At 43.7% G+C, this 1153433-nt stretch overlaps 1 protein-coding gene and 1 non-coding gene across 2 annotated transcripts; both read right to left on the bottom strand.

Annotated features, from left to right (window-relative positions):
- Window positions 1-258492: 258492 nt before the first annotated feature.
- LOC126281905 (forkhead box protein O) lies at window positions 258493-902924 on the bottom strand. Its single transcript, XM_049981232.1, has 4 exons — window positions 901924-902924; window positions 374296-374478; window positions 369645-370497; window positions 258493-261281 (listed from the first exon to the last, which is right to left on the bottom strand). Exons 1-3 carry the CDS (start codon window positions 902383-902385, stop codon window positions 369649-369651), a joined length of 1494 nt encoding a protein of 497 aa, XP_049837189.1. The 5' UTR covers window positions 902386-902924; the 3' UTR covers window positions 258493-261281; window positions 369645-369648.
- On the bottom strand, window positions 668595-668667 carry Trnaa-cgc (transfer RNA alanine (anticodon CGC)). Its single transcript has one exon. It is a non-coding gene; the product is annotated as a tRNA-Ala (tRNA).
- Window positions 902925-1153433: the final 250509 nt, after the last annotated feature.

The raw sequence follows: 1153433 nt of genomic DNA on the forward strand, positions 1-1153433 counted from the left end.
TTCAGGCTTGTCATACTCGTTCTACATACCAACATAGCTGGATTGGCGACTGGCCAATGTGTACAGTGCATATCGAGTTAATGTTTTTGGTTTCGTATTGTCAATAAAGGCAGTTTCCTTTTCCACGCTATAGTATATGAATACTCATTTCCAATACTGTAATCACCAGTTTAAAATTTAGTGATATAGCATAACAAACTGATGAGGATTGGAATATATTTTTCGATTTGTTGGAAATTATCAGCTATCTATGTAATGGATGCACGTAATAACTGGTCCCATAAAATTTGTCGGAGACGTCCCTCAATTTATACAATTACCTTAAAGACAATTAGTAGATACTCAGCGGCGTTTTAAGAAAGGAAAATTATAAATATTTGCCGTGATATTTTGATTTTGACCGCAGCAATGATGATGGTTCAAATGGCTCTGAGCACTATGCGACTTAACATCTATGGTCATCAGTCCCGTAGAACTTAGAACTACTTAAACCTAACTAACCTAAGGACAGCACACAACACCCAGCCATCAAGGGGCAGAGAAAATCCCTGACCCCGCCGAGAATCGAACCCGAGAACCCGGGCGCGGGAAGCGAGAACGCTACCGCACGACCACGAGCTACGGACCAGCAATGGTGAGTGAACATCACTTATAAATGTGTTCTCGCTCTCTCAGCTCGAGTAGCAGTAACTATACAATCCACATCAACTTTGTAGCTATCGAACACGCGCGCAAAATACTCCGATAACTACACGCACATCGATGTTCAGTGTCTGTTACATTGTCTCGGTAGCTGATGGTAAGAGGGCCGACTGACCCCTGCAAAAACTGAGAGCATTACTCAACGGCCGGCGGCTGTGAGCGAGCGGTTCTAGGCGCTACAGTCTGGAACCGCACGACCGCTACGGTCGCAGGTTCGAAGCCTGCCTCGGGCATTGATGTGTGTGATGTCCTTAGGTTAGTTATGTTAAAGTAGTTCTAAGTTCTAGGGGACTGATGACCTCATCAGTTGAGTCCCATAGTGCTCAGAGCCATTTGAACCATTTTTTAGTATTCAACGACAATTTGAGAGGTGTCACGTGACGACCGCCCAGACCAAATGAAGAGAACAATGACGAACAAAATGAAGAAAAAAAAGAGCTTGTGTTGTAGGATACCATGCGGAGCATTTCAGGTCCGATCCTCCCTTCAGTAGGTGGGACATTTTTCCCACTGATACTACTTTCTCTACTGTACTCATCATACAGATAATTATAACTGCTCTGTGTTTTGAAACAGTACTGTACTTCCCGTTTTTCGAGCGTTCTTGGCCACTGATGTGGGCAGAATTTTCCGTGCTTACGCGATTGATTTACACTGTTTCCTTAGGTTTATGGAAAGATAAAACCTTTCGTTGATTACGACATAGAACGAATCCATTTTCGGAATTCACACTGACATGACATATCCCTTTGGCCGGCCTAGTGCAGCAAATCGACTTGGCGCGTACTCAACATGTCGTTGGAAGTCCCCTGCAGAAATACTGAGCCATGCTGCCTCTACAGCGAAATTGTTGCTAGTGCAGGATGTTGTGCACTAACTAACCTCTCAATTATGTCCCATAAATATTCGATGGGATTCATGTCGGGTGAACCAGGTGGCCAAATCATTCGCTAGAATTGTCCAGAATGTTTTTTAAACCAGTCACAAACAGTTGTTGCTGGGTGACATGGCGCGTTGTCATCCATAAAAATTACGTGAGTGTTTCGGAACATGAAGCCAATGAATGACTACTAATGGTCTCCGAATAGCTGAACATAACCGAGGAGCCAGTGCATTCCATGTAAACACAGCCCACACCATTATGGAGCCACTACCAGCTTGTCCAGTGCCTTGTTAACAACTTGGGTCCATGGCTCCGTCGGGCATGCGCCACACTGAAGTCGAGACGCATCTGAACAGGCCACGGTTTTCCAGTCGTCTGCAGTTCAAACGATATGGCCACGAGCCCAGGGGAGGCGCTGCAGACGATGTGCTGTTAGAAAGGGCAGTCGCGTCCGTCATCTGCTGCCATAACCCATTAACGCCACATTCCGTGGTACCGTCTCAACGGATACGTTCATCGTTCGCCCCACATCGATTTCTGCCTTTATTTCACGCAGTGGAAATCGAAATGATCGTATGGCATTGTTGGCCGGGAGGCCCATTGGGGGGGAGTTCGGCCGCCGTATTGTAAGTCCTTTCTAAGTGACGCCACATCGGCGACTTGCGAGTCAATGATGATGAAAATGATGATGAAGGACACACAACATCCATACCCATCCGGGAATCGAACCCGGGCCCCCTGCGTGGTAGGCGGTAACGCAACCGCTACTCTACGGAGGCGGACATTTCACGCAGTAGTGCTTGTCTATTAGCAATGATAAAAACGCCGCTGCCATCGGTCTTTAAGTGAATGCCGTCGGCCACTGTGTTGTCAGTGGTGAGAGGTAATGCCTGAAATTTGATTTTCTGGGCACACTCGTGGCACTGTAGATCCCGGAATATTGAGTTTCCTAACGGTTACCGAAGCGGAATGTCCCAAGCGTCTAGCTGCAATTACAATCCCGCGTTCAAGGTCTGTTGAACCCCGTCGTGCGCCATAATCACGTCGGAAACCTTTTCGCATGAAACACCTGAGTACAGACGACAGCTCCGACAATGCACTGCCGTTTCATGTCCTGTGTAATCGATACTACCACCTTCTGTATACGTGCATGTAGCTATCCCATGAGTTTTGTGACGTCATTGTGTTGGTAAAATATTTAAGGTATAGTTTCGCTTGGAGAAAAATACCGTGGAGCAGTTAGAACTAAGATTGAGAACACAGGACCGTTGAGTACCTTCTGAAGCAAAGCAAAAGATACCAGCTTCTGGCTCTAGTGCTACTTTTGACATTCAGATTTCGCGCCACCGGAAGCTTTCAGATGGCTTATAAATATCTTGCGATGCTGTCTGCGAGATATCGGCCTGCATTGCCTCACTGAAGAAAGAATTCATGAAAGTGCCCACTGAATAATATGGCGTTAGAGAAACCCAGTGTAATTTTTATCACGTATTGGCAGCGCATTTAGCAGGAGATTTAGGCGCAGCTCACTGTACCCATATCATCATGAAGTCTCCCGGTTGCGAAAGTGCAGCGATATTTACGAAACGTCACGGATAGTTTGCGTTAAACGTACAAGCAATGCCAGACTCTAAGCTTATTTAGAGTGCATTATAATGTGTGCGAGGTACCTCATATAAATTCGGGATGAACATCCGTCTACGAAGAAATTCCAGTGCTTAACAGGAAATGAAGCTAACAGCAGTCCAATACAATGAGTGCAGAATTCATTAACAATGTATTTACATTATAAGAGTTACACTTTTCTCTTGTCGGCTGTAGTAACCTTGTCATATATATATATATATATATATATATATATATATATATATATATATGTGTGTGTGTGTGTGTGTGTGTGTGTGTGTGTGTGTGTGCGCGCGCGCGCGCGTGCGCCCTTATACAGGCCCAGTACGATTCCCAGCAACATTTTTTTTTCCGTGAGACGACAAATTTGGAGAACGGCCGTTTTCTGTTTACTGTCCTCTATTTTTTTTTTTACCACGACACCGTGGATAGTAAAAACTGTGTGTGTCTACTATATCCGAGTAACGTCTCCCTTCGAAGCACGATAATCGTGTCGACAGCCGATTGTAGCGGCGGGCGCTAACGTAGATCAACACAGAACGTCCTTCGGTGGATCCAAGTTTAGCATTATATAATAAGAGGCGAACCCCGAACAGAGTTCAGTTTCCGAACTAACGTCAAAATAGATCTGCATTCAGCGATGTTTATGCAGTCAACCCCTGGAGGTCCTGCACACCGTTTTTACCTCTATTTGGGGTAACTAGGTAGCCAAAGCATTTGCAGGTTCATAACTAGTTCTTACCGATTGTACACAAAAGTTTCACTGTTGTACTTTGCGACACGACGGACTGTGTGAAACTAGGCTCTGCTTGTATTAGTCTAGGGACAGACTTTATTTACTAAAACGCGTCTCTTTAATTTAAAATAGAACCCTAGAATGTTTACTGATAGCTGGTCAGAATTCCACTAACTGCTAGGCTGAAACTTAGATGTATCTTTTTAAATCGATAACACAACTAGGAGTGGTTTAAGCTTTCACAAATCAAATTTATTGTCCACTCAACACATGTTATAGTATTCTGGTAATCAAGACAAGCTATTGTGCAGCGATAAATATTAAAACACGAGCCCCCAATTGTGGATAGCAAGGTACCATAAATTTTATAAATTAATGAACTACTTAGAAAACACCAGACTGTGTTCATAGCTGTTAATTGCGATAAAATATCCTCACTCAAACCGACACACGAATGTATTAACGTGCAGATCGATTAGATATGGAATTTAAATAACGATTCCGCTAAATGCTGTGGCACACTGTAAAATTATCATAGTTCAAACTGATCCCGAATAATTCCACGTCCTGCGACTGTGCCAGAAACTAAGTCGAAAACGGCAAAATTCGTCACAGTCTTCAAGAAACGCGAAATATTTTCAAACACCAATTTCGCAGGTAGACCACCGCTCGAAACAATCATCTTCGACCCCAAACTTACAAGGTTGCGATGGACAGACTGACAGACTCACTACATCGAAAAGTCTTCTTTAAGTGTTAGTCTCCCACCTGCGTAAAGTGCAACAATGACGTCTGACAGGCCCCTTATGTGTATAACTTTTTACATATACATTTGATTGAAATTCCGATTGCGCCATAAGATGCGCGCTAAATTTCTACTTCAAAAACATATATGATAATAATTTCTAAGTACTATAGTTGGTCTCTAAATCAGAGTTCTATTATTCGAAGTTTAATCTTTCAATTACGAAAATCATTTTTGGTCTTGGCGTATTTGCTATTTAGTTTACAGTACGAATAATACACGTCTTTCATCAGAATCTGCATGTCTTTGATAGAATTCAAACTATGCGCAAAATTATGTAAATTTAACACTAAACACTACATTGGTTAATAAAAATAACAGTCTTACGATCTAAAATGTTTATATAGTTACTACTATACTGTAATGCTGTCAACGTATCTGTCTTCGTACATCCGTGATTCACGGTTCATATTACAGAATTCTAAAGGTTGTAGAGGGGACTTAGTAGATAAAGTTTTACATAGGAACCCATGTCCGGAAATGTTATGCAGGGTGATTCCGTAATGGTGTTACAATCTTAACTTTCAAGGATGATGCAGACGGATAAATTAATCTATATGAGGTAAGGGTCTGAGTACCGGAACGAACGAGTCAACTTATAAGCGAAAATCATTCTCATACCTCTGACAGTGGAATATATGTACTTTCGTTGCTTACGCTATGTGGTATGCAACTTTCCGAGGTGTTCAAATAAACCACGGCAAGAAAAACTGTCTAGTAATACATACCTCAGGAGCTATGATCACTTCCCCATCTTCGCTAGTTTGAAACACATCTCCTCTATTGGGCAAATGCTCGTAGCTCTTAACGTATTCGTTTTAGAACCCATGTTTACTGAGACATGTTTTTACTGTCGTCATCCATACTACCACCCCTGAGAGTTGCATACCCTACATTCTAAGCAACAAAATTACCAGTAAACGTATTCCATTGTCAGACGTATCAGAACGATTTTCCCTCATAAATCTCGACTCGTTTATTTCTGAAATGGGACCCATGCCTCAAACTGATACATTTTTCCGTCTACATCATGCTTGAAAGATTGTAACATCATCAAGGGATCACCCTGTATATACATACATTTACAGGCTCCGGCACCTATAACTTTGACACAGTTGGATAACGTTTGCGGACATGAGTTCTTATGTAATATTTGATCTACTAAGTCCCCTCTACAACCTCTAGAAATGTGTGACGTGAATTGTGAAACACCATATAAGGTATTCTGAATTTAATTTTCAATTAAACTGATTCTCTCACCTCAATAACGAGGTATTTGGATCATATGATTATGTCAGTCGGTGGATCTCATCAAAAGCAACAGTGTGATTGCTGAACCTCTTCGGTACCGTGATTACACTAAGAGTTTATAAATGATCAAGTGCATATGCGTATGTTATAGGTAGATCTATTTATCCGTGTCGCTTTGTTTGTACACTCACATGCTACCTTTATATCATTAGCTGCGTAATTAAACCGCCATCCATGTGTCACCTCGTGTGTCACTGAACACAGTATGGTTTGCGCTGCACGTGCGCAAACGCGAACAAACACTTGTGTACTCTCTGTAACCGTCAACGGCTTGCTGACGTCACTGCCGGGTCCTCTGCGCTTTGTTCTGGCGGCTGTAACGTAACGGCTCCCAGCAGGGCACAAGTCGCCCTCAGCCCTTATCCCTCAGCCGGTGGACGCAGGCAGCGTGCGGACATTCGCCACGATTTTTCCTGCTCCGAAGGGTTGGGTCCCTTGTCTCCCCCTCCTCCTCCTCATCGCTTACTGAGCCTTTCCGCTGGTTTACTTAACATAGAACGAGAATCTCTTTGGATTTTCCGCCACATGTCTAGAGAGAGTTTGGTTGTGAAAACTATTAAATGCATCTCGCATTGAAGTCCGCGCCAAATTTCTAGCCTCAGTAAAACTTCGCAATCTTTAAGATTTTGCGTTCGTCTAAATTATTTATTTATTTATTTATTCATGCATTTATTTTACCTGGCAAGATTAGGGCCTTCAGGCCCTCTCTTACACCTGACCAGGCGTACTCAGATTGAACGAGTTACAGTTTCTACAGAACAGTATTGATGTTAAAGAAAAAATAGAGATTATAACAGTAGTACAATGATAATTATAACAATAAAAAATAATTATAATAATCAAGAATAATAATATATATATATATATATATATATATATATATATATATATATATATATATATATATGAAAGTAAACATACTTTTCTTTTGTGAATGTCAGTCCCATTGTTAGTTGGGAATTTTCTCGTTATGTTCTTGCAGCTTGTGAGTTATTCTCATCCAGCAGAGACATAAGACGATAGAATGGGGTGAAACAGATATATAAGAGGTAGATAGATAGATAGATGCCTTTTTCGGTGTGTTTTGTGTACCATGGGGGATCAGTTCCGTCTCTTATTAATTTATTTGGTATGAATCTCTCGAGTGCTGTTGATACTATTTCTTTGATCTTAAGCCACATATGGTCTTCACTTATTTAGTTAGGAAGGATTGGAGACTGTCTCTTAGAAAGACGTCAACCGAATTTTTAGTTGCTTTTGTAAATAGATATATTTTGCGTTTAGTTTTGGTGAATTTCTTTGTTACGGAATTGAACCTCGCTACGACTGTGTGTTCACCAATCCCTGTATCCGTCGTGACGCTCAAGATTATTTGTGGCTAAGAGGTCAAGTGTGTTTTCGTAACCATTTAAAATTTGAATGGCCTCGTGTGCTAATTCTTCAAAATAATTTTAACAAAAGCATTTAAAACAATTACGGAAGTTGTTTTCTATCTACAATAGGGTCTGAAAATGTATTTTTTTGTCAACATACGGAAGGTAGATGGAAGTCACTGCCAACTATAATTGTATTAGTAGGGTACCTATTTGTGATGAGATTCAAGTTTTCTTTGAACTGTTCAGCAGCTGTTTCTTCTGAGACGGTGGATCGGTAAAAGGAGCCAGTTATTAATTTATTCCGGTTGTCGAATATACCATCTGCCCATACTAAGTCACAGGAACTACCTGCTTCAATGTCGCTTGTGAGCTGCAATACACATTACATTATTTTTCCTCAAGTTGTGCATCTAGTTTCTGTTGTAGTGCAGATCATTACAATTACGTCTTTTCCCTCCAAAACCTGGAATGCTTTCTCTGTGACTTTGTAAATACCAGAGCTAAACATTGTATAACAACAACGTAAGTTACAAGCATAGCATTCTGTATTACTTCATTTCCTTATTTCTAACATTTTAAAATTATACGTCGACTTTAGATGACATGTCAATCATAGATGTTCTTATCTCTACTTAGTGAACTTATTTTCAGTCATGTTTTGAACATTGTCCCGCTACACTTTATTAACTAATGTTTCGCCGCAAGGGATATCGCATTTTATAGAGTAAATTAGTAAGGAGTATGTCGTTCTTCTTTTCAAACATTCACATACCCATTTCTTCTTTCCTTGTTGTCTTTTGGGCATGCAGTAGTAGTAATTAAAGTAGGCACAAATGTAGTGATCAAACAGAAATGATTAGCGTACATTCGCATTCTCTTTACATCGTTCCATTCTTGTTGCTCCCATGGCGATGGACTGTTTGTATCGTAATCAGCAAGCGTGAAAGAAAGCTACCGTACAGACAGAGGAATCTATATTTATACTTGGCAGAACTAATTACATACTGACATAATCGTCGGTATTGCTTTCGTTTTCCAAAAGTTATAAATAATTCGATTTCGGAAAAGAAGCTGTGTATTTGGCCAAGATTTCGAAGAAGAAGGTCCCTTACGTACTGGTTGTATCGAGTAAGATGTGGAGACGGCGGTTTGAAAGCGGACAGAAGTGGTACGAGGAAGGGCGTCCCTTACCTGAGGAATCGCTACCTGGCGAAGGGGCAAATGTGGCAAATGTCCGGCGTGGCAAATGCTCGGCATTCGACGCAGGCGGCGTGCGTAGCCCCTTTCCCTCGCATGCCGTGTACGCGCGTAATTCAGGCTTCGCACCCGACCATATTGTATTCCAGTAGGCCTACAGAGAAGTGAGTTGTCCTGTTACAAATTTCAGGCTTCGGATAGGCTCCTGGTAGAACTGCAGAAATCGAGTGACAAACCTCAGATTTTCAGATCTAAACTGAAAAGCTGTTTCCGTATTTGGGTTTTCATACAGCATTCCGTCTATTAATGTACGTAGCGACTACGTCCGTGATCGCATACGTTTTGATGTTGATGGTTCCACCTAACCTGAAAAAAAAAGAGATATGATGAACGACGTTTTTATGCTATTTCATCAACTGCTTTAAGAAAACTCTCGGCTGTTTAAAATACGTATGGGCGCTCTATTAATTACAATCAAGTATGTTAAAATAGTTATTTGAATGCAGCGTATTTTGGCAGGATAATAACGGTGCTGTACCTCGTTCTTCTTAATAATTAACACTAATTTCTTTAAAATAGCTGAAAATTTAGTTTCCTACAGAAGGCATAAAAATTCCGCATCCTTGTTTCCTATTTATCTCTTTGTTTATTTACGTTTGCAAACTCGTAGTGTAATGTTTTGCACAAAACGAGGTGAGACAGTGATTAGTACGTTAGATTCGCATTCACTAGGTCCGTGGTTTGAATCCTTGCATGGCCATCCAGATTTACATTTCCCGCTGTTTCCCTAAACCGCTTAAGGCAAATATCAGGATGACGTGCTGTGATAAGGGCACGGTCTATTGCCTGCACAATTATTATAGAACCTCTATTTTAACAAATCATAGTTGTGAAATACTCACGAAAATTATTTTTGGAAGAATGGAAAAACTAGTAGAAGCCGACCTCGGGGAAATGTATGAACTCTACTACTTATAAGATATCTTGAAAAAGCTGAACGTAAGTTTATAGCATCTGTAGAGTTAAAGGAAGCTTTTCACAATAGTGTGTGGATACACCTTTTGGAATTCTCAAGGGCTAAAATACAGGGAGCGAATGCTTGTTTACGACTGTTATAAGAGTCGAAGGATATGGAACGAAAGTGGTGGTTGGGAAGTGAGTGGGATAGACAAAGTTATCACCTGTTCCCAATGTTATTAAATCTGCACATTCAGCAAGCAGTAAAGGAAACCGAGGAGAAAATTGGAAACGGAATTAAAGTTCAGGGAGAAGAAACAAAAACTTACAGGTTTGCCGATGACATTGTTATCCTGTCAGAGACGGAAAAGGACTTGGAAGAGCAGGTGGACGCAATGGTCAGTATCTTGAAAGGAGGATCTAAGATGAACATCAACAAAAGTAAAATAATTGTAACGGAATGTAGTCAAATTAGATCCGGCTACGCTGAGGTTATTGTGTTAGGTTCAAATGGCTCTGAGCACTATGGGACTTAACATCTACGGTTATCAGTCACCTAGAACATAGAACTACTTAAACCTAACTAACCTAAGGACATCACACAACACCCAGTCATCACGAGGCTATTGTATTAGGAAATCAGACACTAATACTAGTGGTGTGTTTTGCTACTTTGGCAGCAAAAGGACTGATAATGGCCGAATTAGAGACGATACACGAGTAAAAAGCAGACTGGCAACGGGAAGAAAACTCCAGTAAAAAAGAGGAATTTCTAAACAGCGAATTTGAATTTAAGAATTAGCAACTTCTTTCTGAAAGTATTCGTATGGAGTGTGGCCATATACGGAAGTGAAATGTGGACGATAAATAGTTCAGACAAACAGATAGTAGGAGCTTTTGAAATGTGGTGTTACAGAAGAATGCTGAAGGCTAGATGGGTAAATAGAATAACCAATGAGAAGGCACTGAATCCAACTAGGCAAAAAGGAATTTATGACACAATTTGAAGAAAAGAAGGGATACGTTGATGGGACACATCGTGAAGAATCAAGAACAGTAAGTTTGGTAATGGAGGGATATGTGGGGGAGGGGAGGCAAAATTGTACAAGAAGATCAAGAGATGAATACAGAAAGCAGGTTCAAATAGACGCAGGTTCCAGTAGTTATGCAGAGATAAAGAGGCTTGATCAGATTAGGCTAACTGTGTGAAACCAGTCTTCGTACCGAAGACAATAACAAAAACAACAACTATAATAACTTTGTCGATCTGAGTGTCTCCTCCGTTTCTAACGATAGCGCCGATGTTAAAACCTATACTTTCTTCCATTTCTTTTCTATATTCTGTTCATCGTTGAACACCTACTTGTAATTCATAGCTATCTTTTTCTGTTTTTGTGAGAATTTGTGTATTGTAAAATTAGTCTTATACCTTACGCAGTCACAGTTCTCTGAATATTTCTGTTGCCCGATGTAAATATTATGAGCAACAATATGAACTGATAAGTCGATGTAAACATCCTGACCTAACCACATGACCAACGGGCGCCTGAGGCAATAGTACGCCTCCTGTATTTTATGTTTACATTTGAAAGTGAGTTAATTCTGCGAAAACCGATCATTAAACTTAAATAAAGATTAGTGATCTTAACCGTTTTGTACATAAAGCGTTATCTATCCGTTCTGCCTCATTTAGTCACTGGTCGTCCAAAGCTGTGTCAAACACCGACTGTAATACTAATTTCTCTATGTTCTTCAAATCGAAACTCATTTCTTGTTCAATCAATCTAGATAATAGTCCATCAACAACGTAAGGGTCACCAGTGTATGCGTTCTAACTACCCGCTCTCTTCCTCTGCGTTCGAAAGTGGAATTCCTTCCACACTTCTAATGCTGATATCTTTACTTTTATAGGAGTGCATAGTTTCAAGGCGATATGTACTAATAAAAGTTTCTCGGGCTTCTAGCCGCGTCATGTGCTTTAAAATCGATCGAAATAAAAATTTTTGACAACACGCTCAATAGAGACGGCGGCCTACTGCTAAGCACAGCGTGGGATCCAGCCATCGGAAGGTTTAAGCGGTCGCGGCGGCCGCACAACGCAAACATTACCATATATGGTGCCGTAGCGGGTACCAGTGACGTCACGGAAGGCAGCTCGGCTATACAGGGTGGTCCATTGATCGTGACCGAGCCAAATGTCGCACGAAATAACCGTTAGTCGAAAAACTACAAAGAACGGAACTTGTCTAGCTTAAAGGGGGAAACCAGATGGCGCTATGGTTCGCCCACTAGATAGCGCTCCCATAGGTCAAACGGATATCAACTGCGTTTTTTTAAAATAGAAACCTCCATTTTTTACTACATATTCGTGTAGTACCTAAAGAAATATGAATATTTTAGTTGGACCGCTGTTTGCGCTTAGTAATAAATGGCGCTGTAATAGTCACAAACATATGGCTCACAATTTTAGACGAACAATTGGTAACAGGTAGGTTTTTTTTAATTAAAATACAGAACGTAGGTACGTTTGAACATTTTATTTTGGTTGTTTCAAAGTGATACATGTACCTTTATGAACCTATCATTTCTGAGAACGCATGCTGTTACTGCGTGATTGCCTGTAAATACCACATTAATGCAACAAATGCTCAAAATGATGTCCGTCAACCTCAATGCATTTGGCAATACTTGTAACGACATTCCTCTCAACAGCGAGTAGTTCGCCTTCCGTAATGTTCGCACATGCATTGACAATGCTCTGACGCAGGATGTCAGGCGTTGTCGGTGGATCACGATAGCAAATATCCTTCAACTCATGAAATATGCTATTCAATACCGCTTCAACCTCACACGAGCTATGTGCCGGACATCCATCATGTTGGAAGTACATTGCTATTCTGTCACGCAGTGACACATCTTCTAGTAACATCGGTAGAACATTACGTAGGAAATCAGCATACATTGCACCATTTAGATTTAGATGGGGGCCAATTATCCTTCCTCCCATAATGCCGCACCATACATTAACCCGCCAAGGTCGCTGATGTTCAACTTGTCGTAGCCATCGTGGATTTTCCGTTGCCCAATAGTGCATATTATGCCGGTTTACGTTACTGCTGTTGGTGAATGACGCTTCGTCGCTAAATAGAACGCGAGCAAAAAAATCTGTCATCGTCCCGCAATTTCTCTTGTGCCCAGTGGCAGAACTGTGCACGACGTTCAAAGTCGTCGCCATGGAATTTCTGGTGCATAGAAATATGGTACGGGTGCAATCGATGTTGATGAAGCATTCTCAATACCGACGTTTTTGAGATTGCTGATTCTCGCGCAATTTGTCTGCTACTGATGTGTGAATTAGCCGTGAAAGCAGTTAAAACACCTGCTTGGGCATCATCATTTGTTGCAGGTCGTGGTTGACGTTTCATATGTCGCTGAACACTTCCTTTTTCCTTAAATAACGTAACTATCAGGCCAACGGTTCGGATACTTGGATGATGTCGTCCAGGATACCGAGCAGCATACATAGCACACGCCCGTTGGGCATTTTGATCACAATAGCCATACATCAACACGAATCGACCTTTTCCGCACTTGGTAAACGGTCCGTTTTAACACGGGTAATGTATCACGAAGCAAATACCGTCCGCACTGTCAGAATGTGAGGTGATACCACGTAATTATACGTTTGTGACTATTACAGTGCTATCTATCACAAAGCGAAAAAAAGTGGTCCAATTAAAACATTCATATTTCTTTACGCACTACACGAATATGCAATAAAAATGGGGGGTTCGTATTTAAAAAAAAAACAGTTGATATTCTTTTCACCTACGGCAGCGCCATCTAGCGGGCGAACCATAGCGCCATCTAGTTTCCCCCTTCAAGCTAGACGAGTTTCGTTCTTTGTAGTTTTTTCGTTTGACGCTTATTTCGTGAAATATTTGGCCCGGTCACGATCAATGGACCACCCTGTATAAGGACTGCAGCAGCAACCAGAAGACAGTCTGCACTTGACAATTGTCGAGGAGTTCTCGGCCGAAAACTCGTGGATTTTAAACCACTTGACGCGTCTAGAAGGCAGAGCAAGTTTTATTATCTTTCTTTTATTTGCAAGAGTTCGTCTCGGCTTGTATCTTCAATCGATATCTTTACTTTAAACTCCCCAAAAATCATTTTGGCTTTTGTTTATGCTAAATACATACTTCTAACCTGCATCTCGCTTGAGACCGTTCACATTTTTCCTCGTGTCACTTCACTTTAGATTCACTGTGCTTCTGATGAATTTAGTCCCCAGTCATATACAGTGACTGTACCCTTCTCTTTCCCTGAAGGTTTTCCTGCTTCCTTCTTTCAGAGAAAAATTTAAATGTTTCTTCTCTTACTCAAAGCTGCTTAGCAGTTTCCTTCCTTGTAGTTATATTTGTCCATCCACCTTCTGAGATCACCTTTCTACAAATGTTCTTTTCTCCTGAACTGAACAAGCTACGATAGTACCGGATGGTTATAAATTGAACTGATGGTCTTCCGAGCACTGCAGTGCGTGCTGTATATATTACAGGAGGTTTCCTGAAATATGGTAGCTGCGTTCATTAATCGATGCAATCGCGGAATATGCCAAAGAAAACAGTAGTTCCACTTTCTGACACCGTGTTGTGGTCTTCAGTCCTGAGACTGGTTTGATGCAGTTCTCCATGCTACTCTATCCCGTGCAAGCTTCTTCATCTCCCAGTACCTACTGCAACCTACATCCTTCTGAATCTGCTTAGTGTATTCATCTCTTGGTCTCCCTCTACGATTTTTACCCTCCACGCTGCCCTCCAATGCTACATTTGTGATCCCTTGATGCCCCAGAAAATGTCCTACAAACGGATCCCTTCATCTGGTCAAGTTGTGCCACAAACGTCTCTTCTCCCCAATCCTATTCAACACTTCCTCATTAGTTTTGTGATCTACCCATCTAACCTTCAGCATTCTTCTGTAACACCACATTTCGAAAGCTTCTAGTCTCTTCTTGTCTAAACTATTTATCGTCCATGTTTCACATCCATACATGGCTACACTCCATACAAATACTTTCAGAAATGTCTTCCTGATACTTAGATCTATACTCGATGTTAACAAATTTCTCTTCTTCAGAAACGCCTTCCTTGCCATTGCCAGTCTACATTTTATATCCTCTCTACTTCAACCATCATCAGTTATTTTGCTCCCCAAATAGCAAAACTCCTTTACCACTTTAAGTGCCTCATTTCCTAATCTAATTCCCTCAGCATCACCCGATTTAATTCGACTACATTCCATTATCCTCGTTTTGCTTTTGTTGATGTTCATCTTATATCCTCCTTTCAAGACACTATCCATTCCATTCAACTGCTCTTCCAAGTCCTTTGCTGTCTCTGACAGAATTACGATGTCTTCGGTGGACCTCAAAGTTTTTATTTCTTCTCCATGGATTTTAATACCTACCCCGAATTTTTCTTTTGTTTCCTTTACTGCTTGCTCAATATACAGACTGAATAACATCGGGGAGAGGCTACAACCCTGTCTTACTCCCTTCCCAACAACTGCTTCCCTTTCATGTCGCTCGACTCTTATAACTGCCATCTGGTTTTTGTACAAATTGTAAATAGCCTTTCGCTCCCTGTATTTTACCCCTGCCACCTTTAGAATTTGAAAGAGAGTATTCCAGTCAACATTGTCAAAAGCTTTCTCTAAGTCTACGAATGCTAGAAATGTAGGTTTGCCTTTCCTTAATCTTTCTTCTAAGATAAGTCGTAAGGTCAGTATTGCCTCACGTGTTCCAGTGTTTCTACGGAATCCAAACTGAACTTCCCCGAGGTCGGCTTCTACTAGTTTTTCCATTCGTCTGTAAAGAATTCGTGTTAGTATTTTGCAGCTGTGGCTTATTAAACTGATTGTTCGGTAATTTTCACATCTGTCAACACCTGCTTTCTTTGGGATTGTAATTATTATATTCTTCTTGAAGTGTGCGGGTATTTCGCCTGTTTCATACATCTTATTCACCAGATGGTAGAGTTTTGTCAGGACTGGCTCTCCCAAGGCCGTCAGTAGTTCCAATGGAATGTTGTCTACTCCGGGGGCCTTGTTTCGACTCAGGTCTTTCAGTGCTCTGTCAAACTCTTCACGCAGTATCGTAGCTCCCATTTCATCTTCACCTACATCCTCTTCCATTTCCATAATATTGTCCTCCAGTACATCGCCCTTGTATAGCCCCTCTATATACTCCTTCCACCTTTCTGCCTTTCCTTCTTTGCTTAGAACTGGGTTTCCATCTGAACTCTTGATGTTCATACAAGTGGTTCTCTTATCTCCAAAGGTCTCTCTAATTTTGCTGTAGGCGGTATCTATTTTACCCCTAGTGAGATAAGCTTCTACATCCTTACATTTGTCCTCTAGCCATCCCTGCTTAGCCATTTTGCACTTCCTGTCGATCTCATTTTTGAGACGACTGTGTTCCTTTTTGCCTGCTTCATTCACTGCATTTTTATATTTTCTCCTTTCATCAATTAAATTCAATATTTCTTCTGTTACCCAAGGATTTCTTAGCTCTCGTCTTTTTACCTACTTGATCCTCTGCTGCCTTCACTACTTCATCCCTCAAAGCAACCCATTCTTCTTTCACTGTATATCTTTCCCTCATTCCTGTCAATTGTTCCCTTCTGTTCTCCCTGAAACTCTGTACAAGCTCTGGTTCTTTTAGTTTATCCAGGCCCCATCTCCTTAAATTCCCACCTTTTTGCACCAGACGAACATATTGTGCTGTAAACAGTCAGAATGTGAAATGTTTATTATTTTGACGTCAGTATGCTGTTTTTCGCGTGGAGACGCGTGTTGATTGCTTTTGTGAAATGACTGTTAGTGTAAACGATTATGAGATTTGAAGTTTTCCGTACGAAACGTAATGGCTATTGAGATGAAAGATCTTACGCTGCTGATAAAGTTGTTCTAACAGAACCGCAGCAATATCAGCGCTGCACTGAGGGAATATCGCCAACAGAAACAGCTGTGAAGAGGTCCACGTCAATAAATGGGCAAAAGAATATGATCGATAAATTTGAAGAAACAGGTGAATTAGGTGGTGCAGCGGGCTGTTGATGATGTAGCTGCAGTTATAGCCGACCGTGCAGCACACGCCTCAGATTCTGTAGCCAGTGCTCGAGATGTGTTACAGGAATCTTCTTTCCCATGGTCAACGGTTGAAAGGATTTTACGGTCTTCTGTACACCGGTATCGCTACAAGATACAGGATGTGCACCAAATAAAACTGCAAGATAGGCTTAGACGCCGTGACTTTGCCCTTCGATTTTTTGGAAATCATGGAAACGGATGACATGTGGTCGGGAAACGTTCATTGGACAGACAAGGCACATTTTACTCTGCACGGAGCCGTAAATGCAATGGTATTCTACCGAGCCGTTTGTTGTGTAGGAACATCCACTAACGCAGCTAATGTGACTTTGTGGTGTGGTTTCACAAGCTCCTCCACGCTCCGACATTGTTCGAGATGACATCTCGCAGGCCAGTTAGATGTACGGTGACACCTGCACATTATGAAGGCCTCCTAGTGCAACAAATGATTCCAGCCTTGCAAGAACGCAGCTGCGTCCACACCACTCTTTTCATGGTAGATGGGGCGACACAACATGTCCCTCGCCAGGTGAAACCTTCAGTAGTGACCGCATCACCTCTAGCCAATTTCGATATGTGTGGTCTTCCATATCCCCCGACATAAATCCATGTGGCTTCTGTTTCCGGGGATATCTGAAAGATCGTCTTAACCAGGGATGTATCGGGACTCTTACTGTCCTGAAGGATAGCATTTGACGATGTATCTGTTGCTGTTAAAGTAAGATGACTGGTAAATCCTAGAATTAATTGGTGAAATCTAAGACTTACCATCACGGTATGGCAAAAGTCCGAAATTTTTTATTATTTGCATAAATTTCGAACTTTCACCAAGAGACGTTGGTAAAGTTAGGATGTACCCATACCAACTGGTAAAACAGTATTCGTTAAAAAATAGTCGTGGCAATTTATTGAAACATTTTGTATTTATTGTAAATTTATGTATTTTAAACATTCTAGCGTTCCAATGTGGCTATAATGGGCAATATTCCATATTAGTGAAAAATGTTGTAAAAAATGATACCTTGTGATGGTTAATTTTTGTTACAACAGGGTTGACTATTGTGGCGTTTCGAATTACATAATATGGAAGACGATTTACTCAAGCATTTTTTCGTTGAACACTTTTTTAAACAATTACACTTTTTGAACCCTTGTCCTCCAACAAAATACTGTTTGGCAACCACTTCCCATAGACTAATTTCTTCTCTTGCTACTTCTTCGACGTTGATAAAAATTTTCCTCGCACGATGTAACTTAGTTCCCACTGTACAATGGAAATGAGCGTTTGGCGTGATTGGCCGGGAGGCTCCTTACGGGGAAGGTCCGGCCGTCTTGGTGCAGGTCTTATTACATTCGACGCCAAATTGGGCGACCTGCGCACCGGATGGGGATGAAATGATGGTGAAGACAACACAACACCCAGTCCCTGACCGGAGAAAATCCCCGACCAGCCGGGAATCCAACCCGGGCCCGCAGGACGGCAATCCGTCACGCTGAACACTCAGCTATCGGGGTGAACCCCACTGTACAGTGACTTCGGTTTACCAGCTTTGGTACCAAGTTGATATAATTCGTCATCATGAATATTTATCACTACTGCTATTATAGATTTTGCATCAATTTTTGCCCTGTCTGCATGCTGTACTTTATTAATCACATTCTACCCAACTGAAGGTTTTGGAATTTTGTTACACGAGGTTGCTTTCATTTTCTTTGCCTGTAATTGAAGATCTACGCTGGCAACTTCTCGGATTCGCTTCACTGTTGGAAGTTGTCAGCGTCTCGTGACAAGCATCAGCTGGTGCCGGTGTGTCGTTGTTAACTGTCGTCAAATCCTGTGTCTGTGGTGCTTTCTCACCAGCTGCAGCCGCAGTTTCTACCTCCGTTCTTTCTGTTCCAGTGCTTGAATCACTGGCATCAGTTCCTTGGTCATCATTTTCAATTTCCGGTGACTCAGTAGAAGTGGTGTTTAACATTGTTTCTAAGTCTTCTTCGGTGTTTATACATTTATTAAATCTCGTGGAAAAACTGAAGTCGCAATGCCCATTTTGATTGGAACCCCAAACATGGTTTCGTATGGTGAACATCTGATCCCTTTATGATAAGCCCTATTTTACATTGCTTGTACAAATCTCAGCCCTTCAGACCACTTTGAAGTTCCATTTGTTTCCATCCAAGTTGATAGCATAATTTCGATATCTTGGTTTGCTCTTTCAACTGATCGCTGAGACTGGCTGTTGCTCGGCTTCTCGCGGACTATTTTTGTATCACTCCACAATCGACATAAACTTTGAATGACTTCGTTACAAAATTCTCTACCATTGTCAGAATGAAGGATACTTGGGGCACTAAAGATGGTAAAAGATGATATGCTACATCATCAGCCCTTTTCGAAGTTAAGTTTTGTGCAGAAATTTGATCTGGTGCTGTTTACACATGCTTCCTACGACTCTACTGTGGCGTCTCTGAGGTAATTTCCAATACCGTTCAAAACCCCAATTCGTATCCAATACCCACAGATGGATTATACCTGAGAGCCGATTATGTTTGTAACACATGTCCCTCTTACATTATTCCCCGAATTGATTTATATTACACAACTTTAGAGAAATCTTTTAAAAAAAAACATCATGAGCTACATACCTTACCTTATAGCCGTCCTGTTCATCACATCAACATAGTTATCCGGGGAACAGAGCACCCTAGTTCTCTTTTTGCTTTCAAATGGCTCTGAGCACTATGGGACTTAACATCTGAGGTCATCACTCCCCTAGAACCCAGAACGACTTTAACCTAACTAGCCTAAGGACAGCACACACATCCATGCCCGAGGCAGGATTCGAACCTGCGACCGTAGCGGTCGTTCGGTTCCAGACTGTAGCGCCTAGAACCGCACGACCACACCGGCCGGCTTTTGCTTTCAATTGTGGAATATACACCGTCGCATTCCATTTGCGTGTGTCCTCTAGGTAAATTTTTTTGAATGATCGGTGTACCGCTTTCTTTGCTGTAATGTCGCAACACATTTGATAAAAGTACACGAGCCGTGCGTGGCTCATATTCCCGCCATCATGTATTTTACACCCTGTTTTTAACGTACTTCCACCTCACTGCGTTAATTTAAATTACTGGTGTCACTGAGTTGCTGCTTTGCCTGACCGTGAGCGGCGCTAAAAGCGCGTATCTATATATCCCCTCTCGACTGTTATTACTTCCCGGTCGTTGTCTGTCGAAAGCGAGTTCGGGTTGCGAGTTCAGGCTGCCAGTCAGTTGGAACGCGTCTGGAGCGCAGTCCGGACGTGCCAGTAGGGGAGTTGCAATGCGGCACTGGTGCAGTCGGGTTGGAGCAGCAGTGAGGTCTGCGTCGACATGGCTCGCTCGACCATTGCCGCCACGCATCACTTGAGCCGGGCCACAGTCATGGTGGATCGTCTGTCGGTCGTCCTACCGGACGACGCGTTTTGGCTCGCTGATCATTCATGAGTCGGCTCCGTGTGTGCGCATCGACTCCCGATTTGTCTTCGTGCTTGCTTAGTTACTGTAGGGTATCGTTCAGGTCTTCGTGCAAGTGTTTGTCAGGTTGTGTGTGTAGTTTGCGTTATTTCCACTGACGCCTATTTTAGATGTTGTCGACATTCTGAGGGCAGGCGGTCGGCTGCTGCGGACCAGGGAAGTTATCTCTGAGCGGCGCAGTCGGCTGGGTCCGCTGGCAGTCCCTGCGCAGTATAGAAGCGTGCGTGGAGCTGTCCAATCGCTGCGAGCTTCGTGGTTCACCGACCCAGGACGTCAAAGTTGAGTAGTGGTTTCAACTACCCGAGCCACGTCCATTCATGTTGTGGTGGTTCGTTTCGGTGGTTGGCTGTTGTCGAGTTTCTGCCGCTGAAATTTAGCCGTCATGCGCTGCAATTAACGTTTTCCGTTGACTACAGTTCGAGTGCACCGGTGGAATTTTCTGCCTTGTGGCCGTTAGTATTCTGGTTACCTGTCCTGGGCACTGACGTAAATTCAGACAGTGTTCTTTTGGGTGAAGTTAACTGTATTACCGTGTTCCAAATTAAAGTGTACCAGCAGAATTTTCTGCCTAGTTCTAACAATCTGCGTGGTGTGTGCTTGTTCTAAGTTGTGTCTCCCTACCACTTTCGCGCAACGACGCTCTGAGCGTATTTTTTAGGGAATTGACTAGTTTGAACCTGGGACCTGTTGCTGATAAGCAGACGCTGACCACACATGACATGTAGAGTTCAGAAGAGTTCAGTGAGACTAGCGATGATATAACCAAATACTTAACGATTTCAGCGTCAGCTCCACTGCACTCCCTGTAAAACAATCTTAATACTAGCTAAACTTAGTGGAAGGGGTTCAAGGCTTTCCTATCTTTAGTTAGCTGGTAAAATAACGTCGAGAAAGTAGTTAGGTTTACCATTGGAATTTTTATTCTACTCACAAAACATTGTTTATAAATTTCACTATTGATAAAAGGAAATATTTTAATACAGGATGATAAAAACCAACTGCGTTCAACATAAATGTGAACGAATATTCCCTGAATGGGTTTCCAAGTTCTACAATGGATCAAAGGATGACCTATGCCATATCGCATCTATAATCTAGGTTTAAATTAAGTTTCATAAAAGAAAACTATCAAAAATGGTCTACAGTGTCCCTCAATTATCTTTAATTACTTATTTAACTTGCCGTAAATTACAGTGGCTGATGTGGCATCTGAATAATTATATAACAGAAAAATCATCGCGTTTCAGATTTTAACTTCAAGTAGCAAATGTGAATACCACGAAGTTTAATTGACGATCGTCACTAGTATTACGTAAAAAGGGGAAGTAACAGATGACACTTCTGCAGTTCTGAGTGAAGCCTTATGGCGGCCCCGCGTGCGTTCATTAGCTTGTCGGTGTTTAGGCAGCGTCAGGGGGCGACGGGCAGCGCAGCTCCACGCACCTCGCCGTCTCGGAAGCAACTCTACTCTCACTTCTCCTTACTACAATTTACCGAAGTTGGTTTAAAAAAAAAAGGTATCTGGGTGCGTTTTCAGCTGACCAATCATGGTCTCAATGTTAACCTTAAGCTCCGCCTACAAAAATTCTGTCTATCCAATGAGAAACGTTATACTTTTCGTGGTGGGGCCATGTTTTTAACGTTTGCAACGTAACAGAGATGCTAATAGTCTTACGCTAAAACTTTCAGCTGGTGTGGAGGGCTCTATCTTTTAACATGGGCTGGGGGTGGTCTTGGCGGTCGCCTGCCGACGTGGGCGTCCTTCCTTTATCGTAGGGCCTCCTAGCCTACACGATTCTGCTCTCGGCTTCTGTTCTCGTTTCTCCCCTCGGAACTGCGTCTGTTTCACGCTGGGAAGGTATAACATGCATTTAGGCGTTCTTGTGTTAGTCTGAGGTGTTCCATTTGCTCACTCGTTGATCGTATTACTTTGTTTAATTTAATGTCAGGATTTATTCGGAGCTATGTGACATACTGCCGGATTTGCTATCATGTCAGGCTTTTCATGGAAGGTGTTGGATTTGCCTGACACCTTACATAGTGGCCGTTAGTGTTCCGGTAACCTGCCCTGGCCACTAACGTAATTTCAGGCAGCGTCCTTTCCTCACCTGTTGTCACTGTCCAACATGGTGTGTCATTTTGACAGCTAATACATACTCCATTGTGGATTAATACGTTGGTAAACTTTTCTGTTTGAGTTCTCTTGTACTTATTGATGGAAAGTAAGACGTTGTGTCGGTCTGTCCGTGGCTATCCCCTGGTTGGGTTCCCACGGATCAAGTGTAGTTGGGCTCACCACCTGCCTCGCCTAAGTGAACGAGGGCAGACCGACTTCCGTGGAGGCTTCTGAGTGCCGTTGTCTTGATTGTTTTTCCCACCGGTGTAAATTATCTGTTTTTAGCTACTTAAAATTTAAGGTTCATGGTAATTTTTTTCTTAAAAATATTGCAAAATTAATTGTTGACTATAAGTCTTGCAGCATTACTTTTAAAATTATCTTTTAAACGTAAACATCGCGGCCTTCTGCCTGTAAAAGATTATGGTAATATATTTGAAAATTTCGAAACTAAATTGTGGCCTTCAGCCATTGGTATTGCACCTTGCATATGTTTGTCCTATCTTTGGCTTGAGGTTTTCCACTTAGCTGTGATGTTTTTTATTTATTTTATTTGATTTTTAAGATATCTTGTTTCTAAAGATTGTGGCCTTCTGCCTTTAAAAGTCTATGGTAATACATCCTAAAATTTTGAAACATTATTGTGGCCTTCAGTCATTTGTATTGCACGTTGCATATGTTTGTTCTATCTACTTTGCTTTGAGGCTTTCCCCCAGCTGTGATAGATGTAGTTCTTTTAATTATTTTATTCTATTTAAATTGGATTTTATCTTGTTGATTTGTTAAGATTTCGTGTTTGGAGGCCTTCAGCCGTGAAAGAATTGCATTTGGTAAAGGTTGGGCTATGTGCCACCTTGGTTGTAAATATGTTATTAAATTACAATAAATTACAATTAGGTGAAACTGACCTCAACCTTATCTGGTCCTTTCCATAACCCTAATTACCTGTTCTGCCCAGCGGGTTTAGCGGGCGTTTCAGTACATTTTGGTTCCGAATACAACACCCATCGCTATAAAATATCTTAAATTTTCTTTGGTCACAGTCTTTTATTTCTGTGTCTAAAAAGCCTCTTGCAAACACATTAACGTCTAGCCCTCCTCATCCTTCACGCTTAATATAATGTATCACTGATCCACGCTGTAAATTATAAACGGTGAAACTGCGAGTCGCCAGCTTCTGCTTAAAATAAAGGCAACTGGTCTGGGCTGTTGACACTAACTGCACTGCTCGCACACTCGTAAATCCTCAGTACTCTGCTGCTCCAGCTGCCTTTTCATCATTTCATCTCCTCTGTCTTGCCTTCTCTTTCTTTCTTAATGAGCACTGTACTGACACTCTTACATATTACGCAATTTGTACGAAAACAGAGATCACATTCGTCTTTCTCTGGGTGGAGTAAAACAATGTTACGTCCTCGCATTTCCTTTACAAATGAATCGTCTCCAACAGTTGCTCCAATATAATTGCTAATGCAGTCACATTTTAACACTCTGTACAGTCCACTAGATGATGAAAAATGTGGATCGAAATGAAGCTTGGAAGTAGATACTCGGTAATAATGGGATGGAAACTTGGAAATTTTATCCAAATATTTACGAACATTTTCTTCCGGTGCATTAGTTTCTTCTTACGTTCACTTCCTGTTTTGAAAAAAAATCATCTTCTTTGCTTTATTTAACGCAACTGCTGAATGACCATTCAACACTTGTTAAATTTGAGAGAAATGTTTCTTTCGACATGGGAACACGTCATCTTGTACTTTAAAATTTTACTGAAGGCTACGGTTTTTTTCTTGATTCTAATCAAGTATTTTTTATTTAACTTTTTTGCTGTGAACTAGGGTAGCAACATAGTCTCTCTGTTGTTCCCAATTCATACTTGACCAGAATGTATGAAATATGTGACTACGGTTATCCTTAGGTATTGAAGAACATAGTCTCTTGACGTTGAATTTGCAACAGAATTTCGATGAGCATCGTGGACTCATTGTCTTACGTTCTCTTGTTTTTTCAATCTTTTCTCCTTTTTGCTTATTCACACTACCTTTATATTCTTCGCCTTTCACTCTATGAATTTTGCTTCAATTTCTTTTCCTTACAGGATTATTTGCTTTACCTTTATTTATAGGCCCATGCTCCTCTGCGTTATTCAGGTTGATTACTTGTTCATCTTTTCCTTAGATTCTGATTACCGCTTTATTTTCAACTGGTCATAATTTTTACCCGAATCTGTAAGAATCATTGTCTTCCGGATTACTTGCATTTAAGTTAGCAGGTATTGAATGTTTGTTTGCCCTTGTGAATGATACTGGCAGTACACTGAGACTTCGGAGTAGAAAAATACCCTAGGTATTGCATTCTGAATTACGCAATTTTAAGTTACTACATGCTGAAGGTTACCTCTCTCGCGAAGGTTATGCTGGTTGTACATTTGGAATTTCGTAGAAGGCAATGTCAGATACACTATTGGTTCAAAAGTATCCAGACACCCCCAAAAACATACGTTTCTCACATTAGATGCATTGTGCCACCACCTACTCGCAGCTACTCCATATCAGCGACCTCAGTAGTCAATAGACAATGTGAGAGTGCAGAACAGGGCGCATCGCGGAACTCACGAACTAACGTTGTCAGGTGATTGGGTGTCACTTGTGTCATACGTCTGTACGTGAGATTTCCACACTCCTAAACAGCCGTTGGTCCATTGTTTCCCATGTGATAGTGAAGTGGAAACGTGAAAGGACACGTACAAGATAAAAGCGTACAGGCCGACCTCATCTGTTGACTGACAGAGACCGCCGACAGTTGAAGCAAGTCGGAACGTGTAATAGGCAGACATCTATCCAGACCACGACACAGGAATTCCAAACTGCATCAGGATCCACTGCAAGTACTATGACAGTTAGGCGGGAGGTGAGAAAACTTGGATTTCACGGTCGAGCGGCTGCTCATAAGCCACACATCACGCTGGTAAATGCGAAACGACGCCCGCTTGGTGTAAGGAGCGTAAATATTGGACGATTGAACAGTGGAAAAACGTCGTGTGGAGTGACGAATCACGGTACACAATGTGGCGATCCGATGGCAGGGTGTGGGTTGGCGAATGCCCAATGAACGTCATCTGTCAGCGTGTAGTGCCAACAGTCAAATTCGGATTCGATGTTGTTACGGTGTGATCGCGTGTTGATGGAGGGGCCTTGTTGTTTTGCGTGGCACTATCACAGCACAGCTACATTGATGTTTTAAGCAACTCCTTGCTTCTCACAGTTGAAGAGCTATTCGGGGATGGCGATTGCATCTTTCAGCACCTGTTCATAATGCACGACCTGTGGCGGAATGATTACACGACAATAACATCCCTGTAATGGAGTGGCCTGCACGGAGTCCTGACCATAATCCTACAGAACACCTCTGGGATGTTTTGGAACCTCCGACTTCATGTCAGGCCTCACCGACCTACATCGATACCTCTCCTCAGTGCTGCACTGCGTGAAGAATGGGCTCCCATTCCCCAAGAAACCTTCAAGCATCTGATTGAACGTATGCCTGCGAGAGTGGAAGCTGTCATCAAGGCTAAGGGTAGGCCAGCACCAATTTGAATTCCAGCATTACCGATGGAGGGCGCCGTTTCCAGCTAGTTGTCCGGATACTTTTGACCACATGGTGTAACTGTTTGGTCATCTTCAATATTCCACTTCCCCTTAACTCGTAATCATTTACTTGCATGTGAGTTTCGTGCAATATCAAGAGAAACCTGCAGCAAATTAGTTGAATGGATGTAAAATTTATCGTGATACGAAAAACAGAGGTTTATTTATTACTTACTTATGTCAGAAGTACAACATCCATGAATCAGGGTATACAAAAGAGAAATGGTTAAGATTCAGGAATTTCACAGAAACGATCACTTGAAGCAAAAAAACTTAATATGGGCACACGCCCTGTTCCAAATTGTTTCTAAGCTAGAACACGTTATATGTACACTGTTATTTATTTTCTGTATTATTCAATAAATCTACATACGTACAAGAGTTAGTAAACAGTAAAACATGCGTTTCATAAAGTTGTTGTTGTTGTTGTTGTTGTTGTGGTCTTCAGTCCAGAGACTGGTTTGATGCAGCGTTCCATAGTACCCTATCCAGTTCAAGCTTCTTCATCTCCAAGTACCTACTGCAACCTACATCGCTCTGAATCTGCTTTGAGTTTTCATCTCTTGGTCTCCGTCTACGATTTTTAACCTCCACGCTGTCCTCTAATACTAAACTGGTGATCCCTTGATGCCTCAGAACATGTTCGACCAACCGATCCCTTCTTCTAGTCAAGATGCTCCTCAAGTTTCTCTTTTCCCCAATTCTGTTCACCATTTCATCATTGGTTATGTGATCTGCCCACCTAATCTTCAGCATTCTTCTGTAGCACCACATTTCGAAAGCCTCTATTCTCTTCTTGTCTAAACTATTTATCGTCCATGCTTCACTTCCATACATGGCTACACTCTGTACAAATACTTTCAGAAAACACTTCCTGACTCTTCAATGTATACTCGATGTTAACAAATTTCTCTTCTTCACAAACGCTTCCGTTTCCACAGCCAGTCATCATTTTACATCCTCTCTACTTTGACCAACATCAGTTACTGTGCTTCCGAAAGAGCAAAACTCATCCACTACTTTAAGTCTCTCGTTTCCTAATCTAATTCCCTCAGCGTCATCAGATTTATTTCGACTACATTCCATTATCCTCGTTTGCTTTTGTTGATGTTCATCTTATACCTACCTTTCAAGACACTGTCCACTCCGTTCAGCTGCTCTTCTATGTCCTTTTCTGTCTCTGACAGAATTACAATGTCAATGGCAAACTTCACGGTTTTTATTTCTTCTCCCTGAATTTTAATTCCTACTCATTTTTTTTTCTTTGGTTCCCTTTACTGCTTGTTCAATATACAGATTGAATAACATCGAGGATAAGCTACAACCCTGTCTCACTCTCTTCTCAACCACTGCTTCCCTCTTACAACTGATGTCTGGTTTGTGTTCAGATTGTAAATAACGTATCGCGCCCTGTATTTTACTCCCGCCAGCTTCAGAATTTGAAAGAGAGTATTCCAGTCAACATTGTCAAAAGTTCACAAAGTGTCGACTGAAAAATACGTGTTTTTAGCACATTCACCTCTGAGGAATATCGTACTCTCGATCCGTCCCACTACTTCACTCGCAACACACCATGGACAAGTTCACGTTCACCGAGCTACTTAAACGGCAGAATGAAATCCCGAACAAAGACGTTGGAAGCAACGAGACAGGCTGAGGTATAATAAAACGTCAAAGAAGCTGTGAGGCTAAGACACGTAAGTGCGTGCCACTAGCCCAAAAAGAAATATACTTTAAAATGTGTCATGTCTCAGAAACCAATCGGAATAGGGCATATGTCCATATGAAGCTTTTAGCTTCAAAGTAGCATTTCTGCCATATCCCTCAATATTGACAATTGTCCTTGGAATGCTTTACTGCCGTAGGCCAAAAGCTATCCACGTCTAGTGCATTTTAATTCTGCTAAGTTCCTTAATATGAAAAGAATCCAGTCGTCATGGGGTAGTATCTGTTGACATTAGTCGAGAAACAGTTTATAATGTTTATACTGCTTCGGCTTCTCGACATCATTTATGATCTGGAACCAAGTGAGTCAATTCCTCGCAAGTCTGCCATCTGCCACGATGAAAACAAGCCTTCCAAGCTCACACACGTCAAGTTTCGAGCACCAGAGCGCAGACCAGAGCAGTGATGACTGTCCCTCTATTACGGCCCATCAGAGACGCAGCTTTCGACTGGCTTTCATCCGCTCTCAGCTCACCAGTGGCTGCTGTCGCCCCGGAAGAAAAAATGTGGTTGATCTTACCACGTAGATCGATCATAATATTCCCATTTAGGTGTCTGCTATGGCTTCATAGCTTAACGTTTGTGGATCTTATACTGCGTGAAACCCAGTGAAATTATCACCTAAGTGTACAAAACAAAGAGAGAGAAATTTATTGAAGATGTGTCTTGGTCGGGTGTGGACTCTGTAACGTTATCCATGTGAAAGTGAGCGATAGTTTTCTAAATGCTTGCGAATCGTGTAACTGAAGCGGGACTTGGGTACTAGCCAGGTATCGCCCTGTATGGGCATGTTAAACCTCACAAAAACCACACCCAGTCATTGCCGCCATACTGACAGTCATCATAATGCGAATGATTGGACTAATAACTTTACATTGCTCCGAAACCACACTCCCCTGCGAGTATCCTCCAAGCGCACGTCAAAATTTTTGTATCGACAAGGAAACATCAACAACTTGACGTCACGTTTTGCGGAGACAAACACACTCTTGCATGATATTAGCCCTAGCAATCGATCCCGCGTGAAACTTTGGACCATACACTGAGATGACAAGAGGCATGGGCCACCTCCTAATATCGTGTCGGACTCCATTTGCCTGGAGTAGCGGCATTGACTCAACAAGTCTTCGGACGTCCCCTGCAGAAATACTGAACCATGCTACCTCTATAGCCGTCCATAATTGCGAAAGTGCTTGCGGTGCAGGATTTTGGTCACGTAGTGACCTCTCGATAAATGTCGAAGAATGTCGGAGAGTGGAGGAGCTTGTGAAACCACACCACAAAGTCACATAAGCTGCGTTGGTGTCCGTTCCCGGTAGCTGAGTGGCTGCCGGCACGGTAGCTCAGCGTGTTCGGTCAAAGGGATAGCTGCCCTCTGTAATAAAAAAACTGAGTTAATGGATCAACAACGAACTGAAACGGGTGCCTTTCGACGTCCGCTCAGAGCAGATACAACGAACAAAATGAGATTTTTTTTAAAAAAAAACTGTGGTCAGCGCGACAGACTATCAATCCTAAGAGCCCGGGTTCGATTCCCGGCTGGGTTTAAGATTTTCTCCGCTCAGAGACCGGGTGTTGTGTTGTCCTAATCACCATCGTTTCATCCCCATCGACACGCAAGGAGCCGAAGTGGCGTGAAATCGAAAGACTTGCACCAGGCGAACGGTCTAACCGACGGGAGGCCCTAGTCACACGACATTTATTTGTATCTTAATAGACGACCAAGCATTTCCTATCGGATTTGCCCCCGGAGACATTGCAGGCCAGTCAATCGTGGGCACTCCACTGTCTGCACAGAGACGGCTGCGATGTTTCGGAACATTATTCTCTTGAAGCACCCAGTTTGTCACGTTCGAACCAAATAGATTCTTAATGGACTTCAGAAGGCATTTAGCGTTAGTTTATTTTCTACAAGCCACGAACTTATGAACTGCACTATTTGAAACCGAGCCAATGTTGCTCACAAAGTCCTTCACTACCAAGCTAGTAAAAAAAAGGAAGTGTCGTGTGACTAGGGCCACCCGTTGGTTACACCGTTCGCCGGGTGCAAATCTTTCGATTTGACGCCACTTCTGCGACTTTTGCGTCGATGGGGATGAAATGATGAAGACAACACAACACCCTGTCCCTGAACGGAGAAAATCTCCGACCCAGCCGGGAATCGAAACCAGGCCCTTAGGATTGACTTTCTATCGCGCTGACCACTGAGCTACCGGGAACAGACACCTCACGATTATGTACCACAAATGTTGGATGGGGTTCATATCGGGCGACCTGGGTAGCCGAATCATTCGCTCGATTTGCGTAGAATTGTCTTCAAACCAGTCGTGAACAACTTTGGTCCGGTGACATGGCTCGTTGTCACCCATAAAAGTTCCATCGTCGTTAAGGGAACGTTAAGTCCTTGAAAGGCTGCAAATTGTATCCAGAGAGTCGAATATAGCCTTTTCCAGCCAACAGTAGGTTCAGTTTGATCAGCGAACCCAGCCCATTCAACGTAAAAACAGTCCAAACCATTATGGAGCCATCACCAGCATGCTCAGTGCCTAGTTGATAGGCCGGCCGTGGTGGCCGAGAGGTTCAGTCCGGAACCGCGTTTCTGCGACGATCGCAGGTTCGAATCCTGCCTCGGGCATGGATGTGTATGATGTTCTTAGGTTTAAGTAGTTCTAAGTTCTAGGGGACTGATGACCTCAGATATTAACTCCCATAGTGCTCAGAGCCATTTTGAACCTAGTTAACTTCGGTCCGTGGCTTCGTCGGGCCTGCGCCTCATTCTGTCATACTGTCAACTCTTACGAACGGAAATCGAGACTCATCTGATCAGGTGTAACCGATCAATGTCATTCAATACGATCACGACGAAACCCCTAGATCGACTTTAGCACTCGCGGTGTCACTCGCCTTCATACATGGCAGTGGACGTTTCGAAATTCGTGACGCTAGCTCAATGGTAGTCAATTGATTTAAATGTTTCTACCGGCTGACTCTTAATTCAATTACTGCCACGGGGTGAGCAGAAAGAACACATCCTGGTGGTACCAGCATTATGCGTATTTAGATGTTCGATTAATCTGAATGGTTTGCAATGTTCCAGCGATTCTATTCGAACTCTATGCTGATGTACCGACAAGGACCATTGGTCGTGTGGTTCTAGGCGCTGCAGTCCGGAGCCGCGCTGCTGTTGCGGTCGCAGGTTCGAATCCTGCCTCGGGCATGGGTGTGTGTGATGTCCTTAGGTTATTTAGGTTTAAGTAGTTTTAAGTTCTAGGGAACTGCTGACCTCAGATGTTAAGTTCCATAGTTCTCAGAGCCATTTGAACCATTTGAACAAGGACCATTTCCGCAGATAAACATGCAAGTACGTAATGGATGTTCAGTTTCTCAATATAGTTCGTCGCACTCACGCATTATACATTCGCTGCATTTACATTTTTGGTGTCCCACAATATTGGTTGGCTAAATATCATGACGATACGTTGCATACAACTTCCACAGATATTGTTTATCATGTAGTCAAGACTACGTAATGAAGCCAAAATCGTGGATAAAATTGAAATGTATTTTGCTTATTAACACTTCTCTTTTCACTAATTAAATATGAAATATGACTCGGGATTGGAGGTGATGATCCTATCCTTTTTTAGTATTTTAGGTCCCCGTTAATTAATATATGGTAGTTAATAAGCGAACTATTTTTTATGTTGGAGCGTTGCTTGTATCAATTACCCCTGCAACCGTCCAAGGATATGATTCTATTAATGTTCCGCGCACACGCGTTTCACCATTTTATAAAATGCAGAATTACGTAAACTATAGCTTTTCGTTGCGCACAACTTTCGCGGGTTCCACAGCCATAATAGTTTTCCAAGAGTATTTTTCCCAGCTAACACGAAGTTCGAATTATGTTGTCGGATTCAATAATGCGTTACATGTTCTTTTATATGTATTAAAAAACAAACGGGCTCCTATATCTTTCTGTCCCGCTTGGTCTTTGCTAGTTTGCTTTTTATTGCTTTTCATTATATTGCTTCTTAGTAATACTGTGCAGTTATTAAAGTTTCGTATTACTTTCCGCTTTTTAATTCTTCCCGATTTTAATTAATATGTTGCTAATTGACATGCCTGCCAGCGAAGTACCGTTGTACAGGCCACGGTTTTCCAGTAGACTAGGGTCCGACCGCTATGGTGACGAGTCCAGGAGAGGCGCTGCAGGCGATGTCGTGGTGCTGGCGTCGGTCGTTACCCATTAACGCCAAATTTTGCCCCTTCCTAACGAATATGTTCGGCGTAAGTCACATACTGCTTTCTGCGTTTATTTCACGCTGTGTTGCTTGTCTGTAAACTCTACGGAAACGGCGCTGCTCTCGGTCGTTAAGTGAAGGCCGTCGGGCACTGCCTGAAATCTGGTATTCTTGGCACACTCTTTGACATTATGGATCTCGGAATACTGAATACTACGATCGGTTCCTAAATGGAATGTCGCATGCGTCTAGCTCCAAGTACAATCCCGCCTTCAAAGTCTGTTGACTCCCGTCGTGTGGCCATAATCGCTTCGGAAACATGAAACACCTGAGTACAAATGGCACCTTCGCCAATGCTTTGCCCCTTTATACCTTGTGTGCGCGATACTAGTGCCATCTCTACATAGAGTGGAGAAATACTGTCACGAAATTTTAATCCTGGTTAGCTGATGCCAGTAGGAACCAAAATTTATAATGGTGTGTACGTTTTTAAACTACGGAAACTTTGCGCCACGCGCTCCGATTGCCCGTAGAATTGCCCTGTTGCCGTTCGTCGGTTGGCGGGCAGCGCTATGGTTGTCGGTTAACACATACAAACCTCCTTCGGCCCGTTACTCCCCAACGTGATACGCACACGTTTCGAATAAGACTCGCTTTTTGTCTCCGCCTCACGCCAGAGGCATTTAACACGTAAGCTTCGCTTCGGAACACACACACGTCACCTGCGATTTAGTCATACAGTGAGCATGGCGGCACAGTATTCGTTTGAAGAACAACGAGCTATGGTTTTTGTTTATGGACTAGCCGGCGGTAATGCACAAGAAGCTAGACGGTTGTATGAGGAACGGTACCCAGCAAGACGCCACCCACACTAGCATACGTTTACAGCAATTCACCGGCGACTTGGCGAAACGGGATCGTTAGCGAGATACCATGGTGATGCTGGAAAACCTCCAAGACGACGGGATGCTGCATTTGAAGAGACCGCCCTCGAGCGCTTCGAGGAAACACCCACGACGAGCGGTTGGGCATGACATGGAGTTCACTCATTGGTTAAGCTGGAAGGTTTTGAGGGATGACGGCCAGCATCCATTTAGTTTCCACCCTGTCCAAGACTTAAATCCTGTGGCGGACTATGAACACGGGGTAGGGTTTGGCCGGTGGTTTCTGCGACGTGTTGCACGAGATCCCGACGTCCCCGCCATTGTTGTCCATTATTGGGAAAAGGGGAATCCTCACGTCACGTAAGACCACGGACACCAGGAATAACATTTGGCCTGGCATTGTGGGTGACCATCTGATTGGGCCGGTCCGACTGCCTCCTCGACTTACTGGGGCAAATTACCTTCACTTTTTGCCAGAAACTGTACCCGGCCTGCTGGAAAATGTTCCCCTGGACATACGGCTATGCATGCGGCTGCAGCATGATAGGACGCCCGCACCTTACAGTCGTGTTGTGAACGGATATTTAAATGAACTCTTCGACGGCCGGGTAATTGGCAGACGTGCTCGTAGGACGTGGCCCCCGCGATCACCAGACCTTACGCCACCGGCCTTTTTCCTGTGGGGATTCTTCAAATTTCTAGTTCACCCACCCAGACGCGAACCACGTAGAGGAATGAATGCATCACATTCAACATCCCGCCGATCACATCAGGGCAATGCCATGAATGTTTGACAGAGTTTGAAACGTCCCCTTAGAAGAATTATACATGACTTACTGTGCTTAAACTGACACAATATTTTCTAGCGCAATGCAATTTGACTTTGAATAATCCCTACAAGGGAATGTCCCTGACTAACATTAACCTATACCTTTCACAAATCACTTACCTCACAAAAATCTTCGTTACTCGAACTACTGCAATATATCGAGCGCCACTACTGCCAGCTAAATAAGAGATTCAAACTATGGAAGGCACTAACTACTGATAGGCATAGTTAGCAAATGAAAGGTTTTGATAGAGAACAAACAGTGTATTTACCTTAATAGTCATAATATATGTAGCAGTTAATGATATCCAATATTACAAATTTACTGTCTCTGTCCATATCATCCTCTCTCAAAACTCCGCCATCTCACTCCCCACATCCACCACTGCTGGCGGCTCACCTCCAACTGCGCAACGCTACGTGCTGTTAGCATCCAGCTTCCCAACACTACAATGGCGAGTATTACAATAATGGCAACCAGCCACAGACTGCACACAGCACAGCCAGTGATTTTCATACAGAGCGCTACGTGGCGTTACCAATATAAGAAACCTAAACAGCCTACTTACAAGTTAGGCAAAACACCGTTCGATTTTACCAAGCTTTTGTCGGGTCAGAGGGTCGCCAGTTGGAGCACCTGCTTTATGCAAGCAAAAAAAGCCCTTTTCAGGGCCGACACAGTTTGTAAAAGGCTTTCTGCACGGAAACTAACAGCTGTTGACGGGTTTGTTCCTGGTACGTCTTATCATGAAACTGCAATGGACGTTTCGGGACCCCTGCGGATTCGACCCAGGCCCCCAGAGTGGAAGGCTGGAGCGCTACCTCCGATGGTGCGGGTCGCCTTGGATACATCGCGATTCCGGCAGGCAAAGCATTCGTGGTCATGCATTGCCCAGAGCATGCGGCAACAGGGCGATCCCGCGGCCAATCGGAGCACGTAGCACCCAGTTTCCGTTGTTTAAAAATTGTGCGTTATCGAGCGACACAACATTAGAAACTCTTGTTCCTACTGGCATCAGCTATCTAAGGTTAAAATTTCGTGACAGAATTTTTCTCTGCCCTATATATGTACACATCGCTGTATTATGACTTTTGTCACCTCAGTGTAATTGCGATGGTACGAGTTTATCACTTTCTCGACGTACAGCCTCTCGACATGCTCATCCACCAGTTGTCATTCATTCCACCCTACTGCAGACCCTTAATACCTGACCGTGCAGTACTGTACATAATAGTGAGTAAGAGGATTGGGGAAATGCTGCTGTTACACTGGTAACACGCTTTGCTCATTGTGTCAAACCGGGCCTTTTCTGAACTGCATCTGGTGGCAGAGATTCTTCTTGCCTTGAGCATTTATATGTTTCGATTCGCAGATGCAGCGTAAATGAGTGAAACGAATGAGTGTGTTATTAAACAAATAGCGTAGCACTACTTCGTTATTACTATCGCTGTCATGCGTTCTATTTTAATGTTTTATTTTTTATTTTTAAACCTGTCGCTTTTAAAGTGAAGTTCATTTTCAGACGATGCTCTGTTCTTCAAGGTCATTGACGTGATTAAACTCCTTCTCTTTAATCTTTTACCTCTGTACCGCATCGGGGTAAGTTCGGCATGACTATTTAACAGATTTGGCATGGGTAGTTCAAGGGATTTTGTCGCTATTCAGTTAACCTCCGAGATACACTCCTGGAAATTGAAATAAGAACACCGTGAATTCATTGTCCCAGGAAGGGGAAACTTTATTGACACATTCCTGGGGTCAGATACATCACATGATCACACTGACAGAACCACAGGCACATAGACACAGGCAACAGAGCATGCACAATGTCGGCACTAGTACAGTGTATATCCACCTTTCGCAACAATGCAGGCTGCTATTCTCCCATGGAGACGATCGCAGAGATGCTGGATGTAGTCCTGTGGAACGGCTTGCCATGCCATTTCCACCTGGCGCCTCAGTTGGACCAGCGTTCGTGCTGGACGTGCAGACCGCGTGAGACGACGCTTCATCCAGTCCCAACATGCTCAATGGGGGACAGATCCGGAGATCTTGCTGCCCAGGGTAGCTGACTTACACCTTCTAGAGCACGTTGGGTGGCACGTGATACATGCGGACGTGCATTGTCCTGTTGGAACAGCAAGTTCCCTTGCCGGTCTAGGAATGGTAGAACGATGGGTTCGATGACGGTTTGGATGTACCGTGCACTATTCAGTGTCCCCTCGACGATCACCAGAGGTGTACGGCCAGTGTAGGAGATCGCTGCCCACACCATGATGCTGGGTGTTGGCCCTGTGTGCCTCGGTCGTATGCAGTCCTGATTGTGGCGCTCACCTGCACGGCGCCAAACACGCATACGACTATCATTGGCACCAAGGCAGAAGCGACTCTCATCGCTGAAGACGACACGTCTCCATTCGTCCCTCCATTCACGCCTGTCGCTGTCGCGACACCACTGGAGGCGGGCTGCACGATGTTGGGGCGTGAGCGGAAGACGGCCTAACGGTGTGCGGGACCTAGCCCAGCTTCATGGAGACGGTTGCGAATGGTCCTCGCCGATACCCCAGGAGCAACAGTGTCCCTAATTTGCTGGGAAGTGGCGGTGCGGTCCCCTACGGCACTGCGTAGGATCCTACGGTCTTGGCGTGCATCCGTGCGACGCTGCGGTCCGGTCCCAGGTCGACGGGCACGTGCACCTTCCGCCGACCACTGGCGACAACATCGATGTACTGTGGAGACCTCACGCCCCACGTGTTGAGGAATTCGGCGGTACGTCCACCCGGCCTCCCGCATGCCTACTATACGCCCTCGCTCAAAGTCCGTCAACTGCACATACGGTTCACGTCCACGCTGTCGCGGCATGCTACCAGTGTTAAAGACTGCGATGGAGCTCCATATGCCACGGCAAACTGGCTGACACTGACGGCGGGGGTGTACAAAAGCTGCGCAGCTAGCGCCATTCGACAGCCAACACCGCGGTTCCTGGTGTGTCCGCTGTGCCGTGCGTGTGATCATTGCTTGTACAGCCCTCTCGCAGTGTCCAGAGCAAGTATGGTGGATCTGACACACCGGTGTCAATGTGTTCTTTTTTCCATTTCCAGGAGTGTAGAATACATGTAGCCCAGCTGCCTTCGTGAAGTGTTATCCATGTGAAAGTGAGCGAGAGCTCTGTAAGAAGTTTTAGAATCGTGTAACTGTGGCGGGACTTGGGTAACAGCCCGGTATTTGCCTAATAACACGTGGCAAACCGCCTAAAAACCACATCCAGGCTGGCCGGCACGGCGCCGTTAATCCGCCTAATACACTCCTGGAAACGGAAAAAATAACATATTGACACCGGTGTGTCAGACCCACCATACTTGCTCCGGACACTGGGAGGGGGCTGTACAAGCAATGATCACACGCACGGCACAGCGGACACACCAGGAACCGCGGTGTTGGCCGTCGAATGGCGCTAGCTGCGCAGCATTTGTGCACCGCCGCCGTCAGTGTCAGCCAGTTTGCCGTGGCATACGGAGCTCCATCGCAGTCTTTAACACTGGTAGCATGCCGCGACAGCGTGGACGTGAACCGTATGTGCAGTCGACGGACTTTGAGCGAGGGCGTATAGTGGGCATGCGGGAGGTCGGGTGGACGTACCGCCGAATTGCTCAACACGTGAGGCGTGAGGTCTGCACAGTACATCGATGTTGTAGCCAGTGGTCGGCGGAAGGTGCACGTGCCCGTCGACCTGGGACCGGACCGCAGCGACGCACGGATGCACGCCAAGACCGTAGGATCCTACGCAGTGCCGTAGGGGACCGCACCGCCACTTCCCAGCAAATTAGGGACACTGTTGCTCCTGGGTTATCGGCGAGGACCATTCGCAACCGTCTCCATGAAGCTGGGCTACGGTCCCGCACACCGTTAGGCCGTCTTCCGCTCACGCCCCAACATCGTGCAGCCCGCCTCCAGTGATGTCGCGACAACGACAGGCGTGAATGGAGGGACGAATGGAGACGTGTCGTCTTCAGCGATGAGAGTCGCTTCTGCCTTGGTGCCAATGATGGTCGTATGCGTGTTTGGCGCCGTGCAGGTGAGCGCCACAATCAGGACTGCATACGACCGAGGCACACAGGGCCAACACCCGGCATCATGGTGTGGGCAGCGATCTCCTACACTGGCCGTACACCTCTGGTGATCGTCGAGGGGACACTGAATAGTGCACGGTACATCCAAACCGTCATCGAACCCATCGTTCTACCATTCCTAGACCGGCAAGGGAACTTGCTGTTCCAACAGGACAATGCACGTCCGCATGTATCCCGTGCCACCCAACGTGCTCTAGAAGGTGTAAGTCAGCTACCCTGGGCAGCAAGATCTCCGGATCTGTCCCCCATTGAGCATGTTTGGGACTGGATGAAGCGTCGTCTCACGCCGTCTGCGCGTCCAGCACGAACGCTGGTCCAACTGAGGCGCCAGGTGGAAATGGCATGGCAAGCCGTTCCACAGGACTACATCCAGCATCTCTACGATCGTCTCCATGGGAGAATGGCAGCCTGCATTGCTGCGAAAGGTGGATATACACTGTACTAGTGCCGACATTGTGCATGCTCTGTTGCCTGTGTCTATGTGCCTGTGGTTCTGTCAGTGTGATCATGTGATGTATCTGACCCCAGGAATGTGTCAATAAAGTTTCCCCTTCCTGGGACAATGAATTCACGGTGTTCTTATTTCAATTTCCAGGAGTGTATATTGAATGCAGGGTCGGCGCACCTCCACAAGCTCTAACACACACGCCTAGCTGAGCGGCTGAATAGCATGATTAAATCGTAAATAGAAAATGATGAACGGCATTTCGTAATAATTCTTCAGTTCCCAGAATGAGATTTTCACTCTGCAGTGACCGAGACTCGAACTCGGGACCGTTGCCTTTCGCGGGCAAGTGCTCTACCGTGGTAGAGCATTTTCCCAGTAGAGCACCTGCCCGCGAAAGGCAAAGCTTCCGATATCGTGTCTCGGTCCGGCACACAATTTTAAGCTGCCAGGAAGTTTCAATTCTTCAGTTGTTTAGCTTTAGTCGTTTCGATTTTGAGCTTTGTAGACAGCTGCAGAATATCTGTACGAGATTATTATTACAATAACATTGAATATGTATGTGCGCAAGGTTGACATATTACGTAGATTATTTAGTACATTTCGCGTAGGATAGCGTGCCCTTTTGAGCAAAGTTCCAAACCACGATGGCCAGGTGTGCCCACCTCCTCCCTGCTTTTCCTTTGCCTTCTACATATCGCGCATATGAGATCTCTGGTTGCCACTCCAATGTACAACATTTCACGCTCGGTCTTTAAGCAACTGTTGCGTTCTATCAGAACTAGGCTTCGTTAGTATTGCTACACTACAGAAATGACGTATTAAATGGCAGGCTTACTGATAGTATTGGTAGGGAAAGCAAAAACATAAATAATTGTACGTAATGGTCCATCGTGTATTTTATAAATAATAAAAGTTATTCCAGGGCGTAACTTCTGCTCCTTTATGTAACAAAAGCAATTAATTTTGATGGAAGTACAGTTTATGTGCAGAAACATAAAAAACTACATAATTATCATCTTATGTACTCAACAGAACTTCCTCATGGCCAGAGGCAAGAGTTTCTTGTTATTATTGATAAGTGCGGAAGTTGTTTATGAACTACGAAAACATATTTTATAGAAGTTCTACGACGTTTTGAAGCGATGTTTGATTAAGTTTTGTTTTACGCTCTTTTTTTTATTATTTTACCTTGCTGTCGAGGAAATTGCGTTTCATTGTGCTATATGGTAAAATAGTATTGTTTTCTTTTTTTTTACAACGTCCCTCTGTCTCACGTTATAAATCAGTAATTTTCGAATTAAACCTAAATTAGACATAGACTTCTAGTTTTGCTATAAATACTGTTTATTCTTAAGTAATGGGCAGGAGTACAACTATGCAGAACAGTAATGTTCCGTAGGGTACCAGCTCTTTATATATCCTTACTCACTTTTTGGACGGTTCATCGCTTTCGGTTTCTAAGGGAAACTGATCGCATATGTACAAAAAGCTATTGTTACAACGTAACTCCCGGTAGTTATGCAACACACCCAACTTATAGGTAACGGGGGTACGACCTTAATTGACCAAAGCTACTAGGAAAACTGCCGTAGTCTACGCTTGCTTATGGCAGTCTACGGAAACCTACTGTATTTTTACAACGCTGGGCAGCTGCAATGGGGCGGAACGAGTGAGAAACAACTGGTGCACGTGAAAGTTTTAAAGCTGTACTTTCAGAAAGTCGTTACTGCGTACGTTGAGAATTATGCCCTAAATTTTCGATGAGGATAGATTTCTGGAGCTGATAACTTGCAAATGCACAATTTTGTCCCTAAAATATGAGGTTATGCCAGTGGTGTTTCCTTTGTGGGATTAAAACGAAATGTAATTGTGTAAGACATTGTGGTCTCCTGACCTTGCCGGCCGGTGTGGCCATGCGGTTCTAGGCACTTCAGTCTGGAATCGCGTGACCGCTATGGTCGCAGGTTCGAATCCTGCCTCAGGCATGGATGTGTGTGATGTTCTTAGGTTAGTTAGGTTTAAGTAGTTCTAATTTATAGGGGACTGATGATCACAGATGTTAAGTCCCATAGTGCTCAGAGCCATTTTCTCCTGACCTTCATTGCTTACATATTCCGCCTTCACTGAAATCATATTCCTCACATCAAGACGCTTCATTCGAACCCGAACTCGGAACGATAGTCAATGTTGTATGAGTTCATGTAAACTATATGCAGATAACAAGTGCGCACTGGGGTTGAAATACTCGAAGTGGCGTACACACATACATTCCAGACACGACAGTCACAGGAGCGTTTATCGAGAGAGAGGCAATCCACATACCGGGAGGCCGGTCCCTTCAGAGGACGAGTCAACCTCTGCCGCCAGTGGAGCAGACAGTGTGTGCCCGAGTGAGAGGGGAAACGACCCTGTGTTCGGCTTAAAAGCAAATTCCGCTACACTGTGTGGGAGCGTCCAACCTACGCATTCTTTACACATAGCAAGCAGTTTCAGAGATTTTCACAGGAAGACAGCAAACGCCAAACGCCGATACGACAGATTTCTGGATTGGTCGCCTTAAACGAAACGTCATTCTCCCGTTTTAGAAGAGCAATACTGATTTGTAGACGATATTTCTGATGCCTTGAGCTGAAGGAGTAATGGAAGAGACCGAAAGGTATACCCCTTCACGTCTGGAGCGGAGAGGCGTCGTTCCAATGTCACTCTTGGAGCGATGAGCGATGAACAAGTCTCTCCTCAGTACTTCACTGAGAGAGAACATCTGTCGAGAGCGAATCGAAGTGCGACTCTATATTGAGTCCTTGCGATTAAGCGTTGTTCACTGTGTTGGCCGACACACTTATTGTGTGGTGTGAACGGACAGAGATATAGTTAAACGCCTGCGAGCGAATTTTTGAGTGGCATCGCGGTGTGTCACGCCAATAGTTAGACTCGGGGCGAATAGGAAACCTTGACTTCATCAAGGCGTAGGGAGAGTTTGATTGGCGAAAGTCAATCCAGATAGAACGAGAATTATCTTATTTGTCAGCAGTGAGCGGCGCAGATAGCAGTCATCGCAGCTTACGGTATTGTGCGCTACAGCTATTACGAGCCCCATATTTCCTCCACAACAGTACACTTCACTGCATTTCACACGCAGCAGCTTCGACTGTACCTAGCAACATTCTAAAGGATAATTATTCAAGATCAGTAAGCGGGCCTCTCATTCTGCCAAGTCAAAAACAATCTTAAATTTTGTATAGAAGTTTCATTAGCGAATCCTATCCTTGAGACGTAACTTCACATTCCAGAAAGAACCAGGATATAACTTGTTCAATTCATAACTAAAAGTGCCATTGTGATTTGTCAGAATTTTTGCAAAATAAATATTAATTTTCGTTAGTTTCATGTTTTTTTTACACTAACTAGCTACTCCAGTACCAGTTACGTAAGAAATTATGTGAATTTTTGTATCATTTCCCTACAGTGGACGACTCCAGAAGATATTTATTGCTCAAAGTTTTTCAGGCATTTCTCTTTAGAACGTTAGGACGTCTGTCTGAGTAGTGTGGGGATGGAAATTGTATCTTGCAGGAGCCACAGGGTAAATGGTACATCTCAGATTAATCCGTTGCGCAGAATAGCACACCAACCCCACGCTCACAATTGATCTAAATAGGTTTTACAATATTTAGTGAAATCACTGATTTCAGAATAACTTGATCATATTGAAAGATATTTCTAAATGCATATGAGGAATGATCGTTATATCTGAAATACACATTGCTGTCGAATTACCCCTAACGCTATTCCCAAGGGATCATAAGCACATCAAGAAACACCCAAGTGTCCAAAATTGTTTGCTTTTGAAGAAACTTTCGGAACATGTTTCCTTGTTACGTCCTGTAAGTGGAAAACGTATTTACTGCAGCAGCTTTCTTTAACGACGGTAAAATGAGTGCACAACTAGCTGTGACGTCATCGCTACTCTCTTAGCGCACACGACGGGCACAGTGATTGGCTGTGTGTCTAAAATCTGGTGGCGGTTGGGAGAGAACCTCGCTTGCTCCCACGCTAGCTTGTCAGCTATTACAAGGGCAATCATATCACAAGAAATTATGCCAAAACACAATCCGCAGAACCCGAAAATACCTAGGTATCACCTTAGGTAGAACACTCTACTATGGAAGACGCTGTGTAAACATTATGCGAAAAGTTTCATCGACGAAGAATATCATCCCCAAGCTAACAGCAACTACATGGGGTTATTGTAGTATTTTTTGGATGATGCTCGGAACTAGTGCTTCATCGCTAAGTTATTGTGTTGCATTTGCGAACCCTATACGAGATGTCGACGGGATCCTCCGACAGTCCACGAACACTGCCCTTCCCGCGAAAAACTTTGTCGGACTTGTTCCAATTTGGTATATTGGTTCCCGGTAGGAGGAGCGAAAGTTTTCTCAGTAGCCCGGCAGCCTGCGAGAACGAGCGGATCAGCAGAGAAAGGATTACGCCTTACACGGCGCGCAGACGCAGCCCGCTAAGCACACACAACCGCTACTTGCTGCTCGCTACGTCACAAGCAAAGGTCCGAGCCCTCGGCCGGGATATCTGGCAGGGCTCCCGTCTTCACACATCCCCCCCCCCCCCTCCTTCCCCTCCTCCGTTCCTTTTTTCCCGCGGCTGCCTTTCCTCGCTGGCTCTTCGGCGTGCCGCTCCATCGGGGTGGCCAGATTTATCGGTGGGGTCGCGGCGGGTTTGTTCTTACGCTAATCCCGTCCAAGTTTTTTCCTTCCCTCGCGTCGGCCCGGCTCGCCGCTCTCCTTGTGATTGCTAACTCAATCCCTGGAGCTCACGGCGGTAATCCGCGCCGACAGCGCACGGCTAATTCCATCAAGTGCGCCGCACCAGTTTGCTTGCGTCAAATCCGAAACTTAATTTTGAATGTTGTCTCTGTTCACGTCTCCTTGCGCCCGCGAGGCCTCGTCTTTTCTCTACCTCAATTTTTTTTTTCCTCTCTCGCCTTCCTTTTACTTTTTTTGCTATTCTATTACCTTTTTTTAAAAAAAATTCCCGCGAGAAACTTCATACATATGGATGTATCGCGATTTGTAAGGAATTAGGCGAATAGATTGGTGGGATTGCGACAGGGGCGACGAAGGAGGGAAGACGCTACATACGGCCAGACTGCTGCTGTCTGCGGTATTAATGCAGCCTTGCCTCCCACCCTCCTTCCGCCACACCACTCCCTCTCTCACTTCCTTCGACGCAGAACGAAGTGCTCTCTTTTCCGCTCCTTTACGCTAACCGTCTCGGGGCAGCCCGAAACTTTAATATTTCATAAAGGTTCGCGAAGCACGCTAAGGAGTGTGAGGGGTAGCGGAAGGAAGGCCAAGGGGAGGGGGTGTGGAGGGGGGGAGGAGATGCAGGAACCGCCTACTCCAGCCCGGAAGAGTGTCCTCCGCAAGCGGCAGAGGAACCGGAAAATGTGACAAGAAAAATAATACATTATATATAATATTTCCTTCTACAGTGGAGCGGTCCCTTTTCACTCCAGCGCCCGTTGTCTTTAATTAAAAAAATCAGATTGCGAGACGCAGTTCGCGGTGGCGACGGCAAGTGGGGGAGGAAACCAATAATCCGCGATTGTCCCGGATTCCCGGGCACGGAGGAGAGAGAGAGAGAGAGAGAGAGGAAGACAGACTGCAGGCGACCTGAAGGCACGTCACGCCGGTTGCGTCGCCGAAGTAGTGCAGGCGAAGAGTGCGTGGTTAGGAGGTCGGAACTGTATGAAGTTCGGCGAAGACGTCTCAGCCATTGGGATGAAATTTCTGATCATCCTCCACGATACGCAACCTGTTTCGGTCAGCCTCCTAATCTCTTTAGATTCTGCTCGGTTACAATGATTTTTACGCACCTTGTTAGTTGCTGTGCCCTTCCAGTCCGAAGAAAATGAAAAAAATACATTATTTTAAAATTTTTCACAAAATTTACATTTATTGTCATAGTGGGCTACGAATACAAGGAGAACCTGGCAAAAAGTAAACAATACATTTTTTTAAGGAACCACTGCGACGTCATTTCATGTGATATATTTGGAACCAATTTCGCATTTTTCCTTGACGTACTCCCACAACTCTCAAATTTCATGATCCCGTAATGCCCAAAACGATTTATAGTCCTAAGCAGCAAGGAAAACTTATATCAAAAGTACGCACTGCGCTAGTTGGTTTCATTTAGAAACCACTTATAAAAGCAGAAGTATAAACTCGAATTCACGTTAAAATAACTTAAGATATATGTCCTTTCACTGACAATGATCTCCTCAACATGACCACTACAAAAAAATCTCAGCCTCGTACAGTCACATGTAACGTAATCTCCGGACGAATTGTTGCTACGAGCGCTGTACCTCAGTAAAGCACTAGATGTTTCTCTCTTGCCATAACATCAGTGGTTTCATGCAATACCCACTGGTACTTCAAAACAAAATCAATGATATGGTGACTTGGGGCAGGAACCACTGGGGCTCAAAAGGTTAAGAGGCGATTTTACTTTACCACTATGTAAACACTGAGCATGTCATCTACCAACACTTTGTTGGACAGCTAAAATCAAGAAATCGCTTGTTGTTAAACATTACATTTAGTGACGCGCTTCGGGTGTAACCCATTACCAGAAAATCTGCCAAATCAAACACAATTGCCATGAAAGTACAAGCTCAACATAAACATGACAACAAGAGTAAAAAATATTAAAAAACATTCAGAATTAAGTTAACATATGACATACAATGCCCTAAAACACAGTACTGCGTCACATAATTACATTTTCGGCATCGGTTCTTAGCTGACGGTGGTGTGCCATTTCAGAAACTATCTACTAACGCCTTCTTCAACGTGGCACAATCATATGGTAGTAGCAGACTAGCACATGCAAAGAAGGCATTCCTGGCTAGTTGATCTCACTCTGAGGGCCAGCCGCGGTGGCCGATCGGTTCTAGGCGCTTCACTCCGGAACCGCGCGACTACTACGGTTCAAATGGCTCCGAGCACTATGAGACTTAACTTCTATGGTCATCAGTCGCCTAGAACTTAGAACTACTTAAACCTAACTAACATAAGGACATCACACACATCCATGCTCAAGACAGGATTCGAACCTGCGACCGTAGCGGTCGTACGGTTCCAGACTGTAGCGCCTAAAACCGCTCGGCCATCCTGGCCGGCGGTCGCAGGTTCGAATCCCCCCCCCCCCCCCCCCTGCGGGTACGGGGTAACAATAGGCCCGAGGTATTCCTGCGTGGCGTAAGAGGCGACTAAAAGCGGTTTCAACCGTTTCGGCCTTCCATGTGATGGTCCCCCTTGGGGTCTGACCTCCATTTTTCAAAATTCTACAGAAGTACGAGCCTTTTGGGGAAGGACGCCTTACGTGGTGTCTCACTGGTCCTCAGTGCACTAAAACCTTGGCACTCAGCATTGTAACGGCGTTGTAACCGCACCCACTATTCCTCAAATTGGGCCTAAACGCCTGATGGGTTGCACAAGTTACGCCCATAGTGCGTCCCCATCTGCACCTACGATCGTGATGGACTTTCCATGGCACCCGAAATCCAGCACGGTATCCAGCCCGCTGTGGTGGGGTCGACATGTACCCTCTAGGTTGTAGCCCCCTGACAGCACAGGGATCGTACTGCCGATACCTGAGCTGCACCCTCCCCACGTCGGCCCAGGAGCAGATGCCCGTCTCCTTGGGGCATCAGGACTCCCGGCAATGGTCATCCTGCCAGGTGGCCTTTGCTGAGGCTGGGTGGCGCCCGGGGGGAGAGCCCCTGGTCGGAGTGGGTGCTATCGGGGCGGACGTTTCGCAGATGAAACTTCAACATTTATCAGGTCGATCTGTTGCCGAGTCTTTTAAAAAGAAAGGTACTGTCTCTGGTTCTGGTTCTCCTGCCCTTTCCCCCTTGGCCACTCCCTGGGAGGAAGGACAGGCCCGCCAGCTTGGGGCGAAGTACTTCCCCCGCTATTTAGTCTGTTCTCGGACCGATGGGGGGACGTTCGCCACCTCCAAGCCCATGTTCTTTGTCCAGCACATCAAGGACATCTTCAGGGAAATCGAAGCTCTTAGTAAAATGCGTTCGGGGTCCGTTCTTATAAAGACCACCTCCGCCACACAGTCGGCGGCACTCCAGGCGTGCGACCGACTAGGGGACATCCCACTGTCCATTGTCCCGCATCTGGCACTGAATTGGGCGCAGGGGGTTATTTTTCATCGGGACCTCCTGCTGCAATCTGATGAGCTCAGGGCCAACCTGGAGCGCCGAGGCGTGCATTTCGTCCGGCGAGTCCAGAGCGGCCCCAAAGACCGTCGCATCGACACCAAGGCCTTTATCCTCGCCTTCGAGGGGGACGTTCTCCCGGAGCAGGTAAAGGTGATGTGCTACCGGTGCGACGTGCGACCTTACGTCCCGCCTCCTATGCGCTGTTTCGGTGTTTGCGCTTCGGGCACATGTCGTCACGGTGTGAGGCTGAGCCTCTTTGTGGCGATTGTGGACGTCCTCTTCGTGAAGAACATACATGCACCCCACCACCTCGGTGTGTCAATTGTCCTGGCCTCCACTCGCCTAGATCTTTAGACTGCCCCACGTATCAGAAGGAGAAGAAGGTTCAAGAATTAAAAACTTTGGACCGTCTCTCTTCTTCTGAGGCCAGGAAGAAGTATGACCGCCTCCATCCCGTGACGTTGACAACTTCGTTTGCCTCAGTCGTGTCCACTCCTTCCACAGTATCCTCACCCCTATCCTGTCCCCCCTCCACCTCCTCACCCCATCCGGGGTCTATGCGTCCGCCTCCCAAATCCCTCCTTTCCAAATCCTCCTTCCTCGCGGCCCCTGCCCCCTCTGCCACCCTTCCTCCTCCTCCCCCTCCGCCGCCTGAGAAGCGATCCTCTTCTCAGGCGTCCTTTGCGGAAACGTTCCAGACCCCGGCTTCCGAGGTCCGGCGTTCCGAAACGGACCCCGCGCGTGAGGACCTTCTTCGGGTCCAGCCCACCATCCCCGTGCCTCATCGGACTTCCAAGAAGGCCTCCAAGAAGAAGTCTTTATCCTCCTCTCCACCCCGGCGCGTTTCGTCTGACGCTCCATCCGTGAGTCGCTGCTCCCGGCCGTCCTCAGTTTCGCCGGGACGCTCTGCTGCCAGGCGCTCAGCTGGCCTGTCGTCGGCGAATGATGCTGCCCCTCCTGCGCAACCCAGGAATGCGGCCGCAGCTGGCGACGACTCGATGTAACAGGATCCGCCTCCCGCCGGTTGTAGCGTTGTTCCCTCGAAACCTGGCCCGCGGCCGTCGAGGTGACCAACTCTTCACCCGTTTTGTCCCCCTTTTTTCTGACTAGCGATGGCTTTGTTACATTGGAACATAAGAGGTATTCGATCTAATCGGCAGGAATTACAACTGTTCCTCCGCCTGCACTGTCCGCTCGTCCTTGGTCTCCAGGAAACCAAGTTGCCCCCAACTGACCGTATTGCTTTTACCCACTATACCTCTGAGCGGTCTCACCTCACCCCTGTGGACGGTATTCCAGCTCATGGTGGGGTCATGTTGCTCGTTCGGGACGATATCTATTACCATCCCATCCCATTGATCACCCCACTCCAAGCAATAGCGGTCCGTATTACTCTTTCTGCCTTTACTTTTTCTGTTTGTACTGTCTACACTCCGTCGTCATCTGCAGTTAGTCGGGCTGACATGATGCACCTGATTGTTCAGCTTCCTCCGCCGTTTTTGTTCGGCCACTTCAGTGCCCATCATCCCCTTTGGGGCTCTCCTGCATCTTGTCAGAGAGGCTCCCTCTTGGCGGATGTCTTCAACCATCTCAATCTTGTCTGCCTCAATACTGGCGCCCCGACTTTCCTCTCAGACTCTACTCATACCTACTCCCATTTGGACCTCTCGTTCTGTTCTACCACTCTTGCCCGTCGGTTCGAGTGGTATGTCCTTTCTGACACCGAGTGACCATTTCCCCTGAGTCGTTGGTCTCCCGCACCACACCCTATCCCCACGTCCTTCGAGCTGGAACATACCGAAAGCTGACTGGGGACTTAACTCCTCGCTGGCGACCTTTCCAGACCACGATTTTCTCAGTTGTGACAGTCAGGCCGAATACCCCACGGCTGTTATCATCAATGCTGCCGAACGTTCCGTTCCTCGTACTACCTCTTCTTCGCGTTGCGTTTCCGTCCCCTGGTGGAATGAGTCTTGTAGAGACGCTATCCGTGCTCGACGACGTGCTTTACGCACCTTTCGCCGCCATCCTACGTTGGCGAATTGTATTGGATAGAAACGACTCCGAGCGCAATGCCGTAGAGTCAACAAAGAAAGCAAAAAAGCTTGTTGGGCCTCTTTCACCAGCTCGTTTAACAGTTTTACTCCCTCTTCTGTCGTCTGGGGTGGCCTGCGCCGGCTGTTGGGCATTGAGGCCCACTCCTCGGTGCCTGACCTGACTTCAGGTAATAAGGTACTTGTTGATCCTGTGGATATCTCCAACGCCTTCTGCCGCTTTTTCGCGGAGGTTTCAAGCTCCGCCCATTACCACCCTGCCTTCCTTCCCAGGAAAGAGGCAGAAGAGGCTCGGCGACCTTCCTTCCACTCGCTGAATCTGGAAAATTATATTGCCCCCTTTACTATGCGGGAACTCGAACGTGCACTTGCACTGTCCCGGTCCTCTGCTCTGGGGCCAGATGCCATTCACGTTCAGATGCTGACACACCTTTCTCCGGCAGGCAAAAGCTTTCTTCTTCGTACCTACAATCGCGTCTGGACCGAAGGTCAAGTCCCCATGCGTTGGCGTGACGCCGTCGTTGTTCCTATACCCAAACCCGGGAAGGATAGACACCTTCCTTCTAGTTACCGCCCCATTTCTCTTACAAGCTGTGTCTGTAAGGTGATAGAGCGCATGGTTAACGCTCGGTTAGTTTGGATTCTTGAATCTCGACGGCTACTTACCAATGTTGAATGCGGCTTTCGTCGCCGCCGCTCCGCTGTTAACCACCTTGTGACCTTGTCGACATTCATAATGACCAACTTTTTGCGAAAGCGCCAAACGGTAGCCGTGTTCTTCCATTTGGAGAAGGCTTATGATACCTGTTGGAGAGGAGGTATCCTCCGCACTATGCACAGGTGGGGTCTACGCGGTCGCCTGCCCCTTTTTATTGATTCCTTTTTAACAGATCGAAAGTTTAGGGTATGTGTGGGTTCCGTATTGTCCGACGTCTTCCTCCAGGAGAACGGAGTGCCTCAGGGCTCCGTCTTGAGCGTAGCCCTTTTTGCCATAGCGATCAATCCAATTATGGATTGCATTCCATCTAATGTCTCAGGCTCTCTTTTTGTCGATGACGTCGCGATCTACTGCAGTGCCCAGAGAACATGCCTCCTGGAGCGCTGCCTTCAGCGTTGTCTTGTCAGCCTATATTCATGGAGTGTGGCTAATGGCTTCCGGTTCTCTGAAGCGAAGACGGTTTGCATCAACTTTTGGCGATATAAAGCGTTCCTTCCGCCATCCTTACATCTCGGTCCCGTTGTTCTCCCATTCGTGAAAACAACTAAGTTCCTAGGGCTCACACTGGACAGGAAACTTTGTTGGTCTCCGCACGTCTCTTATTTGGCTGCCCGTTGTACACGTTCCCTTAATGTCCTCAGAGTTCTTAGTGGTTCATCTTGGGGAGCGGATCGCACTGCCCTGCTTCGCTTGTATCGGTCCACAGTCCGACCAAAGCTGGATTATGGGAGCCTCGTCTACTCGTCTGCTCGGCCATCCGTCTTACGCCGTCTCAACTCCATCCACCATCGGGGGTTACGTCTTGCGACCGGCGCATTCTACACTAGTCCCGTCGAGAGTCTTTATGCTGAAGCTGGCGAATTACCATTGACCTACCGGCGCGGCGTACTGCTTTGTCGGTATGCCTGCCGGCTGTTGTCAATGCCCGACCACCCCTCTTATCAGTCCTTCTTCGCCGATTCTCTCGACCGTCAGTATGGGTTGTACGTGTCTGCCCTGCTGGCCCCTGGAGTCCGCTTTCGTCGCCTGCTTCGACAATTGGATTTTGCCCTCCCTACCACCTTCAGAGAGGGTGAGAGCCCGACACCAACTTGGCTCCAGGCTCCGGTTCATATTCATCTCGACCTCAGCTCGCTCCCGAAGGAGGATACTCCGGCTGCAGTGTATTGCTCACGGTTTGTCGAACTTCGTGCGCGACTTGCCAGTCACACCTTTATTTACACTGATGGCTCCAAAACTGACGATGGTGTCGGCTGTGCCTTTGTCGTCGGGGCCGTCACCTTTAAATACCGGCTCCTCGACCAGTGTTCCAGCTGTACGGCTGAGCTTTTTGCTCTCCATCAGGCCATTCAGTATGCCCGCCGCCACCGCCATTCATCGTATGTACTCTGCTCTGATTCACTCAGTGCTCTTCAGAGCCTTGGAGCTCCACATCCGATCCATCCCTTGGTGCAACGGATCCAGCAGTCCCTCAATTCTTTTGCTGATGATGGCTCTCCTGTCAGCTTTCTGTGCGTTCCCGGCTATGTAGGAGTGCCTGGGAGTGAGGCTGCTGATGCTGCAGCCAAGGCTGCAGTCCTCCTGCCTCGGCCAGCCTCCCATTGTGTCCTGCCATCTGACATTAGTGGGGTTGTTTGTAAAAGTCTTGTGTCATTGAGGTGGGATACTTGGTCATCACTTCAAGGAAACAAGCTTCGGGCCGTAAAACCGTTCCCAACTTCTTGGACAACCTCCTCCCGACCATCTCGGCGAGAAGAGGTCCTTCTGACCAGGTTGCGGATTGGGCACTGCCGGTTTAGCCACCGCTACCTGCTCTCCGGTGACCCAGCCCCGCATTGCCCTTGTGGTCATGCATTGACTGTGCGCCATGTTTTATTGTTGTGTCCCCGTTTTAGTCAATCTCGTGTTGTCCTGTCTCTGCCATCTACTTTACAGGATATTTTAGCTGATGACGCTCGAGCAGCTGCTCGTGTTCTTCGTTTTATTACTTTGACTAGCTTGTCCAAAGACATCTAACTCTTTCACTTATTTTATCTGCATCTTTGTAAGAACTTTCTGGTGTCCCCCCCCCCCTTGAGTTTTACTAGATTCTATGAGCTCTTACAATTGTGACTGGGCGCTAATGACCTCAGTATTTGAACGCCCTTAATCCCCAAACAAAAAAAGGTTCGAATCCTGCCTCGGGCATGGATGTATGTGATGTCTTTACGTTAGTTAGGTTTACGTAGTTCTACGTGTAGGGGACTGATGACCTCAGATGTTAAGTCTTATAGTACTCAGAGCCATCACTTTGAGGAAGAAATTTCTAAGACTATATTTTTGGAGCACAGCATTGTATGATTGTGAAACATGAACTGTAGGAAAACAGGATCATAAGGAAGTCGAAGCCTTAGAGGTATGGTGTATGTTGAAAATTGATTCGGCTGATAAGCAACAAGGAGATTTTCCAGAGAACTGCCAAAGGAAGAGACACAGAAAACAATAACAAGAAGAAGGTAAATAATTATAGGAAATTTTTTAAGATATCAGCGAATATCCTCGCTCATATCAGAGTGAACTACGGGGGGGGGGGGGGGGGGGGGAATTGTAGTGGGAGAAAGAGAGCGGCATAAATGCAGCAATCAGTTGAGGACTCAGGTTGCAAGTGTTACTCTGAGATGTAGGGGTTGGCACAGGATAGGAGTTCGTGGTGGGTCACATCAAGCCACTGAGAAGGCTGCTGAGGTGATTCGGCCCTGATGTACTATGTATGGGACAACTGTGAAGCATTCTTCTTAGCACGCACGATCGCATGGTCAACTTATCGTCCCACCACATCCGACGAGGGGCGATTGGAGACACCTGCTAGACTATCGTGCTGGCCACGGACGCTACTGCGCCTTTTGCAGAGCACGTTGAATTTCATGGGCAGCGTTTGGACGAGTTTATGTTGTTGGAAGAGCACGTCGCCTTCCTGTGCGCAGGAACAATAAACGATCTGTTCGAACAGCACTGGTGCTCGTATGGTGCGCTGGTCAGTGTGACCTCAACAAATATCAAAGACCATAAGGCCTTGTGTGGGGAAGTGCTGCGTTTTGGACGAATGCACTCTACGAGACAACGCTGACCCCGTCAACGCTGGACGCGCAGACGACCATAACTTGCATCCACGCAAGCAGAATCGGCTTTCATTTTTCAGGTGAACCTCTGACGCCACCTCTCGAGCCCTGCACGTCGGCGCTGCGGCGTGAATGGAGGAGCTTGTAGGCGTGCGTGCCCGTGGTCCCACTACGGGTAACCGGTTCGCAACACTTCGTGTTGACAGCTGAGGCATTCAGTCTGTTCTTATCTCTGCTGTACGGCCTGCCACTGCTGTCCTTGCTATACGAGGGCCTCGGTGGACTTCCTTCACTATCTGCACGTCGAGAACCTCGGCTGCAAGTGTGAGGATGTAGACGTGACCACTGTTACCAGCATCACTGCACAACTGACTTGTGTAATATTCCGTCATAATAAGTACGCAAGAAAGTTAAACGTCACACAAAGTACGTAAATTTTAAGAATAATTCACCATCCTTCCACTGCTAAATTATCAAATGGTTGTGAGCACTATGAGACTAAACATCTGAGGTCATCAGTCCCCTAAAACTTAGAACTACTTAAACCTAACTAACCTAAAGACATCACACACATCCATGCCCGAGGCAATATGCGAACCTGCGACCTCAGCGGTCCCTGGGTTCCAGACTGAAGCGCCTAGAACCGTCACACTGGACGGCAAGTACGAGTATTCACGACATTCTCCGGCATTAAAATTTTTACACGAATATGACTTGGCCGGCAACTCTTTAGTGGCGATTCCGATTACAATTAAACGCAACACGACTACGTATTATACGTTAGTTTATCTACTAATACTCTATATCATTCATACAGAGAGTTGTGTTGTGTTAAAGCACATTCTTTTACTGCAAATAACGTAGTAGGTGAATATGGATTGGGGCTAAGAAATGAAAGAGGAAGCCGCCTGGTAGAATTTTGCACAGAGCACAACTTAATCATAGCTAATACTTCGTTTAAGAATCATAAAAGAAGGTTGTATACATGGAAGAACCCTGGAGATACTAAAAGGTATCAGATAGATCATATAATGGTAAGACAGAGATTTAGGAACCAGGTTTTAAATTGTAAGACATTCCCAGGGGCAGATGTGGACTCTGATCACAATCTATTGGTTATGACCTGTAGATTAAAACTGAAGAAACTGCAAAAAGGTGGAAATTTAAGGAGATGGCACCTGGATAAACTGAAAGAACCAGAAGTTCTACAGAGTTTCAGGGAGAGCATAAGGGAAAAATTGACAGGAATGGGGGAGAGAAATACAGTAGAAGCAGAATGGGTAGCTTTGAGGGATGAAGTAGTGAAGGCAGCAGAGGATAAGGTATGTAAAAAGACGAGGACTAGTAGAAATCCTTGGGTAACAGAAGAAATATTGAATTTAATTGATGAAAGGAGAAAATATAGAAATGCAGTACATGAAGCAGGCAAAAAGGAATACAAACGTCTCAAAAATGAGATCGACAGGAAGTGCAAAATGGCTAAGCAGGGATGGCTAGAGGACAAATGTAAGGATGTTGAGGCTTATCTCACTAGGGGTAAGATAGATACTGCCTATAGGAAAATTAAAGAGACCTTTGGAAATAAGAGAACCAATTGTATGAACATCAAGAGCTCAGATGGAAACCCAGTTCTAAGCAAAGAAGGGAAAGCAGGAATGTGGAAGGAGTATATAGAGGGTCTATACAAGGGTGATGTACTTGAGGACAATATTATGGAAATGGAAGAGGATGTGGATGAAGACGAAATGGGAGATATGATAATGCGTGAAGAGTTTGACAGAGCACTGAAAGACCTGAGTCGGAACAAGGCCCCCGGAGTAAACAACATTCCATTGGAACTACTGACGGCCTTGGGAGAGCCAGTCCTGACAAAACTCTACCATCTGGTGAATAAGATGTATGAAACAGGCGAAATACCCGCAAACTTCAAGAAGAATACAATAATTACAATCCCAAAGAAAGCAGGTGTTGACAGATGTGAAAATTACCGAACAATCAGTTTAATAAGCGACAGCTGCAAAATACTAACACGAATTCTTTACAGACGAATGGAAAAACTAGTAGAAGCCGACCTCGGGGAAGATCAGTTTGGATTCCGTAGAAACACTGGAACACGTGAGGCAATACTGACCTTACGCCTTATCTTAGAAGAAAGATTAAGGAAAGGCAAACCTACATTTCTAGCATTCGTAGACTTAGAGAAATCTTTTGACAATGTTGACTGGAATACTCTCTTTCAAATTCTAAAGGTGGCAGGGGTAAAATACAGGGAGCGAAAGGCTATTTACAATTTGTACAAAAACCAGATGGCAGTTATAAGAGTCGAGGGACACGAAAGGGAAGCAGTTGTTGGGAAGGGAGTAAGACAGGGTTGTAGCCTCTCCCCGATGTTATTCAGTCTGTATATTGAGCAAGCAGTAAAGGAAACAAAAGAAAAATTCGGGGTAGGTATTAAAATCCATGGAGAAGAAATAAAAACTTTGAGGTCCACCGAAGACATCGTAGTTCTGTCAGAGACAGCAAAGGACTTGGAAGAGCAGTTGAATGGAATGGATATTGTCTTGAAAGGAGGATATAAGATGAACATCAACAAAAGCAGAACGAGGATAATGGAATGTAGTCGAATTAAGTCGGGTGCTGCTGAGGGAATTAGATTAGGAAATGAGACACTTAAAGCAGTAAAGGAGTTTGCTATTTGGGGAGCAAAATAACTTATGATGGTCGAAGTAGAGAGGATATAAAATGTAGACTGGCAATGGCAAGGAAAGCGTTTCTGAAGAAGAGAAATTTGTTAACATCGAGTACAGATTTAAGTCTCAGGAAGTCATTTCTGAAAGTATTTGTATGGAGTGTAGCCATGTATGGAAGTGAAACATGGACGATAAATAGTTTGGACAAGAAGAGAATAGAAGCTTTCGAAATGTGGTGCTACAGAAGAATGCTGAAGATTAGATGGGTAGATCACATAACTAATGAGGAGGTATTGAATAGAATTGGGGAGGAGTTTGTGGCACAACTTGTCAAGAAGAAGGGATCGTTTGGTAGAAAATGTTATGAGGCATCAAGGGATCACCAATTTAGTATTGGAGGGCAGTGTGGAGGGTAAAAATCGTAGAGGGAGACCAAGAGATGAATACACTAAGCAGATTCAGAAGTATGTAGGTTGCAGTAGGTACTGGGAGATGAAGAAGCTTGCACAGGATAGGGTAGCATGGAGAGCTGCATCAAACCAGTCTCAGGACTGAAGACCACAACAACAACAACGTTATCGTTATTACTTGTGAAATAAATGACCTGCAGTAGTGGTTCAAATGGTTCAAATGGCTCTGAGCACTATGGGACTAAACATCTATGGTCAACAGTCCCCTAGAACTTAGAATTTCTTAAACCTAACTAACCTAAGGACAGCACACAACACACAGCCATCACGAGGCAGAGAAAATCCCTGACCCCGCCGGGAATCGAACCCGAGAACCCGGGCGTGGGAAGCGAGAATGCTACCGCACGACCACGGGATGCGGGCCCTGCAGTAGTGATTCAACACAACTGTTACTGGTGTAAAACCATAACCAGACAGAAAAATCTAGACGATCGCGTAGCGATGATATTGTATCGCATCCCTGCTTCTGAGATCGAGTTGTACTGATTTTTGTCTCGTTTCCTGCTCGTTGACTACGATCATGCTTGATAAATACGTAACGACTGAAACAATTTCTTTGTCTTTTCTGTGACGTATTAACATCAGATAAGCTGTACACGACAGCACTTTTACAGATAAGTGTGACAAATGACACACATCATCAGAAAAGTGGCATAGTATCTTCGAGTAGTAAATTAATAATGAACTGATTAGTCAAAAGCTAAAAAGGGCCTGTCCGAAATGGCGCACAAAGTCAATATTCATAATCTCGCATTTCCCACGAGAACGTATGTGAAAGGAAACTTCTTGATTACAATAATTTTACAACTACATATTAATTTTGACAAATGTATACCTTTTTACGAATCTGAGATTTAAAGTTACAACAATATATTGCTTATTCAAATCTTATTCAGTTCCACGAAAGGACATTCTACAGGTAGAACGCGAAGGATTTTACCATCAATAATTTATGAACCAAATACTTTTGACCAAAAGAAAATTATTTGAAAGGTGCAAAAAATGAGGTTCCAGTTGAGTTATGTAAAGACTAATACAAATAAATTTCAGTTACGGGGAAATTTTAGGCAGTACATACTTTGTAAGTATCGTAATATTATCATACATCTGTAAATAAAACGTTTTTAACAAAGCTAACGGCAATAATAAGTCAAAAAACTAATACTGGAATACAGTTAATAAAGTTTTGTGTGAAAGATCCTTAATAAAACTTCGACAATTTCTGTAAAATTGAGACCTGGTACCAAGGTAGACAGGATTGGATTGCGATTGTGGACGGGGCCGTAATCAATTACTGTTGGTTACTTTATTCTTCAATCACGTACACTTTATTTGGAAACAACAAAAAATAAAAGGTGACAACAAATTAAGAGGTGTTCGACGGCTCAACGCTTTAATGACGACAAATTCAAAACCATTTTTCGGCTGCAGGCCCCGATAGCGATAATTTAAAAAACTGTTTCACGGCTGAAGGCCTAAATAGCAATCTTTTAGTAACCAGTTAACTTCTTCAACTTGCAATTACAGTTATTAAAATATTTCAAATCAACAATTATCAAAATGTCACTGCTAGAATATAATTCTACAATTAAAATTTTTAAGACAAGTAACACTCACGGATGAAGGCCTTATCGACAACAAGTTCAAACTACTTCTCGGCTGAAGATTCCAATAGCAATAATCCTTTAAGAAGCAGTTAAACATATTCAAACTTGAAATTACAGTTATTAAATAAAAAAAATAAAAATCAGTCATCAAATCTGACCAAACCAAAGCCGGCTGAAGTGGCCGTGCGCTTCTAGGCGCTAAAGTCTGGAACCGCGCGACCGCTACGGTCGCAGGTTCGAATCTTGCTTCGGGCATGGATGTGTGTGATGTCCTTAGGTTAGTTAGGTTTAAGTAGTTCTAAGTTCTAGGGGACTAATGACCTCAGAAGTTGAGTCCCATAGTGCTCAGAGCCATTTGACCAAATCAAGGGGGATGGAGGAAGGGGGCGCAGACGTTGCTCCAAGGATCGATCTGGCAAAGCCCCTCAAAACTTCGCAAGCGATGAGACAGGCAGCCAAGAGTTGCATTCACTTCAAGAGATAGTAACTAAGACTAGTGGCAGTTAAAACGCATGACCAATAATAATTTGCCGAATCTACCTGACGTCCAATGACCAATTTAACGATGGAATAACACACTCAATCTCGAACCGGCGCTCAGCACTATGTCTTAAGACTCCAGTGTTTAGAACATCCGTAAGCAAGGCTCTGAGCACTATGGGACTTAACTTCTGAGGTCATCAGTCCCTTATACTTAGAACTATTTAAACCTAACTAACCTAAGGACATCACACACATCCATGCCCGAAGCAAGATTCGAACCTACGACCGTAGCGGTCGCGCGGTTCCAGACTGTAGCGTCTAGAACCGCTCGGCCACTCCGGCCGGCCCAATGAACACAAGACGACAACCGTAACTACACCAACTAAACGATGCCAACTAACAACGGCACCAACGCGAGCCACAGCAAGGCTAAAAATATTCATTTTACACACTACCTGTTTAACAGACAGTATAAAGAAAATATAAAGTGCTACTTGGATCATTAGTTACCCCTTTTTCAATTAATTCCGTTATTTTAAAACAATATATGAGATGACATATCTTTATTACTTTATGTTCACAAAAAAACCGTTAGTTGTTAAAATTTAGAAATTTGTCGAGGGAAGCAATGGCGATGCCATTTTTCTCACAGGAAGTCGGATGAATATTCATTGAGATAATTAATATTTTCAGATGTTTGGATGTAAATCCAAAACGCCACGCCATCGCATTTGTGATGCGTCCTTTCGATGGCAAACCTTTAATTCGAGCAGTGCATACTACAGGACACATCAATTTAACTTAATCATTTTCATACTTACTCACTGCTGCACGACGAATGATATATTACAGGACTATTCCGTGCAAACTGCGGACTGTTAATTCATATTGCAAACATATATTAACGTTCTTTCTTATTGTGGACGGTTGCCACGCTCGAACGGGAAACGATAAATTTAACACTGTGACTAATAGCGTAGAATTACATCACGTAGATCTATTAACTGAATGAACTGCATCTTAGTTTCGTCGCTGTATGTAAATGTGCTGAATTAGATAATTCTACCAACATCGCGCGTTCCAGATTCATTCCCAACGGACTAGAATTTCAAGAATCACTAGACTGTACGAAGAAGGATCAGGAATCAACGACGCGGACGTCGACAACCCGCCCGACAGCACCAGCTAAATGGGGAAAGACTTTGAAAAACATGGATGAAAAGCTCGAGCCCAGCGAACAACTTCTTTAATTAATGCTGTAAAGACTTCTGCAAGAGCGGTGCTAGTTCCTCAATGGCACTAATTTTACGTAACTACAAATTATCACACTGAACTGCTTTCTTTGCTTTCCAGTAACATTCAGAATTATGATTAAAAGTTATTTCGTCCATTAAACCTTTTTTTCTGCTATACACATTATACACTAAAGTGACAAAAATCATGTACATATACAGATGGCGACAGAGTCGCGTACACAAGGTATAAAAGGGCAGTGCATTGGCGGAGCTGTCTTTTGTAGTCGGGTGCTTCACGTGGAAGGCTTCCGACGTGATTATGGGAGCACGACGCGAATTAACAGACTTTTAACGTGTACTGGTAGTTGCAGCTAGACACATGGGACGTTCTGTTTCAGAAATCGTTAGCGTATTCAATATTCCGAGATTCACGGTGTCAATAATGAACACCGAATTTCAGGCATTTCCTCCCACCACAAACAACGCAGTGGCCGACGGCCTTCACTCGGCGACAGAGAGTACCAGTGTTTATGTAGAGTTGTCAGTGCTAACACACGAGCAACACTGTGTGAAATCGCTTCATAAATCTATGAGTGACGTACGACGAACATATCAGTTAGGTTAGTGCGGAACAACACGGCGTTAATGGTCTGTGGCAGCAGACGAACGACGCGAGTGCCTTTGGTAACAGCACGACGTCGCCTGCAGCGCCTCTCCTTGGCTCGTGACCATATCAGTTGGACCCTAGGCGCCTGGAAAACCTTAACGTGGTCAGATGAGTCCCGCTGGTACCCTGATGGTAGGGGTCCAGTATTGGGTAGGCCGTGCGAAGCCACGGACCCAGGTTTTCAACAGGCACTGTGCAAGCTGTTGGTGGCTCCACAGTGGTGCGGCTACTTGGAGCCCATCGGCAGCCATTCATGGACCTGACGTTTTGAAACAAAGCCGTCATGTCACACGACCTCAACTGTTCGCAGTTGGTTTGAAGAACATTCTGGCAATTGATGCGAATGATTTGTCCAGTCACATCACCCCACAAGAGTCCCATCAACGAGACATGAATCCCATCGAACGTTTATGGGACGTAATGGAGAGGTCAGTCCGTACACAAAATCCTATTCCGGCAACACTTTCGCAATTATAGACGGCTGTAGAGGCAACGTGGCTCATTTCTTCAAAGAACTTGCAACGACTTTTTGAGTCCGTGCTACTTCGAGTTGCTGCACTACGCCGGACAAAAGCAGATGGTTTAAATGGTTCACATGGCTCTGAGCACTATGGGACTTAACATCTAAAGTCATCAGTCCCCTAGTCCTAGAATTACTTAAACCTAACTAACCTAAGGACGTCACACACATCCATGCCCGAGGCAGGATTCGAACCAGCAGCAGCGCGGCTCCGGACTGAAGTGCCTAGAACTGCTCTGCCACAGCAGCTGGCCAAAAGGAAATCCGACACTCTATTAGATGGTAGCCCATGACTTTTGTCACCTCAGTGTAGTTCGTCAAACCCGTTAAGTTCTGCCTCTGCCTTTACTATAAATAATCTTATTGTTATTAGTGAGATGAAAGTTAGTCTCTATTTTTCATTCACGTTTTCATCGCTTATGGACATTTATTTCTGTTTTTTGGCAGTGTTATTATTTTATTTGCATGTTCCTATGTTTTTGCGCCAGTTCTCCAGTGGATCATTGTTTTGTGTTGAATAAAGTCGTGCGTTGTGCAATGTACGTCACTACAATAGCAGACAGTAGCCCACCACGACGTGTCCAGGGTATATTTGGAGACGAGGAAACTTTTGGGTTTGGCTTATATGTGGTAATTTGCTTGTGTGGGCGTGATATTCAGTTAATAGCGGGAAACGTCGAGGATTGTTGGTTTCAGTCACCTTCAGGCTTGCGTACAATATACGTCAGCGGAGATGTATGACGGTTCCTCCACTTTTATTAGATGAGCACGGTCATTTCTAGTTAGACTAATATTCGATTGCGGTCTTGTTTCGTCACAGCGTCCGGTAGCCTACCATGGAGTTGTGGAAACCATTCCAAGCAGAATCGATGCTGCATCGTGTTCCGAAAGCGAAGTAACATGCACGCTGTTAATAAGATGGGCATGATGTTTTGCCTCGACAGCGTTGATCATGCCTCTTCTTGGGCCTTTACCATGTCTCTACTTCTTTTTACAGATCGTAAACATAATGGTCAATGTCTTCATCTATTTTATTTATTTATTTATGTTTCTGTTTTATTTATTTATTTTTTGAATTCCATCTTTGTGATTGATGGTCTGTGGGATTTCCGGCACTCACTTAGGTAAGAAAATGAAACACTTGAGACCGTCATTTTCCTATTTTTTTAAATTATAACCAGTTTCGGTAACTCAGAACACCATCTTCAGCACTGTATGCTTAAACAGTAATAACAACATAAGCAGTTCACCAACCTTGCAAATACAAAGACAGATTAAAAACACATTATAAATGAAGGACAATACTACATAAGTGAATTTACAGTAATTGTTTGACAAAAACCAAAAGATAATCCATTGTCACATACCTAAAATAGAATCATATTTAGTATAGCAAACGAATTTGCACGCTATACGTTGTACAAATGTACTATTTATTGATAAAATCATTAATTAAATACTCCATGATTAAAAACTGGTCAGTTAGATGACACACTAAATTGCAAAATCCTGAAGTACCATGCAACAAAAATAACTATAGAAAATGATAGATGTATGAAACAAACTACAACCACATCAGAAATAACTAAAGCAAAGAAATGTGCATCTATATCTTGTGACACGTCCTTAGACATTCACTTTATGCATATGACATAAATATGACCCCTCAACATTTTATAACTTCGACGTGACATGTAGGTATATTTATTCTGTCATTGCGATAGCTTTACCTACACTGACATTTAGATGTTACTGATGCTGTCCTTTTGCAAGGACTACTTGCCCATAGCTTCATATTTCTTTTATTTACTTTCTTCTGATTTTGTTGTGATTTGTTTCATACATCTATCATTTTCTATCATTATTTTTGTACACTGGCAGCTTACTTTAGGATTTTGCTGTTCAGTGTATCATCCTACTGACCAATTTTTAATCATGGGGTATTTAATTAATGATTGTTATCAATAAATAGTATGTGTGTACAAAGTATAGAGTGTAAATGCGTTAGATATGCTGTATGTAATTCTATTTTAGGTATGTCACAATGGATGTATCTGTTGGTTTTTATCAGACGATTACTGTAACTTCACTTATTTAGTATTTAGTAACGGTTTTCACCTCTACATTTTACAGCTTCGACGAGACATGTAGGTATATTTACTGTGTCATTTCTATAGCTTTCCCTACACTGACATTTATATCCTGCTCATGCTGTCCTTTTCCGAGGACTACTTGCTCATAGCTGCATATTTCTTTGATTTACTTTTTTTTTTGTAGTTTGTTTCCTACATTATCATTTTCTACCGGTATTTTTGTACACTGCCAATTTACAAAGGATTTTCCTGTTTAGTGTATCATATAACTCACCAGTTTTTAATCACGGGATATTTAATTAATGATTTTTATCAATAAATAGTACATTTGTACAATGCATTGAGTGTAAATGCGTTAGCTACGCTATATGTATTTCTATTTTAGGTATGTTACAATGGATGTATCTGCTGGTTTTTATCAGACAATTACTGTAACTCCACTTATTTAGTATTCTTTTTGGTTCTTATTGTGTTTTAAATTTGCCACTGTATTTGCATGTTTGGAAAGTTGTTGATGCTATCGGAACTTTTTAAGCATATAGGTTTGATGATGGTGTACTGAGTAACCGAAACTAGTTGCAATATAACAGAATAACGTCAGAGCAGTGTCTGCTGGTGTTTCATTTTATTTTTTATTGTCCCAGTGCCTCGACAGATACGTGTAATCACTGAGAGCACCTGAGCCAGAGATGAAGTGCTACACTCTGCCATTAATCCACCTGTCATTGCCTTTCGTTTTCCAGCCTCCCCCGGATTCAAGCGACGGCCTCCCAGCGCCACGCCTCCAGCTCTGCATTCCCACTGCCACACCTCCGGCTGCACCCCCCCCCCCCCCCCCCCCGCCCCACACAGTAGCAGAGCCGACCGCCCGCTGTCCCCGGGAGGAGTTTTGGAACCGACGCCAGCGCCGCCGCTCCTCGTGCCATTTTAATTAAATTTGTCATGCATAATTTTCTTTCCGGTTTCTTGCCGCTCGCGGGGCGCTCTTCTTTCCTCTCCCCGTCCCTCCCCCTTTTTCCTCTTTTTGTTCTTCCAGACTGCGAGTCGAGCAAAGTCGCTCGTTGGCAGCGCCAGGCTGGGGAATTCTCAGGTGGGCGACAGGGGGCGGCAAGTGGAGAACGCTGCACTGAACTGCCGCCGTCTTCACTGCACTGCCCTACCACACGGCAGACGGAGTCGCCGTATCTAGCTAGACCTCAGGCTGTCTCATTCCAACGTGCTGTATTACGAACACACTGAAGACTATACTGAGAATTTTGAGGGTACCTGCGGGTGTTTGAGCTACTAGAATGCAGTTTATACGTTGCCACACATGTCACCCATTTGTATATCCAGGGTAATTCAGTGGCTCGTACCAAAGGGGTTTCATGCAACCCTAATGTGGTTAAATTTTATACTGGGATGCATTTGCGCTAGAGGCCATTGTTTTTAAATTATTCTAGAATAATGTACAAATCTAACCTCCAAAAGATTAACGCGACATTGTGCTCTGCAGCAAAGACTTATCTCATTAAAAATTAAACGAGATTATATTTGCTGCAAAAAGGTCCTGTTCATTTCTTCTGTAGGACTAATAGTCTGCACATAGCAGGACATAAGATGAACATCAACAAAACTAAAACGTGGGTAATGGAATGTAATCGAATTAAATCGGGTGATGCTGCGGGAATTAGATTAGGAAATGAGAAGCTTAAAGTAGTAAATGAGTTTTGCTATTTGGGGAGAGCAAAATAACTGATGATGGCCGAAGTAGAGAGGATATAAAATGTAGACTGGTAATGGCAAGGAAAGCGTTACTGAAGAAGAGAAATTTGTTAAAATCGAGTATAGGTTTGTCAGGAAGTCTTTTCTGAAAGTATTTGTACGGAGTGTAGCCATGTATGGAAGTGAAACGTGGACGATAAAGAGTTTAGACAAGAAGAGAATCGAAGTTTCGAAAAGTGGTGCTACAGAGGAATGCTGAAGACTAGTTAGTTACATCACATAACTAATGAGGAGGTACTGAATAGAGCTGAAGAGAAGAGAAATTTGTGGCACAACTTGACTAGAAGAAGGGATCGGTTGGTAGGGCATATTCTGAGGCATCAAGGAATCACTAATTTAGTACTGGAGAGCAGCGTGGAGGGTAAAAATCATAGAGACCAAGAGATGAATACACTAAACAGATTCAGAAGGATGTACGTTGCAGTAGGTACTGGGAGATGAAGAAACTTGCACAGGATATGGTAGCATGGAGAGCTGCATCAAACCAGTCTCTGGTCAGAACACCACAGCAACAACAGCAGGCGAGGAAATATGTAGATCTTGCATGTGGTTTCTGAAGGTGTTGCAGGTTGTATAAAACCCACAGGCTGGCAAGATGAATCACCTAAACCTTGTACCGCAAATACTGTATTATGGCAATAGAAAGTGCGGTTTTCACGGAGTCGATTGGTGGTCAGGGATAGTTTCGTTAGCCAGTCAACGGATTGTAGTAATGTTTAGAAGGCATATCTTTTGTGCAAACATACCCTTCTTTAAATGGAACAAAGTCTACTGACATTAACAAACGAAAAGTAGGGTAATTTAGAATGTCAGCGGTGCTTGTCCCATGATTCTAGAGCGATTCGCCGGCCGGTGTGGCTGAGCGGTTCTAGGCGCTACAGTCTGGAACCGAGCGACCGCTACGGTCACACGTTCGAATCCTGCCTCGGGCATGGGTGTGTGTGATGTCCTCAGGTTAGTTAGCTTTAAGTGGTTCTAAGTTCTAGGGGACTGATGACCTCAGAAGTTAAGTCCCATAGTGCTCAGAGCCATTTAGAGCGATTCTACATCTACATCCATACTCCGCAAGCCATCTGACGGTGTGTGGCGGAGGGTACCCAGAGTACCTCTATCGGTTCTCCTTTCTATTCCAGTCTCGTATTGTTCGTGGAAAGAAGGATTGTCGGTATGCTTCTGTTTGGGCTCTAATCTCTCTGATTTTATCCTCATGGTCTCTTCGCGAGATATACGTAGGAGGGAGCAATATACTGCTTGACTCTTCGGTGAAGGTATGTTCTCGAAACTTTAACAAAAGCCCGTACCGAGCTACTGAGCGTCTCTCCTGCAGAGTCTTCCACTGGAGTTTATCTATCATCTCCGTAACGCTTTCGCGATTACTAAATATTCCTGTAACGAAGCGCACTGCTCTCCGTTGTATCTTCTCTATCTGTAGAAGAGATAGAGATACCCTATCTGGTACGGATCCCACACTGTTGAGCAGTATTCAAGCAGTGGGCGAACAAGCGTACTGTAACCTACTTCCTTTGTTGTCGGATTGCATTTCCTTAGAATTCTTCCAATGAATCTCAGTCTGGCGTCTGCTTTACCGACGATCAACTTTATATGATCATTCCATTTTAAATCACTCCTAATGCGTACTCCCAGATAATTTATGGAATTAACTGCTTCCAGTTGCTGACCTGCTATTTTGTAGCTAAATGATAAGGGATCTACATTTATATGTATTCGCAGCACATTACACTTGTCTACATTGAGATTCGATTGCCATTCCCTGCACCATGCGTCAATTTGCTGCAGATCCTCCTGCATTTCATTTCAGTACAATTTTTCATTGTTGCAACCTCTCGATACACCACTGCATCATCTGCAAAAAGCCTCAGTGAACTTCCGATGTCATCCACCAGGTCATTTATGTATATTGTGAATAGCAACGGTCCCCTGCAGCACACCTGACATCACTCTTACTTCGGAAGACTTCTCTCCATTGAGAAAGACGTGCTGCGTTCTGTTATCTAGGAACTCTTCAATCCAATCACACAATTGGTCTGATAGTCCGTATGCTCTTACTTTGTTCATTAAACGACTGTGGGGAACTGTGTCAAACGCCTTGCGGAAGTCAAGAAACACGGCATCTACCTGTGAACCCGTGTCTAAGGCCCTCTGAGTCTCGTCGACGAATAGCGCGAGCTGGGTTTCACACGACCGTCTTTTTCGAAACCCGTGCTGATTCCTACAGAGTAGATTTCTAGTCTCCAGAAAAGTCATTATACTCGAACATAATACGTGTTCCAAAATTCCACAACTGATCGACATTAGAGATACAGGTCTATAGTTCTGCACATCTGTTCGACGTCCCTTCTTGAAAACGGGAATGACCTGTGCCCTTTTCCAATCCTTTGGAACGCTTCGCTCTTCTAGAGACCTACGGTACACCGCTGCAAGAAGGGGGGCAAATTCCTTCGCGTACTCTGTGTGGAATCGAACTGGTATCCCATCAGGTCCAGCGGCCTTTCCTCTTTTGAGCGATTTTAATTGTTTCTCTATCCCTCTGTCGTCTATTTCGATATCTACCATTTTATCATCTGTGCGACAATCTAGAGAAGGAACTACAGTGCAGTCTTCCTCTGTGAAACAGCTTTCGAAGAAGAGATTTAGTATTTCGGCCTTCAGACTGTCATCCTCTGTTTCAGTACCATTTTGGTCACAGAGTGTCTGGACATTTTGTTTTGATCCACCTTCCGCTTTGACATAAGACCAAAATTTCTTAGGATTTTCTGCCAAGTCAGTACATTACTTTCGAATTCATTGAACGCCTCTCGCATAGCCCTCCTCACACTAAATTTCGCTTCACGTAATTTTTGTTTGTCTGCAAGGCTTTGGCTATGTTTATGTTTGCTGTGAAGTTCCCTTTGCTTCCGCAGCAGTTTTCTAACTCGGTTGTTGTACCACGGTGGCCCTTTTCCATCTCTTACGATCTTGCTTGGCACATACTCATCTAACGCAAATTGTACGATGGTTTTGAATTTTGTCCACTGATCCTCAACACTATCTGTACTTGAGACAAAAATTTTTGTTGAGCCATCAAGTACTCTGAAATTTCCCTTTTGTCACTTTTGCTAAACAGAAAAATCTTCCTACCTTTTTTAATATTTCTATTTACGGCTGAAATCATCGATGCAGTAACCGCTTTATAATCGCTGATTCCCTGTCCTGCATTAACTGATTCAAATAGTTCGGGTCTGTTTGTCACCAGAAGGTCTAATATGTTATCGCCATCTGTTTAACTGCTCAAAGTAGTTTTCACATAAAGCACTTTAAAAAATTTCACTGAATTCTTTGTCCCTGCCACCCGTTATGAACGTTTGAGTCTCCCAGTCTATATCCGGCAAATTAAAATCTCCACCCAGAACTATAACATGGTGGGGAAATCTACTCGAAATAATTTCCAAATTATTCTTCAGGTGCTCAGCCACAACAGCTGCTGAGCCCGGGGGCCTATAGAGACATCCAATTACCATGTCTGAGACTGCTTTAGCCGTGACCTTCACCCAAATCATTTCACAATTCGGATCTCCGTGAACTTCCTTCGATACTATTGCACTTCTTATCGCTATAAACACGCCTCCCCCTTCACTGTCCAGCCTGTCTCTGCGGTATACATTCCAATCTGAGTTTAGGATTTCATTACTGTTTACGTCTGGTTTCAGCCAACTTTCTGTCCCTAGTACTATATGGGCGTTGTGACGTTTTATTAATGAGAGCAGTTCTGGAACCTTTCTATAGACGCTCCTGCAGTTTACTATTAACACATTAATATTGTTATTCCCTGTTGCATTTTGCCTACTCCTACCCTGCCGCGTCTCAGGAGGCGTCTTGTCGGGGCTAGGGAGAGAATTCTCTAACCTAAAAAACCCCCATGTACACTCCACACGTACTCCGCTACTCTTGTAGCCGCTTCCGGCTGTAGTTCAAGCCTGACCTATTCAGGGGGATCCTACATTTCTCCACCCGATAGCGGAGGTCGAGAAATTTGCACCCCAGCTCTCCCCAGAATCATCTGAGCCTCTGGTTTAAGGCTTCCACTCGGCTCCAAACCAGAGGACCGCGATCGGTTCTGGGAACGATACTACAAATAGTTAGCTCTGATTCCACCCCGCGAGCGAGGCTTTCCGCCTTCACCAATTCCGCCAACCGCCTGTACGAACTGAGGATGACCTCTGAACCCAGACGGCAGAAGTCATTGGTGCCGACATGAGCAACAATTTGCAATCGGGTGCACCCAGTGCCTTCTATCGCCGCCGGTAGGGCCTCCTCCACATCTCGAATGAGACTCCCCGGCAAGCAGACAGAGTGAACACTGGCCTTCTTCCCTGACCGTTCCGCTATTTCCCTAAAGGGCTCCATCACCCGCCTAACGTTGGAGCTCCTAATACCTAATAAACCCCTCCCCCCGTGTGCCTGCTCCGACCTTGCTGAAGGAGCGGCCACATGTCCACTCACAGGCAGAGCGGGCGATGCCACCCGGCCAGCCTCCACATTTACCCTCCGCCTCGTGCGCCGCGAACGCCGCTGAACCCGCCACTCCCCTTGGGGAGAGGGTGGCCCAACCGCGCCCGGTACCCGCGAAGATGTGAAGCATGTAACACCTGGGGTGTGCCTTACAACGCAACAGACACCCCACTGCCGCTACACTCCGAGGCAGCAGCCTGAAGACGGCTGACCGCGGCCATCAACACGCTCAGCTGTTCGCGAAGAGTGGACAGCTCCTCCTGCGTCCGTACACAGCAGTCACACATCCTATCCATCCTACGGAATCAATTTACTGAAGAGACTTAATCAACTTTTAACTAGACTGCTAATTCACTAAAGGCGGCTGATTATTGACTAAACTGTGATTGCTAACCACTTCTTGTAGAAAACAATGAAAATAGCACTACCTGTCTCTGGACTGTATTCAAAACAAACAATAGCACTATGTCTGACTAAAGGGACTCTCTCTGACTGTATTCAAAACAAACACGAAATCTATGGAACAGTATTACTAGCACTCGACAATTAAAGCTTCCTAAAAGCAAAAACACACGGAAGAAGAAGTAACAAGTAAGAAAAATACAATTAATACATAAATTAACGTAGTTCGCTGCACAGCAGACGTGAAGCAGACGGCGGTTAGGGCGACACTGACACTACGAGATATAGTACTTTGAATATACTCTTTCGAATTCTGAAGCCGACAGGAGTAAAATACAGGGAGTGAAAAGCTATTTATACTCTGTACAGAAAGCACTTACAAGAGTCGAGGCGCACGAAAGGGAAGCAATGGTTGAGAAGGGAGTGAGACAGGGTTGTAGCCTATCCCCAACCTTGCTCAATCTGAACACTGAACAAGCAGTAAAGGAAACAAAAGAAATGTTGGGAATAGGAATTAAAATCCAGTGAGAAGAAATAAAAACCTTGAAGTTTGCCAACGACATTGTAATTCTGTTAGTGACAGCAAAGGTCTTGGCAAAACAGATGAAACGAATGGACAGCGTCTTGAAAAGAGGATATAAGATGAACATCAACAAAAGCAAAACGAGGATAATGGAATGAAGTCGAATTAAATCATGTGACGCTGAGGAAACCTGATTAGGAAATGAAACACTGTAAGTAGTAGATGACTTTCGCTATTTGGGCAGCAAAGTAACTGATGATGGGCGAAGTAGAGAGGATATAAAATGTAGACTGCCGATGGCAAGGAAAGCTTTTCTGAAGAAGAGAAATTTGTTAACATCGAGTATAGATTTAAGTTTCAGAGAGTCTTTTCTAAAAGTATTTGTATGGAGTGTAGCCATGTATGGATGTGAAACACGGACGATAAATAGTTTGGAGCAGAAGAGAATAGAACTTTTCGAAATGTGGTGTTACAGAGGAATGCTAATGATTAGATTGCTATATCACGTGACTAATGAGGAGGTATTAAAGAGAATTCGGGAGAAGAGAAATTTGTGGCACAATTTGACTAGAAGAAGATATCGGTTGCTAGGACACGTTCTAAGGGGTCAATTTACTGCTGGAGGGAATCTTGGGGGGTAAAAATCGTACAGGGAGACCAAGAAGTAGATACACCAAGCGGATTCAGAAGGATGTAGGTTGCAGTAGTTACTCAGAGATGAAGAAGCTTGCACAGGATAGAGGAGCATGGGGAGCTGCATCAAACCAGTCTTCATACTGAAGACCACAACAACAAAAGTATTTTGAAAGTCACAACAACAATAGTATTTTGAAAGACCACAACAACAACAGTATTCTGAAAAGTTCGCACGCCGACACTTGTGCAGTACACGTAGTAGCACACACTAAAGAACAACGGAAGTGCGTACACTAGTTATGTGGATTCTGACCCACAGCAAGATAACTGATATCACAGGTTGTGTTCAATACAAGCTTCCAGTTTGGTATGGAACGAATGCTGCACACGTGTTAGCGTTTCAGCGGAGATGTCCGAGCAGACTGCAGTAATATGTGCTTCCATATCATCCCGTGTAGGTGGTGCGTTGATTTCTCGAAGTGATTTTTCGTAAGATACTTCTTGCAACTTGCAACTGTCGGCCACAGAAGCGTTTTGTTGGCATAAACCTTGTAGCCAATATATAAAACCGAAAAATGCAGTTATTTTTTTACCATTCGAGTAATATGATGATTTAATATTCATAGACAGCTACTTAAGTAGTTTTAGTAACGTCTGTCTTTGAACTAGCAATACGTTTCTCGTGAATCTGTACAAGTAGAAAGATGTGTCCTTAGAGATGTCGCTATTTCTTTTTTCTTTTTTTTTTACTTTTCCTGCGTTTTTAGCTAGAGGCATACAGATACGAAAACATGCGGACGGAAATACTACTGGTAAACAATTACAACGAAAAGTCGTTGCTGACATTTTAGTAGTTCACCAAGCAGAGCTTCGTTCTGTGGAACTAGGATACAGGAGAACGAAGCGGTGTCACCTTTCGAGAGAAAAACCCTTTGAAGGAACTTCTTTTGTGTGTAATAGCAAAATGCAAGAGAGCAGTAAACATCCCTGTTTGTAACAGAAAGTCATAATTTGGCAGGATTATAGAAGAAAAACAGGGGTGCGACTGTAATAGGTCTTTAATACTCTCCTTTCTCTTTCCGAAGAGCACTTTCACAAAAGCTAGGAATGGACGTCTAATGACCTTGTGCTCCAGCTAGGAATAGCCTTTTTCATTTTGTCATTCTGTGTGTGTGTGTGTGTGTGTGTGTGTGTGTGTGTGTGTGTAAGTGAGTGAGTGAGTGTGAGTGTATGAGTGTGTGTGTGTGTGTGTATGTGTGTGTGACACGTGTATGCTTGACTGAGAGTGCAGCAAATGTGTTCCTAGAACTCATAGTTACGCCTGCAGACATTTATTAGGGATCCTCGCGTGTTAAAACCGACACAACGAACATCAAAGACGAGTTTAATACCTGACCTCTCTCTGGCGATCAAAAATGTTTGCTAGTTCACAAGAAACACCATCAGTTAAGTTGAAAAATGTATATACTCGGTATCAGCGAGATGTCTACTGTCTGTGCGACTTTGTTTGCGCGCAACCGGACAGTATTGAAAACTACCGTAACCGGTTGCATGAATCATGACCCTACAATCGTGTCACGTAAATTATTATGTATGTAATAAAACGGAACACCTAGAGCCACCCTGATAATGTTATTTATTATACGTCCACCAGTTTCGGCGATTCAGTATACCATCTTCAGGCTTCAATGTCGCTGAGGGGATTAACTCCGATCGTACATATTATTCCACAGTGGCCACCATCTGTAAATTGGTTTCCGGAGACTGCAGCAACGATGTTGTGTCTCTAGCCATCAACTACCAGCAGTTACTTCATTATCTTTCTCATCTGTGTCTTCGCTTTATTATTCCTGTGGCCCGACCAAAAGTAATTACACCGTTATAGACCACTGATTTCTATGCAATGCTAAAGGTACCAACCTATTCCAGTTCACTAATTCGTTCATGGTTCATGGTCCATTCTTCAAAATCAATCGTACTAACTTAGGTGGAATGATGGCTGTAGCAATCTGAGCTTTTACAAGGGTTTTGTGTAACGCTTTACATATCCGATCGTATACGAGAGTTAGCTCCAGTCAGGAACCAGTATAGTAAATTCTCACAGTTCTACGATCGACGTCATCATAGCGATCATCATCGTCATCATGATCATCATCGTTTATTGCACAAAAACAGTCCATTTAGGCCCATGGCAGAGGACAACAAAATATAATCTCGCTACATAAACATAAAACATAGCGAAATGGGTAAGAGATCCAGTCCACGAATAATAAATAAATACAGTTCCTGTAAACTCACAGAAACAGATTTTTTTATTTATTTTGAGTCATCAGTTTCCTGAGTCGTTTGATGTGGCGCACCACGAATTCCTCTCCTGTGGCAACCTCTTCATCTCAGAGTAGCACTTCCAACCTACGTCCTCAATTATTTGCTGGATGTATTCCAACCTCTGTCTTCTTCTACAGTTTTTGCCCTCCACAGCTTCCTCTAGTACCATGAAACTCATTCACTCATGTCTTAACAGATGCCCTATCATCCTCTTCCTTCTCCTTATCAGTGTTTTCCACATATTCCTTTAATATCAAATTCTGCGCAAAACCTCCTCGTTCCTTACCTTATAAGTTCACATAATTTTCAACATTCGCCTGTAGCACCACATCCCAAATGCTTCGATGGCTTCTGTTCCGGTTTTCCCACACTCCATGTTTCACTACCATGCAGTGCTGTGCTACAGACGCACATTCTCAGAAATTTCTTTCTTACATTAAGGCCTGTGTTTGATACTAGTAGAATTCTCTTGGTCAGGAAAACATATTTTGCCAGCGCCAGTCTGCTTTTCATGTCCTCCTTGCTCAGTCCGTCATTGGTTACTTTGCTGCCTAGGTAGTAGAATTCATTAACTTCATCTACTTCGTGACCATCACTCCTGGTTTCTTACTGTTCTCACTTCTGCTGCTTCTCATTACTTTCGTCTTTCTTCGATTTACTCTCAATTCATATTCTGTACTCAGTAGATTGTTGGTTCCATTCAGTAGACAACGCAATTCTTCTTCACTTTCCCTCAGGTTAGCAGTCACCAGCGAATCGCATTATGGATATCCCTTCACATTGAATTTTAATTCCACTCCTGCACCTTTCTTTTATTTCCATCATTGCTTCTTCGATGTACAGATTGAATAGAAGGGGCGAAAGACTACATCCTTGTCTTTTTGTTGTTGTTTTTTAGTCCAGAGACTGGTTTGATGCAGCTCTCCATGTTACCCTATTCTGTGCAAGCTTCTTCATCTCGAAGTACTGGAACCTACATGCTTCTGATTCTGCTTAGTCTGTTCATTTCTTGGTCTCCCTCTACGATTTTTACCCTCCACGCTGCCCTCCAATACTAAATTAGCCATCCCTTGACGCCTCAGAACATGTCCTACCAACCGATCCCTTCTTCTAGTCAATTTATGCCATAAATTCCTGTTCTCCCCAATTCTATTCAGCACGTCCTCATTACTTACGTGATCTACCCATCTAATCTTCCGTTTACACAATTCATGTCTTCTACCCTTCTAAATCCGAGTACATTGTTCTTGGTCGTTCACTCTTATTATTCTCTCTTGGACATTGTACATATTGTGTTTTACCCTTCTCTCCCTATAGTTTATTCTATTTTTCTCAGAATTTTGAACATCTTGCACCATTTTACGTTGTCGAACGCTTTTTCCATGTCGACAAATCCTATGAACGTGTCTTGATTTTTCTTTTAAGTCTTACTTCGATTGTCAACTGCAACACCAGAATTGCCTCTCTGGTGGATTTACCTTTTCTAAGGCCAAACTGATCGACATCTCGTACGTCCTCAATTTTCTTTTTATTCTTATGTATTTAATTCTTCTCATCAACTTGGATGCATGAGCTGTTAAGCAGATTGTGCGATAAGTCTCGCACTTGTCAGCTCTTGCAGTCTTCGGAACTGAGTGCATGATATCTTTTCCGAACGTCAAATGGTATGTCGCCATTGATCACATATGTTTGCCTGTTTACTTCTGTCGCGGGCATCCTCAATGTTGGCTGTTGCATCTGCTTCTACCAGGGTGACCACAGTTCTGTCTCTCCACCCCTTTAGCGCACAACCTCTTGGCCATCTACTAGTTGGCTGAAGTGCCAATACTTTGTTACAGAGAGTACCCTCCGCTCGGAGGACATGTCCTAACCGAATGCCGTCTTCTTCTTGCAATCACTCTTTCAATATCAGCCGTCTAAAACCACCAATTGAGATCTTCATTGTGCTTTCTTTCCCATTTTCCTTAAAATATTCCTGTCCAATGCACGGATACGGTCTTCCATTTCCGTGTCATGTCTCACAACCACACAGTGTAACTGGTCACGCAAAAAAATGTTCAAATGTTTGTGAAATCTTATGGGTCCTAACTGCTAAGGTCATCAGTCCCTAAGCTTACACATTATTTAACCTAAATTATCCTAAGGACAAACACACACACCCCTGCCCGAGGGAGGATTCGAACCTCCGCCGGGACCAGCCGCACAGTCCATGACTACAGCGCACTAGACCGCTCGGCTAATCCTGTGGTCACGCTAGTGACATGCTCAGCTGTATATAGCTTCCTTGGGATACAATACGTGACATGTAGGAGTAGTTTAAACCGTAGTACTCCCGGTTGGCATTTATTATTCTTTGCCGAATTTCCTTCTTTATTTCACTTTTATTCGAAAATACTAACCTCAGATACTTGAATGTTTCGACTCTTTCAAAATTGTTACCATCTTGTATGCGTATTGTCATATCGCTGGCTTAGTTGTGGAGTATCTTTAAGGGCAGCCCCGTCTGAAGAGAGTCAAGCGCGGGACACGGAACTGTTATGTGGTGTAGTGTGTAGCTCTGCATGTGAGAGGCATTGTTAACATGGAAGTTGGAGTGTTGTTACAAGTGTTATTAGAGTAGAGTGATAAAATATGCAAGTGATTCAGAGGAAAGTGCGTCAAGAAGTAATTTAAAAATGAGGAGTGTTGCTGACAACGTATTTGTGTATCCCCTCGTTGCGTGCCATACCGTACAGTTTCAACCATCCGCGCCGTGTTCGGTCTCTCAGAATGAACTGATGTGAATCAGCAAAAATTAGTTACCATAAAAGAGTGCAAACAAGTCCCAGTGTCTTGTAGCGAGCGTGAGAACGTGCGTTCGGTCATCGCGTTTCGGCATTATCATCAATCAGCCGCTCGTACAAGTGAGAACTGAATAATTAACTCCATAATCAGTGCTACATCATTACTAGTGTCAAGGAGAACTGGTACCAAAAGAAATGTGTGGAAGCGTGACAAGCGTAAGAACCTTCGTGCGATCATTCGGCTTCCGCATCATCAACCATCACCCACGTCGTGTCGGTTATGCGTACGCTGGTCTGAGTGATATTGTGGACTGGTAATCATCAAGCTTGTTAATTGGGATAAACACTTTTGAATTAGAATGTAAACAGTGCAACCTGCGATTTTATTTAATCGTCTCAAAATATAGTTGTTCATACCAGACGTCGAACAGTGTCGTGTTTTAACATTGAGTGGCTCCCCTAAACCGCCTGTATATTTCGATAGACAATTTCAGGCAAGCCAACAGCAGTGTGGAACAGGACAATACGACCGCCGCGGGATTACCAGCCCTGTCCAGGGCGCACGGTCAATAAACAGTCCGAAACGACAACCAGTTTAAGGGACCCCCACCCCCATTTGTACCTCCGGGCGCGTTACAATATATACTGATGGCGTCCACATCATTTTGTCGACGAGAGACCACCACACATACTTTGTGTTCTGACATGTGACCAGTAACCACATCATCTGTAGATGCAAGAATCGTCTCACTTCCAGCCGTCTTCAGCACCCTTTTACGGCCAACCGCACGTCTTACGTTTTTCAGTCCAATGTTGATCATAAATGATGACAGAATATCGACCTGTCTCACACTACACTAAAATACATTTTTAAAGCATACTTGGCAACTTGATACGTCGCAGCAAGCTACAATCAGCCTAATGAGCTTCATTGATATGCTGAACTAATGCATTTCCTTCCATAGACATGGTCAGTCAAGGTTCTCGTATGCCTGCCAGACGTCAATGAGTATAAGGTGTAGGTCTTTATCACAATCATTAACTTTGTCCATCGTTTGCCTCTCGAAGATATGGTCGGTGGTTGAGCGCCCTAGGGTAATTCCACACTGGAATGTGCCTACAACCCCTCCGAGAAACGGTTTTAATCGTCTTAGGGTGCAGTAAGCTTTATATCCTATGTCCAGCAGCGACATTCACACTTCCGTGACGTCACACGTTTTACAAATCAGGCATACAACTGCTGTCCGTCCCCGGCAGCTGAGTGGTCAGCGAGAATGAATTTCAATCCTAAGGGGTCGGGTTCGATTCCCGGCTCGGTCGGAGTTTTTGTATGCTCAGCTACTGGGTGTTGTGTTGTCCTAATCATCACCATTTCATCCCCATCGACGCACAAGTCGCCCAAGTGGCATCAAATCGAAAGATTTGCTCCCGGCGAACAACCTACGTAACGGGAGGACCTAGTCACACGACTTTAAAAAAAAAATGGTTCAAATTGCTCTGAGCACTATGGGACGTAACATCTAAGGTCATCAGTCCCCTAGAACGTAGAACTAGTTAAACCTAACTATCCTAAGGACATCACAAACATCCATGCCCGAGGCAGGATTCGAACCTGCGACCGTAGCGGTCGTGCGGTTCCAGACTGAAGCGCCTTCAACCGCTCGGCCACACTGGCCGGCCGACTTTTCATTTCATACAATTGCTTTCTTCCATTCTATGGGCATCTCCTCAGCTGACAATATTTCCTACCGTAAGTTGCCTGAGACCTCCGTCACCGCCACTTCCCCTCCTTCTCCGCCCGTCCCTTCCCTCATACTGAAATAACCCCATAACGATGCGAAGCTGTTCATCATAGAGAATAATGAAAATAGAGTTTGGGTTAAGGCTGTATCGCAATCAAACACTGCAGTAAAGACCATTCAGCAGATCACTTTTTACTTCGTTTCCTCACAGTTGGACGCCTGTTATTTGGAGTACTCGCAAATATCAGGACACATCGAGCATACACTTCTACATCTACATGACTACTCTGCAATTCGTGCCTGGAAGAGGTTTCATAGGACCACCTTCAAGGTCTTTCTCTACCGTTCCACTTTCGAACGATGCGCGGGAAAGCGAGCGCTTAAATCATTCTGTGCTAGCTCTGATCTCTATTGTTTTAACATAATGATCATTTCTCCCTATGTAAGTGGGCGCCAACAGAATATCTTCGCAGTCAGAAGAGAAAGTTCGTGATTGTAGTTTCACGAGCAGATTCTGCATCAATGAGAAACTGCTTTAACGATTCCCGCCCCAATTCTGCATCTTGTCCTAACATTCTGCGTGGTCTCTGTTTGTTCTAAGTCGTGTCTCCCTACCACTTTAGCGCAACAACGCTCTGGACGTGTTTTTTAGGGAATTGACTAGTTTGGACCTGGGACCTGTTGCTGGTAAGGAGACGCCAGACCACACATGACATGTAGAGTTCAGAAGAGTTCAGTGAGACTAGCGATGATATAACCAAATACTTAATGATTTCAGCGTCACCTCCACTGCACTCCCTGTAAAAGAATCTTAATACTAACTAAATTTAGTGGAAGGGGTTCAAGGCTTTCCCATTTTTAGTTAGCTGGTAAATAACGTCGAAAAATCAGTTAAGTTTAACATTGGAAATTTTATTCTACTCACAAAGCATTGTTTATGAATTGCACTATTGATAAAAGGAAATGTTTTAATACAGGATGATAAAAACCAACTGCGTTCAACAAAAATGTGAACGAATATTCCCTGAAAGAGTTTCCAAGTTCTACAATGGATCAAAGGATGACCTATGCCATATCACATCTACAATCTAGGTTTAAATTAAGTTTCACAAAAGACAAAACCATCAAAATGGTCTACAGTGACCCTCAATTATCTTTAATTACTTATCTAACTTGTTGTAAATTACAGTGGCTGATGTGGCTTCTCAACAATTATATAACAGAAAAATCATCGCGTTTCAGATTTTAACTTACGTAGCAAATGTGAATACCATGAGCTTCAATTGACGATCGACACTAGTATTACGTAAAAAGGGTATGTAACAGATGAGACTTCTGCAGTTCTGAGTGAAGCCTTATGCGGCATCGCGTGCGTTCATCACCTTGTCGGTGTTCGTCAGGAGGCGGCGGGCATCGCAGTTACATGCATCTCGGCGTTTCGGACAAAACTCTTTTTTAACTTCTCCTTAAATTCACCGAAGTTGGTTTAAAAAAAACTGTCTGGCCGTGTTTTCATCTGATCAATCAGAGTCTCAATGTTAACCTTAGGCTCCGCCTACAAAAATTATGTCCATCCAATGAGAAACGTTATACTTTTCGTGGTGGGGCAATGTTTCTAAAGTTTGCAACGTAAAAGAGACGCGAATAAGTCTCACGCTAAAACTTGCGGCTGGTGTGGTCCTTTTAGTGTTATGGTGAGATCTATACTGTTCTCCTGGAGGGCTCTAGCTTTTAACATGGGCTAGGGGGTGGTTCTGGTGGTTACTTGTCGTGGTGGGGCAATGTTTTTAACGTTTGCAACGTAACAGAGATGCGAAAAAGTCTCACGCTATAACTTGCAGCTGGTGTGGCACTTTTAGTGTTATTGTAAGATCTATACTTTTCTTCTGGAGGGTTCTAGCTTTTAACATGAGCTGGAGGGTGGTCCTGGTGGTTAGCCGGCGACGTGGGTGTCCGTCCCTTATCGTAGGGCCTTCAAGCTTAACACGGTTCTGCTCTCAGATTCTGTTCTCGTTTCTCCCCTCGGAACTGCGTCTGTCTCATGGTGGGAAGGTATGACATCCATTCAGGCATTCTTGTGTTAGTCTGTGATATTCCATTTGCTCACTCGTTACTTGTATTCCTCTGGTTAATTTAATGTCATGATTTATTCGGAGCTATGTGACTACTGGATTTGCTTATCACGCCACGGTTTTCATGGAAGATGTTGGATTTACCTGACACCTTACATTGTCAGTAGCACTCTCTCCCATGTTTCCCGATAATACAAATCGAGTTGCTCTTCTTTGAACTTTTCCGATATCCTGCGTCAACCCCATCTGATGCGGATCCCGCACTATACGTCAATACTCGAGACTCGAGTAGAGATCGCACAAGCGTGATGTAAGGAGTCTGTTTAGTACACCTGTTACAGTTTCTAAGTGTCCTGCCAGTCAATCATAGTGTGTGGAATTCTTTCTCCCCCCCCCCCCCTCCCAAACACTATTTACGTGATCGTTTCAGTTTAAGTTACTCGTAATTCTCTGACAAGCCTGAGCCTTAGTACAACTATGCCGTGGTGCGTATTCGAACGTGGAGAGTTGCTCTTTCCACTGCTACGTGTCAATTTTCTCTGTGTCTTGTAGTTCCATGCCTTCTGATTTCCCTGACCGCGCCGGGAATCGAACCCGGGAACCCGGGCGCGGGAAGCGAGAACGCTACCGCACGACCACGAGATGCGGGCGAAGTACTTATGAACAGCGCTGTACATTGTATGATAAAAAGTACATTTCACCATGCAGTTTACAAGAGGACTGGCTTGGCTGCAAATGCAAATTCTTGTAATACGAGCTTAGACGCAGATGCAGAAGCCGACGTAGCATACAGGATAATTCAAGAGGAATGTCACATAATTTGTTATGTGATTCTAAATGTGTAAATAAACGGAAAAAGTCCCATGAACTGGAGCGGGTTGAAGACTACACACATTCATCAATGGACATAAAGACAAGTGTGAATATTGCTCACCTCTACACGACGGAAGGCCCTAGACACACGACATTTCATTTCATACAAAAATGGTGCGTAGGCGCTGCAGTGTACACGATAATGGTGTGACAGATAACTGATTCATCCTACAAGAGGTGTGGCGGTTCTCCGACAGTTGGTAGCACCGAAGCAACAGCTGCAATTGTATCCAGTGTGCAGCCGTGTGTTGGATCAGTGAACAGTCGTGAGACCGTGTTCATGTCGTGGTTGAGTGTTGTTTAATTAACCAAGTCCACTGCATCCGTGAATACCAACATGCCGCATATGTTGACCCACGCAAAATTGTTCCTGATCTATATTAACGACATAGGAGACAATCTGAGTAGCCGTCTTAGATTGTTTGCAGATGATGCTGTCATTTACCGTCTTGTAAAGTCATCAGATGACCAAAACGAATTGCAAAATGATTTAGATATCTGTATAGTGCGGAAAGTGGCAATTGACCCTGAATACGGAAAAGTGAAGTTATTCACATGAGTACTAAAAGAAATCAGCTAAATTTCGATTACGCGATAAGTCACACAAATCTGAAGGCTGTAAATTCAACTAAATACTTAGGGATTAGAATTACAAATAACCTAAATTGGAACGATCACACAGATAATATTGTGGGTAGAGCAAACCAAAGAGTGCGATTCATTGGCAGAACACTTAGAAGGTGCAACAGGTCTAGTAAACAGACTGCTTACACCACGCTTGTCCGCCTTATTCTGTAGTATTGCTGTGCGTTGTGGGATCCGCATCAGTTGGGACTGACGGATGACATCGAAAAAGTACAAAGAAGGGCAGCTCGATTTTTATTATCGCGAAATAGTTGAGATAATGTCACAGACATGATACGTGAATTAGAGTGGCAATCATTAAAACAAAGGCTTTTTTCGTTGCGTCTCGATCTTCTCATGAAATTTCAATCACCAATTTTCTCTTTCGATTGCAAAAAACAGGCTGTCGGCACCCACCTACATGTGGAAAAATTGTCATCACGATAAAATAAGAGAAATCAGGGCTCGCACGGGAAAATTTAAGTGCTCCTTTTTCCCGCGCTCCGTTCGATGGTGGAACAGTAGAGAGACAGCTTGAAGGTGTTTCATTGAACCCTCTGCCAGGCACTTTATAGTGAATAGCAGAGCAATCATGTAGATGTAGAATACGTAGACTTGTTGTTCATGTATGGGTCCCGTAATGGCGGTGCCTGTACGGCTGTGACAGAATACCAAAGATGTTACCGTGATCGACGAACCCCCTTTGCCAGGGTATTTCCCAGGGATTTTCAAACATTACGTGAATCCCTGACACTGCCCAGTGTACACGCAACATCAGAAAGTGAGGCCATCCAGTCAAATTGGGAAAGACACAACATTACTGCAATGGTACAACGGTGTCCTATCACCAGTACATAACGCATTAGCGATCTGCTCATTTTACCATAAGCACGAGCGTGGCGCATACATTCCGAGGGCTTGTACCAATTCCATCTGCAGCCCGCCCAACAACTGCGTTTAGGCGGCTCAGTAAGCAGACAACAGTTTTGTGAATGGTTGGCTGTAAAAAGAAATACCGCACAATGCACTTTATTTACAGATAAGGCTACATTTACATGCAATGGTATCATGAACGCCTGTAATTCTTATACATGAGCGATGGAGAACCATCATGACACTAGAGCAATAAGATTCCAAGTTAGGTTCTCAGTAAACACCTGGAGTGGTATGACACATTACCTGGTGATAAGGGCTCGTATTCTTACCAAATCACATGATACCCGCAGCTTATGCACATTTCCTGATAAAACACATACCTGCACTTTGGGTAGACGTGACATTAAAGCAACGACAGCAAATGTAACTGCAGCATAAGGGATCACCGATTCACTGTACCAGAAAAGTACACCAGTATCTGAATAACACACTTCCTGAATGGGGGATTGGCCGTGGCAGACGCATTAACTGGCCTGGCAGATCACCTGACCTAGCCCTATTAGACTTCTGTTTATGGGGTACGCTACAAATGTGAATACACTCGAAGAATCGCATCACATCGAATCCCGCCGAGATAATGTTCGATGTGCAACACAACCCACCCTCCAACGTGTTCAGAAGTACATCGAGATGGATGCCGGAGTTTTTGAACTTCTCTTCTAGCCATCTGCCACACCGTTATTCTGTCCATCACAGCGCCTACATATTTCAGTAAGTAGTATTCACACATGTCTTCATAATCATTCATGGATGAGTGTAGTCTTCAACCCAGTTCCGTAACGATCGAAAATCGGACACATGTTCATAGGATTTTTTCGGTTTATTTTCATGTGCAGAATCAACTCACAAATTATGGGACATTGCTTCTGAATCACCCCTTATATGATTGTGTGCGCTTTGGCACCAATCCTTTGTTCCTGTCATATGAATTCACCGATGTCTGTGTGATTCGAAAAATAACATGTGATATAAGTCGGACTGTCTCCCAGTCTGGGCTGTATATGAGATCCACTCCATACCCTTAGGCTGAAACTACTATATGTATTTTATAACAGCTTCTTCTTCTTCTTCTTTTTCTTCTTCTGTTCTTCGTGTTGTTGTTGTTGTTGTCTTCAGTCCTGAGACTGGTTTGATGCACTCTGCATGCTACTCTATCCTGTGCAAGCTGCTTCATCTCCCAGTACCTACTGCAACCTACATCCTTCTGAATCTGCTTAGTGTTTTCATCTCTTGGTCTCCCTATACGATTTTTACCCGCCACGCTGCCCTCCAATGCTACATTTGTGATCCCTTGATGCCTCAAAACATGTCCTACCAACCGATCCCTTCTTCTAGTCAAGTTGTGCCGCAAACTTCTCTTCTCTCCAATCCTATTCAATACCTTCTCATTAGTTACGTGATCTACCCATCTAATCTTCAGCATTCTTCTGTAGCACCACATTTCGAAAGCTTCTATTCTCTTCTTGTCCAAACTAGTTATCGTCCATGTTTCACTTCCATACATGGCTACACTCCAAACAAATAATTTCAGAAACGACTTCCTGATACATAAATCTATATTCGATGTTAACAAATTTCTCTTCTTCAGAAACGTTTTCCTTGCCATTGCCAGTCTACATTTTATATCCTCTCTACTTCGACCATCATCAGTTATTTTACTTCCTAAATAGCAAAACTCCTTTACTACTTTATGTGTCTCATTTCCTAATCTAATTCCCTCGGCATCACCCGATTTAATTTGACTACATTCCATTATCCTCGTTTTGCTTTTGTTGATGTTCATCTTATATCCTCCTTTCAAGACACTGTCCATTCCGTTCAACGGCTCTTCCAGGTCCTTTGCTGTGTCTGACAGAATTACAGTGTCATCGGCGAACCTCAAATCTTTTACTTCTTCTCCATGAATTTTAATACCTACTCCGAATTTTTCTTTTGTTTCCTTTACTCCTTGCTCAATATACAGATTGAATAACATCAGGGAGAGGCTACAACCCTGTCTCACTCCTTTCCCAACCACTGCTTCCCTTTCATGCCCCTCGACTCTAATAACTGCCATCTGGTTTCTGTACAAATTGTAAAGAGCCTTTCGCTCCCTGTATTTTACCCCTGCCACCTTCAGAATTTGATAGCAAATGCTAGAAACGTAGGTTTGCCTTTTCTTAATCTTTCTTCTAAGATAAGTCGTAAGGTCAGTATTGCCTCACGTGTTCCAACATTTCCACGGAATCCAAACTGATCCTCCCCGAGGTCCGCATCTACCAGTTTTTCCATTCGCCTGTAAAGAATTCGCGTTAGTATTTTGCAGCTGTGACTTATTAAACTGATAGTTCGGTAATTTTCACATCTGTCAGTACCTGCTTTCTTTGGGATTGGAATTATTATATTCTTCTTGAAGTCTGAGGGTATTTTGTTCTTCGTGGTGTAGGTACGTTACGTTCTAACTTCACATTCAAAGTATTTTCAATCTCTCACTGGGTCTTTCCGGACCTCTTCTTCCTTGTTACTTATAAAACTTTATCTGTTTCGGCACTCATTCTTCATTCAATCTGTGAGTATGTTCTTTCTATTTTCTTCTTTAATTGTTCACTATTTCCCTTATAATATAAGCATTAAGTTCTGTTCTTATGTACTTCTTACGTGTTCTGATAATGTTAAGTATTCTCTAACCTTCCTTAAAAATCTCATTTCTGCGATTGTTGTTGTTTTATTTATTCACATATCTGTTTTACAACGATGTTGAACATGTCTTGGTATTACAATTTAACAACACTAAAAGTAAAATAATTCTCATACATAGACATTTGCAGACTAACAGCTCTAGAATGACGAGGATGGGACAGGTAGTTCAAAACTTTGAATTTTAGTTTCTGTACCTCCATCTTTATTGTAATATTATACGAAATAAATGAATAAGAGTCGTAAATGATCCCCCATGGTAAACAAAACAGGTCAGAATTCTTTTTTTACATGCAACGAAAAAACATCTAAAAGAACGAAAGATTCTCAAGATTGGCCAGTTTTACAGAAGCTCTATATTTAGTGCAGAGTTCAGTGCGAGATGCTTTTAATAGTTTCCACAACGATACTCGGTCTCTAAATCAGGCAGGAAATCCAAAGAAGTTCTTGTCATATGTAAAATACACCTGCGGCAAGTCATAATTAATACCTACATTGTGCAATAGCGATGATAATGTTACCGATGACAGAGTCACAAAAACGGAGTTACTAAATACCATTTTCGGAAATTCCGTTATCAGAAAAGACGAAATAAATGTTTCAGAATTTGAATCAAGAGCAACTGGCAACATGAGTAACTTTGAAGCAGTTATGCTCAGTTTAGCGAAGCAGCTTCAATCACTTAATAAAAGCAAGTCTTCCGGTCCAGTATGCATGCCAATTATATCCCTTTCAGATTATACTGTTATAACAACTGCATACGTAGCACTCATATAAAACCGCTCACTCGACGAAAAATAAAAAAGTACACTTTGCCACGCACGCCACAGTGCACTGATGTAAATGTAAATTCTTGGAATATAGGCATATCTGAGGACTGAAAAGCTGCGCAGATCACGCCAGTATTAAAGAAAGGAAATAGCAGTAATCCGGTAAACTAATACCCATATTACTAACGTCGATTTGCAGCAGGATTTTGGAACACGTATTATGTTCGAACATTATGAATTATCTCCAAGTAATCGATCTATTGAGACGTAGCGCGGATTCAGAAATGTTTTTCATGAGATAATGAGCGTTCTCGACAGGGAATCTCAAAATGATTCCATATCTCTAGATTTCCAGTAGGCTTTTGACGCCGTTCCTCACTTGTAATCAAATTGCGTGCCTATAGAGTATCGTCTCAATTGTGGGACTAGATTCGTGATTTCGTGTCAAAAAGGTTACAGTTCGTAGTAATTGACGGTAGTCTTCGAGTACAATAAAAGTGATACCTGCCTTTCCTCGAGGAAGTGTTTAGGCCTTCTGCTGTTCCTAATCTATATAAATGACTGAGAAAATCTGAGCAGCCATCTAAGATTGTTTGCAGATAATTCTGTCGTTTATCTTTTAGTAAAGTCTTCAGAAGATCAAAACCAGTTGTAAAATAATTAACGCGAGATGTCTGTATGGTGCAGATAGTCTCAACCGATCCTAAATAATGAAAAGTGTGGTTATTCATATGATCCTCAAATTTCGGTTTGCACGATAAATCACACAAGTCTAGAGACTATCAGTTCGATTAAATACCTCGGAATTACAATTACGAACACTATGAACTGGAACGATTACTTAGATAATCTTGTGGGGAAATCAAATGAAACACTTAGAAGAAGCAACACGACTACCAAACTAGACTGCCTACGTTACACTAGTTCGTCCTCTGATAGAGTACTGCTGTGCGGTATGGGATCTTTACCAGATAGATTTGACGGAGGACATCGAAAAAGTTCAAAGAAGGCCAGCCCGTCTTGTGCTACCGCAAAATAGGGGGGAGAGCGCCACGGATATGATACCTGAATGGGGGGGGGGGGGGGACATTAATCGTTAAAACAAAGGCGTATTTTGTTGTGACAGTGCGACAGGATCTTCTCATGAAATTTCAATCAGCGACTTACTCCTCAGAGTGGAAAAACATTTTACTGGCGCCCACCTACATAAGGAGGAATGATCATCATAACAAAATAAGAAAAATCAGACTTGGCACGGAAAGATTGGAGTGTTCGTTTTCCCAGCGGGCTGTTCGACAGTGGAACGGTGGAGAAATAGTGCGAAAGTGGTTCGATGCACCCTCCGTCTGCCAGGAATTTCAGTGTGAATTCCAGAGTCGTCACGCAGATGCAGATGTGGAGATAGGTGGTCCTGGATATCGGGAATGAGATATTTACTTTGTGGTTTTCCTGTTAATAACTATCTTTTCCCTGAAATTCCATTACTCTAGTTTTAGGTATAATTATTTCTACGTTATATTCTTTGAAAATTTGTTAAAGTCAATACACATATCTATGAAGTTCATCTTCTTTCTTTGTATGACCGCAACATCAATCGCCAACGGTGAAGCATTAATTGTTGTATTATGAGTTTCCTTTTTTCCAGGAGTTATCTCTATTTTCCATTCTTTGACGACATGATCAATGTGCATGTTCAATAATGTGGATGAAATGCCACACTCTTGTCTTAGTGCATCAGTGGTCGATAATTTAATAACTTAATATTCTTAGTCCTTCCAAAACTGATTTAAATAGCATGTGTGTGGTATATTCTCTTTATTAATTGAATTAAATGGCGGGGTATTCTCTGAGACTCATAGTTTACCATAGTTCCGATTTGCTTCCTTTATCGAAGGCGTTTTGAAATCGAGAAATTCAGTATGTCTTGAAGCTGAATTCTCGGGGCTTTTTGTGTAATTTGTTTTAAGTGAAGATTTTGCCCATGCATGAACAAACACTTCTAACTACTAACTGTTCTTCATCTAATATTACACCCGTTATTGTTAAATAGAGATATAACTTCAACTGTGTGCTATGCAGATGGTACGTCACAGTTCGTCGGACATTTGTTTATTAAGTGTAAGAATCTTGGTTTGAAGAACATTTCTCCTTACATTAATAATTCAATGTTCATTCCGTGTCGACCACCAGGTTTTCTATTCTTCGACTCTTTTAATGCTTCTCTTAAGTCTGGTAGTTATTGGGTTTGCTATATTTAATTTTTCTGTCAATGTTTTCTTCCACATTTTTAATTATTTCTTCCGTTTTTTATGCACAGCGATTTTATTAGCCCATTATCTACATACGAGGAGTGCAGTTTCGCCAATTTGGCAATTTCAAGTAACCCTCCAACACACGACATACAGTTTTTTTGTATGAAATTATAGAAATATATGGCTTGCATGTGTTTTGGTAAATACCTACGTTTTGAACTGTATAGGAAACCTACCGAGACAGAAATTACTTTCAACAGTAGTCCAGTGCCACAAATTTACATAAACTTGCAATCTTTACACCGATAATCAATCAAATCACGAACTTACCACTTGACACGCAGCACAGAAATAAATAGAAACGTGACGATACATAGCACAACAGAATACTTTCAACCCTGTAATAGCACTCTTTCTTGACGATAAATGTATACAACCGAAAATACATAACATAAATACCAAAAATATCGCTGATAACAGATGAAAACATCGCAAAAAGTATTTTAAGCACCAACACCGTATACTGACAAAATTTAAGGAAAACTCGTTAAAATATTTAAACATACAAGCCGGCCAGTGTGGCCGAGTGGTTCTAGGCGCTTCAGTCTGGAACCGCGCGACAGCTATGGTCGCAGGTTCGAATCCTGCCTCGGGCATGGATGTGCGTGATGGTCATAGGTTAGTTTGGTTTAAGGATTTCTAAGTCCTAGGGGACTGATGACCTCAGAAGTTAAGTCTCATAGTGCTCATGGCCATTTGAACCATTTTTTTTAAACACACGAAAGTGACAATGGCGTTCGGTACTAGTAACACTTCAGAAAACAAAATACATTCAGGAAGAACAAAAATCCCAGTTTTGTCGAAAACAAGAATTCATAAAATCTCATTCGACGATTGTAACCAATTTTACACTGGACAAACAGGTAGGAAGTTGACAATTAGATTTAAAAAGACATGAGAAATTATGAATGCAATCAATCCACATTTTACATACATTTACGCTGCTGCCATAAACCCAAAGTCCCACAAATAGAAAATGGGATGAAAATTCTACATCGTGTACCCGAAAGAACGATAATTAATATTTTGGTAGAACTCCAAATTTATATCCATACAGACACTTCTAAGGCATAACTAGAGCACAAGCAATATTTAGGAAAATGCACTAACTTCCTAAATGAAATAGGAAAAATTTCAGTGCCTCATGACGACGAGAACTCTCAACACAAATTATATCTTTGCACAATACATGAAAACAGGATTTATGTAGATTATTTATTTATTTAATTGGTTATATTCAGGGTTGATATGCTTCCAATTTTAAGATTTATCTTTTGACTTTTATTTTTTGTGTAATAGCTCTACTAGTATTGTTTTTACGCCTAAAGCTATTTAGGCATGGAAACATAGAATTATACGATCTTTGTACATAGTTATTGTCACTCTATTTCTCCGAATATGAATTTTATGTATCATTGAAGTGGACTGTGCTATCAAACCAATGTAAGCAAAGTCCAAAAGCACACACCATTCACTGAGTTCTGACGAACTTCAACACTTTGGAAAACGAGAAACAGTGACAACAGATACTCCAAGTGACAATATTGTGACAAATAGAACGTAAATGTGTACCGAATCAGACATAAGATATAAAACTTACACTTTTGCTAATTTTATGCAAAACATTTTTCATGCGTGTATATTGTGCGATTACTTGAAAATAGCAAATTTCCAGAGTGAGGCTTGTCGTATAGAAATAAAGAGCTAATGAAATTTGTGTGCTGCAGAAAACGGAAAAATACTGAATATGCCATTCAAAGACCTAATGCATACCGTGGGCTCATCTCAAAAGAATTTTTTCTACGTTGCTGATGTCACCACCCCATAAACCTCGTATTAGTATTTCCACGTTTCACGATCAATTATATTTAATTTCTTTGTGCGTTTTTCTGATGTATTAAGGTGTTTAATACTTTGTAAGGTAATACCTAACTTGCAGAAATAGCGTTTAAAAGCAGTTTTGGAAGTAAAAGTCTATACTGTAGCATTTAAAGTTTGTTATTTAATCGTATCAAATTTTACTCCACCATGTGTGATTCAGTGAATTTCTTAGATCAACAAAAATGAAAATAATTTTCGTTTGGAACATCACTTCAAAATTCCTCTTGCGTTTCATGGACATCTAATTGCATTTTATGAAATCCTTAATAAAAGCTTACAAAGAAAGTACAAATACAAGTATTTCAATGGCGGTAACTTTACTTTACTGTTCTACTACAGCCCTGCACCTACAAGTACATCACATCAGATCAGGGTATGTGTACACCAATCACACTAGTGTAATTAGAATATTGCTAAATTTTTAGAGTTGTTTCTAATTGGTGGTAGTATGATTACCACAACAAAAAATACTTTTATAAAATTCGTTTACTTTATAATGTTGTTGTTTATTTGACTGTCGAATTTAGAACTAAAACACCTAAAACACTCTCAGTGGCCGCATTACCTTACTAGGACGGTAGTAGTGAGCTACCAATAACCAACAACCCCACACCCTCCTCCTCCACCACTGGTTCTATACAGAATCGAACTCAGTTTTAAGAAAAGGCAATCTTTATGACGTCGTGTCTCCTGAAATATGTGTCGAACTGTTAAATAATTTTGCAAGTACATTCAGCGGCTTATATATGGTTCTTCTTCTTTTGCTGGTGCCTTTGTCCCGTGCTTTCACAGGGTCGGCACGGTTAGGATCGGATTTGGAATGGTTAATTTTAAATGGTGGCTGGATGCACTTCCTGCTGAAACCCAATACCACCTGGGACGGAATTAGAGCACCCCAGCTGTATCGCGTCTAGTGTAATCCATCGAATAGTGCGAACGAGTTCAGATGTCTACGACTCGTGTAACGCGGGCGGAACGTGGGGATCAGCCCGGTATTCACCTAGGGGGATGTGGAAAATCGCCTAAAACCCATATCCTGGCTGGCCGTCACACCTGCCAACGTCTGTAGTCCGCTGGGCGGATTCGTTCCGGGGCCGGCGTGCCTACTGAGTCCAGGAAGCAGTGCTGTAGTCCTTGTGACTAGCCTCGCGCGTCTGCGGCTTATGTATGGTTACTATCTGTAAAATGTGTTGCGAAGAGAGTTGGTAGTAAAGAAGTAATAAAATGTCAAGCCTGATGCTGAAGTTTCGCTCCATAGCAAGCGAACATGTAGCAAGCGAAAAAAATTGTTTTCATTCATTATTTCATAGGGCGTGCCAGCGAGAAAAATTTTCGAAAAGGTTTGAAATTATGTGTAAAGTATATTGGAATTCGCTAAGTGCTCTCATTCTCAAACAGTGGACGAATATTCTGTTTAAGTTCAAAAATGGTTCAAATGGCTCTGAGCACTATGGGACTTAACATCTGAGGTCCTCAGTCCCCTAGAACTTAGAACTACTTAAACCTAACTAACCTAAGGACATCACATGCATCCATGCCCGAGGCAGAATTCGAACCTGCGACCGTAGCGGTCGCGCGGCTCCAGACTGAAGCGCCTAGAACCGCTCGTCCACTATGGCTGGCTGTTTAACTTTTAACGTAAAGTTATCGCTCTTAATAAGTAGATCATGACAGAACTTTCAACTTCTTAATTCGATCAGTAATTATCTGAAATGCTGAAAATAAAAACAAATTAAATTTTTGAGTTATATCTATATGGATAGAAGAATAAGCTGAGATAGCATAAGCGTCGCGTAAGGAGCTTCCCGAAATTTCACCCCGAAGTGGGGAAAAAATAGAGATAAAAGTTTTTTTTGAAAAATGTCCCTATTAAGGCAATTTTGAAGCTAGACCTACGAACATTGGTATTTGATTTCTTGATAAGAAATTAAGAAACGCATGTTACAGTATTTTTGGAAAATTAACACTTACGAGGGTGAAATAGTGACTGAAAGTTTTTTTTAATGAATCATCATTACAAAATAGTGAAGTATTTTTAAAGCTACAGCTATGATAATTGGCATTTGACTTGTCATTTGGAAATTCAGCCCCTATGGGAGGGGGAGGTGAAAAAAGGGATGGGAACATTTTCTTGAAATATTTCATCATGCAAGCATTTTTGTAGCTAAATTTATGAAAATTTGTGTTTCAGTTCTCTGGTGGAAATAAAAAGATACGCATTTGACTGTTTTTCGGAAATTCAAACCCAAAGGGGGTGAAATGTTTCATTGAGAAAGCATTGAATACTAAATCTTTGAATATTGGTATTTGAATTCTCAATTGGAAATGAAAATTTCCGTGTTCCACTGGTTTTTTTTGGGGGGGGGGGGGGGGGGATTGAACTCCTATGGGTGTTGGAAAAGGGCCAGTCTGAGTCACTGACTCATCAGCGCCCAGCCCAAATGGCCAAGGATGGAAACTTGAAATTTGCAGAGGGTGTGGATCTTATAATTTAGGCATAGTTTACGATGGAATTGTTCGAAATTCCACTCCTAAGGGAGTGAAACAGACGATGAAACTCTTTTTGAAAAAGAACTACTAAAGCATTTTAAAACAAAATCTGAGAAAATTGTTATTTCACTTCTCAGTTACATATAAAAAAAAAATCTGTTAGGGGATGAAATTTTGAAGGGAAATTTCAGCACGGAAACGCAAAAGGGATGGTTAACAAACATCTTGAACTGTAGCTACCAGATACGCTTTTTGGTGAGACTAACATTTGGAAGAGCCCATGCTCCTATGGCCTTCATTAGTGTAAAAGATTTAGAAAGTATTGCTCTTTGTGATAATTTTAACATTCGATTAAAAAAAAGGCTGTGCAGGCCATACAGTTTACATGAGTGAAGGAGCGAGTGACAAGCTAGTCACTATAAGCTAATGTCCTGACACGCTGACTCGCTCACTAAGGATGAAATTTAAATTTACAGATGGTGTTGACCTTATACTGTAGGCATAGTTCTAGAAGGGATTTTTCAAAACTCTATCCCTAAGGGGGTGAGATAGAGGATCAAAGGGTTTTTGAAGGTATGTTGCTATGAAGGCAGATTTGAAGGTAAACCTACGAAAATTCGAATTTCATCTCTCGGTCAGAAATAAAGAAATACATATTTTAGCATTTTTGGAAAATTAATCCTCACAGGGATGAAATAGTGGCTGAAATATTTTTTGAAAGTAAACCATTATTCAAGACCTACTACAGTATTTTTAAATCAACATCTTTGAAAAATGGTTTTTCGCTTCTTGGTTACACATAAAAGAACACGTGTTTCAGTGTTCTTGGAAATTCAACCCATATACGGGTGAAATAGGCTCTGAAATGTTTTACGAACAAATTTCATTATGAAAGCATTTTTAATGATAAATATATGAAAATTTGAATTTGGTCTCTCAGTCAGAAATAAAAAAATAAGTGTTTCACCCTGTCGGGGTGAAATAGGGGTGAAAATTGTTATGGAAACATTTCATTATGTAAGTATTTTTAAAGCTAAACCTATGGAAATTTGTATTTGGCTTCTCTGGGTGAAATGTTTTATGAAGATATTTAACTGTGCAAGTGCTTTTGAAACTAAATATTTGAAAAATGACATTTACCTTCTCAGTTAGAAATGAAGAACTCCGTGTTTCACTATTTGGAAATAGCGCTGGGGGTGAAATGTGGCCAAACTGATTCACTGACTCGTCGTCGACCAGCTCACACCACTAAGGATACGAACTTGAAATTTGGGGCAGGTGTTGATTTTATATTGTAGGAACCGTTAAAGATGATATAGTTTGAAATTACACTACTAAGGGGGTGAAATAGAGTACGAAAGGCTTTTTGAAAATATGCCGCTATTAAGACAATTTTGAGGCTAGAACTACAAAAATTGTTATTTGGTTTCTCAGTCAGAAATAAAAAAGGATGCGTTCCACCTTTTTTTGAAATTCATTCTATAAGGGGGTAAAAAGGGGGTGAAGGTTTTTTGAAAATAGATCATTATTAAAAAATTACTAAAGTGTTTTTAAAGCTACATCCATGAGAACTAGTATTTGATTTCTCGTTTGGAAATTTAAAAAATACCTGTTTCGGTGTTTTGAAAATTCAATCCCTTAATGAAGTGAAATAGAAGAGGAAAAATTTTATGAAATTATTTCATTACAAAAACATTTTGAAATGGAAATGCATGGATTTTTATGTTTGGTTTCCCTGTTGGAAATAAAAACATATATGAAACTTCCTGGCAGATTAAAACTGTGTGCCCGACCGAGACTCAAACTCGGGACCTTTGCCTTTCGCGGGCAAGTGCTCTACCATCTCAGCTACCGAAGCACGACTCACGCCCGGTACACACAGCTTTACTTCTGCCAGTATCTCGTCTCCTACCTTCCAAACTCTACAGAAGCTCTTCTGCGAACCTTGCAGAACTAGCACTCCTGAAAGAAAGGATACTGCGGAGACATGGGTTAGCCACAGCATGGTAGAGCACTTGCCCGCGAAAGGCAAAGGTCCCGAGTTCGAGTCTCGGTCGGGCACACAGTTTTAATCTGCCAGGAAGTTTCATATCAGCGCACACTCCGCTGCAGAGTGAAAATCTCATTCTAAAAACATACATGTTTCACAGTTTTTATAAATTCAACATTTAAGGGCGTGAAATAGGAGATGACAATTTCTAAGAAAATATTTCGTTAGAATAAAAAGTTTCTAAACTTAAATCTGTGGTAATTGATATTTCAATTTTCGGTTAGATATAAAGAAATATGTGTTAGGGTATGAAAGCTTGTGTGGAAACATCACAAGAACGCAAAAGGCATGATTAAGAAAAACCCTGAACTCCAGCTCCCAGAATCGCTTTTTTTGTCACAAGTACGTACGGAAAAGACCATACGTATACGACCTTACTTAGCGCGAAAAGTGTACAAGGTGTTACAGTTTATGAGCAATATAAAAATTCTATTAAAGAAAAAAATTTGTGCACACAATACACACTATGCGAGCGAACAAACGGGCGCTAAGGTATTGTTATATAAAGTACTGAAATGCTAATGTTTTGTTGGCCTGGGTAGCTCTTAGATAGGCAACCTGTAACTGTTAACGGGTGATAGAACTGACTGTCTTCGCTCTTTAGTGATAAAAGATTTATCAGACGCTGTGGACCTTAAGGCAGCATGCAGTACGTTTCCCGAAATTTCTCGCTAACGAAAAGGTTATCTGAAAACGGTTTTGCACAGATTCAGGAACTCATGAATCCGCGTCCGACGACAAAACGGGAAAAAAATTATGAAACCTGCTTTGGATAAACTGAGGTGCGCAGTATACCTGCTTTCAGCGAAATCGAAGTCACTTAAAACTGCCTAAACTCCGTCGAACGATATACAAAAAGCCTTGACGATTTTGCCAACTGAAGCGCCAACGTGTTTGAACGTGCGCCACTGGTAACGTGAGGCCAAGGAGCACTGGGTTCGAGATGTCAATGCTGACTTAATTCATACCAGCTGTCCACTCATAAATTCAGCCGATTAAGACCGCACAACAACAAAAATTAGGACTACGCCTCTTGTTATTCTAAGCTGTCCATACTCTGTACTGAAACACGTATATTGATATTAATCTCATGAAGAGAGACGCCTGCTTCGTGCTGCAGTCTATATCCCTGGTACATTCTTCCTATTATGTGGAGCTACAAATAACCTTATAGGTTGGGCAACCACAGCTAAAAACTTGTACAAAATGGGAAAGAAAATCGAACAATTTAGAATCAGAGGTGGTAAAAGTCTATATTAAACTGAGTAAACAGCTGTTGCGGATTTAGACTTTCACTCAGTTTAATACAGACTATTTTACCATCTCCGATTCTAAATTGTTTGATTGTCCTTCACATTATGTATTATATTAACGCGTCTTTAACGGATTTAATCTGGACTTAGCTAGTTTTGTTTTTATATCGATACTTGTCAATTAGAAAACTGTTCACGTCATAATTTTTGGACTTCCATGACGAACTGATTTGAAAGTTGCTCGTACACTACGACAGACGTCTTAGTCGGAATGACGACTACGTAAAGAAGTAGTTGGATCGTGTAGATAAATGTTACAAATGAAACATTTTTGACTTTCACTGTGGTTTCCATTTCACGACGTACAAAAGCCCTCTTACAGCAGGTACCGAGGAAAATAGTATAGCATTGGCGTAACACAGGACTCTTTCTCGGTCCGTTTCTGATCTCCAGTGGCCGGATGGCCTTTCTATCGCAACCCCTACCCGTTCCGGGGCACGAATTTTATTATTTATCTGTTGGGTCTATTTTTACCCGTATAAAAATGTAATGACTTTCCTCGTAATGTTTCTGTAAAGTGTGTCTGATGCAGGACAGGGTACCAGTTCAGCTGTCACGTAGTCGTTTGTGGCAAACCGCCTAAAAACAACATCCAGGTTGTCCAGCATACCGGTCCTCGATGTTAATCCGCTGGATTCCTCTCATTCCGTAAGCGGCGTGGCTATCCAGGCCGGCCACATAATAAACTAGTACTTACAGTACTCGCTTTTTTTCGTGGCCAAAATCTGTATTTCCTCCCCTCTGGTCACAGGATAGAGGTCGCACTGCTGCATCACTTATAATAAATAATGACGTATTTTTACTTCTCGATCTTCCTCTTTTGTTGTAAGCCAACTTCTGTGGAACTCCACTACTGGCCCGGCACTAGCCCCAAATTTTTCTTACGTAAACTGTAAGTGATCTCTGTCGTAAGTGTGTGTTCGCTTGATTTGTCTTTTCTTGTTTCTTTACGTAAGTGTTATCACCGTAACGAAATAAATGATGCAATAATTGTCAGGAAGTAGGTAAAGATTTTTTTTGATTCGGATGGTTGGATTTTAGGTTTAGAGGTTATATTTTACAGATGCAAAAGTTATCGCGAGAACGTTTTGGAATATATAGGTATCGCATGTAAAATAAAACTGTGCCACTCCAGATTAAATCCATTGATGACGCCTTAAAGTAAAAGGCAAAAGGCATCTCGAACATAAATAAACACAGATTACAGCAACAAAAACGCCTTTCAATTTATTAATATTATTCCTATTATTCCCAGTTGCACAACATATTTACATTTTCAAGTAATACAAAAGTATACAACAAATTTCATTTTCTTTCTCCGCTTCAGATTAATGTTTGAATTCCTTGGATCCATGTGGCTGGTGGGCTGCCTCTTTCCTCCCATCCTGGTAATTCCCACTCCACGATCCGTCTCTCCTCTGACACCCTTTTCGTATATCCACGCCAAAAGAGTAGTTTTTATTCTACAAAATCAATAATTGAACTTACGCCCGACATCGAGTTTCTTCCTACTGACTTCATTTCTGAGCCTTTCCTGCCTGGATGTCCCTGCAGATCCTCCTCGAAAGTCCATTTCAGATGACATCAACCTTTTATTAACTGCCGTTTAGCTGTTCATATGTCTGATCCATAAGTGATAATGCTTCCAATAATTTTTTGATGACTTTTTCTTTTGCTTCCTTTCAGATTTGTTCATCCCAGAAAATGCCAAATAATGCTGCAACAGGGAACTTTTCGGAATCTGATCTTTTATTCATTTCCTTACCTTGTCTATCATCTTATGTGATTTTCACTCCTAGATATTTGTACTCTTCAGTATGAGTTATCGTTCCCATCCCTTCTTCCAGTCAAATCTGGGTTTGTTCCTACATATTTTGTTTTATTCGTGTCGACCTGAACGCCATATTTTTTACACTCCTCTATCAATTTGCAGGGGTCATATTCAACACCTTCTTCATACGTGCCAATTATTTTCCAGTTTATAAAAACAATGTACACTCTAAGACAAAAAAGTCCCACCACGAAGAAATTATTCGAATGAGATGGAAATTGATAAACGTGATGTATATGTACAGACAGACAGATGATTACAATTTCAGAAAATTTTGTTGATATACTCAAGGAAAAAGAGTTTTACAGACTGAGCAAATTGCACCACCTTCGGCCCTTAAGCAAGCAGTAATTCCACTTGGCACTGATTGACAGAGTTGTTGGGTGTCATCCTGTGCAACATCGTGCCAAATTCTGTCCAACTGGCGCGTTGCACCGTCAAAGTCCCAAGCCGATTGGAGGGCCCTACCCATAACTCTAAACATTCATGGTGGTGTCTGTTTGTTCTATATCGTGTCTCCCTACCACTTTCGCGCAACGACGCACTGAACGTGTTTTTTAGGGAATTGACTAGTTTGAACCTGGGACCTATTGGGTAAGGAGACGCCAGACCACACATGACATGTACAATTCAGAAGAGTTCAGTGAGACTAGCGGTGATATAACCAAATACTTAATGATTTTAGCGTCGGCTCCACTGCACTCCCTATAAAAAAAACTTAATACTAACTAAATTTAGTGGAAGGGGTTCAAGGCTTTCCTATTTTTAGTTAGCTGGTAAAATAACACCAGAAAAGCAGTTAAGTTTACCATTGGAAATTTTATGCTACTCACAAAACATTGTTTATAAATTGCACTATTGATAAAAGAAAATATTTTAATACAGGATGGTAACAACCAACTGCGTTCAACAAAGATGTAAACAAATATTCACTGAATGGGTTTCCAAGTTCTACAATGGATCAAAGGATGACCTATGCCATATCACATCTATAATCTAGGTTTAAATTAAGTTTCATAAAAGAGAAAACTATCAAAATGGTCTACAGTGACCCTCAATTATCTTTAATTACTTATCTAACTTGTCGTAAATTACAGTGGCTGATGTGGCTTCTCAATAACTATATAACAGAAAAATCATCGCGTTTCAGATCTTTACTTCAAGTGGCAAATGTGAACACCATCAGTTTTAATTAACGATCGACACTAGTATTACGCAAAAAGGGGTGTAACAGATGAGACTTCTGCAGTTCTGAGTGAAGCCTTATGCGCTCAAAAATGCGGCATCGCGTGCGTTCATTACCACTTTTCGTGGGGGATAAATGTTTTTAAAGTTTGCAACGTAACAGAGACGCGAAAAAATCTCACGCTAAAACTTGCAGCTGGTGTGGTCCTTTTAGCATTATCCTAAGATCTATACTGTTTTTCTGGAGGGCTCTAGCTTTTAACATTGGCTAGGGGGTGGTCCTTGACGTAACAGAGACGCGAAAAAGTCTCACGCTAAAACTTGCGGGTGGTGTCGTCCTAATGGTTAGCTGGCCACGTGGGTCTCCAGTCCGTCCCTTATCGTAGGGCCTTCTAGCTTAACACGGTTCTGCTCTCGGCTTCTGTTCTCGTTTCTCCCCTCAGAAGTGCGTCTGTCTCACGGTGGGAAGGAATGACATGCATTTAGGCATTCTTGTGTTAGTCTGTGGTATTCCATTTGCTCACTCGTTACTCGTATTACTTTGGTTAATTTAATGACACGATTTATTCGGAGCTATGTGACATACTACTGGATTTGCTTATCATGTCAGGGTTTTCATGGAAGGTGTTGGATTTGCCTGACACCTTACATAACGGTCCAAATATTCTCAATTTGGGAGACATGCGTCGACCTTGCTGACCAAGTCATGGTTTGGCGCGCACGAAGACAAGCTGCAGAAACTCTTGCTGTGTACGAGCGGGTGTTATGTTGCTGAAATGTAAATCCAGGATAGCTTGCCATAAAAAGCAACAAAGCGGGTCGTAGATATCGTCAACGATTCGTTGTGCTGTAAGGATGACAACCAAGGGCCTCTTGCTATGAAATGCAATGGCACCACAAGGCATCATGCCTGGTTCTCTGGCCGTATGATGGATCCCATTGGGACACAAAAGCTGACGTGGTATCATTGTTCTTTAAATAAGACTGTTTTACACGCAGTTCTTTGTCAAAATCTTCGGTTTTTATGTATGTTCCAGTAAATCACAACACTGCTCAGTGAAAAATACGATGACGCTTTATTTTAAAAGTCTCAGTCAACGTATTCGTCGTGGACAAGCAGTTAGAATGTCTAAGCATTCTTTGAAACACAGTTCTGTAGAAGTTCACAGCAGTGAACATTTATTTACACTCATGATGGAGGTCCATATACTGAATTTCACAGTAACGGTCACTGACCAGAAGATCATCATTATTGTCCATAAAGAATTACAGCGAGATAAAAAGTATAAACTGCTCAAAATTCAGTTATTCGTAACCATTTACATATTCACAGGAAAGAAAGCATAACTTCCTTTCTCATTCAAATGATACTCGTTGCTCGGCCAAGTACAGAAAATCTCGCGATTCTGCGTCCTAATTACGAATTTAAAATTGCAACGAAATTAGCCAAAAGGCTACCACGTATGCATCAGAAGGATGCATAATCTAATGGTTTAAGTAAGGTAACACCTTTGTTTCTCTAGAGACTGTCTACTATAGGATTTTATATACATACATTGCAAATAACACATTAACACAAAAATCGAAAATATTTCATAAATAATTGGAAAAATTGAATTAACTATTTATCAAGTGATTCAAAGTTTGAGTTTACTCATTGACTTCGAAAAAAAGTCCCAAAGTTTTTTTCAACTTTATTTATGACATGACTAGTTATTCATATCCATCGAATCAATAAATAACGTTTTAAACAGTTCTCTTCGAAAAATTATCCTTGATTATTGAATGAAGTTATCTACTTAACTAATTCAGAAGGAAAAACTTATAAGCTAAATACTGAAAGAAAAAAATCACATTTGTTATACATACATCATGAAATCTATATGCAGGACACACACATAGTAAGGTTGTTCACATATAGATACTTGCACTCCTTAAATAAAGATCATTACTTCAAGTGGGTAAGTAGAAATTTGTCTACTAACGTTTGATCATACGTAATACCTTTTTTTAGATCTATCTGGTTGTATAGTCCCTTGAATTTGTCACTGAACCGTATTTTCAATAAATAGCTTCCTTAATGAGGAATTTCTGCTATTACGAAAAGTCCAACGTATAGTATCTGCCATTTTTTAATTCCGTTTCTTAAGGAGCGATGATTTACTATGATTCTTAATTAGAACTTTCTCACCAATTTGGAATTTGATAACATTGTGCACACACGAATCGTGATATTTCTTACGTTATATGGCATGTTTTTGTAAGTTTTTAAAAGCTTCACTAATTTTATCTTCATGAGGTACCCTTGGATGGTGAATTACTGGTAAAGGTTTTATCCAGTTCTCGTCCGGAGGTTCAGTAAGCATTAATTCATGTGACGTAAAATGTGTCGATGAGTGTGGTATGTGATTATATATTTGCTCAAAAGTTTTTACGTAATTTATCCATTTCGCCTGTTGATGTGGGATGTAGGTTCTTATACACTCCTGGAAATTGAAATAAGAACACCGTGAATTCATTGTCCCAGGAAGGGGAAACTTTATTGACACATTCCTGGGGTCAGATACATCACATGATCACACTGACAGAACCACAGGCACATAGACACAGGCAACAGAGCATGCACAATGTCGGCACTAGCACAGTGTATATCCACCTTTCGCAGCAATGCAGGCTGCTATTCTCCCATGGAGACGATCGTAGAGATGCTGGATGTAGTCCTGTGGAACGGCTTGCCATGCCATTTCCACCTGGCGCCTCAGTTGGACCAGCGTTCGTGCTGGACGTGCAGACCGCGTGAGACGACGCTTCATCCAGTCCCAAACATGCTCAATGGGGGACAGATCCGGAGATCTTGCTGGCCAGGGTAGTTGACTTACACCTTCTAGAGCACGTTGGGTGGCACGGGATACATGCGGACGTGCATTGTCCTGTTGGAACAGCAAGTTCCCTTGCCGGTCTAGGAATGGTAGAACGATGGGTTCGATGACGGTTTGGATGTACCGTGCACTATTCAGTGTCCCCTCGACGATCACCAGAGGTGTACGGCCAGTGTAGGAGATCGCTCCCCACACCATGATGCCGGGTGTTGGCCCTGTGTGCCTCGGTCGTCTGCAGTCCTGATTGTGGCGCTCACCTGCACGGCGCCAAACACGCATACGACCATCATTGGCACCAAGGCAGAAGCGACTCTCATCGCTGAAGGCGACACGTCTCCATTCGTCCCTCCATTTACGCCTGTCGCGACACCACTGGAGGCGGGCTGCACGATGTTGGGGCGTGAGCGGAAGACGGCCTAACGGTATGTGGGGGACCGTAGCCCAGCTTCATGGAGACGGTTGCGAATGGTCCTCGCCGATACCCCAGGAGCAACAGTGTCCCTAATTTGCTGGTAAGTGGCGGTGCGGTCCCCTACGGCACTGCGTAGGATCCTACGGTCTTGGCGTGCATCCGTGCGTCGCCGCGGTCCGGTCCCAGGTCGACGGGCATGTGCACCTTCCGCCGACCACTGGCGACAACATCGATGTACTGTGGAGACCTCACGCCCCACGTGTTGAGCAATTCGGCAGTACGTCCACCCGGCCTCCCGCATGCCCACTATACGCCCTCGCTCAAAGTCCGTCAACTGCACATACGGTTCACGTCCACGCTGTCGCGGCATGCTACCAGTGTCTAAGACTGCGATGGAGCTCCGTATGCCACGGCAAACTGGCTGACACTGACGGCGGCGGTGCACAAATGCTGCGCAGCTAGCGCCATTCGACGGCCAACACCGCGGTTCCTGGTGTGTCCACTGTGCCGTGCGTGTGATCATTGCTTGTACAGCCCTCTCGCAGTGTCCGGAGCAAGTATGGTGGGTCTGACACACCGGTGTCAATGTGTTCTTTTTTCCATTTCCAGGAGTGTACATCTATTAAATTCTCGGAAAATTCATTACACCGGGTTGGATTGTGGGTGATAAAAGGATATAAGGATATAAGGGTACGGTTAATTCCGTTTTCCTGTAAGAAATTTTTCCAGTAAAACGACGTAAAATACGTGGCATTATCAGAAACTGTGGTGTTGGGTTTGCCAGCATTGGGACTGTAAAATCATTTGCTGTTTTTGTGCTGATCGTCTTCGAGGTTAAAGATTGAACAGGACACAGTTTCAAATATTTCGAAAAAAATATCATATAAAACACTAAGAAATTTAACATTTCCCCTGCCAGTAGGAAGAGGGCCTGTAACGTCCACTGAGACAGTTTGTAATGGTTTAGTTGGTAGTATGGGTTGCAATAACATCTGATTGCTAGTGTTGACTGGTTTGCACTTTCGACATGTTGTACATCTTTTCATAATGTCCAAGGCAACACGATGTAAATTTGGGTAATAATAATAAATTTGCGGCTTGCTGGCACACTTTTCGCCCCTTAATGTCCCCAGATGCTGTGAGTATACCAAAATAGATGTACTAAATGACTGTCAGGTATACAGATACACCGGTTACTAGAATTTTCATCATTACGGTGATAAAGTAAGTCTTTTGTATAGAGAAGTGGTTATTAAAATCATTATTTTGATTGTGTTGAAAAGTTCGCAGTAACTCTCCCCACTGGCGGTCGGAATCCTGTAATGTTTTTATATTTTTACACAGATGGAGAAACCTGTTGCGATAATATTTCACGTATATTTTTAAGACTCTAAATTCCTCAGGTTTTTCAGTCCAGTTGGAAAATTCAGTGACGCCTTCTACATCTACATCTACATGACTACTCTGCAATTCACATTCAAGTGCTTGGCAGAGGGTTCATCAAACCACAATCATACTATCTCTCTACTATTCCACTCCCTAACAGCGCGCGGGAAAAACGAACACCTAAACCTTTCTGTTCGAGCTCTGATTTCTCTTATTTTATTTTGATGATGATTCCTACCTATGTAGGTTGGGCTCAACAAAATATTTTCGCATTCAGAAGAGAAAGTTGGTGACTGAAATTTCGTAAAAACATCTCGCCGCGACGAAAAACGTCTTTGCTGTAATGACTTCCATCCCAATTCGCGTATCATATCTGCCACACTCTCTCCCCTATTACGTGATAATACAAAACGAGCTGCCCTTTTTTGCACACTATCGATGTCCTCCGTCAATCCCACCTGATAAGGATCCCACACTGAGCAGCAATATTCTAACAGAGGACGAACGAGTGTAGTGTAAGCTGTCTCTTTAGTGGACTTGTTGCATCTTCTAAGTGTCCTGCCAATGAAACGCAACCTTTGGCTCCCCTTCCCCACAATATTATCCATGTGGTCTTTCCAACTGAAGTTGTTTGTAATTTTTTAACACCCAGGTACTTAGTTGAATTGACAGCCTTGAGAATTGTACTATTTATCGAGTAATCTAATTCCAACGGATTTCTTTTGGAACTCATGTGGATCACCTCACACTTTTCGTTATTTAGCGTCAACTGCCACCTGCCACACCATACAGCAATCTTTTCTAAATCGCTTTGCAACTGATACTGGTCTTCGGATGACCTTACTAGATGGTAAATTACAGCATCATCTGCGAACAACCTAAGAGAACTGCTCAGATTGTCACCCAGGTCATATATATATATATATCAGGAACAGCAGAGGTCCCAGGACGCTTTCCTGGGGAACACCTGATATCACTTTTGTTTTCTCAATGATTTGCCGTCTATTACTACGAACTGCGACCTTCCTGACAGGAAATCACGAATCCAGTCGGACAACTGAGACGATACCTCATAGGCCCGCAGCTTGATTAGAAGTCGCTTGTGAGGAACGGTGTCAAAAGCTTTCCGGAAATCTAGAAATACGGAATCAACTTGAGATCCCCTGTCGATAGCGGCCATTACTTCGTGGAAATAAAGAGCTAGCTGCGTTGCACAAGAGCGATGTTTTCTGAAGCCATGCTGATTACGTATCAATAGATCGTTCCCTTCGAGGTGATTCATAATGTTTGAATACAGTATATGCTGCAAAACCCTACTGCAAACCGACGTCAATGATATAGGTATGTAGTTAGATGGATTACTCCTACTACCCTTCTTAAACACTGGTGCGGCCTGCGCAATTTTCCAATCTGTAGGTACAGATCTATCGGTGAGCGAGCGGTTGTATATGAGTGCTAAGTAGGGAGCTATAGTATCAGCGTAATCTGAAAGGAACCTAATCGGTATACAATCTGGACCTGAAAACTTGCCCGTATCAAGCGATTTGAGTTGCTTCCCCCTAAGGTATCTACTTCTAAGATACTCATGCTAGCAGATGTTCGTGTTTCAAATTCTGAAATATTCCATTCGTGTCCCTGGTGAAGGAATTTCGGAAAACTGCGTTCAATAACTCCACTTTAGCGGCACAGTCGTCGGTAACAGTACCATCGGCACTGCGCAGCGAAGGTATTGACTGCGTCTTGCCGCTTGTGTACTTTACATATGACCAGAATTTCTTCGGATTTTCTACCAAATTTCGAGACAATGTTTCGTTGTGGAACCTATTAAAGGCATCTCGCATCGAAGTCCGTGCCAAATTTCGCGCGTCTGTAAATTTTAGCCAATCTTCGGCTTCTCTCGTTCTTCTGAACTTCGCATGCTTTTTCCGTTGCCTCTGCAACAGCGTTCGGACCTGTTTTGTGTACCACGGGGGATCCGTTCCATCTCTTACCAATTTATGAGGTATGAATCTCTCAATTGCAGTTGCTACTATATCTTTGAATTTGAGCCACATCTCGTCTACATTTGCATAGTCAGTTCGGAAGGAATGGAGATTGTCTTTTAGGAAGGCTTCTAGTGACACTTTATCCGCTTTTTTAAATAAAATTATTTTGCGTTTGTTTATGGTGGATTTGGAAGAAATGGTATTGAGCCTAGCTACAACGACCTTGTGATCACTAATCCATGTATCAGTCATGATGCTCTCTATCAGCTCTGGATTGTTTGTGGCTAAGAGGTCAAGTGTGTTTTCGCAACCATTTACAATTCGCGTGGGTTCGTGGACTAACTGCTCGAAACAATTTTCGGAGAAAGCATCTAGGACAATCTCGGAAGATGTTTCCTGCCTACCACCGGTTTTGAACAAGTATTTTTGCCAACATATAGAGGGAAGGTTGAAGTCCCCACCAACTATAACCGTATGAGTGGGGTATTTATTTGCTACGAGACTCAAACTTTCTCTGAAGTTTGAGAGTCTTGACAAAGCATCTGCAATCACGTTGACGTTGCCTTTAACAAGCATTATTTCCAGACGGTACTCTTGTAAAACTAGCGCCCACCGGGAGGGTCGTGCGTTTAACAATCTACATCATAGCAGAAATGTAAGGGCCTGATGGTCGCTATATATACGTATACGTAATAGTGAAACACACAAAAGCAAGGGTCTCAAATCCAGTTACCGAGTATGCCATTTAGCATGTTGACAAAGTTCTGCTCGCAAATGCAATTATTTTTATATCTGTCTTTTCTTCGGTTTTATCGGTTTGGAACAGACACGCCCCCCACCCGAAAAAGAAGCGTCAGTTGCAATGCAAAAATCCTGAAGCATGTCCGAATGATACAACAACTCTGCTTTTACAATGTTGATTTTATCTTGTCCAATGGAGTTTGACATTGATCATTTCAGACCCAAGCATTATTCTTCCGTAGAAGTGATAAAAGATTTTCATCGTTCAATAACTGATAGGTTATGAAACGTCAGAAAAACGAAACCGCTCCGAGAAAAGACTTTAGCTGTTTTATGGTTGTTGGTACAGCGAGCTGTTCAATAGCATCTAATTTCCCTGGCTCAGGTATGATTCATTCGGGCGAGGTAATGTGCCCGAGAAAATGTATCGCCGACCTCCCAAATTTGGATTTGGCTAGGTTGACAGTTATTCCTGCCTCGTTGAATTTTCGGAAAATTGTCTGCAGTATCTCAACATGTTCATCCCTCGTAGCAGTGGCTTTTATTAAATCGTCTACATATGCTGTGACTTTGTCAAATAGAGCAGTGCCCAGAAACCTGCCTAACGCTGCAATGAAAACTCCCACCCTGACGTTCAAGCCAAAGGGCAGAACGCAGAATTGATAACTGCGTCTGGCAAAAATGAATGCTGTGTATTTTCTTGACTTTTCACTCAATAGGATTTACCAGTACGATCATCGGAGGTCAAGGCATGAGAAGAAATAAGCGACTTGAAAATGTTGCAAAAGTTCTTCTAAATTTTCCGTTCTGGTTTGAACTGGTATGATAATTTTGTTTTTGTTCCGGGCCTCGAGCACTAACCTTATTTTCCCCCCGGTTTGGATACGCTAAAAGGGGACTAGAATATGGGGAGTCCGATGGTTCGATTATTTCCCAGTCTAACATCTTACGCATTTCCGTCTTTACAGCTTCCTTTTTACTCCACGGCACAGCATATGATGTCCTACAATAAGTTTCGTGTGGGGCAAACTCCATATAATACACAAAATTCTTTATGATGCCAGGTTTATTAGCAAACATTGGCATATAATTTTCAATGAGATTTGCGAGTCCTACCTCTGTGTTTGCTTCAGAAAGGTCGACTCTGATACTTTTCTGCAATTGCTGCTGAATTGTTAAGTATTGCTGCGTTATTATCTTCCGAGTGCAGAAATTCTGACGTCTGGAAATCCTTAGAAATGTGGAGTACTCTTGGGCCTACAAATTTAACAATAACATTACAACAGTATCTGTTATGTGCATTTGTAGTTCTAACTAATCGTAGTGCAACTCTTTTGCATTTGTTTGTAACCACGCATTTTCCCACAGGGAGGTCAATCTTTGCATTTCAGATGGTTCAGATGGCTCTAAGCACTACGGGACTTAACATCTGATGTCATCAGTCCCCTAGACATAAATCTGACTAAACTAAGGACATCACACACACCCATGCCCGAGGCAGGATTCGAACCTGCGACCGTAGCAGCAGCGCGGTTCCGAACTGTAGCGCCTAGAACCGCTCGGCCACAGCAGCCGGCGCTTCCACACTAACACCATTAATAGCGACCATAATTGCCGCTTGCTCCATGTATTCATCGTCATGTTTGCATACATTAGCCTCTTCTAATAATTCGTCCCTGATGTCGGAACCGCCGTAACGTAGTGCTTTCAGGTTGATTGTGGGGTTGCCTCCACCTATACACTCCTGGAAATGGAAAAAAGAACACATTGACACCGGTGTGTCAGACCCACCATACTTGCTCCGGACACTGCGAGAGGGCTGTACAAGCAATGATCACACGCACGGCACAGCGGACACACCAGGAACCGCGGTGTTGGCCGTCGAATGGCGCTAGCTGCGCAGCATTTGTGCACCACCGCCGTCAATGTCAGCCAGTTTTCCGTGGCATACGGAGCTCCATCGCAGTCTTTAACACTGGTAGCATGCCGCGACAGCGTGGACGTGAACCGTATGTGCAGTTGACGGACTTTGAGCGGGGGCGTATAGTGGGCATGCGGGAGGCCGGGTGGACGTACCGCCGAATTGCTCAACACGTGGGGCGTGAGGTCTCCACAGTACATCGATGTTGTCGCCAGTGGTCGGCGGAAGGTGCACGTGCCCGTCGACCTGGGACCGGACCGCAGCGACGCACGGATGCACGCCAAGACCGTAGGATCCTACGCAGTGCCGTAGGGGACCGCACCGCCACTTCCCAGCAAATTAGGGACACTGTTGCTCCTGGGGTATCGGCGAGGACCATTCGCAGCCGTCTCCATGAAGCTGGGCTACGGTCCCGCACACCGTTAGGCCGTCTTCCGCTCACGCCCCAACATCGTGCAGCCCGCCTCCAGTGGTGTCGCGACAGGCGTGAATGGGGGGACGAATGGAGACGTGTCGTCTTCAGCGATGAGAGTCGCTTCTGCCTTGGTGCCAATGCGTGTTTGGCTCCGTGCAGGTGAGCGCCACAATCAGGACTGCATACGACCGAGGCACACAGGGCCAACACCCGGCATCATGGTGTGGGGAGCGATCTCCTACACTGGCCGTAAGTCAACTACCCTGGCCAGCAAGATCTCCGGATCTGTCCTCCATTGAGCATGTTTGGGACTGGATGAAGCGTCGTCTCACGCGGTCTGCACGTCCAGCACGAACGCTGGTCCAACTGAGGCGCCAGATGGAAATGGCATGGCAAGCCGTTCCACAGGACTACATCCAGCATCTCTACGATCGTCTCCATGGGAGAATAGCAGCCTGCATTGCTGCGAAAGGCGGATATACACTGTACTGGTGCCGACATTGTGCACGCTCTGTTGCCTGTGTCTATGTGCCTGTGGTTCTGTCAGTGTGATCATGTGATGTATCTGACCCCAGGAATGTGTCAGTAAAGTTTCCCCTTCCTGGGACAATGAATTCACGGTGTTCTTATTTCAATTTCCAGGAGTGTATATCCGACCGTGCTCGGGAGGCCGTTCGGAACGGTCGGCTACTTTGACTGTTGCTGTTGGCCCGATTGTTCTATGATTTCGCATACTCGCGCCGCAGTAGAACGACTACTGTCAATATGATTTTGACTGCTTGTGTTTCGAAGGACGGACACAACTTGTATTATATTCGGCGTCTGGTTACCGAACCATAAAATTGGTAGCTGGTTTGACCATTGATTGCCGTTATTACTATTCGGATGTTGGTTCTTGTTCTGTTCATTTGTGTTTGATTCGTGGGATTGTTGCTCCATTGATTTCCATTCCGCCTTTTCCACGGTGCCTTTTTATCGTGGTTAGCGTCATGGCAATTATTTCCATCTCCGAACTTGCGCTTATGATTCGTACCGTTTCCCGAGTTACTGTCGCCATAATTCCATTTACTGGCTATGTAACCCGTATACGCGTCATTCGAAGCATGGTTTGGATTATTATTGTAAACAGGCACATTCGTTTTGTCGTATTGACCTTTTTTGTGGTGATTACGTTTACTCTGTCCATTACCACTCGGGTTATCTACACTGTGGCAATAGTTGCAGTTATTCGCGAATTCTTTGTAGGACTTTGCGTCTTCTTGGATAAGGTCTAAGGAGTCCATCACCGAAATGAAGTGCTACAAACCTTCATCTGGTACATCCCTAAGGTTTATCGGTAATTTTGTCTTTAATATGCGTAGTATTTCTTTGTGTGAGATAGGCACAGATCAGTATCTCGTTTTCGCAATGTATCGTTCAAAATACTTGCGCAAGCTCCCTTCTTTGTACAAACGTTCTTGGATTCCTGTGGACCAGTATTTTGCAATGAAAGCTTTCTCGAATTCAGCGAGCGTATTACATAGTAAGGCGGTTTCGCTGGCCCATAGTGGTGCGTTACCGTGACATCACGAACTGAATTTATTGATATTCAGACCAGTATCTGGGTAACACATTCCTGAATGCCCATATAAATACAATTGGATGGCCGGCCGGGATGGACGAGCGGTTCTAGGCGCTACAGTCTGGAACCGCGCGACCGGTACGGTCGCAGGTTCGAACCCTGCCTCGGGCATGGATGTGTGTGATTTCCTTCGGTTAGTTAGGTTTAAGTAGTTCTAAGTTCTGGGGACTGAAGACCTCAGAAATTAAGTCCCACAGTGCTCAGAGCCATTTGAACCATTTGAACAATTGGATGAATGGACTTCTTGTCCTCGGCAAATGTTTGAAAATGGCGATGCTTGAGTATACGTTACTCAATTTTCGCTGAAATCATTATACGTTCGTCTGCGTAGTTACATTTTACTGGTGACAAGTCGAGCGTTTAGAAAATTCTTTTATTCCCGAATGTCGTCTTTGGTGCATTGTCGTCGATCAGCGGTTCTGCTGTCCGTCGAAACGACTTGCTCCAAATTTCGGACTCGAGCGTTTATTTCCGGCCTCCACATAGGCATTTCTTCGTTTGGTTCTTATTGTTCGCCTCGTGTATTGTGCGTGGCGCCTGAATTCGCTTGTACGACAGAACATATTTCTTCCCGCACACGCTGCGCAGCGTTGTTGGCGCCAACATTAATTTTTGCATCAAGTTCCGTCTCTTTAGTGGTTATCCAATCGGTTATTGCAATATTTATTTGCCTTTTGTGAGATTCTAGCTGTTCATCCAAAGTCTCTTGGTTATTCATTTTGAGATTCGTAAGTAACGGAAGATGTTAAGTCTTCCACATCCGACTTTATTGAGGGTTGCGAAGTTTTTATATTTTCAACATCACTGTCCAGTTTATTGACTTGGCTCCAAATTGGTGCGTACGCATGCATCATATTCATTAGCTCGGACCTGATGTTGGCTAATTCGGTTCAAATGGCTCTGAGGACTATGGGACTTAACATCTGAGTTCATCAGTCCCCTATAACTCAGAACTACTTAAACATAACTAACCTAAGGACATCACACACATCCATGTTCGAGGCAGGATTTTAACCTGCGACCATAGCGGTGTCGCGGTTCCAGACTGAAGCGCCTAGAACCGCTCGGCCACACCGGCCGGCGGCTTATTCCGTTTTTATTTCATTTTTTAATGCTTTGTCTCTTTGTTCCTGTTTCTTTACCCACTGATCGCGTTCGCGATCGCGTAAAACTTCCCTCTCTTTTTCCCGCTGATCGCGTTCGCGATCACGTAATTCCAACTTTTTCAGGAAAGCAGTAAGCGGGTCAAGCCCAATACTGTCTTCCGTCGTCCTATTAGATTGATCCGTACCCGCTGCAGTTTCATTAATTGCAGTGGTCGGACGACCATGTTCGTTATTTTGTGCGATTGCCGAATTCCCGGTGGACATATTCAAGTCCGGGGTTTGATTTTCTAACTCATTTTCAGTGAAATCTATGAGTGATTTTTCGCTTCATTTTCGAAATCTTATGGTGAAGTAACACACATACATAAATAACAATAAATAATTTTCCTGACTGCGGTGCTCTTTGCCGGCAGCAGTGGCCGTGCGGTTCTAGGCGCTTCAGTATGGGACTGCATGAGCGCTACGATCGCAGGTTCGAATCCTGCCTCGGGCATGAATGTGTGTGATGTCCTTAGGTTAGTTAGGTTTAAGTAGTTCTAAGTTCTAGGGGACTGATGACCTCAGGAGTTAAACCCCATAGCGTTCAGAGCCATTTGAACCATTTACAGGTACGATGCAATCCTTTTGATGTATTTTGTAAATAAAGCCCTTCGGGCCTGTTAATTATTTTACATGTAACATGTAAGAACTGCCTCTTTTATTGTTAGTCAGTACTAACACTTTTTATATAAAAATGTCTTTTCCTGTAAATTTGTAACTATGTAATACGCCATTTTAATTGTTTTAATTCTGATGAAACCACTCTTAGAAGTGTTGAAACCTGGTCAGTAAGACTAAAAATTATTGTGACCGAGGGCTCATTTGTTACAATTTTAATCTAGAAACGGTTTTGCTTAAAACTTTTCGAATTTTATGTCGATTTTTGCAAAATTGGATTTTTCGTAATACACACATCCGAAATCACTGAGTTAAATTACAACTAACTACGATTTTACTTTCTGTAGACAATAAAGAAAAAAATGCTATAGAAGAAGAGTAAAAAAGTTAATTTGAATGAGTTTTTACCTTAGAGATGTACAATTTGTCGTAAACTGGGTTGGTTGACCTTTTTCACATCGTGGTACAGTACATCGGATGGATGTATGAAATAAAAAAACAAATTTTGTATTAGAAATTGGAAATTTTTTTTTGTCGTACACATATTCTTTCGTTGCGGCAGCTCGTTTTGAGCGCCAAATATACTATACTGATCTTTGAGAGAGTTCGGCAAAACATTGTTCGACGTTATCAAGCTAGTGTGACGTCGGAGGGCCTCCAGTTCGAGCACCTGCTTTAAGTAAACAATGTCCTAGCTACAAAAAAGGCCCTTTTCAGGGCCGACACAATTTGTGAAAGAACTAACAGCTGTTGACGGATTTGTTCATGCTACGTCTTATCATGAAGCTAGAATGGATGTGTCGGGACCCCGGCGGGTTCGGCCCCAGTGCCCCAGAGTGCAAGGCAGTTGCGTACACTGAACGTTTTTGACTATGGTATATCTTACAAAAATGGGTGAACATTATTATGGAATTGTGGAAATTTATGCTTAGGCTAGAGTAAATTACGATGCATGTAACCGAAGCTTATAGTATATTCATATACTGGCAATAGTTCAGTAACTGAATGACTGTTAAGCAAAATTTCTTCAAATTCCAATTCAATTTTCTGTCCTACTATCATTTAAATATACGCTTGAGACTAGTTATCTTTAATACTTAAACACACAACTATTAGTACGTGGAATAATTAGAGGTATCGCTTCTTACCCTTAATTAAAAGTAAAAGAATTAGATATTTCACATACACGCCACTTTTTCTTTACTTTATAATAAAAATTATTTTTATCAGAAAATGCACACAATACTAATAAACGCAAAATATTATCACTTCACTTCTTAATTTATTTTACTCTTTTTACCTTTTTTTTGCTTGAAGTGAAGCGTGCTGTAAATTTGGGACTGGTATTACGAAATGAAAGCACAAATATTAAATTAAACAATTATTATTTAACGAAGTAAATAATTTGTACAGATATCTAACATTTTGTGAATAATTCGCATAGTTTTGAACACAACAAAGAACTGTGCCGTATTTCGGTGAAATACTTGGAAATTACAATAATCTTTGTTCAGCTTTGGAGCGAAAGAATAAAGCATTCATAATAAGGTCACATTAGTACTCGCAATTGGCGATGATAATAGAATGATTAAATAAATTCCCATGAGGGATACAAGTTTAGTTCATTTGAACAGAATGGAAAAAAATAGGACTCTGATAGTGTAAGATGCTGTTCGGAAAGGCGCGCGATTAAAGAAGAGAAAGAAAAGAAGAGCGCGCATTCTTATATAGAACAAAATACAGATGATAATGATACGCCACTCTCATTATTCGGGGAGTACATATTCGCTGACTTGCAGCCCAGTTCATTGACTCATTGGTTAAACTATATCTTGAAACCTTAATATTCCGATAGAAAAAGAAAACAATATGTTATTACGTCGCGGGCAGGGCACAATATTATATGCGCTACCCCGAGAGTGCGGACCACCTTGAATACATCGCGATCTTCGGTAGTCAGAGCATCGCGGCCATGCGTTGTCCAGAGCATCCGGCAACAAGGCAATCCCGTGACCAATCGGAGCGCGTGGTGACAAGTTTCCGTAGTTTAAGAATGGTGCGTTGTCGATCTACGCAACATTAGTAATTTTGGTTCCTAGAGGCATCAGCTACCCAGGGTTAAAATTTCGTGACACAATTTTTCTCCACCCTGCATATACTTTTGCCACAGATAATGGGCAAACCCACAAACTTGTGTTACACATGCATTTTCACTTTAAATTTTTGTAGTGCAGGATGCAAGATTGTAGCCTACATAACATGGCGCGCCTACGCCACCCTGCCAGAGAGATAATTTTGATTCAAAAAATGTTTCAAATGGCTCTGAGCCCTATGGGACTTAACATCTGAGGTCATCAGTCCCCTTGAACTTAGAACTACTTAAACATAACGACATCACACAGATAAATGTCCAAGGCAGGATTCGAACATGCGACCGTAGCGAATTTTGATTCAACCTACGTTCGAGTTCATTTCAGTTTAGAAATATCCGGTCATTAATGTGTGTCGTAGGAAGAAGGTAAACGTTACTATCTACTACCTAGTTCGTGTGTCACGTATGCAGAAAATAGCTCATTGCGGTGATCACCGAGTTAGGCCGTTCTAATGCGCGCTGCGTACTTAATCACAGGAGCTCATGTGAAGGTAAACGTCATCTGAGCCATATAATTATCCTCCCGTGAGGACGGCAGTAATTGCATGTTGCTATCAATTCTTAATGTGGCTAATTTCTGTTTCCTACAATTGATATACTTCACCTGTTTGGTTCATTGCTTTCGTGCCAGAACAGCCAATAAACGGACAGTAATTAGAGCCTCGGTAAATGTGACACGACCAACGATCAGCGAATACAGACCAAAGGCTTCCTTATAATTCCTAATGCTTTTATTGACCTTAATTTAGACAACGGAAATGATAACTAGTTGCTGCTTTTGCGGCTCCTTTCACGATGACATTGTACGTGAAAGTTTCATGATCTTCATCATTAGTTTAACATCTGCCTGCATTTTAAAGGGCATTAACAGATCCATAACTTCCACCTGTATACACATCCTGTACTTGATTGCTGTTGAGGGTTGCTAACTCACGGGTTCACAAGCTGATTAAGGTGCTTTTTCTAACTTTATAAATCACAAAAAAGCTTCGAATAAAGGTTGTTTTCATTCTCCTGTACGGAAACAATAACACGAGAGAGATGCACTGAAGTAGCTCGCAGACACCGTGAATCAGTATCATCACCTTCGCCCTAGGCAGAAACATTACTGCACTATCTTGGAAACACAAGAACATCCGCCAGTTACAATAGTCCATACTGCCTCAAATTGTTCCCACAACTGCTAGTAATGCTCAAGTTGTCCCACCTCACCTCAGACTGATGGTTGTGTTCTAGTGGCTTGTGACGTCATTCTTAAGGCGTCAGATAAGCCGTACATCAAAATTACATGTCTTATGATTAAATCTACATCTGCTTCTACGTACATACTCCCTTGTTAATTAGTAATCTTCGTCCACCTAGACGTTCATAAACAGTATTTGAGAGACACAATAAACCAGAGCTGCAAATCACATTTATGTGCCTGGCAGAGGGTTCATTGAACCACCTTCCACTAATTCTCTATTATTCCTCTCTCGAACACCGCGCGAAAAAAAACGAACACCTTTATCTTCCCGTGCGAGCTCTGATTTAGCTTATTTTATTACGATCATTGTTTTTCCCTGTGTAAAGTCACATCAGTAAAATATTTTCGCATTCATAGGAGAAATTTGATACTGAAATGTCGTGACAAAATCCAATAAAAAACGACTTTGTTTTCATGGTTTCCATCCCAAATCCTGTATCATGTTCGTAACAAATGTCATCTATTTCCCAGTGAAACGAAAAGTGCTGCTCTTCTTTTAACTTTCTCGATGTACTCCATTAACTCTATCCGGTGTGGAAGTCACACAGCGCTGCAGTACTCCAAAAGACAACAGACAATCGTAGTGTATGTTGCCTTTTTAGTAGTAGATCTGTTGCATCTTCTAAGAGTTGCGGGTATAAAACTCAGTCTTTTATTCACCTTCCCCACAACATTTTCTAAGTATTCTTTCCATTTAAGTTGTTCGTAATTGTAATTTATAGGCATTTACTTGAATTTACGGCCTTTAGATTTACCGTATAACCGAAGTTTGAGGGATTCCTTTAGCACTGATGTGGATGAAACAAACTTTCATTATTTAGGGTGAATTACCAATTTTTGCACCATAAAGATATGTAAATCGTTTTGCAATAGGTTTTAATCTTCTGATGACTTTATTAGACGATAAACGACAGTGTCATATGCAAACAACCTTAGACGGCTGCTCAAATTGTCTCCTAAATCGTTAGATAAGGAACAGCAGATGGCCTATAACACTACTTTAGGGAAAGCCGAAAATCATTTCTGTTTTACTCGGTGACTTTCCGTCAGTTACTACCAACAGTGATCTTTCTGACAGGAAATCACGAATCCAGCCGCATAACTGAGACGATATTCCATAAGCGAGAGATTTGATTAAAAGCAGCTTCTGAGGTACAGGGTCAATCGCCTGAAAATATAGAAATACGAAGTCAGTTTTAAATCCCTTGTCAACAGCACTCGACACTTCGTGTGAGTAAAAAGCTAGTTCTGTTTCACAAGAACGGTGTTTCCTAAATCAGTGTGGACTATGTCAACATACCTTTCTCTTTGAGGTAATTCATAGTGTTAGAACACAATATATGTTCCAAAATCCTGGTGCATATCGACTGAGCCCTTAATTTAATGGATTACTCCCATTGCCTTACTTGAATATTGATTTGACCTCTGCAACTTTCCAGTCTTTCGATAGTAAGTCTAATGTAATTTAAAACTACGTTGATGGCTAATTACACAAATTTCTGTGTGCACTAAAATGACTCTGGGAGTTCCTCATAAAATGCCCGTAATGATCGCACGTAAATCGTGTTTATAATGTACTGACTGAACCGCGTTGTAGATAGTGGCAGAGCTAAAAGCTTACAAAAACAAAACCACTAGAAAAGTGTCAGAATAAAAAACAAACTAAATGGTATCGTGATATCTATGAAACGATTGCGCCTGACCAGAGGATTCCGAAACAGAAATTTGATTTTCTCTGTGCAAAGTTTTACGTAATTTTATCGTTGTTCACGATTAATTAATAATGATTAAAACATCGGATTTTGAGTAAAACGAAATATCAGAATCGATGTGTTTTGCCATCACCTCTGACTGAAGAACGTCAGTTGTTTTGAAAACTTTTTCTAAGAAATATGTCAAAATTGAGATGAGCAGAGTCCCCAAATGAGGACGTTCTAACTTCTAGTCCATATCATTAAAGCCGGGGATATCTTCTAAAAGACAAACTAGATACGGAGACATGAAGCCCACAAAGGAAGCTGATAAAGTAAAAATGAGTAAAGGGATAAACATGAAGAAGAACTAATAATTTCAGGCGTCTTTGTGTAGTGGCCTAAAGTGTATTTTATGTTATATCAGGACCAACTTTCAAGATGTAGGATTTACGATATGACTAACAAAGCAGTTTTCATCTGAAGTAATCGATGAGGAAGAGACTGATGCAACTGCAAAGCGAGTCGAGTGGATAGATTTCAGCAGCTAGAGGAATTACTTCTCTAATGTGTTTGGTGTCAACAACCCACCTGTTCCAAATATCTCCAATATTACATTTTTCTCATGCGCTCAGCTAATATTTTGGTACATGGTTTTCTTCTTTTCCTGCTACATTCTGAACGATTTGTTTCGGCCCTCATTTTCGTTTGCCACATATAGTACATGCCCAAATTTTAACCAAAGTCTTATACGCTCTCCCTTCCTCACTCCATTACACCAAGAAATGCCTTGCATTTGGGATCATCTCATCCAGTCTCGTCCAATATTTCATTCTCATACAACGGAGAGAGAAAGCAGCCACAGATAGCTAAACTTTGGGTTTTTCGCAGTGCCACCCAAAGTCACGTGGACTGTGCCACACATTCTTGTAGAAGTCGCTACCTTGTTATCGGCAATATCGCTTTGAAATTACCAACACACTCTGGTTCCTTCAACTTATCTAAGGACTCACGTTCTTAAATTCCTTTTTTGCAATTTCTTCAGGTTGAAAAAAAACGTTCAAATGGCTCTAAGCGCTATGGGACTTAACATCTGAGGTCATCAATCCCCGAGACTTAGAACTACTTAAACCTAACTAATCTAAGGACATCACACACATTCATGCCCGAGGCAGGTTTCGAACCTGCGACCGCAGCAGCAGCGCAGTTCAGGACTAAAGTGCCTAGAACCGCTCGGCCATAGAAGCCGGCTCTTCAGTTTGAATCTATCAGTTCGTAACTAACGAATAATGATCAGAGTCTTCATTAGCCCCTGTAAATGTATTACACTTTAATATCTGGTTTCGAAATAACTGACTTACAATTTTTTTCGGTCTTCTGAGTGGTTTGATGCGGCCCGGCACGAAATCCGCTCCTGTGCCAACCTCTTCATCTCAAAGTAGCACTTGCAAACTACTCACTCAGTTACTTGCTGGATGAATTCCAATCTTCGTCTTCCTATTTTCATCCTCTACGGCTCCCTCTAGTACCATGGGCATTATTCCATGATCTCTTAACAGATGCTTTACCATCCTGTCCCTTCTACTTGTCAGTGTTTTCCACATATTCCTTTCCTCGCCGATTCTCCGGAGAACGTCCTCCTTCCTTACCTTACCACCCCATGTAATTTTCAACATTCTTCTGTAGCATCACATATCAAATGCTTCGATTCCCTTCTCTTCTGGTTCTCCCTCAGTCCATGTTGCACTGGCGTAAAGTGATGTGCTCCAGACGTATATTCTTAGAAATTTCTTCCTCAAGAAACAGGCCTGTGGTTAGTACAAGAAGACTTCTCTTGGCCAGGAATGCCCTTTTTGCTATTACTAGTTTTCTTTCTATGTCCTCCTCGATCCCTCCGTCACTTGTTATTTCCCTGACCATATAGGAGAATTCCTTAAGTTCCTCTGCTTCTTGATCACCACTCCTGATATTAAGTAGAGCCGGCCGTTGTCGCCGAGAGGTTCTAGGCGCGTCAGTCCGGAACCGCACTGCTGCTAAGGTGGCAGGTTCGAATCCTGCCTCGGGCATGGATATGTGTGAGTCCTTAGGTTAGTTAGGTTTAAGTAGTTCTAAGTCTAGGGGACTGATGACCTCAGATGTTAAGTCCCATAGGGCTCACAGCTATTTCAATCATTTGAATTTGATGTTGAGTTTCCCGCTGTTCTCATTTCTGCTACTTCTCATTACTTTCGTCTTTCTTCGATTTACACTCAAACTATATTCTGCACTTACTAGACTGTTCATTCCATTCAGCAGATCATGTAATTCTTCATTTTCACTCGGGCTTGTAATGGCATCAGTGACTCGATCGTTGATATGCTTTCACCTTGAATTTTAACTCCACTCCTGAACTTGTCTTTTATTTCCATCGTTACTTCTTCGATGTACAGATTGAATTGTAGGGATGGAAGACTACATCACTGTCTTACATCTTTTTTAATCCGAGCACTTCGGTCTTGGTCGTCTACTCTTATAGTTCCCTCTTGGTTCTTGTACATATTGTCTATTACCCGTTTTTCCCCCATGTTTCTCAGAAATTCGAGAATCTTGCATTATTTTACATTGTCTAACGCTTTTTCCAAGCCTACAGATCCTATGGAGGTGTCTTCATTTTTATTTATTCTTGCTTCCATCAACCGCAACGCCAGAATTGTCTTTATGGTGTTGTTACCTTTCCTATAGCCAAACTGATCGTTGTCTAACACATCCTGTTTTCTTTTTCATTCTTTTGTATACTAATCTTGTAAACAACTTGCGATAATTCTCTCACTTCTCGGCTCTTCCTGCCTTCACGACTGTGTGGATTATGTTCGTCCGAAAGTTAGATGGTACATCGCTAGTCTCATACATGCTAACACCAACGTGAACAGACGGTGCCTTTTTTTTTTTTTTTGCCACTCCCCCAATGGTTTTGGAAATTCTAATTGAATGTTATCCATACCTTCTGCCTTATTCAATCTTAACTCCTCAAAAGATCTATGATATTATGATTCTAATACTGGAGTCCGCAGTTCGTGGTCTATTGGTTAGCGTTGCTGCCTCTGGATCAAGGGGTCACGGGTTTGATTCCAGGCCAGGTTGGGGATTTTCTCTGCCCGGGGACTGGATGTTTGTGTTGTCCTCACCATTTCTCATCATTCAGGAACATGGCTAGACTGGACAATGAAAAGTTTAGGACTTTTTAAGAGCGCTGATAACCACGCACTTGGGCGCCACACAAACAAAAATCATTATCGTCATCATCTAATACTGGATCCCGTATCCCTTCTACTATATCGACTCCTGTTTCTTCTTCTATCACGACATTAGACAAATATACCCCTGAAACAGGTTCAAAAATGGCTCGGAGTACTATGGAACTTAACTGCTGTGGTCATCAGTCCCCTAGAACTTAGAACTACTTAAACCTAACTAACCTAAGGACATCACACACATCCATTCCGGAGGCAGGATTCGAACCTGCGACCGTAGTGGTCGCGCGGTTCCAGACTGTAGCGCCTAGAACCGCTGGGCCACTGCGGCCGTCCCTCAAACAGGCCTTTAGTGTACTCTTTCCACCTATCAGCTCTGCATTTAACAATGGGATTCCCATTGCACTCATAATGTTACCACCCATAAACTTAATTTCACCGAAGATTGTTTTGATTTTTCTGTATGCTAACTCAGTCCTTCCGACAACCATTTCTTTTTCGATTTCTTCACATTTTTCATGCAGCCATTTCACCTTAGCTTCCTGACTCTTCTTGGTTATTTCATTCCTAAGTTACTTGTATATCTGTATTCCTGAGTTTCCCTGAACATTTCTGTGTTTCCTTCATTCGTCGATCAACCGAAGTACTTCTTCTGATACCGAGCGAGGTGGCGCCGTGGTTAGCACACTGGACTCGCATTCAGGAGGACGACGGTTCAATCCCGTCTCCAGCCATTCTGATTTAGGTTTTCCGTGATTTCCCTAAATCGTTTCAGGTAAATGTCGGCATGGTTCCTTTCAAAAGGGCACGGCCGATTTCCTTCCCCATCCTTCCATAATCCGAGCTTGCGCTCCGTCTCTAATGACCTCGTTGTCGACGGGACGTTAAAAAACACTAACCTAACCTAAGTTCTTCTGATATCCGTGGTTTCCTCGCACTTACAGCTTCCGTAATTGCACTTTTTAGAGATGTCGATTTCTCTTCGTACTGCCTACTCAGCTACTCCTTATTGCCCTATCTACAGCTTTAGAGAACTTCAAGCGTATCTCGACATTCCTTATTACTTCCGTATCCCACTTCGTTGCACGTTGAGTCTTCCTAACTAGACTCCTAAATTTCAGCCTACTCTTCAACACTACTACATTGTGATCTGAGTCTATATCTGCTTCTAGACACGCATTACAATCCAGTATCTCATTTCGGAATCTCTGTCTGACCATGGCGTAATGTAATTGAAATCTTTCTACATCTACTGACCTTTTCCAAACATACGTCTTCCTCTTACGATTTTTGAATAGAGTATTTGCTGTTACTAGCTGCAGTTTGTTACAGAACACAATTACTCTTTCCCCTCTCCCATTCCTTGCCCCAAGCACATATTCTCCCGTAACCTCTTCTTCTACATCTTCCGCTACAATTGCATTCCAACCCTCATGACAGATTTTCATTCCCTTTACGTACTGAATTACCCATTCAGATCCTCATATACTTCCTCTATGTCTTCATATTCTGCCTGTGACGTCGGCATGTATTCGTATACCTGCACAATTGTTGTTGGTATTGATTTGTTGCACGTTCTGATGAGAACAAGTATATGACTGAAAACAAGTGTATCACTGATCTGTTCATAGAAACTCACTCTCTGCCCCACATTTCTGTTCATAACGAATCCTACTCCCATTATACCATTTGCTGCTGCTATTGACAGTGTCTTATACTTAGAGCTACATGAGATTAGCAAATAAACTTCGAAAATTTAGCATTTTGAAATTTGAATTTAGCTTCTTATATATGAATTTAGCATTTATTTTTTTTGGTTCCTTTAAGCAGTTAAACGACAAAATTCTTACCTTAAAGTTTGATTTTTCTTTTTCACTATTCCCAGTTTTCTTATAATAACAAAAAGAAGAAGAAAATAGGAAACATTATTTATGGAACACATCATCATAATTTTATTTGTCATTCAAATTACCACTCACTATACACCAATATAAAAATGTTTATCTATTGAATGCAATCATTGAAGTTGTTTCAATAGTGTCTGGCTTCATTGACCTCCTCCTGTCACTTACAATTAAGTACCTCTCCGCACCCCCACTATTGATAGGTGCCCATATTGCAGATAAAACCGCATTTCCAAATGCATCATATTTAAGCTTTTCAATTAGTAGAAGCTGCAATATATCAGGCTTCTCATCATGCCTCAAACAGTCAATAAGGTGTCTATGGAATGATGAATATGCCTGAATAAAACGGTCAGTTGGAATGCATTCAAATTGCGGAATTGTTTTTGCTATATTAACAACAGCAGAATTGTCCAAATTTAACTTCGCACCACAAACTGCAGGGTTGAAGAGCTTGCCAATATTTTCGTAAAAAATATTACTTGGGCCTGGTGCTGTGTATTTACATAGCTTTAGTAAACTTTTCATAACAGCAGATTTAAGATAGCTATTTGCAGATGCTTTCTGTGCCTCGTTTTGGAGTGTGTTTATATAATTAATAGTGCCTGTTGAAAACCAACCTTCAGAATTTCTTTTCAGTATTGATTTAACACTCTCACTTTCCTCCCATAACAAATGTGCAAATGGGTAAGTCGTTCGCTCTAGCGTTGTTCTGAAACTAACAATGCTAGCACGTATGTCACTCACAAATTTGCATTTGCAGGACGACTATATCTGAGGCAGCTTCAGTTTTTAAGTGATCCAGAATGAGCTCAATGGCAGCATTTTTGTTTTGCAGTGATCTGAAAACTTCGATGATAGCTGTTAAGTATGTGTCCAAGTACTTCAGTGCATGGAACCAAGAATTCCACCTCGTGATTATCGGGTCGGGAAAAAGGTTTTTGGCAGGTGAGGATATTTTTCCTGGAGAAACTGAAGGTAGGCGCTTTTCATTTTGCGAGCGTGCAAGAACGCCATTTTCACTTTCCTCACAATAAAATTTAACTCCTTTAGTTCTTTCACAAAGACGTCACCGACTAAGTTCATTTTGTGGGCCCAGCATTTGAAATGTATTAAATGGTATCCAATCAGTACTTGAAGTGCCTCATAACAACATCCCATATATGCAGCAGAGTCTGATACTAAGCCCACAACATTTTCAGATTTAATGCTGTAGTCTTTTAGGGTATCCACTATGGCCTGGGCACAAGTACTTCTGTTAGCAACATCTAAAAAGTTGCATGAAGCCATATACAGTTTCTTTTCGGAAGTCAAGGTCATTGTCCGAAATAAAACCGCAAATACGCACCTTCCATTTTTGTCACTCGTTTCGTCAGCGATAATCACAATAGGTACATCCTTCACAGAATTTCTGATTTCTTCTTTCATTTCGTCACTGCACTTACTGGCATATTCTCGTCGAAGTCTATCTGAACTTGGTATGCAACCAGCACCGGGTACATGTGTGTTCAAAAAGGACGTAACTTCAACGTTATCTAATTTTGTCAATGGTATGTTGGCCTTTAAACACATTTTAACTATATCGTGGCGCGTACATTCATTGTCAGTTTTCACTTTTTTGGCTATGTCTAACATCTCGCCAATAGCAGCCTGCCTTTTTGATGAAGTTCCTGCAACCACTGCAGACGCTTTTTTTGCCCTGTGATTAGCACAATTAATGTCTTTTTTTCTAAATTGTCCTTCCTCTCCCAGGTGAGCTTCTCATTACAAAATCGACACATAAAAGTGTTTTTATCGTGAACATAAAAACCTTCTTCTTTGGGATAGCCATTGCATCGCTCCTGTAAACTGACTTTTTGCCTACCCATTTTAACACACTGTTATCACTTCGCAACACTCGGAAAACGTTACATACACGTGTTTACACCATACGGCCGGATCCACACACTGCGGCCAACAAACATTGGTGCCGAAGCGTTGGAGTAGAATTCAACTCGCGCATGCGCAGAAGCAACGGTCAGCTCTTACTGGGGGCGACTGAAGTAGGACATCTCAAACAAACCTAATGTAAACATAACCGATTTTGAAGCATATCAGATTGTGAGGTTACGTCGTGTTTTTAAAAATTTTCGGTTAATGTGGACGGAGAGACGTTTTGTGCAGTTCAGGAGAAGTAGGAAATTAGACTGGGCGTGAAATTGTCTACTTATACTTTTTAACTGAAGAGTCACAGCTATTGCGGCAACTAGAACAGCTGATATCCAGACGTCATTTGTGTAAATCGGTCGAGCAAAATGGCTAAAACAAGGAAACGAAATTCGTTTTTTGTCTTACGGAAAATATCTTGATTTTAATAGTTTTCGCTAAAATATGCTAATTTTAATGAATTTCGCTGAAATCTGCAAATTTTAATAAATTTCGCTGAAATCTGAAATTTTTAATAAATTTCGCTGAAATGCGTTGATTTCGCATTTTATCGGACATTTATAGCATACACGAATTTCACGTAGCTCTACCTATACTCATGTGACAAGAAAGCCTTGTCTTCTTTCCATTTCACTTCATTGGCCCCCAGCATATATGGATTGAGCCTTAGCATTTTCCTTTTCAGATTTTCTAGCTTCCCTACAACGTTCAAATTTCTGACGTTCCATGCTCCGACTCGCAGCACGCCATCCTTTCGACGGTTATTGAGTCTTTTCCTCGTGGTCTCATCCCCCTTGGCAATCCCCTCACGGACAAGCGAATGGTAGACTAGTCAGGAAACTTCTGCCTACGGAGAGATCATCATGACACTTCTTCAATCGCAGGCCGCATATCCTGTGGATACATATCACGTATCTTTAATGCAGTAGTTTCCATTGTCTTCTGCATCCTCTTGACTTTGATCATTACTAATTCTTCCGCTTTTAGAGGCAGTTTCCCCACCCCAACGGCAAGAGAGTGCACTGAACCTCTATCCGCTCTTCTGCCCTCTTTGACAAGACCGTTGACAGATAAAGGGTGACGTCTTATGCCCAAGTCTTCGGCCGCCATCGCTAATTATTTTTATTCAACATTTAGGAGGCGGTGTGGTTCGAACCAGGGACAAAGAACGTTTTGTTTACTAATCAAAGACGCAACCTTTTATTTTTTTGGTAATCTCATTTCGTTCCCTTTTGTTCGTTGTATCTGCTCGGTGCGGACGTCGCAAGACACCCGTTTCAGTTCCTCGTTGATCCATTAACTCAGTTTCTTTATTACAGAGGGCAGCTAACGACTTGACCGAACACGCTGAGTTACCGTGCCGGCAACCCCGTGACCATGGGCCGTGCTATTAGCAACACCCATACGAAACCTGTCTGAAGGCATTGGTTTCAAGCGTAGCCTTGTACAGATTTGGAACGTGGTTGACAAACAGAGCAGACAAGTAGGACATAAAAGAATTTGAAATTAGATGTTACAGAAAAGTGATAAAGACAAGATGGATAGTTGGGTTGGGTGTTGTTTGGGGAAGGAGACCAGACAGCGAGGTCATCGGTCTCATCGGATTAGGGAAGGACGGGAAGGAAGTCGGCCGTGACCTTTGAAAGGAACCATCCCGGCATTTGCCTGGAGCGATTTAGGGAAATCACGGAAAACCTAAATCAGAATGGCCGGACGCGATTGAACCGTCGTCCTCCAGAATGCGAGTCCAGTGTCTAACCACTGCGCCACCTCGCTCGGACACAAGATGGACAGGTCGAATAAATAACGAAGAGGCGAAGAGGAGAAAAAAATTTGTGTCATGACGTGTCTAAGAAAGAGACTGGTTGTTAGGACTCATCCTGGGACATCAAGTATTCGTCAACGGGATAATAGAGGTGAGTGTGAATGGTAAAATTGTACTAGAAGATCAAAGCTGAACTACAGTTAAGCTGAAATACACTGAAGAGCCAAAGAAACTGGTACAAACCCCTAATGTCGTGTAGGGCGTGAACGAGCAAGCAGAAGTGCCGCAACACGACGTTGCATGGACTCGACTAATGTCTGAAGTAGTACTGGAGAGAACGGGCACCACGAACCCTGCAGGGCTGTCCATAAATCCGTAAGAGTACGAGGGGGTGGAAATCTCTTCTGAACGGCACGTTGCAAGGCATCCCAGGTATGTTCATGTGTGGGGAGATTTGTGTCCAGTGGAAGTGCTTAAACTCAGAATAGTATTTCTGGAGCCACTCTGTAGCAATCCTGGACGTGTGGGGTGTCGCGTTGTCCTGCTGGAACTGTTCAAGGCCGTCGGAATGCACAATGGACACGAATGGATGCTGGTGATCAGACAGGATACTTACGTAGCTGTCACCTATCAGAGTCGTGTCTAGACGTATCTGGGGTGCCATATCATTCCAAGCGCACACGGCCCATCATTACACAGTCTCCTCCAGTTTGAACAGTCCCCTGCTGACATGCAGGATCCGTAGATTCATGAAGTTGTCTGAACACCCGTACCCATACATGTCCATCCGCTCGACACAATTTGAAACGAGACTCGTTCGATCAGATAACATGTTTCCAGTCATCAACAGTCCAATATCGGTGTCGACAGTCCTAGGTAAGGCGTAAAGCTTTGTGTAAGTCTGCAGGCTTTCGTGGCCGTTTCCACTAAAGTTAAAATCATATGGGTTGTTAGATCACGTCATATTTCCTTCTAAAATAATCGACGCTTCGACCCCTCTGCTGGGATCTTCTCCAGGATGTTAAGGTGTCCACTATTGCTAGAACATGAGTGTTATAGCTATAGTGGACACCGGAACATCCCGAAGACTACAGCTAGAACATGAATGATCTAACATTAGTGGACACCGTAACATCCTGGGAAGATCCCAGTACAGGCGTCGAAACGTCGATTGTTTTAGAACGAAATACGACGCGGCCTAACAACCTAGAAGATTTTAAATTATGTAAAGCTTTGTGTGGTGCAGTCATTAAGGGTACGCGAGTGGGCCTTCGGCTGCGAAAGCCCATATCGTTGATGTTTCGTTGAATGGTACGGACGCGGAAACTTGTTGAAGACCCAGCATTGAAATCTGCAGCAATTTGCGCAAGGTTTGCACTTCTGTCACGTTGAATGATTCTCTTCAGTCATCGTTAGTCCCGTTCTTGCAGGATATTTTTCCGGTCGCAGCGATGTCGGAGATTTGCTGTTTTACCGGATTCCTGATATTCACGGTACACGAGTGAAATGGTCGTACGGGAAAATCCCCACTTCATCGCTACCGCGGAAATGCTGTGTCCCGTCGCTCGTGCACCAATTATGACACCACGTTCATACTCACTTACATCTTGATAGCCTGCCATTGTAGCAGCAGTAACCGATCTGACAACTGTCTCAGACACCTGTTGTCTTATGCAGGCCTTGCCGACCGGAGCGCCGTGACCTCCATGTTTACATATCTCTTTATTTGAATACGCATGCCTACACCAGTTTCTTTGGCGCTTCGTTATAGTTATACGGAGGATTATTTCATGTTTGAGTGGGCCTGAAATTCAAAAATTTTAATTCATAACTGACAGTAAAAATACAGCATAGTCGAAAGATGTGTTCTAGCATGCATTGAAACACCTAATTACATTTAAACTGCAGTTCACTGATCAGTTTATTTATTTATTAGTATGGCTAGGGCCCCCGTCGGGCAGACCGTTCGCCAGGTGCCGCTCTCTCAATTTGACGTCACTTCTGCGACCTGCAGTCGATGAGGAGGATAGGATGATGATGATGAGGACAGCACAACACCCAGTCCCTGGGCGGAGAAAATTCCCCTCCCATCCAGGAATCGAACCCGGGCCCAGAGGATTGGCAATTCGTCACGCTGACCATTCAGCTACTGGGGAGGATAACCTGAGAAATAAGTAATTGGTGTGAAGTGAAGGCTACACGCAGCTAGGAAACTTAGTAAATTTAGTCTTCTTTCCCATCAAATATTTTATCGTTACTGTGAATGGCCTATGCAATCAAAGGACAATGAAAGCCTAAAAATTTGTAGGAAAGTGGACAGTTTAAATACGAAACTGATATCTAAGGTCATACAAATGTTAAGTTTTTTATGCAGTTAGTACACTTACCTTTAAGAAATTACCTTTTAGCACTTCATAGGTAGCATTGCATGTTTCAGACATTGTGACTTAGTGCTTGTGGTGAAATTATAGTAGTATAGCTGAGGTTTTCATCCTGTCGTGAGAAATCGCGATATTCCTGGTAGTCTTCATGTGCTGTTATAGACTCCCTAATGACTATATTCTGCTTCTTTATCAAAAGCGTAACGAGTGACAAGATTTAAATATGTTTCTTCATTCATCGTGAGATAATTATGCCAATCACGAGGATATATGTTCAGTTCACTAAAGTACATTTGTATCGGAATACGATTTCCTCTACGGGAAATACTGCAACTGCCTTTGGAAATTTAACTTCCCTTATCCAGAGGCCCTGCGAGGCGGGTGCAGGCAGCACTTTTTAGGAACTCCATGGCAGTGACTGTACTTGCTAGGTTTTGTGGCTAGACTCGTAAAAATATTTTTTTCACCATTTTATTACTGGAAGGATCGGGAGGGAAATTACAAAGCTTATGTATACTCCCTGGTCCTTTCGCATACATTCGAGCATATTGACACACTAAATTAGCGTACAAACAGAAACTGTTCTCACACAGTACATCAGTCAGTAATGTCAATGATCTTAGTTTTACATTACGTATTTGAAATTTTTTTCCTACAGGTGGCATTGTCAATATAGCATAGTCACTGAAATGCTTTAGCGTTTCGTTTGCGCTGTGAAATTTTTCGTGATGTTATTCTTACTGATCATTTATTAGTGAAGGTACTGTGATTCGCAAAATATTTAACGTTGTGGATGCAGACGATAAACAGCTGGATTCAAAAAGTATTTCCTGTAAAATATGTAGTTGATTATACGATTCAATGTAAGTATATTAAATTACAGTATTCCTCAAGATCACGTTTTTTAGTCGCTCGCATGTCCTTACAACAAAGACACGGCTGTCACGTTTGTTAAATCATGTAACTGTGATAGTATTACTTCTTGGATGTGGCTTTTTTCCACAACCGTGTAACAATTTTTAAATAAGTAATGTAAAAAAATAGATATTTGTGTCGGATCAAAAGACCCGAGAGAATTTTCTTTGGTTATTGTGAAACTTTCACGAGCAATGTATTTTCTTTTGTTGTCTACATGTTTGGAATATTGTAGACAGAGTTACTGTTGGTATTATTGTTTCACATTAATATTTAATTATTATGCGTCCAACCCGACACGAATGTTGGCAGTTTTGTACTATAACATTTCTTCTTCACTTAGTCGTTAGGAAGGTGACAACGGGTTTCATTTTCTTGGTGCAGAATGCCTGAAGGATCTTCAGAAATTACTTTGTGACAATGGTAACGACCCTATGAGATGTTTTTCTCAGCTTGAATGTAATAAGATGAAAGAAAGTGAATACAATACTTATTCAGATATTCCTGTCCCTTCTGGTAACGACACGCTCACTGTAAATAATGGGTCCTTTTTTTTTTCACAGCCAAAAGGTAAAAACAAACGATCCAAGCAGCCATTTAGCGAAAGGAACCCTGCTAAAAAACACAATACAATTTCTTCACATTTACCTAGAGCTAGGGCGACCAAGTGCTCAGATGCGAGAAGCAAGACCCAACCCCAAAACCGGTCTAGCACAAAACCAGAGCTGGTTTTCACCACAGATACCAGAACGGTAAGTTATATTGAGTAGCGTAACAACAAAAGACTGAAAATGGAAGAAAATACAATATGGTTAATTATTTAATACAACTGTGGCTTCAAATTTACTTACATACTAAGTATGAGGGTAAGGGATGAAGACTTGTGCCCATTGTTTGCTATTCGAGAATTTCTGACCCTTATGGAATTTCTGCCCTAAAAAATATGTGACGACTGATGAGTAACTCAGTTCATTTCGGGGGCATTGGTTGTTTAAGCAGTCTTTGCTTAAAAGTCCAAAAAAATTTGGCATAAATAGTGGATGGGATGTTAGAATACAGAAACTTGCTTTTGCACACATTTGAGGTGGAAGGCGGTACGTCCTTTGACTGATCGTTCAGGCTATCTAACAGTCTTTCAGGTGTTCTTAAACATATTTTTTTTTCACATAGAAGACTCAGTGAGGTAAATAACCATTGGTAACTGGCATAACGGTGTCCCACTTGTCGGAACATGAATCGACTTCACCCTGATTTTAATGGGAATTTTGGGCTAAAATGAATGTGGAATTTCTGCTGAGCTCCTGCCTAATAAACACAGAGGGTCTAAGTTCAGTTTCCCTTGGATTCAAGGGACAAATGTATTATGTGTTTAACGTTGAGAGAATGTCTCACTGTTTACTTCACGAATAAGAATTGCAAAAGTAATGCCATAGTACATGAAGATGCAGGTGCTTGTAGAAAGAAATGTCACTTCTTACAACTGAACTAAGGGAAGATTGGCCATTGGCGCACACATATGGAATGAGTGTAGTGTTAGGTGCAAAAAAAGCACGTAGCCCATTACCGTGTTCTAATTTTTAAACATCTGCACATCACTCTCCTATGTCACAAAAATGAACGCCAGTAAAATGACAAAAAGAAGATTATTTCTAGCAGCTCAAAACATAACGCTGTCAGGAAATTGATAATAGCTATATATCCCTTATTATTAGAGAGAATGAACTCATATCTAATGAACAGAGGAACAGAAAAACCATCTCACAAGCCGTAGAAGGAGCAGTGACAACGCGACTAGAACTGAGCCAGCACTGCAGAAAATTAAAAAGATTTCACATCTGCCCTAACACAAACTTTAACAAACGTTCATTATAGTGTTTTACTTGCAAGGAAAGTGTGTGAAACATGTTTTCCAACGCTGTATAAACTAAATGATTAGCGAAATGAAGTAATTTAATGAAACTGCGTACTAAGTTAGGGATCCTTTATTTTGCACATAATAATTTCATTATTATTACGTGGTGATAAGTAAATGCTGTTTTTACTTATGGAATTAACAGGTTTTTATAATTATTTCGTTTTTATCAATTAACAGTTGTTCTTACTGATTAACGCAAATAAATTTTTACTTAAAATTTACATCCATGTAAAAAAATATACTTTATAATACTAAAGAACACTAAACGACATTGTCCAGGTAGATAGAGCACAGCCAAGAAGAAAATACAGGGATAAAATTTTGAAAAACAGCAGTCGCTGGCAAACTGACGGCTGAAATTCGTTAAATCTTCTACCTCAGCATCAAGCATTTACAAAACACGATACCAAAATGACATGGAGGAAGATTTAAAATTATCTCGACTTGAGAATGAATTTGTGAATGACGAAAAAGCTGACAGAAGCAACAAAAGTGACGAACCATTGAGAGACAGCATGCATGACGAAATAGGAGAGCTCAAAGAAAATGTAGGATATCTTGTAGATGATTATAATCTGAAATGAAATAGATTAGAAAACAACATTCCACATGGAGAGAGAGTAAATGAAGAATAAACAAATAAAGTGGTAGTAAGTTTTGTATTCCGACACCTCTCAGTGGCCTTTCCCCAGTTGACTTACACTGCAACAGTTCATGGAATAGCAGTATCCACATATACAGATGGCGGTAGCACTGCGTACAGAAGGTATAAAAGGACAGTGCATTGGTGTAGTCGACATTGGTCTTCAAAATGGTTCAAATGGCTCTGAGCACTATGGGACTTAAAATCCGAGGTTATCAGTCCCCTAGAACTTAGAACTACTTAAACTTAACTAACGTAAGGACATCACATACATCCATGCCCGAGGCAGGATTCGAACGTGCGACCATAGCAGTCGCGTGGTTTCGGACTGAAGCGCCTAGAATGTCTCGGCCACATCGGCCGGCCATTTGTCTTCAGGTGCCCATGTGAGAAGCCTTCCGACGTGATTATAGCCACACGACGGCAATTAACAGACTGTGAATGAAAAATGGTAGTTTGGGGTAGACGCATTTCAAAAATCGTTAGCGAATTCAGTATTCCGTGATCCACAGTGTTATGAGTGTACCAAGAATACCACACTTCAGGTATTACCTCTGACCATGGGCAATTGCGCCGGGCGATGGCCTTCACTTAACGATCCATAGCAGCGACGTTTGTGTTGTCAGCCCAAACACATAAGCAACACTGATCGAAATAACCACAGAAATCAATGTGGGGCGTACGACGAACATACCCGTTAGGACAGTGGGGCAAGATTTTGCGTTAATGATCTGTGGGAGCAAAAAATTGACGCGAGTGCCTCTTCTAACAGCACGACATCACCTGCAACGACTTGACCTGGGCTCGTGACCATCTCAGTTGGATCCCAGTCGACAGGAAAACAGTAGTCTGGTTATATGAGTACTGATATCAGTTGGTAACAGCCTCTAGCAGGGTTCTAATATGGAGCCGCAGACCCCACAAAGCCATGGACCCAAGTTTTCAACAAGGCACTGTGCAAGCTAATGGTCGCTTAATAAATGTGGGCTGTCCTCTGGTCCAAGTGTACCCACCATAGACTGGAGATGGTTATGTTCGGCTACTTGGAAACGACATGCAGCCATTTGACGACAGAATTTTTGTGGATAACAATCCATTAACTCACCGGATCCCAATTGTTCGTGACAGGTTTGATGAACAGTCTGGACAATTGTAGCGAATGACTTGGTCACCCAGACTGCCCAGATGAATCCCATCGAACATTTATGGGACTTAATTGAGAGGTGAGTTTATGCACAAAATTCTTCACTGGTAACACTTTCCCAATCATGGATGGCTACAGAGCAGCATGATTCAATATTGCTGAAGGAGACTTCCAACAACTTTTTGAATCAATGCCACGTCGAGTTGCTGCACTACGCTGGGCAAAAGGAGGTCCACCAAAACGTTAGGAGGCATTCCATGACTTCTGTCACCTCAGTGTAATTCAAGTATGAAGCGAGGCATTTTAAAAAAATGAAGGACTGTTTTTTTCCGTTACAGTTAAGGCGATAAGAATGAGACGAAAGGTGCCAACTAGCAGTTTTGGGTAACTGGTTCTACATCAGTCACCCAAATGGTGAGAAAATTTTGAAAACTTAGATGATACACTTATCTAAAAATCAAACAACAAATCACAATAGCTTACAGGTTATCACGTTTGGTGGACACTTAGCCTGAAAGTTTATAACCATGAAACATCAGAAAAAGTTCAATTTTGTTTTGAAAACGTAAAAACTTATGATTGCCACTAGAACAACTGATCATGTCACCAAGACGGCATGTGAAACAGATAACTTGAAATGGAGAGATATTTTAAAAAGTTTTTCGCTGAACAAAATCTTCCATGCAGCGGTCACGGAGAGTATAAGCTAGAGGAAACCATAGGAAGTTTTCTGCAACTGAATAGACTTATCCAAACACAATGTTGTGCTAAGAGAACACCTGATCAAACTAGTACAACCCACCGAGTCACATAACATCAAATCGCATGGGCCTTTCTGAAATTACGTTGAACATACCGCACGCCCGTCCTAATCATGCACAAGATAGCGATAAGTGGCGATAGAAAGAAAAGGAGCGTTCGTCCAGCAACCTAGCAGGAACTGAGAAAAGAGCGAACCACACTAAATTCCGTGATAAATGCTAACAAACGCCTTTCTGGCTCTATGTCTACACTACATGCTATCATATAGTTGGTGAAGGCCCGCTATCTTGAATTCTTTATTATTAGTATTTTTTTGTGATATGTTACAATACAGCATCACCGATCTATTGCGGTCTGACTGTGTTGGTGGGGCAGTAAATTTATCCACAGGGCAGTGACTGCGTCAATGCAATTCACTTTGGAGGTGTGGCGGTGGGACTTGTAGTCCCGTACCACCCTCTGACGGTGACAGTACTACACGAGTCAGGCAGAACAATATAGCCTAACGTGGGCAGGTATGGTTGGAAAGTATTGGACGTAGAATGGGGGCTAGTCCTGCCAAAGGATGCGTCCGTGGTGGGTGTGCCAGGCCTATCGTTAGCCATGGTCGGAATCCGATTCCTGTAGGATGGTTAGGGGAACCGGATGCCGATGCCAGGGGCGTGGAAGTGTGGTCCCAACGCGGCGTGACCCACGGACAGTGTCCCGCAAGGCATCCCCTTTCTCACAGAGCCGACGATATCCGCTTCCTCGTGGAGAGTGGCAGTTCTCGTGAGTGGCGGGGCGTGCAGGCTCCACCTGAGCACCTTGTTCTGCAGGCGCTGCAATGTCCGCATCCTGGTGACACTAATCGTGGCCCATGCAGCAGATCCATACGTGAGGGCAGGCAGGATAACTGTTCGGTAAATGCGGAGCTTGGTATGCAGGTTAAGTTCCCTACTTCGAAAGAGCGGGTACACAGCCCTGGTTAGCTTTTGCCCCTTGTTGGTGACATACTCCGCATGACAGTGTAAGAGTAACTTGTGGTCCATCTGGACCCCGACATAGGTGGTTGTCGGGGACCAGGGCACCTGCACACCTGCAATCGAGATATTGCGGCGGAGGATTGGGCGCCGTTTCGTGAAGTAGACTGCCGTAGTTTTGGCCGCATCGAGAAGCATCTAGTTTGTCCGTCTTTACTAACAGTCTCGTCAATTTTTATTTGCAATATGTAAACTATTTGGCTGCGAGAAAGTTACCCACAGATATGGAAAATACTACAATTACCTTTGAATATGTTACGTCATTTCTTTGAATCCAGAGGCGCAGCAACGAGTGATGGCTCCACCGGATACTAACTCTGAGGGGGTGACAGAACTCGCAAAGTTCTGTGGCACAAGCCGTAAATTTTCGTTTTTCGTCTTTCCATTATGGGAGCATGCATGCAGCTAGATCATTTATGCATTCTGAATAAGCTAAAATTCGGATTTCACTGTTAGCACAGCATAGTCACTAAAATATTTGTAGGATACAGTTGTTTCGAGAATGTTTTCGTATTATCATTCATTTGTGCTAAGTGGAGAGCAGACATTATTAAATAAAGAAAACCGATTCTTCAGCAGCAAAGGTGCTGTGATCGTAAATAAACACTGAGATTGTGGACGAAGGGGATATGCTGGTTAGGGTTTCCTGGATTAAAAAAAGCATTTTTCTGCAACATGTGTAGCTGTTTATACCGCATGTAACAAAGTAAGCGTACTACAATTTTCTTTAAGACGATGGACTCTAGTCGCTCGTATTTAGTTACAACAAAGACAGGGCTGTTACATATGTTAAATCATGTAACAGCAACATAACGTTCTTCGGTGCAACTTTTTTCCACAATCGTTTTACAGTTTTTAATTGTATGATGCAAAAATGAGGTTGACATGACTGGTGTTTTCTTTTTTTGAAACTTTCTACAACAATGTTTTTTTCTTTTATTGGTACTCGTTTGGAACAGTGTAGTTATAGATATTGTTGGTATTATTGTTTCAAGTTAAACTGCCACTATTATACGTCTGCCCCCCACGCGAGTATTGACGATCTTCTATTATAACATTTTTCATTCAGTTAGTCGCTAGTAAGCTACAAGAGATTTCATTATCTAGGTGCAAAATGCCTTAAAGATGTCGATTAATTACTTTTCGACGACGATGATGAATCCGTGAGATGTTCCTCTGAGCTTGAATACTATACGATTGATGAAAGTGAAGACGACACCTACTGTGACGTCTGACACTGAAACGGTCGCTGCAAATAACTGTTCCTTTTGTTATGTAAAGGGTAAATACAAATGCGACAAGTGGCCATTTAGCCATACGATCCCTGCTGCCAGAAAACCACACTATTATTATCACGCATTTATGTGGAGAAAAGTTGACCAAGTGTTCAGATGTGACTTGTAGGGTCCATCGGTATAACTGGTCCACCATATTACCGGAGCAGTTTTTGGCTTAGGTACCAGTACCGTACATTATGTAGTAGAGTGTAATAAAGAAACATTGAAAATTACAAGGAAATATAGTGTGAGTTGTTTATTTTATGGAATTCTGTCCTCAAAGTGTAGTGCCTCTTGGTATTTACGTATTAAGTACAGGATTACCAGATCACGAAATCTTTTTATTATTTATTCGTTGTCAATTTATGACTCTTAATGGGAAAAATACATCAAACCATAAACCTCTACAGAATATCTGACGACTGATTAGTACCAAATTCCATTTCGGGGCGTTGCTCGTTTAAATAGAATTTGCCCAAAAATCCAAAGAAATTACGAAAAACAGGTTGGCAATATTGTGGAATACAGAGACTAATTTTTGTTCACATTTGATGTGTGTGCAAGAAAGTAGTCTGATTGTTCGCTCACGCAGTGTAATCGTCACTCTGAGGTGTTTTTAAACATATTTTTATTCACATTAAAGACTTGTAAGAAACATAACCATTGCCAGTAACAGTGCCCTTCCCCCCCCCCCCCCCCGTCCACCCTCCCCCCACCTTACCAGAACTTCTATCGTCTTTAAGATGACTTTACTGGCACATCAAGCAAAACATAAAGGTGAAATTCCTGATAAGCTGCTGCACAATGAACTTAGAGATGTGGAGGAAGTCTGGCTGTTTGATTCATGTATAAGCAAAGCAAAGTAATGACATGAAGACGCAGGTGTATCTTTCTACAACTAGACTAAGCGAGGATTCGACATGTTGGAATATCTATGGAAGAAGTATAGCGTTGGGCGCAAAAAGAGGCATGTGGAACTTTACTGTGTTCTAATTTTTAAAGTCTGCACATCAGTTTCCTGTGTCATTCACAAAAGAGAACACCGCTAAAGAGACACAAAGTAAAATATATTTCAAAGAGTTTAAAACTAACGTATCAAGGAAAACGTTGTCAGGAAATAGGTAATAGTTGTATAACGCCTGTTATTATTGATACTATGTTGTTTCTGATGGATAGATGAATAATACAACCAGCACCACAGCAGCAGAAACTCGAAGAGATAAGGTCTGGGCCAAAACATTGCAGGAAATGAAGTGCCGTCACACTTGTCGTAGCACAAATGTTAAGAAGCGTTCATCATTGTGTACTACTTGCACAGGAAATGTGTGCAATATGCTTTTCAACGTTGTATGCACAAAATGTTCAGGGAACTGAAATATTTTAATGCAATAAATCGTTTGCTTTGCAATTTTTAAAAGTTATATGCGAACTAAGTTAGATTTCTTTTATTTTGTGCAAAATAACTTCAGTGTTATCAAGTACTGATGGCTAAATCCTGTTTGTACTTAGGATTTAACAGTCTTACGATTATTTTGATTTCGTTAATGGACAGTTGTTCTCAGTTATTAAAATAAAAAAAAATTTTAGATAATTTTTTTGAAGAAATACAATTAAAAATACATACACAGACATGAAACGACATCGTTCAAGTAAAGTACAGCAAAAAAGGATATAGGGTGACGAGATTTGGGAAGAATGGTCGCTGGCACTAAATGCAGCCATTCGTCAAACCTTCTACCACAGCATAAAGTACTCAAAAAGCACCAGACCATTAAGACGTGGTTGAAGGCGTAACGTCATGTCAACCTGAGAGTGAATTTGTCAATGGCAAAAAAATTGGCAGAAGTAACAAAGGTGAAGAATTAGATTGAGAAAGCATGCATGGAGATACTGCAGAGTTCATAGAAAATATAGTAATTAACTGTAATGTAGAAGAAAAAACAAGGTGCAAAGGGAGCAAATGAAGAATGAACCACTGGAAGTAGTAGTAATAATTTGTTTTGCGGCATCAGTCAGTGAATTTTACCTGTTCCAAAAACTCCTAGATTTGACTTAATTACAATATGAATCATTTCAAAACAAAAAAGGACGATTTGTTCCTGTTGACAGACAAGTTGATAATTATAAAACGAATGTTTCTAGTCGGCAATTGGCGTTTGATTGGTTCTGTATCACTCAGCCAGATCGTAACAAAATTCTGAAAACTTTTAGATGGCCTATTATACAAACTAAAGGATGAACAAGATATATAAATTTGTTAGTGGTTTTCAACATTGATATAAGTTAGTCCGAAAGTTTACAACTGTGAAACTTCAGAACAACATCAAGCTTGTTTTGAAAATTGGATACCTTAAGAGCAAGCCTCTCTGCCACTAGAACAATCCATCATGCTACCTAGGCAGCATCTGAAACCGAAAAATTGAAATGGAAAGATATTTTGGAATTGATGTAAGACGTTTGTGTGTTTTTGTTGGACAGAACATTCCATTCAGCGGCCATGGACGGTATAAGCGAGAGGAAAAGAAAGTAAGTTTTCTGCTTTCCAAACAAGATGTACTAAAAAAACACTTGGTCAAGGTAGTACAGCCCACTCACACACACACATCAATCATATATGCCTTTCTGAAATTACGTTGAACATCGCGCATACCCGCCCTTACCTAGCGAGGATGGCATCAACGGGCGACGGAGAGGCTAAAGACAAACGGCGGGATCTGCCGAAAGAGCGAACCCACCATGTCTGCTGATAAACGCAAACTAACTCCCTTTCCACTCCATATCACCACGCAGCGTGACTATAGTGTTAAGACATGCGCTTTATGTCGAGCTCTATTTAACAAAGTCATTAGTTTTTATTTGCAATATTCGAACAATGTGGCTGCGAGAAAGTTACACGTTACACGCACACGCTTTCTTTCTCTCTCTCTCCCTCCCTCACACACACACACACACACACACACACACACACACACACACACACACACACACAGACATGGAAAATATTGCAACTGGTGAAGATGTTAGTTTCTTAGTTTCCTTGCTTGTACTCAGAGAGGCGCAGCTAACGAGGGGGTGGGGGTGGCACATAGTGGACTAATTTCGTGTGTGTCAAAACTTGCTCCGGTCTGTGACATGGATCCTCAATTTTTTTCTATTTTTTTATTTTTTATTATTTTTTTTAAGTATGATCCATTATGGGAGTGCACGGTCAACTATAGGGGTTACGCGCTCTGCCTCAGCGTGTTGCACGCATTTTATCGCTAAAATAGTGTGTAAACAAAAACTTTTCTCACACAGTACTTGAGTTATATCTGAATGTACTGTAGGCATTGTTAACATAGCATAGTCCCCATAATATTTTTACTGTTTGGTTTATCTGGAATCGTTATCGTCATTTATTAGCGAAGGTAACTGTGATAGCAAAAATATTGACATTCTGGATGAAGGGGATAATCGCTTTACAGTGTCCAGGATTCAAAAATATATTCTCTTGCAAAATGTGTAACTGATTATACACCAATGTAGGTGTACGAAATTATAGTTTTCTTTCAAATCGTATTCTCTAGTCGCTCGTATTTGTTTACAACAAAGATGGTTCAAATGGCTCTGTATTTGTTTACAACAAAGATGGTTCAAATGGCTCCTTGCACTATGGGACTTAACATCTATGGCCAACAGTCCCCTAGAACTTAGAACTACTTAAACCTAACTAACCTAAGGACGTCACACAACACCCAGCTATCAGGAGGCAGAGAAAATCCCTGACCCCGCCGGGAATCGAACCCGGGAACCCAGGCGTGGGAAGCGAGAAAGCTACCGCATGACCACGAGATGCGGGCGTTTACAACAAAGACATGGCTGCTATCTTTGTTAAATCATGTAACAATGTAATAACGTTTTTGGATGTTGCTATTTTTATAGGACCGTCCGCCTGCTTAACTGAGTGGCCCCCAATGAAAGTGGGCCTGGGTTCGATTCCCTGCCGAGCTGGAGATTTTCTCCACTCGAGGACTGGGTGTTGTGTTGTCCTCGTCATCATTTCATTTTCATCGCCGGCGCGAAGATCGCCCAAGGTGGCGTCGAATGAAATAAGACTTGCACTTGGTTGCCGAACTTCCCCAAATGCGGCCTTCCGGGCAACGATGCCATATGCCCATTTCCATTTTTTTTTATAGGACCGTTTCAGAATTTGTGATCATGTACTGCAAGTAGAAAAATACTTACGTTTGAGCAAAACGACCTGAGAGATTAATTTTTTTATCTTAATCTATACTGAAATTTTCTACAGCGACATATTTTCTTTTGCTGTCTGCATGCTCGGAATAGTGTTATCAGAGTCGTTGTTGGTATTACTGTTTCGAGTTAAACTGTCATTATTACGTATCTGAACCGATTCTAGCATTGCATTCTTCTGTTAAAATGTTTTATTCTTCACTTAGTCGTAGGGAAAGTGACAAGAGGTTTCATTTTTCTTGATGTAAAATGCCTGAAGGTTCTTGCGGAATTCCTTTGCGATGACGATGACGAATGTGTGAGGTGTTTCTCTGAGACTGAATATACTCAGACTGAAGAAAGTGCATTCGATACATATTCAGATATAGCTACAAATTCTGACGTTCAAATAGTCTCTGTGAATGGCTCCATTTATTCAGATCTAAACGGTAAAGTCAAATGAAGCAAGCAACCATTTAAAATTTTAGAAAGCCTTCTGTAATTGGAGCACAGTGATCTGTATAAAATGCTAAAAATCAAATAAAAACAGTCTCGATTGCACTATTAGGTTTTTTATTTCATAGAACCCAATTTGGCCCTTTCCTCAGACCATCTCCAGGCTTTTTCCCTATGGATATGGGACGAGATCCATAGAAGTGAGGTTGTCAGGGCTGAAAGGAATGCACTGAAACAATTTCCTAACAAATAAAAAATATGAAAACACGATCGAGACTGTTTTTATTTGATTTTTAGCGCAAACATTTAATCAAAGCAGAACTGCTAAAACACGCAATGTAATTATTATGTATTTACCCAGAGCTACGGTGACCAAATGAGAAGATCCAAACCGTAAAACAGTGTACCACTTGCTAGAACCATCATCGACTTTAAGCTCACGTTAATGACAACTTTACGCAAAAATATACATGGAATTCCTGTTGACCTCCTGCCCAATAAACGCACAGGCGTTGAGATCAGTTTCGTTTGGTTTTATGAAACAATTGTTTTGTGTTTTACATTGAGAAGAAGTCTCACTGTTTACTTCACGAATAAGCAATGCAAAATGTTGCCAAGATACATGACATAAAGATGCACGTACCTGTGAACAGAAACTTGATTTTCTACAACTGCACTAAAGGAGGACTGGAGGTGGGCAGACATATATGGACAAAGTATAGTGGTGGGAGCTGAAGAATCACATGGCTCCTTACTGTTTTGTAATTTTTAAACGTCTTCACACCAATCTCCTATGTCATTTACAGAAATGAACACCACCATAAAGACACAAAGCAGACTATACTTCAAGGAGGTTAAAACTCATATATCATGGATAATGCTGTCAGGAAATTGGTAATAGCCAAGTATCCCTTATTGTTACAGAGAGTGAACTGTACCTAACGAACAGAGGAATAGAAGAACCACCTCCGTAGCAGTAGAAGGAGCAACAACAACACTACGAAACTGAGCCATCACTGAAGAAAGTTAAAAGATTTCACATCTTCCCTAGCACAAACGTTAACAAACATTCATTATAATGTGTGCAAAATGCTATCCAACATTGTATGCAGTAAATGTTTAGCGGGATGAAGTAATTTAATGCAAGAAACGTTTGTGTCGTAATTCTGGAACGATGTTTGCTTACTAAGTCATAGTTCCTTTACTTTGCACATAAAATGGTGCTTGTACTTATGGAATTAACAATGATCTCGTTTTTATCAATTAGCAGTCGTTCTTGCTTATTAGGACAAACAAATTTTCAGGTAAAATTTACTTCCATTTAACGAAATATCGTTAAAAAGACTAACGCACACTAAACGACGTCATCTTCATAGGGCACAGTAAAGAGGAATGCAGATGGATAAACTTTTGAAGACCAGTTGCTGGCAAACTCAGGGCTCAAATTCTTTAAATCTTCTACCTCAGCATCAAGTATTCACAAAACACCAAACCAAAATGACGTGGAAGATTTGAAATTATTTCGAACTGAGAGTGAATTTGGTATACAAAAGTAAGAACCATTTTGAGAGAGCATGCATGAAGAAACAGAAGAGCTCAAAGAAATTGAAGAAAATCTGGTAGATAATAGTAATGTGAAAGAAAATAGCGGGGAAGACACCATGCCAAAAGCAGAGGGAGTAAATGAAGAAGAAACTACTAAAAGTGGTAGTAAGTTTAGTTTTAAAACGTCTCTGAGTGGCCTATTTCCCTGTTCCAGAACATCTCAGAGCTGACTTATAGTGTGGCAAGTCATAGAGTAGCAATATGTACATGTACAGATGGCAGAAGTTTTGCGTACACAAGGTATAAAACGACACTGCAATGGTGGAGTGGACATTTGTACTCAGGTGTCGATGTGACAAGGTTTCCGAGGTGATTATAGCCACACGACGGCAATTAACAGACTGTGAATGAGAAATGGTAGCTGGAGCTAGAAGCATTTCGGAAATCGTTAGAGGGATCAATATTCCGTGATCCACTATGTCAAGAGTGTACCGATAATACCACATTTGAGGCATTACCGCACCTCTCACGACGGACACCGTAGTGGCCGATGGCCTTCGTTTAAGCGTTGATGTTTATTTTGAATTGCCAGTGCTAACAAAGAAGCAACACTAAGTAAAATAATCACAGAAATCAGTGTGGGACGTACGACGAACATATCTGTTAGGACAGTGAGGCGAAATTTGGCTTTAGTGGGCTACGGCAGCAGGCAACCAATGCGAGTGCCTTGGCTAACAGCACGGCATCACCTGCAGCGCCTCTCCTGGACTCGTGACCACATCGGTTGGACACAGACGCCTGGAAAACCGTGATCTGGTCAGATGAGTCCAGATATCAATTGGTAGGAGCTGATGGTAGTGTTCAAGTGTGGCGCAGACCCCACAAAGCCATGGGCTGTGCAAGATGGTGGTGGCTCCATAATATGGACTGTTCTCTGGTCGAGGTGAACCGACCATAGACTGGAAATGGTTATGTTCGGCTACTTCGAAACCATAAGCAGCCATTCAACGACGGAATTTTTATGGGCAACAATGCGCTATGTCACCGGATCCCAATTGTTCGTGACTGGTCTGATGAACAATCCGGACAATTGTAGCGAATGACTTGGTCACCCAGACCTCCCAGCATGATTCCGTCGAACATTTAGGGGTCATAATCGAGAGCTCAGTTCATGCACAAAATTTTGCACTGGTAACACATTCGCAATTATGGATGGCTATAGAGGCAGAAGGCTCAACATTTCGGGCAAGAATCTTTCAAAGACTAAGTGAGTTTATGGCACGTTGAGTTGGTGCACTAAACTCGGCACAAAGAGTTCCAACAAAATATTAGGAGGTATCCCATGACCTTTGTCACCTCATTGTAATTCAAGTAAGAAGTGAAGCATTTTTTTAAATGACGGACCACTTGTTTCTATAAACAAATTAGGCTATAAGGGTAAGACGAATAGTGCTAATTAGCAGTTATTGTCTGGTTCTATATCAGTCATTCAAATGGTGAGAAAATTCTGAGAATTTAGACGACATACTTACTAAAAACCATACACAGACTAAAGTTTGAACAAGGCTACTAAATTTGTTACTGGTTTCAGGCTAGGTGATCAGTTGGTCTGAAAGTTTAGAACCATGAAACATTAGAAAAACATCAGGTTTGTTTGAAACGGAAAACATTGAGAACAAGTCTGATTGCCACTAGAATAATTGATCATGCTACCCAGACCGCATCCGAACCAAGTAATCTGAAATGAAAAGCTATTTCAAAAAGATTGCTAGACTTTTGTATGCTTTTGACGAACAAGATCTTCCATGCAGCGGCCACGGAGAGTACAAGCTAGACGAAACCAAAGGAAGTTTTCTGAAGCTGATTAGACTATTATGTCAGCATGATGCTGTAGTAGGAGAGCACTCAATGAAAGTAGTACATCCCAATGAGTGACATACATCAAATGATACGGGCCTTTCTCAAATTATGTTGAACATAGCGGGCATCCACCCTGACCGAGCAAAAGATAGCGCTAAGTGGCGACAGAGAGCCAAAAGAGCGTTTGTCCAGCAACCTAGCGGGAACTGTCAAAGGAATGAACACCGATATGTTGCGAGACAAACGCTAACAAACGCCCTTCTGGCTCTATGTCACCACTACATGCTATCAAGTACTTGGTGAAGGCCTGCTATCTTGAGGTCTGTATTACAGTCTCATCAGTTTTTATTTGCAATATGTTAACTATCTGACTGCGAGAAAGTTACACACAGACATGGAAAATACCGCAACTAACAATTAATATGTTACTTCATTTGTTTGCATCCAGAGGCTCAGCTATGGGTGGTGAGAGCTGCACTGGATACCAACTCTGTCTGGGTGACAATACGTGCTAGGTTTTGTGGCACGACATGTAATTTTTTTTTTGTTTTTCGTCTTCTCATTAGGGGAGCTTGCGGATAACTACAGCCTTTATACACTATGAATAAGCTAACATTTTGTATATGTATATGTGGCGTTGTTAGCATAGCACAGTCACTAAAATATTTTTACGATTTAGTTGTGCTGAGAATATTTTCGTGTTGTTATTCTTTTGCATTAAGTGGAGATCAGAGATTGTACAACAAAGAAATCCGATCTTCCATTAGCGAAGTTACTGTGAGAGTAAAAAACACTGAGGCTTGGACGTATGGGATATCCGGTATATAGTGTCCTGGATTCAAAAAATGGATTTTTTTGCAAAATGTGTAGCTGGTTACACTGTGTATTTTAGTTTTCTTTACGACCATGATCTCTAGTCGCTCGAATTTAGTTACAACAAAGACACGGAATTACATTCGTTAAAACATGTAAAACCGATTAAACGTTCTTCGATGCAGCTTTTTTCCCAACAACAGTTTTACAGTTATTAATTATTGACTGCAAAGATCAGAATGACCTGGCTGATGATTTTTTTCTTGATTCTGAAACAATGTATTTTCTTTGATTGCACGTTTGTAATACTGTTGTCACAGCTATTGTTGGAATTATTGCCTCAACTTAAACTGCTATTATTATGCGTCTTCCTTCACTTTGTTGCCAGTAAGGCGACAATGGATTTCATTTTCTAGGTGCAAAATGCCTGAAAGAAACTGATGAATTACTTTGGGATGATGATAAATATGTGAGATGTTTCTCTGAGCTTGAATGTTAGAAGATTCAAGAAAGTGTAGACGACATTTAGTTAGCTATTACTGCGGTTTCTTGCATTGAAACGTTCACTGTAAGTAACTGCTCCTTTTCTTCTGATATGAAGAGTAAAAGCAGATGAAACAAGCAGCCATTTAGCCAAAGGAGACCTGGTAAACAAAGGCACAGTATTATTATTAATAGCCATTCATCTGGGGAAAGGGTGACCAAGTGTTCAGATGTAAGATGCAGGACTCAACGGTAAAAATTGCCCAGTATGTAATCGGAGCAGGTTTTCGCCGTAGGTACCAATGCGGTTCATTATGTTGTATAGTGTAACAATAAAATATTGAAAATTATAAGAAAATACAGTATGGGTTAGTTATATTATGTAGGTCTGTCCTCGAGTGGTAATATAGTATACCTCTCCATTTCGGTGCGTTGCTCGTTTAAGTAGTATTTGTCTAAGAATCCAAAGAAATTACGAATAAAAGTTAGATGATAAAGTGGAATACGGAAATTTATTTTTGCACACATCTGAGATGTTCGCAGGAATGCAGTCTGATGGTTCGTTCAGGCAGTCTAGTCATCACTTTCAGGTGTTTTTAGACATCTTTTTATTCACGTTAAGGATTCGGCGAGAAACATAACCACTCACGCCTGGCATAACAGTGTCCCTCCCACCCCCCCTCCCCGCTCCTTGCCAGAACTTCGATAGACATTTTAGCAAAAAACGCTAATAAGAAACGTGAAATTACTGATAAGCTGCCGCACAATAAACTCAGAGATGGGGGAAAGTCTCACTGTGTAGTTCATTTATAAGCAATGTAAAGTAATTACAACATGCATGATGACGCAGGTATAACTTTCTACATCTATACTCAGCGAGGATTGGATTTGTTGGGACATCTATGAAAGAAGTACAGCGATAGCTGCATGAGAGCCATGAGGCACTTTGCTGTGTTCCAGTATTTAAATGTCTGCACATCAGCCTCCTCTGTCATTCACAAAAATGAACACCACTAAAAAGAGACAAGAAGACTCTATTTCAAGTAGCTCAAAAGTAGCGTATCATGGAAAACGTCAGGAAGTTGGTAAAACTCTTATAACCCTTATTATTAGAAATAAGATGTCGCTTCTGGCGGATAGGTGAATAGAAGAACCAACTCAAAAGCAGAAGAAGGAACAACAGAAACACGAGGAGATATGGTCTGGACCAACATTGCAGAAAATGAGCCGTCACACCTGTCCTATCCCAGATGCTAAGAAGCACTCATCATAGTGTGCTATTTGCAAAGGAAGTGTATGAAAAATGTTTTCCAACGTTTTATGTACAAAATGTTTATAGAACTGAAGCATTTTAATGCACTAAAACGTTTGTCTTGCCATTTTGAGAAGTTCTTTGCGAACTAAGTTAGATTTCTTTTATTTTGTGCACAATAATTTCAGTGTCATTAAGCACTGATCGATAAATCCTGATTTTGCTTTTGGGATTAACAGTTTTTAAATATTTTTATTTCATCAGTAAACAGTTGCTCTTAATTATCAAATTAAATAAATTTTTATATAATTTTTTGAAAGGAATACAATTTAAAACACATTCAAAAGCATGAAACGACGCTGTCCAGGTAGAGTACAGCAAAGAAGAATACAGAGTGATGGGATTTCGGAAGACTAGTCGCTGGCACTCCATTCGATAAACCTTCTACCACAGCATCAAGTGCTCAAAAAGCACTTGACCAAAATAATGTGGAAGGAGACGTAACGTTATCTCAACCTGAGAGTGAATTTGTAAATGGCAAAAAGACTGGCAGAAGTAACAAAAGTGAAGGACCAGTTGGAGAGGGCATGCACAAAGAAACTGAAGAGTACAAAGAAAACGTAGTAACTAATTGTAAAGTAAAAGGAAATACGCCATGCAGAGGGAGCAAAAGAAAAATGGACCACTGAAAGTAGTAGTATTACTTTGTGTCTTTTCCCTGTTCCAAAAAAGCCAAGGGTTGACTTAAAATGTGAAGCATTTCAAAACAAAGAAGGAGCATTTGTTTCTGTAGACAGACAAGGCATAACAACAAAACGAATGGTTCTAATCAGCAGTTGACGCTTATTGCTTCTATATGACTCAGCCAAATATAGCAAAATTCTGAGAACTTTTGGGTGGCTTACTATACAGACTAAAGCTTGAACAAGACATCTAAATTTGTTACTCGTTTTGAAGCTTGGAGGAAAGTTAGTCCGAAGGTTTACAACTGTAAAACATCAGAATAGCATTAAGTGTGTTTTGAAAATTGGTAAAGTTATGTACAACACTCTTTACCACTTTATCAGTCATGTTACATTAAAATTGCAATGGAGAGATATCTAAGGACGTTGCTAATCGTTTGAGCGTTTTTGGCTGAACTTTTTATTTGCAACATTCAAACAATTTGGCTGCGAGAAAGTTACACGCGCAAGCTCTCTCTCTCTCTCTCTCTCTCTCTCTCTCTCTCTCTCTCCCTCTCCCGAGAGGCGCTACTAGTGAGTGCGAAGGGGAGGGGGGAGGGGGAGTGCACGGCCAACAATACAACTTACGCGCTTAGCTTCAGCATGCTCCACGCATACGCGCATTTTACCACTAAAATAGCGTATAAATAAAAACTGTTCTCACACACTACTTGAAACAGATCTATATACATTGAGGCACTGTTAACGTGGCGTAGCCCCCTGCTTCAGGTTGGATCCCTGAAAGTGTTATCTAATACGAGTGCGCTACCGTGTCGTATTGTTACAGTTTATGCACCGTTTAACAGCGTTGGTATACCTGCTATTTCAGGGTTGGTATCTTAGTAGTTAATACCCCAGGATAGCTGGGAAGTTTCTGGTGTGCGTAGTCCTCTCGTGCCGGGCCCCTGGCCATGTCAGGCGGACCCGAGTCCACTAAGGAGAAGCTCGCGGAGCAGCCTTCGCGACTCTCCGAATCTTGCACCGGGGAGATCCGCGTCGGAAACGCCGCTCGTCACGGCCTCCCGTCGCGCACAATGCTCCGCCCACCTCGCAAAGGGCGAAGGATCGCTTGAATAGCGCCAACCGCCACAAATCGCCGGTGGACACCACCGGCACTGAAACCGATCATCATGAAGACTGTCCACCGTTGGGTCCGTTCATCCGCGTCATCGTCGTCCGTCGTCCGACGACTCACCTGAGCGCCTAGTAATTGATCTTTCTCGTAGTGAGGCGGCGAACACATCGGCTCTGTGTGACCACCAGCCAGCTGTACCTGCACCTCTTTCTACGCCGTCCCGCCACCGTGGCGAGTCTTCTGGACCCCCTGTCCCAGTCGGAAAGTCCTCTGGCCGTCGCCCCAGGCGCCCCTCCGCCCACGCGGGCTATGGTGACAGCAGATCGTGTTCCGATACCCCCCTGCCGGGGGACGCCGCACCAGAGGGTCCTGTGGATGAGGAAATGGCTCATGCTCCCGACTGTCCTTCTCAAGAGATCCCGTCAAGCCCTCTGAAGAAAGAGAAGATACCCCCCCCCCCCCCTTGTGGTATATAATGTCACTAATTATACGAAACTGAACACTGAGCTCCAGCGGCTCATTGTCGGCCAATTGAGAGCTGTTTACCAAAAAGATCATGTGAAATACCTGCTTGACAGTAGGGACGACTATCTTACCATTCTCGATTTCGTAAAATCAAAGGCGATGCTTTACTTTACCAACCAGACGTCGGGTAATCGCCGAACCAAAATCGTCATCAAGGAGTTGCCACCAGAGGTTACGGCAGAGGAGGTCAAGGAGGAACTGCTTCGACTCGGTTTCGAAGATCCTTTGGTCGACCAGTATAGCAAGAGGAATCCTGAGACCAGGGCATTGATCCCCTGCCCTACCCAAGTCATCTCCCTTTCCCAGAGGGAGGACATAGAGCGGATTTACCAAATCTGGTATCTTCTGTACACGAAAGTCCGGATTGAATCGTACGAGGGCCGCAACGGGCCAGCCATCTGTCGCAAATGCCAACGTTTACGACATACTGGGAATTACTGCTCCCTGCCTCCTTTGCGGTGTGTTAAGTGTGCTGGCCCACATTTAGTGGAGAACTGCACACTCCCTGCTTTGCAGAAATCTACCTGTGCCAGATGTTTGGGAACGACGCAGGATCCCCACCACATGGCATCCAGGAGGGGGTGCCCTGTTTACTAGAAGGCACTGAAGTCATCTTGTCCGCCCAAAAAGAAACCAAGAACAAATCGACCTCCCCCACCGCTACGGGACATGAAAAACTATCCTGTTTTGCGAGGTCAGCCTGGTGCGCTGTCCTCAGCAGCCACTCTGGTACCAGCTGCTCAGCCACCAGATGGTTCGGTGGCTCCTGTGCCCCTTCCTTCCCAGACTTCCACGACATCCTTTGCTGCTGCAGCCCAGTCTCCTCCTTATTGTCCATCTTCCGTGATGGCTCCCACTGCTCACCAACTACAGGAGCCAGCTGCAGCCCACTCCAGTCCATCTGTGGCTCTACCTCAGCTCTCTGCCCCTACCCCCACTCTGCTTACTACCACACCTGCACCTGCGCGCCATAGGGGCAAGCAGACCACCCAGGACCCTCCCCCACTGGTGGAGACTGATGCGTCCTTTCGGGCGGACATGCGCTAATACCTCCAGGTCATCTCCTTTTTCACGAAACCCCACATCCGGGCTGTTATTCGTGACACTGCACAAAAAATCCGTCAGTCGGAGGACGGGCTCTCCGAGGTCATCACCCTAAAGGAAGGGCTTAGTCAAATATTGTTGTAATGGCGAATGGACCTCCACACCACCACCAGCCCCCTCGGGAACTTGTCACTTGCATTTTTAATGCCAATGGCATAAAACGTATGAAGACGGAATTGAACACCTTCCTCCATGACTATCGTGTGGATGTTTTACTGGTCACAGAAACACACCTCAAACCGGTAGACGATTTCCGCCTTCGCAAAATGGTGTGTTACCGCTCTGAGCGCCTCGACCGCCGTGGTGGAGGTACAGCTGTATTCCTCAACAAAGCTCTTGTCCCTACCCAAGAGACTCTGCAGCCAATGGAACACATAGAGGCTACAGCGGTTACCATCTCCACACCCCTTGGTGCCATTACCTTTGCAGCAGCGCATTTGAGACCAAACAAGCCACTGCTGGAAGCAGACATCCGCACATTGTCATCCTTCGACAGGCTCATCATTGGGGCAGATCTCAATGCCAAGCACCCAGCTTGGCATTCTCGCGTGTTTAACCCCAAAGGCCGGCTCCTACTTGACCTGGAGGATACTTTAGCACTATCAGTCTATGGCCCCCACGAACCTACCCATATCCCAGTCCGTACTAACTGCCAGCTAGACGTTCTGGATGTGGCCACCTTCAAAAACATCACCGCTCAGTTTTCGCTGGAAGTTCTCTACGAACTGGCATCTGACCATGAGCCAGTACTCTTGCACCTCACCAATGCTGCCCTTTCATTTGATGTTCGTTCCACTGCGACCCTCACCAATTGTGACAAGTTTGCCAGGGTACTTAATAACACCACTCGGCACGACCTCGATTTGACAACACCGGCCAATATAGTCCGTGCTGTGGATTACCTTACCACCAAAATACAGAAAGCAGTGAAACTCTCCACCTCCACTGCACCGCGAAATTTAACACCCCTGGACGACTTGCCCCCTCTGTTACGAGAGCTGAAGGTGCAAAAGAACTGCTACCGCCGGAGGTGGAAGCAGTTTCGTGACCCTCAGGACAAACGCCAAATGAGACGCCTCCAACGCGAATTCAGCCACTGGCTCGCCGAATGGAGGTCTGAACAGTAGGAGGACAGGTTGTCCACTTTCCTACTCCACCAAAAATCTGACTGGGCTGTCATTTGCACCCTGCGGTGTTCTAAGCCAGCGACTGCCCATCCTATTCGCACAGCAGTGGGCTTGTCATATGATGCCCTGCAAATTGTGGAAACGCTGGCAGATGCGTTCGAGGCCCAAAACCGTCCTCTGGTCCAGGACCTTTCTCCAAACGAACTACAGGAAGAACATGAAGCCCTCACAGCTTTTGCTGCTTTCCGCAACCGCCCACCCCAGTCTGCTCCCCTTCTTACGTCCATGGCAGAAATTCAGCGCATCCTTCGACGGAAACGTGGCCGGTCGGCCCCTGTATTGGATGGAATTTTAAATGAACATCTTTGCCACCTTCCCCGCACACCAATCATCTTGTTCACCAAGATTTTAATCTGTTGTCTCACATCTGGCCTTTTCCCCCCACAGTGGAAACAAGCCAAGCTGATTGCGATCCCCAAGAGGTTCAAGGACCCCACAGTCCCCACCAACAACAGGTCCATCAGCCTCCTAAACATTATGGCGAATGTCCTTGAATCTGTGATCCTTCACCGACTTTCCCAACCTCTAGCAGCAGTTGGGACGATTCATCCTGAACAGTTTGGATTTACTTCGCACCTCTCTGCTGAACTACAGGTCCTACGGATCACTGAACACATCAGCAATGGCTTCAACACTGCCAAGTCGAGAGCTGCCGTTTTTCTGGACTTGCAAAACGCCTACGACAAGATCTGGCAAGACAGCCTCGTACACAAGATGCTGACACAGACTCCTATACAGGATATTTATGTCAAGATCGTGGATGACTTCCTCTGTGGTAGGACTCTCCTAGTGGCTCAACGGGGAATGCGATCTGGCATTCGCCAATTGTCGGCAGGCACTCCGCAAGGATCGGTGCTATCTCCCATCCTTTTTAATATCTATGTCAATGATATGCCGGTCATCCCCGAGTGCCACCTTGCACAATACGCTGACGACACAGCACTATACACCACTGGCCGCATTACTGACGCCGTCGTCGCACGCCTCCAGCGACAGGTAGACGCCACTATCACCTGGTGCCGGACAAACAAAATAGCTCTCAATGCCGCCAAAACTACGGCACTCTACTTCACGAAACGGCACCCAGTCCTCTGCCGCAATATCTCGATTGCAGGTGTGCAGGTGAACTGGTCCCCCCGACAACCACCTACCTCGGGGTCCAGATGGACCACAAGTTGCTCTTCCACCGTCATGCGGAGTATGTCACCAACAAGGGGCAAAAACTGACAAGGGCTTTGTACCCACTCTTCCGCAGTAGGGAACTTAATCTGCATACCAAGCTCCGCATTTACCGAACAATTACCCTGCCTGCCATCACGTATGGATCTGCTGCACGGGCCATGATTAGTGTCACCAGGATGCGGACATTGCAGCGCCTGCAGAACAAGGTGCTCAGGTGGAGCCTGCACGTCCCGCCACTCACGAGAACTGCCACTCTCCACGAGGAAGCGGATGTCGTCCCCCCTCAAGACGACCATACGCAACAACACGCGGCGGCTCTGTGAGAAAGGGGATGCCTTGCGGGACACTGTCCGTGGGTCACGCCACGTTGGGACCACACTTCCAGGCCGCTGGCATCGACATCCGGTTCCCCTAACCATCCTACAGGAATCGGATTCCGACCATGGCTAACGATAGGCCTGGCACACCCACCACGGACGCATCCTTTGGCAGGACTAGCCCCCATTCTACGTCCAATACTTTTCAATCATACCTGCCCACGTTAAGCTATATTGTTCTGCCTGACTCGTGTAGTACTGTCACCGTCAGAGGGTGGTACAGGACTACAAGTCCCACCACCACACCTCCAAAGTGAATTGCAGAGACGCAGTCACTGCCCTGTGGATAAATTTACTGCCCCACCACCCAGTTAGACCGCAATAGACCGGTGATGCTGTATTGTAACATATCACAAAAAAGGCATAGCCCCAACGATATTTTTACTATTTAGTTTAGCTGTGATAATTTTCATCCTTTATTAACGAAGGTTACTTTGATCGCAAAAATATTGACATTTCGGATGGTGGGGATAACCGCTTTAGAGTCTCCACGATTCAAAACTGTATTTTTCTGCAAAATGAGTACTCGATTACATGCACCGATGTAAGTGTATTAAATTATAGTTCGCTTTAAAATCATGTTCTCTAGTCGCTCGTATTTTTTTTTTTTTTTTTACAACAAAGACGTGGCTGTTATGTTTGTTGAGTCATGTAACTGTGAAATAATGTTACTGAGTGCGGCTATTTTTCCAGACCCGGTTTACAATTTTTAATCATGTAACGCAAGCAGATAAGTACTTGCATCAGAACAAAATGACCTGAGAGATGATTTCTTTTTTTTTATACTGAATCTTTCTACAGCAATGTATTTTCTTTTGTTGTCCGCGGGTTCGGAATAGTGTAATCAGAGTCGTTGTTGGTATAACTGTTCCAAGTTAAACTGTCATTGTGTACCTGAAACGATTCTTCAATTACAACAATTTTTACTTCACTTAGTCGTAAGGCTAGAGGTTTTATTTTCCTTGATGCAAAATGCCTGAAGTTGCTTGCGGAATTACTTTGCTACGATGCTGACGAATATGTAAGACTGAAGGAAGTCAATGTAATACGTATTCATATATTACTGCAAATCCTGGCCTTGAGACAGTCACTGTGAATAACGGCTCCATTTATTCTGATCTGAACGTTAAAATCAAATGAAGTACGCAACCATTTAAAATTGTAGATAACACTCTGTAATTGGACCACAGCGATCGGTACAAATTGCTAAAAACCAAATTAAAACAGTCTCGCTCGCGTTTCCAGATTTTTGTTTGTTAGCAACCGGTTTCGGCCCTTTCCTCAGACTATCTTGAGGATTGTTGCCGCCGTTACGGCTGCTGGAGGCACCAGACAGAACGAGATCCGTGGAAGTGAGGTTTTCATGGCTGAAAGGAAAGGGTAGTAACCGTTTGCCAACAAATAAGAAAATATGAAGACACAATAAAGACAGTGTTTATTTGATTTTTAACGCAACTACACTCCTGGAAATTGAAATAAGAACACCGTGAATTCATTGTCCCAGGAAGGGGAAACTTTATTGACACTTTCCTGGGGTCAGATACATCACATGATCACACTGACAGAACCACAGGCACATAGACACAGGCAACAGAGCCTGCACAATGTCGGCACTAGTACAGTGTATATCCACCTTTCGCACCAATGCAGGCTGCTATTCTCCCATGGAGACGATCGTAGAGATGCTGGATGTAGTCCTGTGGAACGGCTTGCCATGCCATTTCCACCTGGCGCCTCAGTTGGACCAGCGTTCGTGCTGGACGTGCAGACCGCGTGAGACGACGCTTCATCCAGTCCCAAACATGCTCAATGGGGGACAGATCCGGAGATCTTGCTGGCCTGGGTAGTTGACTTACACCTTCTAGAGCACGTTGGGTGGCACGGGATACATGCGGACGTGCATTGTCCTGTTGGAACAGCAAGTTCCCTTGCCGGTCTAGGAATGGTAGAACGATGGGTTCGATGACGGTTTGGATGTACCGTGCACTATTCAGTGTCCCCTCGACGATCACCAGAGGTGTACGGTCAGTGTACGAGATTGCTCCCCACACCTTGATGCCGGGTGTTGGCCATATGTGCCTCGGTCGTATGCAGTCCTGATTGTGGCGCTCACCTGCACGGCGCCAAACACGCATACTACCATCACTGGCACCAAGGCAGAAGCGACTCTCATCGCTGAAGACGACACGTCTCCATTCGTCCCTCCATTCACGCCTGACGCGACACCACTGGAGGCGGGCTGCACGATGTTGGGGCGTGAGCGGAAGACGGCCTAACGGTGTGCGGGACCGTAGCCCAGCTTCATGGAGACGGTTGCGAATGGTCCTCGTCGATACCCCAGGAGCAACAGTGTCCCTAATTTGCTGGGAAGTGGCGGTGCGGTCCCCTACGGCACTGCGTAGGATCCTACGGTCTTAGCGTGCATCCGTGCGTCGCTGCGGTCCGGTCCCAGGTCGACGGGCACGTGCACCTTCCGCCGACCACTGGCGACAACATCGATGTACTGTGGAGACTTCACGCCCCACGTGTTGAGCATTTCGGCGGTACGTCCACCCGGCCTCCCGCATGCCCACTATACGCCCTCGCTCAAAGTCCGTCAACTGCACATACGGTTCACGTCCACGCTGTCGCGGCATGCTACCAGTGTTAAAGACTGCGATGGAGCTCCGTATGCCACGGCAAACTGGCTGACACTGACGGCGGCGGTGCACAAGTGCTGCGCAGCTAGCGCCATGCGACGGCCAACACCGCGGTTCCTGGTGTGTCCGCTGTGCCGTGCGTGTGATCGTTGCTTGTACAGCCCTCTCGCAGCGTCCGGAGCAAGTATGGTGGGTCTGACACACCGGTGTCAATGTGTTCTTTTTTCCATTTCCAGGAGTGTATATAGCACAGGAACACTGCTAAAACACACAGTGTAATTATTGCGGTTCACCTGAAGTTAGGGTGACCTAGAGAGCCTGGATACAGAGAGAGTGGCCATAGGTGAAGTTGCCCCTGACTGGTTGATTAGCTTTGGCGCCATTATTCTGACAAACGTCTCTCGCGCTTCCTATGTTCGCCGTGCTTTTGAGTTGAATTGAAGCTCAGAGGAGTTTTGGAAACGATTAAAAGGTATTTGAATTATTGAGAGACTTGTTATGCGTTGTGCATGCATGTTTGATTTAGTTGTATAACGTTATTAGTACGTAATTAGCGTTTGCGATCTTAAATACGAGTTGAAATAATGAAGCGTTTTGTGATGAAGTCGGTAGGCCTACATGTTTGAAGTAACACGTTAGTAATTGTACAGTATTGTTTTTGACATCTGTAATTCGTTCTGTAGACGTTCGTGAACGATCACAGTTTGTGCTGCATTTGGTTGTAAACACCTGCTTACGACTTTCATTCATCTGACGTAATACAGGTACCTTAAATCTTTAGCGTTATGCACTTCCGATACAAAACAAATGCTGTACACTATATTTTTTACTTACGTTACTTTCATTGCAATATGTCTAGTAAACGAATTTTAAAGGAGATAAATGCAAGTAACGAATAATTTTACAGCCACTGTATCAAATTTTCCTGCGTTGTACGTAGTAGGCTACTATCAGCACATTGTAGCTGTAAAGAAAGGCATTTAACGAATGATTTCGCCATATTGTCTTGTGCTTTTGATTCGGTGAGTGTGTACTCCACTACTCCACTACTGGCCATTCAAAAGTCCCGCCCGCAGTTTGGCAGAAAAATGGCCGTCGTATCGTCCGGTTGACCACTCTCTCCCTATACAGGCTCACTAGGGTGACCAAGTGAGAAGCCGGATCCAGAATGTAAAACAGTGTCCGACTTGCTACATCCCTCATCGACTTGAATCTCACGTTAATGGCAATTTTATGTAAAAATACAAATTGAAATTCTTGTTGGGCTCCTGCGCAATAAGTACACAGCTTCGTTTAACTTGACTTTCAAAATTTAGTATTTCAGAATGAGTATCTGAAAGCTCACTGCTTTCTGATTCGTTTCTTTGCCATTATCTTTCTCAAGACTCGGGAGATGTATTGCCCTAGGGGGCCGGCGACCGTTTAGTTATCCCTTTTCTAGCTAATCAGTGTTTTCTTGGTGTAATCAGTGACTTTTGCATTAAATATTACGTGGTACCCCTTTTCCCCCTGTACGGTTCGTGAGCTGCTGCTGTATATTGCACCCATTTCAAAATTATTATCAGTATCTAGCTCCAGGTTAGAATAGATTCTTCCTTCAGAAGTCTGTTGTACACTTTCCTCCCACTAACCGATGTTATTCTCCTTCGGAAACGATAGCCTTACTCACTGTTAAATTTTCATTAGGCATATGCGAAAATGGTTCAAATGGCTCTAAGCACAATGGGACTTAACATCTGAGGCCATCAGTGCCCTAGAACTTAGAACTACTTAAACCTAACTAATCTAAGGACATCACACACATCCATTCCCGAGTCTGGATTAGAACCAGCGTCCGTAGCAGCGGCGCAGTTCCGGACTGAAGAACCTAGAACCGCTCGGTCACAGCGGCAGAGGCATATGCGATCATGGTCAGTTATATCGCAATGCAGGAGACCGATTAGCAAGGGGGGGGGGGGGGGGTTGCACGTGGAGACGCTAGTGACAAGACAATATCAATTTGGTATTGTTCTTAGCACGAATTTTGCATTGTGCAATTTCGTAGCGAATTAAACCCTTTCGCTATGAATAAAGTCGCTCACTCACTATAGTAGGAAGTGGTGGAAATAAGCCACAAAATTTCTAAATTTGCATTAATCAGTAAAACAGGCAACGTGATGGACATAAATGAAATTTGATTGTACTTAACGGGGAACAATTGATAGAACAAAGGGGAGCGCTGGGAGCGGAATCCATTGTTGAGAAACCGGCGACAGACGCTACCGCTGAAACACAAGAACAGCGGGAAGTGGAATTTCTGGCACTGGCAGATGCTACGGAATACGGAAAAAAATAAAAACAGAATCTATTGACAGATACGAGGAAACCATTAAGAAACAACCAGTGTCAAAACCAGTAATAGCCGGGAATATAAACTATCTGCTGAGCATGTTGATCAGTACAGTTAATGCACGGTCCGAATCAATAAATGCTCAATCGGAATCAATAAATGCTCAGTTCGAATCAATTACTGCTAAAATTAATGCTCAGTGTGAATCAATTACTACTGAAATTAATGCTCAGTGTGAATCAGTTATTGCTAAAAATTAATGCTTAGTCCGAATTGATTAAGATAGTGAACAATAATACTGGAGACGTTAACACGAAAGTAGATGAAATCAAGAAGGAAATAATTGTAATTAATACCGAAATCGGTAATCTTAAGCAGGACATGACAGAGGTACAGTCAAAAATAGGAAGCATAAAGAGTCATTTTGAGACTGAAGTATAGAGGATTGAACAGAAACTGAAACAGAACTTTTGATCCCTTATTCACTATAAAATTTCATTAGGTTAAAAAAAAAGGTTCAAAATGGCTCTGAGCACTATGGGACTTAACATCTGAGGTCATCAGTCCCCTAGAACTTAGAACTACTTAAACTTAACTAACCTAAGGACATCACACACATCCATGCCCGAGGCAGGATTCGAACCTGCGACCGTAGCGGTCGCGCGGTTCCAAACTGACGCGCCTAGAACCGCTCGGCCGGCATTACATTAGGCATATACGATCAAGGTCAGTTATACCGCAATCCAGTAGGCCGATTAGGAAGGGGGTAGGGGGGGGGTGTTGCAATATGTCCCAGAACAAACACGAAAATTACTCCCAGGACTTGCTAACCGAAAACAGATTAATTTGCAGGACGACCCTGTACGCTGTCGGAGTCGATCAAGGACGGACGAATTGCTGTTCCACTCAAGGCGAATGACTCGGTTCAGATTGCAAACTGAATGCCGACGCTCACCAAAATCAGTAGTATTGCGAAGCAGCAATTCCGATGTGATGCGCTCCCCGCCATCTGTCGGACGACGTGGCACTACTTTCCGCCTTTGGCAGTTGTAATGGTACTTGAATTACGTAACCATTACGGCGCCTCACCTTAACCACTCGATACCAGCAATATTCTATTGTTTTTCTGTAAAATAGTTAACATATTTCTGTGACAACATTCAGATTTGATTTCATTAATGCAGAGGTACTTCGATACATCGATATGTATATATTGCAATGATATTATTCTTATGTGTATTCTTTCTTTTGTCACTATGATCTTAGACGTACTTGTAACTCTGATTTTTGGGCGCGTAAGCGGTTATTAGAGAGTTAAGCTTTGGTCGTTATGTTAAAAAGACGCAAATTGTAGTCTGTTTATGAAATGTGAACTTCAACAGTGAGGCAGATATTTTCAAGTATGTTTTATATTGTGAAGTGATGTTTTGGAACGAGTTATGTGTTATTGCAACAAAAGTAACAAAAAAGAAGTGTAACTTAAAATCGGAGTGCTGATTATTTTTTTTACATCAGCATTGTCCAAACTTGCAAAAGTTTCATCTTCAGGTATGGTTTATGAAACACATCTATAAAACTGCTGAATATCGCAAGAATAACACCTAGGCCTCTTTGCATCCGAGCTTGGAATCATCACTACCTAGGTTTTCGACCATTGAGCCATGAGTTCACAACGAGATCAGCGTGGGAAACATGAAAAGATGAGTGCCTAGTTTATCCATTATTTCAAGAAATGACTTTATTAACTGTTCTCCGATGACACCTGCCACATAATATAACTTTGTTGTTGCCCGAAAATGCCATATTTAGCACCGTGAGCAACACTACAATCATAATTAATTTTTGACCTTTGTTGTGGCAGGGTTGTTGGACAGTGCACAACTAGAATGCACCCGGCTGTTGGCTGCCCGACTTACCAAGCCCTCTGTGGTCCAGTCCAACAGTTACCACAGGATGCCCGGCGCGCGCTGTCAACTGAACTGCTATCCACGCCTGGCATCTCTGAACACAGAACAAGTTTTCTTTGCGTAACGGCGCGCTGACGTCAGAAATCGGTCCGCTCGCACGTATGCATCGCAGAAGTCCGAAGCGAAAATCATAAAACCGTATCAATGTGTAATTGTGAAAATTAACTCACGCTTTCATTTGCCTTGCATGCATATGTGACATCACATTAATTGATTTTAGTCTTAAAATTTTCCTTTTTTTCTCGTGTATTATCCCCACCTAGATGCCAGATTCTACATGTAAACATCGGAATTTTATTTTCCGAACATTTTATAATTTTTCAACCCCTTAGATGTGGGAAATAATTTGCGACTCTGTTGTGTTTTAGCATCATAGCTCTGACTACGAGCCGGCCGGTGTGACCGAGCGGTTCTAGGCGCTTCAGTCTGGAACCGCGTGACCGCTACGTTCGCAGGTTCGAATCCTTCCTCGGGCATGGATGTGTGTGATGTCCTTAGGTTAGTTAGGTTTAAGTAGGTCTAAGTTCTAGGGGACTGATGACCTCAGATGTTAAGTCCCATAGTGCTCAGAGCCATCTTACCATCTCTGACTACAAACTGCTGTTATTGTATATAGTCTTCAATAGGACTGCACCATTTCTGATAATACCAATAACTGGCCATAAGTACCATCGTTTACATTTTTTTAATGAATAGCATGATGCATTATCTTTGCTCTCCTAAAATGGTGCTTGAGACCAATCCAAATGCAGAAATATTTAATTCGAGCTTGTGTTTTGTCTTACATCAAGAGTAGGCCTCATTAGTTACATTCATCCTGTCCATTTGCCTGCTTATAGTAGTTACTTTGTTGTTGTGATCTTCAGTCCAGAGACTGGTTTGATGCAGCTCTCCATGCTAATCTATCCTGCGCAAGCTTCTTCATCTCCGAGTAACTACTGCAATCTACATCCTTCTAAATGTGCTTACTGTATTCAAGCCTTGGTCTCTCTCTACGATTTTTACCCTCCGTGCTTCCCTCCAGTACTAAATTGACGATCCCTTGATACCTCAGAACGTGTCCTACCAACCGATCAGTTCTTCTAGTCAAGTTGTGCCACAAATTCCTCTTCTCCCCAGTTCTATTCAGTACCTCCTCATTAGTTACATGATCTATCTATCTAATCTTCAGCATTCTTCTGTAGCACCACATTTCGAAAGCTTCTATTCTTTTCTTATCTAAACTATTTACCGTCCATGTTTCACTTTCATACACGGCTACACTCCACACAAATACTTTCAAAAAAAACTTCCTGACAATTATATCTACACTCAATGTTAACAAATTTCTCTTCTTCAGAAACGCTTGCCAGTCTACATTTTATATCCTATCTACTTCGACTACCTAATAGCAAAACTCATCTACTACCTTAAGTGTCTCACTTCCTGATCTAATACCCTCAATATTATCTGATTTAATTCGACTACAATCCATTATACTTGTTTTGTTTTTGTTGATTTTCATCTTATATCGTCCTTTCAAGACACTGTCCATTCAGTTCAGCTGCTCTTCCAGGTCCTTTGCTGCCTCTGACGGAGTTACAAATTCGTCGGCAAACCTCAATGTCTTTATTTCTTCTCCAGGGATTTTAATTCTTACTCCATTTTTTTTCTGTTTCCTTTACTGCTTACTCAATATACACAGATTGAATAACATCGCGGGCAGGCTGTCACACTCCCTCCTCTACCACTGCTTCCCTTTCATGCCCCTCGACTCTTATAACTGCCAACTGGTTCAAAATGGCTCTAAGCACTATGGGACTTGACATCTGAGGTCATCAGTCCCCTAGACTTAGAACTACTTAAAGCTAACCAACCTAAGGACATCACACACATCCATCCCAATTAACTCACACTTTCTTTCATGTTGCAAACGTACTTTTGCAATATTGTGGCAACGCATTCATTGATTTGTGTCTTACAGTGTTTTTTCATTTATTAACCTCAACTAGGTCCTGGATACTCTGTATGAACAGCGCACTTTTTGCGTTGCCTACATATTTTCCAGGCATTCTAGAATGTTTCAACACCATAGCCGTGGAAAATAATTAATTTACGACTCTGTTGCGTCTTTTAGCCGTGCGGCAATTTATTGGTTTTAGAAAGAAGTTGTGGTACAGAGATCGAACATTGCTCTATTTGACAGTGCGCCCATCTGCTGGTGGGATAAGCACTCGTTCCTCAAAGGCAGCCATCTGCTGGTGATAGGAGCAAGTGGGATGTGAAACAGTAGTTGCTTTTATTCCGTATTTTCAGGGTTTGTGGGATAGTATTTAAGATAAAACTCATTTTCAACAAATATGAATTTCTAATCTGTTACTTATATCTTACAAGAAAATGTTGGTTTTTAATTGTTTGTACAGAAATACGCTATCAACTTATTCCAATATTCCATGGTGAATTATTTATAGCTTCAAAAAAAATTTACCAAAGTTAAGTACTTACACTGTCAGAGGGTGACACGGAACTTAAGGTCCCTTCAACTTGCTATGCTCGGCTGTTATTCGGCCGTTGCTCTCTCCTCTGACTCTGACTCTGACTCGTCCACCGAGACAGTTGGACCGGATCTGAACCGATGACCCTGTGCATTAGTAAACTGCCACAAAAAAATGTTAAATACCTGTAATCTGTCCTGCTCAAGCTATTCTTCCAAGTGCAAGGCTCAACCTCTGCCTTCCAAACCTAAGCTGACATTTCCCATCAAACCCATTCACAACTACCTCCAACTGTAATACCGCAACCCCTTGGGACCCTATTTCCTATTCCAATAACATCTCAACTCTCCTGAAGAGGGTATATATATATATAATATTAATAAATTACAGTAATTTAAACTATTGTTTACATTGGGCCTCACCAATATATAGAATGAAAGAAACACATTGGATTAAAAACTAATGTATCATCATAATTTACACACAATACAAACCTCAGGCACATAGTAGGAGCAATTTTGGTATTGTAATTATGGAGTAATTAACGATTAAAGTTCCGATATTTTCAAGTCATCGAGAGACAGCAGTTTTTATGTTTTTAAGCCAGAAATTGTTTGATCCCTAATATAAATATGACACCATGATTTTTCATTCAGAATTAAGCATATTCGTGTTTTCATTGGCACTAGTAAATAGAATTGTAATTACGACCATATAGAAAAGTAAAATTTTAGTTGTAAAAAATTTAATCAATTGAATCTAAACCCTTCATTTAATAAAACTAATCGCTCTGTTCACCTGAAATTGATGGGATGATTTTCCTTTAAGTCAGTGAAATCATATATGTAGATAAACGAAATATATTGTTGCAATGATAAACATGTAATTTACAGTCTTAATAGAAACAAATTCATTTCTCTCTTAGTATAAAATTATTCAGTTTTATTGCACGTAAATTTGTATGTAATTTGACAAGATGTGTAAAAACTTTAATTGCATAAATCCAAAATTCAATATATAACAATGACAGTAATTGGTTAAAGCCATATAAATGGAGGCGATTTGTACACCACCATATGTCAGTCTTGCTTCAGTCTTAGACCGAATATTGTATCAACAGCATGTAGTCAGCGTTTGTAAGTTTTACGTTCGCCGCCGAACATCTAGTGTGAGAAATAAAATCTATTGTAAACCTGAAGCACTGAAACGTATTTAAACTATTACATAAATTGCATGTGACGGTGCAGTAACATCAAAATAAACCTACGGCAGCATCAAGAAACAGCACCCTGGATTACACAAGATACGTATATAATGCGTGGAGAATATGTGTGGTAAGACGTGGTATACTGTACATGGTGTTAAACAACGAAACACGTCCCAAACTTCACCATAAAAACATTTTCGCCACGTTTTATTACACATACAAACAACTTCCTCTGCCACCCTCCTACAGATGAAGACATCATTTGTCTTATGCGATCGGAGGCATTCCCGGCGTATGTGCTGTTTGAGGAGTTTTCGAGTGTCCAGACGCATACGATCGTCGAATGCCCACGACATTTCGGCGAATAACCTTTCCGCAATCGTCAGGAGGTGCTGATGCAATGGTCTGTCAGCTCTTTGCCGCTATTACACTACTGGCCATTAAAATTGCACCAAGAAGAAATGCAGATGATAAACAGGTATTCATTGGACAAATATATTATACTAGAACTAACATGTGATTACATTTTCACGCCATTTCGGTGCATAGATCCTGAGAAATCAGTACCAGCTTGGATGGCGTGTACAGGTACAGCTGCCCATGCAGGTTCAACACAATACCACAGATCATCAAGAGTAGTGACTGGCGTATTGTGACGAGCCAGTTGCTCTCTCACCATTGACCAGACGTTTTCAATTGATGGGAGATCTGGAGAATGTGCTGGCCAGGGCAGCAGTCGAACATTTTTTGTATCCGGAAAGGCCCGTACAGGACTTGAAACATGCGGTCGTGCGTTATACTGTTGAAATGTAGGGTTTCGCAGGGATCGAATGAAGGGTAGAGCCACGGGTCCTAACACATCTCAAATGTAACGTCCACTATTCAAAGTGCCGTCAGTGCGAACAAGAGTTGACCGAGACGTGTAACCAATGGCACCCCATACCATCACGCCGGGTGATACGCCAGTATGGCGATGACGAATACACGCTTCCAATATGCGTTCACCGCGATGTCGCCAAACACGGATGCCACCATCACGATGCTGTAAACATAACCTGGATTCATCCGAAAAATGACGTTTTGTCATTCGTGCACCCAGGTTCGTCGTTGAGTACACCATCGCAGGAGCTCCTGTCTGTAAAGCAGCGTCAAGGGTAACCGCAGCCATGATCTCCGAGCTGATAGTCCATGCTGCTGTTGTGCAGATGATTGTTGTCTTGCAAACGTCTCTTGGCTCAAGATCGAGACGTGGCTGCACGATGCCTTACAGCCATGCGGATACAATGCCTGTCATGTCGACTGCTAGTGATACGAGGCCGTTGGGATCGAGCACGGCGTTCCGTATTACCCTCCCGAACCCACCGATGCCATATTCTACTAACAGTCATTGGATCTCGACCAACGTGAGCAGCAATATCGCGATATGATAAACCGCAATCGCGATAGGCTACAATCCGACCTTTATCAAAGTCGGAAACGTGATGGTACGCATTTCTCCTCCTTACACGAGGTTGAAAAAATGGTTCAAATGGCTCTGAGCACTATGGGACTTAACATGTATGGTCATCAGTCCCCTAGAACTTAGAACTACTTAAACCTAATTAACCTAAGGACAACACACAACACCCAGTTATCACGAGGCAGTGAAAATCCCTGACCCCGCCGGGAATCGAACCCGGGCGTGGGAAACAAGAACGCTACCTCACGACCACGAGCTGCGGACTTTCACGAAGCATCACAACAACGTTTCACCAGGCAACACCGGTCAACTGCTGTTTGCGTATTAGAAATTGGTTAGAAACTTTCCTCATCTCAGCACGTTATAGGTGTCGCCACCGGCGCCATCCTTGTGTGAATGCTCTGAAAAGCTAATCATTTGGTTATCACAGCATCTTCTTCGTGTCGGTTAAATTTCGCGTCTGTAGCACGTCAACTTCGTGATGGATCAATTTTAATGGTCAGTAGTGTATTTATCCTTCGCGGGTCCAGGTGCAATTCCGTGCGTAGAGGCCGTGCGGCGTCTCCAGTGGTGGGGGAAGCGGTGGCTGTGGTTGGTGGTGGAGGGGGCAGAGGGGCGCACTATCTCTTTGGCGGCCGTGGAGGAATGATCTCGTGTCCGCTTGCACCGTTGCTCCTTGATAGAGCTTAGTACTGGCTTCCATGCCTTACCGAGCTGGTAACCAGTGTCCTTGGTGACGAGGTTGCCTCACATGGATTTCTACGGACTCTTTGAAGATGCAGTCCCAGTCGTTATCAGTGGAGGCCACAACTTCTGTCTCGTCATAATTCTCTGCGTGTCGAGCATTTATGCAAAGTTCTGCTAGAGCAGATTTGTTGGTTGCCCTAGGTGGGTGTAGAGTTGGCGTTCTTTGCATCGATCTTTCACCGTAGGATTTGTCTGGCCGATATGGGATTTGCGCGAAATTTTGTATACGCCTGCTTTCTTGTGGCCAACATCGTCTTTCACCGTTCCTAGTAAGGCGCGCATCTTAATCGGTGGTCGAAAGACTGTGTCGATCTTGTGTTGCCTCAATAGTCTTCCTATTCTGGAGTACACGTTGCGTGCAAAAGGTAGAAACGCCTGGCCCTTATCTCGCTTCTTCCGTTTGTTCTTCATCGTGGTCCCTACTACGCTTCCGCTGTCGCAAGGCGCTTTGAATTCGGTGGTTGCTGTATCCATTCTTGAGTTCTGTTGATAGTTCTGTTGGTCCGCGATCTCATGTGCTCTGTGTACCAAGGTGTTAAGCGCTCCATTTAACTGAGCCAGATGGTGGTAGCTGGAAGCTCTTAGGTACAGGTCGGAGTGTGTTGCCTTGCGGTACACTCTGTGACCTAGCCACCCATCTGACCTGTGCCGCACCAGGACATCAAGAAAGGGTAGTTGTCCACATTCCTCGATAGCCGTAGTGAGCTGTATGTTATTATGGATGGAATTTAGATGTTGTAGAAATATTTGTAGTTGATCCTTTCGATGTGACCAGATGTGTCTTGCACATGTCAGAAGAAACGTACAGGCTTTAGTTTGGCGGTTTCCAGGGCTACTTCGAAACTCTCCTTGAAAATATTGGCTACCAACGGAGAGAGAGGGTTCCCCATAGCCACTCCCTCAGTCTGCTCGTGGTATTGGCCGTTTAAGACATATACCTGAAACGTTGTGTCAGTTTTGCCCCGAGTTTACCACTGTTTAAGTTGATAGAATCTTTCAGAGGGCTCGTGTAAATAGTGAGACGACATCAAAGCTGACCTTGACGTCGGATTCTTGTAAAGTTAGCTCCTTTAGGCGGCCAATGACGTCTGCCGAATTCCGGACGTGGTGTGCACATTTGCCCACGAAGGCTCGTAGCAGTCCCGCCAGATGCCGTGCCAGAGTATACACCTGTGCCTCTATGCTGCTAACTATCGGTCGCATCCCATCTTTGTGCTACCGCCGATCATTGGCTCCTCCAGCACGCCATTTTTCAGCAAATTGGAGGTGCTTTGTTGTATCTTATTACTCGGCAGGACGGTTATTCACCGAAATATCGTGGGCATTCGACGATCGTATCCGACTGGACACTCGAGAACCCTTCAAGTGTCATCTGTCTTATGACTAGTTCTTCGAAACATCCACACTTCCCAGAGGCCACAAACTCTACACCAATCCCCTTGCTCCCACTCTGTATTCCATTCAACACACAAGCCACCTATTCTGCAACCAGGTCCACATTCTTTTCACCTGTCTCTACACCCTAGTTTGAACTCACCCCAGCCATCCATCCCCGCCACCCTTTCTCTCCCTAAATTCTACAATATCGGCTCCTTTCCAGCTGACAGACTACTCTCCATGGACACTCTCTCCCAGTACCATACTGATGCTATCGTCCTGAGCGAAATCTTCCTCTAGCCTCATTATATTATCTGCACTTCGTCGTTCATCCTCCGCTAAACAGATAACTCGTTTCCCATGGCCTGAGGCAAGCTCCGCCACTAACAAAACACAGCTCCTGGTCATGACTGCATAACCTACATACACCAGAAAGAATGCCCCCCCTCTTTTCTGGAGATCCTAGTAACCCTATACAAAATACTCGTAATGCTACACTTCGGTTCCTATCATGAGCTGTGTAAAACATCTCGAATCTTCTTCCTCCGCAAACTTAATAAACCTGCCACTGATACCTCCTCCTACCGTCCCGTCAGCCACACCTCCGTGTTTACCAAGGTTTTTGAGCCCATCCTATCATGGCATATCCACAGACGCTTACAACAACACTTACACATTCCTGTCCATCAAAGCGGCTGTAGTCCCAATTTTTCCTCTGATGACCTTATTCATCTCCTATCTCACAAAATCAACAAATCCGCCATTTTTGTCTTCCTGGATCTTGAAAAAACTTATGACAATCTATGGCATTCCAGTTCCTCTTTAAGCTCCACGTCTATACACTTCCCATAAATTGCCCCTTCTCTTGTTCATTTCTTCCAGCATGCCAATGACACCGCCTTCCTCGTCATCTACCCTACCCTCCAGAAATCCCAACGATCCCTCTATTTCCATTTCAAACAGTTCACCTTCTAGACCAACCAGTGGTTCCTCAAATTAGACCTGACCACAATGCAGGCAACAATTATAAGCCAAACTGCCTGCTTCCGTCCCACGTCTTTTACTTTATCATTTACCACCGACCTATCCATTTAACTGATACATTAAAATATCTTGTACTAACACTTGGCTAAAATGGATACCTCATCTACTAAGCATTCAACAGAAAGAGCACAGTAGACCAAAATTACTAAAACTAATAATCGACCGAATATGGAGATTGCAACCTCCCACATTCATTCACACCTACAAAGCCCTGATCTGACCAATTCTCTGCTATTGCATTGTGGCATGGACTTGCACTCCTCCCTACTTGTATCACCCCCTACAGATCCTCGATTGCCACGCACTCTGCATAGCGTTTTGGATCTGGTTACCCCCTCACCTGCATCCTCTACCTACTTATAAAACTCTCCAGCCAACTCTTTCATCTTAATCACCTCCAAACATTCTAGATTACCTGTAAACTCAAGACTACCCTAGTTTCCCCTCTGCTGATACTCTGCAGCACATTACCACCAAATTTCCCCAATGCTACATCTCCACACCCACCACAGCCAACAAAACGTTAATTGTCTTCCTCTACCCAACCATGAACTCTGCCCTATCCTACCACCCACTCCTTGTCAGGTCTCCCTTCCCCTCCAATCCTCTCGACCCATTTCCCAAATCTTGGTTCAGAACCGTATCCCTCTCCACTCTTCCCCATCCCTACTCCAAACATCCACCCACTCAGAAACCCTCCTACACACTAGCTGTAAATGCTACATTTCCATGATATCCTCCTCCCAGGCACTCTACATCCACTGATCTGTTCACTTATCTATGTTTCTATTTTAGTCCGTCAACATATTGGCCTTTCTGTTTTACCTTATGTAACGGTCTATCTGTTTTTACATATTTGGGTGTGACACTCATTTTCTGTCCATCTGTATCTTTATTTTAATTAATCACCTAGTCAGCCTTTTATATTTTAACTTATGCAACTGATGGTCTGTCTTTTATTGCACAAAATGTTTATTTTTGTCAAGTGCCATGACCAATTTTTATATCATGTTTTTAAACTTTTGCTTTCACGTTGCCGAAGAGCGGAAAATTGCATCCGCTGACAGCTCACCTTCTGCCCATAAGGAGCGGGAGAGGTGAAATAATAATGAAGAAAACAATTAGTATTGTTACTGCTGAACCAGTCCTTAAACGAATTTTTGGGAGTCATTACTGCAAACGTAACTGAAAATTATTCAGCAGTTCAGATATTTTACCGTATTTCGCTGCTGAGTGTGGGAGCTGAAGGCAGAGATGTGGGGCATAGAGGGACCTCCCACTCTACCCCCTCCCCTCCCCCCTCTCCTCCATTGCCTTGGCACGTGGCTGGATGTCATGGTTCTTGGAATGACCTTGGAGGTAACGAAGTGCTGATACTGATGTGACATGATATGTAGTCCCCCTTCCTCCCCTCCTCTCCACTCTCCTTCACTCCCTATCCCTCCCCCTCTTCTTGTCCTTTCCTGCCCCCCCCTCAACCCTCCCCTCCTCTCCTTGGCCTTGACAGATTGGTAGACATTATGAACCTGATGCCAGTGGAACATAACATTTACAGCTGCACTATGATAGAATTCCTGAGTGACCTTAGTGATATCATATTGCTGATCCTGAAATCACCAAAACTGATCCATCTCCAATGTTTGTTCCTCCCAGAATAATAAATATCTCTCTTAGAGACATGCGCCAAAATGAAATATGTATTTAGTGTATAAGTGTAAAATACGCACATTTATTTACTTTACGCAGAATATTAACCGCATAGCACAAACACCTCAGTAAACTCGCCTTACTAACAATAATACTAATCTAATGCTTCTATTTTTATGATAATTTATATAAATATTTGGGTCGCTGACCCTCACAGATCAGTTAAGTTATACATTTTCTGTGTACCTTCCCTCTTTCTGTTCCTTGTAGTCTGAGATGGACACACAAACCCACACATACATTATCGGAATATATCTCGCTCCTGTGTTCATTCCCTGCCATATCGTCCACGCTGCTGGGTCCAGCAATACCATCCTGTCTCCAGACGGCATGGCGAAGGATCGGAGCCGGCCTGTGTGGCCGAGCGGTTCTAGGCGCGTCAGTCTGGAACCGCGAGACCGCTACGTTCGCAGGTTCGAATCCTGCCTCGGGCATGGATGTGTGTGATGTCAGGTTTAAGTAGCTCCAAGTTGTAGAGGACTGATGACCTCAGCTGTCAAGTCCCATAGTGCTCAGAGCCATTTGAACCATTTTTTTTTTTTTTGAAGGATTGGAGCGCATTGATTTTCTTTCACTGACTCTGACCATTTATCCCATCTACGCTTCTGATCAACTCCCTTCACTCTCCCATTACTGGACCAGACGTCGTAGACCTAGTAGACCTACCATACTTCCTCGCCTTTCCCTAGAGCCGTCAACAGGCCTTACTCGTTCCTGCTGTGGTGTCCAATGTCTATAGTGTGCCCTGGACAGCTGAGCTAGCAGTCACGATTGAGGATACATGGCGAGAACAGCCGGATCTTGGTGGTCAGACATATTATCAACTGGGTTTACATCCGGGAAGTTTGCTGCCAGGGGAACGAGGTAAACTCATCCTGATGCTCTTCGAACCAGACACATACTCTTCAAGCTGTGTTCACCCCTTTGGTAGATGCCATCGTGCCGAGGAAAAAAACTGCATGAAGGGGCGGGCATGGTCCCCAAGGATAGTGCATACTTGTGTTGATCCATTGCGCATTCCTGAATGATGAGATCACCTCGGGAGTGGTGTGCATGCCACGAAAACATTCCCCCGACCATAGCGCTCCCTCCTCCAGTCTGGACCCGTCCGACCATTGCTGCAGGGTCATACGTGATGCATCTCAAAAGGGCACCCACCGCCTCTCAGTGGACGTATAGTTGAGTTCGTCGCCGATGAACAATAGTTAGCATGGCTGCGAGACCAGACACCTGCCACCGAGGCCTATACGCAGCAATGTTCAGTGAACGGTCGCTGAGGGGACACTGTCGGTAGACCCTTGGTTTATCTGAATGGTCATTTGCTCAACAGTTTCACATCTGTGCCCCCGTAAACAACTCAGCAGCCATCGGTTAGTCCTTGTCATCTATAAGGTAATGCAGTGCCTGTCTTTTCAAGAAGCACGATGCAATGTTCCTTTGGACATGCTTACATGTCTGAAGGAACAGGCGCTATGGTGATCATAGCCGTTCTGAGAAACGTTAAATGTATTCTCAGTTCCGATTATGGACAACCTTCAGCTTTATAATGGAATGACGACAATGAAAATTTGTGCCACCCATTACCATTTGGCTATCCCAGCATGACTCAGGTCCACACGTCATCAACCATGTGTCTACAACCTATACTCGGTACGTCAAAAATGGTTCAAATGGTTCTGAGCACTATGGGACTTAACACCTGAGGTCATCAGTCTCCTAGAACTTAGAACTACTTAAACCTAACTAACCTAAGGACATCACACACATCCATGCCCGAGGCAGGATTCGAACCTGCGACCGTAGCAGTCGCGCGGTTCCAGACTGAGCGCCTAGAACACATGGCCACCGCGGCCGGTTCGTTACATCCATTATGTATATTCCCGTACGGCGTCGGCGGATAAAAAGTCGTCATTCCATTCTACAGTAAAATGTCTCCTCTGTGCGGGAATATACTAAGGGATCTTCAAGTTGTGGCCACGTGGTTGACCACATATGGAAGACTGGGGGCGGCTGTAAGTCGTGCACGGATAGCCTAATTGTAAGGCAACCGCTCGCGATAAGAAGGAAATCTTGGTTCGAGTACCAGTCCGGCACAAATTTTCATTGTCGTCATTCCATTATACGGTTGATGGTCGTCTATATTCGCAACTTCGAATACATCGTCATCTATGTCCCGTCAGGCACCACAGTTGCCTCAGAACCAGTTTTGGATACCACCAGTTTGCCATGCGAGGAAAACTTCAAGGACCGCTGCAAGCAGACGGTCCAATAACTTACCTGTTTCGGAAATACTTTCATACTTGTCCTGAAAGCCAAAGATAGTGGCATACTGAACATCAGATAAATCACTCCTTTTCCACATTACAACAACGTTTGCACTATTTTCCGCATACCCCTGACGTGATGATGTTTGGTTCGTGTAGCGCTCAACAGAGCGGTTAGCAGCGCCCGTACAAATTCCCAACCTCTGCTAAGTCCAAACTCGCCACTTTCGTGAATGATGATGAAATGAGGACAACACAAAGTCCCAATCATCTCGAGGCAAGTGGAAACCCCTGAACCCGCCGGGAATCGAACCCGGGAACCCGGGCTCGGGAAGCGAGAACGCGACCGTTAGCCCACGAGCTGCGGACACCCCTGACGTGATTACACAGGAAATTTCCTTTACAAACTTCTAGGACTCGTAGAGGGGAGTGAGTACATAATATTTTGAATAGGAATCCATGTCCGGAAACGTACCGTTCAGGTTGAGATTTACACTCTGCAGCGGAGTGTGCGCTGATTTGAAACTTCCTGGCAGATTAAAACTGTGTACCGGACCAAGACTCGAACCCGGGACCTTTGCCTTTCGCGGTCAAGTGCTCTACCATCTGAGCCACCCAAGCATGACTCTCGCCCCGTCTTCACAGCTTTACTTCTGCCAGTTTGGAAAGTAGGAGACGAGGCACTGGCAGAAGTAAAGCTGTGAGGACTGGGCGAGAGTCGTGCTTAGGCAGCTCAGTTGGTAGAGGACTTTCCCGCGAAAGGCAAAGGTCCTGAGTTCGAGTCTCGGTCCGGCACACAGTTTGAATCTGCAAGGACGTTTCGTACCGTTCAGGTGTTTCAGCCCTCCACTTCTGCTTCAGAAACTGAATTAGGCATGACGCAGTATGGCTATTAGGTAACAATTCGAAAGGAAACGTAACAAAACATCAATTTGTCACTCAAGCACATTTTTCTGTGTTAACATATGATCATTACGTGTTTACGTTATTCCGAAGAAAAAGAACCCAGCATACTGTACATACAGAGCAGTAGTGATGTATTACAACAACGGCTCGGTGTGATGACCACCAACGTTGTTAGGGACACTGTACTGAAAAGTCCCCTTAGAAAAATTATAAATGACTGTGCTTAAACTGACACACAATATTTTTAGCGCAGCGCAATTTGCCTTTTAATAATCCCTACAAAAGAATGGCGCTGACTAAAAATAACCTATACCTTTCATGAATCATTTAGCTCACAAAAATCTTCTGCAACTATGTTCTGAATTGCTACTGAAACTATTGCAATACAGCGAGCGCCAATACTGCCAGCTAAATAAAAGATTCTAACTACTGAAGGCACTGACTACTGATAGGCATAGTTATCAAATGAAAGATTTTGATAAAGAACAAACAATGTATTTACCTTAACAGTGTTCAAAAGTCATAATATATATCAGTTCATGACATCCAGTCTTACAAATTTACTGTCTCTGATGGACACACGACCAGATCATTCGCTCTCAAAACTCCGCCATCTCTCTCCCCACATCCACCACTGCTGGCGGCTCACCTCCAACTGCGCAACGCTACGCCCAACACTACAATAGCGAATATTACAACAATGCTAACGAACCACAGCCTTCACACAGCACAGTCAGTGATTTTCATATAGTGCGCTACGTGGCTTTACCAACATAAAAACCTAAACAGCCTACTTGCAGTACCTACGAAGCATGTTCTGGCACATACTCTGCATCCCACCTGGCGTCTCTTCAACTTCTAGTGCAGCGGCCAGAACCAGAACTGGTGCTAGCAGATCTTCATCTCGTTCTACAGGAGCCTGCTAAATTAAACTTTGCATAAATTAAGTGACATCAGGTGACCGTCTGATGGAGTACGCATCATCCTTTCTGCCCTTTTGCATATCAGGACAAGGAACAGACTTTTCTCTTTTCCTCAGCAGACGGTGACGCGCTACACTTCTAAAGTGAAACAATCGTAGAACTGAAATGGTGTGTTTCCGGACATGGATAGCAATTCAGAATAGTATGTACTCCCTCCCTTCTACAAGTTTGTACTGGGAAAATTTCCGAACACCCTGTATGCCCTCCGCTGCTCGTGCTGCCAGTTGCTGTCTCTGAGTGGTTTTTGCACGATGACGTCAAACGTAGGCAGTGGTCATATTAATGTCACTGGATCGTGTATAAATAAATTGCACGAACACCTGGCACATTTAATTACATAATTGTTCTTCAGTGCCATTGCTAGCATCGTAGATTCCACTCCGTTATGAACTTTATTGCTAAAGACTTAGCTGCGAGCATTTGTTGAGGATATTATGAATTTTTTGGATTCAACCAACTAGATATAGCACTGGATACAAAACCAATACAGATCTGGACCAGCCCCTTTAACCGTATAAAGTTCTGCTGAAACAAAGATTAGTAATCAGCATTCACTCCAAAACAGGATGCAAATGAGGTAGGTAATGATTAGCTAATACTGTACTTTTGTGTATAAATAACAAAATCATTATCCGAGTCTGCGATCGTTATCACTATTCAAACTAATTGTCGTGTTGATAACTATTGATATTCTTCTGTGTTGGTCCATCATGGACAGGGGACATCGGCTGCTTAAGTAATTGTCAATGTCAATAAAATTCATCAAACAGCCGTGTAACTCAAGATATTATTTTACTTTATTGTGAGAGCTACCGGTTACAGCATTTCATTATACCATCTTCAAACCCATACGCATCTATCCAAGTAAATGAACATGTCGTATAGAGCCATTAATCCCTGGATATCGTCAGTTCAATCGTTGCACTATTGCTTCATTCGAAAACGTGATAGATTGATGGCTGTATACGACATGTTCGTTTACTTGGATAGCTGCGTATTGACCTGAAGATGGCATAATGAAATGCTGAAACTGGCAGCCGGCACAATAAAATAAAATATCTTAAGTTACAAGGCTGTTTGGTAAATTTTATTGACATTGACGATTTATATTACTAGTGTCTTTAAATAAAATTATTAATAGCAGTCAACGTGGACAATTATCCTGAATACTACACCTTGTCCTGATGTTAGTTGTGCTCACCGTCGTCAGAAGACTTGAAATTCGTCTTTCAGTATTGTTCTCGGAAGTTTTATATTCAGTTAACATGGAGTAGTGGGATTAAAACTGCACAGTTTTTCTTTGCGACAAGTCAGTGTTAGGCGCCACAGCAAAGCCTAAGGGGATGGGGCAGTTGCACCTCGTACATAAAACGAGGGTGAAGAGGGTTGTAGCTCATCTGTGACCAGGGGTGGAGGTTTTTTTTTGTGTGGGTGACAGCTTTACGACCCCCGGCAGTAGCGGGAAGAACTCGGAAGCAGCAGCTGATTACGGCGATGCGCGTTCTCGTCGGTAACTAAAAGTGGTTGCTGAATCTGGCACAATACCGTAAGCAAACCGAAGTCGCATTGCTGTGCTATTCTTTTTCTCAGAAGAACACGGTCTGGCATGAGCGTCACTAGGACAGTCAGTCATTGGCGGGAAATCTGAAGTTTAGGTTGCGCTGTGTAGGTCAGACGATGTTATCAGTATCAGTCATATTTGGTAGGCGCTAATTTTGTGTGGTTTTTACCAAGTTACCTTCCATTAGGGATGTGGCATGCACTCAACGACTGTGATATGACCTTCGAAATGACCAACCATTATCAATGCAGTATTCCAGAGTTTTAATACATGTCGTAATATATCAGTCACCTGTTTTCGGGCTCCTGCACAGTTCATTCATTGCGTTGTTTTATTTTGCGTCTTCCTCTAGTTCTTTCGTTTTCTATAATTTAGTATTTCCGTGATTTCGTGGCTGTTGTTGTAGATTTTAGTTTGTTCCTGCCCAAACCCCGAATCTACAGTGGTTGTCCGGTTAGCTTAAAAGTACGTATGTTATTTAGATTTGTTCGATTCTGTATTTTGTATTTACATTTCCACGTCATGGGAGAGGGTGATCTCATTCGTCGCGATTTTGAAATCATGTATGTGTCGCTTTCCGGGGCTGGTTATGACTTCATTATGTGGTGTTAACACCTCGCTTGCTTCTGCCAACAAATAGGACCCAGTGGAAAGTGACTTTATACCAAGAGGCACTGGAAGCATCTGACGGGATCCTGCTAGCAGGTATCAATCAAGCAGTCTAAAAATTGATTAATCGAATATAACGGTGGAGGTGTAGGTGAACGGGAAGGGCAGTACCACAATCGTAACAACGCAAACAGCCCAGGTTTGACTCCTTACTTATATTCTGCATTCCAGATTCGCAGGGCAACAGAAAACGAATATGAAGCACTGAAAACCGGAAGAAAGAATGCACTTGAGTTCAGTATCAAGTTCATGTAGTAAATTATTAAGATTTGTCATCCCGCATTGAAAGCATAGCTTGCCATGGAGTCGAGAGGACAGCAGTTCTCACGCTGGCGCAGCTGACAGATATTGGGTCGAACAAGCCGTGTTCTTGAGTGATGCTGCGTGCACTACGCCACACATTGTGACGTCCCTTCCCTCCTTCTTCACTCGGCGGGAGGAGACGCGACTCGTAACGATGTTCATCCCCGTCGCTATGACGTGGAACAGCACCTGTAACTCTGGTAAGAACACAGCTCATCGCGTGGTTTAGAAATATTCTGTTATCTGTTTGTTTGTGCGAACTGGTAAACCGCAATCGTTTATTTTTATTTTTATGCCCCGTTAGTTCCGTGATGAAATAAAATCTTGATTCTTGATTTCATCATTACGGTCGTTTATCGCATCATACATAGCGAGGATAAACTTTGTTGTCTACTATTCCGTTGCTATGCCGCTGCTACGTCCAGTTATTAACAACGGTCAGACGTAACTTATATTGGAGTAAATGTTTTTATTTTTTTAATACGCCGTAATACTGGTTTAAACTAATCACTTTTCAGTGTCCATTATTCATGTATTCACTTAATCACTTAAAATTTTTAAAGAGTTAGACGACACGTAAGATTTATCTTTTGATTCAGATTTTGTTGTTCTTTCTATAATTAATTGTTTGTCCCTACAATAAAAATGGTTCAAATGGATGTGAGCACTATGGGACTTAACTTCTGAGGTCATCAGTTCCCCTAGAACTTTTTTAAATCTTTATTTCCATAACAATACTAATTATACATGCTAACCCACCTCTTAACATGATTAGTGGGTCATAAAGTGATACATAAATTCGATTTCAATGCATCTTTACTATTACAGTTAAGTTAGTGAGCAACAGTTTAAACTACAGTTTAAACTACTACAGTGTGTGTTAGTTTTCTACAACAATGGGCAGTTCGATTTAACCTACTTGTTAATTAACTAACCTAGAATGACTACTACATGCAGCGTCACAGGTGTGCCAGTGAGGTACAAACCTACTTAGAATAGCCAGGTTCCACGAGCTAACACCGAGGAGCATGCCCCTGGCACTGGGCTGGCAAAAGTTAGTATTCGCTGCAGTTTCCTAAATTAGTGTCCTAAATCTAAGTCCTACAAAAAACTAACTTAGCCTTCGTCATATCCGGCGCTTTTGTCATAATCGGTGGTGCTGACCCCTCCCCCACCCTCACCCCCTAGTCCCATACGTGGCGGTTTCCAACTATGATGGAAGTCGGCCATTCCACGCACAGGCGGTATGGGAATGGGATCTGGTCTCAGTCGGTTGATCTATGAGTTGGTACCTATTCTTGGTCCCTCGGGTATTCTGCTAACACTTTCCGTGATACCTCATCTCTCAATGCATTCAAAGTGTGAAAAGTGTCTTCTTGTCTGAGTAGTTGGTCTGTGTCGTTGTTCGGAAGTCTGTCTCGGAGTGTTGTCGCGACATCATTGAAGAGAGGGCACTCGAAAACCACATGGTCGGGAGTTCCCTCTGCCGCACCACAGTGACACTCCGGGGTTGCCCTTTTCCCAAACCGACATAAATATGTCGGACAGGGTCCATGACCAGTGAGAAAGTGAATGAGTCCTCGTGCAGGTTCGAAATATTTCATACCACCACGCTCTTTTACATCTGGTAAGAAGTGGAAGGTTCTTCTCCCAGTTTCTTCTTCCTCCCAGGCCCTCTGCCACAGTTCCTCCCCTCTGTTTCGTACTGGCCTCTTATCCTGCACCCTCACACCCATGATCTTTATTATTTTCTACCTGTTTCCCTTTTTGGCCCAGTACCACGCCGCTTGCTCACGTATCTTGATATCTAGCGGGCAGAGCCCCATTACGACTAACAGAGCGCCCCCCGGAGATCTCCTGTAGGCCCCCACAGATCTCAAAATTATGATTCTCTGGACCCTTCTCACTGTCATGGCGGGCACGACCCACGTGAGCCAGACTCCCGAGCCGTAACCCACTACTGAGGTTAGAATACTATTGTGGTAAAGTTTTATGAGATGAGGAGGGAGATGAAATCTTTTATGTCCAATGGAGATGAGGTTGTTTAGTAGTTGGCGAGCTCTCTAAGTTACGGTGTCTATGCGTTTCCCGAAGTTCCATCTCTCGTCAATTATGACTCCCAAGTATTGCGTCTCCCGTCGCCGAAGAACTGGTGAGCCATCGATTCCAACAGTAGGATTCCTGATTAGCTGACTTTTCAGAAGCAGGTATGTAGACTTATTCGGAGATATTGTCATTTTTGTATTTTGGCCATTTCTCTATGGCCCTTTCGATCTTTGGTTCGATGTCTTCTCGGCTGCGACCGCCGACCAGCAGGAGGAGGTCATCTGCGAAGGCTATCACTGAACATTTCCATATCTGGGATGCATTGCAGTCACATTGAATTTCCTTTTCGATGCGGCTACAATTCTCTTCCATGGTAAATGTTATCTTTGACTGAATTACTTTCTTGGATTTAACCTTCATTCATATGATTTTGAATTTATTCTATAGATGAAACTTCCTGGCAGATTAAAACTGTGTGCCCGACCGAGACTCGAACTCGGGACCTTTGCCTTTCGCGGGCAAAGCTGTGAGTACCGGTCGTGAGTCGTGCTTCGGTAGCTCAGTTGGTAGAGCACTTGCCCGCGAAAGGCAAAGGTCCCGAGTTCGAGTCTCGGTCGGGCACACAGTTATAATCTGCCAGGAAGTTTCATATCAGCGCACACTCCGCTGCAGAGTGAAAATCTCCTTCTGGTATTCTATAGATGTTTAATAAAGAATCTAGGATAATCCTTTCCTTTTATCCCCCCCTTTCTGTAAGCTATTTGATTATATAGGTGTTAATCAAAATAATACCAGTGTAGATTCAACCGTCAATAGTTGACGTCACTATCAAGGTGACTCACTTCCCTACTTTAAGTTTCCGCAAAGCTTTTTAATTGGGGTTTCTTGTCCTTGTGGCGTTACAACATACTCTCTGTGAATCTGAAGAATTTACAAACTACGGCTTGCTCATACTGTATTCAACATATAAACGTCAGTACAGGTATTCGGATTTAGGTTATTACATGTTCGATACGTTTGTCATCATCGGCGATGATGTGGCGCCGACGAATAGTGAAATTCTGCATGACCCGCTGAAGTGCCGAAACATAGATGCTGTCGATGACCTGCTGAATGGCTAATTTCAACTCAACAATGGTTTTGGAGTTATTGCTGTACACCTTGTTTTTAATGTAACTGCACAAAAAGGAGTCGCATGTGTTCAGATATGGCGACCAATTGAGGCCCATGCCAGTGGCCTCTGGGTACCCCAGCGGCAGAATGCGGTCCCCAAAGTGCTCCTCCAGGACATCAAACACTCTCCTGCTTCGATGGGATCGCATTCCGTCTTGCATGAGCCACATCTTGTCGAAAGCATGGTCACTTTGGATAACGGAGATGAAATCATCTTCCGAAACCTTCATGTAGCGTTCGGTAATCACCGTGCCATAAAGGAATATCGCACCGATTATTCCGTGACTGGACACTGCACGCCATACAGTCACCCGTTCAGGGTGAAGAGACTTCTCGATCGCCAAATGCGGATTCTCAGTCCCCCCAAATGCACCAATTTTGCTTATTGACGAACCCACCCAAACGAAAGTGGGCTTCGTCGCTAAACCAAACCAAGCATGAAGTATGTTAGCGGCAAGAAACAATCAGTGCCTTCTCTGCACGATAACAATGGAGATACTATCGAAGACTTAGCTGCCAAAGCACATTTACTAAACACAGCCTTCCGAAAAGCCTTCACAAAAGACGACGAAGTAAATATTCCAGAATTCGAATCGAGAACAGCTGCCAACATGAGTAACGTAGAAGTAAATATCCTCGGAGTAGTGAAGCAACTCAAATCACTTAATAAAAGCAAGTCTTCTGGTCCAGACGGTATACCAATTAGGTTCCTTTCGGAGTATGCTGATGCATTAGCTCCATACTTAGCAATCATACATAACCGTTCGCTCTAATAAAGGTCCGTACCTAAAGTCTGGAAAGTTGCACAGGTCATACCAATATTCTAGAGAGGTAGTAGGAGTCATCCTCGAAATTACAGGCCCATATCGTTAACTTCGATATGCAGCAGGATTTTATAACATATATCGTGTTCGAACATTATGAATTACCTCGAAGAAAACGGTCTATTGGCACACAGTGAACATGTGTTTAGAAAACATTGTTCCTGTGAAATACAACCAGCTCTTTATTCACATGAAGTGCTGAGTGCTACTGACAAGGAATTTCAGATCGATTCCGCATTCCTGGATTTCCGGAAGGCTTTTGACACTGTACCACCTAAGCGGCTCGTAGTGAAATTGCGTGCTTATTGAATATCGTCTCAGTTATGTGACTGGATCTGTGATTTCCTGTCGGAGAGGTCACAGTTCGCATTAACTTACGGAAAGTCATCGAGTAGTGATTTCAGGCGTTCCCCAAGGTAGTGTTATCGGCCCTTTGCTGTTCCTTGTCTATATAAAAGATTTGGGATACAATCTGAGCATCCTTCTTCAGTTGTTTGCAGATGACGCTCTCTTTTATCGACTAATAAAGTCATCAGAAGACCAAAACAAACTGCAAAAAGATTTAGAAAAAATATCTGAATGGTGCGAAACGTGGCAGATGACCCTAAATAACGAGAAGTGTGAGGTCATCCACATAAGTGCTAAATGAAACACGTTAAACTTCGGTTATACGATAAATCAGGTTAACCTAAAAGCCGTAAATTCAACTACATACCTAGGTATTACAATTACGAACAACTTAAATTAGAAAGAACTCATAGAAAATGTTGTGGGAAAGGTTACCGAAAGGCTGCGTTTTATTGACAGGACACTTAGAAAATGTAACAGACCTACTAAGGAGACTGCGTACACTACGCTTGTTCGTCCTCTTACAGAATACTGCTGATCGGTGTGGGATCCTTACCAGATAGGACTGAACCGAGTACATCGAAGAAGTTCAAAGAAAGGCAACACGTTTTGTATTAGCGCGAAATATGGGAGAGAGTGTCACGGAAGCGATACAGGATTTGGGCTGGAAATCATTAAAAGAAAGGCGTTTGTCGTTGCGACGGAATCTTCTCACGAAATTCCAATCACCATCTGTCTCCTCCGAATGCGAAAATATTTTGTTGGCACCGACCTACATAGGGCGGAACGATCACCAAGATAAAATAAGGGAAATCAGAGCTCGTACGGAAAGATATAGGTGTTCATTTCTAACATTCATGGTGGTGTCTGTTTGTTCTATATCGTGCCTCCCTACCACTTTCGCGCAACGACGCTCTGAGCGTGTTTTTTAGGGAATTGACTAGTTTGAACCTGGGACCTGTTGCTGGTAAGGAGACGCCAGATCACACATGACATGTAGAATTCAGAAGCGTTCTGTGAGACTAGCGATGATATAATCAAATACTTAATGATTTCAGCGTCAGCTCCACTGCACTCCCTGTAAAAGAATCTTAATACTAACTAAATTTAGTGGAAGGGGTTCAAGGCATTCCTATTTTTAGTTAGCTGGTAAAATAACGTCGAAAAAGCAGTTAAGTTTACCATTGGAAATTTTATTCTACGCAAAAAGTATTCTTTATAAATTGCACTGTTGATAAAAGGAAATATTTTAATACAGGATGATAAAAGCCAACGGTATTCAACAAAAATGTGAACGAATATTCCCTGAATGGGTTTCCAAGTTCTACAATGAATCGAAGGATGACCTATGGCGTATCACATATATAATCTAGATTTAAGTTAAGTTTCATAAAAGAGAAAACTATCAAAATGGTCTACAGTTACCCTCAATTATCTTTAATTACTTATTTAACTTGTCGTAAATTACAGTGGCTGATGTGGCTTCTCAATAATTATATAACAGAAAAATAATCGCGTTTCAGATTTTAACTTATAGTAGCAAATTTGAATACCACGAAGTTTAATTGACGATCGACACTAGTATTACGTAAAAAGGGGAAGTAACAGATGAGACTTCTGCAACTCTGAGTGAAGCCTTATGGCGGCACCGCGTGCGTTCATTACCTTGTCAGTGTTACGGCAGCGTCAGGGGGCGGCAGGCGGCGTAGCTCCACACACCTTGCCATCTCGGAAGCAACTCTCTCCTAGCTTCTCCTTACTACAATTTACCGAAGTTGGTTTATAAAAAGGTATCTGGCTGCGTTTTCAGCTGACCAATCATGGTCTCAATGTTAACCTTAAGCTTCGCCTTCAAAAATTCTGTCTATCCAATGAGAAACGTTATACTTTTCGTGGTGGGTCAATGTTTTTAACGTCTGCAACGTAACAGAGACGCTAAAACTTTCAGCTGGTGTGGTCCTTTTAGTGTTATCGCAAGATCTATAGTATTCTTCTGGAGGGCTCTATCTTTTAACATGGGCTGGGTGGGGTGGTCCTGGCGGTCGGCTGAAGACGTGGGTGTCCGTCCCTTATAGTAAGGCCTCCTAGCCTACACGACTCTGCTCTCGGCTTCTGTTCTCGTTTATTCCCTTGGAACTGCGTCTGTTTCACGGTGGGAATGTATGACATGCATTTAGGCGTTCTTGTGGTAGTATGTGGTATTCCATTTGCTCACTCGTTGATCGTATTACTTTGGTTAATTTAATGTCATGATTTATTTGGAGCTGTGTGACATACTGACGGATTTTCTGTCATGTAAGGGTTTTCATGGGAGGTGTTGAATTTGCCTGACACCTTACACATTCTTTCCGCGCGCTACACGAGATTGGAATAATAGATAATTGCGAAGGTGGTTCCAGGAACCCTCTTCCAGGCACTTAAATGTGACCGAGCGAGGTGGCGCAGTGGTTAGCACACTGGACTTGCATTCGGGAAGACGACGGTTCAATTCCGCGTCCGGCCATCCTGATTTAGGTGTTCCGTAATTTCCCTAAATCGCTCTAGGCAAATACCGGGACGGTTCCTTTGAAAGGGCACTGCCGACTTCCTTCCCTAATCCGATGAGACCGATGTCCTCGCTATTTGGTCTCTTTTCCCCAAACAACCCAATCCAACCTAAATGTGATTTGCAGAGTATGCATGTAGATGTAGATGTACAAGTATGCAAATATAATTCGCATCGTGCCACGTGACCAACAGTGCAGTTTGAACGTCGTAATGCAAACCGCGTAGAAGTTACGATGATTGTGTTCCATATACACTCCTGGAAATGGAAAAAAGAACACATTGACACCGGTGTGTCAGACCCACCATACTTGCTCCGGACACTGCGAGAGGGCTGTACAAGCAATGATCACACGCACGGCACAGCGGACACACCAGGAACCGCGGTGTTGGCCGTCGAATGGCGCTAGCTGCGCAGCATTTGTGCACCGCCGCCGTCAGTGTCAGCCAGTTTGCCGTGGCATACGGAGCTCCATCGCAGTCTTTAACACTGGTAGCATCCCGCGACAGCGTGGACGTGAACCGTATGCGTAGTTGACGGACTTTGAGCGAGGGCGTATAGTGGGCATGCGGGAGGCCGGGTGGACGTACCGCCGAATTGCTCAACACGTGGGGCGTGAGGTCTCCACAGTACATCGATGTTGTCGCCAGTGGTCGGCGGAAGGTGCACGTGCCGGTCGACCTGGGACCGGACCGCAGCGACGCACGGATGCACGCCAAGACCGTAGGATCCTACGCAGTGCCGTAGGGGACCGCACCGCCACTTCCCAGCAAATTAGGGACACTGTTGCTCCTGGGGTATCGGCGAGGACCATTCGCAGCCGTCTCCATGAAGCTGGGCTACGGTCCCGCACACCGTTAGGCCGTCTTCCGCTCACGCCCCAACATCGTGCAGCCCGCCTCCAGTGGTGTCGCGACAAGCGTGAATGGAGGGACGAATGGAGACGTGTCGTCTTCAGCGATGAGAGTCGCTCCTGCCTTGGTGCCAATGATGGTGGTATGCGTGTTTGGCGCCGTGCAGGTGAGCGCCACAATCTGGACTGCATACGACCGAGGCACACAGGGCCAACACCCGGCATCATGGTGTGGGGAGCGATCTCCTACACTTGCCGTACACCTATGGTGACCGTCGAGGGGACACTGAATAGTGGACGGTACATCCAAACCGTCATCGAACCCATCGTTCTACCATTCCTAGACCGGCAAGGGAACTTGCTGTTCCAACAGGACAAAGCACGTCCACATGTATCCCGTGCCACCCAACGTGCTCTAGAAGGTGTAAGTCAACTACCCTGGCCAGCAAGATCTCCGGATGTGTCCCCCATTGAGCATGTTTGGGACTGGATGAAGCGTCGTCTGACGCGGTCTGCACGTCCAGCACGAACGCTGGTCCAACTGAGGCGCCAGGTGGAAATGGCATGGCAAGCCGTTCCATAGGACTACATCCAGCATCTCTACGATCGTCTCCATGGGAGAATAGCAGCCTGCATTGCTGCGAAAGGTGGATATACACTGTACTAGTGCCACCATTGTGCATGCTCTGTTGCCTGTGTCTACGTGCCTGTGGTTCTGTCAGTGTGGTCATGTGATGTATCTGACCCCAGGAATGTGTCAATAGAGTTCCCCTTCCTGGGACAATGAATTCACGGTGTTCTTATTTCAATTTCCAGGAGTGTATTTCAGCAGTTGCCGCTGTGTACATGCGAGCCTGCTGGCGGCGCGGGAGCACCACAGCTGCAGAGGACAGGTGCGAGTTTTGGGAGACTCGCTGCCTCGGACTCAGGGTGGCACGGTGTAGGCGCTCGCACGAGAGCGTGGCGCCAAGGGACGCAGGAGACCATAGTGGAGGAGGGCCTCCTCATGAGTTGCCGGAGCTCCGAACACGGGCCCGGGCGGCCGGCCGGGATGACGTATGGCGGCGCGCATTAGCATAGGCGGCGCTCGATGAGCCGTGAACATCGATTGTGGCGATAACGCAGCCGCCGCAGCCGCCACTAGCTGGCGGGCGGGCCTCTGGACCGAGCGGCACTCCGCCGGCGACTGCTGGCCCCGCAGCGATGTCGCAGGAGTCCAGAGATTCCTGTTTGCTACGTATCCATTTTGCATATTCGAAAAGAACTGTCTGAGGTGACGATGCGTCGTCCTACACCATTTATATCTGGGAATAGTACTCGAGAGAAACTTCTACAGAAACCAAGCTACCGCAGCAGTCAGTTGCCGGAATGTTAAATCACTCCATTCACTGCACGTGGTGCAATTTGCACGAAAGTGTTGTGTGACTACGCGGCCATTTGGATGCACTTTAATAACGTTATTCATGTCTTAACAACACTTTTATTTTTCCAACAACCTTACGCGTTTCGACTTTCCGTCACTTTCAAAGGCTAACAAAATACAACAATAAAGGCAAGTCGAACGCGTAAAGTTGTCGGGAAAAAAGTGCGGTCAAGACATAAGTACAGTTATTAAATGTTTGTTAACGCACATAACGTCAAACGAGTTGCGCAAGTAAGATGAAAGAATAAGAAATCTTGTGAAAATACAGTAAAGTGACAGGATTAATTAGAAAAAGAAACAGTTACAACACAGTTGCGTGCAAACCATGTCTTTTTCCAAAAACAAGAAAGAACTTGTAAGTAAAACTACGTAGAAGGTTATTCGTATTTACGGGATAAAATGACGGCGGAGAAACCACAAGACACACAGAGAGATGATACACATTAGTGGGTACAGTTTCTCTTCGGCTCATCCGTAACTTTTTAATTCATCTGTCTTCCGACTCATTTGATTTTGCCCATCAGCTTTTCTACCCTCAGCTAATATTGCCATCTCTACGTAACTAGGAAATGCTGCATCTTCTCCGGTCTATCGTACATATCCTAGTCTTTGCCTGCACCTGGTATTTCCCTTCGCCAACTCTGCTATTTCGGGTTACCATAGCACGTGCCTGGCTAACTTGTCCCTCAGTCAGGCAAGGAATTTCCAGTCTTCTACTACACCCACTTCATTTAGTACCTGTTCATTCCCTACTTTATCTGACCATCTATTTTTTAACATTTTTAAGTAACACCCCATTTAAAATATTTGCAGCATACACCTTCCGGGTTTCTGATGGTCCACATTTCACTGCCACTGCAGATGTACACGTTCAGAAACCTCTTTAGCACCTCCAGATGAGTATCTGATGCCATTATAGTTCTCTACTTTACGGGTGCCTGTCTAGTCCCGCCATCGTTCTTGCTGCTACTGTCCAGAGTAAGTATACTATTTTTGTAGGAGAATTCCTTCCCATTTTCCAGTATCGAGTCCTTCTCGGTGTTGCTACTAAGCAACACATTAATCTCTTTTTCTAGGGAAAATGCAAGTAACAAACTCCAAAATGCCATGATCGGTTTAGTAGAGCATTTATTCACAATATTGCCTTCAGCAAAATAATGTTGCCATCTTCGGATCTTGTGCAATACACTTGAAAGGACGTCGTCCACATGTATAATCTTACTAGTCAACAGCCATTTTGCATCTGGGATGTGATATAGCAACTAGCATGTATTTTGGTGTGTAGCATCCGAATATACCTTTCAAAATGTTCTAGCACTTAACATTTTTGAGCTTTAACGGTATTTTATTTTTCGTATTCAGAATTTGGCTTTTTGTTGCTCTTCTCCTTTGATGTTTAAATGTTTGTTTTTGATTTGCAGAGGAGAACCTACAAGGTCTACAAATCGTCAGTAAATGGTTGGTGTGGTAATCCAGCGGCGTGAAAGTGAACCTCAGTGAGAGTTTCCTGTGAAAGATAGTGCAAACGTTTTGTGTTTAAAACTTAAGCTAAGAAAAATCGCAACTAGTAAATCTGTGCGTTAACGTGCATCTGCAATGCCGTTGCGAGGTGGATGTCCTCACCCTTGGCGGTGCAGTGTTCCTGTGTACAAGACATTGAGGGCTATTGAAATTGAATTGGCCGGACAATTTAATTAGCAACGGCTTATGGGTGGTCCGAATGTTTTTCGTTGACTACGAATGCAGTTCACCTGTGATGTTGAGGCTGTGTTTGGAAGCAGTAGTTGGCTGACCTTTGCTGTTGTATGGGGGAACCTTGCAGGTTATGATGGCCTTGAAGCTTTCCCTGATGCAAACCATCTTGGCTTGGATTATAACTGAGAGTACAGGTCTATTCGCTAAGGCTCCCCATGGTACTTTGGCGCCAGAGAAGCGTTTACTTTGTCTACAAGAAGAAAGAAGAAGCTGAATGCAGACAAGTATCTCTTCATATGGGCCAAAGTAGGGAACAGTTATTGTAAGATAAAGATTACTGGTTACTGTATGTTCTATTATAGACAATAAAAATTCCTCATCTTCTTTCTTTATGTTTTTTAAAAAAATTACTTATATACGCTTTTAGCGTGTGCTTGAGCGCTACGCAGGCCATTCTTTGTAGGTTCTTGAGACAGCCTCACTGTTCTTGAGCACGGCTTCACAGTTCTCAAATCGAATGCGCTAATTCTTTGCTTCTAGTAAAGGGAATAAAAAGAATCACAATGAGCAAGTTCGGAGCCATAAGGCGGGTGCGTCACAGAGAGAACATTGAATTGAATCAGAACTGCATGACTTGATTTATCGATTTACGACTTGACGCCACGCATTGTCATGTTGAAGCCTCCAGCCAGTGAGGGAAAGTTCTGATCGTTTCCTGGCACTGTGCTTCCTCAGTTTAGCTAATAGTGGCGCATAGTACGCTTTGTGACAGTAGTGTGAGGGGGAACTTGTAACAGCACAATCGACTGTGAGAGCAATCGGTACAGTGCAACTCTATTTAAGAAGTGTTTGCTCTTTACTAGTTAAGTTCTTTGGATCATTGGAGGGAGGTGGTACTTTATGATGTATAAATTGTTTAACGTAAGAGTGTCCTTAAATAATGGAATTTTATTAAATATGTTTGTTTATGAATGAAAACTGCAATGTAAGAACTGGTTCATACTTAGGGATAATGTATTGTATAATATAAAAGACATAGTGATTCCACTCCGCTACGGAGGTTGTTTGGCGCGCAAAGAAAAGGTGGAAGTGACGGTCAGGATGAGCGAGAAGCGGGAGAGCACAGCAGTGGCCAGCAGTTGTGGAGTCAACACCGCAAAGCCGAGTGAGGCGTTCGGTATCTTCATTTGTGATGGAGCGACCTCGGATGTGGTTACTGCTATAAAACGATGCTCTCGCATTGGGAATGGCTCTAAAATTAATATTTACGCCGCCAAGAAGATTTGAACAATGAAATTTTCCTCTTCGATCAACCAAGCAGAGCCTTTTCCTCAAAGTGTTTAAGTCCGAGTATCCCGTTTGTGAATGACTGATATTAATCTATTTTAATTTACGTTGACTTTATGGAAAGCTCCAATTTGCTTTGAATAACTTCTAATTTACAAGTGTCATTGTTCAGTATGTAGGAACATTAAGACTGTCAGTGAAAAATACTCGCTCCACGAGCAATATAAGGGGCCCATAATATTTAGCAGATGAAAAGTTTTTAATTATTATGAAATATTTCAATAGGAAAGCGCAAAATGGTTAGTAATAATGACTTTAAATGTGATTGGTTAAAATCACTTGCTCCACAAGTGATGAAAGGGATAGAAAAATTAGAAATGTTTTGAATATTTGCTTTAATTTGAACTTACTTACTAATCCTGATAAAAATATTTCTAGTGTTATTGTTTTCAAGCTTTGAGGGTTAAATGATCTTAAATGGGGTTGTAGTTCAGCATTTATTATAATGCGATGATGTTCTGTAAAGTGTGCTTATTTGTGGATAAAGGAGTGGTCAGTTTGTAGGATTCCACTATAATATTTCATAACAGAATAAGTCAAACTGAGAGTAGGTTTCTGTGAATGAACCTGAAACATTGGCAAAGTGAAATGCATATCAAATGTGAGTTTTGTGAATTTTATTGCATTTGTGATATGTATAAGTGTGTTAACCTAAATTGAACTCTGGTCAGATGCTAGTTAGTCTCGTTTTAGTCTTTGAGAACATTTTTTTGTGCTGAATTCTTTAAAGACTGAAGTAGTGATTGGAGTTAGCAGGGATAAAGTCTCTATTTTGTTTCTGTGAATGCTAGTCTTTGCAACTGAGTGCTACTGCTACCCACTGTGTAGTTTCGTCTAGTTATTGTAGGTGTTCGTTGCACTTTTCTGAGAAAGAATCTATGAAAGTCACTTTTGCAAGAGTATATGCAAGTCCATTCAAAAAAATGTTTTCACATTATTATTTCTAATTAGGCTGGCGAACGTTTTATTATTTCATTTATATCAAATCTTTTACTGTAATTTCTTACCAAATTTCAGTCTTTCTGTTGTCTACCAACTGCCACCCTTACGAATTTCATGTTCGATTCCCTCTTTCTGTTAGGTAACGCGCAGTGAAATTCAAAATCCTCTCAGAGGGTAACACTATACTGTCCATGTCTAAACCATTTATGGTAATTATTAATCCGCAGTAATGGTAATGCATTCCGGGACAGTCAAAATATGTGACCATCATCACTTCACTTTCTCCGCAGATGGAACAACTTTCAAGTTTTTAGTGTTGGATAGCCCGGCGGTTCCACATGGTGCTCATTCGTTTTCCTTCAGGGATTATAATTGTGCAGCCATGACTCATAATCTGTGATAACAGTTTGCAGAAACGCGTCTCCTCCATCAGTCAAGAGACGCAGCACCTCACGGCTTGTCTAAATTCGCACATCCGTTTGATGGAGAGTCGACAGAAGTGTCACCCAACGGGCACAAACACGGATCATCTTGAGATGATCTGGCGTAATCATGGAGAAACTGCCATATGAAATACCCAATGCTTCACTGAGCTTGGGTAATGTTATTCGCCTATCCTCATGGAAAATCACTGCAATTGTGTTACAGAAGAAGCCTAAACACCATCCATGTCCACCTAGCTTAACACAGACAAGTCGGCCTTCTTTGAAGTCCTTCAACCCTCTAAACACTTTTGCATGAGGTAGTGCATCTTCGCCGTACGCTTGCTGCGGCTTTTTATACGACTAAGTAGATGTACGGTTTAAACGAACACGGAATTTTATCGCGCCATACTGCTTCTCTCACGTCACCTCCATTGTTCGGCATGCAAAGTGCAAATAGCGTCAGTAAAAGAAAGCATTATGACCTGCCAACCGATACGAGACGTCTGCTGCCTGTGGATATTATACACAGAAACCTGCCCTTTTCGATTGTTCTTGGCACAGATAGGAAACTCTGACGGGAGATACAGTAAAAAAGTAGTCTCAGTCTTTTTAGATCAGCCTTCGTATTATTTTCAAGGCAAAACTTGCTCCTAAAAATGTTTCCACTGTGTTCACATTTCTGACGTCATTTTTACTGACACCCGTTCTGTGTCGGAGTCACACTTAAATCTTCACGCACTAGGAAAGATCCCAGAACTCTGTAAGTTGTACTAACCTGGCGTCTTCACCGTGAGTAGCTTGTCCAAGCTCAGTGATAGGCAAGCTCTCGGTTCTTGGCCAGGTAATGTTGTCTGAAATCTATTGCTACGGTACGTGACTTGGATACATTCAAGCTTTATCAGACAGCACTGGTGTGCAAAATTTAAGGACGAAAGTAACTTTGGCGCATGATGTGTCACTGCCAAGTAACATAGCTCGGAGAAATTTGGCCCATATACAGAACTACCTTTTATTCAAAGATAATGATTTCACTGAAGTGTCCGTGATTTATGACGGTCGACTGGACATTACCGTACAAAAAAATAAAAACATAAAAAATAAAAAAACATGGTGAGTGTACTTCAACCAAAGATTTGTAGGTCAGTACGTCCATGCAACATCATGCCTCCCCCACACCATAATACCTGGACCATGAGAGGGCCAGTTTCGACAGTGTCCTGAGTGTGTTATTTATTACCACCTCTAGTCACATGAGGGTATATGCAAAACACTTCAAAGACTTAATCTGCTCTCATCCGAAAACAACATGGTAACTCACTCCCCGTTAGTCTACTCCTAATGCTCTTGGGTCCATTCACCATTCAATGTTTTTGTGACTACGAACTCCTTCCCCGTGTACTTTTTCCCGTTCAGGACTGCATTCGCCCTTGAGTTCATTTTTATGGATGAGAATGCGCGAATGAATCGAACAGAGCATGTGCACGAGCTCTCGGAACGAGAAGATATTCGGTGTATGGACTAGGCTATCCGTTCCCCCGACATAAATCTCATCGAGCACATGTAGGTCGCTTTGGGCAGGTGTATTGCAGCACCAATGACCATCCAGTACCTGTCAACTCCACTGGTAGATGAATGGAACGCCCTACCACAAGAACTCTCTGCCAACCTTGGGGACAGCGCGGTAGCACGTTGCAAAACGTGCACTGCCGTCCGTCGTGATTACACACCCTCCTAAGAGCAATGTCCCGCCTTTTATGACATCCACGGGACCTTCATAAATATCCGTGACTTCAGTTGAGTCATTGTCTTTGAATAAAAGTGTTCTCTTTTTCTAGGCGCTACAGTCCCTTACCGCGCGACCGCTACGGTCGCAGTTTCGAATCCTGCCCCGGGCATGGATGAGTGTGATGTCCTTAGGTTAGTTAGGTTTAATTAGTTCTAAGTTCTAGGGGACTGACGACCTTAGAAGTTAAGTCCCATAGTGCTCAAAGCCATTTGAACCATTCGTTCTCCTCTTTGCGTATTTCTTTCAGCTACCTTTTGTGTCGGTGTAGGAGTTGTTTCTATGTATGGTCCAAGTTTCACCGAAGGCAATAACACATTATACGAAATTTGCATCCAACCTTCAATTTTGTCCACCTGTGTATTAATTGATGTAGTCGAAATTTCGGAGCAACTACAAGGGTCACTCCAAAAGAAATGCGCACTATTTTTGTAAAATTACAGTTTTCATTCCGCATGTGTGAAAGTTTTACAGTGTGTAGATACATCCTTCCCGTTTGTTTTCAAAGTTAGTTCAACCTGTTACCGTGAGTGGCGCCGTCACAGCATGTCTTCAAGGTGGCTACTACAATTGACGTACGCCAGAAGCAGCGTGCTGTCACAGAATTCATGTGCTGTGAAAACGAGACAGTGGGAAACATCCACAAGAGGTTGAAAAAGGTTTATGGAGATGCTGCTGTCGATCGCAGTACGGTTAGTCGGTAGGCAAGCAGGTTACGTGATGAAAGCTGGCACGGCAATATTGAGGACTGTCCTCGCAGCGGCAGGCCTCGTACTGCACACACTCCAGATAATGTGCAGAGAGTTAATAAATTGGTGACTGCTGACAGACGGATCACAGTGAACGAATTGTCACACTACGTTGGGATACGAGAAGGAAGTGTTTGCAGAATACTGAAAGTGTTGGCGTTAAAAAAGGTTTGTGCCAGGTGGGTTCCCAGGATGTTGACAGTGGCTCACAAAGAAAAAAGAAAAACAGTATGCAGTGAACTTTTGGAACAGTACGAGAATGGTGGAGATGAGTTTCTTGGAAGAGCCGCGCGGGATTAGCCGAGCGGTCTCAGGCTCTGCAGTCATGGACTGTGCGGCTGGTCTCGGCGGAGGTTCGAGTCCTCCCTCGGGCATGGGTGTGTGTGTGTTTGTCCTTAGGATAATTTAGGTTAAGTAGTGTGTAAGCTTAGGGATTGATGACCTTAGCAGTTAAGTCCCATAAGATTTCACACACATTTGAACTTTGAACATTTTCTTGGAAGAATTGTGACAGGTGATGAAACATGGCTCCATCATTTTTCACCAGAAACGAAGAGGAAATCAATATAGTGGCATTATACAAATTCACCCAATGAAAAAAAAAATTCAAAACCACAGCTTCTGCTAGAAAAGTTATGGCTACGATGTTTTTCGATTCCGAAGGACTCTTGCTTGTGGACATCGCGCCACGTGGAACCACCATAAATTCTGATACATATGTGACGACACTGAAGAAACTTGAAGCTCGACTGAGTCGTGTTCGACCACATGGGCAAAATCAGGATGTTTTGCTGTTGCACGACAATGCACGGCCACATGTCAGTCAAAAAAGCATGGAAGCGATCACAAAACTCGGATGGACAACACTGAAACACCCGCGTTACAGTCCTGACCTGGCTCCATGTGACTATCATCTCTTTGGGAAACTGAAAGACTCTCGTCGTGGAACAAGGTTTGAAGGTGATGACTCCGCTGTGCACGCTGCCAAATAGTGGCTCCAACAGGCTGGTCCAGAATGTTACCGTGCGGGTATACAGGCGCTAGTTCCAAGATGGCGTAAGGCAGTTGACAGGGATGGAAATTATGTGGAGAAATGAAAATATTGTTCCTACAGGATGTATCTACGCACTGCACAACTTTCAAACGTGTAGAATAAAAGATGGATTTTAAAAAAATAGTGTGTACGTCTTTTGGAGTGACCATTGTACCAGCGAGGATCATTTGCTAGGCCACCCCACGAAGTTATTCGGGCTGTTCATAGCTTCTTTTATTTCACAAAAGCAATAAATTATTTTAATAAGTACATGTTATTTAGTTCGATGAAAATTGACTATTCACGCTTTTGCAAATTCGTGTTTTAGGTCTAGTTTAATTCGTGCTTTTGCAAATTCTTGCTTCAGGTCTAGTTTAATTCACCTGAATTCAGTATTCCAATACACGATATTATTCCCCACCTTTTTGGCTACAAAACGCTGTTTTTCAGCAGACTTGCGCTACCTTACTATGAGGGCCTGTATGCCCGTATGGTACCACTCCACTGGTCGACGTCTGAGCCAACGTCTTCCTGCGTCGATAGCCTTCCCATGGTCCGCGCACTGCTTTCCGCAGAGTGATTCCTTCATTGGGCCAAACAGATGGAAGTCGGAAGGCGCGAGATCCGGGCAGTCAGGAAGAACAGAGCACTGAAGTTTTGAGAGCTCCTGTTGCGTCCACAGACTCGTGTGAGACCTTGCATTGACGTTGATAAGGAGACGTTCATTTGCATTTTTGTGATGACGAGCACGCTGAGTGGTTTCTTCAATTTTCTGTTACAGCACAATCTACGCCAGAGTTGATCGTTGCACCACGAGGAAGGACACGAAACAGAATAACACCATGAGAGTCCGATAATAGCGTCACCATGACTTTACCAGCTAAGAGTGCGTCTTTGAACCTTTGCTTCGGAGCTACGCCACGTCATGAATTGCCTTTATTTTCCGGTTCGCAGTCATAAACCCATGTGTCATCGCCTGTACGGTGTTAGACAAAAACATTGTCACAATCAGCCTAGTAACGCACAAGCGAACTCTGCACAGGTGGTCCCCCGTTGCTCTTTATCATCTTCTGTTAGACGACGAGGAACCCAGTGGCCAAACACCTTTGAGTGCGCCAACTGGCGGACGAGTTTGTCAGCAGTACCGACAGAGACGTCCGGCTGAGCAGCGAGGTGTCTGATTGTGATCCTCCTTCACCTCGACTGAGAGTGTCCGCACGTTTCAGCATTGCAGGAGCGGCTCCGTGTGTGGCCAGCCGGCACGCGGGACACCTTTTTGCTATGATGAAAATCACCTCGCCCAAGGATTCGCCTGCTTTTGTTCATTGCCATGTCTCCGTAGACACTTGCAAGAGCTTATGAATACCTGTGATGCTCTGGTTTTTCATCAAAATAAACTGCAATCACAGCTCTGTTCTTGGAAAGTACCTCCGTTACAGACTCCATTTTCAGGGTTACGTATAGCGCCGTCACTTATCGGAACTTCATGAAACTGTAGCGGCTGAAGCGGGAATATTCCACGATGTCCCAAAACAAATCCGATTTTTTCAGCCGCAATTGGCAGAGGAAAAAAATACGTTGTGCCACTTATTCCACGCCCCTCAGAAAATTTTACCGAATTTATGTGCTTTCTTCCACAAATCCTGACCCAGTAGCCATTGAGGACGTAACATTCTCCGCTGGTTTGACGGCAGCTATAGTCAGGAATTCACCGAATTGTGGTACCGTCCGCAAACCTACACATGGCAGTTTTCTTGTTCGCCAACACCGATCAGTAATTTTGTGTGACGTCAGCTGCCTCATATGAACAATTATAGAGCAATAAATTAATCAGACTGCAAGAGCCAGAAATTTACAGCATTTATTTCTCTTTTAAATTTTATTTCATTTCCACTACTGCGTGGTGATAAGCAGCATCCTTCTTAAGCCGGGTGAATTTTTATATAGTCTGCGTGTTTATTACTCTCATTCGGTTTTTGCGAGTGTTGTAGAGACTTTTCTCCTTGTCCGTGTTTTTTCTGCGATCTTCGGCTTATGCATTTCTCTAGATTTACAAATGGTAGTGTAACATAGCAGTGGAACTGGGATTCCATGACGTGGACAAATAGGGTAGGGAGAATAATGAATATTGCTAGTCTCCTAAAAGACAACAGCCAACTATCAAATACCCTTCTCTTATATATCACCCTAAAAACTATTAATCTGAAACTAATAATTGATACATTAATACAAACTGACTACAAAAATACGTGTGGTTTCGAACTTGCAGGCACCAGAACTTGGGAATACTATTAAAACTTTGCCCACGTAGCCGTTGGAGATCTGTTCACATTGTTATTTTGTCTGACGGTTAGCCACCGCATTATTACTTAAAACTTTTAATATTAACATACAGTTACCCTACATATTTCCCGCTATAAATGACTGTTGACATCTTTTTTCTTAAGCGATTGCACATGTAAGCAGAGTCCACCAAACTAGTGTATTACTTGTGCCCGCCTATAGCAATTTTTGTACGTTTAGGTTTGTTCAGGGAAAAGATAGATTCATACTTCTCATTTTGAATTGTCCTTTGTTTCACCAATGTAACTATTTTATATACTCATTTCATGCAATTGTATATTGCCATCGTGAATAATTGTACCTGAATACTTTAATTTTTTTCTATGTGTATGGTAGATGATATAGATTGAAGTAATCTGCTAAATCTACACACAGCAATTTCCAGTTTTCCAGTGACCATGATAAATATATGCAACCCCCCATCCACCTTACTTCAGTTCCTTAGTTGTTCTAAATCGTATTGTTTGTAAATTTCTGTAGATTGACTGTGTCTGTTGAACCAGCGCACCCGCACGCCCCCCCCCCCCCCCATTTTTTCACCCTTCCCACCTTCCTCCCCTTACCTTCAATGCTAGGCCAGTAAGCAGCTATGTCTAGTTTTTTTTGTGTATGTTATATCCACCCTCCTACTCCCCCAACTCTTTCAGGATTAATGTCGTGTATGTGGTGTCTTACGGATGCACCAGCCATCTTGCATCTTGCGGTTTTGTTGTTGGCATGCACACGCCACAATGTGACAGACTTATCTTGCAACAGAGTAAATACCAAAATCTACGTGTCAAGCAGGTTGGACTAAGAACTTTCGAAGGATACTGTGAAAATGTAAAAAACGTTTCGTGTACAAAAAACAGTACAGTTAGATTAAGATTAAGATTGCCCACAAAATGTTGTAATTTTAAACGTAAACAGAGAGTAACTGACGCTCTCATTTTACAGTACCTACGTTAAGAGACCTAGTGGGTGTAACTACGTTCCCTCCTTATCTTTGCCTCACTTTCATTGGTTTGCACCGTATACTTCGTCTAAGGTAGATCCACGATGTATGTACCATCTGCTGCAGACAAAAACGCGTGTAGAAATGTGCATTTTACTGTATATCGCGCGTTTTAAGAATTAACTAGCCTCTATGAGTGCTAGATATACAAATTGTACTTCGAGAACTGCGTTTGCCGAAACTGAACTTTTCAATAAAAGATAGCAGTAAGCAAACATATTTGACAATTGTTGAGGTTATCGTAATCCGTATTTCGCATCATTTAAGGAAATTTAAGGGAGACCGTTCTTCTTAGAACCAACATTTACCACTTCACTCTTACCTTAAATGCCGTTTTGGGAACATAGATTTTGCCCACTAAACTATACCGCCATTATTTACAACTGGGCCAGTAACCAGTACAAACTCACCTTGAGTATTCCTTCTGAATACAAATAATACTGCCTACATAATCGGTCGCCAGTACAGAAGGAAATTCTGAAAATAGTTCTTTTAATTGAACCTGACATTGTTAATTGTGTTATGTTTGGCTACATACTAGAACTTAGGTAGACAGAGAAAGTTATGTTGAACAAAGAAACAAAGCCAAACAGATAATTGCAGCATCCAAGAAGAAATCTTGGAAAGACTTTGGAAACAGGTTGGAGACTATGGGTCAAGCTGCTGGAAAACCATTCTGGAGTGTAATTAGCAGTCTTCGAAAGGGAGGTAAGAAGGAAATGACAAGTATTTTGGAGAGATCAGGAAAACTGCTGGTGAATCCTCTGGATGCCTTGGGCAGATGGAGGGAATATTTTGAAGAGTTGCTCAATGTAGGTGAAAATACGATCAGTAATGTTTTAGATTTCGAGTTACAATGGGATAGGAATGATGATGGAAATAGGATCGCATTTGAGGAAGTGGAGAAAATGGTCAATAGATTGCAGTGCAATAAAGCAGCTGGGATGGATGAAATTAAGTCGGAACTCATCAAATACAGTGGAATGTCAGGTCTTAAATGGCTGCACAGGATAATTGGGAGTCGGGACAAGTTCCATCAGACTGGACAAAAGCAGTAATCACACCAATCTTTAAACATGGAAACAGAAAAGATTGTAACAACTACAGAGATATCTCTTTAATCAGCGTTGTGGGTAAGATCTTCTCAGGTATTGTTGAAAGGAAAGTGCGAGTATTAGTTGAGGACCAATTGGGTGAAAATCAGTGTGGGTTTAGGCCTTTTAGAGGTTGTCAGGACCAGATCTTTAGCTTACGGCAAATAATGGAGAAGTGTTATGAGTGGAACAGGGAATTGTATCTATGCTGTATAGATCTAAAAAAGGCATATGACCGGGTTCCTAGGAGGAAGTTATTGTCTGTTCTACGAGACTATGGAATAGGAGGCAAACTTTTGCAAGCAATTAAAGTTCTTTACATGGATAGTCAGGCAGCAGTTAGAGTTGACAGTAAATTAAGTTCATGGTTCAGAGTAGTTTCAGGGGTAAGACAAGGCTGCAACCTGTCGCCACTGTTGTTCATATTATTTATGGATCATATGTTGAAAACAATAGACTGGCTGGGTGAGATTAAGATATGTGAACACAAAATAAGCAGTCTTGCATATGCGGATGACTTAGTTATGATGGCAGATTCGATTGAAAGTTTGCAAAGTAATATTTCAGAGCTAGATCAGAAATGTAAGGACTATGGTATGAAGATTAGCATCTCCAAAACGAAAGTAATGTCAGTGGGAAAGAAATATAAACGGATTGAGTGCCAAATAGGAGGAACAAAGTTAGAACAGGTGGACGGTTATAACTACTTAGGAGTCATATTCTCAGAGGATGGCAACATAGTGAAAGAACTGGAAGCGAGGTGTAGCAAAGCTAATGCAGTGAGCGCTCAGCTACGATCTACTCTCTTCTGCAAGAAGGAAGTCAGTACCAAGACTAAGTTATCTGTGCACCGTTCAATCTTTCGACCAACTTTGTTGTATGGGAGCGAAAGCTGGGTGGATTCAGGTTACCTTATCAACAAGGTTGAGGTTACGGATATGAAAGTAGGTAGGATGATTGCAGGTACTAGTAGATGGGAACAATAGCAGGAGGGTGTCCACAATGAGGAACTCAAAAAAAAAAAAATGGGAATGATCTCTATAGATGTAGCAGTCAGGGCGAACAGTCTTAGATGGTGGGGTCATGTTACACGCATGGGAGAAGCAAGGTTACCCAAGAGACTCATGGGTTCAGCAGTAGAGGGTATGAGGAGTCGGGGTAGACCAAGGCGAAGGTACCTGGATTCGGTTAAGAATGATTTTGAAGTAACATCAGAAGAGGCACCAATGTTAGCACTGAATAGGGGATCGTGGAGGAATTTTATAAGGGGGCTATGCTCCAGACTGAACGCTGAAAGGCATAATCAGTCTTAAATTATGATGATGATATTATGTTAGTAAGAATGCCACTTCAATTTTTAGTACCAGAATGAAACTCACAAGATTTTAATGTCTATCTTTTTAGCAACCAAACATAGAAGTCTTCAGACAGAATGAAGTTGACTATTATTATTTGGAATTTACTTTTGTCTTGAGAAACTATATGAAATTAATCAAGTACCATTGTAATGTAACCCATCAAATTTGTTTATTACTACTTTCTAATGAAACAACACAAAATTTTACGTTAGTAGAGATCTCTTTGTCTGTTAATAAATAGAACCTTTAACTGTCAATAAATAAAACCGTTAAGCAAAAGTGGTCATGAAATGGTCGTAAAATATTGTAACACTATTTGCCGTAATTTGTTACTGTACTGTTTCCCAGAAAAACAGTCACCACACTCTGTATTTAAATTTTTTGCCTCTCCTATAACAAAACTAGTTACAAAATGTAGATCCAGTAGCTTTCCTTTTAGCATCAGTGATATCTAATATTATATGGATAGGCAAAGCTCGCCATGTTGCCTACCTCTTGGACCAGTTATTGATGTAACGAGGTGCAATTGGTGCAGCACCGAGTGCTGTCTGGAAATGTCTTGCATCCACAGACATAATTTGTATGAGACAACCTGCTACTGCAGAAAGTGCTGGTCGTCGCCTACCTCCATAAATTACCTCATTTTTAAACACAATGACAGAAATCTTGTAAAGCGGACTATTACTCTTCTCAAACATTACCTGTTGGCTATTCTGTCCACTGTCCTCGCCCAGAGAAAAGGCGTTCCGAAGAGTGGTAAGGACCAGGTCAGAGGCCTATCCTATAGCGATGTACACGGTGTTTCACAATGTTTCGACGTGCGTAAAACAAGGAAGAGCAGACAGACCAGTAACCATGTCACACTGGTCGAAGCAACATCGTGCATCCGTGGGGAAGTGCAGTTTTCTCTATGGCGAATCTGTCATGCGCTTACACATGCGTTTCTAAGCATTTTAAGATTTAGCCGCGATGCCCAATTGCTGCTCGTGTAACAATATTCAGTTGGGTAAGAAACAACGGTGCAACTCCCGGTGCATCGAGTGTAGCAGTTTACTGCCATCCAACCAGCCCTCCTCGTTCTTTACGAAAACTTGGTTCCACCAACAGGATGCGACATGCCACACATCCAACAAGACTTTGCAAATTCTCCGTGAAACATTTGATAACCGCATAATTTCCAAATACCCTTGTGTTGAATGGCGCCTCGCTCGCTAGACTTTTACCTATGGCGTTATTTTAAGGCAAGAGTGTAGTCCAGCCGGTCGAGAAGCTTGCAACAGTTAAAGATCGAATTCACAATGAAATTTTTAGAACTCTTCCAGTAGTTAGGAGAGATGTGTTCAAAACCTGGGTGAAAGACCTCACGAATTGTGTATCAGCGACGTAGTTGGGTTGCGTTGTTTTGGGAAGGACACCAGGAAGTGAGCTCATCGGTCTCATCGGATTAGGGAAGGATGGAGAAGGAAGTCGCCATGCCCTTTGAAAGGAACCATCCCGGGCGACGTAGAACTTCATAAGTAAAGTTAAATAAATATTTTACCTTTTATAAAATGTTGAGCTATGTTTAACACACAAATTTAAAATCATCAAAACATTGTGAAATACTTTGTATCTGCTGCGATCAGCTCAATGCGTGCTTCTCCATAGTTTCAATAACATTGTTTACAATAAGTCAATAAATCGTGCTTTTTTCTGGAAGAAAATAGACATTCACATTGGGCATATATATATATATATATATATATATATATATATATATATATATATATATATATATATATATATATATATAGGGTGAGACACCTAACATTACCGCTGGATATATTTCGTAAACCACATCAAATACTGACGAATCGATTCCACAACCCGAACGTGAAGAGAGGGGCTAGTGTAATTGGTTAATACAAACCATAAAAAAATGCACGGAAGTATGTTTTTTTAACACAAACCTACGTTTTTTTAAATGGAACCTCGTTAGTTTTGGTAGCACATCTAAACATATAAACAAATACATAATCAGTGCCGTTTGTTGCATTGTAAAATGTTAATTACATCCGGAGATATTGTAACCTAAAGTTGACGCTTGAGTACCACTCCTCCGCTGTTCGATCGTGTGTATCGGAGAGCACCGAATTACGTAGGGATCCAACGGGAACGGTGATGGACCTTAGGTACAGAAGAGACTGGAACAGCACATTACGTCCACATGCTAACACCTTTTTATTTTTATTTTTCACTGACGCACATGTACATTGCCGCCGGCCGCGGTGGTCTCGCGGTTCTAGGCGCGCAGTCCGGAACCGTGCGACTGCTACGGTCGCAGGTTCGAATCCTTCCTCGGACATGGATGTGTGTGATGTCCTTAGGTTAGTTAGGTTTAAGTAGTTCTCAGTTCTAGGGGACTGATGACCACAGCATTTGTCCAGAGGTGTAAGATCAGGAGAACGGGCTGGCCAATTTATGCGTCCTCCACGTCCTATGAAACGCCCGCCGAACATCCTGTCAAGGGTCAGACTAGTGTTAATTGTGAAATGTGCAGGTGCACCATCATACTAATACCACATACGTCGGCGCGTTTCCAGTAGGACGTTTTCGAGCAACGTTGGCAGATCATTCTGTAGAAACGCGATGTATGTTGCAGCTGTTTGGGCCCTTGCAATGAAGTGAGGACCAATGAGGTGGTCGCCAATGACTCCGCACCATACATTTACAGTCCACGGTCGCTGTCGCTCTACCTGTCTGAGCCAGCGAGGATAGTCCACGGACCAGTAATGCATGTTAAGTAGATTCACTGCCCCGTGGTTTATGAAACGCGCTTCGTGGGTAAACAGGTAGAACTGCAACGCACTCTCTGTTAATGGCCATTGACAGAATTGCACTCGATGATTAAAGTCGTCACCATGTAATTACTGATGTAGCGACACATGAAAAGGGTGAAAGCGGTGACGATGCAGTATGCGCATGACACTACTTTGACTGAGTCCACCGGCTCTCGCAATGTCCCGTGTACTCACGTGTGGGTTCATGGCAACAGCAGCTAACACACCAACCGCACCCGCTTCTCCTGTGACGGGCCTGTTACGGACCCGTTTGCGTGCTACGACCATACCTGTTGCATACAGTTGGCGGTAGATGTTTTGCAATGTGCGGCACGTTGGATGCTCTCTGTCCGGGTACCGTTCTGCATACACCCTGCAGGCTTCAGCTGCATTTCGTCGACACTCGCCATAGATGAGTATCATCTCCGCCTTTTCAGAGTTCGAATACACCGTGGTCACAGTTCCTACAACACTACACTATCACAGACGTCTGGTAACACGGTGTACTACAGTTGGTCTGCGTGCGGAGACGAATGCAGAATAACAATAGCAGCAAGCGCTACACGCGGACACTGCGACAGCTAGACCAAACCACGACAGTGCACTACAACCACACTCGTAAACACGGTCGTCATCGTAAACATATCCCTGCAGATGCTGCTCGCCGGCCGTGGCCCGTGTTTGTTACAACACGCTACTGAACGTCGGAGGTTTGAAGCGTCAACTTTAGGTTACAATGTCTCCCGATGTAATTAACGTTTTACAATGCAACAAACGGCAGTGATTACGTATTTGTTTATATGTTCAGATATGCTAACAAAACTAACGTGGTTCCATTTAAAACAAACATAGTTTTATGATAAAAAACATACTTCCGTGCATTTTTGTATGATTTGTATTAAACAATTACACTAGCCCCTCTCCTCACGTTCGGTCTGTGGAATCGCTTCGTCAGTATTTGATGTGGTTTACGAAATATATAAAGCGGTAACGTTAGGTGACTCACCCTGTACATATATATATGCCATGAACATGAGTCCAGGAGTGCATCGTTGCCACCGAAAATGCCGCTGACCACGTATCGTGTGTCCCTTGTGTGTTGCAGGCTGTGTGATTGACGCAGCGTACTTAAGCAGAGGAATGGTCCGGTATTGATGTCGAAACAAGCAGAGATGGTGTTTGTGTACGGCCAAGTTGATGGAGGTTGAGAGGCAGCACGGCTATACCAAAACAAGTACCCTGACAGACACCAACCACATCACAGAACATTACAAGCCCTTTTTGGGCGTTTGTGTCGTCACATAATTGTACTTTGGCTTGCGCGATGCTGACTGGCCACTAGCCTGGAGCTTTTACTAGCGTTCTTCCCAATATCCTGAAGAACACAGTCCTCCAGACCTGGTGTACGCGCAGGCCGCCGCCTCCGTGCACGTTCGTTTGCTTCACCTAAATGGACACATGATCACACAAAAAGGGCTTGAAATATTGTGGGACGTGATTAACGTCTGTGAGGGAACTTGTCTTGGTATAGCCGTGCTGCCTCTCGACCGTTTCCATCTGCTTGGCCGCACAAAAAGAACATCTCGGCTTTTTCACGACATGAATACCAGACGATTCAATCTTACAGCCCGCAACACACAAGGAACATATGCCACATGCTCAGAGGAACTTTCATTCATCAGCACCGTCTACCGTGGCAACGATGCATTTCTGGACACATATTCATTGGACCTCTTTTCCTCTATTTCCATTCAGGAATCCATCCCTGCAGTTTGTCGGTTTTAGTAACGTTCACCCAACTACTGATTACGAAATACTTATGCGGTAACCTTACGACATCTCTTTCACAATGCCAAAAGCATCGACGTTATCATTAAAAAGTTATCAATCTTACTAACAATGCAGTAAATAAAAGTAAATGTAATGCTGTTCATTTATATATGTCCCACATTTTTTAAGATATCCTCTAAGGATAGGATCAAGGAAATGTAGACTCATATGAAATGTAGCTGTCTTATGTCTGAATTGTAACATTTGTAATACAAACATTTAAAAACACTGCATATTAATATGTAATTATTCATCATTATTTCACCAATTTTAATTAATTTTACGTGAAATTCGTTTGAAAATTGCTTTTGTTAAGAATGCTTAAGCAAAGATCAAGTAGTGTATTTGTTTTCATCATAACAGCATCACATTTTGTGTATAGCTTACTTATCAAAAAATTATTTATCTTTCACATTATTAATTCACATGCATAAGTATTTTTCTCGTTAACTACAATGTCATTATAAAAAAAACTAGAATTTTTTCTCACTTGAAGTAGATGTCTTTCACAGAAACAACATTTTACACTTATTCTTAATTACTACTTCATAAAAAATTGAACAAAACGTATATCCTACTTCAAAACACCTGTTCTCAAAAAAATGGTTCAAATGACTCTGAGCACTATGGGACTAAACTTCTATGGTCATCAGTCCCCTAGAACGTAGAACTACTTAAACCTAACTAACCTAAGGACAGCACACAACACCCAGTCATCACCAGGCAGAGAAAATCCCTGACCCCGCCGGGAATCGAACCCGGGAACCTGGGCGTGGGAAGCGAGAACGCTACCGCACGACCACGAACTGCGGACATCTGTTCTCACTTTTCATCATTTTGTACAAACATCCATAAAAAACTGTACTTCGTCTGTCCTTAATTTTTTCATACAGCTTCCATTATCTGAAAGCGTTAGTCTCAGGCATTTTTATCACGTTTAACATTAGCAACAACTGCTTCCTGAGACATACATATCCAATATTAGTACACGATACATGAATTTCTCAGAATCACATTAAACATGTATATTGATTTATTTATAAAGTATTAACCATGGTAGTAGTTGATGTGAAATTTCTGCATTTCTTGCTAGTTACCAATATTATCTATTCTAGTTTCATATGTTTTTAAATCACATATGTTTCTTACATCTAAGCTCTTGTTTTAGGACATTTTAAGTAAGACACATTTATGTGTAGCAGTTATACAAGTCTGAAAGATCCATTGTACGCAAATTTCAGTTTACTATTCTCACGGTTAATTTCGCTAGATTTCTCATGTTTCTTAACCAACACTACGTCACTGACTTAAAAATTTCTCTCTTCAAGCTTTTATATTGTCTAAGAATTGCATATTTTCCTTGCTGTTTCATTCCGTCTTTGTTTTCAACTAAAATAAGCTCCTTATGTGGTAGAAAAACTATTCAACTAGACTCTTAGTCTTTCTGTCCATTAAAATTTGCTCTGTAGCTCTGTACTCTCTTAACTCAGAGAATTCATTATGTCTTCAAAAACTGTTACGTAGTTTCATCATGATCTATGGTTGTTATGATACTATTATCAGATAATCTGTCTGTTTCACTTATTTATCTTCCAAAAAAATTCTTTTCTACAAGATACACTATGTGATCAAAAATATCCGGAAAGTTCGTGACGCCCTCCACCGGTAATGGTGAAATTCAATATGGTGTTGTCCCACCCTTAGCTTTGATGACAGCTTCCAGTCTCGCAAGCATACGTTCAATCAGGTGTTGGAAGGTTTCTTGGGGAATGGCAGCCCATTCTTCATGAAGTGTTGCACTGAGGAGAGGCGTCGATGTCGGTCGGTGAGGCCTGGCACGAAGTTGGCGTTCCAAAACAAGGTGTTCTGCGTGATTCAGCTCAGGACTCTGTGCAGGCCAGTCCACTACAGGAATGTTATTGTTCTGTAACCACTCCGACACAGGGCGTGCATTATGAACAGGTGCTCGATAGTGTTGAGAGATGCAATCGCTATCCCCGAATTGCTCTTCAACAGTGGCAAGCAAGAGAGTGCTTAAAACATCAATGTACGCCTATGCTGCGATAGTGCCACGCAAAACAGCAAAAGGTGCCTCCATGAAAAACACGACCACACTATAACACTAGCAGGACAACAGCCGTGAAATGTTTCTCATCGTTTCATTAGGCATTTTAGTAAATATCAAAAATTAAGAGCTCCACAGTGTAATCATATGTTTTCAAGTTTGGGCGTGTCGTATTAGCGATGATTTCTACAAAGAAATGTCAATAGCGAGGATAATGGCCCCCCTTTTTTTTCTCAACCTGTGCCTCTGAAAGGCACACACTAATGGCTTTTTTGCCAGGCGACTGTCGCGCAGCTGGGTGGCCACGACGCATTACGTGAAGGTGGTCACTTAACTTTCTTACCGAAATATTTACGACACCAGTTTTCACTACAGTGACAGTCTCATGAAAATTTCACAGGTCGAGAATTTGTGTTGCAAATCTGTAGAAACAAAATCCTGTAAATATAACAGTGTCCAAAAGATTTTCGCCAGCATATTGATACATTCACGCATTTACACACATTTCATAACTCTTAAAGTACGATTCTCGGTTTCCAACATCCTTTTTCACAAACCAGAGTCCCTAACCACTACTCATTATTCCTTGCTTTATTACACATATACATATTCGTAAACACTTCTTCAACATTTCATCATAATAAATAAGTAGCATAATCAAATTCCTCATATAGCATCAGCTTATTGATCATAAACATACCGCAACAGCGCAATACACATCGTCATCATAACATCATAAAACCTTAGCCAAATCTCAAAATCGTCGTAGCTTCCTCCAATAATTTCAAAACCTAAGAAAATTCGCTGCTTATGTCAAAAGTGTCATCTACCTCAAACGTACTTTAAAAATCATGATCCTATACCAAAAACATCATTCAAAGCTCTCGTAGTATCACAATGGTTCCAAAAAAATATGAACAGTTCACAAAGTACAGACGAAATACAGTTTCATAGGTGTGAAGTTATTCAACTCTGGAATTACGTAAACATCTGTCACTGATGTAGTAAAATAAATGTTTGTCTCTTCCAGTTAAATAATCAGATAGCTGTGTAATTTATGTGTTAGAGAAATATGGTACCAATGTGTAAAGTTGTATAAGCCAATTCTATATTAGCTAGGGCTCTTTGTGCTTGCCAAACACATGGTACACAAAGTAAGCGTGTACCCCCTTGAGGATTAATGTAATTATACCCTCAGGTGTTACAGATTACAGCAACGGAATGAAATGTATCATGGAAAATCTTTGTATCATTGAATTTCAAATATCCTTAAAAATAAATGTTTTAAGTACAAAATTAATCAAACAAATACGAGTACTGTAGCACCACACTGTGGGTCTTGTTGTCAGACAATCTTTGTGGAAGTGTCGTAGTTATCGTCCTTCGAAAGCTAAGTTCTGCAGAAGTCAATGTACTTACGTCATGATAAACAAAAGTGAAATGCTTTGCGTATAGATATCGTAGTTACTACGCTTATTGACGTGATGAAGTAAGTACTGTACTGTAACGTATTGTTGTGGCACGGAAAAGGCTGTCTCATTGTAGCTATACCACAAAAGTTACCACTAAAACAGAAACACCGCAAAAGCAACATTGTAAATTGTCACTCATTAGTAGCTTCGTGATAAAATCGTGTAGCTGTCACATAAACTAACCACTGTGTCATCTGGTATCTCACAGAAAGTATTTTAAATCCAGGATGTATTTTCAAGTAAACCAAAATGTTGCATTAAAATCTCATTAGCAGTACTGGTAAATGTTCTAAGTATGTGAGCTTTATAGTCGTTACGTAATCGTGCAACTAACAAGCAAGAATGTACACACAATAACACTGTGTCGTCTGTTCACTATAACAATGCATTCGTAATTTCTGTTTACATAAGTCCTCTTGTTTCTTGACTGGATATTTAACTTCAATCATTGTTGCATGTTAACAGATTCTAAGTGGGACAAAGCATACTAGTAATGTAAAGTGAAAAATTTTATAGCAAAGACTAAGTTAAAAGGCAGATTATCTCTCAATAAACGGTTTTACATGTGAAATGTGGTGCAATCCTTTACTCCTCATAGTACTCAGAGCTTCAACTTGAAAGCAATTATCATGCGGTATACGTCGGTAAAGAATACTGGAACTTTTCTCAAGGTTAGCGTCTACGTTATTTTTCTCTGAGCCAGCCGGCGCACGCAGTTACCTGCGGTGCGAGTCATTGTCTGTCTCTTTGTTGGCGCGCGTCGTTGTTAGGATTAGCGGACCTAACTTCTACAAATTCACCTTGCCGAGAGGGTTCTGCCCTGTTTAAATCCCGCCAGTTCTGATGCAATTCAGGTCTGTCGTTACGATTATATCGTCTGTCGACATGTCGGTAGATTCCATAGTTTCTTTCTTGTCGGTCACGTGGTGGAGAATTTCTCCCTGAATTATCACTACACGGTGTACCGTTGCGTCTGAAGTTATTCTGTCTCCCGTGATAATAATAGTTCTGGTTGCCGTATTGTCTGTTCCTATGATTTTCTCTGTTATATTCATTACTACGGAAATGCTATCTTTCTCTGTAACTCTTACCACTGTGTCGACGTTTGTCATACGGGTGGTGTCTGTTTTGGTCACGATTTGTGTTGTGAGATTAGCTTTGTCGTGTCCAGTTATTTCTTTCATCGCGGAATTGTGACGGATGTGACTTGTAATTGTTGTGTTCCTGTTTTCGCGTTCCGCGATTCTCTTCTTGTGGTCTTCAGTCCTGCGACTGGTTTGATGCAGCTCTCCATATATTAATATCCTGTGCAAGCTCCTTCATCTCCCAGTACCTACTGCAACCTACATCCTTCTGAATCTGCTTAGTGTATTCATCTCTTGGTCTCCCTCTACACTTTTTACCCTCCACGCTGCCCTCCAATGCTAAATTTGTGATCCCTTGATGCCTCAGGACATGTCCTACCAGCCGATCCCTTCTTCTAGTCAAGTTGTGCCACAAACTTCTCTTCTCCCCAGTCCTATTCAATACCTCCTCATAAGTTATGTGATCTACCCACCCAATCTTCAACATTCTTCTGTAGCACCACATTTCGAAAGCTTCTATTCTCTTCTTGTCCAAACTATTTATTGTCCATGTTTCACTTCCGTACATGGCTACACTCCATACAAATACTCTCAGAAACGACTTCCTGACACTTAAATCTATACTCGATGTTAACAAATTTCTCTTCTTCAGAAACGCTTTCCTTGCCATTGCCAGTCTACATTTTATATCCTCTCTACTTCGACCATCATCAGTTATTTTGCTCCCCAAATAGCAAAACTCCTTTACTACTTTAAGTGTCTCATTTCCTAATCTAATTCCCTCAGCATCACCTGACTTAATTCGACTACATTCCATTATCGTTGTTTTGCTTTTGTTGATGTTCATCTTATATCCTCCTTTCAAGACACTGTCCATTCCATTTAACTGCTCTTCCAAGTCCTTTGCTGTCTCTGACAAAATTACAATGTCATCGGCGAACCTCAAAGTTTTTATTTCTTCTCCCTTGATTTTAATATCTATTCCGAATTTTTCTTTTGTTTCCTTTACTGCTTGCTCAATATACAGATTGAATAACATCGAGGAGAGGCTACAACCCTGTCTCACTCCCTTCCCAACAACTGCTTCCCTTTCATGCCCCTCGACTTTTATAACTGCCATCTGGTTTCTGTACAAATTGTAAATAACCTTTCGCTTCCTGTATTTTACCCCTGCCACCTTTAGAATTTGAAAGAGAGTATTCCAGTCAACACTGTCAAAAGCTTTCTCTAAGTCTGTCAGTGTCAATTTCTAATTCTTGTAAGAGTCCCTGAAAAGCTTCAATGTCGTCTTTGCAACGTCCTGCCAAAATAATATGTCGTAAATGTTCAGGTAATTTGAATAGGCAAATGCGGATGAGTTCTGAGGGGCTGTATGGGTTTGACAGGTACTGATTCTTGTGCAACATGTCTTCAAAATATTTCACAAGACTGGAAAATTCAGATTGTTCGAAATGTTTCATCATTATGATGCTATGTTTTACTCGGTCTTGTGTAGCTTGAGACCAATATGCTGAGAGGACGGCAGGATAAAATTCTCCTTTACTGTGACAATCGTGAATGACCGATCGCATTCTTACAGCTGGTTCATTCTCTAAATAGCCACACATAAATTCTAATGTGTGCTCTAATGACCAGCTGGGAGGAAAACAATGAGAGAATTGATGGAGCCACGCTTGTGTATGAATGTCGTTGCTAGAATTCTTAAATGTTTTGAATTTACGTGTAGTAATGAACAGCTTATAGTCAAAATCATCGTGTCGGCGAGTAGCATATCGGTCATTGTTACGTCGTGTCGGTGGTTCCATCTCAAAATTCGGTGCACCTTGCCAATTTCTTTCATAATTTCCGAAGTGTCCTGTGTTATTATTTTGTGGTTGTTCCTTATTTCTATGTCCCTCTTCCCGTACTGGAGCGCGAGTGTCCTCTGAAATATAATTCTTGTATTACTTGAGCCAACTGATCTTGTACTTCCCGGATTTCTCTTTTGAACAGTGTATTGATTTGATTTTGTTTGAATTTTCTAATTTGTTCATATTCTTCAGTGTCAGTGAAGGCTACAGGTCTTGTGTCATTCAGATCATCATGTACCTTTGTAGATAAGTTAGTGAACTGATCTGAAAGTTCGACTACTTTATCCGACAGTGAAATTATTTCCTCTGTGTGTTTTTCCGAACCAAGTTTTAGAGTGTCTATTTGTGTTGAAATCGTATCTACTGTGTCCTTTAAGTTTTCCTGAATTTTTGCAAGTAGCGTAACACAATGCACCTAATACGAAAAACGTACGTTATTGGGGGTGTCCAGATACTTCTGATCACATAGTGTAGCTGATGAATTTAAAAATGTCGTCTTTATCCTGTGGCTTTTTTTCCTGCCTTTTACCTCTTTAATTTCTTCTCATCTTTGCTGAATTAGCGCATCTTCATTGGCCGTTGATTTGGTAATTTCTCTGTTCTCAAACTGAGGTCCTTTGTGATATTCTTTAATTCGTTGTTCTGAATTTTTGTGCATAACCGTTTCATTGGCAATGGATACGAGATTGTCGCATATCTCATCTGCTTGAACTCCATAAACAACGTGAGCAGCATGGCTTTCAGTCAGAATCATTTCAGGATTATCGTTATTATTTTCAAAAGTTGCATCTTTATATGGACCAAACTTATTTTTATTGCTTTAAAATGGAATAATTTCGTCGTTAGCAGATGTACTTCTGTGGTGTGGGCTTTTTATTCCTCATATTTTATTTCACTTGGATTTCATAGAAGGATCATCAGATGAATACCTCCATCATTTCTTACCTTCTTTCTCCCATCCATCGAAGTTCCTTAATACAAATGTCAGCATTTCCAGACCTGTCCGCCTGACGTACCCAACCTCCACTAGACTCTACATTATGCTCCTGCCTTGACAGCTTCAACCTGTTCTCGCAATTCTCCTTAATTTCTCTTCTTATAAAGCCATTCCCTTCAGGTCACAACAGATTTCCTTTCCCTGTCTTATCTTTCTGTGTGACTGAAATTATACTCACTACAATATTTTTCCGTTCTTGCTCACCCTTGTATCCAGTTGTCAAATGTTCAAATGTGTGTGAATTCCTAAGGAACGAAATGCTGTTGTCATCGGTGCCTAGACTTACACACTACTTAAACCAACTTATGCTAAGAACAACACACACACCCATGCCTGAGGGAGGACTCGAACTTCCGGTGGGACAGCCAGTGACATGGCGCCTCTAAACACGCGGCCACTCTACGCGGCATCCAGTTATCTTTTGCCAATCATATCTATAAGAAGAGCTATTCATTCTTGGCACTCTTGCTTCACTTCATATTCATGTGACTCTTTTACTTTGATCGGACAATTTATTCTTTTGCATGCTCGACAATTGCATGACCTGTGCTGCACTCAGTTTTCTGAATCATTTCCCCACAGCTGCCATAATTACCATATCCATCACCTGAGTAATTACCTCTATAATGTTCTTCCGTGACATTTATCTGACTTTCGTTTCTCTCACATCTTTTTCATATTCACATTTCGAAATAATCTTTGATCATGTTTTCCTCTACAGCTACCCTCCTCCTGAACTTTTCCTAAAACATCTTCAAAGGTTTTGTGGTTACTGCTAACGTACCCCTTACAACTGCTAGGCAACTTTTTCCTCAATTCCCATACAATTTCAGGTTCTGATATTCTTCCCTTTAATAACTATATTTTATAAAAGTATTATTTTCCGTGAAAAACTGACAACTGTGTGACGGCAGTCTTGTGCCACAAACTAAATTGTTTCCGTTGTCAACAAAATTCTTGTATGCATTTCTCTTTAAATTCAGAAAACGTCATCTTCCGTGTATCTACATTTATCTCCACTGTTTTGGAGCTGTGGTCAAGGCATCAATTACAGCATTGATTTTTCCCAGTCACTCATTTCTGTTGGTAAATCTACCTCTGTATCCTTCATGAATTCCATGGGGAGAAAAATCTCTGGCTTCTGCTGAGCGTCAAAGTTTTCTTCTTTATTTAAAAATTCGCCCTTGTGTACCACACTTGTGCGAACACTTCGACTAATTTTGTACAGGTCATCACAAAGGTCCTGCTTTAGTATGAGACTCAAAAGTCGTATTGTCATACAAATCTATGCATTAAATTGTAATATTTCTGCTCCAGTTCAGTGTTAATCATTCAAATGTTTCTGATGGAACTGATGAGAGCAGCAATATTGTGAGGAAAGAAAACGAAATAAAAAAGTTTCATTTTAAAATCGGCATAGCTGGTTTTCGTGGTTAATCATTAATAGGGAGATGCTACACCATGTACCGGCAATAAAGATTTGAAACACCAGTCCTGGAATGCATAAAAATGCGTATAACAAATTGTAATCGGACTTCGTAGATAATTAAAAGGTACTGAAGGCAGGTTCTATGACTCATCATGCAAATTGGCGTATAGGCTGTTACAATGGTGAGCGATCGGTTGTATCACCTTATGAAGACTTTGACGTCGTCTCGTCTCTAATTAATGCTGAAACAGATAAATGTACGTCAGGATAAGACAGATGCAGTAATTCACTTTAAATAAGAACAGAAGAGTTTAAGTGATATATTAACATAAAATATGCTGACTTAAAAATACTGCACGCCCTATCAAAGCATGTGTATAAATCGGAGGCTATGACAGTAGAAAGGGAGAGAGACAAGGTGCCTCACTAAATAAACTAGAATCATTTGTTTGAACAGTCATTAGTTCACATCTGAAGAGTCACAGTTTGCGTTTACATATTTTTTTTTTTTTTTTACTACGTTGTGTCGTTTCGTCTGGAGCAGTCGGTTATCCAGTTAATTTAGAAAAGCGTTATCACAATTTATATTACTTTGCGGCACTAAAAGCAGTGTATCCCAGTACTGAGATTTCAACACTGCTTAGTTCATCAATCGGAATTCTCATTTTGGAAACTGATTCTTGTGCTTTCGTTTCTAACACAGGTGCATTATTATCTTTGATTCTTTGTACTTCAGATTCAAAACTATTTATACTATTGCTGACCACATTTTGAACGTGAGTTACTTCTTTCTTAACACAATTCAAAGTTGCACTGAGTTCTGTTTATTTTTTTGTCCTGCTTCACTCATTTCTCTATTCGAATTACTTAAGTTACCTTACAAGGCAGTAATATTATTTTGTATCTTCCGAGAAAGATCTGGTTTCTGTTCTTTTATTTTACTTTCCATGCCGCTTGAAAGATCACTTTTTACTTCTCGTTTGTTAGTTTCCATTCGGCCAACGAGATGGCTCTGTGAGATCATTATGCTTTTGGTAAAACTGTTACTTATAGTTCGCAACATTAGCATCATTTCTTCATCGAATGATTTCTAATCGAGATTTTTTTCTGTGACTTGTTTCTCCATTTTCTATTTGGATTCTTCCAGTTCAGTTTTAATGTCATGACCGCAGTTGTTTTGCTCAAATCCTCGCGTGTAACAAATACTAGCACTGTAAATCTTTGTGCCCAGTGCTGACTGCAGTCCGTACCACTGGACTCGCCCAGTTTGATACAGTCCTGTCTCACCAGTTGTCACATGTAATGATGCTTCATTCTGCCTTCTCTAAACATCGTGAAATCCTATCGCCAGCTTTACAAGTGACTGGGTGTCATCTTGCTATCACCCTAAGATAGTGCTGTAGCGTTAAGCTACCGGGCGAGGTGGCGCAGTGGTTAGACACTGGACTCGCATTCGGGAGGACGACGGTTCAGTCCCGCGTCCGGCCATCCGGATTTAGGTTTTCCGTGACTTCCCTAAATCGCTCCAGACAAATTCCGGGATGGTTCCTTTCAAAGGGCACGGCCGACTTCCTTCCCCGTCCTTCCCTAACCCGATGAGACCGATGACCTCGCTGTCTGGTCTCCTTCCCCAAACAACCCCCCCCCCTCCCCTCCAACCCGTTAAGCTATATCCTTGTAAGGACTAATAAGGCTCATTCTTCAAGAACTGATTTTACTGAAACTGAATTTTTTGTAATAAACGTTAACTGTGTGTAAATCTGTATCACTATTGTTAAGGCTATCATAACTAGTATTTTAGAGCATAGTGGAATTTTAGGGAGGTCGTTCCTTTAGAAACAGTATTTACCACTTCACTTCAGTCTTGACTATCGTTTTGATAACTACGCCAGCATTTACAACTGGGCCGGGAAGAGTACAAACTCACATTGATAATTTTACTTTGGGGAATAAATAATACAGCCCACAGAAACCGGTGAAAACAGTTCTTCTAATTGTATGTGAAACTGGTAATGAGATTATCTTTGTGAGAAAACAACTTTAATTTTTAGCACTAGAATTACGCTCACTAGACATTTAGTATATTTTTTAGCAATCAAATTTACAAACTTTTCAAATAAAAATGAAGTTTCTTATCATTATTTGGTTGGATTTACTTTTGTCTTGAGTAACTAACTTTGTCAAATTAATCAAGTACTACAACCGCAATGCCAGCCATCAATTTTGTACTTCACCACTTTCACATGAAATTTTATTACCTTAAATTTTACATTAGCAGAGAGGTTTTTTTCTAATAAACAGTATCTTGATATGATTTAAGTAAAAACGATCACAAAATATGTTCAAGAGATTGTAAAACGATATTCTGCAATTCGTTTATATTGTTTCCCAAAAAACAATCATCTCTCTCTCTCTCTCTCTCTCTCTCTCTCTCTCTCTCTCTCTCTCTATAATGTCTGGCTGACCCATAAAAATACTAGCTACAAAATATGAAGTCAGTAGATTGCCTTTTCGCCACACTGCTTTTGAGAGTATTTTCCAAAAGTGCTTTCACACTATTTTCGAATCTAGTACTATGTAGCTAGTCAGAGCATGCCATGTTGTGTATCTCTTAGAGCCATTCACGATGAAACTGAGGTGCAGTTCTCACAGCATCGAATTTTGTCTGGAAGTATCTTTCATCGACAGCTACAAATTATATGAGACAACTTGTTGCTGCAAAAGGTACTAGCCGTCGCCTTCCTCCGTAAATTGCCTCATTTTTAATTTCAAAGATCTAAATCTTGTAGAGCTCACTATTAAATCATCTCCACTCATACATTATCTCTTACCTAAGGTCCGCCGGCTCCACTAGCTGTCCAGAGAAAAGACGTCGCAAAGAATGGAAAATACGAGGTCATAGGTGTACCCTACAGCGATTGTATCTGCTGTGGTCAGCCTACTGAGTACTTCTTCCTAAGAAAAGATGTTCGAAATACGTAAACGACAAGGGGAAAAGTGAATAGTTATTTGATGTTTGAATAACACCTTATCCTTTACAATAAATTATTCTTTCTTCTTGGAAGGGAACAGACCTTCAGTTTGCTTTATGTACCATGAATAATATATATGTAAAACAATGTTTCTAATTACAAAATACTTGCACAGCAGCTTTATGACGTCTGTTTCGAAATATCAAAAAAATTCCATGTTATCGTTAATAAGTTATCAATTTTACTAACAATACGTTAAAGACGAGAACGCAAGATGTCTGACAGGTAACATAGCAAGTTTTAAGTGTAACCTAAAATAGTTTCTTCTGAATAAATCGTTCCACTTCATGGAAGAATATTTAAGAACTGGCAACCTGTAAAAGAAGAAAACAGAAATGAATGTTGACAGTTTTTAAAAGTAGTTGCACGAGTAGGACTCAAGTATAATATCTTCCTTAATGTTTAGACTAATCACGTATACATTTCCTGTAACCTGACTCTTTAACATCATTTCGACAGTAGAATCATTCAAGTGATCTATGGAACATGTAACTAACTAAGTAATTAATTAACTAACTAACGCTGTTATCTTACAGCTCGACGTGTTCGCTCACGACGGTGCCCCGCTGTCTTGAATTCTATATGCAGGATGTTTTGGGCAACATTGTCCGCTTTTAATTGCATTACTACCGCCATTTGTGTTACAATCTTTTTTGAATAGCATATCACAATTTTTAATTTTCATTCTAACTGATCACTATCAACTTTCACAATGTTTCTTGCGTATCTCGTTATTTCTATTTGTTGTAATGTGAAACATGTTTTATGTGTTACCACCTGATTGTCTGTGGCGAAACTATAGCGAGTGCATGTGCCATTTCCTTACTGCTTTGAGTGTTCCACCGAACAATCACTGTCGTAAGCTACCCACTGCCTTGTGTACCATCCTGATATTCACCTGTTTATGTATACTTTATATATACTTAAAATTTTTTTTGACAGTGAAGAAAAATTTAGCAAGCTTTTTGTTTTTACCAACCGAGTTTTCTAAGTTTTGGATTTTTATTCCAATTTAATGCAAAGCATTCGAGATGAGTCTGTGACCGACTATGCTACAATTAATGTCGCAAACACAGGCCGAGGGTTTTCAGGGTGACGATTAGGCATACCTAGGATGATAATTTAAACAATTCTGCATTTTTTAAATAAAAAATATAGATATAGATTGTGACTTCAGCAAATTTAGCAACGCAAGTCTATTTTAAACAAGACTATCAATTTAACAGTGGGTGTATCGACACCGTGAGTGGGTCGTGCATATGTGACATGGACACACACGAGAAGAGCTAAAATACACTCCTGGAAATTGAAATAAGAACACCGTGAATTCATTGTCCCAGGAAGAGGAAACTTTATTGACACATTCCTGGGGTCAGATACATCACATGATCACACTGACAGAACCACAGGCACATAGACACAGGCAACAGAGCATGCACAATTTCGGCACTAGTACAGTGTATATCCACCTTTCGCAGCAATGCAGGCTGCTATTCTCCCATGGAGACGATCGTAGAGATGCTGGATGTAGACCTGTGTAATGGCTTGCCATGCCATGTCCACCTGGCGCCTCAGTTGGACCAGCGTTCGTGCTGGACGTGCAGACCGCGTGAGACGACGCTTCATCCAGTCCCAAACATGCTCAATGGGGGACAGATCCGGAGATCTTGCCGGCCAGTGTAGTTGACTTACACCTTCTAGAGCACGTTGGGTGGCACGGGATACATGCGGGCGTGCATTGTCCTGTTGGAACAGCAAGTTTCCTTCCCGGTCTAGGAATGGTAGAACGAAGGGTTCGATGACGGTTTGGATGTACCGTGCACTATTCAGTGTCCCCTCGACGATCACCAGAGGTGTACGGCCAGTGGAGGAGATCGCTCCCCACACCATGATGCCGGGTGTTGGGCCTGTGTGCCTCGGTCGTATGCAGTCCTGATTGTGGCGCTCACCTGCACGGCGCCAAACACGCATACGACCATCATTGCCACCAAGGCAGAAGCGACTCTCATCGCTGAAACGACACGTCTCCACTCGTCCCTCCATTCACGCCTGTCGCGACACCACTGGAGGGGGGCTGCACGATGTTGGGGCGTGAGCGGAAGACGGCCTAACGGTGTGCGGGACCGTAGCCCAGCTCCATGGAGACGGTTGCGAATGGTACTCGCCGATACCCCAGGAGCAACAGTGTCCCTAATTTGCTGGGAAGTGGCGGTGCGGTCCCCTACGGCACTGCGTAGGATCCTACGGTCTTGGCGTGCATCCGTGCGTCGCTGCGGTCCGGTCCCAGGTCGACGGGCACGTGTACCTTCCGCCGACCACTGGCGACAACATCGATGTACTGTGGAGACCTCACGCCCCACGTGTTGAGCAATTCGGCGGTACGTCCACCCGGCCTCCCGCATGCCCACTATACGCCCTCGCTCAAAATCCGTCAACTGCACATACGGTTCACGTCCACGCTGTCGCGGCATGCTACCAGTGTTAAAGACTGCGGTGGAGCTTCGTATGCCACGGCAAACTGGCTGACACTGACGGCGGCGGTGCACAAATGCTGCGCAGCTAGCGCCATTCGACGGCCAACACCGCGTTCCCTGGTGTGTCCGCTGTGCCGTGCGTGTGATCACTACTTGTACAGCCCTCTCGCAGTGTCCGGAGCAATTATGGTGGGTCTGACACACGGGTGTCAATGTGTTCTTTTTTCCATTTCCAGGAGTGTATATACAGGGTGAGTCACCTAACGTTACCGCTGGATATATTTCGTAAACCACATCAAATACTGACGGATCGATTCCACAGACCGAACGTGAGGAGAGGGGCTAGTGTAATTGGTTAATACAAACCATAAAAAAAGCACGGAAGTATGTTTTTTAACACAAACCTACGTTTTTTTAAAATGGAACCCCGTTAGTTTTGTTAGCACATCTGAACATATAAACAAATACGTAATCAGTGCCGTTTGTTGCATTGTAAAATGTTAATTACATCCGGAGATATTGTAAGCTAAAGTTGACGCTTGAGTACCACTCCTCCGCTGTTCGATCGTGTGATCGGAGAGCACCGAATTACGTAGGGATCCAAAGGGAACGATGATGGATCTTAGGTACAGTGGTGGTGGTTAGTGTTTAACGTCCCGTCGACAACGAGGTCATTAGAGACGGAGCGCAAGCTCGGGTTAAGGAAGGATTGGGAAGGAAATCGGCCGTGCCCTTTCAAAGGAACCATCCCGGCATTTGCCTGAAACGATTTAGGGAAATCACGGAAAACCTAAATCAGTATAGCCGGAGACAGGATTGAACCGTCGGCCTCCCGAATGCGAGTCCAGTGTGTTAACCACTGCGCCACCTCTCTCGGTTTTAGGTACAGAAGAGACTGGAACAGCACATTACGTCCACATGCTAACACCTTTTCATTGGTCTTTTTCACTGACGCATATGTACACTATCATGAGTGGTAAGGTACACGTACACACGTGGTTTCCGTTTTCAATTACGGAGTGGAATAGAGTGTGTCCCGACATGTCAGGCCAATAGAGATTCAATGTGGTGGCCATCATTTGCTGCACACAATTGCAGTCTCTGGCTTAATGAATGTCGTACTCGACGCAGTACATCTGCTGTAATGTCGCCACAGGCTGCCACAATACCTTGTTTCTTATCCTTTGGGGTTGTAGGCACATCACGGTACGCGTTCTCCTTTAACGTACCCCATTGAAAGAAGTCCAGAGGTGTAAGATCAGAAGAACGGGCTGGCCAATTTATGCATCTTCCACGTCCTATGAAACGCCCGTCGAACATCCTGTCAAGGGTCAGCCTAGTGTTAATTGCGGAATGTGCAGGTACACCATCATGCTGATACCACATACGTCGACGCGTTTCCAGTGGGACGTTTTCGAACAACGTTGGCAGATCATTCTGTAGAAACGCGATGTATGTTGCAGCTGTTTGGGCCCCTGCAATGAAGTGAGAACCAATGAGGTGGTCGCCAATGACTCCGCACCATACATTTACAGTCCACGGTCGCTGTCGCTCTACCTGTCTGAGCCAGCGAGGATTGTCCACGGACCAGTAATGCATGTTAAGTAGATTCACTGCCCGTGGTTTGTGAAACGCGCTTCTTGGGTAAACAGGTAGAACTGCAACGCACTCTCTGTTAATGGCCATTGACAGAATTGCACTCGATGATTAAAGTCACCACCACGTAATTGCTGATGTAGCGACACATGAAACGGGTGAAAGCGGTGACGATGCAGTATGCGCATGCCACTACTTTGACTCAGTCCACCGGCTCTCGCAATGTCCCGTGTACTCATGTGTCGGTTCATGGCAACAGCAGCTAACACACCAACTGCATCCGCTTCTCCTGTGACGGGCCTGTTACGGACCCGTTTGCGTGCTACGACCATACCTGTTGCGTACAGTTGGCGGTAGATGTTTTGCAATGTGCGGCACGTTGGATGCTCTCTGTCCGGGTACCGTTTTGCATACACTCTGCAGGCTTCAGCTGCATTTCGTCGACACTCGCCATAGATGAGTATCATCTTGCAGAATAACAAGAGCAGCAAGCGCTACATGCGGACACTGCGACAGCTAGACCAAACCACAACAGTGCACTACAACCACACTCGTAAACACGGTCGTCATCGTAAACATGTCCCTGCAGATGCTGCTTGCCGACCGTGGCCCGTGTTTGTTACGACATGCAACTGAACGTCGGAGGTTTCAAGCGTCAACGTTAGGTTAGAATATCTCCGGATGTAATTAACATTTCACAATGCAACAAACGGCACTGATTACGTATTTGTTTATATGTTCAGATATGCTAACAAAACTAACGTGGTTCCATTTAAAAAAACGTAGATTTGTGTTAAAAAACATACTTCCGTTCATTTTTGTGTGGTTTGTATTAAACAATTACACTAGCCCCTCTCCTCACGTTCGGTCTGTGGAATCGGTTCGTCAGTATTTGATGTGGTTTACGAAATATATCCAGCTGTAACGTTAGGTGACTCACCCTATATATATATATATATATATATATATATATATATATATATATAGTGTGTGTGTGTGTGTGTGTGTGGGTGTGGGTGTGTGTGTGTGTGTGTGAGTAAGTGTGCGTGTTTTTTAAGGCCCATTAGCTAACTTGACATAAAAGTCCTGAGTCCTCGAGCATAAAACGTGTGCCTAACCCAAATTTGGCCACCCGCAAGTAGTACTCCCGCACTGATGGCCCTGTACAAACTTGATTATGTACATAGTTCACCCATTCTGGAATTGAGAATCTCGATGAGCTTTGTATGTTATCAACATTGATACTGGTAAGATATTGCTCACTTAGAGTCTAAGACTTTCGAGTGTGATTTAATTTCAAGTTTGAAATCGGATAACAAATTATAAAGGAAATATTATTTGGTGTGATACAATTAAAAATTAACAATTTCCTCTTTTTTTTTTACCTTTACCTGTACTGTGAAAACTTGCTTCTTGAAAAATTACACGATTCGACATCACTAGGAGGTACCCTGTAGGCTTTATGGATTAAGTTTCAGAGTGCTTCCAACGAAAGTGAAACACCACGAAAGAACCATAGATCACAGTATGTCACATGACTTTTGAACTTGATACGTCTGCCCATCCGTGAGAAAAAGCAGTCTTAACAGACAGGGGATCAGACATACAGTCAGATTGCAAAAGATACCCACTACTACTTCGTTTTAAACTATGCGCAACGGATTTATTTGTAGGACCTTTCAATAAATGCCCTAACTTTGAAAGCTTTGTCAATTCTGCTTGGCCCAATGATTGGCGTTCATACATTTTGTAAAATTATTAAATAAAATTTCTTTTTTTACTGATAATAAAACAAAATAATGAAACGTTTGTTTATTCTTATAGAAAGAATGTTCCGACTCAAATACGAATTTTTTTTAGAACAAATTGGTTTATTCATTAAGCATTTTTGATTATTATAAGAAGAAAAAACTCACTTCTTTAAACAAATATTAAGGCAGCTGACCTTTACACAGAATGAAATTTGCATCAGATTCCACGATGTAATTTACGCGGATCTGAGTTTCCTATTAACAATGTAAAATTTAACGCGTTTGACTTTGTACCTCTATTTATCGTTAACGCATCTGACTTTTTCCTGAAACTATGGTCTCCTACGGACTGCTATCTCTTATTACCTCAAGTGCCCACTTTTGGATCGGAAGAAAAGGATATTCCACAACTGTATCCATTAATCAACATGCACCCACAATTACTGCACCAACTTATGCAGAGGAGAAACGTAAAGATCGAGCCGTTAGCAGTTCTGATATTCACCATACAGTAACTATCTCTACTCAAAACCATTCTACTGAAAGCCAAAACTATTACATATAACTTCCGCTCCTACTAAATCATTCACTTTAATAGCCACTATTGTAGTGCTGCCTACTCGCAACACAAATTCACACACTGAAATATGAAAATCCTTCCAAAATTACACATACAAAATACACACACTCAAGATGAACTACTTACTTTGTTGCAGCCAAAATTTATGGCTACGTTATCCATTTAATAATCTCTTTCCCCGCTTTGCAATTTTAGTTATTCAGAAAATCTCCCCACGTGACTCCGCATTCCAATAAACATGAATAATGAACCATTATCTTCACTTGGCTTGCTAAATTTCGACACCCGCTTTCACGTGTTCTTAACAAAGGATCCACGTTACTAAATCTTTCAAGACTAGCACTCGTACATCCACTAGTTATAAAATTCTTGATCAGCCCCAGGTGGTCTGTTAGGTGTAAAACTAAATAAATTGCCGCACGCACTTAAATATTTCATTTTTCCTAATGAACTTACTTGCTCAAACATATTAGATTAAATCATTCACCGCGAAATTGTTATAAAACCCCGAACAGCGAATTACTATCACAAAGGAAGCAACAATTTTACATCACCTAGCACTGTTCACCTAATGTAAAACCATTAATCATAAATGTAGCACATTTCTCACACTTAAATCGAGCATGGCTCGACCCATCTCAGAAAAGCGTCCTCTCTCGTCCAAGTCTTCAGCAGCAGTCCGCGACTCGGGCTCACGCTACCGGTCTGCCCGCGTGACCGCCCATGGTGTGGGCGACTGCCAACCAATCATCAGCTCAGAATTTCCCCAGTTTAAATTTGCCGGTCAAACCTCCCTTCTACACAATGAGAAAGATCCCGCGCTTTTCCTCCCAAAGACTGAAACGTAAGTTTTGCAGACTATCCAATCTTCCTACACCTCGCTACAGACAAAAACTGAAGCTTCAGAGCTTCTATATTCGCTGCCTACCGACTAGTTGTTCCCTATCGTACACCCACAATCGCTAGACATCGTTCGATCCTTTTTCTCTCCCTAAACATTCTTCCTGCAATTGTTTTCATACATTCATTTCTATCTCCCTCCTGCTGTGGACTCAATAGGATAAGGAAATATAGGAAATAGTGGGCACTCTTAACTTATCCAATCAAGAAAAACATTTCGATTCCTCTGGTCATTCTTTTATAACTTGGTGTTAGTTTGCAGACACCGGCACTAAGTCTGTGCTAAGTAAATGAAATGGTATTATTACGATCAAAAAATGATATTATTACGATCAAACTCGTGTTTACAGAAGAACATGACGATTAATTGCATTAAATATTGTTACATTATAAGAAATATAAGTGAAAGTTGCCATTGCCAAAGAGAATGACCACCTCTCAAAATAACAAATTAAAAAAATTATATGATATAATTACATATTAATAATTTCGGATATTTCCATTTTCTTGCATTGTGAGTCCTTTCTACTTGCCGAATTTCATGATCCTAGACCAACGGAAAGTACCCTGTAGGTTTTGATGAGTCAGTTTGCAAACATCAAAATATGTGCCGTGAATGGCTGTATCTCTTGACTGTGTTGAACTAGAAGCTAACGTTTAGTACACCGCTAAGGGACTGTAGACCTTAGTAAGTGACATAAATTTCAACTTGATACGTCCACCCGTTCCTGAGATAAAGGCGACTTGTAGGGTGGATGGAAAGACAATCTGATACCACACGACAAAATTTTTTTTAGGATGATATAATTACAGATTAACAATTTCCGGTTTTTTTCCTTTGGTTACACTGTAAACCCTTGCTTCTTCCCAAATTTCATTATTCTATGTCAATGGACACCCTATAGGTTTTGATGAGTGAGTCCGCGAGGGTCAAAATGTGTGACGTAAATGGTTGTATCTTTTTATTGCATTGACGTAGAACCTTCAGTGTTGTTACGCCGCCAGGAGACCATAGAATTTGGTATTTGACGTACATTTCAACTCGATACGTCAACCAGCTATTGAGAAAAAGGCCTTTCAACAGTCGGACGGACAGACAGAGACGGACGCATCCTACAAGGGCTCAGTTTGTAGCGATTCAGGTATGGAACCCTAAAAAGAGTTCGCGTTTCGCCCTAGACCTTTCAGTACGCTATGAAATTCTTCTCACCCTTTCCGTTACAGTGTTTGTAAGCTCGAGTTTATTGTGTACTTGTTTTGGGAGGCTTACTCGTAAGGTGCTACTTTTCAAATCGAGAAAGTAAAGTCACGTAAATATTCTGTAATTTGGAGCTTCATGTTTGCAGAACTGGTACACATCGACATTCTTGTGCTTTGAAACTTCGTAATGTATCTTTACTTACTTAAAGTGAAATAACTGGGATGGTGGAACTTCTTAATTTAATAATGAAACTGTTCAGTGAAACTGAAGTACTCTCTCTTAGCTTGTCTTTATCATTTCATTTCTGACCTACAGATTTTTCCTGACAAATACAGTTCAGACTTATTCTATTCATTAATGTTCCACAATATCCTAGTGCAACGCAATCTGACTGCAAATAATTAACACAAAAGAATGGCCCTGAATTAGAAGAAACCATAACAATAACCGATACATTTCATAAGTCACTAACCTCACAGAAAATCTTCATTACACGAACTACAGCAACACAGCAAGCACCAATAGAGCCACCTAAATAAAAAGATTCTAACTACAGTAGGCTCTAACTACTAATAGGCTTGTGGTTAGCAAAGGAAAGACGTTGTTGCGAAGCAAACAACGTATTTAGCAAGTTTTACTTTAGTAATGTGACATCCAGTTCAAAAAATATATAATCATTCGTGACATCCAGTTCCAAAAGTTATATAGTTGTCAACAATATAACATTGAATCTCCATGACGGACACACGTCCAGACCGTCCTCCCGGGCTAACACATCACACCTCCAAACTCCATCACTGCTAGCTATTCACCTCCAACCTCCATCACTGGTGGCTATTCACTTCCAACTGACGTCCGCCCCGATGGCAGGGTGGTCAGCGGGCCCGTGTTCGATTCCCGTCTGGGTCGGAGATATTCTCCGCTCAGGGACTGGGTGTCGTGTTGTCCTCATCATCATTTCATCCCCATCCGGTCTTCAGGTCGCACAATGTGGCATCGAATGTAACAAGACCGGCACCAAGGCGGCCGGACCTGCCCCGCAAAGGGCCTCCCGGCCAATGACGCCAGACTCTCATCCCCATTTTACCTCCAATTGCCAGTCCGACCAGCCACAGTATCTTACAGAGGGCGCACAGCGCTGTCAGAGTTATTAATGCAGTCTATGGCGGTGCCAACACTTACAGTGTAACAGTACCGTAGCACGCAGCTAGAGAAAACAGAACGATATGGCAGAGCACATTGGGTGTGCATTTGAAGCGGGACAACAATCCAGGCTCACTTGTCTACGTATACGGCAGATGTGCGCTCTTATGACACAGAGACTCCTAGCAGACCATCTCTCTGTGAACTACCGAGAAACGCAAGACAGGTATTAGTCCTGAATTTCGATCATCGCTACATCACCAGTCGAGGCGATAGCGGAAAATGTAAAAATCAGTCAAGGATCGGTTTTCAGCGCCTGGCGCAGAGTATTTATCGTGACAAAAGTCGTCGCCTGCGCGGTTCCGCGGCAGTTCACACGCGTACAAAAAGCCCACCCAAACGAGGCAGTAGACGAAATGTTTCAGCTGTGCCATGCCAACGCTAACATCTTTTTTATCCGGATAAGTCCCATGGACGAGTGCTGGGTATCTCACTATGACCAGAGGACCAGAGACGGAAGTGAGTAGTATGAACATCCGTCACCATCGTCGAAGAAGTGAAGATCTCATGCGAAGTGATGTTGTGCTCTTTGGGGACTGTTATGGTGTGATATTAACAGATTACGCTCAGAATGGACAACTCGTCACAAGAGCATATTTTCCTGATGAAGCCATTCAACGCTGCTGGTAGGGTAACTTGTTGCTCCATGACAGCGCTGCACAATGCTGCTTCTTTGGGCTACCAAATTCCAAACATTTCCCCTCTTCCGCCGCACCTCCACCCAGTTAATTACCCGACATGGCACTGAGAGTTTCTTCTTCCTTCCTTGCATAAGGAATTTATTCCGGGTAGAATGTTTCCTAAGCAGCCAAGATGCGGAATTCTACAATCAACGTCTCCGTCAAGTTGTCCCCGTTGTTGGAAGAAACGTATTGGATTGAAGGATGAACATGTATGAGGATTGTTCAATAAGTAATGCTCACTTTTTTTCTTGATCAGTTTGAATTCAAAAATGCTTAATTTGTTGTAGGACAGCGTAGAAAATTCCCGCTTCAGCCCCTATACGTTCAAGAAGTTTCGCTAAGTGGTCACGCTATACATAGCCTTCAAGATGGCGTCTGTAACGGGGGTGCATTCCAAGCAGAGAGAAGTCATTGCAGATTCTCACGGGCACCTGAAGAATGTCTATGGAGACCTGCCAGAGAACAGAAGCGCAACCTGTCACTGGGCGAGGAGTCTGTGATCACCGCGCGTGCCTGTCCCACCTCCAGACTGCCCGCCAGCCGCACACAGCTATGACCCCCACGATGTTGGAACGTGCGGATACTCTCACTCGAAGTGACAGAGGATCACAATCAAACACTTCGCTGCACAACTGGACGTCTCTGTTGGTAGCGCTCACACACTCGTCCACCAGTTGGGTACTCTAAGGTTACTCGTTGCCTAACAGAAAACCATAAAGAGCAATCGAGGACCATCTGTGCGACATTGCCTGCACATTACAGTGTTGGTCCTGACACGTTTTTGTCGAACATCGTCACAGGCGATGAAACGTGGGTTCATAACTTCGAACCTGAAACAAAACGGCAATCTGTGGCATGTCGTAACTTTACCTTTCCTTGACAAAACTCAAAGCCGCACCCTTAAGTGGTAAAGTAAATGCGACAGTCTTCGTGGACACTGAAGGAGTATCTTTGATGTTCCCCTTCATGGAGCAACGATCATCTATTAAGTATTTTGTGCTACCATCATGAAACTGAAGAAACGACTTCAGCATGTTCGTCGCCACAAAAATGCAAACGCACTTCTTGTTCGTGACATCGCGAGGCTTCGCACAAGTTTGTACAGCCGAGAGGAGCTCACAGAACTTGATAGGACTGTTCGTCTTCATCCACCCTACAGTTCAGATCTCGCACCTTCCGACTTCTATCTCTTTGGCCTAATGAAGGATGCAATCCGCGGGTAACTGTACGTGGTTGACAGGGAGGTAATTGAACGCAACAAGACATGCCTTCCCAGTGAGGTGGCGTTGGGCCGTCGCATTGAACAGAGATTACGTTGAATAATAGGCTTTTGTAGCCTAAATAGTGGAGGATACATGAAGGTGTATTCCCACTTTGCAACCAAATCAAAGGCAGTTTGTCTTTTCTATACGCGTTTCACTTCTTTTGTTTATGAAGTATATTCAGTGGTCTGTGATAAAGGTTTATTTTAAAGTTTATAATAAATTTTCGATGTAGTTGCCACAAATATGTCACTATGTTATGTGTTTCCATGTTTTTCTCTTATTTTTCACGTCAGAAACAGCTTTTGTAGCTTATTTAGTGAGGTTAAATTATCGTTTGGTGTTGCTTACGATTTCCAGTGTTGCTTGTCCGTACGTGTGGTCCCGGAAATGTGTTCATTCGGTCCCCATATTCCAGCTGGCCTGTTTCCAGCGTTTTTGCACCCACATCCATTAAGACTTCCGCTTTTCCTTCTGTGATCAACGTGTGTGTTTCAGTGTGTAGTGTTACCAAGTGTTGCTGTATGTTTAATTTTGGCCTTTTGTTTGTGTTGTCGGTGTGGTTTGATACATGTCATTTGCTGAGTATGTGTATGGGAAAGGAGGGGGTGGGGGGTAGAGTGTTATTGTGCGTGAATGTGTCACACCTTGTGAGAGCGGGTTTTTTTTTTTTTTTTTGTATATGTGTCGATCTTTATGTGAGGCGAGAGAGGTAGAGAGAGAGAGAGAGAGAGAGAGAGAGAGAGAGAGAGAGAGAGAGAGGGAGGGAGGGAGGGAGAGAGAGAGAGAGAGAGAGAGTGAAGGGAGGGAGAAAGATTCATTAATTGTCAAGAACTACTGATAGCTTAGGTGTACGTGTTGTGCCTATGTTTACATGACTTTTTTGTTTCGATTGATCATTCCTAAATATTGTTCATCGCTTCTGAAACACCCTGTATATCCTACCAGGCGTGGTAACAACACCAAACACGAACAACGTTATTACACTTCGCGGCCGTTGTACTTCAATGAGAATTCCGGTTTTAATTCAAATTACACACCCGCCGATGGTGTGTACGTGGACGAGATCACATGAACATGCGGCCATGTCCCACGAGTGCTCCGCTTTTGTACCAGGCAGTATGAAACTTCATGAGTAACCCTCTTACTTGATACGTCATGTGTCACACGACAGAAATACCTGGAAAAATGACGTTATTGAAGGAGGGAAGACTGCGCCCACATGCAAACGCGCGCTTACGCGCTCTCTCTCTCTCTCTCTCTCTCTCTCTCTCTCTCTCTCTCTCTCACCCACACACACACACACACACACACACACACACACACACACACACACACACACACACACACACATAACCCTACCAAAACGTTGCTCTAACATTAATTAACACATTCTCTTAGTAACTACAGCGGCATTTATTACTTTCCTTTGATGTACTCATCCGGCACGTCTGCGGCATCCGTGTTATACAATGAAAGTGATTGTTTCCCTAATAGTGTTGAAAAATTTATAAAGCGTTAACTATAGTCCGTTGTAGAAAACAAAATAAAAACTCAATGGGTATTCACAAAGAATTATTTAATTAACTTTTTGCCTGTAAAACTTTCAGTGTCATTACACAGCAGACACTAGATAGGTCTCAAAAGATTACAGGAATTCTCTGGCAGTTTAATCTCTCGTCATTGAGACGTCTACGTCATAAACAGTGCAAAGTCGTTACTGTGATGTGTTCAGGTACAGGCTGGTGCATGTAGTGTCACGGTTTGTTTTATGACTTACACAATTACTTTGGACTACATGAAAATTCATATAACTAAACCATACACAAAGTCCACTAATGAGTAAAACATTCCGTAAATTTCTTGTCTTTAATGAATATTAGTTTTATTGCACTATGAAGCTTGTATGAATGAATATTTATATGAATATCGTTAAATGTAATTAACAGTTTGTAATGTTTTGTAAAAGATGCTGTTTAATATGAAGTGTCAACACGTTTTTTTGTTAAATAATTCCCCTGGTCCTAGTCTAGGACAGTATGGAAAAACTGTCGGTATTAATATAAGATAGTAACGCCGAAAATTCAGATAAAATATCTTCTGCACTATCCAACTTTTTTTGCCGTTTAATATCTGTTGATAACTTGTACAGTACTGATAACTGTGAATCTGTAACCTTTATTAGAGAAACTATACTTACTACATAATAAATGTGAAAATATATTATTTCGGAATGCATGTAATTGATTATAATTACAATGTAAATATTGCAGCATTGTCGTCGACTACATTCTTAACACTGTTAACTAATATTGTACAGGCGTTACCCAATGGCATTTCTTTCATAAACTTCAATAATTTACTTCAACAATAACGAGCAATAGTTAAAACTTGTAGGGCACCTGTTGTGTCACTGTCCTCACAAGTTTTTACTAAAGAAGGTCCATTTCCGTGCAGTCATCGAATGTCGTAGAAATGTGAAAACGGATTAACTATTTACTGCCAGTTTCTTTTTGTTTGCTAGTGACCAGTTTCAGTCTAAATTTTGCTGTCTCGTTACCTGTTCATTGTTGTATTGCATAAGAGAGGCTTAACTAGTTTGCTGTTTTGAGTATTAACTCCACTCACTTAATGTAACGTAAAATTTCGCTCTCAAAACTGATAACTAAACAACCAGCACAAACTAAGAGCGCGCAGTTTCATTCTGTATTTAGCTTAGTGAATGACTTCCGTTGGCTTGGTATGTATGTTATTGATCTTATGTTGTAAGTACGTCAGTTGATCATTTGCTTAAAGTAAATTCAATTTAATCTATCAATAATTAAAATTAAATTCCTTGACTTTCTCAGTGCTTTCTGATTCATTTATTTTCTCGTAAACTGTTGGATTGTAGAAAAGCGTGACATTTTTGCTTAATTTTCTTAGCCATTACCTTCCTTAAAATTCTGAAAAATCATTTCTCTAGTGGGCTGGCGACCGTTTAGTTTTCCTTTTTGCTAATCAGTATCTTTTGTATAATCAATATTTTTTGTATTAAAAATATTACGTGGTACCCTTTTCAACCTGTGTGGTTTGTGAGCGATTGCACTATATTCCACCCATTTCAGAATTATTACCAGTATATCTACATCTACGTGATTACTCTGCTATTCACAATAAAGTGCCTGGCAGAGGGTTCAATGAACCACCTTCAAGCTGTCTCTCTACCGTTCCAATCTCGAACGGCACGCGAGAAAAACGTGGACTTAAATTTTTCTGTGCACAATGATCATTTCTCCCTATGTAGGTGGGTGCCAACAGAATGTTTTCGCAATCGGAGGAGAAAATTGGTGATTGAAATTTCATGAGATCACGTCGCAACGAAAAACGCCTTTGTTTTAATGATTGCCACTCCAATTCACGTACCATGCCTGTGACATTGTATTCCCTATTTCGCGATAATACAAAACGAGCTGCCCTTCTTTGTACTTTTTCGATGTCATCCGTCAGTCCCATCTGATACGCAACCTACACCGCACACCAATACTCCAGAATAAGGAAGACAAGCGTGATGTAAGCAGTCTCTTTAGTAGATCTCTTGCACCTTCTAAGTGTTCTCCCAATGATTCGCAGTCTTTGGTTTGCTCTACCCACAATATTATTTATGTGATCGTTCCAATTTAGGTTATTTGTAATTGTAATCCCTAAGTATTTAGCTGAATTTACAGCGATTTGTGTGACTTATCGCGTAATCGAAATTTAGCTGATTTCTTTTAGTACTCATGTGAATAACTTCACACTTTTCTTTATTCAGGGTCAATTTCCACTTTTCGCACCATACAGATATCTTATCTAAATCATTTTGCAAGTCGTTTTGATCATCTGATGACTTTACAAGACGGTAAATGACAGCATCATCTGCAAACAATCTAAGACGGCTGCTCAGATTGTCTCCTACGTCATTAACATAGACCAGGAACAACAGAGGACCTATAACACTTCCTTGGGGAAAGCCGGATATTACTTTTGTTTTACTCGATGACTTTCCGTCTATTACTACGAACTGTGACCTTTCTGACAGGAAGTCAAGAATCCAGTCGCGCAACTGAGGCGTTACTCCGTAGGCACGCAGTTTGGTTAGAAGACACTTGTGAGGAACGGTGTCAAAGCCTTCTGGAGATCTAAAAATATGGAATCAATTTGACATCCCCTGTGGATAGCACTTATTACTTCATGAATATAAGGAGCAAGTTGTGTTTCAAAAGAACGATATTTTCTGAAACCGTGCTATATTTAAATAAATCGTTTTCTTCGAGGTGCTTCATAATGCTCGAATACAGTATATGTTCCAAAACCCTAGTGCAAATCGACGTTAGTGATATAGGCCTGTAATTCAGCGGATTACACCTACTTCCCTTTTTGGGTATTGGTGTGACGAGCAATTTTCCAGTTGTTAGATGTGGATTTTTCTGTGAGCGAGTGGTTGTATATAATTGCTAAATATGGAGCTATTTTGTCATCATACTCTGAGAGGAGCCTGACTGCTATACAATCTGGACCGGAGGCCTTGCCTTTATTAAGTGATTTAAGCTGCTTCGTTACACCGAGGATATCTAGTATGTTTCTCATCTTGGCAGTTGCTCTTGATTGGAATTCAGGAATATTTACTTCGTCTTCTTTGGTGAAGGAGTTTCGGAGAAACGTGTTTAATAACTCTGCTTTAGTGGCACTGTCATCAGTGACTACACTGTTGTTATCGCGCAGTGAAGGTATTGATTGCGTCTTGCCACTAGTGTGATTTATGTAGGAGTAGAATCTCCTTGAGTTTTCTGCCAGATTTCGAGACAGAATTTCGTTGTGGAAATTATTAAAAGCATCTCGCATTGAAGTACGCACCATATTTCGAACTTCTGTAAAACTATGCAAACCTTGGGGATTTTGCGTTTTTTTAAATTTGGCATTGTTTTTTCGTTGCTTCTGCAACAACGATCTGATCCGTTTTGTGTAGCAAGGTGGATCATTACTATCACTTATTAATTTATGTGGTATATATCTCTGAACTGCTGTTGATACAATCTCTTTGAAATCATTCACATCTTTTCTACGCTTATGTGATCAGATCGGTAGGAGTGGAGACTGTCTCTTAAAAAAGCGTTAAGAGCGTTTTTATCAGCCTTTTTAAATAGATATACCTTGCGTTTCTTTTTGATGGCTGTAGGTGTTAGGGTGTTCAGCCAAACAGCAACTGCCTTGTGGTCGCTAATCCCTCTATTCGTCACAATACTCACTACTTGTCCAGGATTATTTGTTGCAAAAAGTCAAGTATGATTTTGCAACCATTTAAACTTCGAGTGGGCCCATGAGCTAATTGCTCAAAATAATTTTCTGAGAAAGGATGCAGTACAACTTCGGATGACGTTTTATGTCTGCCGCCGGCTTTAAACGTATAATTTTTCCAGCACATCGATGTTAGATTGAAGTCACCACAGACTATAATTGTATGTGCGGGGTACTTATCTGAAATGAGACTCAAGTAGTTGCGTTAAGTTTAGAATAGATTCTTCCTTGAGGAGGGTATGTTGTATACTTTTCTCCTATTAGCGGTTGTTATTTTCCTTAGGTACCGATGACCTTACTCACTGTAAAATTTCATTAGGCATACGTGATCACAGTCATTTACATCGCAGTCCAGTAGGTCTATTAGGAAGGGGGAGGTTGCAACTCGGCAGAGTGTGGTTCACCCAATATCGGTGACTAACAAGTGCAGGACGGAGAGCAGTGGGCTTGGAACAAGGGTCGTCACCCTAAAATCGAACCGGCACGCTGCCTCGCCTTATCGTCGACCGTGAGCACTTTTGAAATAAAGGGCAAATGGGCATCTCCAAACCGCAGATTCTGCCCCTTAGCGACACAGCCAACCACAGCTAGTAATGTATGAAGGTATGGCCTGTGATATTCATAGTGACTGTCTGCAGATAACATAGATTATTTTATCCTTTTTCCTACACTCTCATTTTTCCTCTTTTCTGCTTCATTTTCTTGATACCGCACACTGAAAGCATTATTTCAGGATAACTTTGTAAAGTAATTTTTTTTTGCACAAGTACAGGGTGACAATTATGAAACTATATTAATTAAAATCGTCATAACTTCTGAACGGTTTGCGTTAGGACGTTCAAACTGCACCGTTTGCCGCGGGGCGTGATGGGAATTGGTATACTCATGCATGGTTTGGTTTGGTTTGGTTTGGTTGAGCGACGAAGCCGACTTTCATTTGGATGGGTTCGTCAGTAAGCAAAATTGGCGCATTTGGGGGACTGGGAATCCGCATTTCGCGATCGACAAGTCTCTTCACCCTCAACCGGTGACTGTGGTGTGCAATGTCCAGTCACCGAATAATCGGTGCGATCTTCTTTAACGGCACGGTGACTACCGAACGAGGACGATTTCATCTCCATTATCCAAAGTGGCACTGATTTAGACAATGTGTGGCTCATACACGGTGGAACTCAACCCCGTCGAAGCAAGAGAGTGTTTCACCTCCTGGAGGAGCATTCTGGGGACTGCATTCTGGCTCTGGGGTACCCAGAGGCTACTGGCACAGGACTCCATTGGCCGCCATATTCTCCGGATCTGAACACATGCGTCTCCTTTTTGTGGGGCTACATCAAAGACAAGGTGTACAGCAATAACCCCAAAACCATTGCTGAGCTGTAAACAGCTATTCATAAGGTCACCGACAGCACTGAGGCTCCGATACGACAGCGGGTCATACAAATTTAGCTGTTCGTCTGGGCCACATCATCGCTAATAATGGCAGCAATATCGAACATGTCATAATCTAAATTCGAATATCTATAGTGGCGTTCACATGCTGAATAAAGTGTGTGCTCGTCACAGTTTCTAACTAATTTACGTTTTTTTCTCATATAATTCAATAATTGTCACCCTGTGCTATTCTGTATACTTCACGCAGCGATCATGAAAGTAATTGTTACTTTCATTTTGTTCTGATCATGTATGTATTTTGTTGTTAAGATTTTTAAATTCTTTTCTCATGAACAGAGCCATGTGATGTAGTAGTTTTGTATGGTAGTGTAAATCGACGTAACCCGCATTTCTGAAAATGTGACGTGAAGCGAGATGTGTTGATCTGTGTAGAAACTTTTTGATAGGTCGATAGAGAAAGCGCCAACAAAGAGTCTGGAGCGAGAAGAACAGAGGAAGGTGGTTGTCCTGCTTCGCGAGTGCTAGTGTGTTTACGATGTCCGTGACAAATGTAATGTAACTGAATAGTGATACGTTTTGTGATTTTGGTATGTAACGCGTAGAAGTAATTAATCACGTGTCGCATTGCTTACTGTTGCATTGTTAGTGGGTCAGTACGATCTTCTTCCACATACTGGCTATCCATCTTGAGCCACTTTCCACCTACCGATATTACACGGAAGTGCGCGCTACTGCGAGAATACCAGGAGAATGCTAATAATACCGACCAGTAATGGACGACGTATTCCTGTGGAGTGAAAAAGACTAAGATCAAGACGTCCCACTCTCGTCACAGCCAGGACTCCCACGGAAAATGAATTCAGTACCATCGATGAATGGAAAATCTGCTGGCAACAGTACTGTCCCCCACAATGCCTGGAACTGCCTTACATCCAGAAGGAACCCCATGGATTCGATCAGCCTAGTGCAACTTTTACTACCCTGTACCGCATCCGAAAGGGCCATGGATGATGTGCAGACACTCTCTAAAAGTGGTAAAAGTCTTCATTACTATCGTGTAACGGAACGACAGACGGTAACTCTTGTTATACACTCCTGGAAATTGAAATAAGAACACCGTGAATTCATTGTCCAGGAAGGGGAAACTTTATTGACACATTCCTGGGGTCAGATACATCACATGATCACACTGACAGAACCACAGGCACATAGACACAGGCAACAGAGCATGCACAATTTCGGCACTAGTACAGTGTATATCCACCTTTCGCAGCAATGCAGGCTGCTATTCTCCCATGGAGACGATCGTAGAGATGCTGGATGTAGTCCTGTGGAACGGCTGGCCATGCCATTTCCACCTGGCGCCTCAGTTGGACCAGCGTTCGTGCTGGACGTACAGACCACGTGAGACGACGCTTCATCCAGTCCCAAACATGCTCAATGGGGGACACATCCGGAGATCTTGCTGGCCAGGGTAGTTGACTTACACCTTCTAGAGCACGTTGGGTGGCACGGGATACATGTGGACGTGCATTGTCCTGTTGGAACAGCAAGTTCCCTTGCCGGTCTAGGAATGGTAGAACGATGGGTTCGATGACGGTTTGGATGTACCGTGCACTATTCAGTGTCCCCTCGACGGTCACCAGAGGTGTACGGCCAGTGGAGGAGATCGCTTCCCACACCATGATGCCGGGTGTTGGCCCTGTGTGCCTCGGTCGTATGCAGTCCTGATTGTGGCGCTCACCTGCACGGCGCCAAACACGCATACGGCCATCATTGGCACCAAGGCAGAAGCGACTCTCATCGCTGAACACGACACGTCTCCATTCGTCCCTCCATTCACGCCTGTAGCGACACCACTGGAGGCGGGCTGCATGATGTTGGGGCGTGAGCGGAAGACGGCCTAACGGTGTGCGGGACCGTAGCCCAGCTTCATGGAGACGGTTGCGAATGGTCCTCACCGATACCCCAGGAGCAACAGTGTCCCTAATTTGCTGGGAAGTGGCGGTGCGGTCCCCTACGGCACTGCGTAGGATCCTACGGTCTTGGCGTGCATCCGTGCGTCGCTGCGGTCCGGTCCCAGGTCGACGGGCACGTGCACCTTCCGCCGACCACTGGCGACAACATCGATGTACTGTGGAGACCTCACGCCCCACGTGTTGAGCAATTCGGCGGTACGTCCACCCGGCCTCCCGCATGCCCACTATACGCCCTCGCTCAAAGTCCGTCAACTGCACATACGGTTCACGTCCACGCTGTCGCGGCATGCTACCAGTGTTAAAGACTGCGATGGAGCTCCGTATGCCACGGCAAACTGGCTGACACTGACGGCGGCGGTGCACAAATGCTGCGCAGCTAGCGCCATTCGACGGTCAACACCGCGGTTCCTGGTGTGTCCGCTGTGCCGTGCGTGTGATTATTGCTTGTACAGCCCTCTCGCAGTGTCCGGAGCAAGTATGGTGGGTCTGACACACCGGTGTCAATTTGTTCTTTTTTCCATTTCCAGGAGTGTATTAACATGTCCCGCACGTGTCTACAAGGGTCCTTTCGAAGGTTTCCTGACAGCGACGAGTGATGCGACAAAATACCTAAAAGACCTTGATGTCCTTTGTCGTCTGTGTTATTTTATGCTGGCTTTGTATATATATTTCTAGTGGCGAGTTGTGCACTTGTGAGATTTCCGTGGCTTCTGCAGTGAAGACGTAGTATGGGTTTAGAACTGAATATCTCGCGAGCTATGTTGTTGTTCATAACTAATTACGTGAAGTAGGAATCTATTGTATCACTGTTATTCAACTTATATTTTATTTGAAACTTGCTGACAGATTAAAACTGTGTGCCGGACCGAGACTCGAACTTGGGACCTTTGCCTTTCGCGGGCAAGTGCTCTACCAATTTTAATTAATTGCTGAAGCATCGACACCAATAAGTGTTTTGCAGTAATAAACGCCATTCTTAAAGGTACTTCTGCTATCGTACTCATCATTTAAAGTCGTTAAAAGTAGTTCCTGGAGATTTTATTTAATTGCAATCTTTAATTTATAGATTTCTAATTCACATTCCAAATCCGCAATTGCCAAGTGATAGGAACCTTCGACCATTCGATTCATGTGTATATTCATATTGTATACTGTAGACTCAGCAGTACTTGGCTTGTAATGCGACAACTGCGTATCCCAGCCCCTAGACGAAACCAGCCAAAACTTTTAATGTTGCAACTCTGAGGGTACGTAGTTGAGAGCCACCATCAATTTTTTTTTTTTTTTTTTTTTTTTTTTTTTTTTTTTTTTTTTTAAGTCAAGAAGCTTGGAGGGTGAGGTCATCAGATGACCGTTGGACGGAGATCCACGATTGCAGCCATCGGGGAGACCGTCCACGGCTGTCACACTTGACATGCTGCAGTGAGCTGATGTTGACATTGGGGAGGACAAGCGTATTCGTGGAACACATTTTGAGGACGACGAGAACATGATTCACAAAGTGCAGCACTAGCTCCGCTGCCAGGACAAGAACTGGTACCGACAGGACATACACATCCTTGTTTCACGCTGGAGAAAGGCCATAGAACGGGATAAGGATTTTGTGGAAAATAGGGTGTGTAGATAAAACACCATTCTATCGTGTGTAATTCTCAATATGTTCAACAAAGAATTGTTGAAGAAAGAAAATGCGGTGCGTTACTTTCTGGGCAACTCTCTTATTACTGGCATCACGCCACAAGATGTTCAGACGGAGGGGAATTTAATTCTGTAAAACCATAAGCAGACCATCCGAGACCTCTGTAATACCTCTAAGCTACATTATTGTATGCGTTAACGATTCCCGTCAGAGGAACTGAACATGAATAGGACTGCGGCCAAGTTTACGCAACTAGTGCCTCAAGGAGATTTAAAATTTCCTTCAAAAGTTGTCACTGGTGACTACATTGTGTTTACGGCAATGACAGTGAAACTAAGCAGTACTTCTCGCGGTGGAAGAATTCCCTTTTCACTTCGACCAAAGAAAACTCGAGAAGAGTAAAATCAGTTACTGTTTACTCTTTAGTTGCTGAGTGTATTGTTCAGCAGGATTCGTTTCCGATCAGACAGTCAATAGAGACTACGATTAACTGGATGCCTCACCACGACAGCGCACGACGGCCTATGGGCTGCACCGTTATTCAGGATATTTAAACTCAAAACAATATTACAATGCTTGAGGTTTTCATGGCGTATTGAATGTTCGATGAGATTTCGGGACTGCAGCCGGATCATGTTGATTTCTTGCCACGATATTTCGGCTGGCAATCGTCCAGCCATCTTCAGGTGAGAGTCCGTCACTGGAGACTGCAAGTCCCCGGAGTCAACTTTATAGCAAAAATTGGCGCGAAAACGCATTCCCATTGGCCTCCGTCACAGGAGCGTCCTCACACGGTGGTCTTACCAGCGGATAAGGGAAACGTTACAGTGCTGTTGCCACGCGAGGTTTCTAATCAGAAGATTTATAACTTGCTGAGCGAACCAATCTATCGGAAGATTGACACAGCGAAAGTGGAAAGGATAACATCAACCCTGCTGAATTCTTCTTCTGTTCCACAAGAAGTGGCCAAAACACTAAGACCTCATAGTTCTGTGCCATGCAGGTTATATGGTCTTCCGAAGATCCATAAAAAAGAAGCTCCGTTACGGCCTATCGTCAGTAATATTGACGCCCCCACGTATCATTTGGCGATACATCTCGCCTCTCTATTGCGACCTTTTGTGGGGAAGTGCAACTCGGCTGACTTTATCAATAGACTGAAGTCACTTCAACTCAGTGAAACTGACTTACTAGTCAGCTTTGATGTCATCTCACTTTTCACTAAGGTACCTCTTATGGATTCTTTGGCGCTCATCAGCAATAAGTTCACGACCGATATAACATCACTTTTCCATCACGTCCTTTCCTCAACCTAGTTTTTATTTAACAACGAATATTTTGAGCGGACTGACGGTGTTGCCGTAGGCAGACCTCTCTCGCCTTTGGTAGCAAACGTTTATACGGAAGACTCTGGGGAAAGGGCACTAGACTGGGCAGAACTTAAACCGAAAGTTTTCTGGCGATATGTAGATGATACTTTTGTAGTGTGATCCCATGGTGAAGAAGAACTGTCACGGTTCTTGCAACATCTGAATGCAATCCACAAGAACACCCAGTTTACGATGGAAATAGAGAAGGATGATTGCTTGCCGTTTTTGGACGTCTTGGTTACTAAGAGAGTGGATGGGTCATTAGGGCATTCTGTGTTCCGTAAGCCAACACATACGGACCTTTACCTGCGAGCGTCGAGTTGTCATCATCCTGCACAAACCACCGGCGTCCTTAGAACGTTGGTGCACCGAGCTCATGTTGTTTCTGATGGAGACAGCCTTACAAAGGAGCTGGAACATTTAGTGTCGGTGTTCAGAGGTAATAGTTACTCTCCACATCAGATTAGAACTGCGCTAAGAAGGAAGAAACGTGAACACCCACAAAATCAAGAAGATAAGGAGCTATTCAAGTCCAGGGCGTTCCTTCCATACGTCGGGAACCTTTCATCAAAAACAGGCAGGATCCTAAGGAAATGTAAAGTTAAAATACTCTTCCGGCCACCGGCGAAGATTAGTCCCTTCTCGGTTCAGTAAACGACCTGTGTCTGCGGAAGACCGGGAGCTATAAAATTCCTTGCCAGTGTGGCAAAGCTTACATCGGTCAGACGAAACGCACAGTACATCAAAGGTGCGTTGAACACGAACGCGACACTCGCCTTTCGCAGCCCAGTAAGTCGGCCGTACCTGAGCATTGTATTACCACAGGACACGCTATGGATTTTTCTGCCACGAAAATCTTGGCCCCAGCGAAAACTTTCTGGGATTCAGCAATTAAAGAATCTGTAGAGATAAGCCTAGCGCAAAATCTTATAAATCGTGATGGCGGTTTTCAACTGGACAAGGTTTGGGACCCCGTGATCTCTCCAATTTCCTGTGAGAGAAGACAATTTATTCATAATGGCACGTCTGGCGACATCTGACGTCTGTTTTTCGCCACGCGGGCGCGCATTCCAACGGAGAGCGGACATATAGTTTTCACCTTTGCGCATGCGCCGGCGCTCCACAGATAGAACTGTAGCTTCAGAGGGCGCGGATTTCTATAGAGGACGTTCCTGTGACGGAGGCCAATGCGCAAGCGTTTTCGCTCCAATTTTTTGCTATAACGTTGACTACGGGAACTTGCAGTCTCCAGTGACGGACTCTCACGTGAAGATGGCTGGACGATTGCCAGCCGAAATATCGTGGCAGGAACTCAACATGATCCGGCTGCAATCCCGAAATCTCATCGAACAAGATTACAATAGTTAAGCAGTCGCCTCACTGACTAGACGTGGCTCCTTACAACTTCATCGTCTTCCCCGAGAAGAAAAATCAAGCTGAAAAGGCGAAGATTTGATAGGGAGGAGGACATTCGAGTGAGATCGCTGAGGGTACCATGCAGGTTAATAAAGACTTCTGGGCTGCGCCGGCCGGGGTGGCCGAGCGGTTCTAGGCGCTACAGTCTGCAGCCGCCCGACCGCTACGGTCACAGGTTCGAATCCTGCCTCGGGCATGCATGTGTATGATGTCCTTAGGTTTAAGCAGTTCTACGGGACTGATGACCTCAGAAGTTAAGTCCCATAGTGCTCAGAGCCATCTGAACCATTTGATTTCTGGGCTCCATTTCACAAGTGGCACAAACATTGGGCTCTGTGTATTTACTCCCAACAGGACCTCTGTGATGGAGATAGGGCCCAATAAGATCTGACCAACAAGTAATACACTTAAAGGCTGCCTGAATAACCGCTTTCGCACAGCGGACGGCTACGAGACGTGCAGGAAGAGAGTCACTGAGGTTCTGAAAGGTACCGACAGGGAAGTGCCGTGGCACCCTGCGACAGACTTTTCGGTTGATGTAATATTTATCTTAACGTGAACAAGCCGTCTGAAGCTGAACCTGACCGTTCTAAACTGATAAAGGCGATATTTAAATAAGTAAACAACGTTTTAAAAAGTGCCTGGTTGATCCATTCCGCGAATAGCCCGAGCGAGGTGGTCCTATAAACTCTAAATTTGGTTCAAATCAGGGGAGTTTGCAGGCCAAGGGACTACTCTAAACTCTTCCTGGTGCTCTTCGAACAACGCACGTACATTGCGAGCCGCCTGACGCGTTGCATTGTCCTGCTGGTAGATGCCTGTGTGGCGAGGGAAAACAAACTGCGTTTAGGGGTGGACGTGGTCGCCAAGAACAGATAGACTTGACTCGATCCAGTGTGCCTTCCAGAACGAGGAGATCACCCAGGGAATGCAACGAACAGATTCCCCACGCCATAACGCACTCATGTCTGTCTGCTTTCAGACGTTTTACGTTGCGCACTTCAACAGCCATCCGTCCGATGGAGCAGAAAACGTGATTCGTCTGAGAAGGCCACCTGTCGCCACTCAGTCGACATTCACTTGCGATACTGGTATGCAAATTCAGGCCTTCGTCACTGATGAGCAGTAGTTAACACAGGGCCATGAGCCAAGCGCCTGCTGCAGCAACGTCCGCTGAACGGTGGTTGAGGAGACACTGTCGGTAGCCCACTGGTTCATGTGGTGGTCAGTTGCTCAACAGCAGCCGTCGGTCGCCCCTGTCATCTATGGTCCGTGGTGCTCCACGGCTGCCGCGGAGCTGGCTTTGGGCACTGTCATTTTACCGTGCATGGTTTATTTTAACCACAGCAGAACGCGAATAGTTTACAGACTCGTCCGTTTGGAAATGCTTCCAGCCTTGGTCAGAAAGCCAATATCACGCCAGTTTGGACGTCAGAGAAATCGCTGCGTTTCCGCATTACGACAGCGACTGCACTGTTTTCCACGTCCCCCTTCTCCCCCCCCCCCCCCCCCCCCCAACCACTGACAGTGCTCCCACCTGCCGTCTGTGAGTCATTATTACACGTTGTCGTCGAACTTGGGCAGTGCTCACATTAATATCACTGGACCGTTCAATTTTAATTAATGTATTTCCGGAACAGTATACCGGGTGGTCCATTGATCGTGACCGGGCCAAATATCTCACGAAATAAGCGTCAAACTAAAAATCTACAAAGAACGAAACTTGTCTAGCTTGAAGGGGGAAACCAGATGGTGCTATGGTTGGCCCGATAGATGGCCCTGCCATAGGTCAAACGGATATCAACTGCGTTTTTTTAAATAGGAACCCCCATTTTTTATTACATATTCGTGTAGTACGTAAAGAAATATGAATGTTTTAGTTAGACCACTTTTTCTGAGAATGCATGCTGTTATGAAGTGAATACCTGTAAATACCACATTAATGCAATAAATGCTCAAAATTATGTCCGTCAACCTCAATGCATTTGGCAATAAGTGTAACGGCATTCCTCTCAGTAGTTCGCCTTCCGTAATGTTCGCACATGCATTGACAATGCGCTGACGCATGTTGTCAGGCGTTGTCGGTGGATCGCGATAGCAAATATCCTTCAACTTTCTCTACAGAAAAAAATCCGGGGACGTCAGATTCGGTGAACGTGTGGGCCATGGTATGGTACTTCAACGACCAATCCACCTGTCATGAAATATGCTATTCAATACCGCTTCAACCGCACGCGAGCTATGTGCCAGACATCCATCATGTTGGAAGTACATCGCCGTTCTGTCATGCAGTGAAACATCTTGTAGTAACATCGATAGAACATTACGTAGGAAATCAGCATACATTGCACCATTTAGATTGCCATCGATAAAATGGGAGCCAATTATCCCTCCTTCCATAATGCCGCACCATACATTAACCCGCCAAGGTCGCTGGTGTTCCACTTGTCGCAGCCATCGTGGATTTTCCGTTGCCCACTGGTGCATATTATGCCGGTTTACGTTACCGCTGTTGGAGAATGACGCTTCGTCGCTAAATTGAACGCGTGCAAAAAATCTGTCATCTTCCCGTAATTTCTCTTGTGCCCAGTGGCAGAACTGTACACGACGTTCAAAGTCGTCGCCATGCAATTCCTGCTGCATAGAAAAATGGTACGGGTGGAATCGATGTTGATGTAGCATTCTCAACACCGACGTTTCACATGTGGGTGAACACTTCCTGTTTCCTTACATAACGTAACTATTCGACGAACGGTCCGGACACTTGGATGACATCGTCCAGGATACCGAGGGTAGCATACATAGCACACGCCCGTTGGGCATTTTGATCACAATAGCCATACATCAACACGATATCGACCTTTCGCGCAATTGGTAAACGGTCCATTTTAACACGGGTAACGTATCACGAAGCAAATGCCGTCCGCACTGGGGGAATGTTACGTGATACCACGTACTTTACGTTTGTGACTGTTACAGCGCCATCTATCACAAAGCGAAAAAAGTGGTCCTTCTAAAACATTCATATTTCTTTACGTACTACACGAATATGTAACAAACAAAGTGGGGTTCCTACTTTAAAAAAAACGCACTTGATATCCGTTTGACCTGTGGTAGCGTCATTTAGCGGGCCAACCATAGCGCCATCTGGTTTCCCCTTTCAAGCTAGACGAGTTTCATTCTTTGTAGTTTTTTCGTTTGATGCTCATTTCGTGAGATATTTGGCCCGGTCACTATCAATGGAACACCCTGTATAGATCGACTATTAGATAGAAGATAAAAGCAACCAGCCACTTTTTACAGTGCTATTTATTTAAATAGCGCCGTTACCGGTTTCGAGCTGACTGGTTCGTCTGCAGACGGCTAGTTCACATTAAGATAAATTTCACCTCAGCTTTCGCTATTTGTTTTCCCACCTGATGAAATTTCCTTAGGGTGGTGGTGCCCTTCAACCAGAACAAGATGTGAGAAAATGTCTTCTTAACTGAAATTGTGCCTAAAAACGTTTTTAAGTTATGTAAACAAATTATTAAAGGGAAAATGTTCCGGTCACTTAGGACGAAAAATCCACCCCATTATGTTCCACTGCAGACTGCTTGTGATCTTGCATCTTCTGTACCATCTTGTATCTCTGTATCAGTTTATGTCTTATTTAATAGTAAGACACGTACGTATCAACAGTTTTATGTACGCTGTACAACGTATTTGTCATTATTGGTGTGTTTATTACCTCACAGACAAAATTTCATTCTGATGGAAACCTTCGTAAGTGTTATAATAAACGTATTACGTTCGTAAAACTGCTAAGTGAGGGAGCTGTCGTCATAAAATATCACTAATGGGCGATCGGACAGCAGATACTGTAACACAAACTGTCAGCAGGGAGGTGATTTTTGTTGCTGGACTTGGCTCGCTGGAGTGGCACGTGCCAAACACACAACTCATGAATCGCGAATGACATACGTCATTCTGCACGGACTAGATATGTCGGAATGGCGAAAGTAACAGTTTCATGTTGCTCAAATGTTTTATTTCGCAAATGCGATCGTAAATTGACGACTGACAAGGACAATAATTGCTCTCACCAGGCATGTAACCAGCAGAGGCGGATAGGAAAGCATTACAGTTGCCAAACCGCTTACGCTCGCGTCACGAGTAATGTAATGGACGTAGTTTGATGTTTAGTGCCCTTCTACGTCACCACCACCACCACCAATCAGCAGCAGGCAACGTTTGAAGACATCATTCAACACTCACAACTAAGTGACTTTCAAACTTCGAATTGCAACAACGCTCTTCTCAGCAAAACTTACAGTTTCATTTAATTTTATAAAATTTATTTCTGTATTTTGTGATATACGAGCTTTTAAAGAAACTGAAGCGAACGTTCGCTTACTCATAGTCGATTCCAGGTTTCAGACATCACAATATCTAGAAATGTCCTTACCATTCGTTTCAAAATATATTATTTTAAAAATGTTTTTCTCATAGTGTAGACAGTGCTATGTTTTACTGCTTGAACGTTCGCCCTAATGTCAATGAACGAACGTCACACATTTTTGTGTTATTAAGAGGAGGAGATTAGTACACTAATGGCCATTAAGATTGCTACACCAAGAAGAAATGGAGATGATAAACGCGTATTCATTGGACAAATATTATACTAGAACTGACATGTGATTACATATTCACGGAATTTGGGAGCATAGATCCTGAGATATCAGTACGCATAACAACCACCTCTGGCCGTAATAACTTCCTTGATATGCTTGGGCATTGAATCAAACAGAGATTGGATGGCGTGTACAGGTACAGTTGCCCATGCAGCTTCAACACGATACCACAGTTCATCAAGAGTAGTGACTGGCGTACTATGACGAGCCAGTTGCTCGGCCTCCATTGACCAGACGTTTTCAATTGGTGAGAGATCTGGAGAATGTGCTGGCCAGGGCAGCAGTCGAACATATTCTGTGTCCAGAAAGACCCGTACACGACCTGCAATAGGCGATCGTGCATTATCGAACTGAAATGTTGGGTTTCGCAGGGATCGAATGAAGGGTAGGGCCACGGGTCGTAACACATCTTAAATGTAACGTCCACTGTTTAAAGTGCCGTCAATGCCAACAAGAGGTGACCGAGAAATGTAAACAATAGCACCCCATACCATCACGCCAGGTGATACGCCAGTATGGCGATGATGAATACACGCTTCCAATGTGCGTTCACCGCGATGTCTCCAAAGATAGATGCGACCATCATAATGCTGTAAACAGAACCTGGATTCCTCCGAAGAAATTACGTTTTGCAATTCGTGCACCCAGGTTCATCGCTGAGTACACCATCGCAGGCGCTCCTGCCTGTGATGCAGCGTCAAGTGTAACCGCAGCCATGATCCCTGAGTTGATGGTCCATGGTGCTGCAAACGTAGTCGAACTGTTCGTACAGATGGTTGTTGTCTTGCAAACGTCCCTATTTGTTGACTCAGGAATGGAGACGTGGCTGCACGATCCGTAACATCCATGCGCATAAGATGCCTGTCATCTCGACTGCTAGTGATACGAGACCATTGGGATCCAACATGGCGGTCGGTATTACCCTCCTGAACCCACCGATTCCATATTCTCCTAACAGTCATTGGATCTCGACCAAAGCGAGCAGCAATGTCGCGATACGATAAACCGCAATCGCGATAGGCTACAATCCGACCTTTATCAAAGTCGGGAACGTGATGCTACGCATTTCTCCTCCTTACACGAGGCATCACAACAGCGCTTCACCAGGCAACGCCGGTCAACTGTCGTTTGTGTATGAGAAATCGGTTGGAAACTTATCACATGTCAGCACGTTGTAGATGTCGCCACTGGCGCCAACCTTGTGTGAATGCTCTGAAGAGCTAATCATTTGCATATCACAGCATCTTCTTCCTGTCGGTTAAATTTCGCGTCTGTAGCACGTCATCTTCGTGGCGTAGCAATTTTAATGGCCAGAAGTGTAAAACACAAGACGGAGCACAAGAGCGGATTAGAGAAGGATGAGGAAGGAAAGCGGCCGTGCCCTTTCAAAGTAAACATCCCGAGATCTGCCTGAAGTGATTTAGGATAATCACAGAAAACCTAAATCAGGATGGCGGACGCGAATTTGAACCGTCGTCCTCCCGAATGCGACTCCAGTGTGCTAACCACTGGGCCACCTTGCTCACAATTACGAGCGCACAGGATTTCTAACTAGAGCAGCTTCTACACTTGTTTGTCAGTATGAGTTCTCTTACATCTGTGTGTTTTAGCAACGTTGTTGGTGAAATTTTTGTCTCTCTAAATAAAACGTGCAAGCTGTAATGCCCACCGCCAATAGTTTCGCGATCAGTCAGAACACAGCAGGTTATTTCTCACTGGAGGAAACTTCAGACAGCGTGGCTAGCAGTCTGAATGCGACAGCTCGGCGGTAAGGGGAACTTGTGTTTACTTTCTGAAACTTGCAGCTTCCTAAAGTCGTGGATGAACTTACTCGCTCTTCGGACGTTGTTACTACTCAGACAGTCTAAGCCGTGAAAGTGCTTATGAGGTTTTCGTTTAGTTTGTCTTTAATTTGTGCGCTCGCTTCTTAATATTGAACGAGACTCTCTACAGTAATTGTGAGGCAGACACAGGCTTTCCCACGTCTCAAATGAGTCACGCTAATTTATTACGACCCTGCGGTGAAAATTTTAGCTCGACTTTTTAAACATAGTCGAAATGTACTGACTTTGTTACAACTCGTCTTTGTAAACGTAGTCGAAACGTAGTAGATTTTTTGCTTACAGTAAATGGCTATTAACGGTACGAAAACTAGAATATCTTCATTACACCCTGGACAGATGGCAGTTGTTTCCAAACTTGCCTCCTATTCCTTTCATCTCTGCAAACGGATCCGCTAATTGGAAAATATGAATAGAGCTGGCACACGGTAGCTCTCATTGCCAAAGTTGCAGGGTGTTGTTTTTTGGGAATAACAGTGTTGTCAATCTCACTGATGAGTAATGTGTTATCTGACAAACAAAGTTAAACACACGGACCGGGAGAAGGAAACGTAATGAAATCGATCAAAATTAGAAACAACTTGTCAGTATGAACCAACTTACCAGTATGACGTTGCACCCAATGAATGGCTACCTCAACATATCTTTGACAAAAAAATACATGTTTCGATTTACGCCCTTCTTCCATCCACGTCCTCATTTTCTTATTCTAATAAATACGTAAAACCCTATTCACGCTCTTATTATGCTGTTAGCTAAACAATTGTACCTTGCTATTGAGATTTGGTGCTGTCTTTTCATGTTAGAAGTTGTGAAGGTCCTGCTAGTTTGTAAAGTCGGATTATCTATGAAAATAGATCCGCATACGTCCTAAATTAAGAAAAATGTCGCGTTAAATACAATATTTTGCGCCATGAAGTGAATTAGTTATGCGATATGACTGTAAAGAGATTGTAGATTATCTAAACAGTGAGTAGCGTACTTAATTTCTTGCACAGCGATTTACAATGGACTTAGCAAAAGGAAATTGAATTTAAGCAAGAGTGAGCAATGGCAACAAACATCTCATCGAGCAGAAAGATGTGTACTGCAACACGCTTATAGCCGCATGCAGTGCAGTGGGCGTGCCAACCCAGTCTGTTATAAAAGCACACTGATGCAGGACATCAAATAAGCACGTTTTTTTTTCACTGCGTCTCTGCTTGTTGCGTTGCTGCCTTTCCTGCTAAAAATCATTGAGAAATGAGAAAAGTAGGATACGTAGTGATTATTACTCTTCTTGGTATTAATTGCAGTAGAAAAGACCTAAAGATTACATCAATTCTTAACGGCAATTATTACATATCGCAACACGTTATCGTATTCTGACTGCTGGGTGCAAGTCGGTATAATTCCTGTGAACAGCAAAATAAGTGCCAAGGAAAATGGATTTCAAAGAATATTTGAATGTAAATTCATATACCTGCCACCCAGAAAAAAATTAATCACATTTTCACTTGTAATATTATTGCTTAGAAAATACGTGGCACACAGAGTTCCAATACGTAATAAAATAAAACAAACTGTCATCCTCACAGGACGGAATGTACTCACGAAGTTTCACTGATTGGGAGTGTGACAAAATTGGCTGTGATAGGATTGGGATGAACTGATTGCAAAGAGAAAGTGTACCGAGCCGCTAATCATACTCTAACTCTACTAACAAAGACACGAATACCAAATCTCCATACAGCTTGCAACCCATTAAAGTTGGAGCACCTGCGCGATGCGACTCAAGAAAAAAGTTATGCATGAATGCCGCATTAACGATGAGTGATTAGCAAAATCGTACTGCAAGTGTCCTCAGCTAGCACACTGGCAAGCTGGATAGCACCGCCTCACCGGACAGCGAAGCACCAACCATCTACATCTACACTGAAGAGCCAAGGAAACTGGTACACCTGCCTAATATCGTGTAGGACCCCAGCGAGCATGCAGAAATGCCGCAACGCGACGTTGCATGGACTCGACTAATGTCTGCTCAAGAAGTGCTGGAGGGAACTGAGACCATGAATGCTGCAGGGTTGTCCATAAATCCGTAGGAGTAAGACGAGGGCGGAGATCTCTTCTGAGCAGCAAGCCATCCCATATATCCTCAATAATGTCCATGTCTGGGGGTGAATTCTTCTGGAATTGCCCAAGCCCGTCGGGATGCACAATGAACATGAATGGATGCAGGTGATCAGACAGGATGCTTGCGTATGTGTGACCTGTCAAGAGCCGAATCTAGTCGTATCAGGCATCCCATATCACACGATCTGAATCCCTTAAGACCTTATTCGGAACATACTTGTGTAGGGCATTTTGCACGATCCCTTTGAATTTTTTCTATTTGTTCTCCACAAGTTCGTCCTCATCGCCAAATATTTAATGCTGAGTGCTCAGATACTCTGAAATTTGTATCCTGTCACTCTTGCTACATAAAAATATCTTCCTGCCTCTCTTAATATTCGTTGTAAGACCGATTGTCATAGATACTACGATCACTGACATCTTCCTCTACGTTAACTGAATCGATAAGTTCAGGTCTTTTTGTTGCCAGGAGGTCTAAGATGTTATCCTCACAAGTTGGTTCTCTAACTACATGCTCAAAGTAACTGTCGCACAAGACATCCAGAACAATGTCAGACGAATCTCCCGTCTCTGCCACCACTTTGATAGCATGACACTCCCAATCTATACCTAGCAAGTTGAGTCAGCTCCTATTACAACGGCATGATCAGTAAAATTACTAACGATGTTCTGCAAGTTCTGTCTGAAGGGCTCTACCACTGGAGCTCCTGACCCAGGTAGTCTATAAAAGCACCTCATCATCATTTTTCACCGATCTTTGATACTTCACCCATATTAATTAACAATAGGAATACGTGATAACTAGCGGCATAAGACTCCAAAACACGATGGACCACCGGCACAGCGCAACACAGTAGTGCCTTCTTCAACCTCGTGTTCCAGCAGTCTCAGCGAAAGGGGACGTGAGTCCATTGGTCAGCACAGTCAAAAATAGGATAATACTTCTTGAAGGAATGGCCACAGACTGGCCCAAATATAGATTCTTCGGAACTGATATTCAATGCACAATTTATCTTAGTAGTAAGCCTACGGCAACTAGTCCGCTAAATAATTAAACCAAATCAAATATTGAAACCTGCAATTTAAATCCTAACTTGAAAAGTAATTTCCATGGACTTCAAATTTTTGAAACAAACTTTTCACCTCACTTCAATATTATCTAGTTTATCAAAATACCGCCATGTCTCACTTTTGGCAGGCGGCGTTCTGCCTCCTGATTAAGTAATTCATGGATTTAAACTGTTGTAAACTACACTAGAAAGACAAGTCGAATGGTGAAAAGAAGGGTGTTCCAAGCGAACGAACTGAGATCGAAGCGCTGCCGAGGTGGGCGAAGCGTCGCAAAAGTTTACGGACACCCACTCTCTCGCTCGGACGCAGACAGCTCGAGCATTGTCAGCCTGTGCGGCCAGAATTTTGGATGAATAATAAACATGTAATAAACCTTTATTAGGCTCATTAGAGACGATGAAGAGCTGATATCAGTCAAGTTATAAACTGATGAATATCAAGTGACAACGTATCGGTGTCACGACTAAAGTAGTCGATACGAACAAGTTTCGATAGTTTTTCTGTGCCCCTAGTTACAACTGGCTTTTGCTGCCAAAGGGGTAGCCTTAAGGACATGTGTATAACACACTACGTTGTCCTTCGAATACCCTCAGTTTGTTCCCCAAGACACCTTCTTCAGCAATCGAAGTATGTCAGAAAAATTTAGTTACACTTTGCAAGTCGTTGTTGTTGTTGTTGTTGTTGTTGTTTTCAGTTCGAAGACCGGTTTGGTGCTACTCTATCCTGTGCAAGCCTCTTCACCTCAGGATAACTGCTACAGCTTATCATCCTTCTGAATCTACTTATCGTACTTACCTCTTGGTCTCCCTCTACGATTTTTCTCACGTTTATAACATTCCAATACAAACTGGCGATCTCTTGATGTCTCGGGATGTGTCCTATCAACAGATTCCTTCTTGTAGTCGAATTGTGTCATAGATTTCTTATCTCTCCAATTCTATTCAGTACTTCATTAGTTACGTGATCTACTCCTCTAGCCTTCATCATTCTTCTGTAGCACCACGTTTCGAAAGCTTCTATTGTCTTCCTGTGTAAAGTGTTTATCGCCCATGTTTCATTAAGCCTAATGTTAACAAAATTCTCTTTACCAGAAACGATTTTCTTGCTGTTGCCGGTCTACATTTTGTATCCTGTCTATTTCGGACATTATCTTTTTTTTTTTTTTTTTGCCCAAATAGCAAAACTCATTTACTACATTTAGTATCTCTTTCCCTAATCCAATTCCCTTAGCATCACCTGATTGAATCTTACTGCATTCCTTTACCCTTGTTTCGCTTTTGTTGATGTTCATCTTATATCCTCCTCCCAAGATACTGTCCATTTCGTTCAACTGCTCTCTCAAGTCCATTGCTGTCTCTGACAGAATTACAATGGCATTGGCAAACCTCAGAGTTTTTATTTCTTCTCCCTGAACTTCAAGTCCTACTGCAAATTTTTCTTTGGTTTCCTTCACTGATTGCTTGATGTGCAGCTTGAATAACATCAGGGGCAGGTCGTAACACTGTCTCACTTCCTTCTCAACCATTGATTCCCTTTATTGCATTTCACCGCTAAGAACTGTTGTATGGTTTCTGCACAAGTTGTAAACAGCCTTTCGGTTTCTGTATTTTACACCTGACTCCATCATCATCATCATTTAAGACTGATTATGCCTTTCAGCGTTCAGTCTGCAGCATAGCCCCCTTATAAAATTCCTCCATGATCCCCTATTCAGTGCTAACATTGGTGCCTCTACTGATGTTAAACCTATTACTTAAAAATCATTCTTAACCGAATCCAGTTACCTTCTCCTTGGTCTGCCCCGACTACTCCTACCCTCTACTGCTGAACCCATGAGTCTCTTGGGTAACCTTGCTTCTCCCATGCGTGTAACATGACCCCACCATCTGAGCCTGTTCATCCTGACTGCTACATCTATAGAGTTCATTCCCAGTTTTTCTTTGATTTCCTCATTGTGGACACCTTCCTGCCATTGTTCCCATCTACTAGTACCTACAATCATCCTAGCTACTTTCATATCCGTAACCCCAACCTTGTTGATAAGGTAACCTGAATCCACCCAGCTTTCGCTCCCATACAACGAAGTTGGTCGAAAGATTAAACGGTGCACAGATAACTTAGTCTTGGTACTGACTTCCTTCTTGCAGAAGAGAGTAGATCGTAGCTGCGCGCTCACTGCATTAGCTTTGCTACACCTCGCTTCCAGTTCTTTCACTATGTTGCCATCCTGTGAGAATATGCATCCTAAGTACTTGAAACCGTCCACCTGTTCTAACTTTGTTCCTCCTATTTGGCACTCAATCCGTTTATATTTCTTTCCCACTGACATTACTTTCGTTTTGGAGATGCTAATCTTCATAGCATAGTCCTTACATTTCTGATCTAGCACTGAAATCCTTCAGAATTTCAAATAGAGCATTCCCCTCGACATCGTCAAAAGCTTTTTCTAAGTCTACAAATGCTGGAAACGTACGTTTGCCTTTCATTAGCCTATTTTCTAAGGTAAGTCGTAGGGTCAGTCAGTATTACCTCATGTATCCCTATATTTTCCTGAAGCCCAAACTGGTCTTCCCCGAAGTCGTCTTCTACCAATTTTTCTCCCATTCTTCTTTACATACCTGATCAATAAATCAGTTCCACAGATTCCTTATGGCACGTTGCATGGACTTACGACATGTCTTAAAATTAGCGCCAACACAAATAAAATTTCATTTTGGCAAGTGCACACTCGTGCATTTTCGGAAATCAGCTACTGTCTCCGAACAACAATTCGATACTTTGCAGCACCAACACTTTATGTCATTCATAATTTTCATTGATTTGTAGATAACGTTATACCAATATTCGTTTACATTTTGTTACTATTTATCTTTATTTCCGATTTCGTACTGAATGTGAGCCTTTCTATACGTGTAATGTAATCTGTGAAGATATTTTATGGTTACTGGTCTGTATATTGGGTCGATAGGATTGTAATGATGGGAGAGGTACAGCTGGGAGGCGAAAGCGAGCCATTGGGGAAGGTGGGAGGCACATGTCGAGGACGGAGGGTGATGCACCAGTCAGCAGCTGCCACTATAGTAAACAAACCCCAGATCGAATACCAGGCTGAAATCAACACAAATCCATAGAAATATTGACTGGGATGGTAGCTGCCCCCGGCAGTGAATATGCGACGTGTGTAAACGGTGCTCCATGGCAACTGTTAATTATAACAAGTCGTGTGTGCTCCTTGTAGATTCTGAGGCTGAAACTACTCAACATTTCGTGATACTGAAGCTACGCAGCGCTCTGCGTCTTTGCCGCCAGGCAGTGTACTCTTTTCTTTGGCATTGTAAATCACATAGGCCAGTATTTATTGTGTATTATTTTATCAAAATAATTTGATTTACGAGTGCATGCGGACTGTTATTTGCCCAAGTCATCCTATATATAGTTGTCCCTGATCCAAATCCTAAAACTTACCGTAGCGTCGTAATTTTAAAGAGGAAACTCTTATTTTCTCAACAAAGGCTGTCAGAAATTTGTGTTGTCTTGAAAAACCACTGAATGATTCAGTCTGGTTAAAAAGGGGAACAAAATTGCCTGCTGCTTAATATAATAGAATAAATTTATAATGAAAAGTCAACCAGTAATCTAAAAGCAAATTAATCTGACAGCGCTTAAGAAACTTCCAAGAGAAACGATTATTATCTTTTTCTTGCGTTTCGTTGTTTCTAGAGTGTAGTGCGTGTATGTTCATTTATGGGTACTTGCAATTATTATGAGACGTATACGTAAAGAAAGTAGGACTGGAGGTTAGTTTCCTTGTTTACTTTAGATGTAGCTTAGCTCAGAAACAGAGTATTTTCGTAAGAGTTAATGTAAGTGAGTCACCTGTTCCTTAGTATCTCACAGTGAAGTACACAATCAATGTTACGCAAAAACGTTGGTACAATAGTTTTCTTATGAAACAGTTAATGCAGACAGTTAACAACAATTCAAATCTTGGATGCAATTTCTGCAATTTTTTTGATCATTAAATTGTACTTACGAATGGTACTGACGACTGTAATTCTACACTGAAGCGCCAAAGAAACAGGCATAGTCATGCGTATTCAATTACAGAGATACGTAAACAGGCAGAATACGGTGCTGGGGTCGGCAACGGCTGTATAACACAACAAGTGTCTGGTGCAGTTGTTAGATCGGTTACTGCTGTTACAGTTGCAGCTTATCAAGATTTAAGTGAGTTTGAACGTGCTGCTATAGTCGGCACAGCATCTCCGATGTAGCGATGAAGGGAAGATTTTCCCGTACGACCATTTCATGAGTTTATCAAAACTAGACATGTGATTCTTGAGTTTCTCCCGGCGTATTTGATAATCAAAATATCCAGGGGTGTACTGCCGGTCTATAGTGTCCAACAGGCACAATATTTCGGCGATCAAACATGTCGCCATCATCAGGTGAACTGACGGACTGAGCTCCTGTGAACGTGCCGGCACGGAGATCCGTACACTATGGCTGCTCAGGGGGAACTGGGTTCGGTCGCGGCGGCGGCCGATTTAAATACCCTCCGCCCGCGGCGCGCTTCCTCCGCCGTCCGCGCCCCGCGCCACGGTAGCACGGTGGAACAGATTGCGACGGCGTCTGAGATGACGTCGGTGTGATGGCTCTGTTCGCCGTGGTCGTCTCAACTATGCGTTTGCTCGATTTACTCTTGATTAACCCAATCGCTGGTTCCCAACCCTTGCTAAGATTATAGCCACAGTCACGGTTTATGAGGTCGTCATTTCGATAGCCTCTCTAACAACGCTGTCCCAGTATCTCGACGTCTGTACCAGAATCCTCGTGCGGTCATACTCCATAGAGTGATTATCCGACAAGAAAGAATGGGTACTCAGAGTGGCAGATCCAACGTGCTCTCCGCCCAACCACTGCAGCACAACCTGTTGAGATGGATGAAGTCACGAGGGAGGAGGTAGGCACTGCATTTATTCCATACACAGGCGCACTCTTGGGGAAAATCGCCCGCATTCTGAAGAAACACCGGGTTGGAACTGTGTTTCGTCCTCCGAATAAAACTCGTGCACTGGTGGGGAGCACCAAAGATGACCTCGGTTTGAGGAAGGCCGGCGTGTACCAGATTCCGTGTCAATGTGGCAAGTCGTATATTGGTCAGACGATGCGTACCGTCGAGGATCGATGCCGTGAACACCAGAGGCACACTCGACTGATGTATCCGAGCAAGTCGGCGGTCGCTGAACATTGTTTGTCGGAAAATCACGCTATGGAGTATGACCGCACGAGGATTCTGGTACAGACGTCGAGATACTGGGACAGCGTTGTTAGAGAGGCTATCGAAATTCGCACCAATGACCTCATAAACCGTGACTGTGGCTATAATCTTAGCAAGGCTTGGGAACCAGCGATTGGGTTAATCAAGAGTAAATCGAGCAAACGCATAGTTGTGACGACCACGGCGGACAGAGCCATCACACCGACGTCATCTCAGACGCCGTCGCAATCTGTTCCACCGCGCTACCGTGGCGCGGGGCGCGGACGGAGGAGGGAGCGCGCCGCGGGCGGAGGGTATTTAAATCGGCCGCCGCCGTGACCGAACCCAGTTCCCCCTGAGCAGCCATAGCGTACGGATCTCCGTGCCGGCACGTTCACAGGAGCTCAGTCCGTCAGTTCACCTGATGATGGCGACATGTATGATCGCCGAAAAATTGTGCCCGTTGGACACTATAGACCGGCAGTACACCCGTGGATATTTTGATTAAAACTAGACATCATTGTCTTAACAGGAGTTCCGCGATGGTTCATTAAATAAAAATATGGCATTTAAGTCTTTGATCGCTATTTTTTATTTTCAATGACCGGTTTCGAGCTAGCTGCCCATCTTCAGATCTATTTGACAAAGTTAAAAAATATAATTAACAAGAGAGATACAGTTAGTGATAGAAATATCTTAGTTTACAAAAAGAAATTTTGGAACGTGTTAAATACCAACATATCATATGTTGCAGTTACAGAGCAACATCTCAGTACACAACAATCGGTTCGCTGTCATAACTAAAGTAAATTTTAATCTCTTAAAACCTTATATCGCAGTTTTAGAGAAACCTGTTTGGTAACAGCAAAAAGTGCCCTCTACCTATAAGAACTGAGCGTATGTTATTATTTCACCGTACATATTAATGGCGAATATACTTTTTAATAAAACAATTTTTGAAGTAATAACATATGAATGATCTTTTTTGAATGGACCATGAACCGAAATAATTTACACTAATTTAAAATTTCTTTAGAAAGAAACAAAATATAATTAAAATGTAGATATTCTTCCGAGAATATGCGTTTCCTCTTCTTTGTTTTGATTAGTGGTGGAGAGGATTTCCCTACGTCAGAACGGATATAACGCCACGCCAAGTCCTCTTCCGCCGCGCCCAATTCACCTCGCCGCCAGTACACAGAGGACCGTTCCGCTGCAGCTGGTTCTTACTGGAGAGTGCTGTTGCATTCAAGAGTAAGCCTAAAACACGTCTTTAAAAATCTCATAACAACTCCTGCGCATAAAATCACTTTGCTCATTAAGTAGTAGGCCTGGGGTTTTTCTTTGATGAGAGTGTATTTCAATCTCTTCGAGCACGTTGAGATAGAGACTTTTTGGAAATTTATGTAGCACCTCAATTTGTTCATTTATATTACTCACTTGATGTTTACTATCTTTTACATGTGCTCCAAATGCTGTCCGATTGCTATGACTTGAATGTTCCCTGTATGGAATTTCAAAATTCCGCCCTGTTTGTCCTATATAATAACTGTCACATTCAGCACATTTCATATTGTATACTCCGGAATTATTGTATTTCATGTGTTTTGTCGTTGGTGGTTTGTGTTTTAGTCTACGTGCCATTTGCCCTTCATTCTGGAATGCCACAGTGATGTTTTTTGGAAAGCATGTGGCAATTCTCTCCGATACAAGCCCTTTGTATGCCAGGGAGACAAACTTCTTCTTAACTTCAATTTTCCTAGAATCGTTACTGATACCTGCGGATTTGTTTTTGATCTTGTTAAACATACGTGTAACATCTTGGGTCCTGTATCCATCAGCTGCTGCTACTTGCTTAATATTACCTAGTTCTTTCTGCAACTCATTTTCCTTTAGTGGCAATCTCTGGGCTCTGTTGCACATTGCATGTAAGTACGCTCTTTTATGCTGTGTCGGGTGGCGCGACGTCGCTTCTATGATGTTGTCGGAGCAAGTGTCTTTTCTATAGACACTTGTCTTGTTAATTATATTTTTTAACTTTGTCTAACAGATCTTAAGATGGGCAGGTAGCCCTAAACCAGTCATTGAAAATAAAAAAATAGCGATCAAAGACTGAAATGCCACATTTTTATTTCACGAGTGTACCGTGAATATCAGAATTCCGGTAAAACATCAAATCTCTGACATCGGTGCGGCTGGAAAAACATCCTGCAAGAACGGGATCAACGACGGCTGAAGAGAGTCGTTCGACAGAAGAAGGACCCTTCAGCAGATTGCTGCAGATTTCAGTGCTGGGCTATCAACAAGTGTCAGCGTGTGAACCATTCAAAGAAATATCATCAATATGGGCTTTCGGAGCTGAAGGCCCACTCGAGTACATTTGATGACTGCACGACACAAAGCTTTACGCCTCGCGTGGGTCCGTCAACGCCGATATTGGAATGTTGATGACTGGAAATACCGTTGCTGTTCGGACGAGTCTTCCTTTCAAATTGTATCGAGCGGTTCGACGTGTAAGGCTATGGTGAAACCTCATGAATGCATGGACCCTGCACGTCAGCAGCGGACTGCCGGCCGGAGTGGCCGAGCGTTTCTAGGCGCTATAGTCTGGAACCGCGCGACCGCTATGGTCGCAGGTTCGAATCCTGCCTCGCGCATGGATGTGTGTGATGTCCTTAGGTTAGTTAGGTTTAAGTAGTTCTAAGTTCTAGGGGACTGATGACCTCAGATGTTAAGACCCATAGTGCTCAGAGCCATTTGAACCAGCAGCGGACTGCTCAAGCTGGTGGAGGCTCCGTAATGGTGTGGGGCGTGTGCAGTTGGAGTGATATGGGACACCTGATACGTCTAGATATAACTGCCAGATGACACGTACGTAAGCACCATGACTGATCACCTGCATCCATTCATGTCCGGTTTGCATTCTGACAAACTTGGGCAATTCCAGCAGGACAATGCCACACCCCACACTCCCAGAATTGTGACAGAAACACTCCAGGAAAACTCTTCTGAGTTTAAACACTTCCGATGGCCACCAAACTCCCCAGACATGAACATTATTGAACAAATCTGGGATGCCTTTCAACGTGCTGTTCAGATGAGCTCTCGACCCCCTCGTACTTTTGCGGATTTATGGACAGCCCTGCAAGATTCATGGTGTGAATTCCCTCCTGCGCTACTTCAGATATTAGTCGAGCCAATGCCCCGCCGAGTTGCGGCACTTCTGCGTGCTCGCGGGAGCCCTACACGATATTAGGCAGGTGTACCAGGTTTTTTTTTTTTTCCTTTTGGCTCTTCAGTGTATATCGCCACATGTTTTGGGGAAGAGCTGAGTCCGATTATCCACATTAACCATCTGTAATACAAACACGGCCAAACGTTCTGTAGAACTATTGTTGTTTAAGTGAGAAGGGATGTTATAACTTGCCTTATAAATTAGTAAGTCTACTGCCTTTTGTTACTGTAATAATGGTGATCCCAAGTTGTCTCTTTACTTACCGCAGCGGATTTTCTGTAAATTCTTACCAAAACATGTGATTGTTTTCTGCAGTTTAGTGACTGGCTACCTCAGCGCAATGTCCTCGGATGCTGTATCCTCTTCTCAAACTCTGGATTCCTCTTTCCAGTTCCGGTGTCAGCAGTAAATAGTACCCATGTGGTAACGCAGTTCTGCCTGCCAGATCCCAGTTATAAGGTTTAATAACTTACCCCTTGCACAAACAAAACAAAACGCATTCGCAGCAACGTCACACACACTGCTTAATCCATGTAGGACGGGAGAACGGTGCAACAGCGGGAAACAAAAACATATTTAAAATCAGGTGTTTTCCTTTTATTGTGAAACAACAATCATAGTAGTTGATTCTGTATATTTACATTTCTCCGTTATATACATATATTTTAATGAACAGTGAAGTAAATTTAAAATAGCAATTACACTAGTGTTTTGTCATCCAACAACCTCTGAAGTTGTACGGCGCATCCCTGCAAGTTTAGATTTAAACGTTATACAAAACGAACAGATACAATAAATTTGCATTGAGTAATTTAACAGACAGTGTAAACACTAGCCATTCCTGTTAAGGAAATACACGATCGTATCGAATTTCTGACAAGATGTTTAATTGACAATACTCATATACGACATCTAACATAGCACACTTTTTATTTCCCATCTGTAACAACGCTCAACAGTAAATCTCCCTTCACCTTACCTATATAGTATATCGTTGCATTAGTCGGTTTCACAACTTTGGCCAAATGTACGTGGTAATCTAATAGCTATAGCAACGGCTTTCTACCTGAGGGTCCGTAAAGCGAGTTTCATCACTCGGGCACCACACTTGACACCAGTGTAACAGGCAAGAGAAATGGTGTTGCTCTGAGCCCAACTGATTACTATCGTTGTAGACAGTCACAACCCTGTAACAGACGTCACTTTGATGACGCACAAAAATCGAGAATATTTTCTTTTCCCCTTGTACATTAATTCAAATCAACCACAAGCTCTAAATATTTTTATACTTTTTTTCTTTACAGCTACCAAAACATTTACTGACATTTTTCTCCATCTTGTGGCCACACATCTATGAATCGTCCATGAAAGTAGTTGGAAACGCCGGCGGCGGCATTTCCACGTGTCCGGCGCGGCGCTTTCCCGCCCAGTACCTGCTTTCAGGCAGTCAACATTGCTCTACATTTAACAGACTAGCAATCTAAATGATTCTACGTAAACTACATCGTCACTACGCAAATTCTCCGTAGCCAGAAGAGTCTTCCGGCAGGCACTGCTGCTGTGTTTGCAAATAACAAAGAGATTAACGCCGTTGCACTCTCACACGCCGCATAAAGAATTAATTTCTTTTCCCCGTCATTGTGGAAAGGTTGTCTCGCACGGCAAGTATTCCGTCGCCCTGGCAATTTTTTGCGCGATTCTGGCTACTCGTTCTTCGGAAATGAGTAGGGCGTTTGAAAAATTTTTCCACGATAAAAACAAAAAACACAGGAAGCGGGAGGTCTATCAAGATTCGTGGTCGAAACAAAGAAAATAGGAGTCATCTCAGAGACACGAGACTGTAGCTCTTTGGCTTCCTAAAGCTATTCCCCTGTCTCCCCGTACAGGAGACATGCATCTAGCTCCGCTACAGGCCCGGCACGCCTGCGGAATAAAGTGTAACCTAAGTTCCCTGAATAGTGCGTTTCCCCCTAAAGTTCCCGATGGGATGCGGAAAGTTCCCGATGGGATGCGATAGGATTGGGAGGCGTTGGGGTGGGCGTTCCCATTCCCTTACCGCCAAAAAACAAAGTCACTGCGAAGACAGAGGGAGGTGCTCTCACGCCACCGTGGGAAATGGTACGACAACCAGCGTCGAGTTTCCACTCGGTAGCGGAAGTGCTGTGCGTCCCATCCTAGAAAGCAGTGCGCCTGCTTCACTAACGCCTAAATCCCCTCACAGCGCCAGGACAACGTAGCCCAATTAAAAAAAAAGAATTCTACAAAAATAAGTAACAGTTTCGCGATATTATTTTCTCCTTAAAACTAGTGATAATAACCGCGATTTCATTACACCCTATGCATTTTCCCTGTCTCTCCTCGTGTAGGCCAGCCACGAAATAACAATACATTAGTAATATTCTTAAAGATTAACAACAACTCTGACGCATCAATTCTCATACAAAATTAACTTAAACTAGTAGTGAAAAAATGAAGGAAAACCGACGTGAGCAGGTCCTCTGCAGCTACTGTACCCGGCGCGCGGATGCAGGCATCGGCTCCGATCTTCCAAACGCGCCGCTTGCGCGCCAACCTGCTTACGCTCCGAAAAGTCTACACAATTACGCCTACTTACTAGTGACTGCCTTTCGCACTATAAGGTGACAACAGATTTCTCTGTAGTAGTCTGACAGCGTGACGGCGACTGCGATGCGGAGGATATATCACTGCTTGCTCAGTGAAAGACACAGTTCTCGTCACGTAATGTGATATCGATTACTTCCCCTCGCTTGGAGGGAGTATTCCAGAGACTGAGAACTAGGGCGGACTAGTGCTGAAAATAACTCACTCGAAGGAATCACAGCGAAACACACTCTTTCTTGTACCACAAAAGAAAACAAAAAAGGAAAGAAACGAAAACGGTTGCTCGCTATATAACTCGCATAGCTATTAAGTACAGATCACGCTTCTCCTACTGGTAATCTGAGTCCTGCTTGGTTTCTTTATTTATTTATTTTTTTTACATAGTCCTGTCTTCCTCCCCCTGGAGACGAGACGCAGCGTCCTCGGTGCGGACGTGACACTTCCGAGTCCAGCAGACGGCGCGGCGTCCACACGATCGCCACGACACGCGGTCGGCCCACACCTCAGAGTCCCAGGAGCCGATTGGAGGCGCGCACCAGCTGCTTAGCTCTGGAAGCTGGCCTGGCGTCCGGCGAGCGGTCCTCGGTGCGCACAGCGGGCGTGGTGCTGGTGGAGGTGATGGCGGCACCGCAGTGGCCCCTGCCGCCGTTCTTCGCACAGCCATCGGGTGCAGCAAGCCGCGGCTGCTGCCGACTCGTAAGCGACGCCGAGGTGTCCACAATGTCGCCTGTTCGCTCCAGGCCGTCGCCCTGCAACACAGAGGCAACAGCTCGGTCACACGCGGAGGAAATACTGATTAGAGACGGAATTGCTAACACAGATGCGTCACATTCCTTATGCACATTTACACGTAGCAATAACTTTATCTTGGGACTCTTTCAATTGGCCCGTGTTTGCATAGAAAAACAACAATACGGGAATTGTGAGTCCGCCGCGAGGGATTAGCCGAGCGGACTAGGGAGCTGCAGTCATGGACTGTGCGGCTGATCCCGACGGAGGTTCGAGTCCTCCCTCGGGCATGGGTGTGTGTGTTTGTCCTTAGGATAATTTAGGTCAAGTAGTGTGTAAGCTTAGGGACCGATGACGTTAACAGTGAGGTCCCATAAGATTTCACACACATCTGAACATTTTTTTGAATTGTGAGTCCACTTTGATGCAAAATAATTTTTATTATTCGTTTACTTCTTTATCCCTCAGACTAATTTCAGCGACAAATATTGACATCATCAGTGGGTTCTTTAAATCTAGGAAATGCAGAAAACAGCATAGTTATACTAACACTGTAACACATTACTATATTTTTACTGTTTTTAGTATACTTTTCTGTGGATACTTTCATACAAGGGACATGACATCAAGGGATCACCAGTTTAGTATTGGAGGGAAGCGTGGAGGGTAAAAATCGTAGAGGGAGACTAAGAGATGATTACACTAAACAGATTCAGAAGGATGTAGGTTGCAGTAGGTACTGGGAGATGAAGAAGCTTGTACAAGAGTAGCATGGAGAGCTGCATCAAACCAGTCTCTGGACTAAAGACCACAACAACAACTCTCATACTACCTTATTTATGGCACGTTACACCTTGTTGTATAACGCTGAAATATGTAAGTTCACCATTTAGTATCTGTTTACTAACAGCCGCTCACACAGTTGCAGATGACACGATGTATGCCGAGAAAAACGGCAACAGAGAAAGCACATAAAATACGCCGCAAACGGCGACAACGCTTAAAAACATTCTATAACGTACAATAAATAAGGTAGCACGAAAGTATCCACAGAAAACTAAATTCAAAAATTAAACAGTAAAAATGTAATAAATTTTCCAAATTTGGAAATTTGTGGTAAGGTTTTATGGGACCAAACTGCTGAGATCATCGGCCGCTAAGCTTACACATTACTTAATCTACCTTAAAGTAACTTACGCTAAGGACGACACACACACACACACACACACACACACACACACACACACACACACACACACACACACACGAGGGAGGACTCGAACCGCCGACGGGGGCAGCCGCGCGAACCGTGACAAGACGCCTGAGACCGCGCGACTAAAAATGTAATACTATGTTGCAGTGTGTGTATAACTGTACTACTATTTTCTTCATCTTTCAGTTTTAAAGAATCCACTGATGACGACGATATTTGTCGCTGAAACTAATTTGAGGAATAAGTAAGTAAACGAATAACAAAAAGTGTTTTGCATCAAGGTGGTCTCACAATTCCCATATTGTTGCTATTTACACGTAGGGTTGTAGGGTAGTTAACTGCTGTTCTGCTTGGCACAACCACATCGTTTAAATATCTAGATCTAACATTGCTAATCGATATGAAACAGAACGAGCACCTAAGGTCGACAGCAGGTAAGGTGAAAGGCCGCCTTGAGTTTACTAGGAGAATTACAGGAGTAGTGCAGCTCACTTGTGAAAGAAACAGCGTACAGAAAACTTGCCTGCTACTCGAATGTTTCTGGGATCCTCACCACGTTGGATTAAAGAAAGACACAGAAGCAACTGAGAAGTGTACTGCTAGATCTGGTAGCGGTAGGTTCGACCAACACGTTACGGAGATCCTTCGTGAGATAATCCCTGGAAAGAAGACTTTTTTTTCTCCGGAAAACGCTGTTCAGAAAATCTGGGGAACAAAAGTACATCACGCGTAAGGACTTCGAAGAAAAGATAAGAAAAATTAGGTGTCCTACGGAAACATGGAGACAGTCCCTTGCTACATTTTCGAGAGGAAAGGGGAAACGGAATGACACCTGTGGTATAAGGTATCATGTACCACGCTCCTGCGGAATATGTACATTTAGAGTAAATATCTAGGAGTACCGCTGTACACGATGTGAAATGGTAGAAGGTGTTCGAAATTCTGACGGAAATAGGACTACGCTGTAAAGACTGTAATGGCGCAGAGCCTGGAAACCAACATTTCGAAGTTGGTTCGCATGCTTATGTCATTTGTTCGCGGGCTAAAGAAACCATCTATGGAAACAGTCAAAGGACGGCCAAATCAAGAGTAAGCGACAAGGAGCACCCGGATACGAAAGGCTCGTTCACACTGCAAAGCGAATTGTGCGGCGGTAGGCATGTCTGATGACACTATACAGTGTCGCTGCAGGCGCAAGTGTTTCGGAGCACACTATTCACGGTACAGCATGTCTGATGAAAAGTGTTTCGGAGCACACTGTTCACGGTACATTCTTGAACATATGGCTCCGAAAGAGACGATCTTGTGGGGAAATGGTCAGACGTATCATGTTTCTTGTTACACCAGGCTGACTGCGGCATCCGGATACACCATCATCCAGACGAAGGGCAGATCGAAAAATGCAACTATGGGGGCGGTGTTGTGCTATGGCTGGCATTGACGTCGTCCTCCAGAAGATCTGCAGCAGTAATCGAAGAAACCACGTCAGCCGCGGACTGCGTGAACATTATTTCCGGCCAACTGCAACTTTTCATGTAAGATGTCACCCCTAACCCTACGGAACACACACATTACGCTGTCGGGCAGGCCCCTAATTTACAAGAACTGTGTGGCCTGTGGGTACACCTCTGGTGGAGCACGCCTGCAGAAATCTATCAAGGACATCTCGAATTCGAACCCACGCCACTGGGGGCCGAACCGCACAATAACCCTAGGTTCGGTGTGGGCGGCGGTGGGGTGAGTGGACTGCTGTAGCCTGTTGTGGAATTGTGTACCACTGAAGGCTACGTCGTTTATAGGTCCCCAGTTCAATACATACATACATACATACATACATACATGTCCAATGAACGCGAGTCCGGAAACGTATACTTCCAGAGATAAACGTGTGTTTATAGAAAGGGCTGCGCGACGCTTGGTTTCGGATATTAGCGCAGTCGTTGCATTGGCGCTCCGTCAAATGTGTCGGCACGGTATTATGATGTCTTACTTAAAATACTATCTACCAACCATTAAGTAGTCTGCAGTCAAAATTCTGTGGTTCGAGTCGTGTTGTAGGCTGCGTTAGTTTTCGTCGTGTTTGTGTGTCTTACTGTGCAACACTGTCAACCCTGGGTACGTATCATGGTGTTTTACCTTTTTCCAAACGTTCATGCACTTATGTCTGTACTATTATTGCGCTGTTTGCACTTATATTTACATTTTCTCTCTTTCACCACCTGTGAGCAATGTAAGCCTACTGCCGGACAAGTGAAATGGAAGATACGATATTGTGCTATGGTTAAGCAAATGGACGTACCCTGCGAACCAGTGCCCTCTACGCTGAAAAATATCCACAGCGCAGTGTTCCTCTGATAAGCTGTTCGGCAGACTTTTCCAGCGTCTGAGGGGCATAGATACTCTTGCAACTCTGAGGACTGATAATGGAAGGCCCCGGCAGTCCGTACACCTGACGTGCTACGTTTGGTCGAAGAAACCACTAGGACACGTGTGCGCTGATTAGCAGCAGCAGAAGGCGTGCCTCACTCTCTTATCTGAGGGGTACTTCATTACCAAGTGCTGTACCCGTATCATCTACAGTGCCTTCACACCCTAAGGTCACAGGATCATCATGGCAGACGGCCGTTCTGTCAATGGCTGTTGCAGAAGTGCGCTACAAATCCACTGTTCACATCCAAGATTTTATTTACCGGTGAGGCTGGGTTCACAAAGAGATGGTGTTGCGAATTTCCATAACCACCACGTATGGGTAGATGTAAATCCCCAAGCAATTCAGGAAAGTGGGCATCGACACCGACTCTCAATCAACGAATAGGCAGGCATACTTGGCGATAAATAGGGCCATAGATGCTATCACGATGACTGGGGTGCATTATCTGGACTTTTGTATTGCCTACCTTGGTGGAGGCTGAGCCATTGCAGCAACGTGGTGCATGATGGCGCATACTTTCGTCACAATGTGCGCTAACTTCTCACGGAGACATTTCAGAACCGCTGGATCGATCGGGTGAACCCCACACCTTGGCCTGCTAGTTCCCCAGACCTCATTTCCTAGATTTTTGGTTGGCTCTGAGCACTATGGGACTTAACATCTGAGGTCATTAGTCCCCTAGAACTTAGAACTACTTAAACCTAACTAACCCAAGGAAATCACACACACCCATGCCCGAAGCAGGATTCGAACCTGCGGCCATAGCGGTCGCGCGGTGTCAGACGGAAGCGCCTAGAACCGCTCGGCCACAGCGGCCAGCGAGGGTGGAGACTTAAAAGAATTGGTCTACACCACGTCAATCAATGATGTGGGGGTAGTACAGGGTCGCGTCTTCAATGCGTGCCAGCAGGTACAAGGACAACAACCGGGAAGACTTCAAAGCGTCCGTCATTCCTTACCCTGCAGGGCAGACAGGTGCATTCTCATGAATGGACACCACGTTGAGCGCCTCCTGTAAATACGAGTTTATCGTAGGAAGTATGCGTTTCCGGACCCATGATTAATGGACTTATTTGTCTTGTTTCTATGTGTACTAATACTCTCAAAGCATTCTACAATTTTTTTAAACACCCTTTATACAGAACGTAGGTGATGTTACTTCCATATACTATGTTGTGCTGAAATATTAATAATTTCCGTATCGAAGGACGTAGTACACTTCGTCAGTTTTACGTTTCTTGCACGCTACTCACACCTGTGTGTGTGTGTGTGTGTGTGTGTGTGTGTGTGTGTGTGTGTGTGTGTCTCGAGACGAGGTGCTCAGGCGGCAGAATCCGCAGCGGCAGTGGGAGAGGCGGGCAGAATGGAGGCGGCTGGGCCCGCTTCGCTTCTCCTCGCCTCGCCCGCCGGCTCCTGTCAATTAACACGAGAAGAGGTTCGGATTACGCGGACGTGCCGGCGGCCAGGTGGCGGGGCTCAGCTGTTTGCCCGGCAAACAGGCGCGTGCCTGCCTGCCTGCCACCGCAATCCCCCACAAAAAAGTCGCTCATTCGGTCAAGGCCCACAGCACCGCACCGCGCCGCGCCGCCCTCTATAAAACACGTGAGTTCAGGTTACTGGGCATGCGCTGCTGTCCAGCGCAAAATATCGACACTTTATCCTCCAGTAGTACCGTATTCTTAATGTATTGTTTTGCTGGTATGGTCTGTCCGAAGACTGGTTTCATGCAGCTCTCCACGCTATTCTGTCCTGTACAAGTCTCTTCACCTCCGAATAACTACTGCAACCCACATCCAATCGAATTTGCTCACTGTATTCATCTCTTAACTCTCCCTCTACAAATTTTAGCCACCACACCTGCCGTATATACCAAACTGACAATTCCCTGATATCTCAGAACGTGTCCTAAGCCGGCCGGAGTGGTCGTGCGGTTCTAGGCGCTACAGTCTGGAGCCGAGCGACCACTACGGTGCATGTTCGATTCCTGCCTCGGGCATGGATGTGTGTGATGTCCTTAGTAATTAGTAAGTTATCTTATTTCACGAATAGGCCCTTGTTTAATATAAGTAATTTTAATTACTACTAATAGTGCTAAAAATAAATATATTATTATTATTGTAATAATGAATGTTGGTCTATTATATAATTTTTCTAAAGATATTGTTATTTCTTGGTAATTGATTGAATTATCAATATTTATAGTTCGAGTATTTTTGAAGACGTCTATAAATATTGTTATGTCATGGATAATTAATATTGATATAATAAATACTCATATTGTTAGGGCAATTTTCATGATAATTGATTTAGGTTGAAATATTTCATTTGATGCAATTCTTGTAATATAAATAAATAGGACTAATATACCACCAAGAAATGTTAAGAATAAAATATATGATCGTCAATAGCTTTCCATTATTGTTCCTTTTATTAGTCCAACTAAAAACGTTTGGAGGATAATGAAAAGTATTATTGATATCGGATGTCTTAATTTAATATAATTAATATTTATTACATTTGATAGTCAAATAATTATTATTTCATCATTTCAGGGGTTAGTTTAATTAAAATATCGGTTTTGGGGACCGATGATGGAAGCTTTTTCACCTCTGAAGTTTTAAAAGTGGGGGCTAGACGTATTTCCGGTTTACAAGACCGGCGTTTTTTTTAAACTATTAAAACTAATGTTTAAACTAAGGTTTAATTATTTCTAAGTTCTAGGCGACTGTAGACCTCAGAAGTTCAGGCGCATAGTGCTCAGAGCCATTTGAACCACGTGTCCTAACAACTAATCCCTTCCTTGCAATCAAATTATGATAAGAATTTCGTTTCTCCCAAAATCTATTTAGTATCTCCTAATAAGTTAACACGATCTACCCATCTAACCTTCAGCATTCTTCTGCAGCACCACATTTCAAGAGCTTGTCTCAACTGTTTATTCTGCACGTCTCACTACCTTACAAGGCTACACTATAGAAAAATGCCTTCGGAAAATACTTCCTAATTCTTTGACATTACATTTTAACAAGTTTCTCTTCTTCAGAAACACTTTTCCTGCTATTGCCGGTCTACATGTTATATCCTCTTTTCTTCGGTCATCATCAGTTGCTTTACTTCTCAAATAACAGAACTCGTCTCTCAGTTTCTAATCTGTCAGCAACATCTGATTTAATTCAACTTCATTTTTTTAAGTCGTGTCTTATACCCATCTATGAAAACACCATCCATTTCGTTCAGCTGTTCTTCCAAGTCCTTTACCGCTTGTGACAGAATTACGACGACATCGGCAAACCTCAACGTTTTTATTTCTCCTTTTATTTCTCCTTTTGTTTCTTTTACTGCTTGCTAAGTCTACAGAGTCAGTAACACTGGTGATAGGCTTCATCCCTGTCTCACTCCTTTCTCAACCAGTGCTGTCCTTCCACGGTTGCCAAGTCCCAACAATTGTGGGCTGGTTTCTGTACAAGTTGTGTTTTACTCCTCCTACCTTAACGATTACAACTGTTGTTGACTGGGTACTAGGCATTGAATTAAAACTCACGTAGGCGTGGATTTCAATCGGATTTGAGGGAAGGGTAAGCGTCACTGCTCTCGTTTATGCTTTGGGAATTCCTGGAACAAAACAAGGCAATTTTATGACTTGAAGTTCACGGGGAAGCAGAACATGGATCGCTTAATACTGAGCCAACACCTACAGTACTGCATATAAAATCAGTGAAGAGAAAAGGCAAAGACATGGTAGGTTCGTAAAGACCACTTCGGCTTTATTATAAAGCATGGGCAGAAACAGATTGTGAAGCTTGTAAGTGTGTGTAAGTGTGTTGCAGGGTTCAGGAAAAAAATTCGATACGTTGCGTCGTTTGCGAGTTAATTACTTTTGAAGACAGCCAACCAGGCCGTTGCGCCTGGAAATTCAAAAGGCTCGCCAAATACAAATAGTGTCAGTTGCTCTCATAACACAGATGACAGAGCACGAGACTGCTCAGTCTTTGGCTCGCGTTCGATCCTTACTACCGGCCCACGTCCAATTTTTGTCTCCTTCTCTTGTTCAGTTAGAGGGAACCAAACGAATAACACGTTTGTCGACACAGTCTAGGCAGGGCGCTTGAATTTGCGAGCGTAATGATCCTATTGGCCACAATATCATTTAACTCGGAAACGGTGCAACATATCATTTTTTTAACAATTATTTCTCAGAACAACCTACCCTGCAACACCCTTAAAGCTTTTCAGACTGTTTTTGACTTCCCGTATAAATCTACGTAATCGGACGGCCGCTTTCGGGTAGTGTGTGTTGAGGTGAGTTTAAAGCAATCAAGGTCTCCTTTCAAGTATAACAGCCGCAGCATCTAAGAAATAACAAGATACTACCAAAAAGAAACTGTGACACTACGCGAGGAGACGTTTATCTATAGATGTTTGTTCGCACAGTGTCAGATCCACAGCTTCCAGGAAGCCATCAGGCAACGACTGAACGAGATTCGTCTCCCAATCCTCAAACTAACCGATAATTGCGATTAAACACGTCAGAAAAATTATCACGATTATGTAGTCAGGACGGAAACTTGTCTTGTGGAATCCGGAAGATCGACTGACACCGAGAATCACCATATGTAAACTAAATATCGTTTCCTTATAAGGTTTGAATGTCAAATACTTGAAATCATCAGGCTAAATGACAGTTCACCAACAGACTTTCGTGAGGTAGGATAAGTAACGTGAGTGACTGATGGAAGAACTGACTTACGTAGACCTGAAATCTACATTTGCAACTCGTATACCTAATCATAAAAGCCACCACAATATTCGGAACAGGGTTCTGGAAATTGGAGATATAGAAAGGAATAATTTTCCTTGTAGTAGAGTTAAGATGATACAACAGCTACAATGCGCTGACCAAGTGTACGGTTATTCGTAAGTACCTCTGGGGTTACAGAAGATAGCTGTGTCAAAACTACTGGACATACAGAAGATAAACACCTGTCAGTGTACACAGGCGTCTCTCCAAGTTTTTGACTTGTTTTACAGATGCTCAGTTTGTGCTCTGTTCGACGCACGGCAAACTTTAGCTCGTGTGTGAGATTTATTGAAGTTGCTGACACAAAATGCCAGGCAACGTAAGACAACAGCTCAGTTTGGAAATCTGTTGATTGGGGTGTATCTACCGGCAGCTCTAGAGGGGGAATGTCGGAAAAAAGGGAACCGAAGCGTCTGAGTTGTGGTGCTACAGAAGGATGATGATAATTAGGAGTACTGGTAAGAAATGAGGACGTTCTCTACGGAATCGGCGAAGGAAGGAACATATGGGAAAGACAGACAAGAAGACAGGATGATAGGACATGTGTTAACATATCAGGGAATAACTTCCGTGGTACTAGAGGGAGGTGTAGAGGGAGTCAGAGACTGGAATATATGCAGCACTTAACTGGAGGATAAATGGTGCAAGTGCTAATCTGAGATAAAGAGGTTGGCACTAGAGAGTTTGGATCCCATCGAATTAAGTAAGATTGATGACTCCCGAGATCTGCACGCGAGAACTAATTCGATGCCACAGTATAGAGGAGATTACCGTATTTGTATACGTGTTCTGACACGTCTGCTTCTAGCGCATCGCCACCACGGCGCGTATTATGAATCCAAGTCGGAGAGACGCCCTATTATCTGATATTTTTTCAGTATGATCTTCTGAAACCCCAGAGATACCCTGTACCTCACAGAATGAACACTTCAGAAAAACAGAGATCAAGAAAATGTATTATGTACAAGTATGGCGAGAGAATGTGAATGAAAATCACGAACAAAGAAGCTGGTGGAACAAGTCGTCAGACTACTGGCATAGTGTACCGGCGATTTTCGCGAGCAGCGAGTCTGGAATGTTTATGAAGGCGGACCGCGCGCCGGCGGCGGAAAATTTGCCCAGCGGCGCGTCTGCCCGCTAAGCCGGCTCTGACACTGAAATACTACTCTGGCGCTCCCGGCGCACCTTTTAGAGTGTCTTCCAGGAAGGCGGCCGCTGTTCGGAATGTGATCCATCACTGTCGCCGCCACGCTGCTCTGTTCTCCGGGCCTCGTGCCGTCGGCGCTTCCCCTCGATATTACCCACTTCACGGCATTTTGTACTTCGCGCGCTTCTGCCACCGCAAAACTCCGCTTCCTGTCCGCACTTTGCTCTGCATGTCGCACAAGTCTCGGGGACCAGTTGTTGTCTGTCCCATTTCACGAGAACAACGTCGTAGGTTTGGCCGTGAGCTACAGGTACTGTACGCGAACTCATTTTTCGCGAGTTTACCAGTAACACATTTGGATATATGGCAAGTACAGAGGGATGTGAAGGAAGAAATCACTATTTCCCGATGCCCACAAAACTACTATTCAGAGACTCCCAGACAACGCGTGATACAACATTATCTGCTAAGCATAGGTGGAGGTCTTGTGGAGGCTATGACATTCGTGCGGATCGTACTGTACCTGAAGATAAGAAGGGAGGGAGATTTTAAGAACTAAAAACGTTTCTAGGTACGAGAATGATTGGGAAACAGCTAACAACTTACCATATTCAGTATCAATAGGAATTACTGAAATTTTTGGTAGGTGTAGTAACAGAGCATGAAGTACGAGCAGGTGAGAGAAAAATTTCAGCCTGGCAATAGTAATAAACGTCTTTAAGGCGAAAAACTGAAGCGGCTTACACCATCAGTTTGTGCTTTCATCTTGGTGGGGGCAAGTAATATTACGCCTCCTCGTCTTCCACTGCTAGATTTGAGACTACAACAACAGACGCAACAGAACTCTTTACAAGGTAGCGTAGCTTTTTGGTATCTTTCGTTTGGCTGGATAGGCAGTAGTTAGTTCAAGGAACACATGAACACATGCCTTCGAAGCCATAGGGTACGGATGTGTCAAGAGCGGTCGCGCATGTGTGAACAGTGCTGATTAACGTACATATGTGTATTCACACTTTCTGTAACAAGCCTGCGTAACTGCTGTGTCCTCCACCAAATAAGAGAGACAGCCTACACAGAAGAGCGCATGCTGCCTACTTCACAGGCGCAATGTCGCTCAGGCTGTATCCCTGAGAGTGTGCACGGGACCACAACTACGTTACGCTCCCGTTTTATTTCACACAAACTGTTTCCGAGCGGACATTCATTTGTCTAGCATTGAAATAAGTACACACACGGCTCCACTCGGCAGTTAGTACTTTAGAGATGAGTCGTGAAATACTTTCTTAGTCACACCAAGAAGTCCCAGACTCAACTCTATGCAAAATTTAGGACTGCGCCAAAGTTCAACGACGGTTGAGTGCTAGAGAATATTGATCTATACTGTCACGAACAACCTTCTTACTTCATTTAACTTGTCAAGTATCGTGAAACTTTTATACTGTGACTGTGAACTGTTATATATGACTGTGAACTGTTGCTAATCTGTTTTACCATGTGGAGGTGGTGTCGGGTTGTCACATTCATGGCGCAAAGTACATTCGGTGAATAAAAAAACAATTTCTGTGACTTTGTCAGTTACTAATGTGAAATGAGTAGGCACAGTGACCGAGGAAGGTTTCATTTATTTTGCCAGTTATTTGGTTTTCTGTCACACTCAGTTAAAAACATCTCGCTGTCCCAAAAACATTAGTTAGTAAAAGGCATTTACAATTGCCATCTGTCTCATTTAGTCATCGTAGCGTCAAAGGTGAGTTATCAAAGAATTGACGAGTAGACGCTGCCTACTGTGAAGTGAGGCATCGTATGAAGATCCGAAGAGAGTGGAAATTAGCTGTCGCTGGCGTGCGTACGTTCGCCTGCGACGCTCCATGTGAGCTACAGGACTGATGGAAGCAGTCGCACTGTCACGTCCTCGACAGTAATGACATATGACGTTACTTGTGAGCAAATCTCGCACTGAAGTTATGAAGCAGGAAGTTATTGGTTATGGAGCGTATGCAATTTAAGAATTCGTGTCTCACTTACGCTCTCCATTAAATACCTCGTACTGTTTGAAATATTTAATTTTGGTCAATGGTTTGTTTGCTCAAAATGCTAAGTTTCATAGCCTCTCTGATCCGAAAAATTTGACAACTTTGTGTTTTCTGTATTCCAACATAATTGTTATAAGAAGTGCGACCAAAATATAACTTAAATGTTTACTTGACAGTACAATAGTGAAGCAATAGTCACAGTACATAAATTTTTCCTTTTCTTTTTTTTCTACATTGGTACAAGGAATGAACGTTTGGGCAGGCATGGGCGTTACTTGTAGTGACTTAGATGTGCCACCATTGCCTCGGTTGCTGGTCTCATTATTTCTCGTAATTTTTGTCAGATTTATGGTCATAATTCCCATTATATATTCTCCAACTGATGTCCTACATTTGAAAATGACGACGTAGTCCGTTGAAACTGGTAATGTAACACTTTCTTTTTAAAGAAAAAATGTTATGTACTGTGACTATGGCCTCACTATTGTAGTGTAAAATGCACATTTAAAATTCTTCGTATATATTGACGCACAGGCCAGAGGCAGTGAAAAACCAGTGATTCGAAACACCTTACACTTTCGGTGCTCTGGGTGCGACACATACCAAACAGGTCTGACAGGGGATGTTGGACGTTTACAGACAGGACAGCGTGAATGGTCACACATTTGTTCGACCCATGGGAGAGTGTCAAGGAGATGCTGGAAGAACTGAACCAGCAGACCACTGGCGACAGTTTGCGTCCATCCCGTGAAAACCTACTCAGTAAATTTCCAAAAGGAATGAATCTGGTAATATACTACAGCCCCCTACGTTCGCCCCCCGTAGGGACTGTGAGGACAAAACTGTATTAACTGCAGCGCGGAGAGAAGCGTTTAAGCTATCATTCTCCCCGCTATCCGCACTTGGATGGAACGGGGAAAACACTTAACATCTGGTATGTGGCAAGTACCCTTTGCATTTGCGAGAGGTTTGCTGCTTAGAATAGCGGAGGCGCCGTAAAGCGTGCTGGCGGAAGGCAGTTCGCAAGGTGGCTGAGGCAGACAGCGGCGTCGCGGCGGCGCGAGGTAGAAGCGGCGGCGGGGGCGGCGGCAGGGGCGGCGCCGGCGCCACGCGGCCAGCGGGCGGCGCGCCAGAGGCAGCGCCAGGACCGCACCAGCAGCCACAGTCAGCACAAAAAGTCGCCGGCTGTCGCGCGAAATGAGCGATGGGCGCCGCGGCCCGCACATCGATCCCTGCTACCCACCTATCTGCATCTACGGCCGCATCGCATCGCATCGCCTCGCCCCAGGCTCTCTCTCCAGTCCCAGCACTGTGCTAGCGAGGGCTGGCGACTCTCGTGCAGGAAATACTGTTTAGCCTACAAATGGCTTGCCGCGCTTCTCACGCTCTACAGTCGTCCGTTATCAGGGAACTCCGACTGGCAGTCTAGTTTGCTTCCCCTTATAGAAAAGCACTGAACATCCACCCTCCCACCACAGGCAGCCTTGCGTCCTAAAAATTGCAAATAAGAAAAGACCACAATTTAAATAATTTCCCTCACTTTTGCCATCTTGGTTGGTTATTGTTGTTTAACGTCCCGTCGACAACGAGGTCATTAGAGACGGAGAACAAGCTCGGGTTAGGGAAGGATGGGGAAGGAAATCGGCCGTGCCCTTTCAAAGGAACCATCCCGGCATTTGCCTGAAACGATTTAGGGAAATCACGGAAAACCTAAATCAGGATGGCTGGAGACGGGATTGAACCGTCGTCCTCCCGAATGCGAGTCCAGTGTGCTAACCACTGCGCCACCTCGCTCGGTTTTTGCCATCTTCTGAAACTTCCTGCCCCGGCGTCTGTTAAATGATACCGTGAAGAGAAGTAGCATTTGACCTGTTACAGCCTTGAAACACTAAGTGACAGAGGAAGATGAAACGGAAGATGAGGGTGCAGTTTCCTGCAGACGCCGATGTCGTCAGAGACGGAAGGGAAGCTCGCAGCGGGATATCGGGATATCGAATACGGGACCATCCCGGCATTTGCTTTAAGTGGTTTAGAGAAACCATAAACCTGCAAGTTGCCTACTCGTTTCGACCATTCTGTTCACTGTTCATTTACTTGGCCCGTTGTTTGCTGGCGTTTTGATTCGGCATCGGACGATGTATGGGCAGCATTTCTAGACAACTTACTCCGAGGTACAAGTATCACTGTAATATTCACAACGGTGACACATGCCCGTGCAATCTACGACCTGTAGTCTTTACTGTACATAACTGGTTGGTTGGTCAGTTGATTTGGTGGAAGGGGCCAAACAGCGAGGTCATCGGTCCCATTGGGTTTGGCAAGGATGGAGAAGGAAGTTGGAAGTGCCCTTTCAAAAGAACAATCCCGGCATTTGTCTCAAGCGATATAGGGAAATCACGGAAAACCTAAATCAGGATGGCCGGACGCGGGTTTGAACCGTCGTCTTCCCGAATGAGAGTTCAGTGTGCTAACGACAGCACCGCCTCGCTCGGTCTCAGCGCTGGCTAGTATGTAAAAATTCATTAGTTCTACCACTTGTTTCTAGCAAACACTAACTCCGAATAAAAAAAATTGAAAACAGTAATACTACAGAAATTGTGGATCTGAGTCTTGTTCTTCTTTTGGCTTTTCCCGTTCCTTCTATGAGGCGGCCTGATAGATGGGTTGCAGCAATGATAACGCTAGTTGCTGGACGGATGCCCTTCGTAATGCCGTTACTTCCAGCCCCCCCCCCCCTACCGTGAAAGAATCTGTGCATTTCATCTATCCGCGCCAAAAATGTATATTCAATTGTGACACTTTTTCCAAACGTTTTCTTGGCTATCCGAGCAGGTAAATTTTGGATCCGAAACTTACTACAAAAATTTTGTAAGCATGGCGTTTCGGCATCACTGCCGTCGTCAAGAATAAATCGTAGAGACGAAATACTGCATTGCACGTAATGGGATACGGGGCAGATCAAGTCTGAAACACTCATTTCGTCATTTTTGTACCGTGATTAAACAACTGCTTGAGACTCAACGTTTAAGACGGTCTTTATGTTGTAAGTCTAACTTTTTTATTGTCACCGTGTCGAGTAACAACCATATGGTCTAGAAACGATGTACTGCGTGGAGACGACTTATTTTAGGAATCTGGAAACAGGATCTTGGAGAGCTACGCAGTAGCTTTCCAAAATATTAGACTGTTCTGTCGCAAACAGTCCCAGATATTTAAGGTAGTTCTTCTAGGAGCTGTACATGCTCCACAGTCTATTAAAGAAGTTCGCAACAATCACAGCAGTGAGAAGGAAGAGAAATAAGGAACAATGGTTGGATGGATGGGTTTAACTACCAGAACAGAAGCAGATAATATACGAGGATACATTTTATTCAACGACACACATGTCTGTGTACCGATGATTCTGCAGAACGGTGCGCATTTACATATTCGAAAGATAGAGAAATAATTCGCACTTTACAAAAAAATAGAATATACAGAAGCAAGGAAGAATGCTGACCACAGTCTCCATCTCACAGAGAATTACAGTCGCTGAAAGAGTGAATCTTTCCCCCCTTGTCGTCTCGCAAGTTCTAATAAGCCGCTGTTACTCCGAGGGGACCTAAACCGAAGAAATGAACGTCGCGCGTTTGTCGCGCTACGTCTCAGACGGTGCCAAATGGCGCACAGAATATGAAATACAAGCGCCGCAGCCTCCGTCGCATGAGCGACGGCGGAGAAATTAAGATGATAAAAAACAGTTGTAAAGGAAATTCTTTTATTTTAAACGGAGACTATAAAAAAACTCGAGGAGAACCGGGCGCCTTCCATTCGGCGACGACGACACCGAAGGTAATGCCGGGCCCGTCTTCGGCCGCGATGCCAGGGCATAACGAAGAGATATGTGGGCTGGAAGAGCTGGGAAGCGCCGCCTAACGACTTCCTAGCGCCGTCGCCAGGCAGCCAATGCCAGTGAGCTCTCAGAAATAGCTCGGCGCATAAAGAACGCGCCTTATTACTTCTATTCGTGCCCTGACACGGCGCCCGCCAACTGAGGATGCAGCCGTTTCTGGATCCGCCGATTCCTCCGTTGGATTGGCTCCTCCTACTAAGGTGTAGCTACGTCTAGGAAAAATTGCTGCTCGCATTATTAATCCCTGCTATACCCGTCGTTTGGTGGAAACATTTTTCTAATCAACGGGAATTCTACAGCCATTCCTCTGGTTTATAAAACGTGTCGTGTTTCAACTTATGCTCGGGCCATAGACTGAAACGCACAGGGTGTAAATGGTAACTGTTTACAGCGTACTAAAATGCTGTAGAGGAAGTCAAGACGAACAGTTTGATACAGAGCACTTGTGGTCCATCAAGTCGGAAAGAACCCCAAACTGGCTACAGCGCTTGGGCGCCGCGCAGAATTTTCATTCTTCGCGCAAGCTATTAGTCCCAGAGAAAAAATGAGCACGACCTTTTTTACGGAAAATTTTATTTAGTTTAATTTTCTACTGGGGTACGTTTCCGCTAGAGGGCTCAGTTTTCCAGTTATCCAAGAAAAACGTACGAAAGTAATCTTACTGAAGACCAGAACTGATCTTCACTCTGCATCGAAGTATGTGCTTTTGTAAAACATTCTGGCAGATTAAAACTGTGTGCCAAATCGGGATTCGAACCCACAAAATTGCCTTTCGTAAGTGAAGTTCTCACCCACTGAGCGACTGCACGACCCACCCTCAGAGCTTCACTTCCGCTAGCATTTCCCGCGAAAGCCAACTGTCCCGGGTTCGAATCTTGGTCCAGCACATAGTTTTAATCTGCTCCAGTGTTTCAGTCACTGGAGAGAACAACTAACGTTAACTGTCTCGGGATAAGGAGTCAGAGCGACCTAAAGTTGTAGGACTAGCTGACGACAGGCCGTGATTCATTGGAAGAAGTAGATGAGAAAATCGTCGTTCGGCCTACTGCTGAGCATTGAACGTCGGTCTAGCAATAGGGCCCGATGGGATTAATAGGGGGTGGGAGGAAGAGAGGGAGAGACGGGGAGGGGGGGGGGGGGCGAGAGAGAGAGAGAGAGAGAGAGAGAGAGAGAGAGAGAGAGAGAGAGAGAGAGAGAGAGCGCGCAGGGGGGAGGGGAGTCAGGGACGTGTGCTACGGACATTCTCCGCTGTCTTTTTCTGCATCAGTGAGAGGATTGCTAATGCAAGCGTAAACGCCTTCTACGTATCAGTGTGCGAAGAGAAAGAGGTTGGCGACTGAAGCAGGACCAAGCAATCGAAGTGTCGATGCCTGAAGCAGACAAATGCGCCGGCGGACAGAAACAGTATCTGTTCGCTACCGCTACGCCTTGTTAGCTGCTGTGGCGCATCCATCACAGAGGGCGCAGGCGCTAGCACAGCGCACGAGAGAAGGTGGGGGGGGGGGGGGGGGGGGGGTGAGGATGCAAGCAAAGGAGCGAAACGCTTCTGCTCTGGGTAATCACGTCTCACCAGCCCACTGCTAAGAGTCGACATTCCCAGTTGAATTGAGAAGCTAAAGGAACGCCCCCATTGTTACTTACCGTTTTCAGCCGTATAATACTGATAATTCATTACCAGACGAGGAATAATTACTTTTTTTTCAATCAATTCCTCCGTAGTATTGGCTGGTGTCACTCGTCACTGATTTAGGTTTTACCACACACTGCGCGACCGCTTCGTATCTGCTTTTTTAAGTGGACTGCTGCGTGTGCATCACATATTATTAGCTTCGATCTCTTGGTTATTTTCAGTATAACACCTGATGACGGGCACGTAGGAGCCCAAAACCGGTCTTATTTTAACTACTGAAAAGTAAACAGAGCCTTGTAGCTGAAGCGGTATTTTCAGCCTCTACTTCTTTTTATATTTTTTAGACACAATTACACAGCGTAATGTTTATCGACTGTACATGGGCTGTCTTCAGGACCACCGAAAAAAAAAGAAAAACATGTCGAAAATTCATTTATCGCCATACGTCACCTAACGTTTCACACAGAATTAAAATTAAAATCCAGCTTACAGTTTCTATGAAATGTAATATTGTCACCCATTATTGCATATTGGGCACACAGTAAAGTGGCGTTTCGGAAAATTTCTTATGCTCTCTCATAACATAGCAGTGAAAGATTTAAATATGGCTGCGATACATTAAATCAATCACAAACGAGAGAGAGAGATAGATAGAGAGAGAGAGAGAGAGAGAGAGAGAGAGAGAGAGAGAGAATGAATACGCACGCAGACAACACAGCGCCTGACATGGTAGACTAAACGGTGAACAGGCATCACGTGTGTGCTGCGGTCACTAGGCGCAATCTGTGTAAATCCTAGGACCGTGAGATAAAGCTGTTTCACAGGTCTGTAACACCCATTCCTTTCTTTTTTGAGAGCGGTTCGGGCATATTAACACTACCTCTCGCGATATTTCTACTGTGAACCTTACTGAAATTTTCAACCCGTGTCGCCGACTCGCCTTGAAGATGTCTGTAGATTTCACAGACGAAATATAGCTAGAGGAAGTGCTCATATCCCGGATGTACACCCGAAAAGTAATAGAATATTCTATCCTTCGGGAAAACTTCCAGAATCTCTTTGTAACATTTGCAGTTCTGCAACTCTGATACTGCGCTATGTTTAAACGTCTCATCGGTAAAATTGAAGCGCATACTATTTTTTACTTATGCACTCTCCCGTTAATAGTGTCTGTACAACAGACCTGAAGCGTCTGTCAAAGAACTGGTAGATTTGTTACGTCTCTCGGCTGATGTAGTGGCACGCTTTTGCGATTTTTGTTCTCTATGTATTTTAATCGTTTAAGTCTTACAGCCACAGCTAAACCGCTTTTAAACAGTTGGAAAGTGTGTTAGTGTTTGGGCTTCCGATTCATTAATCAAATTCATTTTTGGCACGTAGCTGCTCCAGACGTGAAGCCACCAGTTCCACACTGCGATTTGGCATTACTCTGCAATTTGTTTCGCTCCCTGGCGTGACGCACCACAGGAAAACAACAACACAGCACTTGTTGCTTCACAGCGACGCGCCACAAGCCGTTCCAAAAGACCAAACTACGTACCTCATACACCGTCACAGCACCGCATCTCATTATGTGCCTATTTTCCAATACAGCTTTACCAACAGAAACTGCTGGCTGTTTCATCAATGACTTACATCGTCCTCAGAGTATCCCACTTTGTCATTCACACACAGTATTGGTGTCATTGGAAAATTCATTGCACTTAATTATTCAACGATTGCCAGGCCGCTGTTTTGACCGTATCGTACATTTTGGGGCCTTGCTGTCCTTTGTGTTTTGGTGTCAATTTACACCTCTTGACGGTATTACATGCACGAAACTAATCTGGTCAAGAACGTCAAGCTGTATACGCTGCAGATAAAACAAGGGATGGTACTGATACGTTCTAACAACAGCAACACCGACTATGGCCAAACTTGTGTACGAACTAGAAACTAATGGCAGGCAACCACGCAGATGTCACCGAAATGATATTTAAATCGTCAGTCGTTGGCCAGACAGAAGTGTCGTTTCGCAAACGCAAGAAGTAGATGCAACTACTTAGGGCTACATATTGAGCATTTACCTCAGAGAAAGAACTTTTGGTCAGTTTAATGCCATTCCTGATGCCTGTGCCTCTTTCTATACTTTCTGATGCGACATTGCTTAGTGAAGATTAGTTCCTGTGTGCCCCTGTAATAACTGCAATTTATTACAACACCAACTTTCGTGATAAGGGTTTTGGCTAGCTCACTAGCTATGTTCAGCACACGGGCGTTGCAAGTTCAGTGCGTGCAAAACGACTCCAATAACTTGCGTTGTCGTAAACAGTAGTGGCAGAGCGCAATGAGTGTGAACTCGGATCCGAAGATAGCCAGTAAGAAGCCCAAACAGTAAGTTCCGCAAGTTACTATTATAATCAAAGCAGCGAATATATTAGATACACCATTATGAAAATCTCTTTATGGTTTTCCGACTGACACTATTTATGTCAAATTTAGGTCGATTTCTCACCATTTACGGAAAATGTTCCCATTTAACACATATACATCCTGGTGCCGTGGTGATAATTTTCTCTCCAAAAGTTAGAGATAATAAAAGTAGTGTAGTGCTCTTAGCAGAAGAAGTAGTAGTAGTGGTACGTGTATGCTTTATTACCCGTTTAAAAAGGTTTGCCCGCGATAAGGAAATACACTCCTGGAAATTGAAATAAGAACACCGTGAATTCATTGTCCAGGAAGGGGAAACTTTATCGACACATTCCTGGGGTCAGATACATCACATGATCACACTGACAGAACCACAGGCACATAGACACAGGCAACAGAGCATGCACAATGTCGGCACTAGTACAGTGTATATCCACCTTTCGCAGCAATGCAGGCTGCTATTCTTCCATGGAGACGATCGTAGAGATGCTGGATGTAGTCCTGTGGAACGGCTTGCCATGCCATTTCCACCGGGCGCCTCAGTTGGACCAGCGTTCGTGCTGGACGTGCAGACCGCGTGAGACGACGCTTCATCCAGTCCCAAACATGCTCAATGGGGGACACATCCGGAAATCTTGCTGGCCAGGGTAGTTGACTTACACCTTCTAGAGCACGTTGGGTGGCACGGGATACATGCGGACGTGCATTGTCCTGTTGTAACAGCAAGTTCCCTTGCCGGTCTAGGAATGGTAGAACGATGGGTTCGATGACGGTTTGGATGTACCGTGCACTATTCAGTGTCCCCTCGACGATCAACAGAGGTGTACGGCCAGTGTAGGAGATCGCTCCCCACACCATGATGCCGGGTGTTGGCCCTGTGTGCCTCAGTCGTATGCCGTCCTGATTGTGGCGCTCACTTGCACGCCGCCAAACACGCATGCGACCATCATTGGCACCAAGGTAGAAGCGAATCTCATCGCTGAAGACGACACGTCTCCATTCGTCCCTCCATTCACGCCTGTCGCGACACCACTGGAGGCGGGCTGCACGATGTTGGGGCGTGAGCGGAAGACGGCCTAACGGTGTGCGGGACCGTAGCCCAGCTTCATGGAGACGGCTGCGAATGGTCCTCGCCGATACCCCAGGAGCAACAGTGTCCCTAATTTGCTGGGAAGTGGCGGTGCGGTCCCCTACGGCACTGCGTAGGATCCTACGGTCTTGGCGTGCATCCGTGAGTCGCTGCGGTCCGGTCCCAGGTCGACCGGCACGTGCACCTTCCGCCGACCACTGGCGACAACATCGATGTACTGTGGAGACCTCACGCCCCACGTGTTGAGCAATTCGGCGGTACGTCCACCCGGCCTCCCGCATGCCCACTATACGCCCTCGCTCAAAGTCCGTCAACTGCACATACGGTTCACGTCCACGCTGTCGCGGCATGCTACCAGTGTTAAAGACTGCGATGGAGCTCCGTATGCGACGGCAAACTGGCTGACACTGACGGCGGCGGTGCACAAATACTGCGCAGCTAGCGCCATTCGACGGCCAACACCGCGGTTCCTGGTGTGTCCGCTGTGCCGTGCGTGTGATCATTGCTTGTACAGCCCTCTCGCAGTGTCCGGAGCAAGTATGGTGGGTCTGACACACCGGTGTTAATGTGTTCTTTTTTCCATTTCCAGGAGTGTATAATCCAATGAATTCCATCTTTATGTCATATTCTGCATCCCAATGTTTTAAAACTTGTTACTTGCTGTGCTATTTCTGCGTTTATAACTGTTTTAGATGTGGTGGCTTTTCCGAAAGACTTCCGTCACCTGACGTTTCCTATCTGATATCTGCAAACTGTATGAAGCTCATATTGTATGTGATTGATGTGCTACCACAGATAATTACCTGGTCATCTACAAAGAGCATCACTGTTATATATAACTCCGAGTTTTAAGACTAAATTTATAAAATAGCGTGAGTTTTATCCAAGTAGAGAGAACTTCGTTTGTACAAATTAAAAAAAAAAGCCATGTCTGACAAACTGCACCCATGCCGTGAAGGAATAAGCATCAAGAGGAGCAAATGAAGATTCTGCGATACGCAAGAGGATACAAAAGACAATGTCGACAGTGAAACACGGAGATAAGAAAGGAATTAGAAGTAATGTGTCTAAATGAGAAGATACTAAAATACAGAAGCAAAGGTAGAGACCATGTGAACAGCTCGACCATGTGAACAGCTCTTTTGAGTCGCTTCTCAGCATCTCTTCATCGGTAACTCCCCCCCCCCCTCCCCTCCTCTCTCTCTCTCTCTCTCTCTCTCCCCCCAGCTAACCTTCAACATCCTTCTGTAGCAACAAATCACCAAGACTTCTAAACGTCTTCTCTCTTGTTTTCTGACTGACCAAGTTTCACACCTGAAAAGGGGCACACTCCAGACAAATGCTTTCACGCACCGTTCTTTTATTTGGAGACACATGTTCTCGCTGTTAAGTTCTTTCTCAAGTTAAGCACAATTTTGATCTACTTGAGTCTCCTTTCAATGTTTATCTGGCATCCACAGTACCTTTGTATCCTGCTTGCCAAATACGTAAATTCTTCTATTATTTTAACTCCTCCATTCCAATTCTCGTTTTCAGGGTTTCGTACTCTTCCTCGGCCCTGCATATCATTAAGTATTTTTCTTGTTTAGTCTCATACCATAGCACACAGATTACCAAGTATACTGTATAAACAGGATTCACAAGATATGACATGGAAGGGCTTAGACTAGCGTCCGCAGGCAGACGAGACGGGCAGAGTGTAGCACTCGCAGCGGCAGACACCCGCCCGTCTCGACGGCACAGCACGCCGCGGCGCCCGCCGTGGTTGGCAGCAGTGGCGTCCTTCGGTCTCGCAACCTTGCAGGCAGGCAAGCAGCGGCTCGGGCTCTGCTCGGCGGGTGCAGACGCCGTCCCGGCGACGACTCGACGGCTCGCCGGCTCGCCAGCTCGGCCAGGGCCCGACGCCAGACGGCGGTAATTAATTAAGCCATTCCTGCGGCTTATGCAAATGCGGCTGACGCGTCCTTGGCGCCGGGAGGCCGTGCGCGCACACTCCAGCCGGTACCCAGTCAGCGCCTCAACTCTATCTGATTGGCCGCCTCCTGCTTGCCGTTTACAGCGAGGCCGCAGCCACCACCGTACTAGACTGCTGATAACTTCTACTTTATCTCTCCACGTTTCGCACCCAAGTAAATTCAGGTGTTATTCCAATTTTTTTGCCCCGAAGTTGCCCATCATTACGTAGCCCACACATCAAACATTCAAACTCATTCACCCATTATTCCGTAAACTTAATAATGCACTTGAGGAGCCAAAGAAACTGGTATACCTGCCTAATATCGTGTACTGTCCCCGCGAGCGCACAGAAGTGCGGCAACACGAATTGGCATGGACTCGACTAATGTATGAAGTAGTGCTGGAGGGAATTGACAACATGAATCCGGCAGGGCTGTCCACAAATCCGTAACAGTACGAGGGAGTCGAGATTTCTTCTGAACAGAACGTTGCAAGGCATCCCAAGTTTGCTCAATAATTTTCTTGTCTGGAGAGTTCAGTGGCTTGACCTGGAATCGCCCAGGAGCGTCGGAATGCACAATGGACATGAACGGGTGCAAGTGATAAGACTTGAAGCTTGCGTACATGTCACCTGCTAAGAGTCGTATCTAGACGCATCAGGGGTCCCATGTCACCTCAATGGCACACGCCCCACACCAATACAGAGCCTCCACCAGCTTCAACAGTCCCCTACTGACATGCAGGGTCCATGGATTCGTGAGGTTGTCTCCACACCCGTACACGTTCATCAGCTCTATATAATTTGAAACGAGATTCCTCCCACTAAGTAACATGTTTTCACCCACCAACAGTCCAATGTCGGTACTGACGGGCGCAGTCGACTGGTAAAGTTTTGCGTCGTGCAGACATCAACGGTACACGAGTGTGCCTTCGGCTCCGAAAGCCCTTTTCGATGATTTTTCGTTGAATGATTCGCACGCTGACACTCGTTGACGGTCCAGCATTGAAATCTGCAGCAATTTGCGGAAGAGTTGCACTTCTGTCATGTTGAACGATTCTCTTCAGTCGCCGTTGGTCGCGTTCTTGCAGGATCTTCTCCCCACCGCAGCGATGTGGCAGATTTGATGTTCTATCGGATTCCTGATATTCACGGTACACTCGTGAAACGGTCATACGGGAAAATACCCACTATATCGCTACTTCTGAGATGTGCACCGACTATAACACCACTTTCAAACTCACTTATATCTTGATAACCCGCCATTGTAGCAGCAGCAGCAGATCTAACAATTGTGCTCGACACTTGTTGTCTCACATAGGCGTTGCCGACCGCAGCACCATATTCTGCCTGTTTACATATCTGTGTCTGTGTATTTGAATACGGATGACTATACCAGTTTCTTTGGCGTTTCAGTGTAGAACGCATGCTTTTAAAAGTGTAACGAGGCCCACCTGTTTAAAATACAGGGTGGGGCAAATAAAAGTGGCCCAGAGAACAGAGTTCTGGATTACAAAGAAACACAGAAGCGAAAAGGAATGCAGCACTAAGCTGACTAGCGCAGATGTCAAAAGTGACCACCGTTCATATCCTGGCACATTTGTATCTTGGTCAGCAAGTTGCTGAAGGCGTCTGTAATTGCGGCAGTCCCATCCCAACTGTTCTGCTGCAGTTCTTGAAGACTATGAGGGACGTTGCGATATACGTTAGATCTGAGGCATCCCCACACAAAGTAACCGCACACTGACATATCAGGTGACCTAGGTGCCCAACTAGAGCCGCGACCACACTGACCTCTGGTAACAACTCTGTCAGGCGTGCAGGTTGTGTAAACGTGCTCCAAGGTTCGGCCGGCTGTATGGGCGGTTGCTCCATCCTGTTGGAATTAACTGTAGGTCTTTCCTTCCTCCGTTAATGCTGCCACAATCGTATACACTCGTCCGGTAAGCAAAACCTTTTGTTATGTCGTATGTTAATGTTTACAAAATACAGACAACAGTCCATTAGTTGTATCTGGTTTTCCCCATTTCCTTCAGCTCTGAAGATGGTCACCACTGACCAAAACCTAGTCTCGTGCCAAACTTTTTGCGACCATGTACTGGAATTACACTTGCCGGACTGTCGTTTCATTCGCAGCTCGTGGTGGCAGCTGTGTGGAGGACGGGGACAGGTGGGCGAGGCTAATCACCGCGTGATGGATTCGGCCGGCCGGGAGCCAGCACCGGGTATTCTCGTAGCTGCGTAGCTGGGCGCCTCCCGAACGCATTCCTACCTCGCGAGCCACGCTACTTGTATCGCAAAATGGTCAGACTCTAGTCTAGTCTAGTCTAGTCTAGTCTAGTCTAGTCTAGTCTAGTCTAGTCTAGTCTAGTCTAGTCTAGTCTAGTCTAGTCTATAGTCTAGTCTATAGTCTAGTCTATAGTCTAGTCTATAGTCTAGTCTATAGTCTAGTCTATAGTCTAGTCTATAGTCTAGTCTATAGTCTAGTCTATAGTCTAGTCTAGTCTAGTCTAGTCTAGTCTAGTCTAGTCTAGTCTAGTCTAGTCTAGTCTAGTCTAGTCTAGTCTCCATACTTTTCGTTCTCTTCTGTTTCTATTCTGCATACTAGTTTATTAAACAGGGTTCGCCTTGCTAAAGCCGGCCGGAGTGGCCGTGCGGTTATAGGCGCTACAGTCTGGAGCCGAGCGACCGCTCCGGTCGCAGGTTCGAATCCTGCCTCGGGCATGAATGTGTGTGATGTCCTTAGGTTGGATAGGTTTAATTAGTTCTAAGTTCTAGACGACTGATGACCTGAGAAGTTAAGTCGCATAGTACTAAGCGCCATTTGAACCAACCTTGCTAAAGTAGAAAAATCTGAAATTTACTTTTACGCCATGCATCGATAAGAATTCATCCTTGTTCAACTTAATACTACATTTTCAATCCTGGCAGTGTCGTGGTATATTCGGGCCAGTTACGTAGCAGCACAACTTAATCTGCATTCAGAGACGATGATCAGTGGATCTCTGCAAGAGCTCAACAACACCGTTTTCCTTACACTACGGCTATTTCTATGTCAGCATTAGTTTCACATTTGTTTCATGCCAATATCGTCACCTCGCAATGAATGCTGTGTCCAGTACACCTTGCAATCTGACTTGCGTACTCCAGTACGTTTCCGCCCCCACAATTTTGCCCCCGCTTCTCCTACAGCCATTTTAACTACTTTTGTACATTTTCGCAGGCGCACGGCTAAGCTGTCCTTCCTTCCAATAAGGGTTTTCAAATGCTTTGTCCTCTACCTATTCTTTGTAGTACTTGTATAAATCCTACTTTATCCAAGCACTGAAGTTAACAATTCCAGCCGTAGCGCCGTATTTCAAGGCGCTTAGGTCCTTCCCGGTTTTTCTTATGGTCGATTCGTAACTTAAACACGCTGTTAAGCTTCAGAAGAACACTCTCAAGCAATTCGCTCTCCATGCCAAGTCAATATCAGAGATAACCATAATCCTTTTGTTGTAAAAACTTTCATTACCTGAGCCAAACTACTTCTGTAATAAAATATGTTTTTGGGTGGGGTCCGCCATTAGCAAAACAATTTTGTTTGTTGTCTCAGACATGTTTCATTGCAGTTGCAGAAGCATCAGTGTTTTTTATTATTATTATTATGGCTGTTAAACATAAGGAATGTTCTTTACTGTTTAAGTACATGTAAATATTAGTTTCTAAATTGTAATTACAGATCTTTGAAAAGCACATAAAAATTAAGTATTCATATTTTCTTCCATATGATGTCGTTTTCCTGCTGTATTACGTTTTTACAGTGTCTGTTTTTCTTTACAATTTGTTATCTGCAACTATATACAACTTACTGTAGTCAAAATAGTTACGGAAAAATTAAGATTTCTAAACCGTTATGGCTATGCATGAAATTAATAATTTATGTGAAAGGCTGTGTGTGTGTGTGTGTGTGTGTGTGTGTGTGTGTGTGTGTGTGTGTGTCTATTTACATTACGTTTCACTTACGTTTTCTTTTTCCGTCATCTTCTTCATTGTCAAGTTCTGTGTATTGAGTTGTCAATGTCACTGCCACTGTCACTGTCACTCTTTACCAGCGGACCCCACTCAAAAACGTATGTTATTGTTAAAGCAGACAGACAAAAGAGGTTCAACCTCAAGACGATTATGCTTCTGTAGTGTTATTTACCACGGTCTCCGACATACTCTTCTTTCCTACACACTATATTTCTTACGCTACTTCTACCACTGCATCTTTCCAATTTAGCTAGTCGTACTTCTTCTTCATACTACTACTACTACTACTACTACTACTACTCTTCAATCGTGTTGCGCCTTCGTTTCTTCTTATTCCAAATTTTCAGCCAAACAGACTCCACATTCCAGTTCCAATTTCTTCTTTGTATTACCCCCTTCCCCCATCTCTCAGATCCGTGGACACAAATATTAGTAACTGTTGCCCTTAAGCTTTTATTCCCGATAATTATTTTGTTGTTTTCGACAAACAGTTTAATCAGCAATAACGATCGACGAAAATTTGTCTAACAGACTTTCAACACAGTAAGCACCATCTCCGTTACTATGTTTGTGCTTACACTACAGGCAACTGACGAAGTTCTGCGAATTCAGTCATTGAAGCGTCGTTTTAAAAGCAGACTTCGACAGACGAACTTGGGGAAGGCTTCTACGCCCCAGTGCAGATGAAAGCTATGCTAACGAAGAATTTTTCCAAAGTCTCTTTCCACAAACCCTAGACATACATTTAAAGCACGTCGCATACGCGATCGTGTCCGCGTGGGCTGGGTTATTCCAGGGACCTAGATTTCCCCCCCATCCCATCCAACTCTACCCTCCTTACATTGTTCTCAGTTATCACATCTTTTCGTTTAACGTATCAAAACGAATTGTACATGGACTTTCTGCAGTAACGGTTCCAAATTAACCTTCGGACTGTTTGGGTCTTGTCTGGCAAATCTGATATTAAAACAACATCCCGATTACATTCATTTTACATTTTTTTTTAAATTTCTTTTTCCACACGTGCAATGCCCAGTCCTCGTGACACATCTGATCTGTTCTGGTTTTGTTTTTATTCCTCTAGCATTATGATAGCGTAATTATGAATCTTATTACTTGCTCCAATCAATCACAATAGGCCTATAATATGTAGAAGACATCAGTGTACGCTCTTTGATCTACACTGTGTCCTCTACAGCGTACCTATTCCCTTTTATCTTCAATGCTCCAACAACATTTTGGCCAGAACTAAAAAACGAAATTTGTTTGACACACTTGATTCTCCTGATTGCAAGGAGGACATTAATCATTATGATTGCCGTTCTTGTAACTTGCTTCTTTACGGAGATACGCAGTGCGTATTTTTTAAATTTCACACCATTTCTTTTAAAATTCGTTAATCCTCTTCCTCTCTTCAAGACCTGTTCAAAAACATGGCACAGTGTGCCATTCACGTTAACAAGACTTATTAAAAACGGAAAAGGAAACTGAAGATGTTTCTGCACACAGGGCACTTACCCAGGGTATCTTAACTCACCCTCTTACTGCGACTGACACTAAACAGATGAAAACATAAGGAAAATGCACAGCGGCCGTTCCTTTGTGATAGCTTACATTCCCCACAGATGACAATGATTAACGAAGGTAATCCTGATCATTCTACATTCTCTTCAAGGGTGAAGCTTTACTCACACAAAGCTCCAACTGAGGGCGCTTCACTGAACGGCCTGTCGTGTCACCATTTGTTCACTGTCAACTCCAGCAAGCGGACGAATTAGGTTACCCCGGGTATGTGCACTGTGTTGACCCAACACGGGGAGAGTCGAAGTCAGATTTGACTTAAGTTTAGAGTCATGTTAAAATCTTAATGGTGCACCTTGAGACATTTTTGAACAAGGGCTGAGGAGAGGAATTGGATTATCGAATAAAAAATACAGGTTGCTAGTTAAAAAAGACGTACTGCTGTTCATATCATCGTAACGGATCATGTTACAAGCAAGGCAATCACGCTTGTTATGTCCCGCTAGTAGCTAAACAAAATTTGCTTGATACCTTTCTTTTTTTGATATTCTTTTGAACGAGAAGTTGTTTGGTACGGTCAAGGTAGACGGCGCACCTGTCTACTGACCTTCTAAACTGAATATTCTGTTCGGCGAAACAAACGCATAGTGTGTACACGGCTCGAAAGGTATTACTGGCAGGCCTTGGTTCCGTTAACGCCAAAGACGTGAGGCCGGCCGGCCCCCTGGAAATTTCCAGCGTTCGCGGCGGCTAAGGCCCGGTAATTGGTTTCTAATATCCCTCGCCGGCGGATAAGATAGCGCCCCCACGTGACCACCAACAGCGGCACCAACAGCGGCTTTTGCGCAAGGCGGAGCAGAATGCGCCACAAACGTTGCGCTTGCTCTCATCCGCGGTAGCAGCCGTTCACGACACCGATACCGACAACAACCTGCATTCACTGAATATGCCTCTCAACAATTACGACCACTGAATTCACCCTAACCGATACTTCGCGGATGCCAACAAAGTGCGTCAGCTACGGGACTCTTGCGCCGAAGCGATTAGCGTCTCTGCCCGCTATCCAAAACATGGCGACAGCTGTATGTCGCAGTCTCATCGTCAGAATGTCAGGGGAAGCCCCGATTTTATTGTATTTATTTCGTTTCGCGTCACCTAACGACGACGTGTTGTTTATAATCCACACGTTCATTTCCTTGGGACAAAAAGCATGTACAGATAATTACCTAAGCAAAGAAAGTCAAACACGATAGATGCTACGGCCTTTGGATTGCCCAGACAGCACAGTACAGCATATCAACTACGTCCATTAAGGACTACGTTTTGAGGACTGCGACTGTTAATTAAAAATGAAGAAAATATATACGAGTACATGCCTATGCGTCAGTCTTAATGTTTTTGGTCTTACCCATCACGATCTGTTGGAGGCAATTTTTCACATGACTGTTCTCGGTGCTAAGCTTTCGTGTAAAAACATATAGGGTCGCTGAAAGGTTTGGTTGCGTTTGCACTGTCAATAATTAAGTTACTCATATGACGTAGCAAATGGTTTAAAGGTATAAACGAAGTACTTACAAACCAAGAAGAAAACTGCAACGATATCCAGAGTCTCCTGGTGTGTGTGTGTGTGTGTGTGTGTGTGTGTGTGTGTGTGTGTGTTTTTGCGACTGACGTTTGAGCGAGCCACCTGGGAGGAGCCAAGCGAAGCGAGGACGTTATTAGGGCCCCACAAGGACTCTGTGTTGTCGTTTCGTTGGTAAATGTTGGGCCATGCCAGACGAAACTGTGTAGACGGCGATTTAGTTCTCTCAGCCTGTTGAGGAGCTACGATTCGGAATAGCATCAGAATCTGGTTGGTTGATTTGAGGAACCATTTGCCTGAAGCGATTTAGGGAAATTAAGAAAAACCTACATCAGGATGGCCGGGCACGGTTTTGAACCATCGTCCTCCCAAATACGAGTCCAGTGTGCTAACTAATGCGCCACCTCGCTCGGTACCTGGATCTGAAAATGACTGGCGAGAGGCGAAATTGGTCTCCACTGTATGAAAACTACTCAACAGGTTTTAGGATGCAATCTAAGAATACGGCAAAGCGTCGCTGTACGTCGATCGTGCACGCGCGATGACGTAAATAACGGGACGTGTGAACCGTCAAGTTTACACCGTAGCGAAGACAAGCGAACGTGCATCAGAGACCGAGAATTCCCCCTTCTGTAAACGGCAGAATGTTCAAATGTGTGTGAAATCTTACGGGACTTAAATGCTAAGGTCATCAGTCCCTAACACACTAATTAACCTAAATTATCCTACGGACAAGCATACACACCCATGCCCGAGGGAGGATTAGAACCTCCGCCGGGACCAGCCGCACAGTCCATGACTGCAGCACCTGACACCGCTCGGCTACTGACGCGCGGCGTAAACGGCACGTAAGCGCGAGCAAACTGCATTCGGTCGCATTCGTCAGTGTTCCCAAGTGTTCCTTCGTGTTCCGCTGGCTGTCAGCCTTTAGTCGAACCGTTAAAGGGAGTTTGCGTCCTCCCCCCATTGTCGCTATCAGGGGAGAACATTCATCTGCTATCCTGTCCGTTGATAACACAAGCCGGACAGAGAGGCAGCTTCTGCTGCTAGGACGGCTGTCCGGACCTCCCGCCCCCCCCCCCCCCCCCCACCGCCCCTCTACCGCCTTTTCGCCGCCCGCGCATCCTGCCCCCAATCACCGATGCAAATGTAATGAGATTGCGCCCGCAAGGACGCGCCGCATTGTTCCTCGCGGGGAAACTTTGCGGCGAAATGTGTCAGAAGAAATTCATCAACACGACCTTTCTTCTCCCCCGCTTTTTCGGGCCTCTTAACGAACTTAGGCGCCGCTGTCACGGCGGGATTTGCTTAGCCGCGACAACCTCGCCGCTACGCCCCCCGACTCGTAATTTCGAGCCGCCTGCGCCGTCGTCCTCAGAATAAAGAGCGAATTAATTCGAAATAAGTGGCCGCCGCGTAATCTCGTCCGGCATCTCGGCAGGTTCTTATCTGCAGTCATTCACGGCACTCGGGCTGCTGTGAAATGGGCAGTTAAAAGCACATCACAGCGAGCGCTTTAGCTAAATTTGTGGGACATTCTGCCTCTACGTCAACTGCCGGCACACGGAAGCTGTAAAACTAGCGCATTTTCGGCTTATTTTTCCAGAAACCAGACGAATTATTTATTACACGAAGAAAATAAAATGCTCTCGCATTAGGATGTTCTTCAGCTGTTGTGTGCTGGTCGTCGAAGCATTAACAAATACCTAGGTTCAAATGGTTCAAATATGGCTCTGAGCACTATGGGACTTAACTTCTGAGGTCATCAGTCCCCTAGAACTTAGAACTACTTGAACCTAACTCACCTAAGGACATAACACACATCCAGGCCCGAGGCAGGATCCGAACCTGTGACCGCAGCAATCGCGTGGTTCCGGACTGAAGCGCCTAGAACCGCTCAACCACCGCGGCCGGCCAAATACCTTCGTGGCTCGCGATATTTTTAGGCTGTGAGTCGTGCAAAATACATTCCGCGTTCGCTTCACAATAATACAAGGTGCTTCAAAAAGTACTTTACAACTTCGAAAATTCATACAAATTAATTCATAATACCTACAAAGGTGATGGTAGTGTCAATCAAGTTTTGTCTCGTATAGTTCGCTAGTGCCGAATCACGCCTTAAGGAGCGCTAGCGGCAATTACGTTAAAATGGCTGCCTTCACTGGACCCGAGCGTGGTAGCTGTGTTATTTGGTTTGAAGACTCAAAGTTGGCGACTACAATTCAGAGTAATTTCCGTACCACGCACGCTAAAGATCCTCCAAGTAGACCTACAATTTACGAGTGGCATAAATGTTTCATAGAACTAGGGTGCTCGGTAAGACATGGGAAATCATCAGGTCTTCCATGCACATCCGGCGACGTCGTTGAGCAAGTGAGACAACGTTTTGTCAACACGTCTACGAAATCGACCCGGCGTGCATCTCGCGAACTCCAAATCCCACATACGACTGTTTGGCATGTTTTGAGAAACCGTTTGCATTTGAAACCGTACAGATTGACGATCGTACAAGCAATAAAAGACACTGATAAAATTGCTCGCTAGAAGTTGTGTGTGGAGATGTTAAATAGACTACATGTGGATGAACATTTCTTGGGCAAAATCATCTTTTCTGACGACTCGACTTTTCCCTTAAATGGCAAGGTTAACACACACAACTGTAGGATTTGGGGCATGGAAATCCACTTCAAACACTGTAACATGTTGGTAATAGCCCTAAATTGAACGGTTTTTGTGCATTGAGCCAAAACAAAGTGTACTGCTTCTTTTTTCCGAGAGAAAACCATCAATGGGAAAGTGTACCTGGATATGTTACAACAATTTTTGATACAATGTATCGATAAGGATGACCAAGAACGAAATATTTTGTTGATGCAAGATTGTGCACCATCCCACTACTTGGCTGACGTCCGCGACTTTCTCAGTGACCGCTTTTCAGGTCAATGGATTGGCGGCGATGCGCCATTGCATAGCCCCCACATCCCCGGACTTGACATCACCGGATTTTATTTTATTTTATTTTATTTTTTTACCTCCTGTGCCGGCTTCTCTGCTGGAACTTAGAGCATGAATTTACGCCGCCACTGAGTAAGTTACAAGTGCAATGCTACAGCGGGTTTGGAAAGAAATTGACTTACGATGGGATGTGTGCAAGACAACCAACATATTCAGTTTAACGTAAAAAATTGATGAGTTTCCCTACAAAATTACAGTAAACCCTGCTCTATATCTTCTTTCAATAAATTTGTAACATTTTTTAAACATGTAAAGTCCTTTTTGAAACACCATGTACACTTACAATAAAGGGTTACTTGACATTGCCTTCTCCGATAGCTCGCCACTTTTTCTAACTTTCTTTACATTATCATTCTCCAGCGGATGATTTCGTAAGAGCTTACACTTCAATACGCTACCTCTATTCTAAGTCGTGCGCTTACAAATTTTGAAATTGAAGGCTGTGTAAATTTTACCTCTCAGCATAAAATTAACAATTAAATCGTTTTGTTTGTCTTAACTTCTTACTACAAAACTACTGTGCTCGTAAGGGTTAAGTTTGATCGAACTGTAAACGTAACTAGTTTCTGCGTATTGTTTACAAAACTCTTTTCTCGTTTCGTTAGCCTCATGCGAAAATTGAAATCAATAATGTTAACGAAATGGCCGACTACGCCACCAGCACAATAGCCCAGTCAACAAAAGTCAAATACGGGAAATAATTCGTGTAGTCGTTTTTTGTATAGTTGTAGGAGGTAGTGCCATGCACATCATCATGTTGCACATTAATGGATGCGTTCCCCGCACAGCCTACCTTCATTATACAATAGTATTCAAAGAACTGTGACTGAAGCCCAAATAACATGAACTGACATGCACTGAGACTAGAAAATAGTGCATTGATAATGGCTAGACACTAACCAAAATCTGTATTTGCCACATAAAACCTGCAAAAAAAGGACGACTGACTGCTGTGGTCTATCATTTATGAACCATGCATAACACACTAAAATACCTGAGCGGGAGGGGGCGATTTTTCGTACAGGGGTTAGGGGTGCGTTTGAAGGCCACTTTTATAAATTTTTCTTGGTAATTCCAAAATCATAGCCTCGAGTGAAAACTTACACCAGTATAAAAGAGAACTAAGTTAAATTTCCTAAATAAAATGAGGCCCTAATTACATTATTCCAACAGAACTAACAGTTTCCGTGAACAGAGCGAGAGAATGTTGAAAGTCATGATTAATAAAATTCTTTTCCGGGCTATTATGCCGTGGTCTGATGGATTTCGCATTGTAAACCAACGTTTCGTCCCCATCTGCGGAGGACATCTTCAAGGGGGTTCGTGGCTTCTGTTAACTTCCGAAACACACACTGTCTCACTACTGACTGCAGCAAAAATTTGCTGCAGTCAGTAGTGAGACAGTGTGTGTTTCGGAAGTTAACAGAAGCCACGAACCCCCTTGAAGATGTCCTCCGCAGATGGGGACGAAACGTTGGTTTACAATGCGAAATCCATCAGACCACGGCATAATAGCCTGGAAAAAGAATTTTATTAATCATGACAGTTCCGGCCGTGAAAGTTTACATTTTACAATGTTGAAAGTCGCCGTAGGTTAGGTGGAATTTGAAGTAGTTTCCCTACTTAATAAACCACAAGTCTCCTGTAACAACTTGTTCGCGTCGACTTCCCCTGCAACTCTGCGGTACGTTGTGAACAGTTACCAATTACATCAGGTATAATTTGTTGGAGGGATGATAGCGTGATGCTTATTTATGTCAGCCATATAATAACAGCTGCTATGAACGAATGCAACGAGAATGATCACATCTTGCGAATATTTGCATTTTAATCAGCGTTATAAATACGCATTCTTAGTTGTTTACTGTCAGGGACGTTTGTTGTGCTTTTCCTTTTTAACAACATACACAGAACTTGAGCTTATGTACTGTCTTCTCGTCTGATGCAGACATCTGATCAATTTGTCGCATGTCTTGGGTCCGCAGTTATGCCTTTGAGCGCTTTGGCAATTTCCTACCGATCATACTGTTTCTTCGACATTTGTGTTGTGGAGGTCATGGATCCCAGAAGCACCTATTGTATGTGTATTCTTCTAGGACGTACATTACGTTCTCTTTAGATCATTCCACTGCCCGCGGAACTAATGTGAACAAGAAACGTAGACAAGACAGCTGACAAATGCTCTCTGGCTGCTAACGCCGAAGAGGATAGGACGGGAACTTCCTTCGATGGTTCGCTAAAAAGAAACCGACAAGCAGCGGAACACTAGCCAACACTAGCAAACGCGAATCCAACAGGACCGATTGCAGTTCGCTCGCAGTAGCCTATCTTTCACACCAGAGGGAATTCTCGTTCGTGTTCGCATCGGTGAAAAAACAGGCTTCACCGTGCCCCTCGCTCTTCTGACAGCGGACACTTCGTAATCCTACCGCAGAACATGGTGTGCTAGCAGCGTGCTCTGCGCCCGCTGCTAGCACGTCGCGTCTTGTATTCGTCCACCGCAGCGCTCGGGGTCACAGCACCAAATTACGACACCTGAAGACAGGGTATAAGAGCCTGAAACCGTTCGTGTTCTAAATAAAAGAACCTTACAAATGAAGCGATATTTTCAACCTCTGGTCTCTTATAAGAGAAATAATATTTTTTCGCTTGATTCTCACGTGCTCGAAACTGAATCAAGGGAAGATGAATTCGCGTACGTGCGAAAAACGGAAAATCTCCGTTTCCATTTGGACACCTATATAGCTGAGTTCCTTAGGGTACACAATAGAGAATTTTTCTTTCAGAACGAACGAGGATACGGTAACAGGCCACTGAGGTGTAATTCTGATTGTCGAATGATTCCATATAAAATATTCGCGAATATCAACAAGACACATTTAGAGCCTGCAGAATTTTCACGACGAAAAAGATGACACTATCAGTATGCTGTACGTCACGTTATGCTGCAGCATCGGAACGCGCATCATTAAAATTGTTCTGTTATTTGCCACAAGGGGGTTGAGGTGCGGGTGTTATATAGCTGTACTGTTGTTATACTGGCTTTCCATTTTGTGTCGGCAGAACGCCGACACAAAGACGACGAGAAGAAAGATGGGGAGGAGAAAGCGGCGCCCAAGTGGAGAGAGGGGTCACGATCCGCTGCAGCCAATAGGAGGTGGCGCTTCAAAAGGAGCCGCTAACAACGCGCCCTCGCCTGGGCACAGGGCGAGCCTTCAAAGGGCGACGGCAGCCGGCAGCACGCCGCACGCACCGCTCATTAACCGAGCAGCAGACACACTCCGCGGCACTTTGCTGCCACTTACTCTGGCCGCTGTCTCCAGTCATGGCTAGTTTATCGACGTGACGCAATCTGTGTAATCTTCTCGCTTGATTCTGTACAAGTCTGGTCTAAATGGTATCCTCTGTATAGTGGACACACGTAACACACTGAAGAGCCAAAGAAACTGGTACAAATACCTAATGTCATATAGGACATCCGTGAGCATGCAGATGTGCCGCAACACGACGTGGCATGGACTCTACTAATGTGTGAAGCAGTTAGTGCTGGAAGGATTTGACACCATGAATCCTGCAGGGCCGCCCATTAATCCGTAAGAGTAGGAGGGGAACAGCACGTTGCAAGGCATCCCGGATACGCTCAACAATGATCATGTCTGGGGAGTTTGGTGGCCAGCGGAAGTGTTTAAACTCAGAAGACTGTTCCTGGAGCCATTCTGTAGCAATTATGGACGTCTATGGTGTCGCACTGTCCTCCTAGAATTGCCCCAAGTCCGTAGGATTGCACAATAGACATGAATGGGTGCAAGTGATCAGACAGGATGCTTACGTACGTGTCACCTCTCACAGTCGTATATATCACTCCAACTGCACACGCTCTGCGCCATTACAGAGCCTCCACCAGCTTGAACAGTCCCCTGCTGACATGTAGGGTCCATGGATTCATGAGGTTGTCTCCTTACCCGTACACGTCCATCCACTCAACACAATCTGTAATGAGACTCGTCCGACCAAGCAACATGTTTCCAGTCATCAACAGTCCAATGTCGGAGTTGACGGGCGCAGGCGACGCGTAAAGCTTTGTGTCGTGCAGTCATCAAGGGTACACGAATTGGCCTTCGGCTCCGAAAGCCCATATCGATGATGTTTCGTTGAATGGTTCGCACGCTGACGCTTGTTGATGGCATCAGTTTGCGGAAAGGTTGCACTTCTGTCAGTTGTCGTCGGTCCCGTTCTTGCAGGATCGTTGTCCGGCAGCAGCGATGTCGAAAATTTTTTGTTTTACCGGATTCCTGATGTTCACGGTATACTCGTGAAATGGTCGTAGCGGAAAATCCCCACTTTATCGCTACCTCGGAGATGCTACGTCCCATCGCTAGTGCGCCGACTATACCACTACGTAAAAACTCTTGATAACCTGCCATTGCAACAGGAGTAACCGATCTAACTGCGCCAGACACTTGTTGTCTTACATAGGTGTTGCCAACCGCAGCGACGTATTCTGCCTGTTTACGTATCTCTGTATTTGAATACGCATTGCTATACCAGTTTGCTTGGAGCTTCATTGTGTGAAATGTGACAGAGAAAGATAACAGCAAAGTGTAGCAACATACCTGCGATTCAAGAAATAAAAATAACTGCAACCAGTCATTCTCATTAACTAACGTTCGTGCCTTTTGAGACTCATCTTCAGGTAAGGCGCGCAGGAATTTGGATAATCATGTTTCTAACTTGATGCTTCACTGTGAAACGAAGAAAAGAAGCACTTTAATCTGTCTCCTTGCGTTTTACTTATATGGCAGGTTCTGTAGTAAAACTAATTTTTTTACTTGTAACCGTAGTGTCATTGGTTTCGATGTTAACGCCAAAATGGCAGCTTCCACTTTCTGTGTTGCAATATTAACCACTACTGGCTGTGTCATACCATCATTTTGCAAACACCTGGGTCATCAGCAACCACCCAGCATCTTTCAGGTACTGTAGAAGCTGATCTGATCCATTATTAATGGTTTTTGGAAGCCTGCGAATGTGAAAAAATAGGCTTTTTTATAAATAAATCTTCGAATACCAGTGACGATTTTTCTTTGTTTACTTTTTGCACGACGCGTTTCGGAAAATGAGTGCGATTTTTGTGTTTATTAAGCGATTTCCATTTATGTTGTCAATGTGTGAGACTCTGTTTCATTTCCTTGACGTTTACTGCAATATATGACAAACTCCCGATTTTTTAGTTGGTTATCGATTCTTCTGGTGAAGTTAGTGGCGAAATTTAGAAGAATTTGAACTTACAGTTTCCTAATGGTCCATTTGTGCAGAGTCTCTCACACACGAAAGATCACACACAACTTGTACACTTTACACATAGAAAATATATCAGCATCAATGGTAATGGCTTAAAACACACAAAAAACCCACTTGAAAATGGGAATCACTTCCCGAAACGCGTCCTGCGAAAAGTCAAAGAAAAATCGTGACTGGTAGCAGAAGATTTATTTATAAACAAATCTATTATTGTAGAGCCGGCCGCGGTGGTCTCGCGGTTCTAGGCGCGCAGTCCGGAACCGTGCGACTGCTACGGTCGCAGGTTCGAATCCTGCCTCGGGCATGGATGTGTGTGATGTCCTTAGGTTAGTTAGGTTTAAGTAGTTCTAAGTTCTAGGGGACTGATGACCACAGCAGTTGAGTCCCATAGTGCTCAGAGCCATTTGAACCATTTTTTATTATTGTAGAAGCAATCTGCAATACGAATATCTTCGCTCAAAGATATAATATTCTTAACTTCGAGACAGTTATTCGGTTTCTGTACACATGATACAATCGTCATGTCGTCAAATGTATTGACCTACACTTGTGTTAGCACGAATGTTGAAAAGCAGCCTTAAAGTAAACACAGGGTCAGTGAATCTAGTTACAGAGTACTTATTTTATGGATAACCGTATAGGAAAGATGCATCACCGTTACCGAAACATGGCTGAGCAAACGTATCATTAATGAAATGGAACACTCCAGCTGCCACCATGTTTTACTTTCATTCACGTAACCAGATTCGATTAGCCCGTATACTACGTTGTTATTTCGATACTAGCACACACACACACACACACACACACACACACACACACACACACACACACACACACACACATTTTTTTGGTAAGGGGCGAGTGGTTGCCAACAGTCTTCTGACTAGTTTGATACGGCCCACAACGAATTCATCTCCTGTGCCAACCTCTTCATGTCAGAGTAGCACTCGCAACCTACGTCTTCAATTATTTGTGGGGTGTATTCCAATTTCTGCCTTACCCTACAGTTTTTTCCTCCACAGCTCCCCCTGGTGCCGTGGAAGTTATTCCCAGTTGTCTTGAAACGTGTCCTATCATCCCGTCCATTGTCACTGTCAGTGATCTCAAAATGTTTTGCAGAGAAGCTCCTCATTTCTTATCAGTCCCGCTAATTTTCAGTATTCGTCTACAGTGCGACATCTGAAACGCTTCGTTTAGCTTCTTTTACAGTTTTTCCCACACTCCATGATTGATTTCCATGCTATGCTGTGCTCCAAACGCACATTTTCAGAAATTTCTTGCCCTACCGCTCCCGCTAGTACTGCGGAAATCGTTGCCTGATGTCCTGATACGTGTCCTCTCGCGTAATAAGATGTGTAAAATGAGAAGAGTTGCATCGGTGTCAAATCTTGCGCAACTCTACCATTGTCTTATGACCAGCACAAAACGGAAGTGTGTTTTGTAGAAGGTGGATTTGCAGGGACGAAATTCTCGAGCGCGGGGGCGATTACACTCGTGTGCACGGCAGTGGCAGTGAGCGCTCTCACCACTGAAAATACCCCACAGCATAGCCACTGGGCACGAATCCAGCACTTCTACGGAGAGGAGGAAAGAATGAAAGACGAGAGCGTCGCCACTTTGCGTGGACAGCGCACTACAAAGGCAGGCAGGCGTCCGGAGGAAGCAGGCGGCCGACCAGCGGACGGCGGGAGCCGCGATAAATCCGGGACGCACCATTTCCGGGCTTTGGACGGCCAGCGACGCGAGAAGCGTCCGGACACCCGGCGGCATCCCGCGGCGCCCACAAGCCTTTCCCCCAGCGACGGCTTCGCTCCTGCCGCCTCCACCGCCGCTGCTGCGCAGTATGTTTACGCGCCAGCGGACTTCGTGGAAATATGACCTCGAGCCGTGACGTCACAACGTCAACAGATCGCTCCGCGAGCAGGCGGCGGCAGCAGCAGCGCGGCGCAGCGTGCAAGCGGCGTGCTCCTGTTTACGGTTCCCCTGGACTGTGGGGCGCCGTCATAGTACGCCATCACCTGCCGCTATGTACAGCACGCGACGTTACACGTGGTAGCAGTCGCCTTCGCAGACAGAGATTACGAACTGGGGAACTGCGTAAACGCTCTGCTGCCCGCGTCTCAGTACGTCTCATAGGGAACACACTTCACCGGCATCTGAACCAGAGGTCTTTAACGCATACCAGTGCTGTTGGTTATAGACAACGTGGATCTGAAGACTGCTGTTATCACAGTGAAGAATAAAGTTAAAGGCGTCGATTCTCGTGCTGTTTGGACTGTCTGAGTTTTTAGGCTGAAGATTTGAATTTTCTGTAAGTCAGGCTGGTGTTACTCCGCCTGGTAACTGTAATGGTTGGTTAATCGTTGTGTTTGCTAGATGAGGAGGCGTAAGTGAGGACGGTGGCCTTGAAAGTTTCCCTCGTAGAGAAGTAATTTGCTATCGTACTTTTCACTTTAGTGAAGTTGTAGGTGGTAGTGGTTCTTATTTAGATCCAGTGAAAGCTTTGTTTGTACGTAATCGTGGTCGCAGGAAGGTAGATGACGATGAGGCTGTATATTTTTGGTGTAAGGAACATGGTGGCTGTGAAGATGTATCACTTGTTGGTCACTTAAATCTGTAGTATCGTAAATAAAGTGTTGACCAAGAATAAAAAGACTACACGTTGATCTTGCCAAGGGCATAGAAGCGATTCTCTGTGTTTTAGCTCTCTGGCGCACTCTGGGATGCTCTCTGCGACGCCCCCGTGTTTCTGGGTGTGTGTGTGTGAGCCGCAACTGGTCACCACAGCTAGGTTAGGTTAGTGTTGTTTAACGTCCCGTCGACATCGAGGTCATTAGAGACGGAGCGCAAGCTCAGGTTAGGGAAGGATGGGGAAGGAAATCGGCCGTGCCCTTTCAAAGGAACCATCCCGGCATTTGCCTGAAACGATTTAGGGAAATCAAGGAAAACCTAAATCAGGATGGCTGGAGTCGGGATCACCACAGTCAAAGAAGTGCTTGGCTAATGACGCAACCGCTTAAAGAAGCTCCTAAGGTAGTGGGAATAGTTTCTGGAGAGGCTGGGCGTGGCAAGGCCCCTAGCATTAATAGGCACGTGACGGAGAAAAATTCATTTCTGGTTGCAAGAACCATTAGAATCCCTCAAATTACAACAGGACAAGAAATGACCTCGTGCCAATAAGAATGGATTCCGCGGAACTCAAACTGCATATCTGTCGCATGACATCGAGGCCATCAGGCAGAGGCAGTAATTCCTGACTTACAAAAAGCATTTCTCTCTGCGATACTGTGACATAGCGTTTTTTTGTCAAAAGTTGTTAAATGATGAAGGGTATAAACATGGATAACTTCGATTCTTTTATACAGCACACCAAAAGACAGTGATGTGGGCGTGAATAGGTGCAGACAACAAGCTAGTCGTAAAGAGCTTAATTAAGAGAGCTTTTCTTACGTTATGTTAACTGTTACACTATTTTCTGAATGCTAAAACCATCTTAAATATCCACCGTAGGCTGTAAAATTCTTTATACGAGATGAGCGCTATTGCATCACCTATTACTTTACACTAGCGGTCATTTCGGCTTGTTGCCATTTTCAGTTGCTTATAATAAAAAAAAGGGAAAAGGTGAATCACGTTTTTTACACCTTCGCATTTTGCATATTATAATTTCTGTTGCGCTAATTATTATTTTATTACTAAATAAGAATGTATTGTTTTATTTTATACAAATAAAATAATTACTGCATTTCTGTGCTATTCTCAAGCACAGAAAGATTTAAAATGTTAATGTAACCGTATAGGACGACCAATGAGAGGGCTTCTTGCTGGGGTCAGCCGAGGGTGGAAGAGAGATGATAGTGAATCCATTGTGAGAGAATTGTGCAGAAGTGTATCAAGAGTGGGGAATTTTTTCGACGGTCGTTTAGCATTCCAGTTGTAGTGGGAACAGTACTGAATCTGACTCAATGCCATAATCAAAAGGCAAAATCGTTCCGAACTGAATACAAAATTTTGTGATGACTGGCGCTTGTGCATTGTAGTGCTGCCCACACTACGAGCGGCCGGTGTACAGGCCAACTAAAGGCCGTGAAGCTGCAGCGCGCATTCGATCCGAGTCTCATTCACCTCCCTGTGGGGCTGCGGCTTAAGCTGTACGAGCAGGTGTCACCAAAACAACAGGCATAGTACGTAAATTTGTGGCTGAGACGCGTAATTCCTTTCCATACATTGTCTCTGTCTCTCTCTAGCAACGTATTCGTGCAGCAATGAGGTCAGCACCTCAGTGGATCTCCCAAGCACGGCCCTCTGGGGGCATGCGGCGTCCCTGCGTTGCGTCATGGCTGATAAACTCCGAGTCAAAGTTGGGTAACCCGGCCGGGCCGATAGCGGCGGAGGCGGTCACTGGCGGCCGACTGCCGAGTCGAGCTGAGGCGAACTCATCCGTCCAGCGCAGCATTGCGACACGCCAGCGTCAGCCACAGCGTGTAGCCCATTTACGTTTACGCATCTCACACGCTCTGCGGGACACCAGTCCGGTAGCCTTTACTCGCCACCAAAGCACAATATTACGCTGGAACAACTCCACAACATGGACATTATCGTTTGCAGCAATGGACATACAATTACCCGGATAAACACCATTTCTATTAATTAATAAGTAAGCCCAATTAGTTTCTACTCATACACCCATTTGAAGCAGAATTTGACTTTCGGCAAATAGTTTAACACGAATAACACCTTCTAGCTTGTACTATTAATGTCTGCTTTCGGTTATAAACACAGCACCTCTGACAGTATTCACAGTACAGTCGCCAATCTGTTATTTTGCATAGTCCGAAGAATCCATATGAGGCCAGTACCAAAGAAATTAAAAACTTTCGATCGCTAAGGTTTTCTTCTTGGCGTCTGAGCTTCCACCAACTCACTCGGCTAGAAACCAGAAAGCTTAATAATTGAAATATTCGACGGACTATAATTTTCTTATTGTCCTTGCACTGGTGTGACGGTAAGTTTCTCAGTGCATGATAAACCCTTTCTTTGAGATAAACCTAAAGAACAGCGGGTATAAGCGTCTGACAACTACGCGTTTTGTACGGTAGTAAGTAAACGTACAAACGTTTTATAAAACGACAGAGAGAGAGAGAGAGAGAGAGAGAGAGAGAGAGAGAGAGAGAGAGAGAGAGAGAGAGAGAGAGAGTGTGTGTGTGTGTGTGTGTGTGTGATAGGGGGGAGGGGGTGGGGACGGGGCTGACAAGAAGAGCTGCCTGAAAATAAATGTATACCAGTGAAAAGGTGCAGGAAAAATAGCAATTGCGATATTGATAGTCATGTAGTAGTTGGCGCAGACAGACAGTAAACATACACAAGCTGAGGCAGCTGACACAGGCCACCCCAAATATATCCAGCGTCAATAAATAAATCGAGGTGTGGCTTTTGCCAAGTTATAATGCACAGTATGGTGAATTTTCTGATGTTCGCAAGTAATTTTTATCATTTATAGTCTCCGAACTGTAACACAAAGTTTGTTTTTTCTTTTCTAATCAAGCTACATATGTACCTTTTTCTGTGGCGTTTGAAAGAAGCTTCTAAGAGAACTTCAACGACATAACAGGTATGGGACGTGAACAAATAGTATGAAGGTAGTATGGCCACAAAGAACTGTCCCACCGTTAGAAGAGGTTCAGCAAACGCGTGTCGTATTATACCATATGTAAGCAAACACGTAACTCAGGTATGGTTCTTTGAAGCACACTAGCCTGTGTTCTAATGTTGTAACTGCCAGATAACTTACTTGTAAAGCTATTGAAACATTCGCAACATACACGACAGGCGAGAAAGTGAATATCGTTTATGACGGATGTCGCCAAATTATTCGACCAGCAGTGTGGTTGTACGCTTAAGAGAATCCAGATCTTGGAAGCACTAGCGATCTGTCTTTCCGACCATTATAAACAAAAGTTAAGCGGACGCGTGGAGAATAGAATAGGCCAAGGAAAAATAAGCGCAAACAATGAAAGAAATGAAACTGCCACTTTAGCAGCAATTAACACAGAATGTAAATGTCACTAAAAGGCTTCTCGGAAGTTCGAAAGGTGCCAACTAAACACATTTTCTGAAAACGCTACATTCCGTCGCATTTCATTCTCTTCACACTACGCTGCATCTACAGCTTCATGCAAATGACTTCAAAAACTGGTCACATTTCTCCGAATGTTATCTACGAAAAATGCACAGCGATGCGGCATATGTATACAAAATTTTGTTTAAGGAGAAAGCATCTTTTACAAACCCCGAGCAAGTGAATCTTCGCAATGTGTACTAATCATCAGCTCAAAACCCACACTGACCCCAAGAAGCTGATAAAAGCAACGCCCTTGGTCCATCAACATTTTTTTTCTTTTTTCAAGACCTGCGTCACTGGTCCCCGTTTTGGTTAAGGGACTCTAAATGCATTCATCTATCTGCAGTTTCCAGTATATGCCACAGATGTAATTATTGCAAGAAAACGCACTTTGATTCAGACGACCAGTGTGGTACCAACATGACGCATGTTCCTCCTATTCTGCACTTGTAACGACAGGCCCTCTTATTAAAACAATTGCAGAGCATTAAACGGTCGGTCATGAAACTCAAAACGGTCTGCAGACACACCAGACTTAACACTTGTATGCTTTTATCTGTGACGAAAATTGAAACAACGAGTCTGTAGGAAACATCGACGCTTCCCGAAGGCATGAAATGCCTTACAGGTACGTACAACACGGGCCTGTGCTGCCGTTAACTCCAGATGAAATTCAACGTACAGTATTGTTGCTCGAGAATCACATTACAGCGTATAGCAATGTTCAGGGTTAACATTTGGAGCACTTGGTACGACAGTCGTGGTAATACACACAAACCGTGCCTGAGTTATGTATTTGCTTACATTCGGTGTAATAGGACAGACGTTCGTCCAGAGAAGAGGTTCCACAAATGTCTGTCCTATTTTATCAATGTAAGCAAATGCGTGATTTGCGGCGCTGTTGTCTTGATACCAATTGATCAAGTCCCATACACGTTATGTCGGTGAGGTTCCCTCAGAAGGTTCTTTCAAATGCCACAGAAAAAAAGTACTCACATACAGTTCCAGTAGAAAAAAGATTGTGTAGTTATTCGGCCACTATACACGATACAAATTACTGACAAACGTCGGGAAGTTCACTACATTGTCTGCTATAACTTGGTGAAAACCGCACCTCGATATATTTCTTCGTTCTGGGTATATTTGTGGTCGCCTGTCTCAGCTGCCTCACCTTGTATTTCTGAACGCTTTTATGCAAAGAACACCACTGCATTTAGTCGTAACTGACTGTTTTAGTTACGAATTTGATAGATTGCTAATAAGTCAACCAGTACTTTAATTGAATTTCAGCCTCACATTGGAAACGCACAAAAAAGTGACGGCGCGTGTGATATTTAGTAAAAGGAAAAAAAAAAGGATTGATTTATTCATTGTGGAAGTCTGCATACGTCAGCAGCAATAACTACAACAGAGGAAAGAATTCCTAACGTACTCACTAGATGTCCTCTAAATCTCGCACTTTCTGTATTATAGTTAGGCGGCTTAACCACAGAGACTGTATTAAAAACGATTATTGAACCATTGGTATTTTTATAAACCGGCGTAGACAGTTTACAGTAAACAAGTAAAAAGTACACCTGTTTAGGAAAAGAATAGCTCACAAGTGTGGAGGTACGTACAATAGGAAAGTATTTCGGACCTGCGCTCGTTGAGACAGATGCTGGCGCTCTCTGAGAGGTGCGGCCCGGTGCCGCTTGCAGTTCCAGTTCCAGGCGTGCTGGCGGTTGGCCAGTGACCGGGAACTCCAGGCCAGGAGCCGGTCCTGCGAGCGCCCGGTTCCGGGAAACTACACACAGCTACGTACGGAGCTACGATTTCACAGCAGGCCGCCGCGCCGTTATCTGTCTGCGGTGGACGCGCGATAACAGCGGAACGTCTGCTACACAATACCTCTCCGCTTCCAAGAAACCACTCGCAGCTCACCGAAGAGCTAGCCGAGCGACGACTGGGAAATATAGTAATCGAGTCTCTTGTTTTACCTTAACAGATTACCGATGTGTAAGGAAGTGTCATTTGTATATTTTGTTTAATACGTGGATTCATAATCTTCTTGTGAACATCTAATTTTTTTCCCTTTTTGTCTTGCTTTTGAGAGTTAAACTTTAATTCCACTTCAAGTTACAAATCACTAGGTCCTTCAGTAAATCTCCAACTGTGACATTCTGCGTCACGTTCTCATCTCGAGGAGATCAAATAACGGAAATTACCCACCTTAATTGGACTTTCCAAACCCGCTCGCTTCTTAGTGTCGCCTGTTACAGAAATGCGTCGCTATTTTCTTGCGTGACTCGAGTGTAATATTGGAGTCCATCGCCACCCTGAAAACTTCGCTGTAGTGAGACACTAGTCTGCGACATAGCCCGAGATTTACGTTGGGTTGGAGGATAATGATTTGGTTGAAAGTTGGCGAAACCAACGAATGTGAATGCGAAATGCAGTGTGTGGTAACAGACTAGCCTGTATCAAAGCCTACTGGTTACCTTCGTACCCTCTTTAAACTCACTTTACCATACATAAGGCACTTTTTATCACTAAAACTAAAGAGGCAAGAAACAGACAGAAAATTTATTAGATAAAGGTGAAGTCTCCGATTGTTATTTTGATGTACACTTTGAATATGTATCGCACATAAACTACGAAATCTGCAAGTGGCGCCCACGATAAATCAGTCTCATCTAAAAACCGCCGGACGCGGCGTCCGTGCGGTTCTAGAAGCTTCAGTCCGGAACCACGCTACTGCTACGGTCGCAGGTTCAAATCCTGCCTTGGGCATGGATGTGTATGTTGTCTTCGGTTAGTTAGATTTAAGTAGTTCTAGGGGACTGATGACCTCAGATGTTAAGTCCCATAGAGCTCAGAGCCTTTTGAACCATTTTTTTCTAAAAGCCGTTAATTCAACTAAATACCTAGGTATTACAATTACGAACAACTTAAAACTGGTAGGAACACACAGAAAATGTTGTGGGGGAGGCTAACCAAAGACTGCGTTTTACTGGCAGGACATTTAGAAAATGTAAAAGACCTACTAAGGAGACTGCCTACACTATGCTTGTCCGTCCTCTTTTAGATTACTGCTGCGCGGTGTGGAATCCTTACCAAGTAAGACTGACGGAGTACATTGAAAAAGCTGAAAGAAAGGCAACAAGTTTTGTATTATCGCGTAATATGGGAGAGAGTGTCACAGAAATGATACAGGATTTGGGATGGAAATAATTAAAAGAAAGACGTTTTTCGTTGCGACGGAATCTTCTCACGAAATTCCAGTCACAAACTTTTCTCCTCCGAATGCAAAAATATTTTGTTGACACAGACCTACATGGGGAGGAACGACCACCACGTTAAAATAAGGGAAATCAGAGCTCGTGCGGAAACATATAGGTGTTCATTCTTTCTGCGCGCTATACGACATTGAAATAATAGAGAATTGTGAAGGTAGTTCGGTGAAACCTCTGCCAGGCACTTGAATGTTATTTGCAGAGTATCCATGTAGATGCAGACAACATAACTTTCGCCACTAGCATAAGATCTGCATCGCAATGGGGTAGTCTCCATTAAATAAAAAAACATAACTGCAAATAATTTTTTAAGTCTTAATTTTACCACGCTTGAAACCATTCGGAACTCAATAGTCAAGGATAACGGGAATAATAGTACTTATGAACAGTCATTAACGAGGTCAAATCAGCTAAATTCTGGATATCACGGTTTCTCCGTCCTTTAACAAACGTTACTAATACACGTCGAATAGCGTGTACTGGAATTTTATTTGCAAATTTAAGCATTCTGTGCGATGTCAAGTGATCTACAGTATGTCAATCATATTTTCGTAAGATGTGTAGTCTTGTCAAACAGTATCTACAATTTCCAGAATGAGATTTTCACTCTGCAGCGGTGTGTGCGCTGATATGAAACTTCCTGGCAGATTAAAACTGTGTGCCCGACCGAGACTCGAACTCGGGACCTTTGCCTTTCGCGAGCAAGTGCTCTACCATCTGAGATACCGAAGCACGACTCACGCTCGGTACTAACAGCTTTACTTCTGCCTCATATCCCATCTGGTACTTTGAGTTATTCGGTTCTATGCTCCTACAGTTACAAATGGAGATTACCTTCAGGAATGACACATCTCATTACAAGAAATAGTTGATGGCGAGTTCTGTGCTGTATAGAAACGACACCGAGTGACTTAAGAAAACTTCCGTAATATCAAGGAAATGATGGAGACAAAACGAAAATATTGTACCAGGTATTATGGATGATACATAGGATAAACAAATCATGAACGGCGACGCGCTAGCTTCCTAGACAAGAAGACGAAATAGAGCAGAATCTAATCAGGTGATCTGGTACACTGGACACATTGAGTGTGGCAGCTGGCCCGTTCCAATTTCTCCGCCTCAGAAAACACGAGAAGGAACAAAGTTTACACTATTCTGAAAGATGACGCATACAATTTCCGTTCCTAAGGAGACAGAAAATTCATGTGGCCACAAAGCTATGAAAAATAAATTTGCGATATCATGAAAATCTGGTCCCTTTACGAAATGATACGTGCCAAAAAAAGAGAGGATAAACAAGATCTACTGATAAAATGTTGCGATAAGACAGATTACATGCTAAATACATTATAACAGTAATATACCAGCAGTACAAGTGATAGGCAGAAGAAAAGCTTCAAAAATATTGTGAAACAACAATCGCATTTATATACTGAACGGAGATAACGTCTCGTTCTAAGAAAGACTAAGCTCTTCTGTGTCGCCGAAGTGGGTGGTGGCCTAGTTGAAAAAGCTTCTCAATCTTCGACTCGAATTATTGTCAGGAGGGGCAGTAGATAAAACTGCGAAATAACTGAAAGGAAAAATAACATTAACTTGACGATTGAGTGTAAACAACAAAATTCTTGAGAAACAAGGCGAGATAACCGAAATCGAAAATGTCTGTGCATACTCGCCGGGCGATAAGCCTGCCGCGTTGCAGAACAGCGAGTGTTTGTTTACGCGGCACTTGCCGACATTCGCAGGGTGATTGGCCGGCCAGTGTTTACACAAGAAACCGCTTGTAGCGCAAGTTAACCTTCAGTGTTGCCGCGGGTTGCGCAACGCGAGCAAAAACAATTCAGGCGAAACTGCCGAGAGGGCTCTTCCTCAACCGTCGAAAGGACGCCACCAGATCCGCCTTGGGTTACGTTTCGCGGGCGACGGCTAAAGAGCCGAATCGTTTCCTTCAGGTAGGGAAGCACAGCTGCGAATTACTTAAACGGCATTGTCACGATTCTGCCTCGGCTCTTGCCTAATTAACAAGAATTTACTTCATTACGATTCGCACCCTTCGCCAATAACGACTATAACAAGAGTTATGAATACCGACATGTCGTGATGCAAGGTGAACAGAAGAGTTATGAATACCGACAACATGTCGTGATGCAAGGTGTACCAGAATCCCGCTGACAATCTTCCGGGGGTTTTTCAGGGAAATTGAAATTATTCTTTATAATGTTCTTTGCGTTCTGCTGCTCAAACTATTTCATATCAAGCTAGATTGGCTTTGATTTTATTATCTTTAATTATTTTAATTGGTAGTTTTAAAATATTTGCTTTTATGAATTGAGTATTTGGTTCGAGGAACCCGCGCTCTCCGGCGTACTGAGAACGCGTCGTGGTACAGGGTGAACCATAATTCCGCAGACAAACTTCCGGAGGTTGTTCAGGGATACCTACTCAGCGTTTTGTTACGAGGAACACACGGTCTCCAGTGGCTTATTGCAAAGTAATATAATAATTATGACATTTTTTATTACCCCACCTTTGTTACTGTGAAAATCCTTGGCTGAAATGAAAATGACTATAATATGCAATCATTTTAACACGGAAATATCTGGCTTCCCGTAGGCTCCTACGCAGAGATGCATACGTGCTGCGGTGAGCTTGTCGCCTGTGCAGGAACCACTCGCCACTCGCTACAGCGTCCACGTGGCGGCGCTGTTCCGTCGCTTTCAGTGAATCCGCACACGTTGCGCACTCTCGATCACTAAATCCGTCACTACTGCTGTCTAGCACTGTCAACGTACGACTACCGCCGCCGGAAAAAAAGAGAGAGAGAGAGAGAGAGAAGTAACCGAGCGGTGCTTAAATGCAGGCCAGAGGCGCAGACTAAAGTGAACCCTACTGTTGACAGTAGCAACTACCCGGAATGAATGGAACAAGTTCGTTTTCTAAAACGACAGATAGCACATACAGTCGATATTAACCATATTCTGAGCCGTTTTCTGGGGAATACAGACACACAACTGATTGGGACAAGAAATTAAAGGAAATACCATAATTTTGTAACGACGCACCGGAGAACGCGAGTCCCTGATACGAAAATACTCAGGTTTGCCTACGGAATGCTGGTTCACTCCGTGTGTCAGACTACAGGAGGACAATTATTGAACTATATATAAAAAACGTAAATTAGTTACAAACTACGGCGTACACGCACTTTATTCAAAACGTAAACGACACTACAGATTCGGATTTAGGTTATGAGATGTTCGATATGCCTGCCATCATTGGCGATGATGTGGCGCAGACGAATAGCGAAATTCTGCATGACCCGCTGAATTGTCGGAACATCGATGCTGTTGATGACCCCTAAATGGCTGTTTTCAGCTCAGCAATAGTTTTAGGGTTATTGCTATACACCTTGTCTTTACTACAGCACCACAAAAATGAGTATATGTTTTCAGATCCGAAGAATATGCCGGACAATCCAGGCCCATGACAGTGTCCTGTGGGTACTCCAGAGCCAGAATGCGGTCCCCCAAAGTGCTCCTCCAGGACATCGTACACTCTCCTGCTTCGATGGGGTCGATCTCAGTCTTGCACGGACCACATGTCGTCGAAACTAGGGTCACTTTGGATAATGGGGATGAAATCATCTTCCAAAACATTCACTTACCGTTCGGTAGTCGCCATGCCATCAAGGAATATCGCACCGGTTATTGCGTGACTGGACACTGCACACCACTCAGACACCTGTCGAGAGTGAAGAGACTTCTAGGTCGCGAAATGCGGATTCTCAGTTGCCCAGTTTTTTTATTGACGAACCCATCCAAATGAAAGTGGGCTTCGGCGCTACACCAAGCCATTCCCATCATACCCCGCGGCCATCCGTGCAATTTGAACGTCCTAACCCAGACCGTTCAGGAGTGATGACGATTTTATTTCATATACCGGTAGCTCAATAATTGCCAGCATGTACAAACAGCAGACACGGTACGGGTCGGGATAGCCGTGCACACTAAAGAGTCGCTTCCGAGGCGGGGAGGTGTGCCGGCGCCCGATCGTACCCGTCCGGCAGTCGGTGTGCCGGACGGCACGAATGCGGGTTTTAGGAGGTTTCTCACCCCATGAGGTGAATACCGAGCTGCTACCAAGTTCCGCCTCAGTTACATGGTTCGGAAACATTTAGAAGACTTTCGCTTACTTTCACACACGAATAACGCTACATGCATCCAGTCGAGTAACACACATTCGGTCCCGGGAGTAACGGGGCTTGGCGACAGTACGGGCATCCGGCCACGCTCTAACCCTACAACACTAACGATACGTAGTATGTACGTATAGTGGTACGCCACACCGTTCGCACTGTACGTCTGTGTCGCACTAACTGCTTCCAGCATGCAGTAAAGAAGTGGAATCCAGCGGGAACTGACGTGACTAATCGCTGGAGTGCTAAGAAAGTGGTCGAAAGACAAATTCACAATGCCAAATTAACGTATGGTTAGCGTTTGCAAAAACTCTGTCCACATAAAGAATACGCACCATTAATGTTGACGAGAGTTAGAGATTATATTCATTGTTCGTGTGGTTTAGATGTTAGAATTACATCGACAAAGTACACGTCCCTGGTTCATCCAACGAGAACTGAGCAAGGAGCTAAAGACTATAATTAAGAGAGTATTACAAACGAATGTGCAAGACCAATAAGGATCTCTTTCGGAACACGGCCCGAGTAAGTACTTTTCTTACTGCCTCTAACCACAAGAAACACTTGACGACAGTTTACTGTGCATCTGGTAACAGGACAATACGTGCTAACATCACAGAAAGATTTGTGTGTATTGCTCATAGCACTGCCACATCTAATTTCATCTTTATACTCTTATATACAAACTGTCATTTCCATTACTAAGTCATTTTATACCTAAATCACAGCTTGCACAAAAAATGTCCTTCGCTCTCATATGACAATGTAAACATATGTAGCACTGTAATGTATTGTCAGAAAACCGCTTTTGTACAACACACACACCTGTACTGAAGGCCTGAAACCAATAATAAGCATTTAGTTACAATATGTCATAGATATAATCCATTTAATGATCTACATGCATATTTTATACATCGTTAGTATTTCGTACAGATGAAGAGACGTTGGTGTTCTAGCGTTAAATTAACAGTGTCGAATTCGTTAATAACAACACCGAGCCTGCGCCGATGTGGGAATGAGGCTCAAGAGAGAGAAGGCGGATGAAGAAACAGCGGATGTTGTAGGGCGACAGCAAGAACATACACTTGCAAACGTTTAACACACGGTCTACTGAATACTGTAATGACCATCGTTGTATCTACCGGCCCGTTACTGCCAGACACAGTTTGTGCTCACTTTCTGCTACTCCTCACTACTCGCATCTCTCTACAGTTCAATGCCAATCAATATTCTATGCTCGTCAGACTGTTCGCTCCATTCGACAGGTCTACATCTACATCTACATCCATACTCCGCAAGCCACCTCACGGTGCGTCGCTTAATTTACCTCGAGTTAACTTAGACGATTAGAAGGTAACGCCAGAAAAGATGCTATGCCGTGGAGACAGGAGCGTGCCCTCCTCAGACTCGCAAGGGCCTTCGGCTCCATGCCAAGCGATACTTTCTGCGGGGCCCTCGGGAGCTACCCGGTAGGTACTGCGGTAAGATGTCGTGGTGCAGCCTCCCACTGTAGGGTTGCCACGAGTTTCCCCAAGTGCAATTCGCTGATATTTCCCTGACTCCCAAACAAGTTTTAGCATACAGAATGAGATTTTCACTCTGCAGCGGAGTGTGCGCTGATATGAAATTTCCTGACAGATGAAAACTCTGTGCCGGACCGATACTCGAGCTCGGGACCTTTGCCTTTCGAGGAAAAGTGCTCTACCAACTGAGCTACCCAAGCACGACTCACGCCCCGTCCTCACAGCTTTACTTCCGCCAGTAGCTCGTCTCCTACTTCCCAAACTTCACAGAAGCTCTCCTGGAGGAAGTAAAGCTGTGAGGACGGGGTGCCAGTTGTGCTTGGGTAGCTCAGATGGTAGAGCAATTGCCCGCGAAAGGTAAAGGTCTCGAGTTCGAGTCTCGGTCCGGCACACAGTTTTAATCTGCCAGGAAGTCTCAAGTTTTAGCATTTTTCCGAGACAAATTTTGAGATCTCAAGGATAAGTTAAGACGTAGGTTGACAATCTGTTTTTGCAGCTACGGTACAAGTAACAATAAAGCAAAAGGGAAATTATCTAAAAAAAAACTTGCAAGCAGATGGCGTTTCCTGATGTGAGCGAAAATCTTAAGTACTAACATCAACATATTTTGTAATGAACTGGAGAAAGCAAGCCACATGGTATGTGTGTTTCATTAAGAGGGTGGGTGGGTAGTCTTTTAACGTCCCATCGACAACGAGGTCATTAGAGACGGAGCACAAGCTCGGGTTAGGGAAGGATGGGGAAGGAAATCGGCCGTGCCCTTTCAAAGGAACCATCCCGGCATTTGCCTGAAACGATTTACGGAAATCACGGAAAACCTAAATCAGGATGGCTGGAGACGAAACACGTTTGATGACAAAAATGCCCTTTTTTGGAGTAGCAGGACAAGTATTATATACCTTCACTAATTTCAGAAATAACCTCTAAAAAAGTAGACCTCCTGAAAGAAGAGTATAAGGCGGGGAAGAATTGTGTAAACATTACTGCAGGTGACCGGCAATAAAATGTTGTCTGTTATTACCCACTGTGATATATCTAATCTTTTACAAGAATTTTGTGATTATTCTTTAGAGAATTGTACGAGTACGTTCTTACTACCGTGCATACTTTCTAACATTTAAACTACTTACGAAGCGCCAAAATATATTTTTAAAAATGAATGTGTATAAAACGCCACACTATACAACATAGCCGGCTGCGGTGGTCTCGCGGTTCCAAGCGCTCAGTCCGGAACCGCGTGACTGCTAAGGTCCCAGGTTCGAATCCTGCCTCGGGCATGGATGTGTGTGATGTCCTTAGGTTAGTTAGGTTTAAGTAGTTCTAAGTTCTAGGGGACTGATGATCACAGATGTTAAGTCCCATAGTGCTCACAGCCATCTGAACCATTTTAGACAACATATTTTCGGTAAGACAGATAAACCATGACAATCCGTTGCATTGCGCCATACACAAACAGACCCGGCCTGCGGGCAGATCAATGAGACTAGGGGCAGTGTCTGCACATTAGTTGAAACCGAATGGCTTCATTACAGATACCCTGCGGTTTTGGCTCGTCGCCGGAATCCACTCGTATTGTCAGCTATTCCTGAGTCACAGACAATATGTTCATGAAATAAGACCACGTTGATCAATCCGTGGAACAGATAACTTATTCAAATACTGTAACTTATTCAAATACTGTGAGAATCAATAATAATGAGTACAGTTAGCACCTCACTGTAAAGATGATTGCTGAGCCACAAACAGGAACGTAGAAAAGACTATCACACTCCCGCAATTAAATTTTCAGCCACAGCTTTTGTCAGAAAATGAGAGCGCACACACACATCCACATAATGACTCAGACACAACTCGTGCACTCTCGTCTCCGGCCGCTGCGGCTACAGTCCCTGATAATCAGATCCAAACAAACCGCTCCTAACGCCTGCCTCTCGTCGACAGCTGCTAGGTCAGCGGCCACAAGTGGTGGCAACACTGACTGTAAGCTGAGGGGCAGTGTTTTTCCCCTGCAGTGTCTGAAATTCCCTGATATTCCCTCATTTCCAGAACCTCTGGCAATCCTCTACTGCTTACATACAGGAGATGGACTAGAGTCCAACAAATCTCGAAGCAGAGGATAATAACAATTACCCAGCTCCTGAACCGGAAAGTGAGCACACGGCCGAACGACCAATGTCGTGCTACAGGCAGACATTTCACGGAAACCCGGGCAACAGGCAGACATTTCACGGAAACCCCGCAGCTGGCCGCCGGCTAGAGGCTGTTCTGCGCGCTGGATTGGTATCGGAGACACCACTGGAGGACAGAGAGCGAGAGAGAGAGAGAGAGAGAGAGAGAGAGAGAGAGAGAGAGAGCGTCGCGAGGCCGCGACATTCTTCCGGGTTTCGCTCGGCCCGGACCGGCCTGGCCGCTGCGTATTTAGTAGCCGGTCAGCCTTCAGCCGAAATGAGAACGGGCCCAGACAAGGCCGACCGCCGCGAATGCCGCCGTCACGCCAGCAGCAGCCACTGGACCGCTCTGCAGACCGCGCGCTCCGTACGTTTCAACGTTTCAAATTCCAGGCCTCCTAGACACTCCAGTGACGACAGTTTCAACACACTCCACTACCGTCAACCCCGAAGAATGTTTCGCCTACTCTCCTTGCCGTTTCAGATCCGCGCATTCGGGCTTTAGAGTTTTCAGTCGAATTCTTGATCCCATTTTTCTGAACAATAGTTCGACAAGTGGTCCAGTCTTCTTTAGGTGCTGCACTCTGTGCTGCTATGCGTAGCACAAAACATCACAGCTCACACCACCTGTTCATCGGAGACAAGCGTATCTTCAGGAACCCAAGTGAATTGTGATACGACCACTCTTGTTCTCTACATCCAGAAACGATCAACGATCTGACGCAGAGGGAGAGCAGCAGTCTGCGACTATTTGCTGCTGGCACTACGGTGAAGAGTCGTCGCAGCGTGTCTGTGGGAGGATAGGAGATGACAGGCACAGAATCTCTACGAGTATTTAGTGCCACGCTTGGCAGCTCGCTCAAAATGTGGAAAAATATAAACTAATAAAAATAATGGTTCAAATGGCTCTCAGCACTGTGGAACTTGACATCTGAGGTCATCAGTCCCCTAGAACTTAGAACTACTTAAACCTAACTAACCTACGAACATCACACACATCATGCCCGAGGCAGAATTCGAAGCTGCGACCGTAGCGGTCGCGCGGTTGCTGACTGAAGTGCCTAGAACCGCTCGGCCAATTCGGCCGCCTATAAACTAATCCAGATGAGGAACAAAAAGTACTGTACTATTCAGATACAGTATCAGTGGTGTGTTGCTTGGTACAGTCACGTCGGCCAACCACCTATGTGCGACATTGCAAAGCGACATGAAATGGAACTAGCACTAAAGGCTAGTTCTAGGAATAGAGAACAGTGCATTTCAGTTGACTTGGAGAATTGAAGAGGTCGGCGGAAGGAACGTATTTTGAGTTGTTGCCTGTGTTTGACTAAACTGAAAGCCAAGAACATTAATATAATAACATGAAGCAAATTATAAACTAGAAATCCGTTTCTAGAGGTACATATGCGAAAAACTTTATATCTGCTTGTGGTGCATTCGTAAACGCAATAAACAGTGTGAACAGACTGATCTTTACTAAATTGTGGGTTAATACTTTCTTTCGCCAACATCTTCAATTCTGCGAATGTGTCGCGTGCAGAACATTTGCGTGACTCATCCCTGAGTAACGCTCAAATGACTGACTTCCCCAATAGGACTAAAGGAAGACATCGAAGGTGTGCAGCTGGATTCGTTACCGGTAGGTTCTATCAACACCCGAGTATTACGGAAACACTACATATTGAGACAATTAAGAGAACCGGCATTTGCGGCTGACTGCAGAACGATTCTACTGCCCTCAACATAGATTTCGCGTAACGATCACGAAAATAAGATAAGAGAAATCAGGGCTCCTACGGAAGCATATAGATAGTCTTTGGCCCTCGTTCCATTAGCGGATGGAACAGGAAAGGAAATAAGTAGCAGTCGCACAGAATACGTTTGTGGATGTAGCAGATAAGCGGATCGCTCGTCGATATAACGAGCATTAAAATGGGAACAACTACTCAGCTGAAGACACAGAAGCACACCAGTAATCAACACTGCCTAGAAAACCTGATGGTTCACATCACATGTAGATACCAATAATTGTAGGTACTGATCTCGGGATAGCTTTATGTTTCTGACCAGGGAACCGAAATGAGATACTCTATGGACCATGGAGTCAGCTGATTGGAAACGGACTAGAGAGCATACAAATATAGACCAGTCACTCATGGATCCACGTCTCCACGAAAATTTTCACCTCTGCCAATAAACTGTACAGCGTACGCGAAAAATACGGAACCACACCGATGTTAGGCGTGGAAAGTAAGTGGAGTAATCAGGTGGTGGTAGTAAGGCGTGGGCGTATCTTAAACAGGATTTAGCATGTAACAGGCGGCCCTTCATACTTCATAAACATTCATACGTAATCGAAACAAGTGTTCCAAAAAGCCATAGCACGCAAATCAGCAAGAATTTTTTCTATACGTTAAATATCCATCTTTTTCCTTACTTAAGCAACTAAGTTTCTACATTTTTTCGTCCTTTTAAGGAACAATGTACTCTTTTCGACATCATCAGAAATCGCTCACCACAAAACGGTATGAGATTTGTAATGTTGGTACAGCAAAGCTTTATTTACTTTACTCACTACCTAGTTATCGAGGCCGAACCATTGCTCTGTCGCAGTTCCCACTTTTCTTAGCTTTTTTGCGAAAGTTTTACTGCGATTATATTTTAAAGAGAACACAGTTGCTTCAGATACAGTGTTTCGATTATTAATTGTACACAAAAATACACCCTGCAACGACCGAGAGGATGCAATGTTTACCTACTGGGTTCGTACTCTGGAAGATGAAGGTTCAAATTCCCACACCACCTCCCAGACATAGATTTTCTGTCGTTTTCTTAAATATCTTAAGCCAAATCGCGAGATGTTTAGTGTAAAACAGCAGGGTTCATTTCCTTCACCATTCTCGCCAAATCCGACCTCTTGCATTCCGTCCCTAACGATCTAGTCGTCGATGGGACGTGAAATCCTAACTCTCAGTCGTTCCCTCCTCTCTTCCGTTTCAGATATCATTGGCTTCCTGAAACTCCTAATGGATATTTTGACGAATTTATGAAATATTATGGATGAAAACATCACGTAACGTTTACATGCCAACACAGTTCAGAGTTCCGTTGCGACTGTCCTTGATCTGCTCTTACTAATAAATAATACGAGAAACTTATCCACAAGTGTTACACAATAAGAGAAACTGGAGTAATCAGAAAATAATACCACAGTTTCTAAAGACTGCCGTACGGCGAAAAATTCATCAATCACAATACTTATCACTGGAGAGTACCAATATAAAACAATACCAGATTAAGTTAGAAGAATGTTCAAAATAAGGAAGAGGGAAGTAAGAAGAATTATAAGAAGATAATGAAGGAGGTGTATTAGAAGGAGGAGGGGGGGGGGGGGAAGGGGAGGATGAGATCCTGTTAAGACTTGGTTTAAAGGACAGTAATTTAAGATGATTATTTCAACTGTGTTTCATAGCTAGAATCACAGTTCCCATTTCCAACTCATGCAAAAGTACTATACCAGGACCTCTATCACAAGCAGCTCGACAAATACCACAATCTTGAGGACACCGATCTGTCGAGCCCTGTGGCTGGAACCTATCAAGTATTGACTTTTTGGTTACGCCGGGGCAACAATCAATTGACATCCAAATTAAGCGAAGGAAGATCGAGAACATAGCTGCCGAGACCAGATATTTCAGCAACGGACCAGCTCCACACATCGACCTATCATCATGGATAGAGAAGTTGTAAGCCACACAAAAACAGCAGGCAAAAGCATCTGAAGTAAGACCTTTGTAGGAGAAAAGTCTATCTTCCTTAAGTGAAATAAATGAGCAGAACACAGAGATACCTGTAAAACGTTCTCGGTTTTTCAGCAGCGTCAATTCGAATAAAATGCTCGAGCTTTCGATGGCCATCTCCGCCATCGTCGTCAGGAGCCTTATTCATGTATGCCGTCGTGAAAGACTCCGAGGACGCAGAGATACCTCAAGTTGGAGATAAAGTCACTGTTGAGCCATAGCAGTCAATGAAGTCGACGATTTTGAATTCTCGGGGCTCAGGTTAGATTAAAGACTTTCTTGGAAGTATCACGTTGGGGCTTGTTTACTCTGGTCACTTCCATTCCGTTATTGGTGTTACATTTTAGAGACACTCTGTGCACTCAGCAAGAATATTCTGAGCACACAAATCTGCGGTGTTAGTTCGCGGATTTAATGTAGGTCACTGTTAAGGTGTGTCGGAATTCTAATTCTTATGTTCTTGTACACATATTCTACCATAGGGAGCGTTGTTGACAATAGTGACTCTTTGTGAAGAAACTACAACATTCATTCAATGAACACTAGACTGGAAAAGATACACACACGGGTAACCACTTCTATAAGCACTGTTTAGAATAGTGTGCACTATCCAGCCGGTTTCATTTTCAGAGGGCTACCTCCATTGCTGAAGAAAGTCCCAAGTATTCAATTTCAAGGTGAAAGTATTCCTTGTGGGATACTCCTATTTTGTACAGAACGTACTCGCAGCAGTTGAGCACTTTTTCTGTTTTGCCTTATTTATTCCTATACTCTTTTTTGTGTTTTATTAATTTATTTAATTCTGTGTTTATAAATGTTCTAATCAGCATTCTGTAAAGTATGTACTGATTCGTTCCATGACGACATAGCTCACATCGTCCCAAGGAACATGATAAATACATAAAATATAAAATAAAGACGCAGCACTTTTATTCCTCCATATTCCACATTTTATGAGAAAAGATCATCCATTCCACATGCGTTGCAACAATGAATTGCTTACATCATTGTAGACGTACACTGATCAGCCAGAACATTATGAGCACCTTCTCAATAGTCGACATGTACACCTTTGGCACAGCGGCGAAACTCCGTAGCATGGAAGCAATGATGCCTTGGTAGGTCACTAGAGGGAGTTAGCACCACATCTGCGCACACAAGTCACCTAATTTCAATAAATTACGGGGAGGTGAGCGATGAGCTCTGACGCCGCGTACAATCACGTCTCAGATGTGTTCCGTCGGGGTCAAGATCTGGCGAGTTGGGGGACCAGCACATCACTTGGAACTCACCACTGTGTTCCTCGAACTACTCCATCTCACTCCTGGTCTTATGACACGGCGTTATGATTCTTGAAAAATGCCTCTGCCGTCGGGAAACATAACTGTCATGAAGGGGTGTACGTGGTCTGCAACCAGATTAGACACTCCTGGGCCATCATGGTGGCTTGCACGAGCTCCACTGTACCCTTGGATCCCCAAGTGAATGTTCCCCAGGGCATATTGTTGCTGTCGCCAGCTTGTCTCCGTCCCGCAGTACAGGTGTCAAGAAGTCGTTCCCCTGGAAGAAGACGGATGAGCGCCCTCCAAACGGCATAATGAAGAAGGTGTCGGGATTCATCAGACCACGCAACGCTCTGCCACTGCGCCAACGTCCAGTGCCGATGGTCACGTGCCCATTTCAGTCGCAGTTACCGATGTCGTGGTGTTACCAGTCAGTGGCTCATGCATGGGTTGTCGGCTGCGGAGCCCCACTGTTAGGAGTGTTTGGTGCACTGCGTGTTCAGACATACTTTTGCTCTGCCCAGCATTTAAGTATGATGACAGTTCCGCCACATATCGCCGCCTCTCCGGTTTTACGTCTGCCCAGCCTACGACGTCTGACATCTGTAATAGGGGTAGCCGCCCAATCCCGCGACGTCTGGACGTAATTTACTCAGAGAGGTCGCACGGCTTCCCAATTCTACACACGGACAGCACGCTCACTGATACTATATGCACCACGTGTGTGTCTGACTGGCAGTCATTCCTCGCCAGGTGACTGCTATCGTCTGCACGGGTTTCTATCGACAATACATCGGTGGTCATAATGTTCTGGCTGATTAGTGTATATTCAGCCCTCACTGGCATTATTGTTCAAAAAGTTACATCTGGTTTCAGGTATTTAGATCTGTTATTTCAAGGGTGTCCATGTCTTCGACGGCTTGCAAGTTTCCTCTGTTCTACTGTCCTCACCCATACTCTTTTAATCCGGGTCGATTGCCCTCGACATCATATTCACTTCTCTTGAGGCCGAATAGTGAACAAACTTGTTTCTGGCAGTACAAAATTATTTACGCTGGCTCGGATAGGTGGGATGGCAATATCATCTTTATCAAAATGGGTGTAAATATTACTCTTCAGAACATTAGCAAGTAACGACTTTCTACTGATGATTTGCCCAGCTCGTTTAATTCCATCTTGCTTCATAGTATTACCCGAAACGTTTAACTGCTGTGACAGGATTTAGAGGTTTACTACTCGTTTTGTATCCGGGCGCTATCGAATTCTTTCTGATTGTTACGGATGTTATCTCGCACACACTCACATTTAAAGTAGTACTGCAATTCGTTATACAAAGGGGAATACTCGGTCAAGCCTTGTTGCATTTCGTTGCAGACGTCCTACGTAAATTCGTGAAAAACACGATAATCCTTTACGGTACATTCAGAACATCACCGATCCTATTACGCTACCTCGGGGCACATACGATCTTACTTCCGTTCCTGTTGCATATTCGCCGCCCATTGTTAAGCAAAAACTAGGAGTCTGATTTGGTGAACGGCCCCAAGTGAAGGTCATAGTTATAAGACTGGGAAGTCAGATTCAGTTGTGAATAGCATTTTATTAGCAGGACTTCTTTCGAAGCCTCTTTGTCTACCATCGGAAGCTACATATCATATGGTTTGTATGGAAGTGGAACGGGCAGGATAAGTAATCGCACTACATTTGACTCACGCGCACAGCATGGGACATGAGGCTGTGCCTGAACGTCCGAGAAGCGTCTATCCCACCAGCAGGCAGCAAACCATGTGTTGTATAGCATTCGACGACGGAACAGTAGCCTCTGAAACTAGTCGTGATTATAGAATACCAGTTACAAGTCAAGCGGATTTCTCACTCTTATAAGCAAAAGTGATTTGGTACAGTTATTATAAATCTACGAAGGCAGAATCCATCTGTTGATTTGCTTCTACTATTTAAAAGATATATGTGAAGAAAGACAATAGGTCAACTTGGCCCCGGTCGAATGCTTCCTCCATCCTTATCCATAGTTAACTACGAGGTCTTTTCCGGAAAGTAACAAGCGTTTTGGTGTGTGCCGGCGGTGGGTACAGCCACCATATTGGTGCCATAACGTTCCTACACTCAGTACGCATCCAACGGTGGCAGCGTGTCTCAGCTACTTTGCTCTCTTTGACTTATTAAAATGTGCGCTGTAATAGAAAATCCCACCACTTGTGAGGTGCGTTCTATGATTACTTTTTTGTTTACAAAAAAACTGCAAACCAATTGAAATTTATCGCGACCTTGGTGAGGTGTACGGGAAAGGAATAATGAGTGAAAGCCGAGTGAGGCTATGGTGCAATGATTTTAAAAATGGCTGTACCTGTATTCACGATTACGACCGCGGTGGTAAGCCTGGACTTGTGACTGGCGAACTGATGATGGTGATGAAAATCAACGACAAAACTCGTGAAAACCGTCGTTGCACGATTTCAGAACTTTCGCAACATTTTCCCCAAACTACACAGACTTTGGAGCGTAAAACTGTGGCGAAGAAGCTAGGTTACCACAAATTTTGTACATGTGCGTTCCAAAAATTCTAACAGAAGACCACGAATAACTGTGACTGGCTGCAGCACTGACGTTTCTCAAAGACTATAAGAAAAGTGGTTACAAACCCATCGACAGTCTCGTAACTGGGGAAGAGACTTTGGTAAAGCAAGTAACTGTGAAACGAACAGGCGGTCAATGGAATGTGGACACACATGCTCTTCCAAGATATCAAGGAAGTGTTTGGAAACGCTGCCAGCAAGGAAAATCATGGCTACTGTGTTTTGGGACTCCAAGGGAGTGATTCTCGTTGATTTCCTTGAACATGGGACAACAATTAACTCACAGAGGTATTGTCAGCCCTGATAAACTTAAGGCTGGTGATATAAAACAGGCGTCGGGGATAAGAGAGCGCAAAAGTTTTGTTTTTTCTCGACAACGCTTGTTCTCAGACGGCCAATAGTCCCCGCGATCTCCAAAGGGGTTTTGGGGTGGGAAGTATTTGATCATCGACCATACTGCCCGGATTTTGCGCCAAGCAGGAACTACCTCTTCCCAGCAGAGAAGACATAATTTGCTGCACAACGCTTTGATACTGGCGCCGAACTACATGCCGGTACAAACCAGTGATTGCAATCGCAGGTGCCGCATTTCTGCAGAGATGGTCTGAAAAAACTTGCGCCATGATATGGTGAGTACCTCAGTTTGAACGGCGATTATGTAGAAAAGTAGGTTGCGACTGTACCTTTAAAATGCATGTAATACAATTTGGTTTCGCCATCTTCTAACTTTTTATTTCAAAGTTTCTGTTTCTTTCTGGGTATCCCTCGCAGTACATACGCATGGTTTTCTTAAAACCGCACTGGTTATTTGGAACAAGTTTCTTTTCTTCCATAATATCGGTGTTCGCGTTTAGAATATTTTCCATAATTCTATAAAAGACATTAGAGGGACTAATCCGTAATTCAAGGCATCCGCCCTTTTACCCTTTTTCGCAATAGCTGCGACTGCGGTATTTTCCAGCTGTGCAAACTATTCGCCGTGCGAGAGGCTGTCGATAAATATGAGCTACACTGAAGAGGCAAACAAACTGGTAACCTGCCTAATATCTTGTAAGGCCCTCGCGAGCAAGCAAAAGTGCCGCAACACGATGTGGTATGCACTGGACTAAAGTCTGTTCATGTCTAGGGAGTTTGGAGGCCATAGGAAGTGTTTAAACTCAGTAGAGCGTGCCTGGAGACACTCTCTAGCAATTCTGTACGTGTGGGGTGTCGCATTGATCTCCTTGAATTGCCGAAGTCCGTGAAAATTCACAATGGACATGAATGGGTGCAGGTGATCAGACAGGATGCTTACGTACGTGTCACCTGTCATATCGTATCTAGACGTATCAAGGGTCCCATATCACTCCAACTGCACACGCCCCACAACGTTACAGAGCCTCCACCAGTTTGAACAGTCCCCTGCTGACATGCAGGATCCACGGATTCGTGAGGTTTCCTTCATACCCAAACACGTCCATCCGCTCGATACAATTTGAACGGAGACTCGCCCGACCAGGCAACATGTTTCCAGTCATCAACAGTCCAATGTCGGGGTTCCAGGGACCCAGGCGAGGCGTAATCTTCGTGTCGTGCAGTCATCAAATGTACAAGAGTGGGCCTTCGGCGCCGAAAGCCCATATCGATTATGTTTCGTTGAATGGCTCGCGCGGTGACATTTGTTGATGGCCGTGCTCTGGAATCTGCAGTAGTTTGCAGAAGAGCTGCCACTACTGTCACGTTGAACGATTCTCTTTAGTAGTCGTTGGTCCCATTCTTGCAGGATCTTTTTCCGGCCGCAGCGATGTCGGAGATTTGATGTTTTTATCGGATTCCTGATATTCACGGTACACTCGTGAAACGGTCATACGGGAAAATCCCCACTATATCGCTACCGCTGTGTCCCACCGCCATCAATTGCGCCAGGCACTTGTTGTCTTATATAGGCATCACCGACCGCAGTGACGTATTCTACTCTGTCCAAGTATCTCTGTATTTGGATACGCATGCCTTTATCAGTTTCTTTGGCGCTTCAGTGTAGAAATGGGGGTCTACCAATTGTGAAATCGACGGTATCGCGACGCAGCCGTCGTGAAATCTACTGTCGAACGGATGTTTCAAAGAGGTGAGGTGCGACAAACCTCTTTCAGTAAGGGCTCGAGATAAGGCAGAGAAGCGCATGCTCAGCTTGCAGACATACCCACACACGCACACCTCTGCGCCTTTGCGGCGGCCTGCGAGGCACGCAAGTGGCAGGCGCCCTGCCCGGCGCGCAGATGTGTTTGCGCAACGCGTTCCGCAGTGTTTATTTACAGTGACGGGGAGGCGGTGGCGCCGGCTGCGGCTGCTGCTGCGGCGGTGGCGGTCTGTCTCCTTGCCAAGGCCGGACACGGCGCTCACGCCCATCTGACGTCATGTGACGTCACGCCGGCCACCAGGTAGCGCCGCGCCTCCGCGCGCCGTAAACAAACTGGAGTCTGCGTGGCGCAGGCCGGACATTTACGCGGGAGTTGCGTGCGGCCGAGTCGGGTGGGGGCGGAGGGTCACCGGAGGTTCCGAACTGCGACACGTCTACCGTCTCAGTGGTCCACTCCAGGTCCCGTCCTGTAGGACCGCCCGTGCAACAACGCACATTAACGTCTCCTCCGGCATTCTGTAATCTAACGCTTTCTCAGTTCATTATATGCCGGAACAATTCCTTCGTATTCCTCTAATAGCAATCCTAGAAACCATCTCTGGAAATGTTCTCTACAGCTGTCTCACGCAAGGTGTAAATCTACATTCACACGATTATTCTGCATCTTACGCTTGAGTGCTTGCCAGAAGGTTCATGGTGTCACTTGTAGGCTGTTTTGTTGAACTTTCCACTCTCGAATAGCACGTGGGAAAAAGTCAACACTGGTATCCTATCCATGACACTTTCTCAAACATATTGCGAAAATACTCAACGAGCTCCCCTTCTTCTACGTTTTCGATGTCATACGTCAATCTTATGATGTAAGAATCCCATACCAAGCAGCAGTAGTCCAAAAGATGGTGGAGGAAGCGTAGTGTAAGCAGATAGTTCAGTACATCTGTCTTGCATCTTGCAGGTGTTCTGTTAATAAAGCGCAGCCTTTGGTTTCCGTATCTCGAATAAATATAGTGTACGTAATTAAGATAATGCAATAAAAATTAGAGTACTAGCTGGCAATGCTGTTAAAAAGGTTTCAGTTAAATGTCCGAAAGGACATTTCGATTTTTATAGGCAATAAGTAGTACCTACCTTAAGGCATTACCTAGAAGTACTGTAATTAGTAATAATACTACAAAATTTTGTATGTGACGATTCCAGTTTGGTTGTAATTATAATTAGTTGAATTTACAACTTTTAAGTTTGTACTAAACCGAAATTTGGCACGTACTTCGATGCGAGATGCCTTTAATAGGTTCCACAACGAAACATTGTCTCGAAATTTGGTAGAAAATCCGAAGAAATTCTGGTCGTATGTAAAGTACACAAGCGGCAAGACGCAGTCAATACCTTCGCTGCGCAGTGCCGATGGTACTGTTATCGACGACTGCGCCGCTAAAGCGGAGTTATTGAACGCAGTTTTCCGAAATTCCTTCACCAGGGAAGACGAATGGAATATTCCAGAATTTGAAACACGAACATCTGCTAGCATGAGTTTCTTAGAAGTAGATACCTTAGGGGTTGCGAAGCAACTCAAATCGCTTGATACGGGCAAGTCTTCAGGTCCAGATTGTATACCGATTAGGTTCCTTTCAGATTACGCTGATACTATAGCTCCCTACTTAGCACTCATATACAACCGCTCGCTCACCGATAGATCTGTACCTACAGATTGGAAAATTGCGCAGGTCGCACCAGTGTTCAAGAAGGGTAGTAGGAGTAATCCATTTAACTACAGACCTATATCATTGACGTCGGTTTGCAGTAGGGTTTTGGAGCATATACTGTATTCAAACATTATGAATCACCTCGAAGGGAACGATCTATTGACACGTAATCAGCATGGCTTCAGAAAACATCGCTCTTGTGCAACGCAGCTAGCTCTTTATTCGCACGAAGTAATGGCCGCTATCGACAGGGGATCTCAAGTTGATTCCGTATTTCTAGATTTCCGGAAAGCTTTTGACACCGTTCCTCACAAGCGACTTCTAATCAAGCTGCGGAGCTATGGGGTATCGTCTCAGTTGTGCGACTGGATTCGTGATTTCCTGTCAGGAAGGTCGCAGTTCGTAGTAATAGACGGCAAATCATCGAGTAAAACTGAAGTGATATCAGGTGTTCCCCAGGGAAGCGTCCTGGGACCTCTACTGTTCCTGATCTATATAAATGACCTGGGTGACAATCTGAGCAGTCCTCTTAGACTGTTCGCAGATGATGCTGTAATTTACCATGTAGTAAGGTCATCCGAAGACCAGTATCAGCTGCAAAGCGATTTAGAAAAGATTGCTGTATGGTGTGTCAGGTGGCAGTTGACGCTAAATAACGAAAAGTGTGAGATGATCCACATGAGTTCCAAAAGAAATCCGTTGGAATTCGATTACTCGATAAATAGTACAATTCTCAAGGCTGTCAATTCAACTAAGTACCTGGGTGTTAAAATTACAAACAACTTCAGTTGGAAGGACCACATAGATAATACTGTCGGGAAGGCGAGCCAAAGGTTGCGTTTCATTGGCAGGACACTTAGAAGATGCAACAAGTCCACTAAAGAGACAGCTTACACTACACTCGTTCGTCCTCTGTTAGAATATTGCTGCGCGGTGTGGGATCCTTACCAGGTGGGATTGACGGAGGACATCGAGAGGGTGCAAAGAAGGGCAGCTCGTTTTGTATTATCGCGTTATAGGGGAGAGAGTGTGGCAGATATGATACACGAGTTGGGATGGAAGTCATTACAGCATAGACGTTTTTCGTCGCGGCGAGACCTTTTTACGAAATTTCAGTCACCAACTTTCTCTTCCGAATGCGAAAATATTTTGTTGAGCCCAACCTACATAGGTAGGAATGATCATCAAAATAAAATAAGAGAAATCAGAGCTCGAACAGAAAGGTTTAGGTGTTCGTTTTTCCCGCTCGCTGTTCGGGAGTGGAATAGTAGAGAGATAGTATGATTGTGGTTCGATGAACCCTCTGCCAAACACTTAAATGTGAATTGCAGAGTAGTCATGTAGATGTAGATGTAGATGTAGAAATTTAATGATTGTTTTAATACTCTTGTGGCAATTATGTGCTTTCTTTCAAAACATCCCGTTCTCTTTGTGTGCTATGACGATGTTTTCTACGTTTTCTTCCATCGATTATGAGGGCAGCCTATAGTGTGACATGGAATTCAGTCAACGGTGCATCTTTGTATATTCCACGTACGTGACTTCCCATAATATAACCTAAATTTTCGTGAAAGTTTCAAGGTACTTCAACAATGGCTTAGGCATGTTAACCTAGCGGAGAAATCTTTCGCAAAAATATTCAGGAGTACAGTTAAATGTGGACGGCGACACTTGCGACACAGTACAGTCTGGCTTCTGTACCCCCGTAACCATTGCGTAATGCAGGTCAAACAGATACCCAGCAATACATTATTCATGGAAATATCACTCGTATCTTTAAGGGGTAACAAATTCCTCTTGAAGTGCCCTTCAGAGCTCTTTACAAGGATATTTTTTTCAAAAATTAGTTACTTCAGTGTGTCAGTCATTAATACAGTTACAATGATTACCTCTATTACTTAATAGTTTTACATTTTCTTAGTACTGCTTGTCGAAATTCTCGTTTCCATATCGCAAAAAGTTTCTGAAATCTAGTGGTTTTGCATTTAAAAGACACACCTGTCGTTTTTACGTACGCTTCTTCAGATGCAATTTTAAACTTGCTGTGTCCTCACGGCGACGTTAGAAGTTAGGTGTCTTTGGTCATCTCTGCAACAGTATTAACCCAATTATGGAAACATAGGGCTGACACTGTCGCTACGCGGAAAACTGCATCATAACTGCCAGGACAGGTTTCGCACTCCGCTCCTTGCCAACATGGAATGCTCAAGAATCAAATACAAATTAATGATAGCACACATGAATAATACTTATAAGAACATTTAATGAGTAGTAGCAAGTGTACAACTTAAACTAGCAAGGTTGGAAATGTCTTATTTACTTTTACTTTATCGATGTTGGATCTTGTGAATCCGTAGCCATTGACGTTAGTTGGAGACAAACATTTTTTTAGAATGTTTTATTTCAGTGCCATAATCGGTTTCAGGCTACTATGCCCATCTTCAGATAGCTAATATTTTCAGTAACCTGGATGTATCAACATCAAGTTGTCTGCTCCTGCACTGCACAAGAACGTTCACGTGTTTCATTAATAAAAAAAAACACTCTAAATTACTTGCATTTATATCTTGTTGTATTCACTTACGTAAGTCCCGATAAATTCGCATCTACTTTAATTTATGTGAGTGAATACAGCTATTTCACAATATATTTAAATAACTACAAGCACTTCATAGTTTTTATTACTGAGAAAACTAATAGAGTGGCACTAAACATTCAAATACAGAGCAGCAGCTGACGACAAGTTTTTCATCAAAACATCTATGTAACTGAAAATATTATCCGTCTGATGACCGGCATGGTATCCCTAACCCGGTTATGGCAATGAAATGAAAGAGTTAAAAAAATATTCGTGGCTGGTTGCATCATTAAGCAACACAGGGGGTAGGTCAGGGCTGTAGGGTGGATGGGGTTACACTGTCGAACCCTGTTTTGTGATGTGTTCAGCAGCTCTCAGACTTGGTTGGAGTCGAGAGTTATCGTGTTGGAGCAAAATGTACCCAGGGTTGCTGCGGCACCTAAGTCGCCGCTTCTTCAGTTTTGTTAATGTGCTGACGTTTGCTTTTGAGTTAATGGTATCGTTTCTTGGCATCATAGAAACGAGAATCACAGCTTCACAGTCCCAGAGCACAGTAATCATAACCTTACCAGCGGAAGCAGTTGCTTTCAATTCTTTCTTCTGTGGGGCACTGGTAATGGCGCCATTCCATCGACTGTCGTTTTGTTTTGAGCTCAAAATGGTGAACCAAGGTTTCATCACCTGTCACAATCCGGGACAAGAAGGCCTCCCCCTCAGCTTCAAAACGTTGCAACGAATCAAGAGAATTTTTTTTTGTGCGGTTTGTGATCCACCGTTAGACAGCGTGTGACCCATCTTGCATACACTTTTGGATACCGAAGAGTGCGGATAACTGCATCCACACTTCTTTCGCTGATTGACAGATGCAGCGCCAACTGCCGAGTCGTAATGCGTCTGCCCTCGCGAATGATGTCAACTCCTGCAACACGTCAGGTGTGACAGCCGTGGATGGTCTCCCCGGCCGCTGCAAATCGTGGAGCTCCACCGAACCGCCTTCTGAATACCTCACCCTTCGTGCCCAGCGACTAACTGTACTTCTGTCCACAGCAGATGCTTCATAGACTTTGCACAAGCTTTTGTGAATATTCCCCATTTTCTTTCTCTCCACTGAGAAATTCAATGACGGCACGTTGCTTGTAACGTACATCACCTACAGACGCCATTTTTAAACTGTCCTGCAGCTACGCTGTCTGTCGCAAGTGATGGAACTTGGGGCGCACACTCAGGAGACTTCAAATAATACGTACGTAACGTTTCACATACGTAGACTGTTTTTGGCTGAGAAAAAAATGCTGTGCATTACTTTTTGGGCCACCCTCGCATATTTTCTCCTTGTGCAGCCTGTCGTAGTATCCCTTCATGGGAGCCGACACCTGAGTCTTCCCACATCGAATGTGATGGTCTGCTGGTTGCAAAGCGTGTTCCGCAACAGCAGGTCTGTCTGTTTCTGGCCTTCTACAGTTGCCCTTATGTTCGTTTAGCCCCTGTTTTGTAGCACCTACGTACACGTGTCGCGTAAATTCTTGTTTTTTCCAGCAGTTTGCGAGGATTCTTGGTCGACCTTAGGTATTCCTTTATCTTGCGGGCGAGTTTGTAGGCCACGGCGGTATTCCACTTCTTCAGTATCTTTCCTATACAGTCAGTAATGTCATCAATAAACCTTACAAAAACCTAGGATTTCGCAAAAAGGGTGCGCGTCACAGTGAATTTTTAGGCGGCGGTGTTAGGACTTGGGATTCATCCCTTTTACAGCAACTACTACTGCGATTTAGATCGCAAAGAATCAGTATCTGCTAGACAGCGTCATCAGTAAACTAAGTACAGAACCAATTTGCGTGAATAACCATATTTCAGCGGAAGAAGAAATTTGGTTGGCCGATGAAAAGCGCCGACACCAGCATCAACCCAGAAGACGAATCGTGTTCGTGGACATTGCTCTTCCAACTGAACCACTCGAGTTCTTGCAGATAGCCGGAGTGGTTATAACAATAGGGCAGCTACCCACAGTGGGGCTCTATTTATCGTATAGCAGCAAAAAGGTAGTCTAACGTGTTAGGGCGGAATCGATTTATGTTGGAAAAAAATTAGTCCCAATTTTGGTTGTCTAGTGCAGATCTGGCGCTATGAATGCAAAAAAGACGTGTAGAAATGTTTCCATATGTAATGGATTAGGAACGGGACACGGGCAGAAAAGGTCCTACACGTGAGAAAGGTATTGTTAACCACCGATTACACAGTTTGTTTAATGCGAGCACCAGAGACGTCGAAGAGATGCTGCACAGTGCCAGATTTGCACCTGGTGGCCAAAATTGGAACTCTTTTTTTTCAGCGTAAATCGGTTCCGCAATAACTCATTAGCATATCTAGAGAGTTTCACTGCCATACTATAATTACAGTCCACATTGAATCTCCGTGAGTAGCTGCACTGTAATTATAACCACTCTGTAGATTCCTTCCGTATTGCATACAGCGCTACGTCAGCCCCCTCCCTACCTACCTACCTACTGCTCTAAGCTAGAAGTTAATCATACTCAGCACGTACTAGTGAACTTCAAAGGTAATGCAGAAATTCACGACTAATCGAACTGAGATCAGACAAAAGCTGGTTTCTTATCTGCATCCTCAATCTTTGTTACATTAAACGCACAAATGTATCTAGCAGACACATGTTTGGTCTACGTGCAATAGAGTATATGTGCGATTATGGAAGACACATGAAGAAATTAAAGTTGACTAAACGTAATATGAACTGCAGCAGTGTTGTAATGAAAGATCCAACAGAGTTTAGAGCTTTTTGTAAAGACAAAGACTGACGTATGTACTCTAGACGTGCGCTTCACGGAAAAGTCTCGGCGTTTAAATACGGCGAAGAATCTTCAAGTGACAACTGACCAATACTGATCTGTTCAAAAACATAAATTTTTTGCATGTTCTGTTACATTCTTTGCTGTAATTTGTGTTGCTTAAAATTTTTAGATGAGACTGAAAGCAAGCGTACGTATGCTCGTCTGAGTGCAGAAAGAGAAGGCCACGAACAATTACAGCTCGCGGCGGCAGGTGGATTCTGCATCACAACGCGGATCACGCCATACACGTTTATGTAATCACTAGCAACTTGCGCCGCGCTCCGCGTCCAAATTCTTTCACATTGTGAAATCCAAAAAAGAAACTGGCTCCTATCGGCGCTGTTAGTTAACATCGCTCTTGTTGACAGATGTACCATAATCGAAACGGCAAATATAGCATTAACTAGTAACCACCCCTCACAGAATTTTTAAAGAATCGAACAGCTACGTATAGAACGGCTTAAAATGTCTGATTCTTCACAAATTGGTTAATGTGTTAATGAAATTTCCTGGCAAATTAAAAATCACTATCTTTGCCTTTCGCGGGCAATTGTCCTACCAACCGAGCTAACCAAGCACGACTTACGACCCGTCCTCACAGCTTCACGTCTGCCAGTACCTCGCCTCCTACCTTCCAAACTTCGCAGAAGCTCTCCTGCGAACCTTGCAGGACTAGTACTCCTGGAAGAAAAGATATTGCGGAGACATGGCTTAGCCACAGCCTGAGGGATGTCCTGCAAAATTCGCAGAAGAGCTTCTGTAAAGCTTGGAAGGTAGGAGACGAGGTACTTGCAGAGGAAGGGGCGTGCTTCGTGCTTCAGTAGCTCAGTCGGCTGCCGGCACGGTAGCTCAGCGTGTTCGATCAGAGACTTAGCTACTCTCTGTAACAAAAAACTGAGTGAATGCATCAACGAAGAACCTAAACGGGTGTCATCGAACGTCCGCCTCGAACACATTCAACGAACAATATAGAACAAAATGAGATTTTTAAAAAAGTCGATAGAGTACTTGCCCGCTTAAGGTAAAGGTCCCGAATTCGAGTCTCGGTCAGGCTTACTGTTTTAATCTGCAGAGTGAAAATTTCATTCTGGTAATATGTTAATATTTAACGTTCAGCATATAAAATCATCATGGCTGAAGACGCGAAACCGTAATGAGGATAATTTTATTAATTTCGAGGTATTCAGTCACAGACTAATAAAACAGTCAAAACCAGAATTGGAGGAAGTTAGTCTGGATAATTTGCACTCGGTCGCGCGAAACGCTAGTTTTCCACGCGTTGCTTTTTGTTAGGCATCTCGGTGTTTATGACGTCATATCTCCTAACCCTGTGTCGTACAATATCATTATTTTGCAGGTATATTCAGTAATATATATCGGTACCGTATGCAAAATGTGTTGCGGACAGTTATTAGTAAAAAAGTGATACATTAAAACGCAATGCCTGAAGTAGTAGTTGTATCGCATGGACAACGATAAACTTTCGAACAGGTTTCAAATCATGTGTATAGCTTATGGGAAGCCGCTGTTTGTTCTCGTTCTCAAATACTGAATGTACATGGCCGGAGTAATTTGCGTTTCGTAATCCACACTGCCTCAAGGCACGTACAACTACACAATTTCTCACTGTAGTAGCTGTCTTACTGCGCTAAACCTGCCATGTGAAAGTATTACACCTCTTTGTTAACAGGATAGCACAGCATTTTAAATTTTTAACTGTTAACAGTAATTACACGAAATACTGAAAACCAATCTTACGTTGCCCCTGTAAGCCGTAAGGCAGGAAACCTGCTACTGGGACCGGGAAGGTGACTGCGTGACCATTTCAGCCTTTTGTACTAGTCACAATGACTGACCATTCAGCCGTTTTGTGCTAGTTACAGTCAAGGACAAGAGCGAGGGCAATAGCGCCGGCAGTGAAGCCTAGAGGATCACAGAAGCTTCACAGAGTTTCATTCGCTTCTATCAAGACGTAATACTGCTTAATCATCAGTGGTCATTTCACACAATTCTTCGGATGAACCCTCCCTCTAGGCTTTTCCATAAATTGGAGTCTCCAGCTGTATGCAAATACAGTTGAATTTATCTACTTTAATTCCATTTCGTCATCAAATCGAACATTTATATTTAAAAAAAAAGAAAAAGGAAGAAAAGGAAAGTCATCCGTTCGCTCCGTGTCCGGCCCACCTCAATCCCACTGCAGTCATAATTACATCCCCCACTCCAGCCTGTCACCTGATCAGTTTGCTTGCTATGTGTCCTAGCAATTGCCATCACACTCCTCTTCACAGCTCACTGAGTAACCATCAGTTATTCAGTAGTTCTCTCAATGTAAATGGAAATGGCGTGTGGCTACGGCCTCCCGTCGGGTAGACCGTTCGCCTGGTGCAAGTCTTTCGAGTTGACGCCACGTCGGCGACTTGCGTGTCGGTGGGAATGATATGATGATCATAAGAACAACGCCCAGACCCTGAGCGGAGAAAATATCCGACCCACCCGGGAATCGAACCCGGGCCGTTAGGTATGATATTCCGTCGCGCTGACCACTCAGCTACCAGGGGCGGATTAATTACTGTAAATCAAAACTGGCGACATACGCAGCTTTTAACACTTTCAGAAACATCTGAACTTTCGGAAGTCTACCAAAAGCTCTCGGCCTTTTTTATACTTCTGTTTATTTCTTTCATTGCACATCCAGTTTTCTTCAACTGTCCTAAATGGAAGAAATAAAAAGTAGCACGATGAATCCGTTATTAATTCATACAGTTTCCTTTTCAGCTATTGGTTGTACTTCAATTTTATTGTAATGTAAGAGTTGAATGACATGAATGAGAGATAGCGAGACAGAGTTGTGTGTAGCGTATCACACCCCTGTTTTAGTCTGTACATGAAAGAAGCTCAAAAGGAAACCGAGGAGAAGAAAACAGTGAAGTTTAGCGATGACATTCTCTTTTTGTCCGAGATGGCCAGGATTAATCGAACGAAATGTAAATACGTCGAGCTAACTAACGGAGAGGTACTAAATCGAACCGCAGACAAATGGCAGCGGCACGGAGTGGCCGCTCGGTTTGAGGCGTCCTGTCACGGACTGCGCGGCTCCTACCGCCGGATGTTCGAGTCCTCCCTCGGGAATGGATGTGTGTGTGTGTGTGTTTTGTTCTTAGCATAAATTAGTTTAAGTAGTGTATAAGTCTACGGACCGATGATCTCAGTAGTTTGGTCCCTTAGGAAATCACACACATTTGAACATTTTGACAAATTAACAGAAGGGATCAGCTAGCAGGACACATACCGGGGCATTGAGGAATAGTTAATTTCTTCATGGAGTCCACTGTTAGGTAATAACTGTAGAGGGAGACCTTGGTTTGGCAGTAGCGGGCAGTTTCAGATGGACGTAGGTTGGAGAGGTCAAGGGGTTTGCACAGGACAGACTAAGCGGAAAAAGCTGCGTCAAACCAATCTTCGAACTGAAGACACAGCAGCAGCAGCATTTTCACATACACAGTCAAACTTCCTCTATTACGTTTCTCCATTTGTTGCAGAAGTCTTCAGCTTTACAGACAAACAGCACGTATCGTCACCAAAATCAATGTCCATGTTCAATTTTTAACTAACCTGGTGAAGTATAATGAAATCTGTAGCACTGTCGTATATATCTTCATTGACTTAAAAATGGTTCAGTCGAACCCTATATTGTCAGGCGCCGTCTATTCACATTTAGTTGAAACCGTATCTAGGAAATCTGAAAATCTAGGATTGGCACACAAACTGGTGAATCACGCTTTGTGCCTAGTCCTACAATTTCATTGTTGCATATCATCACTTCCAGGCGCCTTTCCTTTCTTCAAATGGCTTTATACATATCGTCCTACATTTCCTTCGTGAAATCGTGATTTTCGTTATTAACTATCTGAGCTGCTCGAACTACAAAAACAGTTAAATAACTCTTGGAATGCTTGCGCAGTAATTAACAACACAGTGAGAGCCGAACGGCAGAGCAGTAGGTTTTTGCGCACGGCGCAGAAGAGTGCCTACGCATTATTCGTGTCGGTGAGAAACTTATCACTAATTCAATGAGTCAGGGACGCACGCTTTGCTAATGGCGACATTACGCAGCACAAGCTGGCGCGACACTCCATCCTCTTACGTAAAGGCGAATATTGTATCTTGTTCCCATCAGGGGCGGACCGCAAGCAGATGCGCATATGAATGCTTCCGGCCTTCCAAAAGTTTCCCACGTGCCCCTAAGTTTCAACTGCCACCCACGCTCCTGATACATTTATTAATAATCGTCGAAGGGGAAATACAGAACAATTTTCTACTTACCTTCCCAATCTACTGAGATCGCAGCAAACATGAAATGAATACTCGCTAAAGTTTATTGTAACACTTATGTAATGCCCTGAGTCCAATCTACAGCCACAACTGCGGTTTCCATTTACTTTAAATCTTTGAAGGACTCGTACTTTTAGTTATACACTGAATCAAAGAAACTGGTATAGGCGTAAGTATTCAAATACAGCGACATGTAAACAGACAGAATACTGCGCTGCGGTCGACAACGCCTATGTAAAACAAGTGTCTGGCAAAGCTGTTAGATCTGTTACTGCTGCTACGATGGCACATTATCAAGATTTAAGTGACTTTGAAAGTGGTGTTATAGTCGGCACACGACCGATGAGACACGCCATCTCCGAGGCAGCGATGAAGTATGGATTTTCCCGAGCGAACATTTCAAGAGAGTACCGTGAATATCAGGAATCATGTAAAACAAATCTCCGGCATCGCTGCGGCCGGAAAAAGAACCTGCGAGTAAGGCACCAACAACGGCTGAAGAGAATCGTTCAACGTGACAGAAGTGCAACCCTTCCGCAAATTGCTGCATATTTCAATGCTCGGCCATCAACAAGAGTCAGCGTGCGAACCATTCAACGAAGCATCATCGATATGGGCTTTCTGAGCCGAAGGCCCACTCGTGTACCCTTGATGACTGCACCACAGAAAGCTTTAGCCTCGCCTGGGCAACACTGGACTGTTGATGACTGGAAACATGTTGCCTGGTCGGACGAGTCATGGTTTCAAATTGTACGGAGTGGATGGAGACAGCCTCCTGAATCCATGGACCCTGCATGTCAGAAGTGATATGGGACGCGTGATACTTTTAGATACGACTCTCACATGTGACATGTACGTAAGCTTCCTGTCTGATCATCTGCATCCATTCGTGTCCATTGTGTATTTCGACGGACTTTGACTATTCCAGCAAAACAACGCGACGCTCCAAAGTCCCGAATTGCTACAGGGTGGCTCAAGGAAAACTCTTCTGAGTTTAAACATCTCCGCTGGCCACCAACTCCCCAGACATGAACATTATTGAGCTTATCTCCACCCCCTCGTACTCTTACGGATTTATGGATTGCGTATAAAATTTGTGGTTTATAGCAACGATGAGTGGACAATATCTGCGCTGTTATCTGTTCCATACTTCATTAGGTGTTCGAAGTGGCATCTCGTGACTACAAATAGGTCAGCTTCAGATATCGCGGTATGTGGCAGGGGAAATAGTAAACAGGCGTCGCAACTCCATAGAGTAGACTACCATGAATAGAATCTATCTTTGTGTTCTGCATACATTATAAACCGTAATCCCCTGCTATGTTTTTCTGTCTGAGTGTGGAGGCCAATCTCAGTGACGACTGTAGGGATTTTGATACTGTTTCCACTGATAGGCAGACCGATTCACGAGGAAGGTTTGTCTACGTCATTTATTACCGCTGCAACAGGCAAGTTGACGAGTGCTAGGCGCACGTAGCTCCATACAAAACTATTACCTCTCCTACTTAAGAATTTGTATTACTAATTTCCGGTTCTAAAATCACAACTACCTTCTTACTGCCCACGTTCAAAATTTAAACAAATGTCGCAAAGATGAATTACTTTCACTGTTCCATCTTTCAATCACGCCAACTGAGTTCTTCATCTCTTATCTCTTCATATCTAATTCCAATCATTTCATTTCTAAATATCTAGTCCATCTCATTGTAGCGGTTATTGACTGACAATCGTCCTTAATTTCAACGATGATGAATGATATTTCGAACTTGCATTTTCAAGTGTAACGTTTCGTTCCTAAATACATGCCAAAAACATAATTACCTTTTGCCTTTTAATGAAGTATCGTACTACAACCAAAAGCAGTCTCATCTTCCAAATAATGTTCTCTATACTCTTCTGTCCTCGCCTATTATAGTTACTTAATTCTCCGTATCGTACTTTTCAGCTTTTAGAATCCTTCTGTATCACCACATTTAAGGTGCTTATGTTTCCTTCTTCTCCGGCTTTCCCGTAGTTCTCGTATCACACAGCAGCTGTGCTCAAGACACACTTTTTGAACAACTTATTTCTCAATATATTAACATTTATTAACAGCAGAGCAGTTTTATTGAAGAAAGGTTTCTCGTCTTGTTCGTAAAACCCTTTCTGTCTTCGACGACGCGGCGGTCTTAATAGGAGAATTCTATCACTTCTGCTTTCGCTTCTTCCAGAATTTTGATGTTGAGCAAGAAGCTATACTGATTTCTTTAATGAGTCGTCACTTTCCACTTAGGCAGCGTCCTTATTGGAAATGTGGGTCAAGGTAAAACAGCGCTATTTCTTTCTCCCACTCTTGTGAAAGTCTTCATTCCTGCCAAACGGGTAGGATATTCAGCTACGAATATTTGAAAAATTAGATGATGTAAAGATATGGGAAGCCTCTAACAGGAGCGTGGGGGTTGGTAAATATACGAGGATCCTTGCACAATACTACACACAGTACGAAGGCAGTTTTCTTTCACAAATTTTTTTGTAAGAACAGGTAGACATGCAGCCTCTGCCAAGGGCTTTTACCTAAGAGTTATATTCTGTGCTGGCCTCACAAGAAACTCTGACGAAATGAATGACACCAAACAGATTACAGACCTTTACTTCCCGGTAGTCCGTTCAACGTAGCCTATGGTACATCACCATGGGAGTGTTTTGACGTTGTACAGTTGACTCATTCTGTTAGCTGAATGCATCATAATGTTTTACATTTATGGCACCATTTAAGATGTGGAATGCCGTTCGTTACGAACTAAAAAGTACTGGGGCCCGGGGGGGGATGGAAAAACGAAAAACACAACACGTTACCATGCTTAATAGATTGCAGGAAATCCGTTGGCATTCGAAATAGCTTCCAGTCTTCTGGTAGCTGATAAGTACAGGTCTTGTATGGTTTCCAAGGGATTCTTGTCCATTCTCCCTGCAAAATAGTGGCAAGGTCACGTAAAGACGATGGTGCCGTGTAATACCACGATACGGCTGCCCTAATCGTCGTCTACTCTGTCAGAAATCCGAAACAGTGTGAAAAGAGACTCATCTGACCAAATGACTTGCTTCCATTGCTCCATAGTCCACGTTTTATGGCGTCATCACGACGCTTTCCTGTTAATGGCATTTAAATCACTGATAACCGGTTTCTCTGTTTAATATCGTCCTACAATTCTCTTCTTATAGAATTCCCTTCGTGTTGTTTCAGAGCTGACGAGGTTCGTGAACGCGACATTGAAAGGAGTCTACTGGAGTACACTTACATGTCGCACTCGAATATTGTAATGATACTAATGTAAAATAAAATGAAACTACTATATGATAAATGATGTATGTTTCTGATGGGCTCTATAAAGCGGATCGCTGACTGTGCACGATCGCAGAACCAAAGATACTGCTTCTGGTCTGAGATTGTAGGGTTGGAGTAAGAGAGCTCTTGGCGCACAGCAGTGTGTAGCTGTCTGAGCGAAAGACGGTGGAGTAGGTAGTTTTTGTGGTGTGTTCTGAGAAGCCACCAAGTGTTAGATTATAATGTAGGAATTACGAGTATATGTAATTATTGGAAATACAAATGTCGAAGCAGAAGACTTCTCGCAAGCAAGGTAAAGAAGTTAAATTTTTATGACTTTCGTTTTGTCAGAGCGTTAGTGTAAATAAGTTGGCTGATAATTGTTAACAGTGAATTCTATGTTGAGCAGCCCCAGAATGTACCTAAACAGATTTGATGTATGGACTAGTTAGATATTTCCCTTTTGTAATGTTTTTAGCATTTATTAACGCAGATATACCCAATTTGATCATTTGTCTTTATGAATTTTTAGCGAGGTTAGGTAATACTTGGATATATCTCACTGTTCGTGAGTGAATCAGTAAAAAGGACATAATTTTTCTGAGTAATGGTTCAAATGGCTCTGAGCGCTATGGGCCTTAACATCTGAGCTCATTAGTTCCCTAGAACTACTTAAACCTAACTAACCTAAGGACATCAGACACATCTATGCCCGAGACAGGATTCCAACCTTCGACCGTAGCGGCCGCGCGGTTTCAGATTGAAGCGCCTAGAACCGCTTGGCCACGGCAGACGACATTCTGAGTAATGTAATTTCAATTTTTAGATGTTTTGGGAAAGCCAAACTTTACTTCTAATATAGTTTCACTACGGAAAAAGTCAGTATTACTAATTCACCCATATCAGTACCACCTCCCTGTCCAGATCGTATGCTTTTTCAAAGACATTGAATTTTTCTTAAATGTTTTCATTTATCAGCCAAGTGAATTTCATGTATATTTCAAAACATTACGGCTAGCAGCATTGCACACTGATGAGCCTGTAGGTAGTATATTTTATTCTTCTTCGTGAGACATCAGAATATTTCGCGACCCACCGTTGCTGCTTTAGAGCTAAGACAATTTTATTTATTTATTATGTGCACAGGAACCAAAGTTATCAGTTTTGACAGGGCCAGAGGATTTAGTACCTAAGCGGCCGAATGTATTTTGCAGTGACTGTATTTCATCATTGGTATTGGGAGTTACATTGCCGAATCTGTTCATATAAAGTTTGTGCTAACAATAGCACAGAGTAAGGACACCACTTGCAGCTACAACAGGCTAACTCCAGTTTTGTATGCATTCTCAGTTCAGGCATACATTCAACGTAACCCCAAAGAAATTTTTTGTAAGAAAATTACATCACTGAGTTCTGTAGTGACTCTTTCAGCTATCGTCCTCTTATTTTTCGTCACAATCCTGTTCAGAGTCCGTGCGTCACGATCACTCAACACACACTTACTACCGCGTTGCGTCTTAGTGGGCGGTGCTTTTCGTTCCCCGTGTGCTGTACGAAGTTTCTATAGAGAGCCTCATGGCAACCGAGGTATCGGTCATACGAGCACGGAGATTTTGACCACGTTGTAGTTCAGTCAGCTCCGATGTAATGGACTCGCGACTACACAGAACGCCATTCTGACCTTGAGTGACACTTGCACCGACACTGCACAGGTGGCGTCGTGGCCAAATACAACAGCACAACCTGCAAGCTTGGTTGGAATTTGCATTCATGTTGGAGCACTCATTTCTCGTCGTGTTTCCGCGATTCTTGTGCAACCCCTGTGTAGCGTGGCAGTCAACTCACTGCAGCGTCGTTAGGTCTTTAGTAACTGCTGCAAACTTCGCGGCGATGCTGTATTGTGTGGACGTACGTTACTTCAGCAGCGTGCACTAGGTGCGAAGCTAGCGGAATGTGAATCGGGGTATCACGTGCGAGGCGAGTGGGCGATGCGGCATCTGGGGCTGGCGGGCGTGGAAGAATCCGTGCGGCTGAGTCAGCCGGGATGCCCACAATAGCAAGCGCGGGCCCCGCTTCAGAAATAGCGGCGACCGAGACGCTTCCGCGCGCACCCGGACTCCCGAACGCTGACATGTGGATCAGGCATGTCCGTCGCACTCTTTGACGTCACTGCCAAAGGCCAATAAAAATAGCGACACACCGACAGACATCGTGCAACTAACCGATGACACGTAACACGATGACAGCCATCCGCGCCCACACCGCCATCCTGGAGCGAGACTCGAAGCCATCAAACGGTGACTCACGACTACAGGCAGCACTGGGATCCGTCGAGCCTCTGCTGGAGAAATGGCGTGTTCCAGTAAACGACGGAAAATGCGACGCTGCTCTGTTCGTACGTAGACGGAGACAACATCATGAACACCAGCACTGCAGACAAATTATGCTATTCACATGCACATTACGAATCCGTGAGAAACTCATATACGTTGTCGGCTGACTGCACTGGGAACTGACCTAGAAAGACGTCGCACAATACGTTGCGAACGTAGCACGCGTGAAAGTCGAACAGGCAAAGTACACAAAACCGGAAAGGAGGTGGTGGGGGGGTGGGGGGTCCGACGTCCATGTATATGTCTTTTTTCGGTAGACATACGTTGCACCAGTCCGTAGCTTTCAAATTGATGCCTGGAATAGAGATGAGTTCCAAGCAAGATAATTGTCATTGAGTTTCTTTTAGTGGAAAACTGAAGTCTCGCAGATATTCATAGGCGCTTGCAAAATTTTAACGGAGAACTGGCAGTGAACAAAAGCACGGTGAGTCGTTGGGCGAGACGTTTGTCAACATCGCAACAAAGTCGCGCAGACCTGTCCCATCTCCCACGTGCCGGGCGGTCGTATACAGCTGTCACTCCTGCAATGTTGGAACGTGCGGACACTCTCATTCGAGGTTATCCAACTCCTCGACAGCCCAGGGCCTCACAGAGGTCTGCACAACAGGGAGCAGTTAACAAAAAATTGGTGAGGCTGAATGAAGGAAGCAGAATGTGCATGATGGGGAGGTTATTGATGCAGCAGCTAAAAGTTGGCTCCGACGTCGACCAGTAGAGTGGTATCATGTGGGCATACAGGTCTTCCTGGTAAGGTACCGTAATGCCTTCGCACTGAACAGAGGTCATGCTGAAAAATAGGTTTTTTAGCCGGAAGAGTGGGGAATAATACGGTGTACTGAAAAGTGAATGAAACTAGTCTGTTTCCAGAAAAAGAAATGTGTCGCATTACTGACGCGCGGGTTTAGCCGAGCGGTGTCAGGTGCTGCAGTCATGGACTGTGCGGCTGGTCCCGGCGGAGGTTCGAGTTTTCCCTCGGGCATGGGTGTGTGTGTTTGTCCTTAGGATAATTTAGTTCAAGTAGAGTGTAAGCTTAGGGACTGATGACCTTAGCAGTAAAGTCCCATAATATTTCACACAGATTTGAACATTTTTGTGTCGCATTACTGAATGCCGCTCGTTGCTGATTATTGTATATTACTTGTCTTTCCTGTATCTTAGTCATATTTATCGCAATATTTCGCACATCACGCACCATCTTATGTTGTCGGACGCGTTTCCCATATCGACAAATTCTGTTCGACAGACCAATAAAACAGACTTTTATTTGGATGCAATGTGCTATTCATTAAGCCCCTACACTATCCCCAATTGGTATGTTGGCTTAAACCCCACAGTGCTTTTTTGGGCATTGTCGTGTTGGAGATGATGTGCACTTGCCTTTAACAGAGTTACCCAGTCAGTTGTAGCAGAAGTGGTGAGCGACAGATAAAAATCCCACGACTGACAGGGGTTCAAACCGCAGACCTTGGGTACGCAGCCTGGCAGCTTGCGACCAACGTTCGCTTTCGACCTCTTCCCGCCCTAATACGACCGCCTCGGTGTGGGGGAGCGCCGCCCAGCAGCCGCGCGCCGCGGCACGTGGCCGGTCGCTGTCCCGCTACCCTGCTACGCCGCTATCCAGCGAAGATCTGTCGGCGCGCCGGCATAAAGCGCTGTCTGGCCCCGGCGCCCTGCGATAAGGCGCTCTGGCCCGGCGCGTCCCGGCCGCCACGACGCCTGCCGACGCCGACGCCCCCCTAATAGCGACGCGGGCTGCCAGATCCGCCACCCCCTCCCCCTCCGCGCACTTTGCTTCGCAATAGCCGGACACGCAAAAAACAAACTGCCAGTGTCGCGGCAGCCATCGGCGTTTTTCTGTGCCGCTTCCGAGAGCGCTGCCTTCTCTTCCCACTGGTTCTCCGCCAGGCGGCTCCCCAACGTTCCCCCAGCAATTAATCTGCGACCCAGCACTGTGTTCTCGTTCAGTTTCTCCTGGCAGTGACTGAAGGCACTGCTAGACTCTCTCCCACTACAATCAATACGGTAAAAGTCAAACTGCAGGTATTTCATTTGTACATGTCGTAAGTCAAAGTCCCCTGCTTCATTGTCCTATTTGTGTGTGGAAGCTAATTTCAGCAATTATTATAGCGACTTTAGTATGGTTTTCTCTAAAAGATTCACTGTGTCACGAGAAAGGTTCGTGTGCATATGAGACACGAGTTCCTCCCTGCGTAGGCAGTGTTCAAATAACTTACGGGAATGCAGCAGGGTGACGTTGTCGACAACCGCCTATATCTCGACAAACCGTGGTTCCAAATTCCCTTGCACAGCGCTTACTTGCTGCAATTTTCGCTTGGAAACGACAGGTTGCGCATCTGTCCAAATATCAGTGCTCCACGACTACGTCACCCGGCTGCATTCCCGTAAGTTATTTGAAACTGAGTGCGTAATTTACTAATACAGTAACGATGAATGTGCAATATATGTATTATTTTGTGTTCCATATTTAATTGTGTTTGGAGCGGCATCTCTTGCAACGATGGGAGCTACAAGCTGTAGAGGAGTCTCCAAGTGGCGGAAGAAGCAGTAAAACCAGCCGCCATAACTTCAGAAAGCAGCAAAGCTTCGGCACAAAGGTACGTATTATAAATTAAACTCCTTCGCCCACATTTTCTCTTTGTGTGCGAAAGCTAGTCAAAGTAAATACTATACGGATTTTGGTACTGTCTTCACTAGTAGAAAGAGAGAACAAATGTAACCGATTTCACATTTGGAAAATAATATTCGAAGAGATTTTACACTTATATCTCTCTGTTGAGCCCTTTTCTTGATGTCTGTTCAGTGCTGCGACAAGAAACATAGGTTCAGAAAGTACGCACTTTCTTAGAATGTTTTTATATGTACACTGAAGAGCCAAAGAAACTGGTACACCTGCCTAATGTCGTGTAAGGCTCCCGCGAGCACGCATAAGTGCCGCAACACGACATGACATGACATGGCATGGCATGGCATGGCATGGCATGCACTCGACTAATGTCTGAAGTAGTGCTGGAGGAAATTGATACCATGAATCCTGCAGGGCTGTCCATAAATCCGTACGAGCATGTTGCAAGGCATCCTAGATATGCTCAATAATGTTCATGTCTGGGGAGTTTGGTGGCCAGCGGAACTGTTTGAACTCAAGAAGAGCCACTCTGTAGCCATTCTGGAAGTGTGGAGCGTCGCATTGTCCGGCTGGAGTAACCCAAATCCGTCGGAATGCACAATGGGCATGAATGGATGCAGGTGATCAGACAGTATGCTGGCTTAAGTGTCACATATCTGAGTCGTATCTAGACGTGTCAGGGGTTCCATATCACTCCAACTGGACACGCCCCTGCTGACATGCAGGGTCCTTTGATCCATGAAGTTGTCTTCATAACCGTACTTGCGCGGTCCCTCCCGCCGGAGATTCAAGTTCTACACACACACACACACACACACACACACACACACACACACACACACACACACACACACACTGTGCCAGTGAAGAAGCGTCGCGTCTACTCTAAAACTGGACAGCGATCGCCGCCAAACGATCCGTGAGGTGGCCTGAGATTGTGTGTTAAACTGAGAACGAATGCCTGGCTGTCAGAACTGCACCACTATGGACTCCGCACGATTTAACGGAAATACAGAACAGCATGCAGCACGTCGCTATTGGCAACCAATTGGATCACTACGGACTCGAAGCAGACATTTTATTACGCCGTATCTTTGCGCTGGATAAACGTGCACCAAATCGTGCGAGCCACACCTGAAACGCCAATCGAACGAATGACGTCGTCACGGCTTACGACGACTTCCGAAAGTTTGTCACAACACCAGCAATACGACAGTTAGGGTGGCTCTTATCCCAACGCATACCGTTCGCTAACCTGAGACCGTCAGTGCACACAGCCTGCAAAAACCTTTGAGAAAGGACCGGGCACTTACAGTGCAAGCTGTGGCTGATTTGTTAGATCGATGGGCCTGTAACATCCACCAGACTCCCCAGACTTAAAAATTTGTGACTTCGATTTCATACCTAAGATGAAGGAAGCACTGCATGCCCTTCGCTCTAGAACTGCTACCTGGACCTGTCGGGCAACACAACACTCCACTCCACTCCAACAATCATCCAGCTGGCGTCGCAAAAGGTGTCGCATAACTTCTACATCGCTGGCAGTGGGCTGCACACAATACTGGTGACTAAAGAAAAGTGTATCTGTTTTGTGTCAGTTGTACGACGGTTTTTCCCCCTTGAGGTCCGATAGGTCGCTAAATTAAAACCACAGTGAAAATACGATGCAGCTTTGCCCGTCGATCGCGTCACGTCGCACTTTTGAGTTCAGAGTGCGCAGCGAGCACGTAAAGATGCGTACAAAAATAATCTCCCAAGGGTGAAGTGCGTGCTGTCATTTGATTTCTTCCGGTGGAAGGGTTCCGCCTGATTTCATGCAACCCACATAATGTTGCTGTCATGCGTGAGAGCAAAGTACGGTAATGGTACATGGAGTTTGAACCACGACGTACAGCCGTTCACGACGCAGGCTATCAGGGAAGGAAGCGACAACTGCTGACCTCGTCCAGCGAGTAGATCAGTCGATAAGAGATAATCGTCCTCGAAGAGGGATTCTTAAAGAGCGACGAAAAATGTTGTCATCACGCATTCTCCGAACTCGTGAAAATGCTCGGACGCTTATTGCAACCGCTCCTGCAGCGTTATCGATGGAGAGTAACTAAGCACCCACCATACAGCTCGGGTTTGCGTCCCACTCCCTTCGATCTCTTCACCCACGCGAAATGCTGGATATGAGGACAATATTTTGGCACAGGCAACGAACTGTAGACTGGCGCATGTCTTTTACGAGAGGGTACCGGAAAGTTGGTTCCACTCTACGAGAAATGTCTGAGCGGCGATTATGTGAAGAAGTAGCTGGAAATTGTAGCGAAATATTACAGACGATACTTTTTTGATTTTGGCAATGGACCGATCGGACCATCGAGAGAGAAAAAAAGCCCTCTGAAGTAGGTAGTTGCCACTAATTCTCGTACAATGATATTCCTCAAATGTCTTACAGCTGTCAACGAACGCTCTCACAACATATGCGAACTAATATGCCGGATGGTTTTTTTTTTTGGCGTTGATGGATTTGGCGACGGAGGGACAAAGTCGCTGCCGGCGCATTCGGCGATCAATCTGTGCGGCGGCCGGCGGAGCCCAACCACGCGTGAAAGTGTGAATTAAACGATGTGTTTACAAGCGCCGGCGAATATTCACAGACTTACAGCAAGTAATTAATTTGTGGGGGAGGAAAAACTCACAGCGGACGCCCAGCACCCGGCCGAGGTTCTCCTTGGCGCAGCCGCCTTGATGAGAATTTGATGGAACAAGTTATTCATGCGGGGAGGGGAGGGGTGGGGAGAGGGGGTGCGCGCGCCGCGAACTTGACCCGTCTGATCTTACTCCCGGCTTGCAACCCCCGATCCAATATTTCTCGCCTCCACTTCCCAGAATTTTAATCGCGGTGCGGAAACAATTTTTTTTCCCTTCCTTCGGCGAAGCCATTCCAGGAAGAAAGAGAAGAAAAAAGAAACTAAGTATTGGGTGAATACTGACATCGAGTGCGCTTTTTACCAACTTCTATAGGTTATTGCAATTGCAATGAGACTCAAATTTCGGAGATTCTGCAGAACAGTGGTATTTGTCGACTTAAGCTGCCCCGATTCCTCTAATTCAAACTAAAATCGAGAGTAAGAGCTCTACTGTAGTACTCAAAGTCACACTCTAAATGCAGAACGGCGGACGAGCTTTGTGGGCCTCGAGTTACGCGTTAAGCTGTGAGTCTGAGAACGGTATCTCCCGTTCAGTTTCTTCACATTTCAAAACAGTTTTTAACAAGTTATTATCCACAAGATGAACATAGTGTGGAGATGAAAAATATGAACTTCACTAATTTTCCACTATTCCGTTTATGGTGCATAAAGAAAGTTTAATAAAAGTTATCATCAGTGAAGTTTAGCATTTCATAATGTACGAGAGCACGATGAAACGTAATACCTCCGAATTTTTATGTGAAAACTCTTAAAGCTTTTTAAATAAAATTTTTTAAATTAAGATTCGTTCTTCTCAACAAAGTCAACCAAGCGACTTCTTGTCGTTTTTAATACATACCGATAAAACGAGTATCGCACTACAATAATCTAGTACCGCACGTAAATTTCCGGTTTAAAACACATTTCGTTTGTAAACGGAAACGAACCGACGCTTTCCAATTAGACAGGTCGTCGCATGAAACATGTGACGTGCAGTACTTGTTAAGGTCTACTCCAACTACACAATGCAAAAACGAAATTGCAAGTATCTGCCGAAATACCAGAGAAATCACACCTGACGACTCGAAGGAGAGACACCCATAACAAATATCAGATTAAAAACCTTCAGTTTCTTGTGCGAATGAATAGACGGTATTCCACTAAGGTAAATAGTTTTTGAGGTAGTTCTTAGTGAGTACTAAGAGATTAACATAGAAATTTTCATTTCTCTTCCATTATTTTCTATTTTGTTGTAGTTCTGGTATCATACCTTTGCCCTATAGAAACTTTACCGCTAATAATATGGACTGTCGAGGTTAAAGAGGAACAGCAACAGCGTGTCTTACATGAAATGACACCGCGCAGAATTCCACGGAATCCGTAGCTTACGTACACTGAATTGGCAATTGTCGTGCAGTGAGATAGTGGGACACAGATGGTGCAGGCGTTCTGTATATGCACCCCCCCCCCCCCCCCCCCTCCCCAGTGCCAGCTACAGTTGTACAGGAGTTGTCGCGAGCTGACGCCGTTCGAAAGGGATATGGTGATCGGCGCCTCACGAACAGGGATTGGGATTTCGGTACTGGTGCAGGAATTCGGCTCCTCACTTCAACCCGTCCAGGATGTATTGCGTATGGCTGAATGCAGGTTTCACAGTCCACAACAGACCAACTACCGGCCGTCCAGCCAACCCCCATGACCGTGACCGGCGACATCCCAGATGAATCGTCAATAGTGACAAATAGGGAGCAGAACAAGAGATCAAGGCACGATTCGACACAGGACGTGCTAGACACTTATCCCAGTGGACAACCGTAAGACCACGGTTTCCGTGGGGTGTGGTACCAGGTGCTGCACACGGATACCTCTGTTCATCCAACGTCGTCGGGCACAGCGGGTTGCATTTGTCGCCAATCACCACGGATGGATCCTGGGGCAATGCCGTAACATGATACGATCAGAGTTATCATGATTTCAACTGCACCATGCCCATGGTAGGCCCTGCCTGACGCAGATCACATGAAAAAATAGATCCCGCCTGCCAAGAAGGGGTTGTTCAAGGTGTTTGTATCTCTGTTATGGTCTGGGGTGCATTTTCCTAGTATGGAATGGGCTCCCTAGTTTTTCTGGAAGGGCTATGAATGGTCTGCCGAATGTTGAGCTGCTCGGAAATAATCTCCATCCATTTTTGGCCTTCAATCTCGCTGACGGTTCTGCGGTGTTTCGAGGTGATAACGCGCCGCCACATCGCTCCCAAGTCACCCAGGGATTGTTACAGGAACATGCAGGAGGGGTCCGAAAACTGAGGTGGCGACCTCGGAGCCCGGATTTGAATCCCATAGAGCATATCTGGGATGGCATGGAACACAGGCTCCGTGCCATGGCTGCTGCACCCACGAACATGTCAGAATAGTGTGCCGATCTGCAAACGATTTGGGTCAGCCGCTTTCAGAGGAGTACCAGGAGCTTCTAAGCCTACTTCCACGGCGCCTCGCTGCAGTCCGCAGGGCCATAGGAGACCGCATCCGACATCAGATGCCTATCCCATGACATTTGCTAAGTGTAATTTAACAATGAAAGACAGATAATAATCTTTCTTCAGAAAGTAATAAACTTTCTTATTACAAATGTATCTCGGATGACACCTGCGAGATATGTCATCTACTTTAATCTAGCTTCTCTATTGTGACTTCATCCTACAGGCTAAAATAAACAGAACAAGGCAGCAGTACACTTCATAAGAAAAGCAACGACGGAAAGCCAAAAAATTGTTAATGGAAACTGTGTAGGCCTAAATGTTTTGTGTATTCCTCTAGGTTTCATAATGCGAAAAATACTAAGCTATGCTGTGGTTCGGCCCTCGCGTCACAGCCCTACGACGTATCCCGATTCTCGTAATAGGAAAAAGACCATATAAAGTCGTGCTACGTCCAGTAAAGGCTGTGGATGTTGAGATGGCGATCACTTGATGACACCGAGGGAAGAGACTATGTTTTCAGTGGACGTCACTACTCACAACCACAAGCATGTGCCTCTTCAGCTACCGTTCTAGAACACTGTCACAGTCATATGTGCTTTCCCACTGAGGAAGTGAATTGGCGAACATTCAAATATCTATGACCATGCGGCTGGCAAGTTAAAGATACTGTAAATTCCAAATGTCACACAACAGGATGATGCAAGAGTGTTTTCAAGAATAGCTCCCCCATTTACTTCATTGGCAAAGTTGGTTAAACTATTAAAAGGACGAAGATTTCAGGACACACTAGTCACGTGCATTTTAGTCGTCCCATTGAGATCCATTTGTGCCCGTGCGTGTATAGTGGTAGTAAAGTGGATCCATAGCATCTCTTTGTATCCTTCATTGTATTTGTAATGTACCTGCCCAAAACTGCATAATGCCTGGTGTAAATGAGCAGCAGTATCAAAGAGCCTTATAGTTAGCTAAGGTCGCCAGGTTTCTACCAAACTAGAATAGGGGCGCATTTTTATAATCTGCCGTTCTACTGAAATCGTTGCCTGACCTCACAGAAAACACGTACACTATCACGTCGGAGAGAAAGAGTAGTCGGAAGGGTGTGACATTCAAGCAGTGGAAAATTAATCTGAATCTGCCACCGTCATGGAGCCCCTTCCAACACTTACCTCTACACACACACACACACACACACACACACACTACCAGCGGCCGCGGCGCAGCACAAAGCGCCCTACACTCGTATACCGGACGGGTCGGAGGGCCCGGAAATAATTACCTCGCGAGCACCGCCGATATCTGCGGCATAAATCCCAAGTTTGGCTCGTAAAGGCGGCGGGCGCGGCCAGTTTCCGAAGCGGCACTTAGTGCCGATAGCGGCCAAGTTTGCTGGCGCATCAGTCAGCGGGTTCCGCTATCGCCGCCCGCCTCCGCCCCCGCCCCCACTCGGCCATTTGCGACCTCGCCCGCCCCGCCCCCTCCCCCCGGGCTGTCGCGATCGCAGAATGCGTCTGCCTCCGGCCGACTGGAAACGTCGTGAAATACTCGGGGCGGCGCGCGCCGCACTGCCAGATAAAGGGGCGCCGGCGCCGGTGGAGACGTCGACGTCGACGTCGGCGACGCCGGCGATTGCGGGGAGCCCCTCCGGCCCGCAGGTATCCGGCCGCGAGGCCAGTCGGCACGCTACCGTCCGAGGGCCATCACTCTGGGCACTCTGCTCGCAGCCGCGTTAAAGTGTTACGACCACCTCTGACGAGACTCAGCGCATAGAGTTGCGAGGGGTGGAGGAGCAGGAAAAGGAAGATACAGGGGAAAAATCAGAAGCTGTATTCAGAAGGAAAAGAATTCTCGGGAGGAAGCAGTTAGCTTCCAATCTCTCGTTGTGACTGAGTTCACTCAGAGACGAAACACAATTTCGAATTGGACAACGATGGGACAAGAAATGAAATGATCGTGTGGCATTGTTGGCCGGGAGGCCCCATGCGGGGAAGTTCGGCCGCCGTATTGCAAGTCCTTTGTTTTTAGTTGCCGCCACTTCGGCGACTTGCGAGTCAATGATTTTGAAAGACACACAACACTCAGTCATCACGAGGCAGAGAAAATCCCTAACCCCGTCGGGAATCAAACCCGGGATCCCGTGCGCGGGAAGCGAGAACGCTACCGCAAGACCACGAGCTGCGGACGATGGGACAAGAATTGAGCCAGTGCCCTGGACGAAAGTACCCCTGCAGGCGGCCGAAATAATTATGGGGAAATACAGAACGTAGGACGAAATAAATGGACAGGGATTTTTCGCCCACAGTATTAAGTGTTGGGCCAACTCACTCAGTGGCAAGACGAAGGGCGAAGGACCGAAAGGGAAGAGAAAAAAGAACTGTATGAAGGACAAAAGGTGCGGTACAGCAGAAGGGGAGGAGGAAGAGTAAGAATAGGTGAAGTGGCAAGAAGAGGGGTGAAGGGTGAAGGGCCGAAAGGAAGGAGAAAAAAGAACAGTAAGAACAGGCGGAAGGAAAGAAAGAGAGGCAGAAGAGGATCGTTCAAATGGCTCTAAGCACTATGGGACTTAACATCTGAGGTCATCAGTTCCCTAGACTTAGAACTACTTAAAGCTAACTAACCTAAGGACGTCACACAATCCATGCCCGAGGCAGGATTCGAAACTGCGACCGTAGCAGCAGCGCGGTTCCGGACTGAAGCGCCTAGAACCATTCGGCCACAGTTGCCGCCGCAGAAGAGGAGAAATAGCAGTAGTAGTAGTACGAGCAGAAACTGTAGAAAGGGTATGAGGACGAGGAGGAGTAATATGGCGATGTGGTACAGGGTACGGAGGCGGGAGAAGATGGTATGTACGGCGAAATGAAAAAGGAGGATGGAGTGAAGAGATGGGGATGGGGAAGATGGTGACAAAAATGGGTAAGATTCCTAGAGGAAGGGGTGAGGAAAGATGGACAGAAGGTTAGATGGAGGAGGAGGAAGAGGAGGAGGAGGAGGATGATGATGATAAGAGGAAACGAGGAAAAGGATGGAGGTGGCTGGAGAAACCATGAAAAATTCGAAATCATGTTGTCTGGACAGTGCTCCTTCTAAGTGACGGTAGTAGTGTAGTACGTGGATTATAAAAATAGTTGCACCATCGTCATAATCAACAACAGCAACAATCTGATACTTGATATAAGCCTGCCCAGACTTCCCCGAGCATAACCAAATGCACCTGTGACACTCCTTCACATTTTCCGTCACGTACCCACCTACCCTTGGTGGTGTCTGGCTCGGAGCTGCCCTTGAAGTAACCGATTTGTAACAGTTCGCTGTGTCCCTATGGTGCCAACTGCTGCTCATATGACTACTGCAGATGGCAGTACTATGTGCCAGAGCCATACGCCGAACACGATGGTCTTCCCTCTTGGTAGTGCCAGATGGTCGTCAGGAACCCGGTCTTCTCTTCGTGAGCACCTCTGGCAGCAATCATTCCTGCAAAGTATTTCTGCAGTATCGCAGAAAGGACATCCACCTTCTCGCAGCCCTATTACACGACCTCGTTGAAACTCAGTGAGGGTGTCTTTGCCGCCTTAAAGGCATTCTTGACTAACATCAATTCAACTTGTCAAATCCCAAACGTAACTAAAGCTCATGACCATTGCAGCGTGTAATTAAAGCAAACCCGATCTGCATCCTCTTAGTTGCACTACAAGCAACACTCTTTTAGCGTCTGGAGTGAGACATCAATCTTTTATATGTAGAAACTCGCATATCAACTTTCGTTTATGTCGCTCAGCTGCTTCATCGTGTTGTGTGTTTCCAGGTAATTTTTATTGTACGCCCGTTACAGCAGTGACTCACACGGGAAGAAATAAATAAAAACTTGAACTCCAGAGCTCAGATTGCAAACTTACTTGCACTGGTGTCCAAAATTAAAGCAACAAAAGGAGATTTTGCGAAGTTCCGTATATTTTGCCACAAAACAATATGAACAGGTGACAGTCATTTGCAAACACATTCTGGCAACTGGTTAATGTGCTCAGGATGGGGTGTGACCACCTCTAGCAACAATACAGGTCTGTCAACGACGGGACATGCTGTAAATGATGTCATCAATCTCACGTTGAGGCAATAACAGCCATTCTTCCGGTAGAGCTGCTCGCAAGTCTTGGAAAGTGGTTGGTGGGTGCTGACGTCATGCAGTTCGTCTCCCTATTGCATTCCAGACATGTCCTATGAGATTCAAATCGGGAGACCGATCAGGCCACGCCATGCGTGCAGTAACTTTAGTTTCCAAAAGAAACATCAACCACCCGTGCTCTATGAGATCGAGCATTATCGTCCATCAATACGGAGACTGGGCTCACAGTACCTCGTAACAGTCGCGCAAGGAAACCCAAGATCTCTTCACGGTACCTGGCCGCAGTTAAATCTTGGTGATCCACCCGTAAAATTTCATGAAGAGGTGATCGAGTGGTCAACATAATCCCTGCCCACACCATTAGGGATCCCCCTCGATATAGGTCTCTTTCCGAAATGTTTAGGTCCCAAAATCGTGTTCCACGTTCCTCCAGATGCGAATCCACTCATCTGTGAAAGGAACATTGGCCCACTGTTCGACAGTCCAGGTGGGATGTTGACAGCTCCACTCTAGACGTTCCCTTCTGTGAAGACACGCCAGATGTAAACAGTCAGCAGGTCTCCAGAAATAAAGGCCACTCTCCTGAAGCCTCCTGTACACCGTTTGCCTCGATACGACAAAGTCGGTACCTTTGTGTCCTTACAGCCAAAGAACGGTCCACTCTTTCTGACGGCACACATGGTCGGGCCTTTTCTCGGTCTCTCTAAACTGTCGCCTCATCCGAGAAACGACAGAATGATTCACGTTAAGCCATCGGGCCACATCATTTTGTGACTCTCCTGTTTACATTCTTCCTATGACTCTCCACAGCAGAGTGTCTGTAGGCGTCTTCTCTGTGCCATACTGCCGCCTCTAACTGTGCACACACCGACTGTGGATGTGCGACTACCCTGCAAACACTACCCAGCTTGATAGGCGCCCTGACGTCACTGTCATCGTTGATCGGAATGCCATCTTCCGTGCAGAACACGATCGTATCGACATTCGTTGACAGTTTGTATCATTACATCGTGAATTGGACACAGGACGGGGAAATATCAGTTTGTTGCTGTAACCTTGGACACCAGTGTAAGTTTGTGACAAAAGTCAATAACAGCTTTCAACCTATAACGAGACAGTCGGTCAGCGAGGAGCAGAAGACACAGAACGGTGTACACTGCGCACAAGGAATCGGAGAGGAGCGGAGCGGCCGTGACGTCACGCCGGCGCTGATTGATGGAGCGCACTTGCCACCTACATGCCGGCCATTAATTACCCGCAAAGATGGCTTCGGCAATTTGCTTTTCAGTTTTTCCCAGCCACGCAGCCGGCGTCTTGGAGGAGGTGCTTTTTCGCGTCTCGCGCTCTTTGTGCCGGCGTCTGTTCCATTAGCCGCAGACGGGCCGCCACGGCCCCCACAGCCCGTAATTGAAGCGTCGCCGGAATAACAGCAGCGGCCACCACTCCCTACCTCTCCCCCTCCATACCCTCCCCCCACCACAAGTTCCCGCCCTCCCTCCAAACCAACGTGCCAACGTGGGCCGCTAATCTAAAGGCGACCTGTTACCCTAGTCACAAAGCACCCACATACACTCGCCGACACCGCCCCCGGCTCTCCTCAACACACACACACACACACACACACACACACACACACACACACACACCAAATCGAACTCAGTGCCTAAGAGCGCGCTAGCCGTAGGGCAGTTGCGTTTATCGCGACCGCTTGAGACGGCAGACTACGAGTATCTGCCCGCACAGCATTCGCGTCTCGTTATTTTTCCCCTCATCTTCCATCATACACTTGCGTGATAAGTCTTCAGTCGCCGTTGAAGGTCGTAGTAGCTCCACTTCGAAAAAAAAGGAAACTTATTTCTGCAATGTACAGTAACGAACGATAGTCATGAGCTCTTATTGACGAATCACTTCTAATATCGAAAGAAATGTATCAGTCTGCAACACAGCACGTACGAAGGGAGGCAACACAAACTTATTCCACTTACACGGACCGTAACTGCTCTTTGCTGACCCTCCAAAAGCAAGACAAATACATTATTTATTATTCTCCGCAGGTATAATTTCACTGCTACGCGGCAAAGCATTTATATGCCGCGCGGTCTCGGGCGTCTTGTCGCGGTCCCTCCCGTCGGAGGTTTGAATCCTCTCTCGGGCATGGGTGTGGGTGTCATCCTTAGCGTAAATTAGTTTGAGTTAGATTAAGTAGTGTGTAAGCTTAGGGGCCGATGGCCTCTCCAGTTTGGTCCCATAAGACCTTACCACAAATTAAATTAACAGAATTTATCTACGAATGAATGTTTATTTCATCACGATTCCTTACTGTACTTCGATTATACATTGCCACAAATTTATTATTATTATTATTATTATTATTATTATTATTATTATAGCTATTCAGTTTTTGGGCAGCTGAGAGCCACGTAAAATACCTGATTTATGTCATAATGTCATTTTCCTTTTTTTGTTTTGGCATCCCAGTACTACTTCACTTTGCTCTCGGCTGTTCTCATCTTTCTTCTGCACACGATGCTCTTTTCTACTTCTGTATTTGCCGCTCAAAAATCTTGGCTTTTGTACCTTTCCCCCGAATTCATGTCTGTTTCTAACAGATAGTCTCTTACCACCATCTCATATACCCCCCTTCTCTACTTCTATAAACAAAAAAATTCGGTGGATTTTAGTCAAAGAATTAAAATACTTCTTTATCAGACTCTTATTATATATCCTTTTTAAGAGATTAAAAAACCTAATTCTTCGCTTTCTAATTCTATATATTATATTCTCAATTTTTTCACACATCACGTTATTAAGTCTCAATTTCTAAAACCCACTTTCATTCTTTGGATTCAAATTTTTCGAATTATTCTTCTTTCTTTCTTCTCTAATTTATTCAACTGTTTGGCTGTGTTTATGGCGAAGTATTGTGAGACGTAAGACCACCTGGTATTATCCACCACATCGTAAAGCCCAAACTTACTATTAACAGATAAGAATTTTTTAGTGTGCGTGTTCCTTGGTAAGTGGAACACTATTTCCATCTTTCTGACTTCATTTATGTTATCTGTCACTCCAGAGCATTTGGCTGACCATTCTTCCCACTATTAAACTGGCACACTTCCTTTAACTTCCCGTATTTTGATTCCATATATTTTCGGGGTGTTATCTCGTAACCTATTTTGAGATTTCTTCCGTTCTCGACGTTTCGGTTCTATTCTAGAGTATTTTTGGATGATATTTTCCGTGTACTTATAGAACTTTCCCCGACATTAGTTAATTTTTAGGCATTTCATCCCCGTTGATTGCAGTGTCCCATTAATTATTTGTACTGCCTCCGCTTTTTCTAGGCCTGCTATGAGCCAGTGATGCCTTGTAGATTTTCACAAGCATCTTTTTGGGTGTACTCATTTTATTATGACAATCCACTTTGTGGTCTGACTATTAACACGAATAACTTCCCGAAAGCTGGGACTCCGAATTATCCATCTTCATTGTGGGAATATAACCACCGTGAGTACTTGTCATTGTTCATTGTTGAACGTCAATAATATGGTTCCGTAGTTCTACCACTTCAAAATTTCGCACTGTAGTTCTTAGTTCTGAGAGACAAATCTGAAGATGGCGACTGTTGAATGGCATGCAAGTTTGACGGCATTTGTGTGTTCTTTGTATCTACTTTTGAAGTCTTTCCATACGTAGAATGACTTACAGGTGGACCATATTATTTTATAAGCTTCACGTCAGTCTTGCTGCACCTTCATGTGTTAACTGTTACAATTGTTACTTATTTCTGTGCATTGTGTTTAGTACGAAATGAAACATCACTAGTGTAACCTGAAAACGTTTGTGATTTTCTGTATGATTTTTCCGATGGATCAGCTACAAACAGTGGCCGCCTTGTTTGTCCATCTTTCTGTTGTCACTAATAGCTAAAACAAAGAATAAGTTCGGGGTCATTAAAGACGAAAAGGAAAGAGTTTCTTCCGATAGAAAAATAAAGAGAGTCCAATTTATGAAACTTCCTGGCAGATTAAAACTGTGTGCCCGACCGAGACTCGAACTCGGGACCTTTGCCTTTCGCGGGCAAGTGCTCTACCATCTGAGCTCAGATGGTAGAGCACTTGCCCGCGAAAGGCAAAGGTCCCGAGTTCGAGTCTCGGTCGGGCACACAGTTTTAATCTGCCAGGAAGTTTCATATCAGCTCACACTCCGCTGCAGAGTGAAAATCTCATTCAGGAGTCCAATTTATAGCTCCACCAGGAAAGCCCTTGGAAATAGTTACAAAACGCGAACGTCACGCAAAATATCCTGGTTATCCTTGACCTCAAGTGATTAATAGAGAACATGGCTTGCCTCAAGACGACGTCGGGAGGACTTTCCACAGTGCACATGCCCAAAACACCACATAAGTACTGTTTATGCTCCCTTCAACGATCTTTCTAATCATCAGCAAGGTATTAAGGTGACAAAATTGTTCTTGGCGCACTATAGCTGTAATGTACTACGGTTATTTAGGGATTGCAATAACAGGTTAAAGTTTCTTCGAGATTTCTGTTTCCTTATTATACGAAGCGTACCATTTTATGGTCTAGGTAAATCATTTATGATTTTCTTGACTTGGAAGCAGAATTATTCTCCTTTCCATATCCAAGCGTCCATCACTTCTCTATTTTCCAACAAATACTTTTCCAGACGCTGAAGTGTTCTCAATATTCTAAGGGTCACAGTGCACAATGCAGTATCTTCAGCTTCTCTTTCAGCTAATGTAGCACATCATATTGAGCCTTGTCAGCGGAAACAACAGTAACGTCGTCTATTCTTTAACAAACGTACGAATGCACCCGATGACAGCTTTTCCACAAACGACATTCTATGTACATGAACGTAATCTTTTATCATCTTTCGAACTACACTTGCCAGTTTTAATGTAACAATGGAACGATATTATTAGAAATCGGAATTCAATGAAATTTCCCTTAATATTGAAAACTTCAGAGATATGGAAAGAAATCCGCTGCTAAAGCAGCAAATAGTAGACTAAGAATACTGCCACTTTTCGCTCAGATGTTGGTTGAGTTAAAATAGAAGCCGCGCTGATAAATTAAGATGATATCGTGGCCTTGCGATCGCGTACTAATAAACGCTTGGACAGCCCATTGATAATAGCCTTAAACCTACCATAATACGGAGAGTTGGACGGAAGGAAGGAAGTGCAACACTTTAACAAGCACTTAATACTCGCCTCATCGCCAGCTAAAATAATGGTCTGTAGGTAACTTGGATCCAGTCTGTTGCTGGGAAATACAATAATGGCAATAAAAGGAAAGTCATACATGACACCACTGGCTAGGAGACTCAGGGTGGTTAAGCGGCCGCCTACATGGAACTTCGCGCACAATGATCCTTTCATCCGCGAAGTGTGACAATCACGTTTTAAAATTGTTAGATAAGAAAAGGAGGTAAAGGGTGTACCCAGTAGCCAACTGTGGCTTACTGCTCTCGAACAAAGCCAGCTTAACGTCCTTAACGTGCAGACATTCTCCTCCCGTTGGTGGTGAAATACTGACGGTAAAAATGTCTTCAAATGCCACGACTCGAATCGGCTCTTACCGACTCACGCGCCACTGCACATGCGTGCGTGCAGAAGTTGGTGTACAGAAGCTCGCATATACACTGAAGAGACAAATAAACTGATACACCTGCCTAATATCGTGTAGTGCCCACGCGAGCACGCAGAAGTGCCGCAATACGACGTGACATGGACTCGCCTAACATCTGAAGCACTGCTGGAGGGAATTGACACCATAAATCGTGCAGAGCTGTCCATAAATCCGTAAGAGTACGAGGGGTTGGAGATCTCTTCTGAAAAGCACGTTGCAAGGCATCCCATATATGCTCAACAATGTTCATGTCTGGGGAGTTTGGTGGCCAGCGGAAGTGTTTTAACTCAGAAGAGTTTTCCTGGAGCCACTCTGTAGCGTTGGGGTGTCCTGTTGTCCTGCTGGAATAGCCCAAGACCGTCGGAATTCACAATGGTCAGGAATAGATGCAGGTGATCAGACATGATTCTTACATACGTGTCACTTGTCAGATTCGTAACTGGACGTGTCAGAGGTACCACATCGCTCCAATTGCACACGCCCCACACCATTATAGAGCCTCCTCGGCTTGAACACTCCTTCGATTGGTGAGCTTGTCTCCATACCCGTAAACGTCCATCCGCTCGAGCCAATTTGAAACGAGGTTCGTCCGACCAGGCAACACGTTTCCTGTCATCAACAGTCCAATTTGGGTGCTGACGGGCCCATGCGAGGAGTAAACCTTGGTGTCATGCGGTCATAAACAGTACACGAGTGGGCTTTCGACTGCAAAAGCCAGTATGTATGATGTTTCGTTTAATGGTTCGCACGCTGACACTTGTTGATGGTCCAGAATCGAAATCTGGAGCAATTTTCGGAAGGGTTGCACTTCTGTCGCGTTGAAAGATTCTCTTTAGTCGTCGTTGGTCCTGGTCTTGCAGGATCTTTTTCCAACTGCAGCGATGATGGAGATTTGATGTTTTATGGGATTCCTGATATTCACGATGCACTCGTGAAACTGTCATACGGAAAAATCCCCACTATATCGCTACCTCTGAGATGTGCGCCGACTACAACACCACTTACAAACTCATTTAAATCTTGATAACCTGCCACTGTAGCCGAAGTAACCGATCTACATCTGTGCCAGACACTTGTTGTCTTATATAGGCGTTGTCGAGCGCAGCGACGTATTCTGCCTGTTTACATACCATGTATTTGAATACGTATTGCTATACCAGTTTCTTTGGCAGTTCAGTGTATTAATGAGCCCTATCGCTGCAGAAGAAGACCAGTCGGCCCGTCGGAGCGTTGCGGCGACATCTCGTCGTCTTCAGAGGGCGAGTAGCAGCCACCATTATGCTTGCTAATGTCTTCATTACCGGCGACCGCTAACCTCGTTACTCGCTGCCGACATTCAAAAGAACAAACTTTCGTACATCTTGGGAGGCCAGAGGCCCGAAGACAGAGCGAGGGAAAAGAAAGAGCGTGGCTGTCGGGGGGGGGGGGGGGGGGGGGGGAAGGAGAAGTGGTAAGTGTCGGTGAGGACCTGCCAGTCTGGAGACAGCGGGCGCGGCGGTAATCTGATTTGTTACGGCGGGAAATTCAATATAAAATGTAAAGGCCTGACAATTTGGAGGGACTTGCCGAGAGTTTATAATGAAGGGGGCGTGGCGGAGCGAGACTGCGGGAGTTGGCCGGGAGGCGGCTGCGGCACCTGTTGCTGCTCGGTTCAACACCCGGCAGCGACAGTACACGCACGGATGGCGGCCGGGGCTTTCGCTTGTATAACCTGGCACTACACGTCGATCCAACCGCGGAGCCCTAATGCCGACAGCACTAGGCTGAATTTAAGTTTCGAAGGGTCATCTGTGGTATGCATTCCCTACTAATGATGAATTACCGTAGTGGAGCGTACGGTTCTTTTAGTGTTTTCTTCGCAAAGTTCAAATACAATAGCTTCTCCAGCGCAAGTTGTAGAGCAAGATAGAAAAATTGTGACTGGGGCTGCAGCACTGGTCGAAGAAAGAAAATACAGACAACGAAAGGTTCAAGTACATCAAGTTCATCGACATCAAGCTGCCATCTTCAAATGCTCAGTTGGTGTACGTTGACATGGAGTCAAATTGGGTGGTGGCAATATGAAGGGGAAGAACAAAATATTGAAATACCAAAAAACACAACACATTACCATGCCTAATACTATCTAGGTAAACCGAACGAGGTGTCGCAATGGTTAGCGCACTGGACTCGCATTCGGCAGTACGACGGTTCAATCCCTCGTTCGGCCAACCTGATTTACGTTTTCCATGATTTCCCTAAATCGCTCCAGGCAAATGCCGTGATGGTTCCTTTGAAAGGGCGCGGCTGACTTCCTTCCCCGTCCTTCCCTTCATCAGATGAGATCGATTAGCTCGCTGTTTGGTCTCTTCTCCCAAACAACCCAACCCAACAATCTAGGTAAATCGTTTGCAACCGAAACAGCTCCCAGTCGTCTCGGGATCGACGGTTTCCAAGTCAATCTTACACTACTCTGTCTCAAAAACAGTGACAAGTTCATTTAACTATGATGAAGTTGGATAGCGATCACTCTACCTTCTCTTCAACGCAGACCACAAAGGCTCAGTAATGTCGAGATCTGTTGACTGTGGCGGCCAGGGTATATGCAACAGTTCATCGATGAACTTGCAAAACCAGTCCCAGACGACGTGACGTGTGTGAACAGGGGCCTTGCCGTGTGAGAACACAGCATCGCCATTGGAGAACAAATGTTGTACACTAGCCTGACATGATCATCCAAAATGGTCACACGATCCTTGGCAGCAATGCGACCATGGAACCTATGGAATACCACGACCTGATTGCCCAAATCATAATCGAACCCCTTCCACTTTTTACTGTAGTAAACTCAGCCAGAATATGTAAACAGTGTTTAAAAAAAGACTCACACGACCAAACGACTTCCTTAATCATCGAGGCGACGCGTCTTGAAACAAACGCATTGGTTACCTTGGTTAAGGAAGCGCTTCCGATACGAGCTTCAACTATTTGCCCGTGTTCGAACTGACTTCGTTCCAACAGAATGTACAACCGCACGGATCGATGTTCTGACCTCGGCTGACCCTTGCAACGTACTGTCATCAACAGCACAACCTGCAGGCTTTGCTAGCACCTGCAATTATGTCCGAGCGTGCATTTCTCGCGGCGTTTCCATAATGTTCGGCCAACTCCTGTATGTACATTGCGAACCAGAACTCCACCGACAAAATTTTGGAGATTATTCAGGGACTTTTTCTGAGTGTTTTGGTACGAGAGACCTATGGTCTCTTGTGGCTCGGTACAAAGTAATAATGTGCTCCTAATTATGATTCATTCAGCTTTCTTACCAGAATTATCTTTGTTGCTGTGGAAATACTTTCACAGCAATGAAAAAGCCTTTAATGTGCAACTTCCAAAAGCGTAGTGACACGAAAGAACTGAGTTATTCGTGAGCGACTATTTACAGATGCAAAGCTACTGTGACGTGGCAGCCGTCGATGCGGTAACAGCTCAGCGTATCGTTGTCGTGGCGTTTTTCCATTTGGTGAACCCATTAGCGAGGTGCATATCGGCCAACTCTTCATCGTTATACTGTGTATGACTGTTAACGTTGAACTATGTCGGGAAAACAAACCCGAGACTGCATGTTAACTTTGGAAACAAGGGTACAGCACGCCCTTCTGTTGTCAACAGCGGGCACCGTGAGTGAATGGACCAAGCTTGTTTCCAAACAAGACCCTCCGTGCATACCGTCGGCATTTTCACTGTTGTGTAGGTATTTGCATTGCAACACCGGTAGTTGGGGTAATTTATGTGCAACGACCCACGAGTCCCTCATACCAGAATACTCAGAAGATATCACTGGACAGCTCGGAATTGTTGTCTGTGTAGTTGTGGGTCACCCGCTATATAATGAGTACGAGATTTTTAGACTCAGTCCTTCTGTTTCCAGATTTTTGTTTCCGATAACGTATTTCTGAGTGAAAGATCCATATTCACGACTTTTGCTCAGAAATAGGTTTCGCAAATAAAAAGGTAGAAAACAGAAATACATACAGTTGACGAACTTTTATTCATACAAAATAGATATCTGTCACTGTTCTTAAGTGTCACGTGAAACAACTATGGATTCATTATATCCATTTTATCTGACGAACTAACACTGTGATTTAAATTCGCGGATTATGTAGCTATAAAATCCAACTTGAATTTGGTACGATTTATTGACCATTGACTAGTTTCCGAGCCACTGTTGGCTCATCTTAGATGGTCTTTTAAGATCATCTTATCATGAATCTGCAGTACCTCGAAAACTACCTGACGGTACAATAAACAGTATCACACTGAAAAAGCGAATTGTTACATTATGTAGCTACGTAATCCGCCGTAATGACTTTTTTTTTAAAACTGCATATACTTGGGGGAAAACCATGAAAAATCTTAATCACTGTAAACCAAATGTGTACTCAGTTATTCCGTCAGCATTCTTTTGCGTAGCAAATATTAATTTATCTGTTGATGCGTATTTAGCACTGTGTATCAGCATGGAAATGTTTCCTGTTGTTTTCTAAAGTTATATCGAATGGGTCACTGTTGCCTGTAGTGAGTATAAAACTGCCATGTCTGTACATTGAAAATATTTGCGTACAACTGACTGCAGGTGTTTAAGGGAGTGTAAAAGATTACAATAAGACTGTTTCTAAAAACTTTGTGCGTGCCTGAACACGATGATCTCCAAAATTACCACTCCAGTGGCTCCGGAACATTAGGCTTGAACTCGCTCTTTGCAAACTCCTTCCAAAAGCGAGGCACGTCCTAAGTCTGATCGATAGTGTCGAACTTCAGTATCTACAGCTAGGTGACTCTTTTTTGTATCATATACTTAGTCCTACCTCTGCAGAGCCAGGGTGGGAAAGTCTGAGATTAGGACGCTGCCTCCATAGGAATTTTCTGGAAAGGGCACGAGTTGCAGATCTGAATGATAGAAAACGAGGGAAGTGAGAGATTTTGATTTTTGGGAAACCGAATTCCAAACCTCGAATGACCCTTTATGATACGCATTTTCTGTAGTTTCTGTAATAACTTCTTGGCCTCTACTATAATGGTTCCTTCGACAAGGCCCTCGCGTCCCTCACTATTGTCAAACTGAAGTGGTGTTCCGTCTCCAACGACCTTTACTTCGAGAGATCGTTGAAAACCACAACGTATTTCCCTTTCAAACCAAGAAATATAACTGCCCACGAAGAAAATTGCATGTAGTATAGAGATGCCATGAACGGTAACACCCAGCCACCCTTGTAGGGTTTCCACGTCACCAGCCTCTAGGAAAACGAGAACAGTCCCAGTGTTCGGTTACGCCAATACAAAACACGGTAACAGAGAACAGAGAGAATAACATGAGACGTAAAAAACTGTAAATATATAAAAAGTCTGTGTTCGGTAGCTTCCTGTATGTCAAGGTTCCAGTTTTCTGTTTAATCACCGTTATTTTGCAACAAGCTTCGGTTATGCGGCAGTAATACGTTGCTTCCTCTGAATGAAGCAAATTTTTATACCACAGCTCCCCAGATTCCCGATACTTTTCTGCACGGCGTCCTTCTGTTGTATTAGTTCCGGCTATATTTATCTTAAAACCCCACCCTCTTTCCTAAAAGAGAAACCATCGTTGACAGTAGCCACGCACCTCCTGCTGAGGCGGCGACCAATTAAGTACGGCAGACCTCATCGACGACACTGCAGTTTGCTGGCTTCGGATGCTTGCGGTGGTAATTGCCACGCAAAGGGGCGCTACGCCAGAGACCTACATCCTACACGCAGCTTACGTCTGTACCAACAGCTTCCTGAAGCTGTCAACGCAAACCCCCCCCCCCCCCATTTGTTTCCAGGAAACGTTTACTCTTGTGCACCTCTGATAACTAAGTGGTATAAAAACAATCAACTCATCCGCATAGAAAGGGGTACTTCAAAGAAATTGTTGCAATACTGTTTTTAATCTGTGAATATGAACCCAAGAAAGACAAAATCTTTAATAACGACTTTTTTTACAGCTGATAATTTCAGATTTCTAGAGACGTCCACGTAGGTTTTCCAAACTGACCACGGTTTGAGTGAGACTTCCTCTTACATGAATATCCGAAAGACATAGCTCTTTTTTGTTTCCTGTGATTAATCTCCCATCGACAACAAGGGGACTGGAGAGCTGTGCTATTACCAATTCTATCAACGCTGCAGATAACTGAATTCTTCCTACCGACACAAAGAAAGAACGACAAAATAGTTGTAAGCTACAACTGTATTAAACAAAGACTATCTTTCTTAACCGGTGATAAACATGGTTCGTTACTTAAAACTTTCGCCATGTGTGTCTGTCAGTTTTTGTCAAACTGCCTGGCGGCCAATCAAACTACTTTGCCCGCTATTCTGGAGAATTCGTAGACTCATTCAAGTGAAACTTTTTGAAGCATGCTGTTAAGTCTCTTAAGAGTGGACAACTTACACGGTGCATCATGTACGTCAGTAAGCAAGTCCTAGATAAAAAGTACCATCAGTGATTCTGGATAATAACTGCGTTCCAGAAATTTTTGTATAATTGATCGATAAAGTAAATAAGACGTATGCGACCACCACTACCCTCACAGGTCATCTTCAGATCCAATAATCAGTACACTGTAAAATCCTGTTCGTATATGAAAAAGTCGTATGTTCTCACATGCTGAGTGATGCATTTGAGTGTGATTGCTTGAAACATGTAAGCTATGCACATAACAGTGATAGGTACATTTTTAATAACTTTTTTTGCCGATGAAAATCACCGAATTCGTTTTTGATACCCAATCATTTTTTTAACATTTTTGTTTTTTTCTATATTTTGTACTGGTTCTTTACCCCGTTTATTGTCGCAAATTGTCTGAAATCTACGGTGGATCGTAGTATCGTCCTATTTACTTGAGTTGCTGTAAAAGCAAAGATTGTGACGTGTAGTGAATTATGATACACTATCACATTCTACGACAAGGTCATAACTGGTTTCGGCCTACGACAGCTTGTGCCATGAGCGTTTTGTTCATCAAAAGCTGCCCACGACCAATAGCAATGCAGGCCGAAAACTGTTATGATTGTATCAGAGAACGTTGTTGCGTCTTATACAAATATAATTGCGTAAAAAGTGACTCACTGACCTCCTCCAATAATATGGATTTTTTTCCCCAGAAGGTGTAGCGAGTTGTTGAGCAGAGTGCTGAACACTTAATTTACTATTTAATCTAACTAAATATAACTATATAACTCGTCACAATTCAACTAAAATGCGTTTGTTGCTTAGCTGTCACGTAGGATGCCTCTGTATAAAACCGGGAAAACAGGGAAGAACATCTTAAGGGACCTTGCAGAATACAGACGTACAGGGTTATTCGCAAGTGCCGCCGTGTTTCAGAATACGGCTGCGCAAAGACTACTAGCCATTTCTACGTATAGAACAGCTTGAAACGTGTGATTACTTTACAAATGAGTTCATGTGTTACATATTTGACTATATCCATGTAAGAATGAAATAATATAGGAAAGGTATGAAACTATCCTCATAATTTGCTGGAAGTCGTTAAGTGCACTCGTTATCAAAGAGTGGATAAGTGTAGCGTGCATAATTTGCATTCCGTATCAAGCAGAAGCTAGCTCTTCACACGAATCTCAATGTTTATGACGTCTTATCACCTGAACTGTAAGAGGGGCAACGATATAATTCTCCAGGTACGTTCAGTTGTATATGTGGATACCGTCCACAAAATTTGTTCATAAAAAGAGGTAGTAGTAGAGAAGTGATAACTCTAAACTTCACGCTTGATGCTGCAGTTGTAATGCACGAAGAGAAGAAATGCAGTAAGCAATGAATTCCTTTAATTATCTTGTGGGAGATGTCAGCGAGAAAAGTTTCTTAAAGATTTTAATTTATCTTTCAAGTTAGTTGGATGTAGTTAAGTATTGTCGGTCTCAATCACTGGATGAATAAAATCCGGGTATTTGCGCTGCCTCAAGACGAACGAACAGTTTGTAACTGTAATAGTTATATGACTTTGTTAAACTTTTAACATAAGATTTTAACTTTTAGAGAATAGATTATGGCGGCGTTTTAAATTGTTAAATCCATTCAGCGATTAAGCGAAATATTGATAGTCAATTTTTTCAGTACCTGGAGTGAGACGTCCCTTAGCGAGGCATCCGGGGTATTGTCTAATAATGTGGACGAGTGGATAGAACATCACTACAAATATCGATTCATAATCCTCGCCTTAAATCTAATTAGTTCACGCCAGCATTTAGACAACCCCACAAACATATTTCCAAAGTGCGAAGCCTTAGCGCCTTCCTGGGCTAGTGTCAGCAACGTCAATGATTTGTTCTCACGTGTTGACGTTTGTGGCGCCAGAGATGCTGGCCGTATTGTACACCTGGCAAGTGAGTTATGACTTGGGGAGATGCTCTGTTCAGCGATTTGTGTGGTGTGTGTTGTGTACGTCTCGTAGTTCCCTCGCAGTTTTCTGGAAACGCGGACGAGTGTAGACGCAGAGCGTGTGGGGTACTCACCCTGCTAGTGCACCCAGGAGGGCCCGGTGGCGTAGGGCGCGGCGCCCTGGGGGGCGGCGTGCTGCTGGTGGACGGCGTCGGAGGCGGTCATCGCAGCGCCGCCCGCCACCATCGACTGGTGATGGTGATGGTGGTGGTGCTGGCTGAAGTTGAAATCGAGGCTGCCGTCCATGCTGAGCTCGTGCTTGATCACCTCGTCGACGTTGCAGTCGAATCCGCCGTGTAGCGTCTCTATGTTGAGGTTGAGGTCGTCGAGCAGCGTCGAGTTGTTGAGGGCGCCCATTAGCTGCCCCATCATGGTGGACGGCCCGCTAGGCTGGGGGGCGGGCTGCGGCGGGGGCGGCGCCGGCGGCGACTCGGGCTCGTACGACGGCGACAGGCGGCACGCGCCGTAAGGCCCGGGGCCGGCAGCCGCCGCCCCAAGGTAGGGCGGCGGCGGCGGGGGCGGCGGTTGGTAGGGGGGCGGCGCGTGCTGAAACAGGAAGGGCTGCCCCTGCGCCTGCGCCGTCTCGTGGTGCAGCTTCATGCTCTCGGCCAGGTTGCCCGCCAGCTGCTCCAGACCGTACTGCGGGGGCGGTTGCGGGGGTGGCTGCTGCTGCGACTGCGGGGGCGGTGGCTGCTGCTGCGGAGGCTGAGGCCCCCACTCGTGCTCCATGCCGAGCACGGAGGGGATGGGCGACAGCCGGCCGCCGCACGAGGAAGCGTTGCTGGAGGCGCGCGGCCGGAAGTCGGGGCTCAGCTGGAAGCCGGCGTGCAGCGGAGAGTCGGGGAACAGGTCGAGGCCCTCCGACACCGAGCTGGAGGGCGAGGGCGTCGCGTCCGCCGCCGCCAGGCCGTTCCGCAGCGCCTCCACCTGCGAACACCGGCCGCCGCTCCAGCCTCACGCTGCAACACTGAGGTCTCGCAGAACACAAAACAAGTAATCGGAGGTCGGTCGGCAGGGCTAGTAGGTGCTGCGCAGATGATGCTGTTGTCTACAGTAAAGTATCGTATTAGTCAGGCCAGTTGGCGCTTTGTGGCGTTGCACAGAAGTGGTACTGAGCGGTCACGGAGCCATCGCCCACAGTGTGAGTGTGAGTGCCAGTAGGTTGCACACAACCACCGCAGAAAGTCAGCTTGACGTCGAGACATGACAGAAAGCCAGAAAGAAGATGTCATTCAGGGCGCGCCATAAGTCACTCCGCGAAGAAAGTGGCCTAATTTGTTCATGTACGAAAGCGGAGTTTGAAACCTGTCTACAACGAATGGTGTACCACCCGCAGCCTTGTAACACAGCGTAAGGACAGGGATCGAAAAAAGATCTTAACCGGCAGGAACCAGGAATCACGCGTCCTCAGTTTTGTCGCACACAAGAATTATGCTCTCAGTGACAGCAGCTCCGTCTAAAACAGCTTAAAGCAAACATTGCTGAAGGAATTTCAGGCAATGGACAGTTGGGAGTCGTGTACCTCGGAAAAAAACATTACTCACGAGTGCGCATATAAAGCTCGACGCATTAAATTGGGCAAAGAACCTCCTGATTGTTTATCCTATTCACGATGACCGACTGTTGCCCGTAATTCTAACGCTTCTTGGCGAGTACGCCGTGGACACTTCAAGGTAAGAATGGCCGTGTTCACAGGACTGCAAGCACACAAGCCTCTCCTGACGAACATTCGAGCAGTCTGTGGCACTTCTATTGGTCCGCTAAATCACCCGGTCTTAATCCTATACAGAATGTCTGAGACTGTTTGCAACAGATGATGATAGATGAGCAAACCGATCCAGGGACGGACACGACTAGCTTTTCGCCCGCTGGTGCTAAAACATTAAGCATACAACACAGAAAAAGGCAATGGCAACATACAACTACGCCCTGCGCAGTGGCCTACATGCACCTCCTTCTAGTCCTTTATCGGCCGTTGGCTGACTCCCCATTTCGCGGGCTCCAAAAGCGCTGCACGGAATTATTTAACATCATGCCTTTCAGCCACTCTTAATCAGGAACATTATGTTAGCATTTGCACTGGCCAGTTCCTGTTCTCGGTAACAGCGCTTCTGTAGGTGGTGTTGGTTCCTATCATGAAGAACTTCTTTCTACCGGATGTTGGAAATCACTACTCATTGTGGAAATTCAAGATCTCTTTTGGCCAGCTAACCGTTTCCCTCCATGTCCCATTTAGGAGGATTATAAATCTCCACCCTCTCCCCTAGCAGCAGGACACAGGACGACCATGTAAATCTACATCTGTAGTCCGCAAGTCACATTGTGCTCAATGGCGGAGGGTAGTTTCTGTGTCACTGGCGCTTCCCTCCTCTCGTGTTCTAGTCGAATGTCTGTGAGCTCCATTTTACCTTCACGGTCTTCCCGCGAGATCTACGTAGAGGGAAGCAATCAATATATTGGCTGACATTTCTAGAGACATACGCTCTCGGAATTTTAATAGTAAACCACACAGAGATGCAGAAGGCCTCTCTTGTACCGTCTGCCGCTGGAATTGGCTACAGTTGGCTTCCAATGAATCTCTGTTTGGCTTCTGTCTTACCTGCGATTACTTTTATGTGGTTGTCCACTTCAAATCGCTCCTTAGATGTACTTCTAAATATTTTCAGACGTAACTGCTTGTAGTCATTGCATCGTGTCCTCATGAAGTGAAGTATCTTTCTGTCTGTCTACTAACACTATGTTACATTTGTTTATGATGAGAGTCCGTTGCCACTTCCTGCACGAAGCTTTGCGGTCTTCTCTGCATACAACAGCAGCATCATCATCAACAAGCCTCATGTTGCTTCCGATGTCTTGCATGTATTGTGAAAAGTAACGCTCTTATAACACTCCCTTGGGGTAAACCGGAAGCTTATTTTGTGTCAGTTAATAATCACAAGCTGTGTTCTGTTTGCTAGGAAATCTTCAATCCAATCACACAGCAGGTCACATGTGACTGAATTGGAAAGGTGTAGCCAGGAAGCTATATTTTACAGCTCTTCGAAAGTTTAGAACCACCGAAGCCGTCCGCAGTGCGAGGGACATTCAGTAATTAGAGAGACAAATTGGCATAGAAAAAAACTGTGTAGTTTTACAAAATGAGATTTTCACTACTTCTGAACATAATCTCCACCAATATTATCAGGCGTGTTCCAACGATGAACTACCTTTTCAATGTCTGGTCGAAAGATGTCTTTATATTGTTGTTTGAATCACTTCCCAACAAATTCTTTGACCTCTTGGTTGTTACTGTTTTCCACGTACTGCCTCTTTTTGTGGACCGAACAAATGAAAATCCGAAAGAGCCGAATCTGGCCTATAGGGGGGATCAGGTAGTCTCTCCGAAATCATTTTGTCAATGTTTTCTTGGGTCAGCTGGGCAGTGGGAGAGCGAACATCGTGATAAGGCAACATCGCGCCTTTTCTTTCAGATCCTCCACGTTTTTCTCTCACTGCTGACTTTACTCTGCTCATCAGCATGTCTGAGTAGTAAGCACTGTTTGTCGTACGCTGATCTTCCAAATAATTACAAAAGACGACACAATGGGCATCCCAGACTCTTCCCACTGACGCTTGTTTCCGGAATTTCTTTCGGACAGCTGAGCTTCTGTGCTTTCTTTCCGTCCTTCCTCTTTTGGTCTCTGGTTCAAAATGGTGAACACAAGTTTCATCAGACCTCAAAGTCTTGTTTATCATCGAGTCACCTTCCTTTTTATAGCATCCTATGAAGCCTCTACATTTTGAGTCTTCTTTCACTGCGTTGCCGCGTCCTCGCACCTTGTACTTGTTTTTCTGTACTTCGTCTCTGATGTCATTACAAACTGTGTCAATACTTTCCTCTCAACTATTCTTGAAATACGCCGTTTCTCACGAGTAACGGCGTTAATGCGAGTTTCAAGCGAAGGAGCTGGCCGGCCAAGAGGTTTGTCACTGTTTTCAGATTGAGGTTAGACGATTTTTGAAGTATTCTACTCAGTTATAAGACTTCCTGCAGTTCATGCAACTTTCGCGTACAATCATTAGAGAAGAGATTTTAGTCAGTTTTTCATCTTCAGAAAGCATAAAGTAACTTGGAAATTTCAATCAGATACGCTATCGTCGATGCAATATTGACGTTGTAAACAAAACAATTTTTGAAACTTCCTGGTAGATTAAAACTACGTGCCGGATCGACATACGAACTCGGGACCTTTGCCTATCGCGGGCAAGTGCTCTACCAACTGAGCAGGACTCACGACCCGTCCTCACAGCTTCAAGTCTGCCAGTACCTCGTCTCCTACGTTCCAAACTTCACAGATGCTCTCCTGCCGAACTTCCAGAACTTACACACCTGGGCGAAAGGATGTTGACGAGATATGGCTTTGCCACAGCCTGAGGGACGTTTCCAGAATGAAATTTTCACTCTGCAGCGAACACTCCGCTACATCATGAAAATTTCATTCTGAAAACAGTTTTTATCCGCCAGCTGTTGTCAGCTCTTCCCAGTGAAGCCAAGCTCAAGCCATGCAAGTGCGAAACTTCTCCTCCACACTGTTTCATTTCTATATCAGTTTGTCTCTCTAACTGTCGAATGTCCCTCCCGCGTGAAGAGCTCGTGGTTAACACCTGCGACCCTGAGCGCCTCCACCAGTCGCGCCTCTAGCACTGCGAGCGGCGCCAGACAGACAGAAACAGTGGGACACGCACCTTCTTCTTGACGCGACCCCGTCGCTTCTCGAACTTGGAGGTCTCCATGGAGGTGGCGCGTCGGCGCGCGCTCTTGCCGGGCTTCGCGTCCGGGTTGATCATCCACCAGCTCGACTTGCCGGTGCCCTCGTTCTGCACGCGCATGAACCGATTGTGCAGCGACAGGTTGTGCCGGATCGAGTTCTGTGGGCAGACAGAAAACAACACTCAGTATACGAAACAACACGCACAAACGAGCAGCACGAGGAAATCTGTGCGCCATCATTCACTGTTTAACGTCATATGGCAAATGTCCATTGTATTCAATGGCAGGTTACAGTTGTGCGACGCGTTAAACAACAGGCAAGACTTCTGTGTAGCACTGGAATAGACAAGATATTAATGTACAGGGTGATAATTAGTGAACTACATGAAATAAAATAGTCATAACTTCTGAATGGTTTGTGTTAGGAGGTTCAAACTACACGGTTGTCTGAGGGGCATGATGGGAATTAGTATGGTTTGGTTTAGCTACGACGCCCCCTTCCATTTGGATAGTTCGTCAATAAGCAGAGCTGGCGCATTTGGGGGACTGAGAATCCGTATTTCACGATCGAGGGATCTCTTCACTCTCAACGGGTGACTGTATGGTGTGCAATGTCCAGTCACGGAATAACTGGTGCGATGTTCCTTGATGGCACGGTAACTACCGAACCGTACGTGGAGGTTCTGAAAGATGATTACATCCCTATTATCCAAAGTGAATCTGATTTCTACAAGGTGTGGTTCATGCAAGACAGAGCGCGACCCCGTCGAAGCAGGAGAGTGAGGTCCTGGAAGAGCACTTTGGAGACTGCGTTCTGGCTCTGGGGTACCCAGAGGCCACTGGCATGGGCCTTGATTGGCCGCATATTCTCTGGATCTGAACACACCCTGTTGTGACGTGTGTCGAAGTGTGTAAAGGTTTGACAGTAACAGCCGGAACATGTGAGAAATCAAAGGCAAGGTTGACACAGCATCGCTATTTCCTCGCGGTCTGCCTACGGAGCACTCCCAGATTATCAAAATATCCAGAAATCTACACAGCAGTTTGTGTTAATGATAAGAAACACCACGGCTGTGTTAACACACATTTGTTGTCACGATTGGTTTCTTTCGTCAGATCATCTTCAACTTGCCGAGTTGTCCGAATATCATGATTTAAGAGTTCTATTTGTCTTACGTAGCGTTAACAAGACCTCTTAAATCATGGCATTGGTACAACTCGACAACTTTATGATGTTCTAACAAACAAAACAGGTCGTTACACGATAAATGTGTATCCGGACAGCCGTAGTGGTTCTCTTTAATGATCAATATTAGTGTCAGTCAGCTGATCAAGTATTCATCCTTTAACATGTTCGTAATTTTGTGTACGTTTCGGTCCTTTCTTTGAATTTCGCTCTAATCATCTAAGAATTAACAAATAATTCTCTCATATAGGTGCCGGCATCTTACACAACCAAAGGCTCATCCACTTTTGTTAAGTTTCATTGCAAACATTAGTAACTACCATATTACTGGACCACTAATCTCTACATATGGCAAAAAATCTACCGAATAGTAGAGGCTCCGGTCAAAGAAAACCATCATAACGACCGTGAGATCGGTGCGCTGTCCACACGCCCCTCCTGTCCGCATCCTCAGCTGAGGACGACACGGCGGTCGGATGGTCCCGAAGGGCCGATTGTAGCCTGAAGACGGAGTGCTAGTTTAATCTCTACGTATCAGATAGTATTACCATAAATATACTGCCGTCCAGAAATGTTGCTTCAATATTTCTGTATTTAAGGGAGGTAAGTATTGATAAGTGCTTCCCCATTTCCTTTAAATCACTTTAAGAAAACTTACTTTCAATACGTTGAACAGTTTGTGAAATATTAAAGATGTTTGTGTTGTGGGACGTCAGCGCCTGATCAGTATTTCTCGCTGCTGTAATTACGACCCAGTACTAAAGGAGCCTGCAAGCTCAGCAAGTTACGAACGCATACATACTACAAAAATGCTTAGAGTCCCGCTTAGTTTTAGGATGTTATTTATCTGCCAAGGGAGATTCCACTTATCATAATAGCTTACGAGAGTTTGGAAAATGTCAAGCGACGCTATGGTTTTCATTCCCAATTACACCCTTTGTTTTCTTGGCTGGAGGAACTGCAGTCAATAGAGAGGTAAGTTAAACATGGTAGTGGCTATGGTTGTGGAAATCATTAGAGAATGTAAGCCATGACGGCGGCGCTGGAATGTACCCACACTCATCCGGCAAATGCTGACAGTGTCTTAACAACTGGGTCACCCCGTTCTTGGTTTCGAATTTTCCTGCCTTAATCTAACACTTCCTCACTACTAATACACTTTATCTCGGGCTTTACGAAACAGTCATCCAGTAGAATGTTAGGAATACCGCCAGCTAAAGTCTCGTATTCTTTGTCAATGGACACAGAATCCACACTGTTTCTGCATCTACATCTATACTCAGAAAGCCACCGTGAAGTGCGTGGCAGAGGGCACGTCCCATTGTACCAGTCATTAGGGTTTTTTCCCATCCCAATCACGTATGGGATGCGGGAAAAATGATTGAAAGCCTCTGCGGGTGCTGTCATTATGCTGGTCTTATCTTCAAGATCAGTACGTGAGCGATACGTAGATGTTGTATTATATTCCTAGAGTCATCTTCTTGAAACTTTGTTACTAGACTTTCTCGGGATAGTTTAAGTCTATCTTCAAGAGTCTGCCAGTTCAGTTTCTTCAGTATCTCTGTGACACTTTCCCACGGATCAAATAAACCTGTGACCATTCGTGCTGCTCTTCTCTGTATACGTTCAGTATCTCCCATTAGTCCTATTTGGTACGAGTCTCACACACTTCATCACTATTCTAGAACCTGACGCACGAGTTATTTTAAGCAGTCTTCTTTGTAGATTAATTGCACTTTCCCAGTATTCTATCAATAAACCGAAGTCTGCCACTTAGTTTACCCACGAGTGGGCGTAGCTGATCATTCCATGTCATATCGCTACAAACTGTTACACCAACGTATTGAGTGACAGATTCCAACAATGACTCACTGATATTATAGTCATAGGATACTAAGTTTTTTCGTTTTATGAAGTACACAGCTTTACATTTTCGAATATTTAAAGCAAGTTGCCATCTTCTCGACACTTTGAAATCTTTTCAATATCTGACTGAATATTTTTGCAACTTCTTTCAGATAGTGTTTCACCATAGATAACTGCATCATCTGTAAAATGTCTGAGGTTACTATTAATATCGTCTACAAGGTCATTAATATCCAACATTATCAGAAAGGGTTCCAACACAATCCCTGGGGCACACCCGAACGTACTTCTACATCAGACGATGACTTCCATCCAAGATGACAAGCTGCGTCCTCCCTATCAAAAATTCCTCAACCGAGTCACAAATTTCACTTTATATCTCATATGAATGCACTTTTGTCAATAAGCGTAGGTTTGGTACCGAGTCAAATGCTTTTAGGAAATAAAGAAATACCACATCAACCTGCCTGCCTTGATCCAAAGCTTTCAGTATGTCATGCGAGAAAAGTGCGAGTTGAGTTTCACACGATCGATATTTTCGGAATCCACGCTGGTTGGCACGGAGTAAGTCATTCTGTTCGAGATACCTCATTATGTTTGAGCTCAGAATACGGTTTAATTAAACACGCTCCACGTACGAGGTTCTTTCTGCACAAGACAATGTGGTCGAAACTACAGCAGTGACACGGGATCGTTACCTGCAGGTCAAGTTCGAGCCGTATGGATTCCGTTCCTGATAGCCACACGCATCAAAGAACTAACTTCTCGAAGAAGAAAAGAAAATTAACATTTCTATCATTAGTAATCGCTTTAAAAGAGGGATACATACTAAATGTATGTCATAATGAATGGACATGAAGCTGTATTTTTGTCCTTCCGAATGCCACGGACTCAGCAGCTTGATATTACAGTAACCTTAGGAGGAAAGTATTCCAGCTCGTTCTGTTGTTTTGTTACGCCTTAGCTTATCTTCGGGAGTACCCCAAAGGAGTGTTACAGGACCATTACTTTTGAGAATATTTATAAATGACCAATTGGATAACTTCGCTAATACCGCGAGATTTTTCGCGAATGATAGTGTTGTATACAGAGACGTCTCGACGCTATAAAATTATAGCGAAACGGAGAAACGCCGGCAGGGCATCGAATCTTAGTGCAGGAACTGCGCAATGTAATTTATTGAGCATAAATACGCTGAAGCGCGCATTACCATACGATTACATACGAATATTTGGAAGCAGTCATATCCATTAAATACCGAGCTGGGAGAATGCGTATCGAGCGGTTTAAAGTGGAATGATCACATAAGACTAATCGCAGGTAAGACGTAAGACAGATGCCGGACTTAAATTCATTGTAGGAATCCTCAGGAATTGTAGCTCACCCACAAAGGAAGTAGCTTACAAAACCTTCATTCGACCAGTACTTGAATACTACTCGTCGGCCTGGGACCCCTACACGATAGGACTGCATTTAGTAAGCGCAAGAGCGTAACGGACACACTCAGCTAACTGCAGGGGGTGGCAGATGCTCAATAGGGCCATTCAGCATCACTATACGGTTTACTGTAAAATTCCGAGACCATACGTTCTTAGACGAGCCAACCAACGCCACACTTTCTTCTGCGTCCATCTCGAGTCTCGAGAAAATACAATGAAGGTAAAATTAAAGATATTCGAGTTCATACGCAGGCTTACCGGCGATCTTTCTTCCCACTGACGATTCGAGACTGGAATTACAAAAGGGAGGGGGGGGGGGGGGGGTGACAGTGGTACACGAACTACCCTCCGCCTCACACCATGAAGTGGCTTGCGTAGTATAATGTAGATGTAATTGTACAGAAGACATATCAACACTTACGGAACCCAAAACGCACCCTACTATTTACAAAACTCCAGATCCAATTTAAGTAAAAACTGAAAGGTCATGTGTCGATTGAGAAGGACGAAGAAGTTTCACTTATGACAGGGAACATTTCCTTAATCTGAACACACACTTTCAGGGTAGAGCGGAATGCGGACGCACAGGATTCGCCTTCGAAAGATACGCAGTTTCTGAGAAACGCCCACTCACCGGGTGTAGAAAATTAACGCAACAAACGCACCAAGAACTACATTGAGTTGCTTTATATCTGAAAAAGGTTATAAGCTTGAAGTCAAGGTAAACTTAAAATGAAGAAAAAAATCTTTTAATGACCTTAACGGACCACTCACAGGCGTCGTGGCTTTGCATTAATGCAATGTACACTGTAGAAATTCCCCATTGTTCTTTCGGAGCTATTAAGAAACTGAACCTTAATTAAAAGTCAAGTACAAAACGGTATTCTTACGCACAGGGAAGGTGACCTCTGGAATCGCTGGAAAAAAATTCGCTAATTAGTGGAGATCCAAAGACACTTGAGCCATGTTATAATTTATTTCCTCCTCTGAGACAGCTCTTGGCTACACTCAGATGGCCCTTCGGCAGACACAGTGCACGGCCGAACGGTGGACTGGGTACTTTCATTTGCGGCGCTAGAGGCTGCCAAGTAGCTGCCAGAGATAATATTAAGAGCAGCTCAGAAGAATTCTGTTGCGTGGAGCGGAGTAGGCTTACAGTTAAGGACGAGAATGGCCTTCAGTCCGTTAATACTGTACGAAGTCTCGTAAGGCCTTAGACCTGTGAAACGTCTCCTCAGACCTCTGATGACTGACTAAGTCATACAATATTCGTTCTCGAGGACAGTGAAGTAATAATTTATGATGCGAACTGTAGCCTATTGGGTGGATCACTCCATGAATTTGGTTAAGCAACGCCAGTTGTACAACAACAACAAAACTTTAGCGCTTTACGTTAGTGTCAGGACCTCTATAATCGAACACTTCGTCGCTTTCTTTCCTACGCAGTAATTAAAGGACATGTCCTGACACAAGAGTCACTCGAAAAGATAAAAAATAATTGAATACTGACAGAGCGTAAGATATATCTGTCATGCTGTGTATTAATAATGAAATGACTAACGGTTTATTGATTTTTACTAGCTTGTGGAGAGGTTCTGGATGATGAAACAGAAGTTTGCCATTGATTCGATTCCTACAACTGATTCAACATATTGCCTGTGGCATAATGCTACTCAGAGTCACATTTTTTCTTAGTCATTTGTTTTCATAATTACTTGAAAACTGCCCGGTTAGTCATCTATTGACCTTGTGCTGTCGCTGCACACACGTTAAATCAAATGTTTATTCAGTAAATGCCAAACCACGCCTCTCTTGGTGTAAGAGGCGTAAACATTGGACGATTGAACAGTGGAAAAACGTTGTGTGGAGTGATGAATCACGGTACACAATGTGGCGATCCGATGGCAGGTTGTGGGTATGGCGAATTCAGGGTGAACGTCATGTGCCAGCGCGTGTGTAGTGCCAAGTTTTTCATGTAGGGGGCTTGCACCCCTTGTTTTGCGTGGCACTACCACAGCACAGGCCTGCATTGATGTTTTAAGCACCTTCTTGCTTCCAACTGTTCACGAACAATTCGGGGATGACGATCGCATCTTTGAACACGGTCGAGCGCCTGTTCATAGTGAATGACCTGAGGAAGAGTGGTTACACGACAATAATATCCCTGTAATGGAATTGCCTGCGCGGAGTCCTGACCATAATCCTACAGAACACCTTTGGGATGTTTTGGAACGACGACTTCATGCCAGGCCTCACCGACCGACATTGATAGCTCTCCTCTGTGCAGCACTCCGTGAAGAATCGGCTGCCATTCCCCAAGAAGTCTTCCAGCATCTGACTGAACGTATGCCTGCGAGAGTGGAAGCTGTCATCAAGGCTAAGGGTCAGCCAACACCAATTTCAATTCCAGCATTACCGATGGAGGGCGCCACAAACTTGTCAGTCATTTTCAGCCAGGTGTCCGGGTACTTTTGATCACTTAGTGTGTATGGAGGCACGGTTCAACGATTGTTAAGAAAGTGAAGAACGTATAGGTTTTTCATTTAGTAAATTAAGTTATCACTAGTGTACCAAAAAAAAAAAAAAAAAAATACGACTGGACAAGGAGGGGGGGGGGGGGGGGCGGGGCAGGAATGTCGGAGTGGACATTCAAGAGGGACTACCCCAGCATTCGAAAAATATATTTAGAAAAATAAGTCAGGTGGCAGGACGCATAGATGATTTTTCGTCAATCTTTTTGTTTTGGTACATCGACCAGGCCGATTGTGAATTTTAGGCTGTTTTACACTCTGGACCCAGTCTACAGTTCACACTACACAACACAGGCAAAATGCGTATTTAAGAAACGAGAAAAATCTTACACGCTCAACAGGCATTTATTTGAAAATTGTTCAGCTCCTTTCTACCGTAAGGAGATTAATTTCTGTTAGACGCTGTTCAAACAGATTAAGTTAAGAGAAGAACTCTTGTAAAAATATGGATAAGATTAGTTTTAATCATTTGAGATTTACACATGCTGTTAAAAATAAAGTAGATGTATTTAAAGCAAACCTGTAAGATTTAAGATATGTGATTGGTACACACCACCACTTGAAGACGAAAACAATAGCTGTTGCTGTTGCTTTAACTGGTTTTGAACCTGACAGTCCTCAAAATAGAATTGTTTTAAAGTACTCACTCTTCATTGTAAATTTACCGCTTATCTGACGTTTGTCAAACTCATTTTAGCAGGTAAAGGGTCAAGTACTTAATAAATTGCTACAGAATCAGCGGCTGCTCAATTCTACCCTACTAGATGCCTTTACCGCTTCTGAAGAGGATTTAAATTTGAATGTCTTCGGTCATTTTATTTCATGTATGTAATATTACTACTTATCATACTGTAAAACATACACACCGAAGCGCCATAAGAAATGGTATAGGAATGCGTAAAATATATACGTAAACAGGCAGAATAGGACGCTGCGGTCGGAAACGCCTATGTAAGGCAACAAGTGTCTGGCGCAGTTCTTAGATAGGTTACTGCTGCTACAATGGCACCTTATCAAGATGTACGGCAGTTTGAACGTGGTGTTACAGACGGTGCACTTGAGACGGGAGACAGTGTCTTCGGGGTAGCGATGAAATGCAGATTTTCCCGAACCACAATGTCACAAGTGTAGCGTGAATATCAGGAATTCGGTAAAACGTCAAATCTCAGACACCGCTGCGGCCCGAAAAAGATCCTGAAAGAACGGGACCAACGACGACTGAATGGAATCGTCGAATGTGACGGAACGGACATGCAATCCTTCTGCAAATTGCTGTAGATTTCAACACTGGGCCATCAACAAGCGTAAGCCTGCGAACCATTCAACGAACACCATCGATATGGCCTTTCGAAGCCGAAGGCCCTTCCGTGTACCCTTGATAACTGCACGAAGCGAAGCTTTACGCCTCGCCTCGGCCAGTCAAAACGACAATGGCCTGTTTATGACTAGAAACACATTGTCTGGACGGACGAGTCTCGTTTTAAAATTTTATCGAGCGGATGGACGTGTGCGGGTATGGAGACAACCTCATGAATCCATGGATCCTGCTTGTCAGCAGGGGACTGTTCAAGATGGTGGACGCTGTGTAATTCTGTGGGGCGTGTGCAGTTGGAGTGACATGGGACACCTGATACGTCTAGATACGACTCTGACAAGTGACACGTACGTAAGCATGCTGTCTCATCACTTGCATCCATTCATGTCCATTGGGAAATTACAGGACGACTATGCGATACCCGACACGTCCAGAAATCCTACAGAGTGACTCCAGGAACACTGTTCCGAGTTTAAATACTTCCGCTGGCTACCAAACTCCCCAGACATGAACATTATGGAGCATATCTGGGATGCCTTTCAATGTGCTGTTCAGAGGCGATCTCCATCTTCTCGTTCTCTAATGGATTTATGGACAGCCCTGCAGGATTCATGGTGTCAACTCCCTCCAGCACTGCTTCACACATAAGTCGTGTCCATGTCACATCGTGTTGCGGCACTTCTGTGTGCTCGGAGGCCTTTACACAGTATTAGGCAGATGTACCAGTTTCTTTAGCTCTCCATTTTATTAACAGAATAATGGCAAAATGATGATAATCGACAGTACTGGTATCGCCTTCAGTTATTCAACAGTTACGCTACTGTGGAACGAGAGCCTGATCATCGACGTGGCTGTTGTACCATCATTGAAGCCGTCCTCTGATCTTTAAGCACGACACACACTCTCATAGACGAGCTGATGCATAGTTAAGACCGCGCTGCTCACCGTGATTTTCGAACGCAGCGCTACACAGGGGAAGTTGTCGGTCGTGATCTGACTCACAAATCACATTTCTTTACGAAAATGGATTCGCGTACAATGGTTACGTTAGCACTATTAACACGCACTGTCTTCTCTGCCCATAGTCTAGTCATGATGTTCTGTTTGCAGTATGCAGAGATTTTAAACTTTAATATCCATATAAATGCAGTAACTAATCTCACACCTCGAAGAAGTCGAGAAAATTGTAAACAGATTATCAGCCAGTAATGAAATTGAACAGGGTGGGTCAAAAAGAATTTTACAACTTTGGAATAATACAGACATTTGCTGCGAAAAATTACAGAATCAGTAGATGTGTCATATTGTTGCAAATAACCTGAGGTTTCACATGAAAATGTAAATAGTGATTCTGGTTCGATGGACTACCGTTTGTGATGCGGCATACACCCCGCCTGTAATCAATTTCTTCCCCACTCGTTGCAGCAAATCGGGCGTAACTTGTGCAACAGCTGCGCAGATTCAGTTTTTCAGGTCGGCTTCATTGTTTGGTAGGGAAGTAACATAAACACGGTCTGTAATGAAACCCGAAAGAAAGGAAACCAGCGGTGTCAAGCCTGGGGAACGAGGTGGCCATATGATTGGCACATCACGGCCAATCCACCGACCTGAGAAGCGATTATCGAGGGAACCTCTAACTTCAGTGAGAAAATGAGGTGGTGCACCGTCTTGCTTGTAGTAAACCGTCCCATCTATGTCACCTTCATCCATCTGCGGAATTATTAAGTTTTCAAACAAATCCAGACGCGGGCTACCTGGTGATTTACCATGTCGCAGAGAACAACCCAGCTGAACAAAGCTCTTGTGCCAAAAGCGTATTGTATGCCTACTTGGAGGTTCTTTTGCGTATTCGGTGCAAAATTTACACTGAACAGTCGTTGCAGAGATTGTTTCATTTATCCAAAACACACAACGAGACGCTCCGCTGCAGTGAAAGTAGCAATTTTAACTGTGCACTTCCGGCCGGGATGGCCGAGCGGTTCTAGGCGCTACAGTCTGCAACCGCGAAACCGCTACGGTCGCAGGTTCGAATCCTGCCTCGGGCATGGATGTGTGTGATGTCCTTAGGTTAGTTAAGTTTATGTAGTTCTAAGTTCTAGGAGACTGATGACCTCAGAAGTTAAGTCCCATAGTGCTCAGAGCCAAGGCAACTGTGCACTTCACTGGCGATCCTGGTGGCGAAATGGGGTAGTGACTCACTAGGTAAATGAAACTTGAGGTTGTCTGCTACATAATGACACATTTAGATGTTCTGTAAGTTATCTCAATAAATTTCTATATCATTCCAAAGTTGTAAAGTCCTTTTTGACTCACCCTGTATTACGTAAGCACTGGCTCATTGTAATTCTTTGCTGTGAACAGGTAAATCTGAAAGTAAGTGTAGGAGCCGTGAGATCGATCTTGTTAAAATAAAAATAAAGGTCGTTTAATTGGTGTCTGATATGAAGTCGTTGTTAGTAGCAAGAACAACAAATTGTTACAGTTGTAGCATAAACCTTCTCTCCCACCCCACCCCCTCTCACTATTAAGTTAAACAACAATCATTACCAAACCATGAAACAGCAGACTCTGTTCCAAACAAACCGTGTGACCACGGGACAGCCGATACGGAGACGTGGCAGTATTTAAAAAACGTGCGACTGCTGACACGTAGGTCCTTGCACTTGTGCCCGGCGCTGCCACGCGTACCCTCGGTCGCATATGACGAGAAGCGGAGCAGGTGTGGGGCGGTGGGTCAGAGTCCACAAAGCGGAGACGGTGGCGCCGCGGCGGCGGGCAGACACACTACTCGCGCAGCCGGACCGGCGCCGCCGACGCGGAAATGGTGCCCAATCGAGAAATCTTTGAAGATTCAAATCCGGCTCCCACATAAAAACGGGCGGAGGCGGCTAGAAACAGTGGGGTTCGAGGGGGGGGGGGGTGATATACAGGGGGAGCGGACGCCGTCGCGGCCGGCATAAAAGTTTGCAGCCCTGTGAGCGTCGCGGAAAGACAATGGAAGCCAAAAGAGCCCCCGCTAGCAGCCTCTGACCGACTGTCCGCGCGAGGCCTACTTCTCTACAGTCCTATAAACACCCGCCACTATCGTCACAGCACCGTCATAACAGCCCATCCGACGTGCACTGCCCCTCAGCCACAATCACCCACGATGCTCCACCGAGTTTTCTAATGTGACGCATCCAACTTCAATTTTGCCGTTGTCTCCGTCTCTCCTAATCTCTTGGAATTCATCGTGGAAGGTCATTTGTCTACCTGCTGTCCATTGGCCTTCAAACATTTTAAAAAATCACGGCATAAATCTAAAATGAAAATCTTTGCGACACGGTCCGTTTCTGCAACAGTTCTTCTCAACAGGAGCCCTTTCTAATACTTTTTTAATTAGGTCGTTTTACTGCGTGACAATCTCTTCAGGAAAACAATTGCAATTGATTTTATGCTAACTGCGATATGAGCTAGACACTCTGCAATAGGTACATATGATGAAAATTGTGGATTTCAACGTATTATCCGCGAGTATAAGCGGTATATCGATTACGAAGATGTACATGTAGAAGAACGCTGCGAGGCAGCTGTCGCTGACGCAAAGTACGTATAACAAAGGGCACCAGTAGCAGCAGCTAGTTGTTGCTCAGTAGTAGTAGGAGGCAGTAGCGCGCCAGATGCTGACAGTGTCTGTTGCGATGCTCCGCAGTGGGCAGTCGCTTAGTATCAAATATTCAGTGTAATAATTTCAGTGTTGTGTGTTAATGATTTGTGTGAGTAACAAGATTTGAAGTAAAATTAATTGAGAAAATGCAACAAATATTAGTACGAAATTTTGATGAAGAATCTTTCTCGCATTGTTACATCGATCTATATTCATGTATTTATGCGCTTTTGCTGTAGAACGAATTTGAATGAGACCAGCTCTGTATGTAACCCCCAAGTTTTTTACTGTATTTTTTGTGGAGAACATTTGTTTACGTAAATGTAATTTTATGATATTGCTTAGCAATTGCAAGTCAATTTCCAAAATACAGTACGATATTCGAGTAAGATATTACAGTAATTCTCAGCAGTCATGTTCCGTCTCTCTATTCCAAGTCGTATTTATTGAAATAAATTCTAAATATAAATATTTTGGCTTTTGCAACTGCAGTTCGTTTAGTAGTGCTGAGAGCAGAACAACGTTATCCAAGGTGACACCTATACGAGGTATGAAATGTATTTCACGCAGTTTATGGATTTTCGCTCAGGGCCCACTTCTGTACTTATTCAGATTTACAGAGCCGTAGTGATATCGAGTAGATTTGAATGTACTTACCCCCATTTGTCATTATTGTGCACAAGTTTTAATTAGTTTGGGTGTACTAGTATTGCTTTCTTGCTGTAGTCACATTAAAAAAAAAAGGGGGTCAGGTAAATATACAGATACACGTAGTCAGATACACAGTCAGCTCACTACTTAATATAACTGTTCATAGTTAGCCATAAACATCCCACCTTACTTTAGACATAAACGTTTCAACTCGAATTTTTAAACATATATCAGAACTATATGGCACTAGAGTATGAACTTGCTTTCTCCTTGGTCTGTTCAGTGGAAGAGCAGTTGAACGAAATGGACAGTGTCTTGAAAGGAGGATATAAGATGAACATCTACAAAAGCAAAACGAGGATAATGGAATGCAGTCGAATGAAGTCGGGTAATGTTGAGCGAATTAGATTAGGAAATGAGACACTTAAAGTAGGAAAAGAGTTTTGCTATTTGGGGTGCAAAATAACTGATGATGGTCGAAGTAAGGAGGATATAAAAGGTAGACTGGCAATGGCAAGGAAAGAGAAACTTGTCAACATCGAGTATAGATTTAAGTGAAGTCGTTTCTTAAAGTATTTGTATGGAGTGTAGCCATGTATGGAAGTGAAACGTGGACGATAAATAGTTTAGACAAGAAGAGAATAGAAGCTTTCTAAATGTGGTGCTACAGAAGAATGCTGAAGATTGGATGGGTAGATCACATAACTAACGAGGAGGTATTGAATAGAACTGGAGAGAAGAGAAATTTGTGGCACAACTTGACTAGAAGAAGGGATAGGTTGGTAGGGCATATTCTGAGGCATCGTGGGATCGCCGATTTAGTGTTGGAGGGTAGCATGAAGGGTAAAAATCGTAGAGGGAGACAAAGAGATGAATACATTAAATATATTCAGAAAGATGTAGGTTGCAGTAGGTACTGGGGAATGAAGTTTGCACAGGATAGAGTAGCATGGAGAGTTGCATCAAACCAGTCTCTTGTCACAACAACAACAGGGACATGGTATTTGAGAAACACTGAGAAAGAAATCTGCTGCTGCCGTTGTTTATTTAAGGCAGAAAACATAAGAACAACATGGACAGAGATTATGTGTCAGTATGGGCACCCTTCCCAAATAGGCAGATGTTCCCGCGCGCTATACGCGAACGGTTAAAGACGGGAACACAGTGATATTGGTACAATGTACCATCTGGCATGCGCTCTACAGTCGCTTACGGAGCATACAGGAAGGAACAGTAAATATGTTAGGAGCTAAGTGCTATAATACATCCCATCTAACGAGAGTCCAATTTATTACTGCTGGCGGCGATACAGCTGTTATAATGTAACCCAAACAAACACACGTATCACATGTAGCTCATCTGAGGTGGGCATGTAGTTCTTTTATGGGCTCAACACTATTCATAATCCGTAGGATCCATTAGTCACTTGTGTTAGCTTTTGTTTGTGGACTTCCCCTTTCAGTCACCCCAAAAGCGAATATCTAAAAGCGTAGGGTACGGGGGACCTTAGTGGTCAAAAAACGCCAACTTTTCTGCCGATGAGTCTACCGGAGAATCTTAGAGGTAGATGACGTGTGATCTGACGACTAGAATAAGCAGGGTGTCCATCATGTTGGAATAACATGTCCACCCCTGTAGCGAAACGAACGTCTTCGAATAATGGAATATTGTTTTCAACGAAGTTTAGATAACAGGGACCCTGTAAAACGATGCGGCACCGCAACAGGCCCAGTCAGCTGTTTCTCTGTCACACCGATCCACATATTTACAGTATTTAAGAACGTATTTACAGATCAGCGCTCTTAAAAATTTGTCTCCACAAAGACATGCTGAGGGTTTTCGTAGGACCACCGATGTGAGTTACGGCTTTTGTCGATACCGCCACGAGTGAAAACTGGCCTCAGCAATAAACAGTATTAATGGGATTACTCGACCATTTGCAGTTTCCCAACAACAAAATTCTAATCGTCTTCATTGCCATCTCGAAGGTGTTGAATCCGCGGTACACGTTAGTTATGCTTATGCTATAGTTTTGTTTGCGGATCACCGACACGTGTAGAAATATTGTGAGTGCTTGTTGTAGCAACTAAGTTCTACGACTGATGGTTCAAATAGACCTAGACACAATGAGACTTAACATCTGAGGTCATCAGTCCCCTAGAACTTAGAACTACTTAAACCTAACTAACCTAAGGACATCACACAAATCCATGCCCGAGGCAGGATTCGAACATGCGACCGTGGCAACTACGACCAAATAATGTCCTCTGCCTCATCCACGGTCTGTTTATTTCCACGTTCAAACACGACATTAATGCTCATTGCACCACTCTCAAGCAGTTTAGTGTAAATAGGAGTAATCTTTCTTGAACAAGGCACTCTCCGGTTACGAAACCGTCTGCCGCATTCTCTACAAGCAGTGGCAGCATGAGTGGCGCTTGCATTACAAAACCCGGACACAAATATAGTATCACAATATTCGACATTTGTAAATATGTACGGCAAGCTGAAACTAGGCATTAGAATTGACCATCAAATCGCAATTGCGGTAGAAAAATACTCTTATGTAAACTGAAACACAACTTCACAACATAAACGGCAAAAGAGAAATGACAGTCGATAAATACACCCACACGAACTGTAATGCCAACAAGTGAAATGAAAACTTCATTTCTGCAACCTACTGCTCCGTAAGCAGTATGAACTGGACACACATGAAATACTGAATGTGCTGGATATTTGGATGTGCTCGCGTCGTTCGTTCTCACCGCAGCAGAAATGGAGGTTCACTTCAGCAGACATCAGCTTCTTTTGTACTCAACTTTTCTGTTCATCAGAATTCTGACTGGTTTGTGGCAGCCCGCCAAGAATTTATGTCGTGCGGCAAGATCAGCACTTGCACCTTACGTGCTCAGATATTTGCTGGATGTATTCCGATCTCTGCCTTCCTCTACAGTTGTCACCTTCTCAGCTCGCTCTAGTGTCGTGCAAGTTATTGCCTGATGTCTTGAAAGACGTCCTATCATCCTGTTGCTTCTTCTTGTCAGTGTTTTCCATATATTCCTTTCCTCGCCGATTCTGCGGAGAATTTCTTCGTTCTTTACCTCATGATTCCATTTTAATTTCAACATTCTTCTTTGGCACCAAATCTGAAATGGTTCGAATCTGTTCTGTTCCCGTAGTTTATGTTACACTAACATACAATGCTATGCTCCAAATGTACAGTTACAGAGATTTCTTTCTAAAATTAATGTCTATGTTTGATACTAGTACGCTTGTCTTAGCCAGGAGTGCCCTCTTTGCCTGTGCTACTCTGCCTTTCAACGTATCCCGTTTTTCTTCGCTTTCACTGAGGATACCAATGTCATCAGCGAATATTATCATTGACATACCTTCAGTGTGAATTTTAATCCCATTCTTTAACCTTTCTTTTATTTCCATAATTGTTTCTTCGATGTACAGATTCAACAGTAGGAGCGAAAGACTACATCCCTGTCTAATACTGTTATTAATCCGTGCATTTCGTTCTTCATTTCCATTCACATTGATCACTCTTGGTTTTTGTACATGTGTATTACCCGTCTTTTGCTTGAACGTACCCCTATTTTTTTCACAATATCGAACATCTTACACCAGTTTACAATGTCGATCGCGTTTTCCGGCCGACAAATCCTATGATCGTGTCTGGATTCTTTTCTTCAGTCTTCCTTTGATTATGAATTGCAACGTCAGGACTGCCTCACCAGAGACGTTACGTCTCGTAGAGCTAAGTTCATCTTGACCTAACAGATCGTCAATTTTCTATCCCATTCTTCTATATATCATCCTTGTCAGTCGCTATTAGATACATAGCGGTGATTACCTGCTATCGACACGATTAATTGGTTTCACTATGAGACCTGAAGAAGGTATTTTATAACACTGTAATTAACTGAAGAAAAAATACCTATAAATAGGCCTTCCCTAGCACATAAAGATGTAGTAACAACTGTCTTCGCTCCATTTATTAAGACCAATATATGGAGACATACACTGAAGCGCCAAAGAAACTGTTGTAAGCATGGGCATACAAATACAGACATACGTAAACAGGCAGAATACGGCGCTACGGTCGGCAACGCCTATATACAACAGCAAGTGTCTGGCGCAGTTGTTAGATCGGTTACTGCTGCTGCAACGGCATGTTATCAAGATTTAAGTGAGTCTAAAGGTGGTTATTGTCGGCGCACGAGCGATGGGAGACAGCATCTCCGAGGTAGCGGTGAAATAGAGATTTTCCCATACGATCATTTCACGAGAGTACCGTGAATATCGGGAATGCGTTGAAAGATTAAATCTCCGACATCGCTGCGGTCGGAAAAAGATACTGCAAGAACGAGACCAACGACGACTGAAGAGAATCGTTCAACGTGACAGAAATGCTACCCTTCCGCACATTACTGCAGATTTCAATGGTCGGCCATCAACAAGTGTCAGAGAGCTAACCATTCAAGGTAACGCCCTACACCCACTCGTGTACCCTTGATGAGTGCACCACACAAATCTTTACGCCTCGCCTGGGCCCGTCAACACCGACATTGGACTGTTGATGACTGGAAAAATGTTGCCTCGTCGGACGAGTCTCGTTTCAAATTGTATCGAGCGGATGGACGTATACGGGTATGGAGACAACCTCATGAACCCGTGGATCCTGCATGTCAGTAGGGGAGCTGGTGGAGGCTCTGTAATGGTGTGGGGCGTGTGCAGTTGGAGTGATATGAGACCCCTGATACGTCTAGATACGACTCTGACAGGTGACAGTACGTAAGCGTCCTTTCTCATCCCCTGTATCCATTCATGTCCGTTGTGCGTTCCAACGGACTTGGGCAATTCCAGCAGAACAATGTGACATCCCACACGTCCAGAATTGCTACAGAGTGGCTCCAGGAACACTCTTCTGAGTTTAAACACTTCCGCGGGCCGCCAGACTCCCAAGACTTGAGCAGTATTGAGCATATCTTAGATGAATTGCAACGTGCTGTTGAGAAGAGGTCTCCACTCCCTCGTACTTTTACGGATTTATGGACAACCCTGAAGGCTTCATGATGTCATTTCCCAGCAGTACTTCAGACGTTAGTCGAGTCCATGCCACGTCGTGTTACTCCACTTCTGAGTGCTCTACAAGATATTAGGCAGTTTCTCTGACTCTCCAGTGTATGTAGATTGTTTTATTCTAATTAGTCCGTGTCAGCAGCTCCTGAAATATTTGCTGGTGCCTCCTGCCCGCCACCTGCAGCACCCCCGCCGCCAGCTCCGGCCGCAGCGCCGCCAGCTCAGCGCACAGTGGATGGCGGGCAGCCGCGGCGGCGCCGGCGCCCGTCCGCCCCCGCTCGCCCGGCGCCCTGCTCCCAGACCATATCTATGCAGACTGCTCCGCGCAGCCTTCATAAACCCACCCTACGACGCCGTACCCCAAAACTTCCTTAACTGCGCCGCCCGAGGACCGGGGGCCGGCGCCCGGGGGAAGGGAGTGGAGAGGACGGGAGGGCGGGCGGGCGGCAGGAAGGGAAAAAATCTAATCAATGTGAAAGTTTCTCCAAGATTTAACATGTCAGGGAGGAACAGTCGGCGGCGGCACAACCAGTCGCGTGACGCGCGCCCGTCTTGCGCGTCCCGTTAAAGCGTTATGGGCTGCCGCCTCGGACGTTGGAATTATTCAGCCACAGGCCGCCGTGATCGCCGATGCACAGTAGAGCCTTTGACGACCGGGCGACCCCCGAGGGGGTATTCCGTTTGAGAGACCATTAATCGGCCGATCGTGCGCGATTCGCAGGAATAATTAAATGCGCGGGCTGGTAGCGGTTGCACACTGATTTTCGTGCTCGCTTCCACAAGCTAAGCGGTGCTGTGTCGTGTCCGGTACGTATCATTCATTACGACCAGAGGATACACCACGCGTGGGCAGTAACAACAGCGCTACAATAGCACAACACAGCCGAAACACGGGGAGGTCGCTGGCGGAACATTTGACAGACAGCAGCAGAAACCTCGGAAGACCACGTAACATACGCCCTTACCAGGCAGGACTGAGGGAGGACCTCGAAAACGTCAAAGGACAGCTCGTTTTGTACTATCCCGAAATACGGGAAAAAGTGTCACGGATACGATAAAGTAATTGGTATGGAAACCATTAAAACAAAAGCGTTTTTTGCTGTGGCGAGATCTTTTCTCGAAATTTGTGTAACAGTCTTATTCCTCCAAATGCGAAATAAGAGAACTCCGAGCTCACACCGAAATGTGTGTGTGTTCATTTTTCATTTTTGACTGGAATACTCTCTTTGAATTACTTAAAGTAGCAGGGGTAAAAGACACGGAGCGAAACGCTTTTTACAACTTGTACAGAAATCAGACGGCAGTTATAAGAGTCGAGGAGACTGAAGAGAAAGGCAGTGGTTGAGAAGGGAGTGAGACAGGGGTTGCAGCCTATCCCCGATGTTATTTCATCTGTACACTGAGCAAATACTAAAGGAAACGAAAGAAAAATTTGAAGGAGGAATGAAGTTCAGCGAGAAGAAAAGAAAACTTTGAGGTTTGTGGATGACACTGTAATTTTGTCAGACACCAGAGGACTTCGAAGAGCAGTTGAACGGAACCCACAATGTCGAGATAGGATGATATAAGATGAACATCAACAAAAGCAAGACAAGATAATGGACTGTAGCCGAATTCAATCAGGTGATGACGACGGAATTAGATTAGGATACCTGGCACTTAAAGTAGTAGATCATTTTTACTATTTGTGAAGCAAAATGAGCAATGATGGTCGAGGCGGAGAAGATATTAAATGAAGACTGGCAATAGCAAGAAAAACGTTTCTGAAGAAGAGGATTTTGTTAAAATTCCATACTCAAATGTTAGGAAATCTTTTATGAAGGTGTTTGGAATTTAGCCATGAAGTAGCCATGGACGATAAACAGTTTAGACAAGAAGAGACCAGTAGCCTCTGAAATGTGGAAGTACAGAAGGATGCTGAAGATTAGACGGGCAGATCATGTTACTGATGTGGAGGTACTGAAATGAATTGGGGTGAAGAGGAATTTGTGGCACAACTTGACTTGATGAAGGGATCAGTTGGTAGCAGACGTTCTGAGGCACCACGGGATCACCAATTTAGTACTGGAGGGAAGTTGGGAGGGGGAGTGGGGGGAGGTGTAAAAATCGCAGAGGGAGACCATGAGGTAAGTAAGCAGGTTCAGAAAGATATAGGTTGCTGTAGTTATTGGGAGACTAGGAGAGCCGCATCAAACCTGCCTTCTGACTGGAGACCACCACAATCTTCACAACAACAACAACATTTTTGCACTAGCTGTTCCAGAGTGGAACAACAGAGAAAAAGTCTGCAAGAGGTTTCATGAGCGCTCTGCCAACCACGTCAGTGTTAGTTGCAGAGCCGGCCGGTGCGGCCGTGCGGTTCTAGGCACTTCAGTCTGGAACCGCGTCACCGTTGCGGTCGCAAGTTCGACTCCTGCCTCGAGCATGGATTTGTGTGATGTTATTAGATTAGTTAGGTTTAACTAGTTCTAAGTTCTTGAGGACTGATGACCATAGATGTTAAGTCCCATAGTGCTCAGAGCCATTATTTTGAGTTGCAGAGTAATCGCGTAGTTGTAGATTTAAACTGCGTGTAAAGAGAATTGCCTTAGATAGGTCGTACGATTAACAGTGAAGGAATAAATAGTAATATAAAAATACAGACGTATACATGGATAGATGCAACTCTGCTTGTACAAGCTGTGCCCTTAATTACGATACAGACTTTCCCTGATGATGGAGCAGGGCAAGTCTGCCAGTCTGAGGTGAGCAACCCAGATCTGCAAACGAAAACTCGAAAGCCATAAACAAAAATGAGAATATTTCCAGTTTACGTTTGATCTACTTAGAACGATATACATATGGTAACATTTTTGCAGTAATTTTAGTTATCTGCGCAGCTTACACTAGGTGGTGGACTGCGGAGTACCGTCTCCTAGCTTCTATGACTACACGTCGTAGTCTAACGAGGTTCTACCGTACCCATTCCAACAACGCTCATGTTGTCATAGACAGCTGTTCTTGCCAATAGATCTGTTCGATAAGTGTGTATTCGTTATTGAGGCACGAATATTCGATGAGACTCCATTTCGTTACTCGCATTATTTCTTCTTCACACGCAGATCGCGCCGATTCCAGTAGCCAGTTTCCGTATTACTCCAAATCTCTACCCTCACCGGATTCGATATCGCGGAAAAGTTTCGTTATTCTTCTGTTTCTTTCCCGAACGTTCGTGTCGACTCGGCAGTTTTCCAGTTTCTCCTGTTTCTTATTCTCAGTGGCCCAAGTCGGTAGTGACATGAAATACTGAATAAATTTTGACACTCGCCATGTTTTGTTGGCTGCATGCAGTTCGTGACGGCTCGGGACAAGTAAGCGGTATTCGCGTGCCTTGAAGTAGTCCTTTGAATTTCGAGAGCCATGCGCGAGCAACACATGGCATGAGTGACTTTGGCTGGCAAAGTGTAGCTTCGACAACAATTTGTTAGACTTACTTACGATTCTTACTCATTGTCCATTGAGACTGTAAAATTAAATTGCCATCTGGGTTGAAAGGAGAGAGTATTCATATTTTACAACGAGCTGTTATATTGCTTATAGCGTTGTACTGTTTAACAATAATATAGTACAAAAACGAAGGATAATATGGTATGAGTCGACAGTAACATTCTGTCAGAAGAGGGCGCACAAAAAGATGCGTGCCTGATGATACTCAGTAACAAACCTAACAAGTAACGAATACTCTGTAAACGGGAAGGTTTCTGGAGCGTGTGAAGTGTGTACAGCGACTGGAAGTCAGAAATGATGAACTGTCTTTCACAATATTAAATAACTTCTTTGCAAAATCGTTGTACACCAAGTATAAACAGAATAAGGTGACCATGTTTTCAAAAGACTAGCCTTTGGTTCGGGAGGGCGGAGGTCTCTATCTTCATCCGGGCATTTTGGTTTATGTTTTCTATGATTTCCCTAAATTACTTAAACTTCAGGCAAATTCCGGCGTGGTTCCTACTTTTAAGCCATAGTTGACCGACCACCCCTCCCATCCTTGTCAAACAAGAATTTTCCAAATTCGAACACCACGATTTGTCCAGGATACCTGTAAACGTGATATGCAAATGAATAAAACTACTGCTACTGCTACATATGGTAAAAAATTTAAGCGACACTTATACAGTCCTGCTTGCCACGAGAATCAGTCTCAACAAGTGTATCGAAGACAAAAAACGTGATGTGAATGAGTTGCTCCTCTTACTTTCCACAATTTTATGAGCAAGATGTCGCTCCTTGATGTTGGAGCGACATACGCGCACGGATATGAAGTGAAACACCTCCTAACAATGGAGCAATTATGTCACAACGGTATTGAACCCTGGCTTAATTGGTCAGGTTCTCCCGCGTATAATGTTAACATCAACGGAGGTAATATAGAAATTTATTACACTCACAAGAAACGATTCGCAGTTTCTCGTATACCACAGTCCGAGTTACCCACAACTCATTGGGTATCGAAATTTTCGACTAAGTCGTTTTCCTACCTCGTTCCTTATCTCAAACTGATACATTCTCTTCTTCGCATTCGGGAGGACGACTGTTCAATTCCGCGTCCGGCCATCCCGATTCAGGTTTTCCGCGATTTCCCTAAATCGCTTCAGGCAAATGCCGGGATGGTTCCTTTGAAAGGGCACGGCCAACTTCCTTCCCCATCCTTCTCATCCTTGATGAGACTGATGACCTCGCAGTTTGGTCTCTTCTCCCGAAATCAACCCAACTCTCTTCTTCGTCTCCCCTGATCGTTTGTACCATAGTCACTGGAAACCCTTTTAGAGGCTCTGACACGTTTATTCGCATCGTTTTACAAACTGCGTCGTCATACATATTAATTATAGTGGAGGAAGACGCCGTCTAGGTCACTTGCTGTATTTTCTAGGATAACCGGCTTCGACCTATAATACAGGTCATCGCCGCGCGGATTAGCCGAGCGGTCTAGGCGCTGCAGTCATGGACTGTACGGCTGGTCCCGGCGGAGGTTCGAGTCCTCCCTCGGGCATGTGTGTGTCTGTGTCTGTGTCTGTGTCTGTGTGTGTCTGTGATTAGGATAATTTAGGTTAAGTAGTGTGTAAGCTTAGGGACTGATGACCTTAGCAGTTAAGTCCCATAAGATAAGATTTCACAGACAATGCAGGTCATCCTCAGACCCATAAATCTCATTTCTGTGGGGAGCAGCTTGCAAGCTGTAATTCGATGTAGTTTGAACAGTAAGCGAAATCTTTTCAGTAAAGCACAAGACGAACATTTTGTGACCAAAATAATGCCAAACTGAAGCACGTGTAACGCACGGAAGTGTCAATGCAGTCCTTGAAAACGTAGTCCTTCATTTGCTGTAGATGATAGTTTACAGTTATTCTAAACATTTTTTACGAATTCCTCCGCATTTCAAGGAGCAAGGACCAAGGGCAATTATGTACGGTGAAGGACGGTGGCATACATTAAACTCGTATGTCATTACGGAACAAAGCATTCCCCTGACCGTTCGCGATACAAAATGAGTGAAAATGAAAACAGAAACATCATCTTCGGTGATGGGATTATAGTCACCGTCACTCGGATTCTCCGTAGCCTCATTCTTTGTGAAGAATAGCTTCTACTCTGGCGATACCGCCACCCCTTTACCCGCGGCAATATTTACACGGACCTTTAAAAGCGGCCCGGAGCAGACAATGAGTAGGCAGCTGGGGTGACGAGGCGCAGTCACAACAGAATTTGGACGGCTTTGTGGCGGCCCCTCGCCGGCAGTTATCAATCCCAATTCGCCGGTTCTCCAGTCAGACAAAAGCTCCGCCGCAAGATGCCCGCCCGCACCGCGCGCCACGTACGGCGCGGGGCCGTGACGTAAACAGGAACTCACGAGGTGCTGTTCAAGCAAAACTAAAGGAACTGCAGATGTGACAAGAAGTCTACCTCTGACAGTTACGTACCTAACATATAACTTCAATTCATCTGTGTAACTCGATGTATCTGGTATCTGATGATGGGCTATCCCGAAACGTGTAATATTAAAGTCGTACATTCACCAATTAATGACGTTTTACTAAGTGAACTACTCACCATTTGTCTAGTACTGTTCCAAAAATTAAAGAGGGAATTACTTGAAAAGTTCCCCAACGTCGATGACTATCGCTCTATTAATAACAATAATAACAAACACTGCGTCGATAATTTTTGGAGAGCATTGAAGGTAAAATAGAGATAAAGGAACTACCTGCTCTTGGATGACCAACGGAACGCTAAAGAACAAATCTGAAGGACTGATTCTTGCTGCAAGAGAACAAGCCATCAGAACTAACGCCATAAAAGCAGGAACTGAGTAACCAGGGGAAAAAAAAACAGAGAAGAAGAAGAAAAGCATACTCGGCAAAGAAGCTCAAGAAACAGTTGATCATATCTTGAGCTGTGGAAAAAGATCACTCAAACTAATTACAAGCAGAGGCACAATAATGTGGCACGAACGCACCACTAGAACTTCTGCCACAATCCCAATCTGCCGGTGGCAAGGAACTAATGGGACCAAAAGTCAGAAAATGTTGTCTAAAAACAACATACCAAATTCCTCTGAGACTTCAGACTTCACACAGATCGACTGCTGGAACCCAATAAAGCAGGCATCACAAATGTGAAGAAAAAGGAAATACGGATTTTTTTGACACAGTCATTGTAGGTGATAGCAGAATCGACGAGAAACAACTTATGACTCTTCTCAGATACGACGGCTTTAGTGTTGTACTACAGCGACTTTGAAAAAAAAACAACAACAGTGAAAGTGGGCAGAGGGGCTCCCAGTACACTGGGAGCATTGCTAAGCGATCTTGAGGGACATTTCAAAAGCACTGGTATTGAGGAACTGCCAACTACAGAAAAGCTCGTTACTGAGATCGACACGAATGGTTCAAATGGCTCTGAGCACTATGGGACTTGACATCTGAGGTCATCAGTCCCCTAGAACTTCGAACTACTTAAACCTAACTAAGCTAAGGACATCACACACATTCATGCCCGAGGCAGGATTCGAACCTGCGACCGTAGTAGTCGCACGGTTCCGGACTGCGCGCCTAGAACCGCCAGACTGAGATCGACACGAACTACCCGCTGAAACATCACGCAGTGCTAGAGGCTTATTAAGTTTCCAACACGTGATAAAATACGAAATCGAATTAACTGTACGCATTTGTTGTTTTTACTGTTATAAACACCACACAACATCAACAATAACAATAATAATAACAATAAGAATAATGGACATGTTGTTGTTGTTGTTGTCTTCAGTCCTGAGACTGGTTTGATGCAGCTCTCCATGCTACTCTATCCTGTGCAAGCTGCTTCATCTCCCAGTACCTACTGCAACCTACATCCTTCTGAATCTGCTTAGTGTATTCATCTCTTGGTCTCCCTCTACGATTTTTACCCTCCACGCTGCCCTCTAATGCTAAATTTATGATCCCTTGATGCCTCAAAACATGTCCTACCAACCGATCCCTTCTTCTAGTCAAGTTGTGCCACAAACTTCTCTTCTCTCCAATCCTATTCAATACCTCCTCATTAGTTACGTGATCTACCCATCTAATCTTCAGCATTCTTCTGTAGCAGAGAGAGATAATGGACATAAGCAACCATAAAATAACAATCAAAATAGGACGCGCGCTTATTATGTTACTGAAGAACTGAAATGATCATTCCAGATCATTAGAAGCATTACAGTGCACAACTATATTCAATTAGGCGGTAATTTGCACCCACGCACGGAAAGAATCCATATGTTCTAATCACTCAACAAATTAGTATCATCTAGCATGACTACAAATACTTTTGTCACACTAGTGCAATGCAGTATCTCCTGCTGTTTGAGGGCCAGCAATAGATATACGAGGTCATATTTGTGATATGATAATGTGACGTGTTAACATTCGCATTATATTTGTAGTGGGAAAGGCTAATACGAGATATTGTTGGCATCTTTTTTATGAAATAAGAACAACGTGGTGTTAATTCCCTTCTCTGCATATTCGATACAGTTCTGTGTGCAAAATACAGAATAAGTGCAGATGTAGCTGTTCACGAAATCCAAACAGGAACTGTATCCATGAAAATAACCTTTTGCTTTCACAATTATCCAGAAACGATGAAATAACCAAGTCATTCTGTTTTCCACGTCAGCTTACTCCAAACTACGTCACTGTCTTTACAGACATTTACCATGGTGGGACTATAACAATAGCTTTAAAGAATTATTAATCAAGTTCTTCTTGGGAATGAGAAATCTACGGAAGTGATCTTTTTTGTTCACATATTATTATAGCATATACAGAATATTCAAAATCATGTACAGAATATTCAAAAGCGGTATTATGAACAGTTAAGAAACATCTGTCAAATTCCTGTGATTTTTAAGTGTTAGTAAAACCTTTTTCAGAAACGATTTACATAAAGTAGGCATGATGACTACTAGTAGTTGTTTCGCCTGGCTGTACGATTACCAAATCATGACGAAGGCGACCTCCCCCACATGGAATTTACGCAGTGAGTTGCGGTGTAGACGTTTGCAGAACCGGGGACACGAATCACATCACTGTCTTTGAAAAGGACATAATATTTCCCGCCACTCAGAAAAATGGCTGACGTCCGTCGAGTTCTGGGTTACGCCCTCGTCCTCCATGAGGTTATCACATCTCGCTACTCATGATTCAACGGAATCAGTGAGTCTGTCCTCTTTAACATTCTAGTCGACTGCTGCTAATATCTGGAGTATATATGCTGTGGGAATTAAACTGACAACACAGGATAGACTGATATAGTGTTACGAACGATTTTAGTCTGTACAAGTGAAAACTTCGTAAATAGTTGACTAGAGGTGTCGAAATGATAATGTCGACAAGTTGAAAGTTAAAAGAAAACCCTTATTCTAGCCGGTTTACAAGTATTACTCCAAATTAACAAAAACTCTTCCTTCACTTAAAAAATAAGGTTCCGATGGAAAATAACGATCTTTGATATTCCAGGGAAAAATGGTCCCTCGTAACGACAGAGAAATAACGAGTTGACAGAAATATAATTTCCTTTCCCAATATATACAGAACATCAGAAAGTCAATGCTGCACTTTCAACAATACTAATGATCTTAATTAGTAGTCAGAAACTTTAAATTTCGTGGCCACACAATAGCTCGCGTGGACAGAGCCTGAATTGTTCTCCACTTCGATTACCGGTACAATTAACATTTCGGCTTGCGCTCTGGAGTCACAGATGGAACTGCTATTCCAGATAACTTTTGCGCCGTTCTCTAAGTTTATTTCGTCGAAGATTGCACGAAGTTACCCTCACGAGAAAAACTGACGCGGTCAGGCGTATTGAAACGGCGAATCTTCTCTAGAAGATAGCCAAAAAGCCAAGATCGATCCTTAATTATTTCCAGCACATTGCTTGACAGTAACGGAAGGTCATCCTAAATTACCTAAATTACACAGTCCGCAGAAAAACAAGTGACCTGAGTGAAATTAGAAAGAAAATAATCTAAATGAAACCTCTGGAATACGACAAGTTTTTCCCCTTAGTAACACATCTATTTAATATTCATATTAATTCAGCTGTAAGACAAGGGAGATTCATCATTAATGGTTGTATTATCTTTCAAAGGAGTAACACCATGGATACTATAAAACATACAGACGATCAGACTCTTTCTCCAAAAATGAAGATCAAACGCATCCAAATGTTAAAAGAAAAAAATTAAATGTCAGTCTCAATATCGGGAAGTAAAGTCATAGTCTTCAAATAATATTGCAAGTTATTTCTTTTCAATCCTGTATAGATGAATATTTCTTTTACTATAATGTAGATTAACGAAAAATCATAGATATGCAACTCATCTATTTTAGACGATATGTTGCACCGTCGCTACTTTTCTTTTATTGCGGTTCACTGAATCACCGGTGCACATTTGTTTAAAGTCATCTCCAGCAAGTAGACGAGTTATGTCAGCCTGGATACATGCATAGTGTGCCAAAACAGGGGAGTCAGAGTCAGTTTTGTATTACGATCATAATAGCGTCGTGTTTACGCGAAGGGTACATTCTTGAACAGGTCTTAAGGAGAGGAACTGGATTAACGAATGCAAAATATAGGATGTTATTTAAAAAAGATGTACAGTTGTCTGTATGTTCACAGGAAACAAAGTTACAGAAAACGCTATCAATTTGGGTAATAACTCCCGTCCCCTCGTAGGTAAATAACATCTGCTTGGTGTATTTTTGATTTTGGTTCCGGGTACAAAGACATACTCGTCAATGGGACACCCTGGGACTGAATCGTATTCAGGGGAAATTGTAAATTACAACTAGCCAGTTTATGGTACTGGGGAAACAATAAACATTTTAGGATAATTTTATTATTCAAAAAGGGCTTTATTTTCAAATTTGTGGATTTATAAATGTGTTAATTTGATAAATTGTACACTAAAGATGTTAAGTTGTTACTGGTGAGTAGTAAAAGCCGCAAGGTTGCGCGGTTTAATTCTAATATTTAATTAGTTATGATGTACACTCCTGGAAATTGAAATAAGAACACCGTGAATTCATTGTCCCAGGAAGGGGAAACTTTATTGAACATTCCTGGGGTCAGATACATCACATGATCACACTGACAGAACCACAGGCACATAGACACAGGCAACAGAGCATGCACAATGTCGACACTAATACAGTGTATATCCACCTTTCGCAGCAATGCAGGCTGCTATTCTCCCATGGAGACGATCGTAGAGATGCTGGATGTAGTCCTGTGGAACGGCTTGCCATGCCATTTCCACCTGGCGCCTCAGTAGGACCAGCGTTCGTGCTGGACGTGCAGACCGCGTGAGACGACGCTTTATCCAGTCCCAAACATGCTCAATGGGGGAACAGATCCGGAGATCTTGCTGGCCAGGGTAGTTGACTTACACCTTCTAGAGCACGTTGGGTGGCACGGGATACATGCGGACGTGCATTGTCCTGTTGGAACAGCAAGTTCCCTTCCCGGTCTAGGAATGGTAGAACGATGGGTTCGATGACGGTTTGGATGTACCGTGCACTATTCAGTGTCCCCTCGACGATCACCAGAGGTGTACGGCCAGTGTAGGAGATCGCACCCCACACTATGATGCCGGGTGTTGGCCCTGTGTGCCTCGGTCGTATGCAGTCCTGATTGTGGCGCTCACCTGCACAGCGCCAAACACGCATACGACCATCATTGGCACCAAGGCCGAAGCAACTCTCATCGCTGAAGACGACACGTCTCCATTCGTCCCTCCATTTACGCCTGTCGCGACACCACTGGAGGCGGGCTGCACGATGTTGGGGCGTGAGCGGAAGACGGCCTAACGGTGTGCGGGACCGTAGCCCAGCTTCATGGAGACGGTTGCGAATGGTCCTCGCCGATACCCCAGGAGCAACAGTGTCCCTAATTTGCTGGGAAGTGGCGGTGCGGTCCCCTACGCCACTGCGTAGGATCCTACGGTCTTGGCGTGCATCCGTGCGTCGCTGCTGTCCGATCCCAGGTCGACGGGCACGTGCACCTTCCGCCGACCACTGGCGACAACATCGATGTACTGTGGAGACCTCACGCCCCACGTGTTGAGCAATTCGGCGGTACGTCCACCCGGCCTCCCGCATGCCCACTATACGCCCTCGCTCAAAGTCCGTCAACTGCACATACGGTTCACGTCCACGCTGTCGCGGCATGCTACCAGTGTTGAAGACTGCGATGGAGCTCCGTACGCCACGGCAAACTGGCTGACACTGACGGCGGCGGTGCACAAATGCTGCGCAGCCAGCGCCATTCGACGGCCAACACCGCGGTTCCTGGTGTGTCCGCTGTGCCGTGCGTGTGATCATTGCCTGTACAGCCCTCTCGCAGTGTCCGGAGCAAGTATGGTGGGTCTGACACACCGGTGTCAATGTGTTCTTTTTTCCATTTCCAGGAGTGTATATCAATCAGAGGGCAGTACGTTCACGCGTATTTTGCTGGCGAAAACAATTTCTCTGTGAAGTCTAAAGAGGACAGTTCGAAACTCAGTGGTGATCATGTTTGGACGTGGATATAAAGAACTCTGAACAGACGCGAAAATTTTACAGATCAATGGTTAAAATTCGATCGTGAAGTTCCGCAAAGTGGACGCGAACTTGCGAAAAAGACGAACACGTGAAATACCTATATTAAAATGTAAACAGTGACATTTGAATAACTACAATCCGCGTGGCCTGTTATACAAGGAGTGACCACAAAGTGAACATTCGTAGTGGTCAAATTATGTAATATTTGAGCGAACATCCTGTCACAGACAATCCGTTTGTTATTCCTTTTGGTAACGGTTTGGTTACTTGCATAAGCTGACTGTCATGAGTGAGCGTAACTGTGAGTGAATGATGAACCTGTAACGTAAGACTAGCACGGGCTTAGCTGTGTCTTGAACCAAACAAGACATAGTACATTGAAGTTTGTACTCGCAAAGTACCTATCAATTAATCGCTCAGCTTAAACTAGTATCGAAAAACATTTTGTTGCGGCCTGTAGAGATGTATAGTGCGGCTAGTTACGGTCACAGCCTTTTCCAGCCTATGAACATTACGCATTTTTATAACAGGAAAGGCGTGTGGACAGGACTGTAGAAGGAGAAAGCACCCCAAATTGAGTCAAAGTGTTTTCTGTAGGACGAGCAGAAATAACCGCGCCGTTGCTGGTGGACTATGTGAGGAAGATGTTTCTCGAGTACTCGTTGGACAAGCTGTAACTTCCACCAGATATGGACAGAAGGTAATGCTACTTCCTGGAATAAGAAAGGTAGTTATTGATTGCTTACGTAACGAGTATTACACCATTACGAAACAGTGACAATACACTGAAAAACCAAAGGAACTGGTACACCTGCCTAATATCGCATAGGGGTCCCACGAGCACGCAGAAGTGCCGCAACACGTCGTGGCATGGACTCGACTAATGTCTGAAGTAGTGCTGAAAGAAGTTGACACCATGAATCCTGCAGGGATGTCCATAAATCCGAAAAAGTACGAGAGTGTCAGAGACGTCTTCTGAATAGCACTTTGCAAGGCGTCATACATATGTTCAATAATGATCGCGTCTGGGGAGTTTGGTGGCCAGCGGAAGTATTTAAGCTCAGAAGAGTGTTCCTGGAGCCACTCTGAGCAATTCTGGACGTTTGGGGTGTCGCATACTCACGCTGGAATTGCCCATGTCCGTCGGAATGCACAATGGTCACGAATAGATGCAGGTGATCAGGCATAATTTTATGTATGTGTCACCTGCCAGAGTCGTATCAAGACTATCAGGGGTCACATATCACTCCAACTACAAACGCCGCCACCACCACCACCACCACCACCACCACCACCACCATTACACAGCCTCCACCACCTTGGGCAGTTCTCTCTTGACATGCAGGGTCCACGGATTTATGAGGTTGTCTACTTAGCCATACACGTCCATTCGTTCTGTACAGTTTGCAACGAGACTCGTTCGACCTTGCAACATGTATTCAGTCATCAACAGTACAATGTAGTTGTTGACAGACGCAGGCGAGGCGTAAGGCTTTGTATCGCGCCGTCATCAAGGGAAGATGAGTGGGCCTTTGGCTCCGAAAGCGCATATCGTTAATGTTTCGTGGAATGGACAGTTGTTGATGGCTCGGCGTTGAAATCTGCAGCAGTCTGCGAAGGGGTTGCATTTCTATCACGTTGAACGAATCTCTTCCTGCCTTCGCTGGTCCCGTTCTTGCAGGATCTTTTTCCGGCCGCAGCGATATCGATTTGATGTTTTATCTGACTCCTGATATTCACGGTACAATCGTGAATTGGTCGTACGGGAAAATCTCCACGTCATGGCTACCTCGGTGACGATGTATCCCATCGCTCGTGTGCTGACTGTAACACCACTTTCAAACTCACTTAAATCTTGACAACCTGCCACTGTAACTGCAGTAACCGATCTAACAACTGCGCCAGACACTTGTTGTCTCATATAGGCGTTGCTGACGGCAGTGTTTTTTTTTTTTTTTAATTGAATTAGTTTCCTGACTGAAACTCAAGTGAAGTGTCTTCTTTTTAGCGCCAGAGAAGTTGTTTTACGCCTCTTGGGTAATTTGCCCCGGATTGGGAACCACTGCCTCAGCCATACTACACGACGGTGTCTGCGTACGAACTGGACAGCCCACTGAAGCCTCGCTCTGCCCCCTGCCGGGCGCCGGCTTCGCTCGAGTACCGCGACGACGCCACGTCAGCGTCAGGGCACGGCAGACGGCGTGCGTCGCGTCGCCCACGCCGCCCCGGCCTGCGCTGTGCTGTCCTGTCCTCCGGAGAGCGCTAATTACAGCCGCCCGCGGAGCGCCGACGATTAACATTTAAACGCGGATCAGGCAATCTAATAGATTGCCCGCGCCGGCCACGCCGTGTCCCTCCGCCTCAATTTACGAGATTAGCGGCGAGCGGAGCAGAGCAGGGCAGAACACGCGGTCGTCTACCGTGTTCAGGCCGCCGCGCTGTGTCCAGCCGTGCCGTGCCGTGTTGTCCCATATTTGAAACAACGAGCCACGAGAGAGAGAGTTAGGGGAACAAAGCGAGAAGGGGAGCGAGGGAAAAAAAACAGTAAAATAAAATAAGTGCTGTGGGAAAACGCGAGGAGTGCGTTCGCTTTTAGAAAAATTAGTCGCTGTAACAGAGTGGGCGGCGTGTGCGCGCGCCCGCGCTCGGGTTTGGGGTGGACAGCTTTTAACCCTTTCCGTTGTCACAGGGCCGGCAGGCTTGCGTGCATCACCACTAATAGCGCCACTCATCGGAACTTCCGTCCACCGACCACCCTGAATAAAACACGCGGAAAGCGGCGCTAAAACAATAAAAAAAGAAAAAAGGGCGGAAAGCCGAAACTATACACACACACACACACACACACACACACACACACACACACACACACACGTGTGTGAGTGTCCCGACAGAGGTCGCTCCGATGCGTTTTGTTGCGGCGGACAGCGTCGGAACTGGTGACGCTAACAGCGGTAATACGTCAGGCACTAAACCTATTACCAGATCTGGCGCCGGGTTTCGTTTCTAAATATAAATAAAAATCGCTGCCGCTGACCATCCCGTTTGGCACTCGTAAGGCTGAATTCACACCGGCGCGTCACCGGCACAGATTTATGGCTGCTTTCCGGTTGTTTCTGTCTGCGTTCTGACACCCGCTACATGTCGCCGTCGACGTTTAAATACGGACGCTAAACGCAGACACCGATTACACGCATCGTATTTTTTTTTCTTCTTCACAATTATGACGATGGTATCAGTCTGCACTGGGAATAAATATTACCAGACATATTTAGTAAACTCGTCAGTCGAACTATTATTAATTTTAGCTTCCAGGGAACATCGCTGGAGAATAACTACGAACGAAAGAAGCAAAAATAAGCCCAAGTTAGTTTCACGTAGCTCGATTTGTACCGTCTACAGCTAGAGCTACTACAACATTTATCTAGAGTATGTTTGTTACGAACGGATTTTCCAAACGCATCTGCAGCACAGCTACTGTCAGTGCTCTCACGTTTGAGACAGACGATGCTCAATTCTATATACGCTAGCACATTCTTTAAAGTATGTTGTCTCATTAGGAGTCTATCCATGTACGTTGCTCGGGTAGCAAAACGAGAAACACCGTTTGGAGCTAAACGGTTGGTCTGTTGCTAGTACTACAAAGTTTTCATCATCATCAGACTTTGCCAGACAAGGAAAGACCGAAGTCGATCTAAGACAAAACAAAAGGCGCTCGAATGTCCATCGCATAATACAAAACCTCTCCCCAGCTTTTTCAAAAGTAACAACATCGGCTACCAACTGCATTAATAAACAGTTAAAACCATCCGTTCACCCAGACCTAATTGCATGCTATCTAACAGCATGCAGGGGGAACGCAAAATTGAGTTCCGATATTTTTGACACAACCAAGTTTCGATAAGTTTCGGTATTTTTGGCCGAATCTAAAAATTTTAAACGCTGGCATAACCTACTCAATATGACGTGCAAATGACCTTACGTTGAAAGTTGAACTCAGTAAGACAAATGTTACAGTTGTAAACCGTACATACGCCTTGAGGCAGAGTAAATGACGGCGCGCAAATTATACAGACTATATTCGTCGAGTATCTGAGAATGAGAGCACTTTCCGACTTCCAACAAACTTTACACATAATCTGAAGCTCTTCGAACTTCGATTTTTTAAATAATCGGAGGTTGGAGGTTACTGGCAGGCAAACAGCTGGTTACGATCCCTCCATCGGATAAAGAGGTTCAGAGGAAGAAATGGAACAGGAGAGAGGGTAAATGGTGAGTACCCTCTGCCACTTTTGCTTTTCATTTATCTTTTATTCATAACGCTCGATAAAAGAGCGGGCTGTTGTAGGACTTCGACTTATACAACTACTGAGCCTGGGAGTTGGGCGGAGGGAATCACGATTGGAAATTTTGAGATGGAATTTCCGTCTGGTAACTAAAGGAAATCTCATGAAATACATACAGACGCATAGAAAAAAAAAGAGAGACTTTTTCAGAAACTGAAAGCTTCGTACTTGTCAGTGACCTTTAGAAAAATCTCTCCGTCCATTAAATTTGGGGTAAGGTCTTATGGGACCAAAGTACTTAGGTCATCGGTCCCTAAGCCTACACACTACTCAATCTAACTTAACTTACGCTGTGGATAACAGACACACCCATGCCCGAGGGAGGACTCGAGCCTCCGACGGGGGGAGTCGCGCTGACCTTGACAAGGCGCCCTACACCACGTGGCTACCCGCTGCGGCTCTCCGTCCTTTAAAGTATTATTCACAGCAGATAACGATTAGGAGCTTAATTCGCTTAGTTATGTCATTTATTACTTTTCATTGCTATTCTTACTGATTTTATGTACTGACGAGCAGCAAGGTAATTAAGGCTGTTATGAAAGTGAATAGCCATTCTTCAAGTTGTATATTTCTCTTCTATCCGTGTGTTTCTATCCACTTTCGACCCCTCCGCAACGAGGTCGATAAATATAGCTAATTTCTCGTCTCATCTTTGCAGGGTACCGCCAGACTGTGTTCACTATGACGAACTTCACGTCTTGTTCAGCTGCGAAAACCGCAACTCATTACATACCCAGAAGGTGCCCCCTGAAAGTCAGATAAACGTGACAAAGTCTGCTTCCACTCATGGAATCCAGGTAATGTTCGAATTCACATTTAAAAAGTTACAGAGTACGCTCCAATTTACAACAACGTACTCTTCCATCGCATTCCGTCGTAGGAATCGCTCGAAGTAATAAAGGTGTGGCTACTGAATAACTCCAGCGAAAACTACTACAAATCATCAGAAATCAGCACCTGACTCTAAAATAACAACAATGTTGTAACAATCAAAGAGTTTTCTCATAGTTCCAGTGAAAATATGGACGAGAGCAGTCACAAGACTCCATACTACATTTGGAATCTGTATGACAAAGTAGGTATGCTAAGTGGGTTTCTCTGATGAAAACAGAATTCGAGTAACGGCGTGGTTATGACGAGTTTCCTATTGATGATGTTCTCTGGCAGATGATGACGAGCACTAAATTCGACAGGTTGTATCACGACGAACCCGAGAACATTTGGTCACAGCTTAAAGTTGGTTCTGCACAACATTCAGTCGGCAGTGTCAGCAGCAGCCGGACGCCTAATGCAATATAATGTGTTTTTTATTATTATAAGACGTGGCGATATTTTAGAAACATAGACCTGAATAAAATATACGAAAAAAACTATGTGTACAGCCACTAAAGCAACCTCCCCCCACCGTAGCCTACTTCATTCGCGAATGAAGCGAAGAAGAAAATGAAGGCATCCTTAGGCTTCCTTATCGGCTACCTCGAGTTATTCTCATGGTCTCTAAGCAAGGAGGAAGCAGATTTTTCATAAGTTCTCTCAATAATCGAGGATTTCTTGGCTAGAAGGACGCAGTGCGTTATCTTTAAAGCACAGTTATCGACAGAAGTAGAAATAACTTGTGCGACGGCGAAAAAGTGTTGCGTCCTTTGCATTTCATCTTATATGTTAATGACCCAGAAGAAAATATTAACTCCCAAATATTTCTAGATTACGCAGTTAACTTAAATGAAGGATAGTCCAAAAATACATATATATTTAGTCACACTTTTGTAGGAGTTGGAAAAGTAGTGAAAAACTTACAACTTTATTTTAGATGTTCAGAAATGTGAAATTGTACACTTCACGAAAGAGAAAACAGCGTGGTATGGTATGGTATGACTACAACATCGATGACTTACAGTTGGAATCAGCCATCTCGGCCAAATACCTGGCTGTAACATTTTGTAGGATATGAAAAGGAATGACTGTAAAGGCTCATTGTAGTAAATCAGGTGGCGGACTACGGTCCACTGATACAATAATGCAACAATGTAATCAGTCCTAGAACAGTGCTCAAGCGAGTGAGACCGATATCAACCAAGTCTACCAAGAATGCATGCGAAGAAGGCACCACGAAACGTCACTGGTTTGTTTGATTCATGCGAGAGCTTCAAAAAGATGCTGAAGAAACTCAAGGGGCAATCGCTTGAAGACGCGGTGTAGAATAAAAACCTCCACCAGTCACAATAGAAGGCAATTTTACGTAACAAATGATCGGATTCGGGCTTGTGCCCATCCTCAGGTGGTTTACATTCATGCACATGTTTCCGTGTTCAATGTTGGGAATCACTGTTTAAGTTAGGGGTATCCAACCATTTTGCTTACCTGGGCCGCATCGGAAGAAAACGAGTATTTTGGGCTGCACATAATTTAACCTTAACAATAACAAGAAAAAAAGAAGACTGTCGGAAGTATGTAGATGTAATTAACACATCTGCGCATTTAGATATTATTAGTTTATGATTCTTTAATCTAAAACAGTAAGATGCATTTAATTTTACCTTGTGTACATGAGAATTTCACAATTTTCATTACATTACATAAACGGAAAATTTTTCAATTTTTTTACCGATCGTACGACAGATGCATTGATACTTGCGTTGGGCTGCCAGCGAGCCGTGAGTTGGACACCCTTGGTTTAAATCGAAAACAAATAGTGTGATGATGACAAAATAGACCCAAATGAACATTTGGAAGTAACTAAGCGACATGTGTTGTAAAATATTATAGTCCTCACATATAGCTCGTACATTCATATCATTTTTACACTACGTTTATCATATCGGAAAAAAGAAGCTAAGGTCAAAGAGCTTAGGCCAAAGAGGTACAGAGATACCGCACACACAGATACATAATAGATATTACAAATTATGAAAATAATATTGTTACATGATTGTGGAACCCCACTGTTATTTATAATGCATAGAATGCTTGCTGGCAAATTATAAAGTTAAATAGACGTCATCAAAAAAAAATTGCTTAAATTGCTTGTTGTGAGGGGGCCATGAGTTACTTTTTTTATTTTTAAAATATTTCACTAAAGATGTATAGAAATGACCTGTCTGCAAGACCTGCCTGTTCACTGAGAATTAGGAGTGGTGATTTGGAGCTATGGATGTAAATTGCAAGCTCCTCCAGAAGATTAACTTTCTTTCTCTCTTTCTTAAAGAGCCCCATAATTTATGTTTTCAGCTGCAGTTTTTACCCTATACAGCTCTCGCTAGTATCTTGGACGTTATTCTATCATCCTGTCCCTTCTTCTTGTCAGTGTTTTCCTACGTTCTCTCCTTCATCGATTCTGTGCGGAACTTCCTTGTTCCTTATCTTATTAGTCCATCTAATCTATAGCATCACATCTCAAACGTTTTGATTTTCTTCTGTTTCGAATTGCCTACACTCCATAATTCAAAGCATGAAATGCTTTAGCAGACTCTCATTCTCAGAAATTTCCTCCTCAAATTAAAGCCGATGTTTGATACCAATAAGTAGACTTCCTCAGGACGAGAATGCCGTATTTGTCTGTGCTAGTGTGCTTTTTATATCGTCCTCTGTTCCAAGGTGTCAGATTATCTTCACTTCGCCAGCTTCGTGGTCCTCTTCAATATTAATGGTAAGTTTGTCATTAATCTCATGTCTGCTACTGCTTATCACTTTCGCCTTTCTGCGGTTTACTGCCAATCAACGTCCACGATCTGCGCTCAGGCTCTGAGGAAGCCTAGCCCTGGAGACGGGAACTGGAGAGGCGCCGCGGCGCCGGCCGCCAGGTGAGGGGAGGCGGCAGCCACGGCGGCGCCGGGACGCCCACCGACGCCGCCCCCGACGCCGCCGCCGCCGGCCTCGGTCGACACATGCCGCGAGCACCTCGATCGATACCTACACCCAGTCGACTCGGCCTTTCTCCGTTCTCGCCTTCAGGCGCGCCCGCAACTCCACGGTTTTTGGTATGACTTCGTAAACTAGAGTCCGTGTAGCACTGTTCGAGCTGTTAGGGTGGCCCGTGGTCACTTTTGTTCATAGTTTCGAGACTGAAGTTGTGTGACCTACCGCGAATGAAATCCAAAAGGCGGACGCGCTTACGTATGGGCAGTGTAAAGTACTACATATGTAATCGAGGGCAAAGTTTTCCACAACCCTCAGTCTTGAACATAAAGTGCTTTTGGTAGGCATGGTTCTAGTGGAGCTCGTTTGCCTCTGCTTTCCTACGACCTCGGAACTGGCACCTACATCTACATAAATACTCCGCAAGCAAAGGTAGAGTGTGCGGTACAGGGTGCCTTGTACTATTCTTACTCATTTCCTCTCGTGTTGCTTTTGCAAACGGAGCGAGGGAAACACGACTGTCTCTATGGCTTAGTTAAACGAGATGTACGTTGGCAGTAGCCTGCTGTATGTCGCAAATGTTGGTTCTCTGAACTTTCTCAACAGTTAATGATTTGACTCTTGCGTGGAGCCACAGTCACATAAATTTTTTTGAAAGACTTAACCGTCATTTGACCACAGAACAGGTTTTTCATCTGTGTTCTGACTGGTTTGATGAGGACCGCCACGAATTTCTCTCCTGTGCCATCCTCTTCATCTCAGAGTAGCACGTCCTCAATTATCTGCTGGATGTATTCCAATCTCTGTCTTCCTCTACAGTTTTTGCCCTCTACAGCTCCCCCTAGCACCATGCAAATCATTCCTTGGTGTCTTAACAGATGTCCTCTCATCCTGCCCCTTCTTTTTGTAAGTGTTTTCCAAATATTCTTTTCGTCTCCAATTCTACGGAGAACCTCCTCATTCCTTACCTAACAGTCCACATAATTTTCTACGTTCGTCTGTAGCACCACATTTCAAATGCTTCGATTCTCTTCTGTTCCGATTTTCCCATCGTCCATCCATGTTTCACTACCATACTATGCTGTGCTCCAAACGCATATTCTCAGAAATTTCTTCCTCAAATTAGGGCCTATGTTTGATACTAGTAGTCTTCTCTTGGCCAGCAATTCCCTATTTGCCAGTGCTAGCCCGCTATTTATGTCCTCCTTGCTCCGTCCGTAATTGGTTATTTTACTGGCTAGGTGGCAGAATTCTTTAACTTCAACCACTTCGTGACCATCAATCCCGATGTTAAGTTTCTCGCTGTTCTCATTTCTACTTCTTCTCATTACCTTCGTCTTTCTTCGATTTTCACTCAATCCATACTCTGCAGTCATTAGACTGTTCATTCTGTTCAGCACATCATGTAATTCTTCTTCACTTTCACTCAGGATAGCAATGTCATCAGCGAATCTTATCACTGACACCCTTCCACCTTGAATTTTAATTCCACTCCTGAACCTTTCTTTCATTTCCGTTACTGCAGTTGAACAGTAGGGTGGAAAGACTACATCCCTGTCTTACACCCTTTTTAATCCGAGAATTTCGTTCTTTGTCTTGGCGGTTATATCTTTCAAACAAATTGTCAATAATGTTTCGCAGAAAGTACGTCATCTTCCCTCCAGGGGTTCCTATTTCCGTAATGTTACGGTACTGATCCAACCAACAGATCTGACGTCTCCCTTTAATCTGACCTGGTGGGGATCCAAACCCTCGAGCAATACTAATGGACGTGTTGCAGACACGTTCTATGCGCGGTTTCCTTTATACTTTACTAGGCTGGCCACACTTAAGAAATCGACAGTCAGCCTCCTCCATCTTCTTGGGTCCATATCCCCTACTCCAGCTAGTCCAATCGTACTCATAGCCCCAGCCCCTCCTCTTTCCCTCCCCCTCTCCCTGTCTCTTTATGGGGTTGGCGCGGTAATTTTTCCATTTGACAATTTTAGTGGTAGAGGATGTCCAGATGCCCTTCATGTCGCCACCCCCTGGCCCCCTTCCCTCCCACTCGCCGATACGGTATTTGTTGACACCAAAAGTCTGCGTCTACTGTCTGCCATGTGGAAGCGTTCGAACGTTTCTAAATGTTTGAGAAGCGTCTACCTGAGGTGGAATGTGAGTAGCAGCAGCGTCGGATGTGGTAAACCGCCTAAAAACCACATTTCGACTGGCCTGCCCACTGACCCTCATCTTTAATCCCCGGCGCGACCCCCGAATCCCGGGAGCTGCGTGCTAACGCGCTCGACTATGCGGCCAGATAGACCTCCCCCCCTCCCCCCTCAATACATCGCGGCCTGCTTCTGTTACCTCTGACGAATTCTTCCACCACTTGCCTGGTGATCAGGCCTTATAGACGCACTCCGCGTGCGCACTACTTAAGGCTCTATCACTCCCAAAATGTCCAGAGATTTATACAACTGCGGCAGTTCGCGGTTTTTCGCGTCGACAGGTCGATGCTAGACACGAAAAAGTAAGAAGTAGCAGAAAAAAAGAGCTAGAACCGACCAACGACTGAGCCCCGGTCGTTTGGCTTTGCCGTCAGACTCTCAGTCACTGAGCCACCAGCACAAATGTAACACACTTAAAACACTCTTCGACGAAAGCGTCTGTTCAACGATACAATAGAAGTGTTACACCCTAGCATTCGTGACACCTGACATTCAACTTATTTGATTGCAGATATGGTGCAATGTAATCCACTTTGCAACACGAACTTTTAGACATAATTCCCACGGCAATTCCAGAAGAGAGAATCGCGTTAGGCACTATTAAAAATACATACAGAGCTTGTTTCTCCTGATAGTCGTCAGTTGCACTTTGTCTGTTGCTTCGGCAAATATTTGGAATTACATTTTTACAACGTGTGTCTGGTGTCAGCCAAAACAAATTCTGATAATCGTGTCTTCGAAGCGACGCCCAGCATCGATAGAAGGTGTCGATTTATTTCCCATTACAAACAAAATTATTTTTAAAGTGGCCCATTCGACAGAGCGGTCCCTAATTACTATAATTCAATATTCGTTTTATCGACATGTATTAAAAGGGACAGTGAAACACGAGTAATAACCAGCACTACAACAGCTACAGCACCGCTGCTCACTCGCTGCTGGAGCACTGGTTATTCCTCGTGTTTCACTGGTCCTCTTAATACGTGTCGATAAATTAATACATGTCTGTATCGATACGTCTATCGAATGGGATGTAAAATTCCACTTTAAAAATAATTTTATTTGTAATCGGAGAAAAATCCACGGTTGCCATCGACGCTGGGTCGTGTGAAAGACGTGATGAGCAGAATTTGTCAGTGCTGACCCTAGCTACACGTTGTAAAACGGAAACCGGAAAGATCTGCCGAAACACCAGAGAAAATGTGCCTCACGACCCACAGGAGAGACAGCTGCCGGTATAGTCTTTGTGTTTACACGACAGACGCGGAGAAAACTTCAATACATCAATTTTATCAGTAGTTTGCCAATTCTCGAAGACGGCTTTTAATACAACAAGATACACTCGCGAAATACTGTCTGCAAAGAAAGAGAGCCTCCAGCCAATCTACTTCCACTTACAAAACTTATTCCCTTTTTTTTTAAATGTGCGACTTCCAACTCATGAGGAGAGACTTTCAGTGAATGGAAACACTGTCGTATGAAACGCTGTCGTATGAACAGTTACATGTAAGACGTCTGTGTGGTTCAATTCGAATTTATAAAAATGCAAAATTTTGAACACATTAAAAGAGATTACGTTTTTCGCCTTAGAGAAGAGGTTTAACTGCCTCTTAAAATCGTGGACTGAGAATTTGGGTAAATACAAAAGCCGAACACTGCGGCGGGCACTAAAGTCATCAACTTATTTATTTTCTTGAGGTCCTGTATTGCATCTGATCAAGCATTTATCACAAAATGGGCTAATCAGAAATTTGATATTGATAACAGTAAACTCAAACAATAACAACAGTATTAGTTATCGTAAAACAAAACCATACGACAGTTACTGCAAAAGTAACGAAAATTATTACTAACGACAGTAACACTGATTAAAACTAATCTCGAAGAGAGAACTGAACACGTACTTCCTGCGATTCTGTTATCTTCTAGGTACCGTAATCATCACAATCATCCTTATTTAACGTCATCATTAGCAACAGCAACAGCAGTTCCAACAATATTAAAGTCTCATTTACTGATTTTAAATTTTACAGGGTTTTACAGCCCTATGCCCAATACAAGTTCAGAAACCGTAACTCACAGCTTGCTTCTTACAAAGACGATACAAGACCTACTTATGAATAAGGTACGTAACGATAAAACAGGACTAGAAGTTAAAAACACGGTGAATGGCGACTTTCAAGAATGCCGATACCCTTGGTTAAATACCTGTTTTACCTATTCCGTCCATCGTTTGGAATCAACTTGCATTCAGAGCTAGAAAAATATGGAAATGTTAGAAACGTATGGAGGTAAGACGGCGTTCGCTTAGCGGCGGCATCCTCCGGCGAAAGACACAACCGCCCCTCCGCGTGGGCGCCTCCTTGTAAATCTGAGGTGCTCTACATAGTAGTTTAATTTCTGTAAAAAGTATTTAAGTGTGAGCTCATAATGGAAATTTACTGCTGCCGTAACACGAAGTAATTCGAAGCGATTTATCGCCGAGCAGCTTTCCTGCGGAACTTGGACCGCCTCCAGGCAGCGCCGCTCTTTGCCCGTAGGCGGCAGTCGGCAGTGCGATCGTGCAGTAGAAAATTACTCACGAGCAGTTCTCGCCAAGGTCGGCCCGTGGAAGGTCGACCGATGCTGGGAGCTCGCGAACCACCTAACTAGGGAAAAGTCTGGCACACAGGGGGAGGAAAGGGAGGGGAAGACTCCAATCCCGAGAAATATGTAAATGTGCAAAGTTCCCTCGTTACGAGTACGTCGGCGATAAGTATCCCACCTGACATTCTCCACATGTACAGCTGCACTTGAAGCTCAACATATTAACACATATAGGACTTTTATATCTTCTTCTTATTATTATTATTATTATTATTATTATTATGGCGTGTCTGAGTGCCATGAGGACGATCCGCGTACAGTTGATTCCCTGTATTAATTTTTAACGTGCATAATTACAATTTGGGTCCTCGGGGAACCTGTCACAACGTGTTCATGTACGTAGTCATAGTATGGCGTATTGGAGAAGCCACTGGTTTCTCGACCTGTATTTATTAGGATTATTTGCTTGCCTCGTCGTCCTCTTCTCGTCCTTTTTGCTTGTATATGTGCAGGATGACTTTTGAATGTGTACGGAATTCTGGATCTTTTACAGGTACCACTGAAACTGATTGCGAAGTTGTGTTCCACTTTCTGTGTATCCATTGCGGATGGCGAACTACGACTGTGATTTAAATTGTCTATTTACGAAGACTGTCCACAAAGAATTGCACCGCATTTTTTTTCTTCAATAATTCTTTAGTAAACATAATAAGTATTACACGCACAAAAGAATGGCGTTTCATCTAAGCACGCTATTTTCCCACGTAATCTCCATCCCGTTTTATGACCTTCCTCCAGCGCGAAACAAGGGCGTGTACACCCTGTCTGGACCAATCCTTGTTCTGGTGGCGGAGTCAATGCTTCACTGTGTAAATCACCTCCTCATCATCCTCAAAATGTCTTCCATGAATGGCATACTTTAATGGGCCAAACAAGTGGAAGTCCGAGAGGGCTAGGTTAGGGCCGTAGGTGGATGGGTAACACGGTCCAACCCAATTTTTGCAATGTTTTCAGGAGTTCAAAAGGGTTCGAAATGGCTCTGAGCACTATGGGACTTAACATCTGAGGTCAACAGTCCCCTAGACTTAGAACTACTTTAACCTTACTAACCTAAGGACTTCACACACATCTATGGCCGAGGCAGGATTCGAACCTGCGGCCGTAGCGGTCGCGCGGTTCCAGACTGAGGCGCCTAGAACAGCTCGACTTTTCAGCAGGCCTCAGACGTGTGTGGGGTGGACCGTTATCGTGTTGCAGCAACGCATCTCCTGGATTGCTATGGCAACGAAGGCGCCGGAAGCGCGTCTTGAGTTTTGTGTCACATGCTTTTGAATTAAGAGTAACGCCTCTTCGCATCACATCAATGAGAATCACGCCTTCACAGACCCAAAACAAGGTGATCATGAGCTTACGCTTTGAGTTTTTTCTTCTGTGGGGAAGGGGAATTTGCCGTGTCATATACGGTGTCCATGTAGAACTCGTGCAACGTGATTTAAAAACTTGTAGAGATGCTCTGTCCATTGATATGTCTCTATTTTCTGTATTATCTCTGGCAATTTCCGGACGATCATCATCTGAAACCCCGAAGGTACTTACGAATAATACTACATAGCGCTGGCGGTTAAGCCCGTTCGCGGGGAGGGCAGGAGGAAGGAAGAGGTAGTCTACTCCCATTAGCTTCGTCACGACTGAAATTAGTGCATTTTGCGATCCCACGTGTCTCAATAGCCCTTCAATTTAAACATTTGTGGTAAGACAGGAAGAAAGTCGCCATTGTCCCTAGAAATTCATACAGCCTCAATATGCCTGCTGTAGATTCCTCGGCAAAAACTGATGCATACTTTCGCTCTTTAGCAACTGGAAAGCGGTGTAGTGGTAGTTACAGCAGCAGCAGCAGCAGAGAGAGAGCTGCTGCCGGGCTAGGAGTTGCGACATACCGCCTGACGTGCCTATGCTGTGCAGCTTGACAAATCGAGACAAGGAAATGGAAGGGGAGAGAGGAGAGGAGATAGGAATCGCGCTCCCCGAACAGGACAGACGACTCATTGAGCGGAGAGCGACGGGCGATAAAGCGGCACGTGGCTACCTGCGCAGTTCCACAGTCATCGCTATTCCTGCCGCCGAGCCGCGCCGCGCTGACTCAACGATTTCGCGCGGGGAAAAAAAGACGTGCAGCCGCGTCCCGTCCCCTAGACCCCGCAGTCACCTTCGCGACACGAGGCGGCCACTCGGCGCGAAGCGCGGACCTCAAGGACCGCGGCCGGCGCCTCTCGACTGGCGCGACCTTCACGACTCGAGAGGCCTGCAGACGGATTTCTGCCCTCGCGGGTGGCTGCCTGGCTGGCTCTCCAGCACGCCCAGTCGGTACGGTGGCCGCTGCCAAGTCGGTGGCGCGGCATTCCAGCCGGTTCTCGGCTAGTTAGCAGGTCGGCACCGTCGCCGCATTCCTCTGCGTAGAACGACTGATGCGGCGCTGCGATTCCTGTGTTCTCTATTAGACAGCTGCAACTCACTCGCGCGTTGACAAGCCGGCCTGCCGAGCTCTGGAATTATGATTCCCCGGTGCACGATCCCTACAAACGTGACATGAAAGGGCAATTCGCCACATACGTTAAATACTGATAGGTGCACCGAACATAGCAATTTAACTTCACTCTCTACGGGATGTTTGTGAGAAAGCCTGTAACTGAACGAATGTTATTTTCCACAGAAAAACTGGTTCCATCTATGTCGTTTCTTTATACACTGAGGAGCCAAAGACACTGGTACACCTACCTAATATCATACCCCTCCCGTCATTGGCAACGTTCGACATCGCTGCCATCCCCTGGGCGTTGCTCTAACAGGAAGAGGTCCCCAGCAGTGGGGTCGACTTTCTTACGCAATCTATACGGTGATGTACGCTAGGGTCCAAGACTCTCACCCTACAACCATTCTCCAGGGCGTGCACTCGTTTGCGAGTAATAGTTTCTGATGAGGAAAACATACGATATTTTACGGATGATACTCAGATACAAAGAAAACGTAACTCCAATGTCAGCATTGACTTATCACGGTTAGAAATGGGATGATATTACTTTTTCTTGTGCGTGAAAGATATTTGAAAATAAATCTTGTTTAACCCAGGATTTGGCCTATCTCGGGGAAATGCTATTCCGATGCGCTACCAGAGTACGACCCATGACTCGTCCTCACAGCTTTACTTCCAATAGGATTTCGTCTCTTGTTTTACGTCTGTGGCTGAGTAACCCAGATAGTCTGCGCAAAAGTGTGTGGCTGTTGCAGTCGAAAAGACGTAGCAAGACGGGAGAAATGCAGCATCGCACTCGGAAGTAAACACACACAGACGATCGTGTGTGAGAACTAGTGACAACACGCACTCGAAAAATGTGACTATATTCTCGAAACACGTCGTAGTTATACACCGAATCGCCAGAGAAATTGGTATAGACATACGTGTTCAGATACGTAACCAGACAGAATACGGCGCTTTGGTCCGCAACAATTGTCTGGCGCAGTTGTTAGATCGGTTACTGCTGCTACAACGGCAGCTTATTAAGATTTAGGTGAGATTGAACGTGATGTTATAGTCGGTGAACGAGCGATGGAACACAGCATCTCTGAGGTAGCAATGAAGTGGGGATTTTCCTGGACGACGATTTCACGACTGTACCGTGAATATTGGGAATCCGGCAAATCATCAAATCTCCGACACTGCTGCGGCCCGAAAAGGATCCTGCAAGAACGGGATCAACGACGACTGAAGAGAATGTTCAACGTGACAAAAATGCAACCCCTCCGCATATTGCTGCATATTTCATTGTTGGACCATCAAAAAGTGTCAGCGTGCGAGCCATTCAACGAAAGATCATGGATATGGGCTTTCGGAGCCGAAGGCCCACGCGTGTGCACTTAATAACTGCACAACAAGGAAGGCCCATTAACACCGACATGGGAATGTTTGTTGATGACTGGTAACTTTTTACCTAGGTGGAAGGAAGAGTCTGGTTTTAAATTTTATCGAGCGGATGGAGACAACCTCATGAATCCATGGACCCTGCATGCTGGAGGCTCTGTAAAGGTATGGGGCGTGTGCCATTGGAGTGATATGGGACCCCTGATACGTATAGATACCACTCTGGTACATGAGGCGTACGTAAGTATCCTGTCTGATCACCTAGATCCATTGATGTGCGTTGTACATTCCGACGGTTTTGGGCAATTCCAACAGGACAGTCGGACACCCCACACGTTCAAAATTGCTACAGAGTGGTTCCAGGAAACTCTTCTGCGTTTAAACACTTCCGCTGGTCACCAAACTCCCCAGATGGGAACATTACTGAGCATATCTGGGATGCCTCGCAAAGTACTGTCCAGTAGTGATTTCCATCCCCTCGTACCCTTACGGATTTATGTACAGCCCTGCAGGGTTCACGGTGTCAGTTCCCTCCAGCACTACTACAAACATTAGCTGAGACCATGCCACGTCGTATTGCGGCATTTTTGTGTGCTCAGGAGGGGTAGGGGACATGATATTAGGTAGGTGTACCAGTGTCTTTGGCTCCTCAGTGTATAAAGAAACGACATAGACGGAACCAGTTTTTCTGTGGAAAATAACATTCGTTCAGTTACAGGCTTTCTCACAAACATTCTGTAGATGGTGAAGTTAAATTGCTATGAAAGGTGCACCTATCAGTATTTAAAGTATGTGGCGAATTGCCCTTTCATGTCACGTTTGTAGGGATCGTACACCGGGGATCATAATTCCAAATGCTCATCGCACTGTCGTTTTCAACCACAAAATTTGTGGAAACCAACGCCCAAGGGAAGGGGTGGTTTCACTGTTGCCCTTTTCATCATCCAATGAGGCGTTTTCTTGTCGATTCTTAACTGCGGTGTGTCTTAAATGTTTCCCTCGGCTACCCACAAGCAAACCACTTGATTCCAACGCTGGGCGTAGCGCTTCTGATCTGCATCGCATAAGCGCCAATCGAAGCCGTGAAATGTGGTTCAAAAGGGGTGTGACGACCTCTCTATTGCGTGACACGTTCACGGTAGAATTGTGGTGCAATTTGGTGCCCATGGGTCATCAACAACCCATTTTGCACCACACTACACGTCACATGAACTACTGAGCTCTGCCCTTTTTTTTTTCGCGAATGTATGACACACACTGCTGTCTGGAATGTATCCGAGCGTGAGGGTGAAGTCGCAGGGCGTCACGCTCTCGTACCATAACAGAGAAAGATTGTAGACATCTTTGAGCTAACTTTCACTCCCGTTTCAATGGGCGAAATGACGGGGGTTCCGAAAAAGTTACTCTTTAATTGTTTTGCGGGGTTACTTACCATTTTGCTGTTCCCTCCGCAAGATACGGAACAGAGCCCACACAGAATACCATCGAGCTGTCTGCAACTCAGGCACAATGCAGTTAAGGTTAGACTCCTCAAGGAGAGCACACGACAAGGACTGTTACGCATCCGCATTACGTCACACAAATAGTTCGCAAGCGGACGTCCATCCGCTACACGTGAACATAAGCAAATAGCGCTTCCACTCAGAAGACAGCAGCATGACAACAGTGAGACAGTATCAGGGCAGTGTGTCAGCAAGTGTCTGAGGACCCGTCTTCAGAGACCACCAAGAGGAGCCAAACTGGACACTATGTAAGAGACTTTACTGATCAAGTGGTTCAAATGGCTCTAAGCACTATCGGACGTAACATCTAAAGCCATCAGTCCCCTAGACTTAGAACTACTTGAACGTAATTAACCTAAGGACGTTACACACATCCATGCCCGAGGCAGGATTCGAACCCGCGACCGTAGCAGCAGCGCGGTTCCGGACTGGGGCGCCTAGAACCGCTCGGCCACAGCGGCGGGCCATTACTGATCATTCGCTAGATGTGGAACTACACCAGTATTTTAAAACAGATTACTGCAAGTGAACACTGAACTATATTGCTATGCACAATCTTCATTTTTCAATTACGTATTATAGAAGTTGTATCAATAGATCATTTTAAGTTGTTGCTGATCTGTGTTGCCATCTAATTTTATCATAGCTGTTGCCTAACCATATTTAACGCTGTGACGAACCCGTACACTTGCTGCATGTAAGCAAGCCACCTCAATACAGCGACTACTTCGCTGCAGGCAAGAGGGGGGGGGGGGGGGGGCGCTCTCTTCATACCACATTTGTATGTTTGACGATAATGTCTGTTGTTTCTTTATAAAATATTAGACTTTTGTGAAAGAACTAGACAGCGATTTGAAGACACACAAAATTAATACGTGGCAAAATAAACACTTGGGGAGAAACGAAAGGGGTAAAAAACGCTCCGTAGCGAACGTGCTGTGGTGCACTCCCCGGTTACTTTTTTATGGCCTCCACGTCACCAGCCCCAGAACAACAAGGCCAGGTGCGGCATTTGCCGTGCACAGTTACTCTTAGGAAACTCTCACAACAACACAAAAGACGGCGGCAGTGTACTTCAGTACTCAGCGCATAATTATACAGTCCATTCCAGCTTCTAGAGACTGTATCTAAAACACTGTAGGTGAGAGTACTTTGGTAAGTGATTCCTCGTGCAAAAATAATAGCAGAAGGCTACACAAAATGGGTGTGAAAATGTTTATTAACCGAGGTACAAGGGTAGCCTCTAGAGTGAGTTTGAAGCAAGGGTTGTTGGATAAACTCTAGACATTTATATTTGTTTTGTTAATAAAAACGCCTTTTTCACATAACAAATATTTCTGTGCTTGCTGCGGTGGAGACCACGCAAAAATACTCGTTCAAAACAGTCTACAGTGATGCGCATCCACGCTGCCCTCGTTCGTTTGCTGATGACTTCAATCCACTTCCCATTACTTGCTCTTATCGATCTTTTCTCATTTGCTGCAATCCAGCAATAACCTTCGTTCGTATGAATGCTTCCTCTAGACTGTTGAGAATAATTTACAACACACGACTCGTTGACTGACTCCTCTTTCAATTCTGAATAGCCTGCATCGATCTGCACTGACTGGAATAAGCATCTGTGATACTAAAAATTACTTTGCTATACAATAATAATATGAAAACATGTGACATTGTTGAACAGAAAGTGCAAGTGAACGGTAATTTTAGTTTTCTGTAAACATAATGGAGTTCATTTCTGCCTTTGCACACGAACAATAGTTCTTTAAGTATTTTGTGATTGTTTAGATCGACATTTCATAAATTAGTTTATGCTCACCTTGATGAAGGGAGGGGTTCCCAAACTTTTCCTCTGAGCATCCTACTGCTTTGACAGAACACCTAGTCTATTTTGAAGGTTAATAGAACTTTCAAAATAAACAAAACTTGTTTTATTCGGTAATTTCTTCAATTTTAGATAGTAAATATCAACACAGAAATCATTATAAAATTAAAAAAATATTATCGTGGAAATGTCGAAAAGGAACGCCATGTCATTAACAATATTTCGCGGAGCATTTATTCAGTACCCGCGGAACACAGTTTGGGAAGCCCTGGTCTAAGGTAGTGCACGTTTTGGAACTAAATCTACGTGACATTGATTTCAGTGAGCTGTTTGCTGAGACGCGAATCGAAAGCGAACGCGCAAACACTTGTTGCGAGGCAAAGGAGACAGCGAACGCTCGGAATTGAACGTGTACTCATTCGCCTCTCCAGTTACTTTTGCATGGCTTCCACATCGCCAGCCTCTAGAGCAGCGAGGCCAGACCCCGCACTCACCATGCATGGTCAGTCAAATATAAGGCAAAGCAAACGTACTAAAGGTACATAGCAGTGTACATAACAATAATCAGCTTCTGTAGGCATGCATACAATTTTTTTTTTCGGCATAACAACACAAGTAATTGAAAAGAGATGTAACTTTCGTCAACAAAATGTGCATCTCACTTACATCACTTTTTGGTATGCTAGTCTGAAATAAAAAGACTGAACACATTAACACTTGTGGGAAGACGAGGAGAGTTATGGAACGCTCAAGAGCGAACACACACTCACTCGCCTCCCAGTTACTTTTGCATGGCTTCCACATCGCCAGCCTCTAGATCTACGAGGCCAGACCCGGCACTCACCATGCATGGACAATCAAATATAAGGCAACGCAAAGGTACTAAAGGTATATAGCACTGCACATAGCCACAATCAACTTCTGTAGGCATGCATACAATTTTTTTTTCAGCATAACAACACAAGTAATTGAAAAGAGATGTAACTTTCGTCAACAAAATGTGCATCTCACTTACATCACTTTTTGGTATGCTAGTCTGAAATAAAAAGACTGAACACATTAACACTTGTGGGAAGACGAGGAGAGTTATGGAACACTCAAGAGCGAACACACACTCACTCGCCTCCCAGTTACTTTTGCATGGCTTCCACATCGCCAGCCTCTAGATCTACGAGGCCAGACCCGGCACTCACCATGCAAAACTACTATGGGCAAGTTTAATATACAAGAAACTCAATTTTTTTCAATACGCCATATACAAGCATATAATTATAAGCATAGCAGGAGATGTACAGAGGGTAATCCCGATCTCCACCGAAAAAACTTCGAAGGTTTTTAGGAGATATTTTCTGAACACTTCGATATAAGGGAAACACGGTCTCCGGTGGCTCTCTACACAATAACTGCACTCCGTTTGATTTCTAGTCCCCGTTTATCTGTGTGTCTGGACTTCACTGAAAATATCTGCTCAACAGAGCAAATTTTGGCGGCATACGCTGTGCACCTTGTTTGGAAACAAACTTGTTCCCTTTCCTCACTTTCGGTATTTTTTGTTGGTAACACTATTACCGGTAGTTCTGTCGCAACAGCTACACACAGCGGTATGGACGGATTCGTCGATGAAGAGTACCCTGCAATCGCGAACGGATTCCCCGAGAACTGTGGCCACAGGCACAACGACGCTAAGGCCAATTTCTCCGGCAGGGGAGGCACCCACTCCAGAGTGCAGCGTGGCGTCTGAGCGCTGGTCCGGTGCTCTCCGTTTCTTAATGTACTGTTTTCTAATTTTATATTACAGGTTTTTAGACTGACGTGAGTATATGTTCTTAAAGACACTAACTGGGATAACAATCGGAATAAATCGCAACTGTATTATTGCTCTGTGACAAGTAATCGGAGACCACAGCACCTTTACGACAAAATACTCTGTGGACTTCGGATTCTCCGTGTACATCTTTAATACAAAGTAGTACTTATTTCAATAAATATGTAATGTACAGTACCACAGCAGAATTAAAGCAAAGTGGAAAATTCCACTGTTTGTATACAATTCCAAGATAACATCAAAAGCTATTGTGAGTCCTATTGACAAGGGTTTTCAAATTGACTCCGTATTTCTGGATTTCAGGAAGGCTTTTGACACCGTATCACACAAGCGGCTTGTAGTGAAATTGTGTCCCTATGGAATATCGTTATCAGTGGATTCGTGATTTCCTGTCAGAGAGGTCACAGTTCGTAGTAATTGACGGAAAGCCATCGAATGAAACAAGTGGTTTCTGGCGTTCCCCAAGGTAGTGTTATAGGTCCTTTGCTGTTCCTTATCTATATAAACAATTCTGGAGGCCATCTGAGCAACAGTCTTCGGATGTTAGCAAATGACGCTGTCGTTCATCAACTAATAAAGTCATTAGAAGATCAAAACAAATTGCAAAACGATTTAGAAAAGATATCCGAATGGTGCGAAAATTGGCAGTTGACCCTCTAAAAGGAATCCCTTAATCTTCGGTTAAACGATAAATCAGGCAAACCTAAAGGTCGAAAATTCAACTAAATACCTTGGAATTACAATTACGAACAACTTAAATGGGAAGGAACACACAGAAAATGTTGCGGGGAAGGCCAACCAAAGACTGCGGTTTATTGGCAGGACACTTAGAAACTATAACAGACCTGCTAAGAAGACTGCCAACACTACGCTTGTCCATCCTCTTTCAGAATCACCAACTTTCTCCTTCAAATGCGAAAATTTTGTTGACGCCGATCTCCATAGGGAGAAAAGACCATCATGATAAAATAAGGGAAATCAGAGCTCAAGATCCCCCCCATGAACCACGGACCTTGCCGTTGGTGGGGAGGCTTGCGTGCCTCAGCGATACAGATGGCCGTACCGTAGGTGCAACCACAACGGAGGGGTATCTGTTGAGAGGCCAGACAAACGTGTGGTTCCTGAAGAGGGGCAGCAGCCTTTTCAGTAGTTGCAGGGGCAACAGTCTGGATGATTGACTGATCTGGCCTTGCAACATTAACCAAAACGGCCTTGCTGTGCTGGTACTGCGAACGGCTGAAAGCAAGGGGAAACTACAGCCGTAATTTTTCCCGAGGACATGCAGCTTTACTGTATGATTAAATGATGATGGCATCCTCTTGGGTAAAATATTCCGGAGGTAAAATAGTCCCCCATTCGGATCTCCGGGCGGGGACTACTCAGGAGGATGTCGTTATCAGGAGAAAGAAAACTGGCGTTCTACGGATAGGAGCGTGGAATGTCAGATCCCTTAATCGGGCAGGTAGGTTAGAAAATTTAAAAAGGGAAATGGATAGGTTAAAGTTAGATATAGTGGGAATTAGTGAAGTTCGGTGGCAGGACTTCTGGTCAGGTGACTACAGGGTTATAAACACAAAATCAAATAGGGGTAATGCAGGAGTAGGTTTAATAATGGATAGGAAAATAGGAATGCGGGTAAGCTACTACAAACAGCATAGTGAACGCATTATTATGGCCAAGATAGATACGAAGCCCACACCTACTACAGTAGTACAAGTTTATATGCCAATTAGCTCTGCAGATGACGAAGAAATTGAAGAAATGTACGATGAAATAAACGAAATTGTTCAGATAGTGAAGGGAGACGAAAATTTAATAGTAATGGGTGACTGGAATTCGGCAGTAGGAAAAGGGAGAGAAGGAAACATAGTAGGTGAATATGGATTGGGGCTAAGAAATGAAAGAGGAAGCCGCCTAGTAGAATTTTGCACAGAGCACAACTTAATCATAGCTAACACTTGGTTTAAGAATCATGAAAGAAGGTTGTATACGTGGAAGAACCCTGGAGATACTAAAAGGTATCAAATAGATTATATAATGGTAAGACAGAGATTTAGGAACCAGGTTTTAAGTTGTAAGACATTTCCAGGGGCAGATGTGGACTCGGACCACAATCTATTGGTTATGACATGTAGATTAAAACTGAAGAAACTGCAAAAAGGTGGGAATTTAAGGAGATGGGACCTGGATAAACTGAAAGAACCAGAAGTTGTACAGAGTTTCAGGAAGAGCATAAGGGGACAACTGACAGGAATAGGGGAAAGAAATACCGTAGAAGAAGAATGGGTAGCTCTGAGGGATGAAGTAGTGAAGGCAGCAGAGGATAAAGTAGGTAAAAAGACGAGGGCTGCTAGAAATCCTTGGGTAACTTAAGAAATATTGAATTTAATTGATGAAAGGAGAAAATATAAAAATGCAGTAAATGAAGCAGGCAAAAAGGAATACAGACGTCTCAAAAATGAGATCGACAGGAAGTGCAAAATGGCTAAGCAGGGATGGCTAGAGGACAAATGTAAGGATGTAGAAGCTTATCTCACTAGGGGTAAGATAGATACTGCCTACAGGAAAATTAAAGAGACCTTTGGAGAGAAGAGAACCACGTGTATGAATATCAAGAGCTCAGATGGCAGCCCAGTTCTAAGCAAAGAAGGGATGGCAGAAAGGTGGAAGGAGTATATAGAGGGTCTATACAAGGGTGATGTACTTGAGGACACTATTATGGAAATAGAAGAGGATGTAGATGAAGACAAAATGGGAGATACGATACTGCGTGAAGAGTTTGACAGAGCACTGAAAGACCTGAGTCGAAACAAGGCCCCCGGAGTAGACAAAATTCCATTAGAACTACTGACGGCCTTGGGAGAGCCAGTCATGACAAAACTCTACCAGCTGGTGAGCAAGATGTATGAGACAGGCGAAATACCCTCAGACTTCAAGAAGAATATAATAATTCCAATCCCAAAGAAAGCAGGTGCTGACAGATGTGAAAATTACCGAACTATCAGTTTAATAAGTCACAGCTGCAAAATACTAACGCGAATTCTTTACAGACGAATGGAAAAACTGGTAGATGCGGACCTCGGGGAGGATCAGTTTGGATTCCGTCGAAATGTTGGAACACGTGAGGCAATACTGACCTTACGACTTATCTTAGAAGAAAGATTAAGAAAAGGCAAACCTACGTTTCTAGCATTTGTAGACTTAGAGAAAGCTTTTGACAATGTTGACTGGAATACTCTCTTTCAAATTCTAAAGGTGGCAGGGGTAAAATACAGGGAGCGAAAGGCTATTTACAATTTGTACAGAAACCAGATGGCAGTCATAAAAGTCGAGGGGCATGAAAGGGAAGCAGTGGTTGGGAAAGGAGTGAGACAGGGTTGTAGCCTCTCCCCGATGTTATTCAATCTGTATATTGAGCAAGCAGTAAAGGAAACAAAAGAAAAATTTGGAGTAGGTATTAAAATTCATGGAGACGAAGTAAAAACTTTGAGGTTCGCCGATGACATTGTAATTCTGTCAGAGACGGCAAAGGACTTGGAAGAGCAGTTGAACGGAATGGACAGTGTCTTGAAAGGAGGATATAAGATGAACATTAACAAAAGCAAAACGAGGATAATGCAATGTAGTCAAATTAAATCGGGTGATGCCGAGGGAATTAGATTAGGAAATGAGACACTTACAGTAGTAAAGGAGTTTTGCTATTTAGGAAGTAAAATAACTGATGATGGTCGAAGTAGAGAGGATATAAAATGTAGACTGGCAATGGCAAGGAAAGCGTTTCTGAAGAAGAGAAATTTGTTAACATCGAATATAGATTTATGTATCAGGAAGTCGTTTCTGAAAGTATTTGTTTGGAGTGTAGCCATGTATGGAAGTGAAACATGGACGATAACTAGTTTGGACAAGAAGAGAATAGAAGCTTTCGAAATGTGGTGCTACAGAAGAATACTGAAGATAAGGTGGATAGATCACGTAACTAATGAGGAGGTATTGAATAGGATTGGGGAGAAGAGAAGTTTGTGGCACAACTTGACTAGAAGAAGGGATCGGTTGGTACGACATGTATTGAGGCATCAAGGGATCACAAATTTAGCATTGGAGGGCAGCGTGGAGGGTAAAAATCGTAGAGGGAGACCGAGAGATGAGTACACTAAGCAGATTCAGAAGGATGTAGGTTGCAGTAGGTACTGGGAGATGAAGCAGCTTGCACAGGATAGAGTAGCATGGAGAGCTGCATCAAACCAGTCTTAGGACTGAAGACAACAACAACAACATGGAAAGATATTGGTGTTCGTTCTTTTCGCGCGTGCTATACAAGATTGGAATAATAGAGAATTGTGAAGGTGGTTCGATGAACCTTCTGCCAGGCACTTAAATGTGATTTGCAGAAAAATGGTTCAAATAGCTCTGAGCACTATGGGACTTAACACCTGAGGTCATCAGTCCCCTAGACTTAGAACTACTTAAACCTTACTAACCTAAGGACAACACACACACACACACACACACACACACACACACACACACACACACACACACACACACACACCCTTGCCCGAGGCAGGATTCGAACCTGTGACCGTAGCAGTCACGTGGTTCCGGACTGAAGCCCCTAGAACCGCTCGCCCACCGCGGCCGGCTGATTTGCAGTGTATCGATGTAGACGCATACGTGTCTACTGCAAAGAATGCTCTTCTGTGGCCGACGCTAAACTGGACGATCCCTATAACGTTAACCAACGCTGTTGACTAGCAGAATATTCATGTAAAATGAGACCGTCTAATTTGGTTGTATAGAGGATGCTGTAATGTGTAGGTCTCTATCACCTTTCAGAGCAAATAATTTATATTTATTAAAACGTATGCAGGTATCTGAGCAAAGAAAAATCTGTGATATACTTCAGTTCATTCCGATCATGACAGTGCGCCAGCACGGCTCCAAAGGCAAGACGCCAAACAACCTGTGCCTGGGCATCTCGTAATCTGCGCTGCTCGCGCCGAAGTCCATCACACAAAACAGTCCCCTCCAAAATCACAATTTTTACAGATTTCACACATTCTGGGATTTCAAAAGGAAGCACTAAATAGTTTTAAGTGTTAACTTTGTTATTAATGACACAATTACTCAGTGGGAAAAATTCTCCACAGCATTGAGTCTTGCGCTGGAAACAACTGACACCTTCAGAGTGTCTGGGAGGCTATCTGCTACGAGGTACAGTTGGTAAGGTCTTATGGGACCAAACTGCTCTCATCAGTCGCTAAGCCTACACACCACTTAATCTAACTTAAACTTACGCTACGGACAACACACACACCCATGCCCGAGGGAGGATTCTAACCAGCGACGTGGGGAGCCGCACGGACCGTGACAAGACGCCGCAGTCCGCGCGGCTATCCCGCGCGTCACAGATATAGTTGTAACGTTATAAAACTGAGGTAGAGGTCTCATCAACTGGTTTGAACGCCACAGTGCTCTGTTGGTATTTCCTGCCTTTTCTCCGAACTCTAAACTGAGTTACAGGACGGACCTATAGTTTAAAGTGGTCGCTGCTGAAATATGGTGCAACTCGGCACTTGTCATATCATCAATCAATATAAGTGGCGTTGGAAGTGGTAAGTGACAGACAGCAGTCCTGGGTACAGAGCCCTGTACCTTTAGCAGAGTACCTCTGAGCTGCTGGGGCACTACGGACGTTTATCACGGGTATAGCTGGTTAGAATCCTCATGTCGCCCGACATTACAAGCGTAGCGTTTGATAGGCTTAGGGCAGTGTCATATAGGACCCCTTGAATATAAAACGGACCAAGTTACGAGATTCACGTGGTCCATTCCAGGAAGCTCGTCGTCGTGTGGAATTGTTGAGAGAAGAGAAAGAGCTTAATTGCACTTCATCGGTCACAGGCAGCGAGACAGGGCGTTTCAAAGTAGCCCGTGGAAACCGCAAAGCACTCCGCTGCAGCACTGCACTTGATCGCGCGCCGTGAAGCAGCACAAATAGGCGGCGCCGCAAAAAGCAGCCGCAGCCGCAGCCGCGGCCGCCGTAAACACGGCCACGTGACGGCGCGAGGCCGGCCGCGGCCCACAGCGATTTAAACGCCGCGCGCCGGACTTCAGCCGCAACACCAGGGACACGATTTCAGGAATCAAAACACAGCAAAGTGGGTCAACTTATCCTTTACTCTCAGCTTTATCCGTTGTAATATGACTTCTAATTAGTAGAAAGGTTCCGACGGTCCACGTGTCCTTTTCAAGCATTTCACGGGTAGGATATCCAGATTTCAAAAATTCACTGAAAGACACAGTGGAGTATCGTTTAACTGAATATCGATCAGCCAGAACATTGGCGCCTATGTACGTGCAAGTTCGGCCGGTGCTACCCCGGCTAGTTTCCTCTCTCTGACAATCGTCACCGTTACTGTTGCTATTGTTGTTTTGTTGTTGGAAACACCGCTCGTGCCTGAAGTTTTACAGCTACTATAGGGTACCGTAGACTGTCGTAAGTAAGCGTAGAGTGCGCTAGTTTTCGCAGCAGCTGCGGTCAGTTAATGTCGTACCTACGGTACCAATATGTTAGGTGTGTTGCATACCCATTCGGGCGTTACCTCATTACGATCGCTTTCCTTACGCATGGGTTCAGTTTCTTACTATATGCCCCTCAAAACGGAAGCAGCGAATCCTCAAGGAATTGAGTGACGGTGTATAAAGGGCCGGGTAACCTATGAAACATTTTTATTCTACGTAGTTATCCTCCTGTCTATTACTTAAAAGTAAACAGTACTTACAGCAAAACTGGAATTGTCAATGTTCAATTCCAGTTTCATTCGAAAACTGTTGATTTCTAACGCGAAACAGAAATATGTAGTAGTGAAAAATGAAGAAAAATACAGATTCATCATATAACGCTAGAATATGCAGTTTCTTCAATAAGAAAGTGAAATAAAAAAAACTCAAAACAAAAATATATCTAACATCAATAATTTATTCATTTTACTGGCTGTTGAGCTCCGTGGCTAGCTGCTGTACATATAAGAATGACATCAAACATCGCGTCAGTATTTCATCGAACTTATATAAAACGTGTTTCTGTTATTGATAAACAACTTTCGCATTTATCAATAGTAACAGGAAACTCTTGACTCTGATCACGATGAAAAACGTTCTATTGAGTACAAAGTAACAATAATTATAAATACATATATGTTTTAGCATTGGAGGGCAGCGTGGAGGGTAAAAATCGTAGAGGGAGACCGAGAGATGAGTACACTAAGCAGATTCAGAAGGATGTAGGTTGTAGTAGGTACTGGGAGATGAAGCAGCTTGCACAGGATAGAGTAGCATAGAGAGCTGCATCAAACCAGTCTCAGGACTGAAGACAACAACAACAACAAATGTTTGTGCATGTAAACTGTACTTGCATCAAAAGTTATTATTTTGGTTGCATAAAAGCGCAGAAGTTAAACGATCAACTACTTTTCATTACGTACAAAATGCAATTTATATTCTGTAAGAATTAAAATACACAATGGACTAACACCGAATGATGTGCCGGACTAATTATGTACCAAATAACCAAACAAACGAAGTCGTCGGGCCGGCCAGAGTGGCTGAGCGGTTCTAGGCGCTACAGTCTGGAGCTGCGCGACCGCTACGGTCACAGGTTCGAATCCTGCCTCGGGCATAGATGTGTGTGTTGTCTTTAGGTTAGTTAGGTTTAAGTAGTTCTAAGTTCTAGGGGACTGATGACCTCAGCAGTTAAGTCCCATAGTGCTCACAGCCATTTGAACCATTTGGAAGTCGGCGGCTCCCAGTTTTTCTCTCACACATTCATGTACGTTTGTTCCTCTATCAATGCTACCAACAATACCGGTAATCCTACCTTTTCCTACGTTATTTATGTAATGTATCAAAATTACCGAACCAAAGTATTTTCGTGGAGCGTTACTTGTGACAGATCGTACTGCTGTCGTGCCGTTCGCATGGAGTCTTCGCGGAGACGGTCACGAAATGAACTACTGAGCAGCCGCTAATATGTTCCTCATTTTAGTCTACGACCAACATCGGCTTCTGTATCGAAGACTTTTCAATTAGATCTAAAACTTACATTGTAAACGCATGTTAGAATACTTTACGCAGTAGGACACGAAAAACTTCAGGTTTACACGTGCACAGTGTAAGTCCGGAAAAAGAAAAAAATGAGATAAATATAGCTCACATTGCGCTATGGTGAAGCAACGGCAGTCATTACGATAGTAACAGCTGGTTCGATTTAAAAATAACGTGATCGATAATATCGTAGGAAAATTGGGCGTGAAATAATTATGTAAATTCAGCACTTTGATTCATAACAAGAACTCGAATGCTTTATAGCCTTAAAAGTAGTTACTTTTATGAAATGGTAAGAAGAATGTCATGTTGTCCAATTGCTGTCTTTGGCAATGTTTACAGGATTTGAAGAAAAGAAATAACGAGTCTCAGCTCTGAAGCAAAAACATTTTTTCGACTTCTTTCCCTGCCCCGCGGACCTACTTTAACAGCCATTTTCTACTTTTTAAACGAGACCGAGCAGTCAGTTTTTCTAGTGATATTTCTAAAGGCGTGCGATGCAAAATATAAGTGTGGTACGTACAGTTCTGTGTGTATTTAGTATTTCTTTTTTCTTTCTTTCTTTCTGATGAGCATTGTTATTGTTTTCGTAAATGATAGTTTATCCGGAAGCTCGGTTATCTTAACACTCACCCGTCCGCATATAGTTTTGGATAATCGACGCTCTACTGTATTTCATTGCATCGTAACAGCGCAAAGTCAGAATCTCACTCTGCAAATAAAGCCTAGACTATGAGCAATTCACTCGCTGTATTTTGTTTTCTCCTTGAAGTGACAGTCCAGTAACGTATTTAGAACAGATTCTACGGAAGAACAAAGATTAGGAGTTACTGTTCCGTCGATGACTATGTTCTTAGAGACAAAGCAATATAAGATATAGGAAAGGATAGACAATGAAATCAGTTACATGCTTTTAAATCGAACAATCCCAGCATTGGATTTAAGATTGGATTTAAGCATTAGGATTAACTAAGGATTCTGCATCACGAAAGTATGATTTCAATATCCTGAATACGAAGCGATGCTATATAGCTTTTAATAATACAAGACAAGGTCAAGTATAATTGGTTTATGAACACTTACTACAGACAACTAGCAGCTTTGGTTCTCGACGATGTTGTTAACTGAAAAATCTACATTTATCTCAACAATCGTTCTTTAGAAACAACAAATCATGAAATAATCTTTTAGAATATTTCATTAATTAGCTAAGGCTTTCGATGCAAAAGTTAACCATGTAATAGTAAATTCAGCAGCTTGTTTTCATTTTATCTGCGCGGTGCAAACGTTTCATTACAACAGACACACAACTTTTGATACCACGTAGAACTAGTCTGGGCTAATTCTGTTGTTTTCAACATAAAATAACCTGTGAGAACTAAGACTCAACGAATAACTCAATATGTTGGTGCAGGTCACTACGCACACCACCAAGTCCCAAGTAAAGTTTCGAGAACAGCTCTCAGAGTGTTTCCCGGTCAACACTGGTGTGAAGCAAGGAGACGGTATTTCATGTATTTCGTTTAACTGTGTCCTGGGAAAAAATGATCAAGGAATAGACCAGACATCCGCCAGCGAACACCGGATTACAGATGGGGACCAGAGCACAGCAACCTAAAAGACCTTTACTGGCAAACGACGCACAAGAAATTTCTACGCGATTCCAAGCACTGCATTTAATAGTACAGAAAACAGTCTATAGATGAACATCGGAAAGACGGAATTCATTTCCAATATTGAAGACGCCCTTAGACCGATGAGAATCAGTGCTACCAGGCATATCAAAAGAGTCTAAACCGTGCAGTACCTTATGGAATAGATCTCTGACGATCTTCTCAAGCAAAGGGAAACCAAATTAGACAGGGCAAACTACGCTTGCAGAGAAATGTACACCGTGAAACATGAATCGAGAAATATCAAGCAAAGACACAACAGCACAGTAGTCACATCGTCAATCCTCTATGCAACAGAGCGCCTACCTACAACCAAGACGACCCCAATAAGAAGCCTAGAATTACAAGAAAGAAAATTTCTGTGAAAGATAGCGGCACTAAGGATTCTACCAGACGTGAGACGATGATACGAGCCTAATCGTGAACTGTACCAAGAAAACCTCAGCGTAACCATCGGCAGAGGACGACCAGCTCTCTATTGCCAGCTGTACAGAATGGACACTCATAGACTGTCGTGTTAAGATCGTCCACGTATCCAACAAGGGTACAGCACCGGGCCTCTGTGGATCAAGGAAGTAGAGAAAGAAAATGGCTCTGAGCACTATGCGACTTAACTTCTGAGGTCATCTATCGCCTAGAGCTTCGAACTAATTAAACCTAACTAACCTAAGGACATCACACACATCCGTGCCCGCAGCAGGATTCGAACCTGCGACCGTAGCGGTCGCCCGGCTCCAGACTTCAACGCCTAGAACCGCACGGCCACTCCGGCCAGCTGTAGAGAAGACTTTGCAGAAGTTCATATTAGGTAAAACTTAACAACTAACAGGGGTCCCTTGTAGTCCTTCCTAACGTCCCTAACAGAAGTTAACCAAAATGAGACCAGAAAATGATCGCAGGAACGCAAGATGGAATTCAGCAGGAAAATGATGGAATGTTGGGCTAACAGAAAAGCTCAAGTTACTAACATGAAAACAGCTATTAAATACCAGAACACCAGACATGGCAGACAACAGCAAAACAAAATCTCGAGCTCCGTGGTCCTTAGATGAAACCAAAAGAGTTTTACATTCCCCCTCACCTCCCTCTCCCACCCCCCCACCTCCCTCTCCCTCTCTCTCTCTCTCTCTCTCTCTCTCTCTCTCTCTCTCTCTCTCTCTCTCTCTCTCTCTCTCTTTCGGAAACAGTATTTTGCCACGTACATAGAGCAGAGAGCAGGTATGGTCGAAGGACAGTAACAAGGCAGTCTAGTACGGGAAGAAATCGTCGGAACGGCGTTTAGTTTTACGCTGGCGCTACTATTCCAACCGTCCAGTCGCAGGAAGTCAGTGCCATAATGAAGCTTATTTTAATGCTCAGGCCACAAGATGATATTTTTGTAAGCAAGAGTATAATCACATTGCCCCACTTAAGTCCAAAATGGCAACAGAGTATATTTATCACTTCGAGTATTGCCAACTCTCCTCGCACGCAAACGGAACGTGCTACTCTCGTGCAGCAGAATGCAAATCGCCCGAGGATAAAGTTTCCAGTTCATACAAGCCGTCAACTAATGTGGAATTAACACACTATGACTTGTTGGGGAATCCCCAAGAGACTTCCAGCAGAAGAAGGGCAGCGTGCGTCAGTGATGTGCGCAGTTGGCGGCGCTGGTCTCCTGCAAACAGGCAGGCTGTTTATGTTATTAAACGGCCAGCGGGAAAAACAGCACGCGGCACGCCTTGCCGAAGCAGTACACGCGAGTGTCGGCTCGCAAGATGCTGCTGTACTGTGACCTAGGTCCAGAGTCCTGTGCGCACCTCACTGAGAGATAGGCGAGTGGCTCAGTAGCAGTGTGGAGTGTAAGCAGTCTTCGTAATTCGGTTATTTCACTGTTGAAGTATTTCCCCTGAAAACAACGCGGGCAGCAAATGCGTTACTTACAGCGGACTATCGCTGGATGGCATCGATGATCAGACTGGTCGAAGAATCGTAAAGACTTTAGGCCTTATTGACTGCAAAGAAGACAGTCGTATAATTTCAGCCATTCGTGCCCAGTCTGACAGGACGCTATATCTAAAAAGATTGTCAAAAATTTCCGCCAACACAGTTTTAGGAGTATCTGAAACAGCTGCATCGTATAAATCACGAAATTCTCATTTCAATTAATTTCACAGTACGTCCCATTACTGATGAAGGTGACTTAAAAATGCACGAAGTAGTTTATTCTGCATATTTTCTTTGCTTCATGTGTTAAGGAATATTTCTCATTTTTCACAAAATTTGGCAAAGAATGAATACATGGACAAAAACAAAATCTCTACAGAGGCATAGTATCAGTACAGAAACGGGCCAGATACACAGGTGTGTCTCAACCTGCAAGAACAAATCAAATGCCAGGTAATGTGCTGGAGATTTAGACTTTGCCTCTACCTACTGTAACCTTTTCGCAAGTTGACAACGCGATGGGACCCTAACGTCGTGGAAGTCGATGTTTTATAATAGTGCCTGGCAAGCGCTAATCGTCTATGTTTCACTTCCATACAAGGCTACACTCCAGATAAATACCTCCAGAAACGACTTCTTAACTTAAATTTATATTATATACCAGCTGTTACCAGCAGCTGCGCCTGCATATCAGTAATTTTGTTATGAGAGGGATGGCGAGTAAGTAAGCTACTGTTGTACGTGCAATAAAGTCAGCTGTCCTCACATGTCGTTGTCCCCCCCCCCCCCCCTCCAAAAGGGTGATGCGGCCGCATGCACAGCATCACTACCAAACAATGCGTACAGAGGAACGCATCTATACAGCGTCCTATTGAAGAAGCTATACATCATACAACATGTACATTATGCATCAAATAGTGTGGAATTATTGATTAAACTCATTGGAAGATTGTATAAGCATTGTATTCATTACTTTGAATCGCACCATGTAGCACATTTTAACAAATAAACACATTTTCACAAACATGAGTATTTAAATATTAAAAGTAAAAGAGAAAAAGTAAATATTTTACCTAATTTGTGAAATATCTTCGAATCATCTGCGTACGAAATTCCACTGAAATCAGGCCATTAGATTAATCGTGAACTCTTATAGTATTAGTGCGGATAAAACTTTCAATTACTATTTTTTTATGTGATCCAGTCTTGACGAAACAAATCCTATACAGTGTTCTACAGATTTATTATTGGTATAGACTAATAAATTCCTCTGTTTCAGAAATGCTTCTCTTGCTATTGTCAGTACGCATTTTATGTCCTCTCTTCTTCTGCCATAGTCAGTTAGTTTGCTTCCCAAATAGCGAAGTCGTGTTTCCCTTTCATTGTAAATACATAAAACTGCAACCAATCACTTTTTTAATAGTTATTTATTATTCCCTGAACCGGTTTTAGAACCTTTTCAGGTTTATCTTCAGATGGTTTTCTGGAAGTTACGTCACTATTTCTAGCATAATGCTCTGTAACAAGAAGATAGAAACGCTTTAATGTGTCGCCATGACTACTGTTTATCTGTCGACACGGATGCAAAATTTAGTTCTTTACTTACTGCGACAAGTTGGGCGGCTTTTTTCGTTAGTCTGCTTCCATTTTTATGGCCATTGGTACACCACCTCGCACACTTTTACACAATCTGTATTCATTTACACTGTGATAACAAAACTTTGCCAGCAACCAGCATAGGCTATACAACTGTTGCTTTTTTTTTTTTTTACATGTATTGAAGTCGATGTAAGGGCAAATATTTTAATCATATTCTCGATAACATGAGAGCATAAAATAAAATAAATATATGAATCACTACAACAACAAACTTCAAGTGATCTGATGTCTTATTTCTATTCGTATTTTAACGTATAAAACTGTCAGTTTCTATTGACTGTATTGTACGTTAATATACGAGTATAAATAGCGCTGTAACTTCCAGAAAACCATCTGAAGATGAACCTGAAAAGGTTGGAAAATTGGTTCATGGAATAATAAATAACTTTTTTTAAAAATGATTGGTTGCAGTTTTGTGTATTTACTTTCAATTAACAGTCACGGATCCTAAAATACTCGTTATGGATAAGCTTTTATTACTTTTCGCCTGATTCCATAACCGCTCATTTACTTTTAATGCTGTTCACCTTAGAATCTCCTTTCGAGACACTATCCATCTGCTCTTACAAATTGTCTTTCATTCTGACATAATTACAAAGTCGTCAGGAGGTAACAACTTTCTTTTGTCGCTAAAATTTAATTCCCTTTCCAAATGACTCCTCGCTCATCCTTACCTCTAGCTCGTTGCACAGACAGTAACAACGCAATACACATCCCCAGCTCACCAAGAAGGACCGCTAGGTCTCATCTAGTAAGAAGTATCAGTGACCGCTTGTTTCGACCGCCGTTTTAACCCCCGCGCTGGCTAACGCCACACCACGTGTGGACTCGGAGCAGCGCGGTGCGTGGTGCGTGCTCACACACGACCCGTGCCAGCACGTAACAGGTTCTGTGTGACAAGGCGTGCTGACGGCGCGCCGCTGAATTCTGTTTGCAGCGGCGACGTCTGGCGGTTGCGTCACGCCGCCTGCTGCCACAAGGACGGCGCGCGATTGCAGAGGCGGAGGCGGCGCCTGTCCTTGGCTCAGCTAGGCAGCTCATCCTAATCAACCCGACCTATCTCTCTCTCTCAACTTATCTGAGCCTCAATGGAGAACAGATGCGTACTGCTACTCGCCACAGACTGAACATTATTACCGACAGCATTCATAGAAGTCTCTAAAATCTTCAGCTACGGACCACGTTCACCACCAATACAGATCTTAGCTTCCGCGTGACCTCAGTTCCAGGCCAGCTTTCAGCTGTTAAAAAGGAGGACGGCAAAAATCTATTACAAATTCACAGTTGGGTGCCAGAGAAAAATCAAAGACTAGTCTCAAGGTTCCGACATTTTCATCTCCGAAAACCTCTGTGCGAATAACCCTATAACAATGACAATTTCGACTGCTACGGTCGCAGGTTCGAATCCTGCCTCGGGCATGGATGTGGGTGATGTCCTTAGGTTAGTTAGGTTTAAGTAGTTCTAAGTTCCAGGGGACTGATGACCACATATGTTCAAGTCCCATAGTGCTCAGAGCCATTTGAACCATTTTTTGAATGACAATTTCTGTAATCATAAATTACTTTTATGCAAGGTGAGCCTCTGACGTCGAAACGCGACTGGTTGGATCCTAAGAATAGAAAAACATGTGTTGCAAAAATGCATCCAGTGCACATTTTTCAGTAGGAAATGGATATCAAAGAAATGCAATTTGGCTCCGCTGTAACCACCTGTAAGAAGTATCTTCACTCAGCGCGCGCTGCGCAGCTAATGCAAAGGATATGGTTTCGTGTTATGATACTCGAGATCCAGAGTTCAATTCCAGGGCTACGTTCAATTTTTTTTTCTTTGACCCGTCTAATAATGTTGTTGTACACTGTACCTTAAACGGTAAGTACACCTCAAATACAGTGTTTCTAACGTTAGACATAACGATTACTGGTCACAGACGTTGGACCAACATTCACACTCAGTTAAAAATAAATTACCTGTCACAGGGCGAAAAAAAAAATATCTTCACGACATGGAGTCAAACATACATGCAGTGACAGTGGCCAGTATTTTTCTACTTGGAGGTGGAAGAGGGGGAGGAAGGGCTATAACCGAACAAAGGGAAGAAACGGAGTGGGAAGCACGGAGGGGTGTCTTGCGGGAAAGGGAACGGAGTAATCGTTTAAAGGCAAAATACGTGTTTAACAGTGCACTAATAAAATCTAAAGTGCTCTCATTTCTGTGTAGCAAATCCCCGTTCTTTAAAGAATCGAACAGCCAACGTGTAAAACGGCTTCAGACATATGACTACATTACAAATGAGTTAAAGTGTCAGTTATTTGCCTTTAAGGATATAAACGAGAAAAAATTTGTTGCAAGTCGCGAACTGAATATTAACTGGGCAATTTGCGCTCCATTTTAATCGAAAGCTAGTTTTCACGTTTCTAAGTGACGGCGTATCTTCTGAAATGTGTGTCGTACGATGATATAATATTGCAAGTACATTCAGTGACATGTGTAGGTACTGTCTGCACAGTATATTGGTAACAGACTTAGCTGTAAAGAGGAATATATGTTAATACGTCATGCTTGACGCTAAAGTCTGTATGAACAGTGAAAATGTAGTAAGCGATAATATTCTTTCATCATTTTGTGTGAGATGTCAACGAGACTGACTTTTTCGTAATAGTTTGAAATTGTGTGTAATCTTTGTCGGAAGTCGCTAGGTGCTGTCATTCTCAAATAATGGAAGAAAACATTCACGTATTAGCGCGTCCTCAGTTACATTGCCTCAAGACAAACAGAGAGTTCCTGTTTATGGGCCCTAATACTTGTCTTATCGTGTTAAATTTTTAACCAAGTGGCACCTCTTTATGAATAGATTATGACAGCATTAAAAAATTGTTAAGTTTTGTCAGTGATTAGGCAAAATATTCACAATCTTATTTTTGCTGCCCCTACGCTAAAATTGGTAACAACAACTTGGTTCTGGGAGGTTTTAGTAATATACAGGGTCTTCGCAAATTCCCGTTACATACTGCTAGGACTTACAGAAGGGAGTGAGTACACAGTATTCTGAATAGGAACCCATGTCTGGAAACTTACTGTTATCGTTCTACGGCGAGTTCAGTTCAGATGTTTAACTCATCCACTTCTGCCCGAGGAATTGAATTAGACGTTACACAATACAGTTATTAGGTAACAATTCGAAAGGAAACTTAACTAAACATCCATTTATGGCTTAAGCACATTTGATTGTATTAACACTAAAACATTACGCGTTTACATTATTCCAAAACAAAAAAGAAGCCACCATACTGTACATACAAACAGTACTGATGCATTACAGCAGCAAAGAACGTAGCCAGGATTTTGTCAAAAGGAAGTTATTCTTAAAATTTCCATAAACAATGATAAAATATTATACTCGACAATTGTGTCTGAGATTTAATTTCCGTACTTAGAAGTGCCGTGTGTGCTGGTAAACGACTAAGACGCGGTCACGCTCCAATCTCCCTTCACCTTCAAGGTTATTTTATACTCTTTTTGTTTCAGGCTGGGTTTGAACTGAGGAAGTGATCAGCCAGTGGACAAGCGCAAATTTTTTGGGACATTGTGATTATTACCGATAGGGTTTTAGGAAGAAACAGACACCTATTCTACAGAGAATTAGAACAATTTTTGGTGGCAAAAATGCAAAGGATCCGGAATTATTCAACCTTACACTTCCGCAAATTTTGTCATTTAAGTATACATCTCTCACTTCTTGTAGTGTGATAAGGATCATTTTCCGCACTGAAGTACACCCCGGCAGACAATTCATGAGCCTAAATGAGGATAATTTGGATTATTACTGCCTCAAGACAAACACAGAGTTCCTGATTATAGGCCCTAATACTTGTCTTATCGTGTTAAATATTTAACCAAGTTACACCTCTTTATCGTATGCCTTTCAATGCTGGGAGTCTCCATGGAATTCAATGTAGCTCTTTTCATTTAAGCAGAAAGGCTGCGTCTTTAAATGCACTGGTATCTTTCAGGAAAGAAAGTTATTCTGAAGAGACTGGCCTATGGTAAGTGACCAATCCCGCAATTGGCCTACACAGAAAATGGGAAACCACAGAAAACCGCTTTCAGGGTTACTGTCGGATGGATTGAAACTACCTCGCCTCCCGAATTTAGGGATTGCTAACTCTGCGACCCAACATGCAGAGCTACCCCAAGTCGGTGGAGAATTTGGAAAAACTGGTTGTTGTAAATTCTTTTTAAATAAAAGAAAAATCACAACAAAAGACTGAATTCTGACACTGTATGTTTTCCTTTAATTGTCGCATGTTTAGTCGTCTGACACTGCACGAATGCATGTGTATTTTATGATTTAATTGTGCATGGAATTTCTGGCTTCAGTTATTACAGTATTACAGAAGCGTAAATACATTCGAGATGGAAGGGGAGGAAGGGATTCAGGGCGGAGTCGATTCGGACAAGTTCAAGCAGCTCGACGAAAATATCTTTTAGACACGAACGAACTAACCGTAGAATATGCTGCCATCCCGTGTCCCTTCCGCACTCCACAAAGCCCTCCCCATCGTCCCGTATCGAAACTGGTTTTCGTAAATGAATACCACCTGGATGACCAGACTTTTTTAAAGAAATGCAACCATCGCCGTTTGGGCGATATTTCTGTTGATTAACGCGATTTTGGGGAGACACAGACAAATGCAAGTGTATTTTTATGCACTGATTTTAATGTAATGTTATTTGTAATGATATTTGTCGCTCCGCTGCCTTGTGAAATACCGAAATACTGCAATACTGCAATCCCAGAATTCTACCAGCCTCTAAATAATGAATCCAATGCTAATATTTAACTGCCACAGATGGATTACTAGGCTACTATAGCAGTGCGTAGGTATTTTTAATTTAACATAACGCTAGCGGTTGAATCAGAGTTTCCTCTAAATTTCTCTTTAGTTACAAACTCATCCATAATTAGAAAGTATCACAACAGTACACAGCACAAAAAAATAAACAGTATCGCTTTCATTTAATTCAGCTGCAAGTACGAACAGAAATGAACTGATAACAAAACAGTAACTGAGCTCAGACAAGACCAACCACTGGTCTTTTCTACTATAGGGATGGGCGACAGCCGATAGAACTATGGGTGTATAGACAAATTAAAACTACCGTTGGCCTTACTGGCTATTGATAGCGCGTCTCCCTTTTTCGTCATATGTCTGAAAATAAAAATATATTTCAGTTTCACAACACGGCAGCTAGGCCGTGTGTAATTTCATTTAGGTTATAGGAGGGGTTCGGACCCCTGGACCGTCCCCTCCACTCCCCGCCCTATCCACTCGTTAGTCTGCGGCCTTGCAACAGCGCCTCGATAAGCCGACCACCAACGTTTTTACATTGTACCTATGAAGCACGTTCTGTTATGCACGCTCCATCCCATCCGGTGCCTCTTTAATTTCTAGCGCAGCGGCCAGAACTCGTGCCAGCAGATCTTTCTCTGTCTCTACAGGGGTCTCGTAAAATAAATTCTGCATATGTTGAGTGAAAACAGGTGACCGTGTGACGTAGTAAACATTAGCCTGTCTTCTCTACTGCATACCAGGACAAGCAACTCTGAGACTTTTCTTTTTCCCTCAGCAGACGATGACGCGCTGCAAATCTGAACTGAAACCGTTCCTATTCATAACTTCATGTACTCAACCCGCTCTACAAGTCTTTGAAGTTTGTAATTGGAATTTCCGAACTCACTGTAGATAACTGCACGTGTTTCGTGTAAATTATAGCTGGTATCAAAACGTTAAGTAGCCGGTGTACCGTATCATGCATTCTAATATCAGAAAAAATTATACCTCGATCTGGAATCGAATGTCAAACTCGAGTATTCTGTCGCAAAACTGTACCCACAGAGCACTAACTGGAGAGCACTTGTCGCACATGTGAGTACAGTGTTGCCAGAATGCCTTCCTCTCACGTCCAAATTCTATCAAAAACATGTAAGAGGTGAAATTTTGCCACAGGTATTTATGTGCTGTTAGCATCAAAAGAATGATACTACGGCGTCAGACTGCGCGACTAATGGTTCAATCTGTAAGTACGAGGGGGAGCCAAAAATTATCTACACTTTCGTCATAACACACCTTTGAAACTTTGACACTGCCTTCTACGTATCCACCATTACAGTTTGTACAGTTGTACTACTTCAGCTGCATTCTGTCAGTAACAGAGTAAACATATCCTAGGTGGTAGTCATTTGCACAAGGAGGAACATAGATCAGTGATTCTATTTCTTTCGTCGGAGGGTATGAAAGGACTGAAATGCATCGTAGACTTTAAGCACAATACGATGACAGTGCCGTGTCCGCACGACCATCTCACGAGTGTACCGTGAATACCAGGAATTCAGTAAAACATAAAATCTCCGACATCGCTGCGGCCGGAAAAAGATCCTGCAACAACGGCAGCAACGGCAACTGAAGAGAATCGTTCAGCGTGACAGAAGAGCAGCCCTTCCGAAAATTCCTGCAAATTTCAATTCTGGGCCATCTACGAGCGTCAGCGTGCGAACCAGTCAACGACACATCACCGATATGGGCTTTCGGAGCCTAAGGCCCACTCACGTACCCTTGATGATTGCACGACACAAAGGTTTACGCCTCGGATGGGCACTCAACACAGCCATTGGACAGTCGATGACTGGAAACATGTTGTCTGGACGGACGAGTCTAGTTTCAAATTGTATCGAGCGGATGGACGTGTACAGGTATGGTGACAACCTCTTGAATCCATGGACACTGCATGTCAGCAGTGGACTGTTCAAGTTGTGGAGGCTCTGAAATGGTGTGGGGCTTGTGCACTTGAAGTGATATGGGACCTCTGATACGTCGAGGTATGACTAATAGGTGATACGTACGTTAGCATCCTGTATGATCACCTGCATCAATTCATGTTCACTGTAAATTCCAACTGACTTGGGGAAATTCCAGCAGGACAATGCGACACTTCATACGTCCAGAATTGCTAGAGTGACTCCAGGAACACTCTTCTGGGTTGAATCATTTCTGCTGGCCACCAAACGCCCCAGACACGAATATTATTGAGCGTATCTGGGATACCTTGCAACGTGCTGTTCAGAAGAGATCTCCACCCCCTCGTATTCTTGCGGATTTATGGACAGCCGTGCATGATTCATGATGTCAATTCCCTCCAGTCGAGTCGTTGGGACACTTCTGTGGTGTCGCTGGGACCCTACAGGATATTAGGCAGGTGTACCAGTTTCTTAGGCTCTAGAGTGTAGATTACACGCGTAAGTCTTCCTCGTGAAAACCATATCAAAAGCCTCGCTGTAGTTCCTGAGACTGGATTTGTCATAAGGACAGACAAATGCATAGGGGGACTTTAATTTATAGTATGCACAGATGTGGACAGTGCTGCTCCTACCTAGTAGGTACAGTTGCTCTCAAAAGCAAATTGTCTACACATCGAAGTATGTTGTGTACTTCGGGCCAGAGTGGCGTTTGTTGCGTGCCGCCCCCAGCGCCTTGCAATTTTAATGGTCGGCAGTGAACGGACCGCGGCGGAAATGTAGTGTGGGAAGTCCGAGACTACTTTGGGTAGAACAGGTAACAGCTGTGATCTGTGACTGGTGGCGAAATGTAAGTGGAACGGAGTGGGAGGACTGAAACAGGTCGGGAAAAGGTGGAGGACCGTATCAAACAGTGTCTGCGCCTGAGCGCGGCGGCGGCGAAGCGTAGCCGCCAGAGTGCACGCGCGCCCGGCTCCCGGAAGCCGCCCAGTGCAGGGCTACTATTACTGCTCTGCTGTCCCCCGTGGCGGGTTTGCCAGAGGCTGGCGCCGGACCGCAATAAACGCGACGGCGACTGCCGTAGCCGGCCAAGGACGGCTCCGCACCACGGCGATTAGCCGGCCTCAGCTCTGCTGCCGCTGCGGGGACAATCCCGGCCGGCCGCAGCACTCTGCTCCTCCCTCCCTCCCTCCCTCCCTCCCTCCCTCCCTCTCCTTTCCCTTTCCCTCTTCTCCCGTTCTCAGTTCTCCTTAACAGATCTCGCGACCGCTCGCTGCTGCTACTACTACGTCTCTAAATCAGCCACCATACAGGCAGCTAGCCTCAACCTCCCCTCCCCCCCCCCCCTCCTTCTCATTTACCGTACGCTCCCCGACTGCGTCTGAATGAGGCCACTCCAAGAGCAGCGCGACCGCCGCTGCAATTCCAGCGTTGCAGATTAAGTGGCCTATCTTTCGTCGTCAGTTGTACTCCCAAGAAAACCGGCAATTGTCCCGGGCACCGTGGGATAACAGCAAGTAGCAGCTCCGTATTCCGACCGCGGAAGAAATTTTCATTGCAGGAACTCGGCCGGGAGTAGCCGGTGGCGGACAGTTCAGATACTCTAGACTGTGTGCCAATGCTCCGAATCCAATTGACTGGGGCCATATGACACCAGATACCAAGAGACCCCCGTGGGACGTCAAAATGAATCTCAGCAGCCTGTTGGTGCTATCCAGAAGTAGAGCATCTACCGAGACCCTCCCTGCCAGGAACAGTACTCTCCACAAGCACTACACTCATCGACATTAAAGAACGCCTGAAACCGTCATCCAATCACCCGGTTCCATTTCCATAATACCTTCCACGGACAACAAAGATTCAATATTCAGTATTTCGTATAACTATCGGTCGAATTTAAAAATTTTAAATTCTGTCATAACCCAGTCATTACGAGGTATAATTTCACATTAAATATTTAACACAGTAATTAAAGCATTATAGCTTACATTTGACTGTCTGAAATATAATAATTCCACACCTATTTCGCCCTAAGTGGCATGGTTCAAGAGGTGTTGAAGCATCTTACGACATGTCACAATAGCTTAGGCCGAAATCCACAGAGGAATAAGTTGCCATATCTCACACATAGATTTTCGTATTATTACGAGTCACAATCAAACGGAATTTGGCTTACTTCATTTCCATACGGATACACTAGTGTAATAACTTTTTTTTCCTATTCTCAAGTGATTCGTTATTGTCATTTCAGACTTAGTTACACTGCATGTATTGCTACATGTCACAAACATCAAATTCGAGAAGGGCAACGAAGCTGAAATTGCACTACTCTACCAAGAAGAAAATAAAATAACAGTAAAATGGCGAAAGCCGTTTCATGTAGACAGCACCAAACACACTTCACTGATGGAAATATTATCTATTCATACCTACAACCTCTTGCGTTCCAGATTTCCATCTGCCCTTCCTCTATTGGGCAGCGTTCTTCTCTGAAATATTCCGGTTTCTTTGTAATATCACATTTAAGTGCCTGGCAGGGGTTCATCGATGCACCTCCACAATTCTCTATTACTCCAATCTCGCGCTATACGAGATTGGAATAGTAGAGAATTGTGGAAGTGGATCGATGAACCCTCTGCCAGGCACTTAAATAAGACTTGCAGAGTATCCATGTAGATGTAATATCTTTTAATGTTTGGCCACCCACCCCTGTTGCCTATGAGACTTGCACGGTGTAAGTATATCCACCTTGGAGGTTCCGTATGTGAACCCCATCCTACAGTTAATACAGACACTTTCTTTCAATGTATGACTTTTAATCGCCCCTGGCGACCACTACTTGCATCCTGCCCACATCCAACTCACCGTGCTGTCCACATAAGTAAGTCGTCTATGTCCCTCTCTGGATCAAGTCTTTCCATCTAGTAGAATATCAACGACTTAAAACAGGGTGTGCAAGATGAAATTGGCCCAAAAAAATTTTGCACTAGGAAGACTGTCATTGGATTGCCGTAGTTAACGAACATCACGTCGATGGAGTGCTGTGCTCGATTTATCAAACTGTGAGAGACGCGTAGCAGCTCTGCTCTGCCTGAGGGATACCAGCAATGGAGTTCCCAGTGTCCTGCTGTAGCTCTTCCAGTGGACATCATTTCAGTACAACTGAACCTTCAATTTACCCCATAGGTAAAAATTACAGGGAGAGAGAAGTGAGGTGCTTGAGGTGGCCAGGAGAGTGCCCTACCTCTGCTAATTGTCTTCTCCCTTCTGAGCACCTCACAAGGATGTCAAGGCGGCTCAGTCTTGCTGAACATATCCATACAATCGTTCACCTTCTGTGAGTTGATCCACGTATGTATTAAACAGTTTCTGGAGAAAGCGATTAACACTAACAGTTTGGTGAAAGAACTGTGTTAGCATGTGGACACCAGTTACTGCGCAGGAAACATCAATCTTACCATTATGCAAGAGGTCTTCAAGGTACCGTTGGCTATTTCACGAGGCACAACGCCGCACGTTCTGTGACTTGACATGCCCTGACAGGCTGAACCAGACCACACGCGAGGACATGAAAAACAGAGGAGCCACGTATCCTGATCCCACTTAATTCACAAACCACTGGCAGAACTGAACACGTCGAAGTTCGCCTGTACGCTTAAGTCATACACAAAAGTACATTTGTAAGCATACGGATGCAGATCCTTTTTGATAAGGTTAGGACACGACGATGTGTTAATTGAAACTTACTGGCAGATCAAAACTGTGTGCCGGACTGAGACTCGAACTCGGGACCTTTGCCTTCGAGTCTCGATCCGGCACACAGTTTTAATCTGCCGGGAAGTTTCATATCAGCGCAGACTCCGCTACAGCGTGAAAATCTCTTTCGGGATCTGGTAATTCCCTCTTACACAGATAAACGGCGTTGCAATTTCTTCTGACTTCGTTCCATGGTTTCCTTCACTCTATAAACGTTTTCTGCAGTTCGAACTCTTTTCGGATAGCTCACGATTGTTACTCACAATGGAACCCCCTTTCGTGCCATTTTGCCACTAACAATGCGATGATCCAATCCGACATGTCGAAACCCATTCTGAAATTTTTATGCAGGAAGAATACAATGAAGGTAATGTATTGTCAAAATTTTAGCTGCTGTCGTCCGCTGCAAGTATTTTTTAAGAACTGTGAAAGTTATTCGTTTTTGTAGGACAAAGAAGCGCTTATGACAGCGGTTTGTAAAGCCCTTCCTGCCTAGCGCGTGGTCGGGCGTCACAGGAGAATGTATTGCCACCTAGTGCTCATATCGGGGGCGTCACAAGCTAATTTGAAGCACTTCAACCATACAAAAAATGTCACGTAGCATTAAAGTTTTGAGTAACAGACAGCCAAACTGTTGCGTATGTAATTCTTACAAAGGAGACTAGCAGAGGAAAATAAATCAAGGCAGAGTTTGATGTTACATTACAAACGACCTCCATCAGTGGTGACTTTAATTTATTGAAACGAAATATTTCTTACACATACATCGTTTTATAGTAATGCCTGCAGCACTGTTCTTATGATAGTTTTTGAGTAACGTTCATTTTTGTAATAATGAAACAGTCCCTTTTTTTATTCTGCATAGTTATGACAATAAAGCGAAGTGTCATTTGAATGACGAAAACAAACATTTTCCTTACACCAAGCACACCCGACGACAGATTAACTAATACTTGCAGGCACGTCATAGTAATTACTGGTTTCATTTAGAGAGAATCGCGGTGGATTAAGAAATGGTCTTGGTCGTTGCTGTGCTTACTGTGCTGCATACCGACAATACTTAAAGTAACTCGTCAGATGTGCCAATGCAAAATGATGATGCACAAATGACAGAAATTTAAAAATACTGTTCTCCTGATAAGCCTCAAATGACGGAGAGCTATCTAAAATTTCATAGTCCGACAATTTCCTTAAAAATACTTTCCACAGTCGGGAACATTCTTTACCGAGAGTCACATTAGTTGTTCCACGCGGAATCTGATTTATACCAACAGTCTTTTCGTCACCTTCCTCAAAGAAAGAGGTAGCGCTATGTCCAGGCCAAGAGCCCAACAAAAGCAATGAATTCTTTTCTCTAATCTCCCAGATTTTGTTAAGTCGATAATAATGTTTTTGCCACTAAGGAGTCTTTTTTTTCTTCTTGTTGCTACTTTGCCTTGAGGTCCCCAAAGACAGATATAAATCTGCGGAAAAAGTAATCCACTCATACTCAGCTTTTCGTTGTTATATATTAATGTGTACTAGCATTAATCGACTGCACAAAAGACACTGTATTTTCTTCACCTGGAAATTATAAATTGCGGTTTGCTAGCAGTTCTTTCATGAAACCTGACTGATCGGTGTTTGACACAGCAGATGTGGAGGTAACAGCAAGCTTTGTCTTCACGTCAGTTACGAATTAATGGCTATACTGTACACTTTTACTTGAAGTACACTTCATTGTTTTGAGTCTTCCTGTACTACACGTTTTTATAAGTCTGCTTAATCAGGTGGAAGAAGACTTGAAATCAGCAATGTTTATCTCGACTGCGATTCGGAAAGCCCTGTCTCGTACACCTCCATCAGTAATGGTGCATTGCATCTCATGAAAACTCCTCTAAAGAACTGCTGTTCAAGTTATTTATTCAAGTTTAGCGGTTTATGTTGGTTATTAATGAGGGCTAATGGGAATCTGCGGCCATCCTGTAAAGTAAATCTTTCACATAGCTTTTCTATCACAGTTTCGAAAGTTTCATTTGACGCGTATTTATTACTTCGTGTACCTCTTGCTTCCATTTATGCAGTTCGTGGTCTCATTTTACGAAGCAAAACCGGGATCCCACATAGCGTAACACTGAGCGTTAAAGACCTTGAATATTAATTCAGTTTTATCTCCATTGTAAACACTTGCGCTATCGCAAAAGCAGCTGGTAATTATGGTCGATATTAAATGAGTTGCAAATCTGAGTGAACAGTAACTGCAGACAATAGTTTCAGAGAAACTATCAACGAAAACTGAAATTTGCTCTACAAATTACGGTCACGCCGAGTCGCGTTAGCTTTATACCAAAGTGCCCTCAGCCAAGGATATGCGCCTACCACGTTGCCGTTACAGTTCCGGTAGGCGTTTACATTTTTCTCCAGTCGTCTTACGAGATACGTATTTAGCAACTCTCAACATCTTGCACTATTTCTTCGCAGCTAAAATTTTGACACTGTCTTTCTGTATTACTTCTGTATAAACAATTTCAGGGCAAGTTTCTCTATTTCGGACTGGACCATTCTCTTTTAAGTTTCGCATTACCGTCTTTGGTGGAGACTTTGCCAAACCACTTCGATTCTTAAATTCTATTGCAGACACTTGTGCACACTCCAGAATGAACTTCATTCAGCAGCAAAGTGTGCGCTAATATGGAACTTCGTGGGAGATTAAAACCGTGTGCCGGAGCGATACTCAAACTCAGGACCTTTGCCTTTCGCTTGCAGGGGCTCTAGCAACTGCGCTACGCAAGCACGACTCACCATCCGTCCTCGCAATTGTTCTTCCACCAGTACTTCATGTCCTACATTCCAAACTTCACAGATGCCCTCCTGAGAACCTTGGAAGTTCGAGGCTAGGAGGTGACGTACTGGCGGAAGTAAAGCCGTGAGGACGGGTCGTGAGTAGTACTTGAATAGTTCAATCGGTAGAGCACTTGCTGGCGAAAGGCCTCGGTCGCGAGTTAGTCTCGATCCGGCAAACAGTTTTAATCTACCACGGAATTTCAGTTCCACACACGTTTTTTCGCGAATTATGAACGCGAGCTGTTTTATCGAGAGCGCCATTTTGTGTTGCATTCAAATGGTCACTACACACTTCCTCTCAGCTCCCTCACTCGAACATTATGATGCAGCGAAGTACTCAGAACAGAGAATGGGGGCTGGGGGGAGGGGGACGGGGGTACATAGGCAGATAAGCGACAGCAACCGATTGGTGCACCGGAATCGCAGTTTCGAGCGTTTTCTGGTCCACCCCGCGTCAGTCCTACAAAAATGTTCCCGGCCAGTTGCGTTTTGCCCAGCGTGTATCACTTAGCGAAGCGACTGCTCATTTGACGTCAGGCGAGCGGCGGCGCGCCCATTACGGTAGCGGCATGGCAGTTGGGCGGATAAGACAGACACCTGTGTACCGGCGCCAAGGCTGGCCGTTCGGCGGGCAGCAGCCAAGGCCGGAGGAGGCGGCCACAAGCAGGCGGCCGATAGCGCACAGCAGCGCCGCCCGCGGCCGCTCCGGAAGCTGGCCGGCGACGCCGCAAACGAAGATCAACGAGCGGGGTTAAGTGCGCGCGCGGCACGCAAAATGGGTCGGCCCGCGCTCAATGAGAGGCTGGTGGCTGGTAGCCGCGGCGGTGGAGTAGGCGAGGACCCCAGCGGTTCAGCGACCGCTAGGCAGCGCGTTGCTACATTGCATCTCTTCTTACGGTACTGTCCCAAAGCAATAACAGGAAGGAAGGGACGGTAGGGTTCAACTTCCCGTCGACGTCATTAGAAACGCATGATGGGTGAAGGTAACTGCACGTCCCATATTCAAAGTAATCGTCCAGATATTTGAACTACTTCCACATCGACCTAATCGACAAGCCACCATACGATGCATGGCGGAGGATACCTCAGACATACCCTTCCCTGTTCCACTTGCGAATGGAGCGAGGGACGGACGACTTCCGCACGAGCCACGATTTCTCTCGTCTCCGCGGTCCTTACGGGAGATGTACGGTTCTGGCAGTGGGATCGTTCTGCAGTCTGACGCAACTGCCAGCTCTCTCAACTTTCTTCTTCCTTCCAGAGATTCTTATTTGTATTCACGGAGCATTTCCGTTATGCTCGCGTGTTGACCAAACCTGGCTGAAACAAAGTTGGTAGCGCCCTTCTGAATTGCTTCGATGTTTCATTTAATTCGACCTGGTGGGGATCCCAAACACTCGAGCGGTACTCGGTATCTGATTTTGTCCGTTACAAAAGGTTTTCTTTTAAGCCTGCTACTGTGAAAATAATTTATTTATGAACAACTTTCTGCTACCAGTCACGATTTTCTTTTATTTATCTTTTATACTACAGTTTTTGGGAAATGATGCCATTTTCTAGTGGATACTTTTTTGTACTACTGGCAATGTTTTCAATGCGTGACGTTCTGTTTTGTTTTGTTGACTTGACTGCAATATATAAAAAAGGCACAATTTTCAGTTAGTTTTTGATTTTTATATGTAGTTAGTGCTGAAATTTGGAAGAACTTGTACTTGCAATTTTCTTATGGTCCATTTGTGTAGAGTCTCACACATGTAAAACATCACACACAACTTTCAGCGCACGTAACACATCGAGAATAACTTACATAAACGAACAGTTACAAAGATGTTTTTAGATGTAGTTGACACAGGCAATGTTACAGATCCTCTATTTTACAATGGTGTTTATTTCTGTGAGTTACTACTTTAAGTACATTTTCGAAGCATCTAAAGAAATTGATCGATTCACTTTCAAGTTTTTCGTTTAGCATTTTGTCATCGTATTTTTTGTAATGTGTATATATCTTCAGTTCTTCTACACTAAATCCATTTCATGCCCTTTATTTAGTCTGTGGAATATTTTGACATTTTGGTGCACCCTCCGTAATGTGTGTCCTGTATTGTGTATGTGTGGAGCTATTGCTGATGATGTGTACCTGTTGTGTGGCCAGGTTTTAATGTGCTGTATGTACCCGGTGTTGAAATTTCGGTCTGCTTGTCGTAGGTACCTTCAGTAATTACTCGCACTAGTGTTCCTTACGCAGGTTCCCTTGCAGATGACCTACGCTTGCCTAGGACCCTCCAAACTACCCGAAGCCAATCACTCGCCTTCCCTACAACCGACCTTACTTGCTCAGGCGCTTTGTAACATTACACCCAGCTGTTTAATCGTCGTAACTGAGTCGAGCAGCACATCGCTAACCCCAACACTACAGGATTATTCTTCCCACTGTTTGTCTACTTACATTTTCTCATATGTAGAGTAACCTTACCGCTGATCACATGAAATAGGTGGTATACTCAAGTCGTCTTGTAGCCTCCTAAAGACAAGCAACAGCGACACTTTCCCATATACAGTAGCGTCATCAGCAAACAGACACAGATTTCTGCTCATCCTATCCGTCAAATAGTTTACGTATATGGGGATGAAGGGTGGTTCTGACGCACTCCCTTGGGGCAGTCCTGGCGATACCTTTGTATTTGATAAACACCCACTGTCCAGGACAACGGACTACGTTCTATTACCTAAAAAGCCTTCGAGCAACTCACGTATCTGATAACCCAGTCCATATGCTCGGACATTGTTTGTCTTAATCAGCATAACGGAAACAGTCGAAAGCCGTGGATGGGCAAACAATATGAACCTCCGTCCTTCCGCACGCTAGTTCCACGGACAGTCCTCAGTGTGGCAAGTGACGAGGTGCCGAACTTAGACCTCATCGCGACTTTGATGTCATCACTATGAAACGAAATTGCGCTTTTACGAGCTGGTACTATAGTGAACTACAGTATATCTTTGGGTCCCAGCCACCCATCCCATACAGAATCTATGTGACGGCGACATGCCTGAAATATAGCCGCAGACACTACAAAAAAGGTCTGCACCAACTCGAAACTCTCACTGCTGTGCACATGGAGACCTTAAGCATGTGATACTCGGATGGCTATGACCAAAACAAATGCCATATTCCCTACTCCTGCAGCTGAATAGCACGTGGAATAGCGTAACATTGAGGGCAAGAACGATACAGTCAACAATAGTCATCAAGATTGTTCAAATTATTCTCGAATCACCTTGCGCCGGTGTAAGCGGAGCACTAGAATCGCTTACCTCTTCAACAGCAGAGAGACACTACCTTAAAGCACCTTCAGTTAAATAAGTTTTTTCATGTATACGACACTGTTTCTTTTAATACTCTTTATGTGTTATCGTATGTGTAGGACGTGTCATGGCGAAGACAGTGTTGTTGAAGCTTATCATGGCAAACTCCGTATATTACTCTGTGGATGGAAAGAGGGTTGCGGATTGAATAAGTGATACTGTGATAGCATCAGATGACAAGAGAGTATTTGCCATACATCACAACCAGTAAAATAATTAAAAAAAAAGATACACGCGTTCACTGGCATGTGTCTGAACCACCACCTTCGGCCATCGTCTCGTCAAGTTCCAAATCTTTAGACAAGGAGAGAGAGCCCTGTAACATACTTTGGAGCACTAAAATATTATTAACTGAATTCCGCCGACGCAGACAGTTAACTTCGGTAAGGCCGTTCTCTCCTTGTCTCAGCGGCTGACAGCGGCAGTAAAATATTTCGCAAAGGGCGGAAAAGTGGCAGCGTATAGTTCCAAATGATGGAATCGTCCGATTTTATCTCCTCCGTTCCCATGACTCCACAGCCATTTCAACCCCCCCCCCCCCGCCCCCCTCCTCCAATCAGTGCAGTAGATACACCTCTGACACTCCTTCCACACACTGGAAGAAGGGAATTACAAATAAAACGCCTTACAAACTTGTCGAAGTTCGAAACACACCATTCCCCCATGTCGTCCAACGATCATCGTCTTGGAACTGGGAGAGAGAAACGTACGTGACCTTGTTGGAAAACCTTCGGGATTCGAAACCATGCCGTTACAATTCCACGTCACTCAGTGCGAAATATCCCCTCTTCATTTAGATAGTAAAATATGATAGGATTCTCTTCTACACTTCACTGTACCCATTGCACTGCGGAAAAAGAATGAGACAGCTATCTGCAAACAAAAAGCAGAGTAGGAGAAATTCGCTTTGAGCCCCTATAATAAGTCTCCTTCAGCCAAAATCCTGGGAATTTTTGGAACAAAAAGCAATACCTAAGCCCTCTTTGGACCACCAAAACAAAACGATAAATATGCTTCGCTCGGTAAACGACATATTGCAGCTACAAATATATATATATATATATATATATATATATATATATATATATATATATATATATATATATATATATTCGGCTGGAGCATGGCGATAACACCAGCAGAACATAGCCTCAAAGACAGACATACGTTCAAATTTGAGGAAACAAAAGTATTGTACCGAGCGAGAGGTTTTTACGACACCATTATTAAAGAATCGATTGCGATGAGGCTCCACGACAATCTCCCCAGCAGGTATGTGACCCTGTCCGTAGCAGCTACAGGGCAAGTTAGCGCCCAACTGTTAACGCTTCGCGATTCTGGGCAAGACCGAACGCGCCGGGAATCGAACGGCGGTCCGCGTACCCTTCATCACGGGACGCTCCCCCACGTGAGAGGGAAAAGGGGGGGGGGGGGGGGACAGGCAGCCCTCGCAATGTCGACAATTCGCCAGATTTCGTCAGCAGAATTTCTTTAGAACATCGTGATCATTATACCTGCACGAGATGGACTATCGTGGAAAGTTGCTTCAGACCAGTCTTCGGCGTGAAGTCCACTCCTCCGGCACTATAGCAACAAGAAAAATACCAGAAAATAACAGAACACCAGCAGGTGAGTAGCAAACGAATGGGCAGCGCTTCTTTCTCACCGCGGGATCTCCGTATGTGTGCGCCTCACGGACGCACGTGCGCTCTCTGGTCTGGGCCATGTGTGGGAACTGACAGCATCGCTAGTTGTCGCAATCTCGCTTCGCACATGGAAGCCCTCTTCTTATTGCTGGCTCCGCAAAAAAGTCGCTGGCGAAGAGTCCCCAGTCGATGTGTGTGAGTGAGTCTGCCAGCTGCGCAGCCCACGCAAAAACGCGGCGCTTTGCCACCGGCCATCTCATCCTTCAGGGCCGCGCGGGCCAGCCAGCCTGAGGATGTACTGCTACTCGCTGCTCGAAACGCTGGATTGGCCGGCGACTTCAACCTGTTGCCGGGCACCCCTTTGTACATTGCCTATTCTTCTTCAAAGGACGGACGGTTAGGGTTCGACGTTCCGTTTTCGACATCATTACGACCGGAGCTCAAAGTCAGACTAGGGAAGGAAATCGACCCACCATTTCAAATGAACTATCCTGATATTCGACTTATGTGCGTTTATAACACAGCTGCCGCACCAACACGGATAAATTATTTTTAACGAAGCAATACTCTTTCATATAGTCTGTCATTTCGGAAAAACACGTAACAAAATGTGATTTCGTAGGCTTCCGTGGCCAGAGTCAGTTGACAGAAAGTTGAGACTGACAGCAAGATTTCTTAAGATAAGCCGGTAACTAAAGCGATGGAAACCTCTGGACAAAAATCTACATTACAATAGTATTAAAAACGGTGTACGATCGCAGTTACAGGCTGCCTATCTAAGGGCTCCCAGCAGCATCAAAACTTTGGCGTTCAATATTTCGAATCGTTATTGACGGATTACAAAAATTTAAACAGTTAGAAAAAAATGGTTTAAATGGCTCTGAGCAATATGGGACTTAACATCTGAGGTCATCAGTCCCCTAGAACTTAGAACTACTTAAACCTAACTAACCCAAAGACAACACACGCATCTATGCCCGAGGCAGGATTCGAACCTGCGACCGTAGCGGTCGCTCGACACCAGACTGTAGCGCCGAGGAACCGCACTGCTTAGAGTTGTCATTGCTAACAGAAGCAATCGCAAAAATCAATGCGGGACTTAAGACGAACGTATCCGTTAGGACAGTGCGGCAAAATATGGCTTTGATGGTGTATGGCAGCAGAGGACCGACGCGAGTGCCTTAGCTAACAGCACGACATCGCCTGCAGCGACTCTCCTGCGCTCGTGACCATATCGGTTGGCACCTAGACGAATGGAAAATCGTGGCCTGGCCAGATGAGTCCCGATTTCAGTTTGTAAGAGCTGATGGTAGGGTCCGAGTGTGGCGGAGACATAACGAAGCCTTGGGCCCATGTTGTCAACAAGGCAGTGTGCAAGCTGGCGGTCTCTCCCTAACGGTATGGGTAGGGTTTACAAGGAACGGACTGGATTCTCTGATCCAACTGAACGGAACACTGGCTGGAAAGGGTTGTGTTCGGCTGCGTTGAGACCATTTGCAGCCATTCGGGTGGATTTCATATTCCCAAAAAAGGCTGGAATTTTTACGGATGCCAATGGCGCCATGTCGAATTGTTCGCAAGTGATTTGATGAACATTCTGGACAGTTCGAGCAAATGATTTGGCCACACAGCCCGCGCGAAATGAATCCGATCGGACATTTATGGGACATAATCGACAGATCAGTTCGTGCTCGAAATCCTGCACCGTCAACACTTTCGCAATTAGGGACGGCTATAGAGGTAGATTGGCTCACGTATTTCTGCTGGGGACTTCCAACGACTTGTTGGGTCCATGCCACGTTCAGTTGCAGCACTACGCCCTGAAAAGGGGCCTGACACGATATTAGGAAGTACCCCACTGTACAATGAAATATTAACTAGTAATTAGACGTTGCAACTGCCGCTTGTTTTAATAGAAAGCGACGAGCTATCAGGTTACAGTATAACTTTCCTGACTGACAGAAGTTAACAGTTATTCAGTTTTTTTTTTAAGACAACATGTAACTGTATCACGAGCGTATATTATTCGAAGGTTATTAGGTTACTAGGCCATAAACGTAATTAAATAAGTCGGTAACACTTTATAAAGAGAAGCAGAAGATTTAAGAGTCTCCTCGGATTTTCTGACGGATTCTTAAACCAACATGTCTCGATATTTCGTCGACCCGCCTGTCTGCCGCTTCCTGAAGATAGTCTTTTGAAGATGACGGACAGATGGATCGCCGAAGTACCGAGACATGTTAATCCGGCAGCTAAGCCGAGAAGACTACCGCGAATTATTACAACGGGAAAGCCTACACAGGCAGAAGCTGAAGAAACGCTTAGGCTCGCAACAACTTAAGAAACAGCACAGTGCAATACTGTAAACTGGCGAGAAACGTAAAGAACTGTGTTGCAGCAGTGACTGGTGCAGATACAGGTGACAACGAGCAGAAGTTCTTGCCAGTGAGGTGGGCGCAGCTGCTGCTGATTTCCTAGGCAAATATTTATCGGCGCTCAGGGGGTATTTTTAGAGGCGTTTTAGCACCCGTCGCCTTCACATCAACAACGCGGCCGGCGCTGTCGCCAGGTAATCCGATTATACCCATTACAATGGGTCTCGCGTCACGCGTCACCGTGACGCGTGTGGGATCGTGGCTTCCTGCTCAGCCTGCTCTTGAGAAAAAGAGAGTCGTCAGAGTGAGTTACGGAACGTAACGACGCTGAGTACATAGCCGAGTGGGATGTATACACAACGCACTACGTGTAAGCGTTGCATATGCAGTTTCGGGATAAATATGGAACCAGACTTCACGTACCTTATTATAAGCCGTTAATTCACTCTGATATGAAAGGAATACTACCATTTATAAGAATTTATAATAGTCTCAAGTGAAGTTTTCTTTGTGAAATACCTGAGCCTTTTGACAGACATACAATAGTTTTCACATATGGACTACGGGACAGAAAATCCAAGTGCCTAGATTTTGCTTATTATGTAGCTAAGGTTAGTGAAGGAACCAAGCACGCCATCGAGCAGTTACACGAGATAGCACAAGAGAAAGAAGAGCCCCCGAATATCATATCAGAACACTCATTTGATGGAAAATTTACATCAGAGAAGATTCAAGATCCTCACTAGAAACAAGATGCGAGACAATTTCATGTCCGCGTTCTTTTAAACATCTCGAAGAAATGATAGCGTCACCTGGAGTAGACAGTGAAGGCAATTTATAAAGAGCCACCAAACTCAAGAATGGGTACGGAATAGCATGGAATCACTACAGTAAACGAGGAACTTTGGCATTGTAAGACAGTTGTTTTGCCTGAACATCATGTGGAAATGGAAATTTGTGGTAATGACTATGGGACCAAACTGCTGAGGGTATCGATCCCCAGGCTTACACACTAATTAATCTAACTTAACCTAACTTACACCGCAATCACACCCATGCCCGAGGGAGGACTCGAACCTCCGACCAGGAGGGGGGGGGGGGGGGGGCTGACAAGGCGCCCTACACCGCGCGGCTGCCCCGCGCGCTTAAGCATCATGTGCTTCAGAGCCTACATCTAAAGGCAACTAAAACATTGATGAAATCGGAAAGAAAAAGCCAAAAACTCTCAGAAAAATTGATGGTCCCATTCATGTAAATCGCATATTGATTAAAAGAAATACTATAGGCCTACATACAAGTCACTGATGCAATATGCAGAAGACTCTTCGGGTTATTTGGCTCAAGTACAGAAGGGACAACCTAACGATAAATTCAAAAAAGGTGAAAATCACTTGGTTAGAAGAAATTAAACAGAAGATGGCTTCAGAGAACACCGAAACCTTTGGAATGCTATTTGCCAATCACAAATTGGCAGAGAAAGATAAATAGACCACCGGCAAACAGCGAACAGAGGAAGGCAAGAAAAACACTGAATTCACGGAAAGATTTTGCGTAGAGAAGAAGGAAAGGAAGCTTTCTCACCAAGCTACCACGTTCAAACGTACTCTTTTTAACTGGACACAGCACAGAAAGAAAGAAATAAGAGTATCGTCAACACCGAGATCATTAGGGACCGAGCACAATCTCTCTTATCGAAGAAGGTGGGGAAGGAAATCGACCTTTATCTTTTCAGAGGCCGGTGTAGACTCCGACAAATCGCTGTCTCCTCCAGACTGTGTTCGCTATATGCAGTGAGAAGGTAGGCCCAACGAAACTCTGCGAAATGCAATTGCTCCTGGCCGTAGTTCGCACGACTTAGACAAAGGGACAACTAAGATTTTTGTAACTGAAACTAAACGCTGTTTTCTGGTGTTTCAGAAGAATTTATGATAAGTTCTGTTCGTACTCGTGTTTAAGTGAATAGCTTTCTTGGAAACATGTGAACAGCCGAAATGACTGGTATAACGACGAAGCTTGGCATTACAGCATCACCCGCCGATGTTTGCAGCACGAGAGCCAATTCCGGAGCCTAGGAATTCAATTTTAACACATTTCTCGGATCATCTTCCTGTTTTTGTTTTTGCCAAATGTTTAGATACCAAGATCAACAAGCATTCCTTCGCTATGCTCGTCTTTTCAAGACCATCCTAATTTCGTTGAGTCTTGGTAAGAAAAACACCCACAAAACACCACACACCTACGACATGAATTGGAACCTCCATATTTTGTGGGTTAAACGACTTACTAGACCGGCCGTGCACCAGAACCACTGAATCATCTTAAAAACACGCATCTCGCCTTACGGTACTGCGAGTCCACAATCAGCTACTGTCCAGTTTGTGTGCTGCTGCTTCCACGGGAGACTGGCAGCTCTATGTAGCGCTGTGAGCGATCACATTTTGCGAAGCAACCGACTCCAGCTGTCATAGTTACCTTCGCAACGTTTGCTCGGAAACTGGTTGAGATGGACCTCCATTCACTGACAGCAGCGTTTCGCGTCGCTGACAACGCATGACACAGCTGCAGTGCCTGTCGGTTACGTCTTTTATAACGCCTGTTCTTACTGGACACTCCGCAATGCTACACCAACAAATAGAGCAACGCAGTCATGGTCTACGTCTACATCTACATCGATACTTGCATGGCGGGAGGTATTCTCGTGACCACCGCTGCCAGCTATCATATACAGTGGCTGCATTCCTGCCAAGTCTTTCAGCAATATTGCAGAAGGAACATTCAACTTCTCGTAGACCTATTATACGATCTCGTTCAAAATCAGAGAGGTGTTGACAATAGCGTCTTTCTCGCCTTGAAGGTATTCTTGACTAACGCTCAATTCAGCACTTCAATCTCAAAGATAGCTAACGCTCACGATCGGTACAAGTTGTATTTAAAGCAAACCCGACTTGCATCCTCATAGTGGCGCTACTACTCTTATGTGGGTGGTGCGAAATTTAAATATACATCATCTTTCAGATGCAGAAACACGCCTGCGGACTATCGTTTATGTCGCAAAACTCCTCCTTGGTGTTGCGACTTTTTTTACTTATGTATAAGGCCGTAAAATGTTTTTAGTAATTGCTAATTGTATTATTACACGTGTAAGGGATGTTGCTTATAAAGGGTCACCCAGACTCGCCAGACGGTGATTGCTCACAGAGCAGGACGCACTGTACTTGTGGTTAAAGGTGTCCCGCCCTTGCCGGACGGCCGGAATCGCCCGCGGAGCCGCCTGCTTTGTCAGCGGTGCACATGTTGCGCTGAAACGCGAGACCGCAGATGGCCTCCAAGGCCGCGCGTAGCCCTGACCCACCCTCGCAGATCTGGCTGGACCTTCCGCCCCCCAGATCTCACCCCTTCCCTGCCCTTGCCCGGCCTGGCCGCGCCTTTCTTCCCTTTTCTTGCCCGCCGCTGCTAACAAAGGGCGTTCCAGCGGCCGGCAGATGCCAGGAAGCAGATGTACCGAACGACCTCTTTCAAATGACCGTTCCCCAAAGCCGGCCACAAAAAAAATTTTCGCCACTCGAGCGTAAAGCGTCCAGTAACCCCCATTCGCGGACGGCGATCGCTGAAAGATATTCTAGCAGAGTTCGCGGAAACGATCTTCCATTCTCGGTGCCTAAGATTTTCGATTCTTGACAGCAGTGCTCCTGGACGTCCTTACGCTGTCTTCCGTCGCTCCCGCATGGAGACTGCGCTGCAGAGAGGAGTTTTACCGGCAACCGCCGGACCCCTCATCGGTCAACGTTAAGCCGGACGCTGGTGGCCGAGCGGTTTTAGGCGCTTCAGTCTGGAACCGCGCGACCGCTACGGTCGCAGGTTCGAATCCTGTCTCGGGCATGGATGTGTGTGATGTCCTTAGGTTAGTTAGGTTTAAGTAGTTCTAAGTTCTAGGGGACTGATGACCACAGATTTTAAGTCCCATAGTGCTAAGAGCCATTTGAACTTTTTTGGTCAACGTTAATGTTTCCTGGTAGTAGGCACAATATCATACCACGATGTTTCTCGTAAGGCAACACACACCGGTAATACCTGAGACCACTTCGACATCGAGTCATCGGTTAAAAGAAGGCGTTTATGATGACTGCGAAAATAGTTTTTTGAAGAAAACGGAATTGCTTTTATACAGGCTGAGTCGCTTAAGACGTAACACCCCCTTAATTCTGGGGTCGATTGCACGTATCGGCATGCGGTTTTCGGCGAATCATATCCGACTACGGGGCACATACTTTGGTACATGCACAATAATCATGCATGCTGCACAGAGCACGGCAACTCGGCCTGCGGGTCGCGCGAGGCATGTTTACGGTCTGCAGCCGCTTCCGACCGCCTCGACCTTCAATCGTACAATATTTCCCAGCGTCCTTTAAGCGAAGTTTTAATCACAATAGCAACATGCGTTACATCACTATACGCGTATTTTCCAGAGCGTTCGAATGATGGTAAAAAAGTACACCGCCCCATTTAAAAAACATGTACTTGCCTCATTATCTCTGTCAATATAAACGTTGTGATTATTGTGCACGTACCAAAGTATGTGCCCTATAGTCGGCTATGATTCACCGAACACCGCTTGTCGATACGTGCAATCGCCAACGGAATAATGGGGGTGTTACGGATTACGCGACTCACACTGTATACAGGACGTAACAGCATGGGGAGATATTAAAAAACAGTCACTGCTGTAAACGATGGTTTCAGATGAAAATTAAGTCGACCACACTTTCTCATCGTTATATGGATGACGTCTTACTGTGGTGAAGACTGAACTCATCGCCACTATCAACCATTCGATATCCACTGCTGCGTAAATACTTTCAGACTTATCTCTCCATGTCGGTCTTCAGTTGTACTGCTGCTTCTGCATGTTTTCTAATGAGCCGACTGAAGCTATTTTCTTAACTCCTGCAATATAGTAAAGACGTTTTTTCGTCCATCTACATCCATTCACCAAGCTACGTCTCTCATGCATTTGAGCACACTCCATGGTCCCATCATCCATTTGTTCGTTTTATTGGTTTCCAACACTCATCTGCCCACGCTGTGCAACAAACCGTTGTTGAAACATTTTCTCACTCGAAATACATGTCTCACTGTCAGAAGTAAAACTGCTAAAATCACACTAAACTTTCTTTTTGAAAGGAATCGTAGTTTTGAAACCTGGCTCTAGTTTACCGAAACCATAACACGTAATTTTCATAGTCTTTTTTATCTCTTAGGCATTGTGGCAAGGTTGCAAGAAATGTTGGACTTACCTGTAAAATTCTGAAGATCAGATGTGTCTATTGTATGACAAGTGAAGAGGTACTGAAATAGCCTGGGGATTTATAGCACAACTTACGGGGGGAGGGGATGGGGGGCGGGTTATCATTGAAACTTCGCTGCTTGAGAGGATACCTGCGAAAAACGAGTGATCGTAGGACAATGAAACATTGTGGAAACATTTATAAACTGCGGGCAATGTTTACATTCCAGGCTACAAACGTTGCTCAGTGTGACGACCGTCTGCATCCACGAGAGCCTGGAACACCACTAAACGCTACTCTACTGCTGCTCGAAACATCTCAGGTCGCTGCCTCCCTCGCTATCGTCACCTTCGTCCTCCAGCATGTGTTAGTGTCCCGTTCATAAACCCTGTCCTTCAGATAAACCCACAGTCAGGAATCATATGGGTTCAAGTCTGGTGATTTTGGTGGCCACGCGGTTTGGAAAGATAGGCCAATGATTCGGTTTTCTTCAGATGTGTTACGGAGTGACCTCACGAGCTATATGAGGTGGAGCTCCATCGTGCATCAAAACAGTTGAATCGAAAACACTTGTCTCCCTCAAAGAAGCGATCACATACTGGCGAAGCAGATCACAGTAACGTGCGCCGATCACGCTGCCTGTCCTCTGCCCTGGAGTCAGAGTTGCTCCTAGGCGCCATACCAGTACCTGCGCGCAACCACAACTCACGACGCTGACACCACTAACAAATCCTGAGCATCATCGCTACAAAGTTGGATACCCATGCAGTAAACACCCTGCGCAACACAATTAAAGGATCACTTTTTAGAAACCCCGTAACTGTCTCCCATTCCGACGCATAAGTTTGAAATTTGGCTCAAAGCTGCTTGTAACTTTTCTTTGTAATGGTGCAAAAGCGTGCGGTCTGTGACGTCACCGTCGGTCTCGAGGGGGCTTCAAATAGCAAGGCGTCGACACATGCGAAAAAAAGGCCAGAGCTCAAGAAGTTCATCTGACATGTAAAGCGGGTTAATGTTGGCAGAATTATGGTGTGGTTCCAGAGCGACATCACTAACCCACTTTACACGTCACATGTACTTCTGAGATCTGGCCTATTTCCACACGTCCACATGTGTAGATACTTTACAGTTTGAACCGTCCAAGAGCCCGAGAGTGACGTCACAGGGCGCTACGCTTTTGCACCATTACAGGCGAAAGTTGTATGTACCTTTGAGCCATATTTCAAACTTATGCGTTCGAACAGGAGAAATTTAAGGGGTTACTAAAAAATGATCCTTTAATTGTGTTTTGCAGTGGAGATTTCCGTCTACACTAGCGGAAGTTTAGTTATAACCATCCTGTAGCTATATCCTCCAGAAAGATCTACCTACTGCCACTATCAAGAACGACCAAAACAAGGGAGGAGACTAAGGCTCAAAATAATGAACAAGGGTAGTTTCAATATTTCATCGATTTCGATCTCAGTAGATACTCGGGACATTTTGTTTGAAAAGATTAGTGTAAAGACGAAAATTTAGTGTACAAAGAGGACGACCTACAGAGTTGGGAAGAGTGCTTAGAAAAGCTATATGACACTTAACGGACCAGCGGCCTTGCCGCCGTGGTAACACCGCTTCCCGTCAGATCACCCAAGTTAAGCGCTGTCGGGCTGGGCTATCACTTGGATGGGTGACCATCCAGTCTGCCGAGCGCTGTTGGCAAGCGGGGTGCTGTGAGGCAAATTGAGGAGCTACTTCACTGAGAAGCTCCGGTCTCGTAAACTGACACACGGCCGGAAGAGCGGTATACTAACCATATGCCTCCCCCCCCCCCCCTCCCCCACCATCCAGTGAGACCCTTTGGGTGGAGGATTGCACGGCGGCCAGTCGGTACTATTTGATCTTCATGACCTGTTCGGGCGGAGTTTAGTTTTTCTATACTTGTCACAAACGAACAGCTCTGGAATTTGAATCCTTGAACAAAGTGAATGATAGGGAAGGACCATTAATCATATTGGAAGAAGTATAGAGTGCAATAGCTGCAATGAAAAAGAAGTAAGCAATAGCTACCGAGATGATACCAGGGGAAATACCAGAAGAGTTGAACAAAAGAATAGTATGAGAAATATTGAGATTATGTAACAAAGTATACGAGAACGGTGTATTGCAAGGCAATTACCCACATTTTACATGCAGCCGAAGTTATGATAAGAATAATTAATAAAAGGCTGGAAAATGTACGGAGGAGAAATTTTGTTTTAGACAGAACACAGGCACAAGATATGCAATAGAACTCTTGCTAATTTTGGGAGAGATATTGAAAAGCGAAGAGACCTATACAGGGCGTTTCGTAATCATTCGCTCAACTTAATACAGGAGGTAGAGAACATCGAAACAAATTTTTTTTGATAAGGAATGTATGGTCTGTGGCCTCTGAAGTCAACTTGCAATGTTAGAGAACATATTCTTTGTGGCGCTGATATAAGGTGTCTTGTCTGTGTCACTGAATAGGAATATGTGTAATGGCCTTCAAAACTGCCCTGTTTGTGGAACATGTGCTCCAAGAATTGCTGGAGGGCGTTCCTATACCTAGCCACCCTGGTCACCTGACCTCACGTTTCTCGATCTCTGGGGAGGAGGAGTGGAGTGGGCGGGGGGGGGGGGGGGGGTAGATGCAACAGATAGCGTATGAAACCGTTGTGGAGCACAAGAAGACCTTGTCGCTAGAATTGCTGCTACCATTGCGAATATGCCAGGTTGGCTGGAAAGGAATTTCAAGTGTGCCAACAGTAAATCAATTCTTTATTTTCAATAAGCTGTATCAATTAACCTTATAGGATCTTCAAGATAATGCAACGTAAAAACAGAGAGACAGAAACATACACAAACTTTATTTATAGAAAACAGCAAACGGAATAAGGAAATGGAATAAAAATGATTCTAACGAATGTTCATAGTTGAATGCACTATGAAATTACAATTACTGCGGCAATTTTTTGTCATGTTATTAATATTAGGCAATTATTTCAGCTTGATGCACCTATAACTTCTGGAAATGAAAACTGGAATGGTGCAGCTGAGAAAGTAGTACGAGCGTAGCAAACGACATTAAAACAATAGCGATGGAATTTGTAATGTGATAATAATGTAACAAAGATTTTGAGTCACACGGGTGAAAGAGCTAATGCATGCAAAAGGCAGTGCGCCGCTGGACGAAGCGGGCAGACTAGCTGAGAGAAGTGTGCGACAGTACGGTAGAGGACTCCCGGTGCGCCAGCAGGTTATCCTACTACGGCTGGCTCGCCACTTTCGCGTGTGCGCTCTCCTCGCTGGCGCCAGCGCCGTCTCCTCCCGCCCCCGGTTCGGCTGGGGTCCAGATCCAGGGCACGGCCGTTTGTAACGGCCGCCTTTTAATGCCAGCCACAACGTCATTTGGAGAAACTTTACGGCGCTATGCAAATCCTGCGCGACAGACCGGATTCCTCCAGAAAACCGCTTACGTAACACGACTTTCTCCAAATACATTCTCTACACCCACTGCTGCACTATCTCCGCGAAAGGCGACCTCGCGCCCCGCTTCTTACTACTGCTGCTGCTGTTAGACATTTGGCCCAAACGCCCCCTTTGTGTTTCTCGTTGTTTATTGAGCGTTCCAAGTTACTCGTGCTGAGGAAAATGTACAACTGCTTTATTAAACAACTTCTGGGACGCGCCATAACGCATTGCGCGGAGCATCAATGTCAATTCTCTTCCAGGAGTTTGCAGCAATAACCTTGTTCGCAGCACATAAAATGCACTTTTTCTACCGTAGGTTGCTTTATTCCGCAGGAATTGGAACATCGACGTGTTCTCCAGACGTCACAAACGAATCGTAATATGACGTTTTGCAATGAAGGATTCCAAGTAAGCTGTAAATGGTTTCATTAGTAATCCTCCTCCTTTATTATAAGCTTGTTTCGACTATAACGCCATTGTCAAGTAGACACGAGTTGGAACAGATGCCCATATTGCATCAGTGAGTGAACTGTCGACTTTCTATTTGTTGCTTGATTGCTATAATCACGTAATTTTTGTTTGTGTAGAATATTTTCGTGAAATGCTGCAGAAAGCTGGACTGACACTTTATTCTCGTTCATGTAAACATAAAGCATCACTGACAATAAACTTCAACCTAGCTGTCAACAGCACTTCATGAAAATATTCTATACAAACAAAACTCATGTGGTTATTGCGATCAAGGAACAAACAGAAAGTCGACAGTTCACTTACTGAAGCAATATGGGCATCCATTCCAACTAGATGTTTACTTGAGGATGGCGCTATAGTCGATACAAGCTTCTAGTAAAGAAGGTGGATTTTTAATTAAACCATTTGCAGCTTACTTATAATTATTCCTTACAAAACGTCATATGACGTACTCTGTGCTGCGGGCTCGACTGAGAAGTAGTTAAACGAATCAGTTATCCACTCTTCTCGTAACGGAAAGAGAGATTTTTGCATGCACAAAATGCTGCCTAGTAAAGAGATAGTATTTGTCTGCCTTAGCAATTGCAATGTGTTCGATTTCGGAATGTTACCCTTCCAATCTTACACAATCAGTGCGGTAGTGTAAGTCTGCAGAATAGATAGTATCGTTTGATTAAGTGATTTTCTGCTAGAGATACTCTGTATACTTGTTCGAAACCGGTGATATTTTCCTCCTGTCACAACATTTGCATATATTTGTCAACTACTGCGCTGCTGAGTAATACAAGAAACAGCCTCCTGTAGAAACACCATACCAGAGGCATGTTACCTCTGGACATTTCAGCAACATCTTGGAATAGTGAAATCGTTGTCATGTGATAGTCGAAAAAGGTCGTAGTATACAAGGAAGAACACGTTACAATTCATTAATGATGTTGCTCTGAAGGGCAGCACTGCAAGTTGGTCGACACGTTCGTCTGTGTTTTACAGTTTCAGTCTAACTCACCAGAATGTTCTTGCCTAATACTCAAAAGGATTTAATTCGAATCGCGTCGTTTCCGTCAATATCTGCCGCCCACGTCTCTATTTTCTGACTCGGAAAGAGCGTTCATATGCCATGTTTACATGTGACCCAACTTGCGGAAAACGAAATCCAATATCGCGAAACGATTTTCGCTGTCATGGTTACATTATAGGCACAAATATATTTTCCTGATCCGAATACGTATCGGTTTTACGGATGTCAGTTGTTTTAGGCGAATGGTATCTGCGAAGCCATTATTATGACTTGTCGGGCCGAAGGCAGGTTCAGGAGTGCTTACAATTGAGGTCAACAGTACTATCGCAACTAAAAACGCGGTATCTTTACGCATGCTGTGGAAAACGTTTCTAGGCTGACAGTACTCCTGTTGAGTATACAATGTCACCCTAAAACACAACACCGTGAGTGATAAAACAGTGTAAGCAAGCGGAAAGCACAAACGTTCTCGTTTCAGTGTGAGGGACAGAGGAAATAATTCGTATAGCGTAGAGATGAGCATTCAGTTTCGATACGATATCTTGAACGTGCTGAGAAAACCTTCCATCTTATCTCAAGTCTAAGGATTTAAAACAGTAAGCTTCACCTTTGGACAATACATATCTGATCTTGCAGGAGTCCCATGACACAAACTGAATGCGTTGCGTTTTTTTTTTTTTTTTTCAGTTAGACTGACGACCTCGCCGTTTAGTCCCATAACGCCCTTCAATCAGTCAGTCAATCATCAGTTGTAACAGTTAAGTGCTGATCGGTTTTCTGAAAGCCACGTGCTAATGTTACTGAGAACCATATTAGCTACTTCATTTATGTTACGTCCACGTCTTTCACATTAACACTAAAGCCACCTACAAAGAAAACTACTTTTGTTTCACTTGTCTAGTTTAACTGCATATCGCTGATACATTATCGTGAGAAACAACAGGACCCTGTGGAGCCTCCAACTTTACGTAACCTCTGTGAGACTGAAACCTCATCCCCATTTGTCGACTATGAATGACAGCCTTTTGCTCCCTACTTTCCATATATAATCGCATAACTTTCAACTTTTGCAAAGCTTCTGTAAGGTCCACACAATCAAATGTTTTTCTTGAATCAAATAAAACGCCTACCGTCCTCAAGTGCTCGCCTAGCGCTGGTAGTTCCGAGCACACAAAACAGTGAATACCATTTTCTGTGTATACTCCCTTCCTGAAAGCGAAACTGCGATTCTAACAGCAAATTACGTGTACTGAGATGTGCCACTATCGTTTCTCAAAAAATGTCGGTAACAACGGTAGCAACAGAATTGGCCGGTTACTTGTCACCCTTTTTATAAAGAATTTTCACTAACGAGTACTTCAGTCTGTCAGGAGATTGACCAAACGTGACTCAGTACATTACTAATTCATGGCGCACTGATTTTCATAATTCCAATTCAAATTTCATCATACTCAATGGAACCATTAATCTCCAATGATGCATTATTTTATTGGGTTTCGTCTTTGCTTATGGGGAAGGAAATTGGCCGTGCACTGTGGATGGAACCATCCCACAGCTTGGCTAGAGCGATTTAAAGAAATAACTGTAAGGCTAAATCAGGACGCACGGACGGGGATTTGTACCGCCGCCCTCCCGAATGCGAGTCCACTGTGCCAACCACTGCCCCATCTTGCTCGGTGGGAACATGTTGACCGTAAACAGTTGAGTGTAACGGCACTAACTAGTCACGAGCAACTAACAGCAACAACAAAACATTTACAGAGCTCAAAGTGAGTACGGAAAACGTACACAGAAATTTCACAGTCAAACTTCAATGGAAACAAATGAAATTTACTGGCACGAATTACCCCTTGGCAACATCGTCTCTTCAATCCATCACCGCCTCCACCTAGATAATGACTCCACGTTCAGTTCTGCGGTTTCTCTTTTTACGGAACAAGTTCGCCCATTAATCTGCAAATGAGGAAAGTAGCTAAGCAGAATTCGACACATATGCGCGGGAACGCACTTTCGAATTGTATACTTTCCGTATCGGACAACTAGTCTCACTGATCACGGAGAATCATTAACTCTTGAACAACGGAATGTTGACCGTCTTAAACGGCGATTTCCGCTCTAGAGCGCCCACCATTTGTCGCTTCAACCCCACGAGGAATTGGGCGACGCCTCAATTTCGCGAGCTCCGAAGCCGCTCCAGGCCTTCCAGCAAATCCGAAACAGGAGACGAAATGGAGGTAGTCTGACTGGCTGCTTCCTGGTCATGCTTACAGTGCTTGTTCGAGTGGCTTCATCCTGACAGGCAGGACATTAAGAAACTTTTCTGTAACGCATGTTGGAGGCACCGACTGTCAAGGGAAAATGATTCCCCTAGCAAGCCCGCCATGTACACCACGGCCACAACCCTTTAAGGAGGATTAAGGAAACACCGGCCTATCAGCTCCAGGCTGAATATCCCCCGCTATGGCTGGATACTGGCCCACGGGACTACAACAAATAGGGCTCAGCAGACTTGGGCGGCTACGAAATGGTACGTTACAGGTTATCCAAACTGGTGGCTCATTTGTACTGCATATATCACTACACTTTTTCAGTGGCAAAGAGCTCTCAAAGAAAGTGATAAAGATTGAAAGGCATGACTCATATTTATCGTTCCAGTTCAAACACATATTAACTAAAGGAACAATATGACTTCTACATCTAGCTTTTCCCATCTTACGACACGTGGGCAGCCTACACAATAATAGCCCAGATGTTTCGTTTGTTAAAACTATTTTAGTTTATTTTGCAGTCTCATTTCCACATTTTAAGTTACGTGACATGTTTCGATCAGTCTGGATCATATTCCCGTCTTGCCTACTTCATAACGTCGTATCAGAGTGCTGTACAGTGACATGACAGTATTCAGATACCAGGTTCTGACGCAACTACTTAGATCTGAAGATAAACCAGTGATGGGATCATGTCATCTGACTGAAAATGTGCAACTGAATCTCTCGCGACGTACATGCCTGGTACAACAGTGATAGACTTTGGAACTTTGGCTGAGCCGCCAGCGCCCCCCCCCCCCCCCCCCCCCCTCGCCACCCCACCGTCGGCCCCTGTCGCGGTACAATGGCGCGGCGGTGGGCCGCGATCCGTCTTGCGAGCCGCCCCGGACTGCGCGACGAATGCGGCCGGCGCCTTCTCAATATTCATTAGCGCCGCGCCGCGCCGCCCCCCTTTGTCTGGGGCGGGCACTGACTCCCGCCGGTCCTTCACAGGGCGGCTGCCGCACGCGCGCCGCCCCGCATCCGCAGAGCCGTAAAAAAGGTGGCATGCACTGGTCGCCGCTTTCCCATGCTGTACCACACTGACCGCGGGTCCGCTGGTACTTATTTCTATTCCCCCCCCCCCTTTTTGTTCTACGTCTCTGACTCCCGTGAGGGGTTGTTGGTCCCCCATCGGGTGCCTCCCCAGATGGTGGATAGGGGAATGCTCACCAGATCTCTCAGGCACAGCGCCAGGAAAATCGGGCTTTTGATCAACCAAGAGAAAACCGAATACATGGAAATAGTTCGAGCCATAAGTCCAAATTCTTACTTTGAAATTAACCAACATTCTAAATTCAGAAAAGTTCTCCAGTTTAAATACCTTGGATCGCGTTTCAACAGTAAAAATATCATAACAATGGATATAAAGGAAAGAATAGCCTCAGGGTCAAGATGTCTGTACCCACTAAGCAGCCCACTCAAAAGTAAAGCTTTGTCAATCACCACAAAGATGAAGATATACAGCACTATTATCAACCCCAAAGTACTATACGGTTTAGAAATCTGGACGCTTACAAAGAATGAAAGAGAAAAACTGAATGTTTTCGAAAGTAAAGTAATGAGAAAAATCTGGGGATCTGTGTAGGAAAATGGCGCATATAGAATTCGAAAGAACAATGAAATTTACCAGTTAATGAAGCAACCCACTATCATCCACAAATTAAAAAGTAAGAGACTGCAATGGGCTGGACATGTGGCCAGAATGGAAAACAACAGAATCACCAAGAAAGTATTTAATGGAACTCTCCAGGCAATAAGATCATTGGGCCGACCTGGTACAAGGCGGAAAGATGACACAGAGAAGGACATGGCAACATTAGGAATTTTCGCAGGGTGGAGAGAGGTTGCGAGAGATAGAAAGCGGTGGAAGCAGATCGTTGGTGCAGCGCGTGGACTACAGGGTCTGTGATCGCTGAGAAGATAGATAGAAGATCTCTATGAGTACATTTGAAGACATGCGCGGAAAAACGGGCTAATCCTCAAATGTAAAAGCTTAGGGACAAGTGTTGCCATCTGTTCCTGGGTACGAGAATGATCAAAATTGACATTGTGATAATTAGGGGTGAGAGCAATGTCACTTCTGATATTTTACTTACCCCCAGCAGTAGACGGCAGCACTTCCCTCTAAGCTTTCACATTTGAGGATTAGCCCGTTTCTCCGCGCATGTCTTCATTTTATGGTACAGGGTCATAGAATCACTATTTTCTGACTTCCACTCTCAAATAGCACGTGCGAAATATGTACACCTAAATCTTCCCGTACGAGCTCTGATTTCTCTTATTTTATTAGCATGATCATATCTCCCTATGTAGGATGGCATCAACAAAAACATTTTGCATTTGGAAGACAAAGATGGTTATTGATATTTCGTGGAACAACTCCTCGCAACGAGAAACGCCTTGGTTTTAATGGGTGCTACACCACTGGTGTATCTTATCCGTGACACTGTCTCCCCATACCGTGCAGCAGTACTCAAGAAGAGTACCAACAAGCGTAATGTAGGCAGTCTTCGTACTACATCGGTTGCAGCTTCTAAATGTTTTGCCAATAAAACACAGTCTCTGGTTCGCATTCCCCACAACATTTTCTATCTCTTCTTTTGAGTTTAGTAAATTTCAGTGATTTCTCATGTAACAGGTTTTTTTTATTTGTGTAGTGGACCTCACAATTCTTATTCTCTAGGGTCAACTGCCGCATTTTGCGCCTTACAGATATCTTGTGTAAATTATTTAGTAATTCGTTTTGATCTCCCGTGGGCTAGACGATAAACGACAGTACCATCTGCAAATAACGCAAGAGAGCTGCTCACATCGTCTCCTAAGTCGTTTACATAGATTAAGAACAGCTGAGGGCCTCTAACACTTCGTTGGGAAACCCCAGATATCACTTCAGTTCCAGTACATGACTTCTTGTCAATTACTACGAACTGTGAGATGGTTGTCCGGAAACCACGCACTCTGCCTCACAAATGAGACGATAATCCACAGGCACGAAATCTAATTTGAAAACTGCAAGACTGGACATATCCCACTGGTGACAAGGTGTTACAGACCACACAAAATTTTGAGATTTGCCGATAACATGCTAGTGGTGCCAAAGACAGGACTGGGCTTGTAAAAGCGACTGAATGCGGTGAACAATGTCTTGAAGAGAAGTTATAAGGTGAACACCAAAAGAAGCAAAACAAGAATAATGCAGTGTAGTCGAATTAACTGTACTGATGCTGAAGGAATTAGCTTAGGAAATGAGACATTAAAAGTAGTAGATGAGGTTTGGTATTTGGGCAGCAGTATAACTTATGATGGCCCGAAGTGGAGAACTGGCTACAGCACGAAAAGCATTTTTGAAAACGATATATTTGTTGTTATGTATAGTAAATTTAAGTATTGGGAAGTATTTTCCAAAGCTATTTGTCTGGAGTGTTGTACATAAGTGAAAGGTGGACGATACACCTTTCAGAGAAGAAGAGAATAGAAAGTTTTGAAATGTGGCGCTACAGTATAGTGCTGAATATTAGATGGGTAGATCGGTTGACGACTGAGGAGACAGTGAATTGAAATGGGTAAAAGAGAAATTTGTGGCACAACTTGACTAAAAGCAGTGGTCGATTGATACGACACGTTCTGAAGCATAAAGGAATCGTCAATTTGCTAATGGCAGGAAGTGTGAGGCTAAAAACTGTAGGAGAAGACCGAGTCTTGAATACGGAGGTATGGGTCTAAAAAGGTGTGTACCGTACCGAGACACCTATGTTTCCCTGCCTTTTGCGGGCAATGGCCTCCAGACTTGCAGATTCAAACGACACGCACCCTGTTTTTCATACGTGGCAGTCTCTGCCGTTCCAGCGACCAGCATCCATGGTTGTGCGTCGTTACGAGATACAAAAAGGACGACAACAGGCGGAGTTAATGAAATGAGTGTAGCCTCCGCCTGTGGAATCATCCACCAGCAAAATCCCTAATTGCTGAAGAAAGATCGGAGCGTTCGCTTTCGTTGAAACGCGGCAGTCGCCTAATGGGAGAAGGCGGCGGGCGCGCCACTATACTTTGGGCGGCGCAGCCAGGGCCGCCGTTTAGGGCCCGTAATGACAGGGGCGGCGCAGCCAGCTCCGGCTACCGGCTTTACTCGTGATCGCGCCCTGCCGGCCACGCACACTTCTGCTACCCGGAAGCTCCTTCCGCGGAACTACGCTGCCGCCCAACAGACGCCAGCTGTTAAAGCAATGTCGGCAGATTCGACTTACCCCGACGTCACAGTGTGGTGAACATGTGTCACGTTTGGAGAGCTCCGTCAAGCAGTTTCTGTCACTGCAGTCAACAAGTAAAATACAGGATGACAATTACTGAACTATATGAAAAAATGTAAATTAGTTACAAATTACTGCATGCACACATTACAGATATTCGGATTTAGGTTATGAGACTGTTTGCCGATGATACTGTAGTCTACAGGAAAGTAGTATCACACGAAAGTCGTGAACAAATCAATGAGGATTTGCAGAAAATAAATGAGTGGTGTAATGACTGGCAGTTATCTCTCAATATTAGTAAGTGTAGCCTACTGCGTATAACAAGGCGAAAATCCCCGTTAATAGACGAGTACAAAATAAATGCCCAGTCTTTGGAAGCGGTAATGTCCGTCAAGTATCTGGGTGCGACTATTCAAAGTGATCTCTAATGGAATAATCAGATTACACAAGCAACGGGTAAGGCGAACTCTAGATTGCGGATTATTGGTAGAATCCTGAAACGATGCAGTCCTTCAGCAAAGGAAATAGCTTACAATACGTTTATTCGTCCAGTCTTGGAGTATTGTTCGTCTGTGTGGGATCCTTACCAGTTGGGTCTGATCCAAGAGATTGTGAAGGTCTAAAAGAAGAGCGGCAAGATTCGTGACTGGTACATTTAGCCATAGCGAGAGCGTTACAAATCTCATAGAAAATTTGAGGTGGGACACACTTGCAGATAGACGGCGCGCTAAACAGAAGGGGCTGCTCACTAAATTCCGAAATCCGATCTTCATCGAGGATGTAGAGCATATATTATTACCACCAACTTTGAAATCGCGCAATGATCAACATTCAAAGGTAAGGGAAATAAGAGCTCGTACTGAGGCGTTCAGACAGTCGTTTTCCCTCGCGCGATTCGCGAGTGGAATAGATTGGGGGGGGGGGGGGGGGGGGGGGGGGATGGATGGATGGAATATAATTTTAGCGCAAACTGTGCCCTCCGCCACACACCACTTGGTGGCTAGAGGAGAGTAGATGTAGATACGTCTGCCATCATTGGCGGAGAGACAAACGGCGAAAATCTGCATGACCCACTGAAGTGTAGGAACATCAATGCTGTCGATGACCTCCTGAATCGCTGTTTTCAGATCAGCAACGGTTTTTGGGTTATCGCTGTAGACCTTGTCTTTAACACAGTCCCACAAAAAAGAGTCGCATGTGTTCAGATCCGGAGATTATGCGGCCAATCGAGGCCTGTGCCAGTGGCCTATGGGTACCCCAAAGTACTGCTTCAGGGCATCAAACACGCTCCTGCTTTGATGAGTTCGATCTCCGTCTTGCATCTTGTTGAAATCAGGATCAGTTAGGATAATGGGGATGAAATCATCTTCCAAAACCTTCAGCTACCGTTCGGTGGTCACTGTGCCATCGAGGAATATAGCACCGATTATTCCGTGACTGGATATTGCACGCCACATAGACACCTGTTGCGGATGAATAGGTATCGATCGCGAAATGTGGTTTGTCAGCCCCCCCCCCCCCCCCAAATGCGTCAATTTTGCTTACTGACGAACCCATCCGAATGAAAATGGGCTTTGTCGCTAAACCAGACCATGTTAGCATCGAAGTCCTGTTCGTCAATTCTCTGGACAATGGTACTGGTGAAACACAACCACTTTTCCATGGCCCTGGGGCTTAATGGCTGATAGGTTTGAATTTTGTGTGGGAAGAGCTTCAAGTCCGCAACAAAAATTCGTCGCAGTGTCTCCTGTCGATTTCAGCCTGTTGTACCGCTCGTCTGATCGATTTTCTGGGGCTGGTTTCAAACACAGCGCGGGTCCTGTCGATGATTTCAGGTGGACGACCGACATTGCCAACACTCTCATCACGAACACTGCCCGTTCTCTCAAGCTTGCGAATCAAATTCTTGATTGTCAGCACAAACTTCCATTAAGGTGTTGTTGGACTGTTATTACTCGTACAGTAGTCCTTCAGAAGCGTTATACGCTGCACCGTGACACTTTCACGTGCAAAATGCCGACAACAAAGTGCGTGCGCATGCTAATTCCCATCGTATCCCGCGATCAACGGTGCAGTTTGTAGGTCCTAAGGCACACAGTTGTGAAGTTACGACGATTTTGTTTCACACAGTTCAATAATCGTCACCGTGTACATTACACTGTGAATTTGGCACAATTTATTACTGACACTGTAATGTATTTCACTACATGCATACCCTTGTAAACAAAGTACTTGTTAGAAGGCCAGAGGAACAACAGAATGTTAATTTTACGCCCTTAAAATTTATTAAATTTTGAGGTAATATGTGCACAAACATCGCCTTCGCAATATTAGGGGCAGCGAGAAAAATACAGACTAAGCCAGTGGCGCTAGTGGGCGCTGCGATTCTTGCGCGGGCGCGCACGCGCTGCAGCTAGGGTGGGTTTTGCGGCCCAGTTAGGGGCTGGAGCTGCTTCCCGGGTTGACAGACCACACGGTTTGTCTGCCACCAGGCAGGGTGGCCGCCGCGGCGACCATTACTCAGTCTCTGCGCGGCCCGAAGCGCGCCCGGCATTTCCGTCGCGCTAATGACGGCAGCTACGCGCTCGCTCGTTGCGTATGCACGACGCGCCGAGCTACTGTGCGTCACGGCAGGCGTTCAGACGGCGGCGCGAGAGGTGCACAAAACGCGCAAAGCGGCCGACACCTCGGCGGAGTGTGACGGGTCGCCTGGAGACGAGGAGTGGCCGGGGGGCATTCGTCACACGTCTCTGCCGGCCGGAGCGAGGTGGGCGCGTGAATGCGAAAACCGCCACAGCGGCGGCCGGCGCGCTAATGAATGCTATTCATCCGCCCGCACGCGGCGCCCGATTGGTATTTCCGTGCGCCCAGCCCGCTGTGGCCAACCGAATACCTGTCGAGAGCACGGTAACGAGAACGAGAAAAGAACGCGCCACGCGGCAGTGCTCGAGACAAAAGTTACTTCCTCACACGGACCTGAACGGGTGGCAAACTGGGAAGGTGACGGCATTTCTTTAACCAGAAGCTCGGTGGAGAAAGACAAAAATCTTATCTCCTGCTCTGCTCTGGTCTGGTCTGCTCTGCTCTGCTCTGCTGGGAAAAAGCCGAGAAGAAAGGAGGTAGGCCCGAGTTCAATGAGGTTGTGGTCATTTGCAGTTGGAGCACTAGGTCCCATTAAAATTGATGTATATGTGCAGACTGAAGCGACGAACGAAAATTTGTACCAAGGCCGGGATTCTAACATAGGTCTCTCGCTCACTAGGCAGATGCGCTAACCACTACGCCAGCCTAGCACAACTGCCTGCACTACCCCAGCACGCCTCCATCAACAATCCAAATTCCAATTCGCACCCCAGCCCACTTTGTATTCCCCCTAAACTCCCAGAGTGTTGCAGAGGCTCTCCTCAGCATCGAACGAAATCGAGGATCCTGCCTGAAACCCAGGCATAGGCAACAAATGAAACTATGTGGCTCCTAAGACCTTTTCAAGTCTCAAACATCTATGATGTATTTATGCTGACTGAAGCTACGAATGAAAAGTTCTACCAAAGCCAGGTTCGAGTCCCGGCATTGCTGCAAATTTTCATACGTACCTTCAGTCTGCATTTACACATCATAGATGTCTGAGACACCGAGAACATCGATTTAGTTCGCACTTTTTTTTCAGGTTTCGCGTGAAACTGTTATATGGGAGAACATTTTTCTGCCAAGTAAAAGGACGTTTCAGAGTTTGTAGCAATGTTCTTTTGACAGTGTGCTTTTGCTTCGTTAGTTGAAAGCACACTTCAAAAGAATATTGCTACTCTGAAACGTCCTTTTACTTGACAGAAAAATGTTCTCCCATATACTCATTTCATGCGTAATCTGTTAAAAAAATCGCCGGTAGCGGGTTTCGAACTCGTGACCTTCTGTACCACGACCAGACGCTCTGCCAACTTCCCTACCAGAGATCTTCCGACTCAGGATTCACAGATACGGTTTGCCTATACTCCGTATTACCGTTTATCTTGTACTGGACGGTAGCACACAGTAGGAAATAAATCGGTGTTTTGGTTGATACTCTATCGAAACGCAATGTTTGGTACCGATTTGAGTGTCTGACATCTGGAGTTTGGGTGTTAGAGACGTCTCCGGAACCACATACTTTCATCGGTTTAAATACAGCCATTCAAACCTAGGTCAACGAAAGGAAAATAAAATAAATAAAAAGCACGGAAAATCTGCCACTGGTTGAAAGTAGAGCGAGCTGAACCCAGCGACTTCTGTATCAACACCATCTGATCAAAAGTATGCTGCTACCTGTTAATGGACTTATGCCAGCCCCTTCTTTCTCAAGAGCGGAAACCTGAAAATGTGCTGTATTGCACGTTCGGGTCTGGATCGAAGTCGACGTTCTAACTCATACCAATGGTTGACATTTTCACTTTGCAGCGGAGTGTGCGCTGATACGAAACTTCCTGGCACATTAAAACTGTGTGCCGGACCGAGACTCGAACTCGGGACCTTTGCCTTTCGCGGGCAAGTGCTCTACCATCTTAGCTACCCAAGCACGACTCACACCCCGTCCTCAAAGCTTTACTTCCGCCAGTACCTCGTCCTCCTACTTTCCAAACTTCACAGAAGCTCTCCTGTGGACCTTTCTGTACGGTCCAGGTCGGAACTCCGGGCTGATCACTCCAGTTCAGGAATGTTACTGCCCACAGACACTTCATTATTACAGGGTGCATTACCATTCGGGTCCACTGTACACAGCACACAATGCTGTAAAACTAATCCTTTCGCATACAGGGTTTTCTTAAGCACGGCAACCGGACCACAAGCTAACCACGAAAAATACACCCATATTGGAAAACCAGCTCCTCCTCCCTACTTCACTGTTGGTACTAAAGATGATAGCAAGTAACGTTCCCCAGACATTCGCCAAACCTAAATTCTTCCATCGCATTGCCACACGGTATAGCGTGATTCTCCACTCCAAACCACTCTTTTTCCAGTCATCCACTGTCTATTGACGTCGCTCTCTACACCACCTCGGGCGTCGCTTAGCGCTGACTACAGACATGTGTGGATGATGAAGAGCTGTTCGACCGTTCTGCCCCGTAACGCACAGTCACTGCGCTAGTTGCAAGGATGGTAGCACTTTATAAATCACGTGTGATTCCTTCGGGGGATTTCATGTGATTTTTTGCAACCATCCTCCCCAATGCTAGAAGGACGCTGTCCGACAGCACTTGGTGTCTGCCTGGTCTCGGTGTAGTTGGGGTTGTTCTTTAAGAGTTTCCGTCACGTGACCAACAGTCGACTTGGGCAGCTTTAGAATGGTTGAAATGTCCCTCGTGGAGTTTTTACCCAGGTTTCGTCCAGCGACTAGTCCAGGCTCAAGTCAGTCAGCTCTCCTGACGGACCAATTCTGATGTAAGGAACAGCACAGTATTCCCCGCCCCTTGCGGACAGTTTTTCATTACTTAGGTGTGTCACGACTTTTCATCACAACTGTACGCGTGTACCATGTCACAAATACTGTGACACTTTAGTATTTTCATTCATGGCGGGCGAGATGCATACTTGCGAAGAGCGATTTTTAAAGTGTTCAGCCAACCGAGAGTACATGAAGATTCCCGAAGAGGATTCCAGCAGGAGGATCGAAATCGCTAAATACTTTGAAGACGAACGTTACAAAAGATGCCGTGTTCCTTGGTGTCCCCTATCCAACGGACGAAGTATCAGTAAAGTCGGGGTCATATGGTGTGGAGGAAGGAAACATCGTTCTCAATGGATGTCCATACCAGTTTGCCGATTTGCTTTCATCGCAGTTTCCTACGTCCACATTATTGCTCTTACTTCCTTGTTAGTCTTTCTGCCGATGCTGTTCCTGTAATCTTTCATACAAAACCCATTTCCAGAGATACTTCTGATCAGTCATATTAGCACTCACAATCCCCACCTCTGATCCAAAGCACAAGAGTAATACAAAGTTTAGTGTACCAAGTCATTTGTTATTTCGATCTTTTTACGTTACACTGAATTACATTTTATTAGCTGTATTGTATGAATGCGAACGGACAACGAAACTACTTAACATAAAAAAAACCTACTGTATTTCGGTGGTTAGTACTTATTATGGCTTATAATTTTCTTTCAAAACACTATTCACTGGAGTAGAACAAATTGTCCAGCAGAATAGAAGGAGTTATCAAACAGCCTTGGACTTCACCCTATAATTTACATGACGAGTACATCCATACCCTTTTATATGACCCCTTTCTGTATTAGTGGTAGCCGCTTGAAGTCTTGGAGAGATTGTGTCATGTTCATGCTTTTCACTATTTCTTGAGAAAAGAGAAAAAGTTATAATAATTTTTGTTAGTATACGTTACTCAGGATTTAAATTTTTGTACTTGGCTCATAACTGTCTCATCAGTGACGTGTATTTCAAACTCATTCAGTACGAGTTGCAATGGTAAAGCTGACGTTATTGTTGTTATGCCTTCTGAATTGACTTAGGCAGCCACTTGTAAGGATCTACAGTTTACATAGAAGTCCAAACCACACTACATCTCGGGAGTTTTCATATACACAAATCATTGCCACCTGTGAAAATAACTAAGAGAGGCAGAAAAATTCGCTAAGCTCACTGAAGATGGTAACCCGACATCTGGATCTGTAGTCTGCCATCTATCCACCGAGCGATAATTATTGCAGCAACCTCGTATTTAACAATATCTTCCATCAGTACTTGACCCCTGAACCACTGAGAATATCTATACATTCATCTTTTTGCACGTTTCCGAACTTGATATTTTATAGAAGCACAACAATTTTTGTTCAGTTAATGTTGCATTGTCGTGTCGACGCAGTTTCATATTAGCTATGGGAATGGACAGATGTGAAAATTACCGAACTATCAGTTTAATAAGCCACGGCTGCAAAATACTAACGCGAATTCTTTACAGACGAATGGAAAAACTGGTAGATGCAGACCTCGGGGAGGATCAGTTTGGATTCCGTCGAAATGTTGGAACACGGGAGGCAATACTGACCTTACGACATATCTTAGAAGAAAGATTAAGAAAAGGCAAACCTACGTTTCTAGCATTTGTAGACTTAGAGAAAGCTTTTGACAATGTTGACTGGAATACTCTTTTTCAAATTCTAAAGGTGGCAGGGGTAAAATACAGGGAGCGAAAGGCTATTTACAATTTGTACAGAAACCAGATGGCAGTCATAAAAGTCGAGGGGCATGAAAGGGAAGCAGTGGTTGGGAAAGGAGTGAGACAGGGTTGTAGCCTCTCCCCGATGTTATTCAATCTGTATATTGAGCAAGCAGTAAAGGAAACAAAAGAAAAATTTGGAGTAGGTATTAAAATTCATGGAGACGAAGTAAAAACTTTGAGGTTCGCCGATGACATTGTAATTCTGTCAGAGACGGCAAAGGACTTGGAAGAGCAGTTGAACGGAATGGACAGTGTCTTGAAAGGAGGATATAAGATGAACATTAACAAAAGCAAAACGAGGATAATGGAATGTAGTCAAATTAAATCGGGTGATGCTGAGGGAATTAGATTAGGAAATGAGACACTTAAAGTAGTAAAGGAGTTTTGCTATTTAGGAAGTAAAATAACTGATGATGGTCGAAGTAGAGAGGATATAAAATGTAGACTGGCAATGGCAAGGAAAGCGTTTCTGAAAAAGAGAAATTTGTTAACATCTAATATAGATATATGTATCAGGAAGTCGTTTCTGAAAGTATTTGTTTGGAGTGTAGCCATGTATGGAAGTGAAACATGGACGATAACTAGTTTGGACAAGAAGAGAATAGAAGCTTTCGAAATGTGGTGCTACAGAAGAATACTGAAGATAAGGTGGATAGATCACGTAACTAATGAGGAGGTATTGAATAGGATTGGGGAGAAGAGAAGTTTGTGGCACAACTTGACTAGAAGAAGGGATCGGTTGGTAGGACATGTTTTGAGGCATCAAGGAATCACAAATTTAGCGTTGGAGGGCAGCGTGGAGGGTAAAAATCGTAGAGGGAGACCGAGAGATGAGTACACTAAGCAGATTCAGAAGGATGTAGGTTGCAGTAGGTACTGGGAGATGAAGCAGCTTGCACAGGATAGAGTAGCATGGAGAGCCGCATCAAACCAGTCTCAGGACTGAAGACAACAACAACAACAACAACAACAACATGGGAATGGGATTTTGGGATCACATCACAGCTACACGAGGTCGGCCACGGGCTAAAATGCGAGGAGCTTTCAGTAAGTAATTCAAATATTTTTTCTCGGCTTATTTTGGTTCAAAAATGTGAAATTTGTTGTGTGAGATAGTAGAATATTCCCACTTCAGCCCATATATTTTCATGAAGTTCCGATAGGTGGCGACGCTATATGTAGCCTTCAAAATGGTGTCTTGGACGCAGCTTCATTCCAGCCAGAGAGCTGTCACTGTATTTTTTTTGGTGTAAAGCCAGAGTATCGCAGACATTCATAGGCGCTTGTAGAATTTCTACGCAGACCTGGTGAGCCGTGTCATCGTCCCCACAAAGTAGCACCAACATGCCAGCCAGCCGTACACAGCTGTGACTCCTGCCAGTTGGGACATGCGGACACTCTTATTCGATGTGATCGACAGGTCGCTGTTCAGTTGGATGGCTCTGTTGACAGCGCTGACACACTCGTCAATCATTTGGACTACTTAAAGGTGTGTTCCCGCTGGGTTCCTCTCCGCCTAAAAAAAACATTAATAGCAGCAAAGGACCATTTGTGCGGAATTGCGTACGCGTTACAAAGCTGACCGTGACATTTTTTTTGTCGAACATCCTCAGAGGCAATAAAACACGGGTTCATCACTACAAACTGGAGACAAAACGGCAATCCATATAGTGGCGCCACACCACCTCACCTCAGAGAAAAAAGTTCAATGCCGCACACTCGGCCGGTAAAGTAATGGCGGGCCTGCTGTGACTCTGAAGGCATTATTCTGATATCTTCCGTCATGGTACAACGACAAACCCTGAAGTGTATTGTGCTAGATTCAGGAAAATGAAGAAACAACTTCTACGTGTTTGTCGCCACAAAAATGCAAACTAACTTCTTCTTCATGACAAAGCAAGGCCTTACGCAAGTCTGCGCACCCTAGAGGATCTCTCAAAACTTCAGTGGACTATTCTTTCTCGCCCACCGTGCAGTCCAGATCTCGCACCTTCCGACCTCCATCTGTTTGGCCCAATGAAATACGCAGTCGTGGGATACAGTACGTGGACGATGGTAGGTTAATGACGCAGTAAGACATTGGGTCCGCCGTCGAAAAGTACAATGGTGCCTTGAGCGCATGCAGGTCCTCGCAGTAATTTGGCCTCAGGCCATCGCATTGGACGGAGATTATGTTGAAAAACACGGCCCAAAGAGTGGGGGATAATATGGTATACTGGAGTCCTAAATAAAACCAAACTTCTTTCAGAAAAAAATGTATTACATTACTTATAAGGTCCCTCATAATTGCCACTGACGATACTTCGGTAGCCTGCACAGCGATGTCGCTACTACAAGCATAGTGCACTGATTTGCTGCGATGCCCACGAGAGCGGTTACGCGCCGGGGACCGAACCCGGGACGCCAGACCTCGGAGGCGCTGATTAGCGTCGCGTATCGAGCGCATCACCTGGCGTCGCGGCGCCGGCCCAGACCGAGTCTCGCGCCGCGGAGGCGGCGTCGGCGGCGGCTGCGGAGGCGGCGCCTTTGTTCGGCCGGGCGCAGACGCCGGGCGCCGGCGGCGGCGGCGGCGGCGCCGGCCCCGAGATTAATGGATCATTTTTCTTCTTTTCCCGCCATTCGGGGCGCGCTGAAACCCAGCGAGGTCCTACCCTTTCAACGGCCTCTCTTCCCGCTAAGATGGAGAGAGAATATGGGCGCGGGGAAGAGAGGGGGGGGGAGAGAAGTTTCCAAAATGATTCCCACACTCCGGTTCCTCGCCGTCCCTCCCGCCGAGTCGCCGACAATTCCTCCCTCTTTCCCTCGTCGGCCGACACTAGGCGCGCCCCCTTCCGCTAAAAACGACCCACTTTTGCATAGGCCCTACAATTCCTCCTAAGAAAGAAAAGAGAGAGATGGAGACGGAAAGGAATAGTGGAGCAGGGACGAAAGAGCGAGAGGGAGAGCTTTTAACACCAACGAGAGGGACACGGGGCTCCGCGACGACGGAGTGCGCGGGCGTCCCTGTGCGGGGATGAAGAAAATGGGTTGGAAGGAAGGAGCGGAGGCAAAGAAACGGACACGTGTGTGTGTGTGTGTGTGTGTGTGTGTGTGTGTGTGTGTGTGTGTGGTGTCATTAATCACACTGCACTGTGAATGCATGCATCGATTAGTGCTGTGTGGCGAGGGGGCAGCAATGATGCAGAGAGGGGTGCCAGAAAGAACGAAGGAGAGGGGGAAGGTGTGGGGGTAGCAACGAAAGAGAGCAGTTTCAACAAGATCCGCCACTTTTCCTCGTACTCTGTTCCGCACCGCGTTCTCTCCCTGTTTTCTTAGGGTCTCCTGGCACCGCTGTTGTTATTAATTGTTTTGCATCGCTGAGAATAATTATTTTCGTACGAGCGGAAAACCCTCTCTTATTAGCCCAGCGCATTTGTACCCAGCGCACTGCAGTCTTGTCCAAGGGAACGCTACAATCAGTGTGCGATACCAGGAAGTGGCTGCCTGTTGCCGGTGACCAACGTCCGTTCTAGCCCAACATTTCATTGTTCTGTTAAGTCTGTAGTGCGTTTCGTCTCTTGCCCAGTAACTCATCATTTCCAACAATACGACTTTATTGGCCCGATCCTTAAGTGCCTCCCATGTATGAGCCATTTGGAAAACTGTTCGCATATGTATTTAATAAAAATAAGAAATTTCCATTAGCGAAATAGACACGTCTTGGAAACAACATAAACTAGTAAATTAGGTGATTTCAACCTTGTCAGACATATCTTGGCGCAGGTAGCACCATAGTCAACTGCACAAAACAATAGTACACCGCTTGTACACTACAACTTCTTTTATATTTTAGTAATAATGTTAAGACTTTTATATATCAAAACGTTAAGATTCATTCCTATTCGTCCAGTTATTAGATCTATCACATGAAATAAAAACAGAATCTTATCGATTCCAAAGCGTCTACAGAACTTCACGCTGCTGTCAGTTCTACAATGTACACAACAAAAGTCAACTCACTCTATTAACAGAGTTAAGCACTTACAAAATAATCCGTCCTACGAAAGTTCCCCTAAAATTCGAAGACGCTTCCGAACACTGCCAAGCGGAAAGCGACTCAGAATTGCATCACCTTGAATCTGCAGCAGGTAATTTGATAATTTGAATGGAATCTGCAGCAGGTAATTTGAATGTAATCTTTGAAACTAAGCAACAACCATGTTTTAGGGAAATTTGTGGTAAGTTCCTATGGGACCAAACTGCTGAGGTCGTGTGTCCCTAGGTTTACACACTAAGTAATCTAACTTAAACTAACTTACTCTAAGGACAAAACACACACACACACACACACACACACACACACGCCCGAGGGAGGGCTCGAACCTCGGACCGGGGGGAGCCGCGTGAACCGTGGCAAAGCGCGCTAGAACGTGCGGCTACGCCGCGCGGCCCGTCTTTTAGATTATTATTCCCACGCGGAGACTGCGCATCACTAACATCTTGGATGTTACCTTGCTACCGGTTTCACCGATTCTAATTTTTTAATTCAAGTAGCTTATCTTACACGACTTTTAATTTCTTTCGACATTTCTCCACACGTAAGCTTCTCTCAAATGGAACATCAATATTGCACACCACTCTGGTCTCATCCTATAACTCACGACAGACCGAGGTGTGCTTTCGTTTCCTTGCAAAGGGATTTTATTTTTTAGATGGTGAAAAAGTTGCTAGATTCTTAAAACAAAAACATTTTTGCAGCCTGCTTTCTATTTCCTCACATCACGAGGCCTTGTAAAATCCTTTGCCTAATACGACCGATCGTTACGACTTACAGTTCATCGAAGCAAGAGATAAATCTCTGTCAAAGTCACAAAGTATGTTTTTTTTCTCTTTTAGGTTGGCATATTGTCAAACGGAAGTATGTAAACTTATACAAGTTTGTAGATCGCCTAACTGCTACAAATATTTACATTGTTGGATTCAACAATTTATTACCATCTTACAACATCTTGAGTTTTCACATCTGTAGATGCCAATAAATGAATATATGTTCCGATTAGGCTATCCAAACATTATACATCATTATAAAAGTTCGCTACGTATGCAAAGCTACATTTGACAAACAAATTCCTTACTTTATAGTTAACTTGTTGCATGTGCCATTTCACGTATTTTTAAGTGCTTCGAATCAACGACAAAAGATGAATGTCCACGTGACACCTCTGAACCAGAATACGTTACTTCATTCTGCAACTTAGAAGAGGAAGCAAAAACTGTACATGCAAACTATGAAACGTAGAAAGCCCTTTCGGCTCGCCTTTCTTTCACTCTGATTATTCAGTTCACGAAGATATCTGCAATTACAGTACTTGAATCGAGTTCTGATGACAATGTGATTGATATAATGTTTATTACGAAGGGCTGAGAGTGATTTGCGTACTAGTTTCATTAGAAGCTTGTTGCGTGGTTTAGTTAGAGGCGACGCGACTGCATTTATGTTTTTTTTTGTTTTTTTTTTCCCTCAACATTCAGGACTGCAGCTAGGTGAAGGAAAGCTCGTTGTGTGTCGATGGCGAAAAATGACGACTTTATTGCTGGCACTCCGTGGAACAAGGAGGGTCGTGGATGTTACGTATGTCGGATCGGTGTGAGAGATTTGACTGCTGCTTTTAGGCTGTCGAACTCACGCCTCACGCCGGCAGATACAGGCAGAGCAGCGGAACGGGGCCTAGCCTAGCCTCAGGGGGAGAGAAGCTCTTAGCAAGCCACAGTATATACTCCCAGACGTTATAGACTGAAGTTTTTAAAACTTCCTTAACTGAGTCGCGACATCCCGGCACCTTGATAATTGTTCCTGGCTAGAGAGAGAGCATTCTTCTGAATCCCCAGGTGATGCTTCCTGTGGACCTTCCTGCTGAGATCATGAAAAACATTTCGCCACAGCGGGACAGCATGATGCCTGTCACAACATCGCCGGGGTGGCTGTCACTTAAAATCTCAAAGCTACACAGGCACCCTCGCCAAGCTGCATCCCACGCGCATGGTACGCCAACTGGGAGGACAGTGGACGTGCCCGTGGGCGCTTAATCTGTGTCACGTATGGCGACACGACTGGAAGAGGACAATTTTCCCGTCTTCTTGAGGGAGCCTGGAGAGCAGAGAATTTTGCGATTGGAGTACGGAAGTGTTGACGTTGTTGGTCGTTTCAGCTTTTTCAGAGCACTACACTTGGAGTTGTTGAAAAGTCACTGTGAAGAAACAGAGAGGACATCTGGGTGGAGGCCACTGTAAGAGTAAGACTCGGGCCTATGCTGTGGAAGTTGTTGGATCGAGTTGTAGGCCAAGAGCCACGATAGGCGCCAGAGCGAAGATTCGGGCGTAGGCGCAAAGAAGAAGAGGGAGGTCCACCGTTCTAGGCGAAGCAGATGTGAGCAGGTGGCCGCATTGCTGATTCCACATAGCGACTGGCGAGCATTCCGTAGCTCTGATCCACTAGGAATTTTGAAGGTGTATTCTCACCATACATGACGACAGCTTCCAAACAGCAGCAGTCGCTCTCCAATTTCCATTTTGACGTAGCTCGCAGCTTTGTAGTTCACAATCACTGTCAAAGATTTACTTTCAGTCAGATCGCATTATCCATCCACACCCCCAGCTTTGTGAACTGTCCATAAATATAAACAGTTTCATTGTACAAGAACTTGGATGTAAACGACGTTGTCTATGACAATTCAAGTCTCATTCTTATTGTTGTAGTACAATTACAATGACTTAAAACCTCATCTGTTATTTCGCAAAATTTTTTACCTTATTCATCTCATTCACCTATTGGGACTTGGTAGGAATTATTTTGGAATATTATACGTAGTGTCAACTTCACCTTCACTGCTAAGGGCCAGAATCAGTCATTCGCGTGTGAACCTGCTGTTTTGCTACATTCTACAGTACTGTAACTGAAGTGTGGTTCTCTGCCGTACGCTATCCCTAGACAGAAGTTAAACAGAAGTACGGCACATAGCTTCCACCAAAGCAGAAGCGTTGCAACTATATGCCTTCTATTGTGACTCTGCAAATCATAGTTCAGCTGAAACTTAGTTTTACTGACAGTAATAGAAACCGTTGAGGAATGAACGTACCGAGAAGCGACTGTTAAGAATTCTAAGATCCTTAAAGAGGACCTTCCAAAATAGCGGATACCTACATCACGCAGTATTCTGAACTCTCCAATTCTCATGTTTAAGTACTTTGTTTACTTTCGGTGCACTACCTCATAAGAGAAAAGAGATCGTAAGCCTCGACGAAGCAGTAATGCCTGCCTGTGACAAAGCTCTCGCGCCCATAGCGAAAAAATTCGCCGGCGAGTGGCGAGCGGCGGTAGCTGGCGCCGGACGTGTCGGCCGCAGCGCAGTGAAAACACCTGCCGCTGTCAGCCGTAATGACAGTATCGACCGCAGATTCTCCCGCGGGACGCAGCTTGCTTAAACACAGGGGGAGACAGAAAAAGCGTCCGCAGCAACAGCCGTGTTGCTCTACGAATGTGGGACGCATCGAAGCGCTCATTAAAGCCGAGAAGCAGCAACCTGGCAGCTTTTCTTATGGGTAATCAATGAAGTAACACGAATTACCGACAGAAACGACCTGGCGGACCCTCAGTTGGGAGTGCGGAAAACTGTAGGAACATGTGAGGCAATACTATACCTATTACTTATTTTGCGGAATCGTCAAGCCATATTAAGAGCATTTGTGGACTGAGATAAAGTCTGTAAATGCTGTCTGGAATACGATCTTAGAAAAACCGATGTTTTCGGAAGAAAATACAGGGTCAAAAGTCTACGAGAGCAAGTGAAGTTTTAATTACTACCTAAAGAAAATAAAGTCGCGTAGTTATTTCTTTGTATGCAGTCGTGGCACACATTGAAATCGCCGAAACACGCCGACAGAGGAGCCAAACCAAACTGGTTCAGTGCACTTTATAAGGTGGGGGTCTCGACTTACCTGCTTTTGCTCCTCTAGCGACGTGCTACGGTAGGGAAAAAATATTATTTACCTAACTGTACTTCCCCGAGGTAACTGAATCTTTATGACTAAACCAATCACAGCTTGTACAGAAACCAGACTGCTCCCACAAGACATGAAAGGAAAGTAGTAATTGAGAAGAGAGAGAGGGGAGGGAGGGTTGCAACTCATGCGCCATGTTATTAGTTCTGCGTGTAGAAAAAGTAGTCGAGGAAACTAAAGCGAGGTCTGTAAAATCAATTCAACTTCATGGAGAAGAAGTAACAAAAAAATTAAAGTTCGTCGACGATGCTGTCTAGCAGAGATGGGAAGGGGCTTGGAAAACGAGTTTAGCTGATGTCTTTAAGATTCGTTATAAAATGAACATCAATAAAAGTTAAATGAAGGTTATACAGTTTAGTACAATAAAACCAGTAATACTGAGAGAAATTAGAAGCATAAGAGGTGCTAGAAGTCAGTCGTGAGTTTTGCAATATGGACGGAAAAATAGCTAGGGCAATAGCAGTAAATAAATATGAAATATAGACTGCAATAGCGAGAAAAACGTTTATGAAAAAGAGAAGTATGTAAAAGTCGAATACATATGTAAGTAATATTAAGATTATCATGGAAATCTTCCGTTTGATCTGTGTTTGTTTAGAGAAACAACAATATGGGAACTGTGAATTCGCCTTGATGCAAAACACTTTGTTATTTGCAAGTTCGTTGGACGGCATGCAGCTAATTCTATACACAGGAAAATAAAACTTTCGCACTTTGTTTATGATCCAAAAATTACAACAATTCTTAAAAGCTTGTCATAACGTACAATAAATAAGATTTAAAGAACCCACTGATGATGACTATATTTGTCGCTGAAACTAATTTGGGGAATAAATAAGTAAACAAATATTAAAGTGTTTTTCATCAAGACACACTCACAATTCCCTTATTGTTGTTTTTACAAATTTAAGTGTTAGGAACGCTTTTGCGAAGGTATTTGTCTGGAGTGTTGTCTTGTACGAAAATGAAACGTAGACGATACCCAATTCATGCAAGATGAGAACAGAACCTTTTGATATGCAGCACCACAGGAGAATACTGAAGGTTAGTCGCGTAGCTAGAGTAACTAATGAGGTGGTACTGAACCGAATTGTGGAAAATGAAGTTCATGATGCAATCTGAGTAAAAGCTGAGATCAGTTGATAGAGCGTATTCCACGGAATTGTCAGTCTGGCGATAGAGGAAAGTGTCTACTGAATATAGAAGACAGTGGGTGAAGAGTGCGATAATTACTAAGATGTGAAGAGACTTACACAATATAGACTAGCACGGAAAGCTGCATCAGACCAGTCTTTGGAGTGAGATCTACAACAACAATCTCTGAACACAGGTCGATGACTATTGAGGCACCAACAAGTGGCGGAGGTGTTAATTAGAGGCGCTAACAAGTATCGATCAGCCCGTCAGATAGACGGAAAAAACACGTCCTCTGACAGATTAGTGTCTAGAAATGTTCGACAATAGCTAAGACGTCGGGGGAGGGGTGACCGTGGGAAGACGCGCCGCGGGCTGAAAGGCCGGGGGGCGCACAGTGTTTTGTAGCGGCCGTATTTTTGCTCCGGGCCCGGCGAGAGAGCAGCCTCCCGTCGATTTTCGCACGTCTTCCTCCATCATTCACCATTGTGATCGATTATATATTAGAGTATTCCAATTCAAGAGCGTAAGAGGTTTTAATAACAACAAAAAAAGCGGTGTCGAGGAGGTGCCGGCAAGCAGCCGCTCCCGTGGGGCGGGGGTGGGGGCGGACTATTAGTCACGGCCATCAAAACACGCCTTTGTTCTGCTGCGCGCCGCCATGAGTGATGGGCCGAGCTGTCCGCCGGCACGCGCCGGGCATTAGTTCAAGCCTCGCCGCCGGTGGCGGCGTCATCAACACCCCAGAGCCGCCGCCGCCAAATTCAATCACCTGGCGGAGGCATCCTCTGGATATAGCTGCTGCGGATGCGTACCACTCTGGTGCACAGGGGAACAACACCTCACATTGTTAAGCTTATCCGTGTTGTGACTTTCCAGGGATATTTATTAACTGCAGAAAATAAATTTCAACCCTGCTCCCAGTTCCATTACTAATACACCTACTATTTTGCAAAGATTAACGCGCAACTTCCAGCAATCGCTATCACATAGCAAAGTAACTAGCCTCCAGTTTCACTTGCAGCTGCGGGGTTTGAGGTGCCATGTCACGGATTGCTCGGCCCCTCCCGCCGGAGGTTCGAGTCCTCTCTCGGGCATGGGTCTGCGTGTGTTCTTAGAACAAATTAGTTTAAGCAGTGTGAAAGTCTAAGGACTGATGACCTAAGCAATTTTTTTTTTATTGCGACACGGCACAAGGGAGTAGAACGTCGACACACTACACACCTAATGTGTAGTGTAATTTGACGAAACACCTACCCGCCATTAATCAACGGTTCTAATGTAATCTGTTGTAACCTCCTCACAAAATAATTTCCGTAACCTCCTAACAAAATAAAATAATATGAATAATATTCTCATTTAGTGTAACCTCAAAACACAAAAATTCCTAAACCTCTCAACAGTAAAAAAATATAATTATGTCGAACACATTCAGTATAACCTACCAACAGGAAAATTGCGTAACGTATCAATAATACAATGTGACTAATCTCTCAATAAAAAAAATGTGGGTCAAACCTATCAATAATTGACAGTCAATTTAACCTGGTAAATTTTGGACCTCAGAAATAATGCGTCATGGCCCTGATACATCATTCTGAATAAACTGAAAAATCCTACCTTAATTAGATCGCCGGATAACGCGTATATATCTGCTCCTATAAGAAATTTTCCTGGCGCAGCTAAGTGCAATTCTGGCCGATAGATTCGTCTTATATAAAAGGAAAGAACTGATTTTTCATTTCAATAATCGGGATGGCCAAGGATTGGATAAATTAGTGAATTCTTTAAATTGAGATGAATGTCAAAAGTTACTTTTTATGAGAAAGATGATTATTAACAGATTTTTTTAAAAACATTTACATGGGACTTGATGTAACAATACTACATATGCGCGAGGCTGCTTTTACCTTATCCTACAACGCTCAGGCTCCGCCATCGCTGCACACGACCGGCCCAGCCAACACGATACTCCAGACTGCTCGCTAGCAACAACATACTACTACTGCTACACAAGTTCCTACTGCAGTCAATACTGCTCTTTTGTCTCAGATTCTCTTCTAGCTTACATATCGCAGGCAGCGCGTGAGCAATCCATCGAAATTACATCTGCTCGACTGCACTAGCAACAAATTCTTTAATCATGGACCTCTTACACTGTGTACTGTAAGTATATCGTAGGCATATGAAAGTTAAAAATTTATTTATTTAATCAATTAATTGTTATCGTTCATTTTTTCCATCTCAGGTATGAATAGTTTCGATCAAAGTCGATCATCTTCAGATGTAAGTGGCTTCGTCAGCAAGCCCTCGGCGGCGGCGGCGGCGTCATCAACACCCCACAGCCGCTGCCGCCGCCAAATTCGATCACCTGTCCGAGGCATCCTCTGGACATAGTTGCTGCGGATGCGGATGAGCCTCTTACTTTACCAACAGACAGCAAAAGTTCATTATCCACAGTGTTGAAAATGGCAGTGATTTGGGGTCTGAGTGGGGTACGGACAAGTGAGGGGTGCCCCGGGGTTCAGTGTTGTGGCCACTCCTGTTCCTTATTTATAGAAATGATGAGCCCTATAGTATTACGAGTAACTCAAAAATATTTCTGTTTTCTGATGACATTAGCTTGGTATCCGACCCCGGTAGCTGAGTGGTCAGCGCGACAAAATGTAATCCTAAGCAAACTGCCACTCATCACAACGCAACGTACCGGGCAACAGCATGGACCAATAAATATTTACCGTGCCTATGCAGCTGCAATGAAAGGAACCAGCGCTACTTTCCCATCGAAGGGGTGAGCGAACATCCCCAACATTAACAGATGGCTCGGCTGTTGAGGGAAGAGGTTGTCCACCGATGTATTTATACTTTTATCCGCACGTTTTAATTTTAAACAAGCGACCAACGAAATTCAGTCAGTGAATACAAAGACAGAAACATCAAGTGACACATTGAAACAGCTGGATTCAAGGCGTTTCTGACGAATGTGAACCACACTTTTGAAACACTGTTTATCGACAATCGTTCAGGTTTCGAGCGCTGGCTCAACCGAAGCTTCATTGGTAGAAAATATAAGCCGGCTGTGGTGGCCGAGCGGTTCTAGTCACTATAGTCCGGAACCGCGGACCTGCTATGGTCGCAGGTTCGCATTCTGCCTCGGGCATGGATGTTTGTGATGTCCATAGGTTAGTTAGGAGGTTTAAGTAGTTCTAAGTTCTAGGCGACTGATGACCTCAGATGTCAAGTCCCACAGTGCTCAGAGCTATTTGAACCATTTGAACAAAATATAAAATAAGGGAGGAGATCTTACGACATCAAGAAGCGCCAATCTGTTCGATATTACACCAAGAACAAATTAAATTAGTCACGAGTCTAGCAGTGCATTTAGAGCAGTCTCCAGGCAGATTATATAAGCGAATCCAAAAAAGCGTTATGTTGTGCAAAAAAGAAAACCGACCACTGACGTCACAAAATCACTGAATGAGACACCCAAATACCTCTTAGTTTGATCGTTAAACACTCCCATCTGCGTCACTCGGCACACATACAGGAGTGCCACTTTGCCACCTAAAAGAGTCAGCGTCCACCAGGGAAAGACCACGAAGACACTCCATGTTCTGAGCTCAGCGAGTCATGGGACAAGGTAGCTGAGTCAAAAGTCCATCCGCAGCCAAGCACATTTGGTCGGAAACTGTCATTTCCGACATTTTTTCTTTTAAGCGCACGTTTTAATTTGAAGCAAGCGGTCAATGGAATCCAGTCAGTGAATAAAAAAATCAATTGCACATTTAAACACCTGGAATCAGGACGTTAATTTATTTATTTAAATTATTTCCGCTGAAAATTATCTATTACAAGTATTAAAATGTTCTTTCGTTTCACTCACATTTGTTATAAAGTTCTTTTTTTTATCTTTACACCGGAATCCATATACACTAGTCAAGAGTCCTACTATATTTACTCCTTCCGTTGCCACACATTTTCCTTTTTTCAAATATCTTATTTTTATAATATCGTTTTCCAACTTTTCATTCAATAAACATACAGTCAAGTCTTATAAGGATTAATGCAGAACCTTTGTCATTTCACGGGTGATGACTTGTCTTGGCACTTTTATTTCCAAAAAAATGGCTCTGAGCACAATGGGACTTAACATCTGAAGTCATCAGTCCGGTAGAACTTAGAACTACTTAAAACTAACTAACATAAGGACCTCACATACATCCATGCCCGAGGCAGGATTCGAATCTACGACCGTAGCAGTCGCGCAGTTCCAGACTCGCCTAGAACCGCTCGGCCACATCGGCCGGCTTTTATTTCCAGATCAGTTTTGTCTACTCTTATCGGAACATTTCCCACAGTACACATGGTCAGCACACGGCGGAGACACAGGTGCCTTACGTCTTGTTATGCGACACTGTCGCCTGTTGTCTTACACCACCGAGGAGAAACTCTAAGTCACATTGTAATATCCTACAGTCACACATCTTCCCTTCGCATTCGGGAGGACGACGGTTCAATCCCGTCTCCGACCATCCTGATTTAGGTTTTCCGTGATTTCCCTAAATCGTTTCAAGCAAATGGCGGGATGGTTCCTTTGAAAGGGCACGGCCGATTTCCTTCCCAATCCTTCCCTAACCCGAGCTTGCGCTCCGTCTCTAATGACCTCGTTGTCGACGGGACGTTAAACACTAACCACCACCACCGCATTTTCCCTACTCCGCAAGTTGACAAGAATCCGCACTTACGTCTCTGGTCTGACTAACAGCCAGGCACGGTGCCGCACCGCGCCTCGCCTGACCCTCTAAACCACCCGATTTGCTTGGAACTATTTGTAACAGCGGCTGAAACGTAGCAGTAAACATGCCCGACATTGGACTGTTGGTGACTGGAAACATGCTTTCTGGTCGGACGAGTCTCGTTTCAAATTGTATCCAGCGGATGGACGTGTACGGGCATGGAGACAGCCTCATAAATCCATAGGCCCTGCATGTCAACAGAGGACTGTTCAAGCAACTGGAGGCTCTGTAATGCTGTGGGGCGTGTGCAGTTGGAGTGACACGGGATTCCTGACACGTCTAGATAAAGACTCTCACAGGTGACCCGTACGTAAGGATCTTGTCTTATCACCTGCATCAATTCAAGTCGATTGTGCATTCCGACGGACTAGGGCAATTCCAGCAGGACAATGCGACAGCCCACACTCCCGAATTGCTACGGAATGGTTCCAGGAACACTATTCTGAGTTTAAAAACTTCCGCTGGCCACCAAATACCCCATACATGAACATTATTGAGCATATCTGGGATGCCTTACAGCATGCTGTTCAGCAGAGATCTCCACCCCCTCGTGGTCTTCCGGATTTATGGACAGCCCTGCAGGATTCATGGTGTCAGTTCCTTCCAGCACTACTTCAGATATTAGTGCCGGTGTTACGGCATTTCTGCGTGATCACGGGGGGCCTACACGACATTAGACAGGTGCACCGCCGGCCGCGGTGGTCTCGCGGTTCTAGGCGCGCAGTCCGGAACCGTGCGACTGCTACGGTCGCAGGTTCGAATCCTGCCTCGGGCATGGATGTGTGTGATGTCCTTAGGTTAGTTAGGTTTAAGTAGTTCTAAGTTCTAGGGGACTGATGACCACAGCAGGTGAGTCCCATAGTGCTCAGAGCCATTTGAACCATTTGAATTTGAACAGGTGCACCAGTTTCTTTGGCTCTTCGGTGTATAACGTATTGTTGGGAACTTGTCAGAAGCACTGTTGTGCAGAGAGGAGACAGCTGCGGAACAGATAAAGTGACAAAAAAAAATTACAACAGCGCTGCGACAAGGCAATCAGAAATCTGACGAAAATGCTGGTAGTGCGAAGTTCGCTACTGCTCAAAGGCTTACGCGGAACTTGCGCTCTGTCAGATTCGCCGGTCCCGGCGGCAAGCACGGCACACATCAGTCAGCTCCGACGCGCGGGCGCGGCGACTATCTGACGAGTCGTACATTACCGGCGCCACAGCAGTAAATCACGGCAGATAGACGCGGGCCACGGGCCGCCAGCCGCTATCTGCAGGTGCCGCGCGCGGCCGACGACAGCCGGCGATGGCGCAGACGCGGGAGCGGGCGAGGGCGAGAGCGCGCCCCGGCCACGTGCAGATAGCCGCAGCCGCGCACGTGCACGTGCACGGCCGTCCCACGACTCTGCAGCCCCAAAGCCGGCTACTAGAAGGCCTGACGATCCACTCCTAGAACTACTCTCAGACTCTGATGCTACCTGTAGCTCGACATGTGTGAGTAGCCCATAGTGGCTTGACTTCCATGTATTCTATTCCAAAAAGTTCTGTGACTAAAGCTTTATCGCTTGATATTCATTTTATGCATGACATGTAAGTACTGTCTCTCTCTCTCTTACTACTATTCTTTCCTATAATTTTTGTAGTTTTTTATAGGCCAGTTTGAATACTTTATTCTGATGAAGGCACTCATAGCAGCGCCGAAACCTAGGTCGAAAGACTTACTTTTTGCGACCGAGGGCTGTTATTACCTTAATTTTAAAAGAAAATACCTTTAGAAGTATTATAAATACGGCTGCCTCTCGTCTCTATGTTAGCGTTAGAAAATGGCGCGTATTTTGTGCGAGAACAGCTGTAACCGCTGTACAACGATTAAGAGGCCAGATAAGACAGGTCCTAAAATTAGCGAAAATGTACGCCAATACCCTGGATAGAGCCCTCCAGCTCGAGAGCTATCATCCAACTTAGGAAAGCGATGATACACCGCGCTGAATGGAGACACTTGCCATATGTGATTACGGCGTTGCAAACTGCTGTTTCTAAGCCTAGTTTCTATTGAAAATTTGTACAGCACAAAATTTTGTCACGGACGTTTTTGTATTTCCATAATGCAAGGAATCGTGCTGTGGTATACAAGTGTGCATATTTTTCTTCCCCTTGTACAACCTAGAGGGTTTTAGCTGTATGAAATGGCTCCACGTATTCCGCTCACTTCACTCCAGACGAAAGTCAATGTTAGAGACAACTCAGTTACTAAATAAAGACATCGTTCCTGAGAAGGTCTTGTAGGTCACATCGGCATTACATAGGGGCGTTACAGCGGTTCCCCCGGTGATTGACGAGAGAAGTGTTGCTTCCTGAATCTAATCTATTCCTTCCTTTTATTTGCTCTTGCCAGGTGAAGGGCAGCGACCGGAAGCAGGAACCGTACAGTGCCGGCCGCTGCTGCCGCCGGCATGCAACCCAGCAACTTAATCGAACCTAATCCCAACAACTTAGATGGGCGTTATTAAGGGCGCTCCGACGGAACTCAAGTTGGAGGATTGCCGCCATCAATCCTCTGCCCCCGTCACGATTCCTGTCGTTACCGCCTGGTCGAACGCCACGGCCTGGGCACAGAGTGGGCGTCGCACACAACTGTGGCAGCAAAAGCAAAGAGACACCCGTTCGTAAGTACGGCGCTAGATGTCCTCGCCTCACTTCCAAAAACGCCGAAAACACTAAATTCGCTAAATGGGCAGCAAAGATATTAGAAACACATTCCACGTCAAATGTCACTTGGTGAAGGACACAGTGCGTGAGCGTGCTTCATACTTTCCACCACTCTAGCGAGTATACGGCACGCAAGAGTAATATCTTTGGCGGATGTGACTGCGGAAGTGGAAGCAGTGCGCAGGCAGACAAGGGAGAACGAAGTGATAGCTTGTGGGGACTTATGGGACAAGGGATGTATAACAGTTGCATTTCCTTCTGCATGAACAGTGCAGTCAAATTCCATAAAAATGTTGAAAAGTATCACGAACGTCACAAATTGTCCACCGTTTTTCCTCGTGGAGGTTTTCTCCCTCGCTGCACAGCACAAATGCAACGCGCCAAGTAATACAGCGTTTTAAATTTGTGGGTGACGTGGCGCAAAACCCAACAGGTTAATCTTTTGAACAACTTACTTTTGAATTACGAGAGTTACCTGTGGGCTGGGACAAAAATACATGTCAGTAATCGTGTTCAGTTTTACGTCACTGCTCCCTACTGAAAAAGAATACATGAATAAACCCGTACGCCGCCCTACGTCCGATTGCAAACGTACGGGAAGTAGTGAGGTGACACTGATTAAAAAATAATTGTAGACACTATCTAATGAGCAGAAGCGACTGATTTTTAAAACTAACCTTTAAAAAAGCAAATCGCAAATTATTTCGTTTTGGTAATCAATTTTAGTTATACAATCATCTTCGGATCAACTCCTGTTTAAAATGGTCGTAACGAGGGTCAATTCCTGTTTAAAATGGTCGTAACGTGAATAAAAAGTTATACGGCAACAAACAATGAAGAAAAGAGTAAAACAGTGTTACAATATCTACAGCGAGGTGGCAGCGTCGTCGAAGTTATATCTTCTAGTAAGTACCAGCAATTATGGGGAGCAAAAACATTTTACAGAGCTCTTCATATAATTGACATATCTATGAGGAGATTTCAGGTGTTCATCGTTCTACAATTTTGTACACGTATTACATTAATTCCTTTTAATTTAGCAAAGGAAAATAAATCGCCTTTGGCCCTTTTGAAGATCAGTCTAAATTATAAATATGTACACAAGAAACAGCCATTCAGTAGCGTACTTCATTGTACGGAGGGTATGGGACATCTGTATATCAGCAGCGCTAAATAAGAGAATCATGACGAAGATAAACTGATTTTGAAATGTTCTCGGATGTTCAGCAGGGTAGCTTCGTCCAAATATGTACTATTTCGGCAAGTTGGCTAGTTGCCTAAATACACACATACATTTGCCTCTTATTTAAAACTAAACGACAAGTCACACGCCGGCCACGGTGGTCTCGCGGTTCTAGGCGCGCATTCCGGAACCGTGCGACTGCTACGCTCGCAGGTTCGAATCCTGCCTCGGGCATGGATGTGTGTGATGTCCTTCGGTTAGTTAGGTTTAAGTAGTTCTAAGTTCTAGGGGACTGATGACCACAGCAGTTGAGTCCCATAGTGCTCAGAGCCAGTTGAACCAAAACACACACACACACACACACACACACACACACACACACACACACACACACAGGCCCGAGGGAGGACTCTAACCTCCGACAGGGGGAGCCACGCGTCTCGGGAATGAACCTCTAGCAAATGAAGTGACATCGACAAGCGCAATTTAGAATTTTAGTGAAAAATTAATCTTAGATCAACGACATGCAAAATATTTTGAACAAGTAGATACTATTATTGACTGTCAACTTATTTATTATTTGCAGTTTCATTTCGGCTGTTTTTCATTTTCAAGCATATATATGAAATGCCGTGGCACGCATGTGCAATATTACAAGCGAACAAAATGGCCATGTACCCTTGGGAAATGGAACTATTAAAGACACAAATGGGAGAAAAACGGGTTCGTCCAACAGTGCATTTCAATCAACATTAATTGAAAAAACAGTGCGAATGCTCCGTGTGTTATAGGCAATGGCGTAATAAAGAAAATTTTCTTCACACATTGTAAAATAATTTATACCGTACCGGACAATGTTTGTCCCACATAGTAACCGGAAGTCTCATACGCGTAACAACCCTGAACGTTTTCCTTGTTTACTGTAATCGAAACTCTATTCTTAGAGCCATATTAGTTAAATATTCCACTGCACAACATTTTAAATACATATTTTACTAGCTCGGATTCTAGTCACAATTCTCTTCCCCCCAGTAAGAAGAAGCTAGCCTGACTGAGCTCGATCCATGCACCTGAACAACAGTGGATGACAAGCTGAGTCATTTCGCATTCCGGGAACACAGACAAAGTTGTTTCCCGGCTCTGCTGATACGTGTCCGTCAGACGCTTATTCGAAAGGCAATTAGATAGATTGCAGTGCTTCGAGATTAGATACGAAAAGGGGGGAAAACAGCCTGAAATAGACTGAGCGCCCTGTCGCACAGCCATCTATGCGATTCGAGATGCCTCTGATGCAACGCGCTCAGACGCCCATACACACATACTTACGAGACCTTCGCGAACCGTGAGAGCTGCTGTAATGGCGAGGGCGCGCTCTGCCACTCACGGTTGCATAACAGTAGGCGCTGCTGTCCTGCCTCAAGGGCAGCCAGCGAAGCTTCGCACACGTGTCTATTGGGACTGACGTAGAAGCAGATTCGCTGAATCTGGCGAGAGGCCGTTTCGTTTATTTAGCAAGAACGCCGCCTAAAGATATACTTCACCGAATGAACACAAACGTGAACGTTATCCACTTCCTCAGATGTGGATAGTGCCCCAAGAAATCATCAGCTATAAATCCTGCCGCTACCGTATCTATACAATCTTGCCACAAAACAAGTCAAAATATTGCACAGAAAGTCAGAAATTTATTCCAGATAAAGTGGTGAATGAACTGCACAAATACTCTAAGTAGGCAATTACGCTGAAGAGCCGTAGAAACTGGTAGATCTGCCGCAGAAGTGCCGCAACGCGATATGGCATGGACTCGGTGTTGACAGGCCGAGGCGAGGCGTAAAGCTTTGTGTGGCGCAGGCATCAAGCGTATACGAGTGGGCCCTCGGCTCCGAAAGCCCATGTCGACGATGTTTCGTTGAATGATTCCCATGCTGACACTTGGTGGCGGCCCAGCAATAAAATCTGCAACAATTTGTGGAGGGGTTGCACTTCCGTCACGTTGAACGATTGTCTTTAGTCGTTTAAGGACATCACACACATCCATGCACGAAGCAGGATTCGAACCTGCGACCATAGAAGTCGCGCGTTTCCAGACTCAAGCGCCTAGAACCGCTCGGCCACCTCGGCCGGCCCATCTGTTTGGTCCAATGAAGGATGCATTCCTTGGAAAGTACTGATGAAACAAGACGACCAGTAGAGTGGTACCATGCAGTAAGGTGGCGTAAGGTCGTCGCATTGAAAGGAAACCATGTTGAAAAATAGTTTTCTAGCCAAAAGAGTCGGCAATAATATGGTGTGTTGTTGGAATCCTGAATAAAACCAACGTGCTTTCAGAGAAAATTGTGTTGCATTACTTATTGAACGCTCTGCGTGTATGTCCCGTCTTTGTTACACCTTCTTTCATTATTATTATTTTTTTTTTTTAATTTCAGTCATGCTGCACTATTTCATACTGTCGAACTGTTTGCTCGATCATGAGATCCAAAGAAGGTGCCTTTATTTTCCTCCCTTATGCTTATTTCCCTCTCTTGGTCTTCCATTCTTACCGTTGCCTCTCGCTTCTCGCAGGTATCGCACATTAGCCATCTTAACCTAGTGTGCATCGGGATACTGCGGCTAATGAAACGGATGATTACTGGAGAAGCGCCCCCTCCCACGGCGGTGTCCCTCGGCGAGCCGCGCCGGACCGGGCGGGTCCCAGCGGGAGGCAGTAATTACGCCCACTAAGGCCGGCGTAATCGAAGCGTGGCCGGCGTGGCGTGGCGTGTGGTGGCCGGCCAGTGGCCGCTGGCCGCTCTGCCGCCCGACCGTCGGCCGTCGCTTCCGGCCGACCGCGCTAACCCGGCCCGACTGCCGCAAACAACGACGGCGCCCGACCGCTCCTTGGCCGCCCCTACCTGCCGCGCCGCTGCCTGGGGGTTCCCCTGCAAGCGTCCCAGTGGCGCTCCCGTGGCCGCACTCGGATCCAATAAAGCGGCGAAAGTAACGTCGTAGCACGGTCGTGAGGAACACGAGCGACATGTCCCGCCTTCACTGGCGCTGCTTAGTTAGCGTTACAAAAAAAACTCCGGTCGAACAGACTTCTAACTGCACAGTATATTTTCACAAAATACAGCGCGAGTTTATTTTCAGGGAACAGCATAAAAAATATTCTCTCTATAAAACTACTGATTCTGCTTGATGAATGTTAAGTGGAAGGTAACACCCATATACAAGGTGAGGCAATTAAAACTGTTTGTCGGAATATTTGGCGAAATACACGTCGCTTTAAAAACGTAGTCATAAACATCGTCCACTTAGAAGAAGGACATCCATAAACATAACGCTCCGACCCCCTGCACCACTCCCGGGTGCGGGAGGGAGGTGACGTTGAAATCTTAAATAGGAACCCCTATTCTTATTGCAGATTTGGGTTCTCCGTGAAACAAATGTGTAACTTTTGTATGAAACGTTTCTTTCGTTTCACGATAGACGACTGGCTCTGAGCACTATGGGACTTAACATCTGAGGTCATCAGTCCCCGAGAACTTAGAACTACTTAAAGCGAACTAACCTAAGGACATCACACACATCCATGCCCAAGGGGGGATTAGAACCTGCGACCCTAGCAGTCGTGCGGTTCCGGACTCAAGTGCCTAGAACCGTTCGGCCAGCCCGGCTGGCCATGATAGATGGCGCTGTAATCGGCAAACATGGAAAGGAGGTGACAACTGTTGCAAACCAGTAATATCTCACTAAAATACGCATCCGATTAGGAAAATCAAAGTACATCATTTGATATTTGGGAAAATGCTACCTTGTGAACTGTCTACATTCCCGCAATGCATTCATAGACTACATTTTAGCGTTACCCACGAACAACGACGTGGACATGTAAAGTGTTCCCTTCGGGGTGCTTGATTACTGAGAGTCCCCTTGTCTCTCACAAGTGTTTCAGTGCAGCAAATGTTAGAAATATTGTCCGTTGTTTCTAATGCACATTGCAACTCTGTGTCTGAATGACAATCCGACATGTATTAGTGACGCTGCATTAACGTTTGCACATTCATTGCGAATTACCTGCCGCATATCTTCGGGGGTTGTTGGTACATCCATGTAAACTCTTTCTTTTAACCACCCCCACAGCAAAAAGCGGCAGAAGTCAAATCGGGTGAACTTGCGGGACACGTTTGAGGACCTCCTGATCCAATCGGTCGACCCTGCTAGTTTAGAATCAAAACTTCTCGAGCTAGTCGTGAGTAATGCGTTGTACATCCATCGTGTTGAAACCAAATATCCACTCTCGTTTGAAGAGGAACATCGTCCATTAGTACGGGTAAAACATTATCCACAATGACGCTCTACATTTGACCAGTCAGGTTACCTTCTAGGAAGAATGGGCCAGTTACCTGCGTACCTGAAATACCGCACCAAACGTTGACACTCCATGGGTGTTAATGTTCAGCTTACCCTACTCAATGTGGATTCTCCACTGGTCAATAACGCATATTCTGTCGTTTCACTTGACCACGATTCGTACAATTTGATTCATCTCAAAATAGTATCTGTGAAATGTAATTATCATTGAGTGCTAGTTGTTCCTGTATCCAGTTGCAGAAATGGCTCTGAGCACTATGGGACTTAACTTGTGAAGTCATCAGTCCCCTAGAACTTAAAACTACTTAAACCTAACTAACCTAAGGACATTACACACATCCATGCCCAAGGCAGGATTCGAACCAGCGACCGTAGCGGTCGCGCGGTTCCAGACTGTAGCGCCTAGAGCCGCTAGGCCACCGCGGCCGGCCCCGGTTGCAGAAAGTCAGGCGATCGTGAAAATCGGCACCATGTAGTTCTTGATACGGCGATAAATGAAATGGATGTCATTAGTGTGCATGCAGTATGCGTAGAATACTTCTTTGCGAAATTCCTGAACCTCGCACAAGTTGCCGAGAGCTAATGTGAGAACTTGCACCAACCGTAGCTAAAACATTAACTGTGTTTTTTCGTTTGTCACAGGCCACGGTCGGACTCTTTCTCTAGGTTTAACACCACCTATTTCAATAAGCAGGTGGACAATACTGCGGAACGTCGTTGCAGACGGAACATTCCTACCGGGGAACATAGTAGCATACCTTTGACTAGCTTCGTCAACATTTCTATGAGCCTCAAAGTACGCAGCAATGATATGGATCCTATCTGGAATCCTTAACATCGTAGAACAATTGCGACCAGATGTGTATAGTCCGAATCATTGAAGCAACATGCACAGTTTGACCGTGGACTGAGCGTATGATTACGGTCAGTACTTCATTCGATTTTGAGATGCGTCACATGATAGCATTATCAAAAATATCAAGAAAGTACCTCAATTGTTTTAATTGGATGTGTGTGTGTGTGTGTGTGTGTGTGTGTGTGTGTGTGTGTGTGTGTGTGTGTGTTTGAGATGGCACCGTTTTGCGACAATTGTCACCTTATTTCCATGTTTGACGATTACAGCGCCATCTGTCATGAAACGAAAGAAATTGTTTCCTACAAAACTTACATATTTTTTCGCGGAGAATCCAAATCTGCTATGAAAATACGGGTTCCTAACTAAGATTTCAAAGTCCCCCCCCCCCCCCCCCCCCCCCCCCCCCCCGGCTGTGGTGCAAGGATTATGTTAATGGATGTCCCTCTTCGAGGTGAACAACATTTATGACAACTTTTTTTTAATCCGACGTGTATTTCGCCAGTTATTTCGACAAATGGTTTTAAACGCGTCAGCCTGTATAAGTAATAGGAGTGGACGAAATTGTTTTCTCCTTCCGACATTATTTGAAATATTCAGTACAACATTTTGCGTTCTGTCCGTTAAGTATGATTCAATTCAGTTTTCTACAAAGTCATCAATACCATAAAAGTTAAGTTTTTCTAAGAGAATATCATGATCTGTACAAACTGATGCCTCGGAAAGATTATATAAAATTCCAACAGTCAACATTTTTTTAAGGCTTTTAGTATTTGACGAGTGAGTGAGTACACAGTTTTCTTATTCGAGCAACACTTCTGGAATCTAAACTGTGAAATGCTACGTAAATTTCTCTTCTTAAATGTGAGGATACTGTCGAGTGAATTATCTAACAATCGCTGCTTCGACACTAATTTCACCTGATAACATAAAAACGTGCGTCTTCTTAATCATAGCAATACACTCTCTACAAAAAATTAATTAAGGACTAATTTCTTTTCTAATTTTCCCACTCCCCACCTAAATACGAAATGCATCGATTAAGAAGACATCATCTTCCAGCCAGATAGTTCTCTTATTTCACTGCATGTGTAAACATGAACAAAAACATTCGTGTGCATACAAGAGTGACGTAATACTTGATTGGAGACGAGTACAGTACGGCAACCTGCGCAATATGTTCACTATAATTGGTACGAATTATCACAGTAAGTAATGTGCAGACAATACGTCGAGATGAATCATGCACAGATGCCTGGGGAGGTAATATTCTTGCTTCTAATGAAATGTCACGTCCTCCTATCATGTAAACAAGGAGTAATTTATTTTTATCAACGTAAAGTGACATTTGGCAATACGGTTGGATATTCAATGAACGCACACACGAGGCGAATAAAGGCCAACTCTTCACGAGTACTGTAAGATGGCTATTTTTTGATGAATTGTCAACGTCCATGAAATTCACCAACAGGCGTGTAACTTAAGATGTTATTTTACTTTAAAGGCTACCAGTTTCAGCATTTCATTAAGCCATCTTCTGGACCCATATGTATCTCTCCAAACCAAAATGTCACACAAAGCCACAAAATTCAATCGTTAACTAGTGTTTCATTCGAAGACAGTCCTTAACTGTCAATATTTGTTACAGAATATTATTACGTACTTAAGAGTCTTCCGATTTTGCTGGAACAGTGTTAGACATCATTACTCGTGCAGTAAGCGTTTCTGTAGCGAAATGGGAAATGTATTCGTTAGTAACAGAAAGTATCAGCATGTGACGACTGCCACCGCACCGAGCGGTAGCCCTTCAAGGGGATTACGCAAGCTGTGCAGGGAGACATATTAATACACAGAGTTGCAGACAGACTGGAGAGGCGGCCAACACGTGGACGAGAGTTGCGCAGTCTGGCCAGGTTGACTGCCGCAACTGGCTTCCTGCACCGCGACACCTTCACCTTCACTTGCTGCAAGCGGCCTCTCCCCACAATAACCGTAACGCCCCTGTCTCAACATAACTGTAACATCCGCCCAATAAACATTCAAAAATCATTACAGTTACCGTGTTGCCTGCAAAGCACCATGAAGTGTTTACTAGGCTTGCATTTATCATATTACATAGCAATGTGACACCATAGGTATGTTTCCTGCGTGCGTTGGGCAGTTCTCACGTTGTCAGTAGCACTTAATTGCCAGACCAGTAGTGCAGTATTTCGCATCATATTAGCACGCACGAACTGTGTGAAAACAAGAAATACGTAAAACGAGTCTCTCAACCTATAACTGCGTGAAAAAAACGCAGATTCAGAAGGATGTACGTTGCAGTGTAGTTATTCGGGGATGAAGAGGCTTGCACAGGATAGAGCAGCAGGGAGACCTGCATCAAATCAGTCTCTGGAATGGAGACCACAACAGCAGCACGCATGAACTGTGAGGAAACAAGAAATATTTAAAATGAGTCTCTCAGTCTATAACTGTATGAAAGGAAACGCAAAAATATTCAGCACAGACAAAAATATATACGTAAAAATTAGAGCGTAAACTGTTAAAAAATTTGTACGTGAAATATTCAGAAACGAACATGTATATCATTCCAGAAAAAGAGATGCCTCCCACAAAAAAGGTGAAACACGTGCGGGAATTAAGTAATAATATTTGACCAACAGGAAGACTTAATTTATAAACGAATATCGGCAAACAACCGTCGCTTAACCACCGAAGTGCTTCATGGCGTTCATGTTGGAAGTAAACGTTTCTACGAAGAAATGAATGACAACCGACGTGGCTAAACTGAAGACTTCAGCGTCCAAATGACTTAATGCCATCAAACTCTTCGCTGCCACAACAGTACATCAATCACATATGACAACTGGTCGCAAGCAGGTTACTGCTCAAATCTCACTTTTTGCTTCCTATGACTAACGGACGTCAGGATCGCCGAACAGAAATGTGAGACTACAAACTCATTGCAACCGTAGCTGCAAGAACACGAGGAGTTTATTTGCAAATTCTCGACTTTACATAAAAGGCATAATACGTGAATCGGATACTAAATGTTGACTGCCTCAGTCTGTAGCCTATTTTTGTTTCACTGTACCACAGGTAAAGCTGATTTCTCGCGTTTATTTCGCTATCTGAAAATACAGTTGCCAGTTACGCACCCAAATTATTTTCAAAATATCCTTCCGAGAAGCTATTCAAATTCGCAGAAACGTTCCCATACAGTTTACAATACACTTACTACTGCTGCTACTACCACTACCACCACCACCACCACCACCACCACCACCACCACCACCACCACCGTAGCTACACAAAACTTCTTTTCCTTCTCGATGACTTCCTGAAGAAGATACTCTCCAACAAACACAAAGACTACCGAGAACACTATCTCTTGCACGAGTGTGATTATAAAATTGTACGAAAACATTAATTAGGACCATAAGGCCGTAAGTTTCTCCTGCAATTTTAATTCAAGGAGTTGACAAGTTTCAAGCATTCTTACGCTCCGGAAGGTTGTTAAAACATTTTGAATAGTAGTTGTACATCACTTTTGTTAAAAAGGAAAATTACTTTTGCAAATATTTGAGACATACCAATTGGTCCCTCCAACACGAAAATGATCCTAATCAGCTACTGACGCAGTGGGCACATACCTGAAACAGAAGAACAGAAAATTAGTCGTGCATCTGTTTGTTAACACAGTGTAGCGTGCTTTTATCATTTTTAGCTATGTCGAAATTCTCTGCCTTGCTTTTTCAGACCACTATACAGGTTGAAGATGAAATCTGAAAAATTCAATCTGTTCTATTAGATAATGAAATGATTATTATTGTTATTATTACTATTATTCTTTAAACTTCCTGGCGGATTAAAACTGTATGGCGGACCGAGACTAGAACTCAGACCTTTGGCTTTCGCGGGCAAGTGCTCTACCAACTGAGGTACCCAAGCACGACTCACGACCCGTCCTCACAGCTTCAGTTCTGCCAGTACCTCGTCTCCTACCTTCCAAACTTAACAGAAGCTCTTCTGCGAACCTTGTATCTTGTATCAGAAACATACATAAAACATAATCTATACAATTGCTGACAGATCAACACAATGTATATAATTTTTGACCAAAATTTGGCCACTTCCAGTGCATTTTCCGTTACCTGATGAAGGCGGTCTTCTTCTGTGCAGGCGGATGGACACAGTCGGCAGCGAGGCGTATGTTGAAGACCTCTTTAGGGGCCCAGATAAGCATTATCTCAGTCAACATAGAAATGAAACAATACAGCCATGGAATCAGATTATCATCAAACTGTGTTTCTTTCTTTTGTGTGCGTGTGAAGCCCTTCGTTATGTATTTGATTGGCACTAAGATATTTCTATAACGTCTTTCAAGGAAGTTGGAATGCAGTGTCAGCTTTTGCTAAAGATTTGACAAAAGGAAAGTAATAAAAGCCTAAGTCCCACACGCACTCATAGCCGCAAACGAGCCACAGAAGACGGTAGCAGATCTCTCTATCAACCATGTCCCACGTCCCTGAACCCGCTGCTTACACTGCTTTGTCCAATTTCAAGACAATCATTGACTCCAAAATACTCAATATAGAATGAAAATACGTCAGTTTGTTTTACTTTATGTGACGTCTGCTTCACAGGTTTCTTTGCCTTTGACAGAGATATAGCTCGAACTGTACAGCTACGTAAGACACAGCCCTATTGGTAACATATTTATAATAGCTAAAGTTTAATGTAAAAGCTTTGAAGTAAAGCCATGTAAGGTTTGTGTATACGTATTTAATACTGCAGACGAACAGTCAAGCTACTTAGCAGACGTGGAAGTACACAATGCTGTCCTGGACACGGTTCTACTGAAGTGGTTCTGAAGCGTCAGGTATGTATCTCTGTCGCGTGGATGACTGCTGGATGGGTCTTTGTGCGGTGCAGCGTTGTCTCTGTGTTCTTGCGAATGAAGGGAAAGGAGAGGGTGAAACCCAGTGCCGACAACAGACCAGTGCACTCGTCTAACTGCAAAGGGGCCGCCGAAGATAACGTCCCCATCCGACGGATAAGCATCAACTAGTTCTCACTCCGTCAGACACTACGAAGAGGTCTGGAATTTAACACACGATACTGGCCCAAAGTTTGGTGATCACGAACTGTGCCCTCCACTTGCCCGCCAAAAATCAGTGACGAACGTTTCCTGTACCACGAGATTCGAACCGTGTACCATAGCAGAATGCTGAAGATTAGACGGGTAGATCACGTCACTAATGAGGAGGTACTGAATAGAATTGGAGAGAAGAGGAGTTTGTGCCACAACTTGACTAGAAGAAGGGATCGGTTGGTAGGAAATGTTCTGAGGCATCAGGGATCACAAATTTAGTATTTGGGGAAAGCGTGGAGGGTAAAAATCGTAGAGGGAGACCAAGAGATGAGTACATTAAGCAGTTTCAGAAAAATGTAGGTTCCAGTTGTTATTCGGAGATGAAGAGGCTTGCACAGGATAAAACAGCACGGAGAGGTGCATGGAAACTGAACTGAAGACCACAACACCACCTGAAGGTCGAGCGCCGTTACCGAGGCCGTCGTTTGCGACCTCGGCTGCTTAGGTGGGCATTCATAACACTGCGACAGTCAAATCAAGCGTCAGCTTCTACCGCAACTTAAAACAGATTCTTCTATCAAAGAAGACGCTGTTTGGAACAAGTGTACACAACCAAACAGCCGTGGCTGCGTGCACATTCAGAGCAGAAGCCAAGGTCTCGCTTGGCCACTGGAGGACAGGCAGACCGGCACTCCGCGGGTCAAGGTGCCGGCTCCAGCGGCGCAGCGACCACCGGAAGAGCGGAGCGGCCGTCTATTCCCCACTGTCACCCCCCCCCCCCCCCAACTAGCCGCCAGTCCCCTTCCCGGAAGTTCGCCTGCCGACCGGACGGACGGAGACACTGGCGAAACGCTGCCGCCGTCCTTGTGCTCTGGCAGCTCATCTCCAACGCAGCTGGTCAGTCTGCAAGGCACGACACGAACTTGTACGCCTGTGGCGAGGTACCTTCCAGCGTGCAGTGTCCACCTGCACATCGAATCAGATGTCGCACTAGTTAAGACATCGGTCTCTTGTACGGGAATATCTGGATTTTCCTAGGTTTCTTCGAGTTGCAGAATGAGGCCTTCCACAAAGACGCTGTCCAACATCCCCCACATCTCTGACTTATCGCTCAGCCTCCAATCTTATAGCCGTCGGCTGGACACATACCTGATACTTTCCTTTTCAATTTTCGAAAGGGCACTAGCAATTTGCAGGACAGCACCGTTTACTCTTCCTTTACAAATGATTTCCACTATACTTAATACCAGCCTGCGTGATGTGAAACGACTCAACAAGACGCTACCCCTCCGCCCCCTTCCCCCCCCCCCCCCCCCAATGATTCCCTGGCAAGTTGGTACAATCAAAGAACATCGCCGTCCTTTCAGCCGACTGTGCAGTTGTGAGTATAAGAAGTCAAAAGGGACTCAAGCCTAGATAGCAGCAAGTTTACTACAAAACTACCAACCCAGCTACAAGCAGTCGTGTGATACACTGGAAAGATGTCCGATGAAACTTCTGGGTCTCGGTACGGGTGCACTGTTTCAGGGACCTACGCAGCTTGAGACAGACATTGCTCGCTGTACTAAGCCAATCGTGCATTTTTGAGGTTCTTAACAGTTATATCATCGTGAAAGCAAGTGTCGTTCATGTATCGGTATTTTAGGCTACCAATCGTGACTCACCCCTATCAAAATACCTACTCCCAGCTTCTTGTGTTGGATAGGACATGTTAGTAACAGAACTATACTTATTCGCATGTAACGGTGCTATACAGAGAGACCAGACACTTTAATTACCATTTCACTGCACTACGATATACGCTGCACCGTGCCTATCCATCCGCCAAAGGGACCGTAAACCAATATCACAAGGGAAGAAGAGAAAAAGAAACTTTAATTTAATGCGGTCTGGCACACGCGGATAATCCCACAAACTCCTGTACTTTGTGATTAATGAAACACTGTTTTTCGCACTGTAGCAGTATTCAGTGACGGATGGAGGAAGGCGATGTTAAACAAGTACTATCTTAAAAAAGCAAAAGGAAAACTAAATCGATGAATTAATTCTTGTTTTTTGGTCTTGAATCCAAAGGCTGGAGTGACGCAGCTCCCCACACCATTCTATACCGTGCAAACATCTTCACTCATGCACCGAAAACAACCCACATACAATTCAAACTGTTAACTATTATTCCTCAAATAGTTGAACGTTAAAATCAGTGCGATCCCTTTCCAACCGGAGACACACTGTCACGTGGTCTGCGTCCACGTCGTAACATAATATGGCCACCACTGTCTCCAAACTGTACCAGTTTTGCTGCCCTAAACCAACGAGAGTTTTTATTAGATCTTAAGGGTTTCAAGTTCCAATGCTATCTCACATGGCGGTCAATTTCAGACCGAGTGTATATCTCAGTGCGATTAAAATATGACAGAAATAATTGCGTTGTGTGTGTGTGTGTGTGTGTGTGTGTGTGACAAAAAAAAATGTAGCGGTCGTGCGTGATAAGAGTTTGGCCACGTTGCCAGACACCAATTTTAAGAGGAGAAATCAACGTTTGTCGTCATAAAATCGCATGTTTAGCCTGAGAGTCTGCCTTGAAACGACAGAAGGATGCTCACACGGAAAAGAGTTCTCGTCACACCAGCCTATGCGCTACCCGCGGTTCGTACAGAACACTTTGGGTGCTGCAAAATCGTATGGGGAGGGGGGGGGGGGGGGGCAGAGAGAGGATTAACTTCTGATCAGTATGCCAGGGAACACCTGAAGATCTAAGTCGTCAATACATTGTCACAAGAAGACTATAAAAACCGGCTACAACATTGGAGAACATCATAACTGACCATTCTTTGCATTTCTTTTGTTTGTTTTCGTTTTTCGTGCTATTTCATTGATCGTGATAACAGTTGTACTGGAAATCTTGTATTTTGGATGCTACGCAGTTTGTATGTATTTCGTAAAGGAAATCTTATCTTATCTTATCTTATAGGGCTACGAAGTCCTTTGCGAAGTAATTCTTGGTCAAAAAGTCCAACGTTATCTTTCTCAATTCAAATATGGACAAAATCCCAAGCTTTTGATGACTGGCGCATTCATCCACAAGGACTCAGTCAGACAGCCCCTGACAACGACGACAAAGCCAGTCACCGTAAGCTTGCGATTTTACCGAGAACATTTTTATCTACAAGGGCATCTTGATGTACGCAATGAGCTGCACCATAAAAGTGTGTTCGCAATGCTGCAGCCAAGCTTCCTGGTCTTGTCGGAGTGTGTGCGTCCGTTCAGCGTTCCACAGTAACGACACGTATACTCTACCACCTGTATACCACATAAATACACAGCATTGTTGACGAGCATTAAGTTTTTATGCTTGGCAGACACGTCGGTTGATGTAGACTTGCAATGTACAGACGATTGATGATGGGCTGTAATACTGCTGTGGAACATGAATACTTCTGAAGTGCAGCTCGTGGAGTAGATGAAAATGTCCTTCATCGACAGCGTTAGTCGCTGTTCAGCCTCCCTAGAAGATGGCGAAACATTTAAGTTTTGCCAACGTTCGATCGGATCCGAAACCGTACACGTTGTACGTCAACATCCGTGTCGCGGCTCATCGAAAAGTAAAAATTTTCTGCGTTCAGCCACATCAACCGCAGGGAGAAGTAGTAAACTTAGAAATAAATGAAAAGAAAAAAAAGAAATTAATCCTTTTGCGCAGATGTGACCGCACAAGCGAGGAGCGTACGGCGGCTCTTTCAGCTGCAAGCATAACGAATTCTGAAAGCTCGCTCCTCATCGAGCGACTTTGATGTTTAAGAGGGCGCACGGAAGGACTGGGAGACGGGTGGAGGGGTAAGTCCGAAGGATTAAATATCGTGCAGTTAAACATGAGGCAGAAAACGGCCTTTAATCGTTTCGCCACTTGCGGCGACATACCGAGAACGCCGGCGTGACAGTTACGGCTGTGTGGGGAGAGAGAGAGAGAGAGAGAGAGAGAGAGAGAGAGAGAGAGAGAGTTTGGGACGGCAGAGTGCGACAGTGGGGTGTGACACGGGCGGCGCCTCGCGCAATCAGCGCAATTGAGCGGCCGCGTTCTAATTTAATGCGCGATGCGACTGGGGTCGTTAGCCGGCGAATCATCAATAATGTCTTAATACGTTTAGCGCGGCCGGCTCCCCTCACGGGGCCGATTAGCGCGGGACGTACGCTGCCTAATTCAATAGCGCCACTTGCCGCCACACCCACGCTGCAGCCGCCGCGTCTTGTGCTGGACTGGTGTCCGGCGTCCAGTGTCCGGCAGGCGCCCGAGTCCAAGTGTGCCGCTCACAGTCTTACACCACACCTCTTCTGGCCGCCTTGTCTCGCAGCCTACAAAGAACTATTCCACGACGTCTTCACAAACACCATAGGAGGTGAGGGAAAACAGACTGATAACCAGGTCACAGCGTCGAATCGAGCTTAACTTCTCCGGCTAATCATAGGTCGCAAAGTCGCCGTAATGGAACCACGGGGATGAACCATAGCCGATCAGTGAACGCTTCCTGACATTAAAACTAACTTGCTTCAGTTGTATCTCTATTTAACACTACATTAGTGGAGTCAGTCACAGTACATAATTTTTTTTTCTTTATAACAGGAGGGCTACATTACTGGTTTCAACGAACTACTTCGTCATTTTCAAAAGTAAAACATCAGTTGGAGAATATATAACGGGAATTGTGACTCTACACATGACAACAATACGAGAATTAATGAGACCAGGCAAGCGAGGCAGTGATAGCACAACCAAGTCACTACAAGTTATGCCCATGCTTGCCCAAACGTTCATTCCATGTCCTAAGGTGAAATAAATAAGAACATCAGAGTAAATCTTGAGAAGGACTGTTACATCTACATCTACATGACTACTCTACTACTCTGCAATTCACATTTAAGTGCTTGGCAGAGGGTTCATCGAACCACAATCATACTATCTCTCTACCAGTCCACTCCCGAACAGCGCGCGGAAAAAACGAACACCTAAACCTGTTCTGTTCGAGCTTTGATTTCTCTTATTTTATTTTGATGATCATTCCTACCTATGTAGGTTGGGCTCATCAAAATATTTTCGCATTCGGAAGAGAAAGCTGGTGACTGAAATTTGTTTCAGTGACTGCCATGCCAATTCGCGTACCATATCTGCCACACTCTCTCCCCTATTACGTGATAATACAAAACGTGCTGCACTTTTTTGCACATCCCACCTGGTAAGGATCCCACACCGCGCAGCAATATTCTAACAGAGGACGAACGAGTGTAGTGTAAGCTGTCTCTTTAGTGGACTTGTTGCATCTTCTAAGTGTCTTGCCAATGAAACGCAACCTTTGGCTCGCCTTCCTCACAATGTGTCCTGCTGTGACACAACAGTCCTATGGCTGATATAAATTCATAAGCGTATCATAAATTCATAAGAGTATGAAGCACAGCAGGCTTCCATATGGAATGCAGCATATAATTGTACTACGTTCCGAGTAGTGTGTCAGTCCTACGTGAGAGTACACTGTGTTTTTAGATTCTTTTTTCGGAACACAGTAAAATGACACGGGTTCTTGACGTAAGTTCGAGTTTGTCCACACTCAGAGAACTAAGTACGGAAACGTGAAAGAGACCTGCGACAGTGTCCCGTTGTTCACCGCGGTATAAGGTCACACGGCAGGCGCGCTCCCAGCACACGTGGTGCCGGCGTGCAGCAGATAGGACCGCGCGTCACTGATAGCGCCTCCCAGCTGACTGACACACATTCCGCCGCCTCCTGTGCAGTCCGCACATCGGCATCGCCTGTACAGCGTGCCTCCACATCCGTACTTCTCACGGGCAAGCAGGTCTAACCTACGCTCTATATGGACCTACTGTAATAGAGGCACAGCTGCCGCAGGGCAGACAGACACATTTTCGAGTAAAAATGTCGTCTTCTCCGCAGTTAGGCATCGTTTCCGCAGTAGCAATTATGCAAGTAATGCAGGCTATACAAAGTCTTTCGTGACTGTTATAAAACTCTTCTTTAGATCAGACGTATTTCCCTTTATTTTAAAGTATCTTCAGGCCTCGTTCTACCATCGCGGCGTTTTTCTTCCAGATCTATTTGCCAAGATCGTAAACAGTTCTCATGTTTTAAATTACTACTATTAAGCAGTATTGAATTACTATTATTACCCATTTTTTGTTCTTACATCAACCCTAACGTTATTTTACACGCGTCTCTTCCATTTTAGCACTTTGCACTTCACTGAGACGGAATATATTTTCTGCTCCATGAAAATTTCCAAATTGAAAACTCAATCACAGGTAATAAATACGTGATAAATGACCAAATGAACATTAGCAACCAAACGTTATTTTAACTAAACACACACAATTAAAGAAAAATGTTTCTATATTTACACAGGACGAACCAGAACTCCACCGTCCATCTTTCAGACCAAAACAAGGCAGAAATAGCAAACGCACAGGGGGAGAGAGGGAGAGAGAGAGAGAGAGAGAGAGAGAGAGAGAGAGAGAGAGAGAGAGAGAGAGAGAGAGAGAGTATAAGACACTCCCTCAAACACAAAAACAAATGACGATTGCATCCCGCGACGTGAGAACAAAATACAAGAGGTGTAAGCGGCTTTGCACAACAAGAAAACGAAAATATATTCAGTGTCAGTAAAATGCAGTCTACTCAGATCGAGCACTAACGTTTGGAACATTAGGAGTAAAGTACGCAACAACAAAAAGTTAATATTTAATATTAATTTCATACTGTTTAACAGCAGTGATTTAAAACGTGAGATTTATTTACAATCTTCGCAAACCGATTTTTAAGGGAAACCGCACTGTTAGAGTGACCACTGAAGATGCGAAACGCATATCGTCGAAATAAGACTTTTGTAACAGTGGGACTTACTGCTATTACTTGAGGGTGTATTTCACATCAGTTATTGTGCCTACGGACCTGAGGATGAGGCCATAAAAGACTGCTAAATTGACTGCAAATAAATTAAACAACAGACAGAACTGAATGGAAAAAATAATTTAGTTACCTGTGTACCCTGAAAAAAAAATAATGGACTGCTGAAGTCTCCATTATCTGGAGTCATGAAACCAAAGAGAGATATACTATAAAACTAAACAGTACAAATTCTGTGTGAGGTTCTTCGTTGCCTAAAAAAGGGAGAGGAACTACACATGGCAAAAAAGAAAGGAAAAAATTTAACAACTGGCTCTGCTGGCGTGAATGCCAAAGGCATGCTCAAGATAGTCTCTAAAACAGTTAACATTTTTAAAAATTGCAAAAAGAGAATTACCAACAAGCCATATTTGTTATACTACAGTATTCGTCCTTCCCATGCGCTCTGAGATAAAACGACCCATTCACGAGATTCTTGCTTTCGAGGAGGAGATCAGTCTTTGCAATGGAGATACAACCCTAGTTCAGTTCGCAGGAACCAAGGGCAGTCAATGCGTTTCGAGTTTATGAATTGTGAAATTACGCGAGGTCTTGGTCTTCGTGAAATTCTCCTCTCTGTTGTTTCAGTTTCCTGCCTAGTCGAGCTGTCTGCTTTGAACGCAGGGGGTTCGACTGAGCGCGGTTTATGTTTCGTGTTCCAAGTAACAGATTCAACTGTGTGGCGCAGGCGCAGCGATACGACCATCCACTCCCGCGGGCTAATATTCCCTGACGGAATCGCTCTGCGTGGTCCACCAAAGGAAATGGGCCTCGGGATCCGCCGATTGTCGCACACAGCCCAGCGAGCTACTCGATAGAATCCACGAACTGTCTGCTTCATCAGCCGGCAATCCATCAATACGGTGCTCACTTAGACGATATTCCCTCAGAATCATTGCCATCCTTCGGAAAGCCAGCCATGACTAAACTATTCCACCTGGTGGGCAATATATAAGACAGAGGAAATACCCTCACACTTCAAGAAGAATGCGATACTTCCAATTCCGAAGATCCAGGTGCTGACAGGTGTGAGTACTACCGAAGATCAGTTTAATGAGTCACAGCTGCAGAATACTGATACGAATCATTTACAGAAGACTTGAAAAACTGGTAGAACCTGCCCTCGGGGAAGATCAGTTCAGATACCGGAGAAGTGCAGGAACACATGAGCTGATACCGACCCTACGACTTATCTTAGAAGATAGACTGAAGAAAGGCGAAGCTAAATTTGTAAAGTTGTAGATTTCGAGAATTTTTTGTACAATGTTGACTGGTCTACACTCTTTGAAATTTTAAATGTAGCGGGGATAAAATGCAGCACATGAAGGGTCATTTATAACCTGTATAAAAACTATACTGCTGTTATAAGATCGAATGGCATGAAAGGGAAGCAGCAGTTCAGAAGAACGTTAAGTCGAGGAAAATAAGATAGCACAAAATTAGGGCATATAGACAGTCGCTTTCCCCTCGCTCTGTTTGGGAGTGGAACAGGAAAGGAAATGACTAGCAGTTGTACAACGTACCCTCCACCATGTACAGTACGGTGGCTTGCGGAGTATGCCCGTCATTCACCATGATTTACCTTTTACGCGATTTCCCTAAACTGCTGACGGCGAATCAGTTTTGCTTGTCTTCCCTCCCCAAGCGAAACTTCTGTTCCGACTCTAGTGGTCGTCACGTTGAGGTGGCGCAAAATCCTAACCTTCCTTCTTTCTCCTGTTTGCAATCAGTGAGATAAAATCACCATACAAGAGTATTCAATGCGTGAAGAATTACCAGTGGGCATGACGGTCATTAATTATATTAAGAGTCGATAACTGAGTGTTGATTGTGATGAAATGCTGACGCAAACTGTTACGATGGGAATGAATGTATTCGTGAAATGGTGATTGTCATAATGAGTCAAATATTTTTACATGTTAATCGTTTTATGGTTGCCTTTTTTAAAAATATTTACCAGACTGACTACACTGCAGGCAGAATGTAATAACTGGTCTGAAAACTTTAAAATCACAATTAATGTATGAAGCTGATACCAGGGTAGCCTGCCATTCAGACATGGGGGATTGAACCGTAATCACAATCAGTCAGTATTATTACTGTGTGACCCTTTCTTCCGCAGTATTCAACGCATGAATGCATATTCTACTCGGTCGCACTAAACAGCCAGCTGTTGGGTAGCGCTTGGAAAACATTGGAGCATTACTGCAGTGAGCGCTTAGTCAAATTTGTGGGAATTAGGCCGTGCTCCAGGGAATATGTTTGTGCAGAACGTTCCTAAAATTGTAACGACTGGACCTTAATAAAACCATAGTGTCAGACGAACGAATCTGTTGTTGTCTGGTCCCAGTGCTGCACTAATGCTGTCGATTTATCCGTGTTTCCCAAACGACAAATGCTCTTGCGTTCCTTAATACGGCTGTTGATGCTTCTTTCTGTGTTTCCTACGTAAAGCTGACAGCATGTGCAAGGGATTTTACAAACGCCCACTATCTGATGACGCCACGACGCGACTGTTGGGTTGATACGTATAATCAGTTCCTCTTGCTGACCTTGTTTAACTTTGAAATTCTATCTGTGTCTTTATGGCCTCTGATGACGTCACCAACTTTAGGTGATCAAACGTAACGCTCAGTCACATGCTTTCGACGTTGCAGTCTTCAGTTCAAAGACTCGTTTGACACAGCTCTCCAAACTAATCCATCCCTTGCAAGCTGCTTCATCTCTGCATCACTACTGCAACCCACATCGACTGGAAGCTTGGACGTATTTACTATATTCATCCCTTGGTCTCCTACGATGTTACCCATACGGCTTCCCTCAGTTACCAAACTGAAGATTTCTTGGTACTTAAAGTTGTGATCCCTTGGTTTAGTAAAATTATGCAATAATTTCTTCATTCCCCCAATTCGATTCAGTGCCTCTTCATTTGATTCTCGATCTACCCATCACGGTTTAGCTGTTTATGCTCCACGTTTCACTTCCGAAAGAGAATTCATTTTACAGAAATTAGAAAAGGCCTCCTATAATTTAATTTCATAGTCAGTGTTGGGATATTTATCCGTTTTCAGAGGAGGGCGCAAATATCGCCAGCGGTGGAAGTACATGTCGTGCGGTGTACTCGCGGAGCAGGTACGCAGTGTGTCGGCCGCGTCATTCCCGAGGAACGTATCAGCGCCGAGTGGGGGTGTGAATGAGTACGGAGACGACGCACGGCCACGCGGAAACAAAACATGGAAATCGTATTATAAATCATACCCTTTCCGTCTCACGATGTGCGCGTGATGTATGAACTGGCGCGGGTGTCCGGGAAATGGGCAACCGCTCGCCAGATACCGGCTCGCCCATTAATTCCGGGCAATGGCGGCAGATGCGCGGCTGCGATACCGGCCGAGCCGGCGACGAGGGCAGTTGCTGCTGCTCCTCAGACAGACAGACAGACACACTGGCGGACGGACACGGGCCGCGGTACTTCCGCACGCGCTAATGGCGGCAGGCGACGTTATCTGGGCGCGACGCGAGCGGCCATCAATTACCGCCGCTCTGACCTTCCCCACGGGCCGATGCAATATTCACGACCGTCATCAGGGACACGCCACTCTCGTGTCGACGAGCACAACGCCGACACTCGCCCGCCGCCTCCGCTGAATATTGCAGCCGTTCTTCACCGTCGCTAAATACGCCCCACGCATTTGCTCGCCGCGATCGACGAATGGCGAGCCTACCTGACAATGTGGGTCACGAATTTCTCGTATTTCGCTGCTCGATTCACTTACTGCGCTGTTCGATTCGGACGCTACTACAAACGCTCCATTTCTAAGGTTACGCCCCATTCCGAGTTATCTCTGTTTTGCATCTACACCTGGACAAACCGAATTCGCATATAATATGAAACGAGTGAACAGGCTACGAGCTAATTAATACTAAACGAGGAGAAGATGTGATCGAACGTGACAGTGTGCTGCATTGTGGCCCCTCATTTCTCAGGTGTCAGTTTGGAAGGAAGCAAAAAATAAGTTAGAAGGATAAAATAACGCCATTAGCAAAAAATCAACATTTTCGTTCAGTAACGTTTTCATTACTCTGAAAGGACCAATGTGGCCGAGGGGTCTCTAAAATTCACTTCTTAAGAAAATAAAATGTGTTCTGTACTTCAAAGTCTTCAACAGCTCGATACGATCTGTAACCCAGCCTCGAGATGTGTGTGTGTGTGTGTGTGTGTGTGTGTGTGTGTGTGTGTGTGTGTGTGTGTGTGTGTGTGTGTGTGGTCATCATTTCAACATCATTCATGCAAGTGGCAAGATTGGACTGAGAAAAGATTGGGAATTTGTACGGACGCTGGTAACCGCGTAGTTGAGCGCCCCACAATCCAAACATCATCATCATCATCATCATCATCATCTCTTTTTGGAGGTTCAAAGTTGAGAACAAACACAATCCACTTTCTGAAATACTGCAATACAACTGTATGAAGGTATTTTTAAAAATATTAGAGATATAGCGATTTCATTCACGTTATTATATGACAGACTTCAGTCGTATCAAACGTTTATCCTGGATGGGGTCCGTGGAAGTGACTCGTGGACTGTGGAGGGTAGGTGCTACAAAAGGGCACTGAAAATTGTGTGGAGGAGCAAGAACTGTGTAGGTTCTCGGCAGAATCAGCAAGAACAGAAATGTGTTCAGACATCAGGGGAACAGCTCCCGTGGTATTAAATGGAATGGTAGAGGATAAAAACTCTAGACGAAGACCGAGATTGGAATACAGCCAACAAATAACTGAAGACGTTGGCTGTAAATGCTACTCTGAGATCAAGAGGTTGGCAAAGGAGAGGAAGTCGCAGCGGATCGCATTAAACCGGATGATTGATGGACCAAAAAAATTGGCATCCACTGCCATTATGCAAATACAGCATTTCTAGCTGAAAATGACCGTTGATGCGGTTGCAGTTGGTCACGTAGAACGTAACTGTGATTGCAACAGAAGGAGAAAAATCTATTTCCTTGCTAAGGTCTAAGTGGCTAACGAGCCAAATATTTTTCAGGCAAGGCTATCTTATACCAGCATATCTTTCATTAGGCCAATACAAAAAGAAAAAACAAAAAAATTAAACTGTCATGCGGATTTAATGCGGAATATGACCATTAATAGCAGTACCAGAATCACAGTGACATCAAGCTATCCAATACTTTCACTGTTAGTTACTAACAGTATGAGAATGCAAGTATTCATGGCAAATTAAAATATTCTACAAAAAGGTAAAATATCAATTAGAAAAAAAATTGATTTTTGATTTTTTACAGACTAAAGATTATTTTCGATGTACACAATTTTTTTCAGATATAATACCTATTATTTTTGTTAAAATGGTTATTCAACATTTGTCAGTTATGATTTCCATTTGAAAGAGGGTGCACAATTTAAATAAAAAAGAAAGGAGCTATTGTATTGAGAACTGAACCAATGTCTTGGCGGTCAGTAGGATTCTACGCTAGCCACACAGCTCCCAGCGAATGTATTTGAGTATTTGACATGGTTTGAACTTAGCGGCGTTAGGGAATATTCGTACCTACAGAACCGACTTCTCAATTTTTTTTAATTGTTTCGTAATGCTTTAGGGAATACATTTCGGGGGCCCTGATCTTCAAGGCCTGCAAGCATGGACAAGATGGGAGACACCAGAGGAGTCCTCAGAGCCTTTTACTCCAGACTACCAACAGCTGGCGGGGCAACACACACTTCAGGTCGTGCACCGTCCCCCCCCCCCCCCCTCTCTCTCTCTCTCTCTCTCTCTCTCTCTCTCTCTCTCTCTCTCTCTCTCTCTCTCTCTCTCTCTCTCTCACCACCCACCCACCACCCACCTCCCCAGACATACCTCTATTTCGGCTATAAAAATCAAAGCACGACTCAAAAACGGATAGGCTCGGTACGCTTTTTTTTAGTCGAGCGTCCATTTATCTGTCACCATGTGTGCTAATTACCATCATCATCATCATCATCATCATCATCATCATCAGTGATCGAAACCCTTGAAGGAATCACTTTGCCACTGTCCACTGTTGGGGTAAATTTGTTACTCTATGAGTACTACAGACGCGGTACCCACGCCAGCGTAGTTAGGCAGCTCTGTTTAAGGTTCGTATGTGTCGGACGATGCCTCGTATGTCATCGATTTTTCTATGTAGTTTCGTAGTTCGTTTATCAATAGCTTGCGAAATAGTTTCCAACGGCAATTCTCCATACCTGCGATACTCGTGTACTTCTTGACGCGGAGGATCCTTCTGAGCACCTTGTGCTGGAAAATCCGTATCTGCGCTTTTTGCGTCTTGTGTGTTGAACCGGGGACATAGAAACGACGGGGAGGTTTCGTCCAGCCGTAGCCATCAGTGGTTCACAATCCCACAACAGGCCACAGCAGTCCGCCCGCCCCACACCGAACCCAGGGTTATTGTGCAGTTCGGCCCCAAGTGGACCCATCCCCCTCCCCTCGCCCGTCTCCCCCGAGAACGTCTCATACCAGACGAGTGTAAATCCAAATGTTTGCGAGGTAGAGTAATGATGGTGTACGCGTACGGGGAGACAGTGTTTGTGCAGCAATCGCCGACATAGTGTAACTGAGGCGGAATAAGGGGCACCGGTGCGCATTCGCCGAGGCAGATGGAAAACCGCCTTAAACATCCACAGGCTGGCCGGCACACCGGACCTCGACACCAATGCGTCGGGCCGGTCCGTGCCGGGGACCGGCACGCCTTTCCCTTCGGGAAGCAGCGCGTTAGCCCGCGGGGTTAGCCGGGCGGGCTTATTTCGTCTTACTGGCTAGTATCCAAATTGTGTAGCCACAAAGTAGTTTGTGTAGCAGTTTGTCCAGTTTGACACACAAGTAAGTCACTATTGAGCTTCAAAGGATTTCCTCTCCATTCATTTTGAGACTCAAAAGTAGTTGTGGGTGATTTTTGTTGAAATAAATCACTGACTTTTCCGCTGGACTTAATTTTCTCAGTCTTGCACCAGTCGTTAGACACGTCCAGTTGTTGTTGCACTCTTTGGATACTGGCACTCACAGGGCGGCCGCTAGTTACAAATCCCCTGTCAGTGCCAGATGGGCTTCTCCTACTGCGGGCATCTCGTTAATATAGACCTTAAATAACAAAAATAACTGTCCTTCCTCGATAATTCTCGTGTCAGACGGTTTACCCTCAACTTGGACGGGCGTTCCCTCGAAATCTTCAAACTATTTAGTCATTCATGCCGATACTAACTCGCCCTCCTACTCGCGGTATAGCGCTGCTGCCGCGTGCAACGGCTCCCGGCAGGCAGCTAGTGGGGGGTCGCAGCCATCCAGCCGTGGTGGCCACTTCCCCCGGGAGCCCGAGGCCTCTGCAGACGGTGGCGGCGGCGGCGGGGGCGGTAGAAGAGGAGGCGGAGGCGAGCTCCTCCACGTAAATTAGTCGGCAATCGGATTAGTGTCCGGACGAAGAAGAAATTAATAGGAAATCCATTAGGAAGGGAAAAGAAGGGTAGCGGCCGTATTAATTCTCCTGATTGTTTTAAGTCGATGGTCCCATTAACGTAGCAAGGAGGGAACATCGACCCCAATTACAAGACACGCGAGGCGAGCCGCTAATTGTGAGCAGCGCCAGCGGCCGGCAGAAGCGACGCCGCCGTCGACGGAACCGCCAGCGCCGGTCCTGCCCTGTCCTGTCCCCCCAAAGAAGTGCGCCATTAGAGTCCCATCTCGGCGCAATTTACAGATTTGTCCTCCGCGCGCGGGAGCGACCTCCACTCTTCGGGCTGTCTCGCGCTTCTCAATTACAGCCAATTCTGCAAACTGTTCCAGGGGAGCCATTCAGTCGGAGAAATTACGGCTACAGACTAACGTGGGAATTGCGACCGACACTGAAGCGAAGCTACAATTTCAATTTGTTAAGGCGATGCGAAATCACTGTGTCCAGGACGCCAGGTTCTCTGCGGCATCGATCGGAGCTTTCTCGCTTATATTCTCGCAGCCGCAACGTTAACACACCCCATACCACCGACCGCCTCCAGGTCACCTCTCCGCAGTTTAGTAACACTTTTATGATTATTTTGCGTTTCCACTTTACATTCTGAACTATTAAACCAATCAATCCTCTGCAAAATAGATGCGAAAACTGTTACCACGACAGTACAATCAAAATCTCAATCATTCTCATACTTGAGTCCAGTTTTGCCAACTAAACACATTTACGGCACCTGGAGACTTACTTTTCTATTTTATTAGAAAATTTTGTAAAATCGACGTCGTTTTACTCAACCTAAACTTCTGAACAAAAGAAAATACCAAAGACAGATTACTGGAGTTAGCATCCTTCGGTGACACGTATTATTGTTACACTGTCTTAAAACTACTTCCTATAGCTCTAATACTGGAACACACCACTGCACATAAATGTAGACCCTGTGAGAGACTACAGAGCAAGAACAATCTTCTACATTCATTAATCTGATGTTGAGAAATTGTCCATGCTAATAGTGTCGTTCACTTTCTACTCCTGCTTCAGGAAAACTTGCGTTTCCGCTGCTTTTACGAAAAAGTTGCACACGAGCACCTGCGAAACGCAAATGTGCGCGCCAAAATCAATATTACAAAATAATATGAAGAGGTTTACTATTTTATGCGAATTTAGTTTTCTTTTTTATCTTCGTAGTGATCTACTTCAATGTCTCTCCTTTCTTTGCTGTTGTCTCCTACTTTTCCAGCACTCCTTCCTCTCCCCATTGTAGGGCCTATATTTTGCTCTTGTCTGTCCATGTTGTTCCCTATTTCTTATTTCTTTTGGCTTGAAAGCTTTTTGAGTTCAATATTTTACTCTTAAAAAAGTTTCTTTCTATTATCTCCCATCGTTTGATGTTTTCTCGTTTTAGTTATGTTCTTATTTCTGAAATGCGTACTACTGTTGATTTGCTGTTCATTATCTTGCTCTCAATCATTCGTACAGGTGTCCAAAGAAGATTCATTTTCGATGTTTTCCCTGTATTTTCGTGGATATCCACGTCACGTGTCATTTTCCAGTCATCTGCGATTTGTGCTGCACTCATTTTTCTAATAATCAGTCTTTCAAGTACGTCTATTATTTCCAGCTTATAGTTTATTATTAAAAATTCACATGCATATAAAAATTGTGATTTAACATTGTGGTATAGCGTTTAAGTTTTGTTTTTCTAGATATGCATTTCTTGTTCTAGGTATTTTATGTCGAACAATATGCTCTTTCGGTTTTATTAACACTTGCGTCAGCTGCACATTTTTCTGTTCGAAATTTCTGTATAGTTACTCCAAAATATTTAAATTTACTAACTTGCTGTATTTTCCCTATTAGCGTTGCAATGTGTTTTCTTGCATCTTTTTATGCTTGTCATGAATTTTGATTTTCCAACTAAAATTTTTAGATCAGTTCTATTCATCTGAATAACTGCTTCTGTTACATTTTGTGAAAATATTGCAAAACCGTCTGCAAAAGAGAGACAGTTTATTTAAATCTCCTTTGTTTTGCCTGCCAGAGTTGAAGTTCAATTTTGTGTCTTCTTAGCTCTGAATTCCAGTCGCTTACATTTGTTTCGATGACGCAGTCAAAACACTAAAAGTAGTAAGCCATCCCCTTGCCTAATACCAGTCTTACGTCAAATGGCTGAGATAATTCGCTCTTAAATTTTTCTTCAGATATGCTATTTGTTGGGGTTTCAGGAATTACGTTTGCAACCTTTGCTGTAACAAGAAACTCCCTAATGATTTTATCCATTGTTTCTCTGTCTACCGAGTCAAATTATTATTATTATTATTATTATTATTATTATTATTATTATTATTATTACTATGATTTCACCACCACCACCACGAACCTACGATCAACAATAACCATAAAAATGTCAGCTGTTTGACTTCCACTAATAGATAAAAGTCTCGTTTTCCTTCTATTACGATGGTGAGCTGTACGCCCCCGTGTTGTTCCAGCGAGTTTTTTAACCGCATCTATCGATGCTCTGCTTTTTAATAAGCCGTCGTCTCAGTGTATACCTATCTTTTAGAACTGGTCAAGAAAGCTCACGGTGCCATTCGCAAGACCCCTCAGCAAACGCGGAATAGCTTCGTGAGACAGCTAGTGTCGTTATTCGCAGACCACCGCCTCACAGGTAATACACGCTAGGTCCTCAGGTTGCCCTCGTGATAAATCGTGTAATTACCTCGCGGCAGCGGTTCGTGTATCGGGAAAGTGATTAACAGCGAACACCCTCGGCTGGACGAGTCCCCACCACGCCCACGCATCGACGTGTGAGCTGCGTCCCCAGAGCGGCAGCCCAAACAAAGGCCAGAAAACAGTGCGGTTCCAGAGCTGACAGCCGGGGCCGCCGTCCACTGATTACTGGTGGGCGTGACGGCACGAGCATGTCGGCTGCGGCCGTCAGTCGATACACAGTTGAGGAAAATGGTTGCGACATCTTTTCCTGTTCTGATCCAAATACGAGAAAGGATTGGCACACCGGCCAACCCAGTTCTGGAGTTTCACTCAACGTCTCCAGGGTTACCTCCTCCCTCTTCGGCAGGACGGTACGTCATTCGCGCATGTTGGTAGAAGTTTTACAAAATGTAAGCCTTCTCCCCAGTTATCGTTTCCCTTGGCAGCCATTATTGTGAGTCACTGCGAAGACGAGTGAAAGTAGGGTCACATTATCAGACCGTGTTTCAAGACGCCATCTATAGTAGTGGTAAGACGCTGACATATGACGATTATGATGATCGTAAAGCACGAAATCGTAAGTACAGCTTCTGAACTGGTGTTGTCAGAACACAGAGTTTTCCATAGTACCAGTTAAGGAACTTGTAAAATGCACTTTTATGCCCTCAATGCTTCGTCTGCCACGAGTCACTTTGCTTCCAATGTGACAGAATTAATTTACTTCATCTTGCCCAGTTTCAATATTAAATTTGTTGCTGATCTTATTTCTGCTTCTCTTCATCGCTTTCTTGTATCTTCGGTTTACTCTCAACCCATGTTATGTACTCGTTATATTACACAATTCAAAAAATGTCTCTGAGCACTGTGGGACGTAACTGCTGAGGTCATCAGTCCCCTAGAACTTAGAACTACTTAGACCTAACTAACCTAAGGACAACACAAACATCCATGCGCGAAGCAGGATCCGAACCTGCGACCGTTGTGGTCGCGCGGTTCCAGGTAGTAGCGCCTAGAACCGCTCGGCCACTCTGATCTGCTACTGAATTCCTTCAGCAGGTGTTGTAATTATTCTTCATCTTCACTGAGGGTAGCAGTGTCATCACAGTATCTTATCACTGATGTCACTTCACCATGAATTTTCATCCCACCCTTCGATCTTCTTTAATTTCTGTCACTGCTTCTTCTTCGACGAATGGATATGGATTTAATAGTAGGGGCGAAAACAGCATACCTCTGTTACTCTGTTTTCAATCCGAGCACGTAACTTCCTGTAATAACTATATATAACCACAGTCGCCTTAACAGTCAAATTACAAACAAGTGTCCTAGAACAAGCTGAGTATTCTCAAGAAAGACTTTTCCTTAAGCTCTCAAACTGCGACGAACAATGAAAGTCAAGGTGCAGCAGAAGGGGCGTGCACGTGCCTTTTTAAGCATTCAACCGCTCGGAGAAACACGTCTTTTTACGTACGACTCGTGTCGAATTAGTCATTCGACTAATATTTGTGGTCCCAAAAGTACGCTAATGAGGCGGCAGAGGGAGGCGGAACTGGGGCGCTGACAAATGGGCACGAGGCGACGGGGACGTTTCCCACACCTCTGGCGCCTTAATGCCTCCCGCGCTGCCAGTCTTTAAAGGAAGCCGCCGACCGCCCGCGGTACACACAATGCCGCCCCCTCCCGGTGACGTACGACGCGTCTGCGCAGTGAAACCCGCGCCCAGCACTTGGCTCCCCAGCCTGTGCGGCTCTTTTCGTCATACGGCGAAACAAAAATTATCAGCAATATCGAAGGCGACTCTGGAGGGTCAAAACAACTACCGCCTTCTCTTCTAGAAACGGGTATTTATTCCCGATCATTTTGTGTGTCGAAGCTGAATAATGTTATATCTGTTGCGTCGCAGTTAATTCTCTCGGCTCGGCCGGGTAAAATGCCCACATCTAATGCAGCAGTCGAAGTGGGTCAGTTCGGGCTCAGCAGCTCAAGTTAAATCTGCGGTCCTGCCAATGTGGCGATTACTGTCTTCGAGGCGACTGCCACACGCTATGGCCAAGCAGAGGGACCGGAAGTGTAAGAGCAGAAAGGGAGAGCCACTGCGGCGTGTGTGACGTGATTGCTTAATATCAGAGTCTTGAACCTGTTGCGATTAGCAGGGTACGAACTTACGCTTCAGCAAAACAAGGGCGTATAAATACTTATTTCCAAACAGAGGCACTTCCATTCAGCCAGCAAAGCACCGAGAGGAAACTGATTGCCTACGAGTGTACTTGGGTCAACGAGACATCTCCTTCTGACCCTGCCGCTGCTTGTTCGTGCCGAGTCTAATGCTGCTGACTTAGCCCCTACAGGTGGACCACTTACGGCCCTACCACAGCCTCCGCCGGCCCCCTGCTCTGCTGGTCTACGATCCGAACACAGCCATGTGCAGCCACTCAGGCGCTGCCATTCGAGTCCTTGCCGCTCCCCCTGCTCGAGCGGGCACACTGCCGAATGTCCTACAGCGCAACATCCCTTCTCACAGCAATGACTTATCAGCGGCCTATCTTCGAAGGGGTTACTGAAGTAGGCGACTTACGCAAGCCGCCAGGCGGCACTGCGAGAGCCGCCATAGGTCACTGACACCGCGGGCCTGTTTGCCTCTGTTGGTCATGTGACCGGAAATAGTTCCTCTTTTATATCGACGCAACCTGCGTATTTAGTGCGGCGCAAAGCCACACCGAGGTATCTTCCTTCTTGTTCTGGGAGCCCCTGTCGGCAGAGGGAGCCGCCAGTGTCTGCCTTCACCGTCACCAGAAACTTGGCCTCTGCATCGGAGGCGACCAGAAGCTCTGTATCGGACGTCCATCTTCACTACATTATTTTGTTCTACTATCCAAGTGAAAATCAAAAGTTTTGTGTTTTATTATTAAGGCCTTCGGCCTAAGTTCAGACTTGTGCAAGTACAGTGCTAATCGAGACCTCTCACAAGCTACTGTTCGTGACTGACTTTTTCCAGAGTATCCTCGGAGAGTCGCTATTGTCATCACGTCACCGGTTGTGCGTTACTGCTGACGTCCTCACCTATTCGCGTAGCACCTACAGCTTACAGTCTGGGGACGTTTGCTTCTCGGAACATCCTCACGATAGTCTTATTTTGCTGAGCAACAAATGAATCTTTTATCAAAGATGTTTTTGTGACGGTACGTGGAACAAGAACTAGGTTGGTTGGTTGGTTGGTTGGTTTGTTGGTTGGTTGGTTGGTTGATTTGTGGGAGGGGACCAAACAGCGAGGTCATCAGTCCCAGCGGATTAAGGATGGATGGGGAAGGAAGTCGGCCTGATGCGATTTAGGGAAACCAGGGAAAACCTAAATGAGGATGGCCGGACGCGGGTTTGAACCGTCGTCCTCCCGAATGCGAGTCCAGTGTGCTGACCATTGTGCCACCTCGCTCGTTTCGAGAACTAGGCATCCCCACTGCTACCCCGCCTGCGTTGGTTAACTGCTGGCCTCCTCATTATATATAGAGGATGTCTCCTAAGAGCCGTCAGGCGCATTTTATCTAGTGTTTGGAAGGTATTTGTAATTTCGTTTTTTGCAATATATAGCTGAAGGTATCCCAAACAAATACTGCTCGTCTCGTCATTCATGTAACGCCCTCTGTCAACAGAAAATATCAGTTCGTTTCTCCACTACGACCGAAATGGTTACGTGCCCTTTCGACACAGTGATCCCAAATTACTGTACCGCCATATTTGTGTTACCGACATGAGAAACTCCAGCAGCTGCTCTTCCGCCGCCCTGGCGCGGGCTGACTGCTACCGCCACTAAATCACTGCTCGAGTTCTGGTTATTCTTTCGTTATGCTGTCTACTACTAATATATATCGAAAAAGGAATATCGCACTACACTAATCTGGAACAGCTGTATCGCCTACACAGGTAAAATCATTTTGTTCGTAATGGGAAAGAAACCGACTCTTTCCGTTTACCCTGGGTCACGTATGAAAAATGTGAAGAGCAGGGTTTTTCTTTGGCCAGCTCCATCTACGTACTGCAAGAACTAAATTCCAAATAGTTGCTTAACCACGCACCTTAGGAGACACATCCTGTATATGTAACATAACATTCTTCTTGTCCCATACAGAGTTCTCTCTGTGTGTCTTCTGGACCGATCTCAAAAAGAACATGTATGCGAAACTGACGAATATCGAGCAAGATTCAGTTCAAACCGATCTTGCTCGAAACAAACTCTAGTTCTGGAAGTCATTCTAGAACTCAAAGTATTTCCAGTAAGAAAGAAATTCGTACCTTCGTAGATTTTAAAGGGGATTATGACTGTGTGGACCGCAAGCCTCTCTTCTAAATAAATTTCCTTTACTTCCCGTTGATGGTCACAAGCTTTTTTTTTTATTTTTCTAATTTGGTTCATCAGTCTACCAGTTTCGGTCTACGATGACCATCTTCATATCTGTTTTATAGGAACAGAAATCAGTGCAATTATTAGTGAAACACTAAATGGTACAAGACCTTAGGTAAAAGTCGGGAGAGAATTCCCAACATTTGAAGCAGTGAGATAAGGTGATTTACTCAATCCATTAGTTTTTAATTGTGCCTTTTCTAAAAAAATCCAGGACTGGCGGAAACTAAAATCAGAGATTAAAAAATCTACATCTACATGGATACTCTGCAAAACACACGAAAGTGCCTGGCAGAGGGTTCATCGAACCACCTTCGCAATAATTCTCTATTATTCCAATCTCGAACAAATCGCGGGAAAAACAAACACCCATATCTTCTCTTGAGAGCTGTGATTTCCATTGTTTTACTATGATGATCGCTTTTCTCTACGTAGATCGGCGTCATTGTTTTGGATCAATTGCCAATTATAGCACCAAAAAAAAGACAAACCAATCAAATTAGAAAGAATAGACTTCAATCGGAATAGGATCGCAACAGTTGCTAAATATATTCTACAATTTTTCAGGAATTTTTAAATGCCACCGATATTACTTTCACATTTAAACTACCCGGTCGTTTGTGATGTCGTATTTTATTTGTATGGGACCGGACCGCCTAAATTTACTGAAGATTAATGGCGTGAAATCTGAAATAAGCATGCGCTGGCGACAAGAGCGGACTTGTTTACGGCCTGTTGTAACACATCATCTATCAAAATCCTCTGCTACGAATGAGCAGGTGAGATCGTTAAGTTCCGCAGTCTGCGGCCGACGGACATCGTCCGTGATTAAAGCTGTCACTTTCACTCCGTGTCTTCGTCTCCGCGATAGTTTTCTTGCGTCAACCGTCTATTGTTTTCTGACAGTATTGTTTACGTCCAAGTTTTTTTTATTTAACTAGTCCTTATTACCCTTTATATTTCTCTTCGTGACTTCCATAATTTTTCTTGTCCTTAATCTGAATTGTGTAATATGTAGGTATGTGTGATCGCGTTCCATTCTATCCGCCATAGCCTTAAGTTGCCTACGAAACTTAGATTGTAGTATCCTCCATCGTAGTAGTAGTTTTCAGTCCGAAGACTACTTCAATTCGGCCTTCTACGCTAGTGGATCCTGTGCAAGCCTCTTGATTCCTGCATAATTACTGCAATATGCATCCACTAGAATCTGCTCAGTGTAGTGAAGCCTTGTCCTGCCTCTACAGTTCTTATCCCCTACACCTCTCTCCATTACCACACTAACTATTCCTTGAGCCCTCAGGACGTATCATAACAATCTACTCCTTCTGTTAGTCACTTTGTGCCATAAGTTTATTTTCTACTCACTCCGATCCAGTAACTCTTCATCAAATAGAATATCTATCCATCCGATCTTCACCATTTTCTGTGGCACATCACTTCAAAAGCCTTCATTATACTCTCTCACTTCCGTGTAAGACTAGAGTTCATGAAATGACTTTCAGAAAAGCCTTTACAAAATTTAAATTTATACTCTACGCTATCAAATTTCTCATTTTCAGAAACATTTTTCTTCCTACTACCAGTCGGAATTCTATATCCCTTCTACTTCACACATCGTCCGTTAATTTGCTGCGTAAATAACGAAGTTCATCGACTACTTTTGGTGCCCCATTTGGTAAGCTAATTTCTTGACGTGATCTGATTCAATTCGACTGAATTTCATTATCCTTTATTTACTTTTTTTGATGTTCACAGATACTACCCTTTCAGTTATCTGATCTTCGGACTCTTTCTTTCTCTGACAGAATTATTTCTTATTCCTGATCTGTAATTCCATTCCAGAATCCCTATTTGGTTTACTGCTTACTCATTGCACAGACTGAACATCATGTGATGTAAGCTACAACCCTGTCTCGCTCCCTACTCAATTACCATAGCCTCTGAACTGCACTCTGGCTTCTGTACTTTAGTTACAGATGTGAAATTGTGTTTCCATATCTTCAGCGCTTACTTCACACATAAGGTAGCTGCCAACATTATCAAGATAACACGTACATTTATGAGATGATCATCAGCCACTAAACTTACATCGGATCACTGAAGGAAAGCCACTCACGTAAGAAAGTGATTACCTGAAATAGCAGACAGGTGAGGAACACGCAATACTAGCGACCCAGACTGGCTTCGCACGGGTAACATTAAGTACCTACGGCCAGACGACTTCTGTGGCGCAGCGTATTTATTTTGCGGCCCACTGCGTCGAGTTACAAACAAATTTCAGAGAATAACGTTAAGTAACTGAATACCATAACTTCCATATAATTTGCGCAATGTAAGCAGCGCACAACAGTTGACTGGAGGTATGAATGCTGTGCGTTTCATATTGAAAGGGCGTCTGGACTGACATCTCGTAACAACGAAGGGAGCTTACCGTGAAGTAAGAATAAGGGGCGATCAAAAAGTTTACGTCCAAAGGCCGTCCAGTCCAAAATCGGTATACCAGTCAGGCAAAACTGCGGAGAGCATTGAGACAATCATTCCATCGACGCACTAGGTGGAACATAGCATTTGGTAAAACACCACCTCCTGCTCCGTAAACGAGTCAGCGACCGCCTGCTGAACGTCCTCGTTCGACAGAAATCGTTTACCCATCAACGCCTTTTTATCAGACCGAATGCGTGTACCCGTATGCGGAGAGATCAGATAATAGGGCAGGTACATGAGTGTCTTCTTGTTTTCAGTAATGGATGGTTGGCCTCACAGACCGACGGGCGCCTTGGGTCAAATTACGACTTGACACGCCTTTCTACAACGGTGGTTTTCGTTAGACATGCTGCCCCATACACATCCTTCGTTCTCCCTAGGATGTCTACCGGTGTCTGTCCTTTGGCAGCCAAGGAAAGAATAACAGCACGCTGATCCTTTTTGGAGGCATTTGGTAATGACGTCGCCATAATTCGCGTTATCGCATTAACCGCACACGCGTCGGAAAGACACGAATGCCTCACTGAGCCCTCGCCTACAAGCAGTTGTTAGTTTACCCACACCGCAGTCGCGCTACATTGCGTTACACCGCAGCAACGCCTTCAAGGGACACTTGTTAATCGTCCCTTACGATATGTCTCCTACCAATGTAGATGTGTGGAATCATGGGTGTATGTGTCTAGGAATGCTGCAATACGTATCGGAGTCTGGCTGAGGCTGCAGAAATAAAAGAAAAAAATAAGAAAAAAAGCATGTACGATGACATGTTTACTTCGTGTTACAGCACTATTCTTCTGAAGTGTAGTACGCACTGTCATGCATTGCTGAGAATCACTGCAACAGTTCTTTGTCGTGGACTTCTCGGCGTATCACGCAAAGAATTGTGTCCACTTCTTTGCCTGATTCAAAGGAGACCGAAAGCTGAAAGTTGAGTCGTATACTCTGTGAAAATATTGCTACAGTTGTAGAAGTAATTTTTCACAAAACGTTTTACTTGTAGGTTAAAGAAACACATGTTTTGGATTCGCATCATTTTTTCGCTATGTAAGTGTTCTCAAATGGTTGCAGGGGAACTTCTGGTTACAAGTATCTCATTGTTTCCAATTGTAAGTCTCACATCAGAGCCTGATGCTGAGGTGCGTAATTCACTCCTCGTTGTTCAACGAGTTTGCACCGAATTAAAAATTCGAACTGCGTATTTTAATCTGAAGGGAAGCAGAAACTGGCTGTCTGAAATTAACGCTAGTCTGGAAGACAGAGTGAGAAAAGTGACCCAGGTGGGATTCGCCCACACAGTGAAGGGTTCAATGGCCATCATCGCACACCAAACTCGAGCTCTTACGGGAACAGGCGATATGCCGCGAGTAACGAGGCTGATGAGCTGGGGCACTACACCTCAAGTGTGTGCTGTGAGCTGAGAATCTGGGCTGACGGGAGGGGTGTCACGGTAGTCCGTGCAGTTGTAGTGACCACTGTGTCACGATGGAGTAGTGATCAGCACATGTGCCTAGTAAGCAGGAAACACGGGTTCGCATCCCGGGGTGGCACAAATTTTCACTTGCCCCATTGATATAAATGAATGCCCACTGGCAGCTATCGTATTCCATTCCCTTCTGTCTTGATTCGTAGTGGCTGCAGGATCAAAATTGTATCCGTTCCTTCGGAGATGTCCAAAATAATAGAACTACATACACACTGAAGCGCCAAAGAAACTGGTATAGGCATGCGTATTCAAATACAGAGATATGTAAACAGGCAGAATACGGCGCTGCAGTCGGCAACGCCTATATAATACAAGTGTCTGGCGCACTTGTTACATCCGTTACTGCTGCTACAACGGCAGGTTATCAAGATTTAACTGAGTCTGAAGGTGGTATTATAGGCGGCGCACGAGCGATGGGACACAGCATCTCCGAGGTAGCGATCAAGTGGGCATTTTCCCGTACGTCCGTTTCACGAGTGTACCGTGAATATCAGGAATCCGGTAAAACATCAAATCTCCAACATAGCTGCGGCCGGAAAAAGATCCTGCAACAACGGGACCAACGACTCAAGAGAATCGTTTAACGTGACAAAAGTGCAACCCTTCCGCAAACTGGTGCAGATTTCAATACTGGGCCATCAACAGGTGTCAGCATTCAACGACACATCATCGGTATGGCCTTCCGGAGCCGAAGGCCCACTCGTGAACCCTTGATGATTACACGACACAAAGCTTTACGCGTCGCCCGCGCCCGTCAACACCAACATTGGACTGTTTATGACTGGAAACATGTTGCCTGGTCGGACGAGTCTCGTTTCAAATTGTATCGAGCGGATGGACGTGTACGGGTATGGAGACAACGTCATGTATCCATGGACCCGGCATGTCAGCAAGGTGGAGACTTTAATGATGTGGGGGTGTGTGCTGTTTGAGTGATATGAGACCTCTGAGACTGACAGGTGAAACATACGTAAGCATCCTGTCTGATCAGCTGCATCCATTCATATCCACTAGGCATTGCCACGGACGTGGTCAATTCCAGCAGGACAATGCAACACCAACACGTCGAGAATTACCACAGAGTGGCTGCAGTAATAGTGAGTATAAACACTTCCCCTGGCCACGAAACTCCCCAGGCATGAACATTATTGAGCATACCGAAGATGCCTTGCAACGTGCTGTTAAGAAGAGATCTCCACCCCATCGTACTCTTGCAGATTTATGGACCGCTCTGCAGGATTCATAGTGTCATTTCCCTCCGGCAGTACTTCAGACATTACTGGAGTCCATGCCAGGTCGTGTTGGGGCAATTCTGCGTGCTCGCGGAGGCCCTACACGATATTGGGCAGGTGTACCACTTTCTTTGGCTCTTCAGTGTATATAACCACATGTGGTAGTGTGCGTATAGCTGTAGTTGGTCGATGGAAGAGGAATTTTTTGATGTATCAGCAAGCGCAACGAAGTACGAAAGTTACGTGCAAAATATCACTTCATCTTTCACTATGGACTGCAGGGCGCAGATGTGGATGGGGTTGGACGTAGATCGAAAACATGCGGGAATCTATATGAAAACCTGCTCATCTCCTTTAAAGCAAATCGTTCCGCCACAAAAAAAGAAAAGGAAGCTCCGTCGGTACGAGACGAGCGCGGGAGCGCGGCGCCGACCGCCGGCGGATGCAGCCAGCAGATATATCAATAAGAGAATCGCAGTCCGACGCCGACGCCGAGGAGCGGGAAGTGAGTAGACGCGGGTCGCCGTGCCGCAGTTTGCCGAACGCAATAGGCGGCCAGGCATTCGATTTGCGCGGCCGCCGGAGCCGCGAAATTGAGCCGGCGAACTGCGCGGCGAGGTGAGGTGAGGTAAGCCAAGCCGGCCCCGCCAGTTTGCTCTGCGGTAGCCTTGGAGACGTCTCCATGGCGACGGACACAATGACGCCCTCGCCCCGAGCCAGCCGCCAGCCGCCGCGCGGGCTTCGCCGCCGCCCTCCCAATCAAAATATAAACACTCGCCTTCTCCCCTGCGTTTCCCACTTTGTGCGTCTTACGACAGTAACGTCAGTGGAGGAAAGGCAGAGAAATCGATGTCACCATTAACCCATCTGCCCCACATTCTTTAAAGAATCCAACTCTAGTGCTTAAAGCATTTCGGGAGTCTGATCACCATACGAATGTGTTAAATATTTGACGTTAGGCGTGTGAAACCTTTGTGGTTGAAGACGCAAAACCCGAAATATATTGGTGAAAAATTGTGAGAAACGTTAGAAATTATGTGTATGTTTGTTCGAAGCCTCTAAGTACTCTGCCTCAATACTTATTCATAGCTTTTAACTTTAATGCTTGAAAGTGTGTTATACGTCCAGCTTAAGATTTTACCTCTTAATGAGTAGATTACGACAGTATTTCAAATTTTGATTTCGGTCGATGAAATACAAAAAATGAAATGTTTGTTCCCCCTAGAAGCTGTTACACAGGCAACCTGGAATCGGCATTAGGGACTTTTTTTTTTTAGCCATTTAGCAATGTACATATAGCGACACAGTAATAAATATGCTCAAAACAATGGACCTGCGCGACCTTAAACGATCCCTCAAAGCGAGTAACACATTTTGTTGTTTACTGTAAGATACTGGCACTAGTCGATGAGTTTTGCTGTTTGAGCTTCAAAGACACCGAAGATGGCCCAAATAGAGCGGTATGAAGCAGTACAAACTGGCAATAGCGCGAGAAATTTGTTAACTCTAATATAAATTTAATTGTTATGAAGACTTCTGGGAAGGTATTTGTATGAAAGTGATACGTGAACGATAAGCAGCTCACACGAGGAAAGAGAAGCTTTCGAAATGTGCTGGTAAAGAAGAATGTTGAAAATTTGGTGGCTGCAGGCACTGAATCAAAACGGAAAAAAAGACACGACGAAAAGAAGGATTCGGCTGGCAAGACAAGAGGTTACGTAGGAGGCATCAGGGAATAATTAGTTTGCTAATGGAGGGAAGTGCACGTGTGCTTGGAAGGGGGACGGAGGGGGAGTAAGAATTCTAGATAGCGACAAAGTCTTTAACACAATAAGTAATTTCAGGTGAGTGTAGGTTGCTGCTGTTGTGCAGAGATGATGATGAGGCTTGCACATGGTAGGCTAACATGAAGAGCTGCATCACATCAGTCTTCGGAGTCAGAACAGCAACCGTCACCACCACCACCTACTACTACTACTACTACTACTACTACTACTACTACTACTACTACTACATACAAATTCCTTCACATTTACGTGGATCCCTTGGATCCCAGAAGCACCTACAATATCTATACCCTCCCATTAGCAAGTTTAGATGCTGTTCACACTACTACAACGACCACACAACAGAAGAACACAAAACAGCAGACGAAATCTTTCTGTACTGCTAGCGATAGAGCGGAGAGGACATCACGAACTCCTTTGGACGGTTCGCTAAAAGACTGACAGCTAGCGTAACACGAGCGAACACTAGCGAATGCGAACGGAACACGACCGAACGCAGTTAGCTCGCGCTCGCCTAGCATTTACAACAGAGAGAATTCTCGTGCGTTGACGCTCGTTCGCTTGTCCTCGCTCCGATGCAAAGCATACTTTAGGATCAAAACTCTCGCCTCTGTGTCGCTCCGAAGATAATTAAAAATCTCGCTAGCGTTGGCTCTAGAGGCGAGACAGCCGAATAGAATAGAATATAACGTCAATCAAGATGGCTCTACGTCCATTCGCTGATATAAGCTGAAAACTTTTACTTCCCCGTACGGCAAAAAAGAGATGGCTGAAGTCTGGTAATCGTTGTGTTTGCACTGCTTCCGTTAGTCCGCTATCTGCAGCTGACATCGCCCAACTCCTCCCGGGCGCCTCCGTGTCACATATCGCGAACTCCAGGCAGCCGCTCGTCAAACCGAATCGATACGTCGACATCAGTCTCCAAGAGAAAACGTGTGGACGCAACTACAAGTTTCACTGCTAGGAACTTTTCAGGTCACCACCCATAACGTTGCTTCGATGCAGATATCCATTCCTGTCCATTGCCAGGTACATACGCAATCCCGCTGCATCGACTACCCGCTTTTTATAAATCTCGTTCTGGTCTCAGGCTTGTTCTTTTTGTTTGTTTGGCTACTGTACACATCATCTAACAGAAGCTGTATTTAATTACGCACTCTACACGTCTCGCTACAACCACCACCATCACCACCACCACTACTTCTACTACTACTACTACTACTACTACTACTACTACTACTAAGTAATCAACGAATGGTATTTTTCCAACCCCCCACAATCCAGTCCCACTTCTTATTTCCCCATTTCCCTCGTCAATATACAGATTAAACATGAACAACCTTCCGTTACACCTCTCCAGATTTTTGCCACTTGCTTCATTATATCAATGCTGACTACTCCATCTGACTTCGACACAGTATTACCCTCCTTATCCCACACCGCCTAAGCACGGGGAACATTCTGTTCTGTTCCACTTTGTCAAAAGACATTTCCTAAATTACGAATGAAATGTTTTTGCTAAATTTGCTCACTATATTAACCGTAGTGTTAAAATGGCTTCTCGAGTGCCCTTGCTACTCCTAAAACCAAACTGCTCTGCTCTCAATCTACTTCCAGTATTTTCTCAAGCACTTTTTCAGTAATCTTGTATGGTTGGTTAATTTATGACTCAAGAGATAATGTAGAGAAAAAAGCCGAGAGCCAGCGTCCATTTACTCCTATCTGTATCTCTGTATCATCAATAGGGATACTACTTTCTGAACTATGGTGTGCACGAAATGCGACACACTCATGAGCGAAACAAAATTGGTCGGTACATCACAGTTAAGATAATGTGTCGAGAGGAATATTTTGCGCCACCATCTCTCACCCGATCTTCCTGCACACAGCTCTTACGGATAACCTTATCACAAAGTTATCTATGTAATTTACTCCTTATCTTTTATATTAGACGGTTGAGAGCGAAATCCCGTTACGTAAACCGCCGGCATTAATTTCTAACACCGCGAGATAAGGAGAAAATTAAGAGAATGATTAACATGAAATAATCTGAAAATCATCTGCTTGTGCAGTGCTACTGCACACACATACGGCTGCCAGGAACTCGCGTATCAACTTGTCCCGAGTCGGTTTTTTTTTTCTTTTTTTACATGACTGCACTCTGGTTGTGATCGGTTGCTTAGTTGGATTCATGCTTGACGTTGGCTTTAAGATGCTAGAGGACGCGCGTGGCCACAATAATTGAAAGTGTTCGCTCGAAGACCCGAAAAGGAAATAAAAATGAACAACATAATTAACCAGTAAACAAGCAGTAAATAATAGACAAATACCTAGGTGTTGAGTTATAAAAGGGGGCCAAAGTACCAAAAGTTACCGAACAGTACTGACCAGTAGTCTAAAATAGCTGGGAAAGTCGCGACATTCCCTCTTAGTTATCATACTGGTTGCGTCACACAGTTTTACATGGCATTTGGCACAGGTAGCCGCACTGACTAGGACAGAGAGCGAAGTCAGAACTGAACTACATGTTGCTCAGTACATAAACTGCACTCTGTCGAAACATGATTAATATCAACTATTGGAAATGTGCATAACTTACAAGTGTTAGCACACTGTCTTGCTAAAATAAATAAGTAAACAAACAAAAAAGCATAAGATTCGAGGAATGCTGTCATGATCGGAAAGGGGTTCGGATGCAGATTCAAGCGGTTTTCCTACACTCCATTGTGCGTCTAGAGGCACAGACATTAAGAAGTCATTCAAGGAAGGCACCACTGCGGTGCGAATGTTGTTATAGGACACGCGACCAAACACTAACTTCCCTACGTCGTTTCATCAATTACCGGTCCTAACATTGGTTTGATACAGTTTTCATTCTATAGCTTGCCAGCTCTCTTCATTTCGGCTTCACTGTTCGATCCCACGTCATCAACCACATGGCTCATATTTCCCTGCAACTGCTTCCTTCTACCATCTCTTCAACTACAGTTTTCATCAGCGAGTGTTATTGCATTATGTACTCGACCATTCTATTTCTCTAATTCATTATGTTGGTTGCCGGACTTCCTTTTCTTCTTGGCCTGTTACAGAACGTCTTCATTCCTAAATCCATAACGCTATCACTCCCCTGTTACATAATATTTCAAAAACTTTTAACAGGTTGATTACTGCCTTTCCCTGGGTCCACGTTTGGCATCCATACAGAGTTGTGTTATAAAGACCTTCTTCTCTATCTTTTCTTGTCTCAGGGTTTATATTTCTGGACTTCAGCAGCCGTTTCTTTTAACAGAAGCTCCTTTTACGTTGTGCAAATCTTGCTTCTATGTCTTCCTTGCACCTTTCTTCTTGATCCTACTTGTGAGCAAAATTAGATAAGTGTTTTCAAGTGTCTCGTCTGCGCAAGTTTAACATTTAGACAACCAGTAATTCCAGTTCTAAACAGGGCTGAATCTTTGTGCCTGTAGTAGCAGATAGCAATATGATGGTCTCAACCTACATAACATTAACGGTGTAGTTGCTTATACTCAGCCGAGTTGCTGATTCCATTTTTCGGCAAGACGTTCCGACGTTCGATCCAGTTGCCTTCCTCAGGTGCTCCGAGCTTCTTGTTATGTGCAGGCTCTGCTTGGACTGCAGAGGGACACAGCTCACACCACATGAAAAAGACGGCTGTATCGGTCGTTGAAACGTCGTACGAAAAAATGAAAACAACAACTTGGCTGAATACAAGCAAGCATACCATTTTTTAAAAGAAGCACATAAAAGTTTCAAGATTTTTTTAAATATTAGTTAGTATTTACTTTTTTTATAGGCTAGAGCTACAGCATCATCACTACCAGCAACTTGATCTTCTTCTTCTTCTTCTTCTTCTTCTTCTTCTTCTTCTTATTATTATTATTATTATTATTATTATTATTATTATTATTATTATTATTATTATTATTGTCCCTGTTTCTGCATTTATGGAGTGGTCATTATTTTCAACATGTTGGCATTTTCCGGATATTGGAGATTAATCTGTCACGCAAAGTTAACCTGAGCGATTGAATAGTAACACTTCTCGAAGATGTAACAACGGCTGTCTTCTTTCTATGAATCCGCATGAGTTGGATAATGACATGTCATCAACAAACTCGCACACATAGGGACATTCCAGTACCTCATTTCATTTGATAATTAATGTCAATATCAATACTTAAATTCGGACTACTATCCCGATTATATCGGAAAAAATTAGCAATTATCGCAAGGTACTTAATGCTTATAATGTATATTCTATTTTCAAAATTTCCTTGAACGCAGGAGGAGTGAAATGTGGAAATTATGCTGTGTGTTCGTGAACCAACATGAGCATCAACTGAAAAAAAAAAACGTATTTGTGTCTAGTACTAGGCTTATATTTTTGCGGTTTTTTTTGTACATATCCCATAATTCAGATATCATGCCTCGTATTCAAAATGAGCACTTGTTTCTCTAAAAGTAAGAAGTTGTTCTTAAAGAAACGAACGCTTATTTTGAATACAAGGATAAATACACGAATTATGTTTACATTAACGAAATGGAGTATAAAATGAATAATTTAACACTTTCCCAAGGTAATAGTATGAAAGGGTGCTGAAAAGTAATACCCCCGAACTCTTGAAGCTTTTTTAAAATAAAACAAATGTTATTAACGTTCTACACCTAATATTCTACATCCTTATTCTTCATGTCTACGCATTTGCATGCCTCTGTTGCTGGAGGGCGCGGAAATGTAGCGTGTAACATTGCGGTGTGTAACGTATGTACATGTGTCGGTGCGTGAGAAAAAACACGCTGTAATCGAGTTTCGAAATGTGAGAGTTTGTTCACACATGGAGCACCTCTCCTTCAGCGTGACCATACCAGATCACTCACGAGCGCTGTAACACCTGCAACAATCCGACGCCTTCGGTTCACTGCCTTCGACTAATTGTCCTCCATTCACTTCCGTCTTGGTACCATCCGTTTTACAGCTGTTTCCAAAACTTAAAGAACAACTTCGAGGACTTCACTTTGTTTAGTGATGAAGTGGTGCAAGCAGAGGTGAGGTCGTGGCTCCATTAATAAAAGTCAAACATTCTGCATGCAGTGACAGTATCAAGAAACTAGTGTCTCATTGGGAGGTACACATGACTCAGAACTTTTACAGAGTGTCGTTGGGCAACAGACAGCTCCACTCGAACTATTAACACAATACTGGTGACTACTTTCAAGGATAGTAAAACTATGAATCAAGTATCTATTATGTGTAAGTTGTAAATAAATAGTTGACACTATTAAAGTTCCAATCCTCGTACTTAATAGTACTGACAGTTATGTTGCTGAATTCTGATATCTCTATTACAAATTCCACGCCGGCCACTGTGGCCGAGCGGTTCTACTCCGGAACCGCGCTGCTGCTACGGTCGCAGGTTCGAATCCTGCCTCCGGCATGGATGTCCGTGATGTCCTTAGGTTAGTTAGGTTTAAGTAGTTCTAAGTATAGGGGACTGATGACCTTAGACGTTGAGTCCCATAGTGCTTAGAGCCATTTGAACGATACTGAACAAATTCCACGTCGTCTGTAATTCTCGCTACTACACTCTTGTTTCCTATACATCACGATTTAAATTCTCCGTTTACTAACAGTGAAAGTTTATTATTTTCTCCAACGCCATTTTACACTTTCGATACAGACACACTCATAGTTCGACGATTTTATAATTATGAGGTGCCAGAGTCATGTCTGAATGATAATGGTTCCCCCATTTGACATATCGTCTTTATAGGCACTGTCAAGTGATTCTGCAATTTGTAAATTGTCATATTTTAATAATCTATTAATGCTGAAATGTGTATGGTAATTGCAGAATCACTTATCAATGGCGGCAAAGCAGAAATTGCGAAGTGTATGCAGAGGGAATTAAAGTGACAGTCAAATGGAGAAAGTATCATCTTTTAGATTTGTATTTCTCAGAATACACTTAGTCTGGATACCTCGAAACAAAAGTAACGACAAATCGGAGCAGAACTAACGATAAATCGAAGCGGAAGTAACGGAAAATCAAAACGGAAGTAGCGATACATAGAAGTACATGTATACGCACATCGGAATAGAAGTACCCATACATTGTAATAAAAGTATCCATACATCGAGATGGAGGTACTGACATGCCAGGACAGAAGTATCGACACACCGGAACGCAAGTATTGACGCACTTTCTGATCTCAGAACGTCGGCACACAGCCGCCCACCGGCGGACGGTTTAGGGACGCTACGGTGCTGCCACGGCGCGGCGGCTCGGCGACTCAGGCGCCACCTGTTGCGGCTATTTATTGGCGCCTGGGCACGGCTTAGCGCCATTACGGGCCAGCACTAACTAATGGACCCGCGGGCAACGCGCTGCATACAGAGCAGCCGAGAGTCGGGACACTGTACGTGTCTGCTGTGCACACGCCCCGGGTAGTCCTACAAATCCAAGTCCGGCAATCAGTTACAGGGACACTGACAAATTTACGCTGCTTGTCAAAAAACTGTGGAACAGCACTACACGAAGCTGTAGGTTGATAATCTTTATTAATACAACCGGTTTCAGTCAGATTACAGATCATCTTCAAGTACCTTACGACAGATATCGATTGTCTTATGCCTCTTCCTTAATCTTCTGCCAACTTTATTCATTTTTAATTTCATCGAGCACTCCAAGTCTCCTCCTCCTCCTTCTTCTTCTTCTTCTTCTTCTTCTTCTTCTTCTTCTATTTCCTGCAGTCTTTGCTTCAATGAGTCTTTGTTGCACACATTTTGTTCGCAGTGTACAAGGTGATCCCGTGATGATGATAAAAAATTTGAGGGCTGATGGAGAAGGCTAAATGTATCAGTTTGAGGTAAAAGACCTTGGTCCGGAAATGACCGAGTCGAAAGTTATAATCAAAAATCCTTTCGATACCTCTGACAGTGGACCTTCTCTACAGCGAGCTCTTTTCATTCCGTATTTAGGGAGGACTTAGTGTAGATCAAAACAAGGGAAAATCGTCCCAAAAATGTGTACCTTAAGAGCTATGAGCACGTGTCCAATAGAAGAGAAGTGTTTCACAGTAACAAAAATAAACAAGTACTCATAGCTCTTAAAGGTATTCGTTTTGGAGCCCATTTTTACTGGACATTTTTTTTTATATTGACCCATACTACCTCTTTCCAAAATGTGAAAAGAAAAGACTGCGCAGTGAAAGAGGACCATTGTCAGAGGCATCAGAACGATTTTCGCTTATAACTTTCGACTCAGTCGTTTTCGGGTCAAGGTCCCTTACGTCACCCAAGATGTTTTCCTCACTCTTATCATTTACAGTAGTTATCTTTGCTCTATTATTCTTGGAAGTTCGCCATTCTGTCGCTGCATTTGAGTTTCACTATTTTTCTCCACAACCACAATTAAAAACAACCCACATATCACCCATTTTTTGTGTCGATTACTCGCTGTCATACAATACTACACTCCAGATAGAACATTCGGCCAACATAATTCTATCGAAATTCTTTTTGCTGTCAATAGATTCTCTTCTTCACCAAAGCTCTGTTATTCCATAATATTTCCGTTCTTCCACTGTATCAGCCAACCTGTTTTCCTTTCTACCGCTATGGCTCTTGCTTTTTCTAACACTTTCTCAGCGTAAATATCGAAAACGTTGGTGGCCAGAAACGTTTCTCAGTTTCTTTTGCTGAATACAAACTGACCCTCCGCCATGTTTTCTACATGATTTTTCTAAATCGTTTCAATTTTCTTAGGAAGTAGAATAATTTTAACTCTACCTTCACATCAAATACCCTCGTCATATATACCACTGACGACTTTGATATGGTCTGATTTACGAGGCCTTGAGACCTTCAGCTGGTATTTTATCACAGCCCATTTCTTTCCCCCTTTTCAGATCCTTAATGGCCTTCTCCACTTCACGTATCAATATACTGGCTCCACGGTCCATATTTGTCACTACAACGTACTTAAACATAATTAAAATATCATCCCCGCGTCACATTTTTATGTAAAGTGACTGGCATCTACTAGACTCTGTTATGTAAGCCATATCTAGGAGGAACGTCTAAAATTAAAAATGGCATGAAATATCTAATCAGATACGACTGTACTATGTGCACTACCTTGCCACAAGAACTTGCTAAGTTATTAACAAAACTACGGTTCCAACATGTCAAAGACGGTAGAAGCATCCAACTCTGTACTTCTGCATGCTACTTAATAATGGATCTGAACGCAGAACAGAGTGCACCACATTCTCGTACACAACACGTGACGAGCCAAATCTGTGCTAATTAATCGTTAATCGACCTTTGTGCGAGGGCAATACAAGCAGTAACAATCGATTATCGAGAAGGGAAGCTGCTCTAAAACACAATGAAACGAGAAAAAACCGAGAATATAAAAGATGTGACAGTTTTTATCGTCTGAAACGTGTAACAGTAACTACGCCACTGTTTGATTCGAGCAAGCCCAATGGAAGTAAGGAACCAATCGATTTAAAATTTGTGTTTGTGATCCAAGCGCGTGATACGTGTTCAAAGGAGATGAGAGAGAGTCCTCTAGTGTCAAAGTTCACAGTACTGTGAGCCACACGAATGAGGTACGAATTCCACATCAGTCATTATATCTACGGCTGAAGAATTCGTTGACCCAAGTTTCAGGAAGGCATTTTCCGGCATGTTAAAACATTGCGTTTTCACAGTACAACATTCCGACGTTACACTTGGCACGAATTTACGGTGTTCTTCTCGAAGTCAACTACGTCCTCCGCCATAAATCATCATCATCATCATCGAAGTCAAACTAACAAGCGATGAGGGGCAGCGAGCACCTGACCCCTAACACCTCGGCTACCCGGCAGTACATACAGCTGGGCTGAAATACGCCAACAGCGCCTTGCGCCGCCCCATTGTGTGTTATTAGACAGTAGGTCGCATCATGGACTAATTGCATCACTTAAAGGGGACAAAAAAATCTGGCGCTGCCAGCCTAATTAATAGCACTTATTTTAAACGCATTTTCCCTTGACTGAAGCGATGTCTTTCCACATAATGGGAAGCAGAAAGTTAAAACGTGTCATTCAGGATTTATTTTCGTGCTCGGCGTGTTTAGACGGCTGTCGTATTGAAGAATCTTAATAGGCTAACTTGTCACTCCCAGAAGCGGGAAACTAGCAGAGAAACACCAACTGGATGTGACAAAGACCAAGCAGAGAAGATGCCGCGAACAGAGGGAGATGTTTCTTACTAATCTAAAATCTGAATTTAAATGGGATACAACTATGATCCAACATCCTAATCACTTCAGTTCTATCGTAAACCAACCGAAATCTAAAGATTTCTGAGTTGGCCTGACAACAAACCTATGAAATGCAAAATTTACGCCCATTGTCTGTTTGCTTGACTTTTTCAGTGGAATGCAGTCGTATCTGTGAAAAACGACACTTTAATCAAGAAGGTACTATCTATAAAAAGTCAGAACAAATCACCAATTATGACAGACCTACTACTGTGAAATATGAAGGCGGGCGCTACACTAAGTCTCACTAGAAGATTTATTGTAACTTTTCTTTTATATTTATAATATGTGAAGTTCAGAGCTCAGTATCCCCCAGTATCCAACTCTCAAAAATTCTCGATAAAATCGAATTTGAAGATTTCCGAGGAACTTTAAGTCAACAAAATTAGCGCGATTTTCACGACGGGTCGCGTGGCTCACTCGGCAGTTTCAGAGAAGGTTAATCTTGTAATAAATTCATCACTGGTTTAAATCTCGCTATAGCCTTTTTTGTTTCATTTTTTCCGTTCAGTTTGAAACCTACATTATTCAAATATAAATTCGTGAAATATAGGCTAATTAGCATACAGCTAATCATCATTTTATTAAAAATTCACATATTGTTGTTTCTAATTACATATCACACAAGTAGCAAATATAAATTAATAGTTATCTATATTTCATAAGATATTGTTGATTAATATAGCTTAAATTTAAAAAACATTACCAATTTATTAATTATCTTTTGTAAGAAGCGATGATTAGTAATTTGTGTTTCCAATGAAAACTGGAATTAAGCGCGATATGTGATCATAAACGAGTGATAATTAGATGTGTGTTAATAAGCAAATATTTGTGAATTTTACTGTCAAATGATGTAGGTATTCCAACTGAACGGAAACAGTAAAATAGAAAAAGACCATAGTGTGATTTGATCCAGCGATCCATTGACTACCCGATTACCGATCTCCAACACTAGTGACTGAGCCACGCATTCCGTTGTAAAATTAACCTTAATTTTAGAGGATTAAAGTTCCTCGAAAAACATGGAAGTCAATTTTCTCTAGAGTTTGTAAGAGTTGCGTCGTCGGCGGAGTGGTATTTGAGTTCTGAACTTGACGTACCATAAATATAAAAAAAGTACAAAAATCCGATAGTCGGGTGGTCTCCTTGTCAGGTAATGAGCATTCAGCGTTACACTTGGCCTATCACTATTTCAGATATCCATAATTACGACGGTATCTGCATCACGTGGGCCAACGCGAATCTTTTCAAGTGACAGCAACTGTCCCTCCGCGGCGAAGGAACGAGACTTAACTGTCACAATGGCGCACCTAGTCAAAGTCAAAGCCGCGCAGTTCTCCAAATTTAGAAATGAACTGTTCCTAACATGCACGGAGACATTATCTACACACTGAAGTGTTTATTTGATAATGTTTTTAAACACAAATTATTTAGTCGACTCAAAATCTCGAAGAAATTCTACACACTGTTATTACAAACATTCATTAGTAGTTGACGCATATTTCCACGATAAGTACGAACACGAAAATGCTCAATTTCAGCTTTCGCCACACTGCTGTGACCTCGTGTCATAACACGTAAAGTACCACTGATTTGCGAAGTTTCTGTTAACGTCTCCGAGTAAAATGTCCCAAGACGAGGAGAAAACAGTGTCGCGGATTCTGTACTGCTCTGAAAATACTGACTTACTTTGTTTCTTATACGAGACTTTATATACAGTTTAAGTAAATCAAGAATTCGTTAGACTGTTGATATTTCTTTTGGTTGCATGTAGAAAGGTACTATAATGATATGAAGATATATGAATCCCCAGTGGGTGAAGTAAAACTACTGTATGAAACTTGAAAAGTTACATGCAAAACCGACATTCATACAAGGAATACTAAGGAATTCACACTCACACACACACACTCACACTCTCACTCACACACGACAGAAGTTACAAAGTATTTGCCCGGCCGCTTCTTGATTGCTGGTTGTCAGTCTGTGGCCCGTAGTAGTCAGAATTAATACTGGAAACTGAGGTCCACAGAACGGCAAGTTCCGTCACATGTCAGTTTGGTAAGCATGATAGCCCCACTATAAACACTTCACATTTCAGTGGCCGCCACTGCTAGAGAGGCTTTGTGCATCATTGAGATGTTTAATATTGAAATTGCGGAAACATGCGTTCCAGCTTTATCATCATTTCGAAAAAATTAAAGTGAAGTAATTCTTTTGTCGGTCTGCAGGTACACGTCGCCGGCCGGGTACACATTTAAACGCCGCGTCAGTGCACCGAGACACGCCGCTGAGGGAGCCCAGTCACCTAGACTGGGCCGACACAGCTGCGACATATCCTCTGCTGCCGCACTGCGTCCATGGGTATGTCATTTCCTTTTCGCTCCTCTAATGTGCGCGGGATTTAAAAGTGTACCAAGACTGCGGAGATATACCTACAGACAAATTATTACGTAAATTTATATGGTTGAGGCGATAATTAAAAATGTTTTGACCACTAGTTGTACTTTGACACACGAAGTTACCATGAAGTGGAAATTACAGTAGACAGTTCTTCCCGTTAACCGTGGAACATGATAAGGCTAAAAATTATACATTGCAGGCTCTCACAGGGGCCGCATCTGCGTATTTTATGGGCATCACGCCGTGGTCCTGCGCGTATTTCTGCTTCTAATGTTTCGTCTCCCAAGAGCGCGTATATCATGAGAGACAATAAAGATTCAGACTGCAGTTTCAAAGTTTAACAAATTCAGCAAAGCAAACTATTTACACGCATCCACGCAACGGCTGGGCTGTGACGTCATCAGTCGGCTTCCTACGACTGAGGAGTCGCGCCGACATGTGTGCTGCAAATTCTAGTGTGGCGGAGTTGGCGACGTTTCAAAGATTTAGCACTAATTACCACATCTTATAAATTTCAATCCTCCTCCTCTCTTTTTAAAGTTCTTTTTGTGCGTTTGAACTTCTATGGCCTCACCGTACACCATACCATGATTGATCTATGTAAAACCATACTATCTCAGAAGTAAACTCTGTGGTACCCTTGTCCCAAAGAATGACAGAGCTGATTTACCTGTGTTTCGCCAAACAACAATCGCTCTTGTGTTCCTTAACCCGGCCGTTAATAATTCTTTTTGTGGCTCCTGCCGGCCGGGGTGGCCGAGCGGTTCTAGACGCTACAGTCTGGAACCGCGCGACCGATACGGTCGCAGGTTCGAACCCTGCCTGGGGCACGGATGTGTGTGTTGTCCTTAGGTTAGTTAGGTTTAAGTAGTTCGAAGTCTAGGGGACTGATGACCTCAGAAGTTAAGTCCCATAGTGCTCAGAGCCATTTGAATCTATTTTTTTTTTTTTTTGTGGTTCCTATTGTTGCTCGCATGTGCTTCTGTAGCCTTCCTGCTCTGGCTAGCAGCAGGCGAAGTCCTTTGCAGAGATCTTACATTCTCGATCTTTCTTGTTGGTTTAAACACTGTGTCCATGCAGTCTTCTTAGTGTTCTTCCGATGCGCTCTGTTACTATTTTTACGGATAGGACCAGGAAACGACGACATTCGTTTCTCCGATAGACCATAGGTCACTCAAGTTTGAATCAATTATTTGAGACCCTATAGTCTCTAGCGACGTCTCCCGCTTTCGGAGACGCAAAATTAGCAGAAAAAATATACGTAGAAGTACACTATATGATCAAAAGTATCCGGACATCTGGTTGAATATGACTTACAAATTCGTGGCACCCTTCATTGGTAATGCTGGAACTTAATATGGTGTTGGCCCACAATTAGCCTTGATGACAGCTTCCATTCTCGCAGGCATACAATCAGGTTCTGGAAGGTATCGATGTCGGTCGGTGAGGCCTGGCACGAAGTCCCAAAACATGCCGAAGTTGTTCTATAGGATTCACGTCAGGACCCTGTGCAGGTCAGTCCATTACAGGGATGTTATTGTCGTGTAACCACTCCGCCACAGGCCGTGCATTATAAAAAGACGCTCGATTGTGTTGCGAAATGCAACGCCATCCGCGAATTGCTCTTCAACGGTGGGAAGCAAGAAGGTGCTTAAAACATCAATGTACGCCTGTGATGTGATAGTGCCACGTAAAACAACAATTGGAGCAAGCTCCCTCCGTGAACAACACGATCACACTGTAACATCACCGCCTCCGAATATTATTGTTGGCACTACACACGCTGGTAGATGACGTTCAACGGGCATTCGCCATACTCACACCCTGCCATCGGATGGCCACATTGTGTACCGTGGTTCGTCACTCAACACAACGTTTTTCAAATGTTCAGTCGTCCAATGTTTACACTACTTACACGAAGCGAGGCGTCGTTTGGCATTTACCCGCGTGATGTATGGCTTATGAGCAGCCGGTCGAGCACGAAATCCAAGTTTTCTCACCTTCCACCTAACTGTCATAGTACTTGCAGTGGATCCTGATGCAGTTCGGACTTCCTGTGTTATGTGCTTGATAGATGTCTGCCTATTCCACATTACGACTCTCTTCAACTGTCGGCGGTCTCTGTCAGTCAACAGACGAGATCGGCCTGTACACTTTTGTGCTGTACGTGTCCCTTCATGTTTCCACTTCAGTATCACATCGGAAACAGTGGACCTAGGGATGTTTAGGAGTGTGGAAATCTCGCGTACGACTTATGACAGAAGTGACACTCAACCACCTGACCACGTTCGAAGTCTGTGAGTTCCGCGGAGCACCCCATTTGTTCTCTCACGATGTCTAATGACTACTGAGGTCACTCATATGGAGTACCATGCAGTAGGTGGCAGCACAATGCACCTAATATGAAAAACGTATATTTTTGTGGGTGTCCGGATACTTTTGATCACATAGTGTGTGTTCAGTCTATGCAACTAATTGAAGGCAGTTGGTTTATTGCAATAGGCGTTTCGCTTCTTTTATTTGGGAAGCATCTTCAGCGGCGATTTGCAGCGCTGTTATCTCATGCATGTGGTCTTGGAGATGTATTAGTTAGTTTCCACGCTCCAGCTGGCCAACATTCGGCGTTCTTTCACCCACATTCGTCACATCACATATTTCACCCACAAATGTGGGTAAAATAACGCCGAATGTCGGCCAGCTGGAGCGTGAAAACTAACTAATACATCTCCAAGACCACATGCATGAGATAACAGCGCTGCAAATCGCCGCTGAAGATGCTTCCCAAATAAAAGAACTGCCTTTTATTACTTGCGTAGACGGAACACACCACTACGAATTAAAAGCAACTAAAGAAAGGCGGAAAACAGAAAAAAAAATACCAATAAAACAAAAATCACCAAGGAACGAAAATGTTAGCGGATGAATGCTCTTCTCAAAACACACATACACACAACTAGTTGACTATCGAAGTATACAGGTAGACACGAGTATACACATTCAACTTGAGTAACATTATTTGTAAAGTAAACATGTAAATGGCCGCGTCGAGTAACATTCTTTCATTGTGAAGAGTAATTTATCAGGGTAGCTGACCACATTAATAAGAAGTGGACGGAGACATAATCACTGTCGCATGCAGTGCCAACAACGCGTGTTTCTTGGAAACTGGTGCAGTTCCCTGCAGCAGAGTGGGTGGTTGTGTGGGTGCGCAGCAGGGAGCGTGAACAATGGGGAAGGGTATCTCTGCCAGGTGTCGGGCGTCAGCGATGTCGCCGTCATAATACGCCATTGTGTGTGTGTGTGTGTGTGTGTGTGTGTGTGTGTGTGTGTGTGGCGCAGTTCTGTATCGGCCGCTAAGGCCAGCAACCCAGCCAAGGAGGCGTGTCGTTCTGTCGGCAAACTATGGGCTCACATCGCCCCACCACAGGCCGCACGCTAGTCGCTCACCAGATTACGTTCAGCTGGTTGAGGACAGAAACAAAGAGAACTGTAACTATCCGTTAAACTGCAGCGTTCCGCAGATACTGAACTCATTACAGACAGCCAGGAAATAACTGAGGATGTACGTTGATATTGCTACTCTGAAATGAAGAGGTTGGCACTAGAGAGGAATTCGTGGCGGGCTAAATCAAACCAGTCAGAAGACCGATGACTCAAAAACAGATTGTTGCAAGCGGGAGGGAATGAAGTAGACATCCATCGCACTCGAGCAGGCCAGCAAGAATATGGGATTGAATATCAACCAGCAGCAAACAAAATATATGGCTTGTGGAAAAGCACATACGTAGCACTTGCCACTGTCATAAATTTAAGCTTAAGACAGTTGTTCAGTCTGGAATCAACAGTCACACACTCAAATGATACTTCTTACCAAATTAATAGCTGGCAAAGAGCTACATTGTACTGAAAAAAACTAATCTTCTCGAGGCTCTTAACATGTATCATCAAATTAACCACTTGTAACAGCAGTGCTTACATGTGTACTAAAAACGTGATCATTAACATCAAATGGTACTGGAATGTTTGATGTTTTTGAGAGAAAGGTGCTTCGAAGAATCGCTGGGCAAATCTATGAATTCCGAAGAAACTTTAAATTCTGCCTGGGGACAAGCATCCAGAATGTCATGAACTATGGTTCAACTTTTTTGAACATTTTTATGTGTTATCCCTTTTCTCCCCCCACCCCATCCCTTGGATTGGTAGAGTGTATTATCCTCCCACAGTATATTTGTACAAATACTACAAATAATGAGTCATTTTATAGACAAAATGAACTGTTCAGGCGGTCCTGAGGTGTGCGTTTGTGTCACCCCTTTTCAGCCCCATTGTCAGCAATAGATGTGATGGGGGATATTTTACGGTCACGATACTTTCTCCCCCCCCCTCCCCCCCATTGTCAGCAATAGACGTGATGGGGGTATTTTACCGTCACGATACTTTTTCCCCCCCCAGATAGCAACTGATGTGTGTATCAAGTTTTGTACAAACTACTTCAGATGTTACGGAGATACGTTGACCTATCACTACCTCTGCAGCCCCCACCTTACTCTTAGGGGTTGTGGGCTTTCAAATACAATTATTGGTGGCCCTCAACTACGTACACCCAGACTCAGAGTTGAAATATTTAAGGTTTTGGCTGGTTTCATTGTCTAGGGGCTGGGATACGTAGATGCCGCATTGCAAGACCTATACTGCGGAGACTACAGTATATATATGAATATACACATCATCAATCGAATGGTCGAAGGTTTCTATCACTCGGCAATTGCGAATTTGGAATGTAACATAGAAATTTATAAATGAAAGGCTACAATAAAATAAAATCTGCAGGCACTATTTTTAGCTACTTCAAATGATGAGTACAATAGCAGAAGTACCTTTAAGAATGCCGTTTATTGCTGCAAAACACTTATTCGTGTCGATGGTCTAGCAGTTACACAAAATATAAGTTGAATAACAGGGAAACTATAGATTCCTACTTCACGTAATTAGTTATGAACAACAACAACATAGCTTGTGGGATATTCACTTCTAAACGCATACTACGTCTTCACTACAGAAGCCACAGAAACTCACAAGTACACAAGTCGGCACTACTTCTATCTCCCACGAGCACGCGCAAACTGCCAACAAAAAAATGGATCAAATGGCTCTGAGCACTATGGGACTCAACTGCTGTGGTCATCAGTCCCCTAGAACTTAGAACTACTTAAACCTAACTAACCTAAGGACATCACACACATCCATTCCCGAGGCAGGATTCGAACCTGCGACCGTAGCGGTTGCGCGGTTCCAGACTGTAGCGCCTAGAACCGCTCGGCCACCCCGGCCGGCAAACTGCCCAACACTCTCCAAGTACTTCCTGGGACCGTCCGTCGCATCTTCCCGTCCAGCACACCCCCCGTGTCCTGTGCGACCCGATGCCCATCTCCCCCACTTCCACAAAGGCTCTCCATTGACTTCGGTAGTCGCCTACGTAGACGTAGTTGGCTAGGGCGCTCCTACCATGTCTCCAAACCAGCGCACACTCACAAACATATTGAAACACATACAAAATACTGGATTTACAATTAAATAACTTGAAATTAAATAAATATGCCAACGGATGGATTATAAACACGCTCTAACACACAATATTAAATACATAAACAAATTAATGAAACATATATCAAAGGAATAGAAACAAAAGTAGGTCAGTAGCCAAATCTCTCTGCGCTTTCTAAAACACAGTAAATATTTGACCAATTTCTTCATTAATAGTATATATCGGACATAAACAAAGACACAGACGAATGAATATATATTTATAAGCATGCTGCTACCGTTATTACGTGTAACTGTTGAGTACTTACGGCCTGACGCGATCGGCCACTTTGACCTCCAATAACTTATGTTCTATTCAAGTTACATGCCTGTAATTCATACCAATTTAGTTTTACACAAATAGCTTTCTAAAGACATGTCGATCGATAAAAATCGGATCAACCGTTTAGACTTTGGAAACTCGTTTCTGGGTGTTACTTCTAAAATTTACAGTCAGATGCCAAACTTTAAACTAATAAAGATATCGAAAATCTGATAACACCATCAGAATCGTCGTGTAAATAATGATAATGTACATGTTTCTTTTTAAGGTATCATCATTCCTCTGGCTAGTATTAATTTCTACACGAACTGTGAAATGTCGGCCATTATGGTTTCTCAAAGTCCGCCATCTCTGGCACTCCCGGCATACAAATCTCCTTCATCGACACAAAGCACAGTCCTCGAAACAACGTCAACATGGAATTCCCAGCCACGCGGTCGGCCTGGACCACACGCTGGGGCTACCCTTCTTGCTCCGGCTAATGATAGCCACCAAGCGGTTGCTGACGAGCCTCGGGTTGCCGAGCAGCCCTGCGGCCACGCCAACTCCGAACTAAGAAAACTTTCAGGGCGCCACGACGTCACAGTTACCTCACAGGGCGGAACGACAGTAGGGATGTCACCAGTTAGTTTACCGACCCAAACAAATTTGGATTAGAAACTAATATCGGTTGTTATGGAGTTTAATACGCCATGGCTTCTCACGCCCATCCCCGCCCCTAGGGGCATTAGGAATACATAGAACCACAACATTTTTGTACAAATAGTGTTTTATACATATACAAAATTTGGTTGAAACTGCTCCAGATGGTCCTGAATGTCAACATCTCCTAATTTTCACCCCCAGCCCTATTGGAAAGTGGCAGTTTTTGCCTCCATAACGCGTGCCAAGTTGGTTAAAATTATTGCAGTGATTTAGGAGGTGTGTAGCATGCACGCTAAAGGGACGTCCAATGTTTCTCTTTCTTATTGGATTTATATAGTATAGCACATTCAGCCATCATATTATTAGGCATACATACCTCATGCGAACTTTCCAGTTTAGTCGGTAGCCACAGTTGTGATGGAGTCTACATTTAATTCTTGCTTAACATCGGTTCAGTAATGAATATGCCGCTGGAAAGCTGTAACAACTCTACTATTCCTAATTGATCTCAATCTGGGATCTAACATTTACTAGCACAGAGCGGCAAAGACAACTTTTTACGTTGTAACATTTAATTAATGTTTTAATGTACGTTCTCTCGTTCCACAGAAATATCTGAATGCGACCAATTTTATCTCTACATCATCTGACTGAAATTTAAATCTGTACCATTAATATTTAAACTTGCTTCCAAGTTAAATTACTTGTGGATCTATAACAATCTGCCTCTTATGGATTTCAGTCCTTCAAATGTTGCCATTTTTTTTCAATCTTACAATGTAGGAAACGCTGCAACCAGCCCCAAGTTTTCGTGAAGTGATTTTATTTTATCATCGCTAGTTTCGGGAATGAGCTCATTGTTACATGTGCAAGTTTTCAATTTGTGTCTTCCTGAAAAGGCCTCCTTTACGTATCACATGGCAGAGGTTTCTTTTATACTCCATAATGGTCAATGAACTGTTCAGTTCACTGGCACAGTGTAATTTACGGAAACAGCTGCGGCGTTCTTCAATCCCAAACAGATAAAATTATTATTTTTTAATCTGTCGATATTCTCGTTCCGTATTTAGCAGCAGCTTGACTATTTCTGTACCGCAATTTGAAACATGTCTTCAGATTTTCCTATTATAAGCTGGCCATTTGCGAATAGCGGAGTCATGAAATTATCGTTCAATACAGTCAATCATTTATGAATGATACCGTCAATATAGACATTGAAAACGATGAGGGACGGTAGGAAGGTTTGTCAAACTGCCGACTATCCCACAACCTTTTCAATGTTTGTTTCGATAATATCATTCGTACAAGACTGATTATATTAAACGACACATTAAGGAACGATAATTTCACGACGCTGCTATTCGTTAATGGCAATAGGAAAACCTGAAGAAAAGATTCAAATTAATGTACGTAAGTTAAGCTGCCGCTAAATACGGATATCGACAGCATGAAGAGGAAAAAAGTGATGGCATTTCAAGAGCTGGAACCCATAAAATCCAAAATTGTTGCGAATGGACATGTAACTGAACGTATTCGACAGTTTGAATGCAGTGATTTTTATAAATATACAGCCGCCTAAAGTTAAATTCATGGGAGAAATTTCTGAACCGTTGGATATAAAAACTGGTGTTAGAAAGGTAGATGGACTCTCTAACTGTGTTCTGGAAAAGTTAATTACAGAATGGCGAGAGCAAAAGTCGAGTCATAACATAGCTCATTCAATCAAGGTAGGTAGAAGTAATATTAGCACCGTTGCAGATGGTCTGGGAATTTTAACCAGGGATATTAACACAGCTCAAAAACAAATTGAAATTCTTAAAGAAGTTGCGGAAACTACAAATATCATTAGAAAAAAAAAAAGAAAACGGAATATATGACACGCAACGAACACGCAGCAAAGCTTTTGAACACAAAATATGAAAAAATAGAAAGGGTTTCTCAGTTTAAATACTCGGGGGAAGTCATACGAAAAATGGCCTGAAAAAAGCTCCAAACGAAGAAATCGTTGTAAAAAATGGCAGCTACATTCAGATATTTGTAGTAAAAAATCATTTTCTGAATTCAGTTAACTTAGGAATTACAGCACTGTGATCAAACGTGACTGTCTTTATGGAGCAGAAACTTTAATTTTAAGTAGGATACTGAAGAAATTGAAAAAGAAAGAAAGAAAGAAAGAAAGAAAGAAAATTAGGAAAGTATTAGGCCCCAAAACTACTGATGGAGAAACTTAAAGCCTGAGAAGTAATAAGGAAGTAGAAGAATGCACAAAATACATGGTGACATGAGAAAACGAAGACTTAAATTTTATGGGCGCATTAAAAGAATGGCACCCACTAACTTGACAAAACAAACAATAGAATTCTACAACAACAGAAGTAAGGCCTAAACTGAGCCAGTTAAATGGATCGCTGCGATTGAGGAGGATCTTAAAATATACAGTGTAACTCAAGCAGGCGTCACACATCAAAAAAACATTCAGGAAAAAGATACTTTCTTTAAAATTGGTCAGAGAGAAATTAGAAAACAGGATGGAAAACCGTGGTCTGATAAAAGAGGCTTCATTCTGAAAAGATGATACAAAGTTAGTCCCAACGGAAGGCCAACCATCAAAAGCAACATTGATTGCTTGTACATCGCGTGGTCCTATTGGGTCCATAGGTGTGTAATAAACAGACGAAACCTCGAAAAACTTGAAGTTCTCGTGGCAACGAACGAGTGTGACGATGAAGGGTGGCGGCGCGTCACCCACACAGCAGCGGACGGCCAGAGAGTACGGAGCCCGTGCTGTAAGCGGCGCGACACGGCGGAACAGCAGCAGCGGCGACGACGGCGGTTGTTACGCAACGCGGCTGCTGGGCGCACTTTGCCCCTGGCGCCGCCTGCAGCCAGCAGAGCCATGGTGGCGCGTGCCGCAGTGGCGGCCGACGCCTCTGCACTGTTGTAAGCCCCCAGTGCAGCTGCACGGCGGATCGGGAAAACACTCATGCAACCCAAGAAAAAACCCGAAGATTTATGGCCCACCTTATAGACTCCGTCACAGAACACAAGACGCCGTGTAGATCGCAATGCGACGAGCAGAGAGGAGACGCAGACAGCAGACGCTGGGTGCTTTTTGCTTTCTGTATTCCGGTTATGCACGGAGGCTGGTGGGCGCCGCTGCGGCGTCTGATGGACATTAGGCTGTGGTTTAAGGCACAATTCTCTACCTAACGTTTCCCCTTCCTATGCTGGAATCGTCATCCGAGGCTTTAACAACTCACATAGCAGTTGCAGTCTCCAGCAAACTCTTTACTTTACTTCCACGATCCGTTTAGCACGTATAAAACTCCATCATCAGATGGATTTGTTGTAACTAATACGGCATGTACGTTTCGTGTCATGAGTATGTGGCAGCCTGTGGCGCTCTCTAATAGAGAGAAAACAACACAAGCCTCCGTTTTCTGGAGGTTTATGGCTGAAAGCAAATGTAATATGAAAACGAAAATGTAATGCGAAACAAAAAAAATAAAAACTCCATCTATGGCGACGTGCTCCTTTTCTTGTCGTGCTACAACAAATACACCATTTCACTGTTTAAATACTCGACGCACCGAAGATGGCGCCTCGTATCTAATAAGTGCAAAGAAAGTAAGGTCAAGCAAAGTTGTGTTTGAAAAGCGTGCATGTGTAGACATATTCTTGTGACTTTTCTTAAAATTGTTTTATGTGAATATACACTGGTGTCCAAAATTAAACAACAAACAGAAATTTTGCAAGATTGCGTTTATTTTGAAAAAAATCAGCATAAACAGGTGGTAGTAAAGTAGAAACTATGTAAAGAATACAGAACGTAATTAACTGTAACATGCATAACCGTAAACAAAAATGTTCTTCGTTTTTTTTCTTCCATCTTAACGGATTTTCACACACAGTCTGACAACTGGTTAATGTACTCAGAATGAGGTGTGACTACCACTGGCACCAATACAGGCCTTACGACGACGGAACACGTTGTGAATAATGTCGTCTATCTCACGTTGACGCAATAACGCCCATTCTTCCTGCACAGCTGATCGCAAGTCTCTGAGAGTGGTTGGTGGATGCTGACGTGCTGCAACTCTCTAGTGCATCGCAGACATGCTCTATGGGATTTAAATCGGGAGAGCGAGCAGACCACTCCATTCTTGCAATATCTTCAGGAAAAAAAAAATAATCAGCCACCCGTGCTCTATGAAGTTGAGCATTAGCGTCCATCAAAACGAAGATCTGCGTTCACAGCATCTCCCAACAACCTCGCAGGAGATCCCATGATCTCCTAACGGTACCTGACAGCATTTAAATCTTGCTGATTCACCCGCACAATTTCATGAAGTGGTGTTCGAGTAGTCAACATAATCCCTGCCCACACCCTTAGGGATCTTCTTCGATATCTGTTCCTTTCCATAATGTCTGGGCCCCGAAATCGTGTTCCACGTGCCCTACAGATGCGAATCCACTGAGACTCTCTCTACAGACATAATCGCGATTCATGTGGGAATAAAAAATAATAAAAAAAAATTGACCCAACGTTCGACCGTCCAGGTCGGATGTTGAAGGCTCCACTCTAGACGTTCACTTCTGTGAAGACACGTCGTAGGTAAATACGCAGCAGGTATCCAACAATTAAGGACCCCCTGCTGAAGCCTTCTGTACACCGTTTGCCTCGATACAACACGTCCAGGGGTTGCTACGAGGTCAGATGCCAGTTGCAGTGCAGTACTAAGACGGTGCCGTCGTGCCCTTACAGCCAAATAACGGTCCACTCTTCCTGATGTCACACGTGGTTGGCCCTGTCCTGGACTCCGGGATACAGTTTCGGTCCCTATAGCTGTCGCCTCGTCAGAGACACAACAGAACGGGTTTACATTAAACCATACGGCCGCATCAGCTTGCTACTCTCCTGCTTCCATTCTTCCTACGGCCCTCCACAGCATAAAGTCTGTAGACGCCTTCTCTGTGCCACAATGCACCGCCTGTGACTACGAACACTGCCCCCGTCATAGGTACCCTGAAGTCGTTGCTGGCGTGGTTGTCCGTTGATCAGAATGCAATCTTTCGTGCAGAACACAATCGTAACAACATTTGTTGACAGTCTGTATGATTGTATCGCGAATTAGACATAGGATGAGAAAACAGCACTTTGTTACTTTAATTCTGGACAACAATGTAATTCGACAGATGACAATGTCCTATCATCGGTAAAGCAGATGCATTGACACAATTCCTGTTGAGTTAGGGAGTGGCAGTTTTTTAAAAACTAATTTGTCTTTAAATATTATTTTGAATAGAATGTATCACTACACTTGAATTAGCGCACTGTGTATTATAATAGTTACCATTTCAAAAGGGGCACACATGATTGTGAATTTAAAAAATCCACAAATGACTTCACCCAGGCCGGACGGTGTGGCCTAGCGGTTCTAAGCGCTTCAGTCTCGGGCATGGATGTGTGTGATGTCCTTAGGTTAGTTAGGTTTAAGTAGTTCTAAGTTCTAGGGGAGCTGATGACCTCAGATGTTAAGTCCCATAGTGCTCAGAGCCATTTGAAGCATTTTGAACTTCACCCAGGTAGTAACCATCAAGAAACTGGAAGGAGGACGAAGTGTGGCGAGTGGAGCCCAGGAATTTGGTGCTGTTCACTGCATTGTTTCGCATGCGTGGGGATGGTTTCGAACCCCAGGCACTGCCACCTGAAGAACAGGGCGTGGTCGCCCACCGTCAATTGCAGCAGCAGGTGACCGCTACATTGTGCATCAGGCAGGGAGGGACTGATGTGAAACAGCGGGTGCAGTTGCATCCTCATGTAACAGAATTGCGAGGGCATTTATCTCACGCTCCACAGTGGCATGTGACTGTATGTGGGGTACTCTCTTTGCCTGACGAACACACCGTTGCTTTCCGTTGACACCCGCACATCGGCGGCACCGTTTGCGATGAGATCAGGTTCAGTCCGAGTGATGATTTTAGACGTACCCCTCACACGGCGAGCGGCGGGAATACGTTATGTACCAAGGAATATTGTCCAACATGATTGTTTTCCTGGGGAGGCCATAATGTTGCATGGGTGTACTGACCTCCGAATGTTTGAACAGAGTACACTGGTCAACGTTATTGTGACACTGCACTCCCTCCCCTTAGGAGTCTTTTCAGCTGTGACGTCATTTTCATTTTCATGGATGACAATGAGCACCGCATCGAACAGCGGGGCTGGTAGAGTTCTTGGTAGAACATTTCGGAGAATGCACTGGTCTGGCCATCTGCCCCCTCCCCACTGATTTTAATCACATCAAGCACGTGTGGGATGCGTTGGAGAGTCGTTTTGCAACACGTCCACAAGCACCAACGATCGCTCAGCGATTGTCAACATCGTTGGTGGAGGAATGGAACGCCCCACCACAGGTACTCCTTACCAATCTTGTGGCCAGTTTGGGAGTACTTGCAGAGCATTCAATGCCGTCCGTAGTTCACAAAGAACCACGTCCGGCATTTTGTAATGTACAGTGGACCAACATAAATCGCGGTTACTTCCGTGTAAATATTGACTTCGAATAAAACTATTATTTCTCTTCGTCTCATTGGGTATTTCTTTGGTTACCTTCAGCCTATACCGTAGCAGTTGTTTCTCTGTATCGTCCAAGTTTTATCGAACTATGTTATTTGACAGTGACGCATCATACGAAAGATACTTTCGCCCTTAAGTGGTATGCGTTATTAAAATCTTATTCAATTTCAAGAATACTTCAGAATGTGGAAGATTTCATCGTCAATAACTTTTCAAACAAGTTATTTCTGGCAAAAGGAAATTATTTCACACGTGGTCAAAAGGGGTTTTCAATTGAGGCACTACATACGAAGTGTTATTTGGATCATTAATTGTCCATTTTGTTTTAACTACCTCCTTAATTACTATGCCAGAAACATACGTGTTGTCTTTGGCTACAGATCAGAAGATATGTTTTTATTAGTTATTACATATGTGGACTGAAATAAATACTTTTATGCGATCGCACGTGTCATTACTTCAGGTGTAAGTTAATATCCAAAAACCCTCCCTTGCCGCCGCCACCCCCCCCCTCCCCCCCCCCCCCACACACACACAGATATTGTGTGTACATAGCCTGTAAACGGATCGCACAACTGATCTATAGATATGAAACTAGTTAGCTAATTAAAATACGTTACGAGACACTCAGCTGCACATAATCTACATTAGATCTGAACTAAACCCCCTCGCTAAGCAGCGCAAAGTGGTCTGAGCAGCTGGGAAAGCCAACGGGCGAGGTAGGAGTCCCCAACACGACTCTAGGCCCGCTGCAGTCCGCAGGATTACCAGTATGTCAGACTACGTCGCGGTAAAGGCGCTTGCTAATAGAATTCTTGCAGGGAAGACGGGCTGCAAGGCTGCGGATCACAGCCGGCACACACACACACACACACACAGGGCGGCGTGCACTCTGGCGAATTGCTTGCTCAGGCCGGATCGGCTCACTGTGTGCCGAGCAGAAATAGCGCGCTCCACACGGCCGCTGCCGCGTATTGACACTGGGGCGGCAGCAGGCGCGTGGGAAAATTCCGGCGCCTCGGCCGTGACGCGATGGTAATCTTCCGAGCAAGGTGTAGCGTCCTCCCAGACGAGTCAAATGCAGTCGCGAGACAAGATTTTTCGGAACGATGATAAGGTTGCCATGTAATAAATGCGCACTGTTCACTGTGGCAGTCTACGTACAAAAGGGACTCGAGGAGACATAAGCCAGTGCCGAACAGGTCGCTAGAATGACCTGGTGGCTTGTTCAATTTTGTTTTTATGTACTGACGCCTGCCACACAGAAGTACAGAGCCATAAGCACAAGCGTGATTGACGGAAGTCATTAAAGGTAAAGAAACAAAAGGTATTATAACGAATGTTTCAAAAGCAGACATACAAAAAAGAATGGTCTTCATACAAAGTATTAAGTCACACGTGTCAGTCCTCAGCTTCAATACTCAACTGATGGACAGAGGCGTTACAAAACTAGCAAAAACACCAACAGCAACACAGTCTCGTCATCTGCTGGCATTTTCTGGTAGTTAAATTTCTTAACACCGTTTCCCAGTCAGTAGAATACTGTTGCTGCTGAGTCACACATGTGACTCCCTACTTTGCATGAAGACTTCTCTTTTTGGTATGTCAACTTCTGCTACATTCTTTATAATACCTTTTGTACTAGTCTATTTACTGTTACTGACTTTAGTCAGTTACGATTCCATTAATCTCTCTATACTTTTGTTTGGCAGACGTTCTGATCATAAGCTGCGCCCGAAACGCCTCAGTCCAATAAATAAAATTTTAAGCAACAAGTGACTAGTTCATTCTAGCGACCTATTCAGCGCTGACGTAAGACTCCTCAAGTTCACACGATGGTTGCAGGCCTCCCACACGACTTTATGTACGACAGGAAATCGTGAAGTTTTAAGTCATCATGTAGAAAGAAAACCAGCTCCAGCCTCGAAACTTTGTGAAAGTATCGGTCTTCCGCTACATATTCTTCCTTCAATGGTATGCATTTTTCGCAACTATCGATTCCTTTCTAAGGCGGTAAGTTTTGTCTGCATAATTTGATATTGTGTAATTTCTTTTCGATTTATATTAAATCACTATTTACTATGCACAGTCGTATTAATAATCACTTCATTGGTTGATACTGCCTAGCACCACGCACTAACCATTTCTGTAGTACTGGCAGTTAATTTCAGCTGAGAAACGGCGACGTGGGCTATGCATTCACCAGAAGCCGTTGTCGACAGGGGGGGGGGGACAGGAAAGTTGCGTTCTGCAGGGCGGACGTTTACTGCCCTAACAGAGAGCAGAGCGCAGAGGCGGCGGTTTACAACGCTGGTGGCCACAGAACCCGATTACTGTGCACAGTGCGTGCGGGAAGTTGCCCTCTGCTGGAACGAAAAACTTTTTTTCAGGATTGCTTCCTGGCGAACGAGCGCCGGGAGCAGAACAAGGCGACATGACATCCTTTTAGTCTAAGACATGTGTGGGGTCACAAACAATAGTCGCGAACTGACCTCCGAGTAATCTCCTCACTGAGAAGTCTTGCTTTCGACACTGGGAGCACGTGAAGCCTTTTCTCTATGAACATAGTGTTGCAGGGTTACTCACCTTCAAATGCAGAAAACCAATTACCACATAATGCTCCTCTTTATCAACTGGCTGCGGCATTTTGTTTCGATCCCCCTAAAGACATGGTACTACTGAGTGTATGAGGATTGCATATACGTACCTCCAAACTAACGAAGTACGTAGTGTGACTTTGTTTTCGCGAGTAGTTAATGAGAACTTGTACGACTGCCTGTCGTACACGAGTGCAGCAGAGCAGGAGCGAAGGCGGGCCTGGAAGTGGTCAGTGTCTCTAATGTTAGCCTCGCAGCTGGCGGGTCGCCAGCTCGCACCTCGCCAGGCACAGACGAGCTAATTGCCGCCGCCTCGAAAACGAGACGCGACTCCGGACATTTCCCGCTCTCATTCACCAGATTCCGGTCTGTTCCGCGTCCCAACGCCGTCTGAGTCACGAAAATAGGAAAAGCTGAGTGTGCGTAATTTCTTCAGTAGAGTCGTTTACAAGAATCTCACTAAAATGGACCTTTTCTTCCTTCTTGCTATTGTCACATGTACAGCAAATTTAACTCAAGTAAGGAGCTTCATTAATTCGAGGATGTGGTGTGGTTTAACAACAAACGAATCGAAAGATGATACTAACGAGTAAGCCTAAGAACCAGATACCTTTCTGCCACGTTTTCTACTAAACTAAGTACAGGTCGCTCGTCACTACGTTCGACGGTAATGCCCGTACCGACAGGGCTATCCAGGCACGAAAATGTGCTGGCAGCTGTGAACGGACGCAATGAGTCAAACTTGCGGTAACAGCACTGCCCGCTGAAGACAACGTTCCGTATTAGAATCCCATTCCAGCACACAGGTACAGTCTACCAGGAAAATTTGATTTAAAGATTTCAGGCAGGATGTCGTTTGTTCTCCGCTGACTAACTGAGCGGTCAACATGAAAATACTACCTCCAGCACTGACAATTTCGAGCATCGATGGACAAAATCGATGATGATGATGATGATGATGATTATGAGTTTGTGGGACGCTAAACTGGGCAGTCATCATCGCCCGCACACAGTCCCAATTTTCACACAGTCCACGTTTTTCACATTCCAATCTAACCACTATCACGGATGATGATGATGATGATGAAATGATGAGGACAACACAAATACCACGTCCCCGGCCAGAGAAAATCCCCAACCCGGCCGGGAATCGAACCCGGGAACCCGTGATCCAGAGGGAGCAACACTAGCCACTACACCACGAACTGGGGACAGACAAAATCGAGATCATTATATTCGCAATACGCTTTGGATTGGGTCGTGCCGAACAAAGTCTTGAGATTCGACAGCCGTTGTGTTAAGAAATCTACGAGAGCTTCACTGCAATTCAGATGTAGCCAAAAACCTCACACACAAACAAAAACTGAACGAAAGCAGAGTTAAAGTAAAGAGAGCAATGCGCAAAGAGATCAACGAATACGAAAGTAAAATTCTATCTTCCTACTTGACATAAAATCCCAAGAAGATCTACACTAAAGAGCCAAAGAAACTTATACACCCGTCTAATGTGTATGGCCTCCGCGAGTACGCAGCAGTACCGCAACACGACGTAGCATTGACTCGACTGATGTGTGAAGTAATGCTGGAGAGAATGACGCCATAAATCCTGCAGGGCTGTCCGTAAATCCGTAAGAGTACGAGGGGATGGAGATCTCTTCTGAACAGCACGTTGCAAGGCATCCTAGACAAGCTCAATAATGTTCATGTCTGTGGAGTTTGCTGACCAGCGGAACTTTTTAAACTCAGAAGCGTGTTCCTGGAGCCACTCTGTAGCAATTCTGGATGTGTGGGGTGTCACACTGTCCTGCTGGAATTGCCCAAATCAGTCGGAATGCACAATTGACATGAATGGATGCAGGTGAAATGGTGCAAATGGCTCTAAGCACCATGGGACTCAACATCTGAGGTCATCAGTCTCCTAGAACTTATAACTACTTAAACCTAAATAACCTAAGGACATCACACACATCCATGCCCGAGGCAGGATTCGAACCTGCGACCGTAGCAGCCTCGCGGTTCCACACTGAAGCGCCTAGAATCGCTCGACTACAGCTGCCGGCGATGCAGGTGATCAGACAGGATGCTTACGTACGCATCACCTGCCAGAGTCGTATCTAGACGTATCAGGGGTACCATATCACTCCAACTGCACACGCCCCGCAGCATTACAGACCCTCCATCAGCTTGAACAGTCCCCTGCTGACATCCAGGGTCGTGGATTCATGACTGTCTCCATACCCGTATATGTCCATCCGCTCAATATAATTTGATACGAGATTCGTCCGACCAGGCAGCATGTTTCCTCCGCTCGTCAGCATTCAATTGTCAGTGTTGACAGACCCAGGTGAGGCGTAAAACTTTGTGTCGTGCAGTTATCAAGGGTACATGAGTGGGCCTCCGGCTTTGAAGGCCCATATCGATGGTGGCTCAGCACTGAAATATGCAGCAATTTGCGTAAGGGTTGCACTACTGTCACGTTGAACGATTCTCTTCCGTCGTCGTTGGTCCCGTTCTTGCAGGATCTTTTCCCGAGTGCAGCGATGTCGGAGATTTGATGTTTTACTGGATTCCTGATATTCATTGTACACTCAATGGTCGTAAGGGAAAATCCGCACTTCATCGCTACCTCGGAGATGCTGTGTGCCATCGTTCGTGCACCGAGTGCACGACCAAGTCCAAAACTCACTTAAATCTTGATAACCTGCCACTGTAGCAGCAGTAACCGATGTAACAACTGCGCCAGACACGTGTTGTCCTTTATAGGCGTTGCCGACCGCAGTGCCGTATTCTGCCTGTTTACATAGCTCTGTATTTGAATATACATGCCTATACCAGTTTCTTTGGCGTTTCAGTGTGTAAGAGTGAACCCATATATTGATTCCTTCAGCGTACATCTCGCAAAAGGACCGTGAGGGTAAAGTCAGAGAAATTTGAGCTCACACGCAGCGTTACCAGCAACCGTTTTTCCCGCAAACCACACGCGACTGGAGCTAGAAAATGGGGAACTTACAGTTGTACAGTTGTTTTGCTGAGTTTTGCCGATGACTAATTGCTAATGACGTTGCACGTGAAAAAACAATGTTCGTGTTTGAAAGGAAGCCCCGTAGACAGCGAAACGTCGCAAGGGACTACCCTCGCTACGGATCTTTGCCTGCAATGTTCTTCTAATACGTGTGTGTTGCAAGTGTGTATTACCTTAGTAGATATGTTACGACTGTGCCTTTTCAACCCGTATCATTGATTGCAGTTTAATAGTAGAAAGAATTATAGTGCGCGTCCCGGTGTTTGTTTAGGAAAATTTGGTCCGAAACTTCGTAACTCAATTATTCCGATTACTTCATGTAGTGTGAATTCGAGTCAGAGGAAGTGAGTAATAAAGAATTTATGTAAAAAAAAGTAGTGACCAATGCGAGCAATTGAACGGAAAAAAGAATCGCACATTATAATTTAATTGTGCAGTAATAGCGAACTGAGCCAATTATAAATGAAGATAAAATACCTTTAGTGATAATTGGCTAAATTTCAACAGTATTGATGCCTGAGGAAGTTTCACTTTGTTAACGACATGAAAGGGAGCAGAGAAGATGTGGAGAACTTGGAAAGCTAAGAATCATTTGTCAGTGGTACAGCAGATTTTTACAAAAATCCTTACTTGACGTCTAGTAAAAAAAAGAGGACGTTAAGCATCGGAAAAGACAAGATAGCTTTAGAAGTGGATACAGACAACGGAAACACTAAAGTTGTCCAATGATACAACTAACATCGCACACTTAATTTGTATCTGTTTTATGGACTATGTGGAAATGTTTGAGGCTCTCGCAGGTGACTGGCACCACTTGAGAAATGAGGAAGACCTGTGTCTAAATCTATTCGATTAAATCAGGAGAGTGTGAGAAGATGGAAAATCACCAAAACTATTTTCTCCAGCCTTAGAAGGGAATCTTCCAAGCGTTAAAAGTGGAAAAAAGAAAGAATATTTCTGAATGGTGTTTATTTGAACCACCCGCGGTTTTCAAATGATACGCTTTGTTTGCTTCGGATCCAGAAGAGCTTTAACAAAGGATGGAGAAACTCTACAGAGGAAGAAAGAGTGCAAGACTGAAAATGCACTTCAATGTGGCTAAAATATTGTGCCGTCAGTATGACGATAGGAGGTTAGTAAATAGTGAGGTTGAAGTTGCAGTTGACGAATTTGTATAAGTGGACGAGTGTAAGCAACAAGTGATGGGCACTTCAGTAACGAAGAGAGAGAAAACGGCTGAGAGAACGAAAATAATGGATGTTGTCAAGGCAGCTGTTTGCGTCCTTTAGTGATTTTTGTTTTGCGGATATTACGTCGTGGTGCAAGGCGTGTTCCTCAGCCTAATGTTTCGTCCTGCAATATTGAAGAAATCGTCAAAGTCTGTAACGATTCAGAAACCATTCAGTCTCAAACACGTTCAGAAAGTCCAACTGTTTATAGGTGTGCACCCAGAGAGTCTGATGGCGTCACGAAAGGACCGTTGTGAGCTATATGTATGAACAACAGAAATTTGTGGTAAGGTCTTATGGGACCGAACTGCTGAAGTCATCGGTCCCTAAGCTTGCACACTACTTAAACTAACTTACGCTAAGGAACACACACACACACACACACACACACACACACACACACACACACACACACACACACACGTACCCGAGGAAGGACTCGAACCTCCGACGGGGGAAGCAGCGCGAACCGTGACAAGACGACTCAGACCACGCGGCTATAAACAATTAGACCTGCGGAACTTGTTTGAGTTAACTGTTTTTTGAATCGTTATAGCCGCTGATGATGTCTGCAGCACTGCAAGACTAAACGTTAAGTACAGTAACATGCCTTGAACCACGCCCTAATGCACATAAAAGAAACCCACAGAGGTTACGGTTTCATTTTCATCCGGGAAACAGGATGCTGTATCCAGAGGCAATCCCCAGTGTACCTTAATTGCGCCTTCTATAACCATTTTTAACTTAGGGAATTGAAAATCGACGCTAAACGTGCAAATAATTCAAAAATTGAGCACAGCAAGAAGCGACGGAAAAAAGAAAAAAATACAGAAAGGAGCTAAGGATCTGAGAGTCACCGTTACGACTGAAGAGGAGATGGACTGGGGTTACAAGGTGAAATGTTGGGAGACGTTCTGTGTTGGAGTCCTCGTTGTAAAATGTCAATTTTCACAGTTAATAAAATGTTTCAGGCTATTATGTGGAGGTCGACAAGACGAGACATGACATGACATGACGAGAATATGACAAAGATGATAATAATGATGATAAAAATGATACTGATCATTACAAAACGGTTCAAATGGCTCTGAGCACTATGCGACTAAACTTCTGAGGTCATCAGTCCCCTAGAACTTAGAATTACTTAAACCTTACTAACCTAAGGACATCACACATCCATACCCGAGGCAGGATATGAACCTGCGACCATAGCGGTCGCGCGGCTCCAGACTGTAGCGCCTAATTGTAAAGAAGAGGATGATGACAAAGATGATAAAAATGGTGGTGGTGGTGGTGGTGGTCGTCGTCGTCCTGGGTGAAAACTCCGTAGCAGATATATCTCGTGACCTCAGTGCAGCTTTTCCACTGTATACAGTTTTAAAGAGATCATGGCTGAAGCAGACGACTTTGATCGCAAAAAACTGTCAACTTGAACTTGTGCGTACCGCCGACAAGTGAAGTACGTGGCGGCTGAAAGACTTCCTGGTTGGCGGCCCCGCGTTCCTTCCTACTCGGGCCCGTGACGCAACGCCGGCGGCAGGGACACTCCCCGACCGGCTCCGGCCTTCGGACAGGTTCCGCGACACGCCGAGCCGAGGAACATGTGGCGGCCGGCAGCGCAGTGCAGCACGCGAGCCTGCCGAGCCGAGCCGAGGATCTCAGCTCCAGCCGCCAAGGACGGCGCGCAATGTGCGCAGCGCACTAAACGCCGCGTCCACGCCTTCCCAGCAAACGCGCTGCTCTTCTCTGAACGCAATTACGTACCTGCTTGTTGTGCCCCAGACGGCAAGCAAGAGTGAACGCGACGAGGAATGAAGCGGGGTGTTATCAGTCAGGGTGGAACGCACAGGGATTCGTGGAACATCTACAATTATATTGACTTCAGCGGATGATTATACCTCTTAGTGTGTGCGTTACGACTGTACTTCAATTTTTTTAATTTGGTCAATAATTAAATGAAATACTGAAAATCAAATGTTTGTTGCCCCTGGAAGCCCTTGGACAGGCAACGTGCAATTGGGTTGTGCTACAGGTTTAGCTATTTAGTGACATGGCTTGTTTAAGGACGAAGGAAACGTTTGAATGATGTTTCACTGCCAAGTGACACAGCTCGATGAAACTTGGACCATACAAGAAAGAAAACACTTTTATTCAGAGACAATAATTACGTTGAAGCCACCGTGGCTGATGATGGTCCCCTAGACATTACAAAAGGCGGTACACAGTTCTTTATACGGCGTGTGTTCAGCACTGCACGCTCTATAACGTGCTGCTCTGCTGGCCACAAGTTTGCTAACGAGTTCTTGTGGCACGGTGTTGCATTCATCCACCAGCGTTGTTAACAACTGGCCCACTAAACTCTTTCTGTTCCTACAGTTTCGTGCAGAACTGCACTGGACATCTTCAGAGGCCTTGCTCCTATGCTGAGTCGGCAAGACTCAGCGGAAGAGCAAAGCATCAGATGATGTCAAGCGCAGTTTTGCACGAAACTGTAGGAACAGAAAGAGTTCCGTGGATCACGACCTTATACCCTGAAAGGTATGCCAACAACTTGACACTTTATTAAACCTTCAACGGAAGTCCATAAATGACATGTCCGCGATCGTTATCGCTAGTCAACATATCCGTCTTGATGGCTATTTACATTTTTATAATATACCTTAAAGCGTTTCGCCCATTGTCATCATCACAATGAGATTTAAAAATCTCGATCCACTTTATCTTGGCATTTCATACGACTAGTCATGCTACGATTGTGTGTGTGAATCGACGAGGTACAGTGAATAGAGTTTTTTTTTTTTTAATGTGATTATGATGACAGCTGTGACCGAAACGCGGTAATGTCCATTTGAAAAAAATATAAATATAAATAGCGATCAATACGGACAATTATACTGACTTCAGTAGATGATTATAGCTCTTAAATGAGTGCATTACTACATTATTTTAACTTTTTTTATTTGGTCAATAATTATATGAAATACTGAAGAATCAGATTTTTGTGTGCCCAGAAAGCCATTAGATAGGTAACCTGCAACTGGCTGTGAGCTATTATTTTGGCCGTTTTGTGACATAGCTTACTTGGGATGCCGTGAGACTATTTACAGATGACAAAAAGAAAGAGCTAACGGCGTCTCTACGACGATACCGTCTAAACAGTAGTATTGCTCTCAAAGCAACCGTGGTATTAACTGATTTACTGTAGCATACTGTGACCATCAGACATTTTTTGATGCTGAGTGGGCTTAGCAACTTTTAAAAGAACTGACTAGTCATCCAAATAATCGAGCTCCTAATAGCTTCTACACGGTATTACTACAAGACTACAAGATACTGTACAGTATTACAGTATTTACACTTCCGCTTCAATACATGTTATCTACATTACCTTCAGCAACACGTGTTAGCCACTAGCACAAGTGTATTATCTAAAAAACAAAATAAGGTACACAAGGCATTGAAACGGGGACTGTGCTAGTATGATTTGCACGCGAACATAATAAACAAGTCGCTCCAAGCAAACGTAAATTATTTAACAAGCGAACACAAAAGTCGTACAATATTTGGTGTAAATTGTCCAGTTACACGAAGTAAGTAAGAATTCTACTACAAAGTAAAGCATTAAATAGGCACACAGAGAGTGATTCTGTTATGATGTTACAAATTTTTAAGGATGACGGAGAGGGCCGCGTGTATCAATCTGAGGTGCCCTGATCCGAAAAGGCGGATTCGAAAGTCATAAGCGAATATCGTTCTGATTTCTCCGACAGTGGAGTACATGTGCCATTACTGTTGTCGCTAAGACTGCAGAGTAGACAGCTTTCACAGGTGGTAGTTAGGACAAAAATACTAGAAATACTTAAGAGCTAAAGCACTTGTTCATCTTCGATACTGTGAAATACAACTCTTCTACCGCAAGCTCTTTGGTTTCCATATTTTTGGAGGAGCTAGTGCGGACCAAAACAAGGAAAAGCGTCCAGTAATTATGGGCTCTAAAATGCGCGAGTTGAGAGTTCTGAGCACTTGTTCAGTAAAGGAGATATATGTTTAACAATAGCGATGAAGAGTTTTCGTCAAGTTAGCTACCCCCTTATTCAACATTATACCCTCAAAACCACAATGAGGGTATTCTGTTGTAAATAAAAGTGTCTTACGTCTATTTTCAAATTTTGTCGACGACTTTAGTGTTGTCTATAGATACATAACAATCGCTAGTGCCAAGGTGGATCAAAACGCACACGGTATCTCAAAGGAAAACCCAGACTATTTCGAAAGTATTAAACACACAAGAAATAACATTAACACAAGTTCACATAACAATCGAGAACGACTTTATCACGCTGATGTAACGAAGGCAAATGAGGACAACCTGTTTCTACAGATTCTGTATCAATTTTTTTCCGTGTATGATGCTTTTTCATTGCTGCAGCACGTAAGTACCAGAAAAAAACTGAAGTTACGACAGAACTGATGTTGTTACCACTTTATTCTACGCGTGTTGCCCAAGCGAAACAAACTTGTGCGACACTGATAATAGTTATGTACTTACAACTCTCCGGATACTGTGGTGAGTATTATAATGGAGACTTAAAAATTACAAAAATGTACACTTCTTCAAATGTACACATTTGGACACATCAACCTTTCACACTCAAAGTTATTGCCAGAGGTAAAACAAGCGACATGTGGCAGATGAAAACACTGGTGCAGAATGAGGATTCAACCCTGGAACTTCCAATCTGTAGTCTGAAAATTACCAGCAAACCCACCGAGCACCGAAAAAAACAGTAACCCCACGACTGGTCACCACAGAGCTGTGTTAGGCGTAGCCCCACTGCACGAGAAGCAGCTCACCCAACCAGTTACTCGAAGACGCATTACAAAGTGGGCCGCAAATTACGATGCAGCTCAGCCTTTCCCGCGTAATCAAGTAATTACATCTACGTCTAAATCTACATACATACTCCGCAAGCGACCATACGGTACTACTACTAATCGTACGTTTTCCCGCTCCGCTTACATTTGGATCCAGGTAACATCGACTGTGCGCAGGCCTCCGTGTGAGCGCCCATTTCCCTTTTCTCTTTGTGGTCCTTGCGCGAGACGTGCGCTGTTGTCTCAAGGATCGTTGTGCAGACTGTCGCCAATGTCGGTTCTCTAAACTCTCGATACGAATTGACATTTGATTTCACGAACCATATCCGCAAAATTCGCGCTTTGATCGAACATACCCATAACAATTCTAGAGCCTTGCACCGTTCTTAGTTGCTTCGATGTCGTCTTGTAATCCGACCTTTTGGGAAACCTAAAGACTACAGTAACACTCAAAAAATGGGTCGATCAACAGTTATAAACGTGGTCTCCTTTTCAGATGAGTAACATTTTCCTACAAGTTTTCCAATAATCAATTCTGTTTCATATCTTTTTACAGCGTTACGCCTACATATGTAATCCACTTGACTGCGCCAAGTAACTCACCACTAATACTGTATTCGAACATTAGAGACTCGTTTTCCTTGCTTATCTGCATTAATTTACATTTTTCCTCATTTAAAGCAAGATACCATTCATCACAGCAAATGATTCTAATTCGTCCTTTGTCCTCCTGCAGTTTCTCAACGACACTTTCCCGTGCACTGTTGTGTCACTGACTAAGAGTCGCAGATTTCTGCTCACCTTATCCGTCAGATCGTTTATGGTTATAGATGACGAGAACAGTCCTATCTTCCCTGGGGCACTCCTGACGATACCTCTGTCTCCGATGAACACGCGCCATCCAAGACAACGTACTGGGTTCTACTACTCGGAAAGACTTCAGGCACTGACTTATCTGAGAATTTATTCCATATGCTCGGACTTCCGTTAAGTCTGGATTGCGGCGCTATGTAGAGGTGAAAGATCCGTTAAAATAATGGTCTGGTCTGCCGACCAGGAAACCCTGAACGGATTGGTAGTATGTCAAGGAAAGGAGGACCAACGCAACCATTCGTCGTTCTACGGAAAAGTGTGTTTCGTAATCAATGATGATCAGTAGCAGGTCTGATAGCTACCGATTCGCGAAAGGACAGGTGTAGTTTATCTCCTGACGCACAATGGTTATAAACTGATAGCACAAGAGAGTGAAGCGTCCTACTGCGTTTAGAAGAACGAATATTCCGCCGGTCACGGGCTAGAGGTGAGCGCCGGGGATCTGCTGGCTGGACAGCTCGCTGTGGGGAATAACTCTTGACGGGTGGACGCCCCACGCCCGCGCTACACAACTCTTTTATCTTAGCGCACAAAAGGGCGCCTTTCTCCCTGCGAACAATGGCCGTCACATCCCTTTAACCTCGCGCAACCGTCTTTCACAAAATGAAGTGCTCGCCTTTTCGCTACTAACAAATTTACATAACCACCGGAACGCGCTTTAATATGAGCCCTCGTCCTGAAGCGCAGCTTGCAAATTTACATCGAGGGAGATCTGTTACCTGCAAGAAAAGCTCGACAGTTCGGCTTCGGCTCACCGTGTATCGCACGCGCCAGTGGCTGGCAGAGATCGCCGTCTGGCGGTATTAGCGGATAGCGGGATAAAATTTAGTACGCTAACTTATCATTCTTATAAGGGTTAACTCATTAATGGAAAATCAATGATGTTTGCCGTAAAAAAAATTACAGTCCACATCGCACAGAAAAATTTTACTTAGGTAAACGGGAATCCAGAAACATAACAGTGTGCTATTCAAGGCGTGCGCCCATCCTTTACGTTTAACGATGTAGTTCGAATCGGTTTACAGTTTGCCAAAAACCTGCAGTTTGGATTGTAATTTCAATAAAATTTTACGAGTTAAATTCCCTTAGTATTTATTTACGTGCAGTATCTGTAACTTCATGCGGGTGATAGATCGGTAAAGCAAAACTTCTTGTAGCAAGTAATGACCTCCTTAATATCTTTCCCTAGTTTCCTGTACAAAGAGATTCTTTGGGTAACCCATGGGCAACAGACGATCGTTTACGTTTTCGAATTGCTTTTTCAGGTAGCTGTTGCACAAGGAGTGTCGGAAGAAGGAAGGAATGCAGATATCGGTGTTCCAGCGATTGGAGTGCAACCGTTTCCTTGAGGAACAACAATCATCTGCCGGCCGCGGTGGTCTCGCGGTTCTAGGCGCGCACTCCGGAACCGTGTGACTGCTACGGTGGCAGGTTCCAATCCTGCCTCGGGCATGGAGGTGTGTGGTGTTCTTAGGTTAGTTCGGTTTAAGTAGTGCTAAGTTCTAGGGGACTGATGACCACAGCAGTTGAGTCATATAGTGCTCAGAGCCATTTGAACCATTTTTTGAACAATCATCTGAATTCGTACGCCAGACTTCCAACGCACCTAAACCGTGCGAGTAATCGCTCGTCATTTAGTAAATGGATAACAATAAGTGAAACATAGACAAGGAATTATTGGAGGAGTAAAAACTCGACACCACTTGTAACTAAGTAACTGATTTACGTAAGAGCAAATGTTTAAAGTTTCAAAGGCGAAAAGGAATATTATCTGAAGCTGACAACAGCTGAAATTAGAGCTTCTGCGAATCAAGAGCAAAATCAGACAGCCGTTCCATGAATTTCTAACGTATCGGCAGTCCGCTGGTGCTGTTAACATATAAGGCAAACAACACAAGAATTGCGTTTTGTTGTTCCATGGCCCGGCAGATCTTTACATTTCGTCGTATTCTTATGACACTGACAATTTGCGCAAGTAGTGACAATCCTCCTTTTTTTTCAGGTTCCAAGGACACTGCGCACACACATTAATGTAACTTGTGTAGTTTCTTTCTTTATAAACGCCTTTTTATTGCGCAAAAAGCGGTGAGCGCTATGTTGTTGTGTTTCCTAATCGTGTCAATGTTCGTTCAGTGGGGTTAGGAAACAGAACAACATAGCGCTCAACTCGTTTTACGAAGTAAAAAGGCGTTTATAAAGAAAGAAACTACACGAGGTACATTGACATTGGTGTGTAGTGTCCTTGGAACCTTAAAGAAGAAGGACCAGTCACAACAAAACATGAAAAGCTATCAGCAAGACACCAATATAATTGTTCTCCCAAAACCATATAATGTAAAATCTATTGATGATGGCACAGAGGTGCTGAAACATATTTGGCTAAAAAGAAAAAAAAAACTGTTTGCAAAAAGGCGGAACCATATCTTATAATTTAAGTATAAATGAGGAAAGAAAGGACAAGAGCTACAGATTCAAAAGATGAATATAGGTATCAAACTAATAATTCAATTTACGACGCAGTAAGGGAGCTATGGTCACGTTTACCAATGTTACAGTAAACAAATGGGTGAACGCGTATACTTTCCTCTCTTTCATCAACAAGATTACGGGTCACACGGTGAAAATGTTTGCCACTTATGGAATGGAAACGATTTTTTACATCCACCAACAAAACAGAGAATGCTTAAGAAAAATGTACAGCATTCGCTATTGGGTTCTGGGGTGATAACATTTCTTGTAGTTGTGGGCACGTATACAATGTAACCACAGAAAGACGTGTAAATAAACACTTACCTGAACGCAGAAGGATCTTACGTCTCTGGCAGCTTGAAAATTCGACCTTGTTTTCCGATAAAATTAGGGGGGAGGGGTGATTGTGTGCCAACTTAATGACGATCGATTACGAATCCGTCAGCTAGAGACAATCGAGCCCCTGAGTCACGTGACGATTGCTGGTGCCCTCCGCACACCTTTATAAATTCGAGGATACTTTGCGCCCTTGATAAAATGAAAAGAAATAGTTTTAAAAATCGACCACGGCGTCTGACCCCGGAAGTTTAGATAAAGAAAACGCCGGCTGTGAAAGCATGCACTTAAAGAAATCTTCCTAGTTTTTTCAGTGTCTGATACACTACCTCATTAAAATTATTCGTACAAGTCCATATTAATATGGAGTGCGTCCATCCTTCGCCTTTATGGCGATTTGAACTCTTCGGGAGAGATTTTCAACGAGCCGTTTAAACGTAGCCTATTTTTCCTAAAGAGCCGAATCGACGGATGGTAGAAGTGATGTAGAAGTCTGAGGTCTGAATCGAAGTCGATGATGTAACTCATCCCGAGGTGTTCGATTGGGTTCGCTAAGGGACTCTGATCAGGGTGAAGTTGAGTCGGCGTTAGCCGAACTCTGACAGTCGGCCGCTGTGGCCGAGTGGTTCTAGGCGCTTCAGTCCGGGACCGCGCCACCGCTACGGTCGCAGGTTCGAATCCTACTTCAGGCATGGATGTGTGTATGTCCTTAGGTTAGTCAGGTTTAAGTAGTTCTAAGTCTAGGGGACTGATGACCTCAGAAGTTAAGTCCCTTAGTCCTTAGAGCCATTTGAACCATTTTGAACACTGACAGCTGTATTGGACCGGATGCGGCAGCGTCGCGCGCCTACCCCCAGCCAGTAACGTAACGCATTTGGAAACGTCTGTATGCCAACGCCTTGGTGTTATCGAAGCTCGGTTTCCGCCTGCAGCCGCAGTTGAAGGTTTCCGCCTGCAGCCGCAGTTGAAAGCTGGTTACAGCGCTGCGATCTGTCAGCAATCTTCTTACGCCGTCTCGACTTCAGTGCATTCAGAAATGTTAATGTCCACAAGTCATTGTTGGTTGGTTGGTTGGTTGGTTGATTTATTTGGAGGAGGGGACCATACAGCGAGGTCATCGGTCCCATTAGAGTAGGGAAGGATGTGGAGGGAAATCGGCCGTGCCCTTTCAAAGGAACCATCCCGGTATTTGCCTGAAGCGATTTCGGGAAATCACGGAAAACCTAAATCAGGATGGCCGGACACGGGTTTTAACCGTTGTCCTCTCGAATGCGAGTCCAGTGTGCTAACCACTGCGCCACCTCACTCGGTCACAAACCATTCTTTCAGATTCTCCTCTATGACTGGGTGCAATGACAGGCTGATGCAATCAGTCTATACCCCACGGAGTACACAATACCCTAAAATGTGTTCATATCACTCGTCATTTAGCGTGTTCTTGTGAGCAATAACGTGACCGCACCCTCCTTAATTCACTATTGGTTCTACACATGATGGCAGGAAATGTTCTCCAGGCGTTCGCCAGACCCAAACCCTTCCATCGTGTTGCCACAGATCGTGCCGTGATTAATTACTCCAAATCGCTCATGTATTCATCGTCCATCCACTGGCGTTGCTCTTTACAGCACTTCAGGCGTCCCTTAACATTGACTACAGAGTAGAGTGGCTTATAAGGAGGTCTTCGGCCACTGTACCCCACCCTTTTTAACTCCCGGGCACAGTCTTAGTGCCAGCTGAACTACTGGTAGGGCTCTGGAGCTCAAGAGTGATTCCTTCCACTGGTATCACGTATATTTTTACGTCCCTGTTTGTTAGTAACATGAGGGATACCTGGTCACGGTTTAGCTGTAGATGTTCCTTCTCGTTTCCGCTTCACAATCGTTACGAACAGTGAACTTGGGCAGCTTTAGAAGCGCTGAAATGCCCCTGAGGATTTGTTATTCATGTGACGTCTTATGATCACGTACCAAGCCACTGAGCTCTCCTGATGTATCTATTCTGCTGTTACTGGCTCTCTCTTCTCAACATAACGCATCCTGCCTCATCTTACACTGTCGAGTCTACCTTCCGTAACATCTAGTTTTCAGTGGTGCCTTACATAGGTGTCTGCGGCTACTTTTGATCAGGCAACGATCACATGTGACACCCTCCCCAGTCGGACCTTGTGTAATACAGCTCTATCAGCTTCAAACCGGCCTTTGTGTTTAGAACTACTAAGATGCAGACGAAGATGTACAAGACCCACTGCGCCCCGACCAGAACCCCCTGCTTCCGCTGTGACGCTGGCCGGACAGCCGATACGCCACCTATTTTCCGTATTTGAGGCAATTATGCGAGTGGGGTGGCTAGGGGTGCGACGTATCAGCACGCGGATCGGCCCGAGCGCTCATTGTGCGGGGGTGGCGAGCAGCTGCTGCTCCGCCAATTCCCACGGGCCGGTTACCCGAGCACTGGCAGCGGCGTCGGCGGCAGCGGCAGAAAAACCCCCGCAAGGGGTTGAGCGCGGCCGCGCCGGTCCGGTCCACCCCGCCCCCGCAGGATTCCACCCCTTCGCTCGGCGCGCCTTTGTGCGGCCGCCAGCCGGCGCCGCCACCGCCCCCGCGCGCCTTTGTCCCGCGTGAGACCAGCGGCTACCTGACGGCCGGCCGTCTGTCCTCTCCTCTCCCCTCCCAGTTGCCAAGTCGCCGCAACCCTAATGATGGCACGGCCGGCCTGCTTGCAAAACCCGAACGCCGCGCCGCAGACAGGCCTTCGTGCACACAACGGATGTACAGGTCCAAAAACTTGGCTGAATTTTGATTTGTAGGCACTAGGTCAGTGGTTCCCAGCACTGAGTGCAATGAGACAGCTAGTAAACCAGCCCTGCCATCTCTTCCCTCTCCCTCACATCATCATCAAATTTAGCACCTCACTGTAGAATGAAAGACTTTTCTTGGAACACTTTTACTTATGATGAGTGATATGTAGTCAGTCTCTCTCTCTCTCTCTCTCTCTCTCTCTCTCTCTCTGTGTGTGTGTGTGTGTGTGTGTGTGTGTGTGTGTTTGTTAGAATGAATAATCAAGCAATCTGCAGTGCATCTCAAATGCTACCCACAACTCCTCCTCAGATAAGAAAGCTAACTATCCACAGTGGGGGTACACACTTGTTACGAAACGTACTTCCCCTGCATTACTCCTCTCCATAGTGGTTCTTGCCTGACCTGTACACTGCAACCCCATTTAAAATCAAGTAAGTTCACATGAGTGCACTATACTTACTGTTTCTGAATAACTTCATTGCTGGGACCCCTTACTTCTGAACAGGCACAAATTGGACGACTGCAGGCTGTTAATGCTTTGTGTCTAACGAGTCTAATAATAATAGTAATAATAATAATAATAATAATAATAATAATACTTTGAACAGCCTGATGTCGTTATTGCTGTGCTGTTCTGTCAATTAATTCATTTATCTGTTCCTAAGCAAGTAATGAAACATTTTCTGGACGACTGCAGCTACTATCTGTGACTTGGAAAAGACTTTTCTTGGTATATTTAGCATTTTTTACGCATATGTCTCACTCTTGTCATTAGCAATGTACAGGAAAAAGGACAACATATGGGGTAGTGGGTGGACTATGTGAGGAACCTGTAACCCCCAACGGATTGATCCTACTAATTGAGAAAAAGTAATTATTCATAATTTATATAAACTATATTACAATCTTACAATATTGTAATAATACTAATTACCTTTTGAAAATAATTTAGTTTCGCGACTTAAACAGAATCGACTAGTTTATTTTTTGGTCCTCAGAAAATTTCATTTTACCCCTCACGGGTATTGGCCCAGATTGGGAACGACTGCATTAGGCAATAGTTCTGCGCCTGATGTTTCGCCTCCTAATGCTGGTGACATCATCAGAGGCCATTCAGAGTCAGACATTAGTTAAAGTACTTCTTCGCTTATTTTATGAACAGAATGTGTAACTGCAATATTCCGTCCTTCTCGCTTGGTGTTGGCAGTAAATATGCGTGGCAATCTTTCTGTTCAACAGTACTACAACCGCGGCTACTGGACTAAGAATCACAAAAACTGAATGCATGTTCTAACTACGTCGCTAATTATTACGAACACTGGAGGTCATCACTGTAGTTCACAACAGACAAATATACTAACAAATTTACTTTAATATTTATCTACCACAGAGAGAGGTTAAGTATTTCACTCACAGAGCAACGAAAATTGTGAAGTGTCATACATAATTCATAAATCTTGACCATATTCGAGGAAGGTTTACAGCCTACTCGAATGGAAGAAAAATTTACGTAGTATTAGATTTATTACAGACATCAGCTGCATCATATCTTTCATAACGAGCATCAGATCAAGAGTGAGTAAATATTTTATCATAAATACCATTATGTGTTACGAGAATCGACCACGTACATAGCGTTAATACAGGGCCACAGATATACTTTTCACGATTGTCCGTCGTATGCCGCAGAGATCACCATTACGACACACACAGAGCGCCAACATAGGAATCAGGTGGAATTTTCTCACAACATGATTAGAGTCAAACAAGCCCAGGAAAGCCGAATTCTTTATACCCACCCGCTCAACGCTCTGGTCGTGGTGTCATCAGAACGCTTCCTAGAAAAAGAGCGACCGAGAAGTCAGGTACATAACAAAGGAACAGGTGTGGCTGGCACCCCACAGCTCATCTGCCTCAAGAAGTGAAATAAACTGCGTAATGATGTATTGGTACACAACACTGTTCACTGTAGTTTCCAAAGAAAGAGAGAGCACAATTCGACGACGTGATACGCCACAAAACACACAAATTTTCTGACACTGCAAGAAGTTTTCATGAAAGACTTGAGGTTTCTCTGTTGACCAGACTGCCTATTCACATAAACGCTGAAGTGAATATGTGGCATTTATAGCCGGGAGACACCAGCCGGGGAATTTCGGCATCCGAGTTGCAACCCTTTTTTCTGATGACGCCACATTGGGCGACTTGCGTGTCGGTGATGGTGAAATTATGAAGAGGACAACACAACAGCAAGTCCACCAGCGGAGAAAATCTCCAACCCGGCCGGGAATCGAATCCGGACACGCTGCATGGTAGGCAAACACGTTACCACTCAGCTAAGTAGGTGAACCCCCCTGAGGTGATAACACGTCTCTCTCATCAGCGAAGAAAATATGGTTCACTTCTTCGATACCAGGGGTGTCAAAGAACGCCTGAAGCGATGTAACCCACCGTATGCTAGACGTTCCCCTTGATCCAGCGCATTCAATCACTGCTCGCAGTGAACATGATTTGCACTAAGTTTTAACTTCTGCGCAGCTTTCTGAGGATTATTATACGACATACCACATTGGATGGATAGTGTGATCGAGCATTTCGAAGGCGAACTCAGCATCACATCACTTACCTCACCCAGTTTAGCGTCCGTCGCGATGGACGGTCTACCGGTTCTCTCAGTGTCTGCAACTGATCAGTATTCCATGATATCGGCGATTAATCTCGTTGTTGCTGAGTTTTTATAGTACTTCGGTATCTGGATGTTTCTCAAGAAATGCTTCCTCAACATGTGCATACCAACGACTGGTAAAATACTGTTCAATAATGAAAACTCGTCCATGGGGAAACGAGACGTTTACCTAGCAATGAACTACGCAATGATACAGAGTTCACGTGACACTGTGTCATTTACCTCGGCGTCTTCTTTTGTTGTTGGTGATACCTGTGGGGCTACATAGCTGTGACTGATCGAACGAATGCAATAGAAGTCCAACTTACAAACACGTTTATTTTCATTGGCGCCACTTTCTATAGCACTGCAGTCATGTGCTACATTGCTCTAGGGATTCCATAAAATATCTGTATCAGATCAGTATGTACTCATATGTAACACGAAATTCTTGGCTTTCACATGTGTGCTTCACTGAGTTACATTTTTTTTTTCTTTCCAGCAGTGTTTACAAATATGGTGCATGGTTCTGAAGTCATGATCTTTTGGTCGGGAGAGTAAAAAGATGGTAGCGCGCATTGTAACGAAATTTTGCATTTCTTACAAGAGCTCCAGGAAAGCACCGGAAAATATACAAGCAAGGATTCTGCATATCGACTGGGGCTCTGCTCTCCAAATCGATGTCTACTTTTACATGTATATCATTATATTCGGAAGCACCAATACCGGAGTTATTTAACATACGTAAAGGCAAAGATGTTTAAGTATTCAGTCCCGGTAAACAAGTGATTTCTCTGCCCTTAAGGCTGTGTCAGCCCGTTGTACTCGAGGTGATTATTTTGAAACGTGCGTAACAGAAACCTCCACATTTTACCGGTGTAATATACGCGGTAATTTCCCCGCTACGCCCGTTTCTTATTCCCGCACTCCGTCGATCTACAGCCGGTCACTGGAATGTCAAAGTGAACGCCCTAGTTATGCTAATCGTCTGAGTAAGTGCAGTAATTTCTCGGCTGACTGGTCTAGCCTGTGATTCCACACATTTCCGCATGTCTCAAAACGCGCAGTCGACAGGGAAACCAGCTTATAAATAACTTGGCAGCAATACGACTGCAATGCGGCCATAAGAGCTGCAGTTACGCGAATATCCCGTGACAACCGTCGACAAATACTTGGGAATAAACTTAAAAATGGCTCTCACACGTGAACAGCATACAAGAAAGAAGAAAATCAAAATACCTACACAAGTTTCTTCAAAGGGATTGAATGGTATCAGATGTATTGGCAGAGCAAGGGAACGATCGTAAAAACTTCGTCTATAACTGGGAATACTCGGACTTCCACCAGTGTTACTCCTTAGCATAAAAAGCAAGGAGTCACGTCAAGACCACATCAAAAAAGAACTTTCTCCACATGCATACTAGCTACATGTATAATATAACCGTCATTCGTAACGAAACTAAGCGTGTGAACCACTTCCACAGCCGCATGGTTCCCACATCGCATCCCACTAAAGTGGTAGGCATTTATATAAGATAAAAGTTAAAACCAATTCGACAGGTGTTTTTCCCAGTAAACCTAGCAGGAGACTGTCATCGAAAATTCGGGATTTTTTTTCTTATTTTCATACTAGACCCGTCTCTGGAAGCTGTTCAAGCTTGAAAACAGGGAAATTCAATCTTTACGCCTCGCTCTTCACGTTTCGTAACTCACTGTAAAAAAATTCTTCCACTGGTGTTTCATCAATACTCGTAACAAAGCGGATGGCAGCAAGGAGGAGAGAGCTCAGTGGTCTTTCGGGTCACTGATAACGAATCGTGCAGATCTGCACGAGTTCAAGTCTGGCACGCTGTTTCAACAGTGTAAGTGACGTCACACCGAACACTTTGGAGTGGAGACTAGAACAATATTCCTTCTGAGAATACCATCTCATTGATCTGGATAGTCTCTCTCTCTCTCTCTCTCTCTCTCTCTCTCTCTCTCTCTCTCTCTCTCATACTAGCCTCGGTGTGCCACATTTTGGTTGACTGAACTTTGAGTTCTGGCTCTCGATAACGATTTAAACACTGTTTTAAAACAAGCATGGAAAAAGTTCTAAGGTTTTATGTGTTGTTCGAAGCCTGTCAGGGTAAATGGGTAGGGTATTTCAATGTGTGTCATGACTTACTGGTTCATTCTTTTTTCATCCGTGATCAAATTAGCCGCGATTAGCTGAATCATAATTTTAAAACCTTGACGGCGTGTCGACTTCTCTTTAAATAAAAATTTTGTAATTGGGACTCAGGTATTTATTTAAGCAATTTTCTCATAGATGTATGGAACTAGTGTTTAGCAAACGACAGGCCGCATGCGCAGGAGCAAAATTCAACTTTTTTCAGCCAATTCTCGCTTTACGTAGTGTTTTATGTCACGACTTTATTAAATCTTAAATTGAAGCATGAAGTTGTATATGTCATGTACGAGGAGGCATGTTGGTCCCCTGAATGATTATCATCATCCATTTTAATATACTGACATGAAAACGTTGTCTGTGTGGTCACTGCCAGACAGACTTTGAAGTCGCTAATATGAGTCCACCGACTACTGCGAGGAAATATTTCGTTCGTCTCATTCAATGCGTGCTATTATTCTCTGAACGGCCAGAAACCAGTAAGAGGAAGTCCAACCAGTAACCCTTCTCGCCGGCCGGTGTGGCCGAGAGGTTCTAGGGGCTTCAGTCTGGAGCCGTGCGACCGCTACGGTCGCAGGTTCGAATCCTGCCTCGGGCATGGGCGTGTGTGATGTCCTTAGGTTAGTTAGGTTTTAGTAGTTCTAAGTTCTAGGGGACTGATGACCACAGCAGTTTACTCCCATAGTGCTCAGAGCCATTTGAACCAATAACCCTTCTCCAGCGTAAGTGTGGAATGGTGCCTTTCTATCCAATAAAGATGGGCCACCAACAGTATCCATTACAGTTTAGCCAATAACGCCCCTTTTTCTACATCAGCGCGAGAATATTAAACTATGACCATGGCCCACCGACGGTAGCCACAAGAATTTTAACAGATACTCCCAATTCTCCAGCACAAACGCGTGTAAACTCCCCTTTATAAGAGAACGCGACGCTGGTATCTGTCAGTCTTTTAGCAATATAGGGCACCAAAGCACAGGAAGAAAGTCCTAGTAAGGAGTCGAAACGTCGATTGTTTTAGAGGAAATATCACGCGCCCTAATAACACAGAAGATTGTAACTTTAACAGCTCTAACACTGAATTTTTTTTCTGTAAACAGCGCTTCGGTTTCAGGCCTCACCTTCTTTCTGCCTGCCGCAGAGCCAGACTGAGCGCAGTGTCAGGGCAGACTCTGTGGGCAGCGGAGCAGGAATCGATCGGCTCCCTCGCGGGAAAAAAACCACGCGAGATTTATGCGAGCAATCAGCGGGCTCGGCAAACAGAGGTGAACAGGGTCCTGGCCTAGCAGGCGGTGCCCGGCCGACTCGTGGAAAATCCCACCGTCTTCAGCAGGCCGGCAGCCGCGCGGCGAAACGCGCTCAACGCCCACCGTCCGCTCACGGCGAACGCACTACACGTTCTGGAGTCGCTGCCAAGAAGTAACGGTACGAGTTAAGCTCTCATTGTTGTGCTCGTGACTATTTCTTTTCTCTCTCTCTCTCTCTCTCTCTCTCTCTCTCTCTCTCTCACACACACACACACACACACACACACACACACACACACACACACACACAAGAGAACCAAGCAATAGTTGACGCATGATATTTCTCAAACCAGTGTTTCCCGGACAGAAGACTACACAAAGTCTACCACAAGCTGCATCCTCCTAAGAGTAAGAGTAATGTAGTGCCCCCTTCCCTTACATGCGATGTATGTACGTAACATGCGCCAAAATCCAAAATACTTGTCGGAGATTTCTCTGATAGCTAATACAGTTTTCTGAATTTACCTCGCAGTTTTAGCTTTCAAAACAAAGAGTGCGTTAAATATGGCGTGATCGTAGACATCGGGCTACTCTACAGATCATTCTGTTTACCACAGCCTTTATTTCGCATTCACATTCGTCGGCTCCGACAGATCACAATCAGTTTTCTTCCTTCCAATCTAACCTAGACCCCGGAGGACACGCTACAAATCAGTATGTCAACGTAACCGAGATTTCAGGGGTAGCCACTATCATAGTCGTAAGTCCACTCGTATTTGCAATGTGGAGGATCACTATCAAATTGAGTTCAAGTTGTGATGGCATACTTAACAACTGAAGTACTTGCTTAAAATAAGCTCATCATCCGCTTGTTTTTATTGGAAATATTGTTACCATAATGACAAAAAGCATACAAAAGTCCTTTAGTCGCAGTGTCTCTCGGATAAGCTGGATACCCCTAAATTACATAAATGTTCTGAAAGCTAACACGTGAATCAAAAACGCACGGACTAGGCATATTGCTTTAGGGAAAACACAGTAATCGTCTTATAAAATTTGTTGCTATAGAGGGTGTTAGGACTATAAGTGTAGATATTTTCATTGGTGACTGAAGATAGAGCGCTGAAAAACATTATACCAGCATTTATTTCATTTGCAGACCGACAATTATAGATATTAGGAGTAGTATGTTCTCATGTTGGTTAGTACCTCCAAGTACGAGTGGCGAGAACAAGCCATTAACGACTATTTTCATCAAGGCAGCAGGTCAGGTGTGTGAGTGTGACACGTGAACGCAAAACGGTTAGTCTATACTGACAGTCGTAGTCAATTCCGTGGTGCAGTTACGACCGTGCAGGAAACATAAGGTAGCAAATTATGTTTGCGGGAAGACTGTTAGAAGCGGAGAAAAACAGGTAACAACCTGAAATGCGTACTTTAATAACAATGATCACACATAGTACGATACCAATGATCACTACATCTTGCTTAATCCCCAAAAACCCTGTATGCTGTATATTGCAGGCTCGCTTCACTTAAATCGTGTCTTTGCTGGTTTCGCCTTATTATCATGTCAACAATACCAGATGGTCTGTTTAAAAATAAAGAAAACAGGATTATAGTAAAGTCCTAGGAAACCGGACCACAAACGAAACTAACTTCCAAACAAAACCACAAGTACTTGAATATGTTACATAGTAACCGGTCAGCCACAACAGCAGAAACGCCTACAATTTAAACACATCTGCCCTGTGATTGTTTCAACGGAAGGCTACACGTCAGTACGCAAGAGTATGAAGTTTGTAAAAGAGATTGTGAGACAGAGCCTTCTCAGGGACGAAACTAGCAAAAAGTTACTTAACTACTGGAGTAGGCAAGCTAGTGCTACTAGATTTCACTTTGCCTCACAACCAGTTTTATATTGCGGCTTAGACTGCATCATCTTCCGTATCACTTTTTCCATCGTTTGAGCATCAGTGGGGAAGACTATTTCTCCTTTGCACATTGACTTTACTTTTGTGTCCTGATGATATAAACGGAAGCGTCCAGCACATTACATTGCAGTTGCGTTGGCCATCACTGGTTCAGGCACTCTCCCCGTAACGAAGTTGTTCAAAAACGGGCAGGGAAGGCGGCTGCAGATTACGTGCAGCGTGATCTCCCAGCCTTCGATTCGACCACAGGGGAGGTGGTTCACCGCACACGCTTGACTCGCGTCGCGCAGGAGACAAACAGCCAAGGAAAATGTGTAAACAAACATATGTTTACATCAAGAGCTGGCGAAGTGTCCCCGGTTCTGCAGTCACCAAACGGAAGAAAAAGGGACACTGTACTAGTAGCAGGCGGCAGAATAAAGAGCTGCTGGTGGCGGTGGAGGAGAAAGACACTTACTTAATAACTAGCTTATACTGGCCACACAAACCGCAGCCCGTTCTTGTCCTCACTCATTCCAGCCTTCCACATCTTCCTGTCAGCTGCATCTTCATCTCAGAGGCCCAGGATCTGCACGTATTCCAGGGTATTATCCTTCTATCTCCCTCTCGGCCATCCTGGTGGTCTCGTTCCTTCGGCTTCTCCATCCGTCACTACCTTTATCACCGTGTTTTCTCCTCTCCTCCTCACATGTCCCTACCATCCGAGTCTTTTAGTTTTCACATTCGCTACAATGTCAGGTAGAGTGTACAACTGTCCGAGCTCTGTTTTTCCTTATTCTCCACTAGTCGTTTTCTTTCAGCGATCCATATGTGGAGAAAGATATTCTCCCCCCAAATAGGCCACACACTACATGACTATGGTAATAACAAATGAAACCTTTGAAAAATCCTACGGATGTGTACAAGCCAAAAACGATTTTTCTAATTTTTTTGCATTGCAGAGCGCAAGTAAATACCTAGGACGGTCAAGGGAAACAGGCTAGGTAAATAATCAGAATGGTATTCCGATTGCTCATTCATAATCCTGAACTTTTTTTATTTATTCCAAATTCCACTAGGCTCTCATCTGTGGCAACATTGAAGCAGCTCAAAACACCATACGGCCGAATTTTTGGTATTGCAAGATGCGCAACTTCTTGATGCTCGTCACTGTTTATGTTCGAGTCGGAGTCGTCTATCGGTTTTGTTAGTTGTCGTTCCCGGTATCTTAAGCCCTTAACGCAAGAGCGAACGAAATGTCTGTACGTTTCACACGCCGAGGTTGGGAATATCTGTTTTCATGCGGGACGTAAGGTAGATGGAGTTCCTCGAAACGATTCACTCGATCACTTGATCACTGGGCTTCTTAAGGTATTTTCCATTCTCGGAATACTCAATGTGTCTTTCAATGCCAATTTAGCAGTTTCTTGTTGAAAAATAGAATCTCCCAAATGATTACGTGCGTTTGATATTAGTAGGTCCTGTTGTTACGTGCGATGTTGTTGTAGTTTATTACATTCCTTCAATCACTTTAATGCCCTAACCAACCAACAATGTTTGTTTTGATTCCTGTCATCTTCGTATATTAGTTAGTTGTAGGTACTGAACGAGCTCTGGGATTCTATCTACCTAAGTTTCTCGATCACGTTCAGGCTAAGACCGAAAAAACACGAATACCCAATCATGGAAATGGGTGTACACAGGGAGACCAACCCGTAATATCATGTCGTCACTGACAACTGCATAGATGACATCGAGCCCTGCTACTTTCCGCTTGCCGCGAGACGATTTTAATGCGCCCGTTTAACTGGGCTTTCATTTTCTATTTGCGTTTTATTTTATTGCAGCACAAATTAGAGATTATTAGCCAGGACAGTCTGTTTACTCTGCCCGTTTCCGCCGTAAAGGCAGGATCGCACGGTAGGCTAATTGCGGACCGGCGGCGGACGAGAATGAGACAGAATGGGCGCTGCCGTGCCTGCTATCCATTACTCATCGAAATACGATAAAGTCAATCATCGGCAATATCCGGAGTCCATTTAGTTTCCACAATTACAACAAACGACCTCCCAGGTCAACACAATACTTCGGAAATAACGTCGCCAAAGTATAGCTGCATTTTCTCGTAACTATGTGGTTACTTGCCCGATAAATGTTTGCGTCAATCGCAAACGGAATATTTTCCGCATTAATCAGGAGATAAGCGCAATAAATCGATAACGGAGCAGAATGAACGTAATACGCTTACAAAAGTTAAGTCTTTTTCAAGGCATCACCGATTTTCACTCGCCTACACATACAAGAAAACGTGGAATTCTAGATTTCCACTTTGGAAACAAATTGAGAAGGTCAAAGAGCGCCCCTCAGATAGTGGAATAGCGCACGTTAATGTGACAACTTTACGACACATCAAATGACTGCATTTCCTTACTTACTTGTCAGGCACGAATAAAATATGTTTAAGCGTATGCACGGCGATTGAAAGAGTAATAACTACATGTTAAATTTGTGAAAAAAAAAACTGGCGCAGCAGCATTTTTTTTTTTTTTCTTTCTTAGAGCATATACTAACTCTGCGCTTTTACTTCCGCAGTCAAGGCGAAAATATGTTGTTATGAGATACATCATGTCAGGAAAGATTACTATGTCATCCAACCTAAACTACATTCTATTCTATGTTCTGTTCGTATTACCAGCTTGATTGCTAATCGAAGCTCAAATGTTCGAATAAACTAATTATACTCAATATCTATATTGTCTCTAATCAGAAACTAACTCAAGATTACCGATATATAATTAGGTCCATGCAAATAATGGAAGTCGTAGTTGGAAAAAGGAATTACATTCTTAACGATTTAGTACTGTACAAGCAAGGACAGTTCGATATCCTTATGCTACTGTTGCTATTACAGTTTAAGTTACAACACTTCGTTTCCTTGGGAGGCCAGAGCAGCATAAACAACGTGCTGTGACATTTTTCTTCGTCTGCTGAACACTCATATAATCCCATATTAACTTTTTAATGTCTACCATCAGTCTTCAAATTCCTTTGTAGCTCGTTCTCACGTTAGTAAAGATGGCCATGCGAAAAAAACCTGTCAAATTACATCTTACTTTGAATGGTATTCATTGTGGACTTACCGGCAAATACAACTTCGCTGACTAGTCTCAAATCGCTTCACGACTGCGCTCATGCAAACACCCCACTGCGGGTGCTACGCAGAGTTCTTGCACGTAGCTGTCCCCAAGGCTTGTGGTTTTGGGAAAAGATATAGGCTGGACTGTATACGTACCTGCAACAAAAAATTTAAAAAAATAAATGAATACATCACAGAAACTTCGTTAGGTCGTAAGAACATTATGAATAAAGCACAGCCTGAAATGTGCTCTCGGCGGACTGTAAACAGCCACATAATGTAAGGTACATCAGCAGTGCCTTGTAAAAGGTTTCTCTTTGGACAAGAAGACGACAATAATATCCTACAGACGATTGTTTTACAGTTTAACTTACTGTTAACTCTTATTCGACTAACAAGGACAAATCGACAAGTTGACCTCATATTTTACGAAGGAAAAAGGTACACATCAGCTCCAACAATCGATTCCGCGCGAAAATTTCGGCCATAATTGTGATAGCACGCGGTTACGACCATCTGAACGTATAGCTTTCAAATTTCGCGCGCACCGGTTGTTCGTCAGTCCGCTCCTCCGGCCGCCATCAACTTTCCAAACATCGGGCCCCGTCCTTCTCGTACCAGTTGTTCCTCAGTAGGTGTCCAAGTCTGAGCGCACCCCATTTCCCTGGAAGAACGACTGTACCCGGGCTTTCCGAATGGCAGCCAACACACTGACAAGTCATCTACACAGGCGTAACTATAAATGAGCACGAAGGAGTAGCTAATTGTTCAGCAAATATCATCGACCTTTTATCTTCCAGAAGGATATCTGAGTTTATCAAAAACCGCCTGCGAACAGATGTCAGACAGGTCATCGATTCCCGTTAAACTGTCTATGAATCTTGGGAGCTGAGATGAATGTTTGTGAGATGTTCATACCAGATTAATTACAGTGAACGGGAAACAAGGGAATGAATTAGAAAATTGGAATGAGACCTCCTCCTCTAGATTTCCGAGTTCCATGTGACATCATCACGAAAGGAAGTTTGAGACATATACGATTTACGCTCGATTTTTCGGGATCAAATTTTAGCCACACAAATGTTTTAACCAAGACGATGAGGTTTTCGTGTCGACACAACCTCACGCTGGAGATGTTAAAATATTACCAAAGTTAGATTGATCTTCTGTGTTACACTTCTGTCGTTCTTCAGTTTCCCTACTAGCACACGGGCGAAAGGTACAGCATTTTATGCATATAGAGAAAGACTGTAATGCTACGCATTGTGAATTAAGCTATAACGTCAACTGCAAAGCGTTGCATCACTGGTCGACGCATTTGCTGCCAGTGGCTGTATAGCAATAGCAATTCGTTAGTCCCTTTGGACGCCGTACGACATCGAGGACAATCGAGCACACAATATGGGGGCGGCTGGGGACGAAGGTAAATCCGTGACCGGCAGCGCACAAATAGAGACGCAATTGTGGCGCGACTGCCGCTGTCGGGGCGAAAGGGGTGGCGATACTAATTTCGCCAGCCGCTCCCAAAACCGCAACGGTCAATCCCTGACATCTGCGCTGACGCAAGACTCGGGAAGAGCCAATAGAACGGCGCGGAGCTGTCGCGGACAATATGTCACGGAGCGCGCGATGGTGAGTATTGTCTGCCGTCTCGTCAGCTGCCCGCCAGGTGCCGCGGGTTGCGTGGCCACAGGCGGCGACCACGCTGCACAAAACATGTCGACAGTTCCAGTCGCGACTACTCCCCATTTCGTATGTACCTTTACTGTCACCTCGTATATTCTATCCGTCCACTAATGCAGAGCGATTCAAAACTAGGTTGCCACTCAGGAGGGACGAATACGTATGTGCCAACCATGCACCAAATATGTAAGATATTCAGTCAACTTATGCATAATAATTACATAAACTGTAGCATGTAAGCCACATAACTAAAGGGACTTTAGCGTTTTTTTTTTTTTGTAGGCGAGGTTTCGTATCGGCTGACCGATTTACATTCGAGGAAAAGAAAGGTTGTAGCGAGGTCGATAGACGTGTGTAGTTCAATGACTGTACTCCACTGACTGTTTCGGGATCGATTTGCAGGTGACGCATAAGATCGATTAACAAATGCCACGAAATCATGGTCTAAGATGAACAAGGTGTACTGCACAGTGTCCAAAGTCTACTAGCTGGTGTACTTTTGAAACCGTATGGCATCTCGAAATACGACCTTGCCATGCAACCATACCTCATCCATATCATCCTTTCTATAAAGAAAGGTGCAAAAACTCGGTAGAGTTGAATGCTGTCAGATCTTAGATGAACTAACGAATAGTCCGACCAACTTTTGGAAGGTACTGTCTTTCAATGATGAGTTTACCACTTACAAAAGTGGATTTTTCACCCCACATACCGAGTGAAATGGCGCAGTGGTTAGCACACTGGACTTGCACTCGGAAGGACGAGGTTCAATCCCGTGTCCGGCCATCCTGATTTAGATTTTCCATTATTTCCCTAAATCGCTCCAGGCAAATTCCGGGATGGTTCCTTTGAAAGGGCAAGGCCGTCTTCCTTCCCCGTTCTTCCCTAACCCGATGAAATCGATGACCTCGCTGCCTGGTCTCCTGCCTCACAACCACCCAACCCAACCCACGTATCTCCCGGGCACTGAAAATCCTCATGTATTCGGCAACATGAACGTGGCTACCCTACGGTGAAAGTTTGCTGCAATGTGACCGCAACCGAAGCAGTGGCGCCCTTTCCAGTGTACTGTCCACCCGCGTCGCTTTTCGCTTCTGGGTGTGATAAGCATTTTACACAAGCGATGCACTGGGACACTCTTGCTGCTCGTCTCCATTTAGCGCCCCAAGCCGCCGCTACTAATTGTGCGAAGTCTTGCACACGAATCCCACACTTATGACGCCACGAACATTTGATAAATCCGGCATCTGTTCAACGGCTTGCTGAGTCACGTGCAGATCGACCTCAGGTTGGCGTCCCAAGCGGTGGCTTGTGTCATTTGGGCCTTAAACCGGTACTGGCCGTGGAAGATCATTGCCCTAAGGTCCACAACCACTAGACTTGACACCCTGCGATTTTTTGTTGTGGAGAATGGTCAATTACCTAGTTTACAACACGAATATTAGTATTAATGACCTGAAGGATCGAATACCAGACGTGATATCCAGCTCCCGTGAAATGTAAGTGAAGGCCTTTTCCTGCCACAGTTAATCGTTGATTTCTGTGTATTGCACACGATGCCGAACAACTTGAGACCACATATGTAAACTGCACTTTATCGTGCGAGCCATGGCTGAGCGCAAATACTAAGATTGCGTACTGCTAGACTCTAGAAATCACACGGTACAGCACTGCAGACTGTTAAGGAACGGCCCACGCGAGGCGTAAAGTTTCGTGTCATGGAGTCATCAAGGGTACACGGGTATGATGTTTCGTTGAATGGTTCGCATGCTGACATTTGTCGATGGCCCAGCATTGAAATATACAAAAATGTTCAAATGTGTGTGAAATCTTATGGGACTTTACTGCTAAGATCATCAGTCCCTAAGCTTACACACTACTTAACCTAAATTATCATAAGGACAAACACACACACACCCATGCCCGAGGGTGGACTCGAACCTCCGCCAGGACCAGCCGCACAGTCCATGACTGCAGAGCCCTAGACCGCTCGACTAATCCCGAGAGGCTTGAAATATACAAGAATTTGCGGAAGGGTTGCAGTTTTGTCACGTTGACCGATTCTCTTCAGTCGTCATTGGTCTCATTCTTGCAAGATCTTTATCCGGCCTTAGTGATGTCGGAGATTTGATGTTTTACTGGATTCTTGATCTTCGCGGTAAACTAGTGAAATAGTCGTACGAGAAAATCCCCACTTCATTATACCTCGGAGATGCTGTGTCCTGTCGCTCGTGCGTCGACTATAACACGACGTTCAAAATCACATAAACTTGGTAAACTGTCATTGTAGCGGTAGTAACCGATCTAACAACTGCGCCAGACACTTGTTGTCTTAGCCGGCCGCGGTTCTAGGCGCTTCAGTCCGAAACCAAGCGGCTGCTACGGTCACAGGTTCAAATCTGCCTCGGGCATGGATGGGTGTGATGTTCTTAGGTTTGTTAGGTTTAAGTAGTTCTAGGGGACTGATGACCTCAGCTGTTAAGTCCCATAGTGCTTAGAGCCATTTGAACTTGTTGTCTTATACGTATAGGCGTTGCCGACCGCAGCGCCGTGTTCTGCTCGTCTACATACGTCTGTATTTGGACACGCATGCCTACACCAGTTTCTTTGGCGCTATAGTGTATAAATACACTCGGGACTGACAGATACGGTTGGCACGTTGCCCCGAAGCGTGACACGCACAGCGAAAGTGAGTGAGGAGGAAGCGAGTGCAGGCCGGAGCGGCGCGGCGCCACGGTGACGGCCGGCGGCACGATGCGTCGTGATGGCCCGCCGGCGGCCGCCAAGTGGGCGGTGAGGCGGGCTGTCGCCGGCGGGCCGGCCTCCGGCGAAACGGCCGCTCCTTATTTATATGCTAATTCCTGACACGCTCCACACCGGGCAGAGCGTGGCGTGCCAAAGCCTCCGCCGCGGTCGCGAGCACTTCCTCAGCGGGTCGGCGCATTAACGGCGAACGCCACCGGCCGCCTACCTCCACTCGTCACTCGCTCAGGACACGCGGAATTCCTAACTCGGCAGTATGAAACTCAGCCGGTGCCACCCACAATGCTCGCTATTCCTCCTCGGGGGTTTCAGGAGATAAACTGGGCACTTACTTGTTCTATACCATTGGGCAGCAGTTAGGTAACCAATCATTGCCTACAAACGTTCTTTTATGATACATAAGTATTAGGAAGACAGTTTAATTTCCCGATTACGAAAAGGAATCTAATTTCGACCATCTGGGAGATGTTTTGCAACGTCGACTTCACGTCAGACCACTAAGACGCGTCTGAAAACAATCAAGTATTGTGTCCCGTCCTTTAGAAATATAACACCATGCATTCGCTAACAGATACCGTTCAGGAGGATATCGTCATCGGGAAAAACGAATCTGCTATTCTGCGGGCGCAGTCCGGTGCCAGGAAGAACAGAACAGGGCCATCATCACAAAATCAAATGTGGGTGGTGCACAAGTAGTAATAAATAATAATACAGGAATACGGTGGAGTTACAGTGAACAGCCTATTGAATAAATTATCGTAGCCCAGAGAGATACAATGCGAACACCCACCACAACAGTTATGTTTACAAATCACTACCTCTGAAGTCGAAGATGTCAAAAGAAAACATGACGATGTAAAACAAAATAACTTAAACGTAAGGGAGACGAAACTGTGATGGAGGAGTGTGTAAGCGCTGACGTATCGATAGTTGCCTGTGTGCCGAGAGCAGAGGGGTTGAGTAGTCGTAGCTCAGTTACTGTGGCGCTCGCATCGTACAGTGGTTGCAGACCGCATTTCGCGGGATGTTGTGACAGAATTAAAAATGTTTACCAAGCGAGATGCACATTTCATATCAGTGTTCACGGCTCAATATTAATGTCCATCTAGAAGGTGATCATTTTCGACCTCGTGTGTCGTCTCGAAAGGTCAATAATCGACCGCGTCGGGACGGTTGTGGGAAGATAAATGTGGACTGGGTTGACTCTGATTACAAATGCCAAGTGAAAGAAACATGTATGGTTCGACTGTTTTGAATATCACGAGCATAGGTACTTTCTCGTGTCGGACATCGCACACCGACCTTCGACATCTTCGCGTCGCGATTAGGCCACGCGCATCGTCGTGCAATGCACGAGATAACTGTTCAGTACCGACTGGAACAACCGTGGTTTCGTCGGCTTATAAAGCACCTTTTGAACTGCGAATTTCAGGTGCATTCTGTGTGGCACGTACGTGATATGGATAATATTACTTCAACAATAAATTCTTTATGTCACAACGGATCACGCAGTTGGAATACAAATAACGACTACGTGAGTTCAGGAATAACGTTAACTGTGAACAGTACAGCCCAATCCTGTGTGTGTGCTTAACAGAATTTACTGAGTTCTACCAGACTAAGCTGGCACTGATTGCATCGGAGCACGCAGTGCAAGGAGCAGAAGAGCAACCACCGCGGGAAAATCACCTACGTGGGGTCTAGGCGCCCCAGCTCCTGTGTTCAGGAAGTACTTGTGCACAACGAATATATATAAATTTCTCCAGGGCGCGTGACAAGTGGACTGCAATAGTAGGAAAGGGAAGAGAAGGAAAAATATAACGAGAATATAGACTGGTGCCGCGGAAATGAAAGGAGAAGCTGCTACTATTTTTGCACAAGACTGCTGTAGACGTGGAAGACCTCAGAAGTTTTCAGATAGATTATGGAGTGGTACGACACAGATTTCTGAAAACCAGACTTTAAACTGAAAAACATTTGTAGGGAGTAATTACGAATTACCATTCATCAAAAAAAAAAAAAAATAAGAGGAGGTAGCAAAGGACCAAACCTTCACTCCACGCGAGTATGAAATTAGTTTTCCATTGTGTCACGGCCCTTTTGGTCTCTAATTTAACGGTACGCATACAAACACATCCTTCCTCTAAAATGTTTCCAAGTGTCCGACTCATTACGGGAAGCTCACGTTTAAACCGTCGGTTTGCAATGTGAGAAGAAGTTAATTAACAGCAAGAACCGTTCTACGGCGTACACATACTACACAAATATTTCCGAAGAAATATTTGTACGTTTTTTATGGATATTCATAACTTTAGTTACTTTTTCACACAATAGCGAGGGTATGTGATTTATAGGCGTACGTCAATCAAATGTTCCACGCCTTCCATTCACCTCTGTCTCAGATGACAGTGGAACTCGGGAGGCAGTGGTAATGTCCTTTCACCCAGACATTCCTTCAATTTTGACAAGCAATGAATGAGAGCGGGATGACAGTAGGATAATACGAAAAGAACAAAAAAGCTCTTGTGGAACTGCAACAGCTGTCATCAGTCAAGATAGAGCCATAGGGCGAACATGACACTTTGAGATACCTCACACCACTTAGAATTCATTTTCAGAGCACTGTAGTGATTAAGGGTCTTGAAAAAAATGGTACATGGTAAAGAAAAAAACAGCAAAGGTGCCAAACATGAAATACTATTTTTTACCTATTTCTGTAGGTACTACATCTCTCTTTCCGGATAGCCATTGTAAGCTTGTGACGGTAAGAGCTAAAGCAAACTGTGACGACAAGAGTTAAAGCAAACTGCAACACGAGTATCCTTTTAATAATTAAGTTGAAATTTTTCTCTCCTACTGACCTGTATCCAAAATAGCCTTGGCCCTAGGAGGCAGATAAATGTATTCCGTCAGAAATATCGGCCCGCCTTTAGCTTCAGTTCCCCTCTGCGACTGCTTCGATTTATCACCGCTCCTTGATGACACCGCACGTCAGCCAGAAAATAAAGCGAACTGGACGCCAGTTCTTGGAAGCGTGACGAAAAGCACAATAGAACGGAATTTCCACAGAGTATTTCCGTCTCGTTATTTTCGGCCTCACCGAAAGCGGCCGTCATTTCTGGAAGTCAGCTGCATTTGTTGCTCCGTTTCACTGTCAACTGTTCGTCTGCCAAGACTTGATCAGACCGAACAAGGGTATGTGAAGTCCGACTCCGAACTACAAAAGCGAATGAGGCAACAAAAAAAAATGAAATTTGTAAATAACGAAATGTCCCTGTGTAGGAAACTAAAAAGCAAGAAGTTTCGTCAGCAGCAGCCAGCGAATGCACGTGGAATTGCTACAGTTCCAGTCTGCCTAAGTGACAACATGAGATCGAAAGCTGCTTTCATTTTTGTTTTTTATGCTTCATGTTCCTGGCTCCCAAACTCATTCTGTTTATACGTACGTTCCCAGCCACCTTCAAATTTTTGTAAGGCACAGATGACTGAGCATCTGACGTTCTTTTATTCCTCGTTACTGTACAGTTTCGGTCATTTTGGACCAACGTATCTTGCGTCCCTTATAATATACCATCGTGAAAAATCTACTGATTCCTATGAAATATTACGTCAAAATATTGTTACGTTTCATAATTGTTATCTAAAAGTATAGAATGGTTCAAATGGCTCTGAGCACTATGGGACTTAACATCTACGGTCATAAGTCCCCTAGAACTTAGAACTACTTAAACCTAACTAGCCTAAGGACACCACACAACACCCGGCCATCACGAGGCAGAGAAAATCCCTGACCCCGCCGGGAATCGAACCCGGGAAAAAATATAAAATTTTTTAGCTATTGTTAACGCGAAGGTTTGAGCAGTGCAGTGCTTTTCTGGGTATGGTCTTTGCCTCAGGAGCAAAAGCCGCGGTCGTGGTGAGAAAATACGTGTGATGACAGTTTAGAGGAAAATGCTGTTCTTTCTAAAACACTGCAGGATTGAGGACACATGCAAGTTGAAAATAATGTAACATTCTAAATTACGTTATACCATTACACTGGCAAAAATTACATCTAGTCTATGTCTCCACCTCTGCATGTGAACATCTTTTGTAGCGTTGTTCGTCAGCATTGTATGCGGTTTGGAAGCAGTACTGAAAGTTTAAGATGATTTGTAAGCCGGAGAATGGATTAACGACGTAAGCAAATACTGTAGAACAACCACAATTGTGCGCTGTTCATTCACAGTTAAACTGTTCTAAGAAGAATCAGTTAGCACCATAAAAAAAGTGGCTTTTGCTGAATTTCATCAACTAATTCAGTCCACAGGCACGGAGCTCATCTGCTGCTGCTGCTGTCGTTGTTGTTGTTGTTATCTTCAGTCGGAATATTGGTTTCATGAAGCTTTCCATGTAATGCAGTAGAGCTGCATGTCCTCGGGAAAAGTAGCGGCTTTAGTTTCCCCCTTCGTTTTTAGCCGTTCGCAGTACCAGCGCAGCAAGGCCATGGTGGCGGATGTTACACAGCCAGATCAGTCAACCATCCATACTGTCACCTCTCCAATTACTGAAAACGCTGTTACCCCTCTTCAGGAACCACAGGTTTGTCTGGTGTCTCTACAGACAGCCCGCCGTTGTGGTTGCACCAACGGTATGGCTGTCTGGACCGTTGAGGTACCGAAGTCACCCGACGTCGGCAATACGTGCAGTTCGTGAGGCAGCGGATAAATTGACCACATTCCTTCCAGCCAACACAATGTTCAGATGAAATCCTCAGAAGCTGTACTTAGTGCCGTGCTTACCTTCCTTACATTTTGCGTCCCCGCCAGCCGCGGTGTCTCAAACACCGCGCAGTCGCTTCGAGACGCCGCGCCAACGCGGGCTGCGTTGTCGATGCATGTATTGTAATGCGTGTAAAGCGATTCACGGCAATGACCGACAGAGATGGGCCGCGGCGATAGCCCGACACACAACTGCGCACATCCAGCGCGCCCGAGTCACCACACCGTCTGTCCCTCCCGCGGTGCGAGTTTCCATCGACAACACGCTCACACTCGACTGACTGCCATTTTCAGTATACGAAGCATAACAGAGCAACGTTTCCCACTGTGCGTCAACACCAAGTAAGCAGCCATTACGGCGACGAAGCCACGTGCACCATAGAACACAATTTCGTCCACGTGCGCCTGCGAAAAATTGAAATTAACGAGGACAGGGTCAATGTCGCCTGCTAGCTCGGACGGTTGACTGTCACGACATTACCTCGAGAGCGTGATGGTCCGATGGCTCCATTTACTGTTGTGGGTTACCGAAATGTTAGATGGCACCTCCTTTCGTACCTGACATTACAATACATGTTGCCAAAAAATGGCTGGGTGGCCCAGTTTGGTGTTCGGTAAGACAGAGTGTAATACATCGCGTGTGGATAGGGCCGATGGCTTGTAATAAACGATCATATGGTTTCTTCTTCGTCATTTTGTCACTCTTGAGTATTGTTCTTCAATCCAATACCCTAGCCAGTTTAGATTAGTAGAAGTCCGCGCGGCTTCCCCCGTCGGAGGTTCGAGGTGTGTGTGTGTGTGTGTGTGTGTGTGTGTGTGTGTGTGTGTGTGTGTGTGTGTGTGTTTTGTCCTTAGCGTAAGTTAGTTTAAGTTAGTTAAGTAGTGCGTACGCTTAGGGACCGATGACTTAAGTAGTGTTTGGTCCCATAAAACCACAACTTCCAATTTTTTTCCCCTGCTTTTCCTCGTGTTCATTATATCAATATTCCTGTAATATTTTCCTGTTACAGACCGTATATGAAGTAACACTATACTAAAATGCAGAAAGATACGTATGTCGGTAACATTTCCACATACCTGTAGAGCGCATAGTACTTGCGAATTACTAATATCTTACGAATGTATCTTGTGAATTACTAATATCTTACATAGTTAAAGTTCTGGTATCACAAAATTGTTCATCCTTTTCGTTAATATAATTATAGCAAACGGAACAACTGACAGGAACAGTTACAGGAATGTCTGATGTATAATCGGCAGGTAACATGCGAAATTAAGATGAAAAAGTGAGAATGAAAGAAAAAAAAAAAAACCGGAAACATCATAACCAAGAGAAACGGTCGTGCTCAGCAGCTACCTAATTTCGTAAAGAAAGAAGAACAGAATAGAAGTTGCAAGGAAAGACCAAAGACGGGAAAGAAGAAAGGGAAACACAGTGAAAGACAGGTATGAACCACACTGATGGCGAAAACATGAGATGAATGCTATTTGAAACTTGGACTTTTCTTTGTAGGCCTCTCGAATTCGAGAGTTAAATTAAGTTGTCCAGATATTTGAGGCATCTCTTCAGCTCTTCCTCTCTTAATGGCACTTGCACACACACACACACACACACACACACACACACACACACACACACACACACTCCGTCCGAACAGGCTTTGAATGGCCCAACGGTACCCACCGGTCGCCGTGTCACTGGATGCGGATATGGAGGGGCATGTGGTCAGCACACCGCTCTCCCGGCCGTATGTCAGTTTCCGAGACAGGATAAGTAAATTGGATCAAATGACTAAGCACTATAGAACTTAACATCTGAGGTCATCAGTCCCCTAGACGTAGAACTACTTAAACCTAAGGACATCACACACAGCCATGCCCGAGGCAGGATTTTAACCTGCGACCGTAGCAGCAGCGCGGTCCCGGACTGAGGCGCCCAATCAAGTAACTGCTCAGTTTGCTTCACAGGGGTTGAATGCATCCAGCTTGTCAACAGGTGCTCGACAGACCGTATGGTCACCCATCCAAGTGCTTGCCCAGCCCGACAGCGCTTAACTTTGGTGATGTGACCGGAAGCGATGTTACCACTGCTGCAAAGCTGTTTGCTCACTTGCACACAACGTCCTCAATTATGTGATGGATATTTTCCAGTCTCTGCTCTATACAGTTCCCTTTAGTACTATACAAGTTATTACCCGATATGTTAACATACGTCCTACCATTCTCCTCATTTCTTACGTTACCAGACCCCTTCATGTTAACGTTCTTCGAGAACATTAAATCCCAAACGCTACGATTCTCTTGTTTTCAATTTTTCCAAAGTCCACGATGCACTTGCTACAACGTTGTGCTCCAAACACTGATTCTCATAAATTTCTTCCTAAAATTAAATCCTGTTCTTGATAAAATAAGAATTCCACCTTAGCCTGTGACAATCTCTTATAGCCTCCTTTATTCGGCCACCACCCGTTATTTTCCTTCCAAGGTAGCAGAATTCGTTCTTTTCGTCAACAACTTGGTCGTCAGTTATGGTGTTATGCTTGTCAATAATTTTATTTGCGTCACTGCTCATTACATTAGCCATCCGCCTCAGTAGCAACGCTGTCGGCGTGGCTGAGTGCCAACCGAAGGGGTCCGCGGGATTTTCTCCGCTCGGGAACAGGGGTGCTGTGCTGTTCTCATTATCATTTCAGCACCGCCGTATCGCAAATCGCCTCAAACGTGTCACATAAAAAAAGACGTGGATGGCCGTTGTGGTCGAGCGGTCTTAGGCGCTTCAGTCTGGAACCGCGCGACCGCTACAGTCGCAGGTTCGAATCCTGCCTCGGGCATTGATATGTGCCTGTCCTTACGTTAGTTAGGTTTAAGTAGTTCTAAGTTGTAGGGGACTGATGGCCATAGATGTTAAGTCCCATAGTGCTCAGAGCCATTTGAACTTTTTCTTTAAGACATGCAGCTGGCGTCCAGCCGGCAAAAGTCAGACAGAGGACCATCAGTGGACATATGATATACTTGTTCAATGTTTTCATTTCACAATAATCGGTACCATGGCCTGTTACTGTTCCACCCAAAACACCGCACGTGTGGCCCAGTCATGATATATGTAGCAGTCATGCAGAAATTGCGCAACTTCCACAGTTTGGAAAGAGATAAGCGATCGGACCACACTAGTCGCTGTTTTCATTTACTGTTGTTCAGCAACTCATTGCTAGTCCACGTTATTGGTATATTGCAGTTCGCGTAACCGATACAGAATACGCAGAGTTACTGCAGTCGACGCAGCCAGCGTCTTTGGCGGGTTCACCCCGCGGCTGTGGGACGGGCCGTGTGGAGAGCGCAGACGGGCCGCTAATGGCACGATGGCATCGCCGCCCCCTGTCACTCAGCTGGCACCATTAGCGCCGCAGGCGTGCAAACCGCACCGTCTCCAGGCGAGCAAGCGCGCCCGCGCAGCGACTTCTGCACTGTCCGGCACGCTCTCGGCAAAACGCCAACTGTCTTCTCTGCCGAGACGCAGCAGTCTGGTCAGCGCCGGCGAGTGGTATGCTGCCCAAATCTGCTCAATTTCGCGATCACAACTTCAGGTGCTGAAGCTGTGATAGCCACACGGGCCAGTCAACACTACTGCTGATCTTCGCAAATCATACTTACTATGCCTGTCGTATACAACAATCGAGAAATGAAGATACGTACTGTAATTTTTAACACAACACGTAGGAGAGAACGGAGGCTACAACACGCAATAAAGCCCCATAGAGCGGAAATTATATATACCGTGCGACTCAGTACCTCAAGTGAGCAGGAAAAACAGAAGGAAAAGAGTAACAATAATACTAAAAGTATTGCGAGAGACCTGCAAAATATTTGTCGAAACATTAATTGCGAAACACAGAGGTCGACGAAATTATCTCTTCGACCTCCAGAAGAGGTGAGAACTCAGGATGCCAATAAAAACTGGATTTCTTCCAAATAACTAACCGTAGAAGCCGCAACACAGCTGCAGCACGGACAGACAGAGAGAGAGACTGAATTTATTTCGAACGGTGGTGACACAAGATTACTAGCACCAGATAGTAGGACTTACAGTAGAAGTTAGGGAGAAGATGCCATCTTTTGCCTCATTCCATTGAACAGGTTTAAGTTCCACAGGTACGTTGTTGTTGTTGTTGTTGTTGTTGTTGTTGTTGTCGTCTTCAGTCCAGAGACTGGTTTGATGCAGCTCTCCATGCTACTCATCCTATGCAAGCTTCTTCAACTCCCAGTACCTACTGCAACCTACATCCTTCTGAATCTGTTTAATGTATTCATCTCTTGATTTTGACCCTCCAAGCTGCCCTCCAATACTAAATTGGTGATCCCTTGATGCCTCAGAATATGCCCTACCAACTGATCCCTTCTTCTAGTCACGATGTGCCACAAATTTCTCTTCTCTCCAATTCTATTCAATACCTCCTCGTTAGTTATGTGATCTACCCATCTAATCTTCAGCATTCTTCTGTAGCACCACATTTCGAAAGCTGGTACGTCATTAGCATCTACGAAATTCGGTGCTACATGACGAAAGGATGTATGAGAAGTGAAGTTGCTCCAATTAGTTTAAGAGCGGAGGTATGAGAGTCACGAAGAACCTCTTTGTCTCAATGCATCCAATACGTCGGGAATATCTTTCAGTGAAGGGCTCTGAGGAGCGAGACAATGCATAATGCTCTCGGTCAGGGCTACTTCGCACTTCGCTTTATGGAGTTCCCAAAGAGCATGTTAAAGCCTCACGTTCTCGTGCCACAGCAAGTCTCTCCTCGCAGCCTTCATTGGACTCTTGACACAGCACAGTTTTCAGTCTTTTAGCCTTTCTGGTGTATTCAGAAAGACGCATGCGCTTTCTAGGCATTTTCACTCTTAAACAAAACGAGATCTAAATGTGCTGAGTGCGAACCCAAATCACAAACCAAACTTTAAAGCCATTCGTTGTTCCTAGCAAAGTACATAAATAAAACCTATCTAAATAAGCGAAGCATATCGTTAATTTTTTTATACAGAAAGCAAAATCAGTAAATCCGTATATCCTAGCCGAGTACATTCTGTTAAACATCCGAACTGCTAGGCTGAACAGACGATTTTAGATAAAACTTTACATTACAATAACTACTTCTGTGTTCCGATTTTGATTAAATAAAGCTTACATCTTGACCGAAGCTACGCTCAAGTTACCTGTGAAAGCCACATGAAAATTCGTCTAGTAATTTTGGAGATTAGCGTATTCAGACAGCTACAGTGGCCTCGTTCGGTCTCAGTAGACGCAGGAGGAGGCCACTGTAGACATATGGTCTAAAACTTGGTGTCATCGGTGATACTTGTTTACAATATATCACGGCACCGTACCGAGAAAACGTTCTTGTTGACTGACTGGCGCCGGCCGCTGTGGCCGAGCGGTTCAAGACGCTTTAGTCCGGAAGCGCGCTGCTGCTACGGTCGCAGGTTCGAATCCTGCCTCGCGCATGGATGTGTGTGTGATGTCCTTAGGTTAGTTAGGTTTAGGTAGTTCGAAGTCTAGGGGATTGATGACCTCAGATATTAAGTCCCATAGTGCTTAGAGCCGTTTGGACCATTTGTCTGACTGGTCACAGAAGCCTTCGCAGTTATATCTGTAGAGAAAATTTTTCACATACGCCATCTACAAAACCTTCTTTATAATATGGTCACTCTTACCCACATTTCTTTTATGTTGACAGCAGGTAAATTACACAGAAATAGCCGAATTCTAACCGTTGTCTTCACTTATTCCGCTGTTATCTTCACTGCTAGCATTTGTTTCATAAATATCAGTATTATCTTCACACAGTTTCCACAGTACGTTCTCTTCATTATCATCCAGGCCACTCGACATGTACCACTTCTCGAACCATACCTCCTGAAAGCTTATCTATTAGACGTACTCTTCACATAACGAATAACTTGGAGTATCATTTGCGGCAAATTTCCGTTCAGGTCAGACGTCGTACTTTGAAGCTGCTTACCCGGTATCGGCAGAGCAATACGATATTGCAGTGCCTATGTTATTCTGATTACGATGCAAAGTTCCTTTGCACATGAATGCATGTCCAAAGGAACTTTGCATGGTAATCAGAATGACACAGGCACTGCAATATCGTACCCCTGACATGGGTTATAAACCAGTTGGAAAGTATCAGCAAACGCTTGTCGAGGAATCACTCGATGCACCGCTGTCACGCGTTGTTGGATATCCTCAACGTCTGAGTGCTTAACTTTCCTGTTCAACGCGAGCTGACTGTTCAACACACTCATTATTCTCCAGATTTGGCGTCGTCGAACTCCTTTTTGTTTCCCCACCTGAAGCTTGCGCTTCGGAGACGTCGCACGTGAGCACAGTGCTTCGATTGATTCGGCAAGCAACGTTAGTCAATTCCCGACAGCTTTGCAACCGATGTCGGAAGTGTGTTGCACCTGACGGTGACCACTCTGAAGGCCAGTAAAGGTATTCTGTTTGTAACAACTGTTTCCTTTATTTTGTGAGACATTCGCCGGGCTTTTCAGACGACAGTAATGAGCCTGTCGCAGCAGTGGCCGGTCGGGAGCCAGACGCCTCGGCAGGACTCGGCCGTAGCGTCCGCGCTCGGCGTGGGCGTGTCCCTCGCCTATCTGGCGCCCTGACCTACTTCCGCAGTGATAACCCGCAGCGCAGCGCAGCGCAGGCAAACCCACAGCCCGACACAAAACACCACGCTTCGTGCGACACGCGTGTTTTTCCGATGGCCACGAGAATAGCCGGCGCTGATAACGTGGAGTACCTGCCAGGCAACACGCGGTCGTGTGCACAGCAACGTGGTGGATCCCCCGAAGCGCAGATAACCTCCAGCCTGCTTCCTCCAAGTGAAGCAGTGTTTAATCTGGCGGCTGGCTTAACATTCATTGTGCTTCTATTGTGTGCCGTATGTGCTTGCGTTGCTACCGACATCGAGTTCGAAATGAGAAAACTACAGTTTCACGTCGAATCCAAAACACGGTGCACTTCAACTTTTTTTGCGATCACACAACACTACCAGTGATGGAAGGCATCATAACTGTTAGCACAAACACGTAAGAGATTTCAAATATCTGGGTCCCACACGCTCTCAAAATACGTCAACTATTGCTGAACGAAAAGCATACAGGCTCAAAACAGGCGTTACCATTCTCAAAATGTTTCACCATAATTCAGAATCGTATCAGCTACTTCGAACTCTTTAAGCCAAAACTGAAGTACTCGTAAATAGGTTGCAGAACCGTCTTCCACTTTTTGATAGGAGTATCTATGCACCCATCCAACAAATGGTTCAAATGGCTGTAAGCACTACGGGACTTAATATCTGAGGTAATCATTGCCCTAGACTTAGAAATAATGAAACCTAACCAACCTAAGGACATCACACACATCCACGCCCGAGGCAGGATTCGAACCTGCGACCTAGCAGCAGCGCGGTTCCGGACTGAAGCGCCTAGAACCGCTCGGTCACTGCGGCCGGCGCACCCATCCAGCAGCCGCTGGTGATGAGGAAGAATACTAAACGATATGCAGTTGGGGAAGCTACATAAAGAACCCGACATTAAATAACTGATGAAGGCTGGAAGACTAGATTTGGTTAGTTATGTTACAAGAATGAGAGATGGCGCGGTGAAGAAAGCCTTGAAAATGCCTGCCTGAGGGATTTGACCAGCAGGCAGTTTTCGGATAAAAGATTGGAGCGGACGGGCATAAATAATACCATATAGTAAAATCCTTGCAGAAAGTGAAGATTAATGCAAAACTTACCGAAGACGCAATTTATTTATTTTTAATAATACGCCTAATGGTGTAAAGAAGGCAATCGAACCAGACATGAATCGGACCCAGAAAACCTTTGCATAGAAGTTCGACGCTTTTTAATTAATGTACAGTTTATAATCTAGAGGACTCAGAGGCACTCTTGAAGAGCCTATCTGGAACTATTTATATAACAGAAGCTTAAAACTGTCATTGACAAACCACATGGAGGTGGTATGGGGTATGTTTCAAATAATAAAATTAAAATATGAAGGGGAAGAGAAAGAAAGAAAAAGAGAGGGAGCGAGGAGGGGGCGGGGCGACAGAGAGTGAGGAAAGGGAACGTCCTTGCAGAACGAAGAGTAAGGTTAAAAAAAAAGGACGCCAAAGTACGTACAGTACAATATAATAATTGTGTGCACGTGCCATTGAAGAAAGTACTGTGTCATTACCTTAAACAAGCTATAAGTCTAACTGACCTTGACATTATTAATGTGAACATAAAGGATGATGAGAAACTTAAATGTATTTACCACTTGTTAAGAAATATGACTGCATATAAAATCCACTCATCTTCCTTTTCGGAGAAATCACTGACGTTTTACGTATTAATCTTCATAGCCGGAGTCTCAATACAGTAATTTACTGAAATAACCATTCATTCACTCTTGCCAATGTCAAATCGGAAAAGCAACATTTCGTACACTTTTACAACACGGAAACGAACTTACTCCTTACTTACAAAGTTACTGATGGTGGCACACGTAAGCTAGTTCGAAAAGTTTTGTCAGTTTTAAGGAAGATGGAACTAAAGTGAGTGGGTAAGACCGGGTCAAGAACGAAACAGGCCTTTCGTTCCATCCGGGGACACTTTGAGACTAGAGGCGGGCATCGTTGTCACAGGAGAGTGCTAATGCCCTTGCATTCCAGCCTTGATTTCCTCTTGGAGGGAAAGCCCCGCTAATGACTCAGGCGACTCTCTAGTCGTTACATTCTCGCCGCCTGTAGAGTCGCTCTAGCACAGCGCACAGTAGAACTACTATGTTTTAGCATTGTCCGTTCGTAGATCCTGACATCAACTTCATTTAGGGCTGCTTTTATTATTAGAATTGATCTTAAATAACCATGTAAACAGCGGTAGACGCTGATCCCTTGTCTGACACTTCACAGTATATCATGTGCCAAGGTATTTATAATTTTTTCTTCAGATGCCCAAGTAAGAGGCTGTAATACAAATCGAATTTGCTCTTTGTGAGCCTATTCATCTCTTGGACTTCCCCTACAATTTTTAACCTTCTACCCACACTTCCCTCTCGACTGTCATAACTCCAGACACCCATACTATCAGTGACGGGTATGGCAACCGGAACCGCCCCCTCAACAATCTCCACGATTACAATAAATCCATCGACGAAAAATTAAATCGACACTGGGCATCGAACACGTGCTACCCGTGTTACAATCAGACACAGTGTATTGGCCATTTACTGAGCAGGCCTCTGTGCGCTGACGAATTCTTCAGGAAGAGGACTGTTTGTTGCGTCACGTGGATTAATACTTTAATTGAAGTGTAAAGACTCCAAATTGAGCGAAAACCTTATAGACGACGACTGGGAACAGGAGAAGGAGGTGGAGGAAAAGTAACCAAACTGTATGCACTTGGGGAAGCACTGTAATCTAATACATCGTGTGGTAGAGACGTATTGGTAATGCTGAAGAAACTCTTGAGTCTTCTGAAATCTTCATCGTCCTGACACTAAAGCCAACTCCTTGATGTACCCACCCTTCTCTGTTCATCGCCAGTTTCTGCACTTCAGCCGTGTTCTGTGCCACCCTGTTTATCTTCTCCCATTGTTTTTCCTTCTTACATGTTTTTTTATGAAGCAGTTATGTCGTATTAGGTGCCAAATTAATTTAGTTTTCCTCCCGTGTATCGTGTTAATCAAATCCTCTCTTTAATCTCTTCTAATATTTGTAAGTTAGACTTTCTTCCAGTCTACGTTGTTTTTATGACTGTTCTCTATATCCACATTTCTGTCACTTCTAATTTTGTCTTTTCTTTTTTTCCCCAGCGTCCGCCCTTCACGACCATAGGTTAAACTGTTCCAATTAAATGCATTGTTGCTATTTTTTCTTGTTTCTATTTTATGGTAGTCGTTTTTTTCAAAAATTACTCTTATTGCTGAAGGCTTGTTTAGTCGAATATCTGTTACACTTCTCGCATCAGATACTTTCGCATACTTTCCGAATGCCAAAATTCTTTTACTTGTATTAGTATTTTAATTATTATTTTAATGTTTGCCCTTACTTGTCTTTTCGATCATTCACCATTACTTTAGTCCTTTTCCTATGTTACTTCTGCATGAGTAAGCTGCTATAATCTTTTGCATGTGGCTTATCTAACCCTGTGGTTATGTTGTGTTCCGACAAGCGAAGGATATGTATCTTTTCAGAGGTCTCTAACTTTTTGCAAACAGGTAAGTGTTGTTACGCAATCGAAAAAGTACATCCAGTTATATCTTTTTCTCTTAATGCCACTGATATAGATTAACAGAATCTTCCGTCGGGTCTTGGTAGAACAACATTATAATAATAATTGAAAAGCACCAGTTGGCTTTTGTTCTACAATATTGCTTTTATTGTAAAACAAAAGCAAACCACTGATATATACTTCTCTGCTCTGGTTCTTGCATAGATGGTCTTAAATGTCAGCTTACGATTAAAAGTGTTACATATGACTGCATACTTCGTTCAGTTGTACCTAGAGGGTTTATGATACTGCGTGGAAACTACAAGCTGTCTGCGTGTGGGTTTCTGTCCAGTCGTAGACGTGTAGCTGAGTGATTGTTCTGATACCCACGGGAATTGCTTTACTGAGACGAACCATCACAAAAAGGGCAGAGAAGTGTTAGTGCTCGTCACGGTCTTCAGCCACTGTACACAACAGTGATGTAGGGATAATTTCAACAGCGAAGAGTAACACTATTCGGTTTTACACTTGAATACAAAGATACGTGTCCCAGGACCGCAACGACCGACACACGGCGTCGGCGCTGGTAGCTCGCCGCACGGGAAGCGGGAAGCGCAGGCAGGCAGGCATTTGACTATGCGAAGTCGCCAGCCGTGACCCCGTAATTAAACCCATTAACCCGGGCCTGCTGAGCCGCATTACGAAACGCTTTGGGGGAGCGGGCTTCGGCAGCGCCAGCGCAGAGACACGCCCTCAGCGCGCCGCCGGGATGTCTACGATCGAAAATATACGTCGAATACACTTCACCGCACGTAAGAAATGAAAGGACTGTACGGAACTAGCGGCCGGGAGAGCCTGCGCCGAGTAGTTGGCAGGGATCAGGAAATCCGGCGGTTAAAACTCATGCCGGTATTTTAGTTCTGAGTAACGGGCATTTTTCGGTATTTGTTTTCTCTGGGTTATAACAGGTGTTTCTCATTTTTTCTAATAACCGAGTAAAAAAAACCGATACATCAGTTAGCTTTAGCAGCAGTGCTAAAATTTTTCGTTTTTAGATTAACCTTCTTTAAAAAATGAGTAATTTCTGTTCGTAAAATCTGCACTGCTTTGAAATATTACGTTTTTATAGAAAATGGGAAAAGCGATAAGAGCTATTTTAATGACAAAAGCGACAGAAACGAGCAAGAAACATATGACGTCATAATTCGTACAGCAGTACTGGGACAATAATGTAGCTGCGTGTACACACGTACATTCGCTGTGCAAGACTTGCCCCTTCTGGTCTATAAGGGAGTTTCTCACTGTCGACGCCGGACATTTCGTTCTACACCAGAACAGCACCAATCCTCGTCATTTTTACGGAGTGAGGTAGCAATGAACTACAGTAGTTCATTTGCTTTAAAAGATAACAGATTTTTCTGTCTTTTTATGAAATAATCAAAGAGGAAGGAAATTATGGTAACAGTAATAAATTAAAAACTTACCAATTCATTAATAGTATACAGCAAAAAGAAGAAGGTAGCTCCTTTGTCTACTTAATATCCATTTGTTTGCTTGTAACACTTCAAAACGGACAATCAACACAAAAAGCAGAGTTCTTCAACCACAGTTTTGACCCTTCAGCACTGACTTTTCGTAATGCCCAACTAGCGTAAGAACCCCGATCGTAACACGATTTTTGAGCAGAATTTCAAAAAATTAGAATCAAGACGAGAATACTGGTGACTTTTTACAGTATTCAACCACTTATCACTTTTCGCGAAAAGCAGCGAACTCTTGGGGGGGGGGGGGGGGGGGGAGGAAAGAAGTTTTATTTTCTTTGCCTATTTAATATGTTGGTTCTATGTAGCTTTAAATCTTTGTCCGATTCCCACGTTTATTACAGGAAGTAATAGGAACAAAAAACCAAAACTCAGTTACTTCAAAAACCGAAGTGCTAACAGACACGTTAAACTGGCGTGGAGAAAAACCGAAAAGTGGGCTGTTTCAGGGATAACCGCCAATCCTAGTAGTTGGCCGCGAGATGATGAGGACAATAGTAGCCGCGCAGAGAAAATCTCCAACCCGGTCCAAAATAGAACTGGGGGCACCGAAGTCCAAAACCAGCGACGCTAACCATTACTACTTGCCATATACAGGGTGTTTCAAAAATTACCTGTATATTTGAAACGTCAATAAAAACTGAACGAGCAGCGATAGAAATACACCGTTTGTTGCAATATGCTTGGGACAACAGTACATTTTCAGGCGGACAAACTTTCGAAATTACAGTAGTTACAATTTTCAACAACAGGTGGCGCTGCAAGTGATGAAGACAACGCAGTCTGTGGATGCGCCATTCTGTACGTCGTCTTTCTGCTGTAAGCGTGTGCTGTTCATAACGTGCAAGTGTGCTGTGGACACCATGGTTTATTCCATAGAACACAGGATTTTTCTGGTGTTGGATTTCCACCGCCTAGAACACAGTGTTGTTGCAACAAGACGAAGTTTTCAACGGAGGTTTAATGTAACCAAAGGACCGAAAAGCGATACAATAAAGGATCTGTTTGAAAAATTTCAACAGACTGGGAACGTGACGGATGAACGTGCTGGAAAGGTAGGGCGACCGCGTACGGCAACCACAGAGGGCAACGCGCAGCTAGTCCAGCAGGTGATCCAACAGCGGCCTCGGGTTTCCGTTCATCGTGTTGCAGCTGCGGTCCAAATGACGCCAACGTCCACGCATCGTCTCATGCGCCAGAGTTTACACCTCTATCCATACAAAATTCAAACGCGGCAACCCCTCAGCGCCGCCACCATTGCTGCACGAGAGACATTCGCTAACGATATAGTGCACAGGACTGATGACAGCGATATGCATGTGGGCAGCATTTGGTTTACTGACGAAGCTTATTTTTACCTGGACGGCTTCGTCAATAAACAGAACTGGCGCATATGGGGAACCGAAAAGCCCCATGTTGCAGTCCCATCGTCCCTGCATCCTCAAAAAGTACTGGTCTGGGCCGCCATTTCTTCCAAAGCAATCGTTGGCCCATTTTTCAGATCCGAAACGATTACTGCATCACGCTATCTGGACATTCTTCGTGAATTTGTGACGGTACAAACTGCCTTAGACGACACTGCGAACACCTCGTGGTTTATGCAAGATGGTGCCCGGCCACATCGCACGGCCGACGTCTTTAATTTCCTGAATGAATATTTCGATGATCGTGTCGCCAGAATCCAGAAACAATTGAACAGCTGAAGCAGTACATCTCATCTGCATGTGAAGCCATTCCGCCAGACACGTTGTCAAAGGTTTCGGGTAATTTCATTCAGAGACTACGCCATATTATTGCTACGCATGGTGGATATGTGGAAAATATCGTACTATAGAGTTTGCCAGACCGCAGCGCCATCTGTTGTTGACAATTGTAACTACTGTAATTTCGAAAGTTTGTCTGCCTGAAAATGTACTGTTGTCCCAAGCATATTGCAACAAACGGTGTATTTCTATCGCTGCTCGTTTAGTTTGTATTGCCGTTTCAAATGTACCGGTCATTTTTGAAACACCCTGTATTTACGATGCGGAGCCACATTCTTCACCATTTACGTTTACTTGTCGTTACCTCCCCCCTCCCCTTCTCTCTCTCTCTCTCTCTCTCTCTCTCTCTCTCTCTCTCTCTCTCTCTCTCTCTCTCAACAAATTAACCACGGAATAGGTTCACATTTCCCGTGCCTGAGAAACGACCACCAGTTATTCTATTTCCCAACTGCAGCAATACTGCTATTCGCAACCTCTCGAGCTATATTGCATTACTGTTCAGTGCGCATGCATGCGAGCTGTGCGTGTATAGCACCGTTAGCCTGGTTGAAAATTAGAGGGGAAGCAGACTGGAAATAAAACAAAATTGTTGACTCACAGTCTGTACTCCTCGTGATCCATCTAGATCAGATATTGAAAGGACAACAAGACGAGAACAGACTGCATCGTTGATAAGCGAGAAGACAGGTTACAAAAAAAAAACACGGCAAAATACTTGAAGTGAACTCTGCTAGACGCATAAAATTTGAGAGGATGAAAACTTAGTATCTCGAGAATAACAAGCGTAAAAAAACTGGTGTAGGCCACTTTGGTGGCCTGGCTGTCGACTTCGTCGCTTATTTCATTGAGCAACTTCCCATTCCGTCTCAGCAGGCTTTCCCGCCACGGAATAACCTGACGCGGTCATCAGAAATCTAACACGGTATCTACACCCTAGAAGTCAGCGACGCTGATCACTGTACCACGAAGACGGCTCCAGGAACGTACAATAACGATGAAGTAAAAATTTAAAAAAACTGACTAGCACGAGTAGGAACTACGTTACGAAGTTAACATCATCTAGGTTAACATCACCCACGTTAAAACAACCACGTTTCATCGAAGTATTGGCTCCCCTGCAGATGGAATGTAAACCTTTAAAACGAAACGAATATTACATTTCGTCGATTATAAATAAAACGCCTTTTTCGTGCTGCGATATGTGAATACTCCCCAAACGATTCTCTCCTCCTACATGTAAATCACTGGGCGTTCCGGATTAGCTTACACGTTTGTTTTTCATATATTAACCACGGATTTCAAAGAGTTAACGTCCGAATTATTTTAAATTACGGTAATAAAATGGTACAAAGAGTTATTTTTTGCATGTCCTGGTGATTTCTATGATCAGATGAGAGAAAAACAGAACTCTATAATTAATATACGTAAAAACAAATCTGTATAATATTCCAAAACACCCACTGAAGTTGTCTTGCGCACATACAAAAATTTGTGAGATTTGCGCCCACTATTCCTGGAAACTACCCGCTTACTACGTCACAGCCTACCTGCAGTCTGGAGGTCCACATTCACCATAAACGCTGTCAAAGAATCACTGCGTAGCTTGCCCAGCCCACTGAATGACCGTTTCAGCAATCATCCTTAGCAGGAGTGTTAACTGTAGTAGTAGTAAATTCGTGCGCCTTGGCCAGCCGTTGTGACCGAGTGGTTCTAGGCGCTTCAGTCTGGAACCGTGAGGCCGCTACGGTCGCAGATTCGAATCCTGCCTCGGACATGGATGAGTGTGATGTCCTTAGGTTAGTTGGCTTTAAGTAGTTCTCAGTTCTAGGGGACTGGTGACCTCAGATGTTAAGTCCCATAGTGCTCAGAGCCATCCGATTTTTGTGCGCCTTGTGTGTTTATAGATTAGATATGTAAGTGTCCACGAACATCCGCGATAAGCCATATGACCACTACGAAAATTGCTCACATCTCATAAAGAGAACCAAAGTAGATGGGACTGTCATTTGGCGCCGTTTAAAACAGAAATCAGCTCACTCCGAGGAATGCTTAGAGCCAAAGATAGTAAGGTGCTATTGCTCGATGCAGACTTTCGCATGGCGCTCATTTACAACAACACAAGTAACCTTCCCTCTCTCGAATCTTTAAACAATTGAACTCCGGTGTATAAAACAGCTTCGAAAGTGTTATTACTCAAAAGCTAGTGTTTCACAGATCTCGAAGTTCGTGACGTGAAACCTCCTGAACCATTTGCCGTACTATGGAATCATACAGGAGGTATATTCATTCAGTGGTCTATGTGGATACGGTCTGCGAAATGCGTTGCGAATAAAGTCAGCAGTAAAGAAGTAATGAATTTAAAGGCATGCCTGATTCTGAAGTCTTATTGCATAAATAGTGAAAATGTACTAAACGATAAACTTTTTTTCCTGTAGTCAGGTTGTGGGGGGGGGGGGGGGGGGGGGCGGGAGGCTGGATATCAGTGAAAACAAGTTTCGTAAAGGCGTGAAATAATGAGCAGAGTTTGTTACAAGTCTCAAAGCACTCTCTTTCTCAATTATTGGATGAATATAACCCGGGTATTTGCGCGCCGTGAGTTACACCACCTTAAGATACGCACAGTTTTGTTGCCCCATGGAAGTCCTTAGATGCCTACCTGCTAATGGAATCTTGTGACGGTTTTAGCCGTTTACTAATATTGGCAAACACACTGAATGGGGCTGTAACACTTTAATACGGTATTTCATCTTTTCCTTTATATGCTGTAAATGTTGTACTTCGATATTCTTGTAAACCTTAAAATTTGCATGTGGAAAAAATGTTTATTGACCTGTGTAAATAATGGCGTAAATAAGAGTACTTTATACCAGGTTAATGATGTTTAGGGAGAGGAGAGACGCACATGAGTAGCGGAGTCTCTGGACGAGAGTGATGTGACGTCAGAACGCGTACGTTGCAGAAGTACTTGGCTGCGGACTCTGATGTGATTGGACGCGCGAGTTACGTGCTAAGATAGTGTGAGGAGAAGTTCTAATTAGCGGCACGACAGCAATTGACGAGCGTAGGCAGATAAGAAGGCAGCTTCAGTCACATCAAGATCGTCATCTGCCAATGGTCTTTGCTAAGTAAATCAGTGCTCGCAAATTTTATCTGGAGGTACTGCAGCATTATCGACGACAACCAGGGCTTCATCTCTTCAAGAACATACGACTGTTCCACTTAGCTCACGTTTTTAGGACTGTAACGGCACTAATCAGAGACATTTGTGAACCTTTCGTTTTAATAATAATTACTACAAAAACTTGGAAATTTTAAACTAAGAACTGTCCAAAGTAATTATTACTGATTAGGTCCCATGTCCATTCCTGTTATCGAGACAATAAGAGCGTTGATTATTTGAAAAGAAAGAAATATATCAAAATTAATTTCAGTACCAGCTCGCTTCCATACTTTTTAATAATCCTGAAAACAAAAGTAAAAGCATTGCGTTTCAGTTACTTCACTGTTGAGAGAAATATTTTTTAGGGTAAAGTTATTCTTGCAGATCAAAAGCAAATTCAACTATCTGAAAATAAATTAATCCTTTGCACTTCAAACTGATTTTATTCAAAATAAGACAATTATCCATAGTTGATAATTTTACGTAAACTTGTTGTGCTTTTTGTGTGTTGGCCTGGTTCGTATTTCGGTGTTGCAGTTGTGTTGATATCCAGTGGTAGTTATTTTATTTAAATATTCTAAAGTAAACTGATATTTTCTTTCGTGTTTTATTGCGAATTTCCAAAGAGTGAATGCTGTAGTGAGATTACACTTATGTTTAGTATAACAGTAGGCAGCCGCCAGCTAGTCAGTGTGAAATCTATTTACTGCAAATTTTCTTGACGTGTTTTGTTACTGCAAACGTTTGTGTAGCCTTCTGTTGGCGCACGTTTTCAAATTATTCCTAACTCATTGCTGTTCAGTGAACAGACAGTGCCCAGCCGGGCTGGCGACCTTTCTCTCATTTATTTCAGAAGTATTAATATAGTTTATTGTTTTGTATGTCGAGTCCCGTGGTACCCCTTTACTTTGGAACAATACGTGAATGATTACACAATTTTTGATAACTGAACTGAATTTAACTGGAAGGAGAGTACGCGGAATAAGTTGACCTCAGAGATATTTTGTTGTAAGCTTGTCCCTCACTAATCGGTGTTGCATTTTCTTTCGGAACCGTTAGCCGTGCCAAATTACTTTCTGTCAGGCACACCCGAACGGATTTTCGCAGTAGTCGGTTATGTCAAGGGGGACGTTACAAGACACCAGAGATTCCTCTTCACCATATAATAAAGTAAAACACTGGGTAAGAACCGTCTGCAGTTTTGTCTGCCGCATAAGGTGCAGAGCCCGGATAGGAGGACCTTTAATTGGCGCGAGTTTCGCTGGGCGTAGTTTACAGGGAACCGTCAAAATTAATGTAGACGCCTTTCTACCTGAATGGGGATTAGTGCGCACTTCGTCGACGTTTCTGAATCGCAGGGTTCGTGGCCGTACCTTCGTGAAGGTACCTTCGACAGATTTACTGTTTTATGGTCACTGCGATTTTTTTTCTGTGTCTTTTGAAACCAGCGTCACTCGAGACAGCTCTGCGGCGTACGCTGAATAATCGGAAGGCGAACTTGCACGTGTTTGCCGAGAACCTGCTTCTCCGTGTCGCGGTCGCAGCAGGGAACATACACTGTTGTTCTCACAAGTCTCCCTAAAGCAGCGGAGAAAGGAGGCAGGCGTCCGTGACGCACCAGCCTACCGCGATCTGCAGCCAGCCCTGAGGGCCGGGACGAGTCGTTCCGGCCAATATCGCAGATGCGCCGTAAGCGCTGTCTCCGTACGGCCGCGCGGGCCACCGACATGGCGGCGGGATTGGACGCGGCGGCCGCAGAGCGATGACCGCCATCAGGGACCGACCAGATATCGTCGCCGCCGCCAATCGGACCTTGGCTCGACCGGTTTATTAAACGGGAGAGACTAAAATCCGTCGTCAGCGGCGTTGCCACGTTCCGCCTCCGGCTGCCCGCTTCCGAAAACTTCCGAGGCAGCAAGTGGACCGCGAGAGAGCTGCAGGAATGTCACTCCGAGTTACATGACGCACCTATGAAGGGACCACGTTTTGCAGCTGAAACTATTTCGCCAGCTTCCACTTGTTTTTAAAACGAATCGGCAATCGTTTCACGTGGCACAGAAACAGTGAAACGATCAACTGTTCCTATTTAGATTTTTAAATTTTGATTTCCGAAACGTATTTTGAAGCTAGAGTTCCATCGTCTATGTTCTAAGCATTCGCACAGGACTTCCTGTCCTAAACTACTCAACAGTCGTCTCCAGTCCTGTGATAAATTCTTCGACAGGAGCTCCGTGATGAAATTCATCAAGATTTCATGCTTTTTATTGTTAGAATCTTAAGAAGGGAAGACTGAACGTACTATGCTATCAAAAAACCGAAAAGCTGAAATACAGTCAGCCGACCAACTTTTATTCATAAAACATGTATGTTCCCGTATTTCATTGTTCACTTGATCATTATCAGCTGATATCGGAGCGTAGCCAGGAGGTACGTTTTTCGAAAGATACGAGAAGCAGCTGAGTTCGAACAATGTTGCTAGTATACTTGCATGTGAACTGAAAATAGCCATAGTGATCATTCTCTAATTCTTGCTGAGAAAAGTCTATTTGTGCAACATGCCCTCTCCGATTGTATAAGGGAATACCTTGGATTGGGAATACCCGTTAGAGAAGGCACTCTCTATACGCTAAAATAATTGTAGACGGAGACCAAGGCTTCAATACTGTAAGAAGGTTCAAATGGGTGAAGGTTGCGGTAGATATGTAGAGATGTAGAGATGAAGAGACTTACTACTACTACTACTACTACTACTACTACTACTACAACGCACAAAATTTGTTGACGATCACTGACCCTAGAAGTAGATAAGGATAATGTCCACTATATTCTAGAAAAATTGAAGCAAGAGCAGGAGACGGGAGATTAGTAATGAATGTAAAGGAGACAGAATACATCGTAATTCAAGGCAGCATTTTATTATAAAAATAGCTATGTTAGTTTGCTTTTTTTTTAACTCTGGAATTTGCAAACATGGGAAAAACATCATCAGCTTCCAATCCGAACAAGATGAGTGTCAGTCCTGACTAAAGGAGACTGTGAAGTAGGAATTGTGAACGGCCTTGGGCAGCAATGAAACGAGCAAATGACGTGTTCTAGATTAAAGTTACAACTGAGAATATGAAGAGAAGAATATATAGAACAATACTTGAATCAATAAGTAAATATGGGGCGTAAACACGGGAAATCACAAACAGAATTAAAAAATGTGATAGAAATGGCATACTCGACAAACTTGGGAAGGGGAAGGGAGAGAGGGAGAGAGGGAGAGAGGGAGAGAGGGAGAGAGGGAGAGAGGGAGAGAGGGAGAGAGGGAGAGAGGGAGAGAGGGAGAGAGGGAGAGAGGGAGAGAGGGAGAGAGGGAGAGAGGGAGAGAGGGAGAGAGGGAGAGAGGGAGAGAGGGAGAGAGGGAGAGAGGGAGAGAGGGAGAGAGGGAGAGAGGGAGAGAGGGAGAGAGGGAGAGAGGGAGAGAGGGAGAGAGGGAGAGAGGGAGAGAGGGAGAGAGGGAGAGAGGGAGAGAGGGAGAGAGGGAGAGAGGGAGAGAGGGAGAGAGGGAGAGAGGGAGAGAGGGAGAGAGGGAGAGAGGGAGAGAGGGAGAGAGGGAGAGAGGGAGAGAGGGAGAGAGGGAGGGAGGGTCTTCGGCTAACCTGACGTTGAATCCGGGACCCTCGAGTTTTGTAATCGGTTTACTACCGAGTCATCATTGAACGTAGAAGTAAGAAGCAGCTTTCAAAATGCTATTGCTTCTTATTCGTATCGACTCTTAACACTACGCAACTAATATGTATCACATGTTCCTAACATTTGACTCTGTCGTGCAAATTGCTGGACGTAGGGATAAGGAACAAACTAAGCAGTCGGCTGGTGGTGGCTGAGAGAACTGACACCGCTACCAATTTTCGTTTCCTGCTGCTGAATACCGACAATTCGGTGGATTTATTTTTCCGGTAGATGGTCTAGAAAGCCTCCGCGTATTGGCGAAATGGGCACTAAAACTGTTAGCCGTGACACATTCATCCAGAAGGAATGTGATATACAGCTAGAAAACAAACAAAAAGAGCTTCATAGCGGGCAGAGAGCGAGCGATACGATACGATCTGGGCGCTAGGCGCACAGCGCTCCATGTTTATAGCGCCCCACTCAAGGAAACCGCGCGCCTCTATTGAGTGCGTTAAATGAGACATTCTCATCTCGGTCGTAATTTCCAGCATGTGTTTGCCGTGCTGCAGCTGAACAGATGAGATGCGCATACAAAGACGTTTACCGTTGGTTTAGTTCTTTGCCGCTCTGAAGACGCTTCGTCTGTAACTGGCTTTCTGTGCCAATACGTAATCATGTGGTAAACGGGCTTAGTCACTACTAGGCTTTGTATTATTTTTGTATTTTATAAAAACCAATAACTGACAGTTCAACACTACACAGGTAGAACCCTTACCCCGATATGGAAACTAGCTTCTCATAAAAATATTACCATAAGACAAAGTCAGGAAGTCCTGAGTGCTCAGTTCGTGCCGGCGTCGAAGATTTTTCGTGAAAATGGGACAAAATAGTAACAAATGTTTCGTATTAATACGTAATCTATTTATCACTCTGTTTAATACAATTGTTACGCACAGCAGTAGAATGGTTACAGAATATATAAATTACAAGTATGGTCTTTTTATTTTCACCTCTGAAGGAGATGGTGGACAGTAGGATGGCATAAGCCTTTCCAGCAGATAGCTGTAATGTGTGCTGTTGTGACATCACTTATTTAGGTCAGTTGGGTGTTTATTTAATTTTGTAGGATTTTAACTGCATATGAATGGATAGTTGAGAGGAAGATGTCGTTAGTTAAGTTTCTATCCTTCCAAATCCTGGTGTCTGCTTTACGGCGAAGGGAAAAACCTGTCAGTCGAAAGGAAAAAAAAAGAGCTGAGATTGGTTGCCTGTTGTTCGGCTTATATATCTTCACATTAACTCAGTGGTTTTGATAATGTTATACTGTGATACTGGAATTTTGTTGATATAGAAAATTTGTCTAATTCCGTGGAAGATGAAAAACTTAAAAACATAGTCGATGCAAAGAATATTGTCTTCTTCTATAGAACTGACTGAAGTAATTTTGCTCAATAAGTTGTTCTTTCTATATTAGGCTCCTATATCAACCCAAATACTTGTAGGTGTTTTTGGTCTGTCGACAGCTTCATTGATTTCTTCGTTTTCCAGAGGGTTCTGCTGGAGTGCATTAGACACTGCTTCGAGAAAGATGGGAGGAGGAAATCCATATTTGCATTTCGGAAAATTAAACGTTGTGGGTTCGTGCTGCAATAGTGATTTTGTAAGTCCGTTGTTACGTAGTCCGTTGAGACCGAATCTGGTCATTTGTTCTTTTATTCTGTCTACCATGTCCTTGGTTTTAAGCGTTTCGTGAAGGGAGTTTGTTGGGAAGTCACAGCGTAGTCGCTGTATGCCCAATGGTCCAATTACGCAATGGCTTTGCACCTTTTTTTTATCTGTTCCTTTTCTGCGTTGTTGTAGCTGTCGCATAGGCACTGCACCTTTTAGGCTCTTTAAATTCCTTTCGACGCGAGCTTTGCTCTGATATGCGTTTCCTGCAATTCCGAGCATACTTACGGGCGATATGTGACGACACCTTTCATTATTTTATGATTTTCAATTTATTACCTATGATCACTTACATTTCAGCGAATATTTTTACTGCCTCACTTTAGGTCCTAGTAGTGTTCCGGAAGCTCTTCGCGTTGACACCCGAACCAGGCTCCTGGCCAAACACGTTTACATGTTACAAAGATTTATAACTTTGCACGAAGCCAATTCGTAAGCACCTCACGCATGCACCAATGGCTTCACACACACACACACACACACACACACACACAAATAAGAGCTGCGAGACAAACACGTACAGACATGACCGATCCGTCGGCGGGTCAACCACTCTTTACTTATCACTATTCTCGTAGTTATTAGCGATTCTAATCTGAAAGTAATCTGTGACCAAGAAACTTGGATCGAAGTCAAAGAAAAAGAGAACCGGCGACTGAAAACTTCAGCAACAAGGCCAACCACTCTTACGCTCGCCAACATCTCTGTGCTGATAGCCTGTGAAAGACGTAAGACGTACGGTGCATAAGCTTTCTGCTCCATTCGTGGTTGATCATCGACGTGAGGGACTATCGGTACGCGCTTCAGTAATTCAGAAATTCTCTACTTTATTCGTCCTTACGTGGGTTTGCCAATGGTAAAATTCGGTGATGCTGTAGTTAGTCTCAGTCAAAGTTAGTGAAAATACACGTACTATTAATAACAGTCAACGGTCTGAAGAGCACAGATTATGGAGTGAGAGTAACCTAAAGAAAGACAAAAGTGAGAAGGAATGGCAGAAATGAGTTTAGCGATAAACTTATCAGCATTGCGGACCACGCTGTACACGAAAGTGAAAGAATTATGTTACCCTGTAAGCCAAATAACGCATGGCAGACTAAGGAAGGAGCATATAAGAACCGACTAACGCAGAGAAAGAGGGTATTTTTCTCTAAAAGGACACTGGATAGCCAAAGACTGGTACACCTGCTTAATATCGTGTAACACCTGCCAGCACGAAGAAGTAGCGCTACACGACGTGGCATGAAGTCGACTAATGCCTGAAATAGTGCAGGGCTGTCCGCAGATCCGTAAGAGTACGACGAGGTGGAGATCTCTTCTTGACAGCACGTTGCAAGGCATCCCAGACATGCTCAATAATGTCCAAGTCTGGGGAGCCCGCTGGCCAGCCCAAGTGTTTAAACTCAGAAGAGTGTTCCTGGAGCCACTCTGTGGCATTTCTGGATGCGTGAGGTGCGGCAATGTCCTGTTGGAACTGCCCAAGTCCGTCGGAATGTACAATGGATGCAGGTGATCAGACAGGATGCTTACGTATGTGCCACCTGTGGGACTCGTATCTCGACTTATCAGGTGTCCCATGTCATTCCAACTACACACGCCCCACACCATTACAGTATCTCCACCAGCTTGAACAGTCCCCTGACGACATGCACGGTCCATGGATTCATGAGGGTGTCTCCATACCCGTACACGTCTACCCGCTCGATACAATTCGAAACGAGATTCGTCCGACCAGGCAACATGTTTCCAGTCATCAACAGTCCAATGTCGGTGTTGACGGGGCCAAACGAAGCGTAAAGCTTTGGGTCGTGCGGTCATCAAGGTTACACGAGTGGACCTTCGGCTCCGAAAGCCCATATCGATAATTTTTCGCCGAATAGTCCGCACGCTGACACTTGTTGATGACCCAGCACTGAAATCCGCAGCAATTTGCGGTAGGTTTGTACTTCTGTCATGTTGAGCGATTCTCTTCAGTCGTCGTTGGTTCCGTTCTTGCAGGATCTTTTACTGGCCGCAGCAATGTCGGAGATTTGATGTTTTACCGGACTGCTTATATTCACGATACAGTCGTGAAATGGTGGCACGGGAAAATCCCCACTTCATCGCTACCTCAGAGATGACTGGCGTAAGAGCAGCCTCAGCAAAATTTAATTTGAAATCTTCACTGGCTTCTTGAGTGCTAGGACAGTGAGTTGATGTTGTAGTTGTGTTCTTAATTAATGTGTAACTCTGAAAATTACTGCCGTTATTTGTGATATATGTATAGCCAACCTAAGTTTTGTGTTATGTTACAGATGTTCTGCTACTGGCATTGATTACTGCCCGTTACATGACTGTTAAAGGTTAATAGCTCTTTTATTTAATATTTTCAAGTGTTTGCAACCATTTATTTAGAGCTGTGAAAAATGTGTGACTCGTGATGCTGTGTGTGTAATCTGCAATCGTCTGTGTTGAGATTTTCACTGTGGTGCATCTTTCCTTCACTTCGAGAACTGCGTTTTAAATTTAGTTGGCACGCACGGCCAGTTTACCGCGTGAATCAAGTTTGCCCGGTGTAGTTCGCGTCCAGAGGCCGGCTCTTGATTGTGGATTGCCTGTGCCAGAACCGTTGTTATAAATTCTGTAAGTACTGGTGTGGCACGTGCTTAATTCCTCATGTTAGTTATTAAGAGTGGCGGCAATATACTTGGGCAAATTTTAGTACTGTGGCGCAGTAGCGGTTTCAAAAATAAAATAATTTAACACTTCGTTAAGCAGAGTTGCCACTGCACGTGAGGAGCGAAGAAAGCTTTTCCAATTCGGCGGCTCAAAATCCCCTCTGGGATCTCCCAGCCATCCATGCCTTACGGGGGGGGCGTGTCCAACCTTGGTCAAAATGGAAGAAGACTAAAATCTTTCCGCCGCACGCAATACACTTGACACTAACAATAGCCGCTGAAACGAAAACGTGACGGGCGATGTGGCGGGAGTTTCATCGTCGTAACTCTCCATAAACGGAACTTTATGGATTTTTTTTCTTGGGCCGCATGTTCCTCGTGGGCCGCGAGTCAGGAACCCGTGCCTTACGGCCTTACTACGTGACACGCAAATGCGAAGGAGTATGTAGTATCTTCAACTTTTTGTAGTCCTGACTTCCTCAGTTGCGTGTTATATTACGGTATATTGATGATTTTTACTTTTTGGACCGTGTGACAACAACTTTGAAACACAATTTTCGTGTCATATGCGTTTCGCCGTTATTCTCTGTAAGGCACCCTGAGTGGCCTAGAATATGTATATATTTTTACTATTTACTTTACATTTGGGGGCAATGGACCTGTAGGCTATAAGCAGTTCTGGTAGTTGGTTTTTTGGTATGATGCAGTAATATTTTAAGTTCTGCTTCTAGGTTCCGTGGATGATTTTGTACATATTACGTTGGTGTTTCATTTTTGTTGCCGTTCCTCTTCTTGTAATTGCCACTTGGGGTTCCTAGTGCTGTGAAATGTGGAAAAAAGCCCTATTGGTAATTATAGTAAGGGGAATGGCACCAGAAATGGAACAGAAACATAATATGTAGAAAATCGTCCACGCAACCAGAATTTAAAATATTACTACATCATAGCAAAAACCAACCACCAGAACTGTTTATAACCTATAGGTACATTGCCTCAAAATGTAAAGTAAATAGTAAAAATATGTACATACTGCAGGCCACTGAAGATGGTTTGCAGAGAATAAAGGCGAAACGCGTACGGCACGAAAACTGTGTCTTATTCTGTTGTAGTCAGACGGTCCATGAAGCAAAATTAACAGTATACAGAGGGGTCCATAAAAATGTATCCACTGTTTAAAAGTCCATAACCTGCAAACTAATTGACGGAGTTCTCTCATTTTTGGTGCAAGTGTAACTTAAAGTCCAACTTAAAGATATCACTGTAGGTGTTCGAAATGGTCACCATTGACATCCACACACAAACGATGCCGCCGAACTACAGCACGAACTATAGCAACGTGTTCAGTTGGATATTTGCACATGAATCTACGATGGATTCTGGAAGTTCATCCAATGTGCGTGGCATTTGTCGATAAATGACGTCCTTTAGTGTTCCCCACAAGTAAAAGCCCAGAGGAGTTCGGTCTGGGGAACGTGGTGGATACTCCACAGCACCTCTATGGCCTATCCACCTTACTGGTAGATTTTCGTCGAGGTACGCTCTAACACGATTTTGGTAGTGGGCTGGGGCACCACCTTGTTGAAAGTAAACTCTTCCGTCTCCATACAAGTCTCGGATGGCAGGTAAAATAGATGTCTGAAGTTTCTGAAGGTATACATCATCGGTAAACAATTCACACCACACATTTGCTCCTGGCAAATTCATGGCTTTGTCTACATGGACGTTCGGATTTTCGGCGGCCCAGTAGATGCAATTGTGGCGATTTACTGTACCATTGGGTTTGAACTCATCAGACCACACAACCATCTCTGCAAACTCTTCATCGTTGCGCACCATGTTAGTAAACCACTCGCAGTACTCCATTCTTCGATCTGGGTCGTCCTTGTTCATTGCGTGTAGCAACCGTGGGACGTAGCACTTCCACTTTGCTGTCTTCAAAATTCGCCGAACACTTGAGCGACTCACTCCAGTTTCATAGGCACACTGTCTCTCAGACTTTGTAGTGAGGGAGTGAATTGTTGTAACACACGACGAGAGTTAGCTGGACTTGTTACTGTTACAGGTCGTCCAGATCGTTGTTTGTGTACATCTTTAACACAGCCTTCGGCTTCAAATTTGTCTCGAATGCGACGAATCGTGAAACGTGTCGGTGGCTCTGAGCACTATGGGACTTCTGAGGTCATCAGTCCCCCTAGAAGTTAGAACTACTTAAACCTAAGTAACCTAACGACATCACACACATCCATGTCCGAGGCAGGAATCGAACCTGCGACCGCAGCGGTCGCGTGGTTCCAGATTGAAGCGCCTAGAACCGCTCGTCCACTCCGGCCAGCGAACTTCATTAATGTTTTCGTACTTAAAATACCACTTCAAAACAGACTTCCTTTCATCGAATGTAAGCCTTGCGCCAGCCATGTTTACTCGAGTAACTAGGTGCAACTAACAAGGGAACCTCCCCATCGCACCCCCCTCAGATTTAGTTATAAGTTGGCACAGTGGATAGGAACTGAAAAACTGAACACAGATCAATCGAGAAAACAGGAAGAAGTTGTGTGGAACTATGAAAAAAATAAGCAAAATATACAAACAGAGTAGTCCATGCGCAACATAAGCAACATCTAGGAGCGCCGTGGTCCCGTGGTTAGCGTGAGCAGCTGCGGAACGAGAAGTCCTTGGTTCAAGTCTTCCCTCGAGTGAACAGTTTACTTTTTTTATTTTCGCGAAGTTATGATCTGTCCGTTCGTTCATTGACGTCTCTGTTCACTGTAATAACTTTAGTGAGTGTGTTTTGCGACCGCACCGCTAAACCGTGCGATTAGTAGACGAAAAGACGTGCCTGTGCAATGGGAACCGAAAACATTTGATCGCAAGGTCATAGGCCAACCGATTCCACCACAGGTAAACACGTCTGATATATTCTAGACGACACTGGTGACGTCATGTGCGTCACCTGACAGGAATATGTTGTCGACCCACCTAACTTGTACACTTGGCGAGTGGGTAAAAAGATTCTTCTACCTTGCCCGATTTAGGTTTTCTTGTGGATGTGATAATCACTCCCAAAAAAGTGATAAAAACATAAGAGTTTGTCAGATAATAACTGTCTGAAAATAAAAAAATGAACTTTTCCTTTGACAGATGACTTGAACCAAGGACCTCTCGTTCTGCAGCTGCTCATGCTAACCACGAGACCACGGCACTCCTGAGCTCACACTATCTTTGATGTTGCTTATCTTGCCATGGACTACTCAGTTTGTATATTTTGCTTATTTTATTCATAGTTCCATACAACCTCTTCCTGTTTTCTCGATTGATGTGTGTTTAGTTTTTCAAGGCCTATCCACTGTGCCAACTTATAACTAAATATGAGGGGGGTGCGATGGGGAGGTTCCCTTGTAAGAAGGAAACATTGACTATCTGGAGACTGTAATCTGGCAAAGCAATACAACGCTTGTGTGGCTATTGCCAGAACTACAAACTATTACACTACCAAAGAATACACAACTCTGTCAATTAGTTTGCCAGCTATGGACTTTTAAACACTGGATACATTCTTTTGGACCGCTCTGTACACTGTAGTATGCAGCACGTTTCTAGACTCCGCTTTGAAAGTATCGTTTCGGATTTGTGAGACGCTCTAACCAAAGACGTCTGCAGGCTACAGCAGATCTCGCTGCTCGACCGGTAAGGATCACGCACCGACACACGGACGCCTTCTGCAGAGGGGTAACGCGGGGAAAAAACTCCGCCGCCGTGACGGCTCGGTAGGGGCGGGGCGGGCCGGGAGGTGGGCAGAGCCGCCGAGAAGCGGCGCCACGTGATCGGCGGCGGCGCGCCGGCTGAGTGGACGCCCCGTCAGCCGGGGGTTCCGGTTGCAGCGATTACCCGCGGCTGGCTGCCGGCGGGACGCCGCTGCACTGAGATACGCGACGCTGCCTGCACCCGCAGACCAGCCAACCGTCCGGCCTGCGAAGCGGCCAGTAGTCACGGGCTCTCACTCCCATAGCCCGCCATATCGCCTGAACATTAGGCCTCGGCACTGCACGCTGTACCTACCTGGTAAACTGATCAATAGAGCACATAACTGATCTCTAGGTTAGGATCGTCTGTTTGCAGCTGAATAAAGACAATATTTGTTTTGTGACCATTTTCATTTGTGTGCAGCACATTCAACTCACAAATATTCTGTTATTCTATATGTAAGTTGCGAACACCTAACACCAAAGAGATACGAATCGGACATATACCGATTCAAATACCGAAGCTGCAGTGCAGTGTATGTTGGATTGACGAGCAGAAATTTTACGACTAGGTATAAAGATGATGATCACCCCCACATTTGGAGGAGGAAAAAAAAAAACAGTCATCATCCCACAGATACAAAGCAAGACATGAAAATTGTGGAAGAGACGGTGTGCAATTTCTGCACTGTTCAGAAAATAGTGTTTAGTGATACAGACAGTAGTTTCACCCCCATATCAGCAAGGACACATACAGAACAATACAGTTATAAAAAAAAATATATATCGAACAAAAGGTGCACAGGTCCGAATTACTTCTCCTTACACGTACAATAGCAGAATATGTAAGTTGAAAGTGCTCCACATAAATGAAAATGTACGCAACACAAATACTGACCGCATTTAGTTTCAGGCAGACGATTTTAACTTGAAAATCACTACTATAGTGTTAGTCGCAGCTGAGTATTGACAGATTAACAGTATTAATGAACCAGTCACTGCTTCGCAGGAAACCTGAAGAAGCGGTACATCAAAGGTCAACAAGTACCTAACCGAGAATTAGTGTTTGTACCTAGAGACTGCCGGCCGCGGTGGCCGTGCAGTTCTAGGCGCTGCAGTCCGGAACCGCGGGACTGCTACGGTCGGAGGTTCGAATCCTGCCTCGGGCAGGGATGTGTGTGATATCGTTAGGTTTAAGTAGTTCTAAGCTCTAGGGGACTGATGACCTAAGTTGTTAAGTCCCATAGTGCTCAGAGCCATTTGAACCAACCTAGAGACTGTGGGTGGCCACGTCATTTACCCATTGTATTATATCGGTCCACGAACTGAATGGTTGCACTGTACTAAATAAACAAATAAATGTCGTGTGACTAAGGCCTCTCGTCGGGTAGAAAGTTAGTCGGGTGGCAAGTCTTTCGGTTTGACGCCACTTCGGCGACTTGCGCGTCAATGGGGATGAATGAAATGATGACGATTGTATTGTACTGTAACCGCATTTCTCCTGCTACTTATTCTGTTTCATCGGCACCAAAATAAAAACTTTGCACAAATCACTAAGTGAGAACTTCGTTGTTTATTGTTTAGTTCAATGACGATTACATGGACGACGATAACATATTAAGCATTGCTCAGTCATTTTATTTTTTCCTTGGTCCTCTAATTCTTCACTCATCCCGATTTTCAGCCTAAACGTGTGCATTTACGTGCACTTTGGTTAGTGCTTTCTATTACAAACCTATTTGAAACTGCGCATTCCTTTTTCTTATTTCCCTCTCCCGATGTTTTCGTATGGTCACGACGCATAATCAAAAGCTATTTCTTGTGCTAATTATCAACCTCGCATCCTCAGGGGAGAAATTACTATGTAGATTTTCAGAGTACCAATTACATAATCTTTTACGATATCCAGTATAATCCATAGAAACAGTTGCACAACTAGAATAAGATTTTCACTTTGCATCGGAGTGTGCGCTGATTTGAAACCTCTTGGTAGATTAAAACTGTGTGCCGGACCGAGACTCGAACTCGGAAACTTTGCCTTTCGCGGGCAAGTGCTCTACCGCAAAGGTCCCCAGATCGAGTTTCGGTCCGGCACACAGTTTTAATATGCAAGGAAGTTTAATGTCACAACTGCTTAGACCTTGAGAGACCGTCTTGCTAACACACCGTATTTGAGAAAAACCATACCGTTTATTAAAGGCTTTCTTTTCTTTCACTTTTCTTGTCACGTAAAGATGAAGAACGTTTCTTGTGCAGGGAATAGGCTGAAGGTTACAAATCACGAGACACATTGTGGTAGAAATGCCAAACGGAATATTACTACTCTTTGTAAAAAGTTATCGGTAAGCAGGCCAAAGTTTATACGTAGCACTAATCATATTTGATTACAGTCGTTTCAGCTTACTTTTCCGGAGAACCCTTTACTCTGCTCCTGCCAGGTACTGAGATACGCTGGGAGGTAAACGGGTGTCCTGTCAAAACCATCCCCAGTGACAGCCGGAACATGTTGACGTTATTCTACTTAATGACAGCTGTTCAGTCAAAGAGTTACGTAAACAACCAAGTGCGCTAAGTCCCTCTGCAGCTTCTGCTCTGACGCTACCGACCGCAACGGCCGTGACTCACTCTGCACATCGGCAATACATCAAAATGGCAGTGACGGTAATAAACTCTGCCAGAGGCTGTTTCCACGCAGACTGCCGAACGAGGAAAACCAGCGCGGCGCTGGCGATAGCGCGGAACGCCGCCGCTACTGGTAAGCTCTGCCGCCCCGCTATTCGCCGCTGAGAGCAGCTCCGCAACTCGCGGACAAATTAATTTCCACGGCTATCTGGCGCGAGATAGAGCGGCAACACACGCGATAAGGCAGCGACGGCAGCAGCCCCTTATCTGCAGGTTCCCCACCTGCCCGCACAAGCTAATCGTTCCTCGGAGCGAGACCTTAAATATCCTCCGACTACTCAGCGGCAACGTTCATATTTCCTGGATAAGAACACAGCAAATCTTTCAGAACTCATTCGACGCCCATCGTTTCTTTGGCAGCCGTATTCTTCAAACAGCATTAGCTATGAAGCAACACACACAGAGTTCCGGCCACGAGGAACATTAAATGTCGACCGGACACCCGCGTCATCCTCTGCCACATGACGTCATACTGCTGTCGTACGAGGTACGCACACCTCTCTCCCAGCAGCACTCGACTTTGCAGACCACTTAGCTGATACTTCTCCTTCGCGGGGCTCCTTAACTGGCCTCACAAGTCTGACTGCAAGACACTGCAGTCGTCCCACCAAGGATAAATCTTTGGCAGTAACGAGAATTGGAATTGGCTTCTTCGTGTGGCATTCCAAAGTGACGACCGACCGGCTACAGGAGGAGAAATGACGACGTGTTTCTCCTAGAAAGGTGAATCAAATGTCACGCTGTCCCAGAGTAATATTTAAAAAATACGAAAAACACGTAACTCACTTTGCCATAACTCTACTCTATTATTGTAGTTTCAGTTTCTACCCACCTGCATCTAAATGGAAGCATTCGATTTTTGTTTCCCGAGTTTAGCGCCATTTATTTTGAAACATTGGTAGTACCTTTAAACACAGTAAGTGAACCCCAATACCACCGAGATTGTTCAGTGATATTTTCTAAGTATTTCGGTAAAATGAACCCGTAGGTTCCGAAGGCTCGTTACAGAACAACAACTACTATTCATGTGATTTGTTACTCCTTGTACTTTCGTACCGTGACAACGGAGAAAAATCATGTTATATGCAGTTATCAAAACGTACCACACAGAAAAAGAGCAAAGCAACAACTCTCACAGGATACACGTAGGCTTTTATCACACTTTGTCAAGTCTGTTCCGTCCGTGTAAAGTCCTGTACATAACTGCGTAACTATTTCGGCTACGCAATAAACCTAGGTATACCGCTGTGTAACACTGCTAACGTACAACCAGCACTGCCGGCAAAACAGAGCCAAAGCATAACAAAACACTACTGAATGCAACCTTGAGGAGGAAGAGTAAACTGGACGTTACTGCAGTCAACAAGTACCGCGAGTGAACGGAACAAGTTTGTTTGGAAACAAGACATTTAGTGCATAACGTCAACATTAGCAATACTGTGCTGATATTTGCCGTGAAACACAGATACTGTGCTAACAGTGCAAACGAAATACAATTGCTCTCTGACATACCCCTGGATACAGTGGGTCTCTTGTAACTAAATACCCCGAAAGTGCCCCTCAATATCCTCCGAAAGTTCGTCTGGCAGATGGCGTGCAGCCTGTATTTACGATTATTATGAAGCCAGTTGTTACAAACAGATGACAGTACCTGACTGTGTGTGACTTCAGCAGCTACGAAATGTGCCTCCGTAACTAAGCAGATAACGTAGCTAGCTGCAAACAGTCGAGCAGACATCGATCAACGGTGCCGGCAACGAACTGTTCCTTTCTGGAATGATTTGTACGGGGTTCACTCATCCACCTGAGAAACAACAGCGACCTATCTGAACAATCCGTCTGGTTTCGAAATCAACATCAATAACTGTGAGAGCGGAGTCATTGAAAGACACCTCAAGGAACGAATGGAGGATCGATCAGTGGTCTCACCAAATGGCAAACGTTTTTAGTTGCGCTTTGTACCGTATGCTGCCCTTGCACTGCATCACACTTTTTGGTGAAGAACAGTTTCAGCTACGAAATGATTGTCTGTACTATACAGAAGGGTCAGAATACCACACGAAATATGTCATTTGAAGGTATAGTAACTTTGAATATATTTTTTCGTGCTATTTTTTACCTGCTGTCATATGTTGAAAGCTTTGTGTGTGTTGTTCAGCCTCCTTTAGTTAATTCACGCTGCTGGGAAGGTTTGTTTACAAAGCGGTAAAGAGAGACCCAACGCCAGTTGTTTCCTGTCCCCACGGAAGACTGATTTATTCAACAGGATTGTAAACCGAAACGTAGCTCACTCCTGCATGAAACATTTGTTGTGATGTGGTACGACTGGCCAGATGGGGTGGAGTATCCACCAACAGCTCCATATGTAACAGTCACTGCTAGATTTTCATCTGTGGGTCACTTTGGAAGATAAAGCTGCGCCACTGATCAAAAATGACCCCGGGTGCCCTCACATACGAATTGCTACTCTGTTTTACACCATATGAATAGTACAGTACATTACTGCTGACGACTATCGTTCTGAAAATGGCCTATCTGTAAGGATTCTGGAACATACCAGTTTCATTTTTATTGTTACTTTTTCTTTAGTTATTAAAGTTCAAACAACATACTAATTTTCACACACTGTGTCTTTCCGCTTGTTCTGCCCGGCATAAACCGCTTAGCAGGAAAACAACACTCTGGTTCAATTTTCCCGCAGAAAAAAAAATGTTGCATGACAGAATTACCAGAAACAGATGAAAACGTTTACAACTTCACACCCATATTATTACGTCAAAGTAGGAAAGATATATTAGACGTTTAACTTTCCGTCGACGAAGAGGTAGTTAGACACGGGAGACAATGTCGCATTGGGAAAGGATGTGGAAGGAGCTGGGCCGTGTCCTAGTCGAAGGACACACTTTCGCGCTTGCTTTAAGAGGTTTACTGAAGCCACTGAATACCTAAGGTCTAAACCCTTGTGACCAGACGAAGGTTTGTAACACCCTCCTGTTTTTTCTATTTCAGGCATAGAAAGTATAACACGTGCATTTATTAGGCCTAAAACAGGAAAACAACCACGAACTTTCTTCATTATCCATCACAGTGGATGGTGAGAACGCAGACACAAATAGTAATAAGAATAAATGAAATAGCCTCGGGCTGCAGTTGTGGTGTTACAAGTTTTATTACACTGTCGATTTCGAGACTTCATGCTTCATCCACAGATGAACCATTATACACATCTAATCAATTATTACGTATTAATTTCCCAGATCATCCAGGTTATCAATCGAAACACCGGTGACCGAACTGAAGTCTCGAAATCAAGAATGCAATGAAACGTTTAACGCTGCAACTGCAGCCTGAGGTTATTTTAATATTTGTTCTAATCCTCAATTTTGTAATAATTTTTTTACAGAAATAAATCGGTATCCACGGAAGGCGCCACATAGGTGTCGAAACATGTTTACGTAAACAGAAAAAAGAAATGCATAGTCTTTTGCAGAAGATGGAGTTTAAAAACGCAAAATGGGTATGACATTATGTTTTAAATTGCGGTAAGATACAAGGAAAAGATAAAGAAGAAGCTAGGGAAGGAAAGGCAACCCTTCCCAATTAAAAAATAATAGCGAAATGCATAGCTACAACACTAAACACTAGCGTTGCACTGTTATACGTGAGGCACAAATCATCAGTTCTTAAAATCTCACATAATGCCAAACGAAAGTATACGACCTTTTAAATGTTTGTATAATTAAGTCCAAGGCCGCCTAAAAATTACAATTTTCGCATTACCCGTTTCAGCAGTTGATTTCCATCTTCAGATGATTTTCGCTATTCTCGGTTAAATCTGACACTGGCACAAAAAGTGGTGAACTATACTGCCACAAAAATTTTTGGTCATTTGAAAAATAGCAACTGGGAAAGCAACTGATTGGATTTCCAGTTCCTGTTTTCACATCCCAACATCCTGACAACATTGATAAGAAAGTGGGATGAAGGTGGAGAAATAGGGGAGGGCGGAGATTCGGGCTGTCTTTGTTTCTCGGAAAATTTGGGCCCAACAAAATATGAACGCTTAATATGTGTCAGTGTATGTATGTAACAGTAAATTCCGTTACGTCTTTCTGTGATACTTTATTACAGCCAAGGTGGTTGGGTGTTTAACATCCCGTCGACAACGAGGTCATTAGAGACGGAGCCGAAGCTCGGGTTAGGGAAGGATTGGGAAGGAAATAGGCCGTGCCCTTTCAAAGGAACCATCCCGACATTTGCCTGAAACGATTTAGGGAAATCACGGAAAACCTAAATCAGGATGGCTGGAGACGGGATTGAACCCCGTCGGAGGTCAGAGTCCTACCTTGGGCATGGGTGTGTGTATTGTCCTTAGCGTAAGTTAGTTTATGTTACATTAAGTAGTGTGTAACCCTAGGGACCGATGACCTCAGCAGTTTGGTCCCACAGAACTTACCGCAAATTTCCACTTCCTTACGTCTCGTCTCGGGCCGTCAACACCGACATTGGACTGTTTATGACTGGAAACATGTTGCCTGGTCGGACGAGTCTCGGTTCAAATTGTATGGAACGGATGGACGTGTATGGATAAGGAGCCAACCTCAGGAAACCATGGACTCTTCGTGTCAGCAGGGGACTGTTCGGGCTGGAGGAGGCTCTGTAATGGTGTGGGGCGTAGCAATTGGAGTGATCTGGGACCTCTGATACGTCTAGATATGACTCTGGCATGTGACACGTACGTAAGCATACTGTCTGATCACCTGCATCCATTCACGTCCATTGTGCACATTCCGACAGACTTGGGCAATTCTAGCAGGAAAATGCGACATTCCAAACGTCCAGAATTGCTACAGAGTAGGTCCAGGAACACTCTTGAGTTTGAACACTTCCGCTGCGCACCAAACTCCCCAGACATGCACATTATTGAGCATATCTGTGATGACTTGCAACGTGCTGTTCAGAAGAGCTCTCCAACCCCTCGTTCTCTTACGGATTTACGGACAGTCCTGCAGGATTCATTGTGTCAGTTCCCTCCAGCACAACTTCAGAGATTAGTCGAGTCCACGCCACGTCGTGTTGCGGCACTTCTGCGTGCCCGCGGGCGCCCTACACGACATTAGGCAGGCGTACCAGTTTCTTTGGCTCTTCACTGTATTAAAACGTGACGATATCATCTATAAGTCACTGACATATTTTAAAAGGCCTGATGAGATCGAAACGCGTAACTGGAAGTTTTTCATATCTTGACGAAGCTGTTAACGGATTTATCACATCTGTGGACGGAAAGCCAACCAGAGTAGCTCGAGCGGTTCTAGGCGCCTCAGTCTGGAACCACGCGACCGCTACGGCCGCAGGTTCGAATCCTGCCTCGGGCGTGGATGTGTGTAGTGTCCTTAGTTTAGTTAGGTTTAAGTAGTTCTAAGTTCTAGGGGACTGATAACCTCAGATGTTAAGTCCCATAGTGCTCAAAGCCATTTGAACGATTTTTTGTGGACGGAAAGCAATTGCTGAAACGGGTAATTTGAACATTGTAATGTGTAAGCGATCTTGGACTTGATTATATAAACATTTAAAGTGTCGCATACTTTCCTTCGGCATTATGTCAATTTTTAAAAATTGATGACTTGCTCCTCACGTCCAGCAGCATAGAGCGCTGCTAGTGCGTAGTGTGATTATTATGTTACCGCCTCTTCTGCGGCCAGCGCAAATGGCCAGAAAAGAGCGTGTTGCGCGAGAACTGGAGTAACAAAATAGCGGGGTGACTGCGAGGCCGACTGGCTGGACAGCCAGCGGGCCGGCCTGGTACAGAACAGCCAGCCAGCCACCTGTGGCGCCCGGCCCCGCGCCTCACGCACACCTGTTGGAGCCGTGTGACGCACGGCGCCGCGGCGCACGCACGCGACTCGCGTGCCCCTCCCACGGCTTCCTTCTGTTTTAGCCCCGCTCCCGCTGCGGAGCCAGGGGTGGGGGAACAAAATAATGGCTCCACCGGTGTCTGGAAACGAAGGGTTCCGGACAAATACGCATCTAGCGATTGCCTCCGCGAAGTAAATTACTTCAGGCGTCACTGTTACGGCTGAGCGTTATTTTTACACAACTCGTGACGTAACAGACTCTCCCCAAAACGTAACGGCTTCGCAGTTTTGTACTCCCTTTCGTTGTTACGCTCACTCATTTTTCGAGTCTCTTTGTTCAGCAGCGTAACGTATCAGCACAAGATACGCAGCGCCGTTACTCCTGTAGACCACGTCGGTAATCTGAGGTTAGTGTAGTTTTGTTACTAACTCTGATGTCCGGGTTCGGTTCCTGGTGACCTCAGATATTTCTCTCTTGGGACAAGGCTTGGAATGGGGTCCACTCAATCACGTGTGGACAAACGAGAAGCCCTGATGAAACATTCCGCAGACGGCGTGAAAACAAAGGCTAGCACTGAGCCAGTAAGCATACTGCTATTATTATTATTATGGCTATCATTATCCACGTTTAGGCCGTAATAGACTACACTAAGAACAACATGGGGTACTTCCTCCAGCCCCACATTACTTTCGTTCTCTCACATTAGGCTCATTTCCGCTCAACGGACCAAGCTGTTCCAGGCTACACTGCGGGTTTCAGAAAATTCCGCATCGTGTCTAGTTAATCTGATTGGTTCCATTTATTTTGGCACATAAAATTCCAAAAATTTAGGTTGCCGCGTAGTGTTACCCTAATAATGCATCACACTTGTATAGTATGGGTGCCAACTTGTTTGTGAAGACACGCCTCCGCCTCCAGCGATGAAGCAAGCCCGTCTGTTGAGGTGCTTCGGAAAATAAGCGTCCCGTTATTTTCTGAACCACGTTTAACGGTCTCCCCCCCCCCCCCTCCCCCCGCCCTGTCCAACTGGCGCGGTTCTTTTGTTAGCAGTCAGATGTCCGCTACAGAACGAGGGGTGTTCCCCTGAGAAGGTGCTTTTGGCCTCATTCTCCTAACCTGGCAAGTGAAAGCTGATTGTTACCTGTCACAGGCGGACACATCTTGGTCCCCACGAGCAAAGCGACGGTATACCGCCTGTTCGTGATTTCCAGTGTGTGCAGAAGTTCATCTGTAAGGGCTGTGAAAAGTGTAACAGCCACATCCAGATTTACCGACGTGTAAGACGATTGGCAGCTAAGAAGGGGGAAAATTCCGTCTGGAGCAGCTCACACCTCTGTCCGGAGAGCAAATACTGTATCAGGCTAAACTCTTCGTTTCAGGTATTTAGGTGAAGGTACGTTAAAGTGGTCGCTCTAAGGGAAACTGAATTTCCCCCAAACAATGGTTATTGACGGAAGCTTGCACGTTATATATTTTGAATCTACATACTATACGGTATCACACAAGACATTTTTAAGTGGAAAGGGAAATAAAATGTTGGGGCTGTATGCTGGCAGTCAAAGTGGCCACTTTGGCCTACCTACGGCCACCGCCATTGCTACAGTGTTGCTTGTTCTGATTTCTGTGTGTCTTGATGCCCTAGTTTATCAATCAAAATCAAGCGGATGGAGCAGACGGTTTTCAGTCGAAGTTTTGTATCAGACCAAATGTAACAGAACAGAGACCTTTCCAAATAATATAATTTCATAAATTCAAAATTATCACCAAGGGATAGAATGACGGATGGTGGTTTTATTACACAGGAGGACTGGTCAGTATCCAGGGATTTGACAGGAATGATCATTTGAAGCAGGAAACTTCATAGGAACACGTGCAACAGTCCGAATGGTTTCCAAGACAGAACACATTTAATGTACATTGTTATTTATTTTCTACATTGTCAGATTCACGCATTACACCGTTAACAGGCACTACTGGCCATGAAAACCTTGGCGTAAACGTTAATGTTTGCTTTTCGTGGCCGTATGTTGTGTCTGTGCCACTAATTGAAGGCAGTTTCTTTATAACCATACGCGTTTCGCTTCTTTTATTTGGTAAGCATCATCAGTGGCCTGTAATACGTGTACGGCAATAAACAAACCGCCTACAATTAGTTACATGGACGGAACATACCTCCAGGAGTTTTAAAGCAACTAAGGAAGTCTGAACATACAAAAAATCCCTTCCAGAATAACAATTTCTTTTGAAAAGTTTCACGCATTCTGGCATTCAATAAAGGGCACTCAAATGAAAACAAGACAGATGAAAGAAAGTAAATAAGCTGTTTCTTATTTCAAAAGTTGTCGCCGTAACTGTCAATACGTTTACCTCACTGAGAAACAAGAAGCTCGATGCCTCTATGGACAAAATGTTTGCAGCTGTCGACGGAACCGTGATTGTACCCTAGAGCGCACTCTTCGACAGAGGACCACGAATAACTTTTCCAGTGCCTTTAAAAAAAGACCACACACAGGGATAAATCTGAACTGTATGAAGAAGGGGCAACCGTGGTTCACCAAACATTTCTCCATGAAGGTACCGATCGTCTTATCTCTCGGAGGGATAAATCTGTTAATAATAATGGCGGTCACTTTCGAAATAATAAAGCTTCTCACTTTTTCCATCTGTCTCGTTATCATTTGACTGCCCTCTATAGATAATTTTAAATACTAAACTTAGTTGTTCTCAATGAAATTAATTGTTTTATGTACTACACATAGGGAAAAATTGTGCATTATATTTAGCGCATGGATACAATCACGCATATATTTCCGTGTGGTGCATTGAGACAAGATCCCAAATTACAGATTTCCGGTGGAAATAACTGACATTTGTAAATAATATCTTTGAGTTATCTTCAGAGTCTCTAGATGCTACTAGGTATCGATGGTACTGTTGCGTTACAACATAAACATATGTACAACAATTAGTAAACATCACAACATGTCTCTTACAAAGTATCCATTGAAAAATACGTATTTTGAACACATTCGCCTCTAAGCAGTATCGTACACGTAACGTTACCGCGCCGTTGTACAGTTCACAGTAAATGTTTGAAGAGCACGTGGTCAATTTCAGTGCATTGTACATTCTTGGGGGAACGTGTGGTACTTGCTTGAGTGCCTCTGCACGTTCCCTAATGAGGGTAGCCGCGTCTATGATGCGACCAAGCAGTTCACCTCGCGTATTCACCTTCCATATGTACACATCAGACTTCATGCAACCTAACACACAGACATCTAATGGCGTAAGGTCTGGCGATATACGTCGCCAATTCATTGTAGTACCACAACCAATCCAGCGATTAGGTAAGTGATGTTGAGATGTTTCCGCACTCATCAGGTAAAATGTGAAGGGCCTCCGTCATGTTGCATGTAATTAATGGAGTGCCCAAAGGAACGGCCTCAAGGTTTTTAACAAACGAATTTTCCGAAAAACGCAATTAACTCTTCCCAGCCTTCTAAAATGACTGGACCTATCAACATGTATGTTAAATGTGTTCTCTATCTCGCAAACAATTCAGAATACGGCATAAGCCCTTGTCAAGTTTTTCTTTTTTCTTTTTTTCTTGGAATGAGCGTTCCTATCATCTCCCTAAATACTGACCATTCCCCCTGGGACACCCTGTATAAAGGTTTGGAAGCGAGACTTATTCGTAATATTGTCTGTCATATATGAGGTTAAGTAACAATTATTGGGGTGACCACCTTGGTCACTTTTCTCCACAAAAAGTGTGGCCACTTTTTCCAATCGGACATGCCGGAATTAGTGGTTAACAGATGGAACTATCGAACCCAAAGAAGTAGAGCAAATATGTTTAAATATTTATATGGCACAAAAAATATTACTCTGTGCATGAGTGAGGTAACAAGATTAATGTAAACGATAGAGACGACTCCAAATCAGGATTGTTTTTAGTGAAGAATAACGGAACAAGCTGCTTCCGCCGAACTCACTGGCAACAATGATGTACATCAGAGCTAGGGTGTCAACTTCTCGGCAGGCAGCAGTACTCTTCGGGGCAAAAAATTCAAGTTTGTTCTTATTTTATTCAGAGCAGTCATTTTCTTTCATGATTCTTCATGAAAGAAGGTTGTATACGTGGAAGAACCCTGGAGATACTAAAAGGTATCAGATAGATTATATAATGGTAAGACAGAGATTTAGGAACCAGGTTTTAAGTTGTAAGACATTTCCAGGGGCAGATGTGGACTCTGACCACAATCTATTGGTTCCGACCCGTAGATTAAAAACTGAAGAAACTGCAAAACTGTGGGAAATTAAGGAGATGGGACCTGGATAAACTGAAAGAACCAGAGGTTGTACAGAGTTTCAGAGAGAGCATAAGGGAACAATTGACAGGAATAGGGGAAAGAAATACAGTAGAAGAAGAATGGGTAGCTCTGAGGGATGTAGTAGTGAAGGCAGCAGAGGATAAAGTAGGTACAAAGACGAGGGCTGCTAGAAATCCTTGGGTAACAGAAGAAATATTGAATTTAATTGATGAAAGGAGAAAATATAAAAATGCGGTAAATGAAGCAGGCAAAAAGGAATACAAACGTCTCAAAAATGAGATCGACAGGAAGTGCAAAATGGCTAAGCAGGGATGGCTAGAGGACAAATGTAAGGGTGTAGAAGCTTATCTCACTAGGGGTAAGATAGATACTGCCTACAGGAAAATTAAAGAGACCCTTGGAGAGAAGAGAACCACGTGTATGAATATCAAGAGCTCAGATGGCAGCCCAGTTCTAAGCAAAGAAGGGAAGGCAGAAAGGTGGAAGGAGTATATAGAAGGTTTATACAAGGGCGATGTACTTGAGGACAATATTATGGAAATAGAAGAGGATGTAGATGAAGACGAAATGGGAGATACGATACTGCGTGAAGAGTTTGACAGAGCACTGAAAGACCTGAGTCGAAACAAGGCCCCCGGAGTAGACAACATTCCATTAGAACTACTGACGGCCTTGGGAGAGCCAGTCATGACAAAACTCTACCAGCTGGTGAGCAAGATGTATGAGACAGGCGAAATACCCTCAGACTTCAAGAAGAATATAATAATTCCAATCCCAAAGAAAGCAGGTGCTGACAGATGTGAAAATTACCGAACTATCAGTTTAATAAGCCACGGCTTCAAAATACTAACGCGTATTTTTTACAGACGAATGGAAAAACTGGTAGATGCAGTCCTCGGGGAAGATCAATTTGGATTCCGTCGAAATGTTGGAACACGTGAGGCAATACTGACCTTACGACTTATCTTAGAAGAAAGATTAAGAAAAGGCAAACCTACGTTTCTAGCATTTGTAGACTTAGAGAAAGCTTTTGACAATGTTGACTGGAATACTCTTTTTCAAATTCTAAAGGTGGCAGGGGTAAAATACAGGGAGCGAAAGGCTATTTATAATTTGTACAGAAACCAGATGGCAGTAATAAGAGTCGAGGGGCATGAAAGGGAAGCAGTGGTTGGGAAAGGAGTGAGACAGGGTTGTAGCCTCTCCCCGATGTTATTCAATCTGTATATTGAGCAAGCAGTAAAGGAAACAAAAGAAAAATTTGGAGTAGGTATTAAAATTCATGGAGACGAAGTAAAAACTTTGAGGTTCGCCGATGACATTGTGATTCTGTCAGAGACGGCAAAGGACTTGGAAGAGCAGTTGAACGGAATGGACAGTGTCTTGAAAGGAGGATATAAGATGAACATTAACAAAAGCAAAACGAGGATAATGGAATGTAGTCAAATTAAATCGGGTGATGCTGAGGGAATTAGATTAGGAAATGAGACACTTAAAGTAGTAAAGGAGTTTTGCTATTTAGGAAGTAAAATAACTGATGATGGTCGAAGTAGAGAGGATATAAAATGTAGACTGGCAATGGCAAGGAAAGCGTTTCTGAAGAAGAGAAATTTGTTAACATCGAATATAGATTTATGTATCAGGAAGTCGTTTCTGAAAGTATTTGTTTGGAGTGTAGCCATGTATGGAAGTGAAACATGGACGATAACTAGTTTGGACAAGAAGAGAATAGAAGCTTTCGAAATGTGGTGCTACAGAAGAATACTGAAGATAAGGTGGATAGATCACGTAACTAATGAGGAAGTATTGAATAGGATTGGGGAGAAGAGAAGTTTGTGGCACAACTTGACTAGAAGAAGGGATCGGTTGGTAGGACATGTTTTGAGGCATCAAGGGATCACAAATTTAGCATTGGAGGGCAGCGTGGAGGGTAAAAATCGTAGAGGGAGACCGAGAGATGAGTACACTAAGCAGATTCAGAAGGATGTAGGTTGCAGTAGGTACTGGGAGATGAAGCAGCTTGCACAGGATAGAGTAGCATGGAGAGCTGCATCAAACCAGTCTCAAGACTGAAGATAACAACAACAGTCATTTTCAGCAGCTGTAGTATATATATTTCAGAGTAGAATTCAGTTGTCAGTTACAAACATACTTTTATTTCGCTTCATCAATTTCGATAAATTAATTTCTTGTCTTCAGAAGCCTACAGAATTGAGGATATTATAAATCTTCAGACCTGGCTGTACAGTTATGTGAAGAATAAGTAGTATATTACAGACTTATCATTGGTTTAGCAGATGTCATTTTCTTTTTCGCAGAAGCATAATGCCACGATATGCACAAAAATGTACGTAATGTATTTTGTTATTGTAAACACAGATTTTCAATTTGAAGTAACTGAATCACATCTGTGTACATGTCAAGCTGTTCTGTGAACAGCAAGGAACATATAAAAAAGCATATAAAAAGTATAGCTAAGATACATAAAGGGGCTATATATATTCCATTTGAAGAAATGTGGCTTATAATCCTAATATACACAAGGAATGTGCTAATATTCACATTTTATGTTCAAATGTGTGTGAGATCTTATGGGACTTAACTGCTAAGGTCATCAGTCCCTAAGCTTACACACTACTTAGCCTAAATTATCCTAAGGACAAATACACACCCCCATGCCCAATGGAGGACTCTAACCTACGCCGGGACCAGCCGCACAGTCCATGACTGGAGCGCCTTAGACCGCTCAGCTAATCCCGCGCGGCTCACATTTTACAAGAGATGCAGTGCAATCAAAATAGTATCTATTTTTTAAGTTCATCCTTTAACATATCTTTTGAGTTTGGGTGGGAATATTTATATATTTCAAATTGTTCAAATGGCTCTGAACACTATGGGACTTAACTTCTGAGGTCATCAGTCCCCTAGAACTTAGAACTACTTAAACCTAACTAACCTAAAGACATCAAACACATCCATGCCCGAGGCAGGATGCGAACCTGCGACCGTAGCGGTCGCGTGGTTCCAGACTGTAGCGCCTAGAACCGCTCAGCCACCTCGGCCGCCTATATATTTCAAATTCTTCTAAAAGGTTCATTTTGTAGCCCTTGTCAAGGCTATGCAAAATACCCTCCCTGTCTGTCCTATATACTTATAAAACTCGGACATATATTACATGAAACATATGAAATGTCTTAGTTACACTTTTTATATGCTTTTATATATGTTCCTTGCTGCTAGCACAACAGCTTGAATGTACATACTTACGATTCAGTTACTTTAAACTGTCACTCAGTGTTTATAATATTCACATACAGTATGTACATTTTTGGACAATTCATGGCATTATGCTTCGATGAAAAAGGTACTGACCTATGCTAAACCAATACTTGTAATAAACTACTTCTACTTCACATAAAAGTATAGTCAAGGGCTAAGGATTTATAATATCCTCAATTTTGACGGCCTCTGAAAATAAATTAATTTCTCGAAACTAGTAAAGAGAAATACAAATATATTTGCAACTGACAACTGAATTTCATTCTGAATTTTTTTCTATCCTCTTGGCACACAGACAGTACCCAGCATCACGCCACGGAAATAAACTTTTAACTTCTACGTGCCTCATGCGAATGAGCTTGAAAAGCATCTATTTTCCGTATTTATAATGAAAACCTAGTCACGCGTTATAGAAAATCCGTAATGGACATCCTACGGACAGTATGCTTATCCATTATCTTCTGTAGTGTTGCAGCGCGGTATGGGATTCTCACCAGATAGGACTGGCTGTGTACATGGAAATATTTCAAAGGTCAGCTCGTTTTTTATTATAGTGAGATATGGAAGAGTGTGTCCTATATGATAGGGTAGCAGGGATGGCACTCATTACGACAAAGACGTTTCGTGACGAGACCTCTCCACGAAATTTCAGTCACAAGCATTGACGTTCGAAAGGCAAATATGTTTTTGACTTCCACCTACACAGGTACAATTGAGCACTGTAGTAAAACAAGAGAAAAGTCGTATGGAAAGCTTTAGGTATTTATTTTTTCGCACATGAAACAATCTGAAAGTGGTTCTACGAACCCTCTGCGCAACACGCAAGTGTGGACTGCAGAGTACGGGGTCGTGGGTGTAGACGCACGGTGTCCTGCTCACAGTGACGGCTGACGAGAGCCGCTACGAGACGGAGGCGGCCGCCCGGAGTTCCGGGTAGGACCCCCACCAGCGCCAACCGGCCAAGGCGGTCCGGCGGTCACTTTCACGCGGGGACGCGCACTCTGGCAACAACGGGCGCACACCCCCACCCCTAAACCCTCCCCTAGACCACACTCTACCCTCTCGCTCACAAGGATGGACGACTTCCACAAGAGCTAACCATTCCTCGGCGCAGCGTCAGTTTTATAGTATTTCATCATTACTTTCTATGCGAGCCAAAGCTCGTGGAGTGAGTCAGTACACAGCTTGCAGAAGTTTGGTTATAAACTTTATAAACGAAAATTTTTTGAGAGAGTATATCTACGCGGTGATAAAGTTTACAAACTCACATGGCACATCGGGTATTTAAACAAGGATCAGTAATCGTATAGGAACCGGGTGTCGCAAACGCCACGAGAGAGCGCTACGGTCAAGTGTGAGCTGGCATCGTCGGAGTCTGTCTAATTGGGCCGTACATTCTCTCGTTTTCCTGGGAGAGGTGCTGTCGTGCATGCTGAATGATGCTCTCATGCCTATTCGTCGCCAGATTCGATTTCACCACGACGGAGCCCCCGCGCTTTTTCAGCAGACAGTTGGGGCCACATCCTCAGGCAACCTTTTCCGGGCGTTGAATTGGTCGCGGTCAGCCAGTCGCATGGCCACCACGATCACCGCGATATGTCCCCAATCGATTTTTTTCCCTTTGCGATTATCTGAACGGCCTTGTGTATGAGACACCTGTAAACACTGCCGAAGGACCTAGTGGACAGAATCGTTACGGCTGCAGGATGTCTTCGAGACACGGCAGGTATCTTTGTGAAGGCGCACCGTTCAATGCAGCGTCGATACAAGGCTGTCTCGATGTATCTCGACAAAACTTTGAGCATCTCCTGTGGTGGGCGTCCATTTGTAGCATGTGATTACAGTCCCCGGATGGTCTTTGCGACACCGGTTCCTATGTAATTACCGGTCCTTGTTGTATGCCCGATGGTCGATATCAGTTTGTAAAATTTTTCTGAATCACTCTGTATAAATAAACATTACAGAGAAAATTTCTCAACCACTGCATCAAATTCCTGAACAGGATAGAAGTTGTGTACCAAAAGGAAGCGTCTCAATTTAGATTTCATGATTTGGGGTTGATGAATCATTTTTTCCAGTTGTGCTGGAAGCCTACTGAGAACGAAACCTGTTGATCAGTGCACACCTTTACCGCTTGAGGAAGTGTTATCCAAGTGCAAATCGCTTTTTCGTCCAGTGTCCACTGAACGACTGTCGCCGTTTCTTCTGAAAGAGTCACCACTGTCAACAACGTACTGCACGACGGAACGTACGTACAAGGCTGGCACAGACAGATTTCCGAGTCAGCTGAACAACAGCCAACTGACTTTGCAGATCAGTCAGGGCTGACAGTATTCTCGGCGAGAGCACAGCAGGGTTGCCCCAGAATATAACACCATACGTGATAATAGAGTGAGAGCAAGGAAAGCAAACAAGGCGGGATCCTCCAACGACTGAATGCTCGCTCACAGTTCGCGGCAACTCATTAAATTGAAGTGGCCGAACCAGGAACACTTGTAACTAAACGACAACTGTCTCTCGCAATACATGCACAAAAGGTTTTATTTTCTTCACAGCTAAGTCTCTTCATCGTCATTTTGTTTACTTCTCAACAAATGTTATAACTTTTAATAAAGATTTTTGGACAACATGGTTGTGGAGATGAAGCAGGGATTAGACTGTTTTTGAATAATTATTTTATTAAAGATTAAATAAAATAATCTAATATTTTCATACAAACCTGACAAGAAGAGAAGCTAATGAAACGTACGCAAAAGAAGGAAGTAGAAAATGCATTGGAGCGAAATTGGGGCTAGTAGACGGAAACGAGAAGCCACAATTTCTTCTTTCTTAAATACTCCACCTAAAGTAAAATAATAATGTCCACAGCTCAAGCGCCAATCCAGTTTTCAGATTTTGTGTATGGGAAACTTTTGTGTCTTAATTGCCTGCAACATAAAGTCTATAGGTTGTTGCTGTCAAAAAGCGCCGTTTTGAGCAGTGTTTCCTAATAGAACTTAGAAGTTACGAAAATCGCATAGAAACATTTTTAGCACTGATGGCAAACTTCGTTGTAGTTAGGTTCAGCTTGACGTGTCAATCCATACATACAAAATTGTTGGTTCTGGTAGTCAACCCCAATTCTCTATTTCACCTAATCGGTTTTTGCATATCTGCCAAGTTCCACTGTGATTCGCGGTTCTCTAAAGGCTACAGGGGCGCCTATAACTGGTCCAGTCATTCAGTTCAGAGATCCACGTCCAAGAGTGGCGTACTTAGAGTAGGAAAACGCTATTATGTTCAAAGTAGGCTTCGACTTGCGGACAACTTGACTTATCGGCAGCGGAATAAAGCGTTGAAACGTGTGTGTAAGAATAGAAGTCAAAGGTAATAACGTAACGAGTGTACACCAGTGTACAGGGGCAGTGCCCTGCGGTGTTATTAACTTCTTTTTTCTTTTATTTCTTAAGCGAAGACGATTGCCAACCTACTCAACATTCAAGAAGGAACTCAAAACTTACATATTAGGGACGGTATAGCCACCATTGTTGTGCCTCTCCCATCTCTTTCTTTCTCCTCTCCATCACAGCTTCGAATTTTACCATTCTATTTCTCTTCCTCTAACCTAGCTACCTTTTATATGTCTCTTTCACTCCATTCTATCGTCTTATGTCTCTGCTCGATGAGAATAACTCAGAAGCTGCAAGAACACAACGAGAAAATTTTCAACTAACAATGGGACTGACATTCACAAAAGAAAAGTATGTTTACTTTCATATACAAGGTCATTATTATTATTATTGTTGTTATTATTATTATTGATTGTTATTTTTTATTGTTATAATTATCATTGTACTACTGTTATAATCTCTATTTTTTTCCTTTAACATCAATACTGCATAATACGTTATATGTCCTTAATGTTCTGTAGAAACTGTAACTCGTTCAATCTGAGTATGCCTGGTTAGGTGTAATAGAGGGCCTGAAGGCCCTAATCTTGCCAGGTAAAATAAATGCATAAATAAATAAATATTTTACTTCAATTCAAATGGGAGAGGCTAAGTACTTACTCTAAATTAGACCAAGTCCTAGTAGAGGCATGTAACCATTATGAATATGATTGTTGAAAGGAATGTTAAAAAGCTGCGTGGTTGCTTAAAAACAGTCGCTGATTTTCTCTGAACTTGTTTATTAACTGTCACGACGCGTTAAGTCAGCTCCAAACGACATTATTCAAGATCAAAACACTTTTTGATAATGGAATGCATAGTATTTTAGCGCAGCTGTGTGTGCTGGGATGGAAGGCTCGGACACGATATGTGGCGTTACTCCGCCAATGCACGCTTAAAGAGCGCCAGACAGTTTCATGCACAATGAAAGCATTATATTCAAATTACTAACAGATAACAGCACAAACTGCGTCCAATCTTTACAAACAAAAATTCAAGTGACATATTGTCGTAATACCGGCACACGATCTTTTTCTGGAAAACATGTGTCAAACTATCAGAGATATGAGCAGAGGAATTACATATCTGTTCCAGTGCAAACTAGCCATGTAACTTAGCACAGAAATACAATTTCAATTTTACTACCAAATGAAGGCTCGTGGGCCGTTGCCAATCCATTTTGTTAATGATCGTCTTTGATGTCTACATCAAAATTTCATGAACTTAAATCTAAAATGGTATGTATTCCTTCATCAGAAATTGTTTTGTTCTTAAATATTGTTCGTTTCAAAATGATTTTTATAAGATATTTTCGTTTCTGTAAAAATTTGTTATATGGCACATGGTACTTTGTCTGTTTACAATTGGTCACCCGTTGATAGGTTGAACTCTAAACATGCAGTGACAGTTAATAAACAAATTTAGAGAATACTAAAGACTGTTTTCAAACAACCACGCAGCTGTTTTTAATTCCTTCCAATTATTCTGTCCATAATGCATGCCTCCACAAGGACTCATTCTAAATCAGACCAAGTACTTGGCCTCTCCAATTTGAAGATGAACTAAAATTTCTCCTAATATCTAAAACTGCTTATTGTTTCGCTTACTGCCCGAGTATTAACATGTAATCTGTAAAATTTTCATTCGCATGCTCTAGTGGCTGAGGGACGGAAGAGAAAATTTCAAAACAGAATATCAACCTAAGCACAACCAGTTTTCTTCGACAACGGTTAGAGAGAACGTACGAGGTAGCTGCCTTAAATGTCAAGGCGCTATCGTAGTCCATAGCCAGGACAAAATATTAAGGAGCTCGAAGACCTAAATGCCACATCATCCGGTTACGAGTGACCTCCTGCCCATATTTCCACAACCCTGACTGTCTGAAGAGAACAGCAGATGGCACGGGAGAACGGGCAGGATTTTTGCTGATCGGTGGTGCGTGAGTGTGGAAGACAGAAAGCTGCGCAGTTTCACTTTCTGTATTTCTGCGTAGGAAGAGATAGGTGGCCTACTTACTATTCTCGACAGAGCGATCCCGTGGCTACTTTCTACTGGACGCGGCGCTACCGAAATCGAGAGAGAGAGAGAGAGAGAGAGAGAGAGAGAGAGAGAGAGAGAGATCGATGAATCTAATGAATCTAGTTGCATCCTAAGCGATTACATGTTGGTAACATAAATCTGTAGATTAAATGGTAATAAGACTTGTGGGCATGTATAATACTATTTTAATTCACCATTTCGGTCATAAGTACGAAACGTCGGGTACTTTAAAATAATCATTTTTATATACATCGCCACAAATCTGTTAAGATCTTTATTGATCCAGAGCTAATTTCAATAATCAGACACACTTTAGAGCTTAAAGTGGTTTGTATGGCATGTACATTGTTTCAAAATATAACATTTATCTAGTATTGACGACAAACTGTCTATACCAATTGCAGCATAATAACGATTGTAACAGGTCTATGCTGAGACATGGATAAAAATATCTTTTATAAATACTACGGAGGACAACCTACAGAATAAATGATTTGGAAGTGCACAAGCTAAAAAAGATGAAACATAGCAAGCATTGGTACAAATAAAGACAATTCAAGATAGAAACGACAAGAAGAGGTGTGAAATGATCTCAAGAAAGGCATTAAAAAGGTGAAACAATATTATAGAGTGGATGAAAAAACGCGTAACATAATACAGAAATTCAATGGCTGAGACAGAGGACTTGTAATTGCACAAGTGACTGGAGTTTGCTTCTACTCGTACTGGTTTAAATTCATGCAAATGTCGGGGTAGTTGTTTCAAAAATGTCAGACTATTCCATTCGCAATAATTGTCCAACTGAGTCAATTATATTTCTCATGACTGATGCTGCCAAAAAAAATACTAGTATTTAGCCTAAGCTTAAGAGCACAGTTGTCCTTGGTAAATGTGAAGCTGTCATTACCAAACAGTGCAGTACTGGATGCAGTAACACAGGCCTTCCTCCGACCTTTAAAATTACTTTCCGAACAAGTTATTAGGGGACATGAAGTTCAACGTGGTCTTCGAAACACGGCATTATTTTCCACTTAACAAACGTTTCCCGAGGTAAATGTAAATGTCGTGTGATTAGAGCCTCCCGTCAGGTACACCGTTCGCTGGGTGCAGGTCTTTCGATTTGACACAACTTTGGCGACTTGCGCGTTGATGGGGATGAAATGAGGATGCTTAGGGCAACACAACACCCAGTCCCTGAGCGGAGAAAATCTCTGACCCAGCCAGGAATCAAACCTGGGCCATTATCATTGACATTCTATCGCGCTGACTAATTAGCTACCTGAGGCAGACGTTTTCCAAGGTGAAAACGACTAACTGATATGTAACGGACTGAGTGGGGATCGATGCCCAAATCTTTGAACTTGCAGGCAGGGCAGTACTGAACCACCGAACCCGACCAGACAGTTTTGTTGTGTGTTCTAGAAGCCGACCGGTTCCCTGGGGAATTCAACAAGTTGCCAGCTGCGCAGTAACGTCGAGAAGCTGGATTACATGCAAATCGTTGCAGTCATACAGAAAAATATTGCAGGTTATACATGGTGTCTCAAGAGGAATTGTCAGTATTCAGGGATATGGCAGGAAAAATCATTCGAAGCAAAAGAGTCTAGTTGAGATGGGCTCTACAATGCATGTTTCAAGAGCCACGGGCATTTGTTCAGTAAAAGAGAAGTTTTCCACACCATCGAAGACGTACAAGTGCTCGTCGATCTTAGGATCTACATTTTAAGGCGCACATTTACTAAACACACTTGTTTCGAATCACCGTTCTTGTCATTTCCCTGAATATTGACCATCCTTCCTGGTATATCCTTTATACACAAATCAAAAAACGTGTTACATCGCCCCAATTCCCAGAAGTTCTGAAGATAGACGTTGGCTTTGGATATTGTATCACAGACATAGTCCCTTTGACTGTTCAGAGAGGACACTAAACCCGCCAAAGATGTAAACAACCATGCATGAGCAGCGCCTATTAGACGGAGGAGGTCCGACAGCCGATCAGTTCCAGTCATTCCACCATGAAGGAGGTACACGCTTCGTGTTGTCTGTAGTTCAGCCATGCCTAGACGGTCAATACAGCGGTTCGATCGTTTCCGCACTGTTACTTGTGCCAGGAAGGGCTCTAAACAAGGGAAGTGTCCAAGCGTCTCGTAGTGAAGCAAAGCTATGTTGTTCGGAAATGGAGGAGATACAGAGAGACAGGAAAGTCGATGACATGCCTCGCCCATGCCACCCAAGGGCTAGTACTGCAGTGGATGACCGCTACCTACGGATTATGGCTCGCAGGAACCCTGACAGCTACGCCACCATGTTGAATAATGCTGTGTGTTAGTCGTTAACAGGAGTAACCTGATTATGATGGCACGTTACGCCGTCGAAAATTCGTTCTACAACGACCAGTCAACCCGGCTTCTTGCCCGAGAGACCTTCAAGCAATTGAATAATGCTTTTCGTGCAGCCACAGAACGTCGTGTTACGACTCAAACTGTACGCAATAGGCTGCATGATACGCAACCTCACTCCCAACGTCCAAGGCGAGGTCCATCTTTGCAACCACGACATCATGAAGGGCGGTACAGATGGGCCCAAAAACATGCCGAATGGACCACTCAGGATTGGCCTAAGTTCTCTTCACCGATGAGCGTCGCATATGCCTTCAACTAGAAAATCGTCGGAGACGTGTTTGGAGGCAACCTGCTCAGGCTAAACGCCTTAGACACACTGCCCAGCGAGTGCAGAAAGGTGGAGGTTCCCTGCTGTTTTGGGTTGGCATTATGTGGGGCCGAGGTACGCTGCTGATTGTCATGGAAGGCGAGGTAATAGCTGTACGATACTTGCATACCATTCTCCGACCGATAGTGCAACTGTATTGGCATTCGTCTTCATGAAATACAATTCGCGCCCCCGTCTTGCATACGGCCGGAGTGGCGGAGCTGTTCTAGGCGCTACAATCCGAACCACGCGACGGCTACGGTCGCAGGTTCGCATCCTGCCTCGGGCATGGATGACCGTGATGTCCTCAGGTTAATTAGGTTTAATTAGTTCTAAGCTCTAGGGGAATGATCACCTTAGAAGTAATTTGAACCATAGTGCTCAGAGCCATTTGAACCAATCCGTCGTGCACATCTTGTGAATGACTTCCTTCAGGATGACGACATGGCTCGTCTAGAGTGGCCAGCATATTCACCAGACCTGAATCCTATTGAACATGCCTGGGATAGATTAAAAGAGCTGTTTATGGACGACGTGACCCACCAACAACTCTGAGGGATCTACGCCGAATCGCCGTCGAGGAGTGGGATAATCTGGACAGTGGCATGATGAACTTGTGGGTAGTATGCCACGACGAATACAGGCATACATCAATGCAAGAGGACGTGCTACTGGGTATTAGAGGTACCGGTGTGTACAGCAATCTGGACCACCACATCTGAAGGTCTCGCTGTATGGTGGTACAACAGGCAATGTTTGGTTTTCATGAGCAATAAAAAGAGCGGAAATAATGTTTATGTTGATCTCTATTCCAATTATCTGTATAGGTTCCGGAACTCTCGGAACCGAGGTGATGCAAAACTTTTTGACGTGTATTTAAGGCGCATCAACTGATTAACAGTTGTATTCTTACTTTGAGCATGTTAGATAGTCCAAAATCTGGAACCTGCTGGAAGACGTATCGAATAATGTGTGAAGCAGTTCTTGTTTCGCAACACGCATTGCTGCGCCATTACTGTATAGCGCCTACCTATTCGCCGTGCTGGATCTTAACTGGGCTGTGCCGATTAAAAGCGTCCGCTGGCGAGGTTTTTATTTCATGCGGATAATACGTTTCCACGCCGTCGGCTTCCCGGTTAAGCTGAAACGGCAGAATTAATTACTGACGACGGCGTATTTCAAATTTCCGAAATGGCTCGAAAGACAGTGCGTTAGGAATGCAGAGCGCCTGTTCGGCCATCCGCGACCGCGGCAAACACTGGCCAGATCCAACCGTGGCGGCGGCGGGGGCGTGCGCTACAGGTGCCGACATTAATTAAATACACAGATCCGCACTGGCCTATAAATATTTCCGCTCAACAGGACGCGCAAACCTTTTCGCGCCAACGGGGCGCGACAAAGTGATGAAAGCGACCTTCCAAGTTAATTACTCTAAAAGCGGCGTAGGGCCGCAGGGCGAGCCAATCGCGACGGATTACTTCCAGCGCGACTTCACACCTCAGGTGAGCCTTACTGCCGATTGCCTTAATTGACGGCGCAGGGCGGCGAGGAGAGTCGACGCGGCGAAAACAGGATCGCAAAGTTGGAGCCGCGCTGCGCTGTTAAATCAGCCGATAGCCGCTCCCTCGCTGACTTAATTTGCGCTGCATGTTCCTTCCGAAGGATAACAACTCGTCCTGTCCACCATTAGCTGCAGGCGGGACTCTGTAGTTAGCGCTAATTACCCCGAGGAGACAGGGGATCGCCTACCTGCCGGTATGCCGCTGCTTTAAAAGATCGAAGGAAGGGAGGAAGTTTAGGGTTGAACGTCCCGTCAACATTGTGGTCATTAGAGACGCAGCACAAGCTCGGATCGTTTCGAGAGTGGTGAAGGAAATCGACCGTGCCCTTTCCAAAGGAACCGTCCCGGCATTTGCTTTGAGTGATTTAGGGAAACCTAAATCAGGATCGTCGGACGCGGATTTGAACCATCTCCTCCCGAATGCGTCGGCGCCTCTCACTGAGCCCGTGAAAGATTCAGACGTGACCCATCGCCTCTGCTAATGATAAGCGTGAGGTTCTCCCTCCATGTCCGCCGTCGGACATTTAGATTGAAAAGGACACTACTGAAGCTTCATTCTACCACACTTTTGAAAACAACAGGTGCTAAATATTGTATGTTCGAATACATGAGTAACTGTCGTGATGTCAAATAATGTATCACCAACAATTAAATCGTATGTTAAATAAAAATAGTAATCCAAAACCAGATAACACATTTGCCCCTTATGGCCCCCGAAATTAGAATAGCTTTTTTATTGCTCTGATGAGTCGTCCCGGAATTCTTTGTGTGACGTAACATCCCTCCTACGTATATCTCGCGAAGAGGCCATGAGGATAAAATCAGAGAGATTAAAGCCCACACAGAGGCATACCGACAATCCTTCTTTACACGAACTATACGAGACTGGAATAGAAAAGAGAACCGATAGAGGTACTCAAGGTACCCTCTGCCACACACAATCAGGTGGCTTGCCGAGTATGGATGTAGATGTAGATCCGCCTGCCATATCGGTGCGTTTACTAGCTTTGTAGAATTTGAAATACACTCCTGGAAATTGAAATAAGAACACCGTGAATTCATTGTCCCAAGAAGGGGAAACTTTATTGACACATTCCTGGGGTCAGATACATCACATGATCACACTGACAGAACCACAGGCACATAGACACAGGCAACAGAGCATGCACAATGTCGGTACTAGCACAGTGTATATCCACCTTTCGCAGCAATGCAGGCTGCTATTCTCCCATGGAGACGATCGTAGAGATGCTGGATGTAGTCCTGTGGAACGGCTTGCCATGCCATTTCCACCTGGCGCCTCAGTTGGACCAGCGTTCGTGCTGGACGTGCAGACCGCGTGAGACGACGCTTCATCCAGTCCCAAACATGCTCAATGGGGGACAGATCCGGAGATCTTGCTGGCCAGGGCAGTTGACTTACACCTTCTAGAGCACGTTGGGTGGCACGGGATACATGCGGACGTGCATTGTCCTGTTGGAACAGCAAGTTCCCTTGCCGGTCTAGGAATGGTAAAACGATGGGTTCGATGACGGTTTGGATGTACCGTGCACTATTCAGTGTCCCCTCGACGATCACCAGAGGTGTACGGCCAGTGTAGGAGATCGCTCCCCACACCATGATGCCGGGTGTTGGCCCTGTGTGCCTCGGTCGTATGCAGTCCTGATTGTGGCGCTCACCTGCACAGCGCCAAACACGCATCCGACCATCATTGGCACCAAGGCCGAAGCGACTCTCATCGCTGAAGACGACACGTCTCCATTCGTCCTTCCATTCACGCCTGTGGCGACACCACTGGAGGCGGGCTGCACGATGTTGGGGCGTGAGCGGAAGACGGCCTAACGGTGTGCGGGACCGTAGCCCAGCTTCATGGAGACGGTTGCGAATGGTCCTCGCCGATACCCCAGGAGCAACAGTGTCCCTAATTTGCTGGGAAGTGGCGGTGCGGTCCCCTACGGCACTGCGTAGGATCCTACGGTCTTGGCGTGCGTCGCTGCTGTCCGGTCCCAGGTCGACGGACACGTGCACCTTCCGCCGACCACTGGCGACAACATCGATGTACTGTGGAGACCTCACGCCCCACGTGTTGAGCAATTCGGCGGTACGTCCACCCGGCCTCCCGCATGCCCACTATACGCCCTCGCTCAAAGTCCGTCAACTGCACATACGGTTCACGTCCACGCTGTCGCGGCATGCTACCAGTGTTAAAGACTGCGATGGAGCTCCGTATGCCACGGCAAACTGGCTGACACTGACGGCGGCGGTGCACAAATGCTGCGCAGCTAGCGCCATTCGACGGCCAACACCGCGGTTCCTGGTGTGTCCGCTGTGCCGTGCGTGTGATCATTGCTTGTACAGCCCTCTCGCAGTGTCCGGAGCAAGTATGGTGGGTCTGACACACCGGTGTCAATGTATTCTTTTTTCCATTTCCAGGAGTGTATATCTGTGACCGAGTTTGTGACATGCTGAATACTGATTACATTTAAATGCAAGCCCTAAGTCGTATTCGGAAGCTTTATCTTTTTCCTACTCAATTAAACGTCAATCCTTTTATTTGCCGTTAACAATGTTTTACTTCATTTGACTCGCTTTCTTTATCATCCTGAAACTCTTTGAAGAACCTAACAGCTATATGCTACAGAGCCTTCGTAGCGCATAGTCGGTAACAGTGCTAAACTTCATTGTTAACAATGCTGGCGTCCTTAGAACTTAATTTTATTGTGGTATGCACTTTACATTGCTTGTATTTAGCAGTACTTCTTCAAAACTGTTTACCTACTACATTCTTCATTGGCAGTTGTGGCACAATTACTTAAGGTTCTTCACATCTGCCTTTGCAAATACATCTTCAGAGGAAAAACTTCCTGAGCCTTTCCGGTGAAACAGTCTGCGATTCAGCTTCTTAACTTATCCTGTTGTGGCCAATACTCTCAGTAGCTGAAGCATCCGGGCTTGCAAAAGGAACAAGAACTTCAGCTGCATTCTTCACTCCTCTAGTACAAACATGGAGAATTACTTCATCATGTCCAAAGAGCTATCTCTAGGACAATGTTTCACCCTGCAGTATAGAGGACGCTTGACAGAACCATGACAATCAAATTCCGTTCTCTCTATAGCTCAACAAATCTCGCTGAACATTAGAGTTTCAAAAATTTCGAGTACATCGATTTATAAATTTATACAACGTAACATCTTCACATTATTAGGTCCACAGAAAATAGATTTAAATAACATATTAATAAACGTGTGAACACACAGCATGATACAAACGAAATGGCAATTCCATTAATAGCAACTACATAACGCAACCAGAAACAAAGTTGCACATAGAAACGAAGTTACAGAATCTATTCTATAATAAATCTCTTAACGTATCACCGAAAGAAAGGAAATAGGAAGAAAAACCTATGTTGTACTGTAGGGTTATCTTCACACTACGAAGCACGACTCGCGACGCAGTGCCACAGTTTTACTTGCATTTCTGAAAGCCATACTGACTGTTAATCTACTGGGAGTGTGGTGATCCCGTAGAGAAAGAGGAGGGTAACCTAAAATGAGGGAATACTCATTTCGTTTCTTGGTCCGCTGTTCACGTAAACAATTTTAAAGAATCACTCGCTTTGATCATATGAAATAACGAGCTTCTTATGGTGCGTTCAGTTGCCTGCATTGCTATGGTTCCTTGGCTCTTGTTAAGCAGTGTTCACAACTTTCGAAATTACGCTTGAAACAACAATAGATGTGTCGATACCGGTGTTATTAGACACTAGTAGTCTCTTCTGCACATCTTTCTGTCGCATTTGTGGTGTTGGCCAAAGAAATATTGTAAGAAAGAATGTGACAATTTTGTGTTAAAAACGACACTATAAAAATTACTTCAAACCATTACAAAGATATTGCTATATGAACACAGATTCAAATACATTTTTAATTGTTACGTTTTTTCTATGTTAACAGTGCTGAAGTAAACTTGGTGAAGAACTGTGTGTTCTTCAAATCTGTCATTTTATTCACGATCTCGTTTTACTACTTCTGGCCATTTATGAATTTTTCAGACTCCTCCAAGATGTGCATTTTCCATCTCTTCTCGAAAATATGCAGACCTGTAGATCGTTGTCTATTACAAGACTGTTTCCTGTTTCGTCTATATGCTTTGCTATAGATGATCTGTTAGCTCTACAAAGTCTGAAACGGTCAATATGTTATTTAAAACGGGTTTTAAAATTTCTGTCCATTTGCATTACGACATTAATATCTAAGTGTACTGTTGTTAGGTGTTTTGTACTGCCACTGTAGCCTGAAGATGGAGTTAATACCCTGAAACATATTGCTTCATTACATAATTTAAGTCAGTCAACAAAATTTTGTGGCTGGTAGCGGTCTCTAAAGAAACTCATCAGTGTCCACTATTTTTATCTCATCTTCTGCCTTCCAAACTTCACAGTAGTAGTAGTAGTAGTAGTAGTAGTAGTAGTGCTCGTGCATACCTTCTGTGACTAGCACTCTAAAAGCATATAGCGGAGACATGACTTACCCGCAGCCAGGGCGATTGTTTCCGGACTGAATTTTCGCTCTACAGCGGTGTGAGCGCACGTTTTGAAGCTGTAGCACCACACTACCTTACCAGCACACAACGAGACATAGTTTGAAACTCGATTTAGCTTGCAGTGTGGAATGAGTAGGGGAGATGTACTGGCAGAATGAAGTTCTGCGCCACGGCGTCACACGTGATCAGATAATTCACTTGCTGTATAGGATCAGAGTTCAAGAAGAATGTAACAATTGCAATCCCAAATAAAGCAGTTGTGAAAAATACCGAGCTGTCAGTTTAATAAGTCACAGTTGCAAAATAGTAACACGAATTCTTTAAAGACAAATGGAAAAACTGGTAGAAGACGAACTCGGCGAAGATCAGTTTGGATTTCGCATAAATGTTTGAACACGTGAAGCAATACTGACCCTACGACGTATTTTAGAAGACAGGTTAAGGAAGGGCAAACCTACGTTTCTAACATTTGTAGACGCAGAGAAAGCTTTTGACAATGTTGATTGGAATACTCTCTTACCGGTGTAGCCGAGCGGTTCTAGGCGCTTCAGTCTGGAACCGAGCGACCGCTACGGTCGCAGGCTCGAATCCTGTCTCGGGCATGGATGTGTGTGATGTCCTTAGGTTAGTTAGGTTTAAGTAGTTCGAAGTTCTAGGGGACTGATGACCTCAGATGTCAAGTCCCATAGTGCTCAGAGCCATTTGAACCATTCTGAATACTCTCATTCAAATTCTGAAGGTGGCAGGGGTAAAATACAGGGAATGAAAGGCAATTTACAATTTGTACAGAGAACCAGATGGCAGTTATAAGAGTCGAGGGGCATGAAATGGAAGCAGTGGTTGGGAAGGGAGTGAGGCAGGGTTGTAGCCTATCCCCGATGTTATTCAATCTGTGTATTGAGCAAGCAGTAAAGGAAACGAAACAAAAATTTGGAGTAGGAATTAAAATCCATGGAGAGGAAATAAAAACTTTGAGGTTCGCCGACGACTTTGCAGTTCTCTTAGAGACAGCAAAGGACCTGGAAGAGCACTTAGACGGAATGAACAGTGTCTTGAAAGAAGGTTACGAAATGAACATCAGCAAAAGCAAAAAGAGGATAATGGAATGCAGTCGGATTAAATCAGGTGATGCTGAGGGAATTAGAATAGAAAATGAGACACTTGAAGTCGTAGATGAGTTTTGCTATTTGGGGAGAAAAATAACTCATGTATATAATGGGAAGACTGGCAATGGCAAGGAAAGCGTTTCTGAAGAAGAGAAATTTGTGAACATCCAGTAGAGATTTAAGTGTCAAGAAGTCTTTTCTGAAAATGTTTGTATGGAGTTTAGCCATGTATGCAAGTGAAACACGGACGATCAATAGTTCAGACAAGAAAAGAATTGAAGCTTTCTAAATGTGGTGCTACAGAAGAATTCTGAAGATTAGATGGGTAGATCACGTAACTAATCAGGAGGTACTGAATAGGATCTGGGAGAAGAGGAATTTGAGGCACAACTTGACTAGAAGAAGTGGTTGGTTGTTAGGACATGTTCTGAGGCATCAAGGGATCGCCAATTTAGTATTGGAGGGGAGTGCAGGAAGACCAAGAGATGAACACAGTAAGCAGATTCAGAAGGAAGTGGGTTGCAGTAGATATTCGGAGATGTTGAAGCTTGCACAGGATAGAGTAGCATGGAGAGCTGTATCAAACCAGTCTCTGGACTGAAGATCAGTACGGCGACGTGGGATCCGTACGGAAGATACAGGTTCGTTGCAGTTCTGACGCGCAACTTCAGTCACGGACCTCGAGTATTCTGCAGTCTCCCTTTACTGCACATCGCACTTTCTTCAGGCGCGGGTCTGTCCCACGAGCGTGCGGCATTGTCGAGTGCTGATGTGAAGGGGGCGAGGATTGTGGGACGCCGCAGAGCGACAGCGGCGGGCACCGCGCACGCCGGACGAGCGGGCTTCGGTGTCGGCCGGGCTCGTGTTTCGCCGCTTTCCACGAATTGTCCGGTCGGCGGCTGCTGCTGTGTCACTAGGCGGGCTGCGAGCAGCCGCCACGTCCTGCACAACTAACCGACCTCGTCAAGTACGAGGCCGTATCTTTTGGTAGCTGCCTCCTCCCTCCTATGCCCAACGCCAACCCCTAGAGGAAGTACACGGCGAGAAGTAACTTCAGTTTCAATTGTTCTGTGAAGGGAGCAAGAGGAAGAAGACAAACTGTTAAGTTTGTTAGGAAACAACACTACACAAAATGGTCGACGTTACGGAGCAATACAACCAAACAAACGCAAACGACGAAACTTACCTTAGGACGGTACGTCTCTACTTGTCTCAAATACTGACACGGGACCAACACAAGGGACTAAGGATGTCGCTTCTCAAAATGGACACCTTTAACACTGGAGCTGGCTGCCAATGTAAAACTATGCACACGGTAAATAATCCAAAAAATGCATTTTGACATGAGGAACCAAGGAAAATAATCCGTCAGGTGACACGAAGTTTTGAAGCAGTAACACGTGAGAGGCAGGCTGATTATGTTACTTGAAATCCGTTAGTGAGGCTGCCACGAGCAACAGCACCTAACCGACTGGGACTTGTACATGATGGATTTCTACGTCCAGTCGTGCTGAATGAAATCTCACTTCAAACAGAGGAGAAATTTTTATTAATTTTCTAGGGGTGGGGTGGGGGGGGTGGGGGGGGGGGGGCAGGCGGGACAGGGGACAGACAGGAAGAGGGGGCATCCGGCCACCCCTTAAACTAAGCATGATAAATCCGTTGCTAACCCTGTGCACTCTGCGCCGATGCGGCATAAAGATACAAGGGAAAGAGGGTCTCTAGCCGGCCGATGTCGCCGAAAGGTTCTAGGCGCTTCAGTCTGGAACTACGCTGGTGCTACGGTCGCAGGTTCGAATCCCGCCTCGGGCATTGAAGTGTGTGATGTCCTTAGATTAGTTAGGTTTAAGTAGTTCTAAGTCTAGGGGACTGATGACCTCAGATTTTAAGTCCCATACTGCTTAGAGCCATTTGAATCATTTTTGAACCAGAGACTCTGTATGGTGCGAAAAATGACTCTAAACAACAAAAAGTTCGAGAGCATCCATATGATACTTAGAAGGAAACGGTTATATTTCGCTTACACGATACACCACACAAATCTGAAGGCTGTCAATTCATCTACATACCTAGGAATTACAACAATGAACAACATAAATTGGAACCATAACATAGATGTCATGGGAAGGCAATTGAAAGACTGCGTTTTGTTGGCAGAACACTTAGAAGAAGCAACGGGTCTCCTACACGTGTCTATCCTCTGCTAGAATATTGCTCTGTTCGGTATGGGATCCTTCCCGCTGAGAACTGACGAACGATATGGTAGAAGTTGGAAGGAGGACATCTCGTTTTGTATTATCGTGAAATAGGGGAGAGAGAATCACGTATATGATACGCGACGTTTTCCATCGCCCACTTCCTCCTTAGAAGGCGAAAATATTTTGTTGATTCCCACATACATAGCAAGAAATGATCACCATAATAAAATATGAGAAATCAGAGTTCGCACGGATAGATTTAAGTTTTCGTTTTTCCCACGTGCTGTTCGAGAGTGGAACGGTATTGGTATAAAATCTAAGTTATTGATATTAGTAAAAATAAAAATTCATTCCTGAGCATTAGTTCCGTACCTTAATATGCTCAGTTACGCATCCTCTACCATACGAAAGACGTGATACTAAAATTTAAGAATATACAGTGAAAGGGTGTTCCTTTCCGTCTGTCAGTGCAGATATGCCTCACGAATCGGTTGGCCTCATAGTTAGTTTTGTGTGCAGTATTAACGTTGTTGAGGAATAGGCCCTACTGTCGACTTGAAAAGAAAGTTCTCTTTCTGACAGGTTCTCAAAGAGGAACGTAATTCGTTGCATTTCATGTATTTTATACGCTTCTTTGAGGTTTCATGGATTAACAGCGAAGCGACAACTACCGAAAGTATCGAAGATGCCATCGCGGAAGGAAATCAGGGTACCGACAAAGATGACAAGTCGTAAATGGTCGGTTTAGATTACAATTCATAGTGGGAGGGACTACAATGGAAACTTGTCACGTCAGCCACGCGTCGTAAGGTCATAAGGATGATGATGACAATTACCCATTACGACAGTCAAGACGAATTTCTATTGAACTTACGGAGCGTGGCGAAAGAGTAAAGACCAAGTCACTTTCACAGTTCTTCGCAGTAACGTGTAACGATGCCCTGTCGTGAAGTAGACGAATGTCTCATTGAACAGGATTATAAATACTGTAACAGCTCTGATGACAGATGAAAGTTGAAAGAAGTACGAGAATAAATTGTAACTAACTACTTTTACACTTGCGGAAAATAGGAAGAAACAATTTTTGCAGTAACCCCGTGCATTCGAGAAAGAACAGTACTTGGACACGCACAAATCGACGGTAGGCAGCAGTGGAAGTCCTGTGTGGATGTTCATTCACAGGTGCACAGAACCCTGGAATGAGGTCTGTAAATCTTCTCTGATGGACGTTTACAGGCTCCCCTCACAGAGTGCTATTGTTCTGGCAATCTGCGCTACCTCTTTTGTTTTTTGCTATACGTCTCAGTAATGCGAAACAGCAAGCTTAGAAAACTTGTGTTTACGTAATGGAACAAATGGTAAGGTTTTCTATACGCTTCCAGTAACTTCGATGTATGTTAATAAGACTTTGAAATAAAACAGAAAAGTGACGCCAGCTAACTGCTTATTTTCACTATGCTTAACCGTGATGACTTAATGCAAATCGCGAAATTCCTTACCCTGCCCATTGGCGCTTTTCGACTGACGTGACCCTGTGTCTTATTTTAAGGCTTTCTTCCGTTACCAGTGAAGTATTTATGTCTCTTGAAAATCAGAACAGCCACAGATACACTGTGCCATCTTCAACCATAGATGCACACATCATCAAGGTCAGCAATAATCCCAGGACTGTCAGTGACGATCCACAGAGCTCAAAGTACCGCCTATACCGAAGATGAGTCAGCGTCTCCAACCTCCACACTCCCAACATTCTAGCAACATGTTATTACATCTCTAGTATTTTGCAATACAGCTGAAGAAAACACACTCAAACTCGGGTTAGGGAAGGATTGGGAAGGAAATCGGCCGTGCCCTTTCAAAGGATCCATCCCGGCATTTGCTTGAAACGATTTAGGGAAATCGCGGAAAACCTAAATCAGGATGGCAGGAGACGGGATTGAACCGTCGTCCTCCCGAATGCGAGTCCAGTGTGCTAACCACTGCGCCACCTCGCTCGGTATGTGCGATACAGTGATGCGATAGGACTAACAGTGCGTTTATGGCAAGAGACTGCTGTGACGGACACGGATAATGGCAAACATTGACAGCGTTATCGCGACAGATAAAAGCCAAAAATTAAAGAACTGTAAAATACAACAAGGCTCGCAATCAACGCCGCACGCACGATACCGTTATCAGTAGCTATAATGCTGTCTTCGCAAGCCGTAAAGCACTGCACTGCCAACTAGCAAAGCTGTTCGGAGTGAAAGTATTGTAGCACTCGCTGCCAAGCCGCCGGCAGTCTGCGAGGTTTATTCCGTAACCTTTCAGTTTCTTAACTACGGACGGTAATGACGGCACTGTAAGAACAATACGCCTGTCCTCAATGGTACTTTCAGAGACCACACTTGGGACGTAAGTCACCGGCGTGTAGAGAGACCTTAAGTTAGTTATATGTTCAATCTGTCATCGCAACGATGTGTAACGAGGCATTTTGCACGTTATTAACTACACCAAAGAAGGCAGCAGCTACAAAATGTGAACAGTATCGAACTTTAAACTTAATATCACAGGCATCAAAAATTCTCATAAAAATAATTCTGAGGAGAGTCAAAGAGAAGATGGAGGCTATGCTGAGTGAAGATCAGTTTGGTTTCAGAGGGGGATTAGGAACAAGAGAAGCGATTCTGGCACTGACACTCCTTACCGCAAAGCAATTACAGAAAAATAAACCAACTTATACTGCCTCTGTAGACATGGAAAAGGCATTTGATAACATTAACTGGCGATAAATGTTCAGAGTGCTGAGGAAAAGTGGAATGAAGTATAGACATCCGTGTGATATTCAGTTTCTATAACAATGAGGTGGCAATGACCAGAAACTGTCAGCAGGAACAAGAAACAAATATTAGAAAAGGGGTAAGACAAGGATGTGCTCTCTCCCCTCTTATATTCAACGCTTACATCCAGGAAGCTATAGACCAAGTTCGAGAAGCTACTGAGGTGGAGATCAAAATTAACGGACAGAAAATAGACATGCTACGTTATGCAGATGATACTAATATAGTCACGGAGACAAAAGAAGATCTAGAGGAAGTCCTCAGAACAATGGAAAGGATTGTATGCAATCAGTATGGAATGAGAATAAACAAGGAAAAGACTGTAATGATGGTATGCACTAAAGAAGCAGAATATCAACCTCTCAAGTGATAGAGGAATTTACCTGTATGGGAAGCAAAATCAAGAGGGTTGATAGAAGCCGGAAAAAGTTGTGGGCAGAATACAACAGCCAAAACTGCATTTATTCTAAGGAGGAACTTACTCACCAGCAAGAACAACCGTCTGAAAATAAGGAAACGTATCATGAAAGCTTTCGTTTAGAGTGTGGCCTGTACGGATGTGAAACTTGGACAAAGGCAAGAGAAGAGAGAAGACGGCTGAAGGCCTGGCCTGGAGTTGTGGTGCTATGGAAGGATGATGAAGATCAGCTAGAGAGACAATGTAACAAATGAAGATGTGCTTAGAAGAGTACAGGAAACCAGATCTCTGTGGAGGCACATCCAGATAAGAAGAGAAACTTGTAGGCCACATCCTAAGACACAACAACATCATTGGAACAGCAGCACGAGGAGGCTATTGAGGGAAGGAATCGGCGGAGGCGACCAAGGATATCATACATGCAACAGATCGTGAATGATGTTGGATGTAACAGTACATGGAAATGAAGAGGAAGTCTGACAGAAGAGAGGAATGGCGCTCTGCTACAAACAAATCTCAGGGCTGAGCACTAAAAGAAGAAGAAGAAGAAGAAGATTAACATTATTCGTATTTAAATATGGCTGCATGCTGACCCTTTACATACAAGTACACATAACAAAAAATATCATTCACTCTGGAGACAGCCCTAAAGCTGTGCCTAGGCCACGACTCCGCAATAACCTGTCTTTCAAGAGAAGTGTGGAAGGCAGGAGACGAGTGCCGGTCGTAAGTCGTGTTCGGGTACCTCGCCGCACGGTAGCTCAGCGTGTTCGCTCAAGAGAGCTGACTGCCCTCTGTAATAATAATTAAAAAAATGAGTGAAGTATTCAACGATCAACTTGAACATCTGTCACGTAACGTCCGCCCAGACCAAATGCCGAGAACTATGACGATCCAAAAGAGCAAAAAAAAAAAAAATTAAAAATGAAACAAGAGGCTCAGACAGTAGAGCGCTTGCCCAAGAAAGGGAAAGCAGGTTAGAGCTCCGGTCCAGCACACCGTTTTAATACACCAGGAACTTTCAAAAAATAGTATTTAGTTTGGTACCGCACGTAATTCGTTTTACTTTAGCAATAAATAACATACCAGTTTCTGAATAAAAAATTCTTTTTCGAAGCTGACGGCATTGCCCAGAAGGAACTTTTTTAGCTTACTTTCAAATTTAGAAAAGCGGTTAAAGAATTTGATAGCAGCATCATTCACCCTTTCCGATCTGAAGTTAATTTTAATGAAGGGTAATTCATATATATATATATATATTTTGGACCTCATTGTTCCTCCTAATCTCTAACCAGTAACAGAGAGAAGATATTGCTGCAACGCTATAGTTAAAACCGCCAAAAACTTTGAACAGTTGCAAACGAGACTGTGTGGTTGAGCACCGCTTATTATTATTATTATTATTATTATTATTATTATTATTATTATTATTATTATTATTATTATTGTATAAAAAGCTCTAAAATGTTTTTCATTTCTCATCAATATGTAAAGCCAAAAATTCTGTAGATCCATTATTACACCCTCTTTCACACGTCTCAGGTTTATCATTGGCTATGTATATCTCTAAGTGCAGAACTGAACAGAGTACTTCTTTTCTTTACTAAAGACGCAGTCCGTTTGCAGTCATTTTAAATAAATTATTAACAGTTTCGTAAATTGCTGTATTTCTGCTGGGACTGGTATACAATTTATTTAGTACAAGAACTAACTCTACTTGAGTGTTATATGGAATGACATTTACACACATCAGAAACAGTGGACCCAATAATGCAGCTCTTGGATCTCAAGTTTATATTCCATTAATTTCGATAAATTTTAGAACGTTTTATACACGAGACGTCTCTCTACAAACGTCAACTACGTACGCTGGCAAACTTAGAGCCACTGACTTTACAACTTACCCCAGTGACCAGCATCATGATCAGCTGTACCCTTGTCACACTAGACTCGCTCAGCACAGATAACTTCCACATTCATTCATTCATTATCCTCACAGTTATTTCAGTTGCACATTTTTAATTCGAGAATCATTTGCACTGTCTTTCAATTTACTGATTTCAACAGCTAATTTCGTCTTTTCCGATGCATTACAGAGCTAGAGAGTGGGATGTATCAAGAAAGTCTTTAACACTAGCCCTAGTCCTCACAACCATCAATACTACTACTACGATAAGACGACTGGGGCAGTGCTATTTTTTATTGTTTTCACAGTTCGTTTGTGTTATCTTCCAATCCAGTGATAAAAACAGTTTGAGAAGTGTGTTGGAAATGTCTTCTTTCACACACACACACACACACACACACACACACACACACACACACACACACGTGCTCTCTAGTTTTGTGCTTTCCTTCCCATATTAAGGGTGCACAACGTACGGACTAGCGAGGCCAACGTATCTCAGTACCACGGACTTTCTCCACTACGAGAGAACTCGATGTCTTCGAATATGTACGTTGGTAAGAGAGCTGCTCACACATTTCTGGAGTTTGGATTCAGTATCTGTCATAAAATTCTATTTTTTCTGTCAGGGAGTTTGAAGTGCGATATACGTCTAATGTTCTGTGGCATTTAATAGTTGACATACAGGCTACACCACTGTTTTAAACTGCACTTACTACCTCACAGCTACTGGTCGAAGTTTATTTTTCTGTTTGTCACGAATTTAATCTTAATCGAGAGACTAGAAGGTCTAAATAACACAGTTAGGCATGCTGTCTAAGTAGCTTTAGTGGTATGTATTTTGTGTGTTTGATCACCGAAGACAGGAGTGTGTACTTCATATTTAATATTCATGCATGGAAGTCACAAAACGTTACGCCATTTTCTCTGGATCGGTGTTTCTGCGGGGCAAAGTCCTAGTTTTTTTTTATATACGATTTTTTATCGGCAGATATCCACTTGTCTCATATTTTGTAAGTTAAAGGCCTCGAACATGTCGGTCCTGGGTCTTTGGGGCTTTAGGCCGTAAAGAAGCGGAGTGTTTTATCGAGCTGACTTATCGCGTGACGGAGACGCAGCTGATAAAGAGACTCCACGTGATTCCCGATGTTTAGTAAGGAACAAAGGACGCTTCGCAGATGCCTTCATACTCCACTCAGTTCTACTGACTTCAGTTCTCCGCGGGGATACGAGGTGAAACCAAGTCAAAATGAGAAACGGAGACCTATGTTTGCCGTTGAGTACCCAGCCGCAACGTCTAAAGCCATCACAAGCTTCACAACATTATGCGATTTTCCGCATGGCGTCACTTCAGCTCTTATTGCGTAGCTGTCGCATTCTTCCTGCCTTTGCTGCCCTTCGCACGTGGATACAACTTCTCGATTTTCTGTAAAAAGAATGTTTCATCGGTTTCCCGAGCGAGAGCTGAAGACGACGTCACATACCAGTAGGACTGAAGAGTAGATCGTCGTCGTGAACGTGATCGGTGTTACTGTCAGTTAAGCTTAGTTCACAGTACGCTCCGTGTTCACGACAGGTGTCACTCTCAACTAAAATACCGTGATAGTACAAGGCAGATCCTTCAGGTCAGTATCAGTAGTAGTTTAAGCTGGTAGCGAATTAATCATACATATGCAGTGACTTGCACACTAGTGAACGCTCTCTCTATGGTATGAGAACGCAACAATGTAGGTATTTGAATAGCTTGGTAGAGCGAGGAATTGACCTATGTTTTTTATGACCACGATCGCAATTTGTATCCTAGCTCAACAGCATATTGTAATGAATTAACTCCAGCGTCAATGATACTTTACTTTGAACCTTCACGAAAATTGATTGATCGTCATGTATCTTTAAGCAAAATTCTTAAAATTGCGAAAGTGACATTCGTACATTCACTAGAGTTCGTGACCTGCCGCAAACATACTCCTTGTAGAAAAACTCGTCGTAGGCTCCGAGAAATATTTAACGAGAAGATCTCCACACTTCTCGTTAGACAGTTACCATCGTGGGGGACCAAGGTGAGTGAGTTTCTTCTAATGACGTTCGAATCTCTCTAGAACCAGTTTGCTATTAAACAGATTAAAAAAACTGTTCAGTTACACGGAAGAGAAAACTGGCCTACCGCCATTCGGATCAAGTTTTGACAGCATCTTCTTATAAGAGAAGCATGAAACAATTAAAGATGCAGTGGATAGACTAAACTAATTTACACTTCGTGTACACAAGTAAGTTTTCCGCTAGTTTCTTACCCGCTGAAATCGAGATACACTGTATAGTACTGCAACGAGGGTTGCTCAATAAATAATGCCCCAAATTTTTTTCTCGGTCGTATCTCTATTCTTACGAGTTAGAATTTGGTGGCAATATCAATCAATTTTTCTATATGTACTGTTTTTCTACATAGTCGCTATCACGTTCTATGGCCTTGCGCCAGCGTTGTGTAAGAGATGTATTCCCTTTGGTTAAAGTTCTTGATCTTTGTTCGTAGCAGCTTCTCACTGCATTAATTACTCCGTCATCAACTTGAAGTATATCCGAAGTACAGAATACGGAAGTGCACCAAACAAATGGATGTCCAAGGGCTCCAGGTCAGAGCTAGGGTGTAGATGAGGTAATGATGTCCAATCCAATTTGGTGATACGTTCCCGGGTTCTCGAACTTGAGTGTGGACGTGCATTGACGTGTTCGAATGAGATTTCTTTCGTTTTTGTCGGATAGAATACGATGGAAACTATTCCTGAGTTTCTTCAGAGTCTCCACAAATGCCAAAAGGGTCAAGTCTTTAAATCACAAGCAATACATCCACATAAGCAATACATCCACGAGAATGACAGTATCACTATGCCATATGATTCTCATCGTGAGTTTGCTACGAGACGGGAGCTGCCTTGAGTTTCTTCCGTTTAGTGACTGTACCACGTGCTACCCAAGTGAATCCGTTGCCGGCCGCGGTGGTCTCGCGGTTCTAGGCGCGCAGTCCGGAACCGTGCGACTGCTACGGTCGCAGGTTCGAATCCTGCCTCGGGCATGGATGTGTGTGATGTCCTTAGGTTAGTTAGGTTTAAGTAGTTCTAAGTTCTAGGGGACTGATGACCACAGCTGTTAAGGCCCATAGTGCTCAGAGCCATTTGAACCAGTGAATCCGTTGTTGCTTCCGGCTCAAAGTGGAGCACCTGTAACCAGTTACAGAAAAACCTCTCCATGGATCTCAAACTGCTTCAACCATTCACATGAAATGATCTATTTTTGAATATTGTGATCTGTTTGAGCTTTCGTGAAACCTATCTTGAGCACACCTAGAACATCCAGGTGTGTCAAACTTTGACACGCACGTACAATTCTCACTGGTAGCCTTAGAGCAAGTTGTCGAGATATGTGTTGCCAGTCTGCACGAGTAATGGCATCCACCCGATTCACCACGTCGAGGCTGTGACGGGAATTCCCGAACGTAGCCGCTCATGTAATTCAGTTTCTGACTTTCTGACGCTTGAACTTTCTTCGCCCAACGTCCATCAGTATTTCCTTCATTTGCATAATTACAGTACACTGTACGCAAAATATTACGTTTCGTACGAGTTGGCCACAAATGTCTTTCAATTTTAACTTTTAAAAGGGTGAAATGCTATTTTTCGACACATTGGCCGTAGATTTCATCGGCATCCGCAGAAATTCACAAAAGGGGCAGGAGGGACAAGACTTCAAACTGCCACTTTAGATATAAGTGAGTCGGTTAGTTTACAGACGAATCATGCCAGAAGAACTAAAATTTATAGGTGACACAAAAACGTTATTGCACCTCAGAGAACTCATGATTAGCCATTCATTTCTAGGCGTGTATGTATGTAGTCTGTCAGTGAACGTCGGATAATCTGGTTACTGGGATCTTTTAAAACAGAATGTGACCGTCGAAATGTTGGCTGCGACGGAAAGAACAGAAATAAACCAGTTTTGTACGATCTGCCGGCTCAGAAAGCCTTGTGCAGCTACGTCGATTGCAACAGCAGCTGACTGCCCCGAGGAGGCGTTAAGGCAGCTCCGAAGGCCAAGAACATCAGGATGAGCAAACAGAGCGCTGTTCTGGAGGCTCTGGTCGTACGGTGAAATAAGGATGAGCGTAGCGCTGACCAATATAAAACGCACACGAAAATCACTGAAGATGAAGGAATAAATTTTATAATAGGAGATCCATTTGTGTACTCCTGTATAAGAGACAAATTTATCTCGTATTACATTTACTATCGTCAATGATGGGTAGATTAATTCTCCAACTATTGTTTGGTATACTCCAAGCACCAAATAATTTTGAAGTGACACTGTCCGTCAGAAACGGTACACGTCAAATAAGAAGGATTACGTGTAACACTTCAGTGTGTAACAGTTTAGAGAATGCGTATAAAAAAAGAGGTAAGTGATTGCTACCGTCAGATTTTTGGAGACGGGCAGCTGTAATTCCACTGAATATTTAAGTATTCTTGCTTTGATATAATCTACGAACAACGTGTCGAAAAATAGCATTTTAATACAGAACAGTTTGTTACTCTTAAAAGTTACAATTGAAAACCGTAGACTTAGTAGACTTGAAGTCATACGGAAAGAGCAGTGGGTGAGTGTACATTCCACTTATTGTGGCCTAGAGGATAGTCCATGAAGGTAGCCTGTGATATTAAATTGTGAAACACGAGAAACAATCTATGTTCGTACAAAATTTACTGCTTTCCCCAACAGCTGCCGAAATACATTATCCATTCGACACGAGCAGCCTACGCCATACTTATACCTAAGGCATTTTCCCAAAATCTGTCGACATTTCCTTCGGTAGAGTTCTGGTTCCGAAACTCAGGTGTGTACAACTTTTGGGTCGGTTCTGGATCCGCAAAGATGTCTCAAAGATGTCCATCACAACCCAAAGTAAATAATTAACAACATACCGAAATCGTATATCTACGGTGAAGGAAATTAGTTGTTTAAAAGCCTAAAACATATTTTCTTAGTATCCTGAGGTGTTTCTTTATTTCCAAATCAGAATAGCAAATCGTCTTCCTGTCCCAACGGTAGATGGCTACATGTTTGTAACGTCCAAAGGGCTTCAGAGTAGCTGAATGTAAAATCTGAAAAATATGAAATATTTGGCTCGTTATGTTACACAGAATGCAATATTTCAGTGTGCCTCTGTGTACTTACAAGGATGTGGATAAATATTGTCTAATAGAAGACCAATAAATTTTATCCTGCACTGTGGTCAAACACAAACTGAGATGCTGATAGAATCTGTTGTTTGATTGACACTTACGGAACACGAACAATTAAAATAAGTAATCAGCCTTAAGTACAGGGTGTTTCAAAATGAATATACGGGTTTTAAAGAATTGTAGCATTTATTATATTCAGCTTACAGTTAGAAATAAAACATCAAATAAAAGAGAAACTCAAACAGTTTTGTTTGTATACCCATACTCAAAGGGAAGAACATGGAACGATCAAGAATGAGGAGTGAGAGTCTCACGCGTAGCCTAAGAAATTACTACGGAAGGCTAGTCGTGAATTAGAAGTTCCAGCGACATCTTGTTTGAATACTTTTAAGGAGACGCTTAAAGCGACGTCCGTATCTTCTGCAGTTGTTACAAGTGCTAAAGCTAACAGAAACAGACTACGGGTTACCTGCCAACTTGGCAAATGAAATGTTGCTGCATGACGATGCAGATTATCTGGATCATGTCTTCTTCCGTGATGAAGAATTGACATTTCACCTAAGTGGAAATGTGAACACACATGGTGTGTGTATCTGGGGATCAGCAAATTCTCCACGATATTGTACGATAGCGATGAGACTTCTCTAAATTGAATGGTTTTTTTGTGCCATATCCCGGCGGGAAGTTTGTGGGCCTTTGTTTTTCAGTAAATCAATTGTAACTGGTGTTTGTTATGTTGAGGCACTAAAACTATGGAAGAAGTTCTACCACAAAACTTTATTGGCAACAAGATGGCGCGCAGACTCACTGGCGTAACTCAGTATACAATTGGTTAAATGACGTTGTACCCGACAGCTGGATTGGTCGCAAGGGGCCGGATGACAGAGCTTGTTTTGCATGGCCTCCACGTTCACACACGATCTTGACGCCATGCAGTTTTTACCTTTTGGTGTACATCAAAGACAATATGTATGTGCCTCCGCTACCAGCTGATCTACTCGACTTTAGAAACACCGTTGTTGCAACAATTACTCCACACGCACTGATCAAGGTTCGGGAAGAACTCTCCTATAGACTCGATGCGTGACGAATTGTGTTCACATTGAACACCTGTGAAAAAACTGCTACAGTTGTTCTTTCATTTGAGGTATTATTTATAACTAAGTTGAATACAATAAATGCTACAAATCGTTAAAACCCGTGTATTCAGTTTGAAACACCCTGTATTTCCTCCCCTGGCCTTTTTTACAGCACACGGCGAGTACTTTAATTGGCATTCCAAGAACTATACTCCTTTTTCCTGGAACGACGGTACAGATACCTACAAGCTTTTTTAGTTGTATTAGTGTTGCATTACATGACCGTACAACAATTTCAGTTTCAATAAACTTTACCTTTGTCTGTCGGTTTCGAAAGAGAGACGGACACTTTTTTTAATCTAGTATCTAAGGATTTCAAGTTCGCATTCATTCAATAAAACCACGTGATTTCTTTAATCTAAAAGGAAAGACAGGAGGTTTGTATTATGCAGAGGAAGAAGATTCAGAAAAACCTGCCAAATACAATTACGTGTTTATTTCTAACAGTAGCAGCTTTTCTTTTATTTTCCTGTAAAAGGCCAGCATTTGGTGGCAGAAAATTCAGTGATAGAGGAGTTGATACCGTAAGTTAGACATTATTATGGCAGGCGAAGTACCTTTCACTGGCTGCTGCACTACACTTCAAAGTCCCAGACACACGTGCTACTGTTTTTCTACATAGTCACTAACTGTTTAATTCCTCTCGACGATACATATCCAGTGGTTGGTCACAGAGCTATTGGAGAACAGCTGTGTGCACGACCTTATCGTTGGGAAATCCACTTGACTGCTGGCGGTTGTGTGCGGTCGATGTCGGCGGCCTTCCTTCCCGATCAGCGGGACCCACGTCTGTGCGGCCCTGGTCAAATTTTTGGCACCATTTCACTACGGCTGGACGCAACTTTGCACTTGGTTCACATACCGCTAGAATTTCACAATTATTTCACAATTGTGTGTGTGTGTGTGTGTGTGTGTGTGTGTGTGTGTGTGTGTGTGTGTGTGTGTGCGTGAGTGAGTGAATGCGCGCGCGCGCGCAGTTAAGCCCCTTGCTGTCCCGTGTTACTTTGGAGAACGTTGGCAGTTTCCGCACACTGTGTTGCGCCTGTTACCCGTACCGAGCATAGCTGTGCATGCAGGAAAGCCATAACACGTTACTCTCTTCAGGCAACTTGCCATACTCTTGTTGCGCAATGGTCGTAGCGTGGAACGACACTTTTAACTTACTTTTTGAAGCCCCTCCCCTTCGTAGTTCACAAGATAATGAAATCTTTCATAAAAACTTTATTGTGGAGATCTTCAGTGAAATAGTCAACTACCAGTGAGCTAGCTAGTCATCACCAAGTATCGCAGAGACAATTATCGAGGCATGACGATGGCGTCTGGCTAATCAACAACAGCCTATAAACCCTTCATAAACTGTGACAGCAACGTCGGCCAACGAAAAGGCACTGCCCATTATTTATTAAATCCTAAACGATATCCGTGGAAATTTTGTGATCTAGAACACGTTCGCGTCAAAGCCCTCGCTACCGACGCCATTCCCTCCACGAGGAAAGGCCCCACCAATTTACGCTGAGGTGACGTGTTTCAGGGGACCGACGGCTTTGGCTCTGTGGACAAGGATGGCGCTTCTAAGGAAGTTAGCTAGCCTCCAAATGGAGCGCACTGCAGACCGGAGTGCTGCGTCCTTGCTCGCCAGACGCGGATACCTTGAGGGGGGCCGGGGTTCTCTGGGTCGGCCCACACTCGGCGCGCGCCCGTTCCTGTCATCTAAATTGGTAATGGCCTCCTGTATCATTCATGACCGACACTCTGAAACAGGAGCGACAATTTCCATAAACGGCAGTTATTAGGAACCTTATTTGTTGTCTTACCTGCATCATTTGAGGCCATTTACAATTTCAAGACACGAAACGTCTTTTTCACCCGCAGTTCCCCTGTACTCTGCACGCCGAAGTTTCTTTCTGGATGTCTAAAATGTTACGCCTCCTAATCCGGGTGAAAATGAAGCAGCGAGTATATTGTTAGAAAGAGCATTACTGTCAAATTCGTTGCCTTGTATGCTACTGTAACTTCCGAATTTGTTTGTGTCTGCAAAACTTCAGCCCGTACCACGAATTCTGGGGCAGTTTGCTTATCTACGATACAGAGATATTGAGAAGGAGCTGTTACATAACTCTTCGCGCAATCAGCACTGCATATCTTTCTAACATTCGAGATTCCTACGAACGCTGCCGTAAGAGAATGGAGAGAACTGGAAGACAGCTAGTTTTTACACAGGTCACTTTAGGTAGCATAACAGTGTCTCGCAGTTTCTGCGAAAAATATTTGGAAACGTTTCTCTTCACAAAGTCGTAGTCAAAATTAGGAAACTCTGCGGTCCAGATGAACTAAATTATTCTACTGCATTAGAAGTACATTTTAAGTAGCAACCATACGCACAAGATAAAGGTAATCTCTTAATAACGCACTGTCGCATTTCTTCTTACATTTGCTAATATGGACACGAACAGAAAGAAAAACATCCGCATGTAACTGTAACATGCGAATGTTAGTGTATAAACACATTCGAAGTTTATGAGTCAGGCAGAATCACAATTTTCATTGCTTTGGTTCGAAATTCGAGGCACGAGAATACAAATTTTGCGATAAAAAGTTGTCTGTCTACGAAGTTTGAATGGACTTCTCGCTAAGCCATCTGGTCCAAATACCTACCCAGATCCCGACGATGACGGCATCGTTAGAGTCATTACTATCTCACTGAACTGTCTTACTGGCCTTGCCAAGGTAACCATTATAGCAGTCACTCTAAGTGATCAAGTTAAATTGGCATCCAAGAAATGATTTTAAACCCAGCTCTCGTGTACGACCCCCTGAAAACAGTTCATCCATCTCCCTGTGTAACTCAAACACACAATTTCTGCAGTTTAGTTTCTTTGAAATGGCCGAATGAAGTAAAGGTTTTCGTCCAGCAGTGAGGCGTGTAAAATGGGCATTACTGCTGTGGACAGCGAGTACGGTGAGTGCATGGACAAAGTTTGTTCTCAGACAAGGTACACAGAGCATACGATCGATATTTACACTATTGCGCGTATACTTTCAGTGCAATACAGATTTAAAGAGACATGGATGAAAGAAATACTATCTGTAATGAGCCACCACAGACCGCGGTCCCCTTATATCGAAATACTCAAGAATGTTTCTAAATATAAAGAAAAAGTTTTTTGTGTAAGCGTCAAAGAGCCACGCTCTTGGCCATGTCAAGCATGACTTGATTTTGCGGAAGGCGGGCGTGTGTATGATGCCGTTACAGCGTTGGTTGTCGTCTATCGGACGTACTTTGCATACAGTCTATTAACGTTGCGCCGAACATGGACACAACAGCCGCTTGCTATTGTCTGATAAATCTGTCGTGGGTGATAAATCTGTCATGGGCAAGCACTGACTAGAGGCAAGCTACGCAAGGACTAAGAAAGTATCCAGATTTTCAAGAACTATTTAATCTCTTTGAGATTCAGTCTTCTGGGAAGCTATTGGTATACGTTTGATGAATAACTTAATTAACCGTGATGCCGGATTTAACCACGGCAAAGATGTGGAACCGATCATTGGCAACAGTTAATTTTAGTAGACAACAATACTGTCACCATGGGTCTGGAAATGCTTGCTTTCCATGTTAGAGCTCAGTTTCTTCTACACATTCATCATATACTTTGAAACGAAGCCCCATCCGTCTACAGCACGTTTTCATTGAAGTGGCCGTTGACACAATGTTGAATGAATCATTCGCAGAAGTGAACCAGAGTAGGAACAGGCAGCTGTGTACGCTGTACATGGTGCGGATACAGCGGGTTCTCATGTAGCACTCACCAGTCACGTGATCTTATTCTGACACTAGGACGGTTGTGAAATGCACAAAGAAGTTCCTCCTCCAGCTGAGGCGTCCTCGTCGTCTTAGAGAGCATCTTAGAGCGTCTTAGAGAGCTTACTACTCACGACAGGGAGAAACCGTCCTCCTGCTGGGGCACAGTCATCCTGGAAATCTATCCCGATTCAAACGTTGAACACCATGACTGAGGCGTACAGCAAATGGTCATCTACCAACTCCGCGTTTGAATACTCTTCCACTGTTCTGTGCCGGAAATCAAGTCCGCGATGAACCCTGAACTACCGATTCTACGTGCTCGATGCTAGTACAGCAATGAGGTTAGTCGCACGTCAACGCAAGTAACGAAGTGGGTCATACGTCAACACTACCTTCGTTCCATTGGAACAACAAACACTGGCGGTAAACGAGATAATTATAACTTACTGTACATTCTAAGCAAACGTAGAGCGTGTATCGAACATTTCAAGTAAGAAAACGTTTCATGCCAGTGATGGTACAATGATGCTTCAAAAAAAAATTAAAGCCAATACAGAGGCATGCCAACAACCATTCTTCCCGCGCGCTATTCGTGAGTGGAACCGGGTTGGAGGGCTCAGTTGGTGGTGCAAAGAGCACCCTCCGCCACGCACCATTAGGTGGCTTGCCGAGTATGATGTAGATACAAGGTGACAATTATTGAACTATATGAAAAAACGTAAATTAGTTACAAACTACACACTTTATTCAGCATGTAAACCTCACTACAGATATTCGGATTTAGATTATGACATGTTCGATATGTCTGGCATCATTGTCGATGATGTGGCGCAGACCAATAGCGACATTCTGCATGGCCCGCTGAAGTGTCGGAGCATCGATACTATCGATGACCTCCCGAATGGCTGTTTTCAGCTCAGCAATAGTTTTGGGGTTACTGCTGGACACCTTGTCTTTAGTATAGCCCCACAAAAAAGGATTCGCACGTGTTCTGATCGGGAGAATATGACGGCCAGTAGAGACCCATGCTAGGGGGCATCTACATCTACAGCCATACTCCGCAAGCCACCTGACGGAGTGTGGCGGAGGGTACCTCTACCGGTTCTTCCTTCTATTCCAGTCTCGTATTGTTCGTGGAAAGAAGGATTGTCGGTATGCTTCTGTATGGGCTCTAATCTCTCTGATTTTATCCTCAGGTCTCTTCGCGAGAGACGTAGGAGGGAGCAATATACTGCTTGACTCTTCGGTGAAGGTATGTTCTCGAAACTTTAACAAAAGCCCGTACCGAGCTACTGAGCGTCTCTCCTGCAGAGTCTTCCACTGGAGTTTATCTATCATCTCCGTAACGCTTTCGCGATTACTGAATGATCCTGTAACGAAGTATCCCAGAGCCATAATGCGGTCCTGAAAGTGCTCTTCCAGGACGCCACACACACTCTTGCTTCGATGGGATCGAGCTCCTTCTTGCACGAACCAATCGTGTCGAAATGAGGATAAGCTTGAATAATGGGGATGAAATTATGTTCCAAAACATTCAGTACCGTTCAGTAGTCACAGTGCTATTAAGGAACATCGCACCGATTATTCCGTGACTGGACATTGCACACCACACAGTCACCCGTTGATGGTGAAGAGACTTGTCGACCGTGGAATGCGGATTCTCAGCCCCCAAATGCGCCAGTTTTGCCTATTGACGAACCCATACGAATGAAATCCAATTTCGTCGCTAACCCAAACCATGCCATGCGCATACTAATTTTTATCATGCCCCGCGGCCAACAGCACAATTTGAACGTCCTGAGGCAAACCGTTCAGAAGTTATAACGACGTTATTTCATATAGTTCAACAATTATCACCCTGTATGGTTATGAAGAACAGTAGAAAATGAGCTCTAACAGGGAAATAAAGCGATTCCGGATACATGTCCATGTATTTTCTTCCTCTGTGTGTGACGTCGCCGTCCGTATGGTATTTCTTCCACCATGATTTATCGTGTGCTGATACGCACTAGGGGTGTGTGAGGTGGATTAGGGGTGGTTTACCGTCAGTCTTTCTGGCTCGCTCCGTCTGTGGCTGAACTGTCAACAGCCGCAATATTGACACCAGACATTGTGTGGTTACGACTGAATTGCCACAGTTTTATCGGTCGCTCAACGACCATGCGTAAGCAGCGGACGACTAGTGAGTAACGCGAGTGCTGTATCGGGAATTAGGTCGCGCTAAGAAGTGACAGGCAGGGTGGGCTAGCCGCTCCGCCGCGGCGCCAGTTGCTGCCTCCGCCACCAACACAGCAGCGCGCCGTCCGGCGCCAGGCAGCAGGGGGGGGGGGGAGGGGGAGGAGAATGGGGGGACAGCGCCGCGACGCCGCTCGCACCAGTTTCGCCGCCACCGCTTCCGCCCTCCCGCTAGCTGCTTAATTAGCTGTGTGCGGGTCCCCCCACGAGCGGCTTCCAGAGCCGTCGGCCACTCTGCGAGAGCTCTCCAGCACGAGCGCCACGGCAGCCAAGGGGCAGTCCAGCCACGTGCTGACCAGGGTGTCCTCGCTTACCCACCCGCAGTCTTCCCGCATCCGAACACTCAGTGCCCCTCCGTTACTACGTATACGACTCGACTCGTGCAAAATGATCGAGAAGCATAAAATATCAATTTGAGACTACGAATCTTGCTTCAGAAACGACTGAGGCTGAATTTACTAAGTCAAACGTATTTTACAATACCAATATGAAACGCCCCGCCTTTTGCCTTTGGTGACTTCGGAAAACAACAGAAAACCTAAATCTCTATTCCCGGATGTGCGTTTGGAAGCTGGAAGATGCCACTCTGAAAAGTTGTTGTGACTGTAACATATTGTAGAGGCTATAAAGATTTATTACATTATTTTAAAAATGTATGTTATTGCCTTTTAAAAAATAGACAATACAATATCGGTGAAAGTTTGTTTTTCCCACAGAAACACTTCATGCACCGAAATTCACGATGTAGTACAACTGAAAGGAAGAATGAAATTTTTCACTCTGCAGCGGAATGTGCACTCATATGAAACTTCCTAGCAGACTGAAACTGAGTGCCGGACTGAGACTCGAACTCGGGACCTTTGTGATTAGCGGAAAAGCGTTCTACCAGCTGAGCTACTCGAGCGCGACTCACGACCAACCGTCACAGCTTTAATTCCGCCAGTTACAGTCTCGGTCTGGCACACAGTTTTAATCTGCCAGGACGTTTAAAATCAGCACATTCACCACTGCAAAGTGTGCAGAGTGGAAAATTTCATTCTTGAAACTTCCGCCAGGCTGTGTCTAAGCTGTGTCTCCGCAATATCCTTTCTTCCAGGAGTACTAGTCCTGCAAGATTCACTGGAAAGCGTCTGTAAAATGTGGAAGGTAGGACACGAGGTACTGGCAGGATTGAAGCTGTGAGGACGGATCGTGAGTCGTGCTTGGGTAGCTCAGTCGGTAGAGCACTTGCCCGCGAAAGGCGAAGGTCCCTTGCTCTAGTCTCGGTCCGGCACACGGTTTTAATCTGCCAGAAAGTTTCAGGTGTGAAGTACTTCACCCCATTCCTCCAAATTTATTAACTGCACGAATCTATATGCGGTATGGTTTTAACTAGCTACCTGGCTTACGCCAACAACAGCAGCACCAACAGCTGCGACAGGGAAAACGGCAAACGTGCAACGCAACAGATGAGTTTGTTGAGGCATGTTGAGCAACAGTCAGCGCTGAGGCGTGACCCCCTCACTACTAACAGTCTACGTAACACGAAGTGCCGTGGCCAGTGAGCCAGGGTGACGGCGATCACGATGAACATTCATCAGTCTATATTAAGTAAACGGACTCTAGCTGCTGGCGTTTCCTCAGTAGCAGACGAGCTGAACTCGCGTATATCTTATTACACTCGTACAAAAACTTAAGTTTTGCTGCTTTGAATCAGACTTACCAATCAGAATGCAAAAAGTTATGCCGCGTAATTCGAATCATGTTGAAATCACAGAAAATTTTAGTGACTGTTGAGCAGTCACAAAAGGAGTCACAAGAGATTCAATTTTGAGATGACTACTACTCCTTACATATGTGATTGACCTTCCACGCAACATTCTACAAGCACAAGTTGTAGAGACTGGCTTACAGAGAAAGCAACAGGAGAGTTAGTAAATAATATTTTGTAAAGAATTAGTAAGTGGTTCTCTGAAAATGGTCTTCCTTAAATTCTTTAAAAATACACTACATTCGGTTTTGTAAAAAAAATAGTCATAGTAACGACTGGTGTAGCACATGAACAAGAGTCAGTAAGCAGGGCAGAAAGCTACAAATTTTTGGGTGCTCATATTGATGAAGTGAAACTGCGAAGTTCCTCAAACAATTACTTCAGCTGTTCTTGTTCTTCTCGTACTTTCTGGTCTTAGAAACAAACGAACCAACCTACTGACGTATTTTACAAATTTCGATTCAGTAATGCCCTATGGAATAATTTTATAGGGTGACTCACACTTAGAAAGAATTTATCGACTGCACGAAAGATAGCAGCAAGTATAACGTGTGATGTTCTCGGCGACGGTCATGTAGGTACCTACTCAAGGCCGGCCGATGTGGCCGTGAGGTTCTAGGCGCTTCAATCTGGAATCGCGTGACCGCTACGGTCGCAGGTTCGAATCCTGTCTCGGGCATGGATGTGTGTGATGTCCTTAGGTTAGTTAGGTTTAAGTAGTGCTAAGTTCTAGGGGACTGATGACCACAGCTGTTAAGGCCCACAGTGCTCAGAGCCATTTGAACCATTCTTTTGAGCCTATTCAAGAAGCGAGGCGTCTTGACTGTGCCGTCACAATACATGTACTCATTACAGAAATTCGACAAAAATTATCAATCACAACTTGAGAAAGACAGTACTGCCATACCTACAACAGCTAAAGAGAAAATTACCTTCATTACCCACCATCCGAGTCGTCAGGGACTCAAAGGACTCCAATATGGGGCAACAAAAAGTTTTGATCATTTTCCTAATAACATAGAACAAAGAATAACAGCGAAGAAAGTTTTAAATCCAAACTGAAATCATTTTTCCTGAATAAGTCTTCCGATTCTGTGAACGAATTTTTATGGTACCCTGTAAACAGGAAAGCTAAAAAAAAAAGCAACCAGTTTTTTTAAGTGTAGTGGCGTGAGCAGCAATAAAAATTAATGTGAAGACTGATCATGTATCATGTTCATAAATCCCTGCACACCACATTCGTCACCGGAGGTTGTGGGCTCGAGGTTATAGGACAGGATCTGTGCGCTAACTCTTTATGGCAAACCTCGGAAATAGTCCGAAGTGAAAATGAGGTAATCAGGAATGAAACAGCACGTAAAGTAGTAAAGCGGGAAACACTTGCGGACGACCGTTACGTAGCACCGCGTCTCACGTGTTCAGCCGCAAACAAGGCTCTGGGTTGAGGGGTTTGCCCAGTTAGGATCTTCAAGTTCACATGGCACGGATGCCGAGGCACCTCCACTTCATTAGCCGCGGACACCAGTCAGCCGTTTTGTGGCAGCTGGATGGTGTCTATAGGGGCTCCGCTTTGTAGAGTCTGTCCATTAAAAATGGAAATTTTTCCAAGCAACGGCCTAGTGGCTATGTGTAGAGGTGGGCAGTGAGTCGGCCAGTTGGTACTGGCCGCTTTCGGATGCAGCCAACGGTGAACACAACCAATTGTCATATAGTGAGTGTATTGCGTATTCTTCGTGTGAAACGGATCGTAAACTGCGGAGACGCCGCGTGGCGCCACGCGAGTATCCGACGGCGCACCTGCACAGCCTTCGCCTCTCAATGGGCACCTGTGTAAACACTCACAGTAAAATGAGCGACACACACGCAACGGTCTGTATTCCTTAGAAGGCGACACCTCTCTGCCACGCCTTGAACGATACCTGCGCCGTACAATATTCTTAGCTGTCCTGCCACTCATAGCAACTGACAAAATGAAAATCGAACAAAAATAAGTGTAATTAATTTACATTTGGTGCGTGGATAGCTTACGATGTGCAAAGTGAGACATTAATGAAACTAGATACTCGACGTAAAAATTGGTCTAAAAGTGGTCACCAGAACCAATAATTCGCCCTGTGATAGAGTGTGAGAAACGAACTCCCCAGACTGTTGCTACGCGATATTCTTTCATATGAACACCTAATGTTTAGATGCTGCACAACCGAATGCGAGCTGGATCAGATTGCACACCAATGTGAGAAAAGTTATGGGATAGCGACACATACATACGGCGGTAGTATCGCGTACACAAGGTATACAAGGGCGGTGAATTGACGAAGATGTCATTGGTACTCAGGTGATTCACCTAAAAACGTTTCCGATGTGATTATGCCCGCACGACGGGAATTGACAGACTGAACGCGAAATGGTAGTTGTAGCTAGACGCATGGGACATACCGTCTTAAAAATCGTTAGGGTATTCAATATTCCGAGATCCACAGTCAAGCGTGTCGAGAGTAGCGAATTTCAGGCCGTGATGACTGGGTGTTGTGTGATGTCCTTAGGTTAGTTCTAAGTTCCAGGGGACTGATGACCATAGATGTCAAGTCCCATAGTGCTCAGAGCCATTTGAATTTCAGGCATTGCCTCTCAGCACGGACAACCGAGTGGCGGACTACCCTCGTTTAACGACAGAGGTAAGTGCCGTTTGCGTAGAGTTATCAGTGCTAACAGACAAGCAACACTACGTGGAACAACCACAGAATTCAATGCGGGACATACGACAAGCGTGTCTGTTAACACAGTGCCGCGAAGTTTGCCGTTAATGGACTATGGCAGCAGCAGACCGACGGGAGTGCCTTTCATAACAGCACGACATCACCTGCAGCGCTTCTCTTGGACTCGTGACCGTAACAATTGGACCCTAGACGAATGGAAAACCGTGGCCTGGTCATATGAGTCTCGATTTCAGTTGGTAAGAACTGATGGTAGGGTTCGAGTGTGGCGCAGACCCCACGAAGCCATGGACCCAAGTTGTCACCAAGGCCCTGTGCAAGCTAGTGGTGGCTCCACAATGGTGTGGACCGTGTTTACATGGAATGGACTGCGTGATCCGGTCAAACTGGACCGATAATTGACTGGAAATGGTTGTGTTCGGCTACACGGACATCTTTTCAGTTTTCATAAATTTCAAGTTCCCAAAAAATTATGGAATTTTTATGGATGGCTATGTGCGACGTCACCAGCACACAATTGTTCGCGATCGGTTTGAAGAATATGCAGGAGAATTCGAGCGAATGATTTGGCCGCTCATATCACCCGACACGATTCCCATCTAACATTTACGGGAGATAATGGAGACGTCAGTTCGTGCACAAAATCCTGCACCGGCAACACTTTCGCAATTATGGACGTCTATAGAGGCAGCAGGGTTATCCAAAGGCCTGTTGAGACCATACGATGACGAGTTGCCGCAGTATGCCGGGCAAAGGGAGGCTCGACACGGTATTAGGAGGTCTCCCATGACTTATCAGGTCAGTGCTTAACGACTGTAAGACAAATACTTGAGTATACCAGCAGAAGCATTGAACTACCTTTTTTTAAAAAAAAAAAAAAAAAAAACAGAGTGCAAGTTGGCCAGACTATACTCTTGAGAGCATTTAGCAACTTCCAATTAACTTTGACAATTTAAAGCCTTTTATAAACTACCCGCCCCCCTTCCCATCCCGCAAAATAATGAAAGGAATACACTTTTTCTCTTACTAGACCTTGGATGTTCATGTTTTTGCAGATATTTAACACGTCGCAGTTGTATTTTTTCGGTGAGGGGGGAGGGGGGGGGGGCGACGGTGTGAAGGGTCGTGTTACCACTACGGTTTCACTACACGACTTCCCGTCAGTTACTACGATTTGTAACCCTTCTTGTAGGAAATCGCCACTTGTGCAAGAAACCAGTTACGAAAAGTGACTGTACGGAGGGTATGGAGGGCAGAGATGAGGCGTGGGAGCGGGAGCGCGTGGGCCCGGCTGGCGCTTGGCGGGTTCCGCGCTGTCCTGGCGCGGCGAGAGCCAAATTAAGGTGTCGGGGGATCAATCCGGGATTAACGGCGGCGGCCATTCCACGCCAGGCACGGCTACGCCACGCGCCGCTGGCCGCCGGCCAGGCGGGCACAAATAGCAGCAGCAGCAGCGGAGCGGCGGCACACCGCCGCACCCTCTGCCTCTGGAGCCACCGGCCCTGTCTGCTGATGCGTGACACAGTACAGGCGTGAGTGAGGGGCCATCCTGCTGCATGATCCTAATTCTGCTAAGTTGACTGGAACACGCTTTTTGGAATTGTAAAGTTATCACGGATACAGCACAGGGAGCGAAGGGTTATCTACGACTCATACCGAAACCATGCCGCAGCTACCGAGGTCGAAAGACGTGAAAAGGGATGCAATATTTCGGAAGGGAGTGAGAGTGGCTGTAGTTTGCGGAGCAAATAGGAAAGGAAATCGAGGAAAAAGGCGGAAAAAAGACCTTGTCGTTTGCCGATGACGACGTAATCTCTTCGTGTAAAAGGCAATGTCCCGACTGACTCACTCACTCACTCACCAACTCGCCGACTTATCATCGCCCAGCCCAAACCACTAAGGATGTAAACTTGAAATCTGAAGAAGGGTGTTGATCTTACACCGTAGGCGTCGTTAGAGAAGAAACTGTTCGAAATTCCACCCCTAAGGAGGTGAAATAGGGGATGGAAGCCGATTTGAAAATATGTCGCTATTAATGCAATTCTGAACGTAAACCTCCAAAAATTGTTATTCTGTTTCTCGGTCAGAAATAAAGAAATACGCTTCGTTTCAAAAAGAACTTAACAATTTTAAAAATTCATGTAAATTTATTGAAAGAAGATATAGAGCTGGATTTAGTGTTATTTTGTAGTAGTGTAGTAGTGTTATTTTGTAGATATAGAGCTGGATTTAGTGTTATTTTGTAGGGAAACACATGAAGTATTTTTTTTACCTTATACTAAAGATGTTGTATGTGGCTTTCATTGGTTATCTTGTTAATTCCTTCCCAAACTCGCTGTAGCATTGCAGGTATAACTTCCTCAGTGGCGGTGTAAATTCTTGCTCTAAGTTCAAGTAGTGGCCGGCACATAAGGTACAAACACATCCGTTCCTTTTCTCCCACGCTTCTGTACCCTTTTAACGTATTCGCGCATACTTTTATGTGGTTTCAGAAGCAGTTTGTGTATTTTTACGTATCTGTCCGCATTTTTGCGTATCTGTAATTATTTTTGCTTAGCTATGCGTATTTCTGCGTGAATTCACATATTTTTCACGCGTCTTTTCTCTTGTCCAGCTCGTCTCACAACGATTAACTGTCTTTTAATTGTGCCTGTCTTTAACTTAACGTGTCCTCCTTTACGGCAAGTAGCTATCTATCCTTTCCTACATTGTTAATACTATCTCTTGACATTTCTTCAAATCTCTCGCCAGTCTTCTACCGCCTGCTAACGATCAGTTTTGATAAATGTGGCTACTGAATGTTTTTAAGGCCCCCAAAATTGTGTAACGCCCGCCTATCACTTCACGCAGCAGTCGATGCTGTGCACTCTTCCTCGCCCCCACCCCCACCTCTCTCTCTCTCTCTTTCTCTCCCTACGACCGTTGGTTATTAGTCCCGGGTGACTGAAGGACAATCTGCGGCCAACATGTGCCTAGAGCCTACCATCCACTTGCCTGCCTGCCTACCTAGCTAGGTTAGGTACATACTGGCATCTTGCAACGTTTTCGGTGCGTGCAGCTCGCGGCAAGCTTGTCGGCGTATTTGTTCCTCGCCGCCACAGCTACTGACACGCGCACAACCTGGCGTGTGGGGCACGAAGCAACCTTCGCTCGCCCCCCCTGACCTCACTCAATACCGCCGCGTCAGGCATACAACAGCTTCATGTTACGCCACGTAGCCATGAATGACAATGTAATGTAACGGGTCGAGACTCACAAAATTGTGGAACACTATACCCCAGTCCAATAAACAACGTGTTACATTTCAAATTCCATTACGTGCATAAATATATATGAGCGCATATTATTTTCTACATATTATTTGGAAATCATCTTAATACCGAATATATTAGACAATTTTTTTAGTAGAATCAAGTATATGTTTTCTCAAACTCGTACCGTAATTTTAATTTTTATATAATTTGAAGCAGTATAAAAAAGGATGCAAAATATTAAAAGGAACTCATACAAACGAAGGCAAGAGAGAGGTCGAAAATTAACCTTTTTTTTTTTCAAAAATTAATAGCTAGAAAGACTCACGATGCGAGTTTTGATTGTTAAATTTTACCACGGAAACTGCAGGTGTTTTTTCAGGATGTGCGTGATGGTATGCTTATGTAATTTCTTAAACACAGTTTGCAACTGTATGTAAATTAGAAATTCTATCTACAATGCTTGTAATTATTAACATTGTTAAACCAAAAATAATGCTTCATAGACTGCTTCCGGACAGCAGCAGCAGCAGCAGCAGCAGCAGCAGTAGTTGTTGTTGTTGTTGTTGTTGTTGTTGTTTCTGGTTAACTTAGTGTTTGCTCGCATCTGTCTCAGTCTGTCGAAGTTAAATAAGTGATAATGTAGTTAAACGCAGGTGATTTAAGAAGTGTGAGAAAGAACCTATACGTAGTGTTCGAATTTTATTTAAAGATTTTTGCATTCACATATTTCAAAACGATAACAACACACTCCAAACAGATATCACATAGAACGGTTTTGTAGCGAGCGGAGCTGAACAACAGCTGCCAACGACTGAACGTGCACGGTGAAGTCCCATTAATGTGACCACCGCCATGTTCGACGTCAACGTACAGTAGCCACTCACAAAAGTGGACGGTGGAGGGTATATGAAGCGTGTCGGGACATCGTTGTAATGCGGAAACGGAGCGATTTATCTGACGTGCAAAAGAGCATGATCACTGGCTTTCCGGCCGAGGTGGAAGCATTTCCGAAGCGGCTTAGTGGTTGCAGTTGCCTAAACGGCGCTATTCAAAAACGAGGCCGAGGCAACTGTGCTGCATAACCCACGCAGTAGGATCAATGTTGAGATACTGCTACAGGAGTAGAATGCAAGTTACAGGAAGCAGCTATTGCGCAGTTTGCGCAGCGGGTAACTGTTAGAAAAGTATGTCTAAATCATACTATTTTCGCCATTTCACTTTTTTTATTTCCTTCTGGGTATACTGCTGCAATTTCCACTTTGTGGCGATTGTCAAGTGATTAATTATTGCGCTTTCGGATTAGTTACATTATTGAAGAACAGTCGCGCGGAGTGGCCACGCGGTTTAGGGCGCCGTGTCACGGATTGCGCGGCCGCTCCCGCCAGAGGTTCGAGTCCTCCCTCGGCCATGGGTGTCCGAGTTGTTCTTAGCATAAGTTAATTTAAGTTGTTATAAGTAGTGTGTAACTCTAGGAACCGATGACCTCAGCAGTTTGGTCCCTTACTAATTCACACCCATTTGAACGTTTATTTAATCAAGAACAACATATTCATTATTTGGCAGTGCAGATGTGTGCATGTTAACGTCACTTACATAGTTCTTTAGAGTACGAAGTGAAAGTATGGTGTAGAAATTCACTTCTAACTCTAACAAGACATCTAAGCGACATTAACTTCAAGATCTTTGCATGGTCAAATGATATCACGTCCTTAACACACAGAGAGGTTGTCTTTTAAATGTGTCACATACTCTTACACGAGGTAGAGTTGGTCAAAGCTAGAAGAAAAAGTTTCTATACATACGCCCGGAAACCGATACCTTCTGAGATGGGACCGTTCTGCCTGTCACGAGCAGTGTGCAGAGTTCGGCGGTTCAGGCCGCCGCCTGCTTCAGTTCACTGCGCCTGTCTGAATGACCGTGATCTGCAGCAAACACTGCCACGGAGGTCTACTATTCCACGAGGGAAGTGGCAGACACCAGTACGGCAGTAGTCGCCGGACCCGTGAACTGTATGCCGAACGACATCCACAGCGCGCCGCTCCATCTGCAAGAAAGTCGTGCGGGCTATTCCAGCGACTTGCAGGCTCCGAATCATTCCCAGCAGGGACCACGGACTGCGCCAAGCTTCAAGCTTCACACAGTTGGCACGCCGGATACGGAGAAGCAGGTGTTGCGACATGTAGCAGATATTCCTGGGGTAAGCCATACTCTTGCGTGGTCAGTTCTGGACCAGCAGTTCCTTTATCCCTACCATACGCAACGCGTGCAAGCTCTTCCGCCAGCAGACCACCACACCCAATCACAGTTCTCCCAACGGCTTCTAGAACATATTGCTCAAGATCCGCATCCGCAGTTCACAGGCTACATTTTATTTACACGCAAGGCAGGACTCACAAGAGATGGCACAGTGAATTATCGCAATAGCCACGTAAGGCAGTTGCAAATCCTCGCGTAATCGAGGAGATGAAACATCAGGGTCGCTTCAGTATCAATCTTAGGGCAGGAATCGCTGGTGACGGACTCTTACACTTTGCCAACCAGACTGACAGTTGCTGTGTACCAACGGTTTCTAAGCGATGAATTACCAGCGCTGCTGGGCAACGTTAGCCTTGCACAAAGACAACTGCTGTGGTTTATGCACGATTTTCTATTGATCTCCAACGCTTCACGGCCGAGGGATTAGTCGAGAAGGTCCGACAGCATGGCCTTACCGTTGACCCGACCGGGATCCGTTGGATTTCCGGCTACGCGGATATTTAAAGGCATCGTGTAAGTCAAAAACCAACGACGATGTGCAGATATTAAAAGATCGTGTGACCAATGCATGTGACCCAAACCGAATGGAGCGAGACGTATTTGAAAGAGTGTGTGATTCAGTGTGAAGAAGGGCTGAAGGATGTGCCACCATGCTTGGTAAACATACACAGCAATGCTTATGCTATCCACTAAGTAACAGAGAGATACACCGAAGAACCAAAGAAACTGGCAAACCTGCCTAATATCGTATAGGGTCTCCGCGAGAACGCAGAAGTGGCGCAACGCGACGTCGTATGGACTCTACTAATGTCTGAAGTAGCGCTGGACGGAACTGACACCACGAATACTGCAGGACTGTCCATAAATCCGCAGGAGTACGAGGGGGTGGAGACCTCTTCTGAACAGTACGTTGCAAGCCATCCCACATATGCTCAATAATGTTCATGTCTGGGGAGTTTGGTGGCCAGCGGAAATGTTTAAACTCTTCCTGGAGCCACTCTGTAGCAATTCTGGACGTAAGGGGTGTCGCAGTGTCCTGCTGGAATTGCCCAAGTCGCTCGGAATGCACAATGGACACGAATGTACGCATGCTTACGTACGCCTCACCTGTCGGAGTCGTATCAGGGGTTCCATATTATTCCAACTGCACACGCCCAATACCCTTATAGTCCTCCACCAGCTTGAACAATTCCCTGCTGACATTCAGCGTACATGGATTCATGAGGTTGTCTCCATATCCGTACACGTCCACCCGCTCGATACAATTTGAAACGAGACTCGTCCGATCAGGCAACATGTATCCAGTTATCAACAGTCAAACGTCGGTGTTGACAAGCTCAGGTCAGGCGTAAAGCTTTGGTCGTGCTGTCATCAAGAGTGCACGAGAGGGCCTTCGGCTCCAAAATCCCATATCGATGATGTTTCGTTGAATGGTTCGCACGCTGACACTTTTTGATGACCCAGCATTGAAATCTACAGCAATTTGAGGAAGAGTTGCACTTCTGTCACGTTGAACGATTCTCTTCAGTCGTCGTTGGTCTAGTTCTTACAGGATCTTTTTCCAGCCGCAGCAACGTCGCAGATCTGATGTTTTACCGGATTCACGGTACACTCGTGAAACGGTCGTACGGGAAAATACGCACTTTATCGATACCTCGAAGATGCTGTGTCCCATCGCTCGTGCGCCAACTATAACACCACGTTGAACTCACTTACATGTTGATAACCTGCCATTGTAACACCACTAACCGATCTAACAACTGCGCCAGACACTTGCGGCGTTGCCGACCGCAGCGCCGTATTCTGCCTGTTTACTTATGTCTGTTTTTGAATACGCATACCTATACCAGTTTCTTTGGCGCTTCAGCGTAGGAATGAGAGACCAGATTGGCCCATATCTCAACTGGTATTAGTTCCCACACACATCACTTTAGGAACCAGTTTCGACCAATACCACTTCCAATACGAATGCGTTCTCATCAAAAGTAGTTCAGTTTCGTATTAGCTGCCACGTAACCATCGGATAACGATACCTCTCTCTATTCAGATTTAGATCATTGACTGCCTATCTTTGCTACTAACATTTAATTCTATCCTGTCCTATCATATAACTTTACATATTAGACAGAAAAGTACTGAATCACTTGACAATGGCTACAAAGCAGAAATTACAATAGAGTATCCAGACGGGGATAAAAGCCAGTCAAATGGCGAAAACATTGCCTTTTAGACAGTTCTACATGACTCACTCGTGATAATTAGAAACGCTGCCGTTCATCATGACCCACGTACTGGCACTGGGCGAATGCCACACGTGTGCCGCCGGGCTAGAAGACGCGCGTGGCTCCGTGGTCAGAGGGGTCGCGCTAACAGGTGATCCGCCGGCTCGGCACACAGGCGTCATGTGTTGACGGCCACACTTAGCAGGAGGCGATGTCAACAAGCCAAGGCTGCTCTCCTCTCGCCAGGTTACGTCTAGCCTCAGAGTGTGGCGCCTGCCTGAAACCTGCCACAAGTCGGCGATCAGGAAGAAATTGTAAAAGTCACATCCACACTCGTGATGCCTCTAAGGAGCAAGAATGCCTTTCGCTCTTTCTCAATGTTCATATTCAATTCAGCTTCGTGTGCACGCTAGGAAATATTGCTGGCGACCGGCTAGAAACACACACTATTCCTGGTGGCAAGGTACCGGGTTGTTGAAACAGGTGTCATTGACAAAAATGCACAATATGGAACAAAAACAATACATTCGCGAGCATTAAATCTTGTGCTGAGTAACATGTTTCGATATCCTAAACCGCTAGTGAATGTTAGTAGTGTCCTTTAAGACGTTATTTTCGAGAAAATCCAGGGAGGAAACCTGTCTCTCTTCTGCCTTTTAACGCTTCTTGAAACCAATGTCACAGAGCGATATCGTAAGTTCTCATTCTTAAGTGCTCATCAGTAGGTTCTACCCTACAAAAAAATTGAAAATGCCTTAATTTTTCTTCTTTTGTGAGCAATTTAAATGTGTGGTGAATCTCATTACGATTCTTACGTGACTTCCAGAGAATGTTGGTGTTACCTCCGGTAATGAATCACAGGCTGACTCGCACAAAGGTTGGGCAAAAGCCTCCGACTTTAAACATAAGGTTACTTCTCACAGAGTTCAAACAATTCGTTATCTTTTAATGATTGATTTGTCGTGGTAATCTCGACTCGTTTCGTGAATAGCTTAAAGATTTTTACTTTCTTACTGCGTCAGACACTAAAGTGAAAATGAGGAATTTTCGTTAGTATTGCACATAGGACAGTAAATATGCAATTAAAAGCCTGTCGAAACTTTAAACTATCTAGCGGATTAGAACTGTGGCCCGGACCGGGACTCGAACCTCCGACCTTTGCGTTCAGCGATCGGACAAGTGCTCCACAGACCGAGCTACCCAAGCGCGACTCGTCCGTACCTCTTCTCCTACATCCACAGCAATTCTTCGGCACTCCTGGAAAGAAGGCTACAGCTGGTCGCGAGCCTGCTTCGACAGCCCTGACTGCGCGACCACCCGGTCGATTCGTCACTCCCTATCAAAACTATGAAATTTTCACTGCCTCGAGCCTTTATCTACGAGAACTTTTCAAACCATCTTCGTACATCCAGTAGGTAGTACCCAAACCCCAGTTGGTCGACGCTTCATGACTATCTAGACTCCCACTTCTTAAACAGAACTGTCACCGGTTTAAGCTGGAGAATGCTGCTTTCTAACCTACCAGCCAGTTCACTCTGTCCTGATCTCAATAAACTACCGAATACAGACGACTCGCAAGACAGACAAGTCATAATATTGGAGATGACAAAATACCTAATGTTGCAGAGTTCCACTTAGTAAGTTACCGCCAAGTGCATGAGCCAATTCACCAGATTCTCAGAATATAGACAATACGTTAGTGCAACGACTGCGTACTCTGAACCGATGTAACTAATAGCACCTGTTCGTGATACCTGAGGAAGGCGAGACTACGCTCCAAGCCGCGAAGGGACGTGCTGCGAGCGAATGGTTTGCCAAGTAGCAGCCGGTGAATCATTTTGACCGCCTGTTGTTGTAACCTAACGCACCTAACGCAATGGGCTGGTCGCAACAACGTAGCTGTAAATATACGCGAACGTACTAGCTGATCTATTTACGACTCACCGGACGTCAACATTGGGCTAATTAAATATCGTTATTGGAGTGCTGCCTACAGTCGTGCGCTTAACATAGGCACCCGTGTTGTCATCTCTTTAAGCTTCTCGAACAGACTCCTCAGCGTGGACGACGTTCATCCCTGTCCCTACTGATTTTTAATTTCACGTCCTGCTGATCTGGTAATTCACGCCAACATAAACCTAGTTTACTGTCACCTCACTACAATCCTTTGAACACTCGTAAGTAGTATTAAGAGACTTCAGGTTTTTATTCAATGAAATGTAACCACAGCTAGTTTCTACGGTCTAGCAATACTGCCTCAGGAAAGCACAGTGACCGTTTGTATAGTTCAACTCGACATCACATAAATGAATCATAGCAACTTGTTACGGATTCAAATCGAATCTGGTAAAGAAAGCATTTACGTAGCCTGTAGGCGAAATACGTATTTAAAAAAATTCGCTTATGAAGCTATCTGTTATTTCATTTAAGATACAGTCAAGGTGTCCTTTAGTACTCACAATACACAGTGTTTCCTTAAGGTGATGCCGAGATAGCAACTTCGTGAAGTTCGTGGTCGAACCCTTTCCCCAGTACTGTCTACCTGGGCTTCAGTCTCTTTTTATCGTCCAAGTCGTCTAATAGAAGGTAAATTGCTATTCAATTTTTCTACAGTAGCTTAAGTCGCGCTTCCGGTTGTGGGACACTACCTAAGGGCCCGAGTGAAGAGACCCCTGCACTGGCGTTCCTATGTCATAAATCAGCTTTATATGCTGACCAAGAAGGTACCGACGAGCTAAAACTGTCACAAATTGTACTGGTCGTCTCTGAACATCTTAATTTCAAGAAGAATGCCACTGCTATGAGGGCATATCAGTCGAGGAAAGCTGCGCTACACGAGAACGTATCCGGAAAAATGCTGCCTCGTAACTTTCCTCTTTGCTGCGATACTCCTGCGGTTATTGCATCCTAATTGCTTCGTACAGTTCCCGCAACGTGCAGAACAATTCCAGACACTGTGTTGATTTATTGCTGATGCTGGTGTTCTAGTATCTTATCGGAAGCTGTCATTATAAGACTAGTTGCGTCGGTAACATCGTACCGCAAGTAGGACACAGATTACAAGGTCTCTCCCATACTTTCCGAATGGTGGTAGAAGAAACTGTAGAGGAAATACCCAAAAGATCTGAATAACTTTTTTGCTGTGTTTTTCCCAAAAAATCTGATAACAAAATATCAATTGAAAATCCTTAGCAGTGAGTTCAATCGAATTCTAAGGCCATGGCACGGTCCTCCCGTACTACTGTCAATGGTAGACATAGGTCGATGGATGTCCAATATTATTATCAAGAACTACCAGTGACCTATTCTGTTTGCAGTCGGAGCACACGCTGTAAGTCTCGAAGAGTACTTGAGCCGCTTGAATTACTGGTACTATCACAGTACCATAGTCTTTCAGTGACAACTTAAAAAAAAAATTATTTCGCATCTACTATTACGTAACTCCTTTCTTGTTCAGGTGTGAGGAACCCGTGTCCGTCGTTAATCATATTTTTGTTGTAGCTTGCGTAAAACTATTGCCGCCTGATGAACCTTTAGAATCCTATCCAATGACGCTTCTGCTTTATTTGCACAGGAGCGTGGTTAGCTGCTTAGCGATCGGGATACTCATTATGTGGAGCAATCAGTTACGCTCTAACTTACAATATGAACTTCTCCACATCAGCCATTAATCACACGTATATATTGCCTAGAGCGTAATTCTTTTAGAGAATGACTGTCTAATGTGTGCAAGTAGCAGGCACGTGGCTCAGTTTTAACCCTTGCAAAACCACTAGAAGAAAGGAACGTTCACAAGCGATTCCAGATTGTACACAACGAAATCAGGTTCACTGGTACGAGATGAGTTCGACTTAATGACCATAGTAAGAATGTCGGCACCACCAAGTGACGTAGGAGCTCAAACGCCAATTACTTGGAGTGCTGTGCTCGACTCTGCTCCAACAATAGGTAATTACCTCTGACAATCTCAGGAGTTCTCCTAAATCACCAGCTTTATGGTCTTCCCTTGCCAAGAGCGTGCGGATGGAGCACCGAGAACGTTAATAGGAAACCACATACCACCGCAGGCGGAGACAGACCCAGCTGCGTGGAGGAAGACACATCCAACCGCAAGTATGCCTGACATCCGAAGAATGCATCGGCGACAACGGTCCGGCCAATGTGCACGCGAGTAAAGAAGAAAGGTATGGTTTCAGGTTGAAACAGTATGCAACACCAATGAAAGACGGCTATCATTAGTCTTCCAGTACACACAGTCTCACAGACTCAGTCTCGTGCACTAATACCACGATAACTTTCTGCTCCACCCCCCTCCCCCCTCGCCCCAACGGGTCTGAGACCTTGCAGTGATAGGCTCAATCACTGATCTCGCTCATTGTCGATGTTCTTGTTTCTGCGAGCATAAGAACAGAATAACAGGAAAAAGAGATTGGAGCAGAAGATGTATGAGTGCAGTCGCTAATTAAGAGCGCGCTGTAAAATCGCAACGTGATCAGAGTTATGAGTCTCGAGATATTTCAGTTTTAATCATGTTCTGGAACAAGATTTGGTATCAGCGCGCGACGGCAACCACCGTCCCGAGATAGGGCGACAGAGCGCCCGAGGGCATCAAGTGGTCATGGCGTGGTTTAGAGCATGGCGTAGGAACACGAAGGGTACAACTAAAAGTTAGAAGCAAAGGCACACACACACACACACACACACACACACACACACACACACACACACACACACACACACACACACGTTGATGACAAGCAGATGGGAGAGTCAAATGAAAGAAAAATAGTCCATCCGGAAAAAAAGGTTTCTAATAGTATGAATGAAGGATGAATCATTACAGATAGTATTCCAGAAGAGTTTCCACTTGAGGAACCGAGGTAGGACTCTGTAATTTTGATAGGAAAATCATTATACGTGGCTTATCTGAAGTAGGAGTGACAGACCATCGTGTAGAGGAGAACGCGTCGCAGCTTGACTGAGGTCGTACGTACGGCAGACGGCAGTTCCACCTTGGATACATCACAATCTCGGTATATGTTCATTTCATGTTAACTAACTCTGAATACCCACAGTCATGTAGGCGGTGCTTTTATCTAGTGCTACAAGGTTGGATTTTTTATTTTATTTTGTTGGTGACAGTAGCTACGGACTGAGACCGAAACAGATTAATTGAACACAGTTTATGGGACGTCATACGTTACCACTCAACTTTTGGTGATGCTGGTTATGTAGTGCATCAGTAGTCTGGTCGCGACCGATGGGTTAGGGTATTTCGTGTCTTGGCAAAATCATGTGACGTATTGCCGGCAGATCGCAACAATATCCTTGCAGTAAAGTGAGTGCAATGGTTTGATCGAGTAGCTAATTCAGTACGGCAGAATTGTCTCGTGGATGGAATTTGTTTCAGTCTCGCAAGCTCGTTGAATTAGAATAGATGGTACTGTCAATTTTGCATAAATTGTAACGTACCTATGTCAACTTAATTGGAGGACAAAAGCACTCAATAATATATCTGATTTTACCAGATAAGTTTGTTCTTTCTTTAATTGTGTACCGACCCTTTGAGGTGTACTACTGTAGCCATGTAAAGTCGAGTCACGTCCACATACGGAAGCGCAACGTTAAGAACAACAGCATCGCAGGTACCTGCAGGTACGCAAACAGGCCGCGGATGTGCGGCTGGACTTCAAATACGCAACACCAAAAGGTAATTCGGTGTCTTAACTAAGTGATGCATCCCCGCTAGACAACTGCTTACCGTCCGAGGCAGTTTGTTCAGTATTCCGTTGCTGAAGTTGAGTTCCTGGGTAGTTCTTTATCTTTGTGTAAATCGATGTATGACCAATTCTGGACTTATTTATTTGTGACGTTTTGTGTATGGCACGTTTTAGTCTAATTAATCTCACATTGCTCAACATACTAATTTAATAACCAGGATGACACTGCGTCGTGAATAAACGAAGGTCGTTGTCTTCCTGCAAGGGTAACGTTCTCCAGAAGTGCTCATAACTCATCGCGCAGAAAATGGTTCAAATGTCTCTAAGCACTATGGGACTTAACAGCCGAGGTCATCAGTCCCCTACACTTAGAACTACTTAAACCTAACTAAACTAAGGACATCACACACATCCATGCCCGAGACAGGATTCGAACCTGCGGCCGTAGCAGCCGCGTGGTTCCGTACTAAAATGTATGGCGCTATGAGTCTGTCACCGACAATTCCTGCCCATACGTTGACAATGGAGCGATCCTGAGGCCTCAGCTCCGTAACTGGTCGAGGGTCTGCACCTGCCCACACGTTTATGTTGTGGTAATTCACTATGCCATCTATCGTGAATCATTAGTCATCTGTAAATTTGACATGTTAGTCGTCCCAAGCAAAACGGCTAGTATATCAAAGGGCATCGCTTTAAAACGTAAGACTTACCAGAGTCGCGTTTTGCAGGAGTATGTGCCACACTAAGTAAATATGCAAATCTCCAAAGCTCTACAAGCAGTATGACGTCGTTTCTTTTCCACTGTCCACCCTATAGTTTGGCGTTTGTCGCGGGAAGAGCCCGCCTGAGGCAGCTGGGAGACTGGCCGCACTGAAGCCGAGGCAGTTTCGGTGTCAGGGCCGCGCTGCCCGCCTGCCCTTATCAGCCGCTCCCACTGGTCGCCCGCAGTTGGGCAATTACCAACGCCGCGCTTCCCAGACCGACTACGCGCCTGGCGGATGCTGTCGCACGCGCGCGTTACACTCCCGCTACACTCACCACCTCGTCTAGGACGCTACCATCTGACGACACTGCTCAAATTCCCAAATTGCGGCTGACCACGCTCTTCTTTAATTTCTTTGTCACTCCTTTCATGACTTCTTTCATTCAACAGTTTCTTTTTCTCTCGATCAGTAAGAACGACTGGTTTTCTGTAGTTAAGCTTTAGTCTCACTCTACAATCCCCCCCACGCGCCCATACACACACACACACACACACACACACACACACACACACACACACATATCCCTACATTACCCAACTGACAATGCCTCGAAGCCCTAGATGTGTCCTATCAATTTATCACTCCCATCAGCTTATCACTTACCCCTCTCTAACTTTTTCCACAGTTCTATTCGTACCGTCTCATTAATTACTCGATCTAGCCACACAATCTTCAGCATTCTTCTACAGCACCACATTTTAAAAGCTTTTATTCTGTTGTTGTCTGAAACGCTTATCGCCCCTGTTTCACATCTATAAAAGGAAACACATCAGACAAACATCTTCACAGAAAAAACGTCCTTACATGTAACATTTATATTCGATGTTAACAAATTATACTTCTTCACAACTGCTTTTATTGCTATTGCCTGCTTGAATTATATGGCCTTTCCTTCGGCAATCATTCGTTATTTTATTGCCAACTAGCAAAACTCATCTAGTACTTCTACTTTCTCATTTTCTAATCCAATTTTATCAGCACCGCCTCACAGTGCACCACATCTACTGATCTCTTCTTTTGGTCAGTTTATGCCACAGCGCCAATTGAATTCCGTACCTCTTCAATAGTTACTTAGTCTACCAATCCAGTCTTTAGTGCTCGTCTGTAGCATTACAGTTCAATATCTTGAATTCAAGAAACTCCAGCTGTTCATAGTACAGGCATACAGTACGTTCACATTAGCCGCTATTGTAAATAGTTACTTTAAGCAGTTACGACTAGAATATCACTTATTTCCTATTGTTTCTCACGAGATATTTTGTCGTTTGTTCAGGAGAGAGACAGACAGACAGACAGACAGACAGACAGAGAGAGAGAGAGAGAGAGAGAGAGAGAGAGAGAGAGTAGTAGTAGTAGTAGTAGTAGTAGTTTTTGTTGATTGCTGTGCAGGGATCATAATTTGTATTGTAAGGATCACAAAACCACTGAAATGATACCTTATTAAAAGACGGCAACCACTGCAAGTTTAAGCTGCATGGAAATACAAGTGATTCGTTACAGCCGTTATACTGTGTTCTCATTAACTCATTTATGACATATACAGAAGTACCAACCGCTTTGAACACCTTACGATCTTTACTCTGAAGTAACGCAATATTGAGGAAAAATAGCATTTGCGAAGTTTCTATCGTACGACGACCAGCAACATTTCTCCGAGGCTACTCTTTGGTGGTGACCTGAAGTCATGCCCCATGGTTCCCCACACCGTAACCGCGGTGCGACTCCGAAACACTGGAAGAACGGAATCTGGGCCCAAGGTGTCGCCATACACACCGAGGTAGCGGAGAACAGCGATTCATCGCCGAACGCGATGCCAAGCCGTTCATCAGCAGTCCGTGCTTCGCGGTCACAAATGTAGACATCTCCGTTGTAGCTGATATACAAGTATGAAACCGGAATTTCCCTATAGATGGTGCTAGCCCTCAGTGTAGGGCCCGTGAGACCGAGTCTACAGCACAACCTGCTTCCCGTACGGCTGACAACGAATGTAAACATACAGTAACACACGCTCCATACATCGGTATCTGATTCAAACCAGTACGCATGTCGACTTTTGTGCCTACGAACTATCACTTGCAGACAGCACTGGTTTTCCGCTACCATTTGAAAAATCGAATCGAATGCTTGTCTAAGCTCTCGGCGAACATGCTCTTGGGAAAACACAGTGTTTACAGTGGTTCACAAAATTCAAAAGTGATGATTTTGGCGTCAGAAACTATGAGCGCGAGACACAACCGAAACAGTTCGAAGAAAACGAATTCCAGGCATTATTAGATAAAGATGATAAACTCAACGGGTACTCGCTGAACAATTGAATGTGACACAGAAAGGCGTTTCTCTTCGATCGAAAACTATGGGAAAGGTGCAGAAGGTTGGGAAATGGGTTCCACATGGACTGAATAAACGACGGCAAGCAGTCGAATGACCACTTGTGAAATGCTGATTGCCAGATACAGCAGAAAGTAGTTTCTTCATCGAATAGTGCCAGATGATGAAAAATGGATCCTAAGCGCTGTAAATCATGAGTGAATCCATGCAAACCATCGACATCTACTGCAAGACCAAATCGCTTTGGAAAGAAGGCAATGCTCTGTGTTTGGTGAGATCAGAAGGTTGTCACTAATCTCGAGCTTCAAAAACCCGATGAAACCATTAACACTGATCGCTACCAACAGAAAACGATCGGTTTAAATCGAGCATTACGCGAAAAACAATCGGAATATGGAAAAAGGCAACACAAAGTCGTACTGCTCCCTGATAAGGCCCCATAACACACAGCCAAATTAGTCAGGGAAAGGATCGAGGGACTCAGTTGGGAAATACTAGGGTATGTGGCTCATCCTTCATGCTTGACTCCTTTCGATTATCATCTGTTTGCATCAGTAGAACACGCTCTCACTGAATAACGCGTCAATTCGTATGAAAATGTGCGAAAATGGTTTATTGACTTGTTCGCTTCAGAAGAAGAAATTTTTTTTGGCGTGCCATTCATAGTCTGCGGGAGAGGTGGGAGAAATGTATAAATAGTAATGGGGATTACTTTAAATAAAATATTGTTTATCAGTTTCAAACAACCGAAGAGTAATTATGGCAACCAAATACCATGTTCATACTTCTACACCTGGTATTAATGGCAGCCAGCGCAAGGGACGTCAAGTTCCTAGCCCCGTCGCTGTTAGTCTCCGACCAGTGGTGTGGCTTCACACGGAATGTGGCAGGGTATCCATCACTTGTTCTAGCACGGCACGTGCAGATGTGAAAGGGTGCACAATACGGCTGCGGAACGACGTGCTCGACCGGAAACTTTACGACTAGTACAGCTGCCGTCACGTTCCCGTGCAGTCAACCGTCCGACCACTGTCAAATCCGAACGCCCCGCATGTCTCGATATTGCACGATTTGAGCAGCAGGCAAAATGAGACCCACAATAAACCCCTTTAAAACTACGTCAGGTGCTGACAAAGCTGTCGTACCCGAGTGCGCGGCACCTCCGTGTCCTTTACGCCCGTTAAATACCATACCAGTCCTGGTAACAACACTAATGCACTCTAGCTGCCATTCTACCCGTCACAGAGAATTGCAGCTATGACTGTTCGCATAGCCGCTGACGGCGTGTGTATGTACGAAGTTGCATTGACATTCGACTATTTCTTCTAGGTGATTATCTTTTCTTCTGGTGGAGTTTATACATGAAGTAAAAAAAATATTGTTTACATGTCGCTCACCGATTTCCCCCAAGGAAGAATACCTAATGTGTGCATCTTCACCTGATAGTATCTCTCTCCTACACCATTCGGAAAGTTCCCTATCTTCCCTCGGGGCCAATTAAGAAAAACTCTAAGCGTGTGACGCTGCAATAAACAAAACGGTAACAAACGTTGCAAGCGCGCGTTGTTAAAATGACTTCTCCAAATGTTAATAGAATGTCTCTACTTGGGGATATAGTTTGCGTTCCTCGAACACCACGAGTGAGACGTCTACATTCTGACCGCTTCACTCTTTCCGATGCGTTGATACGTTGCGAAGTGTGCAGTCATGCCTGAAGGTCTTTGTCGGAGCGCGTCAGGCACCAAAGCGTCGGCATGTACACGTGTTGGAGTTTTCCATCGTTGCTGGCGAGGACGGATCTTCATCAATTACCCCGTAATTGTGTGTGGAACTTCTCTGAAAGGCGGTACCTGACTTGGCACGCTGTCGTCTTTCCGCGTCAGCTCGCACGACGTCAAGGTTGGCACAGCACTTAACAGAACATGCGAGGGGTGACCGATAAGTACAAAACCCAAAGGCGTTACGTGTTATTTACCTGGCAGCTCCGATACCAAACAACTTGTCTCAAGTCTCGTCTGCAGTTGCAGTTCGCAGCAAGCTATCGCTATGTACTTGTTTTTTGCTGTTATTCTTAGAACGGGAATGATACGTGGCAAGCGTACATTGTAATCGAAGAACCGTATTGATTTTAGTCAGCAGAATGTGTTGCACTGGTAGAGATTCAGTGTCGCATATAACGTGTTTTGATAGTGAGTACTGATGTTAGCATATGTTGCATTCAGTTAGGAGAAGTGCCTCTGATGAGACGGAACACTCCAGTTTGGAAACGCGTTTCGCAATAACCAGCAATTACCGGAGTAAAGGAGCTGTTTATTGATTAAAGAGAATCGATCTATCATTGTACCGTTAAATGCTTCCCAATGAGGAATATCTTTTATCATTTTGCTTGATTATTGGATGGTTTGTTCTCTACAGATTCCCCGCATGACACTATCGGTGATAAACTTCACCCTTCTTCCTTGAAAATTCACAGACCCAGGCTCTACATTTACAAATATAATACAATTATCACGAAATAGGGGAGACAGTTCCACAGACATGATATGTGAATTGGAGTGGCAATCATAAAAAAAAAGGCGTTTTGCGATGCGACGGGATCTTCTCATGATATTTCAATCACCTGTTTTCTCCTCGCACCCACCTACATAGGGAAAAATGATCATTACGATCAGGGCTCGAACAGAAAAATGTAAGCGCTCGTTTTTCCCGCGCACCGTTCCAGAGTAGAATGGTAGAGAGACAGCTTGAAGGTGGTTCACTTTATTGTGAATAGCAGAGTAATCACGTAGATGTATATGTACAAGAGTTTCTCTTTCGCTAGGAGACAGGCGTATCCTAACACAGCGCTGCAGAGCTGAAACGTCAGTCCACAAGAACTCGGCACAAAGTAGAGCCGCGAACGTCGTGATGCAGAAGCAGAGAGAGTGAGATTTCGTATATCTTCATTCTCGATCCTGTTGGTTTGCTACGAATCAAGACGCAATGCGGAGCTTTTGGTAACATTACTAATGAGCCAAGAATGGATACAATCACCTTACTGCCCAATATTATCGTGTTAGAAAAGTAGTGAGTGTGCGAAACAACAGCTCCTGTTCGCATGTACAAAAACAGCACTCCGTTATTCATCTGCGGAAAAAAACCTGGAAAACATTTCTCCAGTGTATTCCTCATTCCTTTCCAGAAGAGATTGAAAAATCAACACAGAGAAAGGCCAGCAAATTAAAATCATCACAATACTGTTGACAAAATTGCTGAACTGCTATACCACAACAATGAAAGATACCTAGTGAGGAGGAGGGGATGGGGGGGGGGGGGGCGTGAGGAAAAGACAGCCAGTTAAACGACTAATGAAATATTAAAGGTCACTCCTCCATCACACATCATGAAATGTAGCCACTTTACGCGCCTCAGCGGATCTCACAGAATGATTATTCGGCAGCGATGCACTGGCAGTTTTTAGTCTTGCTAAGTTTCCTCTCACTGTAATAGTCCGCTGGTTTAAACGGAGGTGAACACTGAACATTAGCTCATTTCGGTTAAGTCTGGGAGAAGTTACTGGCCATGGCCTCGCCGAAGAAAATTTTAAGCACATCCGGCATTCATCTGTAGCTTTACGAAAACCATGAAAGAAGTAATTATGTCGCAACCATGATTTGAATCCTGTTGCTTCGAAAGTTCGATTACAGATTTCAAGAGCTTTCAGCAGTAACCGAATAGTTAGCAAGGATTTCGAGTAAGAGATCAAGCCCGAAAACTTACCATTTCTGTGTTGCAGAATTAAAAGCAGAATAATGTATTCTGATCTCCTCCATTTACTGGGAACACAGCAAAGTTTTGGATTTAATATTCCACCGTCGACAAAGTCACGTAAACGGAATACTGGATCAGGTCGGAAAGAAAGTAAAGTAAATCGGCCATAACCTTTTCAAAGGCACCATCCTACAGCATCCGCCTTAAATGGGTGAGGGAAAACCCTGAATACCTAAATTAGGAAAGCCATAACCGGGTTTTGATCAGGAATGCAAGCGCAGCGCCTGTTGAGTACAGAACAGGCAGTAATTCATTGTTAGTCTGGTACTTATTACATTTTTGACCGGCTAGATAATGTGGCAAATGAAAATTTCTAGCAGATTAAAACTGTGTGCCGGACCGAGACTCGAACCTGGCACTATTTCAAAGGTCCCGAGTTCGAGTCTCGGTCAAGCACACAGTTTTAATCTGCCTAAAAGTTTCATATTAGCGCACACTCCGCTGCAGAGTGAAAATTTCATTCTGGAAATGTCGTAAATGTTCCCTTCGCAAAACCGCTGCTGTTGTAATGGCGACCAACAGAGGATGAAGACAAAGGTAACAACGTGTTGTGTGAATATCGGGCGCTTCGTTTGCCTTGCCGCTACGCACTAGGTACTGTCGCTAACCAATTACTTTGGAAGTAGAGCTGGCAAGTACCACTGCCACCACTGTGAATAGCTTTCGCCCGTCCCAACGAAACTGGAGAGTAAAATACTTGTTTTACCTTGGTGGTACCGTGTCGTAGCGAAGCGGCATGTCTCCTGTAGTGAATTCCTATTCAGAATGAGACCATTTCGGTGCCCACTCCCCGCGCTCATACAAAGGAACATTTAAGAACACATCTTACATCCCTACCTTGCCGCCTCGTGAGTAGCTAGAGGATATACGCAAATGCGGAGGTGGTCTGTAATCACGGTTGAACGATTCCATTTTCTGCAGGAAAAACTTTTTCAATGAACATTACGAACAGTTACAGTCCAGAAAGCTTACCATGCCAACATTGTGTATGGTACCATGTACTTAGTTCCTTGTGTGTGCGTTAGTACATCGGGAATAGCTAGTACTTGGTAGAAAAGCACTACGGTTGGTCTCTCTCTCTCTCTCTCTCTCTCTCTCTCTCTCTCTCTCTCTCGTTGCTCTTCTTCTCTTCCAGTTACCACCAAAAAACATTCACGATTTGAGTCGAGATAGCGTATATTACACGTAGTAAAAGTTAATTCTGAAGTAACGTAAAAAACACTTTCAGCCGAAACACTATGTTGCTTGAAGTTATCCGTCCGTTCCCATATCCGTCTTTTTACTGGCACTCACTTTATCGGCTTTGTTCGTGTGGTTAAAGTTTTCGTATTTGGTTAACTTTCATAATTTGTCCCCAGGTTTACTAAAATGTGTAGGGAGCCGGAACTACCTCTTATTCACAGTGACACAGCAAGTTTTGTGGGGGATAGGGGTCCATCAACTAAAACTGCAAACCCTGAATTGAGAGCACTGCTGATCTGAATCTCGGCAGAAGAGCCTTTTCAAGCAAGTGACGCATTTAAATTCAAGCATGAGGTGAAAATACTTCGACTCCGATCACTAGTTTTATTTAAAAGTATGCTTTATTTATTAACAACTCATTACAAACATCTATAAATATACACCGGATAATAATATAATATTTTGTCCACACAAAACCTCATTTCAGCTTCTTAATCCTCCGATCAAATGGAATAGCTCGACATTAATTCTACAAATGAGACTGCTTACAAATCACGAGTGCGATCCCATCTAGATTATTGCTTAAGCGTGTGGCACCCGTATCAGATACGAGCACCAGGGGATATTGAACGCATACAGAGAAGGGCAGCACGAATGATGACAGGTTTTGTCTGACCCGTGGTATAGTATGCTGAAGAATCTGAATTGACAGAAAGCCTACTGAGAAACTTTTTTGAGAACCGGCTTTAACTGTTGATTCTGGGAATATACTACAATCCCGCTCGCAGAGGGATCGTGAGGACAGGATTACATTAATTAAATCACGCACAGAGGCATCTGAACAATCTTTCTTGCCGCGCTTTATATATGAATGGGACGGGAAAAAGCCCAAGTAACTGGTACACTGGGACGTATCCTCTGCCATGTACTTCACAGTGGTTTGTAGTGTATAGATTTAAATGACACAGTTTGATTTTTAACATTTCTATAGCGATTTTAGTTTTTGTGTGTTTTATCCATTATGCCATCTATAAACCTGGTTCATCCAATATATTATAAAGATGAGTTGCATGTAGTCAAAACCGGCAATGTGTGAGAGACTCGGAATGTTACGTGGATGGACTGATTTATATAGATAACTGAACATCAGTATACTTCTGAAATGATATGTTTTTTAAGTTTGCCTACTGGCTACGGTTTCGGTACATAGTACCATCCTCAGACCACCCACCTGAGAAGCGAGTTTGAAGACTGTGTGCCAGTGGAAGATCTTTACCAAAATCACGAGTGCTGTTGATTGACTCTTCGGTGAAGGTATGTTGTCGAAACGTCAACAAAATCCCGTACCGAGCTACTGAGCGTTTCTCCTGCAGTCTTCCACTGGAGTTTATCTGTCATCTCCGTAACGCTTTTGCGATTACTAAATGATCCTATACCGAAGCGCGCTGCTCTCCGTTGGATATTCTCTCTCTCTTCTATCAACCCTATCTGGTACGGATCCCACACTGCTGAGCAGTATTCAAGCAGTGGGCGAATAAGCGTACTGTAACATACTTCCTTCATTTTCGGATTGCATTTCCTTAGGATTCTTCCAATGAATCTCAGTCTGGCATCTGCTTTACCGACGCTTAATTTTATATGGTCATTCCATTTTAAATCACTCCTAATGCCTACTCCCATATAATGGAATTAACTGCTTCCAGTTGCTGACCTGCTATATTGTAGCTAAATGATAAGGGATCTTTCTTTCTATGTATTCGCAGCACATTACACTTGTCTACATTGAGATTCAATTGCCATTCCCTGCACCATGCGTCAATTCGCTTCAGATCCTCTTACATTTCAGTACAATTTTCCACATAGCTATCACAAAATGACACTGCATAGGGAGCAAAAAGGAATGGGGTACAGTGGTCGAGCATTGTAGTGAGTGTTAAGCGGCGCTTAAAGTTGTGAATGGTTGTAAAGTAGTTGGCCGCGAGTGATTTGGATGATGCATCACGGTATATCCTATGGCAATCCGATGAAAGGATCTGGGTTTGGCGAATACCTGTGAACGTCACCTGCCATAATGGGAAGTACCAATAGTGAAGTAAGGAGGAGGCGATGTTACGGTGTGGGAGTGTTTTTCGTTGTTAGGGTGTACTGTGTACAGTTCCGGATCGCTTCGGAAACGATGACTATGAGCTTAGCAGTGGTTTGTGGACTATAACATTCGTGAAATGCACTAGCCCGCCCACAGTTCCGGCCTGAACCCAGTGGAACACCTTTGGGATAAGTTGGAACGTCGATTTCGCTACATGCCTCAACGTCCAACATGACTGCGTCCACTGGTTTCGGCTCTTGGGAAGTACGGGCTGTCATTTCTCAACAGGCATTCAACCAGCTCATTGAAATTGTCCCCAGCAGAGTTCAAGGCGTCATAAAGCGAAGGGTGGTCAGTCCCGAAATTGATGTCCACTGGCAGGTGTCAGGATACGTTTGATCAGTGGGTGTATGTGGCTTTTGAGAGCAGACGTGCTGTCAGTGAAGATGTGAGCCAGCGGCGTGGAACTGCCTGTATTCGCGGGGCCCATTCAGTGCGGCCGAGTACGCGACCGAACGGCTTCTCCTCCTCCTCCTATGTCGCAGTAACAGTTGGCTTTTTTTGCTCTTTTTCCTTCTTTTCCGCGTGCCTCCTCCGCGGCCTCTTCTTTTGCCACCTCATTCCCGCCGCATTTCGGAGGTGTAGCAGCGGCGGTGCGGAATGGGGAGAGAAACAGTCGTAGGCTTTCCCGCTGCGCCCCGGCACAAAACAGTGCGACAATGGCGGCCTTGTAGGGAATGCGGACACGGTCAACGGCGCCGCTCGTTAACTCGGGAACCCGCTTTGTTCAGCGCCGCTTCGCTGAAACCGGCCCATTGGCCTGCTCACTCCCAACTGCCCGAGCATCGTCTGAAGCATCGAAACTCCGTCTACTGTCACAGTCTGCAGGTCTACTCCGACTGTAGCAAAACTCGGTACACCAACGCATCACATAAATGGGCGGTATGTCACTGTTCTTTCCTCCTGGTAACTGCACTGAAGCGCCAAAGAAACTGGTATAGGCATGCGTATTCAAATACAGAGATATGTAAACAGGCAGAATATGGCCCTGCTGTCGACAACACCTGTTTAAGGCGAGTGTCTGGCGCAGTTGTTGGATCGGTTACTGCTGCTACAACGCACTTTGTCGAGATGTGAGTGAGTTTCAACGTGGTCTTATAGTCGACGCACAAGCGATGGAACACAGGATCTCAGAGGTAGCGATGAAGTGGGGATTTTCCCGTACGACCATTTCGCAAATGTACCCTGTATCAGGAATCTGGTAATACGTCATATCTCGGACATCGCTGCGGACGGAAAAAGACTCTGCAAGACCGGGACCAACGACGACTGATGATCATCGTTCAAAGTGAAAGAAGTCCAACCCTTCCGCAGATTGCTGCAAATTTCAATGCTGGGCGATCAACAAATGTCAGTGTGCGATCCATTCAACGAAACATCTACGATCTGGGCTTATGGAGTCGAAGACCCACTCGTGTACCTTTGACGAATACACGACAAAAAGATTTATGCCTCGCGTGGGCCCGTCAACATTGACATTGGACTGTTGATGACTGGAAATATATTGCCTGGTCTGACGAGTCTCGTTTCAAGTTGTATCGATCGGATGGACGTGCACGGGTATGGAGACAACCTCATGAACTCCATGGACCTTACACGTCAGCAGGGTACTGTTCATGCTGGTGGCGGCTCTGTAATGGTGTGAGGCGTGTGCAGTTGGAGTGATACGGGACCCCTGATAGATCTAGATACGGCTCTGACAGGTAACACGTACGTAAGTATCCTGTATGATCACCTACATCTACTCATGTCCATTGTACATTCCGACAGACTTGGGCAGCTCCAGTAGGACAATGCGACACCCCACACGTACAGAATTGCTACAGAATGGGTTCAGGAACACTACTGAGTTTAAACACTTCCGCTGGCCACCAAACTCCCCAGACATGAACGTTATTGAGCACATCTGGAATGCCTTGCAACGTATTGGTCAGCAGAGATCTCCACCCCTCGTACTCTTACGGATTTATGGACGGCCCTGCAGAATTCTTGGTGTCAATGCCCTCCAGCACTACTGCAGACGTTACTCGACTCCATGACACATCGTGTTGCACCACTTCTGCGTGTTCGCGGTGCCCTATAAGATATTAGGCTGGTGTAGTAGTTTCTTTCCCTATTCAATGTACTTGCAGTTGAGGCAAGGGCCGCTGAAGCCATCGGCTCTATATATGTCGAACAAATACCCCACCGTTAGGGTGACATGAATCTGGAAAATATTCTTTACCCAGTCTGTGGCTGAGTGAGAGGATCTATGTATGTCCTTCAAGTCAGCTTCACAGTCATGCACTGCACACAGAAATAAACGGTCCACCGACAGGATTTTACCGCACTCACATTCCGGTCTGTCCGATAGACCCCATTTATTCACCAGCAGGTGATTGTCAGTGAGAGAAACTGGTGATCATAAAGTACACACCCATACACACGAATTTCTTAAATATTTTACAGCTGTTGGCAGTCGCCAAATATGGTGCTAGATCCTTCCAAGGGAAGGCCACGACGTTGGAGTCACAGATTTGCTTTGTATACCTCTAGTAAGCCATTAAAACAATAAAGTGAAATTAGTAAGCTGCACTACTCTGGCAATTCCGAGAAAGTCGCAAGAGAAGTTTTACGCGTCTATAATGTACGTGAAGTATCTGTGCGCAGGTGCTGAGCGTTAAGAGTTGGAAAGTGGAAATTTGAGGTAAGGTGTTATGGGATCAAACTTCTGAGATCATCGGGCCCTAAGCCTATACACTACTTAAACTAACTTACGCTAAGGACAACACACACCCATGCCCGTTGGAGGACTCGAACCTCCGACAGAGGGGGGCGGGGGGGGGGGGGGTGCACGGACCGTGACAAAGCGCCCTAGACCACGCTGCACGCTGCCCGCTGCCACCCCGCTCGACTGGTTAAGAGTTCCTAGTGGGCAAGTGGTTACCATTCGAGCTTCGTACGACGAACGAGTATGAGGCGACGGTTCGACTCCCGCTCAAGCTTTTTTTAATCACCGGTCATATTGTTTGATTTATATGAGATTTAAGAGGTAATAAAATCATGTATTTGCACGAGGTGTCAGTGAATTTCATGTTGTTTGACTACTTACTATTATTAATTTAATTTAATTATTAGACCAAACATATTTATACCATCGACAAATAAATGAAGAAATGGATAGTGTTTTCCTGAAAATGTACGCCTGTCGTGATTTGCGAAACCCCCGTATACACGCAGTCTGCTAAGGTACCCGGAACTACTTTGACCTCGACGCTTCGAGCTGCAGACGCAGAGGCAGGCCTCGTTTGGCATTTAACAGGTGTAGCGGTGAGACGTTGCTAATGTAGCAAGAACCGATAGTGTAGGTATAATTCTTTTTAATATCACAGAATTTACACTTGTACTCCAAAAATGAAGGTTTGAGTGTGTTGAACCGCCGCCTCAACTACGTTTGTCTTACATAGCTTGAACGCTGACCACTTGCCCACCACGAATTCTTAACGTCCAGCACCTATGCACAGATATCCGTTACGTAACAGACGCGTGAAACTTCTCTTGCAATTTTCTCGGAACTGCCATAATAGTGCACCTTACTACTTGCACATTACGTTGTTTTAATGGCCTACTAAAGGTGTACAAAGTCTGAACTAAAGTTAGTTAGTAGTTAGTTAGTTAGCTAGTTAGTTAGTTACGTGTTCCATTGATCAATAGCACGGAAGAACCGTTATGATGTGGATCGCGTCAAATGCACAAAAAATGCGCACAGGAAACAAGTTTTTTTGTTAGTGTTATACCCAAACATTTCTATTATCTATCCAATTCCCTTATATGGTACAAAATGCATATATTATATCTCCAGATTTATTTACTCATATTCAAGAATTCATCTATAGTGTAGGAGTAGTTGTCAAAGAGGAATGATTTCAATTTGCTTTTGAAACTATTACTGCTGTCTGTCGGACGTTTTATTTAATCTGGTAATTCATCAAAAAGTTTGGAGCAGCATATTTTACCCCTTTCTGTGCCAAAGATAGGTTAAGCAAAGGATAGTGTAGGTCTTTCTTTTTTCTGGTATTGTAATCATGAATGTCGCTGTTGATTTTAAACTGGTCCATGTTGTTGAGAAAAAATTTCATGACTGAGTAAATGTACTGTGAAGCAGTTGTAGTAATTCCTAACCTTTTAAACATATGCCTACTTGATGTGCGATTATGAACCCCACTCATTATTCTAATTACTTTCTTTTGAGCAGTGAATACCTTTTGCCTAAGTGTTGAGTTGCCCCAGAATATTATTCCGTATCCGTCATCCCAGTGTCGTGGCCTCTCCTTGTTAGAATATTTGCAGTATTGTCTACACACTACCTACAAAATTTTCTATGATTTTGTCTTTATGTTTAATATTCACTACCTTACGAAATGTTTTAAGCAATCTGAAGAAAACGAAATAACGATTTAGTCTTCAACAGCAACACTTCTGGTATTATCAGCCTAGTGATACTGTTTTTTTTATAGCACTAATAGAGTGGATGGCAAAAGATACACAATTATGTAGGAATGTCTCTAGTGCAGTACAAGTTGTCGTCCTCATGTAACTAGGTTTTGGCGAAGGTAAAAGCCACATTACAAAGGGAAACCCTTAGGACCACCAGAGGATCATACAGTAGGTCTGACAGTCCACCACCTGTGTCAACGCAGAAGCAGTGACGCAAAATTTAAACTGCTAACTAGCAGGAAGATGAAAACTAAAGAACCAGACACGATAAATTAAAAGACAACTATTATCCCAAGATCACTAACAGAAACGAAAACACAACGGTATACAGATAAACAACAACAAAACGTGAGTTCATCACATTCGTTCACAACTGACTCAACAGGTTAGTGTCTAGCGCAAGTATCTTACTCAAACACGAAACGAAACTCTTGGAATTTTTATGAAGACCAAAGAGTCTTGCGTAGCTTGCCACTGTTACGAAATTTCAGTGGGCTTCGTTCGCAACTACGTATTAAGAAATTGTGGCAGACTGTGAAGCAGTCACCGACGACGGAATGCAGCGGAAGGGGGAGCGCGCGTGTCCTAAGAGACGCACCACATTGGGCAAGTGCTGCCGCTACAAACAGCGCGACAAACCCTGTCCCTTTCGCTCTCACGCCGGTTTCGCCCCTGGAGATGTCGACTGGCAGGGAGGGAGCATGCACGGTGTTTGCGACAGGAGAAAGCCGAGGCCGCCACATACTTGCGCCCACTTGCTCAATAATATTTTCACTTTTACGTTTTTCTTACGAAAACAGCCGTTAGCGTAGTGGAGATTTCCTTGGCAGATAGCCCTGGGTGCGCATGAAAAACAAAACCCCTTGGCGACCGCCAGCTCGTCCTAATGGCATACAAACGATGTCGCCTTAGGTGCCGCTTCCGCGTGTAACGAGATGCCCCGCCGTTAAGCACCTCACCATTATCACGTAATCAAATGCAATTCAATAAAAAAGAAAGCGGGATATTTATTACTCGACGGATATTACAACTAGAAAAGGTAGTGCGTAGTTAATTAGTGCTTACGGAACTATGAAGTAACCTTAAAATGCACTCTCAGTAATATCAATTTTGAAACGTAAATCGATGGCGCTTTATAAAATACAGGGTGGGACTTTACAGCTTTAAAAACTCATATAAACTTATTGTGACAAGATGTAGAGCAGGGTTTAGTGTTATTTTGTAGGGAAAAATATCAAGTCTATTTACCTTAAACTAAAGATGTTGTACGTGGGTTCTGTTGGTTATCCTGCACACATCCCATCGGAAGTCAATTTCTTCCCAGATTCGCCGTGGCATTGCAGGTGTAACTTGCTCAGTGGCGGCGTATATCCTTAATTAATCCCCATTCTTTAAAAAAAAAATTGAGTGGTGTCAGGTCTGGGAACGTGGGGGCCATGCAATTGGCGCATCACGGCCAATCAATTGGCCTGGAAAGCTGTCTCTGAGAAAATCTCACGTCATTTTGACTTGGGATCTATGTTATTATTTTAGGCGTATAGCTGTGATACTCGAGTCTGCTTCTGACGTGAACAGTCACAACTAAACTAGACGCGCATATCAAATCACCTATCACCAATAACGATTCTTATATCTAAAATAACATTACAAGAAAAAGACAACTCTGCACCATGCTTTCGCAAGAATAAATTAAGACTGACTGAAGACGCAATAAAATAACGAAATCTGTCTGAAAAACATGAGAGAAAAACTACTTGGCAGTTTGCAAAATGCACTTTTCTAAAAACTGTTCACTTGAAGACTATGCACGCTATCTACTTTGTAAAGAACTTACACTTACAAGGCTAAGGGTACACAGCGTTGCACCCCGTGTTAGACTTTCATCGTGTTCTACTTGGCTCTGGTGGGCGGGAAGAATGACTGCTTAAACGCATCTGTGTGCGATGTATTAGCCTAATATCATTATACGTATGGAGCTGAGGAATATTTCCAGATACTTCTTTTGACACCGGATGTCGAAATTTTGTAAGCAGGTTTTCGCGGGATAGTTTTCGTCCATTTTGAAGCGTCCCTCCATTTAGATTTCTCCTTGTTCCAGTTGCGCTCCCTCAGTCATCTACACCTGTGGCCATTCCTCCAGCACTTCCTTTTTATTTTTATGTTCAATATGCCCTGTAGCAATCTCCTTTGTAGACTATTGAGTCAGTATCCTGTCAATAAACCAGCCTGACTATTCATTTTACTAAAAGATGTTACATCCAAATATTTTATGAGTTGAGTGTACCAGTAGTGCCTCACTCGTGAGTAGTCGTATGATACTAATTTTTTTTCTTTTTTAATTTGAGAAATGTACGATTTTACATTACTGCACATTCAAAGTACGTTTGTACCACGCTGAAATCTTAGTAAAATGTGACAGAATATCTGAGCTGAATTTTTCTTCAGACAATACATTATAGTTAACTGCAATATCTGCAAGAAGTCTGAGTTTGGTACGAGCACTGGCTGCCAGAGGGAGGGGCAAAGTTTGCAGCACACTTCCCTGGCGCACGCCTGAAGATGCTTTTACAGTGTGATCAATCCTTAACGCAATCGCCCTCTGGGGATCTTCGTTCCTTCCGCCAGCAGTGTATATCTCCTCCACTGCGAGGTCTTTCTTTGTATAGAAATCTTGCTCAGGTACTACGCGTTTGTTAGTCGACGCACTCGGTGTAATGCCTGAAAGTGTTTCACGCAAAATAACGAAATTCAATTATTCTATTCACGGAAGAGTATTCATGTATGATTCAAGAGTGCGTACAGAATCAGTGCGTGCACTGAGAAGATTATTTCAAGAGCATTTTCCTGATGCTCAAGTTCATAATCGGAATATGATTCGTCGGTTGATAAATTTCGTGAAGCGGGACGTGTTGTTAATAGGAAGCAGACAACCACGTACAGTACTAAATGAACAAACTCTGGACAACATGGGATACGCTCTGGAAACATCTCCTGAGAAAATCACTCCGAATTCTTTCTTAGCAAATTGGTTCAATAATGGTCCAAATGGCTCTGAGCACTATGGAACTTAACTTCTGAAGTCATCAGTCCCCTAGAACTTAGAACTACTTAAACCTAACTAACCTAAGGACATCACACACATCCATGCTCGAGGCAGGATTCCAACCTGCGACCGTAGCGGCCGCGCGGTTCCAGACTGTAGCGCCTAGAACCGCTCGGCCACTCCGGCCGGCTAGCAAATTGGAATTTCCTGTGGGTCTCTTCAGACTGCTACAAAATTACGGAAATTACAGCCCTGTAAAATAACTGCAGTGCAAGAACTTAAACGGGGTGACCCTGCAAAAGAGTTGTGCTTTGGTGAATGGATTCTGAATAGGGTGCCTGACAGAGAAATTGACCCTCACCTAACTTTCGGTCGAATCACGGTTTCACCTATCTGGATACCTCAATTCACAAAATAGCAGTTATGGAAGTTCTGTAGAGGCTAACGTAATACACGAGAAAACACCGCACGAACAATAAATTTGAGTGTGGGATACTTTTAGCGGTGAGAATATAATAGACCCTGTTTTTTTTTTTTTCTACTCCAGGAAACAGCAGTGAGAGGTATGTCGAAAACGTTTTGCGACCTTGTAGCGGAACTCTCCGACGGAACATACAACTGCTAAGTACAGGAAATGATGTTTATCAAGATACAATTATCAAAAGTAAAATGTGGCCTCCTCGCTCCTCCAATTTAACCCTGTGCGATTTGTAGTATAGATCAAACCCAAACACTTAAGATGCACTTAAAACAAACGTTTGTCAAGAAATTGCTGCCCTTTCTCAGAGATAACGGCGGAGTGTAATGAGCACTTTCCTAAGCGAATGTCAGAAATGCTCGAAGGGGGCCTGTTCCACTATCTCCTTACTTAATATATGTGAGTAATTTACTTTTGTTTTAAAGAAGTTTTATGTTGCGTTTGTTAGAAATAACTCACGCGACAAACCGCACTAATTTTATGCCGCACCTCCTGTCACCTTTGGGGGCACAGCAGGCGCAAAAGCGGTTACGTCTGCGACCTAACGGCATGTACTTTGTCGATGACTCTCCATACAGAACAACGTGCCGCGTCCTCCCCCTCCCCCTCTCACCCCAAGGAATCATCCGTTTCGTCAGCTGTTTCATTTGATACCCCATATTATGGCGCTTATCTTAGCACACGCGTGTGACCTACAGCGTCAAACACTTTTCGGAAGCCGAGAAATTCTGCATCTAGGCGACAGCCTACACCTCTGGCTTCCAGGACACCATGTGACAAAAACACACGTTGCATTCCGCACCATCGACGTTCCCGGAACCTGCGCTCGGTCGAGGTATCTCACTGTGATTATAAATACACTGAAGAGCCAAATAAACTGGTACAGGCGTGCGCATTCAAATACGGAGATATGTGAACCAGCAGAATACGGCGCTGCGTAAGCAATGCCTATTTAAGACAATAATTGTCTGACGCAGTTGTTAGATCGTTTACTGCAGCTACAATGACAGGTTATGAACATTTAATCGAGTTTGAACATGGCGTTACAGTCGGCGCACGAGCGATGGAGCACAACATCTCGAGGTAGCGATGACGTGGGGATTTTTCCGTACGCATTTCACGATTTTACCGGATTCCTGTAAAACATCGCATCTCCGACAACTGCGGCCAGAAAAAATATACAGCAAGAACGGGACCGACGACGACTGAAGAGAATCGTTCGACGTGACAGAAGTTCAACCCTTCCGCAAATTGCTGCAGATTTCAATGCTAGGCCATCAACAAGTGTCATTGTGCGAACCATTCATCGACAAATCGTCGGTATGGGCTTTCGGAGCCGAAGGCCCACTCTGGTACTCTTGATGACTGCACGACACAAAGCTTTACGCGTCGCCTGGGCCCGCTAACACAATCATTGGACTGTTGATGACTGGAAACTAGTTACCTGGTCGGACTAGTCTCGTTTCAAATTGAATCGAGCGGATGAACGTGTACGGGTATGGAGACAACCTCATCAATCCAAGGACCCTGCATATCAGCAGGGGACTGTCCAGGTTGGTGGAGGGTCTGTAATAGTGTGGGGCGTGTGCAGTTGGAATGACATGGGACACCTCATGAGTCGAGATACGAGTCTCTCAGGTGACACATACGTAAGCATCCTGTCTGATGACCTGCATCCATTCATTCCATTGTGTATTCCGACGGACTTTGGCAATTCCAGCAGGACAATGCGACACCCTCCACGTTCAGAATTGCTACACATCGGCTCCAGTCACAGGCTTCTCACATTTCTGCTGGCCACCAAACTCCCCAGACGTGAATACTATTTAGCATACTTGAGATGCCTTTCAACGTGCTGTTCAGAAGAGATCTCCATGCCCTCGTATTCTTACGCATTCACGGACAGTGCTGCAGGATTCACGATGTCAGTTCCCTTCAGCACTACTTCATAAAAGAATCGAGTATTTGGCACGTCGTGTTGCGGCACTTCTGTGTGCTCTCGGCTATATTAGGCAGGTGTACCGGTTTCTTCAGTGTACGACGTGCAAGATTAACCACATGCTGGTCTCTCTCTCTGTATGCAGATGGCGCAGGCTGGCTAGTGGGTGTTTTACGAGTACAGCTGTTCTCTGGCGGCGCTGCGCCGGCTTGCGTGTGTGTGAGTGCGTGGCAACAGCGGATAACCCCGCGCCGCGCGGCGGACCTCTCGTCCCGCTGATAAGATAGCAGCCGTCACCGCCGCAGCGGCGGCCGCAGCCGCTCTCTCGAGAAGCCACCTACGGCCAGCCTCCTCTGGCGGTGGCCACTTATCGGTATCGCTGCCGGCAGTTTAACGACCGTACGCGGAAACCTCCACCGTTCGGCGGGAAAGTGCGGATGAATAACCAATGTGAATGACGCAACGAGTTCTCCACCTCGTGTGAAATTCGTCAGAAAAAGTTAAACTAGTCCATTACAGACACCGCAGAGCCCCCTGATTGTCTATTAAATGAAATATAAAAACAGATTTTTTATTTTCACGAATTACTTTTCGAGCACTATCAGACTCATCTTCAGATGAGGCATGCAAAAGTTTACAACTTCATTTTGTTGCATGCTGGATACTGAAGGGTGCTGCAGTGAGTTAAGAAGACAAACACTTTAATGTTTTCGTTATGTTTCAAATTATATGTAAAAACGAGTTTCTACACTTACTGCGGAAATTTGCGTGGTACTGCAGATAGTATAAAAAAATTTCATGTTGTGAACACACCATTTGTCCCAAATTACACAAAGGGGATGTAGGATTGGAGAAGGATAAAATTCAATACGACGATCTGTCATTTCAGCGTTCTGAATCGTTCTATTATAGGTGGTCTTTAGTAAGTGCAACACCGGTTAGTGACGAGCTATATCTTACATAGAGTGCACTAATGACGGAAAGTTTGAATTTTAACTTTCTTTCAGGGTAGGAATGGCAGCTTTTCTTGGGATGCTAATACACCTCCATGTTTTGACAGTATGATTAAATATTTTGGAAAAACCCTATACGATCACCCACACGTAACGGTTTTTGATCAAAATACGAAACTAATGTGGTGCTACTTCCCTAGCTTTGGGTAGACATCTATTCAGCAATAAATTCTTTCACTGAAGCCATATTACACTGAGGTGGCAAAAGTCATGGAATACCTCATAATAACGTATCGGACCTCCTTTTGCACAGCGTAAGGCAACTCGAAGTAGCACGGACTCAACAAATCTCCTGCAGAAACACACAGCCACGCTGCCTCTGTAGGTATAAGAGCAGAATCTTGTGCACTAACAGACCTCTCGAGTATGTCGTATAAATGTTCGATGGGGTTCACGTCGGGCGATCTGGGTGACCAAATCATTCGTTCAATATATCGAGAATGTTCTTCAAACCAACCGCAAACAATTGTGGACCGGTGACATCGCGAGTTGTCATCCATAAAAAATCCATAGTCGTTTTGAAACATTAAGTCCATGAATGGCAGCAGATGCTCTACAAGTAGCCGAACATAACCGTTTCCAGTCAATGATCGCTTCAGTTACAACAGAGCACCCAGTCCATTCCACGTAAACACAACTCACACCATTATGGAGCCGCCACCAGCTTGCACAGTGTCTTTGATCCGTGGCTTCGTGGGGTCTGCATCACACTCGAATCCTAACATCAGCTCTTACCAACCGAAATCGGGGCACATTTGACTCGTCCACGGTCTGTGTTCTGCTCACGTTACCAGAAGATGCGCCGTGGGCCATGTCGTACTGCTAGCAAGGCATTCGCGTCGGTCATTTGCTGTCGTAGCCCATTAACGCCAAATTTCGCTGCACTGTCCTAACGGGTACGTTCGCCTTACGCCCCCTATTTATTTCTACGGTTGTTTCACGCAACGTTGCTTGTCTGCTAGCAATTACAGCTCGATGCGAAGGCCACTGCTCTCGGTCGTTAAGTGAAGACCGTCACCCATTGAGTTATCCGTTCCATTCAATTTGCTTTCCTCGGCTCACTCTTGACACTATGGATCTCGGAATATTGAATTCCCTAACGATTTCCGAAATGGAATGTCTCATCCGACCAGCTCCAACTACTATTCCGCGTTCAGAGTCTGTTAATTCCCGTCGTGCGGTCACAATCTCGCCGGAAGCCTTCTCAAATGTTTCAAATGGCTCTGAACACTATGGGACTTAACTTCTGAGGTCATCAGTCCCCTATAACTTAGAACTACTTAAACCTAACTAACCTAAGGAGATCACACACATCCATGCCCGAGGCATGATTCGACCCTGCGACCGTAGCTATCGCGCGGTTCCAGACTGAAGCGTCTCAGCTCCGCCAATGAATTGCCCTTTTACACCTTGCGTACGCAATACTACCGCCATCTGTACAAGTGCGTATTGCTATCCCACGACTTTTGTCACCTCAGCGTACATTAACAATACTATGAGATCCGTTGTTGTGAACATGCATTAGTCAGTCAATAGAAGGGATGCGATTATACCCAAATACTCTCTAAACTAGTGCGAATTTCCACAGTAATATTCGAGCTAATGAAGTGCACCTAATGTTACTTTATAATAAAATTTAATTGTCTCGATGATAATATAATGTAACAACTACATGATAAACGCCTTTGCGTCCCTAACAATAGTCTTCAGATTCAGAGAAAAAAAAACGAGAAAAATTGTATGTTTAAACGTCCTAACCAACTTTTAAAAGCGGTTTTTTCATAAAGGTAGTAAAATGTTTCAGACATTGAAAAACAATGATTACATTATAGCTGCTATGTAAATACCACAAAATCGTTACGAAATCCAAAGGCTGGTCAGAGCGTGATTCGGCGTCTAAAACCAGTGCTTACTTACTCGGTAACACCGAGCTTTGCCGTTTTAACTAACAGGCGACGCAAGAGCAGTCACAGTTACAATTTAAAATAAAAAACAGAAGAAATTAACGATATGATGACATTTATATTTATAAAGTTATGGAAATGTTCATCAAATTCGCCGGCCGCGGTGGTCTCGCGGTTCTAGGCGCGCAGTCCGGAACGGTGCGACTGCTACGGTCGCAGGTTCGAACCCTGCCTTGGGCATGGATGTGTGTGATGTCCTTAGGTTAGTTAGGTTTAAGTAGTTCTAAGTTCTAGGGGACTGATGACCATAGCAGTTGAGTCCCATAGTGCTCAGAGCCATTTGAACCATTTTTCATCAAATTCGCAGTTCCAATACAACCCTGAAGTACACGGAAACTGTGCCAAGAACTAATTACCAGATGATAGCTGTTTAATACAAAGGGTAAGCTTACACAAAAAAGTAATTTCTATACCTCGAGTAAATGAAAACACATAAGGTTAATGTTACAATCTAACATTAAAAATGTTGTTAGGAACTTTGTACACAGTCTGGAAGGCAATTTCATGATTTATCGGTAGATCTGAAGATTGTTGTTAGTCAACCAAAACTGGTTATCATCTGTTTGAAGAACGTTATTTTATCTCCTTGAGCTGCTGATAAAATACTTTATTTACACAAAATTCTTTATTTTACTAGAAGCTCAAGGTAGCATATGACATTTTTCCAATAGATATCAGCTGTAGGGCACCACCTACTGAAAATGTTATGACTATCATCTAGTTGGTATTACATTATACGGAGGTCAAAACCATAAACATGTATAATAAATTATAGAGCCTCCCTCAACTGTCGATGTCAGGTCGTACAAATAACGTTACCTTCGCAATAAATGACGAAATAACGTTGACTTTTCACGGCAAAGAGCTCTAGACAGATTCGCAGCAAATTTTGCGGGAACGGAAACTGCGTCAGAAAGCGTACTTCGTCTTGTTTAGTAATAGGATCATATTTGGTGTTTCTGAAGTGCCAATAGTATGTAGTTAACACATTAAGAACAACCGTTAGTACTGTGCGGAAGGTTCGTCCGGAGTGATTTTTGGACAACGGCGTAACGCCTGCTTACGTGCTGGCACACGGTACGCCGGTGCAGCCGGCAGCGGCGTGGGACGCCAGGTAGCAGCCACGCGCCCGCCTCGTGCTCCTGTCTACACAGGTGCCGGTGACGTCACGCGCTGCAGGCGACTCCTCGCTGTGACGCACTAGCTGCGCTGCCATGTAACAGAGGACGCACGGGGAGCTGACAATTAATACAAATGCGCGGTACACACTATTCCAGGTCTTGTCGGCAGTGAGCTCTCTACAGGCACGAGGGCATCTCGTCTACAACTGCAAATCAGAATCTCAAAATCGCAGTTACTCACTGCTGCTGGTACTATAAGCAACAGCTCCCACCAAAAAAAAGAACGTTTCCGTCTGGAACTTTCTTATTACTCAATATTATTACTCTATTATGCAACAAGTCCACTAAAGAGACAGCTTACACTACACTCGTTCGTCCTCTGTTAGAATATTGCTGCGCTGTGTGGGATCCTTACCAGGTGGGATTGACGGAGGACATCGAAAGGGTGCAATAAAGGGCAGCTCGTTTTGTATTATCACGTAATAGGTGAGAGTGTGTGGCACATATGATACGCGAGTTGGGATGGAAGGCATTAAAGCAAAGACGTTTTTCGTCGCGGCGAGATCTATTTACGAAATTTCAGTCACCAACTTTCTCTTCCGAACGCGAAAATATTTTGTTGAGCCCAACTTATATAGGTCGGAATGATCATCAAAATAAAATAAGAGAAATCAGAGATCGAACAGAAAGGTTTAGGTGTTCGTTTTTCCCGCGCGCTATTCGCGAGTGGAATGGTAGAGAGATGTATTGATTGTAGTTCGATGAACCCTCTGCCAAGCACTTAAATGTGAATTACAAAGTAATCATGTAGTTGTAGATGGTCTGTTTTTAAAATGATTGTTCGTAGTTTCCTCATCAAAGAGCTTTTGTGTACTAGTTGTTCTGTGTTTCCTTAGAGTTAATAACAAGTTGGCGATGTTTCCTTGTGAGACATGTTGTGTTTCTCTTTCTAGGCAACCAGGAACAAAGACCATGACAGCGTGGTAAAAGCATTGTTTAACTTGGGTTGTATGTAATGTTTACCACGATAGTCACAACAATTTTTGTATTTCGCTGCACCGAATAAATGACGTTATGTTCCCTGTGTGCCTTTTTTTTTACAGTTTTTCCCCCTGGTTTTAACTATTATAATTGTTTTCCTGTATCCTTCACCGAATTAAACATTCGAAGAAAAAAATATCTGTATGGTAAGAAAAGGTCAATTGAATCTAAATAATGAAAAGTGTGAAGTCATCCGCACAAGTGCCAAACAGGAATTCGCTGAATTCCTATTCACGATAAATCACGCACGTCTGAGGGTTGTTTTTGGGAATTACAATTACGAATAATTTAAAATGGAATGATCTCACAGATAATGCCGTACAGAAAGTGAACCAATTACGGCTAACACTTAGAAAATGCAACAGGTAACTAAAGAGAGCGCGTAGACTGCGCTTGCCCGTCGACTTATGGAGTACTGCTGCGCAGTGTGGGATCCGCGTCATATAGCATTGACAGAGGATATACAAAACGTTCAAAGAACAGCAGTTCGTTTTGTATTATCGGAAAATAGGGAAGATAGTGCCACGAATATGACACGCGAATTGCGGTTTCAATCATTGGAACTAGAGTTTTTCGTTGCAGTGAGATCTTTTCGTGATTCGATGATCTCTCTGCCAGGCACTTAATTGTGAACTGCAGAGTAATCATATAGACGTAGAGTACTGTGAGTCATCGCCTCTAAATGTTGGTAGTTGATCAATCCACAAAATTAGCTTTATATTATTCTTTACAGGAATATAGTTCTCTGAGGCTTATATATGCACTTTTCCTCGTTAAAATATGTGGTCAAGTTGGTGATGTTTCCTTGTGAGACATGTTGTCTTTATCTTTCTCACCAAGCACGAACAAAGACCATGACACCGCGGTGAAAGCACAGTTAGCTTGCGTTGTATGTAATGATTACATACACAGTCCCAACACTTTCTTTGTATTTCGCTACACTGAATAAATGAAGTTATTTATGTTCCCTCTGTGTTGTTCTTTTTTTACAGTTTTTCCCCTGATTTTAATTATTAAGATTTATTATGTCCATTCTGTGAACTGTATTTATAAGGTGGCGATCAAAACGTTTCCGTTCGAAGACCGTACAGCCCAGAATCGGTATGCCAATCACGCGAATTCCCCTTGAACACTGAGGCAACCATCCCACCGACGCACCACGTTGAAGATGCCCGTTTGGAAAAATACCGTGTCTGGCTTTGTGAAGAAGTCCTTAAGCCCCTGTTGATCGTCCCTGTCTGACTGGATTCGTCGATCCTTCAATCACCTTTTAATGGACAGAAGGTGTCATAATTGCATGGGGTGAGATCAGGACTATAGAGCGGCTGATCGAGTGTCTGCCACTTGAGTTGGCCTAACTTCTGCTTTATACTTGCGATATGGGGACGTGCGTTATCATGTAGCAACAGCACCTCTTGGCGTACCATTACGGATCGGTGGTTTTGTACAGACATGCTGGTGTTTGTCCTTCGATAGCCAAGGAAAGAATAACACCATGCTGGTCCTGATTGGGCGCATTTGATAATAATGTACTCATAGTTCACGGTTTCGCATTTACCGCATCCAGATCCGAAATACACGAGTGACACAGTAAAACCCTTTCTACATGTCGGTGCGCACATACCCGCATAGCAGTCGCGTTACATTACGTATACGCTATAGTAACGCTCTCGAACGGGAAGTTTTTGTTCGCCCCTTATATTTCTGAATGGTGTAACATTCTATATGTAATACTTATTCTCGATTTTTGCTACTGCATTGCACAAAAATACTCTCCTTTTTATTAACTTTAGAGCTCGCGTAGTCGCTACACCCTTGTTACCCGGAAGCACGTCTGCATTTCATAACGGCCTTCTGTGATGTAGTAACATATCGCAGTTTCTATGATGACATAGCCGTCCTTATTCTTTATTTTAACAATCGATTTCGCTGAGTTTTAAGATCATCTTCAAGTTATCTGTATCAAAACAAACCAAATCTGTCCTATTACACAAGTCTATTGAAACATAATTGTGGTTACGCGCATACACTAGAAGTAATTAGCGTCCGTCACATACACAATTTCTACTACAGCACCATAACGATCATTTCGAATAGTCACACCCAGATACTTGACGAATGTTACCTCTTCCAAAGACTGGGCATTTATTTTGTACTCTTACATCAATGAGGATTTTCGCCTTGTTATACGCAGTAGGTTACACTTACTAATATTGAGAGAACTGCCAGTCGTTACACCACGCATTTATTTTCTGCAAATCCTCATTTATTTGTTCACAACTTTCGTGTGATAATACTTTCCTGTAGACTACACCATCATCGGCAAACAGTCTAATGCCGCTGTCAATACCATAAACCAGATCGTTTATGTAAATCATAAAAAGTAGCGGACTCCAACTCTGCCCTGGGGCACATCTGATATTACGCTTGTTTCTGTTGAAGTCTCCCCATTCAGCACGACATACTGCTCTGCCTGTTAGAAAACTTTCTACCCAACCGCATATGTTCAAAAATGGGTCAAATGGCTCTGAGCACTATAGGACTCAACTGCTGTGGTCATCAGTCCCCTAGAACTTAGAACTACTTAAACCTAACTAACCTAAGGACATCACACACATCCATGCCCGAGGCAGGATTCGAACCTGCGACCGTAGCAGTCGCACGGTTCCGGACTGCGCATCTAGAACCGCGAGACCACCGCGGGCGGCCAACCGCATATGTCATCGGATAGACTGTAAGCGCGCACTTTTCGGAGCAAGCGACACTACGGAACTGAGTCGAACGCCTTTCGAAAGTCGAGGAATATGGTATCAACCTTGGAGCCGGTATCTAGAGCCTTTTGTGTATCATGCACAAAGAGGGCCAGCTGTGTCTTGCATGACTACGTTTCCTAAAACCGAGCCAGTTTCTGCAGGTGAGCTTCTCAGAGTCTAGAAAGGTCATTATGTCTGAACACAAAATATGTTCCAAGACTGTATAACAAATCTATGTCAGTGAAGTTGGCCGGTAATTACGTGCATCCCATTTTCTACCCTTTTTATTGACTGCTATGACCTGGGCCGTCTTCCAGACCCGTGGAACGTTCCGCTATTCCATTGATCTCTAATAGATGAGGGATAAGAATGGTGCTCTATTTGTAGCATAGTCAACGTAATATGTTAGCGCCAAGCGGTAGTTTCGTTGTCTTCCTAACTTCCGTAGACCCAGAAGACAACAGCACGTGAACATTCGACCAGCTTCGTCGTTTCCGAGATAATCGTTCACAAACTTTGCGTAATAATAACCTGCCCTTTGTAAAAGATTCTTATCTCAATGGATTTCCCCATTTGCAGCACATATCTTCGCTAGGGCGATCCCCGTCCGTGTCTGCTCCGCTTACATACCTCTGTTATCGTGCCACGTGCCCGCAACGTCACCAGGTGGATCCAATGTCGCGGTGGGCAGTGGTCATAATGTTTTGTCCCATCAGTGTATTAAGCGTTAAGTTAATTATTGAGTGCTTTGCTGACTGTCAGACGTTTTATGTTATTTGGCAAACGAGAGAAGATTTTTTGTTGGTACGAAATCTTCATGAGTCACTGACAGCTTTAATAGTGGGCAATAAGTATTTTTTTTTTGTTCTAATGTGGTATATGGATATCACTATTCTCCCCAGATTGTGACTATTTGTAACGAGTTTCACCTGCGAGCACAAGATGACTGTGTGTGAACAGCAATTGCTGCCCGCCTTCATGCAGATCGACACTTTCTTTCTTTCTAAGCTACCCAAAAAAATGTTCCATAAGACAATACTGACAACGTTAACCCCTCCGTCACCCTTCCCCCCCTCACAATTAGTGGTAAAATGGCCCAGTGGACAGCCCATCAACTCAGAACCAATCAGGCATGACAACAGGAAGGTGTACTGAACAGTGAGAAAAGAAGCAAAATAGAAACAGTGAATGGTCCACGCTCAAGATGTGCAACAGCGAGCGCATTCTAAGAATTACGGCGTCGCGGCTGCATTGTCACGGTGTTTGACTGCAACGCCGGAGATCCATGTTCAAATCTCCCTCGTGCCCTATTTATTCATTTATTTTTGTCCCAGAATTATGAACTTACCGTCCGGTCACTTACGTGCCTGTTCTTCTGTAGTCTTGGCAATTGTCACACAATACACTGATTATAAAATATGAGTCAATGCGGTAAGAATATATTACCGTGGCAAGTTAATATGATGAAAAGTGAGAGCAAGCGAGGTGTCGCATGGACCTCACAGAAATGAAAACGGCAAATAATCGGACTTGAACTACGTTACAACAACGGAATTCAAGAGTCACAGCTTCCAAAACTGAACGCAAGAGTAATAACATGTGGTACTTGTGTAGAACGAACAGGAGGTACGTACCTCTGTAGGTCCCTTCCTTACACCTTTTGCAAACGGACGTTACACCACGACACACACAGAAATTTGAGTACATCGAACAGACACGTCAATGACCGGACGGACAGTTCATAATTTGGTGAGAAAAATATTGAGCGTTAGGGAGATTTCAACACCGACATGCCACGTCGCAGCCCAGCATCGTGACGGTATGACCACGACAACGCAGTTATTCAGATTCGCTGTATGTTGCACATCTTGCGCTTGTACCGTTGACTGTTAAGAGTTTTCTCCCTTTTTCACAGTTCAGTACACCTTCTTCCTGTTTTCCTGCTTGATCTGTTTACAGTTATTGACGGACTTAGCACTGGGCCATCATAACACTAAATCTTAAGGGAGGTGCGAGGGGAGTTTCCCCCGTGAATGGAAATACGCAAAATGTGTTTGAAGCTTGATGATGCGGTCTTTCACGTCGAAACACGTTGCACCAATACGGATCGAAGCGCGATTCGGTAGTACAAGGACGTTTATTGACAGACACCTAGTACCGTTGAGGAAAGAGCACAGACGGCCAGAAAACGGCGCGCAGTAGATGTGAGGTGTGGGAACGTCGGGACGCAAGTCACGCACGGCCGCCGAAACAATGCCGCGTGTGTGCGCGCCTCGCTGTCACCTCTGGCGCCGGGCGGAAGCTTCGGCTGAGGGGGGACAGCAGGCGCCACGCAGTATTGCAACGCCGACCATGCCCGCCGCCTAAGAGAGTGTGCTACCGACTCGCCCCAACCAGCAGGTGAACGATACCTGCCCCGTATCCATTCGACCCTAGCTATTTCGAAACTCTTTACAACTAATTTCTCGGTAACTCAAACAAATCGAGTTCCTTGAGCGAAATCGATATATCGATAAAATTCCTTTCGGTTCCGTTCACTCGATAAATCGAATAGATTGTCATGACTGTGGCGGTTCCTAATTTTACGGCTGAAAAAATATATTTTGTGGTGCCCCCACCCCCCATCCCCATTTAATCACGCGCAAAACCGATTTCTGGGTTCCATAAATGTCATATGATGAATTTCCATGGGTGCAGTCAAATTCTAGGTTGTTAGCTTCAGAGGTCTTTTGTTCTATCATGTTTATGTAACTGTTTGTGATGTAAATATTAGTAAGTCAAAACATGTCTTCATGCCGCTCTATTTATTACGTAAACACCTGACATCTGACACGTTATTGCACTATTGTCAACATACACCTGTATAGCAATCACACAGATTACAAGATGTGGAGGTCTACACGACCTACAACATAAACTCACTCTGAATTTATACTTGACATCTCGCTAACATCTATGTAAAGAGCACCATCTCTCCACCAGTTTAAGGGATGTGTGGTCACAAAATTGGAATATAAAAGTGAACTTAGTAATTTAATTACGCTGCCTGAAAACTAGAGCCAGTTTAATTGAAATCAGTATTAACTTAGTTTTCTTCTTTTAATTTTAAATTGGTTTGAAGTTTACTAATTTGATAGCAATCATACTTGAGTCAACTATTATTTGCACAGTCCTGCCTGCCATCTCAGCTAAATTAATTAATTCATACGAAATTTGAAACAACCGAGAATTATCCGTAAAAAGCGTCTTCCCAAAAGAATTCCAAACTGCCCTTAGATTGTGTGAGTCAACAATACTGCCGAAATTATGGAGAATATAATAGTATGATTAACATTTTAGTATTATTAAGTCAGCCGATGCGGTTAGTTAGGTGCGTTTGGGTAAAATATGGTATTTTGTCCTCCGGCATCTCCTGAATAAATGCTACTTTTCAAAACGATGATTTAATTGGATTTTTGATAGTGCTTCACAAAATGGTTCAAATGGCTCTGACTACTATGGGACTTAACATCTGAGGTCCTCAGTCCCCTAGAACTTAGAACTACTTAAACCTGCTAAGGCCCGAGGCAGGATTCGATCGAACCTGCGACCGTAGCATTTGCGCGGTTCCGGACTGAAGCACCTAGAACCGCTCTGCCATCGCGGCCGGCGATAGTGCTTCCTTTGTTACTATGTGGTATAATTTTGGAATTATCCAAATGAGTTGTTCCCCGGTGAAACATGTTATGCTATTATAATATGTTGTTGTTACAGATCTTCAGATCATGATAGAAAAGTATGAGCGATAAATGACACTGGTTTCAACAATCTAAATATGGGTTTCGTAAAGAAATCCTAAAATACAATTTTATTGAGATTGCTTGGTATGTATGGAATCAGCAACGTAGTTCTGCTGCTGTAAATACGTATTATGTATCAAAAAATGGAATTCGCAGAATATAAATTTAGATTAGATTGCTGGTGTCGCGATAGAGTTTGCTTCAATAATCGTTTATGAAATTAGGTCACATGACAACAGACAATCACGCAAAACTCATATTTCCAAGATACAACCTAGCTAATAGTCAGTAATTTGATATGGTTCGTCACTTATTCAGATAACTGTCTGTCATTCAACTCTTCGCTACATTCGTTTCCTCAATAGTATTTCATTTACTGAAATGTATAAATTAGTTGTAAAAATTACTTCAAAGAAGTACGGGTAAATCACTTTCGTAGAAAAAAAAGGAGCTTGTTATTGACGCTGTGGAATTTACAGAAAGAAATGCTATATAGTGAAATCTTCCAGCTTTGTGTCATCCCAATTGTCGACAAGTCTGAAGCAAAAAGGACTGACTTTTGAAAACAGTTCATACGGAGGGGATAAATTGACCCTGAATGGTGAGTTCCCGCTACTTGAAGAATCCTCACTGAAATGGCTTACTCGGTGCAGAGGACAAAACCTATCTGTAGGAGGGTGTATGCTTAAAGAAAGCCTAGATTATTTTCTGTTTGACTGGGCACTGGAAGAAACACTATTACAGAAGGATGGTTCACTAACTTTTAAAGAGATGTCTTAGTTTTAACAAGACTTGGGGAGAAAGCGCAAGCGTTGACGACACAGTATCATCAGCGTAAAAAAATGAATGAAACTGAAGATATCTTTACGTATCCTCAAGAACCTGTACGTGCCTTTCGTTTGAAACATTAAATAAAAAATAATTAAGTAGGTAAAAGCAAACTTTCGTTTAATTTTATTTCTATTACCTTGCGCTTCCTTTTGTCAAAATACCTACTTGTCATTTAAACTACAATGACATTTTAAAATCATAATCTTATTTCGCTTTTTTTCCTTCTCTCTTCATCAAAGTTCTGTTAAATCGAATTGTTAATTATCGAACCATTTTATTAGGTCCCTTGAACAGCGGATAATCGAGAGTCCGCTGTATATGTTATTGGGTGTGTCGTAAAATCTGACTGCAACTGAGTTCGGTTTATCAGGGTTTCTTCTCCAATGACAAATGATGACAGCCTAACACAAACCTATCATACGCTTCTATAGTCACAGTAACACGTTCCTGCAAGTACTGTTTCCAAAATCTTAAGAGATCGTAACTGATTGTTGAGTGTCCTCATCAGCCTTCACTGTCACATTCATGCTGACATGTTGTTGAGATCCTTAAAATAAATTTAACGTTTCTTCCTCTTGTGAATATTTTCCATGCTTAAAGTTTGATTTTTTTACGTGTTACACACCACCTACTTCCTACCTGCCATCGGTCATCGGATGTTTTTAATTTAATGACGCCTTAGTAACGAAGGTAATGGAACTTACTGATGATCGATGGTTAGAAACAGCTATTTCCGTTATACGGTCTATACATTTCGTTGTAATTTTCTGATTTGTCAGAACGTGCTGAATTACAGCATTACGCATACTTCCTCTGGAAAGTATATTTAATTTTTTGCAGGTTACGTCTGCACCAGTACGCACAACAGTTTTTGTCAGTTATGCTATACGACGGACTAATCACCCAAGACCTAGATCGCAAAAATAATAATTAGTGAAACAAGTGTCAAAGAAGTGTATTTTTTCATGTAATAATGTTTCACCACGTATCCCCAGCAAGATCGAGAGATAACTTTTTTTTTCACTAGAAATAAAGACCTACGATAATTTTCTTAATCGATTTATCGCGGTAATGTCGGGAGATTTTCGGCAAAGCGAACCTTATTTCGTCTGCCATAAATCTGATCAGACATTAGCAAATTCGAGCCTAAACAGTTTAAAAACTACAGCCGAATCGCTTCTCGGAAACTGAGCCATCAGAATCTGAATTTGCATATTCGTGAAATATTATCCTCTCGCGGCGTAAGCATATAAAATCGGCACAACCCACTTACATGTCGCTGACGGGCCTTATATTCGCGCTGTCCCACACTCCGCACACCGCTTTCATTTGCCCATTTACGTAACGACATTACTCACACTGCCGCCTGAAGCACCTTTTTAAGCACGTGCAAACAAATTTTCATACGAGCAACTCTGAATTATTGCCAACATTACTATTAAATCAACACGCTGAAAGTTCCCCAAAACAGAGTTTTTGTCGTGCGAATTATTTTCGGGTGGTGATTAAAGACGTTGAGATACTGCCAACTAAACCACCTTCCCCACCGCTGAAATGTACTTTTTTTTTTACCCAACAGCAGCGTACAACATCTTCCTGTTTTATTTTCTCTGTTAATTTAGTATCACCGATTATTCGTTCTACTTCAAAGCAAACTCATCTGAGGAATCAGTTTCGGAAAAATACTCGATAAGAAAAAAATCATTATACTGTCTCCTAATACAGCTGTACTTGTAAAATCTATTCAATAGTACAGTGCAGAATGAACAGAAAAATGAAGGCTTATTAATTTTTAACAAAATGAGCCAAGAACTGCTCATAAAAGCAATCTGGCGGAATGGACTGCGGGGACGCAAATAACGACATCTTTCTGAAATTGGCTCAATTACTCATCGGGCATGTCCACAAGGAGTAATAGGCTAATTTATTATACTAATTTATTAATTAGTTATTGCAAAAAGTGAACAAAACACACGACAAGTCTACATCTTTGTTTCAGCCCTCCGCCTTTTTGTTCTTTTGTCAAAAATGGTTCAAAAAATCTGTGGTATTCCTCTTTGAGCAATATTCTATAGATTTAAAAAATGTTTGTTTTTTGATTTCAGATGAAATTTGCAGACTGTAAGACTTCCGTCATTAGTTTTTTTTTAAAAAAAATCGTAAAAATCGCTTACATTATAAGCTGACTGAGGAGAATGGACCCTTAAAACGAGGGCGCCTTTCTTTGCAGCGACAGCTTTTCACGAAACTTCAGTCACCAACTTTCTCCCCCCGAATGTCAAAGTAGTTTGTTGACTCCCACCTACATCGTAACACCATAAGAGAAATCGGAGTTCGTACGGAAAGTAAGTGTTCATTTCTCCCATGTGCTATTCGAAAAGTAGTCACAGTGGTTCTATGAACCCTCTCCCAAACACTTAAGTAAGAATTGCGGGGGAGTCATGTAGATATCGATGTAGTAAATAATCTATCAACATCAAGGAACGTTTCTTATTGCACACAAAATGGGCACTGTTAGATCCATGTTATTAAGCCCAATGTATGTTAAACTCTACTGCATATTCTTAGTCATACACTGAGCCAGAAGATAAAGGACATCGGTTAAATGAGAGAAAAGTTCTGCGAAGGGCAGTACTGTTTTTTTTAACAAACAGCTTCATGTTTGCGCCGACACAAAATTCAACGCTAGGATGCAAAATATTCGAAGTTAACGGATGGGCAATTTCACGAAACGCGCGAGTAACGTGACTGTTGCGCTAACACATATTGTCAATAGCGACCAACGTCCCATACATTCTGCATAAACTATAGCACGATAAGTACGAAGTTTAGGCAGAACGTAAATTTTAGTACTTCTCTGGGATTCAAATGCGTGGTCACGTTTGAATTTTGATGGGATGAAACTCTACATCTTACATAGAACTGTGGTGATACTAATCCTCCAACCGAATCTATCAAGGATGGTGGAAACTAGAGGAGATTTATAGGTGAGAAGCAGGTGAACTCCATCCGCAGGCGGGATCAATACCAGTTGGAATTCTCGGGAAGGTAGTGGCACCCTCACAAATCGGAGCGTGTCTGTGACTGTGACAGCTTAATAATAACTACAACGAAAATAATAATAATATAATTACATATGGATTTACACTTTATCACATTTCCAGTTTCGTCTGTAATGAATATATGTTACATTTTTTGATACTTGTCCACGCAACCAAACACGCTGAAATCTGCTTAGGTGTGTCCAAGAATGGTACGTTGCTGTTGTTGTTGTTGTTAATCAGTCTTCGCCGGCCGTTGTGACCGAGCGGTTCTAGGCGCTTCAGTCTGGAGCCGCGCGGCCGCTACGGACGCAGATTCGAATCCTGCCTCGGGCATGGATGTGTGTGATGTCCTTAGGTTGGTTAGGTTTAAGTAGTTCTAAGTTCTAGGGGACTGATGACCTCAGATGTCAAGTTCCATAGAGCTCAGAGTCATTTGAACGATTGGACCAGTCTTCAGTTGATGCGGCTGTCATGCTATTCTAAGTCTTTTTTCATCTCTTCACGACTACAACGACCTACGTCCATTTGTAGCCGCTTACTTTATTCAAGCCTTGGTCTTCTTCTACAATTGTTGCCGTAATTACCAAACTGACGATTCCTTGATGCCGCACGACATGCCCAATCCTCCGATCCCTTCTTTTAGTCAAGCTATGACGCAAATTTATTTTTTTCCTATTGTCATTCTGTACCACGTCATTATTTATTCGATCGACTCATCAAATTTCCAGCATTCTTCTGCAGCACCACATTTCAAAAGCTCCTCTTATCTCCTCGTCTGAATAGCTTACCGTCCACGTTTCACTTCCGTAGAAGGCAACACTCCAGGAAAATACCTCCAAAAGAGACTCCGCAACGCTTTAAATTTTATTCAGTATTGATAAAATCCTCTTTTACACTGAAGCTTTCGTTGCTTCTGCCAGTATGCATTTTATACCATCTCTGCTTCATCCATCGTAAGTTACTTTGCTGCCCGAACAGCAAAACTCATCTTTTACTTTTAGTACCTCAATTCCTGATATAGCCCTATCAGCATCATCTGATTTAATTCGATTACATTCCATTACAGCGGTTTATGAACTTCACAGATTGTATGAAGGAACAAAGATGTCCGTGCAATAAAGTAATTGAGATATCTGGCAGCGTTATTTCTCAAAAGTCGTGGCAATGTAAGGATAAAGAGACTGTCCACCTAGCATCATAGCTGATATGTAGGCATCGGCTTCGAGCTCTTCATGTAAGTCACTGGTCACCAACTCCTGGGAACATCTGGGCGAGTGTGGCAGTGACGACCGAAACGAGAGGACACGGCGCTGTCTGCTACATGGAAATACCGAAGGTGAAGTCCCGCCTCGCACATTGTGGCCGTCGCCATAAAATGCCGCCAAGTCTGGCAGATCGTCAGCGCCGGAGCCTTTACCGGCAATTATCCGCTGGCAACGGCTGCAGAAGGGACGCGAAGGTCGCCGGCAACCTGTTCTTCCGCTACCGTCGCTCCCGGTACAGAAGCGGCGCCATAAATTTGTGACCGCCTGACCGCTGGCTCCGCAGGAATTCTCGGAGCTAAAAATGAACTAATAACCCAACCTCTGGCGGTCGCTCGCTCCGCTCTCCGAAGCGCTGAGGGACTCAGCACGGCCGCGCTGGCGCTGGTAGTTCAAACATTAATACAGCCTAACTGCTTTTTTCCTTTAAATCACAGGCGCACTCTATACCGGATGACTTATCATCGTCACTACCTTTTAATTCCATTTTAAAACTGTTAGAGTGAACGCAGTTCCAATTTCAAATTCAGACATCTGAGTAACTGGACATATGTAATTAAGTCGCTAATAACACGAGGAAGTCCAGAAGAAACCTGTCTGAATAAGTCTCCAGACACACCTGTGTGAAACTATCTGGAATGGGAATAGGTTAGAAGTCATTGCTTGCTGGGTATTACTGTCAGTTTGCATTTACCTTTCTCTTCTGATTGAATCTACTGCTAGCCTGTATGCAGCTTGTATAGACAGGTCTCTCATTGTTAATCGATACAGCGTTCTACATTCATTTATTCCTTTGTTTACAATTTTGTCTCATACAGCTTTCAAGAAGAGTTACGGTAACCAACAGTGTTACATCTGACTACACATCAAGATTTCAAAACTGCTCTGTAAATGCTTGTACTTAAACTAAAAATTTAATAAATGAAAATCGAATTGAAAACTAAGAATTATCTGCGAAATACAAATAGAAATGATGTACACAAAACACCTAGCGTCAAAGAGAAATGTAATGTATTCTGTAACAGAGCGTACAGTTTCAATAGTTTAATACAAATCCCGTGTTTACGATTCCGTACCTGAACTGGTAGAAACGGAACCCTCACAGAACCATTTCGTTGTCCATCTGCCCGTCCGACCGACTGCTAAAAACACTGTTTCTCAGGAACGGGCAAAGGTATCAAGATGAAAGTTATGTCACATATTGAGGTCTACAGTTCCTTAGCGGCGTGAAAATTGTAAGCTTCAAAGTCAATGCAATCAAAAGTTACGGCCAATTATGTCACCTATTCTGATAATCACAATCTCGCTGTTCAAAACCTATAGCGTGTTTCCCGTTGACCTACAATCATGAAATTTGGCATGAACCAAGATTTCACAGTGAAAATAAGGGGAAAAAAATCAGAATATTTTTATTTGTAATTACATCACGTGAAAAAAATATTTCTTTCCTCATTCATTATCCGAATTCTAACTTAAAACATTCTCGTGCCTTTGAATACCCAGGACCGAATCTTGCCACTATCGATGTGGATCAAAGGCAAATATCGTCGAGATTCTCGATTCGCGGGATAGATGAACTTTTTGTATACATAAATTGTTCGGAGCCCTCAGGGTGAACCTGATCATTGTTTTTAATTTTTTGTATGTATGTATGGACGATCGGAGATCAACTGCACTGCTGCTGAACATAGCAGACCTTTACTACAGTGCCGTTGGAAAGACTGGTTGATCCATATGTAGAGCGCTCGTGTATGGCAGGGTAGAAGCAAGCGCGACCGACAGACTGCAGGAGATATCGCCAGCGACCCGTTGTTCGTGCGTGGTGCCCTCTATATGCGAGATTTAAGCCTGAGGACATACACAAGGAGACAGAGCACGTTCTCTGAACCGAGATCCTTCAGACTGAACGACCACGGTCATGCTTTGAGTACCGAAACCACGAACTACAAGAAGCACTATGCGCTAGTGGCAAAGAGCATTACTCATACATGTTAACTACTACAGGTCTTATGGTTACCCTAAGCGAGGCTCTGCTGCGGCACACAGTGGTACACACTATGCTCGTTGGTGTGTCTCTTCCGCAGTAACGCTTGACTCCAGTTACGTGATTGCTTATTGTATCCTCCACAAATATTGAAGAGAGGGGGAAATACGATGGCCGTTAGTATCGTACCAGTGTGTGGGAAATATTTCGAGAGTAACTGTAAGTAAATGAAACGACGAGGTATCAGATGGTTTATTTTAACGCAAAACTGTTTTACTGACCTTTCGAAACCGGTATGCCTTGTCTTCCTCCGGTTTTTGGGTCCTGTTCGTTCGTCCAGAAGCCTTTCCACGGAAGACAGCTGGACAAAGGAAATTATAATCCAATGGCAGGCCGTTGCACTTCACATAAAGGCTTACAGCTGAAATTCATTTCCTCCAAATGAGAGTAGCTTCTATTAAATTCGAGAGGAATACTCAAGAAGTCGGAAACAGAACACTGATTTCTTATGGGGGAGCTCTGCAAGCCGCTGACTCACTGAGCCATGAAAACATCTGAACGTGAAATTGTTAAGTGGTGCCGATGTGTTTATTACAGTGTTTTGCGAAGCATACAAATTTCCAAAACAATTTCGGTACATAAACTCACCGGCACCCACCAAATAATCCTCATCGCATTTCAGATTAATTTACTGTAATCCACCTTATGATGCCGAAATGCGCCACACTAAAAAATATCTGTAAAAAGTGACTGAAGCAGTAAAACTTATTTTATAAATTTACAATACGGCCGCTGACCTCAATCAGTTCCATACGACATGCACAAATTTAAGTTACACCAGCAAATACATACAGAATAACAGAATGTTTCAAGTAACTGCAGCGTAGATCACTACACTCATCGCCGGCCGTTGTGGCTGAGCAGCTCTAGGCGCTACTGTCTGGAACCGCGCGACCGCTACGGTTGCAGGTTCGATTCCTGCCTCGGGCATGGGTGTGTGTGAGATGTCCTTAGGTTAGTTAGGTTTAAGTAGTTCTACGTTCTAGGGGACTGATGACCTTAGAAGTTAAGTCCCATAGTGCTCAGAGCCATTTTAACCATTTTTGAACTACAGTCATCAAAGAAGAGTGGTCACATTAGATTATTCGTGTGGATCAAATGTCATCCGGGCATTAAATACAATGGAACACCAGATCGATTAAACAAAGATGCAATTAGGATTGGAAGGCACATGAACATACAAGACGCACATACAGATTACGTACTAAAAATAAGTCAACAAGTGATTCTCACCTGGCAGGAGAAATGGAACGAAAAGTAAAAAACAAGAAGTACAAGTTATTCAAGTTTATAGCAGTTCAGACCGAGACAGCCATGGTTTGCAAAGGCCAGAAGATAAAGGAAAATAACAGCGTCTAATGTGAGAATGTGTCAATCGGAGGATTGGAGACAGTGCAATCGCTATGAGAAAAGACAGATTCAGGTTCCTAAAAGAGCTCTGGAGACTTAGTCGCTTTTGACTATCCCATTTCTTTTAAGTATAACCGGGGGCGCACTAATGTCATAACCAGCTTTATAGCACAAGAAAACATAAAAACAAAACAAACATTGTGGACGTTGAAATTAATGAGAGTACTGAATTAAATGTATAAATAGGTATAAATGGTTATTTATCAGTTTACTTCCAGTAGTATGAGAGGTTAAACTGGAAGCAACACGTTGATGGTCTGCTGAAACGTCTGAGTTCGGTTACGTATGCTATTAGGGTTATTGCAAATTTTGGTGATAAGAATCTCAGTAAATTAGCTTACTATGCCTACTTTCATTCACTGCTTTCGTATGGTATCATATTCTGGGGTAATTCATCTTTGAGTAGAAAAGTATTCATTACCCAAAAACGTGTAATCAGAATAATTGCTGGAGTCCACCCACGGTCACCCTGCAGACCTCTATTTAAGGATCTAGGGATCCTCACAGTATATATATTCACTTACGAAATTTGTTGTTAATAATCCAGCCCAGTTCAAGAGTAATAGCAGTGTGCATAGCTAAAACACCAGGAGAAAGGATGATCTTCACTATGCAGGGTTAAATCTGACTTTGGCACAGAAGGGGGTAAATTATGCCGCCACAAGTCTTTGGTCACCTACCAAACAGCATCAAAAGCCTGATAGATAGTCAACCAACATTTAAAAATAAATTAAAAGAATTTCTAGATGACAAATCCTTCTACTCATTGGCTGAATATTTAGATATAAATTAAGGGAGGGGGAAAAAACTAACTTAAGCATTAGTGTCATGCAATATTTTGTGTAATGTAATATCTTGTACAGACATCTTTCATTAACCTGACACGTTCCACATCGTTACGAAGTGTCATATTCATGATCTATGGAACAAGTATTAATCTAATCTAATCTAATCGAATATCTGTAAATATTCTAGCCTGATGACAAATCGTGTGCCGTAAAATCGATATACTGTACGAGTATGTTAGTTCGACACGTTTGGAAATTCTTTTGGTGTGTATGCTGGAATCCAAAAATGAAACAAACAGAAGTGGAAGGCGCACAACTGCGAGAGTAAATCCCCGTGATTCGGTGGTCGCCGGTTGAGACGGCGCCCCGGGCGGCGGGGTGCCTCTGGGCCGCAGCCGAAACGGCGCTAGCGGCCGGTCCGGCGCGGTCGCGACCCCCGGAGCGGGCCGGTAATTCAGGCTGTTAACCCCTTGAGTGGCGCTGGTTAGCCGTCTGGCCGGCCGCTAGCGTCGCGCTATGCTACGCTACGCTACGCTACGCCACGCCACGCCGAGCAACGCTACGTCGCGTCTCCTGCCGACGCCACGCTCACGGCCGCGCCTTTCCGATATTCTCACACAGCCGATTTCGTAATGCAGATTACATATACGCACACTCTCTGTACGAGCTGAAAAGAGGAGTAGATCAGGGTACGAAGCAGTTGGCTTCCAACGGGATCTGGTGCCAGGAATCTGCCAATCAGCAGAGCACATCACGATGATGCCGCTGAGGATGGTCCACAAATTGAGAAATCTTCGAAAGCCGCATCAGCTGTAGGTCCACGGTGACAATATACGGACTAAACGGTGACGAGACGACACCGAAAGACGGTACGCACAACGGGTGCATTTGCGAGACACCCTTGAGAGCATGCGACATTGTATGTGGGCAGACAGAGTCGGTATAGTGATTCTGGCTGCGCGTTATGTCATCCCGCACAGTATTAGGTTTTAATGCCCCGCCGGTCGGTGTGGCCGAGCGGTTCTAGGCGCTACAGTCTGGAACGGCGCGACCGCTACGGCGGCAGATTCGAATCCTGATTCGGGCATGGATGTGTGCGATTTCCTTAGATTACTTACGTTTAAGCAGTCCTAAGTTCTAGGGGACTGATCACCTCAGCAGTTAAGTCACATAGTGCTCAGAGCCATTTGAACCATTTTTTTTTTTTTACTGCCCCGATGATGACGAGGTCATTAGAGATGAAGAATAAGCTCGGACTGTGGAAGGAAATCGTCCGTACCCTTTCGCAGGTAACATCCCGGCACTCTTCCGTGATATTTAACGTAATAACGGAAAACTTAAATCTGGACGGCCGAACGGTGATTTGAACCGACGTCCTCTCCAATGCGAGTCCAGTGTGCTCACTACTGTGGAAAAAATGAATGTCCTTGGAGATTATAGCACTGCTACCTCTTTTTTTTACTCAATCACGCGAGCTCTTGAGCCAAAAGTGTTCGAACGACTTAACGGAAATGCATACCCCGTTATTGTCAAGGCAGAAATGGGACAAAGGAGTTTCGATCTTTTATCGTGGTCGCCTTGAAGTGTGTAGACCACCATTTCAGATTAGGATCCTTTTAGGTTCCGTTAAGGATTATATTGGTCAGCGTAAGGAGTGTGTCTACCGTATTTCTCGCAGTTGTGGCAGACTATCAGGACTGTGGAGGACTGGTACAGCGAGCATAAGCGTCACAAAAGGCCACCAAATCGGCTGTTGCAGTACACTGTCTCTGTACCGGTCATCCTACGGAATACAACACAATCTGGTGTGCCCTTTCAACTACTGCGATAGCGTCATTAACGAAGCTGTTGACATTAAGTTAGCAAATAGAGAGGGAAGTTGTAGAGAGAAAGGTTCTGCTTAATTTCCCTTTGAATTCTGATCTCTCCCTTATCAGACAACAGAGGCAACGAGTTAATACTACATGTTCGCCGTTGGTAATCTATAACTTCATACATTGTTCACGTGTGTGTGTGTGTGTGTGTGTGTGTGTGTGTGTGTGTGTGTGTGTGTGTGTGTGTGTGTGTGTGTGTTGTAATTCCTGGTCGGTGTAGCTCTGCATACCTAGCGTTTAAATTTTCCATACACATGACTCTCTAGATGCATCTGTGCCTCGAAAATGACGAGCTGTGAGCTTGTCGAATACGGCACTCTGCTGCAGTCTCGTAAGTTGTTTCAACAGATAAACTGCACCTTATAACTGGGTCAGCTGTCTCGGTCGTGGAGAATCAGTGTCTAGCAATGGCCACATCTGAATGGCACAAAGTCTGGTCAGACCATCGGCACGGAAGAGGCAGGCCAAGGCGTTATAGGCGAGTCGGCAGTGTGCTCTGTTCAGCCTGTGGGCTGAATCGCTGGTCAGACTGGATAATGATTCTCGCCGTCTGCTCATCTAACGCCTGCTCGGGGACCCACTCCTGTCGTATCCATATTCTGGAAATGGGCGATGTAGTGTCTTTCTCGTCTGGTGTGCCACCTTGTTAGAAACAGGTATGCCACTGAATTTCTTTCCTTGCGGTACTGTGGTCTGCAAGTATGACATCCTGCTTTTTCCGTGTTGCAAATCGACTGAAGTTCTACCTGACTGATGGTAACACCCGGCCACATAGGGCTGTGCCGGTGGCTGAATACCCACAAGATGAGGGCACCACGTATAGAGTGGACAGCGCGTTCCTTGGCACGCGATGCTGCAAACCGAGGGGCTGCAGTCCTCTCACTGGCGCTGAAGACGTCTGCCATGGCCTCCGGACTGCACAAGTCCGACCCTCCTAGTCGGTCTAATAAGCACTGCCACATCATCATATCTACACCGAATGAGGTTCCCAATACCACTGACAGAAGAATACCGCCCACCTATAGGATCTTCCACAACTCTGCCAGTGTACTTTGAATCTGTTCTGTACCACAAGTCAGATGTTGGCTGTCCACTTTTCATTTCACACTTTATCGACTTGCCGTCCGGCGTTACGTGAACCATTCAACTTCTTTGCTTATAGATATGAATGTGGGAAACCACATTTATCAACCTGCCGATTTATGTGATAACGCTCTCTGAGATTCACATCCTTGAAACATTACTCGCTGGCGAATGAGCGCTCTTACAGTATTTGATAGGAAGTTCAGACCAATCAAGTCAGTTTTCCTGCAGTTACGCGCAATGTATGTCTGTGTGAAGAGTTTGCCGATCAGAATACATTGCAACGAAAAATACAAACCAACCCTACGTCAGTTTCAATTTAGACTATGGGAGTAATCTGTCTCTTGCAAAAGATTACAAAAAGTTGATAGCAAAAACTCATTACTTACTCATTCAGGTACGTAAAGTCACAAACCAAAGCTGAATTGCACTGCGAATAACTGCACCTCTCAGATCTCCGTCCAACTCACCTGTAAAGAAAAGAATTCGTTATGCAATGACATGCAGAAAACTCATCAAGTTGATGTTGCGTTAAATCAACAACAAAGTAGTAAGCATTATTGTTTCTAATGGAGCTCGTCTTCGACGGGACGTTTAGCCCTATCATTCCTTCCCTTCCTACAATGGTGAGGTTTTAAGATACAAGTGACAATACTCTGCAAAGCTATACTAATTTGGAAGTTCTTGACAAAGTAAAAAACCAGTTTTATGGTGGCGAAATGCAAAAGTTTAGGTTACGGTTGCAAACCATCGCATAGCTTAATTTAAAAAAATGTTCAGATGTATGTGAAATCTTATGGGACTTAACTGCTAAGGTCATCAGTCCTTAAGCTCACACATCACTTAACCTAAATTATCCTAAGGACAAAAACACACACACACACACACACACACACACACACACACACACACACACACACACACACGAGGGAGGACTCTAATCTCCGCTGGGACCAGCGGCACCATAGTTTAATGACTGAGCAGCATACACTCAGCGCCATTTTGGAGAAAAGAGAAAAACGGAGAAGAGTCGATATAATAGTCAAATTATCAATACTACTGAACTCTTACACGATTCAATTGTGGAATTCAATGTGATAATACATTTTCCCAATTTCAGGTGTACGCTAGTTCGCTACAGACGTTTCTTTGGTAAAAAGGAAACTGAATTATTGTACAACATTTAAGAAAGTTCACAAGTGGGACTCATTTTAAGTCTTATTATGACAAAATACAAGTCTAACTTGAAGTTTTTATGTGGACAATGAGAGCGGAAGAGCGGTGGGGGGGGGTTGTATCAGAGTTCACTTTTACGGTTCATCTCTTTTCCTGATACCCCACAGAAAACACCGCTATCAATCCCCAGGCTAAATGCACTGCCTCTGGGGTAATCTACAAGGTGCATCATAATTAACAGCGAAAACCAACACAGATGAAAGCACACGACAATAGAAGCGAAAACGAGTGCGTGGTTACGAGCCACCACAGAATGCAGTACGAAATATTGTCCTAGTTAGGAGAAATCTAGTTGGAATGTAAACATTCCGATTAATTTCTCATATAACAGGCCTCAGATGTCTGAGAGGCTAGGCGATCTTGGAGGCCAAGGTTCGGGTTCTGCTCTCCACACTGGCGCGTTAGACTTCGTCTTGCATCAGCATCAAAAAACCGCCGGTGCCGCATCATGCATGTACGTCCCCCAACGTTTTGCGAGCGGAATATCCTCAAATAGTCCTGGCAGATGCCGCAACAATGAGACGACAGGCGTTGCTAATGTGGTGACTCGTGAACAGCATACAGCCTTACGTCGAATTTTAGCGCAATTAGATGGAGACGTAAGAAAAAGCTTTATATTTCAAATGCATTTGTAATGACCAGGCGCATATTTGATGCTGAGGTCAACGACGCTGATAACTACACATTCGCAGTTATCTCGTAAGAGATTCGTTTACAATAACTTTTACCTTGTATCACCATGTACTTCACCTGATTCAGTTTTCGCTACTCACACAGTATTTGCTTGATTTTTCGTATAGGTTGTGGAAGGTGAATATATCCTCGAAAACTTCAGACACATTACGTTTTCATTAATGCACAAACGATTATAAATCTTTATATGTAAATGAACGTCTGAATTTACCCATGAACTCACTGCTCCAGTTATTGGTGTCAGATTATAAAAATACCGTAAAAGAAAGGACTTATTCAGCCGAGTATTGCGCTCCTGTTACGATAAAATGAAAGGCGCATTTGTATCTTCAACCGGTCAACGTAACACTATAAATACCAATCTATACTACTATGTCAAGAGAAGACATACTTCAATGTTGTTACCGAAAATCTCGAAAAGCCCTTGACCGATTTACGCTGAGGTGACATAAGTTATGAGACAGCGACACGCACATATACAGATGGCGGTAGTATTGCGGGCACAGCCTATAAAAGGGCAATGCATTGACCGATTCGTGTGAAATGGTGTCCGACGTGATTATAGCCGTACGACAGGAATTAACACACTTTGAACACGTAATGGTAGTTCGAACTAGACGCATGGGACATGCCATTTCGGAAATCGGTAGCGAATTCAATATTCCGTGATCCACATTCTAAAGAATGCCAAATTTCACGCATTACCTCTCACCACGGCCAACGCAGTGGCCGAAGGCCCTCACTTAACGACCGAGAGCAGCGGTTTTTGCGTAGAGATTTCAGTGCTAACTGACAAGCAATACTAAGTGAAATCACCGCAGAATTCCGTGGGACGTAAGATGAAAGTATCCGTTAAGACTGTACAGCGAAATTTGGCGTTAATGGGTTACGGTAGCAGACGACCTCTGCTAACAACGTATCGCCCGCAGCGCCTCTCCTGGGTTCGTGACCGTATCGGTTGGACGCTAGAGGACTAGAAAACCGTGGCCTGGTCAAATGAGTCAGGATTTCAGTTGGCAACGACTGACTGTAGTGTCCAAATGTAGCGTAAACCCGACGAAGTCATGATCCCAAATTGTCAGCATGGCACTGTCTAAGCTGGTGGCGGCTCCATAATGGTGTGAGCAGTGTTTACATGGAATGAAGTGGGTCCTCTGGTCGAACTGAACCGATCATTGACTGGAAATGTCAATGTTCGGCTACTTGGAGACCATCTGCGGCACTTCAAGGATTCGTGTTCCCCAAATAACGATGCCATGCCAGCGGGTCGCAATTGTTCGCGACCGGTTTGAAGAACATTCTGGACAATTTGACTGCCCGCATCTCGTGGTCGTGCGGTAGCGTTCTCGCTTGCCACGCGCGGGTTCCCGGGTTCGATTCCCGGCGGGGTCGGGGATTTTCTCTGCCTCGTGATGGCTGGGTGTTGTGTGATGTCCTTACGTTAGTTAGGTTTAAGTAGTTCCACGTTCTAGGGGACTGATGACCATAGATGTTAAGTCCCATAGTGCTCAGAGCCATTTTTTGACAATTCAACTGAACGATCTGGCCACCCAGATCGGCCGATATGAACACCGTCACACTTTTATGGGACATTTTGCACATTTATTGGACATAACTGAGAGGTAAGTTGGTGCACAAAATCCTGCACTGGCAACAGTTTCGCAATTATGGATACCAGTAGAGGCAGCATGGCTCAGTATTTCTGCACGGGACTTCTAACGACTTGTTGAGTCCATGCCACGTCGAATCGTTACGCTATGCCAGCAAAAGGAGGTCCGATACGATATTTCGAGGTATCCTATGACTTTTTTCCCCTCACTGTGTAAAGTGAAAAAGTTGCTAACAAAAATTTCAAAAAATCTTGACCGATTTAGGTCCAATTTCTATGCTTTACACAACTAAATGTTGAGGCGGAGAAGAGCTTCGTATATATATATATATATATATATATATATATATATATATATATATATATATATATATATATATATATATATATATGAAACGTTGGAAATAAGAAGACTTAACCGATTTATTTCAAATTTTTGCACAATTTTCTATTAAATATTCGGACGGAGATTTCTGTTAAAACTGACTACAGAGGAAAACTTGCTGTGCTGAGAGAATGAGCAATTTAGCTTTCTTTGTCGCCGTCAGTTTTAACTAAGATATGAATGTGTTTAAGCCATTATAAAAAATTTTCCTCGAATATGTATTATTTCTCCTTACATATAATTTTAAACAAATTGTGTACACACAATAAAGTGCTGTTTCGTTTTACTCCTAGCAGTCGATTTTAACAGAAAATAGGATACTTGTAATTATGGTTTATCGGCTTACAATTATAATAGTACTTTGGAATCTGACTCGCAGTACTTTGCAATCCTATGCAGATGAAAACTTTGCGAAATGGTGTCAGTGGAACTACTATCGTCACAGATCCAGTAGCTGGACAGGTCTCTCTCAGTCTGTGTCCCAATTTCCCAACCAATTTACCTACTTATTTTAAGCGACTTCAGCTGCCAATCAAGGTTTCCTTCGCACAGCTATAAACAAGGCGGGAAAGAGGAGGTGGACCGTTCGGAGGGAGGAAATGAACGAAGAGGGGGGAAGGAGAAGATGGACAGAGAGAGGGGGGAGGGGCGAGGAGGGAGCAGGATAGTTGTTATACTACAGAAGAAACATCCAAAAGTGGTGCAATTAATTGGTTAAACACGACAACTCTTCATCTCAGAACTGCAGTCTTAGTCTAACTGTGACGTTCTATTAACTAAGGAGCGAAGACAAATGCGGCGGTATCTCGTCAACCGGGTCGTCATGGAAGTTAGGGCAGTCGAGTTTCTAGTACTACAGCGGGCCTAACTGAACGCTCTGTGCTGGCAGGAGGGTGAGCGGGCGGGGAGAGGTCAAGGCGAGTGCCGGTATTAGGCGCGGCGCGGCCCTGACATTTGTTGTGGCTCGCCGCGGATCCAACATCAGCCGCGGCGACAGCGGCAGCGCGCGACGCGCGAAGGGGGCGTCCGCAGGGACGGTCCGCCCCACCCCCACCCCCACCCACCGGCAGCCGCGCTCCGAGTCCTGTGAGCGTGCGCTTGCGACGTACGCTCCAAGCATCCTTCCCGCAATTCCCTGATGTTTACGTAGTTCACTAATTACGTCACTACGTCCTTTCCCCTTTCCGTCCATCCACAGTATCAGTTTCTTGATGTATCTCGTTACTACTATTTCTTTCCGCATTTTCATCCAGCGCATTTACCCAGCTACAAAGTCTCTATTATTCAGTATTTTTCTCTCGATAATTTTTCTCCTCAGGATGTTTAGAAGAAAACAGATTTGTTTTCCCTCTGTCGATCGCTGTTTTTTATTTTTTCGAACTAATCTTTCAAGGTAGTGTTGCCAATCTCTTGATCTGTTAAACAATATAAAAATAAATGACAATTCGCTTCTAATACTTTGTTTACAAAATTAAAAAGGTCAAAAATTATAACTAATTATAATGCAAACGTAATATACTATACTGTTTCTCGTACATATTAAATAATCAGATTATGAACTTCACTGTCACAACCTGAAACCCTTTTTTCTTTTTTTGCTGTCGCAGACGGCACTCATTAACAGCCATCTTTCCCCAATCACGTTTCTTTTAAAGTTTTGGTTGAACATTAGCCAGTTCTGTTAAGCCGTGTTACTCTGTAACTACGACAAAAAGCAATGTTTCAGAAAGTTCGTATAGCAACTGAACAAAAAATAAAAAAATAAATTAGTTTTCTCATCCTATAAAAACATGATCAGAGCCTTATTCTCATTTATTTTTATATCGTTTAACAGATATCAATATTCTGAAGATGGGCAACACTATCCGAAGACAGCAAACAGAAACAACTACCGACGGTCAGGAAATACATTGCCGCAAAGTGCGTCCAGTTTCGATGATCAGATGCCTACAGTAGGAGTCCTAACTGCCACATTCGCAGCAATCATCTTTGCGTAAGATTTTCTCATTTTTCTTTGCTCTTGTGTAACTACTTACGCTATACGTCAGAGAATTCGGCCCTGTCATTTAACATTTTTGTAACAAGTTCAGGGCTAGTCATCTGATATCTTGGTGTTAAATATTTCACAGTTTATTCAGAAGAGAGGTGGTGGTCCTCCTACCGTACATCAGCGACCCACGGTGTTAGTGATACGTGGCTAATGCTGTGGCACGACTTTCCATGCTGAGTGCAACAGTTGAACGATGCCGTGGCGCTCCAGGACGTATCGTGTTGTTCCGTGCAGTCCCAAATGTACTCGAAAGGACTGACATGTAGCGCATCTGGCAGCGGTTCAACGTGTTACATCCTGCATGTGTTGTTCTAGGCGTTCTCGAGTAGAACGGCCGCGACTGCCTGCTACATTATCGTGCTGATTCTCCAACTGAGAACAACACCTACCAATGCAAACAGTGTGCCAACAGGTCAGTGATTTTGGGGCGTACAATCGTGTCAGACAATTCTGTACACCGTATTACTGAAGTTGAAACCATTCTTCTCTCTGTTTTACATACGATAACCTTCAAATAAATCCAGTGAACGTTCACGAACTGTGCTGGCGTAAGCTGGCGACAGCATTCCAGGCGGCAAAGAGGTTGCGAGAAGATCGATAATAGACACCGGAACAAGCGAGCCTGTCAGAAGAGAGGACGAAGGAAACTCTCAAGAAACGTGCCGCCAACGGCCTCTAGACCGCCAATATTTGATCACCGCCACGGACTAGAGGGCCCAATCTGTACCAGTCAGTTACTGAGTGAGTCATCGAGCTGAGTCCTCAATCGCAGCCCAGTGGGAGTCGCAGATAGCTCCGCCTCCAGCTCAGAATCAGTCAGCACCTAGCAACCAGAACACTGTACATAGCGGACTTGTACTTCACCAGCAGTGAGGCTAATGTGGACTATTGCGGAGAGCTAGTACCACAACACCAGGACTATCTTTGTGTTACATAAGAGGATATCGGCCACCAAACAACATCCTCTCATTGCTTCCCATGGTACAAGCCTACAGTGACATAGAGACGACCCAAAACGAACAATATTAAGCACTTTCATTTTTATATAATATCGGCGAAATCATATAATTGTGCGCATAATAAAAAAAGATTCTAGGTCTGCAGATGAATGAATCATTCGTTCAAAGAAATAGTGGTGCACTGGCTTTTCTTCAATGTTCTAGAAGAATCAGCTGATATTTGAGATGAATACAGCGGCGGACAAACAATATATGCTATGCTAAATTTTGTGTGCTTCTGCGTAGATTGTCTCTTATTTCTTCTCCTTTTCCTTCCTTTGCTTCGTGGACCTAGGATGTCAACAGGAGGGTTCTCGATACACACAGGTTTAAGTTAAGGCGGCCTGTCGAGTACACGCAGTGGGTGTGGCGCCAACTGGCAGGCCCACAACAGACCTTAGCCTCTGGCGCACGGAACAACGAGATCGTGACGCCAACTCGTCCGGAATGTTCGGCGAACCAAACTGTTCGGGGGACAGTCCCCCCAACTTTCACGGCTTCGGTCTACCGTCACCGCGAACCAGCCGCGACTCAAAGTCAATTCGCACGTCGAGTTTGCCACAGATTAATGCTCTGTTTTAATATCGCGATGGCTCGCGTCCTAGATATGTAACAGATAACAAAGGAAAAAATAGAGTATTGAACCTACAGTCGTTCTTAGGTTGTGGTTTATTGTCCACTTATCTTTTCTTGTACCAGTGACAATGATGTGTAAGTGAAAATGGCATTATTAAGAACAGTTTAGTTTCAGTGATACGCATGTAGCTTGTATTTGTGTCATCTTTACATGTTACATGCATTTTCGATTGTAGGCTAAACAAAAATATCGTTTACTTAAGTGTTATCCAAAAAACCGTGGGTGTGTAAAATAACGCTCCATATTCACGGAGAAGATGGAGATCGATATAGTATAGTTTGGTATCGCAAAGATGATTGTTGAAATGAACGAGCTTACCGAGTATCGAACCAGATTTGGGACAGGATTCAAGACTTCCCTACGAACAAATATCTGCACGTCGCCCTTAACGGAATAACATCGAAAGATGTGAAGGTAATTTCCGGTGTACCACAAGGAAGTGTGATATGCATCGTAAAATGATCTACAGGTAACTATCCAGAGTGACCTTAAGTGAGGTGATCACATAAAACAAATAGAAGGAAAAGTAGTTGTGAGACTGAGATTCGCAGGTTGATGTTAAGGAAATGAAACTCGTCCACGAAAGAAATTGACTTACAATGCGCTTGAGTATTGTTCATTATTCTGGGGCCCTTACGATAGTGCGCGGTGCTTTTCATCGCGGGATCGTTTGATTGGTTCGAGATGCTCAACAAACTCCAGTGGACGGCGCTGAAGGGAGGCGTTGTGCAACGCCTAGAGGTTATCTATTGAAATTTCGAGAGAGTACTTTCCAGGAACAGCCGGACACCGTATTATCTCCTCCCTCATACACGTCGCGAATTGACCATGACAAAAAAAAAATAAATAAATAAATTATAATAATAAAAATAATAATAATAATTTCGAGAAATTAGAGACAACACAGAGGCTTGTCGACAATCACTCTTTCCACGCGCCATTCGGGAGTGGAACATGGAAATGGGAGAGGGAGGGGTGGGGGGCGGAAGCCAACGGTATCAGAAGTACCGTCATCCATACACCGCTAGGTGCCACGAGGAATATGATGTAGATGAACCCCAGTATCATCAAAACAGCTGCGTCGTGCAAATCTATCATGAACAGGAGTTCGTACACTAGACTCTAAACGACAAGAACAACACAGCATTCGAAGTAATCTTCTGTAATTCCATAATGTCTTAGTTAACTGTAATTTGATTTAAACAGCTTGTATAGTTTTAAAACTATTAACTTCCATATGCACGACTATTGAAGATCAGAAAAACACGTTCTAAATGAGTTACTTCACACGAAATAAATCTCAATGATGGCTGTAAAATAAAATAAATATTTCACAGTGGTCATGCTCTTTATATCCAGCCTGTAGGTCTACAATTAAACAACCGTAAGCGAGTTTTGGACAATTTGAAAAGAGAAAAATACAAGACACCCATCGGTCATTACGAGCCTAGGCTTCAATTCGACGGTTGCCCTAATACGTATTTTACTGGAAGACACGGAGGCGTATTCGACCTGGGGGAAGCCGCGACTGAGTCTGCGCCATGCGACGCCGCAACATCCGCTTCGCCGAAGCTACGCACGCGTGTGGACCGACGGAAGACCTCTGAGCAAGTTGCCAGCACAAAATTAACGGATTAGACATTTACAAATGAAACGTTTCCTTGTGGTGTAATATCCTCAAAGCCACTCCCATCCAAATTTCAACTACGCGATTCAACTACACCTCAACAAGTCACGAAAACTATACTTACGACTCAATGGTTGCCGCTAGCGAATTCATATGACTGCAGGAGTCATAATCACAATTAAGATTTCCTGGCTTAAGTTTTACGTGGTTTTTCTAATTCACAACAAACTAAAGTTGGGACAGACATTTGTCTTTGTGGGCAGGTCCTGATTGTTTCTTTTTGATCTATATCATCATCATGTATTTGTTATCGTACCGCTAGTTGAAGGACCTCTGATTTATACACGGGAATTTATGTCCAATGACGTCAGCTGCTCCTGTTGTTGTGGCTATCGAAGGCACAATGCCGCATTATGTTGCTTGTGATAAAGCGCAACGCCTCTACGGAGTGCATTAGAATCCTTCAGCATTACTACAGTACAAGAAGGTTGCAACAAACCTCCAGAATGTCATATGGTCATTTCTGAGCTCACAAAACGCGTAATGTAGAAATGATAGTTTCGTGGTATCGTATTATTTCAGTTGATACGTAGATGGACAACGCGGGAACCGACGAAAGTTTACCTCAGCCTTGCATTCGACTCGTTACCACAGTACATGTGACCACGGGAACACAAGAATGTTGCAAGTCGTTAAGCAAACAGATGCTGGGTTTACGAATGTGTAATATTTGCTAACCACATCCCATACATACGGTTTCCTAAAACAATGTTGCAGTTTCTTATTTATTAATGTAGTAAATTACCATTGCCTCTTGACACCACGTACGACTGTAGTAGATGTAAAGAAGCTACTGCTTCAATGTTCGCACATTAATGCTGCAGACTCAGAACGGAATTGCCCATTGCCCGTGTTTTAAGTAGCTCCTCTACGAGGCTTTACGCCGCAGAGTGTATTCCCACAAATTGGCCGTTACCTTGCGTTAACTGCCGACTCCGAGTCATTAATTTCTTAATGGCACGCTCTTTACTCTGTTAACTGCAGGCTTGTCTAACGACAAAATGAGACGTCCCAAGATAACAGATTTTGTTACTCGCGTACCACATAGCTGCATACAGCCACTTCTTTCTGCGAAACTGGCATTACAACAGTGGTCACGTCATTGTTTCCATTAGAAAAGTGCTAAAGTTCATAGTATGTTGCTATTTATTTAAAATCAGCATTAAAATCCATTTAAAACGATTCTCTACGACGCACGTATTTAATGAACGGGAAGTTAAATCTTAATAAAAATCACCACAGCTGCTTATTACACAACAATCAGTTTCGTTCAAAGTAACACCGAAAGTTCACCAGCAGTCTTCGCACATAATTCTCATGATATGACAAAAATGTGCTACAATGGAACAATAAAAACTGAGAAAAATAAATCCACAGCCTCCCAAAGACAGACACTATCGACATTAAGACATCATACCTTTTGTAATTTTTTCGTTACGTTTCAGTCTCAGAACATTTGATACTGCCGACTTAGTTCTGTCCACTTTGTCTCTTATTTGTGTCCAAGCATAGCAGAAAGTGATGCTGCTGTGCTATTTAGACTAATTTGATTTAATGATGATATAATGTGTTATAACTTGCTAACCTTGTTTTTGAGCGTATTTTCACGACAGTAATTAGTAGCAAAGGACTACGATAGCGTTACTAATGCAGTGATGCTATCCGACAGCCATTGCTGCCGCTTAAATGCCTACTGCATGATCAGCAAAAGAACCTGTTTCTTTTCAGAACTTGGCTTTCGAAGTTCGAACCATTTGAAGAAGTACTGTTCTATGTACTACCAGTGTTGCCATGCCTTCATTTTCTTCCCACGTTCATGCATTACTTCATTGGTAGGGGACCAACAATCAGAGATTATGCTGATGCCGAGGAAATTCGTCACAGTCATTAAGATAAAATTCTTTCTACTCTCCCTTTTGCTAATCATATGCAACAAACAACATTTAATCATTTATCCGAGAGGGAGGAGAAATTATAGTGCCCGTCTCTTGACATCAGACATGTTTAGTTTCCATATAAAACGCTAAATGGTTCAAATGGCTATGAGCACTATGCGACTTAACTTCTGAGCTCATCAGTCGCCTAGAACTTCGAACTAATTAAACCTAACTAACCTAAGGACATCACACACATCCATGTCCGAGGCAGGATTCGAACCTGCGAACGTAGCGGTCGCTCGGCTCCAGACTGCAGCGCCTAGAACCGCACGGCCACTCCGGCCGGCATAAAACGCTAAAAGGCACATTGTGTAACACGTTGAACACACTGCGTTATACTCCAATGTCCGTGCGGAATACAATTACCATTGGAAGCCTTTATCTAAGATAAGTCCGAGTCAAACAGAGGAACAATGAAATGAATTCTTAAAGTTCTCCGGATACTTTTGATCAGAAACTGTATCTGTTAAGAAAGCCTTACATCCAAGTGAACGACCAAAAAGTTTTATTTTTCTCTCCCTTATTTCCACCAAAACTTCATTTGTCTAATCTGTCCACCTGTTTTTCGTTAATCTTCAGTCACGTTGCCGTCGCTTCCTGACCACTTACACTTACCGAGCGCTGTGAGCAGGACAAGATCCAGAGCTATAGAGGAACACACTACAGATTAAAGTGTAAACACACTCAACTTCCAGTAGTCCAGCGTAAAAACGCGTTTTGTTGTTATAAAGTAGTTCTTTTCTCATGCAACTTCGGCAACTGCTGTCTTTCGTGGTAGTAGTGCCCAAAATATAAATTTTTTATACAATTTTTCGCACTTTTTTGAGTGGTGGTGTTATCTTCCGATGTTATTCAATCTGTATACTGAGCAAACAGTAAAGGAAACAAAGGGACCGATGGTCTTTGTAGTCTGGTCCCTTCAACCCCCCACAAACCAACCAACCAAGGGTAACAAAAGAAAAATGTGGAGTAGTAATTAAAATATATGGAGAAGAAATATAAACTCTTAGGTCGGGAACAACAGTGGATCTGGAAGAGCAGTTGAATGGAGTGGGCAGTGTTTTTAAAGGAGGACGTAAGATGAACATCAACTAAAGCAAAACGAGGATAATGGAATGTAATCGAATTAAATCAGGTGATGCGAGGGAATTACATTGGGAATTGAGACACTTAAAGTAGTACATGAGTTCTGCTATTTGTAGAGCAAAATAACTGATGATGGTCGAAGTAGAGAGGATTATAAAATGTAGGCTCACTATGGCAAGGAAAGAGTTTCTGAAAAAGAGGAATTTGTCAACATCGAGCGTAGATTTAAGTGTCAGGGAGTCTTTTCTAAAAGTATTTGTACGGAGTGTAGCTATGTGTGGAAGTGAAAAACGGACGGTACATAGTTTAGACAAGAAGAGAAGATAAACTTTCGAAATGTGGTGCTGCAGAAGAACGCCAAAGACTAGATGATGGGTAGATCAGTTCACTTAGAGGAGGTACTGAACAGAATTGGGGGGGGGGGGGAGGAGGAGAGGAATTTGTAGCACAATTTGACTAAGAAAACGATTAATAGGACACGTTCTAAGGCATGATGGGATCATCAATTTAGTATTGGAGGGACTAGCGGAGGGTAAAAATCGTAGAGGGAGACCAAGAGAGGAATACACTCAGTAGATTCAGAAGGATGTAGGTCGCAGTAGTTATTCGGAGATAAAGAGGTTTGCACAGAGTAGAGTAGTATGGAAAGCAGCATCGAACCAGTCTCAGGACTGAAGACCACAACAATACCAACACTGTATGTCTGAAAGAACATACGTGAACAAAGTAGTTAACCGTAGCCTACTGCAGAAAACAGTAAAGATACTCTGCATGTGAGGCGCAGTATAATTACGAATAACTGAAGAGAGCACCGAAGAAGACGAGAACGCACGCCGGCAGAGGACGGCGACGAGGTGTGGTCTTTGGTGCGAGGCTAGGGCAGAGCAGAGGCAGGGGCCCGTGTTATAACGGGCGAGGGCCTCGGTCTAGCCGGTGCGGGACGGACGCCAACTGCGCACTGGGAGTGCGAGCAGTACCTGCCGCTCTGCGTCACGTCACCAAGTCGTGCCCCTGTGTCGCTCTTTCTGTGCTGACGACACCAACGTGACAGCCAAAGGAGCGGGGACAAATACCAAATGGTTTAAAATGGCTCTGAAGACTATAGGACGTAACATCTGAGGTCATCAGTCCCCTACACTCAGAACTACTTAAAGCCAACTAATGTAACAACATCACACACATCCATGCCCGAGGCAGGATTCGAACCTGCGTCCGTAGAGGTCGCGCGCTTCCAGGCTGAGGCGCCTAGAACCGCTCGGTCACAGCAGCCGGCGGCCAAATACTGACTGGAGCTGCCTCAAATACTGACACGGAAAATTATCTTTAGTCGCTAACCATCGGAGAAAGCGTGCTCTCAGCCTTTTATTCGAATCTACTGAATTTCCAACAAAACGGAGAGTGAAAAAAATGGAAACATCCTAGAGGCAACCAGGGATCGAACCGTGTACCTCCTGGTCATAATACTGATCCTTCACAAGTTCAGCTAAAAAATCTCTAGTGCACACTATTCACTCTTTTCATATCCTTTAGCAGGGAGTATCAAGAAACGAACAACAGTTTTGCAGTATCTCTAACACCTTTTCTCTAGCTTTAGCCAGCAGCCTTTTGCGAGAAGCGCATAATCTTTCTCACAAGGAATTAAAATTCAGCAGCTCCAACAATTCTGAAATGCCCAAGCAGCAACAGAAGCACTCCAGCAATTTCCTCGATCTTTTCCATCAGTCGAGACTGAAAAGTTCTAAGAATGCCCTGTTCACAACAACGAGTGGAAGTTTTCTTTATGTCGCTCTCCATTTTCTTACAGTTAATCTGCGTTGAACGCTTTCCTTGTCATAACCAGTCTTCGCTTTACCGAATCACTACATTCATATCATGTGCCACCTGCCCGACAAAGCGACCAGATCAATGCAAGAATATGGTCTGGTGTGTCTCTTGTCAGGATCATTCTACTAGAATGTCAAGGTCTGTCTGTGTCGAGAGCGACTCAAATAGAATGAATCTCAAGAAACTATGGAATAGAATCCCCATCTTTGTTTCGTCTAGCTCAACAAATGTACTTGACATATATCTCAAATCTTCCTAAAATTAAAATTTTCGAAACATTTAAAGTCACGGTCAGACTTCAACGTAGACGAAAGTCAGTCCTCTGTTGCTGCACTGCGTCTCAAATTGCTAATGAATGAAATGTCGAGACTGAAATGTAAGGGCCATCTGCACTTCTCACCACCTCTGCTGCGGTAACTCGCGTTCTGTCAGTGTACAAAATTAAAAACATAATTCCTTTCTACTGCAGCAGTCTAATTCAGCAGAAGCTGGGGCAGAAACACGAGGAGCAACAACACAAAATTGATAGCCGCTCGCCAAAGTTTCACTCGGTTTTCCCTAGAACTGTCTGTCAAGATGGTATGACTCATCGTGTGCGTCAGAGTTCGGCGAAACAACAGATCAAGAGGACAGATAAGTCAAGCTTGAGTGTAACTTACTTACTCGACGCTTTATGGAACGGGAAACCTACTTTAAGTCCTATCGCTGGGGCCACGGCGGACCGTCCACGTGGCCGGTAGCTACTCACGGGCCAGTCTATACGGGACCACACCACCTTCCTATTGCGGTTACGAGCGCCGTGTGTTCAGTTATCGAACCGTTGTTTTCGACTGTTTTTTGGAGTAAAACCCACGCTTACTTCCCAGTTCGTGAAAAGCACTTTGCGTACGTTTCTCTATGGGTTTCATCCCGAACTGCGGATCTGGACTGGCCGTAAAACTGCTCATTCTCACACTCATTCACTGAAGTCACAGTGCTTTCCAGTTACGCATTACTTTACATCAACAAATCAGTGACAGCCACCGGATGACAGATTTTATGAAAAGGTTGGATGACTCACCTGGTTTTACTCTGTATTCCTGTTTCGACAATCCTCATTCCCAGTGCCAACGGCCTGAAGCATTAGCCCGACAAAAAATGATCTTTCATTCTTCTGCAATGTAGACGTCCTCTTATGCATTTTTCCCATCCGGATGAGATTAACACAGAAAGTTTGCGTAGAAATTAGATAATACGGAATAGAAATTTAAATGTTAGTGTTTTCTGCAGGAGTCTGGAACGTGGACGATAAACACTTCATATAAGAGAATAGAAACTTTTGTAATGTGGTGCTATAGAAGTATGTGAAGATGAGTGGATCGGATAACTAATGAAGAGATAGTGAATCAAAATAGAGTAAAAGAGCTCGAGTAAAAGAGGGAAGACCGAGGCCTAACTCAAGTAAGCAAGTTCAAATGGATGTAGGTTGAGATAAAGAGGCTAGCACAGGAGAGATGCATATAAACAGCCATACGATTGAAAATAACAAGAACAACAAGTGAAAATTGTGCACACACAAATCTGTGAAATTAGCGCCCATTAATCCTGGAAATCACCTGTTCATTACGTCACGACTCACCTGCTCCCCGATAGTCCTCGTCCAGAGCAAACGCTCCGTATGCTCACAGTGTGGTGCTGTGCCGCCACGCAGATTGTAATATTTCTGGCTTTACAGCCGTCATATTCGGCTACAAGAAGCTGTTCTAACAGCAGTTGAGAAGGCAGTAGTGGCAAGATGACGTTATGTGGTGTGAGGTACCGATGACAGATGGTACGGGTATCGTGAGAAAGACCGTCTAAATTGTGGTCCTCCTCAGCGATTGGCTGCTGCATTCGGAAGTTGCGCGCCAAAATGAAAATCATCTGTCATTTGTATTAGACAAGCTAAACAGCGTATTCACTTGCATTTCATGCTTACAGCATGTCTCAAAAACGTGCTGTCATTCCATTATTTCAGTATTAATAACCAGCAGAGTAATAAACAACTGCTAAACTAGAAGGCAGAAAAAGCACCTCGGAAATCTTCGGGTCGCGCCTAACTTGGATGGCGGGCGAAATGATTCGGCTGTAAGACTTTATTAGCAGTGAATGGTTATACGAACATGTAGCAGAGAAATGTGATAGTAATTACGGAAATACGCAGTTCATCATTTTCTTGTAGAATGGAAACTATTTATGACTTTAAAAGTGGAATGTAATTGTGCAGTTTCTCGTGTTCTGCCAATAAAATGGGAGTGGCATGCCGTATTTCATTATTTCCAAAATAACAGTTCCTCGCCAGGAGTTTCTTACATCCACAAGATTCACGACCTAAGTGCTGTTTTCTACGCAGGGGACAACTACAGAGGCCACGCGAGGTAGCCGAGCGGTCTCAGGCGCCTAATCGCTTGTGGAATCGTTAGAAAGCTAATGCTGCGTTAGAAATTTTTATTATGTCTTCCACAAGAACTACAAGAATTCACCGTGGAAAAAAAAGGTCCTTCTATCGCAGGGCCGGCCAGAAATTCTGCACGCGTGCAGTACTCTTGCACATGTGCAACTTCCGTGTCACAGCGTGCACGCCGCAGCCGTCAGCGTTCATGTAGTGCATGTTTTCTACGCACAGATGTCGCTCCTCTGTTACACAAAGTGCGTTATCGACACCTCGTACAACCTGGGCTGTAACTGTAAGATCTGTTGCTTCATCGATTGCAACAGAGAAAGCAACAAAGTATTTAGCCTTATTTATTAGCTGCCTGTGCAGATCGCCGGCCATAGCACTGATACGTCTTGCCACTGTTTGTTTGGATAGACTGATTTCTTGAAACCCGCTAACGTTCGTGGGACACACAAATTCTGCAGCATCAATCAGACACCGTTTCACAAACTCCCCTTCGGAAAAGGGTTTCCCAGATTGTGCAATTCTTAATGCGATTTTAAAACTTGCTCGCAGTGAAGACTTAGTGTGGTTGTAATTCTTGAAAATTGAAAACAGTACATTGTACAGCGTACAGTAAAACAGACATAAATGTAACACAAGAAACTAACAATTCAAGAAGTGTCAGTTACTTTGATGTACAGTAAATGTGTCTCATCCATTTTCTGAAGGACATTTAATTTTGCTTGCCGTTCTTCACTGTTGAGTACACTACACTCGTCACTCGTCTTTGTGATATGTATTGTAATGTCTTTCAATAGAAAACGTACGCTGGCCGCCTATTATTCGGCGGCACAGCAAACACTGAGTTTTCACCAACGGCTACAAAAAAGAATTGCAGTTCCCAGTCATTTTTAAACGACTGGGAACATAGATCTCCCGTCCTTTGGTTTTTCACAGTACTTGCCATTTCTCAGTACTTATCTGTTAAGGTTACAGTCACCAGGGGTAATGGAGACTGGATATGTTGCGTTCTTGCTTGTACCACAGGGAAGTGGAGCCGCCGCCATTCATTTAGGACACATGTCTAACAACAGATGTCGCTGTCGCACATGTGCAGCACTTCCGCACGTCTGCACACTGTGCAGCGTTTGGCCGGCCCTGTTCTATCGTTTGTCAGAAGAATTGTCAATCCTTTTCAACTTATCACATGTGAAGACGATAACCGTTGCTTTATTATAAGGAATTTCAGAGAAACTAAGTTAACTGCACTACTACATGCGTAAGAGTAGTACTGCAGTTCGTTGAATTGTCAAAATCAATGCTTGTTTCAGCTACAAATGAGAGAAACTGTAATTGTCAGCTCCCTTTGACACAGCGCGTAATGACCGGAACTCGGCCTTCTGCCCCGAGTCACGTGTCTTAGATGTTGTTTCAAGCGTTAACACGGCAGAGAGGGGGACAAGCGCGGTCTATGTTACATACGGATCGCGCTGTCACTGGACGCAGTTTACGGGACACGGGTGGCGAACGCTGGCGGCGGCGGCGGCGCGTGCTGTGCTGTGCTGTGCTGAGCCGACCCGGACGGCGGTCCACGTGTGAGACGAGCTGAGGCTGCGACTGCGTTTCTCATCGCCTGCCTGCCTACCTGACCGCCCGGGCGTTCCGTTGTCCTCTGCGAGCGCGTAACCTAACACAACAACGCACGCACTACGCCTCTCACTTGTTCTCCCTACTTACCCGTCGTGTCTGCATAGCGTGCTGCGTGTGACGAGCAGACGCGGTGCAAATAAGACAAGCCAGCTCTCAGTTTTTGTTGTTTCGGTCTTCAACGCTAGTCTCGATTTCGTGCAGTTCACTCCTGTCACTTGTTTCTTCATTTCAGCGTAACTGCTGCTTCTGAGGTCATCCACAACCTGCCTTAGAAGCTCATACCTAGACTTGCACTCTTTCGAGCTAGTCTTTGCTTCACAGGCCTTAAACTACATTTTCTCAATAATTGTCCCGCATCTTTAGACCTGTCAGCTCTCTCTCTCTCTCTCTCTCTCTCTCTCTCTCTCTCTCTCTCTCTCCCCCCCGATTTACCGTGTTCTTTAACGAGCAATTATTCTCGCTGACTCATTCGGTACTAGATTTACCCAGTTGTAATACAACTATCTCCTGTACCATCACATTTCAAAGGCTCCTAATCGTTCTGTTTTAGTTTTTCCAACTCCCCGTGTTTCGCACCCACAAAGCGCTGTGCTTCAAAAAATTGCTTTTCATCAATTTCTGGACACACTTATGCACAAGTCATTTACTACTGTCTTCTTCGCCTTCGGGTTATTGCAATTTAAGAGTAATAAAAGTTAAGCACGTCTGGTGAAAAATACTCTTAAACTGCAGTAAGCTGAAGACGGGAAAGACAACAATATCTGTTACACTGGTATAACAGCTGCTGTGAAAGACGACTGTGCAAACAAAGATCTATGGACAATTTTTTTCATGCATCTACATCGCTACAATTATTAAAAGGCGACCAGTTTCAATCTTTACATGGGGTCTTCATTTTGCCCTTTCATAAAACAGGCGAAACTAAAATAATGAGACAAAGCCAATGGGGTTTGTCTGATAATTTTCGTTTTGTCTGTTTCATCAGCATGACCGCGTTTGAAATCGATCGTCTTAAAATAACTGCAGCGATCTAGCAGACCTATTAGAAAGTATAGCGCACTGCAGTGATATCTCGTCCTTACTAATTCAACTTTGTTATATGATTCAATTTTTTACAGATGCTACCCGAGCTATTGCGTCTTCCTTATATCTTCCCTATCAGTTACACTTCCGGAACAGAGAAAGTTCCAAGTGTCATCCACGATATCCAGCTAAAACAAGATCCATTTTATTATGCATTCGACTCAGTCCCTGTTCACTTTCTGTGTCTATTGCCACCAACTGCCCGTACATATTGCTTAATCTACATGTATTTCGGTGCGAAAGCTCCATTTTATGAATCACTTACACTACCAGAAAAAAATACAGAAGCCTTAGGACAAGGTCAAATGAAACACCCACGCCACAGTCGCATCAGTACACAGTGTATCATCCTCTGGCGACAACGCAGGCACGTAATCTCACATGCAAACGATCATAAAGGGTCCGAATGGCATCCTGCATTACACTGTCGTAAGAATCTTACGGCTCTTGTTGCAATAGGGCAATGGTTTCTGAAAGCCTTGGAGAACGAGTAAATTCCATTTTACTATGTCTCATACGTGTTCAATTTGCCAGAGATATTGTGATTTTGCTCACTCGGACAGTTATTGTACAACAAAGCACGTTGCGTCGCAGTAACGATGTGGACGTGCGTTGTCCTGCAGAAGAAGCACATCTCCTTCCTGTCGAGGAAGCGGCACTGGCACGGCTATAACAGTCTGTGCAATGTAACGGCCAGTCACTACTTTACCCCGCAGAAACGATAAATGAGATCGCGACCCCACACACACCCACACTATAAAGAGCCTGGTATGGGACCTATGTGTCGTGGGTGCGTGGACTAGCATAGACAGTGCACCAGCTTTACGCCGTGCACCATGCTCACTCCATCACTCGCATGCAGACAGAACGTACTCTCAACACTGGAGACAACAGATTGCCATTCCAGTCTCCAGTCGACTCTTTCACTACACCAGAGTAGCCACGCTTGGCAGTGTCCTGATGTCAGTGGTACCCTGGCCGGATGCACACGTGATCCCAATCCTGCTGTAAGCAGACGGTTACTAATGCTCCCCAAAGACACAGTAGGCGTAACATGTCCCCAGACTTCTTCCCTGTATGATTTTCTGCCACCGCTGCTCGGACAGTCCGTCTACATTACGGGATGTCCAGAACCTGGTCTACAATTGTGGGGATGTCCCACCGACCTCTGTTGAACGCAACGACACAGCACCTATACATTGGGCCCAACACGTGCAGTTCATTGCTTTGTCCATCCTGCTTCCCACAGGTCTACAACGACACGCCGCTATTACTGATGAAGTTGTTCAATAGGGGAAGTAAGGCAACAATCGTATGTTCTAAATGATCTGTTACCTAAGTCTGATTAAGTTTGAATTCTTTGTGCCTGTAGTGTGGAAGGATACGAAACCAATGCAGTATCGCAGGGCTAGATGAGGGCATCAACGCGACATCTGGTTGGTGGACGCATAAACGCTAAGGGACGACACTTTGAACATTTCGTGTAAGGAAATGATCTATGCGATGAGTTGGCTTATTTCCAATAATCTATGTAGTATGAAGACTTATAGAAATGCTGATCTGAGACGCTCGTTGCATATGGTCGGTCAATACAGGGACGGTTAATGCTGTTTGTAGATGACGTCGCAGTTGTCGTCCCATAACGTCCGGTATCTGGTTTTCGAGAAGGCCAAAGCAACATGTCTACATTCTATAGAGCATGTTGGGTTGCAACAACAGTATGTGGCGAGCGTTATCGTGTTGGAAAACAGTCCTGGAATGCTGTTCGTGAACGGCAGCACCACAGTCGCATCACCAGACTGACGTAAAAATTTGCAGTCAGGGTGCGTGGGATAACCAAGAGAGTTCTCCTGCTGCCATACGAAATCGCACCCAAGACCGTAAGTCCAGGTGTAGGTCCAGTGTATTTAGCACGCAGACAGGTTGCCTGCAGGCCCAAAACTGTCCTCCTCCTAACCAACACACGGCCATCACTGGCACCCAGGTAGAATTGGCTTTCATAAGAAAACACAAGAGGACTCCACCGTCACCTCCAATGCGCTCTCGCTTGACACCACTGAAGTCGAAAACGAAAGTGGTTTGGGGTCGGTGTAAGGCTCGCTACACGGCGTCTGGCTCGGAGCTGTCTTTGAAGTAAACGATCTTTAACAGGTCATGGCGTCACTATGATGCCAACTGCTGCTCAAATTGCTGCTGCAGATGCAATACGATGTCACAGAGCCTTACGCCCAACACGATGGTCTTCCATCTCGGTAGTGCCACGTGGTCATCCGAAGCCCTGTCTTCTTGCAGCTATCCATTTTCGTGACCACCGCTGCCAGCAGTCAAGTACAGTGGCTACATTCCTGCCAAGCCTCTGCAGTATCGCAGAAAGAACATCCAACTTCTCGTAGTCCTATTACACGACCTCGTGCAAGCTCCGTGAGGTGTTGATAATGGCTTGTCGACTTAAAGGCATTCTTGACTATCAACAACTCACCACGTCAATCTCAAAGGTAATTAACGCTCACGACCGTTATAGCGTGTATCCCCTCAGTGACGCTACCACCGACACCCTTTTACATGGTACGAAACGCGAGTAGACATCATCTCCCGAGGAGATCACGAATGTAAAATTAGAGAGATTAGAGCGCGCACGGAGGCTTTCAGACAGTCTTTCTTCCCGCGAACCATACGAGACTGGAACAGGAAAGAGAGGTAATGACAGTGGCACGTAAAGTGCCCTCCACCACACACCGTTGGGTGGCTTGCGGAGTATAAATGTAGATGTAGATGAATCGAAAAAATGGAAGAAAACACGCAGGTTTTTGTTATTCTTCGTAGGAATTCGCGGCGGTGGTTGTGATCCTTTAGCTAAAGTGTGTTATTCGTTGCATCAGCTTTCTGTGATTTATGTTCTGATTCTGTCCCACATAAGAAACTTTCGACGACATGGTACGACAGAACTTCAGGAAAAAAAGAAAACCTAGATAGGTCGTCAAAGACATATTGCGTTTTGCTGCACTTTCGTGAGGCCAACTGCTCGAACGGCAACGTAATACGTCAGCAGCGTTTTGCAGATTTGCACTGTCCACTCCAACAACACAAAATATCGCATTCTGGACTACAGATGTTGCTGTTGAGAGAACCAGTTGTAAGTATTGTCTGAACCATAAGTCGCTCTGTTCGTATAACCTAGATCAGAAAGCAGCAGATTCAGGCGCCCAGGCAGAGGCCGTGTTCCGTATTTATCGGAATGCATTCGACACAGGTCCGCACTGCCGCCTTACGAGCAAAATGCAAACATGTAAACCAACATGAGTGAATGGATTGAAGAGTTTCTTCACACAAAAGATTTAATTTCGGGCGTGCTCCAGAGAACCAATAATGTTCACTATATTGAGAGAGAGAGAGAGAGAGAGAGAGAGAGAAGTCGAGACGCTAGAAAATTGTAGCGAAAAGCAGGAAGACCTGCAGAGGATCAACACTCGGTGCAGGGAGGGAGTGGTTGTTGACCCACAGTGAAATACTGTACACGAACAGGAGGAAAACTAGTCAGTCTGGGACCCGTAGCAGAAGGGTAACAGAGAAGATACAAGCAACGCATTTTGTCACAGAATCGGCGAAAGCGTCACGGAAATGCCCGTCCGACTCCAGAGGCTGGAGCTACGAAAGAGGCGTTGTGCATCACTGTTTACAATTCCGAGCGTACACTCCTAAATGACCCCTCTTACGTATATCTCGTAAAAATACCGTGAAGGTAGAATTAGGGAGATTCGAACCGACACGGAAGCTGATTAAAAATAGTTCTTCCCGCACTCTATTCGTGACGAGCAGGTGAGGGGTCGGAGGGGGGGGGGGGGGGGGGGGGGCTGGCATAGAGGGTAAGTGGTACACAAAATACCCTCCTCCAGAAACCCTAAGATGGCTCGATGGATGTAGATCACCTGCCGAGGAGGGCGCCCGCGAGCGTAACGAGCGCGTGACGTAACCGGCAGTGTGTCCTCGCAGCGAAGGGTCCCCGCGGTTGGCCAAGAGTGGCGGAGTGGCGGCGAAAGCGGCCGCTGTTGGCACAGCGCTGCGCGCACGTGTCGGCCTAGGCCGCGTCCTTGACTCGCTTCGGCGCAGCCTTGCCGCAGCACATCCCACATAACGGGTGCACGCCCCATTTACTCCGCGGCTGCACGCGAGGCATCAGAGGCGTTCCCGACCCCTCCTAGCGACCTGCCGGACACATCCCACGTCTCAGTTCCCGGCGTTTTCGGAGCTTCGTGACTCCTCTTACTATCCACCGGATATCAGAGTGCACTGGTCGTTTTGGGGTGCGGTACAACATGTTGATCTGGTACCAGGCAATCATGTGACGCTGCACTGCTGATGACAGTGAAATGGTGTCTCGGTGCCTTTCTGCTGGATGGACTCACCACAGTAAAACGGGTCGACGTGGAGACGAGACAGAAAGGAGCCACCTCGTTTGGACCTTACCGTGAATAAAGGGGGGACCTTTTTTGTTGCATCAACAAGACCAGTCCATCGTTTCTACAAGGAAAGGTGTACATTCACAGTCGTATAACACGGTGTAAGGACAGTTATCGCAAAAAGGTCGTACCGACAGGAACTACAGAATAATGCCACGCCTACTCAGTGGCAATCCAGCAACATCCAATGGACACTTGGAGTAGAATATCGCTAAGTGTATTTCCTAGAAGGTGTAAGTGAAGCTTCGTCGTCAGTGTGCCAAACAACAGAGAAACTGGACACTAGGCGTTCGGGGTGTCCTGAGGAGTCGCGATTTTGCCCTTTTGAAACAATGCGAGGCGCACTGAACCGCAGGCCCGATGAGGCGTTTAAGCAGCGATCTGAGTCCACTCGCTCATCTGATCGTGAATATAAACCGGGACGGTTATTTCAACATTCTCGGTGACAAGGTATCGCCCTTCGTCTAATTCCTGATGTGGAGCATGCTGTGGAACTCCCACATTCCACAATGGTAACAGCCGTTTTCACAGGGCTACAACCATACCTGCCTGCTCTGGCGAAAGCGCGAGTACCCTATTGCAACTCAATTGCCCCGTTAAATCTGCACATTTTAATCCCGTAGTAAACATCTGTTGCTATTTGTAACAACGGATGGAAAATAGCAACCAGCATCCCCGCAATTTGATAGCTCTCTGGGATACGATCCTCGATGAAAGGCTTCAGTAGGATATGGCATACCTGAAAAAAATACGCTCCTACTTACCAAACTCGGGTTATCATCAAAGCCAGAGGTTTTGTTACGTAGTAGTAGTGTGACGTCTCTCCGCACAACAAGTTTTTTGTGAAATGTATTTGTTAGTGCACTAAAACCTCTTTCTACATGTGGACGTCACGGATTTTGCGATTTTTATGTCCTTTTCGGAACGAATATTTCTGGACTCTGTATTACGTCAACAAACTGCCTTCCCACACTCCAGGGCACGCGCAGCGGTAACCCGAGATCGAGTGATCCAGAAGGTTACGCAATGGCGTCCGAGTCGTACGTTTCTGGTTCGCGATTCGCCTTGGAGTTGACAGGTATATGAATGAAGTTTATTACGCGCGCCCTTGTACGGCTGGCGAGATAATAGGTGGAATAAACGACAGCCGCTAGAAAATCGACAGCGTTGCCGGTAGAATAATGAGTTCTAAAAGAGAAACAAGAGTGAGTGCCGCCACAGTACCGTCCTTACAAAGAACTCGTGGCACTTTGCCAATGCAGTTGTGCCGACTGCCCGCTGTCCTTGGTTAAGTACGAGTGGTTTCTTCCAGTATTGTGACAATTCCCAGCCTCTCGTACTAATTGTTTCTTAGATTATTAACAACACTTGGATGTTTCGGGCCCATTACCGTAATAGTGCCAGTTTCGGTGTTATGTATTTTCAAGAGAATCTTAACATACTTGCTACAGTATCAACAAAACGAAATTAACAGTAAAATACATGGAATAAACGTGCAACGTGAAATCAGTCTGGAAAACAGCAACAACTCTAGGTGAACTTCCGTCTTCTCACTCACGTTTACAGTCGAATCGTCGGTACCACTAACTCCACCCCTATTGTGTAACGAATCGAATTCCCCTGTACAAAAGAGCTTCAAATGCGTATTTATTTTACAAATGAGTTGATGTGTTAAATATTTGACGTTAATCATACATACTGCTAGTGTTTGAGGACGCAAAATCATAGTTTTTCACTCATCTCAATGTGCATGACATATCTCCCGAATCATGTCTCGTATAATGATACAATTCGTCGCACATAATCAGTGTTACACGTAGTTTAACAGGTTGCCCATCTAACGGCTTTCAGGGGCAACAAAAATATGATTTTCAATACTTCATTCAGTTACTGACCGAATTTAAAAATTTAGAATACTGTCAGAATCTATTCATTAAGAGATATAATCTTATGTTAAAGTTTTAACGCAGTAAGACAAGTGTTAACAGTTAAAAACAATGTGTGGCTCTTGAGGCAACGTAAGTCAGAGCACGCCAATGGCCGGACACTATTCATCCAGTATTTGAGAATGAGAACACTTAGCTGCTGACAACAAACTTTACACGCAGTTTCAATCTTTTTCGAAACTACTTTTTCGTAACTGTCTCCACGAAATAAGGAAAGGAAAAATGTTTATCACATAATACACTTTCGCTGTCCATGGAGTAAAACTTCAAAATCAAGCATGGCTTTTTATTTTCTTACTCTGATACTACTGATTCTACTAGCAACAAATCTAGCAGAAAGTATCCACGTATATCGCTGAATGTACCTGAAAATTTATATAACTGTACGGCAAATACTCCAGGAAATATAACGCCACACACATACAGATATGTAAAAATCTAGATTTTCTGAAATTGGAGCTCTTATTACCCAGCTGCACTGATCGAGCAATTACAAAAATACACCGTGAAAAAGAAGAGAAAATAATTACACGGACGAACACTGTAAGCATCAAAGAGTATGATCGATTTTATCTAAGACAATAGCTCACGTTGAAAGTAATCAGACGTGCCAAGCTGTTTTACACGGGAGTTCGATTGTTTGCAGAATAGGGAGTGGGGCTAGTGGTTTATTGTAGCATTCAAGAGGGGGTTTTATTGGACAGGCAGGCAATTGAATCATACTCTCCGATCGTTATCGCCACACTAGAAAATTCTCGTGGGTGACGAGAATACACTCATACAAATAGATTCTGTCGCCTGAGGACAGGATTTCCATAAAACCGATCAATCGTTTGCTGTTCGCTACAGCAACGAGCGCTCTAACTGAACCAAAATCGATTTGCAGAACTACAATCCATTTTTCAGACTTCCCCATTTTCTGCGTGAAACGTAGGCACGAGGAATTGAAGCTGCTGTCTTTCTAAGCAATTTCAGTGGGTATTTCACTTCTTTCCCTGGAGGAACTACGCTGTAACCGTAAAAGAATATTTATGAACGCATCTTCTTAGTAATATAAAAGGAAATAATAGCGATGCCACGAGAAGTGAATTAACCTTTCTCTCAGAGGCCGCATTTGAATATGGTAATGTAACAAGGATCAAATGCACACACGCAAGGAAACACGACCACGGTGTACGCGGATATACCCGCCAACAGCCCATAGGGCGATCATTCCTCTTTTCTGCGGACCATCACGACGGTATATTCCAGTAGCTGGCGGCTCTGTTTTTCGTTACGAGTACCGTAACGTTGGGCCATTGAGGCCAAACTGCTTTCGAGAACGAGGACAGCTATGGACGCACGCAAACGGACCATGCCAGTCCTATGTCTATGACAACGCAGGAAACGAAATCATTCAACACACCGCAGAAACCTTGCTTCATCTATGGCCGAGCGCAGAAAGGCTCTCGTTCGGTCATAAAGGTTCAGTCGTAATCGAATGTGGTTTACAGTAGCTACAACTTGTGCTAAGAAACAACCACCCATCTTGACATGTTCTTTCGTGCTGGCACATGCCCCACCAGCGACACAAATTTCAGTCTTACCCGACTTTCATTAGAGTGGTGCCGGTGAAGGTGAGTGTGTGAAGCACTTTGCAGAAAGAACAGCGTATACATTACAATCCCCTTCTTTCTATCTCTCTCTCTCTTTCTTTCCACGTAGTATCACACATAGCACATGTTTTCTCTCAGCAATTGAAAATACTGTGGCACACATGACGTGGGGCCTCAGTTCCTGTGCTTATCTCTTCACCAACAGATGTACTTGGAAAACCGTCGCTCTTAGATGTTTCTGTAATAGATTGTACGTTTCTTCCCATCATCTCTAAGGAACACTGCGATAACAACATAGCCGACACCACACCTACACTGATACTAAAACCAGTTCTAAATATGTAGCGCACACTCGGAAAGACAAGCGAAAGACGGAAACGGCAGTATGACGCTACGGGCTGGCACGTACACAGCCAATTACTACACTGCGCGTCTCTGCCCGTTCCACTGACGCTGGTCCTCACTGTATCAATTGCCCCCACTATATTCCAGCAACGAATTGACTAAATGAAAACGAAAGTACCCTCGAATCAATAACCACGAAGTATCAGCACTAAAATACCCACCGAATGTTCGTCTGTAAAAGTACATCCCACAGTCGATAAGGCAGGGGGCACCTCTCGCAGGATAGTGTTGGAAGCACGTAGACTCCTGTCGCAGGACAGTCATTTTCCTTCTCACCAGTCTTCTCCCTGCATCCCGCCACGAATTCCTCTCGTGTGTCAACCTCATCATCTCAGAATAGCTCTTGCACCCGACGCCCTCAATTACTTTTGGATATATTTCTGTCTCAGGCACTTGTCACAGTTTTTACCCTCTACAGTTCCCTCTAGTGCCATGGAAGTTATTCCCAGGCGTTTTAGCGTTTCCTATTACGCTATCCCTTCTTCTTGCCAGTGTCCTCCATATGGTCGTTTCCTCGCCGCTTCTCATTCCTTAGCAGCCCACCCAATTTGCATAGTCCTTCTGTAACTACACGTCTCAAATGCTTCGATTCTCCTCCAATTCGGCTACGTTCCACGATTCAGTTGCACACAGCACGGTATTCTAAACGTGCATTGCCAGAAATTTGTCCCTAAAAATTAACGCCGATATTTTATGCGCTAGCGGAGGCGGAAGAAGAAGATCCGTGGCAGCTGCCAGCACCGTTGGCGGCTCGGCTGTGAAGCGCTACGTGCAAACGGCTGCAGCAGAAAGCAATAGCAGTCCGCAGAACTCCGGCAAAACTGAGACGTTGCCATAGAAACGTTTACAAAATCGCGTTACCTGATTGGTTGAGGAGGGGGGACGCGCAGCCGCCGCGCCCCGCGCGCTGCAGCTGTCACCATCTTCTTAGCAGACTTGTCTCGGGCATAAATGTCCTTTTCATCTGTGCTTGTTTACACTTTTCACATACTGCTTACTTCGTCCGTCATGTATTAGCAGAATTCGTTCACTTCATATGGTTTATAGTTACTAGTTTTATACCAATTTTATCGCTAATATCACACCTACTACTCGTCATTATTTTGGCATTTCCTCCACTCGTGCTCTGTATTGATTAGACTGTTCATTCCAGTCAACGGGTTATCTAACTGTTCGATATCACAAGCATAACACTGTCATCAGATAATCTTTTCATTGATATCCTTTCATCGTCAATTACAATCCCGCTGTAGGACGTTTCTTTCAGTTCCGTCATTTGCTTTTTCGATGTAAGGGTTGAACAGTAGGGAAGAAAGACTGCAGCGTTGTCTTAGCCGCGTCTTACACACAACGTGAAACGAATAAAAACGTGTCATTCTTGTTTATACGAAAGGAGAAGTGACACACAGAAATAACAGTCGCTTAAATAGTTATGCAAAATGGAAACTGTATTCTTACAGCTCAAAATTAAGAAACACTATCGTACAGTTCCATCGTGAGGAACACTGCTAACTAAGGTCGGTGCTGACTGGGACGGTAATTTTGGCAAATGAAATGTATTTGTAACTTCGAAAGTTGACAACCATCAGCTGTATAATGGAATGACGATATAGAATTGGTGACGATCCTGGAATCGAATCCGAAAATCCCGTTTATCGTGAGCGATCGCCTTACCACTACACTATCCGAGCATGACTCATGGCCAGACCCAAACTTCAATCATGTGACTACAACCTGTACTTGTACATCCATTACGTTACTGTCGTATAGGGGAGACATTTTGCTTGAAAGTCAATTGCCCGGTGTCGGCGGAAAAATATGATATTGCACAGCAGTTGCGAATATACTTCACGTATTTCATAACGGCAGTAGTCGCTGCAATGACTGTTCCTCTGGACACGCATGCATGTGCAAAGGAACATTGCATCACAATTCGGAACAACACAGCCCTGCAGTGTCGAATTTCGGCGGACTTAAGGCGTCTTTGTGAAGAGTTTGCGGAGCACTACTTGGACCCAAAGCGAGGCAATAAGAACATTGGCCGGAATCTAAGGGAACATCGAGATTAAATTTAAAAAGTTACAAAGTAGTAAAAACTGCCGTCTCAGCTTGGAACTGCAGAAAACACGTCGGAAGGAACCCAGTGCCGAACGAATGTTGAAGCTACGGCAGCGTCATGAAAAAGCTGCACCACCGGGCATACAGTGGCCGGCGACAGTCCAAACATGTGATTAATTTCCTTTGTAACCATAATACTACTCTGCATGACCACTGCATTAAACACATTGATAATTAAATCAATTATTATACGTTTTCACGAAAAATCAACGGCGCGGATCGGAACTGCGCGCACACAGATTCTTTTCCCCCAAGCACGCTCTCTGTGCGACGGTACGCTGGTGCGTTGCACGAGCAGTCCACGCGCAAAGCGCGTATGGAGAGAGGGCGCGGCACGCGACCTACCAGAAAGTGAAACGGCCCTGCCCGGACCGCTTGTAAACAAGGCGGTGCGCGGTGTGTGGCGGCGCGCGCCTGCCACCGGCCACCGGCCATGGGCCTGCCCGCGTTGCCACCACCGCTACTGCAGAGAAAGCTGCACCACCCGCGACTCGGCGGTGCTGTACCCGCCACTCACACAACGCGCCAAGGCCTTAGCCACCACTTCAAACCAGTGCGTGCTACCAGCACACCGTGAGAAAGTGGAACGACCACGTAAAATAAATCGCAGGGCAGCCAGATGCCAGCCAGAGATTAATTGGGACAATCCTCAGGAGATATAGTCTCCCCCCACGACGGAGGGAGCTTACGAAAAACCCTAGTTTGATACCTGAACTTATGTTTAGTAAGTGGGGAGCGTCACGGAGATACTCGTGTAATTCCGCTGGTAGACGTAAAAAGAGGCGTTGTGCTTCACGGTCGGTTTTACTGTTGCAATTCCGTGAGCGTGTGCTCCTAAAAAGAATCAAACAATTTATTGCCTCTTAACGTATATCTCGCGGAGAGACAGCGAAGGTAAAACCAGAAATATTCGACTTCACGCAAAGGTTCAATATGGTTCAAATGGCTCTGAGCACTATGGGACACAACTGCTGTGGTCATTAGTCCCCTAGAACTTAGAACTACTTAAACCTAACTAACCTAAGGACATCACACACATCCATGCGAGAGGCAGGATTCGAACCTGCGACCGTAGCAGTCGCACGGTTCCGGACTGCGCGCCTAGAACCGCGAGACCACCGCGGCCGGCTTCACGCAAAGGCTTAACTGCAATCCATCAGCCACAAACCATCATCAACTTAAGAGCAAACTTCTTTTCCGAGCACCATTCGCGACAGGAAGTTCCATGCGGCTTTTCGCGGATGATGCTGTACTATACAGAGACGTTGCAGCACAAGAAAATTGCAGCGAAATGCAGGAAGATACGCAGCGGATAGGCACTGACTCTTAGCATAGATAAATTTAATGTATTGCGAATACATAGAAAGAAGGATCCTTTGTTGTATGATTATATGATAGCGGAACAAACACTCGTGGCAGTTACTTCTATAAAATATCTGGGAGTATGCGTACGGAACGATTTGAAGTGGAATGATGAAAAGAAATTAATTGTTGGTAAGGCGGGTGCCAGGTTGAGATTCATCGGGAGAGTCCTTAGAAAATGTAGTCCATCAACAAAGGAGGTGGCTTACAAAACACTCGTTCGACCTATACTTGAGTATTGCTCATCGGTGTGGGATCCGTACCAGGTCGGGTTGACGGAGGAGATAGAGAAGATCCAAAGAAGAGCGGCGCGTTTCGTCACAGGGTTATTTGGTAACCGTGATAGCGTTACGGAGATGTTTAACAAACTCAAGTGGCAAATTCTGCAAGAGAGGCGCTCTGCATCGCGGTGTAGCTTGCTGTCCAGGTTTCGAGAGGGTGCGTTTCTGGATGAGGTATCGAATACATTACTTCCTCCTACTTATACTTCCCGAGGAGATCACGAATGTAAAATTAAGAGAGATTCGAGCGCGCGGAGGCTTTCCGGCAGTCGTTCTTCCTGCAAACCATATGCGACTGGAACAGGAAAGGGAGGTAATGAGAGTGGCACGTAAAGTGCCCTCCGCCACACACAGTTGGGTGGCTTGCGGAGTATAAATGTAGATGTAACTGTAGATGTAGAGGAAAAGGAAAGCGGGAAAGTGACAGTGAGAGGCAATGCACCCTTTGCCAGACACCTAAGGTGGCCTGCGCGGTACAGGTGTAGAAATCTGCAAACAGTGCCGTTAAAAAAGGTGGTATGTCCTAGCAAATGCACGGTTACTCGATGACATGAATTATGTGTAATTAATATTTATTTCGTGAAATATAAATCGGACAAGAGTAACCACACGCTATTGGAAAGAAGAGGATCTAAAATTTATTACCCAGCTAGCAGGCCGATAACTGTGTAAACGAACTCTTTAGGAGTGCTCGCTGCAACAGTCTGTCAGTTTAAGCCAGTTCTAATATAGTAACTACGCAGCCTAAGTTTCTCTGCGTTCCTGGGTTCGGAAAACCTTAGTCGGCAGTCACAAGACAGAGTCCACTTCTCCATCTTTCAGCACCATAGATCTCCATCGCTTTGGCGCCTTGATGACCGAGATTTATTTTAACCGATGGTTTTAAGAGGAAAAACTACCTGGCCGTTACTTCCTGGCTGTCGAGATCTCCGGATCTTATCACATATGATTTTTTGCTGTGGTGCCTTGGAAAAATGGGCAGTTTACGTTCCACTTCTACCAGCAATTCTGGGCAACGCGTGGAACCGTATCACAGATGTGATGAAAGTAAGAACAAAATGATTCTTCACTTGTGGGACTTCGGTTATGGCTTAGGCATTTGCCGTGCTGCGGGAGGGGGACACATTGACCGTTTACAACCTGTATAAACCTCAGAACTTCCTGTTTCCATCACCATTCAGTTTATTCATATCCGATTTATACTTCACGATACAAAAGTTAAATCTACTTGGTTCAGCTTTTTGAAAAACCTTGTAGTGTGCATCACCATCACTGCTAACAGCAACATAGAGTGGATAGGAGATCATGTGAATGTCCTTCTCAGTAAAGACCACTTCTGATTCATAAGGAAGGCAAAGTCAACGATTTCGTAGAAGTGACTATACAGCAGCAGCAACAGTTCTGTACGGCGAGGTGGCGCAGTGATAAAGATACAGGACTCTCATTCCAGACGACGGTGGCTCCAATCACCGACTGACCATTCTCGCTCAGGTTTCCCGCGGTTCCCTCTAACGCTTAAGGCAAATGCTAAGATGGTGCCTCAGGAAGGGAACCGCCCATTTCCTCCTCCATCATTCCCCAATACGACCTCGTTCTTTGTCTCTAGTGAGCATGTCATAAACGGGAAATCAAATCGTAATCTTCCTTCCTTCCTTCCTTCCTTCCTTCCTTCCTTCGGGCGATAGTGGGGACGAAAGGCAACAGTAGCCTCGTTGAAGAAATCATCAAATTATCAGTACCATCAAGCGAGTTAGGAGCGTAAATCTGAAAAATGCAAATAATAAAAAGGCAACGCAAGGAAGAGAACGACGATCCTAACGAACAGCTGTCCACAGTCTTAAGCAATGCGCCATCATGCCTGCGAACGGCATAAAGCCATTGAAGGAACCATAGTTTTCAAGTTCCAAAAACAATTCTAGACGCGCGCTGTAGTACTCAGCACTCCCAGTGGTTTCTTTCTTTTAAGTCTCCAAATCATCTGCCCCTCCATTGTTCCAACACATTTTTTCATCAATACTAGTTTTCCTCCTCGTATTAAAATATTGCTAACTTAAAAGCAGTAAAATAACAGGGAGCGATTACATGTTTTTACGGGTTGTCATTAGAGAGACTGTATGTCTAACCTTTTATTTTCATTAAGTGACACTTTTGAAAGCTAGAACTCACTCACCACCTATCATTGGCAAGCACAGAATGTAAAGAGTTTCATGTTTCATTTTACTACTATTTCAAATCGAGGCAGTACATACACAGTGAAGTAGTCTGAGTAATCATCGTAACTTAATGTGACAGCAGGAGGCTGATCAAAAAGTCGTAAACTATGAAAATGACATGGCAGGGGGGAGGGAGGGAGGGAGGGAGGGAGGGAGAGAGAGAGAGAGAGAGAGAGAGAGAGAGAGAGAGAGCTTGACCCAATCGCTTGGCAAGTCTAAATGTCGATCGCAGACATTATAACTTAGCAGTAGAAAATTGTCCCACAGTTACAAATGTTTGCTCACAGTCACAGCTACCCGCAGAAAATGAGTCCCTGGCCAATTGGCCCAGTGGACGAGTCTCTCAACGAGAAATATTTTAGGAAGTTACGTCATAAAGGCACGCACACACTTTTTGTGTTTCATGTGAACAGGACCGTCGACACTAGTTAATGGCGCGCAAGAATGGCTATCCACGGAGCAGCAGACGTAACTGGAGAAGCAGCGCCTGGCAGTTGATTAACGTGCAGACATGGTACGAGGAACGGCTCCCCCTCTCTCTCTCTCTCTCTCTCTCTCTCTCTCTCTCTCTCTCTCTCTCTCTCTGTCCCACTGCGTATGTCAGGAATTCCAGCGCCGCTTGCTTCAGAATCCTACACCGAGGACTTAATCTGCACACTGATAGGCCCCCTTTGACGTCGGATCTTTTCATTTCCGTAAGCAGCTGTCGTAAGAAAACCAGATAACAAAGATTTGTGATTGCACTGTTCTACATCGTGGATAACACGTGGGTCCTGACAGCCCAATGCAAACAACCTCACATCTCAGGAACCGAAAAATATCATCTAAATACTACTTAAAAGCAAAATTACCAGGGTGCAAGTAGGATTCTCCTTCTCGTCTTCGGTAAGACTTTCTCGGGAATGAAACAGTGTCCTCGTGCTGTGGCCTAAACCGGCCGTTTGCAGCCTCACACTGATAGCATGAAGTGACGAATAAGTGCATCGTTTGTTCACGAAGTTTTAACTTTTCATTATCATTTGTATCGTTAATACCGATTGTTAGCTCTTTCGACCACGGACTCGGGAGAGGAAGAACTTAGCCTTTTTATGGGACCGCTTGACTAAAAGAGGGGATCAGTTGATACGGCATATGCTGAGGCATCAACGAATAGTCAGTTTGTATATTAAGCAGGTTCAAAAACATGTAGTTATGAAAAGATGAGGAAGCTTTCTCAAGATTGGCTAGCGTTGAGAGCTATATGAAATCAGTCTTCGGTCTGTGATGATTACTACTACTACTACTACTACTAACGACGATGTAACACTCAAGAGTGCCATGTCCGTGACGTTATAGGTTACAACGTCGTATTGCGAACTGCCACGCCGACAATATTACGGGCATGTCCATTCAACTGTTAGCTCTCGTGAGTAACATGAGTCGTGTACCTGGTAAGTGAAGGGACATAAATACTCTTGGTACAGATTTCTGCCAGTTTGATTTGGGTTAATGTAGTCTAACGAAAACAATCAAACTAGTCAGCTGAGGATAAGGTGCCACTGTTGTGTGCTCCAAGTAATACACTTACTGAGGCTTAAATGCCTTGCACTTTCGAGAATGTGGAGATGATCGTAGCGATCGTTTTGATACGATGCCATGGATGAAGGTCCTACTTACTGATTCAAGAAAGAAAATTTCCGTAACTTCTTATGTTCTGAAAATGTTCAGTTAGCGCAAAGTACCTGATGAAATAATATAATACGATGTTTTTATTCGATACTTCTCTCCTATTAGGCGACGTAGGCCTTGAGCACTATGGGACTCAACTGCTGTGGTCATCAGTCCCCTAGAACTTAGAACTACTTAAATCTAACTAACCTAAGGACATCACACACATCCATGCCCGAGGCAGGATTCGAACCTGCGACCGTAGCAATCGCACGGTTCCGGACTGCGCGCCTAGAACCGCGAGACCACCGCGGCCGGCAGGCAACGTAGGATTCCACCACGCAAGAAAGAACTATTTGAAATATTAAATCATTCTTGTAATGTATTATTGCACTTCATTTTATATAGCGACTTCAACTCATACTCTTGAAATTGTAAACGAAATGCTAGAACGATTTTTTTTTTCACTTGCACTGGATGAAGGAGGCGGAGTTCACAGGCTCACACGGCGATAAATGGATTTACATGAGTGACTGGCACTCAAAGTGTTAAAAAACGAAGGAAGACCCAAATCAAGGCGACTGGACGTGTGTCTGAAACCAGTGTTCTGCATGGATAGGTCTTTCAGTACAGTTCAGTTTTAGAAAAGAATCTCTCATAATGTCTAGGAAGCTCACAGTGCAGGTATCACACTACGAGTTCAAAGGAACGGAGTGGCTCCGCGGTCTGAGGTAGACATTTTTCTAGCACGTAATGTGATTTTCTGTTATGTGAATGCTTTGCGTGTGAAAACAGGAAAAAGCTATCAAGTTATACATTCAGACGTAAAGCGATCGATTAGCAATGGGGACGACCACAGCACGAATCCCAATATCCCAATATAGTTTTTGGTCACAGCGTTAAAACCACAAATAAGAGAATTAGATTTGCACAAGCATCGCCTGGAAACGTAACTGCGACACGCCTCGTTTCTGGACTGTAGCTTTTGTAATTTAGTGTAATGCGGAATAGAGCGCGTGTTGTATGTCCGAAAAGCTGAAGGACCGACATTTACACTATGTTCATCTTTAGTAAATTTTTGCTAAAAACAACAATTACATGCACTGCGGTGGGGAATACGAGGCTTTAGCAGTCACTTCCCAAGTAAGAACTTAACACCTCACAACCCAGACACCTACCGGTACAGAAAATCGAAGCGTAGGCTATTTCGCTGGTCAGTTCGTTACAGTAATTCCTCACTGAACAATTGATGAATAACGAAGCAGGCACTGTTCCGGACAGCACATCGGTGTTCACGTTATTACAGTTAACAGGCTATGCCGTCGCAAATCAAATTTGTATTGGTCTCGTACGCGAACCCTCGGTATGAACAATTCACTACGGCGAGAATTAAAGTAATAGCGACGATACGAAGAGGTCACCTTCTGCAGTCGACAGTAGTGACAATCGATAGTCGCCACACGGATGGGGCCTCATTAGGGAACCCGCGCGCTGCCTGCTAACAACGCGAAGCGACGATAGAAAAACAACTGTCGGCCACAGCTGTGGCAGCCTCCTCCGCCCTGAAACTCCGAAGTCGACCAGCACATGTCGTAAGCCGAACTCGCAATGCAGCATTGCTAATCTAATAGAAAACAACGTTCCAAAAATACGTCGTCCTTTCAGTGTTTACATTTGGTTGTTCGAAAATCTTCAGGATTTTAACGACTGATGAAAAATTAAAACCATTAACTTGCTTCGAAACAGACACCAGCATGCTTTTTTCACTTAACATCGCTTTTTTCGTTCACTTGTTAGCACACTTCATACGAAGATTGCCCATGTCTAGTACTCATTTCGAGACAGGAATTGAACACAATAACAACTTATTTAAGTACCTTAGTTTCTTACAGATGCCATTATCTGCAATATCTGGTGCTATTCGTTAAAATTACACTGCCTCGCGGGGTAGCCGCAAGGTCTGAGGTGTCTTGTCACGGTCCGCGCGAGTCCCTCCGTCGGAGGTTCGAGTCCTCCGTCGGGCGTATTGTGTGTTTGTTGTCCTTAGCGTAAGTTAAAGTTAGATTAAGTAGTACTTAAGCTTAGGGAACAGATGACCTCAGCAGCTTGGTCCCATAAGACCTTACCACAAAAAAATCACACTGAGACTCATAACAGTTTACCCCTCAAGATGAAAAGTTTCTATCGAGATGCGCGTTTGTGCTGATAGAATTTGTTGATACTGGCAAAATACATGACTGTTCTATTTTACCAACATGACCCCTGCAACACCTTACTCGGTACAAAAGAGCGTCATGCACTTGACTCTTGGGAATTCGAATCTTGCTAGTGCCACATCAGATATTCATGGGTCTGGTTATCATAAGGGAGGAAGAGTGGGTTTAACGTCCCGTCGAATTCGAAACATTAGAGACGGAGCATAAGCTTGGATTGGGAAACGATGGGGAAGGAAATCAGTCGTGCCCTTTCAAAGGAACCATCCCGGCATTTTCCTGGAGCAATTTAGGCAAATCACGGGAAACCTAAATCAGAATGGCTAAACGCAGGTTTGAACCATCGGCCTTCCGAATGCGAGTTTAGTGTGCCAACCACTGCGCCACCTCACTCGGTCCCTTTCTAGTGAGGTCCTGTATCATTCAGAGTTATTGCCAGGGACATTGTTGCCGTAATTTGTTCTTTACTCAGTACACAAATTGATATGGCTCAACGATAAATTTGTATCCTCAGGAAAATACAACTTCACTCAAGTTGGGACAAAAGACTTTCATCGACAATGAAAGAGTTTGTATCTCCTGAATTATATTCGATGCATACAACAGGTACTACAAAATTTTTGGCAGTGACGAAATAAATAAATACAGAATTTTAGGGGACCGCTTCAGTTCATGTCACGCGCCGACACTGCATCGTTCAATATGGACGCCCCCTACTATGGTGATGTGCCCCCCCACCCTCCCCTCCCCCGTCGTAACAGCTTTACAGCACAAGTTCCTTATGTGCGAACATATGATATTTAAAGAACAAGAACTACGAGGAAATTGTGAAAGACTTTTAGAAACTAAATTATCGTCCAGCGATAGTCAAAGTTATTACTATTTCATGACAGTCACAGGCTTTTCAATTTGCTAAATTCCGTTGTTTGTTTTAGTACAACCCACAGACATTTATACATACTACATCGCATGCCACATTCCGGCAGTACAAACAAGCTTCTTTACGCTTCCTTTAGAAGTGATCACTAACAAAGAACTGGAAAAACGTTCAAAAACTATGTTAACCCAGCATTTAATTTTGTATAATCGAAAATTACATTTCACAACTGTGCAAGATTACAAACCGACAACTGGACATCAGAAGCTGAAATACTAATGCAGTGTTATTAGAGTATCCGTGGCTCCTATTTTTAGGAAACGCGAGAAATAATAAAAAAATGTGTCTTACGCAAGAGTAAGACAGATACCGTGAAGATGAAACTAGTTTTCCGAATTCCCGAAATATACACACATTACTACATGTGCTTGCGTGTTTACTGCATGCCCACAGACGTACAGACGATTGGACCGCTTGCCTTATTGAGTAAGTGAAGTGCTATCCGCGTTTTCAAAGAGGCATTACGGACATCTCTATGACCTGCTAAGCCTATCGTAAACCTACCGCGTTTAATCTACAGTGTAATGGTCTTCGCAGGGTATCACGTGAAGCGAGAGCGCGCTCAACCAGTCCGAACCGGTATTGGATAGTGAAGATGCGTTCGTGCACCACACCTTAATATCTACACCTGTTAAAGTGACAGATGATGAAGCAAGGAACTTTCCTCGCCAATTTACTGAATCCAGATATGAATGTTGCCGACAGATTAAAACTGTAGTCTGTGAATGCGTCTGTTCGCTTCTAATCTGAAGTCGTGAAATAAATGTCGGTTCAATTTTCGATTCAGCACACAGTTTTAACCCATTGCAGTTCTTCAGTGCAGCATATACCACTAAAGTAAGATTTATACCCACGAGCAAAAGTACCGGTACAACATAAAATCACAACGTGACAGAACAGAAACTCATTTAGAGTATGCAGCTATTCCCCTGAGAACGACCGTAAGAATGTGGCCAAAACCGAAACAAGCAAATGTGGCTGCTATCAGTGATCACGGAAATGTCTTTAGTGAAACACTTAGTAGCTTGCCACGTTAGTGTGCACAGAAAACCTAATTATACACTGCAGAGCTAAAGAAACTGATACACCTGCCTAATATCGTGTAGGGCCCCGCGAGCACGCAGAAGTGCCGCAGCACGACATGGCATGGACTCGACTAATGTCTGAACTAGTGCTGGAGGGAACTGACACGGTAAATCCTGCAGGGTTGTCCATAAAGCCGTAAGAGTACGAGGGAATGGAGATCTCCTCTAAACAGCACGTTGTAAGGCATCCCAGATATGCTCAATAACGTTCATGTCTGGGGAGTTTGGTGGCCAGCAGAAGTGTTTAAACTCCAAAGAGTGTTTCTGGAGGCACTCTGTAGCAATTCTGGACGTATGGAGACTCCCATTGTCCTGCTGGAATTGCCCAAGTCCGTCGGAATGCACAGTGCAGGTGATCAGACAGGATGTTTACGTACGTTTCACCTGTCAGAGTCGTATCTAGACGTATCAACAGTCCCATATCACTGCAACTGCACACGCCACACACCATCACGGAGACTCCTCCAGCTTGAATAGTCCCTTCTGACATGCAGGGTCCGTGGATTCATGAGGTTGTCTCCATACCTGTACATGTCCATCCACTCTATACAATTTGAAACGAGACTCATCATACCAGGCAACATGTTTCCCGTCATCAACAGTCCACTGTCGGTGTTGACGGGCACAGGCGAGGCGTAAAGCTTTGTGTCGTGCAGTCATCAGCGGTACACGAGTGATGTTTCGTTGAATGGTTCGCAGGCTGATATTTGTTGATGGCCTACCATTGAAATCTGCAGCAGTTTGCGGCAGGGTTGCACTTCTGTCACGCTGGACGATTCTCTTCTTCAGTCGTCGTTGCCGCCCCCCCCCCCCCCTTTCTTGATGGATTATTTTCCGGCCGCAGCGATGTCGGAGATTTGATGTTTTACCGGATTCCTGACATTAAAGGTATATTCGTGAAATGGTCGTACGCCGACTATAACACCACGTTCAAACTCACTTAAATCTTAATAGCATGGCACTGTAGCAACAGTAAACGATTTAACAGCTACGCCAGACACTTTTTGCGTTATATATACATAGGCGTTGCCGACCGCAGCGCCGTATTCTGCTTACTTACTTAACTATATGTTTGAATGCGGATGCCTATACCAGTTTCCTTGGCGCTTCAGTGTATAAGAACTCTTAGAGTGTTTATGATCCCCGTGGGGTTGGATTAAAGAGAGACATCGAAGCAATTGTATAGTACACTTTAGAAAAGTATGAGCCGAGTAAAACTGTGAGGCATGGAAAAGATTCGCCATGATGCTTCAGCCATATTAGAAAGCTGCTACTAAAGTAGAGTTTCACGGCAAATATAACCGTAGCTGAAACCTCACAGGGAAACAAAAACTGAGGAGAGAGAAAATTTAATATAAGAAGAGCCATGGTCGAAGCGTTCAACGAGTTAGACAGAAAATTCTGTTAAGTTTTGGTCTCCCATTAAACGAGTAAACCTATGGAAGTCATCTGTCCACATACTCTGTGACCAAAATGGGACTGAAATGAAGGATGACAGAGGGAAGACCGAAATACGAATCCTCTTTTTCCAGAACTGTTTGAGTGAGAAAGATCGCACTGCAGTTCCTCCTTGAAACTATCCCACGAACGTCAGAGTCAGGGTAATCCGAATATGTGACCACGAGACAGAAAAGCAACTGAAATCGCTGAACAGAGGAAAGGCCGCTAGATCTGGCGCAATGCCAACAAGATTCTACATAGCGCACGCGAAAGAACTTGCTCCGCTTCTAGGAGTAGTGTTCCGCAAGGTCGCTGGATGAGCGGAGCGTACCAAATGATTGGCAAAAGGGGCCGATCACTCCCGTTTTCACGCAGGCAACGATAGCACAAAGCTGTAGACCCGAATCTCTTATGTCGGTCTGTTGTAGAATTTTGGACCATGTTTTACGTTCGTGTATTATGGTATTTCAGGAGACGGAAAATCTCTTCTGTAGTAATCAACATGGGTTCCGAGAACAACAATCGTGTGAAACCCAGGTCGTTCTGTTCGTCAACGAGGTTCAGAAAGCAGTAGATAAAGGTGACCAGGTTGATGTCGTGTTCCTTGACTTCCGAAAGACGTTCGGTAGAGTTTCGCGCTGCTGTCTATTGAACGAAATACGGGACTAGAATATGTTTACAATATGCTGTAACATCCTAATATACCCTGCACTATCTAAGAAGTATGTATTTCATCACAATAAAGCGACCTACCTTTTTTTATTTATCGCTGGGACTTCACTCGGCAACTATCTATACTTTCATATTCCGTGACAGACTTTTCATATTTCTTGAGAATGTAAGATCGGGTTATCTAGGTGTTGCACATATTCCAGTTATTTTCTAACAAAATAATACTCACTTTGTACACGTTTTAAAATTTTGGTGAATCACACCGACTTTTGAAATGTAATGTTTTAATCGTACTTTGTCCCAGAAAGAATCTTTGACAACTAATATAAACTTTCTCGCTCATAAAATCTTTGCACAGGACTGAGAACGGTAAGAACGTGGGCGCCTGTTTGAAATCCTCCTGGAAATTCCTCCGCACAAACACGTAAGGCGAGATCCGCCGTGGACTGAGGCGAAACTGAGCAGGCAGAATGAAGGTCCAGGTGCAGCGAGCGGCGTGGGCGTCTCGTGCAATATGGTCCTTCCCGTGACACAGATCGCTGGCGGAGACGGAGAGAGAGATCGTGGGATTAAGCCGCACCTGTTTGCGCCGCTTGATCCATATGGGCGTGTTGTTCTCCCCGGGCCGGCTGTAAAACTTGGCGATAGGAATACAAGTTGAACATTACACGGCCGCCCATCATATGGGGAGCCCACGCGGCGCGCGCACGGGCCGCTTTTATTTCGTACCACGGCAAGCGGCCGCCGCTGGCTTCGTCGTACTCCCCCCGTTTACCTCAGTGAGACATAAAAAAATACAAGCGCCGGGGTCAATCTTCATTTGGCGCTAGTGAGATATTCCTCTTAATTGCCTATACTACCTAAGCTTCTTGCCGACAAGCCATTACAGAAAAATATATAACCATTACAGAAAAGTATATAAAACTATGTAACTTTTATAGACCTGGCAAAGGCATTTCATAATATTTTATAGCAAGCGATTTCTGAGTGCTGAAGAAAGCAAGCCTAAAAATCATGCTGGTGGTACCAAGTTTCCATAAGAACAAAGTAGCTATCAAAACAAACACACACGATGCCACGCAGCAGCTTCTGAGTGATGTAAGGTGTGCTACATATGCAGGCACGAGAGTGGAATGGCGCACTACTGCCGAGCCAACCGCAGGTTGTGTAAACTGAATAAGAGGAAGTAGAATATATGAAAATATAAGAAAATCAATCAGCCACTACGAGGGAAGTCATTGGTAACGTTATACAGAAGCATTTCTGCGCAACTCTTTGGAGAAGAACTCCTGAAAAATCCAACACCATCTTCAGAAACACTCAACCAGTGTTGAAGCCGTCATTATTAGATCCAGAAACTTGCAGGTACATTACTTTTAAGAATTTTTAACATTCTGCAGCCCTGCCAGCAACTGTGATAACTGACCATATAACACGTCAGCCTCAGTTGCAAATAGAAACCAATCTTTACCCAAGTTTCAGCCAAAATAATTTAGCCTTCTTCAGAAGCTAGTGACACTAAACTATCTCAAGATACACGGAAGATGTTTAATTCAAGAAAAAGAATATCAACTTACATACACCATTATTGCTCACATATGGTCCCAACATATGTTATCAATAAGAAAAGTCTTCAAAAAAAGTAAGAGTCATATTAATATTATGACAATATTATATAAACTGACCGTTGCATTTGCACCCACTCACATAATGTTCATCAAATCACTTCAAAAAAGATGTCACTCCGCATTATAAATCTACCTGATACAACGATCTGACAGTTGCTTTTAGACATTTTAGTGCCTTGATCTTCCCGAATGCCTCACTAGTCTCTGACTTTTCTTGCAACCCATTTTTTTACACACTCCAATAATAGTAATTTTTTAACATTCTCGCTCAATCGTAGCATTTATACTAAAGTTTCATGATTCTAGACAGAGAAAGCAATTGCCGTGTTATAGTCGCTGTGTAAGCGTAAGTACAAATGCCAGTCAGTTTATAAAAATAATACTTTTCGAAATAAAACTGTGTATAGAAATGTGTCCCTCGGATGTTTAGATGTGTGACAGAGTGACTCATCTGAATATTATTTATTATCTCGTCGACGGCTTCTGATGTGCAGGCAGTGTTGAACATCGCAAACATGTGCTGGCCTTTCGCAGCGAGGATCGTTTATTTATAGGCAATTCAGTCATAGGGGGGGGGGGGGGGGAGAGGGAGGGAGAGAGAGAGAGAGAGAGAGAGAGAGAGGAAAAGGGGTCAAAGCCGCGCGCGCGCCACACACACACACACACACACACACACACATTCTTGAGACTTTTGGCTGTGAGTAACCACACACACACACACACACACACACACACACACACACACACACACTTATATACCACTTCGACTCCGTACAGCGCTACAGGCCGTTCAAAAAACGTTGTTAGCTGGCTTTCCACCCACACGGGCCACCGGCGCGGCTGACGTGCGTCAGAAACCCAAACAGTGCGGCTGGTTTTTAGTTCAAGGGCCCTGGCCCGTATCCACGTGAACGGCCCGGTCGAGATGTGGGCGCGCCCTGGCGCGATACAGATTCACTGACACGCGCTAGGCCAGCGTAACTTCCTCTCTGACGCACACATGTTGTTGCTATTGTCACCGCCACTGACACACAGGGAGAAGTAGCATAGTAGCTTAGATACTTGATTCGTACTCGAGTGGAGACGGCTTCAGATCATTGTTCCGGAGACGCTGTATTTCTCTGCTATATTTTACTGTTTGCTACTCGCTTATTACGCTCTCGTGGCCATGAAGATACGTTCTATAGAACATATAAAGGACGACTGTTGAACATATAGTTGCATCAGAATTTGAAGACAATAAAATGTACTAAAGTGTGAGAGGGGAAGGGAACAATGTAGTGTAACAAATGATAAAATTTTTACAAGCTCCTCATATGCACACTTGATAGGACATCATATATTGTCCAGTCTAACATGGGATCAAAACAATCAACGTCTCCATCTTTTGTTCATAAGTCACAATATAATACAATGCAGGTCAATACTGATAAAGCACGATCTTGGTACACAGACGACGTATTCTATACTTAATGGAGGAGCTGCAAACGTTGGTGAGCTCCAACTATTCTTCAGCACATCCAAACCGGCACGGTTCGTGCGGAATTTGAACCCGGGGCCTCCTATATCCAAAGCACCCCTAGACCAACGAGCCACCTGCCAGCAGCAATGAAGCAATCATTTTATAATGTCGTATTCTGTTCTTCTCCTCTCACCCTAATATTTTTTTTGTATTTTTTTATTTAACTAAATTATTATAAGATTATATATTGTTCTTTTGATATAGCTTCTGGTATTGATTGACAATTGTCAAGTGGCAAAAACTGGCAAGAGGAGAAAGTAAAATACGGCACAAAAATACTGTCTCTTCGGCACAATGACTTCCTTTAACCTGTTTATCAGGACTGTCCGCTCCAGTGTGTACAAGAATATTGTCCACATCTTCGTCCGGACTCCCTCACTCATCAGACGAATGTCGGGATGGTTCCACCAGGCCATATCCTGTTTCCTGGGCGACATGTCAATTTGAGTCAGTCTATCATACTGCTGAAGAGACTCCAAAAATTATTTATTCATCATTCCTTTCATTCTTCCCCTTTTCCTCCCCTTCTTCCTAGCGAACCTCATTGTCTAAAAAACAGGAAAGAGCATTTGCAAAAGAAAAACGGAGAAACTCCAGAACCGTGACCGGGGGTCCAAGTAACGGCGGCCAACTACTCATCTGCTACGGCGAAGTTACAGCAAAATTGGTGGGTCACGAGATGTTAGTAACTTCCAACAGGGACTGAGTAATAAATCCATCGGGAACATATCAACTCTTCTAAGGCTGCCCAACCAGCCTGTCGGTGATGTGACTGAAGTGGGAAAAAAAAAAAACACTAGTCCGACACCGGGCAGACCTCACGTGCTGACAGACTTGGACCGCCGAGCACTGCGGAAGGTGGTTGTCAATAATCACAGGAAAACAGCGGTTATCAGCGCCCGTACAAAGTCCCACGGTAAAATCTCGCCACGTTCACGAATGGTGATGAAATGATGAGGACAACACAGCAGAGGTAAATAGCTCATTAGTTCCCAGTTGCTACCAGCAGTTCAGTTAGCGCAATGAGTGTGCGGAGGAAGATAAAAAGAATGGGGTACAGTAGTGGGGCAGCTCCTCATAAGCCATACATTTCTGTAGTGAATGCTAAGCGATGTTTCAGGTGGTGTATAAAGAATGACTGGACACGAGTGGTTTATAGTGATGGTTCACGCTATACCTTGTGGCAATCCGATGGAAGTGTTTGGGTTTGGCTAATGCCTGGACACCGCCGTAATGCGTAGCGCCAACAGTCAAGCACAGGGAGGCGGTGTTATGGTATAGTTATGTTTTGCTTTGTGGTTAGGGTGTGGTCCCCTTAATGCACTTAAGAACCCTCAGAATGTTGAAGGATTACAGCACTGTGGGAAGCATACGGTAGAGAAACAGTTCGGACAGTAAGTCCTGTCATAAAGAGGCGCCCGTGGGCCAAAGGTTTTTGGAGAGTGACATTCCTGAAATAGATTGGTCTGGGCAACATGCAAACCAGCGCATCGCTTTTAGGACTTGTCAGAAAGTCGGCTTCACGCCAAAGCCCAACATCGGCACCCTCTCTGGTTTCGGGTCTCGAGGAAGAATGTGCAGCCGTTACTCTACAGACGTTCAGACATGACACTGGACGTGGAGTTCAGGTTGGAGCCGTCATAAAGAGGAAGGCTGGACACACCCCACATTAATGACTGGATACTTTTCGATCAGACTGTGTACAACCATTCAGGCAAGGGGAATTCCTCAAAGCGTACTAGCGTTGTCAGGAAGGCAAAACCGGTGGGCTAGGCGAGCAGTCCATCCGCACTGCAGTGCCGCCAGTGTGAGCGTCGCGCCGCTGTGCGCCTGCCGCCCACGACTGCGCGGGCGGTCCTGTTCCACGACACACAGTCGGCGACGCGCGCACTAGCGGGCTACCGGCGGCAACTTCGCGGCTGGGGGGAGAGGCTGCGCCACGTCGCAGTTCACACCGTGCGTCGCTAACGGCGTGACTACTGTGTGAGACGGCCAAGCCGATCACGTTCTGCGACGCTTCCACAACGCGCAAAGTGGCCTTGTTAAGGAAATAACACTCGGAATTGTTAGACATGTTTCTGCCTTTCACCGGCCTGTTTATAGCCGTGTCTGCTGTCGATTGGTGTTGGCTTACGCTGAATACAGATAATCAACTTTCTGACTAAATTCGTTGGTGTACGTTTCTGACGGCGACCTACCGGGACAAAAAGCCGTCACGGAAGAAGCGATATTAGTATCCTTCCTAAAAAGTTGGTCCTCTCAAGAAATCATCGACCGAAGGAAGGTAGGTAGGTAGGTAGGTAGGTAGGTAGGTAGGTCAGGGTTTAACATCCACATGGTGACCAAACCTTTGAACACGGAAGCACAAATAGCTGGACAAGGAAAAGTAAGCACGATATTAATTGTCTCCAAAGGTGCTCGTCATTAACCACAAATACAACGAATTGTGATCTCAGGGAGATATTAGTTGGTAAAGTCATACCCTCAGTTCATTACATTTGTTCTAGAATATTAATCGTACATCAATGTAGCGTAGCTGAGTGAAATAAGTACTTGTACAATACAGTTTTGGCGGGTGACTGATTGATATCCAACTGCTGTCCGATGCATTTCCAGACTTGTTTCCCTGGCCACGGGGGATCACATCGAAGCGGGACTCATTCGAAAACAATTCTACTACAGTCAATATGAAATTCCGGGCCAAAGACCTGGCTGGAAACGGGCTGGACGGCGGTGGGACACATACCTCACCACCACAAAGCCCAACAACCAGGAGTGACAGTCTGAGATGCCATTTCTTTTCACAGCACGACCGCTTTGATTATCATCCATGGCACTCTTGCAGCACGGAAGTACGAAGACAATAACCTACACCCCGTTTTGTTGCCATTCATTGCAAGCCATCCTGAACTTACATTTCAGCAATATAATTACACCCCCCACACGGCGAGAATTTCTACTGCTGTTTTTGTGCTTGCTAAACCCTATCTTCGCCAGCAAGAGCGTCAGATGTCTCCCCAACCGAGAAGTTCAACGCATTATGGGCACTGTCCTCGAACCATCTCGGAATTTTGACGATGTAATGCGCCAGTTGGACATAATTTGGCATGATATCCCTCACGGTGACATCTAACAACTCTATCAATGGCAAGCCAAAAATCTGCTTGCATAAGGGCCATAGCCGGACTAATGGGTTATTGACTTGCTCATTTTGTGAAGTACATTCTCTCAAAATAAATCATCCTTTTTTTCTGAATCTGTAATCATTTGTTTGTCTGTACATGCACATCACGTCTACCGATTTGCTTCCTATTCGGATAATTCCTTCATGGTGCATCTTTTACATTGTTTTTCTCTTTGAGTGTATTTAGTTATAGTAGAATATTAAATTTTGTAATTTTTTAAGATACTGAATACATTATTGTTCCATTGCATGTGCGTTATTATTCTGAGATTGCAGATGTATTCAGATTCTGCCACCGAGTAGTTTGGTGTTCTTACGACGCCAGGGTACGGTTTTTAAGGGGCGTGAACAGCGTCGGTTGTTGGGTGACCTCTGTAATGCCACAAAGTCGTGTGAATCAGCATTATCGAGCCTGAAAGATTTTTAAAGGGGCCTCATTGCGGGTCTCCACTTGGCCGGTTGGTAGAATCGTGTAATATCCAGTTTTGTTGGTACTCAAAAGTGCAACTGGCCCGATATTGGGCTGGATGGGAAGGGCAGGCATACTCATCGCAAAGATTCGGTCGACCACTACAAGGGAGAATCGCCATATTGCGCACCGAGCTCAACGTAAGCCCTTCATATCTACTCCTGTGGTCCTAGACGTAACGTTCTGTTTCGTTCCACGTACCACTAGTCAAAGATCAGCAGCAGCTGGACTAAAGGATCACCGTCCCTTGCGTAGGCTACCTTTAACCCCACAACAACGACAGCTGCATTTGGAATTGCGCCGTGAGAGGGAAGTGTGGTCTGCTGACAAACGTCGTGGCACTGTGTTCCGGTTAGACCGCGGTTCTGTTATACCTCTGATGACCATCTTCGGCGATCTGGAGAGAGGTCCCGTTCCTCCAATATTTTTCAGGGGCGCAACTGTGTTACTCGTAGCGTCACGGTCTCGAGAACCATGGGATACAACCTCAACTCACAAATGATAGTTACCGAGGAAACGCTGACGGGGCAAAGATACGTCAAGGTTATCTGGCATCCGCAAGTGTTACCTCTCAAGCGGCAGCAGCCTGGTTCCATTTGTAAACACGACAATGGTCGCCCAAACCCGACGTGTGCTTCTATGGAGTGTCTGTGTCATGTTGAAGTACAGCCATCAAGATCCCCAGCAGAACATGTGAGGGAACCACCTCGTCCGCCAATTCTGTCCCAGCGGCAGTCAGTGACCAGGGTATCGGGGACCAGTTACAACAACTGTGGGCCGACGTGCCTCGGGAGAGGACGTAGCCCCTTCACAACCGAATCAGTACACGTATCTGGGTCGAAGAGAGACTGCAACGCCATACGGATAAATGTGTTCGTATTGGCAACTACTTCGTAAATTTGACTCGATATTGTAATCACCGAAACACCACATACTCTCTCAACTCCTAAAGCTCCTATTTCGTTTCCTATACTTTTTTTGTCAGGCAGTGTATAACTCACGAAATGACACGCACGACTCGACTTACCTCAGAACCTATTACACGTGAACGCTGAACGAATCAGTATCAGTTCAGACACAGAATCGAGAAAGGCGAAAGGAAAACCACAGGGAGCGTTTCGTTTAGAAGGAGTGACGAAAGACGCAGAGCGCTACTACTGCTGTGCGAGTCGGAGTGCAGGGGCAGGGTTCCCGGAAGGCGGCCGGTGCGCACCCGCACACGTCCGCGGTGGGAAGGTCGGCGCGTGGCGCAGCGCTGGCCGCGGCTGGCCTTGAGCGCCGTGCAATCCACGGGCAGCGAACCCGCGGCACGTGGCCCGCGCGCCGCGGCGTGCCGGGGCGACGCCTGCTGCGCTTGCGCAACGCGGGCGTGTGCGGGCGCCGCGGAAGCACAGCTCACCTGCCGCTCCGACCGGCTTACCTCGGGGTGGCTGCCCCCCCCCCCCCCCCCCCCCTCCGCCTTCTGCCCTACTGCCCTCGCCGCTAGTTACTATCTACAATTCGAGTGTCTGCCGATCCTGCTGCTGTTAGTCCCACGCAACAGAAGCCAAGTCCATTTCCTTGCTTGAAAACGCATACCATGCACGCCACACGAATGCTGCCGAAACGAGCCCTCCAATATTACAGGTGATTCTAAAATATTTCTGTTTGCCGATGTTTGGTATTCTGGTAGTAAAGGATGTTGTCTGCAACACGGGCACTGTTTCAAATAATGAAGAGGTAAGCTCTTGGCTTGTCGAGGCCCACGATAAAGACAGGCTGCGGCGCGTACGTCACAAAGGTAGGCATGAACTCGCTCGCTCGACTCAGCACACAAAATGTGTTTCTAGACCTGTTAACTCGCAGCTGGGCGTGTACGTACTAACGAGAATTGCATCTTCTTCTGGACCCTACTATTATGAACTCTTACTGATTAACATGCAATTCTCGTTTGTACGCACACACCTAGTTACGAGTTAACAGGTGTAGAAACTTTATCTGCTGAGTTGAGCGAGCGAGGGAGCTCAGGCCTACCTTCGTGACGTACGCGCCGCGGCCTGTCTTCCTCGTAGGCCTCGATGGCTTTTAGAAAATAAATTAACTCTAAAAGACAGGAAGACTCATTTTGTACATTTTCTAACACACAATTCAACAAAACCCGACGCTTTAGTTTCACAGAATGGGCATATGATTAGTGAAACTGAAAAGTTCAAAATTTTTGGTATTCAGATAGTGAACTGTCGTGGAAAGACCACGCTCAGGTCCTTGTCCAAAGCCTTCATGCTACCATTTTTGCTATTCGAACGGTATCTGAAGTGAGTGATAGTACGACACGAAAAGTATTCTACTTTGTTTACTTTCATTCGCTTATGACGTATGGTAAGAGTATTACATTTTGGAGTAACTCTCCAATTCTCAAAGGACATTTTTGGCTCAGGAACGGGCGATTAGGGCAATAAGTAGTGTAAGTTCGCGAGCCTCTTGTCGACCCCAGGGTATCCTAACATTGGCCTCTCAATATACTTACATTCCTTAACGTCGATCTTGATAACATCAGCTTATTCCCAAGAATTAGGAGCTTTCATTCAGTTAAGAGTAGGCAGAAATCCAATCTGCGCTTGGATCGTACTTGCTTGGCCCTTGTGCAGAAAGGTGTGCAGTGCACTGCTGCACCCATTTTCAGTAAGCTACCACAACCGTACAAAAACCTTAGCAGTAATCCACGCGGTTTCAAATCGAAGCTGAAGAGTTTCCTCATATGTCACTCCTTCCAATCTGTCGAGGAATTCGCTTAAAAAATGAAGCTAATTCCTGTGTTATGTTGATTGCTTTTACATTACGACTTCCCTTTTTTGCGTTCATAACCATTTTATTTTATCTGTTATTACTTTTATGTTGTAATTTCACGTACTGACACGTTCCATGGCCTTTGAGATTTGCTTCTGAGTTTGGTACTACGCAACTAGACGTGTAAAATAATCTATATATATATATATATATATATATATATATATATATATATATATATATATATATATAGAACGAGCCGAAGCCTTCACTCACACGTGGTCTTTCACGCAACGAAGGCATTTGCAGCAGTGCGCTTCACAGGTCCAGCGACGCGCTGACAAGGTGATTCCGAGAAGAAAGAAGGTAATCTTCCGTAAAAAACTTAACTGTGAAGGTATGTCTTTTTGACATTATTAAGACAAATTAAGAAACAACAAGAACAAAAATTAAATTAAATATGCTGCACGTTGAAAGAACGTAGGCCAAAGACAACAGTGGAGGAAATTAAAAAGGAAACAAAAACTCAAGTGTTCGCGGCAGTGCGGAGAAAGACACGTCATTGACACCTACAAGAAAAGTGGTGGTAGTAGTGCGGATGTTTAGTCACCGAATCTGTAGTTTTGATGGACTTCGATTCACCAGCGGCATGCTGTCTCACAGTAGCCGATATCTTCTTAATCTTCTTAACAGAAGTAACTGCTTTTCTCTTCACAGTCTCTCGCATCGTAAATTTCTGTTCCACAATCTGCAGTAGGAATCGATAGTTATCTTTGCTCATATTCAATTAATTTCTACACTAGTATTCGTCCTCTAAAATAAGTAGTTTTCGAACAAATGCAAAGCCTCCCTCCCCCCCATCCGTCTCTTCTCCCATATTGACGGTTTCCTTCTTTTAGTCAGTGTCGTGCCATATAACGCGGTGGATGCAGGGAATGCAATCATTGCTGACTTTCCTTCAGCACTCGACGCCATGATTGGCTGTTCTGTCCGTGCAGTTCCGATGTGCAGCCCGTCTGCGTAAACAGTACTCACCCAGTTCGCTTCAGCGTGCACTTTATTGCACGCTTAAAGAAACGCCTAAATGTGCATAAAGGCCGCTTTCACTGGGTGAAGCTCAGACAAGTGAAAGCTGTATAGGTGGCTAAATATAAACTCATGTATTTGGAGCAGTTCAAACGAGTTGACTGTCAAGCAACTTGTGAATTATTTGTTAATCTTCTGCCTGGTTTGATGTGCCTGCCGCTGTGCTCTTTCACTTGCCTGCCTCTCAAGCAGCAGTTATACACATCACCCTGGATTAATTGTTCGGTATATGATAGCAAGTTAACAAGGGACAGGGAACATGAAAGTGAGGCCGTCTTTGAGAAGGAAGTGGGTCAAGGTTGTAGCCTATCCCCAATTTCATTCAGTCTGTACACTGACCAACCAGTAAAGTAAATCAAAGAGAAATTTGGAAAGGGAATTTACGTTCAAGGAGAGCAAATAATTTTTTTAGAGGATCGCCGACGACGACGAAGTCAGTCAGAGACGGCAAAAGACTTGCAAGAGGAGTTTATTGAAAAAGAGGTTATAATACGAATATCAACAGAAGTAAAACAAAGCTAACAGAAAGCAGTCTAATGAAATCAGGTGATGCCGAGGTAATAAGGTTTAGGAAACGAGACACCAAAAACGTCACAGGAATTACGCTGTTGTGGCAGCAAAACAACAAAGAAAATGGAAAAATGCACAACTTGAATAAAAAAAAAGCAGTCGTGATTCTTCAGTTTCTCCCGGCGTATTTGTTGCTCGAACAGTCCTCGGGTATATTGCCGGTTCAAAGTGTCCAACGGGCACAATATTTCGGTGATCAGACATGTCGCCATCGTCAGGTGCGGTCAGTCAGCGCACCTGACGATGGCGACATGTCTGATCACCGAAATATTGTGCCCGTTGGACACTATGAACCGGCAGTATACCCGTGGACTGTTCGAGCAAAATAAGCAGTCGCTTGATAGGACACACCCTGATGCATCAAAGATTCGCCAGTTCGGTGGCAGGCTGAGGCTTAACTAAAGCAAGCAGCTTGAGACACATGTAGCCGGCAGTTTTTTTTTTTTTTTTAAGATTAAGTGGTTTGCACAGTTAGAGTAGCGCGGAAAACTGCAACAAACCAATCTTCGGACTAAAAACAACGATAACGACTACGACGACAACCCGATCCCCGTTTTACCCTACAGTTTTTGCCCTCTACAGCACCCTCTCGTACCATCAAAGCTGTTTACTTTGGCGACTGTTACAAGGGATAGCAGAATAAGGTGTTCTCCACTTATTCCTTTGCTCTCTGATTCTGTGGATAATCTTATTTCCTATCAGCCCAAATCCCGTCACCAGCAGTCCGCTTGTCACACTTTTCGATTTACGAACGTGTACAACTGGCCGAAACAATCCGTCGCCCAAGTGTTCGATACGCGGTGTCCTTTACTGATGAGGTACATTTCCCCAGAATCTCTCAATAAACCGAAGTCGATAAATCACCTTCCCTGCTACCGACCTTCCCTGTTCGTTACATTTCATTTCAATTTGCGATGTTGCAACAAGTTATTTAATCACTATGACTGTGTCAACCAGTCCAACACTAATACTGTATCTGAAAAACTGCAGGTGTGTTTTTCCTCAACTGTACGAGCTTAAAATTTTCTACATTTAGGGGCAGCTGTCATTTATCATGCCAAATGCAAATTCTGTCTGAGTCATCACGCATCCCTCTACAGACACTAAACGACGACACTTTACGTCGTCAGCAGACAGTCGCAGTTTGCCGCTCACCCTGTGTGTCCGATCGTTTATCAATACAGAGAACAAGAGCGCTTCTATCTTACTTCCCTGGAGCACTCGTGACGATGTCCTTGTCTCTGATGAACACACGCCGTCCAGGGGAACGTACCGATTTCTATCACGTGAAAACTCTTCCAGACACATTTCTGAGAACCTACTCCGTACTTTGTAACCTCCGTTAACAGTCTGCAGTGCGGTACTGTGTCAAACGTTTTCCGGAAACCTCGGAATATGCTATCATCCCGTTGCCTTTCGCAGGATATCGTGCGGGAGAAGGGCAAGCTGAGGTTGCCACAAGTGATGCTTTCTAAATCGCGCTGATTTTTGAACAGAAGATTTCCTGTGTAAAAAAAAAAAATTGTTTTGTACATCAGAATACGATGAATTCTGCAGCAAACCGATAACGAAATTCTTCTTTAATTTTCTTTTTTCTTACCCTCCTTATACACGAGACACACCTGCACTTTTTTCCAGTCGGCTATGACTTATGAAATTAATATTTTAGAAAATAATTACGCTTTGATATGTAAAACTTAATAAAAGGTAGACATCTTTGCACACCCTGATTTTTTCACTATCCAATGGTTTTCCAACATAATTTCAAGGAAATGATTAGTCTTTGATGTTTCGGAATTAATCACACAAAATTCTGGAATTTGCGTTCTAAAATGTTATCTCTGGACACTTTGCGTTTGTTATGCTACAAAATTTAGCTAAAACCTCGAAACAGCATTTCTCTCAGTTCACAAATAAATGAGTTCGCTAACTGTAAGTACGCTGCACTCTACGAAATTATTGCGCGCTGCGTTTAATTTATTAATTGCGTCCCGTGAATCTCATTGGTAAATGCTTTCTTGCTTCACATACTGCCACAGTAAAAATATAAGCTGAATTTTAAGTATGAATAGTAGTCTGTTTCAAATGTAGTGGCTTATTTACATGTCTGCAAAACATTGTTGTCTACAGTGTGATTCCCGCGTGGGAAGTTCGAGTTCTTCGGGCATGGATGAGTGTGACGTCCTTAGCGTAAGTTCGTTTACGTTAGACTAAGTAGTGCGTAACGCTAGGGACCGATGACCTCCGCAGTTTGGTCCCATAGTCCTTACCACAAATTTCCAATTTCTACAGTGTGACATTCAATCAACAGAAATAACATCGTACAAAAATTTAATGTCGTTAAATGACGAACAGTCTTCGCAAAATTGGTGCATTGTTACTAATTCTGTAGAGCCGCTATGTGGCTTCATTATAACAGATAGCTGCTTCTGTACACTACAGCAATTTATAGGAATTACAGAGAACTTATCTCGGTGATAAACTGTGTCGCATGCGTGTGTTGTTGCTTCTCAACATCCGAATGCATCGTGTTCACTAGTTCATCAGAAGACATTCTGGAATAGGTGAGCAAATCCGAGTTGTCTTCTACGTCTCGATAGAAATGTCACATTCTCATTTATGGTCACGTAATTTGCTAGTACAATGAAATAAGTACGATCATTTACTTCTTTTTTATATACTTCACTTAAACACCGGCGTAGAGCCACTTCATATTCATCTGTTATATACACAAGTCGTACCGGAGAGGTTAAGCTGTTTTGAGCGTTTTGAAAAGTTATGTGGCGCCTGTCTGTTAGGGCAACCGTCCCTGACGTACCTGTCTCTCTGCAAGTTGTGCCCGTACGAATGCAGTCTTTGTCAACGTCGTTCACTATTTCGTACATTTGTTTCGGAACTTTCTGTGCTGGTGTAAGCAGCCATGTCCCCCCTTTATGTAGTTATTACAAGCAACAAGGCAGTCATTTATCCCACATTTTCACTAGTGTTGCTTAGTAAAAGAGTAAGGAACGAGAAATAAAAAGAGAAATGACACACTAACAGACTCTTCGAAAGTTTCGATCTAAAGTGACAGCTTCTTCTCCTAAAGAAAATAAACGTTTTTCCGACTCGATTTAGGGCCAATTGACAAACAACCTTCAATATTATTCTGATGGTTCACATCCACAATCGTGGAAGTTTTTTCGGATGTAGCCTAGATATATGGAAGACTTTCAACACCGTTTAAGCTTATTATATTAATGACTTAGCGGATAATGTTGGTTGTAATCTCAGACTCATCGCAGATAAAATCTACGAGAAAATGCGTACTTGTGCCCGTCATGACATGTGAAAATGTCGTTCCTTTCACTACATGATTAAAAGCGGCCGAGCGGTCTAAGGCACTGCAGTCATGGACTGAGCGGCTGCTCAAAAATAGTTCAAATGGCTCTGAGCACTATATGACTTAAGATCTGAGGTCATCAGTGCCCTAGACTTAGAACTAATTAAACCTACCTAACCTAAGGACATCACACACATCCATGCCCGAGGCAGGATTCGAACCTGCGACCGTAGCGGACTGTAGCGCCCAGAACCGCGCGGCCACTCCGGCCGGTTGCGGCTGCTCACGGCGGAGGTTCGTGTCCCCTCCCACGGGCGTTTGTGTGTGTGTGTGTGTGTGTGTGTGTGTGTGTGTGTGTGTGTGTGTGTCCTTAGGATAATTTAGGTTAAGTAATGTGTGAGCTTAGGAACTAATGACCTTAGCAGTTAAGTCCCATAAGATTTCACACACATTTGAACATTTTTGATTAAAGTCGTACAACTGGAAGCAAGACGGAAGATCAAGATTTATCGTCCAGTCGACGATGAGGTCATCAGAGGTGCAGCACAAGTTCGGATGAAGCACTGATGTTGTAGCGCGGTACGAGTTCTGGTAAGTAGGTACACGCGCAGGATGAATCCTAACCTTGTGGAATTACGTTGTACTGAAACTGATTCAAACGTCTTTCGAGGCCACTGAGAACTACTGGCGTCCTCCCGATTGAAAAGAAATCAAGACCACTCCACTGCACAATTAACAGCACGCCGCTCATTCTGCTCCGGGACACGGCCTGGCTTTGCTTCGGCCGCTGCGGCGAGGCCCGCCGACCGACCTCGGGCGGTCGCTATCGGGAGCGCGCGGCGGCGCGGGTCCAGAAGCCGGCGGCGATAACCCCGCGACCGGCCGCGACGCCTCTTCCTCTGCCGAGTCCGGCGCTCTCCGCTACAAAGAGCAGGCACGCCGCAGGACGCGAACCTCTTCCTGCGTACAGCGATCGGTCTCAACAAAAGCCACGATTGGACACAACACTTTCTTTTCCCAAGTCCACCGAACATCATCACTGTATTTGCAGCGTTCAACATAATATGATGAATAACAAACACCGGAAGTGCATAAACACACGAGACACAACAACTTAGAAGGATATGTATTTTTCCAACACTACCATCTACTCACCCTCTTTGGTTCAGCGGCGAAATTACCATAAATTAAGAAACTGTCCAACTACTCCAAGAACCCAGTGCTGAGAAGACTAAGTGATGGCATTTCCTCATAAGAACCGGAAGTTGTGGATTTCAGGTTTTCTATCCGAAGAGTGCGAGATGTGTATTAGACAACGATCAGTTTGGCTTTATCTCACTTTAGGAAACGCAAAGGCGCCAGAAAAGCAATTCTGACGTTGTGGTTCATGATCGAACAAAAATTAAAGAAAAATCAAGACTAGTTCATAGGATTTGTCGACCAGGTATATGCGTTTGACATCGCTGATGACATTGCTATCCTGCGTGGAAGTGAAGCAGAATTACAGGATCTGTCAAATGGAACCAACAGTCTAATAAGTACAGAATATGGATTGAAAGTAAATCGAAGAAAGACTAAAGTGACGAGAAGTAGCAGAAATGAGAAGAGCGAGAAACTTATCAGGATTGGTGATCACGAAGTAGATGGACTCAAGGAATTCCGCTATCTAGACAGCAAAATAACTCATCATGGACGGGGCAAAAATGACATGAAACGCAGACTAGTACCGACGAAAAGGGCATTTCTGGGCAGGTCAAACCTACTAAATTCAAACATAGGCCTCAATTTGCGGAAGAAATTTCTGAGAATACAAGTTTGGAGCATAGCATTGTATGGTAACGAAGCACGGACTAGGGCACATTGCAAAGTCTGTAGATGACATTGAAGGTCGATAAATACTGTTAAGTAAGTAGTATTCCGTTTCCTATTAGTGATACAGTACGTGAACTTCTCCAGCTGAAGCACCTGTGACAGAAAAAAAAATCGAATTCTTTACGAGTCATTTCCGGATTTTCGAAACTGCAGCCAATGAGCGCACGGCGAAAAGACGACCGTTCTGACCAATGCTATGTAGTTTTGTTCCAAATCTCAATTAGACAACCAAGCCAGATCGCGATAGCAGTCGAAATCAATGAATATACAATACAACACGCCTTCGGTTACCTAAAAGCCACTACTTTATTACACCACACTTGACTGCATTTCAGGGCCCGTACGTCCTTCAGCTAATACTTCAGAATATTTTACAAGTGTCCTTCAGTGAATGGAACGTGTACTTTTCTGTGGTTCTGTTTCGAAAACTGCTATGTTTGCATCTGTGTAGTGATATGGATAGTGAGATGTACAAAGGCATAAAAATTATAAAGCAAGGAGAGATGTTGAAATCAATTTTGTCTATTAAAATATAACACGCAATAAACAAGTAGCATTTAACACCATTTTACGGAGCTTCTACTGACATGATTAATTAGTTTCATATATAAGTGTAAAAAGGATATGTACTGGAAGCATTAAAAACAGGAGAGATATTAACGTGTTAAGAAAGTTTAAGCCTCTTAAAACCTCCCTTTCGTTGAAATAGGGCTGCGCCAACGCACAGATTTAATTCTTTTACGAAAAGTAAGGCTACTAAATAGCTTGTAACATCAGAAGATGAACCCACAGGCCCGAAACACTTATTAGAAGGCAATACGCTTATGTGATTTTGTAGCTGAAGATTGCTAAATCTGACCATACCATAAACACAAACGTCTTATAAAATTGAAGAAGCTGACTTATTAAGAAGATATAAGGACGGCAACTGAAAAATGCCTAAATCAAAATTATTTCCAATGTCAACAGAGTCTGGACAGTCAGTCACATGGGTTAGCAATGGGGTCCCCACTGAGTCCCCCCCTTAGCTGGAATGTTTATGGATAATTTTGAGCAAATATTTTTAGCAAAAGAGCCTGTAAGTTTTAATAAAATACAATATTGAATTAGGTTTGTGGACAATGTACTGTGTTAGACAGATAACAGCAGACAAATAAATGTATTAAACATTTGACTCCACACCACAGTAAAATCAAGTTTACAATGGAGTTGGGAGAAGACTATCGACTTTTTAGACCAAACAATTGTCATCATTAAGCAACAGCATTTATTTAAGAGACAGAGGAAAGTAGGTTCAACAGACACAGTAATACCAGCCAGTTCCCAGCATCCCATAACACACAAACCTGCAGCCTTCCACTCCTTGGTGCACAACCCACTACTGTACCACAAGCAAAACCAGATTTTGAAAGTAATTTAAGAAATAGCATGCAGCAATGATTATAGTCCTGCGCTAATTGAGAACATACTCAGCAAAAGGAAGAGCCAGTGGATAACAACCTCCTTTATCCTTCTCAGACAGCACAAAACCACACTGGTAACTGAAGAGCTCGAAAGATATATGTTGGGCGGACCTCCCAAGTTCTTGCCAGGAAACTAAAATCCAGAAAATATACTCCAGTTTATCGCTCTAAGTTGACTGTTGCCGGCCTTCCGTACAACAGTAAAGATAAGAGTCTACCTTTAGAACAGAGTGGAATTTATAGAATTTCTTGCAATCTGTGTGGCAAATTGTATGTAGGTCAATTAGGGCTACAATTATTAGAGTGACTGAGTATGAAAGGAGTTGCAGACTGAAAATGAAAGATTCCACCTTTGCAGAATATGCTCTGAATGAATGTCATTCATATGATGTGAAATGTGACGCTCTCCATAAAGGAACTAAAGGCAGAAAACTAACATTGCTTGAAATTATGGTCATTAATAGACACCAATCAAAGAAGCCTCACCTAGTCCTTAATGACCAAACACAGTTCCATTACTCGCCTTTATTAAAGCAGCACCAACCAGCTATTATTTCTTTCACCATTAGGCTTGTTTCAACTTCTGCACACCCACACTCCATAGACTTCTTTCTCCTCCCGCCGTTTTTCGACCTATTCATCACACTCACCAGTTTGTCCATGAGACATATTTGTCTGTGCTATTACTCACTTGTGCAACCTTTGTGGCTTATACATTCGTATAGCATTAATATTTGAATATAGTGAAACATAATATTTATTTGTTTAGGCTCTCTCTAGATATTACATTAGGATTGTGTTTTTTTATCGATTTAGTCATAAAATCTCAACTATCTTTGTGCAGCTATATACCGGCCGCGTGGGGTAACCGCGCGCTTTAGGGCGTCTTGCCATGGTCCGCGCGGCTCCTCTCGTTGAAGGTTCGAGTCCTCTCTCGTGTGTGTGTGTGTGTGTGTGTGTGTGTGTGTGTGTGTGTGTGTGTGTGTGTGTAGCTAACTGAAAACTGAAAAAGGTCGACTAAGTGTCAAGATTCTGCTAACACAACTTAGAAAAGTGCATCTCGATTATTGGAGTTAAAATGTACGGCTTCTCCCCTGCGTCTCTTCCTCCACCCTTTTCCACACACTGAATTATGCAGTGTCGTTCTCCAGCGGAAGCAGCTCGACACATTGCATTCCATACGTGTAAATCTTGAATTATTGTAAGGTTCTCCTGGTACAACTGAAATGCCACACGCACTCTGTCTCTCAGTGAAGAATGTCGGGAGTACGTGACTGGAGCGGCTTCACTGGTAACTACGGTACACAGTGTCGAGCTGGGGTGGCGCACGCAATCAAATCAGCTGCGAACGAAGCCCCAGAGAGCAGCGGCGCGGGCTGACCTTCCGCAGTTGGCAGAAGCCAGCGGCGGGTTTGCAGTATTTTTAGCGCAGCCCTGACGCTGTGACAAGCTGTCTCCAAGGCTGCGTGGAGCCCAGCACCCAGCGGGCACTGCCTCCTGCTCCCGCTGGCTCCGTTACGTCAACCGCTACCACCTGCGGCACAAAACAATGGCGACGATACGTGTTCAGTCTCAGTGAGGAGTAATCAGCTCGTCACTCGTGGCACGGTTCTCCTAGAAGTGGTCAGGAACCGGTTTGCCCAGCATTCAAAAATGGTTCAAATGGCTCTGAGTACTATGGGACTTAACATCTGTGGTCATCAGTCCCCTAGAACTTAGAACTACTTAAACCTAACTAACCTAAGAACATCACACACATCCATGCCCGAGGCAGGATTCGAACCTGCGACCGTAGCAGTCACGCGGTTCCGGACTGAGCGCCGTAACCGCGAGACCACCGCGGCCGGCTTGCTCAGCATTAACTGTGTCGTAATTTCAACAACCTCCGCCTCAGAGGATAATTGGTTAAGTGTGCTGGCTACTGAAAATTCTGGGATCAACTCATATTGGTCACCTCTGATTACTCTGAAGTAGGGAGCCTGGAATAGAATTGGTCAGCGTATCCGCTTAACCGTTAAGTGGAGTTAGAATGGAATTTTTTTTCATATTTTAGGATTTTTATCTCATTATAAAATTTGCAATTTTCGAATAAAATGATACATGTATCATTTATAAACTCACATGGGAAGTATTTTATTTCATTTTTAAAAAATATAATCTACTCTAGTTGAAAATGTTAAAATTTTTACGTGCCTTACTTCAAGATCTAATAAATTCGGTAATTTTTTTGATAGAAGGCAGTGGATTGCTGTGTTATGAAGGTCATTTCCAGAAGAGGATGGGCACCAGGTTGAGGAAGCTGAAAAAGTGTGAGAGGCAAGATACTTTCTGATGGTACAACCGTAAGAGGCAGGCAGACAGAAAAAATGATTGATGAACTACAGCAACATTATGCGATGGCCATACGAAATAATCTGAGGATTTGAAAATGAAGTAGGCAGTATGGGCTACCTTCTTCCACAGACAGTCAACTGATGAAAAACCAGTACACCACCTTTGCCCTCTTGGACCTGATTCATGGTGCAATTACTGCAATGCCCAGTACTCATACAGTTCATACAGCCATAAACATTCCATCTGAGCAGCAGTCATGGATATCATAAAACCCACTTACAGAGACCTTGGCAAATCCTGAATTACTGAAGAAGCGTCTGCATTGTCTGACTAAAAATCCCTATGAGTCGTTCAATCTTATATGGACTCGCTTACCAAAAAATGTTTTTGTTGGAATGAAGACACTAAAGTTGGGAGGGGGGGGGGGGGTCAGTGATGCCGTTATAACTTTTAATGATGGTAACATTGGTAGGTAGGAAGTGCTACAGTATATGGGGATTAATCCTGGAGCAAACTGCATCAGAGAACTTGAACGGATGGACAAGGTTCGCATTGATAAAGCAGAAAAAGCAGCAGAGTTGACTAAGAAGTCCAGAAAAAAGAAAAAACTAGAAAAAAGATCAAGAGGGTGATATAAAGTGTGGTGCAGGATGCTCCTGAGTGACTAAAAATTAAAAAATTAAGTATATATTAAGTGAAACTTAATATATTAAGTGAGTTACAGTCTTTTGAAACTTTAGAAGCCATTTCCAAAATTTACATTTTCTGTTCTATTTTTCCCTAAATCTCAGAAACCACTTCGAGTAGAGTATTCAACTTTTCAGGGAGTAATACGGTACATATCATGAGTCTACTGAACTAAAAGAAGAACATAATGTTTTGTACAATTAAAATTATTTATGATAACGTACAAAAAAGTACACAAAATTTTAACCATGTAATTAAAGAATTGTATTTCCGAAAGCAGTGGCTGAAATTCAATTATTTTAGTTTAGTAGGTTCAGAACATACAGTTTAATGTCCTGTAAAAGTTTCATGTCAATAGCTACAGTGGTTCCTGAAATACAGGTAAGCCAAGGCACTAAATTTAACATTGTCGGGATAGGGCGTTCGAACTCCCTTAAGTCGGAGCTTCCCATTATCTACAGTGCTGTCACAGGAAGCGAGTGACTTTAAAGAATAAACAGTGTGACGTCCTCCACATGACATACAATACCCGTTAAATTTCAGTTACTAGACAACAAACACAAGTTGAAATGTTGTCATTACACCTAAACACCTAGGTATTACAATGACCAACTACTTAAATTGGAACGACCACACAGAAAATGTTGTGAGGAAGGTGAATCACAACTGCTTTGCACTGGCAGAACACTTGCATGATGAAACAAATCGACTGAAAAGACTGCTTACATTGCGCTTGTCCGTCCTGTTTTATTAAGTACTCCTTGGCGGTATGGGATTCTAACCAGGCAGCATTGACGAGGAGCGTCGAAAAAGTTCAAAGATGGGCAGCCTGTTTTGCAATATCGCGAAATAGGGGGAGAGTGTTACTGATATGATACGCGAGTGGAGGCGAGAACGTTTCACAAAATTTACAACCGCCAGCCTGATGCTACGAATTCAAAACTATTTTTTAACTCTCACTTACATAGAGAAAAATGGTCATCGTAATAAGATAAGAGAAATCAGAGATCGTATGGACAATTTTAGGTGTTCATATTTTCCGAGTGCTATTCGAGAGTAAAACGGTACAGAAATAGTCTGAAAGTTGTTCTGTGAACTCTCTGCAAGACAAGTGTGAATTGCAGAATAGTCATGTGGATATGGATGAAGAAACTGATGATGCGGTTTTATGACGAATAATACAAAACGGACTGAGTTTGTGTGTTCTAACATGGTGTACTTTGTCAAACAGAGAAGCAGGTACATGTAACTCTCAGAAGCTGATGGTTGTATGTGTAACCCATCGATGTAACTATTTCGTATGTCTGGCAAGAAATCATGTTTGGAGGGAAGGAGGAAGAAAGCTTAGACTGAATATTTCTTTGACAGTCGGGTCATTACATATGAAGCAAAAGCGCGAAATAAACCAGGATGGGGAAGGGAATAGACTGCGATTGTTCAAGAGAAAGTATCTCACCTTCCGCCTCAAACGATTTAGGAAATAATGGAAAACAAATCTGGAAGCCTGGACGGCGATTTGAACGCCAATACTTTCAAGCTTGCTACCTCCAAATGATTCAGCACTAACGTTTCCCATTAGTAAAATATTCGTACTATATCTTCTCTAAGTATTTGAAAAACTGCATCGTTTACTGCTCATTTCCAAGATACACATATCTCGAAGAATTTAATTTTCACTTTGTACGAGCAAGTTATTTTTAGATTGTCTTGTATGCGGTACACTTGTTGACAGTATGGAAACAGGCTACATACTAGCCGCATACCACATCTTAAAGGCAGATTCGAACAGACTGTGTTCACACAGAATCAGGTGGCGCCATTGATCCTTTCGCAGCCGTTAATGTAGATTCATTAATGATCGTATTTTCTGTTCTCTCACAGAAGCTATCGGATGAAAAGGATTAGTGGGACTCAGGAAACCGTCATAGGCTACGTGAAAAATATTTCCCGAGCAGAGACGGGTATGAACGTGTTTCAGAAACCGATTTCACTCAACGTCGTAATGAGTCACGGCTGTGTAAGCATGTTCGGCGTGCGTCATGACGAAAAACGGGCTCAGCTGGAAACGAGAAGAATGTTGCATTCTCTTAGTCCACGTGGAGTAGCAATTCGGATACAACGAACGGTGACAGCGTATTACGACAGTATTAAGCACTTTAATTCTAGTCCACTAAACTGAATTCTTCTGGCTGTAGAAAAATGCAAAGTAACCTTCACAAAAAGTAAAATGGAACCTCAGATGTATCCGTTTACTTTATACTAACAACTGTGAGAAGGAAAATGAGGCATCTGTCGACGCAAACATAAAAGACAGCACAGGAAACAACTAATTCACGCGGGAGCGTTTCAAAATTTCCAAAAAATGACTTCTTTAATGCATCAAGGACATATCGATTATTTTCTTATGCATTATCCGAGAGAAACTGCTATCGTTTATCGTGAAAATTGCTTAATTACAATTTGCAGAAGAAGGAAGAGTGTGCGGACGTAAGTTACTCTGCTCAGAATCGATCTGCGAAGAAACATGTTAAAAATTTAATATGCATATGCAAAAGCAATCATTACTAAACCATTTACAGTGTTAGTGGTAAGTAGAGAGAGCCTGATGTTTGCGGAATATGGAGAATACGTCATTCCGGATGATAAATGCCAGAAAATAAATATTTTATACAGGGAAACTTCTATTAATTTTGCTGCTATGCAACGAGTAATGTGAATACATGGTCCTGTCTATAAGCATTCGTCGGGACGTTTTCTAACGTTTTATCTACGATTTTCGTGAGCTGCAAAGTGTTCCTGAGCGACCTCTACTGTATAGACACACGAATAACATTAAGGCAGCTACGTTCGCGACGTGATAGGGCCTATTGAAACAGCTTCTCACGCTTCTACATAAAGTCTCTGGCAATTCGTTCAAATAGGACTCGCAGCCTTTCGGTAGCAGAAAATCAGTTCTGGAAGAGCGAGTTGGTGTGGTTGTGAACAATATTCCCTGATAATAAGTAAAACTCAAAGACGGAGTGATCTCTTCTTATGGGAGGCTGGTCAGTTAATCAATCCATCTGAGGAGCAATCAACACGTCATGTGTTGTCGGATTTGCGAGATGGAATCGCTGCTTTGGTAAAGACGATAAACGATGACACCTTGACACTTCCTTACATCTCTGAGACAGTATTTTTTAAGGTGGAACCAATTCCAACGTCAATATCGCAGTGTCCTTAGTCGTACATTGCTACTCAAGCATGGATAAAGAAACCCAATTGTAACCGTCTCATTTAATTTAGATTTGATGCTCAAATGATCCCACACTTTACTAGGTCAAAGAAAAGTCAGTTGCAAATTTAGCACCAAATTTTCTTGTACTGCAGTATCCGCAATAGAATAGAAAACCTAAACAAGTCAGTAAATTCGAAGCAAAATGACGTATTTTCCGGAATGTGGTAATTTTTTAGCACGCATGACCCAACAGTGACAATAACAGGCAATCGTGCCTAGGACCTCTTGCTTCGGCTGGCGCAAGATACCAGCTTGGGAGATACCTATGACGCAGCGGGAAACTGACGAGCGATTTGTACGGTAATGCGCTGGGAGCAACGCACCCACGCTGGAGGCTCGGACGGTCTTCTCCATAAAACTTGACGAGCAAAATGTACTGCGACCGATATCGCGCTGTTTCACGCTCCTAAGAGAACCTTGTGCCCGAGTGCTTGCAAACGATCACCGGAGGCCTTTTTTTTCCGAATCGTACCAGTAAGGAAAATAGCCTGAGACGAATGACCTGGTATGAATCTTAATCACCAAAGTAATCTTTGTTAAGTGCAAATAAACAGACAATATTACGTAGGAAGTGGGACACCACGTGCGACATGTAACTACTATACTGAACATCTGCAGACAGAAATACGGCAGGGGGACACCACTTACAGAGGCCACATACAGCACAACAATAAAATAGTTCCGCTGTCAGCGGTCTGCCGGATCTGTTACTCAGTCGACAACATTCGTCAGTTTCATAAGCAGCCTTTAAGTTGACGTGAAGTCGAGACCGAGAACCTATTTTGTTCTATTTACTACTAGCTAGATTAGTGCTAAGTGTAGTGTACGCTCTGCTGAAAAACTGATAAAACTGCAAAATACAATCTGGATATAGCACTGATAATAGAGTGACCGTCGAAATGTGTCATTGGTACGAAAAGATCGCCAACAATGAAGTCGCTTTTAAATGGAGAGGAAATTTAATGCAGCATAGCTGTGCAAAGAAACATTCGACTGAAAGTGTCAAGATGCACCTCTAAGTGTCAGAAGTATAAATCACAACAGAACATGGAGAAAGTGAAAACACGCACAAAATGGAATGGAAAAAGTGAAGAGAAAACTAAACATACAATAGTGGCGAGACGTTCATTTCGAAACGTGACGAAGAACTTAAAAATACTTCTAGTGGTTTTTGTATATAGATAACTCCACTATCTGCGAAAAATCTGAGGTTACTATTAGTATTTTCGCAAGGCCATTATACGACATGAATATTGAAGGGATCCCAACGCACTTCCTTGGGGAACATCCGCAGTTACTGCCATATCTGTAGACGACTTACTGCGTGCTCCCTACCAGAAAATCCTCATTCTAGTCACAAATTTCGCTTAGTACCACATACGATCGTACTTTTCGTAATACGCGTAGATGCGGTACTGAGTCAAATGCTTTTCGGAAATCGAGAAATACTGCATCTATCTGTATACCTTGTTCCATGGCATTCAGTACGTTATGCGAGAAAAGTGAGAGTTGGGTTTCACATCATCTGCATCAACCCACGGAAAGTTGTCGCAATACCTGCGGAACAAGAGATTTTATTCTAGATTTTGATGTGCTTTTTCAGGCACTTGAACGAGTATTTTATCTACGGAACTCACTCCCGCCCCTAATCTGTCCCTTGTTTGCAAGTACTATCAAGTTCCATTCAACGACTAGGTAAAGTCTTCAGAAATTTCCTAAATCACTCGTCAGTCTTTTGTATGTACGGTTCATGCCATTATATCTTGCTTTCTCCACATGTGTGTGAACTATAACACGCTATATGCGTATCTAATTCTTTACTGTTCACAATGTCCAAAGAGGTGAAATTAGCTAATCACTAAATAATGAAAAAAATGGCTCTAAGGACTATGGGACTTAACATCTGAGGTCATCAGTGCCCTAGACTTAGAACTACTTAAACCTAAGTAACCTAAGGACATCACACACATCCATGAGCGAGGCAGGATTCGAACCTGCGACCGTAGAAGCCGCGTGGTTCCGGACTGAAGCGCCTAGAACCGCTCGGTCACAACGGCCGGCATTAAATAATGAGATTAAGTGTTTATTTCAAAATAACTCCCCTTGTGTTATCACTTCTTCATTGAGATCGATAATGGAGCACGTTTTGTTTGGACATCAGTCTGCAAACTGTGATTAATTAAATATGTCAAATTTATTATTTTCCCTACTACTCTGTTGTTGATTCATCTTTTCATTTATTCACATCATCTGTTTTAGTGTCAGGTGCTCACATATCACGACCTATTTGGGATGTTTTGAAGCGTATCATATTCACTTTCAGACAGTAGTATCAAGTCGCCCGTTAGAGCTAACGCTCTCATCTTTTTTCTTTGCTCGCATCAGGTACGTTTGATATTTTCCAGTCTGACCATTTCAGCACGTCTGCAGGAGACTGCACTTAATATAAATTCAAAATCGTTTCAGCAACGTATATGCATTAATGCCATGTAAAGTAAATATGGAACGTATTTGATGAGACGCCTAGGTCTTGAAAGCGGCAACGCTGCAGGGCTCTTGTAGGTTCTTTGGTCCCTAAAGCTTGACCAGCTGCCACTCAGCTACTTAACAGCTCCTTTCACAAATGCTGAAAAGGGGTCGCTCAGCACCACAGGACAAAACCGGCGGCTGCCCATTTGCGGGAATTGGCTGCCGGGCCGCAGCCTAGCCTGCCTTTGTCTGTGGCCACGACCAGCAGGTAGCTTTCTTTTAAGTGGCTCCTACCTAAGCCGCTTACTCCCCACCACCTGGAGATTTGTGCTGGTGTCCAGGATGCAGTGGCGCCGTCTAGAAAACGCAGCCACCACTCGTCCTCACTGGCATTAAACTGAAACTCAGACTTGTCGTTATTGCAGCTTTGTTGAAGATGATAACGGTTAGGCACTAGAAGACGTACACATGAAGACCTTCAACTCTCGCACCTTATGTCGACTTTCATTCCACGCCAGTTTACAATATTGGGATACCGTTGTCACTGGTGATGTAGAAAAGAAATCGACAACTGCTCCGAATTGCACTGTTTTGCTACACGCTACATTTCTTATTTTACGTCTTATAGACTGACCTCTCGTCTTCCAGCTGTTCTTTACCTTAGCATTATCTCCGGTTCTTTTTATACGATGACGCGTTTTGCTCCTGTGTTTGAATCAAGTGGCAATATTTGTAAGAATCATCTTATCGAAAGAATTTAATTTCTTTCTCATTGAGCATTAGAGCAATGGTAATTGTTGATGGCGCCGTGCATTCTTCCTGCATCTCGTACGCATCGAAACAGAATGCAATGATTTCACAATAAAATTGGCTCCTGAAGTTTTGGCCATTTACTGGCCGTAGTAATGTAACACCACCAACACTTGGTGGGGCCTGTATGTGCCAGAGACCAGAGCAGCAGATTCACAGTTCGGATACAGTGGCCAGATCATACGTAATTTGCGCTCGCTGAGAATGATCCCAAGCCACTGTTAAATGTTCCGCAAATAAGATCTGGGACGCGCTCAGCTTATAACGGAATAAATCAACGGCAGAACGCGCCACACAAAATACGTCTGGTCAGTTCGATGGAGACAAGAGAAGTGGGGAGAATTCAGGTTGCTAAGAGGAGCTTCCCTCCTCGCTCTCTTTTTTTTATCGCATTCACTCAAGAAAATTAATTTGAAATAATTTGTACATAAAAAGAGATGGCACTCTCCAGGTAGTGCTCCACCGAGCAGGACGACGCCGCCCGAATGCAGCTACATTCAGCACGTATTTGAGCAGGCGGATGCACGTCCTGTCCCCACATTGCTCAACTAGAAAGGAAAGCCGTGTGCGTCTCCTGTCTCAGAATCTTACAACCTCTGCTCTGCGTGTTTCCGACGACTGCTGTCTACGTACCTCGACTAACAGGCTGGGCAATCGCACCACAAAGAAATACAAACTGGCATGCTTACCAGAAGAGAGATCTTTATCGGGAGTATTCCAGTACAGTTTGTCTGGTATTCTTGTGTTCAAAGTTATAACTGTGCGTAACTAAGCTGCAGGAGTACAAATCTGACGAAATCAACCCTGTAATAAATTATATAGCCTCGCAGGAGTTTGTCAACACTGCAAGTGCTGCTCGTCAAGTATAAAAACCGCTGACCAAGGAGTCATTGCTACACGCATTACGTTTGTAGAACTATGGTACACTGAACCCAGAAGCACTCCTGTGCAGGCAAATAAACGAAAGGGGGGCGAACAATATTCAGCTGTGAACATCAGTTTACTTGAAGACACTCTAGCTAAGGAAGAACTTTCTAAACATACAAGGAGCAGCGAAATGAAAACAAGACAAACGGGAAAACGTCAGTAAACTTTTTATTATTTCAAAAGTAATCACCATAACAACTATTACATTGATCCCACTGTGGGAGAAAATCGTCAATGCCTTCATGGGAAAGAATTTGCGGTTGCCTACGAAATCTTGATTATACCGACGCGTGCACCTTTTCGTCCGAAGCAAATAAGACAGCCACGAATGTCTCTCTTCAGGGCTCCAAATACATGGAAATCGTAGGGGGTGTGGTCGGGGCTATACGGAGGATGTGCTAGGGCTTCCCAGTGAAATTTCTACGGTGTGGTCAAAACAACGTTAGACACACGGGGGCGCGCCCACATGTAGTCAAGGTTGTTTCAAATACGCTGAAAAAGTTCCTTCGTTGCTTTTCCGGCGTACAAATGGTACAGCAGCGAGTCTAACATGCAACCAAGCCCGACGCCTTCCTCGGTTTTCCAGACTCACTACTACTGCCGCCGGATAGCCACAGGGAGGAGCTACGCACAGCAGCCGCCGGCCCGCCGGCCCTTACGTAACAGCAGAACGTGACGGCGCTCATTAAGACTCATCTGCTGCACCAACACGGCGGCTGCTGCCCAGTTAGTACCGTCCTATCCGGCGTACCTATCTTCGTAAGTATGCGGTAGCCCGGCCAGAGCCTGGAGCCGCTTCAAAAAGTACACCAAGTCCTTTGATCCATACATGTATTTCTTCCTCATTATTAACTTTTCGACAGGAGCGGGTATACAATGTAAATGGCATATTACTATATACATAACTAGGTCTAGATTGGGACTTAGCATCTATTCCGCAATGCCAGGTCTTATAAGCGATGACATCTCGGTCGGCGAATGATTCCAATCCAGGGGGAGAGGCTCTGGCGTTATAAATAAATTTAGCGCCCAACATCTCATCTATTTGAACAAACATTTTTGGTATCCATCAGACAACGCAAATACGAATGAAAGAGAAGAAGGAAGGAAGGGCGTTGGCGAGTTTAATGTTACCTCTTCTATTGACTGAGTGGAATTTGCTCTAGCGGAGCCAGAATAACCATATATCATTAGTAATATGTTAAATATATTCGCAATTACGAATAAGGACTATCATCAGTTGTAGAACAAAACGACGACAATGAAAATTTGTGCCGGACTGGGACTCGAACCCGGATTTCCAGCTTATCGCGAGCGGTCGCCTTACCTTTTGGCTAGGCGTGCACGACTCACGGCCAGGCCCAAATTTCCTGCACTCGTACATCCATTATGTATATTCCCGTACAGGTCAGACGTCGTACTTGAAAGTCGCTTGCCCGGTATCGGCATGCATGCATCTCCGAAGGAAACTTTGCATCGTAAATCAGAACAACACAGGCACTATACTATCGTATCATTAGTTAGTTGTCACGTGGCTTCTAGCGTGATTTTCACAGCCTGGCCTTTAAACTCTTACCACGCATTTGTTCGTCACGTTGAGACCGAGATCTTATTTTAGCGTGGTTTGAGAGACTGCATTCCTCCCCTTTTTCGTGATTTAGCTCTTTACCCTATTACTGCGCAACTGGCACTCCAGCAACAGCTACAATTTTATTTGTATTTCCAGACAGACGAAGCTGAACCCTGCACTGTCTTCCGAGCAATAATAGGGTGACGAATCACAGTGGCTAACACTGTATTTGAGAGTAAGCAGATTTCAAGTTCACTCTTCTCAATCTAAGTATTACGGAGTCAAATTAGTATCTTGAGAGATGATCCCACACTGATAGAGTAACTTGCAACAAAACAAGGGCAATATAACAAAGAATAGGACGGCCTTGTGGCGAAGCAAATAGCGTGCTCTCGCTGCGGGTGTTTACAGCACCTGTCGCCGCCACGGATGGCTCCACAACGCCGAATAGCTGGCTACAGAACACATACTACTGACAACCAATTACAGCGCTCCCCCAGTCCATGAGGGGACATCGGCTTAGGAACACCTTCCATGGGTACCCACATACGCCTCACGCACCCTAGCACTGATCCCTGCCTAAAGTACAGTCTTCCTCTGAACGTACAGTGTAACTTAACCAGCAGACGCTACTGCAGCAAAGCAAAATACGAAGAATATAGGTGCCGTATACACATTAATGCTGCGAAAACTGGAATTATGCAGATGGCGACGTTAAAATGTTTGGCATTTTACTGTAAGAGACAGCACGTCTGTCCTGTCACAGGTAACCAACGACTGATATACGATAAGGATAGTGTGTTCGCACTCTTCTCATCAGCGCCTTTTACAAAAAATCTAGATGTGAATGGAAGGAAGTTATTTACTCATATTTACTTAAGAAATAGTATGAATTTGGAACGAGTATGAAGTATCACTAATAAAACTGGGAAGAAAGAAAGAGTATTCAAGTAAACTGCCTGTTATTTCAGAGTCAATTTTGCTGATCTGAAAATCCAGCACATGTAGGAATACAAGCCATTCTCTTGGAATAGATAGCTGGAAAGACAGGTTTAAAAATCACTGCTGATAAAACCAAATTTATCACTAACGTAAGAAATGCACCAAATTTTACAACCATTGGACAAATACAAATCTAAAAAAGACAAGACACTATAAGGAATAATCAAATAAACTGGTTAGAAAGATATGCCACACATAAAAGGATTCACAAAACGGAAATGGCAGAAGGAATAGTAAAAAATACGAAAAAAAAGTGCAAACAGGTAAGAGCAAAAATTGCATTACGGTAGTGAAACGAGAATTCCTTAATGTAAGTGAATGTCTAGCACTGAACTGCAAGTTAGACAAGCAAGAAATATTAGAAAAATCATGAGAAAAACTTAGGTAATAAGTCTGGACATTAAGGATAATAAAAATAAAGAAAAAATTGCAAATACATTAAGAGAAAGGAGACTGATGCTTCTTTTTACATCTACACAGGATGAAATAGACAGGCTGACAACAGATCATCACATGGAAAAGAAACTAGCAATATGCTTGACCCGGGAAGTTAAAAAAAAAATAAAAGAAAGATTTAGAAATACACAATTCAAATGCAGAATAAATAAGAATATGTATGAAATGGTCTGAAGAAAGAAAAACAGAGAGAAGGTGAAAGAATACTGGAGTGGAAAAAACGCGCGAACAAGAAGGAAATGAAAACGGAAGGGAAACAGAAAGCGAGTAACTGGATGGTTTCTGGGGCAAGATCACGGCGCTCCCCTTTTTGCTAATGTCCCGCCTCGATTTCGCTGTCGCCGGCTCAGATAATACACTGCGAATGACGTCTCTGTATTGAAACTAGTGTGGGAGCTCCATAGTGTGGAACTGTGCGCTCTACGAAGACGCCTCGGGTACAAGGTGTATAAAGACATGGTCAGAGGCAGAGTATTCTGTGATCCGCGACAAATAGGAACAAAATGCTTCGTGTGCACCAAATTGCCCCGAGACTCCTGCACTTAAACACAGAGAGAAGCACTCTGGTGGAGACAGAACTATCAAGCCTCATCAATGAACTCAAACCTGGCATTCTGTGTTTGCAAGAGCCGAACGTGAAAAATGGACAAGTTATCTGTCTCCTGACACACACAACGACAATCTCTGAGACCGCAGTACCAGCCAGCAGTCGTCAGAGTCATCAACATTACACAACTCTACATTAGGCAACCTGTCATAACTGAGATACATAGTGGCGGACAAATCCGGAGGGTATCGTCACTGTACGCAAAATATGCTCACTCCATTGAACCATGGACAGGACACGTAGCTCATTACGCTAGAAATAAGAACTTACTAAAATTAGCAGATATCAAAGCCAGATAAACGCTCTGGAATGCCCTGAAGACGAGGCCATACGGGGAAACAAAGGAGACCAACCACACACATATATTTGGGATACGCTGGTGGATTAAGCAATATCAACATTAGCCAGTGCCACAAGCATGAAGAGCATTCGGACAATCAAACCAAATGCCACCACCAGCGATCACATCATCATCATCATCATCATCATCATCATCATCATCATCATCTGAGATCTTCAACGTACGACTAACACGCTTACACTGAAGCTGTTTGCCGCAAATTAAGGATCGGCGTACAGTCGGAACTAGATTTACACATTACTGTCGGTGTTGACTGCAGGGCACATAAACTAACCGAGACAGTACGCACAGCGCAACATGCAGAGACACCAGGTGGAACAAGTGGTTGAAATGGCTCTGAGCACCATGGAACTTAACATCTGAGGTCATCAGTCCCCTAACTAACCTAAGGATATCACACACATCCATGCCCGAGGCAGGATTCGAACCTGCGACCGTAGCGGTCGAGCGGTTCCAGACTGAAGCGCCTAGAACCGCTCGGCCATACTGGCCGGCCCACGTGGAACAGACAGACACACACACAGTGGAGCATAAAGATAGAACGTAAGACGGAAAAGATGACGTTACGAGAGGGCAATCCCACCGAGACCAATTACAGCACAAAACTATAGAGACGCAAAAGACTTATTCAAGAACGAACTACAGAAGGAAAAAAATTGCACTCAGAGGAACACGGACTAATGCAACTAAAAACTGGGGATCAGTCATATAAAATAATGGCTCAAAGATAAAAACTTCTCTTATCACTGGCCATGTTAAGGGTGGACGACGTTACCATGGCCCAAGGGTAGAGAAATATAGGCCAATTTCTGCTTAATAAACTACTACTAGACGATGACTGCACGACGGACACAATACCGCAACAAAGACTAAGAGATGAACAGTACAAGAAATACGTAACTGAAAACATTACATATTCATTTTCTCGGGAGGTGGTCGCACTGGCAATGCCAGTCTGAAGAAAGCGGAAGTTTCCGGCGCAGGCAACGTCCACGTAGAAGCACTGAAACAAGCACCACCACCAACAATACCTTTCCGGAAAGACCTAGTAAGTAACGCTCTGCGGCTGGCAGGGCGCCCGAATCATGGGGAATAGCCAATACTGTTGTAATCAAAAAAATCGGCAGACAAATTTCCATCGGAACGTAAGTGCTACAAACCTGTACGTTTCATAAGCTACCTGGCTAAGATGCAGGAACGGCTCCTATGTAACCACTTACACCAACACACAATATGGGTTCAGAGTGGGAAAATAAATAGACGATTCAGTAAAATAGTCTTTCACTTTGCAGAGCATACTCAAGTTTGCTATTTGCTATCTTAATCGGCATTGCTGGCGCCTTCAATCTTCGGTGGCCTGCTTTGTTCGCTGGACTCTGCGACCTTGTACAATAGTTTCGTCGATTATTGCAGAAACAGTAGCAGAGTGGCAGGCGGGAAACCAGAACGTAGCAGACATTACAAAGAGACGCCTCCAAGGCTCGATTTGAGGACCCGTCTTCTGAACATTGTAATCGGGACCCTCTCGCATCTCACTTAAGCACTAGGCGGTCGTGGCATATGCCGATGACCTGTTAGTAGTGGTTTCCGAGACAACTGCTCGTCAGTAGACAGCAAAGCTAGTGGCATCTTAAAAATTGTACAATACTGGTGCAATATAAAAAAAAGCAGAATTTCACCTAACACATACGCGTAACTACCAATAACGCAGTGAAATACACTACAAATTGCACGCATAAACACTATACAGTACAGGCTATCAGTCACACCCATCAGAGCATACCGCTGCACTTTGTGAATCGGCGGTGAGTTTCGCAGCTAGTGTACAGGCACGTAGGCATGCTCTAGTGACCAACAGGACGCCGGTGAAGCGTGGACAAAGAAGTGCACTCCTCAGGCTGACGACGGCAATCCGCACTACCTCAACAGCGGCGCTGTGTGGTGTGGGGTGTGGGGTGTCTTCCCTAGCGACATGTCGGGCCGCATGTTACTGGCTTAAGAGGGGCAGACACGATAAGATCGGGGACCTAACACGGGAAGACATGGAACACAAACGCCAACTACAAGCTAGGCCGTTGGATGTCTGGCAATGGGAGTGCTACCAAAGCGATAAAGGCCATCATCTTTTTCTGAACGTCAGGGAACAGTTACGGCTGTGGTATGGGTCATTTCTTGACTCGTTATGGCTCATATTCAGTATACCTACGGCGCGTCTCACTTTCTGCGGATACCATCTGCCAACACTGAACAAGACCTCGAGAGGACGTTAACACACGAAGAAGAACAGGTAGTCACCCAAGTGCAGGAACATTAAACCTAAATTGAACCAGAGAAACTTTGTTAACAAGTAATCGTAGCCGTTTATTGTAGCAGGCACGACGTTAAATCTATTGCTGTAGTTAACACAGATTTTTACCATATAAAATAAGTCAGAATAAGAGTACACACAGCTTACACAATACGCATTAACAGTAATCCTTTACCACATAGTATACAAATACCATGTAGAAGTTAGAATTAAGTAGACTAGCATGACGACATACATCGTAAGAACCTTGGGTGGCATTGCACAGGAATGTCGAGCTCGAGACCTCTTCCCTGGGCATCGTAGGTGAAAGGACATCTACTACTCAATCTATCCTATCTTCTTTTATATATCTAAGTAAATAATTTTTTTTCCTTTTCTAATTTCCACGCTGTTTTACAATAGTTTTCTAAGTCTTAAACATGGCTGCGAAAAAGCAACTGTGTAAATCTGAAAAAAAAAAAACCAGCCAACCAGTTGCAAAACAAAAGTTTATTAGCTCCTGACCTAGTTTTCGATATTTCTAAAAATATCTGCTTCAGAAGGAGTGAGCCTTGTTAAATCACATGACAGTACATTAGATTAGCTGAAGCGGAGCTCTGCGATAGGGGGTCGTTGGTTCCGGCTAAATGGACTGGGTGGAGCGAACACAAAAGTTGTTACATGTAGGGCTTTTGGTAGTTGAAATGCAGCACAAATTTTTTTTTAACGAGTCGCCGTCATGCATTAAGGATGCTGGATCCCAAAGCACCAGTAAGGGACGAGTCAACCTCTCGCATCTTCGACGGAACCGCACTCGCAGTATCCTGGAAGGACACGGAAGACTTAACGAGGAATTCAACCACACAATCAGTGTGCTATTCTTTCTGGAACCAGCTTAATTAAGTTTCGAGGCTTGAGAGTATCTTTAATTTTTCTTTTCTATTGCTGGCGTTGTCCGCAGGTCGTGGTCTTGCGGTAGCCTTCTCGCTTCTCGCGCACGGCGTCCCGGGTTTGATTCCCGGCGGGGCCAGGGATTTTTCCTGCCTCGAGATGACTGGGTGTGGTTGTGCCGTCTTCATCATCATCATTCATCCCCATTACGGTCGGACGAAGGCAAAGGCAAACCACATCCGCTAGGACCTTGCCTAGTACAGCGGTGCGCGTCTCCCGCATCGTCTCCTACGCTCCTCGGAGTATGGGACATCATCATCACCATACCGGCTAGATAACATACCCTACAGATGGAGAGAACCCAACTGAGGACGATGACCACGAAATGAAGTGGTTTTTGAAGAATTTACATTGCGATGGTGCAAGTGGTAACCGAAGTGTGTATTCTCAGACGTAACAGTAAATCATAAAGTCAAGTCGCTTGTTATAATGGAAACGCTGCTCACGTGCTGCCCTAGGCCCAAGGAATCCAGCAGTTGACCTGCGTACTATGGGGGTGGGTCTAGTAGCGGAAACAAACATGTACGGTTCAAATGCATCCAAATTTATGTAAATGAACAGAAAAAAAATCTGTTGTGCTACCAGTAGTACTAGTAGTTGGTTCATTGGTCACTGTAGTTTCGAAGTGGTAGAAAGTAGTAGCTGTATTAGCATTTTGTATAATTAGGTTTATTTTCTTTTTCTCCATAATGTTTATACGAGTAAGTACCAGAAACAAATAATAATTTACAATTTTATTATTATCCACAAAAATGTGAGTTGAATGGCGTATGTTGGGCGTAGGTTGTAAACATGAAGAATAAATTAATAAAAAATTGAAACCAACATTTCGGTCAGCTGATTAGTAGCGACATGCATTTGCAGGTAACTTCCGGAACAACTGTAGTATTTCCATTAATATTTCCTTATTACAATGACGAAATCTTGAAAAGCCTTTGGTTGCACCGAAAGATAGGTGAAAGGAAGTAACATTTCATTTCCCAGATGAAGTTGTTTTAAAGACAGAAAATAATTTGCGAGTTTACAGGCTGAAGTTAGGGAGTGATGCGAATGGGATTCCATTTCGGAATATTTGTGTTTAAATAAACGAACTGAATGATAAGGGCCATACCTCGCCAAAATACGTTGGTCCTCAGATCTAAACTTCGATAAATGACGAAGAGTGAGTTGATACAATGTTAAATCTGTCTAAAAGAGTTTTCTCTCTGTTGATATGTCCGACATTTTTTTTCTCTTTTCCATTTCACTAATAATCTTCTCTGTACCGTGACTACCCTTACGACTGCCAGATTTCTCTTTTCGTTCAGCTGGTTCTTGTCATTATCCGCCATATGCAAATTTTAGCAGTTTCCTTATTTACGCCACTTCCACAGAGGGGTGTACTCCATAAAAAAAAATATTTGTAAACGATTTTTTGAAATCTGTATTTGCATGTTTGCTGGTTAAAATGTTTTTCTTGTCATACACGTCTGTTCTGCTAATGTAGTCCTCCACTTATGTTTTGCTCTCTGCGATTATACCACCTCTATGAAAAAATTGTTTCACCTCATCAATTCTGACGTTATCAATTTTTATAATGCTTTTAATTCCTGCCATATTTTTCTGTACTACTATTGCTTTCGTTTTCCAATTGTTCACGTTAGCTCATTACAACGGAACACTATTATATGTAATACGTAATTGATTCGCCTCGATGGGCAGTGAATGCACCACTTCCAGTGGGGATGAACAATTTCGCTCGGTCTCCTACGGGCAGCTCAAAGTAGCGAGGACGGATGTCGTGGAAGGAGACTGCTGACAGGTGGGGCTATGGGAACATCAGTTGAGCGAGAGGCGTGCCGAGGTAGCACGCGCAACAGCGATAAACGCTGTGTCCGGATGGCGCAGTGGTCAACGTAATTGCCTAGTAACCGGGACATCCCGGATTCGAAGCCCGGACCGTCACACATTTTCAGTCGTCGCCGCTATTTCCGCATAAAGTACCGACGCAGCTGACATTAATAGTTTCATCCTTTCTCTTTACTTTCTCCCCCATCCACCTTCAATACGTTAACCTTCTTATCGTACTACAATGTAGATGTAATAAACGTTGCAAGGGGCACTCGTAAATTTATGTAACAGAAATGTTGAGACTTTGACAGATTCATTACAGTATATGATTTATGACCATGTGAAACTCAGGCAAGAATCAAAATATGGAATGTAGGTTCGAAAGAAAGGAACGATGGAGCGTCCTAGAATATTCTTCAAGACGTTTTCTGGGCGCTTTCAGTGACTGCGTAAGTGGCAGCTATTAATGCAGGCGAAACAGGAATTAGTCAGACATAAGGCAACCGAATCTCAATGTAGACAATTGTAATGTGCTGCGAATACATGAAAAGAAAGATCCTTTATCATTTAGCTACAATATAGCAGGTCAGCAACTGGAAGCAGTTAATTCCATAAATTATCTGGGAGTACGCATTAGCAGTGATTTAAAATGGAATTATCATATAAAGTTGATCGTCGGTAAAGCAGATGCCAGATAGATTCATTGGAAGAATCCTAAGGAAATGCAATCCGAAAACAAAGGAAGATAGAGTTGATAGAAGAGATAGAGAGGATCCAACGGAGAGCAGCGCGCTTCGTTACAGGATCATTCAGTAATCGCGAAAGCGTTACGGAAATGATAGATAAACTCCAGTGGAAGACTCTGCAGGAGAGACGCTCCGTAGCTCGGTACGGGCTTTTGTTGAAATTTCGAGAACATACCTTCACCGAGGAGTCAAGCAGAATATTTCTCCCTCCTACGTATATCTCGCGAAGAGACCATGAGAATAAAATCAGAGAGATTAGAGCCCACAGAGGCACACCGACAATCTTTCTTTCCACGAACAATACGAGACTGGAATAGAAGGGAGAACCGATAGAGGTACACAAGGTACCCTCCGCCACACACAGTCAGGTGACTTGCGGAGTATGGATGTAGATGGAAGGCAGTTGTTGGTGCGACGTAAGTAGGACGTCCCTGTAATTGTCTGGAAAAGCACGAAGAAGGGCCTGCAGGCATATTAAACCCTAGCAAATACTAGCAAGTCAGCTACCCTCTCCACGACACAGTCCGTTACAGGCAATATAGCGACACTCTGTCACGAATGAGTAATAATAGTCACTAAAAAAATAACTATTATTACGACTGACTGTATGTAATCCAAATGATTAAACGCTGAACTATTGTAAATGCGCCACTTATTTGCCACTCAGGAGTATCATTGCAGTCAATCCACTCCGTCTCTAATGACCTCGTTGTCGACGGGACGTTAAACACTAATCTCCTCCTCCTCCTCCTCCTCAATCAATCCACTGACATAATGAGCGTATCCGAGACACATCGAGGAAACGAGACATGTCGAGATAGTGTGAGGCTTTTACTGTATTTTTTCGTTGGTTGCCTTGGGGGGCACAGTTCCCGAATCGTATTGCGTTAGTTTCCCATATTAGCCCCGCCAAGTGACAACCCAGTGCTCACTATCTCGGAATCTGCTGGATTTGCGTCTCCAATGCGTCGTCCATAGTCTCACACGAACGTACGCTACAATAAACTGCACCTGTTTGCGGACCTACACGGTAGTAGCGCGAAGAACATTATGTTCTCGTGACTAAGTGTGTGGAATTTTCGCTGTCGCACAGGAGACTACGCAGAGACGAATCGTGTCGAGTGTCACGCACCGTTCCGCAGTTCAGGCGTGAGACGCGAACGAGAAAAGCCTCAGAAAAAGAGACGCGAGTCGAGATGCAGGGCAGGCGCCTCCGCTCCGCTCCGGCCTACAGGCGGCCGGGCACGCGCTGAATGCAGCGCGCCAAGGCTGCAGGGGGAGGGGCGGCGGACCTGCTGAATCATTCATCACCAACCCGGCCAGGCTCACTGGGCGGCCACGGCCGCTGCCCAAAACGGCCACTGCACGCTCCTCACCTGTCAGGCTCCATCTCGTAAACTGGCTCTTCCATAAAAACTGCTCCTCTCGTGTAACCACGTCTGTGCCACTTGGCAACACATGTCACTCCGCTACGCGACATAATTACACCGGTATCGGCTAAGCAAATCTTATCGGCGAACCAGGGTCAGTTCACTGCACTGCTGCATTAGCGAAATAGGTTTTGCCCCTCACCCAAAGGTGATTCCTTAAATAACAGAACTCCAGTCTATAAGACAGCTAAAGACGTCTGATTACAAATGAGTTACATATTTGACGTTAAGCAAATGGTTCAAATAGCTCTGAGGACTATGGGACTTAACTTCTGAGGTCACCAGTCGCCTAGAACTTAGAACTACTTAAACCTAACTAACCTAAGGACATCACACACATCCATGCCCGAGGCAGGATTCGAACCTGCGATCGTAGCGGTCGCGCGGTTCCAGACTGTAGCGCCTAGAACCGGTCGGCCACCCCGGCCGGCGACGTTAAGCATGTAAAACCTTTATCGTTGAAAACGCATACCCAAATTACGTTGATTTTACTACTTTCGGATTATTCACCCACAGGTTAACGAAGAATTAAAAATCTAAACAACCGTCCATCACAGCTGCTTTTTAATTTTCCTGAAAAGTTGTTCGACTCCCACACGGTGTCTCGCACTGTACAGGTATCATCATTGACATATGTCGATACTGTCTGCAAAATGAAAAGCGAATAGGTTTAGTAGTAAAGAAATAATAAATTGAAACGTCATTATTGATGCTGACATTTTACTGCATGAACAGGGAAAATGCAGTGAGCGATAAACCTTTTTTTCCTTTCACCATCTTGTGAGGAGCGTCAGCGAGAAGCATTTTCGGAAAGGTTTGAAATTATGTGCAAAGTTTGTTGGAAGTCGCTGAATGCTCTAATTCTCAAATAGTGAATGAATATATTATGGCTAATTTCCGCTGCCTCAAGACTTATACATAGTCACCAACTTTAATACTTATTGTGTTGACGTAAGATTATCCATATTAATATTTAGCCTATGACAGCATTTTAAATTTTTAAATTCGGGCAGTAACAATACGAATTACTGAAAATCAAATGTATGTTGCCCATGGAAGTCTTAGATATGCAACCTGCAAATTGGAGCGGGCGACCGTTTCAGCCAATTAGTGATACATAAACAAAAGTTCAGTCGTTTTCGAGAAGATAATATCGATGAAAACAAGACAAGGATGTCGTGTAAACGGGTTGGCTCTAAAAGACACACCTTCAGAGTGGCGAGCACTTGCTGATGTACGCTACTATACAAACATCTATTCTGCTGCAAACTCTCTGCGATTACGAACGACCAACAGAATGCAGTAACCAAATTAGGACACTATCGTCTGTTATTGTCCACGGATGCGTGCAATTAACATGTTATTGTTGTTACTGTAATCCGTAATCACAGTTCTGGGTGACAGTGGTTCCAATGGAAACATTTTGTCTTCTGATAACTTTGTTAAATGATTTTACACTGTAGTTTTATCTTTGCACTTAGTGGCATGAGGGAAGCCTATATTTCTACACGGGAAACGGTAGGCACAATCTTCTGTTATGCTCTGGTAGCAACCGTATGTATGGGCAGGAATTATTGGCGACTAATAACGACTTACTTACTACCAAACAGGTTGGCTGCTGCGGGGCATCGTCAGTTCGAATCAAACTATTTGCCTGTCCTGCTAGAGGAGGTACCACTCCTACAACGGCTGGAGACGTGGTTCTTGCGTCGTGGAGCAGCAGCCCATTTTCTCCGAAATATCGGAGAACTCTTACAGATTGGTGGGCGATATCCATCGCATTAGCCAGCTCGTTCGTCCTGCACATTTGGTCGCAGCGGCACTTTAAATCCGTGATGTACGCCTGCTCCATTAATGATGCACAGACGGTTCAGGAACGTACCATCAATGCCAGCCAGTGCATCCGTCACCAACCTGGAGCTTTTCGGAGAGAGAGAGAGAGAGAGTGTGATTCCCCGAGACGGTGGGCGGAAGCGTACGCCACTCATGAAACTAAGAAGCCCCTCTGCCTAACAGTGCTCGTCCAGGTCCCGATTGACGTGCCTCCGTCCCGCTATGCATGTCCACGACTGATTCTCTGCTTCCAACGGAGGTCGAGTGAACTAACAAAATCTGTCCAACGTTTAGGCCTCTTAGTCGATCAGCGCCGCCGGAGCTGCAGAATATTTTGCTTATTTCTCGCCGATAACAGTTCTCGTTGGTTCAGTCCCTTCTGCAGAAAATAACAAAATATTCTATGCTGCCATCTATCAGAATCACACTGCTAACAAAATTGACAAATCAGTGACTAGGCACGTTCCCGTGGCCTCACAAGAAACCCTCTTTAACACCCCTTGCAATAAAAGCATTTCCGAGTTCGGATTTGGGGGAAGATCTCCTACCCCTCTCCCCTCCGCCCCTCTGCCTCCCCCATCCTATTCTGGCAACCAAGGGTACATCCCAATTTCCGTGAATTCGGAATGCCTTCCGGAACACTGCCTGGAAACACCCTAAGAAATGTCCGGATCCCAAAACTACTCGGCCGATTATGCATACTTACCGGCATGGGAAACACACATTGCAACTTCACATTAATTATGGTGCTAATCATTTTACCAGCTGGTTATGGAAATAAAACTACAGTGACGGCAGTAACGACGAAACATCTGTCAGTTAACATTCATGTTTTCCTGAAAACCATACTGAAATTACTACTGTTAATTAATAAGCATATCTACTGTGTGAGCTAATATTTACGTAAGTTCAAGATATACTTAAGGGACGTGGATCAAGTTTACTGCCTTAGCGCGGGAAGGGGAGAGGAATAGTCTGGTGCGTGCGTGTGTGTGTGTGTGTGGGGGGGGGGGGGGGGGGGGGGGGGGGAATCGTAAATATCAGAGGAGCACATCAAGGAATAACCAATAACTTTCGCTGAGAGTTTAAAGTGGTATATCTCCAGTTATCATTAGCAAAGATATGAGCTATTGACGGTGGAATACGGGGAAGATATCGTGTCTTCTGCCCGGTCAAATACAGCAGCAATGTAAGATTAACTAATGCCGATCCGTAAAGTATATTGGCCATGCACTGAGTGAACAGCCCAGTTCCTTTCTGAATGAGTCTGGAGGATGACGGAATTAAAACTGAACTAAAAAATAGTTTGGGCATTTCGTGATATCCTTATTTAAACAGTAAGAGATCAGAAAACTATCCGAATATAGTGAAAGATAGCCTGCAGTATAGCCCAAATATAATCGCAAGGGCCGTAGCTTTACAAATAGAAATTAAAAAATAATCGAGTCAGAACATTATCAAAAACGCAACTGCTTTCTTATCTATACACTAAAATTGAAACGATGAGGTCAACCTGCGCGTTTTCAGTTCTTCCTGTGGATTCTGAATAAAGTATCGTTATATCTGGGTACTCAGCTTTCCATTTCTTCAGATAAGATCCACAAAAAGCCGGATAAAACTACCGACCATATCTACCAGTTCATTTACCGTCTTTAGAAACGATTCTGTCACATTTCCTTGACCAACTCACATTTTCACAACTAGGTTCATACTCAGCAGACTGACCTTGCCCTTAGCGAGACAGGGCGATTAGTGAAGGGCAGCTTAATCCGATGCCTGCCAATCAAATATCCTCGCCAATATACGTAGACAACCCCATCTCCCTTCTACTCCTCTGGCCACAGTACGTAAAACAAGTGCAACAGAAATGGAGTGGAAAACGTAGAGGATAGCTCTACGACATGCAGTTCTTCCAGGTTAAGAGCACGGTATTTGCTACAGACAACACTCCCTTTATGTGAACGTCATACCTAACAATGGAACAGCAGGTGGTATGGAGGATCCTGGGACGCCAAAGAGGGTCTTAATGCTGTGGGCCGCCTTCTATTCAGGACACGGAAGTCACTCAACGACTGGGGACGGGAGTAAATCAGCGCAAAGCGAGTATGAAGTGGAGCTACACTATACATAGCATTTTGGTGTGGGATAGGATTCCGACTAGCTCTTGGTCAACAGAGACGTAACAATAGTTATGTATTGTGGATACGCCGATCGGGCAGTCGATCATTCGAGGTCAATGGTCTGTTTGACTGTAGCTGTAAGATATATCTACATCCGCAAGTGACCTTACGGTGTGTGGCGGAGGGCACTTCTAGTACCATTATGTGATACCCCGTTTCCTGTTCTATTCGGGGAAGGCGCGTAAGACGAATTATTGCCGGTAAACCTCCGAATTAGCCCAGCCCGATTACTCGCATTTCCTCGCTGTGGTCATTTCGCGAGCCGTATATGGGAGACTGTAGTATGTCGCCCAACTCTGCCTGCAACGTTCTCTCTTTAAGCCGAACAGTGAACGTCTCCCTCTTGCACCGTCTGCCACTGGAGTGTGGTGAGCACGTCCGTCGCGCCGACTAAACGATTCCGTTACTAAACGCGGCGTCCTCCATTCGATCTTCCCCATCCTTTCTGATAACACATCCTCTTAAAACTCCCAGATGGATGAACAATACTCAGGGATCGTGTTTTGTAAGCCACTTCTTTTGCGAATTGATTACACTTCCTTCAGATTCTTCCTGCGAATATCAGCGTGTAATCTACTTTTCTGCTGTTTGTTTTATTTGATCATTCCAGTCTAGCTCGCCCACGGACGACAACTGCTACGTATTTTACGGTAGTTAGAGTTTCCAATGAACTGTGGCCAGTAGCGTAACCCTACACTTGTTAAGTACGTCACATTTAATCACGCTCACCGCGAACTGCTAGTCCCTGCAACAGTCACCGATACTGTGCACGGTTTCTTGCATCTCGCTACAATTTATGGCGGCAATACCTCATATGGATATCCGTACAGCCTCGTTGAGCTACCAACGTTATGAAGTAGATAATGTAGTACACGCTGTTTAAAATAAAAACCGTCACATATTCGTATAAAAGGTAGTATTGGTCAACTAAATACCTGGGGACCAACACCGTTTGAGATATGCCCCGTTTTACTTGTTACGATGGGCCGTGGATCGGTCGAGGAGGTCCTTACCATTGCCTCCACATTGACTGGACCTGCATCCATTGGATTTCTGGCTGTGTGGGTAATTAAAGGGACTGATGTCTATCCAACCCACTGATAATATGCAGACTTTAGGGGTGTGTGTGACAAAGTATGTGACGCAATCGGAATGGAGTCCGATTTACTGAAGAGAGTTCGTGATTCGTTGCGAAGAAGGGCTGAAGGATGTGTCAGGATCCGTGGTAACCACACGCACAACTGCCTGTAGTGCCTACTTCTACGAAACGGACAGACAGGAATAAGAGGACAAATTGGCTTATACTTCTCAAGAAATAATACGAAGGTTGAATGAAAAGTAATGCCTCCACCTTCGTTAATTAGGTTTGGATGGGAATATTTCAATAAATTAAACGCGGAAATGATCCTTAGAATGTGATCTTTAATTACCAATATTCACTTTTTCACATAATCACCAGCCAATTGGATACATTTCTGTCAACGATGAACAAGTTTTCTGAAGCTGTCACGGAAGAAGTCGACACACACTTTCCGCAACCACAGTCTCACGATTCTCCGGGTCGTAATGGTGTACCCACATTTCGTCTTCTGTCACAATTGACTAGAGAAAGGAGTCACCTTCATTCTCCTAATGCAAGAGGAGTTCCTTGGAAATTTCAAGTATATGCACTTTCATTTAAGGAGTCAGTATGCGGGGTACCCATCGTGCAACTTCCGATAGCCAAGAAAAGCAATAATGTGACCCACACGTTCTTGTGAAATGCCGGTTGTGCTTGCAATGTCTCTCAGAGTAAAGCGATGGTCGTTCTGAATCAATCTGTCAACATTTTGCTTGTGAAACTCAGTGGTTGCTGTTACAGGACGTCCCACTCTGTTTGTTACGCAGGTCAGATGTTCCCACCTCACCATCATTAAACTTACTCGCTCGAACAAGGCACAGAACTCACATCAACACTATCACTATGAACTGCTTTCATTCTCTGACGAATCTCCTTTGGGATGACACCTTCTGCTGTCAACAATTCAATGACTGCACGTTGCTTAAATTGCATTGACCGACCGTCTGCGCAGGGTTCTATACTTAACACTGTAACAACAAAATCGTTCAATGCTAAGGATTCCCGTCAACTAGAGCTGTATAGAAGAGGCTACGGAACAAGTCGGTACCGCCACATACCAATGCAGCCAACTGTTGAATAGTTACGAAGCTGGAGGCATTACTTTTCAGTCAACCCTCGTAGTTGTCAGAAAAGTAATGACAGGAACTTTTCTTCTCGTTTTAACCAGCTGTAACTCCTGTAAGAACCTGTAACACTTTCTTAGAACATCCTGCACACTTTTTTTGAACGCCCAGCACACGTTTTGAATACACTGTACACTACATACAGCAACTTGCTAATTACATTCAGAGGTATCGATTTCGTTCCGTTAAGAGCGACGTGTTGAGTTGTAACTGAAGCAAGTCCCGAAGCAATTGTGAAATCAGCGTACATATTCGGAAAGCTGGTATTTTTTTCGATAGGTTGTGGCTTGCCCACCTATGTTTGACACTCGCGTGAGATGAGAGGGCGTCCTCGGCAGAAGCGCGGTAGGCGGTCCGGCGCCGGCGAAGCGGCGCCACCCCTGGCCCGCCCCCGCCGGCGGACTCCGGGTAATTGGGGGGCACGCGAGAGGCGCGGGGGCCGCGTGCTGCCACCTGTTGAGGCCGCGGGGCGGGGCGAGGCGCGCCGGCGGGGGCTGCGGGGGCGGGCGCCGGCGCCGGGACCGCCCAGCCGCCGTCGCCGCACGCCCCCGCACACGCCCACGCCGCGGCGGGCCCACGCCCCTCGCCACCTGGGCCCGCTCTCCGGTACGTGCGGCTAACTCTCCTGTCACGTTCCCTCCTGCTACACCTGGGTGGTTCCTTGGGATGGGACACGGCCGATTTCCTTCCACATACTTTTCCAATAGCAGCACGTTCTCTATTTCGTTTCGATTTGTTGTGGACGGAAATTTAATCTCCCTCCTTCCTTCACGAAAAAATCTGTAGAGCAAAATACCTAAGAAAGAATTATTTTGTCAAAGAAATGCTATCGTCATTGATACGTCCTGTATAAGACGGTAGATCCAGGAAATAGTTACGAGATCCTGTACTTTCAACAGAGACGCGGAGCAGCGGGCCTCTTAGGCCGGCGGGAGTGGCCGAGCGGTTCTAGACGCTTCAGTCTGGAACCGCGCGACCGCTACGGTCGCAGGTTCGAATCCTGCCTCGGGCATGGATGTGTGTGATGTCCTTAGGTTAGTTGGGTTTAAGCAGTTCCAAGTTCTAGGCGACTGATGACCTCAGTGCTCAGAGCCATTTGAACCAAGCAGTGGGCCGAAGCGGTCGAGCGTTTTTGCACACAGGCAGGAAGGATCCGGTAGGCGGATTGGCCTCGCGCTGTCACCAGTAGATGGCGGCACCCTCAGAGGCGCGGTGATGGGCAGACTCTCCGAGTATGAGAATTTTAAACCGTGCGTCAAATAAATGATACAGCTCTTGCCGCGTGGTAAAGAGGGGGAAAAGTTAAGGCCGTTATCGTGAAGCTTGGATGGGTAGCCGCTGTAGCCGAACTGACTGGCCACAATAAAATACCAAATACGACTAAATATAATAAACACTACATCCAACTGGTAACAAAATTAGGACCAGCGTCTGAGTGAAAACGCGCCCTCGACACGAAGTGTTGTTGTTAAATGTTTTATGTAAACAATGAACTTTAAAATTCAATATCGCGATAATGCCTTAAGCGCTTTTTCAAACGAAGTGTCTACAAGTAGGTCTCTGGGTAGGTCTCAGTGGATTTTCTTTTTCTTTGTATAATCATTATCTGTTTGGAATTACAGGCCGGAATGTACATACCACGCCTAAAAAGTTTTATTATTTATATTTATTAGTGACAAAACAAAGCATGTTTGCATAGACAATCATTATTTGTGAACAAACTATTTAAATTATAGAAAAACTAAGAACGGCACTAGAAAGATTAAGAAATTTACGCGCAAGTCCATATATGATGCATGTATTCAACGTTAAATTTATAGTTGTAAGTATGTGTCGGAAGTGCGCGAGTTTCACTCACGCCAATGTTAGGGGTTTAAATAGCCGTCCCATTTTTATACGAAGCTTTTTCTGATTTTTTTATATTCGCCCTTCAGTTGAAGCTGCGATCTGGAACAGACAGGTAGGTATGTGCTGCAGTAGGTCGCCTCGCGGATGGATTGGAATACTTCTACGTATTTGGTCCTAGACTTGTGATACTGGCGCATGTCGAGAGTGTACACAATTAAACATTTGTAACTTTATATATATGGCTAGACGATCACAATAACCTCTTATGTGCAGATGCACACAGACGCTCCAAATCATGCGGTGCTCAGTGATTGCTGCGAGTATAGAGGCTTCGTGGTCGGGGTCAATACGTCAGTAGTGTGAGGGTAAAATAATCTTCTACCACGGACCGTGTCGAGATGACCGATGCGGTTAAAGCAAATGCTCATGAGAAGCGGTTAATCCGGTTCGAATTCCGGCCTAGCACAAATTTTCAACTTCCCATTTTAAGTTTATTGCAAAGCCCACTAGCAGCTATTGTCATTGTTTCCTTTCTACTTTATAGACATAGAGATAGAATACTTCAAATATACGCTATGCGGCAACAATGGTGTCTCTGTAGTCCCACATACGGTGTTGTAGACAGCTCACATCTCCGCGAAAGAAGATGGATCGAAACAGACTGCGGGTGCGCCTATAAGCGAGCCAGGCCCTCTCCAGGCGCCACGGACGCCTTCAAAGGCGCCGTCTACGCTTCGACTCCCTGTATGCAAATATAACCCCCACCCCCTGCACATTATATTTTAAGATGCCGCTCACCGTGCCTCCCCCAGGTCTCTGAAGACTTGCAGCGACACACCTGACCAGAGGGGGATCGACTAAGAGGCCCCTTCCAAACTCTCGTCAGGCGCTGATAACTCTGTGTGACATGAGTATGCAGCACCTCCGTGTCCCCCACAGTGTCCCCTCAACACGCCTCGTATACATCCTGCCAGGACTGATAACAACACTAACGACAAATAATACTAATTGACTCTGATGGCCATATTTAGTAACGGATGTAAGAAAGTGCTAACTATTCATTTAGAAATGGTTAGTCTGATAACGGTATCTGTTGTATATCACTCATGTACCGCCAGAAAGAACTGGTTTCTGTATAAACTGATTTGCGTTATTATACTTTCGGACTCGTCTTTGAACTGAACCAGGCATATAACATGCAATAACCCAAAATATGCTCTTGTGAGTAGCATCTTCTTTCGCCGACCCCTTCACCTTTGACCCTAAGTATGGATCACCGATTTGTGGTCTCTACGAGAGAACAAAATCTGTTAACATTCTACAGCGTCTATGGTAGTGCCTTTTCTCGCATTTATCTAATATTCTCAGTATACTCAAATTACTGACTGGCTTATTGACAGAGAGCTAACTAGTAAAACGACATGATACTTTCCCAGCGTCGACGATGTAAGGAGAAATGACTGAAAATTAGCCTTTGACGCCCTATCATTGACATGGATGGGAACTAGCAACACTACGGATGCCTCGGACATGGATGTGTGTGATGTCCTTAGGTTAGTTAGGTTTAAGTAGTTCTAAGTCTAGGGGACTGATGACCTCAGATGTTAAGTCCCATAGGGCTTAGAGCCAACACTACGGAAAACCTAAATTTGGACGGTCGTGTATGGATTTAATCAACACTCCTCTCAAACGTCTTGAGGCTGAGGTTTAACAGATTCCAGCTAGATTTAGTAATCGAGTCTGAATCGTGAATTAGAATAATCCCCGAAATGTGGGTCGTCCGCTTTGGACTAGGTGTTTGCCGTACTGAGCTGCGGTACCCTCTGCCACTGTCGCTGTGGGGCGTCCTAGAGCCAGTGATGTAGCGGCCAGTGAGTCACGTGCCTAACAGCGGCGGAGGCGGGGAGATAGCGAGTCGGCAATTACACGTGGGCCCGCGGCCGGCGATCGATAAGTCTGCTGCTTGCGGGGGCATCGGTCAGCGCGATAAGATAGCGCCGGGCCCCCAGCCTCATCTCTCTCTCTCTCTCTCTCTTACGAAACTCTCACGTTCACTTTCGTTCCACAAGTGAGACGGATTCTTATGGGTTTTCAAGTGCGGACGGTGCGAGGGACGGGGTGGCGCACAGATATCTCGCGCAATTACGTACTTTAGCTACAAGCTAAAGCTGGCAGTCCGAAGGTCAGTCTGAGCACCGCATTGCTTCGGTGCTATTGGGTGTGGTGTCCCCTGCTTTCCTCTGATGTTTGAACTGACTGATCCAGGCAGTTGTAATACGTACAGTTCAACGTGGACGCCAAAACAGGGCGCAACTCGCCGTCTTCCATATCAACAAACATTGCCAGAGGGGAAAGGAATGGCAAGGATAAAAATCCAGTCTAAACGCGATCTACCACGCATCGGTGCATGTCTCGGCAACTCAGACACAGACGTGTTAAAATGTTACGAAATTGGAAGCCACTGGATGATGTACTACTTAGGTAGTGCCGAATAATTTTGGGTTCACTATGCAAGTCCCTCTGTTGGGGGCTAAGGGGTTAAACAGCGAAGTCATCTCTCCCTCGGTCAATAGGTAGTTCATCTGGAGTTTGTGATGTCCGCCAGAAATCTGGTGGGATTATGTAAGCGTTGGTAAAATCGGTGCACTGAAAGCAATACTGGTTCCAGCGCTGAGAAATAATTTAATGTGTGGTAACAGTAGATGGTTCGCGCTGGTACACAGGTCAGAGCAGACAAGTGGAGAGCAAACCCACCCACATCCGAACCTTCGCCTACCCGATTGAAGGTGATGCCAGTTATACAGTAAGGATTGTCGTTTATATGAAACATTCCTAATAGTCACAGTGTAAAGGCAAAAAACGTAATGGACACCGGTTGGACTACAAATAGTATGACGAGGTGATAGCAGGTGGGCCAGGACAGACGGGTGACCCCAAGGCTATTACGTCCTCCCCAAAGCAGTGCCACCCCCGGCCCCGGCCACATTACCCACTACTGATCGGAATGCTACCCCTGTTACCCCTGAAACGTAAAACATGGTGCGGCAGTATCGGTCGCACCCGGGCCCACACACTAAGCACGTTGGTACAGCATTGCTCCTATTCCCCAATCGTCGCTGATAACCGTGACACAGCCACACACTGCAACCGACGGCGCCTTTAGCAGCCTTTAAGCTATCCGTATCTAACAGCTCCATGATAATGCAGTCAAACATGCTTCTGAGTATCGCAACTGGAATGCTTGTGCTCGTGTTTAAAGGACAATAAAGTAAATAAAAAAGGAAATTCTGCCTGGCGTTTAGGCAGTGAATAGATAACTGCGAAAACTATTTTGTCTCTTGTGCCGCCGTAACAGCGTTACTGATAGCCGTACTCGAGATATAGATTCAGTACTCAGCAGTGCAGACACGCTCGGGAATACCAGTCCCCAGCGCCGCACAGATCAAAGATAAACTGGAATGTATCGTTATATTAAGCTGTGAGCGATACTGACATCTCAAATTAAAGACTTCTTTTAGTATATTATAAGTCTCTTTCATATCTTTCTTACCTTCTCGCAAATAAACATAACCAGCCATCTGACACGAAACTACGGGATATAGGCTATCTGTAGATTTTCTGTGCATTGTGGCCTATGTATACGTATCCATGTCGCTTCATGTTTTGAAATGTCATCCACCTATTCTTCATTCGTCATTTCGGAATTTTCTTGTATCTTCGAATCTAGCAGCAAACTTCCTTTCCCCAGACACCGCCCATTCGTCTGGTTACACGTCTCTCCCACATACATTTCACTGAAAATGTCTTCTACCCCATTCTGTTGTCTAATCTACTCTTGTGTTTACTTGTCTCTTCCAATCATTAGCAATACACATGTCTCCACCACCCGCCGAGGAACCTCAGGTCCTAGAATGAGTTTACCACTAGGAGACAATGTCTCACGGCGGTTATCCAAAACTGGTAACACACTGGTTGTAAATTTTGTTTTTCAGATAAAGGAAAGAAAAACGAAGCTTCAGTGTTCTTATTGGTTTGTTCGACACTATGATGCGTAAATTTTGTTGCCCCTGTAGTTATTTAGTTAGTATATCATTTGCACGATAAATCGTAATTGTGTGGAACAAGTCATTTCGTATTCACATCACCAATTGTTTTATAAATGCGCGTCACTCTGCTCATTTTCCGAGACTCGGCAGCAATACTCGTGCAGCGGAACGCCTCCGGAACTACAGAAGCGAACACATGACGCTCCTCCGCCCTCGCCGTCAGCTGGCCGTTTACACTCCGTGCAGCAGGGTGAGCATTGCGCAAATCGCGGCGCATAACGCGCTCGGCGCTCTGTGGTAGTAGGCGGGTACCATCTCTTTCGGCGAAGACGAAGTAGTTTTGAATTTCGAAGACTATCGTTCCGTAGCAGATGATGCACATCATTCTATTATAATTACGATTATCTATCTGTCAGGCATGAAAGATCGATTGCTTGCACGAAGTCAAATATCCGACTCCTGAGGACTAGAATTTCGGCTAAATTTCAGTAGTGAATAACGTACTCTTTTGTTAATACTTCAATTCTGTTCGATTTATTTCATTCTACATACACTAAATATATTTACTTGCGTGGATATATGGGTAAATACGAGGGTGGTCCCATAAGAACCCGAGTGATGGCAGTCGTTGTTGAAAAATATCTCTGGATTAGAAAGTGTACGATCTATGAAGCATATGTTTCAAGTTTGAACACACCACATTGTTTGGTATTTGTCTGGCAGGCAGCAGTAGTGAACATTGCGAGTGAACTTGTGAAAATGGAGAAAAAGTGGTCGCCGTTATGTGATATAACCATTTTTTTTTAAAGGCCTCAGCACAGCCAGTATTAAAGCTGAGCTAGATTCTACTTTGGGAGAGTCTGCTCATCATTGAAAAGAGTAAAATATTGGGTAGCTGAGTTTAAACGAGCTCGTACGAGCTACCAAGACGAGCATCGCAGTGGTCGACCGAATGAGGTGACGGTTCCAGAAAAGGTGAAGAAAGTCCGCAAAGCGGTACTGGATGTGATCGGCTGAAAGTGCGCGAGCTAGCAAACATAGTAGGCATTTCAGAAAGTGCAGTACATTGCATATTATCGGAAAATTTGGACAAAAGAAAACTCTGTGCTAGGTTTGTGCCGAGTTTGCTCACAATCGAGCAAAAACAGTGTCGTGATGATGTTTCAATTGAGTGTTTAGCAAAGTTTCGTAGCAACTAATCTGATTTTTGCGTCATTTCATAGCCATGGATGAAATATGGGTCCACCGCTTCACTCCCGAGACAAAAGAACAAACAAAACAACGGACACAAATTGGAGAATCGATTCTAAAGAAGGCGAAGACCGTTTCATCTGCAGGCAAGGTCATGGCGTCGGTTTTTTGGGATGCACATGGGATAATTTTCATTGACTACCTTGATAAAGGAAGAAACTATCAACGGTCAGTATTATGCGAACTTGGTATGCAAACTTATTGGAACGTTTGGGCGAAGAAATCAAGAAAAAACGGCCGCATTTGGCCAAGAAGAAAGTGTTGTTTCTTCAGGACGATGCACCAGTTCACAAGTCCGTTTTTGCAATGGCCAAAATTAATTACAGTATGAATTACTGCCTCAAGCACCCTATTCGCCAGACTTAGCCCCCTCGGATTATTCTCTGTTTTGAAATTTGAAAAAATGGCTCGGTGATTAAAGATTTTTAACAAATGGAGACATTATGTCGGCAGTTAATGGATATTTTGATGAGATAGACAGTTCTCATTATAAAAATGGTATCAAACTTATTGAACATCGCTGGGAGAAGTGTAGAGAACTGAAAGGAAATTATGTTGAAAAATAAACACAATTTTTTCCAAAATTTTTGTGTTTTCTTTGTTGGGTCGGGTACTTATGGGACCACCCTCGTACAGCACACACATCGAGTTCTCAGTTTTGTACGTACTCCATATAATACTAATGTTTAGTGGAAGACTAGTACACTTAGTACTCATAGATCAAGGAGACTAAAAGACTTTGTGGAAATATTTCTTCACTGATACGTGATATGTGGTGATTTGCATTATTTTGATTACATCCAACATCCGAGTGACAGATCTACTACGGTATAAGAAATGGTCAATTTTGTAATACAGTAAAAGTCCTGCATAATGGAAGGGACATCACAGAAAAATAAACTTGTGCTCTTTGCCAGTGTAGCACATTGCCTTTAGTCTTGTTCATTAAGTAGGAAGCATATTTCTGCACTGGTAAGAAGAAGGTTATATCGGTGATCGATATGTAGGTCCCAAAGAAACAAATTAACAATACAGAAATTTTTCATTTCAGTTTTGTACGCATCATGAATATCTTTACTCACTTTATATAATATTAAGGGTACCTCTGGTGTTAGTTTGTTAGTCTTTAGCTTCGGAGAATAAAGGGGAAAATATGTCATAACACTCCTCCTACCTCCTACACCCCCCCCCTCTCTCTCTCTCTCTCTCTCTCTCTCTCTCTCTCTCTCTCTCTCTCTCTCTCTCTCTCATACAACGAGACTGTACGAAACAGGTTCCAAAAGCTGATTCCTCAAGGAAGTTGGTAATGGCGGGAATGTAATGGTTGTCTAACGCTTCGTTAAAGGTAAATGAAAACGCAAGAGCTGTGTGCCTTGAGTAACGAAATATCAGTTCGCCGTGTTGTGCTGTAATTTGTGAAAGAATCGTTCCTGCACTACTATTCAATGTAGTAACACTGAAATTCCGTTGTCACAGTGGGTATTTGAGTTATAAAAGGAAGTGTGTGTAGCCCTACATCATCCTCTTTTCAAAACTACATTTTTCCATTGTCAAGAATACGTTCAGTGCAGGCCACTTTTTAACAGCAATTGATTCCCCTTTGACGAACAATTCCTTTGTACATAATATTGCCACATATGCCTTTCTTGTTTCGGTGCTATTGTGTAATTTAACATCCTAGGAAGCTAATTTCGTTCCCAGTTTTTAGTTACCAATACGCTATTATTCTCGATTCTGCTGTTCATTAGTTCTGAATCTCTTATATTTACGGGTAGCCATAAGGACTATTTTTTTAGCATCAGACCCTTTGTTTAGCTGATCTGAACTCTCAACTCCTCTTACGCGTAAACACGAGACGTGTACAGTTATCAGCCTTTCGGTATGACGCCAGTTCGGAGACTTATAGTACGATTTATTAAGAAAAGAAGGCTGTCATTGTTTTTACGAGGATCCTTAGATCTGGCAGTCCCAGAAATTTCCAAAGTCGACGGGTACGCCTCTGCTTCAATAGTTGATCGCTGGCGTAAAGAGGGCATTCTAAATTTCCTGCATGGTACACAAGACATGTTATTAAACTTCCTGGCAGATTAAAACTGTGTGCAGGACAGACACTCGAACTCTGGACCTCGAAAGGCAAAGGTGCCGAGTTCGAGTCTCGGTCCGGCACACAGTTTTAATCTGCAAGGAAGTTTCATATCAGCGCACACTCCGCTGCAGAGTGAAAATCTCATTCTGAAGACATGTTATTTATTTTAAGTGGAGGGGAAATAGAGGGAAGGCGGGAGGGAAGGGAAGGGAAGGAACTAACGATTGTAGTTAGTTCCACTGTGGGCAATCTGTGGCGACGAGTGAATTGGTGGGCCGGATAGGGACTCTAACTTGGGATCTCTTGCTTACTGGCCAGTTGCGTTAACCACTACGCCATCCTGACCCTGCGTTTATTGCAAAACCGCGGACTTCCTCGGCAGACTCCCCGCCCCACTCGCGCTCCAACCCGGCATCACCTGTCCGCAGTCCTCATCAGTGTACTCAATGCTCGCTACTCTGACATTCCCGCAGGAGGTCGAAGATAATTGTGCATCCGCAATGGGGGTTGTGGATTCATTGGCCATCGAGGCGAATCGGTTATGTGAATGCGCGGTGTCCGATAGAACATGTCCGAAAGAACCGACGCCTCGCGTACGTGTAGTCAAACAAGACAGGTCGTTAGAGAGTCGTGACACGAGACATCTGTTGTAACGAGGGATTTGTGCAAACTGAACATTCCACGCGTGAACACAGAACGCATCGCCCGTCTGAAACTTGTGCGCAGATACCGTCCGCGTAGACAGTGAGTGATCACCAGATGAGAGGGATATATTAACGGCCGCTCAGGTTATCTGAATCGCCTCGCCATCGCTCCGGCCTGCACCCCACTTAGCGGGCAGACGGCGTTTAGGCAGCCATGCATATTCACGCGGCCCTCCTGGCACCGCTCCAGATGGAAAGTTTTCGCCTGCAGTAGCCGCCGACGACGACACCGCGACATTTGCGAGCAGGGAAAAAAAAGATAAACGACAGAAAAAGGCGTGAAATATCGACAGTCTAGACGCCTGACGCATCTACTCGCCTCGTACGCAACACCGTATCGTACCAGCAACAAAATGTCCACCTACAGCATTACTTTCTGAATTATTACACAATGTCCGAATATTCTAGCGCGTCACGTTGCAACAATTTCGACCAAACTTCGAACACACGTGGGGCTACGTGACAAAATTACCTTGGGGTAAGACACCACTATTTGTGTGGATAAGAAGCACTTTTAGGTATTTTGTTAGGGCTAGGAAAGGAAGAGGGGGGGGGGGGCACAAAGGAATGACACGTAGCCTTAATTCTGGAACCAACGGAGAACTTTGAACCAAACTTCGTCCATATATGACACTACCAAGGAAAGAAACCCCTGAAAACGCTTGCTATTGAGGCTTTGTATTACTTACGACGAGAATACAGCTTCGCGCCTATGTGCTCATCATCGCAAAGTGATGTAACCATTTACTAACTTATTTTTGCCTATAGTAAACATCTTTAATTTTACACGCAGTAACGAAGTACTTTACCCCTCCTGCTCCTCCTCGCTTCCTTCATTCGGCCTATTTTGCAGATCGAAGGAACAGACCCACGTGCCTCCTTCCAGGCGGGATACAAAATGCCGAACCCGTAGTTTCTGTGCTACGTCGACTATTGAAAGTCCTGATGTCACTAAACGGGTATCACAAAGGAATGAAGGCTTTCACCTTACGTAATTTAAGGAAATTATGAAAACAAATATATCAATGGCCGGGAGGAGATATGAACCGCTGTACCCCCAAAAAGGAGTCCACCTCACTCGGCCCGTGTTGTGTTGTGGTCTTCAGTCCGAAGAATGGTTCTCTGCAGCTCTTCACACTAGCCTCTCCTATAAAATCTGGCAATTCCTCGGGGCCTCAAATGCGCAGCGCCAAAATGCCATGAGCAAACGGCGCTGTCTGGTTGGACGACAGTGTGCAAATGTGTGGGAGAAGTGCTGAGAAAGCCAACTTAACTGAGTGGTACTGACTGGTCATCTACCGTACGAATCCCGATCGATCACAGTTGGAAGGATGCTCGCAGTTGAGACACTAAGGCAACGAGGTGGTTACCTTGCCCTCTGGGTGTGGCAGGCACTTCCAATTTCTCACCACCTGTACGGTACACGAATAGCATCAACCACAAATTCCCGGGTTCGATTCCTGGCGGGGTCAGGGATTTTCGCTGCCTCGTGATGACTGGGTGTTGTGTGCTGTCCTCAGTTTAGTTAGGTTTTAGTAGTTCTAAGTTCTAGGGGACTGATGACTATAGATGTGAAGTCCCATAATGCTCAGAGCCATTTGAACAAACACAAATTCATGGAAGGGCCCTACCCTAACTACAGTCCGTTCTACCGCAGTCAACTAGTGGCTGTGCGCCGAATATTCTGTCACGTGATACGAACGTCTGCTGACTTAATTCTTGTATCCACCTCCCTTCACCCGTCGCTAGTGAGACGTGCATAAATCTGCAATAAATTAGAAACGGGATATTTTTCTCTAACGATAAGTCCCGGTTTACGGTACAAAATGGTAGCAGTACTGATTGATTCGATGCCAGTTTCGGTACTCTATGCGCATCTTTTTTTAATTAACCTTAATTTTGTCATTTTTTTCTCTCGATTTGTGGAAATCAGTGTACATTTCAATACTTTTAGTAAATCGAAGACCCAACGGAAATGTTTAGAGGAGAAACCCTGTAAAAAATTAATGAACATAAATGATATCTGCAAGGTTTAAAGAAATACTTGCTGTTCCATCTTCCCCATCAGCCACAAGTTTAATACAACACGAAACCGTAGTGCAACCGCAATATCATGTTTCGTCGTTACATGTGAAATTATTATACGACCACAAAAATTACGCCGTGGCATTAAAAACTACACTTTGTATCCTCCTACGCGATGTCCAACACAAACTTTCCACTACGAGCAAAAATTTTCGTCCTGCAACTAGTCATTACGAAACTGATAGTCCATGTAATATTCACTTTCGACGCCTAATTACCAAGTAGTCGCGCCACTACTATTCAATTACACAAGGTATTTGCGCATTTCCTACACTTGGCTGCACTTCACATCTAATCGCTGGCAACATTCCAAAGGCACCGACGTAAATGCACACCACCTCCACGTGTAGTCACATAGTTTGACTTATGAAGTGTCATTAATAATTCACTGTTTGGAGTTGATACATAGTGGCTCTAGGAAAGTTGTTTTGTTAATTGCTACTCAGTTACATTGTCACTTGCCATTGAAAGTTTTATACATTTTCTCTATTTCAGTTTCCTGTTAGATTTCTTCTTGTGTGTGCTAGTGTTGCTGTCTTTGCTGCCATATAACTACTTCTTCACTCATTACGGGATGCATGGTGACGGGTATTCTGTTACACAAAGGGAGGGAAGGGTAAATGGCACTGCGTGCTTCCGTGCGCTCCTTAATTTCTCTCTTACCTTCTTTCAGTCCTCCCGAGAGATAGCGGAAGTACGAAACTGAATCGTTTTGCAGCCTGTCTCATATATTGGTTCTTGACAGGTGCTTATTGGTTATTGGTGTACGATTTTTTTTTTCTCAAAGACTCTGTTGTACATAAGCTTAACAACACTAGAACCTTCACTACAATGCGATCGCAAGACGATTCCAAACGCTTGCACAACACTCGATAATAGGTCACTGATCTGTCTTATTATCAGCCGAACTTTAATTTCCGAGAATTGTCCAGATAATATTTCGCAGTCCAGATCGATTTTATACGTCCCTTACACCTCATATCGAGTCTCAACTTCGTTTTTAGATATATGATCGATGTTACAGTCTACAAGTGTATGATTAATACTGTACTCAATAACTCCCCTATTTTTTTCCTCTTACTCATGCGCATTATGTTGTACGTATCCTTGTTTAAGGCAAGTTGCCCATGTTCCCAGTAAGTTTATGTCGCTACATTCAGTCAACAAGGATAATTTTCTGTTCGAGGAAAATGACCAACTGATTTGCTTCAATTAACAATTTGCATTATCAAAGTCACCCCACGAATAGAAAAATTTTCCAGTCACCGAAGTGTAACCTCAACCCTTAGTGTTGTGATACATCAGAGTTCCACAAATGTACTTTGTTCGTGGGAACTGAGGTCCGAATATTATGAGAACAACAGTACACTTGCTGCAACATAGGAATTTTGTTTTGTGAAGTTGAAAATTATAATTTGAGAACTTAGTTCATAGAAAAACATGTATCGCGTTCGTGTGTGAAAAAAAAAAAAAAAAAAAAAAAAAAAAAAAAAAAAAAAAAGTTCAAATGGCTCTGAGCACTATGGTACTTAATATCTGGGGTCATCAGTCCCCTAGAACTTAGAACTACTTAAACCTAACTAACCTAAGGACATCACACACATCCATGCCCGAGGCAGGATTCCAACCTGCGACCGTAGCGGTCGCGCGGTTTTAGACTGAAGCGCGTAGAACCGCTGGCCTGCTTCTGTGTGAACTTCCACACCAAATGAGTTTGCAGACAAGGACAGATACGACGAAAATACACAGAAGGATAAAAAAATTTCAGCGTCAAGAAGGAGCTGTGTCAGATAAACGAAAGTTGGCAGACATGTTTCAAGATATGAAAAAACCTACTCAAATTTGGCATAAGTATGACGCTAGTAGCGCCACTATAAAGAAGCAAGTTAGTTTTGCTTTAAATACGCACTGTGACGGTCGTGAGCGTCTGTTGCCTCTGAGATTGGACTTGGTGAGATGATGTTAGTCAAGAAAGCCTTTAAGGCGATAAATATGCCATTATCAGCACCTCACCGAGTTTGAACAAGGTCGTGCAATAGAGCTATCAGAAACTGGATGTTCCTTCTGCGATACTGCAGAAAGACTTTGCAGGATTGTAGCCACTGTACATGATTGCTGGCAGCGGTGGTCACGAGAATGTACGGTCGCAAGAACCGGGCTCCGGATGGTCACGTGGCACTACCGAGAGGGAAGACCATCGTGTTCGACGTATCACTCTGGCGCATATTACGGCATCGGCAGCAGCAATTTGAGCGGCACTTGGCACCACAGTGACGCAACGAACTGTTGAAAATCGGTCACTTCAAGGACAGCTCCGATACAAACGTTCGGTAGAGTGCATTGTCATTTGTTGGTGCTCACATTTTCTTTCCATCAGTGAACTTCCACAGCAAGTAATCACAAAGGAATTATGACAATGGATAAAGCAATTTTTTAAATCGCCAAGCAAACTCATTACAACATTTCGTAGTAGATGGCAAGCTGTACAGTACTTTACAGAAATCTTGGAGAACCTAACGGTCTGGAAAACAAGGTAATAATCACAACAGACATAAAATGTTTTGGTTCTCCTTATTTGAAGCTTCCATGTGGACCCGGAAGACTTGAATGCTTTAAGAGATTCTTGAAAAAAGAAATTATGGAGCCTGTGAACGACTACCCTCACTACAGTAGACGCCCAGCCGCGACATCTAAATACGGGAAGATAGGAGGCGCTCGAAACGCGACAGAATGGGGTTGGCACCTGTGAAGCCAAACCCGAACAAGCTTACATGTGACCATGACGATAGACCTGAGTGTGGCGAATAGCAGGGTATCCAACATCCCCTGACCTGTCCTAACTGTCCGAGTAAAAGCATCCCGATGAATTACGGGAGGGAGGTGAGGAAGTAGTGGACGTAGCCCAATTTCGAGCGTTTGCTCACCGAACTCCAAAAAGTAAGAACAGTAAGTTCAGGTCTAATTTTGGTTGTAGTATTTATTACTTAAAACTTGTTTGCATTTCACAGAACTGAATAAAAGTACAACCTGATAATATCACAAAGATTCTGAAACACGTCTGGGCGATAAAAAGAATAGTCGTTTGCATCATGGGACGATCTGAATTCTCATAATTTAGGCCGGTGCCAGAGCTCCGAAACTAGACAATGGTTAGTTCGTTGTTAGTATGGCAACGCGACGCCGACGAAATGAAATTAAAACCACGGACCGACCGTGACGCCGAGACGCCGTACGGTGTGCGACTCGCTGGCTCCGCTGCACCATTGAGAGCGCAGAGCCCTTTAAAAGCCCTCCCGCTACTCAATCGAGGCTGGTCGCGCCGTAAATCGCGGTGCCGTTACAAAAAACAGAGGCTCGCGCAGTGAGTACGATGTCAGCTGCTGGCGGCGGAATCCCACATGGCAAACAAACAAGCGCCCCACAAAAAGCGCCGGCCGTGACGTCACAAGGCCGTCCTCCGCCCGCTCTCAACAGGTGGCGGTGTGGGCCAGCGGGAACCGGTTGCTCTGCTCGCACCTCGCGGCCACGTGGCAAGCACGCACGCACGCACGCACGCAAGCCGAGAACACACGCGCCGGGCGCCGGGTTCGTTCCCTGCCAAAGCAGCCACACAATCATCCCTGTATGACAAGACTGTTTCCGATAGAACCGCTGTTACACTACTTTCATAGGTATTACAGAGATGTACAAGGAAGGTGGCGGTTGCGTAAAGTGTTCTGCGCGGAGGATTGAGAATACTTTACAGAGTCGCCAGCGTGTTCTCTGTCTGTGTCCACGCCACACTGTCCAGCCGTTGCCTACCCTGATAACTACTAACGTTGAAGTAAGCGCAACGCCGGGCCTATGTTTCTCTTTCTAACTCCCACTGGAACAAGTCATTCGCTGAGGCTTCTTAAGGTAAACTTCTAGTGTTTGCTTTATGTTTTCTTTTTTGTCACCCATAATATTAACACTACTGTGGTTAAGTAATTAACCTTAGCCACAGCTAAACTAGCACGAAAATCAGTGCTATATTTGAGCACCAGTGCTCACATATCGTGGCTAAACCGATTTCGGCAATTATTGTGCGATTCTCAATAGGTTATGAAGTTCTGTGCGGAAATGGAATGCGTTGACTATTTTGCGCAACCGAGACTCTAAGCCAGATTTTTTGGTTTCATATTGGGTGGTTTCGTCAACTAACTACTAAATTGTCGTATTGCAACTTAACACAGACCTCGGGCACAAATCAGTCTATCAACACAGCCATGTTTTCGTCTTCACATTCGTTGGCTTCGCCAAGTCACACTCACACTACCTGAGAGAAGCCGCTTTTCCCAGAAGAGTCAACAGCTGCGTCGGTATGCACTGGGCGCGTGCATCTTCTCTGGTCTCCTACTGGAGAATGACGTAACTGTCAAATCCGGTTTAGCCAATAGACAATACCTGTGGTCATTCACTTCTGCAGTCAGACTCAGTGTGCTCTGTGTCAACAACGTGGCAAAGGTGAATTGCTGATGGTACACGCTCTAAGAGCTGTTAGCTACAGCATCACACAACACACTGCGCCCAGCCATTGCGCATCGCCCCACCAGCTGCCTCCTTAAGGACACACCACTATAATGGTACGGATATGAAAGGTAGGTAACTCCACTGAATGAAAAAAACGCAACACCACAAGATAATTAAGAGACAGTAACGAAATTTCAGGGATACATTCCTCTAGGTAACATAAATCATGAACGTTACAAGTTCATAGGTCAATGTAAGCCCGAGACAAGCCATTGTATATGGGAAACGCTGGTAAAGTAATAACCGGGGTAACCGCCCAGAATATTGAATTAAAGCGTCCAAAAGAGCAAACATTGTACAGGTGGCGGATGTCAGTTTGTGGGATGAAGTTCTATGCATGTTGGACTTGATCGGGCAATGCAGATTGTGGATAACACTGGAGTTGCCATCCGATGATGTCCCGTATATGTTCGATTGGAGATAGATCTGGTGATCGAGTAGGCCAATGCAACATGTCGACACTCGGCAGAGCATGTTGAGTTACAACAGCGGTATGTGGGCATGCGTTATGTTGCAAAAGACCACCAGGACTGCTATTCATGAATGGCAGCGCAACAGGTCGAACCACCAGACTGACGTGTAAATTTGAAGTCAGGGTGCGTAGGACAACCGCGAGGGTGCTCCTGCTGTCATACGAAATCGTGCCCCAGACCATAACTCCAGGTGTAGGTTCAGTGTGACTCGCACGGAAACAAGTTGCTTGTTGCCGCTCAGCTGGCCGCCTCCTAACCAATACACGGCCATCACTGATATTGAGGCAGAACTGGCTTTCATCAGAAAACACAACAAACCTCCACTCCGCCCTCCAATGAGATCTCGGTTGACACCACGTGGCCACAAACGGTGGCAGTTTGGGGTCAGAGTATTACACAACACAGGGCCTCTGGTCTCGGAGCTGTTCTTGAAGTAACCGATTTGTAACAGCTTGTTGTGTCCTTGAGGTGCCAGCTGCTGCTCAAACTGGTGCTGCAGATGCAGTACGATGGCCAGGGCCTTACGCTGAACACGATGGTCTTCCCTCTCGGTCTGCCCGCGTGTCCGTCCGAAGTCCTTTCTTCTTACGACTGTACATTTTCGCGACCACCGTTGCCAACAATTGGAATCTTTCTGCAATATAGCAGGACGAACACCCAGCTTGTGTGGAAGCTAAGATTTGATCCTCGATGTGTTCTTTAAATTTACTGTCTGGCCTGTAAAAAACCGACGACAGAACATATTGAATTAATGTTAAACAGCACAAAATCTAACAAGAAACGTTGTCAGATAGTATTGTTTCCGGTATTCAAGTATGAAAGATCCTCAGGTTTGGCATCACTTCACTCGAAGCGCACAAGCTCCTTTTAAATGTTAGCACGTAACTTCACTATTTCAGTCCACAGGCCACATGCATCGTGTCTCTCGCGCGCGCTTTTTGCGGCTCGGACCCAGCTACCCTGACGCACCGCACAAATCGAGTGGCCGACAGCTTGCGTGGCAGCACGTATATCTCGGGCACTACGCGGGACGGCCTACTCAGCTGCGCAGTTTTCAAGGCAGGTAAGGCGAGGCGAGGCAAGCTGCCAGCGGAAGATTCCGGAAGGCCGGCTCGCAGCTACCGGATACCGATAACACGCCGACAAGCCTTATCGGCCGCCGTTCCCCCAATCATGAGCCGTTCTTGTCGTTGCAGCAGGTGTAACTTCAGGACGCGCAGTTCAGTTGCCACACTGGCGCTTACCACGGCAGGGTTTAGTCAACAAGTTCAGAGAGCCGTAAGTTTTGTGGTGAAATTTCAGACGCAGAAAAAAAAGAAAAACTGATAAATTATTTAACAAATGTACAAAGAATGAACAGGAAGTAACTTTGGGGCATAAAGAAAATTAACTGCACAATTTGAAAAACAGTATTTCGCCACAAAAAGTCTTCCCCGGTACCTCCTCCTTGATGCTGACTCCATTCGTATAACAAACAGTTCCATAATTTTATTTATATTCTATGCCTGTCATCTGTGGGGCTTAACTGAATCTTTTATCTTGTTTTGACATAACGTGTAGTAACAATACACTGTTCTTCATAAATATTTGACAACTCTATTATACATAGAAAATACAAATGTTTAACTGTGAACAGTGTTACCATCTCACTGCCGCAAAGCTTAACTTCCATAACCACTTTTATCTTACCGAAGAGCTCCAATGATTGTTCCGTTCATCCTGCTCTACGTTTCGAGGAAATGCATTGGTTCATTTTAGAGGGTGCTGATATCTCAAGGATCTATCTTTCAAATATCATTGTAAGATAGTCCAAATTCCTTCGGCGAAAACGGCTAAAGGCACTCTTATTCGTAGATATTCCTAATTGAAACTTATTCTTCCGTTAATATTCAGTACTGTTAATAAGAATACTGTAATAACACTACTATTTGAAAACGATTCGTTGCCCTTATACTGATTCTGCTGCGATTGTTTAGCAATGCAATACGCCTATCTTCCCGGGACAAAGCAAATTCTGACACACATCCATCCATACACCGCGTTATTACAGATATGACACGACAAATATCCGCAACCTACAGCAAGGAGACTCGAATTCAGAGCAGCTACAATGGTTTCGTGTTCTGGAGGACGACTGTTGAAATACCCGACCAGACATCCAGACGTAGATTTTCCGTAATTTCATTAAACGACTTTAGGCAAATGCCGGGGTGGATATTTGGAAAGGGAACGGCTTACTTCCCTCACCATCCTTCCTTAATCCGCGCTTCTGCTCCGTCCCTGACGATCTTCTAATTGACAGGACGTTAAACTCTGAACTTACTTGCATCATAGAAGTCCCAGACATATATTTCATGACATGATTACCGCAACTTCCCCCAGTTTACAACTGCAATCTGAATATATCTCCGCGTAGGGAAGCGATTTTGAAGAAGGAACTTAATTCAGAGTTAAAAATATTTGCAGTTATCGCAGGTAAGAACACGAGGTTCCTGAGAAAACGGAAAATTACCTACATATTTGATAAAATTAAGAGATACTCCAAATCGAGGTTCGTTTCAACACACAGTAGTTACCGAGCGTGACCCCATTTTCGGTGGTCTGTTACTCCCATCTTGAACTCAGTGAATGAAGTTAGTGATGGGAATAATATAATAATAACCATAATAATAAGAGCACGTAGGAAATGCTACTGGCTCTTCTATGCATTAAGAGTTTTATCTACAAAAGTTCATATGTTTTCCGGTGTCACCTACCGATCTTCCTCAGACTTTTCTCAGCTCGTAGAATCCAGCAAAAAACTTCCGCGAACCCTCTACCAACCATTCGTGTCCCGCTCATCTCAATTTCATCCTGTTCACACTGACAATTACTTTTCCCGGCCAGTCAACCCCGTGCTCCACTTGTTTTTGTGTCTCTTAGTGTTTCCCTATATGTGTCTTTGCATTGCTCAGTTTTTGAATCGTCTTTTACGTCAATGTCGCAAGTCAGACTCGTACTACACACGCTGTAAATTCCAGTTTCAGCCATATCGGTCGATAAGTTCTGAAAATATGGTTTACCAAACACACTCGAGGCCATTTCTACTCTTCTCGTTACTTTTCATAAATACCAAAAGTGATTGTTGTTACCTAGATGTCTTTGTTAATTTGTACTGTTTTCTTTTCAATATGTTGCTTGTGCAACAACACTACTATTATGTAGGCAAATAGCATAGATTCACCAGCAAAAGCAAAGCGCTTCTGATATGCTGCGCCAACGATCGTCTTACAAAGTTTCAGATTTACCCCAGTCGGTTCCCACGATCTTGCGCTTCTTTCTGTATATAGGCGCATCCATTTACTTTTTTAAAATTTTTTTTTTTGTCTGTTGGTCTTCTTGAAAAGTTTCTAAGCGGCCAGCCACGAACTGATCTCTTTCGCAACCTCTTCATCTCAGAGTACGAATTGCATGTGTTCCAATCTCTATCTTCCTCTAAATTTTTTGCTCTCCACAGCTCGTTCTAGTACCATGGAAGTCGTTGATTGATGTTTTCCACATCCCCAAAGGTGGCAGTTATTTAATGGCAAAGGCAGCCGAACTTAAACGTTTCAGCAGGTGTATTATGTAGTTTTTCATAAATATGCAGATCTTAGAACTTGGTTTTCCACCTTGTTTATTAGTTCTTGTAGATATACTAGGTCAACATGAGGTAAGATTTTTTTTATAGCTCAGTACTGGACAAGCTGTTTATAAGTTACGGGCACGGACAGTCGGTGACGATGTCTGCTCACAACCTTGCTTTTTCACTGCGTTACAGCGTACAAGTGAGTGATTACTAAATGGCTACCGGGAGGCTGAGGCTAGGGCGCAGGTGGGAAGCTACCAGTGACTTGCAGGGTGGGCGGTAGCCGCTGGCTGTTAATGTAGACGTACTCGCCTAACTGTAGCGTGACGCATTACCGTGAGACGGGCGGCGGGCAGATGGCATCTCGCGGCCGGACCGCCCGAGGCCAGCTGAGAGGCGGCTGGGAACCGGTCGCTGCCGCGGCTGCGGCTGCGGCCCGTAATTTGGGGGAAGGGAAGGCAAGGCCGGCCCGGACCCGCCAGACCTGTTGTCGGCGCCGACGCCCACCACCACCACACAACACTCGCGGCGGCGGCGCCGGCGGCCCAGGCCCAGGCCCGCTGCAACAGCGCTCCCAGCTGGCCGCTGCCTCTCAGAAGCTACGCTGTGCCGGGCTCTTACACATTCACAACACTGACAGCTGCAGAAAATACCAATCGTGCGCCATCGAACGTGGATGCTAACGGTGTGCGGACATTTGCCACGATTTTACCTGCTCCGAAGGGTTGGGTCCCTTGTCTCCCCCTCCTCGTCCTCCTCCTATATTATGTTTGCAGCGGTTCTCATTTCGAATTCTAGAATATTTACTTCGTCTTCTTTGGTGAAGGAATTTCGGAAGACTGCATTTAGTAACTCCACATTAGTGGCACTGTCATTAGCAACATTACCGTCGCTAACTGAGCCTTTCCGCTGGTTTACTTAACGTAGGACCAGCATCTCTTTAGATTTTCCGCCACATTTCTAGAGAGAGTTTCGTCGTGGAAACTACTAAATGCATATCGCATTGAAATCCGCACCAAATTTCGAGCCTCAGTAAAACTTCGCCAATCTAGGAGGGTTTTGCGTTCGTCTAAATTATACGTGCCTGTTTCGGTGCTCCTGCAGCAGCTTTCTGTCGTGTTTTGTGTACCATGGGGGATCAGTTCGGTCTCTTATTAATTTATTTGGTATGAATCTCTCTACTGCTGTTGATACTATTTCTTTGAACTTCATATGGTCTTCACTTACATAGTTTGGAAAGACTGGAGACTCTCTCTTAGAAAGACAACAGAATTTTTAGCTGCTTTAATAAATAGATATATTTCGCCTTTAGTTTTGGTGAATTTCTTTGGTACGGAATTGAGCCTCGCTCGACTGTGTGTTCACTAATCCCTGTACCCGTCGTGATGCTCAGGATTATTTGTGGCTAAGAGGTCAAGTGTGTTTTCGTAACCATTTACAATTTGTAAGGCCTCGTGAACTAATTGTTCAAAATATGTTTTAAAAAAGCATTTAGAACAATTACGGAACCTTTTTTCTATCTACAATAGGGTCCGAAAATGTAAATTTGTCAACATACTAAAGGTAGATTGAAGTAACTGCCAACTATAATTGAATGAGTAGGGTACCTATTTGTGATGAGGCTCAAGTTTTCTTTCAACTGTTCAGCAACTGTTTCATCTGAGACTGGGGGTCGGTAAAAGGAGCCAGTTATTAATTTATTCCGGTTGTCGAATATAACCTCTGCCCATACTAAGTCACAGGAACTATCTGTTTCAAAGTTGCTTGTGAGCTGGAACACACGTTACATTACTTGTGCATCTTTCTTTCTGTTGTAGTGCAGATCATTACAATTACGGCTTTTCCCTCCAAAACCTGGAAAGCTTTCCCTGTGACCCTGTAAATACCAGAGCTAAATAATGTGGAGCAACAACGTACGTTACAACCATAGCATTCTGTATTACTTCATTTCCTTATTTATAACATTTTAAAATTTCACGTCAACTTTGGATGACATGTCGATCATAGATGTTCCTGTCTCTATTTAGTGAACATATTTTCAGTCATGTTTTGAATATTGTCCCGCTACACTTTATTAACTAATGTTTCGCCGCAAGGGATATCGGATTTTAGAGAGTAGATTAATATGGAGTATGTCGTTCTTCTTTTCAAACATTCACATATCCATTTCTTCTTTCCTTATTGTCTTTTGCGCTTGCAGATGTAGTAACTAAGTAGGCACAAATGCAGTGATCAAAAAGAAATGATTAGCGTACATTCGCATTCTCTTTACATCGTTCCTTTCTTGTTGCTCCCATGGCGATGGACTGTTTCTATCGCGATCAGTAAGCGTGAAAGGCAGCTACCGTACAGACAGAGGGATCTACATTTATACTTGGCAGAACTAATTACATACTGACATAATCGTCGGTATTGCTTTAGTTTCCCAAAAGTTATAAATATTTCTATTTCGGAAAAGAAGCTCTGTATTTCGTCAAGAAGTCGAAGAAGGTCTCTTACGTACTGGTTGTATCGAGTAAGATGTGGAGACGGCGGTTTGAAAGCGGACAGAAAAAGTACGAGGAAGGACATCTCTTACCTGAGGGATCGCTGCTCAAGCTACCTGGCGAAGGGGCAAATGTCCGGCGTGGCAAATGTCCGGCATTCGTTGTTAACCACCATTAGCTTGCTGCACACGAGACGCCATATTTGGTACTAAGGTATCTGCTCCATAGGTAAATTGACTAGAAAATGATTGTCGGTCATTTTACGAACTTTGATTGATCAACGTTTATTCCAAATCGTCTACTTTCGTCATCCGAATGTACACGCCAAGACCGAGACCGAACCGCTCGGACTGGAAAGAGTATACAAAATTTTCCAATCTATAAACCGAACATGGAATGACGGAAGCAAAAGACATCCGGGAGTAGGAGTAAAATTCGGAGTGAAAGTGTATGAGTGATAAGATTCGCTGATGACATTGCTATCTTCAATGAAAATTAAGAATTATAGCACTTACTGAATGGAATGAATAGTCTAACGAGTACAGAATATGAGTTTAAGGTAAAGAAGAGAAAGATGGAAGTAATGACATCCGAAATGAGGTTAGTGATAACGTCAACATCAAAATTGAGGGCCACGAAGTAGACGAAGTTAAGGAATTCTTTTACCTTCGAAGCAAGATAACATAAGACGTATCAAGCGAGGAGGACATCGGCTTTAATTTGAGGAAGAAATTTCTCAGAATAAAGCGTTTCATGGACTATGGGGAAATCAGACAGAACAAAATCGAAGTGTTTGAGAAGGGGTTCTACAGAACGATGTTGACAATCAGATGCGCTGACAAGAAGTCAGAAGATCAGTAAAATCGGCAAGGACAGTAACAAGTTGAAAACATTGACAAGAAGAAGTGACCTGATGGCAGAATTTGTTAAGATGTCCAGGAATAAATCCCGAGGTACTGGACGGAGCTGTAGTGCGACAAAGGCTAAAACATACGGAGGACGCTGGGTGCCAGTACTCTCCTGGGTGAAACAGGAGAGGAATTCGGGGCAAGCCGCAGAAATTAGTCAAGAATTTGATCGAAAAAAGAGCTCCCTTTGATTGGTTTACCGAACATGAACTTGGGCCACATTTTAGTTTTGTTTTAAACGAGTTCCACGCTTCATTCATAGGTTCCGTCCGACATACACACTACACTGGTTTGTAAATTCAGAATGACAGTAAACTGCCCTGAGAAAGCTAGTGCGACCTATGCAGGAACTCGTGGACTGTGTGGTACTCCTATGTGGTTGTTGTAACAGAGCAGGGACAGAATACAGAAAGAAGAGAGAGAGGAATTGTTTAAGTTTCTTAGAGTACAAATATGGGAAAGATTTGCCAACTCTTCCCTCTTGCTCCCATCTCCTAGCAACGAGATTTTTCAATTCCAGAACACTTCCATTATATGCCTAGTGCCGGCAAGTGGAGACCGAAACAATTGTTGTGTAAAAATCTACCAGGACTAGAGATGGGTACCTTCCTACACGTTGGGGAGGGGTGGGGGGGGGGGGGAAGTGTGTTGGTTCAGGGAGCCTGAAGATGGCGTCATGTAGCGCTGAAAGTGGTTGCTAAAATAAACTGGAAATTTAGACAACTGCAAGGGTTTTGATTCGACATTTTTCGATGTAGGTTGTCTTGGGTTACAACAGCGGTATGTGGGCGACCTTTATCTTGTTAGTAAACAACCCTTGGAATGCTGTTCATGAATGGCAGCACAACAGGTCGAATCACCAGACTGACGCACAAATTTGCATTATCGATGTGTGGGATAACCACTAAAGTGCTCCTGCTGTAACACGACATCGCACCCAGGCCGTAGCTCCGGGTGTATGTCCAGTGTGTGTAGCACGCAGACAGTTTGCTTGCAGATCCTCATCTGGCTTCCTCCTACACGTAGCCATCACTTGCACCGAGACAGAACCGACTTTCATCAGAAAACATAACAGGACTCCTCCCTGTCCTTCAATGAGCTCTCGCTTAACACCAATGAAGTTGCAAATGGCAGTGGTTTGGGGTCGGTGGAATGCACATACAGGGCGTCTGGATTGGAGCCGTATTCGAAGTAACCGATTAGTAACATATCGTTGTGTCACTGTAGTGTCAACTGACGTCAAAATTGCTGCTTCAGATACAGTACGACTCGCCACAGCCGTACGGCGAAGACAGTGGTCTTCCCTCTCGGTGGTGTCAAGTGGCCGTCCAGAGCCGGAACTTCTTGCGACTGAACATTCTCGCGAGCACCACAGCCAGCACGGTGGCTACATTTCTACCACGTCTTTCTACAATATCGCAGAAGGAACATCCAGCTTCCTGTAGCCCTATTAGACGTCCTCATTCACCTCGGTCGGCATCTTTGTCGTGTTAAAGGCATTCTTGGCTAGTATCAACTCACCACGTCCAGTCTCAAAGATAACTCATACTCACGACCGGTACAGCGCGAATTTAAAGCAAACCTGTTTTGCTTCCTCATAGTGGAACTACTTAAGCTACTGGCGGGAAATTTGAATAGGCATCATCTTTCAGATGTAGAAACACGCCTACCAACATTCGTTCAGCTCGCACAACTCCTTCTTGGTGTTGATTTCTTTTTCCGTCAGTGCTGTGTTAGGGGAGCGTCAGTTTAGTGGGTTAACTGACAACTCGAGAGCTGCAGTCCCTCGGAGAAGAGAATGTGTTACCCCCGAGCTTCGCAGACGTCACGGGCTTAGTGCTGAGAAATCCGTACGGGTCTGCTAACCAGCTCGCAGCAGACCGGCACACGGCTGCTTGCTGCTCTGCTCCACGCTGCGTGCCTGCTGTGAGCCGCACGCAGCGTGTGTCTCGCCGGCGCGGGATCGCGTGCGCGCTGCGCTAATGAATAGGCGGCAGGTCGCAAACAGCGCGGCCGCCACGCAGCCAGTTCACAACAGCCGCTTCCGTCTGCGACGGCTGTTACGTCGCGTCACCTCCCTCAGAACGCAACTCATGCACAGTAAAACGAAAACGCAGGAGCAGTGCTTCTAAGCTGACCACATTGATTCAGTTTATTCATCGCAGTCATACATTGCTATAACAAGACTGCCACGATCTCTGGAAGCGTCACTGAAATTTTGAGATGTGAACGTTCCGCTAAGTACGTACAGTGGTAACCTAAACACCTGTGACTGCTACGTAATGACAAACAACGTGCTGAAGTATGTGACGTCCAATAGCGCAGAAATGAGTCTTCCGCCCCCCCCCCCCCCCCCCCATACACACACGCCGACAGCATCTAATATTTCGGCCACAGAGAACGACGAAATATTCTCGATGGACTGAAATCAGAATTTTTCTGTATTGTACTGAACAGTTTCGTGTGTAGGGACACCACACTCTCATAAGGCGGCAGCACGATTCAAAATTACTTTTTTTTTTGCCGTGGTGGGTTGCGATCACTTCCTGTTCAGCTACTGACGGTACTGAAATATTGCAATTTTGTGCGGATTATGTACGCTTTGGGCACAGAAATACTGCGCCAGAGTGTGACCCCAGCAGTACGAAGGCGTCTTTTACAGATTTATAGCTGAATTAAATTGACAATTTATTCCAAATCATCATCGGGATGAAACTGTTCCTTATCGTTCAACGTCAACACAATGCTGTAAAAGCCAGGAACTTTAAGGATTCGTTCACATGTCATTAGGCGTGGATAAAAAACACGAACAAAATATGCTCTAGCAAGCAACGAGACAGGAAAGAAGATCGATGTGTAGGAAAAAAAAAGATCTCCCTTTTCGCAGTTGCATTTTCTTATCGCACGAAAACACACATCTAATTTTCCCTTCGCTAATACGGCATGACTGCGCCTATCGGAACACTGCCTTACAACCAGGGATCACCGGTTATAATGCTATCTCTAAGGATCCAACACCGCGCAGCAGTACTCCAAAAGAGGACGGACAAGCGTAGTGCAGGCAGCCTGTTTAGTAGCTCTGTTGCATCTTTTAAGTGTTCTGCCAGTAAAACGCCGTCTTTGCTTCGTCTCCCCACAATACTTTCTCTGTGTTCTTTCCAATTTAAATTCTTCGTAATTGTAATTCCTAGGTTTTCAGTTGAATTTACTGCCTTTAGACTAGACTGATTTATCGTGTAACCGATCTTTCGCAGATTCCTTTTAGCATTCATGTGCATGACCTCACATTTTTCATTATTTAGGGTCAACTGCCAATTTTAGCTCCACACAGTTATCTCTTCTAAAACGTTTTGCAATTAGTTTTGATCTTCTGATGAGTTCACTAGACGATAAACGACAGCATCATCTGCAAACAGTCTAAGACGGCCGCTCAGATAGTTCCCTAAATCGTTTATATAGATAAGTAACAGCAGACGGCCTGTAACACTACCTTTGGCAACGCCAGAAATCACTTCTGTTTTACTCGATGACTTTCTGTCAATTACTACGAACTGTAACCTCTCTGACAGGAAATCACGAATTCAGTCACGTAACTGAGACAATATTCCATAAAGACGCAATTTCACTACAAGCCGCTTGTGTGGTACAGTGTGGAAATCTAGAAATACTAAATCTAATTGTAATCCCTTATTAATAGCACTCAACACATCATCTGTGTAAAGATCTAGTAGTGTTTCACAAGAACTATGTATCCAGTTGGTAGAGCACTTGCCCGCGAAAGGCAAAGGTCCCGAGTTCGAGTCTCGGTCGGGCACACAGTTTTAATCCGCCAGGAAGTTTCATATCAGCGCACACTCCGCTGCAGAGTGAAAATCTCATTCTGGAAACATCCCCCAGGCTGTGGCTACGCCATGTCTCCACAGTATCCTTTCTTTCAGGAGTGCTAGTTCTGCAAGTTTCGCAGAAGAGCTTCTGAAAAGTTTGGAAGGTAGGAGACGAGGTACTGGCAGAAGTAAAGCTGTGAGTACCGGGCGTGAGTCGTGCTTCGGTAGCTCAGTTGCCCGCGAAAGGCAAAGGTCCCGAGTTCGAGTCTCGGTCGGGCACACAGTTTTAATCCGCCAGGAAGTTTAAGAACTATGTACTCTGAATCCGTGTTGACTGAGTGTCAATAGACCGTTCTCTTCGAGATAATTCATAATGTTAGAAAACAATATGTGTTCCAAAATCCTACTGCATATCAACGTTAATGATATGGGCCTGTTATTTAGTGGATTACTCCTACTACCTTCTTGAATATTGGTGTGACAATGTGCAACTTTTCAGTCTGCGTGTACGCACCTTTCTCAAGCTAACGGTTGTATATGATTGTGAAGTATGGAGCTATTGCATCAGCATGCCCTGAAAGGAACCTGACTGGTATACTGTCTTGACCAGAAGACTTGCTTTTATTAAGTGATTTAAGTTGCTTCACTGCTCCGAGGATATGTACTTCTAAGTTACTAAGGCAGCTGTTCTTGATTCGAATTCTGGAATATTTACTTCTTTTTTGCTTAAGGAATTTCAAGAGGCGGTGTACAGTAACTCTGTTATGGCAGCACTGTCGTCGATAGTACTTTCAATGCTATCGCGCAGAGGAAGCATTGACTGTGACTTCCCGCTAGCATACTTAACATACGACCAGAATCTCTTTGGATTTTCTGCCAGGTTTAGAGTTAAAGTTTCGTTGTGCAAACTATTATAAGCATCTCACATACAATTGGGCAGTATCTGCGGTGGGTCACACAAGCATTTTGTATACCATGTCCTTCGTAGACTGATTGAATTTCCTCGAAACTGTCTCCCTCTTTATTTACAACTGAACCCATGTCATCGTTCCATTTCATATCGCCACAAATTGTTACACTCAGGTGTTTGGCTCGTGAACAAAATCGACCTATATTGTTATGGCGAGTACGTCTACAAGACCTCTCAGTTGTCGACAATAAATGTCTGCAGTGATGGTTACACTTCGGGGAGGTAATTCATAGTACACCACACCGTCGTTGTCCCACCAGATGCGTAACATTATCTTCTGTGGATGCGGGCGGATATTTGTACAGGTAGCTGCTGCTTTGTTTGGGCTTATGTTAGCATAAAGACATCACTTTTCGCCACCAGTTGTGAAATTGTTTCTCCAAGAACTCCAGTTATTGCTTGTCGCCCTCTGATGCATCTCGCACGCTGTTTTCGCGGGCATACTTCCTGCTGCCGCGTTATTTGACGTCCCTACACCAATTCAGTGACGTGTTCTGCAACTTACAGTACCAAAAAATTGATATTAAAGCCGCTAGATAAAATTCTCTCACGAAACGTACTTGCCACCTGCATATATTCCAGTGCTACTTGTTTCTTTATTATAGAATTGTGCCCACCTTTTTCCCCCTCTACAGTTACTATCCGACACTTAATATTAGCTAATGACTGAGGACAGTCTCTCCACTTATTACAGTCGCAAGTTCCAGCCTCATGATACGCTTCGCACTTTGTTTATGTTGACAGGTTTCCCACAATCATGCTGCTGACGCCGCTATAGCTGTATGGAGATTAGTTCCCAAATTTCCCATTCATAATGTCACTTGTCGTCGACATTAATTTGAAATGTCATTTTTTATATTATTTACTACGTTGCTTGTAGCCACTTACAACTTTGTTTATGCCTTATGGCAAATATAGTTACTTTGTATATTATTTTAACGTACTTTCACCCCCACTCTGAGACTAACTTCAAGATCTGCATGTCACTGGCTGATCGGCTCCTGCTCTGGCGTGATGTCTTGATGTCTGCACTTGTTGTTTTGCTTTTTTTTTTTTTTACTAGTTCTGTGTAGATACTGTGAACATGTAGGTATCGAAGACCTTTTATTGTATTAAGAGATTCAGTATTGTTTTACTTATTGCTCTTACATATTTTAGGACCATGGCATTTTGCTGTATGCACTTTATTACCGAGACTCGCAAACAATTAGCTTGGTATAAGTATGTACCATTTTTTATCTTTAAATTTTTAAAAAACTTTTCGTCCCTATTTGCAATATTCATATGTGACATGTGTGGTGTATTTTCCTGTACAGGCTTTTTAAGAAGGGCGATTGCTGAAGATGGATAAAATACTGGAAATACAACCAGTCTACTAAGGAGATTACACATAAACCGCTTGTGCGACCCACCGTACTGCTCAGGTGTGTGGGCCTTGTACCAAACAGGACTAACAGCGGTTACTGACCGCAGACAGAGAAGAGGAGTATGGATGGCGTCAGATTGGTTAGTTATTTAGTTACGTGTTCCATTGATCAATAGCACGGAAAAACCGTTATGATGTGGAACGTGCCAAATGCACAAGAAATGCGCACATAAAACAAGTTTATTTGTTTACATTATAGTATTATACCTACATATATCTATTATCTATCCCATTCCCTTAAATGACACAAAATTCATATATTATATCTCCAGATTTATTAACTCACATTCAAGAATTCATCTATGGTATAGAAGGAGTTGTGAAGGAGGTATGATTTCAATTTGTTTTTGGAACTATTACTGCTGTCTGTCGGACATTTTATTTCATCTGGTAATTTATCAAAAAGTTTTATAGCAGCATATTTTACCCCTTTCTGTGCCAAAGACAGGTTAAGCAAAGGATAGTGTAGGTCTTTATTTTTCTGGTATTGTAATCATGAATGTCGCTGTTGATTTTAAACTGGTCCATGTTGAGAAAAAATGTCATTACTGAGTAAATGTACTGTGAAGCAGCTGTAAGAATTCCTAACCTTTTAAACAGATGCCTACAAGATGTGCGACTATGAACCCCACACATTATTCTAACTCCTTTCTTTTGAGCAGTGAATACCTTTTGCCTAAGTGTTGAGTTGCCCCAGAATATTATTCCGTATGAAATCAGAGAGTGGAAGTATGCAAAGTATGTTAGCTTACTGATTACTACATCCTCAAATTTGGCAATTATTCTCACTGCAAAAGTTGCTGAACCTAGTCGCTTTAGGAGATCCCAAATATGAATTTTGTTCGACCCACGGGGGATGCTGAGAGAAGTGAATTCGCAGGTGCTGCAATATAGATGCCGACTATCCTTAGATAGAGCGAACTTTAAGCGACGCGCTTTGGGACGCCCTACAGTCGGCTGCCCGTCGCTGCCCCCCGGAGTGCCTGGCAGAGCGCGCTTCCCAGGCAGCCACGGCAGAGTGCAGTATGTGGGCCACACATGTGCGCGGCTTTTTATTGCGGGGCCCGGCCACCGCGACCGCCGGCCCGGCGCTCTCTCTCTCCGCGGCAGCCCTGGGCCCAGAATAGCCGCGCCTGGGGCCACCGCCACTGCCGCCGCCGCCGCCGCCGCCGCATTCCGTGCGCCCTTCCTACCCGCCGGCGGCGCCCGCACCAGTGTCCGGCCGGCGCTTCCCGCCGACGCCTGCCAAACTGTCGCAATACTTTTTTTCTAAACCTCTGCCACGTTTACTTCTTTTGCGAGCCACAATCTAATTACGTAACAGCTCCTTTTTCTGTAGAAGGCGTGTGGTGACAGGTCCGAACTACAGGGTGGCGCACCGAAATGTGTTACCAATTGTTTCTTTCACAATTTACTACGCACATTAGATATCCCGCTGGGATCTCTACAGCAGTACCAGCAGAGCTTGGAAAAACAAATGAGTTACGAAATGACGTAATTCACGATACTGCCGCTAGGAGACTAGTAAGCAGCAATGGCTGACAATGGAAGACTGACGACACAGCAACGATCGGCAATTGTGTTGGTTTTTCATGAAACGAAAAGCGTTGTTGTGACTCAGAGGCGTTTTCGACAACAGTTTAACACACGACGGGTCCCTTGCGAGAAGACCACACACAAGTTGTAAGATAAATTTGTACAGGAAGAAAAAGTATTGGAAGCGAAGCGACCTCCGCCTAAGCCTGTTTGTTCGCCGGAGAATATTGAAGCGGTACGAGTTGCTGTACAGAAAAGTCCCGAGAAATCGTGTAGAAAGGCAGTAGTGCAACTGGGAATATCCAGACGCTCCGTTCAACGCATTCTTAAAAGTAACCTCGGTATGTACCCATACAAGATGACCTGTGCAGAGAAGCTCACTGAAGAACACAAGCAGCAGAGACTACTGTTGGCTCAGTTGGCGGAGGATAGGGAAGAAACTCTCAACAACCTTTGGTTTTCAGACGAGGCGCATTTTCATTTAGACCGTGTGGTTAACAACCAAATGTACACTTTTGGGCCACTGAAAACCCACAAGTGCTTCATTAACGACAGCATTACGCTCCGAGAATTACAGCGTTGGCAGCAATTTCCAGTCACGAACTTATTGGACCCTTTTTCTTTGAAGAAAATGTGAACAGCGAGCGTTATTTGAGAATGCTTCGCAATAGCTTCATTCTACAGCTTCTTGCTACTGTCTTTCCCTTCAACACGCAGTGGATCATGGATGATGGAGCACGACCACATACTGCAAACACTGTGTTGGAGTTTTTACACGAGCATTTCGACATGCGGATCATATCATTTCACTCATGTTTCCAGGTCGCTTCAATGACAGTCAAAATTGGCCCCCCAATAGTCCTGGCGTTTTTCTTTGGGGGTACCTAAAGGGAAAAAATGTTCCCGAAACGTCCACGTGATTTAACGAAGCTCAGAAGATTTTATTTTTCAATCTTGCAGTGAAATTACGGAAGACATGTGCGTAGGTTAATCACTAACTTCAGTGTTCGTTTGAAGGAAGTTAGCTAAGGAAATGGTGGACATATTGAGCATGTGCTGAGTTAGAACCAATCTCCATGCACGGCTCTTCATTGTAGTATATGTTCCTTTCAGATTGTACTGACAATGTTTATATTCAAAAACAAAATGGCAACGCATTTCGTGCGCCACCATGTATTTACAGAAGAACGGAAAAACTGGTAGGCGTCGACACCAGGGAAGATCAGTTTGGGTTCTGCAGAAAAGTAGGAACACGTGAAGCAATACTGAACTTACAAGATAATCTGAAGGGAAGTAAACCTACGTTTACAGCATTTGTAAATTTACAGAACTTTCTGCAATGTGGACTGGACTACACTCTTTGAAATTTTGAAGGTAGCAGGGATTACTTAACCAGACTGCACTTGCAAGAGTAGAATGGCATAAGAGAAGCAGTCATTGGCAATGGACTGGGACGGAGTTGTAGCCGTATCTTCGTGTTATTTAGACTGTACACTGAGCGAGCAGTTAAGGCAACCGAGAACAAATTTGTAAAGGGAATTAAACGTCGGGGAGAAGAAATAAAAATGTTTACGTGTGCCAATGACATTGCACTTTGTCAGGCGCGGCAAAGGACTCGCAAGAACAGTTGCACGGAAAGGATGGTGCCTTGAGAGATTAAAAGATGAACACCGACAACAGTAAAAAAGATGAACACCGACAACAGTAAAAAAGATGAACACCGACAACAGTAAAAAAGATGAACACCGACAACAGTAAAAAAGATGAACACCGACAACAGTAAAAAAGATGAACACCGACAACAGTAAAAAAGATGAACACCGACAACAGTAAAAAAGATGAACACCGACAACAGTAAAAAAGATGAACACCGACAACAGTAAAAAAGATGAACACCGACAACAGTAAAAAAGATGAACACCGACAACAGTAAAAAAGATGAACACCGACAACAGTAAAAAAGATGAACACCGACAACAGTAAAAAAGATGAACACCGACAAAAGTAAAAAAGATGAACACCGACAAAAGTAAAACGAGGCTGACAGAAAGTAGCCGAATTAAATCGAGTGATGCCGACACAAGTAGATTAAAACATGAGATACTAAAACTAATACGTGAGTATTCCTATTTAACCCTTTCAGCCCTCCTGGCTACAGTTGCGTTCATTAATGTTTTCTGTGTATTATCTACAACAGAAATACTTTTCCTCAATGGAAACCTCTTGTTCTCATTTGTGAATTTTGACTCTTTTCACCAAGCGTAAGTTCTGTTGGCTGTTGGGCATAACTATAAAAATATCAGCCACTGACTGTAGCAGTACGCAGCAACTTGTGGTCGTCTCCACACGGAAGTGGTTGGTTAGTTGTATTATACATTTATTATATATATTTCGGGACATATATTTATTATAAATGTGTAATTGAGTATTATTATTGTTATTTTGCGTAGTAATTATTGAATGATCAGTTTATTTATTACAACACTGGATATTCCAAAATCGTACAAAGTATATTTCGAAAACGGGTACACATATGTGCATAAATCTTGAGTCTAAAATCATTTAAAAAATCTCCTAAGAGCATTAGAGCACAAAGAAAAATTTTCCCTCCCCCCCCCCCCAAAAAAAAAAATTCAGGTCTGAAAGGGTTAAGTAGCATAATAATTGGTGATAGCCGAAGTAGAGAAAATGGAAACTGCTTTACTGAGGAAGGTATATCTGAAAAAGAGGGATTTGATAACATCTAATATCAGTTTGCGTTAGGAAGTCTTTTCTGAAAGTATTCGTCTGCAGTTTAGGCTTGCACGCAAGTGAAACGTGGAAGATAAACATTTGGATCAAGAAGCAGCTTTTGAAATATGGCGTTAAACAGAAATGCTGAAGATTAGGTGGGTAGGTCGGTAACGATCGACGTGGTGCCACCGGTGAAAAATGTAAAGGCACAATTTGAAAAAAGAAAGGATCGTTTCTTACGACACATCCTGAGGCGTCAACGAATAGTTAATTCGTAACTGCAATAAGCGCGGTGGGTGAAAAATCTTAAGGGGTATCAATGCTTGTGTACAGAAAGCGTGCTCAACCAGATGTAGGCTCCAGTGCTTATGCAGAGACGAAGAGAATTGTACAGGATGTAGGCTGCAATGTTTATGCGGAGACGAAGAGAATTGTAGTGGACGTACTACCGGGGTCAGTTGGATCAAGACAGTCTTCAGACTCAAAACGACAACCACAATAACCTGCATTCACATATTAAGTAGTCTGCTTTGGCGCACTCGTTCGCCGCTATAACTGCGCAGTCTCAACACCCAACGAACACACCGTACCAGAGACCCTCGTGCATATATATAGAGACTGGAAGTGGCAGTGGTCTTGTGTCAACGGTGGTGGTGAAACAACGTGAGACTGCGAGGGTGCACGAATACAAGGAAAGTCGATCAACGCGCATAACTAGGCGTAACCCGACATCGTTTTGTAAGCAAAAAGGGTATTCAACCTCCTTGTTTGTTCAGAATCTACTGTAATTACTTTCGTACAACTTTTGTTCGTCTTGAGGAAAACAGCTCCTCCTTATAGTGATACAGAAATCGCGTCTTGCGAAAACTTAAATAACGCCTTGAGGCTGACGTCGCAAAAGGAGTATCAATCCCAAAACTGCTGTCTAGATGTCGACGATCTTTCCACGTGTCTTCGAACGCACACCAGCAATAATGTGCTTTCTTCTCGCTGGGCAGCGTTTACAAACCAACGCCAATGTTGATGAACAAATAGTTATCGAGCAGAAGAGAAAAAATGGAAGCTAACGGTGTTTATGATCTCGTCTGCTATAACTGATAACAAAGATAATGTTTGTCAGCATTCGACCAGCAACCCTTGATAAAATTTGTATCCAACCACATACGCTCATACACATTCACGCACTTATTTACTCACCCATCGAATCAAACATTGATATATGTCATGTAGCACCGAGAAAGGAAGCAAATTCGAGGGTTGCGGTGAAACACGGCCAACGATATTGAGAAAGAAACCATACATAGGCCTAAAATAGCTTGAGAGGATTTAAAGACGCTACATAGACCTTAAAGCGAGATGTCCGGTCGCTTTTTTCTTCTTTTTCGAGTACGGCAGCACAGTTATATTCATGGAACGTACTTCTCGTTTTGCCATATTGTTTCTGTGATTAACTTCTCTGAAGGTTTGGTCCTCACACAGCACAGTGTTAAGTCGTCCTCTTCGCTGACATACATATCATCCTCCACGTCAACTCGATTTGACTTTATCGTGCTCAATTAACGATAGCCACATCAGGCAAACGGACAGACGTAAATTGATGGACACTGGGTTTGGAGTCACCGATGGGTAAGCTTCTAATGCCTTCTTAAAACTACGGAAAGTGTACCGAAATGATAGTTTTCAAAATATTTATTTTTTCCTTACGTTGTGATATCGGTAGTCATAGTTCCGAAAGGCGATCAAGCGATAGTCCAATGCTATACATTAACAGAACAGGCCCTAAAGAGCAAAGATTATGAAATATACACACATTAAGCTAAAGCTACGTGCATATGTGAACTGGTCCATGTTCATTGCGACTAGTGTTTATCTCAGCGAGAGTACGTAGTACTCAAAGATAGTACTGAAACCCTGCCAGCTCGCTACACACTACACGACCACAAGCTGCCTCCCTTTCAGAACACAGCAGGCGCCGCAATGAAACGCGCAAACCAGGTGCGCAGTTCGCGCCAAACTGCAAACAATGCCGGCGCTGTGCCAAGCTCGGTAGCTAAATCACAGTAGTTACTGTTGTCAGAAAATTGCTTTCATCGCAGAGTGTCGCGGTTTCCGTAGCAATTCTTCGTAAACATATAACTAATTCTATACAATTTAGGAAACAGGTACCGCACTAATCGTTTGATGTGCTGTTTTGAGTCTCCATTAAGGCTGCTTGGGTCACACTTTAATCAGTCTCACTGTCACTGATAAAATAACCATCAGACAGCACGCAGATTTCAGATAAAGTTGAAGGTTAATGTTATCTGTTCATAAATTCGTATAGAGTTTACATAAAAGGCCACCACTGTACCTGCGTAACAGTGCGTCTTGCGGGATAAAATGGACGCTAAAACCAAGCCAAGTGTTAAAGGCATATGCCTACACGCAGACTCCGAGTCGCACAGTTATAACCGGGGCTCCATTTCTCCATTTGTGCAGCTATATTGTCCATAGTTGGTTTACAATTCGTGAGGGTTTTCGTTCCGCCGTTACACGAAAATGCGTGTTTTTCTCACCAGAAGCGTCTCGCTTTATTGAGGTAAAGCATCATCAGTTGTATGTAATTAAAGATAGTTAGGATTTCGTTTGTTTTTAAGATAGAGAAATATCTGTAATTACTGACCTTGATAATGCTTTACCTCGATAAAATGAAACGCGTCTGACGAGAAAAACAATTGCAACGACGCAACGAAAATACCCACAGGTACTGTTAATGTTATATACACTATCGCGGCATTACAGTGCGAGTCACATAGTTTTAACACGCGGTACTGCTAAACTCACTATCGCAGCATTACAGTACAACCATCTGCCTTCCTTCCAAAACTGAAGATACAGTGTGACACAGAAAAACCAGAACATTTCCACAATCCAATGAAACTAAAAGTGATGGAGAAAAATTGCATTCATAGTAATTGAAACCTTACAGCTTTGGCATTTATGAAACATTTATGGCATTTATCAGTTTTTAAAATTTACGTCCTTTAGATAAAGTCCTTCTGTACGAATATATTCGTGAAATCTGCTGTTGAGATTCCTCATTGACCGCTGCAACTTCTCAGCTGAGATACTATGAATTGCATTCCGAATTCTCTGTTCTAACTCATACAGGATTCTTGGTCGAGTCGTGTAGACTTTGCTCTTGATGTAGCCCCACAAGAAAAAAAATCACGGACGGATAAATCTGGCGATCCGAATCGTGAGATCACACTGTTGCCAAACAATTGTCGCACATATGCCATTCATTGCCGTGCAGCGTGTGATGTCGCTCCGTCCTGTCGAAACTAGGCTTCTTAAACGTTTGGAAAGTTGTGCAATGCAGGTGTAACGAAAGTTGATAACATGTCCACGTAACGATCGGCATTGACATTTATTGTGTTTCCCTGTCCATTTGGGAAAAAATGCGGTCTGATAATCCCATGTTATGAAACATCGCACCATACTGTCACTTTACTAGCGTGTAAAGGGCGCTTATGAACGTCATTAGGATTTGTGTTTGCCCAGTAACGGTAGTTCTGTTTATTCACATAACCTGTGAGATGAAAATGTAGCTCATCTGACATCCACAACTTGTTTAGAAATTCATCGTCATTGATTGTTTTTGTTATTTGTTGACAGAATCCTAACCGTAATTGATAATTGTTGTCCTTCAATTGTTGCACCGTCTGTAGTTTGTACAGATGAAATTTTAAAATCCAGATGAATTCTGCAAACACCCTCCCGGGACATTCCAACCACTGCTGCTTGCTTACGAATTGAACGCCGTGGGCTCCGTAAGTCAGACTCGCGTACAACATTAATGTTCGCTGGAGAACGCACAGTTCTTCCTCGTCCTGTTGGTTTCTTCTTGTGGGCAGATCCAGTCTCTTCAAAGATATTAATCCAACATTTTATCGCGTGTTTCGAAGGAACGGCATCATGACGTCCTAAATTATAAAAACGTCGAAAACTTCCACTGCGTCACTACCAAATTATCATTGTTTTTATAAAACATTTTTATGGCTAACGCACGCTGTTGCCCGTTCCATTGATCCATGATTACCGAAATTGTGGACTGTTAACTCGCTGTCACGAATCTGCAGTGCTGCCACCTGCCCATGGCTGCCACTACTCATTTCAAACATTTCTGTTACTCCGTGTCACCCTGCACTTAATCAAGACAAGTAAATTTCTAAACGCTGACTATCCTGACGTCATACACTCACATAATATTTCAAAGTATCTGAACCATGTCATAAAAACTATTTTCAAAAATGGAGATTGGCTGTTTAAAACATTTTGTTTTACGGAATAATACAATTTCGCAATAACAGAAATATGTCTAACAGGGTAACATTTTCTATGTGAATTACAATGTGAGAATCGTTGAAAGAGGTCCGCAAAGTGTTGAACGGAGTACGTTTAACGATTTTCATGATATAAAACGTTGAACTGACGACTGTTCAATGTTTAGACGTTATCTTTTCTGTCAGATGCGACTGTCTTCGTCATTACGTCATGACTGATCTAAATACAACCGTTTCGTGCATATGAGAGGGTGACTGAAAGAAAACTACATTTTAAAATTTTTTCCTTAGCAAAATCCAACTATTCCTCAACACAGTATTTGTACGTAATACACGTCCTCCACTGCCTTGTTACCTTTTCCAATTTCCGAATAAATAAAGTACTTGAAAGAAACAAAACACATGTTTCCCTCATTCATAGTTATTCGCATAACCCGAAAATCTTTTTCCTCTACGTCTCTCACCTGCGGAAAGAGAGCAAAGATTTAGACATCGGGAACAAAGTGCATAAATTACGAAGTCAATGCGCAGTTTAATGATTTTGACCATATGAATAACATACGCATTATGTACAACATTGTTACCGTATCTTAATTCAAACCGGTATATGCAAATTTATTTTGAAATCTGTACATTAAAAAGGTAAAACGTCGGTCTACGATCTTCAGCGAGTCGATAGCCACTGAATCGGGAAGATGTGTCACCGTGACTTTTCCCCGGTTTCCGCCTTTTATCCTTTAGGGGAAATCCACCAGTTTGGTTTATTTCTTGGAAGCAATGAGGCTATGTTTTGCAGCCTGGCGCAACGCATCGAATACGCCCAAACACTAATGGGATAGGGCCACACGATTCAGCCGCTTATCAATCACGTGCAATCGTGCACCAGGCTTACCAACACTTTCCTCCTAATAGTAGGCTAGTGCGAGACACTAAATATGTGTTAGCGTGAAAAGTTTACGGCATATGCTGTGTCATGATCATTGATTTCCGAAAAGCAACATGAACTTCATTGGCCGTTTCTCCAATTGTGACCTCATCTGACCTTGCCGGCAGCATACCATTTTTCGTGGTCGTGGAATCATACTGAAATTGTGCGCTTTTTTACCTTATCACGTGAAAGAGCACAGGTCCAACTATAGTCTCGATAGCTTTTGCAAGCAAAATAGTGTAGAGAATACTCGACGTACAAGCTTTTCCGATGTTACGAAGCAACACACTTATGACCTTCCAGCGAGTTTTAACTGTCAAGAAAAACACATTTGCTTTAAGAGGAATGTGAAAGATGGCCGATCTCAAAGGAAAAATGAAGCACTGACATCGGGTGCGACCTCGTGTAATGTTCGCTTTATCAAACGGCCCTCGCATCGTATCTGGTCGCTACCCAGGACTGAAATACAGTGGGCACATTTCTAAGAAAATGCGATTTCTAATTTTTTTGCCAGGACTGAAGAATTGGAACTTACGTACCGATGGACGTTCAGTTTTTCTAGCAATGTAAGATATATTAACGGATGATTATTTACACAGTCAGGGACTCCAACGTTTCAACGTCGCGATAAAGTCCACAACTTTTTAAAAAAATCTTCTGTACGAGTTCGGCGACGTAAACCATTTCCTCTTCACGTCCATTCGTGCAATATCTACGACTGTCAGAGCTGGTTCTAGGGCAACGATAAATTTCTCTCACATGGAAAGTGGATTACGCTGGACGCGCACCGAGTTTCTTCCACAGTTGTAACGGTACTCAAAGCGGAGTTGCGCCGAAATAGCTCAGGCCAGCCAACGTCGCAGTAAGGTAGGCACCGATTCTCTTGATACAGTTTCCAGAGTGGAAACACACTGACTCCATATGCCTTCATAACTTTATTAAGGCAGGGGAAACTTATTTTAAACACAAATCAACGGTAAGACGCCACAAGTAATGACGAGAATGACTTACAATTTTCTGTTGCCAACCTCCGATCATTTGCTTCGAGTTTACTGTCGCACAGACGCCATTCTCGGAAACAGTTGGAAGTCTGACCATCTTAAGTTGCGGAAAAGAGAAAATTGGTGGATATGAAAGTTTAAAGTATTATATACAAAGCAAAATTCGTCAAAGACACGAATTATTTTCTCATTGGCTGCTGCTTCATTTTTCCTAACAAGTGTCGTCACGTAAATGGAACTATGATGAAAGAAAGGGAGGGGGGGGGGGGGGGCTAGCAACAGCACATATGGCAGTGGTTTAGTCTGTACCGCGAAGAGCCTTCTACAAGCCGCCAGTCTTATCTGACACTAACATCAAAGCAGCAGCAGCAGCATGAGCGGATACACGCGCATGTGTACATTTAAGTGTTTTATTGTCCAATAGACTCTGAACTTGCACCCTTGTAAGTGACGGAGTGGAGGTCCACGGCGAGTGAAGGAAAACGGAGGCCTGAGAGATGCTCCACACTTACTGAAAACAATTTAGGGAAATAATGAAGGCCGCTGGAAGGAGCAAGACAATCTGTGTCACCCTCGAATTCTGTCCAGTATAGTGAAGCAATAGTTTGTAGATTCGCTTCCAAATCTTAACACCACAAGCTGATAACATCCTGTCGTTACGTTTACTTAGAAAACAAATTTAACCTAGTACCTCCAGACGATACTCGCTGGAAGAGCAGCGGTTGTACAAAATAAATTTAAGAATATCAGCGCCTACGGGTGACATATCTATACTACTAGAAGTGCACCGTTCCGTAACAGGGTAGATTTAGATTTTGTAACACTCGTTGCACTATAAACCACACAAATTCAATATGGGGCGTAGAGCGTGGCGTAAATTGGAAATTTGAGGGAGACAATGAAACCTGTGAAGAGGAGAGGAAAAAATGGAGGATTGAAAGTAGGGGAAAAGTGGGCAAACCAAGTTATGCTTCCCTTGGTAAAATTTCCCAGCGTCAATCATCAGTTTTGGGGACGAAACTTGCTGACAGACAAAGACTGTCAGCCAGAATGAGAAACCAACCCGGTACTTCGCCTTTCGTGGGAAAACGTCTTACCGACGGAACTATCGCAGCCAGACTTCGAGGCTTTACCTGGCCCACTTTTCGAAGCTTCACAGAAGCTGGACACCTTGCTGAACTACTAATGGCGCAGAAAAGTTACCTAAGCCAACCGTTCCATTAATTTCTACGCTGGAACTTAACATCTAACTGTAGGATGGATTTGTCTAGAAATATTAGAAGTGGCAAGCTGCGCTGGATATGCATATCAATTTAGAAGTAGAACGTGATCAATTTGTGGATGTCCATCCTGCTGCACGGACGAGGGACTTCAGCTGATGATGTGTATGAGGAAAAGTAGCACCATACCTGTATCTTGAGAATGTCTTTATTGTCACACACTACTAGCTTCGGCGGCACATTACCGCCATCCTCAGACCTCACCACTTTCAAACGAATATTAGATTTCCTTGGCGAATTTACTGTGGAGTCCTTGTTACTAGCACATATGGGCTAGCTTTCCTCTGGAGAGACTTGTGATGAAAGCTAACCCACTTGTACTAGTAACAAGGACTCCACAATAAATGGGCCGAGGAAATCTAATATTCTTTTGAAAGTGGTGAAGTCTGAGGATGGCGGTAATGTTGCGACGGGTCAGGCTCTTATCGCGCAGTTTCCTTTCCCTGAAAGAAAATCCACCTACCTCGTTTCTTAGGTAGTTGCTGCACTCGCCTCTCCTGATAGCAGCTACTGGAAAAATTGCAGAAAAGCAGTGTTGAAGAAACTGCAATTTAATAGCCGCTCACCGGAGGCCGCGATACATGTTTGCTGAAATACAATCTATGAGCAATCTTCCTAAATAAATTGAGTTATTGGAATGGTAGTAATTGTTTACTCAAACGAGAACGCGAAGTTGGTAATTCTATTTAAGCTCTTTATTGTCTTTAAGCCTGATCATCAGCCCGCTAATCTACGTTTGAAGAAAGTTCAGTTCACAATTCTATCCACACTCAAACCCCGCCAGAATTAACTTTCAAAGTTACGGAATTTACTTAACTGCAACACAGACGATTTTCTAACATACACGTTTGCAGTCGATGTTCAATAATAGTTCGTTTTTTAACGTTAATGCTCGCCATAAGCACTTAGTAAAAGTTTACGAAGTACCGCCACGCTTTTAATTATTAAAGTTACTCGCGTCTTTCGCGGGACGAAAAGTCACAACTCGCTCAAACTCACACTACGCGTTACTGGACTCTTCCAGTCTCAAATCGCACAGTACCGAACCGATGAAGCCGTTTTATGACTTCATTTTACACATTATTCGCGAGGACACATCAAGCATGTCTCTTCTCGATCACAGTTCCTTCGCGACCCCTCATCCACTCGCGACTCACTCTCCTAGTCTGCTAACCGTCCTCGCATCTCATTGGCTCACACATCACACAGCCAATCAGAATTAACTCTTTGGGTGCGCCTCGCGCCAAAATCTAGCACGCACCAGTCATGACTTCTGAATCATTTACGTCATGATTTCTTGTTACACAAAATTTACTGTATAATTTAACAAACCGAAAGGAAAACTAGACTTTACTTTATTTCCAGAAATTATTTAAATACTCGCGAACGTTCTGGCTGCTTGTACAATACCATACACTCTTGGACATCCGACATTCACTAAGATGGGGAACCACTGGCGACTCTGTTCCCACGGTTACATCGTCTGAACACTTGCGAGTTCCAACCTAGATTTTATACACTTGCAAAGAATGGCGAATGTCCCTCTTTCATTCACTCAGGCACACTCATTCACTCTCACCTACTCATATAAAATAACTGTTCACAAAAATTCAAAACATTTATGGTTTTAACAAAGTTATAGGTGAATTTCTAAAAGTAAAATTCTCAAAATAAATACAAAAGCACGGAAGGTGATTTTGTTTCATAGTTGGATGGTCACTGAAGGTGATCTATACATAATGGTATTTATTTAGACTCGAAAATTGTAGAAATTTGCGTTTTCTGTAAGATTTTTCTAATTTCCAAAATATGCAGGTTTCAAAGCTCAAATTTGGATGACTTATTTTTATTCATAACAGAAACTAGTATATTAACTTTTAATTTCCTCAGGTTCCTCAGTTAGAAGTTATTAAAGATGAAAGTTCCACGTTATACACGCGGCTAGTTAGCGCACATGTCTTACATTCTCACGGTACAGACATGCCATATGGTCGTGACGTCAGACGAACGGACACCGGTAATCTGCCCGCTACAGCACATATGCTAATCTGATGGCTACTTTACAGTCTGTCTACATTTCACAGTAAATATTTGATAGAAAACTGTGCGCTCGCACTAGTTGCGACGCCACAATGTGTCGCCGAAACTAGTCGTGCGAGACAATAAAGACATTCTCAAAATATAGCTGCGGCATTACATTTTCTCTTATAAAACATAATCCTTAGTAATAAAGTTTCTTCGTCTATTAATCGCTGGAAGGACAGCTCTGGAAGAATAGTAGCAGCGTCTACAGATGACACGTATACTAACAGGTGAGTACAATTTCACGACAGCGTGAATTTAGATTTCACAGCTCACAATCGTCACACCATAAACAAACATGAATGTGGTGTGAGGCAAATGGCATGGAAATATTTGTAGTCTGTTAAAAGGAGTGGGAAGGGGTGGAAGGTAGGAGTCGAAGAAAGGCAGATGTGTGACAAAGTCACAATTCGCTTTCAAAATGTTCCCAATGTTTATCGTCAATCTTAGAGACGTAATCTTTGGATAAGCGATTCCATCAAGGTATTTTTTTACGCTTGTGCGTCGGGAAATATTCGGTGTACGATGCACTATACATGGAGAACTATTTCCGAAGAAGAACGCAGTTTCTAATAAGAACTCGATACTTGCACCAGCAACACGTGGACTTGAGAGCATTTACGTAGCTGCCTTACGGGTCATCTGATGGACAGAAGTCGTTTGGAGAGGCAGACGGTAGAGAGAGGGACACGAACGCGCCGCTTCGGCAGACGCCCGGCAGGTCCGCTTTCGCTATGGCGAACCTCGCGGCCGACTAATTGCGCGATAATCGCGAACTCACGCCTGCCGACAATTCTGCGACGACCACTAAACGAGTAGGAGCCCGCTCCTAAATCATCCTTAATGCGTGTCAAGTGAGCCATTACCTTCAGCGGACGGACTGCGGCCGCAGCTGGCGATTCGCTCCGCTCGACCCGTTCCTCGAGTCTCCCGGGCGCAGGGTCCGCGTCACATTCGGAAAGACGTCGTCCTCTTCGTTTTATCACTTGAGTGTCTGCACGAGAGCTGCTACCTTCCGCCGCGTTTCCAGCACGTTGTCGTAGTAACCGTAGCGTCGGCCCTAGTGTCAGACACTCAATACTGCGGGTGGAAAAACTCGTTTAAGGGCACATCCCAGTATTCGTGTCGAGATTAAACCTAACTAGTTGGTCTCGTGCCGCTATTTACACTGAAGCGCCGAAGAAACTGGTATAGGCATGCATGTTCAAATACAGAGATACGTAAACAGGCATAATACGTCGCTGCGGTCGGCAACGCCTATATAAGACAACAAGTGTCTAGCGCAGTTGTTAGATCCGTTACTGCTGCTACAATGGCAGGTTATCAAGATTTTGTTGAGTTCGATAGTGGTGTTACAGTCGGCGCACGAGTGACTGCGCACAGCATCTCCGAGGCAGCAATGAAGTGGTGTTTTTCCCGTACAACTGTTTCGCGAGTGAACAGTGAATATCAGGAATCCAGTGAAACAGCAAATCTCCGACGTCGCTGCAGCCGGAAAAAGGCCCTGCAAGGACGGGATTAACGACGACTGAAGAGAATCGTCCACCGCAAATTGCTGCAGATTTCAATGCTGGGCCATCAACGAGTGGCAGCGTGGGAGCCATTCAATGAAACATCATCGATATAGCTTTTGGAGCCTCCTACGGAACGTGTATGAGAGGGGGTGTTCAATGCAAAAGCCAAAAATATTTTCTTCTATTGACGTCGAAGCTAAGTGTGACAGCGGAATTACCTGATCGGATATAACAGACGTACATGAAACTAAGTAATACCCAGGTCAAGCAACGCTAGTTGGAGGCGACTTTAATCTACCGAGTATAGACTGGGACATCTATGGATTCATTGAGGGACAGACGGACAGTTTTGAGAAGTACTTGTCAACAAGTTTTCTGAAAAACTTGTCTTGAGCAGCTAGTTCGGCAGCCCACATGCAAAGGAAATATCTTAGACCTTGTAGCTACAGACAGGCCGGGCCTTATCGACAGCGTCAGTATAGAGGCGAGGAGTTCTGATTACGATGCCATTACAGCAACTATGGTTACGAAAGTTGATAAATCAGTAAAGAATGCTGGCAGAGTGTTTCTGCAAGAAAAAAGTAGATAAGCAGTTCTTAGCATCTCACATACACAGTGAACTGACATCGTTTATTTCCAGTAAGACGAATGTAGAGGAATAACGAGCAAAGTTTAAACAGAGTGTAAATCGTCGTCTGGAGAACTATGTGCCTAGTAGGTGGATTAAGAATGGAAAAGACCCACCATGATTTAACTACGGAATTCGGAAAATGCCGAGGAAGTAAAGGCTGTTGCACTCGCGGTTCACAGGAGGACGCGAAAATGAAGACAGGCGAAGGTTAGTAGACACACGTGCTCCTGTGAAAAGATCTATGCCCGAAGCATTCAATTATCTCCGTCATACCTTAGCAAAAGGTCTGGCTGAGAACCCGACAAAATTCTGTCCTACGTAAAATCGCTAAGTGTGTCAGACTTCCCTTCAGTCAGTTGTTGACCAGTACGGTATGGCAGTTGAAGAGAGCAAAAAAAAAAATTATTTAGCTTACATTATCCCGAATCTCTCATCTAGTGCAAAGTCTCATGAGACTGGAAAAAAGGAAAGATGATTTCTATATTTAAGAAGGATAAAAGAACGGATCCCCGAAATTACAGACCAATGTCACCAACATCCTACTTCTGAAGAGCCCTGGAACATATTCTCAGTTCGAATATAATAAATTTTGTTGAGATCGAGAAGCTCATGTCCACGAATCAGCAACGTTCTAGAAAGCCTCCCTCGAGCGAAAATCAGCTTGCCGTTTTCTCACTTGAGATACTGCGAAATGTGGATGAAGGGTAACACGCATAATCTACATTTCTAGATTTCCGGAAAGCATTTGACACGGTTCCCCACTGCAAACTTAACGAAGGTTCGGGCAAACGGAAAAGTTGCCCGGGTATGTGACCGGCACTAAGACTTCTTGAGTAATAGAACCCAGTTTGTTGTCCTCGACGGCGAGTGTTCATCAGAGGTTATCGCCAGGAGTGCCTCAGGGAAGTGTGACAGGGCCGTTGTTGTTCTCTATATACATAACTGATTTGGCGGACTTGGTGGGCAGCAATCTGCGGTTGTTTGCTGATGATGCCGTGGTGTGCTGTAAGGTGTCCAAGTCGACTGACTATAGGGCGATACAAGACCACTCAGACGAAATTTCTAGTTGGTGTGATGAATGGCGATAAGCTCTAAATGTAGAGAAATGTAAGTTAATGCGGATGAGTATAAAACACGAAGCCCTAATGATCGGATAAGGCATTAGTAGTGTCCTGCATGACACAGTCACGGCGTTTAAATATCTCTATGAAATGTTGCAAAGCGATATGAAATGGAACGAACATGATGATTGTGGTAGCGAAGGCGAGTGGTCGACTTTGGTTTATTGGGAGAATTCCATGAAAGTGTGGTTTATCTGTAAAGGAGAACGCATATAGGACGCTAGTGCCACGTATGCTTGAATGCTGTACAAGTGTTCGGGATCCGTACCACGGTGGATTCAAGGAAGACATCGATGCAATTTAGAGACGGGCTGCAATATTTGTTACCAGTAGTTCGAACAACACGCAAGTGTTACAGGGATGCTTCGGGAACTTAAATAGGAATCCGTGGAGGGAAGGCGATGTTCTTTTCGGGAAACACTTTCGAGCAAATTTATAGAACCGGAATTTGAAGCTGACTGCACAACGATTCTGCTGCTGCTAACATACATTTCGCGTAAGAACTCATAGATAAGATACGAGAAATCAGAGCTCATACGGATGCATATAGACACTCGTTTTTCCCTCATTCTACTTACAAGTGGAACATGAAAGTAAATGACTGGTGGTGGTGGTGATGGTGGTGGTGGTGGTGGTGGTGGTGGTAGAGGGTGCTTGCTGGGTATTGATATAGAAGTAGAAGCTTTTACCAGTAAACGATCGAGTGAAACATCCAACAAATACCAGGAGAACTTGACATGTTTAGCTCCACTGCAGATGGAAAGCAGTGACTTTGAGCACAGAAAGCCATTAAGTGGCAGAGTATCCTTGCGTCTCGTGCACACTCTTGCATCAACTTCCAGCTGCTGAAAGAATGTGCAGCAACTCCCGCACCTTAGAGGGAGTACGCAGATTGAAAGACGTTCTTCTATCGGACCACTACTTACAAGTTTCGATTCTGACGAAGAGAGAGAACACGAAAAACTACTCTCAGGTATCCACGTTCGCTTCGACACGGCTACATAGAATTTTAAACATGGAGACACAGCAACAATTCACAATTTCGAGGTATGAAAAATGTGTCCGAAACTATTTCAAGGTCTTATCGTCTGACTGCAGTATATATTTTTTCAAATCATATAACACGTTTCTCTTGCAACACGAAGAAATCATCTTAATAGTACGCAGGCTATGGTGCTTACGTGAAGGGAGAGAAAACATTAGACATTAAATAAAAAATTACTGCCCTTTACGTATAATGAAGACAGACGCGTCCAAAACTACTAGCATATAGGTACGTGGTTACATAGATTGAACTGTGGCAAGCTGCAGTGTTGTTCAATACGTATCTCCGAGGTGATTCCATTCACCTCACTTTTTCCTTCCTTTGGCATGATTGATAGCTAATCTTCCCTATTTACAAAAGCTACATCTCAAGGCATAGCGTTTATGGGTGCCACATTGTGAGGCCATTGTACGGGCTTCCGTAAAACACAGAAATACTGTGGAACCCGAAGGACAAACTTTTCCTTTCCCAAAATGAACAAAAACTACCTCTCGACAGGATGCAAATCTAACCACGAAATTAATCTACAGCGCCTAATTACATGTTCTGCACTGCACTACTTTCGAACGTAATTGGTCATACATCACTCGTGACGCATGTCTTTCGCACTTTGAAGCCAACATGGTAACTACTGGACGTCCTTCAGAGGAACTTTTTTTTATCCATGAAAGAAATTCTAATCTGCAAGTGTAGTACACATCTGTTGGACTTCCCCATTACTTACATTTAAAGTAAATTAAGAGTGTAATTTCTTCAGGGTCACCCTGTACATCAGAAAGATAGCCCGAAGATAAAGCTCTTGGGAGATAAAGGCCGACAACTTGAGCAGAATGCTGTTTCACTGCTTGCCAGAAGCTTTACACTCGTATTGGTGGGTACGGAGATTTGAATGACAGAAAGAAATTTAAATGGTCCCGGGATTAGTCTCGAAATTTCAACGAAATCGCTATCCAGCCATCAGTGAGAATGATTCCCGTCATCAGCCGTAATAAAACCTTTCTCATCGAAACGACTTAACATATGACGTTCGCTCCTGTGCTACAACACAATGCTAATTTTGTACTCATTGAGTGCCCGCGCACAGGGCTGTACATCCCGTTGGATTACAATTTTGAACAGTTTCTTTATTAATTTGTTTATGCCGATACCAATAATAGAATTGAGGCAGCAGCTACACATGATAATCTCAATGAATTGTGCTGTTACATTTACTGTTAACTATAACAGACATTTCCTGTATAATGGCACGATAAAGAGTTTGCAGTGTTGGCAGAGCCAATGCAAGTAGCTCATGAAGGAGAGACAGAGAACGCACCAAATAGAATACCAAACAACGTTAAGCTTGGACTCTTTTTACAGTGGATAATTATGTTATAGGGCAGTTTCGGTGTAACAGAACACCACATAATGGAGAAAACTTGAAACATTCAATGTTACGTCAATGTTATAACTAATAACAATTTATTGGAACAGAAACATAAAAACTGTGCTTTTTCTAGTAATGTGACGATGTTGGTTTACGCTACAGTCATAGAAACAGAATCATTAGAATCCATCTAACTCATTAACTCGCTAGTGCCTGTGGTAATCTTTGATGCACAGATTCACCTCTCCGTTTAGTACAATTACCCTCTAGCAGTGATTCTTCTTTCAACGACAACTGTATAAATTGTTGCCATGGATGCGCAGAGGTACGAGCAACAACAGATTCCTTGTCTGTTCATGTCCTGTATATATGGAATTCTTCCACGCGGGTACTACTACCTGCGTTTCCGTGAAGGATGGGAGGTGGGACCCCAATAGTTCGCTTCCAGAAAATCAGGGATACTACTTAGAACCTATGTACAACGACGTGGCAGTATCCAGCCCCCGTTTCAGTGCCACTTACTCTGCCCGACCAACAGGATTTATTTTTCGGAGTAATCACGCGAAAGTGCCCTTTGGTACCTCAGCGAAGAAGACTTTCAGCAGGAAATGTAGCGTAAACTACGTTGCAGAACAAAATGTTGATCAATTAACTGACTTTTTCAATACAATTTTCGTCATTCTGTTAGTAACTTCTGCATTACATGCTTTCTTGCTTCCCTTTCTGCATTTTTTTTCTTTTTTTGTCTAGAGTCCTCAATCTTCCGCAAGTGATCTGTAACACCACACAGCGGGGCTACTCATTGTAACAGTGGTGTAGGAATAAAAGTCGGTCAAAATGTCTATCGGACTTTTTCATTTATTTTATCGCAAAACTGTAAGAGCCTAAGTTGTTGTGCTACCGCGGTACGGACAACCTAACAGTGTACTATACTAGAACGCAGTCTGAGAATTCCATTGACGTAGTCTCCTAGAGTTATCACAACCAAATAATAGCACTGTCTTGAAGCAATATTCCAACAATTATGAAGCAACTTGGGACGCTGCTCCAAGACGCCGTTCATACTCGGCTGATAATACCAAAGATTTCATCATCAATAATGTCGGCTGTCTCACTGCGTTTAAATCGAGCTGAAAGTGTTGTATCTACCAGGAGAATACTATTTCGCAAGAAACACGAGTTCTTAAATATATGACGCAACTCGAAAAAAGTTATAGTTTTAAAGTCAGGTCGACATGTAGATAATTGTGCACCGAACAGTACCTCAGTAGGAGAATGACTTGGAAATGAAGCAGTCGTGTTACATTGAAGGAAATGTCCCTGTTTCGGGAACATAATGAAATATCTTAATAAGAACGCTCTAACGAGGGTGTTGAACCCCGTACCTACTGAACAGGGGTTCAGTGTCTTAACCACTGTGCCACATCGCTCAGTGATACGTCTTGGCAAGACATCAATATCACACCCAAAATTACGACATTAATGTTACTCCATGTAAATAACGTTCAGCCACGCAACGCATATCATACGCTTCTGTCAACGTACTTGCTAGAATTCTCTCCACCTGCTTTCTGCAAGAGGTATGCTCACTACCGGTCTCACTGTGTTTCCAATAATTTCTCTCCCTCCTCTCTCCTCCCCCCCCCCCCCCCCCCGCCCCCATATGTCTTGCATCTTAGCGACTGTAACGTGATCAGAACGAAATGAAAAACAAAATGGAAGACGATTTGGATTCAACTATCCTTCGACGACGACGTTATCTGAGACGGAGCACAGGTTCGTGTTGGGGTAGCAGAGCGAGAGATCGGCCGCGGTCTTTGAAAGGAGCCGTCCCGGCATTCTTTTTAATCAAAAGGGCAACCTAAAGCAGAAGGATTGCAGATCGCTAATTTCTGGGACCAGATGGTGCGAACGTGCTGTGTAATTAACCAACGTGTCTCACATATGGTGAAAGTGGAAACAAAAGTGACAATTTTTAGTAATGTAGTGATCCTAACTCGGTAAAAACACATGTACCTTCCAGTCCGGTGTCTGCGCCATCTCACCCTGTTCAACAACCATTTCAGTGCGTTTTTTGGGAGTCTGTAACGTTGCAAATGCCCCGGCCTGAAATATAAACACTCCAATCGGATCTTTGCGTTCAGTAACCAACAACAGCGTTTGATGATTGCGATGATATAACGGACGGTACGGATGTGCGAGTCCTGGAAAGAGCACGGGCACTTTGTTCGGCCGTGGAAGTGCCCAGGTGTGACAGCGGAGGACCAGTGGCAGGGACGGGGTCCGGTGGCGCCTGGAACTGGCAGCGGAATGCGGCACCAGCCACGCCAGAAGGGCGCGGCCGCCGCAGCCTCGCCACACCGCGCCTCGGCGGCCCCTGCCCGCTCTCTGGTCCTCATTCATCTCCAGCCAGGTCCCAACTGCTGCAACTCGCAGCCAGTGCAGCGTAGCGTAGTACTGGATCTTCCACAAATTCCGCAGTCCAACTACAGGGTCACGCAGTACAGCACACGCACACACACAACGTACGTTAACCAAACTTACACATAGTACATCTATTTTTGACTTGGACAATGAATGATGCGGATCTAAAACAGGCCGTTCTGCCCATCAGAGTGTAGAAGGAAGGAAGAAGAAAAACGAAACCGACGACGACAAGGACTTACCCAACGAATGTAACCTTCACAGCTGTTAAAAAAATCGTTTCACTGAATCTTTTCGATCAGTTCAGACGTAGGCTACAATCATTCTGTGATGTAAGAAGCCTTGGCGATAAGAGGACTGCTACAGAAGATAACGTGAAACACTGCACATCAAACTTCTGCTCCACTGTGCCAACTGTAAGAATTCACACCTACCAACGCCCTGCCTTAGAAGCAGCGGACTTGCTGCTTCATTTATGGCAACGGTATCTGGCGGATAAATTCGGTACGATGCGATGAGACCAAACTCCTCGAGTTTCCAAATGCTAAAATTGTCAGACACTTGCGCGGTCCGGCGACATTAAAATTATTCACTGATGGGTCGCAAATACCATCGAACGTATGCTGGCACCAGCTCGTTTTCTCCTCGTGCTCATGCAGAACGGTCATAAGCTCGCTCTCAGGAGACGGCCAATATTTCCGAAGAGGCACTGACTACCGTACAAATTCTTCAGTTCGTGAGGCTACTAGAAACGGACGATATAGTGATCGCATCTGGGTCATTAAAGTTAGTATTGGTTCTCAAGACCTGATAAAGTATGGAGAGCCAACAACATTCATCTTAAGAACGTAATATACCAGTGCACCAAGGCATACAACAGAATCACTATGTGGACATCTTTGCGAACCGGTTCCCGTCAGATCACCGAAGTTAAGCGCTGTCAGTCTGAACTAGCACTTGGATGGGTGACCATCCGGTACGCCGAGCGCTGTTGGCAAGCGGGGAACACTCAGCCCTTGTGAGGCAAACTGAGGAGCTACTGAACTGAGAAGTAGCGGCTCCGGTCTCGTAAACTGACATGCGGCCGGGAGAGCGATGTCCTGACCACATGCCCCACCATATCCGCATCCAGTGACACTTATGGGCTGATGACACGGCGGCCGGTTGGTACCGTCGGGCCTTAATGGCCTGTTCGGGCGGAGCTTAGTTCATTGGACACCTCAATTTCAACGTGTCCGTGCTTACCCCTTGAAACGAGTAAGAAGAATACAACGGCACAGAGGCCCCAGCATTATGATCTGCAACCCACTTCCTTCTCTAAGAATGTGGCTTACGGATTTGACAGTAGTAGTCTGCATCTTAACGCCCCTCATAACGATGAGTTCCCAATGACGGCAGTTTCCACAGTCGCATCCTCAGGAAATTAGAATCAGAGATTCCCTGAATTCTTCATGCAACTCAACTTCAGGTAAGTTAAATCACCCGATCTTGGATAACTGTCATCGCACTAGCTACATAAAGCTTTCGACCCGGAGCGTTTCCACGTTCAACGTCCCCAGTCGCATAGAGGAGCAACAACATGTACGTTTCGTATTTTTAAAAAACCCTTACTCCGAATGCTACTGCCTGTCAGCAAATGTGTACAGCACCCTTCTATACTAGATGAAAATTTCAAGCGTAAAAGTTGCGTAGTACTGCTGTTTAAACTCTCAGTAGTAGACGAGGGAGTTCCTTTGGAACTCTAGTGGTCGGTCACTCACTCGTATATCGCGTCCCGAAAATCCCATCACGAAGTAAAGCTTTTAGAGGAATGGAACCAGTCGAACCGTGCATAAGCAGGGAGAGGCACCCGCTACAGACAACTCCTTTAAAGTATACTAACGACAGGCTGTGACTAATGGTGATCAACTCATAGTGACAACTAATCAGCAGATTAGCAATAGTCATGAGTACAGTGATTACAGTTCGCTCATAATTCGAAAAACTAATCGAGAATATGAATCTGCTCCAGTTTAGTACTGGATGCAGAGGCACTAATTTGCACGCAGGATTTCCCAAACAATACATGCAGAACTAAACGAGAAGCACAAACAGTTAATGAAAGGTGAACAAGATGTAGTCACCTACCGCAGAATAAAATATCCTCGCGCTTTTGTCGTAGCGTTACTACCAGGAAAGCAGCGAGATCGTGAAGCCATATTACGAAACCGCTGGCTGTGACAGCAAGCATATTTGCAGGCGCATCAGAAGGGCTGTCTGGCTCTTTGGCGTAATCTATACTGGCAGAGCTTGGCGCAACAAACAGAGCTCAGAACAGCTCACTGCTGCGAAAGGCACAAGTTTAGAAAAACCACGCAGAAGTACAGGAACTGGTGGGTAGTTTTAAAGACATGTTGTTCGGAGGGTAAACGCCACTGCTGTCAAGAACGTGTATGGATAGGTCCTAATCATGTAAATGATTTATTCACGCTCTTGAGGAACTCATTATTTACTATTACTCTGGTCCGTCAAATATGAGATAATCATCTACAACTGGGTGAGCGCAGTTGGCTAGTGATGGTATCTATACCTGGGCGGCTGTAATAGAAAGGACTGTGTACTATTGAGCTGCAATTCAATCAGCTATCGACGACGCTCTTGTTAACGCACTCACAGCTGCTACTGCGTTGGCAACTGAAGAACACGAATCGTGTGTATCATATTTAACCATTCCACGAATACACTTTTTCGTTTAGTCCCTTAAGAAAGAGGAAGAGAGAGAGAGAGAGAGAATTGTGTGTGTGTGTGTGTGTGTGTGTGTGTGTGTGTGTGTGTGTGTGTGTGTGTGTGTCGTCTTGTGTCTCTTCTTTGTCCATTTTCCTCAAACTTTGAGAAAATACTGCAGCTGAACGCAGTTTTTAGAAACATACGTATATAGTAAACACGTCAATTTTGTGAGGAATTTAATCGTTTGGGCGTCAGTTTTGCTGCTGAGAATAAGTACAATGTGTGATAATTATTTTTAACAATTGGCAATATTCAAAAATTCATGCTTTATTTAAAAATGAAAATGCTCCCCGTGCACTATGTTGTCAAACTTATGAAAAATTCATGCGTTATGAAATGAAGTGGTAACGGCTTTAGGTTACTGCACAACTATTATGAAGCCTTTTAGCAAAACTACGAGAGACATAGCTGACATGCTGACGAACAAGCTTAATGGGGCAACGGTTCAGAAAGGAGCACATGATTTATAGCTGATAAAAAGACGGGGCACAAGCTCTTTTATGATACTAGCTTTAAAATGGCTAATAACCTTGCCTTGGTGACACGACACAGCTTCGCTGGGAAAGAAAAAGGCAAACCGTCGGCAAACGCGATGTACGTCTCGCGGAGACGTGAATGCAAGAATTCCAGCACTGCATTAGCAGTCTCTCCCAAGGTGTAATTGGTGATGTTACAGAACAACAGGTGACTAAGAAGGGACGCTGAAAGACTTCTTAGATACATTCTTCTCGTTTCCACAATCCAGATATGGTGATGTTCTCTACCAAACACATTTAGGAATTCTTACATTTTAGCAGTCCTCCAACACTATAGTGTCATTGTAGGATTTAAATGTTAAGCGCTCACAAGTTATAGCGGAATGGAGCTCTCGCGATAATTAGCTGGAGGCAAACTGGTGGCGGGAATCGAAGTCCTATTTAAGAATAATAAAGACGGCCATAACAGACCCGCCCGGATGGGTGAGGAGGACACAGTAGTCAGGCCTCGGGATTCGACCCCTGCCCAGTCTGCCATCTAAAACACCACCGATTCACTCCTCAAAAAAACGCCGGGACCGGATCGAATCCGTCCGGCAGATTAACGGGTGTCGTGTGCCGCCCAGCTTGCATGTGGCTTTTAGATGGTTTTCTACACGTGACTAGATGAATACCGGGCTGGTGCCCGCATACTGCCTCATGTACACCAGCTGCAAATATTTCGAAAACGTTTCCATACTTTCACACGGTAACATTAGACGCACACAGAAGGGGTACACAATTAAAACTCGCGATGGAAAGGGTGGCGAGGCGAAGGGCACCCTGCGAGGCTCTGCCACTACCAGAATAACATGCCGACCCAGTGGCCAGGAGCAACAAGGAGCACATCGTGGTAACACACAGCTGTCAACGACACAAGCTGCCATTCCAGCCTAGCCAAAGAATTTATATAGAGGATAGGTCTCGGTAGCTGACGGCGTCGTGTGAAATACTCTCCAAGGTGACAGTAGTAATGTCCTGCGAAGATGAGCTCTCACGATTCTTCGAGCAAAGGTGTCGCGGCTGAACGGCGGGCACTGCCCAGCATCCTGGTTATCTGTACATGATCGACAAACAAGCATTAGAGTCTTACGAGAATGCACAGGCGATTTACGGCGAGCCCAACACACACTGAGTGAAGCAGTGATTAGTATCATCAAGTAATAGTTTCATGTGGCCTGGTGAAGTCCTCCGACTGGACGCCAAATCAGCGGTTTGCATGTCTCTGCCCTACCCCGCACATCCAACCGGGAAAAGGTAACCACTGAACTTCGTGTCCTTTCTGGCGACTTCTCACGCCGTTGAGAAGGGAAGTCTAGGTTAAAACGAAGATTGAAAAATTCTTGGTCCGACCGAGATTCAGTCTCGCGACTGTTCGGTTTCCAGGCATACGCCTTACCGCCAGACCATCGCACCGGCACTTTTATAATTTTACGAGTTGTCAAAAAATGGACTGTACAGTAAGTTAAAACAGTTGCAGTAATATGTTTAGAAAGGGAGACGGAGCGCTCTCATTTTCTATTCCGATTTGATACTAAGATACAGTTTCCATTTTCGCCATGGTCTGAGTTACACGTAGATATTACTATATCAGACGGGAAAGGGCATGCCAATTCGAACAGTAGCAACCTTTGTGTTCATGGGTGTCTTATTGTGTAATGACGTTATAATAGATCTTCGGCGTAATAACTCCTGCAGTGCCTTTTACAAGAAGGAACACGTAAACCTACAAACTGCGTTTAAAAATTACTGCGGCTGCTACGACAGTTTGTTACAGTTCAGCTGTCCTGAGAATAATTATAAATTGAGGGTAACTCCCTTATTTTAAATATATTCATCTCAGCACGGGTACAAAAACTACGGATAATCTCTAGCAAAAGCTCTTAAAAACTTAGTCACTTTCCCATCGAGTCCCTAATGCCAATTACCAGCAGTAGCCAGACATGGAAAACGTCAAAATATAACATTATGACATAAATCAATTGAGATTTAATATCGGTATCAAACTGTGGTCCCTGCCCCGTAGACATACAAACAGCGAAAAGCTAAAAAGGTGGAAGCCTGCCGAAGTGTATGACTATCCTCGTCGGTCACAGGGTTGCATGTTGTCACAGGAAGTGTGACTCTTACTTCGTTGAAGATCAACCTTGATTTGGCTTTACCGAAATAATTTAATAATTCGCGCGGCTTTAAGCCTCACAGAATTTCATACCGAATGGATATAATGTTAATTTCAAGCAGTTAGAACAATTTCTGTTGTTGAGTAGGTATCCGATTAGAGACTATAATAGATTAAAGCAAAGCCTCCCCCCCCCCCCCCCCCCCCCGAAGTTCGGTCTGAGGATGGCACAGAGCTTTACTACACATTGTCGTAATGAAGGTTGTATGCTGCTGCCTTCCTGCTACTTTCTAACCACTTCTAGGCGACAAACAGTTTGACGTGTACTGCGAACCACGGTCTGCTCTGACAATAGATCATTCCTGGAAGCGAAAGAAGCGGCAAGGGACACAGACAAACCCTAGGACCGACTGGGAATCATAACACAGATCTGGATGTCTACTCGAGCACCAGCCTGAGCGCCACCGAAGAAGATACCTTCCTTTTTTACTTTTTTGTTCAATAAGTATCTTTTGCCCGAGCACCAAGATATTTCCACAGTACTCTGCCTGAAACACGGGAACTAGTGCACTGTACGGTATTTACTCGAGCAAAGAAAGAAAACCTACGCAACGAGACGGCACTGTGCATGGCTGAACAGAGCAGTTTGTTCCTAGAAGAAAATCAGTTATAATTTGTTCGCACTCGCGCTGCAGTTTATTAATTTCTTCGCTCCCACAGTATCGTAAGTCAAAAACTGATTCTTACCCTTCACTTATGCAACCTAACTGTTGGCTGCTCAGAAAAGCGTTCAATATGCACCACCAACAAAATATTTGATCATTCGCCCAATAACATAGGTGACACACCAAAGGCAGCGATCTGTTTTCCCATCGTTATGTCGTTCGTAGATATTTACAGATGTATGACCTCTTTCACATTCTATCGGTGAGATCTTCATTCCCTTTTTTTATTACGGGAGGGTAACCATTCAACTAGCGGGGTGGTCGGTGTAAGTTTTATCTAACTTCAAATTTTCTTATTCGCAGGCGAATTTTTATTTACAAAACACTATTTAGTAATGTGGTTGCAGGAGCAGGACAAGAATTATATATTTATTAACGCTGAAACAAATCACATAAATATATTCTATAAACCGAACTGGCCCACCTTATTTCGATATCAAAAATCGTTCAAATTATCTACGGAACTTGGTAACGGGTATGCAATAGTTCAGGTTACATCGTTCCGAGTTAAATGTGGCATATGAACCGAGCGCAGTGGAAGCAACACAATACCTCGTCGCTCCCCTGAAAATACTGCAGAAGAGTACGACGACCGCGCAAGAACTAAAAGCCCCCCGCCCGAGGCGGTCAGCGGGTGGGAACGCGGAAGAGGGGGGTCCGCATGCCGCGCTAACAATTGGTGGCCGGCGACATTGGGAACTGTGCAGACTTGGCGGGCGCCCATGTTTACCCGCGAGAACGGGTTCGTTAGCCTGCGTGCCTGCCAGGGCCTCAGGTTGGGCTCTCCTTATCTGGGCTGCATTTCACTTCACAGGCTGGCGCGCTCGAAATCACGTGTGCTCGCGATAACCTCCGGAGTGCAGGCGAAGAGCCTAGTCACCGTCGTTCAGAAAGAAGCAAACGATCTAGAAACTTGTTCTGCGCGGAAGGATTGTTACGACGTACGAAAAGAGGGAGGGAGGTTACAACTGAACACTCGTTCGGCGTCAGAACGTTAACGAACAGCAAGCGACATCCGGCCAATTCGCCGTCGATCTCATCGCCTGCGATTAACGGCGACTGCGCATGCCGACTAAGTCATTGCCTTTACTCCGTATACACACAAACAAACACACTTTCATAAGCACTAGATTTTCATTCTTCCTCCGAGACACACTGCCTCAGAACTGAATTTAAAAAAGTTCCCAGTTCAGAGCACGGCTTTCGGGCGGTTTTCCTCGCTTCTGAAGCAAATGTCAGAACTGGCAGTCGCCTCCCAAATATTTCCAATCGGGACACCCTCTCACCTGAAAACCTTCTCACTTTACAAGATGCCAAAACTCTAACCACTAATACTCATTTTTGGTCGCCAATGAGAGGTACAAAACAAAGATCGTAGGGACTGGACCCGAGTTCAGAGCGGCGAAGACTGCGGTAGGAGAGGAACACAGTCGGAGCATTTTTCACGGAACACACCAACCAGTCGTATAAAGTAAATTATGAAATGCACGGGAAAGTGTGATTATAATGCCTCGCGATAATGCTACCCAATTTGTTCTACAGTAGTCTCTTGTTGAGCACGTAAAAATATGTTTCTTTTCCTTTTTAAAGACGGCTATATAGCGAAAGAGCGGTCAACTAGCTACAAGTCTTTCCAACTCGAGCGATATTGCTGCACGACGCACATGTACCACTGTAGTCGAAGACACACTTAATCGGCGGGCCCGCGACAGCTCACTGCACTGCTACATCAGTAAAATAGTTTTTGATACGAGCCGCCAGCCTCATTTTAACTCAATGGACGACGTTTAAGTCACTACCCTCATAGCAGTTCTACTGCATTCGCGTAACTTTCGACCATCGGGCAGGAAATACACAATGCTAACAATTTCAGATTAAGCTCGAACAGGCTCCCTACAACGTCCACGGCAAAATCCGCAAAAAAGAAACGTCTTAAGTTAAAAGGTCAAACATACAAAGGTCAGAAATTCATACCCTAATCAAACACACTATTATTTCCGGAAACGAGTTCTCCGTAAATAATAGGTTTATTGGCATTTTAATAAACCGCACCTAGTACGCCCCTTGGACTACAAATTCCTCCAACTGATCTGACACGAAACTACCACAAAATAACATATGATCACGCTGCGTCGCTTTAAACTCGACTTTGAGAGTCACGGCTACCGGTTTTGTTACTAAAACAAAGTTCCGCGCTAAATTTACAAAGGCCTGCCCTACAACGATTAAGTTCGGTAACAAAACTCAGAAATTGCTGGTAACATTCCGCGTGCAGATTCCACCGGACTTGCCTTCTGCCCTTAATGCTGGCCAGTGACTAATTCCCACATCTTACGTCTTCAAAGCCACTTCCGAAATCTCTAAGCCCATTTTGGCTTCTCACCCAGTCAGCGCTGTAGTAGCAGAATGTTTAGCTCGGCCTCGTCATTGGTTCAACCCCATCAACTGATTAAAATACCAAAAGTGTGATCGTATTCGAAATCTGTAGACAAGAATATATCCCGCGACATCAAGAGAAACAATGAATAACAAAACCAATGAAAGTATTTTCTGCCCTCTTCCCCTCCCTAAAAAAAAAAAAAAAAAAAAAAAAAAAATCTCTCAGACTGACGACAAATGGATTATTCAAACTATGGCGAAACTCACAATGCGTTCGGAGAATTCTCCTGGAACTTTCACCTGTCTCAGCGATTACGGAGGTTATCACACCGCGAATAATGCACAAAAAATTATTCTCTCTGGATTGACACCCGGGTCGAATAATTACTCATTAAACAAGCCAACCCAACGGGCATGAAAATGATACGTTGCAAGTACGGATCGTCTACGAAATATTCGCTTATGAGACACAGTGCGCAATATTGGTATCTGTACCAGGTAAAGGTCAAATATGAAATTGAAAATGCCAGAACGAACTGGACACACATGTGCCACCTGCACAGCACTACTGTGTGTGATTTCTCTCGGAACAGCTGAGGGAAACCACTTGATCTTAATGGCCTACCTCATTTGCTTTTTCCGGAACCAGTGTCGAAAGACACCGCGGTAACGACACCGGAACGACTGATCGAGCGCTCATAATTCACCGTATTACAGAAACACATGGCGGTAAAAAAATTGAATGACAGAATCAACCCTCTAGCGTACTGTACATGCAATAAATTGGGCCAAGCACTCACAAAATGACTATAAAGAAGTTATTTCCCTTGTGAGTCACCGGCAATGGGAATGTAACTTTTGTTGCCAGAATAGGTTGATTGATTATTACATTCATCTTTAAGTTAAAGTTAACTTTCTGTTCGAAGTTGCTTTCAAATCAAAATTTTTCTGATACGAACTCTTCCTTCAGTAAACACAGTTTTCTTCTTTTTCACCGACGCTAGGAATGTTACGAATATAATGAGCATAGTCCCAAGATTGCACATATTATCGTGCAAATTCTTACCTGACATTCGATAGGAATTAAAATAAATAAACACAGTGACGATGGTGAAATTTCAACGAAACGTTTGTGGGCGAAAAATACGCCAGTTGTGTTTGTTGGGAGGCAGAATCCATTCCCGAAACATATTTATAATTAGTGTAGCTTTGTTAACCTTGCGCGAAACATTCTGTAATAATACGCTCGGCACGGTCACGTACAACTTAACGTTGCGGCACCCACAGGCAATTTGTTTGTGCACCAGTACAAAAAATTGAGTAGAAATAAAAGAGCTCCTCGTTTATCAGTTTCGGGAACAGGCAGTTCTTTTTAGCTACTATTCATCGTGGTCTTTTGTAGAAAACACAGAACTCTAATACTGAATGTTGTCTGAAGAAAGCTACACTAATATCCAGACTACACACTTCATGAGAACAGTGCAATTGTTTAAAAACAGAAAAAAAGAAATCTGAATTCTTCAGAAAATGTAGACGAATAACAGCCGCTGACAGCAAAAGACAAAAGTTGTACAAAAAATTAATGCAGCTATAGTCGCAAAATATAAATTGGCGGCCGAACAGTTCTTGAAAATGCAACAGAACAGTGAAGTATTTTCAGGCAAGGGTACGATAACAGATCATTCCAGCTAATATGAGAAATCAATTGCTCAACAATGATTATGCCATTAATATGGGTGAAGCATATCAGACTAAGGTAAAATGCGATATCGATCGACTGCACAAAAGGTTTACAGAAATAGTCATACGTTTGTTACTCTCGGGCACAATTTCTAAGTCATACTGAACAGTGTGCAATGGCGTACTTTTTAAGGAAGGTGCCAATTACCTTGCGATAATATGCTGAAGAAACGTCAAGAACAGGTTTTCAGAAGTAATGTAGGAATATTCCGTAGTCTCCAACACTACGCCGCGCTCGCCTAGGGATCGTAGAGATAAGATTAGATTATTTGCAGCACTTAAGAGAGGCATATAAGAAGTATTTATTCCCACGACCAATGCGCTACAGGAGCGGGAAAATCTGGTAATTGCATGTCATAATTAAAAGTTACTTCTGCAGTACGGTACAGCAGTGTATGCCAAGTAGAGAAGTGCAACTCAAACCAATCAATTTGTTGGCTCTTTCGACGTTGGTACGAAATATTTCTGCATTAAGCTAGCTTTTACTACTGCTATAGCAACGGAACGCGTCAAAATCAAATGCCGATTTCAAGCAGCTCTTCGTTCTGATTAGTATACACCAAAAAGAACATTCGATGCAAAACCAGAGGCTGCTGTTGCTGCAGTTGGTACTACGGTATTGTTCTTACATGTAGTACTGAACGCTAGCAAGTGTGTTCTGGATACCATTCAGAGAAACATCAAAACTTTAAAAAATTGCCAAAAATTTTGCAAATGGTCGAATGACATCTGGATACGAGCTTCACAGTTAGTATCGACCACTCTTCATACAGAACCGCTACTATTGATATCTTAAGTCTGGACAGCTACATAGAGATACGCTTACACCGACAGGCATATTTGGGCCGCGAGGATCAAAGGTATCGCTGTCTAACAAGTTGTTATCATCATCCTCGAAAGCAAACTCACCAAGTTTCCTGCTAACGTTTATAAACATTGCCTTGTTACGTTCCATCGTTCTTCCAAGAAAACACACTTCTATATTTGCCCATTAACAAGTGTAGCATTTTTTTTCTATGATTCACCAATTGCTTTCATCTGTTTCGGCACCTGCATTTTGCCCTTATTATTTTCGAATTCCTTCTTAACCGAGTCAGAGGCTAATGTACGACACGAAACATACCGAACCACCTTGGCAGAAAACATGTTGTCACAGAAGGAGACTTCTACAAAACGCACGTGACAAATATCGTGAAATATTGCTAGGAAATAGTTCGTGTAGTGCTGGGTTTACTTGCTCGGTCGTGAGAGACGGTACGGCAGGCGGAAGGCCGGTGTGTACTGGTGCGTAGTCTACGCCTGCACTCAACAAGAAGCCGTCGCTGGGTGGCAGACGGAACCTCTCCGTTTAAGCTAAAATTTCTCAGAATTTTGTCACGATACCACGCACCACAGTGTATGTGGAAGGTCGTACTATGATTCTTGACGTGGTCTGAAGCTTCATCGGAATTTTATCACTAGCCTTGTCTGTTCCGTATTGGCCGCCACAGGGGACTGCATTCAGTGAGGGCCGTGTTGTATCGAAGTGTGAAGAACATCGTAAAGCTGTGCTAATAATCCCAGTCTTGCAGGTAATCAAGCGTACATAACGCTTTTTTTGAACAGACTCAAGGGATGGGACGGGGTGGGGGGGAACCTATATCTAACAAGTCTTTAATAATTGTCCAGTGCACAAGCCTCCTAATTCTGCCCAAGCCACTGGCGCTCAATCACGATGATAATAATAATAATAATAATAATAATAATAATAATGCTAGAAAAAAGCGCGAGAAGTTGAGACTGCTTCCAAGACGCGTATTTTATTGTGGAAAAAGAGGGTCAACATTAAAGCCGAAATAAACTAATAAAGCAATATGCTTCCTTCGTGTCTTACGAAATGTATTACACGCGTCATACGGAACTGCTGAAATGCGGGCGAATAGCAAGCTACAAGCCCTGAAAAACTCAGCACCTTCCTTCCTTTCCATATAACTATACCTAAATATACGTTCAGAAGCATCGTGTCCTAGCACTTCGCCATCGGGCGTCGATGATGAAGACTTATCTCCCTAACTAACATGTCCGAGCTTTTGTTCCTTTTTACGCAGTAGATTATTTCTAAATTTATAGACTGCAGGCCACTTTCCAGTGTGTGGCGGAGATACTTCCAGCACCATTTACGAATGGTGCGCGGGGTGAGAGACTGGCGGTAACCTTCCGTCTGACCTGTAATGTCCGATTCCTCCACCACGGTTGTTCCGCGATATGTGTGCAGGAGGTTTTACTACGCTGCCTTACTCTTTTGCACATTACGACCTGTGAGAGGAAATACGGGGGGCTAAGAGAGGAGTGATACATTGTAACTAACGTCGCAAGACGGAACAGGTATCAGTACAAATTATGGTGGTTTTGCTATAAATGGATTTAAATGTTGTACATTGATGACAGACATAACTCACAGTTGTTACTAACATCTATAAATGCGGTTAGCTGCAGGGCCACGAAAACAAAAGCCAATAAATAAAAGTTACCAGTGGACTGTCCAAAAAACGTTCCTCAGTTATTAAGATGTAAGAGGAAAAAGAAGTAGCAGTGATACGAAATTCATCAATAGGAGGATCGCAAGATAATACTATGCAAAAGCGAACAGAACATGTAACAGCTATGAAGATTTTCGCTGGCCATCGCGCTGGTTTAAAGCAGCAGTATTTTAAGTTTCTGGACAGCCACCTTCACGAAAGCACCTAGTGAAATTTTGACACTGCAATGTGACCATTACACCACACGTTGATCGCCAGCAGCGTATCCAGTACGCGGTAGCTGTCATTGTTTCGGCTGGCGTTATTAAAATAAATCGAGTGTGCATTTTGCGTCTTGTTGGGAAGCTGTACTGCGACGCAGAGGCACGGGCCGCATCGCCGGCCGCCACTAGCCTGTCTACCGTTCGCACTTCAGAGACACACTCGAGAATCTCCCAACTGCGACGGGCGCACCGCCCTCGTATCTCGCACAGAGCAGCTTGTCTAAGCCGCAGATTGGTGTACAGCGTTGGAGGTCATCGGAGCCTCCGGGCAATGAAAAGCGCCCAGCCAGGTAATTCTTCCGTTACTGCGCTTGGAGGAGAAAAAAAAATTTGTACCTGCAGAGTGCAACACACCAATGAATGCCGCACCACCCCCATGCCCTCCTTTGGAACCAGGTCTGATCACAAAACAATTATGCCTACACACAATTTTCAACATCATTTCAGAAATCTCGTTGCAGATGTCACACCAGTTAGTGACACCTCCGCTGCGAGATATATACGTTCGCGGCATTTTATATATACACTACTACGAACTTAAGAGCTAATTTATTCTGTTATGTGTAAATGTACGTATCACAAATTCGAATATAAACTGAATTTATTTGGAGAATAAACGAGAGGTCAACTACTTGACCAAATGTATAGGCTATTGTCAGTCTTAACCTACAAACGGTGCCTTGATTTCAAAGTTCTCAGTTGCTATTCTGAGCGAGATTCAACTATTCGATTAAAAATTAATTAAAAGCCTCAGAGAGAGGGACTGCTCTGCGATTTGTGCATAAAGTGTCTTTCCTACGGCCAGATCCATGAAAATTTTAATGTTTCGTATTACTTACAGAGATGGAGAATAAAATAAATGTGATCGTAAATCAATTGCTCGACACCCAAGCGTTAATTTTTCTGGCGCTTGTCCAAACTTATTAGATGTGCTGTTTAGATGGCTCAAACATCAAGAATCATGAATAATGTATTTTTCACAAACCACGAAAACCATCGTTCGAACTTCATTACACCGTTTACTTTATATACAGTGACGCACTTCAACGAATACCACTGCTACATAACACCGACAGTTAACGCAGTATAATGATAACACATAAATATGACAAAGTCTCAGTTTTTGATAAACGTTTGCTATAAATAACGCCAGGCTATACAGCAACACGTCACTCAAAGACGCAAAGTCATCACCTAACAACAAAGCTGATGCAAAGTCATCACCTAATAACAAAAGCTTCCGTAATAGTTGCTGAACTTTGTACAACCCACCTTCTCACACTTCCTCAGAGTATGCCGAGTCGATAATCTCCATCAAGCTGAAGACAAACTGTATTCAAATGAACGATGCAATCCTGCAGTATGTATGAAAATATGGACCACAAAACGTGACAGTTGTGGAGACAGACAGCAATTCAGAATGGTACAAAAGACGTATTCAGACATACTACGGTATCGAAGGTGTTAAGGCGCCTGCAGCTTACACTATCTCCGCAATAGCGTTTATCTCAAATGCCTCGAAGGAAATTCCTTCGCCTTCCCAATAACGAGCATGCGCCACCAAGTCTTAGGTGGAAAACGAATTTTACGCCGAGAGAACACGAATCGCTGCACCTCCGGTATTTCATTCGTTTTGTTCCCATCTGCTGCTACTATCGGAGAAGAAACATACGACGCCTTCGCAGTAGACACGTCATCAGCTCATTACGTAATGGCACTGTATATTTCCAGACGCCCACCCGTCTGTTTACGCACGTCCGTTACAAAACAAAATACACCTCATTCTTTCAGAGGCAAGTCAGTAGTTTATATTAATAGAGAGAGAGAGAGAGAGAGAGAGAGAGAGCTGAAGGATATTAAGTACGCACAGATATTCAGAAAATCAAACACTCTCGAGTTTTTATGTTTACAAACCTACACGCCATGTCTCATGCTTGTTTAGTAATATATGATCCAAGAAAAAGTTAGCATATGTTAAAGTGTATTATTCTTAATCTGCGAGCGAATGCATGGTTGTGGTGACACACAAACGCAGCTTACCTCGAAATATAGGTTATGCAGGAATGTCGCAGTCTGGCTCTAACTTTGCGAAGCCAATGTGAGTCCGGAATAAAGCGCTTCCCCATGTCTGCGTTCGCGCCTTATTTAATGCGCTTCCCATCATAAAAGCTAAAACTGCAAGGCAAATTCAGAAGCGCTGTACAAGCTAATATTCAAATTTCCTACGATTATTTTGCTGCATATTATGTACACACATCGTAGATAAACTACGACAAAACCGAGGGAAGCGGGGGCACAACGCAACTAGTACAGAGATAACTACAAAACTGATGTGTCTGAAATTAATAAAGCCCAGAACACAATAAATCGGGCGGCGCCTCCACTGATTCACGACATTTCCTGTTCGGAGGGCTGCATTATTTTACTCTTACATTCACGATACTGACGAATGACCTTTGAGGAGTTTAAATGCAGCACTACAGTCAATCCGTGAAATTTGCGTTTGCCGAATGTCGTCACCACCGCCGATTTCGTAGCGTCACGTTATTAAGCCGTCCCGAAAATGCGCTGCGTAGTAGCTGCGAAATACTAAACGTATGACGCAACACGTTTCTCCACTCCACCGTTATCACAGGGGCCACTACTTGCGCGAAACCGACGTTCACTACGGACCTGCGAGGTGGCGAGCCTATTAGCGCACACGTGCTGCTCCCCTGTAAACACTCGGCAGGGTGCCCCGCGCCCGCAGTGGCCAATTGCGACGCGCCGTCGCCGGTGTGTCGGAGCGGCGGCACTTCACTTACCTTCCATCCGGCGGAGCTGTTGCTGTCGCCCTTGTCCTTGAAGTAGGGCACATTCTGCACCATCCACTCGTAGATCTGCGACAGGGTGAGCCGCTGATCCGGTGCCGACTGTATGGCCTGCGTGATCAGGTCCGCGTACGAGAGGTTGCCCCACGCGTTGCGACGGCTCGTGTTCTTCTTGGCGGCGTTGACGGAGTTGACGACGGCGGCGGGCGACAGGTAGACGGGCTCACCGGCGCCGGGCGACCCGCCTCCACCTCCGCCCCCGGCGCCGCCCCCGCCGTGGACGGCGGCGGCGCACGGTCCCAGCATGCCGGCGCCCGGACCGACCTCGACGCCGGGTTCCTGCTTCACGACCACGTCCAGGAAGTTCTCCGGCCGCGGCAGAGGCCACGTGTTGGAACGGGCGCGCTGCTGCGGCTCGAACGACGGGTCCATCTCCTGCTGGCCCTGCTCCATCATGTTAACGTCGTGCGGCTGCTGCTGCTGGTGATGGCCCCTCAGCAACAGAAGCCTGCGCACATTGCAGTCCCCGGCTCCCGGCCCCCCGCCGAAACCCTGAACGTCCTCCAGGTTAGCTGCGTAAATGGTCACGACGTCACCACCACTGTCGCCACCGAAACACTGTCTCGTCCGGGAGTAGCTCACCACCGCATCACACGTGGTGACGTCGTCCGGTGAGCGGGCTGTCGGGTCTCGCGCCTCAGTCGCTGGCTCGGCTCGCGCTAGGCTCCACTCCTCAGTCGCGGCTGCTCGCCAGTGTCGCTCGCCGCACGGCTGGAGCGCCTTCTGGCGGCCGGCGCGCGTGTCCCGCGCGACGTCACGGGCCGCGCGCTGACGTCACGCCCCCTCCACGCGGCCCGTTGCCATGTTGACAAACTCCTGCGCGCCGCCGGCCGCGCGCCAGTTTCGAACGCGCGCACCACGTGGCCGGCACGCCCCCTTCCGCCCCGCCCGCGTCTCACCACTCCGTTCCCCGATACGAGTGCGGCACGCGCACTGCCGCGGATTTGCGGCTCGCCTTGTGATAGTCTGTGCTACCTACTGAAAGTCTTTTTTTGTACCGTTCACATTTCGCTTCTTTTTATTCGCCTGTTCTTTTTATTGGCCTGTAATACTCGTTTCTTTTATGTGTATAAAATAGTGTTACATAATGATTCCAGGTAAGTGCTATATTACAGGTTTTTTTAATTTCTCATTCTACATAACAAATGACTTTTTTCAGCACAACTTTCGTTAAATTACACTTTCATTTTTTTGATCTTATTTTTTGTATATGGTTCGCCCTGGAGTTGTCCTTAGTGCACCAGGATGTCCGATTTTCGGTGTTTTCGAAGACAGTTCCATTGCATATTCCACTCCCACTCTTCTTAGCTTGTGTGTGTATTCTGTACATAGTGTTGTCAGCTGTTGCTTGCGTTTTTCGTGGCGTTTTTGCTGTAGAGTCGGTGTGCGGTGTAGGAGATCGGGAATACTTTTTTCTCATGTTTGAAGTGGGAGATTAAGCTATTATTTAGTCTGGCTATGTTCTACAGCTCCGTTGTTATTATTTTTGTGGCTAACACGATCAGTCTCAGTTGTTACTTATGTTGATGTGGTCGTTTGTTACTCTTTTGTTCATTGTTAAGGATCATGTGATAGTTTTGCTATAATGCAAGAAGTTTTCTGTTGCAACTGTTCATTCTAATAATTTTCACATCTTCTTATTCCATGTTAGACAGTTCATACCCATGCTTTTTAGCTCTTCAGCAAACGCAGAATGGCTATTTTTATACTTCCTGCTTCTTACGTCTTCTTTGTACTTTTAAAATTTCTGCCTACCATCCTCGGATACAATTTTGACATTCCAACTGGTATATAACAGAATGAGATTTCCACTCTGCAGCGCCAGACCGAGACTCGAACTCGGGACCTTTGCCTTTCGCGAGCAAGTGCTCTACCAACTGAGCTACCCAAGCACGCCTCACGCCCCGTGCTCACAGCTTTACTTCTGCCAGTACCTCGTCTCCTACCTTCCAAACTTTACAGAAGCTCTCCTGCGAACCTTGCAGAACTAGCACTCCTGAAAGAAAGGATATGCGCAGACATGGCTTAGCCACAGCCTGCGGGATGTTTTCAGAAAGAGATTTTCACTCTGCAGCGGAATGTGCGCTGATATGAAACTTCCTGGCAGATTAAAACTGTGTGCCAGACCGAGACTCGAACTCGGGACCTTTGCCTTTCGCGGGCAAGTGCTCTATATACCAGCCAGTTAAAAGTTACAAGTTAATAGTCCAATCCGACATGTCGAAACCTACTTCGAATTTTTCTCACACGACAGGAAGGATACGCCCAGAGAAATTCATTGTTAAAATTTTAGCTGATGAGGTGCACTGCTAGTATATCTTCAGTATTTCAGTAGTTCATTTTTCCTGCACGAATTACCGCTTATAACAGCACTTTTTACAGCCCTTCCTGTATAGCGCTGAATGAATAGACACAGCCGTGGTAAGAGGGCATAGCGCGAGATCCAAAAAGCATACACTTGAATTTTAATCATTTAATCATACCAAAACTGTCTGGGATCATTAATGTTTTGAATAACTTGCAGGTCATGTCGACAGCTAAACTGCTGCATATTTCATTGTTGCACAAGTGACTAGCAAGGAAAGAAAACTAAGGCAGTGTATGTTCTTACAATACAGACGACTTTCTTCAATCGGCACGTTAATTTGTCCGTATTAAATATTTCATAACAATTCCTGTAGTACATTTCTTGTGATGTCTTGAATAATGCACATTTTGCTAACAATGAAACAGTTCTTTGTTTATTCTCTTTAGCCGTCACAAAAATACGAAGTGTCTATTGGATGACGAAAACAAAAATGTTCCTTACACCTGTCACAGCTCATAAAAGAAAAATTACTGCATTTAGGAACTTCACAGTAATTACTAATTTTATATAGACAGAACTGGAATGGAGTAAGAAATGGTCGTGGCCGTTGCAATGCAACTTGTGCTGCGTACCAGGCATACTAGATCAAATTCGTAGAATGTGATGATGCCCGGGAGTAGACAACATTCCATTAGAACTACTGACGGCCTTGGGAGAGCCAGTCCTGACAAAACTCTTCCATCTGGTGAGCGAGATGTACGAGACAGGTGGAATACCCTCAGACTTCAAGAAGAATATAATAATTCCAATCTCAAAGAAAGCAGGTGCAGACAGATGTGAAAATTATCGAACTAACAGTTTAATAAGCTGCAAAATACTAACGCGAATTCTTTACAGACGAATGGAAAAACTGGTAGAAGCCGACCTCGGGGAAGATCAGTTTGGATTCCGTAGAAATGTTAGAACACGTGAGGCAATACTGACCCTACGACGTATCTTAGAAGGTAGATTAAGGAAAAGCAAACCTACGTTTCTTGCATTTGTAGACTCAGTGAAAGCTTTTGACAATGTTGACTGGAATACTCTCTTTCAAATTCTGAAGGAGGCAGGGGTAAAATACAGGGAGCGAAAGGCTATTTACAATTTGTACAGAAACCAGATGGCAGTTATAAGAGTCGAGGGACATGAAAGGGAAGCAGTGGTTGGGAAGGGAGTAAGACAGGGTTGCAGCCTCTCGCCAATGTTATTCAATCTGTATATTGAGCAAGCAGTAAAGGAAACAAAAGAAAAATTGGGATTAGGTATTAAAATCCATGGAGAAGAACTAAAAACTTTGAGGTTCGCCGATGACATTGTAATTCTGTCAGAGACAGCAAAGGACTTGGAAGAGCAGTTGAACGGAATGGATAGTGTCTTGAAAGGAGGATATAAGATGAACATCAACAAAAGCAAAACGAGGGTAATGGAATGTAGTCGAATTAAGTCGGGTGATGCTGAGGGAATTAGATTAGGAAATGAGACACTTAAAGTAGTAAAGGAGTTTTGCTCTTTGGGGAGCAAAATAACTGATGGTGGTCGAAGTAGAGAGGATATAAAATGTAGACTGGCAATGGCAAGGAAGGCGTTTCTGAAGAAGACAAATTTGTTAACATCGAGTATAGATTTAAGTTTCAGGAAGTCATTTCTGAAAGTATTTGTATGGAGTGTAGCCATGTATGGAAGTGAAACATGGACGATAAATAGTTTGGACAAGAAGAGAATAGAAGCTTTCGAAATGTGGTGCTACAGAAGAATGCTGAGGATTAGATGGGTAGATCACATAACTAATGAGGAAGTATTGAATAGGATTGGGGAGAAGAGAAGTTTGTGGCACAACTTGACGAGAAGAAGGGATCGGTTGGTAGGACATGTTCTGAGGCATCAAGGGATCACCAGTTTAGTATTGGAGGGGAGCGTGGAGGGTAAAAATCGTAGAGGGAGAACAAGAGATGAATGCACTGAGCAGATTCAGAAGGATGTAGGTTGCAGTAGGTACTGGGAGATGAAAAAGCTTGCACAGGATAGAGTAGCATGGAGAGCTGCATCAAACCAGTCTCAGGACTGAAGACCACAACAACAACAACAACAACAACAACGATGATGCCAACTGACAATGCAGAAACGACTGAAGTTTAACAATACTATCGTGCTGATGAACCAGAAGTAACAAAGAGAAAACCGTAATTATACAGGATGAAGCAAATAAAAGTGGCCCGGAGAACAGGAGTTGCAGGGTACAAAGAAACACAGCAGAGGAAAGGAATACAGCACTATCACCACTATAGTAGATTTTGAAAGTCACCACTATACTTCTCTTGGCACTTTTGGGCCCTGGTCAGCAAGTTGCTGACAGCGATCGAAGCTGGACTGCAGGGATTGCTGTAGTCTCATCCGAAATGTTGGCTGCAGTTCTTGAAGACTATGAGGGTTGTTGCGATACATCTTAGACACGAGGGCTCCCCACACGAAATAGTAGCACCGTAACAGAACAGGTGACCTGGGTGGCCAGTTAGGATCGCGACCACGCTGAGCGCTGCTCACAACTCCGTCAGGAGTGAAGATTATGTCAATGTGTTCCAACGTTGGGTCGGCTGTATGGGCAGTTGCTACATCCTGTTGAAGTAATTGTAGGTCTTTTCCTCCTCCGTTAATGCTGCCAGGGCCACTTTTATTTGTCCCATCCTGTATTACCCGACAATCTGCTAAAAAATGTTTTAGACTGTTGAAAAATTATACTGGGTGAATATAATTCCAGTTTCATAACGCTGTAAAGAGTCACTGCTCAGAATAACGTCAAATTTGAACGGAATATTATCGAAGATGGGGAAAACGAAATGGGAAAAAATTATGAAAATTTTAATAACAGATGGCGCTGTAAGCGGCAGACTTTGCACACCAAAAGACGTGCGGCAAGCGGCTGTTCCTTCGTTTACATTTCAGACACTCAGCATGACCGTCTCAGTGAAGGATAGCGCGCTGATGGGAAAGCTCCTCGACAAGAACGATGTCTATGCACCAGTAACTCTGCAGAAGTTCCGGACAATCAAGGGTATGAAAAAAGGCGTTGATCCAATGTCTGCAAAGGGTCTAGAGAAAATGGTTACGAAATTCGAAAAGATAGGTTCGTTTGAAGTGCGCTGTGGCAGAGGGGGAAAATAATAGGTGATGCGACATCAGTAGAAGATGTGACCACAGCATTGCAGGAGAGGTCAAACGGTGGTGTGCGAACTTGAAGCGCACGGGGAATTTCCCGAACTTTGGTCATGCCTGTGAGCAAGGTGCATAAAAGGCTCCGAAACATCCTGCATATGAATACCATAGTACTCATTGTCTGGAATTGCTTCCTGCTGACCTGCCAGCAAGACAAACGTTTGTTCTAGAATTTTTTTCTTGCACGGAAGTGGGCAATGAATGATCATTATTTAATGGATAGACGAAGCCCATTTCCATCTCCAAGGACATGTCAGTAAACAGAATTGCAGAATATGGGCAAATCCGCTCACACGTCAACCAGTACCTCTTAATTCTGCTAAGGTAACTGCTTGGCCCGTGTTGACGGCATAGTTTATCGTACGGCCATATGTTTCCGAGGAGTTGGGTCTTGTTACCTGTACCGTGGCTCGAAAATACTACGAGAATCATTTGCGGACCAGCGTCATCCCAACGTTTCACAGCGTAAACGTGTGGGTAGGATCATTTTTACGCAAGACGACGCTCCCCCCCTTCCCCTCCCCATGTTGCACAGCCAATGAAGCAGCTGCTGTAGAGGCATTTTGGAAATACCGTTTACTCGACTTCAATTTGTCACAGAAAACTTAACATTTCGTGTGCCAGTCTCACGACAATTAGAAACTGATGCCATTGTTGCTTTTTATGCGGGATTTGTCCTCAAGACAATTAAAAACAGATTTTCCCATCGGATGTGGTGCGCTTATGACGTGGTGGATGGCCTTACGTAACTAACAGTGCCAAAACTGTTGAATGCCAAATTGGCCAGGCACCTCGTTGGCTTACAACTCTCAGTACAGCCGTCGCACCGCGATTCATCTGTGTTCTGTAGCCGAATCCATTTACATTATGACAGTTACGTCGCCATCTAGTGGGAGAATTTTCATTATTTTTTCCCGTGAAATGCCCCCCCCCCCCCTTTTCCTTCTGAGCAATAGTTCTTGTTTTACACGTTTCCAATCTGGAAATCACCCTGTAGAAATGCTCTCGTCGTCCTGTTTAAGACAGAGATGTTGTTACGTCTAGACAGAGTGTCCAACAAAAGTAATGAAAGAAGATGTAGAGCTGTGTTTTGTGTTATATTTTGGTTTGGTTCGATAAATTTGCTCTTTCATTACCCCCAGAAGACGAAATCTCAGGGCATTAGGTGAGGACTGCTTATTCGACGTTAAAGGGGCGACGAAGTCGTAACCAGCGTCCTATAAAATCGGTGTTGAGCCTCGCACAGCCAGGACTTGGGATGTGAGGCAAAGGGCCCATCTTTCATAAAGTTTAGGTCAGTGTAATTGTTCCATGTGCTTACGATGTCATGGATGTAATTTTCACACATATCAAGGAACCGTGTGTCCCGAATGAGACACGAACCCACAAATTCCGCGGATGCCCTGCCGCGCCACAATGTGACCTTTGGCCAACGTTGGCTTTTTCAACAATCACCCTCGGATTCTCTGTTGCCCAATAATGAGAACTGCGCCTGTTAACAAAGCGTCCTACGTAAAACACGGCTTCATCTGACCATAAAATATTACAGAAAATATCGATCCGGTCTTTATACCATCATCTCCCCGTACTTCAAACGGTGATCACAGCCGCCCAGTCCTGGCAGTAATGTGATTTCCGTGGACGAAAATTCAACTCTTTCTTCAGAACAGTTTGGATTTTGTGTCGGATTAAGCCACCTTCGCGAGGTGCCTGCCTTTGTGATTTCTGAAAACGTGGGGTGAACATTTCCTGAACCACTTGCACATATTCCACCGTCCTGGATGTTGGGGGTCGACCGCGTCTCTTAACATCTGGTACAGAACTTTTGTCCATTAGCTTAGAGTGACAGTTCCTTATGGTCTTCACATCTACCGAGTTACGAGCTCCTTTCACATTTCGCCATCATCTCTGTATTTGCACCACGGATAGCCATACTGCCATGCCGGCAGACCTCGCTCTCGCAAAGTTAGACGTTGCGGCATGGTTCGCCACTGACATCTGCAATGGCATAAATGAGTTTAAGTGTAATAAATATTACCATTATAAGGAGAAAAATGTTTTGTGTTTCATGAAAATTGGTTAAGTATTGAAAATCTATAAGCAAATTTCAGTAGGGAGTTAATTCTCGTCCATCCTATCTAACGTGACGGAAGATGAAGACGGCAAGAATCTGCGGGCACGTGTGGGCTCTATGATCGAAGATCAGAGTTCTTCATCCTGGTGGCAAAAGATAACCTGTGGGAAAAGTGAAAGATTTTACTAGGTATCGGATCCAAAATCAATGTGCCAAAGCATAATCATTGCCGCAGTTCCCTTTTGCGTCGTCTGAACTATTTTAATTGAGCCAGATGAGACTGTACAGATCTTGGCAGTGATAATCACTGAATGGCTCTAGCAGGTGCTGGCTGCACGGTTCGTCTTGCTCCTGCAGCCAATCTATAGAGCGGTCAAACGTCGTCCCGCGTGTCCAGCACCTAGCATAATAAGCTAGGTGCACCGCTGATTACTTTCTACTCTCTACTAGCTCCCTTAATTACTTGCTGTCTTATAGACTCCTTCTACAATTTATAGCTGCCAGTGCTTGAATATTCTGTACCTTGGAATTGTGCCAGTAATTAACGAGTTTGGACTTCGGATGTGCAAGATAAGAACTTTGACTAGATTTGCTCATGACGATGAAGTTAGCATCTAGGAATTTATATTTGTGCCCATATTTTGTTTTATATTAATAAGCTGTGCTTGCCATCTATACTGTATTGCCTGCAAATATTAAGAAGGCGTTTCGGATGTAACAATGGAAATTGCTCTTTCCTATTCTTCCAGATTTTACTAAGCCAATTACAAGCGTTTTGCTAGTAAACAGTTCTTCTTTTAAATTTTTTATCCCAATTTACCCTATGTTCCTGAAGACAGATAAAAAGCAACGGAAGCACTAATCCACTGGTACTCATCACTGGCATTGTAGTATGCGAATGTGTCAGAGCATTAATAGAGTGCTCAAGCGACTCTGTCTATATTGCGCTCGAAATGATAAAAGTGCGATTTGCACGAAACCTGTCCGATTGGCTTTATAGGCAGCATTTTAGGGGATAAGGAGAAGTGACGTCTTCACGTCAACTACGAATTCCGCTATGATGATACCTATTTATGACATCTCCTCTACACATTTACTTGAGGTAAACTTCGCAATTTTGCAACTTCCTTTACCGTATAATTTCCTAACTCTGTTTAACCAAGTCGAAGAAGCCTAGAAATCAGCAATGTGCATCTCGCGTACGAGCAGTCTTAAGCCTTTTGAACAGTCTTTTTTGGAAGATGTTCTATTTCTGTTCTGGGCTTTAATTAGCACAACAATCATCGTTCGAACCATAATTCACGGAGTCGTCCGAGTTATTTCCCGTTTGCTCTAATATTTCCACATTTTCTAAGGAAACGTCGACATCATTCTAATGACTGTCCAAGAAACTAACTAATTAATAAATAACACATGTATAGGTCTTCAGGAGATGTGATTGATTTCGACTGCATAGCACGTTCTTCATATTTCGTCTTTACAAAGTTGAAAACATTATTTGTATTACACATTACTATGAAACTATAGAACGTGCGCAAGAACGGATGCTATTAGCAAGAACATACGAACAAATCACAAAGAAAATTAATGCAGGTTTATCTCCATTGCTAACAGTTAGCCACACCGCAAAGGCAACTGCTAATTATAACGGATATTAAATGAGTTGCAAATTCGAGCGAATGGTAACTGTGAACAACTGTGTCAGAGAAACTATCAACGCACTCTGAAATTCGCTTCACAAATTACAATCACGTTGTGCCGTGTTATCTGTTAACCGATGTGCCGTTAACCAAGGATAATTGTCCGCCATGTAACACACGCACTGTCTGCTTCAGCTACGGCAAGGGTACACATTTCTCCAGGCTCCTGGTGAGCTACGACTTTGGCAATATTCAACACCTTTTTTAAACTACTTGTAGTGTATATTAATAGTTAAAAGTTTGACATTGTGTTTCTTGTAGTGTATTCTTAGTGTATAAGAAATATCGGGGGAGGGGGGTGGATTTGTCGGACTGGCCAGATCCCTTGTTTACTACTTTTTTAGTTTTTCTATTGTTTTTTTGAAAACGTGAATTGAGTGTATTTCTTGCTCCCTATGAAATGTGGGCTCCTTGTTTCTTCAGTACATTTGCTATTATGTGTGTTGATTCTTGTATGTCTGTTCAGGTGCAGCATTTCTTGTTGTTACTCATGTGATAATTATTTGTGTGTACTGCTGTGTTCTGTTGTTTGCGGGGTTATGTGACGCTTGTTTCCCGTGCTAATCTTCCTTTCTCTTTAGCTGTGTTCTTATTCTGTGGTTGATACTTTGTATTATATAATTTTTTTCTATTAGCTCTATTGTTTCCAATTTGTTTTCTGGGCTGAGTGGGATTTCATTCGCTCTGTGAATCAAATGTTGAAGAGCTGCTAGTTGGAGGTTTCATGGGTGGTTTTATGAGGCGTGTGTAGTTGTGTCTGTTGCCATAGGCTTTCTTAAAATGTCAAATTTCTGCTTATTGCAGTCTCTGTTGCTAAACCTAAGAAAGTATTCTGTTTTTGTGTTTATTTTTCCTTGGTGATAAAGATATTACTGTTTATGTCTGTGTGTAGTCTATTTGTTTTGCGCTGTTGGTTCATCTACCATACAGATTATGTCATCCACAAATCTATACCAGTAAACAGTGTTGCGTTCTTTTCTGTCATTATTATATCAAAGATGGCTGTACTGTGTACTTGATGAATATGTTTACAAATATTTTAGGTAGGCCCTACTGGGGATATAACTGAAAGACAATTTTTCTGTGAGTAGTATTCCTTTCCAAATTGGGACTAATTTTGAGATGTGATAACTTTAAGAGTTTTGGTTATTTCTCTAATATTATCTGTGGATAATATGTTGTGTCTCAGATGGCTACTTTCAATTAGTTTTATTGTGTCTGCTACTGGTATTAGGTCGTACATGTTCTTCGTGTGAAGCTTGGCAACATGAGGGCACTTATCGGTAAGTTTTTGTACTGTTGTTGCAAAATGAACTGGAAACTGATCGTAATGCAAACAGAAAAATCTGGCTTCAGTTATACTAATGAAGCAAATAGATAGCAAAATGTTCGCACAGTCATTGAATCTGAACAGTCATCCCGAATCCGCAACATGATAAAACTACAGAGGAGTGGAAGCTCAGTGTGGCTTACTCACGAGAAACACGTTACGTATTTTGTGGCAATCTTAAAAAAAAAAAAGGTCGCTAGTGCTATTAGGATGTTTACTTGGGCATACCATTCCTTTCTTTGATACCATCGGATTAATGTAATAATTCCCAGCAATAGTAGTAATAATAATAATAATAATATTCCCTTTATTACACTTTCATTCACACAGTTAAAATTCTGCGCAATATTACTACAACTAGAAATAGAATGAAACTTAGAGCTGAAACTTCCTCAAAGCAACGGGTGATATTTTTTACTCTGTCGTTTCAGTACTAAGTTTTTCTTTTATATACGGAACGGGAATGTAATCTAACAATGCTGTAAGGAATCCCGTTAGCAATTCTCTTAAATAGAAGCTAGCATAAGACTAGGAAATTACACTTTATTTCTAGTATCTTACGGTAATGTGTGAAGTTTACGTGGCATTTTATATTGCTTTACTGTAAAATGGCTAATAATACTATTTTGCAATGATTATTGCAAAGCTTGATATATCATTTTAATAAGCATTCTACACTGAAGAGCCAAAGAAACTGGTACACCTGCCTAATATCATGTAGGGCTCCCGCGAACACGCAGAAATGCCGCAACACGTGGCATGGACTCGACTAATGTCTGAAGTTGTGCTGACGGAAAGTGACACCCTGAATCCTGCAGGGCTATGCATAAATCCGTTAAAGTACGATGAGATGGAGATCTCTTCAGAACATCGCGTTGCAAGACATACCGGATATGCTCAATAATGTTCATGTCTCGGGCGTCTAGTGGCCAGCGGAAGTGTTTTAGCTCAGAAGAGCGTTCCTAGAGCCACTCTGTGGTAATTCTGGACGTGTGGGGTGTCGCAGTGTCCTGCTCAAGTCCGTCGGATTGCACAATGAACATGAATGGATGCAGGTGATCAGACAGGATACTTATGTACACGTCACTTGTCAAAGTCGTATCGACACTTATTAGGGGTCCCATATCTCTCCAGCTGCACACGCTCCACACCATTATAGAGCTTCCACCAGCCTGTACAGTCCCTGCTCACATGCAGGGTCCATGGAGTCATGTGGTTGTCTCCACACCCTTACACGTCCATCCGCTCGATACAATTAGAAACGAGACTCGTCCGATCAGGCAACGTGTTTTCAGTCATCAACAGTCCAATGTCGGTATTGACAGGCGCAGGCTAGGCATAAAGCTTTGTGTCATGCATTCATCAAGGATACGCCAGTGGGCCTTCGGGTCCGAAAGCCCATATTGATAATGTTTCATTGAATGGATCGCACGGTGATACTTGTTGATGGCCCAGCATTGAAATCTGCAGCAGTTTGCGGAATGGTTGCACTTCCGTCGCGTTGAACGATTCTCTTCGGTCGTAACTGACGCCGTTCTTGCAGGATCTTTTTCCGGCCCCAATGATGTCTGAGATTTGATGTTTTTCAGGATTCCTGATATTCACGGGACACTCTTGAAACTATCGTACGGGAAAAACCCCACTTCATTGCTACCTCGGAGATGCTCGTGCGTGTTCAGACTCATTTAAATATTGAAAAACTGCCATTGTAGCAGCAGTTCAAATCAAATGGCTCTGAGCACTATAGGACTTAACCGCTGAGGTCATCAGTCCCCTAGAACTTAGAACTACTTAGACTTAACTAACCTAAGGACATCACACACATCCATACCCGAGGCAGGATTCGAACCTGCGACCATAGCGGTCGCTCGGTTCCTGATTGTAGCGCCTAGAACCGCTCGGTCAGTCTAGCCGGCGTAGCAGCAGTAACCGACGTAACAACTGCCCAGACATGTGTTGCCTTTTACAGGCGTTGCCGGCATCAGCTCTGTATTCTGCATGTTTACATGTCTCTGTATTTGAATATGCATGACTCTACCACTCTCTTTGGCGCTTCAGTGTAAATAATGTTATGAGTTCGTTATTACGATATTAAGCTCTAGTGCTGAGGATGCCGGCCAGGAACCTACTCCAGATTATACAATGGTCAGACAACAGTTTGGAAAAGCATTAATCTTGTACTGAGTGTTAAACACTGACTCATGTCCTTTGGAAGTCTAGTTATGATTTTTACTGAAAGCTGTGAGAAGCTGCAGCGAATGCAGAGTACATTCTTCACAACTTAAATTATACTTCTCTACGTATTGGTAGATCAAACACTGCACCTGTATTGCACGTGGTATCAGATCGTATTTCTGAAGCAACATCTCGCGTTATACCGAGAAGCTCAATAGTCTTCTTCTTGCAACACAGACACACATACACACCCATCCGTGGCTTTGCTTTAAGCGAACGATCCCAAAACAGCATCTTGTTTCCAGTAACCCAAAACAAATGTGAGTCTTCACAAAATTACTTTTACTACCCGCCGGTGACGGCGTGACTGCACGGTTCGGGTGGCTCCACTCAACTGCACTGACTCTCGCCGTCTGTTATGGTGTGCACTCACCCCTCTTCTCTTACTCTGTCCTCTATATACTTATCACGGAGTAACTCCCCCGAGTGTTCCCTTCCCTGCCTTCACATTACTTATACTTTCTATCCTGTCCATTAACATATATCCGAGGATTATATGTTGAATCCCTCGATCGAGTAGTCGTTCGATTACGCTGCTCTGCAATTGCAGATCAGGATTAGCAACCCCAGTGACTGTTTTTCGTTTTACTGTTCGTTTTTCTGCTTTTCGTATGTAGTTGGTGGAAGCTGCTAAGACCTGAAACGCTTACAAGTTGGATGCCCGAGATAAGCAATCTTTTAAGAGGTATTTGCCACAATAAGACTGTCGTACTCTCGGCAGGGCAACGTTCGGTCACAGATGGCCATCTCGCTCCTCCAACTCGCGGCCCAGGAAGGTTGTAGAACCCGTTTTCTTCTTTCGAAGAAAACATGGAATTCCTCGCCGAAGCCTTTCAGCCACATAAGAGATCTCTACGCAGATGTGACTCCCTCCAAGGTGTGTGAATGTTACGGTTTGAAGTTTCAGAAGACAGCCTTCTGATTGGATTATAATGCCACTTTTGAGTCAGACCACGTTTTCGCGCTGTGCCTATATGCAGAGGTTTCCATTCGGCAATTTGAGAATCACGTCATGCAGTGGAAGACGCCTCCTGGCTCCGGCTTCCTTAGCGATTCGTCAGAACTTCGAATCTCCGCGCTCGTTGGGCGGCGATTTTCACTTCTGGCAGCAAGACAGCCGATTTTTGATGGCTCTTGGGGAAAACCCTTCTTTTCAGGTTGTTGTAGAGTACAAATTTCGCTTTAGGCTTTTGTAGAGTAAAGACTTCAGGTCAGGACAGGAGAAATGACTAATGTCAGAGCTTTTCTGCCGCTGGAAAGATGTCTGTACTTCAGCACTCAGCACAAACTCAGGGCGGTAGTCATTATTCTCCTGTCCCTACTGCTGCTGAGTACCTTATTAACGCTCCGGGTGCTTTAGTAAAATATCCATCGTCGCATTCGCCAACGCCGTTCAGATGCAAAATTAGGCGTTTTTAAAGCCACGTATCCACCTTGTTGCTCTCAGTGTGCACTTTAGCAATCCTTTGCTCTTCGCTCCTTTCTTTCCGTGTACTTTCTACATCTAATTAATATATTACGCAGTCACGGCCGTGTCCGCAAATTATTAACATAATTGTGTTTCATTCTCCTTACCCACCTATGCAGAGCGTTATAATACTTTACCTACTTGTCAATGGTTGCTTATAAATATCAGTGGGTAGATCTCATGTTTAAATATAATAAATATAATTGTTACAGTTACCATCTGTTCCCATTCATAGCTCGAGGCTCCCTCCACCCATTAACATGCCTATGTGATTGGTGCGGTACCCACTAGTTTCACGCTTGCTTGGGCCGTCCTATTACTGCTCATTTCAGTAAGACCTATTCCGTCAGGCAACAGTATACCTGTTGTAAATTAATTTGCTTGATCTTTTGGTGTGATTGCTCTCTCTACTAGGCGCCAGAGTTCCATACTGTGCAGCCGAGGGGTATGTTCCGACCACAACCGACACCCCACAGTCCACAGTAAAATTACAATGATGTTACACAACATCGCTCAAAAAACTTAATTAATTACCAATAATTAACACATAAGACTTTGGCTAAATTTTTAGCACATTACAATCAAACATATAAAAAACTATTATCTGTACGTGTATAAAGAATATGTGACACATGTAGTACTGCTACAAATGGACGGAATGGAACACGGTTTTCTTCTTGCTAACAAGATACATAGCGTTTGTTTCATTGTGCACGTATTTTCAGTCGAAAACACATACAGAAATAAGTGCGGTAAGAAGACAAATATGTAATTACTTGGTAACGAAGCCCTGGAAATCATACCAAAATACTCAGAAAGTAAATCTGAACAACCTTCGAAAAATGTGAGGGGTCAATTCAGTATTACCTGCATATTCTTTGGGGCGGGATACGCCTCTGTCCTTTAATTATATACACTGAGGCGCCAAAGAAACTGGTACAGATTGCGTATTCAAATACAGAGATATGTAAACAGGTAGAACACGGCGTTGCGGTCGGCATCGCCTATATAAGACAACAAGGGTCTAGCGCAGTTGTTAGATAGGTTACTGCTGCAACAACGGCAGGTCATCAAGACTTACGTGAGTTTGAACGCGCACGAGCGATGTAAAAATTTGGAAATTTGTGGTAAGATCTTACGGGACCGCCGCGCGGGATTAGCCGAGCGGTCTAGGCGCTGCAGTAATGGACTGTGCGGCTGGTCCCGGCGGAGGTTCCAGTCTTCCCCCGGGCATGGGCGTGTGTGTTTGTCCTTAGGATAATTTAGGTTAAGCTGGTGTAAGCTTAGGGACTGATGACATTTCACACACATTTGAACATATGATTTTCTTACGGGACCAAACTGCTGCGGTCATCGGTCCCTAAGCTTACACACCACTTAATCTAACTTAAACTAACTTACGCTAAGGACAACACACACACCCATGCCCAAGGGAGGACTCGAACCTCCGACCGAGGGAGCCGCGTGGCAGGCGAGATGGGACACAGCATCTCCGAGGTAATTATGAAGTGGGGATTTCCCGTATGATCATTTCAAGAGTGTTCTGTGAATATAAGGAATCCGGCAAAACCTCAAATCTCAGACATCGCTGCGGCCGGAAAAAGATCATGCAAGAACGGGAACACCAACGACTGAAGAGAATTGTTCATCGTGATAGAAGTGCAACCCTTCCGCAAACTGTTGCAGATTTCAGTACTGGGCCATCAGCAAGTGTCAGCGTGCGAACCATTCAACGAAACATCATCGATATAGGCTACCGGAGCTGAAGGCCCACTCGTGTAACCTTGATGAATGCACGACACAAAGCTTTACGCCTCGCCTGGGCACGCCGACACCGACATGGTCTGTTGATGTCTGGAAACCTGTTGCCTGGTCGGACGACTCTCGTTTCAAATTGTATCGAGCGGATGGACGTGTGCGGGTATGGAGACAACCTCATGAATCCATGGACCCTGCATGTCAGCAGGGGACTGTTCAAGCTGGTAGAAGCTCTGTAATGGTGTGGAGCGTATGCGGCTGGAGTGATGTGGGACCCCTATTAAATCTAGATACGACTCTGACATGTGACACGTACGAAAGCATTCATTCATGTCCATTGTGCAATCCGACGGACGTGGGCAATTCCAGCAGGACAATGCGACATCCCACACGTCCAGAATTACTACAGAGTGGCTCCAGGAACACTCTTCTGAGTTGAAACACTTCCGCTGGCCACCAGACTCCCGAGACTTGAACATTATTGATCTTATCTGGTATGTCTTGCAACGTGCTTTTCAGAAGAGATCTCCACCCCCTCGTACTCTTAAGGATTTATGGACAACCCTGCAGGGTTCATGGTGTCAATTAAATCCAGCACAACTTCAGACATTAGTCGAGTCCATGCCACGTCGTGTTGCGCCACCTCTGCGTGCTCGCGGGCCACTACACGGCATTAGGCGGATGTACCAGTTTCTTTGGCTGTTCAGTGTACATTCCTTTGGTGGTCGACCTCTGCTTTGGATCTGGCTTTTTTTAATGGAATGTAATTGTGAATCTGGTAAAAGAGGACGAAGAAGAAGAAGAAATTATCCTGCAGACTTCAGAATGTGGACTTGACACACGAGCGAGGAAACTTTTCCAGCAAGCAAGAGCGATAATAGCTATCTTTGGCAGCAGCATCCGAAATAGGAAGGCACAAGAAGACAAGGAATAATACACCTACCCCCTACACCTGTGACGTCGGTGCCCCATGTCGACGTAGGGAGGCAAATGCTTGGAGAATTTGAGAACTCAGTTAATGAAACAGCCAGTTTACAAACCCCTGTTTACTATCGAAATGTGTAGTCAGACTGTGCCAGTCAGCGTAGCCTAAAATCTGTTACGTGGAGATGCACATACAACGAGTAAACAGAAACGGTACTGAGCCGTACACTGCCGCTACTTCAGTGCCCTAAATGCATTCCTGAATGAAGTCTCTCGACGCACGTCAGTACTATCGCTTTGTAGAACGGTCTTTTCCGTGCCTGGACACTGCCTTAACTAGTCCGTGCCGGTTTCTACGCGGCTCAATGCTGTGACCTCTGAAGTCCCGTAGATAAACTAGCAGTTAGGTGGCGAGATATACCAACGGACGTTTTCTACCTAAGAGACGGAACACGTACAGGTTCCAAGGTGAGTTATTTTCTTTTGAACGTCAGTACTCACAAGACTGCGACAACGTGTGCTACTGAGATAACAGGCACCGTCTGTACGACACCGGCCGATACAGTGATCGTTCTGAGAAGATGTCCATTGGGTCTGGGAATCAGGGAAAGAAGAGGCCTGTACACGTTAAAGAAACGTGATTATGTGGAACATGCGGCCAGTGGTTTGCACATTTAATTCGAAATAGGAAGGCATCCAGATTCAGGTTTCCAGTGATTTCCCTAAATCTTCTTACAGAAGCTGTGCACTTCCTTGGAACTCTCCCAAAAAATCTGTCTTCGAATAACCTTTCCTTCTACTGAACTTACGTGTTCTAACATTTTTTAAAGGGCTTCTTGTTATTGTTGCGTAATGATTAAACCATGTGACGAGCTACAAATATTTAACAGCCTTGTCCAATCACAGCTCCTGCTTTGTCATTAATAATCACGTCATAGACCGGACATTGAGCCCTGATCTTCCTTTCTGTTCCTTCCTTCTACGCTTCTAAGTATGTACTACCCAGACCTATTTCCATATCTCAGGAACTGGGAAATAATGTGCACTATGCATCTTTTCTTGTTATGTACGCGCGCTGATTGGTTGCACTTAATCGTGTAGTGTATTATAACACGTGGAAAAAGATACTTAACTTCCGTAAATTCTATAGTACACAGGAGTTGGTTGACATGTAAAAATTCTCATTAACGGGTAGCCAGAGCAGCAGCGCGGAAGGAGTAGTTTCTCCTGCCTCCCGTATCTCATTACGAGGCACGACATGCGACCTGGGAAGAAGCGTTGTAAATCTGCGCGAGAGGGAAAGGCCTCCGCTTGTGGCAGCTATCGCATTTGGAGCACTCCAGTTCGGACCGGATACCGTACTCTGTTTCTGTACCCGTGTGTCACGTGTCTCCAGGGAGGCTGAGGCTGCCCTGGGGCCACATGAAAAAAATGGTTCAAATGGCTCTGAGCAATATGGAACTTAACATCTGAGGTCATCAGCCCCCTAGAACTTAGAACTACTTAAACCTTACTAACCTAAGGACATCACACACATCCATGCCCGTGGCAGGATTCGATCCTGCGACCGTAGCGGTCGCGGGGTTCCAGACTGAAGCGCCTAGAACCTCACGGCCACACTGGCCGGCCGGGAATACACCATCAGTCGCGACAAGTCACTTTCTGTTTCCACCGCCACCTTGCTCGACGCTCGCTGAGTACTGCTCCGATTGGTTTTAGAGGATGTTGTGGGTGATCTCTCTCCCATCGCTTGTCACACTCTAATTCAGTTGCCTCTTTTGTAGAGATACTTTGCAAAACACATATTCTACACACCATCTGAACAATTTTTTTATCGAAGTGATGTGGATCGAGTCAGTTGTGTATGGAGGTCCATTGATAGTGACCGGGCCAAATATCTCACGTAATAAGTGTCAAATGAAAAAACCACAAAGAATGAAACTCTTCTAGTTTGAAGGGGCAAACCAGATGGCGCTATGGTTGGCCCCCTAGATGGCGCTGCCATAGGTCAAACGGATATCAGTTGCGTTTTTTGAAATAGGAAGCCCCATTTTTATTACATATTCGTGTAGTACGTAAAGAAATATGCGTGTTTTAGTTGAACCACGTTTTTCGCTTTGTGATAGATGGAGCTGTAATTGTCACAAACGTATAAGTACGTGGTATCACGTAACATTCCGACAGTGCGGACGGTATTTGCTTCGTGATACCTTACCCGTATTAAAATGGACCATTTGCCAATTGCGGAAAAGGTCGATGTCGTGTTGATGTATGGCTATTGTTATCAAAATGCCCAACGGGCGTCTGCTATGTATGCTGTTCGGTATCCTGGACGACATCATCCAAGCGTCTGGACCGTTCGCCGGATAGTTGCGTTATTTAAGGAAACAGGAAGTGTTAAGTCACATGTGAAACGTCAACCACGACCTGAAACAAATGATGATGCCCAAGTAGATGTTTTAGCTGCTGTCGCGGCTAATTAGCACATCAGTAGCAGACAAATTGTGCACAATCGGAAATCGTTACAGTTCTGCCACTGGGCACAAGAGAAATTACGGGACGATGACAGATTTTTTGCACGCGTTCTATTTAGCGACAAAGCGTAATTCACTAACAGCGGTAACGTAAACCGGCATAATATGCACTATTGGGCAACGGAAAATCCACGATGGCTGCGACAAGTGGAACATCAGCAACCTTGGCGGGTTAATGGTGTGGCATTATGGGAGGAAGGATAATTGGCCCCCATTTTATCGATGGCAATCTAAATGGTGTAGTTTATGTTGATTTCCTATGTAATGTTCTACCGATGTTACTGCACGATGTTTCACTGCATGACAGAATGGCGATGTACTTCCAACATGATGGATGTCCGGAAGATAGCTCGCGTGCGGCTGAAGCGGTATTGAATAGCATATTTCATGACAGGTGGATTGGTCGTCGAAGCACCATACCATGGCCCGCACGTTCACCGGATCTGACGTCCCCGGATTTTTTCTGTGGGGACAGTTAAAGGATATTTGCTATCGTGATCCACCGACAATGCCTGACAACATGCGTCGGTGCATTGTCAATGCATGTGCGAACATTACGGATGGCGAACTACTCGGTGTTGAGAGGAATGTCGTTACAAGTATTGCCAAATGCATTGAGGTTGACGAACATCATTTAGAGCATTTATTGCATTAATGTGGTTTTTACACGTAATGACGCTGTAACAGCATGTCGTTCTCAGAAATGATAAGTTCACAAAGGTACATGTATCACATTGGAACAACCGAAATAAAATGTTCAAATGTACCTACGTTCTGTATTTTAATTTTAAAAACCTACCTGTTACCAACTATTCGTCTAAAATTGTGAGCCATATGTTTGTGACTATGACAACGCCATCTATTACAAAGCGAAAAAAGTGGCCCAACTAAAACATTCATGTTTCTTTGCGTACTACACGAATATGTAATAAAAATGTGGGCTTCTATTTAAAAAAAACGCAGCTAATATCCGTTTGATCTATGGCAGCGCCATCTAGCGGGCCAACCATAGTTCGCCCTTGAAGCTAGACAAGTTTCGTTCTTTGTAGTTTTTTCGTATGACGCTTATTTCGTGAGATTTTTGACCCGGTCACGATCAATGGACCACCCTGTATATGTGAAAGTTCAGTTAAAACGCCAAACTCCTTGAAGACTTATCTGAGAGATGACTGCGGGTGGACACCATATATTCTTACTGCTTGATTTTGTGCTATTAATATTTTCTATGTAAATGATGAGCTACCCCAGAAAATTATCCCATATGATGTTACTGAGTGGAAATATGCAAAATACGTTATGAAGTTGATTTGTTTAGTAACGTGACTGTACTACCAACATGCACACACGTAACATATATTTATAATCGTTTTATCACATGTGTTTTTATTACTTTTTTCTAAACCTGCTTATTATAAATTCATCAGCGGCAGCAGCGAATGCGATCAGTTGATAATGTGGTTTCTTTTAAGTCTGCGTCAACGTAAGACCGCTTCAGGTTCTTTCACTTCAGACTGTCTTAATCTTGGGGGAAAAAAATGGTGGAAAGGGCCACCATGTGAGGCTAAAGGAACTTGTTAAGGACTGAAAAAAGGATATGTTCTAATAAAATGTGAACTCAGTAAGATATTGGAAAGCCAGTACCACAGAAATAAAGGGAAAATTGTAGCGAGTATGAGGATGTAAGTGAGCCCTAGGCGAGATGAATAGTTTTCAAGTTATTCTGTGTTAAATAACTTATAAAATGTATGAACTTTAAAAAATTGTAACTCGATGGCAACTATTCCAATTTTCATGAACGAAATATCAACGGGTTGTTCTATCATATCAGAGAATTAAACCAAAATTGTGACAGCTATTAACATTCTTGAAGTATAGGCCGGAATGTCTATTCTGCGTCGAAAAATCGGCAAATTTAGCAACAAGATTAATTTATATCTCAAAATTAGTGGAAGACTTGAAGAATAACAACAGTTAGGAAAGTAGAAATAGGTTCATAATTAATTGTCCATATTTATTAACATTAATATCACCAAAGCAACGTTTTTCATGTTAAAAGTATAATTTATGCGAAAACCAGAGTGTGTACCAAGAATGTAATTTCAGCACTGAAAATTTGATAAACTTTGGAAGTGGTTTCATATATAATACTTTATTTACCAACAAATTTATATTTTTACACGATCAGAAAGCAAATATACTTGATTTGATTCATGTGAGCTATGCGAACACGTAAGTACCTGACCGCCATCTTGGCTGAGGCTGATTGGTTTGGGCAGTATTCGTGAGCAATCTCTGTTTGAGTTGGATGGGCAGCGTGTCGGTTGCTTCGTGAAAAGCACTGAGACTTTTCTAAGTGGTGACTTGTGGGCTTATAAAATTTCCGCGTGTGTCGCCAGTGAACATTTAGTGATATTTTCGAGCTGTGGACTTAGGAGTATTATTTCATCAGGGGCGATTCCAAAATCTGAAAATTTACTGCCAATCTAGCGTGTTAATGCAGACTTGTGATTTTTGTTAGCATCTGAAGCACTCTCTAGGTAGAGAGAGAGAGAGTGTGTAAGAGAGAGAGAGAGAGAGAGAGAGAGAGAGAGAGAGAGAGAGAGAGAGAGAGAAAGAAAGAAGGGAAAACTCTAATATGGAAGCATATACTTATGGTGGAGGTGTGTGTGTGTGGGGGGGGGGGGGGGGGGGGGGGGGAAATCGGAGCAACGACAGAAATCAACTCTGTAGACATGTCAATTCCTTGCTGCAAATACCTACGCAATGGAGTGGAAGGAAAATGAAGATGTAAAAGTATTTCCAAACTTTGAGTTTCCATCAAGTGGAGCACTACATGGGTCTGCAGACAGGATTTCTGATGGGTCAGAGCACTACACAGAGTTGTTTCCTGATTAGGGTTTCCAATGCATCGATCATGTGCTCCGATCACTGAGCTTCATGTAGGTATGAAGCGACTGTTGTTATACTTTTCATGATCATCCTATCCTAAATGCATGCATGTGGATCATCGGGAAGGGGGGAAGTCTAGGATTTTTTTAGTAGATTGATGCATAAAACACGCAAATATTCACGTAGAAAACCAAGCAACACATGGGTATGTCAGCAAATACCATCAAATGAGTACCGACCGTAATCAGTAAAATTGCATTTTCTGGGCGGATGCTACATATACACGCCTTAATACAGAGACATGGTGTCAGAGCGAAACGGCCATATCATTCCGTACATGAGCAGTACAACTTAACATCGGACCTTGACTATGTGTGCAAGAGGAAGGTTTCCAGGAGCGGCGGTACACTGCAGTAAGGCTGTTACATCTCCTCTGGCTACTGATCGTGGTGTTTATTGCCTCATAAGATGTCGTAGTTTCTTCGTATTCATTTTCATCTGGCGACAAGCATTTTATAGGACTGTTGTAAACATATCGTTATTTCCAATCTTGAATCGGACTTGAACTTCGTAATCAGCAGGCATCATATTACTCCGGAAACCAATTTCGTGTCTGTGTTGCAAAGAATCGATGTTTTCTGTGGTGTGAAAAGTAGTTATTTTATCGCCTTATAGTTTATCACTTTAGTTTATCGGAGAGAAACTTGCACGGAGAATGTATGTCATGTTTTGCACATGTATTTCCTGCATTAGAGTATTCAGAGCGTTGCATTCCACACAACTAATAGGTCAGAAACTACATTATAGCGTGTTTAAGTGCAGAGCTGTGTAGCCCTTAGAACGGGTTTATGGTCCACGATCATTCCTCTCCTTCCAATACCTTCTTGGTATGAACACCAGACGGTGGAACAATACTTCAGAATTGTTTGCTTAACTGATTTACATAAAATGCTTCAAACTCCTTCTGTCTGGAGTTCCATCACGCATAAACCACACATTTCTTTTTAACCGTGTGTTATATCACAGCACTCTCATATCTACTACACACTGATAAGCAGTGCTAACCTCTTTAACATGCATGCATCTGGAAAGATCTTGTGTACTTGGATAGGTGCCGTGAATAAAATTGGTACGAACAGTCTTCGCTGAACAGCAGTTACAGACACAGCTTGCTCATGAGACTTCTACTTCTGGTCAGTTGCAAATTAAATCAGCCACAGCGTCACAGGGAGGGTTGGTCAGAGACAGTGTGGAAAGATCTTTCAATCTCCTACTTTATCCGGTGGTTGTGAGTGTACTTTACTTTGTCACTCCCATCCACATAGGGAACGATGGCTAGTCATAACAGTAAATCCCGCACTATGATCAAAGTGTTAAAAATATGTACACAACCTAACCGCATTGCTTTAGGACTCTGCCTGGTTTACTTTGGTGTATATGTTTGAGAATTAACAATGAATGGACATACTCACTCTCATCTATCTACATTTGCCATCTAGTGTATGGCACTTGCAAAGTAGTGGAGGGTTGGTTTAGCAATAATACAGAAACTGGGAAGCATGCTGCCCTGTCATTGGTTGGTGCTGAAATTACAGAGGAGCTGGTAAGATTGCTAAAGCTGATCACACTGTCAACTGTGCTGCTTATTGCAGTTCATCCTCCCACATCAGTTGTGTCTTCTCCATTCCATTCCATCCATCCACTGATATACTGCTGATTACCACATAATGATGACTGACACCACTTGTTTGAGATGGAGAAATCCTTGAAGGGAGCAACAACCTCTAGGGATGACTAGCACCAAAACTGTGTCTGCGTACATGGCTGCAATATGACGAATCAATGCTAAGGGTCTCTTCAAAAACGGAACACCAAGTTACCTGTTACCGCATCACTGTGGAACATGAGTTTAAATCTAGGGGCTATCAATCAACTTTGGATAGCTGTTTAGAAATGCTCCACAATGCCGCAAACTTTCTCAGTTTCCAGATGTCGCAATTTCATCCACATTTCTGTCAATAAGAAACACCAGCTCTGTCTTTTATTTCAACCATCCTGTGTGTTGTGGGAGCAGCATAGTTTACACCATGCAATTTCCAATTTTCTGTGAGAGCTAATGGATTGAGACGTGTTAATGTCAGTTTAGCACCTGACACAGATATCGAAGTCAAGGTGGAAAAGCAACATGTATTGCAATGGACAAAGCTATAGTCATACACTGCTTCAATGTGTTACAGCAAAAAAACAATGCATCAAATTGCTTATGAAAGAACAAAATAGGAACCTTCTCTTGTAACTGATGGTCTGTGGGATATGGCCCTCCTACAGTACGGTCTGTGGAAGCGACTTTGATCACTGCCCACCTGCTCCAGTGGACCAATAGCTGTACATTTAATAGGCTCACCACATATGCTCGATGTCAGCATGCAGACGGTGTTTGTTTTCGATATATCAGAAGAGAGGTATGCGGAAATATCTTATCGATTACTCTACTGAGTGATGGTAGCAAAGTTTTTATAGTTTTCCTCTGTTGAATGGTATAAAATAAAGAGGAGAGAGAAAATGTTTGGGTGACAGACCTGAATGCACTCTGAGATATACAGATATCCTCCAGACTGTGGTACCTGTATGTAGTTTGGAAATGCACTACAATGCAGTAGCAAAATCTTTGTTCTTCTTACAGTTTCTGTATGTTGTGAAGTCTTCCTAATTTTCCCAATAAGAAATACTGTTGTAACTGCTCATACTGTCTTTTCTACTAGCTTGTGTTGCAGGCGAAAGCTTTGTTTGGCGCCAGTCTTACACACTTTATACGGTTGACAGTGCTATTACAACATGCTCCTATTTCCACCGAGTGATCAAAACACAGTCCTGTCATATTAACTCGGTTCACCTGTTTCTCCACGGGATACAGAACGTGGTAGATATAATGCTCTCTGGCTTCAGCTCAGTTCCAATTTAAATTGGAGTGATCACATGGACAACGCTGCAGGGAGAACGGGACAGAGACTGAGGAACAATTACAAGATGAAGAGAGGCTGTCTAAAACCACTCTGGAATTTTACTGTATGGGGTCCTTAAGATGGGCTCGAAAAATGTGACTTGTTTCGAGATATGAGAGTGCCACGAGCATGATTCACCAGTGGCTGTAGTCGTTAAAAGACATCTCCATAGGATCCAATGCAAGTCTGTGGTTGAATGGACAGACTTGAGTCCAAATCGCTGACAGAATTTCTACCAGAAAGTGTAACACTACAGATCTGAAAAGCCAGTGAGTTAGTTATAGGATTTTGTACATTTCTTATGACTACAATCTTGTGTTGTATTTTTTAAGTGATTCCTTACACAGCACACCATCTGCTGTACGCGGTAATCCTCAGTCAACCATCATCCTCCCCCGCCGATACCTCTGTGGATATATCGCACAACCTCTGTTGCCGGCCGGTGTGGCCGAGCGGTTCTAGGCGCTACAGTCTGGAATCGCACGACCGCTACGGTCGCAGGTTAGAATCCTACCTCGGGCATGGATGTGCGTGATGTCCTTAGGTTAGTTAGGTTTAAGTAGTTCTAAGTTCTAGGGGACTGATGACCTCAGCAGTTAAGTCCCATAGTGCTCAGGGCCATTTGAACCATTTGAACAACCTCTGTTACACTGTCTATATGGCATCAAGATAGAATGCATTACAGGTACTTTTTGTTTGCTTGCGAAAAATCGACCAGCAGCATGATGTACTTGCAAATAATCGGCTTAATATCACATTACATAGTCAAATCACTTTCTAAATTCGGCGAGAAGGGTGATTTTATTACAAGCTTACATAGCTATCAACGTGCACCCACACTTTCGGTCTGCTAGTACACACCCCAGCGATCACCGTCTACATACAGTGTCGCGATATTTGTATGGAAGATCATTCAGAAGCAATACCAAACCAAAATTTACAAATCATATATTGTTTTTAACGTGGATATTGTCGGTGACTCTTGTGTGTGCCTGTAGAACCAAGACCGCTTTTTATGCAGGGTGACAGAAACATAGACATTGCGATCATGTTTTTAATAGTTAAATTGATCAGTTGAATGCTTGGTGACAGTCTCTGCGACCTCTGAGCGTTTGGTATGGTGGGCCTGTGGATACCGGCCGGCCGCGGTGGCCGAGCGGTTCTAGGCACTTCAGTCCGGAACCGCGCGACTGCTACCCTCGCAGGTTCGAATCCTGCCTCGGGCATGGATGTGTGTGATGTCCTTAGTTTAGTTAGGTTTAAGTAGTTCTAAGTTCTAGGGGGCTGATGACCTCAGATGCTAAGTCTCAAAGCGCTCAGAGCCATTTGAACTATTTTTGGATGCCGGGGGATGAAAGTGTAGCTGCCAACATAGCCAATACGTGTGTGGTTCACTCCTGACCGGCTCCCATGAGACGATGCAATGTCCCAGCCGACGACGGACGGCTCCCGGCAGTTGGCGGGCGGCGCCTCTTTACGATCATAAGTGTGTATGATCGGTTGGAGTTTTTCACCTGTTATGTTTATTGGAAACGTTGTGGTGGAGGTGGGTGCTTGTGTTCTCAAATGTCAATGTGTACACGACCTCAGATACATTTAGCGCTACGATCTATTTACGGCGGAAGTTTAATAACCTGATATGCGTAATGTTTGCGTATGATACTAAAACGATTTTATTATAAAGACGGGTTATCGTAAGGAGGTTGTAAGTGTTGTAAGCGATTTATTTGACTACTGTAAATTGTCAAACAATTAATTTGATAGGGTCGTGCAAATGGACCTCTCCCTTTGCCACCAGCATTAGCCAATAGGAACAAAGTATTCTGAGGAGAGACGAAAACCTCTGTCCGCATGTTTCGAGACATTGGTTCACACAAAGGGGAATTGGGTTCTTGAGAGAGACAGAGACGAGAAGAGAGTTTGGAGTTTCGAGATAAACAGAATGCCACCACTTGATGCTTTGTTTGGGGGATGCAAGATCAAAGAAGGCCGATATGCGGTCCGTAGTCAGTGGTATTTAGTAATGTGATCTGTAATTAGGAGATTGGGTGGTTTTGACGTTCGTGACGCCGCCCAAACGATAGACACACACATGCGAGACCCCAAATAGTGGCTAGTATATCGCACTTCATTCCATTCCTCAGTAACTACAGTTATTGTGTCATGGGAGGTGGGGGTTAGGGGGTTGCAGACGTGAGCTCTACCCAAGCAGAGGAGCCCTGTCTCCTGCAAACTGATAAATAAAAAATACGCATCAGTATATTGTTGACATTGATTTGAATTTCGTGTTGTGAGATCCTTCCTCTCCAGCACAGAGTGAATCATTTTCCCTCTAATTTTTTCTGGGAGGGGTCTGGAGGGAGGGGGTGAGAGGTGGAAATGTGGGATGTACTCTGGTGGTGGCATTGTGCACTAGCTCAGTCGATCCCTGTAATGTAAGGTGAGCACACACATGAAAATTTCTCAACAAGACATTACCTCCAATTTACAGCAGCGTAATTACATAATTAGGTTATGTAGTTGCTGGATGTGAGATTTTCCTGCCAAATAACGACATTCAACCCCTGAAAATTGAATTTTATAAATAAACACTATATCGCTTGCTATGTAACTGAATTTCCTGTCATGAGATCCTTCCTCTCCAGCATAGACTGTGTCTTTTTCCCGCCAATTTCCAGATTGGGGGGGGGGGGGTAGTGGGGTGGGGTGGGAGGGCTGGGGTATTTCCCATGAGGGGATGGGGTAATTAATTTATCGATTTCATTAATTAGTCAGTTAATTTGATATCATAGGTGTGGTTGTATTGGTGAGGGGAGTTCCCATTGGGATGGGGGAGGTGGAGGGGGGAGGGAAGGGGTGGGAGGGTTTCTCAGAAGGAGTGATTATCCCCAGGTGGTCATAAATTAACCCTTAGGGGGTCATAAACCACTTAGCCAAACAATAGGCTAAGGTCCTAAAGCAATCAAGTTTGTCCCCACAAGAGCAAAACCCTCCAATAGCCCCTTAATTCTGCTACTATGGCTGACTGGTAGTGCGATCGAAATACTGAATCCATCTCCTTTATTTATTTTATTATGTGCACATGAGCAAGAGTATAGTTCAGAATCATTATTGAAAAATCCCAGTGGCAGTGCAAAATTGATTAAGGCAGGTGAAAGTTTATTTACATATCATTTCTACGTGTTGTAACTACGTTGAACTACCAAGCGCTTGAGATCGATTTCTGGAGTTCTAGAAATGGCTAATGTGACTAAAGATGCTCATCATAGTGAGAGCATGATTTGTAAGAAGAAACATATTTAACATGACTGATGGAAGTATCATACAAGGCACCTAAGGGAAGACGTTCGCCTGATACTGCTGTATTTCGAGTGCTTATGTTTTAAACAATAGGTGCGAAAAACAACTGTAACTGTTAATCCCTTGCTATTGTAACTGCTGGCTATTAGAGGACAAAGCGCCTCTCAATTAAATTTGAAGGTTACTGCGGTTCTGTTATTTTAATTCATGACTAACCAACACTACTTCCCAGCTCACCTCAAAATAATTATGATTGGATAATTACAGTATATTCCATACGGGAGTGTATTAGCAGGGTTATCTCTGTCTTTTTCAACAAAATGGTGAAATATCGGCGTTTGTGGCGCTCGCGGCATTTCACAAACCTGGCATTGCCGTTGGCATGCTGCCCACTCTGGTGAACTGAGAGAGTGGCACCTTTGCACTCAAGTAACTAGTCACTGATGTCCAAATGATAGACTCAAACATATTTACGCGTAGATTTTGAAATTAAAATAAGCATACTAATACTACCTGTTGCAGAGATAGGTTTGTTTTATTAATACCTTTTGCAATACTCCACTGCGCCGGTCTAGCTCCGAGTACTCTAGTTTTTCGTACATTTCAAAAAAAAAAAAGACGTCGGCAAGGAAATTGTAAATTTCATATACAACAGAATTTATAAACATTTATTGATGAAATATATATTTCGTAAAAAACAGCTCAGATTGTGAACTGAGGAGACACGCGGTGATCCCTGTATTATCTACCTCTCATCTTCGAAATCTAAACTCTAAGCGAATTTTATTGCAAGAAAGTTACATAGCTATACACGCATGATCTCGTCGCAATACCAGTGAATGAGAGGTTCTCGAACTGCCATTTGGCACAGATAGAAACTTGAGAGGATTTATTTTTTAAATATTTGCAGCTTAGGGTGACCCGCTGATAAGTTTAACTTGTAGCTCGCCGCACCGCAAGACACAGAATTCAGACACATTTCTGATCCACACAAGCCGGATTAACGCCTCTTGTGTTACCGAGGCCGCCCAGTCTGCGCGTACTTTTCAGGCTTTTTGTGCAACAACAAAAACCAGGTTAGTTTAACTTGTTAGTTTCGGAAATACACCACACAAACTTTTAAATTATGAATACATATTTTACAGGCAGATGCCGCAAAAGGCTCTTCTCGCTAAGCGTAATCAACGTTTTGTGGTGATAAGGTGGACACCCAGTCACAAAACTAGAAAAATAGTTTCCAGATTGGTCGATGGTCGAATGCCTATGTTCAGCGGACCTTGCACAGACAGCACAAACGCGTAACAGGGAAAAGAGAAAACTGCTTACAAAACTGAAGAAACTGAAGAACTGTGTTTCACTTGACTCAAAACCTCAGAAATGTTTCTTTCACAATTAAAATGTACATCACAAGGAGATGGTACGCAGATGAACTCATAGTTACAAAAATGTTCTTTCTATCTGGGGAAGAAACTACATGGAAAATATTCTTTTAATACGACCAGAGCTCTTCATAAGCTCTGCCGTGGTCAGCTAACAGAGGCAGCTAAACGTTAAGAGTTGTGTTCGCCAGTGGTTTCGATCTGTAGAATCACTACTTTAAAAAATTTCCTGCCTACTACAACATTCTCGACGCATCACGCACCGTTCGTGTATTTGGACAGAAGCTATCATCCAGTGCGCACATCAGCAGTGGTTTTCAGCTGCGAGAGATATGGACTCGGTTTGGAGCCAGGTGCTTATAGAGGAGTTTGAACGTCATCGTTGTCTGGGTGTAACTCAGAAAGTTGGGGTGCGTGAGTCAACCCCAGAGATAAAAACCACCAACGTAGGGGGGGGGGGGGGGAGAGAGACTTCTGGAATAATAAGCCTCCATCATTCGCCTACGACCTCGTCCGAATGGGTGGACGAGCGGATAGAGGATCAGGCCACTCTCTTGCCCTATTGTGAGAAAATGCCCCTAAAGGTGAAAAATCAACAATGATCAAAGGTATGAGGGCCAAAAGAGAATGGAAACCACTGAAGTACATCTAAATCTACATCTACATCTACGTGGATACTCTCCAAATCACATTCAAGTGCCTGACAGAGGGTTCATCGAACCACCACAATTCTCTACTATTCCAATCTCGTATAGCGCGCGGAAAGAACGAACACCTATATCTTTCCCTACGAGCTCTAATTTACCTTATTTTATCGTGGTGATCGTTTCTTCCTCTGTAGGTCCGTGTCAACAAAATATTTTCGCATTCGGAGGAGAAAGTTGGTGATTGGAGTTTCGTGAGAAGACTCCGTCACAACGAAAAACGCTTTCTTTTAATGATGTTCAGCCCAAATCCTGTATCATTTCTGTGACACTCTCTCCCATATTTCCCGATAATACAATACGTGCTGCCCTTCTTTGAAATTTTCGATGTACTCAGTCAGTCCTATCTGGTAAGGATCCCACACCGCGCAGCAGTATTCTAAAAGCGGACGGACAAGCGTAGTGTAGGCAGTCTCCTTAGTAAATTGGCACTGAGCACTATTGGACTTAACATCTTGGGTCATCAGTCCCCTAGAACTTAGAACTACTTAAACCTAACTAACATAAGGACATCACACACATCCATGCCCGAGCAGGATTCGAACCTGCGACAGTAGCAGCAGCGAGGTTCCGGACTGAAGCGCCTAGAACCTCTCGGCCACAACTACCGTCCAGTCTCCTTAGTAGATCTGATACAGTTTCTTAGTGTCCTGCCAATAAAACGCAGTCTTTGGTTAGCCTTCCCCACAACTTTTTCTATGTGTACCTTCCAATTTAAGATGTTCGTAATTGTAATACCTAGGTATTTACTTGAATTTACGGCTTTTAGATTAGACTGATTTCTCGTGTAACAGAAGTTTAGCAAATTCCTTTTGGCACTAATGTGGATGACCTCACTAAAATACATAATTTGTCCCCACATGAAATATGGCTTGTAACTGAAAAAAATACTTTGATCATCTCTCCACTGCCAATAGTTCAGTATTAATCATCCAACTGCATTTCCGTGTATAGTGGAAACTGCCAATGACTATATCACCAAGAGAAAAACTTTGTAAGACCAACAAAAGGGTAACATTCTGTCACTCGAACCGCAGAATGTTCGAAATTTGTATGTTGGAGAGAAGCTAGGACATCTGGAAAGGCTAATGCACAGATCGACTCAAGATGTAGTAGTAAGACTCCTCCTATAAGCGGAGTTTAACTGTCCGCCATGTTTTCCCAAAATGAGAAGATATTCATAGTTGTTTACATGTAAGTCACGATGTGATTGGAGATTCCCAATTAAATGTATCTAAGAAATTATCGTAAACATGGGTCGCTGCTAAGCTGCACAAGTAACATAACCTGCAAGGAATAAAATTTTGGCCACAGCTCAACGAGCAACAAATTTTCTGTCTTGTTCTTGTGATGATGATAAAGACACTCAATGATAGCATGAATTCAATATACACAATATTTACTGTTGGTGTTTGGTAATACTAACAAACTACCACCCAAGTTCTGAGTCTACAGTCCTATAACCGTGTAAAATTACACTTCAATTTTTCGTTATGTGAAAGAGGCGCTCTAAATATCTCTATATACATTAATTACTGTTCGGTACACTTCATACATGCAACATCAAATATTTTATAAGAAATACTGTAGAAAGTTGCGTAAACAGGTTAACCACCCAAAAGTTAAACATTGCCGAATCCTCAGAGTTAGGGAAAACGTGGCGGACGATTCAACTTATTATATAGGAGCTCTATGTAGTAGGCGTGAAGTGAAATGGAAAGGAGATACAGCATTCTAGTCCGACGAATATATGGTAAAATCAACTGCAGTAGAAAATGGTGTATGAACCGTTATCCTTCCTAAGTAACTTCTTTTACTTACAGTTGAAGAACTTTAATATTCATAAGGAAAACGGCCAGAGTTTCGTTTTAGGCAACTTGGTCAGGTTTCGTACGAAGCGTATTGTCTTCGGTAACCATCCACGACTCATATCAGATCGCCACCAAGATTCAATTAAGAATCGGCAAAATATAACGTGAGGGAGGTAGCAAGTATTGTAGTAGATCAACTGAAGGAGTCCTGCTGTCCGAAACATCGGGGATATGAGAAGTTGAGTAGCAGAGGAAAAGAGAGCAAAAAGAAGTCTGGCGGACTAGGCTTTAAATTGAACTACGTCTGGAGTACTGGAAGTGAAACATGGACGTTGGAGAAACAAGTAAGGAAGAGAATCGAATTGTTTGAAAAGTGGTCTTACAGAATCTTGCTGGAAATTATGTAGACACGAGATATTAAATAAGGTTATTCGCAGAATCGGCGAGGAAAGTAATACGGGGAAAACGTAGAAGGGACAGGATTATTGGAAATTTGTTAAGACATCGAGGAATAACAAAGGAAACCTTAGACGGCAAAAACTGTACAGGAAGGCAGATTAATACTTGGTACAAGCTGTAAATACTGACCGATGAGAGAGAATGTTTTTTAATGTTAAAAGTTTTACTAACGCATTTATGGAAGTTCGCAAACTAATCAAAAAGTAGAAGTCGACAAGCTTCAAATACTAATGGACAGAGCGACTTATCATTGTTCGCACCTGGTATCATGTGTCAATGTTTTTACTTATTACGGTGACTGTAGATTTTATTGATCGATCTGCTTCATAAATGGCTCTGAGCACTATGGGACTTAGCTGCTGTGGTCATCAGTCGATCTGCTTCATAAATGTAACTTCTGCAAGAAAGCGGATCCCATCCTTAATTCATTACTATCTTCTACAAGCACGAGAATTGAGCTAAAAAGTCCAGTATGATATGCTTAATTTCACTGGATCTCAATAGCTAAAAAAAAGTGTGTGAAATCTTATGCTAAGGTCATCAGTCCCAAAGCTTACGCACTACTTAACCTAAATTATCCTCAGGACACACACACCCATGCCCGAGGGAGGACTCGAACCTCCGCTGGAACTAGCCGCACAGTCCACGACTGCAGCGACTCAGCCCGCTCGGCTAATCCCACGCGGCGATAGTTAATACACAGCACTTCACATTTATGTTTCATAATGGAAAACGTTGCACATTATTCCACATTTTCGACCCGAATTGTACTTGATGTAAAAAGTTTTCGATGGTGTTGAGCCAGTCATACAATACTTTTTAAAAGGGTAAACCGCCATTTGACTGTGGACAGAAGATAAATATGATAACCCACAGTCATATGGCGGTTTACTCTTTTTTTAAAGAAAATGTGCTTGACGTGAACAACGTTCGCCAGTTACCGTCTGAGTCCTTGAATCACTGTAAAATAGAGAAGTACTTATAATATACAGAGGTGACAAACAGTATACGATGGGTATTCATTGATGTGTGTTAAAGAAACCGCTTTCTACTTTTCTTCTCGTTTAAATAAGACAGTTTTCCCGTCGCCGAGCACCTGTTCCCGTGAGGAAGCACCCATGTTCCGTTTCTGGCCAGCGAAGGCTGAATCCGTCCATAATAGCCTCTCCCATTAAACACGAAACTTGTCCTCGGACTGCGCGGCTTGTTTTTAGAGAGGAGAGTCCGTGTGATTCCTGAGATGCGGTAGCGCTGTTTTCCGTCGCGGGTTCCCGTGATAAGAGAGCGCAGAAACGGATGGAGATGAGGGCTTCCCCTCCCAACGAGCAGCCGATGCATTACGACCACCACTGGCATTTTGAATGACGAGACTTTTATGTCTTCATAATTCTTCATCCTGCAGGTACACACATCCCGGCTGTTTTAACAAATTGTTGCCTGCGCTAAGGGAGCTGCAAGTAACACATTTGAAAATGGAGGAAATAAAAAATATAGGACAAAAATCTGAAGACAGCAAAGACTGGGACGTATAGCACAAATTATGTAGTGTTTTTTATGTGACTATGGCGTAGAAACTGGAAACAAACTGAATGAAATGGAATCCAGCCTCACAGCATATGAAGATACCAGAAACTAATGCCCAAGCAAGTGCTCGAATAGACACTTTTTGTTCTATGTTGGCTGTAGCCTCACCAAATTTCCAATTGTCGGACCCGAAACGTGCACGCAACTCCGCTCCGATCGACCGTGAAAACAACCGAAAGAAAAGGTAAAAGTTACAATTATGATTATGCTTCAAATGTATAGCAGGTGGAAGCTTAAGAAAATGCAATAAAGAAAATTTTTGCGGTCTAAGGATATCGTTTTCGACTAGCGATCAAATTCTCCTAAGTCCCTGGTTCGAACCTCGCCACTGCTTAAAATCAGCAGCAATGGCGGCTGAAGATTTTCAGCATAGGAAATCGTCCTCATTCTGCCAACGGTCGCGTCAGAGAGGGCGGACAGAGGTTCAGGGCATTCTCTTAGCCTTCGGCTCGGAAACTGCCACTAAAAGACGGAAGAATCAGCAATGAACAATGGCAGGAGGATGCAGAAGGCAATAGGGCCCCATTCGGATTTCAGGGAGGGGCCTGCCAAGACGGGACGGGTGGGGGGGGGGGGGGTGGCCATTAGAAAAAGACTAAATAATCAAAGAAAGGTTAACGTTCTACGAGTCCGGACGTGGAATGTCAGAAATTGGAACGTGGTAGGGAAGGTAGAAAATCTGAAAAGGAAAATGCAGAGGCTCGCTTTATACATAGTGATTGTCACTGAAATAAAATGTAAAGAAGGATTCCTGGTAAGACGAGCTCATGGTAATATTAACAGCAGCAGAAAATGGAATAACGGAAGTAGGATCCGTTATGAATAGGAAAGTAGGGCAGACAGTGAATTACTGTGAACAGTTCAGCTGTTCTTATCAGAATCGACAGCAAACCAACACCGACAACAATAGTTCAGGTATACATGCCGATGTCGTAAGTAGAGGACGAAGAGACACAGAAAGTATATGAGGATACTGAAAGGGTAATTCAGTACGCAAAGGTAGGCGAGAATCTAATAGTCGTCTGGTACTGGAATGTGGTCGTAGGGGAAGGAGCAGAAGATAGGGTTACGCAGCAAAATTTAGTAATGATGTAGAGCAGGCTGGAATTTAAGAGACTAGTCAGGAAGAATCAATGTGCAAAGAAGTGGGATACAGAAGAACTATAGAATGAAGTGGTAAACTTGAAGTTCTCTGAGGCTATGGATACCGTGATAATGAATAGCTCTATAGGCAGTTCAGTTGAAGAGGAACGGATATCTGTAAAAACAACAATCACACAAATTAGAAAGACAAAGCTATGTGCAAAGAAGATAACTACTAGAAAACCATGGATAATAGAAGAAATACCTTGGTTGATCAACGAAAGAAGGAAGTACAGAAATGTGCAGGGAAATACAGAAGTATTAGTCACTTATGTACGAAATAAATAGAAAGTGCAGGGAAGCTAAGGCGAAATGTCTGCATGAAAAATGCAAAGAAATCGAAAAAGAAATGATTGTACGAAAAACTGACTCATTATGTAGAAAAGTCAGACCAACCTTCAGTGAAATTGAATGTAAGGGTGGTAACATTAAGAGTGCTATGGGAATTCCACTGTTAAATGCAGACGAGAGAGCAGGTAGATGGAAACAGTACACTGAAGGGTTATATGAGGGGGAGGACTTGGCAGATGATGTGATAGAAGAAGAAACAAAAGTCGATAGGGAGGAGTTAGGGTATCCAGTATTAGAATTTAGAAGAGCTTTGGACGACTTAAGATCAAATAAGGCAGAAGCGATATCTACATCTAGATAAATACTCTGCAAAACACATTTAAGTGCCTGGCAGTGGGTTCATCGAAACACCTTCACAATAATTCTCTATTATTCCCATCTCGTACAGCAGGCGGAAAAATTGAACACCTATATATGTCCGTGCAAGCTCTGACTTCCCTTATTGTATTATGATGATTGTTTCTCCCAATGTGGATCGACATCAACAAAATATTTTCGCACTCGGAGGAGAAAATTGGTGATTGAAATTTCGTGTGAAGATTCCGCCGCAACGAAAAACGCCTTTGTTCTAATGATGTCCACCCTAAATCCTGTATCATTTCAGTGACACTCTCTCCACTATTTCGCGATATTACAAAATGTGTCGCTCTTTGTTGAACTTTCCCGACGTGCATCGTCAGTCCCATCTGGTAAGGATCCCACACTGTGCAGCAGTATTCTAAAAGAGGACGGACAAGCGTAGTGTAGGCGCTCTCTTTAGTAGATAGATAACATTCCACAAAAATTTCTAAAGTCATTGGGGCAAGTGGCTACAAACCATCAGACTTTCGGAAAAACATCCACTTAATTACGAAGATTGCAAGAATCAACAAGTGCGAGAATTATGCACGACCAGCTTAAAAATTCATGCATCCAACTTGCTAACAAGAGTAATGTGCACAAGAATGGAAAAGAAAATTGAGGATCTGTTAGATGACGATCAGTTTGGTTTTAGGAAAGGCACCAGAGAGGCATTTCTGACGTTCCGCGTGGTAATGTAAGCGAGGCTGAACAAAAAACAAGACACGTTCATAGTATTTGTCAATCAAGAAAAGCGTTCCACAGAGCCAAATCGTGCATGATGTTCGAAATTCCGAGAAAAATAAGCGTAAGCTGTAGGGAAAGACGGGTTATACACTGTATACCGGGTGATCAAAAAGTCAGTATAAATTTGGAAACTTAATAAACCACAGAATAATGTAGATAGAGAGGTAAAAATTGACACACATGCTTGGAATAACAAGGGGTTTTATTAGAACCAAAAAAATCAAAGTTCACAAAATGTTCGACAGATGGCGCTGGGCCGGCCGCGGTGGCCGTGCAGTTCTAGGCGCTGCAGTCTGGAGCCGTGGGACTGCTACGGTCGCAGGTTCGAATCCTGCCCCGGGCATGGATGTGTGTGACGTCCTTAGGTTAGTTAGGTTTAAATAGTTCTAAGATGTTAAGTCCCATTGTGCTCAGAGCCATTTGATGGCGCTGGACAGCAAAACTGCTACCGTGATGGGTGAGAGATACGCCGATATGTTACAGAATCGCATCATCCCCAGCCTGGCTGGTAAACACCTGCTAGAACGTACGATATGTATGCAGGATGGCGCTCCACCCCATATTGCTAGACGCGTGAAAGATCTCTTGCGCTCGTCGTTTGGTGATGATCATGTGCTCAGCCGCCACTTTCGTCATGCTTGGCCTCCCAGGTCCCCAGACCTCAAGTCCGAGCGATTATTGGCTTTGGGGTTACCTGAAGTCTCAAGTGTATCTTGATCGACCGACATCTCTAGGGATGCTGAAAGGCAACATCCGACGCCAATGCCTCACCATTACTCCGGACATGCTTTACAGTGCTGTTCACAACATTTCCTCGACTACAGCTATTGTTGAAGAATGACGGTGGACATATTGAGCATTTCCTGTATAGAACATTATGTTTGCTTTGTCTTGCTTCTTTATGCTAATTATTGCTATTCTGATTAGATGAAGTGCCATATGTCGGACATTTTTTGAACTTCTGTATTTTTTTAGTTCTAATAAAACCCCATGTCATTCCAAGCATGTATGCCAATTTGTATCTCTCTAATCTACATCATTCCGTGATTTATTCAGTTTTCAAATTTATATTGACTTTTTGATCACCCGGTATATAAGAAACAAAAAGGAACAATAAGATTGGAATACCAAGAACAAGTGCTCTGATTAAAAATTGCGTAAGAGACTGATGTAGTCTTTCGCCCCTGCTATCCAATCTATACTTCGAAGAAGCAATGAAACAAAGAAATGAAGGTTCAAGAGCGGGGTTAAAATTCGGGGTGAAAGGACATCAACGATAACATTCGCTGACGACATTGGTATCCTGAGAGAAAGTGAAGAAGAATTACAGGATGTGTTGAATGTAACGAACTGTGTTAACGAATACAGATTAGGGCTGGACTAAATTGAAGAAAGACGAAAGTAACGAGAAGTAGCAGAAATGACAACAGAGAGAAACAGAATTGGTGATCACGAAGACTGCTAACTCGTTAGCATAATAACCTATGATGAACAGAGCAAGGCGGTCATAAAAAGCAAACTGCCCCTGCAAAAAGGGCATTCATGACCAACAGAAGTCTTCTAGTATCAAACAGAAGGCTTAATTTAAATAAGACATTCTTGAGAATGTACGTTTACAGCGCAGAACTGTATGGTAGTGAAACTAGGACTGTGGGAAAACCGGAAAAAAAAAGAGAATCGAAGAAGCATTTAAGAGGTGAGCTACAGAAGAATTTTCAAAATTAGATGGACTGGTAAGGTAAGGAATGAGCCGGTTTTCTGCAGAATCGGCGCGGAAAGGAATATAAGGAAAACACTGACAAGAGGGACAGGATGACAGACATCAAGGAATAACTTCCATGGTACCAGAGGGAGCTGTAGAGGATGAAAACTGTAGAGGAAGACAGATTAGAACACATGCACCAAATAATTGAGAACGCATGACTATAAAAGACTTGATAGAAATAAACGCCAATGGTGGACTTAGGTAATAAAAAATTGTCTGTAATGCCTTTTATTTTTGCACATCATCTGTCGTAACGCATTTCGAGAGACTCTTATCACCCAATTTTCTCATAAAAATAAGACGAAAAGGAAATTAATATCTTGTAATTGTTTGAAAAACCTCTACTTTTTGAGAGAGGAATGAAATATCACCCTCCACAGAAATGAGCTGATGTGGAAAAACAGAACGCCGGACCATACAGTTGATTCTGTGTATTGTGTAGTAGCGTACACAGACAATACTAGGGTGATCTTCAGTCTGGAGACTGTTCCGGTGCTACTCTGTCCTGTGCTAGCCTCTTCACCTCCAAGTAACTACTGCAATATACGTATTTCTGGATCTGCTTACTGTATTATACGTTGGCCTTCCTCTACAATTTTTACCCCCCCCCCCCCCCCCACTTCCCTCCATTAGTAAACTGACAATTTCTTTACGACTGCCGTTGTGTTCTGTCAATCGATTCCTTCTTTTAGTCAATTTGTGGAATAAATTTCTTTTTCCTGAGTTGGCTTCAGTACCTCCTCATTAATTTTTATACTTACCTACCTAATATTCAGCATTCCTCTGTAGCACCACTTTTCAAAAGCTTCTATTCCCTTCTTGTCTGAACTGTTTATCGTTGACGTTTCACTTCCGTATAACGCAACATTCCAGACAAATACCTTCAAAAAAGACTTCTTAACACTTCAGTTCATAAACAATGTTACCAAATTCCCCTTCTTTAGAAAAGTTTTTCTTCCTATCGCCAGCCTGCATTTTATATTCAAAATGTTCAAATGCGTGTGTGAAATCTTATGGGAGTTAACTGCTAAGGTCATCAGTCCCTAAGCTTACACACTACTTAACCTACATTATCCTAAGGACAAACACACACACACCCATGCCCGAGGGAGGACTCGAACCTCCGCCGGGACCAACCGCACAGTACATGACTGCAGCGCCTCAGACGGCTCAGCTAATCCCGCGCGGCGCATTTTATGTCCTCTCTACTTCGGCCATCAGTTATTTTGCTGTCTAAATTGCAAATATCATAATCCAATTTTAGTATTTCATTTTCTAATCTAATTTTCTCAGCATCGTCTGATTTTATTCGACTGTTTTCCATTACCCCTGTTTTACTTTTGGTGATATTTTTGTTATAAAATCTTTTCAAGAAACTATTCATTTCATTCACCTGCGCTGCCCAGTCCTTTGTTGTCTCTGGGAGAACTATAATACCACTGGTAAACGTGAAAATTTATATTTCTTCTCCCTGATCACTAATAGCACGAAACTACAATTTACATTACGCGTCGTTGTGACACTCCAAAAGATCTTATAAACTTTGTTGTGGCATTTCGAAGCTGCCACCGTGTCCTTTCGATGCAAATCGTATTTCTTGATCCATTATTTTGTGACATAAGGAAATTAATTTTCTAAGTAAGATTCGTTCGTCTCTTACTCAACTGTGTTATCGATTTGTTAATTTATTATGCTTCAACTCACTTGTACGTCGGGCAATTCACCAAGCGCTCTAATTTAGATTCATTTTATATTAGAAAAATATTTTCTTTTCGTCTTTGAACTATTGTTTGATATCTTCTTATGAAATAACCAGAACTATCTCTTTTAACCATATACTGGGTATCAGTGAAATAGCTGCAGAAGTTTCGTGTAAGTATGTGTATCGTAAGTATGGATATTGTGCTGCAATGGAACAGAAAACTAAAATCAACGTATCTGCATTAAACGGTAGACCTACTGGGGAAGTTGGACAGTGGTATTGGTATTCTTTTATTCATGGTAGACTTGTTATGACTGCATGTGTCAGATTCAAAATACGTGCCTCATTGAAATTTAGTCTTTCGAAATGTGCGGTACTGTACGCGGAAGGAATTCGAGTCTAGGTATGACTAGTTTTAACTTCTCACATATAAATACTTGCGAGAAAGTACAGAAAGCAGTAAAGTAACGTTGCTGTGGAGCAAGACTGTCTTGTTATGATGAACGCTTGACATACAGCTCAGATAGTTGGCAAGAACGCCAAGTTCTTGTGAAGTTTGCTTCATATATTCTTCTAACATTTCAGTGAAACTATAATGTTTCCTTACTACTGCTCTTTCCAGTATCAAGTTAACTATCCCTTCATATCTTTGCACATATCCCACTAACATGCAGCTGCATCTGGTAGGGGCTTTTCATAGATTTCTCTCTAGCATGTATATCATTTACCTATTTTATATGTATTTGACTTGTAATATCCTTATTTAACATTAGATACGAAACATTTCCAGTTTTATTTTCGCCGCTGGCTCAGAGGGAGAAAGACATTCTTACACAAGGATAACGTAAAATAACCATTTAATGAAGTGTGGAATGAATTTACATATCTAAAAAGATAGGCTGTTGTAAGTCGTAGGGTCTATATGCGCTGCATTCGGTGTATGTAGCATTCAGAATATCTGTTGACGAATGTAGCGTCGATTTAATAGCTTCCACATAATCTAGATGAGACTGGACGGCACTGTCTCCATACCGAGAAACCAAAATCAGTTTCGTTGTCTCACACGAATCAGCAGTGATTGGAATGGCTTCAACAAGGTTCTATGGCCCCTCTTGCAAGTACCCTCGGACGAAACAGTGCTCGTCAACAGTAGAAACTGAAGGATTGTAGTCAATAGGAAAATGAAAACGCTGCAAAATGGAGTCCATTTCTCTGTTTGTCCAGAAAATAGCTATGACCTGATGGCTGGAAGTTTGATGATATTTGCCACAGATATGGCAGCTGCTATCTCACTGAAGCTGGCCTGAGTGTCAGGTTTGCGACCGTTGAGGACAGATTGCCTGCCGTCTTTCTCGCTGCCTTCACAATTACCTTCCCGGCAATGTAGACCTGGTCTTCGCACTTCGTGACTCGGAAAGCAGATTCCGGATTGCATAGTTGAGCACTCTCAAATAATCTAACATCTCTTGCAGTCTCGCACGACGGCTCTCACGGTCTGTAACTCTTCTTGTCACTCTTTCATCAGTTACACTACTAAACCGTGTTACGTTACTACTGCTCTGTCAATCTTCCGTTTTCTTTTCAAATTTCGTAGACATATTTCCGTATCTGCGTCATTCCACGTCAGGTCACCTAGGTCTCCTTGCCATAATAGATTTCGACGAAATTTTTTGTGACCATCCCCACAAGTCCCCAATGAACACTGGTAAAGTTAAACATTTGTCGAAACAATACGGGCCTACATATAATCTCTTGTTTGACTCCATGAGCGACTTTGTACAGGGCGAGCGTCAATTTATGGCGACTTTGAGCCGATATACCTCGGGAAACATTTTATTGGAAGAAATTAAATTTGGCCATCGCGTACAATTCTAATCGTTCTCTTAAGAATAATGATGAAAATAATTGCACGAGCCATATTCAGCAAAAATTTTTAGACAAAACCGCCAGAATCGTCGCCCGAAAATATTTCAAAGTTTGACTTCTTATACCTCAGGAACTAAAGGCATGACGAATGCTGAAACTTGGCATGCAGTAACCTAACACCTCAAGGTTCTGAAATATAAAGTTTCATTTATGTACCACTTTCGAATACTGAATAAATTAAAATCCAAACTTGGAGATTTTGTAAAAAGGTAAAAAATACGCCATTTTCATCTACATCTACATCTACATGAATACTCTGCAAATCGCATTTAAGTGACTGGCAGACCGTTCATCGAACCACCTTCACAGTCCTCTATTATTCCAATCTCACATAGCGCGCGGAAAGAATGAACACCTATATCTTTCCGTACGAGCTCTGATTTCCCTTATTTTATCTTGATGATCGTTCCACCCTATGTAGGTCGGTATCAACAAAATATTTTTCCATTCGGAGGAGAAAGTCGGTGATTGGAATTTCGTGAGAAGATTCCGTCGCAACGAAAAACGCCTTTCTTTTAATGATGTCCACCCCAGATCCTGTAACATTTCTGTGACACTCTCCCCCATATTTCCCGATAATACATAACGTGCTGCCTTTCTTTGTACTTTTTCGATGTATTCCGTCAGTCCTATCTGGTAAGCACCCCACACCGCGCAGCAGTATCCTAGAAGAGGACGGACAATCATTGTGTAGGCAGTCTCCTTAGTAGATCTGTTGCATTTTCTAAGTGTACTGCCAATAAAACGCAGTCTTTGGTTATCCTTCCCCACAACATTTACTATGTGTTCCTTCCAATTTAAGTTGTTCGTAATTGTAATACCTAGGTATTTACTTGAATTTACGCCTTTTAGATCAGACTGATTCATCGTGTAACCGAAGTTTAACGAGTTCCTTTAAGCACTCATGTGGATGAACTCACACTTTTCGTTTTTTAGGGTCAACTGCCACTTTTCGCACCATTCAGATATCTTTTCTAAATCGTTTTGCAGTTTGTTTTTGTCTTCTGATGACTTTATTAGTCGATAAACGACAGCGTCATCTGCAAACAACCGAAGACGGCTCTTCAGATTGTCTCCAAAATCGTTAATATAGATAAGGAACAGCAAAGGGCGTACAACACTACCTTGGGGAATGCCAGAAATCACTTCTGTTTTACTACGACAGGAAATCACATATCCAGTCACATAACTTGAAACGTCCCCTTAGAACAATTTATACACGACTGTGCTTAATCTGACACACAATATTTTTAGCGCAACGCAATCTGACTTTCAATAATCCCTACAAAAGAATGGCCCTGACTAACATTAACCTATACCTTTCACAAATCACTTACCTCACAAAAAATCTTCGTTACTCGAACTACTGCAATACAGCGAGCACCACTACTGCCAGCTAAATAAAAGATTCTAACTACGGAAGGCACTAACTACTGATAGGTATAGTTAGCAAATGAAAGATTTTAATAGAGAACAAACAGTGTATTTACCTTAATAGTCAAAATATATATGATAGTTCATAACATCCAGTCTTACAAATTACAAAACTCCGCCATCTCTCTCCCCACGTTCACCACTGCTGGCGGCTCACCTCCAACTGTGCAACGCTACGCGCTGTTAGCATCCAGCTGCCGCTGCCCGACACTACAATGGCGAGTATTACAACAATGCCAACCAGCCACAGACTGCACACGGCGCAGCCAGTGATTTTTATACAGAGCGCTACGTGGCGGCGGCGTTACCAATAAAAAAAACCTAAACAGCCTACTTACAAACTGAGACGATATTTCACTACCATCCGCTTGTGTGGTACAGTGTCAAAAGCCTTCCGGAAATCCAGAAATATAGACTCGATCTGAAATCCCTTGTCAACAGCAGCTAACACTTCATGTGAATAAAGAGCTAGTTGTGTTTCCCATGAACGATGTTTTCTAAACCCATGTTGACTGTGTGTCAAGAGACCGTTTTCTTCGAGGTAATTCATAATGTTCGAACACAATATATGTTCTAAAATCCTGCTGCATATCGACGTTAACGATATTGGCCCCGTAATTTAGAGGATCACTTCTACTACCTTTCTTAAATATTGGCGTTTCCTGTGCAACTTTCCAGTCTTTGGGTACGGATCTTTCGTCGAGCGAACGGTTGTATATGATTGTTAAGTATGGAGCTAATGTACCAGCATACTCCCAAAGGAACCTAATTGGTATACAGTCTGGACCAGAAGACTTGCTTTTATTAAGTGATTTAAGTTGCTTCACTACTCCGAGGATGTTTACTTCTACGTTACTCATGTTGGCAGCTGTTCGAATTCTGGAATGTTTACTTCGTCTACTTTTGTGAAGGTATTTCGGAAGGCTGTGTTTAGTAACTCTGCATTGGCAGCACTGTCTTCGATAGTATCTCCATTGCTATCGTGCAGAGAAGGCATTGATCGTTTCTTTTCGATCTGTTGTTTGTTTGTTTTCGACCTGATTATGCAAAAACCTGTTTCCTATGAAAGTCTCCAAACTGGGTTCAATAGAAAGACCATGGTTTAATCGCGTAAAAAGTGTATTTAATTATCCAAGACGGACTAACAATATTAGATAATTTGGCGCGTAAATCGCGGCATGAAAAAAATGTGAGCTTGAGATTCTTACATCACCTACAGTTAACGAATGCTAACATGAAAATTAATAGTCTTAGCTTGTTGGCACAAGGATATCGAATAGAAAATTTCATTCGCCTATTTTCCAGTAATTTGCAAATTCCTAAAATGATGACCATTTCTGTGGAAAGCTGAAAACAGTGGGCTAACAATGCAACATACATAGAGGCAAACTAGCCGGAAAAATCGCACTGCGAGTAAAGCAGTGATAAAAATCAAACTTTGGATGCAATTCCTTAGGACTAGAAGGTTTTCTAATTAAAAATATCGTTCAGGTACTGCTTTCTACATATCCACACAATCAGTTCAAACTTGATTTTCGTATAAAATCACAAAAAATACACATCACATTCCTTTTTTTAGAAAGTCTGTTTTCCATAATTATTTTCCCACTAATCATGGATAGAGCTTGTTCACAGGCGTTGAGAAAATCACGTTCGATTTCCCGGGGGCGCCAACAATACCTGAAAATAACAGACGAATTTCAGGGAATGTACCACGGTAACAGGCTACATTGCAGGAACCTGTTGTCCGTGTTTCGTTGCACGTGGTTTTCGTTTTTTAACTGACAATTAACGTCTCAGTATATTGAGTTAATCCATGGTGACATTGTCACTATCGGTTCATGAACAGGAACCGGCAGTCCCATCGCCGTAAGGGTCACGCCCGATAGCCGTGCAATGCCAGCCACAGGAGGGTTTCTTTATCCAGGTTCCCAAGCCTCTCATTTGGTTTCTTAATTTAGGTACTGGAACCTTGTGGTGGTACCTGTCTATTTACAAAGCCATTTGTTAAATACATTATCTCCGATGTTAAATCTGTAGGAATGTCTCATATAGGCGGCAATCAAAAAGTGACATAATTTTGATTTTACACTTCTCAATACTGCGGTTTACATTTTTAGAAATTTTTGAGCCTCTTCTGCTGTTCATTTTCTGAAAAACTGGTACTGTCAGTCAAATATTGCAGGAACTGACAGCGGGGAAATGAAGTGCTGTTCTCATACTCATCAAGCATCCCGTCTTTCGAGCTAATGAAATGAATGAGCCGGGCCTGGAGGACGCATTACGTCATCAGTGACGGGCCTGGAGGACGCATTATGTCATCAGTGAATCATTTTGTTCCGTTGATGCGTCAATAATGTTGCAATGTTCCGAAGTTTGAAATCAAAAATGATATTGCTTTTTCCTTGTTGTTTATGTGAGACACACCTACAGATTTGAGAATCGGAGATAAGTTACTAAACAAATGGTTTTGTAAGCAGGCAGATAGAACCACAAGGTTTTAGCAACTAAATTCATCTAAATCTGAAACTACAGGGATACTCTCCAAATCACATTTAAGTGCCTGGCAGGGGCTCATCGAAAAACCTTCACAATAATTTTGTATTATTCCAATCTCGAACAGCGCGCGGAGAAAACGAACACCTATATCTTGCCGTGCGAGCTACGATTTCCCCGTATTTTATTACGATGATCGTTTGTCCCTATGTAGGTCGGCGTAAAGCAAATGTTTTCGCATTCCGAGGAGAAAGTCGCTGATTGAAATTTAGTGAGAACATTCCGCCACAACGAAAAAGCCTTCGTTTTAATCCTACACTGCGCAGCAGTAGTCTAAAAGAAAACGGACAGGCGTAGTGTAAGCAGTCTCTTTAGTAGATCTGTTACATTTTCTAAGTGTTCTGCTAATAAAACACAGTCTTCCCTTCACCTTCCCCGCAACTTTTTCTGTATGTTATTTCCAATTAAGTTGATCGTAATTATAATTGCTAGGTATTTAGTTGAATTTATGGCCTTCAAATTTGACTAATTTATCGTGTAACGAAGTTTAACGGGTTCCTTTTAACACACACGTGGATGACCTCACACTTTTCATTATTTAGGGTCAATTGCCGATTTTTATTCTACACATTTTTTCTAAATCGTTTTGCAGTTTGTTTTGATCTTATGATCACTTTACTAGACGATAAACGACAGCATCATGTGCAAACAACTTAAGACGACTACTCAGATTGTCTCCTAAATCGTTTATACAGATAAGGCACAGCAGGAAGCCTATAATAGTACCTTGTGGAACGCCAGAAATCACTTCTGTTTTACCTAATGACTCCGTCAGTATTACGAACTGTAACCTCTGTGACAGAAAATCACGACTCCATTTATGTAGCAGAGAATATATTACATAAACTACGTAATTTCACTACAAGCCGCTGGGGTGTAGTGTCAAAAGCCTTCTGGAAATCTATAAATAAGGAATCAATTTGAAATCCCTCACCAATAGCGCTCAACACATCGTGTGAGTAAAGAGCGAGTTGTATTTCACAAGAACAATATTTTCTAAATACGTGTTGACTGTGTCAGTAGACCAAAATGCTCAGATGGTAGAGCACTTGCCCGCGAAAGGCAAAGGTCCCGAGTTCGAGTCTCCGTCGGGCACGCAGTTTTAATCTGCCAGGAAGTTTCATATCAGCGCACACTCCGCTGCAGAGCGAAAATCTCATACGTGAATGATATATTGAACTGGAAAACTTAATGTTACTAAGTTGTTGTATCCAGAGTTTCATCTTTATCATGCCTTTAATAAACGAGGTATAAGAAGCCAAATACGCAACGGGATTTTTCCGGCTAGTTTGCCTCAATTTGTGCAACATTCTTTGCCCATGCTGCAAATTTTACCCACTGTTCTGGGGGGCTTAAAATAACTTGTTTCGAAAAAGACTGGTTTTGTAACCCTAATAGAAAACGGCATCTGTAAATGGCGCTGCCTCGAATTGCCTTTATGTAGGAAGTCAAAGAATGTAGTAATATGAACAGTGTGGTCAGTTTCCTGAACGATTAAAGTACTGAGTAGTAAAGCCGATTTATAAAAAGGGAGAAAGGGATAATGTAGACAATTTCAGACCTATTTCTATGCCATCAGTGTTTGCTAAAGTTATTGAAAAGGCTGTGTATGTAAGGATAACTGATCATTTTATATCACATAATTTTCTATCAAATTCACAGTTCGGCTTCAGAAGTCGTATAACAAGTGAAAATGCTCTATTCTCTTTTTTCTGTGAGGTACTGGATGGCTTTAATAAAAGGTTTCGACCGCTAGGCATATTTTTTGATTTAACTAAGGCATTTGATTGTTTGATCACAAAATACTGCTCCAGAAATTGGACCATTACGGAATACGGGGAGAAGCTCACAATTGGTTCACCTCTTACTTTCACAACAGACAGCAAAAGGTTATTATTCAGTGTTGAGAATGACTGTGATGTGGGTCTGAGTGGGGTATGGTCAAGTGGGGGATGCCCTAGGAATCAGTGTTGGGGCCACTCCTGTTCCTTATTTATGTAAATGATGTGCCCTCTAGTATTACGGGTAACTGTAAAATATTTCTGTTTGCTGATGACACTAGCTTGGCAGTGAAGGGTGTTGTGTGCAACATTGGCTCGGTTTCAAATAGCGCAGTTCATGACGTAAGTTAATCGCCTGTAGAAAATAAACTAACGCTAAATCACAGTAAGACTCCGCTTTTACGGTTTCTAACACACAGTTCAACAAATCCCGACGTTTTAATTCCGCAGATTGGGCATATGATTAGTGAAACTGAACATTTCAGATTTCTACGTTCTCGGATAGATAGTAAACTGTCGTGGAAAGCCCACGTTCAGGATCTTGTTCAAAGACTTATACTGCGATTTTTACTATTCGAACGGTATCTGAAGTAAGTGATCGTTCGAAACGAAAATTAGTCTACTTTGCTTATTTCGTTCGCTTATATCGTATGGTATTTTATTTTGGGTAACTCTTCCAATTCTCAAAGGATATTTTTGGCTCAGGACGGGCAGTTAAGGGAATAAGTGGCGTGAGTTCGCGAACTTCTTGTCGACCCCTGTTCACTAGTCTGGGTATTTTGACATTGGCCTCTCAATGTATACATTCTTTACTGTCGTTTCTTTTTAACAATATCAGCTTATTTCCAAGAATTATCAGCTCTCACTCCGACAGAAAAAAATCTGCATTTGGATCGCACTTCCTTAACTCTTTTGCAGAAAGGTGTGGAATATATTGTTGCATCAATTTTCAATAAGCTACCATAACCATACAAAAATTTTAGCAGTAATCCTCGCGCTTCAAATCGCTACAAATCGAAACTGAAGAGTTTCCTCATGGGTCGCATGGGTCACTCCTTCTATTCTGTCGAGTAGTTCCTTGAAAGATTAAGCTGATTTCCATGCTGTGTTGTTGATTGCGTTTACTTAAAGTTATGACTTGACTTTTTCGGGTTCATAAGCATTTATTTTTATCTGTTATTACTTTTATGTTGTAATTTCATGTAATGAGACGTTCCATGACCTTGGAGATTTGCTTCTCAATTTGAGTCTACCGAACTATACGTGTAAATAAAAGTAAAATAAATAAAACCCTGATTTTCTGCTTTCCGTAAGCAGACACCGTAACTTTTAGACCACCTGAACACGCCTCCGAACCTGACTGAAGCTCTCACTGTCACAGATGTTTCCTCCTACCATTTCTGAGCACTACAATCCAAGCTTGTCCTTTGGGGTGTGTGGTGGTGGCGTCACAGAGAGAACAGGCTGGATGGACGCAGCTCTGCACGTTAGTGTGACCTCTTCATTTGTGCAGAGCTACAGCAACCCAGATCCTTTGCAACCAGCTTACTACGGGCGAGTCATGGTCTCCCCTTACAATCTTTAGCGTCCCACGTTTCCTACCACTAGCACATGTAACTGTTCCTTGACGCCACAGAATGTGCCCTGCAACCTGTTTCTTCTCTCATTCTAGTTCTGCGGTCAAGCTATTTTCTCCCCGACTCGATTCTGTAACTCTTCATTAGTTACCCCATCTACCCATATAATCTCCAACATTATGCAGTACGTATACGTCAAGGATTGTGCTGACTAAATTAAATTCGCTCTACTGAAACGAGAGGATATGTAGCGATGAAATCAATGAAGATGTAGTGAGACGAAATGAAATCAGTAAAACCTGTCTGTGGTCTCGACCGTGCCACCGTGAATCTCTTGTTTACAGCGAGAAACTGCCTTAAACATTGTGGACGCTCGACACACATCCAATATTGTCTCTACTTTTTCGATGTCCTTCCATCAAACCCATTCTCTCAGTACTGGTATCCACACACACCTCGTTGGAGAGCCTCTGGTTGAGGAGCGAACATCAATCACAACCAAATTTAAGTGATTTTAATTCGGCTGATAGGGTTAATTATTATTAGTTTGTTTTGTGAAGCATTCTCTCTCTCTCTCTCTCTCTCTCTCTCTCTCTCTCTAAGAAAAAAAAAGTAACTACTGCTGAGGAAGAGGGAGCATCTAATACAGTTGCAACTGACAGGATTGGTTTCAGCAGGGTCGACTTGATCCCAGTTCGCCACCAGCAAGAAAGAGTAAATCCTTAACACTACTAGCCAGTTGCGTAGGCGAAACGTCAGAAAAATCATGAAACAACCGTCGCTGGAAGACCCTGAGGAGAAAGGCAACAGGCAGTACCTCAACAAGTTGCCACGAAAGCCTCAAGACTTGTGTACTGCAGGTAGTGAGGCATCACCGCCCCCAGAATGCCCCAGCTGCTAACTGTCGGGCCGGCGCTGCGCTCCGCCTTGCGAGTTCTCTTCCCGCCGAACAGCGCGCGCCACTCGTGCGGCGGCAATTTGCAGCTTGCTGTTGGCACCTGACTATTACTCGTCCGGCTCCAGCATCGTCCCCGTCTACTGGAATTACGTATTCTCCGCGAAGCGTTGGCAAGTTTTACCTGTGATTTACACACCCACGATAAAAAATGAATTTATAAGACCTGCCGTAGCAACTGGGCATGTCGGTGACCACGTACTCCTCCGATACTCCGAGGACGGTTGTTGAATGAGCATCCGCATGTATGTAAAATGAATATACTCGTGTCCATAGTCATAAACGAATCACTGTCGTTGTATTCAATATTTGGCTGATGTTATACAAACTTCTCCGAATATTTTCAGTAACTGAGGCACCACTAATATGGAACTTGTTGAATGATTCAGGGCTGTTGAGCTACGACGTATCCGTATGTATAATGGAGACTCACCAGGTGATGTGAGCGACGTGCAGGCAAGAGGAACCGCAGACGTAACGTATTAGATTTTAGGGCGGGGAAGGTAGCATCGGGGACGCTGCCATTGCGTCGTGCTTACAATTACAAATTTGGAAATTTGTGGGAAGGTCTTATGGGACCAAACTGCTGAGGTCATTGGTCCCCAAGCCTACACACTCCTTAATCTTACTTAAACTAGCTTACGCTATGAACAGCACACACAAACATCCCTCCGACGGGGGGAGCCGCACAGACTGTGACAAGGCGCCCCAGACCGCGCGGCTTATTTTTCTCTGCAGCTTACAAAATAATAAGTGGAAGGAATATTTGTAGAGGTAGGTAAACGTAACAAACGTTACACTTTAGGCAGGGTTACGAACATAAATTATTTAGTTATTTTCCAGAGTTACAGAAACGAGATATAATTTTTCAAATATAATTTCTTTCTATCGTGTAGCTGCCGCATTCAGACCAGTAGGTTACAAATCAAATAACTGTCAGGCAGCTACAGATTTTCTCGAATGGCTGCTTAAGGGAGCTTCTCAAACAAGTGCCCATTTTCCTAAAAGCACAGCTCGTTACGTCTTGTAAACCATCTGCAGACCAGATGTAAAGTTGTTCGTTTCACGGAGCGACAAGCTTCCTCGATGCGCTGTTTGAAGTTGGTGTTGTTCAGATTGTAGAATGTATGTTCACACTGCCGTATATGAGACAAGTAGAAATGCACAAAAAAACGTAGTTCCATCTGATACGAATTGACGAGTAGCAGACATGGCATACACATCCCAAGAGTACGTTGACATGTTGCTGATCCTCGGTGAATGCCAACAAGATGCCAATCAAATAGCCATACCCGATGGCGTCAGGTAGCCTGGTCGAAGAGGCCCATCACCCATTACGTTCTCGCGTGCTAAACAACGTCTTAGAAACAAGTACACCCACCACAACAGGACTGTGGAAGGTTACTATTCAAAAGTAATGAAATTCATCTCACTGGTAGATGAGACGATCAATCTCTGTTCCGTAGAACGTGGTCGCCGCTGACGGATCCACAACGGCACCCACTCTTGCACTTCCTCGTCCGCCTGAAACCGACATCCACGCATCTCTTTCTTCAGGTCGCCAAAAATGTGAAGATCACAAGGTGAAAGAACGGAGGATTTTGTAGTGTTTCCCAACCCAGTCGCTGAAGTGTACCCTTCGTCCGATTGGCGGTGTGAGGGCGGACTTATCGTGCAACAGGCTGAATCCGTCCGACATCATTCCTGGGCGTTTTGACTTCACGGCGCATCGCAGATTCTGAAAGTGTCTTCATAGCGCTGCGCATTGACTGTCACTCCACGCTCGAGGATTCGACGAGCAGAGGGCCCCTGCAGTCGAAGAAGAAGATTACGATAACGCCCACCCCAACACTGCCAATCGGACGAAGACTACGGTTCAGCAATTTGGTTGGGAAACACTGCAACATCCTCCGTAGAGCACGGATCATCCACCGTGTGAACTAAACCTCTTTGGTGACCTGAAGAAAGACATGCGTGGACGTCGGTTTCATTCGGACGAGGAAGTGCGAGATTGGGTGCGGTTGCGGCCGACCGCGTTCTACCAAGCAGGATTCGATCATCTTGTCTCCCAGTGGGATGAATGTCTCAACCCCAGTGCTGATTACTTCTGACTGTAGTGATCGATTGTTCCGTTTGGCGGGTATTCGGTTTTCTTTTGGCTGCCCCTTACAGGCGAAGACGTGCAATGGGAGAGGATATGGGAGTACGTCTGTGTTACCTCCAACACATCACAAACATCATGTCAGCTTACGAGAGGTGGCTGCAGTCACTAATATGAGTCTTACATTTGTGTGACGAGTGGAGTTTCACACGTGCCATCTGTCACTGACTCTGGTACTGAAAGGGAACGATTTCAATCGGAGAGTTACTTTCTGCGAACGGGCTGTGAATAAGTTCAAACGCTTTACGAAGTGTTATATTCTCTGATGAATCCACGTTCCCAGTTCATTCTCGTAACCAGTTAGGGTGCTCTCCTTAAAAATGTCAGTCTAAATATTAGTGGCCGTTTATGTATTCAGCGTAATAATCACTCAGCCCATTTTGCGCTTGATGTGTAAGAACTGAACTGGAAAATTGTTGGGACACTTTGGTCCTCAGGAGTGGCCCACAAGATCGCCCGATTTAACATCAGTAGATTGCTTTTTGTATTTCTAAAGAATCGTATTTATATCACCAAAGGTACGAGGGCTATCCACAAAGTACATTACGTTTTGAATTAAAAATAAATAAAGTATTTGAAATTTTTTAAATTATATACAGATGAAAGCCACACTTAAATACTACTTTTCTACATAGTTGCCATTTAAATTAAGGCACTTATCGTAGCGATGGACGAGCTTGGAAATTCCTTCGTCGTAAAATTCGGCTGCGTGCGCCTTCAACAACGTGGTTACCTCTTCTTGAAGCTGTGCGTCGTCATCAAAACGCTGCGTAGCCAACCACTTCTTCACTGCTGGGAATAAGTGGAAGTCGCTTGGTGCCAGGTCGGGACTGTACGGCGGATGAGGAAACAACTCCCACTTAAAAGATTCGAGAACTTCACGAGTGGCATTTGCCGTGTGGGCCCGGGCGTTGTCGTGAATCAGCAAGATCTCTGAGCCCAACTTTCCCCTGCGCTTGTTTTGTATTGCTCTTCTGAGGTTGTGCAGAGTTTGGTAATACCTTTGAGAGTTTATTGTAGTGCCTCTTTCCAGGAAATCCACAAAAATCACACCTTTTCTGTCCCAAAAGACAGTCGCCATCAATTTCCTTGCGGACATTGTCTGCATGCATTTCTTGGGTTTTTGGGGGGAATTTGTGTGCCCCCACTGCATTGACTGCAATTTTGTCTCGCAGTTCACATGCTTAACCCATGTTTCGTCACCAGTAACGATGCGATCGAGTAATGAGTCGCCATCTTTCTCGTAAGCGTCCAAAAACGTTAACGCTGCAGCCATTCGCTGATTTTTGTGAATCTCTGTCAAGATTTTTGTTATCCATCTTGCACAAAACTTGTGGTAACCAAGCTTTTCGGTTACAGTTTTCACGGACAGCGGAATCGATTTTTTCGACAAGTTCGGCAGTCACTATGCTGGCTCTTCCACTTCGCTCTTCGTCGTGAACGTTAGTTCGACCATTTTTTAAATTTTGTGACCCATTGACGCACTCCACCTTCAGTGATTATCTTGTCCCCATACACTTCACAAAGCTGCCGACAGATTTCTATCGGTGTACAGTTTTTGCAGTCAGAAACCTTATTACAGCACGCACTTCACACTTCGCGGCATTTTCAATTAACGCTGACATTTCAAACTGTCACAGTACTCAACGGAGTACAGCACGAACCTCTCACTAACACGGCAGGATGCCGACTGAGCGGCGGAATGCAATGACACCACGATGGCCGCGCTAGCCCCGCCCCTAACGGAGACAAACGAAAACTAATGTACTTTGTGGATAGCCCTCGTACAATCCCAGATGAATTCAAACGGCCGACTGAAGAAGCCTGTTGCTGTGTAACACCGCCATCTTTATGTATGCGATATTGCATCCACCTCTAAAACTTTGAATATTTCGACCTCCCTAACTTAAATTGACATAAACCGTATTGAAATTAATTTGTGCACAGTTGGGTTACATACATCAGCTACATGAGAGAAAACAATAATTTTCTATTTAACAAAATTATAATTTCTCGCTGAACACTCTGCAAACTAACGATATTATAATAGTGTAGCGGGGTACTTCCTAGTCTCCAGTTCAAATATTTGCAGCTAATAGGCGCTGCAGTAGCTGAAGTGGCAGGAAATTAAACACTCCAAGATGGCGCTAGTAGTAACTCTAACATACAACACAGTGCTAGCGGGAAATTAAAAAATTCAGATGGCGGTCTAGGCGCTTCACTCCGGAACCGCGCGACTGCTACGGTCGCAGGTTCAAATCCTGCCTCAGGCATGGATGTGTGTGATGTCCTTAGCTTAGTTAGGTTTAAGTAGTTCTAAGTTCTAGGGGACTGATGGCCTCAGATGTTAAGTCCCATAGTGCTCAGAGCCATTTTAACCACTCAGATGGCGGGAAATTAAAAATTAAAGAAGTAAATGGAGCAACTATTCTGAAATTCGCACTATGTTCGAAAGTATCTAAACAGTCTCAGTTTTTTGCACCACGTACAAAAGTTTGCACAAGATCTGAATTTTTGCGCTGTATTCAAAAGTATATGACGATAGGAAATTGACACTATACTGAACGAACTGAAATTGGCGCCATGTTCAAAAGAATTTCAACTATCCGACATTTTTTTCCGAGTATCTGAGCGATAAGAGTTTTACACAATGTTGAAACGTGCACACACACACACACACACACACACACATACACACACACACAAACGCGCGCGCGCTCGTGGTCGCGAGCACGCACACACACACATACACAATGTTTATTCCATGTAATATTGTCACTTGTTTGGTTCAAATGGCTCTGAGCACTATGGGACTTAACTTCTGAGGTCATCAGTCCCCTAGAACTTAGAACTACTTAAACCTTAGGACATCACACACATCCATGTCCGAGGCAGAATTCGAACCTGCGACCGTAGCGGTCGCCACTCCGGGCGGCGGTCACTTGTTTACGTCCATAATCGATCTCTGTACCATACGTGGAGTAAGGCACAAGATACTATCAGATTAAATATTTTCCACGTCTGTATTGTTCTACCATGATTTTCGAGCGTCACAATAGTAATTCAACTTCTAAAAGGTCTGCAATAAATACGTCACCAACACAAAAAATTCAACGTATATGTCAAGCATCAACACACACACACACACACACACACACAAACAGTTATCTGTTAAAATTGGTACCTAAAACATGGCCGTGAACTCTCACATTAAGTCCTCCAATGCTATTTCCATGTCTAAATAGTTACAAAACACATGTGGCTAAAAAATAAGCAGGTAGATGACATTTAGTTTTTAGACCTACACTTATTCCAAGGTACACCGGACCCAAAATTAAACTTTTCCACTCTAATTTATTCTTTGATGCTTGTCAAGAGTCACAATGTTAATTCAGTGACTGAAATATTAGCACAAATACGATAACTTCATCAGAAACACAGTTTTCCTGTGAATGATATTTCCACATCTTATCAAAAAATACATCAGCAGGACACACACACAGTGTTCATGTCAAGTGTTAAAATATCTGTCAAAATACGTATAAGGTGTTGCCATTTCGATGTGAGGCTATGTTACTCATGGTACAAAAATTGAACGTCGAGCATCTGACGTTTTCACAAGATTATGAGTAATGAATCACCATACCATGCATCATTTTCAAACCTGGAAAAATATAATCGACGATGCTGACTGGTTAATTTTACTTTTTATTAATTCAATCTAGGCTTACTCGAGGTTATGCATAAAAACAAACTTTTGAGAAAATGTGTAACGTTTATCAATTGCAACCATGGTGCCAAGGCTCTCTTAAATGTATACAGACTGTATTTACATACTCAGTACTAAATAACACCAAAATACGATGTAAAAATACCTAATAAATCCAAAAGACAAACGAATTGACCAAAAAAATTTAAGGAGAGAAAGAGGTACTTTGGCGAATCCTTATTGCCAAGTATATCTTAAACCGCTTATTTTCATAATGCGCATATATAAGTTCATAATGCTCCAAATACGGGATGAAAACATGATCAAACACAGTGGTGGAACAAGGCAGAGTTGAAACATGTGCAAAGACAATTGCGGAATAATACAGATATGACAGACCAATAATTCAAATACTACATACAGGCTTTGCATAAAAAAATTATTTATGGAAGTAAGTAAAGATTTCATGTATCAAAACATGCACACAACACAGGTTGCTGATCTCAATAAGCAACTATAGTTACAGATCTCTGATTGTGAACAAAAATACGAACTTTGCACCAAAATAAAATTACTTCTCAAAATATTTATTTCTTCAACCACAAAACACACATGATACTACTGTCGTAACTTAACTATTCAATAAGATTGAAAAACTAAAAATGGCTCATATTTGCGCTATTGATAAAACTTGCAGGTTAATCAGAACTTCTTGACAACAAAATTATGATATTTGTGCCACACTTTGCAAGCACAATGTAGCCTCAAATTCAATTATTCCACATTAAAATGATCTGTATTTCTCATCAAAAGACACATGGCTCACTTATTGGCACCACTGAAATTATTTATAGGTTAGTTGACAAGCATAATTCGATCTCTGTACAACGCATTACAGGAAACAAAATACATAAAAACGGGTTCTACACCATTATAGAGCATACATGGGCACTATTTCCGATCTAAGCTATAACTGAAAATGCACTTATCGATGAGATTGTCTGATCTTTGCACCACACTTGACAAATTTATTTCCACGACTAAATGTGTCAAAAACTCTTTTTAGTTAGCAGAAAACTGATTACAAAATGAGCCAAACATTATAGTCGTCGCCACGCTAGGATATTAACTTTATCTTGCAGTACAAAACTTTATGCTAAATCACGCTATCACTACAGGACACTTTGAAGGAACAGCATACTGAACAGTCGTTGTGTACCGTCTCGTGCGTATAGGTAAGAAACGAGAGTTGTTTTGTCGCTAACTACCCATTTTCAAAGTCACCATGCATTATAGCAATTCCATGCTTGGTTATTAGCTTTATCTTGCCGGACAAAACATTTGTAACCTTCTGCTGATAATGAACAGTGGAAACTACAATGTTAATCAGGCAAGTCAGTGACAGGTGACACAAACAAAGGTTACAGTGGGGTGCTACGAGCAGTTTGCAGGGCAGGACAATAACGTTCAACATTCCGTTGTTTTGATGGTCTCTGAGAATGCGTGCTTGTGAAATTTTTTGAAGTTCGAATCATTCTGTTCCATTTTAACGGTCTGTGTGAAAGCATGCAATGCGCAATTTTTTGACTTTTCAGATTTGAGATAGAGATGCTAAATGTTGCTTTTGAAGAGACTGCTAGGAGTAAAACAAGGCTTTGCGTGTAGTGTAAGAGTTTGGAAAAAGACCGAAAAACGCTGAAGATTACGAACACTCTGGACGCCTCTACACATCATCAACCTATGAAGTCGTAGAAAAAATTAAAGAAATGATTATGGACAATCGCCAGCACACAATCAGAGAAGTCGCTGTTGAAGCTGTTATATCAAATGGTTCATGCAATGAAATTATTCGGATGTTTTGGATGTGAAACTTGTGACAGCAAGTCTGTTTCAAAACTGTCGAATTTCGAACAAAAACAGTCGCTCAGGAGTTGCTACACGAAGTCAACAACGCTGCAGGACAATCTAAACGTGCCACAACAGGTGATGAAAAATGGGTTTACGGATACGACGTCGAAACTAAAGGGATCGTCCCAGTGGAATTATTCTGGATCGCGAGGACCGAAGAAAGTTCGATTAGCCCGCACCTGACTGCTATAGCTTATGCTCACTGTGTTCTTCAATTTTAAGGCCACAGCGCACCACTACCATCAAGTAGGACCGTCGTGTGCGTGAAACTATCCTAAAAATAAACGCCCGAGTTTGTGGTCAAATAGTTCGTGGCTTTTTGCATCACGGTAGTGCATCTGCTCAGACTTTCAGTTTCCAAAACTAAAGCAAACCTAAGGACGGTGTTCTCCAAGCACGGATGAAATTAAAAAAGCATCGTTGAGACTGCTATAACTAATCCCAAAGATATAGTTCCAGAAGTGCTTAAAGGATTGGAAAAAAATGCTGGTCTAAGTGTATAATATCTAATGAGAAATTTTTGATGTGAAAACGTTGACAAATAAATAATCTCAAAAAAAAAAAAATCCCGACAAACCTCGTACCTATAGTTACTCAAGCGGCCTATAATTGTTCACAGCTGTTTTTTCATCAACCTTTTCCAGTTCGATCACGTGGTCGACGGAACGTTAAACCCTAATTTTCCATCCTACTACGCATTCTTGAGGCAGACCCCGTGATTTTTTCGATTCTGCGGAACAATCGCGAACTACTCTCAGCATCCGAGGCAAGCACATATCTACGAAATCAACTCGTAGCATTGTATCGTAGCTACCAGTCGACAGTACGGTGCAAAGTGCATAATACTTTTCGGAATTTTAGGAAAATGGAATCTACGAGTCAGTGTCATCTGCTCTTTACAAGATATTGTGCTTGATGAAATCGGGATGCATTTCATACAGAAAGTTTTTCCTGAATCCGGGCTGATCATTATCAACAATGTCATACGCCTTCACTTCATGACATATTGCGAAGAGGTTCGGAATTGAATCCAAGATCTATGACCAAAGATTGGGAATTTTGCTCCAGCTCTGTCCATTCGCCCTCAAAGTAATGGCGGGAAGATACTGCTCCCCTCCTTATAGATGGATATGACGTGTGCTACGTTTCCGTCAGTGGAGGAAATTTACTGCTAAAGGAATCCACGATAAGAAATGGTTAACGGCGGGACTAATTCAAATGAAGATTGTGTAGGGAAGGCGCTGTAGTCCTGTCGAGTCTTCGGGAACTATTAAGTTGTAATTGCTCCCGTCGCGTTTCTGCATTACTGCATTGATATGTATACTAGAGTGATACGTGTACAGTATCTCGGAACAATGGTCTCTACAAGTAGTCCGATGCCGAATCAATACGACAGCGAAGGACAGGTCTAACAAATGATCGTAAAACGACCTGGCGACATTCTGCACAAGTTTTGTCTAACGTGAGTTGGTGCAAATTAGTTTTCGTACGTACAAGTGAATTCTACAATGTAAAATGAAACGTAGATGTCAACAGAGAAATGTCTTTCCCATAGTTCTAATTTATTTATCATAGCTTTAGTTGGCACTGAGTACTATGGGACTTAACATCTGAGGTTATCAGTCCCTAGAACTCAGAACTACTTAAATCTAACTAACTTACGACATCACACACATCCAACCCCGAGGCAGGATTCGAACCTGCGACCGTTTCGCTCGCGCAGTTCCAGACTGAAGCGCCTAGAATCGCTCGGCCATCCCGGCCGGCTGTGTCGTTTACTCTTTCTCTTCGTTGCGATAATGTATCTGAGCATAAAACAATGACACACCGACAATAAACGTATTATGTAAACTGAAGGTGGGAGGGGAAGAAAGGAAAAGAAAGGAACTAATGATATCGGCTGCATCGGTACTTTATGCGGAATCAGCGGCGACGAGTAGATATGTGTGCTGCACCAAGAGTCGAAACCGGGTTTCCCTGCTTACTAGGCAGTTGTGTTAACTATTGTACCACGCGGATACAGTATTTATCGCAAATATGCGGTCTATATCGGCACTCTCCCCTGCTGAACAACACTCCCACTTAGCTTCACCTATCCGCAGTCCCCCATGCTAGCTAATTTTAGATTCCCGCTGGGGATGCACATGCACTGAAGGTTGTACATTTATTGCCCATCGAGGCGAATCAATTATATAAATGCGTGATGTTTGTTCTTACGGACATGTGCGAGAAAACAAACACCACTCATTCATATAACAAATACATTGTCTATCTTTGCTTTCGGTGATTCCTGTTCGTGTCTGGTGACCCCTCTTCGCGAAGCAAACGATTCAAACTATAACTCACGACGGGTAACGGCTTACGAGAATTGTTTTCTCCATCAAGTATGGCTAGCTACACTTATCATTTTTTGTTGTGAATAGAATCAGAAAAATTTAGTATATTTACTAAAGAACTTACAATCTTAAACCCATAATTCCTAGATGCTATTGTCGATTCCTCACGAAATTCTCATAGACCTTACAACTATCTCACACAGTAGTATTACTGACAATAATCGATGAAAATTACAGCATAAAACTTTAGCGAATCACCTCTTTTTCTCGGCACAAAAATATCCCACTTAGTGGAAGATATATAAAAAGTCAACCCCTACTTATCTTGTACAGGGCAGCTGTAATCCAGCGGCTGAAATGAAGAATCCATGCTTTCAAATATGTCGATCCAGAGTATTGAATTAGTTGCGACTACAACACATTTTTCATTTTTGTCGGCGAATGTTCATTCGAGACAAGGGTGTCGTCAGGAGTGTCCCAGGGAAATGTGGTGGCATCGCTGTTATTTTCTGTGTACATAAATGATTGGGCGGACAGGATAAGCATCAGTCTGTGACTGTTCCCCGATAATGTTGCGGTATGTGGGAAGGTGTTGTCGTTGAGCGACTGTAGGAGGGTACAGGAGGACTTAGACAAAATGTTAAGTTGGTGTGATGAACGGCAGCTACCTCTAAATGTAGAAAAATGTAAGTTACGAAAAACAGACTCATAATGCTCGAATACACTGTTAATAGTGTGATGCTTGACACAGTCAAGTCGATTAAATATCTAGGCTTGACGTTGCAAAGCAATATGAACCGGAATGATCATGTAAATAATGAAGTACGGATATAGGATTTTTGACTTCAGTTTATTTGGAAAATTTTAACAAAGTGTGGTTCATCTGAAAAGCAGGCAGTTTACAGGACACTGGTGCGACCCACTGTTGAGTACAGTTCGAGTGTCTGGGATCCCTACCAGGTCGGATTGAAGGAAGTCATCGAGGCAATTCAGGTGCGGGTTGCTAGATTTGTTAGCGGAATTTTCGATCAGCACGTGGAGATGCTTCAGGAACTCAAACGGGAATCCCTAGAGGGAAGGCGATGTTCTTTTCAAGGCGCACTATTGAGAAAATTTAGAGAACCTCCATTTGAGACGGAGTGCAGAACGATTCTGCTGCAGCCAACATACATGTCGCGTGAGAACTACGAAGATAAAATGTGAGAGATTAGATCATGTTTTGCCCTCGCTCTATTTGCGAATGGAACGATAAGGGAAATAACAAGCAGTGGTACAAGGTATTCTCTGCCACGCACCATATGGTGGCTTTTGGAAATATTTGTAGATATGGATGTAGGTTTCTTGTGTTGACTTCCAATCGGATACCTGTCAAAACAATCATTTCTTCACAAATAGAATATTCACAAATAATAATCTTCATTCGCAATTTATTTCCGACAACTACAACTTGTTTTTGAACAGTCTCAGTTAGATATATCTGACACCTTCAACCACAGAAAACCAATTTCTTGCACAACAAATACTTGAATTTCAAGTATGCTAATTTGACATGATCACGTATTCACATAAAAGTTACACCAAAGATACATATTTGAACACTTACATCGAAATTAACATTCCCTGTGTATTACAGAGCTGCCCACGAAATTTATATTTATGCAATAATGATTTTCACTTTTCGTAATTTATGATTTTATTTATTTTTAATTAAGCTCAACGTAGACCTAAATGGTGCCGCAATCACTATCTTTCTGGAGTGCACATATTCTTGCGTAGAACTCTTACGAAATGTTCTCATAATTATCAAAAAACATGAATAGTAATGAAGGATGAGTGCAATGATAAACCAAGCTCCCCTGCGAGAAGACAAAAAGTGGTATCGGATTATTCTTAAGTGCAGACACCGGCATCGATCTATTCAGTTTGCAAAAAGAATATCAACCTAGGGTTGTTACAATCTCCAGGTTTCTTTGTACACTACTTTAAGACCCACTTCTCTAAATAATTCCTATTCTCACTCGTTGAGATTTACCACATATTCGGTAAATATTGTAATTATGACCCCAATGGAAATAAAATGGAGGGTGGGTGGGAGATTTGGTTAGGAAACGTTGATAGGAGTTACCCAAAAACTTGTTTTCTGAATTCCGAGTGATAAGGAGAGGTCGAGTCGATGTCGTGTTAGTGGGTAATTGACATTAGAAAATGTAGAAAGCAGTTGACACTTATAAGCAAGCGATTCATCACATTCAGAAAAAATACAGGGTTCGAAGAAGCCCTTCTAAATACTTTAATTCGTTATTAACATTCACAATGTTGTATTCTTAATATACTCTAAGACAAAAACATACGACGCATCACGAAGGAGTTATACAAATTGGTTTCAAACTGAGGTGTTGACGGATTTTGGCAGCTGACGGATGAAAGTGCGACGCTGCAGCGCAATTTCACCGCGAATGCCAAGTACTATAAACATGAAACATGTCGCAAAGGGCATAACGTCATTACGAATTTCATTCCGTGTACTATGTTGAACAGGATTATGCCCCTGCATGCTGTCAAACAGTAAAATGTGATGAGTGGTGTGGCCCTCAACCACGCACCCTCAGACTCAGAATTGCAATATTAAAAGTTTTGGCTGGTTTCATTGTCTAGGGACTGGGATACGTAGCTGCCGCATTACAGGCCAAATGCTACTGAGTCTACAGTATACGATAAGAATACACACATGAATCGAATGGTCGAAGGTTTCTACACTCCTGGAAATGGAAAAAAGAACACATTGACACCGGTGTGTCAGACCCACCATACTTGCTCCGGACACTGCGAGAGGGCTGTACAAGCAATGATCACACGCACGGCACAGCGGACACACCAGGAACCGCGGTGTTGGCCGTCGAATGGCGCTGGCTGCGCAGCATTTGTGCACCGCCGCCGTCAGTGTCAGCCAGTTTGCCGTGGCGTACGGAGCTCCATCGCAGTCTTCAACACTGGTAGCATGCCGCGACAGCGTGGACGTGAACCGTATGTGCAGTTGACGGACTTTGAGCGAGGACTTATAGCGGGCATGCGGGAGGCCGGGTGGACGTACCGCCGAATTGCTCAACACGTGGGGCGTGAGGTCTCCACAGTACATCGATGTTGTCGCCAGTGGTCGGCGGAAGGTGCACGTGCCCGTCGACCTGGGACCGGACCGCAGCGACGCACGGATGCACGCCAAGACCGTAGGATCCTACGCAGTGCCGTAGGGGACCGCACCGCCACTTCCCAGCAAATTAGGGACACTGTTGCTCCTGGGGTATCGGCGAGGACCATTCGCACGCGTCTCCATGAAGCTGGGCTACGGTCCCGCACACCGTTAGGCCGTCTTCCGCTCACAACCCAACATCGTGCAGCCCGCCTCCAGTGGTGTCGCGACAGGCGTGAATGGAGGGACGAATGGAGACGTGTCGTCTTCAGCGATGAGAGTCGCTTCTGCCTTGGTGCCAAAGATGGTCGTATGCGTGTTCGGCGCCGTGCAGGTGAGCGCCACAATCAGGACTGCATACGACCGAGGCACACAGGGCCAACACCCGGCATCATGGTGTGGGGAGCGATCTCCTACACTGGCTGTACACCTCTGGTGATCGTCGAGGGGACACTGAATAGTGCACGGTACATCCAAACCGTCATCGAACCCATCGTTCTACCATTCCTAGACCGGCAAGGAAACTTGCTGTTCCAACAGGACAATGCACGTCCGCATGTATCCCGTGCCACCCAACGTGCTCTAGAAGGTGTAAGTCAACTACCCTGGCCAGCAAGATCTCCGGATCTGTCCCCCATTGAGCATGTTTGGGACTGGATGAAGCGTCGTCTCACGCGGTCTGCACGTCCAGCACGAACGCTGGTCCAACTGAGGCGCCAGGTGGAAATGGCATGGCAAGCTGTTCCACAGGACTACATCCAGCATCTCTACGATCGTCTCCATGGGAGAATAGCAGCCTGCATTGCTGCGAAAGGTGGATATACACTGTACTAGTGCCGACATCGTGCATGCTCTGTTGCCTGTGTCTGTGTGCCTGTGGTTCTGTCAGTGTGATCATGTGATGTATCTGACCCCAGGAATGTGTCAATATAAGTTTCCCCTTCCTGGGACAATGAATTCACGGTGTTCTTATTTCAATTTCCAGGAGTGTATCACTCGGCAATTGCGAATTATGAATGTGACATATAAATTTATAAATGAAAGATTGCAATTAAATAAAATCTGCAGGCACTATCTTAATGACTTTAAATGATGAGTACGACAGTAGAAGTACTTTTGAGAATGCGGTATATTTCTGCAAAACACTTATTGGTGTCGATGGTCCAGCAATTAAATAAAATGTTAGTTGAATAACAGGAAAAACAATAGATTCCTACTTCACGTAATTAGTTATGATCAACAACATAGCTTACGAGATATTCACTGCTAAACGCATGCTACGTATTCAATGCAGAAGCCACGGAAATCTCACAAGTGCACAAGTCGGCACTACGAAATATTTCTATCTCCCGCGGCCACGCACAAAGTGCTCAACACTCTCCAAGCATTTCCCGCGACCGTCCGTCGCGCCTTCCTGTCCAGCGCTCCCACTGACTTCGGTAGTCGCCTACGCTAATAACGAGCACTGTGATTGGCTAGAGTGCTCCCGCCATGTCTCCAAGCCAACGGACACTCACAAACATATTGGAACACCTACGAAATACTGCATTTGCATTTAAATAACTTGAAAATAAATAAATATGCCTACGGCTGGACTATAAACACGCTCTAACACACATTATTAAATGCATAAACAAATCAAATAAAGATATATCAAAGGAATAGAAACAAAAGGTAGGCCAGTAGCCTAATGTCTCTGTACTTTCTAAAACACAGCAAATATTTAACCAATTTCTTCATGAGTAGTATATATCGGACATAAACAAAGACATAGATGAATAAATATATTTATAAGCATGGTGGTACCCGTTTTTCGTGTAACTGTGGAGTACTTATGGCTTGACACGATCGATAGTAATCGACCACTTTGACCTCCACTAACTAATGTACTATTTAAGTTACATGCCTGTAATTCATACCAATTTAGGTTTACACTAATAGTTTTTTAAGGACGTAGATCGACGAAATCGGATGAACCATTTAGATTTTGGAAATTCGTTGCTGGGTGTTACTTGTATAATTTATCGTCAGATACTAAACTTTAAACTAATAAATACATTGAAAATCTGAGTACATCATCAGAATCGTCGTGCAAATAATGGTAATGAACATCTTTATTTTGAGGTATCATCATTCGACTGTGAAATGTCTGCCGGTTTCACAAAGTCCGCCATCTTTGGCCCTCCCGGCGCACAGCGTCATCAAGAAATACCCAGACACGTACCCCTGTCGTCCGGCTAACGTGCGGCCACTACTTCCTCCGAACTTAACAATATTTTCAGGGCGCGACGACTCGCCCGTTACTTCACACGGATGAAAGTGTGACGCTGCAACGCAATTTCACCGCGAATGGCAAGTAATGTAAACAGGGAACATGTCGCAAAGGACATAAAGTCTTCGCGAATTTCATTCCGTGTACTGTGTTGAACAGGACTATGCCTCGCAGACAGGCGCGTGAAAAATATTTGCAGATGTCAGCATTTGAGAGAGGATATGTAGTTGCGCTCAAAGAAGTCGGCTCGTGTAATCGGCGAATCGCTCGACATTTGAATAGGGGCGATGCCACATTTGGTCTGGAATCTCACTGACAGGAGTAGAATTGCCTCCATTGAGAGTCCCGCTTCGAACTGAGCCCCGATCACCAGCCAAGACGCTTGTGGAGATGCCCCGGACAGCAGTGGGATACCAAACTGACTGCCGCCCGCCATACTACCAACTAGGAATGGTAGTCTGGGACGCTATGTCTTTTCATAGCAGAACCCTTCTGGTTGTCATCCGCGGTACCCTTACTGCACAGCGGTACGTCGACGACATTCTACGCCCCATTTTGTTGTCCTTCATCGTAAGCCATCCTCGGCTTACATTTCAGCAACATAATGCCCGCCCGTACGAGGCGAGAGTTTCTATAGTTTGTCTTCGTGCTTGTCAAGCCCAACCTTGGCCAGCAATGGCGCCGAAACTTTTCCCAACTGAGAACATTCAGAATATTATGCACCCTCCAATCAGCTCGGGATTTTGACGATCTAACACTGCAGTCCGACAGAATTTGGCACGATATCCCCAATCCAGCAACTGTTTCAATCAATGCCAGAGTCGAATAGCTGCTTGCATAAGGCAAAGGGTGGACCAACGCTTTATTGGCGTGCTCAGTCTAAGAATTTCTTTCTCTCGAATAAATCACCCAATTTTTCTGAAATTGTACTAATTGGTTTGGCTGTACACGTATGCCACATCTACCGATTTCCGTCCATTTCGGGTAATTCCCTCGTGGAACGTCAAAAAAAGTGTTCAAATGTGTGTGAAATCTTATGGGACTTAACTGCTAAGGTCATCAGTCCTTAAGCTTACACACTACTTAACCTAAATTATCCTAAGGACAAACACACACACCCATGCCCGAGGGAGGACTCGAACCTCCGCCGGGACCAGCCGCATAGTCCATGACTGAAGAGCCTCAGACCGCTCGGCTAATCCCGCGCGGCCTGGGAGCGTCTTTTTATTTCTTCAGAGTGACTCTGAAAGTGGTATATAAGTTCTGCTGTTTGGGCAGCAAAATAGCTGACGAAGGCTGAAGTAGAGAGGATATAAATTACTGACTGGCTATGGTACGAAAACCATTTCTGAGAAAGAGCAATTCGTTAACATCTTATATAAATTTTAGTGTTACGAAGTACCTTCTGAAGGTACACCATTGACCATTAGATTTGCTACACCAAGAAGAAATGCAGAAGATAAACAGATATTTATTGGACAAATATATTAGAACGGACATATGATTACATTTTCACCCAATCTGGGTGCATAGATCCTGAGAAATCAGTACGTAGAACAGCCACCTCTGGCCGTAATGACAGCCTTGATACGCCTGGGCATTGAGTCATACAGAGCTTGGATGGTGTGTACAGGTACAGCTGCCCAAGAGTAGTGACTGGCGTATTCTGACGAGCCAGTTGTTCGGCCACCATTGACCAGACGTTTTCAGTTGGTGAGAGATCTGGAGAAAGTGCTGGCCAGGGCAGCAGACGAACGTTTTCTGTATCCAAAAAGACGCGTACAGGAACTGCAACATGCGGTCGTGCATTATCTTGCTGAAATGCAGGGTTTCGCAGGGATCGAATGAAGGGTAAAGCCACGGGTCGTAAAACATCTGAAATGTAACGTCCACTGTTCAAAGTGCCGTCAATGCGAACAAGAGGTGATCGAGACGTGTAACCAATGGCACCCCATACCATCACGCCGGGTGATACGCCAGTATGGCGATGACGAATACACGCTTCCAATGTGCGTTCACCGCGATGTCGCCAAACACGGATGCGACCATCATTATGCTGTAAACAGAACCTAGATTCATCCGAAAAAATGACGTTAGCCATTCGTGCACCCAGGTTCGTCGTTGAGTACACCATCGCACGCGCTCTTGTCTGTGATGCAGCGTCAAGGGTAACCGCAGCCATGGTCTCCGAGCTGATAGTCCATGCTGCTGCAAACGTCGTCGAACTGTTCTTGCAGATGGTTGTTGCCTTGCAAACGTCCCCATCTGTTGACTCAGGGATCGAGACATGGCTGCACCATCCGTTACAGCCATGTGGATAAGATGCCTGTCATCTCGACTGCTAGTGATACGAGGCCGTTGGGATCCAGCACGGCGTTCCGTAATACCGCCCTGAACCCACTGATTCCATATTCTCCTAACAGTCATTGGATCTCGACCAACGCGAGTAGCAATGTCGCGATACGATAAACCGCAATCGCGATAGGCTACAATCCGACCTTTATCAAAGTCGGAAGCGTGATGGTACGCATTTCTCCTCCTTGCACGAGGCATCACAACAACGTTTCATCAGGCAAAGCCGGTCAACTGCTGTTTGTGTATGAGAAATCGGTTGGAAACTTTCCTTATATCAGCGCGTTTTAGGAGTCGCTACCGGGGCCAACCTCGTGTGAATGTTCTGAAAAGCTAATCATTTGCTTACCACAGCATATTCTTCCTGTCGGTTGAATTTCGCGACTTTAGCACGTCATCTTAGTGCTGTAGCGATTTTAATGGCCAGTAGTGTATTTGTATAAAATGTCAGTTTGCATAGAAGAAAAACGTGGACGGTAAGCAGTTCCGACAAGAAGAAACCAAAATCTTTTGGAAATTGGTGCCTTATAAGAATACTGATGGTAAGGTTGAGTACCTAATTATCAGGTACTCAATTGAATCTCGATAAAACGAAATTTATGACACAACTTGACTAAAAGAGGCGATTCGTTGATAGGACGCATCATGAAACATCAAGTAATCGTGAATTTGGTAATGCAAGGAAGTGTGAGAGGGTGATGGCGGGAGAAGGGGATAAAAATTTTAAGGACAGGAGTGATCGAGTTATGAATACGGTAAATAGGACAAATGGAAATATGTTCCAGTAGTTAGGCATATATGAAGAGATTTTGTTGCGAAACAAGCTGTATATTTAAGAGGTACAGAGGCGAGCGAATGTGCCTGGAGTTTTACCCGTTCACTGCTACTAGCGCCACGTCATCATAATGAAAAAATGTTAAAATGTGTGTGAAATCTTATGGGACTTAACTGCTAAGGTCATCAGTCCCTAAGCTTACAGACTACTTAACCTAAATTATCCTAAGGACAAACACACACGCCGATGCCCGAGGAAGGACTCGAGCCACCGCCGAACCAGCCGCACAGTCCATGACTGAAGAGCCTGAGACCGCTCGGCTAATCCCGCGTGGCTTCATCATAACGCACCTGTGCGTAGCATACAAGTATTGTGCCATAATTTAAGAATGAAATTAAATATTAAAGAAGCTTTTCCAAACTTTGTCAACATATGATTCGGTATATTAATGTCTAAACTGTCAAATCTCAAAATAGTCAGATGAGCATCTTTCCCCCAAATAAATCCTTTCGAAGAAAAAATAAGTGGCGCTACAGACAAAGCGGGAAAGCCAAAAATTGGTCAGATGTGCAAATGTATGTCAAAATCAACTGTTACAAGTTTCAACTTGATCAGAACAATATTTTGGTCAAAATCGGCCTTTTTACGAAAAATAAATATTAGACTTAAAAATAAGAAGAATCGTTTGAAGCTGCACTTCGATATAAAACATTAACTATGTGACGCCATTAAGCTATCTCTAATAATTTTCGAATAAATTACTGAAAACTAAATTTGGAACAAAAACGGCCTTACCTGTAATAGATTAAATATCATATATATGAATGATAGTTTTGATTACAGCATCTTACGAAACCCATTAAATAATAAAGCTACAAAAAATTTCAAGACCTTAATGTAGCCGGCCGCGGTGTTCTAGCGGTTCTAGGCGCGCAGTCCGGAACCGTGCGACTGCTACGGTCGCAGGTTCGAATCCTGTCTCGGGCATGGATGTGTGTGATGTCCTTAGGTTAGTTAGGTTTAAGTAGTTCTAAGTTCTAGGGGACTGATGACCAGAGTAGTTAAGTCCCATAGTGCTCAGAGCCATTTGAACCATTTTGAACCTTAATGTAGATAACAATCAATATAAGGTCTCTTAGAGTTGTAGCTCCGTGGTCATGTTCTACTATCGGTTCCGTTCTAAAAATTATAGCCGTCACAGTTTAAATACAGTCGGGCTGAAACTTGTTCTGTAGTTAAAGCCTACTTAACTCCATTCATATAAAAATTGCTGAGATTGTAAATTAATACACAGCAGTGTTACAAAATAATATGTGTCTGAGGAAGCAGCCATTTAGATGCTACTACTTGGGCGCAGAGCGGATGACGGCAGGTTGTTCCTTCTGTCTTCGGCCTGAAAGGCAGAGAGTGACACTTGCCCGCAGTCTCGAAGGTTTTCCAGAAGCTGTATGTCAGGAGGCTGTGGCGACACGTCGGGGAGGAAGGCCTGCTCCCTGGCGAACAGTTCGGCTTCAGAAGGGGCCACTCCACACAGCAGCAGCTACTTCAACTGCAACGTCGCGAGTATCTTGGGGCGGTACTCCTAGAAGTTTCCAGAGCCTTCGACAGCGTGTTGGACGATGGTCTTGTGTATAAACTACTTACTCAATGCCTACCGGTGACGCAGGCCCGCCTGCTCAAATACTACCTGACTGGGCGCACCTTCCACGTGCGCGCCGGCGACGGGACGTCGACAGCGCGTCCCATCGCAGCCGGAGTGCCGCAAGGGTCCGTCATCGGCCCCTTGCTCTAATTAGTGTACACCGCCGACGTCCCGAAGAGGCAGGACGTGCTTGTTGCACTCTACGTGGACGATACGGAGCTCTATTTCAGAAGCATCAACGCGAGGCTGGTGCGTCACCGCCTGCAATCGGCTTGCGACGTCCTGGGCGCTTGGGCCACCAAATGGCGGGTTAAGTTTAACGCAGCCAAAAGTCAGGCGGTGATCTTCACTAGGAATAAGATTCCTGCCGACCTCCAGGCACTCAGCATCATGAGAGGCCCCATCCCATGATCAAACACAGGACGCTACCTTGGCGTCACTCTGGACCGGCGCCTGACGCGGAAGGTACACATCAGGAAGCGCTTGGCAGATTGCCCTAGTCAACCTAGCGACGACCTTGCCCCCACACTGCGGCATAACTCTGTATCTGACACTAATCAGACCAGTGTTAGAGTGGTGTGGGGCAACGCGGCCGACTCGTCCATCCCAAAGCTGCAGACGGTCCAGAACAAGGCGCTTAGGATAGCGCTTCATCTGCCACGAGGCTTCAGCACCGGAGAACACAGAATAGCGGGAGTACCGCTGCTCAAACACCGATTCCGGCAGGCGGTACATCGTTTTTATGCGGCCGCCCGGATGTCGGAGAATGACCTCGTCCGCAAGTTGGGCAACCAAGTGCACTGGCGCCCGACCACAAGGTGGCCAGACCTGTTGCTGGAGTGAAGGCACGCCGCAACATGAGCCAGAAGAACTAATGGAAGCAATGCAACCGTGAGGACGATTCAAACGAGAAGACAACACTCCACACCCCAAGAAAGAAGTAGGAACGGCGTGATCCGCTCACCCTACAACTCACCGGAGCATGAAGCTCCGTGAATTAGCGTAGCTTAGCACAGCAGAGAGCTACTACTTCGCACCCAGCTATCAATCGGTCCGCGTTAGTAAAAAACCGGCTTATGCGCTGCCTTGGGTGACGTCACAGGCTGAAACTTAAAGCGTGTTCGATAAGAGTAGAAAGTGAACTCGCGAGAACTATACGCAGTCCTGGATCGTTTAAATTTAACCACGAGGCAATTTTCTCGGATGGACTTCGGCTGTGCGTGTGGGGTATGACTTTTGAGGTTTTTACTTATAGAGGCTCTCATATGTATACCACAGAGGCCGGTAACGACTCTACCTAAAATCATAATAACTGTTAGCGCATCGTATACCATTAGTCATAAACATATATTCTCGGTATGCTTCTCTCAGTTGTGTTAATAATTGCTCCAAATTAGGTTTGTAATACCACAATTCCTCTAATAAAATAACAGCTGCTGATGGATTTATTTTGTTTCCATAAAATGTCCTTGCAAGTTTGTCAATTCGAGCTTCGGTATCGGGAACCAAGAAAGCAAACCGGAGACTAACAGGATAATGTCGGATGTGTTCCCAGTTTTCGTAAAAAAAATAATAACGCCGACATCAGCTGAAACAATTTTATTTAAAATGTTATATTGCCTCTCCTTGTACAAAAGGTTAGTGTTAGAATATTCTTCACCATCATAGATACATATTCAACTTCAGACTGAATATTATCATCACCATTACCACTTACAAGAACACCTCAACAAAATCGATTAGTCAGAAAAAAAAGTATTTCTGGACCGCACTCTTTTTCAATACTTGTCCAATCACTAACTTTACTAAAGTGCGCGTCATTTATGACGGCCGCCGAGTTTAGGTTCGTTCTGAGCATCTGACGTCACAAAACACAGACAGCCAATGAAAAGAGAACGACGTTGCCAGAGCTCGACTGCAGTGCAGAGCACCGACGAGTGTCTTCAGTTTTAGAAACGTTCAGTCATAAATAAAGTAATTGAACAAAAGCAATATATTGAGAGCAGACTTTCTTTCATAGAAAGTTTGGAAAATGCATTCTTTATACCAATTGCTTCATATTCTGTTAATTAATTAAACCAAACAAGCTATAAGCCTCCTAGTTCAGGCGATAGCAAGGAAAGGTGTTTGTATCATTCTCACTAACTGCTTTTTCGCAATAAAGAACAGCGGTTATTGTTTATTTCCTATTGTACTTCGACGAAACGTGAGTAATTCATAATTATACCAACAGTGTTTGTCGGTATTTTGCGTCACATTTTAAAGTCCTCCGGGAGATATATTGAGGGACGAGTTGCGTTAGCGTAGTGGTTAAAGTGTTTGGCTGCTAAGCGAAAGGTTCAGAGAACAAATCTTAATCGGTGTTGAATATTTTTTTTATTTAAAAACAATATGAATTTTATTCGTTTGAATGTAATTTTTTGAAATTTCTAGTGGCTACTAAAATGGACCATTAGAAAAGTATACGCTATGGACTTATACCTCTGCAAAATTACGTGCAATGGTTTACTACATCTAATGCTGCACAATACCTGCGTTGAACATCGAAACAAAATTAAATCATTTATGGGGGGAAGGTATCAGTCAAGAAGATGTGTAAAAATCAAATTTTTGGGCCAAATAGTTTTTGTGAAATCGAATGATAAAGTGTGTCAAAGCAGTCGAAACACCGTGTGTCTGCAGAGGCGAGCAGTGCAGTGATGACAAAATCGCGCACATCGCGGATTGCGGGGAGCACGTCTCTGTAGCAGCGAAAGGTTTAATGCGGCCGTGGTGGCTTCACTTATTAACTGCGCGCTCCCCCCTAAACGTAAGTTTGCGAACTATACTATGGCGCTGCTTCTCTTGGCGCGTAAAACTGGCAACGCAACAATCTCCCGCGTCTGGGCGAGCATGCGCGAACCGCCAAGATAAAAGAATTTAACTACAACAGGTACAAATTTTTCTGGCCCACTGTAGGTCACAAAACAATATGTATTTTTACAAATATACTTCCTCCAAGGAATACCTGTTGAATCAATTCCTTGAATACTAAATTTACCAAGCTTATTACTAACACAGAGCTTAACTTTCTCCATATTACCGTTCTTCAAAAAATTTCTTATTAGCACTACTATCCAACGTTAGTCTCTACCCTAATATTTATACGATAGATATATGTCTTCACCTTGTTAATTATTACATTCTGATATTTATTAGCAAAAAAAAATTTATTACATTCTGATATTTAATAGCAAAAAAATTAATTTCATCCTTAATATTATACTGTCTAAAAACAGGAAATTGAACGGCATATGTATCGAATTTCCCTTCCACACGATCTGTTTTACCACCATAGTTAAATTCGACATTAATAGTTTCCACAAATTGCGTTCGCCAACGAAACAATTCGCACCGAGTTATCTCTGTCCGTGTCAGTCAAACGCCCGCTTACGCGCTACCTCGGATGACGTCACAGCCATGCTGCTGCTAAATGTATGTTTTTGGCACAAATAGGAAGTGAACGCGCCAGGACTGTACACCGTACTGGATCGCTTACATTTCACTGAAGTAACTGTTTGTGTGCCGCCCGTAATGTTAACAAAACCGCGTGGCAAGTGGTGATAAATTTTTTCTGTATTTCTGTCGAGCAATTAATTTTGATTATCAGAAGTCAGGGCGAAAGACCATATAATGGGAACTGACCGTAGAGGTGGCCTTTGAACTGCTCATAGTGCTGTTTAGGATAGAGACATCGAATCTGTTATTAGTATTATCGTCAGGAATATTACAATGTTGTGCGTGTTAAAGTTGATCAGCTATGTCTATCAATTAGGACCCAAAATCTTCATTTGTAATCATAGTTCCTCACCCGCTGATTAAATAGAGAATAAAAATATATCTTTCAGTGGGCTGGACAAGAATGTGGACTTGCAGACTGGAAACAATGGTCAGTATGTTCTCCATCGTTTTCTGGGTGACTACAGATATATTTTCAGGTGCTCATAAAGGACCGCGCCGCCGCCCCACATACGATGTATCGGCCGGGAAACAGAACAATGAAAGTGATCGGTTAAAAACAACGAATTCGCTATGCACTAACAGCATTCCGAAATGAAACGGCCAGAAACCAGTGCGAGGACAGCGCTAAGATTTACTTGCGAGTGGGGAAACTAAGCTGTGAATGTTATCCAGCGATAGAAGGAGGGAAGAAGACGACACTAGATCGCGCCTGTCACCGGCGCTGAGGTTAGAAGAAGACGGTGCGTCATCACGGAGCTGCGTGGATCTGCGAGCCACCTGCAAGCGACTGCGCGCTCACCGTGCCCGGCCCCTCCTGGAGCCATACCGCCACAGCTGCCGCCGCTGCCTGCATTACGTCGCAACATGTCGCATCACGTTTGCTGGTACATCGCGCCAGCATCGTTCGTCGAGATCAAGCAGTTAAGTCAAGAATATTTAAAGTATTTGTTAGGTGCTGCTAATAGGCTATTAAAAATGGAAAATATTGACAAGGATAATGTGAAAACTAAGATGGGACCCGTCTCTTACGATGACTCCTCAGAATCAGTAACTGAAATTAATGAAGATGGTTCCGTCGAAGTAATAAATCCAAAATCGGAGTGTGATTTTTCAAACTGAATTTCAGCATCACTGCAAAGTTAGAACCATTTTCTGATGACGAGGTAATTGAAGTTGAGCGCTAGAAGGAAAAAATAGAATTACTAAGAGTTACCACACAATGAAACTGAGTTAAATATGTCTGAAATTCATCTACGTCAGGGAACGCTAGAAACGTCTTTAAAACCGGTGGAAATGCCAACTGGCAATGTAGAGGCACCAAATTGAATGTAATTACTGTTGAATCGCATCATAAAGAACTGAACATTAAGATTGAATCTAGTAGTAAAGAACTAAAGTAATGCAGAACTGAACAATAAGATGAAATCAAATAGTAAACAGATAAACAGTAAAATTCAATTTAGAACTAAAAATAAAATGGAATTCAATAGCAGACACTTCAGTCAGATTGAGTCTAGTAATAAAGCATTAAAGGATGAAATGGCCTTCAAATTGAATAGTTCAAGTTATAAAATTGAAGCTAACCACCATGATCTGCAAGTCAAAGTAGGGAAACAGCTAAATAAATTGAACAGTACTTTCAAAAGTGAAATTATCGATGTTCGCAAAGACTTCAAAGAAGCAGATGAACTTATGGAAGGGAGGTTGTCAGAAAAAAGACAACCAATCCAAACTTTGCTCTAATCGATTTGAAGAATTATCTATTAGAGTAAATGCTTGTCAAAAAGATATTAATAAAGTAAAATCTGACTGTGTGAAATTGTAAGGATGTGGACAAAAGATGTTCTGACAGAGTAGAGACAGTAGAACTACAAGCAGAAGAACTAAATACTAGTATTACTAACATAGGAAATAGAGTATTACCTGATAGTTCTAGTAATACTATTGTACCGCATGTGGCTTCAGTTGACGCCGCTTTCATCGGATATCGTCCATTTTTACGTTTTGATCCCGACAAACAAATTCACCCATTAGAATTCTGGAACGATTTTGAGGATGTTTTGTCTAAGCATTGTCAGAGTGAGAGAAAATCTCTTTCATAAGAAGTCATTTGTCGGGAGATGCTTTGCGATGCTCAGCTAACGTAATGGTAAGATGTAAAACTCTTTCTCAATTTAAAACTGCGTTTCTTAACGAGTACTGGTCTCACAAGAAACAAAACGATTTCTTGAGAGACTTTTGGGGGGTGAAAAGTTTGCTCCAGGACGTGAGTCAGTAAAAGATTCTTTAAGAAGAGGGTTTTACGGTTGTCGCACATGACAGAAAAGATGAGAGCGGAAATGATTATCACGGGACTTGAAGATAAGCTGCCTTGGCGTTGGCAGAAAAGAATCATTTCCGTACCTACAGATAATATGGATAGGTTCATTGAATATTTGGAGCGTATAGAAAGAGTAGCTGCTGCCGAGGAGCATATGCTAAATATTAACAGGTCTTCTAACAATCACATAAACAACAGAAATAATGACGGTGGGAACGCGAATGTTAGAAGTAGGGAGATCTGGAATAAAAGGTCTAATTATCTTAGTCAAGGTCGTGGTAGAAGAAGAGGGGGTAGACAGCCACCACGCTTTCGCAACAATTATTATGATGATAGCAGAAATGTAAATAACGTGCCTTTGAGACAAGACGGAGAGCAGAATGCTACCCTATCTGATTCTGCATCAAATTAACACAATAGGCCGCGTGTGGGAAACTATGTCTCGTCTGTGAGGAAACTAGCGCTAGAAAGGCGGAAACAGTAATACAGCTAGTAACCAAAAATACAGACCACAGTCAGTCAACACACGCAGACAAATAACAGAGATGATGAAATAGGAACTTACAGTACCAGTGATGTGCTAAACCACTCTCCTAATATAGCTGACAGCGTTTTGGACACTTTAGAATAATGGGTCAAGGAAGGAAAAAAAACAATGTAGGTAATAGGGAGGAAGAGGTTAACGGGTTTGAATCTTATAGAGGCGAAGACGAGATAAACGCTTACATCTTCGACAATAACGGCAATATGAAGGCCAAAGTTTCTGTAGAAGAGGTAGATACAGTTTTGCAAGGTCTCGAAGAGGAGGAATCAATGGATGAAGGAGGTAGCAATAATAATGAGGTCAAGGAACCTGTTAGCTGAACTGAAAAAACAACTATGTTATATTTTGGAAACTTGTGGTAAGTTCCTATGGGACCAAACTGCTGAGGTTATCGGTCCCTAGGCTTACACACTACTTAATCTAAGTTAAACTAACTTACGCTAAGTACAACACACACACCCATGTCCGAGGGAGGATTCGAACCTCCGAGGGGGGTAGCAGAGCAGACCGTGGAAAGGCGCCTCACACCGCGCGGCAACTGTGTTATAGGTAGCAATGTTGCTCAGGGACGCAGTTGCTCAGAGTTAGAGAACAGTTTAGCTGATGTAGTCAAGTGCTTTAATTTAAAATTGGTGGACAGGCTGGAAAAGGCAGCTGAGAATGTAGAGATTTATAACACCGGGAATCTAAGCATGAATGCATTTGCAACTGAACAAAACTACTTTAGCTCGAAACAGATTGAAAAAGATTTATTAGAAGATATTTATGAGGAACCTGATCAAACTAGAATTACTCGCCTTATTATAAAACCTAACATCTCAGGAGTAATAGCGTACTGTCTTCTGGACATGGGTAATGAAGCAAGTGCTTTGTCCCAAGCATTTTTTGATTCTGTTCCTAATAAGAGTGAACTGTCTGTTATGAAAGTAAGTGGTTTAAGAATAATAGGTGCTACTGGAAAAGTTTCTAGACCTGTACAGCACGAATCTTTGATACCAATTGGTATAGGAGAAGTAATAATAGAGCAGCCTTGTTTAATCGTGCTCGGTTTAAGTGTTGAGATATTAATAGGCAAATATTTCTGAACAAAATATCAGGGGAGTATTAATTTTGATCAGAACAACTTAGTTTTAACCTTATCTGATTCTTAGGTAGCAAAAGAGCCTTTCATAGGAAGTTATACCGGCAGTAATAATGAAGCCTGAGGACTGCTTTTAGGGTGATGAGGAATAAAGGATACTTGCAGGAAGCTACTGAATTCAGTAGTAATGTGCAAGACGCTAATGCAGAAGGGAGCTGTATCCTAGAAGAGATAGAGGCAAAGGTATAGTCAACAAATCAAATTTCTGATAAACAAACAGCAGAATTAAGGGAAGTATTAACCACTCATCGCAATTTATTCTCGAATACACCTAGTGAAGTCAAAGCGTGTGATTGCCATTTGATTATAAAGCCTGGGCAGGTATTTTTCAAGAAACCCTACCAAATACATGTTTCAAGAAAGCGACCGGTTAAGAAATAAATTCAACGCATGTTGGAATGGAGTGTCATTGAGCAAGCAGATAGTGAATACAATAATCCACCGTTGTTGTGCCTAAGAGTGACGGCAACGTTAGATTAGTACTGTATGCACGCTGGTTAAATGAAATTGTAATAACAGAGAATGACTGTCACCAAAATATGGACGAGCTAATACAAAAGTTCGAAGGGATTACGTATATTACATCTATGGACGTAACTTTTCGATACTGGAAGTAGCCCCTGGCGAAAGAATCACGTAAATATACAGCCTTTTTGTATGAAGGAGTCTGCTACCAGTAAAAAGTAGTCCCATTTGGATTAAATATTTGTGTGTGTGCCTTTATAAGAGTACTGGCTCATGTATTGCGGCAGGAATTGTTGGATCAAGTAACTATGTATGTAGATGATGTACTGCTGGCAACTTTCACATGGGAAGAACATATCAGTCTACTGGACTGGGTGCTAGAAGCTATAGAAAAAGAAGGTATGAAATTGAAGTTAGAAAAGACTGAGTCTGTACGGGACAAAATAAAATTCTTGGGCCATGGAATTAATAGGGAAGGTATGTTACCTGATCCCTCCTAATTATCAGTCATTGAAAAATTTGAAGCGTCCCGAAATAAAAAGCAGCTAAGGTCATTGTTCGGTTATTCGCATTCTACCGCCGTTTTTTTAAAGATCGCTTATTTAATCCACCTTGTTTACTCACGTTGTTGAAGAAGTATACTCCATGAGTTTGGACTAAAAAGTGCCAGTCCGCTTTTGAAAAATTAAGAAACTGTTTGATGAATAGACTGCTTTTACACTAACCAAATTTTTAGAAACCCTTGGGCATGTTAGTTGACGGTTGGTTATGGAATTGCAATAGAGATGTTTCAAATGGAAACAGAAGGCGACCAAGAGGCACATAAAACAATCGCTTTTGCGAGTCGTTCACTACAACCTGCTGAGCGAAATTATGGAATTTCGGCATCAGGGGCACTGACCATCGTGTTTGGTATGCAGAAGTTTAAGCATTATTTGTTAGGGCACAAGTTGATAATCTATGGTGATCACAAGGCATTTACGTTTTAAAAAACCTGGAAACTGAGACATCCAAGACTAACCGGGTGGGCTATTTCCCTTCAGCAGTTCGACCTTGAAATTAAATACATCCAAGGGAAGAAGAACCTGGTAGTAGATGGGCTATCAAGAAGTGCTGAGTTGTACAGGGAATGAGATATTCCTTGCAGATAGAAATGAAGTAAGCATGTTAGCCATACATGAGTTCAAGGAAGAAATTACCTCAAAGAAAATATTTAAAAACTTAAGAACAAAGCAAAATGATGATGATCAGTTGACTTCAGTCAAAAGCCATTTAGGAGTCCCTGATTACCCGAAAGTAGTGCTTACATAGAGGAATTTTATTCTGAAGAAGAAATTTCGATTCAGAAAAATGGAAAATATGTTTTCCTTCGCAACATGTGGATCTGCTGACAGATTACGTATATCTACGATATGGCCATTACGGGGTCAAGAAATGCATTGCTAAATTAAGCGAGAAAGTAATTTTCGATAACATCTAAGGTAGAGTAGCACGATGGTTAGCATCCTGTGTTATTTGTGTGAAGGTAAGTAGCATAGTGCAGGGAATTCTGTACCTTGTAAATTTAAGGCATGTCTCGAAAAGGCCGGAATTCGCTATATAAGGATTTCGGCGTATTTTCCGCAGGAGAATATGACTGAGAGAGTTACGCGTGATTTAAAAAGACTGTGTAGAACTTACTGTGCCAGGAAGCATTCGACTTGGGCCGAATTTATAAAAATTTTTGAAGAAATCAACAGTCTTAGATATGATGCCACAAGCTTTGCTGCTTGTGAACCAATGTTTAATCAGGAACCCCGTAACATCCTTTCAAGCACGGTTGATTTTCCAGCTCTTTAGGTCAGAAGAAGACACAGGCTAGGGCAAACATATGTAAAAGAGCCTTGGACAAAAAAAGAAGGCAATACGCAAAAATTCCCCCATTGGTTTTCGGACTGGTGAACTAGTGTTGGTCAAAACTACAGAAAAATGTAAGAAAATTTCAGGAGAAACAAAGGAGTTTAAGCATGTTTGTCAAGGACCATTCAGGATAATAAGTAAGCCTCATGCAACACATACCGCTTGGAATACCCGAAAAGCAAGAAAAAACCAGGTCTACGAAACATTGTGGATCTGAAGAAATTTAAAAGCAACAATAACTAGTTTTTTAGGGAGTCTACCACTCTTTGTCAGATACACAGTTTGGTGTACTGTGCGGTCCCTGCTGGATGAAACTTTATTTCCTTTTCAAGTTTCATTCCCTTCTTCTGTCCTTTTACAGTAAATATTGAATAATGTCTTCATGTTGTAAATACGCTATTAGTTTGTAACGCCTTCCTAGTGAATAAGAATGACTCCCGAAAATGACTATACATGAATGACGACTTACAAAAGAATGTGAGAGCAGTTTGCAGTAATAAATTCTAAATGTTAAAATAATAATGAGTGTCTTTTGAGCATCAATAATACAAAAATCATTGCTGAGGTAAATAAATGATAAATGAGATCCACCTAAAGGGGTTAGTAACTAAAAAAATGCGGAAAACTTTGCATTAAGAGAAGTTATTGAAGCTGGAAATTCCTAAAATCTGGAACAATAAACTCTGCATAAATTAATAATTTTCAGTTGGGACTAAGTTTGTCTGAAGGTAAGAGAGTCATAATTTGGTACCTCCAGAAGCAGGTTAAAGCGTTTTGATATTAACTGAAAGAGATGTATGGAAGTGGTGTGACAATCACACCAAAAGTATATGAAGTAATGAGGTCAGAAGGCCGACAAAGAGAAAATGGAAAAAGAAGCGCCGAAATATACATACAAATGAAAATGGGAAGAAATAGGAGAAATGAAGTCAGTGTGCGGGCGTATATGGTTAAATGGTGAAAAATTGATTAGTAATTCCCTCTCGTCTCGTACAAAGGCTTGAGAAACGCATAATCTTGCTTTAGGCAGATGGTCAATTAACAGATAAATACTGACAACAAAATACAAATAAGTGAATGTATTAAGAAATGCAGATTGTAAAGTATTGACATGTTATAATAAAATAGCTTTCTAATATGTGTGTGACAAAACAAAGTAACTGCTGTCGAACAAATGACTTCTTTAAGATGCTAATCCATACAACTGACGCATATACAACGGTTACTCAGTTTTGTAAGGTACTCAATATCTAAAGTAATAAAATAAGTTGCAAACTACCCCAAAATGTATAAAAGAAAAGAGAACTGCAAAGTCTTAATAAGGTAGCGAACTGTTACGATTTCATGATGTAACGTATTGCCAACAATCATTTCGAAAAAGTTAATAACAAATTTCTAAAAAAAGAGGGAAAGCCAATCCTTTCTGGTAACTTATCAATTATTGCAACTATTGAAGGAAAGTAGAATATATTATGTGTTTTGTCCTCTGAACAGAAAATTGTGCTATGTTATCTGTTTCTCAGGGACATGGAGGCTTCATAAGACAGCGTACAAGCTGTAGTGGAGAAGGAAGCGAGTACGACACGATCTTCAATGAATCGTCCCCTTTGCTTTTAGTAATAAAATATAATGGAGAAGTGACTTCCCACCCTCTACCTCTAATGAAGTGACGTACGGGCGCTCATAGCGGTGCCTAGAATTGTGATTAAATAACTGAGTACTGAAAAGTGAAAATTTTGCGTGTTTGTCATTCAGGTAAAGATTGAAAAACTTACATCAAAAGTAATTTTGTAATAATCGAAAGTTTTATTTCATGTTTCTATGTAATTTTAGTACATGATTTGTAAAAGTTCGTTATGTCATGTTTTCTAAGTATGTATATACATGTGGTTATTTTGTGAGTGTAGTATTGAGGAATTCTGCTAAAATCACTTTCATTTAAAACAGGTCAGCTCTAGTATACCTTGTTTCTAATATTTAATTTTGTTCAATAATAAATTTTTTCACAAAAATAAATGGCGGGGGGGGGGGGGGGGGGGGGTGATGTAGCGAAACAAGCGCTGTGTCATTTAAGAGGTACAGTGGCGGATGAGTGTGCCGGGACTTACTGCTACTATAATCCGTTCATCATAGGAATAAACCTGATGTAAACAAACACAGACGCGATGATTTGTCAGAAGCCGTAGCACATGTACACTGATGTTATTACGCTCTTGGAAGTAGGTCCTACTTATGTATTAGATATCTTATTACTAAGTTACGTAAGATGAAACTTTAACATATTCAGATGTATTAACAGCCACCAACGTATTTCTTAATCATCCTTTAGCTACGTAGTTTTTATTTCAAAAACCGTTTACAGTTATAGCCTCTGCAGGGTTGTGCTCTGATTGTCGCACTGAGAATGCACAGCATGAAAATGGCTGACGCTGCTTTCTGTTCCGTAGTGAAACACGCGCGGAACACGCTTAAAAAGTGCCGAGAAATGGTCTGCTCTTAATACTTTTTATAAATTTACGGAGATAATCGTATAATCAATACACATGCCCACATTGAACGTGTAGCGCAGTCGGTAGCATAATGGAATATTAATCACATGCGGTTATTCGTGCGTTGGTTCACATTTCCCCTTTATCATTTTTTTCTCGTTCGATTTGAAATACCTACATCTCGTAATTATAAAATCATCAATTTTTATGAATAATGCACGACTTCTTGTTTTTAATTACATATTGGACGCGAAATTTCTGTTTCCATTTCATATACAAATTCTTAATTATCGAAGTTTTATGAAAGACTGTTCATAAAAGTAGTTTAAATTAAGAAATCATAACAATTTAATTTTTTTAGGCAAAATGAAAAATCAAATCCTCTTTATTTGGACTATATCCATCGTTTTATAACACAGGGGTAGATAAGTATCGTAGAAACATGAAAAAAATCATTTTCACAGCATCGTGCACATCTTACTAATGCTGTATTTTTACATTTGCTACAGTACCATTACAATATGAATCAAACATAACTGATCTGGAGCCAAGCTGCGGGATTTGGACAGAGAAGTAACCAGATTGTTAAGCTGCCAGACGCAGTGGAACTAACACACTCATCTTTTTCACCCGTCACTGCCGAACGCTGGCGGGATGCAGAGCGGCTCGTCATAGAAGAAGAAGAGAAAATGCTGGTTGGCTTTGTGGATTCTGTTGTCGATAGGCTCGTTATCAACCTAGCAGGTGACACTTCCAGAACTGAAATGTATTTCTCGGATTCGGGTAAGGAAGGAGCTAAGAGATTACCAGACGACTGACTGTAAGTAGTACCTCCAGTGGCTTCAATATTGAACTATACGGTGAAATCCTTCAAAACTCTCTTACGTTAAACACAGCTTATGCAGAAAAATTACCCTGTGGTTAAGTCAGGAATATTCATTATTCTTGCTTTTAATTACAACAGTACGTTAGCCAAAAAACGATAACGTGTTGCGGTTTTCGTGTAGTCGTTTAAGGAGCGTATTGTGAGAGATTTGCAGTGTATAATTTCATTCTAATTAAAAATTAAATGACATTCGATGCTGTCTGTATTGCTCCTCTGGTTGTCTCTTTTTACGTGTGAACTGCAGCTGGCCACGTACCTGTAGGCTAGTTGTCCAAGCTGACCGTCCAGTGCTGCCCAAGTTAAATGCACCAGTGAAGCTGTTGTCCCGTATTATCGCTAAGACGATGTGCGCGTAACGCACAGCACAAAACGTACCCTTATCATCGTACTTGACAGTACTCGAGACAGCTTCGCTGCAGTCCCACGTGAAATGTAAATCCAATGAGGTTCCAGAAAACGCGGAAGAATACATTGTGCAATTTTTACAGCAGGTTTATTCTTATGATGAACGGATTATAGCGCCACAACATCATAACGCGCCTGTGCGGAGCATACAAGTATTGCGCCTTAACTTAAGAAAGAAATTAAATATTAAAGAAGCTTTCCCAAACTTTGTCATCATATGATTCAGTATATTAATGTTTAAACTGTCAAATCTCGGAGTGATCAAATGAGTATCTTTCCCTAAATACATCGTTTTGAGAAAAAAATAATTGGCGTTAAATAAAAAGCGGGAAAGACAAAAATAGGTCACATTGTGCAAATTTATCCCAAAATCAACTGTTACAAGTTTCAACTTGATCAGAACAATATTTTGGTCAAAATCGGTCTATTACTGAAAAACTGAAGGAGCTAAATATTATACTTAAAAATACGAAAAATCATTTGAAGCTTCCGTTTGATATAACAACATTAACTATGTGACTCCATTAAGCTACCTAAAAATGTTTTCGAGTTATTTACTGAAAAATAATTTGGAACAAAAACGTCCTTATTTGTAATAGATTAAGTACCATAATATTAATGATAGAAAGTTTTGACTACAGCACCTTATGAAATCCATTAAATAATAAAACTGCAACTAACTGCAAGACCTTAATGTAAATAACAATCAATATAAGGTCGCTTAGAGTTATAGTTCCGTGTTAATGTTCTACTGACGGTTCCGTTCTAAAAATTATAGCCGGCAAAGTTCAAATACAGTCGAGCTGAAACTTGTCCTGTAGTTAAAGCCAACGTTACTCCATTCATATAAAAATTACGAGGATTGTAAATTGATACACAACAGTGCTATAAAATGAGATGTGTTCGAGGAAGTGGTCATTTAGATGGTACTTCTTGGGCGCAGAGCGGATGTCGGCAGGTGTTCCCTTCGGCCGTGCACTGCGCCCATAAATACGGCCTGAAAGGCAGAGAGTGACACTTTACTTCGCACCCAGTTATTAATCGGTCCGCGTCATAGGCTGCAACTAAAGGCGTGATCGATAAGAGTAGAAAGTGAACTCGCGAGGACTGGACAGCGTCCTGGATCGTTTAGATTTTTGAAGACACAATTAGCACCGAGCTATCTGTGTCCGCGTCAGTCAAACGCCCGCTTACGCGCTGCCTCGGATGACGTCACAGCCATGTTGCTGCTAAACGCATGTTTTTGGCACAAGTAGGAAGTGAAATCGCGAGGACTGTACACCGCCCTGGATCGCTTAAATTTCGCTGAAGTAATTGGTTCTTCCGCTCGTAACGTTAACAAAACCGCATGGCCAGTGGTGAGATTATTTTCCATTTTTGTAGCGGCAATTAAGTTAGGTTACTAGAAGTCAGGGCGAAAGACCATTTAACGGGGACATACCGAAGAGGTCGCCTCTGAACTACTCATAGTGCTATTTATAGTACGCTACGGTCGCAGGTTCGAATCCTGCCTCAGGCATGGATGTGTGTGATGTCCTTAGGTTAGTTAGATGGTTCAAATGGCTCTGAGCACCATGGGACTTAACTTCTGAGGTCATCAGTCCCCTAGATCTTAGAACTACTTAAACCTAAGGACATCACACACATCCATGCCCGAGGCAGGATTCGAACCTGCGACAGTAGCGGGCGCGGAGTTCCAGACTAGCGCCTAGAACCGCTCTGCCACCCCGGCCGGCAGGTTAGTTAGTTTTAAGTAGTTCTAAGTTGTAGGGGACTGATGACCTCAGATGTTAGGTCTCTTAGTGCTCAGAGCCAGTTGAACCATTTGTTTATAATATAGACATTATATTATAGTTATTATCGATTATTCTCATTTAAAAGAGCGTTTGAACTTGAATTCCTTTATGATGATAGTTTATGTTTTTTCTGAGCCCAAATTTTCTTCATGTGGTCACTGTGTTGTTTCTTTCGCTCCGCTGTCCATTTGCATCCTGGTCTCTCCTTGTTGTTGTGTCAAATTTATGTTTTTTATGATGTTCCTGAATTCAGTTCTATTTTCTGTATCGTTTACTGTTATGTGTGCTTGTCTGAGGTCCTCTTCAACTTCTTTTATCCATTATGTTTTTTCCCTGCCTGAGTTGATGACTTAAAGAATTCGCTGTGAAATTCTATTTTCATTCATCCTGTGGATATGTTCGTAGAGCTGCATTCTTCTTTTCCTTATTGTATCCGTAATCTTGTCTGTGTATTTATGTAATTCTGATGTTGGTCTGTTCTTCCAGATTCCTTGCTCTTGTATTGGGCCTCCGGAAGTACGACAGTGTTGCAGTGCCTCAATTTTGCGTTAATGCATATGGACTTTTTGTTATAATAGTTCCACGTGAGTTTATATACTTTCTGCAGTTTCTTTTATTCCTTCCTCATTGGCCTTTAGGTTGATCCCTGATGGCTGGATGATTTCTGCCAGGTACTTAAAATGTGGTACTTGTACGATTTCCCCATGGGTTGTCACAATAGCCAATTTGTCTTGTGGCACTTTTTCTATGAGTTGGGTTTTCTCATACGAGATTTGCAGGCCAGTTCTTTGTGCAATTTCGTGTAACTTCTCTACGGCGTTATTGGCTTCTTTTCTATTATTTGTGAGGACTCCAAGATCATCTGCAAAAGCTAAACACTTCACACTGAATCTATTAGCTTTTCTAATGCCAGTTTGGATTCCTTGGACTTCTTTTTCCCATGTCCTGATAATTTTTTGAAGAATGATATTAAAGTGAAAGTCCGTCAACCTGTCGCACTCCAGTTCGGATTTCAAATGGTTCAGAGATACCCCCATAAATTTAACCTCGGCGACTGTGGCAGTTAATGTTTTGCCGAATGATTGCTCTTGTATTTCTGTCAATGCTGAATTCTTCCAGCGTGTTGCAGAGCGCTGCTCCGTCTATTGAGTCGCAGGCCTTTTTAAAATCTACAAAAGTGACCACTGTGTTTCGGGTGTTTCTCATCTCGAGAATGATTTTCAGATTCCAGATCTGTTCTATGCATGATCGTCCCTTGCGAAAACCAGCCTGGTTTTCTCCTATTTGTGGGTCAGCTTGTTCTTCTAATCTATTCGTGAGAACTTTTGATAGGATTTTATTTGTGACCGGCACGACTTCAGTCTTGTCCCGTTTTTTTAGAGGGGGGAAGGGGGGGGGGGATGGATGGATGAGTGCGCATTTCTATTCAGAAGGGATCTGTTCTGTTTCCCAAATGTTTAATATGATTTTGTGGATTTTTCCTGTTAATCTTTCATCATTTAGTTTCCATAGTTCTGCAATAATTCTATCTTCTCCTGGGGCTCTATTGTTTTTCAGTGTCTTGATAATTTCTGCTATTTCGTTGATGGTTGGTGGTTTAGCGTCGGGATTTGGTGTAGACGTCTGGTAGTGAATATCCTCTGCAGGTCTTTCGCAGTTGAGAAGTTTGTTGCAACAGTCTGCGAGGATTTTCGTGTTAGTTTCTAGTGAACCATCCGGTTTCTTGAAGAAAAGATTGGGTAGCTGGTATCCTGCAATATGTTCTTTAAACGTCTTATAAAAATTCCTGGTGTTGTTCTTCCTAAAGTCTTGTTCTATCTCATCTAGTTGCCGTTTGTCATAATTTCTTTTTTTCCCTCCGAATAGCTTTCGATGTTTGTTTTCGGATTACTAGAAATTGTTGCCATTTTTCTTTTGTTTTGTGACTACTGAAGTTTTTTCCAGGCATTGGTCCTTTCTTCTATTGCTTGGTCACATATTATATTCCACCACCTGTGTTTTCTCCTTCTCGGGGACTGACCCAATCTCATGGCGGATTTGAGGACGTCCACAAGTTCTGTCCAGTTTGTGATGTTTGTCTGACTAATTTCCTGTAAGATGTTTTCCTTGTTGAGTTTTATGTATTCGGCGTCTGGTCTCAACACTTTGTTTAGTTTTGGCTATTTTCTATTGGGTCGAAATCTGGTCTTTATCTGTAGAAGATGGTGGTCTGATTCAAAAAATCCTCTCCTCGTTTTCACATTCAGAATTCTGCTGTGTTACTCTTGAAGATGGCCACATGGTCTATCTGAAATTCACCCAACATTGTTTTGGGCGACTTCCAAGTATACAGTTTCTTGTTGGTTTTTCCAATTGTATTGACATAATTACGAGGCCGAAATTTTCGCAAAAGCTTATCAAAGCAATAGACATTATTATTATTATTATTAAGGAATATCACTATGTTTTGCGAGTGAAATTTTCTTAAATATAATTGAATCAGCTGTAACTAAAAACTTATAATTCCTGATCCCGCTGGGTAAACAGAGAGTAGAAACGTTTCTTTCAGTGAACAAAAGGATGTGGACATGTAGACTGGGAACTATGGTCAATATGTTCTCCATCGCTTCCTGGCAGACAACGAAAATAGTTTTCAGGCTATCGTAAACAGACACCGTAGCCGCCCCACAAATTGCACAGTAGAGTCCATTGTGGAAAACTGCATCAAACCAGTCTTCGAACTGAAGATCCGGTTCTAGGCGCTTCAGTATGGAACCGCGCGACCGCTACGGTCGCAGGTTCGAATCCTGCCTCGGGCATGGATGTGTGTGATGTCCTTAGGTTGGTTAGGTTTAAGTAGTTCTAAGTTCTAGGGGACTGATGATGTCAGATGGTACGTCCCATAGCGCTCAGAGCCATTTGAACAATTTGAACTAACTGAAGATAACAATAACAACAACAATGAAACGTTAAGAAAAATAGTAGCTTGCGTGTTGTAAGTGAAAACTGCAATCATCAGTGTTTCTTCTCAACACTTTGCTCCTGAACAACAATAAGAAGTCATGTCTAAAACTGTTCATAGTGTTACCTTTATAATAGTACAGGGAAAGAAAAGGACACCTTCCCGTGTAAATGTGTCTGTCCCTTCACAAATTAGATTATGTTTTTGCGCCTAGCGATTCGTGTACTAGTAATTTCTTCCTACGAATGTAATAAAATTTTAGATTCTCTCTCTCCTTATTGCAGAACCAAAGGAAAACTGACCGATTAGACTGGTCAATTTCTGCTGCAGCAAGATAATCTGCTAACTCAAAGCCGTAGCTAACACAATGCGCGGTGAGTTGAGCTATGTTCCCGCATTCCCTTCCAATCACGGGCCCTCCGAAATCCATCTTAGCACTTTTTCTCCATGACTGGCCATGTGGACTCTTTTGATACAGCACATGATTTTCAAACGTTTCTTGACAGCTTCTTCAACTTGAAGGTAGCTGCTTTTTTTTTTTTTTTTTTTTTTCACTCGTGGAATACAAAGATGAAAATGTATCGACTCACTGTATTAGCTGCATTTGCTACCAGGCCACATTTGCTTTCAGCGATAATGTTAGATTTTGTTAATGAATTCGCTAGACGGAAATACGACTTGGTGGAGACAGGAAGGCAATGAGAATTCGTTTCCTTCCGGCAGAGGGATGGAAGCGGCGTGTCCTCCAGCTGGCCGCCTCTGCTGCAGTCCGTCGGCAGAGTGAAGGGCGACCAGTCGAGCCCCCACTCTGTCCGCCCAGCTACGTACGTCAGTAGGATTAACTGCAGGCTGTTTCACAAGGTTGCTCGTGAGCTGCCGCGGCGTGGCAAAAGACTGTGCAAACTCAACCCGGAAGTGTTTCTTCTTCGCTAAACGTGTTAACAATTTCAAGGAACGCAACACTATTCAGTAAAATACGTTACCGTAGAAACAAATCTAACACTGAACCGAATTTATGTAACCATTGCGAATACAGAATGTAATCCGAATGCATGAACGTCCACTATCTCCTAACTGCAGGGATATTTCGATAGGGCTTTAAATACTACAGAGTGAAACTATTCCGAAGGAATTTAAGCATTTTTCTTGCTAAAAAGAATAAAAGTCAGTTGTGTCGGCACTGAGAAATAGCTGTTATTTTCGGTAACAATCCTCAAAAATTATCATCTCCACGTCTCAGATTTGTTCGCATATAGCTCGAGTATTAGTAACGAATTTCGATTGCGATTTCGTCATTTTATAGTATTGCTAGAAGGCTATAAGCTACACAGGCTGTTTCAAAGAAGGATCATATATTCCTGGAGGAGGTAGCATTGGCCAAAATTTGAAGAAAAGTTCCAGTAACGGTACGTCCGGAAACCGATACCTGTGGAGAGATGAGCCAACCTGCGGTCTTAGTAGACGCTACAAGCAGTGACGCGTGTGGTTACCACCTCCTTCAGCCCTTCTTCTCAGTGAATCATACGCTCTTTCAGATGCATCTGGTTCCATTCGGCATAAGTCACATGCTCCTGTAACGTCTGCACGTTGTCGACGAACTGTGCACACAACAGTGTATCTGCCTGTCCCCTTAGCCAGAGATCCAACGGCTTCAGGTCCTCCACAATCCACAGCCCATGAAAATGTTGCGATGAACCGCAGTATGTAGTAGTCGATCTGGACTTGCTAGTTCAAATCAAATGATTCAAATGGCTTTATGGGACTTAACTTCTGAGGCCATCAGTCCCCTAGAACTTAGAACTGCTTAAACCTAACTAACCTAAGGACATCACGCACATCCATGCCCGAGGCAGGATTCGAACCTGCGACCGTAGCGGTCGCGCGGTTCCAGACTGTAGCGCCTACAACCACTCATCGGCCACTCCGACCGGCTCTTGCTAGTCGTCTCCACTACTTTACGTTATCAAATTAGGTATATCTTCTTCGCCCTTTTGTTCTTTTACCCTCAATCTTCCCTTCTATTACGAACTATAGACGCATGTATTTGGTGTTCCGTGTGATATGTGCGAGGTATGCAGTTTTTCTAATTTCGAACGCAAGTAACATTTCTCATGGTTTGTGCCTTCTTCGCAATGCTTCAGTGTTGGTCACTCTTCTTGTCCACAGTATTTTAAGCATTCTGCAGTAAATCCACATTGAAAGATCTCGGTATTCTACTCCTTGCTGCTGTTATATTTAGTGTCCATTCTTCAGAACCAAATAAAAGTACAAACCAAAAGTGGCATCTTAGAAGTCGAACTCTAAGGTTTAGGTCTGGGCTTATCCTTGCGAAATTTATCTTGAATTTCATTAAAGCATTACGGGTGTTCTGTATGCGACATTTTTTCTGCTATCTCCATTGACGCACGTTCGTAAGTACTTACATTTGTCTGTCCTTTGTATAAAGGAGTCACTGAATCGTAGATTTGCATTTGTGAAGGAGTCTGGCTGCCGTGTGACAATCATAAAATGCGTCCTTTAGGTATTAATTTTGAGATCTATATTACTGTTGAGGAGTCGTAGAACATCATTTAAACTACCAGCAATCAGGAATGTATCATCAGAACAGCAAATATTGTTGTTGAATACTCTATTTACTTTTTAGCGTTGTTCTATATCTGTAAGTGCTTCCTGAAAAATATTCTCTGAGTACCAATTTAGTAGCAAGGGTGACAGTACACATCCTTGTCGGACTCCTCCGCGGATATTTACCACTTACCAAGCGGTGACTTCCTGATCAAATTTTACCTGCGCTGTCTGCTTGCAGTATATATTCTCTATATATTCTCTATATGTCGTGACATATATATCTATTCTTTTGAGAATTTCCATAAGTTTATCATTTTGTACTCTATCGAAGGCTTTTGCATAATCAATAAAATAAAAGCTGCATTTTATCCTTATCATAGGAGTTTTGCACTGGAACTTTTTTTGCAATTATTGCTTCACTTGTATGTGCCTAAATCTTTTCCAAACCGAAACTTTCTCACCAATGAGTTTCTCACATTTTTCAAAGAAATTTCAACAGATGACTTTCAGAAATATTTGCAGTGAGTGGCTCCTAAGACTAACGAGTTTTTCTTCTTTCAATGGACTAAAACCTGATAACAGCCGTTGGGCAGAGTAATTATCGATAATTATTTGCACCATAAATTTTGTTGAAAAGTTTATATAAGATTGTGATACCATTATCAAGAAGTTTTATAAGTGTCATTGGAATTTCCCTAGGCACTGTTGCTTTACTGGCTTTTAAACACCCTATATTTATTACAAATATATGAATAGTAACTGAGATAAAAAGTATTTGCAGAATCCATTTTAAAGCAAAGGTTAATGAAATTACACATGGTGTCTTTTTTTCTTCTTAGGCCTCTGCGCCGTCGCAGTTATAGGCCTGTTGTTGTTGTTGTCTTCAGTCCTGAGACTGGTTTGATGCAGCTCTCCATGCTATTCTATCCTGTGCAAGATTCTTCATCTCCCAGTACCTACTGCAACCTACATCCTTCTGAATCTGCTTAGTGTATTCATCTCTTGGTCTCCCTCTACGATTTTTACCCTCCACGCTGCCCTCCTATACTAAATTGGTGATCCCTTGATGCCTCAGAACATGTCCTACCAACCGATCCCTTCTTCTGGTCACGTTGTGCCACAAACTTCCCTTCTCCCCAATCCTATTCAATACTTCCTCATTAGTTATGTGATCTACCCATATAATCTTCAGCATTCTTCTGTAGCACCACATTTCGAAAGCTTCTATTCTCATCTTCTCCAAACTATTTATCGTCCATGCTTCCCCACTTCCATACATGGCTACAGTCCATACAAATACTTTCCGAAATGACTTCCTGACACTTAAATCTATACTCGATGTTAACAAATTTCTCTTCTTCAGAAACGTTTCCCTTGCCATTGCCAGTCTACATTTTATATCCTCTCTACTTCGACCATCATCAGTTATTTTGCTCTCCAAATAGCAAAACTCCTTTACTACTTTAAGTGTCTCACTTCCTAATCTAATTCCCTCAGCATCACCCGACTTAATTCGACTACATTCCATTATTCTCGTTTTGCTTTTGTTGATGTTCATCTTATATCCTCCTTTCAAGACACTGTCCATTCCGTTCAACTGCTCTTCCAAGTCCTTTGCTGTCTCTGACAGAATTACAATGTCATTGGCGAACCTCAAAGTTTTTATTTCTTCTCCGTGGATTTTAATACCTACTCCGAATTTTTCTTTTGTTTCCTTTACTGCTTGCTCAATATGCAGATTGAATAACATCGGGGAGAGGATGCAACCCTGTCTTACTCCCTTCCCAACCACTGCTTCCCTTTCATGTCCCTCGACTCTTATAACTGCCGTCTGGTTTTTGTACAAATTGTAAATAGCCTTTCGCTCCCTGTATTTTATCCCTGTCACCTTTAGAATTTGAAGGAGAGTATTCCAGTCAACATTTTCAAAAGCTTTCTCTAAGTCTAGAAATGCTAGAAACATAGGTTTACCTTTCCTTAAACTTTCTTCTAAGATAAGTTGTAATGTCAGTAATGCCTCCAGTATTTCTACGGAATCCAAACTGATCTTCCCCGAGGTCGGCTTCTACTAGTTTTTCCATTCGTCTGTAAAGAATTCGAGTTAGTATTTTGCAGCTGTGGCTTATTAAACTGATTGTTCGGTAATTTTCACATCTGTCAACACCTGCTTTCTTTGGGATCGGAATAATTATATTCTTCTTGAAGTCTGAGGGTATTTCGCCTGTCTCATACATCTTGCTCACCAGATGGTACAGCTTTGTCAGGACTGGCTCTCCCAAGGCCGTCAGTAGTTCCAATGGAATGTTGTCTACTCCGAGGTCCTTGTTTCGACTCAGGTCTTTCAGTGCTCTGTCAAACTCTTCACGCAGTATCGTATCTCCCAATTCATCTTCATCTACATCCTCTTCCATTTCCATAATATTGTCCTGAAGTACATCGCCCTTGTATAAACCTTCTATATACTCCTTCCACCTTTCCGCCTTCCCTTCTTTGCTTAGAACTGGGTTTCCATCTGAGCTCTTGACATTCATACAAGTGGCTCTCTTTTCTCCAAAGGTCTCTTTAATTTTCCTGTAGGCAGTATCTATCTTACCCCTAGTGAGATAAGCCTCTACATCCTTACATTTGTCGTCTAGCCATCCCTGCTTAGCCATTTTGCACTTCCTGTCGATCTCATTTTTGAGACGTTTGTATTCCTTTTTGCCTACTTAATTTTCTGCATTTTTATATTTTCTCCTTTCATCAATTAAATTCAATATTTCTTCTGTTACGCATGGATTTCTACTAGCCCTTGTCTTTTTACCTACTTGATCCTCTGCTGCCTTCACTACTTCATCCCTCAAAGCTACCAATTCTTCTTCTACTGTATTTCTTTCCCCCATTTCTGTCAATTGTTCCCTTATGCTCTCCCTGAAACTCTGTACAACCTCTGGTTCTTTCAGTTTATCCAGGTCCCATCTCCTTAAATTCCCACCTTTTTGCAGTTTCTTCAGTTTTAATCTACAGACCATAACCAATAGATTGTGGTCAGAGTCCACATCTGCCCCTGGAAATGTCTTACAATTTAAAACCTGGTTCCTAAATCACTGTCTTACCATTATATAATCTATCTGATACCTTTTAGTATCTGCAGGGTTCTTCCATGTATGCAACCTCCTTTCATGATTCTGAAACCAAGTGTTAGCTATAATTAAGTTCTGCTCTGTGCAAAATTCTACCAGGCGGCTTCCTCTTTCATTTCTTAGCCCCAATCCATATTCACCTACTACGTTTCCTTCTCTCCCTTTTCCTACACTCGAATTCCAGTCACCCATGACTATTAAATTTTCGTCTCCCTTCACTATCTGAATAATTTCTTTTATTTCATCATACATTTCTTCAATTTCTTCCTCATCTGCAGAGCTAGTTGGCATATAAACTTGTACTACTGTAGTAGGTGTGGGCTTCGTATCTCTCTTGGCCACGATAATGCGTTCACTATGCTGTTTGTAGTAGCTTACCCGCAGTCCTATTTTCCTATTCATTATTAAACCTACTCCTGCATTACCCCTATTTGATTTTGTGTTTATAACCCTGTAGTCACCTGACCAGAAGTCTTCTTCCTCCTGCCACTGAACTTCACTAATTCCCACTATATCTAAATTTAACCTATGCATTTCCCTTTTTAAATTTTCTAATCTACCTGCTCGATTAAGGGATCTGACATTCCACGCTCTGATCCGTAGAACGCCAGTTTTCTTTCTCCTGGTAACAGCATCCTCTTGAGTAGTCCCCGCCCGTAGATCCGAATGGGGGTCTATTTTACCTCCGGAATATTTTACCCAAGAGGACGCCATCATCATTTAATCATACAGTAAAGCTGCATGCCCTCGGGAAAAATTACGGCCGTAGTTTCCCCTTGCTTTCAGCCGTTCGCAGTACCAACACAGCAAGGCCGTTTTGGTTATTGTTACAAGGCCAGATCAGTCAATCATCCAGACTGTTGCCCTTGCAACTACTGAAAAGGCTGCTGCCCCTCTTCAGGAACCACATGTTTGTCTGGTCTCTCAACAGATACCCCTCCGTTGTGGTTGTACCTGCGGTACGGCTATCTGTATCGCTGAGGCAGGCAAGCCTTCCTACCAACGACAAGGTCCGTGGTTCATGGGGGGGTTAGGCGTACAAGTAACATAAATTATACTAGCTGACTAGTGCTGATAATTCGCACTCTATTCTGATCAGTCACCGATAGCTAATACAGTAATGGAGAATATATTGGAAGAGTCCTCAGCAAAAAATAACACTCATCATCTGAAAACGTTAACCAGCGTCATCAGGTGTTTCAGCACTTGCGACGAATGCTCCGAGGTGTTGTAATCATCACTGATATTACATAGCATGGCATGGACATCGTCTTGATTGATTGAGGGCCTTTATAGTCGTTATGGCAAATTCTGCTTGTGCCTACGTATGGCGATGCCCTTAGTGAGGTGTCCATCCTAGTGAGCTTCCTCCAGTTCGTCACGTTTCACGTCATGCATCTCTACATTCACATCCTGCTCCAGTCTCCCTTCGGTATCCGCTGGCGCTGGCGGTTTGTGTCAGGCGTATAAACCATCGGTGTCTTCCCAACTGTATGCAGCGGCATTGTCACCACCTATGAGGCAACGGTTCGATAGGATGCTTTGACGTCGGTGTCGATGTGTCCTGAACTGCCGTCAGCGTAAGAGACGTTTGCATCTGTAACTGTTGGTCGTCGCTAGTAAATCGCGCTAATCTTCGATGGAGGCATTCCGACCGAACATTGCCCTCACTGCCGTATCCGAACACGTCCTTGGTTCACTGTCGTACACTGAAGCGCCAAAGAGACTGTTATAGGCGTGCGTATTCAAATACAGGGATATGTAAACAGGCAGAATACGACGTTGCGGTCGGGAACGCTTATTTAAGACAACAAATGTCTGGTGCAGTTGTTAGATCGGTTACTGCTGCTACAATGGCAGGTTATCAAGACTGAAGTGAGTTTGAACGTGGTGTTACAATCGGCGCCCGAGCGATGGGACACAGCATCTCTGAGGTAGCGATGAAGTGGAGATTTTCTTGACGACTGCACGACACAAAGCTTTACGCCTCGTCTGGGCCCGTCAACACCGACACTGGACTGCTGATGAATGGAAACATGTTGCCTGGTCGGACGGGTCTCGTTTCAAATTGTATCGAGTGCATGAACGTGTAGGGTATGGAGACAACCTCATGAATCCATGGACCCTGCTTGTCAGCAGGGGACTGTTCAAGCTGGTGGAGGCTCTTTAATGGTGTGGGGCGTGTGCAGTTGGAGTGATATGGGACCCCTGATACATCTAGATACGACTTTGACATGGGGACACGTACTGTCTGATCACCTGCGTCCATTCATATCCATTATGAATTCCGGCGGACTTGGGCAATTCCAGTAGGACAATACGACAGCCCACGCGTCCAGAATTGTTACAGAGTGGCTCCAGGAACTCTCTTCTGATTTTAAACACTTCCGTTGGCCACCTAACTCTCCAGACACGAAAATTATTGAGCATATCTGGGATGCCTTGCAACGTGCTATCTGGAAGAGATCTCCACACCCTCGTGCTCTTACGGATTTAAAGACAGCCCTGCGGGATTCATGGTGTCATTTCCCTCCAGAACTACTTAAGACATTAGTCGAGTCCATGCCGCGTCATGTCGCGGCACTTCTGCGTGCTCCTGGGGACCCATCACGATGTGAGGCAGGTGTACCAGTTTCTTTGGCTCTTCTGTGTATATATATGAGGGCACATGTTTTGTCAACTCAATGCGTACCTGTAGGACACCCTTAAATACTGGATTAAGTTATGAAGCTTGCCCATTTTTCGGCGGTGTTCTTGACCACCGTACCATATTGTCGTAATACGACTGTCATCTTCATTTCCGGTACTTCGAAGAGCAGTTCAAAAACCTGTAAGGTGTGGATGCCTAAACCCCGAAGATCCACCGAGACGTCTCCTCTATGGATGTCTGAGTGCCGAAGTATTACCCCTACATGACACAGTTCAGTATCTTCTCACAGCCTGCACCTGTAGTCAGCTTGATGTAGACGACACTGCTTACGATCGATAAATGGATGCCAGTCAGGTTTGTATAACTAGTGCGCACTTCTTCGCGCAAAAAGCATTAAATTTATCGACCTTATGTGTCATATATTCGTTAGAGAAGGTGAACCTGAGTGTGGTCTTTCTGGAAGAGTGTATCATAGTGCTCGTCTATAAGAATTTATACATCCGAAGCCGGCAGCAATAAACACAACCTTGGCCGCGAGTACGCACAACTAAGGCGTAAACACTACGTCCGAGCTGCTCCAGTGCCAAAGCCAGACTGGCATTAGGCTACGGAGGCGACCCAGCTGAAGAGAGTAACTGACAAAAATTTGTACATCCATCACAGTTTTAGATGTTTTGGAATAGACGACGCTATATACTTCTATTAAGCGGAGCGGCGCCACTATTAAGAGACCGAACTTAAGTTCTGGTGAAGGTTTCAAATCTGCATCCGCTAAGTTCAGATTTTCCTAGGATTCTCTAAATCACTTGCGACGAATGCCAGGTTGCTGCGTTCGAAAGATAGCGGACAATTCTTCGACCCATCCTTGTCCAATTGGAGGTTGTGATCCCTCTGCAATAACCTCGACGTCGACGGGACCGTATATCCCATTACTCTTTCGAATCCTTTTCTTTCTCACAATAGTGCAAGAGGGTAATGCTCGAAATCAGCCGACGCCTTGTAGTTATAGAACTGCAATAAGCAGCTAGCCGCGAGGGTTGCCTAACCTGTCGGCGGATAACTAGCCTTTTAATGTCTGTGCTGTATGATACACCGCTTAACTGGTTACTTTAGTAGGTCAAAGTCGCATTAAGGAACTAACTATACAAATTAACGTTTAAATGATCTAACATGTTTAACTACTATTTAACGAATATTCCAGTCGCACAAGAATTTTTCTTCCTTAACACTGTGCTCCGTAATATATTGTGCCAGAATTCTAAGACGATAGACTTGGTGGAGTACAGTCAAATTATGGGCATACGAGAACATAACTTCGTGAATCTGATGCTTGGTTCAATCGGGCACTCGCTACAGCGTACTGCAAACGGCGTTATATTTCCATCAGCTTGTTTGTCTATGAGCACCTTAAGTGAAACACGAAAGGTCTCATTATAATGTATCTCTCAAACAACGATTTATTAAAAATCAGGAAACGACATTATGTTCTCAAAATTTATACATATAAATCAGGTAATCCGTGGACTATCCTCTTTCGCCGTTTCAAATACTGAACGTCTCTCTGCGGTTCACAAACTTTTTGTTTCGTTTCGTTTGACTTCATATTTTTGTTCGTTGAGCATACCTCGTAAGTTAGGAAAAGGAGCAATAAACAGTATTGTATGTCATTTGAAGTGAACACTTCGTTCTCTCATGAATGTGTTGTTCTTGTATACTGCTTACTCTTATAAGTGATTTCTACTTCGGACCAGAGTTTCGTATCTCTTTGCTGTTGTTAGCACACCTTGCTTGACTGCTCCCCACGGTTGTGTAAAACGTGAAGAGTTTTTCTCGCCATCCAAAAACTTTTGCGTGCCACTGGTTGCGGGTAGTGCCGTAACATGGAATGATTTTCTTTCCCACTTGATCCCAGTTACTGAATTAGTACACCTTCGGTAACTTGAATTGTTAACATTCATGGTTTAAAGACAATTTCTAAATGCAAAAAGCATTTCCCGTTGTGTAAGTACATCCCACAAACCAAGGAAGCTGCCACGGTGAAGTAGCCTCCGTGCCCCAACGGTACAGAAGTCCGGACAGTCGGAGCTACCACAGCGAAGAGGTATTTGTGCAATTGTAGGAGTATAAATCTGGATGATTGACTAGTCTTGCTTTGTACAAATAGCCAGCATGAATTCCCTAAGCTGGTACTGCGAAAGGCTTTCCGTGGACATGAATCTTTGTTGTATCGTTTGGTGATGGTGGTATTATCGTAGGTAAAATATACCGGAGGTAAAATAACCCCATTCAAAAATATGTGTTCCAAGTGCGAAATGTTAGATTCCTTCATCGGGTATGTACATAAGATCATTTAAAAACAGAAATGGATAGGATGAAGTTAGATATAGTGGGAATTACTGGAGTGCGTTGGCAGGAGAAAACATAACTTCTGAACAGGTGATTATCGGTTCGTCTACACAAAATCGAATAGAGGAACTAAGGAAATTTGTTGGTAAGTTCCTTTTGCAACAAACTGCTGAGGTCATCGGTCCCTAGGCTTACACACTACTTAATATAACTTAAACTAACACGCTGAGGACAACACACACACCTATGCCCGAGGGAGACTCGATCCTCCGACGGCGGGAGCCGTGGGAACAGTGGCAAGGCGCCTTAGACCGCACGGCTACCCAGCGCGGCATAGGACTAAGGCCACTAATAAAATACAAAAATAGGAATGCGTATGAACTCATTAGAAAAACATAGTGGAGACATTATCATAGAAACGACACAAATCTCAGTAGTACAAGTTTATATGTATACTAGCTCCACATATAATGTAGAGATTGAAAGAATGTATAAGGGGATAAAAGAAACTATTCAGATCGTTAAGGGAGGTGAAAAATTGTGACAGGAGTCAGGAAAACGACTGTAGGAAAAGAAAGACAAGAAAAGATAGCACGAGAATATGGACTTGGGAAATGACTGAAAGGGGGAAGCCTCTTGGTAGGATTTTACACACAGCATAATATAATCTATAATAAAACCTTTTTTATCCATTAGGAATGGTTTGCGAAAGCCTCCGACTGGAAGAACAACGGGTTTGTTTATAAAATAACGTTCGCTTCTGCTAGTCACGTTTATCTTTTATTTATTTTTTTCTTTCACGACGCGTTTTTGGAAATTATTCTCCTTGTGAGGTGTGTTTTTTCGTGTTTTGTGGCATTTGTGAGTTATGTTTTCAATGTGTGAGGTTCTGCATTATTCTGTTGCCATTAGTTTTCCTTATAATTCACTTACACATTAGTAAACAGACTGCTGTTCCCATTGACTATACTGCTACCACACTGAACAATGTAAAGAAATATCCACATACAAACCACAATTTAAAAATAGTACAGAAACAAACAATGACTCAGATCACTTAAGATCAGCAATACCCTATTCAATCGTGCAAACGGTGTTTTTCTTATGAGATACAAGTGGCTGTTTATTTATCTATTATCTTCTTTTCTTCTTTTTCTGGAATTATCCTGTGTTTTCAATGGATCGGCATGTTAACCACGATTTGGCAGTGTTATTGGTAGAGGGTGGCAGGATGCCCTTTCTGTCGCCACTCCCCACCGGGGGCGGAATCTGTATATCCCATCCGTCAGCGTCTGATGTTATCCCATATGAAAGTTGCGAACATTTTCGAAATGTATGCCAATCTTGTAAGCGTGGCAGGACGAGTTAACAGCCTATAGAACTAGTTAGAAGCGTTTTCTATTGTTTATAGTCGCAGTCCTTCTTTATGATGAAGACGAGTCGGTTCATAACTACAGTATACTTTAACAGTGAGAAACAGGGCAAAATGCTAGTAACTTACACGATATTTATATATCCAGTTCCGTTCGAAGTTAAATTTACTATCTGTTAGGTTCTTCACAAAACTGCGCAAGTGGTCAAAGATTTTTTTGGCTGAATACCTAACTCGTTTCGCTTGTACCGTGCATGTGTCAGTACGCCCTCTTAAAGAGCTGTCTACAAGAGGTTCCAGGGCGGAGACAACATATTACCCCTGACACACGTTTACGTGCAATTACTACTAGCTGTTGCTGTTGGGGGCATGCAGCTCTCGACGCTACTCTATCCTGTGCAAGCCTCTTCATCACTGCTTAAGTACCGCAACATCTATAGAATTTTTGCCCCCATCACTTCCTCTATTAAACTGAAAATTCCTTGTTGCCTACATATTGAATCCTTCTTTTAGTCAAATCGTGCCATTAATTTCATTTTGGCCGCTTCTATTTGGCACCTCCTCACTAGTTGTTCGACCTACCCATACACTCTTCAGCATTCTTCTGTAGTTCCACATGTAAAAGCTTCTACTTTCTTCTTCTCTCATCTACTTATTGTCCCCGTTTCACTTCTACTCACGCAGTAGTAGTTTTATACACTGGTGGATGACTTTTACAAAGATATGAGGAATTTCATGGTTCAAAAAATGGCTCTGAGCGCTATGGGACTTAACTTCTGAGGTCATCAGGCCCCTAAAACTTAAAACTACTTAAATCTAACTAACCTAAGGACATCACACACATCCATGCCCGAGGCAGGATTCGAACCTGCGACAGTAGCGGTCGCGCGGTTCCAGACTGTAGCGCCTATAACCGCTCGGCCACCCCGGCCGGCGTAATTTCATGGTATTATTGTTTAAGAGGAAAAACATAACTCGTCTATCCAGGTATTTACATACTTAAAAATCTATTTAGACAAGGATGGGACAGGCAGTCAGTCGCCCATGCTCCTACTGTAGGTTCAAATGGTTCAAATGGCTCTGAGCATTATGGGACTTAACATCTGAGGTCATCAATCCCCTAGAACTTAGAACTACTTAAACCTAACTAACCTGCCGGCCGGGGTGGCCGTGCGGTTCTAGGCGCTACAGTCTGGAACCGCGCGACAGCTACTGTCGCAGGTTCGAATCCTGCCTCTGGGATGGATGGATGTGATGTCCTTAAGTTAGGTTTAAGTAGTTCTAAAATCTAGGGGACTGGTTACCTCAGAAGTTACGTCCCCCAGTGCTCAGAGCCATTTGAACCATCTAACTAACATAAGGACGTCACACACATCCATGCCCGAGGCAGGATTCGAGCCTGCGACCGTAGCGGTCGCGCAGTTCCAGACTGAAGCGGCTAGAACCGCTCGGCCACACTGGCCGGCACCTACTGTAGGAACTACCACAGGTAAACTAAATGAGGATGGTCATATAGACTGGATTCTCCATCATCCCAAACACAAGGCCACTCTGTTTAAAACACTCCAACCTCATGAAGCTTACTGTTAGAGTTCAATACCGTTTTCCAAAGAAGTTATTTAATAATAAAACAAGCTAGTGCTAAGCAATTCATTTCTCAATACGGATAACTAGCGCTCTATATATACAATGCTACTCAAAATAGCAGCTGACATCAGGACCATGGCAAAAAAAAAACATTAGATGTCCTTTTCGTGTAACACCAGTGAGAATCGCTCCGTAATGAGTGAGTAAGAAAGGGTATAAGGTGTTAGTATAACCAACTGCAGAGCTCAGAGAGTAAAGTTTAATACAAAAGAAAAAAAAACATTACCGTGAGAAATCGTAGTGTCGCATGACAGAGACGTTTTACTATTACTATTTACTTCCTTTACAGATTTTACTAACTCCTTATCTCTATAATCAACGTGGAGATCTCTCGATTAGCACTTTGCAAGGCATCGCAGATATGTTCAATAATGTTCATGTCTGGGGAGTTTGGTGACCAACAGAAGTGTTTAAACTCAGAAGAGTGTTCCTGGACCCACTCTGCAGCAATTCTTAACGTGTGAGGTGTCATATTGTCCTGCTAAAATTGCCCCCGTTCGTCGGATTGCACAACGGACATGAATGGATGCAGGTGATAAGCCAGGATGCTTACGTACGTGTCACATGTCAGAGTCGTATCTAGACGTAGGACTCTAACTGCACGTGCCCCACACTATTACAGAGCCTCTACCAGCTTGAACAGTCCCCTGCTGACGTGCAGGATCCATGCATTCATGAGGTTGTCTCCATAGCCGTACAAGTCCATAAGCTCGATGCAATTTGAAACGAGACTCGTCCGATCAGGCAACATATTCCCAGTCGTCAACAGTCCAATGTCGGTGTTGACGGGCACAAGCGACGTGTAAAGCTTTGTGTCGTGCGGTCATCAAGGGTACACGAGTGAGCCATCGGCTCCGAAAGCCGATATCGATGATGTTTCGTTGAATGGTTCGCACGCTGACACTTGTTGGTGGCCCACCATTGAAATCTGCAGCAGTTTGCGGAAGGGTTGGACTCTGTCACGTTGGGCGATTTTCTTCAGTTGTCGTTAGTCCCGTTCTTAGAGAATGTTTTCCCGGCCGCACCGATGTCGGAGATTTTATGTTTTACCGGATTCCTGATATTCACGATACACTCGTGAAATGGTCAAAAGTGGAAATCCCCACTTCATCGGTACCTCAGAGATGCTGTGTCCCATCGCTCGCGCGCCGACTATAACACCACGTTCAAACTCACTTAAATTTTGATAACCGCCATTGTAGCAGCAGTAACCGAGTTAACAACTGCTCCAGACACTTGTCTTACAAAGGCGTTGCCAACCGCAGCGCCGTATTCTGCCTGTTTACATACCTCTGTATTTGAATACGCATGCCTTTACCAGTTCCTTTGGCGCTTCAGTGTACTTCTAAACTATCTATTTAAATAAGTATGTTTCAATAATTTCTGAAATCTTACTGGATAATTCAGTGTGCCATTTCATTTCTTGGCAGATAATGTTGTTCTGAGTTCTATATATATTCTTTCTTGGAAAATTCAAGTCAGTCTACACTTTTTTCCAAGGTCGTGGACCTAGTTATTTGTGAAGCAAATATCACAGTTATTTTTTATGTTCATAACTGACTAGTAATGTACTCACATAGCATTGTTAAAATCCGCCGACTGCTATTTCCAGTTATTATTCTTATGACCCTTTTCTGTAGTTTTTGCACATTGGTTCCACAGAAAATAATTCCATGGCTAAGAAGTAAGTATCCATGTCAGTAGTATCTAAGTAAATGACACTATGTGTTAGACACTGATGACAGGACTGTAGGCGTAACATGTTCGTGTCATTCTGTTTGTATCTTTGTGTGTTCACCACCTCAACTGAGTTCGTTACTACAGCCTGTGTTTGTTTCACAGTCGCCGGCCGCTGTGGCCGAGCTGTTCTAGGCGGTTCAGTCCGGAACTGCGCTGCTGCTACAGTCGCAGGTTCGAATCCTGCCTCCGGCATGGATGTGTGTAATGTCCTTAGGTTAGTTAGGTTTAAGTAGTTCTAAGTCTAGGGGACTGATGACTTCAAATGTTACGTCCCATAGTGCTCAGAGCCATTTGAACCATTTGTTACACAGTCTTTAGAGCTACCTTCTGCACTTAATTTAACAGTGCCTTTTTCCCTGTTCAAAGTGAAATTCGGGGTGACCGTTTTCTTTATGTTCAATGTTACTTTATTGTACACTGTACAATTATAAACTTTCTTCAGGGTTTCATCTACTTTCACTGCAAGGAGTTCACTTGTTTTCTTAGTGATTATAATATTGCCATCTTCAGCAAAGAGAACCCTTTTCCTATGATTAACACTTTCAATAAGCATTTGCTGCAGAATGCGATACCATAAGACATTAATGAATGTAAATAGGAAAAGTTATTCATCTTTTTGATATTTCCATTTGCAAGAATGCTAATGTTAACTTGCAGAACTCATTCGTTTAAGAATATCCGTAATATGTAAGTCCAGCTTAGGTTCTCGTAAATATAAACACTAACCAATTTAAAACATTATGAGTCACTCACAGATTTACCCGCACACAGTATTTGTGATGGTGTGTTATTATGATGGACAATATTTTCATTCAGTAGGTAACTGGGCGTAATTTTTTTGTTTCATTGCTGTCGAGTCTGAAAATTATTTAAATAATTTATATAATGTAAATAGAAGACTTTGCACGTGTTTCATGGCGTTGTGTCGTGCTAATTGCGAAAAGAATAAAATTTCACGTAAAATGGTAAAATGGTATAGGACTATTCTCACTTACTCATGTGCACTTTATAAACCGTAGATAAGGACTAATCAGATTTTATTGATTTATTTATGAGTCATCCTATTTGTTTCTATATGAACTGCCAAAGGTAAACTACACTCCTCTTACAATTTTTCATTAGCGAAACAAGAGTCGTCGAACAAGAAGTCCATGTCATTGCCCCCTTGTTTCCCTACACACACATACATATGTTCACTAAGGATCACTGAAACAAAATAGAAAATCCACATTATCTTTAAATTCATTTATCATATTTATAATTGTATACTCCAATGTAGTGTATTTATTGTTTACGATATATAACTACACAGGAACGCATTTCACATTTTATAAATAAAACAGCGGCTTTTAAATCGCAACTGAATGCAGTTTGTAAGTTGAATGAATAATCTGTCGTTTTTTTCCACAGTAACAAAATAGTCAACGATAGAAAAATTACTAAAATCAGGGGACAGCCGAAAGGTTTAACGTAACTACAAATAATTTACGGGAATCTCCTCTAAGGCGATACCACAGCCTCTCCAGCTCCCTGAGCCCAAGTTCGCACTGCGCAGGGAGAACGCGGAAAGGAGAGAACAAAGTCAAGTGTTGGATTTCTCACCGTGTTTCAGGGAAGACACCGACGAGATATATAAAGGGGCTATTAGATGCTGTTGTATTGGCAGCCGTGTAAATTCACTCGGCACAAATTGCTTCGCGTAAATTAATCCGGCGGCACTCTCCTCGCCGGACCCTAAATCTCGGGCGTCGCGCATCAGTGTAAATTCTGGGCCGGCGGAGGTGGGAGAGAACAATTTACTTTGGGTCTCCCGCCGAACCCGGCGGAGAAGGAAGGAGCGGCTCGATTAAGCGCGCGCCGGTGAGATAAAGATAGAGCAACGTGCACCAAGTTTCGGAAACCATTTCTCTTAATCAAAACCCGATCGCAGTCTTCACCCTTCCTCCTCCGACCCTTCTGCAACATTCCACTACGGCACTTTTGCAGCACAGAAGACGTCGGTGGGACACCCACAGTGCAGGAACCTAGCGTCAGCTTGAACGCTCCCCCCCCCCTCCCCTCTCCCGCCCCACCCCTATCACTTGCGGCTCCCACCCCACCCCTCCCATCCTTTACCCCCTCCTCCGCAGCGCCTACAGTCTCGGCCGCATGTTTATGGATTCCCTTTTCGATTAAAATATAACCTTTGGAATACTTTCCTCGAAGACGGCGCAGAAAATTAAAGCGGAGGATAAGTAGAAGGAGCAGCGGGCTGCAGAAGCTGCTGAGTGGGCACCCACCCTGACGTCTAATTCGCTAAAAGCTTTCCGGGGCCGTTAATTTCTCCTCGCCCGTCCACTGACGGCGCTTATGGTTATATCTGCGATACTGAAGGCGGCACCACTTTATCTTTGTTCGTACCCCACTCACGACAGACGTCCGTTAAATGAATATGTAAAAGGGGAAAGAGATGCCGAAAACTAAAGTCAGGTTTGTCAAACACTATCGCAGGAAACTTTATGTTTCTCTCTCTCTCTGTTCCCTGACGTTATTCCCGATTTTGTGCACACTGTTACCGTAGTTTCGTCTACTATTATTTGTACTTCTAATTCTATAGTGCACCTCAAAGAATAGCGAAAACTGAACTGGGTGGAACTATACCACAGTAGAAGCGGGAACTTTACAAGTTACAAATTCTTTCAAACACCTCCACCAATCACCACAAAGAACTTGAAAAGACTGTGCAATTCGTTGCTCCATTTCTCTGAAGTTATGAACAGGAGAGATGCACGCTTCACCCTGAGAGTACCTCAGACAGAAAAGTCCGTAGGACTGAGGGCAGGTGACCTTGGAGGCTATGGTGCAGGCACCGCTGGAACTGTTCTTGATGGACTGTGCTGGCGCGTTACACGTCGTCTTACGTCAGTAGCAAAGTGTGCCCCTGTCCCATTTTCAGTGTTCACATTGCCCATTCACAGGTAAGAGTCCCAAACTGTAACACGTACTCTACGATCGATCAAACAAGTGTTTTACAAGCCACTTCTCTCGTCGGTGAACTATATTTCCTAAGAATTATTCCAGAATATCTTAGTGAGGCACCTGCCTTTCTTACAGCTAGTTACATATGTTTGTTTTACTTTAGTTGGCTCAGGATTCCTCGATAATTTACGGATATTACTATTTTTAAAAAATGGTTCAAATTGCTCTACGCACTATGGAACTTAACATCTGAGGTCATCAGTCCCCTAGACCTAGAAATACTTAAACCTAACTAACCTAAGGACATCACACACATCCATGCCCAGAGGCAGGATTCGAACCTGCGACCGTAGCAGCAGCTCCGTTCCGGACTGAAGCACCTAGAATCGCTCGGTCACAGCGGCCGGCTATTACTATTCCCAGGGACTGATCGGTAATTGTGTAATCGAATAAATATAGATACTTTCGCCTGTTTATGAACACTACGTTACTTTTATTTTTGTCTCTGCATCAAGCATTGACGCTCTGTAAAAGACATCCTGCATTTAACTAGAAATATTCGATCTTTGCAACTTTCCTATACGCAAACGCTTCAAGGAGGTCCCTAAACCATGGACCCAATCATTGTAAGGCATCTGCTTACGAACAGAGTGCATTTGGCCCTGCGCATTGCATCTGTTTTGTATAAGAGGCGGAAATAGCAAACCAGCCTTACAGGCCTATGCAGCCAATTAAAAATATAGTTCAGATAACTGTTATATCGTGCCGGACACCACTGACCTGACTCGCATTCTGTCTCAGTCTGGACTCCTTCCTGTCTCATAAAACAACGCTCTAAACATTAAACTATACGAACACAGTTGTAACTAGATGGTTTATTATTGCAGTGTTTAATACATTCATGAAGAGAGTACATCAAACCACTGATGGGCCAAGTAGATTTATTAGGTTTCCTATAGTTTTCCTAAATTGGTTAAAGCAAATGCCGGTACAATTCCTTTGGCAAGGATATGGCAGTAGTACAGCTACCAACCGTCAAGGCCACACTTCAATCGTCTGCTGCTAGTCCCACTGCAATTACCGAAAAATCCAAGATGGGGTTGGGGGAAATACAAAAATGCGAGATGGCACTGATGGGAAATTTAAAAAATGTTAAAAGGTGATGGCGTGTAATTTGAAAATGCAGTTTGGTGGGGATGGGAAATCTAAAAAGGGAAGAAGGTAATGTCAGGAAATTTAGAAATCCAAGATGGCTGAACTAGACCAGTTATGGCTTGTACCCCTCCCCCACCCCTATGTCTTCTCTCTCGAGCCAATCACAGCATAGTATTTTAGTAGTTGTTAAACTGAAACAGCGAGTCAAGACTAGCACTTCAGAATCCATTAAAATAAAAGAATCAGTTACAACATAGACGCAAAATTACGTAATCTTCACTTGAACTGCTTAAAAATGGCGTCATGTTCAAAGCTATTTGCCGCTGAACAGCGTAAAATGGCGTCATGTTTAAAAATACACTCCTGGAAATTGAAATAAGAACACCGTGAATTCACTGTTCCAGGAAGGGGAAACTTTATTGACACATTCCTGGGGTCAGATACATCACATGATCACACTGACAGAACCACAGGCACATAGACACAGGCAACAGAGCATGCACAATGTCGGCACTAGTACAGTGTATATCCACCTTTCGCAGCAATGCAGGCTGCTATTCTCCCATGGAGACGATCGCAGAGATGCTGGATGTAGTCCTGTGGAACGGCTTGCCATGCCATTTCCACCTGGCGCCTCAGTTGGACCAGCGTTCGTGCTGGACGTGCAGACCGCGTGAGACGACGCTTCATCCAGTCCCAAACATGCTCAATGGGGGACAGATCCGGAGATCTTGCTGGCCAGGGTAGTTGACTTACACCTTCTAGAGCACGTTGGGTGGCACGGGATACATGCGGACGTGCATTGTCCTGTTGGAACAGCAAGTTCCCTTGCCGATCTAGGAATGGTAGAACGATGGGTTCGATGACGGTTTGGATGTACCGTGCACTATTCAGTGTCCCCTCGACGATCACCAGAGGTGTACGGCCAGTGTAGGAGATCGCTCCCCACACCATGATGCCGGGTGTTGGCCCTGTGTGCCTCGGTCGTATGCAGTCCTGATTGTGGCGCTCACCTGCACGGCTCCAAGCACGCATACGACCATCATTGGCACCAAGGCAGAAGCGACTCTCATCGCTGAAAACGACACGTCTCCATTCGTCCCTCCATTCACGCCTGTCGCGACACCACTGGAGGCGGGCTGCACGATGTTGGGGCGTGAGCGGAAGACGGCCTAACGGTGTGCGGGACCGTAGCCCAGCATCATGGAGACGGTTGCGAATGGTCCTCGCCGATACCCCAGGAGCAACAGTGTCCCTAATTTTCTGGGAAGTGGCGGTGCGGTCCCCTACGGCACTGCGTAGGATCCTACGGTCTTGGCGTGCATCCGTGCGTCGCTGCGGTCCGGTCCCAGGTCGACGGGCACGTGCACCTTCCGCCGACCACTGGCGACAACATCGATGTACTGTGGAGACCTCACGCCCCACGTGTTGAGCAATTCGGCGGTACGTCCACCCGGCCTCCCGCATGCCCACTATACGCCCTCGCTCAAAGTCCGTCAACTGCACATACGGTTCACGTCCACGCTGTCGCGGCATGCTACCAGTGTTAAAGACTGCGATGGAGCTCCGTATGCCACGGCAAACTGGCTGACACTGACGGCGGCGGTGCACAAATGCTGCGCAGCTAGCGCCATTCGACGGCCAACACCGCGGTTCCTGGTGTGTCCGCTGTGCCGTGCGTGTGATCATTGCTTGTACAGCCCTCTCGCAGTGTCCGGAGCAAGTATGGTGGGTCTGACACACCGGTGTCAATGTGTTCTTTTTTCCATTGCCAGGAGTGTATTTGTCAATACTACAATATTTCAATGTCTGTTCATTCTTCACTTAAAAATACATTTATGTCAAATAATGCGTTCCTTACACACGTCATCTCTCTCTCCCTTAAAAAGTAATCCAGGAATTGTATGTGTGTTTATATCAAAACTCAAAAACTTATTGCCAGGGCTACAGTATTTCCAAAAAATACGTGAATATATTACCGCTATTCATCACAAATAGCTAATCTCAGAAACATATTACTGAAAAGTGCAGTTGCAATGCTGGAGAGAGAAAGGAGGAAGAGAGACGTTGCGCTAGAGTGAAAGTGGATTGTTGACATCAGTAGTGGAGCTGGTTGATCACATGGCCAGCCAGCTAATAAAAGGCGAAGCATGTGGACTCCACTAATGCTATGTCAAATTCCATCTCTTCCTATTTCTTTCTCTTTCTCTCTGTAACGCTTACTTGTATGAAGCATAAAAAAATATAATGTGATATAACGTATTACACAGGGAATGGGAAGGAAATAATTCCAACAAAAATACCCTAGATATGAAATTTAATATAATACAGAAATTCATTCCAAAATGGCTCTGACCACTATGGGACTTAACATCTGTGGTCATCAGTCCCCTTGAACTTAGAACTACTTAAACCTAACTAACCTAAGGATATCGCACACATTCATGCTCGAGGCAGGATTTGAACCTGCGACCGTAGCGGTCACGCGGTTCCAGACTGAAGCGCCTAGAACCGTACGGCCACACGGGCCGGCAATTCATTCCAAATAAATGTTATATATACATTTGGTTGACTGCACATAAATTCACACAGCATCCGGCATAAACTATTACCTATACTCCAGCTAAAATTTCGGGTAGCAGAGTTTAAACTGTAAAATGTTTTACAAATCACATTCAATGTTTTTACATTTCCCACACATACACTGCACACTAAAATCAGTTACAAATGACATATATTTTTTTTACATTTTCACTATCTGTGCGATTGCGATGGTTACTTTATGATCGCAAACATATGTGCACATACAATGACTGCAGCTGACAAAGCAGTTAAACTAAGCGTAGGCCACGTTTCTCCGCTGCCATAAAATATAGAAAAATACAAATCATTTACAAAGAGTATTGAAGTAATGCAGCAGGAGAGGAAATGCAATATAAATTTACGATTTATCAGATTGCTTAATTGTACGTGTAAAAAAAGTAAATGTTTGTACGTGTATGTGAAAAAAGAAATTGTAACTTGTAATAAAATTGTAATTGTAGTTGAGGCCACTACGATGTGAAAATGGAAATGTGATTTGTAACTGATGTGAATTCGCATACGCATGTAAAATACTCATTTCTGATTGACAAGATTAACCTTGCGAACGCCAGGATTTATCAGAAAGATCAGTACAAAGAATGTTATACAAACGAAGTTTAAAGTTTACATTCTACGTTTACGACGTGGTTTACTTGAAGATGATCCAGATCGACGTCTTCAGTTTTGTGGACTGATTACATGAGCAACAGAAACTTGATGTTAACCTATTCAGTAAAATTGCATGGTCTGACGAGGCCCATTTTAAGTTAAGCAGACAAGTTAACAAACATAACTGCACTTTTACTGGTATACTGACATCAAAATCTTTTGTTAGAACAACCACTAAATCAACCTCGTGTGAGAGTTGGGGGAGGGGGTGGAGGGGGGGCGGAGAGCAACATCATCATTTGGCGTACCTGGACTTTATTATTTTTTTTTTTAAAGGAACAGTGACAGGAGATAACTATTTGAATACGCTTAAGAATTACGTGGTACGAGGACTTACGATGTGTGCTGAAAACTTCCAAGGTATTTACTTTCACCACATTATGCCACTGCCATCAGCGAGTATTTAAATGAACGTTTCAAAAAAAAAAAAGTGATTGGTCGAAGGGCAGATATTGACATTGTTCCACGTTCACCAGCCAACACGCTCATGGAATTTTTTCCTATGGGTTGTCGTCAAGGACTCCGTTTATTCTCAAAACCCTCAGACCATTGATGAAGTAAAAAAATGCATACACGACGCATTTCATGATTAGGACTGTGGTACCACACTATGCCATGGAATATGTAAAAGCGTTCCAAAAAGAATTCAAAGATGTATTAATGAAGACGGAAAACAGTCTGAACATAAAAAATAATTGTACGTTCAATCTTTTGTTTAAATCAGTGCCACCCTGTATATTGTGTAGCACCGCTTACTGTACTGAAGGAGGAGATAATGTAATGATGTAAACATAGATTCGAAGATGATTACAGATACTGAAGGAGGAGATAATGTAATGATGTAAACATAGATTCGAAGATGATTACAGAGAATTGGCGAAATCGGTCATCTATATGAATAAATGATTTTAGCGATCTTCGCAGTTGAAAATTTATTCAGTGTTCAGAAACTTGCAGACTAAGAAAAAACTGATTTTAAGGGGTTGGTTAATCAAGCGAACTGCGTTCTCAGAAATGTAATAACAGACATCCAAGAAATGTCTACGTTATTTAAACTCAACCTTATTAGCTACCACAGCAGCGCATATTCGGCTCAGCACTACAGCAACCCATTCAAAATTATTGCTTCTATCTAAATTCATGCGTTTTGGTGGCGGCTCATCCATTATTGCGAACTTGACACTTTCACTAATATAATGATATTACTAGCTTAGTGCCAAAGTCGACGAAGACGTCCACGATGTTCAGCCCACGTTACATCTATCGAACCACTTTCGCCGTAATTCTTTATTATTCCACTCTCGAACAGTGCGCGAAACCGCGAACATCTATATCTTTCCGTGGGATCTCTGATTTCCATTATTTTATTATAATGATCGTTTCTCCATATGTATCTCGGCGTCAACAACGTATTTTCACATTCGGAGGAAAAGGTGGTGACTGAAATTTTGCGAGAAGATTCCGCCGCAACGAAAAACGCCTTTGTTTTAATGGTGTCCATCCCAACACTCTCTCTCCTGCTTCGCGATAATACAAAACGTCCTGCTCTTCGCCGAACTTTCTCGGTGTACTCCGTTAATCCTATCCGGTAAGGATACTAGACCACTCAGTGGTACTCCGAAAGAGGGCGGACAAGCGTGTGTAGGCAGTCTCTTTAGCAGATCAATAACGTTTTCTAAGTGTCCTGGCAATAAAACGCAGTCTTTGATTTGCCTTCCCCACGACATTTTCTACGTGTTCTTTCCAATTTAAATTGCTCATAATTATAATTCCTAGGTATTTAGTCGAATTCACGGCATTTACATCAGACTGATCTATTATGTAACCAAAGTTTAACGGATTCCTTTTAGCACTTATGTAGATGACCTCACACTTTTAGTTATATAGGAATTGTCAATTTTCGCACCATACAGATATCTTTTCTAAATATTTACTTACTAGAATATTTACTTCGTTGTCTTTTATAAAGGAATTTCGAAAGGCTAAGTGTAGTAACTTTGCTTTCGCATCACTGTCGTTGATAGTACACTATTTCCATTGCTATCGCACAGAGAAGGCATTGTCTGTGTCTTTCCACTAGCATACTTCACATACGACCAGAATCTCTGGATTTTCTGCCCGGTTTCGAAATCAAGTTTCGAAGTGGAAACTATTGTGAGCATCTCTCATTGATGTCCGCGCTAAATTTCGAGCTTCTGGAAAAGAACGCCAATCTTGGAGATTTTGCGTCCGTTTAAGTTTGGCATGTTTTTCGTTATTTCTGCAAGAGTTCTGACCCGTTTGGTGCACCAAGAAAGTCAGCTCCTTCGTTTGTTAATTTATTTGGTATAAATCTCACAGTGGCGTCGATACTATTTCTTATCTGGTCTGTACTTACATTCCTAATTTGGAAGTAGTGGAGGTTGTCTCTCAGGAGAGACTGTTGTCAGTGGTGGTCATCGGTGTCCAATTGGGTAGTGGTACTAGGCAACAACCGTTTCAGTCCATCGAGCACTGCTCCAATAGGGTATCAGGGGGAAGCTGCTGTAGGTTCTGCAACACTGGCTGGGGAAGAAGCATCCCTGAGTACTACAAGTACCGAGTGATCAAAAAGTCAGTATAAATTTGAAAACTTAATAAACCACCGAATAACGTAGATAGAGAGGTAAAAATTGACACACATGCTTCGAATGACATAGGGTTTTATTAGAACGAAAAAAAACAAAGTTCACAAAATGTCCGACCGATGGCGCTGGACAGCAAAACGTCAGTGACTGCGCATGACCATCGTGTATAAAAGGAGCTGTAATGAGTGAGGGAATCAGAGGTCGCTGAGATGTGCAGCCGCGAGAAGGACGTACCTGCGCTTGCTAGCGACGCGAAGGGTGTGGCAGATCGCCGTCCGCCCGCGCTTGCGCCGTCGGCGGCCCCATCTGGCCCCCCACTTATGACGACCAGTGCTATGGCTATGGAATTGATGGACACAGCTCCGGAAACTTTGAAGACAGAGTTGTCTGCTCCGCTCCCCGATTCTGAAGATGAGAGCTCCACCGCCCCTCAGCCACGCGGACGAAGCGGGAAACAGAAGAGGAGGGCAACAGCCGCGACGTCCACTGTTCGCAGCTCGCCGATCGAGAAGAGGGCCAATCGAGATTTCGCCCCTGACGCTGATGGTTTTGTCCCGGCCCGGCGCACTGCAAGACGCATGCAGTCATCGACGACGCTTCCAACTGCCGTCGCCAACTCATTCGACGCACTCGCTGACGCGCCGGACCAGCTGCCGCGCGATCCTGCGCCGAAGAAAGACTCCCATCTTCCGCCGGTGGTCCTCCAGTTTCGGCCGTCCTACGGGGAACTGCAGAAGTTGTTGCGCAGCTGGACAACGGCCGTGTACACCGTGAAGCCTGCCGGACGTGACCTGTACAGGGTCACACTCCGCACTGCTGACAACTATCGCCGGGTCACTCAGGAGGCGTCTGAGCGTGGAATCCCGTTCTATACCCACGCTTCCGCACCTGACAAGGTCTTGAAGATTGTAATCCGGGACCTCCCATTCAACATGGAAGCCGATCACCTGCATCGCGAACTCGCTGACCTGGGCTACTACATACGGGCAGTCGTGAAGATGAAGTCGCCTAAATCACGCGATGATATGCCGCTCTTCCTGGTCGTCTGCTCCGACACCGTGGAGAACCGAAAACTATACCAATTGACGCGGGTCGCCCACGTTCCGGTTCAGACCGAAGATCTTCGCTCCAGGAGAGGCCCTGTGCAGTGCTTTCGCTGCCAGGGGATCAATCACGTCGCGCGCCACCGCTCTATGCCGGACAGGTGTGTTAAATGCACCGGCGCCCACGCAGGAAGTGCGTACCCCCGTCCTCCCACCAAGAAGCCGACATGTGCACTCTGTGGCGGTGCTCACGTGGCCAGCTATCGTGTGTGTGAGGTGTGGAAGCGTGCCATCACTCGCCAACGTGGCCAAACACCAGCGCAGCGTCCGAAGAAGCCAGCAACGAGACGGCCCAGCGTCTCTTTCGCGGCGGCAACGTCAGGGGCGCCCTCCGCCGTTCCAGCTGTGTGGGCTGCTCCTCCTCCTGCCGAGTCCGATGCTGTGCCCATACCTGAGGCTCCTGCGCCTCCACCACAGCTGCTAGTGGCGGACCCAGGTACTGCCTCTCCGGGGACGTCGGCCGGACCGCGCCCCGCCAATCGCCGGCGCGGGGGTCAGCGCCCCGTGGGTACCCAGCGCTCAGCACCGTCAGTCGAGCAGCCTCAAATGGACTCTCACAGCGAGTCAGCCACGCCTCCCCCTTCCAGTGACGGGGTCGCGCCGGCTGCCTCCACCGCTGACCTGGCCAACCTCGTCGCGCAGCTCACTGCCTTGGTGACCAGTGCTACGAAGTTGATTGAAGTCCTGTCGCAGCAACTCACCGCTGCAGTGCCGATGGCCTCTCCGGCCCCGACCACTGTCAACACTCACCAGCTGCACCATGGGCAGCGTTAGAGGGCTCACGGTCGTCGCGTGGAATGCCAACGGCGTCCGCACTCAAGCTGGCGAACTTCGCCAATTTCTTCGAGATGAAGCCGTCGACGTCTGCCTTATCAACGAAACTCACCTGAAACCTGGGGTCGACGTCAGGGCGGCCAACTACTCCAGCTATCGCACCGATCGACTGACGGCGGGTGGTGGGACAGCCGTTTACGTCCGCAATGGCATTCGTCATCACGTGATACAACTTCCACCACTGGCAACTCTGGAGGCCACTGGTGTCGTCGTTCACACCTCGGCGGGCGCCATAACGTTCGTCGCTGCCTATCGACCGCCGTCTCGTCCACTGGATCCTGCTGACATCGATGCTCTGCTCTCCTTGAGGGGGCAGGTGCTCGTCGCTGGGGACTTCAATAGTAAACATGTCTCCTGGAACTCCAGGATCACCAATGCCGCTGGCCGCTCCCTGCTCCGGGTAGCAGAACGCCACCATGCGCTTGTGGTGGGGCCGTACGACCCGACAATCTTCCCTGCCCGTGGCCTCCCGGATATAATCGACATCGCGGTCGTCAAGAGCATCCCTCATCACATCACCGCCACGACGAGGACGGCAGTGTCTTCTGATCATGTCCCAGTGGTTTTTGATATCGCCGGACATCCTTGCGGCCATCACTGAAAAGAACCGGATTTACCAGGAGCGGCAACGGACAAGAAATGCCGACACCAAGCGCCTCCTCAACAGGATGCGGCGGGACATCCGGGTCGCCATTGACAACCATCGCAATCGCGACTGGAATAACAAGGTCGCCACCCTCTGTCTGACGACGGCACGGCCTGGCAGACGACGAAGCGTTTCCTACGCCGCATGCAACGTATCCCTCCGCTGCTGGTCAATGGTCAGGCTGTCTGCGAACCAGCTGCGAAGGCTGATGCCCTCGCAGACATCTCTGAGGCTGCGTTTACGCCGATTGAAGACCCGACCGACGCTGTCCCCGACGACGTGGTTGCTGACCGGCTCCCACGCTACTTGGAGGCACGCGACGACGATGACGTCATTGAAGAGACGACGGCGGAGGAGGTGTCATCCATCCTGCGTGCCCTGAACCCCAGGAAATCTGCGGGCCCAGACGAGGTTTCCAACGCCCTACTCCAGAAGTTGCCGCCGGTGGCTGTCACTCATCTCGCCGCCGTCTTTAATGTAATCCTCCGGTCCTGCAGTTTTCCTCAGATGGGGAAGGATTTGCGTCAGCCCGCGAATTACAGACCTATTAGTTTACTGCCGGCCGTCTCCAAGGTCTTTGAAAGGGTGTACATCAGGCGGCTGCAGCGCCACGTTGACGAGGAAGGCCTCCTGCCCGAAGAGCAGTTCGGCTTTCGCAGGGGCCACTCGGCAGTCCACCAACTCCTACGGCTAGTGGAAGATGCGTTCGTCGCCCTCGAGGAGCGCGAGTTTTTCGGCGCGGTGTTCTTGGACGTGTCGCGTGCTTTCGACAGTGTGTGGCACCGCGGCCTCTTGTTCAAACTTTTTGAACTTGGGGTCCCGACGGCGCACGTCCGTCTCATCCGTTCCTATCTTGCCGATAGGACCTTCCATGTGCGGGCCGCGCATGGCTTGTCCTCCGTCCGCCGCAACAACGCCGGTGTGCCACAGGGCTCGGTCTTGGGACCACTCCTGTATTCGCTGTACACTTCTGATACGCCGAAGATCGACCGTGTGCGGCTCGCCCTGTACGCGGATGACACGGCTCTATATACGAGGAGCCTCAATGCCGCCGTCATGCGCCGCCGTCTGCAGCTCGCCGTTGACACCCTGGCAGCCTGGGCCGTCAAGTGGCGTCTACAAGTCAATGGGGCCAAGACGCAGTTCCTGATCGTCACCAGGCGACTCGTTCCTGCGGGTCTGCAACCGCTCACCGTCGGTGCGTCCCACGGCGCATTACCTCGGCGTCACCATCGACCGCCGACTCACGTGGATTCCACACATCCGCGAAGTGAAGGCCAAAGTGCGGAACCGGCTCCGCATCCTGTACCCGGTGCTGAACCCCTGCTCCCGACTACCACCGCGTCTGGGCATCACTCTCTACAAAGCGCTGCCCTGCCCTGTACTCCAATACGCCGCCGTCGTCTGGGGGAACGCCGCTGGCACGAACCTGAAGAAGCTGGAGACACTGCAGAATCGCATCCTTCGGCTGGCCTTGCACCTGCCTTATGATTTCCCCACCGCTCATCTTCACGACATCGCGGAAGTACCTCTGCTCCGTGACCTCTTCCAGGCGGCCGCCCGCACCTTTTACGAACATGCTGGCCGGTCACACAACGCTCAAATCCGGACGCTGGGCCGCAAACTGCCGCGCAGCGTCAACACCCGCTGGCCACATCTGCTCACTGCATAGCTATCACTGCAGAACTGTGTTGAGGAGACACCCAAGAAGACATTCTACATGTGAAGACGCATTACATAGACATGCATGGGAGGCAAAGCACTAACTGCTGCGAACTCCATCACACATCGGAGGAAAAGTTATCTCCGTGCAGATCCACGCGAGAGAGAATCAGATGCTCCAGCAGTTGCAGCATGTTGACGTTACCTGAAAAGGCGCTTTTAGTGAAACTGTATTATCAGAATGGGGAATGTGCTAGTTCAGCGTTACGATCGTATCGCCATAAGAAGGGGATTCGAACGGGTAAAGGTCCACTCACAAATGCAGCTGTAGAGAGAATGATTTCGAAGTTCGAAGCCACGAGTTGTTTAGACGATAGACCCCGTAATGGCCGACCGAGCACAAGGCGTAATGCTGCTGAGACAGTTCAGGAAGAAATGGAGACAGTAGAGGGTTCGTCTATGCACCGGGAAGTCAGCGCTCGTGCAGTAGCACGTCGCACCGGCATTCCACACGCTACTGTTTGGTTGGCACTTAGGCGTACTCTCCGATGCTGTCCGTACAAAATTCATCGGCATCATGAACTGTTACCTGGCGATTTAGTGAAGCGGAGGGCATTTGCAGTGTGGGCGTTTCAAAAGATGGCGAAAGATGATTGGTTGAGTAACGTGTTGTGGACCGACGAAGCTCATTTTACGCTCCGAGGGTCTGTCAACGCCCACAATTGCAGAATTTAGGCTACCGAAAATCCTAGAATTGTCGTGGAAACTCCATTGCACGACGAGAAAGTCACCGTATGGGTTGGATTTACCACATCTACCGTTATCGGGCCTTTTTTCTTCGAGGAAATGCGTGAGTCTGGTTTTGTAACTGCTACCGTGACGGGTGAGAGGTACGCCGATATGTTACAGAATCGCACCATCCCCAGCCTGGCTGATAAACACCTGCTGGAACGTACGATGTTTATGCAGTATGGCGCTCCACCCCATATTGCTAGACGCGTGAAAGTTCTCTTGCGCGCGTCGTTTGGTGATGATCGTGTGCTCAGCCGCCACTTTCCTCATGCTTGGCCTCCTAGCTCCCCAGACCGCAGTCCGTGCGATTATTGGCTTTGGGTTTACCTGAAGTCGCAAGTGTATCGTGACCGACCGACATCTCTATGGATGCTGAAAGACAACATCCGACGCCAATGCATCACCATAACACCGGACATGCTTTACAGTGCTGTTCACAACAATCCCTCAACTACAGCTATTGTTGAGGAATGATGGTGGACATATTGAGCATTTCTTGTAAAGAACATCATCTTTGCTTTGCTTTGTTATACAAATTATTGCTGCTCTGATCAGATGAAGCGCCATCTGTCGGACTTTTTTGAACTTTTGTATTTTTTTGGTTCTAATAAAACCCCAGGTCATTCCAAGCATGTGTGTCAATTTGTACCTCTGTATCTACATTATTCCGTGATTTATTCAGTTTCCAAATTTATACTGACTTTTTGATCACCCGGTATACTCGGGAAACACATCGTAGTTGCATTCACAGATTTAAGAAAGGCATATGATATTGTTAGAAGGCAACAGATATCACAAGGTCTGAATAGAGTGAAAACTGTCGAAAGGAATGTAACTCAGGATCAGAAACATGCATAATAAATGCTGAATAGTGCAACACAAAATCAGAATGAATGGGACAGGAAAATAAATGAAAGAACACGTAACACATTTCAGATCAATCGCCTAAAAAATGTAGGCTGAAAATGGAATGGTTTGGACCACATTAAAAGAATGGGAAAGAAAAGGGCGGAAGAGCAGAAATGATTCGGGAAGAATAAACAGTCCGTGAAAAATGTAAGAGTGTTAATAGTAACACGTATGTATGCCTCACTTTTTTTTCACTTCATGTGAGTGTGCGAAGGCTTCGAATTTTGTCGCGATCGGGTGTATTTTTCAGAGAGATGACATCTCTCTCTCTCTCATCTCCAGCTGCATATAGATTCTGCAACACTGTATGAGAAGGATACCTAAGTTACAGCAAGTAATCAGTAGTGAAGGATGTAAGACTGTTGACAGTAATACATATGTATCAGACTTACATATTTTTCTGTTGCATGCGTGTCCTAGAAAGAAGGGCGTTGAACAGCATCGACGGCTATGATAGCACAACGTCAGTGCTGTGCTCCGAGTGGCAGCCCACTGTCTGGATAAAGGGGAGAGTCCGTACATGCACATTCAAGGAATTGTCTTATCTTGCTTAAAACGCACATGTGTGAAGCGCATAGTCAGCAAGTTCCTCCCACCTTTTACAGTCTCGTTCTGATGTGTTCAAACCTTTTCCTACAGGCAAAAAAAGGCAATTAGTCAGCCGCGGTACGTCCTGTTTTATCGATATACGCATCACACGTCGCTCATACATTTCAAGGAACAGGAATCATGAACTCAAAGATATGTGGGCCTCAAATGCACGTGTTGTTTCTGCACCTATGTGCTGTCATCATATTTTGCTTCCATTTTTCAAGATCTGGAAGTTATCAGCAGTCAAGGAACTCAAATGCATCTTCTCCTCTACACTGCATGGTTACATTGACTGGCAATAACCACAGTTTTGCAGGTAAAAATGAAATACCGCTGTTTAATCCACGAGCGCGCCACGGTAAGCCAAGCGAACGCTCCTCAGGCTTCGAGCCCCGGCATGTGAGATCAGACGGGAGCGCGCTCTGGCTTAGCAGACACCGCAAACCCACGCAGAACGTACAGCTTTTTAAAGGCGAGTATCTTGAGAAGAAATAAAATGTGATAAGACGAGCAGCTGCCTCATAGTAACTTTGTGGAGTTTACAAAATTCCATCCAATGGAACAGAATATTTCTTGACTGTCCCACTCTCGAGCAGCACGTGGGAAATCTGCCCATGCGACCTCTGATTTTCCTGGCCATTTTCCCGATGTAGATGGGAGAAAGCTGATGATCGGAATTTCGTAAAACCAGCAAAATGTGCCTTTGTTTTAATGATTACCATCCCCACTCAACTGTTACACCCTTGACTCACCTCCACCCTCCCCCGGCCTCTGTCCAACTCGTGATAATTGAAAGAAGACCTTATATTTTTTGCTTAAAGTCAATTGCCACTTTTCGCACCATACAGATATCTTGTCTAAATTATTTTGCACTTGGTTTTGATCGTCTGATTACTGGATAGTAAACCATGGCATCATCTGACAACCATCTAAGATTGTCTCTTGAAGATTTACATAGATTAACAACAGCAGATTGCCTATCATCACTAGATGACTTTATGTCATTTGCTACAAACTGTGCCCTTTGCGACAGGTCACGAATCCAGCTGCATGACTGAAACGATACTCCATAGGTAGGTAATTTGATTAGAAGATAATACAACAGCTTCCGAAGGTTGAAGTTATGTATGTTTCCCTGGCAGACAGGCAATGGAGTGATTCGGAGAGTGAAATAATGCCCATTAACTGTGGTACAAGAGACGGCTGCGACATGTACGTAACCTGCTCATTTCACGAGTTGCTTGGAAGAATGGAACTCACTACTTCTTCGAGTCGGTCGCACACCCTCTCGGAAGATTCCGGTATTTGTTGAAACTGTGGTTGCGTTACCAATTTCCGAAGGAGAGGTTTATGATTTTTATTTTCAACGTTAGCCTTGTCCAGTGGTGTACGAAAGATGATGCTGTGTTATTATTTCGTGGAGGGAAATATTGCACTGGCGAGATTTGTTAAGACGAAACTGAAGTACATAACTTTGTGTGTCTTCACGTTTCTGAGTTCCTGAAGACGTTTATAAAAATTGGTTTTCGATGTTAAATTGTGTTGTTAGCGTGTTATAAAGGGTGATGCATGAAAAACCGATCCCAAATAGATACTGCTCGCCAGTTATGCACGAATTGTTGTCCGCCATGAGCAGATACAAAATGGCTAAACAAGTATTAATTAGATAATTAATAAATAACAAATAAGTTAATTCACAGGTATATATTTACTGAATTATCTTTTAATTAAGTTAGGTGCTGAAAATTACCTCCTTGTGCTTCAACGCACTTTTTCGCGCCTGCTAACGTGTTAATATACACTTTACACAACTCTGCCGCATCAATTTTCAAAATTTCATTACAAACATTGTCCTTCAAGTCTTCTCATGTTATTGCGTACACTTTCCCCTTCAGATTGCCACACAGATGAAACATAAAAGGCACAAGTGGTTTGTTCTGGCGAACGCAGGGGCCACAGTCCTTTGCTGCCAGTCCTTTCTTCAGTGAATCTTTCACGAATTCGTGAGACTGACTCGCGGGAAGTGTGACACAACGCCCCATCCTGCTCAAAGACAGCATACGTACGTCCATGGGTGGTGGAGGGTGAACTTTGCGTAAAATTCCTCAAAGATTTGCTTATACACGACATGGGTTCACTATCGTTTCAAAAAAATATGGGTCCCACAATTCTACTTTCTAACACGGCATACCGCAACCAGATTTTTTCACCTTGGAGAAGTTCCTCATTAATTGAATAGGGATTATTAGCTGACTAGTGTCTGGTATTCAGGGAGTTCACATGTTCTGTCAGAGGGAACGATGTTTCATCATTCGTGAAATACAACAGTAGATCCAACATTCAACTCTCAATTGTTTAACATAGACATGTACAGTAATTCATACGTTTTGCCTTATTTTTCTCTTTCTGTACTTGGACACATGTCATGTTGTAGGGCTTCATTCCTTTACTGTGAAAAACACGTTGACAAGACCTACACGGAAAGCTCACTATAGTCAGCTTTAAATTACTTGATAGTTCACACTTCATGGACTGGAGCTGGTTTCCTCCAATGAGAGTGCTCAACGTCACGCCCGAACCGTTCTCCGTTGCCAAACTGCCACAAAAAATGCTCAGCTGACTTCCATTGTTTGGCTAGAGCTGTGTATCAAACGTGCGTATTCCGTTATCATCGTTGTGCGCGTTTTTCGTGTGGTTTATCACGTCTGATGAAATACGAAAAGAAAAGGGGCAGACCCAGGATAAGGGATGCACAAACATCAGAAAAGAAAGCCGGGCAAGGAATTGCGTTTAAGGGCCAGTCACGACAACTGGTGTGCAATGTACGGAAATACTTTGACAGGGAGGCGGAAAATGGGGGCCCTCTCTTACCGGTTTCCAAAGTATTAGCACAAACAGCAGCCGCGGTTCAGGTTAGAGAACCGATTGTAGTAAAGAGAAATACGGGAATGAAAGATGCGCGAAGCACGACCTTCTTGTCGTCATATGCTAGGCAAGGAAAGAAGTATGCAGAAACGGTTAGCAAATCTGGATGCCTTCGCACAAGACGCGATCCGGCGTCACATACACAATTATTATCATAAAAGAAATTGGCATTCATTCATACAACACTGTGTAAGCGCGAACTTTTTGAAGGCAGCCGATCGTCTTTGGGAGTCTCGGCTTTAAATACAAAAATATTTCAGGCCGTAAAACATTGACGGAACAAGAAGACATAGCCGCACGGCGTTGCAGATTTTTGCGTGAAATGAAAGATATTAATTTCGAGGACATTGTTTGAATCAATGAAACATGGGTGAAGGCATGTCACACTGTCGGTGTGACGCCAAAGGAGAAGGTATGGCACTCTCCACAGGAAAAGGTGGTAAAATCATTCTTTTGCATGCTGGTACCTGCTACGGCTAATTTCCCCGCCTGGCAACTGCTTTTCAGATCAAAGATAACATCAGAGTACTATGAGGAAATGAACCATGAAATATTTCTAAATTGGTTCGAAAATACGTTGTTATCAAGTTTAGAAAATCCATCAGTAATTATTATCGACAATACCCCATACCATTCAATATTAAAGGATATGACTCCAACCCTTTCCTCCCAAAAGGAAGGTATTATTCAGTGGTTACGACAACACAGAGTTAGTGCAAATGATTAACTGAGAAAAGTAGAATTATTAGAACTCGTGTCATTTCACAAGCCACAGTTTCCAACCTATGTTATCGACGAGATAGCTTATAAATATGGACATAGAGTCATAAGACTACCACCTTATCACTGACACTTACACATTATTGAACTTACTTGGGCTCAAGTGAAAGGGTTGCTCGCAAAAAGGAAAACTTTACTTTGAGTAAAGTTGAGAAAGTGACTGTCCACGGCCTGGAAAATGCCACCGAAACGGACTGGAGGGCTGTCGTCTTGCATACGAAGCCAGTAATTGACAAAGCGTGGAATAATAAGGGTCTTCTCGAAGAAAGTGTTACGGAACTTATTATTATTTCCAGCTGCTCATCCACTTCGGGAAGTTCCTGTAATTCTGACGAGATGATATCCACCCTCTTTTGGGCAGTGCAGCTGCCTGCAGCTAGCAATCGGTGGAGGTATGTGCGCAATAAAAGTTTCCTCACTTTTAAACAGTTTGTTATCTCTATGCGTCGTGCCTGTGTGGCCTATAATGTGTAATGTGTCAGCTCCCAAAGCCAGCGTGAAGATAGTTCCACATAACCAATGAAAGCGAGAAATTTCAATTTCTTTCGACGCTGCTTTCTCTCTTGAGTTTGCTCGCAGAGCTTACTTTAATCACTGCGAATAAGGTGACAGTGATGAATAGTTCTGCCCCAAGTTCTTGACTGCGGTCTCCTCGGACACATTGCATATAACGAGGTTGAGGTTATGTCAGCAGTTCAGTCACTTAAAATCAGCTGTCGACAGAGCATCATACCTCAGAACGGCCACTGCTAACATTGCTTTGCATTATACGTAAGAAAAGGGGCCTCACACGTTTAATAATATTGTCAATTCGTCATTATACTGATCGTGTGACGGCGCGTATTGACGTATTATCAATACCAGAAATATTGAAGCGCAGTACTGATGGCCCCAAAAATATCTCAATGTTTCTTGAGCGTGCAGGGTCGAGCATTGACGGTTTGACATTACTCGACATTCAGGTGTTGGCAGAGCTTGATGAACCGTCCACATAGTGCTAATGTGCATTTTCATGTTATCAGCTCGTCTTTGAGCATATCTTCCAGATTCGATTTGTGTAGTAGTCTTTTAACAGAAAACACTTTTACAAAGAGTATGCAGAAGTTGTATTTATCACTTTACAGGGATCAATCGAGAATTCTCTACGGCATTGTTTTCTTCCTGAACTTGGAAACACAGTAGGACTGTATATCCAATGGCTAAGAAACACATATGAGCCTCGTCTCATTATTTACGTTAATTACCTGCGCATATCATTGTAGTACAGAGATAATTACTTCACAGGTTTCAATAACACTTTTGCTAATTGTTTTTTGATTTTATTGCAGCATTAAATTTCAAGTATTCGAATGACCTGCCCGTTGCCAGAAATGGCATTTACACGTAATTTTGTCGAATACGATTGCCTCTCCCAGTGACGAAATTTGCTTTTCTATTTTACGTCGTCTTTGAAGGACTCATACAAAAATGGTTTGACGTCTTTTGTTTCCGTGGTTAAGATATTAGTCTGTAAATTAACATAAGACAAGTAGCTTCTTTTTCAACCATTCTCGGATACATTGCCCCATTTTCGTTGTTTTCTGTTGCTATCAGCTACAGCTAAAATAATTGCGGCTCACGCTTTCTTTTGGGTGTTCGACTTCTTAACCTTGTAAAATAATGAATATAGACGTGACAAACTTCAAAATGCCACCATCGCTTCAGCAGAGCATTTATTCGGATTACGGCAACATAGTTTGCCGAAAACGGTTATTTGAATAAACGCTGTACTAAAGAGATCGTGGCAGCTTGAAGTTTGTTACTTCTATTTTCTTATCAATATAGATCGCCCCCCGAATGAAATAATGTCAAGCGTACGAGGGTTGACTAAAAAGTAATGTCTCGACCTTCGTAACTCTTCAACAGTTGGCAGCATTGGTATGCGGCAGGTACTGGCTTGTTCCGTAGCCTCTTCTCTACAGCTCCAGTTGGCGGGAAGCCTTAACATTGAACTGTTGTGTTGTTACAGTGTAAAATATGGAACCCTGAGCAGACGGTCGGTCAATGCGATGCAAGCAACGTGCGGCCATTGAATTCTTGACAGCAGAAGGTGTCACCCCAAAGGAGATTCATCAGAGAATGAAAGCAGTTTATGGTGACTGTGTTGATGTGAGTACTGAGCGTCATTGGGCAAGTAAGTTTTAAGATGTTGAGGTGGAAAGATCTGACCTGTGTGACAAACAAAGAGTTGGACGTCCTGTGACAGCACCCATCGAGTTTCTCAAGAAAAACGTTGACAGATTGATTCAGGGCGATCGTCGTATCACTCAGAGAGAAATTGCAAGCACAATCGGCATTTCATAGAACGTATGAGTCACATTATTTCTTTCCTTGGCCACACACTTCACCTGCCACCACAGCAGAACTTCAGAGACTGAATCTCACCACCATACAGTTCAGATTTAGCACCGTCTGACTTCCATCTGTTCCCGATAATGAAAGACGTTCCGCGAGGAACATCATTATGCTTCTGATGAATTCGTTGAGAGAACTGTGAGACTGTGGTTGCAGAAACAGAGAGTCGACTTCTTCCGTGACTGTTTCAGAAAAATTGTTCATCTTTGGCAGAAATGTATCCAATTGGCTGGTGATTATGTGGAAAAGTGAATATTGGTAATTAAAGATCACATTATTTCTGCGTTTGATTTATTAAAATATTCCCATCCAAACCATGCCAGTTCAACTGAAGCTTAGGTATTTTTTCGATGTGGAAATACTGTAGTATTGACAAATATCTTTAAAATGACACCATTTTACGCAAATAAAAGGCAAACACCTTTGAACGCGACGACATTTTTACCCAGTTCAACAGAAGGTTACATAATTTTTTTGGAAATACCGTAGTACTGGCAGACATCTTTGAATACGGTGGCATTTTTACACAACTGAAGTAAAACTTACGTTATCAGCCAGCTACAATGTGATTGGCTGTTTCATTTTAAATGATGTTAAAATACTAGGCTGTGATTGGCTGCTTCATGACTGACAAAATACTGCGATGTGAATGGCTGGAGACGGGAGGGTGTAGGGGAGAGGAGAGGGTGTAAAGTCCAACTGAACTAGTTCCTCGACATTGGATTTTTAAATTTCGCAACATCTACATCTTGGCTTTTTTAAATTTCCCACCGCCACCATTTTGCATTTTTAAATTTCCTGTCACCGTCATCTTGCATGAAAAATGCCACTGCCGTCGGGAAACATTATCGTCATGAGGGGTGTACATGGTCTGCAACCAGTGTACGATACTCCTTGGCCATCATGGGGCCTTGCACGAGTTCCACTGGACTCATTGATACCCAAGTGAATGTTTCCCAGAGCATTATGTTGCCGCCGTCAGCTTGTCTCCGTCCCGAAGCGTAGGTGTCAAGCTGTACGCCTGGAAGAGGACGGATTCGCGCGCTGATGGAGACGCATTGGGATTCATCAGACCATGCAACGCTGTGCCACTTGGGCAACTTTCAGTGCCCATAGTCAAGAACCAATTTCGGTTTTAGTTGCTCATGTCGTGGTGTTAACATTGGCACATTTATGAGTCGTCTGCTGCGGACGCTCATCGTTAGGAGTGCTCAGTGCTCTGTGTGTTCAGATACACTTGTACTCTGCCCAGCTTTAAAGTCGAATGTTAGTTGCGCCACAGTTCGCCGTCTGTCCTGTTTTACCAGTCTGCCCAGAATACGACGTCCGACATCTGTAATGTGGGGTGGCCGTCCAACCCCACAACTTCTTGACGTGGTTTCACCTTGGTTTCGCCACATGCTGAAGACACTCACCACAGCACTCCTCGAACACTCGACAAGTCGTGCAGTTTCCAAAACGCTCGTGCCGAGCCTCCGGACCATCACAATTTGCCTTCCGTCAACACAGATAGATCGTGCGCCTCCCCCATTCTACAAACGGACAACATGCTCACTGACACTACATACACAGTGCATGTGTCTGGCTAGCAGTCATTCCTCACCAGGTGACGCTGCTATCCTGGACGGGTTTATATCGATAGTAAGTCGGTGTTCATAATTTTCTGGCTGACTATTGTATATTTTTGCTTTTTTGCAGATTATCCAGAAAGCGAAGATGAAAGTCGTATGAGAATAGAAGAAAATTTGTTCTTTCATAGCTGGAGGCACTCGCATTTCGTCTAACTTTACTACAAGTCTTCAGCGGTCGATTGTGTTGGGCTAGATGACGAAACTTAGGTAGGTTATCATAAATAAAAGGTAAACAAATCCATCCATATGAGGGATCAGTACATACAGTCTCTTCATGACACACTGTGGAAAAGTTTGAAGTTTAGTCTAGGACAATTTTGTTTAGTCTTCAGGACAGAATCTTCATTTCTACACGTCTCTTCCCCTGCAGGCCAAATACTGATGTCCCTTCCCACACCCAAGAATTGCAACCAACTGGTCAAAAGACATCGCATTATTGAATGCGACTGAGGAAGGGGGGAGGGGTCAAGATACGGGAACTGAAACACTTCCGTGATATTGAAATACACTCGAGTGCAAGAGACAACTGCCGTGTTCGAGAGACACTGCTGCTACCACCATAGCAAACGGAACTGATTGTCATGTCACGTGAATATTTCACGTCTTGCTGTTCCAGCGTATACCACAAGTACCTAGATTTAGAGAAAACTGCCGCCGCCACAGTCTGCTGTTGTTGAGCGTCACTGACTGTTGAACAAAAAGAATGGAAGACCACGGACGGCCGTGCGACTGCTACGGTCGCAGGTTCGAATCCTGCCTCGGGCATGGATGTGTGTGATGTCCTTAGGTTAGTTAGGTTTAAGTAGTTCTAAGTTCTAGGGGACTGATGACCACAGCAGTTGAGTCCCATAGTGCTCAGAGCCATTTGAACCACGGACGAAATGCTCATATTAGAAAGGATATTAGGTGGCGTGCTGCGGCGCTATTTTTCGATCTATACTTCGAAGATGCAAAAAGGGAAATAAAAGAAGGGTTCAAGAATTTGATTTCACTTAAGGGCGGAAGCATATACATGATGAGTATTGCTGATGACATCTCAGTAAAGGTGAAGAAGAATTACGGGATGTGGTGAGTGGAGTGAAGAGCCTACTGAGTACAGAACATGGATTGAGAGTAAACAGAAGAAAGACGAAAGTAATGAGATGTACCCGAAATGGGAATAACACGAAATCTAACATTAAAAGTGGTGAGCGCTCGGAGTAGACGAAGTTAAGGAAACCCACAACCTAGGAAGTAAAATAACCCATGATAGAAGAAGCAAGGACATAACAAGCAGACTATCACAGGCAAGAAGGGAATTCCTGGCCAAGAGAGGTCTACTAGTATCAAACATCGGCTTTAATTTGAGAAAGACATTTCTGAGAGTTTATGTTTGGAGCAGCGCATTGTACGAAAGTGAATCAAGAGCTGTAGGAAAACTAGAAAAGAAGAGGATCGAAGTGTGTTGAAATTAAGGGACTTTGTTCATTATGTCGTTTCGAATCGGTAAAATTGCAAATCACTCTTTAGTCAGTGGAAATTTCTAAAACGTGTTAAATCGAACAACCAGGCATTAGAAGTATGTAAACGTGGGAATGGTCAGGGCCATGTACTTTGAGAAATGAAAAAAAATTATGTTTAAGCACACTGAAGCAAAGCAAACGCTGTACCATGTCTGAGATACAGAGGCGAGGGAGTATGTTGGAACTTACCCCAGTTCACTGCTAGTAGCGCCACGTCCACCGCAATTAAGTATGAAATTAAAAATCAAAATTTATGTTTAAAACTTTGTTAAAATATAGTTCAGTGTTATAACGTTCCAAATACCAAGTCTTTACGTTCTAGACGTAACAGTTTACGTAGAAATGCCGTTTTAAGAGAAAAATAAATGGCGCTAAATAAAGAAGCTAGAAAGCCAGAATTTGGCCAGAAGGTGGAGTTAGAGCTCATAAATAAGTGGTGCAGGTTTCCAAAACCATATTAAAAATTAACACCACAATCCATGTTTTTGGGGAAAATCAGAGGCGCTAAATAATGGAAATTTATTTTATGCTTCAGTTCACCCCAGAAATAATAAATGAAAGACCACGCTGAGCTACCTCGTATAGTTTTTGAGTAATTAAGTAAAAAACAATTTTGACACTAAAATGTAGCCAATTGTTATAGATTCCTGTGACTTTAATGATAGAGAATTTTGGTTAACGTTGATGATAAAGTGATAGAGCTATACCAAATTTGAGAGTTTTAGTATTAATAACTGCTGACATAAGTTCTAATAAAGATATGTTTCAGAGGTAACGATCTACAGTTAGGTCAAATGGTTCAAATGGCTCTAAGAACTTTGGGACTTAACATCTGAGGTCCTGAGGCACTGTTAAATTAAGCGCAGAAGGTAGCTCTAAAGACTGTGTAACAAATGGTTCAAATGGCTCTGAGCACTATGGGACGTAACATTTGAAGTCATCAGTCCCGTAGACTTAGAACTACTTAAACCTAACTAACCTAAGGACATCACACACATCCATGCCCGAGGATTCGGACCTGCGACCGTAGCAGTAGCGAGGTTCCGGACTGAAGCGCCTAGAACAGCTCGGCCACAACGCCCGGTTACCGTTAGTTCCAATATAAAAATTCTAGAAGGCAAAGTTTTCATTCTAGCAAGCTGAAACTTTTTCTGTGATTTCAAGCAACTTTACTGAATACAAATAAAAATTAAGAGGTTTCTGAAGTTTATGTGCCCGAGAAAGCAGTCGTACGGAGTATGCAGATAGCCGTAGACACAGTGTTCCCACGGCCGTCCGCTCCGGCACCTATATAAATGCAGCCCGAGAGGCAGTAGTAAGTAGAGATGGGTCGAACTCGTTCATTCCCGTGAAGCAATCAAATGAAGTAGTTCATTCATGAAGTACGGAAGCCTGGCGAAGTTGCCCAGTTCGCCGCTCAGCTGCAGCTACGCTCGCTTCGCCTCGCTCGTACAATAAAGCTTCATAATACTTTATAATTTTACCAACAGATGGCCGATCTATGCAGTAACGAACAGATGGCCCATCTATGCAGTAACGTGCACACAACGTTTTACGCTCTTTAACAGCGTCTGAGTTAAATTAAATAGAGCATGGTCGAAGGGGACAAAAGAAAGATAAACAGAGACGCCTGTCACATATAAAGAAGGTATTACATTTAATCTTGCTCGACAGTTTCTCATGAAGCGCCCAAAAAAGTCTTTATTTGCAAAGTGAAACCTTATTTGTTGAATTCATGGACTGAAAACTAGGGCTACCAACGAAATGCAGTCCAATTATATGTTCCTTTTAAAATTTAATCCAAAATAGAATGAGTATGTTTACCACTGTCACAAAGTCTGTATACGTACTTTAAGTAATTTTTTAGTAGTTTTCCTGTAGATTTATTTTTGTTGAGAATAATAACCCTCCAAATTCAAAACGTAAACTGTCACCTGTAGTCATTGGTACTATTTCAGGTAAAATCATTTTATTCGGAAAGCAGTTTTTGTGTCTGTTCACTCTTATACAATGGCTAGCAACTCGCGATCTCGTAAAAGTAGTGAAATTTGGGGTTTCTTCGCCGATTTTGGTTATGGGAAAGCAAAGTGCAACTGTTGTTCAACGTGTATTTCATATAAAGGAGGAAATATATTTAATATAGCGCGTAATGTTCGAGTGCTGCATCCAGCAGTGTCATTGTCAGTCAGGCGCTTAGCGTCCCCTGTTCCTGCATCTTCCGATATTTCTTGGACAAATAACCCGGACAATCCGGAACAAGCACCAGCAATTGCCAGAAGCGAATAGCAGTCGGTGCCAGAAAATAACACTATCACTTCATTATCAGACAGCAGATATCAATATCACGGAACATTACCTATGTATTTTCCGAATCCTCTTTCGAACAAAAGAAATCAGGAGATAAGATTTCGCACTTCTGGAGACTCTTGTAAAGGATTATATGCCCTTCAACATAGTGGAAAGCAAACATTTCCAAAGTTTTATAGGCAAACTGAATGGTGCTTACAGAATGCCAGCTCGGAACACCATTTCCAATACACTACTACAACAACAGTACGCCATGATGAAAGAAATTGTGAGAGTCAAAATTAATTCTGCGGAAGCGGTTGTGCTGGCAATGGATGGGTGGACCTCAACCACAAATGAGAGTTATTTGTCGGTGACAGCACACTACGTTTAAGACCTGGAGCTGCCGTCTTCCCTCCTAGAGTGCTTTAAATATGACGAAAGGTACACGTCAGAAAAAATCTCCGGATAACTGCGACGTGTCATAAGGGAATGGGGCATTCAAGAAAAAGTCGTGTGTGTTGTTAGCGACAATGCTGCTAATATTGTGGCAGCTATAAGACTCACAGCCTGGAAAAACATCCCCTGCTTTGCACATACACTCAATTTAATTGTTCAGAATAGGCTTCCGCACATTCAGCCCATTCTGAAAAAAGTAAAAAAAAAAAAAGTTGAATTGTTTAAAAGAAGTTCGCAGGCCTGCACGAAACTGAAAAAGATGCAGGAACAGTTAAAAGAGCCAGTTCTGACACTAAAACAGGGCACTGTTACAAGATGGAATTCAACCTATGATATGCTGCGAAGAATAATCGAGGTTAAGAATTCCCTAATGACAGTTATCACTCTGAATTATCCTGACCTTCCAAATTTGACTGCAGAGGACATTGCAAGTGTAACACAAGCCTGTGACCTCTTGAAAGTTTTCACAGACTGCACTGAGAAAATATCAAGTGAACATGTTGCCACTGCTTCTAAAGTCATACTCCTTAGTAGCTCGTTGAAAAAATGGTGTTGCAGGTTTGTTAATAACAACAATCTCAGTTCCAACCACTGAATCTACTTCTAGTCTCTGTCTCGAATTTGATGAAGTGTTTTCCAGGCTGCACAGTAATCCACACCCGAGATCTGCTGCAATAGTGGAAGTGGACAAATATATACAAGAGCCCCTGTTACAGAGACCACTTCAGTGGTGGTCTGAACGGCTGTCAGTATACCCCTCGCTCTTTGAACTTGCAAAAATACGACTGTGTATTGTTGCAATCTCTACGCCGTGTGGAAGAGTATTCTCGAAGGCAGAACACCTTATAACTGACAGAAGAAATCGCCTGACAGGAAAAAAGTGGAACAAATGTTTTAAAACGGAAATCTCTGAACATTCGCAAAATCCGTTTATGTTTATTCATAAATATATATGTATTTTTTAAAATTTAATTAGGACAATCCTCAAATTGACATTTACTGTAATTATTTCAATAACGTGCACGAGATAAGCGTTCCTACATGAACGATTATCTTTCAAGCGTGGATTCCACGCATGTTTCAGTTCTCCAGACTCAAAGGTAAGTATTTTATTTTCATGTTGGCTGTACGTGCTCGCACAGCCAGCCTCTTTGTTTGTATCTTTAATATTCATTTGTCTGCAAGCGCCGCCAACGGTAGGCTACCCATAGACGCGAAGTGTAACTCCACAAATAGTCACTGGTAACGTCAGCAGTGCAGGAAGCAGCTGACGCTGCCTTCCCCTCGCCCCTCACTTCACCAACCCCTCCTAAACCTATCGTTCCACACAAACATCGCGCGATTCGTCGACAGGCAGTAGAGGGAGGACTGAAGTGAAGGGAGAATGAGTGACGTAGCGCCTATGTAGTGGGAGAGGGAGATGGGAAGAGAGTGAGTGAACTAGAAAAAAGTGTGGAGAATGCTATCTGTGAAGAGTTTGAAGTACCAGTTCATTGAAATTGAGTGGTTAGTTCACACTTCACTGGAGTGAGGCGTTCGTTTGTACGACTCATTCACGTGCTCCCCATCACTAGTAGTAAAGTTGACTTCGCAGTCAGCTGCGGTGGGTTCCACGTCTGTCAAACGTCGGATCTCGCTCTGCCTCGGATGACGTCAGAGCAGAGCAGTGTAAATGCGTGTGTTTTGCAGTACAAACGGATAGTGAACTCGAGAAGACTGTACACCGTCCTGGATCGCTTAGAATTCGCCAAAATAACTGTTAGTGTGCCGTCCGTGAGAATTACAATTCCGCGTTGGAAGTAGTGACTTTATTTCCACTTTCATGGCGAGCGTTAATTTGGAACATTTATTGCAAACTTTCATTGAGTAATTTTAGTCAGGGCGAAAGACAATCTGGCAGGAACGTACCGTAGAGGTCGCCTCTGAACTGCTAAATGTGCTGTTAGAATAGAAAGACTTGCTTTCAATTGGCAATAGTGAGTTTCTAAGTGTTGTGTGCGAGAAACTTTACGTAATATAAATTTTGACTGGAATTTTATACTTTTATTTAAGGTCATAGTTGTGATCCCGCAAAGAAATAGGAGAATAGAAACTTCTCTTTCAGTGAGCTGGACCAGAATGAGGCCGTGCACACTGGAAACTAAGGTCAGTATGTTTCACTTTGCTTTCTGGCTGAGCACAAAATTAGCTGCCAGACTCGCGTTAAGATGGTAATAACTTTTACCCCGCCGCCCCCCAACATGAAGAACCGTGAAGAAAGGTACATACTAAAACGTCATGATGGGACATGTGTTAATACATCACGGAATAACCCTTATGTTAGTAAAGGAAGCAAAAGAGGGTAAAAACTGTAGGGTAAGACCGAAAGTGTGATGTATACAACAAATATCGACGTTGACACTGGAGAATGGCTCGTGTCGGGCCGTATCAAACTAGCTATAAGACCGACGACCCAAGGGAAAACCAATCGTGCCACAGTGCAACCAATCACTTGCGTACTTGGATGCTGGACAGCAACTGCCATTGATCAGCCGTAAAATCCTGAACCACCTCTTTGCTAATAAGAGGTAGGCTGTGGAAGTCACCGCGCGACACATGAACCTCTGAGTTCCTGTACGAAACTTCGTCGCTGAGCAAGTTCTAGATTCATCACGCTTACGCCAGGGAGGCTTCCGCGTCAAGTTCCCGGAATTCACATTCCAAGAAATATATTATTTCCTTCAAAATATGAAGGCTGTTCAAAAGACAAGGTACGAAACGAGATTGTGGATATAACTGAAGTCTTTATTCAAAAGATATCGCCAGAGGGCTGAACACTACTAGCTCACTGTTTTACGAACCGAAGGATTCCCTGTTCCCAGAATTCCCGTGGATGCGACAGGACCTAGTCCACTGTCTCCTTCACTTCGTCGTCCGAGATGAAGCGCTCCCCTTCTTCGCTGTGGGAACAAAACGCCTTGGAGACGTGTGGACGCGCGTTATTGTGGATCAGTCATTCCTTCCATGAGCAGCCCCAGGCTGTTTGTCATTGATGGACTTACGTAACAGTGTGTCATAATACACGTCACTGTTAATAGTTTTTCCGTGCTCGAGGACTCCGAGAGTATCGGAACTTGGAAGTCGAAAAAGACAGTGAGCATCAACTTGTCCGCTGAGGGCACAGCTATGAATTTCTTAAGGGGAGGTAACGACGCATGCTTCGATTGCCTGGATGTCTCACTGCGTTAACCCAAAGCGGCGTGTGCAAATTTCAACCGGATTCGTTGTTATTAAGTTTAGTATCTTTTCATTTGAACACTCTATATACATTTGGCGCATCCATCACGACGGTTAAATCAAAGAAATTTGGGGCCTATATGGAGCGTTAATGACAATTTTTCCTGTACGGGATGGAAGAAAAATAATTCAGGCCCTTTTAACGCAGATGCTGGTGAAAATGTGTAGTATCTCTTCTAGTCAAATCCTAGAAATAATCGTCAATGACAGCAGCGTACACGAAAACAAAAGTCTTTCAACTGGACGCAACTTCGGCGACTTGCGTGTTCCCAGCCCATCCCAGTAACGCTACCGGAGAAAAGGACCTACAGTGTAAAATGGAATGCCAACCACTTATCTTTCGCGGCGAAATCTTCACAACACAGAGAGGAGACGGCTGGATTATAGGCCGACTGGAATAATCCGATCTCCCAGCGTTTCGGTTTCCAGGCACGCTCTTTACGTAGAGCAGCAGGCCCTACGGAACATTAAAAACCATATCGGGCAATGTGGGGGTTGGTATATTAGTTGACGCAAATTCATACACTCACAGTCTGTTGTTATTATCATAGTGAGACATTGCATGGATAAATGTAAAACCGTCGCTCATATCAAAGTGTAATCACTTCGATTGTCTGGATGTATACTAAATTGTGAATGCCAGAAACAACATGTCTCGGTTTCTCGTTTGTAAGAAGCCATACAGGGTGTCAACAAAAACAGGGAAACGCCAAAAATAGAACACATTACCCTTCGTGTTGTTTTGATGCTAACGGGGTTCACAAGTGCGACATTCAGTTCTGCAGTGACTGTCGTCCACCGTATTTTTCGTCACAGTCCTCTTCAATGACCGTCTGTCGCGATCACTCAACAGACAATTTCGTCCACGTTGTGACTTAATGGATGATGTGCCTCCGATACGGTGCCTCTTGAAACACCAAACACTTCAGCTACCTTTTTTTTTTTTTTTTGTTTTACTCGTTTTGTTCGATATAGTTCGTTGCGTTTGGTTGGGGGGGGGGGGGGGGACGTCACAAGACATCCTATCAAATTGATCGTTGGTTCCTTGATTCAGTTTTTTTTTTATTATTACAAAGAGCACGCAGCCCTCTGACCGAACACGCTGAGCTACCGTGCCGGCGGTACCTTGATTAGAGGAACTCCCACCATACGAGCACCAACAATTTGCCAACGTTCGAATGCACTGTGCCCCGATATAATGGACTCACAATGATACGGAACACTGTTCTGATCGCGCCTGACACTTGCGAAGTATTGAGGATATTGCACAGGCGCAGTTCGTGATCAAATGCAACAGCGCAACCTTAACGCTTCCCTAGCGTCTGAATTTATGTTCCAGCATACATTTCTCGCGTTTTTTTCATATATTTTCTCCATCCCTTTACTTAATTATCCAATACGAATACGATTGCGGTAGGTACGTATTTATTTTCTGCAACCTGCAGTATTTGCGTACTTTCACGGATACCAAGAGGTTGTTATTGTCTTATTGTCTTTGGTGTAGCTGTTCGTGGACGACCCGGTCTTCTTTCGAAACGTCCTTGTTTTTTGAATGTGAGTCCATTGTCATCTAATTAAACTTTGGAACGCTCTAATCATATTATTTTTTTCTGACTTACACTAACCAGTTTATATCATACCTGTAGTTTCCCAGACCAGAGATAAAGTTGCTGAATCACTGCAGCATGTTTCTTAGGATCGAAGTGAACTGTAGCACTGGATACAGACGATTTCTGGGGCATTGCCCCGTCACGTGTCTAGATCCGCGCAACTATAGTTGAGTCGATCTACCAATTTCCTCTTTCCGTGAAATACTGAGCGGTTGTGCCTCAAAGTATTCCAGATGCAATATTGACCACAGTGTTTATCTGAGTATCTTGACTGAGTTAATTTTTTTAACCCTTGTAGGCTATCGCACACACTGCCTATGACAGAACTGTTGCTGCGTCTGAGAAGTTACTGCACAACAGTAACAAGCTTCCTCTAGCGGTTAATACGACAGCAACAGTCAACGTGAATACGAAAAGTGTAAGAGCTTATTATATACTGGTTCTTCTCTCCACGAGTTCAGGTATGACATATTATTGCTGAAAAACATAAGAAATAAAATTACTTGGCAACAGGACAATAGTACGTCAAAAAATTCAGTACGATGAAATTTAAAAATCGGGCTGACAACATCTACTTCATAAACACATCAATCAGTTCCTTGACGTAAATAAGGCGTTATTGCAAAGCAGAGAATCGTCTAAAGCTCCAGTTTTTTTTGTGTCGATGAAGTTTTCAATAGTCCGGAGTTTTAACGTTAGTCTGTATTACTATCATCACACGTGATTACTTTTCTGGCGAGTTATTCACCCATCTTTTCTTCTGTCCAGCAACGTCAATCCTCATTTCGTTCTCTGTGTTAAAAAGTAATATTATTTATAAACTGCACGAAATAAATATTAATATTGCTGTTTTGTAAAGGGAGATATACCAAACTACACATCATCGCGAAAAGGAAAAGAGAACTATTAGAAATATTTCTGTATAATTGGTGTCATAAAAGTGACAGTTGCCGACAGCAAGCGACGTTCTCCCCCCGGCTCGCCTTTCTTTTTATTTCCTTATCACGGTATGAGGAACGAATTCCAAGTTAGCCTTTATAAAGCGACAATAACATTAAAGAAGTTCAATCGAAGAACTGCAATTATTTTTATGCTTCCTATTACCAAAGTGCAGTACCTTGCCGAAGTTGTTTAACAGAGGCCAACAGTCATAAAAGAAAATCCATTTCCTTTTCAACCCCATTCCTATCAAATGTGTAACTGCGAGAGCATGGAGCCTTTGATGCTTGTGTTACACTATACGTCAGAATATAAATTACTATCATTTGTCGGATAAGCATGCGACTCATGCGTAACGATCGGAATAGTATGACAACGCAAAAAATGTGTGCTAGCAATGTAGTGTATAGCGCCCGTAGAAATAACATTTTGTTGGTGCATTATATAATATTTACTGAACCATTTCGTTCACAGGAACGTGATACCTCTCATCACTACCGGGTAGTTTAAGTATTAGCCCCAAAGAAACAGGTATTTCACATTATGATCTGAAATGAGATGTTGTTCGCCTATGCTTACTTTTTTGTGTGTTGATTTATTTTACCGGCAAAATCAGAAACATGAGACTATCTCACATCCAACCAGGCATCTTCAGCAATTCTGGTAATATGAAATAGCACTGGTTATCGGTTAACAAATGCCGTGGTGGTGTTATAAAGGAGAAAAAAATGCTGTTGTATGAAGAAATTAGGATATTTTTCGTTGTCAGACTACGAGGAACGTTCTTGTTGACATTATTACTATGTATGATAACGGAAAGTTCTACAGCTTTATATATGCAATTTAGTGCTATATCACGCACGAATTGGGAGTTGGCAGCAAAGCTGGAATGCATTTTGAAAGACAGACTTGGCACGGAAGCATTCACGGTTGGGAAAACATCGGGTGTGTTCTTCGCTCCTCCCATACAGGGAACCTTACAGAGTGGTTCGAAGTTGATGGACAGTTAGAGGTAGTATTTTTGAATTTTCTTGGCATCGGTCTGCGTAAAGACGGTAATGCATTTGAAAATCTGACAAGGCTTTTAGTCGGGAAGTATCCAACTTCTTCTCAAGAGGCCATCGCAGAGTATGCCAAGACCAGAACCCTCAGCCAGATAAGGCACCGCAATTGGGATTGCCGTATCTAGCTGGAAAATCGTCGTGATACTCTGAGATGGGGGTGTAGAAATGAAGTAAAAAATTTATTTAATGTAGTTACTTTTATTTACAACACAGTTACGTGGAACTTGTCGCGGCAGAAGTCATACTTTTCAATAGATTTCACCTTTTTCAGCAAGTCTTTTTTTCCCTTTTACGTATTTATAACGCTACTTGCAAGTCAGATTGTATTTAAACTGGCACTGTGAGATTGACTCCACAGTCCCTGGAAGCAAAAGATTTTTTTTGTTTTGTTTCATCTGTCCACTGGGCCGACATCAGCGACAATATTCTACCGACAGTGGAGTTATATGCGGGAATGGAAAACAAACACATAATTTTAGCAGTTGACATTTGCATCCTGAATTTTGGGTCTAGAATGAATCGTCTTATCAGATCCCAATTCAAATGGGAATTCCCGATTCGTCTGCGTGGCGCTGCTTACATAGTTCCAGCCCCGTACTACTGAAGAAGTCTGGTATTTTCTCGAATTATGGTTCTTGATTTAGAAGATCCTTGCATCGTCGATACAGGATACGCAACATGCAACGCCATCTGTGAAACTACCTTGTCTGGTATTTTCTCGAATTATGGTTCTTGATTTAGAAGATCCTTGCATCGTCGATACAGGATACGCAACATGCAACGCCATCTGTGAAACTACCTTGTCAACATAAACTAAATAAAAATAACTGAGACTGCTTTTTCATGTTGCGCTAAAAGATGACATTACTTCAGTACCTGAGCCAAGCTCGTAACAGCATTTTGCAAAATCGAGACAAAAGTGGGACCTGTCGGGATCTCGAGACAAGAAGGTCCATACCGGTGATGGTCCCGATATATCGGGACGGATGGCAACCCTAATCTCAACACATCGGCAAAGGTACAGAGGGCAAAACAGCAGCAGCAGTAAACAACACGCACATGGAAAGCTTCTGCAATTCACTCCAGATCGAATCAACATACCTAATTTCTCCATAAAATATGTCATTAGGCAGAGCAGCGTATCAAGTAACTGAAATTATTGCCTTGTCCTATTACTCAATGTCTGCATGAAAAAGGTATTAAACACTATTGCCGATTGCAACGAAGACAATATGCTCACTAAATTGAAAGCTCTTGTGTTTGTCTTGTTTCAGGACTGTTGAAAATGTACAATACTTATAGACGCACTAAAGGACCCCAGGTTACAAGTTACCCAAAGGAAAATATTGAATAACACAATGTCAGTGTCAAGACTTATCGCAATTAATATTTTCACACTCTATATTACCAGGAAGGCGACGTTTACGAGTTTCATGGCCGTAGTAAGAAAGTAGTAACTTTCAGTTCCTGTGACCATATACTTCTATTAAAGCCACAGCTTCTCTCCAGTTTCCGCAAATGAATGTTGGGTTGAGCGCAATAGTAGCATGTCTGAACGTGGGAGTACGTTGCGCGCTGCTACAGCAGCAGTATTCCTCCTTCAGGTGGAGGACAGATGGATTGCTGAAATGTTGTTTTTAGGATTATGCAGAAAACGCGACGAGACTGCAAGAATTATTACACCGAGAAAGCTTACCCAGGTGCATCTGAAACAGTTTGTAAACGAAATGCGGAACTGAATGGCAAAACAGGAAATTTTGTATATTATCAGTGAACACAGTTTTTTCCTTTTGATGGCCACGGCCCATAATTTATTTAAGAGCTACTTGAATCAGAACGCAGCGCCACTGCGTGTGCTGTTCTCAGGCACTGTATGAGTTAGTTATTGTTCTTAAGCAGCTGGAAATCGCTCTGACTACTGTCAGTCGAATGGGAGCTGCTGTGAATGAGTGTGTTGGTAGGGCACCTGAGAGTTACGTACCAGACGTACCAAGGGAACCTCAAATATTGTCCTCGTCTGCGGATGCTATCTTCTACACATGAATTAAAGGAAGTACTCAGTGACTACCGCATCAGTTTATTATTGAAAGAGCTTTCCAAATTCCCTAAGAAACTCTGGCTGTACGCAAAGGCTGTTAGTGCCTCCAAAGTTAGTGTCCAGACAGTTGGTCCTCCTAACGAAGGGAAATTAGAGAAAGAAATTCGTGTAGGCGCAAATTTTTGTGCAGTCAAAGTTGTGTGTGTGTGTGTAATGAATAACGTCTTAAAATCCTGACTGGGAATAGGAGGTTGGTGCGTTTAAAGGTCACTTTTTTAGTTTTTTCTCGACTATCTCAAAAACTGTAGCTTCTAGATAAATGTTTCTCAGTACAAAATCAAACTAGATTAATTTTCCTACAGGAAAGGTCCTATTCATTTATTCTCTAGGACTAACAGTTTCCTCGTCGCAGAGCATGAAAAAATCGTATATTATTAAAAATGGCGGTTTAATGCTATGAAACTGTTGTTTATTGTTAAATGAAGAGGGTTAAGTACAAGCATTAAATGTGTGTACCACATCTATGTGCCGTATAATTGTATTAAGCGATAAATTATGTTCTGGGGGTGCAACAGTGGAGGTTAGAAATGTGAGGGAAGGTAGTTGCCGTATTGTCATGCACTTTCCTTCTTCATAAGTCTGCGAAACGACGAGCGAGCATGTAATTCTTCATTCTCTCTTCCGCACTACGTCACAGGAAGCAACTATAATGTGTTATACTGACTCTGCCACAGCTCCTCCCTTGTGTATTACCGGCGACGCATTGTGCAAACGTGCCACCGGGAAGTTACGAGGGTCACTCCATAAGAAAAGCACACTATTTTTTTTTTTAAATCCATCTTTTATTCTACATGTCTGAAGGTTTTACAGTGTGTAGATACATCCCTTAGGAACAATATTTTCATTTCTCCACATAATTTCCATCCCTCTCAACTGCCTTACGCCATCTTGGAACCAGTGCCTGTATACCCGCACGGTAAAATTCTGGACCGACCTGTTGGAGCCACTATTTGGCAGCGTGCACAAGGAAGTCATCACATTCAGACCTTGTTCCACGAAGAGTGTTTCAGTTTCCCAAAGAGATTCCTCCAAGAAATTCATCTCCACCATTCCCGTACTGTTCCAAAAGTTCGCTGCATACCGTTTGTCTTGTTTCTTTATGAGCCACTGTCAACATCCTGAGAACCCACCTGCCACAAACCTTTTTTTAATGCCAACACTTTCAGTATTCTGCAAACACTTCCTTCCCCTATCCCAGCGTAGCGTGACAATTCGTTGACTGTGATGCGTCTGTCAGCAGTCACCAATTCGTTAATTCTCTGCACATTGTCTGGAGTGTGTGCAGTACGAGGCCTGCCGCTTCGAGGACAATACTCAATATTGCCGAGCCCGCTTTCATCACGTAACCTACTTGCCCACCGACTAACTGTACTGCAGCTCCTCCATACACCTTTTTCAACCTCTTGTGGATGTTTCCTACTGTCTCGTTTTCACAGCGCAGAAATTCTATGACAGCACGTTGCTTCTGACGAACGTCAAGTGTAGTAGCCATCTTGAAGAGATGCTGTGATGGCGCCACTCACAGGAATAGGTTGAACTAAGTTTGAAAACAAGCGGGAAGGATGTATCTACACACTGTAAAACTTTCACACATGCAGAATGAAAACTGTATTTTTACAAAAATAGTGTGCATTTCTTTTGGAGTGACCCTTGTATTTTTCGCAGCCAGGCGTACAGGTCGCTTTTCAGTTTACAGACAGACTATACCGCCCCAGCACTTCGTGTTCCGTTGTCTCATTTAGTAAACAAAATAACTTCACTGATCTAGTATTTACATAGCGTAGTTATTTCCATTTTATTAAGTGAGTATTTATTTGCACTTTTTAAATTAGATATTACGTAAAAAAGCTCAACAGCCGGATCTGTTAACTGTCCACCACACTGAATAGCCTGCCTCAGGTGTAACATGCTGTCAGTACGTACTGGACAATGCCGATTTCACTGTCATGAGTATCAGTGGGTGGAATACTTTTCGTGGCTTGAGGGTATCGAATGCGTCACTCCCCCCACCCCCAACCCCCCTCTGCTCTACCAAGATCTGAAGAGGCTCAGAGGCTCTGTGACAAAAGTAGGTTCCGTGTGTTAAGGAACGTCACATATTCCAACACAAATCAAACACCATATTAGAGCAGATTACTGTTCTATACTTGAACAAGATGAGTTCCATTCCATCAGACATATTCACAGCCACATTGGAAGGTCAGATGTGTGGTAAGCAGTTCCACACATGCAGCCCACTCTACAAACGCCATCAATTCATGAATAGAAGACATTTGTACAATCTACCAGTAACTCAAAAATGATGAGACAAGTGCAGTACCTTGCTGATCATTCATCAATTCACCACCAAGTGAGTACAACAAAGTTATATGAATTTACAATGTGCTGTTAACGACAGACAGCAGCAAGATGCCACATTCACCAATCCAGTCTCTTTTCCAGCAACACCACATAGGTCATTGGCAACATCACACTTACGAATTATACAATTCTCAGCCATTGTTTGCAGGTGCTTACTTCACTTAAAACATCGCTTAACAACTGCAAATAAGTACTCACTTAAAATGAAAATTTATCCACTGTATAAACACAATCTCAGTGAAGCTATTTTTTACACTTATGTAAATAAACTGGACAGCAAATGTTGGGGAGATAAGAGTCTATCAGTATACTGGATGACGAGTAGCACTGTGCTGGAGGCAGTCGCCTTTCTCAGAAGAACGCTACAAGTTCCTTACAGGATGACTGAGAATCAGTTTCTGTAGCACCGTAGAACAGATTTACGAAGAATCTGTCCATATGCTTTTATTTCGTTTGTATTATTATCAACTCAAATTTGCGTTCAACGTAGTAATAACACACTTTGTGGAAAATAAATACTCGCCCTTCTTTCAACCTCTCATCCGCACACCGAGAGTGTGAGCACAATGTGTCGCCAGTGATTTATAAGAAGAGCTGTGGGAAGGTATATTTAACTTCGTGAAACACATTGTAGTTGCTTCCTGCAACGTAGTGCGGTAGAGAGAATGAGGAATTGCCTACTTGCTCTTCATTTTGCGGACCTATGAAGAAGAAAGTGGACAACTACAATACGGCAACTACTTTCCCTCACATTTCTAACTTCCACTCCCAACTTGCCGCTCTGTTACACCCACAGAACATAATTTATCGCTTGATACGTGGTACAGACATTTAATGCTTGTACTTAACACTCTTCATTTAACAATGAACAATAGTTTCATAGCGTTAAAACATTATTTATACTAATTTGCGATTTTTGCACCCTCTGCAACGAAGGATCTATTAGTCCTAGAGAATAAATGAATCGGGCGTTTCCTGCAGGAATTTAATGCAAAGTAATTTTGTTCAGCGAACGTTTTTTCCGCAAGCCGCGGTTTTTGAGATAGTAACGGTAAACCTTACAAAGTGTCTTGTACATGTCCCTCCATCCCCATCCTCACACAGCACCGTCCCGGATTTTTAGTATGTTGTTTACAACACTGCCCCCTAGAAATTGACAAAAATTTGTGACTACACTTTTTCCCTCAGACGACATTTTTTGGTCTTTATTCACTGGGCTAACTAATGTATGGAGCAGAAACTGAAATTGAGGGTAGCAAAACAAAAGCAGAGCCGCGTAACTCCATCTTCAAAAATGGTTCAAATGGCTCTGAGCACTATGCGACGTAACTTCTGAGGTCATCACTTGCCTAGAACTTAGAACTAATTAAACCTAACTAACCTAAGGACATCACACACATCCGCCCGAGGCAGGATTCGAACCTGCGACCGGAGCGGTCGCTCGGCTCCAGACTGTAGCGCATAGAACTGCACGGCCACTTCGGCCGGCTCCATCTTCAAATTGTTCTTCACGAAGGAAAACCCTGGAGTAATGTCCTAATTTATTTTCTATTCCACTGCAAACACGAGTGAAACAGATATTAGTATCAGTGGCGCTGAGATATAGTTGAACCGCTACGGTTGCAGGTTCGAATCCTGCCTCGGGCATGGGTGTGTGTGATGTCCTTAGGTTAGTTAGGTTTAAGTAGTTTTAAGTTATACGGGACTGATGACCTCAGAAGTTAAGTCCCATAGCGCTCAGAGCCATTTGAACTAAACATTAAATTGTTTTAAGCGGCGAAAGGAGTGCACAACGCGGCCATCAAAATTTTAGATCAGTTACCCAACGATATAAGATGTCCGACAGACAGGCAGTCAAACTGAAAAAGTTTTTTCTTGACAGCTCGCTCTGTTCTGTAGAAGAATACCTAATTTTGTAATGTGTAAAAGGTGGTAGGTAGAAATTATTAACTCACAATACCACTAAAAATTGTAGGTGATCGGCATATATCCATACGTACATATGAATGGTTAATGTGGATGTAAAATTATTCGTTACAGTCATTACGACTAACCCTACAAAATGGAACATGAAACTAACTTACTTTATCGACTAGTGAGAAATTTTTATAGTAATTATTATTTACATGTGACTGGATGATAGGCCTATATAAAATATCCTTATCTGACAACACATGAAGAAGTTGAAAGAGAAGAAAGCTGCTGTCACGTTTATGTATCTCATTTATCGAAGACGCAAAATTAACCGTAAAATCTTGCATCCCATACCCGGACTGTAGGACCGAATAAGTTACAGGTTCAATGTGTAGTCACAATTGCCACATGATAAATTCTAGTTTCATTGCTATTTCTTAATGGTGTAAAAAAATCACCATTCTTAACTTGGTACTTTTGCCACGTTATAATGTACAGTTTTTCACCTAAAAATGCACAGTGAAATAAAAATTTGTACTATTATTTCAAGTTTTTTCATTGTCAAGTACTGCATAACCCTTACCACTCCGTCATTTGAAATATTGGTTCGGTGTGGAGCAGTGAAAGCAAAATTATGACGGAGTGTAGAGGGCTGTGGCAATATTCATTCTCATTAAAATAAGGGACACTGGTATACATACCTTGGTAAACAAGGGCTCTTCTAGCAACTCTTCCGAATAATCTACGAAATATAATCCGTTCATCATTAGGATAAGCCAGATGTAAACATTGCACTACGTACTCTTCCGCGTTTTCTGAAACCTCATTGGCGTTTTGTGTTGTGCGTTAGGCGCTCATCGACTTGGGCGATAATACGGGACAACAGCTTTACCGGCGCATTTAACTTGGACAGCACTGGTCGGTCAGCTGGTACAGCTAGTGTGCAGTGACGTGGCCAGCTGCAGTTCTATATCCCGCCAGCGTTCGGCAGTGACATGTGAAAAAGCTGCGTGCGATAGTTCCTGTACGTCTGGCAGCTTAACAGTCTTGTTACTTCTAGGGCCAAACCCCGAAGCTTGGCTCCAGGTCAATTCCGCTGGGTTCATATTGTAATGGTGCAGTAGCAAATGTAAAAATGCAGCATTTGTTTGATGTGCTCGATGCTGTGAAAATGATTGTTTTTCATGTTTCTTCGATATTTAAACACCTCTGTGGCATAAAACAATGGACATAGCCCAAATTAAGAGGATTAGGTTTTTCATTTTTGCCTTAAAATAAATTGTTACGTTTTCGTAATTTAAACAACTTTTATGAACAGTCTTTCATAAAACATCGATGATTAAGAATTTGTATATGAAATGGAAATAGGAATTGGGCGTCCAATATGCAATTAGAAACAAGAAGACCTGCATTATTCATAAAAACGATGATGAGTTTTATAATTACTAGATGTAGGTATTTCAAACTGAATGAGGAAAAAAAATGAGACTGGAGAGACTTGAACCTACGCACGAATATCCACAACGATTCACATTCGATGACGCAACAGTCTGTGCTACACGTTCAATGAACATACACATTTTATCAATGGAGATTTTCGAAGTGGTGGATAGGTTGTGACCTAAGAACAGGTAAAATTTATTTGCACATTCAACTCTATACCATGTACATATTAATATTTCATTCTACCGTCGTGTAAGTTTGTACAATGAACATCACAATGAGATTAATCGAACGCAATTCTGTCATTTGTTCCGATATTATATGTAATAGTCAACACCTCTAGTCACCTATTGCTGTCCCTTAACCCTTAAAATACCATTATCGCCGTGCGGTATGGGAAGCTTTATAATATCTAGTGGATATACTTTTCGTTTAAATTTGAGTTTCGTACACATGTACGTAATACCCGCTCATGTCTATTAACCGGTTTCAGGTGTCTGCTAAAGTTTTACCCAATCAGCCGTTAACCAGTATCTGCTTTAATTCATCTAAATCACTTAGTGCAACTAGTATGTAACTAATTTATGACATTCAAATTTCTTTAATGAAAGTTCCACTACAAATAAATGTAGTAGTTGATTTCTTCAACTCACCGGACGTAGTCACTTTTCGCTTCGTGAAAGTGTAATCGGCCATCTGCAAAAATTTAACTCTGGTTGTAAATGTACCGTTAATATCGTTTTCGACATACAAATAAGAATTTCCAGTAACTACCTAGAAGCTCCCACTGCTGTTTTTAGCTTCCTGCAGTGATTTCATTTGTTCCCTGGCTTTATTTTGTCGCACTATTATATTTTACGAAATTACTATCAAAAAATACACTCAACTACACAGAGCATATTGTCACATTCAAGTTCCAATAATTAACTGTAGAATCGGAGTAATACGCGATGTCGCATTTCATCTGTTTCAGCGATCAAACTTCGACATAAGTATTATCTTTGACTTGAGCATTTCTTTTTCTCGGTCAAGCACTGTGTGTGATACAAGCAAGGTAGTAGATGTATTAGCACAGTCTAACGTAACAGTCGCGACACTTCGCCTCGACTTTGTTGCCTACAGCGCCAGCAGCGCCCCAAGCGGCCGCTAGGTTAAACTGTGAGTTCGGCGCGATCGTGAAAGCAAATAGTGGTTGATGTATACAATGGTTTTTACCATCGGGAGCGTTTATAGCGCAATAAATTGCAGTAACAACAGGAAGAAGAAACCACAGCTGTCTTTTTTAGATATCCTAAGGACCCTGAGAGATATATACCATGACGTTACTAAACTGTATCGTCAGGAATCACTTGCAAACTATACGTGTATAAATGATGTCTGTTTCGTTTTAGGAGCAGAAAATGACTAGTTAATAGCAGACGAGAAGACCTTATGAAGAAAGACCCAGTTTACCTGTATAATAATATTAGGTTTTGTTCGCTACATTTCGAACAAAACCAGTTCATGAACGCAGACAATAACAAACTCGTGTGGAATGCAGCACCCACACTGATTGACATTCCAAATAAGCCACCTCAACTGACGATGAACAGGAAACTGCTACAAAGATGCGACAGTTTTTATTGTCACTTCAAAAGTTAAGAAGTCAAATTTGGAAGCTTGGTTATTTGCAGTGAAAATGTTTGTTTATTTTAAGGGATTGTGAAAATCACATGGCTTCAGTTTTTGATGAACATTCTCACAAGAAAAACTGTGGTGAATTATATGTGGACTTGTTGATGGCTATCCCAAGTTTTCCTCCTGGATGTTGTGAAGAAACTAAGCTTCTGTTGATCAAGATATTTGTTAAAGTGAGACTCGTTTACCGGCTCAAATATTGGAATCAAGACTTAGTTTCTAACAATAAGAAAGCAAATAAGAAGAAGTTGGCTCATTTGGGCTGCTGATTTCTTTGGTATGTATTTCATTCACTTCTGTTGTTAGTCAATTTTCCTTACTTCTTTCGTGTTATGACATTATTTTGTTAGAAACCTTGTTCGCTGACAGATTGATTGAAAATTATTCAAATATTTTGTTTTTCATGAAATGTAATGTAATCAGCTCATTATAACGTTTTCAGTATATTTCTCCCACTATTTGGCAGTTGCTTGTCCCACTTAGAATAATATAAAGATGAAGCTCGTACTTGTGGCAATACGCGACAATGACAAACACAGTAGGCCTACAGAACGATAAACGAGCTGTCGATCGCTTTTACATGTAGAGGTGCATGTCTGTGCTTCTTACATGTGAATCTGTGTGTTTATATTCTTTTGCTATCAACGTGGTAAGCTGCAATTCTGTCCAATGTCACAAGTATTTCTTCACAAATGTGTTGTAGCTTGCCACTCTATTCATGGTTTTTGTCCACACTTGCGTTTATTTTAGAACCATTTTTAGAAACATATACGCCTTCTGATACTACACAAAACCTTGGAGGCAAGAAAATAACTCAAATAATTCGGAAATTACGTAGGAAATGGATGCAAACAAACATTATGCTTACGACGCGTCTGACGTTCACCTTACCTGCCGCTTGGAGCGCTAGTGTCGCTCCATCTGTCAAAAAGCAACAACTTTTACACCACTGAGTGTCGGGACTGTTTTGTTAGACTGTGGTATTTGTCACACCAGTCACGGAAGTGGCGTCAGATCGTAAAGTCTGCAACGTGCAGGGATCCCTCGATATTTATTTTTACTAGAACAGCAATAATAGTATCTTTGAACATAATACACAGAATAACTTTTCAAATATATCCGATGACAGCAGAACACGTTCACGCAACCTTGGTGACAAAAGATACAGAATTAATGTAGATCCTGTTCTTTAAAAAAATCCAACTTGTAGTTCTCGCTATGAAATTCGTAAACGACCTACACGTACCAGGTGTGAACTGATAAAGTAACTAAGCTGCGAATTATGAAAACAAAGGCGTCTATAATTTTATATTCAGAAGGGAGGTTGCGTTCTGTTCAAGTACAAGATAATCATTCAGATCAGTGTCCCAAAATATTAACAGCTGAACTGTCATAAACTATTTCAATGTTCAGAATTGGAACACAAGTTGCATCTACTGAAATTCTGATACAAGTGCGTGGAAATGTAAATACTGTAGTAGAAAAATTGCGATGATAGTGATGTTGATCAAAATCGCGAGTATTTGCCGCCTATAAACACCATGTTATGCGACAGTCCACTTTAAATGCTTTCTTTCTCAGCAAAGTTACCCATATATTGCTTACTACTTCAAATCGGTCAGCATCGCTTAAGTTACTCCTGTCAATGACCGAAGAAATGACATTTTTATAGATGGAGTTGCAAATGGAAGAAAAACATAAAAATGGAGAAACCTTAACATCAGATTGAGAACAAGAGGTGAAACTAGAGCCTTTCCTTTGTTCCTAATATATTTTCGCTCTACTTTGAAAAAAAATGATTTAACTGACGCTTGCGAAGGTCTTTTTTTGAGCCGTTGGCTCCGTGATAGTTCCTAGAAGGAGCAAAAAACATTTGAAATGCTCTGTGTTGAAATGTTGTGGCATATGAAAGCTAAAATAATTATAAATACTATGTACTGAAGTAAAAGAATTACAGCAGTGTAAGTAAGCTGATAGTCTAGAACATGTGTTTTCTAATGTGTAATATGACCAGTCAGAAATTACGTAGAACGAAATGTTTAAAAATTCCACAGACTGTTTTTGGTAATAGTCCCGGAGATTAAAAAAAAAGCACATCGCCGCAATTTCATTTCACTGCATTAACTTAGCATCTCACATTTACCATACCGGCAAGGGACCGTAGTCTTGAATATTTGTTTTCTAATGCGTAATCTGACCAGTCAAAAATTACGTAGAACGAAATGTTTAAAAATTCTACAGACTGTTTTTGGTAATACTCCAGGAGATTAAAAAAAGCACATCGCCGCAATTTCATGTGACTGCATTAACTTAGAATCTCACATTTACCATACCGCCAACGTATCTTAGACCTTTCAAGGGGAGGCCACAACGTTGGTATCACAGATTTACTTCAAACTTTGTACACCTTTATTAGGCCATTAAAACAACATAATGTGCCAGTGGGAGGATGCACAACACTGGCAAATTCCGAGAAAACAGCGAGAGAAGTTTAATGCGTCTATTACGTCAGTGATGCCTCTGTGCAGAGGGGTAGACTGCTACTTGTAATAGTGGCTAACCCGGCTCCTCGGACAATGTGCGTACTGCATTGTCACGCAACAACATGCTGACCTCAAAGCATTCATTTTGCACATTCAGGAACATCATAATTTGAAAATAACATCCTAAGTATCAGTAGCTGTCCCAAAACTTTCTTATTTGCACTTTACTTATAAACTGAGGGCCATTCCACATGATATTACTTCATATTCGGAAAAGCTACTTACACATAGTTGAGGGGTGCAAGTGCGACAAAGCCACATGTACACATGCCAGTAAAAAAAAAACTGTAAATAGTCAAAGGAGAAATGTTATGTACTTCGGTGGAGAAATTTTTTCTTTGCTTTTATTTTCTTTATTTTAAATTGTCTGTTACATATTGCTGCGAAGTAAATTTCATTTCCAAATGGCGAGAAGCTACCACCGCAGAAGAAGCAGCTTTCAAATGGTTCTAAGCACTATGGGACTTAACATCTGAGGTCATCTGTTCCCTGGACTTAGAACTACTTAAACCCAAGGACAACACACACATCCATGCCCGATGCAGGATTCGAACCTGCGACCGTAGCAGCAGCGCGGTTCCGGACTGAAGCGCCTAGAACGCTCGGCCACAAGGTCGGTAAGCAACTTTCCTTCCTTTTCTTTACGTTTATTTGATGTGAATAGCATTCAGGTGCAACATTCATTTGCATATTAAAAAAAGAAAACCAGTACATGAACGTGATACCCTCCACATATTCTGATGCACCCAAGCTGGGAGAAAGGATCTTTCAGAGCGTGTCGCTGGGAGTTCAGAGAAACCCAAACTCGAGAAACCGGAGTGTGGGTACATACCTGACACGAAACAGAGAATCGAGAAACTACCCTTGAATTAGTCACTGGGCTGGGATTTCTCATGCAGTGAGCGAGAGTAGACGGCTGCGGCTACACTTCACGCGCATACAATACCCACCTGATCGACGGCTGTCCGTAGAAGCAGCCTGAAGCTGTACATCTCCTGCAGCGATTACGATCCTACAATGAAATAATGGAATGAATAATGGATGTCATGTACGTTTTAAAAAAGTGTAGACAGTCTGCTGTTGGCCACTCTCGAACGACTTTTACTTTAATGGTATGAGTTGTAACATATTTAACTTGGTCAAGCTCTGTAACATCGTTGGTGTGAATAAACCAAGTTAAAAAAAGTGGTTAGCGTTCGAGGTTCGTGAGGGGAACGGACATGGGACGACGGTTCGACTCCCACTCAAACTTGATTTTTAACATCTATATTTTCTTCATCACTTGTCATTTTTTTTTAATTTATACGGTATTTGAGAGGTAATATCATTAAAAGACGTGTATTCGGATGAATTTTAGCGACTTTTATTTATTTGACTACTTAGTATTTTTAATGAAATTTAATTATTAGATCAAACAAATTTATAACTATCGACAAGTAAACAAAGAAACGCATAGAGTTTTACAAAAAATGAATACCTGTCATGATTTGCGAAACGCATAGAGTTTTCCTGAAAATGAATACCTGTCGTGATTTGCGAAATCCCTAATACAGGGTGTTACAAACAGGTACGGCCAAACTTTCAGGAAACATTCCTCACACACAAAGGAAGAAAATATGTTATGTGGACATGTGTCCGGAAACGCTTACTTTCCATGTTAGAGCTCATTTTATTACTTCTCTTCAAATCACATTAATCATGGAAGGGAAACACACAGCAACAGAACGTATCAGCGTGACTTCAAACACTTTCTTACAGGAAATGTTCAATATGTCCTCCGTTAGCGAGGATACATGTATCCACCGTCCGTGGCATGGAATCCCTGATGCGCTGATGCAGCCCTGGAGAATTGCGTATTGTATCACAGCCGTCCACAATACGAGCACGAAGAGTCTCTACATTTGGTACCGGGATTGCGTAGACAAGAGCTTTCAAATGCCCCCATAAAGGAAAGTCAAGAGGGTTGAGGTCAGGAGAGCTTGGAGGTCATGGAATTGGTCCGCCTCTACCAGTCCATCGGTCACTGAATCTGTTGTTGAGAAGCGTACGAACACTTCGACTGAAATGTGCAGGAGCTCCATCGTGCATGAACCACATGTTGTGTCGTACTTGTAAAGGCCCATGTTCTAGGAGCACAGGTAGAGTATCCCGTATGAAATCATGATAACGTGCTCCATTGAGCGTAGGTGGAAGAACATGGGACCCAATCAAGTCATCACCAACAATGCCTGCCCAAACGTTCACAGAAAACCTGTGCGGATTCTCGTCAGCCCACACATGTTGATTGTGAAAATTTACAATTTGATCACGTTGGAATGGGGCCTCATCCGTAAAGAGAACATTTGCACTGAAATGAGGATTGACACATTGTTGGATGATCCATTCGCATAAGTTTACCCGTGGAGGCCAGTCAGCTGCTGATAGTTCCTGCACATGCTGTACATGGTACGGAAACAACTGGTTCTCCCGTAGCACTCTCCATACAGTGACATAGTCAACGTTACCTTGTACAGCAGCAACTTCTCTGACGCTGACATTAGGGTTATCGTCAACTGCACGAAGAACTGCCTCGTCCATTGCAGGTGTCCTCGTCGTTCTAGGTCTTCCCCAGTCGCGAGTCATAGGCTGGAATGTTCCGTGCTCCTTAAGACGCCGATTAATTGCTTCGAACGTCTTCCTGTCGGGGCACCTTCGTTCTGGAAATCTGTCTCGATACAAACGTACCGCGCCACGGCTATTGCCCCGTGCTAATCCATACATCAAATGGGCATCTGCCAACTCCGCATTTGTAAACGTTGCACTGACTGCAAAACCACGTTCGTGATGAACACTAACCTGTTGATGCTACGTACTGATGTGCTTGATGCTAGTACTGTAGAGCAATGAGTCGCATGTCAACACAAGCACCGAAGTCAACATTACCTTCCTTCAATTGAGCCAACTGGCGGTGAATCGAGGAAGTACAGAACATATTGACGAAACTAATATGAGCTCTAACATGGAAATTAAGCGTTTGCAGACACATGTCCACATAAATCTTTTCTTTATTTGTGTGTGAGGAATGTTTCCTGAAAGTTTGGCCGTACCTTTTTGTAACACCCTGTATATGCAATCCGGTAAGGTATTTGGAACTACTTTACACCTCGACGCTCGCTGCAGGCACAAAGGTAGGTCCCATTTGACAGTGAAGCAGCATAGCGGTGAGACGTTGCTAATGTAGGAGGAACGAATAGTGTAGGTGCATATTTTTTGAATATCACAGAACATATACTTGTACTACAAAAACGAAGGTGACCCCTATTCTTCGACTACTGCAGATAATGAATGTCCTGACGATTCAATGCCTAATGCAGTTACAGAACGTCTGTTAAAAGATGCGCTCGCGATCTGTGAAAGTGGTCTTCAAGAAGCAGACCTTATTGATACAGAGCAACCAGCGATGATTTCTGCAGATGCAATGGCTATTGGACAAGTGCTTTAGCATTCTAATCTCGAAATGTAAGCAGAAAAAAACATAAAATGAAAAAAACAGGCGTTGACGGGATTCGAAACGTCGGGGGGGGGGGGGGGGGGGGGGGTAGGCATGGGTCGTTGTACAAGCTGGGACACGATGTCTCCGTCACAAAAGAGGAACATATTGAAGGGGTAAACGGCCACAGGAGAATATTCATTTATTTATTGACAAAAATAAATCCACCTTTTCCACGACTTATCTCTGAAACAAAAAGAAAAACACTAAGCTGCAGTTCTATAACACCCACAAGCGGCGTCGGTGCTCCACGAACGATGCCGCCCCGTTTTCATGACATGTTTTCTCCTAATGTCGTCTAGGTATCGTGACCTGTTCACCTCCTTGTGTGAATGTATCAAATTCATCTCCTGCGATGAAAAATCCTGCTACGGGGAGGATCGTGGAAGATGTTCCGCAAGAAGGACGAAAAGTATTGCTTTCCCTTAGTGTTCTTCACAATAGCGCGATTACGATCATTTAAAGTGTTGCAAAAATCCATTAATCCTATGAAACCACCTCTAAATGAATAATGACCACTTGACCACAATATATCTTGACCACAATATATCCCTACGGTAGGTATCTTCGAACAGGTTCGTCAGTTACATGACAGACGCGTAAAGCATCTCGCGATTTTCCTGGAATTGCCAGAGTAGTGCATCTTCCTAGTTGCACATTATGTTGTTTTGATGGTCCACTGAAGGTGTACAAAGTTTGAAGTAAATCCGTGATCCCAACGTTGTGACCTCTCCTTATTACTATGTGACACAAAACTCAACTTGATATGTCTACCCGTTCTTGAGAATAAAGGGATCTTACGTCACATATTTTGATACGTGCAAACTCACTCATTAAAAACTGTAGGATACGTCCTGTTGACCTAAAATCATGGAATTTGGCAAGAAGCAAGGTTTCACAGTACAAGGAAAGGAAAAAATAGAAATTGTTACTTTGTAATTACATCACGTGTAAAACATATTTCTTTTGTCACTTATTATCCCACAATCGAAAGTCTTGGAATTCACGGGATCGATATTTTTCCGGTATCAATGTCGATAACGGGCGAAAATCGTTGAGATTGTCGATTCACAGACTGGATGAGCTGTCTGTATTTATAATTAAGTTTGTACGGAACCCTCAGAGAGCGAATCTGACTCGCAGCTGGTCTTACTTTCTATTTATTTGTTCCTTGTCTGAGTGAAAGTAGTGGACATGTATCCTTTTCTTTCAAACTCGTGTAGCAGCGATCTAAGCAGTTGACCTACGTCACAGTAAATGTTTGTGTCAAGTAACCTCTCAAATCCTTACTTTGTGCTCTAGGAATCACTGCATTCACGTAATGTAGCGTGCACACTAAGCCAACGAACGACCGAGACTGGATTCAGCCGAACGTTGGTCGCCAATGCACTGGCGTTCGGCATCCCATCTTCACCAAACGCAGGGCTTGGGGCCAAGGGCTCCGTCAGTGTGAAATCGCAATTGACTCTGACAACTTGCCGACGTTGCTCCCGTTTTGTTACTGTTATAAAGTAGCTTTTATTTACAATTTCACCGGCCGATATTATGAGGGAAGAAAAGGATTTAGCAGTCATCGCATGTGCACCATTTATTTTACTGCAAGAAGATGATCGTTATAAACAGAAGAAGAAGAAACGGCGCTGATGGACGACCCCTCTTATAAAAAGTAAGAAGCAGTGTGGTGGCACAAAATTGTCTACCTTAGAGCTGAACCGGAATGTGGGCTATTTCATTTTTTTTCCGAATGAAAGCTACAGATTTGTTATTGAAATTAGGCCATAAAATTTCCAAAGATGACACTACTTTTAGGAAAGCTGTACCTGTAGCAGCAAGAGTAATGGTCGCTCCTAGTTTGACTGTTTGTCGTTCATGGTGAAACGATGTCAACAAAGACCCCACGTTCTTTTTCACACCGTCCACATTTCTTTCTAACGGCTAACTTGTTTCCTTCCGACCGTCTCGTCTTTTCAATTTGCTTTTATAATCGCAATTCTTAGAATCCTATAAACATTCCCGTTCACGAACCACTCCATACTCCAATATTTTTAAACGCCATAAATACACACCCTTAGCGAACGCGGGTATTGCCCGTGAGGAAAGGAAGTTTTTCAGGACAGCCACCAGTCCGACTCACGAGGGAATGGTCAGACATGCCGAAACATGTATTGCTTTTTTTAGCACTGTAATTTAAAGGTCCGTATGCAAAATTGTAGCTGCTGACATGAACTGGAAGTCGCCTAAAAAAAAATCACGAACATGGCTGTGTTTCCTGCTTGGCGCTTGCAGTGACGGCTGGCCACCCCTGGAAATGGAGAGTCGCGTGGTCGGGATGTGCGGCCGTCTTACCGCGGCGTTCACTAAAGAGGAGTACCGCTGCACGGTTTTGGTGCAAAGGGGAAACGAATATCCGTTTCTGTGGCATGCACGTCCTTTTAATTTCTGGTACGTATTTCGAAACACACCGTCCTGAAACTGGTTAGAGATGTGAAAGATGTTCTGTACATGTTCATCTATACTCCGCAAGCCACTTTACGGTGAACTTTCAATCTCCCCTCACAGGTGATGGCGAACCCTGTAAATGTTTTGCTGCTTGCCATGGAAATATACCACAGACGCCAAATGAAGCAATCAACAGAAAACACGCTTGAAGACTAGGTGTTGTGCGACATGGTTGTTAAACTTCTAGACGAGCATGTAAATGGCGCAGACATGTGGCTAGAAACAACTGAAACACTCCATATTGCAGACTGTGAATCTACAGACGGCGAAGACACCGACGAAAGTTGCACTCGTGAAGACTCTTCGAGTGATAGTGCCACGTACCATCATCAATTATCTCCGAAAGTAACACCAGCAACTACAATAACCTTATCAGACAAAGAAAAAGCGATGACCCATTGGTTAAACGAAAGTGGTAAGAAACGCCTACGTGTCAGTACTGTTCAAAATAAGTATCGTTTTGTCCGTTCTGAACGTGAACTGTACAGATGGAAAAAGGAAGTGACTGGACGACGTAAGAGTCGACTGGAAATTGCGACGGAGATAAATGCGCGACTTTTTGAGCTATTTACCGATGCCAGTCAGACAACACTCATTTAGTGTCAGCGATACAACTTTGCGTGATTGGGCGTTAGCGATTGCCAACGCGATAGGCGCTAAAGAATTTACAGCTTCTCAAAGATGGATTAGTCGCTTCAAAAGATCACATAAAATTGTGGCAAGAAAAATAGCAAAATTTCTATCGAGAAACAGGTCCGAAAATGAAGTGACACAAATCGAAATCATAGAAGCTTTTCTTACGAATGCAAAAAATAAGATCGCCAGTTTTAGTGAATCGTACGTGTACAATGCAGATCAGTCAGGTTTTCAAAAAGAAATGCGCGCGAAAAGAACACTGCCATTCAAAGGGGAAAAACATATTGAGGCGATTACGGAGTCCACGACTGCACTCACCCATTCATACACTATAATGCCCATAATTAGTCTGGATGGTTCATTGGTGCCTAAACTATATGTGTGTCTTCAAGAACCAATTGGACCTCGTGTCAAAAAAACAATGTTCTACGCAAACAATCTTGTGGTAGACGCATCGAAGTCTGGAAAAATTGAAATGAAAACGTTACACTTTTCATGCGTCATGCTTTTCTTCCGTTCTGCGGGAACAAATCTCTTCTCATTCTAGATTCGTGGTCAGTTCATAAAAGGTCCGATTCATTAAAAGCTGTATTTCGAGCCCACCCTGACATAGAAGTAGAGATACTTCAGATTCCACCCGGCACGACGAACGTAATTCGCCGGCCGAAGTGGCCATGCGGTTCTAGGCGTATTTCGCCGGCCGAAGTGGCCATACGGTTCTAGGCGCTACAGTCCGGAGACGAGCGACCGCTGCGGTCGCAGGTTCGAATCCTGCCTCGGGCGTGGATGTGTGTGATGTCCTTAGGTTAGTTAGGTTTAAGTAGTTCTAAGTTCTAGAGGACTGATGACCGCAGCAGTTAAGTCCCATAGTGCTCAGAGCCATTTTTGAACGTAATTCAACCTTTAGACAGATAACTTTTCAGTCAGTGGAAGGCATTTTACAGAAAACTAACAGAGAAAATTATTGTGTGCAGATCACTGCAATTTCCTGTCTATCACCGTGATAATATTCTCAAGCTGCAATCAGTAGTACATTATCAATTTTCCTCTCCACGGTTTCAGAATTTCATTAAATATACTGATCGAAATATACTGATACTAGGCGTGATTCATTCCTAACACCAGCCCAGTTTTGTCTACGGACATCTAACAACGTCTGTGATTCGCAGGGCTGTCATATGTAGTCTTTGCTTGTATGTTCTTGGTGCACAAAAAAACCTATGTTTTGAACTTTGTATCAATATTTCGCATTTTTGCGGTAATTACAAGAAACAAAATGTGGACGTGTTCTAAACCGTATATTTATTTGTGTCTATTTCATAGCTATTTGGAAAGAAAGTTGTAGATAACATATCAGCCATATTTGTCAACGAATGTTTTATTATCATACTATCGCTTTCACTAGGGGAATCAGCTCTCTCACTGCTGTGGCAAGAGAGCGGCGCGTAGCTAACGCCACCTTGTCCCTAGATGGCGTTGGCGTAACGTAGCGACAGAGGTCAGGGTTGTACAAGAGGCAGTTATAAGCGCGGAAACCATGCGACAAGAATGTCTTACTTCATAAAATTGTTAACAGACTTCCACGTCAAGTCAGCAGCTAAAATTCTGCATACAGACTTCTTGCAATGTTAACTCACAGTGGTAAAAAGAAGCAACACAGGTTTCGACATGACAAGTGTACCATTCCCTTGTCAGTAGGTTTTATTGACCGGTTTCACTCTTCAATTTAACAGACTGCTACGGTACTTTAAACTGTAAATTCCAGAGTATCTGATGATGCTCTTGTTACATTAAAGTGCGAAACTCGTCAATAAAACACACCAATTGCGACTGCTACAGAACCGACGAACGTTCGACCCGGCGTCCACACTAGGAGAGGGACCCCAAGGCCAACCAAACACCAACGCTTTGATGTTACCGCCGACAAAACCGCAACCAAGGCCAACCGCCTCGTTGGCTCCGATTTGCCATCAGTACAGAATAAGCAAATATCGGCCAACGAAGCTGTTGATTGCTGTTCGTTGGCCCCCGTTGGCCTAGTGTACGCGCCTTAACGTGGCCGTATTTTATGGCCTGTCCAACTTTTCTTGAGGCAACGCTCCCTAGTATTGTTCCGAATTCGACGACAAAATTCTTTACTTTTCATGACGCTTGCCGCCTTGCTTACCTGTCTAGAGCTGACACTAAAAATGACCTTTTGACCTTGAGATGTAGCGCGCTTTCACGAAACCTTGTGACTTCCTTGACTCATTTCCATCACAGCAAATGGTTAGATCTTAACATTAGCTGCAAATGTAGTCAGCATTGTGGGAGATTCTTCCCTCAATACATTCCACTTGAAGCATCCCCTTCGAAAAATTTTATAAATGACAGTGCTGGAAAATCTCCACGTTATTTAATTTTCAAACAGCTGAGCAAAACTGAACGTACTCAGACATTTCTTTCTTTTCCTCTTCATATCAACACTAAACTGACAAACAATATTTTTAGCGGAACGCAATCTGACTTTCAAAAATCCCTACAAAAGAATGGCCCTGACTAACAATAACATATACCTTTCATGAATCACTTACCTCACGAAAATCTTAGTTACTCGAACTAGTGCAGTACAGCATGCGCCAATACTGCCAGCTAAATAAAAGATTCAAACTACTGAAGGCACTAACTACTGACAGGCATAGTTAGCAAATGAAAGATTTTAATACAGAACAGACAATGTATTTACCAAAAGTCATCTTATATATATATATATATATATATATATATATATATATATATATATATATATATATATATATATATATGTCAGTTCATGACATCCAGTCTTACAAATTCACTCTCTCTGATGGACACACATATCCAGATCATCCGCTCTCAAAACTCCGCCATCTCTCTCCCCACATCCACCACTGCTGGCGGCTCACCTCCAACTGCGCAACGCTACACGCTGTTCACATCCAACTGCCCAACACTACAATAGCAAGAATTCCAACAATGCAAACCAGCGATAGACTGCACACAGCACAGTCAGTGATTTTCATACAGAGCGCTACGTGGCGTTACCAACATAAAAACCTAAACAGCCTACTTACACACTGGAAAAGCGTTAATACTATTGGCTAATAGAAAATAAACATGTCCGCCCTACTAGATTTACGAGACTTCGCTATATTCAAGTTTTCTATTTTCCTTCATCTTGCTATAAATTTTTTCTGTTTCTGGATCAACATAATTCGAAAACACTCTCAAAACTGTGTCTCTTAGGATAACTTGTAAGTGTGGCATATCAGGGAAAGGCTAGGTAGCCTTATGGAATTATTACCGAAATGAAATATGAATCGAAAGCAAAATTATACATTTAGGTACAGCAAGCCAAGGGATGACTTGTTTGTGGCCTTCCCCATTCCGCGTGTAACAGGACCTGTGAGCACGGTAATTGCGTCCCTATAATCAAGTAAGTAATGAAACGTTTTCCGTTTGTTTACGAACATAATTCTATACATTATGGTACATACAAAGTCATATTCCGCTCTTTCAGTAATTTTTCCCCAACGGGTCTGTCCTCATGCGTTTAAAACCATTTCCGGTTTATTCAGGGTGCTCAGAAACAATCTGACAAGCTTGCAAGGGTGCCAAAAGGGAGGCTTTGCCGGTAAAAAACTGCTGAGAAAAAAAATTCTATACATGACGCCGTTTCTAAGTCTCCTAGCATTGAAGCTCGTCAGTCAGGTCGTCGCAAGCGCGAATTCAAGCGGCCTGACCCAGACAGTGTCGCTAAACGCGTTCTGCGTTTGCTTTCTTCAAATCGAACAAATCTACTTTTCGCTCACCTACCTTAATTTTATCACCTCTGAAAAACTCAACGAGCATGTGAACGAGTGGTAAGTCACATACCACAGATGTCTGTGCATTACTGCATTTTAGGGCGTGTAAGTGATTGTACCTGATGGACTAACTTCGGTGTTAAATTACTCGTAAAAGGGGAATGTTTTTTTAAACAATTATTCCTGAGCACAACCTTCCATGAAACAAGCTTACAAGCTCTTCAGACTCTTCCTGACCACCCTACTTAAACGGTAACGCCATAAGCTTTATATTCAATGAATGATATAGAAGTTACATGTATTGTCATATTTGGTTAGCATGACTAAATTAACAGAATTATTTAATAAATCTTCCAAAATAAAAATAAAAAACTTATCATGAAATATCACCTCATGTGAACTGGACAAACAGCACAATCTCAGACACGCTATTCTCTTTCTTGCAATCAGTATGACGAAACGTTTTACACGTTCCACAGACTCTGTTAGTCGTTGGACCCTCAAGTAAACAAACACACGCGCGGTGTTTGGTCAGTTACCCTAGACACTACCACTGGGAGTTGTTGGAAATACTATTTTGAAGTCCTCACTGGCGTTCAGAGAAATTTTTCCTGGAGCTGAGGGGCGGGATGTAAGACTTCAGAATTCGAATTTTTTATATAAATGAGTTGGTCAGTTTCGACACAAGTCATGCTATAAAAATAAATTGAATAGATGACACAAAAACATATTGTATTACAGATAATTGACGGTTATTCACTCAGTATATGAATAAAAACTCTGCATTCCCCCTCCCCCTTTTCTACACCACTGAATGACAGTAAAGAAAGTCTGCAGAGACCAACTTTCGTGTGTCGCATGATTTTCTAGGTTTGATGTATAATGGAAAGAAGCAGTTCGTTTGTTTGTTCGGAAACACGCTTGGGGCAAAAATATGTCTTACTGACCAATCTTTCAGTTTTTTACATCTTCTCTTACTATCACGGGTTTCATGGATTTCGTTTTTTGGTAACATATTAGTGTCCAAAATTAAAGCAACAAACGGAAGTTTTGCAAGTTTGCGTTTATTTTGCCACAAAATAGTGTAAAGAGGTGCTGGTAAACTAGAAAAATGTAAAGAAAACACGCCTAACGGTAGACAAAAATGTTCTTCGATTTTTTTTCCAATTTAACAGATTTGCACACTCATTCTGACAAATGGTTAATGTGCTTAGTATGGGGTGTGGCCACCTCTGGCACCAATACAGGTCTGTCAACGACGGAACGTACTGTGAATGATGTCATCAATCTCACGTTGAGGCAATAACGGCCATTCTTCCTGAAGAGGCTTGGAGAATGGTTGGTGGATGCTGACCTGATGCAACCTGTCTCCCTAATGCATCCCAGACATGCTCTATGGGATTCAAATCGGGAGAGCGAACAGGCCACGCCTTGCGTGCAATATCTTCTGTTTCCAAAAAACCATCAACCAGCCTCGCTTTACGAGGTCGGGCATTATCGTCCGTCAATACGAAGTCTGGGCCCACAGCACCTCGAAACAACCTCGCATGAGATCCCAAAGCCCTCTCACGGTACTTGACAGCCGTTATAGCTTGCTAATTCACCCGTAAAATGTCGTGAAGAGGTGTTCGAATGATCAACATGATCCCTGCCCACACCAGTGGGGATCCTCCTCGATATCGATTTCTTTCCACAATGTTTGGGTCTCAAGATCGTGATCCACGTTCCCTCCAGATGCGAATCCGTCGAGAATCACTCTCCAGACCAAATTGGGACTCATCTGTGAAAAGAACAATTCGACCGTCCAGGTGGCATGTTTACGGCTCAACACTAGACGTCCCCTTGTATGAAGACACGTCAGAGGTAAACAGACAGAAGGTCTCCAACAATAAAGGCCACTCTGATGAAGCCTTCTGAACACCGTTTGCCTCGCCACAGCACGTCCAGGTGATGATGCGCGGTTCTGGCGCCAGTTCCAGTGCAGTACTAAGGCAGCAGCGTCGTGCCCTTGTAGCCAAATAACGGTCCACTCTTTCTGATGTCACACGTGATCGGCCTGTTTTGGTCTTTGGGATACAGTTTCGGTCTCTGAAAACTGTCGCCTCATCCGAGAAACAACAGAGCGATTCACATTAAGCGATCGGGCCATATCAGTGTGCGACTCTTCTGCTTCCATTCTTCCTATGGCCCTCCACAGCATACTGCACCGGCTGTCACAGCGATTGTGGATGTGGGACTAGCCTGCAAGCACTACCCCGCTTGGTAGGTGTCCTGACGTCATTGTTTGCGTGATTCTCATTTGATCTTAATGGCATCTTTCGTCCAGAACACTATCGTAACATCTGTTGACAGTTTCTATATCATACTGTGAATTACCCGGATACAGGACGGGGAAATAGCAGTTTGATGCTTTAATTTTGGACTCTAGTGTATATCGCTCATTTTTATACCGTTGTAGTAGAGAACACTAGTCAACAGCCATTTTGCATCTGGGCTGTGATACATCAACTAATATATATTTTGGTGTATAGAATCCGAATATCCTTTCGAAATGTTCTAGCCTGTACCATTTTTGAGTTTTTAAAGGCTTTTTTATTTTGGTATTCAGTATTTCGCTTTTTGCTTTTCTTCTGTTTTGATGTTTAATTGTTTGTTTTTGATTTGCAGAGGAGGGCTAGAAGATCTACAAATCTTCAGTAAATGGTTGGTGTGGTAAGATAGTGCAAACCTTTCGTGTTTAAAATTTACACTAGGAAAAATGGCAACTAGTGAATCTCGTTGCTGTCCAAACCAGTCCGACAACTTTTGTTATGTGTGTGGGAAATTCACTGCAAAAGCCCAAAGAAAACCAATCACTGATTTGGTTAAGAAGGCATATAAATTGTATTTTGATTGTCCTGTTGGTGATTAAGATAAAATTTTGCACTTCATATTGCCTGCATAACCTGTACTACAACCTTTGCCGAGTGGTGAAAGGAAAACGCCGAGCCATACCATTCGCTGTTCCGATGGTGTGGTGTGAGCCTAATGGCCGTTATTCAGACTGTTACTTCTGTCTTAAAAATATTTGGAGACATTCAAGCAAAACTAGACATAAAACAAAATATCCAAATGTATCTTCAGTGCATCTGCCTGTGTCCCATGATGAAGGGTTGCCTGTTCCTGTCTGTAACTTGAAGGCCACGGAACCAGACACCATGACAAGTGAATCAGAAAGTATTGAACATATAGAAGAGTACTGCCCTAAATATCATGACACTTCGCCTTAGCTCTTTAATAAAAAGGAATTGAATGATCTGGTTCGCTATCTAAGACTTTCGAAACAGTAAGCTGAACTCTTTGGGTCGAGACTGCAACAACGGAACCTTCTAGCTCCAGGGACAAAAATTTCCTGTTTCAGATCAAGAGGTGCTTCCTTCACTCAGTATTTCGATGTACAGAATTCAATGTGTTTATGTAGAGATGTCATTGGTCTGAAGATGCAGCTAAGTGCGCAACATAATCCACAGGATTGGCGACTATTTATTGACTCCAGTAAAACCAGCTTGAAAGCAGTACTACTGCATAAATGCAATGCATTTCCATCGGTACCTTTGGCTTACTTAGTAGACATGAAGGAAACTTATGAAACCATGGCTTTGCTGCTAGAGGCAATCAAATTTAAGGATCATGAATGGAAGCTTTGCTGTGATTTGAAAGTTGTTGCACTCCTTACAGGTTTACAGGCTAGGTTCACGAAATACTGCTGCTTTTTGTGCCTTTGGGACAGGCGTGACACCAAGAACCACTATACAGTCAAGGAATGGCCTATAAGGAAGTCATATGTTCCTGGGAACGTAAATGTGAACAATACCCCATTGGTTGAGCCCAATAAAATCATTTTGCCTCCCCTTCATATCAAGTTGGGCCTTATCAAGAACTTTGTAAAACCTCTGGTACAGAAGGTGAGACTTTCAACCACTTAAAAGAAACGTTTCGCAAATTGAGTGAGGCAAAGCTGAAAGAGGGTATATTTGTTAGACCACAAATAAGAAAATTGCTGAAAGATCCAACCTTTGATACCAAACTCACAGATATCCAATTAACTGATTGGTCTTCTTGTAAAGCAATTGTGACGGGATTTTTGGGTAACAGAAAAGACAAAAACGATGTTACCATTGTGAATCATATGTTGGACAACTGTAAGAACATGGGGTGTAGAATGTCGCTTAAAATTCACTTTTTACATTCTCACCTCGGTTTCTTCCCGGAAAATTTGGGAGCCGTAAGCAATGAGCATCGTGAACGCTTTCACCAAGACAATCTTACCATGGAACACCGTTACCAAGGCCATTAGAACCCTTCGATGATGGGTGACTACTAATGGAGTCTTGTTAGGGACAGTGGTGACATGCCAACAAAAGAAGAGCTCCGTCGTCACATTTTTCAAAAACGAAAGACAATTTAAGGTGAAAATATCTTCTGAACTAATTTTGATCTTTTATTGGGATCATGCTCATATAAACAAACAAAATAATATTGATTTCAAACGTTCTGAATGTGTATTTTTGTTTGACTTAATTGTATCAATTTTCACTATTATCAATTTTTATTTTGCTGTGTATCTAGGAAGTGTGTCGTCATAGAGAAAAATTGATTTTATCAGTGTATTTAGCACCCCAAAATTAGCTAAATCCACCCATTTACAAACCAGATGCAGAAAAAAGTTTAAATTTGTTAACTATCGTAATTAGTATTTTTAGCAGAAATAATCTTTGGTTAGAGTGCTGATTTCACATGCTGAGAAATTTTATAATTACGCGTGTGTAACGCGGCGGAAGGAGAGAGGCCTACCTGCAAACTGAGCAGTGGTGTGCGAGATGTTGACCATCAACGTTGAGAATGGCGCCTCAAGTTTTATGGAAGATGTTTACTGATCTTTGCTTAGGCAGATACTCTATTGCAGGTGGTATGTGATAATTATACAGACAACATAAATAAAACCACGACTGTGTAGCTTATAAAGCCTAGCAATCACATCTTGAAATTTGTGTACTGAACGAAAATTTGCAACGCTTTGCAATTTTGTCATACATAGACATGGTTGCCTCCCCCCATGAACCATGGACCTTGCCGTTGGTGGGGAGGCTTGCGTGCCTCAGCGATACAGATGGCCGTACCGTAGGTGCAACCACAACGGAGGGGTATCTGTTGAGAGGCCAGACAAACGTGTGGTTCCTGAAGAGGGGCAGCAGCCTTTTCAGTAGTTGCAGGGGCAACAGTCTGGATGATTGACTGATCTGGCCTTGCAACATTAACCAAAACGGCTTTGCTGTGCTGGTACTGCGAACGGCTGAAAGCAAGGGGAAACTACAGCCGTAATTTTTCCCGAGGACATGCAGCTTTACTGTATGATTAAATGATGATGGCATCCTCTTGGGTAAAATATTCCGGAGGTAAAATAGTCCCCCATTCGGATCTCCGGGCGGGGACTACTCAGGAGGATGTCGTTATCAGGAGAAAGAAAACTGGCGTTCTACGGATCGGAGCGTGGAATGTCAGATCCCTTAATCGGGCAGGTAGGTTAGAAAATTTAAAAAGGGAAATGGATAGGTTAAAGTTAGATATAGTGGGAATTAGTGAAGTTCGGTGGCAAGAGGAACAAGACTTCTGGTCAGGTGACTACAGGGTTATAAACACAAAATCAAATAGGGGTAATGCAGGAGTAGGTTTAATAATGAATAGGAAAATAGGAATGCGGGTAAGCTACTACAAACAGCATAGTGAACGCATTATTGTGGCCAAGATAGATACGAAGCCCACACCTACTACAGTAGTACAAGTTTATATGCCAACTAGCTCTGCAGATGATGAAGAAATTGAAGAAATGTACGATGAAATAAAAGAAATTATTCAGATAGTGAAGGGAGACGAAAATTTAATAGTAATGGGTGACTGGAATTCGAGTGTAGGAAAAGGGAGAGAAGGAAACATAGTAGGTGAATATGGATTGGGGCTAAGAAATGAAAGAGGAAGCCGCCTAGTAGAATTTTGCACAGAGCACAACTTAATCATAGCTAACACTTGGTTTAAGAATCACGAAAGAAGGTTGTATACGTGGAAGAACCCTGGAGATACTAAAAGGTATCAGATAGATTATATAATGGTAAGACAGAGATTTAGGAGCCAGGTTTTAAGTTGTAAGACATTTCCAGGGGCAGATGTGGACTCTGACCACAATCTATTGGTTATGACCTGTAGATTAAAACTGAAGAAACTGCAAAAATGTGGGAAATTAAGGAGATGGGACCTGGATAAACTGAAAGAACCAGAGGTTGTACAGAGTTTCAGAGAGAGCATAAGGGAACAATTGACAGGAATAGGGGAAAGAAATACAGTAGAAGAAGAATGGGTAGCTCTGAGGGATGTAGTAGTGAAGGCAGCAGAGGATAAAGTAGGTACAAAGACGAGGGCTGCTAGAAATCCTTGGGTAACAGAAGAAATATTGAATTTAATTGATGAAAGGAGAAAATATAAAAATGCAGTAAATGAAGCAGGCAAAAAGGAATACAAACGTCTCAAAAATGAGATCGACAGGAAGTGCAAAATGGCTAAACAGGGATGGCTAGAGGACAAATGTAAGGATGTAGAAGCTTATCTCACTAGGGGTAAGATAGATATTGGCTACAGGAAAATTAAAGAGACCTTTGGAGAGAAGAGAACCACGTGTATGAATATCAAGAGCTCAGATGGCAGCCCAGTTCTAAGCAAAGAAGGGAAGGCTGAAAGGTGGAAGGAGTATATAGAAGGTTTATACAAGAGCGATGTACTTGAGGACAATATTATGGAAATAGAAGAGGATGTAGATGAAGACGAAATGGGAGATACGATACTGCGTGAAGAGTTTGACAGAGCACTGAAAGACCTGAGTCGAAACAAGGCCCCCGGAGTAGACAACATTCCATTAGAACTACTGACGGCCTTGGGAGAGCCAGTAATGACAAAACTCTACCAGCTGGTGAGCAAGATGTATGAGACAGGCGAAATACCCTCAGACTTCAAGAAGAATATAATAATTCCAATCCCAAAGAAAGCAGGTGCTGACAGATGTGAAAATTACCGAACTATCAGTTTAATAAGCCACGGCTGCAAAATACTAACGCGAATTCTTTACAGACGAATGGAAAAACTGATAGATGCAGACCTCGGGGAAGATCAGTTTGGATTCCGTAGAAATGTTGGAACACGTGAGGCAATACTGACCTTACGACTTATCTTAGAAGAAAGATTAAGAAAAGGCAAACCTACGCTTCTAGCATTTGTAGACTTAGAGAAAGCTTTTGACAATGTTGACTGGAATACTCTTTTTCAAATTCTAAAGGTGGCAGGGGTAAAATACAGGGAGCGAAAGGCTATTTATAATTTGTACAGAAACCAGATGGCAGTAATAAGAGTCGAGGGGCATGAAAGGGAAGCAGTGGTTGGGAAAGGAGTGAGACAGGGTTGTAGCCTCTCCCCGATGTTATTCAATCTGTATATTGAGCAAGCAGTAAAGGAAACAAAAGAAAAATTTGGAGTAGGTATTAAAATTCATGGAGACGAAGTAAAAACTTTGAGGTTCGCCGATGACATTGTAATTCTGTCAGAGACGGCAAAGGACTTGGAAGAGCAGTTGAACGGAATGGACAGTGTCTTGAAAGGAGGATATAAGATGAACATTAACAAAAGCAAAACGAGGATAATGGAATGTAGTCAAATTAAATCGGGTGATGCTGAGGGAATTAGATTAGGAAATGAGACACTTAAAGTAGTAAAGGAGTTTTGCTATTTAGGAAGTAAAATAACTGATGATGGTCGAAGTAGAGAGGATATAAAATGTAGACTGGCAATGGCAAGGAAAGCGTTTCTGAAGAAGAGAAATTTGTTAACATCGAATATAGATTTATGTATCAGGAAGTCGTTTCTGAAAGTATTTGTTTGGAGTGTAGCCATGTATGGAAGTGAAACATGGACGATAACTAGTTTGGACAAGAAGAGAATAGAAGCTTTCGAAATGTGGTGCTACAGAAGAATACTGAAGATAAGGTGGATAGATCACGTAACTAATGAGGAGGTATTGAATAGGATTGGGGAGAAGAGAAGTTTGTGGCACAACTTGACTAGAAGAAGGGATCGGTTGGTAGGACATGTTTTGAGGCATCAAGGGATCACAAATTTAGCATTGGAGGGCAGCGTGGAGGGTAAAAATCGTAGAGGGAGACCGAGAGATGAGTACACCAAGCAGATTCAGAAGGATGTAGGTTGCAGTAGGTACTGGGAGATGAAGCAGCTTGCACAGGATAGAGTAGCATGGAGAGCTGCATCAAACCAGTCTCAGGACTGAAGACAACAACAACAGACATGGTTGGAGGCTGTGGCTGTTATACAAAATAATTTTTGATGGTGTGGCTGGCTGCTGTACGCCATCAACAATTATTTGCAACGCTTTCCGGACGTATATCAGTTCATCCGTTACTTACAAACTGAAGAATAAAATTAAATGCAGTTTACTTAGAACACTTGAAGGAGAGCCTATGTAAAGTTTGGAAGGTAATAGACAAGCTACTGGCAGAAGTAAAGCTGTGAGGAGGGGGCGTCAGTCATGCTTGGGTAGCTTAGTTGGTAGTGCACTTGCCCGCGAAAGGCAAAGGTCCCGAGTTCGAGTCTCGGTCCGGCACACAGTTTTAATCTGTCTAGAAGTTTCACTTGAAAATTAATTTAACGTATCTAAATGTTGTGGTCTCCTCGTGAGGAGGGGAGGGAGTGGGGGAGAAGGAATGTGATTTCCTGATTATTTCATGATCGCTGCATTTCCGTCTCTTGTGTAACTGATGGCCACTTTCATCAGTTCTTCGCATCTGCACAATTCTACCATGTGAGTGTCAGGTACAGGATTCTTAAATTTCTCATATCACGAACGGCGTGCTGTAAAATGACATAAATTTGCAAGATAAATCCAGTGGTGCATGTGGATAATGCCTGCAAAATGTGTTGCGAACAGATTTAGTACTAAAGAAATAAAGTATAATAACAGTCACTAGACGATAAAACTGTACTTTACAGCTCAATTAGCGCTTCCTTTTCTAACATTATACAGCGTTGAAAATAAGAAGCACTGTTTCAGACCTAGGCTGGCCTCGTTCTTGCCAGTGGATGTTCTGACAGAGACCCTGCGCAACCTCCAGAACTCTAAATTCAACTTAAAATCATCATCTTCACTCTTAGTTCATTCGGTCTTCCCTGCCGTATTGAAAAACGAAATTTGGTAAGTTAATACAATCATGAACAGTCTCTATTTTTCCCGTAAAAATGTTCCCTTCATACTTTACAATAGGTCGCAAATTATCTTGGCAGTAACATCTGTTGGGATATTAATAAACTACGTCAGAGATGAAGAAAATGTATTATAATAACCTTTAAACGATGTCTTTGTATCCTTTCTTTACATAATCCCCACTGAGGTTTAAACATTTATCATGTCTCCTAACGAGTTGAAAACATTTTTGTGCATAAAATTCTACCATGTAGGATTCTGCTACGACAGCATCTTGAATTTCTTCGTCGGAATCACGACGCTGAGACGCTAGTCACCTTTTTATGTGCACAAAGAGGTGGAAACCAAGGAGCAAACTCTGGGTTGAAAGGTGAATGTCTGACAACGTCTTATGTGAACTGATGCAACAATTCCTATATCTGCCGCGCAGATTATGGACGAGAGCATAGCGTAGATACAAGCACAGAAGTTCTGGTAGCCTCATTGTTTCGCTGCGATCTAGTGCAAAAAACTTGGAGAAATCCTTGGAAAGTTGTACGACAGTCGAAATATTTTGGACATCGGTTTTCACAATTTTTTTCGACAATTTGCTGTAACACATAGTTGCTGACTAAATATTCATGACCACTTCTGTTCTTCCACTCTTAAACAATATCTTTGACGTACAATCTCTTAACGTATCACATTCGATCTGCATACAGCGCAAAATCCACAATGAATAGCAACAACATTCAGATCATTTTTTCTACTGAAAACCGTATTACAGAACGGATTTCACATTTTGTGAGATTTTCCATTGTAACATTCATTTTAAATGGCTGAAGTAGGAGAATGAGAAACTACGTGATTTTCCTCCTATCGAAACGCAAGCCACACAACGGTTGGGCAAACGGTAGTAGCGTATGGCGATCGAATGCTACCGAAACTTCCAGTACAAAAAAAGGAAAAGAAATTATCGTATGGCACACAAAAATCTCTGCGTTTGAATAAAGTTGCCGTAATAGTTTTTCATACAATACGTACGCATTATCCAATTTTATGATGATTATTGAGTAAAGCTAAGCCTCAAAGACGAATTTCTTTTTAAAAAATGTTACATGACTCTGAAACCAACACCAGAATAAATCGTATTTTATTTACTAATTAGAGGTTATAGCTGTTTACCAAGTGGGTTGAAAGTGGGAACTTCCATTCCCTGTTTATACAGTAGAAAAAATGTAAATTGTAAATTTGTGATAAGATCTTATGGGACCAAACTGCTTAGGTCATCGGACCCTAAACTTACACACTGCTTAATCTAACTTAAACTAACTTAACGCTATGTACAACACGCACACCCATGCCCGAGGGAGGACTCGAACCTCCGAGGGGGGCAGATACAGTAGAAAAAAAGGGGGGAAACTTTTAATCAACTTGAAAAAAAAAGGCGATAACATTGAAATGAAACATGGAAAATATTTGGGAACTGAATGACTAATGCACGAAATAAATCACATTAAACTGAACTGTTCCTGCAGTCGCGAGAATAAAACACAGCGGTAAGATTAGTCGTCGAGATGGTACTACGTGACGTTGCTAGATCACGGTACGAACGAAAGCTCGAAAACTGTGCTAAATATCTCGTCCAATGTGATCTTCTGTTTATTTATCAGTTGCAATATTCGTTTATGATCTTTACAATAGAAGACAATGCACTCTGTTTTTAAAACTATTATTATTATTAAGAACCGTAGTAAACTAATAACAAATATTACACCAACTACCTGCAATTCATAGTTCGAGGAAAACAATATTCATTGCTGTGTGTAGCTAGTAAATACTGGTGCAAGATGTTACATTCCAGAATACAGAAGAAATATCAAACCAAGCGTGTCCCAATGATTTGGTGGAATCAGGGACGCACAAGAGCTATAACTCGAAAGCATCTAACATTTACGGTGGGCAGAAAACGTCAGATGGTAAATAATTACTTTAAATACAAACACATTAATCCAAAATTAAGACAGTATTTTTATAAAAAGGAAAATAAGTCATGCTGGATAGCTCAATGCTCTTCGCTTATTGATATATGCAACGTAAAGTTTTTCGCTACAGAAAAAGCCAGCACAGTTATAAAAAAGTTTGTAGAAAAAATAGTGGCACAAACTGCGACAGAAAAACCATACTTACTATCGGACAGTAACAAAGAACAATTATTTCCTCCTGTTGCCTTTAAGGGAAGCAGGAAATACAGAAAAAAAATCATTTACGTTTCAGTACATGCCCTGCTGTTCACAGCATACACTGTTCAATGACTTGTCACCTACTTGAGGAAGCCACCTTGTCTTATCGGAAATTTTCAAATATGGTCCAGAATGAGCTGATTGAAAACTAAGAAACACATTGTTGTTCTTATACTTAAGCCCAGTAAATATCCTACAATTGCTGAACCTTATAGACCAATGGAACTAATTGCTGAACCTTATAGACCAATGGAACTATCATCTAGTATAGGAAGAACCCTGAAAAGATTGATTAATCGAAGGGTAGTATGGTGGCTGGAGTGAATGAACGCTCAGCCAAAGTCTTAATTTGGCTTCAGAAAAGATAAAGTGACAATAGAGAATTTAACTCTATTGTCTAATGATAGAATTTAAGCTTTTGAATGGAGATAAACGTTCATTGCTGAATTTTAAAATATTAATAATCTAATGACAAAGTACAAATACATTATACCACAAAACTGGAAAGATTGGAATGCCAATTAATTCATACAAAAATTATGCACTTTCGTGAAAGGAAGAATTTCATTAGTCAGATTCAGTGGTAAAATCATTGGTCTGAGATCAGTAAATATTGGTCTACCGCTAGGAGCATTTTCTAGTCACTTACTTGGCATAATTTATGCGCCAGACTTCGAAACTGTTATTCTCCCACCCACGAAGATATTAAAATGCATAGTTGAAATTTATATTTACTCTGGCAGAAAGACCATGCATCGCGTGGCAGAGGACCTTGATATGACAACTTAACGGACTAATGAATGACACTGTCTCAGTGGATTAGAAACATCAGCTGAAAAATCAGTAGTAGTATTCTTAGAATGCAGGCTTTCGTGGTCTGATACATGTTTTATGGCAATAAGGCCGTAGTCCAACGCATAATATTCTGCCTAACGACTTCCTCACTACAATCGACGCTACTCCGCGAATTTAAGGCAGCAGTCTTTTGATGACGTCACGAATCGACCAATGTGTGAACGCATATAAACAGTTCGGTTTGCAGAGCTTATTCGAATCTGTAACTACTTTCTGACGATGTCTCCAGCATTGGAAGATGAAACAACTAGGACAACGGCCTTATGCCCACAGAACAAATGTCAGCAAGTAGTAAAGTTCACAAGACACACACCGGTGGTAAATATGATATAGGTTCACAGGCTTACCCAATAAACTCGCAACTACATTTCTTGAACTAGTTTTTGACTCCTACTTAATATGGGCTCCTCATATACAAAATGTAATGCACCCCTGCGAGACACCTGAGAATATTACTCAACCTATGTAGAACACTCATAAGAATGAAAGCTTGTAAGATAAGTAGCTAAATGTCCGTGACTGTAATATAGTACACGAGAGCATATTCGTTTGTACCAACAATGTAGGAAATAACTGTTGCTGAGCCAACAATATAGGTGTGTACGGGTGGGAACTGCTCAGCGTCACTTCTATTCAGTGTCGCCAACTTGTAGGATAATTATGGGTTGTTGTTGTTGTTGTTATCGTTGTGGTCTTCAGTCCTGAGATTGGTTTTCTGCAGCTCTCCATGCTACTCTATCCTGTGCAAGCTTCTTCATCTCCCAGTACTTACTGCTACCTACATCCTACTGAATCTGCTTAGTGTATTCATCTCTTGGTCTCCCTCTATGATTTTTACTCTCCACGCTGCCCTCCAATAGTAAATTGGTGATCCCTTGATGCCTCAGAACATGTCCTACCAACCGATCCCTTCTTCTGGTCAAGTTGTGCCACAAACTTCTCTTTTCCCCAATCCTGTTCAGTACCTCCTCACTAGTTATGTGATCTACCCATCTAATCTTCAGCATTCTTCTGTAGCACCACATGTCGAAAGCTTCTATTCTCTTCTTGTCCAATCTATTTGTCGTCCATGTTTCACTTCCACACATGACTACACTCCACATAAATACTTTCAGAAACGACTTCCTGACACTTAAATCAATACTCGATGTTAACAAATTTGTCTTCTTAAGAAACGCTTTCCTTGCCATTGCCAGTCTACATTTTATATCCTCTCTACTTCAACCATCATCAGTTATTTTGCTCCCCAAATAGCAAAACTCCTTTACTACTTTAAGTGTCTCATTTCCTAATCTAATTCCCTCCGCATCACCCGACTTAATTCGACTACATTCCATTGTCCCCGTTTTGCTTTTGTTGATGTTCATCTTATATCCTTCTTTCAAGACACTGTCCATTCCGTTCAACTGCTCTTCCAGGTCCTTCGCTGTCTCTGACAGAATTACAATGTCATCGGCGAACCTCCAAGTTTTTATTTCTTCTCCATGGATTTTTATACCTACTCCGAATTTTTCTTTTTTTTCCCTTTACTGCTTGCTCAATATGCAGACCACTGCTTCCCTTTCATGCCCCTCGACTCTTATAAGTTCCATCTGGTTTCTGTACAAATTGTAAATAGCCTTTCGCTCCCTGTATTTTACCCATGCGACCTTCAGAATTTGAAAGAGAGTATTCCAGTCAACATTGTCAAAAGCTTTCTCTAATTCTGCAAATGCTATAAATGTAAGTTTGCCTTTCCTTAATCCAGGGCTTGCCAACCTTTTCAACAGGCAGACCCCTTCTTCAGTTGAAAATCCATGACGGACCCCTAGTCAGTGAAGAGCACAGTAACTTTAAATTTAAGAGCGAAACCCATGGGAATTGAAAGCTTCATAATGCAAGTTCCGTGTTCCCAATGAACCCCCGCCCCGAAGTATTAACAGACTTTGATTTAGAGATAAATGAAAACAACTTGAAATTAACCATCCAATTTGAATTCCCACTGTATCCAGACACTTACTAGTGGATTTGCTCCCTTTGTTCAGCACACTATAGCCTGATTAAAATTACTTGGTAAATGACATTTCACACGCTGGAGCTGCTTTCTTCCAAGAGCAATCAACGTCATGTCCAAACTGTTCGCTGTTGACAAGCTGCCGCTTGTGGTCTATTCACTTCCTCTGTTTGGCTACTGTTGTGTAAGGAACATGCATATTTCGTAACAGGCGTGTGTGTGTGTGTGTGTGTGTGTGTGTGTGTGTGTGTGTGTGTGTGTGTGGTTTTTCGTGAAATCCGAAGAAAAATGTACAAATGTATGTAAAGTCTATGGGACTTAACTGCTGAGGTCATCAGTCCCTAGTCTTGCACACTATTAATCTAAGTTTAACCTCCGCTAAGGACCACACACACACACACACACACACACACACACACACACACACACACACACACACAAACACACAAACACATGCCCGAGGGAGAACTCGAACCTCCGGCGGGACCGGCCGCGCAATCCACGACGACATGGCGCACTAGATTGCGCGGCCATCCCGCGCTGCTGTGAAGAAAAGAGGCAGACCCATGATTCGGGATACAAACACATCAAGAAATGGAAGCCAAGGAATTACCTTTAAAGGAATATTGTGACATCTGTTGTGCAATGTGTGGGAATACATTCACCCAGTTTACGTGTGTTTCCAAAACCGGATTTCGTAAGCCGATGTCGCAGTTCCGCTTTTGGTTGGTCAGGTAAACACTTCAAAATCGATTCTGGAAATCTGCTTTTATAAAGCCGTTTTCCAGTTCCACAGTCGATTTTCGTGCCCATGTAAACAGCTCGGAAAGTGTAGTTATTTTTACGTCTTTGCGTATCTGCTGAACGGCAGTTGTCAGTCCATAGGTGGCAGCTAGCAGGTGGCGTTGCAACAGTGTACTGTCAGTTGGTAGCTGGCAACTGACAGGCGGCGTGGCAACAGTTTAGCCACAGCCGACAACTTCAACTACTACTTGAACACTGTATCGTGGCAGGCAGCCTCGACTGTAAACAAATTAGGAAAATGGGCCCTCTTATTTCTGTATAAGAAGACAAAGCATTTCACAGAACATAAGACTTTTTTCTCAAAGGAAACAATTCTGGCAGATGAGCTTTACTTTTTATAAGTTTGCACGTGAAAAGTCCGCATTTGTTTACGCTCGTAGCCAGTTGCCACAATATAGTGTCAGAGTAATAGCAAGTAATTGTAATTGAAGTATAGGCAGGCCATATTTTTAACTGAGAGGACGGAATATATTATAAAGAAAAGAAATTAGGTTTAGAGATCATTTTAATTTTAGTAACAAAAATATCAATGTCAACAGAATTCAAGTAATAATTATTTTGTAAATGATAGAAGACAGAAACAAAATTCCTACAGAGTTATAGTTCAGGTACGTTCACTGAGCATCTTCGAAGAAAAATGCTTTCTTCTTTACTATAGATGAGTCTGTAGGAATAACAGTAGATTCCTAATGTGATGGTTGAGGGTGCTACTGCTGACCCAATTTTGAAAAGTTGGGTTCAATTCTTGACAACTGTAGACGGATGTCTGGTTCCGCATCTAGACAGCCTCGGTACTTAGTTTTGTGGGCAGCATAGATCGAGAATCCAGATTCACACATGTATGTTGTGGGAAACGGAAGAAGTACACATTTTGCCTTTTCAACAAGGAGGTAGTATTTCTTGTTATCCAAACGGATCCAAAAGTGTGAGTAACCGTCCATATCAAAACTCATATTCGTTTGATGAAAGAATATTCGGCTTTTTGGATACAGTGAATGGGTTGACCACCCATTCGTACACTCCTGGAAATTGAAATAAGAACACCATGAATTCATTGTCCCAGGAAGGGGAAACTTTATTGACACATTCCTGGGGTCAGATACATCACATGATCACACTGACAGAACCACAGGCACATAGACACAGGCAACAGAGGATGCACAATGTCGGCACTAGTACAGTGTATATCCACCTTTCGCAGCAATGCAGGCTGCTATTCTCCCATGGAAACGATCGTAGAGATGCTGGATGTAGTCCTGTGGAACGGCTTGCCATGCCATTTCCACCTGGCGCCTCAGTTGGACCAGCGTTCGTGCTGGACGTGCAGACCGCGTGAGACGACGCTTCATCCAGTCCCAAACATGCTCAATGGGGGACAGATCCGGAGATCTTGCTGGCCAGGGTAGTTGACTTACACCTCCTAGAGCACGTTGGGTGGCACGGGATACATGCGGACGTGCATTGTCCTGTTGGAACAGCAAGTTCCCTTGCCGGTCTAGGAATGGTAGAACGATGGGTACGATGACGGTTTGGATGTACCGTGCACTATTCAGTGTCCCCTCGACTATCACCAGAGGTGTACGGCCAGTGTAGGAGATCGCTCCCCACACCATGATGCCGGGTGTTGGCCCTGTGTGCCTCGGTCGTATGCAGTCCTGATTGTGGCGCTCACCTGCACGGCGCCAAACATGCATACGACCATCATTGGCACCAAGGCAGAAGCGACTCTCATCGCTGAAGACGACACGTCTCCATTCGTCCCTCCATTCACGCCTGTCGCGACACCACTGGAGGCGGGCTGCACGATGTTGGGGCGTGAGCGGAAGACGGCCTAACGGTGTGCGGGACCGTAGCCCAGCTTCATGGAGACGGTTGCGAATGGTCCTCGCCGATACCCCAGGAGCAACAGTGTCCCTAATTTGCTGGGAAGTGGCGGTGCGGTCCCCTACGGCACTGCGTAGGATCCTACGGTCTTGGCGTGCATCCGTGCGTCGCTGCGGTCCGGTCCCAGGTCGACGGGCACGTGCACCTTCCGCCGACCACTGGCGACAACATCGATGTACTGTGGAGACCTTACACCCCACGTGTTGAGCAATTCGGCGGTACGTCCACCCGGCCTCCCTCATGCCCACTATACTCCCTCGCTCAAAGTCCGTCAACTGCACATACGGTTCACGTCCACGCTGTCGCGGCATGCTACCAGTGTTAAAGACTGCGATGGAGCTCCGTATGCCACGGCAAACTGGCTGACACTGACGGCGGCGGTGCACAAATGCTGCGCAGCTAGCGCCATTCGACGGCCAACACCGCGGTTCCTGGTGTGTCCGCTGTGCCGTGCATGTGATCATTGCTTGTACAGCCCTCTCGCAGTGTCCGGAGCAAGTATGGTGGGTCTGACACACCGGTGTCAATGTGTTCTTTTTTCCATTTCCAGGAGTGTATTTCTGTAGCTTCTCATCTTCAGCTGGTGGGAAGTAATGCTCCAACAATAACATAAAGCTTCGGAGATGTTCCAGGATTTGATGAAACAAATTCTTCCCAAGCGCCAATGTTTTGTTTTTCAAAATCTCCTTGAGAAGAGGAAACCACTTGACCTCCCCCTCCTCGACACTCTCTGCCCAAATTGATTTTCCTATTGAATGCTAGAACTTTGTCGATAGCAGTGACCTTTGCCCTTGGAGTGAAATATTCATTTAGTTCATTTTGGAGAAAATATCTGATAAATAGGCAAGTATACACTGCCAATTTTCGTCATTAATAAAGTCTGTTAATTTGGTGTCAACTTCCAATCTTAATTCGTACAACCCAGAGAGTGCATTCCCACGTGAGAGCCACCGTGTGGAGAAGCACGCAACGATGTGTGTGTTTCACACAGTGTGGTGAAAAGTCTCGACTTCAACGGCCTCGATTTTATGCAGTTAATGATTTGAATGGATTCGTCTAAAACTTTCTTGAACGAAACAGGCATTTGTTTCGTAGCTAAAGCGTATCTGTGGAGAGCACAGTGACTACTGCTGCAATTCTTGGCGTTTTAATTTATTTTCGTTACTGCATTAAACTTCGTTAGTCCTTAAAAAATCATCCAATAGACGGAATATTTCAGCACCTGTTGTGTTGGCACGTAGTGGTCGGCACAATAAGAGGTCCTCCTCAAAACGTCCAGAATATTTATAACGGACAAAATCCAATAAAATCGCTAATCCTGCAACATCAGTGGATTCATCTATCTGCAGAGAAAATGAATTGTGTTGGATGCGAGAAACAAGAGTGTCTTTCACATCATTTGACATGTAAACAATGCGTCTCTTGACAGTATTGTTTGATAATGGCACCCAAGACACACGCTTTACTGCCTTTTCGTCTAGTATGCAAGAAACAATGTCATTAACACACGGCTTTATGAGATTTTCTGCAATGGTATGAGCTTTGCCTGTTTTTGCCACTCGATAACTAACCAAGAAAGAAGCTTTTAATGAATTTTCATTGATTGTTTTTGCATGAGTTTTCATGCAATGCTGAGAAGCAGCTAGTTCAGCACTCTTCCTTTTGAAAAAAAATCGAGTCTTTAGCCTGGAAATCCGTGTGAGTACCTTCAAAATGACGGTGCAATTTAACTGGAACCATTGAACTGTTCGGAAGGACTCGCCCACAAATTACACACTGAGCTTTACCCTCCTTTGTCTCCACGAAGCCCATTTCTAAATAGCTTTAGCTGTACTTAAGCTTCTTGGTTATTCCACTTCCGCAGGATATTGCAACCAATTGAGTACTTGCAGCGTTTTCACATAATCAATCCGGCTGTGGAGCTTCTTGTGATTGTTCTTCCTTTGGTCGTCCTCCCTTTTCATTCATTTCAACTGGAAACTTCCCTTGATATGAAGGTGATGGAGAAACTGGACCCTTCTACAATGATCCTGACTTCAGCCACCGATCCATGTTAGAAGTAATAAACTGGTCAAACATCGAGTTGTGAAATAGGTAGTGCACTGAAGAAGCAAGTGCCAGCAAACGCTGTGATTGGTCGACAAAGCTCGCTCCGTGTATGCGTAAAAGGTTTCAGAGCATCTAGTGCCGTGAGCCGTCGCTCAAACGACCCCCCGTATTGTTGCGGAACAGTCGATCAGAGAATCCACATTCTCCCGTACTAATCTGTGTATGCGTTCTCACTCAGGAACCGCAAAAGCTGCTTGGGAATACGACCTGAAGTAAAATTACACATGTTTTTCACACGAAAAAAATAATGATGAATTTGATTTGCACATTTTTATTCAATAATTTTACTCATTATTTTACACGATTTGCCGAAAGGTGGCCGCGAACCCCCTAGAAAGAGCCGGCGGACTCCTAAGGGCTCCGCGAACCACACGTTGGGAAGCCCTGCCTTAATCTGTTTTCGAAGATAAGTCGTAGGGTCAGTATTGCCTCACGTGTTCCAACATTTCTACGGAATCCAAACTGGTCTTCCCCGAGGTTGGCTTCTACCAGTTTTTCCATTCGTCTGTAAAGAATTCGTGTTAGTATTTTGCAGCTGTGACTTACTAAACTGATAGTTCTGTAATTTTCACATCTGTCAACGCCTGCTTTCTTTGGGATTGGGATTATTATATTCTTCTTGATGTCTGAGGATATTTATCCTGTCTCATACGTCTTGCTCGCCAGATGGTAGAGTTTTGTCAGGACTGGCTCTCCCAAGGTAGTCAGTAGTTCCAATGGAATGTTGTCTACTCCCGGCGTCTTGTTTCGACTTAGGTCCTTCAGTGCTCTGTCAAACTCTTCACGCAGTATCGTATCTCCCATTTCATCTTCATCTACATCCATTTCCATTTCCATAATTTTGTCCTCAAGCACATCGCCCTTGTATAGACACTCTATGTATTCCTTCCACCTTTCTGCTTTCCCTTCTTTGCTTAGAACTGGGTTTCCATCTGAGCTCTTGATATTCATACAAGTGATTCTCTTATCTCCAAAGGTCTGTTTAATTTTCCTGTAGGCAGTATCTATCTTACCCCTAGTGGGATATGCCTCTACATACTTACATTTGTCCTCTCATTTTTGAGACGTTTGTATGCTTCATTTACTGGGTTCTTATATTTTCTCCTTTCATCAGTTAAATTCAATATGTTTTCTGTTACCCAGAGGATTTCTACCAGCCCTCCTCGTTTTACCTACTTGAGCCGCTGCTGCCTTCTCTACTTCATCCCTCAAAGCTACCCATTCTTCTTCTACTGTATTTCTTTCCCCCATTCCTGTCAATTGTTCGCCTTTGCTCTCCCTGAAACGCTGTACAACCTCTGGTTTAGTCAGTTTATTCATGTCCCATCTCCTTAATTTCCCACCTTTTTGCAGTTTCTTTAGTTTTAATCTACAGTTCATAACCAATAGATTGTGGCCAGAGTCCACATCTGCCCCTGTAAATGTCTTACAATTTAAGACCTGGTTCCTAAATCTCTGTCTTACCATTATATAATCTATCTGGTACCTTTTAGTATCTCCATGATTCTTCCATCTATTCAACCTTCTTTTATGATTCTTGAACCAAGTGTTAGCTATGATTAAGTTATGCTCTGTGCAAAATTCTACCAGACGGCTTCCTCTTTGATTTCTCTCCCCCAATCCATATTCACCTACTATGTTTCCTTTTCTCCCTTTTCCTACTCTCGAATTCCAGTCACCCATGACTATTAAATTTTCGTCTCCCTTTACTACCTGAATAATTTCTTTTATCTCATCATACATTTCATCAATTTCTTCATTAGTAGCTTACCCGCACTCCTATTTTTTTATTCATTATTAAACCTTCTCCTGCATTACTTCTATTTGATTTTGTATCTATAACCGTGTATTCACCTGACCAAAAGTCTTATTCCTCCTTCCACCGAACTTCACTAATTCCCACTATATCTAACTTCAATCTAACCATTTCCCATTTTAATTTTTCTAACCTACCTGCCCGATTAAGGGATCTGACATTCCACGCTCTGATCCGTAGAATGCCAGTTTTCTTTCTCCTGATAACGACGTCCTCTTGAGTAGTCCCCGCCGGGGGATCCGAATGGGGGACTATTTTACCTCGGGAATATTTTACCCAAGAGGACGCCATCATCATTTAACCATACAGTAAAGCTGCATGCCCTTGGGAAAAATTATGGCTGTAGTTTCCCTTTGCTTTCAGCCGTTCGCAGTACCAGCACAGCAAGGCTGTTTTGGTTGATGTTACAAAGCCAGGATCTAGTCAGTCATCCAGACTATTGCCCCCGCAACTACTGAAAAGGCTGCTGCTCATCTTCAGGAACCACACGTTTGTCTGGCCTCTCAACAGATACCCCTCCGTTGTGGTTGCACCTACGGTACGGCCATCTGTATCGCTGAGGCACGCAAGCCTCTGGGGCCATACGATAATTGAAACGCTTGTACTATGTACGTTAGTACCTTGTACGATATAGGCTAAACATTCGTTAGTTTCCCTGTTTTGCTTGTCACGGCGAAATGAAACGAGTACAAATAATTCTGACGGCACTTCAGACGGAGATAACATTTAAACCGCGCATTGCAGTAACCGACTCAGGCGAACCTAAGGCAGTAATAATTGTCAGTTGCTGTCGAACAACGCGTTTAGTTGAAATGTTTGCAGATCTTGAGTTCCTGTACGGGTATTACGGCTTACAATTAGGGTTAAAGTACTGCTTAAAAAAATGCGTAACTGCTACACAAAAAACAGAAGTAAAGAAAAGAATGGGAACGAAATCCACAATTCCGTGGTTTGACTGGACCGGCTAAAGAGGATGATTTTCGCGCGCAGTGTGTGTTGTACAAATCTGTTTTTACAGCTGAACAATATGTGGTTTTGTGTTCAGATGATGGCGTAACTGTCAAAAACCGGTTCGTGTAACAAATAATAAATGTTTTAGATTATTACACCGATTTTGTGTGTGTTTCATTCATAATCTACAAAATATTCTTCCAAGAACGGACGGAAAAGTGCAGTTTCAAACTCAGAGAATTTTGTCTCAGTGCAATACTTCAGCTAGTGACAGCAAGAAAACTGCGTTGGAAAAAAATGGGTAAGAGAGACTGAAAAACGGTCATTAACTTGCATGTAAACTAGCCTCGACGAGAGAAATTATGGTGACTTTCAAGTTGCTAAGTCGCACTAAAGCCACAGATATTGTGACAAATGCAATAGGTACGTGTGTCAGTGAAGACTTAACAGACATTTTGAACAAAATTAAATTCAGTGTTATATTGGACGAGTCCAGTGATATCAATAGCGTGAATAGCTTGTGCATTTGTGTGATTTACTACAATGACAGAAATAAAAAAGTCGAAACTTAAGTTTTTTAAGTTGCCACAGGTGCACGCATGTTGACACCGAAGCCGCTCATGCACGTGATACCGCGCGTCGGCTGTATACTACAGCCATTTCTGTATTCAGAGATGCGGACATCGATATTAAGAGTAAAATAGTTTCGCAAATGACGGACACAACACTATGTTCGGCAGAAACTCCGGTTGGCCGAGAGTATGCAGAAACTACTTCTAGGTATCATTTTGATAAAGTGTATTTCGTTTTCCCAGCACATACGAACAGGTGAAGCATGCCTAGAAGGTTCGAGGATTTGTGCGGGAACATATATGTTGTGTTCAACACTAACATGGTTATCTTTATCACAAGTGGTTGATCTGATTATACAGGGTGGCGCAAATAAAAGGACCCACGCGAGTGGATACGATTGGATGTGAATGTATGCATATGACCAGACCTACAGTTACTTCCAACAGGATGGAGCAACTGCCCATACAGCCGGCCGAACCTTGGTGCACGTTTACACAATCTTCGTGCCTGACAGAGTTTTTAACAGCAGGGGTCAGTCTGGTAGCGGCCCTTGCTGGCCAATCAGATTACCTGGTCTGTCAGTGTGCGGAGTCCTCAAGTCTGAGGTGTGTCGCAACAACCCTCATAGTCTTCAGAACATTTCAGATGAGACTACACTAATTTCAGCAGTCCAGCTTTGATCCGCCTTCAACAACTTGCTGACCAGGGCCCAAAAATTAACAAGAGATGAGTGATGGTCATTTTCAACATCTGCTAAAGTCAGGTTAGTACTGTGTTTCCTTTTCCGTGCTGTGTTTCTTTGTAACCTGGAACTCTGTTCTCCCGGCCACTTGTATTTCCCCTCACTGTAGAACCCCAAAAAATTTACTGCACTAAAAAGAATTTCGAAGAACGTCTGCAATCAGCAGCAGCTATCCTAGCAGCAACGAATGATCCACAGACGAAAGTTTACTTCTGTTTTCTTTAGTTGATTCTGCCAAGATTCTCCCGTGCTGATGAACTTTTTCGTGCTGAACAGACACTTATTACTGTGCTGCAGAACAGGATGTCCTCAACCTACAGATGTATTTGGAACCAGTACATGAATGAACAGCATGTGCAGCAAATAAACGCCTAGAATATAAATCCTACAGAGGAAAATCATTTAAAACCACTGGAACGGGGTATATAGGGGCGTAAAAGTGATAAGTGAGTTTAGTAGGCTAGATCCTCAAAATAATGTTCTAACAAAAAATGTATACACTATTTGTCGTGATTTTCGTATTACAGGATGTTGTCAGTTACTGGAAAGGTTCGATTTTGGTGAAGATACCACTTTTGTTTCTGTGACCCGTCTCGATCCCTCTAAAGCAACGACCGTATATTCTTCCATACCTCCTTCCCTTTTTCTGCTCATTGCCAGTGAGCCTGGAATTGTTAATTCCAATGAATATAATAATGTCCAGAAAGTAGCTAACATTGGGTAACAATGAAAAAATGTTCCAAGTTTTTTTACTGATTTTAGATAATTGCGATATACTGATATCAGAAGTGGCACTGGTTCTAATCAGTCAGGCCAGGTTTTGAATTATTGACGTTTCGTATATTCTGACTCATGTAGCACAAACCTGAGTAAATACCAGTTTATTATTCCACAATTTACATTGTTGTACATTATTTGCAGCAAATGCAGTGCCTTCAGCACGTTCTTGGTGCAAAAATAATCCCGATGTATTCTACTACATCTGTGGGGAATACACCCTTGTTACTAACAGAAATGCAGTCACAAGTTTCATAAAGCGTGCTTACCTAACTTATTTTGGTATGCCGATTGGCGACAAAGATAAAACTTGGGTACCACTCATGATATGAGACATGCTCGTAGTATCTTCGTCAGTGGACCAAGGGCAAGAAGAGTTCACTGAAATTTGAAATTCCCATGGTGTGGAGGGAACCGACAAACCAAACCACAAACTGGTATTTTTGTGCTATTTAAATGACCGGGTTCAACAAGAACACCCAGAGCAGCCTTACGTATCCTGATCAGATCTTGCATCGGCACGTCGTCCTGTAGCTCATTGTGAGGAAATTCCAGCCCCAGTTTACGGAGAACTTCCTGACGTTAAAGACGACGATGGCACTAGTGGGGAAGAAAGAGAAGAAAAAGAGTATTCAGATGTAAATGATGGTGCTCCAACTCCATTTTCTCAGGAGAACTCAGTGATCTAGTTCGCGATCTCAGCTTGTCAAAATATTCTCTCAAACGGTTGTCATCACGATTGAAAGAAAGAAACCTCCTATCTGACTGTGCATGTGAGACAGGAGGGACAGTGCTCAACATTACCGAAAAAAGGACTGTCCTCTATCTGAGGAACTGGTGCCTGGCAGATCTCTGAATGTCATCAACAACCCTCTGCTTTAGCTTGGCTTGGCTTGATGAAACAGTTCACCAAAGCTCTGGGCAGAAATAGTGGGTGCTTCACTTATTTGTGCCAGGCTTTTGCATGAATGACCATAGAGACGCTGAAAGGTGGTATCTTAGACGGTTCGCAGATCCGCAAGCTCATCCATTTCCATTCTGTTCATAGACTTTCCGAATTGCGGAATTCGGAAGTCTATGAACAGATTGGAAATGGAAGTGTGGACTGCTTTTGTTCTGAAACTTACTGGCAGATTAAAACTGTGTGCCGGACCGAGACTCGAACTCGGGACCTTTGCCTTTCGCGGGCAAGTGCTCTACCATCTGAGCTACCCAAACACGACTCACGACCTGTCCACACAGCTTACAGTATGAGACGAGGAATTGGCGGAAGTAAAGCTGTGGGGACGGGTCGTGCGTCTGCCTGGGTAGCTCAGATGGTAGAGCACTTGCCCACGAAAGGCTAAGGTCCCGAGTTCGAGTCTCGGTCCGGCACACAGTTTTTATCTGCCAGGAAGTTTCATATCAGCGCACACACCGCTGCAGAGTGAAAATCTCATTCTGGAAACATCCCCCATGCTATGGCTAAGCCATGTCTTCACAATATCCTTTCTTCCAGGAGTGCTAGTTCTGCAAGGTTCGCAGGGGAGCTTCTATAAAGTTTGAAAAGTAGGATACGAGATACTGGCGGAAATAAAGCTATGGGGACTGGTCGTGAGTCGTTCTTGGGTAGCTCAGATGGTAGAGCACCTGCCCGCGAAAGGCAAAGGTCCTGAGTTCGAGTCTCGGCCCGGCACACAGTTTTAATCTGCCAGGAAGTTTCGTATCAGCGTATACGCCGCTGCAGAGTGAAAATCTCATCCTGCTTTTGTTCTGGTGGTGAAGAACTTTCTGTGCATCAAGAATCCGACGAACTATGTAGAAATTGTTACCATTATGCTGACTGCTTTCAGACACATTGGATCTAACGTAAGTGAGAAAATGCATTACTTGTTCTCACATATAAATCGGTTTCCCGCGAATGTGGGCTGATGAGCGACGAGCAGGGCGAGCGATTCCATCAGGAGATAAAACAGGTGGTGACCACGTGTAAGGGACGCTGGAGGGCAGTGGTGTTGGCATATTACTGCTGGACTTCGATGGGAGACGTCGCTGCTGCTGGGTTTTCTAGATGTTCCAGAAGACATAAAAGCAAGCCCTGAATTTTGAACTCTGATGGCTTAACATACAACTAAACATTCAACTGAAGTATACTAATATCTGATACATAAAGTACATTGTTATCTCTTGTTTGATTGTGTTTAATTAATTCATTGAATTTGTCATAGTGTGTTTTGTACTAACAAAAAGATTTTGAAAAAAAATAGTAACGAAATGAATAGGTCATTTCACCAAATTCAACACATTTCTTCAAAGATCGCAGTCTTCTGAAACCGAAAGAGCACAAAAACCTGACCTGATGAAGAAAAACGGATGTCAGTTTCGAAATCAGGGGTGCACAATTGATCATAAATAGTTCAGAATCTTAAACAACTCACGGAAACTTTATTTTTGTTCCCCAATCTAATCCGTGGAGAAAATCTGCTGTTAGTAACAATAAAGAATGTACCTGCACCTTCTGGAGTGCAGGTAAACACATGCGCGATCTTGATAGAAATAATGATTTCAAAATACTGGTGGAGTTTGCCCTATACACTCATTTCGAACAGTGTACAGACTCTGTGGCAAATGCCCTTTCAGAATATATATGTCTTCAAATTCGGAATAAGGAATTAAGATTTTGATGCTAAATAATCCAACGCCTGTTACATGCTAAACGTTATTCCATACGTTTGCATGGTAGTAACAGAAAAAAAATGAAGTTGCCTTGTGTTATTATGTGAGAAAATCACGAGAACCCATTCATGGCGCTTGTAGAAACCTGAGTGTTGACAACTGGTTTTCGTCGGTTCCTCTTTATCAGACAATGATTGAAAACTTTGGTTTGACTATATTTGGAACTGTGAGAAAAAATAAACCTGAAATACCACACTCGTTTTTACATTCTCAAAATGTCGGAAAAACAAAATTTGTCTTTCGTGTCAATAAGATACTGCTACTGCCATGTGTCCCAAAGAAGAATGAAGTTATGCTCTTTCTGTCTTCCAAGCACTACCCATACGACATCGACGAAACAACAGGAAAACCTGAAATGATAATTTTATAGAATAAAACAAAAGGTTGTAACCACACTTTTGATCTAGTGTGCAAAACTTACACCGCTGCATGTGCAATAAGGAGATGGCATTTGAAGGTGTTCTGTGGCATTTGTATCAAAGTAGCATAAACTGTATACTTCCCGTTTACCCTTTCCAGTGCTCAAGTAAAGAGACCACGAAAAAATTTTTTCATGAACTGCCGTGGAACTTAGCTGCGCCACGGCTAGATTGATTACACCTACACTACAAACGAATTTGAAGAGGATTCTGGAAGAAATATTGGAAATAGAGACCCTAATTCCAGACAGACCAGAACCTCTAACCAGGCAAGTGAGACGTTCACTATGTTCAAGAAAAAGATGCCGAAAATCAAAAACATGTTGCTATAATAAACAATGACAGAGTGATCTACATTGGAAACAGGGCACTGCTTAGTAGTGAGTGTTCTCACTGACAATACGAATAGTGGCTGTTAACAGTTAGTTTTGCACTTAATTCTAATATAATTTCGTTTCAACTTTTTTATGAGTGTTTGCACAAATCTGCTATACTAGTAACTAATTTTGTAAACGCCCTACGCCAAAACACCCTGCAAAAATCAAATTGTCCATGTTACATTACGCTTAATTCCTTTATACTTTCAAGTTCAGACTCATGTTGATTATATACATGCAATAAAGTAAATACAAAAACTAATTTTCAGTATAGTGTTTATGTGTGACATGTGTCGCATTTGTAAACACCCTATGTTACTTACTGTAGTAATCAAATAAAGTCAAGTAAGGAAATTTATTCCATTTTATAATTCAAATATAAGAAAACTAAACATTAAAAAATAAAAACTTTATTTATAAATAATACTATGCACATCTTTTAAATATTCTACATCACTCATTGTTGTAATAATAAAAAATCATTATAGGAAACTGTATAGTTATTTACAACCTCCCATATAGATAAGAAAGTCCAATGTTTACATTAATTGGCTTACAACACATGATAGATGATAATATTTAATGGTGTCCAATGAGCCCCACTGTGAGATGTAACGCTATTCAAATTAAATGTGAGGGGCGAGGGTTAAGTAGTCGTTTTGTGTCAGTTAATATAATTAAAAGAGGTTGGATCTTGGCTCGTGGAGCAAGAAGCAGTGACGAGTGTTCTGCAAGCTCGCGGCCGCTAGACGGCCGGGCGAGGAATGCGGTTGCCTGGCGCCGGGTTCGGGTTTTTCCCAAGGCCAGCTGAAGGGTGGAAACGACACAGAGGCAACAAAGCTGTCTCAATATACGTACGCTTGCCAGATCTCCGGGCGCCGCCCGCAGTGCCCAAGTTTCCAGTCAATTCTCCGGGTATAACAGGCCAAATAACCAATCTAGGGACTGGAATGTGACCTCACTCTTTCATCATTTTGAATAATCTTGTTCGAATGTTAATTTCGTTTTGTAAACAAAGCCCTACGTTTCTGTTCTTACTCTGACAATTTCTAATTGTTGCGTCTGTAATATTCGGGTAGCACAAAATTCAGGGAAAAACAGACAAGTCGCGGCAACGTGTAAACGACCAATGCTATTTTTTTGTGTTCGTTCGTTCATTGCCAGTTATCAGTTTATCGACAACCGTTGGAAAGCTTGGATCTTGCGTCAACAGACAAGATTTTATAATTCAGTAATTCAGAATAGTGAGTAACAGCAAGAAAATCAAGAGACGATATCAAGTTTGTTTGCTTGGCCATCCTCCGCAGCAAGCACAGAAGTACTTCTGTTGCAAATAAATGGTTCAAACGGCTCTGAGCACTATGGGAATTGGAATAATTTTGTGAGCATGAGTTAAATGCTTTAACTTCTCTCTGGGGTTACATTATTAAATTGTTTTTCCACAGATTGAGTTTGCACGACTATATGCTTCAAATGGCTCTAAGCACTAGGGGACTTAACATCTTAGGTCATCAGTCCCCTAGACTTAGAACTACTTAAACCTAACTAACCTAAGGACGTCACACACATCCATTCCCGAGGCAGGATTCGAACCTGCGACCGTAGCACCCGTGTGGTTCCGGACTGAAGCGTCTAGAACCGCTCGACCACAGCAACCGGCTGTACGACTATACGAACTTTAACAATTTTTTATAGTATTTCAGGCTGTGAATCGTAAATGTTGGCTGCAGTTGGTGCTTTTTTCGTGTATATAGACTTCTTATATGTTTTTGGCAATGGTTCTTCAGGAAAATGAACTTTATTTAATACGTGATTGATGGTGGGAAATTGCTGTTCTGGACTTTGAATGTTTGCTGTTGGTTTTCATTATTTAATGAGCAGTTAAATGAACTTTGCCCACACATTTTCTGTATTTTATGCTCTGTCACACTACATACATTAATTATTATTTAACTGTTCTTTCTTTGAAACCCGTAATTTATGTGAGGCCACCATTCACACATGTGTGAGTATCACACAGTAAATATTTATTTGTTTTAAAGTGTTAAAGTATAACAATTTTGTTTTGTCAACATCAGTATTCTTATGAGATTTATTATTTGCTACTTATTTGTTTACTTAAAATGGGTAGGCATTAATTCTGTATTAAGTTTATGGACTTTAAAGCGACAATGCACAGCCCACTCCTCTGATAACAAAAGATTCAAGTGAACAAATTAGGTCGAGAATTACCTACATCGATAGTAGCCTAAAAAACCGCTGCTGCGCTTGAAGTGTGACGGAAGTGATTAATCAAAATAAAAAGTGTAGTTGATATCGCAATGCTTCTGTTGTTAAAACAACAGATGAGTCCTTAAGATTGAAGTGATAGATATTATAAATCAATTTTCTGAGGCATTCTCTGAGAGTGGTCTATGAATTTGTGAGTATAAGACTGTTTTACAGGTTCTCTTTTGTCTCACAGTACAACGAAGGTCAGTTTAAACAAGTTGATTGACTTTCAGTACAGATGCATCAAAATATGCTTAAGAGAAATTATGTGAATTCCAACAAATGCTCTCTTCATATATGAAGACATCGTACTCTGGCCAGTGAGGGCGGAGATTACTCACTCCAGCCTTGCGCAATAATCACATTAGTGTGAAATTACTGTCATATATCGCTATGCGATATCAGTTCATTTCTCGGCCACTATTTTGCAATCAAACAATAACCGAAAAATATACCTATTCAAAAAAGCAGATAAAAATTCACTTGACGCCTTCCTGAGAGACAATCTTCACTCATTCCAAATGAATAATATACGTGTAGACCAGATTTAGCTTAAATTCAGAGAAATAGTATCGGCAGCAACTGAGAGGTTTATAACAAATAAACTAACAAACGACGGAACTGATCCTCCTTGGTACACAAAACGGGTTAGAACACTGTTCCAGAAACAACGAAACAAGCATGCTAAATTTGAACAGTCGCAAAATCCCCAAGATTGACGATCCTTTACAGAAGCTCGAAACTTAGCGCAGAATTCAATGCGAGACGCCTATAACAGTTTCCACAACGATACTTTGTCTCAAAACCTGGCAGAAAATCCAAAGAGATTCTGTTCGTATGTGAAGTATGTTAGCGGCAAGAAACAATCAATGTCTTCTCTGCGCGATAGCAATGGTGCCAAAGCAGAGTTTCTAAACACAGCCTTCCGAAATGTCTTCACAAAAGATGACGAGGTAACTATTCTAGAATTCGAATCGAGAACAGTTGCCAACATGGGTAACGTAGAAGCAACTCAAATCACTTAATAAAAACAAGTCTTCTGGTCCAGACTGTATACCAATTAGGTTCCTTTCGGAATATACTGGTGCATTAGCTCCATACTTAACAATCATATACAACCGTTCGCTCGACGAAAGATCCGTACCCAAATACTGGCAAGTTGCACAGTTCACACCAATATTCAAGAAAGGGTAGTAGCAGTAATCCACTAAATTACAGGGCCATGTCGTTAACGTCGATATGCAGCAGGATTTTAGAACATATATTGTGTTTGAACGTTATGAATTACCTCGAAGGAAACGGCCTATTGACACACAGTCAAGTTGGGTTTAGAAAACATTGTTACTGTGAAACACAACCAGCACATTATTCATATGAAGTGTTGAGTGCTACTGACAAGGGATTTCAGATCGATTCCGTATTCCTGGATTTCCGGAAGGCTTTTGACACTGTACCACACAAGCGGCTGGTAGTAAAATTGCGTGCTTATGGAATATCGTCTCAGTTATGTGACTGGATTTGCTGTTTCCTGTCAGAGAGGTCACAGTTCGTAGTAACTGACCGAAAGACATCGAGTAAAACAGAAGTGATTTCAGGCGTTCACCAAGGTGGTGTTTTAGGCCCTCTGCTGTTCCTTATCAATATAAACGACTTGGGAGACAATCTGAGCAGCCGTCTTCGGTTGTTTACAGATGACGCTGTAGTTTATCGACTAATAAAGTCACCAGAAGATCAAACTGCTAAACGAATTAAAAAAAAATATACCTGAATGGTGCGAAAAGTGGCAGTTGACCTTAAATAACGAAAAGTGTGAAGTCATCCACATGAGTACTAAAAGGAATTCGTTAAACTTCGATTTCACGATAAATCAGTCTAATCTAATAGCAGTAAATTCAACTAAATATCTAGGTATTACAGTTACGAACAACTTAAATTCGAAAGAACACATAGAAAATGTAGTGGGAAAGGCTAACCAAAGGCTACGTTTTATTGGCAGGACGCTTAGAAAATGTAAGAGACCTACTAAGGAGACTGCCTAAACTACGCTTGTCCGTTCTCTTTTAGAATACTGGTGCGCAGTGTGGGCTCCTTACCAGGTAGGACTGACTGAGTACATCGAAAGAGTTCAAAGACGGCAGCACGTTCTGTATTATCGCGAAATATGGGAGAGAGTGTCACATAAATGATACGGGATTTGGGCTGGAATCATTAACAGAAAAGAGTTTTTCGTTGTGACGGAATCTTCTCGCTAAATTTCAATCACCATCTTTCTCCTCCGAATGCGGAAATATTTTGTTGACACCGACCTACATAGGGCGGAACGATCACCACCCTAAAATAAGGGAAATCAGAGACCATACGGAAAGATAAAGGTGTTCATTCTTTCCGCGCGCTATACGAGATTGGAATAATAGAGAATTGTGAAGGTGGTTCGATGAACCCTCTGCCAGGCACTGGTATCCATGTGGATGTAAAAATTTGAGCACGCTGGAAAAGCGTACTCGGAGTTGAAGCCCCGCACGCTCCTCGTGGGTTCCGCTGCGGCCTCGGGTCGGGTGTCCTTTGTGGGCAGAGGCCGTTCTGTGGATCTCGGACTGTAGGTCAAACACACCTCCTCCCTGGGGTTTCGCGGAAGCCAGCCAGACGTCGGCCCGCTCGCTGCCATTGTCTGGAAGTGCGGCCGGCGCCGTCCCCGTGCTCCACACCACCTCGTTGGGCTGCCCCCTGGAGATGCTTTCACCACTACATTTTTGCTTTTCTGCACTAACTTCAAAGGGCCAGACACCGCGGTTCCTTACCTCCACAAAACCACATAGCAGAAGAAGCATACTCAGTTTAGTGGGGATGAGTCTAAACCACGGAAATTTTCCAAGCCATTTAGTGCACTGCCGTGGTCTTCGTCACATACTTCGTAGGTATATGGCAAAATAGTGTGAACACCTGTACTTACTTAATGGCTCATTAATAAGGGATAATGCAGATAATTTTACACCTATTTCTATGCCATCAGTGTTTGCAAAATTTATTGAAAAGGCTATCGGCCGTAATTTTTCCCGACGGCATGCAGCTTTACTGTATGATTAAATGATGATGGCGTCCTCTTGGGTAAAATATTCCGGAGGTAAAATAGTCCCCCATTCGGATCTCCGGGCGGGGACTACTCAGGAGGAGCGCGGGTAAGCTACTACAGACAGCATAGTGAATGCATTATTGTGGCCAAGATAGATACGAAGCCCACACCTACTACACTAGTACAAGTTTATATGCCAACTAGCTCTGCAGATGACGAAGAAATTGAAGAAATGTATGATGAAATAAAAGAAATTATCCGGATAGTGAAGTGAGATGAAAATTTAATACTCTTGGGTGACTGGAATTCGAGTGTGGGAAAAGGGAGAGAAGGAAACGTAGTAGGTGGATATGGATTGCGGCTAAGAAATGAAAGGGGAAGCGGCCTGGTAGAATTTTGCACAGAACACAACTTAATCATAGCTAACACTTGGTTTAAGAATCGTGAAACAAGGTTGTATACATGGAAGAACCCTGGAGATACTAAAAGGTATCAGATAGATTATATAATGGCAAGACAGAGATTTAGGAACCAGGTTTTAAATTGTAAGACATTTCCAGGGGCAGATGTGGACTCTGACCACAATCTATTGGTTATGAAATGTAGATTAAAACTGAAGAAACTGCAAAAAGGTGGGAATTTAAGGACATGGGACCTGGATAAACTGAAAGAACCAGAGGTTGTACAGAGTTTCAGGGAGAACATAAGGGAACAATTGACAGAAATGGGGGAAAGAAATACAGTAGAAGAAGAATGGGTAGCTTTGAGGGATGAAGTAGTGGAGGCAGCACAGGATCAAGTAGGTAAAAAGACGAGGGCTAGTAGAAATCCTTGGGTAACAGAAGAAATATTGAATTTAATTGATGAAAGGAAAAAATGCAGAAAATTAAGTAGGCAAAAAGGAATACAAACGTCTCAAAAATGAGATCGACAGAAAGTGCAAAATGGCTAAGCAGGGATGGCTAGAGGACAAATGTAAGGATGTAGAGGCTTATCTCACTAGGGTCAGATAGATACTGCCTACAGGAAAATTAAAAAGACCTTTTGGAGAAAAGAGAACCACTTGTATGAATATCAAGAACTCAGACGGAAACCCAGTTCTAAGCAAAGAAAGGAAAGCAGAAAGGTGGGAGGAATATATAGAGGGTCTATGCAAGGACGATGTACTTCAGTACAATATTATGGAAATGGAAGAGGATGTAGATGAAGATGAAATGGGGGATACGATACTGCGTGAAGAGTTTGACAGAGCACTGAAAGACCTGAGTCGAAACAAGGGCCCCGGAGTAGGCAACATTCCATTGGAACTACTGACGGCCTTGGGAGAGCTAGTCCTCACAAAACTCTACCATCTGGTAAGCAAGACGTATGAGACAGGCGAAATACCCTCAGACTTCAAGAAGAATATAGTAATTCCAATCCCAAAGAAAGCAGGTGTTGACAGATGCGAAAATTACCGAACAATCAGTTTAATAAGCCACAGCTGCAAAATACTAACATGAATTCTTTACAGACGAATGGAAAAACTAGTAGAAGCCAATCTTGGGGAACATCAGTTTGGATTCCGTAGAAATACTGGAAAACATGTGGCAATGCTTTCTTAGAAGAAAGATTAAGGAAAGGCAAACCTACATTTCTAGCATTTGTAGACTTAGAGAAAGCTTTTGACAATGTTGACTGGAATACACTCTTTCAAATTCTGAAGGTGGCAGGGGTTAAATACAGATAGCGAAAGGCTATTTACAATTTGTACAGAAACCAGATGGCAGTTATAAGAGTCGAGGGACATTAAAGGGAAGCAGTGGTTGGGAAGGGAGTAAGACAGGGTTGTAGCTTCTCCTCGATGTAATTCAGTCTGTATATTGAGCAAGCAGTAAAGGAAACAAAAGCAAAATTCGGAGTAGGTATTAAAATCCATGGAGAAGAAATAAAAACTTCGAGTTTCGCCGATGACATTGTAATTCTGTCGGAGACAGCAAAGGACTTGGAAGAGCAGTTGAATGGAATGGACTGTGTCTTGAGAGGAGTATATACGATGAACATCAACAAAAGCAGAACGAGGATAATGGAATGTAGTAGACTTAAATCGGGTGATGCCGAGGGAATTAGATTAGGAAATGAGACACTTGAAGTAGTAAAGGAGTTTTGCTATTTGGGGAGCAAAATAACTGATGATGGTCGAATTAGAGATGATATAAAATGTAGACTGGCAATGGCAAGGAAAGCGTTTCTGAAGAAGAGAAATATGTTAACATCGAGTATAGATTTAAGTGTCAGGAAGTCTTTGCTGAAAGTAATTGTATGGAGTGTAGCCATGTATGGAAGTGAAACATGGACGATAAATAGTTTGGACAAGAAGAGAATAGAAGCTTTCGAAATGAGGTGCTACAGAAGAATGTTGAAGATTAGATGGGTAGATCACATAACTAGTGAGGAGGTACTGAACAGGATTGGGGAAAAGAGAAGTTTGTGGCACAACTTGACTAGAAGGACATGTTCTGAGGCATCAAGGGATCACCAATTTAGTATTGGCCGGCAACGTGGAGGGTAAAAATCGTAGAGGGAGACCAAGAGATGAATACACTAAGCAGATTCAGAAGGATGTAGGTTGCAGTAGGTACTGGGAGATGAAGAAGCTTGCACAGGATAGAGTAGCATGGAGAGCTGCATCAAACCAGTCTCAGGACTGAAGACCACAACAACAACATGTATGTAAGAATAATTGATCATTTTATACTACACGATTTGCTATCAAACGTATCGTTCGGCTTTAAAAGTCGTTTAACAACTGAAAATGCTATATTCTCTTTTCTCTGTGAGGTACTGGATGGCTTAAACAAAAGGTTTCGAACGCTTGGCATATTTTTTGATTTAACTAAGGCATTTGATTGTGTTGATCACAAAATATTGCTACAGAAGTTGGACCATTACGGAATACGGTTAGTAGCTCACAATTGGTTCACCTCTTACTTTAGCAATAGGCAGCAAAAGGTCATTATTCACAATGTTGATCATGGCTGTGATGTGGGGTCTCAGTGGGATACTGTGAAGTGGGGGGTGCTCCAGGGATCAGTGTTGGGGCCACTCCTGTTCCTTATTTACATAAATGATATGCCCTCTAGCATTATGGGTAACTCTAAAATATTTCAGCGGTCTGCTGATGACACTAGCCTGGTAGTAAAGGACGTTGTGTGCAACATTGGTTCGGTTTCAAATAGTGCAGTACATGACCTCAGTTCATGGCTTGTAGAAAATAAACTAACGCTAAATCACAGTAAGACTCAGTTATTACAATTTCTAACACACAATTCGATAAAGCCTGCCGTTTTAATTTCACAGAACGGGCATATGATTAGTGAAACTGAACAGTTTAAGTTTCTAGATGTTCAGATAGATAGTAAGCTGTCGTGGAAAGCCAACGTTCAGGATCTTGTTCAATGACTTAATACTGCCATTTTTACTATTCGAACGGTATCAAAAGTGACTGATACTTCGACACGAAAATTAGTCTACTTTGCTTATTTTCATTCACTTATGTCGTATGGTATTTTATTTTGGGGTAATTCTTCACATTCTACAAAGGTATTTTTGGTTCAGAAACGGGCGGTTCGGGCAATAAGTGGTGTGAGTTCACGAACCTCTTGACGCCCTCTGTTCACGAGCTTGGGTTTGTTGACATTGGCCTCTCAATACGTATATTCCTTAATGTCGTTTCTTGTTACCAATATTAGTTTATTCCCAAGAATAAGCAGCTTTCACACGGCTAATACTCTGCAGAAATCAAACCTGCATTTGGATCGGACTTCCTTAACTCTTGTGCAAAAAGGTGTGCAGTATACTGCTGCATCCATTTTCAATAAGCTGCCACTCGAATTAAAAATCGTGGCAGTAATCCACGCGCTTTCAAATCGAAACTGAAGAGTTTCCTCATGCGTCACTCCTTCTATTCTGTCGAGGAGTTCCTTGAAAAATTAAACTGATTTTTATTGTATTGCTGATAACGTTTACTTAAACTTATGGACTGACTTTTTTTAGCGGTAATGAACATTTATTTTTATCTGTTATTACTTTTATGTTGTAACTTCATGTACTAACACGTTCCATGGCCTTGGAGATTTGCTCCTCAATTTGGTCCTACGGAACTTGACGAGTAAATAAAAAAATAAAATAAGGGGTTGGACCCCATTTGCCTATGACATAGCTGCGATTCTTCTTGGAATAATGGCATATAATGATTGTATAGTCTCCAGCGGAATGTTATGCCACTCTTCGATCAGAACCTCTTCTACCTCCTGTAGTGTCGAGGGAGGCGGAAATCAGTTCCACAATCTGCACTCCAATACCACACACAAGCGTTCGATAATGTTCAAGTCCAGGGACTGTGCTGGACAAGGAAGACGCTGCAGTTCAGTTGCGTGCTCCTCATACTACGAACGTACTGCCCCGGCTGCGTGAATGGGTGCATTATTGTCCTGAAACATTTGGTCATTGTTGAGGAACAACATTTGAATTATGGAGTGCACCTGATCACTTAAAATGTTCACATAATCGTTGGCTGTAACACGGACTTTGAGAGCAATGATGGGACCAGCAGAATACCTTGATGTGGTTGCCCACACCATCGCACTTCCACCTCCACACTTAACCATTGGAATCAAGCAGTCTGGATTGTAGGCTTCTTTTGGCGTTCTCCAGACGTAAACCTGGCCCGATGTTGGAAAAAGGAAGTCGTTGACTCGTCGGACCATGTGACGTGTTTGCACTGGTCAGCCGTCCAGGATTTCTGCTCCTGACACCACGTTTTAAAGCTTCTTTGCGTTGGTTGTCGTCACTAATGGTTTCGGTATAGCACCTCGTCCATGAATATTCGCTTTATGGAGTTCTCGGCGGACAGTGTCGACAGAGAGTCTCGAAGGTGGCTACCGAGCCGTGCAGTCCCTTTAGACGCCATAGTTTTGTGTTGTTTTGACAGAATTCGTGTTAGCATACGACGACCTGTGTGATTTAGTTTTAATTTGCGCCCATTACTACTTTTACACGATAACGTCTTTCCAGGTTTTATGGAGGCTGTCATGACAGTTGAAACAGTTCCTCTTTAGACATTCAAAGTAAAGGTTTTTTAAATATTTTTTTTAAGTTTCCCGTTACCAGCCACAAACTTTCTCAACTATTGTATTACTTATTTATTTAGGACATGTTTCGAGGGAATACCTCATTTCAGGCATTACAATAACAACTTTACAATAAGGTAATACTGATGTTACATGGTCTTTTCGTAAATGCAGTGGTCATCCTGTGGAAGAAGAGATGACTTAGTAAGCGGCGATGTCACTTTGGAAGCTAGACTGATGTCTGCACGAAAATGTTTTGTAACGGTCACTCATCGCCTCTAAGTTTTCTCTTCTTCCACAGGATGACCACAGCATTTACGAAAAGACTATGTAACATCTGTATTTCCTTATGGTAAAGTTGTTTTCGTAATGCCTGAAGATGACGTATTCCCTCGAAACATGTCGCTAAATAAATAAGTAATACAATAATTGACAAAGTCTGTGACTGGTAGCGGTAATTAAAAAAAACCTTTACATATTTCTTGAGACAGGCATGGTCGAAAAAATAGTCAACATGGCTTAAAATTCATTCAATAAGTTGGCTGTCTTGGTTACTGATGCTCAAGCTAGTCAGGCCCCCACAATCTGCCCTCTTTGGAACTCTGGTAGGCCTTTCATTGCACGTCAACCTCGGCCTCCGGATGCAAATACGAAATGTGCACTGCTCATAAACAACCTGCACTGATGGCTAGTCCGTTCTGAACACGCACGGACGAGTGCGACATCTGCCTTACCAGCGTTGTTCACCGTCAAACACAACCATCCCATTACTACCATTGTTCACATTATTTTGCCTATCCCCTGTATTGTGAGTGCAAAAATGAATCAGTTGCCTATGAACCGTCTATTTAATTGAGTGCAATTAGGGTTTCAGCAGGAGGAGCTAATGAAGAATCTGATAAAGAAAAATACACTGACGAGAAAAAATTGCAGCACCATAAAGGAGTTGTGCGATCTGAACGAAAGTTCGTAAGTGTGTTTCTACATCTTAAAGATGATGTCAATTAATTTTTCAAGCCACTCGCATAATTGTGGGTTCAAATCAGGTTTGCTTTAAATACACGGTGTAGCGGTCGTGAGCTTTAGTTAACTTTGGGATTGGATGTGGTGAGTTGATGTTAGTCAAGAATGCTTTTACGGGGGGTAGGACGTCAAACGGGCCGACTTGGAGCAGCAGAGGCACCAGAGGACATTTTAATTTCCACTGTCTCTACTTTTACAAATAAATTCATAAAACTTTCTCAGCATGACCAGGAAGGATTCAGAATTCACACTCATAGCAGTGGAAGTTCGAAAACATAACGAAATATATTTTTTTACATGTGAAATTTCATCATTTTTTATCACTTATTAATGACAGCATTTGTTGCTATAGGCACACTTTCTTTCATAAGTAAGAGAGATTCTTCGACGAATTTTGCACAGCATACAACCATACGTAAAGGTGTATGAAACTCTAGAATTTTCCAAATCTATTAAAAACTGTGGTAAAAATCGAGATAGTTAACTATAAAATTTGTGTTTTTTCGCAACATGAAGTTTAAAATATAACAGCTCATTCGTTTATTCATAAATTAAATAAATTCTAGAGTTTCATACACCTGTAAGTATGGAATGTATTCTGTGCAAAATTCATCGAAGAATCTCTCTAACTTATGAAGACTAGTGTACCTATAGCAACAAATGCAGCCATTAGTAAGTGAAAAAATGATGAAATTTCGCACGTGAAAAAATTTATTTTGTTATATTTTCGAACTTCCACTGCAATGAGTGTGAATCCTGAATCCTTCCTGGTGATGCTGACAAAGTTTTACGAATTTATTTGTAAAAGTATAGACAGTGGAAATTAAAATGTCCTGAGATTCCTCACCTGCGCCAAGTCGGCCCGTTTGACGTCCTACCCCCCCTTAAGGCGACAAAGACGCCATTATCAACACCTCTCTGAGGTCGAACGTGGTCGTGTAATAGGGCTACAAGAAGATGGACGTTCCTTCTGCGAAATTGCAGAGAGTCTTGGTAGGGATGTAGCCACTGTACATAAATGGTAGCAGCGGTGGTCACGAGAACGTAAGATCGCAAGAAGATCGGTCTCCGGATGGCCACGTGGCACTACCGAGAGGAAAGACCATCGTGTACTGTGTATGGCTTTGGCACATCGCATTGCATCTGCACCAGTTATTTGAGCAGCAGTTTGCACCACAGTGACACAACGAACTGTTACAAATCGGTTACTTCAAGAATAGCTCCGTGCCAGATGCCCTGTAGTGTGAATTCCACTTGTGGCGTCGCAACTAGTGCGCGATCGCCCATTTGTCTATTAAAAGCTTTACTTCAGAATGTATGTGGGCTGCAATGTAAGCCGGTAGAGTATTATACGGCCAGTAACGGACGGGTTGTGTCCTGCAGACTGATGTCACGAACATCTATTGCAGCTGCGAGTGTGCAAGCAGTGGAGTAGCGCTGGCAGGCCACTTGGCATTATACGAAACTAAAAATATTAATAACTAATAAAGGAATAGCCTGAGGAACGTCATATTTGATGTACATCCTTCTGTTGTGAAAACAAACAATATGTCAAAGCCTGAGATCAAAAATAGTTGTATTTTGGAAGTTAGTAAAATTCTATAAAAAAGACGTAATTTTCCGACAGTCAAGAATTTAAATAAATACAGTGATGTATAGTTCACCTTCAGTGACTATATACGATGATCTGATAACAATTTCAGTGTTCATATACACTACTGGAAATGGAAAAAAGAACACATTGACACCGGTGTGTCAGACCCACCATACTTGCTCGGGACACTGCGAGAGGGCTGTACAAGCAATGATCACACGCACGGCACAGCGGACACACCAGGAACCGCGGTGTTGGCCGTCGAATGGCGCTAGCTGCGCAGCATTTGTGCACCGCCGCCGTCAGTGTCAGCCAGTTTGCCGTGGCATACGGAGCTCCATCGCAGTCTTTAACACTGGTAGCATGCCGCGACAGCGTGGACGTGAACCGTACGTGCAGCTGACGGACTTTGAGCGAGGGCGTATAGTGTGCATGCGGGAGGCCGGGTGGACGTACCGCCGAATTGCTCAACACGTGGGGCGTGAGGTGTCCACAGTACATCGATGTTGTCGCCAGTGGTCGGCGGAAGGTGCACGTCGACCTGGGACCGGACCGCAGCGACGCACGGATGCACGCCAAGACCGTAGGATCCTACGCAGTGCCGTAGGGGACCGCACCGCCACTTCCCAGCAAATTAGGGACACTGTTGCTCCTGGGGTATCGGCGAGGACCATTCGCAACCGTCTCCATGAAGCTGGGCTACGGTCCCGCACACCGTTAGGCCGTCTTCCGCTCACGCCCCAACATCGTGCAGCCCGCCTCCAGTGGTGTCGCGACAGGCGTGAATGGAGGGACGAATGGAGAAGTGTCGTCTTCAGCGATGAGAGTCGCTTCTGCCTTGGTGCCAATGATGGTCGTATGCGTGTTTGGCGCCGTGCAGGTGAGCGCCACAATCAGGACTGCATACGACCGAGGCACACAGTGTCGCGTCCCAAGCGTGGGTTTTGCGAGGAATTGAGCGACACGGTTCGTGAACGGGAATTAGCCGGTTGACCTAATTGAGAGGGAGACTTTTGATCTGGCTAAGATGTTAAATTCCCTGGTGTGAAGGTACAAGGCTAGGATGTTGGTAGAAGTAAACTCGTATGGACGTTATAAAAGTTCTAATTTATTCATAAAGAATACAGATCACCCTAACTGCGTAGTGATTGTACCTACAGAATAGCCAAGCCCATTACAGAGACGGTGACTGACTTCCACCGTTCTGGCTGCCTGATAGAACTTTCCAGCACTTTGCTGCCCACACTAGCACCCTACGTCAGAGTCCCGCGGTCGCTGCCTAAACGCTCATCGGCGACTATCTCCAACTGTCTGCCTGCAGCCCGCCCTCAGCCCAAGTCGGCTGCTACTCACGCTGACTACCGTCGCTGCCTAAACCCGAGAGAGAGAGATCCCCGGAGCGGCGTGCCTCCGAGTTTTGTTAGCTCTTCCCCTTCGACCCCGCCAGCGCTTGGCATGACGTAGCGTCGAGTGCCACTTTTCCTTATTAGGGATAGTTTTAATATTAACTTCAGTACTTTTCTTCAGAAGCTGGGTGGAGGGGTAGAGGGGCCTCTCCCTATATGGTCACGCACTGCGTCCTGAGCCCTTCATTGGCTCCTCATGACGTAGTGCGGTCCCCCACCTAGGGCCCTCTTTCTTTCTCTCTCCGCTCCCAGACTTCTCCCTCTAGCCAAGAGTGTTGATACTGCAAGTTATTGTTTATTAAGGGACCTGCCCAGAGCGCCCTGTTTATCTTAATAGCAGAGTCTGCTTCCTTGTTTATCACGCGCAGCTGCCTCGCCGCTTGGACCGCCGCCTCGGCTATCTGGCTGCGTCGTTATCTTTTGTGACCCCTCTGACACGCCTGGCGTCCCCTGTTAACTCTATCTCCCCGTATGATTTTTGGTGTATCGTCTGAGAACAACTGCATTTAGACTTGGCTTTTCTGCAGTTACAACACCTCCCCCGCCAGGGAAATTGGCGTTACTCCTCAGAGTAGCGTCAATTGTGACTCTTTTATTTTTTTTCCATTACATGCTTTACAGATTTGTTTATTACATTAGCATCTGATATGTTATATTTTTCATTTTCATTTAGTAAAGTCAAATTCATTAAACACACAATAATACAATTACATTATACATGCCTAACATTCAGTTATGTCAAAAGCATTTGCATTAAAATCAAAAGACACTTTCATTGATACATACATTCACATTTCAATTAGAATTACATTTCAAATACAGTTACATTTCAATTACACATTTCAAATACAGTTACATTTCAATTACATATTTCAAATACAGTTACATTTCAATTACACATTTCAAATACAGTTATTTAACGTCTGTTTCTGAAAGCGACCGTATCACCTTGGTCTTTTCCACATCTTTCATAAATTACTATCTCTTCAGTTTCTTTATTACTGTGTCTTCTAGCTGAGCTAGTCTCTGGGTATTGGTTCACTATGGTATTTCTTATACATACTTTTCCACAACAATCACTGTCTTCAAAATATTTCCATATACTTTTAAAACAGTCTTTACAACATTTACAGTTTTTACAACAGCATGTTATTATGATTAGAATAACTATTGATATGGCTACATACGTAGTTATGGAGTAATGTGTGAAGTACCTGGAGTACTTCATTTCCTCCTCTTGTCTCCCTACCATCTTCTGGACATCATCCAGTCTTTTTCCTGCGACTTTCAAGTCGTCTAACTGTGTTATTACCTGGTCCAATGGCAAATCTAATGCTAACGTTGAGACATTCCTTTTTTCCTTGTTTACCACGCAACAATCGAATTCTAGATTGATCTGCGGAACTATGTCTTTCTTCGTCACATTACTCTGAATCACTCTATCTGTTTGTATGAACACTCTAGTGCCATACCCCTCACATTTACTGTAAAAACTAATTTTTCCTACCCCTTTTATTACTAGGTCCTTTGGTGGTTCCCTTCCACACAATACTGTTAAGCCTTCTTCCTTCGGTGCTACATATAGCCATTCGTTATTGTTTAGATGAGTCCAAAGGCTCTGATTCAGTGCGACTATTTTTCGCACACAATCTTCCGGAATTTCTCTTACCGGTTGCAACAATTTGGCTTCGCACTCTTCGTGGTCGAATGTTGACAGCAAGGCGAATGCTTGTTTGCACAGTCTCCTATTTTTACTTAGCTCCTTGCATTTTAGTTCCTCCGCAGAAAGTTTCGCGTACTGCCTTTTGGATTCATCTATTAGTAAGAATTCTTTCTCTGGCTGTATGTACACATATTTACCTTTCATGTTTGGAATTTCTTTTGGTAGTGGGAGTACTCTATACAAATTGAAATTGTTATTATTTATTAATGGAATATTAATTACATATCCTAGTATGCTACCCGAGATGAAACATCTAAATCAATTATTCTTAACAATAGATAACCTGAGGACTCCGTAAGAGGAACAGGAAACTTTACATCTTTTAGTTCTTCCCGTATTAAACTTAGGTATTTTACAATTTGGACTGGATTAATTATATGAGGCTGTAGTATTCCCTTCTGAGCATTTACAATGGCATTTATCATTTGTTCGTATTCCTCTTCGATCTGACCAAACACTGCCGATAGTTGTAATACTTGCTCTGTTACTGTGGCGAAGGACGCTACACGTTTAAACCCTATATCGGTTTCCTTCACGTATTCCTTCATGAATCGTTCTAGTCTTTGCATACCTGTCTTCAGAACGTGCTCATTTGACTCTAGTGTATATACCGTCCTGTTTACTCCCGCCAATGTGGCTCTTACCACTGCCACCTGTTCCTTTGTTAGCCTCAACAACCCTTCTGAGTTTTTCTCCATAGCGTCTATTCTTTCCTTATAGTTTGCTGCATCTGCTTCGTCCAACGTCCCGAACAGTATTTTACTTACCTGCCCGACGAAGTTGAATACTCCTCTCTTCCTTCTGGTCTCGTGTTTCGTTAGCTGCTGTACTAAAAGTTGCAATCCTGTGATTTTTTCCACATGATGGGTTACTTGTTGGTCTAGTACCCTGCATTCTATTAATCCTACATTTAATTGTGTTAGTGTTTCTCGGCACCTTTGTACCGCTGCCCTACCATACCTCTCTGCATTCTGAAACCTTTCTGTTATTATATCTAGATTTACGTATGTGACTATTCTCCATGTGGTACTGTATATTTCTACCTGTCCTCTATTATCGTAATATAGTCCTGATGAACTCGGAAATGGCGTCACTTGGTACTCATTTGTTGCATGCTCTGATGCAGTGATGTAGTATGCTGTTATCACTATGACGAATTTCACGACCTGCCACTTGAGTGCCATACCTGAGATTTAAAAGAATTGTTTCAGCCTGTTGGCATGTACTTTTGTTTCCTTATTTCTTTTAACTTTTATTACTACGTTAGGACCTTCCACTTTTACTACTTCAAATGGACCTCTCCATTGTGAATCTAATTTCCGAGATCTACCCCGTCTCACCGACTCATCGTGCAGTAATACTTTATCTCCTACCTTGAAGTTTTTTGGATTTTGTTTCATGTCATACTGTTCCTTACTGATTTTCTTACTTCTTATAATCGAGTCTCTGGCCACTCTGTGGGCTTCCTGCATTCTCGCTCTTAGTTTATTTACATACATTTCATAATTGTAACTTACCTGCTGTGTTTCTTGCTGCAGTACTCCTGGTATGTTAACCTTTCTTCCGTATAGTAATTCAAATGGTGTGTATCCTGTGCTGCTGTGTGGTGTAGTGTTGAACACAAAAATTGCATACGGTACCCATTTGTCCCAAGAACTTTGATCTCCTGTTACAAAGTGTCTGAGATACTCTACAATAGTTGTATGACTTCTTTCTAGTGCACCATTTGATTCAGGGTGGTACGCTGTAGTATTTATACGCTTTACCTTCAACAATTTACATACACTTTTAAATACATCACCCAGAAAGTTAGACCCTTGATCTGTTAATAATACTGATGGAATTCCATACCTTAATACTACGTTTTCCACAAATGCCTCAGCTACTGTTTCGGCATCTTGTTTGTCAAATTGGGATTGCTAAGGTAAATTTACTCAGATCGTCTTGGAATGTTAACATGTACCTTTTTCCTGTATTAGATACATCTAGTGGACCCACTATATCCATCGCACACTTTCCGAATACTGTTTCTGCTGTGTCTGTAATTTCTAAGGGCATCCTAGTATTCATTTGCGTGTTTTTATTCTTTTGACACGATGGGCATTTCCTAATGTAATTTTCAATGTCACGCTTCATTCCGCGCCACTGCTTGTATGCTTTAATTCTTTCGAGTGTCCTGTGCATTCCTTGGTGACCTCCCAAGGGATTGTCATGCATTTCCTTTAGTATATTTTCTTTTTCTTCGGGACTAATTTCCTCACCACTATCCGTTTCCTGTTCTATTTCACTCGACACTTGTGCTTGCCGCACGTTTACGGAACTTTCTTCCCCATTTGCTTTTGCTGCCGAGATCTCTGTCTCCACCTTCTGCTTCGCATCTATCTCTTCCTTCCCTTCATGCCTTATTCTACTCAGCGCATCCGCATTACTATTTAACTTTCCTGGCTTGTATATTACTTCATAATCATACTCCTCGAGTTTCAGTCTCCACTTCAGGAGTCGCGAACTCGGATCTTTGACACTAAATATCCACGTTAGTGGCTTATGGTCTGTCACTACAGTGAACTTTCTGCCATATACATATGGTCTGAACTGTTTTACTGCGTAAACTATAGCCAACAACTCTTTTTCCGTTGTGCTATAATTTAGTTCGGCTTTGTTCAATGCTCTGGATGCATATGCGATGGGCAAGTCTTCGCCAATCTTCTTACCTTGCGATAACACTGCACCCAAGGCTGCGTTACTCGCATCCGTTGTAATGATGAACGGTTTCGTAAAGTCAGGGTACTGAAGTAACGGAGGGTTTATTAATTTCTCTTTTAGTTCTTCGAACGCATTGTTCTGACGTTCGCTCCATCGGTACTCCACTCCCTTTTTTAAGAGCTCATGGAGAGGTTTCGCAATCTTGCTGAAGTTAGCAATGAAACGGCGGTAGTAACCTATCAATCCGAGAAACCCTTTTAGTTCCTTAGTTGTCTTTGGCTGTGGGAAGAACTTCACCTTCTCCACCTTCGCCATATCTGGTAATATTCCTTTGTCAGTGATGCAATGACCTAGGAAGATTACTTCCTTCCTCAGGAATTCACACTTGTCTGGTTGCAGCTTCAAATTGTGCTCTCGCAACCTGTCAAATATTTCCCGGAGCTTTTCGTTATGCTCCTGCAGGTTTTTCCCATAGCATACTATGTCGTCTAGATATACAAAGCATTTCACTCCTTGTAAACCTGCCAAGACTGTATTCATCAGTCTCTGAAAACATCCTGGGGCTCCCTTCAGTCCCATCGGCATTCGTTTGTATTCGTAATGCTGATAGTTTGAGCTAAATGCCGTTTTCTCTCTGTCCTTCTCGTCCGTCAATATTTGATGGTACCCGCTTGCGAGGTCAAGCGTCGAGAAGTACTTAGCTTGCCCTAACTGATCCAGTATCTCGGAGATATTCGGTAGTGGAAATGCATCGCCTACAGTGATATCATTTAATCGTCTGTAGTCCACTACGATTCTCCATTTCTGTTTGCCACTAGCGTCTAGCTTCTTTGGAACTAACAGTAACGGTGCGTTCCAAGCGCTCTTACTCTCGACAATTATGTCATCTCTTAGCATCTGCTCTATTTGCTCCCTTAGCACTTCCTTTTGCGCTTCCGGGATCCTGTACGGTCTAGCGTTTACTACCTTTCCCGCGTGTTCCGGTGCAATCGGTATTCTGTGCTTCACTGCGGAAGTATAGGACAGGTTGTCCCCTGGTAGATGAAATACATCTCCGTATTCCGCGCAAACCTCTGCTAGAGCGCTTTTCTCTTCAGCGTTCAAATGATCCATTCTTAATTGCCTTCGCAACACACTAGTACGACTTTCTGTCTTTCCTATGACATTAGTACAACATTTTACTTCGCGTATTTTCCCTACTTTTTCTAATTCTTCCGTCATTAACCTGACGTTTCCTAACTGCACTCTGTCTTCTGACAAGTTTAATGCACTTACTATGCATTTCCCATTTCGCACTTTTACTAACGCTTCAGGTACATGTACCCCTTGTGCAATCTCCTGCCTAGGAATAATCATTTCCTTTTCGATTCCCCTTTTTACATTTCCTTCCACCTTTAATAACATTATTTTTTCCTCTCGGGGCCCTATTTCCCCGCCTACTTCTGAATCTTGTTCGTTCTCATGTCCCTTTGGCTCTTCCTCTACTACTAAGGGTATATCTCGCCCTTTTAGTCTCACTATTTTACCTGCATAGTCTAACTTAACTCTATGCTCTGTCAAGAAATTTCTGCCTATCAGTCCGTCGTACGGAATATCTAATCCTCTCCCGTACACGTGAAATTTTTGCCCTACTTGCTCAGAACCGTCCACACTTTTAAGTGTACCTGTACCGTACCTATTGTGCTGACGGCCTCACTGGTTACACCTTTTAGCCGAAGCCTTTCCGCTTCATTAATTGCAAGTGTACTATTTATCGGAATACTCGTTCTGTTGAGCAGACACAACTGTGCTCCAGTGTCTATTAGCAACTTCAAATATCTTTTTAATTCTATGCAGTATAAAACCAAAACGTCATTTTCTGTTGCACAGTCGATTACCCTAACTGAGGATTTACCTATCGCAACAAGGCCCGACTGTGCGGCCTTGCCGCCTCTTAGTTTCCCTGCACCACTTTACCGGTTTTGCTCGATACTGGCACCCTGCCTTGTCTCCATGCGTGCCAGGGCCCTGCGTGACAATCTTTCGCGTAATGTCCCGGCCGCTTACACTTGAAACAAGCAACGTCTTTTACCCTCGTACACGGAACTCCACAGTTCCCTGGTAGATTACATTGTGGGCACCTCCACTCTCGTAACCCTCCATCAGCTTCCCTATGATTTCCTCTAAAGTCTCTTGTATCTATCGGCTGAATTTTTCTTAATCTTACCCGGCATTCCGCGTCTGTATGTCCTGGCTTGTCGCACCCGTAACAAAAATTCGTAAACTCTTTGCCCGTCATTATCCGTACTCTTCCCTCTGGCCTATTCTTTCTACACTTGCTTGCCATGTGCCCTCTCAATCCACAATTGAAACATTTCAAATCTCTAATATCTCTGGTATTCTTCACCGTTTCCTTTCCCCGGTTGAAAGTTACTCTTGGGGCTAGTCCCCGCTCTTTCATTGACAGTATTGCACTTTCTTCTTGCAATGCTAGTTCCACGGCCGCTGCTAGCGTGATTTCATCGCCTCTACTTCTTACTATCGTCTGTATTCTATCATTGCTTAACCCTTGTATAAAGCATGCTCTTCCTAGTGAATCAACCAGTTCTATTGCGCCCTTTAAGTTCTCCCTAGCCGTAACTCTGCTTACTGCTTCCCTGAAATCCCTTTGCATTTCATCTATTCGGCTTGCTCATGTCGCAATTGGCTCTCCTTGTCCCTGTCTCGATTGAAATATCTTGCACGCGTAGTAGTCAATGGTACGCTTACTCGCATAATTTTCCTCTAGAACATGTTTTACTTCCTGCCATGTCCCCGTGCGTTCCCTTACTTGCAGCCTCGATCTGGCCTCTCCGGTTATTTTGGCTTTAACAAACTTCAGTAACGTTTCGTGTTCCTCCGGTTTCACAAGTTCAAATGCAGCGTCTACATTTTCAATAAACTCCCTAAGATCTCTCTTATTTCCTTCGAACACTTTTGGAACTATACACAAGGCTTCTTTCACTGATATCTTACCGCTACTGGAGGATGACGGAACTTCGTTAGTTTGGGCCATCTTACCAACTTAACTATGTTAGCACTTTACAATACAAGATACAAAATTCTTAATATAATTTTATATGTACCGCTTCTCTTGTGGTGCGCCGTCTGTTCCGCTGATCCGCGTTGTCCCGCGTTGTGCCGCGCTGTCTCTGTGCTCTCTATGCCCGCGCTGTTCCGCGCTGCCGCGATGCGTCGGCCGCCGCTCTGCTGGGCTGTGCCGACCCCGTCGCTCGCCTCGGCTGCCGCTGCTACGGCTGCTGCCGCTGCTCGGCCCGGACCCCCGGTCTCGAACGCTGGCTGCTTGGGCACCTCTGTGCCTCGTCGCTCCGCGTCGTGCTGCCGCTATCCTGCGTTGCCCTGCACCCGCGAGGACTACTTCTCTGGACTCTGTCGTAGTGGGGCTACTAATGCTGAAAGTTGCGAGTCGCCACAACTTCCTGCTAATTGCCAGAGTCGCTGTAGCAAAATCTACTGGCTCCTATCTCCTTTTTGCCTATATGCCTTTGTGGTACCCCACACCTGGCACCAAAACTTTTATTTATGTCGCGTCCCGAGCGTGGGTTTTGCGAGGAATTGAGCGACACGGTTCGTGAACGGGAATTAGCCGGTTGACCTAATTGAGAGGGAGACTTTTGATCTGGCTAAGATGTTAAATTCCCTGGTGTGAAGGTACAAGGCTAGGATGTTGGTAGAAGTAAACTCGTATGGACGTTATAAAAGTTCTAATTTATTCATAAAGAATACAGATCACCCTAACTGCGTAGTGATTGTACCTACAGAATAGCCAAGCCCATTACAGAGACGGTGACTGACTTCCACCGTTCTGGCTGCCTGATAGAACTTTCCAGCACTTTGCTGCCCACACTAGCACCCTACGTCAGAGTCCCGCGGTCGCTGCCTAAACGCTCATCGGCGACTATCTCCAACTGTCTGCCTGCAGCCCGCCCTCAGCCCAAGTCGGCTGCTACTCACGCTGACTACCGTCGCTGCCTAAACCCGAGAGAGAGAGATCCCCGGAGCGGCGTGCCTCCGAGTTTTGTTAGCTCTTCCTCTTCGACCCCGCCAGCGCTTGGCATGACGTAGCGTCGAGTGCCACTTTTCCTTATTAGGGATTGTTTTAGTATTAACTTCAGTACTTTTCTTCAGAAGCTGGGTGGAGGGGTAGAGGGGCCTCTCCCTATATGGTCACGCACTGCGTCCTGAGCCCTTCATTGGCTCCTCATGACGTAGTGCGGTCCCCCACCTAGGGCCCTCTTTCTTTCTCTCTCCGCTCCCAGACTTCTCCCTCTAGCCAAGAGTGTTGATACTGCAAGTTATTGTTTATTAAGGGACCTGCCCAGAGCGCCCTGTGTATCTTAATAGCTGAGTCTGCTTCCTTGTTTATCACGCGCAGCTGCCTGGCCGCTTGGACCGCCGCCTCGGCTATCTGGCTGCGTCGTTATCTTTTGTCACCCCCTGACACGCCTGGCGTCCCCTGTTAACTCTATCTCCCCGTATGATTTCTGGTGTATCGTCTGAGAACAACTGCATTTAGACTTGGCTTTTCTGCGGTTACAACAACAGGTCCAACACCCGGCATCATGGTGTGGGGAGCGATCTCCTACCCTGGCCGTACACCTCTGGTGATCGTCGAGGGGACACTGAATAGTGCACGGTACATCCAAACCGTCATCGAACCCATCGTTCTACCATTCCTAGACCGGCAAGGGAACTTGCTGTTCCAACAGGACAATGCACGTCCGCATATATCCCGTGCCGCCCAACGTGCTCTAAAAGGTGTAAGTCAACTACCCTGGCCAGCAAGATCTCCGGATCTGTCCCCCATTGAGCATGTTTGGGACTGGATGAAGCGTCGTCTCACGCGGTCTGCACGTCCAGCACGAACGCTGGTCCAACTGAGGCGCCAGGTAGAAATGGCATGGCAAGCCGTTCCATAGGACTACATCCAGCACCTCTACGATCGTCTCCATGGGAGAATAGCAGCCTGCATTGCTGCGAAAGGTGGATATACACTGTACTAGTGCCGACATTGTGCATGCTCTGTTGCCTGTGTCTATGTGCCTGTGGTTCTGTCAGTGTGATCAAGTGATGTATCTGACCCCAGGAATGTGTCAATAAAGTTTCCCCTTCCTGGGACAATGAATTCACGGTGTTCTTATTTCAATTTCCAGGAGTGTATAAGTTTGGAAAGTTTTTAGTTTCAGAAAACCTCTGTGACTTTTCTATAATAATAATTTCAAGGATTCTAAGTAAATATGTGTATTGTGTGTTAGGGTGTGTGTGAATGAGAATGCGTGCGTGAGAGTATGTGGGACGTTCGGCATTATTAAAAATCATTCTCTAGAGGAAGTGGCAAGTGTTCCAACTCTGTAACGTGGGAACGAATCCACTAGTGGTTCCCCTACTAGTGAATGTCGGATGTCCCATAGTGCTCAGAGCCATTTGAACCACTATTAGGGTTAGGTAAACCACTGACTGACACTGACTGATCTCACAGTTCTTGCATGAGTTGAGTAGCAGTAGTACGAGGTGCATTCAAGTTCTAAGACCTCCGATTTTTTTTCTAATTAACTACTCACCCGAAATCGATGAAACTAGCGTTACTTCTCGACGTAATCGCCCTGCAGACGTACACATTTTTCACATCGCTGACGCCATGATTCCGTGGCAGCGGCGAAGGCTTCTTTAGGAGTTCGTTTTGACCACTGGAAAACCGCTGAGGAAATAGCGGCACGGTTGGTGAATGTGCGGCCACAGAGAGTGTCTTTCGTTGTTGGAAAAAGCCAAAAGTCACTAGGAGCTAGGTCAGGTTAGTAGGGAGCATGAGGAATCACTTCAAAGTTGTTATCACAAAGAAACTGTTGCGTAACGTTAGCTCGATGTGCGGGTGCGTTGTCTTGGTGAAACAGCACACGCGCAGCCCTTCCCGGACGTTTTTGTTGCAGTGCAGAAAGAAATTTGTTGTTCAAAACATTTTCGTAGGATACACCTGTTACCATAGTGCCTTTTCGAACGCAATGGGTAAGGATTACGCCCTCGCTGTTCCATAACATGGACTCCATCATTTTTTCAGCACTGGCGGTTACCCGATTTTTTTTTTTGGTGGCGGCGTATCTGTGTGCTTCCATTGAGCTGACTGGCGCTTTGTTTCTGGATTGAAAAATGGCATCCACGTCTCATCCATTGTCACAATGGACGAAAAGAAAGTCCCATTCGTGCTGTCGTTGCGCGTCAACATTGCTTGGCAACATGCCACACGGGCAGCCATGTGGTCGTCCGTCAGCATTCGTGGCACCTACCTGGATGACACTTTTCGCATTTCCAGGTCGTCATGCAGGATTGTGTGCACAGAACCCACAGAAATGCCAACTCTGGAGACGATCTGTTCAACAGTCATTCGGCGATCCCCCAAAACAATTCTGTCCACTTTCTCGATCGTGTCGTCAGACCGGCTTGTGCGAGCCCGAGGTTGTTTGGGTTTGTTGTCACACGATGTTCTGCCTTCATTAAACTGTCGCACCCACGAACGCACTTTCGACACATCCATAACTCCATCACCACATGTCTCCTTCAACTGTCGATGAATTTCAATTGGTTTCACACCAAGCAAATTCAGAAAACGAATGATTGCGCGCTGTTCAAGTAAGGAAAACGTCGCCATTTTAAGTATTTAAAACAGTTCTCATTCTCGCCGCTGGCGGTGAAACACCATCTGCCGTACGGTGCTGCCATCTCTGGGACGTATTGACAATGAACGCGGCCTCATTTTAAAACAATGCGCATGTTTCTATCTCTTTCCAGTCCGGAGAAAAAAAAAAATCGGAGGCCTTAGAACTTGAATGCCCCTCGTATGCTTATGTATAAGACAGCCAGAACATTCGCGACTACATAATAAATTTCCAGATGTAGAGTAAAGCTTATAGTTCATTTTGTTTTGTTTATTTAATTAGAGAGTTTTGTGTTACTTGATTTGATGCCGTCAATGAGCCTAGAGAAGTGGTTGGTGCTTGCTAGATTTCGGCGCGAGCCGCGCCCTAGAAGTGAGTTCTCATTGGTCGTAAGTGCTGACAGCCAATGAGAAGCGAGACGGTTGGCCGCCTAGCGAGGAGATATAGTTTTGAGTGTGGGAGATGCAGAAGGGGAGTCGCGAGCTAGCTTTGATTTGAGGCGGTTATGCTGGATGTGACTTTTCGCATTATGTGTAAGATGAAGTCTTGGGATGACTTCCGCGTGATGATCCAGTGTTAATGGTGTCTGGTAGAGACCAGAAACTGTTTATGAAACTTTAGAGTGTTGTGATAATTCGTTCCGACGAAAATCGCGAATGAACTTTGAATTATATAGCGTGGCAGTACTGAGTATATTCTTACTGAGTAGTTTGTGGCGAGCATAAACTTTAACTAAAGACAACCACTGTATATCGTATGCAGAAGTAATTGGCCGATCATTGTCTGTGTTACAAGTAATTGGTTTCGGAATTTGGGAAGGTAAAAGTTCTGGCTGTTTCAGGTATGGTGATAACTGTCAGCAGAAACTTTGGTAATTTTCGTAAATGTGGGCTGATGATCTTGCTTAACGGCAATAAAGATCTATTGAAGGTTTAAATTTGAACTTCATGTTTAAAGTACGAGTGACATCCCCTTTCCGAATCATTTCTTTAAAGTACATAGAAAATTTTCAGCAAATTTTACTTATAGCGGCCTCCGGCGTGTAGCTATGAGGTTACAAATATAGGATGGGGCCTCTCCACGCCCGCACCAACGTGGTGACCAAACCAAAAGTTCTACTGTCACCTCCGTATAACACGTTAGTTTTAGAATCAGGAGTCACAGGATGCAGGTTGTGATGTTATCCATGCGTCTGGGTAAGATTACTCATTTACATGGTCCATCAGGAGATAGAAGTGGTCGAAAACGATCGAAGGGTAGCGGTTGTAAGGGCAGAGGGAAAAAAGTGCCAAGGCAAGCGCCAAGGGAAAAAAACCTCTGCGACAGTAGGACGGGTAGTAAGGGCAGTAGCGGATTGCTAGCTGCGACAGCGCATGCAAGGTGTGGTTATGTTAGTGCGAGGTATCGTGCATCGTTACCGTTGTCGTTGCTGGCTCTCGTTCCACGATCTGCTGCTGCTGCGTCCCTGAAACATTTCATTGTCGTCATATATTAGTGGGCGATAGGTCATAGATCAGCTCACAGTGTGGGGGGTGTGTGTGGCTGGTTTGCGTGCTGTGTGCAGTACGGTTTCCCTGCGATTGCCGGTATTTCGGTGGGTTAAGCATCTGGTGTTGCCAGTAGTAGCTGAGTTGCAGGGGCTCGCCAGTACTGTCATGTTAGCGTGCTATGGACCATAGATGTTCAGTTTCGTGCTAATAGTGTTTTTGGTCTATTATATTTCTATCTATGGTTGTGGTCGTAGTTACCCAGAGAAAGGTTACAGTTTCCTCAACACTGCTTTTCTGTGATCTCGTAAGTAGCTGTAGTCAGGAGTTTACGTGCGAAGATCTACCGCTGTAAAGATGTAGGTGAAAAAAAATTATAAAAGAAATTGTATTGCAGCAGCACCGTATAATCCGTCGCAATTGGTGCATCGCACGCACGCACGTAAGAATCCGTCGCACACTGACCCCGAACCACCGCCATCTGCAAATTCAGTGGTGTCAAGCGAGGACTCACTGTAGGGCAGGGTGGGGGTCTGATGTGTTTTCTGGAGGAAACTGGTTCTGCCTCGGTGCCAGTGATGGCCGTGTGTCGGTTAGAAGCAGGCCAGCTGATGGTCTGCAACCAACCTGTCTGCATTCATGACACACTGAACCTGCACTTGGAGTCATGGTCTGGGGTGGGATTTTTAATGACAGCAGGAGCACTCTCATGGTTATCCGACACACTCTGTAAGTGGGCTGTTTAGCTTTTTATAGTGCTAACGCCATGTAGCGCTCTGTATGAAAATCACTGCCTGTGCTGTGTGCAGTCAGTGGCTGGGTGGCATTGTTGTCATATTCGCTATTGTAGTGTTGGGCAGTTGGCTGTTAACAGCGCGTAGCGTTGCGCAGTTCGAGGTGAGCCGACAGCAGTGGTGGATGTGGGGAGTGAGATGGCGGAGTTTTGGACAGAGACAGTAAATTTGTAAGACTGGATGTCATGAACTGATGTATACAGGGTGAGTCACCTAACGTTACCGCTGGATGTATTTCGTAAACCACGTCAAATACTGACGAACCGATTCCACAGACCGAACGTGAAGAGAGGGGTTAGTGTAATTGGTTAATACAGACCATAAAAAAAATGCAAGAAAGTATGTTTTTTAACACAAACCTACGTTTTTTTTAAATTGGACCACGTTAGTTTTGTTAGCAAATCTGAACATATAAACAAATACGTGATCAGTGCCGTTTGTTGCATTGTAAAATGTTAATTACATCCGGAGATATTGTAACCTACAGTTGACGCTTGAGTACCACTCCTCCGCTGTTCGATCGTGTGGATCGGAGAGCACAGAATTACGTAGGAATGCAAAGGGAACGGTGATGGACCTTAGGTACAGAAGAGACTGGAACAGCGCATTACGTCCACATGCTAACACCTTTTTATTGGTCTTTTTCACTGACGCACATGTACACTACCATGAGGGATGAGGTACACGTACACACGTGGTTTCCGTTTTCAATTACGGAGTGGAATAGAGTGTGTCCCTGCATGTCAGGCCAATAAATGTTCAATGTAGTGGCCATCATATGCTGCACACAACTGCAATCTCTGGCTTAATGAATGTCATACACGCCGCAGTACATCTGGTGTAATGTCAACTTTAGGTTACAATATCTCCGGATGTAATTAACATTTTACAATGCAACAAACGGCACTGATTACGTATTTGTTTATATGTTCAGATGTGCTAACAAAACTAACGGGTTCCATTTAAAAAAAAACGTAGGTTTGTGTTAAAAAACATACTTCCGTACATTTTTTATGGTCTGTATTAACCAATTACACTAGCCCCTGTCCCCACGTTCGGTCTGTGGAAGCGATTCGTCAGTATTTGGTGTGGTTTACGAAATATATCCAGCGGTAATGTTAGTTGACTCACTCTGTATAAAATGACTTTTGAACAATTTTAAGGTAAATATATTGTTTGTTCTCTATCAAAATCTTTCATTTGCTAACTATACCTATCAGTAGTTAGTGCCTTCCGTAGTTTGAATCTTTTATTTAGCTGGCAGTATTGGTGCTCGCTGTATTGCAGTAGTTCGAATAACTAAGATTTTTGTGAGGTAAGTGATTTTTGAATCATATAGGTTAATGTTAGTCAGGGCCATTCTTTTGTAGGGATTACTGAAAGTCAAGATTGCGTTGCGCTAAAAAATTATGTGTGCCAGTTTAAGCACAGTCATGTATAATTTTTCTAAGGGGACGTTTCAACTCTGACTGCAAGTTTGTACGTCAGTCTGGTGATTCGACCAGTTGAACAGCATTCTGGGGGATACGAGGAGCGTTTTTTAAGTAAGTACCGTTTTGAAATTAAAAAAGACCTGCTAAGATATCTCAATAATTTTATTTTTACATGAAAGCCTGTACCTTAATCTACGCACTGGCGCCACTACAGTCTGATTCTTCCTTGTTTACGTTGTGTACTGAGTGTTTAAGATGCCTCCGATAATCGTGAGTCCCGACGACTGTGAAGTACGGGTTGTTATAAGATTTCTTAGTACTAAAGGCCTAAAAGCGGTCGATATTCCTCGTGAGATCTGTACAGTTTACGGAGAACACATTATGAGTGATGGAATGGTAAGAAAGTGGGTGAGAGCATTTAAAGATGGCCGCGCAAATGTGCATGATGAACAACGGAGTGGGCGTCCTTCGGTCGTTAATGAAAGTTTGTTGCAGGAAGCGGACAATAAGGTGAGAGAAAACAGACGATTACTTCCTTGCTGGATGACTTTCCTAATGTTTCTCGTAGTGTTTTGCATGGCACTGTGACCGAGCACTTGAATTACCGAAAATTATGCGCACTCTGGGTAACGAAAATGTTGACGGATGTGCACAAAACCAAACGTTTAGACAGTGCATTGACTTCCCTTGAGCGGTACCACAACGACGCTGATGATTTCTTAAGCCAAACTGTTACGGGCGATGAAACATGGGTGGCCTACGTCACACCAGAATCAAGGCAACAGTCCATGGAAGTTAAGCAAGGGCATCGTTTTGCTGCAAGACAATGCCTGTCCGCAGGTGGCGAATCAGACCAAAGATCTCATCACATCTTTTCGATGGGAAACTCTAGATCATCCTCCGTACAGCCCCGATCTTGCGCCCGGCGGCTACCATCTGTTCCTGCACTTGAAGAAACACCTGGGCGGTCATCTTCAAGACGATGTCAAAACAGTGGTGATACAGTGGTTAACAAGTCAGGCGGCAGACTTCTATGAGGAAGGTATTCAAAAACTGGTATAACGTTATGACAAGTGCCTCAAATTGACGGAAATTATATAGAAAAGTATATTAAGGTACAGGCTTTCATGTAAAAATAAAAGTACTGAGATATCTTAGCACGTCTTTTTTAAATTTCAAAACGGTACTTACTTAAAATACACGCCTCGTATTTTCCAAGAGAATAATGCTTGCCCACATAACGTTGTTGTAACCCAACATGCTATACAGTCTGTCGACACGTTGCCGCGGCCTGCTCTTTCATCGGATCTGTCTCCAGTCGAGCTCATATGGGACATCATCGGACGATAGCCGTCCGTGTGACCGACCAAATGCGACAGACATGGAACACTTCCCCACAAACTGACATCCGGCACCTTTACAACACATTTGCATGCTTGCATTCAACGTTCTGGAGGTTACACCGGTTATTAATGTACCACATTTCACTTTTGCAATGGCTTATCTCGCGCTCACATCAATCTGTGATGTTGCAATGTTAATCGCTTAAATACACTCCTGGAAATTGAAATAAGAACACCGTGAATTCATTGTCCCAGGAAGGGGAAACTTTATTGACACATTCCTGGGGTCAGATACATCACATGATCACACTGACAGAACCACAGGCACATAGACACAGGCAACAGAGCATGCACAATGTCGGCACTAGTACAGTGTATATCCACCTTTCGCAGCAATGCAGGCTGCTATTCTCCCATGGAGACGATCGTAGAGATGCTGGATGTAGTCCTGTGGAACGGCTTGCCATGCCATTTCCACCTGGCGCCTCAGTTGGACCAGCGTTCGTGCTGGACGTGCAGACCGCGTGAGACGACGCTAGATCCACTCCCAAACATGCTCAATGGGGGACAGATCCGGAGATCTTGCTGGCCAGGATAGTTGACTTACACCTTCTAGAGCACGTTGGGTGGCACGCGATACATGCGGACGTGCATTGTCCTGTTGGAACAGCAAGTTCCCTTGCCGGTCTAGGAATGGTAGAACGATGGGTTCGACGACGGTTTGGATGTACCGTGCACTATTCAGTGTCCCCTAAACGATCACCAGAGGTGTACGGCCAGTGTAGGAGATCGCTCCCCACACCATGATGCCGGGTGTTGGTCCTGTGTGCCTCGGTCGTATGCAGTCCTGATTGTGGCGCTCACCTGCACGGCGCCAAACAAGCATACGACCATCATTGGCACCAAGGCAGAAGCGACTCTCATCGCTGAAGACGACACGTCTCCATTCGTCCCTCCATTCACGCCTGTCGCGACACCACTGGAGGCGGGCTGCACGATGTTGGGGCGTGAGCGGAAGACGGCCTAACGGTGTGCGGGACCGTAGCCCAGCTTCATGGAGACGGTTGCGTATGGTCCTCGCCGATACCCCAGGAGCAACAGTGTCAATAATTTGCTGGGAAGTGGCGGTGCGGTCCCCTACGGCACTGCGTAGGATCCTACGGTCTTGGCGTGCATCCGTGCGTTGCTGCGGTCCGGTCCCAGGTCGACGGGCACGTGCACCTTCCGCCGATCACTGGCGACAACATCGATGTACTGTGGAGACCTCACGCCGCACGTGTTGAGCAATTCGGCGGTACGTCCACCCGGCCTCCCACATGCACACTATACGCCCTCGCTCAAAGTCCGTCAGCTGCACGTACGGTTCACGTCCACGCTGTCGCGGCATGCTACCAGTGTTAAAGACTGCGATGGAGCTCCGTATGCCACGGCAAACTGGCTGACACTGACGGCGGCGGTGCACAAATGCTGCGCAGCTAGCGCCATTCGACGGCCAACACCGCGGTTCCTGGTGTGTCCGCTGTGCCGTGCGTGTGATCATTGCTTGTACAGCCCTCTCGCAGTGTCCGGAGCAAGTATGGTGGGTCTGACACACCGGTGTCAATGTGTTCTTTTTTCCATTTCCAGGAGTGTATGTTACCTAGAGAATTGTATTTCCGAAATTTTATTAGTTTACATTTATTATTTTTTGGTGTTGCGACTTTTTTCTTTCATTGTATGTCTCCTATTGTCCAGTAGTTCTCTCTTCATCAAAGGTAATATAGATATGTACTGCGTGCACGCAGTAGGAACCGTACTTGGATGAATAGAAAATAATGTAAAATAAATTAATTGTAGCGTTTATGATTTGATATGATATATTAACAATAATTATTCTTTTACTACAGCAAATCTTTAATCTACATTCTGTTTTTACATGATCTGTTTAGTACCTTAATGAATCTTCTTATTTTCAGCTTACATTTTCTCTAAATTTGTAGATGGAAGACGATCGTATAGTGAAGACTGAAGACCAACAGAAAAGTATTGAAATAAATAAGACTGTGCAGTCAGTAGTCTACAGTAAAGCGCCAAAATTAACTTCGATAGCGGGAGCATATTACAGCGCGAATGACCCCTCAGCCGCTCAATATTTATTACCCAATAAAGAGAACTGAAATTTAACCAGCGGAGGTCACTATTGTGCAATATACCGAAGAAGACTGCAGGGCTCTAAAAATATTGACGCTGTTTCACTATACTGTACCGTGTAAGATTGTTTTTGTGAATAAAACTGTCTAGATCGTTTAACCATTCTAGACGGTATTTTTCGCAAATTACGTATTCACAATGATCACTGAGTCATTCGCGAAATTTATTTCCTTTATTGATATGTATAATGGTAGTAATGCGCGATGCATGTCAGTTCCTGGCGAGACTGAGAGCAATTCAGCTCGCTGCGAACGCATTTTTGCAGTCAAATAAAAAAAGTAAACGACAGCAGACAAGGAAGCGTACTGGAAGACGTACAGTCATGATGCGGTACTTTTATGTTCCTGGCTAATCAGGAAAGCCCAGATGCCTCGTTTGTCATGCATTATTGCTTGATGCTTCATACAGCGAACAGTAGTTTTAAAATACAGGTGTTAAAACCATTAAAATAAAACTGAACTAAATGTCCCATGACCCGCTGTAGCTGTATGTTTTTCAGGTCACTTAGAAACCCAACAACCGGTTTCGCAGCTATTTGATTTGCATCTTCTGGTGCAAATATATGTACAAAATAGTTTTTTAAAAATTAATCTGTACAATAGTAGCAGAGGACACTGGAGATTGTGTTGTCTCTACAGTAAACAGACGTGTTAATTTTAACCACAGCAGTACTCAAAATTGGCTTTTAAGATCATTTCGGCTATGCAGAGAGCATACACGTTCTTTTTTTTCCTTTTAACAGTTGTCACAGCGCAGAGGTACGATCGTGTAAGCTGTCAATCAGCATAATTATTTTATTTAGCTTGCAATTGTTAGCCGGCCGGGGTGGCCCTAGGCGCTACAGTCTGGAACCGCGCGACCGCTACGGTCACAGGTTCGAATCCTGCCTCGGGCATGGATGTGCGTGATGTCCTTAGGTTAGTTAGGTTTAAGTAGTTCTAAGTTCTAGGGGACTGATGACCTCAGATGTAAAGTCCCATAGTGCTCAGAGCCATCTGAACCATTTTTGCAATTGTTACGCTGAGAAATACAAAGAAAACAATTCATGTACACGACAAATTATTACTTCATTTGTTTCATTCGTAATTACGAGTCGTGACTTATGAACCTATGCAGCGGGAAGAGCCCCCAGTCCGTTGAAATATTCACAGCAAACTTCTCGGGCTTGTGTCACTCGTTCTGCACTATTTCTGCTTTTGTTTTGCAAGGTAAGTATCTCAGCCGCAATACATGCGAGTTTCACAACATCGAGCCCCGACATGTTCACTATAAAGGCTGAATTTAATATTGTTGCTTCAGTAATATTGAACGAAGGCACGACGAGGGGATAGTACCAACAGACGAACAGCAGTCTCCAGATCATGAGGTGATCGGATGCTCGAGCAGAGCTAGTTTCCCGAACTGTTGGTTGGTTGGTTGTTTGGGGAAGGAGACCAGACAGCGAGGTCATCGGTCTCATCGGATTAGGGAAGGACGGGGAAGGAAGTCGGCCGTGCCCTTTGAAAGGACCCATCCCGGCATTTGCCTGTTGCGATTTAGGGAAATCACGGAAAACCTAAATCAGGATGGCCGGACGCGGGATTGAACCGTCGTCCTCCCGAACACGAGTCCAGTGTCTAACCACTCCCGAACTGTGACGTAAATGCTCGTGCCATTCGAGTGGTGTTGAAACATAGAGATGCAGGCATACAGCACTTCTATGCGAGTCTGTGAGGTGGAAGTCCCGTTACCTCCGATATTCCCACATTAAATTAAGTTTTTATGTGTATGTAAATACATAAAACTGCAACTAGTCACTTTTCTGAATAGTTATTTATTATTCCATGAACTGGTTTTCGAATCTTTTCAGGTTCATCTTTACATGGTTTCTGGAAGTTACATATCTATGTCTCGTATAATGCTAATCAGCTCTATGGCAAGAAGCTGGAACATGCTTCAACGTGTCGCTATTAGTATTGTTTATCTGTCGACATGGATGCAAAATGTTTAGTTTTGTACTTACTACTAGTAGTAGTAGTAGTTTTATTCATCTGTAGATCTCTTTTTACAAGGATATAGGACATGGCAAAGTATTTACAAGCTTAGATCAATTTACAATAAGCTAATTCGTATACACATATATTTACAGACTTCTAGTTAGAGACAATCATTAGATTTTACTCCTGGTATACAATAATTTATTTACAAATAACTCATTAAATAATGTAATGCCACACTATTCACTCATATTTCACTATCAGTCACTGCACACACTATACACACATTGTTTCATAACACTTCACTCACTACATACATACACACACACACACACACACACACACACACACACACAGGTGATCCTTGGGCCATTTTCTGTACTGCAAGTTCCCATTTGCTATCCTGAAAAACTGAGTCAGCATCCCTTCATAATGAGTGAGATGTTGAGCTCAGAAAGAGGAAGAGGTGTTAGTATTGTGCTATGCATAGCTTGAGGAGAGAGTGTCTCTAGAAAGGAAAAAAGAAGAAAAATAATAAAGTGAAGGTGTTATGTGGAATATTGGATGTTTTATAATCATCATTATTATTATTATTTGTTTGTATAACATTTTTTTATCAAACCCCTACTCTGCTTTATCTAAGTAATCCTTCAATGTGTAAAATGTATTGCATAACAGGTACTTTTTAGCTGCCTTCTTAAATAAGTGTATTTTTTAAATTTCTTTAATCTCTTTTGGTAATTTATTGTACAGTTTTATTCCTTGGTAGAAAATGCTGTTTTGAGTTTTATGTGTATTTTCTCTTGGTAAATGTAAGTTGAGTCTATCTCTTGTTGCATGGTCATGGACAGAGCTGTTTGTGCAGTAATTGCCAATGTTACTTTTGATGTGTACAACTGACTGGTAAATGTGTTCACATGGAGCAGTTAAAATTCCCAGTGTTTTGAACAGATCTTTACAATGAGCTCGACTACTATTTCTGGTTATTATTCTTATGGCTCTTTTCTGGAGTTTTAAAATTGTGTTCATATTTTGTGGATTTGTTCCCCAAAAAAGAATGCCATAGCTAAGAATTGAGTGTACATATGAATAATATGTAACTAAAAGACACTGCATGTTACACACAGATGATAGAATTCTAAGGGCATAACATGCTGATGACATTCTGTTTGCAAGTACCTTTGTGTGTTCGCACCACTTCAGCTGAGAGTCAATATTCATTCCTAGAAATTTTGCATTTGTTACACAGTCTATAGAGGTGCCATCTACATTTAATTTAACATTGTCATTTTTCCTCTTCAAACCGAAGTTCATGGCATTAGTTTTCTTTATGTTTAATGTCAATTTGTTGCTTATTGACCAATCGTAAACTTCCTTTCATTTGCTTTCTCGGTAAGGAGGTCTCTTGTTCTCTCAGTGACTATAATATTGCTGTCATCAGCGAAGAGAATTTTCTCACCATGAGTAACGCTACTGGGAAAGTCATTGATGTATATCAGGAATAGTATTGGTCCTAATATGCTACCTTGTGGAACCCCTATATTAATATGTTTTGGTTCTGATAAGTATTTTACTAAATGTTTAGATCTATTTGAATTATGTGTTATCTCTACTCTTTGTACCCTATCTGTTAGGTATGATCGAAACCAGTCATTAGCTACCCCTCTTATTCCTAATGCTTCTAATTTATTTAATAGAATCTTGTGGTCGACTGTATCAAAAGCCTTAGAAAGATCCAAAAATATGCCTGTGACACACTCATCTTTATCAAGAGCATTAAGTACAACTTTTGTGAATTCTACTATGGCTGACTCCGTATTTTTGCCACTTCGAAAACCAAACTGTGATTTGCTTAAAAGATTGTATTTATTCAGATAATTCATTAATCTGTCTTTCATAATTGCTTCTATTATTTTTGAGAATGCTGACAGCAGGGAAATGGGCCGGTAATTTTCTATGTCTTCTGCATTACCTTTCTTAAGCAAAGGTACAACTCTTGCCTGTTTTAGCTGCTCTGGAAATGTCCCTGATGTGAAGGATTCATTTATTATATTTGTTAATGGGCCTTGTATAATCCCTATGCATTGTTTCAGTACACACATTGGTACATCATCTAAGCCTTCTGACTTTTTATTTTTCAGCTTTTGAACAGTTTTATTGACTTCATTCTCTGTGGTTGGAAGTAACATCATTGTATCTAGTTCAACAATTTTTGCAGGTGTTATATTTGTTTTGGGGAATTTTTGCTGTAACTTCTCTGCAATACTTGAAAAATGCTCGTTTACATAGTTTGCTAAGTGTTGTGGATCATTTATTACCTTATCCCCCTCCCTTAGCAGTATGTTATTCTGCGTTTGTTTGCCTCTCCCCGTTTCCTTTTTTATAACATCCCAGACTGCTTTGCTTTTATTCTCTGCATTATATATTATTTTGTCATTAAATGACTTTTTTGCAGCAATCAGCACCTTCCTATAAATCTTTTTGTATCTATGATAGAAATTTAAGAATTCTGGATCATTGTGAATCTTTTTCATGGAACTGAGGTGTTTTAAGTGTTTGGGAGGACTTCTTAATACCTGCTGTTATCCATCTGTTTTTGTGAGATGTTGATACAGTCATGCATACTTTTGGAAATGCTGTTTCAAAGTTCAATTTAAACAATGTGGAGAATTTGGAGAATTTCATATTCACATTGGTTTCCTTATACACTTCATCCCAGCTTTGTTTTTCTAGTTCTTTTGAAAAATCTTTTATTTTGATTTCTGATAGATGTCGTTTATAGGCTTGTAGTTTAGGGAATGATTCGATGCCTGATTTTACTGTTGTTATTTGACAGAGATGGTCTGATAGTCCAAGATCTTTTACAGCTACATCACATTTTTTCCTGTCTATATTTGTGGCCACATGGTCAATTACTGATGCAGTCATTGTAGTAACCCTTGTTGCACTATTGACCAATAGGGACATGCCAAAACTTTGAAGGATATTTATGAAGGTGCTGCTGGATTCATTTATGATATTAGTGTTGATGTTTATGTCCCCACACAGAATTATGTTGACCTTTGTACTTGAGACTTTATCTAGAACTTCTGTTAATTTATTGAAAAAAGTGTCCACACTACCACTGGGAGATCTATACACACACAAAATGATTAATTTCTTGGTGATATCGAGCCCTGATAATTCAATAGCTGATATTTCAATGTGTTTGTCTTCACTTACTGTACTGAGGTCATGTCTAGATTTGAACTGTGTTCCTTTTCTGATATAAATGCATGATCCTCCACCCCTTGAAGTAGTTCTGCAGTAAGAGTTTGCCCTTTCATACAATGATAATACTACTGCCACAGTATGGTCGCCTTTTTTTCTGTTAGTGGCCACCTGTCTGCTCCCATTTTGAAAGCCAGTTGGTATACCACTTCACACACTTTTATACAACCTGTATGTATTTAGACTGTGATAGCGAAACTTTGCCAGCATCCAGCATGTGCTGTACAACTGTTGCTTGTTCCAAAGATCTTGACACAAAGATATGACATGGGCCTACTTTGATTAGAGATGTTATTTGTTTTTGATTGCTTGTACTAAAGTCTATATGTGGGAAAATGCTTTACTCAGAACTAACGTTAACGTGAGAGCTCAGAACAAAATAAATAAGTGAATTACTACTGAATTACTGCAATAACAAACCTAAAATGATCCGGTGTCTTATTTCTATTCTTATATTAATGTGTAATATTGTCAATTTATGAGCAAATACTTTATTCAAGATTGGCATTAACATTAGTGCCCAGGAATAAACTAATACAGAATCACAGTATTTGCAACGATATGCAACTGTCTGTATGACCATGAACTTTAAATTTTTAATTTTTCCCTGTTGTACTTAGGTATGACTATAGTAGTACGAAATATTATTTTCCGGATTGTCCCAGTGATCTCCAGTGTGGTGCACAAAATGTGTCACCATTTGTGTCGTTGGTAATTTACGGGTTGCACTACATATTCCGTCAAGCATCTCAACAACAGTAGCTCTAGAGCTTGGAGAAACAAATGAGTTAAGAAATGACGCGTAGTTCACGATACCATCTCTAAAGCGGGTATTACACGACGATCCGCCGCAAACGGTACGGGTCTAGCGCGACAGCCATCTGGTGGTAGAACGTGTGGAACTATGAAAATTAGCAGACACACTATCTGCGTTCCAGAATAGAGCAGTTCTAAACGGCCGTCAATCTGCGCATGACCAATAGGCAGTGATAACTCGCGAATGCGCAGAAGGGTGTACCACAGTGCTTTCTGCTTCTTGTTTGGTTATTGTTAGGCGGCTAGTGGCTAATTTCAGATTTTCATGTTCGGGATTTTTCGCGTTGGGGATCTACCGTATTTTGTTTCAGTAAGCAGGTTTCATAAATGCAGAAAAGAAACTTCTTTGTGTAGTAGACTCTTTTATAATAGCTGTTTGCGAAAGGATTTTTTTTCTGTTGATAGCTTCGTATTCTAGAAAGTCACAGAGGCGTTAACTGTCTTAATTCAGGCATACAGCGAATAAAGGTGTACATGTGACTCGCCATGTCATAATACGATACGTCGGCAATCGTTCCTTTCTGAGTACTATGCATATAACGCCACACAGTGGTTTTCGATTTGTATCGTAATGTCTTAGCTTACAAAAGTACATGTTTGTTTCGATTGCATCTCTTGTTTATTTCAGGATGCCAGAAAAGAGAAATTTCTTATTAAATAGGATACTTGAGCCGACAGAAATAACTTGAATGTATGATGTTCCAGCATATCATACAGTCGCACTTGAGGTGCGCGCGGTAGAACGAACGACTTTACGATACATCAGAGAGTTCTACTTTCTTTTCGTGTGTATATTTTGCAGCTCGAGCTTATCGTGTGCTGCTACGCATGTGTGCTAGGTATCTCCCGTGTGGATGGTGCAATAGGTCGGATGTGAACCAGTCAGTAGTTACAGGTCTGCACGTTAGGGGCGCTGGTGCATAGGTGTACAGGTTAGGCGCATCGTGTAATAAGCGCTTACGAGCCTAGTGTTGACTATAGTGATGGGCTTAACTGCGATTTTCTGATATCAGTGATTTCTGTGAATGCTACTTTTCAGTATCTGTTATTCTTAACTGTGATTTGTCGCAGGTAAGAGTCGCAGTTAAGGAACGTAGGTCGTGTATCCCTCCGCCACTGCTATTTCTACGATTTCTGCTACTTCCGCGATTTCTGTGACTTCTGCTACTTCTGCAATTTCTGTGACTTCTGCTACTTCTGCGATTTTTGCTACTTCTGCGATTTCTGTGACTTCTGCGATTTCTGTGACTCCTGCGATTTCTGCGACTTACCACCGTATGAAAAAGTTACATCTGCCCACACAGAAACTTGCATCTCAACAAACCTGTCATTGGTAAGTAAGTTTTACGTTTGTTCTTCCGTTGGCTTTAATTATGTATTAAAGAAACAACTGTGAAAATATTAATGGTGTAATTAATATGTAAGTTGCCATGCAGTACCGTAATAGTTCGTGTTTAGAAAATGAATTCTAACACATTGTTATGTTCACAGGTACCCGAACTACATTTCAGTCACTCAGTAAATTGATAACTCAAAATATCATTGTCACCAGATCTGGAGAAATTTCCACTGCGTCTTTAGATGGAGCAAGGCACACTGTGCTGGTTTTCTTAGACGAGCTTTTTGAAATGCGCGTCATTACACTCAGATTTCTAGCTCGTTTCGATGATGGATACTTTTGCCCCCCCCCCCCCCTCCCCCCCCCCCCAAAACGTCCACAAGATCTGATGGAGCTCAGACGCATTATTCTTCATGCGTGCAGTGAATCATAGATGTACCGTAGGCTTATCGCTAACATCAGCGTTCGTGTGAAAGAAGTCAGGGATAAAAATTGAGCACATGTAATTAATTAGAACAACTCTGCACAGAGTGTTTTCCAAGGTAGTATACGTTCCTTCGAGTACGTCTTGATAGCAACGCGTTTATTCACTAAGCAAATGGGGAGCGCCATCCTATATTAAGAAGTAAAATGTATTCACAGTTTAATTTTTAAAAATTGATGTTAATAATGAGGCAGTACTTCTATGTCCACATGGATACTCTGCGAATCACACTTAAGTGCCTGGCAGAGGATTCATCGAACCACCTTCACAACAATTCTCTATCATTCCACTCTCGAATAGCGCACGGAAAAAAAGAACAACTATATCTTTTCGTGTGAGCTCTGATTTTCCTTATTTTATTCTGATGATCCTTTCTCCCCATATAGATCGGTGGCAACAAAATATTTCCGCATTCGGAGGAGAAAGTTGGTGATTGAAAGTTCGTGAGAAGATTCGACCTTTGCTTTAATGGGGTCCATCCCAAATCCTGTATCATTTCAGTGACACTCCCTCCCTTATTTCGCGATAATGCAAAACGTGCTGTCTTTCTTTGAACTTCCTCGATGTACTCCATTAATCCCGTCTGGAAAGGGTCCCAGACCGCGCAGCAGTACTCCAAAAGAGGACGGACAAGCTTAGTGTAGGCAGTCTCTATAGGAGATTTGTTGCATCTTCTAAGTGCTCTGTCAATAAATCACAGTATTTGGCATGCGTTGTCCGCGACATTTTCTATGTGTTCTTGCCAATTTAAGTTGTTCGTAACAGTAATTCCTACATATTTAGTGTCCGTCCCGATAGCTGAGTGGTCAGTGCGGCGGTCTGTCACACCAAGGGGCCCAGGTTCGATTCCCGGTCGGATAGGAGATTTTCTCGGCTCAGGGACTGGGTGTTGTGTTGTCTTCATTATCATTTCATCATCATCAGTGGAAGGCAGCGGGGAAACCACCACTGGAATCACTTCCTTAGACGCTCATGCGGTGGAGCTCTCTGACGATGCTTCCCCCATGACAAGACCTGCCGTAAGGCACAACACAAAGTTAAAATATTTAGTTGAATTTACGGCCTTTAGATTAAATGGATCTATCGTGTAACCGAAGTTTATTGGATTCCTTTTAGCACTCACGTGGATGAACTCACATTTTTCACCGCTTAGGGTCAGTTGCCAATTTTCGCACCTTGCAGATTTCTTTTCTAAGTCGTTTTGCAGTTTGTTTTGATCTTCTAATGAGTTTACCAGACGATAAACGACAACATCATCTTCAAACAATCTAAGACGGCTGCTCAGGTTGTCTCCTAAACCGTTTATGTAGATAGGGAATAGCAGGGGCCCTGAAACACTTCCTTGGGGCACCCCAGAATTCACATCTGTTTTACTCGATAACTTTCCGTCAATTACTATGAACTGTGACCTCACTACCAGGGTATCACGAATTAAGTCACGTAATTGAGACGATATTCCATAAGCGTGCAATTTGATTACAAGCCGCTTGTGTGGTACAGTGTCAAAAGCCCTTTGGAAATCTAGGAACACGGAATCAATTTGAAATCTCTTGTCAGTAGCACTCAACACTCCTTGTGAGTAAAGAGACAGTTGTGTTTCACAAGAACGACGTTTTCTAAATCCGTGTTGGCTGTGACAATAGACTGTTCTGTTCGAGCTAATTCATAATATCCGGAAACAATATACACTCCTGGAAATGGAAAAAAGAACACATTGACACCGGTGTGTCAGACCCACCATACTTGCTCCGGACACTGCGAGAGGGCTGTACAAGCAATGATCACACGCACGGCACAGCGGACACGCCAGGAACCGCGGTGTTGGTCGTCGAATGGCGCTAGCTGCGCAGCATTTGTGCACCGCCGCCGTCAGTGTCAGCCAGTTTGCCGTGGCATACGGAGCTCCATCGCAGTCTTTAATACTGGTAGCATGCTGCGACAGCGTGGACGTGAACCGTATGTGCAGTTGACGGACTTTGAGCGAGGGCGTATAGTGGGCATGCGGGAGGCCGGGTGGACGTACCGCCGAATTGCTCAACACGTGGGGCGTGAGGTCTCCACAGTACATCGATGTTGTCGCCAGTGGTCGGCGGAAGGTGCACGTGCCCGTCGACCTGGGACCGGACCGCAGCGACGCACGGATGCACGCCAAGACCGTAAGATCCTACGCAGTGCCGTAGGGGACCGCACCGCCACTTCCCAGCAAATTAGGGACACTGTTGCTCCTGGGGTATCGGCGAGGACCATTCGCAACCGTCTATGGTAACAAAAGTCTTAGATTAGATCGATAGATCACACCGTTAGGCCGTCTTCCACTCACGCCCCAACATCGTGCAGCCCGCCTCCAGTGGTGTCGCGACAGGCGTGAATGGAGGGACGAATGGAGAAGTGTCGTCTTCAGCGATGAGAGTCGCTTCTGCCTTGGTGCCAATGATGGTCGTATGCGTGTTTGGCGCCGTGCAGGTGAGCGCCACAATCAGGACTGCATACGACCGAGGCACACAGGTCCAACACCCGGCATCATGGTGTGGGGAGCGATCTCCTACACTGGCCGTACACCTCTGGTGATCGTCGAGGGGACACTGAATAGTGCACGGTACATCCAAACCGTCATCGAACCCATCGTTCTACCATTCCTAGACCGGCAAGGGAACTTGCTGTTCCAACAGGACAATGCACGTCCGCATGTATCCCGTGCCACCCAACGTGCTCTAGAAGGTGTAAGTCAACTACCCTGGCCAGCAAGATCTCCGGATCTGTCCCCCATTGAGCATGTTTGGGAGTGGATTAAGCGTCGTCTCACCTGGTCTGCACGTCCAGCACGAACGCTGGTCCAACTGAGGCGCCAGGTGGAAATGGCATGGCAAGCCGTTCCACAGGACTACATCCAGCATCTCTACGATCGTCTCCATGGGAGAATAGCAGCCTGCATTGCTGCGAAAGGTGGATATACACTGTACTAGTGCCGACATTGTGCATGCTCTGTTGCCTGTGTCTATGTGCCTGTGGTTCTGTCAGTGTGATCATGTGATGTATCTGACCCCAGGAATGTGTCAATAAAGTTTCCCCTTTCTGGGACAATGAATTCACGGTGTTCTTATTTCAATTTCCAGGAGTGTATGTTCCAAAATCCTGCTTCATATCAACGTTAATGATATGGGCCTGCCCTTTAGTGAGTACCTTCTACAACCTTTCTTGAATACTGGTGTCACATGTGCAACTTTCCAGTCTTTGGGTACGGATCTATCGACGAGCGAGTGGTCGTATATGGCTGTTAAGTATGAAGCTATTGCATAAGCATACTCTGAGAGGAACCTAATTGGTATACAATCTGCATGGGAATACTTGCTTTTAGTAAATGATTTAAGTTGTTTCACTACTCCGAGGATATGTACTTCTAAGTTGCTCTTGTTGGCAACTGTTCTTGACTCGAATTCTGGAATATTTACTTCGTCTTCTTTGGTGAAGGAATTTCGAATGCCTGTGTCTAATAACTGTGCTTTCTAGCACTGTCTTCAATAGTATTTCCATTGCTATGGGGCTAAGAAGGCATTGATTGTGTCTTGCCGCTAGCATACTTCACATTACGGAAACAGCGACCGTGTGAGACCCAACTCGCTTTAATGTTCATGAGACCCAGAAAATATTAGATACAGGCTCCCAGGTAGATGCCATTTTCCTTGCCTTCCGGAAGGTGTTCGATAAAGTTCCGCACTGTCACTTGATAAACAAAGGAAGAGCCTACGGAATATCAGACCAGCTGTGTGGCTGGATTGAAGGGTTTTTAGTAAACAGAACACAGCATGTTGTTCTCAATGGAGAGACGTCTACAGACGTTAAAGTAGCCTCTGGCGTGCTACAGGGGAGTGTTATGGGACCATTGCTTTTCACAATAGATATAAATGACCTAGTAGATAGTGTGGGAAGTTCGATGCGGCTTTTCGCGGATGATGCTGTAGTGTACAGAGAAGTTGCAGTATTAGAAAACTGCAGCGAAATGCAGGAAGATCTGCAGCGGATAGGCACTTGGTGCAGGGAATGGCAACTGACCCTTAACATAGACAAATGTAATGTATTGCGAATACATAGAAAGAAGGATCCTTTATTGTATGATTATATGATAGCGGAACAAACACTGGCAGCAGTTACTTCTGTAAAATATCTGGGAGTATGCGTACGGAACGATTTGAAGTGGAATGATCATATAAAATTAATTGTTGGTAAGGCAGGTGTCAGGCTGAGATTCATTGAGATTCAACAAAGGAGGAGACTTACAAAACACTCGTTCGACCTATACTTGAGTATTGCTCATCAGTGTGGGATCCGTACCAGGTCGGGTTGACGGAGGAGATAGAGAAGATCCAAAGAAGAGCTGGGCGTTTCGTCACAGGGTTATTTGGTAAGCGTGATAGCGTTACGGAGATGTTTAGCAAACTCAAGTGGCAGACTCTGCAAGAGAGGCGCTCTGCCTCGCGGTGTAGCTTGCTGTCCACGTTTCGAGAGAGTGCGTTTCTGGTCGAGTTATCGAATATATTGCTTCCCCCTACTTATACCTCCCGAGGAGATAACGAATGTAAAATTAGACAGATTCGAGCGCGCACGGAGGCTTTCCGGCAATCGTTCTTCCCGCGAACAACAAGAGACTGGAACAGGAAAGAGAGGTAATGACAGTGGCACGTAAAGTGCCCTCCGCCACACGCCGTTGGGTGGCTTGCGGAGTATAAATGTAGATGTAGATACGACCTGAATTTCTTTGGATTTTCTGCCAGGTTTCGAGACGAACTTTCGTTGTGGAAACTATTGTAAGCATCTCGCTTTGATGTCCGGATAAATTTCGAGCTTTTATGAAGGAGATTTTGTGCTCGTTTAAATTTAGGTTCAGTACAAATTTCCCCAGGCAAGGGGAAACACGCGAATGACGCAGTTTTCAGAAAAAGTCCTGACGTCTCTGTGCGTAAATCGAAGAAGCTAGCAATAGCGAACGGTCTGCGGGAGTGGCCGGAAATGCAAGCGCACGTTTAGCCGCGGTAGTGTTACGGCATCGGCAGTCGTTGTGTTCGGTCGGCCGAAGTTGTCGGCGGTATCAGGCCGAAAAGCCTGATGGAAGGGCGCGCTGGCTGGCGGCAGCTACCGGACAAGGCGATAGCTCGTTCGGTGGGGTCGCAGCAGTTTAGTGGGCTGCCCCGTCGGCGCGCCCCCTTTATGTCCACGAGAGGAAAGTTGCCCCATAAAAGGGGGGCGGGACCGGCCGCCGCCGCCGCCGCCGCCGCCTCTCCCCTCCCCTCCCGGTCGGTTTTGATTCACTCACCCCTTCGATAAGTATCGATACCGGCGGCGCCAGACAGTCCTCGAGATAAAACTCAATCGCCATCTATCACGGCGCCGACCAGCTTCCGGCCCCACCGCGCCGGCGGGCGCAATTTCTTTTTACTTATGCCTCCGCGATGTATATGACTTATCGGCAGATATGTAACCCGGCTACCGTAAATTAATGGCTTGCTGAGCTGTCGGAAAAATTCCGCGCCCCGTAATGACGTAGCTTCTCCTAAAGTTGCGCTCCGTTCGCTATCTCTCGTTGTGCCCGCTTTCTGAGGAGGAACACACTACAGCGCCGAAGTACGGGCATTAGTCTTCAGTTCTCTCCGTTCTCTTATTTCTACGCCTTTCTGCTCATGAATATTCTGGTACGGTGCAGTATCTGAAATAAACGGAAAAAAGACCTTCCGCTAAGTATTTGTTCCGTAAAGAAAATTCTTATAAAAGTGTGTGTATGTGCGTACGTGTATGTGTATTTGTGTGTGTGCGTGCGTGTATGTTCCACATTTTCTGCTAATCCAACGGACCGATTTCAGCCAAACTTGGTGCACATTCAGGGTGATTCACGAAGATATGCAAATATTTTAATATGCCATTCTACAAGTAAAGCTAAAGAAAACAGTTCATATAAACATAGGTCCGCAAATGTTTAGTTACGGAGTTACAGGTAATAAAATATTTGCCTGGAATTTAGCAACTTCGCTAATATGAAGCCATCATAAAACTGTACGAGGTTAAAGTAAAGCACGATTTCCATTTGTTTTGTTGTTATTGAACTGGCGAATCTAATAGAACATGCCCCAGACGTGTATCTGCAGTAGTTCTCCAGAACATCCAGAGAAGAAAAGATTGGTTGGTTCAAATAGCTCTGACCACTATGGGACTTAACTTCTGAGGTCATCAGTCCCCTAGAACTTAGAACTACTTAAACCTAGATAACCTAACGACATCACACTCATCCATGCCCGAGGCAAGATTCGAACCTGCGACCATAGCGGTCGCACGCTTCCAGACTGTAGCGCCTAGAACCGCTAAGAAAAGATTATTTACAAGTAAATTTGTTTACTCTCAATTAAGAATGCAAATTATGTCATTGTTGGCAACCGTTAGTGAGTTGTTTCAGTCGTTTCCTAACCTTGAAACGAGCTAGTTTTGTGTATTGTTGAGTGAAAGAACATAATAACAACAGTGTATTTAACTGAAACCACGTAGAAACTTTTCTAGTTTGTAGATTATTTATGAAATTGGGATGCCTTTCAAATTTACGACACGGGAATACGCCGATATGGTGATTATTTGTGGCAAATGTGATGGTAATGATACGGCTGCAGTTACCGAATATCCAACTCGGACGATTCCGAATGCACGAACCATTAGCGGAGTATTCGAATATTACGAGAGACAGGTTCTCTACCTAGCGTTCATAATCAGTACGACTGCTCGATACGTGAAGACGATGATGAGACTACTATGTTCAACGTAGCTCGGGTGCCAGTACACGACGCATCTCTCAACTATTAGGTATTTCACAATCTAAGATATGGTGTACAGTGAAGTGCAATAATCTGTATCCTTACCATAAAAAAGTGCATCATTTACATCCGGGAGATCCTGCCCTTCGCTTGGAGTTGTGGAATTGGTTAAATACTAATCGGCGGTTACACAAATTCATTTTATTTACTGATGAGGCACAGTTAATCGAGATGGTATAAACAACTTACATAACGAGCACGTATGGTCTGAAGCAAACCCTCATGCAACAGTGCAACGCAATTTCCAGCAGCGATTTAGCGCAGATGTGTGGTGTGGTACAATCAACACACACTTTACTGGACCATTCATCTTCCCAGGACGTCTAAAGGGAGAGACGTACTTACAATTCCTTCAAGAAGCAATGCCTCGCCTGCTCGAACATGTTCCACTTGCTACGCGACTGCAAATGTATTTTCAACATGACGGCTCACCTCCACATTTCACCAACGCCGTTACTACACATTGAAACGAACATTTTCTCCAGAAATGAATTGATCGTGGTGCAACAGTTCTTTGGCCACCCAGATGGTTCGATTTAACACCAATGGATTTTTGTATATGGGGATGGATGAAAAACATAGTTTATGAGGCATTATTTGCTCGCATTATGAATGCAATAGACGGAATTAAGAATAACCCTGTGAAACTGAAACGGGAAACAAAATCCGTTCATACATGTGCAGCTAAATGCATTGAACTCGGTGGAGACATTTTTGAAAATTTATTGTGAATGTATTGTGAAATTGTACGTACACTGTACAACTTCCTTAACAATGAGCTTTGTTTTTCCGGTTTAACATTAATTCACGTGTGCTATGGTATTAATAAAAGCAGCTTATCTGACACATTCGTACATTTTCAGTTTATGTTATTACCATCATTTTTCCAAAATTAAATTCTCTACATCTTCTGTTGAAAACTTTGTGCAATTGTCTGGAATTTAAAAAAAAATGGACCAAGTAGTTAATCAATTAAAATTTTTACTGAATTACGTCTTTACTTCTGTGGATGTTGTGGAAAACCATTGCAGATACCCGTCTGGGACATCTTTTATTAGATTCACCAAATCAATAACAACAAAATAACTAGAAATCGTGCTTTACTTTAACCTCGTACAGTTTTTCGATGGCTTCATATTAGCGAAGTTGCTAAATTTCAGTCAAAATCTTTTATTAGCCGCAATTCCGAATTAAACATTTGCAGGCCTATGTTTATACGAACTTTTTTGTTTAGTTTTACTTGTAGAATAACATATTAAAATATTTGCATATCTTCGCGAATCACCCTGTATAGCTTATTGTCAGGCGACAATCGCTGTAGGGGTAAGAACTATCCATGTATCAAACGGATCGGGGCTGAGGGTGAAAAGGAAGCGTTACCCGCGTCGCGTGGCTCCCAGACTTTTATTTGAGAATGAGAGCACTTAACGACTAGTCACGAGGTTTACACTTAATTTCAAAACTTTGCGACTTTTTTACTCGCCAACCCCTGGGAAAACATGAAAGGAAAAATATTTATTGTTTACTATTTTTCCGCTGTTCATGCAGTAAAAGTACCGCGTGGGACATGACGTTATAATTTATTGCTTCTTTACTACAAATTGTTTCCGTGACGAATTTTGCAGGTAGTATGCACATATCACTGCATTTGACTGCAAAATTATGTCATTGTGTGACCCATAATTCGGGTGATATGACGTCATAAACAGTAAGATGCGTGGAAAACAGACGCATTATGCATGTGGTTTGAGTTTATTACTTCTAACTGAGTCTATTCGCAACGAATTTCACAGACAGTGTCCATTTATGCCGCTGAATGTACCGACACAAATACACTACTGGCCATTAAAATTGCCACATCAAGAAGAAATGCAGATGATAAACTGGTATTCATTGGACAAATATATTATACTAGAACTTACATGTGATTACATTTTCACGCAATTTGGGTGCACAGATCCTGAGAAATCAGTACCCAGAAACCACCTCTGGCCGTAATAACGGCCTTGATACGCCTGGGTATTGAGTCAAACAGAGCTGGATCGCGTGTACAGGTACAGCTGCCCATGCATCTTCAACACAATACCACAGTTCATCAAGAGTAGTGACTGGCGTATTGTGACGAGCCAGTTGCTCGGCCACCATTGACCAGACGTTTTCAATTGGAGAATGTGCTGGCCAGGGCAGCAGCCGAACGTTTTATGTATCTAGAAAGGCCCGTACAGGACCTGCAACATGCGGTCGTGCATTATCCTGCTGAAATGTAGGGTTTCGCAGGGACCGAATGAAGGGTAGAGCCACGGGTCGTAACACATCTGAAATGTAACGTCCACTGTTCAAAGTGCCGTCAATGCGAATAAGAGGTCACCGAGACGTATAACCAATGGCACTCCATACCATCACGCCGGGTGATACGCCAGTATGGGGATGACGAATACACGCTTCCAATGTGCGTTCACCGCGATGTCGCCAAACACGGATGCGACCATCATGATGCCGTAAACAGAAGCTGGATTCATCCGAAAAAATGACGTTTTGCCATTCGTGCACCCAGGTTCATCGTTGAGTACACCTACGCAGGCCCTCTTGTCTCTACTGCAGTGTCAAGGGTAACCACACCCATGGTCTCCGAGCTGATAGTCCATGCTGCTGCAAACGTCGTCGAACTATTCGTGCACATGGTTGTTGTCTTGCGTCTGTTGACTCAGGAATCGAGACGTGGCTGCACGATCCGTTACAGCCATGCAGATAAGATGCCTGTCATCTCGACTGGTAGTGATACGAGGCCGTTGGGACCCAGCACGGCGTTCCGTATTACCCTCCTGAACCCACCGATTCCATATTCTGCTAACAGTCATTGGATCTCGATCAACGCCAGCAGCAATGTCGCAATACGATAAACCGCAATCGCGATAGGCTGCAATTTGATGATGTAGACATTTCTCCTCCTTACACGAGGCATCACAACAACGTTTCACCAGGCAACGCCGGGCCGGTCAACTGCTGTTTGTGTATGAGAAATCGGTTTGAAACTTCCCTCATGTCAGCAAGTAGTAAGTGTCGCTACCGACGCCAACCCTGTGTGAATGCTCTGAAAAGCTGATCATTTGCATATCACAGCATCTTCTTCCTGTCGGTTAAATTTCGCGTCTGTAGCACGTCATCTTCGTGGTTTAGCAATTTTAATGGCCAGTAGTGTATATCATTGTACGATACATAGTTACGAGATATGACGTCATAAACAGTGAGATGCGAGATTGCAAAATTATCCTTGACATCTTTAATTCTAAACCGGACAAATATCAACTTCTCTCCCTCAGTTAACAGTCTAGGTGTAATAAAAGATGAGTATCTAAATTGGACTGAGCACATAACTGCAACGTGCAAGAATGCATCAATAGCTCTCCAAGCCGTACAAAAATATAAAAAGCTCTACCCTCTTGACGTGAACTTCCACAAACACTTGTACTTCCAATTATTGATTATTGTGATGTTATCCTGCTAGGTCGTCTTCAGGAAAGCTGACTGCACGTGGAACACATTATGAATACCTGTGTTCGTTATACTTGTAATGTTCGACTCTTTGGTTGTATGCACAGCTATTCCGGCTACGTGCAGACAAGCCCAAAGACTTCCATACCCTCTGCAGTCTCTGCTGTCTTTCAATGGACACCGTCAGTCGTATCTCTCCTCGATCTTAACCCTTCGGTTGAACAACACAGCAGAAATCACATGTTCCCACCAGAGCAAAATCCTTTCCGTCCCACTCCGTGGATCAGGCACTTGCTCGAAGTCCCTCTCCATAGCAGGAACCTGACTCTGGAACAACCTCCATCGTTATCTTAGAGAACCGAATAACGTCCCAGTGTCAAAAGACAGTAAATGACTTACATGCCGAAGCAACAATAATGACTACCACTGTGCCTGTACGCACTCGTTACGCCATTACATCCTTATTTCCAAACTGATCTTCCTCGTATCCCAGTGTTCTTAGCCGGAGCAGTCTGCTTAAGTTTCCCTTCTCCCGAACTTGTAGTATCAGAATACATCTGCACTCCTGGAAATGGAAAAAAGAACACATTGACACCGGTGTGTCAGACCCACCATACTTGCTCCGGACACTGCGAGAGGGCTGTACAAGCAATGATCACACGCACGGCACAGCGGACACACCAGGAACCGCGGTGTTGGCCGTCGAATGGCGCTAGCTGCGCAGCATTTGTGCACCGCCGCCGTCAGTGTCAGCCAGTTTGCCGTGGCATACGGAGCTCCATCGCAGTCTTTAACACTGGTAGCATGCCGCGACAGCGTGGACGTGAACCGTATGTGCAGTTGACGGACTCTGAGCGAGGGCGTATAGTGGGCATGCGGGAGGCCGGGTGGACGTACCGCCGAATTGCTCAACACGTGGGGCGTGAGGTCTCCACAGTACATCGATGTTGTCGCCAGTGGTCGGCGGAAGGTGCACGTGCCCGTCGACCTGGGACCGGACCGCAGCGACGCACGGATGCACGCCAAGACCGTAAGATCCTACGCAGTGCCGTAGGGGACCGCACCGCCACTTCCCAGCAAATTAGGGACACTGTTGCTCCTAGGGGAATCGGCGAGGACCATTCGCAACCGTCTCCATGAAGCTGGGCTACGGTCTCGCACACCGTTAGGCCGTCTTGCGCTCACGCCCCAACATCGTGCAGCCCGCCTCCAGTGGTGTCGCGACAGGCGTGAATGGAGGGACGAATGGAGACGTGTCGTCTTCAGCGATGAGAGTCGCTTCTGCCTTGGTGCCAATGATGGTCGTATGCGTGTTTGGCGCCTTGCAGGTGAGCGCCACAATCAGGACTGCATACGACCGAGGCACACAGGGCCAACACCCGGCATTATGGTGTGGGGAGCGATCTCCTACACTGGCCGTACACCTCTGGTGATCGTCGAGAGGACACTGAATAGTGCACGGTACATCCAAACCGTCATCGAACCCATCGTTCTACCATTCATAGACCGGCAAGGGAACTTGCTGTTCCAACAGGACAATGCACGTCCACATGTATCCCGTGCCACCCAATGTGCTCTAGAAGGTGTAAGTCAACTACCCTGGCCAGCAATATCTCCGGATCTGTCCCCCATTGAGCATGTTTGGGACTGGATGAAGCGTCGTCTCACGCGGTCTGCACGTCCAGCACGAACGCTGGTCCAACTGAGGCGCCAGGTGGAAATGGCATGGCAAGCCGTTCCACAGGACTACATCCAGCATCTCTACGATCGTTTCCATGGGAGAATAGCAGCCTGCATTGCTGCGAAAGGTGGATATACACTGTACTAATGCCGACATTGTGCATGCTTTGTTGCCTGTGTCTATGTGCCTGTGGTTCTGTCAGTGTGATCATGTGATGTATCTGACCCCAGGAATGTGTCAATAAAGTTTCCCCTTCCTGGGACAATGAATTCACGGTATTCTTATTTCAGTTTCCAGGAGTGTATTTTGCACAGCTATGAATTATTTTATATTATTATTATTATTACTATTACATTGTCATTACTAGTGGGAGCAGCAGCAGTAGTAGAAGTACTGCCAGAATTGACATTATTAGTTCTGATTCAGAACTATTTATTCACATTGTCTACAAAGACACTCATCTACATCTATATCTATATGGATACTCTGCAAATCACATTTAAGTGCCTGGCAGAGGGTTCATCGAACCACCTTCACAATTCTCTATTATTCCAATCTCGTATAGCACGCGGAAAGAACACCCTTATCATTCCGTACGAGCTCTAATTTCCCTTATTTTATCTTGGTGATTGTTCCTCCCTATGTAGGTCAGTGTCAACATAATATTTTCGCATTCGGAGGAGAAAGTTGGTGATTGGAATCTCGTGAGAAGATTCCGTCGCAACGAAAAACGCTTTTCTTTTAATGCTGTCCAGCCCAAATCCTGTATCATTTCTGTGACGCTCTCTTCCATATTTCGCTATAATACAAAACGTCCTGCCCGTCTTTGAACTTTTTCTATATACTCCGAAGCATCCAACACTGCGCAGCAATATTCTAAATGAGGACGGACAAGCGTAGTGTAGGCAGTCTCCTTAGTAGGTCTGTTACATTTTCTAAGTGTCCTGCCAATGAAACGCAGTCTTTGATTAGCCTGCCCCACAACATTTTCAGTGTGTTCTTTCCAATTTAAGTTGTTCGTAATTGTAATACCTAGGTATTTAGTTGAATTTACGGCTTTTAGATTAGACTGATTTATCGTGCAACCGAAATTTAACGAATTACTTTTATCACTCATGTGGATGACCTCACAGTTTTCGTTATTTAGGATCAACTGCCAATTTTCGCACCATTCAGATATCTTTTCTAAATCGTTTTGCAATTTGTTTTGATCTTCTGATGACTTTATTAGTCGATAAACGACAGCGTCATCTGCAAACAATGTAAGCCGGCTGCTCAGATTGTTTCCCAAACCGTTAATATAGATAAGGAACAGTAAAGAGCCTATAACACTGCCTTGGGGAACGCCGGAAATCACTTCGGTTTTACTCGATGATTTTCCGTCAATTACTACGAACTGTGACCTCTCTGGCAGGAAATAACAAATCTAGTCACATAACTGAGACGATACTCCAGAAGCAAGCAATTTCACTACAAGCAAGTTGTCTGGTAGTGTCAAAAGCCCTTTGGAAATCTAGGAACACGGAATCAATTTGAAATCCCTTCTCAGGAGCACTGAACACTTCTTGTGAGTAAAGAGCTAGTCGTGTCTCACAAGAACGACGTTTTCTAAATCCGTGTTGACAGTGACAATAGACTGTTTTGTTCGAGGTAATTCATAATATTCGAAAACAATAAATGTTTCAAAATCCTGCTGCATATCGACGTTAACGAGATGGGCCTGTAATTTAGTGGATTACTGCTACTACCTTTCTTGAATATTGATGTGAACTGTGCAACTTTCCAGTCTTTGGGTACGGATCTTTCGTCGAGCGAACGGTTGTATACGATTGTTAAGTATGGAGCTAATGCATAAGCATACTCCGAAAGTAATCTAATTGGTATACGGTCTGGACGGGAAGACTTGCTTTTATGAAGTGATTTAAGTTCGTTCATTAATCAGAGGATATTTACTACTACGTGAGTCATGTTGGCAGCTGTTCTCGATTCGAATTCTGGAATAATTACTTCGTCTTCTTTTGTGAAGGCATTTAGGAAGGTTGTGCATTTCAGAAGGCTGTATTTAGTAACTCAGCTTTTGCAGCACTGTCTACGATAGTATCTCCATTGCTATCGCGCAGAGAAGGCATTGATTTTTTCTTGCCGCTAACATACTTCACATACGAGCAGAATCTCTGGATTTTCTGCCAGGTTTCGAGTCAAAGTTTATTTGTGGAAACTATGGTAAGCATCTCGCGTTGAAGTCCGCGGTAAATTTCGAGCTTCTGTAAAAGATCGCCAATTTTGCAATTTTGGGGATTTTGCGTCTGTTTAAATTTGGCATGTTTGTTTCGTCGTTTTGGAACTGTATTCTAACCCGTTTTATGTGCCAAGTAGTATCAGGTCCGTCGTTTGTTAATTTATTTGGTACAAATCTCTCAATTTCTGCCGATACTATTTCTTTGAATTCAAGCCACATTATTACTATGGAATGAGTGGAGATTGTCTCTCAGGAAGTGAAACGTCCCCTTAGAACAATTTATACACGACTGTGCTTAAACTGACACACAATATTTTTTTGCGCAACGCAATCTGACTTTCAGTAATCCCTACGAAAGAATGGCCCTGAGTAACATTAACCTATACGTTTCACAAATCACTTACCTCACAAAAATCTTCGTTACTCAAGCTGCTGCAATACAGCGAGCGCCACTACTGCCAGCTAAATAAAAGATTCAAAGTACTGAAGGCACTAACTACTGATAGGCATAGTTAGCAAATGAAAGATTTTAATACAGAACAAACAATGTATTTACCTTAATAGTCATAATATATATATATATATATATATATATATATATATATATATATATATATATCAGTTAGTGACACCAATTCTTACAAATTTCAAAACTCCGCCATCTCTCTCCCCACGTCCACCACTGCTGGCGGCTCACCTCCAACTGCGCAACGCTACGCGCTGTTAGCATCCAGCTGCCGCTGCCCAACACTACAATGGCAGACAACAATGCAAACCAGCCACAGACTGCACACGGCACAGCCAGTGATTTTCATACAGAGCGCTACGTGGCGGCGGCGTTACCAATAAAAAAAACCTAAACAGCCTACTTACATAGCCCCCATGCTCCCCACAAAAAAATTTACAATAAGTACATTGACTTCTGCAGAACTTAGCTTTCGGAGGACAATAACTACGACACTTCCACAGAGATTGTCTTACAGCAAGACGCACATTTAGCGCTACAGGACACGCATTTGAGTGATTAAGTTTGTACTTAAACCATTTATTTTTCAACATATTTGAATTGCAAAGAAAGTTTTCCGTGATACATTTCATTCCATTGCTGTAATCTGTAACACCTGAGGATATAATTACATTAATCCTCAGGGGGGTACACGCGTACTTTGTGTACCATGTGTATGGCAAGCACAAGGAGCCCTAGCTAATATGGTATTTGCTTATACAACTTAACACATCGGTACCATATTTCTCTAACACATAATTACACAGGTATCTGGTCATTTAACTGAGAGAGACAAATATTTATTTTACTACATCAGTGAGAGATGTTTACGTAATTACACCGTTGAATAACTTCATACTTACGAAATTGTATTTTGTCTGTACTTTGTGAAATGTTCATATTTTTTCGGCACCATTGTGATACTATGAGAGCTTTGAATGATGTATTCGGTATGGGATCATGATTTTTCAAGTACGTTTGAGGTAGATGACACTATTGAAATGAGCAGAGAATATTTTTTTAGGTTTTGAAGTTATTGCAGAAAGCTACGATGATTTTTAGATTTGACTGAGGTGTTATGATGATATTTTTACGACGACGAAGTGTATTATGCTGGTGAGGTATGTTTATGATCAATAAGCTGATGCTATATGAGGAATTTGATTATGCTACATATTTATAATGATGAAATATTGAAGAAGGTCGACGAATAAGGTAAGGAACAATGAGTAGTGGTTAGGGACTCTGGTTTGTGAAAAAGTTGGTTAGAAACCAAGAATCGTACTTTAAGAGTTATGAAATGTATGTAAATGCGTGAATGTATTACAATGCCGACGAAAATTTTTTGGACACTGTTATATTTATAAGATTTTATTTTCTACACATTCGTAACGCAAATTCTCAACCTGTGAAAATATTTTTATATGAGACTCTCACTGTAGCGGAAACTGCTGTTGTAAATGTTTTGGTATGAAAGGTAAGTGACCGTAACGTAATGCGTTGTGAGCGTCCAGGTGTGCCAGCAGCCTTGAGAAAAAGTCGTTAGTGTGTCCCTTTCAGAGGCACAGGTGGAGAAAAAAGGAGGCCATTAACCTCGCTATTGTCATTCCTTTGTAGAAAGCATCGGAAATACGACACGCCCAAACTTGAAAACATATGATTACACTGTGAAGCTCTTAATTTATGATATTTACTGAAATGAAATGATGAGAAACATTTTATATCTATTGTATTTCTAGCTGAGAGATTGCTCATTTTGTTTAATATCCAGTTTCTATCTTCCCTTGCAGCATTGGCTAAAATAAAATTTAATAGATGTACTAATATCACTATTTTCTGTCTACAGACCCAGTAAAGAATCATTTTATGATGTACTTTCTTAGAAAAGAGACCACAAATAGACATTTCCCTTCACAGGAATTGCAAAAATAATTTTTTTACGATTTGGTAACTTATCTGCTAGCGTATGTTCTCGTGATGCATCACTCTAGTGTTGTGACATAGGTATTAAACATTTTTACTGTAATATTTTTTCTGTTTCAGCTTTGTCATGTTTAGGTATAAGTTACAGCTTTGCTGCTACTGTTTGCCATGCATAGTGCTACTGAATGTCACTTTGTATTACTAGGTTAAGCCAATTTTATTATTGATTTATTTTTCTTGTTTGCTGCGCATTGCCTTATATTAGTTGTAATATAGCTGCCTTTTTTTTGCCAATTTGCATTTTTTTTGTCATTGCTGTTTGTGTTAGATGTTTTGTGCTGCTGCATTGCGTCGTCCCTTAGTTTAGCATCTGAGCTCAGTAGATTTTAAGTTAGCTTAAGAGGGGGTAGACTATATAAGAAACTAATTCTGATGTATTGGAAGAAAAGCATTGAGAAGCTACAAGAAAATGGTTTGGTCAAAAAAGTGGTGTACAGTGGAGAAAAACTATTTTTGAAAGAGGATGTGAACAAAATACAGAAAGCATGCTTGGATAGGATATTTTTGGTGGAATCAAATGTTGAGATATGACGAAAGATCTACAGAATGAAGTTTTGGGTTGGACTGCAGTACCAAATGTTACCCTGAAAACATACCCTGTCCTTTCCTTTTGTGTTATCCCACTATGTGTTTGTGTATTCTTGTCTATTTATTTTCTTCCTGTCTCTGTGTACTGTTTCATAGAATTTTTTCTCTTCTAATACTAAGCTACATTCACTATGATGAGGAATACTGTTATCCTCAAATATAATTTGCAATAATAACATGTTATTTACCTCGTCAACATGTTTACACATTATTTATCCTGTTTTTTTCTAATGCTCATGTGTGAAGTTGATGTTTCAAAAGTTATTCTGATCTTTTATGTATGTACTTATGTCGTAATTTTTGTAACACTGATGTATTTGCTATTTCGATTCTTTTGTAAGGCCTGTACTACTACAAATGTTATCTGTATTGTTATGTTCTTTAATGATATATTTTGTACCTTTGTTATTGTATTCTTATGTTATAAAATTGTAATTGACACCAGTTCATCAAATTAAGTAACTTGTAAATTACATTTCACTGCACACGTTTCTGTTGGTCATAGTATATGCACAATATGTGAGAAGTAGGGACTGATAGTGTTTGCAAGTGTATTGATAATTCAGCAAGGGACTGGTTAACACCATTGCTCGTTCTAAGGACATTTCAAAAAGAAATTTGTGAGTGCACAAGTGGTTGTTATGGACTTGCTATATTATCCGCAAGACCCTTCAATGGTGATTGTGCGCCTGCACAGTCAAACAGATGGCTGCTGGCCGTCTCTACAAAGACTACAGTGGGTCTACACCTTTGATGACCCACCAATACCATTATTTCTACAAGGACTACAGTGGGTCTACACCTTTGATGACTCACCAATACCATTATTTCTACGAGGACTGCAGTGGTTCTGCACCTCTGGTGGCCCACCAATACCGTAATCTCTACCAGGACTACAGTCGGTCTGCTCTGTGATGACCAACCTACCGATATTCTTCAAAACTTCGACTGACTCTGCTGTGGGTTTGCTCTGTTGTGGCCCATTACCTGTCAGCATGTCTTTCCGTTGGAAGGACAACACTACTTCTTCAAGACTGCATGGAAATCCACTACTTCTGTGTGCATTTTCTTTTACTACTCAGACTTTGAGAAAAACACTGCAATTTTACTGTGATAAACGATCAGGACTGTCTTTATGGACTGTGAGAAAATTTTAGCTGTTGACCAACATTGTATCGATAAGTGTGTGCATTTCATTTCTTTGTTATTGTAATTATGAAAAAAATTTTTCAAATCTGTATTGGCCACTGCCCAAAACAATTTGTAAAATTTTTTGTGGGGAGCATGGGGGCTATGTAAGTAGGCTGTTTACGTTTTCTTATTGGTAACGCCACGTAGCGCTCTGTATGAAAAATCACTGGCTGTGCTGTGTGCAGTCTGTGGCTGGTTTGCATTGTCGTCTGCCATTGTAGTGTTGGGCAGCGGCAGCTGGATGCTAACAGCGCGTAGCGTTGCGCAGTTGGAGGTGAGCCACCAGCGGTGGTGGACGTGGGGAGAGAGATGGCGGAGTTTTGAAATTGGTAAGAATTGGTGTCATGAACTGATATATATATTATGACTATTAAGGTAAATACATTGTTTGTTCTCTATTAAAATCTTTCATTTGCTAACTGTGTCTCAGTAGTTAGTGACTTCCATAGTTTGAATCTTTTAGTTAGCTGGCGGTAGTGGCGCTCGCTGTATTGCAGTAGTTCGAGTAACGAAGATTTTTGTGAGGTAAGTGATTTGTGAAACATATAGGTTAATGTTAGTCAGGGCCATTCTTACGTAGGGATTTTTGAAAGTCAGATTGCGTTGCGCTAAAAACTATTGTGTGTCAGCTTAAGCACAGTCTTGTACAATTGTTCTAAGGGGACGTTTCAGAAGGCGCCAAGCGAATTTTTTTTTTTAAATAGATATATTTTTCGAGGATTTGGGGATTACTACATTCAATCTCGCTACGACAACCCTGTGTTCACTAATCCCTGTATCGGTTTTGATGCTCGTTATTAACTCAGGATTAGTTGTTGCTAAGAGATCAAGTGTATCTTCACAACTGTTTATTATTCGCGTGGGCTCATGAACTAAATGCTCGAAATAATTTTCAGAGAATGCGTTTGATATTTTATGCGTACCTCCGGAAATAAACATGTATTTTTGCCAACATATCGAGGGTAAATTACAGTCACCACCAACTATAATCACATGAGTCGGGTATGTGTTTGAAATCAAACTCAAGTGTTCTTTGAACCTTTCAGCAACTGTATCATATGAATTGGGAGGTCCATAGAAGGATCCAAGTATTATGTTATTCCGGTTGCCAACAATGACCTCTGCCAATACTAACTCACAGGAAGTATCTACTTCAATTTCGCGACATGTTAAACTACTACCGTGTTTAGCCTATCCTTTCGGAACACCGTTAGATTCTTCGCAAAAATTTCGGCTGCGCTTATATCCGGTTTTAGCCAACTTTCAGTGCATATAAAGATTTGAGCATCAGTGCTTTCTATTCGCGCTTGGAGCTCTGGTACCTTCCCAACACAGCTACGACAATTTACATCTGTTGGACCAATGGTTCCTGTATCTACGTTCTTCCTGTGTTCGGCCTGCACCCTTTGTGACTGAAGCCCTTCTTGTGTTTTCTCGATTCTCTCTAACCTAAAAAACCGGCCAGTCCACGCCTCACATCCCCTGCTACCCGTGTAGTCGCCACCTGCATCAAATCATTTTATTACTGTTTCTCATATTAAAATTATTGTTATTTGTTAGATAACTATGATGTAAAAAAGACACTGTACGTGTGAAACAGTGGCCCGATG

Source organism: Schistocerca gregaria, chromosome 1 (assembly GCF_023897955.1).
Source record: "Schistocerca gregaria isolate iqSchGreg1 chromosome 1, iqSchGreg1.2, whole genome shotgun sequence".
In the NCBI taxonomy this organism is placed as follows: domain Eukaryota; kingdom Metazoa; phylum Arthropoda; class Insecta; order Orthoptera; family Acrididae; genus Schistocerca; species Schistocerca gregaria.

Coding starts and splice junctions, on each gene's coding strand:
- LOC126281905 (XM_049981232.1), bottom strand. CDS start 902,385: ATGATGGAGCAGGGCCAGCAGGAGATGGACCCGTCGTTCGAGCCGCAG. Junction 374,479..901,923: donor ACAGCTCCGCCGGATGGAAG/GTAAGTGAAGTG, acceptor GTCTGCCCACAG/AACTCGATCCGGCACAACCT. Junction 370,498..374,295: donor GGGGTCGCGTCAAGAAGAAG/GTGCGTGTCCCA, acceptor CGGTGTTCGCAG/GTGGAGGCGCTGCGGAACGG.